Below are 1107093 nucleotides of genomic sequence, written 5' to 3'. Positions count from 1 at the left end.
CTTCTCTTTCTCTTCTTCCCCCATCTTATTAAACCCGAATCCAAACTCCAATCCAAACCCCAAACCATTCTCATTCCCCTCCTCTCCTCCTCTCCTCCTCTCCTCCTCTCCTCCTCTCCTCCTCTCCTCCTCTCCTCACCAAGTCCAATCCAACCCAACTCATTCCAACCCAATCTATAAAAAACAACCCCCTAAATAACAAACAAATCACTTACAAATCACTCAAAATCACCCACAAATCACTCAAGAATTCAAATTCGTAATAAACAAATTTAATCCCAAATATATAATAAATCCCAACCCTATCAGATTCAAACAACGATCAATCGGCTAATAAACCACAATTCTCAATTCCCTTACCCGCTAATCATTCACTTGCTTACCCCACACCACCAAGCAAAATTCTCCCTCCAACAACCTCTGGAATTAAAGAGAAATACTAGGTAAGTGTACACATCAATACATACTGGACTCCAGCTGGATATCACATTTCAATTCAATTCAATTCATACACCAAGGATCAACTCATCCTCAAAAACACACACAAAAAAAAGAAAGAAACAGGAGTCAAAGTATTGAATTCCTAACTAGTATACAAATCTACCAGCCAGTCAACATCTTCCAGACTCTGATCATCTCATGATAGCATAGCATGCCAGCTAGCTCAATAAATATCACGTCAATGTATTGTAAAGCCATGATTGGCGAGAGAGAGAAGAATATCATGGTAACCACCTAATACCATATCCGAAGCCATCCATCCATCCATCCATCCATCCATCCATATCCCAAGCAAAAAATTCATCAATTCCCTAGATAGCAAGCAAGCAAAGCAAAGCAAAATCCATCCATAATCACGCACGCCATCAATGCTCTATTCGAACAACAAGTGTAGTCTACGAGTAGTGCAGAAAGGGAGGTGTAGTTAGGGAAGTGTAGTGTGGGGAAACTACAATTCTTCTCCTTCTTTACCGGCCTTCTTACTCTTCTTCTTGGGTTGTGGTGCTCCTTCTTTCTTGCAGTGTACGATGAGCCGAGTCCACGATTCATCTTTATCCCATTCAAATCCTGCGAGGACGGGAGTTTCTAGTTCATCATCGGCCTGGTGATGAAGATTTGTTAGTATATTGATGTTGAGAGGATGGCAGTTGAAGAATATAAGATTTGATCATGGAGCGGAGAAATGAGGGAGAAATGCAAAGGGGTAACATACCTTCTTACGGAATTGTTTGTAAATAGCATCTACTGCATCCTTAATTGTAACACCCTTCATATTTCTCGCAGTGACCTCCAATCCCAGTGGGAAATGTAAATCAATCTTCTTGACGGGTGGTGTAGTGAGAGATTTCTTGAGGAAACCCTTTTCCGGATCCTCAAGAGTCATTGGTGATTTATTTATACGCCTAGAGGGTACAAATATCATCAGCCATCATTCATAAGAATCATGTAGATGTGAAGATATAGGTGATGAAGTGGGGTAAGAGTACATACCAGTTCAGCTTTTGAGTTTCTTTCGCAATCTCTAGTTCCTTTCCCTCTTTCTCTATTGATATTGTTAGTATGTCTTCATTATCAAGTAAGACTGCATATCAAGCAGGACAGCATGTATTCATCAATTAAAAGAAGGGAATACCATAGAAAAGATCACATACCCAAGTCATTAATATTCCACACACCAGGAGCACTTGAACTTGTTCTCCGATGACCCATGGTTTTCTTCTCATCAGTAGGACTACTCGATAATCCTTGAACTGCAGAATCAACCTTGGTTAAAGGTATGGGATCAGCATCTTTACCAGCGTTTGCTGTATTGATGGGTTGAGTTGCTGTATCGGCAGACATGATTGGAAGGAAGGGAGGTTTGTTTGTTTTACTTGATGGAGTAAAAGTGTAGGTGATACGATATCTCACGATCAATATCGAGAGACAAAGACAATGTTGGAATGTTTGGATCAAATAACTACGATGGTTATTTGGAAGTTGTGTAGCTTGAAAAGAGACTTTCTTTGATGAATTGAAGATCAAGAAAGATGAAGTGATGTAGATTGTAGAGTGTAGATTGTAAATTGTTTGATGTGATGTGATGGATTCAGGTACGAAGAAGTCAATGTATCGATATTTGAATGATTTGAAAGTGTGAGTGAGTTTTGATGGGGAGGGAATAACAAAGGAGGGAGGGAGGAGGAGGTCATTAGATTTTCAAATGAGGGGAAATAGACAAGAAGTCACACAACCGACAGGTGATTGGTTGAGGTTATCCGAATCAAAAAGAGGGAATAATTATATTTCCAACCAGAAGGAATTAATTCATGGAGGAAACCTTGTACCTCGGACATGATTAGGATTTTGGTAGTTTCCATTTGTCAAGATTGTTTTGATTCATTCTATTACTTCCATCATACTTGAATTGTACTTGAATTGTACTTTGATTGTGCTTTGAATCATACTTCAAATCACACTTCACACTTCACCTTGAACCGCTTTAATCATACCTCACACGATACCTCACCTCACACTTCAAATCCCACTTCATAGGAAATCAATCAAACATACGAGTACATAATCTTCAATCGTCTTGTTCCCTTCCATTTCACACCATCCCTTCATTTCACACATTCCTCCATTCCACATCAAAATATCCACATCCCTCATATCAAAATCCCCTCCATTCCCCATGTAGTATCTTCCCCTGAAATCTCACACCCAAAGAAGCCTAGTCTCCCCAATCACTCCCTTGTCCGGCAAAGCGAAGTTCCGACCCTCTCTACCCTCAAAACTGGGGAAGTGGGTCATACCCCAGGTTTCGCCCATGGTATCTGCTGACTCTTATCACGTCATGTATGTTTTGATCAGCTCATTCCTTTGATGCGTCGTCATACTGATTGAGGATATGGATTGATACAATTTATTGCATCACGTGTACTGGAATTGGAATTGCAATTGAAATGGCGAGAATGGTAAATGTGAATTGAGAATATACCTCGTACTTATTTTAATTGATCATCATACAACTGTCCTGTACTGCACTGCATCGATCGATACCAAAACACAAAAAGAATAAGAAATCAATTGACTGAAATCCAATCCAATCCAATCCCATCCCATCCCATCTCATCCAACTCACACCCAATCAACCACTCAATCCCTTTCCTCAAAAGAGGGGTTGTACAATCCTTCGATTGGTTTCTTCGTGAGGGGTAAAATGCCACTAACAACGTACCTCCCTACGTATCATCAACATCTCACCACCACACACGCCATCGAATCATCCAACCGCACCAAATCCCCGACCACCATGCATTCACAAATTCTAATTCCAATTCTGGATAGCTATCTAACCTCAGGATACTACCTAGGTCGGTCTTTTCTGCATTTCCTCTCCTCATTCGTATTTAAACTTTCCCTCCATCCCAGCACCATCAAATCATATGCAAGCCAGCAAGACCGGAAGTCTACCAGCGAAAATAAGAAGATGGTCATGCTTGATTGAGTTAGGGAAGTAACGCAATGCTTGGAATGTGATTGAGGTATTTTACTCGTACGGAGTAGGTATTCATTTGGTTTCTGGCTATTGTGCTATGGAGATGAGGAAAGTTTAATGGTTGGTTGGCCTGGGTATGAGGACAGTAGAGAGTACTTTGTAGAGGACCTGGTATGGAGATAGATATCTTGTATATTTCCTTCGGGTTGCTAATTATATCATCCATACCAATGGAAAGATATGGTAGGTAGATACGTAGAGAAGAGATGGATATGGGTAGATATCTTACGATAAATATGTATGTAGGTACCGATATGTATAAATCACATCATATCAAAATATTAAGGAATACAACATCACATCAAACATCAAACATCAATAATATCTCCTTTTCACTACCGAATAGCAAATAAAAGAAAATACTAGGTACACAACATCCCATACATACCATACTCATTAATCTTAATGCTAAACCCTTCGCGTTATTCATCTCTCTCTCTGTATATACCTAATATCCACTTATCCATTCATTCATTTCCCCTCCCCTTATCCATCCCCTCAATCATACAAACACAAATACAAACATCAAAACTCCCAATCCATACCTCTTCACCCCCCACCACCGCATCTTCCCCTCTCACCCCCCCTATTCGCAGGAGAAAAAACAGGCGGGATTCGACCACTTCTACGATATAATATCATTCAATTACTTTCCTCTAATATTATATAAAATAAAATTTCGAAATATCACCTAAACAATAAAGAGCTAAATATTCTTTTGATCTTTTTGAATTTATAGAAATCATTTTAAAATGATTTATTATTCAATTAAATTAGAAGATTTTAACAAAGATTTAAATTGTCAAATTCCGCCTGTTTTTTCTCCTACGAATAGCCCCCTTCCCCCATCCCCCCCAAACCCCCACTTCAAAATTCAAAACTCAAGACTCAAAACTCAACCCCCCCCCCAGATAGATACTCAAAGTCACACTATATATATATTATATACCTTCTTCTCGCCCCAAATTTCCTCGCTACGTAGATATCAGATCACGAGGTCTTCTTTTATATATATATATATATCGTATATACTCGGATATATATATATATACATATATACTCGTACTCGAATATATATATACTCGGATATATAATCTTATATACCTCAAAAATCCTATAAGAATAGGTAACCTTATAATCTATATGATATAATATATATAGTATATATATATATATATATATATATAATATCTCAAATCTATCTACTCGTAGATATCTGATTTTCTATTTATATATTCATATCTATATTTCTATATCTATATTTCTATATTCATATTTCTATATTCATATTTCTATATCCATATTTCTATATTTACATTTCTATATTCATATTTATTATAAATTTATATCAAGATTTCAAATAATTACCTCTTTATCCCCCTCTCTATCACCCCTCTATCACCCTTCTATCACCCTTCTCTCTACTCCCTCCCTCCCCTCATACCCCTCCCTCACACCCAATTCAATCCACCACGGAAACATCGGAAACACAATACTTTGCGGGGTTGATCTACCTACCATCATACCATCATACCATTATACCATCCATCCATCCATCCACCCACCCATCCATCCATCCATCTGAATTACCTCTAGATTAGCATAGACTATATTTATATCTATTAACATCTATATTAGTACGAGGTTCGGGTACAGGTTCTGTTCAATATTCTGTATTCAGATTTTAGGTTACGTTTTCAGTAAGGTTACTGAGGTGAGGTGATGATTTAGATTGAATTGATTGATTTGAATTGAACGAGATCAGATTATTTATATGATGGGTGTATTGATTGGTTGATCGATTGCATGATATGTATGATGTGGTATGTAGGGTATGTATGTATGTATGGTATGATTTAGGATGCCATGATATGATATGATGATATGATATGACGATAAGTAATAACCTGATAATGGTATATCTATTCATAAATTCGTGATAACGCGCATATAAGAATGTCGTTTGAAACGACCTACCCCCTCACCCTTAAGTATAATGCGGCAAAGCCCCTTCATTAATTTCCTTCTTTGCTCCCTCACCACCAATACTCTTTCCGATATCGAGAACGCCCTCAATCTCCCCCGAAACCAAATGACTAATTTTCTTGACTCCTGCGGGAATCTTAAAATGAGCCGGCAAGGGAGTCCAACTTTCTTCATTATAATTTTCCTGTACCTTTCTACATTGTTTTAATCCCCACTCCGTCACCCCCACCATCAAACAACTCTCAAACATAAACGCCATACTTCCCTCTCCAACCTTTGCCGGTTTGAGCGGGGCATTCGATGCTTTATCGTGAGTACCTGCATCAGGACCATGAGCTGACATAATATTATGTAGAGAAGCGCCTGCGGGTTGGAAACCTCCTCCTGTCTTTGCATCATATTCGCCACCGATGAGACCCATAAACTCAGACATGGTGTTGCGATGATACCAGGGGGGTCGGAATGTATCTTCGCCTACGAGCCAGCGTGGAGGAAAGATGACGAAATCCGCAATGGCGGTACCGACATGATCGGAAGGAGCAGTGAGGACGGTAAAGATACTGGGATCGGGATGATCAAAGGATATACTGCCGATGGTGTTGAAACGACCGAGATCGTATTTGTATGGGTAGTAGAGTCCATGCCAAGCTACTACATCGAATGGTGTGTGTGTTTGAGTGGCTTCAAAGAGGTGTCCATTGAACTTTGACAAGATCTTAAATTCACCATTGGTGTTTTGTTCAAAGTTAGCTACTGGAGCTTGGAAGTCTCTCGCGTTGGCTAAACAATTGGAACCAATTGGTCCCAATTCTGGAAGTTGGAAATGTCCTGAATATAATTCCAATATATATCCTCGAACAGGTCCTTCTGGAAGTTCAACTCGATATCTAATTCCTCGAGGAATAACACAAATTTCATTTGGTCGAACGAGTAGGTTTCCGAGCTCGGTCTGGATGTCTAAAACTCCATGTTGTGCCACGATCAAGAAGTCTCCATCGGCACTGTAAAATGCTTGGTTCTTGTCCATGCTCTTTCCGGCAGCGAAGATAAAGATTCCAATTCCATGTTTCAATGTTGGATCACCGGCTCCAGCTACCAGTTTCAGACTGTGTACCCAATCCACTGTCTCATCTAGATCGAATGGATCCCATCTTAGTTGATTTGGTATTTGATGTAATTTGTTTCCTTCTGGATTTGTGTTGTAGGAAGAGGTCTCGCGAGGAGTAAAAGGTTGATGCGATGCTGCTGGGAGAATTCGGTAGAGCCATGATTGTTGGTTTTCATGTCGGGGGGCGGTAAATGCTGTACCGGACAGCTTTTCGGCGTACAGACCATAAGGAGGCTTTTGAGGAGAGTTGGCACCTATAGGGAGAGCACCTTCGACAGCTTCGGATCTGCGAAAGCATTAGAAAAATTGCGAAAAGTGATGAAGGGGTTGTGAATATAAGCTTACTCATGATATGAGCCGAAACCATTTTGATATTTATACTTCTCCGGTGTATTGAATTTTGTGACGGGCATTTCGAATTGCCTGTGATGGTATATATGGAATTAATTTATTGTTCGAAATGGCTTGGGATATTTGAGAAGGTGTGAAAGCTGTGAAAGATATTAAATTTAAAATTAAGTTTGCGAAATCCTTTTTGAATCTTTATCAATCGAGCAAAACATTCCATGAATTGTTATACCGCTCATGACGAAGTTGTTTTCCCCGCGTACAGCCGATAGGATTCCAAAACATCGGGGTCAGCAAATCAATCCATTCCGCATGCGGGGTGAATATGAACAGCCAAGATTAGTCATCACAATTCTTCATTCACCATTTTCTTCAAACGGAATTGATTCCGTCGTGACCATCTGCACTAAAGTTGCAGAACAAAGTCAATTCAGATGATTCTAGACTAACTCAACCTTCGCTCCATACAAACTTCATGATTGATCATTATGCTTTCAAGTCTTTCTTCACTCTGGATCTCATCTCCATATTTTCAGGCACGGAAGGGAACCCGCGCGGAATATAAACATCTGGGGCTGTACGATCGGGTCCCATCTCTCCACACATTCTCACCATGAACCAATCACCATCCATTATTCTCAAACTTGAAGATGCATTCACGATTTCCCGATGAACTTGGTAATATCTTACAGCTCGTACGGTCAAGCCTGGAAACTGGGACTCATTCTCCGCAAGGTCAAGTTTGGAAAAATGGGCTCACAGATGAGACATGGAATAGAATCTTATTGCTTGGACTTCATTATATATCGTCCATTTCTTCTACACTCTTACCTTCATTCACATTGACTGTCTTACTTTGCTCTTCCTCCTCTTCCTCCTCCTCCTCCTCCTCCTTCTCTTCGTCAATATCATCTACATCACCACAATGTCTCCTGAAACCATAGGCATTGCGATTATCGCCACGGTTTTCTTCATTGTTCGATACCTCAATCGCACAGATACCCCAAAGATTCAGAATCTACCGGAAATTCCTGGATACCCTCTCTTTGGAAGTCTTCTAGAATTTGGTGTCTCTCATGCATTGGTAGCCAAAAGATTGGCTGAAAAGTATGGTGCTGTCTTCCAAGTAAGATTGGGAAATAGGGTAAGACATCTCACCATCTCCGCGGAAATGTCTCACTAATGGTAAATAGCGAATTGTATTCGTCAACACTTTCGATGCGGTCCGCCATTTCTGGGTTACCAATCAATCGGCTTTGATCTCTCGTCCTACTCTTCATACATTCCATAGTGTCGTGTCTACTTCTCAAGGTTTCACCATTGGTACTTCTCCTTGGGATGAGTCTTGCAAACAACGACGAAAGGCTGCAGCTACTGCTCTGAATCGTCCGGCTGTTCAATCTTATATGCCAATCATCGATCTTGAGTCTAAGGTTTCCATCAGAGAATTACTCAATGATAGTCAGAACGGTCAAGTTGATATCGATCCTATCTCTTACTTTCAAAGATTTGCTCTCAACACTTCTTTAACATTGAACTATGGATCAAGACTTCACGAAGTCAAGGACAGGGATTTACTTCAGGAAATTTGTGATGTGGAAAGAGCTGTTAGCAATTTCAGATCTACGAGCAATAACTGGCAGGATTACATTCCCTTACTGAGATTGTTACCAAAGTCGAACACCGAGGCTATCGAATATAGAGAAAGAAGAGACAAATACTTGAACTTCTTATTGAACAAACTCAAGAAACAAATCGATGAAGGAACAGACAATCCTTGTATTACTGGAAACATTATCAAGGATCCTGATGCAAAGTTGAATGAGAGTAAGTTTACTGAGATCTATCAATTGTGTAACACACTAACCCGCCTCAGATGAACTCAAATCCATCTGTCTAACAATGGTTTCTGCTGGTCTCGATACAGTTCCTGGTAACTTGATCATGGGTATTGCATATCTTTCCTCTGAACACGGTCAAGAAATTCAACAACGAGCATATGAAGAAATTATGAAGGTTTACCCAGATGGAGATGCATGGGAACGTTGTCTTGTTGAAGAAAAAGTTCCATATGTTACTGCTTTCGTTCGCGAAGTTCTTCGATTCTTCACTGTTATTCCTATTTGTCTTCCAAGAACCAGTATCAAAGATATTGAATACAACGGGGCTACTGTTCCAGCTGGTACTACTTTTTACATGGTAAGCTTCCTTTTTAACTTCAAAGACTTCCGACTCATATTAACGCTTCTTTAGAACGCATGGGCCGCTGACTACGATTCTACCCACTTCAAATCCCCCAATACCTTCTCCGTTGATCGCTATCTTGATAATCTCGAAGGCGGCGGTACACCTCACTATGCTTACGGTGCCGGTTCTCGCATGTGTGCAGGTTCACATCTTGCGAATAGAGAACTCTTCACTGCTTTTATTAGATTGTTCACTGCCTTTCAAATTGTGGCTCCGAAAGATCCAAAGGATAGGCCGATCCTGGATGCTTTGGAATGTAATGCAGTTAAAACTAGTTTGACAACAGATCCTTATCCATTCAAGGTGGGTTTCAAGGTTAGGGATCAAGGGAAGTTGGAGAAATGGATGAGTGAGGCAGAGGAGAGGACGAAGGATCTTCATTGAGAAGAATGAGGTGGTAATAATTTTTGGAAAAGATGGGTCTGGCAGGGACGATGAATAATTTATCGATTTACGATGGAGAGCATTTTATCATGATTCATGACACGGAATGAAACGTCATAGATATTAGCATAGCTTGGTCTTTTGTATTGCGTACTGCATAGCGAGTTTTTGTTTTTTGGGGGGTTTTTTCCAGCATCCAGGTTTAGAAAATTCTAGAGAAGAGATTAAATAAAAATGAGAAAGAAAATACCTAGTATTCAACTTTTTCGCACGCGGTTGATATCGTGTATATTTATATTCATCGACTAGTAGTTTTACAATGTTTTTTTCCCTGTGTTTTTGACCAGTTGATATGAAAATCAGTGAAAATCCTCTATCTTTATCTACCTCTCTTTAAATTTTCGAATCAGAATATCAATTAATAGAAAGAGAAATGTTTTGGAAATCGTCAAGGTTAAAAAAGCAAATATCTAGCAGTACCTAGGTACTTTAATAAATCGTAATGATTATTAATGGTGAATATCTAGTTTTTGTTAGTAGGGGGTGGATGGATGGGATAGATGGATGGATGGATGGATGGGATAGATGGATGGATGGGATAGATGGATAGATGAATGTGATGATTCTACGGCGATTTTATGTTGGTATTATTATTTTTTATTGTTTTTATTCTTATTTTTATTCTTATTCTTATTCTTGTATTTTTCGTGTGTTTTTCGTGCGTTTTTTATAGGAGAGGGGAGGGGGGGAGGGGAGGGGAGAGGAGAGGAGAGGAGAGGTTGAAGATGGGTTTGGGTTTGGGGGCAAGAAAAGAGGGGGGAGGGGGGGTTATCCTATCTGAGGTTTGTGGTTGATATTGATTTCGATTTCGATTTCGATTTCGAGAATTGAGGATGGGAAGCAGTCTTGTGGTGAGAATAGGTATCATCTCTTCTTGGGAAAGGGTTTTGTTGTTGATGATGATGGGTTGGTTTAGTAATATGCTGATTTACTTAGGTACTTCTGGTTTGGTAATCTTACAACTTATTATTAGATAAGTAATATGTGAAGATTACCTGCCTCGTTTGAGTTTCAGTTTGAGTTTGAGTTTGAGTCTGAGTTTGAGTTTGAGTTTGATTGACGAGGTTTCGTGGAATCTGAAGAGATGTCTGTATTATATAAGATCTTACAATACTTTGGACTTATGATCTGGTTCTTGTGTATTTATGCGGGGATGATGGGTAGGTACCTAGTAGGTAGGTGGTTGATGGGAATTTATACTCTACGTTGATAAGGGAGTCAACTTTGCGACCAACAGGGAAGGGGCACTCGCGGAAATGTAGACGGGTTTATACGTGAGAAGCGCGATGCGCGGTGTGGTGGTGGTGACGACACAAGGAATGGAAGTCGATTGTGATGCTAATGGGACATGGTGATCTGAGATCGAATCGTTTACCACATCCGGTGACGGAAGGATGCGAAAGTTTCTGATGCTGAATACCTAGGTACCTATATAAAGTAAAGCATGTGGTTTCGGTTTTTCAAAGTGTCATGTCCAGTTCAAGATAGAAATTATTCAGCAATCATGGGAATATATTCTGAATTCGAGAATTGAAAATATGGCGCATATTCATGTGTGTGGGATTAGCTTCTTACATTTCATTTCCCTCATCGTCATTTTTAATCGTGACCGTCGAGTCGACTCTACCTCCTCGAATACTGTTGTTCATAACGGGAAGTTTTATTGTCACATTTTAAGATTTTCATCAAAGGAAATATGATATGTACTCTGTATCTTGAATGATTATACTGTTTAGTGATGTTGAATCCTTCTCTTGAGCTTGAGAATAGAGTAGTTTTAAAGCAAAAAACGGTCCTGAGAGGCTTGGTTGATGTCATATATTCGGGATGGATCTTGAAAGCTGGGGTGCAAAAGGGATTTTATACTCCTGCGGGGTGAGCATATTGGGGGACAGAGGGAGAATGGGAGTTGTGCAGATGAATTATTGCGAATTTTGGCTTTCGGAGCGAGTGGTGATTTTACATGTAAGTTACTCTTGACGCGAAGTGTGGCGGAAGGAAATGGAGAGTGTTATGGAGAAATAGCCGAGTGAATCACCGTGTATAAATTGGGTGGACTTCTCGTGATTTTAGAGCTGCAATGGTTGTGATGGGAAGAATTCCGTAGTTAGCGAATGGAGGTTGAGATGGAAATTTGTGTTCACTGGAGCGGTAACTGCCTCTTGCTTAGATTCTCGTATTGAGGATCTGGAATGTGAGATATCTGGATACGTTAGAATCATGTTGTCATTTACACGAAGATAATTACTTGCGGTAAGTACCTATGGAACAGTATCGCGACAATGATCTCTCCCAGTGACGGCGAACTCCCATCCTCAAGCATATTGTGTTCTCTCTGTCGACAATGACAATTACCACGGCGGATTCGGAAAATTGCGATTCAATAATTAAGCCCAACTTGCACGATCTTTTTGTGCTGGCTTCCAGTTGACCCTTTCTACATAAAGGTTTCAGTCCATTCTTGAAAGGAAGTATTCTTGTGGTTGGACGTTGGTTTAGGTTTTCGATTTATATAGTATGTACTTGCGCTAGATGGGGTCTAAGTGAATATCTGGAGTATAGTCTTGTTGTATACTCGTACTATTTAAGTTCGACTCGTGATAACCTCTTTGTGAAGTATAAAGCAAGCTTTTCCTCTAATCGAGATGATATGATATAAGTGAGAACAACTTGAATCGCTGATGAGGAATTTGAAGTCACTTGATTCCAATACCGCCGCTGGATATGGTCTAAAGAAGCCATGCACGTAAAGAATCAGAATGTATATGAGAAGTCTGTTAAGTTTACAGTTTCCAAGTCATAGCCATCATTGATAACCCCGTAAATTTTTCTGAAACAATCTTCAACTTCATCAAATAATAGATTCTCCACAACCGAGAGACCACGATCCCCAGAATCCGAACCTCCGAAACATGTACTCAAAGACGTCACCTCAGTTCCTCCTTGGCACGGGAATCGTAGCACAATAGGCCATAGCTGCCATGTTCATCTCTGGAGTCAATTCTTTTCCTTCTTCCATCATCTTAGCCAGGAGTTTGAAGTAATGGATGTAGAATGCCTGGGTTCTCGTCAGTCGAATTTTTACCCATATAATTCCCATCTTTTCCCCTCCTCTTCCTTTTCTCCCCTTTTAAGTTTCCAATTATACTCCATCATTCTCTCCCAATAAAGCCCCTCCCTAAAGCAAGAACCACAGGTAGCGATAAAACACAAGCCATGTAAAAACTAAAACATACCGGAGTAAAAGTATTAACAAATTTCGCCTCCTCATCCGTCTCATTGCTAAATGTGTGAGGAGCTCTGGGAGGCACAACCACATAATCCCCTACTCCTGCATCAATTCTCTTCTCGGATTCGCCGGTTGAGGGATTGGCGGGCACTTGAAAGGTTATTACTTGAGGGCGTTAGTAAAGCTGGAGTGGAAGTAGTGGGTCATGGGGAGGTGATGGTAGGATGCGAGAAGACGAAGGGAATGAGTGAGCAAGAAAATAAGAAAGCCTACCCCCTTTCGTAACCAAGAAGCATTCATCATGCATCTCGTGCCAGTGAGCTGGCGGCCCCTTTAGACCCACGGGAAGAGTGCCCTCAACGGTCGAAATCCGGTTGTCTATCATTTTTGTTAATTTCTTATTATATTTCTCTTATCATACTACGGATAAACTCCACGCATCTCCCATACCAGTTCCTTCAAACCCAAACACAGGCGGGAACTTATACGTAGTCCAAGAGAAAACGTAAAGAAGAAATACATACCAGTCCTACTCCCATCTTCTAAAACTCTCAATTTGACATTTCCCAACGTGATGACCTCCCCTGTCTCTGCTTTGACATAGTGGACTGGAACATTTGGTTGAGGGGCAATTGATGCGGGAGGACTCATTATGGCAGTGATATATATTTTCTGATGATATATATGAGAACAACTGCGCTATCGATTTGGAGGGGGTTTGGGTGTTTGCGAAAGGTAAAAAGTCCGTAGAAAAGGATCAATGGAGGAAGCATGAGCGAATTGTGATATAAAGTGCAACGAAAAGAATCTGAATAGACACTAGCACTACATCTTTATATCTCCAATCTCTACTCCAACCTCTTTCAAAGGATCAATCGTGAACTACCGCAATCATACAACAATGAACCCTAAGTCGGATAATCTCTCTCCAAACTTGCCGATCCTCTGAACCTCATATTTCAATCTGATTGGTTCGCTCGCACCAACGGGCATCAACGAACACCTTGGAAGATGTCGGAGTAAGCAGAGGACCGAAGTGCGGTTAAAAATTCTGCGCTTACTACTGACTGCAGGATGATGCGGACTTTAACACTTGTTGAATGTATCGGATATTAAAATTTAATTCCGTAGTATTGAATGGTTTGTTGTATGGCTATCGTGATGTCCCTGTCTACTGCGGATATAATGGATGGGAGGGGATGCGGGTGTACTAGTGGAAGGCTCACCAAAGACATGTGCTTTCACTGGAGTCCATAAATGAATGAGAAACTCTGCATTCTCTTATTGAACTAGGTAGCTATAATCAGCTTTTCAAATGATTGTTCGAATTAGATTGAATAGTCTCCATTTTCTGATCGAGTTGAATTGAGATACACTCTATGTCCTCCAAATTCTTTTAGCAATTTAGTTTTCCATACCATCGTTCTTCCAAAACCCGCTGAGTAATTCATCATCATTCAAATACCTATGCAAAGAAATATTCATTAAATCATTTCAGATGAATTTTCCAAAAATCCCTCCTAGTTTCCAAATCAACCCTGCCACTGAACCTTTCCACTTCTTACCAAATTAACCATCCCGGTGGGCAACAACCCCTTGTCCACAACAGCCAATCCTCCAAATCTCTCTATCATTTCTTCTCCATAAAGCTTCACAACCCATTTCCAATATCCCATATCCAATCCCTCAAACACCGAAGAGAAGCCACCTTCAATTGCCTTTGCCTGAATCATATCAGACTCATCCCAATCTGCCGATTCTTTGCTTGGTTGCTTGAGTAGATCCTCAAAGACCCCAACTAGAGTTCCTTCCCAAGAGTCAACAGATTTTTCTCTATATCTGGTGAATTCTTGGAAAGACATAAACTCTTGCAGACCAGGGAGATTGAGATTGTCGAGTTGCCACTGACGCGCCATTGCCACATTGACTTGAGGAGCTCTCTTTTCGAAATTATCTTTAGCCACTCTATATGCTTCAATCTCCGCCTCGAAGAAATTATCCATCAACGTTTCCGGGGTTTCATATACCCCATCTCGTAATTGCAAAAGCCCAATGAAAGGATTGTGCAACTCAAGACCGCCAAGACTAGTTGGGAAGTAAAGATATCCATCGGGGACATTGTCGATCCCAAATCTCTCTTTCAAAGTATCTTTGAGATATGAAACCACGTTTGTATTGGTAAAGATCAGATTTTGAATGTGTCGGAAACTTGATAGCATAGCGTCAACATGTGCACGACCAAAGGAATTCGATGGTTTTCCGAAGTTTGAGGTGAAGAAGCGACCGGCATAAGTATTCCAGGCTTGGATCCATGAGAAGACACTTTTCTTATCACGGAGCTGGGATTGAAGTTCTGAAACATGTTGATCGACCATAGGTTGATCAATGATAAAGTGGCCGGTGGTAGGATCCAGTTTGAGAAAGCCCCAGCGAATGTCTCCGACAGGAAGAGAAGGGTCCATCGGCTGCTTGGATCCACTAGATGTGATGCGTACAGAGCCGGTTTTACCTTTATTAATCGTAACTCCCATGATTTCTGAGAATTGAAGAATTGAATTCCATCCTTTGACAACAGATTGGTGAGAAGGCGACCAAATCCAAAAGTCATCATGCATTCTGTAAAGTTGAACTCCATCTGTGCTTTGATTGACAGCGTAATCAAGACAGAAAAGAATGGTTTCACCGCAAACAGCAGACAAAGCGTGAGCTCCGGGAACACCACGCTTCCGAATGCGAGCTTCCGCGGATATATCATCATCGACAAATTTCAGTGGAGCTTCAAGAAACTTTTGAAAAAATCTCGACCATTTTACGGATAAACCAAAGAACTCGAGAACACAGAAAATGGTGGAATGTGGCAATGATGGACCAAATGACTCAAATTCGGAGCGAGCACAGCTTATCTCGCCATGAACCTTTGTATTAATGATAATCTCAGTTGACAGTAAATGAAGTATGAATTGCTTGATCTCCATTGGCGTTTTTGGCAAATCATCGAAATCCCCTTCATTGGCGTTCAGAAACGAATCAAAATCAAAATCTGCAAGTACACTTGCAGCGGGATTGAATCCAGTTGCCTGTGCCTGCATCTTTGCTCTCTTTCTCTTGGGCGCAGGAGGCGGAGCTTGCTGTGCTTGCTGTGTTTGCACAAGGCTACGGCGATACATAGCTGGTTCCTGCCTCAGAGACATCACCGGTCTGGAGAGTTCAACCATATTATAATTGGCTTCTTCGACTCCGTCCTGATCTGCTTGCTCACCTTGTTCCGAATCGGGAAGCTGAGACATGAAGTATATGGATTTATAAAGTTCCTCCCGCTTCTCCATAACACTTCCCTGACGGGTGTATGATGGTCCCAGGTAGAAATCTCTTCTTGCCTTATCAATTGGGGGAATAGGTTTGTTCAGTTTTGACCATGCTCCATCGAAATCGGAGAAACCTGTGAAGGCTTTTTTGAAGAAAACAGACCATTTAACACCAATATATTGAAGGAACAGTGCTTCTAGGAGATCTTCGTCAATGAACATATGATGCGTACCATTAAGGTGACGTCTTTGCTCAACAGCAATGTCCCTGTTCCATTCCCAGATATCTATGGATGCAAGACGCATGTTCAGAACATCTGCGACTTCTGTAAGAATGACGGGACTGGCAAGGAAATCCTTTAGCGCTGCACGCTTTTCCTCTGATAGAAGACCGGAAGATATAAGGCCATTGATAGTCCAACGTAAAACAGTAGGATCAAATTGGCCTGGGGCAGATAAGGTATTTCCGAATGTCTCAACTTCTTTTCGTAGAGCAATCAAGGCTTTCTTCGCTTGCCCATTCTTCCCATCCATTCCAAATAAGGTAGTCAGGTATGTCGTGATTGCCTTATGATCGGTTTCGAAGGGTTGAAAGACCAAATCTTCCCAATTTGCTCGTCCCTCAGTCCTAGCAACGCTCTCCTTCTTGACTTTTTGAAACTCCTCATCGATTTCCAAAGTATCATTGGCAACTTCCACAGCTTTCTGTTTCTGCTCCGCTGAAAGCCATTCTGTAACCAACTCGCCATACAAAGTCGCATACTGGTGTTTTGATGATTGCACATCAATGTGGCGTACCAAGTATTTTTCCCACTGCTCTAGAGTCTTATCGGAGATGGATGGATCATATTCAGCTTGTGCGATAAACTTCTCGAGATTCTTGACAAGCAGTTCAAGCGGAGATAATTTGATGTTACTGTCGTGACTACGCTTTTTCGCAACTGAGGTCGTGATTGCGAAGCTTTCTTTCACACCTTCCAATAATATCTTGAGCCTTTTTCGTTGGTCGAGTTCATTGCTTAGTTTGTCGGAGAGAGCATCCTTTTGGCTTTCGAAATGATGGCGCTTCTTGGAAAGTTCAGTAAGCTTTGTAGTAGTGATGGATTGAAGTGTCTCGGAGAAAACTCCTCCAGACATGGTGGAGATGGGAAGTTATGGAAGACAAGGTGTTTTATGAAGGATAGGAGAATATGGAAGGTGCAGCTTAATAAATCCAAAAATTAAGGGAATTTCTGTAGAATGATGAACGAAAATATTGTGAGTGATGGATTTCTGAATACTGGGGGATCATGCAGTGATATTTATAATCGAAAAGAGAGGGTGACGAGGCGGTGCAGGCAGCAGTGCAAACCACCCCGCGTCACGTGTTAATGTTACACCAAAATTGAGAAACACGTGCACAAAGAAAACTTCATGTCAGCCACACCATGAAACAGAGTAGGAAAGCTTGACGGTCCCGAGGTCGTGATGATTGATTGATTGGAGCGAGCAAAAACACATTTTGACAGGAGCAAATTAGAGCCAGAATCGCACCAAGCAAGTTGCGAAGAAGAAATGACTAAATAAGGAAAACAGATCTTAGGAAAGAGGCGAAGACCCTGTAGGAACAAGAAATTGCACCAGCGAGTTGACAGAGAGCCACTTGGTGCCAAATTGTCTGTATAATGCTAATGGCATCACTCTCTTCTAATCCTTGATTAGGTAGATAATTAGATAAATTTGTCGGGATGGCAGTGGGACAAGGTACAGGAAAAGTAAAGACAATCAACATTATCTTCTACGCTTCTGCATAGAATCCATTCGCAATTCTTGAACCGCGGAAGGAATAGAGATTTAAATCGATATCAGCTGTGCAGAACTGAGAGACAGTGCTGGAAATTTCAGAAAGGAGATTTATACAAGATATCGATACAAAACACAAACATGAGCACACATGAAGAAGTCTTTGTATATTGAACGTTGTTCAAAAAACAAGCAGCAGCTGCAAAGAACCACTACTTAGAATCTGACTGCTCATATAGATACAATGGATGCGTGAATTCACAGTGGTAGCGAGACCCTCTAATAAATTACCACGATCCAGAACGTGTACTGATGCTATTTGTACGGAGACGTCTACAGACTTGATGATGTATGCGAAGACCTTCAAAAGTTAGTTCAATGACTTGGTTTCTCATCGCGTAAACTACTTGCAGTGAAAACAAAGTCTTCAATGCAGTCTGCGAAACTATTCCTAAGGCTCTGTAGACAATGATGTCAGGCATGATTAGGTCAAACAATCTACCATAAAATCCATACTCAAAGGCAGCAGCCGAAGCCCAACTCTTTGATCAAATTACACCACCTTCCGGTGAGTCTCTCATGCACCTCTAGACACTGACATTAGAGAAGAGGTGTACCTAAGATTTGTTCGTCCATCCGCAGCTTACAACAGAGATCGCATTGTATGAGGTGTGAAAAATGTGTGTTTTCGCAGCAGGAATTCTTCAGGATCTTGGAGAAGACACAAGTAGTCTGGAGGAAGAATGCATAACACTGAGCTCCTTGTGAACATTCAGGGGGTGGCCGTGGTATTTCAAGCTTAAAAGACTCGATTAGATTTTTGAGTAATAAATGTGTCAATTGCAATCATCAAGGAGATTCTGCATTTAAGATTTTGCCTTAGTCATCTTCATCAAAACACAAAATACCATACTCGGCACAATTTCGGTAACAGACTGTTCACGTCTTCAAGACCAATCAACAACCAGTATTTGAAATTCTCGTGACCTGCTCTTTTGTTGCATATCTTATTTTTCGATTAGTATAAAACTGCCACTTACCTAGCTAGGCAAGGAGCAAAAAGTAATGACAGAAAAACACTGCAGGGCTCTCTTTCAATAAACACGAAACACTCCAAACGGTAGATCAAGCCATCTTTGATTGCTCAATCTGGCAGCTGGAATACAATGAGTATATATCAATACATCGCAGACTCTAAATGAGTTGAAGCAGTATATCGTATGAATGTTTCTACTGATCTTCTTTAATTTTCTTCAAAATTTCCAGAATGTCGATTCCAACTGAAAAGAACAAAAATACAGACGGCAAGAAAAAGCCATAATTTCCAATGTTTGTCTTTTAACCTTCCACCTGGTGTAAGACCCCTCGAATACAAGAAGAACAACATCCCTATCTCATCTCCAAACATGTCTTTAAAGGTATCCAAATCATACTGATAGAAGTCTGATCCCCGGCCATACACCCAATAAGACGCGATCTCTCTCGCGTCCTCAACATCACACTGGTGGTTTTGAACAAGGAGGCTCGTCAGATACTGGCGCATATCTGAAGGCGACATATTTTTGGGCCTTTTACGATGAGTTAGTCCATTTTGCATGCCAATCTTTGTATTTGGAATGATACACAACAGAAGGAAAATAAGATTTCTAGATAACCTGAACTAACTTTGTGAGATAGACATCCGGTCTTGATTGACCCTTATACTGAGGTAACGCCCCCATGGTGATGTTTAAAAATTGGGGGAATCATTTACTTTGGGAAATTGTGGATGCGCTCTTCCCTTGAATTTGATTCCAGTTGTCTAATAATTGAAGTCAAAGATGAATGCTGAAATACTCACATATGAACCACCCGAGAAAAGTGTCGATATTAAAGACCTCTATTTCTCTCTTCCAACTTACAAAGAATTCACGCGCTCAAGATTTTCGCTAAAAATGCCAGAAACGGAGTTCCACCTTTGTCTTTTGTTTCGTCCAATTGTATACTCGAACAGAATAATGGTCTATGCTAATTTATGTTCTTCTTATCCTTCTAGATTGCTTTGTCGAAATCAGAGCGGAATCTTTTGAGTGATACTAGGACCCAGGCTCTCCAAATTTTATACCACTAATAAGCATCAAAGTCACAAGGCGATATGGTCATCTAGACAATAGTGTTCTGTTTGATGCAATGCGAATTGAAAGTTTGTCAAGTCGATACACTCTGCACAAGGGAACTTAGAATCGCCTGGCATCAAGTGAAAATACTCGACCATTTGAATGCCGAACGTTGTCCCAGATTGCCCCCATTTTGCCCCATTCCGCCTCTGCTGAGCCCAGCTCTTGAAATTACTCTTACGGTAGTATGCAGTACACACTCAGTATACACGCCTGATCTACACACTTCGCCGATCCGAACTAACTCTATTAGTCATGGTTCATTGTTCTTTCTTAATCTTGGCAGATACATCTATCATGGCCAGTAATCTCCCAATCAGACCCAATGAAGTTGAATTCTATGACTTTGTTGCATACCTGCAAATCCAATTTACAGGATTCATCCTGACAAGCGCAATTACCATTTTCGAACCCATTAGCCGGACCAGGTTGCCGTTTTCATCGCCATAGTAAAGTGGAATTCAAAAGACAGAATGTAGATGCTTGTTTGCATAACAGTTCTTATTTAATATTAGATGCTACCCCCGCGTTTTCCTATGCTCGTTCTCAATCTGAGCTCTTGAACTTGCAAAAGTAAGATGACATTCATTCTACATATCTGTTCGAGAGATCCATCATAGTTCTTCGGGGCTGTCATCTACTCCCTTGTGATTTGAAAATGGTATTTGTTAAATTTTTGACCGACTCTATCGCGAAATAGTGTATGGAGAGAAGAAGAGCAATCCCAATTCTTGCAAGTGTAAGAACCCTATAGGAAATGTATTTTATCCACCCTAAGATTGATGAGGTGTTAGGAGGGCGTGAAATTGGCTGTTGTACCATTGCTTGCATTGCTGTCAATCTCTATATTCAACGTAAGGTCATATTCGGCTCAGAGTTCATTATCTATTATTATACCTAAAAAGATTATGAAAGGAGGTTTATGAAGCAGAAAATCTGCGAGATCTATCAGACTGCTTTATTTATTAGGACCCTCATAACAAAAAAAAATCAAAAGTCACCACCGAAAAAAAACTCAGAACTTCAACGCCTGTTCCATAACACACCTTTTACCCCTCCTATTTTCAAGGTCATAATAACGCGAGTCCCAATCGTATCCATTGATCACGGTTAGAACCTTCAGCTTACAATCTGCAGCTTCTACCATTTTGACCAACGCATCCAACAACGCTTTTCGATGATTCGGTGGATTCCGTGAACATCGGTCCACCCTATCGATGACAATGTAAACTATTTCGGAAGGCTCAAAGAAACCTATGATTCGTGCTGCGATATTCTGCAGGACATTGAGTTCCGCTTCGCTGTTCTCGTTTGAATGTTTGCCTTCACCGCCGAAAAGACGGTATGTTTCTAGGTCTCCACTCAACTCTGAGTATTGGTTTTCATCATTTAGAGTATCACTCTTGAATCTCAGAAGTTGAAGAAGAATTAAAGAGAGAACTTCATGGGCGCGCTTTCCATCTATCACGATATCGTAAGCCAAGTAGCACCCGTTCTGGCTAAGCTCGTGTATCGTAGACGTCGCTATGGGGGATAGCCAGCATTCGACTTCCTGCAGGATGCTATTGTTATTGTAGCCCCACAAAAGCAGGATCTGGGCTTCTTCGGAAACCTTCCACGCTTGGTATTCGAAACCTGCTTTGAATGATCGGAGTTCTTCGCCCTGCATGTGCTGGAGATAGTGCATATTGAGTTGTCTGTTTGAATTCAGATCTTCGCAGTACTTCTCAAACTTGTCGCGGTGAGATTCTGCGGAGAAGGAACTGAGCTCTAGAGCATTCTGAAAGGTTCGTACTCGACCGTCTTGTTTTGCTTTCTGTAGTTCTGTGTTTCGTCACGCTTGTTAGGTGATTTTTAACAGAACTTTTGAGGTATTGGCTTGCCTTTGATGCGTTTAGTCATCTCATTCAATTTGATGTTTTGGTCCTCCAACTTTAGAGTCTGGTCTTGTCTGGTCAGTGTATTTCAGTTTGGCTAGGGTGATCAAGGATAACTTTATTTTCCAGAAGAATTGTTTCATTGATTCTTTTGATCTCGAAAACCCTGTTGTGCAGAAGTTCCTCGCACGAAAGCCGAATTTCTGTGATAACCTTCTTCACTGAGTCTTCCTGTTTCTGGTAGCTTGGCGATCCAATGGCATTAAGCCACCTTTCTAATGGAATTACTCTTGTGTTTTGACAGAAAGCGATGATACAGCGTTTTACTCACTTATTGGTAACTTTTTATAGTATCTTGTGGCCAAAATGCAATACTCAATAAACTCTTGATAAGCCATGACGATTTGTCCTTGCAGCTTGACATCAAGTTCTTTCTTGTCGGTGTAAATATGCTGATACACTTGCAGACCGGGTAAACGATCTTTGATCGCGGATATGGTCGACCCAACTTGCTGTTCTAATTCATGCTTACTCTGAGAAATCTTTGAATCATTTCAGATTAGCTGAAATACTTCCAGGGCTGGCAAAACTCACAACGAAAAGGATAGAAATAGTGCCAAATGCGACGGTACCATAAGGGCTGGCAAAAGTCTTGATGATTTCCAATATTGGAGCAAACTTTTTCATGAAGTCTTGCATAGCAACACTCGTATCCTGACATTTCTTTGAGATTAATCCACAACCCTTCTCGTAATTCTCGTCAAACCTTGTCTTCTCATGGTTGACTTGATTCCAAACACTATCGAATCTATCTTTTGAACTTATATTGACGGCTTCTTTCTCGATTTTGAAGTATCTCTTGCTTCTCAATACAGAGACTCTAAATTGCGATTGTTTGTTTACCAGATCTTCAATTTTATTTCTTCGCTTGTTAATATATCTTTCCCTGGGCAGGCGTACGCGATTGCTCACCGGACTGCTTCACGAAGTCGTTTCCCTGTTTGAGGTGATGTATGAGCCATCGTGCTGCCCATCTGCAATGAAGTTTCGTAATATGAGACTAGATCTTGTATCTTGGAGAGGGTTTTAGAACATGCAAAGCAAAATATTTAGATCAAATGATTTGGTCGACCCTGACTCGTTTTGCTCGAAGGATTGTGTTTTTGGCCACCGCAGCAGCTATTACTGCATATATAGCCTTATCACACTGCGAGCTATTCTCGTGCAACGATCACATAGTTGCATCTGCCTTGTAATTTGGGAAGGGATCATCAGGCTACTTCAGAACCTAATTCAATACGTTTAATGAATACGGACTGATTATTAAAAATACTTTAGAAGGCATGAGCCATCGTAATGAACGGTCATCAGATCATCGGAAAATTACATAAAAAGAAAGAAAAGGGCGTTCAGATTGAGGCACTGCATTTTCTGAGATCGGCATACTGAAGTCTGATTCTTCTACTACACCAGACGGTGGCACAAAAAGGATCAATGTCATCTTTTGTTGCCCCGTAACTACTGGCCACTTGCCAAGGACTGCAACTTTATTCCATTTTACCATAGAGCCTCGCGCTCTAATATTCTATGCGGCCAGACGTACATGCAGATTATTGAATGACAGTGCTGACTGGTGAAAACCTGGCACCACTTCCTAAAATCAAGATGAACCAACCAAAGGAATCATTTCCAAGTATTAAGGTTACATTGACGTCTTTCTAATCACACCGAGCCTCGTTTGTTGAATCTGAAGCTTATGGTAAAGAGTCATTAATTATTTGGTGAAACCATTGTACGGCTCAAAGCATTGCAGCAGGCTGTGTAGCCCACAGCCTGTGGGTTCGACCTGGGAAATCGTTGTCTACGACGCCCAGATATTTTTGAGAGAGTAGAATCATATTCTGACAGTGGCCCAATATCCTTATATTAAGTGACAGGACCCCGAATCAGGGAGGCCCGAAGCCAGGAGTCAGAACACAGGAACCTTGATCGCGAAAGAACCACGACATATCCCTTTACTTTAAACAAGATGGCGGGGAAGGAAGATTTGCCTGGCAGTCTAGCCGTAAGCTTTGGCCATTTGGAGATGTTTTAACATTTTAATTCAAGGGGTATAATGCTGACTTCGGACATAACGTAGCCTCTGATGGCGAAGTTCATTGCTCTGGAGGAAAAGTACTCGGGGTTGGAAGAACGTTTCAACAAACTCCAGGAAGAGAGTTCTATTTCCAAATCACTTGCCTTAGGCACTTTGAAAATAGTAGCGTCCGACGGGAATGGTCTAGTATGGCTTCTTTGAGTTCCAGTGCGGTTATTTTGGATAAAGCTAATCTGTGAGTTAGATTCCGCCATGTACCATGACTCAAGGTAACAGGATGGAAAAGACTGTGGTAAGGTCAATAAATCCTTTCTTGGACTTGACAGAAAATAACGATTATTTAGCCACCAGTGTTAATTGACCTGAGTCATCCTCCTTCACGTGCAAAGGTCGTAATCAGCAGAATAGACATGGAAACTGGAGAGCATAAAGACCAACCTGCTAACGAGCCCATTTTATCGGCACCTTCCGATACTGTAGAAAAGTCTCAAGCCTTTATTTTGAGAAAGATTATTGCCGATCCGGATCAGAACGAGGGGAACTACAGCCAAGTTGAAATGATAAGCGATGGTCTATGGAATCTGCTCAAGCAGATTCTTAATCATTGGCTTGACCATATTTTCGATGGCTCCCCAGTGCTACTTTACTCTCCTTACGAACCTCTTGTCCTGTACTGGGATGACTTGAATAACGCAGCGGAAAAAGAAGTAGAAGATGCGGTCGAGAAACAAGCACGTGCTGATCTCAAACTTCTTCTAGAAACAATAGGTAGTGGCTCAGGGGATGCGAAACTCGATAAGTATCTCAAAAGCCGTAAATCCAACATGGACCAAAGAACAGTGACGTATGAAACACTTTGGACTATTTTCGCTCCCGGGACCCTGGTATATGGCCGCTTTTTCCAAGGCGAAGATCAAGTATTTCTTGTCTACGAAAGCGAATGGCTTTGGTCACTAAATCCACGTCCTAGATACTGGGAACTCACAGTTTGGTCATACGACTGGAATGGAAGAATATTCAAGCGATCCCCTGCAATAATTAAAATAGAGGCCTTCGAGGGTCAGAAAGCGATCTCCTCCTTGAGCGTTTTTCCACTTAAGTTTCATGACGATGTTGAGAGTGTGAAAAGAAGGTTGATTGAGAGAGGCAGAAAATTTCGAGGTTATTGCATGTCCAATAATGCAGACCGTATGTTTGATTATGGGGGACCAGCAATATTTGAACAGAGAGGCTTTTCAAACGCTCAGGATGATGATGACAGGGTTTGCCTCAAGCTTCCATTTCGCTAGCAATTTAGTCATATCTAACTCTAACTGGCTTCCAGGACGATACATCTCGATTACCGTCCGAATACAGGAACATACACACAGATCCATAGCAGATTTGAGTACGGCGAATTCAAAGTCGGTTAATGTAGGAACCAATTCACCGATGGAAATATCTGGGGCTGTCAACTTTATCAGATTGAAGGTAGAGTCATGATCGATTTTGAATCTTACTTTCGCTATGGGCCGGCCTTCGCTCGGATTGGCGCATTGATACCACAACCCAATGTCGATGAATGTGGATGCCACGCGTGCCGAAAGAACCTTCCTCTTCGAGAGAAATTGAGAACTAGATTCGATGAAGAAGCTCATCAGAAAGGCGAATGGCATGATGAGCAGTATATGTTATGTCCGCCTAGGGTTCTGGGTTACATCCTCTACAACAAACAATGGGCTCAATTACAAGTCACATGCCTCAAGAACATTCCTAGGGATGACTATCGTAATTCATGGTCTGAAAGGCTCGTTTTAAAGGATGGAGATTTGACCAAAAATATCATACTGAACTTGGTGACTAGTCATGGGACGAAATCGGAGGAAGGCGAAGAGCAGGAGCTGGAGGTAGATGATATTGTTGCCAATAAAGGGAAAGGATTAGTTATTCTCCTATACGGTGAGTCCAGCACATCTTCAAGTATTGACATGGTGATTTTAAGTTCCTTTAATATTAGGTCCACCGGGGGTAGGTAAAACAACCACCGCAGAGACAGTTGCCATTGCCGCCCGCAAGCCTCTATTCTCTATAAGTGTAGCAGATGTGGGAGATAAAGCAAAGAAGGTAGAAAAGAAACTCGCCAAAATATTCTCGCTGGCTAGTTCCTGGCAAGCTATACTGCTCATGTAAGTTTATCTATCGAATGTGTGACCAAATTTCAAAAATTCTAAGGAATCTAGCGATGAGGCAGACGTGTTCCTTGAGAGCAGAGGACAAGGGGCAGCCAGTAACGTTGAGAAGAATTCGCTCGTCTCCGGTACGTATCTGATTTCAAGGAGAGTCTCAATACACTACCGAGCCGAGCTAAGTCTCTGTGGAATATAGTATTTCTGCGCATTCTCGAATACTACCAGGGAATTCTCATGCTTACCACCAACCAAATCGCACAATTTGACGTGGCGATAAAGTCTCGTATTCATGTAGCATTTAAATACGAAGAACTCACTCCAGACCAGACACTGGCTATATTCAACGGATTTCTTCAGCCGCTTGACAAAAAAGGGTTGATTGATGACATGAGATTCATCACCGAATGGCTCACAGATGATGTGGTGAAGATGAGATTGGATGGCAGACAAATTCGCAACATTGTCACGAGTGCAGTGGGGATTGCTCGAGCTGAAGCAGGAGGCAAGGGACCTAAACTTACTTATAAACACTTGAAAGCAATGGTTTCAAATGTTAAGGATTTCAAAGATGAATTCATTGCGGCGTATGAGAGATACAAGACGATTCAGAGTGGGGGGAGAGCACAGAATTGATGGCTCTATTATTGAATTTTGATCGAGATATCCTTGGTCCTTTGATTTGGGTTTCATTGAAAATCAGCGTAATGGTTTTATCAGACCTTTCTTGGGGATGCCTGGGAACACAATATGATTTTGATTACCTATGTAGGTAGTTATAAATTCACCAATGACATTTGCTTTTCATCTCTTCTCTCAAAACACTCGAGCACTTTGAGACGAGAAGACCTTTTGATACTGAATTCCATACGCCGGCTGAAATGATTGAAGGCCAGATAATTCCGTAATTAGCAATTCGAGTACTATCACGATTGTCAACCCTGATCCACAATCACAGCAAGCACGCCTCGAGAAACATTACAAGACACAATTTGGCAACACTGCTCAAGGACAATCACTTCAAAAGGCGTAACCAAAAATTATCATTAAACGTCTTTAAGCTAGAGATAAAAAGAACCTCCAATTTGAATATACAATTTCAACATATCCTCCATTTCATAGCCTTCATAAATATTACATATACCAAATCGAGCATCTATCTATGGGTTTAGGTCTCGCATGCATCATCATCAGCGCCTTCATCGTTGATGTTTTCATCAGCCGCTCTGTCTACTGCACTCGATTTTCCAGTCTCAATCGTGATAGCTGATTCAGAAGTAGTGCTCGCAGAAGCAATGCTGTTTGATGCGGAGGTGGCATTGCTCAATGGGTAGCTGGCGGAAATAGTAACTGCTGGTAGAGAATATCCAGAACTGACGCCGGTGGAGATTGCCGCAGTGGATACTGATGTAGCTTGCGTGTAATGTCCAGTACCATTTGTCGCACTCGATGGAGCCCCACTAATGTATGCACTAGCAATCGCAGTGCTCGCTTTACTAACAATTGTTGAGTATGCGCCGGTCAAATTGAAGAAGGCAGATTTGGTAGGTAAAACATAAGTTGCTGTAGCATTAATCGCAACTGTCGCATTCGTGGTAATGTTGCTACTCATAACAGGATCCAAGCAGCCGTTGTACAAACTATCACACATACTCACGAGGGATTCGTCTCCGGAACTGCGGCACGTGTCGAGAATGACTGCGCAGTCATTTTTGCAGGTTGCGTACTCCGAGTTACAGACATTTGGAGCTTCTAGACCAGCGAGCGAACAGGCGTAGTATTTGGAAGAGCAATCTTGACCAGTAGGAGTGGTGTCGTTGGAGGAGAAAGATACGAGGCATGAATCATAGAGTCGAAGCGCTTGGGATGCAGTAATGGTTGAGTTGTCAGCGGAAGTACCGGTGATATCGTAAACGGAGCTGCACTTGTTTTTGCAACTGGCCATCTCCTATGGCGATGTTAGTGATATTCCGTAATCAAGATTTCTCACGAGAATCATTCTTACCGAAGAACAAGTATTGTCAGCCCCACCATTATTTCTACATCCAGTGAATGAAGCCACACAATCCTCTCCAATGGCAGCAGTAGCAGATGTGAAAGAAACGAGGCAAGACTGATATTGTTTTTGACAACCTGCGGTGAGGGCTGGATCACCAGAACTTTGACAGATATCGAGAGCCACGGAGCACGTGTTTTTGCAACTGGCTACATCTGCAGCGCAAGAGTTTGAAGCATCGTCGCAAGAAAGGAGACTAGAAGCACAATCTGGGGTGGTAATGGTGGAATTGAAGTTGACCAGGCACGAGTTGTATTGCATAAGACATGGCGCTTCGAGGGATTCGTCACCGGAGCTCAGACAGGTTGAATAACTGGTAGAGCACGCACTAAGAACCAGAGAGTCAGTATACTGTGGCTTACGATAACATGTCAACTAAAGTTTGAGACTTACGATTTGCATTGAGCTGCCTCAGCATTGCGAGCATTGTCCTCTCCGGTAGATGACATATACTTGGAAACACAGTCCTGGCCAGTAGTGGTAGTGGTGGTTTCCCAGGCGAATGTTACAAGGCAGAAATTGTACTGTTCCAAGCAAGGAGCATATAGAGCTGAGTCACCCGAACTGAGACAAGTGGAATATGATGTGGAACAATCGGTCTGCATCAACATTTTGGTGTCAGTGATATTCTCGGTGCATATCGAAGGATAGAAGGAATTTCCAAATAGCAAAGGTTAAGGAACTTTACGAACCTTGCAATCAGCGTTGTTGCTTTGACATAAGCTGTCTTCATTCCCCTCATTTTCACATTCGGTGAATCTGGAAACACAGTCGGTATTATTCAACAAGGTGGTAGTGTTGAATTGGACAAGGGCTGCATCGTATTGTTTCAAGCATGCCGATTCATCAGCTTGACCGCTAGAAAGACATGTGGAATAATTGATGCTGGCGTCGTTCTTGCAAGTTGCTGATTCAGAAGCACATGTATTGGATTCGCCGCCTTCATTTCGGCATACTGTAAAAGTTTGGAGTTAGTAATTGCCTATCCGGAAGAGTTGTGTTGCTGGTTATAGGTGACTATCATGGAAGCAATAAACAGTTTAGCTTACATGTGAAACTGCTGACACAATCTAGGGCAGTTGAAGGCGTGAAGGAGTCTAAGCAGTTGTTATACTGATTCATGCATAATGAATCATCAGCGCTTCCACTACTAAGGCAAATTCCATAAATTCCACTACACTTGTCCTATACAAACGTCAAGTTAGTCATTGGTCATCAAAAAGGTCTATTTTTAACAAGCAAGGAAGCGGCCGGGGTGAATGTAAAAGGTCATAAAACTGCTAAACTCCAATAGGTTCTCGAAACGAGAATGAAAGGGGCATTGTCTTAAAGGGCAGAAGGGATGAGGGGTGTGAGAAGGACAACTGCCTGTGCCACTTGATTTTTCGCGATGACCGGCACCCGTCAAGTCTGCACGTGATGTGAATCTTCGAATGAACGGACAGGAAGGAGATCAAGATAGGGGAACAATAAGATGTGAATTGAATGAGAGTTTTGAGACGTGCAAGGATACACAAGACTTGGAAAGAAAAGTTCTCGGTAGACAACGCTCACGTGAAGAAATAATGGTACTCACTTTACACTGTGCTGTGTAAGAGTTACATGTGTTATCTGCGGTGCCATTGGCTCTGCAGGCCGAAAATTGGGATACACTATAAGATCAATAGATTAGTATGTTTTTAATACAAAGAATCTTCCGAGGAACCAAGTGACATAAGTCGCGCATAAAGATAGCGAAGCGTAATATGCGAGGTAGAACATAATCACGAAGTGTGAAAAGGGGGACCGAAGAAGCGAGGAGAACTTCATGATGTCTGATCTGATGTTACTTACCAATCGAGGTTAGATGAAGATTCTCTAGTGGAGAAGACACTGAAAGAATCAAGACAGTTGTTGTACTGTGTGCTGGCTGCCGAGGAGTCTGAAGATCCACTGGTGAGGGCCGTGGCATAAATTGTGCTGCATTTGTCCTTGCCTGGTACTGTTAGTCGTTTATTCCAACTACAACCTTATCATATGAAGGCACCCTACATTGAGCTGCATAGCTATTGCAAGTATTATCTGCCTCTCCCGAGTCGTGACAAGCCGAGAAAAGAGATGCACAATCCTTTCCAGCCGAATCCTCTGGTGTGGTGAATATGGTGAAGTCGTTCAAGCAAAGATTATAGGTATTCATGCATGATGATGTATCTGACGACGAAAGACACGTTCCATAGCTGTCGGCACATGAATTTTTGCACTTTGCATTGTTAGATTGGCATGTGTTGTCGGCTCCGCCCTCATCCAAACACAGTTGGTAAGAGGAGACACAAGATGTAGCACTGGAACTCGAGCTTTGAGCGGCAACCAGAGTCAAAAACCCCAGGTTGATAATGGAAGAAACAGTAGTCCTCATTTTGGCAAGGAATGCCGGATTATTTTAACGAAAGTAGTTGTTTTGGTTGCAATATTCGACTGGAAACGACAGACTAGATGAGTTGAAAGGAGAAAAAAAGATATAGACAGAAGGACAAAAATAAACATGGGAATGTCAAATAGAAATAAGAAAGTTGATGGCACTAACCACTTGGACAGGCCATCGTTGACATCGTGTATACTTTCTTTGGTGGATCTAGTGGATATACGATAAATTCTTAAAGTTATGGAGCAACCATGCAAAATGATCATCCATAAATAGATATGTGGTCCACAACAACCCCAACCTTTTTATGTCGCCCTCAATATTGGCTATTGAAAACGTTTGAGGCTTAAAGGAAAGTTCAATTACGTGATTATTCACGATTCGAGAATGTCTTCAGTGCTTCGTTGCAATTGAAGTTGCGGAGTTGTGTAGTCGTGATCGATTAACGATGTGGGTTTGAAGTTTCAACGGTTCATCCGATCTCTCCGCTCGTATCGTTCAATCTCCTTAATTTCCGAGAATCGCCAAGATTCGCGTCCTCTTCGGCTTGGATAACCAATCTCGGAAAACTAGGCGGAACAAGGGGTTTCCTAGAGAGAATCCCTAGGGGGGAAGTGGATTCAAAAGATACGAAGCCAACAAAGAAAACATGTGTTGGTGTGTGCATCAGTCCCAGCCTTGTTGTTGCTCCATTGAAACATGCCAAATATAGTTTTTTGGACAGTGTGCCTGCCATGGATTATCAATTACCGAACAGTCGAATGACGATGAGAATTGACTTGACTTCCGAGTTTCCGAGAGGCATGAAAAGCTTATCAGGAATCTTCTGATCGACTTGGGCACAGAATTTCTTACAACCTCACTGTTGCATTTCCAATATCTGAATTTTAAGGGGTACGCGAGTTGTAAATTTCTCCCCAATACATGGGTACTGAGAACTTGGGCGCGCCTTGGACCATTTCTGATGAAGCTAAGAAAATCGCTCAAGACTGTGAGTTTTTGGTATGCGCTAGCACTATTGTCACATGTATATCACGTGAAACAATGATTCAATCGATCTCAGCACAAGAACTTGCTGGTATCCAGATATCTCTGCAAGGGGTTCTCAATCTGCACTTACGAACCTCAATCATGACTGGCATCCAAGTTGTTCCTAAAAGCTCGCGACTATTCCTGTAACCAAGGTTTTCACCTCTGCACCAGACGTGTAGCAAGTGAGATAAGCTTGACCAAGTTTGATGGCAAGCAAAATTCTCAAGAACAGAAGTACTCAACCCAACACCATTGAAAGGTACAAGACGAGGAATGATATGTGCTCTCTCTTACCATCTCCAGATTGTGAATAAGACGTGTAAGTGCACGGGCCAATTCTCAACTTAATTTCTTGAGCTAAAAGATACGTCTCTCTGTACTCCTTTGAAATTGTACGTGTCGGCGAAAGATATTTAGGTTATATAAGACATACTCACGATAACTGTCACTCCTTGTTTACTCATTACTGTCGTTGTTGTATCCTGAAACTCCAAAATTCTATTCAAAAAGTTTCTCCATGAATAGCAGACTGGTACATCAATAGCTCACATTAATATCCCCAACAAAATGTCTCTTTCGAAACTCACCGGCTTCACATACTCAAAGTCTCTCATCTACTTTCTTCTTTTTACTGTAACGTTCTCGATTTTCGCTTTTTCGCAACAATCTTTTGTTCTCGGAGGGAGATTACGGCCCAGATTTTCACTCGAGTTCATAGACTTTAGAGATCAGTTGATGTGGTTGGGGAAGCAAGTTCATCTGTGGAGTGTTTTACGTATGTCTGATTAGCATTATCTCTTCCTTCCATGATGCAGATTGTATGTGTGAGGCTTGAGGCTTACAATTCATTGTATAATATTGCTACATACATTGCAGAAGCAACTCGGAGATCAAAGTGATTGCAGCTAACATTGAATCTAGCTGCTGGAACCCTCCTCCCACTTCAGTTTCTTCCGATAGTGAGGAGGAAGTACTTGAGCTTGCATAGATATTTGGGAAGAACCTTGTTCTTGATGCTACTGGTTGGCAACACATGTTGATGATACCTCTATCCTCCTTTTCTACTTCTGCTAATCACACAAGAAGGTGCTCTTGCGATTGCTCACAATTCCTTTGGAGGGACTCTCGAAACTAGAATCTGGGTATACACACTTGGTGTCATGGTATTTTTTGCATTACTTAAATCCTGGGTTGCAATTAGACAGGAAAGAAATGAAGAGCATCGAGTCTGGGCTATCAGGACTTGGGGGTGGACAGGTTGTGTAAGTCAAGACCATTATTTCCCCTCTCTGCGTTCGTTCTCACTTATGGCCCAAAACTCAATCGAGTCCATATCTTTTATCACTCTTATCTTATTGACAGGAACTAAAATTTCATCAGATCTTCACCATGCGCTTGTTCATGTTTTTCCTTGCCCGATTTATTCTCTCGCCACACACCCGCGATTTTTATTCCGTCACCACATGTTCCATTCTCCGTGAATTATGCACCACTCATTCGCACCCCATTGAGCTTATTTCACGAAAGCATCCTGCATGTGAGAATACAATGTTGGGGCTATCAACACATTCCAGTTCAACTTGGATACTATCCGCCAGAACGTATGACGATGACGATCATTATGGTATTTGGAACGTCAGGATGGCTGGCAATGGTACTGCATATGGTGGCCGTGGAGTGGTGGTTGCACTGGAGTGCTAATGAGAGCAAGAAAGATGCCATGAAGGTGAAGAAATGACGAAAAAGTGCGCAATGGAAGTTTAGTAAATTTGAAGTCTGATGACACATCTATACTTTGAAAATGAACCTTTTCATGATTGACACGAATATTCGCTTGCTTGTAGCCATCTGCCGATAAGTTCTGCCTTCGGAGGGTTGCTGGGTTAATTTTCACCAATGGTTGAAGTGAAAGGAGGAAGTAACGCTTCGCTTTGGATGTTCTTTCTTTCCACAGTCAATAGAGTGTAGACATCTTAAATTTTCTGCATGAGAACCTCTCATCATGAAACAAATCTCTTTCTCGATGCCAATCTTAATGAGTTTACACTGATAAAAACATTCTTCCATTGTTTCAAATTGAATCATCAATTACTCCGTCATCGACTAAAGATAGCAGCCATATCAATTTCAAGACTATAGAGTCTGGCAAAGTGCTTGAATCAGAATGTAGGCCTCGAATTCTTTGATAGGACAATATTTTCTCCTTAACCCGAGACAGAGTCTGATTTGTGTGTAACGTCTCCAGGTCTCATTCTACGACTGGAGATCCAGAGAAAATTAACTCCCAGGATGGATTCTTGGCAACCGTGATGGGGAAAAAAGCGCTTATTAAAAAGGTATATAGACTCGCGATACTTTAAGCCAACATGCCGATACATCTTTTTAGAAAAAACCTAGCACAAATCATGTTTCGGAGAATGGGCTGGATAATTCAGTGAAGTCCAAAGAATTGGAAGTAAAGAAGAAAGCCCAGAGTGTAAGTTGTCATTCATTTGTTTCGAAAAAGAAGGTTCAATTAATTACTTTGGTACAGAACGGAAACACATCGATCGACTTTCCTCCACCGACACATGGACCAGAATCCATTGAATCTAAACATGAGCGTGGGAGCTCTTCGAGCACAAAGCAGCGAGCCTTACCTACAGTACGTCGTCACTCACCTGCAACACATCCTTGCTTTCAAGATTATGAAGAACATATGGCCCATCAGCCAAACGTCCCTCGCTTGCAGAAAGCGCAGTTCATTTCTTTTGACTCCATGAGGGACTGGCGTGAGTCAGTGCTCGATGACTACAATACCTTCACTGAGAATAGTTTGAGGTGGGGCGTAAATGAATTGAAGATTGGACGAATTCCAGATGATCAGTCACAGAGTCGAAATGGTGTTGGATCTGGAAAGTGTCTTCAAACTATCAATCATTACGGCACTGTATTCTATTTGAATATTTACGAAGAGGAGATGATGGCGGCGTGTCTTACATTAGTCGAATTGAGCCAGCCTTACAAAGAGAAATATTTGAATATTTCATCAGAACACGATCAAGATTTGGTCTTATCAACGGAACAAGAATTGGATGCATGTTTTACATTGATTGGATTCAAAAAAGAGCGTTGCTTCTTTGCTTCGGATGAAAGCGTAGACCTGTATGGTAAAGCCAGAAAGTTGCGGGGGTTTCAACGCGGATTTTGTGAGTTTATCTCTGGATGTATTTGTGACACAATAACTTATAGTCTTCTAGTCGAACATACATGCGAACAGCACTCTACGAGTAATCCGAAAGCAAAGGAGATCGTCATATCTGACACTTAGTAAATGAATAGTGATCTGGATATCAGGAAAAGGGGCGATCAAAGGAAAGGAAATGAGGCTTGGGAGAAATAGTTGGTCAATATGATCATGAAGAACCGAGTTGACAAATTGGAGAATGAGGCTAAGGAAATAAACAAAGACAGGATAATTTTACGGATGATTGAGCCTGATGGAATTGGGCATACGCAGAGCTCGCAGGATACTCATAGTGCAGTAGTTGTAGTCCAGGTGTGAGATGCCTTGATAAACTACATCTTTTAAAGTCTTGACTTCATTGGAAGCGTAGAATTTCTTTTTAGAAAAAAGTATGCATAAGAATGATGATATTTATAAACGACTTCTCCAACCTTCCGGTGTTTTATAATAATCGAAGCTCTGAAATATTGGTTCGGTTTGAGTTGAGATCTAAATGCGGATGTGTACAAGTCATAACGCTTCTTTGTTTTGCATAGGGAAGAATGGGCGACTGGAGAGATGAGTCTGTGGTATTTCACAGAAAGTTTTGATAAGTATCACATTCGAAAAAAAGGAATTTACAGTGATTTGAGATGGACAGCAACAATAGAGTAATGGGTCGTTCATTATATTCCTGAATTGATGTGCCCCGAAGCATCATCATGAAGCATCTCGTCATCCTTAACCAAAGCTAATGTAATCCACAGACCGTATGCGTCGTTATGATAAAGAAATCAAAATGAACCAGTGTACCTTTTTTGTACCCCCATTATACTACGCCATCAAATGGAACCTCGCGCCGAATACCTGCCTGCGTCGTCTGCGTCATATTACTCGATTATCAATGAGTGACTTTTGTGTTCGCGGAGTTTTCGCACTAGTTCGAAAGGTCAGTACAGGGCCTAGATAGTGGACGAATGTGTACAATACCTCGCAGTACGCTTTCATTCACCTGCTAACCCTCACTTGGCCTGGCCATCTAGAGCCATTTCGTCGTCTTCATCGTCTTCATCATCCTCTTCGTCAGGAAAAACAAACTCTGGATTCTCAGTAGCATCTGCTAAAGCAACGGCCTCATTTTCAGCCTCCACAATTACACACAATCTGTGATAGCTCTCAGATGCGGCGGAGGAAATTACATTTTCGGTCTTGGGGAAGTTTCTGTCGGGAAAATGCTCTGCGTAAATAGCATGAATAGCCTTCCAGGTCATGCTCTTTCCCTTTTTCAACTCTTGAAGTGGTGCGTAATCTGCATGAAAAAGAGGAATTGTATTTAGTAGGTTTCTCCCGATCGAGTGTCGCCAAGTAACTTTGACTTGAATAGGAAAGAGGATGACATGACAAGAAATCATTTGACACTTACAGTTGTAGTAATGGGTGTAATATTTCACAGTCTCCTCATCTTGATATAGGAGAGCTTCGGGCTTGGGAAGCTCAAGACAAGGAAGCTCGCGACCTTTTTGGGATTTCTGTCCAAGAGATGCGACGGTCGTGCCACGGGACTTGGATATCTTGTTGCTGTCTTTCTTTACCTGTGCCTTGACTCTGCCAACAATGGTATCCTTACTGATAGACATGATCATTCGAGAAGCAGCGCTCATTTTGAATTTGCGAGGTTTGGCGGTGGGCTTAGAGTTGGGAGATTTGATGGTGGGTTTCTTGGTAGTGGACATTCTTTGATCGGGTAAGGGAGTGCGCTTCATTGTAGTTTTAGCTTTGACTCTTGTCATTGTGTTGGTTTCTTCAGACTATTTTGGAATTGTTTGCTTGGTGACCTAGATGGATGGGTTCCTTGTAGGGTGGAGGTGGGGTATAAAGCTTGCTTTGGTATTCAGGGGTCGGGTAGGAACCAATCAAAATTCGATTAGTCCTAAAATTGTGTCTAGCTGGTTGCTAGCGAAATAATTTCAATACTCTTTATCTTGCGAAACGTAGGAAATTATCCAGCATTTTTTTTATCTACATAGCGGAAAGCATTCTATCACAGGGAACAATCGCAATTTAAACAGTCAAAATCGGGATTCACTCACAGATACAATCAAGTTGAAGCCTCGGAAGTATTCAATACATCCAGTAGTGATTAAAAAGCGTAGTGTAGAGTCAGAATCATACCTTCATTAATTTGATGATTGTTTGCGAAATAAAACTACTCGTGATGCTCTAAACTAAACGCCATGGCAACCCAATTGCAACAAGATTTATATTACGCATCGAGATAGCTAAGTGGTGTTGAATATCCTCGGCGAGCATTCTAACCCCGCTACTATACACGATATCAACTTTAGCTTGATATTAAAGATTCCCAGTAGTCTTTTACCATATCTCTATTTGTGCTGGAAGATCCGTTGTCGATACCATTGAAATCTAGGTTGCAAATCAGCTCAGAGCTACGGAGCTTAGACATCTTAAACTTACTTGTCATCTTTGTTAACCTCCATGTAGAGACGCGAGAGCACGAAACTCGGCCTCAGCAGCAAGAAGTTCGGCAGCCCTAGTTTTGCATTGAGCAACGGCGTTATTATAATTAGCGACAGCAGCTCTATTTGTGAACTCTTGAACAGTAATACCTTCGGCTGCAACTGCCGCAGCAGTTTCCTCCATTTCGTTCAACGTGGCAATTATGTGAAAGAATCTTCCATACTTTATTTTAATTCCTGGCAAGTTTTGAGTTGATTCATCTGGAAAGTGAGATCTGTGGTGTTCAAGGATCTCATCCAATTCGAGATTGTCTACGTGACGTAGATTTTGGATTGGGTGGAACCCTATATTTCGGAGAAGTGAAAGATTTGGTTAGCTTTGGTTTTTTTCAATGATGATTTGTAGCGTCTAGATTAAAGTTATAAGAATTTGATGCAAGCAATGGCTACTTACAATCGCTGATCAATCTATAGCACTCTTTTTGAACCTCATTCAAGTGCTTAATATCCTCGGGGTCGCAATTAACGAACGGCAAATTGGTGTTGGGCATGTGAAGTTGGGATTTCGGCTCGACTTCTCCGAAATAATATTGCAGAGTTCTTTGATACGCTTATTTTTGTTTCTGGTGACAATTTTCTTGGAATTAGATTTGTTCACTCTAGCTTTGGGGGCCATCTTCTTTTTAAGTCCAGGAAAGGAGATGCCGCCACTACCTGTGACCTTTTTTTTGCCTTTGTCTTTGGCTATGATGTTTGTGCTTTGATGTTGTTGAATGATTGAGCTGTTACTTGTTTTTCTGTTGACTTGCTGTGTTATTCAACCATTTTGTGAATTGAGGTGGGGATGAGCTTAACGAAAAGAGCTAGGTCATTCAGGGGGGCCAAAGGAAAACAACCCAGCCGTATTAATAAGAGAACTCTCTCTTGTCGATTACTAGGAAGAGAATGGTGTAATTCAATTTAAAAAAATCAAAATAGCCCAGGAATATCTTTGGAATGCTCACTCTCTCTGAATGATGAAAAGCAAAAAGCAAAAAGCACCATCATCATTGAATACTTAGGCAGGAATCATCCATCGTATTACTAAAGAGCTTCCTACTATGAATAACTCTGATTCTTACTTGCGAACTCATCGAAGTCATAAAAATTAACGATTTAAATTTGACTACAAAAAACGACTACTCTCAATCACGCACCCCCCGTCACCTAAGTAAAGAGCGACCTTGACGAATAACCCAGGCTGACATGTGACTGTGACCTTTCCTCCAACATACAGTATTTTCCGAAGCTGTTTGCAAGATCGCAGACCACAGTCGCAGTAGTTTAGTTGTATCGCACCAATTATGGCTCCTACAAGGTGAGCGCTCAGAGTTGCGGAAGACCCTACTTAACAGAAATGAAAGCCACTGAGAGCGGTTATCTCCATATCAATGACTAGACCACCCAAGGTTTTCGTTGAAAATTTTACCCAAAATTTCTTTAAGCATCACCCCATAAGAGATCAATGAAGTTGATCTTCCCTCCATCAGTAGCGGCAGGCGCTGCGTTGGTCTGCGCAGTAAAACCCGTCTTTTCTTTTCTCGCAGACCTCAGCTTATCCTCTTTATACTTCTCCTCACTTTTGCGCAGTGCTTCCCGAATTCCTTGTTGATACCGTGTATTTGCGTGAGCAAAAAATGCGGCATCTTCTGCGCCCTCGTGTGGATCAAGAATTCCTCTATAACGCCGTGGAGCTGGTACGTATCGTTTTTGTGGGGCCTGGGCTTGAGCGAAGCTTTTTAAAGTGGCTGATACCTGGGGCGCAAGACCAGAAGATGGACGATAGATCGTGGTGTCGCCGGTATGAGTCCCATCTGTGTAATAGACATCGTCCATATATGTGTCTTCACTCTCAGTTACATAGCTCCAGTTCTCATCAGACATAATCACATCGTCGTCGGAAGAAGTTGTGTCTTGTTGGCCGGAAACATTTCTAGAGCCTGACCCGCTTTGGTGCACTTTTTCTGAAGGTAAACTTTCTTGATTGGAAAACCTTCTCGAATCGTGCTTTGGTAGCTCCATTGGAGTGAAATGAGGTCCTTTTTTATAGAGTGATGGTTTGTGGAAGCTGATTCGTTGGGTTCTGAAAGGGTCAGATCGAAGGGAAACGAGGAATCTTTGCGAGATCTTTGTGAGTGGGAAGCTGATTCCTTTCGTATGAAGTCGGAAGAGTGTTTATGTGCTTTCGTAGCTGAAAGAGACAGACATGGTATAAAGAACTTCGATGAAGACCGTATTAATGGCATTATTTACCCTTGTTTTGAGACAACTATTTTTGGAAACATGTTTTTGGCCTTTTACGGAAATTTGAGTGAATAGAGTGAAGGAATTTTACGGCGTGAAAGTGATAAAATGGCTCTCGATCTGTCGCGTCAAAGCTGCCTACCTCGCCTTATCGTGGGATAGACGCGGATTGTCGCGTATTTCCAATGTCGATAACTTGGAAAATGCTCTAGATAATCTTTGGATGCACATTGATTTAATACATGCAAATTTTTCAGAAGTAAAATACTAAAAATTAAAGATATTCCAGACACGAGATATTTCTACGCCTATATCACCTTTTCTTCAGATAGCTCTAGTCATTGTCATACACATCTTGTGGGTAATTCTCGAACATGAGCTTAGTTCAATGTCACATAGGTATTCAGAAGTTCAAATGCATACCTATGATTCACACCCTTGGAGTGAAATGTTTGATTCAATTTTCAGTGTGAAATATCTACCACATATAACTGTAATTTCACAGGGGTAAATTCTATGGAAACATTGAGGAGCGGCTATTGTCCCACCACGTCAGATCAACACCATTGAGTCTCACTGTACTGTTTCCTTGGAAAAACGCACAAACCAATCTTCATACTGGAATTCTACCAATATCATAGAAGATACCAGTGGATTCTTAGAATCCCCCCCGCCCCTCGCCCTACAGTACAATGCCATAAGATACTCATACAAAAGAAACCTAGGCACACCAAATCTTCTATCCACCCTCAACAAGCCCAAAGGAACTCAGTGTCTTTCTGGATACCATATACACGCATGCGTTAACAGATCAACGTTCCACTGTTGAAAGCAATGACCAGAATGCTCGAAGAAATTGCTATCTTCCTATTATTCAGGATGGCTGTGGCTCGGATGAAGATATGTCGATTTTCGTTATATCCTTTTCAAGATACTATTTTCCAACTCAAACAAATCCATGATGTCAAACCTGCATCGCCCAATTTTCTTATAGTCTTTCGCTATGTTGAAGACTTATTTGACCAGAAACTACGCTTCTCGTCACTAGAATCCTTGGATGACTTTTTGTTGCTACTTGAATCGATGTCTTTGGCTTTCGTCTGAGTAGTCTTATTATCTGGTAGTCCGGACGATTTTTTTCCAGAACCTTGCTTCTTACGCTCGGCATCTGCTGGGGATATCATACCCTGAAATCCCTCATTCATATTGTATGATCTGGAAGGTTGTACATGATTCAAAACGGTGTCTTGTTCAATGGATTCGATCAAGAAAGATGACTGTTGAGTCGATCGTCCGCCAAACAGACGGTCATTTACCGGGGATCGGCTTCGGTACACAGGCGCACGATCTCTTGGAGGTGAACGAGAGCGTGAGTCTCTGTTATTCTGTCCCGGGCGTGGTGTTGGACTATAGGCTGTGTCATTCAGTCTATCTCCAAAGTTGCGCGGAGTTCTAAATGATCCATTTGATTGTTGAGTTACTCCCGAGCGAAGATATCGACGTTGACGTGGAGCTCCTGGTGGAGATAGCATGCGTGCATTTGGAGGGGTTTTCGGTGTGCTATTTTGCGAATTACTCTTGGGCAGAGCGATTTTTGGAGAGGGAATAGAACTGGGGGTGGAGAAACTCTCTGTCTTCATGATCGCTGATTCTTTCTTCATGGGGTTTTAATAGGATTATTTGAAATGTGGAGAGGTTGTCAGCCGGGGTTCTCAATGATGGTTAATTGATGAAAGTTTATCGGCGGAGAGATTTACAGATGGAATTTTTGTAATTAAAATGGATAGGAGGAGAGGAACTTCTCGTTGTTATATATCTACCTGGTGTCTGCGAATACGGTCACGGTTATGTGCGCGAATTCATGAACGCGATTGATGAGATTCAGAACACCGTAGTGATGATTCTGTCGTTTCATGTCTTCTTACTCTTCTTCGAATTTGTATATCCTACGGGTTTTGCTATTTTGAAGTGATGTGCGCTAGAAAAATCGGCAGATAGTGTAATCCAATTCATGTTATAGTGCATAGCATATTTTATGATTTCAGGGGTTTCTCACAATCTGTATAGTCACCTCCAATTCAAGTAATCTCAAGTAGGAACTGAGTCGTGGAATTAGATGAATCGAATTGCTACAATAGAATATTGTTAGGGGGATATTGCTTGCCTGGTATTGTATACATAGAGTTCTGCGCCCCCAAAGGATACGAAACATAGCATCTGCGCTTTTGCACAGCAAATTATTTTACCAAACTAATCTAGTTCCGCGGGAAAGATCCCTAATACTCGCTATCTTCACATGCATAGTGGTCCATTGATGTGAATAAAATTGTAGTGTATTCCTTTCTCATTACTGCTATCTCCATCAGTGATTAAAAAAAGCACTCCTGAATTAATCCACCTCAAACTGAATAGAGCGCCGGGAACTATGAGAACAATGCATATTCAAAATATTGCACATGCAGCCATGGAAAAGTTCATTAATTCATATCTCTCCACGTCTCATCCATTTGCGTTCTCATCCCTCTACTACATGATTGTAGGCGATGCCATCTCTTGAGCACCATCGTCTTGAGTCTCGGGCATTGTCAAAATACCTCTAGGACACTCATGTTGACGACGAGTCTCCTCAAGAAGTCTCCAATATAGACTGTCATGAGCGGGTAGGCTGTGAGCCGCTCGTTGACTGTCGACAAGGTTGTTTCTGGTACGGAACCCTCTCTTTCCAACCGTTGGTGAGGTAGGTAACTCTCTTCGAATGTTGCCGGGCAGCGAAGCTTTCACCTGGCTGGGAGATTCTAGTGGGGATGTCAAGAATTTAGATAGAGGTGTCTTGAATCTATCGTATGCGGGAGTAGTCTTGGTCTTGTCGTCTTTTGTATTATTTTGTGTTTTAATATCAGTTGTATTGTTAACTCTGAGACAATCCATTTTGACGTGTTGAAATGAAGAAAAGTGTTAAAGGATTGAGATTGAATTTGATTCGATTTTGTAGATTAACTTGAGTATGGATTGTTGGTTGATGAAGAACAATCTTGAAAGATGCTTCTGGGGTGGAAGAAAACACATATATATATCACTATATCCAATGATAGAACCACGCTTACTGTTATTGGAGTTGCAGGTACAATCGTGTGCGCGAGTCTATGAACATGAGAACCCCGATTTCAACCGTATTGTGGGAAAGTACTGAGAGCTCTGGGCCAGATAGCCGTCTTGAAAGAGCCTGGAGGTCAGTGATAGTATTATTTTCTTAAAATTTGTATTATTTTGAAGTTGTGGTGTATTTTAGGCATTTTTGGATAGAGACAAAAATTTGGATTCATGGCTGTCAATAGGAATATATCTACTCAAGCAGGCTTCGATCCAACTTGCCTAGATTGTTCGCTTATATAGGGTACCTCACTATCACGATCATATTTGCAATGCCATTCATGTTCAGAAAGAATTCCCAACAATCCTTGGATCAAACTCTCCGATTTATTAGAAGCTCCTTGCCAAAATTGGGGTTACATTCTGGCTAAAAGTAAATCATCGACTACCAATCATCTACTCGACGTCACCTGGCGCCCGACTAATCAGGATTTTAGAGTGGTCGAGTTCAGTAATGAAGGAAAGTTACACATTTAACAATCCAAACTTCAGTTCTTGAACCTTATTGTGTTGCTGGCACATCTGATCAGAATTTCTGATTTGAGAATATTCTACCAGAAATCACACTCATCTTCTTGGATTTTCTTGCCGGCTTCGCAGAAATCTTTGTCAATATATGAATGCTCTGTGTCCATTGAATTTGTAGCAGCAATAATTCAATGTATTGCCTTTCTGATTTTTCAATTAGTGTGCCAATTTATGGATAATATCAAAATAAGCGAGATCGTTAAGCGGGGAGTTAGTTCGGTGCCTCCTTCACTATCACCAACAATGTGGCATATAAATTATGTTTTGAGTAAGTTTAAATGTACAATCTTCTAAATTCCCGCCCTAAAACTAGTAATTTGCCACGTCTTTGAATTTCCGACGGAATTAACTATACAACGTATTTCGACTATGTGAAGATTGCCGAATCGACATTGGATAGGTCAGATAGCAATGAGAGCAGGCGTTAACTAAAACACTTATTTGGCCTAACGTCAATTTGTCTGAACATATATGAGTTCAATATCAAATTGAATTTAAGACTCCTGTTGTCACACGAAAAATGAGTTTCATACAATCAGAGATATCACAAGCATCATTACACAGGCTACGAAATATATTCGTGCAGAATTGAATTAAATAACACTATGAGTTGGATGATCATTTGATCTTAGACCAGAGGAGCTAAGAAGCAAATGGGGGATAAAAATGTGCCACATACAGATTTTATGTCCACAGGTCGCTTGGTCCTCCATGTATACCCATCATTGAAACATATCTGTAACTATCGCCACCACAAGAAGGCTTCGCTCCATTTCTTGAGACATATATTCAATTACTATTTAAATTAAACAGTTTTCTCCTTTTTGAGTTTCGCGCGGAATCTTGCAAGAATCTTTGCGCAGCTGGCCAGTAATAGCTCATACACTTCGACAATCGTGACCGCATTGTGAAGTAAAGGAGTTGGTGTGATGTCAGACTCCGGAGAATGTAGCGGCTCGGCTCTAAAGCTAGCTTCACCAAATTTATCTCGCGAGCTTACATCGCTAAGTCCGTTGTTTTTCTCATTTTGTCGTCTACAAGATATGTCTGATTTAGCCGTTCGATTTCTCTCACACTCGGATCTTCGAAGTCTTCTGCTTACTCTGTTAAGAGAACGATTGCGACGGGAGGTGGCAAGTATACCCCAAAATCGTGCATCTGGATCAGCGGGCCCGTAGTGTAGGGCATTCCTGTCTGCATTAATTACGTTAGATCAGACGACACTAAGTGAATGTCCTATAATTTTGGTGTGGCTTACGGTGCGCGATATCCTCTTTTAGCTGATCTTTCACTGGCTTCTCCTTTTCGACGGGGCCAGACTGAGGGGTCTGGTGATTTCTGAGCTGCGTTAGAAACATCTGAGCTGACGTCTCTTTTATCTTCTATAGCTTGTGATGCCTTCTGTTCCTCTTCTTGATTGAAGATATTGCTGTCTGACATCTCGTATATTTTTCCGACTTAAAATTTAGGAAGAGAGTATAGCTGCCAAGTGGGTTTTCGATGGATGATAAAGTGAAGAAACTAAGATCCACTTAATGAAGTGTTGGCGCTATAAGGGTTTTGATGTAATGTCTTGTGAGCTCAAACTCAAGTTTATTTATAGCATATTTTCTTTTACTACGGCCACAATCAATACGGCAAGATTCCGAGAATCATGAAGAGCCGAATAAGCATTGAAAAAATCTCCGAGCTTCCATTTCTTCTTCTATTTTATGATACTATGCCCAAAAAGTAAACGAATGGGAGATTAAAATTTAACTACTTCTAATAACTATACGATGCTTAACAGTTCCACGTAGCAATGGGTAGGTTATTAAAGCTTCGGGTGCCTCCATGGGAATTACCGTCGGATCCTGGAAATGTTAAATGATCGGATTCTTTTCCTGGCCCCCCTCTCCTCCCCTTCCCAAATATATTATGGAAATAATTCAGAACATGTCATTTCTGAGTAGCTATCTATCAACCTCGGCCTCTGAATTTGTGTGATACAGCTAACCGGGACTCTGAGCTAACTTTCCTTTCCAATATTTCAGAAAACAACCAACGCAGACTCCCTGGATACCTCATAGAATGGAGGTTGTTAATTTCACAAAATATATTAATGCTTTAGTTTGGACTGTCGGAGAATAGAAATCATGCTATAGAGAACAGTCGGTGAGACGTAAGTTTATCAACAGCTACGTGGCACAGCTAGATAATTCGCGGAGAAATCAATAAAGCTACAATTAGCAGATTAAAAACCACAAATTAGCGAATCAGTCTTATTGTATTTCAAGGATTAAGAGAAATTTATATACTTTGGCTGGTGAAGAGTTGTTTACTTTCCGACACGTCGAAATTGTCACTTATTTGTCGCAGACGTTAAACTGAGTGATCATTAGGCATCAATATCACTCCCCCCTCGGTGTGTTCGATTGATGATCATATGAGAATCCTCACATCCATGATCAGCTTCACCTTACCTCTTTGCATTTATTTTGTTTTTCACATTCGTATTTTCACCACTTATCAAATTTTGTTCTATATATTCTGTTGTAATTTTTTTTTCCATTTTAGTATGCGCAAATGAGAATGAGATCCAACTCCAAAGAAGGAAATCATGTCTAAATCTAATTGCTTGATGAGCACCAGTTCTTCCGATCAAGATATCTATCAATTGTCAGTACTCAAGGAAGGTAGCGGGGAGAAATAAAACTGGGGATAACTTAGCGCCTGCGCTTTCTTATCTCGTCTCGTGAAGTTCAGTTCTCAAACTTCTTCATCAAGCCTTTCATCCTTTCACTGACTTTTCGGCTGACTTTGGTTGTACCTGATTTGGTAAGAGGTGTGGGTGCCGTGTTGTTTGACTTAGCCAATGCGATGATTCTCTCACGGGCGGTTGGTCTTCTCTGAATTTCGACTGGGGAGTCTTCATTCAGTTCAAACACCAATGTGCCTTCGTTGGTTTCTGTGAAAGGATAGAAGATGTGAATCTTTTCTATTTGTTTCTTGCCCAATGTCTGAGCATGGTCCGCGCATAATCTGCCAAATGGTCTGCCATTAGCAGTGCCCATCAACAGCTTGAGCTCGAGACTCATCGAGGAATCAACCGTGAACCTGGATTTCTGACCTGCTAAGAACTCGGGAACTTCCTGGGATGTAAGAACATCGCGGATTGTCCAAAGAGTTCCAAGATTGACAATGGGACCGCAGATGATATACTTGAGTTTTCGGAGTTGCGATTTATTCATGGTACCATTCGCCAACTGCGCAGCGCATGCATCGCGCCATCCTTGATAGAGAAGCTCGCTATTATACAAACGCTGTGTATCGACGTCGGGGATGTCAATATCAGCCGCTGCATTTGAGAAAGTCATGAAGGCAGTTCCAGTTTTCGGAGAAACGAACATCTGTGCAACACTATCATAATCTAACAACTTGCTCACATCATCTTCAGCATCGATAGCTGCTCTGGAAAAGAACGTGTAGAAGGACCAATGAGCACCTGCGCTTTCAATCTGCAACTCTGGATCTGAGAAAACTCGGTTGAATCCGTCGAGATCTGGAAGCACTTGATTGTGAACACTGTGGATATTTACGTAGCGGGTACTCCAATCTGGATACGAAACGTCTATGACTGGGTTGGCATTGATTGCTGCTTGGATAGCAGTAGTAATTGCAGTGCCGCGCTCAAGAAATCTTTCCGGGGATAGAATTTCAAGCATTCCGGGGTAGTTGTTTGTCGCTTCGAGGCGATCTGGTCGGTTAATCTTGTCCATTTTGGGAAAGAAACAAAGAACTTACTGGTTAGGATACTTTTACTTAAATTAGATAGGTTAGGATCTAGTTAGAGTGATGAATTCTTTGATGACTTAATACTGCAGATGCAAGAGGATGGGGAATAAAAGAGTTTACAAAGGCTTTGTGGACAGCTTTTTGTAGCCGAATGTCTTCTTTGTTTTACCTTTATTCAGTAACTGTCCTGTGCTTATGAGAAGTTCAATTGCTGTTCTGTTAGTCTTTCTTATGACAGAACAAAGGAAACCTCGAATAATGTTGAATTCTCAAGTTCAAGCAGAATGGGGTCTCAAAGGAGAGGAGAAGCTTCATCAATAGCGGGGGCATATACAAAAAATTGTGGCTTTATGTTAGTGCAATGATTTGGAGATTCTTGAGGCTAGTCAACATAAACAATTGAGCCCTCATTGACCAGAAGAATCATCGAAGAATTTGTTTACCCCTAAAATATCAACTAATGCGACTTGACGAATCTATCCATGCTGACTTCTTAACTATCATGTGATAAATCAATTTCTTGGTGACCAAGCTTCTTTGAAGTTTGAGCAGCATGCCTGATTTTCGTACCAGCTATGTCATACGGAGGAAGTTCTACTGTCCCATCTCATATACACAGTCATCCTCACTTTAGTGCCAAGCCTGTTAGTTGCTATGGGATGAACTTTCTCGGACTTCGTCAGCGCTAATACTATTACAATATGAAGTCAAATTAGTTCTTGTTCAAAGAACTAATTTGTTTATCACTTGGAAAGACAAACTATTTCGATATCTTGTCTTCTAGGAGGCGTGGTCGGCGTGATGTGCCTAATTGTGAAGGCGCAAAAAGGCATTTTATTCTCCCTACAATAATTGTGATAGTTATTTGTTTTAATTTGCGGGGTTCTCCTCAAAATATCGACAAGCGATTATCGCCGTGTCGTATTGTTTAAGGGTTGACATCCGTGTTTTGAGAGAAAGGTCGATGGCATCGCAATAAGATGAATAGTTGGATAGCTGGATATTTTTTCTTCGCTGCTATCACCAAAAGTGCAATTAAACCTTTGTGATTGACATGATCATTCTTATGGTGTATTTGAATCTGTAGTTTATGAAGTTACCTGCCACTTTCCATCTTCAATGAGGATACTATGACAAAATGAGGCCGAATGAAACTTTTTTATTAATGCCATGAATACATGAATGTTCTGCACTTAGCACGTCAGACCTCAAACAGAACTCACATGAGCCATCAAAAGCTAGGATTCCGTAACTATGAAGTTAGGGAATCAACACGATAAAAATGAATGGAATAAAACTGAAATGAAGATGTGGGCCGCGATTAGCATCTAACCGACTGCAGCTGGCATTGATCAACTCTTATAGACATGCGAAAAATGATTGCACAGGCTTTCTTTACTTCCAGCATGCAATGTCATGTCATTAGAATGTGTCTATTTGCTAGTTGCCACAAGCCAATATCATCTCAGATAGTCTAGCTTGCTTCAATTTTTTTCTACGCATGATAAGACCCTCGAAGCCCGGTTTGATATTAGTAAAACTATAGACGAATAAACATGATAAGTGAAGTGAGAAGGTGATTTATATATACTTGATTATATACTACGGATAAATCTATGCTTCGGAGGTTTAAACTAAGAATAAAAGATGCCCATTATACATAATCATATTACATGAGCTCAGGTCAAATCCTTCACGCATGGATTCATCACATACTGAGCAATATAATTTTTTCTAAATCTAAGTTTTATTTTGGAAGAAGAAGAAGTTTGCGGTCACAAGATCATCAAATCAGCAGCTCAAGTTCTCTTGGATTGATCATACTATTATTTCCTTATCAAGACATTTAAAAGAAAGTACAGTCCGGACTCCCATGGCCTGGCAATTTGATTGGTTGACCAAAGCTCAACCACTTCTCCTTGTACAAACTGACATTCGACCACAAGTTGTTGTGCTTCCCTGTGAAATCCGTCGTTCCGTCTTCCGCAATAGTTTGGTTCATGTCAAAAAGAATCTCGTTAGAATTTACCTCAGTACTAGTAGACTATATCGCGTAGATTCCCCAGTCTAGATTTCAGTCTCTCATTTCCGTATTGGAAATGACTGGGTTAAGTGGAAGACATCCCGCCTTTACTCCTATCATCTGCACTGCTCTGCGTATTAACACCGCCCTCAATCCAGATTTTGGTTTCCAACTCAACCATACGATCGTAGAGTTGATTCTTGGCATTATTCTTGTAAGTGTTGATGCTGTCAGGTGATTTCAAAACGCTGTCTTGGAATTTGACCCGGCGTAGGGCGCCATGGGGGGCTTTGTCTAACATTTCTGCTTCGGCTTGTTTTCCAGAATTTGCCTCTTGCCACATCTTCGATTCAATTGCGACCATGCGATGGTAGTATTCTTCGTTCATGTGATGATGTTGTCGAACACCCTTTTTCTCGGGTTCGAATTGAATCTGGCGTTTTGCTTCACAGCGCTCTTGATCTGAAATCTCCAACTCATCCTGTGGTACCATACTTGATTTGATCAACATCTTCTTCTCGGAAAATACCATTCGAAGGTAGTACTCGTCATTTATAGGATTTCGGGTAACACTTGGTCCAATGCATGGAGACTTGGCGATACTGGTGTCAAATTGGACTCGACGGGAAGTGCCAGATTGGGAAGAGGCAGGCATTTTGATAGTGATCTCGTATATTCTTAAAATGTGATTAAAATCAGAAATCAGTATCTGCAATGAATGTGAGATCACGTCTCTGACTATTGACTTCCAAACTGATGGACCAAGAATGTGGATTTTGAGTGGCAGACTGAATGGTTTTATCTACAAATAGATGCGCTGAATTTGAGTTTAGATCAAAGCAGATACGGCCAGTTCAGTAACTTTTAACACGGCATAGACGTGTTAAAATCACAGGAGCCGTAATATTACACAGTTACTGGAGAAATAAGCCTTCTTGATTCATCTGGATGTGTAGTAAAACAGTATGAAGCTCATGGCAGCCTGATCCAGTGATTTGCGGCTTAAAATATAGTAACTGTACAAATTGAGAACCGTACTAGGGATCTGGGAGTAATCAACAACGCCACCTAGTCATTAGCCGAAGCCCACACGCTACCCAGGTATCCGGATATGCGGATTTAGAAAATGTGAAGAAAACAAATACGCATGTCATGAGCACCAAGTCAAAAGTTACCGTACTTTGGGCTAGATTGAAAAATTCTTTGCGTCTAAAGCTGACTAAGTGATAGAGATACTACCAAGAAATATTGCTAGCTGAGACCTGAAATTTTGATTTCCACATGCAACAAGACCGGTAATTTGAAATTGAAGCAAAAAATCACAGTGCACGTCAATGATGATAACGAAATTTATGTTTCTAGCCTAAAGATTAGATTACTCAGTTATTCCGACCATCATGGAATAAGTAAATAGATATCCCTCCCAGCCCCCCAAAGATCTAGTCATTCGCTAAATCTGCTAATCAAACGCCCTTCAAAAATTCCCCCACACAGATGTGGAGGCGGATCCTTCACCCAGTATTCTCAACCCGATCACCTGATTCCACATGAGTTGGTGCATTAATAGTAATCCCTTCACCTTGCATTTTTACCATTAGCCAGGATGCTTTCTATTTCCAGAGAAATCGCTCCTGAACATTGGTCCTCCAGTATGACTGGACAGAATTTCACTCCTCAGGAGTGGGCGATCCAAAACACAAAGCCTTCTTTGTAACCGCAATTCCCTTGGTCATCTTGTCTTGGCGAGTTTTCTTGATTGGAGAAATAGGACGTTTAAGACCGCTGCGATTACTCTCCGAGGTTTTCTTGATTGTTCCTTCACTCCATTCGATATGAACTGATTCGGCGTCGTCTTCGGAAGGCTCATCGTATGTCTCATTGTGATCTTTATGGCTCGCCTCCCATCTGAGCTTGTTCCATTGATTGGGATACTTTCTCTTGTATTGTTGGAAAGCATCCTCGACCATTTCGCCGCGTTCCATTCTTTCAATGAAATGGATTCGATCCTCGGCCCTTAGATCCATGTCGTCATCAAGATTTTCGATAAAGTTGCTTGGGCGCTGTGCACGAGGAGTCTTCTTAGCGGAAGAAGTACTCTTTGAAGTGCTGAACAAATCTCTGAGTGTAATTTTGGATGCCATTTTGGATAAAGAAGACATCGCGGAGATACAAGTAGGTATAGACGAAAGTTGATTATTAGAGGGATCAGTTCGGAGATTCGTTTGGTTGGGGTTCAAGTATCGAAGTCTTTAAGTCTTCAAGTCTCAATCTTCGTGTTTAATGTTGATGTTTTTCTAAAACTGGAGTCGAGCAAAAGACTTTCTTTTGTCTCTCTTCTATGTCTTGTCTTGAATACAAAACTATGATTTTACCGTACTCCCCGTACTGCCCGTACTGTCTGTGCTATCAAGAATGCAGCCATAGTTTGTTTGTTGTGAAAAGATGCTCCTATCATTAGTGACGACCAGCCGTACGTCGTCTATTACAATCAAAATGTCACAAAGTTCTCTAGCAGTCTTGGTCGAAAGGTTGTGAACATTGATACTACATGCAGGTATAATAGTTTTTGTAAGTTCTGCAGCTTCTGCGTACGTAACAGACACAGTGTAGGGGCCATCAAGTGTAGTAGATGCCCAGGCTATGATTGACTAAGTTTTTTGCCAAATTAGCCTACATGAATAATATCTCTAATTAACTGCCATCAAAATTATCGCCGAACTACAAAATAATGCCATGTGAATTGTCCATAATACCATGAAGCTACTATAAACACAAGATGGAAGCCAGCTCAAGGCCAATTTGTCTGCTCTTGTTTTAATTGTCAGCTAATCCACCTCCGCAGTGTATAGTTGAACACATCAATCCGTAGCCCAATAGTGAAGAAAACATCGCAATATCCCGCACATCTTGTGAGTGATTTACATCTTAAATGTGAACCTGTCATCTTTGAATTAGAAGAAGATCAAATGAGGATTGAATTTTTCTTCGCAATCGAGAATAGCTTTTGACAAATGTACTACTTGACAAGATTTTTGCCTCTCCTAGTTCCTAGTTTTCCGCCATCGAGTAAACCAATTCCCCCAGTGAATATTCTCCGAGAAGAGACGCTCAATCATCTACCATCTCTACCAGCTGTTCTATAATCTTAGATATCGATACTCAAGCTGGTTGCAAAGGACCAGCAGAGTAGTAATAAACATCAGTTAAACAGATCAAGACCAAAACTTCCTCTCCGCTTCCTTCTCAGCCGCACTCATCTCAACAAACCCATCATTCGCCGCATGCCACTCTACCGATCCGTAGACTACTTGCTGCGTACCTTCAGCCAAAGTCTCGCCCCGATTCTCAGGTTCCGCAGTGACTGGAGGGACACTGGCCGATGTCTGGCTGTCTGCCGAAACTGCGGTCTTTTGTTTCTGTTTCACGTTCAACTTGTGCCCAGTTTTCTTCTCAAAATCTTGCGCAACGAGGGTAATGATACTACCACGATAACGATTGATAGATTCTCTGATATTCTGTTCCATTTCGACAGAAGGTCGAATCGCATCCCGAAATCTGTTGGGGCGGGGCGCACCTGGTGGTAAGACGGGCGATCGAGGGGGTGAAGAGATTGGAGTCGACGGAGGCGACATTTTTGTGAAGAGTATATTTTTTTAAAGTTGCGAAGGTGAAAGATACTCTTAGATGATGACGAAAGATTGTGAAATGAATTCTTGAGATTTACTCAGACTGTTTGGTGATTCCGATCGTCTTAATTACTGAAAATTAAAGTATTATGTCGACTGAACTCTTGCGACTTTCGAAGCCAATGACCCATATATATTAATAATCTGAGGCTCTTGATTTTATACAACTTCACTCTTGCGAATGAAACTAAATGCCTACAATACAGCACCTTCGCCGTAAGCGAAAATCTACAGCACGCGATCGCATACACCACCTCTTTCGAGATGTTCGCGGGCCATGATCCCCTGTTCGACAATCAATCATCAATATGGAACATCGTTGAAAAGAGAACCGTAAGTATGTGGAACGATTGAAATAAGATGATTGATGCTATGGGCTGTACCAATAGACCAAAGACATGGAACAATTGAGCTATACTCCGATGTATCTCGGCAAAGAAGACAGAGATTGGAAGATTAGACCTGCCATGATCTTACATGTCGGTCTCAAATGCGCCTTAGCCGGCAGTTTTAATCTAAATTGTGGAATTTCCATCTTGTAGAACTACGATATGCCCATGCTGACCATCTGACAGAGATGCAAGCTTTTTGCATAAGAGCATGTGTTAAGAAAAAAAAAAGAAAGAGACTTGGAATGCAAAACGGGGAAAAGATATTACAATACTACAAGCTGCATGCAACCTATGATCACAGCTCTTTTCTCAGAGTACCCAGTATACATATATCAATTGAGTAGAAATAATGTAATACAAAAAGGCCGTCTAAGATCGTCTAAACCAACATTTCCCTTGAGTTTTTCCTGCCCAGTCTATCCCAAAATCCTTCCCAGTCCTTATATATCATCAATTCGCCACAAATGGGTATACTACCAGCATATAATCCAAACACAACTCCTATTATCTCCCAAACCTAGGCGTTATTCCCCGTCAAACACTCACTCGAATTCACTGCCGATGAAGAGGCCTTGGTGCTCCTCGACTCACGCGTTGACGCTGACGCGACGCTCACACATTCCGAATCCAATTCATCGGCTCTTACAAGTCCCCAACCTCTTTCTAGAAAGCTTTGCCTTTCTATAATTGATTCCTCGTCTGCACGGTCAAGCTTTCCATCACTAATATGATGCGGTATTTCATTGGGCGATAATAATCCACCGACGTCTCTCGTCTCACCTCTCGCGCCATAAAGTTCCTTCTTTCTACCTTTTGTTCCTTCTACCCACCCCAAAGCATTCTTTAGTACTCTTTCTCTGCAGTATTCTTTGAACTTGTTATCTCCGAAATATACAAGATTCTGAAGGAATGCACTTCTTTGTCGTTCCCGGTGACGACGTTTGACATTCTCCACTGCAAACGCTCGGAGCGCTGGCCTAAGCTCCATTGTGCTGGCTAGCTTGCGCTTAGGTCCATGAACACTCTCTGAGGTGAGCTGAATATTTTCGTCTTGTGATGTTGACGGTGGAGATACCAGAGGTGAAATTGTTTCTGCGAGAGAGACAGCGTCAAGAAGAGCACAATTGGCGCCCTTCCCTAAGGTAGTCATAATGCTTGAATCCAATGTTAGTCACATGTCACCGACATTCCCAATGCCAGGAGGTAAATGGTACGTACTTAAAGACTGCATCCCCGATTAACGTTACACTAGTTGAGTCCCATGGCTTTACCGAATCACACTTCTTCACCATGTGCAGATACGCCGTGCTTGTCAAGCACATCTCAGCCAATTGTAAAAAGTTGGGGTGTACGTTTCGATCAGTTTTTGAACGAGCAATGATCTCAGTCTTCAGTTCCACGGGAGTAAATTCCTCAGGCGGTTTTGACTGGTTGATGAAGGCACTCGCTGGGCTGCCATAACCATACATGATAAATGATTCAGAAGGCTCGATCTCATCCGCTGTATATTCTGTCGCCCAAGGCTTCAATGGGTTCTGCCAAGAATGCACCAATATATTCTGATTTCCAGGACAAAAGGCCTGTGTTCGGGTTAGTACTCTGTAGGAAGGTGCTTTTTAGAGGCTTGGAGAGACTGTACCATGACACCACTATGCGAGCCTGCTAATTTGAATGTTTCCCTTGTCAATGGGATTTTGAAATATATGACTGTGACGTCCGTGGGTCGTATTTTAGAGAGCGGAAACATTTGCTTTCTGACTTGAGAATTGATACCATCTGCGCCAACTAATAAATCGCATTCGTCTATCGATCCATCTGTGAAATGTACTCTTACTACTCCATTTGGTAATTTCTCATATCTGTCGAACTTCTTCCCGAAACGCGCGAAAGATTCGCTCCAATGCAATAGTCCTTCCCGAAGGCGCCAGCGCGATACAGAAAACTGATCTTGTATTTCCTCTGGCAGCCACGTGAATATCGGATCGCCATTGCTTTTCACAAAGTTCATCTCCTGGCCCCCACCAGGCTGAATACCAATACTAGGCGCAATCTCCTGCCACACATCATGCTGCAGTTTTCCCTTAAGATTTCGGAGAACAAATGAAGATAACATAACACGATATCCAGAGAGCCTGTCGGTTGGACCTCTGCTACGCTCATAGAGCGTGACTTTGATACTCGGCACATCTGCAAGAAGTTGTCCTAATGTTAAGCCACTTAGTCCACCACCGATGATGATAACTCTAAGTGGTGCGCTGTTTACAGTTGTGGTCATTGTTGATAATTGAAGTGTAATTTAATCTTGCAAAAGGATTGAAACCAGAGGAAAACAGAGATTTAGTAAAGAAATTCTGGGGCAAATATGTATTGAGAATAAATATCAAACCATTGTAAATGCATCAATTGTCAAGCTTGAATATGCACAGCACAGGCTTCTCTGCCGAATTCCCCTGTCTAACATCATACCATCGCACAGATACTTCAATATTACATCACGGTACGCTTAACAAAAGTAAATCAATGTCAAGATAAAATATGCACAAGTAGATTCCGATAATTGAAATCGTATGGAATTCGTTGACTGTAAGATTGTCTGAAATAATTATGAGACGATAAATCATGCGATTCTAAAAACAGACAACTCATTCAGTGGACTGCCAAGATGTAAGCGAATCAGACTAATGAAACGCAAAAAACATGTGTCAGATTTCAAATCCCTGAAAAAAGCTTCCGATAATTAGCGGCAATTTTTTCTTCATGTCGGTAATATAAATGTTGGTGATGTAGAATTTCATTCTGCAATGTTCTTTCAGCGGAGGTAGAACGAAGACCCTATGGGGTGTTGCCGGAGATGCCCGGCCGGTTAAATTGAAAATTCAGATAGTATGATAATGACATTGTACAGCTGCTTTATGCTGTCGGGTCCGAATACTTTTCATTTATTACGAGTCAGTAATGCTAGTTTGCGGGATGTCGGATGAGTTGAGAATGATTCTGCGTGATTTCCACATGACTAGTATAGTAGTACTAGCATTATGAGTCAATCATTCTGGAAGAAATCACGACACCCATGCATACACCTCGGAATTCTTTGACTTTTCTAGGGAAGGCCTGGTGGGTCTCAATGACATCCCCTCCCGATTTTGCCATGCAGGGACCTACGTCAGACCTGTGTCTGTCTTAAATGCTTGAACGGAGCATGTGATAAAGTTATAGACATTATGTTTCATACCACGAAAAACGCTTTGCTGGAAAAAGTACGTTATATCTAATTTCCTTGGGACGTGTGCAACATATTAATCGTATCAAAAGAATGAATTCATCTCAGTCCGCGGACATTTCATAGAAGATTTGATGTGGACTTTCGGAGGGTAATACTGTCTCCGTTGTACTTTGTTCGGGTGTAAGGTATTGTTGCAACTGCAGTATCTCTGCTTGCCTTTGTGCAATGAGCGCAGCAACATCTTTAGAAACTGTGGGTTGAGGATAAAGGTTTTCTGAGGGAACTTGTGGGATATTAATAGGAGCTTCGAGCTTGGGTGTAGTCGTATTTGCAGATTCGGTCACAAGTGGGGAAACTTGATGCTTGCTTCTTTCAGCGCCTCCATCATCTTGGCGTGGAGAAAGAAGTGGGCCTGGCGAGAACTCTGAGGTGTTTTGAAGTCGAACATCAGCTCCACTTAGCTCAATGGGCCTGAGGCCCCTGAATACAGACCCCCCAAGCTCCTGCCGCGGAATCGATGAATCGCTTCTGTATACGGTACCCTTCTGCCCACGGCCGAGCTCCGCTGCAGTACCTGATCTGTATTCATTGTCTTTACTGTCCTCACGCTCATGATAACGTCTCTCCATCTCATCAAGCAGCTTGCGAACGCGGTGTTTACGATCTTCTGATATATCAGTGGTGTCAGAAAACCCAATTGTTGCAGGCATCAATAAGAATCCCCAGCCGTGCGAGTCTTCGCCTTCGTCATAAAGCTCTGCGCCTGCTTCCATGAGTATTTCTAAAACTTCCGGGTGCCCATAGTAAGCAGCATATCTTAAAGGTATATAACCGAACTCATCACGCTCCTTAACAGATGCGCCCTTCTTCATAAGCAGTTTCACAAGATCGAGATGGCCAGCTTTAGCAGCAATACACAAAGGCGAGTCTTTATTCGGTCGATCTCTGAAACGCATTCTGAGAGGCTCATTGTACGACAATAACTTCTCCACAATTTGGACATGCCCTTGGCGACAAGCAATGCAAAGTGGTCGATCACCACCAGAGTCCCGCTGATCAATCGCAATTCCTTTGCTATGGAGAATCTCTACAATATGCACCGATCCCTTCGCAGCCGCAATATGAATTGGCCGTCGACTCTCGCCCTTAGTCTCTTCCTCGGCATTTGCCCCAGCACTGAGCAGTAGACTCACAATATCGGGACTGTCGGACCCGCAGGCATAATGAAGCGGCGTTCGACCTTCTCTGCACCAGCGGTCTAAGCTTGCTTTTCTTCGAAGTAGCAACTCAACAACGCCAAAATGTTGGCCGATGACAGCAAGATGAAGCGGTGTAAGCCCATCAATATCACTTTCATATATTGACAGTTTCCATTCGAGCAGGTAGTTCACTACTTCAACATGACCGTTGCGAGCAGCATAGTGTAGAGCATTGGCCCTCTTTTCATCGATGCTCTTCGGGTTAACCTTTCTCTTCGAGAGAAATTCTACTATCTGTAATTGACCTGTTGCAGATGCGCAAAGAAGTGGGGTTTTGGAATTGTTGCCCGGGACTTCAATGTTCGCGCCTTTCTGGAATAAGTAGTCAACCACATTTTGGTGACCATTCTCACAAGCATAATGTAATGCAGTCATGAATTGATTATCTCTGGCTTCCATGTCAGCGCCGTTACGAAGTAGAATTTCGACCATCTGCTTGTCTCCCTTCTTCGCTGCTGCATGCAGAGCTGTGCATTGATCATTGGATCTCGAGTTGATTTTTGCACCTCTCTTTGCCAATAGCTCGACAGATTTGACGTGCCCATTGTATGCAGCTGCCCACAAAGGAGACCATCCGTCTTTATTTTTCGATTCTATGTCAATGTCTTCATGGAGTAGTAATTGTAAAGTGGAGTAGTGATCTCGAGATGCTGCTAGATGTAAAGGAGTGTCTAGATTGACATCTCGAGTAGTCAAATCTGCATTGAATTGAAGAAGAAGATCGACTAATTCAGTATTGCCGCAATGGGAAGCGACTGCGAGAGCAGTTCTTTTGGTGCCACCATGATAGGCTTCTATGTTACCTCCATTCGACAACAAAGCCTGGATTTCTACACTAGATCCTGCTTGGGCTGCTCGGACAATAGTAGGCGTTTGGAGTCCATTTGGTGAGCTAAAATCAATGCTTTGTTTGAAGTTTATGTCTTGTCCTCGTTTCAATCGATTAACAGTAGGGAAACTGGGGCTGGCGGACTTCACCCGATCGGGGCTTGATAATAAACTAGCGGCACTAAAAGTGTTAAGCTTTCCAAGTCGACTAGGCCAGAATCTCTTCCTTCGAGAACCATCTAATTTATCTTCTTGTGGTAATGATTCTCCGGAAGAAGAAGATGAGGACAACCATCTCTTGACCATAGGCTCTGACTTGGCAGAATCCGACGCAACGCTGCGACTACGATATATGTTGAAATTATTGAAATCCGGTAAAAGATTTGTTTGACCAAGGTAGGGGCGATTGTCCAAACTGGGGCGATGGCTCAACGATACTGGAGATCGTGGCTCAGACAGCGTGATTCCTGTTTCATAGCCTTCGTCAGTCGCCGCAGTAATGTTTGTTTCTGGAAGCCGATTTTTTGTTTGTGCGAGAGCTCGAGTTCCCCTCAGTGAATCAATATTGTTGTATGGTCGAGAATCTTGTAGTGTGCCATCAAATTCAAAGACCGTTCCACCAATACTACTCCCCAATATAGATTGACGTGCACTTCTCGAAACTTGTGATCCGGCTGAACTCTCACGTAGTGATTTCGTATCGTCCGCAACTTTTTGTATCAATCTTCGGTTCTCTTTGAGTGCCAATAGAGACTTTTGAGTTACTGCATCACGACTATTGGAATGAGCATATTAGCTAGAATATTAAAAGTTTGACGATCGTGGTCTTACCATTGTCCTGCCATGAGAAGAAGTTGTAATGCCTGCACTTGGCCATGTAATCTATCTTCATGAGCCTTCATGGTATCCTCGCTCCATACTGCTGCCACTTTCCCTCTGACCCCGAGTACAATTGGCATTCCATCATTTGAGTCCCTCGTAGCCACTGTGAGATCCTTGACTTCTTCGGAAAGTACATCAATCGCAGCCTGACATCCATCGAGTGCGACATGAAGTCCATCCATGAACTGTCTTTCCTTTGGGGAATCATGCGAGTTGAATTCCGCCCAATCTCTAATTTGGAAAACGGCAGCTTTTATGGTGGAAAGTTTACTGATTATGAGACGAATCGTTATATCTGCATCTTTAAACTTTCCCCGCAGAGTGTGGAGGCCTTGAATCGTGGACCCAATGAATTGAGCAATCTGCAGGGCCGATGCCGCGACACCGAGAACAGTAACAGGATCCATTATGGGAGAACTTATCGCAATGGCGAACTCCAGCTAGAATAGAGATATTCATTGAATACTGCGACAAACGAAATTGTAGAACATGCAGAATATTAGTAGAAAGAGTGGTGGAGGTTGCACTGCATGCTTATTCTCTCGCCATGTTCAGGAACACTGCAAGAAATACAAGCTGAGCCCCAAGACCCATAAGATAGAATGACGACAAGGATGGAACAAGAACATATCCAATAGCCTTTCAGATGTGTGATGAAAGGCCCTGCAGCTTACATATGAAATCAGCCTTAACCTCAAACTGCGCCCACCCTTGTGGAAAATCACGATAACGATGGCAACTATTTCACGAAGACATTGAGGTCAACGGGAAGAAAATCCATCGGCATAACTTTCCGAGTGGAATCTTTGTCAATTGATAAATGCTTGGATGAAGGATTCCACCAAGCTGGCCAACTGTGTGACTTTGATATACATTATCCTGGAAAGATGTGTGCCGTTCACGATTGCTGTGCGGGCCCTTCCAAGCCCCTTGAAGCAATCATGGTAACTACCCTTGTCGCTATACTACTTACCATAGAATTTTGAGGTAAAACATCTAGCAATAGCAAAGAAAAGAAAAAGGCTGTCAATTTATGAGCTTTTGAAGTATTTCGTATTTCGGTGACTACAAAAGTAAATTTAAACATTGACGGGCTAAGCCAAATTCCCCGGCGCTAAATTTTGATAAGCTCACCGATACACCGCACTTATCATGTTAGACATAACTCGATATAACGTCAAATATTACCGCAACCCGGTCCACTAGAGCTTTAATGACGACTTTCAAAACACAACCTATGACATCGGATGAATGCCAGTTACATGCATGAATTGCCGTTGATCATTGAATGCTTTCCCTGCAAGACAAATCTCAAATGTCTTTCCACCACCAAGCGGTGGAGGACTAGTTAGATGTTCACCTCGATATCTATCTGGGTAACTAAGCAAGTAATCCGATTTGCTATCAAGGTCACCCTTTTGAATTCTGGACCATGAGCTCGAGTGAAGGGGAGAGATTTAGTAATTTATCATTCGGTCGAAGAATTCGGACAAATGAACATCAGATCGTCTCTACATTTCACTAATGAGCAAGATCGTTGTGACTGGAACTTTTTACTACATACTCAAACACAATCGTTCTGGTCTTTGTCCACGTGAGGGTACCTCATATGCCAAAAACCGAGTTTGTTTACGTACTTCATACAGTAACTAGTAGTATCTTTCCAGCTCGATCCCCTATGGCTTTCCTAACAACACCAGACCAGTGTCTGAAGCCGGAATTGATCGTTGAATTAGATCGCTATTAACATCAACAACCGGACACCTGCTTCTCTAATCTGCTTGTTTTCTATCTTTCCTTCTGAAAAGAGTTGACAGGTTACTGGAGGGATAAAGTTGCAGAATTGAAATGAAACACGCTGACGCTTGATTGTCGATGCGTACATTATACATATGTCATGGTATATCTAACCTGTATTTTGAAGAGACTTCAACATTGTTTTACCTGCACCAGTTCAAAGTTCCGTCTTATCTTCCCAATATAGCATCACGAAAATAAATTTATATCGAATTCAATGAAGATTCGGGTCATGCAAGTAATATAGACCTTAGCAGTATACTATGAAAATCGGATGATCTAACCCACGTGTTTCAGTGATTTTTCTCATCATTCCGTTTACCATGATATTTGAATACTCCACCACATTGAACACTAATTGTATCCAAGCGCAGCCCCATCATCCTCCAAACTGCTTAACAATAGTATTCGTTTCTTGGTAACTCGACTACCCATTCACTCTCCATCTGCTCCCTTTCCAATATTTCCTCTGCCGACTTTCTTTGAAGCCATTCAAACCCATGGTTAGAAGTGACTGCAAAATACACAAACTCGCCTAAATGACCTTTCTCTTCGAAGAACTCCTGCATCGCTTTGTTCCAGCAGGCTATCCTTACACCGCCTGGCATCTCAAATCCTCCTATGTAAACGATCTCTTGGCCAGCTGCGTTTTCGAAAGGCAACATTGCCATAATCTGTTCGTAGAGCCTTGCCCAAAAGCCGGCAGTTGCTGAATCATCGTCGTATGTCCAAGCAAATACAAGAGCAGCAAGCACATTGCTCACATCCCCAGTCTTTTCGTACATCAAGCGGAGACAGCGTCGAATGTAGGGAATAGCGTTCTTAGTGTGATTATAGTTGTGATTGTAGTAAAAAAACTCGGGCCAAAAAATTGGGTCCTGGGTAAGATCGAAGTATGGGTCGCGATGTGTCCGGGGTATTTGGAAGTCTAGATAGTACGTCTTGCTGAATCTGATGGTACAAAAATTCATGACATAGTTCTTGGGGGCCATCATACTCTCTATTTCAGCTGGTTCTTCGAACATGCAGATATCGGTAGAGGCAGAGCTGAGTGTCGAAAGTGGAGAGGGGGACCTTGATAGATCGAAAAGGTCGACTAAAGGTGTGTCATCGGTATGCGTTATTATCGACGAGAAAGCAACGCTTTCGATTGGATCAGGGTGCGGTGTTGGGCTTGGGGTAGAAGCTGGCAAGGGAGAATTGGGACTTGAGCCAGCATGTGATTTACATTGTTTGGTTCTTAGTTCCCTGAAGTCCGCCCCTAACTCCGACCATACATCATCAGTATCAATGAAAAGCCGTTTAACCATGGCGATTATATCCTGAAATCTCAAGCTTGTGTGCATGTTTGTTAGAAGAAGTCATGAATAAATCTGTAATGAGAGGAAGAAGTGGACTCTTACAGTAACAATTTAAAGACAGTGCCTGGAACTTACCAGAATTGGGTAAGTTTTGTTCGACAGCCCAAATACTTATGTAAACCAATCATGAGCCAACCGATGGTCGAAAGGTACTTAAAGATCAATGTACAGTTCACGCAGCTGTGTGAAACGTGCTATCAAATTCGAGAAGGAGGCAGAATTCTTCCTGAAACCTTTGTATGATTGTTGTGAAATTTTGTGGAGGGAAAATTTCTTATTTCAAGTGCTCGCCTGGTATTGGGCTATGTCATTGTTCTTGAGTTAAGGAATGGTGATCGTTGGTGCTGTCTGATTATAAGTCCGTTATTTAATTGATGATAAGCGAGTTTCTATAAGCCACTAAGGTGAACTTTATGCCGTACTATATAGAATCTGACCACTCGGGAAGTCCCAAGGACTAGCCATGCTAGATTTTTCAGTTCTTTTTAGCCCTGTCTTTCGAGTAAGTGCTGTTGGTTTCTGCAGATCTTGTTACAGCATCCTTTACATGGTCTTTTTTTTTGTTTATTCACCAGCACTAGCTGTAACAGCTGCTGTAGACATATCATATTGGTATATATCATAGGAAAGTCAATAAAGATGTTTGTTTGTCTTATACTTCATAGATTAGATAGTGAATACCCTGGGGAAGATCAAGGGAAAAAACTCATGCACTGTTACTATTGGCTTTTGCAGTGAATGTCACAAGGCCATGAGCTTTCTCCACTTTCCTTTTTCGGATATTGACACAAGTATTCACTATGTAGACTTTTGACACCACAACTCATAAAACTTGACTGTATTTATTGCAAAACCTCCGATATCCAAAGAACTTTTTCTGATGCTTTGAAGATCTTTCATCGCACAAATTATTAGTACCAAGGTTCTTAGTTCCTTTGCTATGATCTCATTCATTCAAACTTCTCACAATCATCATTTTGACTCCTGCAAAGTGATTCAATGACAGCAATAGACTCCATGTGCTTGACTTAAGTCATAATAATAGATCATTTGTACTAATGACAGTAAAAATTCCCATGGTTCCCTCAACTTTCCCTTTTTTCTAAAACCTGTCTCCCTGCAAGACCAATCTCAATGTGCTCTCCAACGTAATGAAATTTCCGCAGGGCATCAATTATAGTCACCCCCTGATATTTCCATTCAGTTTCTTTCTGCCTCCATAACGCCCATTAAATGCAGTTTATATATACGCTGCTTGTTGATGTTCTAGTGGGGCTCGAGAAGAATACACAGAGAGGGTACCTTGGTATGCATGTGGTGGTGAATGTAAATATGGGATTCACTGCCTTCGAGCTATTTGTAAGTTATAATTCAACAAGGAATAGTAACCTCATTGGATTGACTGGCCATCTTATTTACTCTTCCTCTTGCTAGCATTAATTCCTATGAATGGCCATGTATCGTTGAATCAATATCAGTCCATAGAGTTCATTCACCATTAAACTCAGCCTTCAAACTTTTGCACAAGAGAAACAATAAACTCATGAAATAGAGCCAGAATTCGAAAACTTATCACCCTCTGACTCCAATATGGATCTTTAATATTGAAAAAGATGAATCCTTAAGACAGGTTCTGTGGAACCACTAGCTCCCAGGTATATTTCTACTGTCTAGACAAATGGTACTGCTATCGCTACAACTTTCACCATCAATAAAAACTTTGGTTATCACCTGATATGGTGTCCAATCCCATACCGTCATCTCCTATGTCTTCCAGACATGACAGCACTTGATGCCCGATCTCGAAGCTCTTCTGATCGTTGAGGTCATTAAAGTCTATAATGATCTCCACCTATTCTCTAAGTTACGGTAGTGTACTCAAGTGTACCCTTACAATATACCCTCCAAAATTTACAAACCCTCTTGCAAGAGTGTTTGTTTCAAGTAAATAAGTCCCTTCAAATCTTAGTTACCAAGCTTTATCGACTGATCAAAACACAGACAATTCGTTCATTTGACTCGATGAACTGACATTTATCAACCCAAATTATCTCTCCTTAGTCCTCCCTCCTTGCTTCTTTGCTTCAAGCATAAAACCACGCCATACCAATCCATCCTATTCCTGCGCTCCTAACCCGAGGGAATTGGCGTCGACACGATCCAAGGAACTTCTCACCTCTGTTCTACCAAGACCTAACCCATGTCGAACGAGGAAATTCTGCAATTCTATCCTTGAGTATTAGGGGTTTCTTCTTAAAATCGTCTTAAAATATGTTTTTTCTCTAAATCTTACTATGCCCCATCAACAAATCTCAGAATCGACAGTGATAGCATACAAAAACGTCAACACAACTTCTCTCATGCCCGAGTATTTTGCCGGCTCAACATCGACACACGCCGTGAAGAATTGCCAAAATTCAAAAGAACAAGTGGGAACCTGCGACTTACCCATTGACGACAACACTCTTAAAATCCAAGAAACTAAAGATGTGTTCAAAACAAGAAGTTCATAGCGCCGGTCAAGAATGACTTTTCCATTTATCCATACGGTGTAGCCAAGCCTTTCTGGATAGTGGAGAATGAGGGGGTGGAGAAAAACATTTCACTTAATACGAGAAGTGGCTCCTGATCGGAACTCCACTTAGAGGATCAAGGATAATAGACCTGGGACACGAGAATGACGCAAGACAAAATACTGTGAGCCCCTCCGTCTCGCTCACCAAATTGTTTTTGGAAAATATACCATTGTTGTTAAGAAGTGGCTCTTTGTAATTTTCTAATATTCCAATTCTATCCCATCCCATCCGCTTCCAGCTTCTACCACTCCCATATATGCAAAGATACCATTGACTCGCCGCTTCGTATCTATAGACCAATCCCAGTGATCCCACTCATTAAACTCCATATCATTACCTAAACCATCCATAAGTATTCAAAGCTTTCTAAGCATGCGCCTGTTCCGTGTAACCAGGAGTACCTGCCTCTTCCTTCTCGTCTATTTACTCCTCCCTAGCGAGATTCTCTGCCCAAGACCTGTGGTATTCCATGGCCTACTGACCCCCAGAAATATGTGATTTCGTTATCGGCCGGCAAGCGAAATGACAATTTTCATTCCCATTTGACCCGAAATCAACATTCCAGATATATTGCTTGTCTGTCCCCCCATTTCCTCTTATTACAACTCCGATCCTTTATTTGATCACCACTTTTTCGTATCCCGATCTTTCTAGTCCGCCAACAGCCTTCTCAACCCTCGCATAAGCACCACCGAGCTCGGTCACTCTTCCCTCCACAAATCCCACAAACCTCCTTAGACAAAGTCTCTCACTTCTACTCGGCAACCCCATCATTAATCTTTCATCCCCACAACTCCCTACGATTCCCGCTCTGAGAACTTCATCTAATCTCCTTTGCATTCCAATATCATCTCTAAGAATTTGTAAAGCTTCTCTCATTTTAGCCTGGACTTCTAGTTTCGTCTGGGTTCTCGAAGTTCCAATAATTTCAGGGCTGAGTGCTGGCTCGATTGTTTCCGAAGGACTTTCCAAAGGGGTTTCCGAATGGGTTTCCGAGGGTGTTTCCTCAGTTGGCGTCTCCGTCTCCACACCAGAATCCCGTCTTCGACTTGAGATAATAGCTTCCACAGCCTCTCCCAACACACTTCTGCTTCTCCTCACCAATCCCATCTTATGAACCATGGTTTTTCCAACCAATTCCCTCAACTTTGTCAATGTAATAATTATTAATTCCTTAGTATCATCATTCAACTTTCTTGTCCGCCATATTGCCATCTCTTTTTTACCAAATAAGAAGGCCAAGTTCGTTGAGAAACGTGTAGTCAACAATTCTTGATATTCGAGTAAGAGTATAGCTTTATTGATGCGGCGGATGAGATGTAAAGTTAGTGATGGAAGGGCAGGCGATAGGGATGATGAAGAGGTACAGGCTAGAGAAAAGTAACCGGAATCGGAGCAATTGAGCTTTTGGTCGGCATTGAGAGATTTTCGAAGAGGCGATGCAAGTTCGGGAAAAGGAAAAGGAAGGGAGGAGATCTGAATTCTGGTGTAATCTATTGGTTCATGCATGTCGAGAGGTGGGACATCAGTTGTGGTTGTGAGAGCAGGTAAATTCGGTGGGGTTTCCACCATAAAGACATGGTGAACTTGCGATAAGTTACGAGATGCAGGTGTAGAGTCTTTAGGAAGTGACTGAAAAGAGAATCTACGGAAGATTTTTCTTATCGTTTTTCGTCGAGGTCTTTTGGCTGATTGGGGTAACTGCTCAACGGATACATGACTCGACTCCTTGTTGTCCTCGTTTTCCTCAGTAATCGTACTCGTAATAATGACTTCTTCCGATATAGAAGGTGGTGAAGAAATAGGCTTAGAAGAATCGATATCAACGGTATGCATGTCTTTCTCAGGCAGCGGCAACGAAGGTGATGAGGAAAAGAATTGGGAAAGACGGCGTGTGAAAGGCATCTTCGGGAAGGATTCGGCCTTTCTTTTGACTCTTTCAATCAAATGGTGAGTGGGTATCCCTCCACAAACTCTGACAACAGGTTCGTATGAAAAAAAATGGGTGCCCAAGGTAACTCGTGATAGACAAACGACGAAAATAGAAGGTACGAAGAAGGTATCAATCAGTATAAATCATAAATATAAAAACACAAAAGAAAACAACGTATAAGAAAACCTTAAAGCGAGAGTATGAAATGTGTCAGTGAGCGAGCGCAGCAAGCAGGTAAAAATAGAGAAACGGTCAACGATTGAGATAAATGATTTTCCAACAGTGAGTGAGCAATAAGAGGAAAAAGCAACGATTAAGATCAACCCTATCCCGAAAGTAATGTGGCCAAGTCAAAGACTCGGTGAAAAAGGGAGTGCGGGTCAAGGAGATAATAAAGCCCCTCTTAAAGTTATGTTTTCTTCAAACAACAACAAAGACAGGACAGCCAAACCGTGGAACACGGCAGGTGGGATTGTGGATCGAGGAATTGCCCTAAAACTGGGGACTGTGAAGGAAGCACGAAAGAAGTGGTGACGTGAGCGATCGTTACAGAGGAAAAGAATGATGGAGAAGACAGGGAATGAATGAATGTTAAGAATAACAACGTCTGCTAACCGCCAGGGTACGTTTTGGCTGAAAGGAAGTAAAGATTGTCGTTGTCAAAGTTTTTATGAGGATTTTCTAAGCAAATAAAAAGTGTTTGGTTGGGTAGTGAAAGCACAGGTACATCAACAGGTAGATGGAATTGGTGGATATAGAGTCGTGGGGGGCGCTGTTTCGACTAGGGTTCCTTCTCACTGTCGATCTATATCTTAATCGTAGGGTTATAAATCCCTGTATCGATTGTGATAAACGACCTGATAGGCTTTTGAATAGCTCAAGAGGAAGTGAAATAAATGATTGGAGATTCGCTGCGGTAATCATATGATGCGATACGATGTTTTATTACTCGAGCAGGTCGTAAGGAATTATGATCAATAGATGGAGTAGACGGAAGGAAAAAAGATATACAGGCACCGACCCAAGTGAGGGAGGAGCCAAAGCACGGAATGGGAAAAAAAAGAAATGATACCAGATGTATTCGGCCGTCTTGCATAAAAACGACGCCATTAGCATCCAGCAGGGACTTTCTCGATTACTAACATGGGGAAATTTGAAACAGATAGTCATCCATGATAGATTTGGTAGTCTCGGATGAAAATCTGTTCCCTTCGCATGCTCTTCTTAATCCAAGAGTGCAAATTGCGGTGGCTATCAGGTAACGGAGTATCGTGAAGGAGTAATCAAGCTAAGCACTTAAAAGTTACCTCGCAATATAAATAACATAAAAGAGGCACCAAACCATTTCATGCCGTGTCTTTAAAGTTTAGACACGCTGTGCACACAGGCTACAACCCTATCAAACAGACACAAAACGCGGTAGTAAAGATTAAATTCTCCACTCTAGCGATAGTGGTACAAGTGGTGCAAATTTCCCATGTGCTTGGACGATGGTAGCGATAAATGAAATTGCTGGGTCGGTTCAAGCATGTCCTGGCTGACCAATGGTGGAGTCCACTAACTATGATGAATGACAACAGATCACTGAGGGAAACAAGAATATAATAAGAAAAGCATCATTAATTGAGATGATGAGATGAAATGAGGTGTAGGTTCAGATTTCGGTTAAGATGAAGGGGTCAAACAGGCTTCAGCAGGGCGGAAACCCCGGGAGATCAAATCGCTCAAATAAAATTATATACTGAAAACATAAACATCTTCTTTGGATTGTATGATGATACCAATTCCGGGTTTAATATCGAATGTGGAAAATAGCTTGTGTATTTGATCTCTCGGTGCTCCATCCTACTCGACATAGGTCTCGTTTCTCGGGGCTCAATCATCGCCTGAATTAAAACGAAGAGACATTGTTATTAGGTAGCTGACAATGGATGTTAACAATTACAATTGCGGTCAAATTAAAATTGCAAGTAGGATACCGCTATTTCGAGTGGCTAGAAGTGCGACTTGGCTCCAAAACTATCTATCTGTACTATCGGCGCTCTACCTGGTTGCAGCGGTAGGAATACGCCAACGATGCGTGGTGCTCGTACTCATTTGCTCAAATGTCGCCAGTGCATGGACTTGACGACCAAAATTTCAATGGAGACATTATGACATTTGATGAGATTAAGAAGAGAATATATAGAAGTTCTGAAGAACTAGGTCGACTTAGAACAAGAGAATAAAGAAAACAACTACATCCACACAACAATTTTCGCTCCGCCCCTTTTTTTGTTGCCTATTACATCTATCCAAACCAACCAGATTGCCAACTTCCTGTTGTTCATCGGCTGCCCATAAATTTCCGCCCAAAAATCCATCACTCATCTCATCCATTCATTTCTTATTTCGCATCCCGCACGGTCTCTAAGTTGAGGTGGATACACCGCGCATCGTAAAAATGATACGACGATAAGCAAGCTTATCTACTCATCATCTTCATCATCAGCAACAGCTTCTGGAACTTCATCCAGATTGTCCTCTTCAGGAACAACTCCTCCCTTTATTTCAGCAGCTTTACTGGTAGGTCCAGAGCCGCCAACCGAATCCTCGGCAGCGGAATCTTCTTCATCTTCTACTCCATCATCATCGGGCTCGGCTTCGGCTTCGGCTTCGGCTTCGTTGTCATCACCATCTTCGTCGTCGTCGATAGGAACAATTTCATTCTCATCGACAGATACATCGTTGGTGACGACTTTGCGCTTTTTGGATGGTGGTGCCGTTTCTATAAATGTATTCGTTAGCATGTTTGCAAGAGTTAACGGCTATGGAAGGATGAATTTTTGCAACTTGTCGCATCGCGCCGCATACCTTGAACTTCCTCTTCTTCTAATCCTTCTTCGTCCTCGTCACTATCGTCCTCATCTGACGCAGCAGATACTGCTGCTGCGGCTTCGGCATCGGAGTCTTCATACCTGTTAAAATGCGCCGATTAGTTACGGTTTCATTAATGAAAGAGTGAGCAACCAAATATATCCAATCAAGCCATGCGATGATCGGTAAATCGATACCAAAGAAAAATACAATGCCCAAATGTAACTCATTTATAGTCCAATCAACTAACACGCAGCTGACAACTAGATATCATGGATAGAGCCCATTGAGAGGTATACGGGAACAATGAATCGAGGAGAGGTGCAACACTTACTCCTCTTCCTCTTCGCTCTCATCCGAGGGAAGAGCGACGAGCTCCTCGTCTTCAGCCTTTCTCTTTCTTGTACTCATATTGAAGTTGATATATTTTGATGCTTTGTGACAAAAATACTTCAATGGATATATGGTTGAGTATACAAATATATGATGATTGTTTGATAGGTATAAAATTGACAGAGATGAGATGGAAAGCGAATTGAAACCTGTAGAACCCGAACTTGGGGGGGGGGGGGAGCAGGAGCTTCAGCTGGGGAAAGAGGAGGCGCTTACTGGCTAAGATTACATTTACACTCACCCCCAGAATTTCACATCACACTTGTTCTCTTGTTCCTGTAAGCAGGAAAGAAGCTTGGACTTGAGCTTCTCAAGACAAGCTTTTTGAGGAAAGTTAATGATTGGATGTTTACTTGAATAGCATTGAAGCTAGTAGATATAAGGATTAGATATATGCACGTATCCATAGTCGGACTAAGATGATGCAAGGAATGCATAAATAATTGGAAAGCAGGGGAAGATTAGTGATTGGTGGAAGGGGAAATCCGATAGTACACATTGTATGTAAGGAAAAGAGTACATATCATCATTGGGTTAACTGCGGCTGTTGAGAAATCAAGAAATACTGGAGTGTAGTGTCTGTTACAAGAGAGTTGCGATATCTTAGGTAAGCATGTGGAGACTAGACCCGAGTTGAGAAGTTTCACTTCATCTTGTTATCAACATAGATGTCGAACTTAGGATTTCACTAGCTGGTGTCAAGAGATAGGAGCTTTGAAAATGTTCGATGATCATTCAAAAGAAATTTTGCGACTATGAACCTACTAACTAGACGTGGAATGACAACGTCCACTATCATAAAACATTTACAAAACAGAACATCAATCGCAATTTCGATCCTTCAATCTTGTTACTGTTAATAGATAAAATGTTCCGGTTCATAGGGGTCTTCTCATTGTTAGTGTTTTTTTCTTGATTCCACAAATTATATCTTGATTGACATCTACGCATACGACATTTTTTAGAACTGACAGATTCACGAAATCTTCCAGAACATGATTACCATGATAGCAAGAGCAAGCGCAGCAGCATAACTCCTTCTTCATTACACGTCAAGGAACTGTTAGCATACGTCCTTGAATTGTTGTACACTCACATTTCTCCTTCTGCATGCATTCTAGAACGTGTCCGATAGTTCGGGCCAAGAGATAAGATATAAACTAGCAGTTTCTAGAAACATTTCACCATTGTCAAAAAGTTGAAGTATTTCATCGTTCTAGTGAGTTTCAAGAATGGAATATCAATTGTTCTCGAACTAGACTATTGGAGACCCTAGTCTGAGACCAATAGCTTTAGATGCATCCTTCCGTGACGGTTCCCGCCTCCTTCATTTCCAGTTCATATACACACATTATATCGAGATAGAACACAATCAACCGTGCAATGAATCTAGCGGTATAGCGATGTTTAGGTTGTAGTGTACATCCATTTCATACTATTTAGACCCTAGATATAATTAATCAATGTTCTGTAATCTACAATGCACTCCGTCGATCATTATTTTCCATCATATTCCTGTATCTTCTCTCTCAATCAATACTTAGGTTGATTGCTGGACCGCAACTTGCAAACTAACGGTCAGTGACCTGAAATAAATCATGAAATAATCACTTATGATGGAATCAACAGGCTGAACTCTATGCTTCCGCCATGATGTAATATTTGCAATCATCTGTACATACACGGGACCTGCTCAACTACATTATGGAATTATGGGATTCTTTGTAGATAACTTGTTACTAGTAATACAAAGCAGAGCTGGGCCAGTCACGGCGGCAGGTACAAACTTCAACGACTATTATGAGAAATAGTCGACTATTCTACCTCCTCGGCAAACCACAATTTGGAATGGGTATGTGCCCTTCACTCCATTAAGGGGGGTTCGTATTCCTACTCATGACGACACAGAGTCAAGATAAACTCGATGTCATGCACACAGCTAGGTACGGATATATTGGAAGAAGGAGACGGTAGAATCAACATCTTGGCCAGAAATGGAGGGTCGAAGGAATAATATGGGTATCAGCTTTCGCAAAACTTGTGATTTAGAACATCTGTTAGCTCTGTAAGTGTATCTTATACTCTGAACGTCGCTGTACTGCTTCCCTCGAAAATCAAAGCATATAAGTGGAGATTTTAATGGTATTATTTGATATCTTTACGTTATAACTTCGGAGTTTATCACAACGGAAAGAAACTTTGGGACTAGCAGTATCTAAAACTTGAACAGGCGGTGGCAGAATTTCTAGACGTGCAACATTGGAGTTCCCAAAGCTAACAGTACAGAGCTAAGAAAGAATTTTCTGAAACATCCAGAAGCACGTAGAAACCCTACAATGATATCCGATAGTAATATTAAACTCATGAAGTGCAGAATGGATATCATTCCTATACTAATCAACTTGCTAGGTAGCCCAACCTCGAATTCCAAGGCTACAACTTTATGTCTATTTAATCACTGAAAATTTGCTAGAGGAACAGCTTTCTGACCTAATTTTTTATGAAACTCTCACTCAGGTGGCTACATTGAACCATTGTATACCTAATGTGTAGTAACGTAGACAGATGACTGCCGTGGACTGTACCTAACCCGAAAGTAATATGGCGAGTCACGCGTGAACAGAGCTACCTACTAATTTCCAACAGCACATGATTCATCATATGTGTTAGGTCAAGAACTGATTCGCTAGTGATATCACAGGTAACTTTAGCACATGCAAATGTACCCAAATACCCCGGATTTTACCATTCCCGATGAAAAATAGGGAAAAAGATGATGATCAAGTGAAGGTTCACTAAAGACAGCTCATATCACAAGAACTACTGTCTGATACCTCTTTGATTCTTGAACAAGATTCGAGAGGGCAAGGAAGAGCAATAATCACTTCTTACTCGTTGGCCAATTTATATCTCAATATCTACTCCATGAGTTTTCATTCATAGCTCAAACCAATTATCAAAAGTAGTAGTTCTAGTACAAAGAAGCAAGTTCAAATTCACCTGTCTAGCCCTAAATGCCATTCATAGTACGACTTAAGCGTGAAAGTCCACACTATTTTTAGGTTAGCGAGCTTCCGAGTTCGGCCAAGCGCCTTTTTTTAAATCCAAGAGACTAGCACATGACGCGATATTGGGATATAGAAAATTAGATGAAGAAGTGAATATACTCAGCCCAGCAGTAATACATGCCAAGCATGCAATTACGTAGCTTTTATACTAATTGTACAGTATATAAAGTCCTTTCTCTTGTCAATCCCGCTTTCTCAATTCTAAACTCAACAATCTATTGATCTCCATGAAGCCTCATTACCATCGAATATCATAACTCGAATTTCCGAACCAGAAGACAGCAGAAACAATCTACAAGAAAAGGTAAGCCACTTTCTGACATTCTTCCCTGTTAAATGACGCCGAGATCACTTGAATTATTTGGGTGTTTCGAAGCATTAGAAGTTCAGCATTAGAAGTTCAGCATTAGAAGTTTTCAACGTTCAAGGGTACTGAGATTTTTGGACAGTTTCAAGTCTCAGTTTACAATTTCTTAAAGTTCTTCCTTATTGGACTGCAAACCAGATAGCGAATAAAAGGGATTTTGCTAAATACCAACACAGACAAGACTATCTTCACCATGGCTCCATCAGCGATCGATACTCGAGAGGAACAAAAGAGATCCGCTACCAGCGCACGAGTTCGTACCAACGGTATTACAAAGAACACAGCAACCAAGCCAAAGATGAATGAAACTGCAGAAGATTTAGTCAAGACAATGGAAGGATTGACAGTAGAGAGGACCGTCGACTCTCCAACAACAGAAACCACGAATACCAAGGTCGAATTAAAGGACACAGACATGAATGAAATTTACAATGATGTATTCTCCAACCTTCGCGGTCATTTTCAGAAACCAGATACCGTCAAGTCTGACGTCGCCGAGTCTGATATTACAACAACTGTTGTTGAGAATAAACTCCCCAAAAAGAAAATCATTGATGAGGATGAAGAGGAAGCATACAACATGATCAAAGCCCATTTTCGTTCCATGAGCTCGGGAGGAAAGAGGGGGGCCGCCAATAAATGGGGTTTTTTAATCTGATGGTATGCTAACGTTTATTTCTCGCTTTCCAAGCCTTTATGGAGATTTCTGACAATCATTTTCGGTCAACAATCCATGGTTGGAAAGATCTTTCAAGTATCACGATGGATGCAATATCAGTTGAAGATAAGCATATCTGTAATATCCTACAAAGACATGTGTCAGAAAAACTAGCGACGCGAGGATATCATGGTGCATCAGATAAAATATAAACAGCGTTTTTCAATGCATACACTCTGCCTAATCTGACCAGCTTTTGATGAACTAATAATACCCGGATAATTCTTCCAGCGAGCTCATTGATAAATCTAACAGATTCATCTGCATCGTTAATGGCAAAGTTCTTCTCTTTCAGCAAAAGCTGTACCTGTACTGTACTTTGCTATGAGACTAGATTCTGTTCCGACTTTGTTCGCCACTTTGAGGAATCACTTTTGAACAACGGTGAAACTTTTCTGTGAGAACAATGTAGAAACGATATGCATGCTAGACATTTAAATGGCTGGCTAATATGTGTCTCTTGAATATTTCACCATATCCAAACAACTTTCAGAAGCAATTACCTACACAGCTATTATATTTAGCAAGATAAAAGCTTCAAATACACACTTCACAGCCCAATCGATCACCGCAAATATGTCAACAGAAGTAGCAGAACCCCCTCTTTGGTGCCATAGCGAGTCGGCTTATCTTAACAGCATCACGATGCACACAGCCGATGGAAAGGAGGTGACTATAAATCCTAGAGCAGCCATGTATCAAATGACAATTGAGCAGGTAAAGCATCACCTTGGTGGTGTTGCTTTTGCGCAGGACCCATGGCCTATCAGAGAATATACCAGTCAATCCATCGAAGAACAATGGAGACACATTCAAGAAGCTCGTGTAGCAGCTGAAATAGCACGTAAAGAAGCTAAATTAGAACGCGAAGTAGGTATAAAAGCACGCAGAGAAGCACGCAAGGCAGCCAAAATAGCACGCGAAGCAGCTAATCATCTTGCTGCCGAGGAAGCCGCTCAGAAAATACAAAACGAAAATCCATTTATCCTACCTTTCATGTTGTTCTCACTAGCACCGGACGACACCGACATAGAAATGCCTTTAGAATGGCAACAAGAAGTCGAAGAAATGATGGCTCCATTGAAACAAAAATGGGCTGAAGAAGACCGCGCTAAAGCCGCCCAATACCAATCTGCAATTACAGCCGCGGACCAAGTTCTAGGAGCTGACTTCTGGACTCAGTGCGAGGAAGATGTTGACATGGAATGAGCGTTCTCGGTTATGGTGGTAGAGGACATGTACACACATATCAGCGTGAAACAGTAAGTAAGTGCTGAAGAGAAATGTAGCTCGAGGCTGGCCCTCACCATTTGAATTGACACATTTCCTAAATCTAATTATATATAAAACCCAACAATATTTTGCCCATCTTTCTTTATGATATAGTTAGTGACTTTGAGTGAACAATACCTTGTAATAACAAAGGATTCGTCCGAGATAATCTTTATTCCCTTGAAAGATAAAGGAGCAGAGACTACTTTGTTAGATGTTGTTGTTCTCAACCCTTTCTCAGTCTTCATCGCTCGTCTGATAATAACCGAACAAAGAAAAGTACCTAGGTATTCTTATTAGAGCAGGTTAACTTTAACAATGTAATCTTACTAAATTAGCGCCAGGCACAGAACCGATTTGGCTACCGATATTTCACTTGTGAATTAACAAGTCACATCACACATGCCTTCCTGACTACTGTCGTTCCAACTACCATCCTAACTACCATCCTCAACTCACCATAACAGTAGCATACTGATTTAGATAACCACCAAAAAATACCACATACTCCCTGCCCTCTTCCCATTCCAACAATCTCCAAACCCAACATCAAAAAGTTTCCACCAATCCACCAAAACCATCTTTTCACGCCATCATTCATCAGGTATATCAGCCTCACAACGGATCTTCAACACATATACAGTCTCTCACTCAAAAACCATGAAAAACATCTACAAGTAAATCATAGACATCACGAACCCGTGTCCACTATCGGGCATGCAAAGCGACAGGACACTGGACACTACAAAAATCGACTTATCGACATCTTTTAAAATACCCGTTCGAATCGTTTAAAAATTGCAATCATGAAGTATCATAGACCGAAAAATAGAATAATAAATTCCGATATCTTAAGACCAAAGAATGAATATGCTAAGAAAATTCAAAAATGAGAAGTATCCCGTCGGTTCATACAATAGCTACTGGTAGTTCCACCTCTCGATGGCTGGAAGGGGTAGCTAGATATGTCTTGTACGACATCCATAAAATTCATCATTCAACCCGCCCAGACTCTTCATATGCGCAAGATACCCACCTACTTTGAACATCAACCAACATGTCAGCTCAACTCAATAGCCCTTTCTCAAATTCCTGAGACTCCATGATAATACACAAATCTACCAACTATCAATATTATACCATCCCACTATTTCTCATAACATCCCATACTGTACCATACCACCCTATAATCCCTCCCAGATCCTATCTAAATCCAAACCCCAAAGCAACTATCAATTATCTCCACACCCTCCCCTTCCTCCCCCGTACTTTCCCAAAACCCAACCTAAACTCAAACTCAAACTCAGACTCACCACCTCCCCGCGTATCCGTTCTTTCCATCTATCATCAATTCATCAATATCCAGAAATATGAGAAAGAGCCATCCAGCCAGCAAGATAGTCACTTGTTCCTATCCCTCACTCTTTCCCCTACCCTAGCCTCTAAATCCTAGGATAATATTACAGTAAACATGACAATCTCCATTCATCATTATATAATTCGAAGTGCTGAAATTGGTTGAGAAATACATTTTACTCTCTTCAAGTATTGTTTTTGCATAAAATATCAGGTTATTATCAGAGTGGTTCTCATTATTATAATATTTCCCACCGTTTTCTTCCTCGTTCATGGCAGGCAACCCAACACCTTTCAAGCATCGCTGGAGCTAATCCCACGGAATCAGATATTCCGCATTCTCAATCATCCATAGATCCATCTATCTATTCCCACAAACCCAACTATGGCGCACATCCTAATCTACCACACCCACGGCTCGACCCGCGTCTTCACTCCCACCACCTCAAACCCCTCAAACCCCTCTCCCGCCCCCAAAAACTACGGCGCCTATGTCGCCCGCTACTCGCACGTCTACCCCTGCCGATGCAGATTGCACGTGGGGACGCTCTCGCCCACCTCCCAGCACCCCGTAACCCCCATACGCGCCATGCTCTCCTCCATCCTCATTGCGCAGCGCGCCGCTCTCCGGCGTATCGAAGCCATCAAAGCCACCGACCGTGATCCAGATGCCAAGTATCTCCGCGTTCACAAAGACGAGGAATTCCGGGCCGAGCTCAACGAGGGAGTAGGTTTTTATCTAGACATCTATTCCTCCTCGGAAGAAGTAATCTCGCTTCTCCACAAATGGCCATTTGATGATGCGACCAAGGGAGTTGTTCCTAGCAAGCGCTTGCCGTATGTAGATTTAATATTGGAATTTGATCGGCTGAATGAGAAATTGCATAAGTTGGGACAGGCGAGTATGGGGTATCATGTGAAGTATCATTATATTCCGAAGATCGAGAATCGAGCGGTGGAAGTAGTTGTGATAGAGGAGTTGGATAGATATGGTGCTAAGCTGGAGAGAATTCTGAACGGGGTGGTGACTGAGGTTGAAACGGAGAAGGAGACTGAAAGACAGGAATCCCCAGAAGAATTGCAGTTAACGCCGATGTGGGAAACAATACCGATATCGAAACCAGGAGGAAAACCAACACGAATTCCGAAATCTGTGAAGACGGGGGGAAATTCGAGAGAGAAAAGGAAAGGGAAAGAGATAGCGAAAGATGATGATGAAATAGAGATAGATGAAGAAATTGAGGAACCCCCAATACCGAAATCAACGCCAACATCGACATCAGGGGTGAAATCAACAGCAACCCCAAAATCTACAAAGATGGAGGCAAATTTGAGAGAGAAAAGAAAAAGGAAAGGGAAAGAGATAGCGCGAGATGATGATGAAACAGAGGTGGATGAAGAAATGCAGGAACCCCCAATATCGAAAACAAAGGTGGATGAAGAAATGCAGGAACTCCCAATATCGAAAACAATGCCGATATCCAAACCAGGAGGAAAACCCATCCCAACCCCAAAACCAACATCCGGCGGAAAATCAACCCCAACCCCCAAACCAACGCCAGGCGGAAAATCCATACCAACCCCCCAATCAACGCCCGTACAAAAACCCAAACTAAAGCTCAAGCTCATATCTCGGGATCCACGAGTTCGTCAAAACTCCACCCCAAAGGCTCCCGAAAGATGATATGGAGATGAAAAGCCAGAAATGTGTTTTAGGCAGACCCTACATATCTACTCAGAATTGGGCACGCGGTACATCCGAAAACCACAGCAGATAGCATACCGAGGAAACTCTCAAAAGGAGTTACATCACTCCTTATCAGAAATTTTATATATACCTGGGTACCTAGTAGGTAGGTATCCAGAGTTGAGCAGATATATGCCACCAACTCTCAGCGTATCGCGTACTCTTTTCATTTCCTTTTTCACTTTTCGATAGTTATAGCTGGAAAGCTATCAGCAATCAAGATAATTAACCACTATATCTCTCTTCTCTAGACTGACTATTCTGTTCGATTGTGAAGTTGTTCGATATCCTTTTCTCGTAAAGTATTCATATAGGTACCTATAGCATGCTTTCACAACCCACGACTCATAACCCTATATCTAGCGATGCGAAAATAGATAAAAAATAGAAGTGCCAGGCGGAAACTATCCGATTGTTCATCACGTCTATTCAGTAATATAGATGAACTGTACATTGTATGTGATGCACCATACTTGAAAAGCCTATCTCCATTCAGATTACTACACACATTTCCCCCAAGATTCAAAAAACAAAAACTAAATCTCACAAATGATTAAACCCCTATTTTTTTAAATAAAAAAAACTATAATATTATCAAATAAACAAAGGAATGTACCTACCAACACAATCTATGAACGCGACTTACCTATGTTCTGCGAACAAGCAGCTAGAAGAAGAAAGAAGAAATAAATCTACCACTTACCTCTGATTTCTAATCCGACTCCACCTCCGAGAAATCCGCATCATCCCCAGGAAAATCTCTCGCATGCTGCGCTCTCCTCCTCCTCTCTTCCCACTGCTTCCTCTTCAGCACCGCCAAAGCCCGACTAACCTGTTCCATCCTCTCATCCTCTTGAATACGATCTTTGAGACCCTGCTGATCTGCGACTAGGGGCGCACCATAGTAATACGCCTGCGCCGGACAGCCGAGCCACATGAGAAAATCAACCGTGCTACAGTCTTCTCCGGCGGTGCCAATGGGTTTTTCGACATCGCGCCTGAGTAGCTCGTAGAGTTCGTTTTCGTCTTTGATGAGACATGCTTTCTCCGTGACTTTGATGCAGAAGTGGATCCAGTGGAGCATGACCTCTGGATCTAGGGTTCCGGGATGGAGACGGAATTCGATGGTACGTTTTTCAGACTGGTACGGGAGTTTCAAGTTGACCAAGTTGAATGCAAGTCGTGCTCCAACGCCCGCTGTCATATCAGTCCAAAATTGTTTCCAGTCGTCTTGGTTTTGGTACGAAAGAATGTGGTTGAGAAATTCGAGACGTGTGATATCTGGGGCACTCGTGGCGAAAGTGCACCAGGTAAATGATCGGCAAAATATTTGTGAAGTCTGCACTCGCTCGGCAGAGACCATAAGCCGAATCTGCCGTTCGTAAGTATACAAAATTGCAACCAGGTTGCGAAATACTGGGAAAGAAAATCCATCATACTCGTTACCAACGTGAACGTGGAAGCCCGCACTGTCATTAACTCGAACTAGATAGTTATTTCTTAATGTCTTTAAGACTACTGGAATAAGTTCTCGTGAAGCCTGATCGTAATAGTAGGGTGGAGATGATATTTCCATACCGAATTCTCTATAATCTGGGTGAATTCGCTCTTTTGGGGTGACACTCGAATCAGATTTAAGGTGCCATTTAGTTCTTAATTCTGCATCACTCGGTGATGTATCCGTTTCCCACACAGTTGTTGTTACTGGTATACCCTTAGCCTTGAGTTTTTCGCCAATGTTCTCGTTAACTTTGTCCATGCCATCTAATTTTTTTCCGTCTTTCTCACGTGGATCCTTTGGATGAGGAGCAGGATTCAAGGGATGAACAGTAGCTAAGAGATATTCAATCTCGATACCAAATGTGAGCCTAGTCTCAGATTTGACAGCTGTTTTATTAGAACCTTCTAGTGCCGAGCTCGAAGACATTTTGGTCAAAGGTTAAGGATTGTGATTGTGCTACAGTAATCAAAATGTGTTTAGGGTATTATGGGAAGAAATGCCTACAAATAAAAGCTACAATGCCATTGTTCCTTGATGATGTTGAAAGTGTATAAGAGAAATCATCTTCTCTTTCAAAACTTCAAAAGTCCTTTGAGCCCGAATCGTTCTTTGTACTCAAACAACAAGCTATTGAAGGATTGTTTAAGAACATAGAAGCTCCAGAAAAACGATACAACAAGTTTGAGAACCAATGCTAGAAGGTAAGATTTCAAAATCAAATCAAATGCAAATGCTACATTCGTGATGATACTGACGACGCTCACTTGATCCATGTATATAGCATGAATGAAACTTTCATTCCCATTGAAAAAGACGGCTAGAACAAAATGGTGTGTATTCCTATGGTATTTTATGTAACTTCATATGAGATCCAAAATTTCTCCCAATTTCATAAATTTCCCCCAATTAGTGCTGATTCCTTATTTGTTGTCGCGAATGAATGAAACGAATTCCTCATCTAAAAGAACAAAATTTCGTTAGTATTTGAGCAGGTTTGGAGAGGTTTGAAGAGTAATTCAAGAGGAGCTTTCATACAATCTATGCTTCCGTCACCATTCTTATCAACCTCCTTCACCATACTCTTAATCTCGTCCTCTGACAAATTCTCTCCTAGAGATGCCATCAACTTGTAGATTTCTTCTGGGGAAATTGTGCCACTTCCATCAACATCGAATACTTGGAAAGCGCTGCGCATTTCTTGTTCAAAATCAACGCCCTTTGTTTCGGCAGTCATCATCTTAAGGAATTCTGTATTTCGAGCATTATATGGTTAGAAGAGTTCGAATGAAAGTATTGACGATGTGAAGATGTGGGGTATTCGTGGTATATCGCGGTGTAACAAACCATCAAAATCGACTGTTCCAGATTGATCAACATCAACCTCATTGATCATATCCTGAATTTCTGCATCTGATGGATTTTGTCCCAAAGATTTCATTGCTTCTGCGAGTTCGGCGGTGGAAATGGTTCCTGGGTAAAGGTAGAATTGTTAGAAAAGGATTGCGAAGAGCAAGTGCGGGGTTGAATTGCGCATACCATCACCGTCTTTATCCTGTATACCAGAGTAAGCATTTGCGCGAACAGTCAGAGAAGAAGTTTGACTTACGAAAATGGAGAAAGCATCTCTATATGCTTGGATTTCCTCATTGCTGAGACCCTAGAACAGAGGAGTAGTCAGTACTGGTGAGTACGCGTGAGGTACGAATATCAAAACATCTCTCGTGAAGCTTTCTATCTCTTGAAACTTACTTTGGCATTCTTTAACTCCGACATTCTGGTGTAGTATGTCTGGTGTCAATACTTTAGATACTTGGCAGATGTAAATGATTTGGCGCAAACAATAGATATCGAATTCAGATGAACGACTAAAAGGGGTTGAAGGGTTGAAGGGTTGAAGGGTGGAAGGGGTTTGACCGTTTAAGAGGGGTGATGATATAAAGTGGCTCGAGATGTTTTTTCTTAGAACCGTTTCGTTTCATAAGGCGAGATCTTTATTTTGGAGCCTTACCCGCAACGAATCGAGCAAATCAAGCAACGCAGCCGACTCGTAGAATTCCCAGAATTGAGTGACAGCTCAAGATTCTCCACAAATGATAATCCCTTCCATTGGTAGAAAGAGTCTTTCGGTAAAAAGGGATTGATGATCAATGATAAGAGCTCCAGTTCCGTCCCATTCCCACACTTCACACTCGAAAAGAAGTTTAAAAAATTGACAAATTGGTTGCTTCAATACGATATCTTCACCACCGAGAAAGTTAAAATCAAGGGTCCTGTTTCATGATAATGTAGATCTATTTTTGGAACATGAAAGATTTCTCATCATCCATCCATACATCCATATCCCAAAAAGCTGGGGAATATCTATCATGCATGGAAGCCATGCCTTTAATTGATGGTATCGTGGCTGTGTTGAATCATTGAGTGGAACCTCAAGAAGCAATCAAGGCAATCCCGCCGCATGGCAATATAAATAAGTGAGGAAACGATGGATTGGATCACGTTGACGTCTTTTCTCTTTTGGGAATGAGTTGCATCGTAAGGAGAGTGAGATGCCAAGGACAAACGCTTCCATTACTCATCATTAGATGAACAGACGAGACAGATTCCATTCCCTGAGAGTACTACCTACCTAAGGTTAGCTGGAGTAGCTGGAGGTAGGTACGACTCTCCTCCCTCTGTACGTACACATAAAAGATTTTGTGGCTGTGCAAAGTCCAAAGCGAGTGTCATCCATAGGTAGATAGGATAGGCAACAAACGACTTCACCTCACTTCACATCTACATTCAAAAATACCACATCGCCTCAAACTCATACGTTTTATCCATCTATTGAAACGACAATCTCACTGGTGAAATCTCAAAAGTATAACAATATCATCAATCGACGAGATCCGCGGCTCTACATCGGGCACGACGCATCTGCAATATGGGGAAAGAAACGCCACAGCCCTACAAGGCTGATGCTCATAGAGATCTATTAGAAACTAGCAATGCTGCTGCTTCTTCCTCAAGCTTTCTCAATAATATTGATCAAGAATACCCCGAAGAGGATCTTCCAACTTATGAAGAAACATCCTCATCGGCACCTCTTCTTTCGCGTACTGATGGCCCATCTGCCAGCAATTCCCACTCTACCTCCGGTGCAGGATGGTATATGTAAGTATCTCTTAATAGATGTGCCGTGCAATTTAAACCAACTTACTCTGCTCTAGCTCTCCTCCCGATCTTCCTTTCTCTTCGCACGACTATAGTTCATCCGATTTCTGGACAAGATTCCCAAATTATTCTACAGATCCCGATGCTCTTCGTCAAATGATCCTCGAACAAGCTCAATATGCTCCGACCTATTATGTGGAAGTATCGGGGACTCACACAGAAACCGAGCGTCGACACAAGAAAGACTCATCGGAAACTATTACGGATTTCCATATACGTCTAAATTTAACACATCTACTCACGACCGGTATAAGAACTGGAGGAAAACTAGAGATCTTGCCAGATAACCAAAAAGGATATCGAGGTGGAATCATCAAGTCACTAGAGCCCTCCCTCTCAAACTGTGATATTGAGTCCGGCTCCACAGGGGATGAATTACAAGCCTGGTGTGAAAAATTCGTTTCCGATCCATCTGGCATGAAATGCTTCATATTTGAACGCAAGATCATAAATCATGACAAAAGTCATCTGGAGTACCTCTTACGACGTATCGTTACATCTACAAATTACCGTGGTCGAATTCACGTCAATTTCCCAACGTCGCACAAACGAGTAATTGTTTATTCGCCACATATGATCAACGAATGGCGAATGACTACTTGGATCCGTTGGTTCTTTTATCTCACATTCTTATGGGTAGTTTCCTGGCCAATCCTCTTCTTGGTCACTCGTCGCTACGAGGTCGTGAGATGTATATATCAATATGCAGACAGATGTGCGGGAGTCGGTGCTTCCCCTCGAAAACCAACTGTGCAAAGCGAGGATGATTTTGTCAATCATTGGGAAGCTGCTTTGAGATCTGCAATTATGGGACGAATGATCCGAAGAGACTCTTGTCTGGATGAGGATTATAGGGTACAGATATTGCAAGCGGAAGTTGCGAGAGGTCAAGCGGCTGCACGTGCTTTAAACGGTACGGGTAATGCTTTGGCGGATGGCGATATTGGAGTTATCGCAGCAGCGACGAGCTTCGTAGGCGAATATAATGATGCGAGAGGGTGGGGTTATGATTCTTGAATATCATTTTCATATAGATGCTACGAGTAATACGAGTCAGCGTGGACTTTGGATTAATTTGTATGCTTAGAAGAGCGAGTCAGTATACCAATTTAGCAAGTGAGCGTTTATTTGGTAATAATTACACCCGTTTGGGACGCAGGCTTTTGTCTCTCTCAACTACCACGAGTAATGAAAACACATTGATCTGAATCTCGAAAACTATAATCTTTTATTCCTTTCTTATTTCTAAGCCATACAACTATTGATTCGGAAAATATGAAAAAGGTTCGACTTCCTAGTCTCGACATCTACCATCCATCCATTACCATGGCCCTCTGCGCATCGCATAACGAAACTCTCATCTCGGATTCTCATCCTCCAATCCCCAGCACATACCCAATCCTGAAACCCCATCACAGTATTCCGTATCCCTCCAAGCAAGCTATGCCATCCCGCACAAAACCACATTTCGCCCCCTGCGCAGAAACTTCTCACACGAGAAAGTAAACTCTCTCACTGGCGTCAAGAGTTTCGTAACAGTATCTGGAGTGGTAGAATCTGGAGTGGTAGATGAGCTCTGAAAATATACATGGCCGCAGCTGAGACGTTGGATGGGGCTTTGGTAGTCGATTGTGATGGGTGCGTTGCAGAGACTGCATTGGGTTTGGAAACCGCGGGGGGGGGGTGGCATTTTTGAGATGGGGTGGGTTTTTGGAGTGGAGTGGGAGGGAGGGAGTGAGTGATGTGATTTGTAGGGTTGGTGGGAGGTTTGTGGTTTGTGGTTTGTGGTTGGATGGGTTGGGTTGGTGTGTTGGAGGGAGGTGGATGGGGAGGGTTGAGTTTGAGCGTTTATGTAGAGGGATGTGGGATGTGGATATGGGATGTGGATATGGGATGTGGGAAATGTGCTGTGGGAAATGTGAATGCATATCTGGTTTTGATTATGGATTTTGAGGGAAATGCGATTTGATGAGGAGATTGTGAATGTGTATTTGCAGTGGATGATTGAGATGTTGAAGTGTAGAAGTACAGTGAATCGAAGCGAGGTATTCGATTTCCGTGTGGTTAATGACGATTTTTCTGATGGGTCGGAATGAGATATGTTTTGGGATTGAAGATAATAGGGAATGATTCAAGTTACTTATTTTCCTTTTTTTGGGGGAGAAATTGGTCAGGATGGATTTGGATATAGTGACTTGGTGTAACAGATGAGAGTATTGGACTGGTCTCAGAAGGATATTTCTAATTTCAAAAGCTCGTTTGAGAGTATTTATCAAAAGAAGAGGAGTTGCTTTGACAAGATGAAAACAATGAGTCAGAAGAGTTTTCAATTGGTCAATGTTGACGGCCCCAGTCTACTTATTGGTTGACCGGGGATTTGATGGATATATCAAAATATTGGCTTGAAAGACTGTAGTTATAACAGCGTATGCGTCAAACCGTTCTTTCGTCAAAGAGTAAAAAGAAGCTTACGGTATTTACCTCTATACAAGGAGGGTTTAGGAGACTTGGGTAAGTAGGAAGAAAAGATATACCGAGAGAAATGTTTGTGATGAAAAAATGCATGGGAAAAGAGACAAAGAATTAGGAATAGAAGTTGTTGAGCAGACATTCTGAACTAATTACTACTAGGAAGGAAGAATCGAAAGTGGCTATAATTGCGACCATATCTAAACAACACTCGTTCTTACAATTCAACAACACTACCACGAAATGAGATATTATTCCCTGAACTTCAGACAGATCGGAAGTAACACAATCCTGAAAATAATTGGTCAATTCCAGCAACAGTGTTCTTCATCACCTCAACTTCAAGTCATGACACGATCTATCCGAGCCTGTTGGACAAGTCTCGAATGCGGTAGATCTGAGAATTTTGCCCCTCGGGATGCACACACTCTCATATGTGAATTTTGCGGGATTTACACGCACACTGACAGTAATCCTCAAAAGATGGCTGAAACTCCCCATAACTTTGTGTATTGGAAATGTCTTTATTGTGGTCGACCAGAAAACCCCGTCGCTCAGGTGACACCTTGTGTGTGTCGATCTGACTTTTGCAGGCGTCACGTCAACTACAAAACTACTGAAGAAGCCAATACACTGAATTAAACTTCGTGAGAAGAGAAGCTTTAAAATGAGAATTTCTGGGATGGGACACCGCCAGTGGAAAACAGTCGGAGATTGACGTTCTGAGAGATTATTGGAGAAGATACTCTGCGAAAAGATGCAACTCAAAGTGAACACCAAGGAAATACTTACGAATGTGAAAACCACGCTTTTTCAAAAAAGTGTTTCGAGAAAGCTCATGAGAACCTCACTTCAGGGAAAGACACTTCTCAAAAAGATACATTTGCTTTCCAACCATCTATCTGAAATGAGTGTGAGTTTCACCCAGCGCAATATTGCCGTAATGAAAGCTAAAAGGGCCAAGAAACTGATGATTGAACCACAAATTTGACACCAAATTCAACATTCGACTTGGATATACTCACTTGAAGTTCCTATACTCGTTGTCGGCGGAGCAGACCAATGCGTACGTGGATCATAGGGGTAAATATATGGTGCGGCCACTTGTGCTCTGAGTAAATTTTGTGATAGCGCGAGATTGCCTTACGGCAAGTTCTGGTTCATAAGGAAACCATTATCAAAAAAACAGAAAAACAGTATATTTTACTGAGAATCGCTTGCTGTTGGTACTGGATGTAAGATTACAACTGGCGAGAAGGATTTGTGAGGGAACAAATTGGATACCACACCATTTTGTGCTCCAAATTTTTATTTCCTTCCATAGTAGTTCGATTTTGTGACCTCGGGTTCTTCTTTTGAGAACCTTTTCACATCTCTATTCCGATATCATTTTGCAACTTTCTCGTAGTTGGAAAGCTAAAAATAAGTTTACAGATATCTGCCTTATTCTGTGCCGCACAAACGTTGTTGGCGAGTTCTGAGTGGTTTAAAGTGATGATTTGTTCATTCGTAGTCCACCCTCCATCGTATTGAATCTGACTCTGTAACCTTAATTATTTAGGTACTTAGCTAGGTTATTTTATACTTTATTCATATCATATAATGCCCTCTTCTCTCCCCGCCTCTTATCTTACCATTCAACTAACACTTTAGAAGTTGCTGGTGGATGAAGCTACATATTCTGATATAAACCATCATATTTTGACAAGAACCTGGTCATCATTCTGATAGCTTTCCATGCTCATAAGAAATAACCACAAACCACTACTCGAGTTCAACGGCAGCACTTGTATCATTCATTACTTTGCCTATCAAATTTCACGATCGCGATGCAGACAGGAAAGGAGTTGAACCAACGTTCAAAGCTACATTTCTTTGATCTCGCCATTGAGATCCGACTTAAAATCTACAATGAACTACTCATTGCCTCGGATTCTCAGCCTATTGAAATAAAATCCTCAGAAACAAGTCCATCGCATTTGATCCTAAGCAAAGAATACCGTCTCTGTCCCAAAATTCTACGAATCAGCAAACAACTCCACTTGGAGGCATCTTCAATTCTCTACTCCAGCAACAAATTTGTGTTATGCCGTCTCCAATCCTTCTATATACCAGGTTATAAGATCATCACTGGGTTTCTAGCACAGATCGGAGAGAGAAATGCTCTTTCTCTTCGGCATCTGGATATCTATTTTCCACTGTTTCCGAATTCGATTTTTGGACCTGGTCAACCTTGGCCCGCTGGAAGAGATACTGAAGTCATCGAATTAGTTATTGATAAAATCAGAAATCTTGTGACATTCAAGATATCTCCATGGGACAATTTACGATTTGGTGGTGGCAGTATAAGGCTGGCAGTCAATTCCTCGAGGAACTCCGGAAGCATTGATTCCTTTGAGTCTATTGGTATGGGTTTGAGCGCATTCGATGAGAGATTCAAAGCCATGCCAGCTTTGAAGGAGACCATGGTAGATTTTCATGTGTCGAATGCGTGGCCTGATGATTTAGTGGATAGATTTTTGAGGAAAAAGATACACGGTAGTAGATGGGTGTGTCAAGTTACCAGAGAAGAAAGTCTGTCTGAATCGGATACTGTTGGCTGTTACTTTGGATTATTCTCCTAGTCTCCAGTCAAGGTCAGGTCAAAGATGGAAGAGTCAAAATTAATTTCTTGCGAGAAGTTGGCTGAGACATCGGTCACTACGCTCAATTAACCTTAAGGAGAACCAAAAAATTGCAATATCAAATCCGTTGCAATTCTACCAAGAAAATCTGTTTCGCAAGGCATGACCGAAGAATTAAACTCATATGGGTAAAGGCCGAGAACAAGCATACTTCGTAGATTCTGAGAATCCGATGCTTGAACACAATTTTCGGTCCAAGTCAAAATAAGGTTTCGCAAAAACCTTAAATATCCCTACCGACCACATCGAACCATAATTTCCCCCTATAATCCCAGCTACACGAGAAATAGACTTCTTCAGATATTAAATCGAATTATAAATTGAACGCAGCGCATGGAAATTTGAACCAAAGGACTTTCAATTTTTCTGAATGCAAAGTCCGCATCTTGGCACAACCCAGCAATGGAGAAATTGAAACATAGATTTGCCCGATATAAATATTGGACAATGTAATATTTGGCAATTCTCTTGTAAGTAGAAGCAGTCACTTTCATTGAATCGTCACTCTCTTGGAAACTTCACTCATTTGTTCAAAATGCCTTCCGTTGGCAAGATTCTACTCGCCGCTGTCAACTTGTCAGTCCTTGTTAATGGACTAACGTGGACCTCATGTGGTACCGGCGTAGAATGCGCAACCCTTGAAGTTCCGCTCGAATATGGCGATTCGAAGTCAACAGCAAAAGCAAATGTCGCGCTTGCTCGTTATCCTGCCACTGTAGCAGCGAACAAGAAGCTCGGGTCTCTTTTGATTAATCCCGGTGGACCCGGTGCCAGTGGTGTTGGCTTTGTGCAGTCCGAGGCCGGTGCCGCGGTCTCGGCACTTAGCGGTGGATTATACGATGTTATCGGATGGGATCCACGTGGAACTGGTGCTTCGGCTCCTATCTTGGAATGCTTTCCAAATGCCAGTGCGGAGTATGATTTCAACAACGCATTTCCATCTGCTCCAAATCTTTGGCTCGGACAATTTGCAAATGCTAGCGCCAATGCTGCTGTTAGCTCTGCTATCACATCTTTTGACACCTCTGTCGCTGCTCTTGCAAAAGCCTGTGTAGCTCAGAAATCTCCCGCTCTTTACACCTCAACAGCAGCATATGTTGTCCGAGACATGGCAGCGATAGTTGATGCATTAGATGGAACTTCTGCAAAACTCAACTACTGGGGTTTCTCATATGGAACTATTTTCCTCGCAGAGTTTATCCAAACTTTCCCAGGCCGCGTAGGAAGAGTTATTGCCGATGGTGTCTTTGACGCAAAGGCAAACGCCCTTACATACGTCAGCCAACTACCAAACGATCAAGTCAGTGTTCGTACTTCTTTGAACGATTTCGCATCTTTCTGCACCACCGCCGGTAGTAAAGGATGCTCTTTTGCCACCGCTCCTACTGGAGTCACAGGTACTGTGGCCACCAGACTTGACAACATAATGGAGAACATATTCAAGAATCCTATTGTTGCTTCGGGCTTAAGCATTAGCTTGGATATCCTCAGTCCCCTTCTTGCATCTCTTCTGAGAGTTCCAACCACTTGGAAAACACTTGCATCTGTCCTATCCGGTCTCGAAACCCGTGACGCAACTGCTCTTATTTCACTCCTTGGGTCCTTAGCAGCGAGTGCACCAACCGATGGCTCCGCAGCAGGTGTCGGAACTCTTGCCACTTACCCACTTGGTTGCGTTGATAATGCTGCGTCAAATGGAATTACGTTGGACACTGTCATCTCTCTCACAAAAAGCATTTCAATCTCCGAAAATACTCCAATTCTAAATGCTGATCTTATCCCCATCACATTTTGCCGCAACTTCCCCTCCACACGTCCGCTTGTTCCAAACGTAGGAGCGAGTTTAATGGCGAAAACAGATACTCTTCTCGCAACAGCCAAAACACCAATCCTTATCGTCTCAGCCGAGAATGATCCGACAACACCTCTCAAGTCCGCAAAAGCACTCCGCAGTCTACTCCCTACTTCATCCACCCTTGTATACCGTGGAGGAAGTGGACATACAACTATCTCACATGCATCTCTCGGAATGGCAAAAACGATCTCCAATTTCTTTGTAAGCGGTACAATGCCCAAGGATGGAGCTCGCTTTGCGGTGGATCAGAATGTTTTCCCCACCGCTGCAGCGAGTGGTTTAGTTACACCGGCAGCTTTTAACGGAACCTATACTACGCAAGAGCAGAGTTTCTTAACCGCAACATACAACATTGGCCTTGCCTTTTTAGCAATCGCATAAAAGGCCTCCATATAATCATAGACCATTAGATAATAATACGTCGCAATCAAAAATTCTTACCATGAACCCCCATCCCGTGCAATCGGACCGTATGCGTGATAGAAATTCTGGCGATACCCAACGAATCTTCAACGTAAAGCCAAGACCACAACATATTAAATGTCATTCTTGCATGTATGATATTGTTTCACGGTACTATTACCCCAGAATGCACGCCGGAAACCCTGCACCAGGTCAGCGATCACAGGGCACGCCACAGGAATTTAACCGACTCGTCCCCCCTTTACCCGACAAGCATGTCGGTTCCACAAATTGTGTTTCAAAGTGATTGACGGGCGGAATCTGGGCGTCCTATCAGCACTGTGGAGAAGTTATCCTTAGGTCCATCTCCCTGATTCTGCAGTTTTCGCGGAATGGAGTGTGGGAATGCCAAGATAAATGATATATCATGATAAGCAGGAAGTGGGAAGGGATGAAAGTGTTGATAGATTAATATATAATTGAACCGATAGAATAAAGACGGAATGATATGACAGTAGCGACTTGAGGTCACCAGGACTGAGCTAGAATAATAGAAATAAGAATTCAAAATTTCGTGATATCTGCGTTGACACGTCTGTCTTGAAAGAGTTCCCACTTCTTAATATACCATATCGGAGCACAAATTTTGCATCTACTAGTTGTGAAACTCCCGACAAGTAATAACTCTCCCCAAAACTCCAAAATGTTCAAATATTTTACTATACTCCCTATCTTCCTCGCATCACTCCTGGCCTCTTCAACTCCACTACCTCTAACAGAAACGACTCTCTCCACTGATTACACATCCCAAGGCTATCTTATAGCCCTCAACGCATCAGCGCCTTATTTTGCAGGAGCTGGTCCTATCGCCGGCTGCATAACCTCGATTTTCACTTGGACACTCGACACTACTGCATGTGGTCTCTTTGATGGCACTCGCACTGTATATAACAAAAGTATCGGGATGTGGATGTATGCATTTGGAAGTGAAGCGGGTACGTGCGGTCTTGTTGAAGGTGGCCGAGTAACATGTTCGGCAACTGGGGTTGAAAACCAGGGAAAGTGGAGCGCGGTATGTCTGTTTTTCCGTACGAATTAAATGTAACTCAGGCAAAAAGTCGTTGGAAAAGAGACGGGAAAGAAAGGCTAATCTGAAATGCGAATAGCCCAACTCTACAAAATCGGGTGTGCCATTATACATGATGGGCTGGGCAAATTGGCCAGTTCAAAGGTGGCCGAGCAGTGGAGTAGATGTTGATGTTTGGAATACTTTGGTGGATAATCCTGCGCCTGGAATTTATTTGGATGGGTTTGCCAGATCGTTTAGTGTAAGATGGCAGGCTGCATGATCTCTGCAGAGGTCAATATCTGAATTTGGCGTTGGTATGGACTGGTTAAGATGGGAGATGGAGCAGTCTGCATGAAAACTTTACTTCAAAAAAGTAAGACTGGTCTCTTGATTGGATTTATGATTTTTTTTCTTCTCGGAAATGGGACAGGAAAAAGATGCAATGGACAAAGGTGGAGTAACTGTATTCATCACTTCATCCATCGTAAATTTAATGAAGGAAAATCTCTTCAACATTCCATAAATTATTCATAAGACTTTCGATAACTCGAAAAGAAAAACAATTGGTGATATCAAAAATCCCTCAACTGAAGGGCTTTTGTGTGGAAGAATAAGGAGAGTTCCTACGGAAATATGCTGCCACTGCACTGACAGACTCTTTACCGCTTGATCCGGACTCCCAGGGTTCGCGTTGAATATCTGGCTTGGGGCTTATGTTTATTGAAGAGAACACTGCAGATATATCATATCCCAGAATTGAAGTTTTGTGCGTGTTAAGCACTTTGAGATCTTGGTTTTTACCCGCAGATCAACGTCCCATATAACAAGAAAAGCTTTTTAAACTCTGAATTTTTTTCAGGTGGCGAAAAATGGGTATAGCCCTTGTGTTAATTCTGGGTATCCTACTGATCGAAGAGAACACATTAATTTCCGGAAAGCTTTGCTAGCTTTGCCTCAACAATGCGCTCCACCATTTTTTCCAAGATGGCAATATCTCCACCGGTTCCTTGGGCGAAATATCCCTCCACAGCTCTCTCAACGTATTTGCCAATTTGATCCACCTCGACGTTGATATATTCTCCTTCTTTCTTGAGAGCTGTGACTATTTTCGTTTGGGTATATGCGATCAACATAATCTCAAACCATTCCTCATCAACCTTGGTAATCGTCAAGCTGGCTCCGTCAAGCGTGACATATCCCTTCTCTACAATATATCTCATCACTTGTTTGTCTCTAGGCTTCAATCTCAGGGTTAAAGCCTCTCCATCCTCTTCCCTCTTTATCAACTCTGCGACAGTATCCACATGTCCTTGTACGAAATGTCCTCCCATACGTGTGTTCGCAGAAACGGCGCGTTCGAGATTGACTTCGGAGTTGACTTGTAGAGAACCGACGTTTGTACGACGAAGAGTTTCTGGAGCGCAACCAACTGTGAAACTATCCTCCGTGAAGGTTGTGACTGTAAGGCAGATACCGTTTACGGAAATGCTGTCGCCCAGTCCGCAGTCTCCGAGGATTGAGGAGGCATTGCTGATGGTTAGAGTGGCACCATATTGACTGTCGAGTTTGATGTCGGAGACAACTGAAAATGTTAGTGAGTTGACATTGGATATTGAAGAATGACAGCAAACCTCCTTTGATCTCAACAAGACCTGTGAACATTGCGACGGCTTTGAAGAATTGAATGCGATTGAAGGTTGAGCTTGGCTGATGGTATTAAATTACCCCGCCATGACCAATGATATTTGATATTGTATTGCGCTAAACTCCTTTTGATGACTTACATAATACACATCAACATCGATTTTGGTTCCTTTTGAACTCCATCTCAAAACTTCGTATTCGAATTCGGGAAACAAGAAAATATGTCCTGCTACTTACTAACCGCTACTATTGCTCTAGGTACAATTCATATCAACGTTGTTGTCCTATGCGCCAGTATTGGAAGAAAATATCTCCACAAAAATCAAAAAATCATTTCTCATGGACTGTCTCATGTTTCTGTTTCTTCTGTGGCATGAGGTACGACATATTTGAGGGAATCTTATTAGTTTCACAAGTAGTGCAGTACCATCGATTGATCAAAACTACTTTCTAAACTATTAGACACATCTGCTTTTCACGTCGATGAGATCCGATTTCAAAAACTGCATATCCAAGTGATGCATCGGGAGATGGGAAGCCACAAACGGGTGAAGGTCCTCGAGGGTCCCTAACGAACTACTAGGTAGCTCATGCTTAGTATTCGAACTAATACAATGCGTCACATTTCATGGCATGGACTGTGGATGCTCTACGAAGTGTTCTGTTTGATTATCGAATCGGATTTATTGTCACATACCGATTATCCGAGGTCGTTCCAATGATTATATCCTCCAGTTCTCTTATCTACACTCCATGAAATCCAGAATATGCATGCAAACCTTTACAATCAGGAAGACCTTTAGATTGTAAAGCGTTATTAACGTCATGACAAGCAATCGTACCTTGATATGTCAATCAACGGGAGAGCTACTGCAAGGCGGCCTTAGCGATGCTCGATGCTAACATAGCGTTGGTCCTGGGGAAGTTTATGATGTATTGACGTTTGAAATGATGATTTCATTGCTGATAATTTCATTGCTGATGATTTGCTCAGGAGTCTGAAAATGTCTTGGAAAGTCCCAATGATTCAGGATACTTGGGTGTTTTATCAGAATGTTTATGATATCACCATCTTCTAGCCTTTTTTGTACATAACGTCACACAGAGCTCATCTATCTCAAGCTATAGCTATAAGATGAGTACAAGTAGAGCTTTCTTCCGCACATTTTCTTTCAACAACCAAACGAATTCAAGTCTGCAAAGAATCCAGTCCAGAAAATCACCAAATCCATCATGTCATCCTCAGAAGTTCCCCAAGGGAATCCCACAGACAACGATTATGTTTCCCGTCCTGGCCACAAGCAGGATCCAATTCCAGTTCTGAGTGACGAAGCTCCTATTGAAGAGGGCAAGTTTTTTCTGTATTCTTGATGATTGACTTGAGCTAATAGCAGTGTGTAGAAACCGCCGACAACATTGCTGTCGACAAAAGCAATATCATCAATGATAAAACCAGACATGCCGCTAAGTCTGCTGAGACTTACCGAGAGCCTGGGGACAATGAGGGTTTACCTGAGGATGATGGGAGGAGTGCTGTTGCCCAGTAAATTTTGTCAATGCATTATAACGTCTTGTGCGAAGGGGCGAATTATGTGTAACATTGAGGGATCATGGCAATGGACCCGAATTCGATGGCGCCTTTCTCGGACGTGTATATTGTTGATGTTGAATTTATTCGAATATATATACAATAATGATACCGTATTACTGCCTGGAATCTCTGTCCAAGCTCAAGCTGCCACTTTGATCCCATTTTCGAGAGTGTGAGGCTCATATATTCTCGGTATCAATCCCTCAACCATATCAATGGCTCCTTCCATGCTGTCCTTGTTGAACACAAAAAGCCCCTGTATAGCAGCCATACTGGTATGGAGCTCTGGCTCAACAGTCTTACCTTCTTCATTAGCAACAAGCCCAAGACTTTCTAGCTTTGTCAAAAATCGCAATTTTCCATTTCCATCCTTGTCAATATCGCCGTAGAATCTATCCCACATCTCCGCAGCTTGATATCTTGTAGCTTCACCAATTCTCTCGATCATATCAACACGTCCAGGCCGTATTAGCGCAGCGTCAAGTCTGTCAATGTGATTTGTAGTGAGGAAAGCGATTCTTTCTTCCCCAGCCGCCACTCCGTCCAGTGCATTCAACAATCCCGAAAATGTTACTGTTGCGCCTGAATATCCTTCGGAATCTACCTGTTTCCGATTTACAAACGCAGCATCTGCATCTTCAAGCAGTACTAGGGTTCTCGGAGGTAACTTCGTTAGGAAATGCGCCAATTTGTCATCTGTCATTCCCCGCTCGCTCAAATTTATCATTGCGACCCCAAAGTTCAATTCCCCAGCCAAGGCCTGTATAAAAGAGGTTTTACCACTCCCAGGCGGACCATATAGAAGATAACCTCTGCGATAAGGTATTCCTCGATCCACATACCATTGTTGCCGACCTAGAAAATCTGTCACATCATCGAGGATTCGCTCCTTGACTCCTTCGTCTAATATTACAGAACTTAATGGCCTTTTTCGTCGCGCATCTCCGAATTGTCTCCATTCCATTCCAGAGCTCTTATAAACAACCGTTTTCCCTTCCCGCTGTGTCGCAGCTAATTCATGCGCTTCTGCAAAAATATCTGCGAATATATGTCGATGAGCGTATAATGTTCGCAGAGTAATTGTCTCGTGCGGTACGCCAGTATTCATATTATGACTACTTTGCTTCTCCCGCTGGACTAAAATAAAAGCATTCTTATGCTGAACAACATGCCTACCATATCCCGGCTGCGCAAGAAAAGTCGCAGATGATGGACCGCCCTCTAGTTGTTCGCCGGTCGTTCGCATAGAATAATCATGAACACGGGTGATTCTAGATGCGATGAATCCTCCAGGTGGTCGAGGAAGACATAGCCATGCTAAGATCCATTGATATGATGGATCCTCCTTACTGATTTCGAGATTTACCAAAAGACGTCGTTTGATGGTTGAAGCTCCCAGTATCATGAAACGTCGACCGATGGCGGCAGAAGCTCCGAGACCTGCAAGACCAATGCCTCCGGCAAATACGGGATTATTGAAGAGCGCATCGAGAGTCGTCAGTGACGTTGTTGATGGATCAGGCATTGTTTGGTGGTGGGAGTAATTTTGGGATTATCGAGTCGCCTGAAAAAAGTTCTGGAATACCCGATAGTAACCGATGTTTGTGGGGGGATAAGCTTATCGAGCTTATATCAAATCGACTCGATAAGAAACCAAAACATCCAATTTATTACAACAAAACACTAGCCATCTCACATTCCCATTCTACATTGTCATCAGCATATGAGATACCCCTGAGACAAAGAAACACAGATCGCAATAACATTGGCTTACTGCAACACAGCAGGTCGTTGATGACTGGGACATCTAGAGTGCCAAAATCTGGATTGCACTGCAGGACCAAATCTCGATCAAGGAAGGCCTGAATTCTCCAACACGGAGTACAAGACGATAACCTCACAAGCAATAGGATTGATTAGGTTCTTTCAACCATGTCCTCCGGGTTATCAGTACTCCATCCACGACCCTGATACATGCCAAACGAGCATCCTCTCGTGGGCTAACCTGTGTCGAGGCAGTCGAGTGATTGACCCACTTTCAGTATTTAGGGGAGGGATGATATTTATTCATTTCAGCTACTACATACCCAGGGGGAAAGTTGGCGCAGTTGCCGATGTCGTTTACAATATATTGTCAAATTCCTGCATCGTTTCTCATTTTCTCCATACGAGCGATTATATAATCTGCCCTTAATGACCATTCGAAAACTCAAAGTTGAGTCTGTTTGATTTGCAGTATTCCTAGAGCAATTGTGACTACAAAGTTTCACGAAGTCTTCTATCTGCTTGTTGGAGTGCTACGATAACCCTGTGGGTTTTTTCGCGACATAGGACGAGTAGACGATAGTAACATTCATCGTCTCTGACCAGCAAAGCAATGTTTGTATGGGACTTCAAAAAGGAATAAAGTGCACTAGTTAGAAAGCATTCAAGACTGGACAATACAGGTTAGAATCAAATTCGAGGATCTACTTGAACCAAAAATATCAATATCCAAAACTGCATGAAATCTATAAGGCTGTTCTAAAATCAGATCATCGATTCTGTTGCTTCACTTGATTGGGTCTATCGTACACGAAATCGTAAAACATCGGTAAAACCAGTGAAGCACCGTGCGAGTATCTACGAATAGAGGGTGTTCCCAGGTTCACACGTGTTTCAATATTCCATGTACGCATTTTTAGAACATTTGTTACCCCGGACTTGATTACAAGTCCGTATTTCACTTATCCGCTGTAGTCGTTTCTGTACGTGAGGAAGCCTCCTTGAGATGTTGAGGTCGTACCTGTACGATTGAACCACAACAATTGATGAACGGCTGCTGCTGAATTCTTATCTTCCTACGAGTACAGCAGTGTATATCCGTTCTCGAAATGACCTCAACTCTACCAAAATGGCACTTTGCAACTTAGTGTGGTTACTCTGTCGATGTATGGGATTTCTCAGATACATCGAATGTACCTGGTCAAAAACTGCCACGCTCAGACTATTGTGACCCTTCCTGAAACTCTGGTACTACTTGGCAGACTTTCTGTTCTATAGTTGTTAAGGCGACCAATCATTTTCATTTTGTGATAGTTTTATTCCCTTACACCTATCTATTCTAGACTCTACTCTATACAAGTTCAATTGCCTGACCCAGCCACATTCCCCGTCCCGAAAGTCAAAATTTCATCAACATGATAAGATGAGAGCAAAACCAGTTGTGGATCTAGCCACACAATGCAAAAACTCCGAACCTTGAACGGCTCTAACAAAACCTCATGGACTCCCATCACCATGATGTTATTCATGGTTTTATTTTAAAATTTTGCGAGGCCGGCCCCCTCATGATTTACTTATTCAGTTGAACTAGACTCTTCTTCCGCAGTGACTGCGGGCAGTCTGAACCATGGGAAAGATAGGAACAAAACTACGGGAGATTAAGGAAGGACTCAAAAACGATGAAAACTTAACTCGGGGAAGAAAGGGCTTTGTTCGCGGAATAAAAGCATTACCGTCGTCAACAGGAAAATATTTGGTTCGGAAGATTCCTTTCGTACATTGGTTCCCGAACTATGCTCCGAGATGGCTTGTGGACGATATGATTGCTGGAGTAACAGTCGCATTGGTCTTGATTCCCCAGGCCCTGGCATCTGCAGCGTTAGCTGGCATACCATTGCAGCAAGGACTCTTTGCTAGCTGGTTGCCATCGGTCATTTATTTCTTCATGGGTACATCGAAAGGTATTGCTTCTACATGAATTTAAGATTGCTTGATGCTAAGAATTGTAGACATTGCTACAGGCCCTACAACATCTTTGAGTCTACTTACCAATGCCGTTGTGCTATCGATTGCTGCCCAAGATCTTCCGATACCGCCAGCTCTCATTGCCTCCGGTCTCTCTTTCTCGATAGGCGCCTTTTCTCTATTATTCGGACTCCTGAACCTTGGATGGATCCTAAATTTTGTCACTGTTCCTATGCTAGTTGGGTTCCAAATGTCAGCAGCGTTAATCATTATTCAAGGCCAGGTTCCATTGATACTAGGCGAATCAGGGGTGGGCCAAAACTTTATGCTGCAAGGAATGCAAATCCCCAAAAACATTGCAACTACTCAGCCATTATCATTGGCTGTTGGCGTAGCCTCGATAGTGATTATCATTCTCCTGAAGCTCATGGGTAAAAGGTGGGGGCACAAGAGTAGTATCATCAGGATCTTGTCAAGCTTGCGGAACGCTTTCGTGATTGCTATTTCCACTGCGATATCCTTCATTGTCAACAAAGATCTCATCATTCCACAATTTCCCATCGCCGGGACGGTAGCATTAACCCTACAATCTCCACAACTTCCGACCAAAATTGTTCTGCTTGTCGCCAAGAAATCATTCCCCGTGAGTTAGTCCAAGATCAATGCTCAATAGGCCGGACGCTAATCTTCTAATTTTTACCTAGGTATTTATAGCTGCTATAGCTGAGCATTTGATATTCGCCAAGTCATTTGCTCGTGAACACAACTATGAAATCGATGAATCGCAAGAACTCGTCTTTCTGGGGACCGCAAACATTGTGAATGGCTTTTTTGGTGGGATGCCAGTATCCGGATCTCTTTCTCTATCAGCAGTGAATTCAACAACTGGAGTGAGATCACCACTCAGTGGGCTTTTCTCTGCCGGATTTGTTTTTCTTGCCATCAATGTATTGACGGAAACTTTCCAGTGGATACCAACCGCAGCAACCAGTGCAATTATACTTATCTCTGTAGGAGAAATATCACCTCCAAACAGTATTCCACTCACATACTGGAAAGGTTCATTTGCAGATTTCATAGGCTTTTTCGTCGTCATGAACGTGGCGTTGGTTACAAGTCTAGAGTTTGCTCTTGGGCTTGGGGTAGTCTATATAGCGCTTTACACTCTTTTACGCACATTATTCTCCTCGATTAGTCCGCTAAAGCCCCACGATCTCGAAAATAGATACAGTTTTGAAAGTGTAAACAGAATGAGTATACCTCTTCAGGGAGGGCGCCTAGTACCTCAAGGCACGCAACTCATTACGTTAGAAACTCCTCTCATTTTCTTGAACGCGGAGAGGATAAAGAAAGATATTCTAGAAGCTATTTGGACCTATCACGAGCCGACTCCTTACGGGCCAACGGAACGAAATGGATGGAGCGACTATCGAGTTCGAAGAACTGCCGCCCTCCGTCGCAGGAGTAACATTAATACACCAACCAGATTCCTTCCAAGGCTTGAAGTCGTCGTATTCAACTTCACGCGAGTCACATTCATTGATACTACCGGTCTCACCTACCTTCAAGATCTCAAAGACGAAATTATGGCCTATAGTGGTGACGCTGTAGAGTTACGTTTCGTAGGTATGATTGACGCTGTACAGAAGAAATTCAAAAGAGTAGGATGGCCGTTGGGCACTTATCAAGAATCACAAATCGGCCTAGTCGCGGGCATTGACATCATATTTGAAGATCTACATGATGCGGTTGCAGCACCTAGAAGTGTTAGAGCATCTATGAATGGACTAGATTTTGGTTTTGTGAATTCGAGGAATGATATGGAACAATTTACGGATGAGGAGGCTTTTCAAAAGGGCAGGATGAACATCATAGTTACAAATGTTGTGACAAAGGATGGGAGGGCGTATAAGGAGGAAATGTGAATATTCCTTTAGGTGCTTTGGAGTATTTTGGGAGCGATCTTTGCTATATTCATGAATAGAATAGGAACACCAATTATAGAAAACATGTATATGTGGAGAATCATTGCGGGAGGATGCTTTCCTGAACTACATAGTCAAAACGATGAAAGATGTTAAGAAAATCACCATATCAACTCATAAGTCTCAAGCGAATGATGATCTCCAGTCTGATTTACATATCTTTTCAATTGGGCAAACTCATTCACTCGTATCATTGCTATTTCGGGAGAAGAGTTGGTTGAGTGGTCTGTGCGTCATCCTAATGTCTCCCAACTGTGGTGAGGACTTTCCCCGCATTTGAAGTTCCCAACAAACACAACGACAACTCCATGTGAAGCAACAAAGTACATCTATCCTTCCCAAGCCGTCGGGTATGGCTACCTCGGAAATTCAAACTACTACGACGCTTTATCATTCGATTCAGTTGATTGATCGAAAGTCTTTGTGCCAACTGCCGTACCGATCATGACGAGTTTCTTCGCGACACGATGCATGCTCGAGCAATTGTGCCCAAACACTATGATGATTTAATCATAAATGCATCAAACATGGCATTACATGATATGCAATACCTGCGCAACTATGCATGGATCGTTCGATGCACAACGGCGCAGCAATACCTCTCACGCATGTTAATCGCGCGATATCAAGATGTTGGTATGAGGACAATTACGTCAGAACAACTGAACTCGGGGGCTTTGGCCTCTAAGCCTTTGGTTGTCATCGGGCCATTGATAAGAGGCGCTAATAGGAAGTCAAACTCCGGCATATTGACACGAGCATTGGATGTAGGTGTAACCTCTCAGGAACCATCTGAAGAATCGAAAGAATCATTTCCAGATTGGGACAATGTTCCTGGTTTGTTTTTGACAGCTTTGCCACTTCGGCACTTTTATTGCAAAAGCAAGGATTCGAACGACTGAATTCTCACTACTGCTATTGTTACACTCGATGGTTTTACCGGAAGACTAACCTGGCTTGATTTTAACGTCATGCCCACATAAATTATTCTTCTGCAGTTGTTGGTGCCTGGAAAGGGGCAGCATCCCAGGTGTGCGCCATGTGAGCAATTGCATGCCCGGAGGAAAGATTCAGGGAATACTGGAAGTGGAAGAAGAGCCGTCACTCCGCCAGTCCATCTTCTCTGGGTCGCGTTAGACAAAAATTGGCCTTTTCTCTACACCTAGCTTTCACAACACTCCGTCAATTGGTAACAGGATGACAAGCTGTATGTTGAGCGCTGAACCGAGCTTCATCTCGTCTCGGTCAGTTAGAGTTGAATCAACGGCGCAAAGCTACCTCATCGGGTTGTTTTGGAACCAATTCTGACAGCCCCGGCTGGGCGATAATTCACTTTGTTCTCACCCGGTCGATTAAGGACGATACAAAACTATCAATATGCGAAAGGCGCCGTCCCCTCGCATCGGGCCGTGTAACCAATTACATCACTTTTTGGATAGAATACAACGCATATTCTGCCGAACTGGCTCGGGAGGCTTGATATGTAAGCAAGAAGCAACAAATGAAGAGATTAATTTATCACTGTGGAAATGAATATTCGGGTCGTTAGCTCACTTTGCGACATCTTCGTTGATTTTACTGGGGACATTTCTCCTGGGCTTATGGTAGTTTCATCCAGTACGGCCTCGGTCTAAATGAAAATATGTCTCAGAGATCCCTTTAACTCTGCATATGCAGATAGTTATTAGCGGAAATTGCAAAGTCCTTCGGCCCTTGAGGCTCCGATATACACACATCAATGGATTTCCAGCTTTTCGTGTAAATTAGAACCGAGGCCGAATTATCAAAGAAAAAAGAGGGAAGGAAAAAAGCCTGCGCAGGGCGGAATGTGATCTGGTAGAATTTTCGCGTTCTACAAAACTTACTTGCCTCAAGGGTTAAAACCCAATGATATTCAGATTCGGCAAATTTCATATCCTGGTATACTCATGTTTCTTTGGCTTCGATGGCTTTCAGGGCAGGCTGGAGAAGATTGGCGACATCTCACGAATCTTGTCAAACCTTGTAGCTGCATCTTTAATATTACTTTGATTGTAACCCAATTACGGCATAGTTGTCATTTTGGGGTGATCACGAGCTTCCCCACAAGCCACCATCCCCAACATCCCCAGATTCTTACCCCGCCATAAAGAGCATGCAGAATATGCAGAACTTGCAGAGAAAATATGCAGAGTCTACAGAATACATGCGAACCACAAGTTTAGCCAGGCCCGTGGTAGTTTGTACGACTATAGATCGGACCGGAGAACGGCCGTTACCAAATTCAGAAAATCTTGCTATGCAAGTACATCCTGAAAATTATCTTACACGTGGTAAATCTAAAATCTCCTTCCGTCTTTGTATGGGCTCGCTCGTGGCTTGAGTTGTCAGAATTGCCTTAAATTCTCTTGTCATGATGAATCTAGATTTTTGTTGTTTGGGATTGATTTTCCGCTTGGTCGAATTCTGCTCACAAGGCCATTTTTCGGCAGTGATTCGGAGCATTTTATCCAGAATACCACATCACTGGGCCCGCTTGTTGGATTAATCCGAATCCCAGATTTTCCTAATCCGCATTAAGCACAAGCTAATATCAACCACATCTCATGTTAAATGATCATGAGGCTGGAAATCCTCACATGTTACTGATGGGGTCCGAAATTGTACAAGACGCTCCCGTCGTACAGAAAATCTTGTAAGGAAGCTCGTGATAATGTCCTTGAGAAAGGCCGGAAAACATACAGAAGTGTCTCAATAATGCTCTAACTAATACAGATTAAACTAAGCTCTTACTCTTGCAGCGGCTTCGTCTTCTCCTTTTGGACAAACCACAAAAATGGTGCATCTGGGTGCATGTAAGCACACTCGATATTTTGTATATAAATGATCGGTAATTTCCCATTGATCAACCTCAAATCTTCTCTCTATCCCAATTTTTCACTACACAATTCAAACCTTCATCATGGTGAACTTGATCAAAAGCGTAGTCTTACTTTCCCTGGTGCTTCAGTCATCATGTATGCAGTTCAAGATACCTCAAGTCGAAAAGGTAGTGACGAAGGTCATGAACAAGTTCGCACCATATGTGCACAACAAAGGAAAGCACTCCGACACGGCAGCCATCTCAGCAAAGGAAGACATGTCCCAGATCATTCCTCGTGCGACCCCTTATTGGTACGAACAAATCTCACATCAAGGAAAATCCGCATGGGGTCCTTCAGGATATCAAGTTTATCGCAACGTGAAAGATTATGGAGCAAAAGGCAAGTTTATCCAGTCACCGAGGGTCCTTGCTAACAATATCTAGGTGATGGTGTGACCGATGATACTGCGGCTATCAATGCGGCTATCAGTGCCGGTGGAAGATGTGGTCAAGGATGTTCCTCTACATCAACTACACCCGCAGTTGTCTATTTCCCATCTGGAACCTACTTGATATCATCATCAATAATAGACTACTACTTCACTCAAATCATCGGTAACCCAAACAACTTGCCGACTCTCAAAGCCACACCTAATTTTGTTGGTTTCGGTTTGATCGATGCAAATCCATACTACTCCCCCGTCCTTAATTGGGGCTCCACCAATGTATTCTTGAGGCAAATTCGCAACATAATCTTTGATATGACTAGCATTCCAGCTGCAACCACAGCTACAGGTCTGCATTGGCCAACTTCCCAAGCAACAAGTTTACAAAATGTTGTGTTTCAAATGAGCTCTGCTCCAGGAACTCAGCATACTGGTCTCTTCTGTGAAAGTGGTAAGTAAAAAAGAAAATCTAGGTAGTTCCATGCTAACGATAAAAAAGGTTCTGCTGGACTTTTAGTTGATGTTACCTTCAACGGCGGTCTTGTTGGTGCTGCCATTGGGAACCAGCAATTTACCATGCGAAACTTGGTTTTTAATAACTGTGTTACAGCTATTAGCATGTTTTGGGATTGGGGATGGTTGTTCCACGGCATCAGCATCAACAATTGCCAAAAAGGAATTGACATATCGGCAGGAGGTTCAAGTGCCCAAAATGTGGGATCTGTTATCTTAATTGACAGCTCAATTACCAACACTCCGATCGGAATCATAACTGCTTACACACCCAATGCGACACCGGACACAGCTGGTAGTCTCATACTTGAAAATGTGGCACTCAGTAATGTTCCCACAGCCGTCACTTTGAGTGGTGGATCGACGATCTTAGCTGGTACAAGTGGAAGCACGACCATTGCTGGGTGGGGTCAAGGCCGCCAATATGTTCCTAGCGGTCACTCTGATTTCCAAGGCGCCATCACTCCAAACAGTCGACCCGCATCTCTACTCAGTGGAAACAAATATTACACTCAATCGAAACCTCAGTACAATGGCTTGTCAGTCTCATCATTCACGAGCGCAAGGGCAAATGGTGCAGTTGGAGATGGTATGACCGATGATACCGTTGCATTGCAACGCGGAATCAACAATGCAGCAAGCGCTGGGAATGTGTTTTTCATAGATGCAGGTACTTACAAAGTGACAAGCACAATAACAATTCCTCCTGGTTCAAAAATTGTAGGCGAATCATATTCAACCATCTTGTCAAGTGGCAGTTTCTTCAATGATATGAATAGTCCAAAACCAGTCGTACGAGTTGGAACAGCTGGTCAAACGGGACATGTCGAATGGAGTGATTGTTTGGTTTCAACACAAGGTCAACAAGCTGGTGCAACGTTGATCGAATGGAACCTCGCGAATTCCGGTTCAACACCATCTGGAATGTGGGACGTACACACACGAATTGGTGGTTTCACAGGATCGAACCTACAAGTTGCTCAATGCGAGAAAAATCCAGCCACTACCACGATCAATTCGAATTGCATTGCTGCTTATATGGGTATGCATATTACAGCAGGTGCCAGTGGCTTGTACATGGAAAATTCATGGATTTGGACTGCTGATCATGATTTTGATGATCAATCTTTGAGACAACTCGACATCTATGCAGGAAGAGGTCTATATATCGAGAGTACTGCTGGACAAATCTGGCTGTAAGTTTATCTTTCTGGAAATGACATGGAAACTTGCTAACAATTGGCAGTTGGGGTACTGGAGTTGAGCATTTCACTTTGTACCAATATCAATTCGCCAACACAAAGAACATATTTGCTGGTTTTCTCCAGACCGAAACACCGTAAGATCCTTAAACCATTGTTTGTATCATCTTGACTAATAATATTTAGATACTATCAACCACAACCACTTGCCCCGGCACCCTTTAGCCTTGTTTCATCCCTCAATGATCCTAACTTTAGTACCTCTTGTGCGGGTTCTTCCGGCAACTGTGCTGCAGCTTGGGGCTTGAGAATCATCAATTCTCATGACATTCTTATATATGGAGCGGGACTTTACTCATTCTTTGATAACTATTCTACCAGTATGTCTTCTACTAAACTTCACCCTTTACTATCATGAACCATACCATATGTATGCATACATACTAAAACCTCACAGCTTGCTCCAACGCCGGTGGCCCCGAAAATTGTCAAAGCAATATTTTCAGTCTCGAAGGCACAATCTCACATGTCAACATCTACACCTTAGCTACTGTTGGCACCACGAATATGATTACGAGAAATGGACAGAGTCAAGCGGTGTATAGTGCGAATATCAATGTCTATCCTACTTTGATTACATTGTATAAGTCTGGTTAAGTATCTGGCGTCTTAAAGGGAGATTCCTTGCGAGTTGTCATGCGAGGATGGAGATTGTATGGGTGTAGGTGTAGGTGTAGGTGATTGAAATTGGAATTGGAATTGGAATTGATAGTTTGGAGTGAGTAGATTGTAGTTGGAGTCTGGCAGTTGGGTGTGGGTTCGGAGGAAGCGATGTTTTGTTCTTCACGCAAATTTATGTCTATCTATCTTTCGTTTCTGGATAGCATGAATATATATATTCCTTCTTTGGTGGAACTTTTATGACTCATATGTATACAATGGTTAAATCACTGAATGGGTGATTCGAATTCGTGAATAGCTCCATTCATACATTTCCTCTCGCCTCCTTTCGTCATCCAACTTTATCTTACCCATCCATCTTCTACCCGCGAAGCCATCCATCCGATCAATCCATCCATAGAGAAATAATGTCTTAAAAATTCAAAATCTAGCCAACGCTTCCTCTATTCATAGCCTATCATCTTATCTATCTTTCATAAGTGGTGGAAATAACCTTAATTCCATCACATGTAGATCCCTACATTCGATTCAATCCCTGTCTTATGAGCCTCATCCGTCATTCCTCATGCGAACCTGGCAATTGTGATGCGGGGTTGCGGCATAGCGGGGACTTGTAATCGATATGATGATTTTGAGGTCAGCATATGTAGATAACACATACGGGATGCATTGTTGAAGAGTAAGCGTGGAAATCTTTATTTGTGATTATTGAAATAAAACTGTAGGGGGGGGATTATAATGGAGGTAATGGATTTTGATTTAGATAGCGAAGGAGTATTTTGGGGTCTGGGAGTAACGCAAGTAGCATGTCTAGGTGCCTGTGATAGATACTAAAGTCTGGCTCTTAATGTATCCTTTTCATTATTTATGATGCTCACTATAATATTGCAAACCAAGGGTTTACAGTATCTAATAGTGGTCGTTTATTCTAACTTATCCTTTCGCTGTGAATCGCTTCTCCCTCTGGACTGTTTGGAGATTCAACACACATACAAACACACACACACATACACACACACATTTTTTCATTATTCAAAACGGTCAACCTCGATTCCAATACTATTCATGGCCCTCTTGTAATGCTTTCCACCATACGACTAGTCAAAAAAAGTATATGCACCAAGCTCACAGACATGTTCCTCTTCCTCCCTCGTAACCTGAACCTTCCAACCACAATCATGTATTAATTGTCTCACCTTATCATCAATTTCCAATATTTCGCAAGGTTCCCAAATACAAAAGTCGAGGGTAATCTCTTTCAGCGAAGAACTTCTCTTCAACAGCGCATCTATTCTCTTCAAATCTTCTGCAAAGAGAATGCTACTACCAGCCTCATCCGATTTCACCCCCCTATCACTTCGATCCAGATTGAAACTGTTCCACAGCAAGATTCTCACAGTCGTAAGACTAGTGCACTTATCGTGAATGAAGTCCAGAGCTTGATTCTTCACCGGGTCCGGGTCGGAATCGTTCCTACTTAATGGAAAACAGATTCCCAGATGCCGAATCAAGCTTGCGTTGTAATTTCCCATCTGGGTAAGAAATTCAACAACGCCTTCATTAGATGGCATCTGACGATCTCCGAATTCTTCATGTAAACGTGAGAGGTGAAATTGATTGTTGCTATACAAGATAGAAGTCGCTTCGTGATGTATTTGTTTGCTGACTCGTAATAGTTGGGGAGTGAGACAATCACCATCTTCTCTCACGGCTATTAATTGTGCTTTATCACCTGGACTTGAAGTGAAAATAAGAGATAATGGTTCTGGAGCAACGAGAAGTTCCTCGTATATTTTGAGACGAATCTCGATAGTGAGGTCGAGAAAGTTGAGTTTTGAGGTTTGCAATTGGGGGACTGGTGAGGAGGTTTTGGGCTCATTATCGACTTCCATTGTAAGAGTACAATCTTGGGAGATGGAAAGTGGGTAACATTTGTATCACGACGAAAAAAGTTGAAGGAAGTTACTTTGATAATGAAGCTTGTAGTTTTTCGGTAATTGAATATCGTATGAAAGGGGGCGGGACATATAAACAAGTTTTTGCGCACACCAGTCTTTATAAAATTCAGAGATAGAGAAAAGGTAAGATTATAAAATTAACTAGATACATAGAAGATATGACTAACTTTAGAAATTTGATAGGAGAATATATCTCCATGTCAGCATATATGATATACGATGAGTGGGGGTAAGGATTAAATAGAGATGCCTAAATGAAGGCACGCAATCCTCTTCGCCACCGAGACTCTTACACCTGATCAACTGTCAAAATTTCTTGTCAGTAGTTCTCATAATGGTGACTCGAGTGGCGTCTACCTATTTTCAAGAGTCATAAAGTAAGATCTTACATGAATGACATCGAAGACCTTTTAAAGGGTTTAGGTCTAATAAGACAGACTACTCGAATAAGATTCGCTCATTTAATATATAGATATAATACTCGATTATAACTATATCATCGAGATGTAGATTGAATACCTACTTAAAAAGAAACTATAATTATATAAAATCTGTCTAGCTAGCAAGGCGTTATCTCGAGGTCTTATATATATATTACTATAGTTCTAGTTTTCTATAATAGTAATGATCTTAATGTTACGTCACCGAGCACTGCTACTAGCCGCTCATCAAAATCACACCTAAAATAGCCGTTTTACTACTTTTGATTTATATAAAATCAATTACTTTGAATAAATTATTTTATTTGAATTTCGCTATATATATTATTTCGATATTGATATTTAATAAAATCAACTTTTCAAAGCTTTTTGAAATGATTTAAATTGTTATTTATATTATTGAAAAATGAATTTATAAAAGTTCATGATTTTCGCTTATTTTACTAGTAAATTTAAATCCTTTTAATAACTTTTTCTTTTTCAAATTTCAATTGTATATTATATAACATATAAAATTATTAAAAATAAAATATGTGATTTTTTATATATTTTAATTGATTTTAAATTAAAATATATAGTTTTTTATAAAACAAATTTAATTTGAAAAATATTAAAACTATAAAATAAAAGTAGTAAAATGGCTATTTCAGGTGCGATTTTAACGAGCGGCTAGTAGCAGTGCGTTAGTACTATAGTTCGAGAAAGATAGGGAAGACGTAGTTCCTACTATTAGTAGGCCCCTAAATATCTATTTGTATTTAATCTAAAGAGCTAGCTAAGTAGGAAAATAGTAGGCCTTATATAGACACTACTGAAAGAGCTAGTCTCTTTCATATTCACCTAATATCTTTAATATAGTATTCATTATATTAAAGTCATTCCTGTAAAGTAAATACCCTTGTTTATACACTTAAGTACTCTATTTTTGAAATTGATTTTCAATATTAATTATTTCTTTATGAATCGTATAGAGAAATAATATAATATTATAAGAGTTTCTATATTTTAATAATAATAATATATAATAATAGGTTTATTTCTTAATATATTAATCTATTAATTATAAAATATATCTCTATTATAGTTTTTAAATACTAATACTCGGTAAATATATAAATATTATTTATTTCTTGATATCTCATATATAAATAAGATTAAAGAAACGAATAATATTATATAAATATTATTGTTTTTATATAAAAATAATATAATAATATATCTTTTTATATATATATGTATATATATAATTCTATATTTATATAGTATATTAGGAGCGAATTATAGGATTATATAATTAAGTTATATAATTATATTATATGATTGTTATTTAAGGCTTTTAATCCAGAATAATTGGAAAATCGATTCTTTATTAGTTCTTTCAATTTATATATAATTAGGTTGATATAATTCAATAAAATCAAATAAGAAATAAAAAAAAAAGTTGTATCTAATAGAATAATTGGAAAAGGAAGAGATCTATAATAATAAAAATTAGATTAATAGGAAAAAGTATAAAATAAGGTCTTTTCTTTTTAAATATAGAATAAAAAAAAAGGAATATTATATATTATTTTATAAAAATTATATATTTCATAAGTTATTTAATTGTTAATATAAGCCAGCTTTCTATAATAAATTAATACTAATCTAATTTTTTATATATATTATATATATTATATACTTATATATTAGCTTATAATTTATAATAGGTTATGAGCCTGGTATTTCATATATACAATTAAATATAATACATATATATCGATATTCAATTCGAAAAAGCAAAGAAAGGGTTGTATGATTGAAAAATAATCAAAAAAGTAACCAAAATTCAAACATTCATCAAATCGCGTCTAAATTCTATTGAATTGATATATATTCATTTAATCAAGATGCTATATACATCACCTAAATATATTTATATATTAATACAAATTTGTATCAATCTCGAATCCTTTTTCGAATCCTTAGCCTATATATATATATATTATACCATACCCTTATCATACTACTAGATAGTATAAATAAAAAAGAATACTATACTATACTAGGTATACTAGTATTGATATTATACCTCGCTGTCATAAATATATTAGTATATATACTATATTTTACTGCTATTAATATACTAATATATATATTATATTTCATTGTTATAGATATATTAATATCAATATTATACCTTATCAAAAACATATCACAAATTACTGGCATATGTATACCATATCGATACTATACATCACCGGACATACACCTAACCCTAAATCTAATCCTTTCTATATGTCACTGGATATAGTAGAGTTAAATATCATACCTTACCGGAGGTATAAAGCTAATCATTAATTCCTATCTATATTCCCTTATCGACTTATATACTCCTATCGATCTATATATTCTATCAATTTATATATATATTTGCAAATCCTAAATATATTTTATATATAACTATTGATCTATATATATGTTTGTAAATTCTAAATATACTTTGTATATAACTATTAATCTATATATACATCTACAAATTCTAAATATGCTTTGTATATAGCTGTTGATTTATATATACATCTATGAACTCTATATATACTTATATATATTATTAATTTATTATATATATATGGAAGTAGTTGAAAATTACCCTGATTAGATAGTAAAAGGATATAAAAAAACGTTAGATAATAGGGAATACGATATAGTACAATATAAAAAAAAAAGAAAAATCTTTATAAACAAATTATATCAATTTATTATATACTCTATAAGAATTTCATACCATTTAATAATATTAAAAAACGAAAGCTAGGATTATATAGATATACTAAATATATCTAATTTCATTTATAATTTAGTTGTATATTATAATTACAATATAAAGGCTATTAGTGGGAACCCTAATCTTATTAATGAAGAAGTCTGGAATTCAATCTATTTTTAGAATGTATATATTGAAAAGGGGCTAAATTCGAATTTAAATCTAATTCAAATCGAGGATGAAAATATCAAATTAATATTCAATTTAGCAAGAAGAAAGGCAAATCGAATACAATTACTTCAAATCTCTGTATTCAAAGAAATATTATATATAACAATATAAATTCAAATTTCTATTTCTATATATATATTCTTATAAATTATTAGCTTTTTTAGTCTTCTTATATAAACCTATGTTTTTGAAATTAAATCTAGTTGAATTAAAAACTAGATCTCTAAAAGCTATATATATATATATATATATTATCCATATCGGATCATATAGTAATATATCTTATATAAAGATGTCCTAACTTGAATAGACTTATATATAAAGGTTTATATAGATTTAGATTAAAAGATAACAATTAAAATCTAATATCTCATATTAATAAACATAAAATATAAAAATCCTATAAAAAGATTCTGATTCTATAGTACTTATTATACTATATATATATATTTATATAAAATAAAAATGAATATAAATCAAGGAATCAAATATATTGGTTCTAAACTGAATGATTGTTCTAATTATATAGAATAGTATCAAAAATCCAAGCTTTTTTTAAAGACTAATGGTTTTATACTTTATATAAATAATTCAGAAAAAGGCTTTGAAAAAAAATATTATTTTAAAAATAATAATATGCCTATTTCGAAAGAGATTTACTTCAAATATAGTGAAAAATTGAAAGAATATGAAGATAAATCCAAAAAAGCTTTAACTACACTAAAATCAATAATATTGATGGATTTAGTTGATAGATTTAAGAATGAAATTAGTCCAATAAAGCTTTAGAATATTATAAATAAAATTTATAATGAAACTTTTTTTGATATAATAGAAAGATATTTTAATAGATTAATAAAATCAAATTATAATGATTTTAGTAATATAAATGAATATATAAACTATATACTCTTATCCTATATATACTTAAAAAAGTTAAAATTTGAATTACAAAAAGCTTATATAATGTGGATTATATTTAATAGTTTAAACAATTTATTTGATTTATTTAAATTAAGAAAGACTAAAGAACTTTTGAAAGACTTAAATAATAATAATAATATTGATTTAGATAAGCTAATATCTGAATTAATATTCGAGGAATCTAGAATGAAAGGTTTTATAGAGTCTAATAGAGTTATAAAACCACAAAATACTATTTCAAATTGTACTTTTTGCAATAAAAAGGGGTATTTAAAGGAAAAGTGCTTTAAAAAGCACTCAGAACTTTATAATAAAGACTATAAAAAGTCTAAAAACTCATCTAAAAACAATAAAAAATCAAATAAAAAACTATATAAAGTGATTAAAGAGTTGAATAAGTTTAAAAAGTCTAATAGGATTATTAAAAATAATAAAAAAGCTAATTAAAATCAAAACAAAAATAATAAAAATAATAATAATAATAAAAAAGAATTTAAAAATAACTTTGATATTGAAAAAATAAACCAGACCTCTCCAAAAAACTTCAATATAACATCTAGTTCTGAATAGGAAAATAATATTATAACTATATCGATACTAGTTAATTATATTAACCAATCTAAACATAATATTATAATAGATTTAGAAGTTACAAAGCACTATTACCCAAATAAAGATTAATTTATAAATTATATAGAATATAAAGTTTCAAAATAAGTTAATATAACTAATAGAGAATCTATATTAATATTAAAACATAAGGATATTCCTATTATTATAAATAATAAAACTATATTCATTTAAATAATTAAATATATACCAGATCTAAAATCAACATTAATAAGTATTAAATAAACTGTTAAAAAGGATTGGATAAGCGAAATATTATCCCCTAGAAATATATATAAGTTTTCGAATAAATCCCTTGATATAAAAACAAATACTAAATAGATTAATAATATATTCTATTTAGAATATAATATAAATTTTGATTTATTAAATCAAAATAAAATTATTATTTATAATAATAAAAATAAAGATTTCAAAATAGATTAAATAAATAAATCTAAAAAAAAATCTAAATCTAAAAAAGAATCTAATAATATAAATTCAAAGGATTTAGACCTATAGTATAAACGTTTAAATTATATAAATAAAAATTATATTATAAAAATACTAAATTTAAAAAATTCTAAAATAAATTTAAATTATTGTAAAGCCTATATATATAACAAAATAACTCAAAATATTAATAAATCCCTTTCGAATTTGAAATTAAACAAATTCAATAAAATTAGTATTGATATTTGTGGATTATTTAAAATACTAGGTTTAAAAGAAGAAAAATATTTTATTACTTTTATTAATTAAACTACACAAGACATATAGATATATTCTATAAAATTTAAATCAAATACTTTTAATATATTAAAAAAAGTATTTTATTTGATATATAATCAATTTAATATTAAATTAAAAATGATAAGATTAGATAATATAAAAGAATTTAATTTTAATTAATAGAATTTATTCACTAAATCTAAAGGAATTATATTGGAACATATAAATTCTTACCATTACTCCCAAAATAAAATAACCAAAAAATTAAATAGATATCTAATAAAAAAAATATTAATATTTATAAAAAATAAAAATCTATTAATACTTTTATAGTTTAATATACTAAAAAATATAATTTATATTAAAAACAAACACTATAATAGAACTATAAATAGCTCATTCTTTAAGTTACTATATAATAAAGAATTTGATATAAATTACATTAGGATTCTAGAATTTTTTGAATATATATTAAAATATAAGGAAAAAAGAAATAATGAATTTGATTATAAATCAGAAAAAGGAATTCTAGTAGGATTTGAATCTTCAAAGAATTTATTATTTTATATACCAAATCGAAATAAGATAATGAGTTCTAGTGATTTTATTATTAAAGAAGATATAATTTATTATAATAATTGTATCAAAAATAATCTTATTATAAAAGATTTATTAAAAGGAATTAATATTAAAAATTCTAAAATTGATAATTAAGAAGAAGAGATAAATAAATATAATAATATATATAAAGATTTAAATAAAAATATTAATTCTAAAGATTTTAATATTAATAAAAGCAAACTAATAATTAAAATTTCATTTAATTCTAATTTGCTTATTTCTATTAAATAATCTAAATGTATACAAAGGGTAGAGTTACAATTAAATATATATAATTTAGTTTATTTGTAATATATAAAACTAGGGAATCAAGATTATAAATTCAAATTAAATTGTTACGTGAGCGGAAACACAATAATAGTTGTAAGCTTTACCACTACGCCACGCACGCAATCTGTCCAAAAGGCACAGTATCAGGGATCGAGTCCTGATAGCTTACTACTGTATATATACCCTGTAACATAAATAATATTAATGATAATTAATATAAAGAAAATATTTTATTATGTTTCAATATAAAAACTAAAGGAAAAGTAATAATAAAAAGGCTTTATAATAAAAATCTAATAATTCCTGAAATATATTTACAAGTTATAAATTCCGATTAAAAGGAATATTGGGAAAAAGTTATGAATTATAAAATAAAGATTCTAGAAAAGAATAATATCTGGAATATTATTAAAAAGAATAATAATATAAAAGAGTTAAATGTTCTAAAAACTAAATGGATCTATAAAATTAAATATTTATTTAATAATAATATTGAATTTAAAGCTAGATATGTAGTTAAAGGATTTGAACAATTATATGAATTAGATTATTTAAATACTTTTACTAATGTGATAAAGCAAATAGCCTGGAAATTAATATTTGCACTAGCTATAAATAAAGGGTGGTATATATATAAAATAGATATGGTTTTAGCTTTTGTATAGGGAGATATTGATAAAAATATATATATAAAAGTCTCTGAAATATATTATAATAATGATATAATATTAAAGCTAAATAAAGCTTTATATAGATTAAAACAGTTTGCTAGAATATAATATACTATATTAAAAAGTATATTAAATAAATTAAATTTTATTAATATAAAATCAAATGAATATATATTTATAAATAAGTATTCGGGATTAATATTAAATATATTCATCAATGATATTGTTATTATAAACTTTAGCAAAGTTTTAATTAAAGATTTTATAAAAAATCTTAAAAATTATTTAAATCTAAAAGATTTAGATTCAATAAAAAACTATTTAAATATTCAAATAAACCTAAAGAAAGATTTTATTGAATTATATCAAGAAGAATATATAAATAAATATTTAAAAGATTTAAAACTGAAAGATTGTATTTTTGTAGCTATATCTATGATTACTAAAAATAATATTAAAATAAATCTAAATAAAACCGATTTAGATAAAATAAAATGGGTTTAAAAAGCAATAAGAAAACTATTCTATTTAGCTTTAAAAATTAGATGGAATATTGCTTATTCTGTATTAAAATTAGTAAGATATATATCTAATCCTAGTAAAGACTATATAGTGACTATATAGTGACTATAAAGAGAATATTTAGGTATTTAAAGGGGATTAAAATCTTAAAAACAATATATAAAAAGGATTATAAAAACTCTATAAAAGGATATTGCAATATGGATTATACAGGAAATAAAAGCTCTACTAAATTTATTAATAGATATATATTTTTATTCACTAATGAATCAATAAGTTGGAGAATTAAATTGTAATCTATTGTAACCCAAAATATGGTAGAATTCGAGTTAATTTTCATAAATTTAGTTGCTAGAGAAGCTATATATTTAAAATGTATTTTATAGAAATTAAATTAATATAAATAAGAGAAATTTCTATTATATATGGATAATATGTTAGTTAAAGTTATATCTGAAAATCCTATATATTATAATAGAAATAAATATATTGATACTAAATATTATTATATAAGGGATTTTATAAATAAAGGGTATTTAGACCTAATTTGGATTTTTATTGAAAGTTAATTAGCTGATGGTTTAATTAAATCATTAGAAAGAATCAAATTATTAAGGTTTATTGATATGATTCAAAATTATAATAATTATTGAAAATATTATAATTTTTATAAAAATATTAATACTCTTTTTTTATAAATAGGTTTTTAATGAGACTAATATATATATAAGATATTGGTATTCTTTTCCTATAAAAAGGTTTTTAACGAGGTTAATATTTATATATATATATATATATATATTCTAAAAAGACGGTATATATTAAAGGGGACTATTGTTTTTATATAAAAATAATATAATAATACATCTTTTTATATATATATGTATATATATAATTCTATATTTATATAGTATATTGGGAGCGAATTATAGGATTATATGATTAAGTTATATGATCATATTATGTGATTGTTGTTTAAGGCTTTTAATCCAGAATGATTGGAAAATCGATTCTTTATTAGTTCTTTCAATTTATATATAATTAGATTGATATAATTCTAATGAAATCGAATAAGAAAAAAAAAAAAAAGTTGTATCTAATAGAATAATTGGAAAAAGAAGAGATCTATAATAATAAAAAATTAGATTAATAGGAAAAAGTATAAAATAAGGTCTTTCCCTTTCAAATATAAAATAAGAAAAAAGGAATATTATATACTATTTTATAAAAATTATATATTTCATAAGCTATTTAGTTGTTAATACAAGCCAGCTTCCCATAATAGACTAATACTAGTCTAATCTCTCTTATATACTATATATATCATATACTCATATATTAGCTCATAACCTACGATAAATATTTATAATTAAATAATATTAAGAAATAATCTTTTCTAATATATTTAATATAGCTATGCTCTAATAATCTAAATAAAGATTGTATTTAATTAAATTCTAATTTAAAAATCTAATATTATATTAGAATTAGTTGTTTTTATTTTATTTTATATAAAAGATAATATTAAAAACATATAATGTTATAAGAAAATATATAAATAATCAATAACAACTAATAATCATTAATATAGAATATTCAATTTATAAATTCTTTAATTATATTAGTATATAATCTGTTTTTCGTAATTTTTATATTAAGATTATTTGTTTTCTTATATATTATAAATATAAATAATATAAGAAACAAATAATATTATATGAATACTTATCTTTTAATAATAATAAATTAATTTTTCATTATATATATTGAAAGGTTTATATGTTAGTAATTTGAACTTTTATTATTAGATTATGATATTATATTAAAGTTATTTGTTTTTTATATACGATATTATAAGAAATTAAGAAAGAAAACAAATATCATAAATAATATATTTATATATTAATAAAAATCATTAATAGTAAAAAAAATTCTATATGTTTTCTATAATTTTATTAAATTGATATTTCAGATGTTTTGTTTATTTAACTTTTATTATTAGAATATAATATACTATTAATATTATTTGTTTTTTCTTTTATTACTAATTATTATATATAAGAAAACAAATAATATTTAATAGTTATTTATAATTTACTAATAAAAATAATTCATCTGGTTTACATAATTAATATTTCAATAATATTTATATAAGTATTATTTAATTTATTATTAGATAAAGAACTGTATTGAATCTATTTTAATATGTTGTGTATATATGAGAAAAATATAAAAAACATATAATATTAGTAGAATTTTTATCTTTTAGTAATAATAATTATTATTAATATATTTTATTTTTTACTACTAATATAATAGAGTAGAAGGTAATAGGATTATAGAGTAGTATAACGAATATTATATAATATATATAATGACTTATAATAGTCTTAAGTTTAAGACTAGCTTGAACTAGACGATTATTATTATATAAGAGATAAAGAGATTCTTTATCAATTTTTTCTTTTTTAGCTTTCTTATTTTCGTTATTTAATTTTTATAATATGTTCTAGTATATAGTAATGATAATTAGTCCCTTTTATATATTACAGAAAAATTACTATAGATATTGTAACGAATATCACGTGATATACGTGATGACTCATTACAGCTAAATTCAAGGCTAGCTTGAACTAGGCGATTATTATTATATAAAAGATAAAGAGATTCCTTAAGAAACTCTTTCCTCTTTAGCTTTTTTATACTAGTTATTTGATCTTTATGATATATTCTAGTATTTAATTATAATAGATATAGCGTATCTAATAAAGAAGAAGAATAAGAGACTTTAGCTAATGTTTTATAATATATAGAGGAAATTAAGTTAATAGGAATTGACTACTTTTTTTAAACTATATTACAATTATATAATAAAGTATATTATAAAGATTAAATAATTAGAATAAAAAGCTAAAAAGAAAAGAGATTTTTAAGGGATTTCGTTATCTCTTATATAATAATAATTATCTAGTTTAAGCTAGTTTTGAAGTTGAGACTATAATAAGTTATTATATATATTATATAATATTCGTTATAAACTATACAAAGAGAATCTATAAATACTAGCTATAATAGAGATACGTAACTAGTATATTTTTTCCGCGCATACTAATACTTAATATACTATTAAGTTTATTTGTTTTTTTTATTAACATCTTTAATAGCTTTATTTATCTATATATATGTTTTATAATAATAATTATTAAGTTTTATTTACATATTCGAGTAGATTGACTTAATTATTTTACTTTTATTTCTAGAATATAATATTATATTAATATTATTTGTTTTTTGAGATATAGTATATAGCAATAAGAGAAAAAACAAATAAAAAGTAATAATTTTTTGATATATTACTAAATATTTAATTAAACTTGAATCTCTAATATTTAATATCTAATATTAGATTATTATTATTTGTTTTTCAAAAAGTTAAATAAGAAGAAAATATTAAAAACATATAATATTATATATATATATATGATTTTGTTATAATAATTAATAATCTTCTATATATTTTACAAATTCATATTTAGATAATATAAGTAAAAACTATAACTAATCAATTTTTAACACTAATATTTAATATCATTTGTTTCCTTTTATAAAATATATTGAAATAAGAAAGAAAATAGATAATATTTATCAATTATTTATAATTACAAATAATCACTAATAGTCTTTTACAGATAATCTATATTTTGATTAAATTTCAATCAGTATTGATATCTAATATAAATTTTATTGAATTAATTATTTAAAAAGATATTGGATATTATTTGTTTTGTTATATATTATATATAAAAACAATATAAAAAACATGTAATATTAATAATAAATTCATATTTTAGTAATAGTATATAATCAATAATTATATTTCCTCTATAATTTAATATTTAATATATTAAATCTTTAGTATTAATATTAATATTAATATAATATGTAGTTTAGTCGTTTTTCTATAAAATAAACAGAAAAATAAGAAGAAAAACAAATAATATTTCTCTATATCTATATATGTCTGTTATAATAAAAACTATTCAATTTTCTTTTCATATTTTGAAGAATTTGTATTATTTATTTAAATTTTATTATCAAAATACAATATAATATTAATATTATTTGTTTTCTCATGTAAAATATATAACAACTCGATAGAAAACAAATAATATTCAATAATTTTGTATAATTTCATAATAATAATTAATAGTCTTTGAAAAAATATTCTATATATCTAATTAAACATTAATATTCAATATCTAATATAGATATAAATTTTATGTAATTTAGTTTTAAAAACTATACTTAATACTATCTGTTTTATTATATCTTGTATATAAAAGAATTATAAAAAACATATAATATTAATAAGAAGTTTATATTTTAATAATAATACTTAATTAATAAGAGTTTCCCCTTTATAATTTATTAATAATATATTTTACCTTTTAATAATAATATTAAGTAAATTATTAACTTTATTTGTTTTTAAAGAAATACAGAAAAAAAGAAGAAAGAAAACAAAAAAAATGTATATTTTAAGAAAATGAATAAATATTAAATCTTTTTCTATATATCTTATAAGATTTTATTGAATTAATATTAATAATTATTTCTTTTATTTAATTTTCATTATTAGAATATAACATAATATTAATATTACTTGTTTTCTATCTATAACATATAAAAATCACAAAGAAAACAAATAATATTCAATAATTATTTATAACTTTATAATAAATATTCTATATGTTTAATTAAATTTCAGTATCTAATATCCAAAATAAATATAGCTATTATTTACTTTTTTATTAAAAGATATATCATATATTATTTATTTCATTTGATATTATATATAAACACAATATAAAAAAACAAATAATATTGATAAAACATTTACATTTTAATAATAATATATAAATAATAATAATTTCTCCTTTATAATTTAATATTTCATATATTAAATCTTTAATCTAAATATCAAGTAAAATATTTAATTTATTTGTTTTTCTCTAAATTAAATATAAAAACATAATTAAAATTACACAATATTATATAGAATTTTATAATAACAATTAGTAATTATTTTCTATAAAAAACACATAGATCTTATTTCATTTATTCTCAATATCAATATTCAGTATTAATAATATTTCTCTTTTTATAAATTAAATACAAAAATCATATTAAAAATATATAATATTTTATATATATCTAACGTTTTATAATAATAATTAATAATCCTTTCTATATATTCTATGTACTTATATCTAGATAATATAAATAAAGTTTATATACATATAAATACTTAATCCTTGAAATTAACAAACGCTTATTTACATACAATCTTATTATTTCAAATAGATAAAGTATCTCTCGATTATACTCTTAATCCTCAAGCTGACTTTGATATATTAGAGAGAGATTGAAATTTAAGAATTATATTAATATATAGATATTATATCGTAATGAATAAATAGATTAAAGAGTAAACCTTTCTTTTCACTAACTAATAGAATGTATAGTAGAAGAATTAAAAATATTATAAGCGTGATAATTATCCCGGTAGAGTTACGGTATACTCATTAGAAGAATCTCTTTCTTCTTTACTTGTTATTAATTCTTTATCTACAGTAGTCATTACCTATACAATATTTATTTTATTACAATAAAGTAATAAAGTATTATCCAAACCCAAAATTAGATTCAGACTCAGACTCAAACTCAACTCAAATTTCAATCACAAAGTCACATCAATAAAACTCAATCACCATACACTTCTCATACAATCCTTACAAACTCCTCGTATATGAAATAAATACAGAGATCGATATAGTACTCACTGTGTCGACTATATACTCAGAGAAGGAAATCCTCAAACTTTGTATATTATATTTGTATTTGTATTTATCACTATCACTGTTGTCTTTACAATTCACGTCATGTTATCATTAGGAAATATTTTAGTTAATTGTATTTTTTATTTTTTTTTTGTTGTAAGGGGATTTGAAATTGTAAGGGGATTTGATATGAGGGAGGTTGACATGAGGAAATTTGACATGAGGAAATTTGAATGTAAGGAAGTTTGACATGAGGAAATTTATTCCGAGGAAATAGATTCGAGAGAGATTCGAAAGAAATATAAAGTAAGGAAATTCAAGTACGAATAAACAAATAGACAGAAAATAAGAAATAAGAAATAAAAAACCTACCTCTTACCCACCTAAATCTAAACCGTTCCAAACCCTCCCTCATCACCTCTCTGCCAACTATTTTCCGGCTCCGGGGCCGCACTAGTTGTATCTTCCTCTTCTTCCTCTTCTTCCTCTTCTTCCTCTTCTTCCTCTTCTTCCTCTTCTTCCTCTTCTTCCTCTTCTTCCTCTTCTTCCTCTTCTTCCTCTTCTTCCTCTTCTTCCTCTTCTTCCTCTTCTTCCTCTTCTTCCTCTTCTTCCTCTTCTTCCTCTTCTTCCTCTTCTTCCTCTTCTTCTTCCTCCTCCTCCTCCTTCCTCTTCTTCTCCGCAGCCTCTTCTCTTGCCTTCAAAATCTTCGCAATAGCAAACTCCATCCTCCTCTTCTTCTCCGCCTCTATCCGCTCTATTTCCTTCTCCATCTCCTCCTCCTCCTCCTCCTCCAACTTTCTCCTCGCTCTCTCATCCGCCTCCCATATATCCCTAAACCTCCTTCTCTCCGCTATCCTCGGATCCCTAGCCGGCACAATCGCATTCGGATCCGTCTCCGGACCAAACACCACCTCCCCGGGACTAACATCCTCCTCGACCTGCACCTGGGTTCTCGCCGCCGCCGAAAACGGATTCTGCACACCCTCCGGCTCATACAGATACTGAGCATCACCTCTCCGCCAGAGCTCCAGCATCTCCAGCGCCGTCAGCGCAACCCCCTCATCGGAACTCGCCGCCAATCCTTCCAGTCTCACAATCTCCCCTTCGGCGAGTTGGCCGCGCCACCAGCGATCGTCGGCCGCTTCGAATTCCTCCACGGTGTGCGCGCGCGCGGGAAAAAGTCCTTGGAGTTTCGTCCCGCGGTTGCGATGATCGATGGTGAAATTGTATCCCAAGAGACGTTTCTTGATGGTCGGCGACACTTCGTACAATTGGCGGCCGCGCAGCATGCGTGCGAGGCCTTCGGAGCGAGGTAGTAGTTCGTGGTCCTCGCTCCAGGGTTCGCCGATGGTGCTTTCGAGGGCGTCTGTTAGGGCGGCGGCGTGGTATTCGTTGATGAAGGGGACGGGGCCAGGATACGGGTTGCGATTAGGATCCATTCCTGCGCCTGAAGGGGCGTATTCGAGGAAGGGGGAGGAGGGCGCGCGGAAGAGGCGGTGGAAGGGACGTCCGAGGAAGTTGGATGTGTTGGGGGCGAGGGCTTCGATTTCTTCAGGGGTAGTACCTTGAAGGAGATGCGAGTGTTGGTCTTGAGTGCGCTTGGTGAATTTGACAGCGCCGGGGAGAGCGCGGAGAGGAGGATGACGAACCGGTTTGAGATATCCAATCCCGGGTTTGAGATTACGGATTAATTCTTCCTGGCGTGTTTGCTCTTCCGCACGTTTCTTCTCTTCCTCGAGGACTTTCGTCTCTTCGCTTACCTCTTCTCCATCTACGCCTCTCCATCCCTCTGGCTTCCACACTTCTTCTTCCTGCGGCCCCAAGTCCGTAAACTCGGGTTTGGAGCCCGCGCTTCTATCGCTCGGGGCTCTCTCGCTTCCGATATCCATGCTACTCTTTTTTCTATTTTTTTCCGCCTTCTCTTCAAACTCTCGTTTTCTCTCCTCTTCCTTCTTCACCGCCTCTGCTTTCCCTCTCTTATTCTCCTCCTGCCAAAATTTCGCCGTAAACGCGCGAGCCTTGGCGGCTTCGCGTTCATAGTGAGATAAAGTGAGGGAAACAGATTCGGTGCTAGAATTGGTACTTGAAGAGGAGGAAGAAGAAGGGACTCGGAATCCGGTGCGCGGGGTGGGAGTAGGTTTCGATTCCGCGACATCTGGTTTCTCGGAAGAAACATCAGAAATGGGTATCTCGATTGCCACTCCAGGGTTCGGACGCGTAGGAAAAGATTCTGGAGAGTCGGATTTTTTGCTAGATGGATTTGCTGATGAGGGTTCGGGTGGGGGTTGGGGATGACTTACCTTTGTGGAAGGAGAAGAAGAAGGATCGGAAAATCCGACATCGATGTCGAATTGTGATAGATCAACTGGTGTTGCTACCACACCTTCTGGTTTCTTCTCTTCAGGTTTCTCAACCGGTTTCTCGGGAGTAATAGATTTAGGATTGAAAGGATCGAAACGACCTGATTTCGAACCCGAAGATGATTTTGATGAAGGTGAAGAATTATCATCTTCTCCATCATCATTATTATCGTCGTTATCGTTATCATTATCATTATGATCCTCATCAACAGGTATAACATACTCGCTCGGAGCCTGCGTATACCAATGATTATAAACTCCATTTTCCAACCACCTACCTTTTCGATTCTCGTAGTACAGTGCCGGGCCCTCTAGTTTCAAAACTCTCAGTAAATCCACCAAGCCACACCACTCCTCTCCAAAAACAGGTCTATACATAACCCCACCGGGTTCATATCTTCCTCTCCCAGTAATCCTCTGATTCCTCTCCCCTCTCTCCCACATCTCCCCCTTCACTCTCGAAAGCAACTCCCCAAACCCCCAAGGATCAGGACTCCGCGAGTACACCACCAACCCCACCAAAACCCTCACCCAATTCCCCACCACCTCCGCATCCAACGACGCCTCATGTCCGCGAAACTCAATCGTATCCGGCAAAACCCTGTCGCGCGGTCTCGTCTCCGTTCCCATGCGATCAAAATTCCACGCCGTCTTATGTCCCACAAACGAATGCGCACCTGCGGCCCCCTCACTCGCCACACACGTACGAAAAGCATCTCTGCTTTCGCACGCTAGCAGCGTCGCGATGGTTTCGAGCACGCGCGGGGATCGATTAAAATCCTGCTTGTATTTCCACTGGAAATACGTGTTTCCGCGGAAAGAGACACAATGATCGTTTCGGGAATCGATACGATGTTCCGGGTGAATGGAATCGAATTGCGGTTCGAAGGCTTGGATCATAGCGCCCAGACGACGGAGGTGCGGGAGGGTAAATCCCTGCGTTCCGTAGCCGACGTGGACGTGGAGACCGCATGATTTGTTGACGGTGACGAGGTAGTTTTTGCGCATGATTTTACAGAAATCGGCAATGTCTCGGAGCGCATCTTCGCAGTAGTAGTATGCGGGAGTGCGGACTTCGATGGGGTAATAAGTGTAAGCTTGCCAATCGGCGTAGGCTTTTTTGTGGCGACGGTGAGGGGGTTTGGGAGGCGTGATGGAGCCGTCTCGAGTGATTTCCCACATGGCGAAATTGGAATGGGCTTTTTCGGGTTCGGTGGGGAGACCAATGGAGGCGAGACTACGTTTGATGTGTGCGTAGATTGACCATTCGTTGGCCCAGTCTTCTTTTCCGACGGGGATTCGGAAGTAGGCTGGTGCGTTATCTTCGGGGGTGGAGGGGAAGTAGACAGTTCGTGGATCGGAGGGGTTGGGGTTTTCGATAGAGGGTTTAGCGAGAACGGCGATGAGGAATTCGAATTCGATTCCAAAGGAGGGGGTGTCGGGTGACACCGGGGTCTTCTTGGGGACGTGTACGATATTCATTTCTGCTTTGTTTATGTAACTCTATATATGTGTATGTTTTGTAGTGATCAATCTATTGATCGTGTATATCTATAACTAGTGTAATGTGAGTAGGTGAACTAGAATGTGAACTTACTAGTACGAATTGTAAAATGTAGAATAGACCAGCTAATTGTAATTTTAGTTATAGTATTTAGATATCAGTTCGATTGATAGAAAGATATAATAGAATGACTGTTGTGAAGTTATCTTGAATTCTTGAGTGAAGAAAGGGGGACAGTCAAAGTTTAAGTACTCAAATAAAGATGATGAAGACAATGGCTTGTGAGGAGAGGATAAAGAGATGAATGAAGGTTGAAAGAGAGAGAAAACAAGATGAAAGATAGATAGATATTCATTGTTGATAGACAAAGGTATTAGTAGGAAGAGATCCATCACTCACTAGAGAAAGATGGATAACTTTCCATTGTCAATGGACAAAGACATCAACACAAAGAATCAATCTTGCTCATGAATCCCTTTTAAAGAACAAGAAATCCGGGAAGAAATCCCAACTATCAAAAATGAAACTATTCCAACAAACCCTCAAATCTCTCTCCATCCCCCACAAACAAATCCTCATCTTCCTTCTCTCCTTTACTTCCCTCCTGACCATCAAACAACTCAGCCATTCCACACAAACAATCTCCATCGCTGCAACAACCCCCCACAAACAACCCCCACAGGCAACTTTTGCCCCCCAAGAAATCCCCCCAAAAGCCGGCCCTGATTCCAGCTCAAGCGCAGCCTCCACCCAAGCGCGCCCAGCCCAAAGCCAACACCGTCAAACCCCCAAGAACAAATCTCCCAAAGTTTATCCAACTCCTCATAAATAATTCTCTCCTTTTGAATCCTCTCCTTCCCTTATCACAATTATTCAATCATTCAATATCTTAACCACTAAATATTTCAACCCTACACCTCATCTCCCTCTCTCAATCTCTCAATCTTTCAATTTTTCAATTTCTCAATTTCTCAATCTTTCAATCTTTCAATCTTTCAATCTCTCAATCTCTCAATCTCTCAATCTCTCAATCTCTCAATCTCTCAATCTCTCAATCTCTCAATCTCTCAATCTCTCAATCTCTCAATCTCTCAATCTCTCAATCTCTCAATCTCTCAATCTCTCAATCTCTCAATCTCTCAATCTCTCAATCTCTCAATCTCTCAATCTCTCAATCTCTCAATCTCTCAATCTCTCAATCTCTCAATCTCTCAATCTCTCAATCTCTCAATCTCTCAATTCCCTTTCCCTCTCCCACCCCTCATCCCCTCATCTTCCCCCATCTTCCCCCATCTTCCCTCTCCCTCTCCCTCTCCCTCTCCCTCTCCCACCCCTCATTCCCCCATCTTCCCTCTCCCTCTCCCACCCCTCATTCCCCCATCTTCCCTCACCTTCCCTCTCCCTCATCTTCCCTTCTCCTCCCTCATCTTCCCTTCTCCTATTCTCCAACCCTCCAACCAAAAGAAAGTATCAAAACCCACTCCCCACCTATGTACCTACCTACCTCCCTACCTATCTACGGAATCATATATATCCATATATATATGATATGGATATGGATATACATACATATAAGTCCTCAATGGTAATTGTAATGGTAATTGAAATAGTATACCCCATTTACCTTCCTTTCCTCCTCCCCCACGTAATATCTGTGAAGTATAGCTTGTCTAAGAACAAAGAAACCAATAGAAAGCATATCTCGAGATTTCATTGAGATTGTGCTGAACACTTGTTTGCCGTTATCATTACAATCCCCAACTTGATCTTTCGTAGAATAAACAAAACAGTATCTTACTCAAAGCAAAAGATAATCAAAAGTTTCTGACACGCACAATCGCATTATTGTATATACTATGCTATGCTACGCCAGTCAGTATATGAATATGGTATGTATTGAAGTCGAGCTCAATCAGCTACCATTCTCCAATCTCATCTCAATCATTAATCATCCCCCTTGACCGTTATTAAAATATCTGCTATAATAAAACCAGCAGCTCAGCCACTTCACACATGCCTTCAAAGACATTTAATGGATATACATCGATGTAGAAACGTGAAAACCACGAGCCATAAACACCAATGCTAATCAGAAAAAGAAAAGGGACAACAAAAACACGCGCTAAAAGCAAAAACAATGAGGTGGAAGCGTAAAAATTATACACATAATCATCATCGGATGATTCAAAAAAAATCTCATGCTCTTTGTAAAGATACAAAGAGCATGGTAATTATTCCCAAATCCATCGTCCGAACTTCCTTTTTAAAGCATCAGACCAAAGACAGCAGCAACACCTGCCGCGAAGATACCGGTACCATATTCACGACCAATGTTCAAAGCTGAAGCGGCGGCAGAAGAGGTAGCAGCGGCAGAAGCGCTGGTAGCGGATGCAGCGGAAGTACCAGTGGCGGTTGCAGAGGCGGTCGAACTTGCGGAAGTGGTGGCAGGGGCGGTGTAGTTATCTGGATCCAATTGACCGCAGTTCTTTGCTTCGGTCTCCCTGCAAAGCTTTTGAGCGGCGGCATCGTTCTCACCTGCGGCGATGCAGTTGGCGAAAACGGTTTCGCAAATGTAGGTTGGCAAGGTTTGTGTGTAGTATTGAAGACCTGGAGTGGATCCGTTGGAAGAACATGTGCAGGTGTAGTTCAAGGAATCCTGAAAAGAATGTCAAGTCAGCATGTGTGAAGCATTCAACTGAAGATCGAGCGAGAATTCTAGTGAGAATGAATTTTACTTACAGTGTCACAGGAATTGGCATCGACTGCACCACTACATAAAGTGCCACAAGTGTTGATCTCGGCGGTACACCATTGAGCTGTGATTTGGTATCAGTATACCTTAATTCTTCAAGGCATAGATTCACAAGAGAACGTACATCTGGTAACGGCGTCAATAGTGCTTGGTACAATGGTATCGTTGGAAGATTGAGCTGCAACGAGAGCAACGATGCTAAGACCGACGATTGACTTGATAAACATCTTGGTGGGAGGTGGTGAGATTTTGTTGGGAGTGTAGAACGTTGATTATTAAGTATTCGTAGAAAGGTTGAAGATGGAGAGATTGAAGTTATTCGGAGATCTTTTTATTGGACGATGATGGGGAGAGAATATGGATTGTTGAGATTTATTAGAAAAAGATGGAGGAGGAGGAAGGGAACAGGAACAGGAAGAGGAATTGGCGATGGAATTTATTATTTATTAATCGATTAATTAGAGAAGGTGGTTGGGGTGCAGTACGGAGTATGTATTTGATTTTAGAATTTATCGTGAAAATGTATTGGCACTGGCTCGAATGGGAGGAAATGCAAAGAGGTGAGTGAAAGTGAATAAAAGTATCTAGGACCTCTACCTAGTCGTAATTTATTAGGCAAGTACTAGGCAAAAGTACCAGGCAAAAGTACCAATGGCAAAATTCCAAAGGTAAAAAGATCCCAAAGAGGTTACCATCGGAGAATACCAGGGTGAAGATAGGTGGAAAGCGGGAAAGCCATGATCGTATTGGGTTAGACGGTGGATCCATTGGTAAGGTGAGGACGAATCAATGGACTAAATTGTATGACTAACTGAGATAAGGTTAGCTCGTCAATCTATCTGGATTCTCTCCACGTCAATCCTTGCTCATGTGTTGCATTAGCTTGAGTGGTTTGAGTGGTTGGACTGTTTTTTTGCTGTTGACTTTGATGATTTTGATAACTTGAATGCCTTTCGGTACCTGTCTGGCGTAGCAGATATGTTGCCAAGCTTATCTCCTACTAGGTACGGTCACACGTTCTTCACCTTTGATCCAATCAACCAATCAACCAATGAGAGATGAAACTCGTGTTGTTGTCATTGTTGTCATTGTCGTCGCTGGCTGGGGATTTTTAATATTACTGGTACGATACACTTGCCTGACTTGTGAGTTTCCTTTCTCGTATTTCATTTGACCTTACTCTCCTCCTCGTTGTCGTCGTCGTCGTCGTCTTCTCTATTACTAATAGTTATATCTTCTTTTTCGGTACCGACTTATTCAATACCTACTAGGTAATAAGTACTATCAAAGTTACAATTAAGTACACAATAATATATAATACTCCCCCTCATCTCATTCCCTTTTTTTCATCAAGGGGGTTCATTCTCGGTACTAAACTCAATTAAGTATTGCCTTCGGAGCAAAATGGTAAAATGGAGTCTTGAGATCCGTGACCTGGTCAAAAATGAAATTACTTTGCAACTTTTTCTTTCCTTTCTTGAAGTTTCTTCCCTTTCTTCCGTTCACTTCATCCACCCTTCTCTACCCTTCCCTTCCCTTCCGTTCCCTTCCCCCCCCCTTCCTCCTTTCTTATCGCATTTTTATCACTCAAGAGTCAAAATTCCCATCACAACCAAATCGTTCCTGATTTGAGACGCTAAAAAGCTTGTTCTTTTCATTCTACAAGGATTCAATTGATTGCCCGTATGAGTTAAAGTGGACTGATTTGAACATGAACAACCCAAGTCCATCTAGTATCTTTTTTCTACCTAATAAGTCATTTTTCCTTCCATTCTTATCGGAAATGATTAATCGCCCGCCCTAAAAAGCATTTGGTCTTACCAGCATTCCATCCTCTCTCGATTGAAGTCGTTGGTGTTTGATGTTTGATGAATGTGAAATGGTAAGTGAGTGAGTGAGTGATCAGCTTAATAACGCTCCGCTGGGCCACTGCCGTGGAGGCTTCTTCGCTTCGCTCTGATGATCGGATCTGATAGAATCTGTACTCGTACTCTGTATTCAGCATCGTCTCAGCATCCATGGTCATTGGTTCAAGAGCAATATGTACCTTGATTGTATTTTCACTGAAGCAACCGGGAAGCTGCTCACGGCAATTGTGGCTACTCGAAGCTAATATAGATTGGGTTAGATGGAAAATATCCACTTCTTCGCGACAGTTACACCTTTTCCTCTGTTTACATCCGAGATCTCTTCAAAGGTACAACACAACTTACACAAGACTCTAGTAAGTACAAAGTCAAAGTCAAAGTCAAAGTCACAAAGGGTACAAATAAATGCACAAAGGGATGTAATGTCATCAAATACGACCCTTCCTTATTTTGTTATCAGTGAATGGGAATGGGAATGGGAATTCTTCAAATATCTTTACGGTATTTACGGTATCAAATACATGATATAATCCCTAGTATAATTCATGGTCCTCTGCTGTCTTCTCTCTATTGTAAGCTACCCTAGTACCTATCGATACATTGTGTACCATCGCTTCTTCAAACTCCTTCCCTTTGAAGCTCCTGCTGCTCCACTCAAGCTTCACTTCTTCACAAACATCATGCTTTCCTTCATTTCTACCCAATACCCGTTTCTCCTTTTCCTTACACGGTTAACTTAACGCTCGCCAAATCTACACCGATCGTCAAACAATCTGCATAACAATATCATTCATCTCAAACCATCCAAGATAACCTAAGAAACCTCTTTCAAGTTCACGGACGACTATTTTCTTTTCCTCCGAATCAAGAAGCTCGTCCCAATTGACTAAAAAGCTAGCTCAACGGACCATTTCCGTTTAGCTGGATACCATCTTAGTTTCGTCGGGCTCTTCCTCAAGACTTACAGTCACAGACTCACCACTCACCACTTTACTGTGTCTCCATGACAGAAAAACAATGGTAACGATTAAAAATTAGCGACACTTGGTTTTTTTTTCCGGGACCGGTAGCTCCGGATGTTCGGCGTAATCTTCGTTCATTCGTCAACGGTGAGTCAAAAATGTTGAACTCCTCGATAGAGACGAACGAGTGCCAAGACCCACATGTGATCTACGAACACATGATTAGGAGGTTTTTGAAATTGAAATTGCATTTTGGCGATGAGGAAAGCTCTTGGGCATCATTTCAATCTTGAAAGTGTTTTGGAATTGGAGACTTTGTTCTTCTCATTCATCTTGACTGTCCTTCAATTATACCTCGGGCTCGTGTGGACCTGAGTACGAGGTATTAATTTGAGTGAACTCAATTTCTAGCGAGGCCTCTTTCTTAGACAAGTTCAAGTATCAAGGGGGAGTCTCCTGAATTTTTACAACTTATCCCATCGACTGACTTAAGATCACGTATGAATGAGAGCACCAAATCAAGAAGTTTCGCCTGAAATGACTCAAGCACAGGTCAAGGTCTCCTTATCATACGAAAAGTCAATAGCCAAGGGTAATCAATAAAGAAGTCTCCTGAGCAATTGGTCCAAATAAGTTTGTATACTCAAATCGCTTTGCTTCCACTCCTTTTCGTCGCTTTCTCCTGGCAAGTCCTACTTTCAGTACGCCTCCTGTATTCGCAGTTTCTTTTCACAATGTTACCCCCATACCATTCAAATTACAACACCACACCCTCTTAACTCCTTTCCCAACAATTCCCGGCCAGGTATCATTCAAAGATGTTCATTCGAAAATTCTTAGAACAACTTTGTCTTTGGCTAAATCATCTTATTTGACCTGCTGAATATCTTCAACTTTGTGGTATTGCCCCCAACTTTGTTATTCACTGCTGCACTAATTTTGGTTTCAATATTATTTGCAAGATTTGTCGAATCCCAATCTATCTTGCTGTCTGAAGTTTGGGGGTTGCATGGACGGACGTAGGGGTGAGCAGCAAAGAAAACCGGAGACGCAAAGGGAAAGGAAAATGTTAGAAGAGGGAGTTAGGACTGCAAAATGAGTTGATTGCGGGGAGGGATGCACGATCGTTTGTTTGGTTTTACTCGAACCGAAATCCGAAGAAAGCCTGATTGAAACCGATGATGTGTAGTTCATCTCCTTGTTATGATTGTTGTGAACGAGTGTTTCACTCTGCATCTCAACGTCTATTGCTTTTGTGTTCGAAGTGTCTTATCTTTTGTTGTCAATCATGGCTCGATCATCCTTGATTTGTCGAGAGTTTTCGAGATGATCAATTGTGATATTCATTGAGTTTATCATGGTTTGATCCTTCAAAGTCGTCATTTCACATCCGGCTCGCAATCCGAACCACATCCCCCTTTGCCCACCGCGATATAATAATCTTCCAATTGCGCGAAACAGTCACTGGATTCAGACATTATATTATCGGTCATAATTTGAACCTCCCTTCCAAAGACCTTCATTGTAAAGCCATCATATTCTTCGTTGGCAATGAAGTCTACCATCTCGATGTAAGATGAGGCCAATTGTTTGATTGTTTCGTGATCTAGGATTTTCCTCAGAGATGACGAATTGGAATTTTCTCTCAATATGCGACAGAAACCTACCTCTTTCCTTTTCGTCATTATATGACGATGGGAAAACCATCAAATTGATCTCCAGCCGTCCTGCACATCGTATATCTCTTTTTGTCAATCGCAAATTCTCTATTTATTGAGAAAATTATGCGATACTTTTAGTCAGGGCATGAAAATACTGGTCGGATAACAATTGCGACCAATTTAATGAAAAGAAGTCTGCCGCGTGTGCCATGAATCACAAGTTTATGTATCATTAAGCCGCTATCTAGCACTACCTAGGTGAGGTTCCCCACACACTAACATTCTTTCCCCAGATTGGCATAACTGAAACATGTTTATATCAACACATACCTTGTGCGTATTAACCTTTTTGTTCTTAATATATGAAAGATCATGTTGTCTAGGAGATTATGGACAAGGGTTGAAGAGGGGATGAAGGAAGGGCGAGGCGAAAGAGAAAGATCAAGAGCAAAGCTCTGATCATAGTTTAACTGCCAAACTTTAAGTAGGTATTGGCACTAACTAAATGCACCTACGAGTTACCTACGAGTTACCCACTTCGAATAAGTTGACATTTTGACAGATGACGATACTGCGGGGAGAACTTGTCATTGCTTTTATATTGCGGCACATGCTATCTAGAGTATCATGAACAGGAGGTGAAAGAAAGGAGACGAAAATAGGAAAGGGAGAGAAAGGCTTTGGTTAAGGAGGGTACGATGCTTTTCGTCAACTATTTGGAAATAATTCCCCCGAGGTTGATGAAATTTCAAAGTATGTATACCCATATATTTCCTGCGCTTTCATCAAATTAATAAATTTGACAACTTTTGATTGTTCGTACGGTTTGATAGTCCTTTTTTCTGGTTAATTGAAGAGAGTCGCTTCTGACAGGGGAGAGGAGGGGTTTATAATCCGTGATTTTCAAACGCTCAACCGCAGCTCGGAAGCCGACTTCCGTCTTCAATGTCAATCGCCAATGAAGATGTAAGAATTAAAGCTTAATTCATCAATCCATGTTCGTCATAGTTTTGCACCGATAACACACGGACTGACTTTACAATTTCTTCGGCACTCGTATCGAAACTCTACTTCATAACTAGACAACAGTATTTCTTACTCTCATGAGCTTCTTCACACAAGTATTTTGGTGCTAAATATATTAGTCACTAATTCAATTGATCGAATCTTAATATTATCGTCGAGTAGTGCTATGAAGATGATATAAATATTCTTTCTTCAACTATCTTATCTTCATATCCAAACAGAAAACATGATTCGGACCTCCGATCTCATCATCGAACGGACCCCGCCATTACCACAAACGAACGATAATGAGACGGCGAAAGATGGGAAAGAAATGGATTATTCTCAAGAATCCACTTCAATCAATTACACCATTGAAGAAGAAAAGAAAAAGAGATTCTCTATGATTAAGGAGAATAGGATCATGAAGTTTTGTTCGAGTGTGGTTACTTATATGCCGAAGAGATGTCGATATGATGTAGATGACCCGCCAAAATTCAGTTTGTGGATGAATTTGCTTTTTGCTTTTGTGAGTTTTACTTCTTGACTTCTTGACTTCTCAATGAGAGGTTATGGTCTTGTAATCTTGCTAATACAATCTTCATAGGCGTGTACTTTCACGGTGGCAAATCTTTATTATAGTCACCCTATCCTCAATATCCTAGCGGCCGAATTCAATGTCACCAATGAACGTGTATCAATTATTCCTACGGTAATGCAAGCAGGCTATGCATCTGGACTGTTGCTTCTATGTCCTCTGGGAGACATCTTTAAGAGACGTGCATTCGTACTATCATTGGTATTTTTTACTGCGACTATGGTACGTCCACTTGAAAAGACTTTTATAAATAATCTTCATAATGAGGAATTCTCGATGTGCTCTTATACTGAGGTTAATCATAATAGTGGCTTGGTTTATGCATCACCAACTCGTTTCCTGTGTTTGTTGGAATATCTTTCATCACAGCACTTACTACGGTTACTCCACAACTTATGCTTCCTTTAGTAGGGGATCTAGCACCGCCAAATCGTAGAGCAACTTGTTTGGCTATTGTTTCTTCTGGTCTACTACTTGGTTTGCTGATCGCTCGTTTACTTTCGGGTATTCTGACACAATATACTACTTGGCGAACCATCTATGTAGGATTCCCTTCCACACATCGCTTATCGTATTCACTAACAATTTCTCAGTGGTTTTCCTTCGGTGTCCAATATCTCATCTTCATCCTTCTCTTTCTTTTTATGCCGGATTACCCAAGCACCAACCCCGGATCTTTCAACTATTTCTCCCACCTACTAAGTATCCTCCGCTTACTCTTCAAACACCCCCTCCTAGTCCAAGCATCTCTCATTGGCTTCTGCACTTCCACAATCTTCACCTCTTACTGGACAACCCTCACATTCCTCCTCTCCTCCCCTCCCTACTCCTTCTCCCCCGTTCCCATTGGTCTCTTTGCCCTCATCGGCATCGCCACCTTCATCCTCGGCCCCATCTACTCCCGTCTCATCATCGATAAATTCATCCCCCTCTTCAGCGTCATCCTCGGTCTCCTCTACTGTCTCATCGGCGTCGTCATCGGTACTTACATTGGAAAATTCACCCTCGCGGGTCCGATTCTCCAAGCCATCTTCATGGATCTCGGGATCCAGACAGCGCAGATTGCAAATCGGAGCGCCATTTATGGAATTGATCCAAAGGCGAGGAATAGAGTTAATACGGCGTATATGGTGATGGTTTTTTTGGGGCAGTTGACAGGGACGGCGGTGGGGAATCGATTGTATGCGAGAGGCGGCTGGGTGGTGAGTGGGAGTGCGGGGGTGGGGTTTGTGGGGGTGGGACTGGGAGTTTGTTTTTTGAGGGGGCCCTGGGAGAAAGGGTGGGTGGGGTGGAGAGGGGGGTGGGGGGTTCGGAGGAGGGATTTGGGGAGAGGGGGAGAGGAGAAGAGAGGGGAGGAGGGGGGAGGAGTGGATGGGAATGCTGATGAGGGGGTTTTGGAGATGGGGATCGCTGAATGGAATGGAGAAGTTGGGGTTGTTTCTTCAAGGGTGAGTTCTCTACGGGAATCGAAGGTTGAGAGTTTGAGAGTTTGAGAGGTGAGGGAATTGGATAGGTAGAAGTACAGTTAGTGTTTTTATTGCTTGGTTCTTGAATATTAAGATAAGATAAGATACTTGATATCTCGAAGTTCTGAGATTGAGATTGAGACTGGATTATATGTATGAATGGATTTTTCAATTTGATATGATGTGATTCGATTCGAGGTGATAAGATATAATACAATATAACATGATAAGATGCTCATCAACGAGGCGAAATGAGGGATGTAGTAGAGTAGAGTAGAGTAGAGTAGAGTAGAGTAGAGTAGAGTAGAGTAGAGTAGAGTAGAGTAGATATAGAGAGTAAGAGGTAGAGTAGAGTAGAGTAGAAGAGTATAAAATATAGGGGAGATGGGAGTAATGAGGATAAGAAGAGAGAAAGATATAGCGAGACGGCGAGAGGAGCTACCGAGGAGAGATATTGTAGGGTGAAATGTGACGGGATGGAGAGAGTAATAATAATAATAATAAGAAGAATAAGAATAAGAATAAGAATAATAATAATAATAATAATAATAATAATAATAAGAATAATAATAATAATAAGGCACCTTTAAGCCTAAATCTACGAAATCTACTAAAGCGACTAAATCTACTAAATCGAATCCCCTCCCCTTTCGAATCCCCTTCTCTTTCGAAGCCCCTCCTCTTTCTAATCCCCTCCTCTTTCGAATCCCCTCCTCTTTCTAATTCCCCTCCCCCTCCCCCTCCTCTTTCTAATTCCCCTCCTCCTCCCCCTCCTCTTTCTAATCCCCTTCTCTTTCTAATCCCCTCCTCTTTCTAATCCCCCTCCCCCTCCCCTTTCTAATCCCCCTCCTCTTTCTAATTCCCCTCCCCTTTCTAATCCCATTCCCTTTCTAATTCCTTATCTCTCTTATCACAAGTTCTAATATTTGAACCAACTAAAAACATTTATTCAATTCTTCAAATCTTCAATCTTTTCAATCTACTCTCTAATCAATTATTTCTTTTATTAATTATAACTTATCAATATAAAAATTATATTATTAAAAAACTTTCAATTTATAGAATCCTAAAATTCCTCTTGATTTCATTTTATAAATTCATTTATTCCCTTTTATTAAATATCAATCCAATATTATATTATAATATTCCCGCACAGACCTTATGTACTTTCTAGACCAATCAGCTTCCAGTTATGAACTGTGTTTTAAAATATGTATGTTAGGGATATTAGTTTTTACTTTATATTGATTTTAACATGTTGATGTGAAATACGAGCGGTTGCGCACAGACCTTATGCTGATTGATATCTTTCCAAGAATGTTAGAATTGATAACTATCGATACCAAGGTACGGACGACACTTCATCCCATCTTCATCCCATCTTCATCAATCTTCCACCGGCAATTAGTTTTGACAAACTGCTTATTGCTGGTCAACAGAATGGCCCGATACAAGTCGATGCTTATGGAAGAGTGCGCCCACTCTTGAGGATAATGGTCGTTAGGTATGGAAAGCTTACATAAAACCCACAACTCCACATGTTGGTTCTGACAAGATACTTACCTGTTAATCTAGCTCGATTTGATGTGCATCCACAAATGATAGTCATCTACAGATATACCGGGCTCTCAAACTGATTTATTCGAACCGATTTCAGTGGTCGGGACCGAATTTCGTTGGTTGATATGTCCACGGGTCGTCAGCATGAATAATAGAATTGCCTCATTAATCCCATGAGCCACTTGAACAAGTGAATGTCTCCAGTAATATTCAAAAATGTTAGAGACTCCCAACAAGTGTTGGTGGTGTCCTTACATATATTGGAAACGCACGTCCGAGGCTGAGTAAAATGTGAGCAGTTTTCCCCGCACCGGAATTAGTGAGATTCTTCTGTTGAGATTCCTTATTTCTTCGTCTTATCTTCTACTTCTTATTTAATTTGTCCCCAAATCCATAAGTAGACTGTTGTTCGTTTACACGCAACTATCTATTGTATCTCATTCTTCATTTTTCAACCCTGTTCATATTGAAATATTCATTTGAACCAACCATCATGGCAAAATCTTTCGAAGGAGTAGAACCTGCTACCTTCAGTACGAAAGAACTTTTGCCGAATCTTGTCGATGCAATTGCTGCAAGGGAACCTGAAGCTATATTTGCAGAATATCCTGTTAATCCCGTCAGTTATGAATCTGGCTATCAAAAGTTTTCATATGGATCTTTAGCAAATGCTGCTAATGGTATAGCATGGTGGCTTCAAGAAAAACTTGGACCTGGAGAAGACTTTCCTACCTTGGCTTACATTGGTCCCAATGATATTGTCGTCAATGCTTTCTTATTAGGAGCTGTCAAGACTGGGTACAAGGTGTGTAATCTGATTACTCCAAGGCCATGTTTGAACAAGCAATTAATATCTGCCACCTATCTAGGCCCTTCTTATATCACCAAGAAATAGTATTCGCGCGCAAGAAAATCTACTTACTTTTACCAAATGCAAAACTCTGGTCACAACAAGTCCCCAATCAGCTCAGCTGCAACCCATGATAGCTGCCCTGTCTTCGAAGGGTATTCAAGTACTCGAATTACCCAACATTCTGGACCTAATCGAAAAACCCCAGGAAAAGTTCCCATTCAAGAAAACCTTTGAAGCTGCTAAAGATGAGCCTTTCGTGGTTCTACACACCTCTGGAACTACAGAACTACCGAAACCTATCGTGTGGACTCATGATTACATTGCTACGGCCACACAGCGGAATGAAGCTCCTACCGGCTATGTTAACCAAATGGACTTGTATGCTGGGTAAGAAAGCGTTGATTATTGAATTCTATGTTTTCCAGCTAACTTTGGTGAAGAGTCCGTATCTTTAACACATTTCCAAGTTTCCATGTAAGTTATTCCAAATTCAGTGGCAATAGATTGACTCTAATCCGAACAGGCAGCCGGTGTCTTCTTCGGTTTGATCAACGGAATATCACAACGGAGTATTTCAATATATCCAATAGCTGGTTTTCCTTCAGCGAGTCTTTTTATTGACGGTCTCAAACGTAATAATGCTGATATTGCGGTTCTCGTCCCACCCTACGTTGTTGATCTTGCCCAAAATACGGAGAGTCTAGATTTCGTGGCCACAAATCTAAAACGTATCTTTTATCTTGGAGGTGCTATTCCACCGGCCGCTGGAGATATTATCTCTTCCAAGATTGAACTCATCGGACACGTGGGAGCCACGGAGACAGGATTTTATCCTTCCTTGAAGCCAATCAACGCACGATCAAACTTTTGGGGTCACCATCAATTTGATCCCTCCGCAAATATATCCTTTGAGCATCAGGCTGATGACCTTTACGAAGCTGTTTGGAATAGAAACCTTGATCCGGAAAAATTACAACCTATCTTCAAAACATTTCCAAAGCTTCAGCAATGGAGATCAAAGGACCTTTACTCGCCACATCCTACGGAACCTGATCTCTGGCTGTACCGTGGTCGAGGAGATGACATCATAGTATTCCTCACCGGAGAGAAAACAAACCCTATTTCTATGGAGCATCGCCTCAATCAGCACCCAGAGATCCGTCAAGCAATGGTCATTGGTACTTTGAGATTCCAGGCCGCTCTCTTGATTGAACTTGTCGACCAAAAGACGATGTCTGCGACAGAAAGAGCAGAGGCAATTGAACGTATTTGGCCTGCTATAGAAGATGCTAATTTGACATGTCCGGCACACGCCAGAATTGCAAAATCTCATATTCATTTCACGGAGCCAGGGCGTCCAATTCTAATCTCAGCAAAAGGAACTATACAGCGAAGTCCCACATTACGAGAATATGCTTCTGAGATAGAGAAGTTGTATGTGGATGCTGATAAGATGTCTGCATATAGTGCAGGTGAGAATGATGAAAATGAGGAGCTTGTCAATATTTGCAATGATGAGGCAGTGCATAAGCTCTTACGTCAAGCTGTTCTTAAGGTCACTAAATGGGATGAGGCCAAAGTACAGGACGAAGATAATTTGTTCGTTCAAGGAATGGATTCTCTACAAGCGTTGCAACTCATTCGAAATTTGAGAAGAGCTCTGAATAAGCCCGATCTCGCCATCTCTATCTTATACACCAATCCTTCCATTGCCCAATTACTCCAATCGATTATCGCTATGTCTAAGGATGAGTCGAACACAAATACAGTAAATGCATCGAATCGTCGTCATAAGATTGAGGAAACTCTCAAACAATACGTTCAATTCGTTGACAGAATCTCTAGTAAGCATGAGTTTGGAGAAAAGTTATCACCAGTCAATGAACACGTAGTTGTCTTGACGGGTTCAACTGGTTCCCTTGGATCATATATCTTAAGGACATTGATGCAAGATAAATCCGTATCGCATATTTACTGTTTCGATCGAACATCCTCTGCTCATTCCCGTCATCTGGAAAAGAATAAAAAGAACAACGAATCCACAGATTTCCCAGCCTCTAAAGTCACATTTCTCAAGACAGATCTCTCTAAACCCAACTTGGATCTCGATGACGAAATATACAAACGAATTCAAAGTTCTGCAACAGATATCATTCACAGTGCATGGCCAGTAAACTTCAACCTCTCGCTCGAAACATTTAAGCCACAACTCGATGGGATAATTCATCTTTTGTCTTTCGTCTCTGCAATCCCACATCATGTCTCTCTTCTATTCATATCATCCATCAGTTCAATTCTAGGTCTCGAATCAACACCCGTACCTGAGACAATCATTGATGATGTATCGGCACCTCTTCTAATGGGATATGCAGAGAGCAAATTCATCTCTGAGCGTATTCTTGATTATGCTTCCAAGACAAAGCTCCTGACCGTCGATATAAAAGTCGCTCGTGTGGGCCAGATTGCAGGTCCTGCTTACACATCTGGTGTATGGAATAAATCTGAGTGGATGCCAAGTCTGGTCGTCACTTCTTTCCATATGGGATTTCTACCAGAAAATCTTGGTAGCGATGAGATGAAATTAGATTGGGTACCAATCGATATCCTCTCATCTTCACTAGTTGATCTCTCATTCTACAAAGATCCTAACGCCTCTGAAAACGGCGCTAAAGTATTCCATCCTTTGAATCAGACTCCTACGACATGGAATACTCTACTCCCTATCATCTTGGATACGTTGAATTCTTTGAACCCCAAGGTCGCGATTACAACAATTCTCTACACAGTGTGGCTGAAGAAATTGAAAGACACGACGAGAGAAAATGCATCTAGTACAGCGGAGTTGGAAGCGATGTTGGAAAAATACCCAGCGATTAAATTGCGGGAGTTTTTTGAGACGTTGCCGCAGACGAAATGGTCGGATAAGGATGTGGAGATGGCGATGGGAGCTAGTGTGCATTTGAAGGGGTTGAAGGGGATTGAGGGGGCGTGGATGGAAAAATGGGTCAAGGGATGGATTTAGGCTTGGAATTCGGCGATGGGCAATACCTATCTTTGGTTGATGGGACTTTCATGAGGGAATGAGATATAGTGTTTTGATGTGGCAAGCCAGGGAAACGAATATTTTATTTTGTGAATTTGTTATCTTCCAATCCTTCCAGTCTAAAATAATCACGGGGTTTCTTTCATTTATGTCAGAGTCATGATTAAATTTATGAATCATCGAAATCGTGAATACTTCTAAGTTGTGGTTTCTTAAATTCTATTGTTACCCAAATGAAGCCACCAAATAAACCTCACCAACCATCACCAACAGTCATACCCCTATTACTTAAACAATGCCACCGACTTTCTACTATACCCCACGGTGGTAGGCCACGCGCTATAATCCGGCGCGAACAAAATCGCATCATTACAATCACTTCCCAAACTCGTATTATTCAACCACGCCGGTTCCCAATAATGCACACCTCTCCCCAGTCCATGCGGGACATTCCTCACCACACTAATAACATCCTCCGTCCACTCCAGCTGACCCGCCACCGTATACGGAATCGCAGGCTCGCTACTCTCCGGAATCGGATTATATTGCCCATCGCAAATCGCCGGATAATCCGTCTCGGCCACGTGAACCGGCTTGCGATAGGTTTCCGCCACCCAATGCAACGTCGTGCGCAGATTTGCCAACGTGGCCGCAGTTCCGTAGAAAGGATAGAAGGAGAATCCAAATACGTCCCACGCGGAGAGCGCCACGCCATTCGCGGTCAAGGCATCAAACCAGCGTTGTTGGAGCGTCACGTTCCAGCCATCGTCGATGTGGATCATGATTTGGGGTTTGGGCACGCCGGCTGCGAGGGCATCGTCGACGCCTGCGCGTGCGGATTTCCAGAGCGTGGCGAAGGAAGTGAAGTTTTGGTGGAGCGCGCTGGTGGGTTGGATATCTACATCTACGTAGCCGGTGGGCCAGAGCATGCCGTGACGGATTTCGTTTCCTAGGGCGACGATGTCGAGTTTGATGCCGGCGTTTTGGAAAGATATTAATGTATCTTTTACGTATTTTCTGAGGGCTTTTGAGAGAGGTTTTAGCTCTGTGGGCCATGCGGCAGGAGGAGGTTGTTTATTTGGATCGGCCCAGGAATCGGAAAAGTGGAAATCGAGATAGATCTTGTATCCTTGCTTTTGCATGCGTTTGGCTAGATTGAGATTGTATGCTAGACCGTAGGTGCCATCGACGGGGTCAACCCATTGACGAAGTCGCACGCTGTTCATACCGCCGTCGCCGAGGATGGCTTCGGCGGGACGGGTGGCATTGTGTTTAAGAGTATCTTTGAAAATGGAACCGCCTTGTTCCAGCATGAGGAGAGAGGATAAATCATGTCCCTTGAAGAAATATGAGGAATCTCTAGAGGGTTTGTGAGTATTTAGTGAGGGAGGAATAAAAATTGATATTCTTACCTTGAATGATTCTCTGGTCTTGCCAATGCGATGGGCAAGACTGTGATTAAAAGACTCCAGAATTTCATGATTTCTCTTAAACGTATTGTATTCCACACGATGAAAAAACAAGATACTTCTCAAAAAAAGAAAAAAAAAAATCGACACTCCCAACTCAATTTATACCAAAACCCCAATCTCCATCCGGGCTAAACCCATCTCCCCAACGCACACAACATGTGCAAACCATGTATGGCAACCCCACAAACACGGCATGGGGCCGACACGCTACCAGAACCCTTACCCCTGTTCTCCACGATCCGAAATCTCGGGGAACGGATTTGATTTTCCACCATACAGAGGGATGCTGAGAGAAAAAATACGATGTGCTCATTTATCCCATTCTCCACGTTCTCCGAAATCTAGATGCGGGTGTGGGCTCGCGACTGACAGAAAAAACCGAACACCAATCTTGCAAAATAAATGAAAATTTGAAAATGATTCTTTTTCAAAATTTAGTATTAATTTAATTTAATATTTTAAATCTTTTTGAATTAATTGATAGAGATTATAAGTTAATAAATAAGTATTACTAAAGATTTGAAAAGATTATATTGAGTTGTTGTTTATATATCAAATTTTGATTGAGGTGAAGATTTTTGGTGTTCGGTTTTTTCTGTCAGTCGCGAGGTGGGGTATATTTAATCTGCGTTTAATCTGCGTGGATTCTGCACCCCTCATTTGGGATGAAGCGGACCAATTAGGAGATGGGATGAAATTAGTGGGGATGTATTTCCGGGGAAGCGAGGGGGGTCTCCGATGCAGGCGCGGAGGTGAGGATGCTTGGGGTTTGGATTGGGGGGCGTAGGTGGTACCGAGGAGTTAGTATGATGGTCACGCGGTATGGTGAAGAATAAAATGTATGATGGTATTATTGTTCGGAGATTTTTTTGGAAAGGAAGTTGGATGCTGATTTGGTTTGGTGTGGTGGCGGTCAGAGTAAAGTTGGCGAGGCGAGGACCGAATTTTCGGGATTGTAAAATTACTTCGTGGTGTAGTGGGTAGTAAAATAAGCGTATTCTACCCACTCTTGGGAATCTTCATCATTGATCAGAAAAATTGCTGAACAATTAGGTCAACGGTCGACGCAGGGGATTTCACCCAAGAATTTTGAGCCACTTTTTGTTTTGAATCGTAAAGCGGCGGTGGATATGGTTCTTGGGTGATGCTGGGGCGCTGAATCAGAATATGCGGATTGCGATGGAGGAAAATCCGGGAGGTGAGTTCCTACTCAGATTTATGTTAACTTTGAGTTTGGTGCTAATCAGCGTGTCTTTAGGGCAGCAATGGTATCCTGAAATTTTGTAGAAGAAGAGTGATACTAAGTAGCCAGTCAGTATCCACAAATTCAAACTTATCCTATCCTAGATATTAGGATAGGAAGGCTCGATGGAGAGGAGTAGGGAGGCTCACAAAAGTAAAATCTAGGTCGGGAGTAGGAAGGAATGGCTGACCAATACGTACCACGTCGCAGGAAGCTCCTAAATAAGGCAAATGCGTAATTGTTTAGAATATCAAAGTTTATGACAAAAATTGGAACAAAGTTATCGACAGATTACTCAAAACGTACTACTACTACTACTCACACAACAATTTTCGAAGAAAGAAGTTACCGAGAAATAGGACTATGGTAATATTCCAGTAATGTGAGACACTCACGTGCAGAGTGCAATGAAGTTTGGAATCTTCAACTGTCACAGAAATACTGAATCATCTTTCTTCCTGTTTCCGAAAACACAGGCTTGATCCTGCCCTAGGAATGACAGACGATCGAAAATAAAAACTACGCGTAGTATTCTTAGGCTGCACGGGTATTTTGGTATCGAAGTTGAGAAGAACGTGTTTTAGCAACAGCTTCAGGATATGGGCAGCATAGTATCTACCCGGGCTGGTGAGACGGTTAGCTAGGTGTCACTGGTTTTTCCCCATGTTGATACAAATATAGGATTGCTTACCAGGCATGTTTTCCCAAGCCCCAGAGAGGGTACGTCGAGCTTGTATCTATGAATTTCGATAGATTCTTGGTTCTATTCTCGTCAATGAAGCGGAACGCGTTGAATGTTAAGCTATCCGAGTAGTAAGTGGAATCACGCATGATGGCTTGTAATGGTATACAAGCCACGTCTCCCGGAAGCAGACAAGTTCCGTCCGAGAAAGTGAAAGGCTGAAGAACTTTCCTTCGGACTGAAATAGAGTCTGATGGGTGGAGGCGCGAGGATTCTTTCAAAAAACTGTCGAGTAGAGGTAACGAATCAAGATTTTCTTCATTGGCCGAAAGCATCTCCGCTAGCTCGACTCTGAGCAGTCCCACATATTCTGGATGTTCACAAAGATCTTCCAACGCATATACTATACTGAGGGCTGGCTGGTGAACGACCGCGAACCAAATTCCCATAATTACTTGGACTATCTTTTGTGCCGACCACTCGTTCTTGAGTGAATTTGCATCGATGAAAAATTCGATGCAGTCGACTGGCTTGGGCCCTAAGTTTTTCTCATTGCTTCGAGCTTGTCACAGACGGTCTTCCACCACGAGCATTAAATGATCTACCAAAGTTTTTGATGCCTTGTGATTCCTCATCAGGACTGGAGCTACCAGCGGAGCCAAAGAGTCTGGCATAAAGCGAAGGACCTCTGCAGTAATCATCAGATCTTCGGGATAATCCAGCACAGCACTCAAGAATTCAGAATTATTTGATAACTCTTCTCCGAAAAAGATCAAGCTATTAGCCGCAACTGTAACTTTTTTTGCCACTGTGAAGCTGCGGAGTTGTGTCCAGATGTTTGCACACATTTTTCCAGCGGAAAGCTCGTTATCGAATGTATTAGAGATGATTCGCTGCAGTGGGAAGTGTAGTTTTGGGAGATGTGATCGAAGTACCCCTTTCTGTAACCTCCATTACCCGTGGGAGGTGCTTCCGCCCTTTGCCCCCAGATACAAGGCTTTCCACGGGATGACGGCTACAGGGATATTTCTAAATAAATGGCACCTTCTCGTGTGAAGTCAGTTACTGGTCTTTTACTTTGATTCTAACCAATGATTATGAAGATCCTTAGAATGGCCGAGGAATTGCAATCATGTAGAGATTAGCCAAAAAAGGAGAATGATATATGAACCCAGCTAGATAGCTATGGTAGCCATGAATTTCTAAGCCTCGGGTGCACGGGGCTGATAATCTAGACGTAACAGACAGAGAGCATGCAAAAAAGAAACCTGGAGGATTATTTCAATGAGATGTATTACAAAAGTTCCCCTCAACTGACTTCGTGTCCCTTTCCTTGCAAGCAAGCCCTCAGTTGACCTTTTTCCCATCTTCTGCCTGCTCCACAAACCACTTCCCACCTCTCTCTATACCCTCAAGAATACTCACCTTTGGAGTATAACCAAGAACTCTCTTTGCTTTATCGCCGTTTAGGGTGCGAATGATTGTTGTCAGACGGACCGATTCCCTAGTAACTCTCGGCTGCCGGTTGCCGAAACTTCGTATCCAAGTAATATACTCCCCAATAACCGCCATGAGCAGTGCAAGCCATTTAGGAATGATCTTAATATCTTCGTCCTTGATAGGAAATCCAATCGCCGCAGAGATACGTCTCTGGAACTCCCAGAACAAGATTCGCTCATTGTTGGTAATGTTGAATGTTTGACCATCAACACGAGTTTCGAGCGGTGGTACCGGCTTTCCATAGGCGCTCAAAAGAGCTTGAGCTGCTAGAATATGTGCTTCAGCTAGGTTTCCAACATAGATGAAGTCGTATTCATTTTTGCCGGCACCGATCTGAAATTTTCCTTTTCCTTGTCGGCAGACATCGACGATCTTGCCCATACATATCGTATCTCGCTCACCGAAAGCGGTGGCAGGACGTAAAGATACAGTCAGCATTGAGGAGTCGCCATATTTTCGGTTGGCTGCAAGAATCTCGGCTTCAGCGACCGCTTTAGTAAGAGTGTAAACACGCTTTTGTGCTGGATATTTGAGAACAGGAAGATCCTCGTCAGCATCAATCAGATCGCTGATATTGTCGTGAATGACCGATGATGTAGAGGTATTAACGAATGCCTGAACCGTTCCTACTTTGAAAGCTGCGGAGATCAAGTTTTGGGCGCCGTTGACATTGACTTCTTGGAATACCGAAGGCTGAAGCACCATGGAGTCTGGACATGCAACATGAAAGATAGTACGCGGCTGTGCCTGAAGCATCACCGACTCAACACCAGGAAGACTAGTGATATCACAGGTATGATAGGTCACATTGGGGACTCGATTTCTGGTGGTATTGATGTCCAAAACATGGATCTCGCAAGTCGGTTCGGATTCAAGAATATGATTAATGAGGTGAAAGCCGATAAACCCACATCCGCCTGTGATTAGCACAGGGCTCAAAGAAGGAGTGCTGGTGGTTGTCATCGTACATTAAAGTTTTCAACCTTGATGTAGGTATAAATGGATGGGAACAGCAGGAAGTCGAATCTATGCTTGTTGGCATCTGTTAAGATTTTAACCTATTTATGTATTGGAAGGAGGTTGGTGTGGTGTTGGAGAGTGTTTGGTGTGGAGGCACAAGTTTTGAATCCCTGCTTCACACCAACCAATGGAGGAACAGCACTCTAATACCTCCGTCGGTAACAAATTGCAGGTTTTGGTAATGGTGGCCTGTGCCACAGACGGGCATGTTCTTTTTTGACCCGAAGAGCCCGCCATATCAGCGCAGCGTGGCATGCCGCTCTGCTGCGGCGGGGTTGCGTGGTACCAACGATATTGATCGGCATACGAACATACGATATTTGTCTTCTTGGTGAATCATTATTCGTTATTGCTGTTCTTGCACATGCTACTCGAAACAAGGATTAGGTGGACCTGATGGGAAGATGAAACGACGTGAAGAATATTTGCCATTCAATAGGGACTTATACCAATACATGACTTCCATGGAACAAAATATTCTCGAGAAAGAGGAATACGGCACGTATATCTTGATTAGTGTAATAATTGAATTCCAAGGATCTCTATATTCCTGGTTGGTGTATGCCATACACACTTCGGTCGACATATTTGGGACGTTCCTGCATCGTGGATACTCAAGACTCGCAATACACAAGATTGTTTCTAGTTCCTATAACTTATAACTGAATGTACTGATCAAGAGTGTAGATGTTCTCTACAAATGGTATCGCTTATCCATTCACGCTAGTCTTTGCCAAACTGTCAATCTTGCTGCTATATTTGCGTGTATTCAACGTCAACCATGCTTTTAAAATTATCGCTTACGCCGGAACTTGCTTCAAAGCCCTGTTCTATGCGACAATGATCGGTGTTACTATCGAATCCCTCGTCAAGCGCAATGGACTTAATGCGAGCAGATTTAGATTCTGTTTCAACTCGGTCACCCTATCACAGACATTTATGTTCTTGTGCTGCCATTCCCTCTCATTTTAAAACTCCAGTTGCGCTTTAAACATTGGTTTGGCTGCCGTCTTTGCAGGTGGCATCGCATGAGTGCCTCTTTTACATCGTCTAATTACGCTAGTGCTCAATCTAACCGAATATCAGAGCGGGCTTGCGTGGCAAGCTTAGCACGTGTAATCGAATATTCTCTTCAATACAATAATCCGGATAACTATGGAATCAAGCAATCAATGCCGAAGTCACGTAAGCTATACCTCCACAAATACACGCTATTTGTTCTTCAATAATGATACTGATCCTTTACAGAATCTTCGAAATGAACATCGGAATTATTGTTGCCTGTGTTTCCTGTTTTCCCACCTTTTTTGTGCACGCCAGAAGCAGAATATCCTCACTTTCTCAGTCGCTCCGGGACCAGTTACATTCCACAGACTCTCGATCTTTCCCAGATGACCACAGCCGTAAGATGAATGATACAACAGCAAACCGAACCAAAACAGCGATTGGAAGTGACGTCCATGAACTCGGAATGAAGGGTAGCCATTATATGGAATTGCAAAACAACATATCAACACGAGACTTGATGAGAAGTAGTAATTGAACTTTGCTACACACCTTCTCTCGGGTGCTGAGCCGAGGTCATTTCTTGACTGGGATGTTTTTCATAGATTTAATTTTTCTGTAATTATACTTACATCATTGAATACCGTCGTCTATTATTTTTGAAAATATATATCGGTAGTGCGGATACTGCTTGTGAAGTAACGTTTAGATTAGGTCGCGAGGTCGCGGCTCCGCATTCATAGCCTGCTCTGGACCTCGTGCAACTGTTGATATACATGTTGATTTACATGTGGTTGTCTTTTTGTCGTGTGATAAGAGACATGTTGTTGGACTTTTTGTGGCATCATTGAGATTTTCAGGATGATCGATTGTTCTGATACATTGTTGGACATCATCTGATGCTTCTCTGACAAATTACACTTTTGCATTTATGATGCATACTTCGGTTTATGGACGCTCAGCTTCATGTTGAGGCGGATTGATTTTCGACGTGGAATTGATTTGGGTATTTGGCGTTTTTCAAAGCAGATTTCTTGCTTTAGACAATGAGTTCTTTCTGTCTTGTAGAGGCCTTTGAATGATTTAAAAATTGCACATAAGTCAAAGCGAGTACTTCTTTTAGCAGTACAAGTGCGGTAATGCTTGAGCCTGTCGTCGAATCGCTCAATGATAAGTTTTTGTAGAATCAAAATCAGACTTCGTAACGAATTGACGATTCGAATCCTCCAACTTTGGAAACATGGTTAGATTTGATTGCAATTGGACTTCTATACCTGTATCAATACAAATCTTGTGACTATTGGTCCAAGCCAAGCAGTTTTCAATGAGAATTTTACATGATTATAACTTCGTGTTGATCATCAATCTGGGCGTCTAGTAGTGGATGCAACAGGTCGGCTCACCTGGTCTCGAGATTATTTCGTGTATAAGTAGTAAATCGCTTCCAACTAATTGGCGAATCTCACAACAACCATTACATCTGAGAACCATTAGAAATCACAAAGATACTATCGGATTAAACTGGAGAGAGCGACAACGAGCCTAATTTTTGTCTCAGAGTAAACAATCTGTTTCACTAAAACACCTCAAAGTTATTACACAATGTCTCAAGATCAAGGACAATCTGCTTCTAGAAAGAAAAAATCCACAGGGCGAGAATGGTCGGATCGCGACACAGATACCATCAAACGTTTGGTGAATGATTGCCCCCATGCAGATTGGGAGACACTCCAGAAAGTATACGCGAAAGGGAAATACGAACTCTCAAGAAGTTATAGTCCATTAGTTATTCATGATGAAGTGAAGGCTAGATGGAAGAAAATCGCCGAAAGGACGATATTTACCCCAGAACAATGGATGATCTTGTGTAAAGAACGAGATTCCAAAGATCAGGCCCGACGTAGCTACAGTAGGATTTGGTTGGATTATTTTCCAAATTACACGAAGAAAACTCTTGAATTAAAGTATCGAAGTTTAAGTGATGAGGATATAAAAAATTACCTAAAGGCATCTGCGAATAGTCAGAGAAAGATTGCTCGAACAGAACCTCCAGGGGGATATGCTTTGAATATGATTCCAGAAGATAATGCCAAATACGTCTATGCCACTTGGCTCGAAGGGAAGGAGAGGCGAGAGATGAACGATGATCAGTATCTACACACATATTTCCTGAAATATGGCTTCAAGAATCTCACCATAAACGCCATAAGTCAATTTGTCAAGAGAATGAAAAAAACCCTCAAACCGGTGCCTAGATCTATCCCTGCTATTCCCACCATAAAAGGTATTTGGTGGAATCACGAGAATCTCAATTATCTCAAAAATATTGTGGAAAATGAACTAAAAAGTGTTTTCCGTGGAGACTGGAAGATGGTACTTGAATATCGCTTCGAAGGCTTAGGGCTAAATCATACCATGCTCTCACAGAAGTACAATGCTCTACGCTCTGGTAAAGCTATGGTAAATATTGACGTGCGGATAAATCCTGCAAATCTGAATCTGGAGAAGCAAAATAAAGTTTTTGAACGGGCCCATGGACTGAAGGAAATTGTTTGGGATAGCGCAAATGATGATTTTGCCCTAGCATACTACTCATATTGTAAGGGAAAAAGATCTCACATTGATACAGGGGTAGACGGGGAAGTGTTCCTGAAACGCCATGATTTTACAGATACTTTGACGGAGGTATACGATCGTGGCAGCGAACTTAAAAATGGAGGATCAAAGCCAAGTGGCAAAGAGATAGACTTAAGAGCTGGACCACCGGGAAAATACTTGATGGATTTAAAGGATTGGGAATTCCACGAATGGCTTTGTGACACTTCGGATCATAACCCGGGTGAAATCACTGACCTGATGAAGTATCATATGCCACGATGTGCGAATGAACCAGCTGAAATATACGATCTACGGCGACATATGTGGGATACGACGGGACATGAAGATATAGAATGTCCATTGAAATTCACTAAAAACTCTACTACTAAGACAAGCAAAAACACGAATAAGACATCAAGTAGTAGGTCAAAGCCATCTAGTAGTCGAGAAACATCACAACGAACCGATTCCCAAGATAACCGAGACCTATATGAGGTCACTCCTCCACCTCCCAAATCATCCCGCTCAAAGCAACCTGCAGAAGGATATGCATCAGGAGGATGGACAACCGTAAATAAACCAGCATCCGAGCAGCGACGTCATTCTCCATCTAGATCCAACGAGCCCGAATCACGAACTGCATCTCTTGCATTTCGACCAAGTCCTTCATCTGGTGGAGAGAGTCACAATGAGGCTTCAAGATCTTCACGTAGCAGAACAGAACCTCATCAGAGTGACCGCCGACAAGAGCCCACTTCTAAGTCTCGCACCTCGGATAGCAATACTAGTAGATCAGTGGCGAAACGACCTGCTAGATCACCAGCTAGATCGCCTGAAAGGAAAGATGGTAGTAAGCGAACGAAAGATGGAATTGATCCACTAAGAAGGTAAAGAAAGATGGGAATTGATAGAAGCCAAGATACACTCGTCCCGAAACCGTAATACACTAAGTCATTCTCGATTCTAAATTGATGTGCCAAAAATCATATTAAAAATTATCATATAAATCGTATTAAGCCGCACTTTAGACTGTCCTCCGCTATACTACTGTACACACTTTCATTGACATATAGTGATCATACGACACTTCATGAATGTCACATCTCGATTTTAAATGCTGGAAATGTCTGGAATGCCCGTTCTGTGTATGAAAAATAACAAATTGTATTTGCTAGTTGCTAATCTGGTACTCCTTCCTATCCAATACTGACTTCAGTCGTGTGATTGAAACAAATTGTACATTGTGTCTAAAGGGGTCGAAACAAAATCAAGAAGCCAAATGCAAATAAACAATCAACATTCCATCTCCACAACTCCATCATCCAAACTGCGATATATGAAAATTCAGCCGCAAGTCTATCTCAGGGTCAAGAGTCTTTCTGATCTGTCAAACCCAAAGATTCTCGACATCTGAGCTAAGCGCAAGTATAGAGTCTCGCGAATCCTCTATGAATTATCTGGAGAAGTGCAAATAATACCTTGTCCCAACTGTTCGAGTAATCAGTATCCGCACCCAGACAGAAGAGCAATACAACTCACGATAGGAATATCGCAGCACATGTTGATTTTTCCAACAGTGGCGCAGACTTCGTTGAAAGATGCTATATCTGTGTATGCATCCGGTGCTGTTTGGCATTGAGTTAGTAATTTGCTCCGACTGTGGGAGGAGAATACATACGAGCCTCGCAGTCTAGATCAGCTACACCAAGGACATCAGCGTCGCAGCATTGAGGATCGCCGCTGCTGCAGATAGCATCTTGTCGAGATACAATGGTTGCAGGCATTGCAAAAGCAGATGCGAATAGGGCAGTCATGCTGACTATGATGCTAACTTTTGAGAAATACATATTGATGAAGGATTTTGTGTGGTTGATTTGGTGAAAGCAAAAGTTATTTTCTTAAAGTTTATTGTGATGATGATACTGAGAATGAACTGATGATGATTGTGAAGAGGAAACTTCTTGCACTTTATAGATTCTCTGAGCCTGTTCTTGTTACTCTCCTGGTGGCCAACGTAGCTCAGCCATGCCTTAGGTCAGATACATGATGTCAGTTCATGAATTTTCTTGATATTTAGCACAAGGTGACGATAACATATAGCATGCTCTATCCTATCGTTGGAAGTGATATTGATAAGAATAAGAAAAGCAATAACATCCAGGGAACTAACATGGTGATCATTGGATAATCCGATTATGTGAAGCTGAGTATAAACTTGGATAGTGATTGCCGAAGACCAATCCCATAGACTACCATCGGTTCCTGACATATAATATCACCAAGTATGAGCCACTTTTCGGAATTCCGGATTCAGCTTTCCAAGGATAGGGGGGCAGCGAGGATCCATGGGATAGCTTCAGCACCCAAAGATCAGCGACTTGCGCATGATATATTGGTTAATGTGGCTCGGGCTGAATAAAATCATGTGCAGACAAAAATCAAACTCCTTTTCAAAATTCGATTGTTAATCAATCAATCAATTTTTGTATTTCAAATCGGGATGGATTCTTCCAAGGAGTATGATTAATCGGATGGTACAGTTTTGATTCATTTCAAGCATATCTGTAGCTACCTAGGTATCATTAGATATGTTGTTTTCTGAGACTCTCTTTTTTGATAATACAATGTGCACCGTGCACATGAGTTCGTTCAGCTCGAAGACGGCTATTCGTAGGAGAAAAAACAGGCGGAATTCGACTATTTCTAAGATATCCTTTACAATTCAATTATTTCCCTTCAATATTATAAAAAATAAAATTTCGAAATATTTTCTGAACAATAAAAAGCTGATATTTCTTTTGATTTCTTTGAATTTATATAAATCATTTATAAATTATTTTTTATTCAATTAAGTTAGAAGATTTCAATGAAAAATTGAATTGTCAAATTCCGCCTGTTTTTTCTCCTACGAATAGGACGGGACGTAGCCGTTGTGGAGAATTTATGATACTACAGCCGTAAGCTTCAGGGATCGGCTAGCCCCATATCTCCACGCTTGGCGCGATCATCGTGATATATCGTTGGGATTGAAGTGTCAATCGGCCAATTTTATATTGTTATACGACGTGCATCCAAACGACAAATTTCGAGACAGCTATAGCCTCGTGGGCGATTGGCGAATGATGATGCTTCACGACTTGATTTCGATCTCTCTTGCAATATAATCGTATGATAATGAGCAAGTTTCCTGTATCGGCATAACATATCATACCATAACAAGTATTGAAGGCCTGGCTAGGCGGAGCTTCAATGATGTTATATCAAGGCTATTTTTGGTATGCAGATAGACAACCGGTTTTGTCAGAATGGAAACCATGCCTGCTGTCAAGCAAGGAAAGATCCGAATTTAAAACCCAACCATGTGGCAAACATGCAATAGCATGTTGAATTATCGGAAAGGTCCTCAAATTGCATTTTTTGGTCGGCGTGTGGCAAAGGTCTTGGTCCGGTATTTCCAATGCAAGCCAATATATAAGAGCCGTAGCGATACCCCCGATTGGTCAATTGGAGCGAGTTGAGCATTCCAAAACGGTAACTTTGTCCGAAAGATCGACAATTTCTCCTTTCTTTCGCTTGCTCAGGTACAGAAATCTTGACATTGAATAGGATTTGTTGGTTCCAATTGAAATGGGTTATATCGTCCGCGTTAAAGGTTCGTCATAGATGACAAGTTTGTATGGTCATGCTGGTAAAAAAATATCTTGATAAGTTAAATCTTCTCATTTGATTCATTGTATTCGTGTGGGAAAGATATTATTTTAGAGCAATTAACGAAGTTAGCTTCAAAGATTGGTCGAGAAGCATTTGACGTCGACGCTAGTCGCACTTTTGCATGCAGCTTACTTGAAAAGGCACGCATATATCACGTGCAAGACCCTTTCTCTACATGCTAGCCACCACATCGGAATTTTTATCCCCCATTGTATTCCAAGGAAAATCCAAGATCAACTTAGCAAGCGTTGACAGGATGCATACACAAGAAAGTCTTGATGCTGATGTCTAGATTTACGAACGTTTTATGAACAACCTTCATTGGTGACGGCTTAACATCACTTCATCCATTCAACAACATAGATGTCGAATATGAAAGCAGTATCCAGTTTCTGCCTAACGCTTTCCCAGTCGTTCACTATTGTAAGATCCATCCTATCCCTATCACCTGCAATGAAGTTGATAATGTTCGGCTGGATGAAATATAGGAGCGATGATCTCCAACGTTCGGATAGTCGAATTTTGTCCGCCATTCCTTCCGCCTAACCAACACTCCACTCCCAAACATCCAGTCGCAGAGGGTCTGCTGTGAAAGTCATATCTATCTCTAGTATTCCTTCGCATCCTACCAAAAGATTGATCTTTATTCCCAGCTCTCGCCATCTGTGTAAAGGATATAGGGGTTGTTAATGGATTAGGAAAGACATTCCAATGTTTTTGCATGCACGAGAAACAAGAAAATCACAAGAAACTCATCGGTCGATGCCGTGCAGCTTATTTCAGAACTCCCCTTTGTACGAGATTTCGCGTACCAATATCCGTTTCGCCATCATATCATTGTATTTTCTTTGCTCGACTTCGCGTCTTTCAATTCCCTTATCGACATCACAAAGCTCGCGGTGTAATTTTTCAACCTCGAAGAGTGTTTGTTCCTTTAGAAAGGCTTGCTATTCTTCTCGTAAGCTGCAATTTGTTGTAAATGTTTCTGAATTTTATCTGGAAGTCTTCGATTTGTTTTTGATGTTCGCGAATGGCATCTTGAGTTTGTGCAATTATGTTTGTGGATTGTGTGGACTGTTGAGTGACGGCCTTGAGGACTTGGGAGCCGGACTGCACGGTAGTATGTTAGTCAATTGCGGGCTCATGTTACAAGTAATGAAGAAGAAAAGTGTAAAGCGCAAAGGGTGGGTTGTATAATTGGGTAGAGCTTACCATCTGCCCGGCATGTTTGTCTGCCACTTCGTTGTTGTTGGACTCCATGATTGTAGCTTGGGAGTTCGAGTTTGAACTTGTAATTCGAGGTGCACTAGTTTCGAATTCTTAAAGTATTTGAGATCAGACAAGCTTTTGATGTTGAAGGCGCATGGGATGAAGGTCGAGGAAGAATTTAAGAAGGATAGAAGGTAAGGAAGGAAATATTGAAGTCAGGGTAGGTGAATGTTCCCATGTTGGAGATGTGAGTTGTATATTGGAAGTGATTATTCCTTATTCAAAGGTTTTCTTATCTGAATACTTCTTGGGTCTGGTCATCGAAAATGGACAACGCAATGAATGACTTCCCAATCTTGTTCCCAGCTATTGACCCACATTTTGTAAAATATCGTCTAAGCGAGGGCAGTGAATGAAGTATGTACGAAGTGAAGATATACTCCTAAACCAATCACCACCAGACTCCACCCGCTCATTCAAAAAAAAATTACAATCACCACAAAAAGATGAATCAGCTTCCCTAGAAAACAAAAACAAAAAATCCCGGGTGGTTGCAACCGCATCATCCCCTGATTAAGAGACTCTTGATGATGGGGTCAGGCGCTCAGACTAATGGACGCTGGCCGAAGAGTGAGAACCATTGGCAGAACACATCGTTAGAAACGCTTTTGTGAAGGCTTTTCGCGTACTTGGAATATATATTAGAGTAACTCCACGCCGCTATACTAATGGATGATGATAGCACGGGAAGGAAGTTGCCGCCAATGCATCAATGTGGGAAGTAAGAGAATGTTTTATGCAGATAAATTTCATTTGTGGTTATTATTTGCAAGATAAAATTTCATCAAGTTTCGTTCCTGCTACCATTGGTATGTTCAATCTCCTTGTTTATGATCGTTATCAATTTTGTATCCAGCTTGCGCGCGCTATCTTCGATTCTGATGTCTGAAGCCTGATGTCGCGGGAATATTAGTACTGGCTCGTAAGGGCTGAGTATGAGTGACCAAAAGAATCATAAATTGAAGCTTGAGAGCAATTACTCACGCTGCAAAGTAAAACATCCGGTTCAAAACCAAATTGGTTCACAATCATTCTCAGTTTCTCCATCCTCCTCAACTTCCTCCAAATCCGAAAGCAATCCCGCCTTCTCCACTTCGGTTCTCAATCTATCGTTCAGCTCCTGCTCAAATTCATCAATTTGCTTTTGAATCTTCTCGAGCTTTGCCACCTTTTCTTTGCAATCGGTATTGTATTCCTCATAATCTCGAATTTTTTCTTCGTAGTCAACATTTTCTTGTTTTAACTTTCGGATGCGTTCTTCATAAATTCGAATATCCTCTTTGTTATCTTGGAGAATCATTGAGAATGAATAGAGTTCTCCCTTATTGTGGCGGATTGAGCTTTGATTTTCTTTGATTAATGCTTTGATCTGAACAAAAGGGCTCATCAGTTGGTCTTCGTGTTGGTAAAGAATTTGGCATCGTATCGAGAAAGGGGGTTTGAATCTTGGATAACCTACCTTTTTGGAAGCACCATCTTTCTTCTTTCCAAAGTTTCCACTCATCTCGGAAGCGCTTCTTTTCGGTGGCATATTTGCTAGTTGAAAGATGTTGAGTTTTATTTGGAAGTTGAGGGTATTTAAGAAGAAGGGAGATCGCAAGGCTCTGAGGGAGATCAAGGAAGATAGAATGGGGTTTAGGACTCTAGTAAATATCACGAAAGATCAAAGAGGACCTGGACAGTAAAGTTCACTTTCTAAATTTGAAGTGTTGATTTCCGCTGAAGTCAAGTCAAGTCTAGCTGATAGATGTAACATTCTCCCATGTCCCGTACCCCCAGTTCCCACGCATGACTTCTGGCTCTACTGCTTGTTGGAAGAGCTCTTGAGGAGGTAGTGTTAGCATCAAGTCGTGAAGTAAAGACAAATGATTCATCGGAAAGGGGATCTATGACTTACACCATCAGACATCGCCTTTATTCTCCTTGCTTTCCACCTTTATCCTTTTCTTAGATGAAGATTCTGCCTCATCTAATCCCCTCTGAATCATCGCATCTAATTCCACCTTTCCAGCCTTCAAAAGCCTTTTCAAAAACTCCTCCCCCCGGCCTTGGGCCACCAGAAGTAATTTCTCCTTTTCTTTGAGTCCACTGGTTTCCGCTCTGTATTCTTCAAGTGCTTGCTCAGCACACCGTAAGTCTTTTCGCCTGATAACAAGTTTCTCTTCGATTCGTCGGATTTCCTCCTCTTCTCTTTCAATCTTAGATTTTATGTCCATGACAATCCGTTCGAGGTATTCCAAGCCTCGCGTTCTGCTGTTGATATAATTTTGACACCCTATGAGCGCTTCTCTGACCTAAGAAGTAACAAAGTGTCAGTTGTTGTTTCAAAACTATTTGATTATGACAACGAAAAAAGATTGAATTTGCTGACCTTCTGGAGTGGGCCATCTAGTTCAGTCTCGCGGACCATCTCGAGAGCGGTTCTTTTCAAGGGCAAGTTGATAGTAGACATACTGCTAAACTTTGGGTTTGGAGTTGAGGATCTTCGACTTTTTACTATTTGTGAAGATGAGGAGAGTATGGCTGTCCAACAAAATTATTTCTCCAGACTTGATTAAAGGCACGACGCTAACACAAGTTTCATTTTTGAAGGTTGAAGTGAATCACAATAAGAGCTTGTATTAATCATTGAATAAATTCTCGTGATATGAAAAGATCATTGCCGTAACTGCAAACTTTTCCCATATCCCGAATCCCGTTTCCCTACAGACTGTCTTCGCCTCAGATCTGGATAGCTAGAAGCAGAATACAATTAGTCCTGCAAACCCGATCCTTCATGCAAATGGAGGAATTGTAACTTACATTGCATGGTAAAGCCCTAAATCTCATCTTTGACCATCTTCTTGCCTTCATCACCCTCAATCTTCTCAGTCTGATCTCCCTCGCTCTCCTTCTCTAGCGACAAACCCGCCTTCTCCAACTCCCCTTCCAGAAATTTCTTCAAGTCCTTTTGTATAATTCCCTGCAACTTTTCTTCACGAGCCTCTCCTTGCTTTTGAATTGCTAGAATCATTTCCTCTTCCCGTTTCAACTCCTCAATTTCCTGTCGATTCTTCTCGATGTCTTCTTCGTACTCTTTATTTGTTTTCTCAAGTTCTCCTACAGCTTTCTGAGCATCCTTGATGCATTGTTTCCATTTTTTGATATCCTGTTTATGAGATATAATATCTGTGGTATTATTGATGATGAGGTAAGCAAACTGACTAGTCTCATCATTGCTGAAAGTGACTTTGTCTGCATTATCTTTGAGCATCTCTTTCATCTAAACAGAGGGTAAGCAGATAGAAGTAAGGATACGTATAAATGATAGAGAACGCGGAATTTAGATTACTCACTCTCTTGAGGGGACTATCCTTGGCCTTTCCCGAGCTCCCCATCATTTCGGAGGCATTTCTTTTTGGGGGCATATTGAAATTCGGAGATGATATCGAGTTAAGATTTTGTATTGAGGTAAATTGCCTTAGAGAGCTTGAATACTTCGGGTGGTGTAGTCTGCTTCGAAGTTGGAGAAGTTCAAAGTTGGGAATTTCCTGAGAAGGAGATGGATACAGTGTGACTTTAAGTAAGTGGGTACAACCACATGTGCATGGAGGGAGGGGTTTTATTTCACTTTCAAGATTTCAGATGAAATTTGTAAGAGTATCCGTATGTATTCAAAGAAGTCTGGTCTAGGTTTTGATTTTAAGAAGGCCTTGTGTGCAGTCATTAACGTTGACCTCCCCTCCGCAGTGAATTGACCATGATCTCCACCCGCAAAACGAATCACTAACCCGCACTTGATATCTTTGGATCTATTAGTTCTGTTTTGAATAAATAATAATTAGTATCTGATGCAAGAAATGAAGACAAATAATTTTATAACCGGAATGAAAATGGTTTCACAAAACATACCCTCACGCGTTCTTTTCAGCCGCCTCTTCCTCCAGAAAAATCTTCCAACGCTTTCTGATCATCTCATCAACAGCAATACAATGTATTTCTTCAGCCTTAAGATCCTTTTGATGCTTCTTGAGCTCTATCAATGCTCGCTCGTTGTTTCTCACCCCAAAACGGATACATGGCTCCAATCTCTGCCTTCTTTTGTGAGAAGCTCGTAGATAGTGTTCAATGGAGTTTTGAGTGTGCTCTTCGAGACCGCGAATGCATTCTCTGGTTCTCTGGAGATCTATGGCGACCGCATCGCTTTGTGCTTGGAAAATTGGCATCATGTAAAGTGTTTGGGCCTGCAAGCGCACATTAGTACCGTATTATGTAAACAAAGAGGAGACGCGCTCGCTGGAGAGACCAACGCCTGCAGTATACTCACGAGATCATGTTTGCTGATGTTTGCAACCAGCTCGGCGGCGCCCATTTCTTCCATGTTTGCGAAATGAAGTTCAAAGATGGAATTTTGAGTGTAGTATTCGAGTTGTGTGGAGGTATTAAGATCTTGATGTAAGTATTTAAAGAGAGATTCCGAGGAAAATATAATTTAGCGAAGGTCACAAGTCAAGAATTCACTACAGACAGTATGCGTTGAAGATTTTCAAGATTATTTTGACTTTTGAAAGTTAATTGCATGCAGAAAATGATGGATATTCACTTTTTTGTGCCCGAGAGGTACTCTCAAATATTCCTTGCAGTCTTTTTCTTCGCCATCAAATTCTCAATCCGCTTCATACACGCCTTCTCCATGTCAATAGACTCCTCTATGAACTTATGCATATCCTTTTCACCCTTCTCCCGACAAGCAATCATTCTATCGAGTAGACTCGCCAATGAGTCTAAAAGGTTTTTATGTTGTCTTTGGCGTTCTGCAGAGAAGAACTCATATAATGCGATTGTAGAGCGAGCATCTTCTTCTTCACGAAGAGCACTTGCTGTGGATTTTGCGAGTGTATCGACGTATTCCTGAGTTTTTCTCTTTGCCACTGGGAGGAACTTAATTACTTCGTACTAATGAGATCAATAAATTAGAATCCAGGTGATTATACAGGGAAAACAACGGGGAGTGCCTGAATTTACTTACGAGAGTGAGTGATTCAATAATTGAGGTCGTTGATGCCTCAGATGATGCCATTTTGCGGTTTGCGACTGTAAATTGAAGTCTGCATGGGTCTTTGTGAAGTCGGAGAGGTATTGAAGGACAGATGCTGAATGACCGGCTCAATCTGGTATGTCGAGGGTGTAAGAACTTGAGTTGTTTGTCGAGTTAGTTGTTGCATGTGACAATCTCTGATTATCAGAAAGATTGAAGCAAATATAAGGATATTAGAGCCGTCAGCGCCTCATTGGCTAGTGAATAATCTCTGTCACATGAGTGCACCGGTGTACGAGGGGCAGTGAATTATCGGGAGAGAGTTAGGGTGAGCTACCAACGTATACATGCTGGTCCTTCAGAACATTGATCATCGATTTATTTCATGTTTGTATTATATTAGGAGAGGACATCCAAGAAAATATGATAGAAAAAGGCATATGATCGCTCCATGATCTATATTTTGTGTGAGAACATTTACGAAACTCTTTTTGTTGTGAGCTCCAGAACATATGAAAAACAAGAATTCACTCGAGCAATTGACAATTGTGAGATCAATACACTTGTATGTGATTTCTCATGAATGCATTACTGTAACCTCTTCATTAATCCTAAAACTCCGTAAGAAGCCCACACAATAAATATATCTATCAACACCTGGGCACAATGTGATACTTCAAGTCTCCTCGCTACCTATATTTCCACTAGACGGCATCCCTCCCAACAATCAGACTCCCTAGAGCCTCCCACATCACTACGCCCACTTTATCTCACCCTTCGTATCTGATCAAACCTACAAGTTTCTCAAATATCACACCTACTCCGAGGTTGAAGTGCTATTCAACCTAATCTACGCCTACCAACTAGCCTAAAATAAGCGAATTCTTGGCGTTTCGAGCCTAAGAATTGAGGAAGACGATGAGATTTTCCTGATGTAGATTTTCCTCTAAAGGGACCACGAAGTTCGGTTTAAAGGCTAGGCACTAATACTAATGAGAAGTCGATGAAGCGCAGAATCAGCCTTGTTGTTCGGCAATGATGGTTTAAAATGAAGTACTACTATTTGATAGAGGTGCATTATATGGCAAGTGAAATAGACAGAAACTGCTATCTATAACCTCAAGCGCCTTGCCCTAGTTATTTGGTTGAAACTTTATATACCATACATCTTCCGCATGGAAAATCAGCAACTCTTCTTCCGTTTTCTCTCGTCCCCTTCTTCTTCATTCATCATTACTTTTTCCTGTACTCAGAATCCACCGAGTACTTTATGGTTTATAATCAGAGAGTGGAATTGTTACGGATTCAAAATCTACCAGAAAATCTATAACTACTTCCTCAAGATGATGTCTGACGCCCAGTAGCGTACTCTAAGCGATCTACCCGCGTCTGGAAGTAAAGATTGGTGTTGATCCAACCCAGACCGGCTCTAGTTTTTTCAAAGATTATAACCAACGATCATGCAAACACGTTCCATACACAGAATGAAAACCTCTGAGGTATTTATGAATGCTTGTTACTTTGAAAAATAGTAAATGTTCACCCAGATGAGTTTCTTGAACCAGTCTGTCACGTGCTAGGAAATTTGACAGTTTTTTGTTGCATGTCTGCTACAGGCTGTTGGAGCCCATAAGCCCCCTGTAACTTTTACGAAGTGACAAGAAAGATCTTCCTAGAAACTCGTCTTCTTTTTTCCCACCCATATCGAATCACATCCCGCGATTCCCATCTCCTCTGCCACATGCCTGCGATCTGCCGTCCCATCTACGCACATGTTCATCACAACTGCATTTTCAGAAAAAGAAAAAAAAGGCTTTTCCGCACAAAAAATTAGGACATGTCAAAAGCAAACTGTTTCATATGATGAGAACTATCCAGTGCCAGTATCTTGATCCTAGCTCATACTCCCAAGCCATATCTTGTTTCGCAGCCTCAGCAGATCTACAGCCTTCTCTCCAGCACTTCTCTAGATCCCACCATATTGCAAGATTGCTTCCTCAACAACACTTTGCAAATACTCAAGAGCCAAACTTGCTCTCGCAACTACCCTTCTTTGACGCCAACGACGGAATGTTTCTCCCCTCCATATTCGAAGTTGTTACTCGTCTTGTTCAAATTCCTCGTTCTGTAGACATTTGTCAATCATTCGTCCTGAATGAGAATTGAAAGAACGGGAATTAAAACTTACTTATTCTGCTAGCTGAAGTTCTTGCTCATGAAGGTTAGAATCCATTGTCGAAATTTGCTGGAGGTTTGTTGTTTTAAGGTTGCTTATAATTTCTGGCTGAAGAAAAACTCGCATTCGTATTCGGATATGTAGATGCTAAGAAAGAAAGACTGATCTCGTAAGAGAAGCAAATGCTTTAAAAAGTGATTGAGCGGGTAACGATCGACCGTGGTGTGGGGACATTCAAGCCAATTCGCATTCTTCCAATCAATAATATCATTATCATTCCCTAGCTTCTCTGACGAGATTGCGCAAGTTCTCCAGAGCTCTGATTGCTGATATTAGAGCCAATTCTCTCTCTATTTGGGCAACTCTTCGAACAATCTCGCGCGCCATTTCTTCAATCTGTCTCATGAGTTCGATTAACGATTCATCGGGCGTTTCACTTGATGAGTCTTGGAGATCTCTAACAGCTTGATTCTGAGAAAGGTGTGTTAGGTTATTTGTTATGTGAAGTTGTTATGTGAAGGAATTGGAGGATAAGCCGGAAGCTTACAAGTCTCGTAACTCGATCATTTAGCGTAGTAGTGCTGAGATCGGCCATGTTGCATGGGAATGAGTTCTATTGAATCGAAGACAGTGTACGTAAACTTTGGATTGAAAAAGGTTTAAGTTACTGTTGAATATGGATAATAAGAATTTGATGGGATTGTATGGCTTTCGAGAGATTGTGGGGTATAAACATCGTCCATGAGTAGGAAGTTTGACGTCACGTTATGTGCGGGAGAAAGCAGACAAGGTCATGTGCGTTCACCTTCCAAACGAATTTGTTTTTAGAGAAGATTGTTCACGTATATTATTTATCACCTATCATAGAATCGGAATACTCGTGAAGTTCTTCGATGATCAAATCCGTCATCCCAGAGCCAGTTAACTGCAAGCTCAACGTATGTTGTATCCCAATTTCCGTATATCCTTTCCCGCGACGAACGCCTCGAATTGACTATCCTCGTTCTGAGTTTAGATGGGTTCTATCGAAGGAAGATGTTAGTGATATTCGCAAATACCCATTCCTCGTAGAATTATGACAGAGCAGTTCAAACAAAATATGAGATGTCTTACCTTCCAAGCAAGCCCAAGCAGCTTGATGAAGCAAGTATGCCTTTCTTTCCGCCTCGATTCTCTCTTCATCACTTATTCCCTCTGCACACAAGCACCATGATAGGTAATACTTGTAACTAGCCAGTTGACCATTCGAAAATTCGATCAATTTTCTGCAAGTTCTGATTGTTTGGTCTTCTTGATGAGTGACAACACCAGAGGCCATGATTTGTTCGATTTGGAGTGTATTCTCTTTGATTTGGTCTCCGGCATGGTTGATTCTGATAAGTATCTGCCAAATATAGGGTTAGAATGGCTTGATATCGATCTGGGGGGAATTTCTAGTGTGAGGCAACTTGCATCCATGATTTCGTATTTGTTTTCCTCGATTCTGGAAGGCATTTTAGGTTGCAGTGGTGGGTTGCGTTAATGAGAAGTTTAATCTTGATCTGAGAGGTTTGGTAAAGACCAAGGTAGGATCTTGGACTTGAGCTGAGAAGGTGAAGTATCTGGGCAACTTCGAGACTTGGAAGAAAATATGGCTCGCTAAATAAAGGATTCACTTGATCAAAGTTACGAGCAACCATGCACGAATCTAGGGACTGACATCAACGAAGGACAGGAAAGTGCTTGGTATTTATTGCCATTTTTCAGAAGGGAAACTGAATATTATATAGCAAATCCTTGCTCAAGACCCTTTAGAATACTCCCCCCAAGCTCAATCATCATTGTTGTGGCCCATGACCCTTAAGATCTATGCAAGATGCGCACATCAGATTGATACTGACACACTACTCAGTACATATCATCAAGGCTCCCCAGTCCGCTGTTCCTCAGGACCAAGAGCAGAATACTGCAAAAGAGCCTTTTTCACTTCCTCCAATAGAGCGACACATTTCCGATCCATCTCCTTAAGCTATTCTACCTGCTTCTCCATCTAGCCGAGAATTTTCTTCCATGCGTACAAAATGGCGATATATCGAAGTCGTTGCCAGCAGGTTCCCGTCATCTCTGCTTCTATTTTTCCAACTTAAGAGTTTCGATATCCAGTTTGTGCTCTTGTACATCTTCTTGATACCGAACGAGAAGTGCAGCGAGCTTGTTGCGAATCTTTGCATATTTAGAGCGCTGATTTTCCTATTGGCATCTTATTAGTATAGAGGAAACTAAATGGTTCATGTTTTTACGTACCGCTTTTTGAAGGAATGGTGCAGGCATCTTTGATGCTTGGTAAAAAATCGGAGTTTGTTGTGCAGAGGATTGATGAAGTTTTCAATAGCTTCGAGACTGGAGCTTGAGAGGGGTTTATGTGTTTATGGATCTGTGATAAATAATCTCTCCATGGCAGGGAAGCGGATTGAGATACATTTACTGCCAAAGATCAGACCCAATCATTGTGGCAGTGTTTTTTTTCTTGGTGAGATGATTTATGATTCACTATTTGTTATCAGAAAACAGAAACATTTGAGATAGCATTGAATACCCACTGGAGTCATGCAACAAAATGCCACTTAATGCCACTTCACATTCCTGTATCTGAATCATGCCCCATAAAGCTCTATCAGCGCTGCATTCAACCTCCTTGTGATTCTGCTTCCCTCTGGAATTCTAGCATGAGTATGGTGAATGATAACCTTTTCTATACTTTTCACGGGGGTCTTGAATCCTAGAAGTTCTTTCCCCCAGATCTCCCATAAAACCACATCAAAAACGTAGGTCTGCCCTCTGTATCCTGCCCCAATCCGGTATCCAGTCCTTGTATCATACCCAATCTATTCTGTGACCCAGCGATACTATACTCCTTGACTTGGAGACAGAAGTATCAGTAATTCTCTTTACACCCAGCATCCAGTAATGAGTGGAAGCAACCAGAAGCTCGCCGGTCGAAAATCAAGGCGTCTATCTAGTACTCACATAGATCAAGACCCTTCCACCTTCCCATTCTTGATCCTATCTCCATTTACATTTCCATTTCCATTTCCATTTCCATCTCTATCTCTATCTTCATCTCCACCACCAAACCCAACCAATCCACAACAATCTTTGTGCTCAGCACCCGTCTCCTGTAACTTCTTTGTAATATTCTTCAGCCTCTCTTGAATCCCCTGCAACTCTGAAATGTGCCCGTCATTCTTTTCCTTATGCTGCTGAATCTCTTTCTGTGTTGCTCGTATTTGTTTGTTCAATTCAAGAGCGTTCTGATCGAAGTCCGCGCAAGATTTTTTCTTCATTGAAATTATCAGTGAAATTTCAAGCAATCGGGAAAGAAACAAGATTAAAACTTACGAAGCCATTTTCGAGCTCTAGCGATTTGGACATCTTTGCTGATCCGTAGAATTGAGACTGGTTTGGGTCGTGGAATAATTCCTTGGGTGGTTTATGTGTATTTTAAATTCGAAGGATTTCCGAATTAGCTTCAATGTGGTGAGAAAGTGAAGTGAATAGATACTTATTGAGTCAAGAGTATTGTTCATTCATATAAGCGGTAAAACAAATATCATTTCTTGGAGTAATTATTAATATAGCAATGTTAATATGACAATGATATTCACGAAGAACATCAAAGCACAAAGCGAACTTTGAGGCCTTTTATACATCTTGAGTCTCCTATTCTTCCGTATCTTTGCGAATCTTCTCACAACATATTATACTGCCTACTACCAAATGCTTCCATCTAGACTCCAAAGCCAAGAGCAAATTAGGATATATAGCTCCATTATAGTCAACTACCTTTCTATAAAGAGACAAGACGTTAGCACAACTAGAATTTGAGAGCACTCAGCACTTTGTACCCTTTTCAGACAGCAAATAGATAGATGTGGCGTACCTTATTTCTGACCCTGGTCCAGTAATGTGATGCACGGCATTCGTGTTCTTTGCTGCATCAAAACCAGGACATTCGAATTCAGGCGCTCATTTGTCGTATCTAGTCCATTCGAGGTTACATTTTCTATCGAGACATCCGAAAATCAGTATGTGATCAGACTAGTGTTGAGTATGAAGTGCGCAACTTTAATTGAGTTTGGGGCATCGAATCCATAGATATTGGGAAGAACATACGGTTCGAGGCTCATTCTTGACGCCAATGTCATCACTAGTTTCAGTTTCTGAGCCGATTAAGTTCGCCAGAATACTCTTCTTGACTTTCTGAATCAATACTGCCTCGTACGACGCAAACTTCTCGCTCAATTCACGCTTCTGATTTTCCATCAAAACGAATTCATAACGAGCTAACTTCTCGTCCAACTTGCGCTCTTGATTTTCAATTTTCAATTTTTGAGACTTCAAATCTAACCCGATAGATTGAATACATGTGCTGGTTTTGTTCATGAAGCCATCTTCATACATCTTGAGCCTGTCTTCTAGTAACTGGATCTTCTCATCTTGTGTGCTTCTTAGGATATGCTGTGTCTTGAATTGCGTATCATACCAGCTTTCGTACGACTTCAACGTCGCGATTTGCATATCGCACGATTTTTGAGCCATATCATAGCTTTGAATGACCGCATTTTGATTTTGCTGATTGAGCTCTAAAGCATGAACACGCCAAGCTTGTGCTTTCAAGTTGTGATCCAAACTTGCAATGGTACTCTCATGGGCCAAAACCCTATTCTTCAGTGCTTTGTTAGATAATTCGAGATTTTTGATGCGATTGAAAAGTGCGGGCTGCAGGAATCCATCAGCTATATTCGCTACCAAGAACGAAGGCAGGTAAGAACTCCAACAGGAAGCATACCGATACATGTTGTTGATGGATCACAGTCACAGGATTTCCGGGTACTATAGTGGCACCGATAATTCCAGCTGTTTCGAGCTCCTGCTGAGCGTTCATTGCGTCGGTAGCAGATCACAGAAAATTAGAGGTTCGAGTTTAAAGTGCTGGATAATTTGAGATATGCTCTCATCTGTGTACTCGAGGATGTTGGCAGACAATGAATCGAGTTGATAGATAGAAGACTTTCGTTTTCTGTACAATTAAAGACCTAAGATGTGAGAGTTGAAGCTCAAAGATGAATGTGAGCGGGGAGGCTTGTTTTTTTGTGCGAAACAGAGGATGAATGAGACCAGGAGATGAAACTAGGATGATTGTAAGCGCGATAAAAATTTACCTCAGCATAAATTGGAAGGATCGCATAGATCTCTTGTTTCTGAGTGACAGCTCCTGCCTACGTTGTTATTATCACGTACCAACTGCGATATCAAAAGGGAAGGAACGAGTGTGTCCGCCCTACCACCCAAAATGACTTCTAATTGTCTTTCCTAAGTGCTCGAAAATTCCTACTTCACTCCAGCCAAATAATTAGTAGTAAGGGAAGCATTAGACTCTATCCATATAACCAAAACAAAATCTAGTTTTGATTTCCAAAAATAAACGTATTGCCAACTCGTCTTCTTGCTAAACTACCATTCATCACCAATCTCCGCTTAAACCACATCATCTCTCCCCCAGGATATTAAAAGAATAAAATTCCAAGACCACGATGCCCTTTAACTCCAACCTAATGAACCAAAGCATATCTACATGACAAGATGTAGTTTGTATGTCACTGTCCGATCGTTGATCCCCCAATTGCAAAATGGTAATGCGGGCAGAAAATTACTCAGGAACGATGAACTCTACCACTGACATGGAAATAGTTGAGGCTTTGTTCGTTTTCAGAAACTATATATCCGAGGCTGGGGCAATCTTGAGGATGAGTGTCTTCCTGATCTATAAAACCCTCTTATATATTATCTGAAAGTTTCCAAACAATTTTTTTTTGATTGATTCCTAAAGACCAGGATTGAATTTGACATAGCTATAAACAAGAACGTCAAACCCAGTCCCATCCCGTAGGGAGTCATATATAGAAGAACCCTCAGATAAAACATGAGGCTCTTCTGACGACTCGAAAGACACCTAGATTGAGGCTGGGGTGATGTTCGCTTGTGAATGCGTTTGTGACAATGCGTTGGTCATTTTTCGGTGGTGTATTGTCTTATTGAAGAATTTACCACGGGTAGAACAGCGATTTGAGCATTTATATCTCGAGACACCACTTGTGCTCCAGATGAAAAAATTTCATAGGACCTTAATAATTTGCATATAAAGAATTTGTACAATCCAAGTTACTTGGTGTTGTAGTCGTTCCCCTTAGAAAAAGATAACCAAAACTTCAAAGCCAAGCATGCTGTCCCCTTTTTCTCCACAGTTATTCTTATGGTATCAGCATACATACAGCTCAGAGAAAGTAACCCCTGGGAATATCCTTTGTTTGCTAGGTTAACAATTGCTTGGCATGATCTTTGTATCACCCCTTCGTCCAAGATACTCGAGCTCTCGTCCCTCTTGTCCATCAAAATAACTTTTGAGTCATCATCGTCCTCACCTCTCAACTCTACTCGAAGAAGTCGTGCATTAACGCCTTTGATCTTCACTCCAAGAATCATTTGACCTCATCCAATTCCGCCAGAATAGTGCTGTCAGTCTCCATACCATGCTTCATCTTTCCTACTTCAATAATCTTAGCCTTTTCTGCCGTCGAGTCTTTTGTAAACGTGAAGTTTCGGACTTCACAATTGTTGTAACCAGTACATCTTTATTATTAGACGAATGATCAAGGAGAGGGTAGGATGTATTTAGGAAAGTACCTTTTTTCGGATCACTTATTGTCCCGTCCTCGGTCAAGTAATGAAGGAAACCTCCAATTGTCACTAGAACAGTGTGCTGTGCTTCAATCATATAGAGCCATGCTCGAAGAGCAGTAGCCCATGCTGCAATGGCTTCATGATTGAGTACATAGAGGTCTTTCTGGAAGATAACACATTATAAGTTACAGGAACAATTTTCTGGATGCTCAGAAACTCTTCTGATATCCCCCTATGATTTTGGTCTTCCCACGTAGCAAGGACATTATACAAACCTTCAAGTTCGATCCATCCTCCCTAAAATCGGAACCTATCTTCTTCGTGCCAAAGGTTAGCCCCTCACCCTTGAACGGTTTGAGAGTTTTTACATCCCTCAACATATCCAGTGAAAACCCTATATCACAAGGTTTTACGTCAACTTCCCTAGCATCAAGTACTAGAAGAAAAGGAACATCAGGCCCAGCAAGTGTATTGCTAAATGCAGAAAGGGTGATTTCAATGGCACGGCGATGGGGTGATGAGAGGATTAAGTAAGTTCTATCTACGGCCTCTAGGGGTTAAAACTGGATCTGGTATATGGAGTCTGCGCTGTGATGGGGATCAGCATATGTGTGAAGTATGTACGAAGAAGCAAAACAAACCTTGATATTGTGTTCGGCCTCAGCGTGTCGAACAATACAGAGAGTTGGAAATATTCTACGATTGATAAATCGATCTAGATCTTGTTAAGATTGAATTTGATGCTGTAAAAACAAAGTAAGAATGACAGTGGGAATAGTATATCATGGACGAAGAAACCTATCCACAGCGCATTGTTCACTTCACACCTGCCTTTGATTGATTGCTATTGAACCCTACCGACCTTATGAACTTGAAGATAAAATGGTATCCGTTACTTTGAGGCTTCATGTAAATCGGGGTCTGGTATCAGCTATCAAATATCCTTGTGTACCTTCGTCCATTTGTGGTTGAACCCGAACTTTTAAAAACATCATGCATGATAAAGCTTCGCTTGAAGGCTTACCACAAACATTCTTGCAGAGATGTCCATCTAAATGTAACCAATCTGGTGATCTATTCGAATACATGGAGTTAAGGGAGTCGGTATGTTCGAGAGAGGCACACGCGACGTGAAGCAAACGATGGTGGAAGATGTATGCACGGACCACTTTACTGATCTCACCACTCTCTTTTTCCTCAGGTTAATGTCTTTGCCCTTGGCGACGAACGACTATTATCCCTAGCAAGATGGATAATTATCGACTACATGGTTATCCCTAGATGTCCTTCTAGATAATAGACAAAAGTTTGATCTTACATATACCAAGGCTATCCTAATCGTCTAGTTTCTACACGCGACACGAGATACGAGACGAAATGACTAGTATGTTTGCGAGGTCCTGTCAATCCACCAAGATCTGTATCAGAAAGCTTGTTTCCATTTCTTTTCATCAATTGATAAGGACCTGCATAAATTGGAACTTCTCCTTTCCACAAATCTTACCAATTAGTTGGTCGGACGGTTCTTTGTGTCCCCTGTCAATATGACGTTATGCACATTAGACAACATTGGCACCAAGATTTTACAAACGTATGAGCCGCGTCGGTGGGTTTGCAACGCGTATTGAAGCGACAGGTACGAATATATTGTAGGATAAGTTGAATGTTTCTTACATATTTTGGCAATTCCCTCAATATCTACTTTCTTTCCTGACTTTCTCGCCCAATTCAAAAGCATCAGGAAAACTATGGGAGATTCGGATTCTGCAACCGAAGGAATTCTTCCTGTCTTTCTAGGAGCCCTTCAAGCCTCCTTGACAGTTCTTTTAACAATAAGTTATGGAGTTATTGCATCGAGATTCAATTTGTTGAAGGAGTCTTCCACAAGAGATATTTCGAAAACGGCTGTTAGGTTGTTTCTACCAGCGCTTTTAATCACAAATGTTGGAGAGGAATTGAAATCGGATACTGCGTACAGATATGTACCAGTGTTAAGTGAGTTTTACCCAATTGTCTGTGTATATACAAAGCTAACGATTGTGAAGTATGGGCTCTAATATACACTTTATCATCAATGGCGTTGGGAATGCTCCTTAAAAGAGCTTTTAAATTTCCCGCTTGGTGTGTACCAGCCAGTAAGCTCCCCTTCCCTCTCCTTTGCTTCTCTCCATGTTTCAAACCACTAACTATTCACCAGTATGTTTCAATAACACTACCGCGCTCCCCCTCCTCTTAATTCAAGCCCTCGACACAGCCGGTATCCTCACCAACCTAACCATGTCCGAATCTGACACCCCCTCCGCAGCCCTCAGCCGCGCAAAATCCTATTTCCTCGTCTCTTCCATGGTAGGAAACAGTCTTACTTTCGCTCTTGGTCCCCGACTTCTAGATGACGAAGAAGCCCCCGACAAACCCGACGAAGACTCAAAACCAAGCGATACACACAGTCCCACTGAAAGCGACGAGGAATATGCGCATCCCACCAACTCCGCCGGACGAACCGCAGAAGAAGAAGAAGAATACTCAAACGAAACATCCACTCTTCTTCCACGCAGCGTTGCCCGAAGCAGAACTACTGCCGCCAAAAAATCAAAGAAAGAATGGAAGAAAATCCCTCTCAAGATTCGAAATGTAATATCAACTCTCTATAGTTTTATCAACGCCCCCCTCCTCGGCGCTCTCCTCGGTGCTCTCCTAGGCCTCACTCCCCCTCTCCACCGCATCTTTTTCGCCTCCCCATCATCCGGCGGTATCTTCAAAGCCTGGCTCACCACCTCCCTCAAAAACATCGGCGAGCTATTCGCCGCCCTCCAACTCGTCGTCGTAGGCGCCAAACTTTCCTCTTCCCTCTTACGCATGAAGAAAGGTGAATCTAGCGGAAAAGTCCCCTCAGTTGTCGTTCTCACCATCTGCTTCATCCGCTTCATCTTATGGCCCATAATCAGCATCGGATTCATCTATCTCATTGCTTCCCACACAGGATGGTTAGATAACGATCCCATATTATGGTTTGTGTTGATGTTGATGCCGACGGGACCACCGGCTACGAAACTCACAGCGCTGGCGGATGTAAGTGGTGCGGATGAGGAGGAGAAGATGGCGATTGCGAAGTTTATAACGGTGGCTTATGCCGTTAGTCCGTTGATTTGTTTTGCGGTCGTGGGGAGTTTGAAGGCGTCTTTGGCGATTAAGGGGTGAGAAGCGAGGGGGTACAATGGTGGGCGATAAGATTAGATGGGGAAGTGATATGCAATGCGAGACGGAATTAACTTGGGTACATGATGGGTATTGCAAGGTATTAGATATACCTTGAGGATTTTTCAATAGACATAGAATTAGATGGAGTAAATCAAAAGTCTGTTTACACATAAAAATGGTTTCCCCTCCCCCTTTCCCCCCTCCCCTTCCACCCTCCCCTTCCACCCTCCCCAAAAAAGCTTAAATTTAAAGTTCTGATCCTTTATTATCCCCTCGTAACTTAAATGAACGATTATTTGACAACTAAAAGTGCATGTAAGACCCTTGCTATTCTTGTACAAAAACCACGCTTTGAATGCTCTTCCTTTTACATCTCCCATTCAACATCATTTGTACTGGTGCTCAAGAAATCCCCGGACGGAGCTCGAAATTGATTTTTATGTTCTATCAACTCTCACCTCACTACTTGACTCAAACTCAACAATCAAAGAGAACGTGTTTTGTTATGCAACATTACATTGAGTACATTGGATACTAAGGTAAAGCATCCAGGTATCTATAGACTATGGATCACTTTTTAAAACAACGCCGAGACTCCTACAATGCACTCGTTCTATACAGCGATGCCCCTATCTGTCTTCAAATCTTAATTCCCTTCCCCTATTTAATCCACATATATCCATGTAACATGCTCAGATCATGCTCAAGATCAAACTCGAGCCCATATTACCCACCATCTTTTCCTTTCCGCCCTTTGCCTTCTTTGCAGCACCCTTTCCACTGGCCTTCTTGTCCTTCTCCTTTGCCTCGATCTCTTCTCTCTTGCTCTTCTGTTCCGCCGTCTCTTCTTTTGCCGCTTTCTCCAACTTCTTCTTGTTCTTAATCAAAACTTTCTTAACTTCATCTTTCTTTCCAAAAGATTCGGATTCTAATAATGCAACTACCACGAAAGAACTAGATCCAGTCGCCCATTCGACAATAAACTCCTTAATATGGGGATACAAGATATCCGCAAAGTTCAATGCTGGTACGATTGGCACAACAGACTTAGTAGCTGGGTCATAACGACCGCCTGCAATAAGAGCTTTAATCATTTTTCCACCGAATGGTGTGCTTGCAATATGGGAAGGAGGTTCTGTACTCATTGCGCCTTCCTCGACAGGAGGTTGAATATATGTTGGGTCTCCGGATACAGCTTCGGCGAGTGCTTCAAGAGCTGCTGATTTATCTCCTTCGGCGCCGAAGAGAACCTCAGTTACGAATTGACAACCGAAAGATGTGGCGATGAGTTCTCTAGCTGCTGAGGCGATAGCCTTGAGGAGGTAGGGGGAGAGAGACTTGACTAATTCTTGACGACGTATTTCCGGGTCTTTTTTGGAGGTAGTAGTTTTGATTGTGTCAACTTCAGCGAGAATTTCGAGATCGGAGTTATGGCTTGCTGGAAATAGGGATTTTGAGCGACCTTGGAAAAGGTAAAGAAGTGTTGTACGGGCGTTCAGATCGTTGGCGGAGAATGCAATGTTCTCGACTTGCTTCTCTTCATCCTTGCTAAGCAATTCTGGGAAAATAGACTTCGCAGTCAAGACGGTATCATCAATGACTTCATATGCGGTGAGAATGACAATGTGGCCATTTGGATCTCCTGCCATCAGTTGTAATGTATCCTTGTACATCTTGAGGATATGTTTACGGTCCTTGGCACCTCCATATGCCAAAGCAAGACAAACGACTCTTGCTCCAGACTTAGTGAATGCCAAATTCTTCATCAAATCGCCTTCCTCGTCTCCCTTCAATAACTCAATAAAGTCGGTGATTTCCTCAGTACCTGGCTTAGCATTGAGGAAGTATTGCAACATAGCATCGTGAAGGAGAGTGAAACCGTTGGTCTTCTTCTGTAAGAGATGATTGATCATTTCTTGTAGATATCGCATGATAGGTGCTCGCTTTCCAGGCTCAGCAGCCAAAATCTCTGAGAGCTCCCCAGTCAAGAATGTAGAGGTGTCTCTCTCCATAACGGCGAATTCAGCACCATACCATTCTCGAAGAATAATAGCTCTCTGTTGCTTGGTAGCGACTCCACGGTAGATATCATCGAGAATCCATCCAGCTTCAGGGTGCTTGATAAGTCGACGAACGTGTCCGTAAAACTCAGGAACAATAAGGTCTCTAATTTCATCATCTCCCTGGACCAACAGTTTTCCGATCAAGAACTTGGCGTATCTACTCTCGGCTAATTGACGATATGTTCCCGCAAGCTCCTTTGCGATCAATCGTTTTTGCTCAGGGTTTGAATATTTGATTGCGGTTTGGACAACTCTTACACTGTCATGCTTAAGAACAAAGTCCTTGATCCTGCCAGTGATGAGCTCGAAAAGTTCCTCGACTAATTGTTTTCTCTCCTCCTTTGGGACATGCGACTTTCGGCGTAAACGTTCCCAAATCTTCTTCGTGCGTGCCAATTGATCTGCTAATGGTTTTGCGGCCTTTCTCTCATTTGCCAATTGCTTTTGTTTCGCATGTGCCTCTTTCGATGATTGACCTGTAATGTGTAAGTATGAAAACCCTTTAACATGATGCTAAGAGGGAGCTCACTGCTTGCGGCAACAGCCTTAACTCTGTCTGGATGTAAGCCTTCAATGTCTTTCATCTCCGTATCTCCATCCTCGCTATCTGCAGAAGCAGAGTCCAAAGCAGCTCCTCCATCATCAGAGTCCGAATCCTCTTCACTCTCAGATTCAACCTTCTTCACAGGCTTAGCCTTAGATTTTGAGTCCTTTCCCTTTTTCCCCGAATCAATTTTCGCTTTTTTATTTTCCTTTACATGAACGTCTTTCGCAGGTGCCGACTTTCTCTTCATACCTGTCACCATTGTCTTCGATGTTGTTACTGGAGCCATTTTGGTACAATTGTTGATTTGATTTCCACGGATGGGCTGCCTCGTGGTTTACTTGGGGAACTTTTTTTTGTCTGATAAAAGATAAACTTTTTCATATCGGCGCTAAGCTAATCTTGGATAGCATAACTTTAACCCACCACCCCACGAAATATCGAAGGCTTTTGTTGAAAGGGAAATAGTAAAGCAATTACACAAGATGGGAAGAGAAGAACAAATTGAGGAGAGAGAGGTTCTCGACAGTATTTTCCCAGAGGAAATTCATGGTACGTTTGTTCTGGCGACAATTTGCAGCGCCGGGTTCCAGATTCTTGTCCTCCCCGCAGCAAACCCTCCTAACACTCTTCACAGATATATCAGAGACGGAATATCGAGTTTCGATTCTACTCGACGTGACAAACCAAGATGGCGACGAATCAGAACCTCCAACGATGCTTCTACAAGTCAAATACCCAGAAGAGTATCCCGAAGAACCACCTGTTCTAGATTTACTACCAACTCCTAATGCGCCTATTCATCCATTTTTCAGTGTCGCAAATGATAAACAAATCCTCCTTGATGGACTGGCCGAGACAATTGAGGAGAATATGGGGATGGCTATGATTTTCACATTAGTCTCTACTTTGAAAGAAAACGCAGAGCAACTTATTGCGCAAAGACAGGAAGCAAAGGAAAGAGAACACGAGCAGAAATTGTTGGCGGTAGAAGCCGAGGAGAATAAGAAGTTTCATGGAGAGCCGGTTACGAGAGAGTCATTTATGAAGTGGAGAGAAGGGTTCCAGAAGGAGATGGAAGAAATCAAGGTCAAGGAGGAAGCAGAGGAAGAAGCGGCAGAGAAAAAGAAGAATAAGGGCAAGGATGCTGTCATTGCGCTTACTGGAAGACAACTTTGGGAGAGAGGTATGGCTGGGAAGGTTGAGGAGGATGAGGACTATGATGATGTACCTATTGAGGGTGTGGATAAGCTGAAGGTTGAAGCATGATTATATGGTTACATATTATTCCCAGGTATGGAGTTGCATTGCTGGCGTTGGTTTGGGGCAGTCTACAAAGATATTTTGCCCATAAAAGTAGACATAACACGGAATGAAGTGAGAGGAGGATTAAAGCATGTCCAAAATCGCCGCTCGTATTGGATACGCAATGGTCATTGCCATAAGTCTTTTCATTATCTATCAGTCATCACATAATAGCTTTTTCGTTGCGCTCGCCCTGTACAAACGCCGTGATATACTTCCACATTCCTTTGGAATCAAACACTTTTCGACCCTTGTACCCAGAAAATCTATTTTACGATTCGGCCATTTCTTCGTCATCATCACTATCCTCCTCCCAGCCCTCTCCATCGTCTCCAAGTTCGACCTTGGCGTTCGTGACCTCCTCTCCCAATTCAGCGTTCAAAATCGAGATGAGCTCCTTAGCGTGAGCACCAAGGCGCTCATCTTCATAATCTTGTTGCTCGAAGAGCCGAAGACAATGGTTTAACCACTGTTGACTTGAAATCCAAGAGACCCTCCAACTCTCTCCATCACCGTTACTCTCTTGTTGTTTGTTCTCTCCGTTCTTTTGTTTCTCTCCCATAATGTACAATCCCCAACCACCCAAGTACCAAACTTCAACACTAGTATCATCTTCCCCAACCAAGCGTTCTAGTACTTCAATGGCCTCTGTATCCATGTCCGCCTCCATCAACAATCTCGCTAGACTGACTTTCGTGGGGAAATCCGGGACGACATCGCTCTCGGGAGGTAAATCTTTCCACAAATCTAAGCTTCTCCTCAATGCTGCTTGCGCATCTTCCATTCTCGTTTGTGATATCCTGACGTTTGCCAATGTCTGCCATGGTTCAGGATAATTTGGTGCGACCATAGTAGCCTCTGTGACCAATGCCTCGCATTTCTGTTCCGCATCCTCTTCCCACGATAAATCCGTCATATAAACTTCGACGACACCGCAGAGTGCCACAGCCAACTTCCTCCTCTTCTCCTCCAGAGTAGCGAGCCCCGCCTCATCCAACTTATTCTTTTCTGCCTTCTCCAATAAAGCTCCAATCTGTGCCTTCAAACTAATGGCTCCCTTTTCATACCATCCAACACTATCCTCTCCACCCTCCTCACTCAACTGTGCCAACCATAAAAACTTCTCGGCTCCACCTCCAACTTCCTCGCTCACCTCTCCATCCTCATCGATTCCAGCTGCTTGCATAAAATATTGTCTCGCCGAATCGACATCTCCCAATTCTACGTGAATTTCTCCTAACAGATTCAAGACGGGCAGTGCTTCAATTGCTTGAACATCCACCAATTCCAAAGCTTTCTTCGCAAAAGGCACAGCACCTTCAATGTCGCCTTCTTGTAGACGATTCGTTGCTTTTAGTATTAAATCCATTGGTGTCGCGGGCGGTGAAGAAGCTTTTGTAGATTTTGCGGAAGTGCGATTGAGGGCTGCTTTTTCGCTTTTGTTATTTTTCTTGTTTCCTGGCTTAGTCTTCGCCATCTGAAAAGTTTTACGACGGTAGAAAAAGGATCGATGGTTAGAGGGGTGAATGCTCGACGCTGAAAAAAAGTTTCTGGGGAATGGGCAGAAAACAACTTTTTTTCTGACGATAAGCTAGTCGATAACGCTAATCCTCGAATCTGCCCCGCCAAATTCCATCATAGGCACCCGGTAGGTCTTGCATTTTCGACATTCTAGACAACCTGAAGATTGTAATTCCATACGGTTGGATTTCAAACTTGTGCTTGATCCATTACCACAATCCAGAATCTCTCTGTTTATAGTTGAGAAAACATGAGACGATGTAGAAAGATTGTTTCACATGATTCTGTGAGTACCTAGTGTAGGAACCGATATATCCTAAGCAGGCTTGCCATACCACCACACTACTAGTGATGGCCATACCTCTAGCTTCGATTATCACCTATACTCGTTAGACGTCACAGAACAAGCCGTGTGTTATTAAAGTTTTACATTATCATTATACCAGCAGCTTTGTAGCATCTGGAATTGATGTACGGCCCTCGCCGCAATACTTCTAAGACCAGTTCCCAAGCGATTGTAGGTATACTAGTGCAGTATATACAAAAATTCAATCCAAATGCCTATTAATTTCTCCTTTCCAGAAGATTCAAACTCATCATTACGCCCTAGCGAGCCTCATCTATCTCGACCTTTGGAGTCGTGTTGCTTGGTTTGGGGATATTCCCAAGCTCTTCTCCTGTACCACTTTGGCCACGCTTTCTACCTGGCATATGAAATGATGGGAGTGCTTCATCGCCAAATTTCGAAAAGAATCCCTTCTTTTTGATCTGTTTGGCGGGGTCATTGGCGCCATCATTCAGCCCTACATCTTCGAATCCTTCTTCGGCCGTTGGTGGCTGTCTGTCGAATCGTCTATCACCAATAGCGGACCGCTGCATTCGAGGTAGTCTTGCTGAATCAAGACTTTGTCGTCCACCGTGTCCATCGATGGGGCTTATGGGCGATCTAGCTGAGATATCCTTGCAAAGATCAGAGACCTACTTGCATCACGATTTTGGGAAGTCTAAACTTACAAATGATCTTCTGTACGAATCAAACGACTCTCTTGAAATTGGGAAAGGATCAATCGCATCATTTGAGGTCGTTCGGGTGTTGATTGAGGTTGCAGAAAGATTGCTCTTGCTGCGAGGCCAGAAACTTTTCTTTTCCGGCGGGGACGGCTTTGGGACTAGTTAGTTATATTGACATGTCGTGGGTTTGCCCATACTGACAGGTAGATACACGCCACTATCGTTTACAACTATACAATTCTCTCGTTAGCTAAGTTTTCCCATTGCTTCCGGGCGACCCTGGCTGCATCTAAACAAAGGCATCATACCACTCATTTTATACTCCGGAGGTTCTTCGCTCTTCGCCGTTTTGATACTCATCGAAGATGCTCGAGAGGCTTGTGTAGAAACTCGTTCGAAGGAAGGGCGGGGAGATACATTTTGGTCTTGAGATGGCTGCAGCCCAGCATCCTGTTTCCTTGTGAATGGATTTCGAATAATCGGCATTTTTAGGTCTTGTATAATGTACAACAGAATTGAGCAATTACGAGATATAAATCAATTGTCTTTGGAACTCAAACTTGGAAACAAAGTGGGCTGGGAAATTTGAACCATTCGAGGACTGAACTTTAAAGACTCGAGAGTTTAGCATTGACGTCTTCGTTGCAAGAATTGGCTGATTGGTTGTTTATCTGGAAACGATTTTTCCCTAAGCCACTCGGACGCTCAGTGCTCCGTTTTCTGGGCTGATCACGAGAGAGGGTCGGTCTCCATTGTTTGTATTGATCTCTCGTTGGCCGAACCGAGGTCGATCATTCCAAGGCATTATCGATAATTTGCAATAATCCCCTACCGTGTACGAATATCAAAGATTTTGGTGAAGAGAGTTGGGTTCCATTGTAGATGGATGTGGAAAGTTGGAATTATTTAAGGTTTATCACAATACTTACGACGGCAAGACATTGACAATAAGGCGAATAAATGTATCTACTCGGGCCCTAACCAATCCTTCGGGATGAGCTCTAGAATTGTATGACGTATCGCTAGCTGCCACCAACGATAATTCCAAAGGGATTTAGAAAAGTCGATGCGAATAGACAATGTATGACATGAGTCGCACTTTTTGCTGCGATTCCCATATCCTCAGCAGCTGAAGCGACATCCCAAATTCAGATGAACAGCAGTTATAATCGTGATTCCTACCTTGCTTCTCCTCCCGATCCATGCAGTAGTCGGAACGTTTTTGATAGCTGAGTAGTTGACAGCATATTCTCTCGAGCAACTCTTTCGAACATGTAACACGTATGGCCAAGGAAGCGTAGGAGCTGAACGAATTCATAGACTTCCCTTCCAGCACCAAACCTTGAGTGTTGTAACTCTTCGGATTTTCTTCCATTCTTGATCTTTTATGGTAGTCTGGAAACATTGATCTGCTGCGGTAGTCAGATCAAGGGTCCATAATTTCGAATACTTCTCGAAGCTCCCACTAACACCAAGGAATCATCCTTCCGATCTTTTTCATTTTGTCAAAAATCTTTCCTTTCTCCCGCGATGGCACGAACTCCCATTAATTGATCTCTCAAGAATACTTGGCAAACGTTTGACATGTTCTCAACATGACAAGCAGTGAACGAAATGGAGGTTGAAATACGGGCACGAACATCTAAAGTCGAAAGAGAAAAGCTTGTATTTTAAGCTCATCGGCCTTCCAACTTCTCTCCATTCTGCCCGGCCTCCGAATTGTGTGACAATTCCCAACATGGAGATATATCCAATAGATCATGGCACCACTCCTATTGTGTTACCTGTGTCACTTGACTATAGAAGGAAAAGCTGGTCAAAACTTTTATCTAGAATAGCCTAATGGGCAAATTCTTTCAACGGCGACTTCTGATTGATGAACTTCAGGTCTACTTGCATGATATGCATCTAGTAGAAAGAAGCAAACGGATATCTCAGCCAACCCGATCTCGTCGGTCTTATGCGCGTTTTCAATATGCATATCCTCCTAAAAATAAATTTTCTTTTTTGTTAGAGATGCTCCCAGATACTGAGACCTGCAGGCACAGACAAGGTTTCGAGAAACTCAAATGTGATGGTATTCATGTATGCGTTCCATCGAACCTCGTATCTGTATATCAAGTTCCATCCTCCTCCCAATTGTGAGAGACTTGTCTCCAAATGTTAGAAAAAGTCTTCTGATCCATCCCTGAGAACGGAACCAAGGGTTTTCTCTCTTATCATTCGTCTTCGTGGATATTAGTTGAAAATACATACTTGCGTTGCTTTCCAGTATTTGGAGTTGTACTGCTTTCGAGGGTCCTTCGGAATAATTCCTACCATTTCAAAGAGGTGTTAAGGTACGCATGCATGATTGTAGTACCGCAAATTTCCGAATATTTAGATTGGAAATACCACGTTCATTCGAAGTCCAAAAGTGTGGTATAATCTGCAGGTTTCCGAAGAGCCAGCACACAAGGAAATTATATGTCAAAAGCTTTCCTGGTGTTCTTCTCCCAAGTGAAAGAGCAGAGAACATTCACTTTCTCAACCGACCTTCCCAAAGCGATTACCTTTCTTTTTTTGGAGTAACAACCACAACATCAACCACATGCAAAAATATTTACTTTGATCAACGTTGGACACGCACCTGATTCTGAATAATATATTCCTTCTCTTCCACCAAACATTTATCTTATCGGTCGCGAATCTTCCAAGCCTCTTCATTTAGTAACATCGGCCATCCTACGTTCGCTACCACATCAAACATTAGGAACTTGAAGAGCCCTGGAGACGCGTAGCAGCGAGAGCGAAGGTATAACTTTCAATAATCACAAGAAGCTTGATGCGACAACCAATTTGAGAGTACCTCTTGTCACTCTTGCTGGGAATATATTATTTCAAAAGGTCAACGACTGAGCACGTTTCTTTTTGGATGGGATTTATTCTTGCCTAATCAGAAAACACTTTATGAGAGAGTGACTTCCAAATCTGGCGACAGCAAATTCACGGACATAAAAAAATTTCTCTGCCGCGTCTTTCATTTCCTTCGACTCATACTGCGATATCTACCTTCCACACAGACTTTTCAGAGTCTGTAGAAGCTTCCTAATTTTAGGAAGCATTTGCTTTATATCTAATTGGACAAAACGATTTCAAAACACTCTTTGAGATTACTTTGCAGAATTCGAAAAGACTTGGGAATTCATATTCAATATGGCAATATCATTCTTCGTTTCCTGGCAATTGTGGGAAAAGATGACATTTGTAAGTTTCCTACTTCTCCTTTGTCTGCAATTAGTCCACTAATATGTATCAGGTTTTGGGATGTGCTATTGTGGCAGTTTTTTGCGCGGGATATATCAAGTTACTATGGACAAACAGAATAGTGGCTAGACAGGAAATTATTGATGAAGAGAAGCGCATGAAGATTCAAGAGTTACGACAAAGTGGACAATTTGTCGAACCCATGAAAGGCGCCGATATCCCCTTCGGAGTTCGTGCCATTCAAAGCGGTATTCAAGTGGATGGAATATGGATATCTGGAACCAATACTCCTGTGCCTAGCATCAAACTCCAGCGCCATTCATCTTTTGAACCTTCTTCTCCAGATTCAAACTCCAATGCACACGCATCTCCCGATAGTCATAATCATCCAACACCTCCCAAAGCTGGTCAGCCAAACTTCCGATATAGCGAATCTGCACTACTCTCAAGCCACAGAAGTATTAGCGATGATGATACTCTTATCACCGATCCTCGTAGCTCATCTCGTCAACGAGCAACCTACAAGCCAACAAAGTCGTCGCAATTACGTTTTGGAACAGTCGGAGAACATCAATATGATGAAGAGACACTTGGTCATCTAGTAGGAAATTCAGAAACTGGTAGAGTTTATACTCATAAACCTCGTGGAGGTCGGCGATCAGATGCATCGATTTCGCTCTCACTCTCCGATGCTGCCGCCGCTGCTGATAACGAACGATCATCTGGTACTTCTGATGATTCTGATGAGACTTTTTCTCGTGTTAGACATCCACAACCAAACCGACCTTTCAATTATCCTACTCGAACTCCTTCTCCAGAAGTCTTGACTCCCGCATTTCCATCATTCTCTCACCAACCAACAATTAAAGGCAAGGGTCAATATTCTTCAATTCCTCTTTTCCCTGAGGAAGATGAAATGGATCCATTTGCATCGCCTCATCTACGCAGTATGGACAGAGCACATGGATCTAATCTTCAACCGGTTGAAGATCAACGATATACTGACAACACCATCGAGTCTAAGGCCCCACTTCTTAAGAGTCGCTCTCCATCTTCTCAATTTATACCTGGAGAACTTCATCAAAATAAGGCAATCAGGAGAGTCAATTCTGGTTTTGAGATTTTACCTGCAGGCACATTCGGTACTCAACCACCTATGGATATCAAAGGAAAAGGCGTCAACCGTCACGAGAGTTGGAATGTCAATAACTCTGATTCATTAGCACCACTACACCCAAACAAGTTACAGAAAAAGACAAGATTTTCAGTGGTTTGAACAGTGACGAAAAATACGATGGAGTAGTCAAAAAGGGATGCTGACCAGTTTGACGCGAAGATTTTACGAATGAACGACACATAATGGGGTAATGGGCGGGCAGAGCGATTCAAGCATCATTGGCGTTACATATTACGGAGGTGGTGTTACATCAAATTTGGCTGGTGGGGGTTAAAATCGTTTTCAATATTTCATAGCTGAATATTATTGGTGTCTGAAGGGAATGGGAAATTCGTACATTTGCTTTGTGAGAAGGGAAATTTGGAAAGGAAAATGAATCATATCGCTTAGGTAGTCTAGCTTAATGAGTAACGATGAGATGTATGATGATAGATGATAATTAAATATTCAGATCCTTTTTTTGTGTTGAGTTGCATTTGTCCTCTATCGATCTTGTAATAAGAATGTTGGTGCTTGTGTCTTCTTCAAACCAACCACCTGGGCAACTTAGACAACTTCCTGGCTCGCTAGCACTAGCATCCTCTCCAAATCCCACACTCTCACCACTCCAGGGACAATAAACCATAAAGATTAGGACAATAACAATGATCTTTTTTCTTTTCCCACTCGGCCTAAAGTTGCACCGCCGAAGCTTTCTTGTCTGCATGCTGCTACCGCGAGGTTTGGGACAGATGTATTACAAGTAGACGTCGGACCCTCGAACAATGATTCTTGGGCGAGTCTTATTTGCTGGAAAGGGGGTAGAGTGTTTCTTTTTAGTGTGTAGAGTATAGATTAGGTTTACAAATTAGGATTCGAGAAGGTGTTCTTCGTGCATGTTTGAAGAGAGCGGAAGACCCGAGAAGTTGGGTGGATAGAATGTACTTAGCAGGGATTCTCCAGGGGTTAAATCGCTTGAATCGACCGCTTGTGTTGAAGGGAGTGGGGATGCTATTTGTAGACAAGAATTTATACATTCAAGTTGATTTTCCACGGGAAAATCTCAGAGAGATGAAGAATGCTTGGATGTTGGACTATCTACTGCTATTGCATCTGTATAAGGACCTCTCAGAAAGTTGATTATATGCTAGTTATCATTATGCAAATGGAGGTTTTAAACGAAGGATGATATCTACTTCATCAGTAACTTGAGAATAATCACGGAGCGGATTAGCCTGGAAATGTAACAGGGTGTGAGGCTAAAGAACAACCAACTTGAAACGTTATAGAAACGGAGTTGAAGAGCCATATTTTTGAGTGACTTGGAAGGAAGAAAATAACAGAAAAGACAATAGAGTATACAACTCATGAAATTACATCTTTGATTTGCCTGAACACCGGCATCGAGGGTTAGCCGATGACTAATACAGCCATTCAAATCATGTGAAATCGTGATTTTGGCTAATCTTCGGGTGCACGTCAGCAACGCGTCCACTCCTTCCAAGAATTAATCTTCACACTTTCAACAACAACATAAAAACATACTCAATACTTTCATTTCGATCCGTTCATTCTGGGAATTCACCAAACTACTTTCATTACAATTCAAACATCTCGTCCATAAAATGACTTCAGAAGAAATCGAAGCCTCTCAATCTGGGGACGATGGAGGAATGGGAGGTCCTGGTGCACCAACGCCACTCTCTGCCTTAGAGGTAAGCCATTTCATTTCCTTCACATCGCACATTTTTAACAGCCATGCCAGGGAGTCGCAGGTCTAACTAAGAGAGACATTCAAATGATCGTGGATGGTGGTTACAATACTGTAGAGTCTGTCGCATACACCCCGCGGCGAATTCTAGAACAAATTAAGGGTATCTCTGAACAGAAAGCCACAAAGATCCTTACGGAAGGTCGGTTATATATAATGCCATGGAGTCTCCTACGGACTTGCTGACATCTTAATAGCATCGAAACTGGTCCCTATGGGTTTCACAACCGCCACCGAAATGCATCAACGAAGAAGCGAATTGATATCTATTACGACCGGTTCTAAGCAATTAGATACACTTCTGGCGGGTGGAGTAGAAACAGGATCTGTGACCGAAATATTTGGAGAGTTCCGTACTGGAAAGAGTCAAATTTGCCACACTCTAGCAGTTACCTGTCAATTGCCATTTGATATGGGTGGCGGAGAAGGCAAATGTTTGTATATCGACACGGAAGGCACATTTCGTCCTGTACGTTTACTTGCGGTAGCCAATCGATACGGCCTATCTGGAGAAGAAGTTTTGGACAATGTTGCATATGCAAGAGCCTACAACTCTGATCATCAATTGCAACTTCTTAATCAAGCAGCACAAATGATGTGCGAAACTAGATTCTCTCTACTCATCGTTGACAGTGCCACCGCACTTTACCGCACAGATTTCACAGGAAGAGGTGAATTGTCTTCTCGACAAATGCATCTAGCAAAATTTATGCGCATGCTTCAACGGCTAGCCGATGAATTTGGTATTGCTGTGGTAATCACAAATCAGGTTGTTGCACAAGTTGATGGAGGGCCAAGTGCTATGTTTAATCCAGACCCCAAGAAACCTATCGGAGGTAATATTATTGCACATGCAAGTACCACTAGATTAAGTCTCAAGAAGGGTCGTGGAGAGACTAGAATTTGCAAGATCTACGATAGTCCTTGTTTACCAGAGAGTGATTGTCTTTTCGCTATCAATGAAGACGGTATCGGAGATCCAAGTCCAAAAGATCTGGAGAAGGATTAGAGAGTTTTGATTGGGGTAGATGCATCATGATTTTATGGGGTTCTAATGGTTATTTGTTTTTCTTTGCTCTTTAGCTGGCATGGAGGCATGGTAGCGGTCATGGGTGACAAATGGAGCTTTATGGTGAACTTTGGGAGGAAACGGTTCTATCATTTTCATCAATGCGAAGCCTTTATGAATAGAAATGTTTGTATTTAGTAATTTAGTAGCACATATCAATTTCTATACCATGGGTAACACCTACTTTGATACGAAGTTTGCCTTGAGCGAGAGCTCACAATGAAATATATGGTAGCTGGAAAAGCGCGCTAGCGGCCGCCTACCTAAAAAGTGAAGCTCGCCGCGATCTCTAGAAAGAACCGCGTCAAAACAAAGCATGCGCCAACCTCTTGACACTCACCAAAACTCTTCATGAGACCAGCGATTGATGGGGATAAGATGGCTGATAAGGGACATTTCTATTCCTATAAGGAGATACGACTAAACCTCGATTCATCCATTCAAAATTCTACAATTGCGATTCGTTTACCTGCACATGGCACTCCAGCCTCAAGAATAGTACAAAAGCGACCTCATATTACAGAATCACCTATTGCAGAGGATGAAAAAACTTTCAAACAAAAATACTTAGCTGCTGCTGGATCCATTTACCATCGCACACAAGATGTCTTTCCCCGAAGCTATTTATGGAGAGTGTTGGAGGATGGAAAGGTGCTGTCGGTTCAAGCGGTCGATGTATCGAAACAGCAAAATACGACGGATGCACACCTTACTTTGAGATTACAATTTCCAAGTGCTATTAAACCCGGGTGCATTGCTTTCGCGGATTGCAAGGAACACGACTATGTCAGCGCATTTGTTTTGACGGAAACACACCACCTTTATACTCTGAGACTTTGGCCAGATTTCTTTCGCAATCCTTCGAGCACTGAAAACAATGTTGGAAATTGGTGCAAATCGTATATATCATCGGTATTCAGCTTTAAGAAGCCTCATAGGATGGTTGCGCTTAGTGCGAATGAGTTGTTAATCTCTAATTTCGATGGGGGGCTTCTAAAGTTAGACAGAAAATCTGGCGGAGATGGTATGTCAAAGCTGCTTTCTGGAAATGATGTGGCTAACTGACAGGTAAAATAGGTTCGGAGTGGAAAGAACTACACTATAATCCAGGTGGGTGGAGAGATGGGTTGAAGGCCTTGATGCCTTTCCAAGGAAGCAACACTATTCGATACGCAAACAGCAACATTGAATTATCCGCAGTTACTTCTATATCTTCACCATCAGCTAGCATCGATGGGCAATCATATGCTTTCACGGTATCTCTGGATCACAATCTCAGAATTTGGAACTTGACTACCGGACGAATCGCATACGTTGGTGATATTCTCGGCCAGGAAATAGATCCCAAGAACCCTAGAAAATCCGTGATCGATCCTTCATATTCACAATTGGTCAAAGTCTATGGCCACAACAACGAAAGCGCTCTATGTGTTACATACTCCCCAATTGGTGAAGGACAATTCAAATTTTGGCATGTTGCTCCCGCCGCTCACAGTGGAGATCTCGTCGTATCAGATTCTTTCCCCAATAACATCTTGGTCCCTCAAGCGCCTACTTTAGACCTTTGGACCATGGCAGATTTTTCAGTCATTCCGGATAGAACAAGAAACTCCTTGAGTTTGTGGACTTTGTGGAAAAATAATACAACCTATCGAGTTCAAAAGCTTTACTTTGGAAGTGGTGGTGAAGAGGACGTTGCGCAATCGTGGGATGAGGGCTGGGAAGCTATGGTGAGCGAAAGTTTGACTCAAACGCCCATACCTACCGCCTACCCTGGCGATGCTTTAGATTCAACGGACAAATGGTTAGCGTACATACTATATCCTGGGAAATTCACCCATGCAACCATCGAGACTGGATTGGCCATCTACGAAAGAGGTCTAGGAACATCGAGAGATGCATCGCGGAGATCCGCACCTTTACCTGAACGTTTATGTTCAAGCATTGCAACTACTGCTACGTTAGGTAAAGCATCAGACGGAGGTATTGATTTTGAACAATTTCGCCTTGCCACTGATGCACAATGGAGGCGATTCTATCGACTGCTCGTTGAGCTAGACAAACAAAGAGGTGAAGCCTTATCTTTAACTATTGACCCTATGGGAGAGATGCCTTGGGTTGTATCAGCAGATGGAATATCAGCAGTTCGAGGTTGTAGCGAGTTAGAACGGATATGGCATAACCCTGAACAAACTATTGCTGGGATGGAGTATGTATCCACTCTTCTCACAGCTGGTTCTTTATTCGGCGAGGCAGTTCCAGACGTTCTTTATCATGGCTTCCGCTCCGCCTTGTTGGGTCAACTTTACGAGGAGCCAACGCTTCTGCCATCAGCGAGGATGAAGACTTTATATGATAAGTGTGATTACTCGAATCAAATTGGTGATGAGGAGTATCATCAACTAGTGACAAATTTGGGAGGTACATTCAGGGATGTCAATTCTCACGTGTACGAAGCTCTTCTCGAATCCATGATCACTTCTATTGGAAAGGACTCGAAGCATCCTTTACCTTTAGCCAACGCCGGTAATCGATTGATTGTTAGAGGAGTTCAAGAGACTATTGAGTTACACAAGAGCATTTGTCTTGATCAACTTCTCTTGTTAATACTTATTGAGGTTGAAATTAACCATGGAGAAGAAGGTATCCAATTTGAGACCGGTGCGGTCTTCAATCAACTTTTAATTCTGCTCAAAAGGCTCGAACTTGTTTCATGGTTGGCTAAAACCCAGATCGATATACCTCTTCCGACTCGCGAAAGCTCAAAATCATTGGATGATTCCACATCCAGTTTGTCTAGGAATCCAATATCTTATGAGACTGTCACTGTTCTGGAAGGTGTTCATAGACATTTATTCGGATTGGATAAGGCAGTATCGATGCCTACAGCCTTGACAGACTTTATTACTGAACTATGCAAACCTGATAGCAAATACGAATCTTCACCTGCTATCATTCAATGTTTCTTATTGAAGCATAACCAGTCTGATTTAGCAATGGAGTTTTCACGCTTCACTGAGCATGATTCGTTCTCTACGTATATTCAAGGAAGAGCATACCTGGCTGCCAATGACCCACGCACAGCAGCATTGCACTTTAAGAAGGCTGCATTTGGGATGGGTAAGCTACAACTCCCTTTGATTATTTTTAGACCTTTCATAACTAACGATGATTTCTAGCATTTCCATTGCACGGTAGGCACGCAACACACAGTGCAGGCCTCCTAGACGAAACAGAAAAGAATCTTCTGAATGCAGGTCTTCCAGAATATTATTCCCACATTGTTTCTCTATACGACAACGAAAAAATGTACTCCTTCGTTATCGATTTCTCCCGCCTAGCCCTCCAATTTATCAAACCCAACCAACATGATCCCCAACTCAGTACCGAAATGCACAGTCGTCTCTTCCACGCTGCTCTCCAAACCTCTCGCTACGAACTCGCTTACTCAGCCCTCTCCCTCTTCACCAATACTGCTCTACAAACATCCTCTCTTAGATTACTCATTACCAAAATGAGTGAATCTTCCCACGCTACTCAGCTCATTTCCTTCCCTTTCCTTGGTCTTCAAGATCTTGTCGATGAAATCCTTTCCCAGAAATGCGCAAATATCGTCGAAGTTACAAATGGTGTTCCATACCATAAAATACTTTACGCGTGGCGAATTCAAAGATCCGATTTCCGTGGTGCGGCAGCCATCTCTTTGGAGAGACTATATCGTCTTCAAGCTTCGTCGGAAAGTGATAGTAAAATAGGAAGTGGAGAGATAGGAGAGGAAGGAGAGACATTGGTTACGAAACAATATGTCGCGGTTATTAATGCGTTGAGTTGTGTGGATCCAAAACATGCGTGGATTTTGTGTGAAGGCGGGAAAGGAAAAGAAGGGGGGAATGGGGGAAGAGGTGCTGGTAGAGGTCTTTTGAAGGGGGGCAAAGAGGATGCCAATGGGGGTGTTAAGAGAAGAGTGGTTACATTGGCGGATGTTAGGAGAGGGTATCAGGAGGAGTTGGATCGTGTGGCCGCGATTGAAAACGGGCGGTTTAGTCTAGGTGGTGGTGGTGGAGGTGGAGGTGATGGAGATATGATGGACATGTGAAATGGAGTACGAAAATGAGCGAAGAGGAATGCGAGCGGGGAGATGACAAAGGAAAGCCGGAATCGCGTGGATAAAATGAATAAGGAGTAATGTAAGCCTGGTGACAAACGAGATAAGCAGAGCAAAGCAATCGGAGGGGGGCGTAAATTATCGGATTGGTTTTGATTTTGGTAGGCATTTCTTTGATGGATCATGAATGAGATTGATCGCTTTCAAAGTATGGTTATTTTTTTTGGTATCTTTTAGGCAAATGTTGTAAGGATAGAAAATTTACATGAAATGATAGAAATTTACCAAGAGGATGTGAAGCTTTTCTTAGCTCCGGCTCTGAAGTTTGATGATGGTGCTGGCGCAGGTGCATTTATCTTTCGTTCAACCTATTCATCCCAGAACCTAAAGGCGAGGAATCACATATAAATAGACACATAATTCCAAAGTAAGAGAGTCTTGATTTTAAATGTCTTTATTCATAATACGCGGACGCGATTCCCAATCTCCGAGCAATTTTCGTCCTTACTCCTAAAAGGAAAAGTAACTGTATGCATGTGAGTAAAGAAGAACCCCGCCATATCTATCTATCTATCAAAGCCTATCACCTTGAGACTCGTATTGTACATCCATGAAAATGCCCCTCCCATATGAAAATTTTCTTGTCATCAGATAGGTATCTTTTCATGTTTTAATATCTTTACTGGACTGGGTTTTCCCCTCAAATGATCAGATCGATTGACCTATCTGTCTTTGCCCATTATGTAAACTCATAAAACGCGCACGCAAAAAGGAAAAAAAGGAAATGGAAGAGGAAGAGGAAAGGAAAACGGGCTGTTGGTATCAACGGAAGAATAAAAGAAATTAGTTGAGAATCGACGAGGGATATTTATTGAGCAGAAAGTCGTTTCTGTGCCGCTGGACTAGGAGCAGAATGTGCACCAGCAATCTTAGTCTGTTGACCAAGTGCTAAAGCGTCTTCTGGTTGTTGACGGTAAAGAACGATTTCGGATTGCTTGAAATAACGTCGGGCATCTGTTTAGTTATTAGCTTAATTGTAAGAAAGAGTTAAAAGGGAGAGGAAACTTACCCTCATCGATGAGAACTAAACTCAAATAGTAGCGGGTGGAGTATTTCTTGTTGACCTCGCGGAAAGTAGGAGTTAAATCAAAGCCGCCTAAGAAAAGTCTAATGGGAATAGTTTCTCCTCTTGATGGTGAACCGTCCATAATCTCAAATCGTACCAAAGTTTCACTCTCATTGTATTGGTTTGGAGGCGTTCCAGTAGTTTCGCGTCGAATGATAGATAATTCCATATGCTTGATCTTGAGACGAACGAGTAAAAAGTAAATGCGGCCAACGATAACATCTTTGAGGTGGTATTTCGATTTCGAGTATTCAAATTCGATATGCAAGCAATCCTCAATACCAACATCCATTTTGATAGAACTGTTCATCTCCGGAGGAATTCTGTAAGAAAATACCCAAAGGTCTTTTTCGCGGATCACATCTGCCATTCGTCTGGAAACGGTGACCTTGATAAAATAACGTAACTTGACATTGATGCCATTGTAAGATTCGTATTGTTTTTCGACATTTTTAAAGTTGAAGTCGTAAGCTTGCGGATGTTGTAAATCACCAGGAGCAGCAAGCTCTTGTCCTAATGACAGAAATTCGTAGTGGTTGCCTCGATCGTAAAACATCTCTGTAAGGTTTCATGTTAGCAAGTTGAAGAGGACATGTGGACCAGATCTGTCCTGAAAGATGGGACTTACCAATCATTCCAATAAATTGCACTTTAATACCCGTGTGCTCTAACCTTTTCCCATCCTTAGGTCTAATGGTGACAGCTCCTCTAACTGATTCGCCATCTTTGTAAAGCGGTACCCTTTCCTTACTACTCTTATTCTTAACCTCTACTGTCTCCCGACTATCTCCATCTTCCAGAACGATATCAATATCGACTGGGGCAGAAAATAGGAACGACATATTAATAGTTGGAAAGAAGCTCGTTGTATTGATCTTCGTCGACCTGGGACTGATGAATATCGCACACCTGTTTGAGCCAATTTTCCTCGAGCTCCCAGCGATTTCTGCCTTCTTCTGACAAGTCTAAAACGAACTGGTCGGTAAGTTTGTCAATATTGGCTTTTCGATGAAGACGACCGCTTTCTTGGAAGTCACTATCAAATCCACGGCAGATGTTAATACCTAGGGAACTGTTTGTCTCTGCAAGACTAGGTTGGAATTGTCCAATTACAACTTGCTTGTCAGAAGCTTCGTAAATATAAGCAGCTTGTAAGGAATCGATATAGGTGAGGTTCTCGTGTTCTACCTGCTCGTCCTCAGAGCTTGTTTTGCTTCCTGCCAATTGATCTCCCTTCAATTTTCGATCGAGCTCATCAACAATCACTCCGTGGAAATTGGATGTGGCTGTTGCGACCGAATTGCCAGATGCGAATTCGGGATGGATGGGTGTAAACGGTGCGATGCGATCTTTTTTAAATCGGAAATTACCAGAGACAGATCGTCCAGAAGTGTCTGTTTGCTCTGACAAGTAATATTCGGTGCCGTAAGTTGGAATATCTCTTGTGCGAGGAGTTCTGGTCGATTTGCTAGAACAGCTCTTATGGAGCAACTCTGGGGGGTTCCTGAAAGTTGATTGAGGACCGTGCTTCGGATCTTTGTTCTCCCGAACTCCGTCAAGCGGATTTCTGTATGCCATCACTTTTTGGTTATTGAATTGTAAGTGTGGAATTGTTGAAGTTTCCAAAACAATAACAACCTTTACCAGTCCAAATTGCAGACGCAGCAAATCTCAAATTCACCTTATCAAAAGTGAGCTGATTACATAAGCCGTAATTAACCGCACCGTCACATCTCGTGATATCATTTCTCACAGCAGAGTTGCTCCTGCAGCTCCAGCTCAAAATGTCACTCTCTAGCTATGTAAACAGTAAGTTTACCCTTTTTTGACCTTCTTTCTGCCCCTTCCTCTTCGAACTGTTCATTTAATCACTCCTATTATATGCGCAAACTATAAAAACAAGCAAGACTTACAACCGTATCCTAACAGCTCCTTAGAGAAAGTTCTAATCTTAACTGCGGATTCAAGAACATTGGTCGGTACACTTTTGAGTTGTGATCAACAGACTAATTTGGTATTTCTTGCTCTATTATTTCCCCAAATACAATTCTCTCTCGGTCTCCCTACTCCTCTTCCCTGTTCTCCCCTCACTTACCATTTCTCTCTACCCCTCCAATCACTTACACAAACCACAGGTCCTATCCCAAACTATCGAGCGCATAATCCGACCTCCAGAAGATATCGAAGCTTCCATTGAAGTGCCACACGGTCTCTATCTAATCCGTGGTGACAATGTGGTTGTAGTTGGATTGGTGGATGAGGAGTTGGATGATAGCATTAATTGGGTGGAGGTTAGGGGAGCTGTCATTGGAGGGACAAAACATTCATAACTGAATGTTCTTAACCGACACTGGTGATTATGGATCAGTGTCTAAGGGCATGGCATTGGTTGGATGGAATAGACGACTGGAAATGAAGGAAATCAAGGGGTCGAGGAAAGAAGGAGAATGCGCGGGGAGAGATACCAGAATTTGGCATTTACAAAAGTACAGACGAGCGTGGGTGCGTACAAGATGGGTGGAATGTTATTAATGCTGCATTATTTGGCGTTGAATGGAGTGCCATGAGAAGGGTCCTTTTTATATCCAACCTTTTGATTTTGTATTGGCTATGAAGATGGCTAAAGCGAATTCAGATATCAAGGGAAATCTACCAAAATTCGAAATTATATCATGGGATCAGTGAGATGTAACTACCTAGGTAAAAAGCATGTCAAGGCAGTTTTCAGATAGCTCAAATTTTCATTTACCAAATTAAGCTTCTTCTAAGTAGAACACATCTTTATCCAACGTGATGGTATGTACTGTAATCCAAAAGTACTAGGTATTCAAACCATACAGTTTATCCAAAAACTCTTTCCAAAAGGTAAGGTCCAAAAGCTTCCTCTCCAGGAGTACCAACAATTCTGTTGACTCTGTTACCCTTATGAACGCTAAGCCAGCCACCATTGTCTCCAGGCTCCTCGGCTGTGACATCACCAATATCTTTATTAATATGGACGACGGAAGCAATGCTTTCCATTGGATCTCTAATATCAATAGCTCCAGGGCTCTTGACTTGTTCAACTCCTGCCTTCTTTCTCATGCGTCTGTCAACGATATGCATACCTCTAGTCCATTGACCAGATGTTTCAACTCGAATATCTTCTGGCCCTCTTGGGAAAGTCATCCAAGTCGGAGATGAACGAGTCAACATATACCAGATACAAAGTGGATCATGTAACTCGAGACCTGGGTTTGATGTTGAATTTCTACCAAGAGAGTTCATTTTCTCATACGTCTTGTGTACAAATACAGATACCCATTCTGCGAGAGGACTTCCAGCTTTGATGAGGGGTTTCAACTTCGCTTGGAAGTCTGACTTCATTAACTGATGTGGAGTTGTAATATCCAGGGGAAATAATGTTAAGTTAAGTTTCCTGGAAAGGTTCGTAGGATATGGTGGAAGGGTTGACTTATTCAAAGGTACCGGTGGCATGGTGGTAATTGGGTTTGGACCTGTAAGGGCAAATACTCTGGCAGTTGCGACGGCATCTGCATAAGTATTGAATTCAGCGACAGGGGTAATGTTACCCTCTACATCGATCGCACCACCCATTACTACAACCTCCTTGACTCTTAAAAATGTTTCAGTATCTTCCGCAGCAGCCAAAGCAATATTGGTCAAAGGTCCAACACAAACAATTGTAATTGTATCTTTAGGGTTTTCTCGAAGTAAGCGAAGCATTTCCTTATGAGCAGGAACATGAGACGCTGTGAATGATGGAGATGGAGACGCAAGTAGGCGAGCCTCAGCAATTTCTTCGGCGGTAGCATTTTCGGGAGGAGGTTGGAAAAGAGTCTTCCAAGTATCGGCGGGAGATAGATGTGGATGCTAAAAAGGAATCTGTCAGGGAGCAGTCCCAAGAGCGAAAAATGAAGGGGCATATTTATCTTACACTAGTATGAACACCACCAAGACCATCAATGCCATCTATTGCTAGAATTAGTTGATACTTCATATGAAGTTATTGATAAAGCTCTTACGGAAGTAATCTGCCATAAGCATCTCATCCTCAAGTGGATGATCTGCTCCAACAGCCACGATAGGCTTTGACTTCTTCATTGCATCAAAGCCCTCAAGTTGACCACGCTCCTGTCTCCATTTCAATTCCTGTTCGAGGACATGAAACAAAGCTACACAATTCTTCAAACAACTTTTTATCTGATTAGCAAAGTTAATGCTAACAACATTGATGTGATTTTCTGAATATACCTATCAACTTCAACATTTCCATAAGTTATAGAAATCATCATGACGTCTAACTCTTCTGGCTTTGCAGCCAAGGCTAAGAGAATGGCGAGAACATCATCGATACCTTTGGGAGAATCCCTAATTAGTTTTATGATCTTTGATATAACAATGAAGCAAATAACTCACCAGGATCAGTATCAATAATGATACGATTAAGAGACATTTTGATTGAGGTTGTAGTTGTTTCTTGTTTTCCTGATCTCTCTCTGATATTTCCCCTCCTAAGGAAACTTGACGATTGATTGTAGAAGTAGAAAGGAGATGTTAGAATGGAAGTAGAGGAAAGAAAAGAATGATAAATATAATGAATGATAAGGGAGTGAACTAATAATCTAAACAGTCTCGCTGAGTAATGATTAGCTGGATTGATTGTTAACTAGAAGTGTTGTAGACAGGTAGTTGCTACAAGTTCAAAGATGTGTGTATACTCGTATGTGATGTCCAAAAATGTATATGTATCTCTTATCCCCTCGGTTTACTCTAGTCTAGTAGGTATGTAGTCTACCTCGTCTACTCTAACAGTCTAGCACAGCAATCAAGCAATCACCTACGAAACTATGTTTGTGATTCAGACACCCCACCTTTTGTCATTATGTAATCCTCTCAGACAGTTCACTGGTGGTTCACCCATTCAAATTCACCACCTCGAGCACTGGTGCACCAAAAGAAGTCATCTAGTCATATCGGTGATTCGGAACTAATTGATCCGATACAGCTCTTACCCAATTAGGTTCCCCTGCATACACTTAAAAAGCAACGCTAGAAAACATGGGGAGCTCCAATAATGATTAGGATTTGATCCGAATACTTTTTTAGGGTCCGACTTGGTCTGTACTTAATCTTAAAGGCCACATCTCGATACTGTTTCTCCTCAAAACTCACACGGCGAAATAGGGTTTATAACCCCCCCATCTTCTTTTGCTCTCCTACTTACGAGGACATTCTTTTTCTATTTCGAATAGTCATAAATATTCAAATCCTTCTTCAAAAAATTGTCATCTCGACGATTAATTGAATATCACTTTGATTCAATTCCACACGAAACAGAAAACTTCTTCGTCAGAACATCTCCTGATGTCCCAATAAGTCGATCGATCGATCCCCAATTCGAGAGAGCTCTAGAGCTTGATTACGACATCACTTCGACATTTAACTATCTGCGGTTTATTCATCATGAGTAGCACAAGTTTACTCACCACCGTTATCGGCTGGACTGTTGTCCTCGGGGCAGCAGGATACTACTACGTTAACAACAAATCTAAGGTCAAGGCTAAAGCTCAAACTGCCGTCAAGCAAGCCAGCAAGGTTGTTGAAGAGCGCAAGGAACCAAAGTCCAAGAAATCCAAGAAGGATGGCTTGAGCAGTGGTGAACAAGATAAAAAGTCTTCTGCCAAAGCTGAGAAGAAGAAAACTCCCGCTCCTCAAAAACCCGAACCCAAACAAGAAACTGTTAAGCCGGTCGCCAATGATTCCGATGATGATGATAACGATGCGGAGAACAACCGTAAATTCGCTCTTCAATTCGCCAAAACTCAAGCTGGTACTCAATTCTCTGGTAACTCCTCTACATCTACAAATCGTCAAAAGTCTGTCAAACAATCTCGTGCACAAGAAAAGGAGATTAAGGACTCTGGAAACATGACCGCTGGCGATGCTGATGATGATCAATCCTTGACTGATTCTCCTGAAGTTGGCCCAACCAAGGGTACTTCTACTGTCGCAAGTGGTATCGCCGATATGCTTGAACCTGCCGCTCCTGGTCCATCCGTCTTGAAAGTTACTGAACCTACCAACCCTAAGCCAGCCAAGAAAGAGAAGGCCAAGGCCGCTCCTCAACCTGCTGAAACCAAGAAGCAAAGACAAAACCGCGCCAAGATTGAAGCTGCCAAGGTTGCGAGAGAGCAAGAGGAAAAGGAACGCAAGGTCAAGGAAGAGAAGCAACGTCGTACCGCCAGAGAAGCTGAAGGTAGAGCTGCTAAGGATGGTAGTCAATTCATGGCCTCCCAAGCTGCTAACTCTGCTTGGACTGCCTCCTCTTCCAACACATCCAACGCTCCCGTCAACAAATTCGATTTACTCGACACCGCCGAAAACAAGACAGATGAGAAGGTCAAGGTTGTTGTTCCAGCTGAAAACTTCTCTGAGAGCGAGATTACTGGTACTCAATGGCAAGGATATGGTGACGATGATGAGCGTGTCAAGACCATCATTGAAGATTCTCGTGAATGGGAGCAAGTTTCAAGTAAGAAGAAGAAGGCGAAGAAGGATAAGAAGGAGGTTGTTGGTGCAGAGGGAGCTGGAACCACTAGTTCGACTGATGAAAAAGAGTACACCATTCCACCAAAGACTGAAAGAAGTGCTCCAGGACAAAAGTGGACATCAGACCTCACTTATGTCGACAGTGATTATAATGTTCATGACGTTCAAAAAGACCTTCAGGACTCTGAATGGGTTGTTTCATAATCATCATGACTTCTCGATGTCAAGTTTTTATCTCAAGATTAAACTTTTATTCTTGATTTTTATCTGTCATCACCAAATTCGAATTTCCCATTCTTGTATTCTCATGGCGTTTGAGCCTTCCTTCACATGTACATTGTGATATTCGGGGAGGAAAGGTTACTTTTGACTGCATAGGATCTCAAATGACTTTTCTAAGAGTCTTTGTGTTGGTATCATGGATGGTGGGCATATTGCATAGGATGATGCACACGCTTTGATTGACGTTTTCAAATTATCTTAATTTGATTGGCGTCTATGGTCAAACTATATCTGATTTGTATGACGACTGGGTGTCAAAACAAAATTCCAATTTGTTTATGTTTGCGGTCTTTTACCTTTAATTTATTTTCAAGATCATGATCATGATTATAAACAATGTACTACCAGAGGATATTCATGTATTTGACACGATGGTTTTATGGATTCAGAATTTCATAGGCAAAAAAATTGATCATGATCTTAAATATCATTCTAGTCTCTAAGTGATAGTGATGGTGATGGTGATGTACGTGCAAATGATGTGAACTCATGATATGTATGAAGCTAGATGTATGTGTGCATTTTTATCTAATTATTGTGCATCTTCTACATCTTCTGCATGTTCATTGTAGACAATGTGAAACACAAGAAATGGACACACACTCTAGACCACCTTTGCATTTACAAGATTGTTCAGGAAGGAGGTCTGTCTCTCTGATTCTCAAATCGGTTCTAATGAATTCTTGTCAAATATTCAAATATTAGTTAGTCCACATCCGTGCTTGCACTCCACACTCAATAAGTTCATCTCATCTCTCAAATCCACCACATACTCATAGTTTTATCAACATCAGATGATAAGATACTGAATTGGTATCCAAAACTTACAAATTTCCAAAAATGATTTGATTTGCATCTCTTCCTTCAAGCTGACATGCAGCACAGGGTATATTTGTGGCTCAGTGGCTTGGCAAGCAGCAAAACCATTCAGAACCCATGAATTCTTCAGCCTCACCCATTTCCATGCGTGATAGATACACAAGGTTGGGGGCTCAGGTAACTTTTTCGTGTCGCTGTTGATGATGTTCATGTTGTACAATATTAATAGACATTGTATATATCTCGAGATCGTGCTGTTTTGTTTTTATTCTTTTCTGCATGTCTTTTCGATTTGATTTTGATTTTGAGCGATTTTGAGCGATGTTTTGATTGCATAGGAATTTTGTTTTATATACTCACGATCCTGCCTGCAAATCGAAAGGAAATTTGAGAGACAGACAAGACGAGGCTGAGAGCCAAGAAATATGTCGGCTTTGGATAACCTCAACCAAAATGTTTTTGGGCTCGTGGCATTGATTGTTGCGGTAATAGCACTCTTGACAACTTGTTTGCAGGTGGCACAGCAATATTTCTCGAGTGCCGAGGGGTATAGACGATGTGCCGAGTCAGTGATGGGGCTTTGGTCCGAGGGAACTCATCGAAAGTTAAGGATACGGGAGTTTCGAGTCGAGGTCGTTTTTGAAGTTCCAGTTATACTCGTTGCACCGCCGGATAATCCATGGGGTCCAATTTCGAATAAGCCAATTCATTATATCGATGGCACTCCTGAATCATACAAGAATACCAAAGTTCGCCAACGGATTGACCAACTAAAGAAAGACAAGGAAACTACTCAACGGATTCATACGGCAGATGATGAACGGGCATCTTGGGTTACGTTGTTATCGAGTCTACAAACTGAGGAATCAATATCGCGAGAATGGGACAAGAAAACTCGACCGAGTAGACCACCATCTGTTGGACATCAACCGATAAAACCTCCAAAGTACGAATTAGCTGTGGGTTTACAGGTGAAAACTCGGTCTTGGGATTTCGTTCCAGCTAGCATGACTAAACCATATGCTACATCTGCTATATGTCACCTGGTGGAAATGATGGCATTATTGGGAATGTATTGGAAGGTCTTTGATCAAATACAATGGAACCTTAGAGCTGAAGGCAATGGTTTTATTCTTACCTCGACGTCGGTTCATGGTTTAGGTGTTATGGTTGTGTTCACTGTTACGGGAAGATCTAAATTTGAGCAAGATCGTGTCATTCCATCAAATGATATCAAGGCATTATGCTTTGGGACGGTACCTAATATATTCGAGGAAAAGGGATACTTAAAAGAGGATGATACGGAATCTCAAAGTTTAGAATTAAAGTTTGGAAGTCAAGATGATGTGGACTTGACATTGGAGTCACTTGGCTGTACACCTGATATACTAGAGCGCTACAGAAAAGATCACAGGCATATCTTCTCTGGTAGGTTCCACTTCTACTCTTCTTGCAGATCCATATCTAATTGTTTGCATAGTATCTTTTGAAATCATCGGCATGCTTGGAAAGGTTACTCGAATTCGTGGAAGCAATTTCAGAATGATTCCCAACCCAACTCAAGATCCTTGGTTGAAAAAAGCCGGTTCAAAACCCGCTTGGAAAGTTTCCAAACTCATGACCATCTTTCAGGAGAAGCTCAGGGACATTTATGCAAAAGAAAGTGATGACGATGAAACTTCCAACCTTCATCCCTTCGCCAAAATCATTGAGCAATGGCGGGATATCCAATCCCTTCATTTCGGAAAAGAAATCGATGAATATAATCTCAGCATTGAAATGCGCGAAAAGATCCACGATGCCATAGACGACCAAACAAAGTACCTCCTCCACGAACTCAGACAAAAAGATGTTCTTCAAGTTGTCGTTGCTCATTTGAATGAAGTAACAAAAATCCTCATTAACTTTAATTCCTCTTTGAATTCCATCGTTTCTGTTCAAAAGGAAGAACCTTTGCTGAACATATATTTTGAGAAGATTCGGCCCGCGGTCGCGAAATGTGATATTTATGGGAAGGAGTTGAGTTCCTCGGAAAGGGAACAGAGGAATATCATCTGGGTTTCGCTAATGTTTAGAATGTTGTGTTGGCTTTTGTTGCATGATTGGAATAAAGATGATAAATGTGGTGTTCCGCCTGATTTGAAGGGGAGTAGAATGCCGGTTTTTATTGGATGATGGTGGAAATTCACATGTGTGAGGTGAAGATTGGTTTTCTTCGGAATACTGATGAGTGGAGATCCAAGGTCGGATCGAACTATATGAAGAGATGGATAATTTGAAGACTGGAGGACTGCGATGGTGACATTGAAAGATTGCTTGATATTCTTGCGAGCGTACCCGCGGCTTGCTTAGTGGCGCTGGAAACTTATCATTATTATGGGGCTTGGATGTTTATGGCGCGATGCAAAATAGAGGATCATAGTACTCTTCTCGTCTTTTTGTAGATATACCCATGGAGCGTAGCGTAGCGAGCATGGTATTTTGGATTTTTATTATTTTCTCAAAAAATTGGGTTTAATCTGCTTTCTACCTTTCTTGCTTTTCTTTCCTTCGCTGATACCTTCATTCATTTTACTCTGTTGGATATTCTTTGACTTCATTACTTCGCAATCCACTTCCCAATGTTTGCAGCACACAATCATTCGACTCCCCCCATGTCCACTCCTCTCATTCCCCAAAAAGTCCCTCATCAACCACACAATGTCTCGCCATCTCAAACTGTTCATCCGTCTTACAAACCAACATACGATGCTTCGCCCCCTCCTTCCCAATCTCCTGCACCGTTCCCTCCATCTTCTTTGCATTCTTCTCCCCATCAATCTCAAACCCCAAACACCTAATTTCCTCACCCACCCTCTCTCTCAAAACCTCACTCTTCTCTCCAATCCCCCCTGCAAAAACTAACGCGTCGATATTTCCATGCAGAGATATATAATAGTGTCCGATGTAGGAGAGGATTCGATCGACAAAGATGTCGAATGCGAGTTTCATGGTGGGATCGGAGGAGGAGGAAGAGGTAATAGTGCCGAAATCTGTGGTGCCGGTGAGGGATTTCCAACCGGATTCTTTGTTGAGGATTTCTTCGGCGCGGGAAATGTGGAGGGAGGAGGTGGAGTTGGGGGAGAGCTTGCCGACGTTGGTGGCGTAGTGGAAGACGAGACTAGAGGGGGAGGGTGTTAGCTAGGGGGTGATGGGGAGGAGATGGGGGAATTGGAGAGGGGGGTTTGGGAGAGGGGAATTTTAGGTAGGGGTAGATGAATAAATAGAGATAGAAGTAGAGAAATAAAAATACATACCTCGGATCCAAACTCCCACTCCTCGTCGCCCCCGGCAATCCCGCCAACGGCGTCAACCCCATACTCGTATCCCAACTCTTCCCATTCTTGACCACGCACGCGCTGGCCCCACTGCCCAAATGCAACGCAATAATATTCGTCTCCTCTTCCTTCTTCCCCAAAAACTCCGCCACACTCCGCGTGATAAACGCATAGGAAATGCCGTGGAAGCCATATTTTCTCAGACCATTCTTCTTTGCGATTTCCTGATCGATAGGGTAAGTGGAGATGTGCTCTGGAATCGAGGCGTGGAATTGCGAGTCGAAGACTGCGATGTTGCGGGTGCAAGGGAGGTGGGTGATGCAGTGCTGGATGATGGCGAGGGCCGAGGCGTTGTGCAGCGGAGCCAGATCGGTCAGGGTTTCGAGGTGGTGGAGGGTTTCCCCGGTGATGGGTTGGCTGGTTTGGTAGGCGCCGCCGTGGACGACGCGGTGGCTGGCGAGGGCGATGTCGGAGAGTTGGGTGATGGCTGGGAAGGAGGGGTCGTCGATTAGCTGGGTGAGGATGTATTGGAATGCGGAGTTTTGGTCGGTGATGCTGGAATCGAGGGTTTGGTTTTGGAGGATGGAGGTTCCGTCGCGGGAGTATTTGAAGGTTGGGGGTGGGGAGGTGAGGTTGGAGATTTGGGCTTCGGCGAGGGGTTTGGGGGAGGGGTCGCCTTGCGAGGCGGAAAAGATGGAGATTTTGACGGAGGAGGATCCGGCGTTTATGGAGAGGATGATTTTGGACATGGTGGGTGGTGGAGGTGGTGGTGGATGGGAGAGAGGGAGGGATTGTGTTTTGCGGTTTGTAGTTTGTTGTGTGTGAAGGTTCGAAAGTTCAAAGGTTCAAGATCCCCAATGGATGGTTGAGATGGTAAATGAGTATCTAGGTAGTAATGTGAGTAGGTAGATATCCTAGAAATGTATGAATTAAATCTCCAATCGTTGTCTTTCTTTGAACCTATCACTGACACTGGCACACAATTTTCGATCTTGATGAATCTGATAGAAAGAAACCATACAAATAAATATATGAACTAGATTAGAGAACCAAGCTTAATATTTAGAAGTATACTTCTAAGTAGGTAGACAAATACATCCCGCCCAAAAAATCATCCCACACTCATCAATCCCTTTCCACCTCTCGTCCCATAATCGTATCATACATACCAAAGCAGCACAGATGACGTTCCAGAAATTCCCCGCCATACGTCGTCGTACGTGAATTTCTTATCGAAAGCCGAGAATTGACACTTATCGATTGGTCTACGTACATTTGGTGGATGCACCAAAGCTACAGGGGATAGAAGAAGAATACCGGTAGCTCTTGAGAAGCTTTTCCGGATTATCGGGAACGGGCGGATGTTTACAGGGGGAAGTCTGGTCTGGTTGTTTGATTGCAGGGGAAGGGGAAGGGGAATTGAATTGAATTGAATTACGAAGATACTGCAAATCTTGGATGGTGGATTCTTTGGATTCTTACTTGCCTCACTCACGCCTTGATATGAAATGGTGATGGTTGGGTTGGGTTGGGTTGGGGGTATTCGTTTCATCCAGAAAGAGGATATTGATTAGATGTATTCTTTCTTTCTATTGAGTGATGTGACTGCGATTGTCATGAGAGGAATTGATTTACTACTACTCGTACTTCCATATATAAAGATGGTCGGATCTCAATCAAATACTCCTTATCCCTTCTCCACTCATTAGAGAGGGGTATGACGTTAATACAAACGTCAAGCTTTCTTCCTACCCAATACCGTAATACGAGACTTTCATGCAAGCTTCTACGAATCACAAACTAATTACATCAAATAGCATCAAATGCCTTCCAAACTCATGGAGAGAATTCCAATCTCGGGGTTTCTCTCAAAATCCATACCTTCTAGAACCTTTGAATACTGGAAATCGACATCTAGTTGGGCCTTGGCCTTGGCCTTGGCCGTGGATGGTGAATGGTGGATGCATCTCAGTCTAGGTATTGGTATCGTGTCGGATTTGTCGGCATCGTTAGTTTGTTGATATGTATATACCCGGTATGTATGATGGATAATGATGATGATGGATGAATGATGAATGATAGATGTGACGCACTTGTTCCTTTGTTACGACGGAAGAAGTGGAGAGCTCGAGAGCTTGTTTTGTGTTTGGAGAAATGGTAGGAGGGGGAATGTTATTTTGTTTATCTTTTCAATTGATCTTTACTCTTCTCAAGTATATTCTACCTTCGAAATAATCCATTTGTCTCTCTTCTTCTTCTCAATACTTTGCTCGTCTTTCCTCTATCTCTTGGCTTTTGAAGATATCGGTATTGTCTGCTTGATATCAAGGTAAACGATATATATTGAGGCGAATAACGAAATAAAGATATACCTCCACGACCACAACCACAACCACAACCACAACCACAACTACAACTACATTTACAACCACAGTAACCTCAAACCACCCCTCACAATCAATCTACAATAACCTCAAATATGCCTGGAGAAATCATAGATAGACCAAATCCTCAAGCTTTGAATTCCAATATACCCGGTTCGGCAACGGTCAATGATTTAGCAGTCAAATTGGAAAAGTTACAAATCCCCGATGATGATTTAAGAGGACTTGAAGAATTTCGTAGAGCTAGCAATTACATTGCTGCTGGTAATCAATGCAAAAGGAATATCACTATACTCAAGCTAACATCTTCATAGCTATGATTTTCCTTTCTGATAATGCTTATTTGGAAAGAGATCTCACATTTGATGATATAAAACCAAGACTTTTGGGTCATTGGGGAACATGTCCTGGTCTTACTTTGGTGTATGCTCATCTCAACTATCTCACTAAAAAGAATGATCTTGACATGATATATGTTGTTGGACCGGGTCATGGAGCTCCAGCAATTCTTTCTTCCCTTTGGTTAGAAGGCACTTTGGCAAAATTCTATCCCAAATATTCCAACAATAAACAAGGTCTTCATAACCTCATTACTGGTTTCAGTACCCCTTCTGGATTTCCTTCTCACATCAGTGCCGAAGTTCCAGGTTCTATCCATGAAGGTGGAGAACTTGGATATGCTCTTTCGGTAGCTTTTGGTGCGGTGATGGATAATCCAGATCTGGTAGTTGCGTGTGTAGTCGGTGATGGTGAAGCTGAATCGGGTCCAACAGCTACTGCATGGCATGCAGCTAAATATATTGATCCAGCGGAATCTGGTGCGGTTATTCCAATTGTTCATGTGAATGGTTTCAAGATTTCTGAGAGAACTATTTATGGTTGTATGGATGATAAGGAATTGGCATCTTTATTTACTGGTTATGGATATCAATGTCGATTTGTTGAGGATTTAGAAGATATCGTAAGTTAGTTGTTTGGAAGTTGGGAGAATTGTGCTGTGGAGTCCTGTTGAGGAAATCATACTAATCATACATTAGGATCGTGATATGGCAACAAGTATGCAATGGGCTCTTGATGAAATTCGTAAAATTCAAAAGGCTGCCAGATCTGGAAAGCCAATTATGAAACCAAGAGTAATTCCCCCATTGCTAAATCAAAATAATATACTAACATCAAATAGTGGCCAGTAATCATCATGAGAACTCCTAAAGGGTGGAGTGGTCCAAAGATTGTTGATGGAGAATATGTTGAAGGGTCATTCCATGCCCATCAAGTTCCTCTCATGGCCGTCAAATCGAATACAGATCAACTTGCTGACCTCCAAAAATGGCTTCTATCATATGGACCAGCTAAATTATTTACGGAATCTGGTGATGTTGTTGACTCCGTCAAGGCAATCATCCCACCCGAACATAAAAAACTCGGCCAGAGACCAGAAACATACAAAAACCATGAAGTATTAAAAGTCCCAGATTGGAAGAAGTATGGTGTTGAAAAAGGAACAGAAGTTTCTTGCATGAAAGCCATTGGTGATCTTATTGATCAAACTTTGGTTGATAATCCAAAATCCCTTCGTCTCTTCTCTCCAGATGAACTCGTCAGTAATAAACTTGACGCAGTATTTAAGCATACAGGACGTGATTTTCAATGGGATGAATTTTCACATGCTAAAGGTGGAAGAGTTATTGAAATTCTTAGTGAACATACATGTCAAGGTTTCCTTCAAGGTACGTTATTTTTCTCGTCTTTTCTTTTGCATCATATTCATTATTTTCTAGGATATACTCTCACGGGACGTACTGGAATCTTCCCATCCTATGAATCCTTCCTTGGTATAATTCATACCATGATGGTTCAATATAGTAAATTCAACAAAATGGCTCGAGAAACCCGTTTCAGAGCTGATCTCTCATCTCTCAATTACATCGAAACCAGTACATGGACCCGTCAAGAACATAATGGATTCTCGCATCAAAATCCTTCATTCATCGGTGCAGTCCTAAATCTCAAACCAACAGCTGCAAGAGTTTATTTACCACCCGATGCAAATACTTTCCTCTCAACAATCGCCCACTGTCTCAAATCAACCAACTACATAAACCTCATGGTTGGATCCAAACAACCTCAACCCGTCTTCCTCAGTCCCGAAGAAGCAAACAAACATTGTCAAGCCGGTGCTTCGATTTGGAAATTCTGCAGCACAGACGATGGACTTGATCCGGATGTCGTTCTCGTAGGAATCGGTTCCGAACTCATGTTTGAAGTTGTGGTTGCCGCTGCCTTGCTCCGTAAGAAGTGTCCGGAATTGAGAATCCGCGTGGTCAATGTAACGGATTTGATGATTCTGGAAGCGGAAACTTTGCACCCGCATAGCTTGACCCGCGAGGAATTTAATAGTTTGTTCACGGAGGATAAACCCATTCATTTCAATTATCATGGGTATAGTAATGAGATTAAGGGATTGCTTTTTGGAAGACCAAATCTGGAGAGAATGAGTATTGCGTGTTATAAGGAGGAGGGATCGACGACCACGCCGTTTGATATGATGTTGAGGAATGAGGTTAGTAGGTATCATGTTATGGAAGCGGCGATTCAGGGGGGGGCGAAGGGGAATAAAAAGGTGGCGTTGGAGATGACGGGGTGGTTGGGGGAGATTAGAGGGAGTAGGAGTAGAGTGGGAGAATATATTTTGAGGGAGGGGAGGGATCCCGAGGGGACTTTTGATGTGCCGAAGTTTGAGGGGACGGTGTTTGGGAAGGAGGATGTTGGGGGGGAGATGAACGAGGAGGGGAAAGAGGATGGATTTTTTGTTAATTAAGGGGGGGAGAAGTTGGTGGGTAGGGAGGGGTATTAGGGAATAGGATAGGTTTGGATGGAGTGCACTTGGATTTCCCTGGGAGATTTTTCGGAGCTGCTGACGAGCATGCATGAGATGAGGATGAGGAATGTTCGCTGAATACTATGTATAATCCTATAATACGAAGATTGAAAATAAGAATGATAATATCTTTTCCCTTTATACATTACTTCCTCGTTTCAACACTCTATCTCATATATACATCATTTTAATTTCAATTTCAATTTCAATTCGATTCGATACTACAATCCCATCTGTATACATAGGTCCATAGATAGAAAGTGCACAGAAGAACCACCGTCAAAAATCCATAACCAGCAACCCTCAAAATCTACAGAAAAAAAGTTCCTCAAAGAACATCTTACAACACACTACTCCAACCTCACCACGGCCATATTCCCCAGCGCAACCAATCTCTCAAAAAGACTCCTCGACAACTGCGCACCAAACTCATTACTCCCCCACGATTTAACCCCCGGCCACACCCCCTTCTTCTCCACATCTCCATACAAAACAACATGAGCTTGCCCAAACGTAAGCGGGACGATACAATCCGGTTCTCTCGCCCAAGACGCATCATCCACCAGCACCACCTGGGGTTGAAACCCCATATCGCGCAGCGCTGCAGAATTATTGCAAGTGGAGATGATGATCTTGGTATGGGTGTCCCGAACAACTTCTCCCATTTCGGCGATTCCTTCTCTGACGAATCGTTCTGCCGCGACGGATTTTCCTTCTCGAACTCGTTGGAGCGTCGCGAGCCAGTTGCGGGCTTTGGTGCGCGTGGTGTTGCTTACTTCCGGATTATTGGCTTTGCGGTGGAAAGATTTTATGACGTGATTTGAGATTCGGTAGGCGTCGAGGGGATTATCTTCTTGGTCATCTTTTCTTTCGTCGTCTCGTTTCATAAAGTCGTTTTCTGTGGATGCGTTAGCTGGGAAGTGGATGATAGCGAAGTTCTCTTTTGATTCCTTGATCTCGGCCTGGAGTTTGGGCGCGGGATTTATGCCAATTGTTTGATGATCGACAGCTTCGAATAGTTTCTGGGTTGCGTTGAAGATCGAGAGCAATGCGGTTTCTGCAGCTGCATTGGTAGATGTGGCATAGAGCACTTTATAGCCAAGTTGTGCTATTCCAATGCATGTAACAGCGCAGGTCAAGCTTTTACCAGTTCCGGATGGACCTTGAATAATTGTAGCTGGTAAAACATCCTCGATAACCGCGTCGTATGCTTCTCGCTGCATAAGGTTAAGTTTGCAACTTTCAAGCCACTGGTCGTATACCTTTTGGTTGAGTAGTGGTAGTTTGTTGTATGTGATTTCTTTCAAAGAAAGGAGGTGATCCTCAATATCATGTTTAACATCAGCCATACCTTCACCGAGTATAAATCTTTGGAGAATTCGTCCGTAAGTATCGTCCTTAGCTTTATTTTCGGCAATCATACCAATAGCTTTAAGTTGTCGTGTTGTAGCAAGGTGATTCTTCAAGACCTTCAGTTGAACATCGACTTTGCTTCCTACGTGAAATTTTCTTTTCTTACCTTGAGGCATGGTGAAAGAAATGACAAATTGCTTATTCTCCTTGGCCACGAGAACTTGAGCGGTCCATTCTACGTTGTTGATACCGTCAATCACAACATCCTGGACGGCAACCTTATCTTCGCTGGAACCATAGATTGATTGCTCGCCTCTTTCATTATCTATAAGGTTAGTCTCAGAACTTTCTTGGCTATTAGTGATGTTAGCAGCACCTGGAGAGGCTTCAGTCTCTTCTTCCTCTAAGATCTCACCATTTTCAATTTCGTCTTCGTCATTCTCTAACTCGGCATTAGAGTCTTCAGCTGTTGTGCATCTCCCATATCTAACGAGAAATCGAGTGCTTCCACTAATTGAAGGGAAGGACAACTCCCCACGACTTGGGATATCAAATTCAAGTTGAACATAATCATTCTTTACATACCTTACAATTGCTTCATATGTTCGATCCCAATTGTAGTATTGCTCGTTCAGCTTGACCGAGGCTGCGACGTCATGAATAACAGCCGCGCTGAGTACGATTTCCCACTCTGCCATAGACCCAAAATTGTTTCTGGCTTCATGCGACTCGTATCTTTGAATCTCATGTTCCGCGGGGGTTCCTACTGCCATCCAAGGTTCGTGAGGAAGTGCTTTTGCTGGATTTTCGATCCATGCCTCGAATCTTTGGCCCACTCTGGTTGACAAGATATTGTTGTACATAGCCCATATTCCTTCCTGTGCACATACTCTGACTCTGTGTGTCCAGTATGCATCTAATTCATCGTGGTAGTTTCCGAATCTGCGAACCAAGGTAAAAGTGAATGGACCTTTATTTAACATTCTTTGAAGCTCCAAAGCACGAGTATTGTTCGAATTTTTACCATCTGTAACCATTCTTGGTGGCGAAACGCGGCCCTTCAATGTGAATTTAAGAGCGAGGACACCTCCTTTTTGGCCGGCTGGATCGTCACCTTTTGCTTGTAGATCTCCTCCTCCAAATGTGAAAAATTCTTCTGCCTGCTTCACAGTGAGTTCGGGCATGTCCAATTCATTGGTGAATGTGAATATAATTCCATTCACACTAAAGATTTCGCCTCCGCTGCTGCTTGTTGATGGGATTAATACTCTATTGAAGATGCGATCTTGATTAGTAAAAGTAAGACACCCAGCATTCTCTACAAAAAAGTTGTGCACATGAAGTACAACCGCATACCCATCAACTTCCAATCTCAAGGCAGGAACCTGCGATGCCAATTCGAAGGTTGATTTTAGGTGGCCCAAGACCTTAATTTCATCGTTGCCATCAAAGGAAGCATTGACAGGTTTTAGTACCACCATTACGGCCCTGCTCCTATTTTTTTGCCCTAACTTCGGGCCCAGAAGGTTTGTCTTTCCCATCCTTTGGCCTGGTTGCATCATTCTTGAAGAGAGAGAGCTCAAGGCTTGTATTTTGCTTCTTTTTGGCAGCGTCATTGCCGCCAGCGTTCTTTCTCTTCTTGGAATCATGCTTCGGTCCAACACTGGGCCCGGATTGTGCAGAGCCTCCATTGGGTCTGGGAACCCAAGAGTTTCCTGCCTTATTATCCTTCTTAGGGGCCTGATTGTTCTTTGGAGGAACCATCTTTGGAGGAGGTGAGGGGGGGGGAGGTTTAAATTTCTACTCCGTCAAACGACAGAATAGGGGTGAGAAACTCGAAGAGAATCTCGGAAGAAATAGCTCAATTAAGAGCTCTTTCTTCGACGGGTTGCGGACTCGAAAGACCACGGCGAGACTACTACCGAAGTAAGTAGACTCTAAAAAAAAATTTGTATTCGCAAACGCTAACACACTACTGATCGTGAGATCAGGTTTGGGGGGGGGTTTAAATTTCTACTCCGTCAGACAGAATAGGGGTGAGAAACTCAAAGAGAATCTCGGAAGAAATAGCTCAATTAAGAGCTCTTTCTTCGAGGGGTTGGGGGGTGGGGGGGGGGAGAGTGTGCGCACCAACTTATGCCCCCGAAGAAGCACAAGTGGTGTAAAAGAAGTGTAGAAGGGTGGGAGCCGGCGAACAGCTATTGATAGAATGTATTAGCCAATATTCATCATAATGTTGAAATTTTCCGGTATCTGCAACATCGAGTACACCGATCGAGGTAAGGCGAAAAATGTCGCATTTCTCAAATTTGATCGGCGAGAAGGCATTTTGCTCATATGAAAATGCGCGCTCTCTTATTTTTGTGGATAGATGTATGGCACATGCGCCTTGATGTTGTTCCATGTAAACCTTCGAATTTGGATGACATTTTTGGCGCGTGTATGTATGCTCGTGGTCGATCTGATGCCAAAATCGATCTTGGATGTGCAGACAATCGGCCAATATGTTGAATTATTCGATATCGATGATGGCAGATTGTAAAAAGAATATAAGGAGATGGAAAGAGTACTTACAGTTTTCAATTGGAATGGTAGTGGCCAATCCAAGTAATATCGTGTTGGTTGAAGAAGAAAAGGTCTCTGTCGGGAATTTGGAAAATTATATATTCAATCGAGGCGAGGATTGTGCGTCACGTGCCATCACAGCTTGTTTATTTTTACTTGCGCTAAGAAATTGGCTACTAGGTTTGAATTACTAGGTACTAGGTACCTAGGTATGTTAAGGTGAATGTTTGGCAGACAAGTGAATTATGCTTTTAAAAAAAAAGTGAGTTGATGAAGAGTTGGTTTGTTGTCATTTTGCATACTATCATCTCCTTTTTCTTGTCGCTTGTTACTGAGTGAAGGCTTCAACGACCCACATTCATTCTATCTAGACTTCACTCCTCAACTCTAGCAAAATTATATTCTTGTATCTGCCACCTCCAAATTTTGGTAATTATCACCTTCTCGAGGAAAAATGAGAGATACGATGCGATAAAATGTTCTTTGTCTAGCATTGTATATCGTTTGGGAGTATTCACAACTACCGTACTATCGCCTGGCTTGAAGTGAAGTGAAGTAAAGTGAAGTCTGTTTATTGGAACAATTGCCACTAAACAATCACCTACCAAATATATTCCATTCCTAACCTCTACTACTCACTAGTCATGTAGCAGATCACTTGATAAGTCCTACTGGACATTATGTATATATATCCCAGTTATGTATATCCCAGTTATGTATATCCCAGTTATGTATATCCCAGTTATGTATAGACATCCGAGTATCGACAATGTTCGCTGCAGAATTAGGATTCGGGAATGATATGACTTCATATCACAGCAAACTCACCCTTCCTTCTCCCTCTTCCTCTCCCTCTCCCTCTCCCTCTTCCTCTCCCTCTCCCTCTCCCTCTTCCTCTCCCTCTCCCTCTCCCTCTCCCTCTCCCTCTCCCTCTCCCTCTTTCTAGGTATCTCCCACCTCGCTATTTTCATAGTCTCAAAACTACCACCTCTATTATATACTATATGATTCGATCTCTCCAATCTCTCCAATCTCTCCAACCTCTCCAACCTCTCCAACCTCTCACTCTCCAACCTCTCACTCTCCAACCTCTTCTCATCTCTCCAATCTCTTCACACCCACTCTCCTCATCCCTCATCCCCCTCATCCCTCATCCCCCTCATCCCCCTCATCCCCCTCCCCTCATCCCCCTCATCCCCCTCATCCCCCTCATCCCCCTCATCCCCCTCATCCCCCTCATCCCCCTCATCCCCCTCATCCCCCTCATCCCCCTCATCACCCTCATCAACCCCCTTCCCCCCTTTCCCTCATCCCCTCACCATCCCTCATCATTCCATCCCCCATCATTCCATCCCCCTACATTCACAACCACACTTCACACTAACACTCACACTTACACTTCATCCTTCCACTCACATTTACACCCACACACACTAACCCTCACAATCTGCTCACTTATATCAAAAAGTATCTCAAAGTATATTCTTTTATATATAAATTTTTATTTTTATTTTTATATCTCATAATCGCTGATACCCAACACTGGTATCCACACAACCAACACAACTAGTACTATATATCTAGCTTTCGCTGACTTCCCCTCCCCTTACACACAATACCCAACGCTAATATTTTCAATTCCATTCCTCATCCCATTCATCTGATCTCATCTCATCTCGTCTCATCCAATTTTCCCTCCTCTCCCCTCCCCATCCCAAACAGACAAGCTCGTGCTCATATACATGCAAGACTTGTTTAACCTGGTATCATTGCCATTGCCATTGCCACGAGTAAGTGAGGTAGGTACAAAAAAGTACCACTCAAAAAAGACCTCAAAAAAAAACACAAATGAAAAATAAAAAACCTCAACTCCTTTATATCATATTTTTCCCTAATCCCCCGGCCAAGCCATCCATTCCATAAAATTTCCCATTCCCATTCCCAATCCAGATCATCCAGCCTTGGTATAAAAATTTCCCTCTTAATTCTCCTTCCCGCCCACATCAAACAAATCACATAATTACTTCCATTCCATCTGTTCCATCAACTGATCATTCACAATGAATAGATCCAAGTCAATCCACCGAATCAGAGAATCGTATTCATCTCTATCCTTCCAAGCCATGCAAAAACAAAAAAAAAAACATCGTGAACCCGCATCATCATGGTATATACTGTTAAAAGAAAAAGAACCTTTGTAAAAGAAACCCCTCCCACACACACACACACACACACACGCACACAGCCTCTAAAAGAAAAATGGTATATACTTGAAGAGAAGTAAAAGTCAAGTAACTTTTTGCATCACCATCTCATCCACCACCCAAGCCGAGTACCCGATAAGTATCGAAAGAATCGGATAAATATGTAGCCCGAGACCATCCGAAAAAAATGGTACCACCACGGCATACAAATTAACCGACGGAAAGAAAACGCCAAAACCAAATGCAGTTTCAAATGCATTCAATATATATTTGCCACTCTCCTTCCTTTTCATCCAATGAACAACAGTTTTGAAGTCAAGAACTGCCAAAAGAATCGAGATACGATGAGATGTGGAGAAGCATTTCATGCAGTATTCAAAAAAAAAAAGTAATATAACCTGCATATGCTGAAAACATATACTGGTGCGGGGAGAGGAAATCGGTGATCCAAACACAAAAGTTATGGTTCTGTACAACTCTGATTTGTTCTGAATATCTCATAACTGGTAAGATATTAAGTATTACCAATTAAATCATATCTTCCGATGCTGCTTGAGCTAATATATCCAAACGATTGGGACTCTTGGGTCTGGTAGGTAGAATTTGGAAATCTGTTTGGGTAGGCGAAGGACCCGATCCCATTTGAGTGTAATAAGAATCCTGTTGGGGTTGAAATTGTTGTTGATCCCTTAAATCGAATGGAGGGATTTCAGAAGTCAAGATTTGAGATGGCATCCTAGGTCTTGGAGATTGCAAGTTGTGGATTGATGGAGAAGCCTTCTTTTGTACTCTGGCAGGCATGGTAAGTGTCGACTTTCCATTCAATCTACCACTCGATGATGCGCTGCTCGATGCTGATCTAGGCTTGTCCTTGTAATGAGTATCAAGATGTTGCTTCATGTTGTCCGCTCGGGTGAACTTCTTCATACATCCAGTAAATGTGCAGCACACCATCTTTTCGGCAGTATGAATCTTAGCATGGCGAGATGCGTGACCGGAGGTAGTGAAGGTTTTATTGCAGTTGTGAAGCTCCTTGTATCGACATGAGTAACGTTTTCCAGGTCCACGTTCAGTAACTCCTGAATAAGAATCTTCATGATAATATTGTTCATCGGAATATTGTTGTACATTTGTTGATTGATAAGGTTTTTGTGTGGAGTAAGGACGATATTCGTCCATGGAACTACGCTCATAAAATGGAGTTTCCTTTCCATATTGCTCGGTGAATGAATGATTTCTTCCATGAGCGTTTGGGGTAAAGGTTGGGGTGAGTGGTGATCGAGCTTCATATGAATCGTAAGAATCCGAGCGTAATAAACTTGGTACCGATGTAAGACTTGTAATTGAAGCATTGGAATTCGTTCGCACCATGTGTGGAGAGCTTGGTGGGTAAGATTTTTGAGAGAATCTTTGCGATCCATATGAATCGTATGAAGGTTGTCTGAATGGTAATTGTGGTAATTGTGATTGGGATTGTGATACAGGAGATGGAGACATCTCCGTCGTGGAGGAATTTAACAAGGAAACTTCGCGGCCCGAGGAATCTCTACCCTTCATACTAGGTCTTCTTGTGGAAGACATTGTGATGGATCTGGTGGAATGCGAATTGAGTTGGAATTCGTATTAGTAATTTTGAGAAGAATTGCGGTAATTCGACTATTTATTAGAGGAGATCGAAGATTGAAGCTACTTTATTGAACAATGATATTCGAATTTGAAGTAGATAATCTCGAGTACATGTGAAAGTGGGAGGGAAGAGGATATCGATAGTGGGTGTGTTGAGTTGAATTGATGAGTGTTAAATTCTCAATTACAAGCATATAAATATGATGGATTGATGGATTGACGGGTACAGATATAGAATTGAGTCAATATATCTATTTCGAAGTAGGTTGATAGGAAGAAGTCTTCAATAGTCTGAGTAGAATAGAAGTCTATGAAGGAGGTGGAGAGATAGATAGCGATGTAGCGAGGTCGTGACTATCAGCGATAATGGAATTGTAGCGTTGATAAGTTTGACGGTAGTGAGGTGACGAAGAGTCGAGATAATGTTCTGATGGTAGGTAAGGTAGGTAGGTGTTGATAGGAAGGATATCTTTTAATATCGTAAGCAAAGAATTCAGAGATCTTGCGTCGACGTTGATTTCTTTTGGATCTGAATTGAATGAATTTCAAAGAAGAGATATATATTTCGGAATATAAAGAGGTGAGGGGATGGTTGGGTCATTGATAAGATGGGATTCTTAAGAAAGATATGGGATTTGGCTTTGGGACGTATTACACATGGGTCCCTTTCCTTAGAGTGAAATGTGCCTGAGCAGTTGATGAATTATATTTTTTTTTTTTTTTTTGCTTTAGTTTCTTTTTATTTTTTTTCTTTAAATTTTAATGTGGATAAATGGGAGTGGGAACTGGGATTAAGAGATGACTAGGGATGACTAGGGATGAATAATGAAGGGTCAAATCAAAAAGGGTTCAAGGAAGGGGAAGGGTTCAAAAATCAAAAAAATGTTGGAAATATTGGTGGGGCACAGAAATGGGAAAGTGGGAATCTGATGAATATCCCTAAAGGATACAAGGGGGGGGGAAAAGAAATCCAAAGAAGGGTTTTGTATGATGTTGATGTGGTATTCTGGTGTGGTGGATGTGTGTGGATGTGTGTGAATATGGTATAGTATGCGATATACGGTCGTATAATTACTCGATTCCGCGGTAGGTGATAATATAATATAAATAATAAGTGTCCCAAGTGAAGCATCGTCTCTTTCGTATATTCCATCTTCTTTCCTGTGAAGGTTTCGACCGGGATCTTGGGAAAGCAGAGGATACGGTACATATATGACAATCTTTACCCAAGCCAGAGGATGAAGAATGCCAACTTGACTGCGTTGGGTTTAATTACAAAATTAAAAGGCATTAGATAGGCAGGCCAGTCGATGAGTAGGATCTAAGCCCGATAGCAACTTCGATGCATCGGAAACCCTATTATGGATGTAAGATGGAGGTAAATGTAGGTAAGATGGAGATAAATATAGGTAAGATACAGTAAATATAGGTAAGATGCAGTAAATGTAGCTAAGATGCAGTAAATGTAGCTAAGATGTAGATAAATGTAGGTACTTGACTACTGCTCACCTAACAAAATGATAGATTTATATGTCGTCCTTCTTGGTACAATATGTACAGTATGTACAGTATATACAGTATCGACTTTCAACCTTACCCGTCAAACGAATCCATACAAACACGCCTTGATGCATGTCCTTCCTGTACGAGCACTGCGTGAGAAGGAACCTACATGATTTTCATTTTCCCATGCTACACATCACGATCCATCTACCCAGTCGAGCCAGTCCAGTCACCCAGTCACCCAGTCACTCAATCTGCCTGAGTACCCGGGCAAGGCACAGACAGACTGGCAGACGGAAGAAGTATAACCAACAAGCCGTCTAAATCCCGACCGATGATTATTTTAATCCGAGCTACTTAGCTACTTAGCTACTTAGCTATCTAATATCTAATATCTAATATCTAGCATCTAGTCATCGTTGCCAATCGTTGATAATCGTTATTCACCATCCTCCCTAGCCATCATACTAACTCGTTGCTAATCGGACTAAATCCATTTGACATATCGTAACCATAACAACTTTACCACTTGATCCCCAACCCAACCCAAACCTCTTCCCTTCCCTTCCCAGTTCCAACTTTCCATCCATCCCTCCATCTCTCGATTCTATTCCCAAGCAGCTAACCCAACGACACGCATTTAAATTCCCCAAGCATCCTTTTTTAATCTTTCTGCTTCACGCACCAACTCACGCCCTAGGGATATCATACTATAACCCATTGGTCTCGTGCTCTCTCATCACCCATTTAAACTCTCATCTAAGATCTCCCAAGGCAATAGTAAGAAAACTTAACTTTTGAACACCGTATTATGATAGGTACTGAGAATTACCACAAATATTTTCCTTAGTAAGTATCTAGTGCCTACGATAATAACATCTAACATCTCCCATCTAGTAAAATTCCCCCCCCCCCCAAACAAAAAACCGGGGTCACATCACACACCATAACCATCCTACCAATTTCCAATGCCGAAATAATACCCATCACATTATCTTTTCTCCCCGACATACCAGTTCTTCGTAGATGGAAGGCAATGAATGTCCACTCCACTTTGTTCCTCAAACATTGCGATGGCGTCTGCGCGTACAAAGCACATGTCGCACAGCATCATCTTTTCTTCTTCCCACCATAAAGTATAATGCTTAGATACGGTCGGTACCTAGTATTTAGGTTACACACGATATATATATAGCAAAAGTAAGTAAAGTATATAAAGATCTGTCGATATACGTTTTGCGACGTGGATATATTGACGGCGTTTTGATAATACCTTACTTACTTTACTTACAACAACACATACCTACACGTATACTCGTAATAATGATACTTTACGAACGAAGCGCATTCAATACTAGATAGATACTCTTCACGAGCGTAACAGAGAAGAGAAGAGAAAGTTAAGCCATGAAGAATGAAGTCATCATGTTTCAGTGGATTGTCCCCGTCATAGTTACATATGAGCCAAGGGATAAAAATAAGATAATTTTGCCTCTAAGAAGCATCCGTCCATCCATCCATTCATCCATCCATGATTCCATCCATCCATTCACATTCATCCATAAGAATAAAAATTCTCTAGCACCTACCAGTCTCCTACTAAATCCAAACCATACTATCGGAAAATTTGAAATTCAATCATCATTAACCTAACGTATTCGTATCCCCGTCGAACCATCAAACTAGTCGAACCGCACGAAACTTTCCCATCTTAATCTCTCTCGTTCATCCATAGGGAAGTAAGTAAGTAAGTAAATAACCAGGTATCTATCCAGGTATCCAGGTATCCAGGTATCCAGGTATCTAACTTTCCACTACCACCCCTTCCAGACACACTTCCCAAAGATCTCCCACGCTGACATGGGAGATCTCTGTATGTATCTCAGCCAGACCCCTAGATCTACCTCGCCAACGTACCGGTACACCATTCACACCACACCTAGGTCTTCCATTTCTTTTCCTCCTCCTCCCTTCCACCTGCTTCTCCCGAGCCCCACTATCCAGCAATTCCAGCAATTCTTCTTCCCTCGTCTGTCTCGTGTCCATGTGCGTGCTTGTCTCTCCATTTGCTCCCAAGCTCCCAAGCTCCCAAGCTCCCAAGCTCCCTCGTCCTCTCGCTCCAATTACCTACCGACTTCGAAGAAAGGGTCTTCCAAAGACGGCTGCGTCTCCGTCTTCTCATTCCGCTTCGCCATCACTTATCACATGTAGGTATTGTATCACCGGGTTTTCTGTACTACCCTACCAAATTCATCTACACACACACATACATTCATATACACATTCATATATACATATACATAACACATAATCCGTCCCACCCCAGGCTCAAGATCACCATCTCACCTCCCCCTATCCAAATTCCTCCGTGCTCAATCATCCTACCACTCCCACCAGCACCAGCACCAGCACTCCCAATACCAACCCACGCACCCACGCACCCTTTCTTTTTCCATTCCACACGCATGGGAGAAGACGGCCATCCGCATCCGCTTTCCTACATATGCATCGCACCCATCTCTCTACCGTGCGAGGCGAGCCAGCCAGCCAGCCAGCTGCCTGCCTGCCAGCGGAGATATCTCCTTCGTCGCATCGTATCGTATTCCGTGTCACCTGTACAGATACAGGAAGGACAGGCTGGATGAAACTGTGAGGGAGGGTGAACATTGAAAATGTCGGTTGGTGTAATGTTTTGGTTACACTGTCTTTTTTTTCATAGGTTTGGTTTGGACTCGTTTGTAGTGTAGGTAGATTCGAGGTTGCATATGTTATGCTATGCTATGCTATGCTATGCTATGTTATGCTCTCATTGCCTGGTTTTTTGAAAGTGAGATGTTTAGATGTTAGGTACGAGTAGATAGGTAGTTGATATCGGGTTGGTTTTATCATGAATCTAACCTGAGACCCCTCTTTTGGGGGTTGGGTTCGTAGATACATATATATTTATATCATATACAGTAACAATTGAATAAATTACTAAAATCGTCTACTTGTATTACATGCACACGATGAAAAGACAATTTGGGATCATCTTCAAAATACGATTTTACAAAAGAAGATTTCACCTCGTCGTCGTCGCAAAAAAAAAACAAAAACAAAAAAAACATCGTGACTTTCTCTTCCTACCTACCTAGTATCTATCTATATCTTGCGAATCAATCTTGACGTTGAAGATTGAAGATTGAAGATTCTCGCTCGCTCGCCTCCAATTCCAATTCCCCCAAAAAACCTCCGATAGGTAGATAGGAGATAGGAGCCACGGAGTCATCTCCGGCTCTACCCCACGCCAAATGATCGTAGATTTTGATGCTTTCTCGCTTTCTACTCTATGGATCACTGCCTACTATCTACACCCACCACCATTGTGCAACTTTGTGCGAACCACCACTTTTGCCAACTTTTCGTTTCAAACTTTCTCTTCATATACGGAGTACTATGTATGATATGATATGATACGAAGGATATGCTATGCGTTGCACACTCACTCACCTCTTGTCGTACACAGTCACCGACAGACAGACAGACAGACAGACAGATCCTACCATCCATGCTTTGAGTTTGAGTAATCCATCTTCTAGGATGTTGCTCATTTGTGGCGGAGAGATTCCTCCGTTTTGTTTGGTGATGGATGGATGAGATGGATGCTCTCGATCTCCCTATCTCGAGAAATTTTATTTATCGATGTTTGGAGTGGGTGGTTGTCTCTTTGGAAGTATGTATGTACGAAGTGTAAGTAAGTACGAAGTAGGCTTTCAAATCACTATTCAACAGCCTATGGAGTATACGCTGCGTACAAACACAAGAATTTGTATAACAAAACATAACATAACATAACATACCTCCAACATCTTCACCAAAAAAAAACCAGAAACAGAAACAGAACCGAAATCCCAAATCCCGGTAGAAAACCCCCGAGCGGATACATACTTACTGTACATACTTACAGAGCCCAGGTGTGACAAGCTACCTACATAACAAAAGCCCAAGTAGGAAATACTACTTGAAAAGGGATAGGTAGGGATCCAAGAATTACGTACGGATGACTGACTGCCTGATCCATCATCCGCAGTTTGGTTTGGGGGACCCGTTGCTCCATCAGCCAGGAACAAGAAGCTTGGACGCGGACATGGTAGCAAAGGTATGGATCTGTTGCGTCGAGAGATAAACTGGATAAACTAAGCCGATGATGCCGAAACGCGCACGCACTCGTGGTCTTTAGCTAGGGATGAATCATGAATGGAGGTTTCTGGGCAGCGGACCCTTTAAAGTTTTTTATTTTATTTTAATGGGAAGGGTAGAGGTGTGTGGATGGATGTGTATGTGTATGTGTATGTGTGTGTATGTGTATGTGTGTGTGTTATGTGTTGTTGTGTTGTTTGTGTGCGTATCTATCTATCTATCTATCTGTATGTTATAATTTTTGTCGAGTAGTCTTGAAATTGTATGTATACTTGGCTAGGTCTTCTCCAGACGCCACCCACCAACGGTAAATAATTCATCACCAAGTGCCGTAGATCTTGCGAGTTTTGTGACGAGAATGATTTGAATCAAGATGAATCAAGATGAATCCCGATCAAAGTAATTTCCATAGATATTAGGCACGGCGTACGGAGATGAAGGCATCAAAGTTAAAATGTTATGTAAGAAATGAAGTTATCCATAAAGTGACTTGATGGGATCACCCTCTTCCTGCTCCGAGTCCCAGAGTCAAAATCAAAGTCACAATCAAAATCACAATCACAATCCAAACACCTCGTCGAGACAAAAAGAGTCACAATCATGTCTCTCATTATACTCTCCACGGTCCACCCCAAGCCCAAGATGGAGATACTCCAAGTCTCCAAGTCTCCAACATGGGATTCTGCAATTGCCCTGACGTCACACGGGCAAAAGTCGATCGAGAAAACGGGTGTATCATCGTGGATATGGAGAAGCTTAACACACATGCATATGAGGGGTTTCGTTTTGAATCAGGATACCAGGGTGTATGGCTGCTGGGATATTTGGATGATTGGATCCCTAGTCGGGGTCCTCTGCGACTAGGAAGATTACTTGGGCACCTGCTTACTACTGATGAGTGATCACTGATACACTGATACACTGATACGGTAATACGGTAATACCAAATGAGAACCGAGAACCTCTGAGAAAGTACTACCTAGGTAATTCCCTTGGAAGGCGGTTGGAAAGCGGATCCGGGAGTGGAGCCTTCCTGGGACCATTCATCCTTGATTCCCTTCATGATTCCTTGCACCTTTCCTCATCCCCGTCCCTTCTCATCCTCTAAACGTGATCTGGTGGAAATCGGTGGAGCATGCGCCTGGGACTCCTGGACGCCTCTAGTCCAAACCGGGAATGGTCGACATTTAAAGTTGCAATCCTAGTCAGAGTGCGTTCTAGATGATGTTAAAGCTGACAGGGCAGAGGTAGCGTTAAGCCTAATGCGAACCTCATCGTCGATGCATCTGGAAAATAAGGGTATGATGCTCGGAAAATGGGCAGAAGGTCATCGAGATTCAGTGGAGTCACCTCAGTCAATATTGGCTTTGCAATAAGATCTACCATTGATTTTCTGATCAAAAGAACATCTTCCCAAGGACCCAAGTACCATGTTTCGAACTCTGCTTGATAACGTGGCATAGTTGGAACTCTGAAGGAGATTCGGTGTGGGTTCGCGGCGAAAAGGGCGAGGGGAACATTTATTTTATATCGTGCAAAGATTTTTCTAGAAGCTTGTTTGGAGAAATCGAGATCCCCTATGACGATGATCTGAGTCAAATCCGATGGGAGAGGCGGACCCGCTCGAGAAAAAAAAATGTTAAAATGATGTACTGGGCGGAACGGATGTTTCATATGTTTTTTGCAATCATCGACGATAAGGGTCAGAAGCTCTCCTTCATGCCGTCGATGCGCCGATGTGTCGATGCGTCGATGAGATGGGGTCACATGCGTGCTGAATAATATATGACTAATACCGGATAGGATAGCATGGCGGATAGAAACCACCTCAGATATCGTATGATGAGTCTGACGAGTCTGACTGATCCCATACTTCCACGGTTGAATTAATGGATTTAACTGATACGAAGTCTCAACATTCATTAACCTCAATCAGTTGGATAGTATCCGTGGCCCAGTTGAACCGAGTACAACACTGCTGCCTAGGTAGAGTCTACCTGGTAGACTCAGTAGATATCACACAGATACGATCGATATCCAAGGTTAAAGTGATCTTACTTGTCAATCAAGCGTATGTATCCATACTTGCTATTAAGAACAAGGTATGTTTTACGCAAAACGTGCATTCCATTCCATTCAATTCAAGTCATTGCTCTCAAGCATTTCATACAACATCTAAATCTCATCCTCACACCTTATCCTTTCCAACCAATCTACAAACGCTTCTCAAACTCAGCCGTCAACCATCGCATACCAAGCCGAGTGGCACAACCTCTAGCGGCTGGGAATGCTTCGCGTGTGTATCCCGCAAGATCGCCAGTCACCAGTGCCTATTTCAAACAGATTGATAAGTATACAACATCTACTTACACAACACTACGTACACAACATCTACCACATGCATTTCTGTCACATTTCCATCAATTCTTCCAACGTTTCCCATGTGTGACACTACTCTGCGGAAGTATCTCGGAGGAGATGTGATCAATGTATGGATGTGAAATTTGGAGTCGCGAGAAACTTTACGGATGTTGTACGTGAGTGCTAGGTGAACAGACCCTTTATGTATATTGGACCCTTGGAGTTTAAATGGACGGGATGATATGAGCGGGTGCTTTAATTTTATCAATAGGTCGCTCGTTCATAAGTATGAAGAGATATCTAGGTTTGCAGATCCATCACCAGTCAAGCTTGTAATGTCTTTCTTATCGATATCACATCGCAAAAGTATCATGAAATCTAAACTCTCTCGAGCCTCTATCATTCAATGGTTCAATGTCTCGGAAAAGAAAAGTTTCTTTCGCAATTTCCCAACAGCTATTCCTCTCCCCTTCTGTCAATAGAATTAAAAAGAAACATGTAATTATCAATGAGAATACCAACTAGTGTTGTACAAATAATACTACTCAATCCAACATAATTACCCCTCATTTATCCTATTACAACATCCTCCAGACAATTCGTTACATCACACAAGACTACAATTTTATTACGAAGCTACCATCTCCCGCCAATCTGAAGGGTCTTTTAGAGTGACTTGACTAAAGTTCCTTTCCGATCCAAATCGGTACCGAATACCAGGGATTGTGGTAGAGTATTAGGGTGATGCCGTTCAACATGAATTTACGAACGTGATGTCAAGAAGTTGTGTTGCAACGTTGCAACAAGCGGAATGGAGAATGGCTTCCGTCAAGAATTGACATTGAAAGTTAGAATTTATGCGCGTCGATAATAGGTTGTATGTCAAAGTTCTTGGAAAATATACTTTTCGGGTTACAACATGAACAGAGTTTATGTAGTTGGAACAATTTTTTGACTAAATTTTCATGAAATCAATCAACGGCGTGAGCCGTTAAGTGTTAGAACGGTGGCGTACTTCATGATGTACATGAATTCAGATGTTGAATATCCAATCATTCTTTTCTCATTGTAACGCTTGATATGTACGCGTAAACAACCCGGCGCAATTATTTTGACGCTGTGTATAAACTAATTTATCACCATATATTTCACCGGTCAACTCCGATTTCCAAGCGACTAACTAAGCTCGAGGTCCCTTTCGATAGTTTGAACTGGTGGCCCGACCCGGGTTTAAGGTAGTTCCATTGATCCTGTTGTCCTTGTTAGGTGTACAGTTAGTATTGTGCTAGTTGCTTTCATCTTCAACATCATACTTACTGCATGATATATTTGACTATGAATATCTCTGTGGCTTTCCAATATCGGTAAGAGGGACCATTCAGAGGTATGCCGAAAAATTGTACCAAAGTTGTACTTTCTTCAAGCGTTCTTGGCTTGCATTGGTATGTAAGTTGAACTTCGGATTCGGAAGAAACTTTAAGAATCATCCATGTTCGTTTCTCTTGTCTCGAGGTATGAATGGATGTATCTTTCCTATTTGCAGGAGGCGAATAATCAATTCATTATTGCCATTTCAGAATAGCTAATAACAAGTGCGAATGCATGTCAATTGCAGGTTTCAACCACCGAGCTTGACTTTTGTTTACTTGGTTGCTTGTGGCATCACGTCATATTGCGCCGTGCGAATAGATGATAGCCAAGGCAGAAATTCCACTTTTGAAAGTTTGGAGGCATCTTTGCCCAGTGTTCGTTTCAATAATGTGTATCAAGCACTCGTCAGTACACCCATATTTACCGTCGAGCTTGCTTCGATACTCCCGACTATGTTCAAAGCTTTGATGTGACTGTCAAGGCCCATTCACAAATTCATCAATGTTACAAAGGTACATCAAGTAAAGTTACAGATTAAAGTCAAATGGGTTAATTAATTTGGAGTTCTGGACCAATTTGTGATCAGTGGTCTCCCCCACAGTAATTCGATCTCCAACTCTTGGCTTAAACTCTATTTTGTCCACTTCCCAGCCTCCAATCACCAATCACCATTCGTCAACCCACGATCCACACAATCAAACTTCAATTTAGACTTTGTTGCTCCTCTATCGACTTCTTATTCTTATTCATCTTCACTTTATCTATTATCGACTTGATGTCGGTACACATCGTAACGTAAAGTCCGATCTCACGGTCCATCCGACCGGTACAATACGTTTGTGAAGCTAAAAGATTTTTAAGTTATATCGGCGCATCACTCTCTCTGACCCATTGATGGTGCGTGCGATATGCATGGTATTGCATGCATGTCGCCAAACCAATAGTCTCGAGTCGGAGTCGGAGTCGGCGTCGAAGTTGGAGTTGGAGTCGGAGGCTAAGAAAAGTCGGGCTTGCAGGAGGGGTTTCTTAGTATCGTCGGCGGAGGAAAGTCTAGATGGCGCAGGGACTGTGGACGATGGACTGTGGATGGATGGAGGGTGTAAGCTTCCGGGGATGCACGGATGAGGGGATGTACGGATGTGCGGGTGTTTTTTTGAGGTGGTGGTGGTGGTGGTGGTGGCGCGGAAGATGTGATGTTGGGGGTTGGTTTGGTTTGGAGGTTGGAGGTTGGAGGTGGGAGGTTGGAGTTGCTGGTTTGGGGTTGGTGGAATGGGTATGGTGGAATGGGTATGGGTAGGTTGGGGGGGTCTGAGCGGGTTGGGGGATCGGGATGGGGATTGAGATGGCAATTTGCATGTGGATGGGGATGTGGATCTGGATGTGGATCTGGGTGATGATGATAATGATGGAGAGGAAGCGGGAGCGGGAGGGATGTAAATGAAGAGGTAGGTGCGGAGATTCAGATTCAGATTGGGATTCAGATTCAGATTTAGAGAGAGAAGAAGAAAAGGAAAAAGAGAGATGAGAGAGAGAGAAAGAGATGAGAGAGATGAAAAACTATGGAAAGCTCCGTAGATGGGAAGAGGAAGTGTTGCTCGCTCGTATACATTTCTATTACATACCTACATTTTTATTACATTACATACATATCTATGCATATATATCTTTTCATTACATATATATCTTTTCATTACATATATATCTTTTCATTACATACATACATACCTTTCCATTCCATTCCATTATATACATATATACATACATACTACGTTACACTGCTTATTGGAAGATCATTTATTGAATATTCACTACCTATCTACCTATCTACCTACCCACCAGTACTTTATTTCTTCCAGACTAACTTATAATAACTTGACTACTTTTTCCTTTCTTTCTTTACTTGATTGATTGATATTTTGATTGATATTTTGATTAATATTTTGAGTATTAATATTTTGAGTATTAGGTGATTAATATTTTGAGTGATTAGTGATTAGTATTAGGTGTTAGGTGATTGATGGATGGTTAGGTGATGGATGGTTAGTTAGTACTTTCTTTGATCTTTTTTTTTTTGAATTTTTTTCTTTGATTTTTTGAGGGGATCTTTTTTTTTGATCTTTTTTTGAATTTTTTTCTTTTGATATGCTTCGCGCGCTTCGGGAATAATGGGAATTTTTATGGGTTTTTTTGCTTTGGTTTTGGGTTGGGACTGTGATTTTGGGTTGGGTATGTTTATGTTTATGGTTTGGGTATGTTTATGTTTATGATTTTGGGTTGGTTTGGGTATGTTTATGTTTATGGTTTGATTTATGGTTTGGTTTGTGATTATGATTTTGGGTTGGTTTGGGTATGTGATTTGGTTTGGTTTACTTAGTTTGTGATTTTGGTCTGGTTTGGTCTGGTAGATTTGATCTGGTTTGGTAGATTTGATCTGGTTTGGTTGGTTTGGTTTGGTTGGTTTATGACTGTGATTTGGTTATGTGATCTGATCTGATGTGATTCGTGTTGTGATTATCACGTCGTATTCACAAGTCATTAGTGTGATGTGATTCGTGTGGTGATTCGTGTTGTGATTATCACATCGTATTTATAAGTCATTAGTGTGATGTGATTCGTGTGGTGATTCGTGTTGTGATTATCACATCGTATTTATAAGTCATTAGTGTGGTGAGTTGGAGCTATGGAGAGTTAGTGGGTTGGAATTATGAAGAGTTGATGGGTTGAAGCTATAGAGCTATAGAGCTAGATGTCATGATTTCTTTCGTAAGTTGGTTGTTTGATACTGCGATGTTTGTTTTGGGGATAAGGGGGGGGTGATGGTGTGTGTGTTTGTCTGTCTGTCTGTGAGTTAGGATGGTAGTGGGATGGTGTTAGAGTGGTAGTGCGGGAAGTTTAAGTTGTTAGGTTCGGGTGGTGGGTTGTGGTGGGGCCGGGAGTTGGGGGTTGGGGGTTGGGGGTGGTGGATTCTATGTCGTATGTTGTATTTCGTATGTCTTACTTGTTTATGGATGGGGAATGGTGGAGGGGGTTAGGGGTTAGGGTGTGATGTAGGGGGTTAGGGTATAGCGTGTGATGAGAGAGGTATAGGTATAGGGTTTAGAGTGTGATGAAGAGGGTATAGAGTGTGATGAAGAGGGTATAGAGTGTGATGAAGAGGGTATAGAGTGTGATGAAAGAGGTACAACGAAAGAGGTATATTACTAGAATAGGAAGGTGACAGATAGATAGATGGAATGGATAGGATAGGATAGGATGGATTCGTAAGTTAGTTGAGGTAGTTAGTTGAGGTAGTTAGTTGAGGTAGTTAGTTGAGGTAGTTAGTTGAGGTAGTTAGTTGCTTAGTGAACTAGATAGTTCATGATCTTCATGGAGATAATGGGGAATAGTGAGGGGAGATGATAGGAAATAGTGTGAGGGGCGAAGAACGGTTGTGGTGGGTAGGATAGAGTGGGTTGGATGGGTAGGATCGGTTTGAGAGCGGGTGAGGTGCCGGATGGAGTGGGTGATGTGCCGGACGAGGTTAGGTTGTATTTATGGTTGGAGTGGGTTAAGTAAGATCTACGGTTTTGGTAGTTAGGTACTATGAGGGGGCGTGGGGATGAGGGAGGAGGGCGAGGAGGAGGAGAAGAAAGGGGAAATGACAAGGAAAGAGATGATTAATTAGAAATAAACGAGATGAGATATACCTCTGTTTTGGACATTGGGATGGAAGAATATATTTGGATATGTAGATAGAGAAGATGTCTAATTCTTTGATGTGATGTTATATATGATAAAATGTAATATGTTGGAAATCAAGAAGTTTGAGGAGATATGAGATGGGTTTGTAGTGGTTAGTAGCTGTGCGGTGGATTTGAAATGGAAATGTAAATGGGTTTGTAGATGGGATTGTAGATGTAGGGGTGGATGGGAGAGTGAGATTGGTAGTCTCTTTGGGGTTTGAAAGTGCGAATTAGGAGTTATGTGGTTGGGTATTTTTTTTTGGGATCTGGGATCTGGAACTGTGAGATGTGTGGATGTGTGGATAAAGATGAGTATTGGATTAGTATGGGTTAGGAGTATATGATGATTTTGGGAGATGGGAAATGGGAAATATGACATATAAGATGGAGAAGGAGCTTTGGATGAAATCTTCGACGTTGTTGCGGTTTTTTTGGAGGGGGATACTAAACGAAGCTACATGTATGGGGGGAAAGACGGTATACTTACTGTATGCGCATCAAGCAACGACGCGACTGCGCGATTCATCCTTCCACATTTATCGAAGTCTATTGGGTAGAGATAGGAGTGAGATATTCTATTCAGCATACCTACTAAGTCAATAGGAGCCGAGACGTAATGAGATATATGAGTCGCATGAGTGAATGATATAATCTTCTTTCCTCCTTTCTTTCTTTCAAAGCATGATGTGATTCAAGCGGACACAATATATCTGATACCTGCAGAACTTAATATTCTTGATTGATTTGCGTTATTTTTAATATGGAAGTTATTGATGAAATTGTTTGGAGCCCGTTGAGTGTGGCTTCGCGTCTCGATTCTCAATTCTTGTATCTTCTCTCCTGCGTTGATACTTGATTCTAGGTTCATCATATATGATGATGATGTATCCTCCGCTCTTTCATCCAGATATCGTTCTTGCTCTTTGATGAATTGTTAGAATAGTTTATGAGGTTTAAGCTTGATACTAATCTTATAGCAGTCAATTTGGATATACATAGAGATGAGGGCATAATATACATCGTTGAATTACTAGTAATGGGTTTTGTCGGAAAAGAAGAAATTGTAATTTCCAGTCAGCATGTTTAGTTTTCTATTCGTAGATCTAGATCTAGATGTTAAACTGCTGAAGCAAAATTGTGTTGATACCTTTGGAAACCTTGCATAGAAGTAGGGATGATTGTCTAGTAATTATTTCAGTCTACTGGTATTGTATTTATATACGGCTTGATTCTTGGAGTGATGATTACTGATATCTTTTTCAAAGTTCGGGTGTTTGTTTATTTTGTTTTATCTTTACTATTTATTTCTTCATGTGAATCATAGATAAGTAAGGATATTATTTTATCTCAATAATCAGTAAAGAGTTTATTTCTATTTATACAGAAATACGAATCATAACACATACAGAAGATATGAATACCTCTCAACAAATTACTATCATCTCGAATATACAAATGAAAGAAATGAACTGTTGTGTTCCTAAAGATGTAGAGTCATACCTCTCCAGCTTATCATGCTCCTGGAGAGTATAATCAATTAGTTTCATATTTAAGTCGAGTGTTTATATTACTTTGTCTGCAAACTCACTATTAGTTCTTTGATTTTATTTCCGCAGCGGAGAAAGTGAATACATAACAGGAAAAATGATATGGAAAACTTATCTGCTGGTGTAGGAAACCGTAAAAATTTAGCGGTAGAAAAAGGTATAGATTGATTTGTATGAATGACTTGGTTTTATAACTAAAATGAATCTGTCTAATTTGACCATTAACATTTTCTACAATAGAGATGAATAACAGGACTAATTATATCTCAGCTCTTATTCCCATCCATCTTCACGACATCTTTTGAAGTTCCAAAAGTTCCCCTTAGACCTCTATGTATCTCAAGAGGTTCTTTTTCCCAACTCACTTGCCGATTTCGTTTTGGGATATGAGAAATAGGTGCTCATTTATAGAACAGCAAGACTTGAGAATAATGATATCTTCATTACTCTTTCGCTTAATAGTAGTCAAATGAGTGTATTCGGCTTCTAAGCTATACTCGCTTAAATTGCGGGGCTTCTCGAAATCTCACTCCTTATGTGATACGAGAATGTAAGGCCATTGTTAACCAGATGGTATTGTTGGTGTTGCTAGCGCATTAAGTGTATTTATGGAGGTGTACAAAATATTCAATAGGGTTAAAAGATATGAAGGAGGTAATTAATGTGTAGTTGATGCGAAAAAGAAAGAGGAAGATGTATATATTGTATATGTGATCTTAGCATGAACGGCTTGTTCTCAAAGTAGATTCATGAAAATCCATCTTCAGTGTAAATATTTACTCTATTTAATTATGAATGTTCAATCTAATGTTAATGTGTTCTTATGATAGGACTTACAATATGTCGATATTCATTAGCGAGTAGTATCTAAAGTATCTGAAGTATCCGTCTGAAAGTTATCTAAGAACAAGTAATTATTATATAACATAGACAGAACAAATATATCAGGGAATTTATTGGTGTTTCATTACAAGATAGTATATCTTTATATTAATCATTAATTGTAGATAGGAATTCTAACTGTTGTCATCTGAAGTTTAATGTTCGTAGTAAATAGTTATCTCATAGTAGCTCTGTAGATATATCAATGATATCGTCTAAAGATACAAAAATATAAAGTTAAGATCATTCAGTGGATTAAAAAACTTCAGATTGAACTTTTAGATCTCACTCGAGAGAAACAACAGCTTTTTAGAACAAGAAAAACACACTTACAAGGTCTCGGCTCATAAGACACAGCTTAAAGATAAAAGAACTTTGTCAAACTTTCGAATTTTGTAATGTCAAAGAACCAAATCTATGGCCGAGTGCCAGTAGAGTAAACTCAACTGTCAACTTGTTACTAAAGTTCTAGTAACTATCGTCGAAAGACATATAATAACCTTCTAGCTGTTATGGAGACACTTAAGACATTTTAACTAGAGTTTGAGGGATATAAGAGAATCTTTATCTAGCTGTGAGAATGCCAAAGACACACTAAGTAGTTTCCATAAGGTTAAAAGACGAATAGATCCATTATTTGACAAATTACACATATCCATCAAAGCAATTAGATGAATACAATCACCAAGTAACAAGATGACTCCAATATGACTCAAAGAATTAGACAACTATCATCTCAGAATCACAGAACTAGATTATCCATAGGAATAAAATCCAATTAGTTGTTTCTAAGTCACATGACCGATAAACTTCCCATCAACATAATGTCCCCCCTCGAGGGGCATTTCTGCTAAGCGACTAAGCAAAACCTCTTATTGGTGTAATAGTTGAATTAATCAAAATACGTGCTAATTCACGTTTCTTATTACCTTACTGCCTTTCTTGACCTACTTTGAACTCTTCAGCAACAACAAAGATTAAAAATTCGAGTATTTACTCGAAATTCGACATTTCTCCCACGCAATCTTTGATTCTTGCTGTTCTGCTTCCTTTCTCTGTTTGTACCTTGCGCCTCTGCCATCTTCGTGCTTCTCCATCACCGCATTGCCTTCCTGGTTCTTTTGGTGCTTCGTCCTCCTGCTACAATGGCAGATATTCAACCGTAAGAGCAAATGCTTGGTTTATTTGATTTATGCAACCTTCTATACTAGATTCAACGTTTGAAAATAACCTAGATACTGAGCTAATTATTTTAATTCATCTAGCCAATCGCCTGCCAGTGGTGATGATTCTGGTTCCGATGCAGGGTACGTATTATATCCTACTTCTTCTTCTTCTTCAATCGCGCCATCTACTTGCCAATTTCTACAAGCTAGACCTAATCCTTTCATCGATTTCAACCGATTCTACACAATTAAACTAACTAATGTCTCAAATAGCCCCCCGGCACCCCCAGCACCCCCAGCACCCCTGGCACCCACCGAACCCACCCCAACTTGTGCGCGCTGCGTGAAGAGAGTGATCCTCGATCCTACCAAGAGCTGTGTGCTCCATCAACAAAGCCAGCGTGCTCGAAAAATGAATGCCGATACGAAGTGCACATACTGCCAGTGCCAACGGGCAAGATGTTACAAGTGCCCTTCAGCACTCAAGCCGGAGATTTTGGAGCTCCAACAACGAGCCCGGGACTACAATACCTGGGTCGATGGACAAAACCTACTTCCGCCTGCTCTTCGTAGCACCTGGGTCTTGCCAAAAAAGATGCCGAATCCGTGCCCCATCAATGCACCAGATGTTTACAAAGAGCTACATAGGGCTCAAAAAGTGGTTGAACATGGGATTCCCAGAGCCCAGAAGGGTATCTCTGGGTGGAAAACTATGAGAGAAGGTTCCAAGCATGAAATGATGGGACTGAATCCTGTGGTTAGGAATGGCGACAACCGTGGCTACTGGTGGTAAATAGGGGTAGATAAGGCTTGGGAACCTGTTTGAAAGTTACCTAAGGGGATGGGTAGATAGAGGCTTGGGAACCTGTAAGTTACCAAAGGGGACGGTTGAGTGGAGTGGAGATAGAATGGCTTGGGAACCATAAGTGCCTGTAGGATAGACGAGGGAGATGGATGGACGGATGGATGGCTTGGGAACCATAAGTACCTGTAGGATAGATAAGGGAGATGGATGGATGGGCGTATATGGGCATCGTATGGATGCGGCGGGGGAGGCCAGCAAAGACGAATCTCTACCTGTACGTGGTGCTGGCTACGAACCTGAGTATGACCTACTTGTACTTACCGACGTTGTCTTCGGATTACTGTTGCTTGTATGTATAAGTGGTCATTAGTCAGAGCCAAAGAGATAGCATAAGGTAGTTTATATGAGTAAGATGAGACAAATGGAAGGGAGAATCGATATCGCTCGCTCTTTATCCAATTGATTTGGTAATCAAGAGATTTAAAAATGAAGATGTGAATCCTTCACATCCAGTTATCCTTGACAATGAGGGTATGGCTGTAAGAGATCCAATTCAAGAGGTTCGGATCGATGCCATTTCGTTGGATTGATCATGGCGGGCAGATAAACCAAATGAGCTTGACTTCATACTCGTGGCTCGTTGATGAAAGGCAAAACATAGACATGATAGACATGGTCTGTATTTAATGTTCATTCAATCGATATACAACGTTACATATAGGGCCCAGATGGCAACTGAGCCAGTGAAAGATGTCATTTGAGTGAGTTTGGAGATTGATTTGAATTTTTGCTTGAAACGGAAAGAATGTTTATGGTAGAGAAGATTTTTGAAGAGCATGTCAACGCATTTTTAAAAGGAGTATGAAGCACGCGGGATTGAGTATCGTCGTGGAGTAGACTTGAGATTGGTTGTAAGATGAACATTTGGGCGAAAGAATTATGTAAACTGCTGTCAACATTATCATCAGGTGATGAATACAGGATCAATTTATTGGCAAGCAGTTGGTTATTTGAAACAATTTTACATTCTTCAATTCTCGCCCAGTCATTGGATAAGCAAAAGCTCTGCTTGTTATGGTATTGTAAAACACCTATCCGCCCACAAAACGCCATAATGATGCTCCTTTCCCCTCAAACTCCCTTTTCCATCTTACAGGATCCGACCCACCTTCTTTACGCTTTCTTCGGCAAAGCAGGTGGACCCATTTTACCAGCACCAGAATCTACTTTCTTGGGAGGAGGTCCCATACTGCTATCACCACCATTGCCAACTTGAGTAAATGTTCCACCTTTGAACCATTTATCTTCTTCTGCTGCCCTCTTTCTCTTCATTTCTGCTACTCTCTTTGGATCTACCAATTCTAATCCTTGAACTGGCGTAAATGCCAAACTACTAGCAGTTCCTGCACTAGCTCCAGTACTAGTACTCAATCCTCCTACACCTGATGCTCTTAAGCCTTTACCCCGTAAATCTATATTACCAGCTGATTGACCAAATCCTCGAAGTGATGATGCGGAACCACTCATAGGAGTTGAAGTACCCCAACCTTTGTTCTTTGCGGAAAGTTTGGCCTTTGTACGTTGATCTATTTGAATATTTCGGATACGACCGTCATTGCCTTGTCCAATCATACCCATACCCTTAGTTCCATCACCAGTACCATAACCAACTTCTTTCTCTTCCTTTCCAAATGCCATTCTATTTTGTGCTTTTCTCAGATCGGTCATAGCAGTTGCCGCCTTGGCTAATCGAGCACGTCGACCACCACGTTTGCGTGCAGGTTTATCATCTGGAGCTGGCAATGCGCGAGCACCTTTATTTGGAGGGGGCTCAGTGAGCTTTTCGAGTCGAGTGATACATTGTTCTTTCAATTCTTCACCTGTAGAACCATCTGGACTATTATGAACGCGATCAACTCTTGCGGCTAGGACAACTTTAGCGGAGACAATACGCATAGCTTGTTTCTTAAGATCATTGGGAATTCCTTGAATGATAGGAGAATGATAAAGAAATCCTTGTTGGCGAACTCCGACATTAGTAGCAAAACCTGTTCCGGATGATTTATTGGATCCTAGAGGAGGAAGATTGCATGCAGGTGTCTTTGCTAAGCCTGTCAAACCTCCAGCGAAATTTAGTAGTTGTGCCGCTGTAAGAGATCCAATGAGGGCTGTGAGATTTGGAGCGAATAAGTTCATGCGTGATTGAACATAATCAGTTAAAGTCTTTTTCGCTTTGTCCAATGCAAGAGTCATATCACAAGCACGAAATACTCTTTCAAGTTCATGTGGTGACATTTCTCGACCCTTTGTAGTGGTTGCCTCGACCGTAACAATCATAACAGATGGACCATCCAAAACGGATCTCAGTGTAGCACCAAGTCGATTATCCTTCGATGTTTGAAGCGTCTTGATATTTTCCGAGTCCATAGGTCCATTCCCAATAATAGTGACAACTTTAGCATAGTCCAGTGGATTGGTGACCAATGTTTCCAATTCCGGAAATCGAATCGAATAATGATCTCGTATGAACTTGTGGACTAGGATAATTTCACTATCGATAGATGTCGACAAAGTGTTTGCTTGCGTTAAGAGATGATATTCTGGGTTGTCTTCGACCGAGCCTACGAAGGTTGTTTGTTTATCGGGAGGTAACGATTGAAAATGTGCGATTTTCTGTCAAATCGAGGAAAGAGTCAGGGCTAAGACACGAAAGAGTAGATGTAAACCATAGGTCTCCAAGTTGAGAAGGGGAAAAACAAAATTCTACTGACCTCTAAAACTGGTTCCAACGTTTTCATCAAACCTGCTACACTCCGCACATCATCTACTCCACCAAGTTGCATCTTTTCAACTTTCGCTTTGGTCGCCTCCTCATCTTCTGCAGTATCGATAGCACCACTGGTCATTTCTGCCATCTCATCATCCTCGTCGACTGCTTCTTCATCGCCATCGAGCTCCATTTCGCTTGCGCCTGAAAGTCCTGTCGCGTTCCCATTCATGCTCAGGGCGACCTCGTCAGGGTCGGCAAAAAGGTGTGCATTATCCTCGCCTTCACCTTCGGATCCAGAATCCTCAAAATCTTGCAATAATTCATCTGCGAGAGTCGACATCTTAAATGTAATGTTGTTTGCTGTAGTTGGCGCGTGAAGGTATAGAAAATCGATTAGAGAAGAGCTCAAGCCGGAAAGGCGGCCGCTAGCGTAGGTACAGATAATATTACTAATCAATCTTTTTGACTATCGCGACACCTTCAAGTCTTGAACGCGAACCAGAATCATACCAACTGTTTCGTCAAGAGATTAAACTCTACCGCCACCATGGAGTCTGAATATGAGAAAGCTCGAGGACCTCCAAAGGTCAAAAACAAGGCCGCCAGTGCCATCCAAATTTCAGCAGAACAACTTCTACGAGAAGCTGTTGACCGTCAAGAACCAGGACTTCAAGCACCAACTCAGCGTTTTGCTGATCTCGAAGAGCTTCATGAATTCCAAGGGAGGAAAAGAAAAGAGTTCGAGGACTATGTGCGGAGGAATAGGATTAATATGAATAATTGGATGAGATATGCGCAATGGGAATTGGAACAGAAAGAATTCAAACGAGCACGATCCGTTTTTGAACGAGCATTAGATGTCGACTCAACATCTGTCACATTATGGATTCGATATATCGAGGCGGAGATGAAATCGCGGAACATAAACCATGCCAGAAATTTGTTGGATCGCGCCGTCACTATTTTGCCTAGAATTGATAAATTGTGGTACAAGTATTGTTACATGGAGGAAATGCTTGGTAATATTCCCGGTACACGACAAGTCTTCGAAAGATGGATGTCTTGGGAACCGGATGAGGCAGCTTGGAGCAGTTACATCAAATTGGAGAAAAGATATGGCGAGTTTCAAAGAGCTAGGGAAATCTTCCAAAGATTTACCATGGTACATCCCGAACCAAGAAATTGGATCAAATGGGCCAGATTCGAAGAAGAGTATGGCACTAGTGATTTGGTTAGAGAGGTATTTGGCACAGCTGTCGAAGCTTTGGGTGAAGACTTTATGGATGAGAGACTCTTTATTGCATATGCGAGATTTGAGGCAAAGTTAAAGGAGTACGAACGCGCAAGAGCCATTTACAAATATGCCCTCGACCGTATGGCACGATCAAAGTCTATTTCCCTCCATAAAGCTTATACGACTTTCGAGAAACAATTCGGTGATCGTGAAGGTGTGGAAGATGTAATTATCTCAAAACGTCGAGTTCAATATGAAGAGCAGGTAAAGGAGAACCCCAAAAATTACGATGCGTGGTTCGACTATGCCAGATTAGAGGAAACCTCAGGGGATGTCGATCGAGTTCGAGATGTTTATGAGAGGGCCATTGCTCAAATTCCACCAACTCAGGAGAAGAGGCATTGGAGGCGTTATATCTATTTGTGGATTTTTTATGCTATTTGGGAGGAAATGGAGTCAAAAGATGTTGAGCGAGCGAGACAGATCTACCAAGAGTGTCTGAAATTAATACCCCACAAGAAATTTACATTTGCCAAGATTTGGCTCATGAAGGCTCAATTCGAGATTCGACAACAGCAATTACAAGCCGCCAGAAAGACTTTAGGTCAAGCCATCGGAATGTGTCCTAAAGATAAGCTTTTCAAAGGTTATGTTGAGCTAGAGATCAAACTTTTCGAGTTCGTGAGATGTCGTACCCTTTACGAGAAACATATCGAATGGAATCCAGCTAATTGTCAAGCCTGGATTAAATTTGCTGAACTGGAACGAGGTTTAGATGATCTGGAACGTACTCGTGCGATATTTGAATTGGCAATCAGTCAACAAGTTCTTGATATGCCGGAATTATTATGGAAAGCCTATATTGACTTTGAGGAGGAAGAAGGCGAGTACGATCGCACTAGACACCTATACGAGCGATTGTTGGAGAAGACAGATCATGTGAAGGTCTGGATCAGTTATGCACATTTCGAAATTAACGTTCCAGATGATGATGAGGAAGAGACAGAGGATGATGAGGAGAAACCAGTTAGTGAAGCTGCAAAAACACGTGCAAGGAAGATCTTCGAACGTGCCCTTAAGAGCATGAAAGATAAGGATCTTAAGGAAGAGGTATGTCACACACTTGATCTAAATTTTCCAACACAATATCTAACATATTCACAGCGTGTTTCTCTCCTCAATGCTCATCTTTCCTTTGAACGTACTCATGGTACAGAGGAAGATATCGAGAAAGTACAGAAACAAATGCCAAGAAAGACGAAGAGAAGAAGAAAGCTTGATGATGATAGTTATGAGGAATATGTTGATTACGTTTTCCCTGCCGATGATGAACAAACGAAGAAATTGTCGAATTTCTTGGCAATGGCTCAAAGCTGGAAACAAGCTGGTGGAACGATTAGCGGTGGCGGAGATTAGAATAAATTTTAATGACGAGGTTGGAAGAGTCGAACAAAATTGTGTATGTATACCTGGGCCATCATCAAATGAACTGACGATACTTAATTTATGGTACGTTTAAAAATATCACCCAGAACGTTTTCTGCATCAGTGTATGTTCCCATGGTTTCTACTTGTTTGGACGCTTTTAGTTTAATTTCATTGAAGTCTTAGCATTATTTGTTTCGGGTTCAAAGCGAATAGACATTCACGTTGGGTGGACTCATTGGCATCAGAAGATTGACAACATCTGGAAGAATCTTCAGAAAGGATTCGGGGTTCTCTCTGAAAGTCAGATCGCCAAGACCATCGACCCAACAGTAATTCGATCATTCAAGATTGCATTATTATCAAACGGCTCTGGAGAGATTCTGGCCACCAACAAATTGGTGTCATTGTGCAGGATAGAGTTGGAGAACGTAGTAATGATTGTTCAAGGTAGACGGAGAGAAAGATTAAGTAATATTTGTCCGGACAACTCAAACAATCTTCCAATCTTTGTTGGATTAAAAAGTGTGGTAGGTAATGAAGGAATGGATCTACAACTCGAACGATTCAAAATATATAACTTTTCATGTTCATAGTTTGTTCTCGATCTTGTCACTTCCCATAGATCCCTGTTTTGATAAAGCGTCCTGATTATTCTTCATTCACCTTTCAATAACTCGACAAAGCTTTCGCCCTTAATCTTGGACCGTACCGCCATATACCCAACGGTGCTGTTATGCCAATGGCAATAGCAACAAACGCCAATGTGCTATTTCCCCACCCATGCCCCAACACTTGATACATCTTCGGCGCAAACAAAGGGAAACCAAAAGCAGTCAAGCTGCGCAGAAATTGTGATGCAGCAGATGCTGAACTCGTATGGTCTGGATATGAATCGATGACGTATGCTTGCAATGCTTGTCCACCAATCTGCATACCAAAACATAATACAAAAGCTCCAAGGTCGACGATTATCCAAGGTGCATGCTTTTGAGCTGCCCACCCATATACTAGAAGTCCAAGCGGTATGAGGACGAATGCTGGTATCATGATCGGAACCCGAAATTCCGGCATCTCGACACCATCTGCGCGTTGTTTCATTCTGCGGAAGACGAGATCTAATAATGGCCCTTCAATTTGTGCTCCCACTATTTCTCCAAGGCACATGGCAAGATAATGAAGGCCACTTTTGGAGATAGACTCGTGGTATTCTCCAGTCCAAATATCGGAATAGGTGGAAAGAGTAATATAGGTGATGCCATAATCGAAAGCCGAAAGACAAGCCTGGACTTGAATAATTGGATGGAATAGAAGTAAACGAATGGGTCTAGAAAAACTTCTCATCAATACCCAGGACACTGATCTTCCTTTCCCAAGTGCCTCATCCTCTGTGTAATAACGCGAACTCCCGGTACTGAGCCTGAGCTCTTTAGCTTTATGCCGAAGAATTGTCGGACCATGAGTTTCTCGAAACAAAGGAATCGATACCACGATCATTATCGCCTGAAAAATTGATGTTGACCAAAACATCCACCTCCAGGTCGTATATTCCGTGATATAACCTCCAATAATAGGACCAGCAGCTGCACCAAGCAGTGGTAACAAGGAATAAATCCCCAGCGATCTTCCTCTCTCATCAGATCTCCAAACATCTCCTAGAACTCCACTTCCTAAAGCATAAATAGCACTAGCACCAAGACCGGCCATCAATCTTGCAGCAATCAATAACCCCTTCGTGTGCGCAAATCCACATACAATATTCCATATCAGGAACCATACATTGGTCGTATGTAACACGACGCGTCGTCCATATAATTCAGATAGCGGACCAATAAGTAAGGGACCAAAGGCTGTGGCGAGTAAGTAAACGGACATGGCCATAACAGACTCAAGGGAAGTCATGTGGAGCTCAGATGCGACTATGGGAAGTGCAGGTGCCATAATCGTGGATACAGCAATTCGGTTGAATCCGGTGGATGAAAGAATGAGCGTAGTGAGCCATTTCTGGTAGGTCGGCCAGCATTTTGGGTTGGTAGGATCTTGGGGGACGGTAAATGCTACGAGATATTCAGCGTCAGCGTATGTCGTGGCAATAGGTGTGGAAGTCTTCTCGGAAGCTTTCTCAGGATCATTCTCAGGATCCATTTTCGAAAGTCTACGTTATGAAAATCGGGCTAGCCGTCGTGGTAAGCTTTAGTATTGGGTTGCTCGGAATGAATTGAAAGTTAAGCTGATGATTCTTCATTCATGTTATGGTTCATCTCATAGTATATATGCATCTGACGATACCCTAGGAATAAGCTGCTGGGCCTACCTATTCCGTTATCCTAGATTCGTGAGTCTTACACCGGTCTCTGCAAGGGATTTGATAGCTAACTTGGACGAATAGTTGCATGTTTAATATTCATATCCTAGAGAAACTGTCTACGATGCAGAAAACATCTTGTCCATATTGCCATGTCATTTTTTATAGGAAATCATTCATTTTCCCGAAGGAGGTTTTCCTGCCGAAAAGCTCTTCTATGAAACTACCATGTCATTCTATATTTGGTCATTCGATTTTAGCCCTTTCAAGACATTGGCTTTTATTAAGAATCCAAAACTCAAGGGCAAATCTCACACCAAAACTTCCAGAGGAGAATTCGTGCTCATTCATCGCGCTTTTGCTCACACGGAATAAGCGGAATAGCATATACGGAGTACGGAATAACAGTGAGGCGCTAGGACCCACACATGTATCGCATCACGAGAAGGGTACTAGATATGGCAAGCAATATATCGATCACCGGTATTCAAGGAAAATGATTGGATTGTGATCCTCTGATTGATAAGATATGATTAGATTGTAAAATTATCTGATCTTTTCCTTGCATTAACGCTAGGCAAACATGAAGTAGCTGAGCTCTAGACTCCAATTCGACTACCAGCAGCGACCTCGGGAGCGACAGTACCTTGCTTTATTGTGGGACAGTTTCGAAAACAGAAAGATATTCATTATCAAAATCTCATTATTGAAAGATATGTCAGGTTTCAACGTTTGTAGTTGGACCGATCTAGAAGCCATTGGACAATCCTACAGCAACTTACATTAGCTAGTGCTATCATAAGATCTGTCAACTTGAGTGAGCTCACCAGAGATTAATATCAAGCATGCATCATTCCCGGTAAGCTCGGAGTTTTCTGTATCTAATCAATCGCCTTTTCTGGGGCGGCGCATTTGATGGACTTTCTCCTACTTGGCCCTCCTCTCTTTGTCTTTTCAACTCCTCTTCTCGCTGTCTTCTCGACTCCTCTTCTCGCTGTCTTCTCGACTCCTCTTCTCGCTGTCTTCTCGACTCCTCTTCTCGTTGTTTTCTCAACCGCTCCTGTTGTTGCTCCTCGGCCTGCTGCTTTCTGGCTAATTGCTCTGCGGCTTGCTGCACTCTAGCTAATTGCTCTTTCGCTTGCTGTACCTTGGCCTGCTGCTCTGCGGCTTCCTGCTTTCTGGCTTTCTGCTCTATGACAAACTGATTTTTGCCTATCCGCCCTGTGACTAAGTGCTTTTTGGCTAATTGTTCTTTGGTTGAGTGCTCTTTGGCTTGCTGCTCTAGGGCTCGCTGCACTTCAGTTAACTGCTCTATTGCTTGCTGCACCATGGCTTGCTGCTTTGTGGCTTCCTGCTTTCTGGCCTCCTTCTCTCTGGCCTCCTCCTGCTTTCTAGCCTCCTCCTGCTTTCTGGCGGCCTCCTGCTTTCTAGCCTCCTCCTGCTTTCTAGCCTCCTCCTGCTTTCTAGCCTCCTCCTTCTTTCTAGCCTCCTCCTGCTTTCTAGCTTCCTCCTGCTTTCTGGCCTCCTCCTGCTTTCTGGCGGCCTCCTGCTTTCTGGCCTCCTCCTCTTTTGCTAATTGCTCTTTGGTTTTCTTTTCTCCGGTCTCATCGCCATCATCATCATCATCATCACTATCACTATCACTACCATCATCATCATCACTATCACTATCACTATCACTATCACCATCATCACCATCATCGCTTTCTGAGATCTCACTGAGAGCTTCTCCCCCTTCAACCCGTTCAACAATATCTTCCTCATATGTTACCTGTAACTCCGGTCTTGCCCAATTCTGCAAACGTCTATACGTCAAACGTATCGTTTCTTCAGCTATTGGTCTTATATGGTCTAATATTTGAGCTGCAGTCCATCTCTTTTCCACGTCCATTTCTCTTGGCTTTTCAAGCTCGTTAGCCAAAACTTTAGAAAGATGTGGATCGCATAAACCCCAATTCGGCTTCTCCTTTTTATTTTGCTTTCCGTCTACTTCAGTTCTCTTTGGTCGTCTACCCGAGTGCGACAAAATGTACAATGACATCCCGACACACCAAACATCATATTTGGCACTTAAATAAGGTTCCTCGGGCGCCCCGCACACGGCGTTTCCCGTGTCATGCCAGCGTTGCTCTCCATATGGCACATAGGTGGCTTCTCCGAAGTCCCCAATTTTTACAGTTGGATATGTGTTTGGTTTCCCAGAGTCCTTCAAAAATATGTTGTCCAACTTGATATCAAGGCAAATAACTTGATTGCGTGAGTGGAACTCTTGTTTCTTATTGAGTTCGTGGTCACCATGAAGGAAACTCAGAGCTTCCATTGTCTGCATATAGACATGCCAAATGAACGCTTCTGGTATTGCTGCATGCTTGTATAATTTTGGCATATTTTCTGGTTTGTGAGTCCATACAGAACCTTCGGGCTCTCCTGAGCCCCAGCGTGGTCTATCATAGTACTGCGTCACAATGTTTTCCAAATTTCCCCAATCACAATACTCAAAGATATGGCAGTGGCCGTTATCTTCTGCTTGTTCTAAGTCGAAAAAAGCTTCCAAGTTGCAGATAGAAGGATGACTAGAACGTATGTACTGCAAATAACATTTGGTTTCATTGAACCGTTTAGTCATTAAATGCCGTTCTTTCATTACTTTCGCGGATATCTTCGAAGCCTCAGAAGAAGGTGTGACAGGAGGGGTCTTGGCTCCCCTCCACGCTGGGGGTGTCATCATTGGCTCATCGTCATTTTTTCTTATAAGCCTACAGGAATGGGGAGTCAGTATTGCTTGTGAACACTAGGCTTTGGAGGAAAAATGAGGTGTTCTTGTCGTGCAGGGCATTAGAAGAGGTGTGCAAGATGAAATATAAATGTGCTATTTTGAACCGAAGAATAAAATGAGATAAAAAACCAAAGGGGATAGTAATTGCGTTAAGCTTACTGAGTCTTCATTGCATATTGAACCTTAGTCTCAATATTCTCAATAAGGTATACTGCTCCAAAACCGCCCTCGCCGATCTTGCCTATGATTTTGATATTTTTGTTTGTGAACCCTGCGTTTGGTTTTCGCCATTTGTTATGACGAAGAGGCGCAGCTGTTTGATGTATAGCACGCAGAATATCCACGGCAGCCTCGGTATCTTTATGAATTAATCTTCTCTCGGCTCTTTCTTCTCGTCTTTCCTTATCTTTAGCACTTTCTGCATTTGCTCTCGCCTCGGCCTTCGCCTCCGCCTCCTCTTCTTCCCTTTTTTGTTTTTCATATTCCTCCAAATGACTGAATAGCCCAGCCTCTACATCATCGTCGATCGTAACAAAAATTTCCCGTAGTTTTTGCTCAAGTGAGTCATCAGCAACACCTTGGCCTCTGAGTATCTCCAAGATCTCGTCGGTATGATCGAACCTATTCTTGGGGTCTGGCCTTTGCATTTTATGCAATAGTTTGTTCTCTGTCGCATATATGAGGGTTGAAATGACCAGAGCGAGTCTTTAAGTAGTCTTCGAAATGATTGTAAATCGGGTGCACAAAACGGAATACGCAATATTCGTTTTAGATTCATTCACTATGAAATGCCTAATGAGCAGGCCGAGGTTTTGAGGAAACCACGTTCGGATTTCGATTTCTTGTCAGAAATTTGGTTAAATCCAACGAGACAACAGGAAAATCAACCTAGAATGCAATAGATATTTAAGAAGTGGAACAAAGCCACAAAGGAATATCTATGACCTTCGCCCAAAATCTTTATGGTCAGCTTTATTGTGCTTTTGTATGGGCTTTGTTATCCAAAAACAATCGATGCTCATGGCATAGTGTTGTTGTTAAGGATTAATGTCTTTGTCAGTTTTGCAGTTGCACAAAACTATGCAAATGGTAAAGATGTTCAATTCCTAAGCCGGAAAAATCAATGTAGCGCCAGTATCCCGAAATTCATAATTACAATACCAGATAATAATTTGTGGGTCTGAATGGGAGTGGTTGCCTAACAATTTTCGATGAACTTTGACAATCATAGCCTATCGACCTACATGATAGCTCGAATTAAGAGCTATGGAAATTGAAAGGTCTTGTTGTATGAATTTTCCAAACTTGATGTAATTACCTATGGATTATCTTGAACACTCAAAACAGCCACTGGGTATCCAAAAGGATCGTTTCATGAAGCACATCCAAAATTGTATTTCACATCAAGACATATCATTTCATCATCTCAAAGTAAAACACTCACCTGGTGACTTCAACTTCTTTGGCCAATTCCCCGTCACAACCTCTCCGTCCATCATTCCATGTACATAACACTCTCCTATGATACTCCACCCCCCATTGTCTTTCCAGCCATACTCATCTCTTCTCAAAACAACAGGTACCGTACAACCTAGGAATATGCAAATCACATCACCTTCGTTTGCCTCACTAGGCATCAATCCAAAAAGTTCCTTACCATTTTCCCCACCCATTAAGAAAAATCTTCTCTTCCAAACTACCGCTTGTACTCGATCTAAAAATTGAAGCATGGCTGCCGGTGCCATTTCTTCTGTTTTTCATTTTTCATATCATTAGTATGCCAATACCCTGACGCATCTCGCAGTAAACCTACGTCTAGAAAATATGCGCAAGCTCTCCGATACCAATTGGGCGCAGGTCCAAGGTCCCCTAGTAGAGTCCTCCATAGTGTATCATGTGGCTCATACTTTCCTGTCAAGGGGTCTTTCTTATATCCCCCCATTTTCAATGCTTCAGCTATAATTACACCTCCATTCACGGCATCAGATCGTCTTTTTATAAAATCCAGCTGAAATCCTTCAACATACATGATACCTTCGAATTTGTGTCGGTGTTGTATATTCTCCTGCTTGTTCGCATATATAGGCTCTACACCGGGTTCGCCTGGATTGGTCGGATCAACTTCATCGTCCTTAAGATCATGATTGATTTTCTTGCCGAGACGCACACGAGGTGCTAGTCCAGAGGATGCATTATATTGTGGACGACCTGACTCATCTACAAAACTATCTCCATTAATCCTCCATTTTTTTGCTTCGCTTGGCGAGCCAAAAGCATACCGATCAATACTGGTAGTCCACGATGGCACTCTCTCCTTTTCAAATGTGCTTTCGACCTTTTCCCGAGTGTTTTTTTTTAGCTTAGGTCTTGGGGCCCAAAGGCGACAAAGAATATCGAGGGAGTTGGACTTTTCAATACAGTATTCCAAGTCTTCTTTCCTGTCAGCAAAGTGATCCAGTACCTGGAAATCAAGAATACTTCTCAAGAAATCGAATGTACGCTTTGGACCATCAGTCGCGCCCTGCTCATCATTTGTCCCCAACCAAACACAAACGCTCTTAGAAAATGTGTAGACTTCGTGCATTCTCGCAACCTGCGCAGCCTTTTCCTTGTTATGTGCTTGGTTTATGCATATAGCATCACATCATAGATACACCTCATCTTGCTCCGATCCGAGTTGCAAGAGAACTTCTCTAAGATTTTTTTGAATAAACCTCGTGCTGAAAGGCCGTACAGCGTCCCAATCTTCGCCAAACTCCTCATTGCTGTATACATGAATTTTGTGCACCGCATCGTCGTCTCCCCAATGGTGAGATAAAGCCGTGTACTCGAGCTTAATAAACTTCGACTTAGAATTTCCGACACTGTCTGTTAGGGCGCTGGTCAATAAGATGCAATAAATTGGAGAGTCTCTTCTACCCGGTAGGATTTGTAAAACTCGATGTCCTCATTGTAATTGATGTCCTTGTATTTGTGATATCCTACTTTTTGCGGTACCACAGAATGTAACACATTTCGTGCGCGAATCACTAGCTCCTGAAAAGCATTGCATCGACTTCGATGTTGTACTTGCTCGGGTGTTCCTGCTCTGCTTTTTGGATCGGAGTTCGGGATATTGACTGTTCTCACATTGTGACAGTCCGTTCGTAGGATCAAGATGTCACACTCAATTCTATGTCAAAGGTTTTTGAGTCAAGTAATCGAATTTTCGAGGCTCTGTGTTTGTAACACGAAATCACGGAACGGTGATTGCGGAGCGCGACGCCTTGTAGGATTTAGTGTTACAAAAATATCAGCGATGTAAGCATCATGATTGTCAGCTGAAAAATTGGAGGTTTGATACCCCCTCATTCAAGCCATTCTCTGATATTTCGTTCGAATCAAGGAATCTTTTTCCTAGCTGAAATATATTTTCAGTCTTTTAACAGGGAGTTTGTACCATTCTCTTCTTTTCAGATTTATTGATAGGGAACAAAATGTTCTATTGTACCACTTGTAATGCTATTTGCAGTGAAATGATTGTGAAATAGCAAGTGACTAGATTTTTGCTGACCATTCCCCGCTTCCATCGGGTTTCGAGAAAAGCAATCTTCTTCCTTACAAGGCAGGTATCAGACTTCTATTCCAAATAATGACAAGTCGTTTGTTCCTGATCGCGTATCCACGATAATCAGTCTTGCAAGTTGCAATTGACAAGAGATAATATAGATTATCTTCTCCCCCGCTCTACTTCTCTGTAGCTTCAAAGTATTCTGACCACCCCCTATTTGATTTGTTTTAGTATGGCCCAATCTTTTTCGATCGCAGAATGGTATCTGAATGAGAAGAACGAAGAAAGTCGACTTACTTAACATTTGCTTTGCGGGGTAATAATACCCAGTCAACTAAAGACTGTTCCTCGATATTTATGGGCTCCAATGCCACATATGCACATATTCACCTATCCGGTAATTGTTGGGATGTATTAATCTTCGTTGCCGCTACTATGAGATGATTTGTGACTTCCTCGTCGTCGCACCCAAGACCTTGATACCCGAGCTCTAAGGACAAGAAGAACACGATATATTTGACTAAGTAGATATGAATGCCCTAAAGCAACGACATTTATTCCAAATACTAAACAACTAATACCTCTCATAGCTTTCTATCCCTAATCTTGAGGAGTAGTGGGTCCTCTCGTACAGCCAACAACAACCAGACTCCTGGGAGCAAACGAGGTAATCAGTTTTCCGTTAGCTGAAGTGATCAAGAATTCTACTCTTTGCCTACTCGAAGCGTGATGTATAGCGGAACCAATGCCTTGAAATTCGGCCTGAAGATATTTGCATATTAATTGCCGGCTTGAAATAACGAAAGATCCTTAGATCAATTCGATGTGACCTTTGTCATGATGTATCTACATGATGCAGACCGAGTGCTCGAATAGGGAGATTTTTTTTGCAAGAGTATTGATCGCCCAGATCAATGTCGCCCATCGTGTGTAACGTGAACACTCAGCCTCAGTCTCAGCATCAGCCTCATGATTTCGACCCATTATCCTGCTTGAGACTCATTGGTATAATAGCATATCAGGAGCATCACAATAGACACAATTAAAGTTCTTTGAACAGTCGTAGTAGGTTTGAGAACTGCAGCTTTCACTATCATTGTGTGGTTTCCGTGCAACTTTGATCAGTATAGCCGCCATGGAAATTGGCCCCATTCTGACAGTGCTATTCCTCCGGCGTCTTATGCGTGATCTGGCAAAAATAAATTCCAGTAATGCGGCACAAGCTGAATCAGATCACCTTTTACTCCATCACGTGGCGCTTTTCGCACACTCCAAAGGAACTCGAATTCTGATGATAGGTAGGCAACTACAAGGTGAAATTAGGGCAATGCAAGCAACATATAAATGCCTTTCTCCAGTGCATGGAGCTTCCGAAGCAGATTCTGGATTGTCTGCAATTGATCAATTAAACACGGAAGCAGTGCAGACCCAATTCTAGGTGAGCGACTCAAACGCAACCCTAACAAAACAGCAAAGAGCAGTTCAGAAAGCCCTATCGAAACTGTTCGATTCGCAACCTAGTGCAAATACTTCTGATATATATCAGCCCGAGTGGCGAGAGTGCATGGTATCGTGGCAGAAATTTACAGACGATACACCATGTTCTCCGACGTCGAACGCCACGTGGGTTCGGCCAATTATTATTTGTACTTAGGTAACTTTAGCAAGTTCTCTGTGGCACATCCTATCGTTTCGATATCTTTATGGAATCTATTTGAAGCTCCTTACGAAATTGATAGAGCCTTATGTGAGATTTCGGTGCGATCGCGGAATGGAGAGAGATGACTCCATTCGCATACTTGACCTCACCAAGAGAGAGTTGAGCAGAAGTGTTGAAACACTGTGTTTAAATTTACTTAAAACGCGAATTTGAGAGCAACGAGAGTCTTAATTGTCTTATCGAAATACGTTAATCCGTCGATAAAGTGGAAGAAGTGCTGACAGGATTAAAGAAAACTTTCTGGATAATCTCGAGAAGGAAGTTGGACCGTAAAGAAGTTAGAGGAAATTAAAAAGGCGGCTCTCCATCTTCCAAACACCCAGGTGCCCCATTCACCACAGTATATTCATAGTCTGCTTATCACAATTAGTGGAACCAGAGGCAGGGAAAATTTGTCTTGAATTCGAAGCCAACCCGTGAGAGGGATTACAAAAGGCTCCCGGATGTAGTCACCTCAAGTAACGTAGCCCAAGAGGAGGTCGTGAATGAGCCGGAGTATATCTTAATTGTTTTTTTTTCGCCCGAAGGCTGTTACCAATCGTGAAAGAGGCGAAAGGAAAAAGGAGTGAGGCGAGTTTTGTTGAGCGGAGACGAGATGTCTTGATATAGTGGTCAAAACATGGTTTCAATACGCCAGAGAGTCATTATCCAAGTATGGAACGACATACACGAGAGTAGGATGAATATGAACAAAGAAAACAATTTTGAGGGCGAACCTATTACCTGTCAGACAATATAAGGGCTTCATGAACTGCTGGACTCCAACCCCAAGACCTCATGTGCGAGTAATACGCTTGGCAGATGAGACTAACTCCCTGATTTCAATCATTTTTTAGAAATGGAAGAGAGAGATAGTTTCCAGTTTTCATGCTAAATTTAATGATTTATTGAGATCGCGATACTTACTTGTGATATCCCAAATAGATGCCTGAAAAAAAAAGATACAATTAACAAAGACCAACACCAATAGAAGTAAAACTCTGTGAACCCGCCCAAAAATACATAAAAACATCGAATGAGACCACAACTAATCCTATTTCAACTCTGACAGCTTTGAAAACATGGAGTGAAGAGGTGGCCATAGGTAGAAACACGCTGTAGGCTGCTCAACTATGTTTAGGTTGACCGAAGATAGGCCGGACTCACAAGATCTATTTCGAATCCCACTTTGGATGATGAAATTGGACAAAGTAATCGTGCAACACTTCTTTACAAACTGTTGCTGCAAAGCTAGATACGGTCGTTGACGCTCTGTGCTTCGGTGGTATACGCCTTGTACTACATCGAAGGCTTTCTCTTCCGTATGAGCATGTATAATGTAACATTTTGCTATAATTAGAACCCAAATACCTACTAGGTATATAATGTAAGAAGGGGAGTGTCCTCCATTTGTGCGTACCGATGCACAGTCATGCTTGAGGGTTACCAAGGTATCAGCCGCCCGAAGTATTGTGATTCCGAAACGAGTAATGATCAAATTCCAGACATGCAACAAGACAACAAAAAATACAGCCTCAACATCATTCATCAATCTCGCATACACTCGAATAGGAAATGATTGATTTTCAGAGACGCAACAAGATAACAATGTTACCTCGAATTTCGGGCCTAGACCTCCTCAGATTGGGAACACGGAAGGCCCGTGATCAAAATGGGTAATCTCCACAGCCGATCGATTTCAGAAGATCTGCAACAAACTTCACTCGCAGCCGAGCACAGGCGACCCGTCCCGAAAGCGGATTGAATAGAGAAGATCAAGCGATTAGACGTGCAACAAACTTCAAAGGGTGGAGGTTTAAGCAGCAATGATTTGATGGCTCTAAGCGAGCTGTGCAAAACAGGAAAAAAATGATTAGGTTGGACAGCCAAGGCGTATTTCATGTCAAGAATTTGACGGTTTCGTACTTGTGTAGGCGAGCTGTAGCAGAAAGAGAAAGTTTCCGGGAAAATCAAGCGATTAGATTTGCAACAAAGGAAAGAGTATACAAGCTGAGGTATGCAGTTTGTCTGAATTGGGCGACACGGAGACGATCATGATTTTTTAGATGTGCAACAAAGGACTCGTACTCAATATTCGGGAAATCTAGTATTGAAATCGTCGGAATCAAATCCTGGTTGGCTTTGACCAAAAAAAAGGTCGTAAGATTGCAACAAAAATATGCTTCCGTTCCAAACGATGAATCTCCGAGTGTATCTAGATTGGGAGATTGAAAAAGACGATCTTAAGATTTCAGATGTGCAACAAAAAGTTGTGTAGTATATTTCTGCTTCGGAGAAGATCTAAATGAGGAGAAGAATGAGGAATATCAAGCCATCAGGTTGGCAACAAAATGATGTGGTGTGGAAACTCATTTCGGACACTGACCAAATCCGGCCATGTTCGAAGGTGATCAAGATTTTTCAGACTTGCAACAAAAGTCTGGGAGAGATCTTCTTCATACTTCACAGTAGTGATTGGAAAAATTGTAGTGGCGATCAATGTAAGATGTGCAACAAACATTCCAACATTTTAATCTCGGAGTCGGCTGTCGCGAGATTGTAAGAATGTTCTCCTTAAAGGGGAATTCACGATAGACGATCGTATATTTCAGATGTGCAACAAAAGAGAACGTATCGCTCTAGATTACTAAAGACCCTTTATACCAAGAAGTAATATCAACCGGAAAGAGGAGTGAGTATCGTTGATCTTTCCGTAAGATGTGCAACAATCTCCAATTTGTGTCCCTTTCTTCTCTTTAGACCACAGTTTTTCCACTGCCGATCTCCATCCCAAGCCTATAGATATTGCACCCCAGAGTTTTCCAATCCAAATAGGAAATAAATGATAGCTGATCACTTCATAAGATATGCAACAATAGAATTTTCCTGCTCGCCTGGCTTGAAATTTGTCCAAAATGGGAGTTTTCAATTAAAGCGTGGTTCCAATGATCTGCCAATGTGGCCTGATTTCTTGGACGAATGGGGAATACGAATTTCATGATTTAGACGAGTCTAGACCTTTCGCTAGCTCTTGCTTATTTTGTACATGAGGCGTCTGATCCCTTCTTTCGGATTCGTTTAAAAGTGGCTTGGTGCTGCACGTTCCTTTACCGTCGGGTTAACACCAATCAAAAGCTGTCATTTTTGATAGAAAGCTGGTTTTCTAGTTCAAATAGCAATTCTTGTCGATATGCAACAAATGCCATGCCCACCACCAAGAATGTCAAAATTCCATGCTTTAGGTCATTTGGAAGCTTTGATTCTTCTACTGCACGTGGTCAGTTGTTTGTTTTAGGCGCCTTTAACGAATGTTCGGGATAGCCCGTGGCCCACGGGCTGTAGCTCGTTTGAAACTAATGTAGTCACATTCAAAATATTTGGAATTTGAAAGTATAAATCTAACTTCAATCAATTCGAAATTTCGAGTTGTTGATCACAACTTCCCTTTGTTTTCTCCCCTCCTTCATTGTGCGTTGCGTGTGTTGATCATTTGCCTCTTCACAACACCCGTGTTTGCCGAAGGATGTGCAGTTTTACAAAAAGAAAATTGATTGATCGGCGGAGACCCCGCCAAAGGATGGACAACTCTCGGATAATCGGATTTGAAGCATAACCCTTTGGACGAGTGTGGCCAATTTGTATAACAACCAATTAGAAAATATATATTAGAGATCAAACCCTTCAGCAAGGGTGATTTAGATGTAGTGTTTATTCAGCCAGTTAGAGTGGATTAGATGTCGAATTAGCATACAATCCTGTTTAGCTACAGTGTCGGAATAGGACAATTAAACGACTAACGATGGGATGAAATCATAATATCCTCGAAAGGTTTGACATTCGTAGAACGGATATTAAAATTTCATTTTCTAGTAATGATATACCTTTCTCAAGTATTTATCAATCTCTGAAGTTTGATGTGACACTTCAGATCAACTTCCTTCATCTTTCGGATAATATCATCGAAAGGTTTCCTTTCTAACCTCGTGAAATAAAGACGTGAAGTATTTGATATTCACGTCGTACCAGAATCATGGGTTCGTAGCCTACGATCAAAAGATGATCAACGAACATATGTATCCTGCTGTCGCGTCGAATGACTTTCATGTCGCATCGGCTAGAATTCTTTGTTGCGACCACAAAAAGGTAATGGAAGTGTGCAAATCCAACATGATCTCTCTTGCGATTCCGCGCGGACGTCCTTGAACCCCCAGTTCATGCCGATAATGATTACAAACCATCAATAGTCATGATCGTGAATAAGGTCAACTCATGACCTGATGTGAATTGTTAGAGATTAGCCTATCCACGATGTTCTTTACAAATCAGCATACCTATAACATGTAACTTCGTATATTCCAGAAATCGAATAAAAGTAACGACATTGCAGATGCATGTGTGTACTTTCAACGTGGCTTTGGTTTTCGAATTACAACCTTTGTCCCTTCTAATTGCCATCCCACGCTATACGTCTCAGTCAAAACGCTCCAACTAGAATCGGTGAGTTGCTCCAGGCAATCTAAATCGATACTGAGGTACGTTTTCCCAATCGACTTTAATGCATGCAGCTTCATCTCCTCCCCCGCGAATTCCATGATCTTTGCCTTATAACCATCAACCTCTCTCTTTACCTTCCAGAATAGAAAGTAATTATCGTGAGCAATCGCTTTCAAAACTTCGTCGACTTTAGGGTCTCGCAACCCGAGCGCAAGTCTGATAGAGTATGCCTTTGCTAGATCAGATTGCCTACAAGCCAAATCTAGCACTTGGTATGCTGCAAATTCCTGAAGTTCGGTGCTTGATAGTGGATGTTTTGGGTGCATTACTTGAAGTAGATGGCGCATTGCTGGATGATACGATTCCCAATGTTTCAGCAATATTGACAAGCGTATGCAAAATATATATGCTTGAATGGAGAAATCATCTATTCTTTTCGATGCCACGATTCCTTCTCGAAGTTTTCTCATTCCCATTGTTATAGCATCGAGTTCGTTTGTATCGGGTTTGCCATTGATAAGGTCTGCGGGGTTTGGCACTGTTTGTGTTGTTGGGGCAGCATCGTGATTCGCATTATCTTGTGCAATATTCAGACGTGCAAGCTTCCGGTTTAGTTCATCTCCTCTGCGAGCATCAGCTGCGAATATCAAGTATCGTTCGACTATCTTGTTGTAGAAACGTTCCTGGGTTTTATAGTCAAGGAGCCTGGCGGGGCAGTAAGTCAACAAAGGCGGAGGATAAGATTGGCTGCAAGGACGTACTGCTTATCTCCCTTGGATCTTAAGCCCATCTCCTCGAAAATATCCTGCTTGACGGGCTTTAGCCGACTCCATGATGAGTTACGTCCACCTTTGGTCGACATCGAGACAGAGAACAAGTATCGACAATGATGCTTGTTTGATGTGATGTCTCTATTTCATATGCATGAGTGAAGATGAACACTCTCGATCTTAGCTTCAATACCCCTCGTCATCAATTGCTGCTTTAAGAAGGAACTCCCAACATTATTTTTGATGAATCTGATAAGAATTTCAGTACCTGGATAATTATCATCCCAGCTCTATCCGTGAAAATGATGGATTTATTATATCAAATCGGTCGTTCACTCCTTCAGTTGTGATTTTACTTGTGGCGATTGACTTCATTTCATTTCAAGGTAATCAATCATAAGCACAAGCTCACTCACTGGCATTAAGATGTCGACCCGTCAACGAAGACCATCGACGACATCGAACACAGAACTTCTTTTCGAAACAGCAAAAAACATTGAAAGGAGGGTCGAAAATTCTCTTACAGTACTTTGGGATGATCTTCCCTCGTGGCAACAAGACAATCATTATATTAGATCTGGTTATCGACCTGCAACATCATCTTTCCAGAAGTCCTTTGCATCCCTGGGTTACATTCACAATGAATCAGTCAACATCTACTCGCACTTGATTGGAGCCGTAGTATTCACACTTTCGGGATTTCTCTTATATGCCATCATTAAGCCTAGATATGCCTCCGCTGAAATCGCTGATGTTCTAGCATTTAGTTGCTTTTTTGCAGGAGCTGCATTATGCCTTGGGATGTCGGGGACTTACCATACCATCTCTAATCATTCTCCCACTGTTGCTAAGTTTGGCAATAAGTTGGATTACCTGGGGATCGTTTCTCTCATCACTGGGAGTGTTATACCTGGGATCTATTATGGTTTGTATTGTCATCCACATCTATTCGAATTTTACTCCACAATTGTAAGTCGTTTCTACAAGATGCGTTCAATTTTCACTTGGCTCATGATACATTCAGACGGGTGTCCTTGGAGGTTTTTGTGCAGTTGTAGTCATGCTTGAACGGTTCAGAACCCCTGCTTGGAGACCTTATCGAGCAGGTATCTTTGTGGCTCTGGCGCTTTGCGGAGCTGTTATTCCAATACTGAATGGGATACAACTCTATGGATTCCATGCAATGCGTGAACGGGCGGGCTTGACATGGCTGCTACTCGAAGGATTTTTTTACATTCTTGGTGCTTCATTATACGCGGTAAGTATTCCAATGGTGTTTGAGGGAATGATTTTCTGATAGCAACTAGGCTCGATGGCCTGAACGGACCTCACCAGGTTCTTACGATATTTGGGGAAGCTCTCATCAAATATTTCATATGCTTGTCCTTGCGGCAGCTGCTTCACATTTGTACGGCTTGACCATAGGTTTCGATTATTATCACAACGGTCTTGGACTGAAATGCTGAATCTCGAAACGTTAGTTGCGAGATCTAACTGTCTGGATGTTTTGGAATATTTCGTCCGCCTGTCGATTGAGTCTTGATCTCCGAGTTGAATGCGTGGTAGGGATTTAGACGCGACAAAGGATGACATTAGGGGCTTCGGTATAGATAGAAGATGCTTTAGCGTGGCATTTTAGATGGTCAAGAAACTGGCCACATTGATAGACGTAAATACTTATGTAGAACCGGACTAGAGAATCATACAACGCAAGATATTATGCTCAAGTAATTGGAATTGAAGATGGGTATTTCGAACGGTTGTGAGGACAAAATAGCTCAACATCCAAAAATAGAAATTTACAGCAAGCCTCGGTCCGGCAATCAAAAATCCGGGGAAGCTGTCGTTCCCCGCCTTAATTCATACACTAGGAAACCTCACAAATACAGACAAATGCCACCGTTCTTTTACTACCTCTGACTCCAATTTTCTATTAACCAGAGAACTATACAATGGCGTCTCGTATTGCACAGATTGCTGGTCATCTCAATTATCCCAAGGGATTACTTGCTGGTCAAGTAGCTATAATTACCGGTTCTGGCCAAGGTATTGGTGCGGAAACCGCGAAACTTTTCGCGAATGAAGGAGCCAAAGTGATTATATCTGATATCGATGGCGGTTAGTACCTTTCAATTCGCTATTTATCTCAAAGCTACCAATATTAACCCAGTCTCCCTCTCAGCCAAAGCAAAATCCGTCGCCGACGAAATCAATTCCGCAGAAAGCGGCCGCGCAGTCGCAGTTCCAGGCGACATGCTTGATGCCGATTATCTCAAAGTACTTGTGAAGAAAGCTGCAGAATTTGGAAACGGAAAAATCCATATCATAGTAAATAATGCGGGATATACATGGGATGGCGTGATCCACAAAATGACCGACAAACAATGGGAAAACATCTTGGCTCTTCACAATACCGCCCCTTTTAAACTCATTCGCGAAGCAGCGCCCTATTTTCGCGTCACAGATGGTGAACCGCGATGTATAGTGAATATATCATCGACATCAGGTGTTCATGGCAATGCCGGACAGGCCAATTATGGAGTTGCAAAATCGGGAATTAATGGTCTTACGAAAGTGATTGCGAAGGAATGGGGTCCGAAGTTCGGAGTCAGATGTAATAGTATAGCGTTTGGACATATATTGACGAGATTGACGGCTGCGAAGGAAGAGGGGGCTTTTGTGACGACGCCGGATGGAGAGAAAATTGCACTGGGGATACCGAAGGGTCAGGGGAGTCAAGGGAAAGATGCGAATTTGGATATTCCGTTGAGGAGGGCGGGTACGGCGGGGGAAGCGGCGAGGAGTATTTTGGCGGTCGCGAGTCCGTTGTTTGGGTATGTGACGGGGCAGGTTATTATGGTCACAGGAGGGAGAAATATGTAGGTGTGTTTGTATAATGGAGATAATGGATTCTTTTGTTCTGGGGTATATTCGCTTTGCCCATGTTTGGGTGAATATACCTTTTGATCATCATTTTTTGAATGTTTCAAAGACCTTCCTACCAGCTCCTATGGTTTCCCGGTTCGATGTTTCCCTTGATAGGTATGTGAATTTCAAATGGAATCACGCACATCGGCACCAGCTCATAAATTAGCTTACGCATTTTTCCTTGTGATCAGCTACATAGTCTATGTGAGAGTTTAACTCAAAGCGGCCATAGAAACAAAACTTGCATCGGTACCTAAAATGTTTCTTTGCATATTTGACATGGTAAGATTCTGCTAAAAACACTGTATACAAATTACACAACAAAACTATTGATATCCTATCCAACGCTAAAGCACTATCACCAAATGATATTATTAATATTGCCTTATGACCTTAAGTCACAATTTCGCCAAATTTTCCAACTCTCGAACAGTCCAACATCGAATGCTTTTAAATAAACTGTGAAAATACCCTTGTCAATAGTAAAATATTTTCCTTGTCCTTCCATCCAGGTACTCATCTTTGGCTCTAGCGATTGAAGTCCTACTACCAACTGGTCCAGCAGTCGTTTTGGGCTATCGCAAACGGTTCTCTAATAAACTGTTTATGCATTAGCTAATCTGGTAGCCTTTGGATGAAAGCTTGACTAAAGTACTGTACCTCAGACTATTGAGTAGAATCCACCGTCGAGCCAGAATATAGGCGTACGAAATCATCTCCGAGGATGGAACAGAGAACGCCATTGTCGCCGAAAGTTACGGAAAAATCTCTCAGAGGGGGGCTCAAAGAAGAAATACCGTGTTCCATAATTCACACTCATCAACCACAATCCCTTCTCAAGGCACCAAAGTACAACAAAAGTTGGGAGAAAGCAAAGCGAAATGCAGAACTTAACCCTGATCGATTTGCGAATACCCATAGGAACGTAAGAAACCCCAAGCCACAAAGTGCTCCCGCAGCTATGAAGAATGCTTTCCATGATGCGCCACTTCCGATCAATTCGTTAATGTTCATACCGAAAAACGATGTAACCAAGGAGATGGGGAGGAAAATGAATGCTAGGATCGACAATTTTCCCAAAGTGTCGGATTGCTGGATCGATTTTCGCGATTCAATTAGCGAAAGTCTTCCAACATTCCACTGAAGTGTCTCTCGAACATATTGCTCAAGTTCGCGGGCTCTTTGTAGCTTCTTGCGATGACAATTAATCACATCTTGTATTTTGTTATTTTCACGAATGCCTGCAGTGCCTTCTTGATAGTCTTCAAGTTTCTGGGTGATCAGTTCAAAACTTTCAATCACGGCGCGAGACTTTATCCATGCTTTAGTAAGATATGAAAGCGTGAAACCTTCGCTTTCATCCTCTGAAGATAGAGGATCCCCAAGTTCCGAACCAATCCAGCATTGAAGTTTGAATTTCAATTTTCCAAGTCGAGCGAGAAAATACGCTTCCAGGCCATTGATTAGGGGAAGGAAACACTCGATTGGACTTGAGTTGATGAATTCAATGTCTGCGTCCGTGAAATTGTCCCAATTGTTGATGAGGGACTGTACAACAGTGTCTATACTCTGCCCACTCCATGTGCGATAAGATACGACCACTAAATATGTTAGAACCGTGAAGTAACGAGCTACAGACACACTGACTCGTTCTACAATTCTCACAATCATTCATTGTCCAGCGTAGTCGAGGTCTGGGGCGCCATGCCTTATCGCGACCGAAATCAAAACCAAGCTGTGAAGTCCCCGATGCCGGAGGGCTAAACTTCCAACCCCAGTCTGACCTGGTTTTCGCATTGTATTTAGCTTCTAGAATTTCGTATGTTGTGCTACAAGCTGAGAAGAGAGTTGGTTCCTCATCAGTGCAACTCTGTGTAAGAGGATATAAAAGAAAGACGACCCTAGTGCTAGTTTCGGATGGAATTATAGCTAGTTGTTCGTTGAACAAAGAGGGCGTTGAAACAAAGTTAATGGAATCGATGGAGTCAACACAGCTTGAGTTAGGGGTTTCAGTCTGCCAATTAAATTTTTGGTAAGAGATAGATTTGGCCTGCGATCCATGTAACAAACTTATATCGGTAATAAGAGTAACTAAGGGAATACTATATATCTTCACGGAAGACTCAGATTCGCTGAGACTTCCCATACTGATATAAATGAATGATTTTGAAGCAAACGGTTGTCCTGTTTCGACACGAGATAGTAACGAGGGGGCGATCTTTCAGTGTGAATTCTTGATGCAAGAGGTGACATATAATGATAAGTTTTCAACGAATATCTGTAGATATTTCAGTAGAGATATGGGATATTTTCGGCGCTTAATATGTATCATTGTTCCGCATAGAAACCCTACCTTGATCTAAATACATGGTCATTAATACGTTAGCTATGAAATAATGCTAGCCAACCGTCAATTATATCTTTACACTGTTTCGTACCATTTAATTGATGAAGACGTGCATCTTTAAACAAGATAAACATGGAAGACTAGGCCATGCCGGTTAAAGCGATGACCGCATGATATTAGCCGCCCTTAGGAAGGGGGGGCAAGGGTTGTAGCCCAATAAAGCCGATGCTGTACTCTGGATTTGAATCTACCTTAATCGGGCTGACTGGCCTTTAAATATGCCCTTGGTTGCATTTCAGTTTTCCAATACGCTTTTGACTGCATAATTATTCTTTGGGAATGTCGATCACACAGAGAAGCGCTTAATGTCCATTTCATCGAGACACTTCTACGATTTTGGCTATCATATATGCTCAATTTTGTTACACGAATCAATAGTAAGCTACCCAGAAGCTACCGCGCCATACGAATCAAAAGAGCCTCGATATTGCCTGTCCAAAATTATACGTCCAATGAGCTACACTGAAAAGTGAACTACAATATTTCGCAGATATAGTGCATAAGTAGAACATCAAGCCCAACGTCAGTATTGTCGCAGTATGAACCATCGTGATAGTCAAGGGTGACGGATCTTATCAAGGATAAATGCACGCAACTAAGATGCGATTTTCAAGGCTTTGCTGTGCAACGCGAGAGCAAGTTGTGCCCGTGACTTCAACGATTACAATCAGCATGTTGACTTCGTGGCGCTTGCCAAATATTAGCCTGATTTCGACATTTGGGATCCTATAAACTCCAAAGACTAGAAACATCTAGATCTAGCTAATATGAGTGACTCTCTTGAGATAGTCTTGGGGCAAAGTCGTCGGTTCCGACTTTGCTGAAACGGAACCAGGAAAAGTCACAACCTTTCAAAGTCGGTGCCTTATTCTTGTTGATCTCAATTAGAAAGTAATTTTCAATTACAGGGTTGCAAGGCGAAGCATTTGGAAATGCTTGGGATATATGCAATTGATTGTGTATCCATCCAACTTCCATCCATCGACTTGATGGTGACGGACGCGAGAGCAACGCGGCCGATGTGCTTACTAAGCGAGCCATTTCGGATTGTCAATTTTGTGGACACGGTGCACCTGAACCCCATCGAGCTCCACGAGAAGTCAACAACCACACTCCTTTAACAACATACAATTTTAATTGAATAGTCCCGATTGATTCTCGACACTTACCTTCCTTTACCTACAATAATAATCATTCAAAATGGCACCAAAAGCAACCAAAGACAAATACTCCGTAATCCTTCCTACCTACAATGAACGTCGCAACCTTCCCATCATTACATGGCTTCTTAATCGCACATTCACCGAGCAGTAAGTTTGCGCCAATGGCTCGCACTTTTATGCGCATTGATTTTTCAGGCGGCAGCTAATTGAATTATAGAGGACTCGATTGGGAGCTCATCATCGTTGACGACGGTTCCCCCGACGGAACTCAAGTCGTTGCCAATCAACTTGCCAAAGCTTACTCCCCTCATGTTCTCCTCAAAGCTCGCGCTGGCAAGCTTGGTCTCGGAACGGCATATGTTCATGGTCTCCAATTCGTGACTGGAAACTATGTTATTATTATGGACGCGGATTTCTCTCACCACCCCAAATTCATCTCCCAAATGATCGCGAAGCAGAAGACGCTTTCTACAAATGGTGGATATGATATTGTTACTGGCACAAGATATGCCGGTGATGGAGGTGTATTTGGATGGGATTTGAAGAGAAAGTTGGTTTCCAGGGGCGCCAATTTATTCGCTGATACCGTTTTGAGACCTGGGGTTAGCGATTTGACGGGAAGTTTCAGACTATACAAGAAAGCGGTTTTACAGAAGGTTATCGAAAGTACGGAAAGTAAGGGATATACTTTCCAGATGGAAATGATGGTTAGAGCTAAGGCTATGGGATGCACGGTGGCCGAGGTACCAATCAGTTTCGTAGATCGTGTTTATGGCGAGAGTAAATTGGGTGGTGATGAGATTGTGGAATATGCAAAAGGTGTCTTGAATTTGTGGATGAAGGTTTAGGTTAAAGGTGTACGTGGATATATTGTATGCATGGTGGATGGAGTTGGTGGTTTTATTGGGATCTATAATGGTCGGATCTTAGTTCTTGGAATTTGATGATGTATACTATCATATGGTTGGACTGGTGCAATTTTGACAATGAAACTTCCTTTCACTAAGCAGTCGAGTGGTTGCATCTCATTTAAGTTGTGGGGTGAGATCTTACTCTCTTTGCCATCATTCATGGGTCTCCACCAACCTCTTTCACTGGTAGCTTAGTATTGAACAACTTAATAGTGGCATATCGCGACAACCGACATGAACTATTCCCCAGTTATTATGTCATCTGCAATTTTCTCGGCAATCATATAGACAGAAGCTTGAGGATGTCCAGGAAACGCAAAAGGAAAGATCGAAGCATCAACGACTCTTAGCCCCTCTACTCCAAATACCCTGCCCCTCGAATCTACAACCGCATTCGTATCTCCAGTTTTACCCATTGCGCATGTAGCACTAGCATGCCACATTGGAGCCGAGTTCTGTTGAATATACTCCAAAATTCCTTCGTCTGTTTGTACCGTCACTCCTGGAAGAATCTCAGGTCCTATCTTGATAGATTTAGCTGGGTCGCTATCCCATATTTGTCGAATGCGTTTGAATATTGCTACTGCGACTTCAGAATCTGCAGGGTCACTGAACCAACCAAGATCGATTACAGGTGGATCTAACATGCTAGCGCTTTTGATGGTGATATTGCCTCGGGAAAGAGGAGCTGTAAGTACTCCGCCAAAAACACCAATTGTAGAGAAATTGTCACCTCCAAAACCTGCTCCTACATACTCTGCTTCTGGCCAGTCAGATGGGAAATATCTTAGTGATAATTTTGTCTGTTGTGAGAAATTTCCTCGCAGTTCTTCTGGGATTCTTTCGAAAGATAGGTAACCGGCCGCCGAGCTGTATGGCCCACCAGCATCTTCGTAATATTGTTGCAATATCTCGGCAGAGTTGTTCGGATTTGCTACAATACTTCCAGCACTGGGTGTGTTTACTTGGTTGAGTACAGTGAATGAAACTTGATCCCATAGATTTTGTCCCACTCCTGGAAGTTCTGAAATCAATGGAATGTTTTGTTCCTCAAGTGTAGCGCGTGGGCCGATTCCTTCTCCACATTAGCATGTTATTTTAAATGTTGAGAATAGCTTCTCACCAGATACCATAAGCAATTGTGGTGAGTGAAAAACTCCCGAGGATATGATGACTTCCTTCTTCGCATGAATAGTGTATTGGAATCCTGCTGTCGATACTTGAACCGCGTTTGCTCTTTTTGGTGAATCAGAAGCGAAAAGGATCTTTAGGGCTTGAGTGTGGGCATGTACCATGATATCCGTATTCTTAATAGCTTCTTCTAAGAAACTTGACTGCGAAGATGATCGTACAGCATTCTTCGGTTCAATGGTAGAAGTGACCCAAGCACCATGACCCGATAAAGAACCACTACTGAATCCAACTGAACTTACTGGAAGACCAATAGACTGTACAGCTTTCGCAAGCACATTTATCGTGGGATCAACCCAATTGTTCCAGGAAATTTGTAGAGGTCCTCCGAAAGAGTTATCAAAAGCTGTGGTATCATACACTACTGTTGCGGATGTCGAGTTTCGTTTTAAATCATCAGGTGGAGTCAAATGACAAGACTTCTTGTAATATGGAAGAATATTCTCAAAAGTGAAACTCTCATCTCCTACAATTTCAGCCCATTTCTGATACGTACCAGTAGTAGCACGATGATATGACAACGCATTCAGTGCTGAAGATCCTCCTAGCGTTTTTCCTCGAGCATAGTGTATTCGCCGGTTCCCACCATTTACCTGTGGTACAGAGAATAAATCCCAGTCAATTAGCGGTTGCTTGGGATAATCTTCAGTTGAGTACACCAGAGGCATTTGCAAGCTTCCATATGGGACGATGCTATAGTTTCCATTGTCTTGTTCGTAAAAACCACCTGCTTCGATTACGCCAACAGATGCTATTTCTGCGAGCCTTGATGCAATGACCAATCCTGCTGTTCCACCTCCAACCACTGAATCTATGAGCTTACATTCTTTAGGTACTCAATGATCTCACGCACCAACATAATCATAAGTAGCATTTCCAGGAACAGCGAAAGCACTCGAACGAAGTCGATGTTGAGTTTGTGCGGTACCGGCTACAGATTGTATGAGCGCAGGCAATATCGATATCCAAGCACGAATCATTGATGTTATATGTCGTATCGGAAATGGTTTATCGAGTGTCAATCGCGAAGTCAATGGGCTTGTACGTTCATTTTGATATCTCGGGGGATACTTTGACCCAGGTAAAATCTCCCCACTGCCAAGTGTCAGCAGTACATCCGGATAATATCCTGGGACGAATCACGTCACCGAGGACTGCTTCAACACCGTAATACTAAGATTATCTGAAGTATTAAGAACGGCTCTGCTCCACAATTTATACTGCATATACGCGGCTTGCAATATATCAAGAATGCCACAATTTCATCAAGGAGACTTCACAAGATGAAAAACATCATCTCACTGAATTCTCCTCTGGCAGCTACCTTAATCTTAATCATTTCTCCTTTCATGATACCTGGATATACTTCTTCCATGTATGAGTAATGGTTTCCACATGCGCTTGGTCGTAGAACAAGCGGGATGCTAGATCCAAAAGCAACAGTAATGATATCTCCTTGTAGAATGTTTTTGACAGCTAAGTTTATGTACTCTCGCTCTGTGATCATTGATCTTCGTCTGAAAGATAGTACCATGGCACGCATCGCATTAGCGTTATCCCATTTCGTACGTGACAATTCATGTGTCTCGGTGTTTGCAGTCAAAGTAAGAGCGTTTTGGTCGATCTCTTATCATCAAGTCTCTATTTGTCGTCTCTATGTCCATCTCTGAAATTATCTTGCATGAAAGGTCCAGGGTGCGCCAAGTTTGGGTTGATCCAGTTTTCATCAGGAAGACCAATAGGCACAGCAATATTGTATCTTTCCAAGACATTATTGGGTACTCTATCAATGACTTTTTAATGGGTGCTGAACTAAATCCACGGTTATTCGGTATACTAGACTTCAAAATATTTCATGAAGTCCGGATTCCATGGTTTGTTCTATTCGGTTTAAGCTGTGTGGCCACTACACACCAGTACGAACAATATGGCTATATTCCCGGAGAAGTCATGTTTCTTGTTATGGCACACTTTTTATATGCCAATACCTGCGCAAAATCAAAGCATCTTATCACTACCACGTGGGATATGTATCAGGAAAAGATGGGATTTAACTATAACTTGCGAACCAGGATCCAGCGAAATATGCATGGAATAAATATGCGCTTACGACATTCTTTTTCTTGTATCTATTTGTCTATTGGGTATGGGACACATCAAATGGACAGAAAGACTCCTTCCGGACGATGGAACGTGGAACGTTCGTGAAGCGAAGGACCTTTCCACAACTTCCTTGGCAAGAATTATACAACCCCAAAACCATTATGGCGGACAATGGTGATGCAATTCTTGCAGATGGATGGTATGGACTGGCGCGTAAGATTAACTATAGCTTTGATTTGTATTTTACTGTTTCCTGGGGTCTATTTACTGGGTTTGATAGCCCCTTTCCTTGGTATTGTTTAGTCTTTTTCACTGTCATGATCGTACGTCGTGCCATGAGGGATATTAATAAGTGTAGATAAAAGTATGGAGATGTTTGGAGGTAGTATGAGAAGCAGGTACCATATCTCTTCATTCCGGTTAACTCCAAATTATGCCCCTTGTCAGATGACCTCTAGCTGACCAACTATCAGTACGTGATATGACTTTCGCATACATCGTTTGATTATGTGGTGATACGTTCTCTATGGATTCGGACATGATGAATAGCATCTATAATATCTAGATATATTGCCATAAATCTGAGATCACCAGAAGTTCTTATCTGCGGCTCCACGTATACTTGGATCGTCAAAGTATTTCATACTAACCCTAATATTTTCCTTTGAAAAAAAAAAGGCAGGATCCACGGTAATACTGTAGTACAGTCACATAAAGAGGGCCTGGACGTAAGAACAAACTTCGCTTCAAAGATAAATAAAGGAGGTTTGTAGACGAAAGCTTCAGGGTGAGAGCAGTTTGTTTAGTTGAGTTGTTTGTCTATTCATTGCATTAAAGAATTAAAATATAGGAGAATAACAAGATAGTGAATCTAGCTCGTTTGTAGAATTTCAAACAAACAAGCATTAGGTAGCTCCTTTTTGGTTGCCATATAAATATTTACTTTTATCATGACCATCAACCTCAATACTTCAATCTCCACTGACTTACCATCCATACATCACCGTCTCATTTATCCGTAGTCCTCATGGATCGATACTGGGAAGCCAATCTCTGGCAACCAACCATCGTCAACGACGGAGGAAGTTTGCAGCAATTCGTCCCCTTGCACCTCAAAGTCAGTACATCCATATTCCCTCGCCCAACTAAACTACAACCCCCACAATGTCTAACACCGATCATAGGAAGTCGAGAGATGTCGCGAGAATCTGAGGGAATGCACTAAAGTCCTAGCTCTTTTTCCCTACACGCCATCTCACTGGAGAAATCGATCTGCAGTTCTTTTGGAATTAGGATATCCGGAACTCGCTGCGGCAGATGCTTATAAGGCGCTTATTTTGACGACATCTGTATTTGATGGGAAGTATCTCGGCTCGAGAGTGTGGCTTGAGATGGGCATGGCGATTTGGTATCGAGATGCTGTCAAGGTAAAGTTGAAGCACGGTGTGCATGTAAACTTTTTTGACCCCTTTAGGGAAATCCATGGGATGTGAATTTCTCGGCGACGAAATTTGGCATACAGATGCTTGATTTTTTGAAGTATGAGCGGAAGCAAGCGTGCGTTTCTAATGCCTTCTTTGCTGATAGTCTCTATTCTTACCTACCTAACCAAATGTTTAGCTATACCCAATTGATCTTCTCCCTCTGCTATCTCCAAGCTCTTCCGGACATCAAAGCCATAACCACGGAAGCATTAAAACGTTACCCTGACGATATCACATTTCTCTATTTCCAGCACGCTGCAACCTCCGCATATGAAAGCAATCGCACTTTCATATACCAACAAGCATTACCCGATGGTATCAAATGGGTGCATGCAGAGATGGGAACAGTATGGAATAAACCATATCCATGGGCTTCAGGATTCCATACCAGAACCAAAAGATCAATCAAAGCCGCCAATATAGCTCTGAAAAAATGCTCAAAGGTACTTCGAATTCAGCCTTCTAATATGACTATGTCAGACTCGGGTGGAGTTTGTTATGGCATGTTCGCAAGTCAAGATATACATAGAGGTGATACCATTATCGAGCGCAGCCCAGTCTTATCAATCAGTGGCTTACAACTAAAGACACATTTGAATTTGATAGATTCATTATTAGGAGAACCGAAGACTAGATCGAAAACTTCCCCAGGAAACTGTTTCAATTGTTACGGACTCTTGAACAAATATGGGCCAAAATATGGATTTGCATGTTGTTCCCATCTCTACTTCTGCAGTAAAGATTGCAAGAATCTTGCCCAGCAGTATTACCACGATGCCCTATGTGGCACCAATATAATCCCCATCTATTCATTCTCCAAAAACAAAAAATGTTACGTATGTGGGCCCGAGATCGCGGGAATGATATGGTTACGGCTTTTGGCGACATGCAAACAAGGGGGTGGACATCCGCTTCAACATCCTCTTGTAACCAATCTAAGCATTCACGAAGCAGCGGCTCAAGACCCCTGGTCCTTAAATGTCCGCGTCATCCGGCCTCTGAAAACTCTGGAGATACTTGGGATAGATGTTTTCGCGAATCAATGGTATGATACTTGGGTCTTGGAAACTCTGTGGTATGTCTATCTTTCCTAGAACCACATTCACAACAATAATAACTGATATTACCTCACAGGCAAATATTCAGGGTCAACTCTGCTGGAGCATATAATACAGAAAACGAGTATGGATGCTGGGTCGATAGCTTCTACGCAATGTTCAACCATAGTTGTGAAGATCCGCGAATGATGGGTACACATATCCAGGACTTTGATCGGGCGGGCTCGAAGTTTCAACACGGCGCTGCGAGAGAAATTAAAAAAGGGGAAGAGGTATGTGTCAGTTACATTGAGGTGTTGTCGCGATCAAAAATGGAAAGACGCAAAGCCCTTGCGGGATGGCTCTCCGGTGATTGTAAATGCAAGAGATGCTTGGCTGAATAGTATGTAATAGCCCCTGTGACTATCTAGGATTGTCTCCCATAGCATCAAAAGACTTGAACAAATCGAAAAGATTGGTCTTGACAATCTTCAAGTGAGTTACGCAATCGAACACTTGCTATAGTAGGTAGCCAGTATCAAATTGTTAAGACCATTGTGATAAGACATAGGTAGTTTTTGGACCTTCTAAACCCATCTAAGCCGTCAAGAATTCGAGACGGCGAGGAATAAACTTGATGGGGTATTTCAAGAAGTCACAAAGAAGTAACCATCATACACTTCAAATCACCAGGTATAGATCAAGATATGTCTTATTCGAACGAAGTCATGTCGTTGTATCGATACATACATACCTATATACAAGTTGGCGCTTTGATGTTTACTAAACCTGGTGAAGTCACGTTTGTAGGTGTTTATTCTTAGCTAGGGAAGCAAATGTATACTAGGTATATACCACTTGCGTGGATGTCATATCTATCATGGAATTATAAATCTTAATAATTCTTATTTTGGTCTTTGACTTGCCAGAAAATGAGTATCTTCCCTCGCCACTGTTCCCCGAATCCAAAAGCAAAACCCGTCCCATCACAAATAAGTACCTAACTCCCTAGGTATCTCCAACTACCTACCTACCACACTCAAACCGCAACCCTATCCAACCCACTCTCCTCAAAAAGCCTCAAAATCCCCCCCTCCTTCTTTTCCCTCCCCCCCCTCACCAACTCCGCACTCCTCTTATCCTTCGCATCCGCCCTCCTCTCCCTCCTCCTCTTCCACGTCTCCAACTTCCACTTCGTGGCATGCGAAATCCCATTGCGCGCACGTTTCTTAATCTCCAACCACGGATCTCTCGGATCATCCAGCTTGTGGTACTTCCAATACGGGGTATCCGGATTCGGGTCGCGGGGAAGCTGAGTCGGACGATGCATGATGAGGACCGTCGAGTCACGATTGATTTTCTCACTCGCCTCACCATCCTCATTCCAGCGCTGCGCTTTCAGCGCCAGGCCCTCGGCCCTGCTTTCAAAGTCACTGAGTGTGAGCTCGTCGGTGGCTACGAGTTTGAACCCTTTGCGGGGTTGTGCGCAGTTCATGAATGAACCATCGCAGGTATTGAAGATCAAGGTGAAATTTTCCGCGGGACAGTAGCGGAGAAAATTTGTGATGTGACGGTATGAGAAACTTTGGTGAGAGTTAAAGAGGTTGGAGACATCGAAGATCCATTCATTTATACCATGATATTTTGGTGAAAGAATCTCATCGAGTAAGAAATTTTGTCTCGTGTACAGAACTTGAGGAGAACCTTTGTAGCGGTGGGAATCCGGCGTCTCGTAGAATTGAATATGAACTGATCGAAGGAGGATCTGTCCCGCGCGAGTATACAAAGGGGCGCATTTGAGAAAGGATTCCAGAGTTTGGAAAGTGAAAGTTTGGTTTTGCAAATATTCTTTTGGAAATTCTGAGTCGAGATCATTGTAAATTGTGCGACAGGTTAATCGTAGAGATCGAAGTATTGATTTTTTAGATGACTGTATGTATCGAGACTGCTTAATGGATAGAGCCTCGCTCCAGATGATATTTCGGAGTTCGATGGGAAGGTTCATAATTCCCACCTTGTCAGGAGGTAAATTTGTTAGTGACATGGTAACTAGATGACTGAAATTGTGATATTCGGGCTGAGAAAAATCTGAGTGTTGGAGATAGGTATGGAGTAAACTAGTCTTGTATGCAGATGACACGTCCAACTACAGTACTAGACAATTGAAATAAGCCGGAACCACTTTTTTTTAATTTAGTAATATCCACATTATAAGGAAAAATAAGAATATAAATTTATTTTTTCTTTTTAAAAATCTGGTTTTTGAATATACTATCACCTAATTATTTTTAAAGCTATTTTTATATATTTTATTAATATATTGATTTCTAATACTTTGTATATCATATATTCGTATTAATATATACTTTTATATATTTTGATATATTCTTTATTAGAAATTCGAATAATCCTTCATTTAATACCTCCTATACTACTTTCAAATATTCCTTTAATTTCTTTAAATCTTCTTTCTCATATTTTGTAGATTTTATAAATATAGAATATAATTATATTATTTTATACTTTAATATCTATTAGATATTCTTAATAGGATTAAAGTTCAGAGAATAGGAAGACTAATTAGTAATCTGAATCTTATTTTTAATAAACCAATCCCATACAGTATAAACAGTATATATAGATATATTATCCTGTATAAAAATAAGGGGATTGTAGTATTCCTTAAGGAATGTATTTTCTAAAACCTGAATATAAGATCTTACAGAATATCTATACTTTTTAGATTCCCAATCCCTTTTTATTATATATAATAGAGTTCTCCTATTCCCTCAAAAAGCTGTTTATATTATTACTTTAATATTCTGTTTAGATTTACAAGTAGTAATTAAAATAGGATCCTACTTCTGAATAGGAGTTCTGAATACTTATTCAATCTCTTTTTTATATTTATATTTAGCGGAATACTTATTATTTCATATATAAAGCTTTTATCTTTCAATATTCTAATGTATTCAGTATTTGTATTAATCCAATCTTAATTTAGCATACTCCTTTTTAAGCTCAAAACACTTCTTAATATACTAATAAATGATCTCATAAAGTCTATACAAGTTCTTGATATAGATATTATTCATTTTTAGATCTATTTTTTATTAATATATTTCAAACTTTGTTTTGAAATACAATCATATATATCTTAATATAGATTAATAATTTCTAACTGAATATAGAATCTTCCTATATCTATTAAACTTAAAGATTTCTTTTAATCTTGATTTAATACTATTAATAATTGATTTTACTATTTTGTAAAAAACTTTAAATTCAATTTTAATTTCACATAATAAAAGTTTAATGTTGGTTTGAGAGAGATACGGAAGACGTGGTTCCCACTATGTGTAGGCCCCTAAATGTCTATTTGTATTCAATCTAAGGAGCTAGCTAAATGAGGGAAATAGTAGGCCTTATATAGGCACTACTGAAAGAGCTAGTCTCCTTCGCTTTCGCCTAATAACCTTAATACAGTTGCCTTTGTATTGAAGTGAATCCTTTAAAGTGAATTCCCTTGAATGAATTCCCTTGTCCATACATTTAATTTGTTAAGCTCTAATAATAAACCCTTGCTTATATAAAATAAGCTTCTTCTTTTAATCCAATTACAACAAATTTAAATCTATTTAAAATTGTAATTATTAAATTATAAAATATTTAAAAATTAATAATAAGGAAAAAAACACATACAACACGTTTTATACACGTTTCGGCTCTTTTCAATTATAGATCACTATATTTTCTTTCGCAATAAAGATTAATAAAAGTTAATAAATGTATTGAATGATTTATCGAATAGGTGGAAAGCAAAGTTGTATTGTTGAGAGGGGAGCTGAATCCTTAAATAGACCATGCCATAGACCGATCAAAAATCAACCCAAGCCGTGAAATTTATTGAATACTCAGGTAGACATGTCATATCCAAAATTATAGTGAACTAAACTCTTTCATCTCTATTATGTGAATCTCTACGTAGGTAGTCAGCTCACTTATTACTATCGAACTCAAACGAAGTCTCATCAGAAGCGTCCATGTTTTCTTCATCTATTCTAGTCACTTTCTCTTTTATACTTCTTTCCTTCGAGATGTACTTCAAGTGTTCAAATAGCCATACCGGCACTACTAACACCAATTACCTTGATCTTAATGAACCACCGAGTATCAGCGTCAAATCTATGATGTATCAATCTTCCAACCCCACACAACTCATCGAGAGGTCTTCCATCTGCAGAACACTTTGCGCACTTTGAAAGAAATCATGTAGACGACCTCCACAAGCGAGTCATGGGGTTCTAGACCGAAAAAGAACTGAATCAATCATCAAGATACCGACATGAACCTACGGACTCAAAATGTAAAGTGAGTAATGAAGTCCACTTTCCACCAAAGTATGCACTACTATGCGCTACTCATGTCATTCAAATCAAGATCTGCAAATGCCGATACCCGTGGACAGTACCGAAAGGCATATTTTGAGGCTGGTACCATGTGGCTGAAAATCAGACATGCAACAAATTAGAATATAGAACGCTTTGATTCCGTTCAATTCCATTCTGTGGAAGCAATATTTCTTCGAGAACATAAGCTAGAATTTAGATTGCATGATATAGTGCTCCTCCATATCATGACTGCCAAGTAAAGTTCAAACCATTTGATAGTCGTGAGGTCGGGAATCGAACCATCATCCCAACACATTCACTGATATGTTTTCAATGCTTCGAATGACACGAGGTATTTCCGCGTAAGAAAGGGGGTTGCTGAAGTTCTTCGTGTGGTGATTTTCTGCTGTGGTGTGTCCTCTATTACTCCTTTGAACAGAAAGAATCAACACTTGCCTTCTTGTGCTCAACGCAAAACGATCTACTTCTTCGCACTTGTGAAGAGAAGATGATACTTTCGGAGAAACGAGCGAAAACATGAAGTGAAAAAATTCAGTGACTTCGTTTGAGAAAGATAAAAAAAAGATCCAAGGAAATGATGAAAAGATAACCCCAAAGCTCGTCGACTTGGCAGAATAAAACATACTGAAGATCAAACAGAGTATCAAAGTAAAGAGAAAAGATTTCTCTCTTGCAAACAAAAAGAGAAGTATGTCCTTAGGCCAGTAGATTCCAGAATAGTGAGTGTCGCTAGTTTTTATGAATGAAACATCTTGTCGTCTAAACCATTTAACATTACCATATCCCAAGTTATCTAAGTTAGATGGCATCTATATCTAATCCATATTAATGACGTATGCCTCTAGGTCTGAAAATGTTGAATCCTCGAACAATTCGTACCAAGTCGAGTAGTAGCTGGTGACTAGGACACAGAAACTTTCACAGCTTTTCTCTCAGCTTTTTTCTATCCATGGTAATAAATAAAGCTTCCCCAGTGGCCAACACTACTCCCTCGCCATCCTCGATCGTGGCTTTTCCAAATATCTTCCTTCCCTCTTTCCTGTCTACCCAACTTCTCCCCAACACAACCCCTGGTGTCCCGATTGGTTTTTTATACGTAATGTGTAGATACGCCGTCATGGTAGTTTTATCCCTTGGCCTGGCGACGGAAGCTGCACAACCGATCATATCATCCAAAATGACTCCAGTGAATCCGCCATGCGCAGTATCAATATGACCATTGACATGCGAGCCCAAACTCATCAACGCCAGAACTTCGCCAAACGAACGCGAGGAGTTAGGCGGAGAGTAGAAGAATTGACAATGCGAGATAGTGTCTGGTGTCTGAAGGGTAATGGCCGTAAATGTATCACAGGTATGATGTTCCTTGCGCATTCGCGACCGAGGTGAAAAGGGGTGCATAGAGCTGTCCTCGAGAATTGGTTTACACCATGGTGTTAAGGAGAAATGTTCCGCGGTTTCCTTTGGTATAGGCGCAAATCGAAACAGATCCTGTGGGAAACTCATGGTGGAAAATGACTGAGTGTGTCCATTTTGAGATGCAATTGAAGTTGTTGATAGTAGTACAATGCTGCGTTGCACCTCAGACAAATGTTAGACGTTGTGGATCTGATAAGTAAGTATTCCACTTTGGATGTGTGGTCAGGTTTGATAAGATAAGTGGATTCGGACTTCGGAACGATGAAGCTAAAGCGCTTGAAACATGAAACTAAAAAGGAAGAGCTACTCTCGCGCTATTGGAGCTGGGACCCTTGGAACTTGGAAGCTAGATAGTTCAAGGGAAAGGGTACAGACAGGTACAGGACTAGTCACTTTGATGTTTGAGGGAGCTTTCAGAATCATTCACGATGTTTGAATATTAAACTTTTGCGAGTGCAAACATTCAGGAGGCTCGTGAAATTAAGGTTCAACACGATATTGAGTTCTAGAGCTAGTACGAGAAAAAGGAGGGAGGGATAAGCTAAATGAAGGTTGGAAGGATTCTTATTGAATTGATATTGATATTGATTATTGATACCGGAAGACTTATTTGTATCTGTCCAAAAGTTATTCATCCTTCTCATCCTTCATATATGAATCATTCTGCATACAGCTACCGACCTAGATGGATACTCGATATATATATACCTATATATATATATCACACAATACTGTAGAATATACTTGTAACATCAGATAGCCGCAAGATTAATGATGGAATTTTATGGATCCCTAATATAGAATTTCATCACGGTTCTCGGTTCGGTTCACAAACACTTGCTTGGGTTCGTATAATAACTTATATAAGTTTGGCTAAAAATAAGGCTGGGAAGTTCCATTTACCTTGGCTCACCAGCTGAGCTTGCGAGCTTGCCTTTCTACCCTCCCTCGCCTCCTTTCTACGTCGCTCTGATGATTAGATGTCACTCAAACACTTTGGCCCCCCATCCAAAGAATCTGTCACTTCTGCAATTATGATAGTTACGGTAGCATACCCCATGATACCAGGCTCATTCCACGACCGATGACCCTTTCGAATTATGAAACGAAAGTTTGCTTATGAACTCGACTGCCCCCCTCCACCCCCCTCCACCCCCCTGAACACTGCAATTTTACCAAGATGACCATTGACCAGTCACGATACAGAATGCGAGAGAGACGTTCCTTTTGTGTACGAGGTAGTATCAAATTGAATGATGTCTTTCATTAACACTGGCTCACTGGTCGATATTCAGACGGTTGGTGGGAACGGTTATTGATACCTACACAGACCTGACTCTGGTCAAAACTCACTCGGAACAATTTTTATATATTTTATATATGCTCTGGACCTCTCGCCCCTCGACAATGAACGTACGATCTGAGCTCTGATTTTGGTTCGGTCTCTTCTCGTCCAAGTATTCCATTCCCTCCATCATCTTCTCACTCTTTTCACGCTTCACTTCATCATTGTTATCGGGCTGGTCCTTCATTGGTTGCCACAACCGGTCATTCATGTTGGGCCATCGATAGGTAGCCACTCACTCATCACACTCACTCCTCACGCACTCCTCGCACCTCTTGCCACCAGTACATTCATTCATTCATTCATTCAATTCGTTTGATTCGTTTTATTCGTTGTCCGTCATTTGAAACTTCATGGTTTCGTTTGCGTCAACCGCGACATTCATTCCTTGAATCACCCATCAGTCATCGCCCATCATTCGTCATTCAGTTTATTCTATTCCATTTGTACAATTTCCCACAGTCAATCATAACAGTACAGTCAATCATAACAATACAGTCAATCATAACAGTACCTACCATTCAGAGCGCAATCCATTCACAGCACAATTATCTTGATTGATTCGCCCTACCCACCTCCTTATTCACACGACTTGTGTATTTACTTGTCTCGAGCTTGTATACCCGTACACCCTTTCACCTCTTACACTTTATCAATTAAACTCAACGTCAATTAATAGTATCCACCAAGTTTGCACAGCCTTCGGCATCCTGTGACGATCCTTCCAATTATTTACGAGAACACGAGATACATATCAAAAAAAAACTTGTGTGTGTGCGTGGAGGGCACCTGAGGTTCTCCAGCTACAAAAGTCTAGAAGCTTTCAAATTTAATAAAAAGTACAATACGTCTGGATCTGTCCATTCAAAGATTTCCCTCCGGATCGTTTTGCGACAAAGATCTTCCCGAGAGCACCTTCATACCCCACGATCCCTAGCGAAGATCATACAGGACTGGTACACAAGAATACATCATGTGGAAACGTCTCAATGCCCCAAGGAGTAGTGGTACTACAGCTCGTCAATCATCTATAAGTGAACCTGTACTTGTCGAGACAACCATTTTTGAGAAATCTTACGGCGCGGCTGGCGGAATCAATGTTGATATAAATATGTCATCTTCGGATAGAAAAGCTCCTCATCCGTCAAGACCGACGAGAGATAATACTCCAAAAGGATTACCACTTCTACCATTGTAGGTCACAAGGTTTATCTAGTTACTCTGAGAGTGGGGGCGTTGAAGTTCGAGGGGAATTACTAAGAGGGACAATGGATGTTGGGCTGATGTTTCAGCTTAATGATATCGCTGTCAAATCTACATTCTCATGCAATCACCAAATATTTGCTAATGTTTACATCAGTGAAGCAGCTCCTCCCATGCATTCGCGCCAAAATTCCGATAATTTCAGACCGGTTTCTTCTGTCTATTCACAGCCTTCTCCAGGCCCTATGAATGATCAATTTCCATATAATACATATGCGAAACCCATGACTCCAAATTCGGCAGAGGTATCTCCCCCAAGCTCTCCGGAGTTTGATGGCACGCGACGGTAGGTCAAGTCTTCTGTTAGTTTTGAAATGGTTCTTTTGGGGTTGGTCCGGTTTGAGAAGCTGGACAACGACCTGTGAATGCTTCATGCTTCATAATTCATCGGCGCAATTATATGGATAGAAACTAATGAAAGATCAAACAGAAACCCAAATCGATATCAAGATCATGAGGTCTCTCCAATCGATGAAGTACCCGATATTTCGCAACTTGGATTTGGGAAGTCGAAAGAGAGGACGGATTCCAGGTTGAAGCCACCATCGAGCAATATTCCTGTTATGCGAAGAGAAAAGAGGCGAAACCAAGTCGCAGCAGTAGCAGCCAACTTATTGAACCGCAAAGATGTCGATGGACCAAAAGGTAGAAGAACGGCAGATGGAAAATGGGACCCATATTCTAGTGAACAGACTACAAGCGAAAAGGGAAGGTCGCAATTCGTCAAGCCAGGAGAATATTCACCACCTTACTTGGGAAATGTTAGACAAATGGGGAATACATCAATCATTAGCGCCGGTCCGCAGAAACCCCAAAACCAACCATCTTTTGGAGAGCGTGTTCGCAAATTGAAGAATAATGCGCCGGTAGAGAAACCAGAATGGAAGGGGGCAACAGGACGTTCAAAGATTGTACCCACACCTTCAGATGATTACACTATACCTCCACTTAATATTCCAATTCCAATTCCAACGAGGAGCGAAAAGCGCATTACATCAGGCACAAGTACCCCTGTATCTTCCATCCGAAGTGCAAATAGTGAAACGGCGGCGGCACCAAGCTTCATGGATCTACCCGACCCAGTATCTATCAATGCAGGACCATTGTTCAGCGGCCAAAACAATCCACAAACCTATAACGAACCCTTAATTCAAAACCTCGAACCCATTCATGCGACTCACCTTACAAATTTCGCCAACGATATTACTACAGAATCCCCTACCGCATATTATCCTTCTCATTCTAAGACAGATTCCACAGGAACCATTGAACGAAATTTTCGAGAAGCTCTTAAGAATTCTTTTCCTTCCATCGATCCAAACGAACCTTACGTCCAACCACCTTCTCGCTTTAGTGTCAGTACAAAGGCTACTTCAGAAGCCACCCAATCTACCAGAGCACCCTCACTTGACATACAAAACGAGATGCATCCTCCACTCCCAATTCAATCCTATACCATGACAACTCAAGGACCTACTTCAATACTATCTCGAAAACGTCCCAAGGTCATGGCTGACGATAGCGCATCTATTTATTCTACGAAGAGCATTACTCGCAAAGCTATTAACTCCAATAGTCCAATAACAATCTCCATGACTTCTTCTCTTCCTCGCGAACACAATCACCCACCGCGCTCTTCATCCACTGTCACAAAATCTCTCCCCAGCACCCCTGCCGAAAGCGCATCCTCTGATCCTATATCTACTCTGGAAGCGCGTCTCGAAGCTCTTACACATCGCCGACAGAATATTGAAAAGTCAATTAAACAGATGACGGAACTCATGCCAGCGGATCGCATGATTGTTACGGAAGAAGTGAGGAGGAAGAGGGAGACGGAGAAGAAGCAAATTGAGAAATTGAGAGAGGAGGAAGCGGAGATTAGGAAGGAGGAACATGAGTGTGGATTGAAACTACACAGGGCGTGGAAGAGGAAAGATAAGCAAGCGGGCTATGAGGAAACAGGATTATGGGTTAGGAGAGTTACTGGTTAGGCTGTGGAGTTTGACCTAGCAGAGATGGAAAAGAGAACAATTGGTTTTTATGGCGCAGAAAATACCAAATGGCAAAGCGAGGCAACTAGGAGTTCGGTAGGCGCATATGTAGGGTATTTTTCGAGAGGATGGATGGATCGGTTTGGAGTTAGGGAAAATTCCACCCGTTGCATTGGATTTACATGTCCAAAAGATTACGTGGACTTTTTTTTAATGGCGCATCATATCATGTTTCATTTTATTTCATAAATCGGATTTGGAGATGTAGATCTATTCAGCTTCTCGTTGATCTCTAAATCTTGCTCTTGAGGAGAATTTCTCTCGGAATCTCGCATTTGTATCATAAAATACCAAGTGATTTATTTGGTTTATTAAACTATGAAATCGACATTGCATATCCATTAATTTCCTATACTTTGTTTGCAATTGAAGAGGCTGTGTATTCTCGCTGTACATGGATTTGTATCAAGAATATATCATTGCGTTCTTGGCACAGATCACTTTATTATTACTCACGCAAGTCACAGAGTAGCGATCGCTCACTCGTCATTCAAATTACCGGCCCGGCGAGCTTCCGCGGAGCTGGAGCATGTACTTGCTCCGGGTATTTTCACGTGATCCACGGACGATCACCTATCGTATTCCCCGCGAATTCCGAGCTGATGTGAGCTCGAAGCTTCGACTTTCCAATTCCTAATTTGAAATTTGAAATCATTATTTGGGTGTTCAACGTTAATGAACATTGTGTTTTGTTGGTTTCAATTTCAACTTTGAGATTTTGTTTGAGATTTTGAGGAAGAGCTTGTTGAGTGTGGAATTTACGGTTTGCTTTTACGGTTATTTATTGTATTGCGGTGAACGACTTGAGATATACAGCAAGCACGAGAGAATATTACGACTACTGGTTCTTGAAGAGAGAGATAGGATATCAGAAGAGTAATCATGGATTATGTTGAGAAGAGAATGGCTGCTGGTATGTTCTTTATGGATTTTATTTCGTGTGCTGTGTTGTTAGAGAGGAGATGAATTGGGAGTCTCTTTCATGTTTGAGATTCGGTTGAATTGATGAAATCGTTTCATTCATGTCAAGGCATATGAGTATGGAATCAAAACGCTAATAATCATATCAATACAGAAGCCCAAAGACCTGCCGGTGCAGAAGTGTAAGTTACTCCCCGTCTCAAAATTCCACCCCATCAAATCAGCACACCAAACAAATCCCAAACCCTCACTAATACTCCCCAGCGCCAGCCTAGCCACTCCAATCAACCTCCTCCTCCTTAGTCTCCTCGCCCTCCTCACCTACACAACCTTCCGTCCAAAAAAGGCCGACCCCATCCCCAGCGCTCCCTCCCCCATCGTCTTCCGTACCTTCACACCCCCGGAGCTCGTCCCCTTCTCCGGCCTCAACAACACACCCGTGTATCTCTCTGTACGCGGTCGCGTCTTCGATGTTAGCAATGGAAGGAACTTTTACGGACCAGGTGGACCGTATGAGAATTTTGCCGGGAGAGATGCCAGTCGGGGGTTGGCGAAGGGCAGTTTTGATGCGGAGATGTTGACGGAGGATTTGCAGGGGGAGTTGGATACGCTGGAGGATTTGGATGCGGAGGAGTTGGATGCGTTGAGGGGGTGGGAGGAGAGGTTTGAGGAGAAGTATTTGGTGGTTGGACGGTTGGTTAGTTGTAAGGAGAAGGAGAGGGAGGACAGGGAGAAGGCGGAGAAGGCGTAGAGAGGTTTGGGATAGTGAGTGTAGGGTGGGGGATGGGGGTGGATATATGGGGTTGGGGTTTGCGGTGGAAATGTGAGATGTGGATGTTTCTGCAGAATGGAATCTTGAAGAAAAATATCACAAGTCAACTGGTCAACTCTGACTGCATGGTGGTTATGAGTATCATTCATTCACACATACATAAATACGGGTGGTATATCTACACATCGAAGCGAGAATAACACACAGATTCCTATACTATGATTGCTGCATTCCTTCATTTATCTATCTATCCATTCATCAATGATAGTGTAATATCCATACCTAGAGTACTTCAACCCATCAACTACATCTATCTATCTATCTGTCTGTCTGTCTTTCTGTCTATCTATCTATCTATCCATCTATTCATTTCACCCCCCCCCTCCCTACCCCAAGCATCTCTATCCTTCTTCACTCTTACACAACGCCCAATATCTTGATAACAACTATGCAAGTGAGGAGTTGTGAAGTATTAAGTACTATCTATCTGGATATCTATTATCTTTATAGTTTTTGTAATTCTTTTTTTCTAAAAAAAAAAAAAAAAATTAAATAAATACTCGGCTCTCTTGTGATTTAATTTTTGATATTGGGTTTTGAATATTGGGGTTGGAGATTTGGGGGTTGGGAGATTGGGATTGGGAGATTGGGATGGGGAGATTGGGATGGGGAGATTGGGATGGGGAATTTTGAAGGGGGGGGTTGTGAAGGGGGGGGATTGTGAAGGGGGGGGGGTTGTGAAGGAGGGGGATTGTGAAGGGGGGGGATTGTGAAGGGGGGGGGAGGAAAAGGGGGGAAGAAAAGGAAGGGAGGATGGTTGAGGGTTGGATTGAGTAGTGGCATAGATGAACAGATGCATGAATTTGTGGATGGGAACTAGCAATAGATTTGAAGATTGGAGAATAGTTTTATGTTCCTATTGAGAGGTAAACTGTAGAAAATGGGGGGTTTGAGTACTAGGTTGTGAGAGAGTAAGTGGAGAAAGTGAGGTGCGGTGAGGTGAGTTGAGGGGAGGGGAGGGGAGGGGGATAAATGTGTATTTTTATTGGATATTGCATATTGGATGCTTACTCATTCATTCGACTGGCGAAGAAGAATTTATGAGGAATGGGAGAGGTGGAAAAGAGATGAGAAGAGGAGGGAAGAGAAGAGTGTAGCAGGGGGAGAAGAGGGGTAGCAAGGGGAAGGTATTTGTGAGTTATGAGATAGAAGGGGATTAAGAGGATATTATGTGATTACTAAGTCATTGAGTATGAAACTTTAGTTTTTGGAGTTGGAGTTGGAGTTGGAATTGAAGTTGGAATTGAAGATGTTGTGATGTTTTTTTGAGTTTCACTTTTAATACTCTAACGGGTTTCTAGATCGTATAGGTGTATTCTGTAAATGGTGTTTGTATGTGCATGAAATGTTAATTTTTACTACGTTTTGTGTGTGATGTAAAAGATATGGTTTGGAATTTTAGATGATGTTTTTATTTTCTATTCTTGGGGTGGGGGATTAGGAGGGGGGGATGGATTTGGAAATGGATGAGAAATGTGAGAAGGACAGTATAGCTAGTATGTGACATTATATTATATATATATTAATTAATCTTATTAAATCAATCTTACACCAAGACCCCCCATTTCACGATTCTCCCCCTCGCTTAACAGCTTCAATTCCCACTCCCACTCCCACTCCCACCTCCACCCCCATTCCAAACCAACACACCCTGAACCACCTCACCCTCCCTAACCATCTCCTCCATCAACGATCGACTCTCCAACATCCACTTGGCCCAGGAACTTTTCACCCCCTCTCTAAACCCCCACCACGTCACTTTCGCACTCCCCAACCCTTCATGCGCAAGTAATTCCTTCATATACTCCCAATCACGCAAAGTCCACATCTCCCTCGATGTCACTGTCGATCTGCGTGCTTCCCCCACAGCATCCCCATCTATCGATATCGCCTCTCCCATCTCGCCAACTGCAGAACTATCCAGCAATTCTTCCCTCCACGGATTTCCCCAAACCGTCAAATCCACATTCTTCAATCCCAATAATTCACGCGTGATGAATGCACAAAAATTTCCCCATACCACATCAATACTAGCACTAACACTAGCAGTCAACAACTCCGGAACCTCCCTCGCAATCTTCAAATTTCGAACCCATCCCCGCGCCCCCTGACTTCTATCCGACCAAAAAGGCTGTACCGCTTCGATGTGCATACCGAAATCCCAGATGCTATTTCCATTTCCATAAAGCACTTCTTCGGCTTCTTCTTTGGTTTGTGTGCAGACGCTTAGGATGCGCGTGTGGATGCTGGGATTGGGATGGTCGGTGTGGGAATTAGCCGAGAGGACTTTGTAAGTGGTGAGCTTTTCGGGGGTCTCTGGAGATAGGGGGTAGAATGATTGGGCTGCGCAGAGAGGAAGACATTTGGGTGGGAAGTAGTATCCATTATGTGGAATTTGTGTTGTGATTTTATGATGTCGAGGTGGGAGGAGGAGAAGATAGATTTTCAAACGGATTTCGATAGGTAAAGATAGAAAGGGGAATGATGGGTTGGCCATTGAATTGATCTTGTTGATTGGCGAGGAAAAATCATGTGATGAATACTCAGATAGAGCTAGCGTATCCACAGGGCTGAACGACATGGATTCTCTCGAGTCTGTATCCCTGTTTGATTGTTTCGAAGAATTACAATTGAAAGGATATGAAGTAGGATAAAGAATATCGACATCGATATTTCGACAATTACTTTTACATTGCTTTATGTCTTTATTCTTTTGAGCGTAGAAAATATTCATGGATAAGGTGGATAACTCCGGATACCTTGATGGGTTCTCGAGAAGATAGGACTTGGATGTCATTTTCGGGTAATGCAGGGGCGGAATACCGGTGAAGTCAACAAGGGGTATGATGTCCGGATTGGCGGGTTTTGGAATTTTGAGTGTTTTGAGTTTGTCGGTGTATCTAAAATGGAATATATTGAAGTGTTGCTTTCGAAGATTTGTGATACGTTCAGTGTTTCACTACTACTGATAACAGTCTCGAGCCTATGTGAATTTCGCATTGATATATTAGGAAACTTTAAACTAATATTGCACAATAATATTGATAGATATGCGCCTAATTATTTGGTGAATAGGGGTGTCGATTTGACGTCCTAAAATGTGATCTCTTATGTGTGTTGAGATAAAAAAAAAGATGACATGAATAAGTGAAGAGTAGTAAAGTGAGAAATGTTCTATATTAATGAAAATCTAACTGTTTATATAGAGGCACAGCCGAGCCTGGACACCACGTAAGGAATATACATTTCTCTGATGCATAACACAAAGAGACGAATAAGAAACCAATAACTTGTTTGTACCTCGAGAAACGGAAGTATAACCAGTTCATCCGGAGTGATATCTGACAGCATGCGGCTGAGGATGACACTGCATGACTGTACCAAAATGTCCAGAGATCAACGTCAAAATCTGACCTCTTTCGTACAACAATGCTTACACCGTAAACTAATACCAAGGACATGCATATACTAATTATACACCAATTAGTTCTCGTCGCAAGTACTCGGCAAATCCATTCATGATTGAAGCAGAGAATGCGACAAAAAGAGCCATAGATGAAGAGTGATTTGACGAGGGCATAGATTGCATCTCAGAGGTGATCTCCAATTTCTGGATACCTTTGATTTCCAACAATTGAGAAACCCATACCAAGTGTTCGTTTGAATGAGTTGTCAAAGTCTTAAACTCCGATGATGTGTATTGCCTCGTTTCCCGTTCGCCTCTTGGTTGTCCTCCCTCGACGATTAATTTCAATCCCTTTAATTGCATGTGATCTCTTAAAAATTTACAAAGATTGTTCCAATCGCATCGATTTGATTCGAGAGAAAAGATGAAACCTTGCTTGAAAAGAGATATCTCTTGTACTAAAGGCCGTGTACCAGGATTTAGGTCGGAAAAGAAGGGAACAATGGCCTCAATGTCCTTGTGAAAACTGAATGCTCGATTGCAATACAACATTGGTAAAGTTTCCTCATATATCTTGCGATTGACTCTCATGATAGAGGTGTGTATATCGACGGCAGTGCATAGTTCATATGTCGTCTGGAGTCGTTGTCGCAGAGGAGAGAAATCGACACTGTAGGAAGACCGTAGGGAACGACAAGGTCCGTCATGACGTTGGCCATAAGCATATGGTTTTTGGTTGCGGATTTCGAAAATTTTGTTGTTGTAATCGTTGAAGAGGTATTCGTATATCATAACCCTGATTTCTGATGGCATACTCATGAGCGCCGAATGGGGTTTGACGTCTGCCATGGCTAATTTCAATAAGTATCCGTGAAGCTAGAGAGAATGTCGACTTTTTTGTTGAAATCGAGGAGTGTTGTTTGCATATCCTGAACCAAAAACCATTTTCCCAATTAAAGATTAGAGTGGTTGCTGGACGAACTAGGAATATCCATCAAGGTTCTTCTTCTTTCCGTCCAACGGCAGAACCTGGAAACACTGATTAATGTGATCAATATGGCTGCGTTGAAGGTTAGTGGATTCAAAAGAAAAAGTCCTTTGAAACGAAATGCTGAATCGTGTGTGCAGTGGTTCTTTATTAGTATAGCAACTCAAAGGTAGACCCGAGTCGACTCAAATCATATCGCCGAAAAAGAAACTAGAATATGGAAGACAAGTCTATCACCTAGCATGATGCCATGATACCATGATGGCGATTCATGCTGCTAACAACTTGGGCAGTTCTTCGGCCAAATCATCAACGGATTGATGAATTGGTTTGGAGTGTTATGACCCTGGTGTAGTTTCCTCGAGTCCTCCTTGTAGGGACAGCAGTTGCGATAACATACTGCTAACGCTTTGAACACTCCTGCACGATTAATCAGTGTGTATGGAGGCCCTTGTAAAGGGTTTTCGTGCGTTCAAATTTCGGTGCAAAAAGTATCAATTACGATCAAAATGCCGAGAAAATTTTGGGATGGAAAAATCGCATGCGTTTATCGGAAAATTGTCGGGTCCTTTTTCATGAGTCGGTCTGAGTCGGTGTCGGTTACTTGATTGATTAGCCAACCATCATTTCAGGGGATGACCACCCAACAACTCATGATCGATAGATGATTAAAAGTCTTTTCAAAGCTGTTCTGCATTGCAGTTGCGATCAATGGATACTACAAAGCCAAGGTTATCTTCTCACTTTGCTAAAGATATTGCCACTTCTCTTCGACACTAATGATTTATCCAAATTTGATAATATTTCGTTTACTGTTTCGATTACTAATCTACCCCTCAATCAACGGAAAACTCCACCTCGATTTTTAACATCAACCTCGAAGTCCAAGGTCACTGTTCGCAATTGCACAGTATCCATACCTATAATTACTATACTAGAATCTCATCTTATCTACCTGACTATCCCCAGAATCTTTCCAACGGCTCTTCTATTAAAAGAAAAAATATGCTCACATGCTTGCTATTTAGTTTTAGCGATGTTACTTCCCAGCCACTTGAATTATCAATTATCACGGGAACAAATCAGAGAGAAGAAATCCCAGCCCTCTTCACGCGAAATTAAAAAAGATTGCTTCCCAGCCTCCATAAACAAATTGCATGAGGTATGTATAATATGATGCATCTCATTATTCCATGTAAGTCCCTCTAATCTCAGATATCAAACAATTGTTCTCGAGTCCATTCCTATATATTTACAAATTAATGCAACCATGCGTCTAAACACTTCGACTTCCAATCTTTTTGCGCTATCTACACTCTTTTTGCTATCATCAGGGCTACCAGTCGTTCAAAAAGACGTTATTTCGGTGGAACATGTAAAGAGGGCTACGTACTCCGTTGTTAATGTTGAGGGAGGTTCTTCAACTTCCGCAAGTAGTGGAAATGGGAAAGCAACTACTGTCATAGAAACAGTCACCAAAACCGAGGAGCCGGCAACAAAAACAGTAATCGAGACCGATTTAACTACAACTACAAATCACGTTGTCTCAACTCAGACTGTGAAAGGCTCTGGTGCAACTGAGACTACTTCAGTTACTGTTACACCATCTCCGACCACAGTCGTTAGCGTTAGTTATTCAGTTGTGGATATCTCTGCAGTGACTACTTCCAAAACTTCATCAAAAACTTCATCAAAAGAAGTCTCTACCTCTACAAGTTTCACTGCTTCGGTATTCTCATCGGGTTCATCAAGAACAGCAATTACTAGTTCGGCAACTATCATATCTAGTGCGTCAGAATCATCAAAGTCATCCGAGCTATTGACACAATCCACATCATCTTCCCAATCTGTATCCTCAATAACAGCCACGGCGTCAACTTCCACCACACAATTGACCGTATCGCCTTTGTCATCTAGCGTTTCTGAATCATCCACTGCAGTCGGATCTTCCTCATCGCTGTCCTCAATTGTCCCCAGCGTCACCAGCTTGATCACATCCGAAGCATCTAGTCCTATTCCAACTCTCGAATCACAGTCAAGCAAATTCACTGACGAAACTTCATTCATATCGATCCCCACAACTACTACGTCTTCCTCGTGGACTCCTTCATATACAGGAATACTATCGAGTTGGTCTGCTATTACAGCTTCCCCTTCAGCTACTACTACTTCCTATGATAGTGGGAATTCATTCACCAGCTATTCTTCTTGGAATTCCACGACTGCAATACCTATAAATTGAGCAAATTTTGTCTCGTTACATTGAATGCTCAACCACTCCTTAGTTTGGGAGGGATGCTGCTACATCGCCGAGGATATTTCTCTCAAGAGGAGAATTTCATATTGAAACCACGTTGCCTCCCTGGCATTCAGCGAGTGATGGAATGAGATGAGATCGCTGAGCTGAGAACCAAGTTTATGATTCAAACTATCAGTGCGGAAAATGTGCTTGGTTCTGTATTCATGTATACATCTTGGGTTGATAATATTTATATGGAGTTAAGGAATTATATGGCGCCAAGAGCTGGCAAGCCTTTTATATTATTGATGACACAAGGGACACGAGGAGACATGGTGGCATTGTATAAAATGTCGAAATTCTTAGATAATTGATAATGAAGATAATTAAGATCACTTATTCACATGTTAAAAGGTACTTTCTGTTGCTCTCTGAATGTAATAGAATTCTTTGAATGGGGATGATAAGTACAATATAGTGGTATATTTGACCAATAATAACGATCCATACTCCTAACCTTTTTATCATAAGCCAGAATTTACTACATCATCTTATCAAATCTGGAATTCCGCACAAAACTGGTGACGCTTTTCGGAAATCGGATAAACGCTTCATCCGTTAAAACATGATTGGACAAAAGCAATCCTTGTCAATCAATTGTACATTGGGAGGCTTATTAGCGTTCCTTCCCCCGGAAACTGGTCGTCACCAGTTAATCTTCGAATCCCATACGAATATCTGATATCTACATTAATCGCCCAACCATTCACGAATTATTATTTGCTTGAGCTACGAATAATCTCTGCTGCGCAAGCAACTGTACTTGAAAGTCTGCCATAATGGCTTCTCCACCTCAAGTCGTGGAGGATCAGGCACGACTCCTTGAAGATGCCTTGAATGTTGTTCGTCAACAAACACAACTTATGCGACGATGTTTAGAAAGTCCAGGGAAGCTTATGGATGCTTTGAAGTGCAGGTACGTCAATGAATTTGGGTTATTTGAAGCTGATCTATGTGGTTGCAATGATTATAATAAATGCGCCAGATGAAAATGGTCTTGTGCTGATTTGTCCCTTTCAAAACTTGTAGTTCAACACTTGTCTCCGAGCTTCGAACGAGCAGTTTAGGACCGAAGCAGTATTACGAGTTATACATGGCAGTATTTGATGCTTTGCGACACCTATCCTCTCACCTCAAAGATTCCCATCCCACGCATCATCTCGCCGACCTTTACGAGCTTGTTCAATATGCTGGAAACATTGTTCCTCGACTTTACTTGATGGTAACAGTTGGTACAGTCTATATGGGTGTTCCAGAAGCGCCAGTTAAGGAAATCATGAAAGATATGATGGAAATGAGTCGTGGAGTACAACATCCCACTAGAGGGTTATTCCTCAGATATTACCTATCCGGACAAGCTCGCGAACATCTACCCCAAGGGGACGGTGATGGACCAGAAGGAAATCTGACGGATTCGATAAGTTTTGTTCTTACAAATTTTGTGGAAATGAACAAGCTATGGGTACGACTACAACATCAAGGTCATTCCCGAGAAAGAGAGATGAGGACACAAGAGAGGAAAGAACTTCAATTATTGGTCGGAAGTAATCTGGTTCGACTAAGTCAATTGGTAGATCTGGAGGTCTACAAGAATACGATTCTCCAGCCACTGCTTGAACAAGTAGTGCAATGTCGGGATGTTCTAGCCCAAGAATATTTGCTAGAAGTAATCACACAGGTCTTCCCTGATGAATATCACCTTCACACCTTGGATCAATTCTTAGCGGCTGTATCGAGATTGAATCCTCATGTAAATATGAAAGTTATTGTCATAGCTATGATGGATAGACTTTCTGCATATGCTGCACGAGAATCAGAATCGACTTCTGGAGCAGACCGCGAGAAGTTAGAGCAGGAGGCTGTTACTAAGTTGCTCGAAACAACTCGGTTGAATAAGGAGAGCAAGGCTGCTGAGTCGAAGCCAGACTCAACTCCGGCACCGGAGTCCTCAGAGTCAAACGGTGATCGCCCGTCCGCCGAGACAAATGGAGCCGACACAGACTCGAAACCCAATGAACAAACTGATGATAGTCTCAGCTTAGCTCCAACTGAAGTTGATACTCAGTCTGTTGCTGAGACAACTGTTAATGATGGTGCCAATGACAGACCAAATGCCGTCCCTGAAAACATCAAGCTGTATGAGATCTTCTTTGACCAAGTAATGCATCTTGTTGCTTCTCAGCGCTTGTCCGTACAAGACACCTTGGCATTGTTGGTGTCCTTAGTCAATTTAGCACTAAAAGTTCATCCCGATCGTCTAGATTATGTCGACCAAGTCCTGAATTATGCCTCAGAAAGGGTTAAAGCATATGCCAACACTCCTGAGTTACATTCTCCAGAGGCACAGAAAAATATTCTAAACTTGCTTCTAACACCAATCAACTCCTACGCTTCCATTTTTACAGCCTTATCCCTTCCGACTTATATCCCACTACTACAACTCCAAATATATCCAACACGTCGAGCTGTTGCTGGCGAAGTCGCTCGCACCTTACAAGGCAATTCAACCAAGATCTCTACTATAGCCTCGCTAGAGGGAGTTCTCGAAGTTCTCAAGGTTCTAATCAAGGAAGGATCTCAACCTCCAGCCAGTTACGCTGGCGTACAGCGCAAATCCGTTGAGACTGATGAAACGATAGAAGAGCAGGGATGGTTGGCTAGAATCGTCCATTTAATCCACAGCGATGACAACGATACACAGTTTAAGCTTCTACAAACTACCAAGGCCGCTTATTCGGAAGGAAATGAGCGTGTGAAGTTTACAACTCCAGCTCTCATAACGTCAGCCATGAAGCTTGCAAGACGTTTCAAGGCCAGAGAACACTATGATGATAATTGGGAGTCACAAATATCGGCTCTCTTCAAATTTATGCATTCAGCTCTTTCAACCATGTATACCCGAGTGTCTGGGTCTGCTGAGCTTTGTCTGAGGCTCTTTGTGGCATGTGGACAAATTGCTGATCAGACCAATTTTGAAGAGGTCAGCTACGAGTTCTTTGCCCAAGCATTCACTATCTACGAAGAAAGCATTAGCGACTCTAGGGCTCAATTTCAAGCAGTTTGTGTTATTGCGTCTGCTCTGCATGAAACACGAAATTTCAGCAAGGAGAACTATGACACTCTCATTACCAAATGCGCTCTACATGGTAGTAAGCTATTGAAGAAGCCTGATCAATGTCGTGCTGTATTTTTAGCAAGTCACCTTTGGTGGGCTGTGCCTATCGCAGCAAAGGGGGAGACAGATGAAAAGAATGTAAGTTTCAATTATTACCATCACATTTAGGACAACAGCTAACACACCATAGCTCTATCGAGATGGGAAGCGTGTTCTTGAGTGCCTTCAGCGTGCACTCCGCGTTGCGGATGCATGTATGGATACTGCTGTCTCGGTGGAACTTTTTGTCGAAATTCTCAACCGTTACGTCTACTACTTCGAGCAAGAGAATGAAGCCGTAAGTACTTAGCTCATGCATAGTCACATAAACACCAAGTTAACACATTCGATAGGTTACAACCAAATATTTAAATGGGCTTATTGAATTGATCCATTCAAACCTTCAGGGCAATCAAGATTCTGCCACAATTAACGAACCAAGAAAGCATTTCCAACGTACTTTGGATAATATTACTTCTCGAAACTATGAAGGCGTAGTAACAGCAGCTGCACCTTAAAGCACAAGCAAATACCATCTTCTTTCTTTTATTAATATCTTTCTCAGAGCATGAAATGGATCATACTCGATGTAAATTTACGTGAGATGGCTTGGGGTTATTTGCTTTGATGGAGACAAGAGGGAAAGAGAGAGACCCTGGGTATGATCTGTTTTGGAAGCCAGCACTTATGTTTACGAAGACCAAAATAATGCAGCGAATGTACTTAGATTTTACTTGGCTCGTTTTTAAGCAAAAAAGTGATGGGTTTGATTTAATTGGCAAACATCAACATAGCTATAGGCTACGTATGTAAGAAGAGATGATAATCAAAGAACCTCTGAATATGTGCAACATTTATGTTCAAAAAACCACTGAAACTTGACATGGATTCTTATGAGAGATTTGCTTTGAGTTGTGATGTACTTATAGTTGGCTGAGCAGAATTTAGTAACAAAATTTGTTCATTATTTAAGGCATAGAGACCGTCTTTCCAACATCTAGATGATGAATCTTGAATTGTGATGCTTCATTAGTCCTTTCACATAGATGTATTGCTAGATTCTTATCATAAAACGTTTCATAATCTTACATATTCCTTTCTCCGTATTCTTGCAGATCTAAATCACTGGTGGATTTATCGACAGGGGAAGGTTACCGAAGACGCGAATCCCTTGATGATGAGAGTCCGTGATTGTCTGTGTCGCAGATAACCCATTGACTTTCGAATACCTAGGTATGCTTCAACTTTTAAGCCACCAAAGAAATTCACAATACTTTGAAACTTCGACATCGTACAATAAGTATTGAAATAACAGCTGGCCTGAAATTTTAAAGAATCACTGGAGGGGTTTACAATTCTTTGGGAGAATTTTGTGAATTAAGGAGTTCGAAAGGACATTAATATTTAGAGATCCATCAAAACGTCCATTGTCCTTCTTTCCGCCCTTCGTATTCGCAACCTTATCAATTGACAACATTGTCAATCGCTAGCACACAAACTCAACCACCAAGAGAAGTGGTATCTTCCTCTTCCATATCTAACAAATTGGCACAACTTTCACAATGCCGGACGAAAAGCACATCTACGAATCTCTCCCCATACCCACCTACTCCGAAGCCATCGGCGAATCCTCTCAGAGCTCAACACCCATAATCTCCCGTTCCGATTCCTCGAATGAAACTGCATATCCCGCCGAAAGGGAAGGTCTGTTAGGCCCTGATATCGGCGCCAGAATTCCAGTCCCTACTCGCAGAGCTGGTTATCGCCCCCCTCCCACTGAAGATGGCATTTCGAATCGAGGCAGTACGGAGCAAGATACGTTTCTAAATCAACATGGAGAACGCGAAAGTGACGATGATGATGAAGTGCGTAGAGAGATGGAAGAGATGGAAATACAGGATCCGCAAACCGAACAATCGACGTGGGGGAAACGGATGTCGAGTCTTTCTGCATCGTTATCGTCGCGAATACCTTGGATACGGAGGATTGGCTGGCCAAAAATCGATGCGAATTTTTGTATAGTGATTGGGAGGATTTTCGCAATACTACTCGTTATGGCAGTGGTTTATTTGCTGTTTATGAGTGATCTGTTTTCGAATGCGGCTAATAGGATTGGAGGACAGATGTTCCCTGCGGAGAGCGTAAGGATATTTGTGCAGGAAAGTGTTTCGGAAGAGAGAATTGTTAGGTGGATGAATAGAATTACGGAGACAGATCATTTGGCGGGTACAGAGGGAGATTATATTTTGGCAGAGATCGTACAAGAACTTATGGTGAAGAATGGATTGGAGGAAGTAAAGATGGATGAATATGGTGTTTATCTGAATTATCCAAAGGAGGGAGGGAGGAAAATCGAATTACTTGGCGAAGATGGGAATCCGATTTGGCAGGCAAAGATCGATGAGCCGCAACTTTATACAAATCCACCGAGACAACAAACCCCGGTTTTCCATGGACATTCGAAAGCAGGAGATGTTACAGGTCCATTGATATACTGTAATTATGGTTCACAAGCCGATTACAAAAGCTTTTACGACAGTGGAATTGATACGAGAGGGGCAATTGCTTTGGTCAGATATTATGGTACACAAGGAGACAGAGCTTTGAAGGTCAAGGCTGCGGAACCTTGGGGTTTCAAAGCTGTGATAATGTACAGTGATCCTGCAGATGATGGATTTACTTTAGGTGATACCGCCCCCAATGGTCGATATATGCCCAAAGATGGAGTTCAACGAGGCGCAGTCAGCTTGATGAGCTGGGTAGTTGGAGATGTTCTTACACCAGGATGGGCAAGCGTAAAAGGAGCGAAACGGGTACCGAAAGAGAACAATCCAGGATTGACTAGTATTCCTAGTATTCCAATCTCATGGGGAGATGCGCAAAGGCTTTTGCAATCCATTCAGGGATTTGGAGAAGAATGTCCTCCAGAATGGCAGGGTGCAGTTCCTGATGTCAAATATTGGTCCGGAAATCTCTCAACCCCCAAGGTTCATCTTGTTAATGAACAGGATGAAGTTGAGCAACAACCGATTTGGAATGTTTTGGGAAAGATAACCGGTGTTGAACAAAAGGAGAAATCCATCATTGTTGGTAATCATCGTGATGCTTGGGTTTTTGGTGCAACAGATCCTGGCTCGGGTACAGCGGTCTTCCTCGAAGTTATGCATATCTTTGGTGATCTTGTTTCACGAGGTTGGCGTCCACAACGTACTATTGAATTTGCATCTTGGGATGGTGAGGAATACAATCTCATCGGATCTACGGAACATGTTGAAAAAAACATGGAGAAATTACGTAAAGATGCATTTGTTTACTTAAACGTTGATGTAGCAGTTGGTGGAGACACATTCCGAGCCGCTGGAAGTCCAATTTTCAAGAAAGCACTTCTTAGAGTTCTAGATCGCACAACTGATCCTGTTAAAAACGCAACGCTAAGACAACTTTGGGATGAAAGGAAAGCCCAATTAGATGGTCTAGGTGCCGGAAGCGATTATGTCGCGTTCCAAGACATGGCAGGAACTTCTTCTTTGGATTTTGGATTCGAGGGACCGGTTTATCCTTATCATTCTGCGTATGATAACTTTGAATGGATGGCCAGTCAAGGAGATCCTGGTTTTCAGTACCATAAACTTTTAGCTCAAGTATGGGCCCTTCTTATTCTTGAGTTTTGCGATAGAGCAGTTCTGCCGTTTGATATTAGAGCATATTCTGCGTCGGTTACTAAATGGGTAATGGAATTGGAAAATTGGGCAGAATCAAAAGGACCAAATCAAGCTGGTAATGTGCCTTGGTCAACAGAACCATTGAGGGAAGCAGCATTACAATTTGCCCAAGATTCGAGACGGTTTGAAAAGTTTGAATTGGAATGGGATGGATTGGTATTGGGAAGTGGAGGATTTGAAAGCCCAGGATTGGCCAGTCATAGGAAGAGTCATAATACTCGAATGGCGAATTTCGAAACACATCTTTTGGATTTGGAGGAGGGTGGTGGGGTATGTTTTCTTTTTCTTTGCTGCGGTTTCCTGTCTCTTCCCTCACTCACCTCGTGTCCTCAATGATCCTCGTACCTCTTATCTCTCATTGATAACATCTACTAACATCTTAAAATAGATACCCAACAGAACCCAATTTAAACATGTAATCTTTGGCCCACAACTATGGTCTGGATATGATGAGGCATTTTTCCCTGCTATCCGCGATGCAGTCGAAGTGGGAGATTGGGGATTAGCAAAGAAATTGGTGGAGAAGACAGCGAACATTATTAAAAAGGCTAGTAGGAAAATGGCGGATGGAAAATAGGAGCCTGTATAGGCGAAGGAGGAAAGGGGTTGAGTGGGAGATACAAATATTATATCAATTTCTCAATCGAGAATCAGGATAATGATGATTCGAGATTCAGAATTTCAGGATTCGGAATGGAAAATTTTGTGTATGCGTCTGTTTTATACAGCGAGCGTTTGGCGTTTTTTTTGTCTTTGCTTTTTTTGAGGGTATCGATTTGTTTGCCATCGTTGGATGGGATGGGATGGGGTTGAATCTGATTGGATTTCCGGGGGCAGAAACGGAACAATAAGCAGAGAAGCAGAGGTATGAAAGAGAGAGGGTGGTTGTGTATACATTGCATAAGAAAGACAGGATAGCGTGCGTGATTTGTATACCTACCCACCTAGCTAGTTATCTGCCGATTGGACTGGGTTGGGTTGGGGCGGGTACTGAATGTTGGGATGTGAACCCGCTTGAATACAGTTGGAGTTGAGAATAGGAGTTTGGGGTAGAGAATATTATTGGAGAATAAATATATCAATGGAAAAGATTTGTTCGAAATATCTGTTCAGATTGTTGGGGGTTGAAATGAAGTGGAAATGGGAGTGAGAATGAAGTGGAAATGGGAGTGGGAGTGGAATGTGAATGTGAATGTGAATGTAAATGGTTCAACTACTCATTATCTATAATATATATACCTTATCGTATTCTCTCTCCTGTTGTGCGGGGAGTTCAGTGTTCTTAGAAGTATGGATGGCTTTTCTTTTCTTTTCTAATGGTATTATAAATGGTAGTAATAATGATTTTGAATTTTATTATATTTCATCATGTTTCACTACATTTCACTACATTTCACAAACTTGAACATCGACTTTACATCAAGAACTGGATTTACACATGAATGAATAAATGAGATACAACATGATACGATACGATACGATATGACATGATATGATTTGAATTGTTAATTTTCATTTGATGTAATTTTCTGGACTGTTTTCATTTGATGTAATTTGATTTGCTTTGAATTCCTTCGGTTCTCCTATCCTCCTATTCGCCTATTCTGCCTTAATCCTCTCGTACCTTCCCCCCTCCTTTCTTATATTCTTCATTCTTTTCTCTTCCTCCTGATTCTTCAATTCAACTCAACTCAAACAAATTCATCATTCCCCTTTCCTGTCTTTCGCCCGCTTTCCCTCCCCCTCACCCTCCCCTTCCCATCCCAATTTCCCAAGTCTCCTCAAGAGCACATCTCACAAATCATAACCACATCACAATGCATATACACATCCTTTCCCTCCCCCCCCCCCCCCCCACAACCCCTCCAAATCTCATAAAAAAAAACATCAAAACCATTCACCCATAAACACCCGAACCCCTTTTCAACGCCCATTCCCACTCCAACCCCAGACCAATCAAGTCCGCTTGCCGCCCGCCAAAATGCTAAACGCCATCCTATCTCCAAGAAGAAGAAGAAAAGAGAGAAAAATACCCATTCCCATACACAAACAAAATTTAAACACACAAAGAAGTAAAACAAACAAGTAAACAAATCTTTAATCCCCAAACACCTATACACCATTCTTTTCGCTACCAAGCCCAAGACATATGTATTCCCTGGCCGAAGTTTTATAACGCCTGCTCCATTGTTCACTACCCAAATCAATACCAATCAAGACCAATGATTTCGATATGCTAAACCCAACAGTTTTGAAACCAGACAAAAACAGACAAAAATTGGATTGGCAAAATGGAACTATCATTCCCCAAGTAGAGAAACAAAAGAAAAGAAAACGAGAACATAAGAAATAAACGCTGTGGTCAGGCGAGAATCATAATCATGTATGGGTTTCCCCATCGTACCCCCAAGAAAGTGACATTTATGCCTGTAAATCACCATGCGTAGGACATCCCTCCACATGTTTCGGTTTTGATGATTTTCCCTCATTCATTGTCATAGCCACCTCTCTCTTCGTATCCGGAAGCGGTTCACTAGCAGCTGCAGCTCTATATTCCCTGGCATTCATCCACGAATTTCCATTTCCATTTTCATTTCCATTGCCAGTAGTCGATCCCGGCAATTCTCTCAATGGCAAATCTGTACTTTGACTCTTATGTAACTGTGAAACTACATTTGACGAGCTAACAATGGTCGCTAGAAGAGGCCTCCCATTCGCATTCGTTTCCCGCATCTCTGTTGCCACTTCCAAGTCTCGTATGGGAATATGCTCTGCTTTTCCACGGGGCTTACTATTTCCAGCTTTGGGAACCGTGATTGGAGATGGTTTTCTGGATCGTCTCGTTGTGTATCCATCTGAAGAGCTGCAGGAATCTGTCGATGAACTTCTGTTTCGATCGTGTTGTTGACCTCTGTTTGTGAAAGAACGGATTTCTAATTTGGAAGGAGTTTCTCCACGTTGAACTTTGGCATCGATAAGTTTTTCCGTGACGATTCGTCCTAATGGTTGACCTTCTGTACCTCTTCGACTACTCCCATGACTGCCTGCTCGATTTCTACTAGTACTGACTACTCTCTCCTTCCCCTCCATTACTTTTGCCGAAGGAGGTGGTTGTATCATCCATCTCGTTTCTTCTCTACTCCTTGGCGCCGTACTAACAATTGGTGGATGTAAATCGTTCACTGGCGGGTTCCTCGCAATATAATACGACTCTGGATTCCCATCCGATCCATGTTTACTACTAGGTCTCCCATCCATATTGAACATTCTCCCCGCGGATTCCGAAGCTCTTGTAATTGCATCCATAATTCTATGACCCGGTCCATAAGTTTCCCTACCCCAAAGTTGCTCATCTTCCCGTTGATATCGTTTCCTATTCCACCCCTCTCCCGATATTCGAGACCCTTCTTCAACAACCGTAGGACTACTCCCTGTGTCCGTACTCATCCCCGCACTACTCGCATAACTACTCCCTTGTCCTGCTGTATTCAATCCTCTCTGACTTCCATTCTTATCCTTCTTATTCCCTTTTTTATTCGGTGGACCGGGCCCCATCATGATTTCTTCTGTCCAATATGGATTCGTCGAGAATGGGGAAGGATGCCTATACAGGCCCGGTTGTTCGGTTTCCAATGCATGTTTTTCGACTCGTTCTCGTTTGGCTTGTTCTTTGGCTTTCCTTCTATGGCTAATTTTGGCGCACGTAGCGCAGGATAATATATAGAATGCAACGGATTGTAGAGCAACATCTATAGACATGATTCCTCAATTCTTTGATATGGTGAGAGGAGAAGAAACGTCTATAGGATTATAAAATGAGGAGATGATCGTAGGAAAAGTTTAACGCATGAAGGTGACGTTGCGCAGTTCACTCATTCTGTGGTTGCGGCTTGTTTCGAATGGGAGGATCCTCAAGCAGGGAAATGCTGGTTTGAAATATGCGGGATGGGATGGATCCTTTTCGATAATCCCTTGAGAAGTATTGCTTCAAGTGAGTCTTGGGTATTGTATATGCAAGTAAATATTGAGTTTGAGTTAAGATTCCCGAGAAATGGAGTCGTCTCGTGTGAGAGGTATAGAAGTATGAAAGGTATGGATGATTATGATTGGTGGCTTTCGTGGCTGGTAGGTTGATGAAGTAGCCAATCTTAATCCACAGTCATCAATTGAATTTTCCAGCACCAATTGAATGGAAACCTTTGTAACAAATATAGAATTGTAGGAAGTTATAGTTTGAAGGATCGACAATGACAATGGTGTAACGAGTGATTAGACTGGCTAATGATAAGTCCTTGGGTAGTTTGGATTCGTTTGTTGTACTCTGTAACTTCTATTTTGATATTGCTTCGAGTCCGAGCGGAAGGGATGAGATGGGATGGGATGGGAGGATGGTGATGGTGATGTTGGTGGTGATGGTGATGGTCTCTATTCCAGATAGTCTCCACGATTGGGATTGAATGTGACAAGACTTTGATGGTATGTGTCTTTTCGATCTTGGTTTAATTGATTTGAAGTGAGAACAAGTAAGAAAACAGAAGAGGGAGAATGATGAATGGGATTGGAAGTGATGTCAGAGATGCAATTGACAAGACCAAGTTCGTATTCTGTATCGTATGCACTTATTAATAATTGAGGCTTGGATGAAAGGTCGGTATGGTCGGTATGGATGGTATGGATGATATGGATGTATGATATGCAAAAGGATTCCAATATGTTTTTAGTCACACATACTACCTTGAGTAGATAATACGAAAGAATGAATGAATGATTGAATGATTGAAAACCTACTCGTACTAGGTAGTAGGTAATTGAATAAATGAATAAATGAATCCCTTTATCGATAACCAGGGGTTGGGTTGCTTAAACGGCCAAGCGATTGCGATCTAGTTTAGTAGGGAGAAACGAGATACAATCTCACAATCTAGTCGATGGTAATGTTTCTCAGCATATTTGATTCCTCTGATGATCAATGGTGAAATCCATGGATGCATTCATTTCAATTGCGATAATCCAATCCATCCAGTCTTTGTGAGAATGAAGGATGGAAACATATACACATAAGAGACGGAAATTGGTTTCTACTGACTGGAGATACATACATACTTGGTACTCCATAGAAACGAAGTAACTGGGGTATGTTATTGTCCATTCTCAAATTCTCACATTCCCCCTTGCTTATCCCCCTTGCTGCCCCATATAATGTAACCCTCGCCACGAGGGGCAATGCAATGATCTGTTATGTTTGATGAAGGAGAGGTGATATCCGAGGTTAGATTTGGGATGTTGTGGTGTATCGTATTGTTGTCGAGTTACGAAATGAAATGAGAATTATCTAGTATCATGTTCAATTCTTTTATATCTTCACCTACTCACTTCACTCATCTCCATCTTTCACACCTCCCCCTCCCATCCATCACCATCCTATTCACATAATCGAGAAACCAAACCATCGATCCCCAATTCCTCAACCCTCAGATAAGTACCTACCAGGTATCCAAAACGCAATCCCCCACCTACCCATCCCCCGATCCATTCATCCCCACAGAATCCCGTCCATCCACCGACCTACCATACAGCCAGCCCAGACGAGCCAGAAACTTGCCTCCGAGCCTCCTTGCTAAGAAAACATACCGAGTAGCAAGTACCCATCCATCTACTTATCACGTCCCTCCCCAGCCCGCGCAATGCATACTCCGTAGTCCGTACGTCCACACACCTGCCCTTTTCCTCGATTTCTCCCAGACCCCTAATCAGTAATCCGTTAATCAAGCCATGAAAATATGGAGTGGACCCTGAATAATTTTCTCTCCATACCTACGAATCTATGTATGTATCCGCTCTCGAGATATGAAACTCGAAACTCGAAACTAAACACAGAAGAGTGATGATCTTTTAAGCGTTTGGGTTCATCTTTACTAGGAGGTGTTCTCGGGTTGTTTGAGGAGAGATACATACCTAGGTAGTAGATACTAAGTAGACAGATGCATTTCTTATTGCGCTTATGATATTACTTAGTATACAAAGTAGATAAATACCGAGGATATGATAATTACATTACCGCTAACTTAAAATATAAGTATACCATCCAACTTTCCGCCCGCAATTGCAATTGCAATTTATTATCCACACACATAACATATCATATCATACCTAGAAAAGCGGTGTCGACTACTAGGTAGATACCTAGGTAGGTATTCCAAATCAGCACTTCCAACACCACCACCCCTTCAATTCCCATACACTACAATACATACCTAGTACCTCCCTCTCTACACACCCAGACTCGAGTTGGGGTCACCAGGTATCAAAACACAAGGAAGGTATGTCGTGTAACCACACACAAACCGCAGTTCTGGGTTGGAACGTGGGAACCTGAACCGTTACATTTTGATCGGCTGACTTGAGTATTAGTAGGTACTTAGTATATATATATATATATATATATATATATATATTCCTAGTATATACTAGATATGTATATACGAGTAAACTATCGTAGTTCCGTTTCATTACTCCGTAGGCTCGTTCGTTCGATTCATTCATTCATTCATTCGATTTATTAATTTCTTTTCTAAACATCTTGAGTAAGATAATTGGTCGGATCGTATTATGGTATGTAGGTGTTCGTAGAGTATGAATGATTATTAGGATATCTATCTAGTATCTATCTAGTAACACTAATACTCCGCAATAAGATATGGGATAGGATAGTCAGGTACGTATCCAAAGTTAGTAGTAAGTAGGTAGGATTTGAATTTTTCGAGTTATGGATTCAGGATCTTAAACCTAAATATCTAATTTTTCTTTTTCCTCTATCGTACGCAGATTTGATTGTTTGCAGCTGGTGATGATGATACCTAATAATATTGATAATGAATAGGTCCCTAAGGATATAAGTATTTTCATATGAATATTCAAGTATATACGATATGTATCAGCTAGTTATATATACAAACGCAAGTAAATAAAAGATTATAATTAGATTTATGAAATCGTCGAATAAACTTATGATAGAGTTGAAATGTTAGAGAAATTGTAAGTAAGTAAGTATTCTTGATAACTATATGGACTTGTATGGAATTTATATGATCAAGATTGTTGCGGTGAAATGAATAACGATGTGCTTTTACTGTGCTAGAAATTGTCTATTTGTCTTCACGATTTGGGAGTCTAGAGTATGAAAATATCGCGAATACCTAGCAATTAAGTAATGGGAGTAATCATTTATATGTGGTTGATACTTGGGTGTAAATATTTAGTATGTCCTCCTTAAAAGGTATCTTCTTATATTTAAAAATGCATTTTTATCTCACAAATCTTTTTGATGGTTGATATGTTATGGAGGGCTATTCACTCATAGAAGTATCTATTATTACCAAAGTAGTATCACCAAAGTAGTATCACCAAAGTAGTATCACCAAAGTAGTACCACCAAAGTAGTATCGCCAAATCAGTAAACTGGTCATCGAGAGAAATAATCACACATATCTACCTACCTACCTACCTACCTATGAAAGAAGCCTACAGTCACTCAAACTCACAACTCCAATTCTAACCACATCAATCCCACCATGTCCCTATCAACTCTCCAACCCAACGCCCTCTACATCGTCCTCTTCAACCGCGGATATCCCAACCAAGCCGACGACTTCCACTGGGCACTCTACCTGCACCACAGCGCGCAAAAAGGCGGTATCAAATACCACGTCCGAAACCGCGGTGCGGGCTGGACTGTCGATCACGGAAGCACCCGAGGGATTTTGAAAGAAGCGCTTCTTGTTTGTCTTGTTCAGATTGCGGCGATTCCGGATGGGCAAGAGGAGTATGTGAATGGGGTTTTTAGAAGTCTGGATGGGACGCTGAATGAGGGGGAAATTACGTGTCGGACGTGGATTTTGAGGGTGTTGGAACCCTTGATGAGGGGGGGAGAGGGGGAGGGGGAGGGGGATAGAGTGAAGATACTGAGATGTGAGAGTATTGAGGGGTTGGAGAGGGAGGTGAAGGATTGGGGGAATAGGTATATGGATGAGGCGAATGAGAATGTGCAACCGAGACCGGTGGTGGTTTCGAGAGTTTGTGGTTTGTGAGGATGAGGGTGATGGTGAGGGCGAGGGTCAGGGTGTGTTAGTTTTGACTCGACTCGACTCGACTCGATTCGTATCGACCGAGGCGCACAATGTTTACAGTAAGAATGGTGTTTGGGACGTTTCAATGGAATGTTGCTCGACTTCTACTCGAACTACTGCATCGAACAAAGATTTGCGGGATGGCTAATACGCGAGTTGATTTCTGGGATCCATGGTTATGATTGCCGTGTGGTATGTGCGAATATCGACGAGACGGACGGTGAAGAGGTTTGAACAAGCAATCACAAGCTCACCATGCCCAGAAACGATATCCATAAGCATTAGAATGATAAACTAAATAAACCATCAACCATCAAACCCATTGCGATTCATAATTATTCCTTCCAAACAGTACCGCTACATACCTACCTACCCGTGGACCTATGTGTAAATCCGAATACGATATTATGTAGTTCATGTAAGACCTAGCAATTCTCTTCATAAGGCTACTTTCATCCGTGCCAAGGAGACTACCTCATCGACTGCGTCAGCTAATCGATCGTTGACTTGAAACTAGTGAACTACATGTGAGGATAGCGTATGCGCTATTTATCGGCTAAGGTTGTTATTAGATCTTTGAAGATGGCTGGTGTGAAGATATCAGCTGGTATGATCGTATGGGTTATGGTATATTAGATCCCGAGTGTAGTATAATAGTCCCTCATTCGATTCGACGTAGCCGCTGCAAGGGAAAGAAGAGGAGAATATATCGACAAACTCTAAACCATAAACCATCTCCCATTGGTCAAAGAGAGGAAATGCATCTCCTACCTTGATCCAATTCGTACTCCGACAAGGATTTTTACAAACTTCAAAGTTCACACATTACTTCATACATAAATGATCGCCCTTTCCCTGCTGGTCCGTGATTCTGATGGAGAACTTCAAGCCCCACCAGATGCGATAGGTCTACCATATAATTTCTTTGTATTTGATTACATTCTTGGCGTTGTATAAGCCAAGAGAAATTGGGGAAAGTGAGAATTTAACTTGTTTTTGATAGAAATGAATGATAATTGTTGTTGTTGTTGGTCTTTTTCGCTTTTGTTGTCATTGCCACGGTGACATTCGCTTTTCAGGAAGCAGAAACTTCTATCTTGTTTTGGATTCTATGTCCTGTGAGGGAGTGAATTGACATTTCTATACCTAGGTAGGCACCTGTCTAATTGCGATCAGAGGGAACCTACTCAGCGAGTAATCTCGAGGTTGCACAAAGCATTATATTACGCATTTGGGTCAACTGGTAGAAACGCGGACGGGCCGTATCATTTACTTTAAAAACGGATCAACAATTTAATCTTCTACTTCTCCCTCGCGCACATCACCGACAAAAAACACGAATAACCATACATACACATAATTCACAGCTTCCGAATTCCCAGCTCCCATAAACAATGGCAGCTCACTATCGGGACGATCTCCTGCACGGAAAAGAGCACATCGACACCCACGCATCCTCGAATCCATGGCGCCACCAAGAATCCACCGCATTTTCCAATCATGCAAACATCGGAGCTCGAGGAGTAGAGGGCAGAAATGAAAAAGAGGATTTGGCTGGTTTTCTTAACAAATCGCGAGTTCAAGGCAAAGGTTCACCCAGTCCGCATCGACCAATTGTACTAGCTGGGAATGCGCAGTCCGAGGAACTTGAAGCTGCGAGGAGGGAACAAGAGGAATTGGAGCATAGGGATGCCGTGAATGGGGTACAGAGGACTGGCGCGGGGGCAACGGTTAAGTGTGGTCCGTTGCTTAATTATAGACGGATGGAAAATGATGTTTGGTTTGGGAGTGTGTTGATTGTGGTTGATTCGCATACGGTCAGGGAAGATGCAGTACCGGAGTTGAGATTACGAGTCCAAGAGAGGAGACAGGCTGCACAAAATGGTAATGGGGCGGGTATTGCCACTGGGAGTGAACAATTGAATGGTCATGATCAAGCGCCGGGGATTATTAACGGGGTAGATTATTCCGAGAACGTACACCTAGCACAAGCATCAAATGGCAATATTCTACAACAAAATGGAGTGTCTAATACTTCTAGCGATTTGGAAGAAATCAAAGTTAGAGGAGTCAAGCTTTATGCAGATGTTGCGAATACTTTTTGGAGATTTCATATCCAAGTTCCAATGCTACAAGAAGAACTTCGATGCGAATACACAATTCCCGGTCTCACATTTGCTGAAGGAGGAAAGACGGATAGACAAACCTTTTTCGTACCAGCGGTTACCGAGAGTATGAGAATAATGTTTCATTCTTGTAATGGATTTAGCGTAGGAACAGATGAGGGAGCTTATAGTGGTGCTTGTCTTTGGAGAGATGTCGCACGAAAACATGAGGAAGCTCCTTTCCATGTGATGTAGGGATACCCTCGATTTTCGGATTGGTACAGACTAACATTCGATAGGCTTGGTGGTGGAGACCAGATTTATAATGATGGAATTAGAGTCAATGGTCCTCTGAGACCTTGGACTGATATTGGCAATCCTATCAAGAGAAGGGAGTATCCTTTTCCCGAACAGTTGAGGAGAGACTGTGATGATTATTATGTCAAGAATTATATTCGCTGGTAAGTCAATGGTTGGAGTGGAAGATTTAGGCTACGAAAATTAACTTTAGGGTACAGGTATTCCACAGAACCTTTTGCTGCGATGAATGGCAAGATCCCTCAAGTCAATCTTTGGGATGATCATGACGTAGGTGTCTTTTGTCTCATGATAGGTTTAGCTACTAATCAATTCAATAGATCATTGATGGCTTTGGTTCATACGTTGATGAATTTATGCGTTGTCCCGTTTTCCGCGGTATTGGTGGTGTTGCTCATAAATACTATTTACTCTTTCAGCATCATCTTGCACCTCCGGCATCTACATTCACGACTGGTGCGTTGTTCCTCGGACCATTCTTTTGTCCTATACTAATATTTCTCAGATGCACCTCAGACCATGTCCACGAATGGAGGTGGAATTGATCCACGTCAAATAGAAAATACATATGTATTGGAAAATGACGTTCCTGATCCAAGTTATATTATTGGTGATAGCCCCGGTGTAAGTAATTTCGCGTTGTCTTAAAAGATAAAGCTAATAATTTGCAGCCATATGTAGCAGAGCGCTCCCGTAGTATCTATGCAAGATTAGGCGCAAGAGTTGCTTTCTTTGGTATTGATGCTAGAACGGAAGTAAGTAGTCAGAATTATCAACCAGGGAATATATTGACCTTTAATCTAGCGTACACGTCATCAAGTCAACTATCCAGAAACATACAAGAAAATTTTCGATCGTCTTCGAGAAGAACTTACAGCCGCAAAAGATTCTCCAAATCCTATTCAGCATCTTATTATTTTACTCGGAATCCCTATCGCATACCCAGTAAGTCTAATATTACAATTCAAACATGATATGATGCTAATATTTGTAGCGTTTGACATGGCTAGAGAATATTTTTTCAAGCCCCTTAATGGGCCCACTCAAATTTATGAATAAGCGATTTGGATTTGGTTAGCGATATTTGATACATCCATTTATCTATAGTACTTGCTAACCCTCATTGCTAGGTGGAAGTTTCTTCAATCATTTCGATGGCAGTGTAGATCTTCTTGATGATCTCGATGATCATTATACAGCACATACCCACAAAAAAGAACGTCACTACATTATCAAACAACTTCAATCCCTCGCATCCGAATTCTCAGTCCGTATCACCATTCTTGGTGGCGACGTACATCTCGCTGCCGTTGGACGTTTCTACTCAAATCCTCACTTGAACATACCAGTTTCAACAGATTACAAGTATATGGCGAATATCATTTCTTCAGCCATTGTTAATAAGCCTCCTCCGCAAGCGGTCGCAAATCTTTTAGCGAAGAGAAATAAAATTCATCATTTAGATAAAGAGACTGATGAGACACTGTTGAGCTTCTTTGATAGAGATCCGGGAGATGAGAAGAAGAGTAGTAAGAGTAATACTGTCACGATGCCAAGTCGAAATTGGGCAGTTCTTACAGAAAATTCACCTTCCTCGGCATCTTCCATTCCGGCCCAGAATGGAAATGCTGAAACGCCAGTTGATTCCTCCTCAGGACCCTACGATCTCCCCGCCTCGGAAACACCAAAAGATGGACACTCCCCCCTCCACAAGGGCGAACAGGGCGCAGGAAGCGCATACAAAGCAGCGGATCCGCAATATCACGGCAAGAGCGGAGATGGAAGTCTAGACGTGGTGGTCCGAGTCGAGATTGATCAGCATGATGCAGAGGGCAAGACGCGGGCGTATGGCATGAGCGTACCGGTTTTGAGATATACGGGCGTGCCGTTGGTGGTGGACGAGGGGAGGAGGAGTTGGGCGGGGGGAAGGAGAAGTTTGAGGGAGAGGAAGAGTAGGACTTCTGTGGCGGGGAGGGGGGGGAGCGCAGGGAGAGAGGATGTTTAGGTGGTTGGTGTGGGTGGGGGGTGGAGGGGGGGGGAGGGTGAGTGGGTAGGTGGGTAGGTGGGGGATCGATTAATAGTGAGGAGACTGGGAAAATGATTGGTTGGGTAGATGAGGGAGGGATATGATATGTTTTCAGAAGAACGGATGCGTACGTTGTTAATAGTATATCCATGTCCATGGACTGGATTGGATTGGACGGGTTGGGGATTCTTTGATACCAGGATTGCGATTCTTTCCTCTCTTCTTCCGTCTTGATTGTATTTGTAATTAGGTAATATTGCATCGTTATTTTTATTGATATGATATTCTTATTGTCCTTGTCCTTATCGTTGTCATTGTCATTGGCATTGGTATTGGTATTGTCATTGTCATTGGTATTGGTATTGGTATTGGTATTGATATTGGCCTTCCCTAATTCGTGATATTTATTATAATCAATCATCTGCTACAAAATACGAATTATTCGTCACGTCACGTCACGTCTTTGTATTTTTGTCTTTTTGTGTTTTTATATCTTCATATTTTTATATCTTCATATTCGTATCTGTATCTGTATAATTCCAAGGCAAAGGAAAGTTTTATCGTGGAGATTTATGGTAGGTAGGTAGCTAGCTAGCTAACTGACTAGATGGATGGATGGGTAGATGGATCTCTTGAACGACAATTTAATTCTTCTTCTATTTAAAGCTAGAAGACCAGTTATAACAATAAACACGAGAGGGAGAGAGAAAATGAAAGGAAATGGTATCTATAACGCCGCCGATGCCCAAAAAATAAATGAAATAAAAAATAGAGCAAAAACTTTTGTGAGATGTGAAGATTGAATTTTTTAGAATATGAGCTGGTATCATGATGAGATGTGATGGAATGAGTTATAACTGAGAGATATTGTGCGGAAACCCGGGATATGAAGAACGAGTTTGCTGTTTTGCTCGCGTGGATGAATTCGGAGAAAGTTGAGTTTCTATGGTATAATCACCTTGTTGCTTGTAGGGTGGGAGTTGAATACCATGGTTGGAGAACCCGTCTTGTTAGATACTACAAGTGACTCCTTTGGATTGCAGTGACTTTGTTTCTTTGCTTTGTTATTTTATAGTGGATTTGACTCTTAGTTTTCAAGACATACCCTGTTGAGAAGGTTGATTGTTGAGTATGGGGTCGTTAAGATTGTGTTGGTTTGAATTATGGGTAATTGTTAGGCAAATAGATGTTCCGGTCGTTGAGGCTCCTTAATTGATCTTGCGGTGTTGAAAGGTGTGGAAATGAGCCAAAAAACGAGTCGAAGGGTAGTTGGCAGGGTCTCCAAGGATTATTCTTAGAGCATTCCTCATAGTCGGTGATTTTAAGCCCTTCTCGAACAGATATCTTCCAAGATTACCAACGGGTACTATGTGAGACGAAATACGAGTTACCATCTCACAAATGCATACCTTCCTCCTCATCCGCACCAGCATCTTCGCGCATCCGTAATTCCATTGCTCGACGTAAAGCTTCATCGTCCAATCTTCCTCCTGTATTCGTAGTCGCAGTGTTTCCATTTGTTGTAACTCCATTCGCCGCCGATACCCCATTCGCCATTGGAGGTGCTGCTGTAGCTGCAGGTGTTGAATCCATCACAACTTCACCTCCCACAATTCGTCCCGTAGTAAATGTTCCATCGGCCCAAGGGTTACTCCTACTTTCTTCATTCGCAGAGGTTGTGCCGTTTGTCGCAGGAGCGGGAGATGATACATCTTCTTCTGGCTTAGGTTCGGCGCCAGCTTCATATTCGCCCCATACTCCACCTCGAGCTTCGATTTCTGTGCGGAGAAGTGAGATGCGGGTTTCCATGCGGGCTATTACAATTTCGTTTTCGCGAATGGCGTCAATACTGTCAGATTTGATTAGTAGTTATTTCTAAGAGGATTGCATTCTTCTTTTGTAAAGTATGGAAAAGAATTCAAAGGAGAATAACATACCAATCTTCATCCGCCTTCCCGTCTACACATTCGGGAGCTCTCCCTTCAGCGAAAGGTTTCAATTCTTCGTTAGAATAATCGAGATGTGCGATGGAATTGCGTAGTTCGGCGGCTTTGAGGTGAAGAGTAGACATGGGGAGATCTTTGAGAGCTTCTGCGAATGCGGCAGGGGAGATTGGGAGGGCGTCGGCGGACATGTTGATATTTGGGTAGATTTGAGAATTATTTATCAAGTTTGTGGATGCTGTTGGAGGGGTTGTGTATAGCTCTTGCGGCTATGCCTAAAGTTGGAATTTGTGAAAGCTGATATTCCTTTGTCGGTAAACAAGAGAGGTGTTGGCTCTTCAAATTCTTGAAATTTACAGAGAAAATTTCGAGATGTCGTGAATTGATGATTGTATCTGAGAGATTGTAATAAGTGATAGGAATGGAGGGGTTGAAGTCGAGGCAACAGCTGCCCGCGCGGAATTATCGCATATTGGTCCGTGCGCGTAGATTTTCTATGATCTCCAAATCCAATCTCTAGGAAATTCGATGGCGAATAAGAACACCATAGTGGGGTTCCTTCATCCAATGATTCAAAGCAAGGTATGACATTATAGTAAGAAGTTGAAGATGAATAGTCTTTGGCCTGCAGCACGCAGTTCGTGCTTACAAACTTGGGTCACTCTACAAACATGCAGCAGAATTGATGGTTTAGCCTCGAGGCTTGCTCATGGAGCTATACGACCGTATTCGATATCGTCGGCGCCTTTTCGAAGGAGGGGACTAGGCGCAGGGAAACCAGAGGTTGAAAACTGTTGCTGGTCAGGAGCTCTAGGGTTGCACTGCTCGAAGAGGTTTTATGCCTCGAAACGAAGGGCTTCAAAAATTCCAAAGAATTCGACATTATCCAAGGAATTGCCTCCAAAGAAATTATCTCCAAAGGCTACGCTTGGAAAGACAATATATACAAGATATGACCAACTACCAGCAGACTATGAAGATCAAATGGGTCTAGATTATCGAGAGGATCCGATTACAGAGGAGGAAATCCAGGCGATTTTTGGACGTGTAATGGATGTAGATTCGGCAGAACGATTTCTGAGAGTTATACATGGACGAAGAGTGGCGGGAACCTTACCAGATCCAGATGAGCCTAGTTCCTTAGCATACTGGGAGGAAGTCGCGCAGAGAAACGCATTAGCATGGCTAAGAAAGAATGTTCCAGTTGATGAGGATGAGAACGCAGCCTTACGAGCCGAACAAGAACTAGCCGAGATTGAGGGAGAAATCGTTTCAGACTCCGAAAGAATTGGGATATATGTGCCTAATGTTGGAGGTGGTGTAACGAGGGGGGGAAGAATCAATCTCAATATGTACAAACCAAATGATTCGAATGCGCCAGCAGAAGAGAAAAAAAGTGTATATGGTGATAGTGGATTAGATGCTATCAGGAAAGCCAATCAAGCAAAAGCAGCCGCTTTAGAAAAGAAGAAGAAGGAAGAAGAGTTGAGCCAAGCAGATGAGATACGATATAACACTGGCACATTAGATCACGTCAAACCAAGATCACGAGTAGAACTTCGTCGAAAAGGTGAACATCCATGGCTCAAACACTTTGAGAAAAAGGCGCAAGAAACTGTCCCTGATGTTATTCCCGAATTTTCTGCTTTTACTCGTCTTTGGCCTTCCGCTCTAGTTGTTCTCTTAACAGTGGGTGTCTCGTGTACATTGGCACATTTCTACATACCCCCTCTCCGAGACTCTCGCATGTTTCCAGAAATTCCACCCGCAGTTGCCACAGTCTCTGCACTAATTCTGGCTAACACTATGGTACTTTTCTTCTGGCGTGTGCCACCTTGTTGGACAATGCTCAACAAATACTTTATGATCATTCCTGCCTACCCTCGAGCATTATCAATGATTGGAGGTGTCTTTTCCCATCAAGCCTTCACTCATTTTCTCCCGAACATGGTCTTTCTTGCCATCTTTGGAGTTGATCTTCATGATGAAGTTGGTCGCGCAAATTTCCTCGCCCTATATTTCTCGATAGGTGCTGTATGTTCCTTTGCTTCAATGGCAGGATGGGTATGGAAAAGTGCTTTTATTTCATCAGGTCTCGGTGCGTCCGGTGCGGTATGTGGGGTTATGGCGGCAGACTTGTGGTATAAAAGAGATAAGGGCATTAGCTTTTTTGGGCTCACTCCATCGATTCCCTCATGGGTAGCACTAGTAATGCTATTTGGGTCGGAAGTCTTAGCTTGGAGGAGAGCGAGCAGCGCTGCTGGCAAACAAATTTTGGATTATCAATCGCATATCACGGGATATATTGGGGGCATGGCTGGTGCAGAGGTGATTAGATGGAGGGATAGGATTAGGAAAAGACAAGCTGAAGAGAGGAAGATGCAGATCGAGGGGGTGTTGAAGTGATGATTGAGAGGTAGAGAAACAGAGTGTAAGATGTTAAAATGTAATTCTATTTGAAAACTGGCTTGAGACGACTCTTCGAATATCCTTACAGGAGAAGCAAAACTCATAAAATATAGATCGGGTAATAGAACAATGTATATAGAATAAAAAATGGAACACCGCAACTCTATCGAAATGCTCGTCGGCCACATCGTCTAGCTCCTTACATTTCCAGCCATACCCCGCTGAAAACTTTATGAATAAACGTCAAGAGTACTATTCAAATTCCTATCCAGCTTGTTTCGACGCAGGATTTGTTTGCATTTGAACTTTGAACTCGAATTCATTGAGAGGGCAAGTTCGCAATATACCGGACACTGACACCGTACGCATGATCAAGTCCCTCTTTAAGAATGCGAACCATAGATGTTATGGTCTGCTCTTGTATAACCTAAGACATTTTGATCTTGAGAGGATTTCGCATTACCACATTTGGCAACTGGGCGTTTGGTAAGGCAAAAATTGATCATTAGGCTGAAAGACTACTGGGAGGTGTGTTTTCCTTAATATAGATAATCAAGGTCTGGAGGAAGTGAAATTCCTGGACTAGCGACCAGCTCACTGTCTGCGTGCGAATATGAATATACACAAGAAACTTGACTCGTTTGTGAAATGATAGTCTACTCAATACTTTATGTTTTAGTTCCTTTTGGATATTGATAAGGTATGGTCTGAGATACAGGGCGATACTGAGGCAGTGAGGCTAACGTTGTGATTGTGCTAGGCCTAAAATAGCAGGTGGGCTGGTTTGATGACTAATATTTCTTCGACGTTTGACGTTTGACGTCGAAAAAGAAAGGGCGAGGAAAAGAGACAGGAATGTTTGCTGGCAAGTTTCTTAATATGGCAGCTGCGTATTATGATTGGTCGGTCCGAGAAAAGATTCAATCTCAATCTCAAGATAAAGAGGAAAGAAAGAGGATTTGACTGACTGACTGGTTTTGTAACATATATTGTGTAGGATGTTAAGACCTTGGTTGGTAAGTCCAATAAACCTTTTCTATGGCGATAATGCACTGGTGTTGATGATGAGGCTTGCGTTTGTAAGGGCGACTGCTATGAGGTCTTCACTGGTAAAGTATGATCCCTTTTCTTCTCATCATAATGTTGGTTTTAGCAAGGAGTGTTTCATTTGTAGGTTTGATGAACGAATGAGAAGATATCTGCTTGGTGATGGATATCTGCAGCAGCCATTAATGCATTCAAGTGGCTCGGTTAAGCTCGGTGTCGTATCGCAGGAAGGCCGCATATGTCAAGGTTGTTTGTTTGTTGTTCATTTCGGGTTGGTAGGGAGAGTTCCAGTAAATATATGGATGCAATAATTCAATGATTGTAGGCTGAGTTTCCTGTGATTTTCCTTTTCTTTGTTGGAAAGAGATGCTGCAAGGTGGTGTCTCAGCCATCATATCTAGTGAGATGCCCACTGGTTCTTCTTGATATCAGAGTCGAATGTCATAGATGATAATCAAGTGGTTTATGCTATAGAAGGAATGAAGTTATCTGGATGAGTATCTCCTGAACCTTGATGGTGAAGGCATAGCCTCTCATATTTGCGAGGCTGCCGTTGAGCCCAAGCTTGTGAATAACAACATGACTTCATTTTGCTCAATAATCTCTGTGAGATTTTGGTCAATTTCAAACTCGAAGCGGAAGTGGAAGATGAGTATAGGCAGACATCCATCAAATAGAGATAAAAATCGACTCGTATACTCGCATCCAAGTGCGGATGTTATGATTGGCGGGAGGATGCATGAAATGATTCGAATGGTTGAGTATGTGTGATATTGTACTCGAATGGATGCTCAACCAGGAAGCACACTTATCAGGTGGGTAGTAATCTCTTTAAAGATGAAAGGCGTGATGGACGAAATGAAGCAGTAAATTGCGAACCAAAGTTTCCCAAATAAGCCTCATTTATCGATAGGCATTGGGTACCCAGATACTCAAACGATCATTTGATTACGAAATTCTAATTGGAAGATTGAAAAAGCAATATGGGGTGCCTGTCCCGTGCAAGGTACTTTTTGTTGTTGTCTTGGTTCCGCGCTAGTGGGGCGGGGGTTGTTGAGACTTCACCTCCAAAAATTCTTTTCACTTCAACTTTCAATTCCTATAAAAATCCATTTCGTCTTTTGATTCTTTTGATTTGATTCGTGTAACAACTTCGTCACACTTCCTTAGACTGTGGGAACAACTACCTCTCTATCTACGTTGTTCCAAATTCATAACTCGATCAACAACTACACCATATCCTTTCAGTCGCCATGGCGACAACGAATTCCGTTATGGAATCGTTGGTCAACCATATCGTCCTCCCTCCCCGGCTCCCAGGGAGGGACGACAGAAACGAAGGATTGGAAAGTGCTATTATTGACCATTTCATCACGGCTTCCAGGACGATGAGAAGCATCACGAGGGACAAGCTGTCTGAGAATTGGGATTGGATCCGTCGATCATTGGAAACGGCAAAAGCATTGAATACTAGAGGAAGATTATCAAGAGATACGCTCTTGTCTGAGTTTCAATCTCTACAGAAAAATGTCTATTTGATTCTTAATATTGCGGAGCAGAACGCAGCTCTACTCATTTATCGGTATGTTCCAAGCTATCGCAATCACAATATTTGTCAGAGCCCTGTTTTCTAACTGGATCTAAAAGTTCCGAGGATCGCGTAGTCTTTGAGTCTTTCGAGACATCGGCATCCGCACAGAATGTCATGGCTGCTGAGAATGCCTTGGAATGGAGTTTTCCTGGGTATGCCGTCGATCTCCCTTTGTCAACATTCAACGAATCTAGTTTTTTAGAAGAGTTGGCTGTTTTCTTAGAGCAATCCAGCACCGAGTCAATCAAACGATTCGCTGCGAGAACATGTAAAGCTGGTTCTCTCGTCATTGAGGAACGCGATACTGCTTCGTGCGCCCTCATATCTCAAATGCTCATGACGCTATTGGAAGGAAATGGCCGTAGGGTATATCCTACAATTCTGAAGAAGCGCATTCGAGACGATGTACTATGGTTCAATGCTGCAAAGCCATGGAGACGAAATCCCTTTTATCTCGTATTGCGAGTTGCCATACAGAGACAACTATACTCAATGTCAGATTCCGGCCGGACACAGTACAAATTCATGAGATGTCTAGCTATGGCACAACTTCTTGAGCTTCACATGTACGAACTCCGTCTTGAATCATTATCATACTTGAAAACAAAACTTTGCCGACGCCTTGCCAAGCTCGAAAACGATGACGTCAAAGCATCAACTTCTCTGGGAGCTGTGTACGAACACACCTTCAAGGCTTTGCGACCAAATTTCCAAAAAGCAATTCAACGGGCCTCAGAACGAATTGAATCAGAGTGGCTAGCATTCAAGCGGTTGAATCAACGACCAGTCATGACACTTCCAAAACGCGCTGCGGATCGTGATTTATACTTAACACTTCCCAACAGCGGCCGTTACCTACATCGCATCATGGATGAAGCTCTTCGTCCGCCTCCACAGTTTTGTAATTCTACAAAGAAAGTTGACGTATCTGCAGCTGCTTCCAGGAAGATTGGGAGTTTCGGAGACCGATATATTGCTCTCTGCGATATGGAGATTGGTATTGAGTCGAGACACCATTCTCCATCTGCCACCAATCTCGAAAACCAATCCCGATGCAGGGAGGTCTCACGAGAAATATATAGATATATCAAGGAATCCGAAGGCGCTTATTCTGTTAACTCCGAGGAACGTTCCATAATGTTGTTGAGCATCATGGAGCTTTGGATCTCTATGGACAAACATGCATGCTTTCTCTATCCATTACTTAAGAATTTTCATCCTTTCTTCACGTCCGAGATGATGGATATTTTCCAACTATCTCTGAAAAAAGATATGTCTAGACTACAAAAAGTTCAGAAGTATATACAAGATCGCTGCAGAGCTGCAGTCGGTAATGGAGGACACAGAACCATATTCGAGGATCCAGCACAAGGATGCTTTGCCGACCGCTACTTTATTGAGTCTGATGAAGCTTCAAGGCTGCAAGAGCTTCTTGAAGCTATAGAACTTGACGCTGAGCAATCACGTGAGAGAAAGATAGCAGAGTGGTCAAAGGAGAGTGAAAGGTATGACAATCTTATCAAAATGATCAACGAAAGCACCTGCATAAACACAATCGATGGACACAGCCCAAGTTGTCCAAAGTGCTCGATGGAGAAGCGGGCCAAGTTCTTTAGAATCAAGGTGAGAAAAACCCCACTGCGATATGTTGCCTCTTTGGATCTAGTAATTAATGGGAGGTCGGTGATTGATAAAACTATAGGTGTACGAGCATCCTTTACCTTTAGATCCTATCCAAAAAAGAGCGGTGGTCTTCGAGCTGGCTTGCCCTCAGGCATTTTCGGTTTATCGAGACACAACCTGGAAAGTCCTGATTGCCTTGGCTTTTCCAAAGAACCAAGTTGTTTTCACGGAACCTAGAGTAAGCTCTCTCCACATAGTTTCCGATAAATTGGATCATACCATGAGTGAACAAAACTAATTGTACTCCAGGTCCTTTTAAAAGATTATCCGGGACTCTCGGAATATATGAGGAACAAAGAACATGGAATTTCATTAGGGTCAACTAGAAAAATATTCCACAATACTCAGTTAGTTGGCTCTTCCATAGCACAAGTCCATGCACAAACTTGGACAACAATCACTGACTCATATGTCTAGTTATCGCACCGTTTTATTCCCTGTTGGTATCGATGATGTGTGTCCCTCCAATACCCTGAGATTATCCTACTACGATTTTCGTTCTCAACGATGGCTAAGCCGAGACTTTCACAATCAACGACCATCATTTTCGCATCATTTCAACTTCATGTTGCCTAAAACCTCACCATTCTCGGTGCTTACGCAAGGCCCGTCTGTCAATATGGATGGTATTTCGTCGTACGAAGTCATTGCCAGCCAATCAAAATGTCCCAGAGGTCTCAATGTCCATGAGTTTATGGCCTTTCAAGCACTAATCTCAGGCAAGACGCGCCGTCTTACACAATTGTTGGTAGAGCTTGGTTCTCAGAATTTGAACTTCAGTACCGAATCAATGGCTATCTTAGTTTCGCGTTTAATACTCGAAGCTGGTCCTAATACCGACGGTGATTATTTACGTGTCATTCATCAATCATTCCGAGATAATAGTTTCTGTTGTAGGATGTTGGAGCAATTGGACCGGAGACTGAAGAATATCAGGACAAATTATCGTGAGAATTATTCCATGCAGATGATATTGACAATACTTTTACGCATCAAGGAGCTGGCGGCACCCAGTATTGTTGAACTAGCCTCACAGTCACTCGAAACCGCTCGGTCAATCACTTCATCTTGGGTGAAGGTTCTCAGAGAAGAAATAAGACAAGCAGTTGATTCTGATACCGCTTCTAGATGCCAAACATACTGTCTATGGGCCGCTCTTCTCTGCCGAAGAACAATTTTCAATTACGACAACAAACTTTTAGAGCCCACTACACTTCGTTGCTTTATCGAATGCTCAATCACGCTACAAGACAACCTTTCCAATGATCCTGCTCTGGCACCACTTGGGCTCAGGAGTGCTATCATTCAAGACTTGAAGGCCGTCTATCACATGCGACATGTTATACGCGAATCTCTGATTGCTAGCCCTGAATCCTTACTACTAGCAGTGGGCATTGTGTGGCCATTACCAGAAGGAAGTAAGCCACGTGTGTCATCAACGTTGGTTTTTGATTGTCCTGACAAGTGGTGGGTCTATGCGAAAGTCATTAGCTCCTCTTTCATGAAAGAACAGACGCTGAGTTTTCATTTATTCTACGGTTATCTCTTGATAGACGGCCAGCCTCTAGGGATGCTCCCTGCCGAGTATAGAGCTTCAGCTACTCTCCAAGATCTCTTTGGTGATGTCAACCATCTCACTTTTCCTTCTTCTTTGCCCGGCTCCCAGTTCCAGTTAGCGAATGATCAATTCGGACATACAATCCATCTCGGTTCCCGTGATGGAGAAGTCGTTGTGCGAGCTTGCTTAGGCAACACTGTTCTGGAACAAATACCCAGAACAGTATTTTACACCGATAATAGTTTTGATTTACCGGAACCCCTAGTGTTTGATTGTGTTCAGTAAGTTACTCAAATTCCTATGCATAATCAATACACTAAAGCTAATGCAAATAAGCTGGCTCAACTTAAATACGGGCATTGTCGAGATTCGACAGAAACCACATATATGGAGGTTCAAAGATGCCAACTGGCAGCTAAATATACGCACCCGTAAAGCTCATCGTCGTTCTTCCTGTTTAGTCGATCCATTTAGTATAACATTCAAACGAGTTTACAGGATTCTTCAATATTTTGAGAAACCGGGCCATTTGACAGTCTACCAGCCACAGAAGAACAATCTCACTGTTGAGCTGAAACGCCTCTCTTTATCTTTCACAGTTAACAATAAGAAGTATCTTGCTTCGTCACAGCTGCATGCGGAAATAGACGCGGATCAAGATTGTGGAACTTGGTATGGACTACGAAGCAAAATTGTACTGCGCGATACAATCAATCCTCGGGTGCGTAGTATTCTAGTGCCAATGCCTGGTCACGATCCCAACAGTGTGAAATCTGAATGTCATGGAATACATGTTCAAGTACTTATTGAAAATAATGGAGCTTATGGTCGCTTTTTTGTCAATGATACCTTGGGGCGTATCGATTGTCCAGCTGAGCCTTGGCAGCTTTACACCAAAGCCTTACTGCATAGCGTGACATCCTTTCTCCTACCAGACATTTTAACTAAGCGTACTGGTACAGAGGAGGCCGTTGCGTGTTTAAAATCTGGTCTCTATCAGCCTTGGGCACCTCTAACACTGACAGCGCGCTTGTGTCTTTCGAAAATTGCGAGGCTCAGCCCAGTCAGGGTGTATTACCCAGAGGACGGAAATTCTATGCAGAAAGTAGAATGGAATGATAAATGGACAACCACTATTCAATACGACGGCTACTACTCGATAGTTCAAGAATTGATCGACAAAAGTGACAACTTAGAAATGTTTTCTCAAGAAAAAACACAAGGGATGCTGGAGCTGAAGGGAGTGCAACAAGAACACCTTGTCAATCGAAGCTACAACTGCTTGAGACTTTTCAAGCGCCAAGATGGGTTTCTTGAAAACCTTATGATAGCTCCAGATCTTGTATACGATTCAAGAGACAAGTACTGTGCTAGTCAAAGACGCAAAAATATCTTAGAATGTGTTGATCATATCATACAATGGCCCCAAAAAACACATGCCGTAGCAGATTTGGCCGGAGTGCTGCAGCAATACCCTAATCTGAAAGGTTTCCACACAGAACCCAAGAGAGTTCTCTTGTCGGATCGTTTAGATGTTGATTTTAGTGTATCATTCGGCCCATTGTATCAATTCTGTCGACAGGCTTCCGTCGACGACAAGTTTCGACTTCAGTTCCAATTTTCTTTGATGTCATTTCGAGATGATATCGATATGGATCTGATTAGAGTATTGCTGGCGTGCTCTGTATTGGAAGACCTGAAAAAATTGGATCCTCCAACCTATCGGAATTATGTCCATTTTCGTCCAAATCAAATCCCGCATCTTGCATACATCATACAATTGCTAAAGCCGTGCCGCATACCCTACCCGCAAGACTTCCGTGATACTTTTGGCGGATTCAAGCTACACACGAAACAGCGCAAGAACCTAGAACGTCAAGAACATCAGTACGAAACTCAGACAGATACTGATTGTGAGCTATTTGCGAACTTTTTGCTTGCTCAATGGCCGTGCCTAGAACCTTCCATTGTCGGATTTTCGACTCCTGTAAATATAGATATCGCCAAAGCTATGAGCATTATTCTCGACGATTGGGCAAGAATATTCCAGAATATGGAGCTATCTAAGTATCTTGAGGAGGTTCAAAAAGTGATTTTTCGAGCTTACAGTGGAGCCAATTTTCAGTTGCCAAACATGGAGGTTCAAAAACAAATTGTGTATGCATCAAGAGTTCGAGGCAGTGAATTTCCCATGCTGTCAAAAGATTTGATGCAAATGCCATGCAAGGTCATGCTGGCATCTACTATAACAGCTCCGCCCAATCCACAAGCCGAAAAATCGAGTCACAATGGCCATATAATCTCTGAAGAAGCGTCGCTTCTCGAGCGCATTGTTTTAAGTAAGTCAAATCAGAAATTAATTTTCTCTTGATCAAAATGCATGATTTACACATGGACTCTTACTGATGTTAGTTATTTTAGATCTCATGGGCAATGAAGCCTCGTTGGTGCGCCAAAAATATGGACAGGGACTGCTACAAAGCCTGTCTTCATTCAAATTGTTTGAGCAGATTCCGAAAGGCGGCAGAAAAAATGTCGACTCTCTGAAGCTTTCCAGTGATATAGACAAGACTAGAAGCGCCATAAGAGAAGTTTTCAAAGAAATATGTCAATCATTTGACAGCCCGAGTGCTGCATGGTTGCGACCAGGAGGTTTATACCCATGTGTTTCAACCATAACACTGCTTGAGAATCTACGTTCAACCTGGAGCACCGAAATCAATTTTGGGAGTGGCATGAGAGAGACTTTGATCAATTATGCTTTACACATCACAGAACTTCAAAAACTACTCAGAATCGAAGAAGCAATCTCGAAGGGCGACCAACAACGCTTGATTGAAGAACAGAATAATCCGGGTCATTCAAATTGGAAGCCAATTGAAGAGCCTGATTGGCTTTTGATCGAGGTGGAAGCGAATGTTCTTATTCGGCCTGATCAAGTTGACGTAGCCAGAGCTACAATTTCTCCGAACTCCAAATCAAATTCTGTTCTACAAATGAACATGGGACAAGGAAAGACGTCAATCATTGTACCTATGGTGGCGTGTAAGCTAGCAAATGCCGAGCGTCTCGTGCGAATTATTGTGCCGAAACCATTATTGGTGCCAACGGCGCAGTTGTTACAAGCACGTCTTGGATCTCTCTTAGGAAGAAGCATCCTCCACGTACCATTCTCAAGAAAAACTCCTAGAGATACATTTAAGACTTACTTCAACTTGCACAAGGCGGCTCTTCAAAATTCAGGTATCACTATTGCTTTGCCGGAGCATATATTGTCATTTCGATTATCTGGGCTTCAACGTCTTTCAGATGGTCATTTAAATGAGGGAAATTCTATGATAAAAGTGCAACAATGGTTAAATAATCGTTGTCGAGATGTGATGGATGAAAGCGATCAAATTCTCTCATTACGCACACAGCTAATATATCCAAGTGGTGCTCAGAACTCGGTTGACAATTATCCTCATCGTTGGGAGACAGCTCAAGCTTTGCTGGCTCTTGTAGAAGGGCATCTATACCATCTCGAGAAAGCTTATCCTCATAGTATCGAAGTTGTTCGAAGAGATTGTGGGGGCTACCCTATGCCATTTTTCCTCCGGAAAGATGTTGAGGAGGAGCTGCTGAATCGACTTGTTGCTGATATATGTACTGGGAGAACTTCAATTCTGGATGTGTCCCGTTGCTCCAAATTGGATCGTATAGCCATTAGGGATTTTATAACAAAACCCAAGGTTACCACAAGTATATCTAAGGTTGTGAAAGGTATATTTCCAGATAACCCCGCAATGAAACGCAATCTCTTAAATGTTCGCGGTCTGTTGGTACACCGAATATTGTTGTTGGCGCTAAAAAAGAGGTGGCACGTACAATATGGTCTTCACCCCGATAGAGACCCTATTGCGGTTCCATTCCATGGCAAAGGTGTACCTTCGGATCAAGCGGAATGGGGCCACCCAGACGTCGCAATACTTCTTACTTGTTTAGCATTTTATTATGATGGACTTAATAACAAGCAATTGCACCAAGCCCTCGAGCATGTTCTCAAATCAGATGATCCGGCCACTATATATGATCAATGGTCTATGAGCTGTTCTGTATTGCCTGATACGTTACGGGATTGGAATAGTATTAATCTTGAAGATGAACAACAAATGCTTGAGTTATGGACGCATTTCAATCTATCTCCAGTAATCATCGACTACTACTGTAACAATTTTGTATTTCCGGCACACGCCAAATCCTTCAGCCTCAAACTACAGGCCAGCGGCTGGGAGATCCCTTTATCATCAGCGGACAATCCAAATTCCATTACGACAGGCTTTAGCGGCACCAATGATAATAGAAACTTACTGCCACTCACTCTCAAGCAGCAAGACTTGGAGAGACTTGCCCATACCAACTCTGAGGTTCTCACTTACTTGCTTCAGCCCAGAAACCGGCGATATGTAGTTGCAGCTGACGAACGAGGCCGGCATCTCTCTGAGATTGACTTGTTGCGCAAGATCTCGAAATTGGGCATCCGAGTGCTCATCGATGCTGGAGCCCAGATTCTCGAGTTGAGCAATGAGTCGCTTGCAAGAACATGGCTTGAGATCGACACACAAGCACAAGCCGCCGTTTACTTTGATGAAGCAGGAAAGCCAATGGTGGTCCATAAGAAGTACAGACCAGTGCCGTTATCTGCTTCACCATATTCCGATGACTTAAGAGACGTTGTTGTTTATCTTGATGAAGCCCATTGTCGTGGAATTGATCTGAAAATGCCTGCTAATGCTTGTGGAGCGCTAACTTTAAGTGAGTTCATAATTTTCGAAAACAACGACGCTGATACTAATTTTGAATAGGTCTTGGACAAAGCAAAGATCATACTGTGCAGGCAGCAATGAGACTGAGGCAACTCGCGACTACTCAATCTGTTATATTCTTCGCACCACCTGAGGTCAATCAGAGCATATTGGACTGTGTTAAAAAGACCCATGGTAATAACCTGGACTCGTACGATGTCATCTGTTGGCTTCTGGAGCAGACGTGTATAGGTATAGAGCTTATGCAGCCACTTTATTATTCTCAGGGCATTGATTATTGCCGTAGAGTTCAGGCTGCTGCTGATAATGTAGATTTCCTCACCAACGCGGACCATCGAGAGCAGTATCTAGATACCCTCAGGCAAAAGGAGCAGCTTTCTTTACATCAACTTTACGGAATTAAAACCAAAAGCAAGACTGTAATTGGTACTGGCGAATTGGCCTCCCAAACAGCCAGTTTTGTCAAAGAGCTCAATGCAATGCGCAAAAGCTTTCGAGATACTGGCGATGCTGTTCATCATACTGCTTTACAAGAAGTTGAACAAGAGAGAGAAGTTGCCTACGAAGTCGAAACTGTGCGCGAGGTTCAAAGACCTATTCATTATACCGCTTGGTCATTCCCTGGGCTGGACAAGGATATTGTAACCTTTGTCAGAACTGGCCGAATTCCAGCAGGCTCTGCAGTAAGTTCAATCAGCCCGCCGATTAACTTTCCTCTACTACCTACTTCCGTTCCCTGATGTCAAATTTCCGCTTTTCCATTCCATTCAATGGACCATTTTGATACGTCACTAATCTATGGTTTTCTCATTATCCCCCTAATAACTTCTTTGATAAGCAATAATGACTAACCAACCCTACAGTGTTGTGAACATGCCTTTGTAGCTTTGAGAAAAACCGACATTGGTAGGAAGTTTGGAATCAACTCTAAAGCTCTCAATTCTCGACTATTTGTGTCTAGAGAATTCATGCGTACTGTTAAAGTGATTCAACCACACGATAATTTTCTGGTAAGTTGGCTCTATGCCTTAACAGTCTTCTTGGAGAATGTTTCCTTCTACATAATCCGTTTTGGACCTTGGATGACTTTGAGTGTTTCCTTCTACATAATCCGTTTTGGACCTTGGATGACTTTGAGGGTTTCAACGGACATGAGAGATTGTTACACTTCCAAGATTCATTTGGGTTCAAATGATGTTTTGTATGTAAACTTTTGCTAACATTTATTGTTTAGCGTCAAGTGAGTTGGCTTCTGTGGAGTCCTATTACCGAAACCGCGTTAGTCGTGATACCTGAAGAAACGGAGCTCCTCATTCCAATTCTTCGTGACTGTTTAGCTCCTGTATGTTTTCTCTTGACATATGCAGCTCCTACGACCCGCAAGATGCTTATTAACTTCAATGATCTCCGATATTATGCTATACCCGCGCTTTCAAAGGACTGGATTGCACCATCGTGGTTATTAGTACAGTTAGGTATCTTCTCGGGAGCTCTTTACTTTGAGTACTCTCAATATGAGTATCTTCGTGGATTCTTGGGATTTGGAATACAGAAGACTATGGAAGAGTTACAAGAAGACTGCTTGGAAGAAGATGGCCATGTTATCGATGGGAAAGCCACGGAAAACGGCAATGGAAAAGATCAGACCTCCGTCGGTTTTACGTCCAGACCTCTAACATTCCTGCAAGAATGGTTGAGTGTTAGACGCAAAGGCCAAGACTTCTCTCATGCACCCATGGGATATGTTTGTCAAGGCAAGGTCCTTACCGAAACTCATCCATTTTTCAGCAAAAACGAACTGAACGCCACTGCAAAGCTCACCCAGCCCAATCGTAGAGGGATGTCCAGTTCAAAGGGGGCTGTAGCGAGCACTGCTTATGACGATGACCTTAACGATGACTGGGCAGACATGAATGCCGATGAGAATGGAGTAGCAGTGGGCGATGACAGTGGTTCTGAGGATGATGATCAGTATGAAGATGAGGAGACTAGTAGTGGAGGTGTGTTTACCGATTCGGAGGATGAATTTTAAAATGTCGAGTGCTTCAAGGGTTACTTTTCATCGGAATGGTGAGTGAGTCTAGAATTTGGTATGTATTAGTATTACACACCATTGCTTTTGTATCTTGAAAATATAAATAGTGCTTTAATGCTGTGGTTATGAGTAATTAAAATGTATTCGACGTGTGCCAAATATTGCAAAGCTTCTTCACAATGTTGCTCACTCCATTTGAAACTTGCGTGAAATTTTGGAATGATCTTGCATGAGAAAACGAAAACCACAACTAATAGCAGATTCTTTTTCCCGCTCCATGCCTTCCTCATTTATTACAAATATCTCACCTCCTCACATGACACCACAACTACTCCGATCTTTGGCCAGAAACTCCTCCAAACTGCTAAACATCCAATTTCTTTCCTCCCATCCAAGCACCCCCATCTTCTTCCAATCAATCTGCCCCGCAAGACTTTCTTTCTCCTCCCCAACCTTCCCCTCTTTTCCATCATCACGACCTTCATGATACCTTTCCTTCGCCAACACCCACGTAAGCCAAACACTCCAGACCCTACATTTTCGACCCTCATACTGCATTTCTGAAGAGAATACTGGAGATGAAGAGGGCATAATAATTTCACCCTGTCGCATCCCACTTACTTTCCCCTCCCGCTCAAGTTGTATTGAATTTACATCAAATAATGTCTTCAATTTCTGGATTTTTGTTTCCCCACCATCTCCATTCCCATCGATATTAGCACTAGCATCACCATCGGACCCAGAAGCCAACGGTACATAAATCAAAAGTTGCTGTACAGGATATCCAGCAGGATCGTAGACTCCCTTCTCTGACGTCTGAGTAATTTTGGGCGTGATGGGAAAGTAAGGAAGATGGGGTTCTAGGATCTTGGTGAGTGTTGCTAGGGTGTGGGAATCTGGGGTTGTTAGTATCATTGCATGATCATTTGAGTATGTTATTCTTTCATTACGAAATTTTTCTCTCGAGTTGATGCAGAAAATGATGTAGAGTGGAAAATCAGTGGAAAATGTAAGAAGAGGATTACTCACGAATGACGAGAATTCCGCTTTCTACGGGATCATGCGTAAGGCCTACGGAATCAGCTTCTGATAATTCGGAATGAGTATCGGAATCAGGTGGAGTATTGGAGAGGGTTTTGATAAGTTGGGTAAAGTGTTCGAAGGTGTCTTTGGTGGAAAGATCTATCTCGAGAAGGTAGGTTGGCATGCTGGGTGGTGGATGGCGCAGCTGTGGGGAGTGGTGAGAACTGGATAAATTGCAGAAGGAGAGGTTTATCGCTCTTTTGACTGCGCTTTGAGATCAATAATTTGTTTGCGGAAATGGTATTATGGGGTTTGGTTCTGAGATGGATTCTTTTATATTGATACCGAGGTGAGTGCTGGGTGTTGCAGTGTAGGCAGGCGAGTGAAATGAGGCTGGTGCTTATGGAGTGGGGGATTGGGATGAAGGATTATGTACAGTCAGCAGGGACGCAATTGTTAGGATTTTATGAAGGGACAGATTTGTTATTGTTATTTGATGGGTTTTTGAATGCAAAACTTCAGTGAATTAAGATCTTGAAGGAGTGCGTTTGTTTCTTGGCGGGGCATGGTGTTTGTAGGTGCAGTATCGCCAATCAAACACTGAAGTTCCGAACGGGGTACTGTCTCTGCCTAGGTAGGTACCGTGAAGAAGTTTTGTCTAATGAATGATTGATTATGCTATTATTTTTGACACAAAACAAATGAAACTGTGCAAGTAGTGAGTTATATCCCATCCAGTAGGCCCAATTAATCCTTTCACCCGATATCCATGAACACCAACCGTTAATTCGCCTTCCCTGACCTTGTGGTATATCCTGTGTTTAGCCTTTGCAAACCGTCGTCCATGTTCCATTAGGTATGAATTTTCATCTCCGTTTCAGATCTTTGACACCACCATCTACCCAGCAAAATGTGTACCTCTCTCACCCCAATTTTTATCATCTCCCCTCTCCATACTAGCCTTGTGTATCTCATAGTCCTCTTCATCAACGCCTCGATCTCCAGAATGAGTCCTTCTTCCCCTAATGCTCTCGAAGTCTTCTCGCACGTCCCATTCAGTAGTACGTCTAATAATCATCTTATCACTACCAACCGTACTCCTTTCCGCGGCATCATCTGGTGTCGAGCGTCTAATATGCGCAAAGGTCATCGCTCCGTCAGGTCTCAACGTGCCAAGTTCCTCTCCTTCGCAACTCAGCTTCCCATTCGCATCTGTATTATTGAATCGAATATTAAACATAGGTGACGATCTTTTGAGATTAGAATTTGGAGATGTGGTGGTAGGAGTCAAGATTTCGTCATCTTCATCGTAGTCTTGAAACGTTGATATAGTGCGAAGCTCTTGTGGTGGCCTGGAAGAATTCTTCTTGGAGGCTTTCCAACCAGATTGAGAAGAGATGAAGTTGCTTAACTTTGAATTGGAGGGGGATTGCTTGTTGCTGTAGGATGAATCCATTGGATTGACGGATGCGGCAAGACCACCGGATGACATTGATTCCATAAATGGTTTGAGGAATGACAAGCATGCGAAGAAAATGGCAGAGTTTAGGTGGACAGAGGTCCAGAGGTAATTGTGATATGAAATTAGTGTTTGATTTGGAAGCGTGGGAGATCCCGAAGAAGAAATCACGACGAGTCGCACTATTGATAAGGGTAAAATGCTGCCAGATCATTAGATTATCTACCTCTAATGGGGATACCAAATTTCCACTTACAATATTCTAGTCCCAAATGCTATGAAAACAAGGGCTTTGCGCCTCAACGGCATCTGAAGTCCCCAAACGAGAAATATCGGCAACAATATGATGTCACAATCAGTTGCTATGTCAAAGGCCCCAATAGCTTTCCAGAATGCGCCCTGCTGATGTTAGCTATTTGCGCCAAGGTAGACACAGCGACTCAGCTTACGATATTGAAACATTTGCCTGTAGAAAGAATGGCCCAAGGGTTCGGCATGTCGCACTGGAACACGATAGAAATCTCGGCGCTTAAAGCCCATAATATCACACATATCTCGGTAATTCGATTGAATATTGCGTAATTGGAGTCCGGCGTTAAGGCTCGTAAATAGAACAATGTACTTAGTTTCGCAAAGCAGAGAGTCGGAATATAAACCAATTGGGATGCGTAAGCATACTGTCTCGAAGTCAGAAAAGATTCAGAAATCTTTGAGTAAAGAACAAAATTTCCAACGAACATCCTAAAGGGGACGAACTTTTTGGTAGTTTTCCAGCTCCTTCCTGTTGAGAGTATCTTGATCCCGACCAAGTCCATTATTAACCATCATTGAAAGAAAAATACTATGACATATCCCAAAGAACTAGACTATTAGTATTGCTCTCAGGATTTGACGTGCTATAATATACTAACCATCGCAACTATGATCAAACTATCGTCTGTACTCCATCGCCTCACAACCATAAATTTACTCCCAAGCCTCGCTCCAACACTCAGTATCATTGTACTCAACCCTATCCATGATACAAGATTAACCGCAGGGCCTTCATTATGGCTGGATATGATGATTTGTCGTGATAATATGGGTATCGATGTCATTGTAAGAACAATACAGAGATGGTAAAGAATTTGGATGAATGGCGATGAAATGAGATATACATCTCTCCAATGTCAACACTTGCATATATTTGTCGATCGCAAAAGAACTTGTAACTTTTTGAGTCACGGAGTTGAAAAAAAGAACTCTGCTGGAACAATGCAAGGGAGCACAGCTTCGTGGTACATGTGGATGGCATTTAGAAAAAAGCAATTCTATGGTTCCGAGTTTTTGGTACTTACTCCTGGTCACTTCCAACTGTTCAAAGTAGAATTATGCCCATAGCAGTGACATATGTGATGAATATGTTGATAGAAACGATAATAAACAAGACTTCAATCACTGGATCAAATCTTTCACTTCAATTCCATTCGGAAATTTGGCAATAGCTATTCGGAGCTCCGTAGAGTCCGAGTTTTGAGAGATTCTGAGGCGTCGCAACTGCAATAAGATCCCCATGAACACTTGCTCGCTCCTTGATCCCAGACATCAACACCACATTTTATTCAAGCTGTGCCACGGTATGGCGATCATGCACAACAGAGTTGGGATCCAAACAAACTTCTCTTTTATGTTAATCATTAGCTTGGATGAAACGAGTCAGGGTCCTCAGCAGCGCCATACGCGCTGACAAGGTTACACAAGATTGTCAACCTGATATTAATGAGATATAAATCACAATATCGGGTAATAGTAAGTCTAGATGCTGGACCTAATTTGTCGTAAGACTCTGCTACACAGGATCTGTCATGTGATAATCAATTAAAGATACGGAGCATGGTCCTGTACCTAGAATATTGAATACTGACAAATGCTTGCCCACTTTACGATCGGACAAGCCCATAAGGAGACAAGATAATTTCCAGACAGCCGGGAGTTTTGTACTGAGATTTGAGAGATGCTTCACCAGCTTGTTAATCCGAGTGACCATAGTGGATGTAAATATTTAGCTTTGTGCCAAGTTCAAGAACATTCCGGTACCACATTTAAAAGGTCGGCTAAATGGTTTTATGCCCGTCGTTACAATAAGGTGAATAGTAATAAATGTTGGACGGTTGAATGTGTGTATTACGGCGGCGATGAGGCGTCTATCAAATTAACCCTCCGCATGAACTAGCATTTACCGAACCCACGTGAAACGCTAACTTTTATAGGAAAGGCTTCCCCGCTCAGCCCGTTACCATCATAACTCGTGGACCTAGTAGAAAACCGAGAAAGAAAGCTGACATTGCTCCAGAGTCGACAATTTGTTTCCTTCCAAGCTGGAGCGGAGTATGATCAAACTGCATATTCGTATATCCCTTGCACCTTTGAACGTATCATAATAATATACAGACCACCTCGCTACCATTTGATGCATCGGGTATTTACCAAAATGGTTGCAATGAGACAGTTTTTCCTGTGGGTGGTGTCAAGGATTTCTTTTCTCCTATCTTCCACTCGGTGATCCATGCAAGGGTTCTATTATGCAGACTGCAGTGTATCTTGAAGAAGGGCAGATAAATCTCAATCCCCGTCATAATTTTCTTTTGCTTTATTTCTCTTCATTTCCATTACTATTGTTTGTCGTTCACGAGCTCGCTCGGCGATTGGTATTCTCCTGATAAAACTCTTCGATCTTAACCATGGAAGACAAACATGTGGAATTGGGTGTGATGGCTAGGTCAACATCTTCTGATGAAATCCCTCATGCACGGTCGAAAGGCAACGCCAGCAGAGATGATCAAGAAATGGCGTATTTTGGAAAACGTCAAGAGTTGAAGGTGAGTGCTAAAGAAAAATACCATCATCAAAAGCTGAAATATTGTAGCGCAACTTTGGCTTTTTGTCGATCGCGGGGTTTGTCTGTAGTCTGCTTTCAACATGGGAAGGAATGTTTGCCGTCTTCCTGTACGGGTTTCAAAATGGAGGACCGGCAGGCTTAGTTGTAAGTTTCTATATGAGTCTCGCCTCGACTCAAATTCTGGTAGCATATACTAACGTTACATACCCAGTACGGTTATATCTTTTGCTTCTTTGGTACATTATGTACCGTCGCAAGTTTGGCAGAGATGTCCTCGATGTGCGTATAGCCTTCCATCGCGAGTTTTTAAATCTGACGAGCGGACTCAGGATGCCATTGAGTGGCGGCCAATATCACTGGGTTTCGATTCTTGCACCCAAATCCCACGCGAAATTCCTCTCATACATGACAGGCTGGCTTACAGTTATTGGCTGGCAAGCAGGTCAAGCAAGTATGGCTTTCCTCTGCGCAACATTAATCCAGGCTTTAGTGATATTGAACCATCCAACTTACGTTCCTGAAAGATGGCAAGCGACTCTGATATTCTATGCTGTTCTAGCTTTCGTTCTGTTCGTCAATACGAATTTGGCTCGTTGGTTGCCAAAGATTGAAGGATTTGTTCTTTGCATCCATATTCTTGGATTTTTCGGTATCCTTATTCCTCTAGTCTACCTTGCACCCCATGGAAAACCAAGCGACGTTTTTGCTACATTTATCAATGGTGGGGGCTGGTCGTCAAATGGAACGTCTTTCTTCATTGGTTTGATTACTTCCGTTTTCTCGTTCCTCGGTAAGATCAACTTCGTTTATCTCCCCCACATTCGCTGTTAAGATAGTTCTAATATTGTCTCAGGAGCCGATTCTGCTTGCCATATGAGTGAGGAAGTCCACAATGCCTCTACAGTTATACCCTGGGCGATGATCAGTAGCATTGTCTTGAATGGCGTTCTGGGTTTCGCACTACTTATAGCTCTTCTCTTCTGTCTAGGAGATATCGATGCTGCTCTGACCTCCGCTACTGGCTTTCCATTCATCGAAATATTCAGGGGAGCTACTAATAGTAACGCCGCTGCCACTGGTATGACATTGATTATCTTATTCATTCTTCTCGCCGCGGCAATTGGTATCATGGCGACTGCTTCCCGTTTATTATGGTCTTTTGCAAGAGACAATGGAGTGCCAGGTAGCGCGTATATATCTCGCGTAAGCACAAGTATTCAAATAATCTTATCACTTTTACCTAACTTTCTGACTACAGGTTCATGAACCAACAGCATTACCTATATATTCTATTCTTGTCAGTGCAGTGATTTCACTCCTGTTGGCACTTATCAATATTGGCAGTACTGCAGCATTCAACTCAATTGTCTCTGTTAACGTGGCTGCATTTTTTACCAGCTATATGATCCCAAGTGAGTGAATCGTCCAATAATTCTTTTGCTTCGACTACATTTACTTCCATCTCCGATTGACCCTCCACTATTCCGTTTTATCCATATATTATCTCTGCTTCGATGCTTTATTGGCTCAGACTTACAGGCTGGATGGAATATATCAAAGTTCAAAAGTAGTTTCGTTCAATATTTGAAATGATATCACTGATTCAGACTATTTGGAAATTCTAATTGAATTCAACGGTTCAAAGCATCTGAATGCTCTGATCAGGTACAGGGATTCGGAGCTTTCCATTGTGGACCTGTAGTCCAGGCTATTGGAAACCCTGTTTTGTTTTTTAATACAACATCAGCTCCTCATTTTCCTCACATTGCTCCAAAATCTACTCTTGATAGACAATGTTAACAATCTGATTTTACAGTCATCTTGATTCTCAAGAAACGCCTTCGAAAAGACCCAATCAAAGACAAGATACATTGGGGACCATGGAAACTGGGACCAATTCTTGGTCCAGTTGCCAACATCGCTGGGCTGATTTATTCGATTATCACCATGTTTTTCAGCTTCTGGCCTAATACCCAAGTCGTTACTCCGGTTACCATGAATTGGTCTTGCGTTATTTTTGTTGCTGCTATCCTTTATAGCGTGGTTTTTTACATGATTTGGGGTAAGCATGCTTACAAGTGGCCAATTGTTGATCCTATCAGAAGACGGCAGTGATCTCTTCATGGCGGATGTCAGTATATAGTACATCACATTGTTTTCATTTGACAGAATCACCTATCATTTCTTGGCTACTTGCATTAGATTATAGATCTTGTAATTCTCATTAGACAATGGAAGAGTTCGGCGAACTCGCAAAATACCATTTTTTATCAATCATAATTCACATTTTTCGTCGTTTGTGCAATGTTCATGCAAGCCAGCTCACAGCACGCCACATCATTCGAATCCTCGAACGAATTCCATATATCCATCGCAGAACATCGGACCAAGAACACAAAAAGGGTCTACCATTACCGTTTATGGAATTAAAGCCCCATTTGACCCAATATTTGTATTATCGCGATCTGCCGATTGGGTTCCAAACTGTCGGGACCAATCTAATTATCTCTTCTAAAGCCGGCAAATCTGATGAAAGAGAATCCTTCGTATGATCAGAGCTTTCTGGGGCCTGGATAAACTGTTGTGCTGGGAAGTTCAGAAAATCCAATCAGCAAATATCACATCGTATTTGCAGCCACGCGTTTAATAGATAGTCGTCCTGGAACTATTGTATGTCCGTACACGGCCCACATTAATTTACTTCCCCCTCTTTCATAAGCAAATTCACAGGGGTCACGAACTCCTTGGCCTGGTCCTAGTTCAACGGCTTATCCGTACCAACAGGCTTGTTGATCCTTCCGCTTAGAATTATGCTTGTTCAATTTTTGCCTGCTTCTTTTCTGTCTTGGTGTCCTCGCTGCTTTGTCGCTCCGTGTGCATCAACGGATTTAAGCATATCTTCCAACAATTTGTCAAACTCACACAGGGGAGGGGTTCAGGACTTTCAGATTCTTTCCCCGGTGTGAAAGCTAAACCTAACCTGTAAGAGCCACGGAATCAATCACAGTGGTATTCCATAAGCCGATTTGCGGACTACGAACGGGTGGCGTCTGAGTCTGTGTGTATGCATATTTCGAAATTGTACTCTGACATGCCTTTATTGGCAGTTCATTTCATGCCTGACTACAATTGCCGAATCTGCAGTTCCTTCCGTAAGATTAACGTTGCAAATTAATCGATCTGCTGGAAGGGTGATCGTACACTTCCTTTACTGCATCATCGCTACACCCGATTTCATAACGTGTGTCCAAAAGAAAAAGCACCTTTTTCAATATCATCTAATCCAACTTTTGAAATTGGAAAATTCAATTCAATGAATATAACTCCAAATTCAAAATACTTTGTATTATAATATAAATCTCAATTGATAGAATCTATAAATAAAATTTGAATTGAATTAATCAAAAATTCATTGAATTGGAAGTGATTGAATGAAATTATGATTTTTGAAGTAGTTTTCAGGTTTTTAAACTTTCGAAATCGAACTTTTATATAACTACTTTCAATTCAATGAATTTTCAATTAATTCTATTCAAATTTTATTTATAGATTCTATCAATTGAGATCTATATTATGATACAAAGTATTTTGAATTTAAAGTTATATTCATTGAATTAAAAGCAATTGAATTATTTTAATATAGGATTTAGTAAAAAGTTGATTAGATCAAAAAAAGTCACGTTTTGGACACACGTTATGAAATCGGGTATATCAGCATAATCTGTTCATTTTCGGTTCATACTCACCCCCAACATCCCCGCCATAACCACCGAAATGGCATCCTACTCAACTCTTCACCCCTCCACCAGCATCCCTCATCCTGTTCCTATTACAGCTTCGAAATCCAATCTTCGCCTTCTTCCCTGTGATCCACTGACGGATGGTCCAGCTATCCTCACTCAACAAATTGCCGCTTTCAGTAACCCTCATGAACCATTCTTTTTTGTCTTATTTCCTGAAACGGAAGAAAGGGAAAAGGCAGTCAAAAGATTGGTTGATAATTGGGTCGGAGATGAGAGAGCGAAGTATGTGAAGGTTGTTGATGGGGATGGTATGTTTTGCTTTCACTTCACTTCTCTGCTGTGCTTTTAAGTTGGGGTGTAGTTCAGGAGGTCAAGGACAGAAATTGAAAGATGGATATTAATAATTAATCAAGGGACCCTCATAAGTGCAGCCAAATGGCTCATAAATACAGAACCATTGAGCGAAGAGCAGAAGAAAGAACGAATTTCTGTTGACTGGCACGCTGATCAAGACTCAAACGAATGGGCTGAGTACCTAATAAATTGGATTCATCAACATCAAATTAGTCGAACGAGAGGCGAACCTTGCGTCAGTAAGTTTTGTCTTCTTTTTCTCCTCCTGTCTTCATCTCAATTTCAGATCATCCCCACAATCCATAATGCGCAATCCTAATATCTCACAGTCCTCGACATCTTAACCACGCACCCCTCTTATCAGCGTCTCGGTGCCGGTACGCTTCTAATGCAATATGGTACCACCATAGCCGATTCCCTCGGTCTACCAGCGTATATCGAGGGGACAGTCATTGCAAAACACTTATATGAAAGTCATGGGTTTAAAGCAGTGCCGGATAGGTATATTGAAGTTGATGTGCCGGAGAAGTGGAGGGAGAGGCAGGAAAGGCCTAAGATTGAGTTTTACTTTTATGAGAGACCGAGGAATGGGGGGAAGTCGTGATCAGGATATTTGTGGGTGAGGGTCAATAAGCGGTTAATAAGATGTGAATCTAAGAAGTGAGTCTACATTAGCATACGGATGATATGTGAATGGGTAAATCACGGGTTTGATGATTTTTGAAAAATTTCATCAACATATCTCGATCATTTCGCTCAACTTCCAAAGTAGTGGGACCTGTTAGCTGCAATTATGATCTTGCTGGTTTATTCACTGTACTCACACATTCTTGAGATAACACATGTTATTCACATATCTTTGAAGAACATCATTCACCCATCTCCTAATATCCCTTTCAAGACCAGCCTTGCTGTGCACGAACCTGTGCGAGCTAGAGATTTAAGGGAAGTAATCTGGCAGTGCCTAGCGCTCTAAACCACGCGAGTCCGATAGGATCAACCGGCAAATCACAGGATTCCCAACTTATTTTCTTATACCTTATCATTCCCTGTCAAGTATTTTTTTCATTCCTTCTCAAACGTAAAGCTAGACCGTGCTTCAATTAGGTCCGGTAGTCTTGTACTAGATAGGACTTTGAGAAATATGGGATATCTGCCACTGCAGTATTCCAGCACTCTATGCAATTTTTTATCCGGCGTTTCTCATGAGTGAAAGTGCTATAGTCTGATCTTTTTGTAAGAATGATAACAGCAAGAATTAGATAAAGGCAACAACGAAGAGTATCATACCTGTGAATCTATGATCGGAATCCTTATGCAAGGATTTTCCAGGAAATTTAAGGCCAGGGAATAGATAGTGAATATGGTGCTGGCTGGAGGCAGCAAGAGAACCATGTGTTGGCTGTTTTGTCGAACATTTCTTGGATATAGATTGTGTAAGAAGCTTTACAACCAAGATATAGATATCCTTCCGGATTTAGATAATCATTGTTAGTGAATTATATGTTACCATAGGCGCAATCACCTACCTAGGTATCTACCTAGGTAGGTACCCAGCTAAAGCAGATATGAGCCAGCCCCGCATCTACGAAGTATACACGTATAATCTATTATTCACTCAAATTGAACACCCCAGCTACCTTACCAGGAAAATTCGAAAATGTCTGGCTTAAATAGGATTGAACAGATAAAACTTTCTGAGTTATACCACAAGGTGATGGCGGATACCAATGTTTCAAAGGGTGCGTCTGCATGTCTGACTGGTTTTCTTTGCAATGGGAAAGGAAACTTGCTACAAGTTCTGCTGTTCCGAGCGGGTATTCTCAGGGGGGAAAACTTCTTAGAAAGACTACCGTCTCATGATCGACTAATTTCTTAGTGAAATAGACAGCGAAAGATATTAATTTAACGATAACAAAAAGCTGTATCCTGATTTTATCATAGGATGTCTTTCTAACATCGTCAATGATATGAATATCTCTAAAGCTATAAAATTATCAGCCAAATATAGCGCTTCTAATGTCTTTGACACGTAATTCTGAAAACCCCAGCTTGAGATTAAGATAAGTTTAAAATCCATAGCCTGACTTACCGCAGCATTTGTGATGTTCTTCTTCCACCGAGACACGAATACCTCTAAGGACTTGGATTTCAATTTTTCAAAAGCCATAGTTTGAAGCTGGGTCAACTGCATATACATATACATATATTAACGGAGTGGAATATTGAAGGGAAAAGCGAACATTTCTCTGACAGGAAAACCATCCGAAAGAGGGAAACAAGAAACTTATTGAAGTGAATAACCCCTCTTCAATAACACACTTACACATGCCCATCAACCAACTACCCCTTTCAGCCTTCAAGATACCCCTCCTTGGTATTCATTGTTTTACTTACGACAACCTTGGAAGTCCACATGTTCAACTCTTCAAACCTCTATCTCCATCAACATCTATAAATATCACCACTCCCTTCAACGTGCAAAGGGGCAATATTGCAAAAGCGTCCAAACATCTCCCAAATTGGTACTGCTGCTACTTAGATGCCTTCATGATCCTGGTCTTGTGCTCGAATCGATCAACGGAGGATTGAGAGAGCTTATGTCTTTGTATTTTTTTCTACAGCGATTATCTAGACACGTCAAACCTGTCTTTTTATAGTTTCGAGATGATCTCATCCCATGATTTTCATTTCTTAAGGATTTTATAAGAAAGATGAAAATGATTGTAGAAATGATAACAAGATTAAGAGATTGGATCATATATCACAATATTTGGATGTCAGTCATTATGTGTTCATCCGTTATTGTAATTATACAAAATGCAATCGATCTGTAAATGAAACGCCGTAAACTGGACTTCTGGGAAGGTGCGGAAGGGTACCTAGGCATTACACATGGCACGTAAGTATCTCTCCTGCTTTGATGGTTGAAATATAATGCCTGGTGGTGTACGTGTACATATATACGTACCGTAAGTAATACTGATTACTCCATCTGAAAAGAGATAGAATGTATATTATTCACCATGATTCTCATCAGCTTTGTTCCTTCCCACATGCCCATCTATTCACATTCACTCAACCAGAAAAGGTACTTAAAAACGCACAAGCGCTCGACCATGAGCGGTAGGTAGTCAAGGATTCCAGAAGAGAGAGAACGATGGTCGAAGCGGAAATGGCGCCTCTTTATTCAGCAAAAAAAAAAGCAGAAGGCTCGGAATCGGTGGAATCGCAATCGCAAGAACTGACATACATCACTCACCGTCTTGAAGGTGAGAGATATAAAACAAGAAACCATCCGATGATAATCATCTCAATGGGTCAAAAGTGTAAGAAAATAACAGCAAGTTCTGAATTGACAACGGAGAAAATCCAGACATCAGATCTAGCATAATATCAGGGTATCATCAGGCTGCTCAGGTAGAGATGCTCTCTGATAGTTTGGTCTAATTACACATCGCACAATCTGCGTCTGTCTCCTTTGGAGACGCTACCGTCTTCCATTATCTCCGCGAACATGGACTTATATGTATTTATTCCTCTGCTTAACCTTCTGCGTGGTGCGTCATTGTGCTGACAGGTTGCGCAGAGGATTAGGAGAGTGGAGTTCCAAGGTTCTTATAGAGATATATTTTTGGTGCGCGCCCGGTGACTTGTTAGTAATGTTTTGACAAGCTCGAAATAGCCTAGGCACACAAATATACGTATACATGACTATTTAAGGCGTGGGAGCTGAAACATTTGACATAGAGTTAATCGATTTCTCGTTCAGCGAGAACTCGATGTCATTGGGCGCCAGAGAGATGCGTGAGTGATTATGCTGGCCTTGAACCCTCAACCTTTTATTGTGAGATATTTGCACAATATTCCTCACATAGACGTTGCTTGAAGAATCTCATCTCACTCAATTATCTCAAGAAAATTAGAAAAATGACAGAAAGATACGTATTTTCGACAACAGCAACAGCAAAGATTAGAAATAAGTCACCTGCAAGAAAGCTTCCGCTTCTATTTGTTGCTGTCTTTTCCTCAATGAAACTACAATGTATGTCAATCTTCTCATTTTCATCGTCTTCCTGGTCAAAATTTGCTGCTACGAAGAAATGGAACTTCGTGCTGAGGTATTCATCTTTGATGTTTCGTGTTTGAAGAGGGTATGCTGAAAACTGGAGAAGATCGTAAATCATCCACTTGGGCGCTATTGTATTCACCATATTTTCTCCGCCTATGCTCTTCAAAGGAAGAGAAGATGCTATCATGTCGAGATCAGCTCATTCTCCACAGCTTACTGGACAGTTTCCAGCTTTGTATCCTCGGGGAAATTAGATGAGAAATCATAAACTCGATGTCGTTGCTGCATTACCTATCTCATAGGAGACCTTAATAATCTGTAGCCTATTCAGTATCTCCCTGATATGACATCCAAGTCGCTTTGATAGTAAGACATATCTCCCAAGATAAAGAACAGTAGAAGATCATCTGATCGTTTCCAATTTTTTGCGAGGAGGAACAGCACGCATGAGAATAAGTGACATAACGTCAGTCTTACGATAGACACGGACTTGACTATAGAATTTAGACAACAAAAGCAAACACGATGAAGTTATCGCAGGGATTTATAGATAGATAGCAACTTTCAGTCACATTAAGTCTTCCAAAAACGAGAAAATGGACTCTAAAGTCGAGTATATTCAAATTCACAACCCATTCGACACTCATCCAAGATCACACCACCTTCGCCTGCATACCCAAGCATGAAGGTGAGTACGGTCGATTCCATAGGCAAATTGTGAATCTGAATGCGAAATTAGTCCCCCAAAATACCACCATATTCTCAAAAACACATAGCTTGTACGAAATTCGAACAATTTTTCTTCCAAATCAATGGAACATATCAACCTTCCAAATCTGTACGAGATATCCAAAAACATCCCGCAAACTCGAGAGGTACCCAGATATATAACACAATGATTTGTGACCAAATAAAACTCTCCCAAGAAAACACATAGTGAATTTTAATAAAATAGAAAAAACCGAACCACAACAAAAGCCAAATAAGATAACATCAGATGAGATACACAACAGCACCAACACAACCAACATTTCCAAACACCGTCTCGGAAATAACTTTTTAAAGCCCTCTTATTCCCAGTCGATGGGAAATATCAAAATTTTAAGGTAATTGACCGTGGTGTCAGTTGGAAAACTTTACCAAAATTTGAGATGTGCAACAAAACTTTTTGGTATTTGAAAGAAGTGATTCTATTGGTTGGAGAGTGAGTAGTGAATCTGGGGAAGGCGGTGAGGATCTGGGGTATGGGGTATTTGCCGTTGGTGTGATTTGGCGGAAAGGAGAGGAGAGGAGTGGTGTTGTGAGTGGGTGATGGGGATGAGGTGGCCTCTATTTACATGTGTTGCACTATTAACATTAACAACTATTGGAGTATTAACACTGCATGGTTTTAGGAACGCGACTTCTTTTTGAAGTATAGCTTTTATATCTGTTGTTTCTTCAATATCAATAAGATGAAGAGACGTTATATCAGAGTATAGCAAAGGGTGGGGCAACGTGCTTGTCGCCCCATGATTATATTCCTTTCCCACCAACTAAACAGAGGATGAAGGAAGAATGACAGCTTCTGAGTTGCAAATATGTGAGTTCGTATTGCCATTGGAGGGTTTCATTGCCGAATAACAAATACAGTCGATGAATACAAATGATGATTGAAACCGGTCCCATCTCAATCTTCTCATTACTCAAGGTATGTCTGTCGGCATATAGAGAAATGACTTTCACGAGAGATACTTCACCTAGCCCTTGTACTCATCTGGGGTCACTACTCTCATTGCCTAGGTACTCACTGTACTTTTGATTGATCGAGGTGTTTTTATAGTCCACACCTGAAAATCAAGAGAGGAGGATATGAAAAAGAGCATGTAAGACCAGGTTACATTCTATTTTTATTCATTGATTCTTTTGCTTTACATACCTAGCATGCAACGGATCCGTAGCACAGACCATTCACGGTCCGGCCCTGGACTCCCGATAGAAAAGCTCGCAGTTGATGGAGATGAAGGGGGTGCACTTGCTGTATATAGATTATAAGTGAGTATAAAAGGGATCATCCCTCCATTACCTCTTTTAGACCAATACACAACATTACCCACTACTTAGTAGCATTGTCTTCTAATATCGAATTCCAGTATGGATAATTGAAGACTACATTGCTGATGCAAGGCTTGTGGAACTGGAAGTGCCATAGTTCAGTCTTTTGTTTTTGTATTCATTTACCACTGATTTTGGAAGATAAGAGAGAGCGCATTGTTTTTTAGTTGGAATAGATGACAAGGAAGATATGTTCAACAACTAGATATGTCCTGTGAGAGTAACGACTTCATTCTGATGGTTGACAATGACCTATCAATAAATTGACATCTGAAATTTCAAATATGCATCTACTTTCAGCATATGAAGGGTATCTCGAAGGAAAGATACAACACATGAGCTTTGAGAGATTGTAAGAGTTTCAAGATTGTAGTAAGAAGTCAAGCCTAGAAGACTCATATATATTCTCAGATCCCGAGATTCTGGAGCTTAGTTTGACAAAATGTGGGCACTCTTATTTTCATCACGCTTGGGAAACCTCACATTTCTTTTTACATATAAATGCATGCTGGCAATCGTCCTTTCATCATTCCTTTGAGAATTCGAGGATAAGTCTTCAATCGGAGGGAGTCCGAGAGTAGGCACTTTCGCTACTCGTGTCTTCTGGGCCTAGCACGATAAATCCATGTCAGGCGAGCAAGAATCTCAGCACTAGGGCTGAGGTTACTAGCATTTAGAGGTTAGAGGATCTGCAATTCTCGGCAAAAACTATCGATGCTAAGCGCAATTGAAATCAATGTGAAGATTCAGAGACAGCAATAAGTAGAAAGGACGGCGAATGCAATAAGGGCTTCGGTGGGAAAAACTTCACATTCCCAAGGTCTCAAGTTCGTATTGTTGGAATGAGCGTAACTTCGGCAGAACGCGGAAAGGTCTTAGACGAGCCTAAAGCCAATATGCACGTACAATGATCGCCTGTGTTGCTAGCTTATTGAAAAGAAGCAATTGTATGGCTTTAAATAGGCATCCAATGATTGGACAATTGCAATAACACAGCCGTGACAGCCTACGGTCAAAACTGATGTGTTTCGCATTAACGATTCACGACGTACTTTATTTGGTAAGCAATCAATACGACGATTTAATTGGACATACGCGCGTCCCACCTAAGAGATCTCACCAATAAAATCCTCCATCAGCTGACCCTCCCCCGCATAAGCAGATTTCCTTGGTTGTAACGAATTGAAAGTCAAATATGACGTCAATAAATGGCGCTATTCTCGAACCATTACCTCCATGCGATCCTTCTTACAAACAAACCGGTCAACAACTTATAATCTCACCGCAGCCACATTCTCCCTACGTTCATCAACTTTGAAAGACATTTTGAAGAATACAAAGCACACGACACCGAAACAATATACAACACCCCACGACAAAGTACCATACATCAAATCAGTAACCATGTTCCAGAATACACTCGCCCTTCTCCTTCAATTCTTCTTCTTCGCTTTGGCATTTGCTCAACCTATTGAGACTGCTGGACATGGCAATGCATGGAAATACGGTTCCGGTGGTGGAGTTATTGGATTTATCGTCTTGATTCTCGATATCATCGTCTTCAGTATGTCACCCCTTTTCTTTCAATCCTGCAATTGAGTAAATCTAACCATGAATCTACAGTCGAGGTCCTCAAATCCAACCGTCCTCCTTCCCACAAACTCCTCTGGTGCTTGGTCGTCTTCCTCTTCCCTATTCTCGGTTTGGTCATCTACTGGTTGTTCTCGAACAGACAAGCACACAACTCTGGCAGTGGTTCGTACGAAGCCATTCCATAAGTAGATGATGCTGTGCAACTTGTGGTGATACTATCGGGTGATGGTACGACAATCACAGATAAGACGAGAATGATAAAGGAGTTATGGTGATGATGATCATAGCATGGCATGGCTGGGATGGATTTCGTTAAGGGATTTTTTCTGCGACATATACGACTAAGCGGATCTGGGTTTTAGGGATTGAGATTTGAGGAAATTGTGAAAGGAGTATAGGATTTTGCTAGCATACTATAATGAATGAACTTCAGAACAATCGCAATGATGGTTTGGATTACTCAGAACGGGCTCTTTCGTGACTTTTCATCATTCGTCCCCAGGCCATTGAATTCCCATGGAATTTTGGCAGATCGCATACTCATGACATATGGATACCTATGTCAAGGCGTCTTCAAGTGAAGTGTAAAGCTTTACTCAGGATCAGTCATACTGATAGATATTCTAGAGGAGATTCGCGCCTGAAATTACCACTAACACAATACGGTGTTGCCTTGCTTCACGGTAATTCTCCAGCCTTGAAAGTACCAACTAACTGGTGCCGCTCTAGCCACTAGATTCAGACCTGTTAAAACGGCGCTCTGTTTCTCACACGATCACAATTCTAGCTAGCTCAGCATTATCGTTAAATATAGCGTGACACTCGCGCCCTCAATTTTCTGGGTAATGGTTATTAGGTACCTAACGAGTCGTCGGTTTTTTCTTCAAGTGTCGATTTGTTGGATTTCTTTTGAAATCGCTTTACGGGATGTGGGATTGCTTTCTAAATACCTACCTAGTAACTCCGCTGACTTGATGGTTTTAAATACTGATATCGGAGAATTCGGGATCTTCAATCAACTGGCGGACGATGTGATGACCGAGACAGCCACAGCCATCGGTTACAAGCACGGATTTATGAGAAGTTGAAGGCATGATATTGGGGTTGGAAGCTATTAAGTGATGCTGCAGACCATTGGAGAGAAATGAAGAAGAGTCTAAATGGGGGGAAGTGTTCTGTTTTATGATATTGAAGTAATAATGAAAGGAACAAAGTTTTGTGAGCATCAAGATGAATTGCTCGGCGGATGAGGTGTCTGCTTACCGAGATGGGATGGCTTTCGGATAACTGCGATGATTTGATTCGCTAAAGGGCAGATTTATCAGCTGTTAGTTACGCCTTCTTCAAGTGAACAACAGGGTCGCGATTAGATTCCATCTTTGAAGCTGTGGCGTTTCCATGTGCCATATTAGAGCTTCTTGCGACTGAGTTTGGACCACCTATTATTGAAGGAAGGGAAAAACAAAAAAAGAGGGTAGGGCGGGCAGGGGGTGGAGAGTAGCGCATATGCCGTTTCAATACTCTTCTCTTTCGACGAAGATTGCTCGGCTCTTCATTACCCGACTTCGTGGTACTGGCTGCTTTATATAGCCCTCTACTAGATCCTTGCTTGACACCAAAGAATCTCGAAGCTCCAACAACTCTTTTACTTCATTTTGGGATTGTGTGCAGCAAGCGAGAACAAGTCGATTGTAAAGAGATAAAACAAGCAAAATTGTCAAAAGTATTGACAACTTGTACACAGGAAGTATCCTATATCTGTGCTAATAAATGAGCCGAGGGTGTGTTTTCTAAAAGCCTGGCAAGAGGTGTAGCTCAGTCTATGGGGACACATGATTTATCTGGCTGCTTACATACATATGAGTTTCTGGGACATCCAATTTAAGTTCATTGAACTTCAGGAGTGTCGATTACTCTGGGAGTTTAGAACAGCACATCTTCTCTTATTCTTTTGTAGGGTAGTGGAATATTCATGCAGTGTCCCAGAAGAAACGACTCGCACCAAGGAGAGATACAGCGTAGATAAACAACCAAGCTATGCTTATACCCATGCTATGCTCAATCATGAATGCTCAGCAGAATTTGATAGATTTAGATCATTCAATATCGGCACCTTTTACTGAATATTTAAAACATGCAAAAAACAGATACAAATGATTCATTGAAGAACAAACACACTAATCAAATGCCATCATCAAGAATTCCCAAAGCCATGTTACAAAAGTGCAAAAACAGAGCACCTTCTTGACAAAAAAGCGGGGTATTTATATTCCGGGGAAGATCTAAACTGAATATGATTCACTGTGATCTTCATCATTTATCAAAATGTTCTTTCTAAAAGTAGATGATCCGTTATCGGGCTCAAATTATTACTCCACTTCTACAGACAATCCAGGTTTCTTGATTCTAGTATTTTCTTTTACATTGATTTAGTTTCTCTTCTATAAATAAACTTTTAAGCAACAAACCCTTCCTCCTTATACAACAAAACAATATCCGTTTCGGATATTGCTCTATTCTATCTCACAACCTCTTGTTGTTATTTCTCCAGTAGACAATCCAGGGTTCTTGATCCTAGCATCTTCTCTCAGACCGATTCAGTTTCTCTTTGAAAAATCTCAAGGTTATCAGATTGAGAATTGGAATTGTTGTTGTCGTTTCTGTGTCTTTTCCGCCAATGCATAGCGGATGAAGTGGTGTCAGATGAGTACTTCAAACGACTACTGCGGAAAACTAATCCGTGTTTGTTCTAATGAATTTGTTTCGAGAATACGGCTAATTTTAGTCAAACTATTCATGAAAATTTGTCCGAATAACTTGATCGAATTTGGAGATTGATGGATATGACGACTGCTTAAAGTAACCAATTGTTTTGAATCGGTGGTCAAATGTGCGTGAGTTTATAGAGCCATTGAGTCCTTATTTTCCACTTGGGATTCGATGGTCGTTGGATATATTCACCGTCCCATTTTTACAAACAAAGATGATCTCTTGTTAAGCCATTTGCGTAGACGAAACTCTTGATTCACCAGCCAAGATCTTTCTTCGAGTGTCACCATTACTCCATTACTATATAAAGAATCCGAGAACTGCACCACCAGGCTCTTTGCTAACTTGTCAAGAAAGCAAATCTTAAAACAACTAACGATGTCATGATGAACAATCCATCTCATTTCAACTGAGACTCTTAGCTGAAATGCCCGTCTCCCGATCTCGATATTGCCGATTAACCAAATAAAAAAACGCGAGACCATTGTTTCCTCACTGATAGAGATGACTATTCGAGAAGCAGCGCTCATTTTGAATTTGCGAGGTTTGGCGGTGGGCTTATAGTTGGGAGATTTGATGGTGGGTTTCTTGGTAGTGGCCATTCTTTGATCGGGTAGTTACTTGAGTTTGCATTAGACAGGGAGGGGCTTTAAATACCCCTCCCTGATATTCTACCTGAATAACCCAGCGATACTTCTTCGGTCACCCCGCTTTGTTCATCCTATTCACTCTATTCACAGCAACTTGGATTTCTTCACTCATATTGATTCACTACCATTATACATCAATCCAGTGGCCACAATTCCGTTTTGGAATACCTAAGTATAAACACACCTTCAACCATGGACATCTCCAGTATTATGTAAACACGCAAGTCACTCAAGCCTCGATCGAACTGCCGAATTAGGGGAAGGCATGGTGAGAACTGTGATGGGGTATACCATAATATGTGCTTAGGCGAAGAGATAGACAAGCGGAAATTTCAAATTATCATCAGCATGTAGAGATTCATCACTGTCATTTGATATCTACTCGCTGTCAATTTCCAAATACAGCAAAAAAAGACGTTAAGTTGGGAGAACCACCCCGTTTTCAGTAGTGGAATCCTCCCAGAAAGACTATCAATCATCCACTTCTAAAACGTGAAAGGAGCTATGTACAAATAACCACAAGAAAGAAACACACGCAATCATGCGATATTCCGATAGTATTTTCCGTGTTGCAAATCTACTCAGATAGAAAGAGGGAATCAACTTGCGTCTTAAATAACCACTCCATTTTTTCCAACAACAGAAAACTCAATACTAAACAGCTGATACGATTTACTCAAATCGTTCTCAGGAACTGAGATCCCATGCTTCGCGCCATTCTTATTCCTCCATTCTCCACCCTCCCACGATCTCCAAATATCCATTATAAAAGCCCCTCTTCCGCCATACACTCTGGATCGTTAAACATCATTCCAGATACCTCAAATATCTTTACGCTCGTCTATCAGAGAATACAAACCAAGCTCAAAGATACTACATATTTCAAAAACGCAAGAGTTGATCTACCCACCACCACCACAAAAAAAAAACGGAAAGAAAGAAAGAAAAGAAGATATCAACAAAATTGTTGTCACTTACAACCCCACTTCCTCACTATCCATCTATCTCCCACCAATATCCGACCATCTACGACAACAACTCAAAAATCTTCATACTCACTCACAAATCGAGTTTTCACAACCCCCTACCACCCACCCCCCGACTTGAAGTTTGCTCAGATCAGAGGCGCGTAGTTACCATGCAAAGCTTGTGTTATAATATGATGAATTTCTTCCTGTTTCTACAAAACCAAACAACTATAGATATATATATATATATATATAGATTGCGCGCAACAACTAGAAGAAACCCCCCCCAAAATCCCCTCACCATTCTCTCAAACTATCCGAGTGAAGAGAATCTGAACACTGGGCATTTCTCTATACCCCGCTTTCTCTAATCTCTCACCAGCTCAAATGATCCAGTTTAATTCATTTCCATCTTTGATTCACTGAAGGAAGAGCCACCGCATCTTCCGCGTCTCCCATCTCCCTACTTTCCTACTCTCATAACCCGCTTACTGGGTAGATAAAACTAGCATAAATAAAGGTAACCCCGTCATCTCCTCTCGAAAACTCAATAACTTATCGTCCATGACAAAAGAAGAATATGGATGTGTTGGAATTCTTTCGCGGCTGCAATAATGAATGTAAATCTAGCACGAGGAATGGATAGAAATTATGTTGTAAACCTTACGTCTTTGTTCCGGGATGATTGGTGGTGTAGATGAGATGGGATGTGATGGGGTGGGATTGAATCGGATTGGGTCTGACTTGAATTCACTACTGTTTCTTTGTATTTATTATCGTTTCATAATGGGGGAAATGATGAGATGGTGTGAGAGTACTGGTCCCTGACTTTTACCCAGAAAACCCAGAAAACAGCTCAGAATACATAGGCTGGACTGGAGACTATACAAACATACAGAAATGCATACATGATTCATCGAGAGCCTTTCAAATCATTCCTCGGAAAGATGCAATATAACATTCATTCGTGTCAGCGCTATCATCAACATGTTCTCGTAAATACATAATTCCATCCGTCATAATCCTAGATGTTCATCACCGATTCTTGACCACTGAGAACTAATAATGTCCATCAATAGTCATCGTACCTGTTTTCGTAATAAGGTACTCATTGACTGCGACGTCTTTCCCAGATTCCTTTCCATACCCTGACTCTTTGATTCCTCCAAATGGTGATTCGGCTGCTGATGCATTACCTATATTTAGATATTTAGCACAAAGTTTCTGATTAGAGAAGGAAGAATTGGAGAACCGAGACTACATACCAGTATTCATACCAATCATACCGGCCTCTAGATTTTCGAGAAGTCGCCATGTACGATCGATATTCTTGGTGAAGAAGTAGGATGCTAGTCCCATCTATGTTATTCTTGTCAGTGCGCCATCTCAAATACCATTTACCGGAAACTTGTAGACAAAACTTACACTAGTGTTGTTTGCCGCGTCTACAGCCTCATCCTCCGTATCGAAAGAATATAATGCTAACACTGGCGCGAAAGTTTCCTCCTCGGTGATCAACATTTCCTTCTTTGCGCCCAAGATGATAGTCGGCTCAAAGAAATACCCGGTAGTGTCCTTTACTTTACTCCCCCCGAGTACAACTTTTCCACCATGCTTCTTGGCATCTTCGACTTGGTTTTCTGCTTTATCGATACTTCGAGGAGTGGTAAGAGGACCAATTGTGGTCCCTTCTTTGGCTCCGTGGCCGATCTTGAGTTTGGATGTTTTCTCTTTGATGAGAGAAGCGAAGGAATCGTAAACACCAGATTGTACATAAACGCGGTTGGCGGTTATACAAGCTTGACCGGCATGTCGCCATTTGAGAGCCATGAGAGCTGAGTGTGTTAATAAGCTTTTCGAAAAGACGTTCAAAAGTATATTCAGTCGTAGTAGACACAGTTTAAAGCTCCCCTGATATAGAATGGATCACGTACCATCAGCAGCCTGGTTCAAATCTGCATCATCGAATATCAAGAAAGGACAATTGCCTCCTAGTTCCAAAGTAACTTTCTTCAATCCGTCGGAGCACAGCTTTGCAACGAGTTTACCAACTCTCGTCTTGAATTCGTTAGTATTTGGCTAAATCTGGAATATAGCAAGGAACGCTTACAGAACCAGTGAACGTAACCTTCTTGATCAGTGGATGACGACACAGTGCCTCACTTAACGGAGGTGTGTTATCTAAACTCGTGGTCAAAACACTAAATACACCTTTTGGGAATCCTGCTTGCTCGGCAAGGAAAGCCAAGGACAGCACTGAAAGCGGTGTTTCTGGTGATGGTTTTGCTACCATACAGCAACCTGCCGCAAATGCTGCTCCAGCCTTTCGCAGGATCATTCTACAGATCGTTAGTCAGTACCTTACTCTGGATGGAATGACTTACGCAATTGGAAAATTCCATGGGACTAGTGCAGCAGCTACACCGACTGGTTGCTTCACAGTGAAGACTCTCCTACCTGGTGCTGAAGGTGTCTAATCAGAAGGATAAATTAGTGGCTTGCAAACACGAGAGCAGACGCTGTGCAATATCAAAGAACATCTGAGGAGACGCTTGAAGTACCATCCGCCTAAAAGAGCATTCCGTAGCGCCATAGAAAGACACGAAAAAGACACGTACCTGAATCGTCCCCGAGATTCTCTCCGCCTCCCCAGCAAACCACCACGTAAAACCCAACGCATAATCAATCTCTCCCAAACTCTCCGCAATTGGTTTCCCCGTCTCATAAGTAACAATCTTCGCCAAATCCTCCTTATTCTCTCTAATCAAAGAATCCCACTTCAAAAGCCACTGAGCACGTGTCCTGGGATTGACTTTCTTGAAAGATTGAAAGGCCGTGTGAGCAGCTTGAACGGCTGCATCTACGTCGGACGCATCGTTATCGGGTGCTGTGGCCCATGCTTGACCGGTTCCGGGATCTGACGAAGATTCAGGAGTTAGATTTGAAGAGATGGATGAGAAACTGTGATTCGAGAAGGGAATGAGAACCTAAGACATCGAAGCGTTTTCCAGATTTAGCTTCTACCCATTCTCCATTCACATAAGATTTGTCATGGAAAAGCGATGTATTTTTGAGCTAGAATGAGAGAAGTTAGTGTTGCGAGCTAGAAGTCTGTTAAGTGTCCCTGAAACTTTAAACTTACATCGAATGGAAGTTTGTTTGAACTCATATTGGAACTCTTTGGGTTGATTTTTGGTCAATATTGGGAGTGAAGAAGGAGTAACTGTCTGGATATCAAAAGACAATTTATTACTTCGTGCTCTGAGTAATGTCTCTCTTCGGATGTAATAAAGTGATGTGGTTAAAGCCTAAGATGGGTAGCACAAGGCGGGGTTATATCCTGTGAAGGGCGGGGTAGCTGGAAAAGAGGAAGAATCCATTGGCAATTATTCACGTGACTAATACAAGTCCCGTGATTTGTAGGTAAGTATACACACCTCACTCAACTTCACGATTCCATGTGTGGTGAGATGAAATGGTGCTTGTCGTGTCAAATTTGCGTCACCAAGAGTTTTTCCCCATACTATTGAGTTCACCGAGTTATATTTGGTATATGATCTACTGTAAGTTCCCAGGAAGGTAATTCTAGGTATATCTACCGGAGATTGACGCGCTGAACACTTATCCGCACGCTCCCCATTCCTAAACACATGTAACCTACCTATGTGTCTCGTCCACCGCCAATTTAATAAACCTCGGCATCTCTATGAAGTCGTCGACATCGAATTCGACTGCTCTCAAGATATTTTAGTAGAAACTTGGAGCCACTGTATTTGGTATTTGTATTAAGTTTATATTGGAACTCTCAACCCGTCATACTTACTGATTCATCTGCTCCTTCATCACTACTGTTCATATTGAAAATCGCAGGGAAAGCCAAAATGTCAGCAATTTTAGGTGCCCCTTTTGACCCTAAACTCACAGGTCTTTTGCTTGTAGCACTTCGGTACTACCCAGATAAATTGCGATCTATTATACCGAATAAGATCCAGCCATATACTTATTCTCCCGCCTTCATTCGGGCATTGAAGGCCCTCCTCGTTTTGGGTATTGTACGCGGTGTCAATAAGAAGTTATCTCAGCTTGTGTTGAATAATTGGAAAAGCAATGCGAAATTCATTAAGAGTCAAGAGGTTGTCTTGATCACGGGTGGTTCCAGTGGGATAGGAGAATCAATGGCAAGAGAGTTCTCATCTAAAGGGGTCAAGGTTGTGGTAATGGATGTTAACCCTCCAAAGATGCCATTTCGTGAGCTTTTCTACCTTCGGAAACACATGATATACAATGGTGACTAACAATATTAAAGCATCAAATGTCTTCTACTATCGAGTTGATATAACATCACCATCCCAAATTGCCACTGCAGCGTCCGAAATAAGGAAAAGTCATGGAGATCCTACCGTGCTCATTAACAATGCCGGGGTTGGTACTCTCATGCCCATTCTAGAAGGCAGCGAAGCACAAACCCGAAAGACATTTGAGGTTAATACGATATCTCATTTCTTTCTGGCCAGAGAATTCGTCCCGGCGATGGTCAAGAAGAACCATGGTCACGTAGTGACAATTGCCTCTTTAGCAAGCTACTTGGTGTACGCTTCCAATGTAGATTATTCCTGTTCGAAAGCCAGTGCTCTCGCGTTTCATGAAGGACTTGCATCAGAATTGAAAGCTCTATACAACGCACCTAATATCCGAACCACGTAAGTCCTCAACTTTCCATCCGCCCGAAATTGCCACCAGTATTTCATGCTCACAAAGGAAATAGTGTTGTCAATCCAGGATGGGTTCGGACGCCATTGGTCGAGGATATAATCTCGCAAGCCAGCTTCAAAGATCCATATCTCCAACCTGAAACCATTTCTAATGCCGTTGTCGATCAAGTGTTGGCGGGAAGAAGTGGCCAGATCATCTTACCTAAGGATATGGGCATACTAGGCACAATTCGAGGATGGCCATGGTGGCTTCAAACCACGGTGCGAAATATGATAGCTCTAGATTTGAACTTTGGTCAAACGCAGCCTGAGCCAGCAGTACAAATTGAAAATGTGGCTCCGGCGGCATCCACGTAAATATTTGCCTCGTTATGTATTTTCCGGAGTACTTTGTTTGTGTAAGGAAAGGTTGACTTGTCGGGATTTTTTTTGATGTTGTTCTAGGTTACTCAGCGTCATCATCGTGGTTATCGTGGCGATGTTGACCATGTTCGGGATTTTGTAAGCCTTGTTCATTGGTAGATGAGGTTGGCGACGAGTTCCGCAGACCGTAGATTGTAAACACATATATTATACTCCACTCCACTTTGTTGTTATGTGTGGTAAGTCAATATGCATATTATGCTCAGAAGAGCACGAGGAGCCAATACCGGCTTAACCGTTAAATGACATATGCAACTGTCCACAAACGCACACCAAACGTTACAAACGCGAATTTCCATTCTAAAACAGGAGTATGAAGTAACAAATCCTCATCTTTACAACATCACACCCACCACCAGAGCACACCCAAAACCTCACCCCCCCCATTTCTCCTCCCAAATCCGACACCACAACCAAGATCTAGATTCCGTCGCATCCTCCCCTTGATATCAAACGTCACTATTCCCTATTCCCCCAAAGCCACATGCTAGGATATCCATCTAGAACCTGTGCAACTATCGAACCATATATCCACCCGTTTGCATTCCATTGCAAGCATTTACGCATCACAGCACACTATACGTGATTCGCACCAGCATCATGACAGGATCCAGCCAACCGGCATTTCCTCCCTCGCTCACTCACCCACCAACCATGAAATTTCTTGCATGAAACCGCATTGACTTTTATGCACCTCTGTCTGCCGGGGCTGTCTGCCAGGTATCCCAGACGTCTCCATTTGGCTGAGAGTGGAGAATCGAGGTGTGTACACGATAAACGGAGTACCGTATCCAGTATCTCCAGGTATCTGCGAAAGAAGCATGCTTACCGGATTACGTGATGTGCAGGCCAGAGGTAGGAATCGCCGTAGCTGCAATTGGCGATGTGTACGACCATGACATGATCTCAATCCTAAATGGGTCACTGCGGACAAGGAATCCCCCTCCCTCAATTCCCCACCCTTGGAAAACGAAACGATTTCCTGGGCCCGGATCAGCGTACCGTGGATACTGTCATGCAGATGTATATTTATTGGCAGTGTAGTGTAGTGAGCAGCAGGTGTGTAGGTGGTATTTCACACAGCTGTGGTGCAACGATGCAGTTGATGAAAAAGTCTGGAGAGCACACCTCCACCCAAATTGCCAATAAAGCCAGCATCGCCAAGATCATTCGGTATGGAAAGTCGTACCTCACGCCAAATGCGCCATGGCCTCTGTGTGGAATTTGAGGAAATCCGCGCGATATCCGTTTACAGATTAGAGTTGAGAGGTGGACGGGTTAGGTTCGACGTGATGACTTTTTTAGAATGAAAAGAAGGTTGGAAGTGTTCAGCCGCAGAAATGGTCCAAGTTTCATGATTTTCCGCTGTTGCCGCGAGGAATAATTCGAGGGAACCATATTTTGGAAGTTAAGTTGAGATTGAGAGACATTTTGTTTTTCTTGCTCTGTGTACAATGTGAATGTGATACGACACGAGTGATGCAAAGGCTTTGAAAAACGTTTTGGGATTTTGTTTTGTTTTTGGTTTCACTGCGTGTAGACGTTGTAGACTGTTAATGGCTTTGAGTCAAACGGGACTTCTTTACTCGATTCATGGAGGATCTTCAGATGGGAGGTAAGCTGTCGGTGGCTGCATATTGTGGATTGAGAGATAGAGATAACCTTTTGGGAATCTAGATACGTGAATGCATCTCCGTCCGCGATGCCATCTAGATTCCATCATCTCACCAATGCCAATACCAATTCAGTACCAAATACTTTAGATACTTGGAATAAGCAATAAAGTCTCTCGTACATTCAATTTATATCACATCGTTCCTAGTACTTACATTAACGTTATGTATATGAATGGGGTCGTTGTTGCGAGATCAGAACCTTATCGTATCAGATTGCGAATATGCCATCTCATACATGATAGATATGATAGACATCTCACCGGTTCACCGCGCAGAGTCATGAATCCCATGAATCCCATGAATTCAACGAATCCAATGGATCCAATGAAACCGCCTCCCACCACACGAACGAACTTTGGCCTCAAGCTCACTCATGCTTGGTGGGTTGTTGGGTGACTTTGGTCGTTCTCTTTGACGCAAGTTCAATTTATCCATCACCTAGGTACCTACCAGGGAGATGTCGATCCATGATTCATCATCCATCACGATAGAATCCAATTGGTTCTTGACCATAATTATTCCCCCGCGGTCTTCGCGGTCAACTTCAAAAAATAGATCCTGGTATGGCTTGGGAGGAAAACTCAGCCCCAACTTCCAATAGTTTCCCAACATCCAAGAAAGATTCTCAAGATCTCTGCGATTTCCGATGTCATGTGAGCCAATCATGATACGAGTTGTCCCTTGAATATATTAAATTTCATCACGTACCTTACCTTACTTTCTGTACGAAATACTCACTAATGAGCTCATGGGTTAGTCGACCATATCAACATGGAAAATGTTGTGATGATACGTGATACGTGATACGTGATGCGTGATGCGTGATGCCCATATCATATCGTACACAAAATATAACGCACACGACACCAGATGTTCTCATTCGTATGATTTGTATGCTTCGTATTTCCATCTTCAACCTTTCCCACTCCACTACGAGGTATTACGACTCTCTCTCTCTCTATCGTAGTACCAAGTAGGTAGAATCGACTTCTAAGAATAACTCCCTAGGTATGGGTAAGCTCAACACCAAGTTTCCCCATATTTTTCATTACCTGCGAGTCCGCCACGGTCCTGGTTCTGTTGTGAATGAAAGTATCCACTCGGAAAGCAAAAGCTACATATTCCGATACAAAACCATCGAGTCCACCACAGTGACCACACATCACACACCATCCACCATCCACCATCCACACTTCCCACACCTCCCACACCTCCCTCCCACCTTACCGGCTTTCATTCATCCATGACCATCTGAATCACCACCAAGATCACAAATCAAATTCAACCGACTGGATGTTGGGAATCCAGCCGTCTTCTCTTGCTTGTCTCGACATTTCTCTCTCCCACGCCACACCACGCCGTACATACGAACCATCTGTCGCACTTACCTAACTCTAGCCATTCTATCCATCCGACTCCGATAAACTTTCCACCCATTACCCATTTCGGCCCAGGTGTTAGTTCTCGGATGACCTTCCCCCCCTTTCCACTTACGTTACACGGCTACCGCGTGTCGTAGTATAAGCCGAGGAGTTGCCACAATATCCAAATATGTGTCAAGGTCATACCTGTCTTGAATAAATAAAGATCTACTTGGATCATTTTCATGTCAAACTTTTTGCTCATCATTCCTAGCCTTTCCCACACGTCTAATCAAGGGATTCCGGTTTGATGATTCCCCATCTCCACCCTCGTAATTTCTAATACCTACTCGTACCGTACACGCAATAGCTATGACCCGGACCGAGTGGACCATGAACAAAGCGATCTTTCAAGAATCAAGAATCAAGATGCAATTAATCACAGCCATGGCCGCCATGCATCTAGCTTGTAGCTTCTTCCTCTCATTACCTTACCCAAGAAGATGGGTTGATGAACAATCATGGCTGAGCGTGAACGCTTGAGAACGCTTGAGAACGCTTGAGCCCAGGCAAATTCTAATAACTCTCTGTTTCTCCAAGTGAATACAATACTCCATAATGGCATAATTGATATGACATGACCGGATTGGTTCTATCATATTAAAGAACCTTCCCAACCCCGTGTAGCTGGGACCGATTTTTATATTTCTTTTTCAACATTCCATCCATCTCTCCTATCTTTTTCCTTGAATCTACCTGTCGTCCTACTTTTGTTGCAGATTTTGCAGCCGGAAGTCACACCAGTCCATACAAACATCTACACGACTTTTACAACATCTTTCTCTCAATATTATTCATCACTCACTCACCTTCCCATTCTCTCACTCATTACACACGTTCACATATACGTAGCAATACGACCTACGTTTTATCATACAAACCAATCCCTCCCTCATGTAGCAAGGAAGAGATTTTATTCATCTTTTAATCTATTCGACCAAGTTTCTTGATATATTTCTGCCTGTCCTCCTTCCCTGCTATATATTTACTTTTCCCCATTCCAAAAAAATAAAAGTTTTTGCTTTTCAAGTGCCTACAGTACATACATATGCAACGGCTCGGAATCGGCATCTTGTCAAATCTATCAATCAAATATTCTCCGGATATGCAGGTGCAAACGCCACTTGCGCATGGATTATCGGGAATGCCTGCCCGGACTTCGATGAGTCGGTCTGGGCCATCGTTGGGACTTTCTGGAATCTCTTTGGTGCATGCAGAGAAGGAAGAAGATGTTGTGGGGAATATAAATAAAGGCTTTCCAATGGTCTCAGAGGGAACACAGTCTCATCCTTCCTCTTTCAATTCATCTTCGGCTTCATCTTCAAGAGATAGTATACCATACCCGGACCTCAAATCTTTATCATCGTCATTAGCCTTCGGAACACAGAACGGAAGCAATATGTTGCTTGTGGAGTCTCTCGTCTTCTTTGCTACGGCATGCATTTTATATATCCTCAGCTCTCAACGAAAGACTCATACACGACGTCCTCAGAATGGAAGTCATAAGAGAACTTCTCCTTCTACAAACTCACCCTCAAACATTACAAAGTTCCTCCATAACCCTCTCACCCAAATTTCCCACCTACTATCATGTAGCTCATCCACATCATCTACCTCTCTCTCCACCCCACCCCATCAACCTCCCAAAACCCAGCCCGGTCCTCAGAAACCACCCTATGCTCTCCCACCACTCAAACCCACCTCTCCCCATCCAACCTCAATGGGTCTCAAACGTCTTGACAAATCCAATTGGCTCACCATCGACTCCACCTATCTCGCCGAGCATGAACTCCGCGCTTCACTCCTCGAAACACATGGACCATGCGTCTTACAAGTCTTACCCCCAGCCATCCCAGCCACATACGAACTCCTCGAAATGGTCATTGAGTTTCTCCTAGATCGATATCCTAATGATTTCTCCCTCGTGGACGAAAACACAATCCTCAATAAGTTAACAGGAGAGCTATCTATCATTGGTTCGAAATGTAAAAGTCCACTCGAGACAGCAGCTCGTCTCTGCATGGAAGATTTCAATCTCTTGTTACAAGATCCATCCGAAGAAGATGGAGAATGGAATTTAATGGCTTCCGCCACGCTCTTTCCCGCAGGCTGGAAATTGCAAGAGAGAATCGGAAGCAACATGGCTGTACTACATAAACCCGTACCAGGATGGAAAGAAAAGTTAGGAAAGAGTGTCAATCGGTAAGCCGTCCACTTCCCTCCCACATTTCCCACATTTCCCACTCCCAGAATATATTATATATAAAACATCAACATACTAACCACCCCCCAGCTACTTCACCCACCTCACCCCGCGCACCTGCATGGAACGCTCCAACCTCTTCATCCAAACCACCCCCATCCTCTTCCAAGACATTCCCGAAGCCCCTCCCTCCCCCTCTTCCCCACTCACTCCCTCAGACATCTACATCCGTCGCGAACGGCAAACCTTTACTCGTCTCCCGAAATCCAACGCGGTACTATTTACCGTACGCACGTACATGGAAAAATTAGTCGACGTCAATAGTGCGGATGCGGAAGCCATGGCAAAACAGATTCGCGGGTGGGACGGGGAGTTGGCGCGATACAAGGGCGTGGGCATTTGGGGCGATGTAACGTTGGGGTATTGTGATGGGAGGGTGGAGGAGAGGGAGAAGGAAGAGGAGAGGTTGAGAAGTTTGAGGAGAGATTCGGGGATTAGTATGGGGTGTGAGGGTGAGGATGGCGGGGAGGAGTTGTAATGTGCATGGATGGATGCATGCATGAACATACGTTTGGAGTTTTCACATTCGGGTTTCACTTTGACTTTTCAGTCTGGATGAACGAATGCGTGTGGGGGGTCTTCACTTCTTGAGGTCTAAAAAGCATTCGCATTCGCATTCGCAGTCACAATGGAAGGAAGAAAGAAAGAACAAAAGAAAGAAAGAACAAAAGAAAGAAAGATCAAAAGAACGAAGCAAGGAACTAATAAATGAATAAACACGAACGAACGCACGGGAACCTGGCCACGGGAGGAAAATCTGCTTTTCAAAAATTTTGCAAAAATTTCCGCGACATGGGGATCGGATGGGATTAATTTTACAGGAAAAGAACAGAACTGTTTTATTTAGGGGGGTTTGGCATGGCTTTCAGGGTTTTCATGCGTGGATTTTAATATATGGGGTAGTCAAGGGGGGAGGAGAGAGTAGATAGAGGAGAGGAGATGAGGAATGAGATGATGGAGATGGAGATGGAGATGGAGATGAAATAATATCTGATGTGTACAATGAGATGAGATGGCTATTTGCCTACCTGGTACTTAGAAAAATTGATAGAGAGTTTAAGACATGGAAGGAGTGTGATGTGATCAGTATGATACAATGCTATGTTTGGTTTGACAAGTGAACTTGCAACTTTAATTATTTCTTGATTCCATGGGGATTTCCATGTCCATTTCCATTCCATGCATCCTAAACGCTTATGCAATAACGATAATTACACCCAAATGCTACTTATACAAATCTTCAATCCCTCACCATCTCTTTTGATCTCCACCACTGCTGAAATCCCCGCCTCTCCTTTCCTTTTCAACCCTAGCGTCGAATTCTTTCTGTGCTTCTACTTGAGCCAGATTTCTCTCCTCTTCTGTCTTAGAAAATGCAAAGCTATCTGCACTCGATGTGCCATCACTCGATGCTTTAGGTTTGTTGTTTTGTACTGTTGCCCACCCGGATTTTGGCGGTTGTGACGAAGTGGTAGTAGAACTGGAAGCTGGTTTTTCGCCACGACGGATTCGATCCCAAGCTGAACCTGTCTGTCTAGAAGATTGGGATGTTGTTGGTTCGGTATCCATTCCTTGGCTATTTGTAGGTGAAGCATCATCGAACAAATCAAACGGTTTCTCCTCTTCTTGTGCTGGGGCTTGTGCAGGAACCGGTTTTCCCTGTGGCCAGCCTCTCGTCTGTGGGAATGTCTGAGGAGTTGTCTGCGCAGATCCAGGTGCATTATCTTCTCCAGACCATTCCGCGTCCCCGGTCGGACTAGCATCGTCATATCCTTGTGTACTTCGAGTCTGGGGTTGCGGTTGTCCTTGCCCTGGCTTCATGGGAGGTCTGGGAATCCCTGCAGGACTAGGTAGATTCTTTTGATGTCTGGCGACTTCTTCTGATGTAGCTTTTACAATATCCTTCAATCGCGGATCGCCCATCTGTCCTACGGCCCCAACACTAGCTGCATACCCCCCAAAAAGTAACTTTGATACAGTGGTTCCAATGTAAGCATAACATAAACCTCTGAATGCATGCCAAGCAATTAGTGCCGGAGGTCCTTTGATATACGGCATTTTCGCGTGGGGAAAGACGCTTGAATTGAAAGTCTCGAGGTTTGGTTGGTAGAATGGGAAACGAAAGGTAGGAGCCGTTTGGACTGCTCTGTAGATACCCCCGGATAAACCTGCAACAGGTGCAAATGAATTGATCCTAATTATCTTCGCAGTATGCAATGCAAGGGCATCGATTTCTTCTTGTCTGAGTGGGCGATTGGTGATTTTGCTGGAATTCTGGATGCGGGCATTGATGATGTTGGTTAAGAGGGTATCATTGAACCCGAACAGAGGGCCGAATAATGGTAGTGGTTGAGGTATCGTACTGCCATCGATTTTGTATGTTTGAATACCGGCAGCTTGGCCTTTGCCTTGTTCCGAAGACGCATAAGGATCGCTGTCGGAGGTAGGAACGGAGTCGAACGATCCGTTTGCCTCTTTGGATGAGGAGTTTTCAAGAACCATGATAGCGAGTAAATCAACACGTTGAGGTAGGTGAAGAATTTAAGAAGTCGGTGAGGGTAACTGCAGATGTGTTGCCTTGTTGGTTGTGGCACAATTCACTAAAGGTGTTACCACGAATAATCGCACAGCAGCTCTTGGAAGCTCAAAATGAAGCTTGGATGTTGTGTTGTGACGTCTTCCACTTTGCGGGCAACCTTGAACCTTAGACTTCAGTGGGAGTGGCTTTATCAATTTGTGGCGGGGTGGAGTGTAGCGAAGTTTAGCCGTATGTTCCTCCTGACTTCTCGTGCATTTCCAAGGTTCTCCAATATTATTCCAAATACTTTGATATCGTTGATACCTTCCCTATTATCTTCGGATAATCTTGTTATTGCATGAATACTTTACTTGTACTCATATGCTCTCCAGTGAAAAGTCTTCCTTGAACTTCCTTGAAGTATTCTTCAACAGCTTTGATGTATCGTATCTATCATATTGTCAAACAATCAGCCAAAAGTGTGGTTCAACCTTTAGTTCCGGATACCCAGGATGAAGCAAGCATATGAATTCTCAAGTGTGGCTCGCACCGCAGGATAAGTATCCTTCAAGTTCACATGGAACCCGTTGTTGTGAGCTTTAATCTCGATCTTGCAGCAGTGGGAATTTCCTGCTATCTTGATTCGTAGCCTTTGACAGCTTCTCGCAGCTTAAGCTGGCAGCTATCCGTCCAACTGCAGTAGTATCATCTGGCAAGATTCCGAGTGGACCACATATCACTACAATGTCGAGTTATCTCATGTTCGGACCTTGATTGCATGAATGCAGAACCAGTCTTCATTGGGGCTCGCTCAGAATGGGTTCATAGGTCCTCAAACAAGCCACCATCCACACATCATCGTGTATTCGTCGAATTTTATGCCTCGTGCCGTGAAACTTGAGCGGGGTAGTTGATATATCGCTAACCATTCTTTGGCCTTCGATATCATACAAACAAGCCTCGAGAATGCAATATCCGATTGATTGCATGACTTTTGATGAGAAAAATCTCTACAAGTATCTGATACTTTCAAAGTTGAGAGGCGTGATGATTGATAAATGATTGGTCAATCGGTGCCATATTGACTATCCTCTGATTGATTAACAAGAACTTTGATCATTCTTGTCTTTCACACGTCCTGATATACCCCCAATATGTATACATGATATCAAGACACTTAATGTAGTTGAAGAAGGCCAATAAGTTCCCTCACAAATTACTCCTGTGTGACCAATAATTCCCCGCATAAAATATACTTAAGTGGAATGTGTCAACATGCTTTCCTGTTCAAGGCCTGGAATTTGACGTAGAGTTGTATTCTTGCCATGCATTCGGCCCCAAAGAGAGAAAGGCACCATGCGAATATTCGCATCCGTCGCCGCTCGGATGTCGAAAAGAAAACCAGGAAGGAAAAAGGCGACAAGGAAAAATACAAGGATACAGATTGCGAATCCATCGTTTCAGCATCTTCTTCAACCCCTCCGGCCACACAATCAGCATCTGCGGGCGGAATTGCGGGCGGAATATGCCCTTTACGGTTTCTCTTATCCAACATGATTGATGCCGAAGATGGAAGCCAAAACGGCTGTCCTTTACGCAGAGTACAATTGTGGCATACAATACCATTTTGCTTATTGGCTATCATCAACTTGTTACTTATCATTATTGCGTTGTTGGGATTGGCCGGATATAAGATTACAATGGGGGTTCAGAGAGTAGTCGTTGATGTGATGAGATCAGATTTGGAAGTGGAGCCTTATGTTGAAAGGGAAAGTGAAGTGGACACGAAAGGTGGAACTTTGCTTGAATATTAGGAAGAGACGGACTCTGATACAGAGTATTGGAACTTTCCTCCGCAGCAAAACGGACGATCTTTTCGATTTCGAATAAATTAGTGATTTCCTTCGCGTATAGGGACTATAGTGAGCAAGCGGCGATATTCTATCCCCCCTCTTCGAACAAAATTCGGCTTTTAAGTCGGGTTCTGTGAGCGATGATCCGCGACATTGGCTTTACACGACTTTCCTTTATAGCAAGGAACCGACCGAGACATAATCCCAATTTACACATGTCGATCTAAATCTACCTTTCTCGACTTTTGACATTAAGTGGCGAAATTGTGTACGGACTGAGAGAATAAGTGGCCATTTCGTAGGGATAGTGTTTTGCGGCTGATCATAGGCAGAATGAGATACGATATAGGGGATTCAAAGGAGACTGGCTGTCTTCGATACCCCATTTGCATATAATGCTTATTCTCTTTCTCAGTAGGCGAAATAATGGGTAATGCTGCCGTTGATAAGTATATTATTTGTTGGAATATCGGCGAACTTAGTACTCTCATTCCTTATGAGTATACAAGAATGATTGAATCGATAGGATGTATTTTAGTGTGTGATGAAATTATGACAGGAGTGTCCTGACATTGGGCTCTTACCTCCTCGTCTGGAAACTTTATACTTTCATAATATGAATACCTCCATTATTTCCAGGGAATCTTATTGACCCGTGTGAGACCCACAAAATACTACATCTCTCTTTCTCTGAGGAATCTCAGGCAAAGATAGTACCATCGTGAGCTCCGAAATAGATTTTGCCCAAGGTATTCAGGAAGATGCGGTTATACAACAGTAAGGATTTGTGAGAAAACTTAATAGGAACTTTGAGTATGAGAGCGCGAAACGAGGTCGGAAAGGTATATGTACAAGTACAAATATGATCTGAGGATCCAGAGTCAGCTACCACGATGATGGGTCGCTACATCTTTCGAATCTATGACGGATGCATCATCCACACGGATTTCTGGAATTCGCATGCAAATACCTGCCAAGGAAGTCGGATACAGATTGCGATTTCTTCGAAGCTTAAGATGTGAATGCCACGTCCATATACTTATTACTCTCAGATCCGAGAATCTATTTCGCTTTATGTTCGTTCCAAGTTAAGGTTTCCGCGGTGATTCGTAGGCTACGAAGTACTGTCTGCACGCTTGTTGATTGGGATTATCCTTGTATTGTTCAGATCCAGATGTGCAACAGAAGTTCTCCGAGAAGTGTGGTTGGAGGAATTGTAGATATTGAGTTTGAGTTGAGTAGAGGATGTTTGATATGAAAGCGCGAAGTAGTGTACTTTTGTCATTAGTTGGATCCTTTAGTTTACACTATAAGAGTAATATTACCCCATTACTATTGGAGTTCATAGGATGATGTGATTTGCAGGATGAAAATAAGAAGATTGTTATAATTCCTTTAGTTACTATGCCAGGGCTTCGCGTGGCAGATCTTTCTGATTGTCGAGCGTGACATAAAGCTAAAAGCCGCGATCTTGCGCCAAGACTTATAGCTTAAGAGAGAATGATTGTATGGTGTTTATACTTGCTGGGATGACCCTCGTGAAAATATTTTATAGACATGCAACAAAACTATTCTGAGAAATCTGATTGGAGCATCTGAAAGTTGTGATCGACTGACTAGAGTTATAGTCTGGTCGTGAAGTTATGTAGTAGTTGTGTACTTGCTGGGATAAGGCCTGTGCGCGGAGTTTGTAGATATGCAACAGGAAAGTTTTAGAAAATTGTAATGGGTGGATGTGAAAAGTCGGGGGGGTGTAGTGGATCTGTAGTTTGAGATTAAGGTATTGTGATATCTTATCATGATGCACTGGTGGGGACGATGCTTGTTTATTGGGGCTTGTGAATCTGCAACGGAAGGAAAATGAGAGAGAGTAAATTGTGTAGTTATTTGACCTGTTCAAGATGACTTGATGAATCTGAATCAAGTTCCCAGGGATTATTGATCGATACTGCGTACAGAATTACTCTCCCGGAAACATGAAGAAGGGGAGTCCTTCGAAAGGTAATCATATACATGCGATCTACCAATCATCACATACGTCTCCGCCATTAAACGAATTACTGAGAATTAGACTTTCTGTTAGGGCATTAACTTAGGACACACTGTCAGGATGCTAAGCGAACTTTCAGGACTTAGACTTTACATCAGCTAGTCAGCATTCACGGTCTATAATTTCCGGGTCGAAAAAGTGATTGATGATATATCATGACTTTACGAAGAAAGTTCCAAACCTCAACAGTCACGAAGCACTTTCAGTTCTTCTAGGTGTATGAATTTAGTGCTGTGGAACTACGAACAATATCACTTCCAGTCACCCCAGCCAAAGAGATAAACATTGTTTTTGTAATTCAGAGCATATCAGTTGATGGCTTTAACAAAGTTTTTTGTGGGTGTTATTACCAGAAGTAACGGGTTAGAATTCCTACCGGTAAGGGCATAGGAAGTGAGTATCCAAACGATATAAATAACACCACTAATTTTCTTGTGAGGATATCCCCTGTAAATTGGAGTTGTAGATATGCAACAGAAGTCATTTCGATGGATTTAACTGGATGAAATCGAAAGCATGTGTTCTTGACTTGATGCTAAAGAAACACGCGGATCAATTTGTGATACCAGGATCCAAAAGCTAGATTCTAATCGGCTTTACAAACCGGGCACTATTTATAACGCTAGTCAGGATGAGACCTTGAAATTTTTGTCTTTAGATGTGCAACAAATCGTTCTTAAAAGCTCAAAATGGAGAATGTTTCTAAAATAGTTCCGATTGTCAGGGTTAGTAAAGGTTTTAGTCTAACGCCTAAACAATGACTTCTGAACTCTAGAATGGTACTTACAGACTTGTCAGGATGAGTTCCATAATTCAAAGTTTCAAGGTGTGCAAATCATTCATGTCATAAGAGAATAGTGACTGTAGTTTGAAAGTGATCAGAGCCAGCTCCAACTATCGGAGCCAAGAATGAACAATTCTTGGAATAGACTTTTCGCTAGTCGATTTCTGGAAACTTGGTGATCATGATATACCACTAATCTTACTCGACGTGGGATTTGTTAGGGTTAATCCTGTTGAAGACAAGCCAAATGTCATTTCTATGAGAATGACTGATGGATAACGTAAGAGTAGTTCAAAGTGCAAGAGCTGTCCTAGAATGACCTGAGACTAGAAATGTTACTAACCTGTTTCAAGGCAACGATTGCTGCGCACCCATGAATGAAGCTGTAAGAACCAGAGTTCTGAGAGATAGATACATATGTAGCTTTTAGGGAGAAGGGGGGAAGGGAGGCGTGAATCGAAAGATGAGAAACTTCTCAGATGAGAAATTCTGGAATCAAGGAAATGAGTGGGAATGCACGCAAAAAGTTCAGCACGCATAACCAGTCTATCGTCAGGATTAATGCCCCAAATTGCATTTTCAAGAATTCAAGTGTGAGTTACATCGGGCCACTACTGGCGTCCAGAGCAGAAGAAACAAATTATCTAGACACCTCCCATTAGGAGACCTAAAAAGAGAGCTTGCCAGGATAAGGCCTGTGCATTAAATTCCAGATGTGCAACAAACATTTAAAATTTCTCCTCCTTGGCTCTTATTGGAAGAGATTGGAAGGAGCTACTCATAGCTTCGAAACTAAGAGTTCTCGTTCTTTCCCTAGTGAGTAGTGTTCGGGGCAGTAAAGTATTTGTAGGGGTGAAGCCTGCGTTTCAGGTCTGACAGGACTTCCAGATACGTACAACGGCATTATATTTCTCTTCCAAGACTTGTCTGTGGATGTCAATCAACATGTGTGAATTATGATCAGTACTTCCAATAGTCCAAGAAATTCCCATGTAATCCGTCACACAAATTCCGAAAACTAAACAGTCCAAGTTTTTTTGGACTGGATGCTCAAAATGTCACGTTTTTTTCTTTTCCAAAATCTTTATTTTGCCTGTAAGAAAAAGTAGTATTCTGAGCTTTCGTAGTGAGATCCAAGCGAATCTTGTTCAGAGTTTTTGAAAATTCAGACCATACACTCAAAATTGTTAAACGAGTTGGACCATCGAACATACTGATCACGATTTTTTCCATATGTTTTTCAGGTCATCCCAACCATTCTCTCCGAGGACTATTAGATTTATTTGCAATCTGTTGTCCGTGACTTCGCACTGGGTTTCGGGCGTATTATTTTTGGCCGAAGATCACAGTCTCAAATCTGAATTCTTGAAATTGGATCCTCCAATTGCGTAGAAACAAATCGAGGATTGTCCTTCTGAATAAAATGACCACAACCAGGAGCAACAAGGACTTTATTTGTTGAACGATCAGCATCATTAAGATTAAACAATGCTTCATTGTATTGTTGCCATGCACTGCGAATCTGTTAAAACATCGCATCATCCCTACAGGAATGAAAAACTCACAATTGAGTATACTTCCTGTCAATACTCTTGGTAATCTTTAGAATCTTCCACATCTCTTCTGCAAAAGGTTCAGGTTCATGCCCAATAACCATAACCATGACCCTTTGCCAGTCAATCATTGGAGTCTGGGAGAGGAAGCGTTGGGTTAGAGTTGCAAGACATTTCTTCTATCTAAACCTTCAGAGCTCTTAACATCAGTGTTGAGATATTCGTGCTAATGTAGCGTACGCTTCGATGTGTTGCTCCAGCACAAAATCATCTCCTAACACATTGCTTTCTTTAAAGTCAGGAGTATGAGAATTTGGCCAAAGATCCGTAGCTTCGGCATTGCCGATGTTTGGATCCAAGAATAAGAGACCTTCCACAGTAGCTGCGTGTTTTTGAGCGTAGAGTCGAGCGATATGAACACAAATACTAGCTGCAACTAGGACGAGCTTGGAGTTCCTCGGGACAGTGACTAGGATTAGCTCGTTAAGATGGCTGACTGCATGGTGCAAATCGTGACCATATCTATGGTCTTTTTCTGGTATGTTATCGGCTGAATCTTGAGAGGTCGTGGCAGCCTGATCGTAGCGATCGTATTTCAAAATGCTCGGCTTTACAGAACTAGTGGACCGTTGAAGCAGAGCAATTGTGGGAGTCCATAATACAGATGGTAAACCAAGACTATTAATGAATACGATGAGTGAAGAATCCGGATGGATATTTTGGCTCTCGATGAGCTTGTAAGAAACTGGAGCCTGCGGTTTGGCTGGGAGAATTGCGAAGGACATTGTAAGTCATTTGCGTCTTTCAAGAAGATGACTAGGTGATCCTTGTGTTATTTTTTTACATTTAGGTAATCACCGCTCCGCATGTTCAGATCTAAGAAAAGAAAACGTGAGAATTGGGGTTGTTCAAGACCTGAGCATATCAGAACAGGTGATTTTGTGAGATGACCATAGTATCATTAGTAGGATGTAAGACTTGATGTATCTACATACACGACAGGGGTTTCTGACATCCAACAGTTGAATTAACAGGTACCAGTGCTTGAAGATACATTTTCTATGCAACATACCAAGTACGTGATGCTCTTGGATAAGGGAATTCTCGCTTCAAGAAAGGCATTAAAAATACTACCCGCCATCTCAGTAGTAGGATTTTGCGAGAAATTCGCAAGTAGCCCTCGAGAGCTGATATCTCTAAACACTGGTGCTTATTTCAAAGTTAGACGCTGGTCAGGCCAGTCTCACTTTCATTGTTTGGCAAGGTAAGGCATATTTGGACCACTTTGCATTTGAAGCTTGTCAAATTCCGCCGTTTTACAGAAGCAGTGAAGAAGTTCAGACTTGAAAAATGACGATAGAACTGTCAGCGACGATGACCACAAACAGACCTCTTAGCCTGAAGGAAATGCAAAAATGGTGAAATCTTCGAATGACAACCCAATAATACTTGATCATGTCTTTGACGAAGGTCTAGAAATAATATACACGAAGTCAACAAGCGTGATGCAATTCCGATTGCTTAGTAATCACACACCGACAAGGTTGCACTCCTCAGTTACTTTCATAACACTCTGCACAAACCTATGCATAAGGTAGCACAAAGAGCAGAGCAATTGTCATGTGACCGCGCGCAATCGGCCGTGATTGTTTCCGTTGTCGCGTCGACTGAATATCTTTGATTTTGTCTAGAACTCTTTCTTTCATTCAATACTAGCTGTCGCTATTCCACCATCTATTCAATGCAATAACAATAAATTCACAGGCTGTCATCGCAATCTCTATCTCTTGAATGAGAATTGCCATTTTTCTTATTAAGCAATTGCCACAGAACTGTCCCTCTTGCTTGTTTTTCGCCTTCACATTCTCCAGTTTTGCCTTGTCCTTCCACTTGCAGTCATTAATCAGACATACATAATGCCTCCTGCAATCGAATGTGGGAACCCGCTACTGCTCAAATGGCTTGAGGAATGGGTTGTCGAAGCACAAGAACGGGGATACAAATCTCTTCCGACCGTCAAAAAAGCTCGCGATTCAATGAAAGCATGTCCAATGCGATTTGATCATCCTAGTGAAGCAGTATGCTTAAATGGACTTGGAGAGGGCCTTGCGAAGAGATTGACTGATAGTCTTGAGAAGTATTGCGATGAGATGGGTATTGCTATGCCTAAGAAGCCGAGGGGCAAAAAAAGAAAATCCGTAGCTGTTGATGATGGGGGAGAATCTGTGACGCCTTCGCCTTCACCAAAGAAAGCGAGGAAGCCTAAAGCCTATGTTCCGAAACTGAGATCGGGTGCTTATGCTATCATGCTGGCTTTGGGAACCCAACCACGAAATAGCAGAATAGGAATCACTAAAGAGGAGATCATTGCTTTAGCAGAACCTTTTTGCGATACTTCTTTCACACAGACAAGACCTAGTGAATTTTTTACGGCATGGAATTCTATGAAGACATTGATCAACAAAGATTTTGTGTACACGAAAAAGAATCCAGCAAGCAGATATTATCTCACGGATGAGGGATGGGATCTCGCCGATACAATCAAAGCTAGCGGTGACCCTACATTGGGAAGAGCACATGACTTTCAACCTGTTGTAGCAGGTCCATCCAAAACAGCTTCAAGAAACCAAGATAACGACTCCGATTCCGAACTCGAAGAAATCGATTCTCCATCCCGTCGATCATCCCAATCAAACCCCAATATTCCTGACATACCCAATGGAGAAACCACGAGCATCCCAACCTTCGAACCCATCATCTTGCGTCCCGGCACCTTCACCGTCGAACTCATCCTTGACAATCGTGAAGTCGCCAGCAAAAAAGATCGTGATGGAATTCCCAACCAGCTAGCCAGCATGGGCGTTCCCCATTCCGTTCGTGCTCTTCCCCTCGGCGATTTCCTCTGGGTAGCACGCGTTCGCGAAGACAAAGCTAAATGGCTCAATCTTGGAGCATCTAACCTCATCATGCTAGACTACATTATGGAGCGCAAACGACTCGACGATCTCATCGGATCTATAAAAGATGGTCGATACGAGGAGCAGAAATTCCGTCTCAAACGATCTAGTATCACAAACGTCAAATACCTCGTCGAACACAAGAAAATCGACGCAGATATCTTGGACAAGTGGGGCGATGGAATCACAACCTCCATTGCCAAAATGATGGTTCAAGATGGTATACACGTGAAGCAAACACTCGATCTGAATGAAAGTCTCAACTACATCGAGCGCATGACCAAATTTCTCAAGAAACAATATGAGGAAAATCCTCTCTATATCATCCCCACAAAAGTACTATCCGTCAAAAACTACACTCCCTTGATGCAACATCTCCGGAGAACAGAACCAAACCGAGAATACAACACCACATTCGACGCCTTCGAAGCTCTATCCAGCAAATCTCAAAACCTAACTCTCAAAGACATTTTTCTCAAAATGCTTATGCGAACCAGAGGTATCACAGCCAGCAAGGCAATTGAGATACAAAAGCGATGGGCCACCCCCCGAGCATTCCTAGAAGCTTTTGAAAATCTCGACAGCGACGAAGGAGTCGGAGCCCAAGTCAGCGATACCTCAAAATCCAAATCTAAAGGAAAAGGAAAAGGCCCTGCGCTCCTCCTCGATCCCGAAGAAGCGAGTAAGAAACGAAAGAGAGAAATGGTGTCGAATGAGATCGGTGCGCTGGTAGGCAATAAGAAGGTCCAGGGTGCGTTGGGCGCGCGGATAGCCGAGGTTTGGGGGGGTGTTATTTGAGTTGGGGTGGGGGAGGATTTCTCGGGCATATTATCCGAACCTATGATGGATGGGAAGTAGTGGTAGAGAACAGAGACATAGGATTAAAAGAAAATACGGGAAAGAAAAAGAGTGCAGAGGTTCAGGCTCGGTTTTGGTGTTCATGTTTTGTGTTGCAGTGCGTCAGGAATAATTGGAATCGGGGAAGAGAGACATGATCGGATGGATTGGAGGAGGGGTGGTTGAAGAAAAGAATCTTTGGTCACCTGTCCATTAATCTCATGCTTTTTGCGGGGGAGACTTGAGTGTCCTGGTTTTTGTTCCTGCTTTGGTTTTTGCTTCTTCGAATTCTCTACCGGGACTAGTGGCGTAAAAAGGCAGAAGTAGATCGCTGATAGATGTCCTTTATTTGAATAGAACATTCTAAGTCTCAAGACAGGGAGTAGTGGAAAAGGTGACAATGGTAGGAAGAAAAAAGGGAGTAGAATAAAGTCTCTTCACTACACCTCCGGATAAAGTCACTTGCACACTGCTATCACTACAGTCATATCACATACGTTGAGAAAAAGGGTTGTCTTTCATGGCTTTTATTTGCATTTAGATATTATCAACTGCGTAGCTCGCTTCCTATTTTGCACTACAATGCAATGCTATGCTTCTCAAGATCTTGAGCCCATATCTTAGATCTTGTTATTCCCATCCAACCAACCATTTATTCATCTTGAATGGGTCCATCTTTGACGCCAAAGGAAATACCCAGTTCAGTTCATTCATAGAAATGTCAAATCATCTCTTGATTGACAAATGAGAGAACTAAATTCCCTCAAAGAGACTGCGCTCTCAGCCGCGAAAGTCTCTTCCCTCTTTCATCACTCAGTATTTTTGGAGAGCTCTCTAGCACATCTTATATTCAGCACCACCTTCAGCTTGTCTCAATGGATCTGTAGTCTCCAACTTATATTGAATCTTAACATCCAAATCTCTTGGGTTCTTCTCATTTGGCTTGTTGTCCAATCGTCCAACAATTTGCTCTCCTTGCTCAACAGTTAAGACTTCTCTCAAATAGAAAACAGTCTGTTTCCAGTGAGTGTATTTAGTGTGAGGTCCAGTGCTGAATCTAATAGGTTTGTGGCAGGCGGTGAAATCGATATCGAACCATGCAATAAGAGCGTGGACGAAATCATTGCGACGCACGTCAAGCTTGAAAGGAGAGGAGAAAGCGAGATCTTCCTTGGTGCATGTGTAGAGATCGAGGGTAAGGACTGCGGTTGGGTCGGTAACGACAGCCTTGATCTCGACGGTATCGACGAGAGGTTCGGTGAGAGCGGTAGCCTTGAGAGGAGAATAATCGAAACCATAAACATTGTCCCAGACTTTCATACGTTAGTACGCGAACATTGAAGGTATTGGCCATGTGAAAATCTCAAGAAAACTTACATCCAATCTTCTCATCCTTGTATTCTCCATCCTCAATACCAGCCATGAAAATGGTAGCCTTGTCTGGGAAGATCAAACCATTTGGCGCAAGGTACTTGTCTCTAGCGTAGAGAACGGTATCCAACATGGATTCATAGAGCAAGAAGTAGCCCATCCATTCAGAGATAATGATATCAACTTTTGGGTATGGAAGTACAACCTCCTCCATCTTTCCTTGAAGTAATGTAATCTTGTCGGACATGCCGTTGACTTCGACAATCTCACGGGCCTTCTCGATGATGGTGGACATATCGACACCGATAACGTGTTTAGCGCCGGCCTTGACAGCGAACCTTTTATCCCATCAGTTTCTGAAATTTTGAGATGCCGGAAAAGAAAAATACACACATGCTGAGAATGGAGGTACCACATCCTACATCAAGAACGATCTTGTCCTTGAAAAGGTGCTTGTTTTGCACAATAGCATTCATGTACGATCGAGTGCGGACTTCATCTTTCTAATTATTTAGTTAGCAAGCGGGGTAAAGTTTGAGAGAAGCAGTTTTTTTCCAGCTTGTCAATTACATACCAACATCTCTTCATGGATACCTTCATGTACTGGTTAGCATCTTCCTTTGGTATCTTATTGAATGTTTTGCATACCATGATGGTTGTAACTATTTTGAAGATTAGCATAAACCGTCCTTATCGGCAAAGATTGGATTGAAGAGTATATATTCACCTGTTGAAGTAATGAGCCTCGGAATGCTCCAATCCCTTCATTGGATCGTCAGCCATGATTATGTATGTACTGTGCTTGGAAGAGGCACAAGAGATGGAAAGAGGGAGAGGAAGAAAAAAGTGCAAAGGTGATGGGAGGGTGGTGGGAAAAGAGAAAAAGGATAAAATGTCTGTATTTATTCAAGAGATTTCAAGGTTGATAAAACAACCAAAATGTCTCAATATGCAGGGATTTTTTTCTCACCAAGCGGCCGAAATTCTACCACCGCCTTCCACTTTGGGGTTCGGAGATTATTTATCGGTAGGACAACATTTTGGTAGAAAGTCATTGGGGATTGAAGGAATCCAGAAGTCTACCTGTCATATACCGCATCTTCTATGGCACGGATTCGCAGGTCAATATCGTGATAGTGAAATTTCTCAGCTACCTAGTGGGTATCTAGTACATATGTATAGATGATGGTAGAGATGATAACAGAGACGACTTGATCATCGTGACTTTGGACGAATTCAACATTCTGATATCGTTCGTAGCTACTTGTTACACTTCATCTCACATGTATAGTAGCTATCTAGTACATCTGTACACCACACCTACGAAGTGATAGCTTGAAGACCACCTACGAGCATCTGGGCAATCCTCGCTCGGGTTACACTAACTGAGAGGAGGAGGGAACGGAATGTCGGAGCTTGATCTTCTTCTCAATGCTATGCTATCTTCTCTTTCTTTACTTCCTTCCTTCACTCCAAGCCGCCCTATGAAGTAGACAGTTGGGTATGGAAGATGTCATAATTCACCAAGACTTCTTGTTATGTCAAATATTAATTAACAGATTACTCAGGAAGTGAATTCTTAATCCTTCGGAATTTTCTCTATATTTTTATAGCTAATACTTCAATAGTTATGAATAAAATCTACCATTGATGAGTGAACTGAGTGAATGGTCAAAGAAAAGGCTCCCAAATAATAATTTTTCTGTTCGCTAAATCAATGAAAGCGGCTTAGCTTGTTCCGTACCCCACCGACGAACAGTGAAAAAAAGGGCGAGTTCATTTAGCAAACCACTACGCCAAAACAACACAAATCCATTCTCGCTTTTTGGAAAACCTTCGCAACCTTCCACACAGCAACACCCAACTCAACTCTTCCTTTCCACGTCGCCATCGAAACAAATATTTCAACCAATCCTTTTCATCAAGCACATACAACTATCACGTGTAGTGATTGATGCTTTGCCAGTTGCTTTGCGACAACGAGAATTAATCCAATTTCATTAGGGGGCAAGAGAGGAATATCGCGGGGTAGAGGGGCAAATTACACTTGGCTGCCTGTATCAATTTTTAATTCATCAATCCATCAAAATTCATCATCAAAATGCCTCCACGACCAAAAGTACCGCTGGCGCGGCCCAATCCGTTGAGGAATATGAAACCTATCAAAGCACCTACTGCACTTTCTCGAAAAGCTGCCATGGGTGCTGCAAGAGGCAAAGCAAGACCAGCTTGTCCAAATCCACAATGTACTAAACCTCAGATTGAAGATGGTGTATGTCATAACTGTGGTACTGTGGTTGATGATTCAAATATTGTTTCAGAAATCCAATTCGGAGAAAGTAGCAGTGGTGCTGCAATCGTTCAAGGAAGTCATGTTGGTGCGGATCAAGGTGGTGCTCAAACCATGGGACCTGCCTTTAGAAGAGCTGGTGGAGGGGAAAGTAATAAGGAGAATACTCTTCGCGAAGGTCAGTGCTGACGAGGCCCCTATTTCCTTTGCTTGAAGCTAATACCATGTAGGAAAGCGTGTCATGCAAGCTTTAGCAAACCAACTTGGGATCTCAGATCAAGTTGTCGGTGTTGGTCATCAAATCTTCAAACTTGCATCGATGAACAATTTTATTCAAGGTCGTAGAACGGATCTGGTAGCAGCTGTTTGCTTGTATAGTGCCTGTAGAAAGGAACAGCCATGCAGAGTTATGCTCATTGATTTTGCCGACAAGTCCCAGGTATGTTCGCATTCTTGGCAAATCATTTGAAATTTTATTGACAATCATAGGTTAATGTATTTACACTCGGAAAATATTTCAAAGCTCTTCATAAACAAATTTCATTGGCTACGGATGGCATTTTACCAGTTCTTCCCGAAGATTTAATCTGGAAATTCGCTTCCAAACTTGAGTTCTACGAACAAACCGAAAAGGTCGCCGATGATGCAATTCGCATGGTTCGAAGAATGAGCCTGGATTGGATGGTCATGGGACGAAGACCTTCCGGTGTCTGTGGCGCTTGTTTAATCTTAGCGGCACGAATGAATAACTTTCGTCGAACAGTCACCGAAGTAGTGTATGTCGTCAAAGTCACAACAGCCACTATTCAAAAGCGTTTGGAGGAATTTAAGAGAACACCAAGTAGTGCTCTTACAGTTGAAGAGTTTCTCAACAACGAGTTCTTGGAATCTGCACACGACCCTCCTTCCTTCTACCAAAAGTCCGAAGCCTACCTCAAAGAAATGGAAGAGAAAAAGAAGAAGCGCAAGCGTAAGGGCAAAGGTAAAGCAACGGATGCCGAGGAAGACAATGCGGAGGATCCTGAAGAGGAAAATGATGAAAGTAACAAGAGACAAAAGTCTACATCTGGAGCTCCAGTACCATCAGGAGAAGTACGACGCGATGCCGATGGCTTTGCTATTCCTGCAATTCCTACCTCCCGAGAGGAAAATATCGATCCACGACTTTTGGACGACGCCATTGAAGATGAATCCGGCACATCTTTCAACAAACTTGTTGCTGAGTTTGGTGACGTTGACCCTGCCGATGCAGAAGCTGCCAAAGAACTCGAAGAACACGCCGGTGCACCCGCTAGAGGCCCCGGTCGTCCACGGAATGATGAACCTCCTATCCAAATGCCAGACGAATGGCTCGCTGTAGAAGACGAACTCGAGCAACAGATCACAGAAATGGTCTCCGATCCTCATACTCAGGAGCATGCAATCAGTTTTGCTATAGCCCAAAAGAAAGCGCATATTCATCTTCTCTACGCGGAAGCAAACCACCCTCAAAAATATGTTAGCATGGATACTCATATCGGAGAGGATGAATTTGCTGATGACGAAGAAGTCATGAATTGCGTATTACCTGATGCTGAAGTTGCCAAGAAAGAACAAATTTGGCTCAATGCAAATAAAGATTGGCTCCGCAAACAACAACAAAAAGATTTCGAAAAGAGAAAGGCTGCTATGGGTCCACCAAAGGTTACTAGACCGAGAAAGAAGAAGCCAAGAATTGGAGAAGGACAAACTAGTGTAGCTAGTACACCAGCAGAAGCAGCTGTCAACGCAATGAAGGAAAGAAGTTGGAGTAAGAAGATCAATTATGAAGCTATCAGAGATATTTTCAAGACTGTTGGCACTAGGTCTGGACCTGGTAGTGTCGCTACGGGAAGTAAAGTCACCAGTAGAGATGCATCCACGGCTCCTGGCTCAGTTGCAGGTAGCATAGTTGATGGTGAGGAGGAAATCGTCGAAGAGGTTGATGATGAGACAAATGAGCCGGCTGGTGACGATTGGAGAGGTGAAGTGAATGGTAATGGTAATGGTTATGATGAAGATGACTACGACGAAGATGACGCAGTGGGTATGGGCGATATTGATGAGGATGAGTTGTATGGTTAAGTGTTCACTGTAACACAGGCTTTCAACCTCATTCGGGGAAGTGGGGTGGAGGCGATAATTCTTGTGAGATGGGCAATCATAAAAGGGGTATCTTTTGCACATATTCATGCATGGATGGAGTATCTGGGAGGTCACTGCATTTAGTACAGGAGTTTCACAGGACATTTCGCAACTCAGCGATGGTGCATAATCTGGAATAGCGAGACAGATGTTTTCCGGACATTTTACATATGGAATTGAAATAGCTTCAAGAAAAACAAAAGAAATAATTACAACAGATCAAACAAATTCAACTCTGATACTAAATAATGAGTGAGGTTTCAAATAGCAAAATACATACATTACCTGCTAGAAATTCAGTCAAGTCTTCTTGTGAGGTTTATTATTAGAGTTGGAATATCGTAGTCGCTCGAATAATGTGGGAACTTGCTTATTAATACGCACCACAGCATAATCTTCATAGTAGCTGAAGGTCACCACCACCTGGCCCTTTGCGCCATTTTATGCGCAAATTATGCAGCTCCTAACAAAATCGGTCAATCTTTAAATAGAACATAAATTAAATACTTACCACTACGAACCTGCCTACCTAATAATATCAGCCCCTCAAATTTTATGTCCAACGCATAGAAACGCATAGACAAATCTCAACAAAGGTACGTTGAATACTTATAAAGTAATAAGAAAAGAAGATCAGGAATAAAAACACGCATTCTGGAGCACCTTAAACTGGATAATTATATTGGGGTCTTACAATCCTCTTATAATCTTCCTCTCTCCCCCAGTCTTTCTCTCTATTACAGGTCTTTATTTTCGCTCATCAAGTCAGACAATATGGATTCCAAAATTCTCGAAGCTTCAAACAAGCACCCCAAACCTGCCGATCGGGTTTTCCAATATGGAACCGCGGGCTTTCGTATGAAGGCTAATCTTCTCGATTCCGTCGTCTTTCGCGTTGGTCTCGTCGCCGCTCTTCGATCGCGCAAATTGGGTGGTCAAACCATCGGAGTTATGATTACGGCGTCGCACAACCCACCTGAGGATAACGGTGTAAAGTTAGTCGATCCGATGGGAGAAATGTTGGAGAATAGTTGGGAGGCATACAGTACACTGTTGGCCAATGCGAAGAATGAGGATGTGGTGAACGTTTATCGCAAGTTGGAGAAGGATTTGAAAATCAACCCAGAAACTCCTGCGAGAGTCATTTATGCCAGAGATACGAGACCTTCGGGACCAAAATTGGTGGCGGCTCTTATCGCTGCTCTCGAGGCGACTGGAACGGATTATACGGATTACAAGTTGCTTACCACACCGCAATTGCATTATTTGACTAGATGCACGAACACTGAGGGTACACCACAAGCTTATGGAGATGTCAGTGAGGTTGGATACTATGAGAAGTTGGCAAAGGCTTTCGAGAGAGCTATGAAGGGAAAGAAGGCTACTGGTTCAGTCACCGTCGATTGTGCCAACGGTGTTGGAGGTCCTAAATTGGCAGAGTTGATCAAGTATCTACCAAAGGGAATTCTCGACATCAAAGTACTCAACGATGACGTTTTGAAAGCAGAGAGCTTAAACCACGAGGTTAGTAATTTTTGTATTGTTGATTTCAATGACCAATGCTTATATTTCATAGTGCGGTGCCGATTATGTCAAGACCAAACAACGAGCTCCCCCTTCATCGAAAGCTGGAAACAATGATCGATGCTGCTCATTAGATGGAGATGCTGACAGAATCATTTACTATTTCAATGATTCTGACCATGGTTTCCGTCTATTGGATGGTGATAGAATTGCTACGCTCGCAGCTTCATTCATTGGTGATCTTGCTAGAGAAGCTGGATTGGCGGATGAATTGAGAATCGGTGTTGTACAAACTGCTTACGCCAATGGTGCTAGTACAAAGTATGTTGAGAAGACCTTGAAGCTTCCTGTCGTTTGTACTCCTACTGGTGTCAAATGGTTACATCATGCTGCTACAAAATTTGATGTTGGTGTTTACTTTGAAGCAAATGGCCACGGCACAGTAGTCTTCTCCCAACAAGCTTTGAAAGTATTTGCTAGCACAACCCCAGAATCTCCTGCTCAGGCCAACGCCTTGGAAACTCTCCGTGCTCTCACCGATTTGATCAATCAGACGGTTGGAGATGCGCTCTCTGATATGTTACTGGTTGAGACAATCCTGGCCCACAAGTCTTGGACACCAAAGGAATGGGACTCTACCTATATTGACCTACCCAATCGTCTTGTCCGAGTTGAAGTTGCCGATAGAAACGTGTTCAAGACAACCGACGCTGAGAGAAAACTCGTGGAGCCACAAGGCACACAACAACAAATCGATGCACTTGTCGCTAAATTCAAGGATGGTAGAAGTTTCGCAAGAGCAAGTGGCACGGAAGATGCTTTGAGAGTATATGCCGAAGCTGCCACGAGAAGTGAAGCTGATGATCTTGCAAGTAAGGTAGCTTCCTTGTGCAAGCTTGAGGGAAGCATTAAAGGATAGGTCTTTAAGGTGGCCAAGGGAGGACAATTGCGAGTGGAAGGATATTTATGAATCACGAATATGCAAAGCATACGAATACCAAAAATGGAGTTGAGACGTTATTGATGATACATGGGGAAAATACCCATGATTGACAGAGATGATAGCAAGCATAGCATTATTACAATTGATTTTACAAAGTAGAAAGTTGTTTGTTTTGTTATCTTTTATACATTTCCATTTTCACGTTCTATCTTCGATCTTCCATTTTCCTTTCTGCTGTCTAGACATTCTCGCGAGTGACACGAAAAATGGCACACGTGTCCTTTTAACCTCAATTCACGTCAATTACCACAACTTCAAAATTAATTATTAAATCACAACATAATGGTATCAACTCGCCGCGATCGCTATGAGGATAAAACGTATCCCCAACAGCATAATAGAACCCCTGTTAAAGCTAAAACCCAGGCTATGCTTGATGGAATAGCTGATGGAATTGTCACTACTTTCAAAGCTCGAGTATTCAGGGCCTACAATGTCGCACCTCGCACCGGATATCGACATTGGCATGATCGCGATCCAAGGCGTCTACATGATTCTACAGTACGTAAAGAGACTAGAGGAGCAAAAAAAACCCTTACTCCTCGCGATATACGTGCTATGGAGATCATGATCCAAACGGAGGGTTTTGAGGCTAGATCCCTCAATTGGAAGCAATTGGGAGAGGCATGTGGATTAGACCAATCCGGAAGGACTATTGCACGAGCTATGGGATCTATGGGATATCGAAAATGTATAGCTTGTTGCAAGGGATGGGTTACACAGAGAACAGCTGCCGCTAGACTCCAATTTGCCCGCGATATGCTAGCTAAATACCCTAATCCGGAGGATTGGAGAAGAGTTAGGTTCTCTGATGAGTGTCATTGGGGTTTCGGGCCTGAGGGAAAGTATAGGATCATTAGAAAGCTAGGCCAGAGGCTCTGTCCTGAGTGTATTCAGCTCAGAGGGGTAGAAAAGGAGGAACACCGCAATAAGCAACACTGCTGGGCGGCAGTGGGCTACAACTTTAAGAGCAATCTTATATATTACGATGTTCCTGGGAACCGGAATGGCAAGTTGTCCCATAAGGTTTATGTCGATACTATATTGGATGGGGAGGTAAAGCGATGGTTAGCTGTATCGAAGGATTTCGTACTCGAGGAAGATGGTGATTCAGGACACGGCTATGGGGGCAAGAAGGACAATATAGTGAAGAAATGGAAGAGAGATCATAGTTTAGAAACCTATCAAAACTGTCATGATAGTCCTGATCTCTCAATCATCGAAAATATCTGGCAAATCCCAAAACAAGTCGTTCGGAGGCATGCCCATTGGGACGATACAACCATGCGGGAGCTTATAAATGAGGGTTGGGAGCAAGTTACTATTGAACATATCAATAAACTAGTAGATACTATGCCTCAGAGGCTTAGGGATGTTATTAAAATGAAAGGACAGCTCACTGGGTGGTGAAAAGGTGGTCAAAAGGGTGGTTTTTAGAGTGGTTTCCCCCTCGAAACAACTCACTTTCAGAGGGAATTGAACCACAACACTACCTTATATCAATTATATAATTATATCACTCAAAACAGTACCCTATATAGCATCGATATTAATTTTTTTATCTTATACTGAATCTTAAAGCTCTGAATATAGCGAATTTAAAAGTCTCTGTCAATGGAAGCGAGTCGATCTTCCGTAATGAATTATTCTACGAATATTGCACTTAGAATCATAAAACTTATATAGAATTAATCTCTGATATCGAATTAATAAAACTACCATATTATTCTTATTATAAATATAAAAAGTGGTGGTGTTGAATCAATTGAAAGAGAGGTGTTGTTCCATTGAATGAGAATTACGAATTTGTGTGTGCCATTTTTCCTGTCACCCGCGAGACATTGTGATACCCAAGTACTTATTATTATTACTAGGTAATATCTGGAAAAGCTCCGTAATCTGATATCGGAGGTTGATGTCTAATCAGACACCTGGTGCACCAATAATAATGATTGATGATGGGAGCTTTGGGAGCTTTGGGAAGATCATGTGGGGTAAAACGTTCACCATACCCCTTCCGGATTTAAACATCAATGATGTCAAGACTCGTATGGATTTACGAGCATCTACGATAGATAGGTACCTAGATAGGCAATTGCCCCTCAGAATAAATTCCTTGCCTTACATCATAATTTGGAGCTGTAAATACCAGGTAGGTACTGAGTAGTACGTGATTTATACATATAAAATAGAAAAGGCAGGTATAAACATTCCATAATTCTTTCTCAATCTCATAGTTTCTCTCCATCCCTTCATCAGCGTCTCTACTCAACTCACCATCACGCTCAACTACTTCATGCGTTCCTCACTCGCCAGATCTCTACAAAAGATACCATCTACATCTACTTCTGCGAGAAAGATTACTGCTGGAAGTAAAGTTACTACACCTGTTTCGTACTTTGCTACATCTTCTTTCAATACATCGACAGCAGGAGCAACAGCAAGAGTAATCTCTCATAATACACATACAAACTCCAATATGTCATCAGGAATTCCCGTTGCCGACGATGCCCGCAGAGGCTCAAACGAGTTGGGAAAGGGAAGTAGATTGTATAGCACGACTTCGGGCTCTGCACATGCGAGTTCTGGAAGTGTTGGCACAGAGGGATTCAGTGAGTTGGGAATTGAAAATACGAATGTTCATACGGCTCCCGGGGTGGAATTGAATCAGAAACAGAAGGTGGTTGTGGGAAGTGTTTTGGATGTATGAGTTTCTTTTTTCCCTCCCTATTTTACTTCTTGGACTTTAGACTTTGCTTCTCACTTCCCTCCTTTCCCTTCCTTTATTTCCCTTCATTTTAGGAAAACCAAGAAACTAACGTCCCTCAAGCTCTTTGCAGGTCTTCCCTCCCTCGAAAAACTATCTCTCTGGTCTGACAACGCCGTCTTCGCTGATCAAATCACCAATGCCGAGGGACGCAAACAATATTCTGCTCAATGGTTTGGATTAAAAACTGTTTGTAACAAAATAGAACGTCTCGGACATGAGGTCACGAGTGCTGGAAATCCAATCGAGATGGATTTGAAGACAAAATATGTTTTGAAGGGGGGTATGGAACAGACTGTTGAGAGTAAGGTGAGTATCTGGACAGAGCAACAGGGTGGAGAGGGAAAGATTACAAAGGTTCAGGATGCGTGGAATGGGAATGTGCCTAGTGAGGGCTTTTTCGTCAAGGTGAGCTTATCTTTTTCTTGTGGTCAATGGTCGGGTGGGTGTAAAGTGTATGTTGCTAATGGTGATGATTTGTAGGCACTTCGAAACCTTAATAGTGTGGTTGTACCCGTTGTTGTTAGCGTGCCAAAGAATGACGCAGAGGATGCTAAGAAGGGCAATCAATGAATGAAGAGAAGTGTGTGCGATTGAAAAAGATCGGGAAAGGACAGTATGCACGAACGAGGGTATTAGTTTGTTGGTGTATGAGTGTATTATTAGTTTCTTATTGCGTTATGGGATTTTGGGCTTACGAAATTACGAAATTGATGGGCAGCACTATAGTTATCTGAGGATGAATCATAATACGATTTTTGGTACAAACATCTCTCTTTAAAAAGTGACAAACCTACAGACTAAGCAGTGTTCAGAGAGTTCGCTCTCTGCGATCGAGAGAGAAGCTGGCTCGTGTCGAAATGTCATAGCAAGTAAGTATCTTCAAAGATGATATTCACCCATCTCGTCTTTTTTTTACAACAGAAGCCATGCATTAAATAGAAAATTGTAATCTTGGAATCAAATACCTAGGTACTTTCACCTACCTAGGTAGACATCGTTTCCCCCACACCCCACATCCCGCTCCCCCATCACCACCCTCACACACTACTCGATGTTGTTTTAAATAAATACCGACCACAATTTAGCTAGTATATATCACACCAAAATTCAATGAAAATTATCTATTTCAAAATTCAATTATAATTCAATCACTAAAATTTAAAATATAAAATTCTATAAATATATAAAGATTTAATTGAATTTTATAAATATTCTTTTAAATTATAATATATCGATATAATTATTGAATTATATAGAAAATCAAAATATCGAAAGTATAAAAATAAAAACTCAATTGTTTTAAACTTTAAATATTTAAAATTAATTCTACAAAAATCATTATTTAAAAGGGATTTTTAATATATAAAAGATCTTTTAATTTAATTCTTAAAACTTTGAGATTTTAATATATGATTTATTTATTAATATTATATATATGATTCAAATTCGAAAGATCTAATTATATTGTGTTTTTAAATATTGAATTTTGAAAATATTAAATAAGTATAATTTTGAATAAGGAATTTGACTACAATTAAGGTCGGCATTTATTTAAAACAACACCGAGTACTCACAAACCAATTCGTCGCCACCAGCTCCCCCACCTTCTCCACCACCCCCTTTAGCGAAAAATTCAATCTTGTTTTTGTTATCTCCTCATAATACCTACGTCACATTAGGGTTAGGGTTACCGCTTCCTCCCTCGGAAAATGAATGCTCCGGCTGTGGGAATGATTGTATTGTGTAGGTGTGGTTTGTGGCGTTGCGTGTAGGCGGCGATACTGGTGGGGGTGTTGAGGGGGTGTTGGGAAAAGGGGGGGTTGGGAAGATGGGGAGGGAGAGGGAGAGGGAGAGGGAGAGGGGGGTGCAATGGTGTAGTTTCCTTGCCACCAGTGTAGGCGTGTGGTGGTGTTGGGGGCGAGACCGGGGGGAGGGTGGAGTAGTGCGAGGGGTGGTTATGTCGGAGGAGGAGGGGATTGAGAGGTTGAGTGTGAGGCGCATGTAGGGTTTTTTGGTGTGGGGGAGGGTTTTGATGTTTGGGAGGGGAAGGGGAGTAGTGCAGTATGGTAGATGGAGGGTTGGGTGGTTACGTCTGTGGGGTTTGTGAGAGGGGGGTGGAAGGTGGAGGGGGGTTGTTTTGTTTTGTTTGAGAGGAGGATGGGATGGAATGAGTTAATAAGGAATTAAGAGAGCATACCAGAAGAACCTATTCATTTTCCAGGCGCAATCGATATATTTCTGAAAGCGCACCCGATATTCCGAGATGTGATAGGCTAGCTCTCAGCTGGTGTTTGAGCGCTTGTGAGAGTTACACTGATTATCGCTATACTCAGAGTTGAGAAACGCATTTTGTTTTTCCTGTTTAGTTTTCTTGACCTTTTTCTTTTTTTTTTTTTTGAAAGGCTAATTTTGGACTCGAAATAATGGAAATGGAAGGACGATTCTACCTAGGTGTGCTAGGAGGGAAATACTTATTTATGTATTGATTTTTGTATGTATGTATGTATGTATGTATGTATGTATCAGTGCCGAATCCCCCTTTCTGCGCTAAATTCATGTACCGAGAATGCTGACGCAAGTTCAGCGACAAACGTGATCCACTGTATCTCTCATAAGGTCTGGATCTTCGTACCTCCCCGAAATTGTTCGCAAGCAAATGTCAAAATTCATTCTTCTATTTTATTTTTCTTGCGTGTAGCAAATTTCAGTCAGTATCGATGTTAATGGTAAGTTGATATTGTAAATTAGACGCTGACGCGGCCTATTTGTCCACTCGGACTTTGAGATATTCAATAGTCTGAGTGATTTGAAGTCGAGAAATTTCTCTTGCGATTTGGTTTTGTTGTTTGTGGCGACTTGGATTCGTGGGATAGTATCGTTACAGATGGGAATTGAGATTGAGATTGAGATTGAGATGGAATGATTACCATATGAGATCATGCTGGAAATATGACTGTATGAGTGGGTGGATGGTTAGTACAATTGGTACGGTGGTTCTAGCGGCTACTTACGATAGGTTACGTTATGCTGTGATTACCGACCAGATTGCCTTCTAAATGCATTTACTGATTGTTACTTATCAGCAGGTAGAGAAGTCTTAATTACATACCGGTAACTATGAATATTCGCCAGTTCTATCGGATGAAAAGGGTGGTGTGACTGTGGGGAGAAGTTGAATGGAATAGGCGTGGATGAGAATAACAAATTTCCTGCTGTAATGTTTTCAATCATGGGGAGAAAAATGTCTTTGTAAACTTCGTCAACGATAACACTGTCGGGGTGTGAGAAAAGGGATTTCTTGTTGTCGTTTGCTGCACTTTGAGATATATACTATCTTCATTACTTAAATCTCCTTTCTCTTTAGATATCATTGATATTATATTGCTACAAACAAATCCCGACAGTAGTAATATTTCACCATCAAAACAGATACACCACCAATTTCGCACTACATACATATCTCTGTCTACAACAAACTTCACAACACCATGAAAGTATTCCTCGAATGGTATCCTCTGTTTTAAAACGAATATGGGAGTTCTCTATCTCATACCTACTACCACTGAGACACTTATATACCTCCTTGTTCTGGAAAAATTGTTTCTTTTCGTTGTACTTTTGCATATTCCCCTTAAAAACTCCGTGGCTTTTATACTTAGTTAAAGTAAGAAAGTCAAGGGAAATAAGAGGGGGTTTTCGCTTCAGAATCATACAAGGAGTTGATGGACGTGTTAGCGAGACGATTAATTGGCAGTATGACAAGCTATATTTCTTTGTTATGAGGTGAGCTTAGTGTGGTGTATTTTTTGGACTGTGTAGATGGTCACGGAAAGAGGGAATGTACGCTGGAGAACTGTAAGGGGTATGTAGGTACAATTTTGTATGCTAGATTGATGGGTAGAGATTTCTTGTTGTGGTGATGGATTCTTTGGTTTTTGTTACTGATGTGGGAATATGATATCGTGTTGTCGATTTAGACCTTTTGTTGATATTGAGATTCTTATATTGCTCAAATATATCTCGGGTTTTCGCATTGGATGTTTGAGTGATCATTATCTAGGAGTGTTTTCGATAGAAGACACTTCTGCCTCTGAGCTTTTTGATAGAAAGGGGAGCACAAAGTGCGACATATCTTGCAAAAATCATGACTGATTGGTGAACACAATTAGTTGTAGATGAAGAGTTGTCTCAAGACGAGTATCGGGGAAGTGTACCTGGCGTAAATATTACGAATGATACTTGCAAATTGTCACTTTTCTATGCCATTAAGTCTAGAAATGCATCCTTCAAGCCATCAATTGACTCCCAGTGTACTAGCAGACGCAACCTTTTCTTGGCATATGAAAAGAGACACTCGATATTTTCTTTCGTGTCAACTGCTTGTCTACTCAGACAAAGAACATAGCAACCATCTCATCCCAATCCATAATAATTCTTTCGAATTACATTCAATAAAGAACACCTATACCTGTTCCGGCAACACTCGTCAAAATCAACAAGAGAATATTTCATAAAGAGCTCCAGATAATAAGATGTTATCCCTTGTCTAAAATCCATCACCAAACTATGTCGACTCAACCCATCAATGTCATATAAATGCCAATTGAACTCGACATTTTACGAGGAATCCGAAATCTCGCCGTTGCCATCGGAACTAGTGCAATACTACTTTTCATCTCCACCGTCATCATCAATATCATCACCATGTTTCCCAAAACAGTCAATCCTGACAAGCGCAAAACGCGACCTTGGGAACCCACTCCCGCTGTTAGGATAGATGAATTGCCAGAAGCAGAACAAGAGATAATCAATCAAAGTAGACCCAAAAGAGTTAAAAGACATGAAACCAATGAGGGATTTGTGCTAGATTACAATCGTGATCGTCAAACTGCACAAAGATATAGGGGAAAGGGAAAAGCTTTTACTGGTGAGGGAGAGATTGGGAGGAGGCAATTGGAGCCTCTTTCGAGATTGAGACCCACACCTCTTTCGTTATGGTCAGATAAAAGTAAGCCGCCTCAGCACCCGCCACCAGGAGGTCCATCTGGAGGTCCGTCGGGTCCTCCAGGTCCTCCAGGCCCGGGTGCTGGAGGAGGAGGAGGAGGGATAACACCTGCACCATCCGCACCACCTGGACCATCTGCACCACCTGGACCATCTGCACCACCAGGACCATCCGCACCACCTGGACCATCCGCACCACCTGGACCATCCGCACCACCTGGACCATCTGCACCACCAGGGCCCTCAGGAGCCCCAGGTCCAGGTGCTGGAGGAGGAGGAGGAGGAGGAGGGATAGCACCTGCACCACCTCCACAATCTGCACCGCCCGTAACTCCAGGCATAACTTCCTCGGGGTCGACGAAACCAGACTCCGGTGGATTATCTCAGCCCTGGATATCGCCCAGTATAGACTTCTGGATACCATGGAAGAAGGGGAATATTGAATGGGCAAAGGCACTTGCCCGTGAAAGGCAAAGCGATGTCGGTATCAGTGCTGATGAGCTTCTGAACTCATTGGAAGTATTACGTCTGCCTATATTCTTTGATAAGTTCCACAGAGATTTCATGACGCATCCAGGTTATAAAGACTGTCTATCTGGAGCTACTGGTCATCCTTACTGGTTTTTCCAAAACATGAGGAGGGAATATTATGGCGAAAAATCTTTGCCTTATCAAAAACCTTCTGAAGAAGAATTTTCTAGAGCCAGAATGGAAAGGACTACCAGGGAAGGACAAAAGGCTATAATTCAAAGGGCCCTCGTAGCAATGAAACGCGCCCAGGAACACGCCCAAGGAGTAAACCCGTCTACATCTAGTACAAGCTCGCCTGTTCCGCCCAAAACTACAACATCGACTTCAACCACTGGGCCTTCGAATTTCGAAACTTGGTTTGCGGCGCTCAAAGCCCAAGCCAAACCGCCACCAGTCGGGCTCACACCTGGGATTACTACGACATCCAAACCAGGGTCGAAACCCCCACCAGTCGGGCTCACACCTGGGATTACTACGACATCCAAACCAGGATCGAAACCCCCACCAGTCGGGCCCACATCTGGGACTACTACGACAGGATTTCCAGTTCAGGATGAGCAAGAAGTTGAAGATTATATCAAAAATATGGCAACTGGGCTGATCACGGGTTTATCGAGTCAAGTAGATCCCAAAACTACAACTGCACCGGTCGCCATTAATCCGCTCGCAACCGCCCCTAGGCCTCCTCAAACATCCAAGCCAGCGGTATCTGCTCCAGCGATCCCGGCTACAACTGCACCGGTCGCCATTAATCCGTTCACAACCGCCCCTAGGCCTCCTCAAACATCTAAGCCAGCGGTACCTGCTCCAGGTACCCCGGCTACATCGGGTGGAGGGCTTTCCGGAAGGATGCAAGATAAAATAGGAGGTTTAATACGTCGTCGTATCGATCCGTACACTGATGCTACTACCATTGCTGAAGTACAGATGGTTTTCGGTCCGCCAAATAATCTCGTCGTTCTTCCTCCCACAATCAAGCAAAATATTCCATTTCACTACGTTTCAGATTTACATCTTGAACAGACGAGCTATGAAAATTTTGACTTTAAACCTCGTGCTCCATATTTGATCCTCGCCGGCGACATAGGGAATACTAATGCACAAAGTGAGACTGATTATCGGAAATTTTTAGCTAGAATGTGCGCCAAACCAGAACTCCGACGAGTTTTTCTCGTAGCTGGAAATAGAGACTTCTGGCCAGCGAATAGTTGTACAGTGGAAGGGACAATAAAGATGCTTAGAGGCTTTGCAAGGCATCCAGATACATTAGGAAAACTGGTGTTCTTGGAGAACGACCGCTATGTCATTCAAGGGAAGGAAGGCAAGGTTGTGATACTAGGCTGTACGTTGTGGACTGAAAGACTGAGAGGCGGAGGTCGTGAGCCTAGAGATCAAACTAACAAGCAAAGAACTGAGAGGCATTTCGCATCTTGCGAATGGATCAGGCAGGAAACAAAGAAAATTAGAGACGATCCCAAGGAAGTTGAAACGCGCATACTTATCATAACGCACATGCCACCTTCTAAGAGCGGAACTCCGCCTCCTGAACAGACAGCAAAGCAGCTTCGTGACTTCAATAGCGGAGCCAGCCATGGTAGTGATGTTATTGATGGCTGCAAGGGACATGGCTATGATCATAGTTCGATTGAAACTACAATGCCTCTCTTGGACTGGAGAGACGTTTGGATTTGGGGCCATACACATTGGAATGAGCCGCATCACGGGAAAAGAAGGCATGGTGGAATGAGGTTCGAATCTAACCAAAGGGGAAATGCTAAAGGGATCCCCCTTGGCTATCATCCAAAACCACCAGGTGCTTTTAAACCAGAAAAAATCATTCTGGTTTGATTATGGCAAGGACCTTTCTTTCTAGATACTGTATTTTTGAAGAGTTTTAGGCAGTACTTTGTACATAACGTTTGACAAATGTTATCATTATTTTTCAGATTGTTCAAGCGTATCATTTAACCATCATGGAGACGTACTTATCATCTTGTCATCTGAGCGTAGACCGCCGAGAAGACCATAATCACTGGCATTATGAATTATCGCATTGTTCGTTTTCAAAGATCAACAACCTCAACAAACTCAACTAAAGATTGTGGTATCCCATGCTTGACCTTTTGGGTGTTGTAACAACAAATTCTTTAGAAGTGTAGATTTCGCTGCTGACTTGCAATCGCTCTTTCCTTAGTAAATGAAGACCTTTCGCAAGCTTGGCACTTGGGATTTTGTTGCCTGAAAATGGTGTTTGATAAAACGAGAACAAAAAAACAGCATCTTGTTCAAGACAGTCAACATGGCCATGATTACAACAGCCCCCAATCCAATACCCATAACTTAGCATGATTGCTTTGCATATACTGCGAACGAGGTCATTATGCATAGGTGGTGTGTTGTGTCGTTGGTGGTGGTGCACAACATTGAGACATGCTTGTTTGCTGCTTCATGCATATCTGAATCCTAGATAGGTACACGACAGGATGCTTCTATGATCTATTGATTAGATGCGTATCGTATCCGTAAGGTGTGGCACATAGAGGAAGAAATAGACGAATAGTTTGATAGATGTTCTTCAATCAAGTCCCAAAACATCTTTCCTGGATATTTCTCTCTCTTGTTCTGGATATCACATCAACTGTTCCTTAATCCGTCACTCAGTGCCGACCGATCTTAGATTTCTCCACCAAGGCTACTAATTCAAGCACAAGATTTCAGGTACCATAAAGCATTTCAAGGTCCATACGTTGACATCGATTAATCAATGTCAGATACGGTCCTGATTTGATCTGGATATGTCAAATGCCACAAAACCCCTTGTCCTCAACAATAAGAAACAAGCCAGGATACTCCATAAGTTTTGATTTGATCGACGATCTGTATGTAAATCAAACCTTGTGCCAGGCGTATTTGATGAAAAGAAAGAGGAAAATCTAGACATTTGAAAGTCCAGATAATTGATGGTTCATTCGAGGTGTCAATATTGGATAAAGGAAGAAGAGGTTGGTGGTTCAACAACATCGGAGTAATATTTCAAAATTTCTCCGATCAACGCCAAGGAACTGGTTTGGGGTGTGACATTTGACTAGTCAGTCTTATAACATCCGAGAATGAGCATAGGAAAGATCTTTCATGACAACTATTTCATGCTTTTCGTTGCATCATGATGGTATGCCTCAACATATCGGAGCGGTATGACATGAGAAATGGTCATCTGGAGAAGAGAAAAGTCGTATTCGATTCATACGAAAGGTTTAATGTAGGATTCACATACCTGATGCCCAGACTTCTCGGCCTGTGTTCCGGTAATATATGGGCGTAGTCTTACCCGATTGAATTTCTTTTTCTACAGAAACCAAGAGATGGGAAGCATGCATGACATCCGATTTGTCAAAAAAACGTTTATACAGGTGGTTTTGTTTTCCCTAAACCTCGGCACTCTTACTCCATGGGCCTTTCTATTACATTGAGAAACGTTCCATTTCGGATATGTTCCAGTATTCCTTGTTCTTGATCATGGAGAATCCTTCAAATTGCAGCTCGAGTATGCACAAGTTCGAATGCCTATACATATTCAGCTCAAAAGATGCTAGAAATGGGATGAAATTGCGAAGATACCAATGAGGAGACGGCTCGTCTACCACATTTTGACAGCGTTCCTGACATCAGCTGTGCCAAGATTATGCCAGTCACTCCACTGATGTATACCATGCGCCAATCAATAGATTTGAACGTTTAGTGCAACCTCGGTGTCGTGATCGTATAAGCTACGGCGTTGAAGCCACATGGTTGCCAGGATTGTGGATGACAATCATTGCAAGAACAGTTTCTCGAGTGCTGTAAAGCTGCACGTTGAAAATGTCATTCACATAGGGCTTGCTCAAAAATACCGCAAGTTCCAAAATCAGCGCATGGAAGTGATTCTAGGCCAAGGAGCCGCTATTCCATGCGTTCATTGCCTTGATGTTACGTTCAAGCCTGCTCTCCTCGGTGGCATTAGTTGATCCTCGTCTTTTGTCGAGGCTATTACACATAGGTCTTACCTCTATACGAGGCTGAGCCTACGGCGAAATGTGTTTATTGAGGTACAGTAAAATCGTTGCGAGGATCTTCTGTATACAACAGGAGATGATTGGCGATTCACTCGTGTTTTGCTTCAACAATAATTCGCTCATTGATCCGTACTTCCATAATATATAAGAGTATCTTGAGCTCATGATAATCTTCTCACTCTACTCTTCTTTGCATTCATCTTCATTACCAGGCCAGTTCTTAGACTCTAGCATATTGTTGGAGACTACAATTTCTAGTAACACAATATACACATTCTTTGAAGCTCAACATGGTAACAAGTCTCATCAGAAGGCTCGGGGCCTTATCATTACTACTCAGCTCTGTCATAGCTTCCCCGCTATCTAAGCCCGAGGATTTGAAATCTCGAGCAGGTACACTTGCTATCACAGGTGTTCAAGATGGTGGTTTACAGCCCCGTCTTGAGATTCGATCACTTGCCGCTGACTCTACTCAATGGAACTTATTTTTGTTAGCTATGATAGCATATCAAGGTACCGATCAGAGTGAATTGTCGTCTTTCTACCAAATTGCAGGTACGCTACGATAAAACTATTCTAGTGATGAATGACCTTCAGACTAATGATTTTCAGGTATTCACGGTTACCCCTTGAAGCCCTGGGACGGAGTTCAAGCTGTAGGAGCTGGAACCAGTGGGTATTGTACTCATGGATCCAATCTTTTTGGTCCTTGGCATAGACCCTACCTTGCGTTACACGAGCAACAAGTACATGCCTGGGGTGTCAAAATTGCGCAAGAATTCACCGGTAGCAACTCAGAAGCATATCATCAGGCATCTCTGGCTCTCAGAATGCCATATTGGGACTGGGCCGCCAACCCTGCAAACAATGGACCCATTCTCCCTAGTGTCTTGAGTAGCCCAACCGCTTTTGTTACGTATCCCAATGGTAGTACTGCAACAGTGCCCAATCCATTGTTCTCTTACAGCTTTCATCCCTTGATACCAAGCGATCTTCGAGTAAGTAAAAACTCGCTCATATAATGGTACTTTACTGATTCAAATAGAATTCTGCTCCATTCAACACATGGAAAAACACACTTCGGTGGCCAACATCAAACAATGCCGACGCCACAAGTCAAAATAACCTCGCGGAAGAGCAATTCGAGGCCAACTTACCAAATTTCAGAACACAAATCATGACTCTCTTTGCAAATTGGCAAGTAAGTTCGCCCAAAAATCTACTTTTTGAGGCCACGAGGCCATTTACCTCTAGTTGATCAATGCTAATAATTCACTGCAGCCATATAACCGATTCAGCAACAAGGGATCCGGTAGCTCTGGCTTCGGCAACATTGGTAAGTTCAGTTTATGGCGGAATTCCGTATGGCATTGGTTACTAATTAGTCGATAGAATCGATTCATGATACTGTTCATACGTTGACCGGAGGCTTTATCTTTTCTGGCCACATGTTAGTTTGTTCCTCAGAATACCTCATTCTCTTAGCCATTTTACGATATTTCTTCTCTATATAGAACACTGTGGGGGTAACGATTTCCGGTGGTAATACTGACTGAAATAATTCACACAGGTCCATTGTTCCAGTCGCTGCATTCGATCCAATCTTCTGGTTTCACCATGCAAATATCGACAGATTAATTGCCCTGTGGCAAGCTGTATATCCCAATACATATGTCGAACCAACACAGCAGAGAGCAGGCACATTCACCATTCAAATGGGCTCTACTCAAGATCAAAACTCTCGTAAGTCCCCTGTATAATCCCATCACAACATTCGCATACTAATACAACGAAGCTTTGACTCCTTTCCATCGAGATACGAGTGGCAACTTCTTCTCCTCCGCCGATGTGCGCAATGTCGAAAGGCTTGGCTATTCCTATCCTGAGATCATCAATCATCCCGACAACACTACTCTCCAACGAAACATTGCTGCACTTTATACCAGTCCCCCAGCCAGCTTCAAGAAACGACAAGTAGCCACCACAACCTCACTTCCACGCGACTACCTAGTGAAGATCGATTTACCGTGGACAGCTCTCAACGGTACTTATAGTGTCGGAGTATTTCTCGGCAAGAGCTCTGCCAAACCTGATGAGTGGGCGAAAGATCCCGCATACGTTGGTATGCACGCTACACTTGGGACACAGAGCATGACACCCAATGATGTTATCGCCTCAAGCAATGTGCATCTCACCGACGCTCTCATCAAAAAGCACGACGAAGGTGTTCTGCCAGATCTCAATGAAGATACTATTATTAATTATTTGACTGCTAATCTAGAGTGGAAGGCTCAACAAGACGGCATTGAGATTGATATTAGTACTCTGGCTGGTGCGGTGGTGACAACGGAGTCAATCGAGGTTGCTGCCCCTGATGCTTTGGGCACTTTTTCGAATTATAAGTGGGTAGGAGATTTCAAGAGCTACCCGGGTGTGTTTGGTGCCCTTGGAATTTAATGAGTCAATTCAGGGAATGATGGCGGGTTATTTTGTTTCTGTCAAAAAGTTTTAGGGATTTATGGGGGTTCATGTCACTTAACGGGAGGTCTGTCTTGCTTTTAAAATTACTGGTTCTATATGAAAAAGCAAAAAAACAATTTCTTGACATGTGTCAAAACCGAGTAAAAATAGATAGTTGCGACTTCTTGAGTAAATTTCGTCAAGTTCTGGAATATATCTATTTAAAACATGACTGTTGGTCTTGTATTAGTTAGTAGTAGTCAGTTGTTGAACGTCTCTTCTTCCTGTGTCCACTGCCTATCTGCATACGAACAAACTTCTGTCTCTCTCCCTCCCCTTTTATAAAAGAAAAAGAACAAAAATGACAAAAGAAAAAAGAAAAAAAATCAATGGGCGTTGCCCGGGATTGAACCGGGGACCTCTTACATGGAGAATCAGTCGATGAAGACTGTTATATCCCTAAGCAAGAATTATACCACTAAACCACAACACCAGACTATATGATCTTGTTGAGACGAAGAAATAAAATATGCATTATATTACTATTTTGATTAGCGCTCCGTTGACTCAATTTTCTGTGTCAATGTTTCCTTTGTAGTGGAGCAGAGTTCTAGTGGAACTAGATAACTAGGCACGTGTGGTGGGCTAAGCCTCACAAGAAATCAGTTCATTGGTGCATATAAATTATGCCTGTTTCTACCGGCATATATTCGGGTAAACACTGGGTGGTTGTACTCCCTCATTCGCAACTTCATGATTGGGGCCATTTTGCAACACCACATTTCGAAAATAACTACAACTATCACCACATCCGAACCACTTATATTCATTGAAGGTATCCCTGTCTTTATTATTGGAGCACAAGCATATCTCCATCGTTATACTTCATAAAGTCTGCAAATCATACGTGAATGCCATTGCCGGTGCGGAGTATGCATTCAGGCTATACATCCGTCCGTCCCACTCTACACTCTGCCTCCAAAGTTGGGAGAATTCACCCATTATGTATTGGGGAATTCTGCGGAATTACGTCTTCAATGAACAGGTAATATGAACTCAATAAGATAAGTATAAGGATACAATGGTGCTACTTTGTGGGAACGTTTCATTGCTTGTATATTGCTTGTATATTTGTTACGTGGTTATTTGAAGTACACACCACCAATATTTCATTATGTTTATATACTTCAATTTATTTCTTATTGCTGTGTGGTGGATACAAGGTATATCTGCTTTAAGAATCGGAAGCATCCAGAATGCCCGTATCAAGGTGCACAAAAGAGAAGTTCTACAAGATTTGGTCAGTAGTTTGCACTGCAAATTCCAAAGTAAGAATTTTAATCCGTAATATGCGTACAGGTGTCGTGGGATGAACACTCAATTCTCGTTCGTGGTGAACGTATTATGATATATTCCGGTGAAGTCCATCCGTTTCGTATTCCATCTCCAGGATTATGGCTCGATGTTTTTCAAAAAATCAAAGCCATGGGCTTCACTGGTGTATCGTTCTATACATACTGGGGATTACTTGAAGGCAACCCTGGGCAAGTAATAACAGATGGAGTATTCAGCGTTGATGAGTTTTTCGATGCTGCCATGCAAGCCGGAATTTACTTGATTGCTCGTCCTGGTCCATACATCAATGCAGAAACAGCAGCTGGGGGAATACCAGGCTGGGTACTGAGAATCAAAGGAGTCATAAGATCCACTGATCAGGATTATCTTGATTCCACTCAAAACTATGCTTCTACGATTGGCAAAATTCTAGCTAAAGCACAAATCACAAATGGCGGCCCGGTTATCATGGTCCAACCTGAGAATGAATTCGCGTCATGGCCTGGTGTTACTAACTTTCCGAGTCAAATGAATAAAGATTATATGTCATTTGTGGAACAACAGCTCTTGGATGCAGGTGTTGTAGTTCCTTTTGTTGTGAATGACAATTTGAATATTGGGAATTTTGCACCAGGAAGTGGGCTCGGAGAGGTAGATCTTTATGGAATTGATGCTTATCCTATGCGTTATGATTGTGGCGATCCATATATTTGGCCAACTTACAGATTTCCGAAGACTTGGGAGATCAGCCATGCGAATTACAGTCCATCGACACCCTTTACAATCGGTGAATTCCAGGGTGGAGGTGGAGATGGATGGTAGGCTCTGCAAAACAATTCAACGTACTGTCCGCTAATATATAATTCAGGGGTGGCGTTGGAGAAGATCGATGCGCAATTCTCACCAACAATGATGCGATCAAGGTGCAATTCAAGAATACTTACAGCTTTGGAGTCGCAATATTCAATGTCTATATGGTAAGATCTATAGCGTCTTATTGAGCTCTCCGCTTTGATTAACCAAGTTTTGAAAGATATACGGTGGTACCAACTGGGGAAATCTTGGGTACCATGGAGGATACACCTCCTATGATTACGGAGCATCAATTACCGAAGATCGTCAGGTCTGGCGCGAAAAGTACAGTGAAATGAAATTGGAAGCAAACTTCTTGAAAGCATCCGCTGCTTACTTGACAGCTACGGCTGGACATGGTGAAAATGGTACTTTTGGAGTTCCGGCTGAAATTGCTGTAACCCCATTGTTTGGCGCTATCAAAAATGGCACTAGAACCAATTTTTACGTGGTCCGGCATGCAGATTTCACGTCCCTCACAAGGACATTGTATAAGTTTACAGTTACTACATCTCATGGCAACATTACAATACCTCAGCTTGGTGGATCGTTGGTCATGAATGGTCGAGACTCCAAGATACACGTCACAGATTATGATATAGGAGGAATAAACATGATCTATTCGTCAGCCGAGGTTTTCTCATGGGCCAAGGATCACAATAATGGAAGAGTCTTGATTCTCTATGGTGGAGATAAAGATAATAGCGAAGCTGCTTTTCCAGTCTCTCTTGGTGTGCCTGACGTTGTAGAAGGCCACGGCGTTGATATTCGAAAACTTGGTGGAGCTTGGGTACTTCAATGGACTGTAAATCAAGAGAGACGAGTTGTGCAAATCGGAAAGTTAAAGATTTATTTATTGTGGCGAAATGAAGCATACAATTATTGGTCTCTGGAGCTGGAAGCACCGGCACCAATCGGCAACCATACATCTCCATCTAAATCATCGATTATCGTCAATGGTGGCTACCTCTTACGAACAGCTAGTATTGAAGGAAAACAACTTAAACTTACGGGGGACATAAATGCGACGACTAGCTTTGAAATCATCTCCGCACCTACTGAAGTAAATTCACTTCTTCTAAATGGCAAACTACTTCAAAGCGGAAAGGCGAAGAACGGAAATCTCCAAGCTCACATATCATATTCCCCTCCATCCATTAGTCTTCCCAATTTCTCAACCCAACAATGGCACTATATCGATTCCCTCCCCGAACTTCAACCTCACTACGATGATTCTCTCTGGACACCATTAGACCACACAATTACAAACAACACCTTGAATCTCACAACTCCCACGTCAATGTACGCCAGCGATTATGGTTATCACACCGGTTCCCTCATCTACCGCGGTCATTTTCTCTCCACCGGCAATGAAACCACATTTTTTATCAACACAACGGGTGGCGCCGGGTTTGCTCATTCCATCTGGCTCAATTCTACATTTCTAGGCTCCTGGGTCGGCAGTGGTGGGAATCAAACATATGCTCAAACATTCCCACTTCCTTCCCTGAAGTCTGGAAATCCTTGCGTCTTTACAGTATTAATAGATCACATGGGTCAAGATGAGGAAGCCCCGGGAACTGACGCTATTAAATTTCCACGTGGATTCCTCGATTATTCTCTGTCTTCACATCCTCAAACCGAAATTACCTGGAAATTGACTGGAAACCTAGGTGGAGAACAGTTCATCGATAAAACACGAGGGCCTCGAAACGAAGGAGCGATGTTCGCAGAGAGACAAGGATACCATCTACCAAATCCGCCAAGTGATGCGTGGGAAGTAAGAAATCCAGTCAGCGACGGAATAGACAGTGCTGGAGTGGGATTTTTTACTACGAGGTTTGAATTAAATATTCCAGAAGGGTGGGATGTGCCGCTTGGATTCGTTTTTAATGGAACGGGGACGGGGATGGCTGGCAATTATAGAGCTCAGCTTTTTGTTAATGGGTGGCAATTTGGAAAATATGGTATGCATCTTCCTGATATTCTCCTGTGTCCTTTCATATTTATCTTCTCCTCCCACTTTTCGCTTCCGCATCTTTTTCCCCCGCCTTTCATGTCATCATCCTAACCCCCACCTATAGTAAATAACCTAGGCCCGCAAACACGCTTCCCGGTTCCTGAAGGAATCCTTAATCACCAGGGAACAAACACGGTAGCATTAACTCTCTGGTCTTTGGATAGTGAAGGAGCGAGTATTGGTGGGTTTGAATTGGTTCCTAATGCAACTATTCGGAGTGGATATCGAAAGCCGAATTTAGTCGAGGGGAGTGGTTGGAGTAGGAGAGAGGGGTATTAGAGAGGGGAGAGAACTGAGTGGAGTAGGCTGTGTCTAGAACATTACTCTAGGTAAATAGAGAACTTTTGGTTCTGATATCGAGCTCTCATGTACTGGGTCAATTACGAACATTGGAAGTTCATTGCATGTATAAAGTGCACGACATTGAGCAATCCTTATATCACATCACTTTCTAACATCACAAGTGTTTGTCCCATGTATTAGTCACTCCTATTCAATACAATCTATATACAGTTAAACTCAAAACTAATCCGATTCATGCACGTCCATGTTAAAACGAGAAGGGGGAATAGGGGACATAGATCAACGGTTTTGAAATCAATCACCTAAATAGCATTCACACCGTTTCTTCTATGCTCCAAAGCCACAGATACTTTATCTGTTTATCGTGACTGGAGTTGAGATTTGTTCCGGAGAGAATGCTGGAATATTAGTAGCTACCCAATTCAATATTTACAGATCTCGTCTTGCGATTCCCCGGAAGATTTATTCGAATGTCAGTAGCAACGAGGGCAAATGATATATTATTTCAGTGAAGAAGAAATTTGTTAGGTAAAAGATCTATCGTCATGCAGGATAGTTCACTCGTCATTCATATGTATATTTCAGTGCGGGATTTGGAGTGTTTCTAATAATGTGATGTTGAGAACTGAGTATCACATATATCACTATCCTGACTCCAGAGTTCGAGTGCTGATATAGCTCGTGTGTACGTTACGTCTAAGAAAGAGTATTTCAATAATTACGAATCCATAGAGAGGTATATGAGGAGGTATGGTTCCATCGATGAGAGCTTGAGTATAATACATCAAGGAATAATGTTAGGTTACTGTTCAGTGCTTCGGTGGATTACGATATTGATGCTCATGGAACAGTGGGAAAGAGTATAGATAAGAGAAGGTTCTGGTGTTTGTAGAGATGAAATAGATGGTGAAATTTAATATGTATTTTGTTCATGACGAATGATGATTGCCCGCGACGTGATTTAAGCATTGATACAATTATTCGTTGACAAAATACAGACCATGACAAGACAGCTCACCAACAACCACTATCTTTTCCTGAGTCCGACTTTTGAATTATCTCCAAATTTTTCATTCTTTCAACTGATCCTGATAAATCAATTCTCCCTTGCCCTCCAAACGTAAGGTGTGTGTCCATCCCTACACTCGCAACTCGCGCGTACGCGAATGATCCAGGGGCTCACAGCTTGGCATTTCAATGAAACGCATGGGATATTGAATCAGTGCCTACGAGGAGAATTCAATAGTAAGGAAATACACCTCTCCTAAGGTGCCCTTGAGATTTCATCTCCGACAAAACATGTGCTGCTGACCGAACATTATATCCATGACCTGGAAAATAGATGGGATGATAGGCTTTTGTGAATTCCAGGCAAGCCACGGTAAGCTCCGCACATAATGATACACCGTTCGTTATATTTCGACAACATGCGACACGGAAACAATAATGAGACACCGGTACCCACCCACGGTAAGAGGAAAATTACGACCGGATGTCCATAGAGAAGATCCCTCAACACCAAAATAATGGTCATTGGAAAACGCCTCATGTATCCATTTACCATTCCATCGGCATCCATTTATACGTGTGTACCACTTGGACTCGTATCGCCATGCAAAGAAGGGAAAGTTTTTGAGGAATTATCAAGGGCGAACGGGTAGCGTGGTTCCACAACACTTTTCCGTCCAACATACACTTATGCCAAAAGGAAATGAAGTTGCGAATAAAAGTGGGAAAATGGAATGGAAAGGGTAGGCCGTTATGCAACAATAACATCGAAGCAGGTGCGAAGATTTCCAGGGCTACGGAACTGGGTCGCGGGTTTGTACTGCTGTATTACTGAATTGGAGAAGGTATCTGGTGCACAGAATATGCAGGTTGCCGTATCCATTTGTTCAGTCGGAAGAGGGATCAAAATGGTAACGGAAGTGCCTCCGTGTTTTCTAGCCAAGATCGATGGCCTCTAACAATTATGAAATCCAGAATCAGAATCCAACTTGAATCCCGACAGTGAGAATACTTCTCCAGACGGGGAGCATGAATATGAATACCGCTTCGTGTTTTTGATATTGGGCGCGCAGATGACAATCATTTGAAGATCTCACTTTATTGTGATAGGGATCATCCATCACAACTATCGGTAAGTGCTGAAGAATTATAATTTGTCTGGGGAAGGAACAAACAAGGTGTGACTGATTGGAATATGTATCAGCCCGAAGGATTTTCACAGCGTTCAAGCAATGGGCTCGTCATGTGAGACTATTTTCATCTCCATTATTCGGGATAACAAGGATAGTAAGCAATCTTCAAGCCTCAAATGCATTCTTGTTTAATTTCGAAATATGGTCTGAATCACGATCATCGGTCAAGAAGGCCGCCTTAAGCAATCCCTAGATGTGAATCATCAACTGCCTGTGGCTTGTGGACTAAGCGTGTACCTGGAAGTTTCTGAGGCTCTATCCACCTGGATCTAATGGGATTTCTGACCTGTCATTTTTTGAATCTAGTATACCTTGCTTGCATCAACTTTATGCAGAAAGGAATGAATCGTTTATTCACCCAGCGAAGTGATAATGTATATTTGGAAACACAACCTTGGAAAGCATGAATTATATCGTAGGCAGCAGAATAGGAAGAGGATGATATCAGAATGAGAACGATGAGAAGGAAGCAGAACATGCATAGGATACGGACCGCTCTTTGGAAGGCAGAAGGAAAACTAGGGTGTCTGGATTTCTTGGACTTTGTGCGACGTCGCTAATGTAGGTCAGAGTTGCCGGCAGGATGAGATTGCTGGTTCCATGACTTGGCTGTGGCTCCTCTTCTTCCTTTCGCTGGTATCTTCAGCATACCATGAAAGTATCGTAACAGTAAATAATACAGTGATATCATGCAGGTGAGCAGTTCGAGGCAAAGATCAACATGAATAGCTTGCCTGATAAGTTGCAACATCCCTCGAGCATGCCCATCAAAACCTAGAAGGTAAATCCCAATCCCGGGCGCTCACCGTAGTGGCCCTGTTGATCTTGTGCTAATCATGATCTTCCAGATCGTGCTCTAGTAATCATCATAATTCATCGCGAAAATTGATTGATGTGCATGAAAGACCCATGGAGACTTCATGGGTCTGTATGTCCGGTATTTTCGGTAGATGTTATTCCATTTTCCTTTCTCAGAATTGGGGAATGGAGATCAAAATCTTGTGAACACAACATAATGCAGGTACGAACATAATGAGCGACCTGCAGATACTGAAGGTAAAATAATGAGGCCGACCGACCGTATCAGTCAACATTAAACAAATCAAAACATTTTGATGACAGCCATGAACGAAGCATGTTTGAATACAGTAATCAATCTCACAACAACTCACCTAGAAACCAAGGACAGACTTGGTATAGCCGTGCCGCTCGTGTTGATATTCACGACTCGGCCTCCAATCAGCTCTAGCCATAATTTTTCCATCCATCGGATCCTACCCATTCCCTTCGACTAATATCAACTCCCGAAATTTCGGTGATAAACAAAAGTTACGCGCGATGATAGTCATCAAGATCTTCTGATAGGTTGTATACCACCATACCTTTGCAGATACATAGGTACAGATGATATGTTCGCATATACTTACAATGGCGATATGGAAAGGCGCAGGTAGCATTACCGTATGATAACCTACCTACCTGTTACTTTGAGTACGAACGACTCTTGTACCTGCATGTCCCCCAACACAAAGTCCCCCAACTCCTCCCCCCCCTTTCTCCCTGCATTTTTCCACTGCCAATAATGGCCCCCGACCTTCCACGTGGCCGCTCAGACTCCTTTGTGTGAAGGCTTTCGAGGCTTTCTCTGTGTCCTTTCCCAGCTTCATAATTTATATGACTTCCTCGGCTTGTGTTTTGCATCTCGTACAATTTATGGAGAAGGAGGGATGTACATGGGATTAATCATTAAATGGACCCCACCACCATTCTTATTACATCGCTTTGGCCTCCACGCTTAACTTTGGGGAGATTACAGATGATCAGACGCGCAACAGGATAATGATGAAATTTTCTGAATACTTTAATCTCATTACAGACCATGAGAGAGATATATTGCGTTGCCATCGCCGTCGTCATCGGTGTTAACGGTATTGCAAAAAGATTGTTGTACCCTAGGTCTAGAGCCCACGACAGACACTCAAAGGTTAAAGCGTTTAGCATAATTTTTGAAACCAGTTATGCTCGTCTGCGTTGGTCGTTTTTGGTCCCTTGGTCCCTTGGTCCCTTGGATTAAAATGTGTCTTAAAAGGCTACGGAAGAACGGAATTATCCTTTCTTCCTTTCCCCAGTTCAACAAACCCCTGAACCACGAGGTTTGGTCGGCGAACATGCTGTTGATTCATTCCTGGGTTTGCATTTCTTTTTGCCCAATCAGGCACCCTAAAAACATATCCTCCCATACGATATTCGAATCATAGAATGAACCTGCGAACCCATAGACAGCTGGGGGATATCTTCATCGCCCCATTATGAGCCGTGTTCAAGAGGCCGCTCATATAAAAATCTACAGCAATATCAAAAACTTCCTTTTGTTTTCGCAATCCATAATCCCCGTTGCCACGATGGTTCTCCATTGCAATCTACGTCTTGCAGGGTTGACTGATAAATCGAATACATCAAGATTGATTTTCGACGAGGGATATGCGGGAATCAAGGATCAAGCATCATTAGAGACATTTAAGAACATGACCCTCGAAAAGGAACCTTTCAAAGTATTCTTGCCCAGCGGCAATACTCAACTCCAGATAAAACAAATGAAATCTTTTTGCTAAGTAGTACATATGGAATACCAAACTTAGAGATCACGGCAACTACGGATCAGACAGCGGACCGAAGTTCTACTTCTATACACCCCAGTCGTACATACACCAATTAAACTCATCAGAGCAACGGATGTCACAAGTTACAACTCCTCGCAAACTCGCTTCCCCCTCTTGGGGACTTCACTATTCCTTATTCAGGGACACGACCGTATGAATACCCCTTGTACATTATTTTCCTCTTCGCACCTACTTGCATAAAAAGTCCATCGCGCGCGCCAGCACGAGGCCAACTCCGAACCAGTCCGACAGTCGAAAAAAGTGATTGTGTGTGAACCGTGATGAAAAGAGCCAGCGAGTAATGAGCAAGAAAGGAGATTAAAGAACAAGCCTACGTGCGGCAGCAACGTTGATATCCCAAGTCAGACTCAGACACCAACCAACTGTTGTTTTGAAAGATAAGTACTGTTCCGTACCCGCCTCTGCACTGCAATGCGAAGGGAAAGCGTTATGCTTACTTGAAATTGTCCGAAGGTTGATGGCATACTAATACGCCGATTCTATCGTCTAAATGTCGGTCGCAACGTAGAAGAAGCAAAGCGAAAGCGATACTAAGAAAGAAAGACTAGAAGCGCCCATCACAGAAAGACAGCGTACAGTATTAACGCTAAGGAATTCAGTGTGGTAACAAAGGTCAAAAGTATATCTCCTCCACGTTACGATCATGACAATTAACTTTTGCTACCCCATTTCCCAATCCGGCTTTTCTACGCGACTTTTGGGGTCCAGCTGAATTGCAAATTCCTGGGAAAAGTGCGATACCTCCAATCGAATTTTCAAAGACGCATGTATTGTTCTGACGTATTGTGTTATTTATACCATAGTTTGTTTTAGTTCTTTTACATATCTTGCATTGTTTTTTTTATCATGAAAACGATGAAGTAAGTGTAGACGTATATCCTAATTTCGGCTTCTCCCACATAGAAAGCCACATGACGATCACCTGGAAATCAAAGAGGCTGGAATACTGTAGTCTGTAGCCCCCTTAAAGGAAGAGGTACAGGACCTTTCTAGAGCTCCTGTGGGCACCCTACCACCCTGACTCTGGTGCTGGCGCTGGACTCTCGTGGCATTCGAGGATGTTCAGAATAGTTCCCGTTGAAAATGCGGCGAAGCGAAAGCGTAAGATTTCTTAATTGCACATCTTATTAAGGGTAGAATTATCCAAGTTAAGTTCGTGATTTGCGTGATTAGGGAGAGTTTTCTGGGAACACGTCCCATTGGTCGTGTCTTATCAGGGAGATGCAAAGGAAAATATCTTCGTGTTTTTTTGTCATCTTCTCCGGGCTCGGGTTATAGAAAAATGTTTTGATTGTTCGTGCTTCTGTCCCGCGAAGGAGGGGGTTGGGTTGAATGTGGTGGTTCGCTGAGTATCGCTCTTCCCCGTACGAATTGGAATTGATAAAACGGCTTTCATGTTCAGTTGTTAAAAAGCTTACAGGTAGACTACTGCACATACTAGTTGTCCTGACAAATCGCCTTTCAACAACATATTTCAGCCAGGATTTGAACTATGATACGTTAACAAACCTTTTTTTCTCTCAGGTGAAAATAACATTCTCAGAATGCTACGCTCAGACAGCACAAATTCTCCAAGTTATCCTGTGAGCCTGCACATTTCAGCAGTGTGGTAGACCTTTTTTGTCTGTTGGCTTGCATATGCATAGTGGGGACCGAAAATAGCTCTCGCTGTGCAACCTTGTAACTTTTTATGCTATCTTCAAGGGTAATTATGACTGCTCCGTGATGGCAGTGCAAAACAGCAAGTTTCATGCTGCTTTTATTTTTCATGTGTTAGGCTCAGGAACCGTCTATTAGCCACGGAAGCATCTTTGGCAGTGGTAAGCTGGCACCAATTTCTGGGGATCTTGGATAGGAAGATTGGATGAACGAATACGATAGCTGACGGGTGATCAGCACAATACTTTGACGGCATGATATCATATTCGCCAATTTATCACGATCAGATTTCCATCTCATCTCATCTCTTTACCAGAGAAAAGGATTGATCTTCTGGTCATTGTCGTAACTGTACGTGGGGAAGAAATGGGGAAATAAAATTGAGTTGGACTTTTAGTACTTCTAGGAAACCCTCATCTGATAATGACCACCAATCATCAAGGGTACCTCTCCTCTCAAGGCTTCACACATCCTTATTCTCCTAAGCACTTGAATTCGGCTCTAGGAACTCGGCCTACTCTCCGAGATGCTGGGTCAAGCTATTTCGAGCCTGTTGGTCCAGGTTAAAAGCTCAAGTAGGAAATTGACTGACAACTTTGGAAGTGGCGAAAGGTATGATCTGTTGTTTTTAAACCCCCATTTGGTCGAGATTGGGCGAAAAAGGTCATCTGAATTGCTTCTTCTAGGTGCGAAAAGCTGTATCCTGAGAAATTAGAACGTATCTCGATTGCGTCGCACTGTTGCCCAGAACATGGATACTAAAAGAGGGTGGGTAAGCTTTGCTTGCTGTGCGAATGATTACTTACTATGGCCTAGTTGAGGATCATGAAGGACTAGTAAGGTAGGTGCTTAAGTGCTTCTAGAGCTAGGAACCTTGCTCGTACCTGAGTTGGTGTGATCCGCCCGGCTTTCTGCAGGTGCGAAGTAAAAGAAGCGAGTGGACTTAGCCACTAAGGAAGAGATCGCAGAACAAAAGGAACAACAATTCTGGTCAAAAATCAAAATAATAATATCCAAATAATAAATGCTTACGACGATATCATACAAACTCGAAAATGGTACGGAGACCCTCATAAATGGATAGTAGGTAGGGTTATTTCTATGACTGATAAACTCAACCACTTCCGAGTTGGAAATCGACGTTACTTGTAAAAGTCCACTGCCGAAGCCTAAATTCTGATTCTCTCCGGAATACAGTACACTCGTTCACTTGGGAATCAACCCACTTTGTATCAGAGCCCAGTTGATATCATTAAAGGTGTTTGTTTCGCCTCGAATACAGTGCTCTCTTTCGCTCTCGGTCTCTCTATGGATCATATCAGATGTTGTTTTCCACGCACGGTGCAGTTGGGGGTATCCGAATGACATGGATAAGCTATGGAAACTTTGGAAAGGGACAAAACTACTATGGATAAGTATGGAATAGATTTGTTTTTGCAGTCAAACAATCAATCTCATACCTATAGAAATAACGGAGGTAGGAGGTTTGATATGTGAAGTAAATACGAAACTTCAAAGTGAGCCCACCATCATCGCAATGATCATTTATTCGGAATCATTCTCATGATCCAAGGAATGAATCAATATGAATGAGGTTGATTCAGGGTAAAGTGAGGGTCAAATAGTAGAATTAGCAAGGAAGTCAAGATGGATGCAAAGTAAAGTAGAGTAAAGTAAAATAGAACCCAAATATATTCCATATGGAGATTGCCCTTATCCTACATAGGCAAATCATTAACCGAGGTGATGAAGGGGTCAATACCACGCGCTGAATCTCAGGCCCCCAAGGAATTCCAAGTAGATATCGCAAGAGATAAAAAAGAAGGTAGGAGAGAATGTCCCGGGGAGTAAACCCTTGCCAAGCCACACCAGTGATTGTGGTCATGTAGGTCAAGTCAAGGAGTTCCGGGTCAAGGTTAACAAAGTGTTGCAAAAACAGCGAGGGATTACAATTGTGCCCCTGTTGTTTTTCTTAGGAAAAAAGCACAGGCTTTTTGTAGGCTTGTAGGCTTGTAAGCTTCCTGTACCAACAAGATTATAGATCGCTCATCAAGACAAACCCCCCCGTATGTACATACAGATACACCACCGAACAACCACCCAAAAAGACGAGCAGTACCCAGTGAGCTCGAAGTGGTGAGCAACACATCCCATACCCACTCACACCACACCAGGAAATCCACAATTTATTTACAATCCATACATCTGAGCTATAGTAGTAGTAGTAGTACACTAGCAACCTAAAGCACCTACCTACCTACACATCCATATCCATACCCACCCTTCAATCCATATCTTACTTTTACTACCACCTACTTCAGATCAACGACTACCACACCTCTCTTTCCTTCCTTGAATTGCGCGAGCTGCTCCTTCTTCCACCCTTCCCGCCCCTCACTCTGACACTTACAATCACTCGTCCATTAAACTCCACTTGCTTGTCTGCATTGTGACATATATATATTCATTGTCTTTTCCGCAATTGTATAATATCATCTTATCCGCTGCGTTAGAGGATAAAAGAGAAAGAGGTTCGATTAATTTTTGGCATGAACGCCCAGGTACCAGTCAAATACAGCCACAGATCCGATCTGCAGCCAACCTACTGCTAAAGTCGCCTTAGTCACAATTAACCACCCCGTTAGTTCTTCCCCCTTCCCTTCACACACCAACTTCTCCAATCTTTTTTCATTTCGAACAACATTTTTCCTTCTCCTTCGTTCCAGTTGACTGACCTTACCATAATTACAGGCGACTGACCACTTTCGTTCCTTGCATCAACTTTCTTGATTCACGATATCGAAATTCCGGATTCCTCGCCTGCCCGCAAGTAGTAAACTTACGATCCATTCTACCACACACCTATAATATATACGCGCCCTCATCATTCAATCACTGAAACCGATATCGAAACGAGCGGTTGCGATACTCCTTCAATTATTTTCGACAATTTCCATCTTCCAATATATACTAATTTTATCGCCGTTTGAATCACTTCGTATTCAGATTCCATTCATTTGTCTGTAGAAGTGGCTTACAGTCGTTTCTTATCTATCCCACCGCATCATACATATACAACATATATACTTACTCAAGAGATCGTTGAACGACATATCCAAATCGTACGGGTAATATATACATGAGTTTCGGCCTATCGTCAACATTATTTGATTCCGATATCATTTTCGCATTTGCCTTTCGATTCAACTTGTGATTCCTGTTCTATTTTCCACAAAACTACGCTGTGGGGGTTTAGCTTTTGAACCAACACCCAACTTAAAAAATGGACTACGTTCAACCCACCTTCCAGCACTTTTCGCATCACCCTAATAATCATGACCAATTAATTTCTCAAATGACATCAGGCGGGGTCTATAACGACCATCAATACCAATACTCTTTACCGCAACATCAGCCCAACATGATGAATATGGCTACTGGACAGAAAACCAACGAGACAAAGCCTCGTCTAGGAAAGGATGAAGTTGACATCTTGGAGTTTGAATTCAACAAGAACCCAAAGTCAACCACTCAAACTAAGCGTGGTTATGCTGATACTATGGGTGTCGAGTTGTCAAGAATTAATGTAAGGACAGGAACTCAAATCAGCTTTTAGGTCTTGGTACTGATGTGTAGTAGAACTGGTTCCAGAATCGTCGAGCCAAACGCAAGCAAGAGAAGAAAACGGAAGCATATGAGGCTGGTCAAGCGCGGGAAGCATTGGGATACTCAGTCTCCGCGCCTTCATCTCCGGACTTTCCTCAAAGCAATTACAATATCGATTATCCAATGGTGCCACAACAATCTTCTTCGATGTCATTTCCTTCATCCGGTCCTCCACCAGCCACGGCACCCTATAATCCCCAATATCAAAATCCCACCACCGCGAGTCTCGAGTCTCTCCATCGTGCCATGGCTTCTGCTCAAGCCGGCAATCAAAATGGAGAGTTCTCAGGCAACTTCAATGTACATAACAACGATACTCTTCAGCTCGCAAATATGCTTGGTATGGGAGAGACTTCTGATCTTGATCGTGCTCAGTTCCCAACTGCCAATGCCTTTAATTATGACGATTCCTTCAGTTTCCAGCCTACATTCAACCAAAATATCTTCGATGAACCAGAGCAATTAGAGCCATTCGGTACTGGCGAATCTGGTCATACGCCAACAGCATTTAATACATTCTCTGATGAAAGCACTACGAGGTCGCTCTCTACAGCTTCCGCTTCATCTCAACCTTTCACGGGTGTTGTTACATACAGACCAGCAAAACTTCCATCTGTAGACGACACGAGCGACGAAACAACACTTCAATTTTCATCTCCCCCACCCTCCTCGCGGTCATTCAAGTCTCCACGTCCTCCAACAGATATAGTCGCCAGGCGGAAGAAGGTCCAGGTCAAACCAGCCGCCTTGGGAACCGATACAATGAGAAGTAGGCCACCAATGGGACCACGGACTGTATCAAATGTAGATGGGTTCCGTCGCCAAGTTGCCAGTCCTCTACCTTCACCCATGCGCAGGATTGTCTCAGCGGGGGGAAATGTTCTTACTGGTCGTATTCAAAAGCCTGGAATAGAGTCTGCGCAGAGGTCGCCTATTAACATACACGGATTCGAAAATGCTGGTTCCTTCATGGAGCAAAATTACCACATGATCAACCAACCTAGCTTAACAGCCGGTTCATCTCTCACGAGTAGCTTGGCACCACCCACTCCAATGTCGCCTAGAGAGAGACATATGACACTGAAAAGGGAGAATTCATCATCTCACGAAGATGATTTGAACTTCATGTTCGATTTGTCTAGCAGCCATGATGGTCTTCCCACTTTGATAGACCCTAATCAGGCCACTGACCAAACGCCTCCAGAGACACCACAAGCCTCATTAGGACTCCAACAAACAAACACATCCGGGTGGCCAAATAATATTGAGCACAACAATACAGAGCAGCATTGGAATTACGACATTCCAGATGATCCTCTCTACACACCCAGCCACGATCATTTCGCTACCGAATTATCAATGCCTCAACCTTCGTATGCCAGCCAACCAGTAACACCTGCTTTTGGTAGTTTCAACAACCAAGGAGGTCTCCTTCTAGGCAACGGTCATGATTCTCCACAGTTCAACAATAACGCCAGCCCTTTATACACACTGTCGAATGGCGGATCTGCTGAGTACTCCTTTCCACATGATGCACTCACACAATTTTCGAACATTGGCTTGGTGGGCAGCTCTCCAACAATGACGACGAAGCAGAAACAATATCAATTTTCCAATGTCACTCCCGCTGACTATTCGGAGAAATAAAGAGTCGAGAAAAATCCATCTTTTCAGTGGGTCCCTCAGGTTTGACGGATGAGAACTGCGCTCCCAGAATATTCCGCAGTGTAATTGTTTCGGCGTTTTGATTTATTTCACATTTGGCACCTGTCTTCCATCGACGAAGCATTGATATCCCATTAATCGTAGACCGGTTCGATTTAAAATAATTGGCATTGTATATTAGCAACAATCACCCACGGGTGTTGGCATCCCAGCGTTTCATTTTGTACCTTTGCGTTTTTTGTCTTTTTGAATTTTCTATTTGCAATCGTTCTCACCTGGTCGGTGACACGATCCCACTCACTTAATTAATAATTTCTGGAGGACATGGGTATCGTGTCGTTTTTGTTAATGTTCATGATATATAGGGGAGAGGCAGGAGAAGGAATGTGGATTTGAAGAGGCGGGGACAAATGGAATGGAATGGGGGAAGGAGGGAAGGGTTAGGGAAGGAAGATATACCCCCAAAAGCAGGATACATTTTGGCAAAGTCTTTTCTTTGAGTCTCAGCAGAGGAATTTTTTTCCCAAAGAAAAATCATTGTTTTCTCCTTTTATTTGGTGTTGGGGATGTGATGGCGTTTCTGGGAAGGCAGGAAACGGCGTGGACTTCTTGCGAAGGGAGGATTGGATATGGATGGATGGATAGGCATGGATGGATTGATGGGGAAAGGGTTCTTTACTTTCTGTCTGTCTGTCTGTCTGTCTGTCTGTTTGTCTTGTCTGCTCGTCTATGTGATGTTTGTATAGTGCTTCGCTGAAATAGAAGACCCATTTACAACATACTCTTTACTACATGAATACGTGCGTGAACTTGAAGTATTATTGAAATTGTGATTATTTGTTATCCTGATACTTTGCTTGGATAACCAAGGGCGGAAAGGTATCGATTACATTATCCTTCCTACTGTATTGAAGGAAGCTGGCTTGACCTCTTCACGTGAAGCTTTCTACTTGTTATCCCCGCCGCTTTCTGTCAGGCTCACTCTGGAAAGTTGAATTCCGTATCCCGTCTGAACTCTACTCGACGCCACTGACGAAAGAATACCTTCTAGACGTCTCTGTTATATATGTAAAATCACAACTTCGATATGGATATTGAGGATGCATTTAGTTTTTGGATGCGCGACGGAAAGTTGGGATCAGATCTAAACGGATCAAGGCTCCGACTGCCCATTTCATTTTGAACATTCACCCTTCATTGTTCCATCCAGTCTTGAACGTTAAGATTCCGTTTTGCCGTTCAGCCTGAGACATCGAGTTCCGATCTTCAACTCAATCTTCAACGTTGAACCCCTATTGTTCCACCTAACTTCAGGCGATCATTTTGGAAATACCGCTCTGAACATTCACATTTTGGCATCCGAATGAACCCAAGTCTATGCTACCCTTTGCGAACAAGCTAGCATGATTCAGGATGTCTTTCATGCAGAACAGCACGGAGATTTGAAGATTCGCGATGTTACTACCATAACCTCACCGCCACACGGGTAACGACTCACCGACGCCTATTCCTCTGCTTCTAGCGCCATCTTAGCTCCCGCGTCTGTAGGGAAAAGATCTCAGATATGTTCCAGTATTGTTATTTTGACATTAAACCTCTTTCACAAACCCCTCCCAGCCATTTCATGATTACCCACCTCACTTCATGTATAGTCTAAGCCTTTAATCTTTGTCCAGCTATATCGTCTTGAGCATCCTTGATCAAGAAACTATTCCTAAATTAGCATTTCTCACTGACCGCACCAAATGACAACCATGAAGAAACAATGGGAAACATACCTGTAGAAAATCATAGTTGGAGCCACCGTCCCCAAATGCCACAAACTATGTGCATCCAAACATCCCAACCAAGGCGGGAAATCCACCAACTCCAAACTCATTGCCATAAAAATCCACGCAACTACTAACCCTGGCCATGTCGCCCATGCCCTCTTACTCTTCCTGTATTTTTCGAACGAAAACCAACTCCATAGAGAATTTTGTATTACTCCAACCACAACATTTGCAGCCATGTTATATGTATAATCCCAATCCCACCACTTCAGGTAAACAACATGTGCGATATAGCAGAGTATGCATAGAAGAGTCCAGGCACGTAATATAGACTTTGTGCGTTTTCCACCACGATCCATACGGAAGATTCGAATTGGAGTATAGTACATGCCGTACAAAACACTTCCTCCTGCCGCGAAATAATCCATTTGTTCCGTGAAAGCGAAGTCTCTTGTATGAAACACCATACTGGCTACCCAACTCATCATTCCCGCATATGATAGCATGACATAGTATTTCCGCATACTATAATCCTCGGGAATCTGAGTCGTTACTCTTGCAAGTCCGTTGTGATGCGCCATGAAGTTGAAGAGTGAAAAGAGGACGGAGAAAGGCTCTTGCATGCCGAGGAAACGATAGAACGGCCATTTTCCATGGAATTGAACAATAGGTTGTGAGGATTTAACGCGCGAGTCGGTAATTATATGTTGACAGGTATAATCACATTCGGCTGGGCAAGTCCAGAGGAGAAGTCGATGGTGGAGTGCTGTGTCGTTTTGTTAATTTTAATGTACAAAAAAAGAGTAGGAATTGTAGGGAGGAATATTTGACATACGAATCTTCGTACCGCCTCCAACTTCATTGTCGCAATTCTCTCGTTGACAGACCTAAATGTTTATTAGTATTTAACAAAAGGTAAACAAACTCCAAGGACATTCATACCTCAACACATTGTTTAAATTCAGGCAATCGATCACCAGTACTCGCATTCGCAACACTCAAAAGTCCAAGTACTGCGATGCAGAGTAAAACGGTCAATCTATGCCTGATTATCATTATGATATCGTCAATGTGGTTATTGTTGAGATGAGATTGGAATTTGACATATCGATATAATATTGAATGATGCCAGTGCCGGTTAATTTTCGGTACGGAATGTGCGGAATCTGGCTCACTGGAGGTCTGTGCTTCGCTTATCTTCACGTGCGATCATATACCTAGAAAAGCTGAAATCGTCATCAATCAGAATAGGGGCCGTAACTCAGTGGTAGAGTGCCTCGTTTGCATTATCTGTTCCCTGCGGGGGACTATACATCGATGAAGTCCAGAGTTCGATCCTCTGCCGCTCCATAAACGTTGTAGATTGATTTTTTACAATTTATTTTGGTTATTTACAAATATTCGAGATGTTGTACCTATTTTTGGTAGCGAGTAATTAGGTTTTGCGGGGTAAGCGAGAGAGGTTCTTACTGCATTAGTACAATTGCCTTGATCATAGATATAATTCCTTGCGGTTCAATGTGTATTGAACGCATGTTGTCTTCCAACAGGACTATGTTTGATCAAATGCTCAAGTGAGATACATGACATCTCCTTGCTTGACAAAACAATGGCCAGCAATGCATACCTACTCAATCAAACTTGTTAACTCTAGACTTCCAGTTTTACTCCTCACTTTTCACTTGAGGATCCACGCAGTCTACTGAGAATCGACGTACACCACAACCTTTGGCTCATACTTACTCTTATTTTTACATTCCAAACCAAAGAATTGTTTGATCACTTGGGTATCGCTCTTTAATAACGTTATCCATCTTCCCTAGCACTTAATACGCGTTGACAGCGCGTGTAGTCATTCTCAAATTACACCTTGTATCTTCATCGTGATTTCTTCAAGACTAAGGCGAGACTTCGTGGTAGTCCTCGAGGTTGCAGATACCCACCCAGGATAGGAGATATTTAGCTTCACTGTTTTCCAACTCTTCACTGATTCGAAAGAAAGTTGAGAAGCTGTCATAGGAAAACTTCGCTGGTAGCGTTGCTACAACTATGAGATTAGATCTTCAGTGACTTGGATGCTCGCATAGCATTACAATTATGCTGTAGTATGGTCGTACTATTTTGGATAGCCATTATATTATATGACTACAAGAACGCTGTCAATAGCATTTAAGTCATTAGATCTTGAGTCTCTTTGCAAAATTTTGTTTAATTTGAAGAAACCCAATTTTCACATATGAAAATCTCCCATGGTTGAATTTTTTCTATCAAACTCGTGGGTAGTAGGAGAGCTCACAATTGTTTCGCATAGCATAAGTTCAATCCAGGAAAGAAGTCGATTCACAAGTTAATGTCCTGACTGTATTTAACAAGTTCTACTAAGTTGGCTTTCTACTTTTGGTATCAACGTCACTCATTACTTGAGGTTCGCTATCTGGGCGTGATTAATATCCTTAAAGGTTAGCTTCAGACGAGTCAAATCATAATGAAATCGCTTTTCCCAGTATTCATGAAGAATTATTAGTCTTTTCAATACAAGCACAAAAACATAAGTTTCTATTACTTATGAACAAGATGAATGAAGGATTATTCAAAGACGCCTTTATCTAGCTGAACTGGAAATACCAGACCATCGTAGTTCAATGATTAGATTATGATGTTTTAGTACAGAATCAGAGGCAAATGAACAATTTTGGATTCAAAGATGACTACCTATGCAAAGATAAATCTATTAGGTGAGATAGTTTTTTTCTTTAAAATAGCTTCATTATTCAAGATGTTGTCATCGTTGAAGACAGTTGCCATGTTTAAAATGGTTTTATTATTCAAGATTGTTTCATTCTTCAAGATGAATGGGAGAGTGGTTATAAAAATAATGTTGGCCTACTGGTTTGTAGACTGCCGATGATACTTTTTAACTACCTCTAGACTCCAAACTGAGATGATACATCTGTTAAGATCGTAAGGATATCAAAATTCAGACATGATCATTCAAAAAGTTACGATGAGACAAACGAGGTGCTGAATCCTCAAGTTCATTAGTCGATTCATTTCAATTGTGAATCTAATGCACCTATCCTAAACCAATTCTTCACACCTTCAAGCAGATTCAACATCCAAATCTCATCATCCAGCGCTCCAGTTCAGTAAACAAATGTCTCCCCCACAAGCTTCTCACTGAGCTTCCACAAGCCCTCGGCTGTCTCCTTATTGAGAGCATAATCCTTCGTCTCTGTGTAAATTTCATTTTCGACGATGAATGCTGGTGCAGCCTCTGTGAAATCTAAGGTCAGGGGATGTACACTCTCAGGATAGGGAACCTGGATCTACATACCTGTCAGAGATGGGTTCAAAGCCGTGAAAAGAACCACTCCCGCTGCTTGTTTCAAAGTCACCATATTTTGCGGGGGAAGAGGATTTCCTGATATTCAGTTAGCGATGCCAACGTATGCGTGAATTGACGAGTGCGAAAACCTTACCATCATTGCGTTTAATCGCCAAAACATATGCATCGGCAAACGAGTCATTGTCTACACTTGAATTAATCAATAACTTGCTCTCGAGTGTTACTTCGACAACTTGTTGGTAAGGCACAAACACGGCGTAATAATTGACGTACCACCAGGATGGCATATCAATGCCGTAACTCCTTTCTGCTTCAATCGTTTGTCAAGAGCGAGATTGAACAGTATCATAGCAGTTTTCGCTTGTCCGTAAGCAACCCAGGGATTGTATGTTTCCCCATCCTAGCAAAATACAGTCAGTTTGCACATTAAGCACACGTATCTGCAAACACGAAGTAGCAATCATCAACGAACCTTAAAATTTATGTCCTCAATATTAGTTTCTCCAAGCTGATATCCCAAACTACCAACCTGCACTATTCTTGCCCCCCCCATATTAGCCGCAGCGACTATTTCCTTAACTAGCAGATTGGTAAGAAGAAAATGACCAAGATAATTAGCCGCAAATTGGCTTTCAACTCCATCGACAGATGTAGCATAGTGTTTTACAGCCATCACACCAGCATTGTTAATAAGAACATCAATCTTATCTGTCAAGATCTTTATCTTCTCTGCTGCTTGTCGAACGCTCTTGTTGTTGAGAAGATCGATTTCAACAAAGGAGACTTCAATGTCTGAGTTGATCTTTCTGATAGCTTCAATCACTGAAATGACTTTACTTTCAGTTCGACCGACAAGAATGATTTTCTAGGGCTTTGCAGATGCGAGAGTGATTGCAGACTCGGCGCCAATGCCGTTTTCACTTGGGCCGGTTATGACAACTAGTTATGTTCGTTAGATGAATTTGTAAGAGAGTAAAATGATCGTAGGAGAATAACAAACATGTTTTGCCCTCGGCGTACTTGGAGAAGTGCTTGAGCACATCATCGCCGGTCGTATTGATATCAAAAGATGCCATTTTTGTATCGGAAATGAGAAGTAAGAATGGAATAAAGAAGAAGTAAAGTTTGAGTGACTCTTGTTCTTGACAAACTCGGGGAGAGAAAAGAATGGTTCTACCAATTTAACTATGGGAAAGATACAACTGTTGTTGTTGTACATGTTGGCATTTCATGCCGCTTTGCGGCGCAAGCAATGCCAATACACCTACTTAACCCGCTTTGTCCCCCTATTGACAGCCCCTGCAATGAGCGAATAAAGCGGGGCATGTAAGATGCCACAAACGAGATTAAACTACAAAAAGAGTGAATAACGGGAGTAATAGCATATAGCCGGTCGTTGAGATAAAAAATGACCCAGGTTTTGATTCGCTGCCGAGGTCACGCAGCTTACACTGACAGCAGCGTAACTACGAGTTCTAAAAAAAATTGGTCAAAGTTTCTTAGTAGATTGCAGACTTCAACGACCTAGAATTCTCCAATAGCTTGCTCACATCTCACCCAGTTTCGCTAAATTACTGCACTACCCAGCACTAATGCTATACCCAAAAACAACTCAAACTATAACTCACTCACCAAATTCCCATAAACACAAAACACACAACCTCCTATCCCTCAAGACCCGCCCCATCTACCCCATCTACTCCATTTCCCCCCATCTACTCCATTTCCCCCCATCCAACACAATTTTCCCACATCCACCACCCAACTCCCTCTCAACTCCCTCCAAAATCACAAAAAATACTCAAATATCACACATACACATATACAAACACATACACATACACACAACCCCCCTCACAACCCCTCACCACTCACTCCAAATCCACATCCCAAGCTTCACCCCCTCCCTCCCTCCTCCTCCCTCCCCCTGCCATCCAATCTCCAAACATCTTATCCACCTACCTCTCCACCTGTCCACCTACCCACCTACCCACCCACCTACCCATCCATACAAAAATTCCACATCCACCATCCACACAGATATAATCTTCCAAGGTTACAATAACCCTTTCCCCAAAGCGACTCCACCATAAATCCAACCGATCGATTCGAATTTCGCACACCCGTGAGTGGGCGTACGAACTAACAGGACAGACAGGACAGTGCCAAAACTCGACTTGGGAATCTATTGATGCAATCCCGATCTACCGCCTAGTAGATATCGCAACCCGAATCAAATGTTGATGTATGAGGATAGTGAATGTTTGAGAATAGTGATAATGAGGGCGAATTATACAAGTTCAATGAAAGACGTGCTGAGTATCGGTTGAATCCTGACAGTTCGATACCTAGCAACAGAGAACATGTCACAGTTACCATGATTCCATTCCCATCATCAACAACACACGGTTCCCCAAATCCTCAGCGTGAAAAAATTCTTCAAATTGATATCTCTACTCAATCATACACGTATCTAACCCTAGTATACCAGTCCTCTCAATTCATTTCAATACCCCCCAAATCTCTCCATCCATCCACAGATTTATTTCTTCCCCTCAATCACCTCCACCAACTCCGCCTTAATCTTTCTCTTTCCCGTACTCTCCTCCTTAACATCACTAATCCTCACCGTCACCTTCCCAAATAATTCTATTCTAACCTCTCTACTTCCCTTCGTTTGCAAAACGTAATTCTCCGCATCAAAATCACCCTCTGGTTCTGGTTCCGCCAAATCTCTCAGACGAATAAGTGACTCGATACCAAATCTCGGTACGAAGACCACAAATCCATTACTGAAAACTTTCATGACGAAACCTTCTTCCTCGACGATACGACCCTTGAGTGCTTGACCAACATAGTATTCGATGGAAGCACGACCAGCTTGTTGAGCATTACGATGACGAACGTTGATGTTCTTGCAAACACCTTCGAGTTTTCCCTTGCTGCGGACACTAGCAGCAAGAGGCTCATAATCGATTGCCGCAGCCAGTTGACGATGAGCAACAAGATCTGCATAACGACGAATGGGAGATGTAAAGTGAGTATAGATCTCAGATGCAAGACCATAATGGCGGAACTCAGGGTATGCTTGTGTGCCTGAACAGAAATATTCTGCAGACATCATGCAACGAGTTGCCATAATACGGACAAGGGTATTAAAGAAAGGTTCGACGGGGTCAACGCATCCATCGAGGGTATCGGCAAGTTCTCTCGACGAGCCAACCTTAAGCTCAAGGCCACGCTTGACCTTGAGTTGATTGGCAAGTTCTTCAAAGTTTGTCTTTGGAGGAGCGGCGTGACGACGAAGCATGGCTGTTTGAGGGAAGGCAGAATAAATTTTCGCAGCTACACTAGTGTTGGCGAGAAGCATGAATTCTTCTACCAATGACATAGTGTCAAGATGCTTTTTCTGTTTGATATCTATTGGATCCGAAGTCTCAGATTCCATCTCCACTTTAACTTCTGGTGACGAGAGACTCAAAGCTCCAGCATCCATGCGCTTTTGCTTGAATTTCTTAGACAACATAAGAAGAGTACGAATGTTGGTAGTAAGTTCATCTTGAGCCGACGCATCATCGACACGCTTTTGAGCATCTTCGTAACTGAATGCTTCTCGCGATTTAATGACAGATTTTGTGTACTCTGAATTAACAATCTCGGCATCCGGTGTGATTTCCCACAAGCAAGAGAATGCATATCTTTCGACGTATGGCTTAAGGGAACACAAATCCGTCCCAAGTAACATCGGTAACATGTCAATTCGCTTATCTACTAAATAAACGGTGGTCCCTCGTATACTCGCTTCTGCATCCATTGCATTATTTGGCTTGACGAAATGTGAGACATCTGCAATATGCACACCCACTTCGTAATTGCCATTGGGCAAAGGTCTTGCATGCAATGCGTCATCAATATCCTGACAACCTATTGGATCAATACTGCAAATGTTAAGACCTCGAAGGTCGCGTCTGTTTTTCCATCCAGGATCATCCATACTTGGAGGTACAATCCAATCATGACCCTCAGCAGGTAAACAGTCTAAGACTGTTTTCGGGAATGGTCTATATTGTACGTCGTATTCCAAAAGTAAAGCCTCTGTCTCGGCACCTTTTGTTTCCAGTTCGCCGAGAGAACGAACAAAATGACCAACCGGATATCTCGAATCTCTATCCCACGAGTCGATGGTGACTAAAACCCGCTTTCCTAATATCTCACCCGCTTGTCGCGTTCTAACACGAATTTTCGGTATCCTCTTGTCCATGGGAATGAGGAAAACAGTTTGTTGCTTGCGACCTTGTTTCACCGACTGACTAACAGATGATTCGTCCACATGACCGACATATTGTCTCCAATTACGCTTTACGACACCAACTACTCTAGCAGTTGGCTGAGGACGATTCTCCGTACCCTTGCTATGGGTCTTCTTTACTTCTTCCTGCAGCGCACGTCTCTCCTTCTCGGTGACAACAGCTTCTCCCTCATCAGCATCGGCGTTTTCATCCTTGTTTAAGGTTTCTTCCTCGATAATTTTTGTAGAAGGCTCTTTCCATTGGTCTTTTGGTAACACTTCGATAACAACAACATCACCCTGAACAGATCTATTTATATTATCTCTGCCAAGAACAAGTAATGATTTGTCGAAAGCGGGGACATTCACAGACCCCTCCAAATAGTTGTATGGCGAAACATTAAAAATACCCTGATGTAACGTGCCGTTCTTAACACCAGTCATCATTTTCGATACTGAATAATATTCCTGGTATAGGTTTCCAGAAGTTCTAGCATCTCGGGCTTCTTTGTCTTCTTGTGCTGCACTGATCATATCCAGTAATCGATCTGCATCCTCCAATCCACTAACATATTCCCGAAGGGAGCATGCTTGAATACCGTCACGCTTTGCTTTTCTGAGATTCTCCTTATCATCACTGAGCATTACAACAGCAGGTATCTTTTTCGAACGTCCTCCCGAAGCTTTTACAGCTTGTGTGATATGTTCATCGTACCATTTGACCGCGCGTCGAACCGCTCTATCATTTCTATCATTTATACTTTCTCCAGTCTCCCGAACCACATAAGTCTCCAGACGAAAATCATTAAAGAAGACGTGAAATCGTTTATCCTCGCTCTTTGTAAGCCCAATCAAGCGATTGTAAAGCGGCAGTGATCTATTTCGTAATTCTTCAAGGACAGTCTGTAAGATGATGACATCGTAGAAGGCCGATGCCTGTTCAAAAAGATCGAGGGCGTTCAGTAACGCATTGGTATCGGGTACTAGGTAATGTCCCTGAGGGTATGCTGCTGTTCCCGCAGGGGTTTCCGATAGAACGAATGGTGGTACTGCATCAAAGTAAGTCTTCTATCATGCGCATGTATCATATACATTATCGAGATCAAACTTACCAACACCACTCGCATCTGGTGGCGCAGTCTTGAGGCAGCTGTCGCAAAGTTTGGATGAGCAGGGAATATCTTGTCGAAGATATAATTCACGAACAATCTTCTGAACTTTGCCACTTTTGGTGGATCGTACATAGACTTTACTCGATATATTGGAGGAGTAGGGATCCGATCCCATAGATCGTTTGAGACTCGTCATAATGGCTGAATGATAGGATTGTTTTGGAATGGTTGTTCAACAGCTTGCGACAGCTTGTGTGCAAATTGAGGAAATTTAGACGCGATATGCGCTTGTGTGCGGCTACGATAGATCTTATCAGACACTAGGTATGAGCGATAAGAGCTTATCGTCCACCTAGTGCAGCTTGATATATCACATTTCAAACAAGCTGAACCATCTCACAATATCAAATTCTTTACACAAAAACAATGTCATATTGTATTCAACGGGTTTCTTTCTTGATCCTCAGAGCACATCGAGTGCAATAGACATAACCACAACAAATTTCGCGAGATCATAACCTCAAAATATAACATCACCGGTACATTCACATCCAAGCAAATCCTTTTGAGGGCTCAAGTGATCTAAATCCAATGCTCATACCCCTCCCTTCCAAATGTCGTGCACACATTCCATTTTCGAAGCTTGAGCTACACCCCTCGAAAGATACACAACAAGAAACACAGAGAAATCGCTCCCGATAATGCACAATGACCGTTTCATCTGCAATCTCGTACACGTGATGTCCACCTGTAGAGGATACCTCCCCACCTAGGAATGTACGAATTGCCGGGCAAGCGAGCAGCCAGACTATATGTGTCACTTGACTTCCGATATCCTGGAAGCAGGTATCTCGTGGCAAAGGAACGTTCCGATTTGTAATGAGTCACTTTGATGAACCTGGAATTTGAGACTTTGTCTTACTTTTAAGCTTGTCTGCTGTTTAGAGTTGCTTCCAGCCCATCTTCATGCGAAATAGATCCGAAGTGGGCAAGAAACCCAGTTTGGAAAGCTCTAGAGATGGCGAAGAATGCAGCAAATATGCATTATGATAAGGATATGTCTCAAAAGTTTTAAGCTTCCGCTGAAGCATGAAATGGAAGAAGGTTTGAATTAATATATTTCATGGGGCCTTGGGCTTAAAAACTAAGAAATTTAAAAAGGGTCCATCCAAACTCAATATCGCAACTACAATCCTAGCGAACCGACATCATGAAGGTGGTTGGCTGCAGAAATCTTGTGCAGGTGCTCTTCCACACCCACCACTATAAACTCCGTAGAAACTAAACCACCAGATTCACCCACAGTCGAATCGAATTGCGGGAGAAGCTCAGACACATCTCTTTGCTTACAGTAGTGGGCTCGACGGGTAATCCAGGATGAAAAATCGGGAGGCATGCGCCCGTAAGCCTCCACGCACAGCCTGATGTTGTGCATGCTAAGTCCAACCAAAGAAAATCGTTCTCATGCACTTAGCATACACTGACTGGCTAATTCTTGACATCTCATTGCTTGCCGAAGAATCAGACCCTTTCGAAATGTGATGTCGACCGGGGAAGAAGACTTGCTAGTGGCTTAGAATTAGGGCGAGGAGCACAGAAAGGTCCGCTAAAAAAATGTCTTAGCTTGAATGGACCAGGTTAAAATGATCCTATGACCATTCCTCGTACACATTCAGAATATAGAGAATATGCAAGCGCGGCTCTGCCCGTGTTAATCATGAATCGTAAATATATCATTGGCAAAGGATAAAAAAGAGGGAAACTGGGTAGATCTGCCGCGTTCTAGGTAAAAGTGGATTCATCACTACTCGAGTCATCTGTAACCGCAATTTTTGGCTGTAGACTTGCATTTTGACCAATCGTATCTCTCAGAAATATGTTTGTGTAATGTGCCTCGTAGAGTGCGAAGCGATGCTACAATTTTGACAGTGTCTAGCGCGGTAGATGCAGCAAAGAGTCATTTCTACTACCGATTTAATATCGATGATATCGATACAGAAACAAGGTCGGGCTTGGAGGATATTCTTCGAGAAATGATAGGCGCTGTCCACACAAAGGCAGTAATACTTTTCAGCCACGATGGGATACGGAAGGTCGTAGTCTCTCGTAGACCTTGCCCACATACTAATCACGCCCTGAACATCCAGTTAGTCATATCTTCTGGTGATCTCCACGGCGTAGCACGAGAAGCATGTGAATTGATTATTGAAGGCCAAGCAGTGATAAGGATAGAACAAGGATGAAAACAACTTGGACCTGAGCCGGTCTCAATAGGGCAGACACGGCCCCGAGATCTCCCTTGTAGAAAGGTGCCGAAACCTCCCCTGACCAAAATATATGGAGAATTTAGTTTCCGAAGACGCCGCGCCGTAACGTATCTTGTGTGTCTTGAGAAGAACAGGGGTTCCACACTGCCTTTCGCGATTGTGATTCAATAGAATTACGAATTTATCAATATTAGCCCACGTTCAGACCTTGGCCAATTGGGGGCTTTGGAAATATTGTCGATATCATGTCTGTAAATCCTGCTGACCAATGAGGTGTGAATCTCATCAATATTCTTGAGCTAGAATCCATCAATATTCTTGAGCTAGAATCCATCTGAAGTTTTGACATTAAAACATTCTAATTCTTTGGACGAATATCAAGTATCCCAATTAAATTCAACTATGGTTCTTCGTCATCTGTTGTTAAGGTCTCTCAAAACGTATTACATATCTGTCAATACCTCAGTAGCTGAGCAGCCCAGCAACCTTGCTGTAATGATATGAGTTTGTTCGGTACATTGATACTTCGTACGAAACTGCATTCTAATGGTTGTAGAGACATTTTAGGAATCTTGTTTCGATTCATCTGCACTGTCAGCGCTAGAAATGGTTTCAAGGGGCCCCTCATATGTACCTCCGTACATTCTGCGTCGGACATGAATCTGCTACATGCTTGCTTCAAAGTTGTGATATTCAAGCCCGGATACATCGTGACAACGTGTCAAATCAGCCGGAAAGCATGCAAAGAGATTGCTTGACACTTGCTAGAGTTCTCCATCCTTGGAAGAAGAGAAAGTTTGGGCTAACTCGTTGACACGACGGTCGTTTCCTCCAAATTGGGCGAGAGGCACGTTCAAAGGTTTGAAGCTGCAGATAGTACCCCATTAGGCAATTACCAACATTTGGAGATCCACTAACATCGTGATAAATGTACCGGGGTACTGCAGGCTGATCTCATTCATATGCAATCACACCCTTGAAGAAAAAGCGGGAATCCTTGACATCTTTGGGTTTGTAAGCCTGGCTACTGCAATTCTTTGCAAAAATGGTCGTAGATATCAAGAAAATAGAATCTGGACAGCAATAATATAACATCGTCATTGATTGTACAATTTGAGACATCTTATCGCTTCTCCATAAAACATATGTGCCAGTGACCAAAACTTTCCAGCCCAGCGGCCGAAATACGATTGGTAGCTCGAGACGCGGCATAATCTGGAACTTTGGAGGTTGAGGTTGTATCCGAAGATCAAAGGAAACTTCCTACACTGCATGTACTGTATGTACTGGGTGTACTGTGTGTATGGATGTAACTTATGCTCTCACGCGTGTTTACAAGGTGAACGACGTATCAAACGATATCTAAGCCACATAAACCATTTGATGTTCTAAATTGGGATATCGAAGAAGAATGTAATGTTCAGATCATTTATCAACATAGAATGTAGAGTTTGGTACGCGATTCTCTTTAATGTATCGCGTGACAAAACATTGAGCACATACCTAAAAATCATTTCTATCTTTTAGCAAGATAGAGAATAAGAGCTTCCAGGTTATTCATCTCCGATACTCATCTGCAGATACAACCGAGAAGGTGTTAACGGCTGACTCCTTCCGAAGAAACAGTTGGTAAATGAGATGAGTAGGAAACCTTCCAAGGTTGACCCGATCAAAAAGTGGCATAGAAACTAAGGCAAAGCGGCGCTTATTACTTTCAATACTACATAACTTTGGAGTCTCTGACCTCTTACAGGTCTCATAATTTTATGATCTCTCTTAATCCTTCCAAAAAGCCCTTTAGTCTTGATATCCCGTAACGTGGGTCGGCCGTCAGCTTGCTTTTCAAAAAAAGTCTTGCTTCAAGTACTTCCATTCCACAACTTCACAAGCGATCTTTTCCATTCCTCAGTTCCTCAGAGCATATCACTGCATATTCTTCAACAATCCATATGCAAGCAATCAAGCTCGTGGGGAGCTGTCCGTCATACCCGTTCGCTTGAAGGGAGGATCCTATCAAACTTGCATCCTCTCAATACCCTGGTTGATCACAATCAAGCGAACAGATCCTACGAATTTATGCCAGAGGATAAATACATAAAAGTACACATAGACACAGTGCAGTGCAGTACCGTACAGTATCTTGTGAAGATCGGATACTTTGGTAATAGATTAGCTCATGTCCAATGAAATAGCAAAAGACAGTCAGAACTATCAAGTACCAATCGGATAAAAAGTCCACTTAGATCTTCAGTATCTGTCTTTCAGAGGTTGTCACGAGAAGCACGAGAAGTACCAAAAGTTACCAAAGACGCAGATGAAATCGTGCACAGCAACATTACATGACCAGGATCAAGATACAGTACATGAAAAATACGACCTTGGGACCCCTTCAACCTTGAAGCTCTCTTATTAAGATCCATTGGGCTTTTGCCTTGCCAATCGCGAATACCTACCAATATCAATCAAAACAAGGACACTTAGGAAAGCAACAAACTATTCACCTGCAAGAGGATGACTTGAACCACAAAACAGAATAAAAAACGGATATCTCAAGCTTCAGAATCAAGCACTTTCGAATCAGATAGAATCCTCTCCTTCGTTTGCCTAGGGTTTTCTAGTAATCCTGTAATGTAAATTATTTACTTCTCATTTCGGACAATTGAAAAGAAGTTAACTCTTCGATTTAATTGGCGGTCCCGAAATCAACTTGTCCCTCGTCAGCTGGATCTTCCAATCACAACATCAGGGCGGAAAAATACCTTGGAACGCCCAGCTTCGAAAGATACATTTTACCCGTACCGTACCTCGTCCTTGCGTCTGGCGCAGCAAGTCCTTGAGTGGTATTTGTCGCAATAGTTACCAGGGTTATCGTTTCCGCAGTCAGGCCCATGTTTGATAACGACATAGCGGAAAGAGAAAAGAGAAGCCTTCTTGTCTAGCTTTCTGGATTTCTGGTTGAGTTCTTTCCCTCTAGAGTGTCTGTCTAGATACTTGTGCGGGACTAACTCGGCTTTGATTCTTAGTGTTAACTCCCCTTCCACCTATCATTTCGAGTATTTGCTAAACTCCGAATTTTTACCTACTGGTGGGTATCCTCTCTTCATTATTGTCATTCCCATGCCTTATTATTGTATTGGAAAAGAAGAGAGAGACTACGACGGGACCTAGTAAAGCAAAGGCGAACAGGAAGACGGACTCGCTTCGAAATCTACTGAACCCCTTCATCTATACCTATCTAGGTAGGTAAATAGTGAGTTGAATCAATCAATCTTTATTCGGACATTCTATCATCATTAGTTTCATTACCTAGATAGGTAGTAGTTGACTAATTACCTCTTCTTCACTATTGTATTCGAGGGGAGGATTTCTGTCTCTTTTTACTCTTTTTACCCTCTTTACCCATGTTATTATTATTATTATTATTATTATTGTTATGTTAGTATAGCAAATATTCAAGCTTCGACTTCCCTCTCATAATCCCCCCCCATTGAACATTACATTACTTTACCTTACCTAGCTTTGGAGGACATACCATAGTGCATACTACTCTGTCCATACCTACCTGAGCCTACCTACACATTGACCATAATCTTTTTATATCTCCCACCCACCACTACTCCATACACGGCATCTTTCCCACGAGTTCGTTGCGAATAAAAGACCATCTGTTGATCCATGACATGCTTACCTGATCTCATTTCTCATCGACCAGACCCCAAGATAAATCCCAAAGACCCTCGTACGAACAGCGACAAAGGCCCACGAATACCATATAACTACCGAGACCAAGTCGACTAAGAAAAGCCATAGGGACATAAATATAAGACTGTACCTGAGAAAGTGTAAAGTAGCCGTCGCGCCATTGATCTTATATCCTATTCGGTTGTATCGGAAAATCATTTCGATTTAATCATCTATATTCTAGTACCCATTCCGGTCTATGATACTCATCTACGTTGACAAGAAGTATCAAGGAAGACTACTGGATTTTGGCCCCAAGGACATGGCTAGATATATGCATACCTAATAAGACTGACTGTTCTTCATTCTGTTCCTCTCCCTCTCCCTCTCCCTCTTCCTCTTCCTCTTCCACTTCCTCTTCACGAACCACCAACCTCCAATCACCAACCACCAATCATCAGTCACCAGTCACCAGTCACCAGCCACCATTCAACAAAGGAAATATCGGAATTTCATATCTACTATACAACTAGTACCTTCAGATCAAAAACTCTTCAATAATTACTCGCAAGCACAAAAGAGAGGAAAGACCCCAAATTATACATTTATATTTATATGAAGTGGGAATTGTTTTCATTGTGACCTTGATCCTTCACATACATATACACACATACATACACACATACCCACATACCTACATACCTACATACACATCGTTCATTTTCCGGGGATCCAATTAATCGACATCTGCATTTTGGCCCTTCGCTCAAGGGTCCTTTTCCCTTATCCGCTCGGCCTGGTATCAGCAACCCTTCACCCTACATATATCTATCCACATTATCCACATTATCCACTACTATACCACTATTCACACCACCTTCCGCTGCACTACCATTACGACACTACGACTTAATTAAAATCCCTTGATCAACCAAAAACTCCAGCGACAGGATTCTTCAGTCGCCCGCATGCATGGTGCAGAACAAATCGCTTCGTTAATGCAGCTGAACGGCTTCTACGCCGCAGTCATCAAATCTTGGAGCGTGCATTCAAACCTCCTCCTACATCTTTTTTTTTTTTTTTTTTTTTTTTGCGACGATAGCGCAAACGCGCGCCGAACGTGAACAGTGTTAGGAGTTGGGGTCAGGTTGAATATCATATATCCCATCGCCCAAGACTGTCCTTAAAAAGTATTTTGGAATTTTTTATTCCTTTGTACTTTTCTTTTGATCGACCCGTTCGTCGCGTTGCGTTCCGTTCCGTTGCGCATTTCGTCATGTACTCGGCCGTGACAAATGGACTTGGAGGGGGTGGTATCGAAGCTCCATTTCATCCCACAACTATTAATCCTCAAGCTCTGAATCAAGGTAACTATGATCTCTATTAGAAAATGCTGATGGGACTGGAGATATCTTTTGAAGCTTCAGTTTCCTTTCCCTTCCTATATGAATATATCTACCTAGGATACTTATATGTTCTTATCTTGAGGAGCTACGAACGTTTGACTGACTGAATCTTGCCATGCGATAGGAGCTCTCAACCCCGCCCAAGCAATTTCACCAAATGAAATTCCTCGAGGAATTAAAAGAAGTCGCTCTCCGGATACATATAATGAAATACCACAGGTGGATAATCACATAGATGACGGTATGTTATCACTCCTCATCTATTCGGGTTTCGCTTTATTCGCACTTGCCCTAACAACATGTTACATGCGCACTTACTTTACCCTTTCAAGAAATATTGCTGACACTCATATCTTGTTCTAGGTGACTCAAAGCCCCGAAAGAGAGGAAGACCGATGAAGTTGAAGTCGGCCGTCAATACCTCAGAAAATTCCAAACAAAGCCAAATGCCACATTCAACTTCAACCTCAAGCCAAAGTGGCCAGCCGCAGACTCCTCAGTCGCAGCATGCGGTCTTACCTCATAACCGTACACCAGGCTCAAACTTGGCTCAAACGCCCGTTCCTAAACAAACTCCCAAGCCAGTTATCAAAGCTTTACCAACTGTGAGGGATCATACCACCGACCAGTTGGGTGCAGAGGGAGATGAGTATATTCCACGAGAATATGATGAGCAGGGTGAGAAGAAGGTCTCAGCTATGGGCCATTTGACAGATGGACGCGAATACAGGTGTCGAACATTCTATGTACCAAATCGAGGGGATAAACTATTCATGTTGGCAACAGAGTGTGCCAGAGTACTAGGATACCGGGACTCATATCTACTGTTTAACAAGAATAGATCTCTCTACAAGATCATCGCCACCCAAGCAGAGAAGGAAGATTTGATCCATCAAGAAATCTTACCTTTCTCTTACCGCTCTCGCCAAATAGCGATCGTTACTGCAAAATCCATGTTCCGGCAATTTGGTAGCAGGGTTATCGTTAATGGGCGTCGGGTTAGAGATGATTATTGGGAAACGAAAGCACGTAAGCAAGGGTTTACTGAGGATGATCTTGCTGGGGAAAAGAGACCGGGTGCAGCAAAAGCCCGAGATGCCGCCGCTGCTGCCGAAGCCTCTGCTGCTCTTGCTGCAAGTCACCACCATGGCGATATTTACAGCAATGGCCCGGGACATTATGGGTACCCGCAAGCAGCGGTTCCATCTGCTATGATGGGTATTCCTAGTGCCACTAACCCACTCCCCATGATAACCACTCTTGCACCAGAACAAACTGATATGCGTTTGAGAGACTACAGCAGCATTCAACGTCCAAGACAAGAACTAGCCGGGACTGCGTACCAAGATAGGACCCAACCTAGTTCACATGCCGATTTATCAAATCATGTAAATCAAGCAGCTGAATATAGTAAGCAGATCAATCAACAACGAAGCCGTAGTCACGACTATCTGGAACGAAGATGGAGACAACCTCATGAGGTCTCTGGAGGTAACATTGTGCAAGCTACTGGTAATCACGACGGTCTTCCATCTGCACAAAATTTGCGCTCGCCACGAGCATCAAAAAGTATTGCGCAGCAACCAATCTTGGCACATCAGAACCCACAGAATCTTTCTTACTCGCAGGCTTCTCATCAACCTGGTATTGTTTCACAGCCTCCGATCAGAAGTGCACCATCAAGACAGGAGCAAGCAGCAGGACGATCTCCCAGCATACCAATTGCGTCTGCGAGCAATATGAATCAAGGGACGAATTCTTATCAATTCACGTCTCAGAATCAGATGTGGCCATCAAGTCAACCACAGCAGCAGTCCCCACAGCAACATGCGTTCAACCCAAGCTACCCATCCCATCCTAGTCAGCAATCGCCACATATACAACAATCTCCTCATCAACCTCCCCCTCCACCACTTCGACAATCAGGAAGCAATCCTCAAATGCAACCCGCATTACAATATTCTGGTATGCAAGGGATGGGGCAAAATTATGCAGCACCAAATCGAAATATTTATCAACCTGAGTCAAGCAATCATCAATTTATGCAACCTACAACCTCCGGCCCCCAGCCTAGCTCTCAAGGCTGGGCTCCACAACAACCTACTGGAACTAGTGCTGGCTGGGGTTGGACAGGTCAACCGCAATAGATGGAGATACAAAGACGAATATTGCATAGTCAACATTAGATGATGGCATCACAATGTAGGGGGGATGCTAGAAAATGGGAATGAAACGAAGGAAGATATGATACACACCTCGAGATCAGTATGATCGTGTATGCTTCTTCTCGATTTCGATCTGTCCATCCTCCAACATATCTTACATCGAATATTCTCCAGCAATGGTGGAATGGGGTTGCATCACAACACAGCAATGTTCTATTCCGGTTCTCCCATGCTAAGCATTATCATATGTCATGCATCCAAATGGGCTGTCTTTCTGCATGGCTATGGCATGTTTCATCTTTTAAGGCTCTTACTTTTTATTGCTTGTTCATGCAATAACTTTTACAATTTTACACCTGATCTTTTCTTTTTCTTTTGCTTCTCTTTCTCGATGTATTTTTCCTCATCTGTTTTTAACATCACAGCACTTAATTTCTTCCCGGGTGCCTTTTCTTTGAAGATGAAAGGTACCTTGGCAACTTCGTTCTCATTGTTGCGTTAACTACCCTTGTCTGTTCCTTGTTCTCTTTTACCTCGCAACTTTCAATGTGTGAGGATTCTTTGGTGGCAACGAAATGCATATGAGCTAAGGGTTAGCTTCGTTGATTTTTTTTTCCAAGCAAGGGCATGCATCGATGGATTTGTTTGTTTACTTCTTGCCGATTTCAAGAGCATGGGGTATTATGGCTGGTCAGGATATACACTTTTGCATTGCGTGCAAGGCTTTGGCATATGATGGATAGGGATTGATTTAACTGGTTTATACCCGTTATGGAAGCACATATTGGACGTAAGGGTCGAATGGATGATTGTGTGGGTGGGATCGGGGGATGGAGTTTGGAAGGGAATACCTCTGTCTGTTTTGCTTTTTGAGAATTTGTAAACATTTTCGTTTTTTTACTAAGGACATATTTATTGAGTCCTGACTATTTGTCATCTGTTCTGTGTTGTGTTCTTTATCTTGAGTTGAGAATTCCAATTGCTTGTGTGGTGCGTGTCGTTGCATTATGAATGGGTGGATGGATGGATGGTGGTGGTGTGGTTTTTGTGTGTTGCGTGATGACGATTGATATTGATGATGATCGAAGGGGATACTGAGTTGAATGTGAATGTTCATTCGTGGGGTGAGGTGATATAATGCATGAGGAATGGTATCTGAGAGGTGGAATCAGGGAGCTGGTATACGGGGGAATGAAATGTAATGGGCTGAAATGGGATGGGATATGGGTATATATATGCATGGATACGGATGGAAAGGGAAATAGAGATGTGGAATGGCCTTGCATACTCTGGGAAAGTGGAAGATGGAATATGGAATATGGAATATGGAAATATTAGTAATAATTCTGTTGTTGTTTGGATGTTTCGATGTGTGGTTTTTATGTGGTTTTTGTGGTTTTTGTGATTTTGTGATTTTGTGATTTTTGTGATTTTTGTGATTTTTGTGATTTTTGTGATTTTTGTGATTTTGTGATTTGTATTTTCGGTGTATGTGTGATGTTGTGATGTTGTGATGTTGTGAGGAGATTCTGTATTTGGTCTTGGTGCTGGCTGGTATGGGGAGGGGGGGGGGAGAGGTAAGGTGAGGTGATGGTGAGGTGATGGTGATAGTGATGGTATTGACTATAATCATAATCATAATTATACTATTAAGATTAATTATCCTGATTCATAAACGTATATTGATCGCTTGGAATTTTATACAAATTTTTTTTGCGATTTGGGAGGGGATGGTTGAGAGTTGGTAGTTGTTTAGGTAGTTATTTAGGTGAGTGGGTGGGTAGATGAGAGGGGATGGAGAGGGGATGGGATGGGATGGGATAGGGTGGGATGGGATAAAATGGAGAGGGTGTGTGGGTAGGAGATGAGATGAGATGGAGAGGGTGTGTGGGTAGGAGATGACGATGCAGAGGGGGGTCTTGCGAGGGGCTATTGACAGGGACTTGAGAGGGGATGAAGAGGGTGTGTTGGGCTGTGCTGGGATGCCACTGAAGAGGGTGTGTTGAGAGGGGATATTCGCGTGGCTCTTGCGCGGGGCTATTGACGAGGGGATATTGAGAGGGGATATTGAGAGGGGATATTGAGAGGGGATATTGAAAGGGAATATTGAGAGGGGATATTGAGAGGGATTGAGATGAGGAGATTCTTGATGATGATGATAAAGATAATAATAACAATGATGGTGGTGGTAGTATTGATGTTAAATAGATAGGTGATTGGTAAGAGGATATAAGAGTTGAAACTTTCGGTTTCTTTTTACTTATTTCTCTTTGCTTGGAATTGGGGAGAGAGGGAAAGAGAATTGGAAAGAGAGAGGGAAAGGAGAATGATGGTGAGGGAGTTGCTGGAGGTTGGGGGTGAGATTGGGGTGAGGGGTGAGGGGTGAGGGGATGATGGGGTGGGATATGATGAGGTAATGAGGTTGAGGGGATGGGGTGAGACTATGAGGTTGTAATAAGGGGATGGGATGGGATGGGTGAATGGATGGAATGATGAATATGACTTGAAGTTGTGAGGTGGTGGTGAGATGGTGAGATGGATGGAATGAATAGGATGGGTGGATAGTATATTATACTATGATATGAGATTCTCAGATAATATGAGATTGTTGGATAATATAAGGTAGCATAATATGAGGTAGGATAGGATAGAGTTGAATTGAACCTAGGATTTGAAATATGATTTTGGGATGAGTGAGACATAGGAGATATAAATTGGAGATAGAGAGAAAACTATTTGGAAATGTAAATATCAATATTTTGTTAATATTCATAGAAAAGGGAAAAGGTGGTATAAAAGAGATATTGAGGGATTGTGAAGTAGAAGGGGGAGTGAAATAAGAAAATCGGGTGTAATGAGGAATGGGGTGTGTAGTAGTATGCTTGATGATATTCTAGGTTTAGGATGCTGTAGAAAAGTTTAGGGTGAGAGGGAATAAGATAGGATGGGATAGGGGGATTGGATGTGGAAATTGTTAGAGAGGTGATTTAGGGTTGTTGAATGGAGGTCGGTTGATGATTTGAATATGGATTGTTTATTGAGTTTTGATGGTATATAGGGAAGGGAGATGGGTGGTATGAAAGGGATATTTAGGGGTCGTGAGTGGAAGGTTACGGGGAGTGAGGATTGTTCAAATGGAAGCAGGAGAGATTCATGGACTTGAATGTAAAAGCATTGATAAAGTTTCATTCGAGTCTCCCAAATTTACCTTTGTATTCTATATATTCTTGCGACTGACTCTCGAACGATTGAGTGTCTATCTATCTATTTATATGCGCGCTTAATATTCATTCTCTTCCTATCCTCACAAATCTAAACCAAAGCATTCGAAATCTCCAACTCAACACCCTCGTCTGTTTTTCCTACAACTTTCAAACTTTCCAAATCTTTGACAACCCAGTCGGCGCCGGCTTCGACGACTTGTTCAATGGTGTGTGTGGTTACTACGGCTAGTACTTTGCATCCGGCTGCTTTGCCGGCGCGGATACCAGCGGGACTGTCTTCAAGGACAAGGAGGGAGCCGTCGGGGGCGGAGGAGAGGTTGAGTTTGGCTTTTCCCATGTTGTAGCAGGCTGGGGAGGAGTGTTAGTGTGTTTTTGGGGGATGGGGTTCGAAGAGAGGATTGGGGAGGAATACAAACCTGGATCAGGCTTTCCATTTGGAACATCTTCAGCGACGACGAGATGCTCTGGGATGGGAAGTTTGAGGACGTTGAGCCAGCCGGTTACGAGGGGGGAAGTGCCGGATGTTACGATGGCCCAAGGGTGGGAAGCGCTGGTTAGAGAGGAGAGGAGGGAGCGGGCGCCGGGGATTTCGACGGCGTCGTCACCGTAGTTTTTGGGGAGGAGTCCTTCCATGTATTTTATGTCTGGATGGAGTGTTAGGTTGTGGGGGGTTGGAAATTGGGGAGGAGGGTGGTGGAATAGATGGATGGATTAGGTGGTACATGAGGTTGAAGAAGTAGGACTATAGCAAGATGCCGCCGTGGGCTTGAATATATATATTCTGCATGGGAAGAGTCACATAACGGTTGACTCCCCAATAAGTGTGAACACGATTTGTGATCTAGCTGGAATACAAATTCCACTCGGATTGAGAATCGACTATTCCTTTCTAACCCTGTCATGCCTTCGGATAGAATAAGACTCAAGAACCAAACTTGGTTTTTGAAGCATCCCCTCGAGGCCTCGCTAGTAGGTAGTATGAGAATAAACCAAGCAAAAGACTTCTTGCCGATTTAAGGGTATATAAACATGGTGAGAGCAATAGATATATAATTGAAAGTTGAAGACTAGCAGATGATAATAAACAGAGCTTACAGTCCCAATTTGCTTTCTCTGGAGCAATAATCTTCAAGACATCAATACTTCTCCTTCCATGACTTGTCTGTAAAATCACATTAGGATCTACTCCTATTTCGTTACCTAACCTGGCAATTTTTGTTATTCAAAATCTCTCACTATCATTATTGGAAAGGAGAATCTTACTGATGCCAATGTTTAACGATAGCATCGGTACTATCAATAATAGTACCATCCATATCGAAAAGTAGCCCCTTAAAGACCACTTTTTGAGGAGGAGCAGAAAACTCTCTCGGAACAGAACCCATGATTTCTCCTTTTACAAAAATAATTGAATCGAATATAAAGAGAAGATCGCAAGGATCAAAACACAAGTAACCGTAAGTAAATTGGTGGGGTGGATGTTGAGATATGTGAAATTGGCGAGAGAGACCCTTTGACCCGTCTAAATCCGACTAAAACTGTGCAATTCTCCTCCTCAAATGAGATATGCAACAAAACTTTTTTTGTTGATAGATTCAGACCTCGTGATTGTTAAAGCGTTGAGTGAATTTTTTGAACAGTTTCTTGGGGAGTGGCAAGATTAAATAGAGAATGAGGAATGAAGGAAAGTAATAATTTTTGATTCTGACTCAATATGAAGGAAGTTGACGTGGGCGGGGAGCACAAGCAATAAGTAGAAGCGTCTAATAAGGGAGTGTGCTCATCTCCATTGAAGCGGGCGGAATCATGTGACGATGTTGTCGGAGCTGCGTGATTGGGATTAGTGAGATGAAGCTAGACAGAAAATGGCTTAGCGTTGATGGATTAGAAAATAATTTTAGTGCGATAAGGATTTGGAAAATCGAAAAATTCCATTATCGAAAATACTACAGTTGAGATCAACAACAGCATCTTTTTGAGAATTGCACAACAGTACTCAAGATGCCTAAAGTCGGAAGTAAGTGAACGATACCTGTTATCATTTTTCAAAGGATTTAATTACTAATTGATTTACAATTCAGAGCCAAAGAGTAAACGTGTTCCAGTGCGTCTTCGTCACAAGATCGAGAAAGCATCAGTCGCAAAACAAAAGAAGGCTCGTAAAGAGGGAAAGAAAAATCCAGAATGGCGATCGCGATTAAAGAAGGATCCTGGAATTCCAAACTTGTTCCCATATAAAGATAAGATCTTGCAAGAGATTGAGGAAGGAAGAAGGAGGAAGACTGAAGAGGCTGCGAAACGACGAGCCGATGCGAAGGCTACCAAGACTGGAGAGCAAGTCGAGAGAGAGGTAGAGGCTAGAATGGAAGGTGTTGATGAGGAGGATATTGAACTTATGGATGAGGACGAGGATATGGACGATGATGATGACGATTCTAATCCTATGGCAGCTTTACTTGCTAGTGCCAAAGCTGCTGCGGCGCAATACGAAGATGACCTTGTTAGTGGTGATGAGATGGACGAGGATGATGATTCCGAATCAGAAGAAGATGATGCATTCGATGGTGTTAAGCTCTCCGGATTACCTACACGAAAAGATGGATCAAGAAAAGCTTTCGACAAAGTTTTCAAGCAAGTTGTTGATCAGGCAGATGTTGTTCTATATGTCCTCGATGCTCGCGATCCCGAAGGTACCCGATCGAAGGAAGTCGAACGTATGGTTATGGCTGCTGCAAGTGGCGGAAAGAGATTGATTCTCATTCTCAACAAAATCGATCTTATTCCTCCTCCGGTGCTCAAAGCATGGCTCATTCACCTCCGAAGATATTTCCCAACGTTACCATTACGAGCTTCTGGACCAGCAGCAAACGCACATACTTTCAATCACAGTCAATTGACTGTTAAGAGTACTTCGCAAACACTTTTCAAGGCTTTGAAATCATTTGCCGCAGCAAAACAACTCAAGCGTTCGGTTTCTGTTGGTGTTATTGGATATCCTAACGTTGGAAAATCTTCGGTCATCAATGCTCTTACATCACGTCTTGGTGGTGCTGGTGCAGCATGCCCAGTTGGTGCTGAAGCCGGTGTCACTACATCTCTCCGATCAGTCAAGATCGATAGCAAATTGACCTTACTCGATTCTCCTGGTATTGTTTTCCCAACCGCCGGTGATAAATCTAAGGCATCGAAAATTGAAGAGCAAGCTAGACTTGTTCTCCTTAACGCTATTCCCCCCAAGCAAATTGAGGACCCAGTGCCCGCTGTAACATTGTTATTGAAGAGATTGAGCGCCTCCCAAGATATGCTCAACAAACTGATGGATGTCTATGGGTTACCACCATTGGTTTCGGTGAATGGTGACTCGACTTCGGACTTCCTCATTCAAGTTGCGAGAAAGAGAGGAAGACTTGGAAAGGGTGGTGTGCCAAATATCAGCAGTGCTGCTACAACAGTCATCACAGATTGGAGAGATGGTAGAATTCAAGGATGGATGGATGCGCCTGTCTTGGCCATCGCACCAGAGAAGATTGCTGGTGCCACCGTTGGCGAGGATGTCAAGGGTGACCAAAAGGAGATTGTTAAGGAGTGGGCTGAAGAATTCAAGTTGGAGGGATTATGGGGAGATAGTTCTTCAAAGAATGAGGCTATGGAAGAATAGATTTTACTGGATGGAAACAGTGAGGAATATCTTGTGCATGATCATCAGTATGTGATTATCAGTATGGTGTTTGGCGTAATGGCTGGGTTCAAAAGTTGGCCAGGTCAGTCGGTTGTAGATATAAATTACAACAAAATAATCAACTATATGATGAACTATTTTGATTGAGCAACTTTTTGTGTTTTGTTTAGCGATACCTAAATTTTCAAACTTTCAAGTGAAGTGGGCATCTTTTGAACCTATCGATCGCGATGTATGAACTAGACTAAAAATCGATCTACACAACAGTATCCATTGCTTGAAGTGGAGTGACAGAATAACAAGATGTTTGAAAGCAATTCATACTATTGGTTTCATTGTGCATGGATATTTGATGCGATAGAGCACAAATGTTCAAGGGTTCTTGACACCGTAGAAAGGAAAAATTGTACGAGAAATTCTGGTCGAAATAGTTTGCCCGCGCTTCTGAGCTCATTATTTAAGTAAGACAGAGATCATTTACAATAGATATGCCATCCTAAATAAATGTATTCTTATACCTAGTACATGGAATTTTTTTCGGAAAGAGGCTTTGTTCAGCGCGGATCCCGATGATTTCGTACCAGATCACTGATTCGAGGAGGATGGCAAGATGATAAAAGACATACCCCCTGTTGCTTTTGATCATGGAATTGCCGGATCATCCTTGCAGCTACTATGATTCGATATCAACTCTGGCTTTTCTGATGAGATAGGCGAGCTTGTCCCAATTCATTCCTTGTATATATTTACAGCTTAGTCAAGTGAGCTCTTCGTTTCAAGGGTTCATTTCACCCATGTGATTCTTGGGTACACGAAGTTATCGCAAAATATGGTGATATTTATAGTAGAGATTATATCTCTGATAGATATTGCTGGCGGGAGAGTGATTTGAGGGGCATGTTTGATACGGGAGTGGGTGATCTTGACGATAAAGGTTCTACTATTTGCTGCTGGCTCATTTGGTGGGTGGAGTTATGAATGATTAACGTCAAGCTCAAAAATTCAAGACAGAATTAGAAATTCAATTCCCCCTCCATGGATATTGCCCACATACAAAATTATGAGATACCAATATCCTACAAATAGTGCATTTTCGCTCTAAATCGAAGGGTTGCCAACGGAAGATATCCTCGACAACTGCAATGAGATACGACACGCTGGCCTTTCATTTGGTACTGGGAGTCAGTCATATCCCACAACGGCATCCAGCTCTCGCGCCTCGGCTAGAACGGCGATCTTGCGTGATACCACCACAAACCAGACTTTATTCAGCTCCATTCAGCGCAGCGTCGATCAGAGTATCAGTTCCAAATGCTAGCTCGTTCAAAAGTTTGGTAAGACAATCTTTTTCGAAAGTCTTCTTTACGGCTAGCGTCGGGAGTGTTTGAAGTTGGTTAATGGAGTGGTATTAAAGAAATAGAAGCGTGGCAGGTAGGCTAGTTTTTGATGATCATTGGGATGAAAGGACTCAGTCATTAATACACAGGAATTTGTGAAAAGAGCTTCCAGTAGTCTGGAGGGTAGTTCAATCTAAGAGGTTAACTTTGAGATTTTAAGAATATCATTGTCAATCCTGTAATTTCATTGTTTCAAGAGAATTCAATAACCAAAGCTAACTCAATGTCTAGAACAATCTCAGCATTTCAAAGGGTTTAAGAGTTCCAAAATTTTGGACCGTTGGACTATAGTCTAGACTCTTTGGACCTCCTGCTTGAGGGCTAGAACATTGACTGTTGTCGTGTGAAACTTCAATTCACCTAAAACCCTTCCATAAATAAATTTCCCAACAAATTAGTCCGTTTTATTTCTCTTCACAGCTTCAAATTGTAGAATTTGCAAAACATCCAGCCGGAATCATTAATCACGAGTGTTGGCAAACTTTTCAAGAACCAGCATCCCAGCATTTCCACCATACTTAGCAACCATTTCTTTGACCCGTTCAGTCAACAACGATGGAGGGTCCTCTGAATTCTCTAGCAAAACTGCTGCCATTTTGGGACGTCCTCCCTGAAGAGCTTCAAAAACTGCTTTCTCTGTGATCAAACCATCCAAAGATCCTCTTATGCGAAGAATAATATTCAATATCTCAGGAGCATCGGAATATGATGAACCGGCTATAGTTTCAATATGGGAACTTCCGACCATATCAGTGCCACAAGAATCCAAAACAAGGGTGACAGCTTCGGGCTCTGCCCAAGTGTCGAACAGCGAGCCAAGAACCTCCTGGTTGATGAACTGAATCCCCTTAACATCAAGTATTACTTTCCAAACCTCGTGAGAATGAGGCTTTGCACCAATCACTATCTCTCGTGTTAGGGCATCATGACCGAATTGCTTCATAAGATATGCGAGAGTCCTAGAGTCAAGGTTCTCAATGGCCTTCCTGACAATTTGCTCGGTGATCGAGCTGATCTCTTTAAATTCAAACACGTTCTTGACGGTTTCACAAGAATCATGACGAATAACTTCCGCTACCATTTCTTCGTCAAAAGTCTCTACGTCCATAAGGTCAAGAACTTGACCCAGCTCACCCAGACCTCTGGTTTTGATTCTGTACTTGAAAATCTTTGCAGATACTGGTACCTCGTTGGAAACTCTATAAAGAACATTCAAAGCTCGCGATGGATCAGGATGAGTATCCGTTCTCAAATGTCTGTCGAGTTGATTAAGAAAATGATTTCGACTCTTCTCGTGATTTAGAAGGACATTTTCTACCTCCAAACGGCCTTCAAGTTGTTGTGGGCTGCCACCCATGCCAGTCACCCAATACACCATATCTTCATCAGCCTCTGGCATGCCCATAATGTCATACTTTGTCCATTGTCTATGAGCGACGGATATTTGAGTAGGATTAGCTCCGTGGTCTAGGAGATACTTCACTGAATCAGGGCTGCCATTCCTAATCGCCACAAGAAATGGGGTAAGACCAGTACGTAATCGCGCATCGACTTCTTTCTTATAATTGTTGAGCCCGTTCTCCAAAATCTCAGGAAGATTGAAGGCTACTCCTAGCATTATAAGACGACTCTTGGATGGACGTTGATCTGGTCTTGGAAGATTGGCCATCACTTCGTTTGCGATCTCTGCGATCTGGTTCGTCATGCTTCCTGAGTAGTTATCGGCGTCGATTTGAGAGAACCACCACTGTAATGAGGGGCTCAGCTTGGCACCAAGACAAAAACGTTTGTAGAGAGCTTCTCTGGATCTTCTTTCCGGTATGGATTTTTTGGCGTGATATGCCCAATAAGAGATGGAATATGTTTGAAAGGTAAGAATCTCCGGCCCCAGGCTCCCTATCTGGTCTCTCAGGGTAGCCTCTGAACTTTGCTTGAGCCATAGTTTTGTAACTGAATTAATCCTTTCTTGCTCCATGAAAGCTAGGCAGATCTTCATCACGAAAAGATGACATTCTTCATATAGGAACTCGGATTTCACAGCGCAATGATTGATAAGATACTCCTCGACCGATAAGTGAGCGAAACGAAAATTGCCTTCCGAACTTTGAATAACAAAGTTACTACAGCACTAGTTGGAACTGGGTTAGTGTTTATTATAATGCTGCGCCATCATCCAAGATTTATCTTACATGCAAGACAACTTTTGTGCTCAAAGGACTTCGCGTTATTCTCTGAAGTTTAGAATCATGATCAAGCGACAGTTCAATAACTTTGAGGACATCTTCTGCGGGCAGTGCAGTTTTGCAGCACAATAGCCATTGACAAACTGACTTGAAGACACTAGTATTATAAGCTCCTGGCTTGGTGTTCATCAAATACACCGTTTCATATGCACCATTCAAGGATTGCTCCAAGGAACTGTTCCGATTTTCGATATCCAACAGCTGGATCTCAATATTTTCGGGCAAAAATGTTTGAGTTTCGATCGGAAACATTATTGCAAGTTGCAAGGTGACCCATTTAAACCTAAGATTACGTCAGTCACTCTGCATACGTCGGATAGGCATACAACCCACATTCCACCTGCAAAATTTGATAGAACTCGCACTATCCGATCCATGAGTTGTCGCTTGGTTTCCTCGTCATTAGAATCAATATCTTCCTCTTTAAATTTTACTTCGTTCTCAATGTACTCAGACATATCCTTCAATGTATCTTCGGTGGTCAAAATAACACCCTCTGATGCAGTGAAAACCTTGTCCACATCTACATTCAATCGACTTGAAAATACAAACTTGATACCATCAAGCTGCTTGACCTGAAGCTTTCTCAATATTGCTAGAAGCTTGCCGAAATCAACGCATTCGTCAAGGGCATCTATGACGATGATGACTTTACTGACTCGTTGACACAATTTTAGAAGCGCGGCCGACCATTCGTCGGTTGTCGGTATAGTAGGGTTAGGTGGTTTTGCATCATCAAACATGGCAACGATTCTAGCTTCTATTGCGTTGCCATCTAAAGTCCACGCCAGCTGGGACACCAGACTTCGAATAACATCATCTGATGTTGTTGGTGAGATGCAATAGAAATAAATCATGCGCTGATCATCTTGCCTGGCTACATCAGAATAGAACGATTCAATGATGGTAGACATGATTGACGTCTTTCCAGTTCCAATAGTCCCTCGTAGCCAAAAAGCAGGCGCTTCATTTCGATGCAGCCATTTGGTATATTTCTCGATAATCCATTCTCCAGCATGTGGGTACTGCGAAAGTAATTGTCGAGCAGTGTAATGCTGTGGAATGTATGATTTATCAGATACCCATTGAATGACTTCAAGATTTTTTTCATCGGTTCTGTCTAGCTGCAAAATCAGCTCTCTTAGTTCGTTTTCGAATCGCTTTTGGTTTTGTGAGTCATTTAGTTGTAGATTGCTCATAAAACTGTCCCTGTAATCTTCGACCTCGCTGAGCAACTTTTTCCACTCATCTTTCCTGACAATCGATGCAGCGTATCTTGCAATTGTGTGTCTGTTGAAATTATAGATTGCGGTCGCCTCATACCGAAGTATCTTCCAGTACAGAGTCAAGATTGATTCCTTCAATTGCTTCTCCGATTTGTCTTGTGAGAGATTGAGATAGTCCCAGTTGAAGGACGTAAATCGTTGGACGATCTCTACAACTTTTTGTAGCCCATTTAATGCCGCCTCCTGTTCTTCGGAATGATTCAAAATGAGCTATGAAAATCAGCTCCGGTCAAGAAAGAGTAATATCACACCTACCGGTAATAAAACCGACACACAGGCCCATGGAATTCCCGCATGAACGGGGTCAAGTCCAGCGGCTGCGTCTCCAATTGGCTTGATCAACTTGAAAACTTTGACAATCTTATCAAACTGTGGTCCAATTTTGATTGCTTTCTTGCGCCAATATAATACCCATTGCTTGTCCTCCATTATACGACGCTTTCTAAAAAGTAAGTCGCCAAGCTCTTGTTCTTGTCCCACATTGTTTTTGACATTGGAATCCTTTTCTATGATCGACTGCAATCTTTCGTATAGATCTGAATCTTCGTGCTTAAACTTTTCATATGCTTCTTTCCATAAATTGTCATTCTGATTTGTCAAAGCTATTGAGGTTGCTGATGCTTCTTGCACGGACGCCATTATCGCGGCTCTATTTGTTGAAGTTCTCAAACAATACGTGAGATTTAGAGAACTTACAGACTATTCTTGAGTTGGACAATCAAAAACACTTGTCGCTGTTGTCATCATGATGCGATGCTCGAAATGTTTTGTGCGTGACACCACCTTGTCAGCATCACGTGGGTGTCAGCCTCAATGCAACCATCGTTCGCCAATTTACTGCTGAGACGAATGAAAAGATACGAACTCCATATTTCTACCTACCTACCTATCGCACTGCGTAATTCCCTTATCGTTATCGACAGAAATTCTGTGGACCTGCGAAGGGAATTGGGAGTAAAATGTCCGCACAATAAAAATGCTGCTCTGGGAAGGTAGCATTGAACCGCATCTGCCAAGCTCGCACACGTGATACATTGTCTTATTGCGCCTACCATGCGCTATCTCTCTGAGTATCGAGCCTCTTTGAATGAAATCGTATTAATTAAGATCTAATTATTCTTATGTCAAAATTACCGCATCCAGCCCTTAAATTCACGATTATTAAGACAAATTTTGTGCATCATTCTTCGAACCGCTGTTGGCCGACATCCTTCTTGTTCAAGTCCAGGTCTTCAGTAAGAAGAGAAGTGAGAAGACCCAGACCTCCAAACCCTGCCATCGTATAGAAAATAGTCTTAAAGCACCCAAGATAAACTCTCAAAACGGCATCCAGGACCTTTGGGGATATTTCCAGAGATCTCAGCTCTGGAATGAAGGAAACAGCTTTACTTGGGTTGTGGAGCTGAGAAAGAGTTCCTGTCAATTCAATAGAAGCAATGGAAGCAGAAAAGACAGAGTTGAATATCGTTGACGCAACTGTAAGTCCGATAAGACCTCCGAACATTCGAATTGTCAGCAAAAGTCCGATTGCCAAGCCGGTATCATCGACATTTTTCACGCTTGCCTGAATAGGGAGCAGAAGAAGACGCAGTAAGGACACGCCCATTCCCCAAAGAATTGGAAGGCCAAAAAGTAGCGATGACGAAGATCCAACGTCAAAAAGTGCTAGCAATCCAGTTCCCAGGATTATGATAATCCAGCCAAATCGTATGATCCATACATATCCACCAACGACCGAGACCATCATCATCATCGAGATAGCTGCGAATACTACACTAATGATGACGGTGGGAAGTAAGGAGACCGCAGATCGGATCGCTGTCTCGAGCTCTACGGCCTGATAAAATAAAGGCAGATACTGTAACAGCGAGATCAGGATCATGCCATGTACGAAGGCCGCCGCCAAGGTCATGTTTGCAGTTCTCGAGTGGAAAAGACGATGAGGCAGGATAGGAACTTTGGGCTTAGCTTCATATACCACAAATATAACAAGCAAAGCGGCCCCTAGAAGTATTGGGAGGAGGGTTTGCCACGACTTCCATGGGAGAAGTGAGCCAGCCCAACTGAGTGGTAGGACAAAAATGGTGATACCAGTTACAACCAGCATCATACCAATCCAATCGAGTTTCTTTAGGTTGGCAGATAATTTTTCATCAAGCTCAACTGGTCTTAGACGGAGAAAAAAAACAACAAGAGGCGCGCTGATTCCTAATATTGGCAAGTTCACCCATCCAATCCATCTCCAGCTTGCATAATTGCTAAAAATGGCTCCAATTGACGGTCCGAGAATATTCCCTACGGCATTGGGGATTGCCATTAATCCAAGATAGAATGGACGTTCCTTCAATGTTGTAATATCCGAAAGTATAATTTCCACAAGCACGTCGATACCTCCTCCGCCAAATCCTTGAAGCACTCGACCGACGATAATGGTATTCATGTCCTTTGCAAGCGCAAAAACGATTGAGCCGATGAAAAAGAATGCCATGCATATATAGAAAGATGGCTTTCGGCCGAAGACATCTGATATACTGGCCCAAAGTGGTTGCATGACGAGACTACACAGAGTATAGGACATGTTAGCCCAGAAGCTCTGCAAACTTTCGCCATGTAATTCTTCCGCTACAGTCTAAATGAAGAATGAGCATCAGCATAGTCTTATAATCTTTTGCAGGAAGATAGAAGCTTGAGATAGTTGCAGTATATGGAGGTGAGGAATCTAGAGGGGCTCACTGGGAGGGCAATTCCAAGAGACGTTGCATCCATTTGGAAAACAAACATACTGGCAGCAAGACCTATAAAAGCAAGCTTAAAAGAAAGTGACTTTTTGGGTCTTCCTTCGATAATAGCTTCGTCGATATTTTCAAGATTCGTTTCTGTGCACCATCAGCATGATTGGTTGTGACTTCCGTCACTTCTGCCACTGTTTTTGGATCCTGATTTGATTTTTCTTCAAGAGATGTAGCCATCACGACAGTGGTATTGGTGTCAATTCGATTCATACTTTATGGTACAAAGTTTGGAAAGGTTTGGGCAATTCTATAAGTCTTGAAATCGCTAAACATAAGGAGCCAGGAAGTCGTGTGTACCTTGCATTCTAACCCATGTACCCCTGAGTTAATCTTCGTGGTTTTCGGTACCTCACACGTGATGTAGGTGCTAAGCAAGCACTAGCTTTCGAAAACCTGACTTCAGGCATTACCATTAATTTTAGAGACGACGGCGTCCTTGATGCTGGAGATCTTGTCAATAACATCACTCGAATTTGTATTTGTGCATTGGGGTATCCAGAGGTTTGAGAAGGGAGAACTTTGTGCGACCTCATGAGACTAGGACAAACGAGACAGAAGAGACTAATGTTACATAAGCGATGCTGTGCTTGGACCCCCACTTCCGACTGCTTCACATAGCCGAAATGATAGGCCGGGATTGACCAGCCTCTAGAAGGAATTTATATTTATATTTTGTGGATTCGCCATATGATAAAGATAACCAAATGTTGTTTTCGAAATATGGAATATCTGAATCTTTGTTTGGTTGTTTCAGGCCTTAACACCTTATCTGAAATGGATTTATGATTCAGGGACATTGAAAGCCGTCAAATGCCGCCAGTTTTTTTCGGCCACGTAGAGCCTCCCTGTCTCAGATCATCGAAATGATTGGCTTCCACTTCACCAACAGACACAACTGCCGCAAAAGACTCAAATTTGCATACCTAATGAAAGCAATGTCGATCGTCTCGTAGATCTCAACAAAACTTGCTTTTTCGATGATGTAGGTATATATGCTCTTGACGATAAAAGATGATGGTCTCTTCAGCTTGCGAAGATGACCGAACTTAGCAGTCGTGCAAAAAAAATTCGATTGAAGATGAAGAAACTCGTTCAAAGAGCCAAGGATCATATACGCTCTGGTTCATCCTCTTCTCAGACTTCTCCTTCGGATTCTACCCGCCCCGTTAATAATATTCATCAATCTCGCCCATCGACTATCTCTCAGCCCACTGTCCGTGATATTCTCCGTTATCGTTATCACTTTGGTGTCAATCTTGGTTCAATTTTTGTTCTCGAACCATGGCTCTTCCCTAAATTTGTGGGAGGTGCATCTTCGGAGCTCGATGCTGTAACTTCTTCTGTTAAGAGTAATGGTGTGGAAGCTACCCGGCAAAAATGGGAGGGACATTGGAAAAACGCAGTTACCGATCAAGCTTTCGGATGGTTGGCCAAATCGGCAAAAGGAACCAGTATCCGATTACCAGTCGGGTATTTCACGCTCGGACCAGAATTCTGTGTCGGAACACCCTTTGAGAGTGCCAAAGACGTCTATCAAAATTCCTGGACGATAGTCAAAGAATTCATCACTCGGGCTCGTGCTCTTGGAGTGGGGGTCCTCGTAGATCTCCACGCTCTGCCTGGAGGCGCAAATACAGACATGCATTCGGGATCTAGTACAGGAAAAGCAGAACTTTGGAGTTCTAAGAAGAATCTTGAGCTTGCGAAAAGGGCGCTTTTGTTCATCGCAAAAGAATGTAAGGAGTTGGATGGGCTAATCGGTATTCAGCTCTGTAACGAAGCATGCTGGGATGCCGGAAAGAAGGGAATGTATGATTTCTACACCTCCGTCATTCAATCTATTTCCGAGATCGACTCCGAAGTGCCCATCTACATAAGCGATGCATGGGATCTTTCTTCTGCATTGAAATGGACCAAAGAACGAGACTGGAAATCTGGAAATGTTCCCAGCAATCCCGTCGTCATTGACACACACAAATACTACACGTTCGCGGAAAAGCATCGCTCACAAAGCGCCCAAGAGCTAATCCATCGAATCCCTACTGAACTTGGCGAACTGCCTAATTGCAGCCCAAGCGCCACGCATCTCTCATCTGGCGGGGAAACACAAATTGTAATTGGCGAATACAGTTGCGTTCTTGACGAGAAAAGCTGGGCAAAATCTCCACCTGCTATGAAGGAAGAATTAACTCGGGAATTCGGACGGCACCAATGCAACAAATGGACGGAGGGGTGTAGTGCGGGAAGTTATTTCTGGACATGGAAAATGGAGTGGATGGATGGAGGTGGTTGGGGGTTTGTGGAACAGGTTAAGAAGGGGAATATAATTGCTCCGGCTTATATGAGCTGGTCTGTGGAAGAAGTCAAAGAGAAATTGATGAAGGCAGAAATGCAGAAGGATGAGATTATGCAAAAGATGGTGAAGGACCATATAGATTATTGGACGCATGAAGATCCTGGAAAGGAGTTTCGGCATGACTTGTATGAAAAGGGGTGGAAAGTCGGGTGGGAGGACGCAGCGACATTTTTTGAATGGAGGGGAGAAAATGGCGGAGCAGATAGACTTGGATCTTTGGAAATTTGGATCAAAAAGCGACTGATAGAGTCTGGAGAGCGAGGGGAGTTCTTGTGGGAATTGGAACAAGGGCTTAGATGGGGTGTCAGAGAGTTCGAGAATTGTGTTGAGATGGCTTGAGCTTCAAGTGGGAAGCAGAAAGATTGCTAAGCTGAAGCTTATAGGGAATGGGGACTTATGCTGCGTGTCTTCCCCAAAAAAAACCTTTAGACCACCGGTATAATATTTCCTTTAGAATTCCATTTTGCTTGATCTCGCCAATCGCCAACTTATGTTCCCAATTTTCTTGGGGGGGGGGGGGGGGGGGTCCCAAATTAGCCATGGTATCTTAGACAACGATTTGAACCTTCTATTGATCGCAGTATTCTAAAATTCTCAGCTCTTACGGTCACAATGACTTTGCGCGACGACTTCGCACTTTAATGTTTGCATCCATGTTTGCCAAAAATGTACCTTCAATTGCCATCCCTTTGGGCGACTGTCTAATTTCCGATGCCCATTCAATATCATACTCGTAGATCAGCCGACCAAAAACGAGCTTCACAAGACGAACTGCGAAGAACCTTCCTGGACATGATTGTTTTCCATATCCCCACCTAGAAACCAAGAGTTAGATGTTAATCCATACATGGTATCGGATTTCGAAGGAAGTTACAAACTTACGAAAGAAACTTTTCGTCTACTGCAGAAGCATGAATCCTTCCTTTGCTCCGTGACGAGAACTCCGGCCCAGCAAATCTGAAGCCGTCGAAAGTAGATGCATCTTTATAATTATCGGGATCCATGTTAGTGGAGAGGGTCGGGAATGCTATCCGACTAAACGGCTTTAAGGTAAAGCCATCCGGAAACGTAAGTGTTTCCATTGCCGTGCGTTGTCCTGAGAAACAGGCTGCAGGGTTGTGTCTGAGTGTCTCCCTAATGAAACTATCCAAAAGTCTCAGGGAACTCAGCATCTTCTTGTCATTCCATCCTTCGTGTTGCTGAAGAGACAGGTCAATCTCGTTCCGCAGAGGTTCTAGATGTTCAGGATACATTAAAATCTTCCAGATGAGATTATAAACCAGACTTATAGATGTCCCTGTCCCAGCGAAACTCAAATGAATAATGCGCTTTGCGTGTTGTCTGGCGTCATTTTCTCGGTGTGATGGTATCGTTTGATCCACTGCAAATTGTATGACATCTATGGGTTTATCCATCACTTGTGCTGTACGCTGTTCCATTCTTTTCTGGATAGCAGGAACGATATACTCTGTGGCTCTCCGAAGATCCCAGCGGAACTTCACAGAGGCTAGCCAGTAAAAGGGCTTTCGGAACGGACCAAGTGGTAGAAAGTTCCACAGCACACCGCTGATAAATACAGTCATGGTATATTTCTGGCACACCTTATTATATTCTGCATCTCTGCAGAATTCCTTTCCTACAAGTACCCTGCTAGAGATGTGGTGCACCAGATTTGTACAGAGACTATAAGTATTAAAAGTTTGGTAATCTCTTGAGAAGTTAGCAAGAAGTCGACGTTCTTGAACACATTCAATAAGGTCAACACGAACCATGCAATTCCCCTAACTGATCCTTAAACTTATATTCTGCTTCGTCTGCCAGAAGCGCAATTATGGGGCCTGAGAAGTCAACGATTGACCAAACATGGAGTCTCATCCAAGATACTTACCACTTTTAAGATTCATATGTCTTGCGACTAAATCGATTTCCATATCATTGGCAATTGCAGTATCGCCCACAGTAGCCTCCATCTGCATATTCTAAGTTTCAAAAATTAGCTCCTCGTATGTTTCGTTCCGAGAGCATAGAAAGCACTTACGTCATTGAGATGCTGAGCGAAATTTAAAGCATGACGATCGAATTTCTTCAGTGAAGGTAAATATTTCGGGGGCATAATCATAGCATCAACTCCAAACAGTTTTACAACAAATGGAAGCCCATGTTTATTGAACTTTAGCAAGGGTCAGCTTCCAGCTCGCCTGGCATTTTTCCATACGGAAACTTTACCTTCTTGTATCCCTCAGCTTCATAATCCTGAAGTCGCAAAAAAGCAGTCGGTTCCCAGTCAATCAAAGATTTCAGAAATCCCCTTGTAATTTTTGGAACATTGGGGTATGTGGGGTGACCATTTCCTACCCGGACCGCAATGAAGGCGACGATGGCAACACAGATGACAAAAGAGAGCCATGGATTAATTTGCATCATGGCCGACAGAGACTGAGTGGTTTGAAAGATTGCTATGAATTACTGAAGATGAAATGAGCCACATTCAAAATTACTGTCAGACAGTCAATTAGTTTAGTACCTCTCGGCGTTTAATTCGAATTGAAACTCCGAAACATCTACGAACGCCGGAAACGATTTGGGTGGTGGGATTCCATTTGCCATGGAGAAATCATGATCGGATGATGGAATTCAGATTCATTGTGCCCATCTATTACAAATCATCCATGTAAGACTGAAAGTGATCCTTCTCGTGGAGTTGCAATTCAGTACATCCAGAGACGAAGCTCGCCTCATTTATTTCTCGTTCAACTTCACGTACCCTGCTGTCGAACATTGTTCGAAAACTGTACCAAATGATCATGCAAGTAGATCCCGGATGTTATGGAGACCGCAAGTCCTTCTGCAACCTGGTCTCTCAACATGCCAATCTTCATCCTGACAGTATTGCCCTATCTTATAACGGCGACACTTTATCATATGATGAACTGGAGACGCGATCTACACGAATTGCGACCCTTCTCTACGACAGAGGCGTTCGACCCAGAGACAAGGTGCCAATTCTTACATCGAGGTGCTCACTAATGGTGGTGTGTCTTTTAGCGATCTCCAAAATCGGCGCTTGCTACATTCCTATGGACATCACCTGGAGCTCTGAGAGGATTAGTATAGTTCTTAGTACTATCAACGCGGATATAATGATAAGCACAGAGTCTGAGACGGGGACAATACTGAATGATAATATGGTTCTGAAGAGTGAGATTGAAGCAGTCCTAGGCCAAAGGAACGGAGTAAGTCAATTGTTTCACCACGTGGGTTATGAGAATCTCGAGGACCCCGCGTACATCATTTTTACCTCTGGGACGACAGGAGCGCCAAAAGGGGTAGTGATCTCTAACGCAAGCCTCTTGAACTATGTGCAGCAAGGTGGTGTGTCCAAGCCTTTCAATATGAACGTAAAGTCAGGGGATAAGGTGGTGTTATTATTTTCAATTGGATTTGACGGTATGTTGTGCCACCAATCAATTGAGTCCATACATGCAGCGCTAACATGTTGGAGCATGCACTGGAGTTCTCTTTAGCACTCTATGCAATGGTGGTCAGCTGGTACTTTCTAGTCAAACTCGATTTATAGACGACCTGAAGACATGTGATATACTGCCCATTACACCATCAGTCTTAGCGACAATCCAGTATCCAGAAAATTTCACCAACATCAAGTCTATCTTTCTAGGAGGAGAATCACCTAATCATACTCTAATAAAGAAATGGTGGAGACCAGATCGGAAGATCTTTAATGCCTATGGCCCAACCGAGACAACAATCTCATCTAGCATCTTTGAGGTCTTACAGGATCAGCCAATACTATTGGGAAGCCCCATGGAAGAAAGCATGATTCTGCTTCTCGATAAGAATCTCGATGAAAGCGCTGAGGGTGAAATCTGCATCAGCGGCCCAGGACTCGCGATTGGCTACTTCAAGGACGAGGACATGACAGAACAAAAATTCATCAATTGGAAAGGAACAAGAATATACCGTACCGGCGACTTTGGCCGTCGAAATGCTGGAGATGGAATTGTTTTTCTAGGACGACAAGATAGCCTGGTCAAGAATCGAGGATTTCTGATAAATCTGGAGACTGAAGTGGTACCTGCACTGCGGGCATTTGAAGGTGTTACCGCAGCTATTGCCTTATTACATGAAGGGCGATTGGTGGCTTTTATTGCGCCTAAAATTGAGCCATTACTGGTGCGCAATTGGTTAGCACGACATTACGATGCGTTCCTTGTCCCTGACGTCATCCACTCGTTATATTCTCTCCCTCTATCACATAATGGAAAAGTAGATATACCATACCTAAGAAGCCAGTTGCAACATGTCCCAGAACCCCAAAAGATAGATAACAAAAGAGGAACAACAACGCAAATATTGATATCAGGAGTCGCGCTGGCCCTTGGTATTCCTGAGAGTAAAATATGTCCTAAAAGTTCTTTCTGGGACCTGGGAGGCAATTCTCTGTCTGCAATGAAGCTTTTATCATACTTACACAAACACAACTTGACTCTATCTGTTGTGGATTTATTCTCCTCACAAAGCCTCCGCCTCACGGCCTCGTTGGCCCAAGCTATTGACACTGATACCAGTCAAATTATTACACGGCAAGATGAAAGCAAAATTGGTAGTTCTTCACATCAATTAGTTGAATTTCCAATGACGGTAGTTCAATCAAGCATGATCAAAGCATGTCTTCGCGAGCCACTTGCTAATTATCTTCTTATTTCTATATCATGCGATGACTGCGAAATCTTAGAAGCTGGTCGCTTGAAGAGAGCATGGGACATAATAATGAAGCGGCACCTTATATTTTCAGCTACCTTCAATCTTCTCAAAGGCACACAAGCGACCTCTGAAGTAAGCGAGATTGACTGGAGCGAGATTTCGAGCCATAGCAAAGATATTGAATCTCCTGTCCGTAACGTATTGGATGAGCTGTTGTCTCTACCTAAGACTCCGTGCACCGGGCAGACCTTTAGACCTATCAATGCATTTCGAGTTATTCGAGATCACAAACAAAGTTTCAATTTGTTGTGGCTTGTACATCATAGCCAGATAGATGGCTGGTCTATGAGTATATTGATGGAAGATCTGAAAGCAGTACTCGATGGAAAGGCACTCTCCTGCCCAGGAAAATTCTCCGAGTTCGTTCATGAGCGAAGTCAATACGTTGAGAAAACGCGTCAAGGATCAGCGGACTTTTGGAAAACCATTTTCCATGGCCACTCCCCTTCCTACCGTCTAAAACGGCCAAATCCTGATATGACTAGACCGGAAGATAAAATGATTTCGTTTCCCGATAAGGTCCTGAAACTCAGGCTCTCTTGTGTAAACCTAGAAGCAAGTTCTCGAAGACTGAAAGTGTCAGTTCCTGTTATCATTTATGCGTGTTTATCGTTACTTCTTCGAAATTATTTGGCTGACGACAAGGTGAATTTTGGAGTCGTTATATCAGGACGCAGCTTAGCCGTGCCTCTTATTCACAAAACAGTCGGTCCACTCATCAATACATGCCCCTTTCCCGTGGATTTAGGTGGTTCAATGAACAAGATGGATTTGCTTAATCATGTGCAGGAAAGATTGCTGAAAATCATAGACCAACAATGGTCTGCAGCAGATTATCTTGAATCTATTCCAGGTGATAACTCCTGGCTGTTGAATCCGATTGTAGCCATAGAATACGATTTACCTGAGATCCCCTGTCCGATCAATTCTGGAACATGGAAGTTCCAGTATAAATCCTTTATGGAATCTGGGTTGACCATCTCGGTTGGAAAAGATCAAGGTGAAATGTTCACACGATTTCAGTATAGCACCAAAGAATACGAACCGGCAATGATAGAACGGTTGCAACGGCATTTTCATAATATAATCCATGGCATTATCGACCAGTCGACAGATACTTTATTGCAAGTCCGCGACAAAATGATGAATCAAGCAGAAGTTGATAGCTTGGTGTATCCACCACAGATCGGACCTCATTTGGATGATACGAAAACCCTAAAAGACTCATTCGAGCAGGCAGTAGATCAATGGCCAGAATTCTCCGCACTTGAGTCGCATGATGGGTCACTCACCTATCTGGAATTGGAAAACAGGGCTAATCATGTTGCAACATATCCTGCTAAATTCGTCAGACCGAATGATGTTGTGGCAACTTTGAGTGACGGGTCTTTGTCATGGATTGTAACCGTCTTATCTATCATGAAAGCCGGCGGTATTTACGCACCTGTTGACTCCAAGCTTCCGGCAAAGCGAAGAGAAAAAATTATTCGACAGGCAAAGGCAATGATATATATAATCCCTTACGAAGACTACGGCGAAAGCCTGCGAATCGCTGGAACCCGCACATTGTTCTTGAGAAGTGTTATCAAAGAGCCACTTCTTAATACTACAAGATTGAAAACAAAAAACAAGCCTAGTGATGCTGCTTATTTGATCTTCACCTCCGGTTCGACTGGCCATCCTAAGGGAATCAAAGCAAGCCATGGACCGATTTTATCTTATCTTGCATCCCCGGAGTCGAGGCTGCATTCTAAACCTGGGAGAAGAAATGCTCAAATGCTTTCGGTTGGATTCGATGTCAGCATCGCTGAGATATTCGGCACACTCTGCTATGGCGCCACCCTAGTTTTGAAAAATCCGGCCCATCCATTCTCACATCTCACCACAGTTGATGCTGTTATGGCAACACCATCATTGCTTTCCAGCCTTGTAAGTGAGGAACTCAATAATCTTGATACTATATTTCTTGCCGGAGAGGCAGTTACCCAAGGGCTTGTAGATCGGTGGGCTGTAAATGGCCGTAAATTGTACAATGGTTATGGGCCTTGTGAGTGCACGATCGTCGTTCTCATTGCTACTCTTCGAAGACATCAAGAGCCAACAGTCGGCAAACCTGTTCCAGGAACTGCTTGCTATATACTGGATGCTCAGAGACGACCAGTACCGATAGGGCTACCAGGAAAGATTTGTATCAGCGGACTGTCGGTTTCGCAGGGATACCTTGACAATGAGGAGGAAACTCGCCTTCGGTTTGTTCGCGATCCATTCTGTCCTGGACAGATGATGTACTGCACCGGAGACATTGGGGTATGGACAGAATCAAAAGAGGTACGGTATTTGGGCAGAGAAGACAATCAAGTCAAAGTTCGGGGATTCCGTATCGAGCTTGAAGAGGTTGAGCAAGCAATTATGTCAGTTTCCGGATCGGTAACAAATGCAGCAGCAGTAGTCCAGAATGATAGCATTTATGCATTTGCTACTCCTGCGACTGTGGATGTTGGTTCCATACAACGTGAGCTGCAAAACATTCTACCGTATTACTCTCTACCTACTAGAATATTTGCGATGGACCGCTTACCACTTAGTCCGAATCTAAAAATCAACAGAAAAGTTCTCCGGGACCTGGTTGTATCGAATGGACACCAATTAAGTGGAGAAAGGGCTAGTACTATAATGGAAAAGTTGATCGAGAGGATTTGGAAAGAAATTCTCAATCTGAGCGATTTCGTTGAGATTGGGACAGATGACGATTTTTCAATGCTTGGCGGCAATTCTTTAATGCAAATCAAAGCATTACAGAAGCTGTCGGATATATTGGCCTGCAATATACCGTTACAGCTTCTGATCTGTAACACGACACTCTCAAGTCTGGCTGCGACGCTTGAGCAGTATTGCACACATGATCGGAGGCGCGCATTTCGTGCCTTTAATGGGAAGCTTTTAGCTCCACATAGAGCTGTCTCTTATTTGGAACAGGAGATACACAGCCTCCAGGCCAATTCACCATCTTCTTCGAGCTTCAACATAGTGTGCAAACTTGCGCTGCGGGGAAATCTGGACCTCACGCTTCTCGCTAAAGCTGTAAATACTCTCATCTCCACTAATTACATGTTGAGAACTCGCTATCAAACTATCAATGGCAACTTACAACGACTTGTTTCCGAAGATATACTCCCAACCAAGATTTTGAAGTCGGCCAATGAATTGTCCATTGAAAACTTAATCAATGCGCCTTTCGACTTGTCTAACGATCAACTCATTCGATCAGTCGTAGCGGAGGAATGCGATCAGACCATTCTGATAATCGTATCACATCGTATTATCGCAGACAAAAGATCTATAAATATCATGTTGACCCAGATATCTCGGAATTACATCGATATGAAATACCGACAGCCTCGATCAGATCTGGGCAAGTCAGATCCATCGTATAACTCTTGGATCAGCTGGTTCTCCCAAAGCCCTCCGATGCTATCAAATAGCCAAACGAAACAATTCTGGGAGGAATTTCTACAACCACTCCCGCAGCTGTTTCCACGTTGGCAATTTTCATCTGGTATCGCCACTGGGGCGTCGCGGTATCTGGACATAAGTGAGAGGCATTCGCCGCATAACGTATCCGGCAATTATCTCGCCGCATGTGCAGTTGCCATTTCAAAGCTGTTTTGTGTAGATAACGTCGTTCTCGGTATCCCATACAGCAATCGAATGGAAGCAGAGACGCATAATATCTTGGGGACCTTCCTAGATCGCGTTCCAATTAAGATCGATTGCAGCAGCACAAACATTCATAATATTAGGAGCTTCGCTGACTCTGTCCATACTAGTTATAAATCTGCGTTAGCTCATGTTGTGCCTTACTGCGAACTTGCCTCTCTAATGGATGCAGAGAACTTATTCGATGTCATGGTCATATTTCACAAGAAGGAAGATTCGCATGAAAGCAATCTTGTCATACCTGAGATCGAAGCTTCCAATGTGATTAAAAAGTCAGATGGAGTACAGTTTCCTTTGATGATAGAGTTCTTCGAAGAGAGTATGGGAATGGTGTGTTTGATAAGTTATGCCATAGATATGGTCACTTCCGCAGAGATCACTGCTCTTTCTGGTATTTTGCTAGAGACGTTGGAATCTTTGGTTGGAAGGGAAATTTCCTGAATCATAGTTGATAGGTACACACATATTGTATAGCGTATGGAATGAATAGCTATTGAATATCTTTATGGATTCTTATACGTTCGAGGGAGAATAAGCTAATAGTGAAGGATGTCTGTAGACTCGGGAGTTGCAAAGACTAGCTAAATCGGTTACCCTACTTTCAAGCCACCCCTATTTTGTGCCACCCTTTCATACTAAAAATCACTTTTTAGGCCTATTGATATCTCTATTAATATTCAATATAATTCGATGAAAATTTGTATATATATAATATTTAAATCGATTTAAGCCTATTCTGAAATTTTTAGATTTTTAGGATTTTTCTATATTGAAAACTAAAACTTCAAAATATCGATTTTCAAATTTATATAGAAATCATATACAAATTTAGAATTTTTATAAAACCTTTAATAATTTTTTAATAATAATCATTAAAAGAAAACTAAATATATTTTTGAAATATTTAAGCTTGAATCTATATAGAAATTAAAAAAAAAATTCGAAAAAATTAATAGATATAAAAATATAATATATAATGGATTTAAAGTAATATAAATAATCCCTATCATTTTAAGAATACCTTTATAAATATTTATTTATAAGAAATTTTCCGTTTTTTCTGAATTTCTTATATTAAATATATTATAAATTTATAATAAAATTTTATAATTTATTTTTAGCAATTTTTGTTAAAAAGTTATTAAAGATTTTATAAAAAATTTAAATTTGTATAGGATTCTTATATAAATTTAAAAATCGATATTTTAAAGCTCTAGTTTTCAATACAGAAAAATCCTAAAAATCTGAAAATTTCAGAATAAGCTTAAATCGATCTAAATTATATATATACAAATTTTTATTGAATTCTATTTATAAATAAAAAAGTTATAAATTCCATTTTTGGTATAAAAAGTGGCCTAAAAGGGGGGTGGCCCGAAAGTGGGGTACCCGACTTATCGCTCTAATTTAGGAACCTCGGCTACTCCGACATATTTCTACGGCAGCCAAAACGACTACACAGGCACGTGACAGGAAATATACGACAGCACAGCACAGTTAAACTATCGAAAGACTTTCTGCATCGTAAACTCCTGTTTTATTACATCCATCAATTGGGATATTGGCATTAATGATTATAAGTACATAAATAGCTGAGAAAGGATAAAAGGATTCATTTGTCATTCGAACTAATCGCAATTCGCTCTCTACAACTCATTCCGATGGCTTTTCCAATGATTCAGAGTTCTTCCCCAATCCATCATCCGCGGGAGCTTCTTTCATCGATTTCCATTCTGTTCCTAGAGCCCCGATGATAGATGTACAACTTAATGCCAGGGCGACATAGAATGTGTTAACAACAGCATTGCTATATATCTCTAACACACGTGGGAGTTGGCTTTGATCAAACAACATCGGAATATTAGTTGCACCAGTCTGCAGTAGAGTACTCGTCTCGACATTCGGAAACACTGTGTGTATATCCACCAACCCATTTTGGAAGACACTTTGCGATACCGCCACGAATATTGCACCACCAACCATTTGAAAGAGACTTATCAAGGCCACACCAAATGGGACATCTTCACCGGGTAACACCGCCTGGACGACCAACATAGGTTGCTGTAGGCTACATCCTATGCCAAACCCGAAGAGGACTTGATATCCAATCCATTGTGATGAACTTGTATTAACATCAAATGTGGTGAGGAGGCCGGAACCAATTGATGTCAGTACAGCTCCTGTGATCATCGCTGGGTTTGTATAGCCGATCATGTTCGTGAGAGCTCCCGCAAGAGCAGACATAACAATGAAGGCAAGAATAAGTGGAGTGAGCATCACACCTGATCTGAGCGCGGATGCGTGCCGGATAGCTTGAAAGTATATTGGGAGATATGTAACGGCGACGAACATTGCTGCAGATGAACATGCAGCGAATAATCCTGCAAACCACAGACTTCTACTCTTAACGATTGCGGTTGATACAGTCTGGGATCCCTTCAGCCATCTCTCCATGCAGAGAAAAACTAGGAAAAGAACCCCAAACACAACAAGGAGCGCAATAACGCGAGCACTGTTCCAAGGGTCCTTCGAGCCTCCCAGTTGCAGTGCTAGAATGAGGCATACCAAGCACGCAAGAACCATGATCATCCCAGGAAGGTTAAATCGTTTCAATTTTTCTTTAGCAGAAAAGCCTGCTGTACTTGGACTGGAAATCTTGGCCACAAAAAACGCCACGGCAACCATAGTAAGAACCCCGAGGGGAAGATTGATCGCGAAACACCATCGCCAGGTACTTTTATCAGCAAGCGCTCCACCAATAAAGGGTCCAGCGACACTGGCCAACCCAAACATCCCAGTAACAAGGCCGAGAAGACCTGCTCGCTTTTCTAATGGTGCAGATTGTGCCAGAATCAAAACTGCTCCTGACATAAGTCCAGCGGCGCCGACTCCTGCGATAGCTCTCCCAAGAATGAGAGCAATAGAATTAGGTGCCGTTGCACATATGAGCGAGCCAATATTGAACACTAACAAAGCGCCGAGGTATACATATTTCACTGGTGCAAGACTATACATCTTCCCGTAAAAGAGTTGAAATGTTGCAGTGGTAAGCAGGTAGGCGGATGTCCACCACCCGACATCGCCAAGTGCATGAAAATCATCGGATATTTTTGGTACGGCTGTCGCAATAATGGTTTGATCCTGTATTTAGACTAGTCAGATGAGAGACTTGAAAGGTTGTAGGAAGTTATATGTACCAAACCGCAGAGAAACACTGCCATGCATTGTGAAAATACAATAGCAGACAACCTTAGTGGGTCAGGGTATTGATGCGGCTGATGCTGTTGGTTGGTTTCATCATCGTGACGAGAAGCAGTGACTGGTCTTTGCGATGTAGTTGCCGTGGCGTCTTTCTGTTCACTTTGATCAGGTGTCATTTTTTGATGTGAATGCTCTAGAGAAATCCTTGATTCTTCCTGTTTAGACTTTCCGATAGAAATCGAGCTTGATTTTTTGTTAGATTGACAACAAGAGTTACAAGACGAATGCAAGTGAACATGGGGATTTTTTCACGCCGCACGCAATGTCCAGGGGTTGCCAAAATAGAACACCGATCGGCGAGTACTTTTTTGGCTAAAACCCCATTCAGCCATAAATCACAAACACGCACAAAAATTCATTCGCACCGGAAATTATCACGTTAAAAATGGCCGGTGTAGATCTCTTTGAGTCAAGTACAGACAAATGGTACTTTTCCTATGGATCCAACATGTCACTTTCGGTCATGATGAAACGCGGCGATCTAAACCCGCGCCGCGTGGAGGTTGCTTATTCGGAGAACTACTCTCTATGCTTCAATGTGTCTGGAATTCCATATACGGAGCCAGCGATGGGTGGTATATGTGAACGAGTTGACGTGGACCAAGAGCCTGTGTACGGCGTTTCGTACTTGCTCACTGAGAAAGAGTTCAGTCGACTAATAGCGAGCGAGGGGTAAGTAAAATGTTTCCATTCCTAATGCGCGCTTGACTAAATATGGCAAGTGGAGGTATCGCCTATCGATCAATTCAGATTGATGTAAGCCTTCTCAGCGATGGATCCAATCTTTCTGTATATACTTTAGCTCCTCGGCGGCCTGTGGCGTATGGGGCTCAAGCCCTTCCTTCTCCGCGATATCTGGTAAGGTGTATAGCTAAAACCATTCTATCATTGGCTTTTACTTTCTTATGATCTTGATCTCTGGTTCATGGGTTGACTTTACCTATAGACCTTGTTGATTAATGGCGCAAGTGAGCATCATCTTCCCCAACACTACCAAGATATGCTTCTTCAGCACCCAACTTTTACACCTATACAAACAAAGAGGTGGCTTTTTGGTCGATGGCTGTTCGGTGTAGTGTGGCATCCAGTTAGTCGTTTCATTCAAAAAGGAGTACGTAAATACCGCAGCGATTCGGGCCATGTACCAGAGTGGTTTCTGATAGGCTTTGACTGTTTACTTACGCTCATGTGGGCACATCACGACTATATTCACGGGGTTTTATGGGGCCGTGGCGATGGGCGTTAATAATGGTCTCCAGTGCTCAAAGTAAAATTCATTTCAGTTACATGCTCTTGAAGCTATGATTCTGCTTCTGGATATACTGATTTAACTAAAGCACAAAGCTCTTTATCCCACAGTAGTTTGACCTCATCTTCCAGCGGGATTATTTTGTTTCCATAGCATGAAGCTGCTTTTTCCACCCCTTTCAAAACGCGAATGAGATTATATCCGATGATTTTCTCCACGTTCTCTCTGGAAATACCTCTATTCAGCATCGAAGCCACAAGATGTGGATATTTCGAAACATCTTCCAAGCCTTTCACGGCTTTAAACATTCCATCATAGTCTGATCCTAAACCAATGTGCTCAAATCCTATCTTCTCAGCAACGTACATTATGTTCTTGATGACATCATAAATGCTAGCAGCTTCGGGTTCGACATTATTGAGAGGAGGAATGAAGCTGATCATGACAATTCCTCCATTGACTTTAGTTCTATCTAAAGCCTCGTCACTAATGTTTCGGCCGCTTGCCACGACTCCTTGACTGTATCACTGTCAGTTACCGTCCAATATATTACGCAACATTTGAATTCAGTTATGATGCTTACCATGAAGAATGGGTAAAGGCAACGGGTCCGGTAGAAATCTTTAACGTGTCTAATACTGTATCATTACTCGCATGTGATAAGTCGACTAGCCTAAAGCCTGGTTTTAATGTTTCTTTCGATTTTTGCGTTGAGCAATTTACTTACATTCCTATCCGGTTCATCTCTCGAATCATTGCTTTCCCTGCTTCAGATAATCCTCCATGGGCAGGCGCTTTCGCCGTCTTCGCTTTCGTTAGCAAGTGCTTGTCAAATGATCTAGATTCAATCCTACTGCACTGTCTGCAAACATGTTGTTTTGGCTATGAACAACGGTTACATATCTCACTCCTAGTTTATGATACATACGCAAGACACTGCTGCTATTTCCCACTTGGTGCAAACCTTCCACGCCGATGAGACAGACGAATTTGCGCTGTTTAAATATTCTCAAAATATCATCTGCCTCATTAGCAATCTCCCACTTCTCTTTGTAAAGCTCAACTAATCGATAGATCAAGTCAATCTGCTGTAATGTGTCTTTGACAACCTCGAAGGAGCTGCTTTCATCGGTATCGTCGTCTGTTCGTGGACTAATTAATGCATCAGCTTATTAGCGAACACAGCATCTCAAGGGAAAAAATGGACAATTTACCAGGGCATAAAAGCACTCCAAAATGCGCCACCTGATTTTCCCTGCATAAGTCGTTTAATATCTACATGACCTGCCAGATTTTTAAGTGGCTCAAATCTTGCATCCAGAGAATTTTGATAATATGCTCGAATAAGATGAGGCCAATCGTTATGGCCATCTAAAAATACCAGTATGCGTTAGGTTCTTTCAATGTGGCAATAAGAGACCGCTCTTACCGATAAGTGGTACGGAATCCAAGATATCAAGTGCCTCGTTGAGGTTCTCGATACTAAAACAGGCCATGGCGAATGATATTCTTTGAAAGGATTGAGTTGAATAACAGGAAAAATTCTGGGCACAATGGGAAAGTCTTACAGTTAGCTTGGTTTCGTATTGAAATCCGACTCGGCGCCTATACTTACACAATGTTTTTTCACTATTCTATGCGAGAAAAAAAAACAATTTAAGCACCGAAAGAATTTGCACAGCTCGCGAAAATATCACAGACAACCAGCACGGCCATGCACGGCAGTCAATTAGGCTTTAACCCCGAGAGTTCGACTTCTTTTATCATTCGTTCCAAATGTGAATATCAGAAACAATTAATTGGTTTAAAATCTCCACTAGTTGATGCGCGATTCTTACAATGATGCATGAACTTCAGTCTGGGGATCCTTTCGCGCAACAACAACATGAGTACGCCAGCAATTGCCTACTGTTCTCAACTCCTTCTCTAAGTCTACTCTTAATTGGCTGAGCTCCTGCGCTGATGGGAAGCCTGGTAATGCTATTTGATATATTAGTCTACGCTGGAATAGAATGAACCTAGAATAGTAGAATAACTCACTACCAAGAAGGACTTGGGCACCATCAAGTAGAGCGAGAAGTACCGAAATAGCTCTCTCGCTTTGTGCTTCATCCTCCTCAAGCGGTCCACATTTATTTACAATGATAGTTTCGTGCGCTTCAGCAGCGCCGGCTTGCTTTAACCAATCCACAAGTTTTGGACCGGGACTGAGATTGTGCCCCATCATTCTCCAAGCTTTTGCCATCGTATCGCGGAATGATTGCATGGCTTGGTACTCAGGGCCTTCGAGAATTGTCTCCATATCTCCATCGTGAAGTTGTATATATCCGCCAGCCTTGACACAGGCCAAGAGCTTACCGATTGCATCAACACTCTTTTCATCATTGCAAACTGGTAGTACGAATCGTTGATGCACTAAATCGAAATAGTTTTGATAGTCTTCGGGCCAAGAATCGAAGATGTTGTGAACAACAAGCTCGACGTTAGCTGGTTTTTCTCCAAGAAAATGCTGCGGAGAGATATCGGCCCCTATCAGTCTTGAAGTTGAGGATAGTGACTGTGCCAAATCTGCCAACCAATATCCATCGGCAGTGGCTGAATCGAGGACCCTAAGATGAGGATTGGAGAAATCAATAGGCGCGAGCACAAGTTTATTGCCCATGTTGATTTTGACTAGCTCATGCTGAATTCTAAGGCGTTCGTATTCTCCCGTGTGCCGTGGACCTTTGTAGGTATCCTTTTCATTGAGGGGGCCATTTCCAGTCGTGGATGTAGTGTCCATGATTGTTTTCTGATTCTTTATCGCAATGCCGAAACCATTTTATGTGTAACATATTTATAGGTACTTTCCAGTATCGAATCGCAAACTTAGCATAACACCAATGCGATTATTGTCCTGTCTCCTTCGGTGATTATTGCTTTCCTGGCGAAAAAAAAACTCACCGACATTTATTATACCGAGAGAGTGCCCGCTTGTGAGATTATCTCAACCTATAGAACAATGGTAAGAAACGAATCGTCAGGCAATTTCAATATGTCCTCTGGTGTAAATTATAAATTCGAGGCATTGAATCTCATCCTCGCCTCGCTCAGTAAGCTTGCCAGACTATCTAGCTGCAATTTTATGTACTGTGCTTGATGACCCTCTCCTTTGAAACTTTCCATTCTTTCTCGAAAACTATCAATTATTGCGGTATTTTTCGCCAACACACCGGCCGTTAAGACTGTCTTTACTATTGTGGAATTTTCGTCCGACGCAGTATACTCCCCGTACTTCACCGTGAATTGAGCAAACTCTCGCTGAGAAACCAGCGAATCCGCCCAGTGAACCATGGTGGTCATAATAATTGAGGACAAAAGAAGAGTTTGGGGATCGGAAGAACATGAGAGACATTGTAGGGTGGCCAAAGAAGTTGTGAGAACATTTTGACTATGGTGAAGTTTTGCCTCTATTCCCACTGGCGACTCTCGTTGCTCTATAGCCCGAAGCTGACCCATGCAATCTATGAGATTCTGCATACACCTGCACGATTTCGTTGGAGGTCTTGAAGAATGTATCGGATAATCATTATTTCTCTGTGATAGACTTATTGATCCTCCAGCGTTCTCAAAGCTTACAAGTGTCGAAGAAGTGGGTGTTAAAGGGCCCCGTATACACGCGGCTGCGAGGGAGTTAAATGCTTCTAGTCGATCTTGATTATTTTTATGCCCGAGTGGCAAGGAATCGGAATTTATGCCATTGTGAATTGGTGAATGTGTAGCTGGTGGGGATAGCAGATGTCTCAGAGAGGGATCCAAGAAATCATCAAGCTACAAAGTGGTCAGTGTACAAGTCTAAGAATTTCGAGATTAACCATACAGACTGTTCCATGATATCGGACATGCTGATATCTGACGTGATTGAAAAGTCCATGTCAAGCATTGGGTACTGCTGATGCAAAGACGTGTCGAGCGCCCGTTGGGATTGATCTTCGAAGCTTCTAGAATTGCACGGATCTGGGGATTTCTCTGCTGTTTCCGTGATTTCGTTCAATGTCTCAGACCCATTGGACTCGGGAGACTGAGCTAAGACAATTGTAGAGCCGATACTGCATGAGCGTTCGCTTCTTAAACGCCCATTTCTGCTCAAAGCAAGAATACTTCTTGCGTGCTGAACTTCCTCGGTCTCTGTCGTAGATCCATCGACAAGCCTTCTCAACTTTTCTATTGTTTTCGCATTCAAACTACCTTTTGGTTTACCTAGATTGGCACGCACGCTGAAGCGGCAGGAAACACTAAGTCGGGTACCCCACTTTCGGGCCACCCCCCTTTTGGGCCACTTTTTATACCAAAAATACACCAAAAATGGAATTTATAACTTTCTTATTTATGGATAGAATTTAATAAAAATTTGTATATCTATAATTTAGATCGATTTAAGCTTATTCTGAAATTTTTAGATTTTTAGGATTTTTCTGTATTAAGAATTAGAGTTTCAAAACATCGATTTTTAAATTTATATGGGATTCCTATATAAATTTGAAAATCGATATTTTGAAATTCTAGATCTCAATATAGAAAAATCCTAAAAATCTAAAAATTTCAGAATAAACTTAAATCGATCTAAATTATATATATATATAAATTTTCATGGAATTATATTGAATATTGATAGAGATATTAATAGGCCTAAAAAGTGATTTTTGGTGTGAAAGAGTGGCCCAAAACAGGGGTGGCCCGAAAGTAGGGTAACCGACTTACTATTAAAGATTTGTTATTCTCTCGAATCTCAATTCATTGACAGGGTGAGATCAAGTATACTCACTCTTTTTGGCACTTTATACAAGGATTTCCACCCGAGCATCGAATTTTGGCACTATGGCATCTGTCGCAAGCGGCTCTATATCTCTTAGCGCTCTGTTCAGTCATTTCTGGCTGTGGCTGTGGTTGTTCCGGCATCTCCAGGCGAGTTTAAAGCGATGATCGGTTGTGAGGTTGTGCAGAATGATGATTGAAACGTGAGAAGAGAGAACATCACACAGTATTAATTAATTACTAAATCTCATATCTTAATGCCATGCCATCACAGTACTACGGCACTAGAACTAATTTTCACGCCGCAGGGCTGCTTTGATACGAAATTTTGATGTTGCAGCAGAGGCAGAAGTAGAATTACACGATCGGTCATAGTAACGTTTTGAAGAATCAACCCCGTAGCATTTGCCGAGCGCAATGCGGGGAATGAGATACGGGTATTGCCTAACGTAAAAATTCAGAAAGGTTATCCAGTCACGACTACTTGTGACTCCCACGCTACAGAATACTACTGTCGCAATTGCCACCCTCATAATCCTTGCAGGGATAGTTATCATAACCTGATTTGACAAAGATAGGCAATAGTAAGCTCATCGGCTATTATTCATGTTGAAAATGGATGACCTGAGCGAGTAATATACGGGAGCACCTCTCGTACTGTGGATAATATCATCAAGATTCCACCAATAGACGATATGACCAACAAGAAAGCCGGATACTTTAGGTGTCAAGTTCGCAAAAAAATATGGTTTCAAAATTATTGGTATAGTAGTCGAGGATCTATTTTTTCAGTTTGAATAATCTCGCATAATTCCTTGAAGACATCAAGCCATATTTTAGTATGTCCAGAGAAATGTGCCAGAAGTCAACGATGGAGCCGCATGCCTGTCGAGGAGTAGAACCGTATAAAAGAATACTTCAAAAATCATGACTGATTTATGTTGTACTATCTGACGTGCATGATGCATCTCGATTACACTAGCGCGCGGGCAACATTGTTTTTAAAGCTTCGGTTACTTTAGATTGGTTTCTGACCTGTCACCACCCAGAACCTCCAGGTATTGCCAATCTCCGTCATCTCCTTAACTACAGCCTCTTTGAGGGACTCAAACTCTTTAGGTGTGTACCAATAGTTTGGGGTTTCTGTAAGATGTCAGCATTGAGAATCACCTATGCCGGAATTGTTTATCTTACTTGATCCAATCATGGCAAAGTTATCAATCATGTTGGTAAGATTATTCGTCGTGCTTATCTGATCTTCAAGCGTGGCGGCTTGGCACCCCATTGGGAAAGATAAGACTCTCTCTTGTATATTGACGGCGCCCGAATCACGTAGCCAGCCCGCAATAGATGGCCCTGGAGAAGGATTCATACCAGCTTCGGTGAATCCTCGCTGCATGTAGTTCATCATTCTTGTCATACCAGGATGTTCCTCTCCGCCATCGTAAGATACAAGATCTGCATCTACCAATTGGATAAAACCACCCGATTTGACTAAACCAAAAAGCCGTTTCACTATGGCCGCTTCTTTTTCCGGGCTGAACATGGCGAGACAGTAACGCTGATGGACAAGATCATAGGCATTTTGGTCTTCCACAGGCCATTCGTCCATCACTGATTGGACCTTGAATGTGATCGCACTTGGCAAGTCTTGGATTTGCTCAAAATGCTTCTGGAAAATATCGGTTCCCACAAAAGAAGCCTCCGGAAACTGCTTCAAGGCATCGACCATCCAAAGACCATCGCCGGTTGCGGAATCGAGGATACGAATTGGCTTTGTTTTTGGAAGAGGTACTCTAATGAGAACTCTGTTCATTGCTGTCATATGAAGCTCATGCTGCTTGCGCAAACGCTCGTACTCATTCTCCTGTCTAACTTCCATTCCCTTGTAGAGAGCGATGCGCTGGGGATCAGCTTGATCAGCTGCAACTGAGGAACTCATCTTGCCAGAATTGGTCTCAAACAAGTTGTTGAAAATAACTTCAAGATGTTTCAAATAGGAAGAGTAGCGTGAAATTTCATTTGAATTCGAAGGAATTCAACATTCAAGAGGTACTAGGCTGATTGGTGCATTGCCAAATTTGACGAACAATATGCCGCAGATGACATGACATAATTTTGTTGGCCGAAGCCGTTTCCCCTGCCTTAGGCAGTGATAAATTTGTTGAAGCTGACACGATATTCACCGATTCGGCGTAGGATTCTTGAATAGAACGCCGGAGGATTGTAAAGGAGAGGTCTAACATGTTTAATAGTCACACGATTCGAGATTCTGGTGCTGAACGCTCAGATTTTCCGGTATTGACGAATCTAGCATCATGGCGCCTTCTGTCGACATTAACACAGCTCCTCAACTTGTTCTAATTATTGTTCCAACTATCGCTCTCACCTTTACCACAATAGCGGTTGCCTTGCGTTTCTATTCACGTACATTGTCTAGAGTCAAGTATGGATTAGATGATTGGTTGGCGTTAGCATCTTTGGTACGCTTCTTGAAAATAGTTATGAACTTTACTGATAGATATAGCCGTTTGCATATGGGCTCCACATTGCTCTATGCATTGGTGTAGCTTATGGTGGTTTAGGCGTCTCTGCGCAGTACTTACAGCCGTCAAATATGGTGATTTACCTAAAGGCATGTTTTTCTACACTGACGAGATGTTCCATTGAATACCCGCTGACCCTATATTCCCACAGGTTCTGATAACCAGTGGTGCAATTTACGGAACAGCAGTAACTTTACTTCAACTCTCGATCCTGAGTTTTTACCTTCGCTTATTCAAAGTCTCGAGATGGCATAATATATGTTGTCATATCGTGATGGGAATATGCGTGGCATGGTGGATAGCTTTCTTCGGAGGCACCATGGGTGACTGTGTTCCACTTGACAAGCTGTGGAACCCGATGCTTGCTGGGAAGTGCGTCGACCAAAACAAAGCTTGCGGTTCGACTGGAATAGCTCATATCATCATTGATTTGATAATTTTAAGTCTTCCAATGCCTGTGATATGGCAGTTGAGAATGGCAAAAGCACGCAAGCTACAGATAAGCTTCATTTTCGCCTTGGGTCTATTGTTTGTATTCCTTCAAAAAATATGTGAAAGCATGCTAACGTATTATAGCGCGACGGTATGCTCTATTCTGCGCATAAGTTGCATTGTGGGACTCGTCAAGATTAACCATGCCGATTTCACACTGTCGTCATGGATGAGCTTCCTTTTCGAGATGCTCGAGGTCGCGACTGGCATCATATGTGTATGCCTGCCATCACTTCCTGCGGTGTACACCAAGGCCGTCTCTTCGCCTTTCGGTTCCTATACGAAGCGTCTACTTAGTTCGCTATTGTTCAAATCCCAGAGCCAAACGCTGGGGAGCGATCCTCATCCCAGTCAGGAGGGTTATTTTGGAAAAGCTTCAAATAATTCGTCTTCGGGAAAACATTCCATGAATCTCAAAAGCGATAGTCATATTGCCATTACTAGCCACATTGCCGTGAGCAGTGAAAGCGCGAGAAGCAATGATCGCACATCTGATATATCTATGGACCAGTATCCATCTCGCACTAGAGGTGGAATGTAAGTCTAAAATAAGTATCAGCCGGTGTTGAAAGGGGTTGAATGAGTTATCAAATCGCAGTAAGAACTTTTCTCTGGGGGTTTTAATTGTTGTGACGATGTTCTTATGTATGAATATTGGGCGACATTATCAACTGTTCAATATTCAATAATAGTATATTAGATGAAAGAAATAGTTCTGAGCAAAAATTTCCGCATGACGCGCTATAATATAGACCGAGTTTCCACATATTACACGCATATATGACCGAACTTTCGGGCTCAGATTGGCACTACGGACTATTTTTGATGAAATACATGCCGATGTAAAAGGTTTCAATTTAAATGCCCAGTGATTTCACCCACCTATCAAAGCTTCAACATAAGCTTGAATTTCACAGAGCACCTCTTCGAATAAAAATCAATAGAATGGCGGAGGAAGAGACACCCACGCATGTTAAGTCAAGCATCTCCCCGGGAAAAGTTACCCTCTATGTCGTTCCGGGTATGTTATTACCCAAGTCCTAGTGTTCTAATCTGATACGGAATGTGAAGCAACTCCGACTTCTGGCGCGCATGTTGTCAAAATTTTGATCCTGATGGAGCTCCTTAGCATTCCACATGTGGTAAAAGTGGTACTATCTCCAAGCGACGATGAATGGTTTTGGGAAATCAATCCCTACAGAATGGTTCCAGCCATTGAAAGTGAAGATCTCGTTGAGCAGCCAGAAAAAAAACCAAAGCTTTTGAATGTCTTTGAGAGTTGCTCATGTCTTGCCTTCTTAGTAGATAAATATGATCATGATGGGCTCTATGGGGGGGAGAAATCTGGTTGAACGAACACAGGTCTCTAGCTGGTTAATGTCGTACACTGCTGGTCTGGGGTATGTTCTAGATACTACTAGCAAATTTACGTAGGCGTTTACTGATGATTGCAGCGCAACAGGAAATTGGTGGCTGGTGTTGAAGCGAAAACACGGAGATTCTATGCGGGAAGCGATTGAAATTTTCGCTGATGCTATCAAAAAAGAATACTCCATTCTCGAAAATCGGCTTCAAATTACTGAGCAGAACTACATCGCTCTTTCCGACCGCCTTACTATCGCTGACATTGCGATCCTACCGTTTGCAAATGAAAATATTGCGGCATCGGCAGGCATTGACTTCAGTGAATATCCCTCACTGCAAGCATGGAGCCGGAAACTTCTCGGTCTCCCACAGATCATTGCCTCCTTCGAACTGGTGACAACTTTTGGTCGTTGATGGCTCAATCATTGAGATAGCAGAATATTTTAAATGTGAATTTGTCTTATCATAACTTAGATATCCGAATATGCACATCAGAAAGTGGAACCCAACTATTCTTCGCTAATCTGAATTCTCCATCTGACTTTTGTGCTTCGCAAATCGTGACTTCATATCCCTTGACAAGATTGGCAACCATGATTTTGATTGAAAGTTCAGCCAAATGCTGCCCAAGGCAATCACGATTTCCAAATCCCCATGTGAAAAAATTGTATTTTAACTACATCGCCCGAATTAACAAATCATGGCACCTCAAATGACAAGACCATCAGGAAGGCTACTCACAGCGCTTCGATCGATATCTGCAAATCGCTCTGGTCGAAAATCTGCGCTATCGGAACCCCAAAATTCTTTGCCATTATTTATCTGTAGGGTGTCGATGGTGACTGAGGTCTATAAAGAGCACAATCAGCCAATTGCATCAAAACTTTTGATCGCAGCTTCTTACGCCCGGTCGGACCAGAAATCCGCCCAAAACCTTGTCCATTGGCGATGATTCAGGCATTGTGAAGGCTAGAATTATATAGTTATCTATCTGTAAGTTTATTTCTTGATGCACATAGAATCTTACCTGCTATGGGACGAACGCGTAGAGTTTCCAGAAAACAAAAATGCAAAAATGTGTCTCGTCGATTGCAATAGGCCTCAATATCAATCGAGTCATGGATTTCATTTCGTAGTTTAGATTGACATTCAGTAATCTCGCCGAGAAGAATTATTAGCCATGTTAACGCATTGGTCGTGACGTCCAAATTAGTGAAGAGCATCTCATCTAGTGTTTGAAGAACCTAGAGGCTCAGTCAGTCAACCATTAATTTGTTAAAACTCTGGGTGAGAAGTGTGACTTCATTTTCTGTGACTTCCTTCCGCTCAATAGATCGCCACGCGGTGACTATAGGCGTTGAAGGAGATGAGATCCCTCGCGTGCCTGCCATTTTAGCATTGAAATCTTTCCATCGGCGTTTGAAATTTGAAAGCTCATATATCGCTGTTATACCAGTGCAGAATGACGTATAGCTCAAGACATATCGCATCAAGTTCAATCTCCCAGGTCCAATCTCGCAGAGTTCGTTTTTTTCGCCTCCTTCCATGGGACCGTAGATGATTTCGGCCGTACACAATAGGGGATATTTCATAAATGCACTAGATGCATGAAGGACAGAGCTTTCGTTGCCTTCGGTTGGAGATATTGATTGAAGGAAAGATAGGGAGTAGTCATTCATATCAGAGTATCGATGAGCAACTGCTCGGCGAGTGAAGTGGGACTCAAAAATGTTCCTGAGTCTTCTATGTCTCGAGCCGTTGATGAGACCTAGGCAATCTCCTAAGATCTGATGAAAATACCAGCCCCCATTGCTGGAACGAGACTTCTCGTGTACGCGTGCATCGGAATAAAACTCTTTCATGTCTATTGAGCTCGTCAAGACACTAAGACCCAGTCAGATAAGCTATCAAGGAATGAGACTTTTCATACACTTCCGGTATGGTACGACACCATATTCGATACACAGGCCCATACCCATACCAAAGTGAGCTTTTGGATTTTCCATCAATGAATTTATCCACAAATTGGCCATGCGGCCATTCCCATGATGGCCCAGGTATCTTCTGACCTTGAGAATCTACTATCTTGTATACTATGGCGAGAATAGCCTGGGTTATCAACAGTCTGTTGGCTAATTAAGGGGGCAAAACTCACCCCGAAAAATGTTGAAACTGAGTAACGCCATTTAGTGGTGAACCCCAGTATCAAAACCAATATGAAGATGCAAATCAAAATGAAGCCCATTGTGAACAATTAAAATTACAGGCGTTGTTGGAAGGCATGTATTGGGCAAACAGTTTTTTTCTGCCAATTCGAATTTAATGTATCTTAATCTCACATTACTTCGGCGGTCGTCGAAAAATAAAGGCCGAAGGCCCTCATCAGTTAGAATGGACCACAAATAATGGCATGTGATATGTAAAATTACTCGTGATAGTTTACGAAATGATATGTTTAATCCGATCTGCGATCTTCACTTAATTCTCTTTTCGTAAGCTCCGCGAGGTATGATAAATCTCGGGGTTGATATATGATGTAATAGTGCAATCAGGCCCTTTAGGTGCGCAACTTATGTAAGTATGTATTCCCAATCCATCTGACAGTGAACGATGAGAACTATTTGAGAAAGTTAGCGAGACCAAAATTTAAACAATAACTGAGATCACTTTACCACAGACTTGCCACACCCTCGAAATAGGACTCATTCGCCAGTCTCTTGCCCCTCCGCTCCAGGAATGTAGATAGACCCTTAGCAACCTCGTGGTCGCTTTTACCGTAATGTTTCGCAGGAATGTAGACTTTAGGAGTTGGAAACGCAGAGCTGGATTTGATTTCGAAATAGTATAGTATACCCGAAGTCTCATGAGTCCTTTCCGGAAGGGAAGAGGATACGTCTGAGGGAGAGATCCCTAACACAAGACACCATAGCTCTTGCAGGGAAGATAAGAAAGAAGAGTCTAAGTTTACAAGCCGTTCTCCCAAATTCATAGTATCAATGACACTGTTTAAAGATGTCTCATGTGACCTCAAGTATATTTTGATGGAGGGATCAGATGAAGTAGTGCAATTCGTGCTCACTATTTCGATCCGAGGTTTCTTGCCAACAGCACACGAGTCAATATATTGCGCAATAAGATCAAAAGCAATACCAAGATTGGGTGATGAGATTGCGAGACTTTTGATGGATTCCCCAACCACCATCAAAGTACTTTTCTGTAATGATGCAGCTCTCCACATGGGTAGGTAATAAGTTTTCAACTGCGAGCTCTCATCTAAATCGAATGCAAGGAATATTTGAGATAGGTGACTGTGAGGAACTTCGGAAGTCCCGATTTCCCAAGGCTTGGACTCCTGTCCCGATACAAGAAGAGTTTTGCTGAAATGACGATGCCAATCAAGCGATAGATTTGAGCTGCGCTTCTCTAACTCGGCGATGAGGTCAACACTTGCTTGAGTGTTCAAAGGATCGCGGGTTGACCCAGCACATAAACCAATAGGCTCTATTGAATAACGAACAGAAGGTAATTCTGAAGAGGGCGACCAACGCCAGCTCAACTCGACCGGAGTGAAGTCATCTGTCATGAAGCTCCTCCAGCCTTCGCTTGAGCCTAGTAACTTGGGGTGCACTCCGAGCGATGGCGCTATATAACTTGCAAAAACTTCGCGATGGCAGGTATTCATACGGGGGGTGTACCCTGCCATTTGTAGCATTGAGGAAAGCATAGCGCCGATGTCGTCATCCCAAAGTGAAGGGCTCGTATCCTCATATTCAATAGACGAGCTCTCTTTGCTTGAGTCGACGAGGTTCTTCGCTTTAGCCTGGTAGGCTTGCTGATCCTGCAATGCAATCAACAATCTATTCAATCATATTGTACTTCAAGATCTACTTACTAGTAATCTTGCAACATATTCCGAAAGTAGCCTGCGAACAGACTTGTATAACGGGAGTGCCATCGACAATGAACAAATGTAAAGTAAACGCAGTTCATACAGCTTCCTCGATGTTTGCAGAGGCTGGTACTGCAAATTGCGGGTGATTGTCAATGCGAGAGATGGTCGAGGTCGGAAGACGCTTATCTTGACTCAGCGAAGTAGATACCGGAAATAGTACTTTGGATTATCTTAGCTAGCCTGGCACTGATTGTTCTGGCTATTTCCTCATCGGCGACTGAATGCCATATATTAGCCGAAACAAACACGCTTACTCGTCCGAATTAGAACTTTCATCAATGGATTCAACCCCCCCCCTCCCCCCCCAAAAAAATTCAACACTTGAATCTGTCATTTTGCACACCATCATGTTACCATCTCAAAGGTGTCAGACAAGAAACCAAGCCCTGATTCCGCATTTGTTAGATCGGCATATGAAAAATGATCCTTTTTTGATCGATCTTGGGACTACAGAAAATTATCTGATCAGAGATCGTATTTTGAATTGCGAGAAATCAGAACAGGGGATCAGAGGATGTGTAAGTGCCATTCACATAACCACTTCGAATTGAGTTGTACATGCTATGATGCTGAATAGATAGGACCTTTCATACGATCAAGGTATAGGAGGCAATTTAGAAGCTCGAAAAGCTATTGCTGGGCTTATCAACACAACTGGGGTATTTAACCCTAGGAGCTCAGTACAAGATTCCCAAATTGTACTTGCCCCAGGAGCCAGCGGCGCACTGAGTGCCCTGATAGAACAATTATGCGATCCAGGGGATGCAGTAATGATTTCCACACCATATTGGTCCGGGCTTGATCTTGCTATATCTGTACACAAAGATGCTGTTGTCCTACCTGTGCATATTCCTCTGGAGAAATTGTTCACAGTCGAGAGCATTGAATTCTATGAGCAAGCCATGGATGAAAGTTTAGTTCCCGTCAAAGCCATGCTTATCTGTAACCCGCATAACCCATTGGGATGTTGTTATCCCAAGGAAGTATTGCAAGCATTGCTAGCCATGTGTGATCGCCGTGGCTTGCATTACATCTCCGATGAAGTGTATGGGCTATCAGTCCATAATAACCATGCATTACTCCAGAAGAAAAAGGACTTTATCTCGGATTTGTCAATAGACTACAATGAAAGTTCTGTCCACGTTCTCTATAGTCTTAGCAAGGACTTTGGCTGCAGTGGAATACGTCTCGTGAGTTTATTATCTCCTTGTTGATCCCCCAAAGCATACCACTAATCCCAAATATGGAGACATAGGGTGCAATTATTAGTCAAAACAATGTGGCTGTTCGTCTTGGTGCTGCTCTCACAGTTCACGGCCAGGTTTCTTCTGCCGCTAGTCTCTTCGCAACTAGAAGCATTTTGCGACCGGAAAACGTAGACTTTGTGGTGGTTCATAACGGTGCAATCTTGGAAAAAGCATATTTGAGGGTGAAGAACTTTCTTTTGGCTAACGGGATCGCATTCATTCCTGCCACAGCAGGCATGTTTGTATTCGCGCAGCTTTGTCCAAATGCCGATGCTCAAACAGAGAACGAATTCCAAAAAAGATTAAAAGTAGTTGGTCTCTCGCTCAGTGCAGGGACAAGCTACCACTATACAGAGCCAGGCTGGTTTCGCATATGCTATGCTGTAGAAGGTTCCGTATTATCAGAGGGACTCCAACGACTCAATGAATGTCTAAGTTCTCGGAGAGATTAGATTCTGTCGTTCAAGAAGAACACTCCTGAAGCGTAAACGAAGAGCTGCTAGAATTGCTGCAGAGTCGTTTTGATCAGACTGTAGGGTAGTACAATCAATGCCGGACAACAATTCCAAGCTCGTGAAAATTTAACGCGTGCCAGTAGATGAAATTGCCGTAACCACTATTCTGTACAGAATCAAACTCTGGACAATGGAGCGGAATTTGATGGGTTTGGGAATCGCAGAGATTGTGGTTTCTGTCAATATGTGTGTGGTCTCTATGGCATTAAACCCAGTATTGCATGCATGATCTTGCGTAATCTCATATTTTAGGTTTTTTCACTCCCGGTGAGCTTAGGTTACTCTACTCCAGCTTTACGCACAAACCAGCAATCGTTATCAAGCACGTGCCAATTTACCTAAATCTTAACCTTGAGTCTTTTTACTCATCTCACCAAACCCACCACGTTTTGTCAACTCGCAATATCAGTGGTCAGCATAATCTGAGCAACATCAATAAAAGCCTCATAACCAATCGAATGAAGCACGCGACATTTATATCGTCCTTGAGGGGCGTGAAACTCGCAATTGATCTTCGATAAAGTTGCGCAAAGATATGAGATTGTTTCCGATATCATTTCTAGCTGCCGGAAGTGCTAGTCTTTGAAATCATTCGAAGATATAATGTAGGTCGTGTTACAGCAAGATCAAATCCTTTTGGTTCTTCTCTCCTTCGTTCATTATTCTCCAATTCTCTTGAATTCTCCAAAGTTGAATGAGATTATCTTATGTTTCCTAACATTTGACCACCCTCAAGCTCTTTACAAAGCGCCTCTTTCTCAAAAGTTGACATTTTGCCATATTTCAGTCATTTCTTATCCATATCTTGAAATTATTTACCTCAATTTGAGTCAAGAGGGTCAATTTTGTCGTAATACGCGGTAGGACCTTCTATATTGAGCACAAGACCAAGTCAAGTTACCTAAATACCTCATTTTATAATGCCTCGCCCAACTCATCCTCCCACCCCAGCTTCATCAACAGAAATCAAGGGAAAAGATGGTTCGAATTATTCTTCGCTACAGATGTCATTTGAACTTCCTCCTCCTGCTGTAGCAGGAGTGGAAATTCGACCAACCAGTTCCTCTACCCAAGCATCATCTGCCTCCTCATATCAACCCGCTTCCCCAATCTCTCCAGCCATTCCCGCAAGTGAAGCTGTCAAGCTTCGTCGAAGAACGGTTGCACAAACCACTGCGAAAGATTCCTTCGCACTACCGCCTCCGCCTACACGATCCCGAAAGATTATACAAATGAAACCTCGAGGGCAAAGTGATGAGATAATGAATACACCCGCAGAGAATACGAAGTCCGGTGGGAAACCTACCTCAAATACGCCCAAGAAGAAGCAACCCTCCTCAACGAGTGTGGCTGGACGAAAGATTGCGAGGAAAACTGCACATAGCTTGATTGAGCGGAGGAGGAGGTCTAAAATGAATGAGGAATTTGGTGTATTGAAAGACATGATACCAGCTTGCACAGGAGAAATGCACAAGTTAGCAATTCTACAAGTGAGTCATAAAATAGATATCCTATCAATTTTCACATGCTAATATCTGAAAGGCGTCTATCGATTATGTGAGATATCTCGAAGATTGTGTTTCCAAGCTGAAGGCCGAGAATGCTCGGGGCAACTTCTCTGCAAGCACTGGAGAATTTACGTTGCCGCCATCAGCACATCGTGGGAGCTATGATCCATCGCGACATGAATATTCCACACGTGAATCAGAAGAAGATATTGAAATGGCTGGTTCCGAAAATCCATCTACCAATTACACCACACCTACACCCCCATCCCAACAAACATCGCCCGCCATGCTCCCACAAGATTCTCGTCAAAGACAGGATTCATATTCCTCGTACTCAACGGATTCTCGTCATTATAGTCTCAGTACCTCATCAACCACATCTCCCGCTTTAGGCGCTTCAGTCTATGATTATGCTCGAAGTATTGCGTCGGTAGGATCTGCACTCACGAGTCCTGCTCTCATACCGCAAAGAGATCAAAGGGATATAGATGAGGAAGCAAGTGCGGCGTTATTGATGCTTAATTCAGATCGTAGAGGTACGAGCTTTAGTGGGGTTCGAGGAATGAGTGTTAAGGATCTACTGAGCTCTTGAGCAACACGGGATGGGGTGGGAAAATCATATCCAGCTTTTCTTTATCACAGGGGAGTTTTGGAAATGGAAGACATTAGGTTGATATTCTTCAAGGCGATTGGTTGGCTGTTCGAAAATTATAATTTTTGGTTGGAGCTTCTTTTGAAAAAGAATTAGGAATCATTAGCATGTTTGCAGATTGCTATGGAATTGAGATTCCTGTCAACTTTGGATATAGTCAACGAAGGGATGACACAATAATAAAGCTTTGAAGCTGATCGGCTATGGATTGTAAACGATGTGATCGCAAGATACTTTTGAAAAGAAATGGTTTGTTTCCCCAGTGGCTTTTCACTTGAGGATGAGAGGTTGATCAGGAGAATGCAAGTGTTGAATCTCTGATCACAATGTGGATATTCAGTCATGTTTATCTGAACTATTGCGAATAATTAAATGAGAAGTTTGTCCCAAAAGTTTTCGTCTAAAGTCCTAAGGTTACACAGTTTAAGCATCCGTCTTTGACTTAAGTGTTAAATTTAAATTTATAAGACTGGCTACTCATCTCGGATCGAAATTGAGACCGAAAGAGGTTCAGCTTCAACTTCGGCATTTGAATATATCCATTCAGCTGGAGGGTTGAATGGAAATTCATGTAATATGATATATATACACAGTGAAAGAAATGAAAAGTGTTAATCTAGCAGTGAGTGAGTGAGTTATGATGAAGGAGGGAGGGGAGCGAAAAATAGAATTCTGAATGGGTGGGATTTATTGTGGTGGGATGGGATGGGTGGGGATGAGATGGGGTGGGATGAGATGGGGTGGGATGAGATGATGAGATGAGATGAGATGAGATGAGAATACGAGCGATTTGGTTTAGAGTTTTTGAAAGGGTGTTGTATCTGCAAGGTGAGAGAGTGGAGGGGATAGGGGAGGGGGGATGGAGGGATCGAGAAGAGATGGATGTGGGAATGTGAATGGGGATGAAGATGATTGTGGATTGAATGGTGATATATATGGGTATGGGTATGGATGGGTATATCTACTTTGTACGATATGTCATAGTTGTCTTTTTGTATTCGGAAACGCATTCTCGGAATAGATGATAGATAATCATCTAGCAGGATGGGATAGATAGATATATATATATTCAAAGGGTGTTTGGATTCGGATATTTATTTTATGCTTCGTTGTTAAAATTGTGCTTTGTGTTCAAGAAGTTTGTACAAATGAGATTAATCACCTCCCCGATTTACTATTTGTCAATCACCTATGAGTTACCTATATCATACACTCATAATATCTGGCTTATCTGAGACTGAGAGGGAATTTGATTGTCAAGTTTCAATTGAGATATTGAAGAGTATTGTCAGAAAAATTTCACTCTAAATGTTCTATTCCATTTGAAACAATAGAAAGCTTCTGAGGTGAAATTGGTTTACAATGTCCCATGCAATTAGAAATAATGAGAACAGGTTGATGTTTGATCTGGATTCAGACAATCGTGAAAAGGTATTATATATGTTTAGGTAGGGAAAATAAAGAGGAAAATGTATTTCACAGTACAGTACTAGACAAAAAATAAGGGCCGTAGCTCAAAAACACATCAAAAATAGCCATTATTCAACCTTTGTATTTTTATATATTTAGAAAGTCTTTAGATTTATTATAATGAAATTTTATTTGAATATAGAAAATTATATAAATTTTAATAAAAAAAAGTTGAATTTTTTTTTCTAAATTATTTCGTTTTGATATAATTAATTAAAATTAATTGAATTGAAATTTTCGATTTTGTAACATTTTTATTAGTAAATTTATTGTACTTTTTGATTTTTTGATTTTTTCGATTTTGAATCGAAATATCAAGATTAAATAAATTTTCAAAAACATTTCATTCATTTTTAATTAAACTTCTATTAAATATTTATTATATTTGAAAGTTTGAAATCTAAATATTCAATCGATACAGAATTAGAGTACTTTAAAAACACTGAAAAATGGCTATTTTTGGTGTGTTTTTGAGTTACGGCTCTTATTTTTTGTAGGTCACTGTATATGCAAAAGCTTAGTTAGCCTATGATCCTATTTCTTTCCACTCTTTCACGGTATGTATATAATTGGAATGGTTTATTCTACTTACATCTGGAGGAGGCTTGGTGATTGACGGGGTGGAGAAGTTGTTGGTGGTCGAGTGTCTTGAAACCTCCGCCTGGGGGAGCGAGAGGCTCAAGATCGGAATCCTCGACTAAAGTTAGATCTGACTCGACAAGAATGCATGGGCTTGGAGTCAGAGCAAAGATGGACTTGGGAATGGGTGTGTGGTAGGTCGGCTTCTGAGGTATGTGGATTTCAGCTTGATGGTGATTGGATTGATCATGCTCATCAAAGGGACGCTGATATTTGGAACACTGGAGGCTCTGTTGAAATCAATGGAAGGTTCAGGTTCAACAACGAAGTGTGAATTGGGAGCAACTACAGTCTTGAAGGTAAGTTGAGTCTGGGTCTGGTTTGACTAACATAACAACGGCTTCAGTGAGAAGACAATTGTCATTGATAATACTGTCGGGTTCTCCGCACGGGGGAGCGAGAGAATCGGATTCATCCTCGATACGAGAGAGGTTCTGAGGCATTGAACGTTTTCTGATCATGGTAGGATGATACGGTATGGCCAATTATAAAGATAGAATGGAGTATACATTGAAGGAGAAATAAAGAATTTGCTGGAGGGGAAAAGAGAATGTATTGGAAGAGGAATAGAGAATACTTTAAGGAGAGAAGGGAGTATGTGCTAGAGGTAAAATGAAAAATATGCAGGAGTCTGCGCTAGAGGTAGAGTGAAGAATATGCTAGAATAAGGGAGAAAGGAGTATATTATGGAAGAGGAATAGATAATAAACTGTAGTGGGAATGGTATATGGATTGGAGTAAGGGAGAATGGAGAATATGCTGGAAGAGAAAAGGTATATGTATGTCAAGGTACGGGTAAAGACTTATATTGTACTATAAAGGTGGAAGAGCTATGGAAGGGTAAGGCCCTTTTATAAAAAATAGGGTATGCTAATGGTATATGCCTGAGGTATAAAGGTAATATAATTGGTGCTATAATAGTACTCCTCCTTTAGAGCTTGCTTATCTCAAGTAAGCTAAAATATGATTTAGCTAATTTTATTAATTTTCAATAAAATTGTAATAAAGAACTAATCCATAAGACTAGCTTACCATTATATTTAAATTAAATAAATAATGAATTTAATCAAATAAAAACCTAAAATCTTATAGAATAATATTAAAAAACTCTGATTTCTATTATAAAATTAAAGTAAACTTTTCTAAGATCTATAATTGACTAGTGATTCTTTTTCGGTTTATTCTATTCTCGTTTTGGGATTATATTTAGTATAATATAAAAGAATAGAAGGTGGTAGGATTATAAAGTAGTTCTTTGTAAATACTACAGATAAGTTATTAAGACATAACACCTCTAGCGGAGGAGAGGAGGAATAGGTTTTATATAGTATATCACAAAATATACAAGAAGGTGAATAGAAACTAACTATTTTTTTCTAAACTTATATAAAAAAGATTTATAAATATTAGTTATAAAAAAAGGTTATATAACTAGTATTAAGTTTTGCCTATATTCTTTTTTATATAAAAAGATTAATTATTCTGATTAAATTAAAAGAAAAAAAGTATATTCTAAAAAAAAGAAAAATAAGAAAAACAAAATAAGAAAAGATATAGGTGTTAATACTTTTAAATATAGTAATTTGTTTATTTATTTTTAATATTATTTATTATAATTTTATTGAATTTTAATAAAATTATAATAAATCAATAATTTAATAATTCAAAGTTATTTTTAAAATCTATTATCAAATCTAATTATTCTATTAATTTAGAATTTCAACACTTTTATTGATTTTATACTATTTGAAAGTCTTTTTATATATCCCAAATTCTAATTTTTTATTTGTCTTTAGAGTTTTATTACATCTAAACCTTTTATATCTTGAAATATCTAAAAATTTAGTTTTGCTTTAATCTGAATCTAAATTTAGATTATAATCCGAATTAGAATTTTTATTCAAAACATTATCTAAATCCTTTTCAAGATTTTTATCAGAATTAGAGTTTTTATTATTATTAAATGGGATAAATCCAATTTTTTCTTCATTATCTAATTTAATATATATATATTTATATTCATCCTTTGGGATATTATTAACAGATTTAAAGTAAAACTTATTTCTATAATTTCTTTTAATAAGCTTAGTATTATTAAATGTTTGTACAAGAAAAAATTTGAGAATTACTTTATATTTTTTATATTATTCTTTGAAATCTTAATTATTTATAATAAAAAGATTTATTATCTTATTAAAAATAATTATATTATTTTAAAAAAATTTATTAATAAAAACTTATTTAATAAGGTTTTATAAAGCTAAATGATATTTAATTAGAAATCCGGAAATTTCATATTATTTATTATTAATAATATATTTATTGAAGATAGATTTCAGATTACAATAAACCTTTATAATATCTTTATACCTTATTTTATTTCTGAAAACTGAATTTATATTATTATTAGAATTCAGTTTTATTATTATATATAAAATAATGGATATAATAAATAATTTGTTTCCTTAACTATTTATATTTCAATTAAAGCTCACCGGGTTATCATTAGTAATGAGAGCTTAAGGTATAATGTTTACTTCATTGAATTGCCCCGATTTAATTAGCTTAATATAGTCTGTATACTTCTTTTTCGAGATTATATCTTGAAAGTATCCCTTTTCAAAAAACCTACTAAACTTTCTAAAAGTTTTTTTAGTAAGATTATATTATATTATATTTTATTTAGTTTTATTTTCATTTTATTATAAAAAACTCTATATATAGATTTATTAATATTAATATTAATTAAATGAATAATATATATAATAAGATTATTAATATATATTATATTATTTTTTATATATAGTTTTTTTATATTATTGTATATAAAAATATAATTAAAAGCTTTATTAAATTATATAATAATTATAAAAAAAAAAAAAATCAAATGAAACTTTTAATCTATATATTATAATATAATATTTTATTAGATTTTTAAATTTTATTAAAAAGCTTGTTATTAAAGGGAATAATAATAATAATAAATAAACCAAAATTTATTTTTTTATAATAATTATAATAATAATATATCTTTATAGATTTCTGAATTAATAGTGTAAGAATTTTTTTATAAAAGTGGAAATATTGATTTATTAAAATATAAGTATTAATCTTGTAAACATTAGTTAACCTATTTAAAGAAATCTATATTAATATTAGTATAATAATATTTTATTTAATAAATTTAAATTTGAGGATGTTAAGAAGCTTATCTCTTTGCTCTTTATTAATTATAGAGCTTTTTTTAAATTAATAAAAATACAATTTATAAATACGGATATTATTAATTCAATTCTAATTCTTATACACATATCAAAGATATTTGAGTAATATCTTTTTGTTAATATAAGCTGCCTTAAGGCTAAGAATACTAGTAAATTAATGGATATAATATCTATAAAGATTAGGAAATATTTGATTAATTAATATTATTATTATTTATTAATCAATTTGCTTTACAATATATTTTTCTTTGAATATATGAAATTAGTTCTGGGACTTTAGTACCTCTAGATTATACTTATAAACTTTGAATTAAATAATATCTACCTCCTCCTTGTTTTTCTTATTTTTCAAATTATTATCTTTTTTTCTAAAAGATTATTTTATTAAGGTATAATTTTATCTATTAGATACTTTTAAAAAAACTCAATATTCTTATTAACGATTAGTATATTAAATCTCTTTTATTTTTTTAAATTAATAATAATATCTTTAAAGAATAACAGAATTAGAATATTTAGGAATTTAATAATTGAATTTCTAGTAGATAAAATATTCTTAAAGTAATTCATATTAATCTTTTTTAGTATATTAATTATATTATATCGAAAATTAAGATTATATCATTATTCATTATTTTATTAAAAAACAATATTAGAAAGATTCTAATTAAGGATTTTAAGGATATTCTTGTTAGAGTAGATAATAGCAATGAATCAACTAGGTGTAATGTAGCACAAAGACTTTTCATTAATTCTTTTAAACTATGAAAATTCTACAATTTATAATTGTGCGCGGGTTGGCGTCGTCCCGAAGTAGCCCCGCAGGGGCTACTCACGTGCCCTCGCCAGCCCTTACACGGATTGACCGTGACAATTCTTAAATTTAGAGAATATTAAATATCTATTAATTCAAATATCTGCTTTTAATTTTATTATTAATTTATATATAAGTTTTTTATTAACCAATTCTAATATTATTTTAGAAATAGTTATTCTAATTAATTTAGTAAGTTTATTCTAGAATTTGGTTTTATAAGTTATAATAAGAATTATAATAAATATAATATCTTTTTGAAAAGTATTCTAATATAAACTGATTTTACTAATAATCTTCTACCTCAACTTACAGGTTTTTTTTATTTATATAAGAATATTCTAATTATTGATTTTTATTTACTTTATTATTATATATACTTTAATATATAGATCATCTTTTAGAATAAGTATTATAACTATTTCCATTAGAATATCAGCTTTTGCCTTTTGTACTTCTATTCAAACATTAAATTCTGTAAACTTTTTATATTAAAGTTCCTCAAAGAATCTTTGAATAGTTTTAAAAGTATTTAATATATTAATTAATTAAATATTATTAATTATTATTATTATATTATATTATATATACTATAATTAGATATTCAAATATTGAATAATTAGATTCAGATTTTCGGGCTGCTCTGAAACACTGCCTTCTTAAGATTGGTTTATTATTGTGAAGGATTTCTATATAAAAAGTAACTTTACCAAAAGTAATAAAGTTATAAAGGCTCTTGAAATAACTAAGAAAGAAAGTTACTTTAAAATAAATAATAAGTGTTTTCCCTCAAATGAAATAAAGAATTATAATAGAAAGGAGAAGAAATTATTAAAAAAAAAAGGATTAATATAATATAGGAAAAATAAAGTAAATATAAATAATTAAACTTAAAAAGAAAGGTGAAATATTTATTTTTTTATAAAAGATGTTTTTATTTAGTTTTTCTTATTTTTTTATGGAAAGAAATAAAAAATGTAATTAAAGAAGAAATTTGGAAAAAAAAAAGGATTTGAAATTTTCGATAGAAATAAAGATAAACACTTTTTCCTATTTAAATTTTTAATAAGTATTTATTCTTTCTATTGTGTAAAGAAAAACACTATTTTTATTAATGAGTTGATAACTAGAATTTTCATAAATATATGATTAAATCCTCTTAAGGTAAATATTATAACTTGAGAAGTTTTACTTATTTATATATAATCCATTATTATTTTTATATTATTAAAGTACTAATTTATATAATCTGATTAATATCATTTTAATAAAACTTTTAATAAGTTTTTATATTCCAATTAATTATCTTTTTTCTTATTTCTTCCTTTCAAAATAAATAAATATTCTTTTTTTTTTAATAAATTTCTTAAAATGGGAATTTATATAGATTCCATTAATTAGGGTATTATTTATTTCTTTTAAGGTATAAATACTTTATTCAGATTGATAGTTACTATCCGGTATAATTTAAGCCATTAATATACAAGCTTTCTTTTATATAACAAATTAATTTTTGATTGTAAATTATATTAAAATATAATATTTCTTTTTTTAATATTTTTGTTTATTATATTATTATTTTTATTAAAATATACTTTTCCATTCAAATAATAATATTTTTTCCGGAATACAGTTTCTTTTATATCGATATTTTGTATTTTTAGTTGTTGAAGATATAATATTAATAGTTCTATTCAGATTATTATAGATTTCCAATTAAAAATCCTTTAAATACAAAATCTTATTTCAATAGATAGTATTGAATAGCGGCCATAAATCATATAGAATGGGGTGAAATTAATTGGTTAATATATTGTAATCCTATTAATAAACAATATTATATTAAAATACTTTAACTAACCTTCTTTTTTATTTATAACTTTAAATAATCTATTAATAATAGATTGATAACCCCTTTTAATTTGGTTATTTACTTTAAAGTTATATACAGAAATTTGTATTTATTGAATATTATATTTTTTTAGAAAATATATTATATATGCTTTATTTTCCGGTTTTCTGTTTATTAAAATCTTATTAAAAATAAAATATCAATAAATAATATTTTAAATAAAAACAGTTATAGTTTGTGAGATAATATTTCGAAATGCTTTATTTTCTACCTATTCTAATAAATTATTTCTCAATAATATAAGATATTTATAATTATTATTAGGAGATATACATATAATATTTAAATTATATTTTTGTTAATACATATTTATCTATATGGGATATAAGGGTTTCTCTTGAAGATTCAATTATTGAAATTAATAATTTAAATAGAAATTAACGAATTTCTTAATAGTTTTATATATTCCTATTCAATAATACAAATAGAATACCTTATTAAAAGTGCTTTTTATATCTTTATACTTATATATCTTATATAGGTTTTTAATAAATATATTTTATTCTTTTTAATTATTAATCATTTTTCTTAAAAATAATTATTTAATATCAATCTTAAAAAAACAATTATTTTAAATATAAAAATCAAAAGCTTTTTTTTTAAAATTTCTAAAAACTTCTTTTATTATTTCTTTAAATCTTTATAGTATTATTAGATATTTAATTATTTCTTAATTATTCTTATTATAAATCAATTCTAATATATAACTTTACTAGTTTTTAACAAAATTATAAGAAATAAGAATATCTTGAATATTATTGAGTTTATTAATAATTCATTTATTAATATTATTATTTTAAGCTTTTTTTTATTAAAGTTCAAATAATATATTTAGTTTATAGAAAAATCCATTCACTACAATATGAATTATTCCTTTTATATATCGAATTTCAAAATTAAAAAACCTAATCTATATAATTTATCTTATTATTAATACTTCTAAAAGATTTATTATAATCTTATTTAATTGAATAATAAGAACTTTAATATCAGTTTTGAAAATAAAATGGATTTTATACAAATTATATTTATATTTTCGAAGAGCTTTGAATATCCCTCTATACTTTCTTTTTATAGTATTATAATTCTTTTTGGTATTATTTCATAAATCGCTTTCAAATCTTATTACAATATACTTATTATTGAATTTTTAATCTAAAATTGCACTTCAATTATTAAAATTAATATTTATACCTAAAATAATTATTTCAATAATTAAGATATCTCCATAATTTAATAGTATTAAAATAAAGAGTTTAATTAACTCAGTTTTCAATAACTTTATAACTCTTACTTATTCTTTTATTTAAATAAACTTCTAATCTTTTTTTAATAAGTAATATAACAATTCTACTTTCTAAATAAATTTCTTAATTCATATATAATAATATATATATATTCCTAGAAATATTTATAATTTAATAATATCTTTAGATTTAAACTAATTTATAATCCAGATAATCTTTAATTATTATAAAGTCCAGTCTTTAGAACCAATTATATATCTAATGATTTTTATATTATTATAATATTATTTAGATTTTGCCCCAATTAAATATTCTACTCTCTTTATATACTTTAAAGTTTTATCGATTCCTTAAATATATTTAAAAATTAATTTTTATATTTCAAAAGCTATTTCCTTATTATCAAAATTAATTTTAGATTTCTTTATTCCTATATTATTCAGAAATAATATTACTATTTCGAATATTAGATTATCCAGAATCTTTATAATAATTTTACAAAATTAAGTAATAGAATTTATAGTATCTTAAAATAATGTGATATAATATAACAATTCAAAAAATATTTGAAATATGGTTATATTATAACTTTCTATATCTAATAAAATCTAATTATAATTTGAAAAAAAGTTAATTAAAAATATAATATAATATTCTATAAAGTTTTCTATAAAAATATTAGTGTTTAAAGATAAATTCATATTTTTAATTAAATGTTTATTGAGTTTTACTATTATATTTATGAGTTGATAAGTATTAGAAATCTTTTTTTTTATTAAGAATTACAGATTTTTATAAGGATTATTTATATATTCAAAAACTTCTTAATCTATTTTCTTACAAAATATTTTCGAAATAATTTTAATCAAAACTTTTGGAATTAGAAAACCAGGTATTTGCTATATTTTATAAAAAATAATTCGGATTTTCTATAAAAAGGCTACTTTTTTCTATATATATTCTATATAAATCCAATTAAAAATAAAAGCTCCTTTTTGATTTAGCAAATATATGAATAGCAGGTTTTATTTTTAAACAGAAAATATTTCTTTAAAGTCAATCTCCTTTCATCTTTCAGCAGTTAATCGATAGCCTTTCAATTTTTTATTGAATCAAGGGATAAGATAATCTTTCCATTTTTCTAATAAATATAGGAAAGGATTCCGTTCCCTATATTTTTTTAGCTAATTGCTTTTTCCTCCCAATCCTTTATCTATTAAATTCCCAGATTAACTTAAAGAAAACATTTTAATTACTTTATTCTTGTATAGGATATTAAAATATAATCTAACATAACTTTGCTAAATTTTAACAAAATTATATTTTAATAAGAAATTTATATTTATTCTAACATTCTATTTTTTTAAAGTATCAAATTCTAATTTTCTATTATATAAAAAGAAACTATAATTTTTTAATTAATATATTATATATTTGCTTAATTTTTTTTATTATTATCTATAATTGTGATATATTGAGAGCTGTTTTTATAAATAAAAATAACTTTTTTTGTAATAATTTATAACATTCCCAAAAATAAATCATTGTATATATTTTCTATTATAAATAGATTAATAATATTTAATATATTTTTAAGAGATATTTATATATCCTTGTAAAGTCTTTTAATGTTTATTTCTGTAGGACTGATGCTGATAACAATTACTTGTATTAGACTTATTAGAAAATTGAGCTTTATTACTAGATTTGTATTAATAAAATTAATTATTAATCCAGAATTCAGAATTACCTTAATAGATCAATAACTATTAAGAGATACTTTGATATAAAGAAGGTCTTTTTTGTTATCTTAAAAGGATATATTCATTATATTATAAATAACTTTTAAATAAATTATATCTAAAACTTCAATATATTTTATTAATTTAAAAGAAATAGGAAGTTTATTAATTATTTTTATTATAAAACTATCAAATACTAAAGATTTTATTAAATTATCTATTTTTATAATTTATTTCTTTTATATATTAAAGTATTTCTTAATAATAAAATCTGTAATAACTAGGATCTCAGTTGAAAATATTTCTTAATTAATGGTTTTTATTATACTATAATCATTGTTTATTATATAAAAAATCATTTTTTATTTTAATTTCTTAATCTTATCTAATACTTTTTTGATTATAATCTCTATAATAGAATCTTTTATATTATAAAATTAAATATTTATAAAACTTTTTTATACAATATTCTACAATATTGTATTGATGATAGATTGTTAATAATTGAATCTAAGAATTTTATTTATAAGTGAGGTAAAAGATTTTAAAAAAACATTTGAATATACTTTTATTACCCTATCTGAATTATTATATAACAATCTGCCTCACTTTTTTTGTATATCTTTAGTGATATTAATATATTTTTGGATTATATATATCTTATTATTTATTAGAATATTAATTAATTTATTTTTTATATTTATAAATTACATAATCTCCTTATTTTTCTTAGGCTTAATTTAATTATTTTAAAGAGCTTAAAATCTGATTTTCTTAATTAGATTTTGGTTAGTTCTGAAGTTATATAAAATTAAAACAAAATTATCTAATTTATCTCTAGGTTCTTAATTCAATTAATCTATATTATTATAACATACAAATTCCTTTTTAATATATTCTTAAAAAATTAAATAATCTTTTTTAAGAAAATGATTCTTATCTCCAGGTTATTTATTATTATAAATATAATATACTTTTTTATAGGCTGAATATATAGCTTCCATTATTTCAAGATTAGTAATGATATTAATAATAATAGAAGGAAAAACTTAAATTGATTTTTGAATTATAATCTAAGGTATTTTTATAGTATTAGAATTAAAAAGAATCCTTTTTATTTCAATCTTTCTTTCAACTCTAAATCCTATTATAACTTATTTCTTTATAAAAAAAGTAAAATCATTTAGGAGTTTAATTACTTTCTTAAGCTTGTTTACCCTTTAAACTACTAGAATATTTTTCTTTTCCTATATCTTTTTAATTGGAATAACAGATTTCAGTATTTTATTAAAATCAGAATCCTTACTATTATTATTATTAAAAAGAGTATATCAAGATTCAGATTCTATATATTATATTATTTAGTAATATACTTTATTCTAATTTATTATACTGAGCCGTTTTATATTATATTTAACTATAATAATATACCTTCAAAAGACTTTGAATAATATACTTTTAAAAAAGAATTCGATGACTTTGCTTTTTATTAAGACTTTATCCTTAATAAATTATTGTGCAATCTAATTAAATTATTGAATATAGTAATTAAGATTATCAACTCCTATTCCTCCTTTCTTTTTATACTTTTTAACAAGCTTTTATAAATAATTGTAGGAGTATATTTTTTAAATAAGATTATTATTAAGATATTCTTTAAGAAAGGTAGATTTGAAATATTTTTTCTAATTTCATTTTTCTATTTATTATTTCTTTATAGCTTTAATCTCTTTTTGAAATAAGTAATTCATTTGAAAAGATATATACATTCAAAAGTTTTCAGCTTATATTTAATAATTCCAAAGAAAATGTTTTATTTCCTTATATTATTTAGTAATATTAGAATCTTTGAATTATAATATTCTAATTGTTTTAAATGAAAAAACTAAAGATATAAAAACCTTGAAGAAATAGTTTAAGTAGGTAGTAAATTGTTCAGTATTGAAATTTCCTTTTATTTATTTTAAATCAAAATCTTTTTTGGATTTCTTACTATTATTTATTTTTCGATTAATTAGAATTACAATTGGTTTTAAAAAATTCTTTTCTTGATTATTAATATTGGGAGTATTGGTAACAAGCGAGGAGATCAAAGACTTAGAGTTTGTAATGAATAATTCATTTTCCCGAAATTTAGTTTCAAAATCGGGAATAGATATATTATTAATTAATTGTTATTTTATATATAATTATATTGATATGGTATAAGAAGTGATTAAATAATTAAATAAATAGTATTTCTTTATGTAATATAAATATGGATTCTTTTATTTCCTTTTTTAACAACTTTATCAAAATTTAATAAAATTATATTCTCTAAAACTTTTATTTTCTCAAATCTTATAAAAAAAGAAAAAAGGTAAAATTATGGATTAGTATTTTATTATAGGAAGCTTTAATTATAGATTTCTTTTGAAAATACTTTTGGATATTTAGAGCTTGAGCTAAATAGATTGTTCTCATAAGCAATTTTTTATTTAAATTTGATAATAACTTTTCTTTAATTTTATTATAGATAATTTTGAATTTCTTAAAATAATTAAATCTTATTTAAATATAAGCAGTACTAGAAAATATAAAGATTTTTCAAAAAACTTAAAACTTTTTATATTGAAATATAAAGAATAAATATTATTCAATCTTTTTCAAATTTATTTTATAAAAAAAAACTTTTCTTTTCACAATTAATTATTTATTTAGATTTCCATAAATACCATCAAAAAAATTTCTATAAATTATTCTTATAACCTTCCTATAATAATAAAATATAATTTATTTACAAACAACTCTATTCTATTTTAGATTCATACAAAACCATAATTTAATTTTTAAGAAAAAAGAATATATTCTCCTCTCTATTCATTATTAGACTAATATTATTCGAATCTTCCATAATATTGGATAATTTCTTATTTCTTTATTTCCTATTGACTTTTCCAAACCAATAACTTTTTACTTTTTAAAGTAATTCAAAAACTCAGATTTACATATAGCTTTTTGATTTTTTTAATATTCTTTTTTTATATAAATCATCAATATAAAAGAATAAAAAATAATAAAATTATAAAATAATCTTTTATAAATATTATAAATAAATTACTAAAACATAACACCTCCGGCGGAGGAAAGGAGGAGTAGACTTTATATAGTATATCACAAAACATACAAGAAGATAGGTAGAAACTGATTGCTTTTTTCTAAATTTATATAAAAAAGATCTATAAATACTAGCTATAGAAAGAGGTCACGTGACCAGTACCAAGTTTCGCCCACAATAAGATTATTTGAAATAATAGATTTTTTGAATTCTATTTATATAAAAGGATTTAGTTTATTTGGATTTACTAAATAAAATATAACAATTATTTTCTTTTAGTCTTTAAGATCCTTGGTTAATTGTTATAATAATGAATAATGTTTTTATTTGATTTGATAGTAAAATCCGTTTTTATTATAATAATCAAGTAATTTATTGAATTCCTATTATTTGGTTTCTTTATTTGTATTGTTATTTCTTTTCAGGATTTGATTTTGATTATAATGGGATTCTGTTTTATTGATTATAGTTTGATTGGCTAATTTAATTGAGCTATAAAGTGGTTTAAATAATGAATTGTAGAATACTGAAAAGATTTTAAAAGTAATAAATAATTGGAATAGGTAGGTATATTTATAAACTTTTAGAATTTTATAGAATTCAATCTATTTATTTTTTTTTTTTATAGGTCAATTAATCTTTATATTCTTAATACTAATCTATACCATATTTCTCTTTTTATATAAAAAAATATTAATATATATCTTGTTTGTGTAATCTTTATATTTCTAAATAACTTAAACAATTAAGGCTTTCAGCTTTATCAAAATAACATCAAATCGATTTGCAATTTCATTAACTTTCAGGAATTCGTATTTTTGTTAATATAAAAGATTTAATAGAATAAATAAAAAGGGTTCAATTTCGAGTTATAGATAGAAATTATAGTTAATAAAGAATAGAGATATACTAATAGTTTTTAAAATAATATTATTGAATATAAACTCTATTAATAATAACCAGTTATATTAATTATTTTAATAAAAGTTTATAAAAGCTTATAAATATTATTCTATCATAATATTGAATCTCTTTATTTAACTATTCAACTCAAAATAAAACGAGGAAAATTATTTTAAGATAATCAATAAATATTTGAAAAGATATATTCAAAATACTGATACAAACTATAAGCTTCTATTAGATATAATATTATCGAGTATACTATATAAGCAATAGACTTTCTTAATAAAGTAGTTAATAAGTTTCTTTATAGATAATCCTATTATTAATATAAAATAATACATCTTTGTTAGATGGCAGATAATAATAACTATATGATTGTATTTATGGCTATAATATTTATAAATTAATAATAACATAATGTAATTAATAAAGATATCAAATTAGAATTAAAATGAAATTAATAAGGATTTAAGGAATTTGAGAACTGTAAGATGAAAAGATTTTGTATGAAAATATAATTGATAGATTTGTATACAAATTTCAATCTTTCTTATTATATTAAGTTATTAGTATATATAAAAGACAAGATTAATAGTTTTGATATAATCTGAATATTTAGTAGGTCTGATTGAGTATATTTGATAAATGATTTGTGTATAGAGTTTGGTAAATAAAGGAATAAATAATCGATTCTGATAGAATATTTGTTTATTAATTAGTTTATAATCTTGAAGAGCTATTCGGAGATTTTTTCTGATTATTAGTAGTTAATAACAAGTAATAGGATTCTAAAGCATTTTGTATATATTAATAATTAATATGGATAAGTTGTATACTTTATTAATAAAATTATTAATTAACTTTTTGATATTAAAAATAATAGTATTTATAAAGGCTATAATAAGATTTATAGTATTATTTATTTGTTTAATAAGATTTTTATATATAGTTGTATTAAATATTTATTTTAAAAATATTATTTGTAAACGATTCTTAATTCAATTATTATTGGAATTAGTATATACTGGATAGTTCTTTATTTTTTTATTAAGAATATTAAAGTGGATTGTCTTATAGTCTAATCGATATATAATATGAAAATTGAATTCCGAAAGGAATTCTGTTTATTTTATTTATTTCTGATTTAGTATTTTTATTGATATAAAGTATTTCAAGTTTTTATAGTTGGTAATGATCTTGAATGGTTTTTGAGTTTTATATAATTCGGGTTTCTATTTTTTTAAGGATTTAATAATTATTAGTAGTTTTTTATTATAGATTTTATAATTATATTTAGTTATATTATATTTTGACAAAAAATAAGTAATTGGTTGTAAATGGCTTTCATTATTATATTAAAAGATAATCCTTTTTATAATTTAATCGAAAATGTTTATTTCAATGATTATACAATAATAGTAATTAAATATTATAAGAATTAGAATAAAAGCAAATATTTGTTTTAAATTATTAAAAGCTGTTTTATAATTAATAATTTAATATTATATAGACTTCTTTTTTAATAAATAATTAAGTAGTTTTGTGATCTTAGAAAAGTTATAAATAAAGTATTAATAAAAGTTAATAAATTTAAGAAAAGATTAAAGATCTTTTAATTTTATTAATAACTTTTAATCAAGAATTGTTTTGATTTTATTTGGATTTATTTCAATTCTATTAAATATAATAATTAATCTAAAATATTTGATTTATATAATTTCGAATTTGTATTTCTTGATATCAATTTATAAATTAATATTAATCAATTTCTATACAACCTTATAAACTTATTTTCGATAATTTGTAATATTAATAGATTAAATTAGAATATTGTTCAAATATATAATATAGTTTTTTATTTAAAAGGTTAAAAAGAATATAATTAATATAGTTTTAAAATGATATAAAAGTATTATAAAAACTAAAAAATATTACTAAAAATTCGAAAAAACTAAAGTAAATTATAAAAGCTATTTTTTACTTATAACCTTCTACAATTCTTAATTTATTAAATACAATAATAATATTCAACTTAATATAGACTTCCATATAATATAGGGCATTAAGAATCTCTTTGATTAATAATAAGAAATATCGATTCTTGATAATAATATTATTTAATTTATAATAATTTTAATAAATATAAATATCTTTATTAAGTTTTATAACTAATAAAAATAGAATAATTAATTTAAAATGAAATTTGTAAATAAATTTTTTATTCAAATTATTATCAAATTATTTATATCTAACCTAAAGTTCGACTAGGGATATTGAATATCCTTTATTATATAATAATTTCTTATTTAATATAAATTCGATTTTATAATTCTAAAAGTATTTAGAAAAAAGCTTATTAATAAATAAAAATAAGAATTCTATATATAGATTATATAACCAAAATAATAATCTACTTTGAATATTAACTATAAATAATATTAGGTAATTGATTTTCTTTATAAATTTCTTAATATCGCTTTCTATAATATTATAGTATAATTAGATAGAATTGTTTATTAGTATTTGATATAATTTGTAAATAATATTCAATTTGTTCTAGATTAATTTTATAATATATATATCTTAATCTTTATAAAATTAAATAAAATTAATAATAATAAGATATCTAATATTATTCAACTCTTATTGAATACTATACTTTTCACTAAACTTTTTCAAAAATATTAAAGTTAATAAAGTATTCCTCGAAATAGATTTATATTAGAGTAGATAATAGTAATAAATCAATTAGGTGTAATATAGTACAAAGACTTTTTATTAATTCTTCCAAACTATAAAAATTCTATAATTTATAATTGTATACGAGTTGGCATTAACCTGAAATGATCCCGCAGGGGCTATTCATATGCTCTTATTAGTCTTTACACAGATTAATTATAATAGAGCTCCCTATATTACATATTGTATTTCGAAATATATATATTTACCTCCCGAATTTGATTGATATAATACAAAAGAATAGAATATCAAATGATTATATCTAAATCATATTTTAAAAGAAAACAAGAATATTATAAAGCTATAAATAATTAATAAATAATATTCCAATATATTTATTATTTTTATTAGTAGATTATTAGGGGCTTTATAAGTTTTTTTTAATTTCCCAAATTCTTTTTTTTTTTAATAAATCATTTTTTACTATCTCTTTATTTATTCTTGTTTTATTATAACTACTTCTCAATTTATTAATTTCCAAATAATTATAATTCGGTTTATAATAGATTCTGCTAAATTGATTATCTTTATATATCTTTATTATTCTAAGTATATTGTATTCTCTATTTCTAAAGATTTCTATTATTATAATAAAAGTCCTTATACTAAATATAACTATTGTTATATCCAGAAAAAGATCTATTAATTAGTATTTTCTCGATATATTCTTAATATCAACTTGCTATATCAAACTCAAGCTTTTTGATAGATTATTTTTATTAATAATCAAAAGAAAGAGAATGCTGAGATTGTAATGGTATATTGAAATAAGTATTATATTAGGAGTATAAAGATCTTTTTGTAAAAAAAGGATAAGTAGAATGATATTAAAAAGCTAGAGTTATTCGAGATATTATTTTTATTTATTATAAAAAAATTAAATCGAATAGATAATCTTATAAAATATTTTGTAGATTTTTATTAAACTATTATTAGTTATTCTTTATTTCCTTATAATAATATTTAACTAATTTCTTGGATTTTAGAATAATTTGTTTATACTGAATATCGTTATTCCGAGCTTTATTATAAGACTAATAATTGTAGTAGATTCGGATAATAAGGGTGATTTTATAGCTTTAATTGTTTATTTCTGTACTGTTAATATTCCTGTTCTGTTTTCTACTTCCCCAAAAGGTAAGGCTTTAGGCATTATAAATATATTAGCTGGTTTAAAAGGCTGCAGACCCTCTTATATTGATATTCAATTATTGTTTTGTTTTCATTTTTATATTTGTTCCTCTATATTCAAAAAGGATTACCTTAAATATCCCAATAAATCCCTTTCTAATCTTAATAGCAATAAAAAGAATAACCCTTTTCTTTACTAAATTATTAATACTCCTCAACATTCTAATATTCCCTGTATTCCTAAAGGTAATATCAATATTATCATTCCTTAAGCAAAAAAGCATATTATTAGAGATTCGATAACTTCTATTTATTAATTTACTATCAGGATTTTGGCTATTCAAGTTATCCTTTTTTCTTATAAAGTTTTTTATATAACTTTAAAACAAAAGGTAGTATCAATTGCTACTGGTTTTTCTTTTGATTTTCAATATCGAGATATTAATACTTTATTAAAAACTAAGGTTCTTTGTATAAATCATTTTATTTATATCAAAAAATCTAATACTATTGTAAATTCTCCTAAAAATATTTGATTTTATAAATATTTATAAATTATTAATAATTAATTAATAGTAATTTAAATATTTAATAAGGCTTTTATAAAAATAAAGAAAAAGAAAAGTATGGATGAGGATAAAGTGGATATATTTTTAATAAATAAAAATGAGTGAAATAATAGTGATATAAGTAATACTATCTTTAGAATTCTTTTTTTTATATTAGATCTTTTTAATATATAGAGTAAAAGAATTAATTCTTGTTATAGAATTTTTTCAATATATTAATATAGTAATACCTTTACAATAGTGTTTTTATATTAATCAAAGGTGTATTCTTATTAGAGATAAGATTTTATAAAAGAAATGATGATAATCTTATTAGTTAAATACTAATAAAGATTTAAATAATATCGATTCTAATATTTATAAATTGAAACCTGAAATATTCCAGAAATATTAGGATGAGTTAATATACTTGATAATAGTATGTAGTATATCGGTAAGTGAAGAATTATATTTTTGTTTTTATTAGGATAAAAAGAAATGAATAAAGGAATATTGCGAATAACTTTATATTGCTGGTGGTTTATTTGTGGGTATATAGTAGAATCCTATTATCTTGTAGCTTTTCTCCTTTTTTCTTTTGAGTTATATATCAATAATTCCCTTCTTTTATTATATTCTTTTAGTACTTCTTTTGTATTGTTGAGATTACAGGGGGCTTTTTATATATCTTCTATAGATTGGTAGTCTTTTTATCAAATTAGGTATTGAATATCTCTATCTTTCTTTTTATATACTATAATTTTCTCTATTTTGTATTTTAAGTGATTGTTTATCTTTTTTAGTAGTAATAGGTTAATGATATTCTATTATTTATACTATAATTCTAGTAAGGAAATATAAAAGATATTATAAATCTTATAGATAGATGGTAGCTTAAATTTATATATTTGGCTACTGGTTTTTATATCTATTACTTGAAAAGAGTCTATAAATCTATCCAAAAACTTCTTTTTAGATCAAAGTTATTTAATATTTCAAATATTTAATATTACTTTGTTTTTGATGTTATATTATTGGGATATTATACTTTCTATATTCCTTAATTTTTGATTTATAACTATTTATTATAATTCTCTCAATTTTTCTCTTTTTTTATTAAAAAAAGTAATTTGTTTATATATAGCTGATATTCTCCTTATAATATCGGCATTCTTGTTAATGTAATGGAATATTAACAGGAATCTATACATTACTTGAAATAGGCTTGTGTTTATTGTATTATGTTATGTAGTATTATAAATAAATTTTATAAATAATAGTAATAAAGCTTAATCATCTTGTTAATAATTAAAATAATAATTAATATAATAAATCAAATTCTGATTTTATTACTCTATTTACTCATTAGTTTGAAAATGAAATACAATAAACAACTTACATCATATTCGCAGATAAAAAAGAAAACTACTTCAGAACTTACTTGTAAACTGTAATCCTCTATCTAATATGATATCCTTTGGTGCCCTAAAATCCTTAAATATACTTTATATTAATATTTAAACAAATTCTAGTGAAATAATTGTTTTATTAATGACTATATATCGGGCAAACTTTATAAATCTATCGATAATTACTAAAACCATATTATATATATACTTATTCAATTTAAATAAGAATAGATTTATAATAAAATCTATAATTATTTTTTTCTAAGATCTATAGGGAATAAAAAGAGTCTATAACTTGCTATAGGACTTATATCTTTTAATAATAATATATTAATATATTATATATATTTTAATATACATTCTTATATCTTTTCTTATTAAAGATTAGAAGTATTTAGATCTCAAGATTTCTAAGATTTTAGAAATATTTTAATATTTATCTATAGGGTTATTATAATAGACTTCCAAAATCTCTACTCTCAAAGTAGAATTTGATGGTATGTAGATATTCCTATTATATTTAAAAAGCTTATTAGTACTTATCTATTAAGATAAGACGATTCTAGTAAAATATAATCTTTGATTTAGATACTCTTTATTTTTTATAAAATCATTATCTACTTAAAGATATAATAAAGTATTTCTCATCATCTCTAATATTAATTCGAATATTATTTCATCTTTTATTAAAATACAAGCTATTCGATATAATATCGATTATTTACAATTAGTTTCAATTAATAAATACTTGAGTTTATAGAATAATAGGCTATACCCTTCTCTTTGTAAGAGGCTTATAATATTATATAAAGGCTTCATCTTTTTAATAAAAAAACTTTAAAATAGATTTATAATTATTAATCTATTTCTCAATTTATTCTAAAGAATCAAAAGTATATCATTTATACCATTTATATCAACAATATAATCAGAATAATGTAATAGCCTATTTACGGAATTCAATCTTCCAGCCCTATATACTATCTCGAAATTATATATAACTAAAATCTCCGTTCACCTTACTTACCAGCTATTCAGGCTTTTCTTTATTATAAAATATTAGAGATTATTATAATCTGATTTAATTATAATAATATATCGATTCCTTATCACATAATAATATTATTATATAAAAATAATATATATTACTAATAATTCTTAATTATAAATGAAATATTATTACTCTACTGAATTCAGCTTCTTCGAATAAAATATAATAAGATATCACTATTAAACTAATACCTCTTTAATTCCTTCCAAAAAGAGTTATAACAATATATAACTTAAAGTAAAGATTAAAATATTGGTTTTGATTATTATATAAAATAAGAAATCGAAATATCAGAGAATAAATACTAATATAAAGACTTTCTTTAATACTTCAAATACCTTTTGTATTTTATTAATTCATTTAAATTTGATTATTATCTTTTTTTTCTTTATTCTTTTTATTAATATAATTATATCATAAATTATTACTAAATAAACTCTAATAAATTATTAATAAAAGTTTGCGAAACCAAGAAATATCTATATATCTTTAAAATTACTAGATATTAGCTATTCTATTATGATTTGAATATAGCTCGGTTCTATAGTAATATCTATAGGCGAAATGATATATCCTAGGAATTCTATTTTATTAATATAAAAGATATATTTCTTTAATTTTATATAAAGTTTATATTTAATAAATTATATAAGAACTTTTCGAATATTTGTTATATATATAACTCTATTTCTTGAATAGATTAGAATATTATTAAGATATATTATATAGATATTATTCGTTAAGCCGAATAAGGCTTAATTAATATATATCTGAAATATTATAGGGGTATTGATAAGATCGAAAGGCATTACTTTATATTCATACTAGTTATATTACATATAAAATACAGTTTTTCATTTATTCCCTACTTTTATATGGATTTAATAATAAGTATCTCATAAATCTAGCTTGGTAAATATAATACCTTATCAGAATTGGTTTAGGGATTCATTAATAAAAAATAGAAGAATTTGATTCTTTCTAATGATCTGGTTAAGCCCTCAATAATCGATATATAGTTAATAGCCTTTCTTCTTTTTTGAAACAAATATAATAGATGCCTCTATCGAACTAATAAATCTTTTTATTTATTCTTTTTTTTAATACTTATTTAAGTATTCTTATAGTATTACTAATTCTTTTTCTGATAAAAAATAAATCGGATCCCCAAAAAGGATCGAATTGGATTCAAGGTTAATATAATACTTTATCGGATAGTATTCGGGTAAAAGGCTATTTTCGTTTTTTGAAAAAGCCTTTTTATATTCCTAAAATTCTTTTAATATTTTATATAAAATCAATACAAATATTAAATAATCCTCTTTTATTTTTAATTATAAAATTATTTTATTTAAAAAAATCACAAAGACTATTTTACCTTCCTTTATTTCCTGATAGAATTCTTTTACAAAAATAATCTTGAGATTATTTAAAATAGAGTAATATCAAAATAATATCGATTTCTAATTGATATTAGAATTAACTGTTTATAACTACAAAAGATCTAGGATAGTATTTATTTGTAGTAGATTTAGTATTATTAATATAAAGCTATAGATATAAATTCTCTTTTCCCTTTTTTTATTTTTTATTTCAATAAGGAATTCATAGTTTCTATATAATGTAATTATAATATTATTTACTAATATAAGGAAAATGCTTTTCTTAATAAAGATTTAATTCTATTTGATATACTTGCTTTGCTATATAATATTGACTTATATTTCTAAATCAATAAGGTATTGAAATACTATTAGCTTACTATTATTATTAAAAATCACTATAATTATAAAAATTATCCATTTTTCTTTATATAAACCTAATATTAATAAAATACTTATTATAATTATTAAATCTAAGCATTTTCTATATAAATAGTTTTAAAAAAGTTATTTTGATATTTAGATTTTTTATATCTTTTTTTATAATATTTATATATAAAATTGTTCCGATAGTTTATAGCAATATATTCTTTCTATTAATATTTATAGTATATAGCAATCTATATATATTCTGTATATAATATATTAATAGAATATCTTAATATCTTAAAGGATTTCTTTCGAAAGGATTAATTGGATTCTTGAATCTTTATTTTAATAGTTAGGATTGGATTATTTTTTAAATAAAAGTGTTTAGGGATATTTCAATATCGAGAAAATGATTGATTATATTTGTAGGATCGATATAAGTTTTTTATATTTCTTTTTCGAAATAATTTCTCTATATTTTCTAGTTTATAGATTTGTTTTATAAGCTTATTATATGATTCAGATTATTATAAAGATTCTGATATTTTTCTGATTATATTAGATAATAGATTTATTAAGAGCTTTTCAATCCGAATACTTTTTATCTTTTATTCAATATCCTTTTTGAGGCCTTTTAAATAGATTACGAATATATTTATAGTTTCTTTTTCTTTTTGCTTTATATATACAATCTTTTGGATTACTTATTATTATTTAATCCCTTTATTTATAATAGTATTATATATATATTTTCTAAAAAATTTTCAATTTATTTCTTTATAATTTAATTTGTTTATATATCAATACCAAATCACTAGGAACTATTATTCAAAACATTAAATAATATATTCTATTTTCTTAATATCAATAAGAAAATGATATTTATTATTACTTTGAAATATAATTTCTGCTTAAAAAAAGAAGTTTTTGATTTCCTTGATATTCTTTTCTTTATATTATTTCAATCTCTACAACTTCGATAATTTTCCCCAATTAAGGTTAATACCCTAATGGGTTGTATTCAGTACAACTACAAATCGATTATACTCGATCAGAATAATTACATATAAGATACAATTTATAGCTACCCTATAAGTCTTTGTCATAACTACCATTTCTTCTTTTATTTCTCTAAATTGTTAGATCAACAATACATCCTCATTATTATCAGGGAAATGTAATTAGATCGAATAAGTATTATTATTAATATTTTACAGAAATTGATTAATAGTTTCATTAAATTAGTCTTGAGTTGTACTGTAGGTATCCTGCTTTTCCTTTAGGATAGATATTCTTCTTATTGAAACCATAATAATATTAATAATTACTTGATTAAGAAATAGTTGATGGATTGCTTTATATATAGAATAAAAAGAATTGTTAGAGTAAATAATAATAATAAATTAATTAAATATAATATAATATAAAGACTTTTTATTAATTCTTTTAAACTATAAAAATTCTATAATTTATAATTATATACAGATTAGCATTAGTCTGAAGTGATCCCGTAGGGGCTACTCATATGCCCTCGCCAGCCCTTATACGGATTGACCGTGACAATTTGAATATTTCTAATTTAAACATTTCTGAGGTTTCAATAATAGATTCAAGAATTATAGATTAGTCTCAAAATGATAACAAAATAATTTCGAAGTTTTTGTTAGTAATTCCTTTTATAAAGATTAGTTTTGGAATAAGCTTTTATAAAAAAGGTTTAAGAATATTGAATATAACTTTACTATTTTTTAGTAAAGTTATTTTTTGATTATTTGTTATATCAAAAATAAAGACTGTTTTTAGAATAAACTTTTGTAAAAAAGATTTAAAAGTATTTAATATAACTTTATTACTTTTTAACAAAATTACCTTTTGATTATTTTCTATATCGAGAATAATGGTTATTATAATATTAACAAAACAGTAATATCTTGAGCAATATATAAATATAAATTTGAATATTATTATTAATCAATTAATAATAGAATTATAACATTAAAGTTATAGAAGATTAAGGATTATAAAGTTTATAATTAATAAAATAATAATATAAAACAACCTATTTCTTTATAATTATTGATTTATATATTCAGAAGTATATATTAAGAAAGAATATCGGAGGGTTTGTTATTAATTAGAAATAAGTAATAAGTATAGGAAAGAGAGTGTATAGGTATTTGAAGTTTGGAGATAATTTTTTTATTAATAAAGCTATAATCTATAGTTCTATTATCTATAAAACTAACAAACAGAATAATTATATTAGGCATAAGGGAGATTTTTATTAAGATTTTAAGAGATTTGCTATTTATTAATCTAAAATATAAAGGATTTCTAGATATAATCAATCTTTTAATCTATAAAAATAAATTTCCTACAAAAAATCTCGATTTATAATTGTAAGCCAAGATTAATCTTTTAATATATTTAGTTAGAAAATCGAGTTATTATTTTTCTTTAAATAAATAGAATTTTCGATATAACCTTTTAAATCAAATATTTAAGTGAGATTAGAGGAGATTAGGGAGGTGTAATATAATAATATAGTTAAGGAATAGTTAATAGATAAAAATGAATTCTAATATAAAGAAGTAATAGTATTGTAATAGGGTCCCAGGTTTTTGTATTAATTAATTATAGAGAAATAATAATATAAAAAAAGTATATCTTGTATAGTATTAATATTATATTTTTATTTATGATTTATTTCTTTTTGAATTACTTTTAATATAATTAACTTTTGTATAAAGATAAAGACCAAATTTGATATATTATTTTGAATATACTGAATTGAAAAGTACTATCTAATCAATAGTAATTAATGTATAGAATTATTGAAGGAGAAGAAATCAGATATAGAAGGAGGTATAGTAGTAATCGGCTTTCTATTATAAGGATTTCGATTAATTATAATTGAAGTTAATTATCGTGATTTTTTTTTAATTATTAAATATTAAATTAAAGTTGATAGCTTGGATTCTTTTATTAGTTATCGAGATAAGGCTTTTTTTTTAAGTTATTATAGATATTTTATTATCAATTATGTATATTTCAATATTAATATAAGGATTTATTTGAGTATTAATAAGATATATCAATCATTCTTATAAGCTCTTACACTTAGAGATTTGTATCTGTTGTTTAGTAATTTTTCTATATTTAATAACAAACTATTTAAACTTGATAATGAAATTATTAAATAAAGTCTTTTTTATTTTGTATTTATTATAATTTATAAAAGTCTTATAGGAAAGATTAAGAGTTTGATATTACTTGTTCAATTTGCTTTAGATGTTTGTGATAATATATTATCTAGAAAACTAAAGATCGGAATTATATAGATTATTAATAATTATATCGAAATATATTTAATTATTTGTATAAATAGAATCAGAAAGCAGGTTAGTAAAGAATATGATTTTCTGAAATTTCAATTTATTTTTGTAATTTATAATTAAACAATGATTAATAGTATTACAAAATACAATATATTGATTTTAGCGTTTTGTAATATTTTGTTTATTATTATTAAACTTTTTGGAAGTAGTAAGGTATTTATAGTAATGTAAAGTTTATAGGTTGTTTCGAATAGCGATTTTCAATATGTTAATTGTATTATTTAATTTGTTAATTTTGGTTTAAATATTAATAATTTAAATTTGGAATGTGTTTGTGTATAATTCAATTGATTCAAATATAATTTAAATAATTATAAAATATATAGTACTTGAATTATTAAATAAATCTATAAACAAAGAGATATCGGTTTTGATAGAATTGAGGATATGGTTTAAGAATAGAAATTGAGGGAATAAATTAGGTATAGGTGTTTAATCAGTTATAGTTGTGATTAAGGTTCAAAATAGTAGTAATTAGAGTATATAATAAAGTAGTAATGAATCTGATCGATTCAATTAAATCGGAACTTCAATGAATTTGAAATAAAAATGAAGTTAGAATAGCTTTTAAAAAGATAATATAAATTATCAAAATATAAATAAAGATTTATATTGTATTATAAAGGGAGAAGAGCTATAGAAGGATAAGGCCCTCTTATAGGAAGTAGGGTACGCTAATGGTGTATGCCTGAGGCATGAAGGCAACGTAGTTGGCGCCGTGACAATGTAGGTATATACTGGAGTGGGAAAGTTGTATATACCAGAGTCGAAAATACATACAAGAGACAAATCAATCGATCAATTGAATACTTTAATAAGAAATAGAAAGTATATAAGCTAGTATATGTATCAAACTAGAAGACAAGAACTATCTTAGAGGGAACTAATGAAATAATAAATTCGTAAAAGCAAATCAAGTTTTTATATACTCTATATAATCATATATCTCTATATCACTTCCTTAATATTCATCTTTCAAAGTAAATAACATATACAATAAATCTATGCCGGTATCGGGATAGTATTCTTTTATTACACATCTATATTAATAAAATTAACAGCAATCAAACGCTTATTACATATCGCATATCTCATTTTCGTAATTACAAAACACGCCAGACATCAAATAAACAATGAAAGATCTAGATCAACCTCCCCAATATTCGAAGTATGGAATAACCTATGAAGATGCTAATCTCAACTCAAGATTGTCTGTGTTCAAAATATCCTATGTTTTGTATGGTGAATTGGACAAGATCTATCTTCAGAAGAGAATTTTCGCTAATGTTAAGGGGTACCCCTTTGTTTTTCGATTTCTTTACTAAAACTACCTACATCAACGATATATTCCACCTTGTAATATATTCTACCTCATAGTAAGACATACCTTTGAGTCTCGAGTGGACTTTCAAGGTTATTAATACAACCGCTCATTTGTATTCAAGCTTCTATTATCATTCAACTTCATTCTTATACTATACTAAATAGTATTATCTACCTCCATATCCTCATCTCCCTCTTTTATATCCTTCCTCTCCTCTCCTCTCCTCCTCTTCTCTTCACTCCCTACCTCTTTTCCTCTTTTCCTCTTTCCTTCTCATCCAGATTATTACAAACATATCCAATCATTTCCAATCTTACCCAAACCACCCCATATAATTATAAAACGAAACACCTACTCAAACCTACACAAGCATTCACATCTATCCTACAAATTCTACATCATGTTTCTGTATTCCTTCATATCCTTATCCTTTTATTAAACTATTATCACTACATGATATATATATCTAAATGCAGGAGTATCCTGCTCATCAACCACACAGTTCACATTCTTCACCTCTCACTCTCATTCCAGAAAGTATTCGTATACATTACATCCTCTTCATTACGACACTCAACACCTATTCACCATATTCTATCATGTAAGATCTTACCTAGCTCAAAGATATGTATGAATGGAGATCTTATTGCAATATTACAATTACGATCATCTATGCACTCTCCACCTTAATCTTTTCCTCATTCCCCGGTAGACGCGCATCCCTGGTGCCTCTCTGATTTCTGCAGAGTCTTCTAGGTGCTTGAGGCGCACAATCAATATCTGTCTAGGTAGGTAATGTTGTGATGAGATGAAAGATCATACGTTAATCATTGATCACTTATTATCTCCCTTGGACATATCGTATCACAGCATACCTATACCTAGTATCCTGCTCTTGCACATCATCCTCTTTGGCACATTTTTTACTCTGGCATATATCCTACTCTGAAATGATATCCTCTGTAACTCTAGCACATCCCCTATCTTACACACGTTCTCTTCCAACACACACTTCCTGAAATCATTTCCATCATTCTATTCCATAGCTTAACTTCACATGTAGCCTGGTAACACACATTCGACCTCACCAAAAAGAATCCAAATCAGATCATCAAGCTTGTGAATTAGATATTAAGTAAGGATGTACATAGATATCCTTAAGTATTTCCATCTCGTATGCGCTCCGAAGATGACACAAAAATAGAGTTGTACAACAAGGGCAAAGGGTATCTCGTGCTAACTATGGAATATGAAGCAAAAATGGCCCCCAGAGAAAAATGGTATCGTAACCTCGCGCATAAATTCGTCGTCCTCGATTATCGTCTTCACTCATCGTTCTTACTCGTCGTCTAGTATACTACTAGCTAGTCTTCCAAAGATTGGGACTTCGCATCGGTCTAGAGTGTCCGCTGTTTTGGGGGATTAGATGTGTTAAGTTGGAAATGGAGTATGTTTACCAATGTGAATAAAACGAAGATAGAGTTAGGGAGTGAGAGAGGAAGATAGAAGACTTACCATCTAGATATGCTCTCCTGGTTAGCCACACTATCAAACTGATGTCTCCTAGGAGCAATAACCATGACATGGATGGGCCTAAGTCTAACATCAATACCAATGCTCAAACCATAGGATTTTATTCTTCTCTCGAGAAATTCCTGCATGTTTGAGGACGGGTAAGAAAGAACTTACTCCAGGAAAACATCAAATGTACGACAAACATGGCCGTAAACAGCAACGCGGACTGCCAAGCGTGAAACCTATCACCATTGTTCAGCACTGTCTCATACCATCATCACACTGCCTCTCGACATAAAGACCTTCCCTTCCTATTGAAAAGCCATTTCCCATAACTAACCTCACGTAATCACTCTTCCTCTCCAGAACCAAGAGCAATACACCCCCAGCAGGCGGCAAAAGTAAATAAGCCAAACAAGCTTCATAATCCAACCGCAACGGGAGACTCGTTTCAAACTCATGTAAACCGTCTCTACTTCCCCCACCATACCCCGCACCTCCACTGACACTCCCCCCAACATTATAACCCCCTCCAACCCTCCCGCTCTCCACATCCTGATACCCATCTCCAGTATTCACCGTCGGAAAATATCCATCTCTCTCTCGTTCTCTCTGCGCCCATGGATTTGGAGTAGTGCTTGGAGCGAAATTTCCATTTTTCGCCGCAGCATTACTAGTACTTTGCAGAAATGCTGGACTGCGAACTCCGGGACTGAAGGATCTACGAATGGGCGAAATACTTTGACGAGGAGAAGAGGTAGAAGTCCGTGGTGGTGGAGAGAGAGCGCGAGTTTCTTCTGGGGAAGCTTGGTAGGGTGCAAAATCCATCTTAAAGTCTTCTTTTATTGCTGGAATGCGACGAGTAGATGTGAGAATATTAGTAGGTGATAGGTAAGTTTTGAATATCAGATATGCGAAAGAAGATGTTATAATAGCAGAAATCTCTTCGAAGGGACTTATTGTTAACAGGTCAGGTCATAGAATAATGAGGAATTCGTTTGTTGAAACGAAAAACTCTCCGTTTTCTTTTTCATAAGGGTTTGTTGAAGAATCCCAATGAGATGTTTGTTTTATCGCGATAAACGCTTTACGATATTATTATTATTCGATAGTGGATCATCAGCTGTTATCAGTTCCGAGCCTGAGGCATCTATGCATATCTCTCGCAGTGGCTTTCAATGGCGGAGTCAAAGTATCACGCCAGCGGGTCCAGTAATTCAGTAATAACCTTGGAAGAGCGGAGAATTTACGAGCCCCGCCCGGAATTATTATTGGAAATCGGAATGGTAATAAGACTCTTACAATTGAGCATCATCGTCTATTACTCTGTTAAGAATTTCACAAGTCACATCACACGATAAACGAAGAGCCGAATCTGTATACTACAACAGAAGCTCGAGAGACTATTTGATCATGTATCCATCTTGGACTAGGCGACTGAAATTCATCATGATAAGTTTCCGGGTTAGAAGGTTAATTAATACCAAGGGTCAATGTACACGTTTAGTCCAACAATTGGCTTGACGGATCATATGATGGGTAATTTTCAAATGTTCAAGACTACCAAGCCCAACAGTTGGCCCCGACTCATCATCATCATTTTGATAGTCAGTCGAGTCCGACTTTCGCGTTGGTACTGCAGAATAACTTCTTCAAATTATCATGCGAGTATGCGATCCATTTCATATATCGCTTATGACATCGGTAATTATCATAATCCAATGCTGCCCGTGACAATCGTAAATCGAGCCTTCAAAATATCCTTCCACTTGTATGCACGCACCCTTGTATCCCAAATCATATCCTCAATCCTTAACACCGTGCTCCGTATACCTGCTCTCTTTCCGTCGTAGGAAAGTAGATCTTCCTGATATATTCAAATGCGCTGGAAGATTCATGAAATGCTAGCTAAATAGTCGGGGTTTCGTGATTCATCTAAACTCCACTGCCTGGAAACACCCCCTATCCTCAACATGTTTCAAATCTAGTTGTTGAAATCTAAAAATCGTATTAGCATCAATGTCCCGATTCAAAGTTGATAATTTACAATGGCCTTCCAGGACTTACTTCTCGCTCTTCGCGTGAAAATATATTCCAGTAACTTTCCCCTCAACCTGATTAAAGCAAATGTAATAGAACCCTTCGAAGCTTGCACCGCTAATTGTTCTAACACGATGATCAGGAACGAGGAAGTGTTCCTTCCATCTCATAAAAATATTATCTCGTTGTGCTAGATTTGGTATTTGGCAGTTTCCTTTCTTCGCAGATTTTTGAAAAGGACGGAAGGCTTGAAACTTTGCCCAGTGTGTTAAGTCGACTTTATCTGTAGACCCCCAATCTTCGTGTTGTGTGAAGAATGAATATTTTGATCCAATTATCTCCCCTTCGAAATAGGTCGTAAGGGTAGGGTGGTCTTCGGTCAGGCCTGTTGACGAGGTATTCGATTAGTACGAAGATTTTAGTGTCATATTGAACACTCGCATACCTTGAATGCGTAAATATCCACATAAAAATGATTCTCTCATGTCGACATGTTTGATTTCGACCTGTACGTCATAGGTCTGCCGTTCTGATGTTTGTTGGCCATGGAATTTGCTACCAGGTCGTAATTTGGAAGATGGTGACGATGGTAACAACTGTATTTTGTCAGCATGTTTCAAGGAACCAGCAGGAAGTCAATTGTACTAACTCTAACGTGCGAGAAATCGTAACCTAAGGATGGCGAAGGATTTCGTGGATTAGTGGCGGTATGCATCTCAGCTTCATCCTGCTTATCTCCATCCGCACTGACAGGAGATAACATATCGGGTCCATTTACTTCTTCATCGATATCCATGCTTTTGGTGTTTCGCAGATGAGTTTGAGAAGTCGGTGTCATATCAACTCTTCGTAAATCATGAGGTGGAGGTGTAGGTTGTTGTGCAGCTCTTGCATCTAAAATCGGGGAATCGAGTGTACCTTCTTCCATCTCTGGTATGCTCCAAGTAGACCTGTCATCTTCAGGGGGGCACGATGTGTGCGATATCGTAGCTCCAACTCTGGACTCGTCATTTGAAGAAGGGGTGGGCATTGAGTCGCGCCGGCACCAGCCAAGCTTGTCAAAGAGAAATTAACAATACAGCTGAAATATGAAAATTATAATGTGGTGATGATAAGATTAGATGAATAGAACCGATAAGATTAAATGGAAGAAATGTCTTGAAATTGTCGAGAAGATGAGATGATGAAAGGATGAGAAGACGAAAAGATGTTCAGATATCATAAAGGCAGTACAACTCTAGCATGGTCATTGGCGCACAACGCTAAAATGTGACTTGAGTGTTCTAAGCTACTTTCAATGAGGCTTAGCTCCAGATTTCCGCTTTTCCCCGCAGGTGCATCCAAAAAAAGAACAAAATTGATTAATTGATGGAACTTGAAGGTGATGAAGAACTCCATCTTCTTTACTCGTACATACTACCTAGGTAGGTAGTATTTCTTCCATCACATCTTCATCGATACCTTCTATTTATACTCCCAAACGCATGTATTGGTGATACTCTACTTGAACTTCTGAAGGAACTGGAGCAATCCCATTGATCATTTTGTGATTCAATTTTGGTGCTCGTTACCTGAAGACTTCTTCTCTACTGCTGTCACTGTAGACCTTTTGGTGTCACTCCGGAAAGAAGGAATTTATCTGATTGAACTGTTGAAAAGGTCCACATACCATTATCATTAGTATGTATCATTGCCGAAGTGGTCTCTCATGAATCGGCAATCTTTTGGTACCTTCCAATAGAGATGTAATCCACATGTATTTGCAAGCATGAACAACCCAAAGGGGCGAAAAAGGAGTCGACGGTACCATTAGTGATTCGACAGCACATCTGAAGATCCTAGTCTGGATGAATCCCGGAATACTTATTCAGTTATTAGATTCAATCCTCAATTTACCCTCTAATACCGAGTTCGGGTGCGTGTTGGTTTGCTGGCACATACATCTGATGGGAGTAGGTTTATCTTGCGGGGCTTGCTTCCTTGGTTGCAAGAGAAGTGGTGCTTTGGAAATCGAATGAAGTTGTTCGTCAGGTAAGGAATTCGGCAAAGATGTTCATGCATGCAGTGATGCCAGGCATAGTCATAACAGAATGTAGGGTAATGATAAGTCTTTTGATAACTCCGACGCAAGTTAACTTGGCAAATCTGATAAACATTATACAATGTACAGGATGAACGGCATACAAAACGATGTAAGGTTGAAGATTGTGTTATATCAATGTCAAAGACGCAAACCGAGCTTCAAGAGTTTGATCATTTCTCTGATTTATACCACTCTTCGATTTCTCGTCCCGGACCCGATGGATGAACAGTTTCCTTGATCTGGAAATAAAAAAATGGTGTTTTGGTATGTGATTTATCCCTGAAGTCGTACATGAAGTGGCTACCTCATCCAAGTATAACTCGACGAAGCAGAGGGAATTGTGTGTCGACATCCAGCTTGGTCAGTTTTGGCTGATCAGGCACAACAGCACTATCATATCATGTATTTGAAATTTTGACAAAAACTGAGTAGATTTTTGTGTCATTAACATTGAAGACAAATAAGTGGCTTTTCCTCTATTGGTATCCATTTGTCTTGCAAATGAATCAACGCCTAACTCCTTCATCCCCTGGACTTTTCTTGAAATCAAAAGTTTAAATGGGCTTGATCTTGAAGTGCAATGCTATCAATGAAAATACCAATGCTTTGAGATCCTGTACAAGATAGTAGAATACCCGTAAGCCTTCTGGGTCTTGAGATTCTGTGACATCAACGAGAGATCCGATTTTGGCAGTCTAGTTTTGATCAGTAACACAATCTCGCACTCGAGAAAACTATGCATACCTCGAAGGAGATAACCTCGCTGCCTATTTTGATTTCCAATTCTTGACGTCCATCTTTGTTCTTCTGAGGCCATTTGCTATCGTCTTCCCTATTTTGATATAAGCTTCGCGTGCCACGATATCTGGATTTGAGAAGCTTACTTCATAATCTCACTTGTTTTGATGATCCTCTTGATTTCTTCCACCAGCAAAGAGCTAATGTTCACTATGAACCGTAAAGTCAGAGTGAGATCCATATAGCATCATATACCACATACTTTCTTTGCGGATCAATGAATCGTTTCGATAATTGGAATTGTTGGCATAACGTGCGGATGCGCTTCTTCCATCTCCTAAGACCCGAAAGTCGAATTCTAGATCCATTGTTAATATCCGCGCAAATTGTAAACAACTTCTCAATCCTCACCAAGAAATTCGTGTCCATGTCGACCTTGGTGACCAGAACTATTGAGATTAATTAGTAAATTCAGACTCAAGAATTGATATCAACTCACTAGTAGCGAATGTAAAAGGGTTCGTTGAGAGTAGACATAATGGCGGAAACCTTTAGTTTTGTCTGCTGTCTATTTGATAAAGAAGGCTGAAGCTTTTGATAGCTTCCTGAGACTCGGTCATGAATTTAGCTTAAGGCTAGAATCTGGCGGGGATGCAATTTTGTGCCTGACAATCTAAGGCTGAAACAGGCCACGCTAAGTCTTTCGAACACAGCACCCAGAAAGCTGGACACAGTCGTGATAATATTCCCAAGAACACGCATGTTCGATGCGTAACTCCCAACGCATTATCTTAAATTACTATTAATTCTACTACCAATTCCTACTTCTTGAGATTCCTCCAACTCTCAATCTGCCACAAGTCCAAAATATCAAACAACCTCGAATTCAGAAATCCACCCTTAATACATAGTCAAGAACGAAATAAACACCTTCCAGCTCTGCAGCTACAAATATAGCCAATATGGCGACCTTCTTAGAACAGTCGTACAGCTTGGTACATCAGGACAACGCAGCAGATGTACCTTCAATGTCAGATTTGAGGACGCAGTTGGAGAAAGGGACAGATGAGAGTAAAGTCGAAACTATGAAGCGCATTCTCACAGTTATGCTGAATGGAGATCCAATGCCTCAATTACTTATGCATATCATTCGATTTGTTATGCCTTCGAAGTACAAACCATTGAAGAAGCTTCTCTACTTTTACTACGAAATATGCCCAAAGTTAGATGCCAGTGGGAAACTCAAGCAGGAAATGATCTTGGTTTGGTAAGACCACTCTGAGCTGCGAAACTCGTGATACTCGTATTGACATGTGCCACAGCAATGGTATAAGAAATGATCTCCAGCATCCCAACGAATACATCAGAGGAAACACATTGCGATTTTTGTGCAAGCTCCGCGAATCAGAACTGATCGAACCTTGTCTCGCCCCAACCAAAGCATGCCTTGAGCATCGTCATGCATATGTCCGAAAGAACGCAGTTTTTGCAGTGGCTTCTATCTTCCAACACTCCGAGAGTTTGATCCCAGATGCCCCTGAATTGATAGCCGCATTCTTGGAGACAGAGAGTGATCATACCTGCAAGCGCAATGCATTTGCTGCATTAGTTAGCATCAGCCATGACAAGGCTTTGGCATATCTCAGTAGTGTCTTTGATGGCATTCCAAATGCAGACGAGCTGCTACAACTTGTGGAACTGGAGTTCATTAGAAAGGATGCGGTTCAGAACTCACAGAATAAGGTAATTTCCACGATCATGGAACCAAACATTGCTAACATTTGTAGGCACGATACTTGCGACTCATTTTCGACCTTTTGGAAGCCGGCGCTTCTACCGTCGTTTACGAAGCTGCTTCGTCTCTCACAGCATTGACCAATAACCCGGTAGCGGTGAAGGCGGCAGCCTCGAAGTTTATTGAACTTAGTATCAAGGAGGCCGACAACAATGTTAAGTTGATTGTGCTCGATAAGGTGGACTTGTTAAGACAGAAGAATGAGGGAGTTCTAGACGATTTGACCATGGAGATTTTGCGCGTTTTATCAAGCACCGACATCGATGTACGAAAGAAAGCTTTGGATCTAGCTTTGGAGATGGTTTCTAGCAAGAACGTCGAGGATGTTGTCCTACTTTTGAAGAAAGAGTTATCGAAGACTGTCGATCAGGAATACGAGAAGAACGCTGAGTATCGACAACTTCTGATTCACTCTATACATCAATGCGCAATTAAATTCTCAGAAGTCGCTGAAAGCGTTGTTGATCTCCTCATGGACTTCATCGCCGATTTCAATAACTCATCAGCCGTTGATGTTATCTCCTTTGTTAAGGAGGTAGTCGAGAAATTCCCCAAACTCCGACCATCCATAGTTGAGCGTTTAGTGTCAACCTTAAGCGAAGTTCGGGCCGGAAAAGTGTACAGGGGGGCTCTCTGGATAGTTGGAGAATATTCTCTAGAGGCCAATGATATCAGAGATGCTTGGAGGCGTATAAGAGCTAGCTTGGGCGAAATCCCTATCCTGGCTTCTGAACAACGTCTCCTCGATGAAGCAACGGATGGTCAAGAGCCAAAGGAGCTAGAACAGACCAATGGACATTCCAAAGCAGCCCCAACAGGTTCAAGGAGAGTCCTTGCAGACGGTACCTATGCCACTGAAAGTGCCCTTACAAGTCAATCTGCTGTCACGGCCAAATTGGAGGCTGTCAAGGCCGCTCAAAAACCACCTCTTCGTCAACTTATCCTCGATGGCGATTATTATTTAGCTTCTGTTCTTTCTTCTACCCTTACAAAACTTGTCATGCGCCACTCTGAAATCTCATCAGATACTGCCAGAACTAATGCCTTGCGCGCCGAGGCCATGTTGATCATGATTTCCATCATTCGTGTAGGACAATCGCAATTTGTGAAAGCGCCAATTGACGAAGATTCAGTGGACAGAATTATGTCTTGTGTCAGATCACTTGCTGAGGTGGCTCAAAATAAGCAACTCGAAAGCGTGTTCTTACAGGACACCAGAAAAGCATTCCGAGACATGGTTCAAGTAGAGGAGAAGAAGCGAGCAGCCAAGGAAGCAGTGGAGAAAGCTAAATCGGCTGTTCAAGTCGATGACGTTGTCTCCATTAGACAGCTTGCAAAGAAGAACACGATTGATGGTGCAGATGAGATCGAACTAGACCTTGAAAAGGCGACTGGAGGAGATTCTTCAGTGGAGGATCTTTCATCAAAACTTAGCCGAGTTGTGCAACTTACTGGTTTCTCTGATCCGGTCTATGCTGAAGCATATGTTACAGTACATCAATTTGACATCGTTCTAGATGTCCTTTTAGTAAATCAAACAACAGAGACTCTTCAGAATTTGTCTGTCGAATTTGCAACACTTGGAGATCTCAAGGTTGTGGAGAAGCCAACTACTCAAAATCTTGGCCCACACGATTTCCAAAATGTACAAGCTACCATCAAGGTTTCCTCAACAGACACTGGAGTCATATTTGGAAATGTCATTTATGATGGCGCAAGCTCAACCGAGAATAACGTGGTCATCTTGAATGATGTGCATGTCGATATTATGGATTACATCCAACCTGCTGTATGCACCGAAACTCAATTCCGTACAATGTGGACAGAATTTGAGTGGGAGAACAAGGTCAACATCAATTCAAAGGCCAAGACATTACGAGATTTCTTAGATCAACTCATGGCTTGCACAAATATGAATTGCTTGACTCCTGAGGCTTCATTAAAGGGCGATTGTCAATTCTTGAGTGCTAATCTCTATGCTCGAAGTGTTTTCGGTAATTTAAATCCTTCCTACTACTACGAAATGTGATCATCTACTAACAACATTCTAGGAGAGGACGCTCTTGCTAATCTCAGCATCGAGAAAGAAGGTGAGGATGGACCAGTGACCGGATTCGTTCGTATCAGAAGCAGGTCTCAAGGTTTAGCGCTCAGCTTGGGGTCATTAAAGGGATTAAATAAGGTTGTAGAGGTTGCATAAGGAAGTAAAAAACGATGACAAAATCTGTATCATCAGTTTATTGCGTCTGGATTAATGGACATTGGGGAACAGTTACAACTGCTAATAAGATGAAGATGAAGAGGAAAATAGGAAGCCACTGGAAGGCTGAAGCAGGCTCAACTAAAGGCGTCAATCTAGTTCAAGTCGTGTTGTGTTACATGTAAGCCTGGCTTTTATTTTGGTCGTTGAAATGATGATGATTGGGGGATTTTGCGCAAAAAAGAGGCACAAAAAGGAGTTTTATCTAGAACCAGAGAGGCATTACTCGAGCACCATGAAATATTTTGAATTCTCCCAATATTGAAGTTCCATTGCTCGCTTGTACATACTACCTAGTCCACCTACCGAGCCTACCTAGTAGCTGCTGTCCAACTAGGTACTGGTGTACTGACATGTGAGATTTGCCTCCATACCAAATATCCTCGACTGCTGTTGGTACACGAAACGAGAGGCAAAATCAAGACTTTCGGGTTCTGCACCTTGTCAGAACTCAATTTCAGTTTTCAAGGAAGCTTTGCACCAATCGAATGAATATCCACATAATCATGCAATTACAAGACTCAAGAGTTGTCACTCACGCAGCAGGTAGTACCCACGTACCTTGGCCAGGTAGGTCGTAGCAGCGATAAATAAAACGACCGCATCACGTATCGCCCCTCATCTTATTGAATGACAGAAATTCGATTACTCCGTTCAATCAATCATGTCTACAAGTATCGAGAAAGGGAACCCATGACTGGGTTGAATGATCGGAAATTTTGAGGTTTGTGTTCCGTGCATCTGTCTTGTTTTGAAGCTCGGCATCTTTGGAACTGTGACGGGCCCTTGCATTTGCAAGTACCATGAGAGAGTACTAACGATAACCCTAATAAATCTTGGAAGCCACCCTTCATTGAACAAAGGGAAAAAAGTCTCGAGAAACTTCAACTTAAATTTGTCTTATTCTCGCTGCATGACACATTTTGATGGTCACCATCTTTAGTCACTCGTTACAATAACCACCATACTATGATTGGATAGACAGAGGCGAGAGGTATCATACTGAGAGCGAGAGAAAGTGAGAGAATGCTTGGGATCTCGACACAGTTTAGGTGACCATGGCTTCTTCTATGGATTCGAATCATCCGTTTATCGATACGATGGGAATTACTAGCGACGAGTATGTGCGGGAGCAAGCGTTTGTGACTGATGGAACGTTGACGGTAGGAAGAAATGCTTCCTTGACCTTGGGAACGGACTCTCTGATTGTGCTTGGTGAGTTTCGAGGGTCGGAGTTTGAGGATATAGAAGTAGTTGTACTGATATGATGGAACGAAGATGAGGCTTTTGAAAAGGAAAGCGCAGCTTGTTGTGGATTTTGGACTTTTGCTTCGAGTGAGTCCGGCTAAGTACCTCCGGTATATCTACGTCATACTGATATCTTGCACAGGTTCTGCGAATACCAGACCAATTCCTTTCTACAACGTCCTCTGGGCTGAGATATTAGACACGAAAGAGCTTGCGATTCGATATGCTGCGCCGACATCGAAATCGAGAGTACAAGCCACAGAACTGAAGTATGCGATTGAATCGCATTCTACGGAAGAAGTCGAGAAATGGATTGGAAAATTATTAGATCGATCGTACGGCGAATCACAACAAACAAAACGAGCAAAGGTCCTGGTGAATCCTCATAGCGGCAAGGGAAATGCGCAGAAATACTATAATCGGGATGTGGAACCACTTTTGAAGGCAGCGAACTGTAGTATTGACATGGTAAAGACGCAATTTCAGGGGAATGCGGTTACGATTGTCGAGGATATGGATGTTGAAGCTTACGACATGGTGGTTTGTTGTTCCGGAGATGGATTGGCGCATGAAGTATTTAACGGCCTGGGGAAGAGACACGATGCGAAAAGAGCCCTATCGAAGATTGCAGTGACGCATGTACCATGCGGGAGTGGAAATGCTATGAGTATGAATTTGAACGGAACGGCCAGTGCAAGTTTGGCTACTTTGGCTATTATCAAGGGGATTCCCACGCCGTTAGATCTCATGTCGGTCACACAAGGAGAAACACGAACAATCAGTTTCCTATCTCAATCAGTGGGGATCGTGGCCGAGGCTGATTTAGCTACCGAACATTTGAGATGGATGGGAAGTGCACGATTCACATATGGATTTCTAGAGAGACTTATTGGGCAAGCAATTTATCCTTGTGATATTGCTATTAAGGTTGCGATAGAAGATAAACCGAGCATAAAAGATTATTATAGAAAGGAGATGAGCAATCACGAACCGGCAAGCGAGAGGAGAGGATACAAATACCTTTTGGATGACGATGCTTCGGCTAGTAGTGGGACGGAAGATGGGTTGCCTCCGCTGAGATATGGTACCGTGAGCGACAAATTGCCGGAGGGCTGGGAAATGGTTCCATATGATAAGTTGGGCAACTTTTACTGTGGAAATGTGAGTTCATCCCCCTGGCTTGAGTGATTCTCGGATATCTCACAATTTGTTTGATCATTGAAGATTTTGATCTGCATGTTAGAATCATAAAAATGCTAACACAGGAATCCAGATGGCATATATGGCCTCAGATGCCAATTTCTTTTCCGCCGCTCTTCCAAGTGACGGTTACATGGACCTCGTTTGCATCAACGGCGATATAAGTCGTCTTTCAGCTATTAAGATGATGTTGTCATTGGAAAACGGAAAATTGTTCGACATTCCTGACGTATGGTATCGTAAAATACTCGGATATAGAATCATTCCGAAACAGAAAGGCGATGGGTATATAAGTATTGATGGGGAGAGGGTTCCTTTCCAACCATTCCAGGTCGAGGTACATAAGGGATTGGGTACGGTACTCTCGAAAACGGGACATATGTATGAGTCTCATGATTTTGTTTGAGTCTTTCTTGGCTCGGGGGTGAACTTCTTTTTCATATTTTCATGAGGTTTTATGTGTGCATTGGAAGGGAAAGGGGCTCTCGGTAAGATAAGTTCTGGGCAAGGCGTTTAAATTTTCTTTCAGACATTGTGGCACTTATAGTCGACCTCAAATGATACCCAAAGATGGTTTGATTCGCATCAGCGACTTGATATATACATATATATATATTGTCAAAATTAGAGATCTTTTCTATTCTACTATGAGAAATTCTGAATGTGAAGTGACTTTTTATATTGGATATTGAATATCTATTAACAAGTATATAAACTAATGAGATATCATGAGAATGGACTCAGAAATATCTTTTGATGTATCAATATATCCTAGGAATTATGATAATGTTTCATTAGAGGTTGAACAATCAAAAGATGAATTCTGAATATAAAAAGACTTTTTATATTGGATATTGAATGTCTTCAAAATAACACCAAGACGCCGTGGAATTTATTCCATAGATCCTCTTTTAACACCGAAAGAAATGTTTTTCCACTATTTCAGCTCTTCCCTTAATCCTCAATCCCACCCCATCCATCCTCCTCCCCCTCGCTCGCATCACTCATTTCCACATCATCTTCCTCCGTACCCTCCTTCTTCTCATTCCCCGGTAGGCGCTCATCTCCTAGTGCCTCCTTGCACTTATTCCTAACCGTCTTATTAATACTCTCCTTTCCCAATTTCCTCAATGGCTCCAACAATTTCTCTAATCTCTCCGCGCCCTCTTCACTCTCCTTCGCTGCGTCGATCACACCCAATTTCTCAAGCTCATCAATCCAGATATCGATTACATGGAAGCGCATTCCATTCGGTGTGCGTTGCGCATCGGGACCCGAACCACATGGAATAGAAGATAAGACTTCCAGTATCTGTTCTCCAGAATCCGAGACAACTTTCTTCGACGCTTTCTTATTTTTCTTTCCCGCAGAAGCAGAAGATGCAGAGCCGGAAACCACAACCTCAAAGCCAGCCGCCAAATAGCGTCTCACGAGCAGTAGAAATTTCTCCATGCGCAACACATCAATACGTTCCCATTCTTTGGACATGATTTCCCAAAAACCAGTGTAGAAGGGTGCTTGGGTGGAGGGAGCGAGGGAGGACAGGAGAGAGGCGAGAGAGTTGGCGAGGGATTGTTGCGGGAGGGGTCGGTCGCACATCCACATGCTGTAGAAGAGACCGGAGTGGATTTTGAGATAGTCGAGGGGGGTGAGGGTGCGCGAGGCGGAGAGATAGGTGCGTAGGGAGAGGAGGGCAGTGTCGCGGGTTTTTTTGTCTGGGAGGGGGGGTTAGGATGGGTTTGGGAATGGGGAGGGAGGGGGATATATCATACCATTTGCAGCTAATTCCTTAATTAACTTCGTATCCCTGATATCTGTCGACATTTTGGCGTTATAATTGAATTTGGAGTTGGAGTTGTTGAATTGGGAAAGGAGAAAAATAGATGTATTGGAAATTCCCCGCGCAAAGATATCTCGAGATGGTTTGATAGCAGAGTCGAAAATAAAAATATATTCTGCCGTGAGTAAAGAGGTTGACCGCTTTTTGTAGAGATGATTGATTGGATAAGTAATTGATGTGGTGTGTTTTTAGGGAAGGAGCTATCCTCACCCCTCGTTGAAGAGCAAACGGCAATGAGTGAATTACTAGGTTGGACTAGCAAACAATGATGATTTTGTGATTTGGAAAGATTTTGAGAGATGATTTTCATCTTTGTAGATATCTGAATTCTTTTCTTATATATACCTACTTTATTTTTCGTCTCCAAAACTCTAGATGAATACACCTCCAAATACATTATCAAAGGTGTGTTCCTATTAAACAGCCTCAACCATGTCTATTCTCCGCCAAACAGACAAACGAAGCGAACCAGTCACAATGAAGAAATGGGACAAGTCGAATAAATCGAGTTTCCATAGTGATTTGAAAAAGGTGAAAGAGGGGAAGAAGTTAGAAGAGGCAGCACAGCACGTATGTTGAAAACTTATTCGACGAAGATTATGGCGCCGACGTATAGAGATCATTATTTTGGTCATGAAGTTGTGAGTTGTTGTTCTTTTTCTTTGTGTTCATTTGTTCTGTGCCCAATATTTTTCGAGAATTTTGGAGTTTTACTGGAACATTCAATAGAATTAAGGGGGTTTCTATTGTCTGGACTTATCATTTTGGAACTCTATAATGTTATTTATTGTTTGAATACTTCATTTGTTGTTGATTCCTAAGTTCATCCAATCAAACAACAGCTAACCTTATCTCTCAGCCATCCCTCAAAGATTGTCATTGGTGTCAAATTCGCAGCTTCTCCAATGCAAAAGAGTACCCAATCTCCATTGTCTGCAAAGACGAAAGCTTAACTCTTCCTGACGATTTCACTTTTATCGAAAAATCTATTCTCAGAGAAGGAGTTTCCCGAGCCGACCCTGAGTTTCGAGTTGGGTGCGAATGCAGTCACAATTGCCATGGAATGACTTGCCACTGTCTCCAAGATTCTGAGGTTGATCTACCAGACCACAACGTATATGCATATCAAGCAGGGGGCAATAGCGAAGGATGTTTGAAAGAGCAGCTTTTGGATAGCAAAGCACCTATCTACGAGTGTCATGAGGCCTGTGCTTGTGATGAAACATGTGACAATCGAATTGTTGCAAGAGGACGACGCGTACCACTACAGGTTTTCCGCACTGAAAATCGTGGTTGGGGCATGTAATCTCTTTTATTCTTCAACGTTAGAATCAACAATCTAACGAATCATAGGTGTCCGAAGCAAAGTTCCCATCAAAGCCGGTGCATTTATCGACTGCTATATTGGCGAGATAATCACCGCTCAGGAGGCCGACAGACGTCGCGATAATGCAATTATCAGTAGAAGAAAAGATCTCTACCTCTTCAACATCGATAAGTTTACCGATCCAGATAGTCTCGATGAGACTTTACGTGGTGATCCATATGTTATCGACGGAGAATTTTACGCAGGGCCTAGTCGTTTCTTCAATCATTCCTGTGAAGCTAATATGAGGATCTTTGCGCGGGTTGGAGATTATTCTGAGAAGAATCTTCATGATTTAGCTTTCTTTGCGATTGAAGATATTCGACCAATGACGGAGCTGACTTTCGATTATGTGGATGGGAAAGATGATGGAGAGCAAGGAAGTGAGAAGTGCTTGTGTGGAGCTAAATCGTGCAGAGGATGGCTTTGGTGATCATGGGAAGAAGGGATTGATGAATATGAACGGTAGCAGCCGCACGAAAAGATAATCTGCAAAAAGTAATGATACCCCCAGATTTGATCAAGCATAGATGGACGGAATTTGATTGACATTATTGGAAGTACCTCAGATTATTGATGCGTTGGAAATTCTAAAGCGAATTGAGTTTCTTACTCTTCTAAAATCTTGATGACTTGATCATCATAGTACCTCGATGATTTAAATGAATTCTACGTTACTTGTGAAGGCAACTAAGGGAAAGTCGCCCATCACTTTTCCTAAAACAAACCCCTATACGCATCAAAGCATCTCCTGAATTCGGCTATTCATCATCCATCTACCACTTGAATTAACACCATATTTACAGTACGACGACCAGTAACGAGTTGCTTTTCAATTTCCTCCTCTTTCAACGGACTCAATGATAGATTCACAAGGTTTTAATCTAGTCAATCATCAGATGTCGAGGACTCTGTTCTCCCGCACGTGATAGTAAATGGCTGAGATTGATTTGGTTTAGCGCAATTGATTAACGAGATTCTACACCTACCCACTCCACTTCCAAGGCAGCATAGTAGATCAAGAATGTCAAGAACATTTTCAGTCAATGATTATATACATTGGCCTTTACTATCTGAAAGATTCAGGTTCGATATTCGGTCAAACGAACACAATCTTTACAGTTCAAACCTAAGAGATATAACAAAACGCGTGTTCAATTAACTCCTCAGGCTTTTAAGTAAGCTTACTTTGTCTTCTGGATCACGTTTTGCTTTCCTCTACCCACGTATTATATTCCATGCCATAAGACCGTTCCCTCATCAATATTGATATAACTAATAATGTCCGTTTGATTAACTCAGAATTTATCAATAGAATCATCCAACAAGACTGGGGAATTACTTGAAGTACGAAATATATTCAATCTTTCTGAGCAGAGAATTCGTCAAGGATACTTCAGCTGATCAGGGCTGACGTACCACCACTTTTGGGAACCGCCATATTATTCGTGATTCTATCATCGTCAGAATTTGTATCAAGCCATCAATAACAACAATATGGATGCTGTGATTAAACGAGGCAATGTAATGGCTAGTTTCACTGGTATGTAAAATTCTACTTCGCTTTCAGAGGCTGAAAACCTCTGAATGTCTAATATACCTACAGAGTTTGGTAATATTTGGATGTGATATTCAACACTCCGAGAATACCAGATACTCAGAGTGTCTGGCAGCTTCTGAATAACCATCGCAATTTGAAGCTTTCGGGGTAATCTGAATGTCTCTAATTTTTTGATGACATTAGGTACCAATATTACACTACATGAGAACGTTTCATTTCCGTTGTTTTCGACATTTCCATTGGAGATTCGACGTCAAATCTGGAAACATGCTTTGATAGGTCCTCATATTCATATTGTATCTAGCCATGTGGCAACTCGTAGCAGAATTACGGAAATCATGCAAACATGCAAGGAGGCATATGATGAGGGCATTCACCTACAATTTTCTCATTTCACATTTTGCAATTATGGTTCGTGGGGGGACGAAAATTGTCATGCACAACTTCCAAAACATTACATGAACCCAGACGCCGATATCATGTGGCTTGTTGACAGTTCTGAGTGTAAACTTCCTACCTCTTTAGCATTGTATGAAGGACGTCCTACATATCGTATGGTAAAGATCTTTGCCATAAATCATCAGCTATGGCACGATCCACGCCCACAATGGGACAGCAACGTAATGAGCTGGACATTGGGAACAATGGCTTTTCTACCATACCAGATGTGTGAGGAGATATACGTCGTTCTAAATGATGTAGCCTTTACCCTGGACCATGGCGTCACTTTTTTCGAGCCAGTAGATGGTCATGATGAGCTTCTCTCCTCTCGAATGTTTACTTCTCAGGGCTATGAGAAGCCTAACTCCGTTTTATTCAAAGAAGCAGAACGAAGGAAGAAAAATTTAGAAGATTTTAGAAAACAACTCTCAAAGTTCGAAGATGGTAATTGGGCCCTTCCGCTACACAGATTTTCCAAAACATACAGGACTGATAAAATTGTGTTAGACTATCAAGAAGGTATCAATGCACACACCTGGTTCAAGTATCCACCTATCATACGCTATGTTATAGCAAAGCCAGGCGGGACTCATTCTTTATTCACGTGTATCAAGAATCAAAAGCCGAAAGTTGTTGGTCACAAATCTCTCACTCCGCTCAACACAGTTTCCTTGCCCGACCATCTAAAAGTTTTGGTCTCTAATAATGATGATGACAGCTGGTTTCCGGTGGAAAATGGTACGGACGATTACACTAGCGTTAACGCGGAGGAAGACGTGTATGAAGACGCTTTAGAGTACGATAGTCATGCTGGTGACGAGGATATAGAAGATGACGAGGAGGACGAATGGGACAATAAGGAGGAGGCTGAAGCAGAGAGCAAAAACCTGGATACTAGCACGAGTTCGAATACGGATTCTGACGATAGGATTTCTCGAACTTTACCTTTTAACTCGGTTGTTGAGGTTATAGACTTTCAAGAATACGCCGCATTTACAAACAATGGAGATGGAACGGAACATGATCAAATGCCACCCCCAGACGAAGATGATGCAGATTTATGAAGGACCTCAATTTTTCCATTTCCACCTAATCCTTGGAGAAGTTCGGACATCAACAGGCTTGTGCATATCTAGGACTTGGAAGTTGATCATTCTTGTACAATTAAATACTACAGATAGTGCTCACATATTGATGAAACTTATAACATCGACAAGATTTTAGGCACTGGAGAAATTTCAAATCTTAAAATACGTCGAAATATTGAATCTGCGTTCCATACCTAGTTACTCAAAGTCCTTGAATTCAAAAATTTGCATTTCAGATCCCAAGTAGCGAAGGGCGTATCTTGGAATTATTCTTTTGCCTCGTTTTTCCAAGTCTTTTTCATTTATCATCCCACAATCACTATTGTCTCCTGCGTTTATTCACTATTTTCCAACTAAATTTACGATCTCTGTGAAGGATATTGGCTTATATCCACCTATACCGCGAAACTGTATCGAATTTCTCACGTAAATTCACTCTCAAGTCAACATCGCAAATGCCGCAATCTAGCCGTCAGTATATAAACGTAATCAGAATCCTAGAGTAAAGAATCATCACCCTCACTACCATACACTTCGAGATCGCAAAGAAATTCTACCTGTTTTCATCTCGACTCTTCTCAAATTCTCACAATGTTCAAGTTTGGTTCACAGAACACTCCAGTTGATGACAGCGAGAAAATCAAAAATTTCCGCAAACTGGGTAACAAGTCAGTATAGCCACTTCTTGATATCGAGAAACACATACTGAGAATCGCAGAGAAGCTTACCAACTAGCTCTTCATACACTAGATCACCATCGCAACAAATCTATCACCTGTCGCTACACACCATCTCCGAACCATCCATCCAATCCCAACCGTCTCATACGTATAGCCGAAACCGCTATCATCGAAGTACTTCTCCTGCATCCAATTCTACAAGCTGGAATAGTTGATGCAGACTCTGAAAATCCAGCGTGGAAACAACTACAACACATTAATCTGGATGAACATCTCACATGGCGCATTTTACAAACACCCGAGGATTTCGATGATGTTTCGAGAGAACTCACTCTTGCCGAAATCGATAGCAAGTTTCATGACATTGAAGAAATGCCGGGGTGGAGAATCGTTGTTTTATATCAAGAAAGAGCCAGTTTACTGGAGGTACATTTTACGTGGAATCAAGTGTATGGCGATGGAATAAGCGGGAGGATCTTCCAGGAACATTTATTTCGACGTCTGAATACGGAGACTCAATATGAGGGCATTGAAGGCAACACCACAACATCTCCCCTCATTCCACTTCCTCCAACTTCAATCCTCCCGCCACCAATCGAAGAACTCTATAAATTTCCTGTTAGTATATCTTTCCTGGCTAAAAGTCTCTGGGAATTATTTAGTCCCGCAGCTACATCACGGACAAAATCAACTTTAGCTAATTGGGCACCCATCCATCTCATCCCATACTCCACCCAAAATCGCTCATTCTACATCTCCAAAACTACACTCCATGATATCCACCTCGCATGTCGCAAGAAGAAAAGTACACTTATCAGTCTTCTGCACGCACTCATGGCCGTCTCACTAGCATCACAATTAGACGAGACCATAGCATCTGCATTTCAAAGTTGTACGACGTTGGATATGCGACGATTGGTACCGTCAATTTCCTCAAAATCTAAATATTCAGGATTGAATGTAGAAAGAATAATGGGGAATTACGAAACTTCAGTTTCTCATGAATTCGATAAGAAACTTGTAGCTCAGCTACGCGATAAACTCCCAGGAGATGGCAATCAGGATTTACTTCTATCACCGGGACAGCTCAGACATATTTGGAGGATTGGCGCAGGTATTTGTGGAGAAACTGAAAGGAAAATAACGAGGGGTTTGAAAGATGGTTCTGCAGAAGCAATGAAGTTTTTAGGAAACTGGCGCCAAAGACTAAAAAACGCTTCTAAGAGACCCAGAAAATTCTCATGGTCAATCACAGATGCTGCAACCTTCGAGCGGAATTCGAAAATCTATAATGAGATACCGTCTGCAGAATCTGAGCTGGGAGGAAGAGATGCGTGGATACTTCATCGGGCGGGGTTTGCATCGAGTGCGGAGACCACGGGTGCGGCTTTTGCAATCTCGCTTATGACTTTTAAGGCAGTGGGATTATCTGTGGATGTTAGTTGGCAGGATTCTGTCTGTGATGTTGGAATGGGAGAGCGTGTTGCGGTTGATTTGAAGAAGTGGCTTGAGCAGATTGCAGAAGAAGCGTATCCATGATTGTTATTTCTTGGTGATTATATATGCGTCAATAGTCACTGATTAATATTATTCAATACAGCGGTATTTCTTCTCATCACTCATCGACATGTCTAGTTTCAAGATTGGGATCTGTGTGTATTGTCACTGATGATATTCTCACATACATTTTCTGATAATTTTGGTAATAATTAGCTCTATTTACTCCCCACTCACTCCCTACCCTCGCTGCTACTATTGTGTGAATATTGTTGTAGTCTGAATGATGACAACTCTCCCCAAGTCTACCACTTTCACTGAGAGTCAGAGAAGGTAAATGTTCAATCCAACCATAGATTTTTCCCAGAATCTCACGAGAATGGGTGGTTGTGTGTTGAAAATAGACGTTATCATTTACTAAAATAACTCATCATTTTGGTTCTTTTGGTTCGTATGTTTCCCAGCAACAATACTCGCAGGGATGCGTGCTTTCTCGAATCTCGACTATAAGGTCTAGTCAGCCGCCTGAAACATCTACTAATCCATGTGCAGACGATGATTAGAAGATCATGTGATAGTTTAATCTATAAAAATTATTGGCGGCAAGTGCGCAATCTGGTGAACCTCCATTGGGGGAGCATATGGCGGTCGATCGTAGCACTTGGCTTCACAGAATCTGAACATTATGACAGGATGAAAACGAGGCATCTCGTCGAGTATAGATCGAACCCACGGGTGCGCCCTGTTGAAGTCTTGGTCTGGCATCCATATAGCACCCGGATCAAGGCCCGTATTTAGTCGTCCTATACGGTTGAAGTCTGGCCCAGTCCAGACATCTCGAGGTGAATCAATACTATTCAAAGTCCCATGGCGATATTTTTCGGTCCATTTGTACCAGAGCCAATTACATTCATACTCCTCATGCCATTTGCAGACACGAGCCTCGAAGTCATCGGGGGTGAAAATCATTTCTTCAAATATTTTCTCAGGCTCAGGGTCCTTTAATTTAGCATCGTCAAGAAAAGTAGTAAGCCACAGTTTGTACATACAACGAATGGTCTCTCGGTCCGAGGTTTCGACAAGTTGGACCGGTGCCGCCGAGCTCCCAAACAGCTGAGCGTCAACAACCTGTTTGGCGGTGGCATGAATGGTAATGACCGTGAGACAGACTTTGAAGCCGTTCATTTGCTCGATGAGTGGAAAGTTGCGCTTGATTTCTCCTATCGAAGGTCGAGCACAAATCCGTATGCCCTCCATGCCCACCGCTGGCTTGATGAAATCTGCCACAAGATCTGCCATGAACGAGCCTCCTCGAGCGGTTTTGGCATACGCAATGAGAGTTCGATGAGGACTATCATCACTGGATATACCCCAGCCCTCCGCGTGACCCGGTCTCCAATTGAGATGCAGGATATCTTTTCCGGGATTAAACCACGGATTCTGGAGCAGGCATGGGTCCTCCCAATCTGGTTTCTGATCGAATCCTTTTGCTTTCCACAACTTGTATAGGTTCCATAAGTGTCCACCATCTTGAAATGCGGCATCTCGCGCCTCGTGACATACTAGACTGTATGCTGGCTGTTGTGCGTTTGCATGGGATGTCGATTTCATGATACATTTTGTACTCATGTTATCCGCATCTGGGCAGTCCAGCTCCATTACACGATCTTCCATGACACAAAACCTCCAGATCTTGCGTTGTAGCTCTAATGGCAATTCTGGAAATTTAGTAAATTTGGTCGCCATTTTGATGTAGTCTTAAATGTACAATAGAATGATATAGTGAGTGTGTATCGATTTCAACAGAGGATTTGGAAACCGGGCTTGCGGTTAAGAGAATGGGATTCTTAGACAGGTGGAATGCAGAACTTTTAGCATCGGTGGGTAGCCTCTCTTATATAGTAAAATACTTCAGTTGGATAGAATCATGCTGGCACTTTGTACGGCGAACTTCGTATTTGAATTATTAATGGTTTACGGTGGATTCGTAGGTACTGTCTAAAGCCGTATGTTATGGAATGGCTAATAGCTATGTATCTAGTGGTCCGTGCATGATCTAGCAAAGTTTACTTCTAACTACAGCAGATTTTGATGAGTGAAAAGACCATACAGCTTTCTGATGTTGAAATAAGTATTAAATGCAAATGCATCCACCATCCAGTCGTACTCCCAGGTGCAAAAATCAACAAGGGGCGTTGAGATTGCCGATCCATTGATCCAGCCTGTTGATAACAGCTGCATGTCCTCTAATTTTCCTGTTTTCAGACAAGAGTCCCATCCTAGCTACAATTTTATTCACAACTATTTCTGCATCAATTGCAGGGCTGGTTGAGCCATTTGTTGTCAAAGCCGTAGCGTCCATTGCGGTTACTGTTCTTATAATTGGCGCAATTTTGTGAATTCGCAAGGTGTTAATCACTTTAGTGAGGTTGTTTCTGTTGAAGTCTGACCGGCGCGCATCTAAAATTCCACGAATGGCAGCCTTTAGATTTACGAAGTTGGGCTCAGTATCGAAGAAATCTTGGCTGAGGCCCATCTTGCCGATCATAGAGATACGAGCCCTAGCAACCTGGTCTCTGAGTGCTTGTATTTGATCTGCAAAAGCTGGAGGATGGCCAGGTATCATTTAGAAAGATCCCGAAAGCAATTTGCTAGCGTCGAGTTCCTATCCTGCGTCATACGCTGAGTTTTTAATCATCTTGACGGTTATTAGAGGGTCTGGTGTAAGGTAATCGCCTATTAGCCCCCTCGGAAACGGAATGCCATCTTTCTTGGGCTTCCGCGTGAAATCTACAAACTCGTCAAGAGTGCAGCTCCCATCTGCGATGCTTCCCCGACTTTTTGAAGCGATTATGTTTTTCTCAACGCCAAACGCATTGATGCTTATTCGGTAAGCGTAGAAAAAGGCAACAATCTGCCATGGGCCAGCGGGACTTGTGCGATAACGCTCAGCGCAAGAAGAATTATCCAGTGAGACCTCATTATTTCGACGGAGTTTCCTAGGAAGAATAAAGATTTCAAGTAGCGCCTAGAAAAGACACAAAGTTTCAAAAGATGAAGTTCCACAGTGAATTTTCTAATGTCAATGACAGAATAGTAAGGAACACGGAGCCACTTTAAGTACCTCAGACTTATACCTGTTGTTTGTACCATCATTCCCAAGGTATCTTATTTCTGACTGCTCTTCTCCCCCCTCTGATTCAATGACCTGCGTTTGAGTCTAGATTCAATTGTTACATACCAGGGCACATGCAAATTTGGTCACTTGGGAGCTCCAAATGACCGTTATATTGAGTTTAATCATCACATCACTTCACATCAAATCTACGTAGATTGTTTGAACTAAGGTAAGAGTTATCGAACATACTCACCGTACACCGTGATGTTTTGTGATATAATCCCTGCAAAATTCATGTTTTGCCATATAAACTAAAATATTAAATAATTAATACAATTCTTGATATTAAATTAAAACAAGTTGCTGATAAATAATCTGATTTATTTTCTATATATGAAAATTTCTAATTTATTTTTAATCATTTTTGTTGAAAAGTTATATAAGCTTTTAATTGAAAAAATTCAGAATTTTTAACTTGTAACGCTTTTCCCATACAAAAAAAGCGAATTTTTCGAATTTTTTCGAATTTTCAACTTTAACCCTTTAAAAACACTATTAAAAAAATATTTAAAAATAAATGATATATTTTTTCGAGTAATTTCAATAATTTTAAATCTTTTTATAAATTTTTTTTTAATTTCGTCTTTTATTATAATAAATAAACTAGAGTATGAAAAGGTGAATAATCTTATATTTTAGCCGGAAAAGCGTTACATGTGCGGTGAGCAGGGGCTAGAACTCTTATATTGTGATTTGATAATATCTCAATATGTACAAAATTAGATTTTATATTGTTTGAGAGTATCCTATGGTCGACATGAGGGCAAGGTGTTTCATGTTTTTACGTCATATGATGTCACCTAGTGTGACTTAGAATTACCGAAATATCAAGTTTGGAGCCTTCGGTTAGATGTATCGAACAAAAAAATTAAGAAGTGACTGCCTAATTAAGGCAGTTGACCTTTGGATATACCATTGGACCATCTGCAACAAATATTCACGCCTCTACCTTTACATTTCACAATGCAGTCGACGACAAGTAGATGGTGCAATTTATAGAATATCATGATTCAGAAGAGCTAAGTAATTCTAATGAGTGAAGCTGAAATATATTGATATTCCTCTGTTTGAAGCCTATGACACTGGGATATTTTACTACTCGATTGATCTGCGATTTTCATATCTATACCAAGTTTACAATAAGATGAACTTGATCATTCACTCAACTCAGTCCGAAGCAAATTATGTCTGTAATAGGGATACACTTCATTGAATCCCTGATCTGGACCTCTTGGCATTATTCAGAGTTGGGAGGTTAGTTCTCCAGATCACATGAATGTTGTACTCTGCGTAGAGCTAGTCTAGAATTGAGCCCAGAATGAAAATACCTTCGTCTTCCATCATCCCCATATCTTTTCGACAGAAATTTCTTTCTTCGGTTCCGACTGTAGATTACACTGCGACAACTGTCTTGAGAGCCAAGATAATCCTTTCATCTTTCGGATTTGTAAATAGTCGAGAGACGTTCTGGATGCTACAGTTGGATATCAAGCGGTTGTTGCTAGCCCTGCGGAACTAGAAAAACCGTTTGCTACTGTTTCGGTAAGGAAAACTTTGCCTAGATGTCCCTTGAGATTGATGCTTTGAGATTTCAAGCAAGTTCTAAGCGACTAGACAGAATTTCAGCCCCTTTTTTCAGGCTTTTCACTTTCCTTTTTTTTTCAACTTTTCAACTCTTCACTTCGAAGTCTTCAAAGCTGAGTCACACGTGGTTTTGATCAAAACTAAATTCAACCTCACCAATTTTAGTATATTATTGATTTAATGTAAACTTTCTGAGCTCTTTTCTTTTTCTATTCGCTAAGCCCCCCCTCCCCCCAACATTGAAATCTAACAGTTCACATATAATATATCTTCATTTTCTAGTAATATAACTTGATCGGAAAGATCTAGAGTGTTCACAATGAAGAAAGTAGACTAGTGAAATGTATACATTATAAATCATATAAATTGAATTGTTCTAGACTAAAGTCTAACTACGAAGTGAAAGTGATATATACCTATAAAGCGCGTGCGGCCGTACTACATCTTTTCAATATAAAGAACTATTAATAGATTTAGAATACACATAGGAAGAGATTCAAATCTCAAGGCAGTTCTGCTTAGTTATTCAGTTATGAAAAGATATTGAAAATCTCAAGTATCGGTTTAGGGGATGACCGTAAACACGCTTATTAGATACTTAAATTCTACAGTCATATCGTATGATACGGCTGCACGATTAGTGGAGTATGGTCGTGAAAGCCGTATTAAACTGTTTTTATAATTCTCTAGAGTAGAAAATCATTACGAATTACACTTTTAGAATTGAAGAGAAAAACTAAGTATAAAATAAGTTTTCTATTTATATGTTTAAGTACTTATATACGATAGATTATACGATACAATCTACGATTGAAAATATAATAGGAATCACTCTAAACCGATATAATCTACCTATTGAAGGCTAGATGCTACTGTAGGAGGGAGGGGTGATTCTCATCATTTTAGACCAGATTTCATAGGTATATTACTACTTTCCTTTGATTTTTCTGACTCCTGCTTCTCCATTCCAGCCATCATAGTTCAGATACTGTGATTTGAGGTTGGTTCTATAGTATAGATTTTAAGGAGCATATGAGTGAAATGAGTTTGATTTTTACGATAGAAGAGTAACTAAATAGCGTTTAGAGTACATGAGAGTAATTTATCGTTTTACGTATAGTTTTTTGAAAAGAATTACTCTATATTCATAGTCTGAAAAGCATGCTCGATTACTAAATCTATTACAATATATACTAATAAAATACTTTCTCGATTTGTCTTACTCTTTAGTAGAATATTATAAGAAGATCTTTTACCTCTTCTCTCATTCCCTCTCCAGATCGAAATTCAATTCTTCATATCTTTCCATCAACTTTCCATCCTTCAATCCCCTTTTATAACTCTCAACTTATCACGCGATCTTTATTCAAACATCCATAATTCATCTTCTACATTAAAATTTCAATTCATGGAAACTATCAATTAAACCAACCTTAAATCATATCTTCCACTCGCCTCTCCCTCCTTAATCTAGAAATCCCTTAACCTTTTTTTCCCTCTCTAAGAAAACTCAATACAACATCCAAGATGTAATCTAATCGATCCTATCCTTTCTTTAACTCCGTATCATCGCGTTCATCTCATACAGTAAGACATACATCTCTACTTCGACTTTATAATCGTTCCTTAAATCTAAAGCTAAATACATTTCATAAATACTAATTTCCATCTTTACGCCAACTAATGACATTTTCCATTTATATTAACATCTTACATACACTAACTAATCCATCCAAGTTTCAACTCACATCCTCAACTCCCAATCCACTCTCACTCATAACCAGCATGATAATCCATTCATTCATCCAATACAATACCCAAATCCTCTACGAATCAATCCAGATCCATTCTATAACCTCCACATTTCAATCATCTCCACCCCACATACCCACTATCCACTATTCTCCCATCCTCTTCTTTCTTTCCTCAAATTACAAAGAACAAAGAACAAATACCTCAAATACCGCTCCTCTCCTCTCCTACCCACCATCTAGAAAATCTCAGAGTGGAATTATAGTACCTGCAACCTGCAACCTGCAACCTACAACCTATTATCTCCATTAAAATCAACAAACAACCAAAAACAAACCTCATAAAATTCCCCCCACTCTTCTCTCTCTCGCTTAGCACAACCTCCCCCCTTTAATTCCTCCCTCTTCCCCATTTCGTCCCAAAACCAAAACCAAAACCAAAACCAAAATCCCAACATTAAACAATCAATTAATCAAAATATCAATCAAAATATCAAAATCAAAATCAAAACCAATTAAGCGAACAAACAGACAAGTAAACAAACAAACAAACAAAGAAATATACTCAATTAATCAATCAAGTTACTACTCAAGCGAGAATAGAAAGTAAACCACTTTTCAATTCAAACCAAACCTCTAAAGTTCCAGATATTATAAGCGAAACTTAATACCGGTTATATAATCCTTTCTATAACTTATATTTATAGTTCTCCTTCAAATAGTTTAGAAAAGAATAGTTAGTTCTCATTTATCTTTTAGTACGTTTTACGAAGCGCTATAGAGAGTCTTTCTCTTTTTTTTTCTATTAGAGATGCTACGTTATAGTGATTTTTCTATAGTATGTACTAAGTATTACTTATATTTATATATTCAAATTTTTAGTCCCATTCCTATTCCCGTTGTATTCACATTCTCATTCCTATCCCTATTCCTATTCCCCTTCTTATTTAATTGTCTAATTGCAAAATTCCCTTTTATTATATCCCTTATATCCCATTCTATTCCATTCTATCCCATTCTATTTTATTCTATTTTATCTCATTTTATCCCATCCCATCCCATCCCATCCCATCCCACCCCATCGCATCTCATCCCTCCCACCCCATCCTATCCATCCCACCCCATCCTATCCCATCTCATCCTATCCTACACATATACATATACACAAGAACAAAACTACAATCAATTACACTCAATAACATCACTTAATCTTTCCTCTATTTCCTCTATTTTCTCTATCTCATCTATCTCATCTATCTCATCTATCTCATCCCTTTCTCTCTTCCCTTTCTCTCTCTTCCCTTTCTCTCTCTTCCCTTTCTCTCTCTTCCCTTTCTCTCTCTCCCATCTACAATCCCCCAAATCTTCACCCACTCTACCCATTCCTCAAATTTCCCAATCAATGAGATTGACCCAAAAAACGCCATTAGCTAACCAACCATTCCATCCCATCCCATTCATGCATACACGCATACCAATTCCAACCTCGAATCATTCGAGACTTATGTTCCGATCGCTAATCTCCATATAAAGCCGAGAGAGAAAAAAAATACACCTCCCAATATCTACCATTTCATTTCACTTGCATATCCTGTTATACAACCTTCTCATCTTCTCATCATCTCATCTCTTTGCCCTTAATTCTCCACACCCCTATTCCCTACATCCCCAAATCTAATTCCTTGTCCTCCGGGAACGGAAATAATCATAATTCATCGGATCATGATCCACACTCCCCCTCCCATCCAAATCCTCCTGCGGTAAATTACCATATCCTCCTGGTCCACCACCCAAGAAACCCGGTGCTCGTTCCTGCACACCCGGTACGGAACTCGCAGGCATATCCTGCGCACCTTGAACTAATCCAATCGTCTCTCCCGAACTATCCTTCCTCTCTCCATAATACCTCATCGCCATCCCAGATCCCCCACTCAAACCAATATCCCCTTTGACACTATCCGGTGTCCCTGGCCTGAAAGTTGGCAATGTTGGTGTACCCAAACCATTAACAGGTGTCCCTGGTCTTGAATCTGGTCCTCCCCATCGTGAACTGCCTGGTGTATCCGACCTAATGATATCTTCCGCTTTTCCATAAATTCCACCCGAACCACCATGTTCCTCCGCAAATTCTGCTCTTCCCTTGTAATACGAGAAATCCAGACGATTCTCCGGCACCATTTCAAACCCAGGCATGCCTCCCTTCGCAGAACGACCTGGTTGTCCAGCTCGCATAGGATCCATGGCAAACGTATCGGAATATCCGGAAACTGACATATTATCTCCCGAGCCTTGGTTATTAGAATCTGTAAGACGACCACCATAAATAGAAGCTAGAATATTTTGAGCTCGGGCATGAACCATAGGGGTAATGAGTGGCTTGTATAATGCTGGATGACCGAAGCGAGAAGCGAGACGATCGCCTTTACTACCAAAGAGCTTGGAACGAGAAGCTTCTGGATCTTTGAGCATATTGCGGACGCTATAGTAGTGAATCTTATCGTCAAAGGTACGTGCGCAATACCATTTAAAACCAAGCACCAGGAATGGAAGCGGAATTACAGCATAAGCTTCCATGTGTGACCCATCTCCATGCACCCAAGTGGCGAGAAAAACGACAAGGTTGGCGAGAATTGCGGCAAAAAGGATTCGGTTAAACAGCATACGCCAGAACATACCACCAGATTCTGTCTTGGTAATGAAAATATAAAGCAAGAGGTATTTCTTCAAGAAAACATCTAGAGAGAAATACATGGCTGCTGCGGGGATAACTAGAGGTTGAATGCAACCAAAGCACAGAGTAATAGTGGTGTAGAACAAGAAATAATTATAATAACTTGCATAGTCGAACGCAGGTGGTGCAGTCAGTTCAATCATCTCACGAGGCGTAGGACTCGAGAATTTCCGGGCGCAAAAACTCCAAACCAAAGTCCACAATTGAGCCAAATCGACAGCTGCCCCCAAGTTTCGTTGAAGTAACGAAGTAACCCAGAAAGGTGAGATATTACAAAGTGAAATAAAGACCAACAGTCCCAAATCTGCTTCGTAGATAGCTTCCCAAGTTGTGGTTCCATCATTGGTTTTGTTGATGACGGTAGAGACAAAGGTCCAGACAGTACTGAAAATCGAGAACACAAGTAAATAGTTGAAGACGAAGAAAGTATATAACTTTCCAGTAACATGTCGTTCTCTGGCAGTTTTTGTACGATCTCCAGCCTTGACCAACATTCGACGGAACATGATTGGAAGTACGAGATAGACCAAGGATGTAACAGCGGGAGAAGCAACACCTTGAACAATCGACCACCAAACAGTGTGCTGGGCCAACGAAGTTTGAAATGCAGGCCAAACACTACCCAAATTGGTTAAACTGACCAAGAAGATTGAAATCAGAGCGTTCGGTGCCATCCATACAATTGTAAGTAAAGTAACCCAAATATTGTTCATGATTCTCTTCCGTTTCCTGGTCTGCCTACTCAAAGGCATATTTTTCCAAATGATATCATTCGGTCGAGGAGCCAGTACAATCGTAGTTCCCTTGGGATGCTTTTTCCGTGCTGCGAATGCAATACTGTGCGCTTCATCAATAGCTTCATAACTAGCAAATCCATACGGCAAAGGATTTCGGTTATCCACAGACAAACGAACTTCCTTGATCTCAAATTCCAATTCCTTTATACGCGCAGTCAGATATTCGATAGCATCGAGTTTTTGACCTCGGACATATGATCCAAAGTTAGGATCATCTTTCGAAGGGGTACACTCTGGTCTCTTGGGAGGAAGATTCGCAGGATCCTTAAGGTATCTGGCCAAATAACCCTCCAAATCACGAACTGTCTGATTATGCTGTTCAATCAATTCCGGAAGTTCCTTCACATTTCTCGCCACGACCGTTCTCGAGAATGAAGATTGAGGCGCCACAACATCAATCACTCTACCGATTCCCTCGTCCGTGCGTAGCGTCTTCGGAATATCGTTAATCATCAACGTCCGCGCATGTAAACTGGCCTGGTAATCCGCACTTTCAAAATACGTTCTCCTCAAATTGAGAACCGCCCTGTAATTCCACCATAAGAAGAAAATAATAATGAGATCGAATAACCAGGCGCAGATGGTCATGCCCCAATTACTCGAACCCCAAACATTGACCGGCGTCACTCGAGATACGAAATCCGTTTCCTTCGCCCACAGTCCCTTGGACATATTAATCGGGATCAATATTCCGCAGCCCACCACCGTTATGCATAAAAATATGTTCCGACACATCCTCAGCACTCTCAAAAATATGGTCGCATCCAAACCTATGAGATTAACCAAATCAGATTCCTTGGTCTTGAGCACCGGTCCCAACCACGCCAAAGGACCCTTTCCAATAGGCGGCGGTGCATGTTTATCATCTGCAACCTTGAGTTTCGGTGCATAGACGACGGAATTGTACGGACGAAGAAGAGAGAAACCGATGGCGAGTAACAAGGTAAAACCTATCGATGTGCCTAAACTTGCATAGATGGAATTTTGTGACAACTGACCCGGCAATCAACCATTAGATATGAATGTTCGCAAAAGAAAAAGAAAACAAAAACATCATGAGGAATTAAACAAACCTGGGATCGAAAAGGATCTGCTAACAAATCCAACAACTTCTGTGCATCCGACGCTCTCTTGGTAAGGACTCCCGTCGTACTTCCTACCTCCATCTTTGAGTATCTCTTTGTAACTTTTTGTATAAAGCGAGTGGCAGTGACAGGCCCAAGGCCAAACGAAGAAGAAGAGTTGGTAATCGTATGCGCGAAGAGCGTGTGATACTTTGCAGATAAAGCAATGGAATGGTAACGAGACGTTTGAAGATTCTCTCCTCTTCGAAAAGAGTCGTTGTGTATGATCCTCCGTATGAGCGAGCGAGTGAGGATTGAACAGATGAAGATCGAGGGGTGTAGAATGCAGGTATGTCGGAAAGTAATAAGTATGTGTGTATTTGTGTATTTCAGTATTGGTATGTCGTTCCTTGAATAACCCTTGATAGCGATACGGGGTCTGGTTCAACTCAACCCCTACAGATTCTTTTTCACCCAAACTGACCCCTGTTGACCCAGTCTATACCGAATGTAATGTTGTAATATGAACGACTGGGACATTTATGAAAATGACGCTCATTCAAGGGTTTTTCTTCTCGATGTTCCCTTGTGGTGTTTTGGGGAGTAAATGAATAAATCAAAGTATTTTCGGGAAATTGTTAAAACGCAAGGCAAGCCACGATTAGAAGTACCGACGGATAGGAAATCCTATTTGATTGAAGTGTACGAGGAGGAGAGTAGGAGAGTGGGAGAATGGTAGAATATAATTCTATGCTGTAAAAGACAGAACGAATTCAATAATTGGACTTTGAAACAGAATGAAGACGCATATCAACCAATGTACTCCATTCCATCTCGATATAATAAATCTCGAGAATGACCTCAGGAAGAGAAAAAAGGGCAAAGACTAAAATAGAACGAATCTAGAATGAATCACGAACGAACAATTGAATTCAGATCGAACCAAAGTAAAGCCATTTATTCATTCTTTCTTTCTTTCTTTCACTTACTTGTTATGTTTACGAAATACCAACAATAAACAAATCCTCACCTATCTCGTCTCCTTAGTTCTTATTTCTAAAGATATCATCAACCAAGCCATACCAAGCCATACCAAGCCATATTAGATACCAACAAAGAAACTCAGTCTTCAGTCTTCCGTTCTCTTACACTATCCATTCAATCCATCGTCTCTACGCTCCAATCTAGATTCCCGCAGCCGCAAGTAACTCTTCTCCTTCTCCCTCCTTCAATTCTCAACAACACTACCGGTACGTCCATCCATCCATCCATCCATATCCATACATCCATATCCATCCACAATCCACCACCAAATCCCTAACTAGTAACCCATTCTAACCACCCTAACCAAACCCATCGTCATCACCCCAACCCCATCCGTCCAAGATCTACCAAATCCAAGTCTCTATCTTCCTCTCTTCCCTACCTATTCTATCTTCCTTACCACAACCACCTATCATACCTCCCCTCACTCCCTCCCTCACACCCACCCACAAAACCAACCAAAAACTCATTAAACCCAAAATCAGTAACCTTTCCCTCCCTCCTATTGGCTCGCAAAAATGGTATTCCGAGATTTACAAAGTATACCGGAGTTGTTCTTGGCGTTTGCGTGGTATAGGTTATTTATAGATGGTTTTGTGAGTGGATGTGAAGCGATTGGTGAATACGTAGAGAGAGAGATAGAGGGAGAAACGTTTGAATACAAGTAAGTATATTCATAGATACCTAGGTTATCTGAGAAATACATCGATGATTTAATATTGATATAAATGACGCTTCGCTGACCCTCCGGGGGCCACTGCCGTGGAGGCAGACTATGTAGAAAAAGAAGATATCCATATATATATTTATTTATATTCGTATCCACCAGATCTAATATCTAATTTATATAGTATATTCCCTCTCCGAGAATATATATATAAGATATATAGCCACCTAATATCTATCTACATACACACATACACACATACATAAAAATGGTGGCAGTGTTCCAACATATCTCATATCTCATCCCATACCCCATCCAATCCATCCATCCATCCAATCCTAATCTCCAACAATGCAATGCAATGCAATGCAGTCCAGTCAAGCCAGTCCAGTCCAGTCCACAGTCCAGACCCTTCTCTTCTCTCTTCTCTCTTCCCTCTTCCCTTCCCTTTCTTCTCTCCCGCTCCCTCTCCACCTATTGTACTACCTTTTGCACTACTAGGTATATATCTACCATCCTATAATCTACCATCCTATAATTAATCTATAATCTATTCCATCACCCATTCATTCCATCAACCCTCACCTCACCTCAATTCTCACCCCCCAAATTTCTAAATTTCCCACTTCCTTCCTTTATCCATCCACCCCTACTCCAGATCCATCCATTATCCATTCCATTATCCACTCACCGGGGAATATCCATGTGACGATGCTGAGCCTGTGTTGTTGTACTTATATGTTTATTCAATGCAAACTTTGTATTATTATCACTTATTAGCATTACTCAGCATTTCTATTATTTCTTCTCTACAATATCATTATCATCATCGCCACCATCATCATTATTCCCTCCCGTCTCTCCCAAAATATACTGAAATTTACTCTACTATACAATACAATACATACATACATATATACATATATACATACCTACCCAAATAATAAATATCATCTCCAAAAACACAGAATATGATCCAAATCCAACCTTCAACTCCCCCAATATCCTCCCTCTCCTTCCCAACCTTCAAACCTCTCTCCAAACCAATCAATTTCCCATCCATCCCATCCATCCAATCCATCCAGCCCATCCACTTCATCAAACCACAACCATCCATCCTCATACTCAAATAAATACCTACTCCTCACTGCATCACATCACATTACATCCAATTCCCATCCATCCCATCCATCCATCAACCCAAAACCCCCTACTTCCCATCCCATAAGAAATATACTCAAACGACTAGATATACATAGCCTATCTGGGTATCTAGGTATACGATATCTAGATATGTGTATAAATAAAGTTATATCACCTACCTGTTTTCTCTATCTTCTCTACCTACTACCTAGGTAGATAGAAAGAGTGTGATATGATCATCACCCCATTCAATATTACGTTCAACATTAATTTGTCTCATTAACCATATCACAAATCCCAATCCAGATCCCAAACCATACCACAAGTCACAAACCACAAACCATATCACCAACCACAAACCACGAAGTAAAAATTCCATATACTCACTCAATTCAACAATTCACAATCCATAACAAAAGATAGGATAAAGATATATATAAAAAAACCTCGCAACTCAACTCGCAACTCACAACTCACAACTCGTAACTCAAATCTGATAAATAATAATTTCATTCTGCATATTCATTTTGGTTTCCTATAGATAACTCGCTCCACTTTTCATTTCGCTGCATTGCATTGCATCACATCTTCATCCCATAATTCGTCATTTCCCGTCTCGCATCTCCATCTCCATCTCAATCTTCCATTCCCCTCTCTCAATCCATATCAAATAATTTCAGTCCAGAGAATCTTTGAATCTCTGTACCTGAGTAGCTTTCCTTTCCCGCACTAATATACAAAGCGTAAAAATGCAAAAATGCAAAAAATGGCAAAAAAATAACCACCAAGACCCATCACCATATTTCCCCATATAGCCCAAATGATTCGATTCGATTGATTGTCTGATTATCCGAAAACGCATCCAAATGTTATATCATAGGTTTTTCCAATTGAAAGAAATCATGTTCGCTGCAAATAAGGGTTTCATTGTCTGAAATGTGTTCAACAATTGAAAAGTTCATCAACCCTGTGAATGGAGAAAATGTAATCTCTTGACCGACCTAAACAGATTCCTTGCGTGCTTGACTTCTTGTCTTTCGTTGAGCTTGACCAACAGCAGGAAGTTTCTTTTCCCTCTTGGCAGTTGTACCATTGGATGCACCCTTTGGTCTACCAGGCTTCTTCTTTGAGTCAGTACCATTGGCAGTACCATTAGAAGTAGCATTGGTCTTTTGTTTTTTGGTGCCGTTCTCTTCTGGGCTCTCTGCTTCATCGTCCAATTCATCTGCCTTGCGCTTGTTACCGGCCTTGGGTTTGGTCTCGGATTTCTCTTCTTTGCCGTTCGAATCTTTCTTCTCGTCCTCCTTGACATTCTTTTCCTCAGTCTTTTCTTCAGTCTTTTCCTCGGGCTTTTCTTCAGTCTTTTCCTCGGGTTTTTCTTCGGCGGGCTTTTCTTCAGTGGTCTTGCCTTCAACCTTATCCTCACCATCCTTCATCTCAACGTCCTCTTCCTTCTTATTTTCACCCTCGGATTCAACCTTTTCGTCTGGAACATTGGTTTCATCTTTCATTTCCTCATCCTTGGATTCACCATTGGTCTCGGCCTTCTCCTCTTCGACCTTTGTTTCGCCATTGGTCTCATCCTTTGAATTACCATTGGCCTCGACCTTTTCCTCCTCATCCTTGGCTTCACCATTAGTTTCATCCTTCATTTCTTCATCCTTGGATTCGCCATTGGTCTCCTCCTTGGTCTCCTCCTTGTTCTCCTTTGATTCACTGGAGTTCTCTTCCTCTTTCTTCTCCTCTCCCTCCTTACTCTCTTCACCCTTCTCCTCCACCTTCAACTCACTAGCCAACTTCACAACATCATTCCCACTTCTCTCAATGTGTACTGCTGGATTCTCCTCATCCCCCGTCTTCTTAATTTCATTTCCGCGATGACTAGTAACCGAGACTTCACCAGCCTTTACTTCCGCAGCGGTTCCATCTGGATTTGCGCCGCCCCAGCTCCAGGACACTGTACGAAGATTTGTCAGTCGTGTGAAATTGAGCCGAGGTAGATTGAAGATCGCCATGGTATTATGTGAATGGGTAATGATGCGTAAGTTAAGTAATGGGGGAGGAGTGAAGGGAATGGAGTGGAGTGGAGGAAGTTGAAGAAGTTGAAGGAATCGCGGAGCGCAAAGCTTGCGAGAATGGAAATGGCGTTTGTAAGGAAAAGGTGGTACAAATCAAGAAGTTTTCAGATAGTGACATCCAGAATTCTCCTCTCTAGTAGATAGAAAACAAGTAATAGATCTCACATACCTTTGTCGCCTTCTTCGATCTTATTATCAGCCATCTTTTTCAATCTTCTCGTCTTCCGGGTCTTTTTGAGAATCTTCGAATTTTTAATGTAACTCAGTGACTCAAGATAAAAATATCAATCCAAATTCCACGATCTTTTCAATTGTCTCTCGCGATTCAATTGAAGTAATCAAATAGAAAATTTCGTGTCAATTGAAGTGTTGCGACAAAATAAACAGAAGAATCATCAAAGAGTTGACGTTGAAAAGCAAAGCAAAGTAAATATGTGCAATATGACGCTCCAAGCTTGCAAGCTCGCTCGGGTACTACAAGCTTTTGCAATGACTTTCAAGGTTAGTTCCGGGTTACCGTAGAGAGGGGATACCGGAAATGGATTAGTTTTTCTAGCAAACTGTGGATATTGCCTCTATTAGTACTTGGAGAAAAGAGATTAAAGTTTAAACACTGATAAATTCTATAGTAAAATCATCTAATAATAAAATTATTATATTTAATAAGATCAAATAAATCCTTAAACAATTCTTAATTCTTAGAGTTATTTAAACATTTGATTCTTTAAATTAAAATAAAATAATTAAATTATTAAAGAGCTTTATTAGTAATTAATTTCGATCTGTTTTTTCTCCTATAAAGAGATTATACTCAATACGTTAAAAGATTAGATTATAAGATTAACGAATCAGATATTCAAGAATATAATTACGATATCGAAAATTCTCCGCAAAAAGAAAAATACAATACCTTATTAAGTTATAAATCATTTATCTTTTTCCTCTTCTTCTTTTCTTTCCTCTACCTATACGAAGTATTTCAATTTAATCGGACATAGTCGGCTACGGCTACGACTTATCTTGTAAAGATTTTCTATAGAATCTTCTAGGTGCTGGAGGCGCAATCCACGCACTCAACCCGATCTGAATTGCGGGGAAATGGCAGGGTTGGGATGCATCGACATCATTCCCACATATTTACTCCGTGTATGACTGCAGAAATGATTGAAGAAGAGATTACTCGTGGTATCTAGGTATTGTTGTGCAATGTAGTGATAAGATGATGAGATGATGAGATGAGATGAAAGATATACTCGTAGAGAAATAGAAATATTGAATGATTTGAAATACTAGGTATATTCATCTCAATTACCCGATGCCGAAACTCAATTCAATCAATCCATGAGAGTCGGGTAACTCAAATGTTGATGATGAATGAAGAGATTCATCGTGTTCTGTTCCTGATCCCGAGGCCTGTCTGCAAGGGGACGGAGAGCAGCAAGCTAATGCATAGGTAGATCCGCTTATTCACGTGATGTTAACCAGGAATGAAGAGGATTATAACGTCATTACTTGTCTTACAATTCTACGCACTGTAATGGAGAATAGAGAATGTACTTTGTAGAGCTTTGTCTATCAAATTGGAATGTACTATGTAGGTATGTACTACAGGTAGCAGTATGGAGATGAAAGATAAATAGGTATTATATGAACTGTTTGAAGATGTGAATACGATAAGAGTTACTAGTGATATTCTATCAATTATACTCTACTATGCTCTAGCTCAACAGATGACTTGTATTGATTGTAATTGAGAGCTTCAGCTGTATGAGATTGAATTTATATGGATTTATCAACTCGAAATGATTTTTGAATCTTATATTTACAATTTAATCATTCCAATCTTCCCAATCTTCCAAAGAGCTATATGAGATTGAAGAATCTAATACTAACCAGAATATTCAGCAATAAGTCACCAAAGAGAAGTATTTATTTACAGGCTTTCATTTGAGTCTCATGTTGTATTTAGATATCGCAATACATTTCCTATCCCTTTAACTATCCCTCCAACCATCCATTAATCAATGGTTAACCAGCCATTAACGCCAATCACATATAAATACATCAAAATGCTCATCAGCTTAACTACAAATCAAGCTACCGCTCAAGCTATGCTAAAGGACTCTAGTATTTGAATACTTGATGCCTCATCAACTTCTCCTTTCCGTTCCTGGTTATCTGCTTCAATTCCTAATAGTTTAGGATAATTTGTGCGCAAGTGTTCCATTACCCAAGTTGCATCATTGACCCGATTCTGCTCGAGTAGAATCCTGGCTGCCATCAGAGATATCGAAACCATCTTCTTCGCTTCATTTCTTTCAAATGGTTGTACAAGATCCTCGCTTTCTGACCCTCTTGAAGAATGTTGTTGTCGAAGGAATTCTAAGAAATGATCTGCGGATCGATGGTATGGGGAATATAAATCTAAGGTATGCAGGTCAACATCATGGATGCTAAACTCTGGCAGAATTTGTTGGAATGTTTTGAAAGCTTCTATTGAAGTGGCTTCTCGCACTTGTCGAGAGGACTCGACAATTAAGTGAAATACATGCTGTCCGGGTTCTGTTAGAAGACTGTGAACCTTTTCAAATCGCAAGTCTTTCGCCATATTTGTTATTCGAAGCAAAATAGAGATTGAATCGTTAAACGATGCCTCGAGTCTGGCTGTAAGTGTAACAATTTTAGAAAGGAGTTGAGCCAAACCACGGAATTCAAATTCTGTAGCGTTGTTGTTGTGAATGGCTTTGCTTATCCACTCCCAAAATACTTCTTCATAACCTTCTGCACGCATGAACTCAAAGAGTAAAATTGCAAATCTTTGATCTTGCAATAAGAAATCAATATTCTGGTTTATACCACTTGACGTCAACCACTTCAAGATTTTGAGCCCGGCGCCTGATTTCTTCATGCTCTCTTCCAACGTTTCGTGCGATGACTGAAGTTGTTTCTTTTTGGCCATCAAAATTGCTCTTGCATAGTTTAGAGTCATCATTCCTCGCCCAACAGCCCTATCAAATGTATCCATTGGATCCTGCGCGGACCCAGGCTCACCCCTTTGTTGCGTTCGTTGGTTGAAAAGAGGATTTGTGAGAATGGATTTGATGTGGCGATCGGTGTGCTTATGACCAGAATCTGAGAGACGCCTGGACCTGCCATTTGGATACTGTTTATTGGATTGAGTTGATTCGACATTGCTACTCGTGTGCGAAGGGCCATGCTCCGAGTCGAGTTGTTGTCGGAATGATGTTGTGAGAAGTTCAAGTAATTGTGTAGATTCACGTTGAGTCAAGGGTAGGGGTTGATGAAGCTTAAATTTGAGAAGGGCGGGCAGTTGGCGAAAGAGACTTGGTGGAGTAGTTCGAAGCATTGTGCAGAGTTTCGGTCTGCGAGCAATAAATTGTAAAAATGTAGTCCTCGAAAGCAGTATGCTTTATGGTAATTCGTGTTGAAGGTAGAATGATCGACGTAATGCTGCAGGCCCTCTTCTGATTACTTAATTCGCAGTACGAGAATCAAACTATGGGATAGTTGAAAGTGGGTGGAGTGGTCAAGGGGGAGTGAGTGAACTCCAACTTCCTCGGTTTCTGCAGAGGAACCTTTGCACGGTCAGTATGTATGTACACCTCATCTACCACATCTGTAACAGGTGGGGAAGGGTAAGATTGGTAGTGTGATTAGAGGATATACCTAAGTCAAATGATAGGATTTGAGGTATGCCAGCAGCAGTGACTAGGTATCTTTTGCGATAATGATAATCCGCGGATTTCAAGACGTTCCAATTGTACCAGCAATCAGCGCATGTTCATAATCGTCGTATCCACCCCACCTGTGCCACCACCCACCACCTGGTCCTCAGCCTCAGCCACATTCTGGACTGCAGGTGGATGCAACCAACGAGCCAACCTGGAATAAATCACTGCTTTTTTGTAATTATTCTATCAATTCAATGAATTGTTATTTTGATTAATAATCTGGATAGACAAGATTAACGGTTGTCATTCTGTCAGATATAATGTAATCAATTAAGTAAATTCAGTAACAATTGTTATAAGATATCAATCAATACCTACCTACGTACCATTCGAATGTGCAATGCTTGAGCCACTCTCCTACTTCCACTCATCTCCACCTGGGCAGCCCTGGAGGTCACCGTTTTTATTTCATACTAAGCACTTTTCGTCTGCCGTGATCTTGTGGTCTTTTGTGGTTTGCTCTTTTTGCCGCCGCCTAACGCCCTTGTTGATAAATCCAACCAATCATGCGAGCTTGATCCATGAAAATGATTGCACCGAGCCAAGGTATTATCTAATTACACGTGACTGTTGCGCTAAAACTTAGAGCCAAGGAAACTTTTGAACATTCAATTGCAGTAAAGGAATCAGAATTTCTCAAAATTGAAGAGGAAGAAATCAACCATGTCTTGCTATGTGGTGCTCATTTGAATAACTTCAAATCATTGTCTATTCTTTTTATTGCAATCTTTTTAATTGTGTAACAATCCCATTTGTTTTCGCATATTAATCAATTTTGTTACTTTAAAAGTAAACATCGTGGAGAATCCTACATAACTGACGCGACAAGCCGATTTTATTAAAAGGAGAGCTTAAATCTGTGCCCTGTGCCTTTTTTAACCTACCTCACCTAAAATCCCAAACCAAAAGCGTCATTCCTCCTCTCTCACAATACAACGAAAACCCTCCACAATCCAACAATCTTCTACATTTCCCTCAACTCTCTTTCTCCTGTTACTTTTTCTCTTGCTTACACAAATACACATAACCTCATAAAATGTCAGAGGTACAACCTAGACCAACGCCTCGTGGCAGAGGTTCAGCTCGTGGTGGTCGTGGAGGTTTTGCATCAAGAGCTGGTGGTCGCGGCGGAGCAAGAAGTCATGCAACCAACGAGAACACATCTACTACTGCATCAATTGAGCAAAATAATAGTGAGGTTGTTCAATTAAAGAAGAAGCATGGTAGTAAAGTGAGCACCATCCAAGAATTGTTTCCAGGCTGGACAGACGAGGATGTCGTTATGGCCCTCGAGGAAACCGATGGAGATTTAGAAAGTACTGTTGAGCGCATTTCGGAAGGTAAGAATTTCATTCAACTTTCAACAATCTTTATCAAGCCCATTTTCTTCAAGTATGTTTGCTAACCTCTCACCATCAAAGGTACCATTTCACAATGGGGAGAAGTTTCAAATAAGAAAGATCGATCTAAGTCCAAAGCTCACGATTCAACATCATCTGCCCCTCTTAATGAGTCAACCAACACTGGAAGAGTTTCCCGAGGTGGTCGAGGTGGATTCGACGGTACTAGAGGACGTGGTCGCGGTAACGAAAGAGGCAGAGGTGGCAGAACTCGTGGGGCTCCAGTTGCGCATACAAATGGTACACGTAACGAAACCGCCGAAGTCTCTGTTCCTACAACTGAATCCAACGCTTGGGACACTGCGGCCACTACTGAAAACACCACCAAAGATACCCCTGCCGATGCGGAATCTTCCAAACCTGCTGAGGCTGATAACACTTGGGGTGCTACAGCAACCAACGCTGCTGCTACAACTGCGGCCGCTGCTACAAGTGCCGCTTCAACTATTATTCCTGATGGTGTCAAAAAGAGTTGGGCAAGTATGTTTGCACCAGCACCTAAGCCAAAGAAGGCCCCAGAACCCGTGGAAAAGCCTGCAGAGCTCCCCAAACCAGAGGAACCTGTTGAAGCCCCAGTCGTTTCGGAGCCAGAGCCTTCTGTTCCCGAACCAGAAACCGTCGAAATCCCAGAACCTATTGCACCTGTCGAGCCACCTGTGGAGCCCGAAGCTAATATTAATCTCACCCCATCGAAGGACGAATTGACGGAAACGAATCTCGAACAAGTTCCAGATGAATCGGTTCCACCCCCAAGTGCGACAGCCGCAAGCACTGCTGCAAGCTCCTGGGACCCAAGAAATGCTGCTGGAAATGCTACTGGAAATTCTACACCCTACTCAGCATTGCCAACTCAAACTTCAGCTGCTTCCCGTGCTCCAACCAGTGGTTTCCAAGCTTCTGCATTAAAGGCTACCGGATCATCAGGTCGTACACCAAGCTTTCAACGCCGCGTCCTCGACCAGGAAGAAGCTGTCCGCATGCCAGGAAATCGTGAAGTGGATAGAGCTGCTGTACAATTCGGCGCATTCAACCTTACAGGCGAAGATGATGTTGATGGTGATCGTGAAGAGCCAGAGACTAGAGCCCAGCCACCTCAGCATTCTCCAGTAGCACCAAGAGCTACTTTGCCTCCCGCCCCTCAACAAGCTGCCCCAGTTTCTGAAACCTTGCCAACCCCAAAGCAAGCTCCAGGATTGCCTGCTGCTACTCACCCAACAGCTGCCCCTGGCCTTCCTTCCCCACAAACTCATCCTTCTTCTCAAAGTAAGTTTCGCGCTCATTATGTTCACTTAACAGCTATTAATTTTTCTACTTCACAGGTGCACCTCAACAGGGATCCCAAGCTGGCTCTCAATTGGGTCAATATGGCCGATATGGACAACCAGGATCTCAAGATCAGTCTTCATTGCCACAGAAGCCGTACGATGCATTCAGTCAACAAGCACCAAGCTCGCAAAGCCCATTTGAAGGTTACCCAAGCCAATCTCAATCCCAGGCACAGCAACAATCTGGTGCATTCTCTTCTGCGCCCAACGATTACTCTTCTTACTACACCTCTGATCCACAAAGACAAAACTATAACAGTTACTATCAGCAACAATATAACTTGCAACAAGGTGGTCAAGGTCAAGATGCTTCATCATCTCAAAGATCTTATGGTGGATATAATGGACCCCAAACTGAAACTTCTGGTCAACAATCCCAATCTCGCTATGCAACTGCAGGAGCAGGAGAAGGACAGAACAGTGGACACACTACTCCTAACCCAGTAGCTCAAAGCCAACAACAAACTGGTGCTGCTGCTCAAACAACTCAACCTCAACCTAGCCATTCACAACAACCCCAGGGAGCCTATCCATATGGTCATCCTTACTATCAAACCCCATACTACAATGCTTACATGAGTCAATTCCAACAAGCCGGCGGATACGGTGGCTACGGTGGTTCTCCATATGGTGGTGGAAAGGGTGGCATTCATGGTCAACCATACCAAGGTTACATGTCTCCTGGTGCACCATATGACCACACTTCTACCCCTGCTGCTGGAGGATTCGCTGGATCTTCTCTCCATGGTCGCGATTCCGCAGTCGGAGGAGGATTGGGCGAGTATGGCCGAGCTGGATCATCCCAATCGTCTCAGACTCCTCAAGCACTAGGTGGAAGCGGTGGATTCGGTGCTGGTTCTCATGATGCATTTAGCCGTGGTGCTTATCCTTCAGGTCAGCACTACAATGCAACTCAAGGTAGCCAACCAGGAGCTAGTGATGACTTGAAACCATTCGGTGAATCAAAGACAACCAATGGACCAAGCCCATCTTTGTCCCAAGCTGGACGTCCTGGTTCTGCTACTAATGCCACCCCTGGATCAGTCTTGCCACCACCCCAGTCCCAACAAGGTGGATATGGTGGATACCCAAGTCATCTTCAAGGACATGGACTCCATGGTAGCCAAGCTGGTAGCCAATATGGTGGTCTTGGAGGTGTTGGAAGTCACCAGGCTGCTGGCCAAGGTCACCAGAGTAGTGGATATGGAGGCTACCAAGGTTATGGGGGTTACCAGGGTTTTGGTAACAACCAACAACGTGGTGGATGGGGTGGCAACTATGGACATTAATTTATTTGACCAAAATTAGCTTGCACAACCTTTGGTAGCTGTTGATCTTTCTTGAGGGAAGAATTCGATCTTCATACTAAAAATTAACTGTGTTACTACGACCAAAAATTCATTTTCCTGCTTTTACTATTTTCTTTATTTTCGTTGTCTAACGACTTGATGCACAAGCAAAAGATCTGGATTGCACATTCAACAAATCTGGATTTATATTAACATTATGGCTGGCTGGATTTGTTTTCACTCTTCTAAAAGGCATACAAATTCATTGTTTTCAAATAGTTATCTTCACGACTCAAATGATGGTTGGGGGTGGGATGGAATGGAATGGGTTCATAAGGATGCATTGCATGATTGTATGAGACTGGAGGGATGCATGAATTGATTTTGAGAGATATGAGGGTGGATAATGAATCCATTGGAGAGAGTAGTCAGATAACTAGATGATGGATAGTCATGAACATATCAATTCGATGGTTACTTTGACTACTGCATAGTTTTCTGCTTCATTTGTGGCTATGTGCTTGTTTGCTATTATTTTTTGTGTTTGTGAAATTTGAGTGTGATTTTATTTCGTATGGGTAATTGTGTGATGTGATGGTACCTAGGTATGTACACTGATGCACGAGGGTTTTCTGATCTCCGTTCACATCTTTGTGATTTCAATTTTTGAATGTATCTTTCTCTGCAACAGTCTTTGATATCAGAAATACTTGATGATGATGATGTATACTCAGTTCTGTATATATTTTGCCAGTAGCAAAATTGGTAGTGGAATACTTTCGGCTTTTAGAAGCAAGGAATTCTTTGAAAGGAAGTAGGAGAAGGAGGAGGAGGAGGAGGAGAAGAAGGAGAAGGGAGTGGGAATTTGCTTATGCGTAATTTTTATTATAAGTTTTTTTTCGTTTGTTGGATTTGTTGGATTTGTTGGATTTCTCTTCTTGGTTCTGACTTCTCAATGACTTCTTTTTCGCTTCTTTTTTATCTCTTTTATGTTCTATCTTCTGACTCCAGAGGCTCCCTGTCAGTGGCTTGAAGTACCTGGTTTACCTGCTCATCTGATTACTTATAGTGGTTGAGTAATTGTAGATAGGCTTTCTTTTCTGCTCTTGTTGCTCTACTCTGTTTTGGTGTAGTGAGGGGGTTGAGATTGGTTGAGATTTTCGAAGAGTTGTTTTTGTTTGGGTTGTTTGAGGAGGGGAGGGGGAGGGGAGAAGGTGTAGAGGCAGATGGAATGTTTCTGGCATTGGGGTGGTGTTTGGACTTCGAAAAGAGATGCTATGGTTGTGAGAGATGGGACAGATGAGGAGAATGGAGAAAATAAGCAAGGGGCTTGTAGTTGGGGAATTTGTTGTGTTTGTGTTTGTGTGGGTTTGTATTGTATTCGAGTCTTTTGGGGAGGTTGTAAGATATTGGTGCGGTTTGGGTCGATAGACCTTGAAGCTCTTGAGGAGAGAAGTGGCCAATTGAAGAACTCGCTGCGAGGATGCTCCTGTTTTGGGTCGTGGTATTGATCATTGGATCATCTGAAGAAAGTTTTACTCACAAGTGTAGCAGAAATGGATGTCTATTGCTCGTAGTCGAGAATCTTGTGTCTCTGTCGGTTAATGAGTTACTCGTTTATTTCTTTCTTAATCTTGCGTATATGAAGCCTCTAAATCGATGCTTTGGTGAGGCTGCTTTGTCTATAGAATATTCTAATGTAAATCTTGTGAAATTTGCGTAATGAAACAGGAGTTTCAATCGACTAACACAGAGAGAGGTGTAGTGGTTGTGTTAATTGATATCTCGAGAATCGTTGGGTACTGCTATATTTTCTTGAGTTACTTAGAAAACTTACAGGACACAAATAGAAGTGCCTAACTCTGTCGATTCGAAAGATGGAAATGAGATCAGAAGGAGGATTGATTTTTAAGCTTGCTTTTGATTGGAAAACCTGTACCTTGGACTGTAGAGAGTAGGTACCCCAAATGTATCAAATCTCCTGCAATGTCCAGATAAGGTTGGAGGGGGACTGGGGTTATTTGCGTTGCATCTTACGAACGTCCGACTCTCTTATGGGATTCTTCAGGATTACTTGTGAGTCATCGCAATCATCACAATTGGAAGAGGGAAAGGAGGAGGTGCCCGGCCGGGACGTTTTTGGCCTCCGGATTGGTTAACGACGGAGGTCAGGTCTTGACAGTCGCATTAAAGTCGCATCATCGGATTGCGCTCTATACAACATGGCTATTACTTCTATTATGAAACCAAGGAAAACATCATATATGACAGTAGCGCATGAAAACAACTCTAAGAGCCCTCTAGCGTTATCTGTATAATCCGGGATCAAGTGGATCAAGACTGTTTATGTACTTAACGAATTTATGTAGAAGACCCCGAGCTAATGTCGTATAATACTATGTATTAACTTTACTCAAATTTGAATTTCATGTTAGCCGCACCATATACCCTGGCACTGGGAAAAGATGTCAATTGATTCAAGTGGTCAATCAAAAAACATCCCAATAGATAACCAGAGTGGAGATTTCTGGTGGAGCTTCACAGTAAGGGTAACTGGGCTAATAATCAGCAGATCATTTATATGTAGCCCCTCCCCCTGTAACTTTGACTCTCACTTTAACTGTTGGCATTGAAACTTGCATGGAATCAAGTGGCAAGGCTGTTCATTGGCCAGTGATTTCTTCAGCTCCCTCCGGATAATCACACGGCTATTCTGGCCACCAAAGCCAGCCCCATAAAAACGACAACATCGAAAATAACCACAAAATCTTATCATACCTTCCATACATTTTACAAATATACGAAGATTGTTTACTTGTCTATAGCGAGATGGCTAGCCCATCTTCCACTTCCACGATGCCGCAGCGCACAGTGGCCGAGAAACGATGGCACCAAGCCTGGGAATCATTGAAGAAGGAAGATAAAGACGAAATCAAACTAGACCCCACTCGAGCGGGTTATTTGGACATTCTTCAAGACATTCACAATCTTGCTACCGAGAAAAAAGAAGTATGCATAAAAAAAGCATGGAAATACAAAAAGAACAATGGCACAACGATAATTGTCCGAGATCTCTTCGAAAAAATACTTGTTTGGGTGAACAAAGTAAAGGATATCGGAGATATAATCGTCAGTTACGATCCTGGACATGCAGCTCTCCCTTGGGCAGCGGTGCGATTGCTTCTTACGATTGCAGTTGAAGATAGTCAGTCGTTTGGGGTTTTGATCGAGGGGTTGGAACAAATCTCAAAGCTGATCGCTCAGTGCAAGGTGCTCGAAGATCTCTACTCACAAGCTGCTGGTGACACGGGCTTTGATGAAGCCTTGCTGGAACTTTATGCCGCGATTTTGACATTTGAGTCACATGCGATTCAAATATATCGAAAAAGCACGCCAAGCCGTCTAATCTCGGCAATCAAATTGCCCTCGAATAAATTACAAGATGGTCTTAAAATGGTATGGGTCAAACATCAACGAGTTACAGTTTGTACCAGGTTGATTGACGCTCAATTCATTCGTCAATTCGAAGATATTCTTCGACAATTTGAACAACCAATCATAAGAAGCGCAACAATTTTACAGGACTTCCAAGATTCTTTAGAACTCCGAGAGCGCGAGACTTTACTGAGATGGCTCTCAGAAATACCGTACCGAAAGCATCACAAATTAAAGCGGAGCGAGCGCCTTGAAGGCTCCTGCGAATGGCTTTTAAGTTCGACCGACTACAACCAGTGGAAGGATTCAAGTGCATCGTCTATACTATGGCTCAACGGAATAGCCGGTTGCGGGAAAAGCGTCTTGACGTAGGTAACACCAACTGAGATATCAATACAATCAGAGTTCTGACAGTATTCCTAGGTCTGCCGTGATCGAAAGTCTTTGTCAGGAGTCTTCCAGCACGGGGACTGCAGCTCCGGTTGCATATTTCTATTGTTCTCGTAACACTGCAGAACCTGAGAGAGCCAACCCCGAAGAAGTTCTACGCAGTATTTTAGAGCAGGTATCATCAAATACCGCTAACCTTCCAATCCGAAAGCCTGTTGTTGAGGTTTACGAGAATTTGGTAAAAGAGAACCGAGGAATGTCTCCTCCAAAGGTGCTCTTGAACTTGGATGAGACTACTGAAGTGCTTCTTAAGATACTTCAAGAAGATCCTTTCTATGTGGTGATCGACGCACTGGATGAATGTGACCCCAGTGAAAGATACAACCTTATTGAATCTTTGAAAACTATCATTGATGAATCTGCCAGTGTTGTAAAGGTTTTCATTTCAAGCAGGAGAGACAATGACATAGTCAGTCAATTTGATGAGTCACCATGCATCTCAATTCAACCTAGCCACATTTCTAAAGATATCGAGGATTATGTCAAGAAGGAAGTTTCCGAGGCAATTGAAAAGAAAAGGATAGTCAAAGGAAAACTTATACCCGAAGAAAAGAAGAAAATAGAGCAGCAAATAACTCAAGCTCTTATTGATGGATCTCAGGGAATGTAGGCTCATCCGTTTCTATTTTGGAAATTGGAATTACTGACAAGATGAACCATTAAACAGGTTTCGATGGGTGACCTTGCAGATACAGCAATTGTGTAAGCAGGTTAGGGTCAAAGGAGACATTGATAGTGTCCTCAGAAAGCTCCCAAAATCACTTGAGGACTCATATCATCTTGTCTATCAAGACATTATGAGCATGGAAGAGCCAAGTCGGAAAGTTGCCATCAGTACATTACAGGTGTTATTAAGCACGAGACGAAGACTCAATCTGGATGAGATGCTCGCCGCAGTCACTGTTGACATTGACACAGACGAAGTCCTGGTCTCTACAGTTGATGAGTTGCTAGATGTTTGCTGGAATCTGATAATATTCGATGAAGGAGAACGGATTCTACGCTTTGCACACCTTTCGGTTCGAGAATTTCTGGAAAATTGCGCCCCAAGAGATTGTTTCAGCATCCAATCCAGAGAATTATTCTTGATGAATCGATGCCTTTACGTTTTCTTATATGAATCTCGCCATGTAATCACTTTCAAAGAGCAAGCAGATGAAATTATTCGAAAAAACCTAGATTTTACAGATTATGCAGCAGTGAATTGGCCTGAGCATTGCAAATTGGCGCAGCCCGATGTGGTGACCAGCGAATTTTTGAAAAGTTTTATCGGCAATGATCTGGATATGGGCTGTAGTGCATCATTTAAACGGTGGATCGAAAAAAATGGTATTCGAAGACGCAGATTCGGCGGCACTTTTATCAAACACCACACTTTTCGTGGGGAAATATATGCATCTATTTTGATCACATCCTGTGTATGCGGATTGATGGCAATTGTCATGACTTTGTTGTCATACAAAAACATTGATTGCAATGCGCCCGTGACAGATTTTTTGGGGAAATTATATTATCCATTGGTATTTGCAGCTGAGGGGGGGCATGTCATGATTGTCAGACAATTTCTTAGCAGATATAGTGACTACTATGCAAAAGGCAGTCCCGGGCACGAAATTATTTACATCAGTCTTGTTGAAGCTATCCAGGCCTCGCGTATTGAAGTTGCAAAGACTCTGCTCGACTATTTTATGATAGATGTCAACGATCCGCTCACGAAAGGACTGATGCATCGATACGAAAGTCACAGTCTTCTTGGAATAGCTGCTGGGAACACTCACGAAGAAATGGCCAAGTTTCTACTTCATTGCGGAGCCAATGTGAATGGTAAGACCAGGAGCGTTATCCCTCCTGACGATAGTGTCAATGAACTTGAAAACTTGGATGACAATTACGAAAGCGTACACAAACAAGATGATCAATACCTTTCGCCTTTGAAAATTGCTGTAGCACGATGCAATACCGCCATCGTAGATGCTCTCTGTTCTTTTGGGGCAGATATTATGGTCAAAGATTCTTCAGGAGCTACACTCATACATTGTCTAGCTAAGGGAGATGATGCTGATATGAGATTCTACAATTTTGGACAATACGCAAGAATTGTTGAAAACTTAACACGGAAGGGTGTAGATGTAGCGGCGATTGATAATTCTCAATGCACGGCCCTGCATGTTGCTGTAAATAGGTCATTTCCTCCGCGTGACCTGATGCTAGAACTTGTCAATGCCGGTACGCCTATTAATGCACAGAATAGTGAAGGGGATACTGCGTTGAATTCTTTAGTTATTAATCCGCGCTATGATAATTCTGAGGGTGTGTTGCTTCTTTTATCACTAGGTGCAGATTGTTCCATTCCGAATAATAATGGGCTTACCGCATTAGATAAGGCTAGGAAAAAGGTCAAGGAATTGCATTCATATGGTCACCGACGACATTATCGCGCATACATCATCGAAATTTTGACTATAGCATCACAAGACAAAATTGCGGAAGATATATGGAGATTGTTTGTCGATGATTCTTAGGTACCCATTGGGTGGTGAGCATTTCATCGAATGTGTCAAATTGGAATGGCACAAGCGAATGTTGGAATCGTGTAAGGTGGTTTTGAATGTTGAGAGGACTCGGTTTTCATTCAAGATATGTTCGCATGTTTAGTTTGATCTAAGTGTTGAAAGGAGATCGTATTTCGAGATTTTCACACTGCTGTTATATGTGAAAGATGGTCAAAACTTCACTTGGAGGTTGTGTGCATTCATTCTTTACGGAAACATTGTTCATGCGAAGACCATGATGAGAGTAGTTTATTGAACTATATGAAGCAGCTGTGGTATAAATAATTGAATCTTTTCATGTCAAGCAATTCGGGATTATTACATAAATTTGAGAGAATTTAGGGTATAGGAGCAATTATCTGGTGTTTATTCTTGAATTAATATATTGAATGAAAGATGAGATCAAATGAGTGTATGTCGATGTCTAGATTACTTGGGGCATCGACTTTTCGTGGCACTAACGGCCGAATCTCCCTTAAAATACGCTTTCATACTCACCAGATCGACTTGCGTGCAAAGCCACAAGTACCCACACCCAGGTGATATGTTATGGAAAACCCCCTAAAGGCCTTAGGCAACCGGAGTCATAGTCATCCATAACTTATATATCTCAAGATTCCCCGACTCTATAAACCAACTTCTCTCCGCTTACCTTTCCCTCTTGCATCTCTCTCATTCCTTCTAAAATCCCATTCAAGCCACCATGCGTTATCTTCACCGGATGATTCTTAATCAGCCCATTCTCTAACAGTCTTTCCAATAGTACAAAAGCTCTTTTTCCGAGTTCAAAATCTTCAGGTGCAGCTGGCCATGATTCTTCTTCGATTCCGTACTCTTCCCCAGTAACCGGGTATCCGAGAAAGAAAATATTCTTGACGTCATCTCTGGGCATTTCAATACCCATGAGATTTACATAAATATTTTCGCCAGAAGTAGACAGTGCATCGGCACAAATTTGAGAGCTGGATTGGGTGGCTATTGTATCAAAGACGTGGTGAAGTTTGTTTTTAGTAAATGAGCGAATTTCGGCTCCGCAGCTGGGATCATGCTGGATGATATTAGCATGATACCTTGGGGGTTGGAACATTTCAGATGTATATTCAATCTTCAGACAAAGCTCAGACAAAGCTGCGACTTAGTCAAGAAAGTCCACGAGCCAAAAGTTATCTTCTCTTACATAATCTAAAACATGATCCGCACCCAAGCTTTTCAACAGCTCAAAGTTCCTCGGTGACGACGTAGTGATTACTTGCAACCCGGACCTTTCATGGAGTCTATTAGTTATCAATGCATAGTAGCTGGGGAAATAGAACTCACAACTTCGCAAATTGAATAGCTAATTTTCCAGTTGCCGAACTTCCTCCATAGATTAGAAGAGGGAGTTTGCTCTCGGAATTTGGCATGGAAAGGGGAAATGTCAAGAGAGGTAAAGACAAATACTTGTAAAACTCCAATGCAACAGTAGTAACTTCAACGCCAAGCGATGCAGCTTCCTCGAAATTGATGGTATCCGGAATGTGGAATGCAACATCGCCTTTGACTACAATGTATGTGGCAAATGTTCCATCTCCAGGCTCAATGTCATTACCTGTGTTGATGTCAGTACTTTGTATAGTATTTTGTATCATTATGCCAAGAGCAAACCTCCATGCGCCATCCCCGCGATTCTTTCTCCCCCGCTCCATTCTTTCTCCACACCCTTGCCAATCTCAACCACGATCCCCGCAAAATCACATCCTAAAAGCATGGGACCCTTTGTCCTTGGACTGGACTTTTCGTCTACGGTTTGCCAATCTGTGGGATTTATTGCGACGGCAATTGTCTTGACGAGAATGTAATCATCCCGAAGTCGTGGGATGGGAATTCGCTGCATCTTGCTTCTCCAACAGCTGCTTTTACAATTCCGTATCTCTGCGGTGGAATTCATATTGGGGTAAGATAAGAAACCTGAGAATGGCTATTAGCAACTCTAAAGATGAATTGTGAGAATTTTGATAGCCTGATCCGTTCTTATAAACTACGAATTCTTGAACAAGACGTCCGTTGCTGACAACTGTATCTCTTAACATCCGGGCGGTCATTATGAACGAACCGAAGTTCGGTTAAGGAGTTATTCATCCTTTCAGTCAAGAATACGGGATGACTGCATGACCGGTGTCCAGAAACAAAATGGTTTATAAGCGTAAACTGTCAGCGTTTGAACATTCTGTTCGGGTGATCGAGGACGATGTGTTGATGGTGGTCTGTGCTCGGATGAACTTTGAGAGGTTTTAGTTGGTGACCTCGTTGTGTTACGAGGAGGCAGACCGATGGTAATTGAACCATGACCATGTAGAGAAGTTTATTGTATCTTACATTGATAATGATCGGAGGAGTTCAGCTGTATTGTTATCACGATATCCGACTCACATTTCGTCGTGCTATTATCATTTGATTTATCAGAACATCGTGTTCTAATCGCCAATAATATGTACTAGAGAAAAATTCTTTTACTCTAAACTAGCGGATATATATTAGCTTACAATGATGTGTCATTCATTCGAAAAACTAGACCTAGTTGATGCGACCTGCACCTACCCCATCGCTAAACTTGCCCCACGTTCCCCCTAAAACCTTAAAATAAAGTTTAGCGAGAATTTCATTTTTGAAGGAAATTCATTGACTAGCAACTTCGTATTATCATCGCTGCACACTTTAGATAGTCAATGAACTAAGTACTGGCAAATTTCAACAGACTTGACTGTTTACAATTTACAATTTACAGTATCGATAAGGTCTTACGTTAGTGTTACAGGGAGCATCCCTTCGCTTGAGAAATGTCTAATCTATTGACTAACGTACATCATTCGCGAAAACGATAAGTGTGTGGCTAGTACATGCATCTCTAGTCGAAGCTTTCGCAAAAGAGTAAGTTGGCTTGATAACTATGTTCCGCGACTACTTCAATCAAGCGTAGTCAACACTCCTGATGTTCTCATCAGGGCTGAATGACATTTGTTGGGCTACAGCATATGAAATATGATCTCGAAGCTTCCTTAAATACCGAACTTTCGATTCTTATCTGTGGCTTGTCTCGAGTATAATGCCACTTTTAATTAGACTTCCGAACTCCCGAAGCGTCCGTGAAGCAAGTGACATATATTCAGTAACAATTCACTCGAAACAGGTCAGTTCAGTTGCATAAAGGTCGCAGCAAGAATTTGAATATATCAATTATGCGTACTATACAAGAATGATCTACACTGGAACCCAAGTTTCCTCGAATTTTTCTACTAGAACTTACACAGTAGCACAAGGCCAAATGTGTAGTTCGTCTGAATTGGATCGTAGGCTTCGAATCCCAGCTAAAAAGCCAGAGAAACAATGCCTCCCACCCATATCGTATTTGACCTGCAGAGATGAGCCCATCTCCTGCCTGTACGATATGAGGCCATGTTCACCCGCCCAACCTTTATCCTCCCTTCCATATCATCGCGGTCGTCCTCGATCGGGATCGAAATTCTAAAGAATAAATTAACTCGTCGGTGTGGGAGGGAAGACTTACGTTGAGCATGCTGAAGTGTACTTGGGCCACCACCTCCTATCAGACAAAGCTGACCCCAAGTAAACTCGCATACTGAAGAAGAAGAAGAAGGTCTGAGAGAGGGGGGAAATGATGATACTTATAGGCAAAATAATTCTCTTAAACCTTTTAGTGCGATTTCTGAATTTTGAGCAAATAGGACATACATGGCTAAACTTGGTTAAAGTGAACTGCATGAGGAGGATTTCGTAATTTCTCGGCTTCAAAATTCAGCCAATGGCCGTTGAAAAATGTAAAAGTGTACTAAAATCGATAGTATTGTCCAAAGTACCCCCTAGAAAATGTATTGATATATTGCAAGGGATAAGATTGGTTAACGAGAATGCCCGTATGGTTGAATTAGGCAAATCCTCTTGAAAAGATACTTCAAGTGAAAGGATTGGTTACTGGAGGTAGAATCGATGTTTTCACGGCAACGCTACTCGATGTATTGCACTCTGGATCGATCCTGGAGATACTATGGGGACGTGCATGGTAGAAATCGAACATATCTCTAGACATGAAGTCAAAATAGAGAAGGAGATACTAGATCACACCTTGAATTGTTTCCACGAGGATATGCGAAATGAGCAGGTCAATGTGAATCCATGTTAAGTATGTTGAGCATTGAGATACATCATTTCATTGCGAGAAGTTACGGAAATGGAGTACGAAGCTCAGACTATTGGCAGGTATGTAGGGGCCACGAGACATGGCATGATTGCACTTTCCTTAATTACGAAGTAATAATAAATCACATCCCTTCAACTTTTCGAGAGAGACCACACATACAAAAATAATCGTCTTGTAATTTTTCTCACTAGATTCTACTTGTTAAATACAAAATGCACTTCCAAAATTTCAGTGCTGATTGGCAGATACTTTAAGTTGCGAAGTTCACTCGTGTCCTTGAGCAATTGACAAGCTCAAGATTGAGATATCGAATAGAACAAATCATTCATGTTCGACATGCCACATGCTTTTGAACCTTTCCATGGTTTGATTCCGCGCTGTAGACGGCACGATTGAAAATATAGCTGGTATTGGCGCATGACTCGAACAAAGTCTCTAAAGTCTGAACCATGAATATTGAAGTTAATGGTATGCAATGCAGTGATCAAAGAACCAAGAGAAACTGACTGAATTCCGTAGCGACGTTTATCAACGATCAATACCGATATTTAGAGCCTTATTCCCGAGTCCCAGGACGTCGCGAATCGAGAACGAACGTCTCCTGCCTCTATCGCACAACACGAGACTAGCCCTAGACTCGATAGTACGAGACAAAATTGAGAGTCTTCATGGAATGGAGAGATAGCAACGCGATGCAAAAGCGAACACAGAGAAATCAGCAATGACACACATATCAATTCATGATTTCGGTTGAGGGTTCGCCAAATATATCCAGAAGTTGAGAAGATAATTCAAAGTTTTACGACAATCTATCACTCATTGTATGCTATTGGTGGAGGGTAAAAAGCCTTGTAAGATGAAGCTATGATGATACCATTATGTCTCAAATCTGCCAGGCAAGAAACAAGGTGAATCCGTCATCATCGTACGAGAAACTTAAATCATAACCTCACTGAAGATAAGACTAATTCCCATATACCAGATGACAAAAAAGTTTTCGATACGCACTTGGTAGAATCTCGAGAGATTTAGAACGAAAAGGATTGAGAATTTGTAGGATATGGTGTCCGAAGAATCGGGACACACAGAAATATTCAAAGAAAACTTCATTCAACCGCGATGTCAAATTCAATGCCAAACGAGCACAAAGAAATAGCTGAGAAAGATGACACGAAACGAGCGATACCATGGAATTTCCTAGCAAGACAAACTCTATTACTAAATGATAATATCACTCTATCCAACTCGAAATTTCTGCCAGAGTGAGAAATAATCTCTTCTGAGTGATGCGCATACCCATCCTTTCCTTCGATTCGTGTGTTTCGCATACTCGATTCAGCCTCGAACTCGGTTGCTTCTATCTAGATTGAATTGAGTAAATGAATGATACAAAGTAGTGAGTTGTTTCTACCGATGTTTGTCGTGAAGCAATTGTAGAAGCGAAACATTTGTGGGATTTCGATGCGAACTAATTAGCGACACGGGCCTAACCTAGACGGACTAATTGGGGAGACATCCCGAGAATTCATGCTTGCCTGCTTACCTTTGAAAGAAAAAGACCATTAGTGGGAGAATGGTTGGGTGGAAAGTATATTCATTTTTTCGAAATATCAGATAATCGCAATTCGGACTTCATGGCAGAATACCTCGGGGATTTTGAGGAGTGAGCAAGCATACGTACTTGTTAAACAGGGAAACCGATCAAATGATACATAGATGCAAACTGAGAGTTACTTCACAAATCACCGGAATAGATTGGGAGATGGCCAATTGTTTGGCTTGGGATTATCGACCCATCCCTGCCGATCTGCCCCTTGTCAATTTCATTAAATTGCCGGAAACAATTGATTGGCTGCTACCGGCAAAGATATACGTGCATTAGTGTAACCGGATTCGGCGATAAGAAACGATACACGTGAACTTCGAATTGCTTGGCTCATCGGTTGTTGTCTCAAATACGATGTGAATTCTCTGAGCCTGATAGACGTTTCATTATGACCGAAGAACAGCCCGTTTCCACATTTGAATATGAGCCTCTAGATTTCGACAAACCAACAGCAATCCGAATTTTCATTCTAAGTGGGGGTTCCGGCGAGTCTCCCATTGAAAGTTCAATCCTCCACATAGACCTGAAAGATCCCTCGGGTTCGTTAAAATATGAAGCGTTGTCATATGAATGGAAAGTAGCCAGTAGCGACGACCCAATCATTCTTGTGGATGATTGCAAATTTCGGATTCGAAAGAACCTATACGATGCCCTCATACAATTGAGGTTTGTTGATAAAGATCGGTATATTTGGATTGATGCTCTGTGTATCAATCAATCCGATCATCTGGAAAGAAATCGCCAGGTACACATCATGCAAACAATTTACAAGAGAGCACAAAGAGTCATTCTCTGGCTAGGTCCTGCGAAAGATGATAGTGATCTTGCAATTGAGATCCTGAAAATAATGAAAAGTACCCGTGTAGGGGAGAGACAAATTGCTGAATCACAAGACCGAAATCGTAAGGATTGGCGCGCAGCACTCCTGGCCTTGTGTCAGAGATCTTACTGGCACCGAATCTGGATGATGCAAGAAATATGCCTCGGTCGAGAATATTTAGTATGCTGTGGTAGTAGGAATGTGCCTGGTGATATATTTGACGAAGGGTTAAAGAATTTGGCGAGATCTAGAGACCACGGAGATGCTTGGAACGATACGGTGAAAGAAACTTTGGCGGTCCGACATATCACTTTGTTTAGATACTGGGCACAAAGAGGACAACTCTTCCGGCTGGGCCAGTGTATGGACATATGTTTGGATAGTTTCATTGCCACAGAGCCTCGAGACTTCGTATATGGAATACGTGGTCTTGTTAGTGACTGTGGGAATGATGAGCTGGTTCCTGACTATCAAAAGTCCTTGAAACAAGTATTCTTCGACGCAGTTCCGATCTTGAAGCGATCCTCGAATTCATCGGCACAAGTCATCAGCAAGCTGGCGAAGAAGCTCGACTTGACTGAGGATGAAGATGTGCAACTTTGCTTGTTAAACATTAAGGATCGCAATAATGAATTCGACAAAGTTGAAAGAACGACTCAAAATGAGTATCCTGGAGGGATGAGGAAAAGGCTGCAAAGGAGAAATCGAAGAAGTACGGGAAATTGGAAGGGTGGCAAGGGAGACTACGATTGGCAGCATGACATAGATGAACCTCAATTCCCAGATTTATGACACTACAAATGGATTTAAATAATTTCGCAAGTGAAGATCATAACATTGGGGGTGTGAAAGTTCTTCATCCTGAAATGGTGGCGCTTCTGCTTTTACCTGTAGGCATTTGTGTTTAGTCGTGCCGAAGGACATGTTACAAGGGTTTCTTCGAAATGAACTGACTATGGCTCAGAACGCTTCAAATATTCTTGCTGCCTTGTATAATTCTGCTTGATTGTTCAAGTGAATCTGATATCAAATTCACCTCGAACAAAGTCCTTAAAGCGTCAACACATAATCCTTAAAGCGGCGATTTGATTAGCCCATCGTGCTTATTCACTGCCTCCCTCCTCCTTAATCCCTAGATTTATGAAAGACTGTCTATTGAAACTGGAAACAAACTTTTTTTTTTTCATTGCTACAATTTTTGCAACAGATATTTCGAAATAATCACACTTGACGAGTCAATTATCATTGTCGAAGATGGAAAAAGACATAGAGTGAGTCATCACGGCGCGAGAAATATTTTTACTAGCTAACAAACATCGAGGCGCATCTATATTGAGGGAACAATCTTGGAGCTGCGACCAGAAAACGGGCCAGATACAAAACCCGATGGAGATACTATTTCTTGCAAGATAATCAGGATTTTCGAACCACCAACACTCTCCTGTGTCATGGAAGTGGAGTTACTGAATCAGTCTGGCAACAAACGGGCCGTGCTCAAAGTTTTTGACCGACGATTTGCGTCTCAACTCCGATCTGATTACAAGGTCGGCCCGTCAACTGTTGCTAAAGAGACGGCGTTTTTTGAATGTGTTAAGAGTGGTGATGCTTCAAAGTTCGTAGATCGACTGAGAAACGATGAGGACTTTGAGGAACCCGAGGAAGGCTGGGACATGGGGCAAAACGAAGCTTATCTTTACGATCTATGTCTTGATATGTATGAAGCCGAGACGACGGTGTATCGAAAACTGGAACACTTGCAGGGTAAAGAGATCCCACAACTATTAGCACAAGTCAAATTGCAAGCAACCACGGCAGCAGATGAAGCTCCAGATAATGCTATCGATTTTTTTCAGATTAAAGGTATTCTGATAGAGCTCATCGATGGGTATACATTATCAGATTTGCCAACAAAGGCACCAAGGGAGTCTTGGGGAGAGATTTGCCACGAGGCAGTGCGAGTTGTACGGCTTCTTGACGACCATTCGATCCTGAACGAGGACGTGAGGCCTTCAAACATCATGATCACGAGGCAACCTACGCAGGATAAGTATCGTGTTGTCATGCTGGACTTCGCGCAGTGCACCTTCCGAGAACCCGAGGAGACGGACAAACAGTGGGGCAGGAAAAAATGGAACCAAGACGAGGAGGGTGCAATTGGACTGGTCATGAGACATAGATTGAAGAAGCTTGACTATGATTTTCCGTTCGAGCATTCCAATCATTTTTTGGAGTGGGCAGAGACAGAGTTTCCATCAGAAGACGAGGATGAGGGCCATTCAACTTCAAAGTAGCTGTTAGCACCCCTACCAGAATATCATTTATGATGTGAATCTTGCGCAGGACGAGAATGGGCTTGGATTGGTCAACCAGGGTTTAATGTTCAGAATAGAGTGGGAATTTTTGGCTTCGTTGCTCAACTTAAAAATGGGCAAGCAGGACTCAACGTTCAAGCTTAGATGGAACAAATCAACGTGAATTTTCAAGATTCATCAAAATTCAAAATATTGAAAAAAATTAAAAAATAATAATATAGGTGTGTTTGAAAGCCTGGTAGAAAATCAATGTTTCAAGGGTTTTTCGGCAGTCTTGATATGCCTAGATGAGTTATATTTTTGTTCTCCTCGATGGTAAGCTATATGTTCTGGGGTGCACTGGACAATTTTTATCATATCAGAATCCCTTCCCCTTCTCTCTCTTTCTATCACTCACTTTAATCATCTTCTTTGTTTGACTGGGGGTAAGGGATCGGGACCCTAAACCCCACCCTCCCAGCATCAAAAATTCCCCAAAACAAGTGATTTTACATCATTATATGAAACCGATGGGACAGTGTGTTGCTATACCCTCAGTATGATACAAATACAATGGCCTAATCGCAAACACATAGCCTCTCATGGCACACAAATGCAAGAACCTCGGCAATATGAGTCTCGCGCCGGCTCTACAACACACAAGTGACTTTTCCAGTTATACACAGAGGACTTTTAAGTTCAAGTCACACCTATCTCATATGCCATTTCGTCATAGTACATCTATTACTAAGATTTGTGGTGGTAAAAGGAGACATATATTCTAGTATCTATCGTATACGTTGCTTTAGAGCCCACTTTTCCAACTGCCGTAATAACAGCGCCCAAGGGTATACCATAAAAACTCAACAAACCCAGAATCTACTTAACCGCATTTAGTCTAATATAAACACCTCATTTCACAAACTAAATCAATTTGTAAATAAGAAATATTTTTTTGAAGAATTTTAATAAATTATTATTAAATTAATAATCAATATTTTATTTTCAAATTGAAAATCTAATTAATAATTAATAATAGAAAAAAATCAAAATCAATTTTTTTCTTAATTTCTAATTTTGAAAAATAATTCATATACTTTAGACATATAAATGATTAGAAAAAGTAAAAAAAATATCAGATTTCAATAAATCCGGCTAGGGAGATCGATAATATACTAAGCTAAATGCAATTAAGTAGATTCTGGGTTTGTCGAGTTTTTACGGTAGATCATAACATGTTATCATGTGACACAATTAAACTATATGGTTCACCAGTTCAACATTTGGGGGGTACACATGATATTATCCGGAATGCCAAGAACTCCTCTGAGAGCCTCGGCATAATGGTTTCTTTCTCAAGCCTCAAACATTAGGAACTCTCCATACGTAACTAGTTCCATAAATTCAAGAGCCCAACTGTGTGAATCTTCCAGAGGAGGGGTTAGTACTTCAGTCGCAAAGTACACAGAGCTGAATTTGCCATTTGAACGTATAAAAGTTACCGTTAGGATATTCCAGTGAGACAAAGATACTTAATGATAAATTCAACATGATATGATCAATCAAATCGAATAATCCGGACTTTTTGTGATGTCACTAGCATATCACGTGTTTGAGAGCTACATCACACCAAGTGGCGTGATCTTCACTCCTTAGCAACTTGCTAAAATTTAAAGTGATACAGCCCTAAACAAACGGGCATCTAAGTCCACTCGGTGAAAGAAAGAGAACCCGGCTTTACCGAGACCAAATAAGCCGATCTTGTATACCGAATATGAAGCAAAACAAGGAAAAAATATTCGAATCAGCAAAAAGCCGTCCAGGTAGACGTGAAGCTACAAATGAGGGATTTTCCAAGCATTACTAGATTCAAGGATACCAGTATTCGGACTGTTATACGGATATATACGCCTCTCAAGACAGAGTAGCTTTAGATGCTTAGTTTACTGAAGTCGTAATTACTTGATTATGCGTTGCCGGTATACAGTATGTGGGAATAGGATCCAATCGGACGATTCAACTGGAATATGGATTATAACTTTATGTTCTACGAGCTTTCAAAATGAAAAACATACTCCGATTAATTTGCACCGGACTGGATTGCAAATGTAGGGGCACGGGAAGACGCGTAAGGAGTTTTGCGTTTGTCACCGGATTAGTCGAGAATCTCGATGGAAATGGCTTTTTTATGGTAAGATATGGATTACCAGCCTTGAAAACCGTGACACGTCATTAAATCAGAACCAAGCCAAGAGAAAAAATGAGTTCGGGTATCACAGCAGTTATTACCCCGCCATATAGAGACATGTGACTCATTGTGTATGTTACATCCTTTCGTTTGTCTATATTGAAGGCCCCGGTAAAGCCTTACTTTGTTATACCACACCGCCTGTCACGACAAATCTTTGAGCAAATTTGAGATGAGGATTTTGAGTTCACGGAACATAGCATCAGGCATATGTATTGAATTCCTAAAGTAGTCACCTCCTCGCGTTTCACAACAAATCTTCAAATTATTCGCGGTATTTTTGCCTCGTGTGGTTACACGAGATACGTGGGCCCGTACTGTACAATGTTACACCATCCAAAAGGTTAAAGTGCATCCTTCTTGTGTAAGGAGGAAAGTGCCGTGGCTACAAACGGCACTCAAAGGCTCAGCGAAAAGTACATCAGACCTTAGTTTTATATAATCCCCTTCATTACCCAAGGGTTTTTTTCCCTTCTTCAATTATCTTTACTGTTCACGCAAGGAATGCTACACCAATCTTCCATCATTCGCGGGTCATTGTTGACCCCCAAAAGTCACATTGTCTCTCAGTCTTTACCTTTGACAACAACCGCAGTCTCATACTCGCATTGAGAACCTCAATTTACCTTTCCATATCCAGTCAGCATGTTTAATCCAAATTCGTTTTTCATAGAACATTCTCTCATCCTGTGGAAGATCAACAACTTGAGGGGAGTTATGAAGTAGAAGCCATGCAGTTTGTCATTCCTCACCTTGTGCTTTGAGATCCAAGACTAACCTTGTTAACAGGCACTACTAGCAGTAAAAAGGCTAGTTCTTCTATGAGTCGCGTGTGAGGTGCTGGCTATCTTCCACTTCACACAATTTTGTCCAAAGGAGGCTCAGTGAAGATTCTGACCCGGAACGTCCTGCCGAGACCTCTGCCAATCGTGGCTGGCACCTTCTCTCAGAACCACATCAATTCCTCCTAGGTGGAGCACCGGAAGATGCCATTCTTTTGTCGTTCTAGAAGAAATTACCAGAGCGGTTCAAACTCTTCACCACGCTTCAGGATACCGTTAGTTAAGAGCTCGATCTCGAGACATCGCATTTCCGAGCACGGTTTTCATCGTTTTGAAAGACTGGCAGAAATTTTTTCCGGGGCTACGACGCTCGATAAATTGTACTCCGGGTTAATATCGTGGAGCTTCAGCCTCATTGTGGTAGGTCTAGTGTGACGATAGACAATTTGGAAGTAAGTGTTATTTTTATTCCTTCTTCAATGATGACCAATTCTTAAGCCCGTATACTAACTTATTAATAGTCATCTACCAAGTGGATTCCTTAGTCACCAATTCTCCTCATGGAAATTTCTTGTGACTATGTCCACTACGATCCGAGAGTCTCATGGAGAGTCACGTCTTGCAAAGCTTGGCAAGGTGGAGATGTTTAGACCAGTGGTCTATGACACCCCTATAGTCGTTTCAATAGACACTATTCCTCCAAATATTTCGATCTAAATTACGCCCTGTCATTATGAGGCACTCCTGCCCGAATGGAACCTTATATCACAAGTCGACCTTTTCTCGGGTGCTTTCTACGACATCTACTGTGATGGGTTGCTTTTTCAATTAAACCCCCATGGCAACAGCGGGCGAGCAAGATGTACCGTTCGAGTTTCGAAACCAGCGACCTCATCCGCCAATATCATACAGTATTCATTGAACATGGGATTTTATGGTACGGTTCATGACCTTCCGAATGTTGCGAGAGACATTTTCGAACAAAGTAATCATACTTTTACATACCGTTCGTCTAATGCACGAATGCACGGGGGAAGCGATTTCTGGTGAGATGACCGATTTGAATCTTGACCGCAACAACATGGCCAATCTACTTCCCTATTCTTACACAGCAATGTCCCACATTACTTCTACAAATCCTCAGTCCTCGAACTGCCCTGCTGTCACTACAAATGTCACCCATAAGCAGCGGCCAAGGCTCCAACTCATGTTTCCAAACGACTACACACTCCCAACCGCGATATCTGGAGACCAACCTTGTGGCATAGCCATTCTATAGAGTGGAGCATACGTCATTCATTCACCAGCCCATATATCCTGCAACAACTTTCCTCACCGAACAAGGAACTCTTCGCAAATAGATTCCATCGCAAATTTTATTCTTCAATCGAAGACCACAGCTACATCTATGGATATACCCTCTATTTAACCTCCGCATTGGACTTGAGAGCAAGTCAACGAGGAACGTCAATCATATACAGACATCATCACTTGGGACACTTTATGTTCCTCGGCATTAGCCTGCTATAATATCGGCGGGATTCTATCAGAATGACTGACAATATGTCTATTGAAGGTGCCCGAAAAGATACTGGACGAGCCGAAAAGGCTTTCGTTTGGATCAAGGAGATCTTGAAGATGATCATCCTGATAAATGATGTGATACAGATCACATACAGACGTCATCACTTAGGACACATTATGTCCATTGGTATTAACCTGCTATATTATCGGCGGGATTCTATCGAAAGCATTCAGAAAGCTTGTCGCCAAAACATGCTTCGGGGCCGAAGATATTGAATGAGCATCTTGAAGGCGACCAACATGCCGACGGCCTACTTTTTCAGCTGAACCTGCAAGGCAACTATGGTGCCAGATTTACAATTCGTCTATCTAAACCGACGACTTCTATAGAGCTGGCCAATTACACCACTACCACACCATTCAGCGTGGCTTGGCCAATGTTCTCGCGCTCCAATTCGTCGAGCAAGATGGACTTGCTGCTATTCCCACCGCCGAGATTGAGGTTGATGGCTTGGGGACTATCACGCTTCCACAGTCTATGCAGAAAATTGGAACGCTCGTGCCGGTCAGCTGGCCGAACCCTACTAATCCGACGGCTCATCCCGATGGAGTCCCAATGCATCCCGAATTCTCCAAACTGCTTTACAGACCGCAGCAAAGGTTTGGTGATTCTACAAGTGAAAAGGCCATTGTACCTTATATTGTCTCGGAGCCGGAGGAGCTAAGATAATGTATCTCGATAATGATCTGCACGATATCCCTTAAGTTGAGGAAAATCCTTCGAACTGCATGGAGACAAAACCTAGAAAAGACAAAATCAAGTTATCTATTCTTGCGTACCATTTACAAGTCCAAGCTCATTTTCGATAACGCATGCTGCAATATGTCCGACTTTGTCATAGACATACATGGCAAAATGGATGCATACCGCAGTATAGTTAGGCATGCAGGGAACGGGGAACGAGCGACGACGGTATATATATCGAGGATCGGGAACAGGTTGGGGGAAAGACGGACAAGTTTTGTCGACTTCATTCTTTACAATCTGATTTGGGTGGGGCTTCAGCAGATAGGTCGATATATAGGCATACATATGTCTGTTGTTTTTAGTGGGAAAGAAGGGGAAGAGGTTTAAGAGTGGGTTCGGAAATGGATTTGGAAAATGGAGTCAATCTTGAAGGCGGGGTGGCGAGGAAATCAAGGGGGACAAACAGCACCAATCAATCTGCATACATATCGTCAAGTCACTAGACTACCACGCAACCAAAACATCCATCAAGGAATTCTTAGCTGGAAAGAATTTTCTCATTACTAAGAGTGGGAAAAAATCCCAAAGAAACGAGAGGATCTATATATACATCGCACGTCACGATCTCTTGGCACCATTCAAGACTATTTGGAGGGATAGTCTTCAGCCTTTCATACACTCAACTGATCGATCTTCTTCGGTTCGTTACAGTGGATAACCGTCTACAGCCAGAAATAACATTCCAAGATTGCTGCAAAAATTGGCTATCAAAGACGGATTTGATTACCAACTTCGAACTACCTTTAAAGGAAGGATAGGACGAAGCTGTTCACAAACTACATCACTCAATAAGGACAGCTCTAGAACCTCTCACTCGAAATCAAAGGTTGTTCGCCGAATTATCGACACACCTTCATGGGATTCTATTATGGGTGAGTCAAGAAGGAAGATATACAAGAGGGAAGCTCAGCCTTTCCATCTTCATACACTCAACTGATCGATTGGATCTCGCCTCTCCACCTGTTTGGGTAGCTTCCATCTAGTCCTAAACACAAAAAAAAACATCTTTTACCTCGAATCAACAATAACAAAGACCCCAACCTTTATAGAATTGGCCGCGCGACAAATTTGGGACCCTAAGCCGGGAACAATCCATTGTCGAGATTTGGTCAATTATGCAAAAGATGGCATTTATGCCAAGGATTTAATCTCAGATTACGTCCAAGGCGTTCTTATCTTGGCAAAGGAAACCAAGACTGTGCTTGTTTGGGAGGCAGGGCTCTTTCAATGGCCGTTTGTTAGGGGAATGAAAGTTCGAAAGGGCATCCCACATTTAGGCCACCCATTCACAGATCCCGATGGCAAAATAATGCGATATGATGGTCGTTTATTGTATGGCAATAGGGGTGACGCTATCGATACCGCGGAAAACATTTCATAATATACTTTTGGGTCGATTCAACAACACCCAAAATATGACTTGTGGTTGCGCGACCATCTTTTTGCAAAACGGGACAAGGGCGCAGTTGAATATTTGAATTCAAAGGGCTTCAATACAAAAAGTGGATGCGAACAATACATCAACGTAAATCGAAACATTTCACATCTTACGGAAGAAACCTCAATTATGATTTTCAACTCCAAAAGTACTTTGAAACAGCCACTACATGGATAAATGAATCCAAAGAAATACAACTTGCCCTCAAACATTTGCAAGAGAAAAAATGGACTGCTTTTTGCGAGCAAATTTGTACATTCGGAATCCGATCCAAAACCCTATCGACTCTTTCTTCCCCACACCCTCAATGAGATTCGTACTATTTGGCGTGAGTACACTGCCAATGGCATTAATCTTCAGGTTGGCAGACCAATGCATGAGTGTTGTTTTTATTGAGGAAGAGTCAAGGCCAAGAGAGTGTGTATCAAGGTCAATTACTACTGATCAGCGAACATTTTGAGGGTTCGTTTCTGTGCTTTACAAGTATATGGATCTCGGATTGGATATGGTTGGGTTGGAATGCGAAATGAAATCGGGGGGGAAAGATCATTATGAAGAGCAAGGCGATTGCCCGGAAGGGGCAAGAAAGGCTCGGATTGGTATTGAGGGGAATGAGGGGGAAACCATATCGGAGTGACATTGAGGGGATACAAGAGAGTTCCAATATTCTATCAAATAAAAAAAAACAAGAAAATTTAAAACCCATTTGCGTCTTTTTTGATTCCGTGAAACTTCGTTATGACGTGATTTCCAGAGTACTTGTGCGGATTTATTTGTTTTACTTATACAAATATCCATAGTACTATCTATATCTTAGCTAGAGTACTTCTGAGTTCTTTTGTTTTATTACATTTCATCATCTTCATCACTATCCCATGCAATACCTCCCGAGGTCTCCAAATTAGAAAATATACAAACTTCCAATCTTATATCAAACTCATCTCATCTCGACTCATCTCGACTCATACCTATAAATGTTTATCCTCTCCCTTTTCATCTTCATCTCCATCTTCATCTCTATCTTTATCTTTATTTCTATCCCTATCTCCATCCTATCTCATACTTCCTATTTAATTCCAAATGGCCAATTCCAAATAGTCAATCCCAAACCACCCACCACAGTGCCAGGGCCTCCGGCCCTCCCAGCCCCCCGCGGCTCTCTTTCGCAGTACGCCCCAGCAAGGCTCCAGTCATCTTTCAGCCTCCAGCCCTTGGCAAGCTAACCCCGTGATCCAACCTTTCATTAGATAGCTACCTATACAAGCCCCTCATCCCCTTCATGCCTCCAACTTCCAACTCCAAACAAGCCCATCCCCCACCACCTCCCTTCCCCCCGTTCCTCTTCTCCCATCCCCCTCCCTATCCCCAACCATTCCAACCATTCCAAACCATTCAACCATTCCACCATTCCAACCATTCAACCATTCCAACCATTCCAACGCCATTCCAAACCATTCCAAACATTCAACCATTCCAACCATTCCCAAACCATTTCAAATCACAACTCCCACCCTCCCATCTCCAATTGCCACCCCTTCCCCCATCATCATCATCATCCACCCCCAATCTACCCAATCTACCCCCCACCTACCCCTCCACCCTCACCACCCCCCTCTCAAAACCCAATATCCACATCCAATATCTTCCCAACACATAATCTATCAACCCCTCTTCCATATTCCATATAATCTAAAAGTTTCCAAACAATACCTCCCTACCCACCTAACTATCCATCCATCCATTCACCATAAATCTTCCATTCTAATCAATTCCTCAGACTTTAGACCTCAGACCTCAAAACCAGAACTAAACTCCACATACCTATCTACCCACCTACCCATCTAAACCGCTATAAAACCACTATAAAACAAAACAAAACAAAACCCAATCCCCAATCCCCAATCCCCAATCCCCAACCTCAATACCCCCACAGAGAAACAACAAAACCAACATAACACCATCCACCTCCTCCAATCCACCTCCTCCTATTCCTATCCACACCATCATATTCCCTACCCCTATCCCCATCGCTTAAAGTTCCAAGTCTCAAAAGCTCGGACAACAAAACCTAGGTATCCACATTATTACCGAGAAACTAACACAAGCACTAACACGAGCGCAAGCGCGAGCGCGCCTACATAATCCCTGTCCCACTCCAATCCCAGCCCGGTACTTGGGCCGGGCCGGGGTATCGTATCGTATCATATCACGTGCTGGAAATTCTTGGATAGAATAAGGTTACGAGAGGAGATGAGATGAGAGGAGAGGAAGTGCTTTCTACCTACCTACCTACCTACCTATATATATATATATCTACTCACCTACAATACAAAAGAACTCACCTGAACTCAACTCAACTCAACCATTCATACCAGACCCAAAAATCCGACTCATAAAATCCGAATCCGATATAAAGAAGATTTCCCCCCTCCCCCCCCAATTTTTTTTTCTTCAAATATTTTAATAAAATCCATATACTAATTAGATTTCCGCTTCAAGATTGAAATTTTTTATCCAAAAAAAAAATTATATAATAGTACCTAGGTAGTTAATTTGGCTTATTTAGTTACCTATCCTATATCTCCTATTAAAATTTATATCGGATTTGTAAAAAAAAAAAAAGCATTCGATATTATATTTCGGGTTTAGTTAAATTTCTAGGATTGTTATGTTAAATGTAGTTAGATGAGGAGATTATCAGGTACAATATACCTCTTCGAAATTACTCTTTGAAATTAAGCTTTTTGATTATCTTCATACTACTCATCTCTGCCCTCCCCCCTCTCTCACATCCCCCCTCCCCATTTCCTCCCTCCCCATTTCCTCCCTCCCCATTTCCTCCCTCCCCATTTCCTCCCTCCCCATTTCCTCCCTCCCCATTTCCTCCCTCCCCATTTCCTCCCTCCCCATTTCCTCCCTCTCCCTCTCCCTCCCCCATCTCCCTCTCCCTCCCTCCCCCATCCCAATCTCTCATTCCCACCCCTTTCAACACTATACACCCTATCTTCATGAATCCCTCATCCCAATCCCTCATCCCAATCTCTTATCCAACCATAACTCATCTCTTATCCAACCATAACTCATCTCTTATCCAACCATAACTCATCCCTTATTTCAATCCCTTACTCCCCCACCCCCATTCCAAAATAATTCAATCTTCATTCTTCATTCCTCAATCTTCACACTCCATACTTCTCCAATTTTAAATCCTCACATCATTTTACCTCATAATACCTTCTCTATCTTCCCCACCCTCTTCTCCCCCACCCGCTTCTCTCCTATCCTTTCCAGGATATCATTTCAACCGTTCATCTATATCATCCTATTTTATATTCTCAAAACACTCAAACGTCACCCCATCTACACTCACCCCCTCACCTATCATCCCAAATCTCGAATTCCCAAATTCCCAATACCAATCAAACAATTAAACTCCCATTACCTGACACATTCATTTTCAAACAAAACAATAAAATCTCCATTAAAATATTCATAATGAACAACATTGTATTGATATCGTATTTGCATGCTTGCAACGCTAAAACTACTTTTCACAACTATTTCTTCTATTTTCAACCCCACATGTCCTTCGGACCAATTTAAGTCTTAACATCTGGTTCGGTTCTACCGATATACTCCTTAAACTTCAACAACTCCACAGCGAAGTCTACATTATCCTTCAAGAATACTTGAGCATCTTGACCATAGGTACTCTTATCATCTGTATGTTTCTCAATATACAATCTGATAGTAGCACCCGAAGAACCGGTACCACTGAGACGAACAACGATTCGGGATCCATCAGAGAATTTAACGTAAAGACCTTGGTTGGGAGAAACGCTGCCATCGAGATCAGTGTAGGAGAAGTCACCGGCGTCAGAGACTGTACGGTCTGTGAGGTAATATGTGAGCTACTTTGTCATGACATCAAAAAACTGACAGAAAAAACTTACCACCAATCTTGCTACCAATGAATGAAGAATCTTCAATCTTGGCATTCAAATCCTTAACAACCTTTGCAGCACCCTCACTGCTAACATCCTCATAATCGTATCTGGTGAAGAAAGTACGTCCATAGATAGTCCAGAAATCATGTTGAATCTTGGCAATACTTGGAGTAACACTTGGATCCTTCTCACCAATAGCGGCGATAATGTTCAACCAAGCAACGACAGCCCAAAGACCATCCTTCTCACGGATATGGTTTGATCCAGTACCGAAAGATTCCTCACCACAGATGGAAAGTTTATCAGCATCGAACAAAGCACAGAAGAATTTCCATCCAGTAGGAACTTCATAGCAGTTAAGACCTTGTGCTTTGGCAACAAGATCAACAGCTCCAGAGGTTGGCATACTGCGGGCAAGACCGTAGACACCTTGTTTCTTGAAGTATGGGATAGATTGTGCATAGTGAGCAATGATTGCAAGACTGTCACCAGGGGAGACGAATGCATTAGCACCGTAAATCATGTTACGATCTCCATCTCCATCACTGGCAGCACCAAAGTGTATCTTTCCCTTATCAACAGCCTCAACAAGTGAGTGAGCGTAGGTCAAGTTAGGATCTGGGTGACCTCCATTGAAATCTGGTGAAGGAATACAGTTTTGTGTGCTAGAGCTTGGAAGACCTAATTCAGTCTCAAAGATAGCCTTTCCATAAGGACCAGTGACACCAGAGAGGGCATCGAAAAGAACCTTGAAATCGGTGTGCGTTTCGAAGAATTTCTTAATGAGAGGGAAATCAAAGATATCCTTCAACATCTCAACATAATCGGCACATGAATCGATAATCTCAACCTCCAATGAACCATATGTTTTTGTACCAATTGTAGCAATGTCGACCTCTGGGATATCGGCAATCTTGTATTCGGTAAGAGTTTTCGAAGCTTCAAAGATCTTGTTTGTAACTGATTCTGGAGCTGGTCCACCATTTGCGAGGTTGTATTTGATACCGAAATCATTCTTTGGACCTATTCAACAATCAAAATATTAGTCATGATCTCTCTTTTCTCTTTCCATCATCACTCGGATCCGTTCGACCCCATCATCCCAAACCCCCAAATGAAGAAAAATACTAAAACATACCTCCAGCATTGTGACTAGCAGTCAACAAGATACCACCAGTCGCCTTTCGCTTTCTGATAACATGCGACGCAGCAGGGGTACTCAAGATACCATTTTGACCAATCAACAACTTCTTCACACCGTATGCGGCACCGATCTTTGCAATCAATTGCACAACCTCCGGGTTCCAGTATCGTCCATCACCACCAATCACGAGGAAACTGTCCTTGACACCTTCGGGGATGGAGAGGAGGATAGAGGTGACGAAGGACTCGCTGTAGTGTTCTTGTTGAAAAACAACGACCTTTTTACGGAGACCAGAACTGTGTAATCAGGATATTAGCAAACTGGACTGGATTGAAATCAAGTAAAATGAACTTTGATATTCGACTTTTGTATAGTCTTCAGTAGTAACCAATATTCCCGTCCATCTCGACCAAGTGGAACATTCAATCGGACAGAAGAGAGAAGAGGAGAGGTGGGGTGGGGTTCAAGCTCCCCCAAACAAGTAACTTACGTTCCTGGCTTCTGATCGGTAAAAGGTTTCAAAGAAACAGTCTTGACACTCATGATTTCTGATGCGATGTAATTCGACGTAAAGGATGAGGTTGAGAAAGAAGAGTAGAGGTTATGGTATGAGAATTAAAAAGGGGGCAAGGAGTTTTTGATGCCAACAAGACAAGCTCAACCAGCGGTGTTGATATTAGCTCCTGGGTGGAGAAGTTCGTTTGGTGGGGCATTCGTTGAGAGGAACTTGCACAATGTGTCAGTAACTGGGTATGGATGTCCTGGGTAGGGATGCATACCTGGTATGAATGGATTTGATGACCCCACTCTTCGTGATGGGATGAGGGGTGAAGATCTCAGATGATGGATGGATGGATGGATTACCTCATCCATACCTAGGTACTCTTAATACGTCGTAGCTGGTTATAGGAACTACGTATTTTTTGATATTGCCATATATACATATTTGATATTAGCCTATTCTATCTAATTCCTAACGTTGTCAAAATCTTGATTTATCATGATTTTACGAGTATGATTCTTTAATACGAGAAGCTACGATAGAAAGGTGATGGAATGATTTATCAGATATTATGTAACGTTGATTATTAATAAATATATTTTGGTGTACCTAGTACTAGGTAGGTAGGTAGTTATAAATCCCATCCACTGTCCACCATAATAAATATCAAAAGGGTCGTAGCAAGTATCTAATATCCATGCTTATCCAAATTCGAAATAGCTTTCAGCCTCATATTATAAACTAGGTACCTATCGGACAGCCCCTTAAGCTTAGTCTTAATTATTAGGAACTTAATCTCGTTCCGGTTTAGATTATGTAAGATTGAAAATGTACTGTTACACCATACAGATTCGAATATTCTCATCCAAATTCAATAACCATATAATCCCGACGTCTCTCAAGCGTCCATGACAAATCCTGATATATGTATGCCACTGTCCCCATCCAAGGTTATCGGGTGCTTTTCTACATAAGGTTGCCGTTGCAGGTGGTATGTAACCAGTTCCTTTCAACACCGCATGGATAATTCCTATTTTCTACTTAAGTACACTCGTATTATTGATGTTGACGATCAATCAACCAGCTTCACCAATTTTCCCGTCATCCTCATAACGTAGCAATGCAGCCCTCCATTCTCTTCATTGGGAGTATCAATCTGCACAAATGTACTTACAACAAAGCATCAACATGATCATCCCACTCATCAATGCCACGAAAGCATCTGTTCATGTTCATGCCTAACGAAATCAGAAATTCCGCATATGAAAACTAATTCTACCAAGCCCTCACTTCGAAACCGGTACTGGTTGAAAAACTCTCTCCTTCCAATATCTTGCCTCCTCAATACTCTCCAGAATATCCTCTCTCCCTCGATGTTTTCCCTGTTTCTTTGGCTGATCCACCAAGACTCCTAAATCGCACCAACGCTTGGCAGCTTCTTTGATACTGCTCACGTCCAAGATTCGATAATGTAGATGCTCGATTATTTGTTTGTAAGGTCCTTTGCTCAAGAATACTTTATCGGCATGAACACTATTTCCAGCGAGTAATCCGCGACGGGGTTCGGGAACCCATGATTTGATGTATTTGAGAAGAGACTCGGCAGCTTCGGTGGGAGTGGTGGTGGAGGAGAGAACTTCAGAGGTCAAGCCAGTGGAGGCGTGGGTTGTGGTACACCATTCATCCTATAGGTTGAGAGATTGTAAGTATGGATGTGAGACCTTTGATGAATGAATGTGAAAATATTTAGAGAGGAGAAGAGAGGTACAAACCATTTTATCCATCGTCTCTTGCTCCTGATGAATCACAGCATTCCACCCCTTCTCGTCCATCACCTCCAAATTTCCATTCGTAATTACACACGAGATTTCAATAATGACATCGTTTTCAACATCCAGTCCTGTCATCTATGATATGCCATTGTCAGCTTGCAATCTTGAGGACATTATATCCCTCAAATTCTAATCCAACGCGTACATTGGAGTCGAGACATAATCTGATCAACAGATAAACAATAGAGGGGTAATAGTAAAGAAATAACATACCTCACAATCAATCCAAACCAATGGATGACTGGTGCTTACTTCCTCCATCTTATGAATAGGTAGGTACTCACTTGTATTCCTGATCAGAATCCGAATCCGAATCCAAACTCAATGATCAAGAATCACAAAGATACAGAGAGTACTCGAAGTGAATGTAGACAATGATATCAATCCAATCGAATAAAAATAAAATAAATCCAAAATTCTCACATGGTACCTGCTCTAATCTCATCCCATGGTGAAAATCCTCATAGGTAACCCCGCTATAAACCGCTTAATTGTGTTGATAGGACGAATAAATATATTGATTGATTGTTTACTAAGTATTACATACAGTACCTAGTATATTCATACCCTCCAGGTCCTCAATTCTAGATGTGCAACACAATTTTTCAAGGTCATGTGAGCTTACTCATCTAAGCGTGTCAGAGTGTTAGTGTTTGAGCCGAAGTCTATCCGAGATTTCACAATATTTCTGATGTGCAACACAATTTGCTGGTTATGATGGTCACACGAATTGGATATTTTGCTCAATTCGATTTGCTGAATGGAAGTTCAATTCTGTCGGCCATTCTTGACCTCATTTGGCTCGAATCCAAATCAGGATCGATGGAATATTCATATTCAGACATACAACGAATCCAGTTCCATCACATAGACGCACACCCACACAAATCGATACCACTTGTTAGCTCATATCATTTATCCTCTTCCTAGTTTCCCGATTTCTAATTAAAAGATGTGGGTATGCTCCATTGGATACCCGGAATACATGAGTATCATCATCTACTCATCCTCACCAGCTCAAATCAATCGATACGAAGTTCACGATCATGCAACCTTCGGACATCAAGTACAGTTTTGACTATATTGTATTACTATGGTGAGTGGTATGTATTATATAATCGCAAGGCTCTAAATCTGATGAGCTCTGGAGCGTTAGTGAAAGCCTCTCGTGTAGCGACGAAACCCGGACTTTCAACCATTGCAGCAATAACGCAGCTGAATCATTTCTTGGATGGCTCTGGTGGGTCAAAGTCAAACCCAGTATCCAGTATTGCAACCTCTCTCACCTGGATCAACACAGCTTGAAGTGAGCCCAAGACTTGATTAACTTGTGCTGCTCGCGCTGTGCTTGTTGGACCATCCAGTACAGCGTTCCAGGCGTCCCTCATCGCTCCTATGCGCCTTTCGATCCATGTTTGTACCCCCTCAAGTCTCGGCCACAATACATAGTAGACAAATTCAGAGAACATTGCAGCTGTGTTGATCCGATTCTCGGCTGCCAGATGAAGGTTGGCCTGCTGGTCAAAAGCTGCGAATGTAGCGTATATCGAATTCATTGTTTGGACCAGATTTCCATGAATGATTTCGTTGTTCAAATAGGAGAACAGCGAAGTCGCCGCGCGGATGGTGGAAATGCCGTCTTGAGCTGAGAAGCTACCCGTCAACTCGCTTGTTTCATCGTAATCATTTGCATCCCATGTGGCGTCGGCCATAGGAGAGTTGCCCTGCCAAACCTGTAATTTGATTCCATTGAAGACAGATTCGGTGTTGACAAGCACACCGGGGTTGGTGTCATCACCAAAAGCTCTCCATATATCGTCAATCGGTGTGCTTGCAGATTGCAGAGTGGACCACGTATTCCAGGGCAACTGGAAGGGCCCATCAGGAGCCAGCAACGGCTGATCAACTGATGCATAACCTGATGTCAAAACCCGATTCTGGAGACCTCTAGTTGTGGTACCCAACATCCATTCCAAAAACATTTTGAAGGTACCTAACTCCACAATATGCTCAGTAACCCATTTCGCTCCGTTTGGGTCTCCAGCAGATGTAAACGATATGTCCTCGCAATCTTCAGGATTGGCCAACCAAAATCGGCCTGCGTTCGGATTGACGCTCAGGAGATATGCGCCTCCTTGTCGGTTGGGATATTTGTGAGATGTTATTATAAAGGAATTTCCAGTGGGTCCTTTGACAGTGAAATTCCTTGGAGCGCCAAAAGGTCGGGGTAAGAGAAAATGTTCCTTTGGAAGTGGCGAGACTGAATGGTTAATATCTCGTTTCCGTCTCCTCTCATTTGCAATAGAATCACCTGTTTCAGGGTCGATGAGCCAATCTGGGTCGAAACCGGACATGTTACTAGTTTGACGGCAGACAAGCTTAGTAGAGCTGTTTCCGGAACATCCGACATAATCGCCAGTAATCACAGCATTTGACCCCCAATTAGGCGCAGTGCGTAAAGGTGCATCATTCGAAGTACCATTCGTGAAAACGTATGGCGAACCAACTGATCCCACCAGGTGACTAGTATCATCTTGCTCCCACTTTGATGAGATTCCAGATGAATAAACCTCAACACCAACCTGCTGATCACCACCAATGACACTGATAGTGTTGCCGCTGTCACTGACAATGCGGATATAATGCGGCACATCTACTATGAATTCTGCAGTAGCCCCTTTGGCACTGGTGCCCATATTGTACACATCTATTTCTAGCCATGTCCGCATTGCAAGGAGCAATCCGAGAAGGGTAACACTGGAGCTAGAGTCCCTCTCGCTCAATCTCTGACCTGTGGATGCTGGTGAGCCACCGGCAAATCCGGTCCAACATTCGGGCCCCACAACATTCTCAACATCACCAGAAAGGTCGCCCAAGGATAAAGGTGCATTTGTTCGAGCATATCCATCGGTCCCAGCCCTGAAACTTAGTCTAAAGTCCGAATCAATGGTTCCCTGCCCTGTCATACTTGCTAAAATGTTCATTTTAGGAGTAAAGGAAACAATTCCTGGTTCACTGAATGCGAAATTGGAGATATCAGTATCGAAAACTGATGCTGGCTTTGTGCTACCGCCAACGTTGATTGATGCCTTTCCATCAAGCATGATGGTGCCTGACATATCCATGTCAACGTCGAAAAACCCATAAGTTTCTTCGAAGCTGATCTCAGGGGAAATTGTCCCTACCATGGTCACTCCCCATCTGAGTTTACTCGCAACTATGAAGGTGTCAGTGAGCGAAGTGGGTCAAATGGAACCATGCGAATGGTTAATCAAGTAGTCTGACTAGCAGAGACAACTTTCATACCCATATTCTGCGCTTAGTCGCACCAGGGAATCATAAATTCTATGAAAAATAAAATGACTAACCGGAGCCCTCTAATTCGATATTAAGCCATCCGTCGTCCTCACCACAGCTATCCTTCACGTCTCCAGAGTATAACAGCTGATAAATATCGTTTTCTTCCAAATTTAGCGTATACGCATTGGGCAGACCGAGATTACGAATCGCATCGAACTCAGTCTTCCAATCTGCCGCGTCGGCACTCCAGAATCGCTTGTTTACGGACTCGTTCATACCTCTCTTTGTGATTGCATCTGCCAAAACAATATCATTCCAATATCCTACGGTATCACCATAGTCGATTCGAACATAAACTGTTCCGGAATCCCGTTTGACAAGTGTGTAATCATAGGTAATATCCATTTCGTACACGGGAGGATTGGGCGACGGAGTTCTTTGTCGAAGTTCATGCTCAACTGTCAGGTTATTCGATAATCTGATAGCCCTAACGACACCATATGTTCCAAAACCACAACCCTCAGGAAGCTTGACAATGGTACCCTCTGCCCCGCCTTGGTGGACCGCGTCGCAATTAGATTCGGTAGAATCATTCATACAAACATAACGTACTGTATAAGTTGACTTGGGATCTCGTTTCTCGGTGGGCTCACAATCTAAAAACTCGATATGCGAATCGTCTCTCTTAGAGAGACTGGTTACTACATCAGCGGGTCCATCAATCACAACCACTACAAAGTCAGATGTTAGTGAACCATTCTTCAAAATTAAGTCTGACATAGAACACCAAAAACATGTCGGCGATTATTTTGCTCTCAGTCTGGTACCGTTCTTGGAAGTAGTCTTTTTAGAGCGATAATTAGCGGACATGAAATTTGCTTACTGCCAAATGCCCCGGAGACTGTATCCGAACCCGAGGATGTAGGCGAATTTTGAATGGGCTTGATTTCAAAATCCGGAATATCTGTAGTGGGTGGTAAAGTGGGAAACTTGAATCGCGTTAGTTTCTGTGGAGTAAATTTCTTTCAATGTCTCGTAAAAGGCAAGGGGGGAAAACAAAGAGTCTCACAATATTTGCGAGTGGAACCGGTAGGAACGGGTTGAGACTATTCGGCGGTGTACAGCACAGAACTTTGCTTCGACCATTCCAGCCGCTGGCACATAACGACATCGAGTTTCCATAATCGTCAGTGCATAGTTCTATCTCATAGCTTTTTTCGTCAGAGTGGATCATTCGTGGAAGGCTAGACTGGGAAATAACTTACTCGGCACATTCGTTGTCATCGCAATTCCCTTTGCCAATCCAATGGCAATCGTCAAAGCCAGAATCACAGCAATAAGCTTGTTGGATAGTGCGATATCCACTGTAATCAATATCGTGCCCATAATCATATGTGTTTCTCATGGCGACCCATGTTTTTCCCTCAGCACAGGTGTCATCCGCAGACCAGTCACAAGAGCCAACCAACTCGCTCCAAGTGTTGGATTGGCAACAGAAAGATTGCTGACCGGGTGATAAACAGTTAACAGTGGCATGTTTGGAGTAAAAGAGGGTGACTTCGTTTGTGTGGCATTGACCATGACAGGCACGACCTGTCTCACCACCCCTCCATTGACAAGTACTAGGCATAGCATCAATAGGGCAGATGATGTATTTCTTCTTATTTTTGCCACAAGTATCAGTAAAAGCACCCCCATTGGGCGCAATTGCGAAGTCACTTCCCCAGGATCCAACTTCCGAGTCACTGAGGCAGTCAGTTTCCTGACAATCTTGACCGTTCTGGCTTGCCCAACTGCCTGCAACCGAAGTAGATGCGGTCTCGAGTTTAGACAATTTGGGGATGTCTTCGCCAATGAGACCTTTGAGCGCATCGAAATCAGTATCATCTTGGTCAACAGACCAGATCATCACTCCACCCAGCCTATTACTGTGTTAGAAACCAGTAAAACGATGGCTTGATGGGCGACGGATCAACTTACCCAACGCTGTTGGCCCATTTTACCTTTTGCGCAAACGTATCGCTATCATCGTAGCTTACCCACTGGTTCTTCGTGGCACCATACTGGAAATACTTTACAGCATCGGTCTTATCCCAAGTAATCTCCGGGGTTTGTTTATCTATAATATCCATGATTTCAAAGTATGCAAGCGTTCCTGCACTCTTAGTGCATATTCCTGCTTCAGCGGCACCGGAGAATGCACAGCCTGGAGATCCACAAGATGTGTCCGACAGTTGGAATGAACGGCCATAGAAACCTAGACCTAGAACAACTTTTTCTGGAGGGATGTTAACTCGCCACAGAAGCTCGACTGAGTCTTTGATTTCGGTAAGGTTTGTGTGGGCTTGTACTATACTTCCAATTGGGTCCGTTGAATCCCAAGTCCTATGCAAGTCATATGCTGATTCTGCGTCAGTCATAATCTATAAGATTTTAAGATGCCACCGAAAGAAAGTCTTACTCATTAAATTAATCTAATCAGCATATAATATCATTCCTGGTAGATCAAACCATTGTAGATACCAGTATGAGCTTGGTGCCGTGAAGCTGATTCCGTATGAACCATCAGAATTATCAAAAGCTTCACGCACAGCTTCCAATAAAAAAACATAGTTTTCCGTATCCTCTACTTTACCGCCTCTGTCGGGAGCGCCAGGGTATTCCCAATCGAAGTCGACTGGAGTAATGTGAGTCAGTCCTGGTATTTCAAAATCTGACAAATTTCCAAAAAGCTTTTGATAATGCCGAGATGATCACCATGGAAGCACCGTTTCATAATGAGCGTGATTTGTTAGGGTGTAAAATTCAATCTAAAATGAATCACTTACCTCCGTCAAAGCCATATTCTTTCAAAAAGTTGACAAGATTACTGGCGAACTTCTTTCGGTTCGCTGCGCTCGATGCAATATTGGAAAATACGGGCTGTGTCGTAGTTAAGTCGTCTGAGAATGACCAGCCACCAATGGAGATGAAGATCTCGACATCTGACAAGCCAGAAGTGAGTGACTTGATATCTGCAGTTCCAACGAACAGAGAAGTTGGCATATCAGGCTCCATGGTAGTAATTTGGAACGTGTCGGGGTCAATGTAGGCAAAGGCAAAGTTCACATGCGTGAGACCCGAAGTCGGAATAGCACTAGGAGGAAAGGCATAGCAACTGCGTGAGTTTGACCTATCATCCCGTTAAGACTGACAATTGCCTCATATAAAAGATTGTCTTACCATCCTTCATAGTATCCAATCACTCTGTTTAAGACCCCTTTTGTGTTTCCACCAGAAGGCGGAATGGGTTCTGACACGCAGTTATTTTGGCAACCATCGGAACAAAAGAGTTCTCCAGTTCCACAAAAGCCATACTGCGAACAACAAACATTCAAGGGGCAGAAAATGTATTCAGCAAGTGCATCTTTTCCACCTGCAAGATGTTAGATTGATCAAGGTATCACGAGCGGCTTTCCTTACATGGTGCGGTGGCATTGCAATTTGATGTACAGTCATCTCCGCAATAGGTAGAGCCTGTGAAGTTTTAGTAATAGTTCACAAGGGAAGAGGTTGAATCAATACCATAACCGCATACTCCTGTTGTCGTTCCTTCATAAGAACCACTAAGAGAAATTAATACACTGTCTTTGGATATAAGTTGTTGGGAGAAGATGGGGGAAGTCACCAGCATGCACCATTTGCACATGGCTTGTCCTATCACATGAGTTAGCGACAATTTCCAACCATCGTAGCTTGTCAAAACTTACTGCAGAGCAAACGTATTCATCATCGTCACGCTTGAATCCCGTGTTACGAAATGTTGAAGACAATTCGGCTTGGGTGGGTAATGACTCCTTGGTCCTTAAAACCTGCAAACCATGTCCTATGTACGGCCCGGAAAGAGTGATGGTGATAACTAAAAAGAAAAGAGCTAAAAGAGCGTGTTTTGAGCGTAGCAGCCGCCACTGCTCTGCCATAATGAGAAAGAAGGTAGAGTAATGAATGAATACCACTGATAAAGTAAGAGAGGAGCCTTTCCGAATGTCACACCAAAATGGAATAGATATAGAAAGGCAGCATGTTGATCACTTGGTACATGGACTTCAAACTCAATTTATCTTCTGGCTGCAATCTCACATGGTCAAGATATTGAGATTTCAACTGCCGATCCGATGCAAGATATGGATCTAGTACTCGGAAGTGGAAAGAGCCCCATGTATACTGTGAGATTCGGATATGAGTTACTACATTGCCAGTAAAGTCACCTGTCGCGCTGCCCTGCAATCGTATCATTGCGCGAAGAGAAATTTGCTCTTAAATTGCTACATGCATGTGATGTAGATGTTATCGGCCCATATTTCAGATACGCAGGCAGATTATACTTTTGACGTCGAAAAAGGAAAGTCTCAAATGCGGGTTTCTTCACTGCGAAATTATCAGCAGGGTAGATTTATGGATCATATAGATTCTTCCGAGAGATGGGACTATCCCATTTGTCGGAAAATCGGCGGCTAGCTTACCCAATTTATTTGATGTTGCAGTGGTGATTACCACAACCCCTGATGTACAGATGCAGCACAGACTACTATAAGCGAGCACTAAGCCAATTGTGATCGCGTTCTCCGGATCTCATTTTTTCCCGACAACCCGAAGCGTCCAGGCTTCAAGTGTGGGATCCACTTTCCTAGGGGTCTTAAAAGTCTAAGTCATCGACAGATGCACATCTTTTGGCCATTGCATGTTAGGACAATTTTTCGACATGTCTCGCCTTCAATATTATTTGGTCAGTGTATTCAATGTTCCCATGATCACGCACCTCTGTCGCCAATGAAATCCTGTATCTGACGTTCAAACTAGATCTTCGGTTTGCTGTTGCAACCAGTGGTTGAATCTCAAATTCTTCTTGGGGCCCCTCAGATTGAGGCTCCAGGAAATTTCTCTACAGCTTGCAAGTACGTTGCTAATATCGAAAACTTGTGGAAGATAATGCTAAATAATTTTCAAAATATAGTGCTACTTTTAGTGAGGACATCGCATGTAACATAACGCTGTATGAAGTCGCACTGGGACAGCTATTTCCCACAGTGGACGACCTTTCTAGCATTTGCACTGAAACCTGCCTAGAAGCGCTTGAGACTTTGCGAGCTCAGCAAATTTTGGATTGTAGCAGTTCCGATTTAGTAGTCACCGCAGGAGAGACATATCCTCCATCTCTCACTACCGATATTCTCTTATTCACATACAACTACACATGTGTACAAGATCCGCATGTATGACCGTAACGTAAGTTTGTTTGTTCTGCATTCTTGACTGACTTTTTTGTGCATAGAACCACAAGTGAATACTGTTTCCCGGACTTTTTCTCATGGAACAATAATACCGAAAGCACAACCTCCACTGAAGTTTGTTCAGATTGCAATCTTCTTATTCAGCAGAGCCAATTAGATTCGCCACTTGGATGGGATGATGAATCCGCTAGCATGTACTCATCACTAACCTCTTCGTGAGTTAGTTCAAATACACAATCACGAATGGAAAAATAAGAAGTCCTACTCACTGACTACTTGACAGCTGCGGAGTGACGAAATATCCAGTTACATCCCCAAATCCATACTCTCTAGGCATCACAAGTACTGTCTCATCAACTGCAAATCCTTCGACTACTACGGCCGCATATTCATGTACATCAATGTATACGATACAAGAAGAAGACACCTGTAGCTCAATCAGCGAATCCCAGCAGGTAGCGACATTCTATCTGATGCAAGCGAATAACCTTCCGGGATACTGCTCAGAGCTTCCAGGTCCAGGGACAAGTTTATGCATCCCACAAAGCTGCAAGCTTTACACAGTGGCAGCAAACGATACTTGCCATGGCATTGTCCAGAGCTACAATATGACATTCTCCAGCACACAGCTAATCTCTTGGAATCCCAACATCAACAAAGGATGTTCAAATCTGAATCAAGTAGAAGGCTTTCAGATTTGCGTAAGGTAAGGACGAATTCTTGTCTCAAAAATCACCCTTCGAGATCAAAAGTTTCCACAATTAATTGACCAAAACATGTAGTTATCCGGGATTATCAACTGCTGCTTCGACGGGGAGCGCAAGCGTCACCACGCCTATAGCGTAAGTCTAGCTAGACCATAACACACTTTTTTCTTGTTTATAATTTTATAAGTGTCACTGACTTCATCGAATACCTACTTACAGTTCGATTCCTACTAATCTAGCGCCGAACACAACGACTGACTGTAAGTTTTCAATCCAGCACTTTTCATCAATTGAGTAAACCAACTGACCGAAGTAATCATTCAGGTGGAGCATATTATCTAGTGTTGGATGGTGACGAATGTGCAAGTATATCGATTGCAATGGGTATCTCCTTGGCTGACTTTTACTTCCTGAATCCCATGGTAAACAGTACATGTGGAAATCTCTGGACTGACACCTACTACTGTGTCAAGGCCGTAGGAAATATCGCGACGTATCCCGGATACGGGTAAGTATTAATCCAGTTAAATTTCCAAGCTCTTCTGGTTTGCTGCAGCTGCTCCTTTTGGAAGTGAATTATTCCGTTCCCTATTTGCTGACAACTTGTTCTGACCGTAGGGGTACAACAACGACAAAAGATCCATGTTCGCAACTCTATGCCCCCGCTAGCTGTTTCGTCACCACATACCCTACCACTACGCCATTTGCTTGGCCAGCAGTGGGCACGATGACTACGACTGCTTTATTGACTAATTATACATCCCTCGCCGATCTTCCACTTGCACCAGGGACTGAAGGATCCTGTCCAAAGTATGCGAAGTACTATGAGAGCTCAACCGATATCAACTCATGTGGTGCCATTGCCTATTTTTACGACGGTGTGCTTTTCATCTCTTTTTACAGTATCATTCTTCAACACATATATCCAATTTGTTGTCTTTATCCCACTAAATGATAAGTACATAATGCTGATGGTTCTTCTTCCTTTGATTAGTTGAAATATCGGATATTGTCGCATGGAATCCGTCTTTAACATATGATGAAAACAACACGACGTCATGTGAGTTTCTTCCTGGCTACCGCTACTGCGTGGCAGGAACCACCACTGGATCGAATGGTACTTCCAGCATTTCGCCCAATGGACTTTGCGGCGCCGAAAATACAAATTATACATGTGAAGGTAGTGCGTTTGGAGATTGTTGCTCGGAATATGGGAATTGTGGTTCGACAAGCGACTTCTGTGGCGTGGGATGCCAATCCTTATTCGGAAGTTGCACCACAGTGTCTGCAACACTTCCAACTGCAACAAATACAGCAACGCCAACTGCCACTCTCTCACCAGATGGTTCATGCGGTGGTGATAATGGTAAGAGTCTAGCATAAAACTCTTCTCCTTCTCTGGACGCTTCTTTGAGATATCTCCCTTCCCCCTCCCCTTTAAAATATATCTTCTGTCATTTATGGTCATTTCTGAAATCTGACGCTAACTTCGGTCGGTGTAGGATATACTTGCGAGTCTCCAAATTGCTGTAGCGAGAGTGGATACTGTGGCAGCACGTCCGACTTTTGTGGTGTAGGTTGCCAGTCTGCCTTTGGCATTTGCTCCACCAGTCCTACTGCGACTACTGGCACAGTGCCGGCGGCACCATCCCAGACCATCTCTTCCAATGGCGGATGTGGTAACGACTACAATGATTGGACTTGCGCTGGATCTGCATTTGGAAATTGTTGCAGTCAATATGGGTTTTGCGGTAGTGAGAGTACATATTGTGACGTTGGCTCAGGTTGTCAAGCAACTTTTGGGGAGTGTACTTCATGAAAAACTCCGAGAGTTCTCCGGATAATTCAAAACTCATATGCGGTTGAGCATGGGTAGGGGGTGGTTATAAGTTATCCTCACAGCTATTGAACATCTGTACCATTTCAGCTGTACGAAATCTGTCTAATTTTTAATCCATTTGACATCATATCAGCTGATACAGCATCTCGATGTCAATTCTCTTAGATTTCTATAAGTTGACACCTCTTTTGATAACTTGCCGACGTATGAAGCATCTTGACCACCTTGTTATCGAACCTCGAAACACTTTTGTAGATTAGAGAAAGTTCAGAAGAAGCCGAACATTATTGTGTTATCATCTTACAAATTGTGTATATGGGAGTGTACTGAATAATCATAGCATGGCTATTTATTTCAATAGCTGTTCCGTGCCCGATCGATAGGCTGGATATGGCGTCTCAGGGCCCTAAACATAAATGTCAGTAATTTATCAAGAATGCGATGATTTGATTTCTCGCGGCTTTAAGGTGCAGGAGATAGAAGGAGCACAAACCACCAACTCAGCAGGGCCTCCTTTGATAGTCAAATATCGCGTTTCCCAATCTTCACTCTTAGACATAAAGCAATAATACAACCAGTCGAATACCTTGGGAAGCGGAATGGTAATTTCTCCTGTGAAGTCGGATGTATCTGCTTGTGGTGTGATCGTTGCTGGGTTATTATGATCGGGATCTACAGCTCGTAAATACAATGCAAACTCCCAGGGATTCCGATCTCCAAGGGGTTTCGGCTTGTATAGTGTCTTCGAAGATATGAAATTGTGATTAAGAACTGCCTCATCCACCACCAAAAAGCAATCCATTGCTATCCCATTAGGAATCTCTTGACGCTCTCTCATCGTTTTGAATCTGTGCCGCAAAGCATCAGTATCAGCTCCGTCCATCACCGGATCAGAAACAAAAATCGATTGACTTGTCACAATCAGGGGACTTGCTCTCTTCCAAGAATCTTTCAGCACGGTGTTTCCAGTCATAGTGTAGATTCCCTTAAAGACACGCCATTTTTCATCTGTTTCCTCACTATAATCGGTCCGAAAAACAACAAACCCCCACTGAGGTAGCTTTGCGGTAATCAACTCTTGCACCCATCTTGGCCGAGAAGCTACGTGTCGCGCGGTCATGGCAGCACGCTGCTGCTCGCGCCGTTGTTTTATGACCGCATCTAAAGCCCTGTTGCGGTTGTAAACCAGACGATGAATCTCATTATCGTAATCATTAGCCAGGAAATCCCGTACTTTTGCGACAAGTTGTTGCTCTTCGTCCACAAGGTTCATAGACCACAGCAAATTTCTTTTGCAGTTAACGCTTTGTTTACCTGGCTCCCACATGACACCAAATAGTATGATGTTGACCTCTTCCTCGGAGAGGGTGTCCGAGCTTGTCATTACTTTATTTTCAAGCTCCGCCATGGTAAGGCCGGTTTTTTCCTTGCAAATTCTATCTTCTTCATCGGGCGGTGGGACACCTAATAACTGATTCTTCTCAGCTCGTGTGACGGATGTAGGATCTTCCAACGTTGCGATACGCTCGTACAATGCCTTGTCCTCGGGTGGCATTCGAAACTTTGAGAGTTGTGAAGAGTCGGCCAAATTAGACATCTTGGATATTTGAGACGAGGTGAATCAAAAGTTGCGGGAATGTTTTTAGAAAGAGCAAGAGAACAGTTGTGCTGTTAACAAGTCCCATGTAACGTAACTTACATAATGTACAAAATACACGATCACGTGTACTTAATACGGGTCCATGATGTGATGTACCTAGGCTGCATGATACACCTTGTACAGCTAACAAGCTGTCTATCATTTGATTGGCCAAATGAAAGAATCTTTGCTAGATACCCACACAACCCATAATCCTTCAAAAATCATTTTTGTCTAATCTTATTTTATAATCATTGAAGTATTGAGAATGAAGACACTCTGATTCACATTAATTAATCGCGCTTTATTAACTGACTAGGTACCAAATATAATATTTATGAACCTTTCCTTCGAAATTCATTCAGTCGTCCATTTCGTTCTCATTATTACTGGTGGTGTTGTTGCAATATTGTTCGGAGACACGACGGTGTATCGTGAATTTGCGCAGACCGCGTACCATGATCACCACAACATGAACCCTTCAGTGAGAATATCAGGATTGAATAATTGCAATTACAAGCCTTAGAGCTCTTTCAACATATGTTATCTAAGAGGCGCCAGAAGAAGTCCCATCTAATCAGACTGTGCTTCCTCCAAGACAATAACGATACCCCGGAGCAAGCACACACGAACTAGTATTTTTGGCATCCAATGTAAGTGATGGATTCCACGCGATGAAATCATGCACATTGACTATTCATCCCCCCAAACAATTCATCAGTAGGTTAAACATAGACATACAATCTCAACGGGGTGGGACATCAGGAACGAAGTGAAGAAATCCATGAACTCACCTTCATAAAAATGCGCAACAAAGAAACATATGTTAATCCTATCCGACTTACCCAAACGGTTCGTGTACCTCTCACAAGATCCAGAAGTACCAGGGGCAAGTGGAAGATCCTTCATTGGTGTAAATTCGGGCTTGTAAGCACGAGTTTTCGTGGGTGTACCGACGGCTGGCCATGTGAATGGCGTGGTGGTTGAGTACGTGGTGACGAAACAGCTAGCGGGTGCTTCGTGTTGGAAACAGGGATGCTTGGTTCTGCTTCTTGTTGTGGTGGATGTCGTGATGGAGAGGTATGTGGTTGTGGTTGTGGTTGTGACGGTGATGGTAGAATGTGAAAGAGGACATTGAGGTGGAGATGCGAGGATGGAGTGGAGGTCTGGGAGGAGTATGTAAAACTATGAGAAGTTTTAGTTGCATCTACTGGATTTTCCAATGTATAGTATAATGATTCGTATGGAATTGTATGAATGACACTAGAAATTTAGACTCACCAATATATATAGAAAGCTAATCATGCTGAACAATTTTCTAATTTTTTTGAGGATGTGTTGGATGGACTGGAAATCGAAGGATGTCCATTCCTTAATAAACAAATTACAAAATCCCAGGAATCTGGATAGACCCATCGCACCGGGAAACTTATCCGTAAACAACACGCTGTAGCCTTCGGGGGACATCTCAAATCATGCTTAGACTCGGAGCGAGCAGTTGTAATGGGGTTAGTGCTCGCTTAGAGTTGTCTGTGCCGCATCTTTACTTCAAAGTCCAGGGGTTGAATACCTAGGTAGTTGCCAACTTTTGCTACAAAACCACAAAAGCGGTATGTTATTCTCGAATTGGAAGACGATTACTCACATGGGAACACCTATGAACTGAAATGCAGTAACAAGTTACAGTTATTAGAAGTGTAAAATGCTATTCGCTATCAATACTCCTGATTATTCACTATGCCACCCAAATATCCATCCATTAGACTACTCCAAGCTGCATCCTTTACTAATTGCAGTTCCAATCCAGTCCAGTTCCCAACTCCTCAATGCATTCGTAAACCGGCCTGCGGTTTTCTATTTTATTTTCTTCCCTTTACTTTCCCCTCATCTCCATCCTTCTATTCCACGACCACCACCACCAACCTAATACCTCACACCCCTCTTCCCCAACTCCTTCCTCCCCACACCTTCCTCTGGCCAAACCCACCCACGACCCCTCTTCGCCTCTCTCTTCTCCGCCAACTGCGGTTCCGGAATCCAATCATCCTTTGGCAAAATCTTCCTCCTCGTCCCCTCAGCCGGTGCTCCAATCTCCGTCTTCCACGTCATCTGACCAGGCAAAATCTCATCTCTCGCAAGCATATGCAAATACCAAAGCGCCATCAACGCCGTCATATTCTCCAACTTATCCTCCTCGAAAGAATTCTCCACCTCGGAAAATGCAGAAGTAGAACTGGCATGCGCAGCAAGCTGAATCGTCTGAACCTCCAGATATCCAAAATGCGGCACGGACTCGGATCCGTTGCGTACGACGACAAGTTCGATTTCTGTCATGATAAATCCATAGCGACATCCGTGTTCGCGCATGCATTTGTGTAGATGCGCGAGGCCCCGGAGATATTCCACTTTGCGATGGTTGCCCTCGACGCGCATACCGGTATTCCAGCGGTCAAAGGATTTGACTAATCCGACGACGCGACCGAGGCCTCGTCCGTAGATTAGTTGGGAGTTGTCGTCGGTGTAGTTGGAGATGAAAGATGGATCGCCGGATTTTTGTCCCATGGCTGTTGATGCACGCATCATGAGATGACGGGTTCCTTGGGAGATGGAAAGTGCGTGGTTGAGTTTTTTAGCGTAGAATTGGGTGTAGATGTTTTGCAATTCGTGTTCATTCTCGGGATTGTTGCAAGCGCGCGATGGTTGTTGGAAAATGTTGGATGGGAGACCGAGGTTCAGTAGATCGCGAAAACCGGGGATGGAGGAAATAGTGGTAGTGTTGAAGGAGGTCCAGGGTCGGATTTGTCGGATATCCCACCAGAAATGCTTGGCGTTTGTGTCGCGGACATGGATGTTAAGTTGACGGACGAGAGCTGGAGCGGGGTTGGGTGAGGTGAGGTAGGTGGCGAGGTTGGATATTGAATTATCGGAGATATGGATGGTTTGAATGTCGTCTATGCTGCTCATTTGAGCAAGGGGAGATGGCTCACGTGCAGGAGTTGGGTATCGTTCATGTGGTTGTGGTGAATATGATTCCATGACTGACATATTTGGAGATTGTTGGATATAGTTTGGCATTTGACGATAAGTTGGGAATCCATATTTGCCGAGTGTTTGACCATCAAGACTGGAGCTTGAGGAACGTCTGTGTTGCTGACTTTCAACTGATTGAACAGCGTGCATTGGTGAACAAAGAGTGGACATTGGACGGGTATTCGAGGGGAATATATCAGAGTTAAACACGATTGTCTCGGGATTCGTGTAACTCCTATTATGAGTAGGTTTGAATGCACGGCTAGCAGCATTCTTTTTTGATGTTTTGGTTACTCTCAATCCAGTTGAGGGCGAAGCGTTGATTTCCTGATCTTGTGGACGAATCTTAGGTAGGAGAAGTGGGCCATGTTGTCTGATTGGTGATCTAGCCGGAGTAGTCATCTGGGTACTTGAGATGCTGATAGAATCGGATGGAGATGAATCTCGAGAATAAATTGACACTTGCGAACCTGATCGAGAATGGCCAAGTCTGAAAGGAGCACTGATTAAAGGCTCCTCAAATGTGAATTGTGGTGGAGTAGTTGGCTCAAATGAGAACGAAGAATAATCAAATGACATGTCTGCTACCGGACTGCATACATAAAAATGTTAATCAATGTCATTGTGGTATAAATTTATTAGCAATGTCAGGTGCTTGACTTACGCAAAAATATGAGTAGGGTGGTGGTGAGCGGTAGGTGGTCTGTGTCTATGAAGAAAACACTATATTAAAGTTCTGATGAAGGAGCCGGCTCCAGATATTTCGATTGCTTCAAGATCAACTGAAGAATATTAAAAGGTATGGTATGATGATATGACGATGAGCACAGCTCTTCTAAAAAGATTGATGACAGAAGAGATGTCTAATGCGAATGAATGAAGAACGAAAGAAAGAGTATGAGATGAGACTGAATAACTAAAAAAGAGATGTGAGGTGACAACCACCAGTACTTATCCTCGTTGAAATTGAGTAGAAGGGTAGTATCCAATACCTAGATCACTTCATGGATCGACTTGATGTCCGGACAGGGGTATCAAGAAAAAAATGTAAATAATCCGAAACGCGGAGAAATGTAGTTAGACGAGACTGAAAATACACAAAGTGGATATGATACTGTTTCTTGGTCAAGAAGATGAGGCCATATGGTTCGTTCTTCAGCAGCCGCCGGATAAAATATAATCTCAATTAGGTTAAGTATATGAAGCACTAATGTAATGCAGTGCAATGTTAAAATGACTCATTTTTAGACTATTCAACCTGACCCATGAACGCCAAGTTTTTGACAGTGGATCCGGGGAGATGGTATTTTACATGGGAATTTGATAGTTCTTGCTGAGAAATCAGGAAAGAATCCAATCAAAATCGATTATCACAAATCGAATCAGATTGGAGGCGCTGATTGTGAAGTAAGCAAAAAGACGCGTTCGGGTAATTACATTTTAGGATACTATGTACCTGGGTACGTACCATGAACACCAAAACCCACGATATCGCGTACAACATCGCGAAATTTCTCCAAGCGCTCGCGTTACCAAAATCAACAAGTCAATATTGCACAACATCAAGTATAGGTAGGGTATAGGTAGTCGTACAAAACAACGGCAACGGCATTGAACAATAATTTCATTAGGTACCACTACTTGAAGACGTACCTAAGAATAATTTGTCGCCTTATTGGTTAACCAGCGCTTGCTTAATGAAACTTTTTTTAGCTTTTGCGACATACGACTGGCCAAATTGTCGACCCATCAAACTTCGGTGAATCGGAATCGATTTTTTCAATAAGCAATAGTTCAACTCAGTTGTGGAGTACAAATTGAAACTATTCCCAATTTCGATCACACTATTCAAGTACCGCGACCGGCAGACGCTTTTGCTAACAAATTTACACAGCCGACCACCAAGCGCCCGAGTAACATTATGCTTTATTCAAATGAGACTGCTCAAAGTAAAGAAATGTCACGTTAATCCAAAATCGGGTTTGAAGAAATGGAGACTGGCGGTTACGTGTCAGGGTCGTGTTGACGACGTAACCTCTTCTTGAAGATCATTGGTAAAGGAGCACACGCCAATAAGCGAATGATCTCCGAATTATCCCTGCCTTTTCTCTCGACGCGCCGCATACCTGCCTAGGTATGCAGGGTATGGCTGTACATGGGTTGTAGACGAATCAATTGGATCTTGATAGATTGGGTTGAATTATTGGATGTCGTTCGATTTTTATATCTTGGAATTTTGATGGGAGTGATGCGATGTATCATTCCGAGAATCAGTCAAGATGTTCATCTTGTTTCATGATCTACGTTTCACAGTTTCAGGAAGGAAAACTCTGACTCATTATTAACTGTACAATTCAGAGAAGCAGGACCCATGGAACAGAGATCGGATGGAGAAATCCACTATCCGTATCTGATAAGCAGTGGTATGATATCGTCATATCTTTTATCAGACGAAAGATACCCCAAGTCCAGAGGAAGGTAGGAGCTCACTAGAATCCGATGATGACAACCCATAAAACGTAAACGGTATTTGTCAGATTGAAATTCATGCCTTTAAGCTTCGGCCTCAAGAACAGGTCTACCTAAGATTAGCTTTCTTCATACTTCAAATTGAGACGTCTCGTAATTTTCAAGACCAGAGGTTGAGACAGTACGTACTATTCGAAATGCCGTTGTGGGATTTGATATTTCCCATGACTTAATTTGTACGATCAGGTAGTATTTTCTTCTCGGATAGCTCGCCTGAACTATCTAAAAATGGAATTCTGGAGTTCGGAAAGACCTAAAGCGCTTAGACTGCACTAAGGTCCAAGATAGATAGAGCGGGTTCACGATAACGGTCGTAGGATTGATTATCGTTCATTCTCGTACCCTTGAAGGGCTGAACGAGGGAACGAGAACGACAGGTGTTTCGTGGGGTTTTCGTTTGCTTGATTAGGAATGATTGATTGGTTGGCTGTTTCGTTTGACTTCGGGACTTTTATCCGATGATTCAAATTTCAATGGAGAGAGTGGATCACGTGCGTAATCTACAATCGCTTGTATCTTTTCTCCGCTCGGCAACTTTAATTTGTGAGAGAGTCCACTTCATTTTCCTCCGGGCGGCTACGAAATTAAAAATACACTGGGAAACTCATGAGCGGAGACTAATGTGGACACTGTTTATGCGGATCGTTGAAGAACTTTAGTTTAAGTTTTCTATCTTGGGAATATTGATCAAGGATCAAATATTGAACTATCTTTGGCTTTTGAGCCCCAGGGTTACATTTCAATAAGCGTGTCTTCCACGTGATCGAATGATTACGACACAAGTCCGTTTTGTTTTGCGCGTACATGTATCGTCTTCGTTCCTTCCTTCTCTGTATCTCAATCCACAATTTGCCCGTGTCTTTGAAATCCTTCCGATTTCTTATCCCGATCATCACTCTTACGTGCTTGGCAGATTGATTGCCAATCTCAGCTGCTCGACGATCACTGCGGTTTCGAAAGGCCTCAAACTGGCTGATGCGTTCGGGTGATATGTCTTGAAATGTCCACGAAATTGAGCAGTGTTCGAAACTTGGTCCCTACCGCCGTCCAGAGTTGCGGCGGTTATGTCTATTGCGCTCAGACTTTCGTGTGGCCCGGTAGATGAGGAGGGGAAGACATCGAAGGATTTGATTAGGACTTTTATCTTTATTCTATGCTTTCACTTATTTATCTATCGATTTGTTGATGTTTAGTACTGAGATTGATCCTTTTCACTCTCGTACCACTTTCAGCTGAAATCATGATTGATTAGAACCCGCCATTTTATATTGCTTCAGCCGCAATTCACTAATTTCTCGAAGAGAAAAATATCTTTTTGTTGCATATCTTCGCTATTTATTTCTCCTTTCACTTTTGAATGCAGCTTTGTTGCACATCTCCGCTATTTTTACTCTTTTCAATATTGGATGCAGTTTTGTTTTATAAATTCGCTCCTTACTTCCATGAGATAACTAGTATTGTTGGCCATGCTGGAGCTTCGCTATTTATTTCCGATGTCGAGAACACTCCCCAATCTTCTTTTTTGATAACACCCCTCATGTTTTCTCTATAAAGATTAATTTTGCATACGGGTCCTCTCAGCGAGTGTGTGTTCTGACTCTCGTCGAAATTATATTTGCAACATCGCAGACTTGAGGTCAAATCATCCACAATGCTCCAATCACTCGAGCGTGGAATCGACAAATAACGTTACATTAGTCCAAGACTATATGGTACAGTAAAAGTTTTAGTCCTCACCAAGTCGAATTCTACAAAACTCGCATTGTAGTATGCATTGAGTATCTGCTTGATTGAAAAATAGCCGCTGATTCCTAGGAAATTACCATCTTTCAGTTGTCTCTGTGTCCTAACCTCAATGGTATGATCAGTCGATATGCAGGTTGATACTGGTAGGTGAAGCCATTCTCTAGAGTAATCTGCAAATGCTAATTGCATTAGGATATCCCAATATTTCATCATTTTTCTATGCCGACAATATCCGCTCTTGCTCTCTTTCGTCGAGAGAGAGGTCCTCAAATCGTCGGTGCTTGCTACATCCCATCACAGCTGACCATTCCTCGACTTGTGGGACCAGTTGACCTTATACCACTTTGATTAACGTTCTTAACTTGGGAGGCCTAGTTGCAAGGACAAAACACGGTAAAGAGTTATGGGAGTTGGAAAAACAAAGGCATGACCGCAGGCTCAATGGAAATGATACTTTTGAGGGGTTATGAAACTATCGGATAGTAAGGTCAAGGTGAGCTGATTCCATCTGAGTATTCTAGCAAAATTGAAAAGCTACGATGCGTTTGGTTTTTTGCTCAGATATTTCTTGAACACTTTCCATTATTCTCAGACGCAAACAAAAGAAAATAGGCGAAACTTACGATTCAATACTAAGCCCGGTGATTTGTGTGATAGGATTTACTTTACGAGCTGATGGACTGTAACACATTTGGGGTAGCTTTCGACATCGGCGCTATTTTTTATGGCTTCTCAGATATTATTCTCAATCAGCAATCGAGTTTATTAATATGGAAACTTATTCTCAACTCTTTGTAAGTAGGAATATCGAAAGAGTCTCCAAGTTTTTTTTGGTGAAATTCTCAACAGTATAAGTGTGCAATTAGCAACTTTTCTCGCCGCGTTCCTGACCTGCTACTATATCGAGGCTGCATTATTGACTCCGCACCGTCATGCACAATCCTATTCCCTGATCCCAAAACCATGATTCTGTGGAATTTGATTGGATTATTTCCAGAATTTCCTAGATGTAGGCCCAATCCTCGCGTTGAACGGATCTTTGAAGCGCCACTCTATTTCTTACACAAGCAGCTTTGTAGCACCAATCAGCTCATCATTCTATCTATATAAATAGATCTATGAGAGCTTATGTTCAACAAATAATACAGATCCAGACCACCTCTAAGTAGGTATTTTTGCACGACAATAAATTTCACTGTCGTGTTTTTGTGCTTGAATCCACTTTACCGATTCCCCTCCCCCCCATCTTGCTCAATCAAGTACTCTGTGCGATTTCGGTATTAAAATTGATCAGCTGATTAGTTTACCATTCGTCTAGTGCAACAAACCAGTCACAAACTTTGTGAGGTCCAATTAGAATTTCCCCCACAAAGTGCAGATTACAGTATGATCATATTGGAGTTTCTTTCGATCAATTCGATAGAAGAATCGAGATCTCAAGGTACTCTTTTGAGTGGAATAGATTTAGGAAGATTTAACGTAAGATTACATCGAGCAGTTATAGTGTATTGTGCCAATCGATCTAATAGGCACTGTTTCAGACTTTTCGTGCCATTGAGAGATGTTTGGCAGTCCATCGGGTGCCTATTGTTTTGGTGATTTTGGAGTGTCTCCACAGCTCAACACAGGCTTGAACACGGGGAAGAGCACTAAGAGCTGGGATAAAACATCTGTTCCGGAACGTAAACTTTCGTGCTGGGATTCGGCACAATGCTCGCGGAGCGAGGTGGTTCGCTCAAAATCTCAGCGGCAGCTTTCGCGACAACATCAGTATCTGCGAGTACAACATCAGGATCCTCAAAAAGATCTCAAACTTTACAAAATTCACTTCTAAAACCGCATTGACATCTTCTTCATCCGCAACAACAACTTCATTTGCCGCAAAAGCTTCCAGCTCAACCTCCACAATAGTCGGTGTAGCAGTCGGCATTCTTCTCGGCCCTGTTATCATAGCAGCTCTCTGTCCCCTCTATCTTTAACCCCAAAAGCGAAAGAAACTCCGGACTAAAAAACTTGAGATGAATAGATTATATGATAATGGCACGTTTAGTCATGGAATTAATTCATTGATAGCTTTCAATTCATCAGGTTGAAAATACCATGTGTCAAATGTGCAGATGGAGCCGATGAGAAGTTGTGGGGAAATTCAGGCACAGGTGCTGCAGTGTGAGTTAGGGCTGAGGGGGAAACAGTATGATTTGGGAAATAGGTATTGGGTAGGGAATTTAGATCTGGGAGGGTGGATGGTTTGTAATGACATTATGCGAACTCGGAATTCTGGGGATTTTCGGAGACACAGAAAGCCAGCATCATTCGGCAATCATTAGATGCAAGACTGAGAGGGGTAAAACTGGGACATGCCACTATAACAACACAGCGATAATCAAGGCTGGGATATGCTTTCGATATCTAATTTTTCTTCATCAAGCCTCAACTTCACTTGTTCTGTTTCAATCGATTAAAACTGGACCACATCTTTATCCCTAAGTTTGAGATGAATATAATTTAGTGTCCAATTGATGCTCGCAAGATTGATTATACTAGTTTGCACTAATCGGGATTATCCGTAAGCCAAGAAATTGTTAGCGCGCCCCACTTAATGTAGAAATTTGCTTGGTCTCGGTACTTGAGTCTGGGCATCGAGGGTCGGATCTCTCGGTTGCCAAAGCGCAAAAGGATGCGAGATTGACGTCAAAGCCAAGATTTTTAGGGTTTTTGTACCGAGGAAAATATTGAAAGTGGTTTCGTCTGGAGAATTGGCTGGGAGTTGAATCATTTCCAAAAGGAATGAGCATATCAGTGGGACTAGTTTGAGTCTTTTTGAATCGTCGTGCTTTTTTTCAGAGATGAAAAGCTCTTTCAAGAAAACAAATCAAGAGTTTGTCCTTGTCTAAAAAATAATTTCACGAAGAAGAATGAGCGAAAGCTAGGTATCTAATACAAGACAAACCGTTGTTAAATGATCTTAAACCGCTTCTTTTGTCATCTTTACTCATATGAGAGTGACAAGGGGGCTTTTGAGAATGTTACACCCTATAAACAAACCACAAACTCTTACATTGTAAGTTCAAAATCTCAAAAATAATCGTGATGACTCCATTCTAATTAGCAATCATCTCAACCTTTACATCTCTCGCTTAATGTTTTCATCTACATACCTGTAGACTCGCAATGATTAATCCTCTTCACAATTGGACCCAAGCACAGTAATCATATCAATATGGGAAACAGTAACAAGACTGACCCATTAAATGATATATATATGATGAGGTCAGTTCCTCTACGACGTGTACTCCGATTTCATGAACATTGATTTCGAGTTAAATGGTAGCTGGAGATCTGATGTCATAAATACTGCCTTACAAAATATACAGAAATACCCAAAGACTGTAAGAATAATTTTCCAGATTAACTTTGAGGATCACAGTACTTTTACAACGAATGAGCAGACTACCATCAGAAATCGTATCACAGAGATCTCTCGAAGCATCAGCCGTTTGATTGTTGACAGGGAAGGAGGGGTGGATAAATTCGATATGGTCGAAGTAATCTTTCATATGCCTCGCTTCAGTACTCGGCAACTCAATTGTGGCTCTACCTTTCCACTTTTGATACCATACTGGAGTCTCACGTACACATATGAGGAGAGTAATTCTACGGGTCGTTACAACTACGGTGTAGGTGGTCGATGGGCGGATGTTGAAAAGGAGATCGATAAGCATGCTCATGAGAGGCAGTTGCCGAATGATGGATAGGAGGGGATAGGATTATTATCCACTTGTTAATTTTTCAAGATTCTGGGCACGTAGCTTGGGAGTGGTGTTGAGATAGAGGAGAATAGGATTGATTTATGGGAGAGTTTAATGTCGTTTAACGATGTGTTTTATGCTTTGGTTCTGTAGCTTCAATAATAATGGTAACATTACGGAATTCCGTACCGAGACTTTAAGATTCTGTCGTAATAATATATCACAAACTATGGACGTGAACCGCTGATTTGATATCGTATAGAAAATGCCGTGAGTTTCTATGGTGAATCGCGGATTTTTGACACTCCTGTAGAATGAATGCATCGCCTACTTGCGCACTTGTCTTTTATCTCGTTTGATCTATATTCATCACTCTGTCATAATGAAAAATAATCCTTACCTACAGAACGGAATAGTAAGAAAAGAACTTTTAACTTTTGATAGAATTGATTTTGCTGGAAAGTTTGCAAATCTTGCTGGTGCCGAATAGGAGAAGCTGTGAGTGATGAAGATTGGGGGGTTTCGATTCTCTGGGTCAGATCGCATCTTGGGGATGAATAGGATAATATGGATCAACTTCAGCTGGATAACTAAAAATCTAATGATATGTGTACCTATACTTTGGATATCTTGGCAATTGTGATGATAATGTTATAATTCAGAGATGATCATACAGTTTCTTGGGTATTAGATCTCTAAATGACATTATGTTGATTCATCTTTCTATACCTCAACCTTGGTGTTGTTGCATTAGCACTCGTCGATACTATCATAATAAGATATGAAGTTTGATAGAAGACTGTGCTACAAAACCGGAATTGCTAATGATATTATAGATTATCCAGAAAAGACACTATTTTATGAATTCAACCGCGTTTGCACCCTTGATCACAGGTCTCTTGTTTGAAGTGAAGATACTGGCATGATTACTGTAATTTCTCATTGACAAATAGTTTGCCTCTATACCTTTGACATTTTACATCATTCTTTACAATATGCAGTCAGTTTTTTGACCTCACAAACACCTTCCTCCCAAAAAGTCATGTGTCCATACAGCAAACAATCCATTCACGAACATATAACAAGAGCTCAGTTTCTCTCTCTATTCTCCATCAGCATCTCTGCCAGGAGCAAACCGTTTCTTCGCACAGATTCACAATTTCTAGTCTATCTAATTCAATGATGACAGCTCAACCTCAACAAGCGAACAATATGGCTGCATACATTCCGAATCATCCAGAACTGCAATACACAGGAGTCCACCCAAATAGAATGTTGGTGATTAATTTTAGACGGAATGGTGGAGACGATATCCTTGATCTCATCAAGCAGTATACTCTCCTAACTGAAAGACTAGTCCTCTACATCGATTTTACTCAGCCTAGTACTTTGACACCAGCAGAACAAGCCGCAATTAAACGGCGCATTATCAAAATTCGTGATGCCATCAACTACGTTGCCCCCGGTGCACTATTTACATCGAATAAGATTTTAACTGTGCAAGTGTTGGTCAACATGAGCCAATTTAGCACTTGGCGGCTTAAGAGCTGTGCCGGTCTCGCTGAATTGGTCCCGAAGTGGGATCTCAGATGGCAAATCAATGGTGGAGCTACGAGAACTTGTTACAGAAGCGAGTTTGGCGAGGTGGTTGATTTGGAACAAATCATCATCAACTAGGTATGCTCATAGAAAGGTTCTGCACAATGATGGTTAGAAGCATACTGATGGTAATGCTATGAATACTCAAACTTTTGAAATTTCAACGTTTCAGTTACATAGCATGAGCATAAGACAAGGATAGATTAGGTTTTGCTAAAGAGTTTAATATTAACTGATATTTGTATCTTCCATGTCTTGGTATTTTGTGGTTACAATAATTATTTTAAACAATTCAAAGAAATTGGTAATGATTCATAGATTAATGATATTATAAATTATTCTAAAAACCCACTTTTTTATGATTTCAATTTCTTTTATACTCTTAATCAAAAGTGTCTTGTTTGAAGTAACAAATAGATTGCTTTTCTATTTCCGATTTTGATATCAGTTTCTATGATATTCAGTGTCATTCCTTTGATTTACTTCACAAACACCAATACTTCCAACAGTCATATCTGCATAAAGCAAATAACAGCAAACAATTCATTTACAGATATGTATAATAAGAGCTCAGCTTCCTTCCATCCCATTTTTATTTATGTGTTAATTATAGATAAGACTACAAATTCAAATTGTCAGTCACTTTGATCTCTTCACAATGTCTAATTCTCATCAGACAACTCATTTTCCTTCAGGGTTGCAGTACAATGACACCAAAAACATTTTAAATATCACTTTTAACAGGAATAATAAAAACGACATTGCCCCAAGAATCCTGGAATACGTCCACAAAGCCATTCGCGTCAGCATCGACATCCAATTTCCTCATCCAAGTACTGTGAGCGAAACAGGTAGAATCATTATTCGAAAGCGCATCGAGGATATTCTTGGCGCCATCAATAAGGAGCAATTTCCAAACGGCGCAAAGAATAGTATCAGGTTCGTTGACGTCTCAATCACCTTGAGTACATTCGACCTCGACCAGCTTCTCTGTTGTACTACCTTCAAAAATCTGAATCCTGAATGGAATCTCAGATATCGCGTAGGTACTGGGGGATGGGTTGATGAGTTTGACTGCAAGTGGAACAGTGATCTCAGAAAACAGTTTATTCAGCATGCCAGCGATCTTTGCCATGTTACTGCCGGCGCAGCCGAAGCTACTGGATAAAAAGTTACTTGGGGTTTCGCGAGGATGATCAGCGGCTCTGTCGGTGAACCTTCATCATCACCCCATTAAAATAGTTTGGAAGTGGAAATGGAATAAATATGGATCGGATTTAGCTGGGTGATTTAATACTGGTTTATTGGTTGATAGGTGTATTGTTCACGTCTTGGTATTTTAGTTGCGATGGTTATGTTAAGACAACTCAGAAATACTCACACTTGCTCCCGTACTGGATCTTGAAATGAGAGTATGGTGGCTTGTCCTACTGTCTACTCGGATTTGATCGTACTTTCACGAAAGTCACAGACTCACAATTCCTCGAGTGTATCTTATTTTATGATGTGATATTCTTCTGCGAGTCAATAGTATGTGTTGGTATCAACTTGGTCGATTAGTGTAAAGTACTTTAGTCTATTAAAGTTGTATTCGTTCTTGATCATTATTATCGATGGGAAGCTAGTATTTAATATGGTAGAAGTGCTAGCGCTAGTGTATACGCCAGTGCAATACAGTGCCCTCTTTTGATCACATGATCGATATCCCGACAGTATGAGATAGCTAACTATATAAGTAGAATTGAGGCGTGACAATATGATTTTACTATTTCTAGAGTCGTTATTGCACGGCAAATGAAGTTCCTGGCACTTACTGGATTGAGCGGATTTGAATGTACATTTGAGGAGAGTGAGGAGGAGAGCCGTATGTGGAGGCTTAAAAAACGGAACTAACATCCCCTGGCACTTAAGCTGGAGCAAATAGAAATACAGTTGGGGAAAACACATGAATGTTATCGATGAAGGCTCGACTCGCGTAGTCAGAAACTGAGGTAGAAAGCCGAAAAAGTGGAAGGGCACTAGAGTAGATGCGCGAGATAGTTGAGGATTCCAGCTGTTTTTACGTCGGAAGGATATAGTGTAGTTAACCTTAAAGTAGCAGACATGAAGTGTATGTTGTGGATAGTATTCAATGGAAGTTCGAATAGATATGAGGCATAAAAATCCGTGTTGGATAGACTTAGAAAGGTAGGGTTAGAATGGTATGGTATTATGTTGTCTGCCCTCTTCGTACGATGAGGGCATAGCTATGCTATATACATGTTCTACCTCATATACGCACTTCATGCGGCGGTGAGGGGTTAGCATATGATCTGATTCACGTGTTCCAACAATGCGGGATTCAAGATACGTCTTAAAGATTTATGCGTTTTAAACGATTTATACGTATGTCTAAAGCAATTCTAGTCGATGTTTTAAACGATGATAAATACATACACGTTTCAATTTTGTTTTAAACCCCTTAAATATACGTTTAAAAAACTGTCTGAACCGCGTTTTAAAACTCTTTGAATTAATGTTTTAAGCGATTCTTAAAGTTGAATTAAGCGGCTTTGATATGTGTTTGAAACGGTTCTTGAAGTTGTTTTAAACGCCTTTCCACTCAAGAGAGGTAGATATGAGGAGTTTGATCTAGACTGCCGTGTAATAATCTCACGTTTCCGTCATGTTATTGCGTGTTATACAAAATGCTTGTAGACAATTTTATTGGTGCTCTTTGACTCCTTTATGTATTTGAGCTCAGCCTTACTGCCATTTACCCACCACCTTAGTCGCTGTCTTACCCCATAGAATAATCTTTTTTGGTATTCAGCATATATTAAAATGGAAGATATGCAATGATCTAGCTTAAATATCCATCTAGCTGTATATTTGAAATATCTTAAGACTTGCGAAGAGAAAGAATCGCAACCTATACCCTTGAAAGTTGGATGTTATTCCACAACCCAACACCATATACTCTCCTGCCACCATCTGCTTCTTCTATCTTATCATTTCTTCAGCGTTTCTACTTTCTGGGGAACCAGCAAGTATGCACTTGATACGATTCCCAATTTGTAGACTCTCCTTCCCCCTTCCAATTATGGATAGGATACATCTGTATATGGAACGTACTACTTATTTTCCGCTCTCTTCTCTAATTCTTGTCTCAACAATCGAATTTCAATCTTTCTTTTTGCAATCAAATACTCAATATAATGATCAGGTAGAACTACACCCATACAATCTTGGGGTAAGGATAAAAATTGGAGTTCGTCGTCTGCCCTCTCTCCCCACATCAGTGTTATTCGTTCAAGTTCTCGTATCATTGCTGTTTTGCGGCTCTCCATTATGCGTTTGTCGTATAAACGATCACTCTCCTTTATCCGCTCCCTGCATAAGCTGTCGCACTCTTGATGTGTCTTTGATTTTGGATCGTGTTCAGACCAAGTTGTTTTGATTATTTGATTAATTCTGATGTGGTATTCTACCTCCTCCTCGTTCATATCCTCGATCACATCACCCGTTGTATACACATCCATGCTTAGCTCACTAGATAGACGCAAAGATGGATATACTTCCTCTGCAGGATCCTTTTGTTTCAATAACAACAACTGTAGTTGAAAACGTTCAATTTTATCGGCTGCGAGTTCAATGAAATGTTTTCGTGACAAATAATCTTGCGATAATCTTCTTTTGTGAGGTGGCCTGGCTTTTTGCTCGTTTTTCTCGTCCATTAGAACAATTTCGACTTTGATGGGAGCTAAATCTGCTTTCGATTCTTCTGGTGTCTTTAAAGCCGGATTTGTTGCACTTGCTGTTTCGCTGATATTGTTGGATTGATGAAGTAATCCATGATTCTCCGTTTCCTTATAGGGTGCCCCCTTTGAGTCCATGGCTCGACGGAGTCTTGATTTCAAATTTGAAAACGTGATTGATCCTACTTGTGTTCTACTGTTCCCCGGGCGCTTGAATATATCTCAAAATATAGTCGTTAAAAGATTTTATATAAATTGCGGTGAGGTCACAAAACTTCTGGTCCGTAAATAGGATGATTCCGGTCCTTCGAAACGGCGAATAACGGTATTTGTGAACAGTCTTATATCGAAGAAATGTCCGATGCTCCTTGATACGCGAAATTATCGCTATTACTTCAGGGAGAGTGTTGAGGCAGTTGTACAATGAGTTAGGTGAATCGGAGGTCGAGATGACTTATCAAGATTAAGATGAGGATTAAGATTGTGATTGTGATTGTTTGTGAAGAGAAGAAGGGAATCTGGGACGAAAGTTCTTCCTTATATAGTTGAAAACTACTGTTAATTAGATCTATTAGTGCTTGAACTGTATTCGTTAGTGCTGTCAAGACTTTTAGACTTCTCGGGAATACATAACCCAGAGTCTACGGTACATGGGGTTGGCATTTTCCTGCCTCGCAATTCAATGCTACAAATTTTTTATCCGGCTGCACGCTTAATTTGATTACATCAATTGATATAGGTAATGACACCTCTTCTCAAAAGCGTAACACCCTATGTCTGCGATTCTCAAACTCGATGTTTATCCAGACCTAAGTCCCTCCTGCTCGAGTGATCAATCGAGCGCTTTAATGTGAAAAGTATCGGCAGGAATCCGAATAATACGGAGTAAGTGATGCATAAGATCGTTCGTTGGTCAACAAAAGGCCATGTCAAACGTCGGTAGATCAAAATTTTCTCCCTTATGAAGAGAAATAGAAGGTCTGCAACAGAAAATTTGTTCCAAAGCATGCTTTCCCATGATACACTGAATTCTGTGAGTAGATGATGCTGTAGGATTAATTCCCATTGTGCCGGACAAATAAAATGGTAGATCTATTGCAGTTGAACCCCAACATCATATTGGTACCCCTTTTGAGACCTTAGTCCATGGGTGTGAAGTTGACAAAAGATTTGTACAGATCCAAGTAATCGGGCCAGCTCAAGGACCGCCGCAACAGTTTAATATTTCAAAATGTATGTCAGGCCCCTTCTGCATATAAATGCAGTAGGTGAGTGATGTTTCGGTACTTTTTATTCCTGAAATTTGTGCAAATCTATGGGTAATCCGAGCGAGTTTTTCAGATCCTCACATGTGCATCATTGTTCAATATACTTCCCGGTTGCTTCATACCTATGGCATTGTGCAGTATTATGTATATAAAGGGTCGTCAAACGGATATAAGCTCTTGTAGATCATGAGCGAGACAAACTTTGAGACTTTTGTGAGATTGATCCAGTTGACCATGAAGTGTCTACCAGGTAAGATTGAATTAGTTATTACCTTCGCTTCGAGATTGGCGAGAGTATCATATCATGCCAACGGAATATCAAAAACATCGTTCTATCATTCAGTCTGCACATTCTTCATCGCGGAATTGTAATTACTGCATGAAAGTAATCCGACCACAGCTAGTTACAACGCTTCACTGGCGCGGCTGCTGGTCCTCTTCGAAAAGCAAGAAATACCACGACACAAAACTCTCCAGCATACATCGGTGCCACGATCGGTAATCTAAGCTTTCATAAGAAATCTATCGATCATGGCTTTTAGCTGCTAATTAGGATATTCTTCGTCCTTCGGTAGATGGAGTGTATTAAGAGTGAAGGAAATTGGACAAGGACAGCTGCATCAGTATGCACTTGGTACTAGTAATCTATTATTGCGTATCAATCTCAACATGTTGATAGTATGAGATAATGTTGGCAATACATACCACAGGCTACTCTCCAGGTGCAGTAATTACAAAGTTCCGAGAGAGACCGAGACTGATCTCATCGCTATGGCCACAAGCAACACGGGGCACCATACACAGGTATCATAATCATCATTAAACTGCTTTAAGACTCTTTTGAATCTCGGTTTCGTGAGCTAGAATTGTGACATCAATGTTGCCATGTTGAAGTTCCTTATCACGCTGAAGTATATGTCTGCTAAAAACCTTCCGTGGGCCAACTTATAATATTCTGATCGATCTTTAACCTCTGCTGGCTTCCGGGACTGCTGCATACAGAAGTGACAGTAGCTTAGCCCTGCAGCGGCTCCATCAATCCTCTACGTGGTCGACGAAGAGCTGACGGCATGCGAGAGTGGACAGACGTCTACTCCCAATCCCCCAACCTTCGATTTCCGCAGGATTCTCCATCAATGGCTGCACTTGAAAACGCCACCATCCAAGTTCAATTAAGAGGCTTCCCCGCCGCACTGTAGACTTCTCAATTATCCTGCGCTATTGATTCCTCCATGCACATATCTTGTAAACAAATCTTGCATACGCTTGGCGGCCATAGAATCACCAAGACGAAATGTCGTAGAAGAGATCTCGATGAAGGTATTGAAGAAGAATAGCGAGATCATCGATGCTGTGATTATCGAGATGGAACAAGGACCAAAACGGCCGATAAAGAAGCTGGAGCGGTATGTCATTCGATCAAACGAATTGTTCCAAGAAATAGGCAATCGGGAAATGCTGCATCTCGTGCGCCAACGTGTATGTGAGGAGTTTTGTGCGTCGTCCGTATGTTGTGATGTTGAACTGTGTTTTCGAGGTGAATTAGCATAAGGGCTGTAAAAAATATATGGGAAAGAGAAGAATTATCCCTTCCGTGAGATGAACATGGTGATACTAGATGGGAGACAGGAGCAAAGATGGCAGAAGAGATGATAAACTACTCACCAACCATGCAGATCCATCACAACTAAATCTCACTCCCCCTCCATATAAAAGAATGGGTAGTAACTAGAAATCTAGTCAGTCCATCCATCCATACATCCAAGAAACGCTATAACAAGACTTCAAAGATAGCAAACCCAATACGTGAATTCAAGCCTCAAGAAAGCAAATAAAACATACCAAAAGACATGGAGGTGACAGCCCCAAACCCTGATACAGAATTAAATGCCTTTGGATTCTATGTGATGGAAATCCGTTTTTACCCTCATGCCTTGGTAGATATGTCGCAGATTCAGCAGTAAACATCCATCACTTCCAATAATCTAGATATGTAAGTAGAACATAAACGATCTTCCCCCTCAGTCAACAAACAAATATGACAACCTAACCAGGAAGCTCCGTAACTAAAGGTAGAACTCATCAACAAAGAGCTGTGCTGCAAATTAGCCAGAGAAGAAAGTAATCACATACCCATTGAAACTCACCATGTAAGGCCTCACCATCCCCATCCCCATCCAGAGTTCCAGAATGTGCAGAAACCCAAAAAAAACAAGAAGTTCAAAGCCTACAATAGCAGAAGCCTTTATCAACCACCTCCCAGAAACAAAAATTCGCATCTCCATCTCTCCAACAAAAGAACCCCGGACCCAGTAAATCAGTGAATCTACCTGTAGCCTACCCAGAATATCCAGCATGGTGTACCATTCTCCCCTCCCACCCATAACAAACCTACCCACAACCTCACAACAAAAACAAATCCACAACCATCCTTTTCTTTTCTCTCAAAGCAACCAAAACAACACAAACATATTCTCAAACAAGTTCCACCTTCTAACCAAGTATCCCCACTCCCCAGCCTTACCTCAAACGTGCTTGAAGACCAAAAACAAGACATCCAAAAAATCAGGCAGACATTTCGAGCTAAGCGACAGAAAAAGGGTCCGGATCTTCCTCATCTATTACTTAACTCTTGAAATTTTTCTTCCTCAGTCCTTCCTCTCCTTTACATCTTCTGTTTTACTTTTTTTTCTTTCACAACTTTGTTCACTACATTATCCACAATCTTTTCAACAACATGGCGTCCTCTGGTATGTAAATCTTCTATTCTGTTCTATTATTTCTATTTCTATCCTATTAGGTCCAAAGGTTCTTTATTATCATGCAATGGTTCAAGTCCAAAACAACAATTGCTTTGATGAATTTAGACCTTTGAGACTTACCTGACAGATAAGATTCCGTTCCATCCTCAAGCTATCGTTCCTACACATAGACCGAGTCTTGGTTGAGCGAAATTCATCAAGTGAAGAGGTTCTTGACCATCAATTTATTGATCCTTGGGATTGAAAGGTTGATCGACGATCAAGAACCTCGAAGCTTACCTGCTTGCTCTTCCATGCTCGTTTGCGGCAAAAGGGTACTCTGTGCTAGAAACGCGCACCCTGAAACTGATGTGTCGATGTCGGCATTCATTGAAATACCAAAATTTCGGGGAGGTCAACTCACGAGCTACTGAACCTGTCACCTCAAAGCCACATACTAACTTCATATTCTATGAACAGATGAGGAGAGCGTTGCCAGCAAGGCAGAAAGCTCGAGTAGCGACGAAAGCTACACCACCGGTAAGAAGTCCCACTTGAATCATGTCCTCACTACCACTGCATGCGCTGACCCTAGACAATCAGCCAGATCTCGATTTGCTAGTTCGGTGCGCTCCGATGACTTGATCAATGGCGATGGCAAGGACATTTATCTCCATCATCATAATGGTCATCTTGCTGACGCCGACTTTTCTACAGATCAACCCTCATGTAGGTATCCTACCTCTCGTTGAGCTTTTGATTGTGCGTACTGACAAGAACAATAGTTGGTCCTCCAACTCCTACCATACCCGAAACTGTTGGTAAGAAATTCCAAACTTCACTATCGTCGCCCCTTCACTTTTGACACCGCTCGACGCATACCACTTGGCAGAATAAACATTCACTTTCTACCATGGCAACAAAACACGCTAGTGCGTTTATGTTTACCTAAATTACCCTCTGCCTCGCAGCCTCTTCTTTCAAAAAATTTCTTTCCTCGATCTGATTAAAATCTTATCTACCCACATTTTTTGATTGTTTAAAAACAATCTTGCATTCCAATAGCTGATATGAATAATTACGAAGAAGAGGAAATTCCTCCATTTTTGCATCAGATGCTCCACCAAACCGCCAGCGACGGTTTTGGTCCTTCCGCCGAAGTTCCAATGTCTGAAGACAATACGGACAACAGCGAGGACCTTAACCCCTACCTCGCACCCTCCGTGGCCTCGTACCAATCTCATCAGTCGAGCCAGACTAAGCACGCCATGTCCACCACCGTCCCGCTCACCTACGAGGAAGCATGTCGCGAATTAAGTGCATATTGCGAGGATAATATTCGAGCAGGATGTGAACTTTCGGAGCGCGAAATTGACGTGATCGCATATGATGAAATAGGCGGCGAAACAAGTCACCACACGATTTTATTGACTCTCAATCTAGACCTAAAGGATTTGATCAATAAATTGCAGGGCCTTATCGACGGACGCGAGCGTGACCCTAACTCTATCCACAGAGGCAAGGGCAAGTATTTGATTCGGCGTATCGACGTTCGTTGTGGTCAACGTGATATGGACAGCTTTCTACCAGCTATTGAAGGCGTTGTAACCGATGCGACTTCTCATGCTTCGCTCAATGTCCCAAATCCATCCGCACAATGGGTGACTTGGAATTGTATCAGCGGCGGTCCAATGAACAACTATTGGGACCTATACTGCACAGCTATCCAAATTGGCGTGGCAGGAAATGTTCCTGTTTTGAGGCTTCATACTGTCAAATGCAGAGACACATACAATATTAATGACATTGGTCATATCTTTGACGCTGGCGGCTCCAGACACCCAAGAGTCAGACGTTGGTCAGGTGGTAAGCCACCAGGCGGCGGTATCTTCGAAAAGACGACATCTACAAGTGGAGTATCAAGTGGCTTGAACCCTATCGCATCTGCCTTCAAGTTTGGTGCAACTTTCGATGAAGCTGTCGACGCTTCGGATCCTCGACCACCCACGACAAATTACAAGGGCAAGGGCAAGGCGGTCGATTTCCAAAGCTCTAATACCGATGGTCTTTTGCATGGAGGCGAATATAAAGGTGCTGGCGAGAATGTCACTGTTGATACCACTACAACTGAGTGGAAGAAAGCTCCTATTCCTGACTGGGATAGCTTGCCTCCCGCTATTAATCATAATCCCGGTGGATATCAGGCAAAGCCAACTTCTTGGACATATTGGCAACGAATTGGCGGTGATCCGAAAACACACAAGGAGTTCCCTCTGGGCCATATCCCCTATCCCGTGTCATCAGATATTGACCACTGCGATTTTCTTCCAGGAGAGCCAATTGACATGAAAACTTCAATTGCTTCTGCGATGAAAGCAATTGCGAAAAATGAAAAGCCAATTATGCCAAAATTGAGCGCCCAAGAACAGGCAATTCTCGATGATATCGCAAACCAGACAAGAAAGGAGTTTAACAACGCCAGAGGTTTTGATCAGGAAGATGATGACATTTTCATTCCAACTGCCAATCCAAACTGGAATCCCAATGGCCCGAAGAACCAGCTTACAAAGGACAAAGAAGCTGCATCGGGTTTGACCAGCATGGCCAACATTCCCGCAAGATATCAAACCCAAGCAGCCGTTTCTGAAACCAGGCAAGGACCACCATCATATGTCACCGCGTACTACGGTCGCCCAACACAGCAAAATGCAATGGCTGGTACTTCTTCAGGTACAATGTCTGGTACGGATGCTTCTGCTAGATTTGCATCACCACGTGCCACCCAGAGCAAATCTACATTCCCATCCGGTGGTCGGGCAAGACCTTTCACACCCAGTCAGATGACGTCGTTCCAAGCAATGAACGCTGGAAGTAGACCTAGCACACCTACCCTTCGATATGGTGGCAGTACTAGCTCGTTTGCAATGCCAAGCACAAGTATTGGTTTCAATGCCCCTCCTAACACCATCTCTCGCAGTCGGCCATCCTCGCCTGCAAATTTGAGTCAGATCACGGACCAGCTGTTCAATTTGAACATGGCCAACCCCCAAGGACAATCGCGCGGTCATAATAACCAATTGTTTGTTCCAAATTCTCGATCATATGTCCCAGAATTCGGAGCAAATCAAAACACCTCGAATGCCCAGGGTCTTGGTAATCTTTCACAGAATTCTGAATGGAACTTCACCCAGGAAGAGACCAAGTATCCTTTTGGATACAATTTTGAGTTTGGTGGAAGTGGAGGCAATGGGGGACTCTGATTGATGGAATAGCGTGGTAATTTTGTAGACTGGATTTGTACCGGTCGGCTATGATGAATGGTTGGGATGTCCAAATTGATTTCTGGTAATAGCGTGGCTCAAGGAGACTTCATTCGAATTTTTCTAGGAGAAAACGATTTCGGGGTCTATCATCGGGAAAGATACTATAGTTTAGGCTTCAGAAGCATCAATCATCCAATGGCGGAGATGTGATGCTTCATCCACCATTCAATCCAGCGTTTTTTACTTAATGCTTGCAAATATTCATGTGATCAAGTGCCATTTCTGAATAAATATGCAGATACTGCTGGGATAAAACGCCATCTTCACCGCAGGTGGCTCACAGCTTTGCATTAACGTGCCAATTATCGAGAAAGTCTGCTCGAAATCAAACTGCTCATTGCCGAGGACTAACCCAATCGCATAAACTGCCGGGTGGGGTGTGGGATCTCTATTTTGTACCGCAAATCATTGATAATTGGTGCAGATCTTAGATCTTTTCGATGACATGCAGCGACGAAAGGCATTTCACAGGTTGGGATGCTGAGCAATCAGCTGAGATTATGTGGTAGTATCTGTAGAATACCAATTTGCCTGGCCAGAGATTATTATCTGAATACAAGAGATCAAAATAGTAACGAGCGGGTCGTATGCACGAAGCGGGCCTTGGTGGCTATCCCAATGGCCTGGCTTCTGATCTGTTGGCTGGGTCAATGAGCTGGTGCTTGTAAGAAATACACCATTCACCGAGGACGAAAATGTACGAAATTGTAAGTATTGTCACTTCGCGCATTGCAAGACCAGTTGACTTCACCTTATGTACTGCCGAGGATATGTACCACTAATATAGCAGCAACATTCAACCCATATTGGACTTTGAGTTGTGGTAGAATTGATTGGGGCGGGAGGAGGGCTCGATGAAGATCATCAAGATAAGAGACCTGCAAAGGCAGTGGATATAGTTGTTCATGAGAAACGAGCAGCATGTGCAACCGCAACACCAACGAGTCATTCGGTTGTGTGCCTCCGCAGGCTGTATGCAAGGTTATAAATATTGGTATCGATCATTGGGAGATATTACTCGCCCCTGAATAATTCTAGTATGCTCCAAATGTTCGACGACTGCAGTCGCGTGAAGTGGAGTGAAGATTCTAGGTAATCATGACGACGTTGATCCTCTTTCTTGGCTTCCCTCGTTCTTCATTGCATTTGTATATAATTATCATCGCATAGTCGTCATCGGAGAGAGTCGAAGGTGTTCGTACACTACGGATGTGTCCTCAACAGGTTGAGGAGTGATTTGCGTACTCCAATCGATGGATCATAACTACTCGTCAAGTATGCATTCGCGAAAGGAACTAATTGATTGGATTCAGAGAGGATATTAGTCCGGTTCCTTGTTGGACGAAAGCCACGAATGCGAGTTGGAGTGGTGGATGAATTGGAGTTTGACGCTCGAGGCTTGTGTGGAGTGAAATGAAGTGATTGATGATGTGATAAATAAAAGACGGTGGTTGAACTCAACGGCAAACGTGTCGGCTATTGGTTAATTGCGGGCATGCCGCTGAAATGCAAGGATAGCTGAGGTTACATACATGCGGTATTGTATGGAAGTACCGTACACGAACTCCAAACCCTTGGAAATTTTGCAATCTTCTCATACCATTGCAGATGGAAATGGAAATGGGAAAGGGAATGGGAAAGGAGTCAATAGATGATTATAGACCCGGGTGTATATCATATTCAAAGTGTCGAGTACCGTCGAATGGGCGAATACCTTTTCTCAGTCCAAACCTCAAATGATAACTACCTACCTACCTAGATATTCCCCCCTACCTAGGTACTCTCGAGGTACTCCCTCACCAATCTTTATATACGAATACATTACCCAATGTGCATCCCCCCCTATACCCATAGCCATCTATCACATAGCCTTAATGCATGCCCCATCCGAACCATCGCCATATTCGTACCTTAAGACTTGCTTTGAGTACCTAGAATCATTACATTGCCACCTCCGATCCACACCCTATCAACAGGTACAATGACCAAATGTATGAGTAGGTATTGACGGACAATCCAAGGCGTAGGCTTGTATGAGTTGCATTCCATAGTGTTCGGTATGCACGTTCGATGGTGGATGTGCTCAGATGTTTTGCTCGGCGCTAGGCACAACAAGGAAAGAGAGGTGTCCGTACATCATATATAGAAACACATATTGTCGGCGAGCAGACGACAGATGGAGAGAGTGTGATTTTCAATCTATTCATATTCATTTACCGCTGTTACCGCTTCCATAGGACCCCATGAATGCCATATCCGGAGTACATAGGCGTGGCGTGGAGAACATCCTTCCAAGGGAATGATCCAGGATCCGACAAGTTCAACATCCCAGACCCGAAGTAGATTGGTTTCGCCCTTATCGTTGAATGGAAATCTTTCTTCGAACGTGCGTCTGCTCGTGAATCAATACTTAATACCTAGTATGCACCGCAACCTCACATCTGGTCCATATTCTCTCTCCAATTGTCCAATTGTATCATATAACGGGGGTGTTGACCAAGACGCAACTGCCAAATACATACACAGTACGTACCGCGAATCAATTGCAACCCCATACAGCTCACCGAATCGCGTGGGAAGGCTTGGAGGCCGAGTATCGACATATAAACCCCCCTACGGATTATACACGAGCCTCAAGGAAATCATGCAATTTACACTCCCGAGCGATCTCCTCTTGATTTGATCCAGCTGACAGGAATAATCGGAGTGTTAGTTGTATCTATTCAGGTAGTAAGCACCAATTGACGCTTACTAATACAGGTGAGTAAGAAATATTTATATTTGCATATTCGCCTCCTTTCCCTGCGCTTGACTCAAAACTTCCTCTGCTATTGGTATCTCGAGCCCCAAGTTTCCATGAACGAGTGGATTATAAGCAATACGTGAGTAAGAAGTCTTTTGCTCACATTCCATACCAAACATTATGATGCAGAATCAATATCTGGAGTCGTAAGACAACTACTGGGTATTTATAAATACACGGCGATGACAGGGGATCTGGTCAATGGATGTCAAGGTTAATTATATTGCAAAAATTGTGGTAGACTACCTACTACATATAATAACTTAAGACACCACAAAACACTCCTTTCTTCAACAGCGTTCAATGAAAGTACTTTATGTTTGATAATCGTCGCATCATTGCTTGTTTCAATATTTACGCTTTCAATGATTCAAGCATGGTTGGATCGAAGAAAGGTTAATTCCTTCCTGGGTTCTCAGAATACTCACAAAGGAGGAGAGCCTCGCGCGCGCTACATCTTATCATATATATCTAGCAGAACCACATCGTTCCTTCCACAAACACATTTCACTCATCACTTTCTAAATATATGCCCAACTTGTCCTAGAATCTCTCATTGTATAATGTCGCAATTGGTACATTTTTTGTTCTCACCCGCATGCAAAACCACATCTTCAACAACTGATTCGTCATTATCTCGATAGATTTCGCTTCGTACTTCGCGTTACTTGATGGATTCAGATCCATCAAGCTTCATGGAGACAATGTTGACTCCCGCTGCTTCACCAACCGTAAGTCCGGCAGTTGACTACCCCCCGCGACATGGAAGAAGGCTGGCTACGTCCAGATGTTCAGACATTCTTGGAGTAGTGCGGCTCATCAAATCCAGCGAAAAACATACTTGGAAAAATATTGATGAAGCTCAGCTAATCTCCTCGTAGCTTTGGTTTGCCCTGAAGATCCTACGATATGCTTATCCGACTCTCGTCTTTTTCTATTTTTTCATCGCCCTTGGTATTACTGTATGCTACATGCAAGCAGAGAAATCTCAAGTCCAGGATCAATATGTTCGTCGTGGGTTGATATTATGCTTCATTGGAAGTCTGACTGGAACATATGTATGTCAATCACACTATGGTGCATAATATTGACCTTCTAACATGTTTGTGATGATAGGCTGTCGAAATCATTGTCGCAATTATCAAGTCATCAGTGGAAAACTGGAATCCAGGACAAGACCGAGTTGTGAGTGGAAAATTTCTTTCATCAGGGAGCATCAACCTGTAATGCGGGAAACCACACCCTCAAAATTGGCATACCGAGATTATGTCTGAAGAAGTAATTGATTGTCAAGCATCAATTGGGATATTGATGATCATCATAGTCTGCATGATCATTTGGTTTTTGATTCACACTGAAGATTCAAAAGTGCTCTAAAGTATACAGGTATTTGGGAGACATTTGACTTCAGCGTACGATTCATTTTGTACATCGTGTGGTTTCACTCTTTTCTGATTTTCCATGTCATTATCTTGATCAGATTCATTTGGCTTGACTGACAATCTAGGTTTACCTCATCTCATCGACTTTGGTCTTTCTGGTTCAAATAATTGCACTCGGAGACACAAAATCTCCTACGTGGTATCCATACTATGGAACTTGGTGCATAGGTCTTTGTGTAGAACTCTGCCTAATCATCTTACCAAATGTGTTTTCTCCGCCGCCCAACTCGGCTTTCGATTACATACTCATTTCCATACAAGCTATAAGAATCTTCAATCTCATCGCATTACCTATTATCTACTTATATATTCGCGACTCAGATAAAGCTCTCGAAACCATTGATACAGAACGTCAATCACTATTAAAGAAGCCATCGGATCCATCCAGCTCCGAAAGCTCCACCCTGAATGGTAATGGATATGGTACAACGGGTGAGCCGACAACTCAAGATAATGAAGATGCAGAAGATGAGTCGGATACAGCGAGTGTAGCTTCGGAAGACTCTTATCTGAAAGATCAGCGCAAATCAAAAGAGGCTATCGCAAAAAGACTTAAGGAAGACGGCAACTGGTGGACTTACCTCAAAGGATTTTCTGTGAGCCCAGCGTTCGACTATGATCCGAACATATAGACTAATCATCAATTTCTAGATGTTCATTCCCTTTGTTTGGCCAGTACATCACAAAATACTTCAGTTCAGGGCTGTTCTTGTTGCAATCACTTTACTGGCAAGCAATGCTTTGAATCTTCTCGTTCCAATTCAGTTTGGTATAATGGTCCAAAGCCTAATCAATTATACTGGGGGCGGTAAGTAATACTCTAGTGGCCATCAACGGAGATTCCAATGGTCCAGACTAGCAGACTAGATTTGAGTTTTCGATTTTTGAAGGAATTCAACATATTCAACAATTCGAATATTGCAATTGACTTCAAATCAACACCCTGCCATTATCGAACTGCAGTCTGGACTATTGGAAGCCCAGCTCGTATGACTTTCTCTAACCTATTTATCTAGATCATAGCCATAATATTTGGACACCTGTACTTCTATACTCGCTCTTAAGGTACATAAATGGTGGTTCGTGCCTTACAGTAATAAGAACATGGCTCTGGAATCCCTTGGAACAGTACGCATACAAAACACTCAGTTTAGCCGCGCATAGCCATATAATGAACTTGTCTTCCGATTTCCACGACAGCAAATCATCCTCGGATCTCTTTCAGGTAGTGCACGGAGGTAGATCAGTGGCAGATTTGATGGAGATGGTCTGCTTTCAGGTAGTCCCGATGATCATCGATTTAGTGATCGCGTTCATTTATTTCGGTGCCTTTGGACCTTATATGTTCCTTGTATTGGTTGTCACATTTGTATCTTACATGTACGCTACTGTAAAACTGATCTCCATGAGATCAAATCAACGCCGGGACTACATAACATTTGCCAGAAAGGAATGGACAACGGGGCAAGAGTCACTGGATGGTTGGACGACTGCTAACGTCAGTATCTATATGGCTATCATTTTATACAGACACTAACGAAGTACTAGCTTTTTAATATGGTACCCTACGAGAACGAACGCTACTCTGGAGGTAATTTTACCCGCGTACACGACTTTCAAGATTGATTGATTATTTGACTAACTTGTTGTAGTCATCAAAGAACACATTGACTCCAAATGGGCCTATGAATGGTTCTGGTACATTGCCTCCATGGCGAAGAGCCTGATTATGTGCTTTGGACTGACAGGTGTACTCTGTCTTGGTGCTTATTCGGTAGTCTATGAGGGTCAAACCGTTGGAAATTTCACTACCTTGCTTATGTTCTGGGGTCAGATACAAGGTATGACTTTGTCGAGGTCCTGAGTATGTGCAAGGATACTAACCCTAACTCAGAACCACTATCATTCCTTGCTTCCGCATATAGAACTATCTCTAGTTCTTTGATAGATGCCGAGCGCCTTCTTGAACTACTCAAGACAGAGCCCTCGATTAAAGAAGCACCGAATGCCAAAGACTTAGAGATTAGTAAATGCGAGATTGAGTTCAGCGACGTATGTTTTTCCTATGATGAGCGAAAGCCGATCTTGAAGAATGTTAGTTTCTTTGCTCCGGGTGGAAAGACGATTGCATTTGTTGGTGAGACTGGCGGAGGTAAATCAACAATGTTAAAATTGATGGATCGTTTCTACGACGTCAAATCAGGAAGTATCAAGATTGATGGTCAAGACATTCGAGACATCACAATGCACAGGTAAGAAGATGATTCGAATACTCAGTACCCTTGTTGACACAGAATCATAGTCTGCGCAGCCATGTTGGTGTTGTTCCACAGGATCCTACTCTTTTCAATGATACCGTCATGAATAACATTCGATATGCTCGTTTGGACGCAACAGACGAGGAAGTATATGAGGCTTGTAAAGCTGCCGCTGTTCATGACAAGATTATGAAATTTGCGGATGGCTACAATTCTAAAGTTGGTGATCGTGGCGTAAAACTTTCTGGTGGAGAGAAACAACGTGTCGCGATTGCTCGTGCCATTTTAAAACAACCAAAAATCATACTACTCGATGAAGCTACCAGCGCTGTTGACACAGAGACGGAACAAAAAATACAGGAAGGATTCAACGCATTGTGCAAGGGTCGGACAACCTTTATTGTTGCGTGAGTTTTGTTCTATACGTAAGGCTTATTTACTTCGTGCTAACTGTTTTTAGTCATCGGTTATCAACTGTGATGAATGCCGACCATATTGTTGTTGTCATGGATGGTCAAATAGTCGAACAAGGATCTCATGATAAGTTGTTTCACTCTAAGGGGCGATATGCAGACCTATGGGCAAAGCAAATCTTCGTCAAACCTTCTGACAGGAAATCGAGATCAAAGTCCAGATCAAAGAGCCCTGCAAAAAAGGATACAACTCTCGTGAATGATCTCACTACCGAGAACAAGACGGTCACCCTTGCGAAAGCAGCAAAAGGGGTTAAAGATCACAACCACTCACAGGACGATGGAAAGGGGACTGGCAATGGCACAAACTCCAGCGGCAAATCAAAAGATGTAAGTGATGGATCAAGCTAAACCTCAAAAGTTTTGAATATATAGAATCGCATACGGGAGGTCATGGGAAAATAGCAAGTTTGCTTAGGTGGCGTTTGAATTTGCACTAAAACATTTACTTAATATATATCCAATGCTACTATATATCACCGTGGTAAACCTTGATACCAACCACAGTGTGGTAGTATGGACATTGCACCTTTGTGAACTCTATGCACATCTAACAAAAATACTTATGTAATGCATATCGAACAGGCAGGATTTTGGGGTCGCTTTATCTAACATACTCAGGAATCGAAACGGAAAGCAGACGAACTCAATCATGCGAGCCTACTCTCAAAGACAGATTCTTCGAAACTCAAAATTACTAATTTTAGTAAACTCAAGTTCCCCGCAAGTAACTCGGAGGTTCAAATTAAGCAGCAGCCTCTTGGGGGAATTCCTCGACCAACTCCTGTTCATCGGCCTGCTACCACCCCTCAACCAGCCACTGCCACTACTCGTTGTACTAATGCTAATCCTCCTGGTACAGCCTCTCGTTCTTCCAGTCCTCAGCGCAAATTATTTACAGCCCAATCAATTGAACAAACATGTAAAACCCATCCACCCGAGAGTCCACCTCGCCCACCAATCTTGAGCCAGCCAAGATCTCTCTTTTCTACTGGCAATTTGCCCGTCCCGATTCATGCAAAGAATGTGCTTGATCACCCAAATTCGTGGGGAGAGGAACATCCTTGTCGAACTCCTTCTTCCACACACTCGATGCTCTCTTCTCAGTCAGTTCTAACGAGTGCTGATTTGAAGCACGAGAAGGCCGATAACAAATGTAAGGCAGATAATGGTAAGTTGGATAATGGTAAAATCGAGGGCAATGTACAGGATAAGGTGGAGAAACTGGACAAAGGTTTGCCAAAAGGACTGCCTAAAGGATTACCCAGAGGTGCAATGTTTGTTCAACTTCCAAAACATTCGACGAATGAACCAGTTGAGGAAAGAAAACCTAGAGCTTCTGCCGCAGAAGCGCCTGCAAATATCACCACTGCCTCTGAGCTCACTCCATTACTCGTTTCGAAAGATTCGCCCATCTATACTGGTCCTAGTTCTCTTCTCCCAAAGACATTATCAAAGCACAGAAGAAACAACTAGCAAAAGAAAGAAGAAAATCAGGTTCTTCCTCACGAATTATCAGCGAGCCAATTAATGCCACATCCCCAACTCCCATTCTCGAAACCTCTTCTGTCCAGTCAGCAACACCAGTCAAAGTACAAACCAAAGAGGCAGCCAAGGAACAGAGAAAAAGAGACAAGGAAGAGCGGAAAGCAGAGTCATTGAGAAAGAAAGAAGACAGTATCAGAAGAAAGGCGGAAAAGAAATTGAAGAAACATGGTGTTAGTACTGTTGTTGCTGCTGGTGATGAAGATGGTATGTCCTTCCTCCTTCGATATCTTTTTTCTCTATTCCCTGGAATCTCCGCATCTTGAGCTCTGGCTGATTGGATGGTGCGTGAAATAGAGATTGCTGGTCATGGCACTGCTACGACGGATTTTGCTACGAGTGAGATGAATACTAGTACTACAGATGTTAACGAGTCGGGAACAATTAGGTTTGATGGTTTTACAGATGGAATTGTGGAATCTTGCACGGATATACCCAATTCTGTTCAGAGTGGGACGATAGATGATATAACGATTCCTGCCGCAGCACAATTAGTCGCAGATGCTCAATTTCCTCAGAGAGACCGAAGAATTCACTCTAAAAGTGAACCAGGAGGCAACAGTGTCAGTCTTGAATTAGATGGTGCGGGTACTAGTTCGCAGGATACAATTATCATTGTGAGGGAGGGAGATGGAGGAAGTGAAAATGGCACGAATAGTCTGATTAGATATCCGTCGGTAAACGGAGATGGAGTTGTAATTGGAACCCCCAGACCGGGAGAAAGAAAAGGCATCTTGAAGAATTTCGCGCAGGAAAAAAGAAGAGCTAGTGCGCCGGCGAGAGAGGGGATGGGTTATGAGGGAAGAGAGGAGAGAGGGGGTCTGAAGAGGAGAGAAAGAATACCGACCCCGATGGCGATGGTAGGCGGATTGATAGGACCGGGATTGGGGGGCTTGGGGGTCGGGGTACCGGTTATGCCAGAGAGGGAGACCGAGAAGGAGAGGGGACCGCCGGTTTCGTTGGGGAGGAATATGCGTTTGAATTTGAATCTGAATGGAGATGGGGATGTGGATATGCAGGGGCAGGGACAGAGACAGACTGAGAATTTTGTGAGTGGAGGAAGGAGAATGTATATGGGAGGGGGGTTGATGAGGGGGAAGAAGAGACAGTGGAGGATTAGGAGTCGCGCTGTAGAGTCTGCTTGGAAGGGAGAGGGAGGGAGTGGAAGCATGGGTGCAAATTTAAGGATGGGAATGGATGGAACGGGGAGTTTTGAGGGTGGTGAGAGGGTAAGAGAGGGAAGTGTGAGTTTGAGTGAGAAAGAGGGGGGTGGAGGGCAGAGGGGAAGTGAGGGTGGAGATGCAGATGCAGATGGAGAGGCACAGGGAAGGGGGAAGGAAAAGGGAAAAGGGGGTGTAAGGTTTGCTGATGATGTTTAGGTGAAGTTATGTGGGATGCGCATAACGAGGTTCTTTTTCATGGGATTGGGTTGTGCAATTGCTGTTTTATACTTATATATTGATTCACGTATTGGTACTGGCGTTTGAGCATATTTTAAAGATAGCTTTACCTAGCTATATCTTGTTAGTTGTACCATAGCTTTACCTATTAGATAAACTATTTAGTATCAGATATCTGACAGCTTCACACTGCGAGCTATCGAGGAGAAAAGCACAAAGAACAATGTATGATAATGAATATCTCTAGCTTTTAATTTGCCATTCCATTCATTCCGATATACATTCGATTTGATCGTTAATTGTACAGTATATGAACAAATTTCCTTCCTCCCTCAGTGTGTGAAGGTTTTTTCTTCAGGAATCTTCTTCTATCGAGCTTCCTTCCTTCCTCCCTCTTTCTTTCTCCTCCTTTCTCCCTTCACTGTCCATTGAAAATCGTAAGAGTGGCGTTAAAAGGCATCGTCGAAGCTTAGTTCAGACGAGACGAACAAATAGATAAGTTTTTTGATTTCATTAATACACACGCTTTGACAAGAAACTTGTCAATTGGTGAAATGTGAGTCCCTCGCTTCCTGGAACTCCTTTTGATCTGGGGGGTGGTTTTGGTTGTGTGTTGTAATGTGATGTAGCGTGAGATGATGTACAAGAGGGGGAGTTGTGAATTTATATGATCGATGGGTTGAAATAAGGACCCAGATAGATATGAAGGGATGACTTGCTTTTATGGAGGAAGACTGGAAGCGCTATACTACAAGATAGTGATGAAATAGACGAGGGATGATATAAGCTTTTGTGAGCCTGACGCCGTGACAGAAAGTAAAGTAGGAGATAAAGAGGAGATTCTCATATGTAATCTCTTCCGCTCTTCTGCAACTCAATGAGTCTCCAACCTCTCGTCTCTGGATTATTAACATCTTCCGCCACTCTTGTAACACCGATCGCATAGGTGACCAATTGTACCTTATCTTCCATACCGGCAGCTAATTGATTCGTCTTTGCGTTTCTATATACGTGAACTTCTTGGGTTCTGCAAGTAATGATGAAGACTGGAATATCATTATCCAACATTCTCGCCGACAGGACTTCAACATGTCGGATATCGAGGATGCGACCATCAGATTTGAGACCAGCAGTTGTGTATTGTTTTGAAAGAGCATCGTAGACGGAGAATTGGGCTGCGGAAAGCCAGAGTTTGAGGGTTTCGGTGTCGCCTTTTACATAGGCATCGAGAACTTCTGGGAGAATGTATTCGCGCATTTCGCGGAGGAAAGGTTCCATTTGGAAGGAGGGGTCCATTTCGCGGAATTTCTTAATTACTTGGGCGGTTTCGTTCTCGGCGAAGAACCCAGCAACTCGATCAGATATGCTGCGGGCAGTTGAGATCAAGGGATTTTCGGATTCGTTATAGACGGTTTTCATGGAGAATAAAGATTGCATGACACGATTTGAGTCGCGGAAATCTCTCCAAGCCTCTTTGTATGCTGAGTCTTTGTGCAGGGTGACATTTGTTCCAGCGCTGCAATTGTTAGATGTGGGAATTGATGTGGTGAAGGTATCACTTACTTTGGATCTTCTATTGGGACCTCCTTGATTTTGCCGGTGGTACCCTCTTGCAATTCCCGCAACTCTCTTGCTTTCCGCCTCTCTTCTTTCTCAACCCATCCTCCATACCTCGAACTGCTTCCATCATCAATCACATTCTTAACATTCTTATATGCCTCCGTTTGTCGGATTGGTTGTGTCGCCTTGTCAAGTACATTGGCTGTAGCATTAACAGTAGTTCTCACACCCTTCACAACTGGAGTTTCCCAAGTCCAAGCAGCTCCCTTACCAACGGCGCCTGCGGTAGTCTTTAAAACTTTGCCTGTTGTCGAGGTTACTGCTCCAGTGGTAGTTTCGAAAGCTTGTCTGGCACGCTTGACATTTTCGTTCTCTGTAAATTGATGGGCACCTTCGGCCAATTGCTTGGTAGATTCATTCCATTCTTTTGATGCCTTGAATTCGGTTTGCAGGGTTTCGGTGAAGACTTGCCATGGAGTTTTGTCTCCGTGGGGTGGTGGGGGTGGAGGGGCCTCTTTGGATCCTTCTTTTTTGCCTTCACTGCCCTCTCCTTCTTCCTTGGTCTTATCCTCCCCGGAAGTAGATTCTGAGTCTTTAGCAGATTCCTTTTTGCTAGGCTCTTCCTCTGTAGCTTCTTCCTTCGCTGCTGGGTCTGCTGGATCTACTGGTTTTGCCTTCTTTTCTTTGCCTAGTATCGAGCATTCATGGAAATGCCGCGAAGATGCTGGGCATGCTACAGATCTAATTTCTTCTGGAAGGAATCGTGATCGTAAAGGCGCAGGATATGAAAGAGTCGCAGGTCTCGAAGATCCCGCTGTAGAAAATTGTAAACTTCGACTTTGTTGAACGATCTGGCGACGAAGGGTGGAGCCATTGGATGAAGGTCTCGCGATTGACGACAGATGAATCTGTTTTCTTGTGGGCGTCCTAGTCGCCGCTGTTCGTAGCCCGTTCATATTGACCGAGAAGGAGAGTATAAATTATTAAAAAGCTACTTCAAAAGATACAAGACTTGAAATAAATTTGGTTTCGCAAGGTTATCATTGAATGGCGGCGATTTGAACATTTTCTCCGATCGACAAAATTTCAAGGCTGCAAGGGTTAGTGAGCGAAGCGGAACAACCCAGTCCGAATTCAACTTTCGACTAGATTTTGATATCAAAGCCACCAAGACTGCCCGCAATATTGAATCTCCGGATTTCGATATTCATTCAATCATGAGTCGGACTCTTTCACGGCGAGTTCTGGCTCAATCGCCTTTCGCCTCCATTTCCGAATCTGCGAATATCACTCAAACCTTACCCCTCCGATGTTTGCGACCTTTTTCGAGTACACCAAATCAGAAAGCTGAGGGCGACAACAAGCCTCTTCCCGACTATGTACCTCACAATCACTCAACCCTGAAGACTGGTGGAACTGCCGGTCTCCTGGCTAGAGCTAAGGCTGCTAGATCCACTTCGCTGAATCCAAAGGCTACCAGATCCGCAGCAGCAGGAGGAAACTTGGGCATAACAAGTGTTTTTAAAGACATGATGATGCTAAACCAGCAAGATCGAAAACGACCGGGCTTGCTGGATACGACAATTCCTTCGGATGGAAATTTGATTGGGGAACGAATCGTTGAGGAAGAACCGCATCACTTTCACGTTTATGCTACAAGACATAATACCCATATCACACTCACAAGACCAAACCGGGAACCGATCATTTCATTATCGTGTGGAAACATTGGATTCAGACATTCGGGGAGGAAACACTATGATTCGGCTTTCCAATTGGCTTCACTGGTGATGACGCAGATTCATGAGAGGGCTATTGGTCGTGATATCCACAAGTTGGAGTTGGTTCTGAGAGGATTTGGTGCGGGGAGAGAGGCTGTTACAAAGGCTCTTTTGGGCACAGAAGGTAGATGGTTGAGAGGAAAGGTCGTCAAAGTTACGGATGCTACAAGATTGAAGTTTGGTGGTACAAGAAGTAAGAAACCAAGAAGATTGGGTTAAAAGGGGAATTATGGTGGTAAAAAAAGACCGCTGTGCATAATTGCAATATGATGTGTAAATCTGTACAATAGAAGAATCATGGCATCATGAAATGGTATCATAAAATGAACCCTTGGCGCCAGTCCTTCCTATCCTTCCTTATCCTTTGCCGAAAACGCCTGAAAAAGCCTGTACCCATATATCCTTCCAACCCAAATTCAATTTATCTCCTGGCCGTAGGTGCCCTCTCTGAAAGGGGAACTACTCTGCCTGATGTGTCTCTAACATCTTTTCCCTTTCCTTTTCTGGCCTGAAAGTCCTCATCACAACTCCATTCTGTCTCATCGCCTAAATCTGGTCGCCCATCATCCATGCTATGTCTTGCGCTGCTCAACAGAGCCTGCTCATCATGGTATTCATCAACAAGCTCCCCATCTGCAGTTTCGTAGTCTGGAGGTGTGATCCATTGTTTGGGAACCATGCACGGTAATGCGACTCCGATACTAGCAGCTCTATTCAACCATGGTGGCCCAGACTGACCAGTAAGTCTCTCGCACATATATGCTGTGAAGTGGTTGCAATTTCTTGTAAGGAGATTATACGACGTTCCTTGGAAGATAGCTGAAGCCTCCTTGATAACGGCATCGATTTCAGCTTGAGGAGAGAATGTGAATCCTTGGACAATCTCGCATCTGAAAGTTCCTCCGGGCGGTTCTACTCTTGGGGTTTGCCAATACACTCCCGTGTTTCCCTTTTTATCGTGTCCTCCAAATGCGTATTCTCTGCCATTTATAACAATTCCACTATGAAGTAAGGACGTACCGAAACTCCAAAGAATTGAAGAAAGTTTGCCTGCCTGATCGCGAAATCCGTGTCAGCAATTATCAAACTAAGAAGTTGTTCCATGGACACTTACAGGAAGGAGATCGTAAACATTGATGACTATTTCAGTCTTGTGGAGGGAAAGTGTCGATCTGTGACTGGAAGAAGAAATTCTCGAGCTCTTCTTACTTGAAGAAGAAGACATAGTTGTCCAGGTTGAAGAAGATGAATAGAATTAAGAACTTGATGGTTGGAGAAGTCAAGACCCAAGAAATGGTATATTCCAAAGATGAATTGCCTTGGCTTTGTACCACAATGAATGTATGTACTTTATTCGGTATCCCCTATTTGCTTCCTTGTCTTGAACATGAATCAGATTCAGATTCAGATCCAAATTATGGCATTCATTATCGAGATTAAGTTGAAGGTTTACCTGACTGTCGGGGTGACACTTGTATCTACAAGGTATATCATCATAGGTCTAGCCATCCGTTCGCGTAACGATTGGAGGGGCTCCACTTTTGCTGTCAATAGCCAATCAAGAGTACTGCTTAGCTAAGTCGCCCCATTATCGACGGCGAAGATTGATTCCGATCAATGGACGTGATCACATGATCTCAATAATCCTCACCCCTCATTTATTGGGTAATTTTCCAGCGCGCGCACACAAGAAACTTCAAACGAAAGATTTTTTGAGTAATTCAATTCGTCCCTTCACCTCCATACAAATTTCCATTTTCGCGGTCCGCACAAGGCTGGCTGCATTCATCCCACCATCACGACGTCTCTCTTACCTCTTCAACGTATCTCTCTTTCTTATCAACCCACTTTGTTCACCACAGCAGCAAGTTCTGCTTTTATAAACAAATACAACAAGAGCCTACTTAACTGTACGGTTCTATTCATAAATCAAAAGAGGTCTTACGCAAAAAAGAAGAGCAGAATGCCTCCAAAGAAAGTCGTCGAGGAGAAGAAGGCGTTACTGGGTAGACCTGGTAACAACTTGAAGAGTGGAATTGTATTTCTCTCTTCATTCTAGTTGTCTAAGACATGAACTGATTTTAAAAATAGGTCGGTCTTGCAAATGTCGGCAAGTCAACACTCTTTCAAGCTATTACCAAGTGCTCCCTTGGTAACCCCGCAGTAAGTTTCAGAGCCCCGAGTCGATCATGTGTATCAACGTTAACAACATCCAGAACTTTCCTTTCGCAACCATCGATCCTGAAGAATCTCGAGTTATTGTTCCTGATGACAGATACGACTGGCTTTGCGAAAAGTACAACCCTAAGTCCAGAGTGCCAGCACATCTTACAATTTACGACATCGCCGGTTTGACTCGAGGTGCATCCAAGGGTGAAGGTCTTGGAAATGCATTTTTGTCCCACATCCGTGCTGTCGATGCCATCTTTCAAGTTGTCCGTTGTTTCGATGATGCCGAGATTATTCACATTGAAGGAGATGTTGATCCTGTCCGCGATTTGACCATTATCAGTGATGAGCTCCGTATCAAGGATATCGAGTTTGTTGAGAAGGCACTCGAAGCTCAGAAGAAATTGACTAGAAGAGGTGGTCAATCACTCGAGATGAAGAAGCTCAGAGAGGAGGAAGCCACTATCGAAAAGGTTTTGGCTATGCTTAACGATGGAAAAGATGTTCGAAAGGGTAACTGGTCACCGAAAGAGGTATGTGCTCGATTTTTTCTACATTTTCATAAATCCTTAAATGATGACAAAGGGCCATGAGGCCTGAATAATCCCAGCTCGTCGAGTACCTCGCATTAAATGCAGAGTGTATTCTGAGAGAAAAAACCCGTTCTGATACTTTGATACTCCATCACTGTCTTGAATGATACATGAAACTATATACTTACTTCATTTCTTACAGATCGAGTGCATCAACCCTCTCTTCCTTTTGACTGCCAAGCCAGTCGTGTACCTTATCAACTTGAGTGAGAAGGATTACATCAGAAAGAAGAACAAGCATTTGGCAAAGGTTATGGAATGGATCAAGGAGCACGCAGCTGGTGATCCAATTATGCCAATCTCCATCTGCCTTGAGGAGAGATTAACCCAATTCGCGACTGAAGAAGAAGCCAAGGAGGAACTCAAGACCTTGGGTGTTGAATCCGCTTTACCTAAGATTATCACCGCCATGAGAAAGGTTTTGGACCTCGGAAGTTTCTTCACTACAGGTACAGATGAAGTCCGTCAATGGACTATCAGAAATGGTACCAAAGCACCACAAGCTGCAGGTGTCATTCATGGTGACTTCGAGAAGACTTTCATTCAAGCTATCGTATATAACTTTAACGTGCTCAAGGAATTCAATGGAGATGAAGCTGAGATCAAGGCTAAAGGAAAGGTTATGACTAAGGGCAAAGATTACGTTGTCGAAGACGGAGGTAAGAAGATTAGGTTCAATTCTGATTTTGAATCATTGCTGACTCTGTGTAGACATCTTATTGATCAAGGCCGGTGCCGCAAAGGGCTAGATATCTTATATCAAAATACCAATTCAATGAAGTTATGCCAGTTTTTCAGTCTTGCCTCCCTTATTGCCAGCATGTGAAATCATAAAGTTGTCTTTGGCTTCAAAAAAGGATTGTCATTATATTTTATTTGCCACCAGCAAATGACCTGGTAGTGTCACTCAGCATCATGAATCCGAATCGGGATTTCAGCCGCACCATCGTTGACAGACTACCTCCAAGAATTTTGTTGCACTAGCTCACTGCTATTCGTTTCAAAGTTTCGTCATCTCGCAAGTAGCGGTATGCTTGCAATGAATACAATGTGTGGCTCTTCTCGTAGCGTAGCTCGACCTTTAGAGCACTGTGACAGCTCATCCTTCCTAGATTGATTATCACTATTCTTCTTTCTTTTTTGATAGAGCGAAGTGACTCTTGCGCCAAACATAATGACGATTGGAGCATTATTTGGCCAACATCTTACAGCCTTGAGGTTTGAGAGCTTTCATGAACCATCTTCTAGTTACTAGAGCTAAACTTAAAATAGACTTCCGAGCTTCCGAGATAATTATCAGTTTCCAAAAGGTCGGTTAGAGGTTTAACGTGCACCAGAAACAGTTCTTCGTGGAAGTCTGCAGTCCGGGTCTCTAACAAGACAATGAAACTTCGGAATGACAGCTCATCTTGTTATCGCGGCCTGGTTCACGAATTTGTGTGGCAACCGACGGCTGTCATGGGAAGCCGAGAAAATTCGCTGGCCTAACTCGTCAATCACTGTAGATTATCACTCCATGCACATATTGTATAATCTCAACTAACTCACTCTGAGCTGTAACCGATTGAATCAAAGCTGAGGACGCTGAGCGGTGTGTGATTGCCAGATTTCGCAAACTTGAAACTTTGAAAAGATTTTTGATTCACTTTTGAACGGAAGCGAGAAAAGCTAGACCTGAGTTGGGTTTAGCTCCTACTGAGCTAGCCCACCTAGTTACACGGTATGCTTAGTGTTATACGTGATCGTATTAGTCCGTGTGTATGCGATGAGCAGCATCTGATAAAGCTTGATATTCAGCTTGCGCAAAGTAACGTGCCACGGCTATTATACTCTAGGTTCCTGTCAATGACTTTTGATAATAGGGTCAGGGTTATCTGCATTCACTGTATTCCTTTGCTATCGGCCAATGAAAGATTCCAGGTCCCTGGAATAAGTCAATGGTGATCTGAAGCTACAGATGCACGATAAGTCCCTTCTTGCGACTGCTTCGATATGTGAAATTTCATGCGTCGATGTATTCCATCCGTGATTGGAGGATACATAGTAATTCAAGTAATATTCATTTCTTGAGTTCGGGCTCATCCGATTTCAAGGGAGCTGAATATTACATCACTTTCATCCATCTCAGCCCAGTGTATTCAATAGTCTGTCAATACTCCATCCAAATAACAAGCCATGGTTTATACTTTTGGATTGAATAAGGGTTATTGTATAATACATCAAATTCTTTAAAACACTTTTACGTAGCTTTATAGTCGAATTAGAAAGTTCAAGATTTATCACTGGAGATATTACACATTTTCATGTGAATCTTTAATTTGTTCGACTTATCTGAACTCTTGAATTGTTAATTTGGTGTGTTGGGGACTTGGGTTATCAAAGACAGACTGTGTAGTTCTCAATGGCTTGAACTTGGTTGCTTAACTTTAAAAGCCTAGTTCGCGCCGCAGTCCAAATCATTGGACAGTGGATACACTGTCTCGATCATCCCGTGCTGTTGGCTTACATTCATTGTTCGAATTGTCGTAAAGTGACCTACAATATATCTGCCGTTAAATTTTTGCGCCTTCCTCTAAGGTCCCGCGAAACTCAACTGAGATTCTAGAGTTACGAAAGTGGATCCCACTCCTCGTCTCGTCGATCATTGCGGGTTTTCCTTGTTCAGCTCTTCTTGACAACACCTTAAACTGCTGATCGGTTCCGTCCGTCACCTTCGCCTTAAACATTCCATGCGAACCCTAAAGTCAATCTCTAGAGTCTTTCATCAAGAAGAAGTAGGTCTGAACTTACGCAAAATCCATAATTCGATAGACAAAGCTGCAGGGGAGCCTTATACGCGAAAGTAATCAACAATTTTCTCTTGATCAACACGAGTACTTCCTACTAAGTTTCATGCCGTGATGTACGTACAGCTTCCCTCGAGCTTTCCTCGCCTTATCACTTGCGATTGGACCGCTGTTTGGCATCTCGACCTCTAGATGCTGCCTTATCATCGTATCCTGCGTAAGCTCCTGTCTTTAGATCTTGCATTATCATCTCATGCTGCATAAGCTCCTCTATCATCTCACCGAACCTCCCTTGAACATTCACCGATTTGCCTGCCTTTAAGCGACCCCGAAAGTCTTTATATCACCGCCTTCCTCCCACATGTAGACATTGACTTCAAGCACAACTACCTTTTCAAGATGGAAGCGAAACAGGTTTCTCCTACCATGGTGCCCCAAGCTGGGTCAAGCAATACGTCGCTCGAGGGAAGCTCACATATTATACTACAACCACGGCCTAGTAACGACCCAAATGACCCTCTCGTGAGTTGAAAGCTTAGCCTCCCTGCGCATGCTAAGTAGCTAATCTCATCAAATTGTTAGAACTGGCCACGATGGAGAAAGCATCTGAATTTTATATTAATTTCCTATTATACCTTGATGGTATTTTCACTGTAGGTGTTCTTCTATTACATAGATGTGATACAGAAGTACTAAAGCAAGCAGAATCGACATCGCAACTGTGACCTGGGCGCCAGTGAATGCCGAGCTTGGTTTCAGTTACGCCATACTCAATGACGCTTTCGCTGCTGGAAACGGGGCGTTGTGTATCGGCGGGTTTTTACTCGTTCCGTTTGCATTGAAGTTCGGACGACGACCAGTTTATATCTTCAGCACCGCAGTTCAATGTGGAATGAGTATATGGTACGCCAGGATGCGGACCGTGGCAGAGCTCATGTTGATTAATCTGTTAAGTTGCACGGTCGGTGCATTAGCAGAAGTGATGGTTCAGATGACAGTGGCTGATATGTTTTACTTTCATGAACGAGGACTCGTGAATTCTATCTACTACTGGTTCATGATCACCGGAGCTACTCTATCACCTTTACCCGGTGGTTTCATCACTTCGAGCCAAGGCTGGCGCTGGGTGTGGTGGTGGCTCGCTATATTGCTTGGAGCAGGCCTTGTTGTGTTTATTTTCTGTTACGAAGAGACAATGTTTACCCGTCCAACCACTGAAACTGAACAAGTCTCCAGCCAGCCGGAAAGCAAAGAGGCAGTCAACAACAACGACCCAGAGGCACTAAACGTCGCTCCTCAACTCGGAGAGGTCATAATTGATTATTCAATTCCCCAAAAGTCTTATTGGCAAAAATTGGCATTGTGGTCGAACTCACCAATGCCACTGAGTCAACTTTTCAAGCACACTTACCAGCCTTTCTTGGTCATATTCACCATACCGGCTGTCTTTTTCATGTCACTTCAATATGGAGTCTTGATTTCCTGCATAGTTCTTCCAGTCACCTCCCTATCATCATACATGACACTTCCCCCATATGAGTTCAATCCTACTCAGATTGGATTGATGGGCCTTCCACCTTTCATTGGTGCTAGTCTAGGGACTTTGATTGGTGGCTTCTTGAGTGACTATGTTTCTCTTTACCTCGCCAAAAGAAATGGCGGTGTCTTTGAGCCTGAGATGCGTCTTTGGATTTCTGTCGCCTTCGCACCATTTGTCCCAGCGGGTGTCTTTATTTTCGGAATTGGTTTGAACAACGGCGCCAACTGGCTTGTACCGGCCTTTGGGCTTGGAATCATTTGTTTCGGGGTTCTTCCAACCAGCAGCGCTGCACTTACATACCTGACCGATGCATACACAGATGTGAGTTTTCTTCTTTTTTGAGCCTCGCACAAGCAATTACTGACAGTAAAATTTACAGATCATTGCCGACTCAATTATGGGTGTGACTTTTGTCCGCAACGCCATCTTGACAATGTTTATTTTTGTTCTTCAGCCCTGGACTGATAGTGTTGGATTGACATGGGTCTATGTGACATTTGGAATCATAACTACTGTTATACTCGGTGGTAACATTGTGTTTATCTACTTTGGGAAGAAATTCAGGATCAAGACTGCTGCCAGGTACGCAGGTTTTAGTGATCGAAAACCAGAGCACACAGACGAATAGTGGGGCCAGAAGATTTATGAGTTCCATGACAAACTTCCGACTGGAATTTAATAGTCTGATTGATTCAATAATTTTTAACGATACCATTTTGCATTTTAATAGAGAAGAGTTTCACAACACATTTGAGAGCTTATAGATATGATTGTTTCATGTGTGATTCGAAATTTCGATTGTTTGATTTGACAGCGAATATCAAAGAGATAGCAAATCATTTGTGTCCCGCGTTTTCCTTTCTACAGGAGGGGGACTTATTAGAGTTTCGAAACTTTAAAATTTTAGCGTTGCGGGAGATGCAAGCTAATGGTAGACGGTGACAGGGGATGCGGGAAGAAGAGGAGCTGAATGAGGGGGCAAAGCTAGCCGAATTAGACTGCAGGAGACGGAGACAGATAGCCGAACCAAACTAGAAGTGACGAATCGTTCAGCAAGCACTGACTCGAGTACATTATTGAAGAAATATCAAGCTTTTAGTTTTTTACTATATCGTACAGTTCGTTGAATACTTTAATTTATAAATACACTTTCAAAAGACTTTGATTATTAGTCCAATCGGAAAGCTATTCGCAACGCTTCGAGAATTCAAAGATTTCCTCGAAATTGACCAACTTCCCTAAAAGGTTAAAGCGTTTTATGAAATAACTATTTTGAATTAATTTTACGCCGTGAGTCCTGTCCGATTTCTAAATTTTAATCCATGTATATGATAATGATGCTGAATTTTTGAGGAGTTCACACGGGCAAGGGTTTGGAATATATAGATTTTGTCACTACATATATAGCTGGCTGAAATTTTTCCATGTGAATATACTGTAGTTCACCAAGCGCGAGAGGTGATTGTACTAAACCAATAAGGTAAATTTGCAATTATCAGGTGCACTATAGATCCATGGTAAAATCAAAATGCTTCAGATGATTACTGAAAATTCACTTGACCGATCATTAAATTATTCTGCATAGGTACCCAAGGCCATAGAGTCGTGACAATCCTGCACAAAAAAATCAAATTCAGTGACCGTATTGAAATCATGCAGGTGCGACGCGTCAGAATGAAAGAGAACAACTACGTGGTGCATGCATACCACCAAGATAAGCAGTTGCTCTGATTCAAGTCGTTATCACATCTGTAGTGAGAGCAGTCACAAAGACCTGCATATGTATGCTTAGCAAAGTCACTGACGTATACTTACTCATGATTCCTGAGACCGGACATAAATAGAGATCTCTTACTCGTTGAGAGACATCAGCAATATTACCATCCCCGTGCAATTCCATCTTCCTACCCTCTCTATTCAGAATGACAGTCAGTGTCCCAACCCCTTTCCGACGCATTAGTGCCAAGGCACCCGTCGAGGAGATCCTCCAGATGTTCCGCGAAGACGGCGGGATTGTGGTGGAGGATTTTTTCACCCAGGAACAAATGGCCAAAATCAACAAAGAGGTAGACCCTTTGTTGGCCAAAATCAAATGTGGCACACACCGAAATGTCGGAGAGGAAGAGTGGATTACCCAATTCCACGGTTCCAACACTCGCCGACTTAGCAACCTACCTACCATCAGCAAAACCTTCCGCGAGGAAGTCCTCAACTACGACCTATTGCACCAGATTTGCGAGGCAATCTTCCGCAAGGAATCTGGAGACTACTGGATGTGCACAGCGCAGGTAATCGAAATTGGTCCTCAAAGCAAAGCTCAAGAGCTACATCGCGACACAGCCGAGTTTCCCGGATTGACTAAGTTGGGTCCCCGGATGGATGAGATCCAGATCAGTTTCTTCACTGCGTTGACCGATTTCACTGCTGAAAATGGCGCCACTCGTGGTATCCCCAAGAGCCACCTAATGGAGGACTATGAGGATTGGGGCCGAGAGGAGGATGCCGTTCCCGCCGTTATGAAGACTGGCGATGTCTTCTTCTTCACAGGCAGGCTTTGCCACGGTGGCGGTGAAAACCGTACTGAGGACTTCTGGCGTCGCGGAATCTCCCTGTGCTTCCAAGCTAGCTACCTCACACCGGAAGAATGCTATCCGCTTATGATTCCTCGTGATGTTATAGAGAGCATGACCCCACTGGCACAAAAAATGTGTGCCTGGCGCTCTCAGTACCCAACACTGGGAGGTGGATTGTGGCAACACAATTACACCGAGGTTGCCGACCAGATTGGACTGAAGTCCAACCAGCCATTGAAGCAATGAGGTGGGAGGGTAGAAGCACAATGATAGATGTAGTATGTGATAGGCTATAGGAGATACAACTGAATATATGTGCATAAATTACTTCAAATTTGATTCGAATTGCATTATCGGCTTCTTCCTACTTGAAATGTATTTAGCGCAATTAGTAAAATGCTACGTCCTGCCTTGGGGTGGCGATTGAACCAACTTACTAGTCTGCAGGTGACAATGCAGTTCTTGCATCGAAGCCCATAGTTCGTACATAAACGCTAACTGCTGTCAATGCTTGTAACCTGTCAAATAAATATGTGGCAAGATTCCTAGGAGGAAGTCATAGACTAAAAAATAAATCCATCTCTTTTCATCTCAACTTCACCACCATTCCACACTTTTCTTCCCTCTGCTAGAAACATGGCCGTAATTACAAACAAACCACCAGACTATGATATTATCATTGTAGGGGCTGGTTTTGCCGGAGTAACTCTTCTTTATCATCTCCGAAAACAGGGTCACCGATGTCTTGTGTTAGAAGCAGGATCAGATCTGGGAGGAACGTGGTTTTGGAACAGATACCCTGGCGCACGAGTCGACACTGAAGCTCCATTCTATGCTCTATCAATTCCAGAAATCTGGAACAACTGGAAGTGGAGTGAGAAGTTCCCCTCGCAGCCGGAACTGAGACGATATTTTGCATACCTTGACAAAGTATTGGGATTGAAACAAGACATTCAATTCAACACTCGGGTAACGCATGGTCAGTTTCGGGGCGATAGATGGCACACAACTACTGAAGACGGCAGTCAGTTCACCAGTCAATTTTTAATTGCTTGCCCTGGACCCGGCACAGTACCACACATCCCCTCTTTCCCCGGACTTGAGTTGTTCAAAGGAACAGTGGCTCACTCCTACGAGTGGCCAGAGGAGGGGTTTGAGCTGAAGGGCAAGCGAGCCGCGGTCATTGGCACAGGGGCCTCTGGGTTGCAGATAGTGCAAGACTGGGCTAAACGAGCAGATCATCTTACTGTCTTCCAACGTACCCCCAACACAGCCCTACCTATGCACGGAGAAGGTTGGCTCCAAGATCCCAAAATGACCCACGAAGAATTCTGTCACTATCGCCGTACGCATCTTAGCGGCGTGAACTATCAATTCGCACCAACCAACACATTTGATACAAAAGATCCAGCTGAGCGACAAGCCTTCCGCGAGCATCTATGGAAGACTGGCGGATTTCCTTACGTCTACGGTAATTATAAAGATGTAATGATCAACCGTGCCGCAAACCGAGAGATGTACGACTTCTGGGCTCAAAAGGTCCGTTCACGCATTGAGGATCCACGCAAACGTGATCTCCTGGCGCCTCTGGAGCCTTTACATCCTATGGGTGCGAAAAGACCTACCTGTGAACTTGACTATTACGACCAGTTCAATCGGTCCAATGTTGATCTAGTGGACCTGCGATCCACTTCCATTGACTCTTTCCAACCGGACGGCCTCACCACCACTGATGGTCAATTCTACCCTCTCGATATCATTGCCCTAGCCACAGGTTTTGATATGATTACTGGCGGACTCACTCATATGGGGCTTCATAGTGTCGAAGGAAAGCCTTTGAAGGACGAGTGGAAGTCCGGCGTGAAGACGTATCTTGGAATGACCATCAATGGATATCCCAATCTATTTTTTCTAGCAGGCCCTCAGGGTCCATTGTCCTTTTCGAGTGGACCTATCGGTATCGAGGTGCAGTGTGGGCTTATCTGTGATGCGATTAAACAGCTACTAGCGCAAGGAAGCACTGTTGTTGAGCCCACTGTCGCTGCACAGGAAACTTGGAGTCAACACGTAAAATCTCAATTCGATGGAACGCTATTCCTCGATTCTCCTGACTCGTGGTTTTTGGGTGGAAATATTCCTGGGAAGAAACGCGAGTTGCTTACCTACGCCGCCGGGTTGCCTCAGTATCAAATGGACTGTGAGAAAGCTTTCAATTCTTGGGATGGATTCGTATGCAAGTAGTTAATGTTACCCGGGCATACTACATTGATTCCGCTACCTATGTCATCACATCTGTCAACACAGCTTCTTAAACTATATATAGAAATAAGATAACATCAGAATATCGGAATAGAAATTCATCCTCTCATCTCCACGTTAGTAGTATTTAATATACCCAATCGACATCTTCTCTCTCTTTGAGACTAGATTTGGTGCCTAATTTCGTGAATCCAACATTTTCGTTTTGTTTTTTCTTGATACTCTCTTGCCATGGTCCGATTGGAGGGCATGAGATTATTCTAAAGCGGGCTGCGACCATTCATTGGATGACTATCTTAGGTGATCGGCGTTCAAATATGCCTTTCAAGATATGACGACGCTTACATAGGTTAGAGGAGTCTCGAGGGAATGTGATGTAGTTAGTGAACCAGGCAGTGTGGTGTCAAATACCAATCCACATTGATTAAAATCAGGAGGCAAGCTCGGCAAGAAAAATAAATGAAGAAGCAGGGCAGGCTACATGCAGAGAATTCTTGAACTGGTACATCGTAATACAACACAGACCTCTTCCATCGATGTTTTCTTTTTTCGTATCAGAGATTGGCTAATCAGAGTTCTTGAGGCGACCGAGGTACACGCTCTACGTAACCGAAAAAAGCGGCGGAAATTGATCACTATTTAAAAGAACTCCAACAACTAAGATCTTTTTTTAATATAATATTAAATAATAAAAACACTTAATAGTAATACAGAAAAGACTCAAATTTTCATTTGCTTTTTTCAAATTTCAATATTTAATTTGAAATGAATTTATAATCTATTAAAAAATATCTTTGAAATGGTTCTCAATTTCCGCCGCTTTTTTCGGTTACATAGAGACACGCTCCGAGGTCTAGCTAGACGCGGAAGCCGAATACCAAACCTATATATTCTTTCAATGTTCGATATCAAATCAAACAACGGTCACTCAGACTTGAACATTAATACAAAATTTGATCTTTTGATCTCTTATAACGTTGGAAATTATGGCAATATTATTATTCCAAAATATAATAACCTTACCAGTCAGGACCTCAGCGTCTAGTTCTATCCATAGAAGTGATTCCGTCTTTCCCTTTTTTTTCGTTCAGAAACAAAAATGACTAATCGGCATTTCAATGAACGAGACTGATATACTAATGTTGTAGTTAACGTCTAACAAAATCAAGACGAAAGAAAGCTAATTCCCAAAAATAAACTTTAAATAGGTAGTCACTTATCAAATGAAATTTGACTACGAAAATGCCAAGATTTCTCCGAAGAAATGTGGGACACAAACCCTGCCTCCCCGCAAACTCACAAAGATTTCAACTTCTCCTCCTAAAGCCCCCAGGAAAGTCTTTACCAGACCAAGTCCTTCCAAGATACCCAAGGTCTTGCAAGTATTTTACATTTAGTGTAACGGCGTGAGCCATGACCCGCTCCATCTCTTCCCAATTATCGGCGTCAGTCCACACAGGAGCCGGACTGCTAAGGAGTCCTGGGCCCATCGTCTCAATGACATTTATAACAGGCCAACATGGATGCTCATCACCAAATTCGGATAAGGATCCATTTAGCTTACCAAGCCAGACAGCATAAGTCTCGCTGGCATGCAAGGGAGTATCAAGAGCAGCATTGACCGCCTCCCAAAAAGTCCTTACCCGAATTCCGTTCAGCATTTTTCTTTGCCTCCTGATCACCGTGGGGTTAATCAAGGCATTTACAGTCATCTCAGCAACATCTTCTGCCCTAGAAACGTAAATCCACTCCTCGGGCTCGGGGTAGTACTCGCCCACGAGCACACATGCGCTAATGAGTCTCCAGATCAGGTCATCGAGGTTAGCCGCATGACCATGACTTGGTCCACCAATAATTAAAGCCGGATTCAGGATGCCAAGTCGACTCCCTGGTATTCCCTCTGATTTTTGCAGTGCTGCCGTTGCTGCTACGACCTGCTCGGCGATCAATTTCGATTGTCCGTAACCGTTTGTCTCGTGCAGCTTTCGCTGGAGTGTGGATGTGGAAAAAACAGTCTCCTCTTCAGATGGATCCCATTGCGCACCTCCGGATATATACTCCAAGCGGGCAATGTGTGGATTCCGTGTCACTATCGAGACTAATTGTGTAGTAGAATCTACGTTGGCTGCTCGGAGCTCAGAGTAGCTGTACTGCCAGTGTACGAGAGCTCCGTTGTGAATGATTCCAGTAATCTGAGATGCATTGGTGGGTGCATAGGATCCTTCGAGCTGTCCCCACTGGGTGCTTTCGAGGCCGAGTTTTGGTTTGGAGAGATCTCCTAACCAAACTTGGATTTTGGAAGAATGTACAGCCTCATCCCACCACCCGGCTTTGATGGCTGCAGCGCGCACACGCTCGAGTCCAGTAGCTGCATCCTTTGCTCGAACAAGAAGATAAGCTCTTTGGAGAGAAGGATTATATAGGAGTCTTTGGAGAATGGCAGTCCCGACATAGCCTGTTGCACCTGTCAAAAAGACGTTATGTATAGCGGAGGGAGGCGTGGGGCCAGGTGCAAAATGGTATGGGATCCCCTTCTGAAGATCACGAAGCATGGGTTCAACATCTTCACTCTCCATTATTTCTTCTTCGTTTGTGTCTTTCCGGGATTTTAATTCTTTCACCACGATGGCCAACTCAGTGAGCAGCATGGTGCGAGGAATCCGACTTAGTGGTAAGAGAATGCCAAAGGTGCGGTTAATCGCGCGCACAAACGAGACCATGCGAATTGAGTCTAGTCCTGCTGACACGGGAGCGAAATCAGGAGGATTCTCTGGGTCTTCAATAGACCCATCCGGCAGGAAAGGTTCCAGTAGCTGGCTAAGTTGTCGGGCTACAGTATCAGCAGCCGGAATTGTAGCTGTTGCGATAGTTCTTCGCCATGGCGAGAGATCTTGTTGTTCTATCCACTGTTGAAGTCCCTTGCGATCCGTCTTACCAGTCAGTGATAAAGGGAGGCGGTCTGTAAAAACACATACGGCCGGCACCATATATGGAGGTAGCATTGCCGCAAGTTGCCGCAGGGTAGTGGCAGATATATCAGGGAGATTTAGTACCTTCATCTCTTGCAAGCTATCGATGTTGTGGATGTTGCTGTCTTGGACGCCCCCTAGTTGTGATATGGAATCATTCTTACACTGAGCAATTAGAACCAGCTCTGTACGGCCATTGCTCTTGATGATCATCACGACAGCCTCTTCCAACCCTTCGATTTTTGTGGCAGTGGCTTCAATTTCTCCAAGCTCAATGCGCTGTCCATTCAATTTGACCTGATGATCTTTACGACCAACAAAAATCACAGACCCATCTGGTGCAAATCGAGCCAGATCTCCAGTTAAATAAACTCTTGACGCCCAGGGTGGTGTAGCTTCTGCAAAAGTTTCATATGGAGATACCTCAACAAATGCTCTTTTCTGGGCATCTGCATTGTTTAGATATCCTCTAGTGACGATAGGGCCTTGAATCGCGAGTTCTCCTACGAGCCCCACTGCCACCAACTGACTGCAATTATCAGGATGCACAATCACCATGCGACAACCGACAGGAGAACCAAAATTCAAGGGGTTCACTGATGGATGTAGCGGTGGAGTCAGCGCCGCGGTGACACAACATTCGCTGGGACCATAACTATTGTGAAACTGAAAATGGGGTATTTTGGTCCATCGTTTCAGCTGCGCCGCAGTTACAGCCTCTCCACCCAGACGCAACTCCTTTAAATTCGGGACCTCAAGCGGGTCCAAGATGTTAGCTACTGATGGAGTAATATCAATCACGTCTACCTGGAACCGAGAGATAACGCCTGCTAGTGCGGTGAGAACCTCTTCCTCTCGCGGAATGCATACTACTCCTCCCACGAACAGTGGTCCCAACATGTCCGCAATTGATGGGTCGAAACTATAGGTCGCGACTTGCAGCATACGACGATTGCGTTGGAACATACCCTGCATAGCCTGTGCATGGAATGCAGTAGCAACTTGACGGTGTTCTGCTACCACAGCCTTTGGAGTTCCCGTGGTGCCAGATGTGAAAACGGCATAGGCTGCATTATTCGCCGCAACACCAGGGGATAAGGAGACATCTATGTGATTCGTGGGCTGCTCCTGTAGCAGCTCTTTCCGCATCACAGAATCCAGGCACAGTATTCGATTTGCTAGGCCGGATACTTTGGATTGAAGAGCTTCAGAGCAGATAATTAAAGGAGCTTGTACCACAGAAATCATAGTCTGCATGCGAGCTACAGGTAGTCCACTATCCAGCAGAACAAACGCACCGCCCGCCTGAAGAACTCCGAGTATGCTTACCAGAGTCCAGCAGGACTTCTCATAGGCTATAGGCACCAAAATCTCTGGACCCACGCCAGCAGCACGGAGACGTCGAGCCAACAGCTTCGACACCGAGAGCAATTGACTGTATGAAAACTCGCCATCCCATCCACAAACGGCAGGACTATCTTCCCACTCGCCCATAACTGAACGCTGCTCAATCAACGTGTGAATGCATTCCTCGATCAAGTCGATAGGGGTTGAATGCCACTGCTGCATGATCTTAGCATCATTCGCGGTCCACATGTCTAGTTTTGATACAAGAGATGTTTGATTTGATGGCTGGAGGATCCAATTTAGCACATGTATAAATTTTTCAAGGAGTCGTTCTGCTTCCCAGCGTCCCATGACGGCCTTGCTGTAGGTGATTACATGGCGAATAGAATTTGAGCCGAGAAAACATTCAAGTGACAGAGGATATTCCATGTAATCATCTCGTCGGTCATCCAATATCTCATGGATAGGACTGTCATCAACTTCTTCGGGCTGTATCACCAAAAGACTTTGAAAGCGGGAGGCTTGCGCTGGCCCGGAATCCCCCAGGGAGGAGATGTGTGCCAAACCAACATGTTCGTAGGGTAAACAGTCTCCATATTGCGACTGTGTAGCCGATAAAGATTCCTTCACGGTGGTAGATTCCTCCAGTTGCAAACGAAAGGGAACAGTAGCAATTGTCGGGCCGATGATGCGGGCGACATCTTCACCCGCAATTGCGGCGCTTCTTCCCATGCTTACTACCCCAAAAACAACATCGGAAGCTTCATTATAGCGTGTAAGGACAATACCCCATGCTGTCTGTATGGCCGTTGCGGCAGTGAACCCGAGATGATGCTGATTCTGGCCCCATGTAGATTCCATCGAAACATGGGCCTGATCTCGTGACTCGTCCGTTGCTAGAGGCCGGGGAAATGACTGTCCCTCAAAGCCATGCAATTGCTGGCGCCAAAAGCTCAGAGATTGACTCAAATCCATCTGCGCCAGATATCCAGCAAAGGATGAAAAAGGAGGGTGAATAATTTTTGGATTGGTTGGATCTTGATAAGCATCTACCAACGCGTTAAATATCAGCCGCTGTGACCACGCATCGTAGACAGCATGGTGGACACGCCATTGAAGTCGTCCTGGCTTTATCCAACAATAGAACAGAGGCTGTCCAAATGGGGGGTTGCTATTACCACCTTTCGCCTCTTCATTCATTGTGCTGGTTTCTGAGTGAAGTACCACTTGATAACAAGTACCATCAGAAAGCTGTATAATCCGGCTGCGAAGTGCTTCATTCGCCTCGACCACCCGTTTCCAAGCAGCCTCTACCTGGGCAACTGGCCAGTCAATCGGTACTTCAAAGCTTTGTTGGGCCCAATATAGGTCATTCTGTTGAGCTGTAAGGACCACAAGACCAGTCTGCATCGGTGTGCAGGGAAATAGGCGCACTATCTCCGACTCAGAAATGTGACATTGTTGCACCGCTGAGGAGAGAACCTCGTGCTGCCGAGATTCCGGGATTTGAATGAATAGGGTAGAGGCCGCGTCTTCGGGGCGTTCGATTTCTTTCACTTCTTGTAGCGATTGTTCCAAAACAGCTTTTACCATCTCCGAAAATTGAGGATGACGAAGCATTAGATTCACGTTTAGGGCTATTCCAGCTTGCTGGACCAGCCGCGCTACTTTTAGGGCATCTATAGAATCTCCGCCTAGGGCAAAGAAGTTGGAGTCGGGCTCAACATCTTCATCGTCTAGATCGAGGATCCGACACCAGGAATCTTTGATGAGGTCATGGGGGGATTTAATTCTAAGCACCGAGGTTTCGCCGATGCTTCCCATAGTGAGTAACCGTGTGCGGACTGAAAGGAATTCTGAAAATGATATGTAATTTGGGCAAAAAATTGAAAAGGGAGTGTCTATATATATATTTCTCTGCTCTGATCGGCAATTCAATGTACACATTGGGCATCAATCAACTCTTTGTGCATTGAAATGATTCCAGGTTACTTGCACGAAAAATATATGTTGATTTTATTCGCGTGTAGCTACAAAACTTCAAAACCCCACTACAAATAACGTATCTACCTCCTGGGGAATTATCTCTAATACTCGTAAGCCAGCTCCAGAAACCAATTCTCTCAACTCTTTCTCAGTCCAGACACGAAACAAAGCTGTGTCCAGATTCTTCTCGATTAAAGTCTCATCCTTCCAGACCTCAATGTCTCTAACCACGCGCCAAGTATTTCCCTGAACGCCATTTTCTACCACCTTCTCCCGATAAACTACACCTGGAAACTCGACACTGGAATGTTCACTAGGTGGCAAAGGATCTGTTATATCCTTATCCAAACCCAACTCTGGGTCTGCGATAAGCTTGCTCACAATCGAGATGTGAGCTATTCCTGTTCCCGGAGTCAAGATATGAGCCACCTCTTCTAGGAACTTTTCAGGTTGACCTGGTTGGTAGAAGTGCGAAATACTCCCGAAACCAATCGTGAGAAGGTCAACCTTTTTTGTTTGAAAGTCGGGAAGGGACGACATATCCAGCGCTGAGCCCAGAAGCCAAGTTATGCTTCGACAGCCAGCTTGAACAGGTAGCTTTGAATTTATTTTCTCCGCTCGCGCAATCATATGGGGTTCATTGTCGAGTCCAATGAACTCCACATTCGCGAGGGAAATGTCAGACTGATTTTTCGCATAGCTAGTGATTGCCCGAATCAGCCGGCCAGTGCCAGTGCAAGCATCAAGCACAAGAATATGTGACGATGGTGCTCTATAGACCATCTGGATGAGCGCATTTGAGTTGTAGCTGGTGTCATTGCGCGTACCTGTCCAGATGTCGTAGTATTCGGCCAGATAGGTCGAATCATAGCAAGTACTTTCTCGCACGGTGGAGCCCATCTTTGTGGAATTGAAAAAAAGCGCAAAGATTGTTTGAGAAGCGTAGTTGAGGAAACAGAAAAGGGTAGGACAGCTAATCGTCCCTTTAATTTTCAATGCATTCCTTTATCAACAATGAATATGCAATTGTTGCTGGTCACATATGTAGGGTCCACTACACCAAAGTCATGAATCACATTTGACAGTAAGTATGTAATATTTTTGAGATAGTGCGTGATAGGACTCTCAATTTTTATTGAGTATTGTGGTATTATGTATAGCACTGAATGAGTAAATCTGCTAAAAGCATAATTTTATTTCAGTATATCTTTTATTTATGAGATTAACACATTATATTGTGTGGTTTTGTATATCAACAGGTTACCTTTAAGGGAAATTTTCTTATTTTGGATTAGATTGATCGGTCTTAGTCCATCGCATTCACAATCTACATCCGAAAAAAACGACTTTCCTAATCTATGTTTGTACCTAACCCAAGTTAGAAGAAACTCGCGATCTCATACTAGTGATTCGCAATACACGGTGACTATGTTCGAGTTAGTGAGTCTCTTGCAGAGATCTCCTACAATGGCAAGTCCAATCAACGTGAAGGAAAGGAAATTCATCAAAAATCCCGCATAACTTGCGTTCACTAAATGACCGCGTCAGAGCTCAATCGTTCATTAGTGACGGGTAGAGCGAGCCTAAAACGCGACTCATTTACTGTTGAATTTTGATGGAAACACTCAGAATGTGAGTTCTAGAAGGACTTAGAACTTCGAGAGTCGGATAATTCAGAGTCGAGTTTTGCTAGTGAAAGCTGATAGTGGACGGGGAATATGGATGTGGGGAAAAAGAGGGGAGCTGAGAGGGTGGAGAAATGCAGCCGATTAGACCAGGGGGGCAGATCATTTGACAGGAACTGACTCAAGCATATCATACCATTCTTCATTATTCAATATTCAACTTCAACGTTACATCACACAGCATATTTTATGGCAATGTAGCCTAATGATACGAGAACAACCAATACTGAATTGTCTGGAGGATTTACAAAATGTCCTTTTAGTAGTGCGCATGTAGTTTAAGCAGCAGCCGAGTACTCTGCAGGGCCAGATCATTCTGCATTCTTCATTCAAGCGTCGAGTGAGTTGAAAGATACATCGCGCATGATCTTGCCGCCGATGGCTCTGTACGACGATGGAACACGCATTGCGTAAGATATGCAATGCAGAAACACTTCAGCTATCTTTGCAAGGGACACGCCATGTGGATATTCACAGATGAATTTTGTAGCATATGTCATTCGTGAAGATTCATAATAACGTGGCTTTATACTTTTTCAGTAAGCCCAAGGTGTTGAAATTCTACTCCTCCATCAGATTTCAGTTTCCTCCTCAATCAGTCTACTCAACTAAGAAAATTGACAATGACTTCGTTTAACCTTCCCCCCAATATCTCCCTCGAAGGGAAAGCCGCCATAGTGACTGGTGGTTCACGTGGAATCGGAGCTGGCATTGCTCTGGAACTTGCTAAGCGCGGTGCCAACGTTGCCATTGTGTACCACTCCGATAAAAGTACTCCGGCAGCTGAAAAAGTCGCAAGTCAAATTAGTGAATTAGGGAGTGCGGCCTGCCTGGTGCAAGTTGACCTTGCGACGCTGGACGCTGGACGTCGTGTTATCGACCAGGCTTTGAAAGGACTCAATGTCAGCAAGATTGACATTCTCGTCAACAATGCTGCATCATATCCTCCATTTTTACCAGTCTTAGAGCTGGATGGGGCATTATTTGATCAGTAAGCATTTGAAGAGTTTCCCTAAAACATGCCATTTTGCTTTGCAAACTAACAATTCGATCAAGTGAATACATGGTCAACGTGCGTGCACCACATCTTCTTGTGCAAGCTTTGCTCCCTCATATCGCCGAAAAAGATGGCCGAGTAATCAATATGTTTGTACTCCTAAACATCTTTTTTTGGCAAGCAACTCACAAAACATTGCAGATCGTCGGGACTATCTCGTATAGGTATCAACAATCTCTCCCTATACGCATCCACCAAGGCTGCTCTGGAATGCTTGGGACGTCAGTGGGCGCATGAACTCGCATGCCCATACAAAATGACAGTCAACAACTTGGCCCTGGGTGAGATTGACACTAGTGTCGAGGGAGGAGACATTCCAGATGAATTTCGGGATACACAAGTCAATGGGCCGAGTGCGGCAAAACGTCACGGTACTGTCGGAGAGGTGGCTAATGTTGTTGCCTTCCTAGCTAGCTCTGGTGCCAGTTGGATCAATGGAAACACGGTTTCAGTCAGTGGTGGCCATGTTTACATTTAGACGAATCATGTTGTGAGAAATACCTAGTTCTAGACAACGAGATGGTTGAGCTAAGCTCAATTGGGAAAGGCCGCCTGTTTCTTCCGCGGGTGTACTCGGTGAACCCACATAGCTTAAAATTCAACATCAATTCAATTTACCATTGCAATTTCACGAAAAACTTCATTTATGGATAATGTTCTACATCAAATCGCAATATAAATTGTACTTGTGTTACTCAATGTTGATGCCCATAACCTTAGCTTGCATTTGTCTCAGCAGAATTAATCGCTAAAAATAGGCTTGTAGTGTCCCTGGTCGCTAAGCCAACATCTGGTAGGTGAATCGCTTCAAGTCTCCACTTCATAAGGTTTTACGAAACAATATGACTGCAGGCGGGGTTAAACTGTTTATCATTCACCTTGCAAATGCAATTTCGATAGTGGATATCGATCGTAGTTGCATATGCAATCTACATAGTTTATATTGATCGTCGAATTTATTACTCTTAAGGCTAAGGAATACATAAAGAACACGTAGAGAAAGTGATGTCACTGGTTGGACCTCTGCTCCCAGGCTCGAAGTTCATGTCGCTGTACTTTCCCGGTGACCGTTCGAGGTAATTTAGCTCCGGATATGAATTCAATGACTCGGGGACATTTGTAGGATGCACTGTTGTTCAGAAAATGCTGGCGAAGTTCGACCTGCAGCTTTCGCGGAGGTCTAGTCTCATACCCCTCGTTTAAGACAACATAGGCCTTAATGATAGACCCACGTTCTTCATCCGGAATACCAACCACCGCTGATTCTAGAACCCCCGGGTGACTCTGCAAGACTGCTTCAACTTCACTAGGTCCAATACGATATCCCGAGCAATTTATGATGTCATCTTTCCGGGCCTTGAACCAGAAGTAGCCTTCCTCGTCCTGATAAGCTCGGTCTCCTGTTAGGTAATATTCCTTTCCCGCTGCACTTCGTACCATTGGTCGAGTAACAACACCTTCTTCGTTTATGTAACCATTGAAGACGTCGTATATGGAATCCTTGCAGTCAGAAAGGCACACTCCGATAGCACCTTCCTCTCCAACCACCACTGCCTCCGCGTCATCGCTTAAGATCTCCAGTGGAATGCCTGGGAGAGGTCGCCCCATTGATCCTGGACGCTGGCTATCTATGGTCTCCGTGCAGAGGAAAACTGTCTCTGTCAAACCATAGCCATTCAAAATTGTTGCTCCTCGCGTCATCTCCCCCCAGGCATTGATCACAGTGCTTTCGATTGTCTCGCCAGCACTGATACAGATTTTGATCATCTGCGGAGGATGCGAAGCCGCAAACTCCCGACTTTGGGACGTGACTAATTGCCTGTAGGCTGTTGGAGTAGCACAAAAGTTGGTGACTGGATATTCATGCATAATTCGGAGCGTATGAATGGGGTCGAACATCTGACTCGGCGTTTCATCAACCAATAATGCAGCCCCATGGTTCCATGCGGCAAATACAGCCCATGAGCCTTTCACCCAGCCAACTTCTGAAAGACTCCAGAAGAGGCTACCGGGAGAAAGCTGAGCCCAGTGTTCTCCAGCAATCTTGCTACTTAGAGCCAGAGAAACTTGGCTGTGTTGGGCGGTCTTGGGTTCCCCAGTCGTGCCGGATGTGAAATACAGGACGGCAGGGGAGTTTGCCACTGAATTGATCGTTGTTTCCACTATATTTGCCTGACCTGTAGCTACCAAGACCGAGTAGTCGATCGCATCTGCGATCCTATCATCATAACCAATCTGAATCATGTGCTGTAGCGAAGCGAGACGGGGTCTGACAAGCAATACCTTTTCCACCTGAGCAAGGTCACCAATGAATGCTTTCGCGTGAACTTTCTTAATGCGATGTTCCAGATCTGCGCCAGAGAGTCCACTAGCAACAGGGCAGACAATAATTCCACTGCGGAGACAGGCACATAGAATCTCATACCAGTCTCGACACCGTGCTGCCGAAATCACTATGGTGTCTCCTGGTCGAAGTCCTAGCTCAGAAAGCGCCGATGCAACTTGTATAGAGCGCTCACTCAGCTCACGATAAGACACATCTTTGCGCCTTTTCTGCGTGACTAGAACCAATGCGGGAGAGTCTCCACGATGTCGACTCCATTGATCAACAACTTCGCGCACAAAGTTGAATTGAGGGGGCTTGAACTCTGAGTCGAGTTTGGCCATTTTGCTCTCGCTTCAGTGATAGAGAGACGAAAAGAGAACTGTGAGATGATACCGAGATCGACTTTGGGTTTTACTGTATTCTGAGGCTATAAATAAGGAAATTTGGTGGCTAGCTGAAGAGTCTTTCCCTTGGGTTGTATTGCATGCTCTACACCTGCTGATCTAGATCGCTTCACTGTTTTCTGTTACACAGCTGAAAGTTCAGATAGATCTTGAACTTGCGGTGTGATATCCTGGAGACATTGTCTGCAAGTGAGGTGGTTACAAGTTAAGGCATGCTTCTGCAGATTATAGACTTTGCCACTCGTGATCGGTACTAGTTAGAACTACATTTTGACCTCGAAAAGATAATTTTCACTTGAAGATTACATGCAGGTGTTACGGAGCGATTAGATTCTAAGGTGAATGCTCATTTTAACACGTGAAAGCGTCTTTGGGTCCTGAATAACACAGAATATTTCACTGACTTAACTTATCACATTAGATTTCAACAACCATTACTAGTGTAATGTGGTGGTACCTGGAAGAAGCATCATTTTAATCAATCAATTAACTAGTTTCTAATGAAAACCAAGATAAAATGTAGTTTTGCATAGACTTTATGTATAATTATGAAATCAATGTATCAGGTTTCAGAACAAGTACCATCGCAGGTGTCAACCATAGTTTCTAACTATTTATCCAGAAAGAGTCTCTAGTAAAAGACATTGGGCTATATAAAAAGGCCTCTCGTAAACCGAACAATCTCGAAACCATTCAGATACGCACAAATTGAATACTTGTAACTATGCGATTCCTATGTTTGCACGGCATCGGTACTGGGAAGGCCATTCTCGAAGCCCAATTGTTCATGATCAGGCGTCAACTTCCAGGTCATGAATTCGTCTTTTTTCAGGGAGAAATAGAGACTCCGCCTGCGCCAGGTCAGGAACCCCAAACAGGTCCTCCGTGTATCATAAAACTGACAGTCACAAATAGGAGTCGAAATGTTCTTTCCGGGACCATATTATTCCTATTTTACCGTTCCTTCTCCAGATGCCGTACTGGCAGCGATTGACCACTTGGAAGACTTCATCGACACGCAAGGTCCCTTCGATGGAATTCTAGGATTCTCACAAGGAGCTGCACTTGCAGCCTCGTTCCTTCTACACGACTCCACCCGCCAGCATCCCAGAGATGACTTTCGATGTGCCGTGTTTTTTTGCGCAATTCAATGTTGGGATCTAGACAGCCCAGGATTTACACTATCACATGACGGAAAGTGTCGATCACTTGGAGGGCCATCAAAAGCCTCAAAAGTGGTGTGCTCCACAGATGATATTACAAGTGTTTTTGGAGCTGCATACCATCCACTACTCAAGGGTAACTGGGATTCAGAAACAGAGCTACTATGGCCCTTTGGAAGGTCTCCTTTGCGTTGGAATCCCTTGGGTTGCATCGATATTCCTTCCTTGCACGTCATTGGCTCCAAGGATACATACAGGGGTGAATCCACTATTCTGACGACGTTCTGCACCGCGACCAATGCTCACATTGTGGAGACAAATGGCGGGCATGAGATTTCCCGCGACCCCGCTATGGTGCGCAAGGTGTCAAATTTCCTGCAGACTGCCCCAAGCTTGATGTGAGAGATTCTGAAGGATTTGCTTCAGGGGCCTTGATGCTAAATGCATTAGCCACGCAATCCGGTACACCCGAGATGTGATGCGTCTCTGTTACTGCTTCTTCAAACAGGCATACGGGTACCCACGTGGCCAGAAAGTATACAATTTCGAAATGAGATGCATATACCACAAGATAGTGGGCTGCAAGAGGAGTAATCTGGTCTTCATAGCGTCGGTGTTGCATACTTTCAGCCAGCACGAATATCTGGCATGAGTCAGATGGTACCTATATTGGTTAGGATCTTGTTAATGAGCGGAAGTATAGATTATGGTGGTTATTGCTAATGTATGTCGTTTGTGTTGTTGTCTAAGGTTATAATATACGGTAACAACCTCATATAGCAACATTTCATGTATTGATACCCAAAATATCATTAGTGTTGTATGAAATAAGAACGAGATATACTTTTGATTTTATACATTACTCGCAGGTTGTATATCAAGTACAAGGTTTGTTGGCATAGAGATTTAGCGATCTGAATTATAGTGTGAGCTGCATAGCCCTCACAGAGCTTCATACTTTAATTAATGGAAAAAATATAGGCTAAAGCTGGAGGGAGGAGTTGTACGTGTTCGTCTTTTTCCAACCCCTTCTCCTGCAGTAGCGAGAGGAACTAGCTAATCAAAGAAGCACATTCAATTGGTCAAATCGATCAGAAATCGGATTCCTCCGATGCATCGGCAGATGTAGTCGGAGAAAAGCGAGTCAATCAGAATCATTCTGAATACTATCTGCTAGGGGTGCTTGAGCTTTGAGCATCTCATATGATTTTAATCGCAATCAGATTTTCGGTATTGTGGGCTCCGTTCACTGCTGTTCAATGTATTTCGCAGGTTAGTACTAGCATAGGGTTTGGGGCCAATGATGCTAGTTCGTCATGTCACATGCTTGTCGAGGCATCAATACATGAGATGATGCTATTCGGGGTTTTGCCGTACATCTTTCTTGAGATGGGATTATCCCATACCGTGTATTCCAGTTCACTGGGCAATTTTCAACCATATTAAATACCTTATATACGGACATTCCCGCATATGTTCTCATCAATTGATTTCAACATCTTTCCAAATCAGTATGAATGAACCCATTGCCATTATCGGTAGTGGTTGTCGTCTAGCCGGAGGATGTCAATCTCCTTCTGAACTTTGGAATCTTCTTCACACCCCTTACGATGTTTCTCAGGAGTTCCCCCCGGATCGAGCTTCTGCCTCGCGCCATGATTCCTTGCCGCGAGGGTATTTTCTCTCACAAGATGTGCGAGAATTTGATGCATCATTCTTCAGTCTCAGTCCGTTGGAAGCACAAGCAATGGACCCCCAGCACCGATTATTGCTCGAGACAGTATATGAAGCTCTAGAGGAAGCGGGACTTCCTGCGGAGACACTGCGCGGCTCTGATACCGCGGTCTATACGGGAGTGATGTTTCACGACTATCTCTCACTCAGCAGCCAGGATCACATGGCTATTCCCAAATATCATATCACCGGCACTGCCCCAAATAAGGCGTCGAATCGAATTTCATATTTCTTCGATTGGCACGGGCCTTCAGTTACCGTTGATACTGCCTGCTCATCTAGTCTGGTGGCTCTAGACCATGCAGTGCAGCAGTTGCGGAGTGGCTCGTCAACTCTTGCTGTGGCAGCAGGGGCCAATTTGCTTCTTGATGGTCGCCCATTTATCGGTTTTAACAACATGGGGATGCTTTCCCCCACAGGAAGCTGCAAGATGTGGGATACCAATGCCGACGGCTATGCAAGGGGCGAAGGGATTCTTGCCATGCTGTTAAAACCGCTCCGACTTGCTCTGGCAGATGGTGACAATATACAATGTGTCATCCGAGAAACTGGCGTCAATCATAACGGACGAACCAGTGGAATTACCTTGCCAAGCGCATCTGCTCAGACAAGCCTCATTCGGGATGTTTATCATCGAGCAGGGTTAGATCCCACGAAACCTTCCGACCGACCACAATATATTGAGGCCCATGGTACAGGCACTCAAGCGGGGGATCCCTTGGAAGCCGAAGCTTTAGCCATGGCTTTCTCGCTCACATCATCACAGCCCGATGAGGCGCGTGTGTTAGTCGGGAGCATCAAAACTGTCATCGGTCACACAGAAGGAGCAGCCGGACTAGCTGGAGTATTAAAAGCGTCTCTGGCCATACAGCACGGCGTTATCCCGCCAAATCTCGGATTTCAACAATTGAATGACAAGGTCGCACCATTCTGTACCAACATGAACGTGGCTACCAGCGCACAGCCATGGCCCACGATGGCATCCAACACTCCCCGACGAGTAAGCATCAATAGCTTTGGTTTTGGAGGAACCAATGCCCATGTCATCCTAGAGTCTGCACCGCTACCAACTGGAAATGGATGTCAAGAGGCATCTCTGTTACCAACAAGTGGATCTTCCCTTCCTTATGTGTTTTCTGCTGCCTCGGAACAATCTTTGATTTCAATGTTGAAACAATATGAAAAATATCTACACGAAAACCCATCCATTGATTCTACGGAGCTGATTTCCACGTTGGCATCCCGCCGATCTCTCCTCCCTGTTCGTGTTCGATTTCCTGTCTCTTCGATCTCATCTCTTCAGCAAGCTATTAAGAGTTCGCTCGAATCAGAATTGATTGGATATCAATCCCCGCTGAAAGACTCGAAAATTCTCGGCATCTTCACCGGTCAGGGTGCGCAGTGGGCCCAGATGGGAATTGGGCTTTTGGCTGAACATCCCAGCTTAATTGTTTTCCTTGATGATTTAGACACGGCTTTGCAGTCACTTCCGGATGGCGATCGCCCGACATGGAGTCTTCGAGAGGAGTTGAAGCGGCCATCTGAGGAGTCACGAATCAATACTCCAGAAATCTGTCAGCCTGCCTGCACAGCCATCCAGCTAATGCTCGGCCACCTATTACAGGAATTCTATGGTGTCTCATTTTCTGCAGTCGTTGGCCATTCATCTGGGGAGATCGCCGCAGCATATTTCGCCGGCTTTTTACGCTCAGCTGATGCTATCCGAATTGCGTTTTATCGAGGTCTACATGTAGCCCGATTCATATCATCATTTAATCAGGAAGGTCGGATGTTAGCCGCAGGATTGTCCCAGGATGAAGCAGAGGAATTGCTAGCAGCAACCGAATTCCTGGGCCGATTATCCCTTGCGGCTGTAAATTCTCCATCTAGTGTAACTCTTTCTGGTGATGCAGATGCCATAGAGGAAGCTCAAGCCCAGCTAGCGAACCGCAAAATCTTCAACCGGATTCTCAATGTTGAAACCGCATATCACTCACATCATATGTCAAAGTGCTCCTCGGCATATCAGGCTTCGCTCGAAGAATGCCAAGTTGAAGTATTGCGCCCTTCGAACGACGCCCCCTGTTGGTACTCAAGTGTTCAATCGGGAGAACCTATTTCTTCTGTGGGCTCTGAAAAATTGGGAGCCTCCTACTGGGTTGATAACTTGGTAAATCCAGTCATGTTCCATCATGCCATTCAGAATGCGGTATCTCTCCAACCTGATATCAATTTCTGTCTAGAAGTTGGTCCTCATCCTGCTTTAAAGGGTCCCACCATTCAGACGATAACAACTGTGCGGAAGAATCCCCCTCCATACTCTAGCACTCTTAACCGAGCCAAGACTGATCTGGTAGCATTTTCTGAATGCGTCGGGGACTTGTGGGTACATTTGGGAAGTGCAAGAGTTCCACGCTTTGATGCTTTGAAACACACAAAGCTATCACTCGTTGGCCTCCCAACTTATCCCTGGGACCATCGGCATAGCTTCTGGCTGCCACCACCTTCAATCAATTCGACGAAGGGAATTTGGAATCAGCAAACGTCTCAAAAACGTGTCAATAGCCTACTAGGATACAGGGTTGGCGATGGTGACATCGGCTCAACGTATCGTTGGTCCAATGATTTGAGAATTGACCAATTGGGTTGGCTGAGTGGTCATACACTCGAAGGTCAAATTGTTTTTCCCGCCACGGGCTACATTGCATTGGCCTTGGAGGCTTGTACACAGTTCGCCGCCGGGCAATCTATTCAGAGCATCACTCTGAAGGACGTCAAATTTCTTAAAGCACTTCGCATTGATGAAACTTCAGGGGCCAACATAACGGTCACCATGAATGTGTCGCAGAACGAAGATTCTGTCATACAGGCGAAGTTGAGTGTAGACGTTCCTCCTACGGAAGATGATGGGAAATTCTCCACAGCTGCCACTATGGACATTATGCTCGAGATGGGCTCCCCGGTTGATGATCTCTTGCCTGGTAGAGCTCCTTTCTCCTCCACCATGACGGAGCTTGACCATATCAAAGTATATGACCATCTAGCCAAGTTGGGCTACGAATATACAGAAATGTTTCAACGCGTTCGCGGCCTTCGTCGATCTCTGGGACAATCAGTCGCAGACATCGACTGGGACCATACGGGGGACACTGAATACGTTCTTCACCCAGCCTTGCTAGACAATGCCGTTCAGGTTCTATTCTCTGCATTTACAGATCATCACGATGAGAGTATGTGGAATCTTTACATGCCGGTATCTGTTGATCAGGTGACCTTGGACTTTTCTCTCTCATTCCTGGGGCGTGAAGGGTCATTCAGCGTAGACAGCTATTTGCGCAAGGCCGACAACAGCGGTATTTGCGGGGATGTCACTCTTTTCAACTTTTCTGGGCAAGGAATTATCCAGATGGAAGGACTTAACACCATGCCTGTGTCGCCTGCTACCGAAAACAATGACCTGGTACTCTTTTCAGAGACAGTATGGGGAGTTGCCGAGCCTAACGGCGAGCTAGCGCTGGGTACTCGCCGGGCTTCCCCCGAGACGTTGACAAAAACTCTCGAGTGGGAGAGAGTGTCGTTGTATTACCTTCGAACGATCGGCCACAAGTTTATCGATCAGAAGACAGGCAAGAGGATTCAAACAATCGAAATTGAACCTCATCATGGCGCTTTCCTAGACTATTGTTCCTGGCTCGAAGAGACTGTGGGTTTGGGCAAGCATCCTTATGCGTCACCGTCCTGGCTTTCTGACACAGAAAAAGAGATTGAGCAGATTTGTCGCCGATACTCCGCTGAGGATATCGATTTCCGATTGATCAAAATGGCCTTCGAGGTTCTCCCTCCAGTTATCAGAAAAGATACCACAATGCTACAAAGCTTCATGGCGGATGATGCTTTAAGCGACTGGTACCAGAATAGCATGGTCTGCGCTCCAGCTGAGGAACCACTAGGAGAAATTATCTCCCAGATTTCGCATCGCCATCGAGGTTTGAATGTACTTGAGATTGGAGCGGGCACTGGTTGTGCTACAAGATCAGTGTTGCCAGCATTAGGTTCGTCTCTGGCTCGCTACACATTCACTGATGTGTCAGTTGGTTTCTTCGAGAAATCAGCACAGCAATTCTCCACATATGCCGATTTTATGGATTTTAAGACCTTCGATCTCGACCAAGATCCTATGGATCAGGGGTTCATTGAAGGTTCCTATGACTTGATTGTTGCATACGCAGTTCTGCATGTGGCATCATCTCTTAGTGATGCTTTAAGGCGAGTCCGACGCCTACTGAAGCCCGGTGGCTTTCTGGTACTTGCAGAGGTCCTGGGAGATGGACCAATGGCTTTGGGCTTGATTTTCGGAGGATTTACCGGTTGGTGGGCAGGTCGAGAGGAAGGACGACGATATTCGCCAACTGTCTCGCTGGAGGCATGGCAGGAGGTCCTAGCCAACACCGGCTTCTCCGGCGTTGACACACACACTCCGCTCAAAGATCCTATCACATGGCCTATCAGTGTCATGGTTTCTCAAGCAGTCGACGATCGGGTTCAATTACTCCGTGAGCCACTCTTATCAAGCGAGCCAGTACTGGAGGATTTGATCATCGTCACCGATCTTGACTTTCCATCCCATGATACCATGCAACTCCTGAAGAAATTGTTGGCTCCTCATGCGAGCCGCATTACTCATTTCAATTCCCTGGCTGAAATAGATGGCATGCCTTTGCCAGACAAAGCTACCGTGCTTAATTTGGCTCATCTTGAGATTCAACCATCTGAAAAGGCGTGGCGAGGGCTTCAAACCCTTTTAGGAACGGCTCTAAGTATTCTTTGGGTTACGGATGATTACTTAAGTGGAAATGCTTCGTCCGGGCTGTCCACTGGTTTGGCTCGTTCTTTGTTGCATGAAATGCCCCATTTGCGTCTGCAGATGATTGACTTGAATCACGAAGCAAAACCTGACACGGTGGTATCATTAATTGCAAATAATCTTCTACGCCTGGCAAAGGGTCGCGATAATGATGAATTCTGGACCACGGAACCTGAGATGGTTATTGATGCAATGAGTCGGGTCCTGGTTCCACGCCTACAACCTCTGAGAACGGCCAATAACCGGTTGAACAGCTGGAGGAGAAAGATCACCGCTCCGGTTCATATGGATGAAGATGAAACTGAATTGAAATGGCAGAATGATAACTTCATGCTGGTTGCGAAGGGTCCCCTTCGCTCGTATCAAGGCAGTTCTCGTGTCATCCGCACGACACGCTCGGCACTAGCAGCCATACCTCCCCATAATTTGCCAGTATATCTTAACCAAGGCGTGGACAGCCTTTCGGGAGAAGTGATTGTCGCCGTTTCTGACACCTTGTCATCTATCCTGACTGTCCCGATGTCTCTTTCAATTCCTGTTGATCTTGAGACCTCCAACCACCCTCAATACCTAGATCTTTTGGCCACCGACCTGTTGATCAAGTCCATTGTCGATAGAATTACCCCCGGAAATCGTGTTTTGCTTTATGCCGGTGACTCTGTTGCAGCCGTCTATGAGAAGTTTTGGTCATACCACTTGCATGCAAAACAATTTCAAGTACACTATGTGACTGGAACGAAGGAGTTGGCCACCACAGCGTTATGGCAATACTGTAATCCACAGGCTCCAAAAAGACTCATTACATCAACTTTGCCCAAAGGAATTGACACTTTCATCAATCTCTCAGAAAAAGACGCTGCGGCTAAAGTGCTAGACTGTCTGCCCCTCCATTGCCAGCAATTCACATTTCCTTCCGCGATTACAGCCACATCTTCAATTCCTTCCCTTCAGCCAATACAAGACATGACTGAGCTGCTCACAAGCGCTCATGCTGCTGTTCAAAAGTATATCGAATTAGATTTTACCGTCCAACTTCCGGAGTATAGCATCGCAAAGCTACTCAACCACAAGCCCAAGGATTTCTCCAGCGTTCCGATCGTAAATTGGTCGTGTGGGACTCCACTCCTCGCTGATTATCAATCGGTAGATACGTCACAGCATATTCTGCGCCCCGATCGAACATACTGGCTTGTTGGATTGACGGGAGATCTGGGACAGTCTCTTTGCGACTGGATGGTCTTGCATGGTGCTCGAACAATTGTTCTTACCAGTCGACAGGTTCGCATGCCCACTGACTGGGTCCACAGACATCGGGATGATGGAGTCAATATTGTTCCTCTAGCAGGGTATGTGAATATTTTCCCCACTTACTTCTAGTATCTGATACAAAAGCTAACTGCACCAGCGATGTCACCAATGCGGCCTCTTTGAAAGAGATACACACCATCATCACAAACGATCATCCCCCTCTCGATGGTATAGCCAGTGGTGCAATGGTGATGCGCGAGAATTTCTTCCAAAAAACAACTGCAGAGGAATTCAGTCAGGTTGTCGAACCCAAGGTACGAGGCCTGCAGAACTTAGATGATCTAGTTGGCGACCAACCCCTGCTATTTTTCATCGCCTTCTCTTCGGTTCTGGCAACACTAGGTAATCTCGGGCAAAGTGCCTACACTGCCGCCAATGTAGCATCCGAGGCACTAATCGTGCGCCGGCAACAGCGCAAGCTGGCTGGCTCAGTAATCCAGATCTCCCGCATGACAGATGTTGGATATGTGAAGCGCCAACGATCAACATACTCGGCACAGGAAATGGAACGATTGGATGCTTACTGTCTGCCCATGGGTGAGCGACAGCTACACGCCTTATTTGCCGAAGGGATTTTGGCTGGTCGACTACCGCGCAACTCTATGCCTGTTATCACAGCAGGAATTCCCAGAATTACAACTGATAAAGCGGACAACGCGGCTTGGATGAAGAATATTCGGTTCTCGCGCTATTGGGAGCAGAAACCGTTGCACCAGGATGATCGAGTTGAAAAGAAGACAGGCAATGCCTCAATTCGAATTCAATTATCAGAGTCTAAATCTGCTGATGAAGCAGAAGTGATAGTCCGGGGTAAGTGAGCACCGTTTCTTCTGATTAGCAATTGTACTGACCTTCCCTAGATGGTGTCACCACCAAGATCCGAGCGTGTCTTCATCTCCCATCAGATCAGCCCGTCGCAGAGCATGCAGCTCTGATCGACCTTGGGGTGGATTCGTTGGTCGCCGTTGACATCCGGGCTTGGACGATGACCGAGCTAGGGGTTGACATACCAGTTTTGAGGCTTTTGTCTGGCATGACCGTGGATGAGATTGTTGGTAATGTCTTGGAGGTTATTCAGACATCATGAACGGAAACGATTAGAAGTGTGGTAGGGCTCCGGGATCATTGTAACGATCTGGTGTTCTCTGGGCAATCGCTGCCTCAGATTTGCCTGGTTTGTGTGTAGAGGCTTTGTAATTGTATCATTATAAGAAACTTTGAAAGAATGTTTGGGAAGCAACGTCAAGAGAATATATATGGTCTTTCTAAGAACTACCTAGGTACTTAGAGCGATGAAGAAACCTGTAAGGCAATGACTTCACAAACAATAATACTTAACACCGTCATCTTGAGAAAGGAGAGGAGAATGGAGGAGAACATTGAAGCAGTCATTTTTTCATATGTTAGATTAGACTTGCTTGAGGGAACGATATCAATGAGCATGTAGCAAAAGTTATTGAGAAACTAAATGATCGAATAGATGAATTTCTTTGGAGTATTGTTGATTGAGTGTTGGACATATACAACATAAGTTGATTCAAAGAGACAAAACAAATGCATTTTAGGTTCGTATACTCACCGTAGTAGCTGCTACCCCACCATCCAAATGGATCCATCACCAGAACCTTCCATTGATAATAATATAAGTCGACTCAAAGCCTCAAAGCCTCGAACAATAAACACGTAATTCTTAAAAGTTCGTATCCATAATTGCAGATATATTCCTGTAAACGCATATTTGAATCACCTTGTTTCTAACTTTGTTTTCGAGCCAAAAAGAACTCTAGTCTGCCCACCATGGCGACCACCAAGCAACGTCTCGCCCTCTCCATCATTGATTTCCTCTCCACCTCCCTCACCGACGGTACTCTCAATGAAGAAGAGCGCGAATCCATCGAAATTGCCCAGAACTGTATTTCCGAGTCTTTCAAAGTCGACCCTACAGATGGCACTCCCAAAGATACCCAAAACCTCCTCCAAATCTACAGTGTCTATGAGAGTCTGAGAAAATCCCAAGCCGCCGCCGCTCCTCCCAAACCCGCCGATGAGAAGCCCACTGGCAAAGAACCGACCGCAGACGAAAAGAAAGAAGCAGAGGGTTTGAAGAGTCAAGGAAATGCAGCTATGGCTAAGAAGGATTATAAAAAGGCAATCGATTTGTATTCGCAAGCTTTGGCTGTTATCCCCGGCAACCCAATCTTCTTGAGCAATCGTGCGGCTGCCTATTCGGCTTCAAAGGATCACGAATCTGCAAAGGCGGATGCGGAGGCTGCGGTTGATGCTGATCCTAAATATACCAAGGCGTGGTCGAGATTGGGACTTGCAAAGTTCGCATTGGGGGACGCAAGAGGTGCAATGGAGGCTTATGAGCAGGGTATTGAGTATGAAGGAAACGGAGGATCAGATGCGATGAAGAAGGGATTTGAGACTGCAAAGAAGAGAGTGCAGGAACTAGATGCTACGGGAGAAGATGATGAGGTTGCTGAGAGAGGCGCGCCAGGTGCCGGTGCAGGTGGTATGCCAGATTTGGCTAGTTTGGCGGGTATGTTTGGTGGCGGAGCTAGAGGTAGCGGAGGTGGAATGCCAGATTTGAGCTCCATCATGAGCAACCCAATGTTTGCAAGCATGGCTCAGAACCTCATGAGCAACCCGGATGCATTGAACAACCTTATGAGCAACCCTAGAATACGCGAGATGGCCAATCAATTTGGTGCTGGTGGAGGTGGTGGTGCTGGGGGTAATGGAGGTGGAATGCCTGATCTTTCAAGCTTGATGAATGATCCTTCTATTGCTGAGATGTAAGTATTTCCTTCCCGGATATTCATCCCCTTTTGATCCGTCTCTAACATCATCAACAGGGCTAGAAACTTAGGTGGAGCAGGAAGAGGTGCAGGTGCTGGACGCGGTGCCCCTCAATAAACGACATTGCAATTAGTAGTCAACAGATTCCCTTGATGCGTAATTGGTTGATTCGTCGGACGTTCGTTTTACATCTTACATGAGAAAATGATTAGATACACACCACATACCTAGTCATGGCAGGCAAAATATGACTTAATGAGTACGCGATTTTCAACAATAAATAAATGTTTCTTGATTGATGCAGGAAGATATGTGATGTCGTGTATGTTTTTGCATATATCCTACATTTCTAGCCAAATAACCTAGCTTATACACAGCTTTAGACCTAGGACTATATCGACAGTCTCATCAATAAAATTAACGATAGAGTACCGATACTTTTCCACGAAAATTATCAGAGACCAAAACTTGAGAGGTGCCTTGGATTACGATGAAGGACATACGAGTACATTTGAGCGGGAAATCTCTCACCCCACGCTAGGACAATGAGCTTGAATAAAACAGATGATACCCGAGTATGGATAAGTTACCTATGCTATGGATATAGTAAAAGTAACCTAACTCTTACTATCTATGTGAGAGCTTATAGAGATTATACATTATATAAATGCGAGTGATTATATTATATTATCAACATATTTAAACTCGACATATCGAGAATCGAGGGGATATACATTTGCAATATTTACATTCCATTACATCTCCTATTCGAACTGCGAATTGCAAGGTCGAACTATATGTATGTTTGAGAAGAGGTCAGATGTGAGGATGGAGGATAAGTGGGTGGGCGACTGTGTTTTTGAACTGGTGTTATGTACTTGAGATGGATTGATAGATGGATTGAGATATGATATAAAATGAAAATTGAAATGAAATGAAATGATTATATTTGTGTTTTTTCTGTATTGTATTCTGTATGAACATTAAGACAGTGGATGGGTGATGGAATCTGGGATCGTGGAGTGTATGTTCATTATGAGGCTTGAGGAATGCGCTATGCGGTGGTGAGATGAGGATGTTGGGATTTGAAGAATGAATGGATGTGTAGGTCGGGGTTGTGAGGTCAGAGAGAGGGTGTGTGGTAGTTTAAACTTCTTCTTGTAATGTGATGGAGGGGGATGGGATGTGAGAAACCTAGTATGTGTAGATGGTGGGATTGAACTTTGGAAAGGTACCCAGACACAGATGTTTCACATATGCTTGGGTAGATACTTGTGGTTTGGTAGTATATATGTAATGCTCATGAGTATACTATGAGGTATCAAAAACACGCATTAGAAGTTTTGAAATTCGAAATAAAATCCATTCTTCATCTTTGTCCTCCTTCCCCCCTCCTGCTCTCACCATTTCATACCTCATCCACCCATATCTATAATTTTCTTCTCCTCCCTGTCCCTCCTCTCTCTTTCGCCCTTGTTCATCACCCTCGACACTACTTTCTTTTTCCTCATTCTTCCCAACTTGATGTTTCAATGAAGTTCTTTTCTTGATACAAAGCAAAAAAGCCATGCTGAGAAACCAAACGAGTCCCACAATAGCGCGGAGCATGCCCGCCGTATTACCAGTATTGGGGGAATTAAGATGCAGGGCTACGCATTGGATTTTTGTCGTGGGGGTATTGTTGGTCTGGATGCTAAACATGGTGGAGAGGAGGTAGAGGTGGGAGGATAGGAAGAGGCTATAAAGATAGAGAATGGAGTGATAACGATGAAGTTGAAGCTGCATTGCGATATCTGCTGGATATGGCAGAATTGAAAATTGGGACAAGGGGCTTTACATGCTTTCAAGATTGTTCGCTAATGGTAGACTCATTTTAGGAAGGGCGATGGCTGAGATAGAGGCAGAAGTCTAGTTTGAATGATTGTGAGCTGAGTCTGTGTAGTCGGGGATAGCGATAGCGAAAGGAATCGCTTGAGATGAAATTCTAACAGTAAGAGTAGTCTCTGTCGCCACAGTAAATATTTGAAGTTGAAGAATCATTGAGATTAGCAGATTCCAAAAACTTGGAAAACTAAGTACATGTCGACGTTTGAGTTGGTGAAGCAGAATAGACACTGTTTAAGGTTATTGCTTTCCTGCTGAGAACTCGAAATTTATGCTTGCCTCGAACTGCATACAGCGGTTGCCTTATTGATATTTCCATGCATACCCGACGTCTATTGTTCTGAGCAGTTGATAGGCGTTATCACTGAGACCATTGGGATTACCAACGTTGAACTGGAATCTTGCTCCATCATCCCCTTAGGGAGATAACGGGTTGCTTGGAGGCGATCAAGAAGGCTAAGGTCTAAATTTTGGGCTCCACGGTCTATCCCGTTAAGATGTGCTCGCACTTTGACGATACCAAAGGCCTCAGGAATGACTGAAGGAAGTGATCAAGCCAAAGATAGGGTTTTCGGAAGAAATCCCGAAATTTCAGACACATGGAGGAATAAACTGCCACGACGATTGTCGCGAAGACGGATATGATACCTTATCATCTAACTTGCAAATCGGTAGTAACAAGTCTATCCACACCTACCACACCCACAAACACACGGCATAATTTCAAAGCTATTTCCTCATTAAGAAAACGTGATGAGCTTCAATCCTTCAACGATTCTGGGGCATAACAGTAAGAGCTCCTGGCAGGGCTAGAATTCATGGTCGGAGATAAACATTAGGCGAAGGAATATATATAAAGCAAGCGTATCCTGCCAGCGCCAAGCTAATACAACTGCAAGTCATTTTTGTGCCGCACTGTCTCGCTAGAAGTTCTTCAATCATCAAATCCTCTGTCAATCTTTGAGATGAACAGGTTACTAGCATCATCGTGGCGTAGGCACAGTGATCCCAGCCATACGAGTCCAATCAGAGTACGGAAATGATGATGTGGCACTTCAAAATAACATTGTCTCCAAACTCTATGATGGCAGAAACCGTAAGATTATCCACTTGGTAGAAGTCTGAAAGTAGTGTGTGTAATCAAAAAGAGTATGTACGCAGCGAAGGCATAACAACCGAGCCCTCAATACTGCAACGCGAAATGATACATGAGATGCATAACAAAACATCCCCAAACCCCGCGAGGAATAAGCCGCGATATAGACACACGTTGTGGCTAGAGAACAAGTACATGTCAGTTTAAACTGCGTGATATGAAAGAGGTTGCTCCTTCGATGTAAGCCAACGACACAGACAACTGTATCTTATTCCTAAGCTATTCAAACGGCATCAACCTCCGGAAAACTTTCCAAAAAGGCTGTCAAAGATGATGTGGATGATAGGAGACGATGGAAATCGTTCCCGGCCCAATCTGATAGTCTTTCTGTAGACCCCGGGTGAGGGAACTAAATACGAAGTGGGTGTATGGTATTCAAGCGAATACTCGAGAATTGAGACGAGGGATTTAAAGTTCTGAAAATAGGTATAAACCAGCAGCAGTGACCCCGAAGAGGGTTGCACAAAGCCAAGTTTGGTAGCATCACGTGATTTGATAATGTGACTTGTTAAACGTACATAACCTTGATGGTGCATCGAAATTTACCCCACCATCTCTACGATTTTTTTTGGAAGAATAGATTGATATGATACGAATTTGATAGAAGAATTGATTTCCGTCAATAGGACCTTGCCATTAATTGTGTGAGATTCATTACATCTACGGGTAGAAAATTACTAGGTAATCTCCCAATCTCCCGTACATTGATATGGCATACAAAGATGCCATAACAATCACACAGGTATATTCAGTGGTAGCCTCGAAATTACCAAAAATTGGACGCATTGAAAAAAAAAAAGTCGTCATTGCATTTCATGGCATTCTATCAATCGTTAATTTACATATTTATATCCTGACGCCTAATGTGAGACCAGCTCAAATCCCAAATTACTTCTCTTCTGGCCAAACGTTGTAACCAAAGGTATCCTTCATGTTAACGAATCTAGTCGCTCTGCCCTCTGCGACCTTGTTGACAGCCGCGAAATCTTCATCACTGAGAGTGATCAATTTCGCATTGCCTGCGATTCTTCCTGGGTTGCTGCTCTTGGGTAGAACAGCATAACCTCTCTTCAATCCCCATGCGATCAATACCTGTGCCAGCGAAGCGCCGTTCTTCTCTGCAATGGCATTGAGGTCTTTGTTGGTAGAAACCTTTTCACCAGTACCAGGAACTTGGTCTTGGCTTCCCAATGGAGAGTAGGCGACTGGTACAATATCCTTGGAAAGGCAGTAGTCGATGAGCTTTTGTTGTGGAAGGAAAGGATGGATCTCGATTTGGTTAATTGTTGGCTTAACCTCAGCGAATGCCAAAAGCTGCTCAATTCCTTTTTCGGTCCAATTCGAGACACCAATAGCCTTTGCGAGTCCCTCCTTGTATAACTTCTCCATTGCTCTCCATGTTGGCTCTGGGTTTTCTGTCAAATCTTTCTTGATGACATACTATTTGATTGTTAGAGTTCTGGTCTTACAGTTGTCATTAAATGTATTGTGGTGCTTACCTTTCCATCAGCACCAATCTTTACTGATCTGTCCTCGTTCTTCTCTGCAGCAATTGGCCAATGTACCAAGAATGCATCAATGTATGGGGTTTGAAGCTTCTCTAAGGAGTTTTTCAAGCTCCATTCGACGTCTTCTGGTTCGTGGAGGTGATTCCAGACTTTTGTGACAATGAAAATATCGGATCTCTTCACACTTGGGTTGGCAGCAAGGAACTCCTTAACGGCTGTTCCGACTTCGTCCTCGTTCTGGTAGAACCAAGCGCAGTCCAAATGTCTGTATCCTGCATTCAAGGCTGCTACAACGGCCTTGTGTGTCTCTCCTACGCTACCCTCACTGGCAAATGTGCCGAAACCAAAAGCTGGCATCTGAACTCCATTGTTCAACTTGATCAAAGGACCTGTAACTGCTGGTGCTGCCATATTGTAAAAATGTATGTATTATTCTGAGTTCTATCGGAGGGGTAAACAAGCGGGGTATAATTCGAATGTAAAAAATTTCTATGTTTGTTTTCAGAAAAGGGTGGGATGCATTAATTGTAGGTTTTCCTAGGTAAGCTCCGTTAGAATATGTAAGTAGATATGTATCAACAGAAGCTTCTAGTCATGGCACAAGCTCTGCATGATTTCTTTTACTCGGGATCGATGATTTGATTGCATATGATGTTTCGTCTCAACATGACAGAATATGACGTATCATGCGGATTCATGCTCCCTCATGCCCCTCATAAGGTTTCTTTCCAAATTGTGCTAAGTCATGTAAAACCCACTTGAGTCAGGGTCCTGAGAGTGGATATGGCGGTGGTGGGCACAATTATGGGAAGGAAGTATAAACCGACAAATAGCTATCGAGGAAAGCGTCCGAGTGGAATTGACATTATCAATGATGAAGGAGTATACGTAATAAGAGGGTTGTAAGTTGTAAGAGTTCTGGCCCCTGCTCACCGCACCCCTATAACAAATGTAACAAAATCCCTGCGAAAATGAGGTTTTTCCATACAAATTATTATATCGATTATTTTATTCAAATCTTTATATTTTCTTTTTCAAAAAATTAGAATCGATAAATAATCAGAATTGAAATATAAAAAATTATTTGAAATATTTTTCATTATTTTTATTGAATAGTTATATAATATTGAAATCAAATTTTTCCAAAAATTTTAATATGTAACGCTTTTCCTATACAAAATAAGCGAATTTTTCGAACTTTTTTGAATTTTCAATTTTAACCCTTTTAAAATACTACTAAAAAAATATTTAAAAATAAATAATATATTTTTTTTATATAATTTGAATAATTCTAAATCTTTTTATAATACTATATTCAATTTTATTTCATATTTTTATAAATAAATCAGAATACAAAAAGCTGAATAATTGTATATTTTAGCCGGAAAAGCATTACATGTACGTTGAGCAGGGGCCAGAACTCTTACCTGCTGCTGTTATTTGGGTTGCTTGGCAATAGTATGTACGAGTAAATGTAGAGTGGAAGTTGTAGCAAATGTGATAAAAGGGCCGTAGATCGATCGATGCCGATATGAAGGAAAAGCCACTGGTAATTTCTCCTTTTTCTTCCTTGCAGTGTTCCTGTTCCTGTCTAAGAGATGGCGACGGCGGAGATGTGGGAAAATACTTGTCGGTTTCAAAAGGCAACCAAGGCTCCAAGGCTACTAGTCAAGGCTGTGGCGGTTGAGAATCTTGGGAAGAAAAGATATCCAACCCAGATATGCAAGGCTTGAGAAATTGGACCAAATTTTCAATTCCATTTTTTCTTGATTTGCTTGGAAGCTCTGATGAGATGTCGCTTACTAAGCCGAAGAAAGGTTTATCCGAGCTTAAGCCAAGACACTGGTAAACCTTATTTCCGCCTTTTCATCAACTATCCATCCTCATCCTCACCCTCTTCCTCACTCTCACCCTCACGTACAATGCGTGCAACGTTATATCATCCGAAGAATAACATCATTCATCAACATGGTACCAGCATACTCCAGCTGCGTCAAATTCGACGTACTTATCTATTCAAGCGAGACAACAAAGAAATGAGGAACAGCAATTAGAGCCAACGCATAAGTCAATTTGATTTTCCTGCCAAAACTTCATGAGGTATCCTTCAATATTGATCGACATCGCATGAGTAAGATATGGTAAGAGTTAATAATGAAGCACACAGAAGAAATATGGATCAATCCCTTACCGTTTTAGAAACTTCCCGTCGTGTATGTATAAATAATCAACTAATCGGGCATACTACGGTGTGTCTATTCTCACCTCACATTCTTTAATGTGGTCCCTCAGACGTCATGCTGGATCCCTTTCCCTTGACAACTTATCCACCCAAACGCAATTCATGAATACAAACTTTCGCAGCCTTCCCTCTACTAGGTTATCCGATGAACCCACATTATTGCCTTATCTGAAGCACAAATTTTCAAAATTGGAAAACTACCCGACTTCATTCGCAGACGTGATTCCACCCATGACAAGGACAGCCTGGATAAGGACAACCGGATCCGCTTTTGATACAAAACTTTTCCGCGCCGGCCAAGGCGGCTTTGAAGATACATACGAAGTACAGGTATTCATGTTTCAACATACTTTGACGGATCATGAATGTGGATCTTGGTGCATGCTCTTCGGCAAGTTGAAGACGATATTTCATTGCAAATACGGATCCAATCATGCAGTGCTATGAGCTCACTTCCTTCGGCGTCGGCATCAATACAAGGTCAGTTCCTAACAAGTTATTCCTACTCATTCTCTAGCTTGGTTTCAAGAACCTGAATTTCAGATATATACGCTGTGCCCCCGCGCCATATTTGTCTCCCCAACTTTATACTTCTGATTCTTCCTCACTACCGTTACCATATACAGATAATCTTCCTTTCCACACCAAAATCTCATACCCTTAACTTCCAAACTTATATTTCACCATGCCTGGTTTCGATGATAACGATTTGGCTGCTCAAGCCCAGCCTGCCTCCAATGGAACCTCCACATCCCAAACAGAACGCAAAAGCTCAACAGCTCCAGGTTTCAACCACAGCTTGGTGGTTCCAGGTGATGACGATGATTCTGGACCAATTGAGGTTCCAGCTTCAAGATCCTCCGTCGCAGAGACTCAATCGCTTATGCATTCATTGAGTCTTGAGAACAAAACCAATGGACGTAGAGGCTCAAGAAACAGCTTTGGTGCTGCTCTGCCAATTCCCCGTTCAAAGCGTCAATCTCGTCTCTCATCTGTTGTCACCCAAGATAGACCTTCGAGACCTGGAATGCCAGCCATTCAACCAACCCGCGAGATCCTCTCTTCCCAAGTTCAAGACATGCAAAAGATCAAGACTGAAGCTGCAAAGAACATGGCATTCGCTTTCGATATTGATGGTGTTCTCGTTCACGGTGATCGTTTGATCCCAGAAGGAAAGAGAGCATTGGAGATCTTGAACGGCGATAACGAGCTCGGTATCAAGATCCCCCACATTTTCTTGACCAACGGCTCCGGAAAGGTTGAGCCAACTCGTTGTGCTCAGCTCTCCAAGATTCTCGGAAACCCTGTTGCAACCGAGCAATTCATTCAATCCCACACTCCTATGTCCGCTTTGGCTGAATATTACGATACTGTCTTGGTTGTTGGTGGTGAGAACTACCAATGTCGAGAGGTCGCTAAGTTGTACGGATTCAAGGATATCGTGGTACCAAACGATATCGTAGCCTCCATCCCTACCATCTCCCCACTCAAAGAGTTTTTCACCGCTGAGCAACGTGCTACATCCACTCCAAGAGATTTCAGCAAGGTTAAGATTGATGCTATCCTTGTCTTCTCTGATTCCCGCGACTATGCCACTGATCTTCAAATTATTATGGATCTTCTTCAATCTGAAGATGGTGTTCTCGGTACTCGTGCCAAGGACCCCGTCTCCCAACGTATCCCAATCTACTTCTCCCAGGGAGATCTCTTGTGCCCTAGCGAGCACCCAACTCCTCGTATGTCTCAAGGTACTTTCCGCATTGCCCTCGAGGCCATCTACAAGTCCATCACCGGAGTTGAACTCGAGCGTGTTGTCTACGGAAAGCCTGAACTGGCCACCTACAAGTATGCCGACGAGGTCATGGCATCATGGATGGAGACTATTCACGGAGAGGAGAAGTTGCCAGAGAACATCTACATGATCGGTGATAACCCAGCATCTGATATCATCGGTGGTAACAACTATGGCTGGAACACTTGCTTGGTTCGCACTGGTGTTTTCCAAGGTGGTGAGAACGACGAGGAGAACCCAGCCAACTTTGGTGTCTTCAAGAACGTTTTGGAAGCCGTCCAGACTGCTTTGAGAAAGCAATTGGGTGACGATTTCAGAATGAACTGGAGCGATTCCATGAACCCAGTCGTTGGCGATTCGTCTGCTAGCGCCATTGAATAGAGTATTTTTACGAAGACAACGAATTTTCTTAACATTACTATTATCGCATTTGCGAACTTCTGGGGTATTTTCAATTTGTTCCGTTTCGGGACATGGATGAAATTTACGATTGAAAAATTTGGGAAACAATATTCAGCAAAGGTTCTTATTGCTGTGATGGGAAGGAAAAAGGCGTTTCATATTTCTACAATATTTCATCGCTCGAAAGAGCTGTATGCTTATCAATATTATTTCATATTACTACTTTCACACATGACCTACTTGCGGATAATTTTATGTGATACTTTGTTGAATGAAAGGATTTCGACTTGCTGACTGTGAAGTGTTGTGATTATCTTATTAGTTATGACCTCTGGTCCATGTATTTAAGCAATATGCGAATTTCGTCTCCACCTCGGACGACATTTTCCAAATGACAGGAAGCTCACCCAATAATTTCTCTCAGTCCCAAGTGGTGATTGGACGGAAGCCTTCCATATTCTATTTTAGTGAAGTACTCTTTGCAAGCCCTCGTAACTTTTAGGCCAGACGAGAGAGGGCTTATGAAAGGAGAAAGTATCCTTGATATTGGAGTTGATGGTGAGTAATATAGGTAGTTTGAATCAATCTACGATGGGTAAATGGACCCGATATCAGCATCAAGAGAGGAGAATGGAGAGCACAAAGAAGAGTCATGGATTTTAGTGCGAAAGCTGTGGATGTTGAGTTTCGGTGAAACATTGAGAGGAGGCCGCAGTGGAGTCAGTCATGGAATGCCAATGGATTCGCTCATACTCCGTTGGTTGTACATACTGGATACTTATACATCCATACTCTGAGAAGGTTACTGACCATCCTCCATGCCCTCTACCCCCAAGAACAAAGCTATTTATATTTGGTGTCAGCTGACCAATGTTTTTGTGCCTTCCTTCTTGACAGTAAATCACAATATCAACACTTCAGAGGTTTCTCCAACAACGAGCTTCAAAGATTTATGCGCATCAAGCTATGACTGGCTTCGTATCAAATCAACGCATTCAATCAATTGCAAGCTTTCATGAATTACTCAAAAGTGATAAGTATTAGATATTCACAAATATGATTCCGACATTTGAGCCTTGTATGATTACAAGCAATAACGCACAAATCACTTAGGTGGTATCGTCTCAACTTTGTTATTGTTGTTGTCCATCTGGGTGCTCGCTTCGATATCCAATGGAAGATACCGATAAGTTCTTCCACTAATTGAATTGTATTTATTTCAATATATCATGTAATCTTCTCGATCTACCTTCTTCTCTCCCATCACAACTTCTCATCACCACCTTCAACCCTCGAGACAGCTACTGTATACTCTGGGTTGCCAGGAAACTTCTTTCCATCCTCCCAACGTTCTACTTTTCAACAAAAGCTCAATGTATTCAAAACTCTTTCAGTACCCAATATGCAATTCGAAAGTTGGAGCAACCTTGACCGTAAATCATTATTCTTTCGAACTTCCATGATTGTCTTGTCTACTATAACTGCTATTTTCTTTATTTACATCGTCATCGCTCTCAGCAGAAGATAAAAAGAAAGTTGTAAGTTTGAATCTCTCACTGTGTCTCGAGTTTAAGGACTGACCAAGACTTTAGGAAGTACAAAGTCGAGAAAGTGTATGTTTATCTCATGTCTTCACTTTTGACACCCTCACAGGGACTTTGACATGACAAGTGTTTTCATTGGAAGGAAAGGATTCTTTTACTAATGATTCAATGGAATTTAGATATACTCTTTCATCCATCGAGATTGAGAATTATACAGCAGATCAAGAGTTTGTTGAGACAATTGAGCACGTGCAGCTCACATTTAACATCAGATACCGCACAATCACTTGCATTGCATTTACTTTAATTATAAGGTTTGTACATTCATTTATCAAATTCTTGATCTTCATCGTTTATCCTCTTCAATCAATAAAGCTTTGTGTCAGTCACATTACTGATACGTTTGATGCTGAACAGAATCAACTCATTTTCATTTGCAGTCAACTTGAGTCCGAACTACCTCCACATTATCCAACGACTTGCACATTCACCATGGATCCGGACAATGAACCAGCACCAGCCGAAGAAAGTCTTTCTTCAATAAATTTGCTTCAATTAAACAATACTGAAGAATTCCCTGCACTTTCATCCAACCCAAAACTTTCCACACAAAAACCCATCGCCACCCCACCCAATTGGGGATCATTATTTGCTTTGCAAGTATCAAAAACCTCTCAACGAACAAATCATTCTACACTTCCGCCTCTTCCTGTTACGCCCACCAAAGAAATGAGATCCCCCAAAGGTGATTCCGTCGGCGAAAAAGAAAACCTACTTTTATCGCCCAGCACAGCAGAATGTATGAGTATTCTATCTACAGAGACTGGTGAAACGGCTGTTGAGGGAGAAGATGCCAATACTCCTTGGGATTCACCGACTCAAAATGGAGAAGACGATACTACCATGTTGAAAGACGGAGAATTTGACAATGAATCCACCGTGCTTTTCCCGAATTTCATCGCAACAGAAACATCAAGCCCTCCACAAAAAGAAGTTCTTCCTCCATTTCAATTTCCAGCTGTGGCGGTAGGGTCAGAAAGTGATATTTACAGCGCTTCACCAGAACCCATGAAAGCCAAAAATATTGAGGTTGAAGAACTATGCGAGGCAGAACGCCATGATACTCCTTCTTACATTAGAGGAGGTTTGCCTTTATGGGACGTTGTTGTAAATGATCCACATAGAGTTATTCACGCCATCAAGCACATGATGCATGGCATTGTTGTCATGAGCAAAGCAAAGGGTGCACCACCCCAAGAAATCAAAGAAATTGTGGATAGTCATCTAAGCACTTTGAGGCAGATTGAGATTCTAACAGAGAAGGAAAGGGTTGCCAGATTAGCGTGTGAGATGAGGCAAACAGCAGACAGAGGGGCACAATTGGCTCCTGAAAATAAATGTTCTGTCACTGCCAAAGAGATGGAACCTTTGAAGTCGGCTACCAAGTTCAATCCTGACGCGGTAAGTTTTGATGCTAAAGTCTGCCAAGAAGAAAAATTGCTAATTGTGTTCTGTAGAAACCTTTTGCTCCTTCAAAATCTGTGGCTTCAGATCTTAGGTCTCCCGTACCTCCTTTTACATTAGCACCTGCTTCACAAAACCCACCTCGATTGAAGTATTCAGTTATTCAACAACCAGGTTTTATGGTAGAACAAAGCCGTGCCCCACCTACACAGGTCAAATTTTACCCAATGCTCAACAGATCGAGAACTTGGTCTACATATCGCCCTGCGAATACTTCGATTGGTCCTTACAGTCATTTTGACGCATACAACCAGAAGCCGCCGACGCCAATATTCCTTCAGCACGCACCGTCGCCCTACTTCATGGCTTCACCTCAACTTTCATCGAATTCTCTAATTTATTCAGATATTCAACAGGAAGATATCATCCAGGATCCTCCCCATTCGCCAACTCCAGCGGAAGATCAAGATGAAACTGGTGGAAATGATGATGTTTTGTTGGCAGATAGACAGCTCTTGCGAATACCTGTTCCAGGAAAGAAAGATCATAAGTCTACTCCTACCTCACCGACTGAACAATTATCTGCAAACACCACACTCAAAGCTACAAGCACAAACACCAGTCCTCGGAGAAGGGTCTTCAATGTTCATGCAAGCTGTCAACAACAACAGCCCTACTCACAGAAGCTATCGTTGAAGAACTTTATCCCTGCGACAGCCACCGCAGATGACATTAAGAGAGTTGGATTGCTCCTTCCGCGAACACACCGCCATATATGTCCTTCTTCTTTGACTTCTCCCGACTTTCAGTGCCCAATGCCAAATTGTATGCTCCAGCGAATCTGCCCAGATTTCACAAGTGATAATGGCTGCTCATTTCGACCACCTCCTCTGAGCGACTGGCCCTGGAACTACCCGCCCAGAGAACCCCCGATCAATCAATCCCAACAATGTCCATACGTACATATTCAAGGTACCTGTCTCCATTCCCTCTCTTTTTTCCGTATCCAATCGGAATCCGAGCCTGCACCCTACCCTGCAGTATCAAACCACTATTGTCCCGTCCCCAAGTGCACCACAACCCGCTTTCACTCTTGGGGGTGCGCCAAAGATTGGAAAACAGGATTTGCAGTTAATGGCATCACACCTTGTGCTCCAATCCAGAATCAATTTTCCCTTGCAGAAATCAACACGGAATGGCGATGGAGAGTTTTGATGGAAGGTCTACGATTTGCGCACGAGAGAGGAGAATATGGATGTCAGGGTGGAACTATACCGCTCAATGCGTCGTTTCCCGATGGCCATAAAGGTGCAGATTTGAGTAATTGGGCGCCGGATATTCCTACTGAGAAGCCCAAGGTGGACTATAAGAATACGCATATGGGAGAGAAGGAGAGAGGACGCTTGAGAGGTAATGGAAGAATGGGGGGAAGTAGAGGACGTGGCGACAGAGGCGGTTCTTCCGATACGAGACGAGAGTTTGCGAGGGAGAAATCGACGAGATCGGCTTGAATATTGCGGGGCTTATTAATTTTATAATGATCCGCATAAAGGAACTTTCTGGACTAAGGATGATAATTTTTCGATCTTGGGTGTTATATTCTAGGAAGGACAGGAAATCATGACATGGGGAGTTGGATGAGGATACCGTTTGATATGGTTTTGTAAAGATACCCCGGGCGTGCGACTTTGCGTTTTGCTTATGTTTTTTTTTTCTTTCTCTCTTCTTCTTTTCTACTTTACCGGTTTTCTCTTTAGCTCTTCTTGTATCTAAGACATCAGACAGATCAGTTGATACTTCGAAATTTCTTTTGTGGTTGTAGAATATAATGAATGGAATACATGTTACAGAAAAAAAAAAGAAAAAAAAAGAAGACCCTTCGAAATCTTGAATATTCATCCATCATTTCTATCTACAAATAAATGACTCTCTAAATCTATAACCTCCGCAATCCTCTCACCTCATCCATCAAATCAATCACATCCACCATATCCCTACACTCCATCAACCTCATCCTCTCCTCTTTCCCCAACAACCCATTATTCCCCCCATTCTGCGAACGATCGGTGCCGCACATTTCGCTCAAATGATGGACCACGAGTTTAAACGGTATAGGTTGTCTGAGCACCTGATTCATAAAGACATCGACGCATTCCCAGGGGGTTGACGTGTAGCCTGCGAAGAGGGCGGGATTCTCGAGAAGGCCGCGGGCGGACATGACACCATCGACACCGGTGTGCGCGGTATGATGGAAGGCGTCGGAGAGGGTGAAGATGTCGCCGTTGGAGAGGGTAGGTACTGTGGTATGGGATGTGAGGAGTTTGATGGCGTCGAGATTTACGGGGTGTGAGGAGGGGGTTGAGCGCATGCGGCCGTGGATGGTGATGAAGTCTACGCCGGCGTCTTGGACGGTTTTGATGAAATCGATTGTTTCGCTGGCAGTGGTGTTAGCTATGTATGATTTCCCTCTTCCTTTCCTCTTTCTTTGGGAAATAGAAATGTGTACCGTAAATCCCGATGAATCCTAATCTTGACACTGACTGTTTTCTTTCCCTCATACCCATCTCTCTTCAATGCACTTTTTGCTTCCTTGACCATTTCCGCGACGAGTTCTCGCTTGTGCATTAATGCGGCGCCGATGGAGCAGGCGCAAGCCCATGATTGTGGACATCCGCAGTTTATGTCTACGCCGTTTACGTAGGGGGCGAGGAGGGTGGTGGAGCGGGAGATTTCGAGGGGGGAACAGACGCCGAATTGGGCAATGGTGGGGCCGGAAGTGGGGGATGTTGTGAAATCTAGGGGTTGAAGTTAGTATATGGGACACAGTGGCAAAGAGGCTGGCTGTGAGAAGGAGTTTGAGAATGGTTGTCGGGAGTTGTGTGTCCAAATTGAGCTGGAGCTGGATGCAACCTTGCTGCTGGAGGATATGCAGTATGCATTTACGCACATCTCGATGAGATTTTCTGTAAAATTGAACTCTTGTAGCCTCTCTGCACTTTATTGCAATGCATGCTAACAACAGAAGTTCCATATGATATCGCGAATATGAACAAAGACTTCTCTGTTGCCGCTGATTGATCCTCACCAACCTCGACCCAAACACGATCAAATGAACAGATCTATACTCCTTCACGTAGCAACAAATCCTCACCCCCGAATCACAAGCCACTCGACTCTACCCCCAACCCAACTCTCGACTCTCAACTCTCAACTCCCACACAATAAAAACCACGTGCTCACCCGAATCACGTGCAAAAACACTGCGATTAAATTCTTTTGCCAAAATCTGCTCTCATCTCATCTCAGCCCAGCACATGTCCGTCACAACCCACACGCATTCCCCAATGCCGCAGACGAAATACAACATACCATCGGGGTCCAACAAAGATCCACTCCATACTGCGCGACCGTTTCGCGAAAAGCTAGCTATGTCTCATTAGTCGGGATGCGGACACGGAAACGAGAACTCTTACTTTACTATAGCGCACCATGGGCGCACAGGTATAGAGAGGTCGGCTTTCTTTCTGCGCGATGGAGAAGAGAGTGAGGGGGCTGGGAGGGGAGGGTTAGTTGGTGTTTTTCCATGAGGGGGATTTGAGGGATGGGTGTGTGGGTGATGCACTTTATTTCTAAGGCGGGGTTGGTTGGGGCAATGCCATTGTGCGAGGTGGTACTTGTCATCTCTTTCTTTACAATGTTTTTAGATGATTGGGCATTTTATTTTGTAAAGAATATAGGGAGAATATATCACGTTTTGGTATCATGGATTCTTTGGTGTGGAATCGCGAGGGAATGTGAGGTGGTGGCGATTTAGTGCGTTCGGTAAAAATTTCTAGGGTGTTTTTGGGCTTGGGATTTGGCGATGGTGGTTTGGAGAGGATATTAATTTGGTATATATCTTATCAACTACTTCAAGTATCAAATCATTTCAATCACACATTTTCACGGCGAATTGCACAGTTGGATTTTTTGAGTAGTGTGATAGCTGTATTTGAGTCACCTAAGATATCATCTGGATCATCAGGTTCTTCCCTATGATGGGTTTGTTGATCTCACGATCCAGTCAAGATTCGTATTGTTCGTCGGGTGTCAAAGTTGATCATCCAAAGGAATGAAATAGGAAGTATATCGATAGCTTTCGGTACTTAGGTAATGCTGGAGTTCTATCTCTCATTGATGTGATCAATGTCACCATTGTGATATTACAAACATAGTCACTTCCATATTGAACCGAGTCTTCATGTTCTGTGCTTTTGATAGTATTATCATTATCCCAATTAATCCGCATGCTACGCTAGATACCCATTGTCCATCGAAATCACATTGATCTTGCTTCCCACCGGAATATCATCATGTCTCATTAGTGCGCGATTTGCGACTGTTAATACGGAACCGTGAAAAGATTCGTCCAGGCATGTCTCTACTTCTGAACCTCATTGGTGTTACAAGCCTCGGCATTGCTTGTCCAGCCGTCTGCAGGATTTCCCCGTATTGTGGCAACATGATGCCTCGTCCCTCTGCATGAACTTTGAAACGGGCAACTAGAAATTTATAGGCTAACGTGGACTCCTTCGATGAATCTCGTACTTCTGGTTGACAAAAAGTACTACACGGCAATATCTTTCTAACCCCAAAAAATCCATTATCGAAATTCTTCTGTACAGAACTGTAGAAGATTAGTTCTTCTACCGGACATCCCCAAGGATAGACGCTCTCGAAAAAGGATTCAATTTTATCCGGATCACTTCCCGTATCGACCGCCAAAAACTTCACGCGATTCTCGATGAGTTTCTGGGCAAGATCGTATGCAGAACTCCGGTCATCATCGTGGAGTTTCCTGAAGTTATGTACCTTTCCAACCGCATTATCAGAGATACGCAAACTATGGGTCCAAAATTTGCCCACATCGCATATGACGATCCTATCAACTTTCCAGTTTATGTACGTTCTGGCCGGATGCTCAGGTTTTTCAACCAACCGCTTTTTCCCCTTCGAAATTTCCGGAACCCACTCCAACAGCTTGTAATACTTCAATCCTTCGGTACGAGCTTCCGTGCAAGTCTGAAGGACCGCCGGTACAGCGCTTGTGCACATATATCCGAAGTGTTCGCTCCATCTTGAGTGGCCTTCTTGGTTTTCCGATGGCTGATGTTTCCCAATGAAGATATTTCTGGGGTTGTTGAAGATCTCCAGCTCCCAGATCTTCGATCGAAGTTCTGGGAGAAGCTTTGGAAATAACGTGAACGTGGTAAGAGATGTCGAGTTTCGTAGCTGTCTTGTTACAGATTTCTCCGATTCGGCCATTTTTGTCGTTTAAGAAATGCAATAAGTGCTGAAAGATAGAGTGTGTCGTTGGTATTTTGATGCTCGCAATGCAATAAGTAAAGTTATGTTTATTTATCGGTCGACGCGTATCGTAGTAGAAGCCACTGCGAATACTAATGAAGTTTTGTTTGTGGACGAACTCATGATGCTCGACCAAAAATCAATATTTATAGTGATTCGGACGACAAGAAGATATCAAAGGGAAAGAAGAGAGCAGTAAAGAAGAGAGCAGGAAAGAAGAGGGAGGAGGAAGCAGGAACCAAGCAAACCCACTAGCATGTCGACGGTCGCAAAGTCTTGAGGGCTTTAGTCCTGATTATACCTACCCATCCTATTTTCACAGACAACGCTGCCTCAGAAGTGTCCTTGAAAGTCGCCCGATTGAAAAATCAGAAAAGGAAGGAAATGCTCATAAACACACCACTTCATACTCTAGGAGGACAAAAAAGACACAGAATAAACAGTATAGAATTCCTAAATAACCTTAATATCAAGTTGCACTGTTGAATAGTTTGTAATATATGACTTTATCTCGCTTCTCCTATAACACAGATTATTTTGAGATTGATATGTGATAGTAATAGTACGACATCAATTTCCAAAATATTCAAAATGCATCCAGGAAATGTATGTAAGTTGAATGAGAGAATTATGTGATCAATATGATGGATGGTGAGACCCTTTGTATTTATGTGTAGTGCGTTTTATAAAGCATCACTTGGAATGATTGCTATGTCGAGTTTGGATTCCGAGATTAGCTAAAAGTTTCCCAACTCTCTATATTCGTGCATCAGATGAGGGTGTATCTGCCACGTGACTTCACGGGATGATCAATATTACTCTCGTGTTCAAGAACGATCGAACTTGGGCATTGAATATTGATCGCATTTTCCCCAGTATCCTCTTCAAGAGTATACTTGAATGCGGCCTAGGACCCAAGATAGATCAAGACACATTGTCGGCACGTGACACGAGGTGCTCCAGCTCCGAATCCAATATTGCGTTCTTCTCCTTGAGCTGAACGATTGGTGTTTTCAGGGCTGATAATGAGTTATATTCGGCTCAATCCTCTTACGCCAGCCTTACACCCGAAAACGCATTATCAATAAATACGTGCAGGCCGTGATTCGGGATCTATGCCGGGAGTAAAAATATGAAACTTTAATGATCGGAGAGATTGCCAGTTTGATCTTCAATTCTCCTGTTGTGCAAGCTGGGGTGCTAACTCATGCCGTCTAAACTCTCTGCATAATTGGCAGAACTTTAGCCAAAGAATGTGATGCTTTGGCATGTGTTGACACCGCACACCCGCTGCAACACAGCAGCTCACAGTAGCAGATCTTGTTTTTCATTGGAGTGATTGATGGGCTCCATCTAGCGAAACTCAATGTTTCTTGGGGTCGCCGTGGCTCACATGAGAATTCTTCTCCAATAAATTGAGAGATGTCTTCCACACTGTCGGGGTCCTTTAATTTGTGAGACATGATTCCTCATCAGGTGAATCCAGCTCCAATATAGATGATGTGAGAGATGGAGCACGCGGGTCTTTAGATGATGTCGATGTTGTGACTACTGATGTAATTGAGGAAAAGTATATAAGAAGCAGCGGAGAGACACGATGATGCTCTTATTTACTTTGAGTTCCTGCTGTTATGGGGTAGATTTAGATCCCCGGGTTTTATATTACTTCATTGTTGAACAGGCCAATATATGGTCCCTTGCCTATCGATGAATTGGTGATATTGAGACATTTGCAAGGTCTTCAGGAGGGAGGTCCACCGTCCATACATGCACCTACGTCTGCGTTCCCCACCACGTGCCCACCTACTGGAGCCTGTAAATTAAACGAAGATAACGAGTTGATTCATCTATTCGTTCATTGTTTGATGAAGATGGATCCCAATCCGAGGTATGAAAGCCAAAAGATCCCATTCAGTTGCTCTCTTTTTCTTTACACTTTGGCTAGATGGAAGATTCAATCTCTCAATTCCTTCCATCTCGAGTCTACTGTTTCTCCTATTTCGCGAAGGCTCCAACTTCGGGTTGCACTGTTCATTTCACTCCCGCCGCAAGTTCCGAACTCAAAGGGCAACGAATTCGAAACAGTTGGAACTCGGAGTAGCACCTGGAAGTTGGTGGACGAATTGAACAGTACAGCAAGATCAAGATGATATGTAATCGGGCCTCATAGGCTATAGCACTCACTGTTCCGTGTTCCCATTCAGATCCCACAGAAACATCCATTGAGGTTCAAGATGCTTTTATCACAGATCGATAGTAGCATTTGATCTTGGTATGCTATTTACTTCATCCACCATCCATTGCGTGAGAGGGAAGGAGCCTTGGAGCTCACACTTGGAACTTGGAGGCAATAAAGGCGGCTGTGCCTTAAAATAGTATGATTCCTCTATGCTCTATCAGTGGTTCGTTTGTATCCAATGGGGAATTCTACGTCCGTCCCTCCACTGTTTCTGCGCTTTAGCCATTTTCTGGGATCACCTCCCTGTACATAAACGCTCCACCCTAATCTTATTCTGCATCTTCTACTACCTAGGCGCGCGATCAGTACTCTTTTACGGCGTCGAAATGGGGTAGGGAATACGGAAACGGAAAAGCCTCGAGCACATCAGGGTCGTGTTCTTGGGTTATCATTTGCAACGATATGGCTAGTTATGGCTGACACTACATTTTCTCCTTCAGAACCACGACTTTTTCTTCGTCCTCTTCCTCTTCCTCTTCCTCTTCCTCCCCATCTCACACAACGTACACACATTCATTTAATTGTTTGCGAAAGGATCAAACACCACATTCACTCAGTAGTCTGCGAAAGGATCAGACATCTCACATTAAGGTTAGAAACAACCGAAAGGATCGAGACATCTTAAAGAAGCGGCGAAGATCCAGCCAACACGATACAACCTCAATCTCTTATCCTACATATAATACTCTCAAACTTCCTGAAAACGATCTTATCATTTGGGAAGGAATTACATGGGAAATGCAATCACCACGACGAACCACTCGACCGGCATCGGCAGGAAGTACGAGCACCTTTGATTCAAGACCTCGAAGTCCATTGAGCACCAGTGCCTCAATTGACGATTTGTCCAGCTTGGCCAGTGATATATCGTCGGTGTCGAACAATTACTCAATTAAATCGGCATCAAGAAGTACGATTCAGGTAGGACCCACAAGGTCCCAAACAGATCCAATCTCCAATCGATATGAATTTGAGCCCAGACCACCAGTTCAAACAACCCTCCTCGAGCCTCAACGGTTGATGCAGGAACCTGTATCTTGGACAAATTTTGTCTCGCAGCCATCTTTAGGAGAGGGGTTGCTTAAACTTCCCGAAGAAATACTTTTGGTCATTCTGCGGGAGCTCAAGAAATCACATCTGAAAGCGGGGAGCCTAAGTTGTGCAACATGTTGGATGAGGGATCTGCACAGTCTTGGATTGAGCAACAAGAAATGGTGGAGTGCCGCAAGAGTTTTTCTATATGAAGACATACAGCTTGTTGGAAGTGATTCGAGTTTGCACATGAAGAAAAAATACAAGTCGAAACATGGAATTAGGTTGGGACTCCTTCGTCGAACCCTTCGGAGTCAACCAGAACTCGCCAAATATGTCAAATCATTGAAAGTCCCTTCAATGCCAGACTCGGCCAAAACAAAACAAGACCAGGATGAATACATGGATTTGGTGGCTTCGGTGATAATGGCATGTCCAAACTTAGAACGCGTACCAGGAATCTATCAACCATACGATCATGAATTTACGAAATTCTTTCATGCTCTGGGGACACGATCGAAACTCGTCGAGAAAGTATGGATTATCGAACCAAGTCCAATACGTCGTCTTTACAATGCATCTGACGAAATCGAAAACCCTGTGATTGTACCAGGCCCCTTGCGCTCTGAACAATATCTCGATTTCTTGGGTCTCAATTCGAATTGGCCACATTTGCAAACTCTCGTTCTTCATTGTAGTCCTGGTGGCATGATTGATTCACCTTTATTCACTGAAATATTTGGACGTCTTCCATCGCTTCAGGATTTATATATATCGAACTTCCCACGTACTTCTTTCAATGATGAAAACTTGCTTTCCCTTCCAGCTCTCAAAAAACTTCGACTCGATTCACTTCCAGGCATAACCTCGAATGGATTAGTAGCCTATGCATCATTACCTACTTCAGCTAGTCTTACCTCGCTGTCTTTAATATCATTACCACTCCGATCACTCGCCATCCTCGCTCGATTTTTCACTCACCTGAAGAACCTCAAATCATTCTCCTTATCTCAGGGTCCTTCTCCCATGCTCAATGACCAGAATGATATCTTTTTACACCCTTATCTTGCCTCGTCTACCCTCGAACACCTTCACTGGGAAATCACGAATCCTGATGATGACAAGGCTTCTGAGATCCTTGCTAAATCTATCACTTTCTCCGGATTCCCCAATTTAAAGTCTATCCGTGCCCCAACTGACTTTAATGGTATGCTTCAAAGGCTTTGCAAACCAAGGTCCAGAATTGAATTACCAGGAGACAAGTATCGACACATGGGAGTTGGCAACCCTCAGAGTCGAGCGGCGACTATGCCTGCCGCTATACCTGTAATACCTCCACCTAATCGTCAATCGATATTTTCTCGGCAGAGTGAGCGTCGCGATAGTGTAATGACTGGAAAATCTTCCAATTCCTCCTCGCTATCGCTTGCATATGAAACCCATATAGACGGGAGCGGCAAACATGAGATGATGAGTTTACTGAGTGCTCGACATGCTGCTCAACTCCGGATTGATACTGCTACAACACCACAGTTTGATATAATAATTTGGGACGATGATGGACAATTCCTCGAGAGGTTCAAATTAGGAACTTTTATTGGCAAAGTAGAGAGCAAGATTGTATACAATTTGAAGCCAGATATTGAAGGCAGCGATGAGTCTATCATGAGTGTCGAAGCACTTTTGGAGAAAGGAGTCGAGTCGAAGTCTAGTGATGGTTGTACGGGAAGTTGGAACATAGATCTAGACTCGAAATCAAAGGATAGAAAGAAGAGGGATTGGTGGTGGCATACTGAGAGGGAAAGATGGAGAGAGATAAAATTGGCTACTTTCTTTTAATGTTGATTCTTATGATACCCAGGTTATGGTGTTTATGTCGAAAAGTTTTATGTCTATCATATTTTGGAAGTTGGAAACTTACTATTGGGTTTTTGTATATTGTAAATTTAATATTAATCATTATCCTTCCAATCATTACTTTGATATCTTGTTAGAGTTATCTATTGTACATTTCCTTTGATCTTTCACTTCTCACATCAGGAATGTCTTGAGCTTGTGTTAACGTTAACAGCATTGTAAAATGGACATGAATGACAGTTCTCAACTCTCATCCGAACTACATCCCTTTCTCTCGATATTCACTTTCACAGTTTGGCCCCCTTACCACCTGACCCGAACTTAGCAGCCTGATTTTGAAAGATCTTTCGATTTCTTCTCTTCTGTCTTCTTTCTCGCTTTCCGAATTCCTTTCAATACCTACACAACCCATCGTACCAAAATTCAAATTGTACAGTACAAGACAATCCTTTCGACAATATTAAAGTACTGGCTTCCACCAGTTTGCACTTCTTTCTCTTGCAGCTTTCGATTCAATTTATAAGATAGGAATTGTTACAGATTCATCTTGTCTTGTTCCTTCTTGTTGCATGTCAAGTTGTGGCAATAAATTCTATTTGCACATTTACAAACAAACCCGACCAAACGCAACTCAACCTCGAACAAGAAATCAAAGCCACTCTTTAACAGTCCTATCAATCTATCTCAAACCCTCGATCTATCGATCTATCTACGATCTATACATGTCGGAGCCTCTCCCACCATTCTCCACGACCAAAAAAAAGATGTCTCTCCCACTCCTCCCAAAGCGCGGTCTCAAGCCTCGCGAAATCACCGCTCTCCTCGTCATGGTCGCATCCCAACTGATCATCGGCGTCATGATGCTGCGAATGATGATGGCCAATCAGGGTGTGAACAGCGTTGGGTTTACCGAAGTTCTTCCTACCGTTGAATCCGCATTCCCCGGTGCGCATTGCGAGGCTCAGATGAACGATGCAAAGAATGGAAAGAATGGCATGAACGTTGGTGGAAATATCGCCTGTGGCCACTTTCAAAAAGACGCACTGGTGAAGGATTTCAAGATGGGTCAGGGTATCGCTGCTTCGGAGTATCTGCTCAGAACGAACATCGTCATCGCTAATCGTATGACGTGTCATCGGGCTTTTGTGGCGGAGAAGAAGAGTTCTTTGGTGAAGGGTCTGTGGGATGTCATTGAGGGGATCTACGAACTTGAGGAAATGGCTGCGATTTCCAAGACGGAAGATAGCTCTGCTCGACATTCTGGAACTCAACGCGTTCTGCAAAAGGGAGATGCAGCTGCAGATGGTGTCAAGGAAGATGGGGAGGTCGTCAAATTTGCGCAGAATCCTGCATATCCCACTGCAGAAAATAATCAGTTCCGCGCCGAGGTCTTATATATGGAGGATCAAGCTACCGGGTTCCGCAAGGCGGTGGAGGAGATCATGGAGAAGAATGATGTGGAGGGAGTTTTGAACATGGTTCGGAAGAGTCTGAAGGGTTTTGGAGCGAACGAAAACTTCAAGCAAGGGGAGACGAGCGATGGAAATTCCGAGGAGAAGATCAAGATTGTTCAAAAAAGTAAAGATAAAGTCAATCGCGCATTATCCGGTCTGTGGGAGATTTTTCAAGACATGGATGAAGAGATGAAAGACACGGAGCGCTGGTTGCGAGACACAGAGGCGGCTGTAAAGAGCGTTGTACATGAGTTGAAGACGGAGTGGAAGCTTTAGATGATGTGGGTTTATGGGGTGGTGCCAGCGTCCATGGGACTGTGATCGATTACTTGCAGACAGACATACATGCGTCCGCATACGACTAGATTGGGCTACGATTATTTCATTTTTTTTCTCTTTCGGATTTCGGTTCTGCTTGTTCTTTCGACTTTTCTACTTCTATTGCATCGATCGTTTGCATCTTACGCTGTTGGGAAAGATGTTTTGCAATACGTTACAATACGATACGATACGATACGAATCGATGGGTGGAGGAAAGAAGGAAGAAGAAATGAAAAAGACTTTTGTACAATACCACTCACGAACAACACATGATGATATGAGATGAGAAAAGAAAGAAAAGACTCACTGCGGATTCATCCTACAGGAAGAATCGAGGTGGAGGAAAAGGATTCAGATAGTTTTTGTAGTTGTCTTTGGTACATCTCATTTCTCGTTTCGTACACGAAATAGATACCTAGCTCTTTAGTTTACCAGGAAATCATAAATGATCATTGTATCAAATTCTTAGACGTGATCTATTCCAAGTTTGCATCTGCGTATGTACCTATGCAGACTTCTTTCTTTCTTTCTCTACAACAGTAACCACAAACAATACAATCCAATAAACATTCATATTATCCCCTTCCATCCTCTTTCCCAGACCCCCAAACAACACGATCCATATCCCCAATACCACCACATCACCCCTCATCCAACCCAACCCCCAAATCAACCAATGCAACCCAACCCTCTCCAAGCCCCCAATCTAATTCCCTCCCTTTCCCCCCTGAAAATCCCATGCCTACCGAATAGAACACTCCTCAATCCCCGAATGCAAATAATCAAAACTCTGCACCAAGCCTGCAAAATGCGCCAGCGCCGCAAGTACAACCATACAATGTAGGATTTGATGGCTATTCCCATAGATATCGAAACGGCCGGGGTAGTATTTTTCTGGGATCTATTTATTGTGCGTGGTCAGTTGATGTTTATTTTCTTTCCTCTTTACTCTTTCCTCTTTCTCTACATCTGGAGTGTAGTTTTAACTGCAAACTGACACTTCGAACCTGGGGGATTTCCAAGGTGCCAGTTCCCAGATATGTACGTTTCATAGTCAAGATCTAGCTAGCACAAAGAATCAAATATAAATAAAAATTAGAAAAAAAAAAGAACTCACCCTCAAACTATAAGCCAAGGCCCCCACAAAATTAAGTCCCGCCATCCCCACTATCCAACCCAAACTCAACCGTTTATACTGCAACGCGATGCCATAGAGAACAATCGAATGCACGATGAAGATGACGGCCGAGAGACCCAGGGCCGCATACATGAGGGTGCGATAGGGACGGAAGAAGGGGGTGCGGAAGGGAGGGAGGAGGGTGAAGAGGGTGAGAGCGAGAGAGAGGAGTGTGATCTGGGGGGGAGTTAGCGGGGGAGTGATGAGGAGAAGGAGAAAGAGAGAGGTGAGGAGAAGGGGAGGAAAATGGAAAGGCAAGGAAAGGGAGGAAAATACCATAGACCAGTAGATTCTCTGGAGTTTCACATCACATATAAATCCGTGATAGATGGTCGCAACCGTACTTCCCCACATCAGCGCCACGATACCGAGATAATCGAGTTCGATCCAGAAAGCTGCGGTGTGGTGACTATGGTTATTGAGGGTATGATATCTGCGTGCGAAGAGGATGAATTAGTATTGATTTCATTTATTTTCTTTTCCTTTGATATAAAATGCACACAATCCACCCCCCAAAAAGTGCTAAGAAGACAGTAGGTAGTAATCAAACATAAAAAATACTACACCCAAGAGAAAAGCAGAAACGATCCCACAAAGAGATAATCAATATAAAGAGAGAGTAAAAAAAAAGCAAGAAAAACATACAAAAAGCTCAATCCAAAACACACCGCCACGCCTCCAAAAAACAGCGCAAAAACGACAACATCTGCGATCGCGGCATCGTGGTAGCGAGGGAGTAATGTGTGATATATATAGATGGGTAGAAGTGCAAATAGGACTGCGCCGAGGAGATGGGAATGGATGTTTACTGATGGATTTTCGTGTTAGTTTGAGAGATGGATATGGGAGGAAAAAAGGAAGTGGGGAGGGGGAGGAGGGAAATTACTCGTTTCGTTGTGCAGATGAAATACACTTCTGAAGGATTGCAGGGAGGATTTGGTTTCGGGTCTGTGGAGGGGGAGTCAGTTTGATGAGAGGATAGGATGATGGTTGTGTGTGATATGGATTATTGTGAGGGAAGTGAGAAGGAGAGAAGACGTACCGATATCCAGTGAGAATATATTCGTTATCTTGTCTCCATTCCGCTTTGAAAAATCATTAGTGTGAGTACTTATCAACTCCCACCCACCCCCTTCATTCTCCGCAAGTACATTCGCATCATTGCAATACATCCCCATAGTACCAACCCCAAAGAAGAATATCAGAAGAAGGAAAAAAAGAAAAGAACTCACCAACTTCATCCCACCTCAAAACCTTTCCTATTCTCCCCCCCACCTCCTCTATCCCATTCCCATTCCCATCTCTATTCCCATCTCCATTCCCATATCTCCCCACCTCCCCACCCTCAAGCTCTATATCCTCATCTCTAACCAACACCTCCAACCCCCCCATCGACAAACCCGTCGCATTCCTCTTCAACCCCAACTCCCCATCATCATTCTTCTCACCTCTCTCCTCCCCATCCCCATCCCCATCCCCCGCCTTCCCAATAATCAACACCTTCTCCGGAACTCGCACCTTATCCCCCTCATCCTCCTCCTCTCTCGCCACAATCAACGTCGTAGCCGAAGAAATATGCCTTACATGATGTTGTCTCGCCTTACCCATCTGATGTCCACTCACATTCCCATTTCCATTTCCATTTCCATTTCCATTTCCATTTCCATTTCCATTTCCATTTCCATTTCCATTTCCATTTCCATTTCCATTCCCATTTCCATTTCCATTTCCATTTCCATTCCCATTTCCGCTAGAATAACCATCCACATCCACATTCCCATTCATATTCTTCGCACTCGCACTCGCACCCGCACCCGCACCCTCATCCCCACCCCCATCCACCCTCCTCTCATTCTCATTCTCATTCTCCCAATCCAAGGCAAAAAAAGGATATGCACCTGCGTACCCACACCCATATATTCTTATTCCCTCATCGAGCCCTTCCGAGAAATTCGACATAGCTTTTCAAATTTGGACACTCTCGTTCCCTCTCTTTCCTTTTCCAAGAAAGATATGAATGAAAATAGGAAAATAGAAAGCAGAGAAAGCAAGGAAAAAGAAAGAGAGATAGAAAAAAAGAAAAAGAGACAGAGAGAAAGATTTCAATCCTTCAACTTGACAAAAAATGAAGCACCACCTATTCTCAAAAGATCAATCATCAATTTCTGTTATTCTTTAGGTTTCTAGATTTGATTTTTTTCGAAGCTCCGCGCGGACAAGTGACACGAGGGTAAGCAGGTGGATTTGTGTTCGATAATTGGCAACACGAGGATGAGAATATAGTGTATTTAGATTCTGGACTTCGTCTTGAGACTGATTGTGTATGTAAATGTTGATATCTTTCAACTAAAAATGAATCTCGAAAAGCAAAGAGAAAACAGATAGGTTGGCTCACTGGTTGGTGAAAAGAATAAAATCCCAGGTCGGGACAAGTCAAGTGTGGACCAGAGGTCATTAAGTATAATCATTCCTCTATCTGCTATGGACCTTCTATCCCTCTATCCCAACAGCCCAAGCCTACGAGCACCTTCTTGCTCCGCCAAACCGTATGATGGGCCTCAAAAATCTAAGATAACCATATTGCGGTCCTGCGAAGACATGTAAGCAGGTAGATCCTACCACATTAAAGATTCTTTGAAAATTAAATTCTCATATCAATTTAAGCAACTTGTGCATTAAGCGACAAGAATAATTCTGCCTGCTAAAACTGAGTAGCTGATATCGTGTGTGAAAAGGGGAACGAAAGCATGCTAGAATGTTTGCATGATCGTGATGTATTGCCACGAAGACGATTGTTGGAACTTGCGTAAGATAAAAAGTACATTGTCGAAGACTGATCTGACCAATAGTATAAGAAATGAAACTAACTTTTTGGGGCAAGAGTGGGTGCTCGATAAATCTGCCACCTGTTGGTGTCCCAGACTAGGCGCTTAAAGTAAAAATTGCGATGAAACCATCTATACTCCTGACATCACCTGACTTGATGGGAGCTGTACCTAGTTAAAGATAATCCTTCTTGGGTTGAAGGTTCCAGTATGTGTGTTGGTCATGTCCCCAGTTTGTAACGGAACAGAGAATCTCAAACTAGAGATTAGTATGTCTCCAATTAGCATTTGAAAATTGCGGGGAGGAAATTTTGCTGTCCCTAAATAGTAAGGTCATAGATAGAGCATAATTATTTCAAATTGCAGTATCAACACCCCCATATCGTCGATATGTGGTCTCATATAGTCATGATTGAGGGGCTCCAGCTTATCGTCAGACTATTCAGGAACCAACTGGAGGATCGACAATTGCGCCAGAAATTGGATCGGCAGTCAAGCTAGTGCCTCTTTCCACTCCTCTGGTAAGTAATGCCATGCCTCTGTCGGCAACGCTGACTATATTTTGCAATTCCCTCAATGCCCGTTCATTGTTGTTGGAGAAGACGCCATCAATGGATTTTTTGTAGTTCGATGTTGTGTTGTGATTCTTTTGATATATTTCAGCATCGTAAGTATTCGGGTCAACTTCAGCATAGGTTGACTTTTCATGTGGATTCTCCACTTCAGAAGATGTATTGGATAGCAACTCGAGGGGCAGCGGGGCTTTTGTACCCATGACAGCTTCCACAAACCTTTGATCAAAGGATTGATTGTGTCCAGTAGGGTCGTCAAGATCATAATTGGGATGTTCCGAATCAAGGTCTGGACTGTAATCATCATAGCCAAGTTTACTAACTCGAAGAATCTTGAGATTGAGATCTTCAATATCTCGAATGGCTGGAGCGACCCATGTGCATTCCTTGGGCTTCTTGATTTTTTGGTGACCTATCCATAGACTGGTATTCTCTCGATCCGTCGAACCATTAACCTTGAGACCGATATCATTCAGGTATAATTCTGTCAAGGAATGACTGGTTTCCTTGATCAAAAGCAGCAGCATCAAAGGGTCTAGATCCATCCGTTTTAATTCCAAACACCTCAACTTGCTAAGGACAAGTCTTTTGCTAGGATAGTATGGGAGGCACCGCATGGTCCACTGTTCGTTCGTCATCCTGGATGCGACTCTTTTATTTCTTATACGTTTGGTGGTTTGCGCCACGTTCCATCCAATGATACACAAGGTTTCCAAATCCTTGGCTTTCCCAATTAGCAACCAGAAATTTCGAGCAAAAACAGCTTGTAGTGATGTTCTGCTTTCTTGTCTCTTGCATGATATCATTAAGCTTTTTAGATTTTCAAATACTTTGAAAGCATTTTGGACATCGATGTGCACGTTGCATAGACTATTGATTGTGACATCAGTGATGTGATCTAGAACCAGTGTATCTATCTTTTGGTGCTCCTCTGGACGATTCGCCGCACATGCTAGAGTGTTCGCGAATAATCTTGTAGATGTCATGAAAGAATTGCTGACAACCTGGAATGGTAGGTTAATTTTAAGTCGAGTTATATCTGGACCGTTCTGCATGACTCTGCGAAGTAGACGAGTGTAATCCTCCTCTGTAAATGTGGTCTTGTTGAGGCAATATGATCGAAGGGAGTCAATCAAGTCTGCCATCTCAGGAACCGCAGCGTAGATAGCGTTGAAGGTCTCTTTAAGTTGATCAATTTCATCTGAAAAATATGTTAACTTTTAAATGCCTCGCTGATAGATAAAATGATACAGCGTGCACAGTATGTAGACTGCTTCATGCGCATATAAAGTGATGTGATGCAATTGAGGGACGAGGGGAAGGATATCAACGCATACCTGTATCTCGCGTTATCATCATATCAATGTAGATGGAGGATGATAATGAAGCTACATCTTTGAGAGTTTTCAATTCATCTGGATTGTCATCGATATTTCGGAATCGGATGAATCGCGAGAATTCCAACGAGGTCGTCTTGAAGATTGATGCTTTTAAGCCTTGATCGAACGCTTTACATACCAATCGCAAATCCAAAAGTTGGGATTTATGGTCGCGACATATCTCGATGTTCTTTTGAAGAATCGAGTCAAGAATCTCGGGTGGAAGTTGATCCATGATGGATGTCGTTGGATGTTCGTTGTACCGAATGTGATGGAGTATTGAGATGACGTCGGGTTTATTTTATATGTTGAAAATGATGTTATATTTGAAATCTGGGTAGTTATGAGTACCTAGAAAAGATTGGATGTGAAGTAGTTGTATTTTGGCCAATGAATTTGTTACTGTCGGTGGTAGAGTAACAGTTGTAGATGAAGTTGCGGTATTGAATTGGAGTGGTGATGTGGTGTTCTTGCAATTGTTTCGTGGTGTGATTGGAACTTTGACAATTAAATAATTTTGTGGGGAAGGCGAACAATCACAGCCGTGCATGCAAGGCTGACCAATTAAATGATGAAGCTAGCCACCCACCTAGTAACATTTAAAGGTATTATTAGCTAATAACTGGTTCGTTCGTCCTATTCCTACGAATGAATTCCAACCAACCAGTACTATGGTCACCCTTTTACCTACCTATCACGTGTCTAGAAATTGACATACCTAAGGATATATATATCGAATGTTTTCAAATAATGTCAATGATATGATTAATAAGTAGACCGACGCGGTCTTAAGACTACTAGGTACAATGTGTTTTCTCTACCTTGTATTGATCTCGTGAAATTCGACAGAAGATAGGCACTCAAACTATGAACGGAGAATATTCAACCAATAGTGAGCTTAACCGCCAGCCACATCTGAAAGCCAAGACGGCTTCTTTGATAAGGCTGTATGTATTATCATTTGTGTCTACGTACGTACTCTGCGTGTGAGAATCACGAAGAACGTGTATCCTATACCACTTTGAGCACTACCTATGGAGACCAAACGAGGAAGGCGGACCATTGCTCTGGACGCAATGAGTTCTTGGGAGAAGGATCTCTTCAATTCTGGTATTTCTCTACATCGTCACATTTCAACACTCTCCCGTTATCTTATTGTGTTCTTTTACTTGCTTTGGAAATGGCAGAATATGCATCTTGCGTAATCTCAGGAAAAAGACAACGAATCATTGCATGAAGGAGACCAAGCAGTTATATCCACGTTCCTTTTCCGATAAGCATTGCAGTATTTGACATGCAGACAGGAAGTTAGGAACTGTGCACAATCTGGTGGTGGCTTCAAAGGCATACGACCTAAGACATGCAAGTTTTGGGATACCTAGAGCTTATGTACAGAGTACTCTCGCCACAACATGGTATGCAAGAGCTCCTTTTTGGAAAAGGCTCAGCAGGCTCAGCAGGTTGGAAGAAGTAGATGATGTATTTTGATTCAACAATTCAGGACTCCACAGCCCCTTACTCTTAAATCTTGAGTAAGACTTCGGAAAATTATCTTATTTCATTGATTGGCAATTTCCAAAATACCATTGTCAAAGTCTGCGAACTTCTGTGTGTGTATATGTTCACGGTATCATTATTTCTTCAACATCTTTCGATATCTTGGCATCAAATCTCGGATATGAGACTTCCCCTGCTGAGATCTACGAAACATCGTTGCATCCAACCAGCAGAGGTGTCTCCACCAGGCCACATAGCTACCCACATGCTATCTCAACAAGCGCGGAACATTCGTAATGATCTCTGTCGGTTATGACAACATTCAAGGATTTGAGGATTTGCGAAAATCGAATCTCGGTGAGATTTCTCTTCAATCATAACGTATCAATCCGACCGACCCGAAGAGGTACAACATGTACCCACAAAAGGAACGATTATGTGAAGTAAAGTATCCTTTCGTAAAGGTTTCAAGTTGGAAATTTCTCAGAAACACGAGCGGAAAGCAAAGACGTTTTATGGGCGATAAAGGCATTGCGAAGAGGGGAGTAGACCGATCCATGTTCTCATGCTCAAGGGATGTTTAAGGGGCCAAATGGAAAGCTTGGAAGAGCACAACATATTATCGCCTTGGCTAGGGAGTTCTGTGAAAGCTGTGCGATTGCACAATTATCGCCCACTTTCTCTTTGCGCTGTTCGGTTCCCACGCCTGCCTGCGCTTCCTCTTCCTCGTACTGGTCTGCATTGCCTGCATATCACTCATGCAACATGTCAGAATCATAGATAGATCAAGGTCATGAACGTCAAGTAATACGTACGACATGTCGAACTAAAAATAGATTTTTGTTGGTTAATGGGATGCTTGGTATCAATCCATTGCGAGGCCATGATAAGGGGAGGGGGGTTAATGAATGAAGAGGCGAGAGAGGATATGGGAAATGGAAGTACGAGCCGGTACAGACCAGACAGTCTTTTGATACATGCTACATATATACAATCAATCGTATAGTATATCCAATGAAGTGATGAGCATTTTTCTACTGAAGACGGACGTGTCATAGAATTGAGTACGAGTACACTTGCGTATGTATGTAGATGGTATAGGTAGGTAGTATTATACTTTGTAGATGTGCATACTCGAGTATAATACCTCGTATATACTGGGTATATCTCAAAGGTCTATTTAGGTATTCACAGATCCCTCGAATACCTCAGGTCGATGAACCCTTACTCTACTCCGTACTCTATTCAACACTTGGTCTTTCTCTTCCATCAAATTGTGTGCTTGGACTCATCCTGATTCCGAAGGGCCGGGATGAATGAAGGACTTTGGTATAATTGATGAATGCACGTTTGTTCTTTTGGACCCTTGATATTTGATATTGGATATTGGATATTTGATACTAGGGATATGATATTTGAAGCCAAAGATTTCTCTGTGCGGAATATACCCTGTCCCTCCCTATGTACTCCATCTAGATGTCGATTATCACTTCCTAGATACATACTACATACTCCTTTGTATGGTTGTATGGTACCGATATAATACTCTGTATACCAACTCCCTCCTGGGTCTGATACCGATGCTGACTGATGTTATGTTATGTCGTGTTGTATTGTGTTGTCTTGTCTTGTGTTGCATCGTTCTCATCCCTATCTTTTTGTGAATTCCCATGAAATCTATTGGAAAGGATATTGCTCCATCCCCTACCTCCCTAGTAGACCGAACAGAACAGAACAATCAAGATAGCATCATCATTTTACCTCCGACCTAGGTAAGTAAGTAGATATCAAGGAAAAGACGAAAGACACATCCAATCGAACTATCCTCTTCTATCAATTAATCCTAAGCCCAGCCTCATTGAGTTAAGGAAAAAACTCCACCTTCATTCACCACTCACTCAGGGTCAACGGCTAACCTTACACTTCATCTGGCACTTCTCACTCCTCACTCCTCACTCCTCACTCAATCCCTCATCGCTATCAAAATGCACGTTTTTAATTGATTGAACCATGTTGATTTTATCGTGATTTTGTCTTTAATTTTCACATTTTCTTTTTCTTTCTTCTCTTCCTCCTCCTCCTTCTCCTCCTCCTTCTCATTCGCTCTCCTCACTTTCTTCTTTCTGTCTCATGCATCTTCATCCCATCATCATCGTCGTACATCCTTTAACGCTCTCCTCTTTTTCTTCTCCATTCAAAATATTCCTTCTAACGGAAACATCTACATAAATTCGACATTCGTTTGTGCATACATATATACATATATACATACATATATACACACATATACACATACATACTTACTTATATACGGATTGTATACCACTTTCCCCCATCAGATACGACATTTTTATATCGTGGTTAATTAATTTGCGACAATCCCGGAAGTGCCTATCTTACCACTACCACTACCACTCCCACCCACTCACTACCACTACCACTACCCACCACATTCATATTCACATTCACATTCGCTTTCACGTTAACTACGCCCTTTTTCAAAGAATTCCCAACCCAATTCCTACCACTTCTTTGTACATTCAAGTCGAGTCGATTCAATTCAATTCAACTCAATTTCAATCCAATTCCTTCTTTTCTCTACAATTCCGAATTCCTACAAGAAAGAAGAGGAAAAAAGTATCCACAATCGTTTAAATTCGAGAGATTGTGAAACGGAAGACTCGGGCACCATCCTCCAACAACCTTCGTTACCCTACCTACCACCCTAGCTTTTGAAAACATATTTGATTCCAGAAGGAATCCGATCTTGGAAATTTACTCAGCCTCATCAAATCAGTCGACATCTCTGCAGGTCAGAGAACGCGCGACTAATCTGTCACTCGTTTGTTTGTTTGTCCGTTTGAATCTCCATTTGTAGAAAAAAAGAATTGCAATGTTCATCTAAATTCTGCTACATTTCTCTGCTTCTGCGCAGTCTGTTGCGGCCATGCATGGTTCTACCTTGACAATGCCTTCGGTCTTCGAATCGAAGAATGCTTTCCCTCGTTCTCACTCTTCTTCCAATATTCCCGATTTAGTTAATGTTGAGTACAAGAGATCTTCCATTCATAGCGATACCGAATTGCCACGATCTGCGAGTTTCAGTACCTTACCAACCATTGAAGATGCGAGCACCGATTATAATGAAGGGGAATTACATAGACTGAACTCTGCCGCGAGCACCCCGTCGTTTCCCTTCCCACAACTAGAAACACCTTCGCCAAAATCAAATTCCATCCGAGAAGGAAAATCGACCAACCAACTCACAAAGGAAGAAAAGGCAAAGAATGAGAGAGTTGGGAGGAGGCAATCACTCGTGGCACGTCCAAAGTCTTGGATTCAAAAGGTGAAGGGATCACCCGAGAGACACCCCGCTCCTGAATATGCCCATTCAACACCAGATGAAGCACCGCCAGTGCCGCAGATTCCCAAGGCTTCCAGAGATAAGACGAAATCTGTATCGGAATCTTTTGCTACGTTTGCACGAAAGTCTTGGATTTCGTCATCGTCGAGATCGCCATCCCCAAGTAATCGAAAAGCAGGAAAACAAATTGAGGGCGATGGGAGAAGTGAAGGGCCATCGAAAATGGCGACCACCATACTTGCCCCTCCGGCAGTCATTCCGGCGAAATTCGACCACACGGTGGAGGATATCGATAGCCCATCTAAGCCACCTCCCGTGAAGAGGAATTCAACTCTTCGAAAGATTAGGCAGAGACCGAGTAGTATACTGGGTATCGCAAGCTTCGGTTCCGTCAATTCATCCACCAGCAGTCTACCAGGTAGCTCAATAGATAACAGATCTACTCCGAGGACTTCGATTGATAAAGTCCCTCCGCTACCCAAAAATTTCTCCACGGAAAAGCTTCTGAGAGTTGAGACACCTCGAAAACGAGATGAACTCTGGCAGGCTTTCCGAGGGTTAGAAAACGATTACTCTAAATTTCAATCCAAATCACTATCGTTAAAAACCAACGTCGTTCGCTCTACATTATTACCATTTCTTCGAAATAATATCAACCACCCTTCTAATAGATGTCTTCGCCCAGAAGATATTGATAGAAGAATTAACATCTTTAATAAATGGTGGCTTGGGCTTCTGGAAGTACTAGATGGACGTGCTAATCAAATAGTATCTGGTGTAGATCGTCCTGTACTGCTTGAAGCCATTGTGATGATCATGACACGGCCGGAATGGAGACTCGGACCATCGCAATTCTCGCCCCTGTCGGAAAGGTCTCCTAACCGATCTCCTGAGCGCACTGAGCGCATGTCTATACGCGGGAGAAAATCTTCAAGCTCTCTAAACTCATCAGGATCACAATTTTTAGCCGAGTCTGTCTATCACAATGTCAGGAATTTGTTTATTCAAAATCTAACATCTCAGATGCACTTTGTGGTTGCCAAAATGTCACTGAGACATGCTCCTGCAAGTCTGGTCACATTTTGTGGAAAGGCTGCTGCTTATGCTTTCTTTTTTGTGCCTGGCATTTCAGAAATACTGGTTCGAATATGGAAATTACCGGCTGACACTTTGAAACGTGTTGCCGATGAGTTGGGTTTACCAAAACGACCCAATAAGGTGGAAACTGAAGAAGTCGCTGCTACATTTCCGCCCAATGTTCGAGTGTTAGGTTGGACGTCAGTGATGACAATGTCTAATCAGCTGCGGAAAAATCCTACATTATCAATTCTTGTTTCCAAGATACCATGGTATGGCCCGTGGGCTGCTAGATGGTGCGGACGAGATAGTGATCTTTTCTATGTGTTTTCGAAACATTATCATATCTTGGCCGAGCAATTTATGCCTTCAGATCTTCCATTTGCGAGCAAAGCGCGCGCGCCAGGATTTGTTTTGGTTCAAGCACAGATTTTGACTGCTCTGGATGCTACAATTCATCGTCAACCGGCAGTTGAAGCACTTCCAATTACCTTTGACGACGTACTTGCGGGTGCCGATGCGTCTGCTGCTGCTCTGCCTCTCCCCTCCACCAACTCTGCTAGGCTAATGGCCGAAAATCGCTTAATTATGTTACTTCGAGACTTCCTTTCTGAAAGACCTGCCGACTTTGAACCTGCCCGAATGACTTTCGCTCAGGCTTTTAGCAAAATGATGCAAGCTTCAGCACGAAGGACGTCCTTGTATGATCACAATGCATGTTTCGTTTTATGCGACTTCATGGATGAAGCACTTTCACTATTTGTTCGCTTCCATCATGCTCATGAATTTGAAGATGATTTCATCGAATGGCACTTCTGGCTGGATGTTTGCAGAAAGATTCTGGAGAGCCAGAACAGTATGTCAGAAATTCGTCTATTCGCATTTCTCTACTCTGCCTGGAACCTTGTCACAAATAATGAAACTCGAAAGGAGATTTTGTGTTTGGAGTGGTTGCTTACCGAGGAGACATTTGACAAGTTCTTCAATCATTGGTGTCCCATGGTCCGAGCATATTATATGCGTTTGTTATGTTGGAGATTGTGCCGCGAGGATGGGGAAGCTACTGATCTTGATACGTGAGTCGCATTTTATCCACCTTCTGTGAGGCACATTGACTAATTCAAATACAGAAAAATCTTTGGTATTGTTTCTTCGCGGATCAAGGGTACCTGGGCAAATTACCTCTTCCTCAAACAAACGGCTGAGAGTTCCGACCTCCTTCCTCCATCTACGACACCTTGTTATCCAGCACCTGGCCGACGACTTCTGATCATCCGTAATGATACACAAATGCCTGCGCCAAATCTGTTTCTAGGATTCGATGGCTTAATGACCACTAATAACGCTTCAAATCTACCTCGAAAACCGTCTAATGCATACAAAAGACAGTCACTTCTAGGAGATCTGGCACAAATAGAAAATAAAGAAAACGAAAATGAACCTCCCAAACCTGCTAGCGAAGCACCCACTACTCCGAACAAGAAAAGGTGGACGTTTATGGGGAAAATCATCCCATCTCTATCTTCTTCGCCGGAATCATCTGCTTCTCCTTCCACATCTGTCAAACCTGCAACGGAAAAGAAAGCACTCGAGGAAGCAAGGAAAGCTACATCTGTGGCAAGAACTAGACCCGCCCTTCGTTCCAAAAATTCAAGTGACAGCGAAACTCCTCCAGCTACTGCATCTCATCGTGCCTATAGCTTTAAATTCTCCTTGGAATGGGCTCAAAATTTAGAAAAAGCACATTCGATCCTCCAAGGTGGCGCAGCCGGTAGAGGACCTGCTGGTTCTAATGTGTCAAATGAAAGAAAACTTACACCGCCTCGTCTTCCTGCCCCAGCTCATGCATGGCTTGGCGCTCGAGTTCCAGGAATGAGTAAGGAAGTAGCACCTATGGATCCAAAGCTTGCGGGGAGAGATAGATTCGCGAGATCGAAATATGCGGGTAGGGCGTTAGCAGAATGGATGCAGATTGTTGGAGAGTGCAATAACTTTGTTGAGAGGAGAAGGTCGGAGGGAGTACCAAACCTGAAATGGGTTGAGGTTCCTACTTTGGGTGTAGAGGGATTTAGGAAATTCGCTGCATAAGTAATGATGCCGTGATGATGAAGCGCGATCTGTTTAGTTTTAACTGGAATGGACGGATCGGAAGATAGTGGGAGGGGTTTTATTTTGTACAGGGGATAAAAGTAGTGGAATTGGATATAACTACACTGTTGATCCGAAAGGAGTGAAGTGGTAATTATCGAGTTGGATGAAAAAGTATGAGATGGTTGGATAATGAGAGTAGCATTGTTACAGATACTCCAGTACATTTTTTGGTTCGAGCATTAGGAACTTTTGATTGATTGATTGGACACGGATTGGAGGATTGGAATGGATACACTCCTTCTTAGCGTATATGAAATACATATTAGATACCTGCATAGCAAAATGGTGTTGGGCATTTTTCTTTTTCTTCTTACCTTTTACGGCTCTTGGGTGGTGTGGTTTCATTGCATTGCATTGCGTTCGCTTTGTTTTTTTTAAAAAAAATATCTTCCTTGACTTATATTTCATTGCATAGAAAACTTTTTCGTTTCGTTTTGTTTTGTTTTGTTTTGCTTTGCTTTGTTTGGCTTTGTTTGGCTAGCTCATTGGCATATCTGTGTGTGTGTGTGTGTGTGTGTGTGTGTGTGTTTGGTTGGTTTCTTTTGTTGGGTATGGTATGCTATAGTATGATGCGTGGATAGAAGTGAAAAGGGAGAATGGAAGATGGGAGGGATGATTATAGATGAGGATTATATCGGGGATGGGGGTTGTAGGGTGAGGGTTTTTTGTGGTGAGGAGAGGGCGGGGGGTGGAAAGGAGGGTGGAAAGGAGGGGAGGGTGGAGGGGAGGGTGGAGGGTGGTGGAAACTTGAGAGAGGGGGATAGGAGATGGTTTGGATATTGGGTATAGGTACTATATAGGGTATAGGGTATAGGGTATGGGGTATAGGGTATCATAGATTAGGATTTGGTTGGAGAGGAGAGGATTGGAGAGGAGAGGATTGGAGAGGAGAGGATTGGAGAGGAGAGGATTGAAAAGGATTGAATAGCATAGCATAGCATAGTATAGGTATTTGGAGTGCAATATGAGATGCATGTATGTATGTATGTATGTATGGGTGGATATGTAGATGGCTTTTTGAGAATCGAATAAATGGACTTGAATCTACTGTTTGTTTGTTTGTTTGTTTGATTTGCTTGTTTATTTGTTTAGTTATTGGTTTGATTTGGTATTTGGTTTGGGCTTTCAAATGGGGAAATTGTAAATGAGGAAATTATAAATGTAAATGAATAGATGGATAGATAGATAGATATACTGGTGATTTTCAATATGGGGGGAGGGTGGAGGGTGGAGAGTGGAGGGTTTTCAATTATGGAAATGAGGAAATGAGTAAATGAGTAAATGAGTGAGTAAATGAATAAATGAATGAATGAATGAGTAGTAGGTAAGTTGGGAAGTAAGTTGAGAAGTAAGTTGGGAAGTAAGTTGGGAAGTAAGAAAACAAAAATAAATAAAACAAAATCCCAAAAATCCCCAGGTGTGAGTGGGTGAAAATGTTTTGGTGGGGAGGTGGGGGGGGGGAATATATTTCAAATGCTGGAATTTTGAAGTATATTGGGGGAAAAAGAAAAGAAGAAAAAAGAAGAAAAAATCTGTATGATTGTGGTTGTGGTTGTGATTGTGATTGTGGTTGTGATTGTGATTGTGGTTGTGATTGTGATTGTGGTTGTGATTGTGATTGTGGTTGTGCTTGTGCTTGCTGGTAGGGCGGGAGGTCGGTAGGGGTTTTTTGCGGCGTAGGGAGTCGTGGCCCGCGCCTGGCATGGCTGGCTGGCTGGCTCGCGGCCCTGTCCGGCGTCTTGCGTGGTGGACTTGGCCGTTTCTTGTTGCTGTTTGAGTTTGGCTTTGGATTTGGTTTGGCTTCCACTTTCGATTTCCCTTGCCCATTCTTTCGTCGCCTCTGCATGCGGTGTCTACTCTTCCTTTCCTCTTCCCTTGCTGTCGTCACCTAGTGCTTCCCCCTCACATTTCGGGAATCTTCATTCCCTCCACTCTATCTTCCATTCCCCCATTCATCCCACCGAGTACATACTCTTTTCCCTCACCTCTCCAAACGAAATTTTTCATCCCCTTCCTCTTCCCACTACAAGTTCCCTCCCAATCCAATTTCTTTCCTCCCTCTCCCCCTCCCCCTCCCCATCCACCCCTCCCAGTTCCTGCTCATCTCCTCCCAAATCCCCCGAGCAACAATCGCATCCTCCCTCTCCAACAACCCATCCTCCCCTTTCCCTCCCTCTTCTCCCACTCCCCTAAAAATCCTCTCCTCCCACTCCTCCATCTTCATTTTCCTCTGTCCCTTACGTACCCTTCCCTCGCTCTCCTCGCGCATCTCCGCATACGCTTTGGGCGTTCCTTGTAAATGGAGTTTGTGCGCATAGCGTCTATCTCTAATTTTCTGCAGATCCGAGATTCTTTTTGCGTTTTCGGTTTTTTCATCTTCATCTTCATCTACGCGCTCCTTAACGAGATGTTCTCTCCCGTCTTGTTCCAATCCGATTTCTTTCAAGCTAGGGAATTTCTGCAGGCTGATTTTCGAATGGCTGTATCTGGGTTTCGGCTTTGGGATGGGTATTTTTTTGCCGGTTTGGGGGTCGACGGCACCGAGCATTTTGTTGAAGGGTGCGGGGAGGGGTTTGTTTTTGTCCTTTTCTGGGAAGGCTTTGATGAAATCTGGACGGCCGGGAGGTTCGAGGAAATTTTCTGGGAGAGGCCCGAGTTGGCGACGATGTTTGGTTTTGGGTTTAGATTTAGATTTAGTTCGTGGAGGAATGTCGGAATCGGGAATGAGAGGAGCAGAAGCTTGGCCTCGCCAACCGGGAACTTGGTCTTCGGGTACGGATTTGAGGATGGAGGGAGTGTAGAGGGGAAGGACGGGTCGCCAGGGGCTGTCGGGGGCGTTGATATCGTATTCGCGTTTTGCGGGTGAGGGCGGTGGGGAGACGGGTTTTTGTTTCCAGCCCGGAACTTGATCGGGAGCGACTTCTTTGAGGATTTCTGGGGAGGTTAGAGGAAAGAGGGGTTTCCAGGGGCTGTCAGGGGCATTGATATCGTATTCACGTTTCATTTTATGAGATCTTGAAACAATAGCTTGTTGTTTCCAACCTGGAACTTGATCAGGAGCGACTTCTTTGAGAATTTCTGGAGAAGTTAGGGGGAGAAGAGGAAGCCAGGGACTTTCTGGAGCATTTAAATCATATTTCCGAGACTTGAGCTTTTTCTCTTTAGCTATGGCGTGTTGATCCCATCCTGGAACTTGGCCGGGAAGAACTTCCTTAAGGATCTCTGGGGAGTTTAGGGGAAACAGAGAAAGCCATGGACTATCAGGGGCGGTGATATCATACTCGCGTTTAACCTTTTGAGGGGGAGATGTTCCTGTGGAGATGGGTTGAGGAGTAGTCGTTGGTTCTACAAAGCCTGGAACTGCGTCAGAAGGTACTTGTGTCCAAAAGTCAGGCTCCTCAAGTGTTAGAGATGCCCAAGGATTGGATTTACCTGTAGGAGAAACTTCACTAGGGTAAGCAAAGGTACCCAACGGTTGAACGTAACTGTCGGTACCAGTAGGACCAACGATAGGAGGAATAGTTGGAGGATCGGGAGGCAAGCCGAATGATGGGGTGGGAGTTGATTGTTCACTCGGGTAAGCGAAAGTACCCGATGGTAGAATGTAACTTTCTGTGCCTGTAGGACCAACGATTGGAGGAATAGTTGGAGGGTCGGGAGGTAAACCGAATGATTTAGTGGTGGATGATATTTCGATGATTGGTGAAACAGAGGTAGATGGTATGTTGTTCGTCGTGGAAATTGTAGGGACTGTTGATATACTAGAAATGGGGTTGGTTGAGCTAGAAGAAGAAGACTTGGAAATCGACGAAGACTTTAGACTGCTCGTTTGTGTCGTCAAACTCAAGAGTTTGGATGAAGATGTAGTCCCTGACTGTGACGTTGAGATGGATGACTTAACAGAAGACTTCGACGAAGAAGATGTCGTTTTCACAGATGTCGTCGACGTAGGATTCACATTTTTTAACTCATATATCTGCATGTGAAGTATTCCGCCAACGATACCCCCACAGTATTTGCCATAGTTAGACGGGCAGGTCGATTGGCAAAACGAAGAGCTTTTAACAGCGAGTATCGAGATATAATTAGAACACCAGCAAGATCCAGGCTCTATGCCGGCATAGCGGTATGGTGTTCCATTTTGCTCCGAGATAGAACATGCATTTACACAACTCTGAATTGTGTCCGCGGCGGTTCCAGTCAGGTTGAGCAGTGGAGAGCCCAAAGGTTTTCCCCGAGTGCCATCTTCGAAACATCCATAATTATCATATGTACCAATGTTGGTTGTTACTGATTGAACACTTCCTGTATTAAAGAAGCCTCCGTCGCGAGGCAATGTTTCCCCACGCTTGACAGGCCATTCAATCACGCCGAGATGCGACACTTCAGGTAGTGAAACTTCGTTCTCCAATTGATGAAGCAGCTCGTAACAAGATTCAAATAACTGATTGTCAGATGGGTCGGTGGCCAAACACGGTGATACAAATGAAGGGATAGGAATATCGCTCGAGACTAAATAATGATTGCAAAAACTTTTGGCGTCATTAGGCTCTGATGAGAGTGCATCTAGGCAAACATTGGTGGCACTGGATGTTTGAGACGAGGTGACTGAAATGATGCCTAGAGAAGCTATGAGCAGATTTGATAGAATCATAATGTTGGATATTGAAGACCCGCTATTGATTCTACATGACAGCAATAGATTTATGATATCTATGAGGGTATCCTGACTATAACTAAGACGCAAAGCTTGGGGCTCGGCGCGATGAAGACTTGGAATGCGTAAGCAGAAATGCGGTTCACGTCTAGAAAGAATGTCTCACATTGCGGAACTTCCGCCATGAGCTGCTCGAATTCATCCCTAGAGTAAATTCCACAAAGCATTGAACTCTACAATTATGATATGATGAGAATTAACCTACTCAGAATCTTGTGCTACAGCCAAATATCATCCACTTGGACTTGGTTGTGGGTTTCACTTTCACGACATCACTTGGATCGAGTCAAATAACACAACCATTGTCGGCGTTGAAGTGGCATGGCAACATGACCGTCGATATGCTGACTCCTGAAGAATGTTGATTTAGAGACACACGCCTAGTAATCGCCATGCCTGCGGAATGTATCCAGTCATTCGGTATATGTTTGATCGTAAGCCGAATTAATGATATGATAGCTGATACGTACTCCATACTGTATGGTAGACAAGAAACGATATAGCTATCAAGACGCGGTAGATTTTGGCGCGTATCCACGAAATCACGTGTGTGTCATGATTGACGCTAAGATATGACTAGCTCGATTCAAGCTATCGCGATTTTGATTTGAATTGTCTTGTCTTTTGGTATTGTGACATGAATTCCATCGATAATGCATTTTAACGATAGCACAATTGGAATTGTACATGTTTTCACCACCTGAATTTGCAAGGCCATTGTAAACTTGTTTAAAGTTGACAGCCTCCCCGTAGACGAAGCAAGATTTTACGTCTACCACAGCCTCGCGATCGCAAATCAAATTCTATCACACCTCTTCATTCCTATGACCACCGCCGGTCAACATCTTACTGCCGAATTCGAATTTCCGGATGATCATTCAAACCACACTCGACCTCCATCTTCTTGCGCCTCAACTATAACTGAGAAGTACATACCACCGGCGGTTCCTTCGCCTCCGCGATTGTCAAATCATCACCTACCTCCCGAACAACCTTTCGGTCAAACAAAGCACGCATTGGTATCAGAAATGCCGACTAAAGTTCCCGATCAATGGCTCTTCACAGAGGCAGAGCTTAAAGCCACTCCATCTATTCTAGAAGGTCTCTCGCCCGAGGAAGAGCGTATTCGCAGAGCAAAAGGTGTTTCTTTCATGTCATCAATCGGGAATATGCTACACATCCCTATGACCACTGTGAGCGTCGCAAGTCTTTACTTTCATCGTTTCTATATGCGCAGAAGCATGGTTTTAGACAAAAAGGGTTGCACCGGGATTCATCACTATGTAAGTATTTTGTTATCTAACTCTTTTGATTTTAATGAATCGTCTTTCTATGCCACATTTTCGATGTAGACTTTACCACGCTTTGAATCAAAATCGTAAGGCCATATACTATGATTTTGCTTGCTTGATTTCTGCTTGATTAGCTCTGTTATACAATCTCCGGCGCAATCAATACTAATTGATTTTATTAGGAAATTGCGGCGACAGCTTTATTTCTCGCGACAAAGACCGAAGAGACTATACGGGGAACTAAACAGTTCATTTTCTCCTGTATCAAGATTGCCCAGAAGAACCCGAAGCTCGAAGTCGATGCCAGCTCTAAAGAATATTGGCGATGGCGTGATAGCATTCTAATGTATGAGGAGCTTATGTTGGAGTTATTATGTTTCGACCTTTCTGCGACATCTCCGCTGAAATACCTCGTGGGTTTCTTTGAGGAATTTACAAAGGTGGGTGTCGAGTCTGCGATAATCAAAGAACTCAGGAATTATACATGGGCATTGATCTGCGATACCCACCATTCAACTCTAGGTCTCATAACAAGCCCTCGGATTATTGCAATCACAACTCTTCTATTCGCCGCGACTGCTAAAAAATGCGAAATTCCCCAGATAGAGGGTAAAGACTGGTGGGAGCATCTTGAGGGTACTGAAGCTCAAATTGTTGAAGCTGGACTAATATTGCATAAATTCCTAAGCAACAGTCCTTTTCAGATCACAGACCAAGACCAACCCGGCAACACGGCTGCCAAATACCTCCATGCTTCAAGTGGGAAAGAAGAGCAAAATGGGGCCGGTACTTCCATAAAGTCTGAGCGTACTCAAAATCAAAATGGCAACGGCCATGTTCATGGGAATGGAACAAATGCTTCGGAGCACAATTCCCAGTCAGACCCTGAATCTCGTGACAGTCAGCCCAAAGAAAAGGTTGAAGATAGTCAGCTAGATAGCAAGCCATACACCTCAACGGCTGTTAATTCTCGACCTTCGCCTACCTCTGGAACAGATGATGCTCCTTTAAAAGCAGCCGCCAATGATCTTTCGAGTCATGACCAAATCACATCTACAAATGATGTTTCGTCAAATATCGATTCTGACATGATAGTCAGCCCAAAACGTAAGGCAGATGAACAAATAGAAGAAGTGCCGTTAGCGAAGCGAGCAAGAAGAGAAGATACTAGCTCCGAAACTATTGCAGCTTCAAACGATGGGAACACACTACCGGACGAAAGTCAAGATACTATACAAAATGACAAAGATGATGCACCCAAAGACAACGAACTTGACTCCGAGGTTGAATCCAAAACCGCTCTGGCGGCAACTGAGGCCGGGGCTGGTACAGAGGACCAGCAAGAAGAAGGAGAGGTGGAGCAATAACAATTCTAATCACGCTACTCGGCTCGACTTTGGTATTCTTGGGTCATTTCTTGTACTATTGGACTAGGGAAAGATATGGAGTTCATGGGACATACAATTTTTATCGAGGGAAAAGCCTCTCGTGGAGTTTGGTTCGAATGTGGGACAGGGCGAATGAGGTGTACAAATATTGGGCGGGTGGAGGAACATTACGCGAACAATATGAACACATGAAGAGCCAAGTCTGTCAAGCAATTTTTATTGCCAGTGCGTTAATCACATGGCCCCTGTATTGAGCTATTTCTAGAGACACACTACATAAGGTTATTAAATTTATTGAAAGACTCTGCTCACACTCGTGGTACTCCTCAATATGCCAGTTCAAATTTGACAATCAAATCATCATTCGAACTTAGATACTTGGTGTCTCAATTTCTCTTGATCAAACGATACTTTTATGATGTCAACTCCTAGCTAAGCGAACGCCTCCTCTCCATAGACCCTATGATACTCCGCAGCCAGACTTTTTGCGTCTTTCACACTCTTCAACATGGTCACTGCCTCGCTCATATCAAAAACCTTTCGGCATTTACTGTCACGTTGATTATATGATGTGTGCCGCGCTTCATGAATCCTAAAGTCTTTCGCCAAAAAAATCACACTGTATAAAACCAACCCACATTTGTGATGATATTCCGTTTTGCGAAGTTTTCCTCGGATCCACGTTCTTCCAAACCCAATTTAATTCACTCTCAACCACCACTTCAGAGGGTAAATCCTTAAGCATATCTGGCTCAATGGGAGGCACAGAACGTGTCCAATCAGGTCCGACAACAGGAGTATATGGGGGATATGGATCACCTTCGTTCTTCCGTCGAATATGTTTCCCATCATGACGCATTCCCAGAACCAACCTCCAATTAAAAGCGCGTACCAATTCTTCCACGATACATGCAACAATTGCACAACGAACCGGATCAGGATCTTCGGGATCCGGTATCGAACTCAGAGACCATTTCTTTGTCCATTGACGCCAAAAGTATTCCGTCTCGCTACCTAACGGAATATAATCACTCATCATCAAGATCTCATACATGCGGTAAACACAGCGGAGTGGAGTGTCACGAGTTCTCCAGACTTGGACGTTGCGCAGAGTGGCATGATGCTTGTTGCGAATTTCGTACAATTTCGTACGATTCTCGTTATGGGCGATGGCCAAAGGGGCAACAGGGTCAGATAGCGGAAAGTTCCACGACGGAAAGGGTGTGAATAGATGAAGAAGGGCTAAGTATGGATGCGGATAGATATGTCGAAGATGAATGACGCTTCCACGAAGCTTAAAGCGGGTACTGAACAATTTACTGAACCATTTTTTGACGTTATACTTGGTTCGCATCCACCAAGTAATTTTGAAACGAGGTTGACGACGACGACGCGGTGGATCCATGATCAGGTGCAGTTGATGGTTGTGAAGATTACTGAAAACTACGCGCAGTTATGGCAGTTGCGCATGCGGGAGGGAATAAATGCAACCCGTGACTACCTACCTAGGTACCCCGGGCCTATAGAGTTATGTGGCTAAGCGAACTAGTAAGCCGTGGCTGATAGCTTTCGTGCTTTGATATCGAGGCACGAATCTATAATCTCGTGGCTTCCTAGATAGCTATAGTTCTTGCACACCAACCCCGATATCAATATTCGACATCCAATTTAGTGATAATAGTGATAGATGACGGAGACAGGAGTGGAAATAGAATAGACTTTACGTATATTTCGCTAGTAGTTTGTTCCGGTTCTGTTCGTTATGCTCTTCCTAAAATCAGATTATCTAGTTGAAAAAGAACTTGTGGACCTGAATTCAAATTGTCATTCTGACGAATACATTAATCCTTGAGTTTTTTTTCGACTTTAAAATATATAGGAATCTAAGCTCAAGAAAACGTTTCAGTTCTGAGCGCGTAGTCTTAAGATCAGATTTCTACATCAAGTTTCTCCATGATCATCGCCCATCGTTTGATGCTATGCACGTTGTAGTAATAAGCTAACATGTTTTTATTCTCACTGCAATCTAAATCTGGTTTCACCAGCCCTTATTGCACTGATTGAACATCCGTCACAATCACTGTTGCTATCCGAGCCAAATTCCGTGACTGCTAACCAATTAGAGCCGGGAGATGTTGGTTGCGGATTGTGTTTTATTCGAACTATTCGTATAAATCTCTTCATTCGATTGTAAGACTTACTTGGATTAATATTATCCATAGTGAACAATAAAATGCGCCCTCACTATCTTAATATTTTAGACCTACACAGACAGACGAAACCAAGCGAATTGTGAAGCAACAGTATTTTTAGGTTATATTCTGCACATCTTATGGCTCGATTGGGTGATTCGTTATCAGTTGTGATATTCGGAAGTTGGGAAGAGTTTCATAAGTTTCTGCACTAACTTCTGCCCAATATGTATATGTCGCCGAAGCATAGTCGGGCAGCTGGTCTCGCTACTTGCTATCGTAAGGCTAAGGTTCTGTAATTCCCAGCCGTAGGTATCTGAAGTATGTTCTCTTTGTGGTGCTAGTATTTATCTGTTGCAAAATTTTGTGGTTACATTGAAGACATTCGTATCGCCATCCATATCGAAGATATCGTTGAGGACAAGGATTCCAATAGTCCAGGCTGCAAACCGATAATTAGAAGTGTTCAGTCCCGAAGAATAAAACATTCAGATCATTCCGAGTACTTACTTAAACTTAATCGTCTGTCAGTGCTGTATTGTTCCAAGCGTTGAGTGCTGAACTGTAATCTTCCAGTCCGGACTTTTGAACACCATGGGTTGAAAACACCTATCGCTACTGATGACTTCTAACCATCGAGACGCCACCTTTGGGACGCCGGATAAAGCTTTGTATACTTTTGCACATGTTGACCTGCTGGATAGTCTTTAGATTTATCTCGAGCTTTGTAGCTTTTAGGGTGGTCCCTCGCCCAGGCTGCCTCTCCATAATACATCCATTCTCGCTCAAGACCTTCCCAATCCTCAGTGAAACAAGAAGGGGCCGTTCTTCGTATTAATGCATAATCGATCTCAGGTTGCTTCCACGTATTATAATCAGGATCTCCGTGAAATTTCTTCCCGGAAATCGACTTCAATTTATCAAAGTCCTTTTGAATCCAATCCCTTAAAAAGTGGTAATCGTGTTGGTCATCGCCAGTGCCCCACCAGTAGGCATTTTTAATCTTCTCAAATTGTATTAATGCAGTTCCACAACTTCCACCATAGTGGTAGTTATACTCATCAACATACTCAGGTCTGTATGATCCCGGATTCTCGCCAATCTCCTCATGAATCTCGTCACAACATCTCCATTTGTCAACCTTCTCAGGCAAAGCTTTCCGGACATCAATGCCTTTGTAGTAATTTTTTAATATCCACTCTGTGTGTTTCTCCTTCTCAGATCTCACAAGATCATCGAAATCTTCTTTCATAAAAGCCTCGACTCCGTCAAAGCTTCTCCAGATATTGTGGTAATGGCCAGGATCATGTGCCTCGAATTCATTGCCATCCCGCCAAGCACCCGAAGCTTGAGCAAGCACCACTTTTTGGAGTCCCGGTAATCGTGAAATCATCGCAGCCGGGGTACATTCCACCTTTCGTGTGCAGGGAAAGATAGATGAGTTCTCCCAGCAATCAAAGTCGACGGCAAGATATTTCAATTTCTCGCGACAATTCTGTACTTCCAATGCGTGGAGAAACCCAGTATTGTGCAAATGTCCAACTCTACTGCCGATGAATATCATATCTTTGTCCCAGTCCACCCACTGTCCAAAACACTTCGATCTCCTTTGCAAGGCAATATTTCTCGATTCGTGGTTTACTCGCGCCAGGGGAGGCTCAAAGCATCTCTTTTCGCAACCGCAGAATATCGCATGCCATTCAAAAGAAGTCGGGCGACTAGTGATTGTATAATGGTTTGGTATGTTGTGGACTTCGATGAGGCGACCGGGCCGTGAATCCTCAGCAGCGTTCCAAATCATGGTCCTCAATTCAATTGGAAGAAGGGAAAAGGCATGGAAAGTCGCAGGTGGTTGAGCAGCTGCGCGAGCCTCTTTTGCCATCTTCCTGGTTAAAACCATGATTGATTGTCATTCAGTAAGACATTGGCTAAACAGATTTAAGTATTTGGGCAGGTCGAGGTGTCAAATAATTAAATCACTGAAACTATTATTGAAAAGTGTGGTAGTAATTTGACGGTAGTAGTTAAATATAACGGTGACAATGAATAGCTATTAGTCAGCAGCTGGTGGCTGTTGAAAGGTAATGACCAATCAGAAGCCTCACGCCAAACTATGTAACCTTCTAGGCACGTGCTAGACATCTACCTCCGTAATCAGCTAATCTAGGCTTGGCCTGTCTGAACAAACCATGCCTACCCGCTCTTTGGTATTCAAGATCATATCAACCAATCGTTTCCTTAGATCAAGAATTTGATGAGATAACTAGAATCTTTTGGTTACACAATCAGTGCTGGTCTAATTCACACGAAGACTTTGATTATCAATAGTTTCATACTCTATCAAAGCAAGAACATTCATAGATTTATTAGTTGCTACAATACGGATTCTAGGCATCTACTCAATAATAAATATCCATGTCCAATCGCCAAATCAAAGGTTAATCTAAAGCACATTGACCCTTTCGCCAAATAAAGATGCTCCTTTCCTATCGCTTAGCAACTTTGACATACATAAGATATACTCAAGTCAAAAACATTCCATACAAGTTCAGTATTTTTCTAGGCTCGTTTACCACAGACTGATTTCATGGCTATCCAATCCAGTTAATCAAAAATTTGACCCACTTGATGTTGATATAAGCTTCAAGATCGTCAAGGAACTTATCTGGATAGCTTCTCTAGTGTTGAGTATAACTAACTCTTGATGTGTCATTTCACACCAACCTAGTGCCATTCATTAGGTATTTAAAACTCAAAAAAATTCTACGTATTCCGATTCTGACTCCATATTAATTGTCATTTTCCTAACCTCATCTATTTCCATGATGAATGCTGTCAACGAGGTCAATCACAAGCTGGAGCATGATGGTAAGCATGGATTTCTGACAACGTTTATGATTCAACTACTAATGATAACCGCAGATATCATCATTGAATACTCCCACCATGAAGCCAAAGAGTTAAGTATTACACCAGGAGAAGGCTCAAATGAGAACATGAAGTCCTCTACGACGCTTGTGGTTGAAGAAACCTCTTCTACAATATCAAAAGCACAAAGATCATCTACAAACTCTGAAGCCGAACCCAGATCCGGCGACGCATCACTACCAGCTTCTTCCAGTATTGCCAGTCTTGTACAAGTTTCGTATGCAGAAAGACATCTAGAAACAGAGGATAAACCCGAAAATGCTTCATACTCAACTTCTATTTCGGTTCGAGAACCCCATGGGCCACCGTATAGTACTAGAAGCATGGATTTAGATCCCATCAATTCGTTTCATTTCGAAAAGTTGCCCGCAGAGATTCAATATATGATAATTAAAGAATGTATCCCGGAACGCCATAGAATTCGTCATTTCTCAGTCAGCCTGGATTTCAATAATCAAATACTACTTAAAGAGGAGCCTGACAGAAAACACACATCAATTTTGTTTGTCTCAAGGGCAATTCGTAGCATTTATCTACAGCATCTGCCAGTCGTGCTGCCATCTCTCGACAAGAAGATTCCAATATGTATTCACCAAGATACGACTGTCGTTCTCAAGATGGAAGAGCCTGATCTTAGTAACATTAGGATATGCTACAAAGGGAAGATTCCAGCATGTTTCAGTGAAATTCGCTACCTCGCTGTTCCCCTACACCTCTTCTCCTTCTTTAACATTACAGCTGATGAGCGTAGTCGCGGTGACAGAATACAAGAGCTTGCAGTAGCTCACAACATTAGTTTCTTGAGCAGACTAATCTTTGCCTGTTCCAACTTGCGCCATTTAACCGCTGTTCAGCGTAACACAGCAGAGAGATGGCATCTCAGAGGGCTGAATTATCCAGGCACTCTAGTCGTTCCAAAGGTATTCTCCTCTTTACTCAGATGGAACCTCGAATCTCTTGCCAATTTCCTCAACTTGCAACGAGCGATGACCCGTTATCGGAGCAAAGAGCTAATATGCGGTGTTATGGTTTTTACCTTTGGTAGCAGTGTCAACAATATTTCGAACGGTCCTCACATTCCTCAGAATGAAATTGATGCTCTTCTATATTATCGGATTGATAAGGTAAATGCGACCTGCATTGCCTACCTCGACATAGAGTCCTTCATCGGCAAATACTGTTACTCACCACCTCATTCGGATGAACTTCCGGTACATCTCCTTAATGAGAGGGGTCGAACTGCATTTCGAGCCGTTTTCCGCAGATTAGTTACTCGGTGGATGGATAAATATTTCAATTCCAATGTAAATATCGAGGATGCCAAACATGGCAGAGAGATTCTAGAGCTCGTGGAAGATGCATTTGAGCAGCACATGAGATCCAATCCAGGTGAGGTGGATCTATTCAGGCATTGATGTCAAAAATATAACGGGTTGTCGAATCTTGAAGTATTCTCGGCGTGCAGCCTTTCAATATACGACTTTATCGGCACCCAGATGTTTTTAGACCAGACTTCCGGTAGTCAACTGTAGCTGCTTCTGGGACTCAAATTCCACGGAATCACTAAAATATACATATATATATATATATAAATATTAAGATCTGAAAGCGATAATATAGATATAAATGTTTAGGGTGTTTATTACCAAGATATAACTTTGAAAGCTACGAGGAAAATAAATTAGAATAATACATCCCTTGAATACATATAAGAGCATTTTTCATCCTTTAGCTATGATCTGAGTGATGGTACAATGATGTGTATACGTGCTCTTTTTACCCTGATCTCCCATTAAAACTAGTCACTGGTATGATACGTGTGCATTCGGCTAAAGTAGATCTTAAACTCAAAATCGATCTCATGGTAAGTAAAGGTTGCATACTAGATAGGTAGTCACATCTGTCACCCCCATATCATTGTCTAAACAAGTCATACCACCTACTATATTAGTACATCCCAAAAGAGCAAAGATCACTAGAACCACGCACCAAAGCATATAAAATCCCATTGAAGCGTGACAATGCTTAGTCATTTTCACAAAGGGGGTAATCGATTAAACCTCTCGATGACGATATCAGACAACCTAATTTAGTAAGTTATTAGTACTACACTATATATACTAATGAAATCTCCCACACAAATCGATTTTTCAATTCTTCATCTAATTTTTCTTGACTTTGGGTTTCTCATCATTTTATATGTGCTTTCTTAATACTTCAATACTTTCTCTTCTCATAACTACTATTCATACTAATTTCCAATACTTTCTTATTATTCTCTTCACATCTCTCTTCACATCTCTTCCATAGTTCTTACAGAACAACATCTTTTCGAACCTCCATTCTTATCATTTAACAACTATCTCAAATACCTTCTTCATATATCCAAAAATGGGTCCCCTCAAGGTCACATACAAGGTGCACAGCTCGAGACTTAGCTTTTCCTCAGAGAAAACCAAGTCGAAATTCAACATAAAATCAAAGGAAATAGTCTCGAAAGTCAAATCCTCAAAATTTCTATCGAAGATCAAGACACTTATGGAGAGGGAAAAGGTAGTCTTTGGACCAATGACCTGGATGGAAAATTGGATGGACAATTGGAAAGATAATACTCCTGTCATATCGGCTTCTAAGGAGTTTTATGGACTTCCACAAGATGTTATCGAACTCTTGTGGACCTATATCATTGAAAGCGATGAGAAGACGCAAAACTATGTGTTGAAGCCAAGTCTGATGGAGAGTGTGTATCATTATGAGGATTGTACAGACATTCTAGAATTTGGATTTAAGGTTCGTATGACTGGAGCTCGTACCTTACTGCGAATCGATAGCTTCTCTCGTTCACTTGCACTAAAGAAATTTCGTGGAACTCTTCCTATTTTCTACGTGCCATTTAAGGATCACGGAATCCTTCGTTTCGATCCAAAAAGAGACATCATCCAAATACGGGATTTTCACCATCTCGCTTTCCAAATGACCCCAACGGTTGGAATGGGTCTAATGCTCGATTTGGAGTATCATTATCTTGCTGATGACACTGCTTTGGAACTTTTGAAATTTCATCCAAAATTTCGTCATGTCAGAAGGCGCATGCGGATGGAACATATAGCGAATGGTATTTATGCTTCACTCTCTATGTACAAATATTGTAAAGCATCCGTGAAATCCCGTCAACTAGCTCGGCTCTTGAGCATATTAAAGAACAGATACGAATTGCCTTGCTCTACATGGGATCAATCTACATCGATACAGAATCTTGTCATTGATCATGACCTCTCCATGGATAGATGTGCACTCATCATCTGTAAATCAATGGCCTTGGTAAATGCCAAAACTGTCGGCGCCGTCAGGATGCCTGAATTTACAGCTGGATTTGGGCCCGTATCAAAGCTCTTCAAATCCTTGCGCGAAGTTGGCAATGTCGAAAATCTTCGCTTTCGCATACATGGTGGTCTATCGCACAAACTTTCTGATGATTGGCACAAACTTTCTGATGACAAATTTTTTAATAAAATGCTGGAGGAGGAACCAGATCTGATTGAATATGCTTTAGAAGATCTCGATGACTTCACCAGTGGAGTCTACATTGGTTGAAATCAATGCGACGGTCTAATACGATCTATGGTAGCAAATGGACTTATTATTGTAATGGATAGCTGGAATGAACGGATAGTGGAAGAGAGAAGAAGTGGACGAGGAGAGACGGACAGGGAAAGGGACTTGAGAGATGAAAAATGAATGATGGAAAATGGGGCAGATAGGCATATTGGCTACGGCGCTCTGGGTATGGCAGTGGAAACCTCTGATCTTCGCACAATTTCTTCTTCAATTTTTTTATTAAGAAAAAAACCAGCATGTCTTCGACTTCGCATAATAATAAGCAGGAAATCTTGGGGTTTCGTTTATTCTGGACCACAGGGCCATCTGTACGCAAAAGCTGTCGACTACTTTACTAGAAGAAATGTGAGGAATATGCAGGTCATATATTCACATACACACATCGTTTGACAAAGTAGCAAAACCTTTTATTATTATTACTGTGCTATGTATTAGCCGCATCCATCAATTATAAACTTTACAATCCGCGTTGCAAAGATTTGCACACATATATGAGTGGAGATCAACCATCGACCATCAACCGTCATTCCCATAGATGACTTCCCGAACCACAATAAGCCGAATCAAACCGCCAATCCGAAAGTCGTAATCGCAATAATCATTTCTCCCTCAAAACACCATATCTCTCTCCCTCCATTCGTTTCCATCTCCACCTTCACTCCCACCCAAACTCTCTCGGATCCAACCTCTCGGTCCCCCTCCTCCACTCCCTCAACGCCCACTCCGGCGCCTCCACCCTATTATAAATCCTCGTTGACTGTCCACTTGCAGCCCACACGGCTCTCAAATACCACGGCCACTGCGCCGGAAAATAACCCTGCAAATCCACCCAATCCAGTCCCCGAAACCTGGCGATGGCCCATATGAATCCGAGACATTCACCTACGCCTCTTCGATACCCGTGGGTATCGCGACCGCTCATGTCGGCGTCGAAAATTATGGTGAGGGAGCGGAGAGAGGGGGTCGAGTGGGAAAGACGCTGGAGCAGTGTCACCCAGGAGTGTAGTTCGGCAAATGTGGAGGCGTCGCCGAGGGAATCGCCGAGGGTGTCGTTGAGGCGGGGGAGAGAGGTGATGCGGCCCAGGTGGGGAGAGGGAGCGAGGACTAGGTGGGTGATGCTGGAGGGGGGGAGTTGGTCGAGAAAGGTGGTGAAGGTGAGGGGGTTGGTGATGGTGTAGTGCGTATTTTGGATCAGGGTTGGATTTGGATTTGGAGGCGAGGTGTTCGGTGTGGTTGATGGAGCTGGATTCATGGTTGAGGTTGTAAGTGGTTGTGGATGGTAGGGTTGGAGAGTGAGTTTGGAGATGCTGGCGGTGAGGATTTGGTCTGGGGAAAAAGAGGAGGAAGAAGAGGAAGCCATCCCGACTGTTTCAAAGAGGAGTAGGGGGCTTGGTACGGTGTTTAAATAGTTGGTAATAATGAATAGATCGTAATCCTAATACCACCGTTTTCCTTGTGGAGGCGCAGAGTGAATCTTTCGTACTTTTCTTTGCCGAATTTGAAAGATGGAAGATTCGATGGAGCTTTTTGTTGAGAATTCCTTTCCAGATATATAGAATACAACTCCTGCTAGACTCAATCGTATTCCATGGTTCAAATCAAACTATTGAATGTCGTTGTCTTTGAGTCCTTTAGTCTGAGTATGTGTGAGAAACTACAGTTCGAGCAGAGTAGAAATCAAGTCGAAGACATTTGTTGTTGAGGTAATTGAGTCGAAATCTTCGGCTAGAAATTTCCCATCTGTTCGACTCCGAATTCACTTTTAAATTTTTCAATGTGCGAATTCTACAAATAATCAAAGGGATATTCAACTCTTTGAATCAATAACTCTATTCGACTCCATAGATAACAAAGTTCAGGAATTTGCGAAAGTAATCACTCAGTCTTAAAGATGAACTCGGATAATCTGCCTTTGAATCTTTCTCTTGTCTAGTTTGACCTATTGCAACTCTTTCTTATGGCATAAAACTGACATGCTGTATAGTATTCAATTTCTGATCTGTCTGATAGTTATTGTTTGCTATTTGGTCAGAATAATGACTGGCTTTTTTTCAGCCTACATACGTACATATAATCCAATATCTGGAGCTCACAGCTAAGAATTTATACGAGTGGAAACTTCTTTTGAGACAGCATACAAAATGAGAAGCTCTCTGGTCATGCCTAGGGAATAGAAATCTAGCCTTGAATCCTAAAGAAATCTAACGAAGAACCAATGTGAAAAATTTGTCAAGGAAGATCTAGAATATGAGATATGTGCAGTTCTACTTTCTCTTCTTCTGACTTCACATTGACCTGAGAAACATTGCAATGTTTATAGAAAGAAACTCTCATTTGCAGACTTCAATAAGACCATATCCATATTGATGTGCAGATGAAATACCAGCACAACGTTATAGATATCATCTTCGCGCGAGCGGCTGATTTGTTGGTACTAGTAGAAGCGTAAGAGTCTTCCTCAGTACTAAAGTTATTGAACTAGGTGCTCTCATGACTGATACTGCCATAGATTTACCGTTGATAAGTTCCCGCGTACGAATCTGTGTTGTCTTGACAAGCCTGTCTGGGGTCTTTAAGTAATAAGTTCTCCTGGCGGTTCAACCAAACTGGCGTTCCTCGTAGTTGCTCTCATTCTCATGTAGAGCTTGGCCGTAACTTGACTGCAGAGTCGGCGACCATACTTATCCTTGATGAATAGACTCTGGATTCGTCCCTTGGGTATCCGGCACGGTCAGATTCGCGGTCTTCATTGCGTAATTCTATGGACTCTTGTACCTCGATGACTTTGGCGAGGAAAATTGTGATATTGAGGCAGATACCTCATTGACAGAGGTACAACTAGAATGGGAGACATTTCTTCTGGTTGATTCGGGGAGAAGATCTAGACAGGTGATGTTGCTTGTGAACTCTTTTTTGATCCGGGAGATGGAGCAATGCTGTAAGGAGGCTGCCGTTGAAACATAGCCCTTCATCAATTCTTGGTTGTGCAGGTTTCAGCGAAAGATAATCAAAAGCTTTGGAATGTTTAATTTCTTCTTCACCAATACTAATAAGTACGACTCTTGAAATATTTCATTTGACATTGACTGATCATGATATGAGGTAACGGAAATATATGTGGATGTTACCCCACAGCCCCACCATTACACTCATTTTCCGCAAACAAATGGTGGGATATATCTTTTGATGTTAGCGTCTTCGTCAATAAAGTTGGCACTTTGGCGGAGTGGTTAACGCGATGCCCTGCTATTGTACTAGTACAAAGTCAGGCATTTCCCTCGGGAGCGAGTGTTCGAATCACTCAGGTGTCGTTTTAGTTTTTTTTTGGACTTTTCAAGTGCAATTACTCTTTCCTGTAATTTTGCTACTTGCAATTATTGATGGATGGATGAGATAACATGAACTTAGACAGTTCTGCTCTTATCACCCACTCATTGCATGTGTAGATAAAGGAGCGACGTTTCCAAGGTTGCTTTGGATAGTAAGTAATAAATTTAGTCTTTTTCCTACTAAGAACACACCTTGTACACAAAAAGTGATCATGCAGACGCGTCTAAATACACGCCCTCTAAAGTACTGATTATTTTGATATCTTCGAGAATCTGACAGAATTATTCTCCATTATCATGTATTCTTGATTAGTTATACACTCAAGAAATCTAGTTCTTTTATTTTATCGTAAAAACTGGGGTTCCTATATTATTATTCATATTACTCCCTTTTAGAGGGAGGACCTTCGTTCTGTGATCCCGCTCCTTGGGTCTTGTACTCACTCCCCAAGGCTTCCAGAAAAGCTTCGCTTCACACTGACAGTTTCACAGGCGATCACAGGACACATTTGTTGCAACCGGACAAGAATGAGTAATTAATCGAGAATATCGACCTCTTCGTTGACAATCTGATATCAGAATCTCTTCTCACCAATCCTTCGAAAACGTGGTTTTAATATGATACAGTCTCGGATGCGCTCTTCATCATGAGCTTCGAATCTGACAGGTTCAGCTGACAGAATCGATATCATGTGTCGTTGGCTGTCATTCGATTTTCTTTCTTGCGATACTTCGTTATCGTTGGACTCCCTAGAAGCTTCCTCTCTTCCGCAACCATTCCATCAATTCTATCGACAAGTTGCTCGTGGAGATTATATGTCTTATTTACTCGTATCCCAGGATGAATTATGACCAGAACACACTAGGTAAATTGACATGGGGCTGACATGTAAGGAATGAAGCTAGCTGAAATGTTTCACGTGCATAATATAATTCTCCGGCCAATGGGGAACCCACGGACAACCTCAATATGAACAAACTGCAACAAAGTTTGGATGAAACGTTCTTGTTGCGTTGCCCTGTGTCTTATCCCTACATATGCAAACTTTAACTCTACGACCCCCTACTCGTAATTTTATGTACGAAGTAGTCCATGTCGAAGCAATGATATTGATAAGGTTTTGAGGTTTCAACTTCTTATCTTTAGCGCACCTTCACACTCATCTTCTAGTCAAAAGTGGGTGATTAATGGAACAAACTGCCACAATAGGACATTCCATACAATCCCGTCAGAGTAGAGGTCAAATTCTCTCTGAAGTATAAAGGATTCATCTCTCTAGACGCAACACTCGTCGGCAATCCCACATCCAAGGGATGCTAATTAGATGCTAATTAGAGCACTTTCAAAAACTCTATTTCTCGGAGATTATCGGTCTTCGGATTACACACGCGATACCACTCTCTCAGAGAACTTTAGGTCGGTGACAGCTCTAAGGGGACTGACTATTGTGAAGCCTCGTGACATCACTTCCCAACAAACCCGATAGCTGTCGGACGAACACTGGATTCCAAAACGAGATTATGAATATTCCAAAGATTGACGATATTTCATCGTCCAATGTCACCATCTACGAGTCGGATATTATCCCACATGCAACGAGTCGAGATGACGGTGAAAATCACGATATGCGCCGTAAATTCACTCTCTGGTCAATACTGGGAGAAGGGTTCTCTCTCACAAACTCTTGGTTTGGAATTTCGAGTGCTTTAATCACTGGCATAGATTCTGGCGGCCCTGCCCTGTTTGTGTATGGAATACCTCTCGTTGCCTTCGTGAGTGTTTTTGTAGGATGCTCGTTATCAGAATTAGCCAGTGCAATGCCAAATGCTGCAGGACAACATTTTTGGGTCATGGAACTGGCTCCCAAGAAATATGCCAGGCCTTTGTCATTTGTGACCGGATACTGTGCATGGGCTGGGTCCTTATTTGCATCAGCCAGTGTATCATTGGCAGTTGCATCAGCAGCAGTTGGATGTTGGCAATTGAATCACTCGGATTTGTGAGTTCTCCAGGTCCAGTCTGTCTTAAGTTCACAGTCATAGACTAACTCGTCAATAGTATTATCCATGAATTGCACATCTTTATTGCATATCAAGTAGTCAATCTATTTACTTTTCTATTCAATTGTTACGGTAAAATATTGCCGACACTTGGGACCATTACTCTTTATATGTCTTTGATTTCCTTTGGGATTATTCTTATTTTTGTGCCATCACAAGCCCCAACGCATCAAGACATTAAATTTGTCTTCGCAACCTTCATTAACAATACGGGTTGGTCAAACAATGGTATTGCTTTCATTGTCGGCCTCGTAAACGCAAATTGGGCATTTTCTTGCCTTGATAGCGCTGTGCACCTAGCAGAAGAAGCTCATCAACCAGAAGTAGTAATCCCAATATCAATCATGGCTACCATAGCAATTGGATTTACGACTGCGTGGTTTTTCGTTATTGCGATGTTCTTCAGTCTCAACAACTTTGATGCTGTTATCGGAACGCTTACAAAAGTGCCGATTCTGGAGTTGTTCTATCAGTCAGTCGGAAATCGATCTGCTGCAATATTCCTCGAGTCTCTTATCATGGCAACAGGAATTGGTTGTCTGATCGCATGTCATACTTTGCAATCCCGACTTTGCTGGACTTTTGCTCGAGATGGAGGTGTTCCATTTCACCGATCTCTAGCCAAGATTAATACTACTTTAGATGTCCCATTTCGAGCACACGCCATGAGCGCAACAGTCGTTGCTATACTTGGATTTCTATATTTACTATCAACAACTGCTTTCAATAGGCGAGTTCTACATAATCCCGTGAATAATTAGTGCTCAGTTCTAACACATTCCACAGCATGATCATTGGCTGTATTGTCCTCCCGTATATATCTTACAGCATCCCTCTTCTATGCTTGCTTCATAAGGGTCGCGATAAAATCTCACATGGACCCTTTTGGCTTGGTAAGTTTGGCTATATTGCCAACCTAGTGACAATCGTTTGGACATTATTTGCACTTGTCATGTAAGTCATCCATTCTATCTTATCTGGGAAATATTAACATTATATCTTGCAGGTTCTCATTTCCAATACATCTTCCGGTGACCGCATCTAGTAAGTATTCATAATAGCGTCATGGCGATTCGAGCTTATAATCCTAGATATGAATTACATCAGTGTCATTTACTGTATCTTAGCTTGGGTCATTGGTATTGATTGGATTACTCGAGGTCGATTACAGTATCGATACAAATTCTACGAAGAGTCGCAAATGGATTATGAGAGCGAGGAGTCACTGGTGAGATATTCCCACGGCAGTATCATAGTTTTGTACATCTTTGCTAATAATGAATAGTTACACAATCATTCCTCTTGAATGTTGATGGATTGCAAATCTCAATGATTCAAGAGCCTCGAGATCTAGACTTTATTGTAAACGAGGATTGGAACCAATATCCAGTGCCTCTTGATACATTGAAGTTGTGCTTTTAGGGCCTTTCGGCATCATCCAAACTTCAATCATGATTCCAAGGTGGCCGATTCTCACTGAAAGTATGTAAAATTGGGACAGCAAAATAAAATTCCCTAGACTAAGCCTAACTCATCATACTATAGCTGCTCCACCACCCATCTCTATCCTACCTTCCATGCTACCAACTTTTGCCCGCCCATATTCCTCCTCTCAACATTCCACTATATCATCTTCTCCATATTTACAAACTGGTCCAGAGGTTGGAGTTGATGTAAGTAACATAGTTACCAACTCTGGCGTAGACACCAGCGTAACCAGCCTCAGCACAACCTTGACCCCAGGAGACAGTACCCTCCAAAACACCAGTGGCAGCATCGATGATTGGTCCACCAGAGTCGCCAGAGCAGGAATCCTTGCCACCTGCAGCATATCCTGCACACCACATGTTGGTGGTAACGGAAGATGTACCATACTCAGCTTGGCAAGAAGCACGGGAGATAACTGGAACCGAGACCTTTCTCAAAGTTGATGGCAATGTAGATCCGTTCTCAGTCAAAAGACCCCTATTTTCAAATTAGCGCTTTTTCTCCAGACAAACTTTGCTGAAGCTTCGGAAACACTTACCATCCTGCAACGGTGGTGGTAGAACCAACAACGGGATCGGAGCCTTGAGCGGGCAACTTGGCGTAGCCGATGGTGGAGCTGGCTGGGAGAGCAGTCGACAAATGCCAGAGCGCAATGTCGTTGTTGGTGGTGGAGGAACTGTAGGATGGGTGGACTACAACCTTGCTAACACCAACTTGGGTTCCGCCGGATGCCCAGGTCTATACAAAAGTCAGTTTACGTGTACCTAAAAGTACGAAATGTGGATCGTCGGAGTGATTCGAATAGACGCTCTCTTAAATCTTGCGTTTGACAAAGTACAGATGAAAGATGAGAACGTACCAAAGTTCCCGCACGAACTTTAACTGAGGAAGCCGAGTAGCTGACAGAGCAATGGGCTGCAGTGAGAACGGTGTAGGCGTTGAGCAAGACACCACCACAGAAGTGAGAGCCACTGTAGGACAAGCTGACAATGTAGGGGAATTCACCAAGAGCAGCGGTGGTTCCTCCGACAATATCAGGAGTTCCTCCGAGAGTAGTAGCACGGTTTTCAAGCTCAGCTCCGGTTGGAAGGGCAGCAGCCAATGAAAGGATGGGCATCGCAAGAGCGAGCGCGAAGTTGAGAATTGGTGCCATTGCGAAGGTGCGGTGGTACAGAGTCGTACAGTGTTAGGAGGATACTGGAGATGGAGGAGTGGATTGGAAGTGCTGATGAGACTGAGAAAGTGGTGATGGCTTCAGATTTATATTCATGAGGAGCTCGATTTGTGGATCCTCAAATCTTTGGATTTGAGAATTATCACTTTCCTTTTTTGGGGCCCTCAATAGCTTCATGGTGTCAGTTGAAGAAGACAGCTTATCTCCTTCTTAATTCATGGGGTGGTGGCTCGGCGAGGAGGAGATTGATATCGTGGTTCAAGTCAGTACCACATCATATCACCCCAAAGAAGAAGGCGGCGGGATATAACAGATCTCCATGCTCAACTCCCGATGTAGCCTTGTGAAGAGCGCGTAAGTTGTAGCCTATAGAATGGTAGATGCGGGGATGAAGATACTCACCATAAGGTTATCTATAGGAAGGGAATAAAATCACTGGTTTGCTATTCTTAGATGTACTTACATATCTGCCCCTCTCTTCTATAGACTACAGTCCAGAACCCAAACAAATCCAACTCGATCTACCTCCCATCCAATCAGCCAGAAAATAAATCCCGTTACCATTATCTCAATTAACGTTCCAACCCAATTTCGTCCATAGACACACTATCACATGCATTTCCCAAATCTCTCCTTTACCTTCTATCCTCTCTCGATCTCCCCTCTCCTCTCAATATCCCACCACTCAAATATCCACACACACATCCAACCCATCCATCCACCTTCCCTCTCTCACATCCCCTTCCCAATCTCCCCCCCCCCCCCGTCCAAATTCCAAACCCCAATCTATCCCTACCCTAACCCTCCATACCACCTCCCAATTTCCCATCTCCAATCCCAGAAGCCACCCCAACACCTAGCACCCAAAGCCAAACCCCCAAATTCTTTATCTCTTGGCCTCCTCTACGCCAGCTCTTGGAAACCCCCCTCCAAACCACTCATCCAGAGATATCCAGCAATATCCAGCAATATCCAGAAATCCAGAAATCCCCAAGAAATACCAAGACCCCGCGATTATCCATACTCACTATAATTACCCGTTTGGGAAGGAGCATTTCCAGATTACATTTAGCCGGGGTTGGCAAGCGCTTGGCGCGCCGGCAGTGGAAGGTAGGTAGGTGGGTGGGTAGGTTTGGGGTAGGCAGGTAGGTAGGTAGGTGGTAGATAGGTGTTTGGATGGGTTGGGGTTTGGGGAGGGAAGGGTAGGGAAGGGAAGGTAGAGAGGGAGGTATGTATGGTTTGTGTGGGTGGGAATTGGTGGGGGATTGTGGGTATATATGTGGTGGGTTTCGAGATCGTGATTGTGATTGATGGAGAATAGGGAATGGAGAATGAAGGATGGAGAATGAATGGAGAACGGATGAAGAATGAGGGGAGATGATCTGATCTGATAAGATGGATTGTGGATTATAGATAATTAGATAGATGATTAGATGATGAGATGTAAGCTGCTTTTTTTTTTTGATAGGTACCGTACTAAATCATTCCTCCCTCAAAATTATCAACCCCATCGCATCGCATTCCATCGCATCACACTCTTTACAATTCCCAACTCCAATTCCCAACTTTCTCAAATCCACAATCCAGAATAGAATGAAGATGTGAATTACACATATTGCACATATTGCACATTACAAGATACCTATCTACCCACCTACCCATCCATCTACCCACCAATCAACCAACCCCAACCCACTCCCCAAAACAATCTCCCAATCTCCCCCAAGCATTCAAGCATTTAAGCATTTTTCCTACCCATTTTCATATTTTCATGATTTCCCAAGCTTAGATTTTCCTTGGTGAAGCTTAGCTTAATCAAATATACATAAATATATATATAAATAAATAAATAAATACAAACAATCAAACCATCAAAACAACTAAAACACGAGTAGAAATAAATATTCATACCTAGGTATTCAAAGTAATAATCAATCTAACCTTCCAGGTTGCACATACATACATACATACATACATACCCAGTATCCATCCAATCAACATCACATCACCAATAGTATCAAATACATACAATACAAATCACCATCCAACCATTTCACCGTACGTATCAACTACCTAGCCTAGTACCTAGGTAATCAGCTTAGCATCTATCTATCTATCTGTATTTCTTGAACTAAGTAAACTACGTACGATTTCTACCGCTACGATTTTGGAAGCAGAAGCAGAAGCAAACTACCTATCCTATCATCATTAAAAATCGTATCGTAACGTATTATATCATATCATATCGCATAAGGTTAAAGACTTATCGAAATCATTTTGGAGAAAAAAAAAACACAGAAAAAAAAAAAAAAAAAAAAGGCAGATCGAGGTATTCAGAATACAATACATTTGTTGACACTCTCCCCATCTATCATTTCTGCAATGATGTAGATTCCAATAAATCCCTAACGTTATCTCGCTGGTTCCTCAACTTCCTCTCCAAGCGAGAGAACAAACAAAAGTAGCATGTTTGACAAAGGTAGGTAGGTAGGTAGGTAGGTAGGTATAAAAAAAAGGCCAGTAGCCACGAATGAAAAATGAAAATCCACGCTTCCATCGAACAAATATCTAATCTCCTCGGAGTTTCACCGCACGGCACCGCACCTCCAGAAATCTACTTTTCTCCTCCACCAGGTCCCGCAGCTTCACGCTCACTCGAACTATCATCACTAACCAAATCGACCACATTCCTACCACCCTCACGCATTGGCTCTTTACCTTTCTCACCCACCACCACCACATTTCCATTTTCAACTCGTCCGTTTGCTCTCTCGCCCCCGTCTACACCACTCATCAATACATTTCCCGCCCTACTCTCAAGCTCCGTCTTCCTACCCGGGCCCTTCCCATTCAACGCTTCCCATTGCCTCTGCAACGCCCCAACAGGCACCCTCTTGCGCACACTACTTGAGCCTGCAGAATTTGGTCTACTCTCACCTTCCATCACAGCACCACTTGCTCCTGCGGAACCGGATCTGTGATTTTCCATGCCGACCATTCCAGGAGCATTGTAAGCCTGAGTTCTACCCCCAGAAGCCCTTCTCTCATTCATACCCATGGGAGCCGAATCAGCGGGTGCAAAATGTCTGCTTCTTTCTTCATCTGCTCGTGACATTCCTGCACTTGAATTACGCTTGAGTCTTTTGTTTGCATGATCTTCCGGTCCTCTGTATGCTTGTTCCGGAGCTCCTTGATACCCAAGTGGGCTCATTCGATGGTCTGGGCTAGGACGCGGCTGTGACAGAAGTTGTGGAACAGGTGGGAAATTTTGTTGGAAACCTTGAGCTTGAGGAGGACCTGGATATTGCATTGGGTGGTGACCTGGTGGTGCTTGCGAATATTGCTGGTGCTGAGGATGTTGTTGGTGTTGCTGATGTTGCTGGTGTTGCGGTGGTGCATTAATTGGCGAAAATCCTGTAGCAGGTCTCATATCCACCATCTCCATTCTCATACCGGCCGGTGTTTGATTCTGATGTATTTGCTGCTGAGCGTTTACTGGATAGCCAGCAACCGTTGGTGAATTACGATATTCAATTCTATTCATGCCAGTAGGTACCATTGGAGAATTGGAACCCAAAACATCACGTATTTTCTTTGCCTCCTTGTCTCTGTCGCGCATACGAAGAGTAACACCAAATTGCTTGCGAATTTGAGATTTACGAGATGCGTTTCCATTTTTGAGAGAGGTAAGCCGTGCCTCTCGTTTCTCGGCGGTCCAGTCCTCCGGAATCTTGCTTTGATCCTCGAGGTATTTTTCTTCGATTTTCTGGAGCGCGTCCTCCAAAGCAGCACGTTTATCGGGTGGCAATTCAGATGGTGAGTGACGAGCCTCTCCGTCCCAGGGAGATGCAGCGATGATCGCTTCGATATGCTTAGAGCGCGATCCTGGAGTGTGGAGAGGTGGACGGGGGATATTGCCAAATGATGTATTCTGCGGGTGGTCAGGGTGTTGTCCGTATTGATGATTTGGCGAATTCGAAACTATGTCTCGGTAGTCTTGATAAACCGTTTCATCGTCTGGACTGCCCTCTGCCCCAAGGCAAACACGCTTCTTTTCATGCTTTGGCAAGTCAGCAAAATTCCCAAGTCACATAGATCAAACATACATATAGCATTCCTTGCTTAGTGGTAAAACCTTGAGCGCAATTACCACAATAAAACTTCAATCCCGGAGGCTGACTTCTAGTGCAGATATTCTTTTGTCGATGCTATATCGCTGTTAGCTCTAAAGTAGAATCATGATGATTTCAGACTCACAAAATTATGACCTCTAATGGTATCAAACTTATAGGTGCACGTGGGGCATCTCAACTCGCGTGGTGGATTTGCTTGGACATCGTTTTGAGATTTTTGCAGGGCGCTGATTCGTTCTTGTTCAGCAACAAGGGGATCCAAAGATGGAGCTTCCACTTTCTTTTGTCCATCATCTATCATTTCTGTATCATCATCATCATCATCATCGTTATTATCATCACCATCATGACTCTGCGCTCTACTCGGCATGTTTGGTACGACAGTCTCATCATTCTCGTCCAGAATGTCATCGAGACTGTAACCAAGTCTATCAGCCTCAGCCAGCCATCGTATGAGTGTTTTTGCTGGAACACTCTTCAACCGTTCAGAAAGAGCCTGGTCGAGAACTTTACTGGGTACGAGATCTGCAAGCTGGTTTGCAGAAGCACTCTTGAGGACCCTAGCGACAATCGGTTGCTTAGAGGTGATAGTCTCCAAGAAGGTATCTTTCATGACACCAGAGTCGTTATAGATTCGTGCAAGAACGCTAGGGCTAGCATTCTTCAATCCAGCTCGAAGAATGAATGTGATGTGTGACTCTTTTGCATTCGTGAAAAGAAAATTTCTCCACTGCTCCTTCAATATTTCTTGAGTCGCTTCAGTTGACACATGCAATAAAGCTTCCCGCAAACGAGCAGTTTCTTCTTGGATTTTTGCAAGGGATGGCGATTCGTGGTGGCGGGTGGACTGACGCTCAGAGGTCGCTATAGAGGGTTGCCTTGGCGTTGGCGTAGCAAGATCTGGACGACGAAGTTGTCTGTGTGCTGTAGGACTCGTGGAAGCGTTCTTGGGAGAGTCACTTGGAAATGATTTTCTCTTCAGACTGTTCGATGGTTGTTCCGACGGATTAATTCCAGACTCCTGTTCGGTGGATGCCTTCTTGCCTCGACGTCCAGAATTTTGTATGGGCAATCTAGTTTGTTTGGGAGACTCAGATTCCGCCTTTACACTCTTTCCTAGATCGGCTTTGTCCTCGGGTGGTGGACGGGTATCAAGATCGATGGTTCCACCATCCTCATCCGGGTTCGATGATGCTGCAATGGTTTGAGACTCGAGAGGGGACTCATCCCTATTCATCTCATTATGTTCAGGTAAATTTGTGGATGTTGGAATTACTGTAGATCCTGGAGTATCTGAGAGAGCTACACTGGCGATCTCAGCTACATCAACGTCCGAAAGCTCAGAGTCGTCATCACTCTCATCAAGACGTATTGGAGGCATTTGATCTATCACACACGTGGAATCCACGTGTTTAAGAAAAGAATAATGATTGATTTGTTTGATCGAGGTAATCACAAACCCTCAAAGATTTGTGTTGATTGAGAGGATAGTTTTGAACAGACTGAAATTATTCGGGCCTAATATGGTAATAGTAAAAGGCGGAAAGGTGAATTTTGTCAATCTTATAATAATGACACTATAAATTATTATTATTATAAGTATCATGTGACTGTGGTATAAAAGAATCGTTTAATTGGTCGAGGGTCGAAAGGGAGTGAATCAAGGAAAGGAAAAAGTACCTGGACCGTTATTATGTGAAGAGTAATGTGAAGAGTAATGTGAGGGTTTTAGATATCCATAACGTAGGGTCAATAGGGGTTCAGAAGAAAAGTAAGATGTCGCAAGTCTGCAACAAGTGTTCCTCGAGTGGAATAATCGATCTATATTCAGACGTACTTATTATTAGTACCCAGGTATTCCTAATCAGAAGATTATGCAAAACGGATCTCATGAACAAATTGCCGAGAGCCTGAGACGTATTCTCGTATCAAGAACATCAGAGGAAAAGAGATTAGGTCGGTACTCACAGTGAACCGTATTAATCAGAGAGCTTCCATTATGAATCTAGCGTTATTTGTTTGTCAAGAAGGTCAAGGGAGAGGATTAATGTTGATGAAGTGAGTGAGCGTATAAGAATGATAATAAAATGAAGAGAAGAGTAAATGTTGATGATGAAGAAAGCAAAAGAAAGTTAATAAAAGCTAAACTATACGAAGCTAAAATTTGCTAGCGTTGGGGCCCTTGCCTATTTGCTCCAAATATAGTGAGTAATATGATAAGTAATTAAAGAAATGAGGAAACTAATAAATGAAGAATGAAGAATGTCTTTAACAGTCAAATCGAAAGAGATCAAAGAATATGATAGTAGATAGATACTAGAATAATTATAATTTCCGAAGAATTCAATACACCACTTACCGTGGTAATAGCAGGCTAGAAGGAAGTGTACTCGGTAGAAAGGAGTCGTTAATTTTTGAGTTGATGAAGTATCTATCCGAACAGCAACAACAATTCATTTATTTAATTGCCGCTGATTTGGTGTTCAATTTCATTACTCATTACGATGCAGTGTACTCGCTATAATAACTGATTATTGTTATTAGTTGTCTTCATGACATGAGATACCTAATTGATTAGGGTTTGTATTATTACCTACCTAAGTAGGATAGATAGGTTTGATCACAAGCAGCCCAGCAGGTAATAGTATGAAACTAATAAATACCTGGATCTATAATGGAATATAGAGAACTCGGCGAGTAAGCATTAATTCAAGAGTATCTAGACAGATAGATATAGATACTTGTAGTAAGTATCTATCTACTATGTATCTATCTAGCTGTCTATCTGTCTATCTGTCTGTCTATCTGTCTATTTACCTACAATAAATCATGCCCACTTCGTCCCTCAGAGAACGATAGAAGAATATATAGAACAATCCCATATCATCTCTCTCTCTGAGTTTCATTTACTTGTCTTGTCTGTATCTCTATGTGTATATGAATGGTGGATCTCTCCCTAGCTACCGAAATTGTGACACACTCATATCCATATGTAATCTTACCTATGTATGTATTATGTATGTACGTACGTATAATTCCCATCTAGGAACCTATCTACCTATCTACCTATCTACCTACTATATCCATCAATTTGTTATTAATCCTTACTCACGAAACCAATCATTCACAAGACAAGTCTCTGAAACCGCCGAATGAAACTCTTCCGATGAGACCGTAGAGTACATGTAGTATAGTCATTCTATATTATAGTCATCCAGTCATGATTTGATTAGTACAGTTGATTAATATTATCCAATGCTCGGTTTTCCTTCATTTTCCATATTTTTCAAAAGATAGCTAGCAATATTAATTATTCACAACAGTTCTTTCGCATTCAAAACTGAGGCACGAATAGTGACTAGCAATTTACTCTAGTATGACACGGTACAGTGTTTTTCCTACTTTCTTCGACTGGCGGGGTGGTCAATTGCTAGCGTACATACTTGCGTTCAAGCCAAGTGATGAGTGTAACAGGTAACAGACAAAATATTGTACGCACTGAAAGTCATTGGAAAGTAGATTGAAATAGTCGCGAAATAATCAAAATAAATTCGGACCATATATTGGATGGTCCTGGTATCATCTCACCAATTCTATCCTAGATAAACGCCGTATAACCGAAAAGTACTACCTATCGCGATTGCTCGCTGGTGGAGATCCCCAATTACCCCTCCATTCCCTTGATCTCATGGCCTTTCCTTCCAATACCGAATCCCAAAGTTGTCAGAACTACAGACCATACCTCCAAACACATCATAAATATCCTAAATGAAACCAAAACCTTCTTGATGCAAATGATCTAGAACCATGTGTAACCAGGCTGTACCAAATTACTACACTCGACGCATTTCACCATCAGTTTCTCATAATAACCACTTGTATCCGCAGAAATTCTGGATGCCAAAGATCGTCCGTAGGCATGTTGATATGCACCCTTGACTTGATCCATGTGTTTGGGATCCCAATGACATCGGACGACTCGAGCAACAAGTAATTTATCCTTTGTGCCAAAACCTTTCATGGATTCCTCCATGAGGTTTGCATCACGCATGGCCTTGTCCGAAGCTGTGCGAAGTTGATAGAGGAGGGCATCCTCCATGTGGCCGCTGAACTTCTTGTCCAGGGAGTCAGTGAGATTTCTAAATATATTTGCAATGAATCTGCTTACCTTTTTGATAACCCATTCCAATGGTTTTCCATGTTGTTGCTGGTATGTGTGATTGATTGCTCGTAACTGAGCATCATTTCGTTTCGTGAATATCTCACAAACGGTCTTTGCGTCATGTCCACGTATGGCCTCTGTCGCATTCCATATGGATGCCACATCTCGGTCAACATCGCGAGGGATTACTGGCGCACTCTCCTCGTTCCTATTGGCCTCTAATACCATCAAGAAATGATCCTCTGTCTTCATGCTCAAATCACCTTTGATATCGACTGCCAGACTCCTCTTGTATCGGCGTTGATACATTGACTTGATCGCATTGATATCGGCATTTGACCTGCCCATCAACACTTCAGTCAGGTATTTCTCCTTTGTACCTACTCCGTCCATGGCGGAATAAAGCAAATGACAATCCTGTATCAAGGGACCCCGAATTATCGCAGCGAGACCCTCCCTGAAATACGAGCTTGTTTCGCTCTCCACATCTGCCAACAATTTCCTCTTGAAAGTATCAAAGAAAGCTTGTCGCAAAACTTCTATTTGCAAAGGTCCCTTGTTGTGCAATACCTCGATAAGAGTCGCTTCATCAGTACCGAAACCTTTCATAGCTTTGCGCAACGCCTGCGCATCTGCGCGTCCATCGTAGGGTATGCGAGGAGGGCTTGGCAAGTTCAGGTCATATCCGGCTGAAGGTGGAGTAGGTTGTCCGTAGCCCATTGGCGCACCATATTGAGGTTGTGCGCCTGGGGGTGGAGCGCCATATGGTGGTTGAGAATATCCGCTTTGCGATGGAGGATAAGGCGATGATTGCGGCGGGGGATAATGTCCCGGCGGACCTGGTGGAGGTGCGCCATATGGTTGCTGTTGTGGGTAGGAACCTTGTTGGGGAGGATATTGTTGGTAGGGTTGTTGCTGCGGTGGATATGGAGGCTGCTGTGGAGGAGCACCATATGAATTTTGAGGATATGGAGGTTGGGTAGGAGGGTATTGCTGATATGGCTGAGGAGAATCTAATATTCAAAGTCAACAGGTGCTACATTGTCGCAAACGTCAATTCACATACGACGAGGGGGTATTTGTGGTGGGTATCCAGATTGCGGGGCAACTGCGCTCAAGTCAGATATTGTCGCAAATACGAATGTAGATTTTACTCACGTCCAGCCGGCGGTGCACCATACGGAGGATAATTTTGATATGACATTCTTGCGCTTTTATTATTCTGTGAGAAATGTATGCCTGTAATTGTAAGTTGACTCAAAGTGTGGTTGTAAGCCGGTAAAAGTAGGTAGAGCAGAAGGATTCAAGTGTTATTTATCGCGAAGCTGTGCAGAAGGCAAACCGTAAGGTCAAGAATCCTCGCGGGGCTATGGCAGAGGTCAAATGAGGGGTGACCAGTCACATAGCGCTTAGAATTCAATCATTATACAAATCAAGCATACCAATGGATCTTGACAATGTTGAGGCGTAGAGGCGCAGTAATGACGACTTTGTTGTTCTCTTACCCAATTAAATAGTATGGCAAAGACAATTGCGAGATGATGACCACCGATGACTTTCTTGATCATTCCTTTCTTCCCTGGTAAATCCCCGCAGAGACGAGGGTTGGCGAGAATAGCGAGGATGAGATGATTCGAAGTGGAATCTTTTAATTCCCAAGACTTACGGAACAATCGGATCAAAAAAATAATAACATGGGCATAAATCTAGTTGAAAATGTTCCTACGTCTGAATGTCTTCAACTATTCCGTAATTACCATGTAAACGGCCTCGCCATTTCTGACATCGTACAGAAGAGAGGGAGAGCTGTGGTTGGAGTTTTTTTTTCGGTTCCCATTCTGATTTCCTTTAATGGTTTGTTTTACTTCTCTAGGTTTGCACATTCTACTTCCATCACAATTCATATCATGTTTGCACAGCACAATGCTTGTCGTCGTTCAGTGTGGCTTATAGAATTTGCACATGAACCTTACATCTCCAACACTTGTTTAAGCAAGGAATATTCTCTTCTTCAATCGTGCTTTCTTTCTACTGTAGTTTCTTGAGACAATGGGAGGCCACGCGTTTTCTTCTCAGGTTCCACCCATCAAGACGCCCCGTATGACTCAGGAAGTCTACGACGAAGCTCTCAAACTTAATCAAGCAATTCTACGCAAATTTTACTCCAAAGTTGAGAGTGCTATTGAGGGACCTGGCAAGACTACGTATGGGGATGTCGACATCCTTGTTGCATTACCTTTGGAGGGTGCGTTTTCTTCTGAAGATCGAGTCGGGGATGAGCTCAAGAAAGCTTTGAATGCCAAAGCCTTGGTGCAGGAAAAAGGCAATCCTACCATCAATTTTGCGGTTCCTTGGCCAGACCATACTATCACTGGTGATGGAAAGAATGTGCCTGAATCTACAAATGTTTCGCTGGCGAGCAGGTACGTTCAAGTCGATGTACATATATGTAAAAGCGAGCATGAATTTGACTGGGTACTGTTTCATTCTGCTCATGGCGACCTATGGAACATCATTGGCACCACGATCAGAGGGTTTGGACTTACTATCAACAACCGCGCATTTTTCATTCGCATCCCCGAAATCGAGTTGGCAGACAGAAAGAAGAGCATGGTATTTCTGACTGACAATCCGGCCGAGATACTGGGCTTCTTGGGGCTGAATCAAGAAAAGTGGTGGAAACGTTTCAGTACTCAGCAGGAAATGTTTGAATATGCCGCAACTTGTCGAATGTTCTGGGTCAGAGATGTGGCCGAAGATGCAGCGGAAGGAGATGCCACTGGCAGTATTGCCGAGAGAGGCCAAGAGGGCGGAGTAGAGGGAAAGAAAAAGCTAAAGCACAATGATCGTCAACGTCTGGTAAAACGACCTATATTTAGAGCTTGGGTTGATGAATTCATCCCTATGTGTCGAGAAGCAGGAAAGTATAGTGATACAAAAATCACGAGGGAACAAATTCGCGATGAAGTTTTCAAGAAATTTGGCGTCAAGGAGGAATACGAAACCAGGCGACACGATTGGAATCTTGCAAGACATCTAGTGGAAGTGATGAATGACGGTATCAAAGCTAATATTCCGGTTGACGGAGGTGATAATCAAACAAGGTCGGCAGCTACAAAAGTTCTGAAGGGTGTCATTATGGAAGGAGAACTATACGAAGGGGCTGTTCCTGAAGCTGCAATCAGGGACGAGAACGGATTTTACAACATTCAGTTGGTCAAAATCTTCGTGGTCGAAAACTGGAGGAACGCGATGAAAATTGGAATGGCAAGGCAGCGAACCAAAGCCAGGGAAGCCATGAAAGCGAAAGTTGAGAAGAAGGCACAGGCAGAGCGAGATTCTAGTTTGTATGATGTAGTGCGATATGGACAATACTGATTAAATTATGAGTGTCCTCAACAAGAACAAAAGTACTAATGGTATTGGCTTGGAGCTGATACCAAAGCAGCGGCCGTGGCCGAGGGGTTTGATGGCCGTGGGGCGGCAGACCGGTGACCACGATCATCCGCAACGATCCACCCTCTAATATTTATATCTTCGTGTATGATATGGGGAAGGGGGAGGCGCAGAATTTTCAAATGCCTTAAATCCATGAATCCATCACACAAGCACAGTCGGCGAACATTTTCATGGGCCTGTAAGCGGCGAAGTTGTAGCCATCTTTGGAAGTCAATAATAGAAACACTTTCACAGTTGAAACAAGCCTGCATTTATCCATAAATTCTGGATCAATATAGATTGTCCAGAATACCTAGTATGCCTAAGCATATTGAATAGATTACTCCGTCGTGGTGAATGGTTCCCCATATTCAGCTCGAAGCCTTATCACACAAGTCTGAAAATCCTCCATCAAACCCATACGCCGTATTATCCACGCCTTTGCTCAAATATCTCGTAAACTCAATAATCCATCGCGCATAGAACTGAACCCCCATTTATTTCTTTCCCTTACCACCGCTGCCGGAAATGCCGTGCGACTTGGTCTTCAAGGGGCCCTTCTGTCCACTGATCTCCTTGGCTAATTTGTCTTGCCTCGCCTTGTCTGAAGTAGTGATTGTCAATGAGATGTTATACTAGATGGTGGGAATACAGAGTTACTTACCCTCCTTCTGCTTCTGCTTGAATGCGATGGTCTCATCATCATCCTCAACCTTGACCTTCTTCTTCACTTTGTTGTGGATAGGGTTTGTCCCGTCTAGGTATCTCGGTCAGTATCATGCGGCCGGAGAAGGATGAACAAGATTATACGAACTTCCTCCCATTTTAAATTAAATTTATCGGTTTTTTGGGTGACCTTTTGGAATAATTGATCGTCTTTTTTGGTGGAAGAAATGCGGAATTATTCTGGACTTCTCGAGGCACTTTTTGGTGGGGGAAGGGTATGTTTGCGGGTTTTCTTAAAAGAATGCTGACAAGGTGGATGCAAAATCAACCTAGCCTCATTTGGATTAATGTGTTTATCGATATGGCAGCTGCAACTGACCGTCATGCAAGATGTTGAATTTATCAGTTTCAGTTGTACAGCCACATACACAGCAACAACTTGGCAGTCAAACCAATAATTGATACTTCACTCTCTTATACTCTTTTCTATTACACTAAGACTCATCCTCTACCTTCATACTGCCAAAGCAAACCAAAGCAAAGAAGAAAATTATGCGCTGAGAGATAACCGGTTGGGCTCTTCTCACTTTGGGATCTTGTTTGTGATCTTTGGCTGACACACATTTATCCAAATCTAAAGGCAGGGGGCGCTTTCGTCCTTACAATTACAACAAGGAATATGACGGCATCATTAGCAAGCTCTGACGAGGGCGAGATTCGTGATGGAGTAGTGGAGAAGAAGGCAACTACGTCGCTGCGTACACCCGGTAGCACTTCCGTTGACCGTCAAGACAGAACCCGTTCTAGTACGACTTCTTTATCACCACGCTCCCCCGAACAATTATATAGATCTAGAGATCAAAGAAGTCGTTCCCCTTATTCTGATCGACACTCTCGAGGTTCGAAGAGACCTAGAGATGACGACTACCCAGACCGTAGCAGAAACGATTCAAGACGATTCAAGGTTCATTACGAAGATTATTCTCAAGACCATAGACGCCGCGCACGGGTTTCATACGAAGACATAGACAAGGGGCCAACGAATTCATCCGAACTACGATATGACGATCATGATCATCGGGATAGGCATCCCGAAAAACGTCCTCGAACCAGAAGTCGTTCGCCTTACCGAGCTAATCGTGAAGGAGATAGAAGTGGACGAAATGGACAATCAGTAAACAATGGCAACCGCTATGGTGACTATGCGGATAGAAACAAGCCTTATGGGTATGGAGGTTCATACCGAAGTTCAAGAGACCAGTCAGTGAGCAATCGGGGAAAGGGCCCGCTGCCTACTGATAATTCGAGATATGAGGCTAAAACTACTCAAGGGCAATTGCAACAGCATAAACATCATCGTGATGGAAGTGAGATGGATATGTATGCTATTGATCAATCCCTTCGTGTTGAGCATTTACTGATGCAACCTAGATCTTCCCCTGCTGAGGAAGCTTCTAATGAAGTTCCTGAAGAAGAGCCAATTGATGAAGCTACACTCATAGAACAGCGACGTAAGCGCCGCGAGGCAATTAAAGCTAAGTATCGAGGTTCTGGTACACCCTTGTTAGTACAAGCTTTGCACTTAGGAGACAAATCCGGAGGATCTACTCCTGGACAAGGTGAAGATGATAGCCCTACAGGCCCAACCGGTAAGCAGATTACACCGTGTTGCGAATTCCTCTCTGATTCGTTAACCTCAGCTTCACCCACCGTCTCGACTCCCGGGACCCCTATGGACCCAGGATCTCCTTCCGCTTTCGCAATCACGGATGATCGGGATCTTGCCAACTCACACGGAGTTCCAACAGCAGATGAGGAGGATGGACCTTCAGCCGCAGATTATGATCCAACTATGGATATGAGAGAAGATAGACAGCGCGACGGACAACGACATTTTGATGAGGTATCCTCTGGGGCATACAATGAAACGAAGCCAACATCTGAACAAGATGTCCTCCTTCCTGCAGAAATCGCACCCGCTGAAGTCAAAGCTCCAAAATCGAAGGACGAATTTGATATGTTTGCAGACGATGACGACGACGACATGTTTGCCGAAGATTCAGTTGCGGATGATAAGCCTCAAGCTATCACGAATGGTGATGTTGCCAAAGCAGTGCCTATTCCACAGGCTAAAGAGCTCGACGTCGGCATGCTCGACAATTGGGATGATCTTGAGGGTTATTACAAGATTATTCTTGGTGAACTTTTGAATGGTAGATATCATGTCCAAGCAAATCTTGGAAAGGGTATGTTCTCGGGCGTGGTTCGAGCTATGGACATTACCACCAAAAAGTTGGTCGCAATTAAGCTCATCAGGAATAACGAGACTATGTAAGTTGATCTACACCCATCCAAAATCGGAAATGCTAACAGTATCATAGGAGGAAGGCTGGAATGAAAGAGATTGAGATTCTGGAAAAGATCAAAGATGCAGATCCCGAGGACAAAAAACATATGATACGTCTAGAACGATACTTTGAGCACAAAGGCCATTTGTGTATGGTTTTCGAACATTTGAGTATCAATTTGCGTGAGGTTCTGAAAAAATTCGGAAACAATGTTGGTATCAATCTCAGGGCCGTGCGAGCATATGCTCATCAAATGTTTCTCGGGCTCAGCTTGATGAAGAAGGCCAACATCTTACACGCTGATCTGAAACCTGATAATATTTTGGTAAGTTTTACTTCAACTCACGAATCTTCTTTTCTAACTCGTTGCTTAGGTGAATGAAACTCGCAATATGCTCAAAATTTGTGATTTGGGATCCGCTTCAGACGCAACGGATAATGAGATTACTCCCTATCTTGTTTCTCGTTTCTATCGTGCACCAGAAATTATTCTTGGCATGAAATACGACTTCGCCATTGATATTTGGTCTATTGGATGCACCTTATACGAATTGTATACCGGTAAAATCCTATTCACTGGTAGATCAAATAATCAGATGTTACGCTCCATCATGGATTGCCGCGGAAAGTTTTCAGTCAAGATGTTGAAAAAAGCCGATTTTGCCGGAGTTCATTTTGACGACATGCTGAATTTCAGAAGCGTTGAACCAGACAAATTAACTGGCAAGGATGTCGTTAAGACAATGACATTCGCAAAGCCAAGCAGAGACCTTCGAACTCGTCTAATTTCGGCATCAAAAGGGCTGACAGAGGTTGAACAGAAGGAGTTGACATTGTTTGGGGACTTACTGGAAAGATGTTTGGCGCTCAATCCAGAAAAACGAATAACACCCACGGAAGCATTGAAGCACCCTTTCATCGCAAAATTGATGAAATAAATTGCAAGGGTTGAGAAGCGGACGGGGTAGACATTTTGGTACGATGTAACGGGATTGGGCTGTTACGATCGAGAAAATGAGAGCGAGCGAGATGAACAAAGATACACACAGTATTCGAATATTGCTGGTATTAATCATTAGAGCATCATATTAGCATAATACATTGTGCTCCTCATGTAGCAATATCTTATCTCAGAGTATAAGAGGGGGATATCGGTAGAAACTTGGAGTTGAATCAATTTAATGATAGCTTCTCCAGAATTTGCATTGGCTATCGTTTGGTGCTTGTAGTCTTACCTTTTTTGCATACATTGGATTTCCCTAGACTGAATGCCTCAAGCGGGCGAATCTTGACCGGCTTAATATTTTCAAGTTAAGTACATCGAGTCTTCTAATGGTATTTCACAATCACTTGAACGATTGAGAATATACTAGCTAAAATCAAATACTTTTACTCCCTGTTGCTCTGGATTCTCTCTCTATTTCTCTTGTATACTCCAGCCTCTATGGTGTTGTTTCGGTCATATCATAACTCATTGGTTCTTTATATTCAATTCACTCGTTCCTTTTTCATTTCTATTCATAAATGGTTCCCCTTTTACTAGGCAGTGGTGCATAATGTATCTCTCTCAGTTGGTAATGAGTAGTGTCAACCATTAAGATTGTTTCATTGCTACTTCACAGTCATACTCATATACATATCTCTCCGACAGTCTTTAGCATTCGTAATAATGTTACCATCGTAAGCTATAACTCCAGGATTCGGTACAATGGCCAATTGTTATTCATTCATTCATTCATTCATCGATCTCAAATTGTTTGTTAATAAGTCTCATGAACCGTTCCTACCTTACAAAGAAACACGACTGTTGATCTCCCACCCCATGCTCACACAATTAAGAATGATCGAACCACTTGTTCCCATTAAACGGTTCACGAAAAAGGAACCACATGATACTAAATTCTCAATCAGGCACGGTTTACACGAGATGACAGTAAACAGTCTTTTTCATTGGTTACATACATACATCCATCTACGATTTCCCTCCTGAGAGGAAGGCACCTGCCAGAATCCAACATTGATGTTCGGATCTGGAAGGTGCCGAGAAATCGATGCTATCTAGATCTATCTAACTATCGACACTATCTAAATCTATCTAGATCTATTTAACTATCGATACTATCTGGATATACTTTTACTTTTACTTTTACTCTTTCCCCTTTCTATCCATCTTCACTACAGACTAAACCCCGTTTTCATTCCGACTTGTTCTACTCCAAAATACCATTGCCAAACCCTCTTCCTCGCATCTTTTTCCGTTTCCTTTTGTTCTTGCTGGATTGAAATCTGTCAAGGCGGGCCAAATGGCGGGACTGGTGAGAGAGCGCCGATTGTGCTGCGAAGTTTTTAGAATGTTGGTCTACACTAACTTTGAGATGAGAGATGGAGGAAGGGGTACTAGATTTTGAAAATGTGAATAATGTATACTCAGCTTTTTCCGCGTGCGGTCCGAATTCCTTTGGATTGGGACGTCGAGTTGAGTGACAGTGCACATGCAGTGATAACGACTTATTTTGCGTATTTGGGTTGTGTTTGTCTTTAGATTGGCTTGTTGAAAGAACTTCTGTTTTTGATATGTGGCGAGATTTTTGGTGGCGAGAGGGCGGTGATACTTGGGCTTTCTTGACGCTTCTCCCAGGTTTACCCAATAGGCCTTGCCGGAGCGTACCTATCGGGCGATCTCTTATGAGGTTTGTCGATGTTTTGGCGAGAGGGCGGTGATACTTGGGCTTTCTTGACGCTTCTCCCAGGTTTACCCAATAGGCCTTGCCGGAGCGTACCTATCGGGCGATCTCTTATGAGGTTTGGCGATGTAGATGGCGATGTAGATGGCGATGTAGATGGCGATGTAGATGGCGATGTAAATGGCGATGTAAATGGCGATGTAGATGGCGATGTAGATGTCGATATAGATGGTGATGTAGATGTGATATAGATGTGATATAGATGTGATATAGATGTAATATAGATGTAATATAGATATGATATAGATATTAGATATAGATAGTAATATAGATGTGATATAGATATGAAATAGATGTTAGATAGATATTAGATAGATGTTAGATGTAAATGTTAGATATAAATGTAATATAGATATGATATAAATGTTGATGTAGATGTTAATGTAGATGTTGATGTAGATAATGATGGCGGAGTACTTGGGCTTTCTTATCGCTTCTCCCAAGTTTACCTAAAAGGCTTAGCCAGAGGCATACCTAATAGGCGATCTCTCACGAGGTTTCATGCATAGATGGTGAGGACGTGATAGCGATAGCTTTGATACGTGGCTGGGTAATGAGTGACATTGATTATTGAAGTTGGTTCTAGAATTCTATGCTGATAAAGATCGATCGTATGTATTGAATTATGGAGTCGTCCATGTTTTCTGTAATTGATGAACTGTTAAGTTAATTGTCTTTGTGAATTAATTTATTTGTAAAGGGGTTGTATCTGTCGGTAAGTAGGGTGACGAGGAAGACCGTAAGCGAACGGCTGCATTAACGACTACACAGACGTCATTAGCATTCGAACGACATTTGGAAGCCTGTATGAAATGTGAAGTGAACGAACTTGTTGGGATATATCTTTCAGTACTGACCGTAACATATTCAATGTGTGCTGGAAGACTGGCGTTTTTAAATAGCTTGATGGAAAGGCTGGGATATAATTGATGAAATGACGAAGTGTTTATAAGCAAGGAGATAAATCGCTAAGGGACATTCGCTATGGATATCAACCCTTGGTATTTGAAGAAAGAAAAGCTGAATGTTAATGATGAGAAAATAGATTCTCAGAAGGCTGCGAAATTCGAGCCTTTTATAGAAAAAAATTGCTTGTGAATCAAATCACGCAATCGTAGTCTTATGCTAACATTTACCAAATGATGTACAATTTTACTCACGCCATAAAAGCATTGAACCAATCACAACGCATTCGTTACGAGATTGACACCTTTCATTTGGAAATTTCCGGTCTAGATCTGGGATTGACTGAGTCCGTCAGTATCTAATACTGGATTTTCAAAAGTAAAACAGGTCATTCACTCGAAGTATGAAGCTTGTCAGCCAATCACAAATAATTATCGCAGATAATGAGATCTGTCAAGAGGAGATCTCTTAGATAATGAGATCTGTCAAGAGATGATCACTGTCTAGCAGCTACTATTGATGTTAGTACATAAGAAGTGCTGGAGCTAATGAGTGGGGGATTTTATCGATGACGGAATTGCTCTTGTAGGATGAAAGGGGTGTATTTATTATGATATGAAGTGGAGCTATACAACCGTAGAGTCACACCTGACATACTAATCCTTAGAGTTGAGAGGGGGGTCAATCTGCCCTGGCTTATGTCAGTAGGGCTCATAATCACCAGCTCCCGTCGGCCTGGCCAACTGTTGAACTTGATCTGAGTCGAAACCTCATCTGCCCCTCCATATTATCCTGTTTATGTTAGTCTTCATCCCATATTTCAAGTTTTGTTTCTGGAATTTCTGCAGTCTGGTTTCAAATATTCTGAGGATTTGAATGAAGGGTGCTCGCCAAGGAATGGGCTTGGTAGCAAAAGGGGCAAAGGGTATGAAAACAGTCGTAAGCGAACATTAAATTTCACTCAGCTATACAAGACAGGAACAGAAAAAGGGTGCGCGACCGTTACGACAGTGTCGAATGGTGTGTGATAGTTCAATAGCCCTTCTGTTTTCACAAGATGTGTCTCATAAGAAAGTTTAATGGCCACCGTGTCTTATTGCTATATCATGAACTTTGATCGCAAGCTCTTAGATCACATTCTGTATCTTTAGGACAGGTGGAACACTGCGGGTCATAGGTTTCGGTAAGGTACACGAACCAATATCTGGTATTTTTGGACATCCTTTAGAGTCATTACCAACATTTCTTCCCCCAGGAATACAGCATGGCTTAAATAACCTCAAGGCCTTTTGAATTTTGACATGGGATACCTCCCGTGGACAAACATTGGAGGAATTGCAACTTCAAAGAAATCAGTGAATCCAAACTCCCCTATCCTCCTCCCTTCGGCCCAAGGCGATGGTCAGTTCTTCCAATCCTTACAAGAAGAGAGAAGAAAGTGATTTCGATTCATCAGCAGTGAATAAATCTTAAGCTGACCAGAAGGGGAAGGAAAGGAAGAAGAAGGATTTACACTAATATCATGATGTTTCAAGACCACATTATCTCCAAAAGAGGATCAAGAATCGTATGATTTATCCTGTCTTCCTGTCATTTTTTTTTTTAAAAAAAAAGAGGAGAATGTCTTTTGAATGGCATAGACGAGAGAACGAGTTGAAAGTGTATGATAGGAGTTCAAGAACACTGGGAGAAGCTCTGAGAAATATTCAAACTGAATTTGAACATCTTTTGAAGATAAGATGAGAATGTTGTGTTAATTAGAAGAGTTGATTCCGATGAAGACAATTTGAAAGAGGGAGGAAGAGGGAGGCGCTTTATAAGTATGGTAGATATATAGTGAGATTTCTAGAACAGAGATTAGAGGTTGATTCAACAATCCACCTACATTGTTGACGCGACCAAGCATTCGCATCAACTGCCTAGATCTTACATCTTCTGCGTCTGATCCAGATTTTAGACTTGATTATAACTTAAAGAACCCGTTGCCAAGATGCCTTTACACCAGCCACTGCCGAACGACAATAACGGCTTTTTAGCTGTGTGCTAAATCTAGCGTCGTGTGACGTGAACTAGAGGTACACTCAAGCCAGATTCAGCGCCTTTTTCAATTACGATGACCAAGACGCCGATGTCGGAGCATTAGAGCTCCTACTAAATTGGAACTATCGGTGCAGATCTAAGATCTGTTAGATCACGGTCAAGAGTTACGAGAGAAAAGCAAGACTGTTCGTCGTAGTACCGTGCAAGGCACGAAAGGATAGCGTGGTCATGGCGTGCATTACTGTTGAACTCATTATTGCCCATGTCAACATGATGAAATGGATTGAAATTTGGGCATATGGTAAGCATTATCAAATTGGTATTATTTGAGTTGAGCCAAGACACAACTAGGGAATCTGGTGCCATGGATAGTCGCGAAGAGTCTAAATTACTTGAACATAATCAACGTCATACTAACCCAAACGAGTAAAAAATCTGAAACGAAATGCGTCCAAGATTGAAATAAACATTTACTCGCCTAGAAAAGAGCAAAGTCAATATATCACCTAATCACTATTCGGCCGTGACTCCTGAAAATCTGTAGCGAACATGTCAAAGTGCTATTAACCCTACAATGGTCTGGAATCCTTGGCATTGCGATGGTCAGGGAGGTGATTGAATGGGGAGTAAAGTATCAACAAACCCTAAAGACGGTAGAAAAAGTAGACGAAAACTACCTGCTTTTGTCTTAGATTAGACAACACGCAATGACTCCAGTAGTTGATAGGTAGATTGCGCTTGTGACAAGACATGCTGACACAACGTACTGATACAAAAGACCTGGAAAACGAGATTTGAGAATATTTTGATGTTCTCTGGCCCCCTAGAATAGAAGTATTGCGGGGATAATTATCTAGTCGCTTAATTTATTGGCATCTTATCTAGTGCAGACTATGAACTCCATGCTGATGGTAGATCTTGGTTCATATGAACCAAATTCCAACAATACTAGATGTAGAGTCAAGTATAGAACAAGCTCATGCGCCTTGAAGGGCTCCCTCGTCAAACTGTCTCAGATTCGCAGCAATGATGCCTGACGCTGGTTGGAACCAAGAGCTATTCTCATCCCACCAACATGTTTTCTCCGGAACATCTCATTTGCTAATTATGAATAGATCAAACATTATGAGAAAGTTTTATTGCATATTTCGCAATAAGATCTAAATATAATCAACCACACACAACCGAGAGGAACCCTTCCCTGCGGCACAGCACTGACTGCAGCTGTCATCGCAACTGAAATGTTGTCTTTGTCTTGGGATCAAAATTTATGTCATCTGAATCATGCGAATCTTAATCATATGAACTGTGAATACATAGATGCTGTTTGTATGTATTTTTAAATTGATCAATCTTGGAGAGACTTTCCTCCTACAGGTGCCGTGCCATTTAGGCCGTGGATCTAATTATCTTTTATTGTGCCAGTATATCTGGTGGAGTCTAATACCCGCCCGGGGATCGAGCAAAGCCCCTCCCCCAGAAAGCAATGATTGTGGGTACAGGTACCAATCTACAAGACGCAGATACGAAAAAGGCAATTCACTTGATTCAATACAAATCGACATGGATTCCACACTTATGGCCACAGACTTCGAGAAATTGAGGATGATATATTGAGTCGTCTATAGATGGAAAGCACACAAAAGCATGTTTCTTTTAGCGCCTTCGCTTTGCGGCCTGGAGGTCTTCAAAGCGGTCGATATGTTCCCACGATTGATAAAGGGCCCAGAAAGGACCACTTCTTTATTCCGTGCGGGTACGTGCTGAGAATAGTACACTGTACAGATCTGGGGATGACGTGCATTTAGCAGTTCATGGGAATTATTAAAGGTTTGCACTCAAACGTCACACATGGCGGTTATGATACATTTTGGGTGGTTGGCGTTGAATTGTAGTGGGAGCGGGGGTCCAAACACGTGCATATCTCGTAACGCTTAGGAGTGATGCCGGCGTTTCTGATAATAGACAAATGTTGATGAGAGATGTGCAATGATTTGTTAGTTGCTTGTTAATTATTGACCTTGCTTGATTAAACATATTAAAATTTGCTCAATACAGAAGGTTGGCTTGTCCTTGAGAATGTAGCGACATTAAGCTAAAATGGGAATTTCGACCATGGATAAGTAGTAGTAACCAATAGAGGATGATGGGATTTGATTCCTCCACAATCCAACGGTCACACCGACCAGAAAGTTTGGATCGGTATTCCCGAATTAACGTACATGACTCAATGTCCTCTAATTGTGATTTATCTCATCTCTGGTATGGATGGTAAGAGGTATCAGTAGAGATAAATAATGAGCTCACTAGGCTTGAATTGTGTCACGGAAATGGTACACCATTAAATGAATATCATTCGATCGGTTACATCCGGCTGCTTCTTCAACGTCAACCATTCTGTTATCGTCTTGTAGAGTCGTAGGTTTGTCATATCTCAACTTTGGTGGACCCGAGTGTCTAAGTTTGACGGGAAGGAATGAGGCTGGGATGCGGGACTCCGGTTGGTGTCTTCGTACATCGTCATTATTTGAATCTGCCAGGAAGAGAAGGAATAGCAGGACTACACAGCCGGTCCTGTGAGAGACGGGGTAGACAGGAATGTCAGGACAGGACTTTCAATAGCTGAGATAGCTGAGGATGGAGACCCAGATCAACAATGCTGTACATCTCATGATCATGACAATCGCATCCATTTGAACATCGCTTTCATTCCTGCAACCTAAGACGATGGCGAATTATCTCCGCTTTGTACTCTATAGTCAGGGTACAGTATCAGGGTAACCTCGAGAATTGAAGAAAGCTGCAGTAAGACGGCGAATTCTACCTACGCCTTACACACCATTTTCTTCTTCCACTCAGATACTTTTATTTCCTCCACATCTGACCACCATCTGACGTGCGTCTTCCTTTCATTCTCACCTCTTGCGAATCGGCTATATGGTCGGCGTGCATTCACTGGATGGTTGGTGATGGCTGCTTAGATGGGGCGGGGGGGAGGGTTATGTATTGTAACCATACCTACAAAGGTGTGAGAGAGATTGCCTGTTTTCCTGCCTTGTCATCCATTTCCGTTACGTGGAGCCGGGATTAAAAAGACCTTAAGGTTGTACAGCGTTTCCTGTGGGGGTATGGGTTATTGAAGGGATTCAGATGGTGGTCAGAGTGCTATTACGGATACACAACGGCTTGCGACCAAAGACCACAGACCACATATTATTGTATGGAGTAATGAATGCTCAATCTATTGAATTTTACCTAGTATGTTAAGCACATCAGATCCTAATCCTTCCTGCCTGAAATTAGCAGTTCGGGCGCTGGTGTAAATCAGGTAATATTACTTGTTGACAATATGAGATGATGGTTTCTTACATCAAACTAATAATGAAGGAGATTTTGGTTTCGAGACAAGTTCACTCATTTATTTGCTGCGTTCGGGAGTTCCAAAGTTCGGAGTGGACATTGGCACTGGGTAGCGGTGAGTTTCAGGGGTTGACAAAGGTTAAACGGTGCCCAGCTAGTCGTTTGCCAGGACCATCTGTTCGACATTGCAAGGAGATGGCTAATTGGTAATTATCACTATCACTAGGTATAACCTTCAATTTTGTTTTCTCGGGCGAATAATGGCGGTGTTGGCGGTAAGAGAGAAGTGGTTTTGAAGAGGCAGCTGTAGCCTATGTAATCTTGTGCAATCATAATAGGAGGGCTTGATTATATGGGTTTGATTGGAAGTGATTGTGTGTAGCATTTGTAGCGACTGTCAGTCTAGGTACAACCTGCCATATGAAGGATGTCGGGTCCTGTACGAAAGCTGAGTGAGTGACTAGCGCAACCATTGGCTGAGATGGAGTCTCGGGGCGTTTGACTAAGGCGGATTTTCATCGGAAAGGCTTAATATGTACGAAGTAGCGATGATTTCAACTTTCGATGAGTCTGTAGACAACCTTCATTGGTAGGCTATGATATCCATGCTCTGACTAGGTAATCCGGACATGTCCAGCCTCTATTTTGGCATCTCGCCCTCCTTCGCCCAGTCACTACTGCCGGCTTTATCCATTCTTGTGCATAATTGAAGCATTCCATAAGTGAGCAAGATGTGCAGCTTGTGCAAAGAGGCTGTGGGGAAAAATATGAGTCTGCCACCAAAATCGATGCCAGTTAGATGAACCAATGAATTTGTGTGGACGAGATTCTGCCAACAAATGTGTATTATTGTGGACCATTTGTCAAGTCATTGATGAGTAGGCTCGTAGGCCTGTCTATCGAGCATTAAGGTCAATTCACGATTTAAGGTATCAAATTTGGGGTCAATTCACTGTGGGTACGGTAGATAGACTAACGTGTATTAGCTTCACAGTTCTGCTATTGTATAAATTAAAAAATTCTGTTTCCAAACATCACCACCAACTTCCAAGTTATACAAACCCAGGAATATCAACGCCCCAGCGTTTCTCTTTTACTCATGAGCAAATCAATCCAATACGATCTTAACCACAAACATCAGTCATTTCCGTAGCTGCAGCCTCACTATCGTCGTTTCCACTTTATCCCGCTCAGATCACTCATTGGGTGATGTTTTACTGGGCTGGGCTCGTATGCGTGGCAAGGGCGCAGTAATGTTGCATGAATTGACGATTTTTAACTGGAGATCGTCAGGGATTGCGGCCGATGCTAATATTGAATGATTGAAGTCTTCACCAGCATGACCAGCAAAAAGAACCCAGACAGAAAGAATAGGAAGGAAAAGGGAGCAAGGGAGTATCTAAGTTTTGTTCCATGACCACAGACTGAGGGTACCCCAATGGAACTTCGAAGCCCTATCGAACAATTTAGATATAATTATAATCCTGGGTACGTGGCATAATGATGGGCTCTATATATTACTTGAAGAAGAAATCCATGGGTTGAGCAGAATAATCCTTTATTTTTGGACGATGACATACAGAATGACTACTGGTGTGGTTACTAGAAGGGATCGTCTATTATTGTTGTAGGTCGAAAACAAAATAGTGGCAGAATTATATTGTCCTAGAAAGGGTACATCGAGGTGTACATGCATGCAAACTAGTCATAAAAATAATAAGCCTCGAAAGATCACCCACGAGGCGATTTTGAGGCAAAAGAAAGTGTCTCAGATCTTTTTTTTTGGTGTTAGAAGTTAGAACAGCCTTGCTTTTAGTTCTCTCGGGCTCGCACCTCAATCTATCATTACTCAATTAAGTTTAGATTATTTAAATCATTTTTAGTTATCGAGATTGCAAGAAATGAGCTAGTATTTTGAATATATACATACAACCGGTTCCTCCTCATTACAATCATCAAAATACTCATAAACTGATTTCACTTCATTTCTTCAATATACTTGTCGTCGCTCAGCTCCTTCCTTTCCCAAGACGACATGCGTAACTACATATAAACCTAGCCATAACGCAAAGAAACCATTTGGAACCGGAAGTTGCGCCCCGGATCCCTTTTCCTTTACAACTGTTCATCTGTCCCAATTTTTGGTCCATTGGAGTAGGAGCCCATTGATATCCAGGTCGTTTCCTTTTTCCTTCTTCACTTTCTGCCATGTTGGATTATAATAGGGAGTTACCACCATGTTTCCCACCAACCAAAGTTGCTTTTCAAGGCAACCCTCATCACCAATATCCACCATCTCAGGTCAACCCTTATATTACACCATTCTCATCTCACCATACATATCCAACCCCACCTCCATCACCACTATCATTTGCGATGCCCCAGGATCATAGGATAGGTACAATACTTGGAGAAACTCTATTATTGTCACGCGTGTTAGGCTCAGGAGCCTACGGAACTGTATATTATGCTCAGGATTTGTCCACTGGAAAAGAGTATGCCGTTAAGGCGCTCAACAAAAGAAATGCCTATGGGCAGCCCTTGGACGCAAGACAACGACTTTATCAATCAAGAGAGATAGCCCTGCACTGGAGTGCCTCCGCCCATCCTAACATAGTCTCGATGTATAAGATCCTCGATGACCCGGACTGCACCTATGTTATCCTGGACTACTATCAAGAAGGAGATCTTTTTTCAAATATTACCGAAGGGGGTAGATATGTAGGTCATGATGCTCTAATCCGGAGCATCTTCCTCCAAATCTTGGATGCCACGGAACATTGCCACCGCCTTGGAATATACCATAGGGATCTCAAGCCTGAGAACATTCTGGTCGCCAATTCCGGTCATACCGTTTGCCTAGCAGACTTTGGATTGGCCACCCAGGAGCCAACATCTCGCGATCACGCATGCGGATCTACATTCTATATGTCTCCAGGTAGGCACTATTCATTCTACTTCCCAATCCTCCATCGCCCTTCACATACTAACTGGTTCCATTGTCAGAGTGTCTAGAGCAATCATATAAGCCATACAGATGTGCCCCAAACGATGTCTGGTCTCTTGGAGTGATCTTAGTCAACCTCACCTTTGGAAGAAATCCTTGGAGACAAGCCTCATGGGATGATGCCACGTACAATGCTTTTCTCAAAAACCCAGACTTTCTGAAAACTATCTTGAACCCATCGGACGAGCTTAATCTCATTTTACAAATGATTTTTCAACAGGACCCGGAATCCCGTATCACAGTTCCAGAACTGAGATTAAGAATACAGAAATTGCCAGGTTTCTACGCTTCCTCTTCCCAAGGATCTGGCCGTACACCAACACCAATCGTCGGCAATTTAACCAATGACTCTGGGTACTCCACCTCATCTCCATGTGTCGAAAGTCCATTTCGCTCTTCATCTTCGTCTCGCGACTCTGCTATTTATTCCGACGATGGGTGTACCAGCACTCTCAATGGAATCACTAATTCGAATCGGTCACTACGCAGTACCGACAACTCCTTTCTAGATTCTAACAGTCGTGATCGCGAGAATCGCGATGTTCTTGCCCACGGGCATGTTTATTTTGATGGACTACCGACACCTTCAGGTTCTCAAGGGTCTTCTCAATCATCTTCAGCTTATTCAAAAGTCGGAGCACCTTTTCCACGGAAGTTTTGAACGGACTGGCCGTTCAATGCACAAAATTCATTGGGAATTCTCGTTTTTAAAAAGTCTCACTTATTATTTTATTTTGACCTTAATTTCGGAATTCATTGTATAGTTTTTTTTTCGACCGGGCTGCTTAAAGAGGACAGGACCCGGTCATTGCATGATTAAAACGAAGAAATGTTGGAATTTTGACCTCGGGGCTTTGGTGCAGGAATCAACCAGGCGTTCAAGGCAGGCAGGGCAAGCATAGCGGCGGCAGCGTGCCGATCTACTGGGAGTTGGGGTGTTTTTTTTATCATGACAAACTTTTTGGAGTTACCGGATTTTCTTTTGACCTACATGGTACTTTCGCTTTATACCCTTTGGGCGGAACATTCCAATGCATAGGGACGGTAGAAGGATGGAATTTCCATGTTTGTCTGGCTAGACAAGCTTCCATGGCAATAAAATACGTTAAAGACCACTTGTAATAAGCGGTCAAGTTTTAGGAATAAGACGGTGTTGGGAAATAGGAATAGGTATAATGTACATGTACATCGACACAGCATCCAATGCATCGGGCGGAGTCATCGCTATACCAATAGTTAGAATAGTACAGCAATCTTTGACAAACAAGATTTGTTGCTTGTATGTGTGATTCTAACATTGCATCTTGCACCTGTGCTCACTCGAAATAAAACCGGACATTCGATATGCTCGGCATTACTATCAGAAGTGGAAAATGCAACACTTTCAAAATGCTTGTCTTGAGAGCCAGATTTACCCGTCCCGTCTAGAAATTCACGAACCACAATGGAAATGACTATCACAGACGAAAGAGACGGGAGAACATGCATGAGCCTAGATTAAGTGTCTGGGCATGGACATGCGGTGACTGGGATCACGATAGTGTGTGGTGATTCATTCCAAGCCACCGTTCGCCTTGATTTCTTCGAGGTGCACGCTTCTGCGCCCGGGAGGGTCAGATGATGCTTTGGTGGCTGACCAATAAGATAAGAGTATTGTGTTTAAGGCGAGGACTATCACGTAAGTTTTACTTGGCCACTCACTGGCGTTTGCTGATCTGTCGACTATCTCTAAAATGCACGTGCTGTCAATGCCCCCTTTCTCAGTGAAGCGAAGCCACTAGATTCCCCGCATCCGTCTGTGCTCTGCTACGAGTACTTATAGTCCTAGATACCTACCTATTGAAAGATGCATTGTTCAGCTAAGTGGTGCTTAGATGTTATTGTAGCATATATGACGCTTGTTAAAACTCCTTATCCGACCGTCTTGCATTAACATCATCGGACCGGAGCTTTTGATGCATCGAGATCTTTTATCCCTGAAGTGTGGAAGGAAAGTTAAAACAGGTACATGAGGATGGGGATAAGACTATCGCGATACATTTAGAGTTAGGGAATAAGGGGCAAGATAAGATGATTTTCATCTAGATATTCGCAGCATGGACGGATGATGACGCGAGACTAGCACTCGTGCACTAACTGACCATCAGCTGTGTAGCCGCACTACGACTAACCAAATGTATATAGATATGAATGATTACTGTTTTATCGGACTCAAAACTCGAGCGAAATCTCTCGTGCCCTTAAGAGCAAGATCTAAGAGCAAGATCTAAGAGATAACTATGCTTGAATGCCGGGCTCCCGGGCAGCTAGTGAGCCAAGTCACGTGACTCAGTCCATTCTTGTTGCATATCTCAAATCGGATACCGTGAATGTCATGAATGTCTCTCGGCTTTACAAAAGAGATCAACATAAAAAGTTAATAAATGCCGTCTGTCAGTGTGACACCAATCTGAGTCTGGATTCTTCTGTCGATCATTCTTCCAACAGACTAACAGTATTGAGAAACGATATTCTCATTCCAAGGTTGTGATCAAAACTGATAAGCGCGGAGCGGTAACGATATGATTGGATCGTATGAGCGAGCCAGCTCTGGAAGTTTGGATTAGGAGCTAGCTACTTCTCGTTCTTGGGAATTTGCTAGTTCCTTGGGGTTCATGCCCGTCATTCTGCGACGCCACATCCGGATGAATGGATGACAGTGATATAAGCTTAATCCACAATTCATCAACAATTTACTTGATGGTAATATATAACCCCTTCTATATTTGGTTTCATCAATGAGTTTCAACTTTTCAGGCAATATTCTGGAAATTCGAAGGTATACCGGAACATCCGCAAAAATGGTGCTAAGGATCCACAAAAACCAGCATTTTTTTCTCACTATCATGTGGATCTACGCTTTTGGATATTCAATAGCTTCTTGAATCTGCAAGTAGACCGGGTTTCCATTTCATACGTTTCTCTTCGACTAAGAGTTAATATTTCTCAATCGAGACGCGTTTGACTGGTCGACGCATCTGCCATGCTGCCTGAATTGTATTGAATCTGAATAGACCTTCGAGATGGCATCTTGATAGTTATGACAATAGTTTAGCGAGCGTGGTAATCATGACCCGAGTAGAGAGAACAAACATAGGATTAGAATTTGGAGACAGGTTGGAGACAAATGAGGTATATTCGAGGGTTCATCATCTCAGAATCTTGAAAGAAGTTTGTTTTTTCATCCTGATACAAGTGAATGGACATAACTAAGGTGTATAGCCGGAGAATATTGTTTTAACGAAGAAATGTTGAGTTCCATGGTTACAATTTGATCCTCCTAAAAAAAATTGACGTTCAGACATACTCGCAGACAAAACTTGACCGAGCACATTTCTTGGCTGAGGTCACGAAAACCTAAACTCCTTTTACACTTTCTTAACATACTTTGAGCTTTTCTCTAGCTCTGAGGCTTAGTGATTGACCATTGGAGACAATACGGGTTACAATACGAGCTGATCTTGTGAGTGATTGAATTTGAGACATTTGCAGACGTGCAACAAATTTATATCCTCCGAATTTCGCAACCTACAATTGGTCAAGTCTATAATACTCCTTCAACAAGCAATCGCCGGAGTTTTCTTTTGTGAGGTTTGTTGATGGGGAGTCCAGCTCTATATTGAGAGACTACGGCAAGACGCGAAGCTTTATACGTCATAAAATTCGAATCAGTAATTCTGAGCGAGGGGGCTCAGCACCAAGCAAGCGAGGGGGCAGTTCGTTCTTCTGAATCATATGAGCATTCATACCTTAAATTCTAGACAAATCCAACAATATGTTTATGTTTTGGGAGATGTGGTTCAGCTGGAAACTCGAAGACACATCATTTTTTCATCCTTTTCCGTAGAGATATGCGTATTACTTGAGGCATTTTTCGATCCCAAAGTTCACAGAACAGTCTAGAACAGCTCATCTACATTTTAAATGCAGTAATGCTAGATCAGTTGGTATAATAGATTCTTGGATTTCAGATTGCTTTGATATAGTAGCATACTGTCCTAATATTATATTTATCGAAGCTGTTTTATTCGCATACTCGTCAGTGAAACTCATAAATTGAGCGCATATTCTATAGAGTGATCGTATTTTACTATGAGTTAGTTCCTTTCAGTCCGAGAATTTGAATACTACATCGCTTAATATCGCCAAATCTATTGGATTTTGATCTGTGACTCAGAACACACACCATCACCATTTGAATCCTCCATTATATTCAAGTGCTCTATATTCCGTGTAGTATAAATATCACACTGTTTGTGAACGTATTTTCGGTGAGGAAATATCATGGCAGACATTTACATATCAATGCCGAGTATAAGAACGCATTATACACAATTCCAGCCTGCTTCTCTACGCTTGCCTGTAAACCCAGTTTGAAAAGTCAAGTTTATCGTTAATGAACCACCAGTTCCAGGTTTGGTCGCTGTTCGTAGCATCATGAAGTGTACTGCACATCATTTAGATCCTTCTAAATGCTCTGAGCGCTCTCTCGATCAATATTTGGGGTGGGTACGGCCCTACAGAGGAACTGATAGATTCCTCATTTGCAGCCAACTAACAGCCAAAACTACATTCATTATTGACTCGGTTAAAACTACACAGATTTCCAAGATTTCCACACAGTCCGGGCGGTCTCGGTATTCACACTTCTCGAATCCGTCTGAGGCATTTTACCTTTCCTCACACGCCAGAGCTATGTTCGAGAACTCAAAATTCTACAATAATGTAGGATGATGTAACATATTTGTCAAAGCAGTCAATCTCTCCGAAGTAATTACTGTTCGGTCGGAGGTCGCCGCTGGCAATGGAAACAGCCTGTATGTATTTGCATCTTCGATTCAATAGATGTTCTCAGGTCAGTTCAAATGGGAAATTTTGAGATGTGCAACAAGACTAGATGATGAGATTTCCAATAGTTTCATTGGCTCTCAGTCTCTCCAACTAACCTCAAGAGTGAATCCCAAAGTGGAGAGGCTGATCAGTTGAACCGTTTCTCACTTTAAGCATATCTTTCCGACAGCCCCTAGATTGATGACCGGGGCCTTCTGAAAAAGTCAGACATACATGAGCTTGTCCAATAGAGGAAGTGTTAGGAGGTACCAGCACTTCAGCATGCAGGATATGCATGTTATTTACGTCTTTGTTCTTGAAGATCCCAGTAAAAGCATTGGGAGTGACTGCTTGTTTCCATTGCCATAACACTATCCAAGAAACGGGTCATATATAATGCAAGTCCAACTCCATCTCTACGAATCAAAAAACACCATGTGTTCAGGACTCAAAACTTCACCATAAGAAGCAAGAAACAGCTTAAATAGTGAAAAGCTGAGTTTAAGAACCTTAAAACACACAGTATATAAAAAACACTTTGTACGAAATCAACTCCATGAGATCAATATCTCCAGTACCATTAAATTCTTTGGTGTTTAGAGAGCCTGCATCCCAGACTTCCTATATAAGAAACCTCAAACTCGAAAGGCCAGCAGACTGGGCTTCGAAAGGCAGCTATCTCTTGAATAAGCCGCAAGAGAGCATACTACATGCCCAGAAACGAGTATAATCTAGCAACATTACCCAATTTGAAATCAAGACATGTAAAATACCTCTGAATATTCTCAAAAGTGCCAAAAACTTCTTTGTGACCACCTTTTTGGAAATATTGTGACGCAGAACATAATACCTATGACCACCTCCACAATCAGTGATTCAATTGTCTTGTAATTCGAAGAAAGTAAACTCCCAAGCCCAGCAGTCCTGACATTAGGACTGAAATGGTTCTTCTGCTAAAATTGCTAAAAATCATGCCTTATTTTGAATTTCGATAGCAATCAAAATAGTATCATCAAGATGTTAAATCTTGAATATTAATGATAAGCTAAAAATTTTTTCCATCGAGGTATTGATTCAAAACATTTGAGGGTCGATTTGCTACAGAATTTCAAATGCAGGGTGGTTTTTGGCGTGTCCATCTTGGGTTTTGATGTAGCCAATTCTGCGGTTCGAAATGAGGATTATCTTCACCGCAATTTCGAAAGTACACGTGCGTAAACACGATATCTTAGCCCGCTACGAAGCAGGCAAAGGATGCAAGATCCGCACCAGTCTGCTCTTTTGATACCTATCCGAGCACATTTGTGGACTTCAAACTTAAGCTGTACCGGCCTGAGCCGGCTTGCCAGAACTGTAGTAACAATCTAGATTCAATAGAGACGCACAGATTAGGCTGAAAACTGATGTGGTTGTGGAAATAACGTGAGATGCTGCAAGCTGGACTTGCATCTTACATCTTACATTAACTCTCATCTGACCACTTTGGCAATGCTTGCCAAAGCGTACAGCATCCCACAGTAGCGGACACCGGGACTCCCGTGGAAAACTACCATCGAATCGTTGGCGTCGTAAATACAGTACGTACCATGGTTGACTGGTATAGATGCAAGCATATCATGCAGCCACGAAAGAAAGATGAAGTGTTCTTGCAGAAAAGATGGAGGTGCGGTGTGTGGTGTATCGTGTATGTGTGGTCAAGGCTGCTGGGATTGTTTGAAGTGGTAACCGAGGCAACTGTCACTGCGCACGGTCCTCCCTGCGATCAACACGCGACGAAACACGAAACGTTGATATCGATAATGAAAGGATGAGTCCAACCGACAAACAAACAAACAAACACTGGCTGGCCATCAATTAATTGATGGCCGTCAATTCTGCATTTCTTTCCGTATTCGATCATTCGTGAATCGTGAGGGCATTAAAAAGACGTGAGGATTGTGGGGAGAATGCAAACGGAAGTATCCTCGAGGATTCCTGACCATACAATACTCGTACAGCGTGGAGTGTCCGCATACTGCTACTGCAATAGAGATTATTTTATCGACGCGTTGTGCTCCGTCATACAAGCTAAAGGTGTATGGTGCAACCACAGCAATGAATTCTCGAGGTATTGGTACTCGATTTCATTCACTCTCGCAAGGTTATCGATAATGGCGGTAATCCATTGAAAGCGGAATGGAATCAAAACAAAGTATTCGTCGCGTACCACCCACCCATGAATACTCCATACTGCGGCAGCAATAACTTTATTGCAGTCACTACATCGAACCATTGACACTCAAAACAGGTAATAATCGATGATGAGCTGACGAAGTGTCTGTTTCATTCTCTGTTCATACTGCATGAGTTCGGCTTTGTTACCCGAAACAATGCTTGGGGAACAACGTCTTTATGCTTCCTGCAGTCAGCGCATAACTGAAGACTTGTTTTTCGCTCCGACTCGAGATTCATCCCGTCGCAAATAAATGGGGTCATGTATGAATTGCTCGCATGAATTTGAGAGCATGTGATTTAGCCCTAGTGGGAAAGCGTCGCAATTTTTGTTATGTTATGTTTTCATAAGTCGACCGTGATAATTTATGCGTGCTTTCCGTCTCAAATCAGTTGGAGAACCGTTGAGCACTAGGTGCAGCTGTGTAAGACTATACACGTTTGATTAAGAGTGTACATATGTGCCAGATCCTTGGCAGGGCTGCGTGCTCGATATACACAAATGACTTTCTCCCTCTTTCCCCCTTTGTCATTAGCGACTTAAGTATTCCATGAACTCTTCCTCTTCAGCAAAAAAAGGGATTGGTATCGTCGCAATAACTGATGGCGTGTATCTGTATTTTTGTAAAGTTCATTGCGCAGCGTCCGGTGGTTGTTTGATCGAAGGTCAAGAACGCTCCTGCCTCGCCGATGATAGTTTTTTCCCCCGAAACTTTGTCGTCAAAGTAAGTTCGCTATCTGTCATATTGATAAAGATTCTCAACAACTGATGGCTTCGTTCTGATGATTTGATTGCGTTACGTTCTATGGCCGTTTGGTCAAGAGGTCAGGGACACTCTTGCCGTGCATATAGAATGTCTATATCTTAGACTATATGAATGTCAGGACTGAATCCTCTTTAGCGCGCTGTTGTTGGCGTATAAAATTATTGGTAGAGAATAGAAACAATCCGTCATGTGGAATTATTCTCAAAAAAGTGTGTGGAGAGACGAAGCAGGAATTGTTCTTAGAAAAAGTGAGCGCATTCCTCTTATATATGTGCTATCTAGTTTGTACGCTAGATCTATTGTTCTTAGCCCTCGCGGTCTTTTAGATTATCGTCAATAATTTCTTGTTAAAGGTCGTCACTGATCAAGCTTTTCAATAGATCACTGAATGTTTCAAGACACAATGATTCAGGTGTTCACCCGTCATCTGTTGTACTTCATACAGCGTTCAATGATTTAACCACGGTAGAGAAAAGGCACCGTTTTATTCATTTCAAACATGCAATTCACCGACGCTGCTTTTTGAAACAAACTTCATGCCTCTTTCGAAGTATGAGGAGAGTGAGGAGAGGTCTTTTTCTTTTGGGGGGAGGGTGTATGCCCCACTTTTCACTGAGAAATTCTTGGCACTTTTTTGATCAATTTTCGATTAATCAGCAATACCAAAAATCCTTCGCTTCGCTATGTGGCAGCACAATACACCTGTCCTGTAACGGTATTGATAAGGCATCAAGGCCAGTTTCGCTAATGCATACCCCATACCCCATATCTTAACGAAGAAGAAAAAGGAATACGAATACTCGAGATGTACGCTCTTTTCTATATCCAATATTAAACAAGAATATCAAGAAGTCGGGTCGGTATTTCAACCCGATTTTTTTTATACAGAATTTGTTACAAACTCTTGAATGAAATTCGCATAGAAAATTATATTTGCAATGATGTTAATGTTGTTACATAATGACACAAACTCCGTATTTAATGTATGATTCTCTTCGCATGGTTGGGCATGTCACTTTTTGTTCAGTTTGAAGCTCAGGACTTTCGCCGATCAATACAATGGTGATGTAGATGAACACCTGTCGAGATTGCCGATGAAGAGGCTTTTAGCACTTTGCAAAACACAGAGTACCATCAATGAACTATACTCGTATCGCCGTCGAGCTCGTTCGTCGTATGGTACCTCTACAGTTTGTTGTTGTTCAAATCGTATGTCTGGGCACTATAATGATTCTACCAAAGGTCCCTTCGTCTTATCGTGAGTATAATGCAAATCAGTAATACATGTTTTATATTCTATCGCCTTAAAACTCCGCCTCGTGATCTGCTCCTTCGTGACCATGACCAATCCAAGCCCCCCCCTCACTCCATATGATCGTTGAAACCCCAATTGCCGTCTAAAATGTGGGTGTTAATGATTTTCCGATGTTTGCCGGAGTTTTCCAATGTCCCTAGGCCACTATCGAGTTCGGCATATTTGGCATTGGGTATTTACCGGTTTGTCATTGACGCAGCGCACATTGCAAGACCCAACTCCCACAAATTTATTTTTCACACCAAATTAACCACAGAAAACCTTTCTCTCAGTATCAAAGTCTGCCTTCCATTCACAATTTGCAGGACTTTTCATTTATATCAGATCATACACCAGGACCACAGCGAGGACCTAGTCTCGATCACATCTGGTACAAATCTATACGATCACATCTGGTGCAAATCTATACAACGTCATTCTAAACGAGAGCTCCAATTTGGAGCACCGCTTCTACTCCATTGCACTGAAAAATTCTTCATATCTTACTTCACTCATCCCCATCTACACAAACAACACTCGATTCACCATTCAACAATTCGAACTACAATCTATCTGCAAGTCGTGTTTCTATTCAGGAGCATCTTCGTGCTTTATTCAATCGTCAAACCACATTCGGTTTACCATCTAACGATCCGAACTACAATCTATCTGCAAATCGTATTTCTATTCAGAAACATCTTCATATTTTATTCAATTTTCAGACAACACTCGGCTTACCATCCAACAATCCGAACTACAATCTATCTGCAAGTTGTATTTCTATTCAAAAGCATCTTCGTGCTTTATTGAATCTTCAAACATATCACCGCTACCCTTTTTCTGCACCGATACGATACACAATCAACTCCATAGCCACATAATAGCCCCGAGTGAGTTATCAACTACGATTAGCATAATAAATACGAATGAAATACTAAATACGGATAGCATATCAACTACGGACAGTACAAAAACTCCCATTAGCATAAAGAACAATAAAACGTCTACGAATGACATAACTGCCTCGAAAAATAAAACAATCACGAATGACATAACCACCTCGGATAATAAAAACAACCTCGAATAATAAAACAAACATCGACCAATAAAACAGCCTCGAATAATAAAACAAACCTCGACCGATAAAACAGCCTCGAATAATAAAACAAACCTCGAATAGCATTACAACTGCAAATAACAAAACAACTACGAATAACCCAGAGAAACATCATATGCTGCCAGTTATGCCACCAATTCCCTCTGTCTCAGAGCATTCCAAGATGTTGTCACCGCTGTCGTCACCAGGCGCTTCTCAAAGTCCAGCTGCAGGATCTACCACAGCAGACTTTGAGTCTATCGATTCATCATCACAATCGTTCCTTTCGAAAACCCCCAAGGGCATTTGTACACCAGCTCAATCACCAACTGTCAATTCATCCAGCGCAGCTACAAACGGCTCCGATTCCAATCAAACTTTGACAACCATGGACTCGGTTTCTGAATCATCTACAGCCGCCGCAAGTTCAGGTATTCCTGATACCTCACAATCAATGGTTACAAGAAACGATGAGTCCAATGAGTCCAATGAGCTCAAGGAAGATATGGATCTTGATAAACCTGATCAAGTCGGAGCATCTCACTCAGCAAATAACGCTATCTCAAACACCAAATCCAAGAAACGAGAGTCGGGCAATGATGAATCTCACCAAGCTGGAACCTCGCACTCGGCAAAGAGACCCAAAAAGAATGCCGGTCTATTCAACGACGGTTTGGATGAGAATAACATCATCCCAGATACCGGCGACTTAAGTGGAATGAGAATGACCCGCGCAAAGAAACTTTCTGTCGGAGAGAAGATCGAAACAACCAACGAAACCGTCAAAAAACGGCATACAGCCCAATATCCAACTGAAGCACAAAAACCTAACCCCGATGTTAAGGTCATACCTAAGCCATATAACTCTCATGATCTCAAAGACAAACCCTTGTTTGAAGCAGAAAATAAGGACATTTGGAGGTTGAACGTCACCAAGGATATGGTACCCTTGTTTCAAGCAGAAAATAAGAACGTTTGGCGGTTGAAGGTCACCAAGCGTAGGGTTCCAGTTGGCCAAGCTCAGCACGTATGGTTGCAGAGCCAACCAAAAAGTGTCAGAGACAAGGCCAAAAAGATGGAATTGGAAGGAACTAGCGACCCACTTGGAGTTTTTTTGGAAAAATCGAGGACAACTCTGCCCGATGGGGCTAACGCTGAGGATAGTGTTGCTGTCCGATATACGTCTCAATACATCAAAGACAACCACACCCCCATCCCTGAAGACGAACGAACGCGAAAGAATACGAAAGATACTTACACATTCAAAACCTACTTTCCTACTTCAGCCCTTATTGAGCACAATCCCTTCTACAATGTGGAGTACATCGAGACTGTGCTTGAGACAAAGTCGAAGGAGAATTTCGAGTTGAAGGCTAAGATACAGAAAGCTATTAGGCTTCAGAAGATGAAAAACGCAGAGGTGGCAGAGGCGGCAAGAGTAGCTAAGGAAGCTATGGGACTTCCTGTTGCTTCTACAAAGGAATACAAGCGTGTAGGACTAGAGTGTGAGATGATATCGGACAACGAATTGCCATTGGAGTAGTTATGAAAGGGGAGAGACAAATGTCAATTTCTGAAAGCGATCTTTGCGGCAGGAGTACTGTGCTAAATCGGGTTACACCAATAACGTTTAACGTCTACTATTGATGTATACAAGCCCAAGGAAATGATTTTTGGAAATCTGGGTGTAATGATTCCAAATATTACAAGGATAAGTAGTCCGAATCAAGATAATTATTCAAAACAAGTTTCCTATTTTATGTTGATGTTATATGGATTTGTATCTGCTCGTTTGGATAGAAGTGATATCTTCAACAACGATATCCATTTGACTAATGTACATGACTAGACTACAATAAATCTGCACTGTTCACTCCTCACATATCGTCCTCGACCCCGACAATCTTCAATGAATCTCTCCACAATCGCCCTTCATCTTCTGGATGATACGTTTGCTTCACCCATCCATTTCCGAAAATCTGGTAGTCATCCTTTCCCCGTTCTGCTTCACTACAATTCTCCAGATACTTCCCTCCCTTTTCCCCCCACTCCTTCCCAACCGCCGCAGTAACAATTGTTGCAGCTCCTTGCTCAGCACTTTTCAGCACTTTGCGAACTTTCTCATTACTCATAACTTGAGCCACCCATTCCCTGCCCAAGTGCCTATTAATATTCGTGTCGATAGGACCAGGGTGGAGACTTGTTGCATGTAATCCCTGTTGACAATAGCGACGATCTATTTCATTGGCCATGTATATATTTGCGAGTTTCGAATTTGCGTATGCAGTTCCGTAATTATAACCTCCCTTTTGAAAGTTATAGTTGTCGCTGTCAGGAAGATCGCATATTCGGTGGCTGGCGGAAGAAACATTGACCACGCGGGAATGAAAGTCTGGACTGGAGCTAAGGAGTAAGGCAGGTTTCAGAAGTTGGAATAGAAGAAAGTGACCAAGATGATTGGTGGCGAAGGTGATTTCGTGCCCGTCTTCGGTGAGTTGGAGATCTTTAATGCCCATAACACCAGCGTTGTTAATGAGTATATTGAGCCGATTACCCGATTTCTCGAGGATAACCGCTGCAGCAGTTTTGATACTGACAAAAGAAGCATTGTCCATCTCTACAAGCGTAACACGACAGGGCTCTAAAATTCCATCAAGAGAAGTTTCAGCCTTTTTTATGTCCCGGACAGCGAGGAATAAAGTAGCACCTGTGGCAGACAAGGCTCTCGCCGTTTCGAGACCAATGCCGGAGGCTGAACCAGTGAGGACGATTACTTTTCCAGCCAGTTTATCGATCAACGACTCGTCCTGGATAATCTGAAGTGCAGTTGGCCGAGAATCTCCGGGGCCCTGGGGATTGATGTGAGATGCAGCGTAACGATTCATGGTGAAAAGTGTGTAGGATCTGAAATTATGGTTGGAGGGAGAAGAGGAAAGAGCAAAGGCACTGATGACGATATGAGAGAAAATACATGCTCCATAGCTCTATACTTATACGTAAGTTTCACGGTCACCCTTACACGATGGAGCCCCTGAGTCTCGCTCTTGCGCAATTGCTGATTGGGTTCGCTAGGATATCGATGGCATGCATAAGCGGCGCCTAATCAGCGGCGCTCGTGCGCCGCCAGCCGAACGCCCCTTCACCAAAAGTATGGATCAACAATGGCGGTTCACGCACTCCACAATTCACTCTCCTTCGCATCGCCTTGGGTTACCGAAACGTTGTTTTCTCCATTCACTTTCATTGTACTCAGAAATTATTGTAGGACAATAATTTTCCTTGGAATATTCTCCCCACCATGCAAACACCCAGTAATGGGTCGAGCGCCGACCAACAACCGACGTCGGAGCAAGTATGCATTTCATGCAGGATGCGGAAGAAGAAATGCGATAGATTACTTCCACAATGTTCGGGATGTTTGAGGTAAATCAATGTATCTGTTTTGCGATTGTTCTTTTTTGCGGTTAACAGTAGTATTTCAGGAGAGATCTAATATGCGAATACTCTACATCAGAGCAGACCCGCGATTCTGTACCTTCCTTTACCTTAACCTCTACGCAACCATGGCATAATATTCAGATACCAGTAAATTATGATTGTTTTGATACTCAATCGATCAATTTCTCGGCAATGTTGTTTCTAGATCCATATATTTTACAACAAGGACAAATTGACATACCCCAGCCTGGTAGTTGTATCCCAGCACATATTCTTCATCTACTAGGAGACATCACTTCTATCCACCAGTGTGCTACCGAGTTCTTCTCCCAGGATCGCACATGGATGTCGTTTATTTCCAAGCCTCGTTTCTACAGCTATCATCTACCCCCTCAATCGACCATTCCTAACCGTCCAGAAACCATTCTCCTTCTCCTCTCCATAAAAATAATCACCACATTGCCTCCCACAAATCCACGGAATCCTCAAACTTTACTTTATCAAGCCATAAAACATTATTGTCTTGAAGTAGAAATCTCCAGTGTTCCTTCTCTTCCCATTCTTCAAGCGGAAATCCTAATCGCCTTGTATGAGATGGGTCATGGTATATATCCTGCTGCGTATCTTTCGATTGGAGCATGTGCGCGGTACGCATATGCTCTGGGGATCAATTGTAATAAGCGGCTAAACGTAAGAAGGGTTCTCACAATGTTGGAGGTGGAAGAGAGGTTAGTATCATTTGCTCATTTATCATGCTTTGCATTCTACAACGTTCAACTTTGCTTGGGCATCTCATCTTCTTCAAACCCTAAATCTACCTATTATTTCCACATTCTTCTCTTCGTGTTACTCCACATGATTTTTCTCGGTAGATCATCACTGACAATCTGATGTTTCAGAAGAAGAGTTTGGTGGGCTATTGTAATTCTGGATCGGTTAGTGATCACAAATCCAGTCCTATCCTTCGAACCTCTTTCTAATCAGGACTAACCATCATCACAGTTTCGTTAGCATAGGATCACCAGGGAGGCCTTTCGCAACCTCAGATCCAAACCTAGATGATACATTACCATGCGACGACGAAGCGTGGAACCAAGGTGTAAGTGATCTATTTTCAAATGTAATCATCAATCATAATAACCTACTTCTGACCCTCCTAACCAGATCATCAATTCCTCCAGTTACTCTACCTTATCCTCTCCAACCACAGGCCACATGAGTAAATTCGCTCTGCTATGTCAAGCTGCGAGATTATTGGGTCAAGTGCTCAACCATGTGTCTGGCGATTCATCTCATGATGATGAATTATGGATGCAATTAGATCGGACGATAACCTCCATGCTTGAGGCTTCGGTGAATGTGGAAAATCCTGACTGCGATCGCATTGCGTTTATTTACAGGTATAATTTTCATCTCTCTATCCATGCTTTCCCACTGTCCCAGCCATGATCTCCGACTAACTCTCAGCCAAGCACCCTTCTAGCCCTACACACATCATCCCTCTCTCCACACCCATCAAATCCTCCATCCCCTCTAAACCAGCACCGCGCTGAACGCAAAGCCCAACTCCTCCAACGCATAACCCACCGAATCATCGCAAACATGTCAACTCCCCACTCTCTCTTAGGACGCGATCCCAAAAGCATGTCCTTATGGGCGTTGTTTTTCGGCTACCATATGTGTGTTGAGCAGATCAGATCTGAAGATCCATCTTCCCACGATATTGTGGTTCTCGTGAGGAAGGGATTTGAGGAGGCGGATGTGAGATGGAATGTTGCTGGTATGTCTTTTTTTTCCTTTCTGATGATTGCTATTGAATTCGGGTGATGTCACGGAATTCGTGTTGATGAGTTTTAGGCGTTTATCTTCGGTTGCTTGAGGCGCATGAGGTGATGGATGGCTATTGAGATGCTTTAGGGATGCAGACGGGAAATTTGGGAATAGAGGACCTCTAATTGGGGATTATGTGAATCAAGAAAACAATGCTATTGCTTAAGCAGGTGATTCAATCGTCTTGGAATCAAAAGCCCCCAGAATGCATGTACTTGATAGCTACCATTTTTTGGTAGTAGTGGAATGGCAGGTTAGATGGCATGGGTATATGATATGGATTTAATAGTGCCTCCATTTTTGTTTGGCATTCAACCATATCCATTTGTTGGACGAATTTCCAATGGTCATAAAATTACACTTTGAACAGCCTCAATGCGTTCTTCTGCGAGGAGATAAGGATTTTCCTATCCACAACGTTCCATCCTCGATTGGAATTCATCCCCCACTATGCTCACTCTATCCATAGACTACTCTCCCCTATTTTTCACGCGGCCTTTCCCTTTCCTTTCCCTCCAAATTCTAGGACTTTTTTCTTCCCAAAATTCCTTGCTTTCTTCCACTTACAATACAACACGACCACGTCTTTCAAAACTACGAATAGACATCCTCCCACTAAACTTCTGGCCCATTTCTGTTGTAATAACCCTGGCTTTCCTCCCCATCTCGCCTTTACCCATATAGATGGCAATGCGTATTTGAGTGCATCGCCCATTATGCTTGATATTGCAGGGAATAGCACTGCGCCCATAAACTGGAATGACAAGCTGTGTGTACTAATATTTCGACGGACCCCCATATTGTTTTGATTGCCATTTTCGCCTTGTCGGCCACCTTGATTCTGGTTGCGATCACCCATAGGTGCACCATCTTGGGGAACCAAGTTTCCGTCTTCGTCCATAACTTCATCAATGATCTCCATTTCCATTTCCAATGCTAAGAATCCATCGCCTTCCCCTCCTCTGCGTTGTTCCGCAGCGATTTGTTCTGCAGTTTCCCCTTCTCGTGGTTTACGCTGAACAGCCAAATCCCATTTCTTTTCCAAGTCCGAAAACATGTGACGGTAGAGGGTATTGTATGCCAATCTGACATAGGGAACAAGTACGAACGCGCGACCCGGGGATGGAGGCCAGGAGGTAATGCTCTTGCTGTCGGGGCTAAAGAGAAAATACTTGAGCCATGTTAGCAAACGCAGACTTCAATCATACTTTGCCCATTAGGCGCAACTAGGGATTCTTAACTTACAGTAACAGGTACTATACTGAAAACCGAATCCGCAATTCTTGTCCGTGATAATAGGAGGGTTGGTGCAATTAATGGTAGTCCTATTGTTGCCCTCCAACTTGGTACAGCCATGAACCCGCCTCCGAGAAATGGAAATAAATATTTGGTTAACATCTGTCTCATGGGTAAGTGTATGCTACCACCAAGAACAGGACGATCTATGAAGTCGTCGTAATGCGTCAAAATTATCTCGCGGGCTTCATCTGCGCCAAACACCAATGCCAGGCTGTTAACGCCAAACAGAAGTGATCCGGAGTAAAAGCAACTGAATAATGCGCCGGCAGCCGTGGGAAGTACCATTGTCTCCGCCATACGTCGTAGTTTGTCGACCGTCAAGACGAGATAATCTTTGGGCTGGTCTATTTTTAGTTGATACTTGCAGACTGGACAGACAATCTTGGGTGCCATTTCCTTGTCTGCAGATACTGCAATCCATTCCATTAAACACGATTCGTGTGCTCGCAAAGAACAAGGACACGGTGATCGCCACGGTGAAGCTTGAGGCCCATCGTCAGTATCATCCATTTGGCATATCCAACAGGTCTGTATTTCCCTCTCCGGAGAAGGTGCTTTATCTTCTTGTGCATTGCTGGACTGGGTAGAGTTGTTAGATTGAGGATGATTTAAAACATGAGCTTCGTCTGATTCTTCGACTATGGGCATGGGAGTTTCGGGAGAATTGCTAACGGTAGTTGGAACTGCCAGAGATTCCTGCCTCGATTGCTCAGGATGTTCTGGGGCACTTCTATCTTGCGCTTTTTGAAACCCGGGGTTGGGATATGCTGATTCCATCTTGAAAATTCGGGAATAGTTACTGATCGCAGTGATTAAGGAAAGTAGACGGACGGGTATTATCGCATTGCTGGGACAAAAAATGAACGGAAATCTTTTAAAGAATACTATCAATGTAGGTGTTGGTATTGAGGAAACAAGTTTGTGTGACAATGAGTGAAATTAGGTAGCCTTCCCGTTAAATGAAGATGCATCCTCGGTTTGTTAATGACGCCACACATATTGACCTTTACTACCTAGCCACAGTAGATTCTCAGCCTTGTCGCTTCAGACCAATTTGATGAGATAAGACTCGGACGTTTAAAAGCCGAAGGATCTCACCCGGCATATTCTTCACGGAGTATATATACCAGCTAGCTATCTCGTATTCCACTTTACGTTTTCTTCACTACGATCTTACCTTCTTTCATTTTTTTTACATCAAATTTCAGAGCCAACAATATAACATTTGACGTTTGTTATGCCTTCTTTCATACTTCTTTGCATAATATGGTTCATCAAAGGAAACAGGGGGAGGCTCACTCTAGAGTATCGCTTAGATCTTTATTGATTATGGCTCCAGATCTACTAGGTTGGTATCGTAGGCATTTCGAGATTTCACAGTGGATCTTCAATCAATGCGAACCAGTAAAGAGCTCTCTCTCGGTACGCATATGAATTTGGTAATACTGGTATCACCAATGTGAAATGAGAACAAGGCAGGCTCACAGGGTCACGTCGAATCGAGATCTTTTCAAGTGAAATATACCGGTATACCATGATTTGTTCATGTTGAAAACGTTCCGTCGTGTTCATGTGCTACTGTAACTGACAGGCGTCGACTGGTAGCATTTCCTTCCAGTATTATGGCGCACATGATACTGTTGCCAATTGTCTGGAAACAAGTCAGTAACCAATAAAATCACTGACTATCTCAAACTATCTTAACAAGTTGGAGATCGGTTGGAAATTTCTTGTAATTTCTCTCATTCTGGGATGTTGGCATTTGTACCACACCACCACTACGCCCCTCAAGATCTTTTCCCCTTATCTACCCCAAATGTATTGTTGATAAGGTTGCAAGTCTATCTATTATCGCCTTAGTGGAGTTTTTAGCTTTTATCTAGCTTTTACTTGATTCTCATTCATTTCTTGCCCACTCTTTTCTTTCTTTGATATTTTGTTTTCCTTCGCTCTGGGGTTTTTTCGTTGCTCTCTTTGCACCTATTCTCAGTCAATCGAGCCATGAAATCCAGGAAAACCATCCGCTTGGCTATCCTTTTGGCTGCGTCTTCGATAATCGTTCCCGCACTAATATTGTTTGCCCGCTATGGTACACTTAATGTGACATCATATTTTGGATCACCAGCAATACTTGGAGATGGGTTTGGATACGAATTGGCCGAGGAGGATTGGACAGGTGATTTAGCCGGAATCAATTCGCCATCTGATTGTAATGTCACAGAAAACTTTGAGTGGTTGGGAAGGTACAATTTATCATACCCTTTGAAAGTTGCCCAGCGAGATATTATCGCGAAACCTAATCATGGAGAAAGACCGTCAGTCACCGTGATGAAAGCGTCCTTGTTCGACAGCCCTGAGATCTTCGAGCGCGCAGAACTTTCTATTGATAGAACCGTTGACCATTGTTCCCCGCTCACTCTTGAAGTTCCTTATCCTCCAATTCGGAAAATCGACGCTTCGCACATGATATTTGGTCTGCAGACCACAATAAAGCGTCTTCGGGACACAAAGATGCACCTAGCACGATGGTTGCCCAACAGTGGAGCTCGTTTGATCGCGATAGTCAAAGAAAGCGAAGAGATATTAGCATCTAAATCTGAAATGGCTCGACTTCAGAAAGAATATCGCAAAGCAGGCATGGACATCACTATAATACCACCCGTCAAGAAAGAGGACTTTTTCAATCAACGGTATTTTTCCCTAATAGACCTGATGTACAAGGCTCGCAATAAGAAAACAAAATGGACTGTGGTTATGGACGACGACACATTCTTCCCTTCCATGCGTGGGCTACTAGACGAGCTTGCCCTTCACGACCATACACAGCCTCAATACATCGGCGGACTGTCCGAGAATTGGGCAGCGGTGAGAATGTACGGATTGATGGCATTTGGAGGGGCTGGCGTCTTTCTCTCCACGCCACTGGCAAAGATCATCCATGAGAACAATGAGGAGTGTAAAAATAACATGCGATTTACTTCCGGGGATACACTGGTGATGGACTGTATATACCAACATTCTAAAGCTCAACTTACAACAGTAGCTGGACTTTCGCAAATCGATTTCATGGGAGATCATTCTGGATTTTATGAGAATGGAAGAAAGGTATTATCTTTACATCATTGGAAGGCAGGCTCGGCGACCAAATATCCCTATGAGATGGATAAGATGCATCTAGTATCAAATGTGTGTGACGAATGCTTCCTACAGCGTTGGCAATTTGATGACGATATCGTCCTTACCAATGGGTTCAGCATCGCGAAATATCCCAAGGGGTCGTTGGAGCGAGGGGCAAAGAGTGATTTAAGTAACTCGACAATTATTGATGGAAGTGTCGACTTGAGGAGAACAGAAGTGACTTGGGATGACAAAAATCTCGATGTTGAACATAGTCTGTCACCAACACGGCCAGAATTGAATGAGGCACAGAAAATTAGCTGGAAATTTCTGGATAGCTATTTGGTCGATACACATGTGGTTCGACAGGTGTATTTGAGAAAGGGACTCACAGGAGGTGGAGATGAAGTTCTGGTTTTGAATTGGAGACAAGCGAGAAAAAGCCACAGTGCAGGAGGAACTGAAATCAGACATTAATTTGATGGGAAGGTAGGAGTCAGGGCTTCCATTTTTTACTACATGATATACCCTCAACAATCGGGCATATATAATAGGCGTTGATAGGCGTTTGGGATGACAGGTTAATTGCGATTGGAATTCTGCAAGGAAAAATGTATATCATGCGAACGACGATTTAGGATATCATAATGTAGGTATATGTAAATATTACTTCACCAACATGGACATACACAGATCAAGAAGGAGTTTAGGATATCTTTTGGATACCTAGCAATCAGGGATCGAAAGCTAAAACATAATTCAAATTTCACATATATAACTTTTCGTCAAAACGTAAATAGATCTAAATACAATAATGTTATTACCTACTGCATTCGAATTTCCCATCCGAGAAAGAATCTCCGAGTCCTTTAGATAGTCGTCAACAAGGGAGGTAACCAGCCAATCCCTAAAATAGCCAGTCGCCACGCAAAGCAACCTTAAAGACCAAACCTATAGAATGATATTTGCGATTTTTGTTGCACATCTACAAATGCCGAAGTTATCCGCTCCTAAGAGGATCGCTCATTTTGGTTGAAAAGGCCATTGTGGCGATGCCATATTGGTGGTGCGTTGGCTGGAGTGATGGTTTGGGAACAGCAGAGCATCAAGATCGAATACCTAGGTACCTACTTATTATTCTCAGACTTGGCGATCAGATAGATACATTTCCAATATCAAGAGATTAGGTTGTTTTCGAAGAAATGTATTGGATAGACACAGTTCAGTAATCGAATAGAATACCTAGATAGTCTTTGATTGCTTCATGTTAGGTTTCTCTTCTCCAGATCACGAGAGGGTGGTCACTCACTGGTAGGTAGTATTGGGAAAGGAGGTTCGGAGAGTACGGTCGGATTTGTCTGGGGAATTCGGATGGTTTGGCTGGCGGGGGAATTGGGAAATGAGAAATGAGAAACGAGAAATGGAGTGGTGGGGGTTAGTGGGGTGAGTGAGAATTTGAGGAGGGAAAGATGGGATGGATGGGGATGATTCGAGATGGGATGGGTTTAATGAAGGATATGCGGTCTTGATATAATATACCTACTAGGTACCTACTATATAAAGGAAACTGAAATTATATAATAACTTACATTATTTCTCTTGGATTTTCAATCGGGTAATTAAAGCCCCTTCGTCAGCTCTTCATATTCGCCTGGGCAGGAGGGCAATTAGATACCTATGAATGTGATTGGCCATGTTGGACTACATCGGTTACCGTAACCTTATAAATACCTCGCATCAATATAATAAATGTTTCTTCCCTCGCTCTACTCAACATACCGAGTAGTCAACATCTTTGCCCGGGTACATAGTACTCAACTCTCAAACCTTTCTCCTCGGTTCCAGCCGAATGTGCGGCTGAAAGTAAGGTTATAATTTCACTCAGATTGATGTTCCACTGTAAAGCTTGCTTTTATTCACACATACGAGTGGAATCTGGTAAGTTTTTCCGTCTCTAAATGAATAGTGGACGACGGAACGAGGCGCACCAATAATCTGGAGAAGGCTTCGGGGCACAGCGGGGAATTTGGCGGGGTCCTTCCTCTTGTACCTAGGTATTGCCCTAAATGGTACTAGATATGTGATGGTGAATGTTATGATCTCGTGCCCCTCTTGATCCGACAGATGGTTTGTGATTGTACTTTTCTATATCTCGATTTTTTTCCTGTTTGAGCATCTATCTTTGACCTTGCAGATTTCCTACCTACACAGTCGCAGACTCGCAAGCTCGTAAATTCGCAGCAATTCATACCGACAGCTATCCTACCCGCACACCCCTTACTTCTCGATAACTTTCGTTCATAATGGCTGGCATTGTACCTGTCGCAAAGTCTCTCAAAGACATCTACACCGAAGATGCCTTGACTGCACAAACCAAGAGATGGGACAATCTTCTCAAGCAATTTAAGAGCAATTATGGACACGATGCGCAGTTCGTTTCACGATCTCCAGGGCGTGTCAACATCATCGGCGAGCACATTGATTACTCTTTGTACTCTGTCTTGCCTATGGCCATAACTGCAGATGCCTTACTCGCAGTTTCCACCCAAATCGATGAATCCGCTTCGACCAGCACAACATTCAAGGTGCGAGTTTCGAATGTGCAGGCAGATAAGTTCCCAGCACATGAATTCGATATACCATTCGATGCAGTGGAGATCGATTCCAAGGTACATGAGTGGACAAATTACTTGAAGTCTGGACTCCGGGGTGCTTTAGAGTTATTGAGAAAGAAACATGGAGACGGCTTCAAACCCAAGAGTATGGAAGTTTTGATGGATGGAACCGTACCTGCCGGTGGTGGATTGAGTAGTTCTGCTGCTTTCACTACAGCTTCTGCTCTTGCAGTTATGTTTGCTAATGGCGAGCAATCTGTTGACAAGACGCAACTCACAGAATTGGCAATTGTCAGTGAAAGAGCAGTCGGTGTCAACTCGGGCGGAATGGATCAATCTGCATCGGTCTTCTCCATTCGTGGCTCAGCATTATATGTCTCTTTCAATCCAACCTTGACTGCAAAGCCCGTTCACTTCCCCAAAACAAACCCCGAACTCACATTCGTTATTGCACAATCGTTTGTTGCAGCTGATAAGCATGTCACTGGTCCAGTATGCTACAACTTGAGAGTTGTAGAATGCAGTCTTGCCGCGGCCTATCTTCACGCAGCTATCAACAAATCTAAAGATCCCCTTCCTTCCGACTCTGGACCATTGGGTGTCTCACTTCACGGATTCCATAGCAAATATCTTGGAGATTCCACTGCACCGCTCGAAGAACAACTTTCGGAACTTATTGAACTCACAAAGAAAACATTCACAAAAGAAGAGGGATATACTAGAGAAGAAATTGCATCTGTCATTAACATGACAGTCCCTGAGTTGAACGAGCGCTTCACTTCCACATTCCCCGTCCGTGCTGAACATTTCAAGCTTCGCCAAAGAACCCTTCACGTTTTCACCGAGGCCCTTCGAGTTCTAAAGTTTATGAAAGTTCTCGAACATCCCGAATCCTATCTCAATGCCGATGGTGGTGATTCCACTGAAACTTTCAACCGAAAGCTGGGTGACCTAATGAACGAAACCCAAACCAGCTGCAGAGAAGACTTTGACTGCAGTTGTCCCGAACTAGACGAACTTTGTGAAATAGCAAAGAAAGCAGGCAGCTATGGAAGTAGATTGACTGGTGCCGGATGGGGCGGATGCAGTGTACATTTGGTACCTGCGAATAAGGTTGATGCGGTTAAAGAGGCTTGGGAGAAGGAGTATTACTCAAAGAAGGACTTGTCCAAGGAGCAGAGGGAAGCGGCAATCGTGGTTAGCAAACCTGGTAGCGGAAGTGCGGTATTTGTTGTTGAAGGTGGAAATGTTGCTTAGGTGGAAGTTAACTATTAGAGATGATAAAAAGCCTTGTGGTACCAATACCCATTATAGAATTTATTCCCATTTTTATTATAGATCCTATTTTCGACAGACATTATGTAATGGATGAAATGAGTCTCACGGGAATGAAATCGTAGAAGTGTAAATAAGCCTGAGAGTCATTTTATGGATGGAAACCGAAAATGAATTTTTTACATTGTCTGCTAGAGTCTATATGTTAATATTTGGAGACAGATAACTTCATACCCGAATATCTTGATGAGGAGGGAGGTGTTTGTTCGAATATAATTTATACAAAAGGGAGAGTGAGGTAAATATTGGTGTTATACCTAACGCTTTGCATGTCTACCTACTAGGTAGGTGACTATCGAAGAAATCCATACTAAAGTGATACCCAAACTAGCCAGACAGATTACAGCAGGGTGACTCTTGAGAGTTATCCAGTCTGATCAATAGAAATGGGGATCCCAAACATACATTCAGAATGCTTGGTTATTATCAGATGTCGATCTGTAGATGAGTATTTGGGAAGAGAGCTATGTACTGGTGACAATGCGGCGAAGCGAGGGGTATGGTGTATAACTTTCTAGATAGGTAGGTAGGTGCATAGATCTAGTAGCTTGGGGTTGTTGATGTGTAGGAGCTTGGAAGATGATGGGAAGGGATTGTGCGTTTATACCTAGTTATTTGATCTGGTTTACCTGTCTTTAGGTAGATAGGTAGGTAGTGATTTGAAATTTGATGTTTAGGAATTAGTCGCCCTAGATGTGTTCCATTACATAGCTACCTACCTCGTAAGCTGCTATTCTCTTCAACGCTGTGGAAACGGGGTATTTGGAACGATGGTTTGGTTTGCATGATTATATGATGATACTTGATAGTAAATAGCACTTCCGCAAGAGATTGTGCTCTTTCTATGTCGTCAAATGGGATGGTCTATTCCTGTTTCCCGTGGTACATAGATACCTAGTAGTTCTCAGGAGCGGTTCTGCGAATAGTCCTCACTATGTGTAACACAAGAAGGTGTAGTGACCAAAATGAAATGCCAAATGGGTGCGTATATTATATCAGTACCTAGATATTGAAAGGTGCGAAGGACAATCAGTAAAATCAAAATTATTTTGCGTGAAGTAGCATAATTCTTGTCCGATACTCATATATTATAATTATATATAATGGTTCCGGAGGTAATGTAACAGGGGAGGAGCTTTCCGGAAGATCGTGTTGTAGCAACGATGCCTCTAGAGAAGTAGAAAAATGAAATGAAAAATACTCTGTAAGTTATTGAGTTGATAAACGAATCATAAAATTCCATAGCAATACAATAAGGGAGATGATGAGGTCTTTTTATAAAGTCGGTGATAGAAAAAAGAGGGGCAAAATGGCTTTAAAACTACCTATGTGCACGGTTGCATACCTCAATTGAAATGCATAAACCTAGAACGTTGATTGATTCGCTCATCGTCCCTCATATCTGATATCATCAAAGCAGATCGCAAAATGGAAGGTACTTCATCAGCCGGGTCGGGAGGGAAAAAACATGTTAGGCAAGCTTCTTCGGGGAGAGGTAAGATTTCTTCTTTGTCGCAATGCAACGGGCCAGCGTCTGAAGCAACCTCCACCACCACCATGAGGACCTTCCGAGAGTTACAGTCATTAGTTCGGATGAAATGATGTTGTTATACCTAGAAGAATCCAGAGATAGTTGGAGAACGGCGTTTATATCTTTGGTTGTCTTGGAAGCCACACGAGTGCGCGACTTTCATGAATACGGTAGAGGCACCTTGGCACGTGGCTTCCCATGAAAGGTGCCTTGTTTAGAGGTTATCTGTGTCTGTAATTCAACACCTTCGATATTTAATTTATGTCCTCAGAACAACAACTCAATAATGGATCGAAACAAGCAGCACTTGACTAATCGCATAGCAGCTTTACCCAGACGACCGACAAGAGGCCCGTTAGATATCAACGAGTGCGTATCACTCCCATGTGTAAGAACAAGTACTAAGTTTAGACAGTTCACCTCTGAATAGTCCCTTGTCGCCTACAAATTACATCAATGCCACACAAACACGAACACTTTCACCAGGCGGCCCGGCGCCAAGAAGCCGAACACCTAGGCTTCCGTCACCGAGTCCCGGTTCGAATTTATCGACCAACACTTTCATGACAGCTCCCACATCGCTCTCGCCATCACAAAATACATCATTTCAGTCAACAGTCTCAACACTTCAGAAAGATTTCACATATCTCTTACGTCCAGAAATCTATCATCCTCTACCGGTTCTTGAAATCCCACCACCATTTCGTTCTTCCCCAGCTTCATCACTCCCCCCTAACCCTGATATCAATACTCTTTCGTCACTCCTGGCAGCGGGCTATTTTCGAGCTGCGGCTATTCTGAGTGCTACGCTATTAACATCTACTCCTGGACCTTCATCACATGATGAGATTTTCAACCTCTTCTATATTCGTCTAGCATGTCTTACGCTCTGTAACCAGACACAACTTGCGGCTCAAGAAGTTAAAGCTCTCGAAGACCTTAATGCTGCTTACTATCGAGATGATGAAACGGATACTCATATGGTAGGATGGGAGTTGAGGGTTTTGGCAGTTCGATTGCAAGGCATGGGATTAGGGGATGCGAGAAGAGGTGTTATGGGGTACTATGACCTAGCTAGAGATGCGAGAAGTATGTTGACAAAATTAAAGAAGCGTAAGGCAGCTGGTGATGCCTTAGATGGTGGGATCGAGCTATGGGAAAGCAGATTGGCGGATTTGGGTATCAGAGTTGCTAGTGCGCTGATTGAGATGGAAGATTTAGTGGGAGCGGGGATGCATTTGAAGACTTTGAAGGTTAATCAAGAGGGCGATGAGGAATTGAGGGCTAAGAAAGCATTACTGTGGTTGTGTTTGGGGGACATTGATGCTGCAAGGGAGTGTCTGAGGAAGGCGAATGGAGGAGAATTCAAGGCGAGTGAAATAGATGGAACAATCAGAGCTCTTGCTTTTGTTGCTGAAGGGAAGTATGAGGAAGCAGTTGTCATTTGGGAAGAACTCATTGCCAACGAGGAAACGGTGGCTGGAAAAGGAGAAAAGGCTATGTGGAGGCAAAACCTTGGTGTAACATTATTGTACTTGGGTCGTGGCGATGAGGTATGTATCATTTCCTCCCTCCAATCTCTTTTTCCTGCTACGACTATCACTTCTTCCACTGAGGAGCCCGCTACATCACACATACTCACAATTCAACCAACAGGCAAGAACCATTCTCGAATCACTGATTGCAGAAGACAATTCTTTCCACGCTTTAACATTCAACCTGAGTACTATCTATGAGTTATGCACAGAGAGATCAAGAACGTTGAAGGTTGCGTTGGCTGAGAAGGTTGCTGGGATGGTGGATATTGGGGAGAACGAGGGAGTAGTAAGAGGGTGGGAGAAAGTCAACGGGGACTTTAAATTGTGATTGAGGTCTGGTATCCTTATTGATTTTACGGGATGAAATTGGAGGTGAATGCAGACTTCCAATATTTAATTCACACATTTCATTACTTCTCACTCCTATAAAGCAAAGCAAACCCAGTTGACAAGAATACCTACCTACATGTTGCAATATCCATATATAGATACGTAGGTAGACTCTCATTTTAGATGCATTGACCTCATCGCTTGGATTTATCCACCCAATCTAGAACATGGAAAGTCATAAAAAATCATAAAACAGTAAAAGATGATTGTTGATTGGAGTACCTCTTTATGCGCAATTTATGCACTCTTCACTTCCCCAACCAATCAGATTGACCAAAAGACTAAAAAGATCTTTCCACTCGCTACCCCACATTTTGCCCCCGATACCGCTAGAAAATTAGGAAAAGGGCGGATTGAGGGTTCCAAGAAATATTGTCGGAGGGTGTGAATCACAACTCTAAAGTCATATTTTCTCAACTTTCCTACAAACTCTTTTTTCCTCATAGAGTTTTTTGCGACCATTACCTCTCTTCCTCTGAGCAAGATTCAATTGAGAAATTACTCAATTTCTTCTTCCGGATTTAGTTGAGCCATTGTAATTACTTTCACTTCTTCTCTTTATTCGTTTGCCTCTCGAGGTTCGATATCGGAACATATCTACAGAAACTCCGCCCTGAAATTGAACAGAAGTCAAGATGCTTCGTTCAATACCCGCCAGGCGTGCTATTCGCACAATTGGTAGCAATGCGAAATGGATGGATGTCGCTGGTGCAAGGGGTTTGTCGAATCGTGTGAAGGCGGCGGGCGGTATTATGGTTGAGAAGAAGGGGACGAGAGCGCAAGCTACTGCTGCTCCTCAAGCTGCTAGGTATGACTCTCTCTTTAATTTCCATCTATGGATATTTTCGGCGGGTTTGAATTTCTCTCTCAATCCAGAAATTGGGGGTGAGTCACTTTGGGATGGAAGACAGTGGACTGACATGTGAATATAGTCAAGTTAGGGAAAGTCCAAGTCCAGCATTCAATAGCACACCTTCGAAAAAAGATTCAGGCAAGGAATTGGCAGGACAGGGACAAAAATACTCGGAGATGGATGAGTCGTATGTTATACCCATTTCCAGCGAGGTGACACAAGAAGTTCCTAATTCTGGCATAGATTTATCGGTATGACTGGTGGAGAGATCTTCCATGAAATGATGTTACGGCAAGATGTCAAACACATCTGTGAGTATTTTTTTTTCTCCAACTTCTCAAGGATTCGAGCTAATAGAGAAATAGTTGGTTATGCAGGAGGAGCGATTTTGCCAGTTTTCGATGCGATTTACAACTCGAAACATTTCGAATTTATCTTACCAAAACATGAACAAGGTGCTGGTCATATGGCGGAAGGGTACGCCAGAGCTTGTGGTAAACCTGGTGTTGTTCTCGTTACATCTGGACCTGGTGCTACCAACGTTATTACTCCAATGCAGGACGCTTTATCTGATGGAACACCAATGGTTGTTTTCACCGGACAAGTCGTTACAACCGCTATTGGAAGTGATGCTTTCCAAGAGGCCGATATCGTTGGTATCTCGAGAGCTTGCACAAAATGGAATGTTATGGTTAAGAATATTGCTGAGCTCCCAAGAAGAATCAAGGAGGCTTTCGAAATCGCTACTTCTGGAAGACCTGGACCAGTTTTGGTAGATTTACCAAAGGATGTCACAGCTGGTATTCTACGAAAGGCCATTCCTACCCACCACATTATGCCATCTTTACCCAGTCAAGCCTCAAGAGCGGCCCAGGCTGTTCAAAAGAAACAACTTGCAGGTTCGATTGAACGTGTTGCAAAATTGATTAACATCGCTAAAAAGCCAATCATTTACGCTGGTCAAGGTGTTATCTCTACCCCAGAGGGTCCCAAATTGCTCAAGGAGCTTGCTGAAAAGGCATCCATCCCTGTCACAACCACTCTCCAAGGTCTTGGTGGATTTGACGAGCTTGATGAGAAGTCTTTACACATGCTTGGTATGCACGGTTCTGCGTACGCTAACCTCTCCATGCAAGAGGCCGATCTCATTATTGCTCTTGGAGCACGTTTCGATGATCGTGTAACTGGAAGCATTCCAAAGTTTGCTCCAGCAGCAAAGGCAGCAGCAGCTGAAGGTCGTGGTGGCATTGTTCACTTTGAGATTATGCCAAAGAACATCAACAAGGTTGTTCAGGCGACCGAGGCTGTTGAAGGTGATGTTGTTACCAACCTTGCTCAACTTCTTCCAGCCGTCGACAAGAAGACCATGGATGAACGCAAAGAATGGTTTGACCAAATTAGATTCTGGAAGGAGAAGTTCCCTCTCTCTCACTACGAAAAGGCCGAACGAGATGGTCTCATCAAGCCACAAACTTTGATTGAGGAACTCTCAAATTTGACTGCCGATAGAAAGCAAGAGACCATCATCGCTACTGGTGTTGGTCAACATCAAATGTGGACTGCACAACATTTCAGATGGAGATATCCAAGAACTATGATCACATCTGGTGGTCTCGGTACCATGGGTTACGGACTTCCCGCAGCTATCGGTGCAAAGGTTGCCAAACCTGATGCTCTTGTCATCGATATTGATGGAGATGCATCGTTCAACATGACACTTACTGAACTCTCCACTGCATCTCAATTCAACATCGGCGTCAAGGTTATTGTCCTTAACAACGAAGAGCAGGGAATGGTTACTCAATGGCAAAATATCTTCTACCAGGATAGATACGCTCATACTCACAGTGTCAACCCAGATTTCATGAAATTGGCAGATGCAATGGGTGTTCAACACAGAAGATGTGTTAAGCCAGATGACGTAAGAGATTCTTTGAAATGGTTGATTGACAGTGATGGACCAGCACTCTTGGAGGTTGTTACCGATAAGAAGGTACCCGTCTTGCCAATGGTACCAGCCGGAAATGCTTTACATGACTTCTTAGTCTACGATCCAGGTTTGTACTCCTTATTTTACCCTAACTCCCCACTGATCTTGCTATCAGTTGAGCCTATACTAACAATATCAATAGTGAAAGACAAAGAAAGAAGAAAGATGATGAAAGAGAGAACTTGCGGTTTACATGGATAAATACCCTGTTTCTCTTCTTCGTGTAACTTTTTCTCTTTACAAAAATACTTTTTACAACAACTTTTTACGTAAATGATGGCATCTTATAGTTGATATCTGGGCGTCTTTTTTTCCTGCTGGTATGCATCATGGGCGGAAAAGCGAAACAATTCAAAAGTCTTTTCGTTTTCGTTGAATTGCGTGGTTCTGGTTTTAGCCTGGCTTTCAAAATTTCTAATTGGAAATTCCTTGAAAAATGAAAATATGGGGAGGGAATATTGGTTAGAGACTTGGATGTGGGGATGTTTGAAAGCAAGAAAGGGGGGGACTGGGGAATGGGTTGAGGATGAAGAGATAGACAAAAGGGAGGAAGTAACTAGTGAAAGATCAGTGTATGTATATAGGAAGGATAGTAATGGATGAATCAAGGGGTGGATGGAAAGGATGGATGGACATGAATTGATGGTTATGAATATTTCAATTGCGAACTATGGATATCTGGCTACTTGAAGTGAATGATCGAATGGCAATGTGGTATTGATTGGCGCTTTGTCGTGGTAGCTGGTAGCGTGGATTTCTGTCATCGAGATCTTGAACTCTTATCCATGTCTGGGTCGATGGAATGTATTGAAACAGTATATACATGCAGCTCGAGAAGATGAGTGTTGTGATACTAGGTAAACCATGAAAGTCTTCCTTCCAAAAACAATCGCGTGAATATTGGAAGAAAGGAGGGGGCAGCGTCTGGATAATTACATGTCCTTAAAATTGGATATGAATTCTATGAATTGGGTGGGTGAATAGGGATGGGCGAGGTATGATGTTGATATTGGAGAGGATGGGATTCTCGACGGAATGGGATTAGGGGGGAGGAAAAGTTGAGTTGATATTGAAAAGATGATTATTGTAGTTTTAGATGGAGTACTTATCTGTGAATAGAGAAACTGGATCTTATTATTTGCGGTTGAGGAACTACCGGGCATTGTTATGGCTGTAGGGTCCTTTATTTTGAATCTCAGTCAAAGATTCAATAGTTGTTGAGATGTTGAGGGTGGTGGATGTAGATTCTTGAAAATTACACTTGTGGGTATTGAGATGATAGTTGTAGGAATGGTATGAGATTGATGATACCTAGGTAGGTACTTGTTGATTGAATGGAATGTGATTGTATATCTGCTGATAAGCTGATCTTCAACTTCGTCATCGAGACTCGGATCAATAGTCTGAAGGTTGGGTTGGGGATACAGAAGAGATAGATAACATAGGAGAACGCTAGAACGAGAAATCTAAGGAGATTGAGGATGTCGGTAGTTTCAATTTATCGCTTCAACCAGTGCCAAGCAGATAGGGAGGGCAAAAGTAGGCAGTAGGTAGAATCATAGTCGAATCTTCGAAAAGTTTCGTCCATAAGTCTCGAAGATCGTTGGAATTATGCCATCAGATCATCTCACCAGAACTGAGGTAGTATGAGGAGCTTAATGGTAATAGTAACTTTACTATTGTCTTGAGAAGTCAGAATCTTGGAGTTCGACGAGGTTTGGTTGGGCAATGCCAACACAAGTGTCGTGGCAACACTGTTTCTTCTACTTCTCTGAGGTCCGGGCTTTTAGAAAACTTTGGTGAAGTCATGGTAGGTAGAAGAAGATGGGGTGGTAGTATTCTGGGGAAGAAAGCGGGGAGATGGAGAAAGATGTGTGAGATACCAGTACTAGGCTCTAGGGAAGGAATTCCGAAAAAGGAGGAGCGCTCCGATAGGAACTTGATGGATTGTATGAACAGGACCGGTTGTCGGATAATATTTCTGCCTCGCGTTATCTAGTTCCTCTCTAGGCATTGAACTCTATTAACCATGACGCCGATGGTGTTTAGTAGGTCACGCGACCGATCACGTTATAGTGTGTGTTGATGTTAGGAGAGCCAAAAGTCATGCTCTGGGTATTCTGCAGACCATGTGGCGTCTTTGAAGATCCCGATTGGTTCTACGTACTAATATGTCATAGATTGGAAACTTCTCTCCGACATTGACCACTAAATTGGTAGGCCAAGTAACTCCAAGATATGGTGCTATCGCAACATGTTCTAGGCAGTTTTTAGTAGGCTTGACTTGCTGGTATTAGTCAGCAATAAGCGACGCCTGCAAGATCGTTGAACTTTATTTCAACCTCGAATACTTCAACTCATCAACAACTTGAAGTGCCGCATCGAATCTCGATTTTGTGTAGGGTTATGTTCAGACACAGAGTCTTGGTATCGTTTTCTCGGCTGATTTCTATTGTCTATCAAGTGAATGGCAATGGACTGCGGCTTGTTCTTTACTCTGGCCATCTTGGCCTTTCTACTTTTGCTTGGCTCCAAGACATAGAACATTTCGTCGACGCTCTAGTGGCGGAGCCATTTGTTTCTTAGTTTGGTGCCATTTGATAAGGATATACCGATTTCAATGATGGCATTCCATTCAAAGTCGCGGGGTACACTTATATAGGCCCTTTAGAATTGACCTTGTGCTACCAAGATCTAGCCTCTTGGTCACTGTAGTCTATAGATAAGTATGGATAGTATGGATTGGTATCCTTGCCAATTGTGATACATTTTTACTATATATGAAGAACATGTTTCCCCAAATGTGAAAGTTGTTTTTCTCGATAGACATATTACCACGTCCTTCTAACGACGTTCTTATATTATTCGGGTCAATTTCGCCCTGTATGATCTCATATTCATTCCGACACATCCTATCATTACTCCATCATATAATAAGACATGGCTAGAGCTAACATCGTCGAAGAAGTCTCAGGACAGTCAAACAAACCTTTGTCTAAGCCAGCTCATGCCTTAGAGTACGTGCAGGTTGCACATGAATTGGAAGCAAACCTTGAGGATGGACTCACAGAAGCTGAAGCAGCAAGACGTCTTGAACTGTATGGGAAGAATGAACTTGATGAAGGACCTGGTGTTCAACCAGTACAGATTCTTATTCATCAAATTTGCAATGCAATGATCTTGGTTTGTTTACTCCTATCCATACAGTCAAGTTTCCTTTACTCACCCAGGTTCGCTTACAGGTCCTAATATTGGCCATGGCCGTGAGTTTCGGTATCGGCTCATATATTGAAGGTGGTGTCATCTCGGCAGTCATATTTCTCAATATTGTGATTGGCTTTTACAATGAGTTCAAGGCAGAAAAGACTATGGATTCTTTACGATCCTTAAGTTCGCCTACGGCACATGCTGTTAGAGAAGGGGGAATTCGATCGGTAGCTACCGTCACAATTACTATTGGCGACATGGTTGAGGTCAAAACCGGTGACACAATTCCAGGAGATATGAGGTACTTGCCCAGAACAACCCCTTCGTCCTTAGTCTATGCTAACAGACCGTATGTAGATTAGTTGAAAGTATGAACTTTGAGACCGATGAGATGATATTGACAGGAGAATCGCTACCCATCGAAAAGAATTCTGATGCAGTTTTTCCTGAGAATGCCAGCGCGGGTGATCGTCTTAATGTTGCTTTCAGCTCCACCACTGTCACCAAAGGTCGAGCACGCGGCATTATATTTGCAGTGGGTATGAAATCACAAGTTGGATCAATTGCCGTGAGTCTTCGACAGCAGAGGCGTAAAGTCCGCGAGGTCAAACGTAATGAGGATGGCAAAGCTTTGCCGCACAGATATGCCCAGGCTGGGCTTCTTACTGTGTTTGATTATATCGGCAATTTTCTCGGCACAAATATTGGTACCCCATTGCAAAGGATGCTGGCCCAACTTGCTTGTGGCCTATTCGTCGTCGCCGTTATCTGTGCAATTATCGTGTTAGCTGCGAATGGATTTTCCAATAACCAAGAAGTCATCATTTACGCTGTAGCCACAGGACTTTCGATGATTCCGGCTTCTCTGATAGTAGTCTTAACTATCACTATGGCCGCAGGAGCTAACGTAATGTACGACAAACATGTGGTTGTTCGAAAAATGAATGCCCTGGAAGCCCTAGGCGCCGTTACTGGTAAGACTCTTTCTTTTGTCGTAAAAATGCTCGATAATTGACTTTTGCAGATATTTGCTCGGATAAAACTGGAACTCTTACTCAAGGCAAGATGATAGCGAAAAAGGTATGGCTGCCCGCTAGGGGAACTTACTCGGTTGGTGATTCCGGTGAAGCATTCAACCCCGAAGATGGAGATTTATTTCACAGCGAAAAGTCTCCGCATCAAGCGCGCAATGAAAAGGATGAAACAAAAGCGGATTCCTTCTCAAATTTTCTACAAAACAACGCCGATCTTCAAGCCTTCCTTAATATTGCCTCAATGGCAAATCTTGCGCATGTTCACAAAAGTGATAACGAGTGGAAAGCAAGAGGTGACCCAACGGAGATTGCGATTCAAGTCTTTGCTTCTAGATTCAACTGGAATAGGGAACGATGGACTTCTGGAGACGCGCCTCAATGGAAACAAATCGCCGAATTCCCTTTCGATTCTGATGTCAAGAAAATGTCTGTTATCTTCAAACATGAACAATCTGATAGCGCACAGGTTTTCACAAAGGGCGCAGTCGAGCGGATTCTCTCATCATGTTCACAAATGACAATGCGAGACGGAGAAGTTGTAGAAATGGACGAAGGAATGCGCGAAGATGTTCTCAACAACATGGAAGCTATTGCCGCCGATGGGCTCCGCGTTTTAGCTTTGGCTGGTAAACCATGGGAACATTATACCGGAATCAATGCTAAGCATGATCGCGCAGATGTAGAGAAAGATTTAATGTTTCATGGACTGATTGGAATTTATGACCCTCCGCGAGTAGAATCATTGGAGTCGGTGCAAAAATGCCATCAAGCTGGTATCAAGGTTCACATGCTCACTGGCGATCATCCAGAAACAGCTCGTGCTATCGCAGGACAGGTAGGAATCTTACCTCAGGATTCTTCTACGATAGGGCAAGCTGTCATTAACGCGATGGTTATGAAAGCAAGCGACTTCGACAGGCTCAGCGATGGAGAAATTGATGCTCTCCCAATGCTACCTCTGGTAATAGCACGCTGCTCACCACAGACAAAAGTTAGGATGATCGAAGCTCTTCACAGAAAAGGAAAATTTGCTGCTATGACAGGTGATGGTGTCAACGATTCTCCCTCACTGAAGAGAGCAGATGTTGGTATTGCCATGGGTGAAGCAGGGTCGGATGTAGCTAAGGATGCATCGGATATTATCCTTACGGACGACAATTTTGCTTCGATCCTTAATGCTGTTGAAGAAGGGAGAAGAATGTTTGACAACATTCAAAAATTCATATTACATTTGCTGGCGCAGAACATTGCTCAAGCTTGCACACTTCTCATTGGTCTCGCGTTCAAGGATAATATGGGAACTTCAGTGTTTCCACTGGCACCTGTAGAGATTCTATGGGTTATTATGATCACATCAGGTAAGATCTCGCCAAAATCATATCAAGAGTCGTTTACTAACACAATAAAACTCAGGTATGCCAGATATGGGTCTTGGTTTCGAGGCCGCCGCACCGGATATCATGAATCGACCACCTCAGAACGGTATATTCACTTTAGAAGTAATGATAGACATGGTAGTCTATGGCCTCTGGATGGCAGCTCTATGTCTCTCCGCTTTCTCCCTTGTTCTCTTCGGTTGGGGCAACGGTGATCTCGGCTTTGACTGCAACGATCGTTATTCCGATCAATGCGATACCGTATTCCGAGCTCGAGCAACTACATTCGTCTGCTTAACCTGGTTCTCTCTCTTCCTCGCTTGGGAAATGATCAATATGCGAAGATCTTTCTTCCGCATGCAACCTGGAAGCAAAAAGTACTTCACTCAATGGATCCACGATATCTGGGCAAACAAACTTTTGTTCTGGGCTGTCGTTGCTGGATTCGTAACTGTATTTCCCACACTTTATATCCCTGTGATCAACCGAAAGGTATTTAAACATGAGGGTATCAGTTGGGAATGGGGAATTGTATTCGTCGAGTCTTTCTTGTTCTTTGTAGGAATAGAGTCTTGGAAGTGGGCCAAGAGGGTTTATCTCAGGGTCCAGGCCAGAAAGACAATCGACGTGACAAGCAGCGCCGATGATGAGGACCCCGGAATGGCGATTATGGAGATTTTGAAGGCGCAGAGTACGCATATTACTAGGAAGGGGACGAGAGCTCATGTTGAGTTCTCTGAGAAGGATGGGGATTTGGAGAGTGGCAATATTAGTAATCAGTAAATTATTCGTTTCATTGGGGGTTCTGGTGTATTAGAAGATGAGGCGTGTGCAAAGGATCCAAAAGGCTTCTTCTTCTCTAGAGGCGGATGGAACTTTTGTATGCTTTTGGTGTACGGCTTTAGATATTGATAAGCACGCGAGTGCAAAGTGCATGTAGACTTATATAATTTATCAACTTAATAATAGGTTATCCAAGTTTACTTTAAAGCAATGGTCGTCTTTTATATCTTCTCTACTTGCATTGTGTCATAATTCTAGAATCTTAAAGTGATCAACTGATGCAGTAATGTATTTGATTTTGGATTCGTGATAAGACTTGACCGAGTGAGTGAGGCAAATGAAGGTGTAACCAGTACCCAATGAAGATTGCTTCTAGTGAAGGGCAGAAAAGCTGCACATGATATTCTGTCAGAAAACGGACTTTCCCCTGGCATTTTGCGAACTTCAAAGTACAAGGTTTTGAATCCTTGCTTAGCGGCGTAGAATCCTGTATGTCGCAATGGGATGCTGACATCTATAAGCTGCATGCCTAGGTAAGATTAGACGTCCCTTTTAGGTGTTTGTGCAAGTCACATTATTTGAGATTGCACTGGCGTCTGACAACATTAGATGGGGTCATAATAGTGTGAATCATTAAAAAGTTACTATACTATTTTACATGAAATAAAATCCTTTTTTGATCATCCAAGGAGCCCAACACTCTGCTTCCGATGACGAACAATATCATCGTATTGACGTCAGATATTGAAACCTTGATGACAGTTCTGGCTGCACCTTTTTTCTCGTATCCTTTCCGAGAATATACGCCGTGAGCACCGTGAAGGATTGCCCGAGACTTCCAGTACCGTAAATTCATCAGTACTATATCCATCTTAGGATCTACTACACGTGGTGTATAGGGCCTATATAGTCATAGACCAGTCTAGCCGTTGCAATCTCGTATCCCTTTCGAACAAGAATGTGCCGTGACAATCTTCGCTCGCCTTTGATCTGTTCAAACCCCCATACCTATGATATGTCAAGTCAGTCATGATTCCCCTACTAAGCAGGGAAACGAGGAGAATTACTGTAACACTTGTCCAAGAACCAGTCGAGGATTCAGTTTTATCTTGTATGCAATCACCCGAGACCGTCTCCTCTAACCATCCCGATTTCAAGAACTTCTCTCCTTCTTCTATATTTGCGGTGGGAATATATCTGCTTCGTGCCCGTATGTTGCCCCATATACAATCTTTGTGTTCTCGCGTATCCCAATTTAACCGTCTCATCTCGGTCGTGAGTGCAAGTCCCACGCCCGCAACATGATCCATCATGATGGTAACCAGCCCATTTTCATCTTTTGATTGAGTTGCATGTATAGTTACATCTGCAAAAGATATCGCGCGCCGTAGAAGCCAATTCACATTCTGGAGTCGGAGGACATGTTTAAGTGAGTCCGAGAGGCGTTTGTTCTAGAAAGGGCCAAGAAATACTTAGTCAGCACAAACGCGCTACTTCTGAAGTGAGTGTTTAAATCGTCGGCAACTTACAAGTGACCAAGATCCATTGATGTCATGAATATGTTTTTCTTGGGGAGCGGCCATTTTTTCTCGGTCTGCTTCTGCTTCTGAATAGAATCTGATTTCTTTGGCAATATTAAGACATTATGTACATTTATAATTTGGTCCCGCAATACTTGGGCAAGACGTTGTTAAGAACCTCATATTTGAGCCAAGTACATGTAAGCGCTGGCGACAAGCCCCGTCACAATGCTACTTTTAACGCCATTGGCATGGGGGTTTGGATTAATTTACGGTAAGAAGAGGGTAGCATTCCGTGCTGGTCAGCCCGAAATTTCGAATCCTGCGAGTCTGATTACCATATTCGTTCCTGTACTCCGTGCTTTAGCTCCAAGTCTATATACCTGTACACTCGTCATCATTGTTGCTCATTCCTCGATTTACGAGCTATGGTATTGGCCTTTGGTCCCAGACCTGAGACCCGAGACTAGTCTAGCCATGGCTTCAATCAAATTCCACATCACGCATACGTTTTTAGAGTCCATGATGGCTTCTTTGGATGTTAATAATGCGTATCTTACCGGAGTTACACCGGTTGCTTTGAGCAATATCAATTCCTCCAGTCTTGGCTTCTTTTGTAAGTCTCTGTATGCTTGAAAACTGTTTTCTCTTTAGCTACGCAGGTCCCAATAATATGGATCAGATTCCACCTCGGTACTGTCCTCCAACGCCAGAATGTGAGATTACACGTCTGGAAACTTTGTGGAATACTTTCCAGCAGATTCAAGATCCTTACATGTCGATGATATGCAAGCCAGGATATTACTGCCTTGCTGGGGGCCGAGAGCAGATTATATGCCCTCCGGGTAACTACCGTCCTCTTGGATCTTTCAAGCCCATTCAATACGATGTGCCATCTTCATGTCATCAAGGCAGTTCACGCCAATCTCCATTCCTTGGAATTTCTATGATCATTATTGACATTTCTCTGGCTCTTTTATTCGACTAAGGTGGGGAAACTTAAAAACACCTCGGACACAACTTATGTGAATGGCGACGCTACGAGTATATTGGAGAATATGTGCTTTATACAGTAACCTGAACTTCGGTGCTGATCAGTCTAGGTTCGAAGATCATTGACTATGTTCCCTAAGATGATCTTGTGGTATCTAGACTTGCGGTGCGGGAGAACATTCTTCACTCTGCGAGGATACATCTACATTGAACATGGACAGAGATTGAAATTGAAAAGTCATGTCGATGATCTTCTTTTTTAACTTAGACTTATCCATATTCAAAATATCCTTGTGGATGATCCATTCAAACCGGTAATATCAGTAGGTCAGCGAAAACGTGTGAATATCGGAATCATAATGAGGGGTTTTCTGTACCCAAGCAATGTAATCCAGCAGATGTATTTATGGATATCATATCGGGACAAAGCTAAATATATACTAAACCTGGCTTCAAGAAATCGCACATGACCATACCGGCCCTGGTTGGTCGATAGAATCTACAACGGAAGCGTAGCATACTTTATTTGGAAGACTTTGTCAACCATATTTCGGCTAGCATTATCTGCTTTACACTTTACATCATTTTATATTGCTCTGGCAACATCGAGAATACCATTTGGAATCTTGCTAGCCGTTGATACTCTTCCCTTCTACTGACCGTACTACCGAGGATTCTACAGCATGTGTAATGGCAAATCATATGGGTATTTATGGCCTTGCCTCATGTGCTTCCGTAACTACAAGTCGATGAATAAGCCTCTAATGGCAATGATTATTAGTTTGATTCCTGGGGCTTCGGTGGTTATGGTCCTCCTCTGTCCACGATTAAACCATGGCATCTCGAATGGTTATAGAGACTGTGTCCTGGGGTAATATACACTTCATTAGCTTAAGCTTTCACTAATCTTGAGCAAGATATGGCTTCCAGAAGTGTTCCATTATCGTACCATCTCACTGAAGTATATTTCCGATAGTAATTCCACTGCTATATGGACTGGATATACGATTAACCGACCTCGGCTCGATTTGAGGAAAGTTATACAAGCTTGTTTTGCATCTTAACCCAGACTAAACTTTCATAGCATGCTACTCATCATCGGAACAGCTTACCGGCTACTAGCATTCGTTGGTCTAACATATAAGAATAGACATGCAAGTATAATCAAAGTGACAAGGGAGGTTTTAGATAGTTGAAATTGTATCACAAAAGCTAGTCTACATCCACTATTCCTATTCGAAAAAATATTTTTGTCAGCCCTGCAAACTCTAAAGAAATTCCGTGCCCCATCATTCTATTGGCTTCCCTAACCACTTCGAGTCCCGGTACTTTATTGACCTTCCCGATACACGCTGAATTGTATCTATGAACGTTTAAAGAAATTCGAGACCCAACGGATATAGAATGTGACTGAGCGTCTATTACCCGATAAGTGGGCTTATGCACGTCAGCGCACATATTGTTCTCCGCTATATAGGCCCCGTGTGTACCCATTTCCTAGTGGCGCGCGATTGTGACTTGGGACCCTGGTATTACGCAGCTCAGAAGGGGAAAATGAAAATCCGCGACGGAAACTGGAAAATGCATGCGGGGACCTGGGAAAAAAAAAAGCAGTGAGTAATTTTGATGAATATCGATGAGGCGATGATTGTACCAATTGTTGGCCTACTCAAAGTACCTAGTAAAAATAGCTCTTGGTGGTGGGCACACGGATCACACAAAAAAAATCTTGTTCATAAGCGAAGAAAGAAAAGATTCCCCCTTCATTTACATGCTACGAGAAGCAAAAAGATTGAATGACCAGACTGGGGCACGATCCCAGGACCTTTCCCGATTTCAGATACGTCTTTTAGAGGCGCATTGTAAAGGGAATGTGATAACCAACTACACCATCCGGCCTTGGATGATTTGTGTTAGGAGATTCAATTTTTACATTATATTTCCGGTAAAGCGGAATGCAGTGCATGATGACAGCCCCGCATTGGGATCCGGTCCGCTTGAGAGTGGATCCTACAGTCTCTGACTACTCATAATCGTTGCAGCTGTTATATACACATCATAGTCTTCGGGAAGTTCAGTCAGTCACCGGTTGACAGACAGGTAGACGATGATAGACTGATAGTTTTCAGCAGTAAACGCGGTCAGAGATTGTCTACCAGTTCCTGGACAAGAGTCCTGGGAATTCATTACCCTAGTTCTGCATCATTGAAGTCCTGATTTACTCTAGTATCAAGTTGGCAGTGCTGTCCGGTTTTATTTTCCGACTTACATGTTTGTGCAACCTGATAGTTTGGTAACGTGTAAAGATTGTCATTGCTGGGTTGGTTTTCATTTGGGTGTTCATTTCATCTAATCCTACCTTTCGACTTCATCATTCTATATCCATTTGCATCGCGTTACTCATCCACCCAACGACCTTTTAGGACTCAAATATGCCATTCTTAGAAAGCTTCACACTAAGCTGGAAAGTTCAGACTTTCTATACCTATTGAAGTCGGATAGTTAGTGTCTGCTTCTAGTACAACATGATTATCTTACAATGTGCATGTACATTAACATATACTTGGGCCTCAGCCCTCATACCCTCGTCTGACTATCTTCATCCGACTCATCTCATCCTAGTAAACTCTATATACATCTACTTACTTGAGACAACCATTCAAGGCCTATCACTGTTCATACATACTGACCATGAACCTCGGCTTTGTGGAAACTTGTTCAAAGAATGGGTTAAGAAACGGCTACTAGGCTCAAATCTACAACGATTTGGCCTAGAACATGGAATATAAAGACCTTTCATCTACGCATTTGAGAACATCTCAATCTCTGAAAACTTTCAATCGCCCAATCAAGTTCAAATTAGAACCTCAAATAATCACAATGAGGTCCAGACTGTCGATCACTCTGATCACACTATTCAACTCTGTATGAATGAGGTGCCAAATTGCTAGGTCTAGATAGCAAGACTATACTCTAAAGTCCAACGACTGAAGTAGTCACCAAAAGCAGGTCACCCAAGCGACACATCACTGGCGCCCAAGCACATCTTTCCAGATCAGATATCCGAAGGAAAGGGGAGGGCAGGTGTATAACACAGAGCTTATTGAACTTTTACTCTCGGCGGATAATCTGACGATGATTCTATGGATTCTGTGACAAATTCCACAATCTGTGAGTAGGTAACAGAATCCTGTTTCTTACTCTCTCATTTCTGCAAAAACAAAGCTAGATCGAACCAGAACAACCTTATGAATCAAACCCCAGCTACCAAAAAAATCAACAACATCATCAGCTTCAACCAACGGTTAAATCGCAAGGATAGTTTTAAAAATTCGTAGAGATTCCACCGCTTAATAACGGCAATATCACTCAAGGGTCCTCCTACAACGTGATCTGGAAAGTATGTTTGACAATCTTCAATTAAGAGGGGTGAGATTTGGAATCTTGGATCGACTGCACATAGTCCAGGTGTTTATGCATCTACCCCCATGTAACACGACACAGCACCATCAACACTGGACAAAAATACGACGATGCATATCCGTAACGCTTTTCAAATCCCACAAACTCCCATACTTCAATGCAAACAGCCAAGATCTTCAACCCTTGAATCCAAACCGTAAGCCATCGCAACCTGGAATCTTCAGCAAATTCCAAGTCCGTCATTTCAACCCTTCGTACCACCGAAACTAGCTCTTCAGAAACCTCTCTCTCAGTTCGTGGTAGTTGCAACTGTCTTGCCTCGCTATAAAACCCAGTTTTCATCTCTTGATCAAAGATTGCTGGGTTCTTACTCGGATAAAATATACTCAGGAGAAGATATATATCTATCTATGGTTATAATCTATTATTGCAACGACTGTTAGTGTGCTACGGGCACTGTATTTCCGCTTTGGCTCTGCGCATCAATTAATTATATTACCATCTCACTTTTTCATCAATCTGCGGCATCGTAGCTCCTTCTCGCCAAAACTATAGAAGATCCATGGATAGCATTGAAAGATATCTCAGAGAATTTTGATTCTCGACTGAAGAGATATCTCGACTCGAATTTTCGGCCGATGATTCATTCTCAACGGCTTATGTACGTACCGTCTGAGGCTCGCACTCGATATTTCTGTGATTACTACCTATGGGACGAATATTGGAGATCGTGTAATCCTATGCCGGAGGAATAGCCTGAAATGTTAGATGTAGTGATGGGGACCTCAGTATTGATAGGAGAGATCTCGAGGCGGATGCTACAATACCAGAGAAAGCTCTTTGGTTAGATCCTAGGATTAGCTGGGCGAAAAAAATTTGATAAGGGCCCTCAGGGACTTGGGATGATTCCGCATCGCCCTCGTACGAATGTCAGTTAACGGACATCAGGATAATCGAGGTGATGAGTCTGTTGGTTTTCGCTTGACGGTTGTTCATGAATGTTTTTGATCTTGAAATTTTTGGCACACTTTCCAATTTTACATGTTCTTGAGTTGTGATAGGGTAGTATCGTGTACACTATTTGAAGTATAGAAGACGCACAAGTGTTACTTCTGCATGTACGATGGATTGAAGAACCAATAACTAAGACCGCTACAGGTGGTGTGCAAACAAAAGGTTGCCAGTCCATCTGCCTCACAAACACTCTTCAATTTTCTTTAAGCATACTATACCTATATTTATTCTGTTCAGTAGCTCGAGACGCATCCAGGAATCTTCGCCAACTAAGCCCCAGAGCTTTTGCAGCTCTTCACCACACAGAAATCAGCATGAAAAGTTAGCTTTGTACTTTTCAAGGGGTAGCTGGATGGATTCCCGTCCCTATGAATTGTTTAGTTTGTTGCATCAAGTATACGTCAGAACTGCATCACACACATTCCAAGGAACTACCAAATATCATACAGTACGTACCTGAACCATGAGGATTTGTACCCTGATTTTTGATTTTTGTTTTGGCTAGTCACTACCGCCTCAATCCAAGAATGTCATCCTCTTGAAGTGGGGGGCATCGTAAGCTAGTCACGCGAAGAAGATGATTATCCATCGTCTGTATGGCCATACATGTCGCCTCGATCACCCTTTGATGGAGATGGTAGTATATGCGTTGACATTTCTGGCATGAGTTACGAAGCCGTAGCCGTTGGTAGATCTCGAAGTTGCGGTTGCATCTTCATCTTTATGCCTTTCACGACTCATTCTCTTATTGATTGAATTCCCGAGGCCCATCAAGAACACCTCCGCGAACAGCGCATGTTCGTTTCCACGTCCTATACTGTTCAATCGACCATCGACTTTTTTCCTTATATAAGTATTGTGTTACCAGCTTACCCGTATGAGTTTGTTGCTGTCTATTTGCGAGAATCACTATCTCATGCTTCTTGTATGAGGTCAATCGACTTCGCATATGTTCCCCGAAATGTCCTGTTTCTCAAACACAACATCCCTTCTCACGAATCCCACGGTTGATCTCGAAGAATTTCAGAACTGTCCATCTCCATTCTGCGCACAGTCTTCAACTCCATCTCGAGACACCAAGCACCAACGCGCAATTTGTTGAATAGCGACCGCGGTATACGATTGTATTGTTGGTGAGCGTGAGAATGGTCCCATGAGCTTGGTGCTATGAGAGATAGATATGATGGTTGAGTATAAAACACAACAGATGAGGATAAAACACAACAGGAATGTGAATATACAGAGAACATTAATATACAAACCACATACCCATAGTTTCTTCCGCATTTAACTCTCTTCCTTTCCTTGTAACAATTAACCGGTACACTAATCAACAAAAACGAACAGCTCTTATCACAACACAGCTGAAGGATCCCCTAATACAATAACAACATTTCTGGATGACACAGATCACTACACCATCGATCGCATTCCAGGAAACCAGATACACATCAATATAAAAACTGACCATCCATCCATCCCCATCCGACAAAATCATTCATCCCATACATCTCCACAAAAACACAAGAACACAAGATACCCAATCCAATCCAATCCAATCCAATCCAATCCAATCCAATCCAATCACTCCCCTAGAAAGACACCTAACCTAGGTAGGTAGCATTCAGACAAATAGAAATACCATGATATCATACCATTCTTCTCCGACACAACCACAAACAAAAAGATTCATTTCTTTCCACCCCTTCCATCTTCCACCCTTTCCACCTTCCACCCTTTCCACCTTCCACCCCTCCACTTCTTTCACCCATCCACCAACACCTACCTCGATGTAATAATCACCGTCTTCTATATCCCAATCCCAATCCCAATCCCAATCCCAATCCCAAAACCAGCCCAGTACTCTAGCGAAACTTCGCAAGGTCAATCTCGATAAATACTAGCTAGGTACTCACTCGCCAGAATAAATTCAGTCAATGTCAAGAAAACATTGTAAATCCATTTGCGAGTTGATCCGATTCCCGATCTTGATGCATGATTACCGTGAGTAAGTAAAATTCGATTTATTCATTGTCATTATCATTGACATCGACATCGACATCGGTATTGAAATCGGTTACATAGCTCACCCTCACCTCACACCAACTCTACCCCTCCATATCCCACACCAACACCAAAACCAACACCTTCAACAAGATAATATTTCATTTATGTCTTTATTTCGCTATCAGTTCTAATCCTAATGAACTATCATCTCATCTATGATCAACTTAGTAAAAAAGTCCTCGATTCGTTAGTCTTGATAGTATAAAAAGTATGCCTCCCCTCCCTCCCTGATTCTATGACGAAGTACAAGCACAGCAATCATCCCCCTTCCGTTGCATCATCCAAAAGAACCACAGCAACACATATACCAATTCTCGATTCGAGTCATTCATTCCACCATCAATCCAATCCCTATTACGCCATTATTCACCCCTCATAATATCTCGAAATCTGTCGCAATAGCTTAACCCATTACAAGTGTTCTCCCTCTATCAAATTCTGCAATTAAACAATCGGAGCTTGTACATTAACTTGTTGAGGCTGTAGAGTTTGTTCCGATTTGACATATCTGGCCGCTTTGGCCTCATCAAATCTCCAAATTCCACCAGTCTTATCCTCATCAGCTGTTAGTTGGATACAAGGAGCCAATGTCTGTAGGATGGGACAATTATCAATCTTGGTGAAATATCTTCTCTCCCAAGTTCTTCCCTCATTCTTTTCCTTTAATCTAAGTTCTCGTTGAGAAACTTCGATTTTGGTCTTCTCGTTACCGGTTGTATCCATGTCGCCGACTGCGATACCAGCTGCAACCTTGGACCACGCACGCCGCGATTCCAATGGATCTTGTTCCTCGATTGGTGCAACGATGAGTGGAGTGGTAGGTACTGCATCCGCGTCATACGAGTCTATCAGACCACTCTTCTTTCCACCTTCTCTGATCTCAAATTGTTTGGTCCATTGTCCAGTTACGGTATATAAGGTGTCCTTTTCTTTACCAGTGGGGTATAGTGTAGCGGTGAAACTGTTCTTCTTGCCAGATATCCATCCTTTGCCACTGTAGTCAATCTTGGCCGTAAATCCTGAACTACTTGTAATGTAAGATTTGGCTTCGAGTTCGACGAATGGGGAGCCAAAGATCAAACCTTCAATGTGAAGATTGGGAAGAGTGATGAGGTAGGTTTCGTTGTAAGCGGGGATACTGAAGACTGCATGCCCAATTTGTTTAACGTTAATGGTTCGAGAGAATGATGCCTTTTGGGCGTTATAGCCTTGTAAGTATACGCCATGTCTCTTGTTGGAAATTTGGTATGCGGTAACAGGTGGATGATGGCTAGAGGTAATATTAGAGATGGCACTTTAGATATATTTGGAAACACATTACCTGACTTGCTCAGAAATAAGCTCAGTAGTTCCACAAGCATCTTCCCACTTTCCAAGGAACAACTCCCCTAAGAAAGGGTTCAATGGTTTCTTCTCATTTCCATACTTGTCACTTCGACTGGCATATTGTTGTTTCAATGTGCTCAAGAACCATTTCAAGACCAAAAGTGCTCGTTTCTGAGGATCCTTCTCTGCAGCAGGTGCGACGAATATATTGGGATGTTCTGCCCAATATGAAGAGAACTCAGTCAATGATGTCGATGACAGAATGAATGGTGGAGCTGTCAACGATGATAAATCTCCATTGAATGAAGCGATGGATTTTAAAAAAGCACTCCAAGACCCTTTATTTTGCGCAGATACGCCAGCTCCTTCAGTTTCGTTTGAAGACATCTTTGATGGTATGTTTTGTTGTTTGTGGAGGAGATTATTGATTTGGAGGTATGGAAGTCTGGGGTTTTGTGGAGGAATTTGAGTTGCACTGATTCAGTTGTGGGATGTGAGGATTTGTTAGAAGAATAGCGCCTTAGAATGGACGATTAATGTGTATGGAAAACAAAAGGTATTCAACGAATAACAATTGCAGAAGAGAAGAATGAGCAGAAACAAGAATATTTGCGAGGAAGAAGGAAAAGGAAGGATTGTCCTTGTGATATTAGTACCAACGAGGTTCGTGATGGATGAGGAGACGAATACCTGGGATGGATGTGTGGATGTATGGATGTATGGATCTTTTCTAAGGGTATTGGGCATTTGGTAAGGAGTACTTTTTGAATTGACAGGGGATTTTATAAAAGCTTGGCATTTGCCCCTCGAATTGATATTTTGTCCCGTTCGCTTGTGGAGAACGTCATCTACAGACTACAACAGCACTGCCCGTTTTTCTTCCGTGATGGCATGGTGGGAAGAACGATACAATTACAAACTATCGCCTTTCCGAGTACTCACGTCTCCATTTCTTTTCCCTCCTGCCACGAATCATCTCCTGCTCCGGATATTATATCATTGGTTCAGACACCCAACCGTCTGTGAATCTCTTTTAACCTTTTTCGTCATATTAGAAAATCAAACTTACTGCCTGATCACACACAAACCACCTTTCGAAAATCATGTCGTCTACCTACAAATCCTTAACTCGTATTCATTACTTTACTACGAGTAGGTATTTAGAAAAAAAATAGGCCGCGTTTCGTAGGTGGCTTATCCAATAACCAACTCGAATGGGAGAGTTTAACGGCCAAACGGGTCGATGAGCAGATTTAACTATTGAACCCGATAAGAGCGCTTAATCAAGATGAAGGATCCGGCTATCTGTTCTTGTTGTTCTCTTTTTATAAAAATTATATTGCTGTCATCTTGAGAAAGGATTCATCATAGCACCACACTTCACATGCAATATATATAAAAATTATCCATCATGGTATAAAGTTTTCTCATGGCAATTCGTTGCATTTATAGGTTTGACCAAAACTCCACCACCCCAACCACCATTTCTCCGCACTTCGTTATGTATTTCATAACAATGTCCTAAACCGTGTAAATTTTTGAAACGCAATCTGAATATTCGCTAGTCATTATAAATTTATAGCTGTCCTGCAGTGTTGAAATCCTTGAGACCCTCGGCAAGACGTTGGGACATGGTTTTCTCTCCCTCACGAACCCAGACACGGGGACTATCAGAGTGTTAGTATACATTATTGTCAAGAAATTAGGAATTGAGGAATACATACTCGAACTTCTTCTTGTTTGGCTTGTCTGGTCCATCTGGGTTACCAACTGGGGTCATGAGGTAGTCCTTGTTCTTAAGGATGTAGTCACGGATACCAGTGAGGTAAGCGAATTGCATATCGGTATCAAGGTTGACCTTGACAACACCATATGAGATGGCATCCAAGAACTCTTGCTTGGAAGATCCAGATCCACCGTGGAAGACCAAGAAGACTGGCTTGTCCTCCTTAGCTCCAATAGCTTGCTTGACATGGGCTTGGTGCTTGCCGAGGAGCTCTGGGCGGAGCTTGACGTTACCTGGCTTGTAAACACCGTGAACGTTACCGAAACCAGCGGCGATCGAGAAGTATGGGGAGATTGGGGAAAGAGCTTGGTAGATGGCAAGGATATCCTCTGGTTGAGTGTAAAGGGAGTTGTTGTCAACATCCTCGTTGTCGACACCGTCTTCTTCACCACCGGTGATACCGATCTCCTATAAAATGAATTAGTACGCGTCGTCTCAAATCTCCCAAATTGCTTGACATACCATCTCGAGCCATTGCTTCATTGGTGCAGCTCTCTTCAAGTATTCGGCAGTGGTCTTGATGTTGTAGTCAACCTCCTCCTCGCTCAAATCGATCATGTGGGAGGAGAACAAAGGCTCGCCATGCTCCTTGAAGTATTTCTCATCGGCGTCGAGAAGACCATCCAACCATGGCAAGAGCTTCTTGGCGCAGTGATCAGTGTGAAGGACAACTGGGATACCGTATGCTGGTGCGAGAGCACGGATGTAGTGAGCACCGGCGATACCACCAGCGATGGAGGCCTCTTGGTTACCGTTGGCAACACCCTATGAGATAATTAGACACTGTAAGTTCTGATGGAGCAAGATTCTTTTCTAACCTTTCCGGCAAAGTAGGCGGCACCTCCTTGGGACATTTGGAGGATAATTGGGGACTTGGCATCGCGAGCAGCTTCGAGGGATGCTACGACGGTTGAGGAAGAGGTGACGTTCTGCCACAGTTAGTTGATGTCTACACACGCATTCTTTCAACTTTGTCAGAACATACAATGGCTGGAATGGCAAAGTTGTGCTCTTGAGCGTAGTTGAAAAGCTTGAGGACATCATCGCCAACGATGACTCCGGACTTTCGGCTGAGAACGTCTGTGCAACCCATATTTTCGATTGTGATTGTGGATGTGTCGTTGAAGTTTGGGGTATGTAGTTTGTAATTTGTAGTTTGTAGTTTTCAAAAAGGGGTATCTGAGATTTGGAGAAAAAAAAAGAATCAATAAATGATCAAAATCGTTGAACAAGATGGAAAAGGTTTTCTTTAGTAGAAGGTCATAGAGAGGGGTGGAGTATTTTGGATTTTCAGGACCGATACCGTCACTTGGTAAATGACGCTAATGGTGGGGGGCTGTTTCCAAATGGAATCCTCAACATATCAATTTGTTGGCATTCATTGGTCTTGAATCAGAAAGATATGGAACCCCGAGTTGAACCTCAGTGAATGTGACGTACCTTTCTCACTTGTTTCTTTCCAATGAATTCTGAATCTTTGACTTTTCGATGGGTCAAAGTTAAGGATACGAATAGATAAGCTACTTTACAATATTTACGATTCAAGCTGGCAGTCGTGAAGGGGGGGGGAGGTGAGGGGGGGAGGTACTCGGTAGGTTACTTCCATCCTTTTAAAGGAAAATCGATGAAGTGTTTACAAGTGGGGTTCCGGCGAAATTGACCTCATAGCCATGGCAATAATCAATCAATGTAGCATTACCGAAGAAACCACGGCGAGATCCTCCGATTCATCATGCTTCGTCTTTGTTTAAACATCCTCTCCTCGGGCTTATTATTCGTTATCCTGGGCATGCAGCCAGAGGAAGCGAAAACTTTATTCCGGTCAAAGCAGAGAGTAATAGCAGAGAGTAAAGGTGTAGCTACTAGGTACCTAGGTATCCATGCTCGAAGGTCTACAGATTTACTCATATTCAGAAGCAAGCCACAGATTCAACTGGCGAAAGGGGTAAGACGAGTAGGTGCTGCATGTATAGAATAAATTGATGAATGAACGGGCATATTACGACCAATGAACTTCTTTCTACGACTACACATCGAATTGCGGCTGGACTTCTTACGCGAAACAATCCTGCCTTCCCAATAACCTCTACCCCCTTCAACTCATGAATGAATGACAAAAATCGGTGCTTTTAAGTGATATTTACCATGTCTCCTCAAGTTAATCGGATCCAATGATGCATGTGTATTCTCTTTCCCATTTGAGAAATGTATATTATTACATCTAGGTGTCACTCAAGTCCTCATCAATGTCTTTTTGATTCATCTTCAAACTCTAATCCTGAGCATTGATTTTGATCGACCTTCGAACAGACTCAGGAGCTCCCCTGAGTTGTATATCAATCTCATAAATACCCAAATGTTTGACACGGTCTTTCTCTTCCGTCTCCTGAACAAATTTGATATCTTCCGGCCCAAATACAACCCGCTTTCCTTCCGAGTCCTGACCTAAGATGGTCTTCATCTTTGCGGCTATATCCGCGGTTGAGACCGATCCATAGATGGGAACCTTTTCTGGTTTCCCTGTACTATTCTTTGAAGCTGCAGCGGATATTGAAGAAGATGACGCTAGGGATGGTGAGACCTTCTTTACCGGTAGAGGAGCAACAGTAATGGCCGTCTCGAAGAAGTCTATATAAGGTGGTATCAAATCGGCTAAGATAGCTGTGGAGCGTTCGGGCTATTCACAATCAGTCAGCATTTCTTGTCTTTTAATTTGTGGAAAAATTGAAGGTAGACGGACGCTCAGCAATTCAAGCTCAACCACTTTCTTGATATTCAGTCGACGCTCTCCGCTGAGGAATTTCAATGCCTTCTTCTGATCTTGCACTGGCTCTATTCTGGCGGCTTTGCGCTTTCCAAAAGTACTATCAGGAAGAGCGACATTTTTCCTCGAACCAACTTGTTCAGATCCTGTAGGTGTCACATAAACAGCAAATCCTCTGCCATACAGTTTATTTCGCATCAATCCGGGGGGAACCTGAACAATTCTTCCTATACCAAAATTAGTCATTGGAGTTTTTCATGGCTTTCGGGTGCATGGAAACTTGCCCTTTCTGCCAATTCCTATGACAGGTTTCAGTAACTGAATTGTAACATTATGATCCTTTTCTTTTGCAAGCTTCTTCTTCCCTCGGACCTGCTGGCTGCCTGAGAATAGCAGTCCGTCGCCGAAACTACTAGTTGTCCGGCGTAGGCATGCTAGGCATGAAGGTACCCGCGATTGTAATAATGAAGCCATTGAAAGACAATGAGTTGAGAAGACCTCCAAATAATCGTCGTGAGTTCGAATCGCCAAAAATATTTGGTTTTGCTTACTTGACACCTCAGTTTAATTAATTCACCCCTCCACTAGCGTCGGAGTATCGGCATGAATAAAGACTGGGGTAACGACAAAGTGAAGTCTGTATTGCCAATATTTGGTTCGGTTGATATGGATAAGAGATTTCGGAATACCTTCGTTTCAAAAAGTATTTTCCTCAGATCATTCCATGACAGTCGAGCATTTTGTACTGCCTGCGGAGGAGGGATTTCAAGGAGTTGACACATAATCCATTGTTTTTACTGAGATCCGGAACAACTCTCGCAGCGGGGACTCGATCTTACTACACAGAACTCATAGGCTTCAACTCCTTATTTTCTTGAACACAGAAAGAAGTCGCCGAAACGGTTTAATTCGAAGGTGTGTTTTGTGATGGAACAGTGATTATTGAAATTTATTCCTTAGCCTTTCAACATCACCTCTTTCCTCATCACATTTTCTCCTCAACCTCATCTTTGATTCAACTCGTCCAGCGTCTTATCCGACCTCCCCCCGAAATTCCCGACGATCTTTAGTTTGACGAAAGCATGCCAGATAAACAATTCACAACTTTAACATATGCCGCGGGCGCCTCTCTAGCTGCAATTACACTCGTCTATGTATTTGCGCCAACCTTCCTAATGGACGAACAAAACTCGTCATCTAACACGAGGAAGAAAGGAGTGGTAGGCTTGGTCAATACTGCCAATGATTGTTTTATAAATTCAGTACTCCAGGCCCTTGCTGGTTTGGGCGACCTACGCATATATTTGATTCGGGAAACGCATAGAAGGGACTTGGATCATTCAGAGGTATACAGTCGAATTGTGGAGGACCCGGCGCGGCAGGGTTTACCAGCATGGAAAATCGAAGGTCTACAAAAGGGCTTAGTTACCACGGGACTGAAAGATATTTTGGACGCATTGAACGAGAGACCTTTATACAAGAAAACGATATCTGCTGGGCCATTTGTAACTGCACTGGAAGCGGCTTTTAAACAGAGGATTAGCCGGCAGCAACAGGACGCGCAGGAGTTTTTGCAAGTAGTGGCCGAGAGATTAAACGACGAGTATCATGCAGGTCACAGGGCGAGAAACCATGCAAGGGATTTGGAGGCTGCCACTGCAGAGTCGCACACTTCAAAAGAGGGAACCGTGAACGAAGAGTTGGGCCAGCTTAGTTTGAATGAGAGCACCCTGCCCGAGACCAGCTCTCCTGCGACAAAAGCGCCATCAGATTCTTCTCATAACTCAGAAAAGGCAAGCTCAACTTTGTCAAGGTCGCCCCAAGAAGGTGGAGAATTTAATAGTGAAGTTGACAAGGAAGATGGGTTCCCTTTCGAAGGTGGTTCTGAGTCACAAATTGAATGTTTAACCTGTGGTTTTAAACCAAGGCCTACACAGACAACATTCTGTTCCCTTACATTGACTGTTCCTCAGGCCACATCTACCACATTAAATGCATGCTTTGACGGAATGTTTAAAACGGAATATATTGAGGACTTCAAATGCGAGAAGTGTAGATTATTACATGCCTTGGAAACCTTCGAACAAGAATATTCTCAATCGAATTCTCAAAAATTTAAGGAGAAAACTCAAATAGCAATCGACAAACTAAAGGCTGCTATAGAGACAAACCCGGAAGAGGAGCTTCTCGATGTTGAACTACCAGATTCGAGATTTGCTCCGAAGCGAAAAATCGCCAAACATGTCCGTATTACCAAATTCCCAAAAGTCATGGCGATTCATCTGTCGAGGTCAATCTTCGACTCCAGCTCAACGACAATGAAGAATTCTGCCAAGGTGGCATTCCCTGAACAGCTCCCACTTGGAGGTTTATTGAACCGACGAAAGTACAAGCTTCTTAGTCTAGTCTGTCACAAGGGAAGCCACCATAGTGGACACTATGAATCTTTCCGGAGACAAAATATTGTTGCTCCATTTTCAACTCCAAATACTTTCCAGCCATCAGTGGCGTATGCCAGATCTTCAACGCACACCCCTTCATTACCCTCAACCCCTCAGACAAGCGCTACTCCAAGGGATGATGGTGACAACACTACCCTCTCATCGACCCCAGAATTACTGTCCTCAAAGACAGCCTCTACCACATCTCTTTCAAATATAAATGGGCGCCATTCGTTAGACTCTTCACTTAATAATAAACATCTTTCTGGCATTAATCCAACATCAGCTAGTTCCATTGCATCGTCGTCTAAGACAGCGGGTCCCACATCAGCTCCCCAAGATTCCGATACTGGTAGCATCCGCTCCTTTGGACGTTCGGCTCGGAAAACTCTGTCCAAAGTTTCCAGTACAATCAGTCGATCATCCCCCGCTTCATCCTCGCCGAACCTATCTCCATCCAATCCAGAAATCAGCCGGACATCTTTGACAGAAACAGTTCGTACTAAGCGGAAAAAGAAGACGGTTGAAAGATGGTGGAGAATTAGTGACGAAAAGATAAAAGAGAGCAAGACTAGTGAGGTTTTGGGCATGCAAAAGGAGGTTTACATGTTGTTTTACGAGCTAGAGCGGGGAGAGGAAGATTCATAAAAGCATTTTGGGGGGATGCGTTGCATGAAAACATGGGGTTTGGGTTGTATTTTGTATATTGATTGAATATGTATTTGATACCGGAAGCAGGTTTGGACTGAATAGATGAACATTAGGTAGTTTCAGCGAGAAAATATACTTTAAAGCGCTGGGAAATTATACCATGTATCCTGAGTAATATGATTATTTGCATTATAAAAGTACTTGACTATGGATGTCATAAATGACTACCGGCCAAACGCAGGTAGATATATAGCATATTAGTCGTCCAAAAAGAGTTTGTGGTTACTACTAGGTAGGTAGGTATCAATCGTCTAAATGGAGTAGTTACCGAACATCGAAATCTTTAGATTCACCGCCCTCAGATCTACCAAATCCACTTTCGAACCCAGTAATAAATTACCTACTTGCTTAATAAAATCGATTGCTTATACCTTCCGCGTGAATCAATTCTTTGCTGTTATAAAGTTCCCGTATTAACATATAAATACAATACAAATACAGCTACGGTTTATAAAGATTACCCGAGTTCACGCGCTCGCCCCTCCAAGCTCTAGAAAAACGCGCTCTTCGCGTTCTCATTCCACGAACTCCAAACCGCGATCGATACAGCACAATTGCATTGCAACAACACATCTCATGAACATGCGCGCAAATGGCTCCTGGCAAACAACCTCGATATGATAGCTCGCCTTCACCGCGCACGAGAGGAACTTTTCGCGCGAATAATAATGATAATGGGACTGATATATGGGGCAACAGAGCGAGGGGAGGGTCCGGAGATACTTGGATAAAGAAAATAATGGAAGACGATGAAAACAATGGGGAAGATGCGAGTGTAGATATCGAGGGTGTTACAAGAGATATTGGGAAGATGAGAGAGGAGGAAGCTAATGGGACGGGTAGAGGATGGGATACAGAACTTGAGTTTACGGCTCGAAGTGTGGATATTAATCGTAGCCCACGACTGAAAACGAATGGTATACCGAGCAGGATAGAGGAGATTATGGAGCAGGAGAGGAGTTTTGTTGAGGATGATGAGGAGGAAGAAGAACATGAAGAGGCAAATCATGCGAAGGTTCAAGAGAGGCCGGCGAGGAGAGGAAAGTCCGTTGATAACCTTGAAAGTCGTAAAACTTCGCGGCCAGTAGAGGATGAGAATGCGAAAAAGGAGACAGTGCACGCAAAATCGGAAGAACGGAGAGAGCGCGTGCGGAGAGAATTGGAAAAACGGCGTGCGGAACGGAGACCAATTACTTCGTATGAGAGTGAGGATAAGAAAATTCCTCAAGAAAGGCAGGAAGGAGCATTGCGGAATAGGTTGCCCCGGGAGCGAAGATCAAAAAGCGGCGACTTCTCGAAAAGCAATTCATTCCATGTCGACAATCATGTACGCAGCATGCGTAATGATAAAGAAAATGTTGTGCCGCAGGAAGAGAGACCATTATCCCGACTAGAAAGAAGGTTCCAAGGGGAAGATGGCTTGAAAGCAATACAGCGGGCCCGTGACAGCAGATCAAGAACCGATTACGACCAGAGGGTTCCAGAAACTACCGAACCACGGGTAAATTCTGAATCCAACCGTAGATCTCTAGAAAATACTGAACCACGGGTAAGGGCCGAATATAACCATAGAGCATCAGAAAATATTGAGCCACGATCTTTGGAACGACTTAAAGTCAACGACAAAACGGATAAGATGAACGAAAAAACAATACTTGAGCAAGAAGGAGAGAATATACGTGGGACGCCTATCACAGTATTTCCCGAAAATGAGAAACGTCTAAATGGAACGACTTCTAAACAAGAAGATTCCCTTCAGATCTTAAGGAATCTTTCTAAAGCCATTACGGGTACAAGTGGAAGCGGGAGAAATAGTCCCGGTAGGTTGGATAATAATCTTGAAACTCCGGTGTTGTCAGAAAGATCTCCCTACGAGCTTGAACAGGTCTCTGAGAGGCTTCCAAATTCCGCACCAACTCCACCTCCATCAGCGCCTATCAACCCTCTCCTATTGCCCACCCCAAAAGTCACAGGCGGTTGGATCGAAACCCCTGCGCCACCGCGAATGCGCACCAGCGGTAGAACACCCAAAGAACAACCTCAGATCAAAGAGGAACCTTCCTCGCCCCGCAGCCACAGTGAGCCTTCCAAAACTTCCCAGTCACAGTCGCGATCCCGTCCAACTCCAATAAACAGTGCCCCTACTATCTCCGCCGCTGCCGACCTCCAACGTATAGAAAAAGAAGCTCGAGTCGATGATTCCACTACAATCGATCGAGACTTCTCCCTATTTTTAAAGAACCAACTTACGTCTCCAAATTCTGAAACTGTAGAAATCAATCTCGATTTCGATGAAAATGGCCAACCACTTTCTCACGAAGAGAAAGAAAAAAAGTTGGAGGAACTTGCGTTCCTTCGTATGAATCGGAGTTTAAAACACACTACGAGTAGTATACGAGATGCGAGACATGGCATTGAAAGACTGGAACAGCAAGTCTCATCATCAGGTCCACATTCGCGCTCACCCAAAGAACTCGGCATCCCATCCCCAAAAAAACTCAGCATCTCATCCCCCAAAACATCATCTCGTCCTTTTTTCTTAGATGCTCCTCTAAACCCTGCCTTGAACCCAAATGTTCACTATCTCATGATACCCCTTCCCCGCCTCCGTCACCCTGGAACCAGAAAACTTACCTGGTTCGGATTACTATTTACAATCTTCATAACGTGGTTTGTAGCTGAATGGGCAATGTGTGAAACGTATTGTCATCCCAAATACTCAAATAAAGATGTTTGGCACCCTTCCGATCCGTTTTGGCCCTGGGCTATTCCAACCAAAATGGATCAGTGGACGGGTAAGGTAGTCAGTAGTGGAATAGGAGATGCGTGGGATTGGTGGAAGGGCTATGATGAGGAGATCAGGATTTGGAAGGAGAAGATGAAGAGGGAAGGAGTGAAGATACCTAAAGCTGTGGAGCTGGGAGATGATGAGGTGGTAGACGAAGTTGTGGAAGATCACGCGGGTAAATATGATGAAAGGAAAGGGGGAAGTAGCTGGTGGAGCTGGGATAATGATGAGATTGTGTAGCAATGCATTGGTATAGTTTAGCGTGCAAAACGTGCTTGGATCAGTTGATGGATATTTGGTGTTTAAAAAGATGGACAAATTCAAGATGGCGTTCAAGGGAAGTTTGATCCAGGGATTAGACATGCCATGTTGCATTGTTGGGATGGATACCTGACCTGGAATCCCCATAGTTGGATAGAGTCAGATGGTGTATGGCGCAGTGTTTGAGCTCGGTCAAGTTGGTGAGCTGGATGCCTTTTGGACAGGCCGAATGGAATGGAATACATATAAATTCCCTGCTAAAATTTTCGCAGATCTAAGATTCAAGTGAAAGGTGAAATGTGAAATGCATGTGAGGTGGGTAGAAGGATGAGTGATGTCAAATCCACGGGATTTTAGATACCTAGGTAGTTCTAGGGCTCGCATCAAACCTCTTTAGAAAGAATCTCTAATCTCTATCAAAGATCCATTTCAATGAAAGTTTATTTGCATCGCCCAAAGCATACGGGGCTTAGAAGCCACTAGTTGCTTGAATAATTTCCAGTGTTTCATCCGTCCGAGGCGGTAGAGATAACTCTGTAACTGCTTGAAAATCCTTACTAGAATTCAATTTGCCCAGGTTTAAGACCCGGTAGAGACTAGCGAGTGGAATCAGTGCGAATCTGTGTGTGGGTGTATTCTTGCCAATACCTATTTACTTCCAAACTATGCTGTACTGATAAATTTGCCACCGAGATCATTTCAACCTCGATTTTTGATTTGACAGCAGTTTCTATGTGTTCATTGGCATTGTTACCGCACGCACTTCCATTTGAAATTTAGATGGTCGGTTGACTAGATATGTATGGCTCCGAAAGGGCTTTATTTCCGCAGCTACCAGAGGCATCCACTGAGGCCGAAACTCTAATCACAACTGAGAGATTGAAGCTACAGATTCCGGAAGTAACAATATCAACAATGTGATATTCAAATTACTAGTCGAGAGTATTTGTTTCCCCCTGCGAGTAAGATGATTACTCCCAATTCCAGCCCACTGTTGCTACTTCCTGAGCGCCAGCATGTTGTTTGTCCATCTGAACGAATTCACTTCTTCCCTTGCAGCAAGTTCAACATTTCATACTGTCCTGTGGATCTCCCGTAATGGGTCTTCTCCACGTAGTTCTTGGCATAATCTACATCCCTAAAATTCGGGGTCTTCCCTTTTGCCTTCTCAATCTTATACTGCAATGCCGTAATCATTGTGCCCGTTCTCCCATGCCCATACCCACAATGAACGAGCGTGGGTACTTTTGCATTCAAATACTCTTGATAGGCCGTTTCCATCTGATCCAGAGACGGCGGAGTATAATCTGGCACGGGAAGATGTGTGTAGATGATTCGTGGATTGGCATTGGTCAATTCGGCTTCAATCTTGAGACAACTCGGTTCATCGCCGTTGAGACAAATCACGTGGCCGATCTTGTGTTTGTGCAAGAATGCAATGCCTTTTGCGTTGATGAACTGGGAAGGATCGCCTGGAGGAGAAATGTAGTTGGGAGAGGAAGAACGGTAAAGAGTGTAGGGACCGGGATATGCAGTTACGGGTTTCCAGCGGTGGAAACCGACGTTTTCGGCCTCGCTTGCGATGTCTTGGGCCATGACATCGCTCTCTGTGTGGGATTTGGTATTGGCGGCGGAGAGCATGTTTATTGCTTTGGAATCGTAAGTGAAACGAAGGACGTGGTACTATGGTATTCAGTATGGAGTGGGAGCAGTGTTTCTATATATTTTAATTGGAGACAGTACAAAGGGTAGAAGGAACATAGAAGACAGAAAGAACACAAACAAAGAAAATGGGTATATAGAGAACGAAAAGAATACAAAAAGTGAAAAGAACATAGAGACTGAGGAGAGTTAGATTTTGGAGAGTAGAGAGAATGTAGACGGTAAAGAGGGCAGAGGAATCAAAGCACTTGTCATCAACATCAAACAGGTTCAAATTCAATATCTTTCAAGAAGTTTTTTGAAATTCTTCAAAATTGACATAGCAGAATAAAGGATGTTTGTACTTATCATGATGAGTTAGAGTGAATAATGTAGCCTGATATCTATAGATAACGGTATTCTTCAGATATAACACCAGACGAATGTCTTTTGATGTAGTGTTGGACGTGCTTTTTTAGAAAACCTATCCTGGCAGAAATTAGAATTGAGCAATGCGGTTCAAAATTTCAAATAACATGTGAAGAATATAGATATGCAGGGTAAGTAGTTGATAATTGAGCATGAAGTTAATGTAGTGTCTCATTGACTCCTACGTGCATTTAAATAGAAGATCATAGCAGACAGTAATTAGATTATCAATTAGCCGAGTCGCCCCTATCCTTCAGGGAAGGAGATAAAATGAGGTTTCGAAGTGCTATCAATGTGTCTTACGTCAAAGTGTCTTTCTCCTATGGATCGAAACTATCAACTCGTTCAGAATTTTGTACATAGTGTTGGTAGGCAATTAGGGATGGGGTCGGATTAGATTGGGTTTTTGTTGGTAACCACGTTATCACCGTATAAATTATGTTAGTTGAACAACATCAAATTCCTTGTCTAAAATGGAATGCATGTTAAACTTGCAACTATGAACGCATATGACTCGGGATAACTCGAAGTAATGTAAAAGACACTGTTCACAAGAGCCCAAACCGTGTACGTGGGACCTCAGGCAACTTGCCAGAATTACGTATTAGTCTCATAAGAGCCTTCGATTTTCTAACACACATGACTTGTCTGGTGGAAGAAGAAAAAAGAGCCATGGTTCTGTATATAGCAATCAAGGTTGTAGAACGGAGATATCCACTATTTGCCCATTGGAAAGCGTGTTAGTCACAGGGCAGTCAAGTTATTGGAGGACATATTTGAATTAGATATCATATTGGCAGAATAACCATGGAACCTTTAAATGCGCCAGAAAAATTTATACATCAAGGTATTGACAATGTATGAGTACAACTCATACTCAACCGGCAGCAATTTCCTCTTCATCTTCCCATTCTCCTTTTTCTTCCATCTCCTCATTTAGCTCCATCTCTCCCTCCCCTTCTAGACCTTCACTATCCCACTCATCGACGTCCATTTCGTCATCATCTTCGTCTTCGTCGCCGCCTTTCTTGTTACCAGCCTTGGCCTTCTTTTTTCTCTCGACATTCTCCTTCTGAATCTTCTTACGGACTGCCTTTTCTTGTCTCCTCTTCTCCCAGACCTTGTCCATTTCCTTAACTTCTTCCTTCGATTTATGAATATACTCGTGCCACATAATTTTTCCGTCACACACGCCTTCCTCAACCTTTGTCATTCTTAGCTTCATCCTTGGTCCTAATTCCACCAATTTGATAGCCCGTTTTTCAGCACCGCTTCTGGCACCCTTGACTTGTCCATCGCGGGTCTTTTCTTTTTGGCGCTTGTTGAGAATCTTACGAGTGCGCGTCTCAACCACTTCAACCTCTGCGTCAGTGTCAACCTCACTTCCACTTGTATTATCTGTCATATATCCAGCCCCGTCTTCTCCAATCATGTAATCGGCAATATCTTCCAATTTTCCGAGGTTTGGTATTCCCTTTCTTGGATTTTTGGAATGTAGATATTGTTCGGCAGCGTTCAATCTTCGCAATGGCTTCGAGAGACCAATACGTTTGGTCGTGATTGCGTAATGACGAAGGTTAATGGTATATGTGCCATCATCTTCACCTTTAGTCGGCTCTCGATTGAGAAGCATAACTCTACGAATGGATGTTAAGGGTGTGACATTAGGAGAGATCGGTGGAAAAAGAGACTGGAAAATGGTGGTTGTGAGCGATTCGAGATGTTTGGGTATCTTATTTTCGGAACTCGATTCTGACGCAGGAGATATGAAATTATTCATCACAAGCTGATTTGGTCAGTTATTACCCAGTTGATTGATACAAGAGACTGTAGACGTACCAATGGAGGTGTTGTGTATTCTTTTCCACCACCTTTAGGATGCTTCAATGCCTTCCTCACATCTTTACATAGAGAGTATTTCTCTACGTTGAAATGTAATGTTGGACCTCTTGGTGTAAGAGCAAGTCGCATGTTTGTATTTCCGGCCTCTGATCTCGAGAACAACATGAGATGACTGACACCCAAAGGACCTGCCATTGTGAGATAATCTCTCAATTTGTTTGCTCTTCTCTCCTTCAATCTTGAGGCCGTATCTGGTTCCATCATCCGTCTAACATCCCTTACCAATTGACTAACACTTGGTCCGACTTCTCCTGCACCAGCTCGAATTACCATGCTTTTCGGGGATCGTGAAGCTTGGGAAGCAGGAGTTCCCTTTGCTCCAGCTGGGTTGTTGGCACCAACATGGGTGCGCTTCTTAGTACGTCTTCTCGCCATTTTTGTTGTTCTGAATTGTTTGATGTTATTTCTTTAGGACTTTCTCCTCGTAACATTTTCTTAAAGGTAGAAACTTTTTTGCGCGGCCAATCAGATAAGCGGATCCGATAAGGTCAAGCAGATAAAAATTATTTTCTCTAGCCTTCCTACTATCATTCTTAGCTCTTCACACTCAATCCATAACTTTAAAACCATAATCATCGAAAAGATTGCGCCAACATTGAGAATTCTATTGATTGAAGACTTTGGTTCAATACAATTCTACGCATTAGTATCTAGTCTGACGAAATAGCAATCATGTCTTCCGTGAAGCGGAGGAAGACCGATAAAAATCCATCTTTGGAGGGTGTGAAATCGAAGAAGACAAAAGAGTCGAAAAAAGGCTCCCCCACAGCTTCCCCAGAGTCAATTGAGGATGCTGCAGATAACAGAGTTATCGAAGAGACTGAGGAAGTTGAGGAAGATGAGGCCCCAAAGTCTTTTAAAGATTTGGTGCGTAATTAATTGTCTATTGCAATATCTCTTACTCACAATTTCAGGGTATCGTCGACTCATTATGCGAAGCATGCGACACTTTAGGATACAAGGCCCCAACTCCCATTCAGAGGGAATCCATACCACTCGCACTTCAAGGCAGAGATTTGATCGGTCTGGCAGAAACCGGCAGTGGAAAAACTGCTGCATTTGCTTTGCCAATTCTCCAAGCTCTACTCGATAAACCACAACCCCTCTTTGGATTAGTATTAGCACCAACTCGCGAACTCGCATATCAAATTTCCCAACAGTTCGAGGCTCTTGGGTCTGTTATAAGAGTGAAATGTGCTGTCATAGTTGGAGGAATGGATATGGTACCGCAATCAATTGCTTTGGGCAAAAAACCTCACATTATAGTTGCCACTCCTGGTCGCCTTCTCGATCATCTAGAAAATACAAAAGGCTTTTCATTACGGTCGCTCAAGTATTTGGTCATGGACGAGGCCGATCGACTACTTGACCTAGATTTCGGACCTATTCTCGACAAAATCCTGAAAGTTTTACCCCGAGAGCGACGAACATATCTCTTTTCCGCAACTATTAGTTCTAAAGTCGAAAGTCTTCAACGAGCAAGTTTGAAGGACCCATTACGAGTAAGCATCAGCAGCAACAAATACCAGACTGTCTCAACTCTCATTCAAAACTACATTTTCATACCACTAGTACACAAGGATACATACTTAATCTATCTCTTGAACGAGTTTGCAGGTCAATCCGCCATCATTTTTACACGGACAGTCAACGAGACGCAGAGAATAGCAATTCTGTTACGAACGCTTGGATTCGGAGCCATTCCGCTACATGGACAACTTTCACAATCTTCTCGCTTGGGTGCTTTAAATAAGTTCCGTGCAGGTTCAAGAGAAATTCTTGTTGCAACGGATGTCGCTGCTCGTGGTTTGGATATCCCCTCGGTTGATGTAGTGTTGAACTACGACATTTCACAGGACAGTAAAACATACATTCATAGAGTTGGACGTACTGCTCGTGCAGGAAAATCCGGACACGCAATTAGTTTTGTGACTCAATATGATTTGGAGATTTGGTTGCGTATTGAGGCAGCATTAGGAAAGAAGCAGGACGAATACCCGATGGTGAAGGATGAAGTTATGGTCTTCAAACCTAGGGTAGAAGAAGCTCAAAGACATGCTAGGAATGAGATGAAGAATTTACACGAAGATAGAGGTAAGAAGGGGGCAGTATTGAAAGGAAGAAGACCTGCGAATGGTGCTAAAAGAGGTCGCGATGAAATGGATAGAGAAGAAGGTTAGGAAGTGCACATATATGTGATTCTGGGAAAATAAAAGGTCCAATACTTAATATAATATTCAGTGTATTCCACATTTCTTGACTACCCTTTGAAGTATTTGCCATCTATTATTCCTGTATAATGCTTTGCCCTACAATGTCTCGAGATTGTGAAGTTTCCGTGAGCGTACATCTCGGGGATTGCGTTTGCCGAGCCGAGATGCGCCAAAAGTCTGGGGTAGCGGGGCAATAATAACAGTAAATGTCACTCAGAATCAAGCTCTGATCATCCTCCATTGTACATTGATTGTTATTATGACCACTTCGCTTTGTTCACGGTCGCTCCATAGAGCTTCCCGTGTGTTATGGCGTTCCAATGGCTTCACTCCAGCGATTAGGCACATCAGGCGCAGAGGATTAGCAGATGCTTCGACAAATGATATGACACTGCCTCTGAAAGGGTACAAAGTATTGGATATGACTCGAGTGCTTGCAGGTGTAAGTCCAAAAATCAAAAGTTACATAAGGCTTCCCTGACCATTAACAGCCATACTGCACACAAATATTAGGAGATCTTGGGTATGATTTGCCATCCCTCATGTCGTTATCTAAGCTCATAAATATAGTGCAGAAGTAATTAAAGTCGAGCATCCGACGAAAGGTGATGATACTAGACACTGGGGACCTCCCTATGCAAAATACTTGGATGGATCAGGGAAGGAAGGGCCTGGAGAAAGTGCATACTTTTTTGCTGTAGATTGACCTCATATTCCAATACACCGCAAGTTTCACAGCTCACCAATTACCAGGTTAACCGGAACAAGAAGTCCCTCGGATTGTCGTTTAAACATCCATCGGCAGTTAAAGTCCTCCATAAACTCGCTGCAGAAAGTGATATTCTTGTTGAGAACTATCTACCAGGTTCACTGAAGAAATATGGAATGGACTACGAAACACTGCGAGAGATAAATCCACGACTGATATACGCTTCTATCACCGGCTATGGCCAAACTGGTCCATATCGAAACCGAGCCGGATACGATGTTATGGTTGAAGCTGAGATGGGATTGATGCACATCACTGGAAGTAGGGACGGACCTCCAGTGAAAGTGGGGGTTGCCGTAACGGATTTGACGACTGGCTTGTATACTAGTAACAGTATTATGGCTGCTTTACTGGCAAGAGGAAAAACAGGACGGGGGCAGCACATTGATGTTGCTCTATCAGATTGTCAAGTTGCCACATTATCGAATCTGGCGAGTTCGTGTTTGATAAGTGGAGAAAAGGATGAAGGGAGATGGGGGACTGCTCATCGTAAGTGATTCCAACTCTTGTTGAGAACTTTATCTAATAACAGTGCTAGCATCTATCGTACCATATCGTTCGTACAAAACAAAAGATGGTGATATCCTGTTCGGTGGAGGAAATGATAGATTGTTTGGACTCCTATGCAATGGGCTTGGACGCCCAGAGTGGAAAGAGGACCCACGATTTGTCATTAACACAGCAAGAGTTGCCCATCGAGCAGAGTTAGACAGCTCTATAGAGAAAATCACTCAAGACAAAACTACCAAAGAATGGCTGGATATTTTTGAGGGATCCGGGCTACCTTATGCAGCTATCAATGATGTCCAAGGAACATTGAATCATGAGCACGTGTTAGCAAGGGATATGGTAAAAGAGATGGATCACGAATATTGTGGTCCAATTAAGATGGTTAACACTCCGGTGAAATACAGTGAGAGCAAGCCAAGTATACGAACAGTACCTCCTATGCTAGGACAACACACAGATGAGATTCTTAGAGATATCTTAGGGATGGATGAATCTGATATTGAAGCATTGAAGGCCGAAGGAGCTGTAAAATAGAATTATATAGATGTCTTGGGCATTCAAATGCTATAGTTGCCCTCTACAGATGTCGTTGGGTCTTGTTGCTCTTCAACACGCAAGGCATTAGGCTAATTTATAAGGAGTCCAATGCGATTTAACCTCATCACATGATTTTTAAACATGTGATTGCCAGTTTATTCATCACCAGACCACTTTTTGTACTCTCTCATAACGACATCTACAAGTACTTCCTAGAGCATCAACTCCTACCCTTTTCGACCGGCTGAAGCTGTATGTTCAGAAGCTCCGTCATAATTATATTTTGCTGGGATCTATCAGTGCGCGTGCCGACACGTCCAGTACATCAATTGTTTTTGGCCCTTACCATTAATAATATCACGGCTTTCAATTAAGTCAATTGACTTCGGTCAATCAATATTATACTCTTTCAATCTAGCTCATTAATTCTAGATATTCATCACGCTTGCTGCGGAACGGTAGCTTTGTTAATTCTCGCCGGCGCAAATATCATTGCCTCCACTGAATATCAAGCAACCACGTCAGACATGGACGCGCCAAATAATGCTCCAGCTTCTGCAAATGGATCAAATGATACAACCACGGGCGAATCGTCCCCTCCCAAATATGTTCCTCAATTCTCTGCCGCGACCGAAATGATTCTTCAACGTATGAGAGCAGGATTATCTGGCGGGCTGTCCAGTATTGGCATTACAGGGACACCACCGGGCTATGAAGAAATGCGCAGGAACGTTATGTCGGGGATGAAAACTACGCAGAATATGGAAATAACTACACCACCACCAAGATATCAAACTAGCAAAAAGTCGACGCCCAAGTCTAGTGCCACACCTAGAACACCCAAAATTGAGACTCCGACTGTATCATCCAATAGTGCAGGAACCAAAAAGAAGCGAAAAGGACTCAAGACTGGACAAAAGCGTAAAAGAGTCAAGGATGATAGTGAAAGCGCGGACGAATCTGAAGCTTTGAGTGGTCTAGGCGGAGATTCGGACTCGGATGATTCGAGCAGTGCGATGGAAATGCCAAAAATTACACAAAGCGGAAGACAAATAGTGAAGCCGACTCAATTTGTACCTACCTTGCCTGAGACGAGCTCGCGGAAACGATCGTCTGCATCAACAAATAAACGAACCCAAAATCAAGAACAAGCATTATGCAAGAGATGCGGTAGGGGCAATAGTCCTCAGAACAATATGATAGTCTTTTGCGATGGGTGTAATCTAGGGTGGCATCAAATGTGCCATGACCCTATAGTTTCAGAAGAAGAGGTGAAGGATGAACAGGCACCGTGGTATTGTAATGATTGCGCGAGGAAGAGGGGTATTAGACCGGCACCATCTAAGACTGACGGTGTTAGCTGGGCCGGCAAAACACTTGACCAGGTATTTGTTTTACTTTGCTTTCGTACTCTAAACGTACCAGCTAACAGTCTTTGCAGAGAAGGACATACCTAGCCTTACTGCCTCATCCCCAGCTAGTAGAGCTTCTCATTAAAGCCTCCATTCTGCACCCAGATATGCCTATATTCCCCGCCAATACTCCGCCCCTCCAACCCCGCCAATCACAGAATTCATCTCGCCCCACAACCAATCACATCACACAACCATTTCCTCCCTCCGCTACCTCCACAGCGGGTCTTTTCTCTCGTGCAGAATCAAACCCCAACGCACCAATGAACTTTATTCGCAAAGTAGCCCCCAATTCCACAGCCTCTAATATCACTCCTTCGCCAATGTTTACCTCGTCATTCCCTCCGGCTCCAGCTTTGACTCATGCTTCTTCCGCTCCACCAACACTACCTCCACAGTCTTCGTCAAACATGGAGTCAGATGGAAATACAAATGGGATGGGCAATGGACAGGAAGTGTCTCAGGAAAGCAGAGAGTCCACACCAAATAGTCCACCATATCCAAAAGCTGGGACAGGGCTTATGAGCAAATTAGGCCCGGATGATGAGGATATAGAGTGGTTGGTTGATAATGATGATTACGAGGCTTTTAGTCATACAGTCTATGATGATCCTGGTGAAAGGGATTCTGGGGGTATATGAAGAAGGACTGTGTATAATTGATAAAGAAAGAAGCTGAAAAGTATAATCAAGAAGACAGGAGTTAACAGTAGGTTTTTCTGAGGATCCATAGGTCTTCGCGGGAAAAGCTCCTATGGATAGATAGGTATATTCTGAGCTGGCTTGGTGTGTAGCTGCTTGTGCTGCATTTATTGCTCGCGTCGCAAAGATATGTACATTATATTCCCGATTGGGTATTGCTAGCAATGTATATACATATACATTTGTCATTTGTCATTGTGTATTTGGGCAACAAAAGAGAGATCGCTTCAAACTATGATTGCTTAGATGCTTCAAGGATTCATTTCTAGTTCAACATTTGGGAAAGGTGATTCAGATTTGGTGATATGATATTCATGGGCTAATCTTTGTTGAATGAATGCAAGTCATGGTTTTCTTAATTCATGTCGATGCTTCTGGTGTCTTACTTTCATGATAGGATGTGTTGCTATGAGTTGGGACGGAGCTGAAGATGTGGACATGATCTTCCGCTGAGTTCATTCATCCTGGAAGGTCAGATGGTAAGCTTTTGACACATTTCGCTATTCATGTTTCGAGCATGTTGAGGTGAGATACAATGCTGCGATATAGTGACTCAACTCACTCCGGGGGGGAGCGTAGATAGAGACGATGAGGAAAAGAGAAGGCGACGGACGGGGTCGAATGGACAATTTAGTTCGGATAGAAAAGGGGGGAAAGAGGAAGTCAGATCTTTCCAAGTGCACTACTCCTTTGAGAAAGAAATTATGATGAGAAGTTTGAATCGCTGATGAATGACGTTGTGTGATTAGTAAGCATGAAATCTCAATTACCACCAGAAGCCAATGCGTACAACTTCCCTGTCCATCTAGCGGTTTATCATATCCTACCCCAAGCTGCTTCAATGCTCAAGTAGAAGCTTCTGTGAACGATTTGCCTGCTCAAGCGACGGAAGTATGATGGTACAACCTTCCGTCGTCAATAAAATTCGATCCCTCTTTACCAAACAGCAGTCTGCGCCAAATTTCCAGGTTCTGTCTGATCTACATCTGGAATTGTGCTCACAATATCACACGTTTTCGATCGCACCTGTGGCACCCTATCTCATTTTAGCGGGAGATATTGGGCGTCTTATTGATTATGAGGGCTACCTAGCATTTCTTGCAAAGCAGACCGCGCAATTCGAAAAGGTTTTCCTAGTTCTTGGAAATCACGAGTTTTACCACCTCTCACACAATAGCGCTTTGGAACAAGCCCAAAGACTCGAGAATGAAGCAGTCTTGAACGGTAAACTAGTTTTGTGTCATCAGAAACGATGGGACATTGACCTTGGGGATTCACAGACCACAATCCTGGGTTGTACACTTTGGTCTAAAATCGATGGTGGCGCAAGAGAGGCAGTTCAAACGAGAATAAAAGATCTCCAAAAGATAGATGAATGGTCGATTGATGATCATAACACTGCACATATATCTGATCTGACATGGCTTTTCAACCAAGTTAGGAACATTCAGAACCAAAACAAATATAGGGCCGAGGGAGAACCGGGAAGGAAGATATTGGTGGTCACACATCATGCGCCAACGATAGTTGGTACATCTAGTCCAAAGAACTCTAATAATCCTTGGGGTTCAGCATTTGCTACTGAGCTTCTTGGGGATTCAAGTATGAGCTGGGTTGATGTTAAAGTATGGGTTTTTGGACATACACATTTTACAACGGACTTTGAGAAAGATGGTATACGAGTCTTGAGCAACCAGAGAGGTTATGTACCTCCAGGAAATGAACGAAAGAAAGATGAGAAATTTGAGGAAACCGCGTTTGATCCGAAGAGAGTATTCGGTATCTAAACACATTCTTAATTCTACTGGGGCTGATACATTCTCCACGAAGGATATCGAACGAGAGATAACTGAAGATCATCTTCGGCATTCGAGTTGGACTTTCTCTACAATAAATTTGATTATTTCTCTCGATAGCCCTCGGAATCTCCAATCTCGACCTGTTGAAGATATCAAAACTCTTCTTGAACTTCCCGAATATTGAATTATTCGTACAGTCTTTCTCGCATTTTGGCAAGCTTTTCATCATTCTTAATTGGTAACGTCGTTCTTTTGGACTAAGCATATCGTACCTTCCCCTTGGAAGTTTGGTGCCAGCAACCTACCTTAACCTTACTCCACTTCCCCGATTTCTCGCCTTCTCGCCTTCCTTTTCGATTTAATATCAATGATACCTTGCTCGTGGTTGCAGATCGAACAGGATTTTCCTCTCTCAAACTTCATATTTCCATGCACAAATAATATTCTAGAAGCTTCACTTCTTAACCCGAGACTCACAATTACTTGCAAATATGGACTGGCCAGACATTATACTCCAAGGGTGTGCTATGATCGGACTCCAAGTCTACTCTTGGAATTCCTGGAGAATCTTCATCAACCATGCAGTTGTTTCTGCTCCGAGTTGGGGCGTTTCCAGACTTACAATTGGGCTGCTAGCTGCCGCTTCCATACTGGAACAGGTATGTCTTCACAACTCTCATTGTCTGTATTTGCTGTGCGCTTTAATATGCTGAAGAATGGTTAGATCATTGGGATGATTGTGTTTCTCTACAAATACCACGATAACAAATCTTTGGCATTCGAAAACATCGTTTCGTCTTCCATTATCAATGTTTTCGCTGCCTTTTTGATCGCTTTTGACTACCACAGGAACGAAGATGTCAAGCCGTTCCACCTTGAAAGTGCGAAATTATTTGTAGTTGTATCTTATGCAGCTTTTGTGGTCGTGGGTGTTCCTACTTTGACTGCGTTCGTTGTGATACCAACTCCAGTAATGTGCGGTTTTATTGTTAGTCACATAATCATATGTGCTTTCTTGGGTTTTGGTAAGAGCACCGATGAACGCGGCCCTATTCTGGGGGTACAGTGGTCGTTTGAAAAGGATTTGGACAAAAATCCATCTAGAGTGAAGCCAATTTCAACTGCTTCTCTGCATTCTCTTAAAGACAAGTCAGACCCTGTAAGCCCCAGTCTCAATGTCCGTACCAATTATAATTTTGGCTAATTTGAACCAGAATGATCATGATAGAGCTGGATCAGAAGATTCGGTCATCATTATTCCACCTGACCCCAAATTTTCAAGCACAAATTCAGAACCAGAACCCCAAATCTTGGGGATAAATATGGCCTGGACGATATCAAGTCTTGTGTTGCATTTTGCTTGTACGATTGTATTGTCAAGGAACATTCAACATCTGGATCTGACCGCTTCTAAAAGAGATGTGACCACAATTTGTCTTCTCCTTGCCACACGGAACATATTATCATGTCACCTTATTACTTTCGCAGCGAAGAAGAGCGGCGATGTTGGGAGTGCCGTAGAGAATATGGTCCCTTTCAATGCTTGGCTTTACTTAATGGTTCGAGAGTGTGCAGCTCAGAACCAAAAAGTTTCTACAGGCACTCTGAATTGGACAGAGCTCGCCGTCTTCATCCTTCTGGGCAGTGTATATCAACCAGCTACGGTGCGTTATCCAGGGGGGTGGCTGGCGGCAATTTTAATGCTCGTGCATTGGTTGGGCTTTTTAAAGTCTAGCATTCGTGCAGCTTCATTAGGGACAGTTACAGAAAATTAGTAGCTTCTCATACGATGACTGCATTTCAACCACATAGGAAGAATGAATTCAAGGTCTCAGCTCAAAGATTATATGGTAATTATCAACTTTGCGCAAAGGTGTTTGGTGTAGAGAAGCGAAAAGGGAGGCGTTAGCGTCGAATAGGGTTCAAATCGTGCCGTCATCTGAGCATTGGTATTACACACGTATATGAGCTCTTACGAGCTTTAAGCAACAGGCCATCAAATGTAAACATTAATAAATTTCATTAACTTTATTTAATTTATATATCAAGTAACCACCGTCTCCATGGTATCAAAGTATGCACGCAACACCCTTATATCCACAAAAGCAGACCACCATCCACCCCACGGAAATGCATGATTATCCAAACACCTCCCAATGCCCATAATATCCCAAAAACGCCCAATATACTTAATACACTTATACACAACCCAGAAAATTCCCACCTTTTAAAATGCCTTCCTTTGTCTAATAGCTCCTAGACCCACATCATCATAAAGGCGGCCGATCATAATATACATCAAACTCCTGTTTGACCCGAATGCCATCTCTCGCTTGCCCCCCTTGACTCTTTTTACTTTCCTCGGGACTCATCTGCATGTGTCCCACATGCATATTAGCTATGTGCACACGCTCGGGCGCCCGAAATGGTTGTTTAAAAACGGGCGCTTTGAAGATCCGCTCGCGAGACGAAGAGCGGAGTTTTGAGAGACCGAGACCAAAACGTCCCTCGGCTTGCTCTAAAAATTGACGGTCCGGATCGCGTTCTTGGGGGTGAGGGGAGTGAGAGGGGGCCAAGGAAGATTGGGAGTGTGGGTCCGATTGAGATGAGGGAGGAGGAGGAGAGACATCTCTTCGTCCGAGAAATAAACCGGCGTCGGAGCCTAGTCGCTTGAATCGACCCTGCATTCCTCGGAATCCGTCGCCGATGCCGTGGTAGCGCCCTCCGGTACTTCCGTTTCCGTTTTCGCTACCGCTGCTGGTCTCGCTGGTTTGCTGGAGCTCGATATCGTCGTGTAAGGTTCGGGCGTGGTCTTCGGGGGAGTTAAGACCGTCTTTTTGATCTTGCGGCATGTTTCGCGAGGGGTGGAGTATTATGTTGAAGAGGGGTCGACAGGCGGGGAGACAAGCCGCAATGATATACATGCTCGTTTCAAGGATAGTATATAAGGCAAGATCGACGGCTGCGCGGGGAGTATCTGGGAATAAGGATTGGTTCGCGAAAGAGACGAAACGGAGGATAGATGTGGCGAGACCGCTTGGGGAATGTTAGTTGGGCTTTCGAGGAGGGGAAAGAGATTTATGTACCTTGATCCGGTGAGGAGGGTAACGCCCAGCCCGATCTTCACCTTCCTCGTCATGTTGAGTCTGAAAATAAATGGTAATGGTAGTAGTAACATAACGATATCGGTAATGACATTCGGTAAACTAGCATATAAAAATAGCTTTTCGATATCAAAATGACATTTTCCTCCCACGATTGTTTTGTCCCAGAAATAATCAACGGGTGTGCATTGGAAGAGCATCATCATGAATAAAATAGTGGATGATATGACGAGGATGTAGATCACAAAGTAGGTTATCATGCGGTAGAATGGAACCGTGAAGATACGGAGATACATGGCGAGGATGGAGAGTTTGGGAAAGGTGACAGCGATGGCGTAGGTGGCGGGGAAGAACATTAAGAGTTTGTAGAGGGCGAGGAGTTTTGAGGGAGCGCTCAGCTCAATAGCTTCAATATGGTGGCCTACTCCGCAGTAATTTATTCCGACTATAAAATGCGATTGTTAGACATAAATCCGGTAGAATGTGAAGATGTTTGAGACATAAAATTACACACGTACCGAGACCCTGAGCAGCAAGCAACACGGAAAATATCAAGGCTGGCATCATAAGAAAATCATCCCAACCCCGCGGTGTGTTGTGAAGCCACCTGGAAACAAATCTCGCAAAGACGAAGAATATATTTAATATAATACAAGCGATACAAGTAACGACGAGTTTGTGTCCGTTATAATTTTCCAGATATCCGGGCGGAAATTGTGCTGCGGCGGCTTGTGCATCCATCGTGTCTATTATTTATATATTTCCGAAGTCTTCTGAGGGATCCCTTATTATGTACAACTGTTTGCCGAATACCCTTTGACTGAAAGGAGCCGAGGAAATAATCAAAATTGAACGGATGGATGCTTCTTATCGTTCATCAGTCGATTCGATCACTAGATTTCGCTCTGTCTGCTCAATTTCACCTGCCCACTGTTGAGAATATTATTCGAAGCATTTCTGAATTAACCAACAAACAAACAAAAAAATATAGAGAAAAGGATGCGGTGAGATAGTTTGCAAAAGCGTAAAAAGAGAGCACAAAAAAAGAGTAGCATCAGGAAATATCGAGATAGATATGAATCTTCTCCAACACGTATGTAGACCGCAATTGCCAACCGGAAGGACCGAAAGAAAACAAGCAGACCCTCAAAAATACTCTATCTTCGCCCGAGCAAATCGAACTGGTCTGATCCTCCAAATTTCAAATGGCACAACAGGTATCTGCATCTCCATAATCTTGCGGACATGCCATTGGTTCGATTAACCCTGGCGCGTCCCCCCATGTCCTCCTCGTAGCTCCCATACTACACCACTACGGAGGCTGCACACACCCAACTTCCCCATTTTCCCTACTGCCACTCTCCACTATCTCATGCTGAACAAGGAAGCTCTGAACAAGCGCATAGCGTAAGCTGGAAGCTGGAAGCTGTGTTGCCAGGGCAAGTGGCTAGTGCCTACGGGTCTGAATTGTAAGCGATGTCACATATGCGCCGCAGGGTCGCAGCCTTGCAGGAATACGGTTGTGGTTGCGTTTGCATGGGCAATGAGGGCCAACAGCGTTTAGATTGGTTGATGATTTTGTGCAAATGCCTGGTCGATAATGCTGCTGTGTGGCAATGCTGTTGAAGAAAGTTGGTCTTGAAGATATGATGTGGGAGCTGAAAATGAATGGCGCAATGGCATTAAATAGGGGGCCCAGGTCAATATTCAAAAGTCAGTGCTAGAAACTCAAATCTTGGACCATCTATGATTTGCCAACCCCTTGACCAAATCGAATCAATGATTGCTTCTTTGCATACGGGACGGAAACTTCGAGTTTGGAAAAAGTAAGCAATGAGTTCTTCACTAATCTAACCATCTGTCGATTCCCAAAATGAGATGCGATCCTTTCCCGGCTACTAATCAGTGATCATTCTGTAGCTCTGCTTTACGATTTGCTATGATTCATCTATCGACTCCGTTTGAATAATTTACAATCCCAGCATCGCACGTGGATGTATGGTTACACGCATGGCTGACCGTCATGGAGTCCTGGTCAAATAGCTGTATATAGTTTAGTCGACCCGATGCGGTGACCTGTCCGACAGGACCTCGAATCCTTTCAAGTCTGTACCTCCGAGATGGAAGACGGGAAGTCAGGAATTCAGGAACGAGCGATACAATAGTTCAGAAGCCATGCTTGCTTGGTGGAATGAACGGTCAATTGTAAATACCTGTCGTATTCATGTGCTCGGTGTCGATACAATATCTCCTTTTTCCAAAAGTCTCTCATGGCAAAATTCGTTATCTAGATCTTCAATCAAGGGGGGAATAGATTGAACATGCAAACATACGGCCGTATATTCTGAAGTTTTGACGATTACACCGTCCACCAACCGTTATGTTCCGTTCCAATTATAGCAATTCAATTGAATCTACTTCTTCAGTATTCCCAGTCCCATCGAACCATTAAAGATAACACAAGACCCAAAATCGTATCCACTGTAAGAAATGCTATGCTTTCTCTTTAATTTCCTAGCAACCGCTATGTTGGTAAGGAATATCACTCGCGCAACTTTTACGGAGTCAGCAGCAGTTGCCCGCTTCTTTCTTATCCGTCGAATCTCATGGCCTCGGTTCGGGATCTACAACCCTGTTCGAAAATGTTGATAGGCAACCGTTTGGGGTGATCATTCATAAATCAGGATTCGACCGTGAAAATAATCACGATTTTCTAGAAGCTTTTTACGAAATGGCCACATGTTGCGTAGGATGTGAAGCGGATATAAGGTTATTCAGCACGTGGAATTCGATTCCTGGTGTCTCAGAGGCAAACTTAATCAGAACCTCTCCACAATTATATTGGTGTTAAGATTGGACTTTGGGGATGGAAAGGTATTACTTTGTCATGTAAGTATTAAGCAACAAAGGATTTGAATAGTCAGAGGAAATGCTATCTCACCGGACCTTTTTTTAGATACAAAATACCGGTCAATGGTCAAGGACAGCAAGGACAGCATCGGAAATCCTGATGACCTTTCGGCGTTTGTCTCTATATCTCGAGGAACAACAGCACTGATATCGGGAAGCCCAATGATCAATCCTTATATTCCTAGTTGAAATTCCGATCACAAGAAATGTCCTGGTACTAATTTGATCGGAGATAAGTAATCGAGTACCGAAAGGTTCCTGATTCAATGCTGTAACTATTGACAAACTCCTCCCTGAACAATATGCATACTCGGAACCATGAGGATGCCATCAACTCTTCAACCATCTCAATCATCAACTTCCCGTCCCGTATGTAATCCATCCTAGCCATTTCACTGATCACCAATAGTCCATTCCCATCCGAAGCGCGCAACCCAAAGACAGACCCACCATACGGCACGCATTGTCCAGACTCCACCATCAATCCACCCCCACATTATCCATAAAAGTTTTCTGCAGGTGATGTGAATCAATGTGAATCATTTCTTTGCCTGCCTGCAACTCTTTCCCTCCCCTTCCACCTCAATCTCCATCTCCAATTTCGCACATTCATTCCGTCCACGCACATCCAATATTCTCGTGTAGCCGCAGCCCGCACGTCCCAGTCCCAGTCCCAGTCCCACTCATAATTTTGCATATCTCAACCGCAGCCATGATCACAACCCAAAGCTCGAGCCTCAATATCATGGATCCCAAGTCAAATATATACCAGCGCTAACATTCTATTTCCTTACCCCTCGTTCCTTTCGTGACCTTATGAATGTTAAGCGCCCATCTATGTGCTTTCGTATATATAACTATTGATTTTGGAGCGAGAAAAAAATTACGTGAAAGAGGATGAAAAGACTGCCTGGGGCTTAGTGTATTGAAGGTGCAGGTGACAGTAACAGCGAAAAGTGATTGTGTTGGCAATGATTGAATTCCAAACAATTTTGAACACGGTGCTACTCATGAAATCGTATAGTTGCATGTATTGTTCGACTTTCGAGTACTTTCCAATTGCGTAGAAATGGGGATATATAGGAGTGTGATCTCGAACCGAGAAGGATAGGCGAGGGGTTGAAGTGAATGGTGGCGAATTATCAAAGCAGATAGGTACCTAGTTACTGGCAAGAGTCGGCCGCTAACAAGAGCCGACTGTTTAATGATTGGTACATTGCATGACATAATTGTGTCGTGCCATCTTACAAATTCAATGTGGTACCTACTTGACATAAATGTATGCTGGTGCATGCACCTAGGTAGTGAACAGTTGATGCATACCCAGGTATCTAATTCTCGTCAAACTTTTGGTGCAAGAATATTGCTAAATCCCAACAACATTAAGCTCTGTGCTTGAAATTAGCAAGATACATTTACGTAGTGAACAAACAAAGTAGAACTACTGATATCATAGTATTGACCCTCGATTTCCAAATGGCTACTCGACACTAACATGGATATATCGAGTGATTTTTTCAAACTTCACGCAAGTCAAGAAAACAGAAAATACAACAGGACAAAAGGGCATACGGTAGAACACTAGAACAATATTGGTATTCGATATTCAGCTCTGCTTTGCGAAGCAGGCGAAGATAAGTCAGCGTAAAAACGCCAATGAGTATTGATTGATTGATTCCTCCTCCTCAATCAAGGGAGACCAGACCAACCCAACCGGCATTAAAAAAAATGAAGAACTGCAAGCGATATCATGAACAGCGCCATACTGGCCTTTTGTTTGATCGATGCCCGTCCATGCAAATCTTACATCACCATGAAAAGAAACATACCACTGACACACAAATAAGCTCCAAAATACGGAATTTGTGATACTCAAATTATGAGAATTGGATAGCGAAAAGAAGCTAGGTGCATAAATTATAACCTTTAAAATCCACCAATTGGAGCTCGGCCAGGAGGTCCTAGATTTCTAGATGCCCCTCCACTGATAGGGCTCCCAATCTCGCCTGGCGCACCGGCAGAACGGAAGTCATGAGGTATCGAGTCACTGACATAGTGAATTTGTGACTTGCCGTCAGAAGAACGGATCTCAAACGTGCCACCGCCATTCATTTGATTCCCTTCAGTGTCACAAATATCCAGTAATTCCCGTTCAGAAACCGGTTCCTCTCTAGCTGGATTCAGAAGAGCGACCTCATTCTTGATAGCATCAATATCTAACCATCCGTCTTGTGTAGAATTTTGAAGATTCTGACAAGCCATACAAATCATTAATCTCACGGCTACGGAACGCGGTTGAGACGGGCGGAAGTAAGGTGGCATCGCGAAAGAACCATTCATATTGAGACTTGTATTCCATCCCCCACCAAAGCCGTTAGATCCAGGCAGGGAAGAAGATCCAAATGGGATTGGAGGTGCACCCCATGTGCCAAAAGAGCTCATCATACTTGCTGGATCCGAGCGGTCCATACCAAATGGAGGTGGTAAGAAGTTCTGTCTGCTGGGATTACCAGGAGCTGCACTCGAGCGTCGTGCGCCAACTCCATTACTGATAGGCTCATCACTATCATCTAGTAAAGCGCTACTACCAAGATGCTTGCTTGTTTCATCAGATTCACCGCTATTTAATTTATCACTATGGCGAGTGCCGTGAACAATACTAGATGGTCGTCCAATTGGCGTTGGTCTCGCGATAGGCTGAGCTTGTGTTGCCGATGACAATCCATCAAATGAGCCGGACAGATTTCGGGAATGAGTCTGCGAAGTTGGTGTTTCTTTTGGGGCTCCAAAAAGCTGGCCGATACTACCCATCCCGTTCGGAGAAGGTTGTGGAAACCCTGGTGGTCCATGCATAGGGAATCCTCTGCCTTGTGGCATATGATGCATATTGAATCCAGGCTGAAATGGGGGGATGCCACCATTAGGAATTGGCAAAGGACGAAAGTGATTACCCATTCCCTGCTGAAGTCCGAACATTGGATCATGATGCGGTCGGCCGAAACCTGGAGGTACCATTGGCATTCCTGGTTGGAATCCTCCTGGCATGGGTTGCATACCAGCGAATGGACTCTGGGGGATACCTGGAGGACCTTTCAGCGCAGAATGTATTGGAGAAGTGGCCTGTGGGTGTTGTAAGAGAGGATGTTGTATCGGCGTTTTTCCAGGCGGACCTATTGGGCCTGGACTATTTGGTAGAGGGGTTACAGAATTGGGTGATATACTCTGGTATTTACTAGAAGGAGTTCTGGGTATTGAGTAATTGTCTTGCTGAGAGTTTGTCCGAAGCTTGATAGGAGTCGGTGCTTTCGGTACAGCGGGAATAGCGACTGGAATGTGAGGTGAAGCTAAGGCATGACTCAAGTTAGGTGTGGGTACTTGGTTTGTGCGTCTCGAGGCATGCGCAGCAGATTGGGCAGCTTGAACAGCAGCTTGCTGAGCAGTAAGCTCTTCACGTTTCTGTAGCTCTCTAGCTTCTTTGTCAGCCTTGACTTTCGCCTCCTTTTCTCGCTTTTCTCGCTCGTGCTTCTCCTTTCGTTCCTTCGCCTCCTTTTCCTTAATTTCCTTTGCTTCTAGTGCTTGGCGCCTTAGCTCCTCTTTCTCCTTTCTTTCTCGCTCTTTGGCCTCGCGCTGTTTTCGTTCTTGTTCAGCCTGTCGTTCTCGTTGTTCTTGAAGCCGGCGTTGCTTTTCGGCTTCTTTACGCACGCGCTCTTCTTCATCGGCCTTTTTTTGTGCCTCTTTCTTCTTTCGATTCTCCTCTCGTTTTAGTCTTTGGGCCTCTGCTTTCTTTTCCTCAATTTCTCTAAGGGAAGCTTCTTCAGCCGCTCTTTCAGCGTCTTTTCGAGCCTTTTCTTCGGCCATGGCGCGCTTCTTCTCGAGCAACTTCTCCTTTTTCTTCTGTGCATCTTTAGCCCTTTTGGCTTTCTTTTGTGAGTCCGCTCGACTTTCCTCCTCAAGTTCCTCGAGAAGCTTCTGCTGCCGCTCTTTCGCAACTTTTTCTTTGTAAGCTGTCAGAACTCTCTGCTCAAACATCCGAGCAGCGAATATCTGGAACATTCGTCTTCCTTCTTCCATTCGCTGTTCTTCAGTCATGCTATCCTGTTCCATGTTAGTACGTCCAGGATGGTGAATAATAATACCCTCCACGTACCATTTCCTCTTCATCGTAATCCTCTTCCTGGCTGTCATACTCGTCTTCATCATCCTCTTCGTCGTCATACTCGTCTTCTTCTGGCGGCGGTGGGTGATTATGGACATGTCCGTGAGAATGGGGATGCATGGAACCATTTGAAGGATGTCCGTAATTCGCATTAGCATACTGTTCTTTCGCATCTTCCTCTCGAGCCATGCGACGCTCGGCTAGTTGCTCCATCATTTCAATGAACTTCTTCCCATCATTTTTGAGTAGATCATCTGCTACGGTAAGAATTCCTCCTTGCACTGTAAGACTATTACCAAAATTAAAAAAATCCGTGGCGTGACTTCTTGGAATTTCTTCCGGTTCTTCTTCACTGAAATCATCTTCGTCTCCATCGTCTTCACTGTATTCCTCATCTCCTTCTTCATCCTCATCATCGCCAAGTTGCTCTACTATCCTGCCCCTTGAAGGTTGCTGCCCATTAAAAACAGGAGGTAGACGATTGGGAGGCTGTAGGCCGCTCATAGCGCCAAATCGACGTGGGGGTGGCATCATTGGTGGAGGACCATCACCTCCTTGATGGTTTGCATATTGCTCGAGCTCTTCATAGTATGCATCATAAAGTACCTCCAATTCTTCTTCGATAGCAGTGCGTTTGCGACCGCATACCGTGCAACTACAGGAATGCTTTTGTTGCTCCTTCATTTTCTTGAGTACGGCATCCTTTTCCACCTTGACTAACGATTTGCGCTCATCTTCTCCAAGAGATAACCAGAATTCCTTTATCCGCTCGCGTTCTTCTTGTGACGATGTATTCCAGATTTTCTCCTTCGAAATACCCGGCCCTCTTTGCATGCTCGGAGGAGACTGTAAAGGAAGAGGTAGCGATACGTGATTATGCGATGAACCGTTCGGACCGTGGTTTGCGTGATTTGAATGATCCGACTGCGAAGATTTCGACTTCTTTTTCTTCCTCTGTTTCTTACTTGAAGAGTTCGTTGCAGGGATCGCATAGCCGTTTGTCGAGGAGCCATCGTGACCATATGAACCGGAGTACGCATCGCCCTCTTCGTCACTATAATATGCATTATCGTCCGCAGGATCGAATTGTTCGTCATCGTCATATTGTTCATCTAGCCCTGTTTCGCGAAAGCGTGCTTCCAGTTCCTGCATCTGTCTCTTCACGTCCCCAGAAGTTGGTCCACCACTCATTTGAGAGCCTTGTGCTTGTTCCGCGGCAGCTCTAGCAGCCTGTTTCGCCCTTCTTTTCTGCTTCTTGCGATTTACTGTAGGTGCGCCATTGTTTGTGGGAGGAGTGGGCAATTGACCATTTGATTTCGTTGTAGTTTGTGCCATGGTAGGAGATGTCTCAGATGAATCGCTCGTACTAGATTTCTTCGGTGTAGTCACGATCTTTGCAGCATCCTTTGTCAACGGGGTCGCAATGTTCCTAGGAGTCTGCAAGTATGATGACTGGCTTGTATTCTTTCGTTGGTTTGCGGGCATTCCGATGGGGTATAGAGGTGAGAGGGGTCCGGGTAGCGACGACCGTGGCTTGTGATTATTTAGATATGGCTCAACCAACGAAATTCAACGACGGGCCGTATATGTTGAATTATTTTGAAATATCACTTGCAGACTTACTCCAAAGTTGTAGGATTAGTTCTCGCGATTGCCCCACCACAGGTGATTGTTTGCTTCGGGATGAACAATTATGATTTGTGTGGGGGGGGGATGAGGGCTGGTTTATTCAGAGAGTGCGCGTGGAATTAATTTTGGGAGTATGAGAAGTTATTGGCTATGGAGATTTTGGACAAGTCGTTATTATTGAGAGGGCACCGTGAAATCCAGAAGGGGGTTTTGGAAGGGCTTGAAGTTTAAATTGTGGTACGGGTACCTTTACAGGTTATTGAATCTCAAGTGAGGTTGCTGAGTCATCATACCTCAGGCAGGTTATATTATATGGATTTGACGGACCTCCTCGAGCTCTTCCAAGTCTGTACACACTACTTTCAATTCACCACGATCCCATGGTGCATACGATCGCATCACTCCTCAGATTAACATTAACAAGAAAGCTATTTAGGATCAAAATGCCTAAAGCTAAGAGACCACTGTCGACTACAGGCAAGGAGGTGAAGAGGGCAAAGAGAGTAAAGACAGAGGAAACAGCAGTCGAAGAGAAACAGAAACAGGAAGTCAAAACCATCGAAGAAAGAGACGAAGAATCAGCAAAGCATGTAATCAAATCAGGAGACCAGAAATTCAAAGCATACTCTTCCTTTGTAGAGGAATCGCCCTTCCCCGGGTTCAAACATCCAACGCCAAGAGAGTGTGAAGTGGCAAATGAAGTACTCCAGGAAATGCATGGAGAAGAAGTAGCGAAAGAATTCGAAGACGAAAATACACCAGAGACAATTCCACACGTATTGGATGCAATGATCGTTGCAATATTAAGTCAAGCAACGAGTTGGAGTAACGCCAAAAGAGCAATGAATTCAATGAAAAAAGTGTATGGCTCTATATTCGCTTACGAGAAGATCATGGAAGGCGGTAAGGATAAATTACAGGAGACCATTCGATGCGGCGGACTGCATGTCAGAAAATCGATGATCATTATGACGATTCTGAAACAGGCAAAGGAGCGTCACGGCAAATGGGATCTTGATCATATGTTCGAACTGACTGATGAGGAAGCGATGAAGGAATTGCTGGCTTTCTCGTATATTGGTCCTAAATCCGCTTCGGTCGTCATGGGTTGGTGTCTCAAACGCAATCCTTTCACCGTCGACACCCACGTCTATCGCATCGCCGGACTATGGGGCTGGCGTCCTTCGACTGCGACCCGTGAGAAGACGCAATCTCATCTTGAACTGATGATTCCCGCTAGATATAAATTCAGTCTTCACTTTCTTTTGATTCAGCATGGCCGATCGTGTCCTGCCTGTATTGGAGGAAGCAAAGGTGGAAAGAAATGTACCGCTGCTGCCAAGATGAAGGCACTTCTGAAATGAATATATTTGAATATAAATTGTCTAAGAAGGTGTTACTTCAAACAAAGTTTAATCAGAAAGCAATCAGACCATTGCTTTTGGTATAATCACTCAGGGTCTGTTTCTAGTAGGTTGAATTTCGAACTTGATTTCTATGGATGACAAGAATATCCTTTGAAGCATTGAATTATATTCTTTAATGTGGGTTGAGCTTCTTCTGACTGATCATCATCGTTGCCATTTTCTGTGTCTGCTTGGGGTTGATTCATGGAAGTACACGTTGGTTCTCCTCCACTCAGCTCTAAAGATCATACTGGTCGTATGGCGTAAGAAAGATTAAGCTGCAAAGTGAGTCGATTGACAGGGCATGGAGAGGAATGACCGGTGGAATAAGAAGTGTAGAATGCTTTGAGTCCTTCCCTTGCGTGAATACATTTTCCGAGCTGGATTGCAGGTGTTCGGTGTAATTACATTCGCTGTAACAGGACTGAAAAGTGCGAGAATAAGAATTGGCTTTCTAGTAGAGCGCGATACTTTTTTACCGTCAAAGCGTGTCAAAAATGCACCTGCTACGATGGTTGCGTATGCTCCTAATGTTGATGATTGAGTGACTTTGGCTTGCGCAGAACAGGAAGAGAGTTGTGCTTCCAATTGAGACTCCAGATCTGCCTTGGCTTGTGTCGTGGTGGTCAGGACACTTTGGTTCTCCAAAGAAACTCCCACCGTTCTCAGTCGCTCTGTAATTCATCAATGCTACTCTCGAGCTCTGAAATCGTATTCTTCAGCTCACTTGCTTCGGTCTCGTACTGCTGTATGGCGTATTATCTTGGATTAATCTACTGCAATCAAGAGATGGTGCCTATTTAACTTGAGCTATCGTGTGGTTATGCGATCAAAATTTCAGCTCTTTTTGTTCTGTTGACTTCGTTCTCAGTGGGAAAAGACTCATTCTATAGTCTCGCAACAGACCCTTATCTCTTTTCTTTGGCTAACTTGGCGGGCGCAAGAGAAAGGGTCTGGCGAACAATCATACAATAATGCTGATGTTCGTTCTGATGGTGGAAAGCTTTCTAAAAGAACTTTGTAAATTCAAAGCTTCTGGGTGACTGACAATGTTCAAATTGAAGCTCAAAATCTTGACCGTTTGATTTGATATCAAATATTGAAAATGATGATGAGCTTTTGGTGTGAAGTCTGTTTCGTTCACATGAGAGGAACCATACCTGCGTCCATCCTAACGACAATTTCTAATATTGAAGTATGGAGGAGTCTGGATTTTGAAGAATGACATGGAACTCAACTTGCTATATCGCCGCTAGATATTAGGTATTCATTTCATCACTTGTCGCCTTCGCCTTCGCCCATAGCAATCAAACCCTCGATATTGTCAGTGATCTTTGACGTTTGAATACGGGTGAGAATGTTTAGTCAATTTGTTCTGATAAATGATGATTGGACTAATAAGAATACCTAGGAATAGAATCAATAGAATACTCTTGAAAGTATCCCCTAGACTGCTAGCTCATAGCGCTAATGTAGCTCGTAAATTATAAAAACGTTAATAGTTTTTTAAATAATATCATATATAAAGATCTTTATATTATATTTAAATATTATAATTCATTAAAAATGAAAATAAATATTTTAAATATTTATTAAAAAGAAAAAAAGTATATAAGAGATTATATAAAAGTTTCAAAGTATACTATTTATTTTCATCAAAATAATAAGTATTGAGTAATTATTATCAAAAACGAATTAAAATGATAAGAATTCTCAAGATCCTGATGTTTTGATTGGTCAATTAAGTAGTGGCGCTCCGAGTTGATAGTCTCTACGTAACCGAAAAAAGCGGCGGAAATTGACCACCATTCAAAAGAATTTCAACAACTAAAATCTCTTCTCGATATAATATTAAATAATGAAAATACTTAGTACCAATACAAAAAAGACTAAAATTTTCGTTGAGTTTTTTCAAATTTCAATATTTAATTTGAAATGAATTTATAATCTATTAAAAAAGATCTTTGAAAGGATACTCAATTTGCGCCGCTTTTTTCGGTTACGTAGAGACAGTCTAGGGGATAACGTCACTGGGTACTATGTAAGGTAAATGTCATCCCGATCCTTGTTCTCATCACTCCAACCAAGCACCCATTCAACGATATATTGGAAAGAGGGTCATTAAGACACATTGCGTTGCTTGAAACCACTTTTATTCCCAATGTAGTCGGAGCAATAATTGGCTCTCTTTTACGAGTAGGTATAGCCAGGCTGGTTTTCAACCGAATTCTAATCTGATCCCTATCGAAATATACTCCGGACAGGGCGGGACGTTTGCTTTTCCCGATTACTTCTAGTCGGTTTTTGGAATGATCAGATAATTATTAAGCTGTCTCCACGGTGGCCCCCGGAGCCTCCGAAAGAACGAGCCAGCGGACCGGCCATTCTTTATGAAGGTTCTATCGCTTTCGTGCCGGATAAAATGAGCATTATTGGAATTATTGTTGAACTGATTGACCGACCGACTGACTGACTGTCTGACTGTCTGGGTAGTAGGTACCTACCTATCTAGTATCTACACAATCTTGCTATGAAAAGGGGGCCTCGCTTTACTCGATGGAGTAGATGATATAACCATCAACCTAATTGTAAATCTATATGCCTCCCAAATTCTTACACATAGCTTATAGTACTCCAAGATCTATTGTATTGTATGGAGATATATCCGAGTTAAATCTCATGGGAGCAAGCCCCCAAACCCCCATTAGCTCGCTGCGCTCGAAGAAAGGGACGTACAGGACAAGTTAGCTAAAAGCTTTCTAGTTCTCTTACAGTAATACCTACGTACATCTCCATATCCGTTAAGTGGATTGATTGATTGATTGATTACATAGCATTACAATGGCCTACTTAATAAGTACTCCAAGTGCTTAATGTACTCCAAAGTTCTAGAACGGATTGGAACCTCGATCATTCATCGTCTACATTGCACATGCATACCAGGTATATAAAACAGTTCATGAAAAGTAAGTATCACAAAGGTACTTGCAAGTACTCAAGGGTTATTCTACATTTCCCTTCAATTTGACCTGCGTCTTTATCTTCATCTTCATCTACATCTTCTGCTTTAGTTGTCACCAAGTATCAGGTATTTAGTTTAAACCTTCTCTCGTCTCTCATCTCTCATCTCTCCTTATCTCACTCCTTGCTGTGCCTCTTCAATCTCCATCTAAATCATACCATACAGAGATAGAGAGAGAGAAAGAGAGAGAGAGAGAGAGAGAGAGAGTACTTCGGAATCCACTAATTCATCTGCACTAAGGTTAATCATCATCATACCTGGGGGTATCATTCACATGCATGGATTCTTAGAAGGTTTGTGAATTGCTTTTTTCTCTCTTCAACCCGCCTCTCGCCCAACTACTCTTCAGCTCCATCACCCGTTCAGCCGTTTATCTGGATTTCGCTTGATAACATGCGAGCATGCCAAAGATTGGACACTTTTTCTTCTCCTCTTCATCCTTCCTCGACGATACTTCCATGATCTCAAATCCATCCCATCCCACACGCATACATACATAATACATATTGACAAACCGCGACCTCGATCCTCGTGTAGATCTTTACAGATTCTCCTAAACCTAATTCAGAGCTCTAAAAAAAGGTGCACGGTTCGACGACTCAGCCTTCTCACGCTTCGGAAATCTCCACCCCAGAGCCCAGTTCTTCTTTAAACTTTACCTGCAACAATTAAAAAGGAGATACCAACGCAAGACCTCGTATAACTTCAATTCTTCTTCTGTATCGATTCACCTCCCTTCTTCTCAGACTCATTGTGTTTCTTCAATTCTTTACGATACAATTGTCAAGGCTTCATTCACGACCTGGGTCGATTCCCATTGTCTTTAGCTCATTTCAAACAATTGGTCCACTCATCCCACGGCAAAACCACTTATATCCGGCCATCTCCAAATTGAATGCTCTGAGAATTTCGATTTCCTGACAATCCCTCGTATCGATAATATTTCTTCGAATCCACACGAAAATCCTCACGAAATTGCCTTCGACCCCCTTTGGCGATTGTTTCTTCCCCTCATAATTGCATGGTCTTCTCTTCAATTAATTTGCGCGACATCCTTTTCTCTCGAAAGACAACAACAATCCGATACCTACAATCCCATCCGATCCAGCGACAATGGCTCAACAGCCGGCACAGAATGTTATGCGAAGGTACGTTGGACTTTTCCCTAATTTCACGAAAAATTGCGCTTTCAGTTGCAGTGAGCATTGGGCGACTCGTTTTCCTACTCAGCCTCGTTATCTCTTGGGATCACCAAAGCAAAGAACCTCTCTCTCTTAGTGGTTTTTAGCGTCGTCTCGATAGCGTTTATTGTGACGAAGTAGCAGGCCATTGAAATACTGGATATTAACATTCGTGCAGGAAATTGGTCATAATTGGAGATGGTGCTTGCGGGAAAACGTCATTACTTAGTGTATTCACACTTGGTTATTTTCCGACAGTAAGTCATCTTCAGAGATTGATGATTTGTTGAATGATTTGATTACTAACGTTATTTCTAGCATTATGTACGTTGTTTTGGTAGCAATCTTGCGCATTTGCCTCTGTCAATCGTGCTGACATCTTATCCAATCTTAGGTACCAACAGTTTTCGAAAATTATGTGACGGATTGCAGAGTTGATGGAAAATCTGTACAATTGGCATTATGGGATACAGCTGGACAAGAAGACTACGAGCGATTGCGCCCTCTGGCATATTCAAAAGCCCACGTCATTTTAATAGGATTTTCAATCGACACTCCAGATTCTTTAGATAACGTCAAACATAAAGTAGGATTGCAACTTCTAGAGATAATTGATACGAAGTACTAATGTCTTGGCTAGTGGGTCGAAGAAGCAAACGAGCGGTGTCCAGGGGTCCCGATAATACTTGTTGGGTTGAAGAAAGACTTACGAGAGGATCCTGTGGCCAGAGAGGAAATGCGAAAGAAGTCTCTTGAATTTGTGGGAACGAAGGAAGCAGATGATATTGCAAAGGCCATCGGCGCAAGGAAATACTTGGAGTGCTCATCGTTGACCGGCGACGGAGTGGATGATGTCTTCGAGGCAGCCACCAGAGCCGCACTTTTGACGTTCGAAAAAGGGGAAAGTAATGGATGTTGTGTTATACTATAAGAGAAGATGAATGGAGTTTGCAGTGGGGAGGGTTTGTTGAACCAAGACGAAAAGAATCGAAAGAGGATGTGTCTGGGACGCATCGAAACCGGAATCATCTACACAACCATCACTAATGCACGAACGAGTCCGAAGTTACCTACTCCGTAGCAATATCACAGGCAATTGTATCTACGATACCTGGACATTTCAACGGAACTGAAAAACTAACGGGCGATTGTATATTTGTCAGGAAGGACAAACCAAGCTGATGATAAAATGTTCGGGGTGGTAAGGCTGGATAGGGCTATTTAGTAACGACTGATCGGAAAAAACATGGTCTGACTTGCAGTTCCGCCTTTCGTCGAAAGTAGCTTGAGGATTTCCAGCCTGGTTTCCGTTAACTTTGTACCTGTTTGAGTTCACTATTTACCCTTTGTTAATTGGGATTTCATTTTACATATCCCTGGAAGCCATGGGGAGAGGCTTGGAAAGGGGAAAGAGGGAGGTTAACTTGAAATTCGGATTGGAAGGAAAAGCAGAAGAGATAATCCTACAGTGATGTGGACGGTGATGCGTTGGTGCACTTGCTTGTATTGCAGATTAGCGTTGGGTTTTAATGGTCACAGTTAAGGGGTTATGGTTATGGACGGATTTTACATGGATATTGATTGAATGGGGACTCGATGCATATTTGAGAAATGGAGAGATGGAGATGAAAAGACATCGACATTGTACATAGAATTACACATCAAGTACCGTCTGATGCGGACCCGTGGGGTATGGCCCGATTACTATTTGAATTGACCTTCTTTCCGTAACTTCTTACAGAATTTATAGACGGCGTCTTGTTCCGTCTTTCGCGGCGTTTATTCTGCCTTATTCTGCCTAATTCTGCATCGTCTAATCTACTTCCACAGCTCCAGTCCCTTGGGACGGAGGGTCTGGGGAATGTTCGGGGTCTTTATTCCGAATCATGTTTCATCCCATATCACTAAGGTTGACCATCATAGATATACAAGTAATATATGTTTACTTCATAATATTCATCTTTCAAAATTCTCTCATGTACCGCGGTACATAGCCCTACTGAATGATTAGTCAATTGCTTCACTCTCATTTCCGAAAACAACGATAGAAGAAAGAGAAATCAGACAGCAGTTGGTACTTTTTTTGTCCACATAGAAGATTACAGAACAGGTCTGTGAATAAGGTATATCATCATATTACTCTCCACCAAAACAAAAATGAACAAATAAAATGAGGGTGCTCGTAGTCTTACCTTTGCAATCATCATATTGTAGTTTTGTCTGTAGTCCATCCATGATTCCATGGTTCTTTCGCTGGTGTGTCGGTTTGTGCTCTCGCGTACTCAATCGGGACTCCGTCTTTTCCGAAAATTCCTTTCTTCTCGAGAGCGACGCGATATAATCTACCTGCTTCTTTCTGGCCGGAACCGTCGAGAAGACGAAGGTCTTCCATTGCGTTGTGCATTGATTGGTGAAGTCTGAGGGGGTGGATGTTAGTTTCTTGGAGAAAGGAGGGAAAGCCATGTTGGTTGAAGACAGGCCTTTAAAGGCTTGAAAGGGGAATAGACAATCAGAAGGAAGGCAACGGAAATCTCCACATGGGTTTTGCGCTCTCGGTGTATAATGTGTTTAACATCCGGAATATTTCATCATATTGAATAAATTTTCGAATTTGAAAAAGAGGAATTGAAATGCAGTGGATTCTCAAAGAGAATCAAAGCGAGGTGGAAGTGGGGGAACAAACCTGTATAATTCACCCTCCTCCTCGATCCTCTGCTTTCGCCTTAATATCATCCATGCACGATGAATAGTCCAATGCCTCAGCGCACGCATGCGTGAGAATCGCAGTGGGCGAGGTGTCTTGGGATGTTGAAGATGGTAGCGGATGAGCGTTACTCGTGGATCGGTTTTGCTATTAGGGTTCTTTTTGTGCATAGATGGGGTGCTGGTGAAGGTTCTGAGGGGTGTTGTTGGGGTTGCTGAGGGGAAGGTAGATCTGAAGGATTGGAGGAGAGGAGTGAGGAGGCGGAAGAGAGGTGATGGTGTTGGAATATGAGGTGACATTTTGAATATTGTAGTTGTTTTAGAGGGGGAGGGTGGTTAATTGAGGTAAAGAAGCTTGTTGTTGTTGATTGAATGGGGAGAAAGAGGTTTTGAAGCTAGAAATAAATTTCGTCCAAGTAAAGTCATACCCCTGTATAAGGTGCACGTGATATTAGGGCTGGCAACAACGCAACAGTGTGCAATGGATATCAACTATCCAGCTTGAGCTGGCCGGTGGGCAGCTAACAGGTATATTTTCTTGAACACGGCATAGTAACTCTTTACAATCTTATAACCATTGTTTTTCCTGTTTTTGATTCTTCTTGATACCTAAAAAGCAAGGTAATTTGAGAGTACATATATATCAGAATGGCTCTCACAGTCCCAGCGCAGAGGCAAGGTGTCACGCATTTATTTGTATGTACCCAAACGATTCATTCTAATCCATAAACAAATCGCTAGTTTCCTTCTAAGGTTTATTGCTAGCTTATTTCAAAACTAGACTTCCACACAATAATGCTTTTACTAATGGTACATAGACACCTAAACTGACTGCTTTCGAACACACACCCAAAGCTTCGAACACAGCACCACCAAACATCATCATCTTTATTGGTGGTCTATCCGATGGTTTACTCACTGTGCCATACCCATCATCAATTGCCGATGTATTACCAGGAGATTGGTGTCTTGCTCAGGTTCTTCTAAGTTCTGCATACATCGGATGGGGTGTCTCCTCCCTCAAAAAAGATGCCCAAGAATTATCTAAATGTGTTTCCTATTTTAGAACAATCAAATCAGGCAAGATCATCTTGATGGGTCACTCTACTGGTTGTCAAGATGTCATGGAATACCTAACAGGGCCCGGACATGAAGCAAATGCTCCTATTGATGGAGGAATCATCCAAGCCCCAGCAAGCGATCGTGAAGCTTTAGGACAAGAACTCGATGCAGATGTCTTGAAGAATGGCATAGCTTTGGCACAGAAGATGGTTGAAGCTGGAGATGGCGAGGAAATCTTACCCTCTAAAGCCACGGAAGGATTCTTTGGGTCACCTGTGTGTGCGAGGAGATGGCTCTCGCTAGCAAGTCCGAATCATGATGGAGATGATGACTACTTTAGCTCCGATCTCACAGACGAGCAATTAAAGAAAACCTTTGGAAGCTTGCCCGCTAAAAGTCCGTTGTTAATCTTATTTTCTGGGAACGATGAATATGTTCCGAAGTATGTCGACAAAGAAGCACTGGTAAAACGATGGATTTGTTTTGTGAAGAAAGGAGATGGAAAAGTCGACGAGGAGAATTCAGCTGTTATCCCTGGCGCTTCACATAACCTGACTAAGAGTCCTGAAGCTGTACCAGAGTTGGTAAACAGAGTTCTGGGGTACTTGAAGGGGTTATCTTCGCAAGCTCACATGTAATGTAAGTCGGGAAGGAACGGAAGACAGGCACCCATCGGAATCTCAAGTCATATACTCATATGATTCTCGGCTGCTTGAAATCAAAGTTTGTTGCGGCATAAATTATGGATGAAAGAGACCAATGATTGATATATGATTCCTGGCCAGCAAGTCCAATAGAAAATTTAGACCTGTATTCTATTTCTATCATGCCATCATATCTTCCGAGTTTGGTCGACACCGGTGTCTGACTACATTTCTAAGTATGTCTGTCTGTCTTGAGTCTACTCAATAAATCAGACCTCTCTTAACACTATCAAATCCTTCGATCAACACACAATGTATCAACGGTCGAGTGGTCAGCTGGCTGACCTCACTGATATTACATGTCACGTGATCTCGCGCGCACAGATCACTCAAAGCACTGAATCCTCATCTCTTGGATTCTTGGATTTCACATGATTGATTCGACCTGGTGAACCTCATTCTTAGACCTAACACTGCCATCGTAGGTGAGGTGTTTTGTAGAAATACAGTCCCCCGAGACTGTATGTCACAAGCTTCTCATTTCACACAATCAGGAAGTAAACTACTCTAAACAAAGTTCCAACGGGTACACGAAATAGACTATGAAGTTCCCCATCAAGTCAAGACATCTTTTTGCCTCGAGCTTTCTCCCCCATAAGCCATTTCTAACTTTTTTATACCCCCGCTTTCAAAATCTAATCATATCTGCACGGCACTTTCAGTCCACTCGTTCAGCATCTTCCATTATACCTGAGGAGCCGAACACGGCTTTACTCGCATTGAGCGATGTTCAAAAACAAACAGAACTCTCTCAATCTCCCCAACAAAAAGTAATCGTCCTATGGGACCTGGACAACATACCACCGTTTGATTCAATCAATCCGTACGACGCAGCGCAAAATCTTCGTTCATTTGCCTCCCGCTTCGGCAATGTCATCAGTATCGCCGCCTTCGCCAACCGAAGTGGAATGTCTTTTGTCCCTTCTTCGGTCATAGAATCACGCAAAGAACTCGAAGAGTATTACATGCTGGAGCATAAATTGCACAAAAAGTACAAGATCAAACCTGATGAACCTTACGTATGTGGTATTTGTGGCAACAAAAGGAAATCCCAAGTGGAATTGGTGAAACATTTCAAGATCCATGAAAAGGAAAGAGGAAAGAAATTAACTGCAGCGGCGCAGCTGAAGGGTAAAAAAAGGGCTCGGTTTGTGGCGAGAGAATTATCTACGGAGAAGAACACTAAGTATCATGAGGCGGCTGTGGGAATTACCAGGCCTGCTGATCGGTATAGACTTGATACTGAGCTTCGGCGTGCGGGAGTCGAGGTGAATCTCGTTCAATCGAGTTCGCAGGCTGCGGACAAAGCAATCATAGCATATTCAAGTAAGATGCGGAGGGCAACTGTGTACGATTGGTTGATACTGATATCGGATGATACTGGTTTTTGGGATTTGGTGAAACGCCTTTCTCGGAAGGGCGTAGGAACGATTGTGGTGGGGGATCGGATGCGAAAGTCTGGGGGACAACCGAGTAAGAAACTAGCGAGGGCTGCGTGTGCGTGGGTGCCGTGGAGTTTGGTTGAGACAGGTTGTATAGACAAGGATACCATTAAGGAAGCATTTGCAAATACGGTACTGACAGAGACGAAAAAGGAGAAAATAAGGCAGATAAAGGAAATTTATGGTATAAGTGAGCAGGATGGAATTGTGGAGTCATATTCGAGACACTCTTTTAATGAGATTGATGATTCAGATATATCGGACCAAGACATCTCGAACCAGCACGCATCAAACCTTTCCGGGACGTACATCCCAAACCCAGACTCGGATCTAGACCTAGATCGCCTTTTATCACCAGGTTCGCCGCTAGATGCCTCTTTTGTCGAAGGAACTTTTGATGCCCTCACCTCTGCCGATTATCTAGACCATTCGACCAGATCGAAACCTATTTCTGGGTCTAAAAAATAAGGCGAAAAGGGAGTCTAATATCATGTAAAACTAGCACAAGTTTCCTCGGTGTGACATCTGTTATCGCACAAAGAATTTGTGGCAGGCCCTAGTAATCAGATGTGAATTAATCAAATCAAAACAGAGGGGGGGGCTCTGTTTAAACCTTGGGATGGTATGAGGCATGAATTGATGTTCATTTGCCATTATTACCGAAATAGCTCACTTGAATCACATCCAGAAAGTTCACAGGATTATTGCCTGGCAATGCCTTCCTACACGCTATTAGTGTTCCCAATAAACATTTTACTACATACTCTGGTGGAAACCTACAGTCAAAGCATTTATAGTTGAGTGCATTCCCATACTCTTAGATTGATATGTAAAGCCTTGGGAGCAAATCCACTGTGATAAAATTGTATCCCTTTGAGAAACATGAATCAATTACTTTGGCACACTTTCTGGATGCTTTCATACGGTGACACTTCACTGTTCTCAATTGACCTCTCCTCTGGGTTATGATCTCTTCACGCTTAGGTAGAGACACAGTGCCTTGCTCAGAATTTCTTTTGGTGTAGTTCACTCAAAATCCGGTGCGATTCTTTCCCCACAAAGATTGAAGAATAATCTTCAAGTAGTGTATTAAAGATGTCTTCCATCTCCTATATTACTAGAGTTACATTCCAAGTTGAAGATACAAGTATCTCGTCTGCAATCTGAATACTTGAATTATCTATCGTCGAGCTTAAAATGATGGCGTTGTTTTACTTTTTATGACAACGGATATGGCGAGACGGCAGCTACTTGTTACAATCCCAACCCCGTATCCACCGAAAAGTGAGACTCTAACTTGACAATAGTAAAAGTCCTCAAAAAAACATCCAAGACAAACTCATGACAGGTGGAACTCACGTTTCCCGACTTCGCCACCGGTATTTCAAACTCACCCTCTATTCGCCAGTGTAACAATCCTTTGCGCGTCTTGAAGATTGCTGGTGAGTCCACTGAACAGTGGAAGCACTTGTGGCCATCTTATACACAAGCGATATTCGCTGTCTTCCAAGCTTCTACAACGTGATTTCATAACGCTGTTTGTATTTTTATGTCTTCCTACCTCTCATCACTACCACGATTTTTAAGTTATAGCCATTTACAGATCAATAAACTAGCAGGTATATGCAAAGATAACTTGATTCCCTATGTAAGTTCCTTGAAGGACTCCAGTACCAATGCTCGCGTCATGCGAACTGAATCATAAGCCCCGCTAAAAACTTTCCTCGTTTTCACATTATTTCTAGCAGACTTTGTGCCATTTCCCTATGCTCTCGAATTTTCTTACACTCTTTACATGACCGCTTACAGGCCACATCTTCTATATTATTGCTCCGATTGAGACTTTGGTAATATGAACCGGCAAGAGTCCTTGTTTCGATAATATTGGAAGGGAGGAGATTCGATACGATAGTGGAAGTTTGAAAGTTTGAATTTGGTAAAAATGACAAAAGCTCTTGGATGGGAGTCAGTTTGACAGCGCTAGTCATTAATGAGTAACGAGAATTCGAAATATCGACAACGTAAAGCTTCAATTTTGTCTATACTTTGTCGTTCTGCGCTACAATCACAATTTTACAAGACTATCCTCCTCGTAATCTATAGAATGCCGCTTTGCTGAATCCAGCTCCCTGCTCGTCATTGAATTTTCTTTTTTCGTGTTTTTTGCCTTGCTTTCCGATATTATGAAGAAGCTTATATAAAATCTCTTCCTTATTGCAATAACCACAGGCGAGTGCCTCCAAGCTCACACGGTGAATGCTTTGCAAATTGCGACCGTCGGCCCGGTCTAGGAGTACAATTACGAGCTTTTTCAATTCGTGGTTTGAAAATAACTGTTCAACTGTATTTTATCTCCAAATATATGGACACACACTCATAGTGACCTTGTGTATGAATCATAGAGATGTTAAGCACTCTATTTGAAGTTCGACTTTTTGATTATCACTCACTATGGTGATATAATACTGTATATTTGGTTTAGGGGCAATAATAAATTCGAGCGATAATACTTGGAAACATGTTCGGGCAAGAATTGACAGTGTATCAATTGAGAATCAATAAGCATATCCTTCGTTTTCTTGGGCATTATGACCGGTGTCTGATCCCTTATATGCTGCGAGCAATTGGCGTTAGGCCGAAATACTTTAATCTACCTGATCAAGCACTCCTCCTGTTTTTTGTGCTACCTGTTCAAGTTGAAGGATAAGGCTCTTCAAAGCACATTCACTTATTAGTTTTACAATGCTGCAAAAGACAATATAGTAAGAATGTTAACTCTTCCAAATTATCCCAACTATTCTAACGTAAACTATCCACCTGTTCCGCAAGCCCGAAAGCCGCATGCTCAGCCTCTCTCCCATCATCCCCATCACTATAATCGTCGTTCTCTCCACGAGAACGTTTTAATTTACCCAGTCTAAGTTTATAATCCTTCATAACATCCGCGTCCGCACTACTTAAAGAATGACCTCTTGCAATTTCGTCCAAGAATGGATTCCTCGTTGTAACAAGTATCTGAGAAAAGATATCTCCGGTACGAATGCCAGTTTGCATAAGCACAAAAACGCCTACTAGAAATGCAATAAGACCAAGGCAAAAAGCGATAGAATATGGAATTAAAAGCAGATTTGGGTTATAATAATAAACTAGTGTTTCTTTCGAAAATGAACAGCTCGTACTTGTGCTTTCGGGGCTAAATGCAAGTGTCGAAATGGTTAAATTGGTGAGGAGCTCTGGAACCCCAGTAAGAAGGTCTCTATTTACGAACCAGAGAGATGATATCGCTCCGTTGTTGGCATTGACAGTATTTCCAACAAGTATTGTATTTCCTATGTTTGTATCAGGTGTTGAATACTGTGTCGTGGGTGACTGTGCCCATGTCCCATTGAGATGCTTGTCGTAAACTTCTCGAACTAATGTTGCAGAGTTTGAATGCCATGGGTAATTTCCTGGGGAAACATACTCTGTCATATTTAGATTTTGGAGCTGTTCGTGATAGGTGAGACTTGGGGAGAACTTTGGCGATCCATTTGTATAGTTGACAGAAAGTTCGTATGTTGCATTGTAGGCGGTGCAAAGGATTGATACATAGTTAAGATCGCTTTGTACTTCTGCTTTCGTGTTATTTCTGTACGTAATTGACAATTCGATGAGCGAATCCTTATCCTCATTAAAAGTTGTCAAGTCTGTAGCGTTATAGTAAAGGTAGCTAGCCACTTGCTCATTCAAATATGACGGGTTGGAGGTGTTGACACATTGCAAGGCAGGGCCATAGAAAGAATGTTGAAATGAACAATTAGTCCCACAAGGCGATTTGAGATCCAGAATAACTCCTTGAGCAAAGATCTGGCTGGCTAATTTTTGAATGCCAGTATTAGGCCCTTGAATACCGGAACCATGGGGTATCATCTGATAGAAGCTTATATTAGGCGAAGATGCAGCGAAAGTCGGCACGATACAGATGCTATTGTTGAAAGTAACCATTGGTCCTACAACTAAGCTACCGGGAGATAGTATGGCAGATATCGGGATGGTCCAAGCAAAACCAGCTAGAGCAGTGGCTAGCGGTGCATTTGCAAATGCACTAGGAACAAAGCTGAAGGGGTTGCTTGAAAGAGTGAATAATTTGTCTAGTAACGATATTTTGATATCTCTTCTGCGGAAACTGAACCAAAGTACTTCTTGCAGGGCTAATAAGATGGTAAGTGTGAAGGAAGTCTTTACCAAAAAAGCTGCGGCGGAACCAAGATTGTGTGCCCAAGATTGAGAGAACACGGTTTGCGGCTGTTGGTCAAGACTTTGATACGCAAAGTGATGTCCAAGGCCTACTAAGGAGCCCAGAAGTAACCACATAACCATCAAAGCAATTGGTCTCCACCAATTATGGCTCTTATGATTCCCCAACTCAAAGGCTCCATTTGAGTCACGGGAATGCCTCTGATGAATTACTGCAGATGCCTTTTCGGGTCGCGGTGGTTTGGCGATATCTAGAAAGTATTGCGCTTCGCTATCATTGTCATGGTTTGGATGAGGGGAGATATTTTGGGACTCCTCAGTACGTTGGAATGAAGACGAAGCCGGATGGCTGTGAAATGGAGTTTGTATATCCATGATCACTGTTGACGAGAAATATTCCAATGGGAAGAGACACTGGAGATCTAGTGGTCAACTAAAGTACCGCGTGCTTATAAAATCGATTAGAGCCTCATCGTGAGAGAAGGGGCTACAAAATGATAATAAAAAGCCACAATGCCACCAAATTGCAGCTGAGCCGTGTCCAGATTCTCAGCCTACCTATAAACTACATTCCTGCTCTTGGCTCCTCAAAGAGTGGAAAAGACACGTCAGGCCATGTTATACGATTTTGATTGGCATAATATACGATTTTATACACCTGGTTAACTGTCGTATAGGCATGAGAATTAATGTGGTGGTAAATTTTGTTCGACTTGGCTTTAATTCACATTGCATTATGGTAGCATCGCATGCATCCGATTAAAGGAAAACTCGCGTACCAGGTTGGAATTCATTACATAATCGTAGGAGTGTTCTACTACCTACGTTCCTTCGGTAATAGGCTTTTTAAATTAAATAAACTTTTTAAATTAAATAATATGGCTGCTAGCAAATATTGTAAAGGGAAAATGATGTGGCTGAAATTCTAAAAAATATCAATCGATTTTGTTATCAAGCTATATTATTTAATTTAAAAAGCCTACTACTAAAGGAATATAGGTAGTAGAACACTTCTACAATTAAACATATTAATTGGTATGCACTATGATTCTTGATTCAATGTCATTCAATAATCAAAGAAATGCATGAGTTCAAATAGCAACCTAGGATCTCAATCGTTTGGTACCTACCTACCTAATGAAGCCATTTCTTGGCATTTTGAAACAACCACCTATCGAAACCTATCATTCTCTTCCAGCTGAATACTAATTCAGACTTCATGTTTCGGTCAATTTCGTGTCCTTTTAGTCTGTACCAGGCATATAATTTTTTCACTATGTCGGCCCCATTGCGTCACAATCATATTTCACAAACCCCAACTCTCACTTCCCCAGGTTGAGGAATACCTGCAAGAAGATCGCTCTTAGGAATCTCAAGAGATGCGTTTACTTAGAATATTGAATATTCTGGACTAGGAGACTATAAGTGGTTTGTAAATCTTCCGAAAATTCTAATGACATTTAGAATCGAAAGCTATTGATTGGTCAACGGCACTGCGGGCTATTGGGATCTTGGGTTTACTGCGACATTAGTTTCAATGAGATTATAGATATGTACTATTTTTCCTGTTGTCATACCACAACACCTATGTTTCTACTTCATTCAAGAGGTGTCCTTCTTTTAGGCGTATCGGGTTTGCGACTGGATTTCTTTTCGGCACCCGGAGTCAGATCCTGCTTAGATGTGTTTCTTGAACTCCCTTTTTCCTCGTTCGGTCGCGAGCGAGTATGATCACGTCTTTCACCTTTATCATCTTTTTGAGGAGCTGCACGTTCACCACTCTTGGAGGGTGCACGTTTTTCCTCTCTACCATCTTTGCGAGGAGGATCGCGTTTCTCCTCTCTGCGAGGTGCATGTTCACCACTCTTAGGAGGTGCACGTTTTTCCTCTCTACCATCTTTGCGAGGATCCTCTCTACCATCTTTGCGAGGATCACGTTTTTCCTCTTTGCGAGGAGGTGCACGTTCGCCACTCTTAGAGGGCTCAGGTTTCTCACGCTCCTTCCCATATTCACCACTCTTAGGAGGTACACCACTCTTGGAGGGTGCACGTTTTTCCTCTCTACCATCTTTGCGAGGATCACGTTTTTCCTCTTTGCGAGGAGGTGCACGTTCACCACTCTTAGAGGGCTCAGGTTTCTCACGCTCCCTCCCATGTTCACCACTCTTAGGAGGTACACGTTTTTCCTCTCTACCATCTTTGCGAAGAGGATCGCGTTTTTCCTCTTTGCGAGGAGGAGGTGCACGTTCACCACTCTTGCCAGCACCTTCACGTTTATCGTTACCACCACCCGTTTTCTCTGTTGGACGATGAGGTAGCTGTTTTTCCGCAGAAGACGGTTTAGAACTTTTCCTCTCAACATCATTTGTCTTTCCCGCTATTTTCGGAACCACTGGCGTCTGCATATCAGGAATCGGTCCTATCATATCCCATTTCTTTAACAGGCTTTCTTTGGGCATAGGCATCTTGCCATCGAGTACATCACAGTATAACGAAACCCATCGACCCACATCGACGCTATTGGTTAGAAGTCGTTCACAAGCAACCTCGATTTCATACGCTGCGTCTTGCCACGCATGTCCATGGCCAGCGACAGTAAGTTGCTCCGGTGGCATGTGACAATTTAGACAGCCGAAAGTGAACATAAAAGCGTGTAACATCTCGTGGGCGAGTGTCCCTAACCATTCCCTGACTTGTTCTTGTGTGGTGTACTTAGGGTCTGCTTCAACAAACAAGTCGATAACGGAGTCTGTTACCTTATGATCCGAAGCGTCTTGATCGAAATGAGGAGTGGTCGTAGCCAAGGAATTCTCAACTTCGTTTTCTTCCATCCATGCCACGCGATAGGTAACTCGTCCAGTAGCAAATAAGCTTCCGAAAAAGAACAACTTATCATAGATATCGATATAATGGGTTGTAAATTTTCTGACAAGATCCAAATAAAACTCGGATTTTTTTGATTTTTGTCTTTCGAGTTTTTCGGCGAAGACCTTGATACTATATAATCCTCTGTTATCATCGAACCTCATAGATCGAGCCTCAAGTTGTAACTTTGTCAGTTCAGAACTCTCACGAGATGCATTTTTGACTAGGACTCTTGCCAAGTGTGATGTCTTGTGATGGTTTGCAATTAATATCTGATTATTCTTGCCCTTGAACAAATCCTTCACTTCGCTCTCCTTAAAATATTCGTGTTTGCAAGGCATTTTTGGGTTGAATAATTGAACATGAAATACTCTATGATAATCTGACAAGCTGTAGTCTTTATAATGCTTTCTCACGAGGCCGTGTTGGAGCGCTCCTAGCTTGTTTTGGATCCGTTGGCCTTTTCTCTCGACCCAAATTTACATGTACATTGACACTAGTATAGGCAACAGAGAATTACAAGTAGTTGGCAGCCTCCCCCAAAGGAAGCCTGATCTTACCAAGAGTGCCCTAAAATCGGAATGGCATTAAAAATATCAACAGCGAACAGCTGTAACAAAAACGGCATTAATAATGACAAGAAATTCCCAGCACTGAATGCATTTAGCTGTAGGATGACTAGCAAAATGAAACTAAGAACCAGACGTTCATCATTCCATAGAACTACAATAAAGTACGTAAAGACAGTAGGTATGTAGAGGAGGTGGTAATAATGGCCATGGCAATCAAACTCACGTCCGTATATTGGCTCAACCTGTCAATGAGCGAGGTGTTGCATATCACGTCAAACAACACCCCCTTGCGCGTAGTTTATTCGGTCCATGATCTTTAGGGTTCTTTTCAACTCTTTAAAAAATTACACATTACAATTAAATGGGCCCTAGTTCTCCGTCCATATTATTATATGAACTTTAGTAAAGTTTCCTTAAATTTCTCTCTTATATAAACCTCTATTTAAACTTCACTAATAGTCTCGTTCTATTAAGACTCAGAGTATTGATTCATGATTATAAAGGAATAGATTTAACAAACTCGCTAGAAGGAATGATTAACTTTAATAAGGAATAGCTTTTGACTTCTTTAGATAATCTAAAATTTCAAGCTTTAAACAAAATTATACAATTATCTAATCAGAGTTTCACCAGCTGGAATACAAGATTAGACTTTCTACCAGTAAGGTTGAAACAAACGTAGATAGCGATGATTAATTCAAGATAGTATTCATCTTCCAATGAGAGAATTTAGCGAGGGACATTAATTCTATGATTCACTAGGCATTATGATCTCAAATTCCTCCCTAAAACCTCTCTAAGTTCATGAACCAAGTATTCGCTTAGGTGACAGCAAAGACCTGAGATGTGAATGAATGCAAGGAGACAATATAATTGTTGATTCTCTATCGTGTCCCAACTTCAGGACCATAGCTTGAGATAACGATGGAGACAGAAAATCTTCAAAATCACCTCAGACCACCATGTACAATAGTACACCCATACGATCTCAACATAGAAGTCTTTTGGGTGCTAGCATGGTAGTTGATGAAACAAGCCCAATATTCCAAGCCAATTTCACAGTTTAACTTTCAGTGCCCAATAAGAAACCCCCTCAATTCCATTGGTCACTTTAGAAAAAATATCATAATCCCAAAACTCTTAAGCATTACAATCTCAGATCAGTCGTTATACAACCATTGTTCCGCCTGTTGGCTCATATTACACTTGAATATCTCGGAATCTCAGCCTCCGATAACTGAAGCTAATTGCCTTAGATGTAGCTGCTTACCTACAAATTTCAAGTGATTTCATGCTTGCCTCTCCTCGCCTGTCTCGGTAACAGCACACTCCCACTCTCACCTATTCTATCTTATATTCGGATTTCTCACTTAGAGTATCAAGATCTCTAATCTCTAGTTTGCTTTCATCCCATTCTTAATAATAAAGACATTTCGCTTAGCACGATTACTAAAAGCAATCATTTATCACCTAAGATCTGAATCACTTAGGATTATATATTAAATTCGAATTAAAAGATCAAGATATTCATATATACTTATCAGTATTACTATTTTATCTGCATTTAATAATTAACTGCTGTTTGAATATGAATTTGGTAACTGGAGTAAAACATAGTCGTAGCGGGACGAGATCGATAAGTTGAATCGAGCATATCGTATAACTTATGTACTTGTAATGGCTACCTAGCTCTAGTTACGTTATAAAATTTCTTGGCTTTCAACATTGTTTCTCTTAACAAATGCTAGAGGAAAATGTTTCTATCACCGCATTCCGAGTCGCTCGCTGGTATCATGGAATATCTATCATGGAATGTTATTTCGAAATATCAGGAATATCAAATGTAAAAAGCTCAATTATCACGCAACTATTCATGAAAATAGACAAGGAAAATTATCAAAATAAGGGTATAGTATATATATCAACGCCAGAAGCATATAAAAATACAGATCCTTAAATCCGATTCATATCGAATTCCCCAAACTCCATTCCCATGCGCCCTCATCTAATCCCATTATTCAGCATTTATATGTCGGACTCAAGCTCCCATTTAAGCGTTATGATGAGTTTCATTCGAATAAACTTGCTCGTGGCTAGGCTCCGTAATCAAAGGTAAATCAGCCTCAGAATGTCCAAAAGCATCTGGTTGTCGGACCGACTTGGATCTCTTTTGGTTATATGATTGCATTGCCTCTTTGCTTTCTGCATCCAGTTGCGCCAAACGAGCCGCTTTAAGCTGATTGGCGGCTTGACGATCTTTGCAAGTGATTACTATAAGTCCAATAACGAAAGCACTAATTGAAACTGCGAAAAAAATTGTAACTGCTAAGCCGGATGACGTAAGTGTGTTGTCAATTTCCATACAGGCATCTTCTCCAGATGCTGCAGTTGTACAAAGGACTCCTGCTGCACAAGTTGAAGATGCAGCTGAGGTAGTGGCACATCCAAGGGTAACACCAGTGGATGCACCTGTACCGTAGGAGCATACACTCGTGGAATAATAAGAGGTCGTCGAACAGACTAGTGTGCTTGAAGAAGTCCCGGTTCCACTACTTGTCGCGCTAGTAGTTGTACCGGATGTCGAGGAAGAAGTTGCACTTGCGGTGGTAGAGGTAGTGGCGCTTGCGGTTGTAGCAGTCGTGGATGAAGCCGCAGAGCTCGAAGAAGAGGCTGAAGTCGAAGCGGTCGTAGATGCGGTTGTAGATGCGGAGGTTGTGGTTGTGGCAGCGGTTGTACTCGCAGAACTCGAACTCGAGGATGAAGCCGTTGTCGCAGTGGATTCCGTCGTACTTTCAGCAGTTGAACTTGTCTCTGTGGCTCTCTTTCTTAGATCCTCTTTCTTAAACTCTTCAACCGGTCCTTGACGATCATTACATTCGTATGAAAACCATACTGCTGACACAGTAGAATCGATCGCATCGCATCCACCAGCTATGAAACATTGTTCAATTTGATCCAGGTGTCTTAAATCAACATCTTCTGCAAGACATTTGACAATTGATAAATCATCTCCACAGGAGTTTCTGATCACAAGATCATGGAAATTTCCTTGTATACATCCGTCTGCCATGAGAGATTGATAGGCGGAGACGATAGCTGTTGAAGACGCCAATAGAGAAAGTAGAATCGGACGCATGTTTGAATTTTGTCAAAGGATGGTAGAAGAACTTTGCAGGGTAGTTGTGAGGAAAATACTGGAGTTTTCTCAACTGATATTGAGTAACAATAATAATAAAGATGAAAGGATCAAGGGATGAATAAGAATTTGATCAGAATAAACTACATGAGTGAATATAAAGATGGTGGGGGATATAAGCACTAGATAAGTGCAAAGAAAAAAATGCTTGTCAAGGGGTTTCAAAGCTGGGCAGTGAATAATTTTCCTACAATTATCGTGAACTTATTTTAAGCTCCGAGGCAGCGAGGCGTAGTTTTGAAGCTTCAACTTGTTTAAGGCTGGACGGTTATTATGAGAGGCGTAGCACCATTTCCCTTGTCAATCATACTTACGTTGAACAAATCAAACGTCAATATGGGGGGGGGATTAAAGGGTCAGCCTTGTAAGTAAGCATTCGGAGCTACCCATGGGGGGCCATGAATGTTTAAGGTTCTTCAACATCTCTCCGAAATAACGTCAAAAGCAGTATCTGGATGGTTTGCGCAAAGTGTTACGGCAGCAACAATTAACCCATCAACAAGAGCCTGGCATGGGGTATTGGAAGGATTTCGCTGCTGACAAGAATGCCTGTCCCTTTTTTTCCCCTTGTACATACATGCAGTGGTACAACTGTACCGGACAACTGCGTAACGGATACATAACGGTGCACTTGTGATAAAAGCAAACAAACCGAGCTAATACTTATTATTACTCGTTGCAACAGGTAATATTTCGGGATGTAAAGATTCTTCGTTTTTTTACCGAAAAAATGGATGAAGATTGGGGAGGACGCGTAGAGGATAGCGTAATTGATGTGAAAAGTTAAAGTTAGTATATATAGTGGATACAAAGTCGCTCCACTGGTCGCAGTCCCCAACTCACTGCGCATTTGGTGACGAGTCAGCGAGTAGAAGTAAATCAGATTCATCATAGATCCAGTCGGACGTGTCGGACATTGAAAGATTGGGAGCAACTAAGGACTTCCAATGGGTTTTAGGTGCTGGGTCGTAAAGTAATAATGGTTGTAAATTAATCCTCACCGTCGGGTCGAAGCGTTAATTGGGTCCACAACCAAAATGTACCGAACTGACTATTGATGCCAAACTATACTCCGTAAGGCCATTGCTGTGGCAGTACATATAACCGCTATGGTACGTCCCTAAGATTGCAATGAGAAATGAACTGTTATGCACATTAACCATTCGGGTATGGCCTTGCGGAACCAAAAAGTTTGTGAAGCAAATTGATAGAGTTAATTCAAAGTAAAAAGTATAAATCAAAATGGAATGGATCTGCTATAAGAATGGATTCTCCCCTGGGTAAAAAAAATGGATGAAGAAATGAAAAGGAAAAGGAATCAAGATGGATACCTACTCGTAGATGGTTGGATATTTGGCTGAGGAACAACGAAATGAAGGGGAAGTTAAGGTTAGCGAAAGTTCGCAAACTAAAAAACTTGAATTGAAAGCATTGCGTCACGTGCAGATAGAATCACATGATGACTTGGCTATGACGTACCCATCTGAATCCAGCAGGTGAGATGAAGCGCCGCAGCCTTGTTTAGGGAATGTGTTACAAGAAGAAGGCTTGGTTGGAAGTTCATCGAACATAAAGACCCTCTTCTTCCGCCGTTCTCTTCATGATCTTTATCAAACACTTTCAATCTCATACAAGAAGAGACTTTCAAGTAATATCTCCAATATCAACAATCAAACACTTTTCATCAAACCCATATTCCAAAATGCCTCTCGTCGATCCAGTTACCAACAGTGCTGCCGGTGGCGAGGACAAGACCCAAGTGTGGATGAGTAAATTGGCTGGAAAGAAGATCGGTGACTCCAGTGATGAGACTGTATGTTGGTCGTTTTATAGTCAAACAATAACCATGTCGTCTGCTAACATTCCACTCATCGATAGACATTCGCAAAGCAAGATCTTCCCGAAGAGCATAGAATCATTGAGCCTGGTTCGATGGTCACCAAGGACTTCAAGGAGAACAGGTTAGCACTCGCAACCAGTACTTACTCTCCAGAATCTTCATCACTAACTCCATATGTAGACTCAATATCCATCTGAATGAAGATGGAACTGTTTCCCATGTCAACCACCAATAGAAAGATGGAGACAGGCTTGATGATTTGCGGGGGAGCTTTTCGAGCGTCTCGAGCTTTAAGGATGGATGTATTTGATTTGATGAATTTTAATGAACTTTAATGAGAATACGTAAATATGTTATACATACAACACCACGTTTGAATGCGATACCTACCTCACTCGCGTGCTTGATGTCGGAATAACCTCATGTTGTGATCGTCTGATCATCCTAGGTATCTTGTAATGCGTAGACCCCTCCTCAGCCTCCAATCTACCCCTCCTCTTTAGTCTGTGCGTTTTAGGTCTCAATCGCCTGCCGTATCGCGGGGCATGTTCTCCACATGCACGTCTTAAACAAATCTTCCCCTCGTCACAAACATCACAATACTATCAGAATCCTATTCAAGATGTTTAAGAAAGAGTAAGACTTATTGATCCTATTTTTGCGAATCCAATCATCTATAAATGCTGATTATAGTGTTTTCACAGTATATCTCCCGGCTCAAAAAGCAAGGTTAAGTCCTCTGTTCAACGCGCCATCAGAACTCAACTCGTCAACACATATCCGTTATTAGCCCCTCATATCGATGAGATTATACCGAAGAAAGAGCAGCTGGATGCTATGAAAATGTGCGCTCCTCTCATTCACCTTGCTCTTCTATATCCCCTGCGGCATATCTCTCATCGCATGATCGTTCAACAAGAAAATTAAAACTAACATTGGGGAATATAGTCCAGATAGAGTAACTCTCTACTTAATTGGCCCTACACCTCTATTCTTTCAACACATGACCGATGCTCTCCTACCCCATCTCAAACTCGTTCACCGATTCCCTACCTGCTTCCCAAGTCTGCGTATCGATCGCGGCGCTATTCGATTCGTTCTTTCGGGAGCTACCCTAATGGCTCCAGGTCTCACATCTACAGGTGGCAGATTACCTAATGGAAATAAAGAAGAAGAGGGCGTATATGGAGAGACTGGAGAGGGAGAAGGATGGTATGGAGGAAGAGAATTGGAAACTGGTGAACCAGTGGTTATCTGTGCAGAAGGCAAGGAGGAGGCTTGCGCGGTGGGACTTTTGAGTATGGGAACGAAGGATGTCAAGGAGAAGGGAAAGGGTCCCGTAGTGGAAGATGCACATTATTTGGGAGATGGATTATGGAGATTAAGTACCGATTAAATCGGTGGTAGTGGAGTAAATTGTTCGGTATATAAAACGACTTTTTCGATTCAGTTGCGGATTCTACGAAACATCATACAAAGCTTGAATAGGGTGGCGACTTGACTAATAGAATATACCTCTGCATTACTATAAGTCTATCTCTTTATGTGGTAATTGTGGAACTTGGAGATGTTTGATACCGCTGCGAAGATGCATCATGATAAACGTTTATCTCGTCACATTTTCTATCCACTGTTCGAGTATCGCCCTTTTTTACCTACATCATGTTGTTTCCATCCATTCATCTCATTTCATACCATCGCAGCAGTTACAATTTTGTAAACGAATGCTCTATTTTCACAATGACATCATCAATGTTTCAAGCGGGGCATCAAGCTATCTAGTAGTTCAAACTGGATGCTTCATCTAAAGAGTTGTTGAATTGCCACTGAGAGGTCTTTTCAGATGGGAAATCCGAAGAATATCTTTCGCACATCTTACAAGGTTGCTCTTGTAGCTGTATATCTCATCTTGTATGACTTCCACGTGGGAATATTCACGGAGGAGATGTAGTTATAATAGGTATGTTTAAATTGGGAAAACGACAACAAGATTCAAACACAAGGAACACGCGCTTCTTGTTCTCATAAATCCTGTTAGGATATCGCCGTTGAGGAGAATAATTCATCACAGAGCTTTGGGCCAAATTCTCTCGAATTTTAAATTTTGAAGCCGTGGTTACTGTTGATATAATCTAGGTGTGGTATTGTTGTCTTTTGAATATCGCCTATGTGTTCACTGTCGATTTAGTTCTTGAATCTGGAGTTTTGCTGAATAATATGTATCGGGCAAGGTTTCCGGTGAAACCGTAAAGTACAGCTCTGATCTCTTAAGACGGATGAGAGCGAGAGGATTAGAATATACTGCATAGACGATTTATCGTGATGACTTGGGCCTTTCTAATCTTTCTTGGAGTCCCTACGTGATGAGCTTTTTTCCATAGATCGTAGCGGGAGAGAAGTTTATGAAGTATTTATAGGGAAAGGGACATGGAAATCGACGAAAAGAGAGAGTTGGATGTGGGAAACTGGGAATTGTGGGAGGAGCACGGGTAGGTTTGGTCATTTGAAAATTCTTGGAGCGGGATATTGAAGGTGTGATTTCGGGGTTCGTTTGAATTTACTAGCAATATACTGGTTCGCGTCGCTGATGGAAGGTGGTTTGATGTTTTGTGGTTGGGAGTTTCCTGGTTGGGGATTGGTTTGTTCAATCTAGGTGAGGTGGAAGTTGTTCGATGATATTGTTGTTATGATTGACAATGCCCATTTTTGCTGTCTATATCTCTTTTCTCTTTGAATGTCGCCGCAAAGAATCTATTGTTATGGAGTCTAGTTAGAGGATCTCCAAAGTTTAAATATGGCAAGCTTATGCTCTTTACATGATTTCCTATGTAGAAGTGACTTTTGACCCCTCGGCGATTCTCACATCTTCCAGACAACGGGATCATGGCACACGTGCAGTGTTATCCTCGCTCGAGGGAATATTTTGGAAATGTAGACAGTTCTTCTGGATCATCTCAAAAGCAATTTAATTCTTGCAAGGAATTAGCTAGAGGGTTTAGGGATAGCCAAGATTTGTATCGTGCGATGTCGCAACCACTTTTTGCGGAAGGCATTCACTTAACTACTATACCCTCCTTGCAGAATCGCCTGAGTGAACAGTCCCTACGCTTTTGATGGGATATATAAACAACAGACGCAACCCACTTGGAAGCTGTAGAATATCTACCTAGTATGTTACCCATTCGCAAATAGGATTTGTGCTTTGCTGTCTGTTGTGGTTGTGAGTTGAAAGTAGTACGATATACGTACACGAAATTATCAGTGCAGATTGACGACGAAACTTGACCTACTGCCGTCACATTTGTAGCGATTGTTACTGTCGTTCGAGGCTATTGCTATCCGTCAATTTATGTTTATGTTGTCATGAAAGCGAGGTTTGTATCGGATTGGAAACGTGAGATGATGATTTGAAGTTGGGGGCAGGCGTACGAAGTCAACTGCGTGCCACTGAAACTACTTATTCCATACTACATTGTTTCGTGCATCCCCTGTCAGCGACTCTTTCTCATGTTGGCTATTGGCTTTCAAGTAGAGAGTCCTTCAAACAAGTATATAAATGCAAAGCTGCAAATACATTACCACCCAGTGAGTTCCCACCTCCGAAAGATCCCAGTAACAGCGCAGACTCACCATTATCAGCACTCATGATCAACATTAGTAAAACCAATAGCTTGTTATCGCGCAACCCCTCCATAACACATCCAGGATTTCCCCCTAAATCCAATCTTCTAATTTCCCACGACCTAAATTCCCAGTATGCCCCACGCGTTTTTCATGAATTCAATAAATGGCAAGCATTTGTAGCTTCCATTTGTGGCGCTCTGGAAACTCTTATATCTGATGAGAAGCCATTTAAACTGTTATCAAAAGACCTACAGGCTTGGGGGTGATGATTTATTCATAAACGAGGGGAGGAGAGAACTCACTCCTTGGCATTTTGAAGTATGACTTGAACTATGGGGATACTGCGAAGGAAAGAAGAAGCTCGGGAACGTTTCAACGGTTTGAGTTACAGATGGTTCTGGCAAAGCACACATTGAAATCGAGTATACTGGATTTGCAAGAATTGAGCCACCGACGATGATGGATTTCGACTTGAAAGTCGTTTATGAGAATCCGAATCATTGTAGATCGCAAGAAATTGGACTAGCAAAGCACAAGGATACCTCAAATATCTAAATTCATAAAATGACAAACAATATCATGAATCCCAATCCATCAAATCTACGTCAGGGATTTGTCGCATAATCCAGTTCTATCGCCACACTTGAGCGACACTGTGGGAAACGAAATTGAGCTCGATCGTATCCCGACAGGACAGGGGATTATATAAATTTCCTGTTGATTTGGGAATCTCAATGTTTTGTTTCTCGAAGGGATGGGAGGTATCAAGTGAAAGCCAGTATCGTAGCAAATCCGATTCCGGCCAAGGGAAATGAACTCCATACCGATACTTTAGAATTCTGAATACAAGAGTTTTTGATGCAGCTGCAAGGTTACCGTCACCCATTGCTGCACTGTGATACTCCTGATTGTACGACCCATTGGCACCAACAAGCCCTATCTGATATTGTCACCTAACGCGTAGGCAAGAACATCAATCACAAATCCCAACACGCCTTGTCTAATTCGTAATCAAATCTTAACACCTGAAGCAGTAATCACCCTTTAAATCTCTCCAATGGATTTTCGACTTCGACGTAAGTACAATTTCGAAGTGACGTGATAGCTTTGTAGTAGTCGTATTGATCGTGATGATGAGACTTTGATGTCGTGTTCCGAGAAAGACGTAGAGCAATTCTATGATGGTTGTATAATTCAAATATGCTGCATCGGTTGATGAATAGTTATCATAAGCCAAAGGTTCGATTTGAGATCCACGAAAAGAACAAGTCTTTCCAGGGAAGAGCTGCATAGACTACTAGGTGAGTACACCAATTTTGCCAGACTGCTACTCTTCCAAAGTAGAACGCAAAGCTTTTTTCAACCAATTGCAATTGATACTTACGACTGGTACCTACCTATGATTATAGTAAATGGACAGTAGATGAGAAGAGCTTGTCGATAATTGAAGTTCTGCGCCGAAAGACTTTCAAGGAGCTCGTAGAGAAATACACGTATTCGCCCCTAAAATGTAGTAAATCGACATTGCTGAGGTAGCGACACCTTGGAATTAAAAGATTCAAGAGCTTTCTTCAATTAGATGAAGTGGGAGTGAATCTCATAATTCTCATATTTCTCTTCGCTTTACCAGAAATGACTTTTACAATTCAATGTTCTTAAAACCTTAAACACCGACAAGGGATCTTGAAGTCATGTGACTTGGATTTGATTGGTCAACCAAAATTTTGAAAATTCAGTTTGTGGGCTCGGTAAACCCTAACTTTTGTTTCCACGGCCTCTGCAGCAACTTCGATATTTTCACGACGACGAGACGCCCGACAACCACAATCGACAACCACCCGACCCTTACTCAAAATGGTATGCGACAAATTCTTTGGGGAGATGTTGACGTTCAATTTATGGAAGAAAGATGGCTAACGGATCATCGCGATTAGTCGTCCGGAAAAGTAAAGACTGGCCAACTTTGGTCCAAGAACAAGGCGGACCTCGCAAAGCAACTTGGAGAGTTGAAGACTGAGCTCGGTCAATTGAGAACTCAGAAGATTGCTGGAGGATCTGCTGCTAAGCTCACCAAGATGTGCGTACTTTAATTATAATCGTTACTCTTTCGACCTACCGAAACTTGGATGAGAATTTGCGAGATACAAGATCATTAAGATGGATACTAATGAAATCTTCCTTATAGCCACGACGTCCGAAAGTCAATTGCCAAGGTCCTCACAGTCATTAACGCCAACCAACGCGCACAACTCCGTCTCTTCTACAAGGGAAAGAAGTACCTTCCTCTCGATCTCCGAGCCAAGCAAACTCGTGCCATCCGTAGACGTCTCAGCAAGCACGAGAAGGAGTTGCAGTTGGAGAAGACCAAGAAGAGATCGATGCACTTCCCACAAAGAAAGTTCGCTGTTAAGGTATGCGATTCCGCTGGCCCCGAGTCAATATCTTTTTCCGAGAGCTTGAAGATAGTGGAGGGATATTGATGAAAGATTTTGGACTCTGATGCTAACTTTATAATAGGCGGAGGCTTAGATTTTCTGGACGTAGGTGTTTATGATTGTGAGGATGGCTGGCATGGTGCCTTTTGCCTGGTTTGTTTTCGCACGGGTCACGGTGTATCATCGAAAATAGCATGGCTAGTAAAAAAGCCTTTTCCAATAAATCAAACGACTTGAGCAAAACAACAAATGGGTCCTTTGGATTTGGTGTGATATTTTTTGCGAGCGGTTACGCATGGTTCCGAAATCGAAGGAGGGTTCGAGACTTCTATGGCCATTATACCCAGGAACTTGCGAATGTCGATATTGGGGAGAGCTATGAACGATTGCAGCAGTGATCTCGAACAAGCTGTTATATTTCACAATATGCTGTGGCTCGTGCTTGAAATTTTGGTACTGGTTGGCACATTCTACCGCAACCTGAAGATCCCCATGAAGAAGCCAATGGACACGATTATGCCATTCTATGTTGATTTTCCCTTGTACCATTTGCCAGATTATGTCGTCATAATGAAACCGATATCATTTCATTTTGACCCTTGCACTCAACTCCAGCATCTGCCTATTGATTCCAACCATGATCAAATGCACTACCTAAATTTCCATATATCACAATGTTCCAGACCACCCAATTTCATCTCAATACTCCAATTCCCATTCACGGCTTGTATTCCAGTTTCAAATATACATGCATTCTCCACCCTCAGCACTCTCATCACGTTCACCTCCAGTATTTTCAGTGACCAGAAAGCTCTTCGCATGTTGCTATCACTCACTCGTCTACATTCTCTTCTTGTACTTACAGGTACATGTATATCCAGAGGTCAAACGATATAAATATAAATCTTCATTAGCTATTCTCCACTCCACCGCATGTTTTCCAACTTCTCGAGAATAAAAACATCTCTACATTCCCGGATATCTATCCTCTTTTCTGCCTCATCATTCATCGTCCAGCCGATCACTACATATTCGCTAATTACTTATAGATTGTTCTTCCCTTCCTTTTCTTTTCTTTTTCATTCTTATACCCTTCCTCATCCTCATACTTTTCCTCATTTTCACACTCACTTACTTCTTTCTTGCATAGTGGTTTAAGAATTTTCTACTTTTCTGTAATTCAAGTACTGTGCTGTGCTGTGTTTCTATCTTCATTCTTGATTATCTGTTTTCTTCTTCTGCTTCTCCTCCTCCTCTCTCTCTCCTCTCTCTGGATGAGATGAATAAACGGATGAATAAATTCGATATTTATAATATATGAGATGAGATGTCAATGAGTGGAGGTGACTCAAAGGCCCTGACTAAACTGATGAATGAATGGATGGATGGATAAATAGACAAATAAATAAATATAGAGAAAGATACAGAGAAAGATACAAAGAGAAGAATTCAAGAATTAATGAATTATAACATACATAACAAAGCAAAGTAAAACATAATAGAATAAAACACAACAAAACAAAACAAAATAGAATAGAATAGAATAAAACACAACAAATTAAGATACCTAGGCTCGAATAGAATAAACCAATAATTTCATTTCAAATCCCCAAAAGTCCTCATACCTAGTCATTCATAATAGAGCATATCTATCACGTAGAAATACCAATAAGAATTCAAGTCTCAAAGAATCTCAAAATATAACTCGTTCCCCCTACCTAGTTATTCGCCATCACAAAGTTCATTTCACCTAGATGATTCTCCATTTTCACTCTCTCACAATATCCTCTCCTCTTCTCCCTCTCCAATCCAAATTTCACCAATCTCAATCTCAATCTCAATCCATAATATAATCATATATCATTAAAATTTCAATAAGGTATTAATCACTAACTACCAGCCGGCCGGGTAGGCATCCACTCATTTACTAAAGACTTTTTGATATCCCCTCCCATGCTCAATTCCAATTCCCCATTCCCTTTTCTCCCTCCATTCCGCTCTCCCACCTACTATTCCATGTTCCTACGCTACCATTCATATGATCCATCCATCCATCTGTCCAGGTAAACGCTTAATTTCTTTAATTTCAAGCCACCCATTCGCATTCGCATTTATGTACCAGGTATTCTCAAACTTTGATATCCACCCATATCTACTTCGCATAATATGCATCGCTGCCATGATAATCCATCGTACCATCTCGCTCGCCAATATCAAGTCGCACCCTGCCCCATGTCCCATGATTCATGATTCGTAAATCATGATTTTTGTTTCTCGTAGAATCATTACAGTAAGTACCACAAAAGCTCCATCCCCCATTCCCCATTTCTCACCACCCATATCCATTCATTCCACTGCATCCCTAATCCCTATCATTTTGCCCCATATTCCCAATACTATGTCCATCATAACTATCCCCTGCCAAACTCTCTGTAACTTCACTATTTTCCTCCTCCCCATCCACACCACCTGCACTGCTTCCTTCGCTAGCCTTGTTCTTCTTCCTCTCATGCATCTCCGCATGTCTCTTCAACTGGTCCAACCGATGGAAAGTCTTTGGACAATCCGGACATTCATGATGACCTCTCTCCCCATGTGTCTTTCTATGTTTTGCCAAATTTGATGATTCGCTAAAAGTCTTTTTGCAAATAGAACATTCGAGTGGTTTTTCATGGGTATGTATACGCTCGTGGACTGTGCATGCGCTTTGTTGAGGAAAGGATTTGGGGCAATATCTGCATTTCCATGGCTTTTCACCAGTGTGGAGACGGTAATGTTGTTTTAAGGATTGCGCTGCTGCAAATGTTTTTCCGCATCCTGGAAAATCGCACGTACATTCTTTGACTATTTCGACTTGGTCAGTATTCTACAGGTAAGAGAAGTATCGGGAAACAACTTACATCCAGTATGACTAGCCACATGTCTTTCAAGTTTTCCTCTCTGAGAGAATCCTTCCTTATCACCCATCTTTGCTTTTCGAGAACAACCTTGCCATCTACAAAAGTAACCGGAAGTTTTGTTCAAGATAGATAAGTGAACATCCTTGACATGAGTTTGAAGATCATTTTCTGAAGTAAATACTTGACCGCAAGATTGACCACCGGCTGCCCACTTGCAAGATAGATGATTAGTTGATTCTGATTCATTGTTCTTTGCTACCGAAGCAGTCTCTCCTTTCACCTTTTCTTCCGCTTTTGCTTCCACTGACACAGGTATACTTGAAAGATCAATCTCTTCGACAGGAGTCATTGGAATTGGTAAATTGTGATCATGGTTCAAATGATTGAAGAATTGATTTGGATCTTGATATAAAGTGTTGCAAGAATCAACCTGACACTGTAGTTGTCCTTGTAGAGGTATGGCATGCATTTGATCAATGTGATTGTGAAGCATTGAAGGATCACAATACATCTCTTCGGTAGGACATCCTGGAGCAGGACATTGAAATCCGTTTATACTCTCCTCGAATGTAAAGCCATGATTTATTTGTAAGTGATCCAAAGGATTCGAGTTGAGTGGTGTTTGACAAGATGTAGAAGGCATTGGACAATTGAATGTAAATTGCGGATCAATGTGTTCCTGGTGAAAATGCCTATGCCATTCAAATTGATCATGCATTGGCTGTCCACAGTCCAACCAGTTACAACTGAACATCTCCAATCCATCACCAAAACGCATTCCAGTACCATTGAGCGAGGAACCAGACATATTATCTGTGAGTTGCTGCATTGGAAGTCCAGGTGTTTGTAAGGATGTCATATCTGAGTAAGGTGTTTCCGTATTCATGACTAGAGATGGTGTCGTTGGTACAGGAGAAGGTGAGATCTCTTGCGGAGCTTGATTGTTTCGTGATGTCGATGGCGCAAACGATTGAATTCTGGAAGATCGTTGCTGCTCTGCTGGCATAATTGCAGGAAAGTTATCCCAACTTTGATACATCCTATCAGAAGGCAGATTATCTCCAACAACTGAACATCTTCTGCTGAGGGCGCCATCTTTAGTGCAAGGTTCTGTATAGACAGGCTGCTCACACTCTGGGGAAGTGCAGACGGGTTGTTCGCACTCCTGAGAGGTGCAAGCAACAACCACATCATTTTCACCACAATCTGATTCGGCACACAGCGAACCACTTGGACAAGAACTACAGCATTCGCTAGTTGTATCGACTTCAGGTACTTTTGGTATTGTATGCACGAACTGGTTTGTAGTAGGCTCTTCATTAATTCTTTGTCGCTTTCTAGGTGACTGCTCTGTATAATTTGGAAGTGAGTGGGGGCCGGATCTTAAATTTGAATATCCTTGATGTATATTCTGCAAAGGAAATTGTTGCGACAGATCCATTGTTTGATGGTAAATGTATGGTTGGTATGATTGCGATGGTAGATTTAACTGCTGTGCGAAATCTTGAGTTTTCCAACCCTCATCTTGAGCCATTCCGCCATGATTGTATGATTGAGCAGGAGTGGACATTGGTGCGGCGTAATGCGGATCTAGAGGAAAGTTGATCGCACCAGGTTGCTGCATAGGGAAGTATTGTTGGTTGTACTCGTTATACGACATGTTTTGGAATTGCTTTAGGGCAGGCTCTTGATCCGGAGGCGATCGCTCCATGGTTGCAAGCTTCACGGTTACTTGCTTTGCATGTGAGATGTGTGGTGGTAGAGTGCGCACGACGAAGAAAAGAAGGAAGGAAGAGTCGAGATATTGCGCAGATAGCAAGAGTCAAGAGATGTAGAGAATATGATTGGAATCTTGAAGCGTCGTTGGAGCCAACCTGCGATCCTTTTCTATCCAAACGTTTGAGAAAAGCGGAATTTAGTAAGGTAAATGGAAAGATTTACCGTGGGGTAAGAAGTGGTATTTGGTGTGATGTGTGGTGTGTGGTGTATGGTGGGTGTATGGTGGGTGTATGATGTATGATGGATCCGACGGAAAGGGAGAGTTTGAGTTTGAAGCAAAGCAAAGCAAATCAAAAAGGGGATATGAGTGTGTGAGTGCGTGGGTGTGTGGTGCAATAGCTACCTAGGTAGGTGAATTGAAGGGCAAAGGTAAAGGTACGAGACTACGAGACTACGAGTACAGGTGAAGGTGAAAAAGGTATCCAACAAGGTGTTTTTGAAAGATCTTTCTCTTTCTCAACACGAACTTTAATCGATGATATGATTATTTATTATCCTTGGGTTATGATATGATTATTTACTCGTAAATCCAATCAAATGTCAAATATAAAACGTGTGACTTATTATTTATTGACGAAAGAAGGAGGTAGAGATGACCCTTCAAGTCCTTTGGGTTATGAGTATTTTCATGTCGATACCTTTATATTGACCGTCATCGTCTTTTTTTTCTGAATTCCTCTTTGACCGTTTTTTCTGACCATAAAGATTCCTCGATGACTAATAATGAGTCTTGATTGGGTTCAATTTATGATCAGGATGACTTTCAACCAATCATAAATTTTGATTGGATCAGTTTTCCCCGCCTTATGCCTCCCATGATCCTTATCGATAAGACTTGATTACATAAGGTTTCTGTTCCAGCGAGCCAGCCTCTACGTAAGCAAAAAAACAGGCGGAAATTAACCACCACTCGAAAGACCTTCAACAACTAAGATCTCTTTTGAATATAATATTAAATAATAAAACCACTTAGAATTAATGCAAAGAAGACTCAAATTTTCCTTTGCTTTTTTCAAATTTCAACATTTAATTTGAAATGAATTTATAATCTATTAAAAAAGTCCTTTGAAAGGTACTCAATTTCCGCCTGTTTTTTCGCTTACGTAGAGCCAGCTTCGAGTCCTCCCTACTAGAGCCTCGGCTAAAAGTACCTACTAGTAGGCATTGAACAAGTCCAGAGAAGTATCATGAAGTAACGAGAGAGGTGTAAGATAAAATGCATCTTAATATTCAGATATATACTTATTATTAGGTAGGTATGCAGGTAGGTAGAAATCTCATCTGAAACTTCTCAAACATCATCATACCTCATACCTATATCGACATGGCATAATATGATATTCCATTGTCTCTAATAATTCAATAACTACTACCTAGACACTCCTCTTCCCTTTACCCAATCCGTGTCAATCCCTCAACCCGGTCCACCCACCCATCATCCAATTCCCCATCTTATCCAATGACAACACAGCCTCACTCTTGGCCCTGGTGGTACTATCTCATTACTTTCGAACTTCACCTCTTCAACCACACTCCACGATTCAACTTTCTCCAATACCACATACCTCTCCTCCACACCATCCCATCACAACCAACAATTCCACCCGTGCAACATCCTCCCTCTGCCAAAATTACTTCGCGCAAACATATTTCCACTACGACTTTCTCATCGCGAGATCACAACGTTGATATCGATACCGACACTATCTTTGAATGCGACAGTGATTGTCATCCTGATTTGGAGAGAGTACGAAACCAAATATCGTCGTTGCCATCAGATTACAGCTACGAGAAACCTTTGTACAATTCAAAATCCTCACAAAATCTCTCGCATTCTTCAGATTCTTACCAGAGATCAGAATTCTTGGATCATTCGGAATACCGTCTTTTCAGCCCACTCCCGCTTCATCGCAATCCCTATCGATATCGCAATCTCGCACATTCACACCCCTCACAACTACCTCCCAAATTTTACAACTACGGAGCTATTTTGCACAATTTCAATCGCGACACTATATTTGAAGATCCAGATGAAATAGTGTATTGTCCAGTGTACCCTCTCACCCGTCCACCTCCACTGCCTCTCAATCGCAATCATAATCAAGGATATCCACACCCTTTTCGTTACTTGTAGAACATTCGAGAACCTCTCCATTCGCGCTTCGATCATACCCATCCAACAATCAAACCCCTCATTCACAGCATCCCAGCTTCCCCATATCTACACCCCTCATCCCCACAAAAATGGGAAACTGCTGCAGTACGTCTTCAGACCCCTCCCCCTTCGACCAACCCGGCCGCACTCTCTCCTCCGCGCCTCCCAAACCCGCCCCCTCAAAATCTACACTCCCTCCCTCCGTCTCCGCCTCTGCCTCAACCGTCCCTCGTACTTACACCGTCGGTGGTCCCGCACGAACTCTCGGCTCTGGATCACCGGGCACACAAGAAGATGCCAGGAGGAAAGCTGCAGAAGCGGCAGAGGTAACTTCCCCCACTCCCCAATCTGCGCCAAGCTAACCCAATCCTCCTCTTCTAAATAGGCACGTCTCTCATCCAAGAAACCCAAAGGCGCACTGGGAAAGAAACTCCAAGAAGAACAATCCCAAACCCTCGAGACAACACGTAAAAACGCAAGCACAGCAGAAAGACAAGCCAGGGATGCAGATGCCGCTGCCGAAGCTAGAGCTTTCAACTAAATCAAACAACTCAACCATCGAACAACACGAAGCGAGATTGAATCACACGGCGCAAGAGAAAGAGGAGAACGGCAATAGATGATGAAGGAGAAGTGAGATGCGTGAATATTTTTATTGGGAGAAATGGAGTTATTTTTAAGTTAGGGGTTTGGGTAGAGGTGTTTGGATAATGGATAGGCACCCATTTGGATATATCCCATTTCTTCATGTTTCTTTTCGGGCTCCATCGTATTGGATAGATTAGGAGTACCGAGTAATTTTTCGTGGATACATAATTTTGAACTTCACGACCCTTATGAATAGAGGAGTTTATTTTAGAAAGAAGGAGAAGAGGATGATCAGGAAGTAGAAGCAGCAGAGACATCTTTGAATAGGACGTTAGGTGAAGCGATAATTGAAAAAAGAATTCAACAATTCAACACTACAGTCACTTATCAATTTGCTAATTAAGCACAAGGAAACCTAAGTATGTACTGATAAAAAGGTTGTTATGTTCGTATTACAGCCAAGTGACTACCCCTCCCAATCCACATATATAAATACTTCCATTCCACCCATTTTTCCATCCCAGGCTCCGCCTAAGTAACAGTGTATCTTCCACCCACTGGTGCTCTGCCCTCTGCATCCGCCGCCGCCATCGTACCCTCCTTCAACAACCTCATCAACTCCCTCATAGCATTTGTAACTACCACCTCTGTATCTCCCTCAACCAGAATATACAACTTGGGATCCGCCTGAACTTCTTTCCCAGCCGGATAGAAGCTTCCCTTGGTCGTAATACTAGTACCAGTCGCTTCCAAAATCTTTGCCACATTAGTTCGATTCGTAACTGCCCATCTAGCTTTCTGTGGGAAATCATTAATTTCCAATGTTGCATGGAAAGCACCTGCGTCTGGTCCTTTGTTATCAATTGGGACGCCGGAACGGAGTTGTCCCGTTTTATTAAGACGTGCATTAATAGCGTCGATAGCTGATGTAACTTTATCAAGTTTGGAGCCGGTGGTAGCTGCAGGTTCGGTGCGATGAACTTTGATATCACCGTCGAGATCGATACCTTTAGGTACACCAAGCAATTTTGGTGGCGCAGTAGAAGCAGCAGGTTGAACGACTGATGCAGCTTTGAGAAGAACATCATCATCCTTCTCTTCTTTCTCTTCCTCGTCATCTTCCCCATTAATTTTGTGTATCTTACGTTCACGTGCTTTAGTGGCTTCGCGCTCAGCATCAAAACGTTCCAGACCTTTTCCACCGAATCCTGAACTTTCCTTTTTAGCACCGCTTTTGACTTTATCTTTGTAAGATTTCCTCATCTCATTAAGCCTATCGGGTACCTCCTGTCCAGATTGTTCAAGAGCTTTCGCTATACCTACCGAATACTGTTCTTGTTCCTCTGTTATGAAAGTGACAGCAGTTCCAGTATTACCAGCTCTACCAGTTCGGCCAGCTCTGTGGACATAATCTTCTAAATGATTGGGTGCATCGAAATTGACAACGAGCTTAAGCTGCTTGACGTCAAGACCACGAGCAGCTACTGATGTAGCAATCATAATAGGAACCACACCAGCTTTGAAATCATCAATTGTAGAATCGCGATCAACTTGATCCTTTCCACCATGGATAGACATACATGGATAACCTTTTCTCATCAGGTCCTTCAACAAGTCATCAGCTTTCTCTTGTCGATCAACAAAGATTAGGGTTCGAGCATCTTCATCTGTATTGTAAAGTTCTCCAAGAAGTTCCAAGAGTCTGTGAAACTTCTCTTTTTCTTCTCGCACTTCGACGATTTGTGTGATTTCAGGTGCAACAACACTTCTTCCACCAACAACAATCTCTACTGGTGATTGAAGTGTCTTCTTAGCCAGTGCGTCCATAATTCGAGGCATAGTAGCCGAAAAAAGAATGGTTTGTCTATTAGGGCGAATATTGTTAAAAACTTTCATAACTTGAGGTTCAAAGCCCATATCAAACATGCGGTCAGCTTCGTCTAGAACAACATATGTGACACGTTGCAGATTCGTGACTCTACCGGAGTTTGCTGCCAACAATTCGATCATTCTTCCAGGGGTGCAAACAATTATTTCCGCGCCTCTTTTGAGATCAGCGATTTGATCTTTGATAATAGCACCTCCGTACGCGCAAACCGCACGAAGTCCCATTGCTTTCAAAAATGGTTTACACTCTTTATGAATTTGTGTTGCCAATTCTCGTGTAGGAGTCATGATTAGACCAATAGGCCCATCAGAACCTTTCAAAGGTCGTTGATCTCGAATGTGACGGAACATGGGTAGCAAGAAAGCGATGGTTTTACCCGATCCAGTCTTGGCCACTCCAATAACATCCCGGCCAGACATAATTGCAGGAATAGCTTGCATTTGAATAGATGTAGGTCTTTCATAACCTAGCTTTGTTATAACGTCCAGAGACTTCACGTCAAGACCGCATTGAGACCACTTTTGTACAGGTTTGGGAACATCCTTACCAGCGACTTTAATACCATCGAGTTCAAGTCGTAAATCAGCAATTTCAGCTTCCGTCATCTCTGCAAGTTCTGTTGGTTCGGTGTAAAAGTTTTTTCGGAATGGTGGAAGATCCAAAGCACTATAATTGATAGTTGGAATGTCCTTCTTCTTCCTTGCTTTATTTGCAATTGCAAGAATTTCATCAGGATCCGCGTCCAAGGCTTTTAGGTCCACATCATCATCTCCAAATAAAGGTTCCGGTTCTTGTGGTTGACTCTTGATATTGTCTTTGATAAAAGTTGCATTGTTTTTCGGTACTGAAAAAGGATCTCCCATTTCTTCCATAAAAGCATCCAATGGGTCAATTTCTTCGTCTTCATCCATAGCGGTAGGATCAGCTTGAGGGGCTTCCTCCATTTGGACATCGCCATTTGTGTGCGGTTGAGCTTCGGCTTCTTGTAATCTTTCTTCACGCTTTTCTGCCGCAGCTCTAGCAGCTGCTGCCGCCTCTTCTTCCGTACCAGCAGCTTCCAAATCAGCGTCATCGTCATCATCTTGTTCCTCAACACCGTTAGCGAGCGCAGCATCATCTTCCTCGGAGTTTGCCATTGGTAGGGTTGGTAGCTTTTCTAATTTCTTTCTTGACCCTTCATCTTCATCAAAATCCAAGGCACGTTTCTGAGATGTCTTTTCATTGTCGTTAACTTTTGCTCCAAGTCCAAAAACACTGAGGTTTCCCCTTGTCTTAGGTAACGCAGATACTATAATCAAATCAATTAGCTAGATAATCATGTAAGAGTATTATTTTTGCTTACCTTTTGAGGTGCTGCTGAAAGCTGTTGGCTTTTTGTCAGCTTGTAATCCTTTGACCGTAGAAGTTAAGGTGGCGGACGCTTTAGACAATTCCTTTAATGGTAAATCTTTCCCAAGAGTAGTTGCACTACTCGAGCTAGCCACTGCCTTTTTAGCTATTGCCTTCGGATCAAATTTCCCAGCATAATTCGTTGGAGGTGCGAGATCGACTGGTGTCGCAGGAGTTGCGGGAGAGTTTGGCGAGGTTAAGGATGGAGATCCATTGGCCTTTTGATCTATAGCATCAAGTAACTTTCGAGTCCCACCCGCTGCCAACTCTTTCTCCTTACGCTCCTTGTCTTCGGCCATCTTCTTCTTCCAAGCTTCCAATTTTGCTAAACGTTCTGCTTTCTTCTGTTCCTCGGTTTGCACAGCGGGTGTTGATGCTTTCGGAACCTGCGACGCTAAATGAGTAATTGAACTTCTGTGATAGTAACCAGAATCACTCACATCATTAACTTTTGCACCAGCATCTGATCTGGGAGTTTGTCCGCGGTTTTCGTCTCCTCTGCTACGGGACCATGAGTCAGTAGAATCCTCGCGGCGTCTTCGAGCCCTATCATCATAAGAATCGTCTCGCCTGTCACGGTAATCTCGTTCCCGACTTCTACGTCGTCTCCTATCCGGTGATCGTTCCCTATCGGCGTAGCTTCTTCGATCTCGAGATCTATCACGGCGACCTGATCTATGGTAATCATCATTTAATCTCCCTACTGATCGATCTCTTCTACGAGTTATATCTCGATCCCGTTCGCGACGCTGATGTTCGTTAGTATCTTGTGACTGAGGCACGGGTCTAGAGGTAAGAATTCTCACGTCAGGACTTCGAGAACGCCTCTGTCCTCTAACATCATCTCTTCTATCTCGATCGCGTCGGCCATTATCATCCCTTCGGCTTCGTCTCGATGAGTGGTGGCTTCCTGTTGGCGATGGTGAGCGAGAATCCCTGTGCCGAGCCATTCTTTGCCCAAGTAATGGATGGTATTTCGATGGGAAGAAATACTTTTAGGCAACGATGAAATGGTAGGAAATAGATTTATTCCGTCCAAGTTTCAGTCTATAACTTCAGACTGAGTAGATCAAGAAGACTTAAGTTGATAATACTTGACGTTTATTTATTGTAGAATGGTCGTGATTACTTTTTCCACTCCGTATTTGACGTCGTTAACAATCTGCCCAAAAGATATTTAATGATACTTTGGTCTGTTCAGTCTGCCGTACCCTTGACGCGCACGGGCTTCAGAAGTTTACGGACCCTAGCGTGTTTAGACGAATAGAGGGAAAGAGCTGGATGACCTCAATCGTAATATTTCATATTTCGTTTGTGTCGTTATCATCAAAATCTCTACTCCGTACACTCCAAACACCTTACTTGTGAGACATCTGGTCACTGTTTAAGCCATCATGTTGTCCAACGTTGGCCGCGCAGCTATCAAAAGAATCGGCGGATCTAACTTATCAACAAATCGACTTCTTGCTACCGTTTGCCAGTTACAACGCGTTGATGGTCAACACAATGTCGAATCTACCTTGAAAGCTTCCTCAGCTTCTTTCTTGGCGCGCCGATTGTATGCTACTGCGACTAAAGCTACCCAAACCAAAACTGTCATAGAAAAGAAGCCAGTTGCGAAAAAGGCGCCTGCGAAGAAATCTACCACTGATGCTAAGCCTGTCGTCAAAAAGTCTACCAAAACGACCGCCAAAAAAACTGCGAAGCCAGTCAAAAAGACACCAGCAAAGAAAACAGTTGCGAAGAAGCCAGGACCAAAGCCCAAGAAGCAATTGACCGACTCGCAAAAGTTAAAGTTGAAGTTGAAGGAACTGAAGGCTATTGCGTTCCTTAAAGAAGCTCCAAAACAAATTCCCGATACTACCTATAGCGTATTGTTTATAGATCTAGTTAAGAAAGGAACTCCTGTCATTGATGCGGCCAAGGAGGCATCAGAGAAATACAAATCGGCATCGACAGCAGAATTAGAGGTAAATAATTTATCGTTTCTTTTGGTTGAACTATGCTAATCATATAACAGCGACTTGAACAAATTGCGAAGGAGAACAAGGCTGTCAATTCACGCAACTACAAGAATTGGGTTGAGAGTCACACTCCAACGGAGATTCGCGCGGCGAATTACGCACGTCATCACATTCGAAGATTGACCAACAGACCTGGTAGCCCTAGAATCATTAAAGATGATCGACTGGTAAAGAATGTTACCTCATCTTTGTTCTTATTCATGAAAGAGAGATATGCTTCTGGTGAATTTGCTAGTCTCAGTATTCCTGAATCCTCAAAGCGGATTGCACAAGAGTACAAGTCCTTGTCGCCTGAGCAACGCAAGGTAAGCTAAAATATTAATCTCCACTCATTTTGTATCCCCCTAACATGTCAATAGCCTTTTGAAGATGCCGCTTTAGCAGATCATGAGCGATACGTCCAAGAGTACAGAACAGTTTACGGAGAGGAACCCAAGGTAGCTCTCAAGGCTCAAGCTCGAGCATAGATACACTTTAGTCTTTCAGCCTCAAATTTCTCTCTCGCTTTGACTTAAGGTCTTGACAATCAAGCCATGGTTTAAACCATCCGCCATGAAACGTTATTTGCAAAAGCTTGCGTCAGGAATATGGAGTCAATACTTTCTTGTACCAAATATGAATGCGAAAGTTGAGGTATTCATGCTTAAGAATGATTTTTGTCCCTAGTTTCATTATTTTTGTCTGCAGATATCCCCTGCTTTGAACGCTAGTGATGACAAAAAGACTTTTGATGTTACGATTTCAAGGTGTTAAATGGGAGGATGGCGAGTTCACGATGAGGATCAGATACCCATTTCAATATAGGGTTCTTCTACTTAATGATTATTTGTATGTTTCACGAATAATACATGAATGAAATCATATCCATGCACCCTCAAATGTTCCACTTCCTTTCTTCCCTCCAAGAGTCCAGCCGACCCACTTACCCCTCCATATTCAGCCTCAGACCCCTCATCCCACTCATCTCATTGCATCACCCCCGCATTCTAAGCGAAAAATGGAGCTCTCATGCATGAGTCCCTTGCATCTCAGTTTACTTTGCGACATCTTCCTCGATACTTTTGCCTTTACCTTTTCTCTTCACCACTTTAGAACTACATCTTATTCGAATAAGATTACCAGTCCTTCTTCTGCTCTTGTATGCCGTCCTTCTTCTTCCTCCAAATCTTTGTCACCATGTTAACAGCTCGTAAACATTCCTCGCTTGATCACTGCAGAGTCCTCGCTAAGTACTGCTGTATTACCTTGACTCGCCTTATAATTCATTTCATCACCTCTTCCTTTTCGTTCTAACAACTCAACAATCCTGAACCCAAGCCCCAAAACTACGAGACCAATAGCAGACTTTCACTTGGATAGAATAGAATACATCGACTAATCTATAACCCCATCACCACGAGTCATCAATCCCATCTTATTCCCCTCAATCAAATTAAGTCCAAAACCCCCTCATTGACAAAACTATACGCATAGGAAGTCATGCTATCAACAACTCTTCCTACATGCGAATCTAAACAGACCCAAGTATTCCTCGTATTTTTCTCAATAAATCACTCTTCGATTTATCTATATATCATTCATCCACATCATCCATACCCTCTCGCTATTCCCCGAACGAAAAGTATCACCACTACTTATGCATATACATGTATCCATACACATACACAGAATTCAGAGCAACATCCAGAGGAGAATTTCTTGCTCGTCCCTTTCCCTTCCCTTCCTCTCTTCTGCTCAAAACCATCTTCATCCCGCCTTTCTAAATTCATATAAATCTCGCAATATAGTCCCTTCCTCTTCCTTCTTCCCTCTCATTTTCTTAGCCTCGCTATCTATTTCCCATTACTCCCTCGGAGTCCTGAACAACAAATCCCCAGCCCTCCTATGTAATTAGCATCATAAGCAATCTCAATACTCTATATCCTTATGCTACCCAACAAGTCTTCATCTCTTCATCTCTTCGCCTCCACGTACTTCCCCGAACCCAACCAAATCAAACCTCCACTCCATTACATCAAAGAAAATAAATCAACTCTCTGTTAAATAGGAAACAACGTATACTTCACAATATCCCCTCATTTAAATACTAATCATTAAAATACCATACTTTTATTACTATATTTCCCCTTTAAAGGAAGTCCTCGGTCCTGCTATATACCGAAGCACAGAACCAGAACCAGTATGTTTCCATTGGTTTCTAAGACTCCTAAACTCCGCCGGCAGTTTTCCTCAAAGCGCACGGATGCGTATATTATACCTTCCACATCCATAAGATCCACCTACATCGTGTCCCCAGGATTACTACACCACACCAAATCTATCCAATCACTTTCAAAACTAACAATACCTTTCGAACAAAAACAGACCATCTTCGTTCCATATCTAATTTGCATCCTCCCATCTATTACTTAAATACCATTACTAGCACAAGTAAACGCACCCCCAAATGATCCAGCATTATACCCATCCACAATACTCTGAACACTCGTATAAGTTCCTGCAGTTAAAAACAGCAACCCAATCAATATAATCAATATGTTGAAACTCAATCCAACCTTACTCGTCTTGCTGATCCATCCTTCCCCATGATCTACACGTCTCATTCTAATATATGCTACACCCCAGAAAATAAATCCAAAAAAGGAATCGAAGAGGGAAGACATCAAAGATAAAAGATCGGAGAAGAAGGGAATAACTTCGGCAATAATGAAGGCACCAACCCAAGTTGCAGCCAAGATGGCAATCCAGACTACCCAACCTTTCATGGTATTTTCATGGAGATGCCTCTTGTTGTTATGGAAGACGCGGTTGATAATGAAGCGGCCAGAGACGGAAGCATAGAGAACCCCGAGGAAAATGAGCGTTGGAATCATGAAAGAAAAGGAAATATCGACGTATAATTTCTTTCCTAGAGATCCAAAGGCTGGGGCTGTCATGTATTGGTTTCCAGTAAAAGCGTAAATGATTGAACCGACCAAACTGAAAACAATAACTTCGGCAATGGTAACAGCCCAAAGAGCTTTGGGAAAATCGGCAGGGTTTTTCATCTCGGCCATGAAAGAAGGGATAGTAATTTGACCAATGAATGTGTAGGAGATGTTGAGGAAGGCATTGAAACCATTTACAAATGTTGTACCCTTAAGGATTACTGCAGTAACGGTAGGGGCACCTCCAGCAAGACCAGTGGCTGCGATGATGGAGTTAGGATCGGGATTGTAGCCAAGAGGATGAGGTTCGATTCCGGCAAAAATTGTAGCGAGCATGACGGAGATGAAGGTGAAGATTGCGGATAATGTGGCTAACCAAGATAAAGCGCTGAAGGTTCTTGGAACGGAACAAACCCAACAGATTACAGCTGCAATAACGGCGAATACTACTGTGCATTGACTGTGATTGGTGATAGTATTCAAGTATTTTGCAGTAGTCAAGACATGGAGACCCTAATTATGTTAGAAATTGTGAAAAGCGGATCCGATGATTCTTACCTGAATAAAGGTATTATTCAAAAGAAACATGATAGCAGTAGCATGCCATGCCCATCTTCCACCAAAAAGCATTTGTCCAACATCACAAACATCTCTAAGTTCAGGATGACGCATACAGAATTCCCATAAAACTAGGGACGTGTAGAGGACCAAGAATGCGACAACCGCAGTCAAAATAAGACCTGGTACAAGTCCTAAAACTGAGTAAGACCATGGGAAGGACATAATTGCCAAACAGATATATTCTGAAAAAAGAAGAGCCGCAGTCTATTACGAGTTAGCATTCATACGTAGAATGGAATCGAGAATATTCTGTATTACCTTTTGCCAACTGCAACTACGATATTTGATAGCAGAACCTGCTTCGGCTTCAATCTGCTGGCTCAAAAGATCCTTTCCACTGTCCCCGCTGAGACTTGATGCATCGGCATCTAGACGAAGATGTGGCAAGACTGGACCAATTCTTGGACCAATGGTTACGGGACCAAATCCCCAAGTACTGCGCCAACTGACTTTTTTGTATTCCATGGTAGGAGTTTGATCTTCGCTAATATATTCTTCTCTAGATTTATCGTTGACATCGTTGTTTGAATTGTTTTCTGAAGACATGACTGGGGATTCTTGATTTATCGCCATTTTCTCGATGGGAAACTATTCAATGAAGTCAGAACCATATTCAATACACATTTATAACAGAAATCCAGAAACACAAAGGATGGTTGATGGCGCAATAGTTGTACACTTTCGCGAGTATTACGCCATGATCAAGATGAAGAAGAATGAGTACTTACTGAACTATTGGTGAATAGTGAATTGGGTGAAGGGTTGTAGTCTGCGCAAACCACATTAATGGCGGTATTGATTAATCTTGATTGTAGTAATCAGATTGATGAGTACGCCGGCGAGGTGTTATCTCTTGTAGATGGACTGTTGAGTGAGTTCTTGGGTTGTGAGATGTATAAGAGATGAATGGAATTCTTATGCGATATAGGAAAGGGAAAACGGATTACTTTTTCTAATCCTCCATCTCAATGTGCGAAAAACTAAGAAGATGGTTCCTTATAACTCGAGGCTAGAGGGGAGTTTTCTACTTTGATAAAGGCTTATCGAACTACAAGCATCCCCAGAAGACACTAATTTAGTGTGCAGCGAAAAGACATACCTGATAGTTCAAGGTATCCACATAACCTTGAAATGGGATGAAGGGGGATTGGATGAAGGGAAGAGTGAAATTTAGATATCTGACTTGCATACTGATCCTTCCATTTGTTCCTTGTTCTGAGTTGAGATGGGTGGAGATGTTGTACAGATAGTTTTCTTAGTACTGTATCTTTCAATTGAAATGATTCTAACTCTCCGTAGTTGTTGACACCTGCGAGTCATCAGAATCATATTCAACATCAGGGTCTCGTTTGTATAACAATGCTTTCTATTGGTAACATGGGGTTTCGAACATATCCAGCAGCCAGCAACCAGCGAGCCAGCTAGCTTCATTGTAGAGGAGCAGTCCAGATTCATATGGAGTTCATATACCGCACGGTGCAATGCGGCACGATATGCGATACGATGTCAATTATCAGTGCCCATTGCCCATTCCCTATTGGCAATTGCCTATGGCTCATTGCCCCGCATCACCTCCAAGATAAAAAATGAAATAAGCACCGATGACTTTCCTAGGCATATCTAGAACTATCCCCTCCCGCGCAAACAAGAGATATTGGCAATTCTTATACCACATTTCCAAGAATCTCTCATGCAATGTTGTCAGCCCTTTCTTTTTTATTCATACTTGCTCGAGACTTGGTATCTTGACTTGGTATCTCGAACAAATCCTCGTCAAGACCCTAGAATACATAGACGGGGAACAATATGCAAAGCCCCCCCCATCTTTTCGGAGTAGTCCAAACAAATCAATCAATCATATGGTGATTGTAGTTGTAAAACCCGGCTCGGATCAAAATCCTGGTTGGCCGATGACTTATGAGAAAAGAGGGAAAGAAGGAAGAGAGGGTGATGGATGATCCACTCTATAGAAATGTCGAGATAAAGTGTGGCTATTTCGTCATCGTTCTCACGTGATTTACGCCTCTTTTCCACAATAAGCTTAGCAATATCGGTGGTTCCGAACACCGTTGTGAAATTTTGTTCGCCTTCACTTCATTTGGTCTTCACTACGGGGGACGGGCAAAACTATGGATTTGCCATTTGGAATGCACCAATTGTTCAAATTCTGATAAAGGACACAGTATGTTGAAAGTAAGAACTGATTAGTTGGAGGATTCAAGGCAACGGGCAGCGAGAAGTCCTTGTCTAGGTAGCGCTTTCACATTCTAGCCACTGGTGCCAGACATACTTTGTGGCAGATTATTTTTCAAATCACTCCGGATAGATACAGCAGTGCAGTATACTGAACTTTCAATAGTCAATCTGTCCATTCTGTCCATTCATCCGAGCCATCCTCCCCAATACACCTTCCGCTCTTTCTTTTGCTATTCCTCAATATCACTTGATATTGCTATATTACTCAGATTTCTTGCCACCAGTTAGTGCTTTCCAGAAATCTATCCCATCGCTCAAGCAAGTGTTCAAATGTTTTATAACACCTCGGTCAATCTCATTTAGTCAAAAGCACCGTATGAAAGTTCACTTGAACTATTCTTTTGACTGTTCGGAGTTCTGCTTGATCAGAGGCTTGGAATTCATGAATTGTTCCTACCAAATCTTCCTATCAATCATCTAGCGAGGAATGTAGAATCGATTTGGCGCACCTCAAGTGAGGCTATGCCGCTATGATTGCGAGGTTGATATTACTATTCGTCTTTGGCAAGTATCGCAATATATTCTCCAATACAATAATGCGCTCCTAGGATCATTTGTGGAAATTGATCAATTCGAAGAACAATAGATAGCGGTCTTTTATCGGTTGTTGTTATTTTGAGTGTTCATTACATCTATTTTTAAAGAGAATTCAGTTCTCCGTGTGATCAAACTAATTTGCGAGCCTCAGGATTGCAATACCATTATTTTAACAGTGCTGGCGCGGCATCGCTTAACCAATATAACCTCAACTGCTACCATTCCTCTCGTCAAATGGTGGTATTGACAAATCGGCAATCTAGTTTAACGGTTAGACACATCAACTCGAGGTGCGCGCGGTATCTTTGTAGGGAGCATTCGATCCCTTCGGAGTCATTGATACCGCCTAAAAGGTCAACAGAGATTAGCGCGCCACCGGGCGCGTGAACTCTTTTGCTATTTTGTTCCTTCAGCATATTTTTTCCTCGACAAATAGTGGAGCTGTCTGCGTGGGCGGGGAAAGGGAGCAAGTATTTATTTTTGGCAAGGAGATTCACTCTCCTCGATGAATTCAATAGCCCCACTCTAAAGATATAATATCGAGATGGTGCGCAAACCGACCGCCTTTAAGTTCGACATACCTACCTACCTAACCTGAATGCGCAAAATGCATATGTGGCTGGCAGGAAGATCAAAGAATCGCCTTTCGCATGAAGATGAGGTTGAAAATGAACTCGTCAAAACCCGCACATTCTTCATAAGCCACGTTTGAAGGTCAAGTGTGTAGTTCATTATTGCAAGATAGAGCCCATATATGTAACATTGCGATAAAGAACTGCCCGAACAGACAATAATAATACAATTGATGCGTAATACTCTGACATTTGCCTTTCAAGTAGATGATTGGATTGATCAGAAACTTCTCATATTCAAGGATATGATTGTAAAGTTATGTAACTTAGTGTTGAGCAATAGAACCGAAATTTCATGGTACGCATAACATCAGTGAACATGAATGGATTATCAGGTTCTTCCTCATCAGCAACAATGCGGTCTTGTTCGTATTCGCTGCTGTTCTTTTCCTTTTAGATGACAAATTCTTCTCTCTATCTTTACAGCTGAAAGTTGACGATATTTGGGTTTGCAAGAATCGTATTGGGAAGTGATTGTTTTAGTTGCTTCAAAAGTTCTATTTATTAGACGGATGGGTGATATGATTATTGTGTGAACGTAGGTGAATGACTTCAATTCAATGGCCACTGTACTGAATGAATCTAAGCGAATGCGAAAGAGACTAGCTCTTTCTTTAGTACCTATATAAGGCCTACTATCTTCTATACATATCTAGCTCTCTAGATAGAATACAATATAAACATTTAGGACCTACGAATAAGTGGGTAGGTACTACGTCTTCCGCATCCTTCTCAAACCAACAATTATCTATCACGTTGTTATATTGTTGTTGTTATCTTGAAAACTATTATTCCTAATGTGCGTACCGCGTTGTGTATATGTTATAATGAAGTGCTTACTATCTTTTGGTTAGTAGATATTCTTAGCAAAGTCATTCCTGTTTAGCTTTAACCCCTTCTGTATTCTGATGGTAGAGTAAAACGAGATCTAGAGGGAGGGGGTAGAGAATATAGAAGGAGGAGAGAAGATAAAAAATGAGATGAAAAAGGAGGGGAGATGAGAGAGGGGATAAGTTTTTTTAATAAGTTTTTTTAATAAGTTTTTTTAATAAGTTTTTTTAATAAGTTTTTTTAATAAGTTTTTTTAATAAGTTTTTTTAATAAGTTTTTTTAATAAGTTTTTTTAATAAGTTTTTTTAATAAGTTTTTTTAATAAGTTTTTTTAATAAGTTTTTTTAATAAGTTTTTTTAATAAGTTTTTTTAATAAGTTTTTATATAGAAAAACAAATCTAATTCTAAATAAAAATAAAGACTATTCTTCTAAAGTCTATAGGATTAGTTTTAGTAATTATCTCAAGTTAAATAGAGAAGAGATATATTCATTCATTTAGGGCTTTCTAGTATATAAGAACTACAATAGATACTTAAAAACGATAATGAAAATTATAACAAGTACTACTAGTAAAAACTTATATGCGGTGATGACAACGATGATAAAGTTTTTTCTTCCCCAGTCACTTTCCCGAGCATCTCTTTCAAACAAAAGAGGAGCTACTCCTTATGCAGGATTCCGCGAACTCACCTCCAATACCATTGTCTCTCCGTCCGTGAAAGTTAGTATGTCTAATCAACCCTAAGATTATGGAATAATACAAATTTTATACCCTCCTAGATATAAATCAATTCTAGATAGTAAGTGAAAGAGATATCGCACCCCTTCTCACCTAATCTTTTCTCCTTTCTCCCTTCTCAATCATCATTTATCGAACCCTCTCACACCAAGACTAAATCCATCCGAATATAAAATACCACATCCTCACCTCCAAAAGAAGTCTTCCCTATATTACTCTTGAGACACACAGGAACGATCGAATGGTAAAAGATTTCAACTTCCGCCACAAAAAAACACAAGCTCGTTCCTGTGATTACTGTGCTTATAAGTTAAGGAGTTGAGGGTATATTCATGTGAGTTATTGGAAACAGAGGAAGTGTTAAGAGATCATGACAATCAAGTTGGGAACAACGACAACAGGAAATCTATGTAAGAATGATGAGAGTACGTGAGAAGTGATGATACAAATTCCCTTTTGGCTTTCTTGCATACGGACATCAAGAGAAAAGCAGATGGATGGAATAGAAACCAGGTTTGAAATCTTGGGGATAATATATGATTCCTACTCTAAGCTACTGAGCAAATGTCGTGCAGCATAACATTTTAATGCTCATAAGAGGAGATATGTGATATTCATAGCGCATTATATCACAGAAGAGAAAGAAACAATGGGGCTCGGGGTGGTAGAAGATACGTCAGATTGCCCCTCTCATTTTATCTCCCTCTCCCCAGGTTTTGAATATCACACTTACTAAGAATTATACAACACAGGCTTCCAATATCTCCCCAGCTGAGTGAAGTACATTGAAGAATCTGAAGATCATTCATCTTCGAGGACTGTAGATCTCGTTAGCTGCAACAAAAAGATAGATTCATATCGGCGAGCCTGTGGTGGTTTGGAAGATATAGTGAGATAGTGAAATGATATAACTAGTATGAAAATACTGACAATAATGATGATAAAGTAATGATAATCGCTAATAACAGCAATGATTCAAAACTCAACACTGTGATATAAAATCACTGTCACTACCAGTCAGTAGGTATCTATTAGTATATATTTACTCATCTTTTATTATCTTCTCCTCTATTCTCTATCTCTATCACCCACCCTGCTGAATCCCCCGAGATACAAAAACAACAACAACAACAATAATGGAATCATTATTATCAGTTACCCACAATCGGCCAGACTTCAATTCTCCCCAAACCCCCCAAAAAGCTGCCATATAGGATAGAAACTCCATTCTTAATCAAAATAACAATCTAGAATTACCCCAGCAAAACCCCCTCTATCCCCATCAACATCTCCCGATTCAAATATTCCCCAGGTCTGCTGACTTTGTTAATTCATAATCAGAACTCCGAAGAAGAGGGTTCTATAACAAAATAAGATTAACAACTTTATTTCACGTCCATCTCTATCCCTCACATTTCATCTCATCCTCCTTCTTGCAAGCTCTCCGCATAAGTTTCCCATCAAACGTGATACCTAGTATAAATATAAGAAATCCTTAGATTTCTCTACCACATCAAATCCAGTTAGTTAGTTAGTGCAAACCAGGGTATCAGGAAGGAATTATATGAGGAATAGCATGGATGGATATAGATGGATGGATATAGATGGATGGATATAGATATAGATACAAAGCGATAGATAGATAGATAGATTTCCATGGATGTAGTTTCGAACTGTGGAGGGGAGAGGAGAGGATATGTGGAGAAGAGGATATAATATTGATAGATCGAAAGAATGCGGAATGAATAGGTAAAGAATAAATTAGTAAAAGATATCGATATCAATATTCCTACATATCAACCCCCCCAAAATAGTAAAGTAATCTATCTACCAGCGAAACCCCAAAAATGTATTCAATAAGAAAAATAATAATGACTCGAATCAACCCTGCTCGAAAAACATATTGAGTATCTCGATTCCCTACGTTCATGATTGGCTAGGTAGCTAAATCTAACTACATCTTTCATCTTTAGATACCTACTTCCTCATAAGCAGCACAGTATAGACTACCGACTCAATACTCAACTCAGTACATACTATATCAATTTTCTTAACAGACCTCGGGATAATAGATCATTGAAAAAAAATCTCCGAGTTTGAATTAGGAAATCAATATTGTTTCCTCGGTCAAATATATACAGTACATACCACAGTATATATCTCCGAGAATCTCAGAAGAACACATATCACGAGCTAAAAGTGAACAACAGAACAGGTCCTTATCATTGCAGACTCGGGGGGGGGGAATAGAGGTTTATTATTTTTCCCTCTTTACTTCATTCATTTAGATACGTTTAGGTGTATTGTATTGTATTAGTTATAGATAGATTGAATTGATTCGGAATTTACTATACTACTACTACTACTACTACTACTACTAATATCCGAGAATCGAAGATCGAGGTAGAATGATGAGTTGCGCGATGGTACCTAGGTAAGGATGATGAAGTATGTAATAACCAGCCTCGCGAGAAGACTCATGATGAAGAGGAAGATGAAGTGTTTATCCCTCTTACGTTTGATCTTGATATTTGTATATATCTGATCTGATGGGGGCATGGTATGATGTGATATCTCCTCCCTTACAAGCAAGAAGTGCATCCAACTCACAAATATCAACCAATCATTAATGACCAAATACCAGCTCTCAATAAAGATAGAAATCTAGATTCTCAACAAAACAAAACAAAACTCATCCCATCTCATCCCATCCCATCAAATACAAAACACATCACAAACTCAACCCCGCAATGCAGAATAATTACAGAAGGCCAGAACCTAGAATCCCTCGATCCAGCCCCCCATCCCATCCGAGACTCGCTAATCTCGCCTCTCAAACAACCCCCCTTCATTCCTTCCAGCCCCGCCATTTTCTCCAACTCGCCACGAATGTTAGTCCGCGCAGTCTGCGCAATTGAACCAAAAAAAATAAAAATTGATTAAGTTATTTATATGGTCTTTCGTCGAAAAAATAGTTACTTTGTCAAATTCGTCTCTAGCCACAAAGCCGCCACATCACAAAAGTCCTGCAATGCAATTCTGGAACAGCTGTCTAGGTAGGTGGGGCGAAACAACCCCAGATTTTCTTTAATACATCGTCATGCAGGAAGGTAAACTAGAAATGGATAATGTAAGCCCAAAATGGGAATGGAGGATTGGAGTTGAAGGATTAGATTGCACTAGTTTTTCTTTCTTCTTCGAAAATGGGAGAACTATTTTTTTTCACCACCCATAGCTCATCTTATGCAGTATTATTTATCTCAACAAGTTTTTCTTCTTTTATCAGATGCGAATTTGATCAGAATGCGACCCTCTAATTCCAAATTCGCATCAGGAATTTTCAACATTCGGTACACTCAATGCAACCCATCGGCTCGGCAATCAAACATATACCAAAGCCCGTAACCGAACCAGGAGGGGTTGCATTTGCAGAACGCATGAGCCTTGCGGTTATGCACATGAAATGATGGATTTTTGTTACTAAAATTGTGTGTATGTATTTGTATATGCAATTTGAAAGCTGAAGGAAAGTAATATCATATCATGCATGAAATTTTCTTTCAGGAAGGAGAGTAAATTGATAACTTTGATCATAAAACTTCCCCTCCAAAAAAGCGAAAAAAAAAAACACAGACTCGACGCAATATCGCATGATAAAAAAAAGCTCAGATTCCCATGTGCACACCGTTAATGTGGAGGTCGAGCCTTGTCCATCCTGCATCACACCAGCCAGCGCGCAACCCCAACACCAAACCAGCAGCAAAGAAAAATCAGAGCTTCGCGAGCTTACCGCGCCTTACCGCTCTTTGCCCACTTACTGTTTTGAGATGGTTACAGGCTTTTTGATAGGAATTCGACAGGGCTAGCTGGAGGGTACAGGGCTAGCTATACACTTGTACAGGCCCAGTTACAGGCTGACAGGGCTAGAAAGAGCAGAAAGTGATCCACGCCTCATGGTTACATTTTACCGGTACACTTACTGGCTTTTACTTTGTCTATTTTTTTCTTTCTCCAAACGATGAACAGATATTTCCCCTCGTTTTGAATTCCTCATTATGCCATTCGATATCTGCGCGAAGACCAAGAACAACAAGAACGCGTAGGTAAAAAGTTGAATGAGTAATGCAGAGAAGATGTGAAAGACGTTACCGTATCTGGATCATGCTGCAGAACAGTGAATCGTAACTGCAGATTTTTGATTTCTTTCGTATATCGTACAGGAATTGGTTTGCCAGTGTCGAATAGGAAAAAACGAAAGGGGTTTTGTACAACGAGTGGTGCGTGGGTAGATGCATGTATCGTACATCACAGCCGTATTTTGTGTACTTGTTCAGTGATGGATCTGGGTAAATAGTGAATACGAAAGCATATGGATTAGGAGAATAAAATATGATGAAAACACAGATACAAGCAGATATGGTAACAGTACAACCTGTCCATACTGTCTGTACATTGTTGGAAGAAAGTTTCGAGAAGAAGACAAGATTCAGCCCCCAATATATTCTGCCCCCAAATATCTTCAAGCGGTGAGGACAACATGATTGTGAATGATGATTGGTCTAAAGGAAGAACATGTCGTAAGCGTTAAAAGAATAAATTGAATAAATGCTGGCATGCATATATGATGCAGTAATGCAAGAAATATGCAACATATATTATATTATGCATGTATCAATTCTCCAGTGCATACCTCCCATGGCAGTTTTCCCTTGTGAAATCCTTGGGTGTGGATTCAGATTGGGTTGTCAGATTGACGTTGGATTTCTATTTGCTGATAGTGAAGACTGGAGAATGCCTGAAAACTTAAAACCGATTCAGGGGGATGATTCACTGCCTTAACAGAAATGATTATCGGCGGAGGATTGAAGACCGTTTTTTTTCTGTTTTTTTTTGCTCAAGGTGTGATGTGATGTCGAGGATGTGTGACATGTCAACAATGCAATCATAGCAAAGATGGGGAGATGATCAATGGGACGGGGATGAGGATAAATGTTGATCTGTGAGATATAGATGGGAATGATGTAGATGATGAGATCAGAGCCCCCTCCCCCTCTAAAAAGCTTGGGATTCAAGAAGATACTGTAATGATGGAGAGCTCGGGTCGCGATGATGTAGATGAAAAGCATGGAATTCCTTCGATCCCCCAGATCCAGATCCAGGTTCAGGATTCCCAGGTAAAGAACTCCCACTCCCAGTCGAAATGATACGATGATGGCCCGAAGGATTCCAATGAATTCTCATTCAAAAGATAAGATGCAACAGGATAAGATTTACTCGATAATCAAGACCATCAAATGTAGCCGCATGGTCATCCTCACATCTCACATTCCCCATCAGCAATCAATCAATCAATCAATCAATCAATCAATCAATCAATCAATCAATCAATCAATCTCATGTATAATAGGAATGACGCGTAACAGATCCGAACCAGTGGGAGAATGAACTTTGAGTCAGTTTACCAGGTTCGCGAATGAAAGATTAGATATCTTCTTGTCTTTCCAACCATTTGTCTTGTTCTCGCGGGGAAAGGCTGCTAAGTATACTAGGTATCATGTTCCAGGAAGATGTCGAGATTAGATTGAGAAGACGATTGGATTAGCTTGGGATGGACACTGGGCACTGAGCAGTAAGTGAATCAATCCGTCGTGATTTTTACTTTACGCCCAGCGTGCGAAGAAATGCACAATGACAGCCTCGTCCAAGCGTAAGTTTCTTTTCTGCCAGCCGCCAAATCCCAATGTCTCCTGGATTGGTCGATCTTTTGAGAACGATATTGCAAAAAAAAAGAGGGTGGTGGTGGGTGGGATGTGGGGAATTATGCATGTAAAGCTGTGTCACTATACAGATTAATATGGTGCAGCTCGATCTCTCTTGATTCTTGGATGTTTTCATAGATGATGAACGTTGATAGGTATGATTTTGCGAATGTACGATGTATAGTCTGATTATTGGATGCAACTGTACATTTTCTCGTCTGACACATTACTCGTGTTGGCCAATAAATGCCGAATTTTGATTTTGATGATGGGCGGGAAGAGATGGATAAGGATTTCGTATGGGATGGTAATCTCTTACTGACTGGCCAGACGGTGGTACTGGCCATTTTGAACAAGGGGAGATGGAAAAGGTTGTCGTCTCATCCAAATCTGATGATTTTCTGGGAAAGGAGAGGTAGGTACCTAGGTAGGTCCACGGTCTCCATGATACCGTAATTATTTCAATTGGGAAACATCCGAGTCCAAACAGAGAAATGAATTCTTGTGAATAATAGATTGAATATAAGAGGAGACTTGAGGACCCCGAAATTTGAATATCAATAATTCCATCGTTCCAGCGTATCCTTGAATGAAATCGAATCTCCTTTTCCATTCCTCTCGTGAGTCTCATCCGTCTTCACTCCGAAAAATTCTAGAAGCCAGAGAAAATCAATGCTAGCTGCACCTCAAGACGGTATACTGGGATAATGTAGTACCGTGGTCCGTAAGACCGCAGCACGCTGGAAAAAGTTGTGGACCATTCGGAAGCGTTCGTGATGAAACTAATCATAAGCTAAACCGAAATCAATGTTTGAAGATTTTTTGGGCAAAACATGTGGATGTTCATTGGTCTGTTTGAAGATGGTGGATTGAGAATTGGAGAGTTTCAAGGTTGACGAGACGACGAGACGACGGCTTGACGAATGATATACAAGCAGCTTCGGGCTTTAAAAAGGTTCCTTGTCACGAACATGGATCTAGCTTTCAGTTATGGAGCTTGACGTTATGGAAATATCATTTTCGGTATGTGGTAGCATGCACCTTTGTGCGAATCTTTCCAAGTGAGTCTCAGAGTGAAGCAATGATTTTGGGATGGTTTGATCGGACGTGTTTTGAATGTTTGAATATGTACTTCATATGTGCATCGGTATTCAAATGGAAATTTTGTACTATTTTAGATGGTCTAAGTGAAACCATCCGTTGCTTATGGCAACTCTTTTCTAGATGCAGTTCATACATACTTCTTACTCAAGTCAAGTTAACAGAATCTAGATACCGAAATAGATAGCTCAGGAGCTACATCATAATCACCCAATCCCCTAGCGATAATCCAAAAAAGAAAGGTTCATGTTGATACTGCAGTCTGCACGGAAGTACCTCGTACTTAGATACCTAGGTAATACCGGTAATATCATTAATGTCATAACGCTGACCTTTACATATTAATAAAAAGAAGACTTTACGGTTACCTACTCTTTACTTCGTAGTCCTTTGGCTAGTCCTTAGTCTTTGCGTTTAGTTAGTCGAGTAGTTTCGGCAAGAAGACAAAGTGATCGATCACCCTCTCTCAAAAGTTAAAAAAGACCAGTCTCATTCAAGTTTGAACTTGCGGGGCAATTCTTCAGACCCTCTTTTCTCTCTCAAGGAAAATCCCCTCTCTGGCCCCTCCAACATCATCTAAACTGACCACCTAGCCACGAGCCAAGTCTCCATAAATAATATATAAGACTCGACAGAATCGACAGAATCGACACTCGACAGATGAGTCTATGGAGTCGGATGGAATTCGCGACTCATGTGGATATGGCCCAACACTTCAGCCACTCATACCTTCTCCTTTTGCACTTTATTGAGGTTATTTCGAGAATTCCACTCACTCCACCAGACCCTGCATTGAAAAAATTCGGTAAGAAATTCGTTTAGGAAAGCGTCATCCTTGATGAATGATGGAACTTTTCGGCATATCTTTCTATCCCAGGTTTTCCCAACAGATGAAGTTGTCAACCATCCATCCTGTTCTACCGGTGATTCCGTATTTGTACGAAATGTTGACACTTGAGATTTGAGGGATAAGGTATGTCATTGAGTTTTGACTTTATTGAGAAGATTATCAGTTGTGAGTGAAAGCCTCTCTCCTCTTTTGGGGGAGTTAGTTCTAAACTCAAATGATGGGGTATCTCCAGAGTCCAAATACCTAGGTAACTATAAGATTCTAAATGTAGTTGAAAAGGGCGAGTATTTACTCCTCGTTTGACGAATTAGCTTTGAATCTTCAATTATGATATCGATTTTGCCATCTCTGACCCCCTAGACTTCCTAGATTGGATAAATAGTTGATGGTCTGGGATTTGATTCATTGAATGCCTCCTTAGATATGAATTAAGTGTAACGAACTAGGTTTATGTTAGACACGACGATGGATGATCTCTAAACTTTCTACTTTTGGTCTACGAAGTACTTGAGTAGATTCTCTTGTCTAAATCATAACTAGGTAAGATAATGTCTTCATAATCGGGAAAGCGCCGGGGGAAAGAACGCTTACGTCTCTCTCATGTGTTGTAGGGAATGAATGCATAGTTTATCTCTCATCTATTCTAAGATTCAGAACAACTCATCCATAGATCCTCGGACATACATCTATTGATACATCCATTGACACATCTGTTATAAACATCCCTTATTTATTATATAAATATCTACCATTACTATTACTAGCAACAATCTTCCTATTTTGAAACAACACTCGGACTTTTCCATTTATTCATTAGGGGAATATCATTATTGAATTTCGATCAGAAATCCCCGTTGGTGAAGTAACGATACACCAACCAAGTCGGATTCTCATTATTCGATTTGAAGTTCTACATGAAGGACTGCTTTCTATCATAGAAATCTATACTCAATACATCATCAACTTACTTATTAGGTCTCATCAGAAGATTGAATTCTTACCAAAGATCTATTTACATTTATCCATTTATCTATTTGTCTATCTATCTATCTATCTATCTATCCACCCATCTACCCATCTATCCATCTATCCATCCACCTAGAGCTACCTCAGCCTACCTACCAATCTACCAAGCTTCCCTTTTACAGAATATCTATCTGGCATACGGAGGGAGTACGATAATAAGACGATTCATCACCCCCTGGCCCATACCAATCGCCTCCCTTGCCGCCATCAAGAGACCCGTTTCTCTATACCCAAGCAGCCACCAATCAATTCCGCCCTCAATTCCAAAAAGTGGACGAGAGGAGAAAAGAAAGAAAAAAAGATTAAAAAATTAAAAAAACAAAAAAATTAATACCAACCTGGAATCCCCCAGTCTTGCCCTTGGTGTAAAAAATCACCCATCCACGCCATCTGCTGCATTCCGAAAGACCTTGTACCCAATTAAAAACGATATAATCAATTAACCCGTTGTTACGAAGATCATATTGCAGGAACAACAAACCTTAGACCCCTTCTCCGTCAGATTTCCCGCGTCGCAAAACTAATTTGTTCCTCCCACCCTCCTCTATTCAACCAACTCCTAGATAGACGATCAACTCAAGACTCAAGACTCAAGACTCAAGAATCATACACTCAACAACAATTGCTCACATTTCTCTCTCATCGTCTTACTCTTCACATTAAATTCTCTCGTCATCACAATCACCATCACCTTTTAAACGTTGCTTCATTTTATAAATCATTAATCATGGGCTATGAAACTCGCGGAAGACAATTGAATTGGGGAGTGATCGGTATAAACTTACCACAAACTCACGCAGAGAAAGCGGCCGCTCGACTTTCACCGCCTTCCATAGCGACGTCGACATCAGAACAGCAACTTTCGAAGAAACGATCACGTCGAAGTTCTTTCTCACTGTCGCCTCCACCAAAACGAAAGAATTATACAATTCCAGAAGACATAAGTACCCCGCCACTTTCACCACCAGCCGATGATAGCTCTTTTGAAATTCACAATGTGGGAATAAAAGATGAGGCGAAAGAGAAGAAAATAGACGTTAGTGAAATCAAAATTGAAGAGGGCGAAGAAAGCAAATTCACAGTCAACGGGGGCGAGGAGAAGGAAGAAATCGAAGAAATCGACTTGAAGGAAGTAAAGGACGAAATTGTGGAAGGAGTTATTGTTCAATTACAAAAAACTCGCAATAGACCTCATTTGGTCAAGGAACTTGCAGCTATTTTGTCTCCAACCGTTAAAATCGTGGAACAGTAAGTTCACAATCTTTCCGATTCATTCCGTTATCTCTCGACACCATGAAACTAATAAAAAGTCTAGATCTGCCAATCCATGTGCAATCATTTCCTCTCGATTATCCAACTATCTAAAACGACCATGGACCGCATCATCACCATGTCCAGTGGGAAAAGAGTTGGAAACTGTGCATCCAAGAAGAACATACTTTTATTTGACTACTTACTCGCATCAACCATTTCCTGATCCTGCACAATTAGCTCAACGTTCGATCATCACCCCATCCATTTCAAGCGCAGATTCGACCGATGAACCAGATCGAAATCGTGATGATTCACCTGAAGTCGATTTGTCTTCCGAGGAATACGATGATGATGATTCAATCACACCACCAACTCCCACTGGTTCCTTTGCCGGTCGTTTCGAACGTCCCGTGAGGAATAATCGTGCTGCATCGGTTGGTCTTGAGAAAGATGAGAAAGAATTCACACAAACAGCTCGTGGAATGCAAAAACGAAGATTTAGCGGCGAGCCACCATCATCATCTTTGGCGAAACCATCTGATATGAACGATATGCCTTCAAATGTTTCAGATACCCCGATGAAATCTGTGGAATCTGACCCATTTTTTGGAGAAAGCCGAGGTGGTTTAAATGCATCGTTGTTAAATACGCCGGGTTTTATGAATAGCCCCGCTATGAAACCTGTTTTTGCATCGAAAAAATCATGGGATGCAACTGTGGAAACTTCTCAAGCGAATTGGGCGCCAGCGAAGATTGAAACATTAGATTGGGATACGAGAAGTCCGGAAAACATCGAATTAGATGAATTAGATGGCATGCTTGATGGATTTTAGATTCTCAATCTTTTCCTTCTTTTTTATGATTATACGCACACGAAAGATTCTACCAGTGTTGAATCAGGAATCTTTGATTCCATTGTACAAATATTTTTCTACTTACCACTTGAGATTTCTGTTGGGAGAGATGTACGATTTTTTATTGTTAAAAGAGATGGAAAGATGGATGGATGAATGGACTGGAAAATGCGAATACAAAAGGAAAGACAAAACAAAACCGGTCCTGGGGATTAGGATATTTTGGAGGTACTCTCGTTTTCTCTACATGAGATATTATTTGTTTGAAGTCAGGTTTTTCTGCGATGGTGTTTAGGATGGTGGATTTTTTTATATTTTTTTGGAGTGCGTCATGTTTCAGCCTCTTCTCTTTCCTTTTTTTTTTGTAAACAATAAATTTCATGACCCGAGATGATTGGAGATGGATGGATTTGGGATATGATATGATCATGTAGTCGTAAGATCATTAGGTTGGGAAGGGGGACTTGGGAATGGAGGATGTGAAATGATCGTGACATCGAGTTGAGCGGTCCGGTCATACACTTTCGGTCATAAATCGTATGATTCAGATGAATATGGGCGAATACGAATTTTCGACGGATATAAATATTTCCTCTGGATGAAATCAATTTCTTTACAATGAGAAAATTTAAGTTGGGATGGAAAATAATATATTAGGATATTATATTATATATATACACATCTACATATACTCGAGTACACACACACACACACACACACATATATATATATATATATATAGATGAAGAATATGAAACATCTCTCCACCTACCTAGATTTTGGTCTTTGATATGCATGCATATGGTTGGCTGATTGTGATGAGTTTTGGGTGAAGATGAGGAAGTGAAGGATGGAGTGAGTGGTGGTGGGTATTGGAGATGGTGGTGGTCTTGTGGTTTGGGTAGGTATGTATCTGGGACTTTTATTGCCAAATTTCTCAATTTTTGATAATAAATTTCTGGTACCTGATTCCTGATTTCATATGTATGTATGTATGTTTGTTTCGCACTTTATTTCTATTTCTATTTCTATTTTCGGTTTTGGTTTTGGTTTTATTTCATTTATTTGGGCATTTTTGAGGTGGGGAGGGGCGGGAGGAATCGAGGGAGGGGGGGCATATATGTGATAATCGCGGATATTTAGGTACTGTTGGTAGTTCTGATTTGGGAGGGGTTTGAGGAATAGAGGATGGAGGGGGGTAGAAAGTGGAAGGGAAGTTATTCCTTATTTTGGATGGATAGATGGGCTCCGGATCTCCGGAACTCCTTGTGGGTTTTGCTTTTGGATTTGAATCTGGGTTTGGATTTGTGGTGGGAGAGAGGCGCGTGAATGGGGATGGATGGATGGGATAGTGCGTTGTATTGCGTTGTATTGCGTCGTATTGTATTTTAGTGCAGTGCAGGGTAGGGAAGGGAGGGAAGGTAGGTAGGGCAGAGTTGTTTCTCGCGGATGCCTTTTAGATGCTTACGGAGGGAAAGGAGTAGGAAGTCAAGAGGTGGAGTATGAACGAGCTGTGGTTTAGGGGTGGCGAGAAGAATGGCGAGAGAGAGTAGATGGCAAGTGGCGAGGAAGGTAAGGTGCAGCGGGATAGAGTTTCTGGATTGTGAGACTGGTGGATGTGTTGAAAAATGGAGGTGCTGAAATGAAAGCTTGGGATGAAATAAAGGGAAATGGATAATAGATAGTGGAAGTCGTTATTTGGGTGAGAGTGTGTGAGTTGAGGGTTGAGATTGGGGCTAGGAAGGAAGTAGATTTGTTGGTGTTGATATTAGTGATAGAGATTTTGTTGGTAAATGTTGTTGATGATGAGTGTTGTCGGTGATAGTGCACTTACTGGTGTGTATATTCTGGTGAGTAAGTACTTTCCATTGTATCATTTTGATTTTCAGGTCATAATTTCTGTTATTGTTATCATTGTTTTCGATGGAAATTTCCCCCTCTTTGAAAATTGGCGAGGATTAGATTGGTGTTAAGAAAAGACTCATGGAATGGAGAGGTGCTCTGCCTGTTAGTTGAGGATACACCTGGCACAATCTCTTTGCTCAATAAATACCTCCCGTTCATTCTTTGTTTGGGAAGATTGGATGATAGGGAGAGAAGTTATTTATGTAAATATACGGGGTTGTTGAGTAGGTGTGTGAGAGAGGGAGGGGAAAAGCGGGAATGGTGAGGTAATAGGTGTGAATCATGCAAGCTATATGACTGACATGACGCCATCAGCAGAGGTATCTTGTAAATTGAGGAGTCACGAGTGTGGATGTATAATTGTTATCCGAAGAAGGTTGGCGTGAATTTGTAAGTGCGAGTTCTGAAGAGGCGGCGAGAAGGATGAGATGCCGGGGCATGATTGTGCCTTTCATTCTATACTGTCTTTATAGATCTCGCCAAGAGATCTATGTAGATGTAGTGGAGGAATTAGAATGGTGATTCATGCGAGCTAGATGGTTAACTTATGGTCAAGGCTCTTGGGGGAGGATAATTTGGCTGATTGGTGGGGTGAATGAGTAAGAGAGATGGAAGGGAAGTATTATTGTTGTTTACTTTGTCTTTTCATTACCGATGATATTTCTATTGTCATCTCTAAGTATCGCTATCATTCCTCTCCTTCTAAATCTTCCTCATATACTTCCGTATATCTTCTCACCCAAATCTATTTTCCCATGCTCCTGAAGCCCGTCGCATAACCAGCTTTGCGCTTGATCTTACTTGATCCGAAGTCCAGCCTTACTCGATTTAGAACTGCTGTGCCGATATCTTTAATGAAAACAAAAGAGATTATTTGTTGTTTATATATCCATAGCTCTACTGCTTAAGAAACGGTGGTAGGGTATGTGGGAGGCGATGGTACATACCGGGGGCAAAGCAAGCAACAATTTAGGGGATCAATGTAAGCTGTTTTGACGAATCCGAATATGCTTGCCAAGCTTTGAGTGTCCCTTTCGAAAGAATGAGAAACATCAATGATAGGTTATTTAAGTCCTACAACTCATCTCTCATATACCCACCAATGAAAAAGGGTTAAAACGGAGATGATCCCACCTTATGGCTGAACGAGTGGTGACTCTTCTATGGCCATGTACAAATATGAGGCTGCATCTAAGAAGCCTTGTGTACAAATCAACAAGAGGAATACTACAATATGGGAGAGATAAGGTATATTTTCATTGTCCCTCAATATCTTCGCTGTTATCAAAATCATTATGATTGAATTTCCGCCATCCATTTCTCGAGAGGCAACAAAATCTTTGAATTTATGAATTCTCAATTCTTACTCACCAAACTGAATTGATTGAGTGTGAGGGGGAGATGGTGGTCTCTCTCAACTTTGAACCATTTCTTTTTCTTCATTATTGAATTGAAATATTTAATAGGCAAGACAATGCGGAAGAGCATATTTATATATTCCACGTTGAGGAGTCCTTGATACTAAAAGGAGAAGAGCCAAAACAGACAAAATAAAGACTGATACAATCTGGAACAAATTCCGAAGACAGAAAGAACTAAGCTCTCTCACAGAAGGCATAGGTAGCGGATGAAGAAACAAGTATTGATGATGGGTTATAAAAAGCCCACGCCATTCCTAATTTATATCGTAAAGAAATAGCTTGCACTGCTTCAGGACGCAGAGAAATGCGTACCTGGCTAGAGTTGTGGCTATGTAGATTTGTGGTGATGAATTTGCAGATGTGATGTTTGGAAGATGATGGTGGTAGCAAGAAAAGAAATGGACGCAGAAGTTAGATATATATGAATATTGTCGTATTCTTGCTCATCTCCATCTGTTCATTCACTGTTGTTGCTATCACGATTATTGTCAATCTTCTTTTGCACCAAGTTTCCTACATAGAGACCTCGGAGATCTCGCAACTGCTTTTCCAATGTCTCATCGGCTATCTGTGAAATCGAATATGAAGTTTGAGTTCAGAGGTTCCGAAACTAGACTATCCCACATGAAATTTTTTGGAAGTTGTAGTGTATTAATTCTTTGTATAAAAAAAGATGGGAAGGATATGGAAGCGCTTATATACTGAATGATTGAAGAGTCTTTACTGGTTGAATACTTTTGTGGGCTGAGAGGGGATGTGAGTGAATGAAACGAACGGCCTGTTGAAACCATGGTTGGACGGAGTAATGATTGGGGAATTCAATAACGGGTCTCGAACTGCGAGTCTCTAGCAATACGAGTGGTAACACCAGAAGCTAAATGTTTCCCTTCCTCCATAGTAGCAGATAGGTAAGGCAGTTGCTCGAGTTGCGTCCACGTTACATTGTCAGGAAGTGATTTGAGATCTTTCCGAAGTTTGGCGAGGACAGCGGGATTGGCAATGAGATGGTAAAACACAATGCTGAGCGTTTTTGCGGGAGATTCAGTAGCCGCAAGGACAAGTAGTGTACCTTCATTTTGAAGGCGTAGTAGTGATTTTTCGGATTCGGGTAAACTGGTGTTATTCAAGATAGAATCATATACCAACTCTTTCCTGTCGGACCTAAGGATTTATTGGTACTCCCGGAGGCTTTTGCTTCCATGATGGAGACTAATTCAGTACGAACTCTCTGTGTAATATGTCATCAGCTACCGTGTCTGAAAATCCTTCTTTGAAGAAAGCTTACTGCAAGTAAAGCAAACATATAAACTAGCCCAGGTGGCAATAATTGGCTCGGTCATAGATTTAGGGAGCTTTAAGAGGAGGTCGGGAATCCATGACATATGTTTGTTTCTATCCACACCTCTTAATAGTTGATAAGTGTTACGTATACGACGAAGCGACGCAGCTTCTTTCTCATCCACAAGGTTGTTAACTTCATGAGCAAACAAGAAGTTCTCAGCCAAACTGCATCTGATTAACATGATGATTTGAGGTTTCGAGGAATATCGAGATTAAACTTATTAAAAAGATGCAAAGAATATATCCGAAAGATTTAACGGCGATTTATCAACAGTATGAGAAGAAATAACATCACAAAGCTGTTGAACTTTTGCAGTGATCATTGGATCGAGGTATAGAACATTGCTTCTACTAAAGAATGGAACTAAAGCTTCACGACGCTTTTTATGAACATCGAAAGATACGGTTGCACCAACGCTTCCAGGAACTCGCAATTGCTTCAAATTACGAGCATATTTATCTCATCGGGGTGATGGGGTGCGTATATTGTATCAAGTAAACCAACATCATTCACATGAATCTCACCTGGAGTAATGCGAATTATTGGACCCCTAGTTCGATAGAGTTAGCAATGATTATGCCTGTAGCATCATAATATATTTGACAATCCGAATTCTTCATGTATTCCCTTGATATGAAAAACGTATTTTCCAAGTTTTATGACATCGAAATAGAATTCGTACCACCACGTAAGCGATGCTGGTTTGGGACCAGGAATGAGTCTCAATGAATGGAAGTAAAGCCTGTAGATTGCAACTACTATCGTCGATAGTAGTGATACAAGCAGTGTTGTCTCTACGATTTTTAGTAAGACCATGATTAGGGACATACAGGATGGTAATAGCTATGAGGGGACTGCTGATCTTTAAACTTTTTCTGTTTCTTCACCTTCATGAAATTTTAAACATTGGTACTCATAATCTGTGTCATTGGTTAGTTTGGTACGAGTCTGGTACCAATTTAGGCTAGTCAGCATGTATATATGGTTGTTTGCTGCCGTAAATATGCATGTGAAGAATCCATAACATCGAATTACTTCCTTCTCCATCCAACACTGCAGAACCCATGATCCTATGATCCTATGATCCCATGATCCCATGATCCAAATCATGATATAAACACTTTCACTGAAAGAAAGCTTGTTCAATCACCCAGAGAAGAGGGTGAGCCTCAAAATCAAGACCCGAGATGGCACATGTACAACTACTTCCTTTCTGGCCAATAGACAGTGCTGGCATTCTGGTATCAAAAGTTGTGGATGATTTCGAGGCCGTAGAGGGTCATGGGGTTCAATTTTGATGGGAGACTCAACCGGATAGTGTGGGAAGATAAATAATGGCAATAGCCTATTGATATATCACCGGCTACCGAAGGATTAAGTGCAGATTGGATGTTGGTGAGATTGAAGAGAGCTTCCTCAGCATACATGGGCATAAAAATTTCCGGACTCGCGCTGTCGAATTCTAAAATAGTATCCTGTAAGCTGGCGAAAATACAGCTATTGATGGCGATACCATGAAAAGTAGTTCATTCCCAAATAATCAGAACTTTTTCCAAGTCGTTTTCGTCGACCAAATCGGCATTGAAGGCGTAGAGAGTCAAAGAACAAATACTTTTTGTGGAGAGAACGAGTTTAAAGCGAGCCTTTGGGACGAAACTTCGATGTGGAAATAAGTTGTGCAATTGATACCACTAAGCGAGGAGTCCCCGAATTCGACGATGCCATTGTGCGGGTAGATAGAAGTGGAAGTGGTATTAGAGGTAGATAGAATGATGCCAATAGTTTGACTGTAGATATTGAGCGATTGGAAGAGGTTTGTGTCGTTCTAAAGGGAGCTGGTTATTTGGGAGGGTTGAGAAATCTATAATTTCTAGTTTAAATTGTTTGTTGAGATAAAATCAGTTTCACTTGAACTTACAGATGATGTATTATTAGTGACAACTCTATGGGTCACATCGAATGTCTTCCCGAAGTTCTCAAATGCTGAAATGGTGTTGTGTAATTCTGGGTTAGAAACTAGGTCAGCGAAACCAGTGTCAATGAGAACTTCAACTGATATTCTAATTCCTAAGGCGCCGATCATTAGGTTTGCAAACCAGAATGCTCGGAAAGCATTAATTGTACAGTGAGAGAAAAGAAAACCACAATATTGGAGCACTAACCTCGTCATAAGTCACAGGGCCAGTGACTCGTGTCTGTCTTTTGTGCAATCGGGCTCTCATAGACCTTGGGTTGGAAACTTGGACAGAGGAAATGAGTGCTAAAGCATTAATACAGGCTCCAGTTAATGATTTTGGTAGTCGAAGTATACACGTAAGGATATCGAGAAGGTTTATGAGAGAGGAATTGAGAAGTTCCTGGGAAGATGAGATGGGAAAGTGACAGGCATACAATAATGAACAGAATAATACATCGACATGTAACAGACACCAATCTTTCAGTATCTCACCCAAGATACCAAATTGATTCAACTCTTTCCTCAGAATGAAGACTTAGTTACGGACAACTGAGCCAGCCCGATGATAGTCCTCATACTAATGAATGGCATGGGGATCTCGGCTGACCTGATTGGGTCAATCCCTTTTTCAAATTTCACATCAAGCGGTTGAAAATGGTAACGGTGTATACATCAAAGACTTCACATAACGTGAAATACTCGGACCGAGTATTGGACCTTAAAACAAGCTCCATACCGATTTTGAATGAGCAGACGAGTAGCTAGAAGAAGCGAAGGGGCAGGGATTTTCTCGTAGACTACTAACCGCTTTTAGCCACACTAACCCCGTTCCCGTTATACCCTTAATTTTATGTGAAAAGTGGGGGTGACATATTTATGTCAACGTTTCTTGAGCAATCAACGATAATTGGTGTTCTCAGTCCAAAAAGGTGGGTAATGTCGACAACGACACGGCTTGACAGTGTTTACTAACGCCACGTCTTGTAATTGTCTTGTAAACCGTATGCGAAAAAAGAAAATGAGCTCCAGTATTATACGATTCCGATACGGTGGTAGTAAAGTCCGATCGGGTTGCATTACATGCAAGTAGGTAGTATTCTGGGCAGAAACCCTCCGGAGAATTATTTTCATTAAGCTTATTTTGTTTTAGGGCGCGGCGGGTGAAGTGTGACGAAGGCAAGCCTACATGTCAACGATGTCTCAAGGCCAAACGAACTTGCGAGGGATATGCACCTCCGTCATCCATGTCTGCCACCAGTAGTCGACCACTCAAATTCGTTGTATATTCTGCTTCATCGCCCGTTGACGCATTGAGTCTCCTACCCGGTATCACACCAAGAGAGCAAAGATTCTTTGATTTCTTTCGGCTTCGAACAGCAGTAGAGTTAACGGGACCTTTCGAAGCGGATCTTTGGTCTTCTGTTTTATTACAAACGGCTCATGCAGAATCGGCTATTTTTAATGCTGTTGTTGCCTTGGGGGCACTCCACGAGAATTTTGGGCATACAAGAGATGTTCAAGCATTGGATTCGAATTATGCCTTGATTCATTATCAGAAAGCTATCCAAAGAATAGTCAATCCAAAAGCTTTGAATATTGATATCGTTCTCATGATGTGCCTAGTTTTCTCCGCTTTTGATAATCTAAGGAACAATTATGAGGCTTCTTTAACACACATCGCTGGTGGTATAAAGATTCTTATCGAGGAAGATAAGAGACTCGGGGGACTCAAGGATGGTTCTTTGCAAAAGGATGTCTTTCTTCCTATGTTTGCTCGGTTAGAAAATCAAATTACAGAATGCGGACAAACGGCTACCGCGGCCAATACTACACGCCTGCTTCAACTGCCCACCCTTAATATACCTCATACCTTCACGACAGTAGAGGAAGCACAGAACGCATTCGATTTATACCTTTCTTATCTATGGAATATGATGGAACAATTGGGAGAAGCCAATAAACATCGTATACCTCCTCCTCCGGTGATTCAGCGTTACCACAGATATGATGGCCTTTCAAGATGGTTAGATCCATTGGATCCGTTACGAAAACATATCGATTTTTCTACATGTCAGACTCCACCAATTCATGGAGCAAATATGCGATACGGATTTTCTTCTTGGTGCGCGGCGTTCGATGCTTCCGACTTTCCACCATTCCATCCAGCAGTTCTCTTGTTACAAATGAGTCGTACGATAGTTTCAATTCTCCTCAATATCGATATAGCGATAGGTGAAATAGCTTGGGATTCTTACCTCCCTCAATATCAAATGATACTTGATTATGCCGAGATGACCTCTCCAAATAAATACATGATTAGTCCTAACCAGGGAGGAACACCTCCAACATTTCACTACCATCGCGGCTTCCTTACTCCTATCTATTTAGTTTCCACTAGATGTCGAGATCCATTAATGCGTCGTCGAGCTTTGCGCGTTCTTGAAAATTGTAATCGAAAGGAAGGAATCATAGATAGTATGATATACACTAAAATTGCCAAGAAAATGATGGAGATTGAAGAAGGAGCCGCGATTGAAGAAATGAAGAAAAAGGGCACAAGTCAAAATCTTGGTGATTGTATTATAGAAAAGGCGGAGCAGATACCGGAAAAATGCAGGATTAGAGAGTCTATCGCCAAATTTGTGCCAGGAGGAGGAGGATTGGTCGGATATAAAAGAGAAGGGATATGGCACGCGGTAGATAATGAAGAACCAGTGTCAGTTGATTGGCAAAAGTGATGGTCCTTGGGTGCTGAGCGGTGGTGAATCAGGCTAAGGGTGGCCTTGTAAATAGAAGTGGTGAAACTGGCAGTGCTGTGTACATGAAAAATAACTTAATCAAGACACTATAATCGTGAATAGACACAAAAGAATTCAGAATTTCTTCAGAAGATTTAAGCGCAATCAAAGCTTCAGACATCCATCATTGGAGGACCAAATTTAAACATTTAAACCACGAGGAGTGGTGAAGACCCTTCCTAGCCTGAAGATCGATCATGGTTTGAAGCCGCAAAACATCGCGCTCAAGGTATGCAATAGCACGCAATATGTGATATAAAAAGTGTTCAAATTACACGAAGCTCAATCTGTAAAAAGAATTCCTAAATAAGCAGGAGAACACGGGAAATAGCTGAGCCGGTAAATCGTACGACACCAAACAAAATCTTTTTGATGCAAGCTAGTATGATCGACGACAAAACTAATGATAGGGCTGTGGAACAATCTTTTAGGACGAGAACAATTATCGGTTGTAATTACCCATTATCGAGAAGATTTACACCAATTGATGATGTTGTGGTATGGATAAAAACGGAGAACGAACCGAGAAGGGAATGACCGAATTATCAGGCCAATTGTGCAGCAGTCAGCTTCGCCAAGAGCTTTTAGAAGTTCATCCGGATGAGAATTCCCCCGCAAAATGACTTCGGCTGAAAAGTGTTCCGGAAGACATGCAACAAAAAGTATTTGGAAAACAAAAAAAGTGAAGCTCGAACCGATGATCATGAAGCCAGTTATCAAGTAAGTTGATTCCTGTACTAAGTTTGCGCTTGCAAGACGTGGCAAAGGAGTATGAGGTATACAAAAACCAAGTAGTACTTAAAGCGAGTGGTTGACTATTGATTTCTGGTTCGCTTCCTCAAGATGCAAGATATCGATATGCAGCCGAAAAGCTTTGATGAATCGGTAGATGTATGAATAGCCATATTGCAGAATTCTTTCAATCACCCCGTACCTCGATTGTACCAGTTTTGGGGACTGCCTCAAGATCTCTCGTAGCCATTGATATATACCCCGCCGCCAGCAACTGTGTCCGGATAGTTATGCGTGAGGTAGAGTGCAACGTTTCTACCCACTGGCATATCTGCTATATCTGCTTCAACGTTTTTGGCGTGATTGTCGACGAGATCCGTGGGATCTGCGAAAAGAGTGGCAATGGCGGCGTTGCTGAACGGGACACACAAGGCATTGAACCGCCCGCGGGAAGAGATTTCGGGTAGAAGGATATGACAAGCAGGGAGGTTCGCAGAGCTGGATACGATATCTCATCGATGTGAGGAAGAGAATGCTCGATGGGGAAGCGATCGTATTCGAGAACCTAGAGGATTAACGGATACAAGATGAAGGGACAAAACTCATAGTCGCGACCAGGTTTGAGAGAACCGATAGGGAGGATTACAAGCCCCCCGTTACCATTCCAGGATACACCGCTATTGATAGGTACATACCTATGGATTCATATATATTTGACACAGGATTTTGAGGTAAAAGCATAACAAGCAATATTATATATAATATTGAGCCGCAATATCCGATTAATGCCGTTGACCTCAGGCGGACCGTGCCGAAAAGGCTCAATCGAATTCCTTGTATCTGGTGGAACTCATAGAACTTGTAGACTTGACAAGATTTTATTAACATAAGGGATAAACTGTTTGCAAAACTCGGCGCAATTCTTCGATGTTGTAGATTTCTTGATGATGTCGTTTCCAGGTCGTTCCATGATCACTGCAATGTCCCTAGCGTCATGGTAATTTCGATACCCCGCCCTACCTTGGCAGAAAGCTTGATTCCTCGTGCCCCCTCGAACCTCCGAAACTTCAAATCGCAGTTCACGATATTGAAGAATTCTTATGATGTAGTACTGTGCGAAGATTTTAGATTCATCTAGCACGGCTACCTTTTCAATATAAGATGTAGGTTAAGTTTGAAGTCTTTAATATGTCCACAGAACTTTTTACCTTACGGAATTGTTTTCAAGAAATCATGGAGAACAAATTTGCTAAGAATGAGATGTTTCGTTATTGGGATAGTTCTCAACAGATGTAAGATTACTTGTCATTTGTGGGATCTAGAGGATCTGCACTCATTATATCTCATGCTCTCATGCAGAGTTCAATCATCTGCTTTGGGTGTACTTTGGATCTCACAGACACCAATGCAGATAGCCTTCTGCAATGGAAGTTACGAAGACATGGTCGGCGTTTGGCGTGCTTGCCTATTTCTGTCTACATGGCTCGCTCCTTCCTCAGTTCTGGAAATTGCCCTTTATCTCTCGTTATCTCGCTCTTGAGTGGGGATGGTCAGATTTGGTCAAGCTAGTCAAGTTTGCTCCCCGCGTTACCTCTCTTTCATCTTTTCAAGGAATAATTCACACTTACTTCTGCAATTTTATGATCGGGAGAGGAGTCTGAACCCTGAATCTCTCTACTTGAATCCATTGTATGTTCGTTCACTCATACATGGTTGACTTCATTTCATGCCATCATATATTTACATCGCCGTTCCAGATAGATGTTGGTATGCGGATAACGAAGGTAAATCACACAAACCATATAACTTCTACGACAAAACTTGGGTAAAATCGTAACGAGAAGAGCCTTTGGTCGAGGGAAAAAACTCCAAGGGATCAGAGAGCTCGTATTGTTCGGAAGAAAAGGACCTAGGTGCCAATATATCGTTTCGCCATTTAAACAGAGAGGAAGAATATTCTTTCGATTCTCGTCGCATATCACAAGTCTTTTAGTATTTCCAATGCAAAGAGATCTCTGAAGAAACCCCATCAACATGAGATTTTCTTCTTCTTACACAACCGTGCTTCTTACGGTGATCTTTAGTGATACTCTAGTTCAAGGCCTCTCATCTACGGACGAATATAGAGATGCAGATCTGCAGCAAACAGGATATTTGTAGGTACTTTTCTTTCAATACACAAGAGAAGGATTCTAAATGATAATCAGGACTAATCATAACATGGATCCGGGAATTATTGACAGCTCATCATTTGGCCAGCTGTGGAAAATCGCTTTCAATTACCAAGAACAGGTTAGTAATGCCATTATTTTTTAATCCAGATCTCAAAATTGAAGGTTAAGGGTTTCTAAGATATACACACGGACAAACCAATCATCAAAAGTCTTCAAGCGTTGATTTTTTGCATGCTTTGGACTAGTACGTTTGTGGTATGAAAAAGCCTTCTCCGGGCATAGGTAAAAGTGTATGAACAACTGCTGACGAATACAGTTCTATGCTAAACCTCTAACATATACGCCACTTACAGGCGGCCCTCAGTTGCTATTTCTTGCATCCAACCAAAACTATATCAGAACCCTTAATGCCGAGACTGGAGTTCTCATAAATTCAAGACAAGTTCACACTCCTTTCTTACAATCTGATATAGGATGTACAGGTAAGTCTGAATGTAAAAGAATGATTGGAGTTTATTGAATTGACATGTTGCAAGATATTCCCAATTACATCGGTATCATAGGTAAATAAGAGTTATGTCCTTACTTCATTCCACCACTTATCAAATTACAGGCACACCAACTATCGACCCCGCCACTGATATAGCATATTTCTTTTCCAAAACTTATATACCAAACTACAGAGTTCCAGGAAAGTAAGTATAAACGATTTACCAATTCCATTATTGTTGTCTAATTCCGTTCCCCAATTTCAAGCTCCATTTTTGTGTGTCATTCTATGTTTATTTTTCCTCCTCCGTAGAGTATTGATTCCTCATTCTTCTGGTTCGGCTTGAGAGAATATCGTTGAGAAATAATACTGACTCTACTATCTTGCAGTACTGGAACGGCAAATGGTGTTTACTACTTTCATGCAGTCAACATCAGTACTTTACTTGATGTAGATTCTTACCCAATACTCATTGACGGCGCAATTGCAGATAATGCCCCTCAAAAACATTTTACAGGAGGAGTCATTCTACAACGTCCTTCATTGACACAAGTTGGAAGTGTGGTATATGGCTCCTTTGGGGGTCATTGTGATCTGTTCAATTACACTGGTCTTGTAATGGGCATCGACGTTAACAAAGCCAAGATTATCACAAATTGGGCGGTAGAAAGTGGACCACTAGTTCCGCAAACAAATATTTTGCTTGATGGAGGTGGAGGCGGAGAAGGTGGTATATGGATGAGTGGAATGGGGTTGGCAACTGACGGAGCTAGGATTTTCCTTGTATCTGGTAATGGTGGTGTAAGTGTGCCATGCTCCCCAGAAATTGTTCAATGGCAAATGATAACTGACGTTCTTCTCTAGGCTCATCAAAACCAAGGGACACCAGCTTCAGGTTCGAGTGGTTGTCAAACACTAGGAGAAGCAACCATAAATCTAGCCTTGGATAGCACTGGTGTAATATCCGTATCGGATTACTTCCAACCTTATGACTATCAGAACATGGATGCTGGTGATCAAGATTTTGGTAGCGGAGGCATTGTTCTACTCGATCCGACAGTATTCAAAGGTACAGGTGTAGACAAGATGGCCGTTACTGCTGGAAAAAATGGGAAAATTTATATCTTGAATGCGAACAACCTTGGCGGATATAAGCTAGGACCTGGACAAACGGATAATATCTTGCAAACAATCGTCACGAGTGCTGCAGTATTTGGTGCATGCGGCTCTTATCCCCTTGAGGGCGGTTTCATCTATTGTACTCCAGTCGGCTTGGCAACATCAGTCTATCAGCTCACATTCACATCTAGTGGTCTTCCCCAATTTTCCAAAGTTGGCCAAACGAATGAGGTCTCTGCAGGTCGTGTTGGAGTTGGAATACCAACTGTCACTAGCTTCAATAATCAAATCGGTACAGCAATTCTGTGGATGACAGACCCTGATGCTGGTCTCCGTGCGTGGTATGCTGTTCCCCAGAATGGTGTTTTACAAAAAATCAAGCTACCTCAAATAGGAGGCGCAAACAAATTCCAGCGTCCAGCTTTCGGAAATGGTCGAGTTTATACAACAGATTCAAACGGCGTTCTTTACTGTCTCGGAGCACCTGTCAATCTTCCTCGTGAGTCAATTCTTTTCTTGAATTACTATTCTGTCTAGAGGTTCTATATGGGACAGTCTTGTTTGCTAATCTATTGTTCAGTAAACTGTACTTCTCCAATTGATTTTGGCATCGTTGCGCTTGGAGATAAGTCTGTCCAGACCGTTAGTTGTACAACCAATATTGCGATTACTTCAATAAACGGTGCAACTGTTGGAAATGGGTATTTCTCCGTTGATAATTCAACATTGCCAACAGGTCCCTTGAAAAAGGGGGCCACATTTACATTTCCTGTCACCTGGGACTTATCAAATATTCAAATTGGAGCAACGCCGAATACGTCTTTTGGAAGTGTATCTCCTGGAATAAAAAGCACACCATTGACAATTTTAACGACAAATGCTGTCCCCGGCTTTGCTACTCTCTATCCAATAAGTTTGACTGGTACAGAGGTATCCTCAAAGCCCTTTCTAGCTATTGCTCCAACTACAGTGGATTATGGCGGAATTGTCATTACAAATGAAAGCGACATAAATCCCCAATCAGCTATCTTTACGATATCAAATAAAGGCTTGATGGCCATGACAATCATGGGGTATGCATATACTGCGGATGACCTAGATGATAGTCCGATATTCATCAACAGTACTGTGATAAATGGGACATGGGATTTGGGGTTTGGTTACTTCAGTGCAGTAGGTCTTCCGGAAATTGGGAGTCAGATCGCCCCTAGCTCACAGATATCTATACAATCTTCCTTTGAACCAACCAACGGAACCGGATCATATAATTCTTATTGGCAAGTCTGGTCCGATGGAGGTACAGTCAACATCATCCTTGAGGGTATTGCCTCAACTGCTCCAATAACAAATTTTTCGATAAGCAATGGCGAAGGTGGATGGCTTCCTCAAGCCGACCTTCTTATGGACTTTGGCAGAGTAGCACCTGGAAGCTCATCTTCCCAGCAGATACGAATTTGTAATGTTGGAGGCTCCTCATTGGAGATCAGTAAGAGCAAACCACCAAATGGCGTCTTTCACATTAGTGACCCAACGGAATTGCACGAATCACAACAGATAGCTGTCAATGATTGTGCGTATGGAACCGTTATTTTCTCAGCAAATGTGGAACAATACAATAAGCCAGACCTTGTAATCAACAATACTTGGACTTTGAATACAGATGATGTCAATTGGGGAGTTCACATTGTTGAAATCACTGGGACTGTCATCTCGAAGAAGGTTGGTCCAGTAAATTCTACTACTGGTCAAACAATCTATAATTATCTCGGATGCTTTCAAGAATCTAATATTGGACCACGTCTATTACCCAATCAAGGGTATACACCTAACATCACTGCAAACAGCAATAATATGTGCCAAGAAGCATGTTATGGACTCGCACAATACAGCTTTGCTGGTACAGAATATACTAGCCAATGTTGGTGCGGCAAGTAAGTTTCAAGAACTCACTAATTCCTTTAGTCTACCTAAATTTGCTACTCGATTGTACCCTTTATCCTTGTGTTTCTTCTATGTACTCTTTCTGTTTCTTCATGTAGCATTCACGTTTCGTTTTCTTCATTTGCTTCATTTTCCTTTGGAATCTCTCCTTGATTCAATTCTATGGTCGAGGATCTTTGTATTCTGAAAAATCTTTTCAAATACTATCTGCGGGTTCTAAGTAGCACCTGGGCATTGGTCAATTGATCCCCGAGGATCGAGATTGGGCTTAGCGTATCCATAAGCGAGAACGCTAGACCCAGTTCTAGGCCCTTGATGGGACTACGTACGGGAAATCCCCTCAGATCATATACTGGAGGATATCCTAAAGCCCCTCAATATTCAAATTGTACTTGTATGCAATGCTGACTCCTCGATCTTGCAGTACTCCACCACCATTAGCCTCACAGGATCCTACTAATGCATTGTGCAATTTTGCTTGCCCGGGTGACCCGACCGATGGATGTGGGGGAACTGGCTATGTTTCCGTTTTCTATAACCCTACAGAATATGTGGCTGGATCTGATCCAGCATTGTATGGACCCAAGACAGTCAATAGTGTCGGTAATTACAATTATTTGGGATGTTATAGTGAAGCCACAACTGGTCGTGCTTTGGGTGGTTTAAGCCCTCAAGCACCATCTACAGGATTTACAATCGAATTATGTGCAACTGCTTGCAAAGCATTTATATACTTTGGTATGGAGTATGCCAACGAATGCTATTGTGGGAAGTGAGTATTTTCCTTGTTTGACTCCAAAATTCTACCTCGAAATACTGATTCCGCGAAATCATAGTGTGTTAGGTGTCGGCTCGGTCAATCAGACTAGTGGTACTCCAAGCATTAATGGATGTTCCATGCTTTGTAAGGGTAATACCAAAGAATATTGCGGTGGGCCAGGAAAACTTGATGTGTATATGCTGCACACAGTAGCTTCTTCGTCGCCATCTATGATCTCGACTAGTACAACTATATCTACCACCAGCTCAAGTGGTGCTTCTTCGACTTCTACGACGCAGAATAATACGTCAAATTCCACATCGATTTTGTCGTCCTCAACATCTCCAACAACGTCTACACCCTCAACAATATCAAAAACTTCAACAACTTTGGCAATTCCTACGCCCACAGGCCCCATCACGGTAACGAATGTTACAGGCTATAACTATCTAGGATGCTACAGTGAAGCGACCACAGGTCGTGCCCTCTCTGGTCTACGGCCTGCGCCTCCTATCGGAGGATTCACAATAGAATCCTGTCAATCAAGCTGCTCGGCCTTTGGGTATTTCGGAATGGAGTATTCTAATGAGTTAGCCTGCTCTGACCTCCATTCCCTGCATTGTCCTCGCTAATTTTCTTTAGATGCTATTGTGGTGTTACCATAAATGCCGGCTCAGTTCTTCAAGAAAGCACCATCCCAAGTCTTAATGGATGTAATATGTTGTGCGCTGGAGATTCTGGAGAATACTGTGGAGGTTACGTGTCCATTTTTTCCATCCAATTACCTTCCTACAGAGATATACCTACTAATACATAACAATAGGTGGTTCCAGACTCAACATGTACCAATTTAATGACACTATCTCGGCACCATCAGGACCAATCACAGTCATGAATTTAACGGGTTGGAGTTATTTAGGATGCTATAATGAATCTACAAGGGGTCGTGCTTTGAGTGGTTTAGAAAATCCAATTCCGGGAATGAACAACAGTGTGGAGGCTTGTTCTATGGCCTGTGATGGGTGGACTTATTTTGGTGTTGAGTATGGTGAGTATATCTTATCTTATCTTGGTTAGAGTACAGGAAGAGTTCTTATGGAAGGGTGATAGTACGACTGGGGTGAAATTAGTGCTAATGACGACTGGGAACTTTAGGAGATGAATGCTACTGCGGATCAAACATAAATGCAGGCGCAACACTTCAATCAGGCTTATTACCGAGCACAACAGGATGCAATATGGTCTGTGCTGGCAATGGGACGGAATTATGTGGAGGGAGTTTGAGGTTGAATTTATATCAGGTCGGGTGAGGGGTGAAGTTATGATGAGAGAGCGTTAGAGGTATATTCGTTTATAGCTTGGCATCTAGCTGAGCGCTTTTGCTTTTAATTGATCTTAAGCTTCCGTTTATGACGAAAGATTAATACCAGAGTGAGGATATGAGAGATGGTGGGAATGGAAGGAAGTGGAAAGACGGGACATCTTTTGCTTTTAGATAGTATTTTATCGTTGCGGTGGCTTTAAGTAAATTTCTCAGCAAAATGAGCAACATTTTTCGAAGTAAGAAAGGATATATTGGAAGCTCTAGTCTCAATCTCGGAGTCTGAATAAATGAGGAGGCTGCGTGATTGGTGATAGCAGTGATAGCAGTGATAGCAGTGCTGTGTGTATGAGTTCGATGACGAAGAAAAGGGAATATTTTCCCACTCGAGAACTGTTAATCCACGAATGTGTGTGGAGATGAGATGGATTTTAAGCTGATGTATGATGAATAGGCAACAATAGACATGGTATTATACAGTGGGGACGTAACGATGCAAAAGTAAGGCAGGGAGGGATGATACGAAATATCTGTAGTACCGGGGAATTTCTATTTATTTCCTCATTGCTTTAAATGAGATGACAGCTTTCGGAGCTTCATAATTTGCGTGGAGTTTCATCTGAATATTCAATGTTTGGGTCTTGTAATATTCCGTATTCTCTCAGAGGTTGAGATAGTGAGTTGTGGGTATGTAGCTTAGATGATAGCATAGTTTGGATTCTCATGATCCAGAGAATAAGGTAACAGTAGACATAGTTATGTTTGTGTAGAGTTTGGGGCTGGTTTTAATATTCATATCGACTTTAACTTCTTAAGTATCGGAAGAAGAAGAAGGATCTGGTTACTTGTTTGTATTATATAGAACGTGTACTCTTCATTTGACTATTATATCTCTCATTTCTCTTTCCATACTCATCTTAAATCTCATATCCTATACCTCCCAGATTTCTCAAATCGAACACTAGCCTGCAAATTCCAAGTCCTTGTTTTCTCTAGTGATCCTTTTATCAATAACATCGGTGGTAAAACGGAGAATGCTAGCTGGATGATTGTCAGGTAATGTGTAAGGATTGACGTTTATATCGACACCCCATCTTTCAAGGTTTTCATCTGAACAGTGCGCCTCTCCCGTCTCGATCAGGCTCATATAGCCATGGAAGTCTTCAAGACGATTGGAAAGTACAGTAGCCGTCGCCATGATTGTGAACTTCGCCTCCAACCAACTGATGGTTCTGTGAGCCATGGTATCACTGTTCTTGAGAATGTGAGCCTCATCCACAGCGATGTGGTCGAATAAGCCTGCAAGATTGTACTTCCAGTCAGGATCGCTCACGTTGATTTCATCATCGGCTTCTTGTCGCGTGTATCCGAGGTGATGCATCCGATAGTTTTTGAGAGCTGTCGGTCCGTGTCTTGAGCGCATTGTTACCACTGATGTGATAACGATAACTCGAGAATTTTCTTCATCTCCGTTGAAATTTGGATGATTCCGCGTCAACTTCCCCTTCGTCAACTTCGACACTACCCTCTTGTAATTTGTAAACCAGGAGGTACGTTCATCATAAGTACCTGAAAGTCTGGATAATTTTCGTCGATCTCCGCAGCCCATTGCTCGATCAACTCTGGCAATACGATCAATAAGAGCGGCTTTGCTGGAGGAGGAGGAAGGGGGAGATCTGGCTCTGGGTAAGGATTCTGGTTGATATCGATATCATCAGCAATGTTACCACGTCGGTTATGTATAAGGCGACGCCGGCTGCTCGATAGTGTGCTCCAGGATTCATAACGTAATTTTTCAGTGTTGTAGTCTTCCAGCTCTTCTTCATAAAGAGTAACAGCCTGACAACGTTGAATTTGTATCTATGTAACTTATTAGTGGTCTGGAAAAGGCTAACACAATTGATGAGGAACTTACCCAGATCCAGAACCCAATGATTTCTATCGTCTTGCCTAAGCCCGTGGCGTCGGCTAATAAGCAAGCCCGCACAATCGGATTTTTAAAGATCGTAATCATACGTCTCATCCCGGTTACTTGCCAGCTTTTAAACTGGAAAGTTAGGTTCATACCAGGAAAGCGAGGATGCTCAGGATCGAACCCGAAGAATTTACAATCACTGATGTAATCCAGTGGTTGATATTCCTTGTTGTCCAGAAAGTTTTCCATCTGCACCATTTCTGCCATGGCAGCGGCTGATGGTGCCACGAAAGATTTGGAAGATTCAGAACTGAACAGAGCTTCAATCTCCTTTTCCCGTAAGATTGTCTCAGCATTCATATCTTTGGCATCAGCACCAACATCTCTTTCTGCAATTTTCAAGAGCTTTTCTAATAAGAATTTGTTCTTGAAATTTCTCAAACTGCTTGAGTTGTGGATATGTAGCTTGGATGGTAGCATAGTTTGAGTTGTTATAATTTGAAAGATTAGAGAGCAGGAGGTGTAGTTATGTTTGTGTACAGTCAGAAAATGAAATATTTAAACGAATCGAAAAATTCTTTTTGACCTTAGCGTCAATCTCACTTTTGGACCGGCTAGCACACTTTATTGTTTTTTCCCATTTTTGATTTTCAACTTCTTCCATCCTTCAACCTTCAACCACGACGACGACAACAACAACCTCTAAAAACACCGTCGCCGCCATCAATTCAAATCTCCAAATACCTCGACTCTTTGATTCCTTATATCAGAGCATCTTTCTCAATCAAAAATTCTTTTTCCAAGGTAACCACACCAAAATTCTTTTTGTCAGAAGTGTAACTGACCTTTTTAGCTTGTCGATCTTAAATCTTTGGATCTACAGCTAGACCACCTTTACTTGAACCTCGAGACAGGCAGTTCTGGAACCATGGCATCCTCAGCGGGTGCAAGAAGCATTGAAGCTGATCTCAAGAAGAAGAAGAAGAGAATTCTGGCAGATGCTCTCTTAGCCCTCGATTAAATATCTAGCAACAAGTTGGCAGGTGCCCATATTGAGCCCAATACCTATCAAAATCTCGAAAAGATGGCTCCTTATCTAGGACTTCCGAATGCAAACGCGGTTACGAAATTCCTAGAATCTCCAGAGTTCCGCCCTTGGTTCAATGAGCTTTATCAATCTGCTATCTACCCGCGCACTCTTAAAGCACCTAATACCAAAGGTCCCTCTCTTTTACAAGTCCAAAAAACGATCATCTACGGAAAGTCATTTGGTCGTCGCAAGTACTCTAGTGTGTCTTTGAATAAGACCGGCAGGGAAGCTGATCATTACGCTTCATGCTTATATCGTCTATGTGTTGAAAACACACACTCTCGGGACGGGGTATTTCGCAAACACCAAATGAGCACGATCGAGAAGGAAGCGAGGATGTAAATGTGTATGTGTATTGTTCGCGCTACCTCAGATGCGAATCGTTTTATCACAAAAACTAAAGCTCAGAAGCGAAAGAATTTGAGTATTGATGAGGACTCCAGCGAAGATACCTCTTAATTTTCTGAGAACTGAGAGAATGAAATCCATCAAAAGTATATTCTTCAGAGCTTACTTGTGATTGTCGTATCTTGTATGCGTGTCTGTAGGTGGAAGGCTTGTTAATATTCGGTTGTTTTGGTATGGGTATGGAAAATGGGAGAGAAAGTTAGAGTTGCAGATGGGAGATGAACTCATATTATCTTGAGAATATGCATATATTAATGTACGATATCATTTGTGGACATTGGTATAAGGTTGGTATAGAAAATAGAGAGTAGCATGGAGCGAGCAAGCATGGCTTGGGGGAGGAAAGACATAATATAATACAGAGATGATATTGGAAGGAAGAATTTAGAAAAAATGAGGCTTCGAATGGATGTTTGTTTAGAGAGAAGATGCCATGATATGATAAAGAAATGATAAAAGCGTTCTTGCGATGGTATCAGTTGATGTAGCCTTAATCGCGGGAGTGTGAATGTCAGAATTTTCGCGGCAACGGCAGGACGGGACGGGACGGGACGGGACTAATACCGTTGTTGCATATCTTCATCTAGTGACTCTAGAACTCGACTTTCTTTTTCAAAGAGTCAGTTGACTGTCACGCTTTTGTGTAACAGGAAGACTGACGGGAAGTGGCAGCATTGTCAAAAAATGGGGATTTGAATTCGCGTGGTCCAGTCAACTCTGTTAATCTCATATCACGAAAGAAGTAAATTCTATTCGGCAACCTACTAACCTTAAGGCTATTCTTTTTGAACAAGAGTTATAAATTATTCGGGGAAGTCACGAATGAGTATTTTATTTGGGTAATCCGGAAAAGGAGACGAAGCCTTTAACGAAGTGGGAGTATTCTGATATGAGGTGTGAGAATAGAACAAACGTCACGTTGATATTTCCCGTGCCAGGTGCAGAATTAATAAGAAATGAGTGAGATATATCAAATCCGGCGCGGAGTGAAGTTCGAGCGGGGTCAGCACGGACCTCAATGTGACTGTGAACTTCAACATCATTCATGTTCATGATCATCCGATTGCACTCGTCTCATTATGTTTTGCACTCATATCATCTCGTTCTGTGAACTCATTGTGAATATATTTCCATTATCATCTCCTTGAATCGGAAATGTTCTTCGGGCTGTTGATCCAAAGACACTTGAGCACAATGAGGCAGCTTTTGACTTCGTCTCGAGATTCTCCATGGGTTCTTGGAGCACCAGAGGGATGATATTGATGGAGTGGAGTGAAGTGATGGGTGTATCTGTTCTATCATCATGATACGCCGCGGCTCTTGAGATGTTTTTGCTTCAAGGAAACTGACTTTAACATGGTAATGTTTGGCTACTGAGCTGGTGAGGAAACCAAGAGATTAGTTATGCTCTCTTGTGAATCAAGATTGTAGGTCCGGAGCCCAAATCTGCGTATGTATTCCGGTCCGAAAAAACATATTTGTGATACTTTTCAAGCTTTTTGCAACAGAACTTGTCTTGCGACTGCGGGCTTTGTGAATGCGAACTCAATTGTTCATCGTTCATTCTGCATGTATCCGAATCAAATATATCACGAACGAAGCTACGCGAAGGAGGCGAGAGCAGAATTTGTTTCACCTTTTAATCTTTTTATAATTCATATTCACTATGCATGATCTGCGGCTCCCTACCTCTGGGACTAGATCCTCCCTTGGATTTCCTTCGATCTCTAAATCTTTCGATCTTCAACCCCAACCTTTCAACACCAAATCCCCAACTTAACCTCCGTCACATCTTTTCAACAGAGAATCTTCGTAATATTCCAGTTTCCTGGGCTTCGCAAGCTAATTCAAGCCCTTTGATCCATTCAAGATCCTCAACAAACAACTTTTACGAACTCGAAAGGACAGCTTCCTCCAATCTACTATCTCGGCCTCATCCTTCGTACATTTTGACTTTGCAAGCTATCATATCTTATCATCCCTCTCAATTGATCTCAACCTTGATTTCTACGGGATTTCCTATCATCACCAATCTTATTGTTACCTCTACTCTACAATCATTCTTATGCGCCATCAGAAACATTGAAACAATGGAACAAACTCCGTCAGAGAGCAGTCTGATGACAGATTCTACGTTACAGCCTGATGAAGATCTAATATTTGGCACCGAGTCTCAATGGAAATCAGCCAGCATGTCTCCTAAAACACCAAGGCACAAGTCTTACGTGGAGCGTACAACTCAGCCACACATCAAAGCTGAGGACAGCGAGCCGGAAGAGGTAAATCTTATTGCATGGGTTCCCTCATCTAGATCCAAGTCTGCAGGGAAATCAGTAGCTCAATCACAAATCAAGGCTGAGGATAGTGAGCTAGAAGAAATTGATGCAGGCGTTTGGTCCTCCTCACGCACAGGTTCTACAGTAAAGACACCCCGCAAGCGTTCAAGAACTCATCCTTTGTCTAGCCCTGGTGTTAAGTTGGAGGGAGACGATGTTCAAGTCAAGACCGAAGCTTCGGAATTTTCATCTTCAGATGAGAGACGGAGTTCCTCAAAGCGTCGCAGATCAATCTGGGGCAAGAGTATTCCCTATGCTGGAAGAAGACTTAGTCGCTCAATCTCCCCAGAGTTGCCAACCGTCAAAGAATTGTGTGATCCGACAAAGCATTCTCGCACTCCAAGTCCAGAAACAACAGATTCTGCTAATGGAGAACCCGAATATGAGTATGACTTGGAGAACAGTGACTTTAGTGACATCGAAAATGATGACAATAAGTCTTCTATCAAGCCAGAGCCTTCTCAGAAAAAGCGCCGAGAGAGCCCCATGAAGACTTCCCGAGAGTGGTGGGCTCGTTCTTACCGCAGAAAGGCTAGATTTCAGAAGAGGCGAAATCGTAGAACCTTTGCAAACGATGGAGCGACATCAAAAATCAACAACTTTATGAGTCACAACCCTATCGATGATCACAAGGAGAAGCTCGATAAAGAGGAATCGCCCGGAATTGAAGCATCCTCAAAGAAGGAATACTTTGACCTGGTTCTCAGGAATATCCGGACCGATGGGCGTATACATAACTGTAGAGGGGACAAAACTGCATTGAAGATCGCGGGCGAAAGTTTTGGCCGGGCTAATGTCAAATATAAAAGCGAAAATACATGGAATATGAAGGGGCTAAAGACGGGTAAGTTATCTTGCGACTTTAACATTACTTTGTGATCTAATCTCATGTTCTTCCAGCTCTTTATCATCATCAACTTCTTGGTGCAAGCTGGACGCTAGGTCGAGAATTTGACCCCGCGGGTCCACCGGGAGGGCTTGTTTGCGATGTGATGGGTCTTGGCAAAACTGTGGAGATTCTTGCAGTATGTAACATCACTTTATGTTTAATATCATTTGCTGATAATTTGTAGACAATTGTCGGTAACCCTCGCCCTGAAGGGGCAGAAGGACGAGAGATAGGTCCAACTCTGATCGTGGTCCCCTCAAGTATCGTAGGTCAAACTGCAAGTGTTTTTACGAGATACTAACGCTTCGCAGTCGGCACAATGGGTCTCGGAAGCAGCCAAGCATCTTGCTGATGACAGCTTGAATGTAATACTATATGCCAAAAGCCAGAAACTTTCCAGGAATACACTTATCAAGGCTGATCTGGTTATAACTACGTATGATCAGATCAGAATGTCCTCACCATTCCCGCCAAAGTGGTGGCTCGATGATCTAGCTTTAAAGCTAAAGAAGAAAGGTTGTACAATAGATGAGCGGACATCTATTGAAGAATGGATTGACGAAAATCGCGAGGAGTACGCCGAGGTTTTGCATAAGATTGAATGGCATCGAGTAAGTTGGGAGGCTTTCCTGAACACTGAAAAATTATATTGACATGATTATTAGATCGTTCTTGATGAAGCTGTAGGTAACGCCCACTATAAACTATGAGACTCTCTAACATGCGTAGCATTACATAAAAAATCATGATTCCAAAACCAGTTATGCGGCGAATGCTTTGCTCGGAGAGTTTCGATGGCTTATGACAGGAGTAAGAGACATCATAACACAATAGCTGCACTCAAAACTAACTTCTCATAGACACCGATGATGAACAAGCGAGAAGGTCCATTCTACAGTTCTAAAGAGCCTATTATCCTGCTAATAGTCACCAGAACTTTATTCATACTTTCGTTTCCTCAAACTCGTTGGAATCTCATCCCTTGCAAAGTTTGTTTTTAAAGAATTTTTTTCTAAGTATGCATAACTAATGTTCCACTAGGTTTAAACAAAGTTATGGCGACCACCAAAATGTATGTACCTAATTTCGATGAGCTTTACTTCTGCTGACTTTGGTTTCATAGCCTGCTTGTAACAACCGACTTGATGAAATATTATCCAATTTAGTGCTTCGGTAGCTATTATTCCTCACTACCTACCTCATGCTGAAAATAGCTTCACCAACTGACAACAAATAGGAGAACTATGCAGGATCGAATTCTGGGGAAAGAATTAATCACTTTGCCAACACCGCACAAGGAGAACCCGACTGAATTGTTCCGCTTGGCAACTCGAAATTTGTATCGGGCAATTGAAGCAAAGTTTCGAGAGATAATCGCTCAACAAGAGTTCGAAGATAGTGATCCGCGGAAGAAAATGAAATATCTTATAGTCATGATTCTGCGACTAAGGCAGTGAGATTGCAGTGAATTCATATTGATATCTAGGTATTCGCTAACTTCTTAGGTTTACCGCGAGTCCATTAGCCATCGAGCCACAAATAAAGGTGATAAACTACATAAGCCCAACGATGACTATTTCTAAATTTTTGCAGGCTTTATTCAGTATTGGGGAACTGCAAAAGTTACGGAAGGGCATGGATAATTCATGTCCTGCTTTATATGAGCGTATGTCCCCCAGACAACTCGTAATGTCTCATCTAACAAGAATACAGGAATGGGAATTTGGATCGACAGTTTAAAGAATGGCCACGGACCCTCAATTGGTAGCAAAAATCTTGACGAACATATTTGTGGAATTTGTGGGCAAGAAGCAGATGACCCTCGGCAAATTCGCAACGGTCGCAAGGGCCGAAAGAGTTGTGATCATGTCTTTTGCCAAAGTTGCATAGATGTGAGAGTTACTGCACAAACTGCGAGAACAGATGTGTGTATTATGATGAAAACTCCACTAAGATCTCAGCCTGCTTACAATCAGTAGGATATTGTGTGTCCAGCTCATGACTGTGGCAGAAACTTCAACCCGGATCGTATGGTATCACTTGATTCATGGTCGACGGGACCAGAAGAGGACTCTAGCATGAGAAAAGGACGAGATGAATTGGGATTTTTACCAAGATTGAGTGTCAGGTCTGAGTGGCTTGAAGATTTTGACAAAGGAACCGCCAAGCTTCCTCACACCCCAAAAGTGGAAGCTATTAAACAAAAGCTTCAAACTTGGCGTCGTGAGGCACCTTCTGATAAAATAGTTATCTTTGTCCAGTGGAAGTTGATGATGAGACTCATCGGGATCATGCTCGAAGAAGAAGATCACCACTTCTTATACTATACCGTGAGTCAAGAACTGGAATATTTGCACTTAAACTCGCTAATACTTTACAAGGGAGAAATGACGGCTGAAAATCGAGCATATACTCTAAATGAATTCGAGAAAAATCCCGAGATCACAGTGCTTATCATTGGCCTCAAAGTTGGAGGTGTAGGGTTAAATCTTGCGTTTGCCAATCGCGCCATTATGGTGTATGTCTTTTTCTCCTCTATTGGACCTGAAGATGGCTACTAATGAATACACAGTGATCTCTGGTGGAATTCTGCGACAGAGTCTCAGGCCTATGGTCGAATCTTTCGACTTGGCCAACTTCAGGAGACTTATTTCGTGAGGTTCATGATGAGAGAATCGGTTGACATTAGACTACTTCGTAGTGAGTTAAAAAATCCCCCGTTAGAAAAGCGAACATAAAGATTGACATCATTGCTAGTGCAAGTCTTTAAATCAATCATTATTGATGGCACACTTGAAGGCAAAACTACGTTGACTTGGGCTGAAGCTCTGTCCTTCTTGGGTGAAGTCCAGTGGGGTAAGTTGAAATAATTCATCATTTTTACCATATCATTAACTCTGCTTTGTAGGCGAAAATGGTAGTTTCAAAATCGCTGCCGATTACGAAAAGCTCGAGGAGTGGCTCGATGACTGGTTGAATAAGCAAAAGAACGTCTAAACTAGGGTTGGGAACCCAAGAAACGTACGATGACCAGAGTTTTCTAGAACGAACAAGCAAAGAAATCCTTCTTGCTATAACCTGGTCGAGCATTCGTTACCAGCTCTCCAAAACACTCAGTACAGCCATCCTCTCTGGCATACATTATCAAAGAATCCCGGAGAGCTTTACTGGATCTCTCGACAAGAAGATTACATGTCTCAATCTCCCACAAAACACAGATTCCGTATCATTCTTGCAGCATCTCGCCGAGTCCTCATTTTAGTTCTCATCAGCATTTCCGTCAACTTTACCTAAGGATTTGGAATTTCGGATCTGGCTGGCACCCATCGACGCATTTGCTGCAGAGGGTTTTCAGTCCATTCCGGAGAACTATCAAAAATGATCGCAAATTCAATACCTTTCAAGACTCCCCACCAAAAGTTTTATCCCCTTGCTTTCATCAATATTCACCTTGCGTCACCAACTTCCAAGATTTACCTCCACCGTATTTTCAACTCGACATTTTCGCTGTAAATAGCAGCAGTCTTCAGTCCTTGCTGATGATGGCTGTTATAATCAACGACATTCATCGACCTTTGCTCGAAATCCTTGCTGTCATCCCCGACATCTGATATTCCGCATCTAGAATATCTCCTATTTTTAACGACACACGGCAACTTCTCAGCTGGGACGAAATGCATGGATGGAAATCTGGAATGCCCCTTTCCCATTAAGATCACAAATAGCACCATTTCATTAGCACCAACTCGTTTATCTTTCCTCATAGCAAATTTTATCATGATCAATTTTCATTTTATTTCTTTGGACAAAAAAAAGGACGCAAGCGAAAAATAGTTAGTTTCATACATATCTTACCATTCTCGAGATATGAAGAGGAAATGATCATCTCTTTTCAAACGATAATGCGATTTATACTGCGTGATATATGTGAATCTGATAGTGAAGTGAAAAGATTCTGCGATTTCGTTATCATTTGAGATCTTCCCAATACTATCCCGGGTATCTCTTTCAGAAACTAGAAATGAGTGGTATCTTCCTCCGGGCTACTAATGACGTCTTTTGAAGATTGGGATGTGTCCAAGCTTGAACTACATATACTCGGCTATGTAATACCCCAGCCAAGCTCTGTAGTGTGATACATATATCTGTTATCTTTGTCCTCCATCCTCCCATTTCCATCTCCATCCACTTCTACTCTCCATGATCTCTCACGTCTTCCCACCTTCCCGTCTATACATTCATTACCCCTATCCCTTCTCCCATTTGCTCCCCTTCGTCTCCAGAATTACCTCATCCCCCCTTCATATCCACATTCACATTCACATTCACAGCCACAAATAACCCCCACCCCCCATTTCCTCACCTCAAACCCTCAAACCCTCAAACCCTCAAACCCTCAAACCCTCAAACCCTCAAACCCTCAAACCCTCAAACCCTCAAACCCTCAAACCCTCAAACCCTCAAACCCTCAAACCCTCAAACCCTCAAACCCTCAAACCCTCAAACCCTCAAACCCGCCTCTCATCCCACTACCTACTCTAGATACCTATTAAAACAACCCAGTCCCTTCAACCACCACCACCACCACAATTCCAATCCACCCTCAAAATCCACAAGAGACGAAAGAATCAAAGAGAGAGCGAAAGAAAGTAACAAGCACGAGTTTGGTACTTACTCACTCACCTAAACCAAGACCAACAATATCTATCCAACACCCTTACCCTTCCAGCTCTTTCTCTGTCACACCCTTCTCCCAGATCTTCTTTATTATGCTGTAATAAAGTTCCCCCAAACATCCCACTCAAACAGGTAGGTACCTCATCATCTCCCCACCAATCTACTCCAGAAACCCAACACAACACATCTCAACACCCGAAACACAGCGTATCAAAACAAGGCAAGTCAAAAACACCACAGAAAAAGCAGACCGAACAAGTTCGACAGGAAAGGTGCACGAAATCAAAATGGTATCATTACTGCTTTAATAAATTTCCCTTTAAGCACCCACGGTACCACCCACATATCCACCAAGCCATCCCCCTTCCTCCCTCCGTTTCATTCCCTTCCATTCCCTTTGCTTTATCATCCAATTCCCTCCTCGGAAAAACAAAAAGTAAATCCCCCATCTCAAAAGAAATAAATGTAACTCAATGTAAAGGAAAAGAAATGTACTTGATATCCATTCACTCCCATCCCATGCCATCTCAACCTAGCAGATCCTATCCCATTCCACCATATCTCGCACCCCCGAACAAAATCTCCGACTTTATCTGCATAAATACACACCAAATAAGAAAACCAAACGAAAGTCTTTTTTCACATTTCCTATTTCGTACTTGCCACTTGCCATTCAAATCAAATCAGATACACCACCACCCCACCCGCATACATGCCATGTTCAGCACCACAAAGATTCATGATGGGGTTTCGAACCCCATCTCGAAATGAAAGTAAAATTTCAAGACCAGATCTTCCCAACTTCCTCGTGATTGATCTTCAGATTCGGCTTCAAGGGGAAAGCTGATTTGAATCCGTCGATTGATCGTATTAAGTAGATTATTAAAGCATCATCTTCAACTTCAGTGAGTAGGTCGTTAATGATCGTTCATGAATAGATAGGCTTTTTATCCACTCATTTCCAAAATTTCATCCAAATCCACTGCTGACTGGGAAGATTTGTTTTGCGGATGAAATTTTTATCTATCTCTCCCCAACATACCCTTCATTAACCTCTGCCTCATCTCCTCGCCCCCATCAAAACCACCTGCACCACCACCCGCCCCGTAACTTCCACTTCCCGCTCTATTATTCCTTAATAAATCATTCGCACCTCCATCAAATGCATTGCCCAAGCCAGAGCTCGTACCATAAATGCTGTTGGTATTTGCATTGCTTCTCGAGCTACCACCACCTAAACTATTCATATTCGTTTGACCGTAAGCAGATGCGGATGTGTGGCCCAAAGTAGGAAGATCGAGAGTTGGAAGATCAATGTAAGAAGGATCTGCGTATTGATTATAAGATTGTTGATGAGTTGTTGGGGTTGTACGAGTATAGGATGAGGTTTGATTCAAAGCGGAAGGTTTATAATCAGGCTGAGAATATGATGGAGTTGCAGTAGCAAGAGAAGTTGTGCGAGGGTTATAGGATGCTTCAGGTTGCGAATAAGTTGGTGAAGGATTGGCTAGGGAAGATGAAGTTCGGTATGATGTATCAGGTTGAGAGAAAGAAGGTGATGATTGAGCTATGGTGTGAGGACTAGCGGTCCGGTAAGAATTTTCGGCATGTGCAAATTGTGGTGAGGCTTGGGTCATGGTACCAGCTCGGTAGCTGTTACCCATCTGAGGTGATGGCTGATGAGCGCCATATCGTTGGTTTGCTTGCGGATTTGAGGAATATTGTGAGACATAATTGGTACCAGTATGATTCGGGAAATAACTATTCGAAGCATTTCTCGGAACATTTTGTGTCATCTTTTGAGTCTGATCATCGCGTGGGTGGCCTTGCTGTGACGTCTGATGTTGAATTTGAACTTGCTGAGGCTGTTGAGAAGTTTGCTGAGTCATTTGTTGTGGCGTTGATTGTGGAATCGATGAAGATTTTTGATGTTGACGTCCTTGCGGTGTGATTGTTGAAGTTGTAGGAGTGATACTGCGTCCATTCTGTTGTCCGAGATCTTGTTGAAATCGAGCATAATGAGCTTCCAATCCATCAGCAGGTCGAGTTACAGGTGTATTTTGTTGCGTCTGTTGAATACTTTGTACTGAAGTAGCGGGAGAATCTGGAATAGAACTTGGTGGGATAGGAGGTGTAGCATTACTAACAACCGAAGAACCGGGTTTTTTGCCAGTAGAAGGACCATTGGTTCCAGGAACCTTTGGCTTTCGCTGCCGTTTAGGAGGTGGTGGAACAAGAGTTTCAACCATTGGAGGTACGGATTCCCATTGCACAGTGGAGGTATCTTTTTGCACAACGGGAATTTCAGCAGGCGCGGGTAGAGGACTGATGTTCTTAGAAGTATGGCTAGTTTGCGATTGCGATCCTGACATATTTTGAGATGCAGTCATTGGTGCAGTTTTAGGCTTATTGGGACCACGCTTTCGTTTTGTACCGCCAGCTGTGGGAGTACCATTGTTTACGGGCGTTCCTTGGGTCGAATTGAAACCAGTGGGGCCTTCTGCAGGTGTTTGAAATGCTTCGATAACGGCACGTTCCTCGGGGCTATATTGATCTGGTGGGAGAATTGAAGAAGTATGGTTATGGTTATTGTTTGAGTCTGGGTTCCAATGTTCTGCCGAGTACGTGAGTTGTGGCTGGCCACTCTTATTGTTTGCGTCTGTCACTGGGACAATCGGTGATTCCTTCGTAGAAACGGGTTTATCAGCTACCATCTTTGCAACTGCTGCGGGTTGATGCTGGACGTTTTGTTCCGATGGCGCTGGATCTGCTATAGTAGTATCGACATTATTCAATCCACCAGTACTCTCAGTCCCGGCTGATACTTCCTTTCCCTTGTTTCTTGATCCTTTGGGTCTACCCCTTCTTCGCTTGCTTGTAGATTCGGTATCAGGAGCATGATTCTCGATTTGTCCTTTGAGGGGAGTGGCTGGTCGATCAGACTCTGCCTGAATCGGTCGACTAAAGTTTGGACTAGCCATTGCTGCTGATGGAAGTGGTGCCGCTGCTACTGTTACTGGTATTGGTGGAGCTGCCATCGGGGGCGCAGTATTAACTAAAGCTACGGATTGAGGTAATCCCCAAGTTGGAGCTTGAACAGCAGGACCGTATCCAAAACCGTTTGCGGGACCAGGCGCTTCGGAAGTGCCATTCTCTGGACCTTTCGAGTCTCTCGGTGGTCTTCCACGACCCCTCTTTCCCTTGGCAGAAGGTGGTTCTTGTGGCCTTGGTATTGGTGGTGGTTCAGGGTTGGCTGAAAGATCGGGAAATATTTCTGCCAGCCATCCTATAAATAATGCTCCCGTCTCTCTTGTATTCGCACTCTCAGGAAAGATGCCATCTTCCGGTGGTGGTGCACCAGGTATACCTCCAAAATATGCCACTGCTTTACAAACCTGATCGACAACAGTAACTGGATTGATGCTTCTTAATAATGTCAACAATCGCGCTTGTTCGTATTTAGTCTCATCCGGAGTTAGCGGCCTCGCACGTTGTTTGTGATCATCTCGTGAAGCAAACGGCGACGCGCGATTCCCACCTTCATTTTTTGCCGCCTCGAGTCCCCTCTTTTTCGGAGGAGCATATTTTTCGTTGGCAGCAGCTTTCGCTCGTGATGCGGTATTCTCGCTCGTCCTTCTCGCTGCAGCATCACGTTCAGCTGAAGCATCTTTCCCTGGTGCCTCTTTCTTTCCTGGCGTGCTAGCTCCCATATGCATCACGCCAAAATTGCCCTTTTTATTATCGGTCTTGCCTTTTAACTTGGATGGCACGGGATTTCGAACTCTGCCATCTTTATTGGGACCTAGAACTCCATCGGTAGCCTGGTTCGAATTCAATTCTACCAACTCCAATGGCAACGCGCCGAAACCGCCTCTCGGCGAGGAAGATGATTGATCTTTCTGTATTGTTTTACCAGGTGCACCTGTAGGTGTAATGTCCGTGGTATTCTGACCCGACGCAGGGCGCGATGATTGTGCCATCGAATTCTTCGTGGTGGATGTGATGTCGAGAGCGAATTTACTAACTTGATTCGCGTTGGGTGATTGTAATTTAGAATGGAGCTCGGTCGCATTAACGATATCGGTGTCAACAAATCGATTGATGTGAAAGTGACCAAAATTACCTTTGCCTGCTACAACTGAAGATAAACTAGATGACACTGTTGACATGATCGAGATTGAATGTAAGATGTTGTCGCCATCCTAATTTCTATTTTGTTGTACAAGGGAATTAGGTAGTTTTAGGGTAAGAGCTACTTTGGTTTAGGTTAATTGTTAACCACGGGATCGCGTTTAACTGAATAAGCTATGGCCCCCAAAAATGGTAAGGGAGGGCGAGGCAGTGTTTACTGGCCGTACGTATAGGAGGTAGAGGATAGAGTTTGGGATGATAACAGGTAGAAAGTTGATTGAGATGGAAAAGAGTGAATGATGTATATATGTCATGTCGTATTTACCCCAGAATTCAGACAATTCAGACAACTCAATGATTTATCGTGGAGGGAGAGACGAATAACACAGTATATCTTCAAGGTTTATAGTCAAAATAGATACCATTCAAGAAGTTATTATAGCCTTTAATTTTGATTGATATGTTTTTTATTACTAAATGTCTATTTTACTATCTATTGTCATATAGATATAATATAGATAAACCGGTATATTCATTCCTAATGAAATGTACTTATTACCTCCAGCTACCTGTGACCAAACTCCAACCTGATACATATCTTGTTATCTACCAGCCACCGGACTTGCCCTGTTTCTATCTTTCAGCCTTCTATCTATATAATTAACATATATAGGTATGTATATATACAACCTATTATATCCTTAGCTCGATCTCTTCCAAGGTTCCTATCTCCTCCGCCTTCTAATTATTATATATTTATATACAACCCATGATACTATACCCCCATCTCTCCCTCTTCCTTCAGCCTCCCACCTAGATCACTGTTCTATCTATCTACTAGTCAAGACTACCTAGCACTTACCACCATATTCCCTCTTCCCTCTTCCCTCTTCCCACATCACTACACTACCTATATCACTGCCTACCTAGGTACGTCATCATATCACTACTTCTACATCCCAAACCACGAATCCAACCAACTTATAAGCACCTCACTTACTCCGAATAACTATCTAACCAACTAAACACAACATCTCAAACCACTCTACACCTACCTAGTACCTATCATCTACCCATCAAAGCCTATCCAGCATCGATCCAGTATCCATTCAAGCCTTCCCATCCTATTCCATCTCATCTCAGCCCACCCATCTCAGCCCACCCATCTCAGCCCAGCCCATCAACCCTCCCAAAATACAACCATATTTGCGCCGCCTTCCCAATTCCCAGCTCACTTCCTACATTATCAGTACCACCCATACCAACAGCTAAAACCAAGCCAGCCTTTACTCATCCTTCCATAGTATCTGGTATAAATTACTCTCTATACGAACAATTCTCTCAATCTGATAGGTCAAGAACCGCAGAAACAATACTAGGTATATCAATGCTTACTAAGAATACCTTGACACGAAACGTTGGACCAACTGTTTGTTTTGTTTGTTTTGTTTTGTTTCTCAATGCGAAATTAATCAAGTTCCGACCGACCTAGTACCTACCTACGATAGGTGTCTAGCAAATGTTGTGCTGAACAATGGTGAAGAGAGAATTCACATTGTCTTGGTAACTTCAACATAAATATGAATAAATGAATCGATTTTGGAATACCTAGTTTGTAAATACCTAGTATAGTATTCATATTGTACACACCAACCATTATAATTTGCAAGCCATCCTTTCTCCCAATTCTAAATGCCGTCGGGCGTGTACCCTCATCTCAACAATGGTAGGTTGATATGAAGCCATTAAATATCAATCGCAACAGGGGTGGCGTATCTAGCCTTCTACCCCACCCAATCCATCCTGGTGTCCATCGACATCTCATCTCGATTATCATATTGAAGATCGAATGAGAGTTTTCACCTCCGAACCATATCATCATATCATACCAATGTCTATGGCTTGACGTTCCACAATTCCGTCGTCCATCCTCTTTCCTTCATCTTCTTGCTATTTTTCGATGTTGTACTTCTCTTGCTGTTGCTTGACATGATGAGAAGTTCTTTACTTGATGAGGCGAGAGCATTTACAAGTTCTGGCATTCTTCCGGTTTTCGAGAAGAGTTCCAATAGATCGGAATTTTCGGCAGCAATAATAGTAGCTAGATCCATAGAAACCATCAAGTAATCACGTGTCAACATAGGTCCAGCCATCTGTAATGTTGCGATCCAAGCCAAAATAGTCTCAGGGAGATAGGTTTCTCGTAATCTTGCGAATTCAGGTTGATCTGTGGAAATTGTTAGTTTCTTTGCCAATGGATCAAAGAGATCTGCTTACCTTGTAGACTTGTTGTCAACCATCCACTAAGCAACGGGTCTGCACAAAGTTTAGCTATTGGAAGGCTTTGGGCTAAGGCCCGCTTGAAGTCTTTGATGATTGCAATTTCGGTGGACCTGTTGTAAGAATGTTAGCAATAGAACTGATCTCAGATACCAAGTAACTCACTCTTGCATGAGATGGTATAGACCCCATGCGCTCTCTATGCGATCTAAAGTCAAGGCCAGTGTTTCGAGTTCTCGAAAGCTCTTTGCTTGCTCAACCATATACTTTTTAAGGTAGCGCTTTTTATCTGCTGATCCATCAAGGACTTCAGTCAGATCTTCATTGTCTTCAGACTCCAAGCCTGTGAAATCGAGGCTCTCGCCTAATAATGCTCGAGTTTTACTCAATGCGATTTCAGAACTTGAAATTCTTTGGGATAAATGGTAGGCGGCGTGAAGATGCATATTTTCTAATTAATTAGCATTTTTCGAGAAACCTGAATGTGAGAACTTACTGTAAAACCGTTGATATAGCATCCTGCCAACCATGAATGTCTCAGACCAAAGTCCATCCACAAGTAGATACCACTCTAAACTTCTAATGAGTAGAAGGTCAATCCTATCGAGGGTCTCGGAATCCGATCCCATAAAATCTTTCTTTATTGTCTTGCCTCCTTTGCCATCATCTTTTAATACTTGAAACTCCTTAGGTGAAGGATAATCTTTAGCTCCATCAGGATGGTCTGAAAGAAGGAATCTTGACTGGTAATTCACAAATTGTTGAACATCCAATCCAAGCTCTCTCATCAATCTGATTTGAGTGACCCGTTGTTCATGATCTGTAATATCAATCAAAGTACGACTAAGTGTGGCGTATCTTCTTGCCCCGGAGAGTTGTGAACAATATAGAGGTATGAGCTCCCCTTTATTGGCAAGACGCAAGAAGCTGATGTACGCAACAATCACGTTTTCAATGACTGACTCCTTAAGTACACCACCCAAGTCTAGCCCAAGACCTCTGAAGATGAGGATAGCATGGGTGAAAACTCGCAAACTGTCGTGATCACCCAAATTGACATAATTGGTGGTATCCTGGTCTTTAGGTTGTTCATTCGTTCGAGGTATTAAGTTTGAGGTGGTCTCGGCGTTCGCAAATTTTGATAGTGCCAGACCTTGTTGATAAATAAAGTCCGCAAATTGCTCTCCAATCAACACACCTTGAAGCAATTTCATCGGGTGTGAGCTTTCACCTGCAGTTCGAGAATCTGTCTTTAAGCTTTCTACCAGTCGTTTCCCAGCGATCGCGTTATCCCCGTGAAGTACAACAGCGTCAAGTGCTCCAAAGCCCAAAGTTCCATTCATCAAAAGCTGTGGTCCCGACTGAATGTAGTTGTCGAATTGTGTTCTCAACAAGGCATTGTAATGTGTGAAAATTAAGTCATCCCATGATTGACAAACAGGTTCGACGCTCGAGATGTCACCAGAGAGAATACCGTATACTGCTCGCTCGTACTCATCATTGCCGCCTTTTCGTGCAAGTGCAAAACACATGCGTCGCCAAAGAGCACCAGATGCAATGTCACCTTCCTCATCATCTTCCAATGGCTTTTCATCCGGTAGCCCAGACATGCTAACTGCTCTCCATACTTCGGTTCGATCCATACACCATTCTCTGATTTCGGCTGGGCTTCTACCTCGACGGAGCATTTGATAACACCCTAACCAAATGGCGCGCTCGAAATATTCGTCTTGTACCTCCAGCTTTCGGCCTTGACGGGTTACGGAATCAGGATCCAGCTGGGTGACTAGAGGTTCAGTTTTGGTTGCATTCCACATCATTTTTTGGGTTTCATTAGAATTGAGGTCCACAGTTCGAGGCCAAGAGTGTTGATTTTTCTGAAGCTTGATAGCTGCCCTGGTGTGTAACCAACCATGCGCGATGATATCTCCCCTCTCCGCGTTTTGCTGTAAATCCTGTACTAAGACGTCGATTTCTTCCCCCGATTCCTCGGCCGTATCCTGAAGCCATCGAAGCACAGTTTTTCGTTCCAGGGCTAGATTATCTGCCTGTAGAAAATGATCCCAAGCTTCTCGTTCACTCGAATACTGATTTAAAGGTGTTTGTTGAGGTTCGAATTCTTTTCCGTTATCTGGTCCGGGAAATCGTAAGTGTGCCAATCTTCTGAAAAGGTCCCAAGTTTGCGCCTCCTGTTCCCATCTAATCAGATCCTTCACTGTTGTTCTGGAATTTGTTATAAACTCTTCTTCCTCGTCCGAGTTTTCCATATCCACTTCATCAGTATCTTGCGTGATTTTGAAACCTCTCATCTTTTTTCTCCAACTCAAACCCTCCATTCTTCGGCGTTCGGACTCATGGCGATCTCGTAAACGGTCTAATGTATCGAGAGCAGTTCTATGATAAAGCTCAATCAAATCGAATGCCATCTCTCGTCGCTCATCCCCATCTGTCACCCTTAAAGGATTGTAACCATCAAGAAATTCCGCAAACTTCTCCACCTCATTTCCGACTCGATTCGCAGCATCTTGAAGGGGGTATAAGACAGCTTCTGTTTCTCCGGAACTTTCTAGCATAGCTGGTTTTTCATATTCAACTACCAATGATAGAAGTTAGTAAGTATAAGGCGCATGAACATCATTTTAAAAAAAAAACTCATAAGAATTACTGACTTCGCTCTTGCTCTTGCTCTTCTCCATAGCGCGACATTCCATCGTAAGAAGAAGGGTCTTCAGAAAGTTCTCTTTCAAATCTTGGTTCCTGCTGCGCGGAAGGGTTAGCATTCTTGAATATTCTGAATTGCATTCCAAAGAAACTCACAGCTATCATTTGCCAACTTCCTTCACGGTGATTCTAGAAAAAGGAAACTTCAAGTCAGCTTCAATTCCCGTATAATTCAGGCCTTTAATATTTACCTGAGACCTTGGTACATCCAATCCATTTGTGTGATTGTTCATCGTAGAATTGCGCGTTGACATGGGCGCCATATTTTACAATGCGATACTTTGAAAGGGAAAGAAATCAGAAAAAGCAGTGTACAATTTGTTTAATGTTGATATTATTCGTATGGACGGACCAAATCCTCAAATCAACAAATTGAAGCTTCGGCCTTCGAACAATTTAGTCGCGTCCTGAAATGTCAGGGATTATTAATTTTTAGATGCGATCTTGACTTGTGAGTACCAGGGAAAGTTTAGCGCGACATGGCATTTGACGCTAAGGAAATCTTCTATTTAAGAGATTTCTTGCGTGCAAATTTGGACATTTTCTCTTTACAATGTTTTTACCGCCCTTCTAATTAGAGTCTCGAATCAAGCCTTCAATGTTTGGTTAGGTCCATTGGGATCTCTTTGCGCGCTCATGATCGGCCATATTAAAGACTCTTCCTGTTTCCGTTACCTGACCTTTTCGGAGGTGTGAAGGATGGCAGTAAACTTGGAGAGTTACATCTTTTCGTAAGAAACTGGACTGTAATATTGATGTGATGAAAAAGTGATGTGTGATGAAGGTGTTTTATATAGTCCATCTATCAATGTCGGACATACTATGAGAGTATACTATGAGAGTTGCGGCATCAACGAATGAATATAAAAGCCTTCATGATCGTTTCTTATCTAGAGTGCTCATCTATCTATCATCTTCATGCCTGTCTCTCTTCTGATCTCTGCTTCATCCTCAACCGTAGCAAATTTGCCTTGGGACAGGAGACACTCTTTGCATCATCACCATTCTTCTCATAGAATGCATTACAGCAATCATATAGTGCATCAATCTGTGATCTACACTTCTCTTCATTGTAATTATTCTTTGCAAGACAATCTAGGATGTAAATCATCAGTTGAGTTCCCAATTGGCTTGGAGAGAAAGATGCTGACCTTGGATGGCACACTTTATCCAGTTCAGTCTTGTCAGCTCTTTGTAAAAGGCAATATCAGTTGGTGAGTGTAACATACAGCTTTAGAATGACAAGGTTGCTCTGTATTTATATCATTTTTGAGCGGCTAAAAGTCCATAACATAATCATTAGTATCAATAACTTCCAAAAAAAAAGAAGCAATTTGACTTGATAGAAAAATGTTATCACCATATTCAACCTGGATTCTCAGCAAATGAACCACCAGATAGTTTCCTTTTGAATGAATGTATGTTGCTGCGACAACCTAGGTAGGTAGATACTATATTGATCTTGTACTGTATTGATCTTTAATCGCAGATGCGAAAGATGCAATCAATCTCTTTCAAAAAGGTATTCAATGGTAGATAGAGAAGTCTGAAGTTGTTGTAAATTCTTGTTCATTCTTTGGTTCCTTGAGAATCTTTTTATATCTATCTACCTACCTAGTACGTAGATGAAAGACTACAGCAACCTCCAGCAAACTCCCCTGCACCAATCAGAACCCGTCCACCCACACCACTCCTCTTTCCTTTTTGTGTTACTAAAGCTTAGCGTCATCAGCCACAAGCGTGAATTTGACTTCCTCATAATTCCTTACCTACCACTCGACTTCCTCTTAACCTTCGACCTGACACAACTGATAACTTTTAAAGACATTTTAAAAGTAGATCGATTTACTAAAGTCAAATCTACTCCTGTATTGTAAGTTTTGTTACATAATAATACTCTTTATTTCATAAACTAACCAATTCACCACCATCTACAGCCTCGAATTGAGAAACACCCACCCCACGAATTTCATCTACCCATTTCCCAAACTTCAACTTCAAAATGTCCGACAATGAAGGATCCCCAGCTGGCGAGAGACCCGAAGCCCCTGTTTCCGAGCACTTGAACATCAAGGTTACCGATAACAATAATGAAGTCTTCTTCAAGATCAAGCGTTCCACTCAGTTGAAGAAGTTGATGGATGCTTTCTGCGAAAGACAAGGCAAAGCACCAAACTCCGTTCGCTTCCTCTTCGATGGCAGCCGTGTTCAAGCTACAGACAGCCCAGATAAGGTGTGTATTCATTATCGTATTTTGTGGAGGATTTGATATTTGTATTCATCGGAGAATATTTCTGTGCTACTGTGTCGCATCACTTTTAACTAACGCATTTTACCTCAGTTGGATATGCAAGATGGTGACACTCTTGAAGTCCATCAAGAGCAAATTGGTGGCCAATAAATCATCCCTTGCTTTCTCATCCATTCCACTACACGACGATACGATACCATAACAATTCGACATGCGCATGATAGGGAGAGGCGAAATGGTACCAGGGCTTAGGATAACTCTGGTTGGAGATGACTAATAGCTCAGACCGAAGGAGAAGAATGTGCAATGCTGCGTTGGCAGTTAACATTTAACATCTTGCAAAGCGAAAACAATCTTCTAATCTGGGCTATTTTTTCCTTGTGTTTGGGGGATGACTCGTCAGTTTTACATCGCGGTATTGGCGTGTTTTAGGGAGGCGTCAAATAGTGTTTCTTCATACTTCAGGGCATATTTTCTGGCTGTAGCCACGAAGGACAGAATTTAGATGCTTGTTTTCCTTGGGTGGAAGAAAATGAAGATGTTCTCAAATTGTGACGGGGTCTTTCAGCATCTCGTCTGATTTACGCTTTGGTTTTGTTGTGATTCTTATTTGATGTGTTTCTAACATAGGTTCTGCTGTTATATTGAGAGTGCATGCGCTGTGAAGTCCTTTCCACTGCCTTCATTTACTCTCTCGTTACATTGTGACTTTGCGAGCAAATCATCCTGCAATCAACCCCGATTCCTCGGTATGAGCATCTAGTGTGGACTTCCATCTTTATGAAGGATATAATTCTTAGTTGCTACCGAACTGGCGGCGCTAAAAATCAACGTGGCCTCGTTGCTCTGTAATGGTAACTTGTGCATCTATACACGCACACCATCGATTGGTGCTACACCTCGGCGCAGAATGAATGCGTAAGAGAGTAAAATATGTATGCATGGTCCACCTCTTACTTCTAAGCTCTATACTTCGTGCTTATAACTCCCAGATTAGATCTGCCTTAGCCCTCCACCCTTGTTCCATCATCCTTCTCCGTACTTCTCTCCTCAATTTCACCATGGACCAAACTAATCATCCCATACCCCTTTCTTTATTTTCTCTGCCTCCTGCCTCCTCCTTTCTTCCTCCTCTCTCTCTTCCTTCCTCCTCTTCATCTCCTTTTCCTTTTGGACTCGTTCATATTCCCTCTGTTCCTCTGTTTTCTTCGGTGCGCGAACACCCAATGCACCTGCTATGAGTCGTCGAGCTACCGCATCTGTTTTTTCCTGTCTGCGCTCTGGGCCCCGCGCAGAATTGGGTGAGGAGGATGAGGGGCCGGGGTAACCATAGGGATTCTCAAATTCTTGTGCAGAGGAGGAATTGATGGGTTTTTTGGAGGTGGAAGAGGATGGGGGAGGGGGAAAGTGTTCGCTAGGTGGAGGGGGAGAGATAGGGGTAGGTGGTGGTGCGGAGGGGAATGAAGAGGAGGTGGGGGATAGTGTATTTTCGGTTGATGGGGGTTGAGTAGTGTCGGTTTCGGTTTCGGTGTCGGAACCGGAGGAGGCTTCGTCTTCCCAGGAGTCGGCGAGGGATATGGATTTTTTGGCTCTGGAGAAGGGTTTGGATTGGGTAGAGGAAGAGTTGATGCTGAGGTTGCTGAGGGTGTTGGAGAGGTCTGAGAGAGGGGTTAGCTGCGGGGTTCGTGGGGGGGGGAAATAGGAAAGAGAAATTGATTTACCTTTTGGTTCAACTGTCATGATTGCGATTGAGTTCGAGTGATATTGGTGATTTGTTTGCTCGGTGTTCTAGAGTATGTAGAGGAATAGGATTAAAATGCGTTCAATGGTCCAGAGCAGGAAGTGTAGTGTTTGTGCGGATAACAGACGATCCACTACTTCTGTATTTCTTGAATATGTAATTTCGACTTTTAAACAGATGAGAGACTTTGTATGGTTTCGTAAATGCAGATGTTCAATAAGTATCATGTGCGTAAATAAAGTACGAATCAGAAGGTAATAGCTTCCTAATAGTAACTCATGCCATCCCTCTCTCATAGAGTCGCGTAGCGCATTCTCCAGCTCGGGATATCCACGGCTAACCGAAAATGATTTCTCCGCATCGTGGATTGGTGGAATCCGCTCTAGCTAGTCTTTAGCTCCCATCAATTATTGCTTGGATGGACGAACGGACGGCGCAAGACACCGAGTAGATACATATTAGGTGACGGGAACGGGAAATCAGAATTTGGATTCTATCATGTGGAACGAGTTATGCATCGTTTTACTAGGTAGTCTTTTGTGTACGAGGTGGGAAAGCGGATAAGAGTGTATGGAGGTACCGTACCGTAGAGGTCCAGAATTCAATGCAAGAGATCGTGCGTACCTACGACGTAGTTTGCTTTCCCCACACATGTGAAGACTGCAGGTGTACTGAGGCCGATTTGAATCATTTGGCCAAAACCCCAAAAATAGAATTCTGCCTAATGGAAAAAGAAATTTTAGAATCTGTATAGTGTGTTTATAGAAATCTTATAAAGAGAGATAGAATTCAATCTTATTGAAGATTTTTTGTAAAATGAATTATACTATTGAATAGCTCTTAGAGTTAGCTTTATTTATTTGTTTTTAGAATTCATTTCGAGATTTTCTATAAGAAATGTATTAATATTTAAAGTCTATTTTCAAATAGTTTTCCTTATAATATATAAACTACTTTAGGATAAGCAAAATAAATAAGCAAGCTTAATAAAAACTTCTTATCTGAAGCTTATCTCGTTTAAATTATATAACTAATAGAGTTTTAATAAGCTTCTATAATATTGAAAGAAAAAAGAATTTAATTTAGTATACAACCCTAAAGAGGCTTATAAAATAGATAAAAAAGTAGTATAATTATTTATTAAAATTCAAGGAATTAATTAATATAATTACTTTCGAATTATCTCAAAATTTGAAATTGATATCTAATATACTATGATTTTAATTACTTCAATCAAATCTGTTTTATATTAATACCTCAAATATTAAGTATTCTGATTAATTAAATCTCAACTAATTTTTTTAATAATATAGAATTTCTTTGATTTAGTATACAACTTTAAAGAAATTAATAAAATAAAAAGAAAAGAATTATAACTATTAATTAGTATTGTTTTTATATAAAAATAATATAATAATACATCTTTTTATATATATATGTATATATATAGTTCTATATTCATATAGTATACTGGGAGCGAATCACAGGACCACATGACCAAGTCACATGATCATATCACGTGATCGTCGCTTAAGGCCATTAGCCCAGAACGGCCGGAAAACCGATTCTTTATTAGCTCTTTCAACTCATACGTAGCTAGGTTGACGTAACCCTAGTGAAATCGAATAAGGAATAAGAAAGAAGAGCTGTATCTAATGGAATGGCCGGAAAAGGAAGAGATCTACGATGGTGGAAAGCTAGATTGGTAGAAAAAAAGCATAAAATAAGGCCTTTCCCCCTCGAATATAGAATAAGAAAAAAGAAATATCATATACTGTTTTATGAAAATCACGTATTTCATAAGCTATTTAGTTGTTAATACGAGCCAGCTTCTTATAATAGACTAATACTAGTCTAATCTCTCTTATATACTATATATACCATATACTCATATACTAGCTTATGATCTACAATACTTTAATCAAATCTGTTTTATATTAATACCTCAAATATTAAGTATTCTGATTAATTAAACCTCAACTAATTTTTTTAATAATATAAAATTTCTTTAATTTAATATATAACTTTAAAGGAATTAATAAAATAAAAAGAAAAGAATTATAACTATTAATTAGAATTTAAGAAATCGATTAATTTGTTTTTTTTTACATTATCTCAAAATTTGAAATTTATATTTAGTTTAAAAGTAATCTAATAAATTTGAATAATAATCAATTTTTAATATTGAATCTTTTATTCTTCAAATATTATTATATTAATTATAAATTTCAATTTTTGAGATCATATAGAAAAAAAAAATATCAATCGATTTCTTGAATTTTAATTAATAATTATATCTGTTTTCTTTTCATTTTATCAATTTCTTAAAGGTTATATACTGAATTGAATCTTTTTATCTGTATAAAAGCACACTACTAAATTCTAAATACCTTTTTAGTTCAGGCAGAAATCTATTTTTAGGGTTTTGACCAAATGATTCAAATCGGCCTCAGTAGGTGGGTTTAGGTGAAGCTCAAGCTCAAGCTCAAGCTCAAGCTCGTCGGCGTTTATTCCCGATGCGTAATCCCGAGGTTCGAGGTTTGTAGCTTGAGGTAAATCTTTGATTGCTTTGTGAACATCTATATTGCTTATCACGACGACGAGAGTATTTTATGATTTGTTTATACGTAGCCTGTCCGTTTTATGTTGTACATACTTGGTGTTTGTATTTCTTTCTCAACTACGGACACATAACTGGAAATATAACACAACATGATACGCTCAAAAGCTCTCACGCGGGGTAGATTTGGGTACTCCAGCACGAGAACGTTGAAGCATTTTGCAAGTAGGGAAGATGGTAAACATACACACGAGGAAAGATATGGAGAAACAGTCAAGAATTTGAAGATTGGAAGCCATACTAGAGTTATATTCCAGGGTTTCACAGGTATGATGATGTGCAATTGACTGTTCTGTTCATCGCTGATTTGATACAGGTAGACAGGTGACATCCCATAATTAAGAATCATCAATGATTCCTATACTGATCTCAATACCCCATAAAGGCCACAGCAAATGCAAAAGAATCAATAGAATGGGGAACTAACATAGTTGGTGGTGTGACACCTGGAAAGAGCGGGGAGCATTTGGGATTACCAGTTTTACCTACAGTGAAGGAGGTGAGTATATCACGATTATGGATGTTAATTCTACTAACAACCCGAGATAGGCAATGGAGCAACTTAAACCAGATGCAACTGGAATATACGTAGCAGCTCATCAAGCACCAAGCGCAATTGAAGAAGCCATTGAAGCAGAAGTTCCTCTTATTGTTGCTGTCGCTGAACACATCCCTATTCATGATATGTTAAGAGTATGAATTCATGAATTTAAAATAATACGAAGCTGATATGTTCAAGATACATAATATACTGGACACTCAATCAAAAAGTCGATTGGTTGGTGCCAATGCTCCAGGAATCATTTCAGCAATTGGAAAATGTCGGATTGGTTTCCAACCCCTTTCTTGCTTCACACCAGGTCGTATAGGTATTGTCGCTAAATCGGGAACTTTAAGTTATGAAGGTAAGATACTAAGCAGATGGTCTTGATCAATACTAATATTAATAGCCGTCGCATCAACGACCAGGGCTGGACTTGGTCAAAGTCTTTGCATTGGAATGGGTGGTGATGTATTGGCTGGCACTAATTTTGTGGATGCTTTAAAGATTTTCGAACATGATGATGATACTGAAGGAATCATTATCATCGGTGAAATTGGTGGTGAAGCAGAACTTGAAGCTGCTGCTTGGATTAAGGAATATAAAAAACGTTCCCCAAATCCCAAGTAAGTTTCCTAAAGACGGTTTGAGTTATACTAACCTTTCATAGACCTATTACTGCACTAGTAGCTGGTGTTCATGCAGCTTCTGGTAGAGTCATGGGTCATGCTGGAGCTTTTACTTTGCCAGGAGAACCTGATGCGTTGACAAAAATCAAGGCTTTCGAAGATGTAGGAGTTACTATGGTCAATCATCCAGCCAAATTTGGAAATGCTATGAAGACTTTACTAGAGAGCTCCGGAAGATCAAGTAATAGCATTGCTACAGGGAGCTATTCTCAAAAGCGAGGTATGCACACAATGAGGGTACGCCCAACACCAAGGATTTCACAAATGAACATGACACAAAGAAGAACCATATATCTCAAAGAGGTAGATGCGTTTAAATTGCTCGACGGAAAAGAAGTCATTGGAAGATGGCAAACTTACCACCTTGCTATTGGCATCGATCGAAGTAACCGATGTCCATTTTTAATACTACATGGACCGGGTGAAAAGAATGAGTCCTCTACAAAATCGATAAAGCTTCCATTTTCATACGATACTGCCAGCATGTCTGATGTACTCGATAAGTGCAGTTCTCATTTGGGGTTGAAACCTCTTCAAAGCAGGTTGTTGAAATCACTCATTTCCGACTTGTATGAACTTTTCAAAGAAAAAGAAGCCTTCCTCCTCGAAAGCGTCGTAAAAAATCAAAGAGCAACGGAATTAAAAGGTCAACAGAGAATGGTAGTTGTGAATTCACTTTTCGGTTTCGATGACGCCGCCTTTAAAAGTTCGAATCGGCAATCAGAAATTCATTCTCTTCCCCGCGCAGATATTCAAGATCCTGCCGAAATAGCTGCTGAAAAAGACGGTATAGTATACATCAAACTTGCCGGTGATGGTAATATTGGTACACTGGTGAATGGTGCAGGGCTGGCTATGAATACTGTGGATGCGTTGGCGGATGTGGGAGGGAAAGCTGCAAATTTCTTGGATACTGGAGGGAAAGCGACGGCGGAAACGGTGAAGAAGAGTTTCGAGGTGATCTTGAGAGATGAGAGGGTGAAGGTGGTTTTTGTCAATATTTTTGGGGGTTTGACTTTAGGAGATATGATTGCTGAGGGGATACTCTTGGCTTTTAAGGAGTTGGGAGTCAAGGTGCCGGTGGTTGTTAGAATTAGAGGGACGAATGAGAAGGAGGGGCAGAGGATTGTAAGTTTTCTTTTTCTTTTGGTTGTGGTTGTGGTCTACTTATTGGCCTGAATTATGGTGAGAAGGACAAGTGTTTACTGACTTTTCTCTTAAATCTATAGATTGCTGAAAGTGGTTTGCCACTATATGCGTATGATGACTTCGATGAAGCGGCGGCTAAGGTGATAGAATTAGCAAACTCCAGTGGAGCTTGAGACTACTTTTAGATTTAAGTGGTATAAATATATCAAGATATTTTCGACACTTTAGTATCTCATCCACAGAGATAGATATCCTACCGGAGATATACCAAGGCGACGCGATCTCCCAAGAGTTTAAGATTTGAGGAACATTTGCATGAAGGGTAGCTCCGAATGTTAGACAAGTACAAATCTTTCCGGAATTCGTATTCAAATTCCATCTCAAGAATACAATTTTTACTATTGCCAGTCCAATATCATCACCGTCTTCAGCCTGCTATTCTCACCGTTCAACTAGTAGTCGTGGTGCTTTAAATCCCCAAAACTAAAACCCATCTCTCAAACTCGTAGCAAACCCTGAAAGCAATTCCGCTCTCCAAACAAACCGTCTCTCATCTATCTTATGCTAGGTCGCATTATCGTGTAGAAGCATATACTCGTCTAAGAGATTAAAGTTCTTCTTTACATCGTCTGGAGATCTGCTATCCCATTGTATAAATTGGCAGCGAAGTTCGTTTACCGTTGAATATGTAATGAATATATTACGCGAAACATCTGATCTAAGTTTTTCGTCTAATGTTTTGTGTCGTGGTGTTTTCAAATGATTACACTCAGATTTTGAGGTTCTAACATCGTTCGCTTAGTTATATCGTCTGAATTTATGAAGCAGTTGTTGTCTATACCTAGACACTTGAAGTTTCTACGGATAGCTATAGTGAAATATAGGGTTATTGGATTCATATTGGATGGAATTTACAAAAGTGTATGTGATTTGTCAATTCTTGAGCACAGTTAATTCCAGGATTACCATACGAGCTGCGTTTGTACCATATAGTTCCAAGTTGGTGATGAAGAGGTAAGAATAATAGAGGAAGCTTTTATGTAAAGATTGACATGTTTGTAGAACCTCGCTAGAAGTTCGATAGGTGTGGAACAAATCCTCAGTAAGATTAATGGCTTGATCATCTTTTTGGTCTAGTGAATAATTCGGATTGAGGTGTGACCATTTCGGTTAGCTTGGGGTTTATTCCCCCTTCATTCAACTACATTCAAGCTTGGTGGGGTTTCACTGAAGTAACTGGATGAATCAATTGTACTTTCTATGACTATATTACTAGAACGATGGTTGTTAGTATCTATATTTTTGGAGCTCTTCGACGGATGATGCAACAATGGGGAAGACACGTAGTTTTCATTGAGATGTTGAGGCCATGATTTCAGACTACATAAGAAAGCAATCAATAAAAATCATGACGAATTCATGGATTTGACCTATATTCCCTCACTATACCTAGGGTTTTAAATACAATTCCTAGATAAACGCCCTACAAAATGTCTATCCTATCTCAAAGGTCGCTGTTGCAACAATGACTTCCAGTCGCAAAGCCCCCAGAAGTGATAATGACGAGAAGCCACTACCTCATAGCTGCTGTACCATCACACGCACCAACTTACCGCCCTTTACATCGAGTCTTTGCATGCCACAAGATAAAAAATTCCTATTGCAAGTCAAGTATTAGATTTCAAAACGTACAAGTCTTCATTCAAAGACATTCTCCCCCAACAAATCATTTCTGGTCATGGAAATGCGCAGAGACGTACGACATTGTTAGACTATACCAACCATTAAATCTTCTCCAGGCTCCGAATCATAATTCTGCAGAATTAGCGAATCACCATATTCTGAAAGTCAACGTTAGGTTCATCTTAATCATATCATCTGGTCTATTCTAATCATCGATTGCGTAAGTATATCATGAGCTGTGAAATCATCATATATTACCGTTACCATCCCATGTTTCCTTCAGAGAGAGAGTTCTTCTGCTAGTTGTCAAATTTCTGAGATCTAAAGATTTATGTTTATCCATCTAACTCTACCACAATGCCTAGTCTGTGCAAGAACAACGGGGGACTGAAGATTATTTACTTAGATTGAAGTTTTTACAATGTGGCAGAGCTTCCTGCATTTTTGGAGAAGCGAAGAAGTTGCGAAATCTAGGCCATCACCGAATCACAATTTATCCCGGATGGTATCTTAGACCAATGGCTTTGTATATAGGACTAGCAATGCGACCCATCCAGTATATACTTTCTTCCCAAAGCTGTATGAAGTCTTCATCTCCCGTTCTCTACAGGATAGACCCGAACCTCTCGTCTATTATTGAGAAGCTACATTGTCAATGTTGTATATCTGTTAGCAAAATGATTTTCAAGTAGAGATGAAAGCCAACAAATCCTTCTGATAATTCACTTTCGATTCACTGCCACCCTTACTCCGTTTACCTGGGTAATCAAACGCCGATCAAGTTCGCCTTTTATATATTTGCCCACCACTCTTCCATACCTAGAATGCATTGATTTTATCCCACCAAAAAAACACGCAAGAAAAGTTAAATAAAATGCAAAAAGTATTATTCCTGTTCGGGAGAGCGCCGCAGGATTTAATGAAAACCAGGCGAACTGATTTTCCAACAAACAAATTCTTCGGCTGTGAAGCAGTGATCCTGTTTGAGAGGATGTGAAAACCAAGTGCGCCACCACTAAGCCAACTGGATTTTGTTTGTTGTGAAATGAAGGGTGTTGTTTTTGGATTTAACGAGCGCTGAAAAGGTACCGATTTTGCTGTTGGATGGCATTTGAATGGACCTCGAGCTTCTCGTAACGTTGGTGGTCGCACTGCGATTTTCTGAATTGTGCTAGAACTGTAGCCGTCGAGTTGTTCTGCGTTACGTTCCTTTGACATGACAATTTTGAGCTTGGTTGAAAGCTCAAACCATCTGATCAACTTGCATAATTCAGTTGAATTTCAGGAACTGTACTGAGTACTGGATTTAACCATCGCAATCTTCAAATATCAAACGCCTGCTATCGATTTGGATAATTGCGAACCCATTTCCCTTGTAATGGTATCCTATCCAACAGACTTTGAAATTTAGATACTGGCTCAACTTTGAGAGGAATTCATGTCGTTCTGCTCGCAAAATGCAAGTCTCTCGGAGAAACAAAATGTATGGCCAAGAGTGTCCTATCTAAGCAATTATAAGCGTCCCGTCCCAAGGCTTTTCGTATAGACACCATGTATGATCTAGAGAACTTCAGATTCATCCAAGCAACGACCATGCGTCATGTGTAAATGTGGAAAGATGCGGCCAAGCCGCCAGTGACGTTGACCCTTTCCAGATCTTCAGCTCTCGGATATCTGAGATTTGAAGTCCCTCATCTTAAAGAGCCTCAAATTTTCATTATTAACAGCAAGAAAAGACAACACATCGTGTACCTACTGATCTCCAACAAGTCTGCATTCCGTAGAAATTCCTTGAGCAGTGAACAAAGGGCGTTCCAAAAGCTCCTGCAAGTAGTGGATCTATGTCTTTGAAATCTCCGTTCAACTCTACCGAATGATGAATATTCTATATCACGACTCAAGACTCACGATTCACATTCGTAAGCCCTCACAAACAACCCCATGGAGTTAATATCCAAAGTTTCAAAAGGAAGAAAAGAGCCTTGCTATTTTCATACCCCATACGAATGATATGTGGTTATCATGTCATGTCAGTCAAATAGTGGATCACATCATGACAATCAAACATGTCATCCATGATAGTGAAATGAGTCCTTCCCGATGATCTGCCACGAAATAAACGGTGAAGGATCACTAGTAGTGTAAGTGCGGAAAGATGTATTACTTGAATAGAAAGATCTCCATAGCATCTCGGTAATGGCATCATTCTCGGTAATATGCCCGATTTAACTCCGTTTGGGATATGGATATTGTATCGGAATATTTTTGTTCCCATGACTATGGATTGATTCATGGTGGAGTCGGGAGGGGGTGGAATTTTCGTTCGTGAATTGGGGGAACTTGGCATGCTTGGGTTGAGGAAAGTGCTAATCTGCATGCAGGGTGATGGAGATTGAGAAGCAGTAGGGTGTTCGACTTGGATCAGAAGGAGGAATATCATAATATAAGACTCTAGAAGTGAGGAGTTGTGAATCTGTAAGTCCCTAGTTCCTTGTTCTACTATAGAATATTTACATTCTCAAGAATTGCCATACTTGGTAGCTCCAATCCATATATAGCAAAACCTCTCCATAAGGATCCCCCCTATAAGGATAACCTTTCTATAAGGATATATTTTTCGATTCCAAAAATTTTTAAAACTAAAAAAGACCTATATTCTTAAAATCTTTTTATTAAGATTTCCTTATATTTTTCGATTTCAAAATTATGTATATATTCTTATTGAATCAATAGAATTATTAGAATGAATTATTATATAATAAATATTTTAGGATTTTAAAACGAGGTTTAATTGAAACCCAAAAAATGTTACGGAAATAACCCAATCGAAACTAATCGAAAAGAAACTACTACTATATCGAGATTAAGCGAAACCTTTATATAAGGATATCTCTATATATCCTTAAAAAAGACTACAAAAACCGGTATCCTTATGGAGAGGTTTTGCTGTATAGGAAAGCCTTTAAAAGATGTGTGCATTGCATATGGTATATGTGATTTGAATCTGAATCTCTATTACGCTTTGATGTTGGGCCACCTGGTGGGCCAAGAATATAAAGAACATTGGCCAGATGAATTCTCCGATGATTAGAATTCGGGTTGAATATTCGAATGTTGGAATATTATCGGAACCGGCGGGGCAAGGGATCAATTGACTTGATACATCTCACATTCTCTTATCGATATCGCAAACTGTAAGTAGGTACTCCGTACAGATAAACCCCCGCCACGACTGGAGAGACGATTATGTTGGAACTTGGCATTGGATAGAATGCTGGGGTTGAAAGAAGAGGGTGTTGAATAACATATACCACATGTACCGGAAGAGTCATAGACACAATAGTAATGCTATTAAAAGGCGCAAAATCAATAGATCAATCCTTTACTTTACTTTTTTCGTCACATGAAGATATACTTCGTATCTAAGAACCAATTCGCCATAGCTTCGGCGCGTAAATGGGTAGATGCGGAAGTGCTAATTGGGATCAAGATGCGGGATGGTCTTAGATCTCTTGCAGATTTTGACAAACTTGGAAGCTTGCTTGAAGTCAAATTCGAGCCCGATTCGAAAATCCGATAATCGGAATCAATCTCCTTGAGGTCTAGAGATATTTCCGTGATTCTAGAAGATATTTTGAGATACTGGAGAGGATATATGCAAACAAACATGTACATACATACTCCGTACATACATATATACGTACATATGTACATATGTAGTATGAGTAATTAGCTACCCTTCGTGGAGGTCTATGGAGGGATTGGAAGAAAGGTCACTGGATAAGAGACCGCTGGCCTATTCTGCGACCGCAAGGCTACTCTATTCTCATGTATCCTTCCAGAATGAGGATAATTGTAAGATACAGTAGGACAGAGATCTCGTTGAGATTCTCTTGATTGGTTATGTTCGCATAGTTTAAGCGGCGAACAGCGAAATAGGAGGAGGCGAATATGCAATGGTTAAGTGCTTGCAGCTTGCATATGCAAGGGCGGTCTTTTTTCTCAGTGCCAGTACCTTTTTGTAAGAAAAATTTGCTGTGCCGTTGTGCAGAACATCATATACCTAAAAGAGGAGGCTCGTGTTCTGCATGTGTACTTGAGGATATATTTCAAGAGGAAAAACGTGCAGGATTGGAGTAATACGGCTAGGTCATGCTGGGGCGCGTGAATGGTACCTTGAACCAGGTTGTGTGCATTTTAATATACAATTGCATGATGTCGTTCACAAACAGGGCAAGTAGACGTGACAAGAACGCGTCTCAATAATCCTTCAACATACGAGACCAACAGTGGCTTTTCTGACGTATCATTTTCCAAGTTGATTTTGAAAGCGGGATGGAATGCGCTGGTGTTTCGGATTGGGGTCTAAAATGATTAGAGATTGGGGGCATAGCCGAAAGAATCAACCTATCTACTGGGAATTTTGCGATAGGAATAGTATTTGGAGTTCGTACTCGGTGAGAAGGCTGAATACTGAGCTTTGCCATTTTGCTTTAGGTGTAGTTGTATCGTAGAAATTCATTCGATTGTTAGTTGACCATTGGAAAGCTAAGGCCGATCCTCCAGAACCTACATATTTTGATAGCCAAGAAGGGAAAAAGAGTCATCGATGGTATGCAATAGTGTTTGTGGAGTAGACAATTTAACTAACATGTCTTGGATCTTATCTCACAGTGAAGTAGGTACCTACGTAGGTAGTTAGCCTTCACTGCTTATATTCATCCGCACCGTAGTGGAATACACCAAAGAATTAGATGTGAGATAGGACTAAATGAGGGGGAAAGCGTCCGTGGCTGACATTCAATTTCCTTTGAACCAGGTCACGGTCTTCCAAAGCTTTCCTTTTTTTTCTCGGGCCGTCGTGGGGTTGGATGAGCTCAAGCTAATTATGATGACTTGCGAGACATTGGAAGCTTCATACTATGACATCTCGTAGGGCATCCCGACGTTGCCGCATCAATACGACAATATTTATATCGCAGAAGTTGAAGATTCGGGAAGGATTAGTCGTTTTGATCAAGATGAAAATGCGGAGAAGCGATGAAGGGGTTTCTACCGTATCTTCATTTTTTTTTACCACTCTATATTTGGGGGATCGCCATGTGCCAACATCAGCAACGCCCGCAACAAATTAACATGTAGCTGTGTGCGCTTTGATGTTGTGTTCCCCCAAATCGGAGTGAATTTCAATAGCACAAAAGAAAGTCAAACGGCTTTCGTAGATCACAATATACTTGACGAGTTTTGTGGATGTGCGGAAGTTTCCTTTTGATTGGTGCACTCGGAATATTCGGTTTACATTCTGAAGTTGGTTGTTGCACCGAGAGAACTCAGGCCCGTGAGAAAGGTATGAAACTATTAGATGGCCAGGGGAGGGCAAGATAGCTAAGATATCAGGTTAAGGAACCGTAGATATCATGTCAGGTACCGTTCTCAGCTGACAGGACTACTGAAGATACCTAGATAGGCAGAAGAAGTTATATCAGTGGCACGCATGTTCCACGTTTTGTATGGAGAAGAATTTCCATATCACACAACCTTATCGAGTAGTGCAATGATGGTACCACATCGAGGCTTGGACAATTGATTGCAGCTGACATTCGCATCGAAAAACAGGATATTCGAAGTTCGAAATGAGTATCTTGAACCGGAGTTTGTAGATCAGGAACTTTTAACTCCTCTTCACCCAATTGAATGCTAGTCTTTGGTATTGGATTGCAGATATTTTGCTCTTTTGCACATCTAGGCTTGAAACTTACACCTCCGCCACTCCACTCAATCTCACAGAGCTTGAAATCTTGAACGACAAGCAAGGACGAGGATGCCATGCTGACATGATTACCAAGATCCGATCAAAATTCCTACTACTCGTGCTCTCGTGTCACCATTCGAAACCCTGTTTGGACGATTCATCGACATGACGGGGCTGAATTTGACTGTGTACTAAATGAATTTGGAGGCGATTTATAATTATCGCCCCGTTGACTACTGCACTGAATGACTTGAGTGAGTTCCTTACTCACCGCTTCATCGCTTCAATATCTCTTCCCGTCGAAATCACAATATTAAATCTCGGGAAGCCTTCTGTGACTTGATTCATGTTTCTTTTTTTCTCTCGGGAACATTCCATGTCATCGAGTTAATAATTGAGGGCTGCATGAATTAATGGACGTTAACTATCTCTCAATTTTATCCTACGATACGGGACCTACCAAGATATCGTCTACTACCAATCGCTGTTTATGTTGCATTGAGTCAACTGACTGAACTGTCACTTTGATGACTTTCTCGCTCTAGATGCGCATATTTTGCGGCGGCGAACGTGGTATTTTGTGGTTAAAATCCGTTGAAGATCCGAAGAGTTCGTCTGTCGAAGATTGAAGTTCGAGCAGGGTAATTGATAGAATAATCCACTTCTTCTCGGCACGTTTCTGCACGGTCTAGTTTCTATATTAGCAAATGACAAACCCAGTCCTTTTCAATATCAACCACTCCATCACGCTCGAACCCTTCCTCTTGTTGACTAGCTTCAAGATCATTTAAATCCACTCTTGAATTGTATGACCCCAGCCATAAGTTTTTTCCATGTCACGTACCTTGTAACTCAATATGCGAGGCACGTTTCGGCAATGGCGTCAAATATCATGTCAAGCTGTCATTCGTTCACTTCAGTGACTATACAAAATCTCCGAGGACTTCAACTAGGTTACATCGGAAAACAGCTCAACATCAACCACTCAATGGTCTTCAAAGACTATTGGTTTTGAACCAGGGAAACTGTTGGAGCCAATAGATATTGATTTCAGTGTTTGTTCACCCCACTAAGAATAGTTTACACTTACCCCTGGGTCCTCGATCAGGCTGGGTGGGTGTATTGACCGCCCAAGGTCTGAAAGATGGGCAAGGATCTAATTCTGCACTTCTGCACACCCACCTGCAGCTCAGTTCAGTTCTTTGTTTGTTCGATGATACCATCATACCATACAGCACATACGCATCCATCCATCAAATGATCCCGATCTCACAGACCACAGGTAAGACGCTTATGCCGCTCTATAGTCCAACACAGACACTTTCCCCACTTGAAAAAGTAGCTCCAAGTACCGGATACGACCATTGCAAGATTTGTTATTCTTATATAGGTACTGGTGCCTACATCTTGAGTTGATCTTGGACCTTCATTACGTCTGAACTAGATCTGTCAGGATATTTGGGCTGGTCTCTGAGGATCAATAGATCCTAAGACTCGTTCTCTTATTTCTCTTTACCCTAACCTTTTTCATCCTCTTTCGTTCACTTATATTTCGTATCCATTACGACATTTTTCAATCGAGACCAAGGTGTGAGAAGAAAAGGACCCAGTCGGTTCAACAGTCTAACGACTGACAACAATGTTTTGATAATATAAATCGAGCTTGATACTTGCTCCTTGGCCAAGCAACCTCACTTCATCATAATGCGGGGCATTCACTTATTGTTCGCAACGTTGATGTTGTTTCTTCTATCATCCGCTCAAACACTCGTTGCGATAAATGGTTTCTCAATATCGGAACCATCTCCTTCAACATCTCCTAGCACAACAAAACCAGAGTCCTCGACATCGAGGAAGGATGAATCGACATCCACGTTATCTACAGCCACATCATTGATCACAAACACAATCGCTATCTCTTCTATTCTATCAGTCTCTTCAACTTCTGGAACAGAGCAGCTTACGGGCAATGCCGAAGTTGCATCAACAGCCACAACGAGTGATCTTCAATCGACTCCAACAGCAGCTTCATCCACAAGCTCTGGTACAAACCGCAATACGCTGATAATCATTCTCGCTTCTGTCCTCGGTACACTCGCTATCATTGTTGTTTCAATTGCTGCATATCTTTTTAGGCGATATCGAAGGGAACGTAGTTTCACTGGAAGAGGAGTGACTCCGATAGACGATAGCGAAATCGAATCATGGCGACGTTCTGGGAATGAAAGAAAGGTATTTATGGGTGAGGACTTGGTATTTGACAAGGAGACTGGAGGTCGAGAATACTTTCAATCCAACACAATACAAATGGCGCACTCTCCGGGCTGGACGTGGACTGCTTCTCCTACATCCACTCGAACACGATCTACCTTTTACCCTTCAGGTATCTCAGGATACGTACCTGATACTCCCACTTTCCTAGCTCAGGCTCCGAACGCTAGAGTTGGTCTCACCGACGAAATTATGCCGGGTGCAGAACCATTTATAAAACCAGCGGAACGACATAGATCAAGGTTATCGAAGTCAGGTGGTCATTCACGCACGAAGAGCAGGAGGAGTAGTTTGAGTGCGAGAAGCATGTGGAGTATCAAAAGTGGCAATGGAGGCGAATCAAAAGAATTGAGAGCCAACGACAGGGTAGCAACATGGTACGATCCAGAAGATGACTTTCGAATCCATCGGGATTACAGCCACAACAGAGACTACAATGATTCGCCCATGTCATTTCGAGAAATGACACCAGGCCCGGGGACGCCTGGGCCAGTCACATCATTATCACCAAGACCACCACCACGTGCTGCGTACCCGTCATTCTGGGATAGCGACCGTGAGATTGGGTTGGCCATCTCATAGTATTAGGCCTGGACGCCAGTCATTTTTTTTAAAACGCATTGTTTGGGTTACGGGGGGCAGTGGAGTTAGTTTGTTATAAATGATGGAGGATTACTTATATTGATACCAAGGAGGATTCGTTCATATTGATGGAGATTGACAACTCGGGAAAGAAACCGTGCTGATCGGTGCAACACTATTGGCACTTGTAGATTGGGAATTTGAAATTCACCACTCGATGAGAGATTTTATTTATGACATGCACAGTCTGGTGACTGAAGCAATAGAAGAAATACACAGAGGCATGAAATAGCATGCAGATATGACAACTTAAATATAAACTCAATACACAAATAAGCTTTGGCTTCGATTGTTCCAAGTTTCTCAATGCTTCAAATCTGTAGATTGCGCTCACACATCTGAAAAAGTCGAAGTAACGTTGTCCGAGTAGTCTGCTAGCCTCAGCAAAATACCTTGAACTTTCAAGATACAGCGGGCATCAAATTCTACAGCCTCACTAACAATTCGAAGCCATTATATACCTAGGTAGGTCCAGGGTACCTAGGTACCTACCTACCCCTCGAAAGCCACAGTAGTAAAGCTTTCACGTGACTTTGCACGAATTTCGCGTCGGCGCGTTTCCCAGGCTTAAATGCTTCACCGCCTCCCAAACAAGAAATGAATTGCCCAAATGCATTTGCGTAAAGACAAACCCATAAACCAAACTACTATTCCCATACTCGACGTCACTACCACCGCACATCCCAATTCTTCCTTCCCACGAATACGAATATTTCAACATGCCACCACGAAAGAGCGATGTCGCGAAGCCTGTCGTTGGAGATGAAACTACACCTGTCAAAGAAACGACGGTAGTTCGAGAGGGAATTAGTATCGAGGTTTGTTTTTATAATTACTTTCCTTGGACGGATCGGACTCCAAATTCTTCTCCTCGATTGGAATTGCCTGAATCGAGTTCCATTGACTCTGGGTGACCTCAGTTACTTTGATTTCTCTCCTCGCATTCGAGCTACACGTCAAACTAATACATATGGTGATGGACAGGATCTTAGTCTCCCGAAAAGTATCGTAACGCGATTGGCGAAGAGTGTGTTACCGCCTAATACGCAGATTCAGGGAAATGCAATGTTGGCGATGGGGAAGAGCGCCACGATTTTTGTTAATTATTTGGCTACACAGTGAGTAGATTAGGGTTCTTTGGAGATTCGGAGAATTGGGAGGAGCAAAAGCGATTGGACATTGGGGCAACACTGAAAAAGAAAGTTCAAGAGAAATAGGAAGCATGGAAGCGGGAGAGATAGTGTGGGCAGATTGCTAATGCAATTTTGAATGAAATAGTGCAAACGAGAACGCACACAGCCGAAGTGTTAAAACGATAGCGCCGCAAGATGTTTTCAAGGCGTTGGATGATATAGAATTTCCTGATTTTAAACCAAGGTTAGAGGCGGAACTTGCGAGTTAGTATTTTATTCCATATTGGATGGGCATGGGCGTTTTGGGAGGGCAAATCAAGGGGGATACCACATACTAATTATGAAAAATCGAATATCAGAGTTTATCGAACTACAAAGCGACAAAAAAAATACATATAAAAAGAAAGTCGCAGCGGATAAGGTGGCTGGAAGTCAAGCGGGAGGTGAAGATGGAGAGGGCGATTCAGAAATGTTGGATCGAGAAGGGGATGGAGAACCAAAGGCTAAAAAGGTTAGGCGAGATGGGAGCAGTGGGGAGACACAAGAAGAACACGATGACGAAATAGACGCAGATGAAGAGCATGATGAGGAGGTGGAGGGAGAGGAAGGCGAGGACGAAGAAGAAGGGGAGGGTGAAGCAAGGGAAGACGATGACGAAGAGAAGTTCGATGTTGAGGAGGCAGAAGAAAAAGAGGTAGATGACGAGGCGCTGGATAATGGGGAGGATAGTGATTGAAGCTAGCATTTTTGTGTGTGGCCATTGAAGAAGGGTGAATGTAAAATGGAATATCTTATTTGTTAAGGATTGGGATTGGAAGGAAAGCGAAGCGTGCATTTGCAATGATGGAGTTTGGAATATGGATATAGGTTGTAAAGAACAAAAGTCCGCCAGGCACAGCAATATATGATTGTAAATTCATATCCGCCAAGGTTCCTTGAATATAGACTCTATAGCGGAGGGTGGTTCAAAGCAAGAAAAGCTTGCATTTTAATTTCGGGATAGAAAAAAGACTAGTGTCTAACTGCCTTCCAAAAGGAAAAGGCATGAGGACCTGCAATAAGCTCCTCGAGTGAAGTAATCACCAACCTGCACAAGCAAACTTTTGCATGAATTTTATCGATAAGTCGAATCTAATTACATGATCTTTCAAAAACATATATCGGGAAATAAGGCAAGAGCATATGTATTGAGAGTATCTCTACACAACCTTCCCTAACCACATCTTATTGCAAAGTTAGACATCCATTATATTTCATCTAAAAATAGTTTATGTTTGAGATATTGCATTCATTATATTGCTAACCATTTCCCAGATTATAAATACCCTCTACAAATCAATGTATTACCAACAGCTTGTGCCGTGTTATCAAACATCAAACTTTCGAAGACGGAGAGGAAGTAAAGAACGAACATTCTCAACAAGCGGTAAACGTTACCGCAAAGCGAGAGAAGAAAGTCTGCATACAAAAGAAAGCTTCGAGAGGCCCGTCCTAATGTCATAGTGCTTAGGAAGCAACAGGCTTTTAGATCCACCTTCCTCCTCCTAATCGCAATGTGACGTTGTGTCTAATATACTTATACACTACGAAGAATGACAATCGCCATTCAATCTCCTCGCCGCTGTACTCCTTTTTTAGCACATGTGATCTTGAGTATCGGAGACGAGAGTTTGACGTCGACGAAACGTAGTGTGAGGGGTGAGGGATATCACATCGATAAAACCAACCGTTCAAATAAATTCGATCAGTAATAGTAATAATATCTTTCAAGAACAAAGATAGAAATAAATAGATAGTACGAGAGTGACCGTTGTGATACGCGTGAAGATGCACGTGAGCGCACACGCTAGTGCTAGTGCACAAACGTATCGCATAGCTCTCGTAGCTCTAGAATAGAATAGAATAGAATAGAATAGATACAATATCAATCAGTGCATTAGACTTATTATAAAGAAGCCATGATCGCCACCGAGATGATACCAACAGTTGCGTTGTAGTGATATAAGTATATACTGTAATTATACTTTCATCAAGCTAAGCGAAGCGAATAAATAGCATGTGGGGCAAGGGGGCTCGAGGGGGGTTAGCACACACAAGCTAAACAATCAATTCACTAGGAACAGAATACTACCACAAAGCTTAAGTCCAAAGATTCAAATGGGAACATGATGATATTGTTGTATATAATACTGGGGGCATAGAAAGTAAGTATCGAATAAAAGTCAAACTGTTTACTCTCCCCTCAGCTTGTAGTTCTTCCCTAATCTGTTTTCTCTCTCTTTACTTCGACCTTGTTCCCCGGTCGTTTGCGTAGAACCATTTTCAAACCCCCAACAGCCAGAAAATATACTCTGTGACTGCCGAATATCACTAAGTAGTCTTATAAATTCCTCAAAATTTAGAATCCAAGGTGACACCTGCACATTATTCTGCAGAAAAGAGACAGGAGAGCTGTCTTCCCTGGACAAGCCAAAGAATAAACCCAGCAAATGAAACACTACAGGTTAAGACCGATGAAGTGGGCGACCAGAAGAAGTGCAGTATTGGTGTTGAGCGGGCCACGGTTAAGACGGTGTAGACTGAAAGAATGAGGCATATTATCTTGACCCAGGCGGGCTGTTTCGAGCCTAAGCAAACAATTGATGATGTGATGGTTTGATAAGACTGTTCGGGACTATATTACCGAAAATATCATCCGATACAGAAAAATAAGAGCACGCAGGCATAATCTTATCAATGAGATCGGACCCAACACAAAACACAGTAGAATTACAAAGACCATGGCGATCTCGTGGAAGATGGGATAACTTCGAGGAAATGCCGGTGAAATTATGAGGAATAAAATCACAACAACTAGTGTATTGAATGTTCTTTGGCGACCTCTATCCTGCCCATGCGTAAGCTCAATAGGTTTAACACAGTCGAGGTGACAATTTTCGCCATTCGATATCGGAATAGAGAATACGAGAGCTAAATCTGGCGGATGAAGCACCCTTTCCTGTCCACAAACAGCTTTACATTCCCAGGCAGGTTGTACAATTTCCAGAGCTGCTGCAAGCACATCCATATCCCATAGTACCGGCAGACTCATGGCTGCTACGTCGCGTTTAGCAAATCCGTCTAAGCTAGCATCGCGGTTTTCTCTACAAAAATTCGAATTGATAATATTCTAGAAATGATCAGCAAGGCCCATTGTGGCGTATATGCCGTCACATCACATTAGTGTTACTTCAAACTTACCGGTTGTTCTGGAAATGATATACATGCCGTGAAAAGAGCCAATCGATTTGCTTTTGCTGAGGAATCAGCAGCAGTGCTCGATTGTATCCAAGTAGAGGTTCCATATATTACTGCGAGGATAAGACTGAGCAACGTTGGAGCTAGCGTTAACGGGGTGGTTCTTATTTCTGTGTGTCTCAACCAACCCTATAGGGCTTGATGGAGACCCAGTTTTGTAGTTGTAGCTTGTGGTGCCGGATTCACCGGGTCGGCGTTCAAATCATCTGCTCCAGAGGAAGGAAGAGATGCGGGGTTGTTCAGAGAAGTATCAGTTGCGAGAGGTTCACTCGCGGACACAACGAGATCTTGTTCTGCCGAAGCTGAAGGGCGCGATCCTAAATGAGTCGACATCTCAATCGATGCCATCTTAGTATCCTCTGAAAAGATGAGGTGAATAAAGCGGTCAGATCATGAGAAATGTGAACGGATTTTCCTTCTTGATAATCTCACCGATGAGGCTGAGGAGTAATTTTTGATTGGTTGACAGTACCTAGGTAGGTACTAGGTACCTAGGTAAGGCATGATCACACCCAAATCCAGGCTGTGCACCACAGCCACTTCAGGAAAACACAATTCTCACTCTGCCCATTCGACTGTATGCAATACGCGCTAGAGACTTCTCCAGATAGAACGAAGACTCGCAAATTCCATTTTCTCTGCGCACCCTATTGCAAAGGCCTGATGGCATCCCAATAACTCAACTTCAAAGCAAAAAAAGTCAAATTTGAAATCACAACAATAAAAGCACCAAAGAGTTGATTCAACACGATCCATTCTTCCATTTGATTCCAAGACCAAGTAATTTACTTGCAACCAACCAACTGATTCTTCTCCCTTTCCCCCCTTCGTACCATCTGGTATCTAGAAATCCAGTATATACAATACAACAAATAATCATATAAGCCACCGCTTCCCATCTATCCCTATACCCATATGTATCTACCCCTGTCTCTCAACGAGGCATATTACCAAAATAATTACAACCATCTCCATTTCCTTGACCACAAGTCATCATTTGTTCCACCACCCTGGAAACAATATTAGATAAAATACCATTCGACTCCTCCAAGATATCAGTCGACCTTAGTATATATAAAATGATGTAAAAGCCACCAAATTGGCCCATTCCATTTGATGCATTTTATCAATGACTAGAAAAATAATGCCAATCAATAATGAATAAAACTCCATATTCACCCATCCATTGAGACTCATTAATTCCGGAGCTCTTGGGTGTTCAACAAAGTAAAAATGCTGATGTAAAATCACCACCAGACTGACAAACGCTAAAGCCGCTTGATGAAACAATCTTGAAACCACCCTCTACCTCAACATCCACAGATTCATTATGATGAAGAGTTAAGAGTAGCAAATCTCCCCTCGAAAGCCCTCAATCTTTCTTGTTCAATCGTCTTCTGTAATTTCCTCGTTTCACGTACGGCTTCTTCTCTTTCGTTCTGTAATTCCATAACTTCGATCTGTGCGATATTCATACGGCCAACAACTTCCTCCATTTCTCTATCTGCCTCTGCAAGAGCAGCTTCAAGGTTTACAACTTGTTGTCTCAAAACCTCAACTTTTGAATCCTCAGTTACCGACATTCCTTTTCCGGATGTGGTAATAGAAAGACGCGGTACCTTCTTCGCATTTGCGAACAATGGAGACATGGGCGATTTAGGCCCGAATGAACGAGGAGAACGGAGTTCCGACTTCACGCGAAGAAGCTGGATATTGTGACTGTCCTTGATATCACGAATCTCATCTTCATGACGAGCAATTCTGACCTCAGAAATATTCTGAGCAGCCATAAGCTTTTCCTCAAGAGCCCTGAGCTTGGTTTGAAGGAATGTGATCTTTTGCGCATTGGCTTTCTGCTCCTTCTCTCCTCGCTCAATAGCGTCAGCTAGACGCTGTCTAAGAGTGCTGTTTGAAGCAAGTTGCAGTCTGACTTGTCCAGCCAATTCCTCGACTCGTCTGGCTGATTCACGTAGCTCATCTGCCAATTGCATCTCTTCTTGAAGATGTAACTTCTCAGAATCTCTCAAGGATTCCGATTGCTCTCTGACTGCCTCAAGCTCTTGTTTTACAACATCTCTTTCAGTAATTGCATCAGACAAGCTTTTCTCCAACTGCTCCATAGCTCTTGCAGTATCCTCGTCATTAGAGGCTGAGATTTCAAGGGCCTTGATTCGCTCCAAAGAAGATGAGTAAGCCGCTTGAAGATCCCGGTACGATCGCTCAAGTGTCTCGGAGGTTGCGTGTGAGCTGCCGGGTCTAGAATCTGTGCTAGATCGTTTGATTAATATGTCCTTCTCCTGTAACAAGCTTCGTAGTGAGCCGATTTCCTGTTCAGCGCGATCGAGATCCATCTTCAAACCACCTAGACCTTTTTCGCATTGCCACTTCTGCTCAATTGCTTCATCAGCACGGCGACGAAGGGTATTGATTTCCTCTCTAAGATTTGAAACTTCCTTATCGTATCCTTGCCGCCTCGGGGATTGATTCATAGCACGATCTCTTTCCAATTCCAATTGGCGGATTTTCTTTTCATTTTCACGATTCTGGTGCTCTTGACGTTCAAGCAAACTTTTAAGAGCACGATGTAAAGAATCTCGTTGGAGTTCAATATCCTTTACTCGTTCTGCCAAAGCTTCTCTAGACTCAGCAGTCTTGACGGATGTTGTCCTAGATAAGCCAGGTGATCTAGCGGTTTTGCCAGTGTGTGCGAGAGAGTTGGCCCGTTTCAAGCCACCTAGACCACCACTTAAACCACCGAGTCCACCGATGCCACCAATGCTCATTATGGATGATCTCGACCTGGGTAGATTGCTTATGCTGTCTTCTTCCGAAAGGGAGTTGAACTGGCTCATCTCCATTTGTAGCCTTTGGGCATTGACTAATGTGGTGTTCTCCTTCTTGAGAGTTTCAATTTCTTGATTCATCTTGCTTTGCTCGTAGGTCAACTTTTCATGTTCTGCAGCTTGCGCTTCGAGTCCTTCGACACGTGCCTTGAGCTGAGGCACAATTTCATCTCTCAAATTGTCACGCTCGTTATGTGAGGTTTCAAGATCTGCTTTGAGTGCAGTCAAAAGATCTTCGAAGTTTTCCCTGATCTGTTTCTCTTCGGACAATTTGCGTCGAAGATCCTCACAAGTTGCCTCCAACTCTTTGAGTCGTCCATTGGCATCCACTGAATTTATAGCTGCAAGATCAACCTAAGCCAATATGTCAGTTGCATTCATGTCTTTTTTTAAGTTAGAGAAAATTACCTGAGCCGCTCTTTCTTCTAAAGACCGAATTTGTGTTTCGAGTTGCTTTCTTATAGCTCTCTCGTCTTGTAGCTTATCTGTAAGCTCTAATTTGATAGAAGCCTTCTCTTGCTCTGTCTTTCTCTGAATTCGGTCAAGTTCATCCTGCTTAGGATCGGGTTCTCCATATCTGGGAATCACACTTGTTCCAGAATCAGAAAAATAATCACTTGTTCGCTTGCTACTGTTTGTTCCTGAATTTTGGGCCTCGAGCTGTAACCTGTCTACAAGATCTTCCAGGTCCATCTCCCTTCGTATGGAAGATGCTAGCTCTTGGCTGATTTCTTTCAATTCTCGCTCCATCTCTTCGACTAGTAAAGGCGGCGGACTAGGTGTCGCTATGGGTATTTGTAAATATGCGTTTTCGAAGTAATGGGCAGCATCTGCATTGGCCTTGGGAATATCGATCGCGGCCGGTGGCGCTTTAGTATGTGTCCTCGAATGGAGGTCTTCAAATTCCGAAAGTTTATGCGGAGATGCATTTGACGACGGTATGGGTGAGTTTGGTGAATAATCTGCCTTATCTTCCGAAAATGTTGTCGTTGAACTCGATGGGGATACGGCACCTCCCCAGCTACTAAAGAAAGAACCAAGTTTCCCCGGCGATTTGGGTTTATGTATAGTTGATGTAGAGTCGTGAGATTCGTGAGTATTGGTTCGTGCCGGAGCATTAGGTATAATATTATGTGGTGGTGTAGCTTTGGATGAGAAAATGGACATGGTAGCAGAACCCGGACGACTTCCTGGACTTGAATCCCCGTACCAATGACCGGTAGATTCGGAATCAGAACTCAATGGCGAATCGCTAACCAATCTTTCATGCCTCGAGGCTCCCGGTGGACGTGTTTGAGACGGGACTAAAAGGTTCGGACTTTTTGGACTAAGGATTTGTTCTTCGTTATCTGTTGGTTGTTCTGGTAGCGCTGGCGTCACTGAAGTCCAAGCGATGTGTTCGCTCGAAAATCTCCTAATTAAGCAGTCTTAGCATCAACATGAAACAGTGAATAAGTTTGATCAGATGTTAGAAATAGTGAATGCCTAGTAAACATACTTTGATGATGGACGTTCTTGTTTCGAAACACTCTTGGAGCTCTTAGAACTTTTGGAGCTCCTGGAACTTCTTATTGAACTTCGGATGGAATTTCTATTGCTAGAACTTTCTGGGGAAAATGGCAAAGCGCTTTTTATATCCGATGGAAATTCGTAAAGTGTTGGACTATCTGCAACATTCGTATACCGAGAATATGGAATATCCGGCTCTGGTAATTCTTCGATAGATGGACTGAAGTATTCCGCCGTGGAGTACCTGGTGGAAAACCTGGTTGCCAAAGGCGAGGCACTTACAGGTAAAGGTTTGCGACGAACGGAATTTACGGACGACGTGGAAGCTGTTGAATATGCGCGCGATCGAGCTGTGGCTGACTGTGTTTGTGAGAACTGCGAATATGTAGGATTCTTTGGTCGAGGATTTGGCCGGTGTTGGTTTTCATGTGGATTTGGCTGTGGAATGGCGACCGGGGTAGTTGAGTCCGTGAGATCAGATGGATTCAATTGAGTATTCGAAGCGTAATGAGTCTCAGAATCAGGAGTTGAGGGGTGAGCTTCTGGTTGTATATCTGCGACGGACGCCATTCTTTCTATAAGGCCCAGATGGCAATATCAAAACATTAGGGTCTAGATGAATACCGGAAGAAGAAAAGGAAAAAGATGTGCAATCAAGGAAGGCCACTGGAAGAGGTTTGGTTCGAAGGGGGGGAAACGAGGTATGGGAGATGGAATGGATCAAAAGGGTCGAAAGAGGTTGAACCCCCGACTGTGAAAGATAAACGATCACAGTGGTAATTTGGCTTAATGATGTCCGGGATTGAAATTGAGGAGTAAGCTGGGGGTGGAAGAGGAGGAGAATTAGGTTTCCTCTTCAGATTTGGAGATGGAAAGTCTTTCGATCAAGAATTGAGATCCAATGGAGCGGTGGTAGAGCGGTAGACTATGAATTAAGATTTACCCTTAGCAATAATGGTAAACAATAGAATTTACCATTCGCCAGCATCAGTCTTCATTTGTGCTTAGTTCTTACTCTTTTCACTTCACTTGGGAAAATGAGTTTTGACTCAAATTGGAAGTGACTGCTACCGTTGAACCAGGATCAGGATGTGAAGACAGAAAAAAATGGACGCGCTACTCATTTGGCGTTAGGACGTGAGGACGGACGAACCTGGCACTATGCCCAATGGAGAATAGTCTGCTGGGAGATGGAATGGAAGCGGAATCAATTTCAGGTACACTTCGGTTTTGATTGGTCGATGGCTTCTTAGGGTGGATCATCACTTAGCGCACTCCCAAATTTCGATGTTCTGTCCATCCAATCTTTGGCTCACTCTCATATTGTTCCCTTGCACAGTAATTATGAATCGTCAACCGCTTCCTTCTCAGCCAATAAACTCAATACCAGGACTATTATCTGTTGATTTCTCCGCCGAAACTCTGCGTGTGCGCGCCAATGTGCATATATGCCACATTAACAGTAATAACTGAGTGGAGAGGAAAGAAAGGATAGGGAAGACGGGGACCAATCGATCTGATCTTCTCTTTGCCGACAGACCCATTACCCCTGATTAACAGAGGTGCAGTAATGCAATGCAACCCTTTCTTTCTTCGAGGATAACGTTGAACGTATCAAAGATTCATCCGGTGCTATTCATGCTTCGCTTTGAGCAATATCAGATTATCAATATCCAAGTCTTTGGTGTAATTGTGCTTAACCCTCCAATCATCAACAAAAAGATTCATCTATTGATACAACCCTTGCGCTGAACAAGAAGCAGCCAAATGGTGGTCATCTTACTGCACCCATCACATCATTGGTAATCAGGTAGTATTCAGCCCGATGAGCTTACCATCTTCAACACATGCAGCATCCACAGCGATTACACTCGACTCCGATTACGCTTCTTGCGTTGCTCATGCTGTGTAGACTGAACATGAGAATAACCGCACAGTCTTGGTCCTATGTAGCACATAAGGTTTGAGTGAGACGTCTTACAATTACCTTACATCATAAGGCTTCAGCCAAACAGATAGATCATTCGATGATTACCACCACGAAATTACGACTGTTTGTCTTGAGACAGTCTACCACAAACATCCGAGTTCAGACTATTCTTAGAATATTACACTGTACATTGAAATTCTTGCATTCATATGGCCCATCCCTCTGATATCTGGATCTCTGCACACAAACGAACAAACTACAAAGCTACATCCATTGCGTATGTCAGGATGGCACCTCATCCTAGAGGAGTAGATTACATTGGATACCTACCTACCTACCTAGTACAATCCTTTCGTGAGCCCTAAATCTTCCCTAAATCTTCCCTAAATTGGTACATTGTACCATTGTACCATTGAATGGCCCGTTCCGGTAGGTAGCCAGGCCAGGCACTGGAAATTACCATGCCCCCTCGCTTGATCACAGCTGTCATTGCCACACGTTGCTCTAGAATCTTGTACGGTTCTTCACAGCCACCCGATCGAAATCTCATTCAACGTAGATTAAAAATTCGGAGTAAATTTTATATTGTCTTTTGATCCTCTACTCGAACGCCAATTAATCTACCCTCAAAACTTTCACTCGTTTTAACTTCCTACAAAACTAGATGGTGATGTTCCAATGTTCTATATCATTGCTGCATTCACCACAAGTCCTTCATCGCGAGAAGTTTAAAGCTCTTAAACTTTTACCGAATTCCAATACCATCTCGACGGATGCTTCCACAACACATCCCGAGAACCGAACGTGAACACTATCCAAAGTCTAAACTCTCGAGCATCATGTACAAAATCATTGTATCTAATCCCCGACGACTAGAACCGGCAAGAGTTGAGAAACCGCAAAACTCAATTTCCAAATTAATACTCCCTTCATAGTGTTCATCTTACTAGATGTTCTACTACAGTCTACAGAAAGTCCCGTACTGACTATCTACTCACCTGGTATACGGAACTACCTTCAGCTCCACTTTTCATCTCCTTGATGACTGATGGATCTAGACCTTGGTGAAGATATTCATCATGATTCTATTTTGAACACACTTTGTCAAATTCGTGAATTATGCCCAAGAGAATGGTAGCATTACACTTCGCCGTCGTAGAATTACATTTCTCTGCACTCAAAATTACCCTTCTGTCTACTCTTACATTTTTCATGCTGCGAACCCTTCGATCCAGCATAATCCAACAAACAAACCTTACTGAATTTACACAACATGTCAAAACGCTACCCGTCCTGTCAGCTCCACTCGTTCATTCATGCAAACTTTCGTTTCCGTTTCCCTTACTTCCATATATACCAATATCACACCTATACACATTTTCCATCACCCCCCCCCAAAAAATCGAAACATCAACGTCTCTCTCTCCTCCTCCCCTCTCCCTCCTCCCAAAAATAAATCCAAAAAATTTCACAAGCTCCACATTCATCCCTCATTTATCATCATCATCATCATCATCCATGTACCGATCATTCATTCACATCTCCACCTCCAATACCCATTTCATTATCCATGATTTTATCCATCCAGGACCTTCACGAAATAAATAAGAGCCAAGCTCCACCGTCTAAGCCTCCCCCTTAACTCAGCAAAGATCTTCTCCCATCTCCAAATCCCCATCCGTTTTGAGAAACACCGAAATTGGAGAGAGATTGGAGCTCGCACCAAAGAGGTATCCGGTCGCGTCGTTCATCGAGGTTATCGCGTTGATGCTTGATAGACGCGGCTTCTTTACCTTTTTCTCTGTAGAGTTCAGTTCAATGGTTGAGAGTGTTTCCTGACTATGATTGATTTCTTCCATTTGATAGGCTTTGGTATGTATGTATGTGCGTGTGTCTCTTTTGATTTACCCGCGTTAACTTTAGGAAATAAACGTAGAGGCTATTGTTGAAGAAACCCCAAGCAAGCTATTGATTTCGTCACATATTGCGCGGTTCATGATCCAGTAATGTGATCTTATTCGTCCTCTTCTCTGCGAAAGTTTCTCATGATATGAGCATACTTTGAAATTCGTCATCTGGTTGTTATCGCATCACACCAACCAATATCACCTTCAATGAATAGATAGTCTGCAGTTTACAAACAGGTGAGATGTGGATGCATTGTGATAAAATCTCATTCTTGTCTGCCGGCCTATATTTTCTGCATTGAAACTTTGGAGTATCAAAGTTCTTGTCCTGATACCCCTGATCTACATATATTTTCTATCACTATTTCATTCTTGCTTCAAAATGTACGATGTTGCTTGTATGATCATCACCCATCCAATGCTATCCCTCCACCTATCTATCTATTATTCATTAATCGACGAGCCATCTATCACCCACCCACTTCCACCAAACCGCCCAGAAGTAGTTCCATCTCAAACTCCAAACTCCATCCCAAACCCTCACAATTTCACACATGTTCCGTCCCTTTCTACCCTTTTTCTCTACCCACAATATCCCTCCCCCCTCTCTCTCTCACGTTCCTACATTCCCAGAACCACCCCCAAAAAAGCACCAAAATCACAAAAGTCAAATGTCCTCGGAGAGACTCGAACTCTCGACCTTTGGATGGCTAAAGTGATTGTTATCAATCACCTCATATAGGAATATGAGACCAACGCTCTAACCAACTGAGCCACGAAGACTGGGTATTTGATCATGTGATAATTGATGGATTTTGTGTTTGTTTGTACATATATAGCCAACATCAACTATCTCTCGAACTATGGGAAAGTTATCTTCTGAAAGATTTTTTGTGAGAGACGAAAAAAGTGTTCACGATGGAGATGGAATTTATTTACTGGTTAGTAAGTTTGACTATGTTTATTTGTTATTACTATCTTCTATAAATTTCTCTTTCTGCCCACTACATCAACCCATCAACCCATCACGCTAAGTGAAAAGATACAAAGACCTCTTCTACCAGTCTCTACGTAACCGAAAAAAGCGGCGGAAATTGAGTACCCTTTCAAAGGTCTTTTTTAATAGATTATAAATTCATTTCAAATTAAATATTGAAATTTGAAAAAAGCATACGAAAATTTGAGTCTTCTTTGTATTGACGGTAGATGTTTTTATTATTTAATATTATATCAAGAAGAGTTTTAGTCGTTGAAGTTCTTTTGGATGGTGGTGAATTTCCGCCGCTTTTTTCGGTTACGTAGAGCCAGTATCCTTCTTGAAAATAAATAAACCGTTCCATCTTCACCCGTTAGTTACATCTATATTTACATATACATACCTACCATCCCTCATAACTCCTCCCTCCTTTTCTCAATTCAACATCTCCCACAATACCATCAACTCGAATCTAGATTACTATGAACCCATCCCAACTTTCCATGCTATTGATATCTTCCTCCCTTTTACACTTCTACATATATACCACTCACTAGGTACTTCAAACATCTCACTCACATCACACATCCATTTTCACACTCATATTCAACAACCTTGGAAGTATAAATAAACCTCGATCGAACCCCCACTCACCCATCCACATTCATCTAATCTCTGCTCCCATCTCATCCACTCCTTCTCCTCATTCTCCTTCCCATCCGCATCCCCATTATCTCTCCCTCTTCTAGATCTTCCAACCCCCATCTTTCCTTTCCATTCCCCAATCTCTCCATCTCACGCATCCACATCCCCTCCTCTCCACCCCCCTCCCAGATCTCTCAACCAGAAACTATTCCAAGTTCCAAGTTCCAAATTCCAAATTCCAAGTCTCAAACCACCCCAAACTCCCAATTTCTAACTACTCCCACCTCCCATATCCCTTCACCCCACGATCGACAATACCCGCTAGCGCTCTCCGTCTCGTCATTTAGCCACCACCCAGTTACATACCTCCAGCACTTTCTACTTAATCCCCAATCCCCAATCCCCAATCTGCAATCTGCAATACTCAATACTCTGTCCCAGATACATAACCCTCCTTCTCCTTCTCTAATCTTCAACCTTCAAGCCCGATTTTATCCACCGTAGTTATTTTGTATTTTCCCCATGTATCCTTCCTTCACCTATCAAATAAGACAGGAAATGAATTTCAAGCTCAGCCTCGCGCCATCCATCCTATCACCAAGCAAGTACACAACACATCAAAGAATTTGCGAACAATATGAACCCATCCACAAAGGGAAAGTTCTGCACAATAGCAAGCATTTTGTCAAAGAGATACAAATTTTCGAGGAAAGTTTCGGCAAATCTTGAACACAGGTATGAGGAATTTGCAGGGCTGTTGATGTGACTGTTGATCCCCAAATTCTTGAGTGTACACATATCAAATAATCAAATTCACTTCATATCACTAATATGCATATATCGAATAATAAAAGTAGAGAAAGAACAGTAATCTTAAATTGCTATCCCCCCACTAAATCAAAAAAAAACTATTCTTCTAACCATCAAATCATGATTAGATAATTGTCTATTCTCAATTCAAATCGAACTAAGTTGAGCTCCATGCACAATAGCAACTGAGAATCCTCTCCAAGGCAACCTGCCCAAGGTATTCTCCGACTATATTGAAGATGTTGAAGTTCTCCGTAACGCCGAATGCTATGTATGCCACACCTCCCATCCCCGAAAAGAGTAATAATCCATTGCCCGCCATATCTACGGTCTATGTTGAAAGACTTTTATCTTCATTTGTGTCTTTTGCTGTATGTTATCCTTGAAAAACAAATGAGAAGAAACTCAGAAAATAGTGCTTTTGTCATGCAATAAAGCGCTGTTTAAAGCAGGTGTAAAAAAAAATGTGAATGATATCATAAAAAAAACTCCCGCCATATATTGGCCCCAAAGGTCGTTGAGACCATGCCTTTCATCAATCATTGCGCCGTTAGATATCCGTAGGAAATACAGGGAATCCTGGTTGTACAAAGACGTTGAGTCCTGTACTGATGTTGTGTTTTGAGTTTATTATATTTTTATTTAGAACTTGAGGGTCTTTGGCTTCTCCCAGCTGAATTCTTGGCTGGTGAAGTGACCGTTCTTGGCAGTCTTGAAGTAGATTGGCTTAGCCAAATCAAGCTCCTTGACAATGACACCAGGTCTCAAGTCAAAGTTGGCTCTGATGATCTCAACAAGTTCATCAGAGGTCTTGCTAGAGGTACCATATGTGTCAACGAAGATCGAGAGTGGCTCAGCAACACCGATAGCGTATGAGAGTTGGACGAGAGCACGTCTGGCAAGTTTGGCATTGACCAAAGACTTGGCAATCCATCTAGCGACGTAGGCAGCAGATCTGTCGACCTTGGAGAAATCCTTTCCGGAGAAAGCTCCACCACCGTGAGCACCCCATCCACCGTATGTGTCGACAATAATCTTTCTGCCAGTAAGACCAGCATCTCCTTGAGGTCCACCAATGATGAAAAGTCCGGATGGTTGGATCTGAAAGGGATATGTTAGCAAATTATAATTGCAAGATGATTACAATGAAACTTACGTGGTAGATGGTCTCCTCAGTCAAGTATTCAGCTGGGATGACCTTCTTGATAATCTTCTCCAAGATCTCCTTTCTCAAAGACTCAGTGGTGATGTTCTCGTCGTGTTGAGCACTGACGACAACAGTGTGAACCTTTTGTGGGACAACAGCTCCATTGTCGTGCTTGTACTCAATGGTAACTTGAGTCTTGGTGTCAGGTCTGAGCCATGGCAAGCTTCCGTCTCTGCGAGCAGCGGACATAGCAGCGTTAAGCTTGTGTGCCAATTGAAGGGTCAAAGGGAATAATTCAGGAGTCTCATCAGTGGCATAACCGAACATGATACCTTGATCACCAGCACCCAATTGCTCAAGAGCTTGCTCGTAGTGAAGACCTTGAGCGATATCTGGGGATTGTTCTTCAATGGCAACCAAAACGTTGCAAGTCTTGTAATCGAAACCCTTGGAAGAGTCATCGTATCCGATATCCTTGATGGCTCCACGGATAACCTTTTGGTAATCGAGACGTGCCTTGGTGGTAATCTCACCAAAGACCATAATCATACCAGTCTTGGTAGCAGTCTCACAAGCAACCTTGGAGAGAGGGTCCTCAGCTAAGCATGCATCGAGAATAGCATCGGAGACTTGATCAGCGATCTTGTCTGGATGTCCCTCACCAACAGACTCGGACTAGAGAAAACGATCAGTAAGAAAAATTTGTTATCGAGTCAAAAGGCCAGCTTACGGTGAAAAGGAAGGTTCCTTGGTTGTGGTGGGAGACCCCATTTGATCCGTTGGCTTGAACCATGATTACGGTTGGTATATGTGAGGAGATGATGGAGAAAAGAGAGTTGTGTGAGAGAAAATGGGAGAAAAAAACAAAGTACTGAGAGGTGTTGTTTTTAAAAGGAGAAGAGAAGAGTCAAGAGGTCGAGGGGTCGGAAGAAAAGGATCTATGTAGTATGTAAGGAAAAGGAAAAGTTTGTGATTGGGATTTTTTGGGGGAAGGTGGGGTTAAACAAAGAATATGTCTGTGCTACGGATTCCAATTGGTTAGTAATGAAATGGGAGAATTGCACCATCTCTCCAAGGGCTGGTACAGAATACCTCCCTAGTTCCCAATAGAGACTGCCAGGCTGGCCGACAGTCCAGTAGCATATGTTCCCTTGCTGTTCCATTGCCTAGGTAGGTATGATACCGAACACCTCACCGCTGTCACGCCTTTCTTTTCTTTTGCTTTCGCAAAGTCGCAATTTGCATGTCCTTCGTAAGATTCAAAGATGTGCATGCACGATTGATTCCATACATCCCATGTTGATTGCGTGCAGGGGTATTGAGGACGAGGGACTTGCAGTTCCAGCTGCCTTTATCAGGTTATCATGCAGATATGAGTGATGATCTGGAGATGTTGAATGGCTTGATTGGTTGACTGTGCCAGTAGTGGTTCATTGGCTTCAATCATCTAGAATACATCTCGGGCGCCGAATATTTGGATTCAATATACCCTTCGCTCCGAGATTGTTTGTGGTATTCTGTATCATATTATGTTTGGGCAGTCTAGATTATCACACTCACTTCATTGACTTGCCTACCTACCTAGTATGCAGTACAAGTAGTCTCTTGGGTGACATTACCGCCGTAGAATTGTCAATAGATTCCCATCTCGGTCGGTTTGATAGTTTATTTGATAGGTATTGGTAGGTATCAATATATTGTAATGGTAGTTTGTTGAGACAGTTTCGTACGGGGCACACTCGTACCGAGACGGGCCTTGCCTAGCATCCCGTAGGTTAGGTGGTACTAATTACATTCTAACTTTCTACTAATGATTATGACAAAATCTCTACGTCTTCTCGTGGCCTTCTAGAAACATTTCATTCCTCAGCCTTGTGTAAAGAAACTTTTGTCTGCTTAGGTAAGCGGAAGGAGAAGGCTGAACTTTCTTTTTTTCTTTTACTGATAGAAGCTACCCCACTATCAACATTTTACAAGTCTGATAATACGAGTAGGTATCGTAGGTATTCACAATTTATCATATCATTGCTTCCCAGGGCACATTGTTCACAACCAAATACAAATACTCCCATCGTCGCATATTATCTACCCATCACTAATACCAGATACCTACCATAATTTCAAGATGAGTAAATTCGGTGTCCTAGTAATGGGACCTGCAGGTGCAGGAAAAGTATGTCTTTCCATTCTATGCGCGTCTTTCTTATATCTCCAGGCCTTAGCCATTCCCAATTCAAGTCTTGATTTTTGTGAATGTTCTCCCTAAACAAGTCAAGAGAGAGATATATACTAATCTCCTTCTCCTTTACCTCCAGACAACCTTCTGTACCGGTCTCATAAATCATCTCCAAAACAATCGTCGCTCCTGCTTCTACATTAACCTTGACCCGGCCGCCGAAACCTTCACCCACGAACCCGATCTCGATATCAAAGATCTCATATCCCTTGAAGATGTCATGGAAGAAATGGGTCTCGGCCCCAACGGCGGTCTCATCTATTGTTTCGAATTCCTTCTCGAAAATCTCGATTTCCTCTCCGAAGCCATCGAGCCTCTGACCGAAGAATATCTTATTATCATCGATATGCCAGGCCAGATAGAATTATACACACATATCCCAATCTTACCTGCTCTGGTAAAATTCTTGACCAAGACGGGCGCATTAGATATTAATCTATGCGCGGCGTATCTGTTAGAAGCGACGTTTGTGGTTGATCGCGCGAAGTTTTTCGCAGGCACTTTATCTGCTATGAGTGCGATGATTATGCTCGAGGTTCCACACGTCAATATTCTATCCAAGATGGATTTAGTAAAAGGACAAGTCGCAAAGAGAGAACTGAAAAGATTCTTAGATCCGGATACGTCGTTATTGGATGATGATCAGGAAGAAGATGATGGAGAGGGCGAAGCAAAGGATGCGCAGACATTGATGAAGGGGAACAGTTTCCGCAGATTGAATAAGGCGGTTGCGGGTTTGATTGACAGTTTCAGTATGGTCTCGTATTTGAGGTTGGATGTTCAGAGTGAGGATAGTGTTGGAGGAATCTTGAGTTATATTGATGATGCTATTCAATTCCACGAGGCGCAAGAACCAAAGGAACCAAATGATGAGGTGGAATATGATGAGGCAGAATAAGTTGGCTTCGTTTGGGATTTTGGGAATAAAATGAAAATGCGCTATGTGGAATACTCAGACAGCTGCAAAGATTGGTAGTCAAGTATACTTTGAATCTCGACGCAAGCAGAGGCGCATAGCTGGTTGGGAGGCACGGAATTTGAGAGGATACCGAACTGGCGTTAAGGAGAAATAATTGTATGATGCATAGCGCTGGCGTTTTTTGGGGTGAGTTATCATATTCAAGACTATCAAGAATTATCGAAGATTGGAGATATCTACAAATGTTGTTTTTTCTTTCATGAGTTTGCTCTTCATAATATGCCAATGCCCGCCTAACGTCGTATTATGTTCATTGTTAAAGTTGCCCCATTCGCTGATGGCAGGCGGTAATTACAACGCTCATCCAACCATTGCTGATGCTCCGAAGCATATACCCTTCTATCCAATGCATTCCCTCATCACCCACCCATCTCTTCCTCTCCATTGCTATTCCCCATTTTCCTCACATATCATCACAAAACCCATCCAAACCCAACCCAAATCTGAACGCCAATCAAACCCACCAACCCACAATATCACAAAAAGACCTCCCCACCAAACCAACCGCTCACCTCCTCATCTCCTGCTCCCTCCTCGCCTTCAAATACTCACTCCAAAAGACATCCAGCATCCACCTTCCCCCCTCGACCAATTCCACCCCAGTCCTCCCCACCCCCCTCTGCAAAACCATCACCGCCACTCCGCCCAACACCCCCCAAAATACCAATCCAAACACCACGCGCAACCCCCACGCCACCATCCTGCGCATCAAACTCATCAGGAAAAATATAAACCAGACCACGGCCAAAACCCCCACCACGACCGCGATTCCCGGACTCTGACTCGCGACTTTGAGCGTGGCTTCGAGGAGGGGGAGAAACAGTGGCATGATGTGCGTTATGGTGAAGAGGTAGAGCGGATGCAGAATTTTGCTGAAGAGAGAGCGGTAGGTGCTGTGCAGCAGCGGATAGGCGCGCAGGAGATAGGGATATGCTTGCATTAGGTAGGGCGCGAGATGTTGGTAGATATCTGAGGAGGGTTAGTATGGTGGAGGGGAGGGAGAGAGATGGAAGTGGTTATACCGTTGACGATAGGATTAGCTTGGATGAGAGCCAGAATATCCATTTTGAGCGAGAGACAGAGAGGAGAGGTTGGAGAGTGGCTTGCTTAGTGATGTTTCTTTATATGGTGGAGAGTTCTGATTCTTTGTTTTTTTGGGCAAATCCCCCGAGAATGAAATAGAATACTAGGTAATAATATCCTCCTTTCTTTTCAGTAGGAATCTTATTCGTCTTCTGGATGTTGAAATTGATCGTTCCTTCTTTACTTCCAGTAACAGTAGCAGTATCTCAACCTCAACCACGTTGACTTTGTCGATAGTAAGGTTCACCGTTCTAGATATTGATACTAAGGATATGTAATGTAATGTATTAAGCAACGGAGAAAATCCAGCTCTGAGTGCTCCGCTCTGCAATCAATGAACTAAATCAATCAAGCAATCAATCAATTAAGCAATCAATCAATCAATCAATCAATCCCTACGAGTAGAATCTAATAGAAAGAACCAGAAGAAATCGACGTGGAATTATTGAAACATTTTTTCCTTCTGCTTTTCTTTCAGGAATCGATGCAGCGCAGATGCATATAAAGTTTGTTTATCATTATCAATTTGTTTATCGCGGTCCCCGCCATGCTCCACTTGCTATTGCATTACTTGCTTCCCGGTTAACGGTACGAGGTCGTGTTTTTGATGAGGGCCCGGGTCCGTGCGCAAGCACTTTTCACACCAAAAATCACCTACTTTAGAATTCAATATTAAATTTAATTAATATTATTATATAATTAAAAAAATCTATATAGATAGATTTTAATTTAAAATTTTATAATGTGATTTTAGATTTTCTATAAAACTTTCCAATCTAACTAAAATCTATATAGAATTATTAGGATTTAAAACTGTTATAAAAAATAATACTTATTTTAAAGATTGAAATTCTATATAAGATTTATCAATCAATATCTCATCAAACTTAACAAAACTAATATTGAAATAATTATTCATTAAATCTTTAAATATGTTCAGAATTTCAAAGCTTTATAATAGATATTTGAATTATATTGTATTTATAAAAAAAGGGAATAAAGCACGGTTTTGGTGAGGAAATTCGCTTAAATTTTATTCGGGCCCTCATCAAAAACAGGCCCTCGTAAGGTAAGCTAATGTTTTTAAAAGTTGTGCTGGGACGAGAGGTCAGGCACATAAGGTTACAGGTGGGTAGTTGAAGTCCAGGAATTGGGTTAAAGAAGAAAGGAAACTTAATAATTCTGAGTGTTTTAAACATCATGTTGGAAAGTCTTTAGTAATTTAATAATTTAATAATTCAATAATTTATATCTTCATGTATTTATATCCCGCAAATACCTATGGAAGTGTGTATATTGAGTGCGATATGCGATGCAACACCAAGTAGTAAAATAGTTCATACAATACGCCAATGCTATGCTAAACCCAAACCCTACGCAATGCAGCCGACCAGTCATGAAAACCATTCCAGTGATTGGTATTAATTCAAATTACTCCTTTCAAATGCAGTTATATCATGCCAAGTCATCAATATCATCATCATTCCATCCTAACGCCTCATAATACGATACCTCTTTCTTGTAAACTTGTGTGGGTTTCATCTTTTCTAGTGCTACTGGCACATCTCTTATGTTCTCTTGGTCTTCATTCGAAGGGCCCGCAGGACGGGTGTAACCCGATATCCATTCTGATATTTTACGGACAGGAGTGTCTTTCATTGGTGTTTCCTTCAATGATATTCCCTTCAGTGGCGTTTCCTTCAATGGTGTTTCCTGTATACCAGTAAACAATGTTGAAGGTGAAGGTCTTTTAATTGGTGTTTCCAAATTACTTGGGACAGATGACAGAGAAGGTATTTTGACAACAGAATCAGGAATGCTGTTGAATAGTTGTGCGCTAGAGCGGCGCATTTGCAACGGTGAAGAAGGTGGTATTGCACCATAATCAGCGTCAAGGTTTGTAAAATAGCTCGTAGATCTAAACGAACTTGAAAGGGGCTTTCGAGTTGGAGTCGCTTGTACAGAATCTCGAAAGGGGTCAAGATCATATGAAGGGCGAGCTTTGGATTGTGGTATGGTAGGTACACTTGATGGGGGGATGATGCCAAGCTCCATCTGGTCGAAATCTCTAGATCTGCCAATAGTCGATTGAGATTCCCCAAACATATCCTTTTGACGGTTGGTTTTGGGGGTGGCTTTAATCTGTACCGATTGAAATGCTTGAAACAGCGGATTTCTGACAGGCTTTTTGGATTTTCGAGGATGTCCAGCAGAGGCAGATCTTCGTTCGGCAGTCTCAACTAAAGCTTTACCAGCCAGCTCACGATTTGGTTTCTTTAGTGCTGATATGGCATCCTTCAATTCTGCATCAATGGCGGCTTGTTTCTTTGCTTTCGAGTTAGGGTCTGGCGCAAGTGTACTCATATCCACCTCTCTCTGGGAAAATCTTTTGGAATTCAACACACCACCTCTATTAACATGAAGAGGCTTAAACTCGGCAGAAGGTATGCTAGACAAGGATGGAGCTTCACTTGTCTCTCTTTTCAGTCCGGGAATGGTAGGATCGGTAGCCGACCTCATTAAGGAAATGGCTCTATTTGAGCCTATTGACATACTACGTCTCTCTCTATCATCTGTCAATACACGCTGCAGACTCTTCTTTTGCTTTGCAGGAACAGGACGCTTGGTGATAGTCCCTGGCCGAGTAAGTGTGTTTGAGAAACTTGCAGCTTTGGAAACCCTAGGTTTTGATACCGATTTGGTAATGGGTCCACCAAGTTTGCGATTAATCGCATCACAACGATCTGGGAGACGGGCCGAGAAGAAAGGTACAATGACTTCTATACAGAAGTCCTTGAGAATATTGTCAGTATGCTTCAAGGTATTGTTGGACGTTAGGCCGGAGCTTGTATCTGGAGCCTTGATAGCTTCACTTGCAATGGATTGCCAAATGCATAGTCTGTCAATATGAACGTCAATAAGCATCGTGAGATGATCCTGTTTTCGAGTCTTGGGTGTCCTTTCTTTGCTTTGTGTTATCCCGTCGTTAATCGGAAGACTAGGTAAGCCTCCTTCCAAGTTCTCGTTTGTCGAAACTAAAGGTTGTAGAGCAAAAATCTCAAGAATTACAATCATTTGGAGTTGTGTTTCGCGAATACGTAGATTCGCTATACGAGTTTTCGCTAACTCTTCTTTAGATGATCCTGGAGCCCCGGGCTCTATCTCCTCGTCATGGCTAATCCACCATTGCTTAATGAGCGACTCCTCATTTGGATACAACCCATTCTTGCCAGGCTTCATCTTCTTGTTGCTCTTCCTCCTCTTGGGTTTCACTGTAGTATCGTCGGCACTCTGGTCATGGATATCAATGGATGAGACGCAGACAGGTACACCATCACGATACTTCTTGTCAAGAAGAGTACTGGATAGTACAAGGCTTTCTAAAAATGCGATGTGTTCACTCATATCGAGATTTGCGTCAAAGTCGAGGTGAAATGCCGCGCGTGCTCGTGATAAAGGACCTTTTGCAAAATATGCTAGTGAAGTTTTTGAAAGATAAAGTGATTCGAAGTACTGAGTTCGAACATTGTCAAAAATTTCAGTGGAAGTGGCTTGTGTTTTCGTCTCCGAAGCAGGTAAACAGATAGTCGCTTGAGTGTCATTTTGAGGTTCGGATGCGGGTACTTTTTCAGGCGCAACTGATTGAGGACGTGATTCTGGCAATAGCGGCGTAGATGGGCGTTTGATCATAGACTGTATCGCTTCGATGGCGAGTCTCTTTTTCTTGGTATATTTGCTTCCTTCCGGTGTGATCAATGGTTCGGTCGAGGTTTCGAAATGAGTTGAACCGAAAAGTAGTCCCTTTACCGGCACATCTGTGCGCTCGGTTTGGGCTACCACGGCCGATGATTTCAATTGATGTATGTTGACCCAAGAACCGAGTTGTAAGACTACGTATAAGCCTCGCGATTCTCTCTCGACAGCATATAAAGTGCGATTGTCATCCAACCTAGCTATGAGGACCATTGGCTGATTTCCCATTCGTTCCTCCAATTCCAGTATCTTAACATGAGTCTCGAAAAGTCGCGATTGGGGCAAAGAATTGGTCGCAGATCCTACGTCTAGATATGAGAGTGGTAGCTGTGACCGTGGTAGTAATATTATAGGTTGGAAAGTTCGAGGTCGGGTGTTGGCTTTGGATGGATATGGCTATTTTCGAATCAGACATGGTGTTGTAAAAATAAGTAAATGGATTACCCACCTTGACAACGAATGTATCTTTCAACAAGTCCTCCAATGAATTACCATCTCTCTTTCGCTTTTTACTTCCCAAGCTCCCTATATCATCGTGACAAACTGATTGTGAGCTTGGGGTCAAGACACCAGATTGTCGACGCGCTTGGTGAATCGACGCGTCGGAGAAAGGGGATGCATCTTGACTTGACATAGCACCCGAATATTAATATTTGTTATATCATGAGGAAGATATTTTATACAATGATCTTTAATGGATATACTGCAAAGACTGTTTGAAAAAGTTATGTTGTTGGTGAACGATAGGTAATACCTTGACAATATAAAAAGCAATTTGCAATATAACATTTCTATTTCTACATCTAGATTCTAGACGCGTTCTACACGAGGCTGACACCTGACAGGGATCAAGTACCTAAGCTCGAGCTAAGTACTTTTTAGCATCGGAACTTTTTCTCCGACACGATCGATGATTGAAACATTTTGTGTCCAAAAAAAGAGCCCCTTCATCAGCCTTTCTGAGAGTTCGGCTCGTGCTCCGTTCCGTGGACCGTAACCTTATAAGATATAAGATACTAGGTAGGGAGTTATACCCATCTGCCCTCAATCGCCCAGACGAGTCAAATAGAACCATTTGGCTTGTGTATTAGAAAAGAGGGTACGACAAGCCTCCAATTCCGTACCGAAAGGTTAAGATGGATAGATGGATAGATGGATAGATATGATGTTGAGACAACACAAGCCACTTTCACTATCTGATAAACATCCATATTCTCGTCACAGTGAACACCCGCTCGGGCATCCTTTACACTGTCGATCTTTGCATTCATGATTTCCGGTTTGTATGGCATGTACATACACACTCTGACTGAATACAACATTATATCATATGTGCTGTCCATACTGTGCTAAATTGACATCAAATGAGAACTCTCAAGATGCTCCAGCCTCAAGAAACTACAACCTACCGCTTGTTCTACAGCCTCGAGTCAAGCTCTCCCATTTTGAACTCCCCTCGCTCCCTCGCTCCCTCGCTTCTATTATGGATGGTAGCTCGGTAAATGGTGGCTTGGCTCTCGAGGATTCACTTTGAAACTCGTCAAACATGGAATCCAAGCTTGTCATTGGAAGTGAAGGATATGATCGACCTGGCGGGTGGCAAATGAGAAAATGTCGCGGGGTGAAGTATGGCTCGCATGGGATTTCTTTTTGGAATGGCCATCATGACATCGAAATGAATCCCTTGCTAGGTGCTGGGTTGTAGCCGAAAAGCAATATCTACCGCAGCATCAGTAGTATTAGTAAAATAATGTAACGAATCTCATTGGCCTTCTCAAGCAATTAAACTCTACTCTGTATGATGGGAACAGAAGAGAATGTCTATCAGGTATCTATTTGAATATTGTTTACGGTCCCTCTCTCTCCCAGTTCATCTACGAGGCATCCAGGTAGGTACTTCTCAATAACTAGGTAGATATCTAACTCAAATCATTCACTTCCCGACGTCGGTATTCGGTATTCACAGACGGATGATAGAATAGGCAATAGTATATCGTACGAACTTCGTAGCTGGGGATAAAAGTGCATCCGAAGATATCGACTACTATGTGAGTATGTATGTCCTAGTCAAAAGCCCAAATCGGATAATTTTTCATAATTTTGCATTACAGCGGGTCTCGAAGATCGATAATTGTGTCCCAATCAACAATCCCTAGTCCTCATCTTAAAAGCTACCCAATAGCCTTACCTACCTTCTTGAGTCTTGATTGGTATCATCTCATCTATTCCGTATAATATCTAATCGATATTTCAGCTGAGGTTGCCAGACATATATAAACATATGTATACATAGGTACCTCGTATGTAAACATACACATTCACTCGTGTAGGAGTTGATCTATATTCCTATTTGAAGCTTTTCAAAAGAGAATACCCATCTATCTAGTATCTATCTATCCATCTACCCATCTACCTATCTATCTACCTACCCACCACCAACCTAGTACTCATTTATCTCTCTCGGCCTACCTACCTAGGTACATCAGTGCGAAAGTCAACCTACATTTTTTTCTCGACTCTACCTTTTTCTCTCTTATATCTTCATCTGCCATTGAAATTTTCTCCAAATTTTACTCTCCACGTCCCTGAATCGAGGTTCTAGACATTCCCCAACAACAAGTACCACTTCAATCTATATCACCACTCTCACTCTCTCACCCCCTGCTTTATCGGTACCAGGATGACTTCCCATCGACGCTAAACAAAGGGCAAATTAGGTACTTTTCGCAACCTCTGATTTTTCTAATAACCGGTTTCACTCTTGAACATGAGCTCGGAGATTTCACCTCGTGCTGTACGTTTCACAGAAGGGGACGACAACCACAGGTTCGAATCATTAAAATCTTCTGTGATCATGGAGCGCCCACATGTTGAGACCAGCGACTCTGGAGGCTCTGGTTCTTCTGCAGATTCCCACGACTTTGTCGAACATTTAAGTCCAGATGCTGCACACGACGCACATCTCGATGCCTTTATCCCCATCGATTCTCGACCCCAGATGAATAGTATGAATTCAAGCATGCGTAGTCGAGGCAGCAATTCGGAAACAAATGGGGCAATATACAGCCGCGAAACGGCTTTCAGCCCTCCACCACAAACACCTCTGAATGGCGCAACGGCCAGATCTCAGAGGCCTACTGCACCAGCCCGAACTCCTTCGAGTACATATGCGCCTGCGCGGCGACCCCCACAAGCTCCATACATGTCAATTTCGGATCGTCATCGCTCCGGTTCAAACTCGAGATTTAATAGACAAGATCCAAGTGGCGCATATCGTGCGCAAGAAAGAGCTTATGTGCAACGGTTACGCCAAAATGATCCACCTTTCGAATATTTCGCTGAACCCTATACACCTAGTCTTGGATATGGAACAGGATCAGATACTGAAGAGGAATCCCCATCAGAATTACAATTCGATGGTGATCCCTTCGATCAAGAGACTGTACTTTTCTACAACAACGATGACATACAACCTACTCAGGAAGACTTGAAAGATCCCGCGAATAGAGAGCGTCTGGAATGGCATGGGATGTTGGCATCTGTGCTAACCGGAGACGTAGTTAGGCAAGAGAAGAAACGTTTAATTGGTAATTCAGAAAACAAAGCAGAGAACATTGGCACAGAGATCTGGCTTGGTATACGATCGAAGGTATGCGGCAGAAGCTTAGGGGCCCAGCGACGGATATTAGAAGATACTCGGGCCAACCTTGACACCGTTTTGGAAGAAATTATTAAGTTTCAGGTGCAAGGCGAGAGTGAGGCTGGAAAATCACCTATTGATCAAGTGCGGGGCATAGTTGCAAAGATTGAGAAGTGTGAAAGTCTATACCCATCTCGCACCGGCTTGGAAATGGCGAATAAACTGGCAGCGTCTACACAATTCGCTGCTACCTGCGACGCTGTCATATCATGGCACAATACCACCGAACTTATCAACATTGAACTTGCCGTCCTACAAAACTGGGTAGGAAATCCGGAACTTGACTTCACCAAAGTGAGACAGCGCTCACCTTCAGGACACGGACTCTCCGATGAATCATCATTTATTGATAGGTTGCTCAAGGAGGATGGGTTGAGATCTCTACAAGGTGATAAAAGCATACTGTTAGGTGTATCTGAGGTTATCATGAAAGCAAAGAATACATTGATCGAGAACTCCGAAGGTTTTGCGAAGCGTCATTTACCTCCTTATATCGAAGAGTTACTCACTCTCATAAACTTTCCATCGCGCCTCATCGAAGAGATTATCAAGGTTCGACTAAATTATGCGAAGAAGATGCGAGAATCCACGCAACAAAACGCAATGATGGCCGAGCAAATGATTTCGCAGTTCAGAATATTATTGAAACTTGCCATATTGATTAAGCAGGAGTACCTTACCATATCAAATCCTGAGCCTGGGTGGGATTTACCACCCTGTATCGATGAGTCCTTTGACCAGGTAGTTTTAGATGCCCTTAAGTTTTACTTCAAGATGCTCAACTGGAAATTGGGTGGAAACAAAAACACTTTCAAGGAAGCTGAAGTTCTTGAGCAAGAATGGGATTTCTCTAACGAGATTGGACGACATCTACAAGGCGGTGATGTTGAAGTGGCAGAGCAGTTTAGCTCTTTAACCCACAAGGCCTTCTTCCGACTGAATACCACTTTCGAAAAAGAAATGGTGAGAAAGCCAAAGGAAACAGCTTCTGAGATGACAAAGCGTTATAAGCAGAGTCTAGACTCCGTTCGCGTGCGGCAGCGTATGTTGCAAAGATTTTCCAGGGTCTTGAGTGATCGTTTCGAAAACTCGACGGACTTCAGCATTGCTTTGAAGCAGAGTGGTTTGCAAGAGCTCTACTCAAGGCTTATTGAAACAGGTCACTTCTTGGTTTATACTGCAAGCATTGAGCACGATGGTATTTTCCTCATAGCCTCTCCGTCTTTGTACAATCGACCCCAAGACATCCAGTCCATTCTAGGAACTTGCTATCACACCGAGGATACACAAGAAGACCCTAGCAACCCTTATATATTAGTTCTTCGCCCCGAGATCCCAATAGGATGGGATGGTCGACAGGTCGATTCAGCTTTGATAAACATCAACATAGATTTGAAAGTTGGACATCTTCGACTTATTGCAGACGGATCACAAGCCAGATTATCAAACGCACGAATGGCGTTTCTAGATTCGATCGGAATACATCTGGACATGGTAGTCGAACAGAGATCCCACCTCAAGAAAGTGCATCTCAAATTGACCGACATCAAGAAGGTCGTGTATAAGCTATCAAATTTGATTATGGACAGCGTGGAAATTGTTCGGAAACAAACAAAAGGGTTGGAATGTCAAGAACTCATTCAAACCTGCTTCATCTTCGCTACCGAGTTTGGTCAGCGGTCTTTGCCTTATATGGATCGAAACCGAAAGCAAATGAACAACATCAAACTCACAAAGATTGCCCTGGACTGGGTGAGCTTCATTTGTGATGACTGCGTTCCTACGGATCGTAAAACTTTCAGATGGGCGGTGCTTGCACTTGAATTTGCAATGGGTATGACTCAAGGCCAGCATATTTTAGCTCTAGGGGAAGATGAGTATACAAGACTTCGATCCAAGGTCTCGGGATGTATGTCTCTGTTGATTTCACATTTTGATATCATGGGGGCAAGATCAAACTTGGCCGCTCAAGCAGAGAAACAGCGGGTGGAGACATTGAACGGCCAATTTAGGAAGATGGATATTAGGGGAATGGCTGACGATGAGGAATCAGCTGCGTTTGTTCTCAAACAACGTCTTGAACTGATAGCTGATCTTGATGAAGAACGAAAGGTTATCGAGGCGGAAAGACAAGCTCTCGGCAGAGTTCTTGAAGAAAACAATGAAGCAGACCGATCTCTCACACATCTTTCTGCTTCTCCATCCAATATCAATATGCGCTGGCAACAAGGAAACTTCGTTGGTGGTGGTACCTTTGGATCAGTATATGCTGCGATCAATCTGGACTCTGGTCATCTTATGGCTGTGAAAGAGATTCGTCTACAAGATCCTAACCTTATTCCTACAATTGCTGCTCAGATTGCCGATGAGATGCACGTCTTGGAGGTTCTCGATCATCCCAACGTAGTCTCATATCATGGAATTGAAGTTCATCGCGATAAAGTCTATATTTTTATGGAGTACTGTTCTGGTGGGTCACTTGCAGGTCTTCTCGAGCATGGAAGAATCGAGGACGAGCAGGTTATAATGGTGTACGCTTTGCAACTTCTTGAAGGTCTAGCATATCTTCACGAAAGTGGCATTGTTCATCGTGACATCAAACCAGAAAGTAAGTCATCTTTTTGCCTCATCCATACGATCAGTTCTCTAACAATAAACACAGATATTCTCCTTGATCACAACGGTGTAATCAAATATGTAGATTTTGGCGCCGCAAAAGTCATTGCTCGCCAAGGTAAAACTCTTGTCACCGCGACTACAGCCAGTCTTGCCAACAAAAACAAATCTATGACTGGAACACCAATGTACATGTCACCCGAAGTAATCAAAGGAGAGAACCCAGGACGAGCTGGTTCAGTCGATGTCTGGTCACTCGGCTGTGTTATCCTTGAAATGGCTACAGGTCGTCGACCTTGGACATCTCTTGATAACGAATGGGCTATCATGTACAATATTGCCCAAGGCAATCCTCCTCAAATGCCATCACCAGACCAACTCAGCCCCCAGGGTATTGATTTCATCAAGAAGTGCTTCATTAGAGACCCCAAGAAACGTGCTTCGGCACCGGAACTATTACAACACGAGTGGATTGTTGCAATCAAAAACCAGGTCTCTATCGAGCCGCAAACACCAAGCGATAGTGGAAGTTCTCAGTCTAGTACTAGAGGAAGTTTCACTAATTGAGGTACTATGAGTTCTCGCCTTTGTCAACTACCTTTATCGGTTATACAATTCCTTTCTTCTACTTTTCAAACAAAACTTTCCTTTGTATTTGCAATCTTGTTGTTTTTTGAGTCGTTTTGGGAAAAAGCGCAGTACATGAAGCGTCTTTTGGTGGGCATTGGGTTTGGGCACAATGGGTCGAATTGGAACTAGATGTATATGAGGGATATACATATACACGAGACTTTTTCATCAGCGATTGAGTTGGGAGTTGGTGTTTTTCGTAGCATATATGTGTTTATGAGGAAAGTTGGGTTTAACTTTCTAACGTCTATTTGGTTGTGCGAACATAAATGTAGTGTCGAAATGATGTCGAGGGTTGGAATGAAGGAAAAGTCGGAGGCTGAGTTGAAAAGTCGGATGGTCAGGTGTAATACATTCACGGAAGCAAAAGGCAGACTGGAATCCGTCTCGCGGCGAAGGAGGCAATGGCGGTACGAGATCGGTAGAAAATGAAGTTAACACTGGGAAGCGTGGCCAGAACGCGTCTCGTGATGGAAGAATGGAAGTGGTGGAGACTTGTAGTATAATCAGATCATTAATGAAACATGATGACACCGCCGGTATGGCAGTATACCATTACAATAATCTTCAAATCGATTTTCTTCTGTCACATCATTGATAATCGCTCTCAAAATCCACTAACCCGGGTGTAATATTCCGCCGGAAATATACATACCAGATGCATCGGACACTGCTCGGCGCTTCCACTCAAATGACCCACTCCTTTATACCATAGAGGCGATATCCGCGCTAGTGATCGACGGTTGTGTCATGGAAACCCCAATCATGAACTATTCAAATCGGGGACAAAACGCAAGGCTGAAAAAGATGCCGTGAGATTTCGGAGATGTAACGGGAAGGGTCCAATTTTTCCCCCCCAATCTAAACGTCAAGGATCAGATTACAGAAGATTGGAGACTGCGCGGAGATGCAGGTTGGGATGGAAAAGTTTTCTCTTGTGGATGGATTTTGCGATGGTAGATTGTTGGTGTGGAGACTTGTAGATGTGGATGGGTTGGATGGCGAGAATGGGAGGGGAAGTTTGAAGGAGGGGTGGAGGGGTGAAGGGGTATGTATATCTTGGGGATGTTTTCTGTGTATTTGAGTGTTCTTTTTTTTCTTTCTTTTTTCCGCTGGAAAGGAAAATTGAATTTTCAAAGGAGGTTTTGGGAATTGCGAAGACTTGAGTTCTTGATACGGGAATTTTGTCAATTCTAATTTCGTAGACTGTACGCAGTGTAAGTAGAGTCGAATGCTAATAATGGTTGCATCACAAGATATTGCCAAGCGGGATGTATCTTCGATGAGGACCGGGGGAGAGAAAAATGGTGACAATAATGCGGCGGAAGAGTTGAGAGATCTGGAATCAGATGCTGAGTCTGTGGATACTAAAGCTGGGTCTATTTGGACGATTATGGGATCTGTAAGTTTTATATCTATAGGGCATTAGTTGAGGAGATGATTGTATTGATGATCATACCTAGGCAATGGCAAACTATTCAGATGGATATCAACAGGGCTTGGTAAGTTTCTTTTCTTTCTCTTTGATATTCCCATGTTAAAATGTATTTCTAACACAAACAGGCCTCAAGTACAAATGTCGTATTCAATCACCTCCTCGGCACCAAAATCTACACTTCCACAATCCAAACCCGTATTTCCAATGCCCTACTCATCGGTTCCGTAATCGGCATCCTCATTCTCGGTTACACATCCGATAAATTTTCCCGCAAGGGCGGCATGCTCTTCACATCCGCCCTCGTGATCATCGGATCTCTCCTCTCAACGCTCGCATTGCAAGTCCAGCCCTCCTCACACATGCTCTGGTACCTCACCATCGCCCGCGGCATCGCCGGCGTGGGCGTCGGAGGCGAATATCCGGCCTCCGCCGCCGCGGCGCTCGAAGGCTCCGCCGATTCCTTCGATGCGCAAAGAGGTCCCATCCAAGTCTTCATCTCGACCCTGATGGCCACAACCGGTTCTCCCACCTGCACCCTCGTCTATCTCCTCGCGCTCCTCGCCTCGCACAACAATCTCACCGTCGCCTTCCACGCCATCTACAGCATAAGCACCCTCCTCCCGCTCGTCGTCATGCTCGTCCGTCTGCGCATGACGGACGGGAAACTCTTCCGCGCATCGAATTTCCGCACGCGCCCCACGCCCTGGCGTTTCGTGCTGCGCACCTACGGACTTCGTGCTCTGGGCACCAGCACCGCCTTCTTCCTCTACGATTTCGTCAACTTTCCAAATAGCATCATGAGCGCCGCCATCATCAACGGGCTCGTGCCCGGGAAAAATATCCGCACCGTCGCCATCTGGCAGTTTGTGCTCGCCATCTTCCCCATTCCGGGGGTACTGCTGGGTATGTGGCTCGTGAACCGCATCGGACGCAAATGGACTGGCATTCTCGGGTTTGCGGGCTACATCCTCTTGGGATTTATCATCGGGGGATGTTATGGGAGACTGACGACGGCGGAAAACCTCCCCGCGTTCATCGTGCTGTATGGACTCTTTGCGAGTCTGGGACACATGGGACCCGGTGCGACGATTGGGCTGATGAGCGCGGAGAGTTTCCCGACTGCGATTAGAGGGTTGGGGTATGGGGTGAGTGCGGGGTTTGGAAAGGCGGGCGCGGCAGTGGGGACGCAGGTTTTTACGCCGATTCAGGAGGCGGCGGGGAAGAGTAGTACGTTTTTTGTGGCGGGGGGTGTGGGGGTGTTGGGGGTGTTTGTTTATTGGTTTTTGCCCGAGGGGAGGGGGGTGGATTTGAGGGAGATGGATGAGGAGTTTGAGAGGGGATTGAAGGAGGAGGTGAGAGATTAGTAGATGGGATGGATTTGGAATAGAGGAAGCTTGAAAATTGTGTGGCTGAATAAACACGGTTGATAGTATAATGTAATCTGTCTGTTTGCCATGATATAATTGTCTCGCTACAATTCATCTCTTGTCTTCATACTGCTTCTCAAAGATACCACTCATCATCTGAAATATACATATCACTACCTACCCAACTCAACAATTCATAGATGGATATAGCAAGTATAATTCCCAACAATCATATGTATTTCAGAACTAACACTCATCATCTGAAATATACACACACATCACTACCTACCCAACTCAACAATTCATAGATGGATATAGCAAATATAATCCCCAACAATCATATGTATTTCAAAGTATACAAAAGCATCTCCCATCACATTCATTCATTCATTCATTCATTCATTTCATTTCATTTCATTTCAGCACATGCATACATACCTATACAAAACAATCTCCATCCCCTTCTCATTCCTTACTAAAGAAGAAAAAAAAAAGGAAGAAGAAGCAGAACTCCAATTTCCACCTTCCAAGCACAAAGAACAAGTTTCAACAATCAACACAGAAAAGGAAACCCACCACATGTACAAGGAAAAAAATCATTCATTCTCCTCCTCCTCCCCCCCAAAAAGTATAAAAAAAAGACATGAAACAAAAACAAAAACAAAAGAAACAAACCCTCAAGAATCCATCCCCAATTTCCTTCCGGAGTGCGTGTAACGATATAGAAAAATAAAAATTAAAAATAAACTAGTACCTAGATATACATAGCATCAAAATCAAACGCACCATTCATTCCCCATCTTTCATTCCCCATCTTTCATTCCCCATCTTTCATTCCCCATCTTTCATTCCCCATCTTTCATTCCCCATCTTTCATTCCCCATCTTTCATTCCCCATCTTTCATTCCCCATCTTTCATTCCCCATCTTTCATTCCCCATCTTCCATCTCTTAAGCATTCCTATAACTACCTATCTAGTAATCATGAATTATAAATAATTCATAATCCATTATCCATCACAAGCTACCTACTCGTATATACACATACGACTAAATGAATAAATAACTAAATAAGTACTTCTTAATACTTTAAATGAATATATATATATATATATATATACATATAGATATAGATACATACATATTAAATCTCTAAACGATTAATTTAAACGTAACTGATAACCCTACTCTTTTCTCAAATATTAAGGGGAGAGAGAGAGAGAGAGAGAGAGAGAGAGAGAGAGAGAGAGAGAGAGAGAGAGAGAGAGAGAGAGAGAGAGAGAGAGAGAGAAAGAGAGAGAGAAAGAGAGAGAGAGAAGAACCCATTTTCTCACGCGCTTCAACAACTCAAGAAATATAAATATAAATATAAATCTCCTCATAAGAGAACTAAAAGAACAGATAGATTTGAGATCAGACAAGACAAGAAGAAGAACGAGAACATTCTCAAATGCAAGACTATCTATCTATAAGTAGTACTAACATGGACTATCATAGCGAGTACTAGAAATCGTACATACATATCACCACCATTTAAATAGCAACATAGTCATCTGCGGCTCCTCAGTACTCGAACAGATCGGCGGCGTGAAATTCATCATCCGTGCCAGAAGCACCGCACCACGACCATCGTTTCGACGCTCACGCAGGTCCCTACCCCCACAGTTACAATATACAATGCTACAATGCTACAATCTAAGACTCTGCATGCGAGGGCGTCGCGCCGAACTTGAGTGGAAAGTCCATCACGTGTCCGCCTGTAGATTGGAAATGGACCGTCTATCTCCCAAATGGGGCACGCCCAACAGCGAATCTTATCCCATGGCGGAGTGCGGAGAGGCTTTTTCGATAATTTGCGCGGATGCTGTGGCGTCATTACCGATTAGAGATGTACGAAGACGGGGGACAATGATGTGGATATCTATACGCGATTCTACACCGTTGTCGAGGAAGTCTTTTTTGTTTTCCTTTTGCTATTGTGTACTCCAGCTAATCGTCCTGCAGATGCGAATATTGAGATATCCAACATGCTTTCCAGGCGGCCAATGGGGATACGGGAGAATTGAAAAGTATCCGTGAGGGATGTGAAGAAATCAATCCCTCTGAGAGCGGCTCCGAAGGTGCTGCCGAGGGAGTAGAGGCGATTATTGAGGGGACTGCCGCTGCTTTGAGAGTCGACTCATTGTTAATAATGTATAGTAGTATGGAAATATTGAGAAATAAAGTACACACTCGAGAACTTTAACAAAAGGGTTCACAGGAGCTTCAAGGAATCTTTTTGACAATGTGAAAATTCAATGTAGTATACGCATGTTACACACTGATTGATGATTAACGATAGTATATTTATAATCTGTCGATGTACAAGACAATGGGTCCATCTGCTCCATATCTTTCTTGTATCCGCACAGCAAATGTCCTTCAACTTCAAAGACCACAATGAATCGAAGCGAAGAGTGAGGAAACTGTAGAAGTTTTTTTGAATCATACACTAGCACTCAGCATTTAGGAAGAAGAATTCATTCAAAAGAAGAATAAGTGAAGTACAAAATCAAATTGGTCACATTGTAACATTATACCTAAGAATAGCATCGCCACACAAGATCTTGTAATGGTGAGATATAGTATTTGAATAGCACACAGAATGAGATCATATGAACAAAAAGCCAAGCCAAAATCAACTAATTTCTGGACATGAGCCAAATGCAATCAGCCTTTTGATTCCTAGGGCTTGGTCACAAAGATACACAGGATGGAGTTCTGTATAACGTGTGGCGTGGTGAGGGGTGAGATCACAAGGTATCTAAGTCTTCGTCTCAACATGTGCAGTGGAACTTGATGAAGGAAGACAAAAGGAAGTAATCTTCAAGAGAAAGACAAAGATTGTGATATGATCTGATGAAATTTCACAGCGTAGACAAGGCAAGCATTTTAGAGATGGAGAAAAGAGGTGAGGGCAGTAGAGTAAACCATTCATTCACTCATTAACTTCTCGGATCAACTCTAAGAATTGGAGCACTTGGTCCAAATGAAAGACAATCAAAGAAGGGTTATGATGAATATCGATTACAATAATCATAACAAAATAAAAACAACAAATATATAAGATTGTAGATAAAACTCTGAGCTGGTATTTCGTTTAAGCCTTGTACCATTGTGGCGTGACACCAAACTCAAAAGTACTCGACTACTTTCTAAATATTTCATGGAATCAATGAGTTTGTACAACAATAAGACCACTCATATCCAAGCAAATCATGGCAGCTGGCTTGCTTATGGGCGTACGGTAAGAAGCTCCTTGGCGATACCTTAACACTAACCCTTACCTACCTAGGTACACATGCGTGATGAATCTCGTGTTAATTCATGAGATCTTGTGGGGTTGACACTTCTTTTCTGGCTGAAGCTTTTGAACCATCATCACTTGAAAGGACACTCTCGAAGATTTTTGTGACTCGATATTTTCGGTCAGAGATATTCGGAGTATTACACAGTTCAAGTACTCTTATCTCGGTCAAATATTTCCCCAAGGCTGGTTGGTAGAGCGGCTCAAAGATTCCCAAAATGGAAGGACCCCCGGCCGTTTTAAATCATTCAGTTCGGAATGGATGGTTAGGGAGCGGATACAAGGCAAATGGATGAATGAATGGCATGTTAATAGCTTTAGTTTCAAGTGAATCGAACCACTAAAGTTTAGTTCAACTGTTTCAGGGCAATTGCCCATGCGTAAGAGGCGTAGAATGTTTTTTTTTTCAAGTATAGAATCGTCCAGTGTCTTGAAACTAGTACCTTTGTACTGTAAAAGTTCCCGTTCGTTAAGGTTGATGGTTCATTGTTGATGATCCGTAGTGGATATTGTTTGAAATTTGATCGTCCCTCGATGTAGTATGTAGTATTCGCACGTAGGGTATGTATTCGTATGTATATGCAGATACGTGTGGTTCGATGTTATAATTCGGGAGAATACACCGAGGAAATGATGCGCCAAGGAGGCAGAGTTACTTTTCACACGTTTCAGCTATCGATTTGATAGATGAATTGAACCGGTCCAAATTTTAACGTCTCTTGGAAGTGATGATGATGATGATGATGGATGGATGAATGGATGGGTGGGTGGATGAATGGATAGATGAATGGACGATTGAATGGTACGTCTAAATTGTACCATCAAGCTTTACCTACCATTCTGGTCCAATCTTCATGTGCGAGGGTCTCTTTAGGTCTTCCCTTCCAAAGCTTCCAAAGGGATACTCGTCGACTAGAATGATTCTGGCGTAGCTTTTCAATGTTTGAGATCGTGTAGATGAAATGTCTAAGATGATCTAATCACGACGTTATTCATAAGCGCCGTGGAGTGTTGATAGATGCATGCAATGGAATTCCACACAAGGAATCATCGATCTTCTAGAAAGCGACCGTGTTGGGAAGTTTTGAGGAGAAATGAGATCCAATCCAATCCGATCGCCATCATCAGCATCATGGTTTCCATATGTGCATCCCCAGGTAGGTATTCCGTAGGTAGCTGGAGAGCTGGAGGTACTAGGTAGATATGTTGTCTGTGCTGTATTGGGTATTGACTTTTGATTTTAGATTGTTAACAAGCCTTGGATCAACCAACCGGATCCACTGATAAAATTACCCACCTTACCCAGACAGCCAGGCCCCTAGTCGAAATCCATTGATTTTCGAACCCAAAGAGCCCCACTGTACACTTGTCAATTATAGATATCGGCCGAACCAGACCTAATGGAGAAAGACGGCGCAATGTGAGAATGGATGTGAGAATGGATGTGAGAATGGATGTGAGAATGGATGTGAGAATGGATGTGAGAATGGATGTGAGAATTACGCACACTTCTCATCTCGCCAGATTCTTCGCCCGCTCGTTCGTCACGATAAGAAGAATGAATACAAAGGGTCATGTTATCTCTTTCATCGTGTCATGTCATGGAAAGTAGAAAGGGAAAATGAGGAGAAGGATGTTGATATGCTAAATGATATTGACCAATGTAGGTAGGAATAGTAATACATAGGAAGATGGTGAATTTATTAATGCTATCATTTGAATAGCTGACTCCTGACTCTCTCCTGTATAACATAACATACTTTGTTTGTACTTTTGGCGTCGTCCTCGTAAGATCTCACAATAAAATCCTCTACGGCTCCTACAAAATACAGTGAGCCTCGCTTCCATCTGCCGTGGAACCACAAGGCTGTGACTGTAAGAAATGCCTACATACCTAGGTAGTATTTGAAAGTGTGTCGTATATTAAGATTACATTGGTATTGTTAGTAGGAATAGGAGGAGTAATAGGAGTAATAGTCGTGGTAGTGGTATTGGTAGTGATACAACATAAGAAAGCAAAAATCATCTGGGCAAAATTGACGGCATGAATTATACCTCATTTGCTGATTTAAACCTTCGATCGGCATTTTGGTCCTCTTCATAGGTAGTTCCAACTCAATACTCCAGTTTTTCCATAAAGCAACAAAAACGAGTATCAGGTAGATTTGTGAATCTGGAGTACTAGGTACCTATTAAAGATATTGGCACATTTCTTTCATTTCTTTCAAGGCTGATACTTTCTCTTCCACTAATACCTTGGCGAGCGACCCATGAAAGCTTCTTTGCTGACTTCGGGAACTAATCCGATGTAGAAAGTTAGAAGAGAGTTCAGTTCAAAGCCCTTTCACGTGGGGAACACCAGAGACCACCAATCACATGGAATACCAACCGTCGGATCTTCTTATCTCGTGCTAACCGGATAAGGAAACTACCTTGATCAACCCCTGCATTGGATACATGCTTTTTGATAGGTCAAGACAGGATCATTTAACCCCTGTCTATCTTTTATCTTTGGATATTCCGTAGCTACCAGGGAAGTGTATGCATGTGTGTGTGAAGAAGGATAGGCGGAAAATGGATGACTGCACACGGATTGAAGAAGGAATGGGCCAAGGAATCCGTCTTTTCTTTCTTCTCTTTCGATAGAGGTAGAGGTAGAGGTAGAGGTAGAGATAGATAGAGAGATAGAGATAGATAGAGAGATAGATAGAGAGATAGATAGAGAGATAGATAGAGAGATAGATAGAGAGATAGATAGAGATAGATAGAGATAGAGAGATAGCGACGGGTGACTGATGGAACAAAGTAAGAAGAGATTCCAAGATCAAGATCAAGATCAATATCAATATCAATATCAAGATCAATATCAACCCCAACAATCATCCCAAGATAAGAAGAAATAATGTCCGGAATTTCTCATATTAAGTTTCAACAAACGCTCCTCAATATCGGAATCACCATCCATATATAGCAATGGGCCAGCTGAATGGGGCAAGCTACCGATATCTACTCCCATCTTCTTACGAATCAGATGGCTATTTGAAATCGCAGCATCGAGTCATCTTTTTCTTTCCTTTCTTTTCGTGGAATCCTTGTTTTTACTCTGTAGTAACATAACGGGTTCCTTGTCATCATACACCTCCACATCTTCTCATCTGCACGTACAGGCTCCAGCTTCGGATAAGGTTGAATGTAAGCATGGCATGACATGGGATACTAGTAGCTTTGTCTGGGCGGTGATACCTGGGTAGCTTTATTTACTTTGCCTGCAAATTGGACCTTTCTTTGATTGGATTGGAGTGGATTGGATTGGATTGGATGTGATTGGATGGGATGGGATTGGATTGGATGTGATTGGAATCCATAAAACTATTTCCCTTTCCCCTCCTCCTCCTCGTCTTCTTTCCTTTTTTCCGTTGTTGTACTTCCCTCCCGTGGTGTCGAAAGAAAAGAAGAAACAAAAGGTAATTTGAGTGTGATCAGTGATTAATCAATATCACTCCTCACTCATTTTGTCCCATCTTCACTCTCATCTCTCACATTCACCCAAAGCATCCTTCACACACGTTGCACATACCCGACTACCTAGATAACGAACCAAAATTCACCAACAAGGTTCCCACACAAGCCTCTCTCACCTTTGCAACTCTTCACCATAATCTCTTTATATAATTAATTCTTTCCGACTTCGCCCGTTATCTTTCCATTGAATCCTCACAGCCCTATTCAGAGCCTAATTCAGAGCCTAGTACCTTATCCGACTTCGGCCATCTTGGTATAACCTTGATACTCTTTACTATCTACAACATTCCTCTTCTTCCTCTTGCAACCCGACTCCCTCTCACCTCCATCCATAACCTTTCAATCTGTGAGCTTCTTTGCTAGCTACGACAATCATTCCTTCTCTTTGATGATCTATTAGTCAGATCTGAAGACAACTACACCTCACTTGCTCTTGCTCAAGTAGAGTTATCAATTTTTGACCGAGGTCAAGCGTATTCAAGATGGTTGTTGAATACAATGGGACAAATGCGGCGGGGGGTGATTCATTGACTGAGGATCTCAACATCTTTTATGATGTAAGTCTTTGTATACAAAACTCCTCAAATGAAACCTCAAAACTAACCAAGTGTAACAGGCTGGTGACATTGCTTGGATGATCACTTCCACTGCGTTGGTCTTGCTCATGATTCCTGGTGTCGGGTATGTACTTCCAAAAGATGCATGGCTGTACCACAGACTAATCTTTTCATCGTCACAGTTTCTTCTATTCCGGTCTGGCTCGTAGAAAGTCTGCTTTGTCATTGATTTGGCTTTCAATCATGGCTACCGCAGTAGTTTCTTTCCAATGGTTCTTCTGGGGTTACTCTCTCGCCTTCTCTCACAGCGCTGGAAAATATATTGGTGACTTGGAAAATAGTGAGTACACCTTCTAGAACATGGTACCACAGTAAAGACTAACCACTTGATTCGAATAGTCGGCTTCCGAAATGTCCTTGGAGCACCATCTGTTGGTTCCACCAAAATTCCCGATCTCATGTTCGCCGTCTACCAGGGCATGTTCGCCGCTATCACGGTAGCTCTCGCAATTGGTGCCGTCGCAGAACGTGGTCGCATGCTTCCAACCATTGTTTTCATGTTCGTTTGGTCAACCATCATCTACGATCCAATTGCTTGCTGGACCTGGAACGCTTCTGGATGGGTTTTCAAGATGGGTGGTCTCGACTTTGCTGGTGGAACTCCTGTGCATATTTCTTCGGGTTGCGCAGCTCTCGCATACAGTATCATGTTGGGCAAACGTCGTGGACATGGTACTCACGAATTGAATTACCGCCCACACAACGTTACACACATTGTTATTGGCACCGTTTTCCTATGGGTTGGATGGTTTGGTTTCAATGCTGGGTATGTTTGATCCAACCTTTTTTGCTACTCAAATCTTGTGTGACGAAACATGCAACTTTACTTGATGTTTCATTGCACATGACTTGAAGAAGAATAAACTTTTTAGACCAAGAACTAACACTTGTATTTTTTTTTAGTTCCGCTCTTGCAGCTAACATGCGTGCTGTTATGGCCGCAGTCGTTACCAACTTGGCCGCCTGTGTTGGTGGTATCACATGGTGTGTCCTCGATTACCGTCTTGAGCGCAAATGGTCTACCGTCGGTTTCTGCTCGGGTGTTATTGCTGGTCTCGTCGCTATCACTCCAGGATCTGGTTTCGTTCCTGCTTGGGCTTCCATCATCTATGGTGTTGTCGGAGCTGCCGGTGCCAATTATGCCACCAAACTCAAGTTCGTCCTCGGTGTCGATGATGCTCTCGATATCTTCGCCGAACACGCCGTCGGTGGAGTCATCGGAAATATCCTCACTGCTTTCTTTGCTGCTGATTACATAGCTCATCTTGATGGTTTTACCGAGATTCCAGGTGGATGGCTTAACCGAAACTGGGTCCAACTCGGATACCAACTTGCCGATTCTGTTTCCGGTGGTGTTTACTCCTTTGTCGGAACGTGCATTATTCTCTTCATCATGAACCTCATCCCAGGTCTCTCCCTCCGCGCTACCGAAGAAGCTGAAATTCTTGGTATCGATGATGCTGAGATCGGTGAGTTCGCTTACGATTACGTTGAGCTCACTCGTGAGGTCTTGAACGATACATCCGAGACTGGAAGCAGATACTCTGGTCGCGATACCGCTACCACCCCTTCTCCTCATCATGAGAAGGAAGCTAGACATTCCGCTCAAGACATGGAAGCTTAAATTATCAACTTTGGTAATTAGCTTCAGTATTTAGCCTTCTTTGTCTTTCGTCTTTTGGGGCGTATAGCGACTTCGCATAGACATGGTCTTGATCAATCATGATTAATGATCCGTAATTTTACTTTCCTTTCTGTTTTACCTACTTCTTCGCCATGACATCAAATTCAATGTTTATTTTTTTTCCAACCCAAGAAAGCTAGCAACTCACTCGAGATACCACATTTTTTTCTTTTCCTTCAATGTTTTTCTTCTTTGATGTATGAAACTGAGGTTTACTTACGGCATACATCTGTACAGTGACTATACATGCAACTTTTGCGTGTAGTTTCTGACTTTTTGTATTTATTGACCATTGAATGGATGGTGAAAAAGTTGGTTACAGGAGGGAGGAGTGAGGGCTTTTTTTCTTGCGTGGTGCTCCTTTTTTTAAATCTCGATTCGAAATCTGATTTGTATGTACCGTAGCAGACAATGATGAGGAAGTTGGGATCCAATGATATTAAATGATTTGTAATGAATTTTTGGAAGCATGTGATTGTGTTTGAATATGTGAATTTGATGATGGAATTCAATTGGGTTCTTCATTTTGGTGAGGATAGATGGCGGAAGTGGAAGTGGAAGTGATGTTACGAGGAGGAATATCGATGGATGAATAACGCAACACGAGAAATTGAAACGAAACTCGGAACAATATATAACATAACATACCTAACAAAAAAAAAGAACTTGGTCTCTTGGAATTTATATGTGTGTGTATATATGTGTAGGTAGGTAGGTATATATGTATAAGCATTTAATGGAGAATACCTAACCAGAGTAATTTTAAACCCCCCTAGACAATGGATCTTGGAAGGTTTCTCTTACGCTATTTTATTACGTGATGGTAATGGGGTTTCCGGGGAAGGGGAAGGGGGAGGGGGAGGGGGAGGGGGGTGAAATTGGGGAGGGGAGGGGAGGGGAGGGTTGGTATCTTGGGGTGTGGATGGATGGGTGGATGGATAGGTATGGATGGGTATGGATGGATGGATGGATGAGTGGGTGGATGGGTAGGTATGGATGGATGGATTTGGATGGATTTGGGTATGGATGGATGGATGAGTTTGGATTTGGATATGGATATGGATATGGATACTTGAGGAGAAAGGAAAGGAAGAAAGGAAGAAAGGAAGAAACAGAGAACGAGAGAAAGAAATGCGGGAAAGCATAGTAGTCTGTGAGTGAGGGAAAGAGGGAAAGAGATCTAGAAGTTGAGTTGAGATGGGTTGGGTTGAGATGAGGAGATGAGGAGATGAGGGGGCGGTTTGGTAATGGATGGATGGATATTAGTTTATGGATGATTGTTTTGTATTGGGTATAGAATATCGATTTGGGAAATGAAAAGAGATGTTATTTGCATGCTGGGTAGGTTTGTAGATACCTAGTACGTATGGATTAATACTTCAAGAATGAATGAACTATTTAGATGAGTATCTATCTATCTATCTGTCTATATATTTATATAAATAAATAGATATTTGAAATATATATACGAATATTAATATTAGTATTATGAGATTATCTATCTACCTACCTACCTATCTATTATCTTGTTTATTTATCTATCTATCTATTTCTTGCTATATTATATTTATTGATATTCAGCATAGTATAGCATGAAATAGGTAGGTATATGATATATAATATTCATAGTATTTGTTTGTACTGGGATTGGGAGATGAGAGGGAGGTAGATGAGTAGATAGAGATTAGATAGATGAATTATAAACGGGGGTAATATTATATTATATCATATATTATATTATTTAGGTATTTAGGTAGACGATTTGATTATAAAATCGAAAATATATATATCTATATATACCTATACATATTTATACATCTCTATACATAAACCCCGTCCTAATATCTCTAAGCCCCGGGCCCTTCTCGATCTGAATCCAAAAGCTATTCATTGATAATTCAATTCTCAAGAGCTCTCTTTGGTTTCTTTAAATCTGTTACCTATATACCTGTATACCTATATTCTCTCAACCCTCCATTCTCGTATCGAGTTATCGAGTCATCTGTCTAGCACTTTCTTTCACGGAATGGAACAGAATGAAAATCTAGATACTTGTGTAAAGCCATCTACTACCCATCTATTTCTAAACTTCTCACCTCTCACCTCTCACATGAATCCTATATATCATTTAACTTAAAGCTCTACCTAACTCTAAGGCTCTAGAATAACTTAATTTAAATCAAAGACGAATAAGTATCTATCGTACATACTATCATATTATACTATATAATTCATTCATTCATATATTCATATATACATACCTATTACTCTCCCCACTCCTCGAGGTGGAAAGAAAAAATATTCTATTCTTTATTCACCCCTTTTCGCTTTCATTCCCTTATCCACGTCCACCTCCTGGTCCTCTGCTGCTTTCTTATCCTCCGTGCTCTAGAATCATCATACCGTCACTAGGTATTTCATTCATATCGTTCTTATGGAAATCACATCTACCAAAGAAAAATATACAAGACGGGATGGAAGAACTTTCTTTTGATCAAGTATATCGGAAATCCGAGTCGAAGTCTCGATTCAATCTTGAGTCTCGACGATCTCTAAATCATGAAATGGTGTTGATGTTAGACGGGGTAGGTATGTGAAAACACACATATATATCCAAAGATAAAGAAAAGGAACCGAATAAAAATCCCAAGTCAGAAGGCGTGGGGAGATATAATATATACCTTGAAACTTATATTCCACATTGATATACTGACTCGTGGCCAGTCCTTAGCCACGACCATACAATCATACCTTCTACTTTGACTCCTCACTCCTCACTCCCGTGCCTTCCTCTTCCTCATTCTTCTCAAATCGTCCAACTAACCACGCAATACATCCACTTTAATCTACCCATCAACCAAACTCTCATCAAAAAGAAGAAAAGAAATCCAAAAATGCCACCCCATATTCCCGCTCACCCAAAATCTCCAAAAAGGTTCCACCGCGTCCGATGTACATCCTTTATCCCCCAAACCCCACAAACTCGAGTCCTCAAGCCCACAACACCCCTCGAGTAACTACAAACATATAAATGTGCAAGTATGACGAATTGCCCATCTATATACTAGGTATACACACAAACCCCAAACCCCACGCAACACAAGATACTCCACAGATACCTACCAGCGGGCCCCTCTAGTAGGTATCTGCGTCTCACGACGGTCTACTCCCCTTGGTTGCATAAATGTAAAATTATGACGAATTTAACATTTATTATGCCACTGCGCCATGGACACAGGGCGAGGGGAATGGGTTATGAGGATTTATATTGGGGTGTGTGGGAGAGGTGAGAATGGAAGGTGTGGTGGTAGAGGAAGGAGAAGGGTGGGTGGTGCCTTCCAGAGTTGAGGGAATGAGGGATTTGGATTTGTGGGGTTGTGGCTTGCTGAATTGTGATGGATATGATTGAATGAAGGAATGAAATGGGTGATATGGTGTTTTGGAGAAAAAGAACCCGAGAGTGGTTGTGTAGAGGAATTGTACAGGATTGAATTGATTTTCCATTCATTTGAAATTATTATCTATGCCTAGGTATGTAGCAGCTTTTTTGGAAGATATTATTTCGGATAATCCAAAACGAAATAGTCGTGAGCCGAGCACTTTGAGTTCAGTACTTCTTGTTACCTAGGTGTTATCTTTAATCTATTTCCACTCATGAACAGATCTTTGAAGGGAATTCAGACATTTGATAACATTTCTTATGTGTGAGAGATATGTTGGCTCAGGCTTGCCTTTACTACTTCATAAACGTCCGTGTTTGAATCCAACGGCATTCTATGATTTCTCTCTGGTTACCACCTCTACATGAATGCAAAGATTTAAACACGCGAGAAGAAAATCACATATGAATGAGCTCCCGTTGGTACACTAAACGATTCAGCAGTATCTGGTTCTTCATCATAGCCGACGGAAGATATGAAGGTGAAAAGAAATTTGTGAGGATATGTGAATGAAACTAATTTGTATATGTGAGAAATGTTATGAAATTAATGTAGTCCCTTTCGTTCTTCCAATTTCCATCTTTGCTGTTCGGGCACCGAATTGTATCTGGTGATGTAGGTATTAGTCCAGAAATATGAAATCGGTAGGTAACACTTACAGCACGTTTTTTCTCGGTAGCAACTGATGTCATACCCAAATCATGAGCCAAGAGTCTTAACACTTTCTTACCCGGCTCTATATCTGGTGTCTCAGGACCTCGCAATTCAGATGTAAACCCACATTTATCCCATATAGGAGACTCGACAGCCCACTTGACTAAGTCTTCATCTAAGTATGGGAACCGAGCTTCTCTTCCCCAATGTGAGATTACACGATCATCTCGACCGAGATTGCGTTTACCAAGTCTATTCACATCTAATTCTAGTTCGTCTAAGAGAGCAGAGAAGCCATTCCGATTGAATGCGGTTGTATGTCGTGTATAACCACCGAACAATTCATCTGCGCCGAGTCCAGAAAGAAGAACACGCGCAGGTGTCGTGTACAGGTTTTCTTCTGTATCAGTGGCTTGCGATGCTAAACCAACACCGCGAGATGCAAAGTATAATGCAAAGGCTATTGATAGATCCATTTCGGTATTATGTGGATGTATCAATTCTACAATTTTTGCTCTGTGCTCCATTGTTTCTGTATAAGGGACATTTATCTGCTTCATGTCAACTCTTGAGTACCAATGTCGAGTTAGTTTATCGACTCACTGCAACAAATCTCCATGTTCGATCAGGACAAACGATTTGAAGCTCTTGATGAGCTTTCCTCCCCGTTTCTCTATCAGGACAGAGCTCATATGGGGAAACTTTCTTATCCAATATTTGAGTTGTATCCGGAGGCGGAGGTTGTGCCCCTTTCTTCAGCCGAGGTCCGGTTTGTGCAGCTTTAATGACACGAGGATTTTCAAATGCAACATTGAGAAGATCAATCTCTTGATCTGATGGTAGTAAATCGTGTGCCAATCTTGCCAAAACTGTGCAATCTAGTCCACCGGAGAATAAAATCGCAAGTCTGACATTGTGAGAGTGACCTATACTTGGAGGAGTAGGAATAGTCAAAACCCTAGGTTTCAGAGACTCACATAAATAATGTCGTAATGACATCACTGATGGGGAATCAAGGCCGAGTATATGACTTTCATTTTCAACATTTTTGTTAAACTTGCCAAGTGAGGGAGCCTGCAAATTTTAAGTTAGTACTGACTTGATCGGAACAGAATCGTAGCTAAACGACAAAGTATTTGAGCATTATAAGGAACACCCACCGACGAATCAGTCTCTGGATCCTCCCAATCGAACTTTTGATATGGCAATAGTGATCCCGAAAGAGAATTATCCTGTGAATGAGACATTGATGAAGGAAATGTATTCTTATCAACACAGGAGAATTTGTAAATGCCATCTGCTTCAATTTCTTTCCAATCGCCTTTGGCGGGATCCGCTGTACTTGCAAACTCTATAGATCCAGCTGATCCCAGAACTCCGGATTCATTATCAATATTGTAAAGGAGAGATCTGCGACCAAGGCGATCTCGGCCACAATATATAGAACCGTGAAAGCTATCCCAGAAGACAAATGCAAAAGGTCCAGAGATGCTTCGTAAACTCTTGACCACAGCAAGTGTCGCATCTGATGCCGAGGTAGCTATTGAAACAGCTTTTACAAGCATCTCATATATAACTTGACCGTCATTACCATTAACAAGTCCACCACCAACCTTCCATGCCTCACCATTCCAGCAAAGGATTGAGCCAGAGTTGGTAGCAGACGCGTCAACACCCGTTGAACCATCAAATGGTTGTGGAGTGACATGATCCCCCCTCAGAGCTAAGACAGTTGATAAAAAAGATAAGAAGTATTGTGTTCCATCACTTGAAGTATAATTTGATTGTGACAAACCTGTGTGATCAGGACCTCTGTCGCAAAGAGAGTGTTTCAAAGCATGACTCGGGGTTTGCAATCCTCGCGTGGATATCGACGCGTAAATACCACACATTTGCGAACTTGTTAGACTCGTAAATTCCTAATCGACCACATCCATTTACTTCGTGGATAGAACAGATTACCAAGGTATTTTCAAGGTTGTGCTGTCGTTTGATGTTTGACTTTACGTTGGATAATGATATTGATAAGGATCAAATTGACTTTGAAATTTATTTTTAAGTTCTACCTTGGGCTGCACCACGGATCGTCATTTTAGCGAATCGACCAGATTACTTCACTGTCGAGGGTCGAGGAAACTTAGCAACCAAGATAATTGATTATCTTGTCCAATAAAAGAAGAGAAATAATAATTTCGATGCCTGGCTCTCAACGTCCTTCTTAAAATACTTGAATACATTCTGCGAATCTACGAATCCTCTTCTCGAAGCTCCAAGATACCCTGGACCTTGAAGCTCGAATACCCCGCCTATCCTACAATTACACAAACGCCGATCAGAGGCGCTCGCGGATGTATGTCGTCTCCCAGACAGTCGGCAGAAGTTGTTCAGATCCCAGATGGACTATCACAGGGGCTCGCATCGACGGTGAGCTTGAATGAAAAGCTTGACAATCACAACTCTGAGCCAGCCTCGCCAACCAGTAAGGACATGGAGGACCAGGATGTTGGCAAAGAGACACCGTTGGCAGACGGAAGCGAGCCAGCAGAAGCCAATTCTCATACGACACTAGATAATGCTTTGGATTCACTGAAAGATAAGGGAAAGGGCAAAAGTACGGAAGGAAACACTGTGGACGAGCTACGGACCGCGACCAACGAAGAGCCTGTACCGCAAGATATGGAATCATCTACTGCGACTTTGAAACCCGTTCAAACCCGACCCCCGAACATTTCTACGCAGAACATGTCACTAGTTGATCAAACGTATCTGGATCCTACCCCAAAGACACCTGGCACCTCTCGGCCTCCTTCACGATCTGCGTCGACTGCAAGAACACATCATCTACACGCGGAAGGGTTGGATAGATCACCTACGAGATCTGACGCAGGTTTCGACGAAAAAACCAGCGCAAGCGAGGACGAGCGAGAAGGAGGGTCTAGGTCAGAAATACAAAGCATAATGGATCAATTTGGCGAGGACGGACAAGGCCCAGGGCATGAAGAAGTTATGTCTCCTCGTCTTGAGTTTGCTGGCCCGCTTCTTGGCAGTCCAGTACAACACCCACCTCGCAAATCGAGCCTGGAACCCTTGAATGCAAATATTCTAAGCCAGAGTATAGGCGATTTACAAATATCATCAGCTCCTTCATCAGGTCAACGAACGAGGAACGACTCTGACGTCGGCCCAGCTGTCCCACCGAAAGCAGAATCTATACGTAGCTTTGGTAAAATGCAGGACGATCGTTATTCCTCCACAGATACTCCATTATCACCCCCTCCTTTGCATCGGCCCCCACCTCCCGAGCCAGAACCTGAACCGGACCTACCTTTCGATTTTCATCGATTCTTGGAACAGCTAAGGCACAGAACGGCGGATCCTGTGGCAAAGTTCTTACGGTCGTTTTTACAGGAATTCGCAAAGAAACAATGGATGGTACATGAACAGGTTAAAATAATAGGCGATTTCTTGGCTTTTATCACCAATAAAATGGCCCAATGCGAGGTATGGCGTGAAGTTTCGGATGCAGAGTTTGATAATGCGCGTGAAGGCATGGAAAAATTAGTTATGAATAGGCTATATACCCAGACTTTCTCTCCGGCAATTCCTCCACCCCAGCCTATCCCAGGTGCAAAGCCAAGAAGACGGGGTGCTGATCGACCCATGGGTCCCGGTCGAAGAGGACAACATCAAGAAGATGTCGAGAGAGATGACATTCTTGCTCAGAAAGTCAGCATTTATGGTTGGGTGAAAGAAGAGCATTTAGATATACCACCAGTTGGCGACAGTGGAAAACGGTTCTTAATTTTGGCACAACAAGGTAAGATTGGAATTCATGAAGGTTGATATCACTGCTAATCAAGTCACTAGAAATTTTGAAGATCAAAACCTACAGAGCTCCACGGGACAAGATAATATGTGTTCTGAACTGTTGCAAAGTGATTTTTGGTAACTCCCAAAGCAGGTTAATTTATTGAACAATCTTACTAAATTCAATCAGGGCTACTCAAACATTCAAAAACAGATTCATCGGCAGATTCATTTATGCCTCTCCTAATCTACGTTGTCCTTCAAGCAAACCCCGAGCATCTTGTATCCAACGTTCAATATATTCTTAGGTTTAGAAATCAAGAAAAGCTAGGAGGAGAGGCAGGATATTATCTTTCATCTTTGGTTAGTCACTTCAAGCAGATTTGCGCATTACAAAATTAACTCCTTCGAAGATGGGCGCTGTCCAATTTATCGAAAACCTGGACCGAACAACTCTTACAATAAGCGATGAGGACTTTGAACGAAATGTTGAAGCCGCTGTATCCGCCATTGCCGAAAAGCATCAAGCTGAAGTCGCTTTAAGTCCTGTCCAAAACAGTCCGCCAACACAGCTTTCTGAGAAATCTACTCCTAGCCGCCCCGAAGTAACCCCTCGACATTCCATGGAAGGCGAGTCGTCAGCCCCCAGAAGATCAACATCATCAAGCGAGTATGAAGCTGGGGATAGCGTAGACGAGAAAGCTGCCATGAGCGGTCTGCTTCGTACTATTCAGAAACCACTTTCTTCCATCGGAAGAATGTTCTCGGACGACCCTTCCCCTTACAGTGGGCCCGCGAGGACCCCTAATCCGGGGAATACGCCGCGAATGACTCCATCGCCACGAGTAAGCATGGACGGGCTTCGGCCCCCACACCGGAGGCCTAGTGAACGTGAATCAAACGCTAGAAATAGGATGACAGCTGAGGATGCAGCTGCAAGACAAGCAAGTGCAGAGGCTGCAGAAGCACATCGTCTTCAGCGTGCAGAGCACGAGAATGTTGTAGAGACTCTTGCAGGAATGTTTCCAGATTTAGACAGGGAAATTATTAGTGATGTGGTTACTCAAAAAGAGGGAAGGTGAGGATTAGCCCCTTCAAGAAGACTCCCCTAGAAGTTGTCATACTAATTGTTAATTTAGGGTTGGTCTGGCAGTCGATGCATGTCTTGCCCTCAGTTCTTGAACAACAGGACACGAAAACAGTTTATTATCATATTATCGCGTTTAATATCCACAGGTTTTATGCATTCAGCGGGTGGAATCATAGCGTTGCGTGGTCGCATTGGCGTTTTCCTCGTGTTGAATCTTCTGGTATATCCCTAGCGCAATTCGGCCTCAGAAGATCAGTAGCGAGAACGAAAGTAGATGTTTTATATAGTCGTAATTACTTTGTCCGAAATAATGAAAGATGATTATGAAAGCCTGGCCGTACTTTCATATTGAATATACTTCAGATGGAGATCAAAGAACCGTATATACCGTCTGAAAGATGGACATATATTTCATAGCGTGCAAAAATCTCGGTTGAAATTGCTTGTGCTATCAACCAAATTTTGTCTCGGGAGGTATTTTGGTATTACCATGATTTATTCATTTCCTATATAACTGAGGATATATATTAATCATGGCCAAGAAGAAGAATAAGAGCCAAAATAATGGCGATTTCCCAGAAATCCAGGTTCCCGCGGCTTCTGCGCCATTACCAGCATCAACTACATCAACAAAGACGAAAACAAAAGATACCAAGCCCACGCAACAACCCTCAACATCTGCTCTTATTATTTGTCGCAACAAGTATGTCAATTGTTTACAATATCGTTTCCCTATTGCACAATTATGCGCAGATGTCATGGCTGTTTTGCAGATGCCATGCCTGAACTCATGAGGCGAAATTGTGCATCATCATTTTTTTCCAATTTGCCTCAATGCGCGTCCCGCATTATATTTAAACCATCCGACTAACATTTTCCTCGCAGACATTGGCGTTATATCTCTTCTTTCCATGGACCATGGCTACAATTGCCCCCTGAAGTTCTCGAAGCTCTCGCGAATAATAATTATGCCCTTCCTCGACCCCGACCGATCGACCCCGCGGTCTTCTTCGATATCCTTAAAATCCGACAGCTTGTTGACGATGCCACGAATCTCGCAGTGCGCGCCGCCAGTGGTGTAACATCTTCTTCTCTCTCGAACTCCTTGAATGCTGGGAATGGCTTATTAGGCAATGGGGGGACGGCGCTGGGCCTGGGGATTGGGGGAGGAGGGGGGAACGCGAAATTGAGTAAGGAACGAAAACATCGAATGCGGGAACAGGCTACACAAAAGTTATCCAAGGCATATCATTTGGATGAGATCGCATGTAGCGTCGCGACGATGCAATCTGCTTCCACACTGGAGGATGTGGCCCAGCTTGTCCTTCAGAGAAATCCCAATGATTCGGATGCCAAATACGTTCACTTTTTTCACGAGAAGATTCCTTCGCGGCAGCTGGCAGAATGTACAAGTTTAACACCATTGGATGAAGTAATAGCAGATAGGCCGAGTGAAGGCGAAATACTAAGGACTCGAGCCGTTACAAAGATATTTAAGGAGGATTTTGTGGGAGCGGCGCAAGATCTTACTTCTGCTTTGTCAGTCTGTAGATATTATCAGAATCAGCATAAGGCAGGCCGACAGCAAATACAGCTAGCAAGTGAAGCCGCCGCCGAAGCTCAGCGAAACAATGGTGGTAGATGGAGAGACGAGTTTAAGTTAGATGAAGAGGACCACCCGAGTAGTCTTGAGACCCAACTTCTGTTTCACCGTGCCGGTGTTTACTTAACTATTGCATGCCAACACGTTAATGCTGCTCTACCACCTTCGCCCCACCATCACGGTGACTTATTTACATTCGAGGCTGTAGACAAAGCCATGAATAGTCCCTGGCCCACCAACGGAGCGACAAGTAATGAAGACACAAGTAATGGAGAGAAAACTAATGGAAAGACAAATGGTGTGAATGGCACGTCAAATGAAGAGCCCGAGCTATCCGCAGCTGATAAAGAAGCACATCGAAAACGTCTGGAGGCACGGAAAGTTGTGAAGACAAATGCAAAGAGGGCTTTAAGAGATTATGTAGCATATCTGTCGCATCTGGACTACACCCCTGGTCTTCCAGCTGAGATCACGGAAGAATTCGTTCGCAAGGTCAATTTAGCTGCGAATGGTTACAAAATTCCTCGACCACCTCAAAGCAAGCATAGTAAGCGGGGCCTTGATTTAGAAAGCAACGCGTCACTGAGTAACGGACAATTGTCTGATGCACTCGTACCTCATGTTGGCCATAACGGAAGAAGTCGTCCTCAATCTAGCACTTCTCGACCACCCGATTTGCCTTCTTTACCTCCGCCGAAGGTCTATCAAATCTCATCTCTATTCTCTTCTACTCCACCAGCCGATCTTCCTCCTTACCCAGAAACAGCCACAGCTCTAATAACTAAGCAACAACTTCGCGCATCCCAATCTGAGGCAGCCCAGCACATACTCGCCCAGGCCGATTGTCATGAAGCCCTCACATACCACCCCCTTCTAACTGATGCCCTTCATTCCCTCTTACTTTGTCACTGTCTCGTGCAGACTTCCGCCCGTGAACTTCAACGCCACGCCCATATGGTTGCGCGACTTGCTCGTGTTTGCGACGGCTACCCCATTTTCCAAGCCTCAAGGTCGCCATCTCGGGCCGACTGGATTGAAGTGATTCGCCGTAATGACAATTGGATTTCTCTCGCCGCATCATGGGAAACTCTTTGCGCACCCGCGCCGTTACCAGGTCAAAGTCCGAGCAATCAACAAAAAGAGACAGCTGCGGAAAAGAAAGAGAGATTAAAGCAGCAAGCTATTATGGAAGCACTTGAAGATGATCGTGTCCATGATGAAGCTAGTTTTCATGCAGCAGTAGCGGCTAGACAGAGAAGACAGGAAGAGGAAGCTAGGAAGGCCGAGGGAAGAGAAATGCCTAAGAGATGGGCGCAGGAAGATGGAAAAGAGTATCCTATAAGTACTGATAGGGCTCAGGCGATTGTCCGATGGATCCGGGAAGCCCCTCCTGGAGGTGATGGTACTGGGCTAAAGAAGAAGAAAAGAGGTGTCAGGGGCAAGGGGAAGAGTAGCGTGAGTGGCCTTAATGGGTCAGAAGCCGCTACTCAAAACACAAAGCTTGATAGGGAGGGAGAAGGCAACGAAGAGTTTGAGAGGATTGAGGAGGAAGTCGACTGATTGTCTGTCTCAGTTCGCACTGGATACCAATTTGATACACAATTTTGGACATGCGGCAAATCACTATGAAATGAGGCAGTCAAAAATTTACAATTATGTGTATATATATTTGCGATTAGCGTGTCATCCAAGAGAAGTGACAACTCTTACCTTAGCGTACCTATTATGAGTTAAGAATGCATCAACCACAGCATCAAGCATAGATGTAATACTCCAGCTAAAAATTCCACAAACATCATCCTACGTTGAAAATAACAACAGGGGGGAATAGAAGAAGCGATCTACATTGCATATCACGGGCGCCCTTCACTCGACATCAATCTTATCCAATTTATCCGTAGAAGTCGTCTTGACCTGTTGTAGAACCATGGTATCGTACGTTTGGATTGACGTCGTATTTATGACGAAAGTAACGGTAAGCCTGTAGATCACGTCGGTGCCTGGCTCCTGGCTAAGTGCGGGGTTTCCTGTCGTCCTTATATTTTTGCATCGGTATTTATACCCAGGTGATATTGTAAACAAGAGATGGAGAGGAGTTCTATAAAAGGTGGTTTTCCCTTGTTTTACTTTGGGATAATATGTTGGTTTGTTGGTTTGTTTTTGGTTGTATAGTTATACTGAGATCCCAAATCACTGAGAGTACTGAATCTTTGAAGTGTTGAAAAACAATTACCATCAAGTACGAGCAAAATGGCGGGAAAAGTCGACCCCAATGATCCGAGGAAACTGACAGATTTTAAATTATTATCTTTTGATGTATATTCCACATTAATCGACGAGAAAGGTGCGTTTCTTGCTCCTCTCATTATCTGTTTTTACCATCATAGCAATGAACCATATCCTCATGAACACCAACTCCTCCCCCCTCCACAAACCCACCGAACGACTAACCCCCTCCTCTCCAGGTGGGCTCTTCACCGGTCTCTACCCCCTCCTCTCCCGACTCCCCGAACCCCTCAAATCGAGCTATCTCAATTCCCGCGCCTCCACCCTCCAAGCCTTCCAACACCACGAACACCAACTCCAAAAAACTCACCCCACACTCCCCTACCCCTCCATCCTACATCTCGCCTACCTTTCCTTCGCACAATCTCTCCCCTTCTCCCCTCCCCCCTCCCCCTCCACTCTCGAATCCGAAGCCCAGGAGTTCTCACAAAACATTCCAAACTGGCCCGCATTCCCCGATACTGTTTCCGCGCTGCAGAAATTGCATAAGTATTACAAACTGGTCATTCTGTCGAATATTAATGAAGAGTCTATAGAAGGGACGATCAGAAATAATGTGGATGTAGGATGGGATGCAGTGTATACGGCTCAAAGAATCGGGAGTTATAAGCCTGATTTGAGGAATTTTGAGTTTTTGATTGAGCATGTTGAAGAGGATTTGGGGGTGAAGAAAGAGGAGATTTTGCACACCGCGCAGAGTGAGTTTACTCTTCTTATTAAGTTGGAGGGCGAACTGGATGAGAAGGATTTGGAGAATATGTAAATGGGATGAACGCTAATGATGATGTTAATCTAGGCTTGCGAGCCGATCATGTGCCTGTGAAGAAAATGAAAATGACTGGAGTTTGGATTGACAGGGGAAACGAAGGTCAGGATTATGAGAAATTGAAGGATGAAGTCGCTTATACATGGAAGTTCAGCACTTTAGGAGAGATGGCTGATGCAGCGGAAGAGGCGTTCGAAGCCCAGGGAAACAAGGTATAAATACCGACATACAGAAGCAACATGCAAAGTATAATACTTGGGTCTCTGAATGCATTCCATGAGTAACTACGTAGTACAGTTTGTGACTTTAAGATTTGAATGATAGATATATATGTAAAGAACCCATGACACTGTACTGTGAAGTCGATCCCTTCTGTAAAACCCAACACTCAACACCTAACACCGAGTAATGATTTCGTAGCTCGTTTGCTCATCTCGATGTGGATATCAAATAAAATGGAAAATTGCAACAAAACATTCAAGCCCCGCGGGGGAGCGTGGCTATGATACAGACATTGTTTTCTACACTACTACTTATGATCGAAACCTAACCACAAAGGTTATTCATCAATTAGATTACTGTTCATATTTGATGGGGTGCTCATACTGTGGGACGTGATTCATAAAGTTGTTGATTTCCGTTAACCCTTCAGTCTCCAAGCTGTGCATCAATTCTGTTTGTTGTTCTTGACTCAAACTACCTGATCTCAGTCCTGCTTCGAAGTTGTCCTGTGAGAACAAATGAGGTGGAAAGTTGTAGTATTCAGGTTGCGAAAAATAAGGCATATTAGTTACTAAAGATTGCTGCATTGGTGGCAGTGGCGCTTGAGGTGGCATTTGATGCTGCTGTGTGTGAGAGACAGGACCCCAAGGCATAGGATAAGATTGCGGTTGCTGTGGTTGTGTAAATTCTGGTGGAAAGTAGCTAAATCGTCGATCGGATTGCCCACTAGAGGGACTTACAAAGATTGAGTTGGACCGAAAGGACGGTTGCAGTGGAGGTAAGGGATGGCCGTAGTCATATGGAGGTATTTGCTCTGGCATTTGGTTGAAGACATATCCAAATTGTGGGGGGGATTGATACGCATTGTTATGCTGTGCATTGTGTTGCGAGTGAGGAAGTGAGGTTGATGTTGCGCTGGAGTGTTCGGATGCAGACGGCGAGTTTGCGTCGGTCAGCGATGGGGAAGTGGCAGAAAAAGATGAAAGCGAATTATCGCCAAGTTCATAACTTTTGAGACATGCCTTGGTGAGAGTCATGTAAAGTTCTGATGTTGCTTGAGTTCCTGGCCACCGTTCGCGAGAACGTGCAACGATGTCTAAAGCTAAAGAAATATGCTCTTCAAGCTCTTCCTTTGTGTGAAGAGCGCGAACTTCAGAATACGAAATAGACCATAATACTGTGTTTATGGCCATGAATAGCGATAGGAGAAATGGCCATGTCAAGTCTATCATGGCGGTTTTTATTTGATCGCTTTGCGTCCTGATATTACTTGAAGCTGCATCATAACACATTATCGCGGAACGGTAGGACGGCTGGGGAACTTGAGGTGAAGGACGAAACAAGAAAATTATCATTGTATTGTACCTCCCGGTAAACCTAAAAAAGTATATCAGCACAACCGTGTTTTGGGGAGATTGATGTTCGAATGGGCTAAGTTGAGTCGCATTTAACTATTATTGAGTAGGAAAATATTACCTACCAGGTTTTACTCCATGCTGGCTTTTCAGGAGACGCCTCGAGCCAATCTCCCAGTTTCTGATGCATCTGGGCATACCAAGGATGCTCTTCATTCTTCGGCTCGTTTCTTTTTCGCAAATAAAGCGTTCTCCGGATCTCTGCTTGCAACAGTCTCATTCGAAAGAAGTGGATGGCTAACCGCTTTTTATCTGACATGGGACCAGGAAGGATACCATCAGCAGTTATGTACTCATCATCTACAGTTTGGAAAAATTGTATGTCCAAATGGTCTCTCCCAATAGCGAAAGCATTCGGCCTGCCCATTGACTGCGCTAAACCAAGCTCCATAGATAAAACAATCCAAGCGAGCCTTCGCCGCATATCGAGCTGTAAAGGATCAACTAGACCAATAGATACCCCTTGAGTAATGGTCTTTTCTTCTGCTAGACCTAATTGTTGACACAGTCTCGTAGCAAGTCCAACAATATAGTATATAGCAGTGCGAGTGGGAGTAAGCATAGAATATTGAGCGATCAGAACAAGGCACTGTAGCGTCTTGATGTCTTTTGCTCTTATAACATCTTCAATGTATCCCATAGCAGCCAAATAATAGCTATCAGCAAGGCCTGCATACTGCATGTCCAGCTTTTGCATGCTTATAGCTAGAACCATACGAAGGACAAAATTCTTATATGGATCGTTATCTCCATCATAAACTTCTTGAAGATTCTTGGCGAACGTAGGCTCGTGTAAAGTAGGGAGCATATACTGGGCTGTGTTGTAGTTAGCGAAAATTAGAGGAGTCCAACGTAACAATGCGGATGAGGGTAGAAGCCAAAATTGAGCTCACAATCAGCAATATATGACAAGGCTTCTTCGTCAAAGCATGGTTAGCAGCTTGAAAAGACTCGCATGTTCTTGAGACTTCACTCAGTTCACCTTTATCCTTCAAATTTACCATTGTTATCACGAAAAAACACAAATGCTATGAAGCAATTCACTACTCGGCAAAACAAAAAGATCGAAAGAAATTCATTGACTGACCTTTCTGACTAAACACTTCCACCAATTTGTCGGTCACTAGGCGACTTGGTAAAGTTGGCGCCGGTACAGCAGATATCATAGGATAAGACTTCTTTCGTTCCGAGGCTATATCTGGCGACTGTGCAGGAGTTCGACGTTGCCGCACTTCAGGCACGAGCTCGCGGATACTCCTGGTGTCTGTGTATTTCTTTGCCTCCTCCATCACTATCCGAGTCATCGCAATGCCACTTGAAGGCCCCAAGTATCGTGGCGTCTCATCATCGTCGTTAAGTCGGATCAAGCCTCCCGGGCGTACAATATCTTCCGAGTCTGGGGGATTCCCCTCTTCTTCAACCAATTGACTAAGTTCCATCTCAAGTGCCCGAACTTTTTCTTGCAACTTTATCACGTATGTCCTCGAGATTTTCTTGCCTTTCGTTGTATCGAAGTACTCGCATACTGCCCCCGCACGCTCGCAAGGCAAGCATCGTGGTAAATTGGGATCACACCTTGTTTTCCTCTGAAAAATAACAGAAACATCGTTAGTATATCTATACTATAAATTGGTAGAATGGCTAGTGTATTACAAACCTGGCGGCATCTGCAGCAGGCAGTCAAGGTATGTGCGATTCTCGGTGAACTATCCTCGCTTTCATGCGAGCTCTCTCTTGCGTGAAGGGACTTCGCATCGCGAGCTCTATTGACAGAGCCTAAGGCTTGTCTGAATAAATCTACTGTGTCCATCGACAAAGTGATAATATTAGATAAGAAGGTCGGTTTTGTCGTTGTAGCGCCAAACTCTTGTAAGGCTTATCATCGTTGGGGTGGGTTATCGTTGAGAGATCGTCACCAGAATTAAAGTTGTACTGATCTAGGTGCACTATCCACAAATGAACAATCAAAACTCCAAAGACACCTGACGTTGTTTTAGTCAAAGAACTTTTTATTCGGAGCCATGAGAAGAAGTTGTGGCGAAGAACAATGGTCGCTATAGAGGCATCTTAAGAAGTGGAAATCTTGACCGTTAGGAATTTCGGATGGATCGCAATATTGTATGGGTAAAATTTGGGAGGGGGCAATTAGGATTAGGGATTAGGAATGAAGGAAGCCATCCGAGTAAAACGACTTTTGAGAAATATCCCCGCGATCAAAATGTGGTCCTGTGGAGCAGGGGAATTAAACCTAGTACGAAGTACGCCCTCGAGGCCCTCTATTTCATAGGTCAGATTTGTCGATACCACGGGATTGCAAGAATATTGATCTATCATACCAGGCGGGCATACAAAGTGTCTCTCGAGAAACAAAGAATCCCCTGCTTAATGTAGCACACATCTGATAAGTGATGTTGTTCGAGTTCTAGTTGTAATCATATACGCAGATATACTTGATAGGGGGTACGAAAGTTCAGTTCGAGAATTGGTCTTGCAGCTCGTATTCATAAGAGCTTGGTCACCTCATACGGAGAGGAGGTGAAGGTTGTAGTCAACACACCTGTCGAATCAGACGCTTCCCTATGTGTGAAAAGCGAGGGCCTGCGTGATATTAAGATAGTCTGATCGAGGTTCTAGTTTGTTCAATGATTAGTCCAACGAATTGATGTAAAGGGGTAGTCGGTAATGAAATCTAACGACATCGCAATGTTTTATGGTATGCGAACACTCACTATCAGATATTGAAGTAGTCAAGTATTCCATCCAAATTCTAGCCTTTTGAATGATTACATATCTTACCGAGGGACGTTGAGGGGTGGATGTTAGGATGTGCCACAATCGGACAATTGGATTATCGAAGGATTATTGCTTGCTATTGTAGTATTATACCAAAGCTCGAGACCCCCAAGACTTTCTCCGTAGTGTTCCTTCGTTCATAATCTTTCCTTCGGCCGCCCTTCCTATCCTCTTTTCCTTCCTTTCTCTGTCTTATTGTATTGCCGTTCGACACAACAGAAGAAAGCAATCATCATGCTCCATTCAAACACATGCTCACAACCATGAGGCGCCGGATGGTAAGCTGTATGTATTTGCCAGGTAGTGTAGTTATGCACATTGGGAGGAACCGACAAGCCATTGGTATCACGATGACCAGTATTCTGGACTGACAGAGTGAATACACGCTCTCAGTATTGAAAGTAGCACAGTCCCTACGATACCTACCTAGGTATTCAAAGTAATTTCGGGATTTCATAATCATTGAATATCCTAATCAATGATTCGAGAATTGAAAGCTTCTAATTGTCGGATTACAATCCGAACTATTAGAAAGCAGGTATGATTGGTATCGGCTAAAAGAAGTAGTAGACGTTGGCTTCTTCTGGAACGGGTTGACTGCAGATATACCTACTTACTGCATTACAGTTAGGTTACTCGTAATGTTTCTCGATCCATTTTATTGGATCACGGGATCAGGACTTACACATCATTCTATATGCCGATGCACGATACACGCTCGAGACACGATAAGAGCTGGTCGTGCAGGAATAAGCGGCCGTTTCTTTCTTTACCTCCAAGGTTGTCCTTGTGTCTTTGCGTCTTTGTTTTCTTTCAATTATTTTTCAACTATCCTGCCTCCTGCCAATTTTTGCCCTGCAACTTCACCTACTCCGTACACTCTAGTGGGGCGTAGAAATCAAAAGATCAACAATCACCAATTTTGCCTGCTCGTGAGATTTACCGAGTACCGAAGGAACGGCTGTACTCAAGGATTCTGCAGCAATCCATTATCGAAGTGCACATTTCAGCGGAAAGTTTGATGCAAGTCTTTCGGACCTTCCGAGCATCATCAAGTCACATTAGACTCGAATCCGCTACCTCTGGGTTCTTGGCTACATATATAAGTTGGATCGTGAAAGAGCAATTTTCGAACGCGCGACGTGCTAATTTGGTGGAGGCAAAAGTCGACTTTTTTTCGACGTTCAAAATAATCATTTCTCGGTGTATGATCAAACGGGAAGTCGAGTAATTAAGGCGGCCAGCAAGTACTATTCATCTATCGATAAACAAGGGCATGAATCCTTCCTGATTGCAACTCCCTTATACCCTTGGACCCCGCTGCGAGACGATCCAGACGGATTACTACTTTTACTTCCGCTGCAATTTTAGACAGCAAATTTGTTGGCCAGAGTTCCGCTTGTTCAGAAGGTGGGTTGAGTAATTCCACTTTCGTCTGTCTTTGTGGATCTCTACACCCATCTCAGTGCGGAATGGTTGCTGTTATTCATTCGTGCGTGAAACTGTCTTACCCTATGCTATTTGCTCGTGAATATCTAGATCCGGCTCCATGGCCACTGCGATAGATTTCAATCCGAGTCACGCAATCACATGAGAGAGAAGCTATTGACAGGTAGTACCTTGCATAATATGCAACATGCATGCTCTTGCGAAAGGTGCTTGGGAGTATAGGCTCTCTTTCTTTGAACCTGCAGCTTTCGTTTCCCGTCAGGATTATGAGTTGAATCACAAGGCCTTATATTCAACTGACGTTCTGTAGCTATCTCTTGATGGTAAGAGGGGTATGACATATCAATAACAAAACTCTTCACCTGAAAATTCCGAATATTGAAAGACCTAGTGCTAGAGTAAGGATGCGTCGAGCCGGGCAAAGCGCCGCTGATACCCCGCTCCTACGAGTATCTAGGCCAGTCTCAGCATGTTCAAGATGTCAGTCCATCTACCAATAAGTATAACTCCATTGGCTAATACATACTAGGTCGAGCCGCAAAAATCAAGGTCTGAATCTTCCGACCTCAAGCGTAAATTCACTAACACCTTTTGAAGTGCGATGGGAAATTACCTGCGTGTACTGCGTGTGAAAAATCTGGACGACTGAACGAATGTTCAAGTGCAAATGATCAGTTTGCGAAGGGGAAGGAAAGGAGGTAAGACATCATCGCAATATTATTCTTGCAGAGCTAACCGTCAAAGTTATGTTGCTTCTCTTGAATCACGAGTCGAGAAACTCGAGAAGCGCCTGGCATACGCTCGGTTGAGGAAAGCATCTGTTGCGATGCATGATGTTGATACACCAACGGAATTGCCAGAGCGGAAGGACTCTCTGGCTACCATTAGAGCCGCTATTCATGGAAAAGCAGCTAGAAGGAGGGAGGCTGCTGATGTGAATGAATTGGTCTCCGACTTTGGTTTCCTGTGAGACACCAATGCTCCTCATACTTGGGAGATTTATACTCACAACTGTAGATCTGTACATGCTACCACGCGCGATTTTGAATCATCAACAACAAATATGACATTTGCTAGACTCATTCTTTCAGCGGCCAACCATGACGAATTGCCTGAATCAGATTCTCTACAATTGCCACTAAGATCTGTGGCGACAGCATCGATTCAATATTATCTCGATAACATTTTTGCTCTATATCCAATTGTCTCCGAGACAGCTCTATTCAATGCATTAGATAAAACTTATCAGGGTGGCAGTCAGCCGGTGACTGATTTTGAGCATTGGCTATTCTACATGGTCTTAGCCATATCATCCACCGCCCAATCCCGAAATTATTTAGACTCCAAATACGAGGAGGGTGTTTCTTGGGCTGGCCGTGCTCTTGCCTACGCTGATCATGTTCTCATGCCTGGCCATGTCTCCCAAATCCAGGCATTGGTACTGTTTGTTCAGTATGCAATGCTGGACCCAGCCCACTTTGACAGCTGGCAGTTGATGGGGTTTGCTTGTCGGGCAGTTGTAGATTTGGGATTTCATCAGGATCCACCTAAAGAGCAACAACCAGATAAAAAAGCATTAGATATGAGGAGGAGGATATTTTATTGCGTCTACTCGCTCGATAGGTAAGCAGAAACTCTTCATTTGAAAAAATACCAGTGGATATTAATGAAACCAGATCTATCAGTATGGTTCATGCAAGAGCCTTTTCCTTTACGGACGATTCATCTAGCGTTGAATATCCATCCGTATCACCCACGCTCCCTCCGATGGGTCAGGCGGATTCAATAGTTGGCCCCCATTCCATGGATTCCGCACATCTGTTGTGGCAATTACGACGTGCTCAGTCAAGTTGGTATCAAGAGCTGTTTCAGTCCAGTCGAGAACCATTGCCACAAGGCTCAACATACCTCTGGAAGATGTGTCAAGAAATGCGAGACTGGTCTAACTCCTTTCCTGATTCGCTCCCGCTTGCCTTCAAGGATTTCTTCGACTTGGAATTACTCTATAGTTACGTTTATTGTCTTGCCCCATCATGCCGAGTTCACGTAGTATCAGATTATGCAAAGAATCTGATCTTCGACCACGCCATAACATACATGCAAAAGATTTTTCCTATCAGTCAAGATCCTATCAATAAGGCATTCTATACCTATCATGATGCTCTACGAGTTTATTTCATTGGAAGTCAGTTAATGGCGGTGCTTTCAGACTGTCAAGATCAGATATTCAATGGCTCATATAACACTGGTGGAACGAGCTCTCCACCACCGTCTCTTCCGATAGTCACTGGATCTGATCACATCGATCGGAGCCTCAACTGTATAAACCATATCAAGGAAACTTTGAGGACATTTGGTCAAAGATGGGAGGATTCAAAGGCACTTCTGTCAAGTTTCGACACTCGAGCCGAGCCAATCATCGCAAGCCTGCACGGGAGAAAACAGCAGCAGCAGCAATATATCAAAGAAGAGTCTCCTATTGATCACAGCCCGAATTATATACCACAACCTGGTTACGATCATAGAACTTATCAAATGAAGCATGAGTGGCCAAATATGAACCCAATATATCCGGACGCTTCAGGATTTGGCGGAGCCGGTCATGGAGCTGGAGCACCCGGCTTGTAGAACAAATAAAGTACTTGACCAATTGTCAACTACGGATTCTTTCTTTTAACTTGGTTAATAAAGTATCAATCTATCGATAAACCATGACATCACCATCGCTTGAACTTCGCAGCTTCCTATAATGGAAAAATCTGATTACTATGGAAAGAGTGACCCCAATTTCTCAGCTGTTCACTCGAACATGCTGCTCGTGCCTTCTTCGTGTTCCAGGTTTCAATATTTATTTCTTAGGGTCAATCTACTTGCCTACATCTTTCTGTTCCTTTCATCTAACTTCTATTCATCCGCAATTTTCCAGACACGGTTGTGTCGTATTGTTAACACACTTTTGGAGACAAATATCGTTCAAAGCATTATAAAAGTATTTTACTTTATCATATCACTTTTACTCTACTAGTATAAGCTAGCCAGTTGGTTCATCCGTCAGGATGGCGCCGTTCTTTTCGTGAGTAAATGTGTTCTTTTAAAAGTATGCATTCTGACATTTCCAGACCAAGAAAACCGAAAGCACCTAGTCGTATCGATACAGAGCAGCGGGCTACCAACTCGCACTACTACACAGCTTTCAAAGTCGTCCTAAAAATCACCGTTATTACTCTCGTTATTTGCATTGCTTTCTTACCAACAGTAGCACTTCGTAACAAACACGGACATCATTCTGACGAGGTTCTTGTTAAAAATCCGGAACATCCTGCCAAGTTTGATGTCTCGACTGAACTTGAACGCCAAGTTACTCATGTTCCACTTCGCTTTGTGAAGTCTGCGAAGTTACTTGTTCAACAATTACGAATTCGTGACTCGACATTAGGAAAGTTGACGGATATTTCTGCTAGCAAACAAGTCGAAAGATCTGAGGACGTCACTGATGCTACTACTGATGGTATTCAATATGGAGATGATTCACTTGGTGGCTCAAAGCACCAAGCCAAGTCCGAAATTGAACGATTACAGCATTGTTCTCCAGAGATCAAAAGCAAGAACGGAGGGAAATGTATCAGACAATTGCCTCTTCTCATCAGAGACGACGACCGTGTAATTTCAAGGCGTTGTTCTTGGCAGGAGCGACGCAAGTACGGCGGAAGGTGTGTCTCTCATGAGTGGCAACCCACACCTCGCTCCTGGGTCGTGAATGAGAATACTGCTCTTTCCTCAGTCCACACGCTCATGCCCACTTCTACTCATCTGCCTGAGGTCATCAACACTTGTTCCTACGATAGTGGGGCCAAGAACGATGGAAGATGCCCCAAAGGATTAGTAAATGGTCTCGAGCCAGCAGAGAACAAACCAATTTCTATTTTGGTTAGGCCACCACCTTTCGATCCCAATAGGAAACAGCAATCACGGGGAGCAGCAGTAGACGAGGAGACCAGTGTCAACTATAGACCCTATAAGGCAGATTGGTGTAGACACGGTTGGGTCCGTACCACTGATGGTTGGTGTATCTATCGGGGTAGCTTTGAACACCAGACGATCAGACCGGAAATTTTCAATGATCCAGCCGCTTCTAAAAGATTGGTATCTTCAGAAAAACAGCGTCGTGAAGCGAAAACAAATGGACCAACTAAACTTGAACCCAGACCCTTTCAGGCTGCATCATGTCCAGAGTTTTGGGTCCAGACCAATGACGGTTGGTGTTACTATCGGGGCTCATCGAGTAAGCCGTTGGGATTTTGGGGACCCGATACAAAGAAGTCATTATCTTCAGGGCAAAAACGTCGCAATGATGGTGTGAGCAACGAGGCCAAAGAAATTAACACTGTCCAGGACGACTCATTTCATTGGATCATAAACGATGACGGTGTCTGTGTTCCCGAAAGCACAATATGGGCTGAAGATGAAGATCCAGGATTCTATTCGGGAATTCATTCGCCATTTGACTCAGGGCTTGATACAGTCGAGTCCATAAATTCAGGTATTCCAGAAGACTGCATGGGTGCAGCCTTTCCTGCTTCTTCGTGCCCATCTCCTTGGAAGTACGATGATGGCTGGTGCATGTGGCTTGGTGATGGTATCGATCCCGATTGGAGGAGATCATTTCTAGAGACTGTTGGGCTAAACTTTCAACGTCGTAATAAAGCTGAAGGCCAGAAGACACAGGTTCTTTCTTCACTGACTAGTAACGGGCTTTCATCTAACATAGAACATAAACTTTCTGTTACAACATCGTCGCCAAAGCATCCTGCGACTACCACTACTACACATACTTCTAGTTCCAACTCTATCTCTACCTCCATCTCTCCTACTAACACTCACCCTTCCGCCACAGTTGGAAAGTGTGACCCCCCTTGGATTCGTACTATGGATGGTCGGTGCTTCTTTGATCCCAATTATGAACGCAAGCATCCTCATGATCCATTGTCCCGGCCTCGAAAGACAATCCGGCAACGACGCGGTGAATCTATAAGCGAAGAGCGTGAAGAGCGTGATGTTGCTCCAAGTTGGCAAGCTGATTCATGTGAGCCGCCCTGGGTTCGTACTAATGATGGGTTATGTATATATAGACCAGACTACAAGCAAGGAACACATGCCTCTCTGCCCAACAATACAGAACAATTCAATATCACGAATCAATCCAATGACACACCACAACCCAGTGTAACGGAAAAACCAGATCAATCAACTGCTACAGCACAACCAACTCCCATGGAGACAGTAACTCGCATCCGCCACTGCATCAATGACTTACGAGGAAATCTTCAATGCTTTGATGAGTCGCCTGGACCTTTGCCTACATCTACACGAGTTTCGTCAGCCCGTCATCGTCGAGGCCTTTGGCCCGCAGATTGGGTACCACAAACACCAAGCGACTGTGATCGTTTTCTCGGAAACACATTTAAGCACTACCAGTGTCTCCAATCGGTTAAACACAAAAATGTCGGATTAAAACTCATCATGGCTTTCCTACTTCTAGCTGGATTTGGTTCTCTTGTATTCCTCATCATCACTTGTGTTAATCGAGCTGCATGTCCGAAAGCTCAGCCGTTCAGACAAATGAGCGGGACTGTCGATGCAAATGGTATGACTCAACATTCAACACCTTTGTGCAACAATTATCCTTGGAATAACAAAAAAGATTCAACAAATGTAATGGACGGAGATCGATGGGCTAGGGGTCCGCCTGCTTACGATCCCTTGAGACAATTAAGTCCAGAGCATTCGGGTAGTCTAGTTGCTTGTACCAGGGAAAATAATTGCGCAAGTGGTAGTTCGGATTCGAATCAGAGTTGGGTTAGAAAATTGTGTAATAAATGTTTCAAGAGTCGAACCAATTCGTCGGCCTCAGATAGAGAAGCACAGGCTGGAAATGTGGGGAACGGGTTGAGGAAAAATAATCATAGGATTGATACGCTGAGATTGCCAAGTGCAAAGCTGGCGACGGTAAGGAGGGCAAGTGGATTACCGAGTGACGAGAATGGAGATGTGTTCGTGGGTGGAAGTACGGAGACGGTGGTGATTGGAAGTGTAGGGAAGGGGTCGGGGAGTGCGGTGGGTATGAGAGGTTCGGATAGTGGTTCTGCTGATGTTGCAGCTGATGTTGCAGCTGATGTTGCAGCTGCTGGTGCGGGTGGTTTGATGAAATTGGGAAATCTTAGTGGTGATACGCTTGTGGAGCCAGAACCGGCGATGTTAGAGTGTAGGAGTGGCAAGGATGGAAAGGATGGAAGGGATATCGGAATTGTGGAGATGGGAGGTGGCTTAAAGACGGGAAATGGCAATGCGAAGAAGGTGGAGTTTGGGGGAGGAGAGGAATTTGAAGAGGTGCGTGGTTGGAGGGATGTTCAGAGGGTTGAACCGTTGAAGGTTGAGAAGGTTGATAAGGAGAATGTGAATGTGAAGAAGATGGGAGAGGGTGAGAGAAAGGGTGATGAGGTGGAGATGATGTTGATGACGGTTGAGGAGGAGGAGAATGATGAGAATGAGAGAAGAGGCGAATTTGAGAGGAGGTCTAGTATTGTTTGTGTTAGTGGATGTTAGGCTTGGGTTTGGATGTCGTTGTGGGGGAGCGATTGAGTATTCTTTGAAAATAGATGGATGGAGATGGGGATTGTGATGCCTGCCATTCGTTTATCGTTTTGTTATTGGGAGTTGGTGGACCGCGACAAGAAGATTACAAGTTTCTCCTTTCCTTTCATTTCATTTCCGCTGGATTATATCCCTATCCATAGAATCCAAAAAAAGGAAGAAGGAAAAGTGTGAAGTGGCGAGAGAATGGCGGAGTATTCATTATTTGCTTGACTGGAGCAGGAAAATTGTCGTGTTTTCTACAGGAGCTTGTTTCTATACTCTCTTCTTTTGTGGTTTCGTTTCGTTTCTTTTGTCTTGTCTTGTTTTGCTTTGTTTTCGTATTAGTCATTCGTTTAGATAGATTTATAGGGTTGAAATGCTAGATGCTAAGTACTAGCTAGAGAGTTTGGAATTAAATGCACTTCTACTCGTTCACTCGTTCACTAGTTTACATGTTTAAAAAAAAAACTGGTGATTGTATGATTGAGTATATCATGGTGAGGTAAAAGAGGAGAGAGAAAGGAGGAAAATGGATGGGTGAAAGGTTTTTCTTGATGGGAGGGAGATCTTGATGGTTTCGAGATTCGAGATTCGAGATTTGCAAGCAGGATTATGATTACTGGAAAGGTGGTGAGCATCTCGGAGGTATACATAAAAATGCACGCTCTTGTTCAATATCATATATCTTGGGATCACGTTGGTGAAATATTCTGCTGCATTCTGTGCATTCTGTGCAGTTTTGATTTCTTTTGCAATATAATCACAGATCATGTAATTCTTCATTTCTTCGTGCATTTCTATCTATCTATCTATCCACCACTTTCTTTTCCGCTCTTCCGTCTCGTCTCCTCGCACCTCCCTTCCCTTTGTCAGCGTAAACAGAAGATGAGATATAACTAAATAAGTAAAACAGGGGTATCAAAGAAGAAGAAGAAGCCTCTCCAAATCTCCAACGAACTACCCTTCCCCTTGCCCCCAAAAAATTATAAGAAAAAAGATTATGTAAGATATATTACGTTGTGTTGTGGGAGGTAATGAATACCCGACTGAGTAAGTAGTGCCCACCAACCAACAAACACCCTGCTTGACCTTGTAAATATGATTCCCCTCCCTCCTTGAAATTATTGCCGTGCCGTCTTAAATTTGAGAGTATCCCATTTTTCTGTTGTTCCCATTGCCGTTATTGCTCGACCCATTCCCCAGCACCAGATTGATTGATGGCATCCCGTTGTCTCCAAAGCATTAAGAGAAAATATTAACAAATGAAATGAAGTTGTGACTTTTTGCATGGCGACACGGCGAAAAGGCAAAGGAACCTTGACTCGAAACGATATCAAAAGGAAGGAAAGAGAATGAATGAGAGCGCAGGCTATTAAATAGCCCCCTCTTCACCATCCAAAACCCTCCTTGCAGCATCCAACCTCCGTCTCCAAATTCTCGAATCGTAATTCCCCGCTTCTGTGTCCTGCAATTCTAAAACGCATTTTCCCAAGCTAGCGACTAACCGCTCGACGAGGAGTTGGTCATCTTTGGAGAGCATCTGTACTGGTGAGGTCCGTGTACGACTGCGGTTATTCTCAAGGGAATCAGAACGGATTGGGTGGGAATTGGCGCTGGAGGCAGTGCCAGGCGGAGTAAAAGCATTGGGCTGTTCTCTGTGTTTGACGGAGAGAGGGACGCTACGTGTTGTACTGGCAGAGGTCGCTGAGTCTAGGGAAAGATTCCTGGAGTGGACGCCAGGTATCACATCAATATCGTATAATCCGGAGCCTCGAGCTATTCCAATATCGTTGTAGTCATTGATAACGGTATTCCTGGGGGGTAAAGATCCAAATGTAGACCGTTTGGTTGCAATAGAAGTGGTCGTAGTTGGCTTATAAGGAGAGATTGTGGGTGAGTCCGGGGCGTCAATTTTACGAGTATCGGTAATAGGAATAGTTAAATCGAAAGGATCTTCATCTTCATTATATTCATCATCCTCCACGTTTGACTTGGCAGTTGCAAAAGTGGCTAGAGTAGAAATCGAAGCATTACTGTCAGATCTAAGATGTATCATGGAAGATCGTTGATTGGGGTCATGGCCATTCTCTACCAGTGGCATTGGAACTGAAGGTCCTCGAGTTGTTTCCACAGAATCCTCTGAGCTAATGCTTCCTCGTCTTTCTCGACTCATCGTACCCATTGCGCTGTACAGGAAGAAATGTTCATAATCGAACGCATCTTCACGATCTTCATGTGATACCTGTTCGGTTACCGATTCGTGATAAATTGATGCATCACTGTTGTCCTCGTTGTCAAATTCGTCAAATTCTGAACGGCCGTCACTGTAACTTTCATTGCTTGAAACTTCAGACACCTCTGAGCAAGTATCATAGCCCTCCTCCTCAACTACTTGTGTTTGATTCTGATGGGTAGGGAACCCAGGTGGCTTTACCTGGCCCTCATCAAAATCTTCATATATACTTGTAGAATCCGATTCGGCATAGGTTGGAGCTTGTCTTGCAGATACTTGGGTCGGTTGTGCAGTGTATCCATTCTTCGTAGGGTCGCCATTCTGGATCCCATTCGACTGAACATGATCTACTACCGAAGCTGTCTTGGGAACGGCATCTTGACCATTAACACCTCCACTATACCACTGTTCTCCTGCCGTAAATGGACTAGGAGTACGTAAACTTTGGAGACTGCGACGCTTCATATTATCATCTCTAGCACGATCTCGCAAAGCGGACAATCTTCCTTTCAAATCACTCATTTGATGTTGTATATCCTGCATTCTTATGCTTGAAGTTGACGAAGAGCGACTTAAAAGTCCTTCTCGGGTAGTTGGATATTCTCTGTCAGTATCAATTCTGCCATTAGTCCTGCCGTCAAATTCAGGAACGCCATCCTCGACCAGGGGTTCAAGATGCGATGGTTGTGATGGAGAAATCCTGCTATGTGGTGAAGATTGCCCGGATCCTCTTGGCCTTACATTTTCATTGCTCTCCTCCTTGATCATTCCTGGAGAAAGTGGCGATGCTGGTTTTGGTGTATGCGATCCCATAGAACTTCTAGCCCTGTATGTAGCTGCCGCGCTCGAGGCGCGAACAGGAAATGCTGTGGCTCGCGAAGGAGATATGTTATTTTCGCTCCAGACCCTCGAATGACCAGGACTCGAAGCAGTTGAATCTGTGTGAAAATTGGAAAATGACCGTTGTCTCGAAGGAATACCGCTGATGCGCCGATCGACTTTTAGGAGAGACGGATTGGTTAAAGGACTACTACTGTAAATCGATGGCATGGAAATCGATGGCGTTACAATAAGAGAGCTTCGCGCTCGGGTTAAATTTCCTTCCATATTCTAAAGAGACGATTATCAGTGTATGAACTCATTTTGTAACTTGATGAAACTCACGTTGAGTCGACGTTTGGCATTCAATAGAATTTGTTCCGCTCTCCTACTCAAAGCGGCACTCGAATTCTGATCATCTTCCCCCTCTCCAAAATTCCCTTCCCTGCGCGACAATCTGCGTGTCTCCTGTTCCACAAGTTCCTTGCGATAAGGATCCGTATATGATTCTGCCACACTCTCCTCATCATCGCCCTGGAAATTACTATCATCTACACTGACTGTATCATCGATATCTCCAAACATGGCCGATTGTGGTTCTGACGTGACGGTACTAGCAGATTCCACAGATATTTTCCTCTCGTGCGTTCCGGTCTTGGTTCCCGACCTCCTCAAATCATGTCCCAATGATGTTGAACTTATGCGATGACCATTTTGAAGCTGCTGCTGCTTGATGAACCTCCGTTCAGCAGGACCGGGTAACTTCTTTCCTGGCGTACTTTCCACCTCTGTGACCTCGCCTATATCTGATAACATTGTTCCATTCCCATAGATAATTGGCGTGGTGGGCGTCCTAGGCGGCGGGCCACCTAGATATTCTGAATTATTTGATCGTTGCCATGAATCCCCGGACGAAGAAGTAAATTGAAATGATGTATGCCGCAATGAAGGTTCTGAGTCGTAATTCGTTTCATTATGTAGTGGGAGGATCATGTCTGGTTCAGTTAAAGTTGGACTTTGTGAACCAGGTCGAGGTGGATAAACCATGATTGCTGTAGTACTGGAGGATTGACTCTGCATGATGGCCTAGTTCCAGGCACTACCACGAGAGCTGAACAAAGTTTCTTTTTTTTTTCTTTTCCCTCCTCCTCTCGAGCTGGGAACTTTGGAACAATGTGTTAGGTACTGAGTCTGACCGCTGACCATCCAATGAAATATCTATATTTATTTTGACAGTTTTTTTGGGGCGCCAGCAGTTGTTGGTAAGACTATTTGTTAGTCGGCGATTATTGATTCATCGATTGGGCTTCCAGTGAGTGTGCTATGAGGGTTGGTATGGTAGGATTCGGGGATAGGGGCCATCCGCTTTCTCTAGGTCTATATCACGGTCGTGCGAGGTTGCAGTCAATTCATATATTCATGGTGAATAGTTACCAAATTTGACAATTGGATATTTTAAGGAGAAGGAGATCGGAAAGGGAAAGGAAAAGGAAAAGGATAAGGAAAGAGAATCAAGTGTATGTAGGGGAGAGAGATAGAAAGGTCTATGAAAGCTACTGGTACCTATCTATCCATCCATCTATCTATGCTCTCTCTTCATTATCGCCCTACCAGCCTACCTAGTCATAATGATTACTTTTATTTCTCCCTTCTCCCTTTCCATACTGCACAGTATTGCATGCATTGCATCCATCTTGCATCTTGCATCGAGCATTTGTTCGCATATCCCCACGCCAGACCGACTGTACAATCAATCTACTTGCTCCGTATTAGCATTTAATCCTGGGTTGGAACTACCCTACTGTGTGCTACTGCTGTAGCGAATCCTTTGGGAGGCTCGGAGGGTGTCTAGGTATTTTGAAGGACAGTTCACGGTTCACAATTTGCACTGAGAACCGAGATTATTTCTCCGTGGGTGCTTTTGTATGGAGATTCATATGACTTTGGGACTTATCACATCGCACTCCGTCCAAATCAGTTCCACAAGTTAATTTCTCATTTGCTCTTGGGAAAGGGACTAGCATATAGTATTATGTATCCCGATGATCTTCGTCGGTAGTGAAAGTGGAGGTGGAATTGGAATGATTGGCATTGGAGCTGGAATTTGAAGGGCGGAGCTTGATTTGATTTTTATATTACCGTCATGTTTATCCTTTTTCATCATTTAGGTGCTGATTCTTGATTTCTTTTCCTTCCTTTCTTCTGTTCTCTTCTCTTCTTCTTCTCCTTCTTCTTCTTCTCCTTCTTCTTCCTCTCCTCTTCATTTCTTATCTTCATCTTCGCAACTGTCCATTCTTGCTCTTGCTACACACCAGGAAGTCAAGCTGGTATGAACACAGTACTACCTCTCTACCCACCCACCCATGACAATGAAGGAGTTCCGGATGGTACACAGAGAAGTTTCTGCAATTGCAACTGTACGATGTACTTACAACCCCCAATTCAACATCATTTCTGACTCTCAATTCGTCCCACCAAGTGGCCGACCACTGTAAGGTACACAACCCATTCAGACCCGGCTTATTATAGGCACAAAGCACCTTCTATTCCGGGGCCACACAATAGCCCTTGTCGCTCCCATCCTTGTAAAGCCACGTTGATATACGATACTGATGTTAATCTTTACTCAAGAAGTTCAAGGACAATTGAAATTTGACTCCATAGGAAACATCAAAGCAATCAAAATCTAGAACTTGAAGAGCACACCGTAGAAGAGAAAAAAAATGGGAAAAATAGGAACTTGGATCACCAAGATCATCAAATTCATAAAATAAGATTAAAATCATCGGATTTCTACATTGGGCATTGGAAATACCCCGTTATATTTTCTCCCCGAAAGGGAGTCAATTCCCCCATTGCAATTGCAATTCTGATAATGTGTCACAAAGGGTATTCTTTACTATGATCATTACCAAAAGTATATGCCAGTATGAATCTAAATACTGATTGAAGATGAATAGATTAATAAATTCCCCTCTCTCCTAACGTTCAAAATTGATTGATAATGAACCCAGGAAGGTAGGGAAAGAGGGTCAACGCCGATTCAACGGTCATAAAAACCTCCGAAATTGGATTCAATCACGCACATCGGATTCGACTCGAAGCGGAAAGTGTTTTAATTGAGTAATATATCTCATCCATGGTTCAAGTATAATTGCTTGCATGAGACTTTGGAGATAAAGAGTCATATCAATCATTAAATACGATGATTGCGACATGTTTTATAAATCATTTCAACAAGGCTGAATGCCGAAATATGTATTCATCGGGATAGGGAGACAAAACTCCGTATAGCAGATTACGGGGTCAAAAGATGAGTGGTGGGGTGTGAGTTTGACTGCTCACAAGTCACGATTTTTCTTTTTTCAATGTTTGAAATGTACTTGATGAACACCGAAAGGAATTCGGGTTTGGATGTTGGATTTGTTATGGGCCTGGTATATCTCCATCATCTCAGCGGATGAGTCATTATCAGACTAATTATTGGTAGACTACTTGCCCTGAAAGTGGGAGGAGCCATGGAGGTATAAGTATATTCTCAAAATACTCATTAATCGTGTATTTTCTATGACATACAACGCGTCACATTCACAACGTTAACAATATCTGTATACTCAACACCAAATATTCAAACCGAGATTTCATATCCAAACCCATCCATTCTCCCAAGACTTCCCATCCCACAAACCCTCCTCCTCTCCACCACCTTCCAACCCCCCCCCCCCCCCCCCCCCCACCTCCTCATCATGACCCCCATCCCCGTCCCCTCCTCCCCCAACCCCTCCTTCTCCATTCACCCCTGCACCCCCGCCGACCTCCCCTCCATGCTCACCATCTACGACCTCGCCTTCGCAACCGACCCCTTCCGCCTAGCCCGCTGGCCCTCATCCCACGTCCCCCCCTCCGTATTCACCTCCTGGCTCGCCAAAGTCTTCACCAAGTATCTCCATACACCTCACACACACACCTGGAAACTTGTGGAAAATTCCACAGGGAATATGGCAGGCTGGACGCATTGGGCCGAACCGCATGTGCTGAGTCGGGAAGAAGAAGAACGAGAGAAATTAGAAGAGGAGAAGGAAGAGAGGGAGAGAATAGAGAGAGGAGAGGGAAAGTTCCCGGAAGGTTCGGTATTGGATGTATGCGAGGCGAAGGTACGGGGCTGGGATAGGCTGAGAGAGAAGTGGTATAAGAGAGAAGAAATGTTTTGTATGTCACGTTTTTCTTGTTTTGCTTTTTTTTCAACTCTTTATTTCTTTCATTACTCTCTATAATTCCTAAGCGAGTACTTCCATCCTTTTCATAATACCTTTGCATTCCGTTCCATTCGCACAGCATGAATAGACACCTCGTTTCAAGTCCACTTCACACCACTATCACAACCCTTCTTCACATCAACACCCATCTAACGACCCCCAGTAATCTACTTCCTCTCCATCTCTCCCAGCTATCAAAAACTCGGCCTTGGCACCCTTCTCCTCACCGCTATCACAAATCTCGCAGATGCTCAAGACAAAAGTAGTTATTTGGAAGCGACGGCCGCAGGGTATCCGGTGTATGTGCGCGCGGGGTTTAGGGAGGTGGATTGTATGGAGGTGGATTTGGGGGGGCTTGGAGTGGGCAGGAATTGGGCGATGATTAGAGGTGGGGGGAAAGAGTAGAGGAGGGGAGGAAGAGATGTTGTGGGATGGGGAAATGGAATGGGTAGATAGTTACTAGGTAGATAGATGAATAGAATTTATCGCTTTGCACTTGATGTATTGCAATAGAGATACATGTACAAAATCTTAATATTCATCACACATTTTACTTTCTCACCCATACACAGGTAGGTATCTGAAGGTAACTCATTATTTGACAACTGTATATATGGTCAATGATGCAAAATGAATAAACCAATATCATCATTGCACAAGGTACCATCTAATCCTAGACTCCAACCCACAAGATCGCATATCCTAGCGCGATATCACAAAACAATGCAATGTTTACTCCAACCCCTGTACTGTAAGTTCTTCATCCAATCCACGAATCTTCAAGCGTTACCCAAAAACTTCCCTTTGAGCTCAATCGTGACATACTGGCTTGGGTTCCTGACACATCTTCGATATCCTGTACGAATAGCCCCAAATTTAGAAGCTGAACCTGAACCTGAACCAAACATGAAGATGGGTATTTCCTCTCCAAAACCAAAAATGCACCACCGTCTGCTCACAAGCACCAAGCTCCCCTCGTCCTCATACAAAAGTCCCCTGCCCTCTACCTTCATACCGGGCCCCTAATGCAAAATTCTCTCCCACGGCTCCCTCCACGGCACCCCCAATGCTTCAAAAATCGCTCTCTCGTCTCTCCCCTCTACCAACGTCCCATCCGTGACTTTCTTCCTACTCTCCCACTTTCCTCCCTTCATCCCGCCTCTCATGACATCTCTATACAAGCCCCGCTGATTTAATCTCATCCCTTTTTTCCCAGCCAGTAAACGCATACTTCGGTTGAAAATATCGTCGCCGGTGAAATAGATGAGTGCTGCGCCGATTTCGGACGCAGGAACGAGGAGGAAATCGATGCGACGCCAGGGGTTGGGAGAGGTGAGTTGAGAAGAGGAAGAGGGAGATGGGAGAACACAACATCCGTGCCATTTTGAGCCTTCGTTATTATGCGGTACGGCGAGCGCCGCAGTTAAAAAGTGGGAATCTGTGAGAGACTTTACGAGAGAAGAGAGGAAGGGTGCTAGTTGTGTTGTTTTGGTAGTGTGGGGTTTGGAAATGATGATATCGATATCGCCGGATGTTTTTGCGCCGCGACGATAGGAACCGCCGATTGTGATTTCGATTTCGGGATCGAGGGTTTTAGATGTTTCGATGATGAAGTTACCCAGTTCTTCGATTTCGTGGCGGGGAATCCGGAGTTGCAAATCATCGTAGTGTTCGATGCCGATTTGTTGACTGGGTGTGAGTTTGATGTTGTTTTTGAGATCGGCAAATGAGCGATGGCCTTGAGAAATCCATTTTGATGCGAGCTTGTAGTTTACTCCATAGATACCCATGAAGAGTTTGAGGATTTTATCGTCTGGTTCTGCTTCTGCGTGGTCGAGACGCCGGAGATGACCGGTGAGGACTATTTCTTCGATTTTTTTGGCGATGCGTTGGCCAATTTTGGGGATTACGATGGCTTCGGAGAAGGTACGGATGAGGGTTGGTTGGTTTTTGAGTTGGCCGCATGCTTGCATGTAGGAACGCGTACGCCATTGATCGCCGATTCTTTCATAGTAGTCTTTCATTCGTGACAGGATTTGGATTGTGTGATCGTTGGGATTGGGTTCGTCGGAGGCGGTTCCCCCAGTCATACATTGGAAGTTACTTAGACTCCCTTTGCCCGCAGGGGCTGTTCGACGGGTTTTGGTGGGAGCTTTCAGAGGGGAACGACGACCATCTTCTGAATCTGATTCGTCTATGGTATCATCAAATTCACTGAAATTTGATGTTAGGTCGTCGTCAGAATTGTCATGATCGAGTACACCTTCGGTTGCCATGGCTAATTCGATTGCTTCATTTAGTATACCAAAGTCTGCGTATTGTGGGTTGGGGGAAGATGTTTGATTAAGGTGCTGTGAGCTCTCTTCTGTCAAACCATCTGGATCTGTTTCCGGCAACTGTGATCTAGAAATTGAGGTTGACGGGAAAGGAGCCGGTTTGACGGTTGGTATTGAACGTTGACTACGTTCAGGTGTTTCTTTCAGAGGCACATACTCCCACTTATTAGGTTTCCTGTTACGAGGTTCTAATTGGAGAGATTCATGTGACTGCTGTGACGTTGATGATATCGGCATCTGCTTCTTTTCGATGACTGCATCTGGATTTTTGACCTGATATTTCTTCCCAGTTGGTTCATAGAGAAATTTCTGTTCAATGCAATCTAATAACCATTCCTCATTTACCATACTGGCTCCATCCGGAAGGACTCCAAGGTAGGTCACAACGTCCTTGCGCGTCAAGGAGTTATCAATAATAAGATGCGAGATGGGCTCGTTTATATCTCTAACCCATGTTGCGCCGCGCTCTCTTGCTTTAATGATGCGAAAACGCCTGACTGGAGATTTATCATCGTTAGGAAGGAAGAAAAAATTAAGACCTTGGAAGACCCGATCCTTTGGGGGAACAAACTTTAGAGGTTTCTCTTTCTTCTTGGTGGGTTTTTTGTTGGCCCCGTTTTCCTGGGCATCTCCTTTTCTCTTTTTGCTAAGCATTGATGCGATTCCTGTACTATTGGTAAGAACCAAGGTAGCTGATGTTGGATTTGATATGCTGCGTTGATCTCTAGTTGGTCTTTTTACTGAACCATCTGCACTTCTTAAAGACGACGAAGTTTCCTTTTCAAAAGAACTACCTGTAGAAACCGTAGCACGCGATTCGCTTCGAAGGCCAGACCTTCTACGAGGTGACTCAAAAAGTTTCTCCGTCGTACCATCAGCCGTATTCTTAACCGTACTTACATTCCCCTTTGGCTCTGAATGACTTCGTTGTAATGTTGGAACATTTTTTAAAAGCGGTTTATGTAGCTTTCGAGGTGGTAGTAGATTTGGATCCTTTGGTAAGGGAGGTAGCAAACTCCGCTTCCTTTGTGATGGAGGATCCAAAATGGGAGTATTGCATTTTTTCAAAAATTCTCGCGATTCATTGAGCTCTCCTTCATCTGAATCCGAATTACTTAAAGCATAGAGCTGTGTGAAATAGCTAGCTTTGTCTGCCTATTGCTGATGTCAGATGAGAACATTTGGAATCCTCCGTGGCGTTTTACTTACCATGATGAGGAGCAAATAGAAAAGCAATATAAGTAGCAATATATATCCAAAGACTCTCAAGATGAAAACATGAGAGTATGAGAGGCTTTATGCTTGTAGGTTTTGCAAAAATCGATGACAAAACAATGATGCGTGATGTCTGAGTGTGATTCCTTTGTTTTGATATTGCGCCTGGTGATCCCGCCAAGGAAAATGAGGCTAGTACTAGGTTACCGAGATACCGTCCCTTTCCCTTCAGCAAAACAACATCATATTCTACTCCCTACGACTCCAGCCAACCTCAAATATCCAAGAGTGCGAATTATCATTGACATCTAAATATGTGTGGAATGTTTGAACTCTGACAATACATCAATCCGGCTCTCAATCCGGCTCCCAGTCTGGTATCAACACCTCTAAGATCTCGTGCCGCCCCGTACGCCCCTTTCCTTCAGGATTGCTGACTTTCGAAAGCTCCCATCGATACCTATATTATACTCTCAGCGGCATTCATCCGATCATGAATCCTGAAAATACATTTCCCCGCTTTCTTGACCTCCCTTTGGAGCTGAGAGTACAGATATGGGAGCTTGCTGCTTTTCACAAACGTATTCTAGAATTGAATTACGACATTGTTGATAAGAAGTTTGTCAATTATGGTCCACCTCCGGCCATACTTCATACGAATAGAGAATCTCGTAAAATTGCTCTCCAATCTTACAATCTGTCATTCGGTACAGATACACAGCCAGCGGATATCTACTTTAATCCCGTTTGCGATACTATATATTTCAGTTCGAGGCAATATGTGGACGAAGTGATGGCTATCGCAAAGCACTTTTCTATCCAATCACCGTTTCTACCCTACCATCATCAGATTCAATCAATTGCTCTGGCCAAACAATTCTGGGGTGCAGCTGGTTACAGCCTTCCATTTCATCTATCTCGCGCTCTGGGAAGCATTACTCGTTTCCGTTCGACTTTTCCGCACATGAGAAAAGTCATCTTAGTGAGAGGAATACCAAGCGAAGAAGAAGTTGATTCGTGGGATCGCTATTCAGGCATAACTCTATTGGAGTCAAACATAGACGAATTCAAAGATGATATCTTGAACCTTGTTATGTATGCATTTGCAGAGGATGCGAAGACGCGACCGGACGAAATAATCGAGGTGAAGGTGATGGAACACCCTCAAAAACGATGCGATTCTCATTTCCAAGATCAAGATCATTTGGTTCTTTGGTAGGACATTAATATCTTCGCATGCTAAAGCACCAATAGCAATCATGCGAATATCATGCAATACAGCACTTATCTGTTTGGTTGATGGCATATCATCTCATCCACCAACTCGAGCTATGCAATAGTTTCGACGCACGAATATAAAGTGTACACCAGAGCAGTCATTACCCTATTTCACAGCTCACATGTCAAATAATCTCTCTGTTACATATTTGGTGTTTGGCGTTCGGACGAAACATAGAAATACCCCCTTGTTTTTGTGTTGAGAGTACATAAATCAAAAGTAACCTGCAGCTTGCAGAATTTGGCCGATTTCCACGCATGTACATACTCACTGTGGATGCTCATGTGGCTTTATCCTTTATTAAATATTCTCAAGGTGGTGATGAGATCTCCACCCCCTCAAAAGACTGGTAAGATGGGTAGGATTTGTGTAGATGTATTGAGACGACCAGAAATTCAGTCGAATCCTTTGAAATTGGGTGTAAGACATGCCACATAACACATAACACATAACACATAACACATAAACAAACAACAAATAAGCAGCATCTGAACGCTCTGTTAATTCATTTATTTACACATTACAATGGGAAAACTTGGGTAGCAATTTAAAGCAGGCGTAACGCTTAATTAATCGTGTCTAGGTACTGTACCTAGGTATGTTTGTCACCCCAATACACTAACCCCGCATTGCGATCGATTATCCGGAGTCAAGTCTCCACTATGTATGGATTATTGCAGGGAATGAAGATGTATCAACGGCTCTAGTCCAAAATATACTTCGTACATACATTGCCACTCGCAAGTACGAGATGGTGTGGTGGTATTGGTGGATGTTTCGCCATTTCATATTGTCAAGTCAGATACTTACTTGAAGACACATACTCGTACATATGCATACATTAGGAGTTTCCATGATGAGTGTCTACTCCGATAACATATTACGTGTAATATGTAAGTTTTACTTGAAGAAGAGCCTGTGCCAACGGTCGGTTTCTGTTGGTATGTGAAAAGAACATGAGTATGCATTAGTGCGCTCGGTCGAAAGCAATTTAAAAACGATACTGGGGTAATATACTGGGTAAAAGACTTCGGTTCCAGATCCCATGTATCCCGTGGACTGAGAAAATGCCTCCTTTGGTGGAGTTGCAGGTTTGAAATCTCGGTAGGGTATTTCGAACCAGAGGATTGGGATTATTCTTGTCTCTTAGGTGGAAATGCAAACAAAAGCCACCACTTGTTTTGTCGATTTGCTTTGATTCGCGGATTTTCTAAATGTGGGATTGTCCGCTTGTATTGATCCACCACAGAAGCTTTTTCTGGAGTATGGGGGATTGCAATTGTATTCCGCTAAAGTTGGAAAGCTCCAAGTTCATTGGGTCGAGATTATGCCCTAGCTTGGGGCTATTCTTTCCCCGTTCGTTCGTTTGCCATTTCGAGTTTCGTTGGCGTAAGCTCCATGGTTATAAGCTTTAAGGGGGAACTAAAATCGCTGAGAATGGGGTGCGGGAAACGGCCTTGTAGGTTATCATCCTTGCCGCATCGAGACCATGTGCAGGAATATATATACGACCGTAAACTGCTCAACATGCGAATGAAGTGTGAGTGGAGCCTTGTCAGAAGTTCTAGCGGTCGATCTTGTCTCCTCCATTATTAATCGACACTCTTTCCACTTCTTCATCGTAGCATTCCTCTTGTATCAATATCGATATCGATATTGAGATCTACCTTCCAATTTATAACTCATAAGGCTGAGTCCTGGTTGACCAAAATGGGGATCTTCAACACGGATAAGACGAGAGTGTACAACTGGTAAGGTTTACAGTACTTTGTTGACAGTAAGAGTGATCTAACGATACATAGGTATATCTCGCTCGTCGCAGCATCATGCATGGTGCTATATGGATATGATGCCTCTGTATACAATTCCGTACAAGGCTCAAAGAACTGGGTAGCTTACTTTAACGACCCGGTATGTTTCCCTATCAAAGAGTCAGCATTTGATCCAGTCTAACAAACAATCAAAGGATACCGAAAAGATTGGTGCTGTCAATACTGCCTATACAGTCGGTGCTATTATCGCTGGATTCTTTCTCGGTGGTCCAGTAGCAGATTGGCTTGGTAGAAAATGGGGTATGGCAATTGGTTGCTTCGTGACTATTGTCGCTACTTTCATCCAAACATTTTCTCCTCGAGGCCAACTTGGATGTTTTATCGCTGGTCGTGTGATCATTGGTCTTGGTCAAGGTGTTGCATTGAGTATGTTTGTTGAACCCTTCTGTTCAAGCTTCTGCTAATTAGATAAACAGCGGCGGGACCTGTGTATATTGGTGAGCTTGCACCACCTGAGATTAGAGGAAAGATCATGGCTTTTGTGAGTTTCACAGCGCCAAAAGTTGGCGAAACTCGGAATTGCATGCTAACATAGACTTATTATAGTGGCAATTATTCTATTCAGTCGGTTCATTCATTGCCTATTGGATTAACTTCGCCTGTCAAAAACATGTTAAAACGCTTGGAGAATGGGGTAATACTCTCACTATTTTCTTACTTTTCAGACGTGTTTAACCATCTCTTGTCTATCCTTTCACTTCAAGATAAAATCAGCTCATCTCCACCGCAAACTAACACTCCCACCCCACAGACTGGAAAATGGTCGTCATCTTCCAAATGCTCGTCCCCATCATAATCCTCACCCTCCTCCCCTTCATTCCCGAAAGTCCCCGTTGGTACATCCAGCACGGCGGACGTGTCGAAGATGCCCGCGCCGCCCTCCGTCGCGTGCGTGCCACAGAACAAGACGTCGAAGACGAAATCCTCGTCATCCGCGAAGCTCTCGAGTTCGAAAAAGAAGCCATTTCCTCCTCCTATTCTGCGCTCTGGAAAGATCGCTCGGTCCGAAAACGTTTGATCCTAGCTTTCATCTTGAACATTGGTCAACAACTTACCGGCCAAGGAACACTGAATACATACAGTACTGCGATTTATAAAAAGGTTTTCCCTGATGCTAGCACGATTGCGTTGATTAATGCGTTGAATGCTACTTTTGGTATTCTCTTCACCCTGAATGCTGTGTGGACTGTTGATCGCTTTGGACGTAAATTCCTTCTTATTGTGGGTGCGATCGGTATGTCGCTTTGTATGTTGATCGTCTCGCTCGTGGGCACCCTAACTCCAAATACTGGCGCCCATGGAGATTCAAAGTCGCATCCTGTTGCCATCTCGATTGTTTTCCTATTGTTCTTCTTTATCCTGTTCTACAAACCCAGTTGGGGTGCTACGGTGTGGATTTGGACCGCAGAGGTTTTCAGTATGAATGTTAGAGCCCAGGCGGTGGGTATGTCGAGTCAGATGCAGAAGTAAGTTATGAGTTCTCTTATTATATTTACTCTCGAGATGATCATATAAAATACTAATATCACACAGCGTGGCAAACTCCATTTTCCAACAATTTTTCCCAACCTTCTTGAAAAACCAAGGCTTGTGCGTACCCTCCCCTCCCTCTCCTTTTCCCAAATAATTAACCCCTCCCCCACAGTAAAACTTTCTACTTCTTCTTCAGCATCAACATCTTCCTCGCGCTGTACGTCTGGTTCCTAGTCCCCGAAACGAAAAAAGTATCGCTTGAAGAAATCGACGTGTTATTCGGTGGTTCCAACCACGTGGAGAAAGGTGGTAACATGCTGCACGTACATGATGCGCATCATGCCTCGCTAGACGATAATGTGGCGACAGGAGGTGCGGTGGAGATGGGAGGTGTGAGTAAGATGGGAGAGATAAAAGAAGAGGAGATCAGAGGGGCGAGATAGGGTGGGTGTGTTCGAGAAACGGTACGGGGTTGTATGTAGGTTGAAAGTTGTAGGATGTGTGAATATGGGAGAGGGATGAAAAGCTAGGATCTCGGATCTGAGATTTTGATGATTAAAGATGAGCTTTGGTTTTGGAGGATTAGCGATGTTTTGTTTGGGTTGGGTTTGTATGGTATGGGATAGGATGGGAAACTCAATGGCTGGCTATCGTTCAGACCAAGAAGAAACTGTTTACTTTCTTTTTCTATACCCATGTCGTCTCATAATAATTATGGGTGCAAATAGGATTGATTTGTGATAAATATCATTACTCAATTCAAGTCTCCTTTTTACAATCTAAATACATTATCTCCCATCAATATGAATAAACCTTTTTAGAATCTTTGAAGATCCAACTGTGAAGCTATTCACTTACTCCTTTGGTTCAGGTTTGACGACGATCGTCGGTAAATCCTTGATATCTACATGCTCTTGCGTTCCTAGATCTACCACCCGTACAGCTTCTACTCCCACAATCCCTTCCTTTAACGCCATGAATTTGAGTTCAACTTCGTAACATGCTGATGGTGCAAGTGGTCCTACACGAGTATCCGTACTTAGACAAACTATTTCGCTGCATTCCATTGCTGAATTTCGCTGAATGGCATATATTATATTTTCATCGAGGACAGCATCAGCAACTTTTGGATCCCGACGTGCGCTACCATGACCAGCCGAAGGAGGGCGTGTTATACGAGCTTCAGTCCGACGTCTTTTTGGTAATACAAGAAGAGCAAGCTTCCGAGGTCTATCAGATCGATTCACTATGAAGATTGACCAGATGAAAGGGTGACCTGGGTAGATAGGAGATGTAGATGGAGAGGAAAATGTCATGGTAACGCCAAAATCTGGGACAGAATTTTGATGACGATGATGTGGGCGTGTTGGAGTGGTCGCTTCGATTGTTGGAAGAGCATCGGGATGGTTAATTGCTAGAGAGGAAATTGTTGGAATGCTGTCAAACGTTGCGCCGATAGATAGTGCAGAGGGTCTGTGAGGACGCTGAATAGGTTTCGTAGGTTGACCGAAGCCATTATTAATAGGAGGTGTAAAGTCCAGGGATGTAGACCATTGCATCACAATCTGTGGCTTACAGACAGTAGTGACATTGGCTTTGGCGGTGATAGATATGTCGATGGCTCGAATTTGAGATTTGTTAGTAACATCAATGTCATCAGGTAATATCCGATAAAGGAAGCTAATATCGTCTTGAGGTCGACAAGTGATTGGAAGCGCTAGCCCAGGGATTTGATTTAAATCTTGCACCTGTCCGCCATAAACCTTCAATTGTATATCTGTGAGTATAATGTCACAATTCACAAAAGAGGTAATATCAATATCTAGCGAAGCTATTACTGAAGTATTGTTGGGTGTACTACTTGGCCTGGAATATCGCACACGGGCATTTATAGCTGGGTATACTTTAATTGATTGCCGCGAGATGTTCTTGAAAGGCCGAGCTAAGTCGCGAGCGACTTGCGCTGCTGGTGCAACTCTTGCGACTCGCAATGCAGATAGTCGTGGCCTGATACCATTTAGATATGCATCACCACTGAAAGCTTCAAGAAGATTCAAGCCCGATGGGATCTGACTTGGGAGATATTCCTGTCGCAATGCATCCGTGTCGACCTGTTCCGCTGCTTTGAGATTCGCCGTGGCCGCGAACACCATGGAGGGATTCTGCAAGCGTAGTCGCGGTCTTGCAAGAAATGCAGATAGTTTCCATATCAAAAGTATATGACCGTCATTATTGGCGCCATCAGCCTCGTCTGAGCCTTGCACAACTATCAATGGCTCATCGTTTTCTTGCACAGAGCCCTTGTAAACCAGTTCACGCCCCGCCGAGCTATCTTGATGCTCGCCATTCGCATTGATAACCTGGGCTTCCACGTTGATTATAAGTCTGTTAAGATAGGATCGGAGAGATCGTTCGTCAAAGTAGGGAGTTTGTAGGACGACATAAATATTGACCGTTTCATCTAACATCTACGAATGAGTAAGATAGAGAGCTTTTCCAGTAACTCGGGGGACTAACCAAAAAAAAGAGCTTGCCTTTGAGGAATGGCAGCTAATGGAGAACCATTGCCTTCATCGAGCTTTTCTACACTCCCGTTTAAAGCCTCCTCTATATTCAAATCGCTGGCCAGTGGAATGATTGTGTCCAAGATTGAGCTCTCAGTGAACTCCAAGCTGCTCCTAGGAATTGGCTCTTCTTGCGATTCTTCCATCATTGTGATAAGCCTTTAAAACAAAAATAAATTCAATAGACTGTTACTTGTTATATATTTGTAAATCGCATAATGTGTTAAGAAAATGAGTATGTGTTATGACGTTGGAAACTCACATGAAAGGAGTTCTGGATGGTGGTAGTGGTTAGCTGCCGTGCTGAAAACGCGCTAAATAGCGGCCGAGCAAAATCGCGAACCTTTTTTTTGGAAACCGCAAATGCGATTTTGGTCTGCGCTTTTAGTAACAACTCAACCAAAAATCCGTTTTCTGCTTTCAGTTTCATCAACATGAACGGAATGAATGGTCACGCAGCTGTCCCTGCTCTCTGGCAGGAAGCGCGAAATGCGGATGGACGGGTTTATTATTATAATACTATTACGAAGGCGACGCAATGGACCAAGCCAGAAGATTTGATGACACCTGCAGAGGTATAGTTCTTGTCTCCCCGAACCTATCAGTCATATAACTTTTACTGACAAGCTATTTAGCGTGCCCTGTTGAATCAGCCATGGAAAGAGTACACAGCGGAAGGGGGACGAAAGTATTGGTATAACACTGAGACGAAGCAGAGCTCATGGGAAATGCCAGATGTATACAAGGAAGCTATGTCAAAAGAGGCTGCATCGCCTGCAGTCGCTGCTGCACCGTAGGTCTTTTCCGAGAAACCCAAAGAGTGTGATCCTAATTTAAATTTGTTATTAGAGTGCCAACCTTCGTCGCAGGTGGTGGATTCTCGGCCTCTCAGTATGACCAACCACGGGACAGGGAACCTTTAGGAGAAGCTCGTCAAATTGCATACGGCAATGATGTCAATGGAAGTCGTGCTCAAGCTTTTGTGCCTGCTAATAATGATCCCGATTATTCTACCTTTGAAGAAGCGGAAGCAGCTTTCCTCAAGCTTTTGAAACGGCACAATGTTAAACCTGATCTTACATGGGAAGAAGTTATGCGATCAATTATCAAGGATCCTCAATATCGAGCGCTCAAAGACCCCAAAGACCGAAAGGCCGCCTTTGAGAAGTATGCCATTGAGGTTCGCCTACAAGAAAAGGACCGTGCAAAGGAGAGACTTGAGAAACTCAGATCTGATTTTGCTACTATGCTGAGAAGCCACCCAGAGATTAAACACTACACTAGATGGAAGACAGCTCGACCAATTATCGAAGGAGAGACGATTTTCCGCTCCTCGAATGACGATGATGAAAGACGTCAGCTATTTCAAGATTACATCATGGAACTCAAGAGGGCGAATACGGAGAAAGAGGTTGCAACGAGAAAAGCTGCGATGGACGATCTTGTTGATCTTTTGAAAGGATTAAATCTTGAACCATACACAAGATGGTCAGAAGCACAAGGTATCATCCAGTCAAATCCACGTTTCCAAGGTGATGAGAAATTCAAGGCACTCAGTAAATCGGACATGTTGACTGCTTTCGAGAATCATATCAAATCTCTTGAGAAGACGTTCAATGATGTTAAACAGCAGCAGAAGACCCAAAAGCTAAGGAGAGAGCGTCAGAATCGAGATCGGTTTGTAGGCCTTTTGCGAGACCTCAAAGCTGGGAACAAAATAAAGGCAGGAACAAAGTGGAGCCAAATTCATCCTTTAATTGAAAATGATGACAGGTACGTCGATATGTTGGGTCAATCGGGATCTTCTCCTCTGGATCTGTTCTGGGATGTAGTCGAGGAAGAGGAACGCGCACTGCGTAGCACACGAAATGATGTTTTGGATGTTCTTGATGTAAGTTCAATGGCTCCTTAATATGGTGAAGCTCAAACTGACCACATTACAGGATAAACGGTTTGAACTCCAGCAAAAGACTCCGTTTGAAGAGTTCCTAGCACTTATGCAGGGTGATCGACGAACTGCTAACATTGATCGAGACTCATTGTTGCTAATATTTGATCGGGTTAGTACCCCTTTGTTGCAAAAACGTGCCCTCGGCTAACTGTTGAAATAGTTACGTGAAAAGATCTCTCGAAGAAATGAGGATGACAAGCATCACGCAGAGCGCCATCAACGCCGAGCTGTGGATAACTTGAGATCGTACATTAAGCATCTTGAACCTCCTATTCGCATTGGCGATGATTACGAACGGGTTCGCGCTCGTTTTGAAGGTTCCGAAGAATATCTTGCCGTAACAACAGATGAACTCCGTCGCTCAGCTTTTGACAAGGTAATTCGCCGGCTCAAAGAGAAAGAGGAAGACTCCGAAAAGGATCGAGCCAAGCGTCGTGATCGAGCCTCAGTCGATCGACCAACACACAAAATACGCGACCGAGAGCGAGAACATCGTTCCTCCGGGTCAACCCGCTCTAGGCGTAGCCGCTCCCCAGAACCTGACGCGTATGAAGCAGACAGGCGAAAAGCTATCGCAGACCGCGAAAAGAACTACCGAAAGGGTGGCATGGCTGATACATTACTTTCTCCAAATCGTCGTGATAGACGTGATCCTGATGCCCATGATCGTGAACGCGACCGGGATAGATTAATGCGGGATCGTGATCTTGACAAACCTCGCAGTAGACGAGATGATTCAATGAGTCATTACGAACGAGAAAGGAGAGACCGCGAGGATGAGAGAGAGAAACTCTACAGACGACGCGGGGATCCTCGAGGTAGCATCGATGAGTTGCCTTACGGCGACGAAAGATCCAGTGCACCAAGAAAGAGAAGAGAAAGCGAAACGGAAACTCGCAGGGATAGTAAGGTTCGTTACAATTCATCATCATTATTCTTCTGTTCCTCCCCCCCTCGAAATGAACATCTTTACTTTCGAAACTAACAGCAATGCAAAAACAGAGAACCAGGAGAGAAAACACACCTAAACAACGTGAGCGCTCCCCAGTTCCCCCACGTGAACGGCGTCACAAGACTAGGACACCACCTGCTGCGAAAACCCCCGCCAAAGAAGAGCCTGCTGTCCACTCAGGTAGCGAAGAAGGCGAGATAGAGGAAGAATAGAGAAATAGATTGGACCTCTTTTTATGGTCAAGGTTCTCATGCACCAATCAAATTGAAAAAAAATTCGCCCTACCTGTACGTATCCGCACGCACCGTACTTCTATTTTTGGCTTGATGATATCGGCAAGCAGGCAGTTCACTATCGCGTGGTATTCAGAAAACGCTAGGCATTGTTCCAAATTGAGCAACGGGGATGAGGAGTGAAAGAGGGGCGAAGTAAAGAGAGAGATGGGGAAGCATGAAAAATTCGGTGTGTATTGTTTTCTTCTAATTATCTGTTGATTCTTCGCATTCAATATCCTCTTCACGAATCACATTCAAAAATCATCAAGTCTGTAGAGTAATAAGTTTCAATCATTGCCATGTACTAAGAATTGAATTGCAATTCTATTGCATTGTACCTCTTCGCCTTGGAAAGTGCTCGTAAAATGTTTTCACCCATCTTGACGACATGTCCATCCAACGTCTCCCAATGCCCCTCAATCTACTTCTGATAAATCAGCCTATGCATGATCCACTCACCAAATCTTGGCGGTTATCAAAGTAGGACCAGGCATCGAGAGGATAGACTGCCGTCACCCTTGTTAGCCGCCTGGATCATCATCCTGGTCGGATGAGCCTTCCTCCATTACCATGCCTTGCCCATCGCTTTTCTTAGTCTCCCGAAATGCCGACCCCGTAACGCCATGCAATGCCTTTTCTGGAGGGGGAAATGAATCTTTCTCAAAAACCTCTTCAACTAGTAGCAGCTTTGTCATCCTCATCCAAGAAGAACTAGAAAAATGTTAGTATTGATACACTTGAAATAATGGAACTTAATCCTTACGTAGTTGCCGTTCAACTTCTGCTCCTGGTCCAATTGGGAGTTAAGTTTGTTGATACGAGGTCTGTAGTTAGATGGATCACGACGGAAAGTGACGTCGAGGTTCTTCAGGAATTTGTTGCAACCAGTGAGTAACGATTCGGGGGTATTGGCGCGAGCATCGATACCAGGCTGGCCGTCAAAGACAATAACACGATCCGCGAGGTAAGTAGCCATAATGAAATCGTGCTCGACAATGAAAGCGGTCTTTTTCGAGTGCATGATGAATCTCTTAATGACACGGGCAGCGATGATACGCTGTTCGGAATCGAGGTAGGCAGAGGGTTCATCAATAAGGTAAATGTCTGCGGGGATACCAAGAGCAAGGACGATAGCGACACGTTGCAATTCTCCTCCGGACAGAGTCTTGACTTCTTGATCGATAAATTCTTCGAGCTTGAGAGGCTTGACGACGTCGGTCTGGAATTGAGGCAGAAGGAAGGCAGTCTTGATCTTCTTGAAGAAGAGTTGTCTGACTGTTCCCTCAAACTTTGGCGTGATTTTTTGAGGCTTCATACTGACCTTCATACCGGGAACTTTTTGATTGCCGTCGGGTTGAGTGGCACCGGCAAGCATCTTACAGAAAGTAGTCTTACCAGTACCGTTCTCTCCCATCATGACGACAATCTCGGAATCGGTGAAATCTCCTGCCTCAATAGACAAGTGGAAGTTACCAAGAGTCTTTTCCATGGATGGATATTGGAATGCTCGAGATCTGTCTGCCATAAATTCATCGGCAGCCTCGGCAATCTTGAAAGTTAAAGACTCTTCTCGGAATCGCAAGTTCTCAGTTGGGATGTTACCATCCAAGAAGATATTGATACCTTCTCTGACAGAGGCGGGGAGAGTGACAACACCGTAAACAGCGGGTTTTCCGTAAAGAACGCAGATGAAGTCCGACAAGTAATCCAAAACCGAAAGATCGTGCTCAACGCAAATAACGTAATCATCAGGTCTCAACAATGATCGAATGATTTGAGCAGCGCTAAGACGTTGCTTTACATCTAGGTACGAAGATGGCTCATCGAACATGTAGCTACATCTCAGTCAGTAAGAACTTGTGGAGGGTTTGTCAAGACCACGTACACATCGGCCTGCTGCACACAAACAGTTGCAATGGCGAATCTTTGTAGTTCTCCACCAGATAAAAGGTTGACATCTCGATCCATAATATGATTCAACTCTGGAACAAAGTCAGTACGGTAGTGCCAAGCTTAAATGATTAATAACAATGCATACCCAGAATGTCGCAGACCTCCTTGAAATTGTCCATTGTTGCAACACCTTCGATCAAACCTCGAACGGTCTTGTCTGGCCCCTTGATGGCTCTCGGAATTCTGTCAACATATTGGGGCTTGACAATTGCTTTCAGATCATCTTCCAAAATCTTCGTGAAATAGTCTGCATTGCTGTAAGCGCACGTCAAGAATTATTAAAGATTTGAGCAACAAACTTTGTAATTCAGAGCCACGGAAGTATTTGATAACATCTTGCCAGTCGGGTGGGTTATCATATCTACCCAAATTTGGCTTCAACTTTCCACTGAGAATCTTGAGTGCTGTACTCTTTCCAATACCGTTGGAACCAACCAATCCCAAAACTTGTCCTGGACGTGGTGTAGGCAATCGATGCAACTTGAAACTGTTGGCGGAGTATCGATGAGTTACGTGGGACTCCAAATTTGTTGGCAGATTGATAATGTTGATAGCACCGAATGGGCACTTCTTAGGGCAGATACCACAACCAATGCAAAGGTTCTCGGAGATGAAAGCGATTTTCGACTCGGGGGTAACTTCGATGCAGAGACGACCACTTCGCACGACCGGGCAGGACTTTTTACATTCTTGTCTACATTTCTGTGAATATATGATTAGCAACTTGCAGAAAGTGCTGAGAAGACTAGACGCGTATATTTACCTTTGGCTTGCACTGTTCAAATGGTGGATAATGTCAGTGATATTCATATGGCGGGGTATGTGGTGGGGCAAGGCTCAACGCAAAATTTGTCGCACCTTGTCAGTACTGATGATAGCAATACTAGAGGGAGGAGAGTCAGCAAACTGTTCAAGTATAGATGTTAAACATCGCAAAGATGCGAGCTATATTGCTCAGGCAACATTGTAAGTGGGATTTCGTACCGGGTAAGTTTGTCAGACATCTTGGATGCTGTTGCTCTCACAGAGCACTAGAAATTCGTGGGAAAAAAGAAAAATAGAGAATTCTCTGGGAGACGCGGAAATTTGCTGATGAACTTGTGCTTCTTTGTCTTCCAAGGTTGTCGTGCGTGTCGCGGAGTGAAATGCTGCAGAGACCTTGCGATGAATATGAGGTTGGTTGGTCTTGATGTGATCATAAAAGATTAAAAAGTCTTCAGTGTTCAAATTGAAATTCGATTATTACACAATTGATATTATTGGCTGTAGGAGCTTAAACCTTAGTGTGGTTTCATTGTAGAATACCTTTGGCCGGAACCACTATTCTCCTTTGTACCCACTGGGAAGTAGAAACAATAGGACTTGCACTTCAGATGAATACTACGAGTAGATCACATCACGCGTTTGATAATCAATGTTCAAAAATATATGTTAAATTGACCAGTCTATATTCCTTGTGGACACTCGGGGTAGAAAGATTCATTTTCTTTCCGTTTATGAATGGCATATATTACAAGCAGTTAGCTATTGTCCTTCTCACACCAGAGTCAAAAGAAATACACCATGTAGATACTCGATGCCTTTTGTTATACTGGTACTGGATACGATAAATGCTCAACGTTCTATTCAGTTGATCTACCTACCTAGGAAGACATGAGTTCAAAATCATATATTAATTCGATCAGTCAATTTTCTCGAGTAAACTTTGGATGCCTACATTCACACTCTTTTCCTTTATTACTGATGTCAATTTTGAAGACTTCAAGGCCCTCTGTTTTCTATCAAATCCATTACCTAGATACCTACCTAGTACCTATACAGAGACAAAACACCACATCTACCTACCAAATGCGAAGCATGTTCCATTCCTGCTACTACAAAAAATGACTATGAACATTCAGATCAAAATGATATGCTGTTTGTTAAAAGTACACATCAAATCAACCAACCAATGTATCCTCGTAGATATTCATCTATGTATTAGTTTCTTTCTTAATGATCAATACTACAAGTTTGTAGAATATTTGCTCATTGCTAAAGAGTCCTGTGATACTGTGGTATTCGCAAGAATGCAATCTGGAGTTTTGATGGTTTTCATCATTGTAGGGTTTGTCCGGCTAAAGTACAGCAATATCACGTGAAACACTAAAACATCCTAGCTTCTGCTCGGCTAAGTACGGTAGACCTGTGGTTCTATTCTGACCAACTGCTCATGTCAATCATTATGGGAAATTCATCACTGATTGTGTAGACCTTCAGATCCGCTCTCCAATTTTAACGTCCGAAGTACCCAACATCACTACCATCTACCTTCATATTCTTCAAATTAAAGATTGACTCTCAATTATTTTGTTATCAGGGGGGCCTTATTAAATATGGCTTGTAAGTTTTCCAATTTTCCCACAAATTCCACGCAAAACTGTGGTATACCTATTCCCATCATCATAATGCATCTGCCATCCTCGAATGCCATCATTTCCATCTTCCCATCTCCTCATGCAGTCTTCAAACTATATAGAGTCTCCTGATCTTCACTCATGTCACTCTCCCGTTGCTGTTTTCTTGCCCTTATCATGCTCTTCGGCACACAAAGCTCCTATGAGCTGGCCTCAATCAAATTGTATCATTTCCATCGACGTTCATCGCGAGATTGCTATCAAGCACACGAGAATGCGCCGATGACATTTAGTATGTCGTTGTTGCTGGGCTCGTTGCAATCTTGGTGTATATAGGATCGCGGCTTCTTTCCCTTCATGGGCGTGCAATTGTCAGAGTTTTCACTACACCCATTCATGGGGTCATACTGTTCATAATAGCTAATATCGTCGTCGCAGCCCCGCAGGATACAATCGAAGTCATGAACTCGACATCCCCGTTACATATGTCCAATGGACACGATGAATCATTTGCAAGGTCCTCGCCATCAAATGATGACGCACCAGGCGAAAGCGAGTCAGAACTATCCGATGTTGGCAACCCTACCGTCGATGAACCCTCACCGGCCTCCTCAAACCAACAACCAATGTTTGGTGGTCAAGATTCCGATGCAACTGAAGACTCGTCACCTGAAGATCAAGAACAATCCGATGATGCGGATTTTGATGAAGAAGAAACTCCTGCGGCTGCAGCTTTCAATGGCCAACGATCAGAGCGTTCGAGCACTGTCGAGTCGTCGCGTCCTGCTAAACGCAAGCCGGGCGTCACTGATCAAGATCGGTACATGCTAGAGAATCCCGAACTATATGGTTTACGGAGAAGTGTAGGAGCTTCCCGATCTCACATCCCTCTTAAACTAGTGCTAACGGATTTTTACAACTACAGGCGCGTCCAGCACAAACTCGAACTATTGTATGTCGTTCCCGAGTCATCCAATTAATATGCGAAATACAATACAGTTGGATACAAGTGCTGACTATTACAGGTTGAGTCTGATGATGATGAGGAAGAGGAAGATTCCGATGCCGTTGCAGCTCACAGGAATAAGCGTAGGAAGCCAGAGCGCTCCCAACAATGTAAGCGCCTTCTTGTCGCGGGTGAACTGGCTGTGGCAGAAAGCTAATCTCGTGTACAGCTTCCAAACGCCAAACACCAGCTCTGCAATCTGCATCTGCCTCTGATACTGACGAAACCGAGGATTACGGTAGCTTACGAGCACGAAACACTATCAAGAAGAATCGACGCCGCCAATTAGAGACCGGCAACATCGCTCTTCAATATCAAGAGAAGCGGTGGAACAGCCGTCGTGCTGCGCAGGTCACAACCGGTGCTTACCAAGAAAGTGATCCCGACTTGGAAGATGAATCTGAATTGATGACCCCAATCCAGTGGGCGGAAGATATTGAAGATACCTCACCATATATCGATGTTGTCTTGAAGCACAAGATTAAAGCTGATAGAGATGCAAAAGATGAGAGCCTCTCGAAGGACGATTTTGAGTACTATATCAAATGGCAGGGCAAATCGCACTGCCATGCTACTTGGGAGACAACATCCACTTTGGCAGGAGTTCGTGGTTTCAGACGCCTCGAAAACTATTATCGAAAAATCGTTATCGATGACATCTACATGACACAAGGTGCTGAGATACCACCGGAAGAGAAAGAAAAGTGGATGCTCGATAGAGAGCGTGATGCAGATGCCCTGGAAGACTACATAAAGGTCGAAAGGGTTATTGGCTCGCGAGAAGGTGATGAGGAAACCGAATACTTCATAAAGTGGAAGGCTCTATACTATGAATCTTGTACATGGGAGACTGCCTCTTTCATCAGCGAGAAGGCTCAAGATGCTATCGACCACTTCTTGGATCGCAGCTCTAGATCTCTGGTCTCAGACCGAAAGGAGTCGAACCCAGATACCAGAAGCCCTCACGTCCCTATTCGTGAGCAACCAGATTATATCAAGAATGGTCAACTGCGAGATTTCCAAATCACAGGTCTTAATTTCCTGGCGTACAACTGGTGCAAGAACAAGAATGTCATTCTTGCTGATGAAATGGGACTTGGCAAGACTGTCCAAACTGTTGCTTTTATGAATTGGCTCCACAATGATAGAGGCCAAGAAGGTCCACATCTTGTCGTGGTACCTTTGACAACCATTCCTGCTTGGGCTGACACCTTTGATAATTGGGCACCAAGTCTTAATTATGTTGTTTACAATGGTAAAGAGTCATCGCGTCAGATCATACGTGAGTATGAACTGTTGGTTGATGGAAACCCCAAGCGTCCAAAGTTCAATGTCCTACTCACATCTTATGAGTACATTCTGGCCGACTCTCTTTTCCTGTCACAAATCAAGTGGCAGTTTATGGCCGTCGATGAAGCACATCGTCTGAAGAACAGAGAATCTCAACTATATCTGAAGTTGCTCGATTTCAAGGCTCCCAGTCGTTTGTTGATCACCGGTACCCCGGTTCAAAACACTTTGGGCGAGCTGTCGGCCCTCATGGACTTCCTCATGCCAGGCGAATTGGAAATTGAAGACAACATGGACCTAACTGATGAAGCTGCTGGTGAAAAAATTGCTGCACTCACCACCAAAATTCAGCCATACATTCTCCGCCGGACAAAACAGAAAGTCGAGAACGATCTCCCTCCAAAAAGTGAGAAAATCATTCGTGTCGAGCTCTCAGATGTTCAGCTGGATTATTACAAGAACATTCTTACTCGCAATTATGCAGCTTTGAATGAAGGTTCAAAAGGTCCAAAGCAATCATTGTTGAACATAATGATGGAGCTCAAAAAGGCCAGCAATCACCCCTACATGTTTCCAAATGCAGAGGAGAAGATCCTGAAGGGTAGCGAAAGACGAGACGACCAGTTGAAGGGTTTGATTGCCAGTAGTGGAAAGATGATGCTCCTTGACAGATTACTTGCCAAGCTCAAAAAGGATAATCATCGTGTTTTGATTTTCAGCCAAATGGTGAAGATGCTGGACATCCTCGGTGACTACCTTCAACTTCGTGGTTACCAATTTCAACGCCTTGACGGTACTGTTGCTGCAGGTCCAAGACGCCAAGCCATCGATCATTTCAACGCCGATGGAAGTAATGACTTCTGCTTTCTCCTTTCCACACGTGCTGGAGGGCTTGGTATCAATTTGATGACGGCCGATACGGTAGTCATTTTCGACTCTGATTGGAATCCCCAAGCTGATTTGCAAGCCATGGCTCGTGCACATCGTATTGGTCAGAAGAAGCCTGTAAGTATTTACAGGTTTGTCTCAAAGGAAACCGTCGAGGAAGAGATTCTTGAGCGTGCTCGTAACAAGCTCATGTTGGAGTTCATTACTATACAACGAGGTGTCACCGATAAGGAGAAGAAGGAGCTGCGAGAAAAGGCTGCAAAGGCTGGCAAAATTGATGATCCTAAATCTTCCGAGGATATTTCCCGCATTCTCAAAAAGAGAGGCCAGAAAATGTTTGAACAATCTGGCAATCAGAAAAAGCTTGAAGAGTTGGACATTGACTCGGTCCTCGAGAACGCTGAAGAGCACCAGACTGAAGTACCAGAAGGCATTGTCGCCGATGGTGGCGAAGACTTCCTTAAAAGTTTCGAATATACTGACGTCAAAATCGACTTGGAATGGGACGATATCATTCCGAAAGATCAGTTGGAGGGAATCAAAGCTGAGGAAGAAAAGCGAGCTCACGAAGAATATCTCGCTAAGGTCGTCGAAGAGAATGCACCACGTAAAGCAGCTATGAAAAACACGGCTGAGATTGAGCGAGAGCAACGACTTGCAAAGAAGCGCGAGCGTGACCAAGTTAAGCAAGAAGAGCTCGAAGAAAAGAGAGAAGCCCAAGCAAATCGTTTGGATCCAAAGCGACCTCTCAACGAAAAGGAAACGAGAAACTTGATGAAAGCTTACCTCCGTTTCGGCTCTATGGAAGATCGTGGCGAAGAACTTGTAAAAGAAGCTCGTCTTGTAGGCCGTGATGAGGACTTGATGAAAGCTACACTGAAAGCCCTCACCGAAGAAAGTAGCAGACGTCTCAAGGCAGAGACCGAACGGGTTGAAGCACTAGAGCGCGCAACCAATAAGCCATTAACCAAAAAGGATAGAAAAGCAGTGTTGTTTGATTATTCTGGAGTAAAGAGAGTCAACGCTGAGACCATCATGGAACGTCCAGGCGAAATGAGAATGCTAAGAGACGTTGTCGGAAACTGCCCCGATTTCAAAACCTTCCGCGTCCCTGACGCTTCCAAAGGTGCCCATTACTCATGTGACTGGGGTGCAAAGGAAGATGGCATGCTTCTTGTTGGGATTCATAGGCACGGCTATGGTGCTTGGACGCAGATCAGAGATGATACCGACTTGGGACTCGGAGACAAGTTGTTCCTTGAAGAACATCGAGTAGACAAGAAAGAAGAAAGAAGTAAGGCTGATGAAAAGGTCGCCAAGGCTCCTGGGGCCGTTCATCTGGTCAGACGAGCCGATTATCTTCTATCTGTTCTGAAAGCCAAGTATTCCGATAACCAAGCTGCCAAGCGTGCCGTGGAGAATCATCATCGAAACAACAAGAAGCACGAGCGTAATGGATCCAGAAGAAGCGAGGCAAGAGGGTCAGTTTCTGCTTCTCCTGCCCCACCGATCAAGAAAGCATCTCGACCATCTGATCACAGTAGTCGTGATCGAGAAAGGGATAGAGCACGTAGTCACAACTTCAGTGATTCCCGTGATTCTCGTCGGGAAAGTGGAGGCTATGGTTCTTCAACGCCATTGAAAAGAAAGTATAGCGACGGAGACGATGAGAAACAACTAGAACGTCGCCCCAAATATCGTAAATCCGACAATGGTGAACCTGCACAGAACGACATGCTCCGTAAACTCTTCAAGCCAATCAAGGAGAGCCTTCGACGTCTTCAAAACGGTACAGCTAAGAACATCCCCAACAAAAAGGAGCGTGCCACTGTCTTGAAAGAGGAGTTGTACAGTACTGGACTGTTTATCGACTCTATCACTGCACCCAAAAAGGATGGGTCGGTCGACAGTAAACTGAGAGATAGCCTTTGGTAAGTTTCTCCTCTACGTCTTCAACAGTGATATGTTTACTAATGTTATTCAGGGAATATGTCATGACTTACTGGCCCAATCCAGGACAATCCACACAGGCAGTGGCATCCATGTATTCGAAAGTCAGGAGGGACAGGTTAGAGTCAAAGAATTAAGATTTGAATTCGTAATGTAGGTGTTTGGGAAAGTGCTTTCACCTCACGTCTAGAGGGATTAATGTCTTGAGGAACGTGTTGCATTGGCGTTTAGATGATGGGAATTCATTATAGTTTACATTGGCTCAAATCACGGCATGGGCTGGCGTACGGTTTAGTGGGTTATGGGAAGTTTTTTGGCGGGCGGAGTTGATAATACTCATTGCATGGGAGACGGCGGGGGGGGGGTCATTGTGCGAATTGCACCGGCGTTTGTCAGGATCAAGCAACTTTTACTAGTTAATTGATCCACGAAACAACACGAGAACATGTACAAAAACTTCGAGCGTTGAATGAGCGTCAGAAGGCACTTGGTGCCACTTACTTAACACCACGATAGAGTTAGCTATTTATACAGACTTTGATACAACTACAATGAAGTTTCAGTCAAAGAGATAAATGTTTGCGATCCACTAGTCAGAACCGATTATGATTATATGCGTCAATAATGAAATGCAATCAATTCGATTGTCTTGCAAGGTACTCGAGCAAATAGTTGGGCATACTAGTTAGTATAATAATCTCCTTTCTAGATGAAAGCGCTGGTGCAACTGCTGAAGAGTGACTTATAAGTCAATTCATATTACCTTATTTTACGTCCATTTTCGTCAAATCGATCTCAAGGTCTCAATATATTGATTGAACGTCTTCAAACCCATCAGACGCTAATCTCCGCAATTTCCGGCATTTGACCTTACTACCTTATTACTAGGGTAATTTCTTCACGCGTGAGATCCATTATTTAGTCGCTCATCCTTTCATCTGGGTATTTTATCTGGGTACCTAGGTACAAACCTAATATTCACAACATAAGACACCATCAAAGTAAAAGGTCTGCCAGCCTCATATTTCTTTGTTCATCTATATATACATCATCGAACGATTTTCCAAAGTCATGTACTACGACACTATAAATCGAAGTTGTACTGTAACCTAGAGCTGATGTTCATGTTGCGTTGCATTTCATACATACTGTACGACTCGTGAGGTGAGGGAGGATGCGATCCTAGCATGATTGCCAGTTCTGGGATTATACTGGTCGCTTACTGCAGTGGGTTTTGCCAGCATGGTTGGGATGTCACTGGCCAATGGAAAATGGAGAGTATATGGCGGGGGGCGAGGAGATAAGAGGCACAGTAGTGTGGTGGATGGGACGGATTGTGATGTGGAATATGCAATCTTCGATTTATCCGTAATGTGATGCGGATACGGGGATAAAGTGTTTCGAAGGGTGTTCGCTGGCTGGTCAATGAGGAGCTAAATGCCAAAAGCATTTTGTTTGTGGAAACAATCCCGAGTTTGTTTGTCCAAACATGCTTTGATCTTGTACCGAGTAAGCTCTAGATCTCGTGTCAAGTTCAGGTCTTGTTGGAGCCTAAATGATCAAGTGACAGTTGTGCAAACATTTCCGACGGCGAAGGAATATTTGCATAATGTTTACAACACGAAAGCTAGGAACTAGGGACGGGCTGACATGCTGTACAGTATGATTGTCGTGGGTATGGACCACTCATGACACCTCGCCGTACTTGTACTTCAGGAACGAGCGTATAATTTCCATTTCGAGGACGAAAAACGAAGGACGAAGGAACATGTCAAACATTCTTAAGTAATAATAGCAACAGGACCGGTATTCGGTATTTTGTATATTCACCGATAGCCATGGGCTCGAATATTGATAGTCCTGCTAGCCCCCCTACGCAAGTGCTCGCGAGGGCTTGGCTTGGCTTGCTCGCTTAAAGATTACGGATACAATTTCTGCATGGCTAATTAATGGTATGGTGGGAATAGTTGGGGGTTAAGCTTTTGCAAATCTAGGATATTTGCCATGCCGTCGTCAGTCAAGAACTCAAGGCTCTTGTCTGCAGAGCTTGTTATAACATCGATGTACCCTTATCACTTGCTACCTCTTGAACCTTATTATCGTCTTTTGCGTTCACTGGCCCCGTTGTTTTTACATCGTTTAACGCTTTTCTCCACATGTTCCTCCTTTATTCTCGATTATGCCTTGCTCAGGATTTTACCTTCTCTATAATCCGTCCTACAATTCGGTCCGACTAATTCATTTTACAAGGGCTCGAGCAGAAAATCTACCCTGCTATAATGTATCATACAAGCCACTCAAATTGTATGGCTTACATGACACCACTTCACCCCATGCCCCCTGTCCCCCGCATGTCTCAACCCCGACAAGTCGATCTTCCCCACGAAGGCAGCACCTCCGCGTTTTACTACCCAAGGGATAATTTAGTCTGGAACCAACCTCTTCCTTCAAACGGTTTACCACAGCAACAATCATGTATAAGAGTTGGTGGAAATTGATGGCGAGTGCGGATGAGGGAGGGGTAACTTCCTCCGTGCTTGCATTGCTTTAGTTTTTATTGCTAGTGTTCCCAAATCATCAATTGTGAACTTTTTTTCTGGAAAGGTGTTAGTATAGTAAGCAGCTTCGGTTCCAGTAGGCTTATTTCTTATAGAGAAATTTCGATATTGAAAACAAGCTCGAGTAGTGTCATTTCGTATTCCAATGTTCTCGAATGACATACTATATTATTCGGAGTAACTGTTGTATTTTTGATTGGCCTTTCTAGAAAGACAAGCGAATGTCAATATATGGAAATTGACTTCAGAACAACACCTCCGCATTCTACTACGCAGGGTATTGTTTGGTCTGAAGTCCCCGACTTACTTTAAACGGTTTAAGGAAGATAACATCAATAATTGTATATATCCCCGGTTGCTTGGCAAATGTGTAAGAGGTTCACAGACAAAGATTTTCCTGGGAAGAATACGGCGTACAAACCGCGTGCACACAATCTCAGCAAAATGGCTGCAGCTTAGCAGGGGTAGCTCCTTTGTGATTCCTTACTTTCGACGGCTCAAGGAATTCTTTCTGATTCATTCCCTACATATTGACTGGCCAGAGTAGGTCCGGTTAAAACAATCGACTTCAGCAGTGACAAGCTTTTGCTTGTTGGATGCATACATAAAGTGTGGAGAAACCCCAGAGCTTTGCAATCGATTCTTCTGATCTCTGTTGATATAACCGAGCCTGTATCTTCAATTCTCATATAGGCAGGCAATAACAAGTTTTCACATCAATTGAGTAGCAATAGTCTTCATCATGCCTGGAGGAGCAGTTGTTCATGGCACGACCGATACCTCTCGGGTAAGTAATGTTTCCTCAGCTATTTCTCGCCATTTTGTATCTTTGTCGAGGTTCTATCGAGGCTACTACCTCAACAGCAACACCTCATCAATGTTTGAAGTTATCAGGTGTCTACCTTTATATTTCACAATACTGATTTGATAATGTGTAGATCGAGGCGCCGGTAACTGTCAAGGCATACTTGATGTGAGTTCCTTATATCAATTGCTAAACTTTTGAGTTCAAGAACAATGGCTAAGTTTTGTCAAGGTGTGCTTTTGCAGCATTCGGTGGTATTTTCTTCGGATATGATACAGGTTGGATGTCTGGGTATGTTGTCCTGACTCTTTAGATGCTGTATCCATTTGTTGATATTTTGAAGTGTCTTGGCGATGCCTTACTTCATCACTCAATATACTGGATTACCACAACCTCCTGCAGATGCTCCCAAAGCCACTTTGGACGCATTTGCCGTCTCTGCTAGCAATCAGTCTTTGACAACCTCCATTCTCTCTTGCGGTACTTTCTTTGGAGCTCTTATTGCTGGTGATATAGCCGATACAATTGGACGTCGTATGACTATTATCGCTGGTTGTGCAATCTTCTGCGTCGGATGTATCATGGAAACCGCCTCCACTGGTCTAGGTCTTATGGTAGCAGGTCGTCTAATTGCTGGGGGTGGTGTTGGATTCATTTCTGCTATCAGTAAGTCTCATTAAGTATCAGCTCTCAGCCTCAACTTGTCTAACCAGTCATCAACTGCAGTCATCTTGTACATGTCAGAAATTGCTCCGAAAAAAGTCCGAGGTGCCCTTGTCTCAGGATATCAATTCTGTATTACAGTCGGAATCTTACTTGCCAATTGCGTTGTGTACGCTACACAGAATCGGACTGATACTGGCTCATACCGAATTCCTATTGCAGTTCAATTTTTGTGGGCTATCATCTTGGCGGTTGGATTATTCATTCTCCCCGAATCGCCCCGTTATTATGTCAAGAAAGGTCGTCTTGAAGATGCAGCCAAATCCCTAGCCAACGTTCGTGGTCAACCAATTGAGTCTGAATATATTCAAGTAAGTATAACCGAATTTGGAATGCGGTATGCCCCCTAACATGCATATAGGATGAACTTGCAGAGATCATTGCAAATAATGAATACGAACTCTCTGTTGTACCACAAACGTCATACATTTCCCAATGGACCAATTGTTTCAAAGGTTTGTGCCTTCGGTCAACCCGAACCCTTCATCTTTTACTTACATACGTGCAGGATCTATGTTCGATGGTTCCAGTAACCTTCGAAGAACTTTTACTGGTATCACGCTTCAATGTATGCAACAATTCACCGGTATTGTAAGTGGTTTCTCTGTCCCTCTAATTCTTGACGTCTCCAAATCACATCATTCATTCATCGAAACAAGCTATCGGAGTAAATCACTACTAACTCTTATTTCACAGAACTTTATCTTCTACTTCGGAAATGTCTTTTTCAAATCCCTCGGAACGATCAAGAATCCCTTCTTGATCTCCCTCGTTACTTCATTGGTCAACATGTTAACAACCCCTCTCGCTTTCTGGACCGTCGAGCGTTTTGGTCGTCGTAGCATTCTTCTCATTGGAGCTTCTTGCATGATCACCTTCCAGTTCATTGTTGGTATCATTGGTGTCACTGCTGGGGAGGCTGACAAACATAACACCTCTGCCGTATCTGCTATGATTGCTTGTAAGTATCTACCAGTTCATATTTCAATATCACTACAATGCATACTTCAATCTATTATAACATACACATCAAACTAACCCACCCAGTCATCTGCCTGAACATCGCCGCCTTCGCCACCACCTGGGGTCCAGCCGCCTGGGTCGTAGTCGGCGAGATCTTTCCTCTGCCCATCCGCTCCCGCGGCGTCGGTCTCTCCACCGCCTCCAACTGGTTCTGGAACTGCATCATCGGAGTCATCACTCCCTATCTCGTCGGCACTCAAAAAGGTGACGCGAATCTCGGCGCCAAAGTATTTTTCATGTGGGGTTCCCTCTGCGTGTTAAGTTTATTGTTCGCGTACTTTTTCGTCTCGGAGACAAAGGGCTTGAGTTTGGAACAGGTGGACAGAATGTTGGAGGAGACGACGCCGAGAACGAGCGCAAAATGGGTGCCGCATAGTACCTTTGCTGGGGAGATGGGTTTGGCGGGAGATAAGGTGGTGGAACATGTGCCACATGTGGAGAAGGGAAATGCGTCTGACGAGGCCGCGACGGAAGTTAATAAGGATGTTGTTTAAATTTTCTTTTGCAAATCTGGCTTGAGCTTCCATTTATGGCGCCAGGATAGCTTTTGTGCAAGGGGGGGTTGATTCTCTTTGTGAATGAAGTGGGAAGAGTGGGTAAATGCAGAATGAGTCTTTGAGTTTGATATATACAGTACAGGACTACTTGGTCGAGTAGATATCTGACAGTGTTTCACATGTAGAGTTGAAGTTACTATACCCAATAATGATTCTGCTTCTTACATTATATTTCTGTTGATGTTGAATTAGTTTCATGCTTGGTTAGTGCTGTGCCATATAATTCCTCTTTCTTCATATCGACATACGATAGTTCCGATGGTAGGTGGATATGTTTGTGGTAGTATCAATGTACTATGTCGTAAATTCTCAAATTTCTAACTTGTTTTCTTGAGGTTTGTGTATATTTCCTTCAATATCAACTTCAGCATTGTGATCCTTCTTTTATATAATATCCTCTGCTCCGCTCTTCGGAGCTTATACTTCACCCTGACTTATAAAAGTCAATGCATACCTAGGGAGTCTGAAAAGCAACACATTGCATGAAACATGTTTATTGAATATCCCACAAGGAAGTAAACAAGATTCGAGAGGAATGACATCGAATATAAGGATCAATATCCTGTTAAGAAATCCATGGGTTTGAGGTACCAGTGATATGATACTCGTGAATTTCGGCAGTAACGAGGGGAGGTTGTTGTCGTTGTTACGCATATATATCTTTTTTGTTCCTGGATTTGTGTCGTCGGCTGGAGTTTTCATATTGGTTGTTGATTGATTCATTGCACTATGGCTATCTGTATTACATCTCGTATTCCTCATTATATACCTCAAATCATATACATGATATCTCCTGACCCAGTTACAACCTTCATCCTGTTGATTACTTTGAGCCATTCGAGGAGAAGTCTTCACCCGTTCAATCTCTGTTTGAAGCGCACGAAGCGTTTTGGCAGGGTTAGAATGACTTTGTGAAGGATTTTATACTCGTTAGATGTCTCATTTTAGGAGAAATGAGACCGTTGGGGTTAAGAATCATGGAATTATCCACACAGCAAATTCACTACAAAGTTGAGGATAGAACATATTTGATCTTCGAGATACATAAGTCACTCTAATTCCTTCACGCTTAACTTTCTTTCTACATCCCCATCTTGCACTTTCTCCTCGGTCACAACCTATAGGAGAACCAGAGATTTCGAACGAAGCATCATGCAGCGAGAAATAGACTATTTCATCGTCTTTCAAGGACTGAACTCGAGTCATTTATTCCACTTGGGGGATCCGGATGGATTGAATCTGCGATGTGTGTTTTGAGGCTGGAGAAGATTGATATACCCATATATAGTGAAATTTGCAACGGGAGTGGAAAGTTCTCATTGCTGTGGATGAAAGATGGAAATCTTTTCGTTCATATCCCTTGAATTCCGTGGGAATTGCTGTCGAGTTTCGTCATCTTTGCTTAAGGGATTAATATCACGATATCAAAGCCTTGTTATCTGTCTCTTTCTAGCACCAAATAGTCTACATACAAGGCAATAGATATCAACCGCGAGTTTCCAACACTAGGTTATTCCTTAACGATCCATCTTCTCGCGGTATAACTCAATACTGTACCTACAATTCCAAGTATAAGATGGATATTTGTACTCTCTGATAAGGAAAGAAATAAGGAGGGAGAAATGGGAGAGTGGCTATAGTGTGTATTTCTATGAGCCTAAAATGATGAATATTGGAAAGTAATAAAAGGAGTATTCCGTGTGCTACGACTTGCATAATCGAAATGATGTTACAGTACCTAGGCAGGCATATAAATATTGTAAAGGAGTGGAAGAGTAAAAATAAAAGATGGAAACAAAACTACTTAGAGAACATTCAAATAAGATCTGATTTCGAATAGAGCGAATCATGTGCTATGATGGGTGAAGATGAGAATGTGAAAGTGGTAAAGGGATAGCAAGCAGGTTTTCAGATATCTTATTATTGTTGTCAATCTTTGGATGTTATCCATGGTTCGTGCACTTTCACATCTTCAACAATTCAAATTTCATTGACAGTGAAGCTGGACTCTCGTTATCAAGAATTTGAGAAGACTCCTCTATATTATCTTGGATGGGGGAACGAACTAACGAGGTTCTGTTCTACGTCGAGCCAGAGCCTAAGCAACTGAGGTTCGACATAGAAAACAGGACTCCTTATCCAAATGTATATGAATTTCTCAGTGTTAAATCTGGTCTCACATTCAAGTTCAAGGAAAGATGTTTATATTGGCGGAAAAGCCATGAGAGATGAAGTGGGAAAAGGCATCCCACTTGATAACTATCTGGACAGAACATATGTAGATACATGCAAGCCGCTCCCCTTGTTTCCTACACAATTTTAGAGAGAAACAAGTATCAGAACAGGGTATTTGTCTTCCCCGCAAACTAGACTCATTGGATATCTTAACCCAACTTGAGGAAGTTTATATAAGCCTCCAAGTAGATCGTACTTCAAAGTAGATGAACTCTGTAAGCCGAAAAGATCGCTTGCGAGGGAGTTTTGTCGATCAAAGAGATGAAAGTAGGAAATAAATCATGGTAGTTGTGGGGACTAAATTATGGAGGATAAGACGAGTAGAATAGGTGAGTTGAGGACTGGGAAGATCGTATGTTTTTGAACGGTTGTAAACGCTGATGATAATAACGACGCTGACGACGCTGACGAATGTAGCCGAAAACATAGATCAACGACAACAACCAATTTTGATGACAGAAGAATTTCTCACTTCTCCCATCTACTAAAGATACTATCCCATCATATCCTAGATGGCCTTCTCAAGAAAAGAGTTCAATAGTACAAAGTGTCCTTCGACCTCCTCCCCAACCTAGACATGCTGAAGCTACATGTCTTATTTTGCTTATCCTATTCAAGATTAAAGGTAAAGGTGTATAAATACCTAGTACCTACAGAAATGCTTAATTTGAGGGAGTATTACACATCTTGGCCTAGCAAACTGGGGGATCACTCGACAGGGAAAGAGCAATGCTTTAGCAGTGGTGAATTCATTTGGTCAGACACACCTCCTATTCAATGAACCCTGGCAATACTGGAAAACTAGATGTCAAATATATTCACTCAAATGATGTCCATGATATAAGAACTCGACGCTATTTTAAACCTGAACGTCGGAATTGGAGGTAAGTACAGTTATGGGAGTGTGCACCGAAGTCGCTTACTCAGGAGCTCGAATTAGGACGGTCTTGCAGCCAATATCTGGAAATCTTTATATCTGTTGGAACGCAGTGGTCGTTAGGTTGAAAGTTTGAGTGGGCATTAAGTAGGGTAGGAGATATGAATTGTTGTTAACTCTGATAATTACATACTATCTCTTACCGTCAAAAATCATCACCATCGCGATATCATCATCGCCTTCTCAACATTTCAAATCTAACTCCATAGAATTCATCTTGATTCTCTTCAACAAACTCAAACACACGAACCTCCTAACTTTACATCTCAAAAGTAGATCTTCATTCCTCCACCAGGAAAGCCACAGAACATGATCCTCAAAGTCCATGTACAATCATGGGTTTATCTTGCATGCATTTCTCAGTATACGATGGTTTCCTTCGAATTTATACTTCCCATTTCAAACTCCACGAATACGCGATATCATGGTTTCGAAACCTTCTCTAGTCATCAGGAAACAGGGCTAGACATCGATATTATGTGAACAACGTACACGATCCTATATAGAGGATTTGCGCAATACCTGATTCACCACGGTAATCATATCAAGAGACCTCTCCATATCAATTCACCACACTCCCCATCCAAACTTAGAACCTCAACGAATCACTATAAAACCACCTCCCAAAACCTTGAACCAACAAATGATCCAGGAGTAAGATAAGAGATGAAGAATTGAGGGAACTGTAGTTCGACTCCCTGCACTATGAATCTCATCAATATAATCCTCCACTATCCCATCTCTTATTATATAAGCACTAGCCGGTGAGCGAAAGAAAGAGATGAGGAATACATCTGAAGAGAAAATAGAGAGTGTAGTAAAAGTATGGATATGTGATTGATAATAATAAAGTGATCGTAGTCATCATACCGGCAAAGTCTCACCCATAACATCAACCCCCCTACCGCTGTCGAAAATCCCCATCTATCACTCTCTCCAACCATCGCAAATCAAAACACATATCCCCATTTCCTGAACCCTCTCCACACGAGCCCCAAATCCAAGACGTTCGCGAAATCTTCTCTCGAGCTATAGCAAAAGCAAGAACAACAGAAGAAGAACTACCTAGTATGCATCAACCTTGATATGGATTCATTGTAATCTTTACTAATCGCATACAGATCAACTCCAGAGGAGAGAAGACATAGATATTTATACCCATTCCACATAAATCTTCTACCGACACTTTACAGCAGAGATATATGGTCGCCATGACAAGGTGAGCAGGAATGCTAGTCTAGTGTATACCTGCCGAAACAAGAGGACGTTCTCGTTTCCACATTCGGACTTGGTATTCACTATCAGAAATCCAGCCAGAAAAACAAAGAGAAGAATATATAATTCCCTGTCCGTCAATATCCTGAAATGCTCTTCTCTCGAGTGTGCTGTAAGTGGAGAAGCTACAACAGATATTTAGGATTCTGTTCTATCCTGTCCCATCCCATCCCATCCCATCTCAACAGATCTTCTTTCACATCTTATTCCACCATCACATCACTCCATCCATCAATCCATTTAAACCACGCAAAGAAACATTAAAACCCAACCCTCCAATCAACCAACCAATCAATCTCTCATCTCATCTCATCTCATCCCATCCCATCCCATCCCATCATCTCCCGAATCCAATACACATATATAGACATCCCTTCCAACAACCATACATACATCTCATCTCATCTCAACGACAACAAAAATTATCTCATCCCATGTATGTATGTATGTATGTATATATATATATGTAAATCACAACGACAAATCTTCAAGATATCAACCATCACCATTAATTACAACAACAACCCCTCCCCCTCCCCCTCCCACTCCCACTCCCACTCCAAAATCTTCAAATCCTCACCCAATACTCCAATACTCCAATGATCCACCCACCTCCCCTCCTTAGAAAACGAGCCAACCAATCAATCAAACCATTCACATTCATACACATTCAAATCTCAAGACATTCAATTTTCGAGGGCTGCATGCAACACACAAAGCATTCTATCATTACACATTCCCCCACGCTTGTTCCCAAAGTACCACATTTATCTATGTACAGAAAGGTATCTCGGGACCTTGTATTGTGTATGTACTTTAAGAATATAACATGCTCTGGTTTTCTCTCCACATTCTCCTTTCTTCTTCTTCTTCTTCTTCTCATTCGCATTTGTGTTCATCTACCTCCACAATCTGCATCCTGGCAACTTTCACTTTCTTTGCGTCTTTTCGTTACCGATTCCTTAAAGTGAAACCTCCCAGCACATCCATGAAAGCCCATATCAAGCCTCTCTACTCCCCAGCAATGCAAAAAACCAACCCAATATTTCTTTCCTGTATCGATCCGACTAGGGATCAACAGAAAAAGGACCAAAACGCCTGCCATTTATTCGATAACATGAACAAATGGACTTCCAAAAAAAGAAAAAATCTAAGGTTACAATATTATTTGTATCATGGTTGCATGTGAAATGCTAAGCCGATACATAAGAACCATCCGTGAATCCATATGTGTGATAATGAAACCCAATACGCCGCCTGTAATGTGATTTGGAACCATATCATGTCATAAGAATTCGTATGATCATGAATGGAAGAACGCCAGAGACTCCAAACCCTGTGGGTTTATGACAGGAAGATACCAAGCCGCCTAACATAAAACATGAATGTTCTGTAGCGGTTGAATAATGTAACAAAAAATGGTCTTATGTACAAACAAGGAAACAAAAAGGTGCTGAATCGACCTCAAGATTATTTTAATCAATGAGGTGCTCCATTTTGTTAGGTTTAGAAGGAGGGGTGATCGTTTCGTTGCGATCAAAAGGAGGACTCCCAGGAGGACTCGGAGTCTCAGGAATAGTGCGTGTGTCAGATAGAGCTGAGGATGTAACTTGCTTGGAAGGAGTAGTATCTTGACGACGAGTAGATAGCGGTGCGACCTTTCTAGGGGAAGTAGTTCCTGAACGAGTAGGTAAAGGTATTGCTACAACGGGCACCGTGGACTTTAGATTTGGAAATAATACGGAGGTAGGAGTAACTGAGATTGGATTCTCCAGTTTTACTGGTTCCAATTTTTCCGGTTTCGAGGGCAATTTCTTCCTGGGATTGCCCTTCACATTCTTGGCTTCTCCATTACCCGATGATTTGGTAGTAGCCATGGAGAGCTTCAGGGTTTCTCCAGGTAGAATTTGCTTCTTCGATTTTGTATTCGTCTTGGGCTTTGGTGGTGCCCTTGGTTTCTTGACCTTCGCATCGGCCGGCGCCTTCCTCTTTGTTGAATTTGTTGCAGCTGCCTTTTCTGATGGTCTCGTTGGTTTTTTGATTGCCTTCAACTTCGAGAAAGCGTTTGTGGGCGTCGGCGATTGCACCCTTGGACTGGCTCCCGGTGTTGGGAATGCATCCACGGCTGCGGTACTGCGGGCAGGTGTAACCAGAACCTTGTCAATTCCACGTTTCTTTGCACATGCAACCTCGTTGAGAATCAAAGGATATTGCCCGAGGTCTTTGTCGTCCCATTTTGGCAAGCCTGCATGGCGAGCAACCTCATCGCACTCGCCCCGCACAATCATATCCCAACAATCCTTGAATTCGGGACCACCAGGCTCACCATCGAGGTTTATCCAGGCAGTAAATCCATTTTTGCGATCCCGAGTTGTACTACACATTTCCTTGACAAGGCGCCGAATTCCAGGTATCTTCAGACTCGTACCGACAACAATGACTGCATCGGCCACTTTCTTCAAATCCGCTGCGCTGACTGCACCAATCGCCTCTTCGTCTGGATTATATTCGTTATATAGAACCATCCTAGGTCGCATCCGGCCAATTCCGTGCCTTCTCGAACCTGCTGCAATTCTGACCGAGTCGATTTCAACACAATTACCGCAATCCGGCGCTTCTGGACCTTCAAATTGGGCCCCATCAAAATCTTCCAAGTGACCACATTTTGAGCAAACCATCTTGGCCAAACCGCCGTGAAGTTGGATCGTCTTGGGCCAGGGTCCCTTACTATTCAATGGAACCGTTGTGGCAAGGGGCTCCAATGAGGTATCAATCCCATCCACATTCTGACTGTAAAGTCGCAATAATCTGCCTTCTTCTGCAAGCGTTGCCAACATATGGTGAAAGGGGGTAGGTTTGGCATTTTTCGTTAAATGGGATAGTTCGCGAACCATAGAATGAAACGAGGTTGTCGAAGAATCATCTTTGTATACCGACGCGTCGAATAGTTCCTTTCCAGACGATTTCAATTTATGTTGACTTCGAAGGCTTGAGAACAAGCCAGTGGAGGATCGAAAATCGGGTACTATGATATTGTTAGCAAGGATTGGAGTTGTTGGAATCAATCGAACATACTTCCAGCGGAGACCGAAATACCAGCACCGGCCACGACCACAATCTTCCGCTTGCCTCGCAAAACCCTTACCAAACGCTTCATTTGCGCATCTTGTTGTGCAATTTGCTCTGGCGACCCTTCCCCAAAGTTGCGCAAGTCGAGATACTCGGTTGTTCTGGGTTTTGGTTCTGTCGATTTTGGCTGCGTCATCTTACGACGTTTGGCCGGGGGAGGACCATCGCAATCCGGAGCATCACCTGCCTCGGATGGGACTCTCGTATCTGGTACACTACTACATGGTGGAGAAGGGTAATCGACGGCTGGTGAAGGCGATGATGGTTCTGATATGGTGCCTATGCTGGAGAGGGGCGAAGAGAGGGGCGATGAGCTGTTCATCGTGGTTTCTGGGTAATTGGAGGATGGGAATAAGATGAAGTATTGAAAAAAAGGGGAATGTTCTAATTACTCCGAGTAATCATTTTTTGACTTTGATGTATTTAGAGAAAATTATCGAGAGCCAATTCCCGGTTGGATTGGAAGGTGATTGTTGGATGAGATGTTGGTGTCGGTGGGTTGAGATGGTGATTAATGAGAAAGAGGAAGCAAGGTCATATTTCTGGGAAACCTTGGTAGTAGGTAGGTACTAGGTAGGAGGAACGGAGTACAGACAGACAGAGTCTTTAAGTTTGATATACCACATACCGCTAGTCAGGTAGGTAAGTCATTCCATCTCGGATGAATGGTTTCGCCTAACGAGAGATCCAAATGTCTTTGTGACTGACTGAGTCTCTATGCTGTATATGATCGAAAATCCCCTTTTGATTGCTATTAGTGAAATTGATGAATGTGAATGAATATCACATGGATAGAAATATGTCAATAGAATTGATTCATTGTTCATGATTTTTGTTATTATAGAGGGGGATTCTATTGTGGTATGTACAATCCATATGCCTCGTTTCGGTAGTCTACGCAGGACGGAGTACATGATGAATCAGACCCCTAATAAAAATAACGACATCTTTGTTTGTCATTGTACTGGTAGTAACTGTCTTGAACATCTCATGAATACCTAAGTACAGGAAATATTACGGTAATTTTTACACCAAATATTATGATGTAGATAAAAAAAGACTATTTGAATTAATATATTATTAGGGTTTCCAAACCCCCCTCTTATTTTAACTCCGTTTGCATTTGTTGTTGTTTATACTCGTCCTGAAATTTTTCCTCTTTTTTTCTTTTGTTCCATCATGCTATGACGCTTCATTCCATTTCTTCATTCACCCAGCAACATCTCTTAAACCAGACTTCACACAACTTGGGGATCCACTCAAATGAATCAGATTGTCATTCTCCACCCACGTGACCCACCAAATCAGTTCCAACAGAGCTCTAGCCTCCCTCGAGCCTCCCTGTTCTAATCCTGACTAGCTTATGCAACAGGCGAGGGTGGAAACTTTTGAGATCAAATCACTCGAACAAGGCTGGACTCTTTCAATCCCTCTCCAAGTGCAATTTTCGGAGACATACATCCAGCCTCAGCCTTATCACTTCCCATGCTTACCTCGTCGTGACCATTATCATCACCATCACCATATATTCTTATTAATCTTATTAATTTTTTTTACAAAGCAACTTCAACTTCAACTTCACACTAATTAATCAACATTTTCTTCTCCATTCTCTTGATTTCATTGGCAATATTTCGTGCCCAAAGCTACCCACGAAATCTACCTCATTTCCAACTCCCACCACACATTACCAAAAGGTGATGCCACTCATGATGGAAGACGTCGATAACATGGAAGTCGATATGGACGACCTCTTTGGTGATGGCACGGGTTTGTCTTTGCCATCTAGACCACCACCATCAAAAGAACTTCATCAGAGGGTCGATGAACTGAGAGGAAGCGGATGTTGCCAGTAAGAAAGAACCCCTGGTTACATCAGTATTTTGACCTACTAACCTTACTATTTAAGAGGTATTGCCTGGTCAAAGTGGGGAAGCATTGCGTCTATAACTCCAAACGGATCTGGTCTAGAGTTAAGGAATTTGAGGTGTCACCCAGAAGATGGTACATGGGGTTTAAGTGAAGCTACAGTAATACCGCAATTGACTAGCAACCTCGATGGTGGGCCGCTGAAGCATCTTTCTTGGAGTCCCACTGGCTCCGAGTTAGCAGTCATTGATTCCGCTGGCCGTGTGACACTTTTGCAAATATTCTCTTCTCTAAATAAACCTATGATGTGCCGTCCTTGTGGTCCAGAACCAGCGGATGATTTACATGCCGTTGTGGGTTGTTTCTGGCTGAATTTAGGTCCATTCCAAAATCGATCTGTAAGAACCGCCCTGTGAATGATTCTGTTCTGTGCTATTCTAACCAATTCTTCAACAGGCCCCTAGAGTGCAGCAAGGGCCAGCCATTAAGGAAGCATCAGGGTTTCGCTACGATGCCTCTACAGCGCCCAATCTTGGACCTACACATCCCATTCCCACCAAATCGGCATTCTTATACGTCACTTCTAATGGATCTTTGCGTCTCTTGTGGCTACAGAGCAATGGCAAATGGCTCGAGTCACACACAGAACTAGAGAGCATTATTTCATCCGATGATTTAATCACCCATGCAGCTATATGTGCAGAGAGAAGTAACTGCTGACACATGAGGTTGAGAGATCTTCGACTAATTCTATCGCTAGGCCCGTCCCTTTTAATTGCGCTTGCTACTTCCTCGAAGCAGTTGCGTATATTTCGAGCGGTTATACACTGGGGTCTTCCTCAAACGCAGGAAAAAATAAACCCAATGACAATGACCTTGAATGCAACGCTACAAACCAAGCCTCTTACTGTAACGAGTTGGTTGCATGATGTTCCAGGTGATACTTTGGATGCATCTCATCTGGAATCATCAATGGTACAGCTTTCTCACCTAAAGTTTTTATCTCCAACTGTAGATAATAAAAATCACATAACACCACCAATTGTTATGGCTGTTCGTTCTTATCTACCTGGATCGACGTCTCATTACAACCAAGAGGTCTATTCCACTGTAGATAGGTGGGAGTTTAGGGAAAGGCCACAACACTCAGTACATTCCGCCTTTGAGAATTTGTCATCGCGTAAGAGTACTGACGGCTCACAACCGACAAAACCCGGGGTAAGTTGCATGCTTCGGTCTCCATGAATTGTGCTCACATTTTCTAGGTTATTGCTCAGCTCAAGAAACTCGAAAGTTTCACAGTAAATAAAATTATCGTTTCCGTGCAAACCATGTATCTTGGAAGGGTCATCAGCTTTGCATATAGTGACAGTTCGGTCGATTATCGTGATCGAATCACTATGACTGAAACGTTCAATGATGACGATTTAGAGCGGGTTGTTCATCTTTCTCAAATTGGATTTTCCTACACCGAGGATGAGCCTTGTGAGTGTACATTCACCGTATAAAACTATCTTCTAATATGTTTTTAGGTTTACAAGTTGCGTTGTCTCCAAGTACTTGCTCATTAGTGCAAATAAGAAACGACGGCAAGGTCAAATGGAAGCAGTTAGATTATCATTTGGGAGATATTGGGTCAACAATGGAACACCGTATGTGGATAACTCGTTTGTGCAGAAGCAAGAAAATGCTAATGAGACATAGCACGGTATGCCGCAATGATAGCCGCTCTATCCATATCTTGTTCTACATCAGTTATTATGTCCATGAACTATGATGACATAATTGCTACTGCTCACAATCTCGCAAAAACGAAAGACAGTAAGTTTTTTGGTGGGTTAGATACGTTTTGTTTGTCGACTGACCTGTTTTAGATCTTGCATATGATTGGCTCAATGAACTAGCTAAAATTCTAAAAATCATCGCTGATTATTCGGAAGAGGCGCATTATGATGTACTAATACGGAATACCATGATACAGTTGTGTCTCAGCATTCAGAATTCGCTAGGCTTCACAGGAGAATTCAATGCTCGTAAATTTGCTGGAAAATTCTCATGGCTCGTTTTACAGTTGCGCAATACTGTTGTGCTTGTCACTATGGCTGCAAACATGAAAGTTCCTGGTCCGACTCATGATACGAAATCAACGCCTCTCGATGATCCAGGTATGCAATGTTCCCATCTCGTTATCTCGGGAAGCTAACAAGATTTCTAGAGGTAATCACTGCCCTTGCTGGTTCTGTTCGCTGGGTTCTCGATCTCATGGCTTGGATAACCGACACTCTCCTCGAACTTCCAAGCACCCTTCCAGAAAATATCTCCGTAACAAATCCCACCAAACTCTCACTCCCTGAACTTCTCGCCTACCTCCATGCCACCAACAACGTAACCCTTCATCTCCTCCTTTCTTCTCCTACCCGTGGCTTCCTTACTGCCATCTGTCGCCGCCTCCAACATCTTGACTACGTAGCTCGCAAAGCCATCGCAACCAATACCAATCATCCAAGCCAAGGAGGACAAGGACAGCAAAGCATTTCCCCGACACTGAGGGCCGCTTATGTACAGATTGCTAATTTGACGAGTAACTGTATCGTCCGTATCAAAACATTCGAAGCCCTTCTCTCATCCCTAACCTCCTCAATCAAATCCGCATACACAAACCATAAACCGCCTCTATCAGGAAACACAAATAATAGCACAGGTCCTTCGCGCAATAATCTCGAAATAAAAATGCTTCTCGGTGGCGAAATCCCCACAGCATTTAAAGCAGTTATCATCGATCTCTTCAGAGGCGTACAGGATAACGAACCGAAGACTCAAAACGACTTGGGAGCCAATGCAGCAGCACCTGGTTATTTATCTAGCGTTCGTCTAGAAATCGATCCTGCAAATCTATGGTTTGCAGATTTCACAATGTTGGAAGTGGACGAGGATGAGGAATCGGTGGCGAAGAGAAAGGGGTCAGGGGTTACTATGGATTGTTTTAGGAAAACTTGGTTGATCAACCCTCCCCCAACTTCCTCTAAACTATCTTCAAATAAAGCAATTGAAAATGGAAACACAGCGGATAAGGACAATTCTCTACCGACAATTCAGGGATTGGCTACACCGCAAGGAGCAGGGGGCAGTGGTAACACAAATGGCAGTGCTAATGGTAATGCGAATGGGGGACAAGGAAGTGGAAATACCACAAAGCGCTGGAGAAGATGTGCAAGATGCGCAGCGGTCATGGAAGATGTGCTGAGTCAGAGACCCGCGTTGCAGTGGCTGGTTATGCAGCAGAGAAGATGTTTTTGTGGAGGCTATTGGGATACGCTTGTTAATGGGGAGATGGTCGCGTAGAGCTTGAGATTGGGATGTGATGAAGTATGTGATGGAGTAGAGAGGATAGAAGAGAATTGAGAGAGAGAGAAGAGAGCTAAAGGGAAAGGACTAGAGCTGTGAGATTGTGGAAATTGTAGAAATTGGCTGCAATGGATCTGTGAATGGATGGTTGGATAACGGGATCAAATTTATAGGCGGAAACCTAAATTGTATTTTACCTTGACGAGAAAAAAGACAGCATTTGTAATACCCGACATACATGCACAGATCGACCTTCTCCTCCCCTTTAACATATCACAACATTGGACATTCAAAATTTCATGCTCTTTAACATTCAAATGAGATCCTTAATTATTGATTATTCTACTACCAACAACCAACTAAACTAAACCAGCGTTATCATGATATAAAAAAGGATTCCAAAGATCCAATAGAGCATCAGGATGATTCCAATTCCCCCGACCAGAAGTGTCTTACATTCAAAATCGTGATTAACCATCCGGCAACAAAACTTGAAAAGCAAATTTGTTGGCCTCCCCTCCCATGTAGTAACCAGCCCTTGAACTTGCGTCGCGTTGCGGTGCACTAAAGAAGATCATTACCTTTCCCGCCCCTCCTATCCCATCCCATCTAACTTAATTCATCCCATCCCCCACCATATTTACAACCCCCGTCCTATCCCATTTCGAACCCCTCTTAAGGTAAATTGAATCCCCCATTAACCGCATCCGCCAACTCACTCGTACCCGGTCTATTCATCGCATATCTCTCATAAGAATCAATGTACAATTCATCCGCACTAGTTGTCGCCTTGACGAACTCATTATTCTCAATCGCATCAAACCAGATCGCCCAACGACTACCCGGTTGCGGATCTTGCCAATCCCGATAATGCTTAAGTACACGACGGCAACGGAGAATCCATGGTGCGAAATGAACATCGGTGTAAGTGAGTGTTGGACCGAGGAAAAATGGACCCTGAGGATCGCATACGTCTACAATCTGAGAAATTTCATCGCGAAGTTTTGCGGTCAATTCTTCTTGCTTTTCATAATTTTGGGATTGAAGAAGTGCGTAGAATGTGGGGACAATTTTACGATCAATCTAGACAGTTGTTAATGGATTGGACGAAAGAGAAAGATTAAAAAACGTACGTGGTCGGCCCAAAGTCTGCTATGAGCCTTAACTCGCGCATCCTGGGGAAATAGAGGTGGGCCAGTTTGAAGGTCCTCGATCTGTAAGATGTTAGATGGTTGCCATATGATTATCGAAGACTGGGAACTGCTTGAAATCTAACATAGAAGAGTAAGAAAGTGTGAGGCTTACATATTCCATCAAAACAGTACTTTCACCACAACCCCAATCTCCATGGCGAATAGCAGGAACTAATCCTCTGGGATTGACCTCTAACAGAGATTGGGGCTTTTTATATGGATCAACTTCAATGTATTGATACTGAATACCTTTGGCTTCTAAAGCAATCCAAACTCGCTGAACAAAAGGACTGGCACGGAATGTTAGTTCAGTGCAGGTTTCTACTGATATGGCATGACTGTTATGTAAAGTAAACTTACCAAAAGCAACTGCCAAACAACTTCAATTCATTCTCCTTGGTATGTTTCTTTACAGTACTCAAAGCTAGGCCACTGGCTCTCTTATGATAAGTTTTCTGTTCACAAGTTGTATTAGTCATTTTCGAACTTATGTGCGACTATTGCTTCTATCCAAAGGATGTAACAAAGGAATGGGAGTAAGATCTTCTGGGTGAACCTTTTCAATTCATGTTCCGAAGGCATTTAATGTCGAAAAAAAATGCGAGGCAGGTGAGACTTGATATGATGTAGTTATACATTACGCCACGAGAAGGAGCGGGGCAGAAAAGGGTAATCGAGACCCAAAGATCTGCAATCGCCAAACGCCCTGTGGCTGCATTTCTTGCGATTGTATTTCCCCATGTGATGTTTGCTGGATAGTAATACTGATAGAACCAGAGGATCTTACCTGGGTCTTTTTATCCTCCTTTTCTCTCTTTTGAAGAAATCGAAGAATGCTGTTCTTCTTGATCTCATCACTTCTCGCCAGATCATGCTTGTGAGGTCCTGCAACACCATCACCCTTGCCGTTGCCACCGTTTCCATTGACACGCTGAATTTCATAGTATCGTTGACCTGTGGCGCCTGGATGATTGGGTGGGATGTTTATGTTGTTGAGAGGAAGAGCAAATTGTTGTTGGTGAGGTCCAGCTTGCGCAAAAAAGTTGTTCGCTTGGGATGGATCTGCCGATGCGCCTCCATCTGGTTGAAAATCTGCCCGCAACATAGCACCTGGAAAGTACTCTGTAATCTTGATTTTGACATCGCAAAGATCTCTTTCTCGCGCAGTGCGCTTTCGCTTCTTTTTGTTCGGATCATCGGATTTGGCAGTTCCTGGCGGCCTACCTTTGAGACGACAATCCCAGTAGTGAGAAACAAATGGCTTGCGCTTGTATTTTTGAGTTGACCGATGGGAGTAAACGTTATCGACATGAGGAAAATATGTATTATACCTAAAATTGAGTTGATCAGCAAAATACACTTCGATATTTGAGTTAATGAACTTACTCTTCTTCACTCAAAGTGATCATCTCATTGACATTAAACAACTTCTCTCTCCATGCAGCCAAATCCGGAGGATTAGGAACAATCTTGTGAGAATGATGTCCAATGCTTTTCTGATCTGTTTCATCGGGTGTGCCAAATAAATTATCATCCTGCTGCAAATCTTGTGGCAAGCCTTGCTGCAATCTGCCAATTGGGTTATGGTGAAGAGAGGGACCTGCAGTCAAGATTCCGAATTGTCCTGGTCCAGGATGTTGTTGCTGAGGGGTATGGGGGCTGCCATTATTTTGAATGCTATTTTGAAGTCCAGTATTTTGAATGCCAGTGTTCTGAACATGCATTTGAGGGTGTCCATTATTTCGTTCAAAAGGGATTGGAGAAGGATATTGATGAGCAATAGGATGTCCTGCATTTGGATCCTGCAAGCTTCTCAAGTCTGGGTGATAGACGGAATTGTTATCATCTTGGACCAAACCCGACAGATCGAGTCCTGCCTGGGATGTAAGAGTGTGGTGGTGAAGATGAGGTTGACCATGCTGGAGAGCTTGTTCTGCTTGTGGCTGCAATTGTCTGTATGTTGTGGGTATCTGCTGGTGAAGACCTGAATTAACTTGATCCATTCTGAAAAGCAGCACGGAACATGCGTGTTTGGAAACACAACACTCGCTGCTTTACTGTAATATGATGCTTTGGCGCGTCGCCGCTATCCGATCTACTTTTGGTTGTTAGAGTGGAGTTTCGTAAGCCAGAACTAAAGAAGTAAAGCATTGTTACAGCCCTGGCTTTTGAAGGTGCACGGTTCAGGAAAAGTCTTATCCGGGGTTCGGTTAATCTTCGGGCCGTCTTCCGCATCCAAGACTACTCTCGAGCTACTTACTGTACAACACAAATGTACTGATCAAATGTTATACAGGTTGATCTACGATATATGACGGATTTATGTATCAAGTACATTTCACAGTTATGATTTGCTTCACGGTCCTAGTGGGAAAGCCATCCAAGACATATTCATTACCATTTATCCCTCCTGTCACCGATCTTTTCTAGCCATTACAATATGGGTATCTTTCATTCCCAAATCTTTCAAAAAGTACCCAACTCCATTCCAAATAAATCAAAAGTCTACCATCCAAAACCTTCAGCATGCAGGAAAATTCCTTGGGCTCCAGTCCCCTTATGAACAGCCCTATCATTACTACATTTCGCCACCGTAGTCCTCACATTGCTACTCAACCCAAGTGGTCCACAAACAGCAATCCCAGTTTCCCCCTCGGCTTTCACCAATAATTCGCCTAAAAGGGGATGGAAATCAGGTCTCCCGCTCTGGAAAACCGCACATGATAAAATTGATGATCGAGTCCCTGAAGTAATACTAGAAGCACTTGTGATTTTCGGCTTGGCGCTGATTTTAGTGCCCTTTTCATCGATAGATGTGATTTCATCGTCATCAGCATCAGCATCGACAGATATACAGCAGCAAGGACCGAGACTTTTGTCGCAAGCACAGCAATTAGCTACTGTATTACTGTCTCCGGTTGTAAAGTTGTTGTCGCAGGTTACGTGGATTCGAATTGTGAGCTCGATTCCAACGGCGTCAAGCTTCTCGGCTGCTGATGCAAGTTCGTCTGCAATCCAAGATGTCCACGAAGTATTTTTGATTATCCAAACGAAGACGATGCGCTGGACTGGAAGTCGGGTGCTTTGTGCACGATTTGCAATGTCTAAGAGAATTGGAAGCGTATAGGTTGTACCAGTTGAACCTGAGATGAGGAGAACAGTGTCGAAAGCAGCATAGTCAACAGTATTACCATATGGTCCATCAATTCGGGCTTTCCATGGCGAATTCGATGCTGGCGAATTTTCTGCTGCATATAATAGGCGACCCGTGAATCCCTTGTGTGCTTTAAGCAAGAAGACCAGCTTGCCATCATGTGATGATGGTGTGGAAGCAATCGTTGCTGGATGAGATTGCCCGATTCCAAGTTGAGGTATTGATAGGAGAACGTGAGAACCAGGGTTCCACTTCTTGACAGCTTTGCTTTCGATACAAACCCGAGTAACCCCACCTTGTAAAACTTTCAATGTTGCCGTTGGGGTGCGAATGTTGTTCCAAGCGTATCTCCCGGTACGGGTTATCCTGTCAATTATGTATAACGCAATAGGGATATAAATGTAAACTCTAGAGTATAAAGCAGTATCTGGAAGATGCATCATAATGGCAATGATGAATCCGAAAAAGGTGATGATGTGCTGAATTACAAAGAACTCGTAAGAGAAATTCCTGATGGGTGCGAAAGTGCTAATGTTCATCCATAGCAGCAGGGCATACGCTCCCCAGCCAGTTGGAATGCACGAATCGGTAGAATATTCCAGAGGTCCTAGGTCAGATGCATTCCAAGCTAAGTGAAGGAAAATCACATGCAGGGTAACAAGAAACAGAAGAATCCTTGAAGTCCATCGGTGAACAACATTCAAGCGTTCATATGAGATACCACTGACAAGTCCAAGTGGACTATTCTTTCCAGCTAAGAGTATTAATAGAGGGACTTGTGCAACAGCCAACCAGGATGCGCGAACACCCAATGAAGTAAAGTGTTGGGCTCCCGGAACATTGTTGTTCGCAAACTCGAGGATAATGACCCACACTAGATGTAATATCAAGAGCATAATAGTCCCAAGAGGAGGGATCTTGAAGTACTTTGCGGCAATTTCATTTTGTGGTATGAACTGGGAATATGATGCTTCCCGACCAATTGCTGTTATTGTAGCTAGCAATGTTGTCAAAGGATTGGATGGCGATGCTGGTCGTGCTTTATTCGATGCAGCTGCCCTCAATCTATGAGTTGTTAATGATTGTAGCAGCAACAAGTGAAGATGAACTTACCTGAAAACTATAGTAGCCTTCTGTGCGAAGTTGAAAAAGGCAGCTATGCCGATAACCGCACAGACTCCATACCAAAAATGCCTGGCAGCAGCATTTCCATCTATCTGAAAAACAGAATCATCCAATATTTCTCCCAAGTAGTCCGCAGCCTGCGTCATGTTGGACATCTCGAAGCCAGTAGCATTCAACGCTGAGCCATCTGTTGGTGCACCACCCATTGTCATACCATCTGACATATCCATCTTGAGAATTTGAGGATTTGATTAGAGATTATATAATGACGATTAAAATAAGGGTGAGTCCTGCCCTTGAAATTGTGTAATGATGTACACAGCTACAGAGTACACAGCGTACAAAAACGTCGGTAGAAAGAGACTTTGGGAAACTTCAAATGAAAATCACAAGTGTGTGATACAAAGTTTGATGGGATATTCAAAATCTTAATCTGGCGTTCTGAGAAAAAAAATGGATTGACAATTGAAACACGCTTGATGGCGTAGCGTGGGGACGTCGGTTTAAGAGGGGTTTGATCAAACAACCATAAACTTGCTCAAAGCAGGAAAGGTTATGACCCACGTCAAACGATGGCTCTTAAGCCTACGAACAGTAACGACACCTACTTCGATATCGGACTGGTGTCCTTCTGAGCTACTGAGGGTCGTTTGAATCGATTCCGGTGCGTTGTAGCAATAATCTGACTCACGGATAGTGAAGGTGTAACGAAGTTTCGATGACAGTACACTCTACATAATGGAAACCCGCGAACGAACCCCTTTCATATGTGAAGAGATAATCGCCAAGGGAGCCAAGAAGATTCTACCAACACAATTGTTTCTCGCAGACCTGATAGTAAAAAGATTGTCTCTGCTTTTCATGGTCCCCAGAAAGCTTGTCATTTTAGCTGATCTTGTTATGGATTTCCAATTCATAAGCGTCCACTTGTTTTGAAACTTTGACAGCGTTGAAGACTGGGCTGAGCAGAATTGAGGGAGTTGTTGTAATTCTAGGTTAGCTCCATTAGAGTGTAATCGGCCTCGATGGCCAGAATGATAAGGTGGTGGGTTAACCGACCAAGCTTTGACCAATCTAATTCCGCGAATTGCGGATGAGTGGGACATCAGGTTATCTGTCGAACCTCAACTCTTGACTTTGATACCTGCTGAAGAAGTTCAAGGGGAGGCATTTCAAGACAAGAAACGGTGAGAATACCCTGTCTTACTCATTTATGATGCACCGAAACGATAATCTGAGATGTGTCGGATTAGCCTGGGCGAATGACTGCCGAGTTTGACAGGTCTGACATCATTCAAACAACATTCAGATTGAAGCAGCAACGAGACTCACATATTTTGGATGCTTCTTGTTTGCAGTTGGTTTTCAGCCCGCAATAGCACCATTTTTGGAGTTTCTGGATGTATTTGCTTATATCAGTGACCTTGAGGGCTTCATGGTTCTTACAAAATCACTGTTTTAATCTCAACTCCAATCTGAACAACGATGTTACATATCAATCAATTCCAGAGGAACTTTTGAGTTTTTTGATCTTGCTGTATGAATGAACCATTTCCATCGAAATTTGGGGTGTAAGCACATTCCTCTGGGGCGAAACCCCTTCACAGATTATATATATATGCATATGTATTCTGCCTTTGTACACAAAAATAACAATTTGAAAAGCAAATTGCAAATCAATAAAGCCAAGTGCTAGCTCTAAGCTTTGCGCACCCCTTCTGGTTCAGCTGACCGGGCAAATTGAAGCGTATATATCAATTTCTGAAGATCAACTCGGCTATTGGGGCAAACGATACCCTGGCAGTAATGAAATCAAGATACAGATTATCATGTTAAACAATGTTGTCTATGATTACTGCTTCGCTGTCATTTATCGTTCTTCCAGACCGTCTTCCTTGACTACATCATACATGAAAACTGCCATTCGTGGCCTCTCTAAAATCGTACTCGATGGTCTCCAAGCCGCAAACTCCATAATATCGGTGATTCTATTATCTGAAAATAGTGAGCTATCCTTAAACAGACTGCCTTCATACTGGCGACAGGAACAATCTCTGAGGCATATACATTTACTTGCAACAAAGCTGGAGATGCTCAAGCCGGTATCAAAGAAGCTCGCAAACATGGAGAATTCGAAAGTCTGGAAAGTTTGATACGGAGACTGCAAATTGATTGAAAGCTATCGCATGACATATCAGGCTACCGTGAATCCCGTGCTACATTGCTGCTGCTTTCCATCCAAGCCAACATAAAAATATACAAAAAGCATAGGGACAGTGCCATATTGTTTTACCAGGAGAGTTTCATGAATGCAATAGGCCTTCTGTGTGGGATTGTTTGTGTCCATGGAAGGACATACAGGTCACACCCTTAGATCCCGAATTCTTCAAAGCTTTACATATATCTAGTCACTAATATAGTCTCATCTGAAAACCTTCTTACTCGCTGTCGGAAGTTTAGCTATTGTCGCTAAACCCTTGTCATCGCTCGGATAACAGAATATGTATTTGCGTTACTCCTCGAGCTACCCACCTTGCGAACACTTTTAAAATTCTCGATGGAAAGTGTTAGGGAAATCTATGACTATCCTACAACCAGCATTGATTTCCAGTGCCTTTTTTTTCGGCCTGGGATGAACCATAACAATGGGAAGGTCAAAAGTTCTTATACCAAAGATTTCTAATTTCGTCATTTGTATAGCAACCTTGGAAGGACCAGATTAGCTTATTCGGGAAGCCATCTTTCCTCAATAGATTCACTGCACGCACTCCAAACACTCTCATGACTCCCACTCACTAATATGATACTCATACCTCTAAAAAGTCCTTAGATTTACTTGATAATGAAAATTGCCAATGTATTCAAGAACAGACACCATTAGAGCCCCTGATATATGTACATATAAGTCGTGCAGAGCCTCATATTCTACTCAGTGAGTATGTCCTATTTCATATTGCAAATAAAGATGTGTGATTTGGATTTCTCCAATCCTCGGAGATGCGTCTCGGTATGAGTTTTGTACGTATAGGGTTACATGTCCTAATATATCTTGTCCTGCGAGGACATATTCTAACAGTACTCCGGCGGATGACACAGTAAAAAACTTGAGACAATGGTTCTACTGTCTTTACTTAATGTTTGTTGTATTTGACTGAGATTTTGTCATCGATGGTTCTCAATGACAATAGCCAAGGCATCGATACGACCGATCTTGAATAATGGAAAAATTCCGGTCGCCCTAGGAGGGTCCATTTCTTGGTAACCTTGATGGGCTGCCGGAAGCCCATTTTGAAATCTTCCCAGGAAGGGCTGACATGCTTGCATAGCCTTTCAAGTTGTAGAAAACTTGAAGACTTATGTACAAACTGCAAAAGTTACCTCATAGTGATTCGGGCCGAGTTGATCTCTCGTTTGGCAACTAATAATCTTGATATATATAATTCACTTTTTTGGCCATGAGGTGTTTGTGAATGACCAAAGCCGATCTCAATGGGTGGAGCTTATGATTCAACTCGTACTTGGAGCAGATCAATTCACTTGAGAATGAAAGCTCTGTAATCATTGCCTTATACACATTTTTATCTGCGTACGTTCGACGGATATCCATTCTACAAAGTATGTAAACTCCCAGACGAACTCAAAGTGTTGTTCGATTACTTTGCAGGCAAGTTTCTCTTGAGAGCTGCAACTTGTTACACTGAGTACGAGCATTTTACTTACATCTTTTGACTGCGATTTAGACATATAATCTTATCTTCCCAGTCTCATCTGTTTGAAAGTATCACTGTCGTTTTTTACTATAGTTCTGCTGTAGTTTACCTTGTGAGCCCTATGCCGAATGAGATTCTATTGGTTCACAAGCGATCGGGTTTGCATAATTGTCGAAGCCCCTTGGACGTGTTTTGGAAAGAAGACTGGATCTCTTGCATGAGTAACAAGAATTTTTGAAGATTACAACTGGTATTGCCTTCCCCGGCTTGCAGCTCTTTTTTTTTTTTTTTTTTGAAAGAAGCGAACCTTGAATAGTAATATTTGATAATCCTGAGCTCTGTATTCACGCGGTGATGATCACTCAAGACTTCCAAATACCTGGAGCTATATTTAGGATTGCATGTGAGTGGTAGAGAAAATCAAAAGTCTGGTCTTCGATGCCGATAGTGATACAGACTGTACTTTTGAGACTTCGTGATGAATGTGGAGGGAAATGTTTTCTCTAATGGCCATGGTCTGACGGCCGAACAATTTGATATTCCGTGGAATAGAAGCGGATAGCTATTGCCACTTCAGATTAGATGACTATCGTTATTCCTTCCGTATGCTTATCGTCGTTCACAATATCGAAGCGTTCCTCAATCCTCGTTCCATCTTATACTTTATCTCTCGTATGCAGGATAATCTCGATTATTGCTCTTGTCTCATAAAGAAGCGTGGATCCAGGGGACGGGCGGAGTTTCACGAATGCTATGCTTCTTCTATCGAGCACAAACTTGCTTTATTAATGCTCACCTAGTAGGTCCGGAGATCAAATATGAGTTACTACCCTCCTGCCGGTAGATTCACTGCTATTCTCACATCACTAAACAGTGGTCCTAATTTGAAGTAAGAATTATATGATAGAACCAGCCGGATTGTGGTCTAGCGGCACAACACTGAACATAAAAGCGTAAATATTCGTTAAGAATTTCCTTTCACACAAAGAATACGGATTGCGTTACCTTTCCTTATAGGATTTGCTCGGTCAGTTTACGTAGAAAGGTCAAACATAGAGGCTAGAGGGATGAATATTGTGGATTTCTTGGAAAAATGTTTCTGCTTGTAACTTGGACATACACCCAAATCACCAAGTTTTCGCCTCAGTACCGAAAGAACATTATCACTGTCACTAAAAATATATACAATTCCGTGAACTCTCCTCGCAATTCCACGGAAATTTCATTGTCGAGATTTCTAGAACTACTGTGAATCTTCGGGTGAGGATGCACAGGTGTGTGAAGACTTACCCGAAAAAGACAAAATCCAATGGCGAGGATTTCACAAACTTCAGAGCTTAAGTCCGAAATCTCTTCGCAGAGGGGCCTTCTTGAAGCCGCATGAGCCAGAGTTGGACTGCTATGCTTATATAGATCTGAGATTCTCAGAACTTTGGCCGAATTCGGATCATAGAAGCGCTAGTGTATTTGTATTCACTTGGATCACCAGACTACCCATTGATACGTTAAGAATGGGGAATCAAGTAGTAGATAATGGAGTTAGTGGAGCTAGAAGCACTTTCTTTGCACATAACAGCGAAGAATTGCTTTCTCAAAATCAGACGCACGATGGAGGCTCCCATGTTGACCACAACAGGTGAGTTTTCGTAGCTGGATCAGTTGCTATTTGCTACCGAGTCGTCACATCAAGAACGACTGTAATTTCCTGTTGAATCTTCACGCTGAGAAGTACAGTTTGTTGCTTGTATACTACTCGGGGCTTGAGGGATAGCTTTGGAGGAATTTGATATCGTCTTATGCAATTTGCTGTCACTAATCGTCCTTCCATCGACAGCAGAGTTTGACTGTCAATTCTTTCAGAGTTACCACCTTATATCCATCGCATTATATTCTGTCCACAGGATGAAAAAGTATACATACCTACGATATAGTGCAGCACAATTGCTGCACGCACGAGATGGGAACCACACTCCCACTGGACATTTAAGATGTATGCAAGATCCATAGCTGTAGTTTTAATTGAAGAAGATCTGATATATCGACTATGGTTTCTTATAAGTAAACAATTCGATTAATAAGTTGTGGGGCCATGCTCAAGATTTACAGATACGAGGGACCACTGCATTCACACTCGAAAATCCAAAGTCAAGTTTCTATGGAAATCTTGGGTAACCTTGGAACTCATGACTGTGGATGAGAGAGGTGGTGAATATCTTCCGGTAGGTATATAAACAAGAGGTAGATAGCTCCTTTACAGAGATACATCTAGTTGTAAAAGCAACACACTCGAAAGGATCCAGGAGCTGTGTACCCACCACCGCATTCTAACCCAGAAAACACCTCCTCCTCCCGTCCCATCATGCGAGACAATCAAAGACCAATGAAAGCGCTCAATGAGTTTTGATACCAAATTATATTCTATTTCCATTATCAATTTCTATTTCACCTATTACTCGCATGTTCTTGTTGTCCATTGGACTGATTCCTTCTGTTTGTTATCTGCATAAGTTACTCTGGGAAGTCGAGTCTATATATACATGACCGTACTCCATGGTGTTACGTATTGTCTGTACGTGTAGAACTCCTATCGATTTTCTAGCTTCTGTTGGGCATAGGACAATTGAATTATGCTTTTATCTCAATTTTAGTGTACACAAATCAGTATTAACTCTTTCTTTTATACACATTCCATGTAAGACATGCTTGGAAGCTACCTTGTATATTCAGTTTTCTCCTTGTTGGGCTTGATATGCCGATTCTTTGCACATGGATAACACAAGTAGATTTTTCTCGGAGGATCAGTGAATATCGAGAAGCTAATTGGAGGTCAAGTAGCTGCGCTGTCCTGTGCATGGAACGAAGGCGCAAACTGAGTACTTATATACCGTAGACAAACTCCACGTCACATCGGTAGAATTTGAGAGTGGACCCAAAGATACAACAAGTCTTGAAGCTATCCTCTTTTTTCTAAGGTTAGAGAAGAGCTGAGATTCAAGGGAGACCCTAATTTAGTGTATAGTTGGGAGAAATAACCATCTTCCTCTTTTGTTATCACTCATCTGAAAATTCAAACCTAAAATCTTCTCATCACTCTACTCATCTCTTGAATATTGTCAAATATAGCATCCCTACCATCATATCCCATAAACGTCATAACATCCCATTCTTCAACAAATCAAACCATCAGACCAATTTCTTCAAGCAAAAATGTCACTCCACACCTTTCAAGCCCACTCACCTCCCCCCAAACCCCATATACCCTTCCTCTTCCTCTTTCCACTCCGCCCACCAATCCTGCTGGTGTTGACCGTGGTATCTTTTCCACCGCCACTCAAACCTCAAATCGAGAAAGAAGCATTCCTTATAAGCACCAGAACCAAAGCCAACCAGTGAATATTCGCGCTCATCAAGCGAGGGGGGGGAATGAGCCTGGGCATGTTCGGATTCAAATGAGGGGTATGAAGATCTCACCTAGCTGGAGCTTTGTTGAATGAATCCGACCATTATTTATCAAAGTGAATCCGACCGCTGTGTAATACCTACGCTAGCCTAAAACGATACTTTCTGGGTAATTTCTAGCTATTAAAGCATCAAGTATCGGGACTTTTAAGAAATGCCAAAGGCGACTGAATTTGCAAGATTTAAGGACATGGTGTTGAGATATCGAACTGCGTGTGTCACTCCGTGATTTCCCAAATTAGTACGAGACGTATGGCATATGTAATGAGCTAACCGTACCCTAAGAATTTCAAACCATGGACAACAAAGTAGCAATAAAGCATCTTCCCCCAAGATTACTGCGGACCCCTTAAAGAGTCTTGTGAATCTCCCAGCATAGAGCTCAAGGTCTAATAGATTCACGAGAAGCAAAGAAATCGGACACGACGTCCCGTCCCGTCCATGATTCTGGAAGCGGCCAAAATCTGATTATAGAATTAACACGGGGGAAACTCATCTAACTTGTGTGGTATTTAGGGCGCTCTCAGAAAGTAATGATCTTACCATCTTGATTGGCTATTTTTTCCAACTATTGTCGTTATTTAGAGTTTTTGTCACTTCTGTCCCCTTTTCATCTCTCACTTGAACGAGATATGGTGAATCTTGAACTTTTTGGGTACTTCTTCGTGAACAATGTATTCTTCCATTCAGCCTTGCTGTGTAATTTTAGGTAGGTATGCGAACCAGCACTACGTAGTTCACCCGTTTCCATGTCAACAGACACCGGGACAAAGTAATTGACTTGATTAATTCTCAGGCATACCTAGCCTTCATATGGAAGGGTATCAAATCACGAAGATATTCACTAAAGCCATGGTATCATCCTAACCTATCCGTTCCTGGAACTTTGTAACGCCGTATCATCCTCAATATCATCGTAAATCATCATCATAGCATCCATCCTTTCACTTCTCCAGAAGTTAATCTTCGTAGAAGAGAACGTAAAAGATCAATCATCAGCATCTACCAATGTTTCATAACTAGAATCTGCTCCTGATAAGCCATCAAAACATTCCACGTCTCCTTACGCTTCATTCCCTCCTTAGCCCAAATGTCTTCCAAAGCAGTCGTTCCATTGAAGTACTTCACGAACTTTGGCCACAATGCTTTTGCCTTGGGGTCAGTCCAGCGCTTACCAATAGCTGCAATATACATTGTCTCTACATGACTAGCCTTGTGGGGATCGACAATGGCATAGGAGGATATGTATTTCAAGTGCTCTGCATTGTTTAAAGAAGGATGCTCGGTAGCTTCTGGAACAGGCATTTTCTCGAATTCGTCTTCGGCGGCTTTAGCTTCTGCAACTGTCTTAGCGGCGAGTCTTTCAAGGCGTGCAGCTTCGGCTGCTTGCTCAGTAGTGAGAGGGGCTGTTGGGTCGAGGGCTGCCGCCTTCTCAGCATCTGTAGCTTCTTCAGAAGAGTTGCCTTCCGGGGATCCGGGCGCGGTGTGAACAGGTGGGTTCTTTGTTCTCTCGATAGCTTCTGCCTTTAATTGGTATTCGACCTCATAAATGATCTCAGGCCAGACCCAGATCCAACAAAACGTTCGCAGATGAGTGACCCAGCCTCCACGAATGAGCCATGCAAGCATTTCCATATATTTTTCGCGATGACTCTTGGAGGGGACGAAGGACTTGTAGGGGCGTGGAGCATAGGATATTTGGCCAAGGAAACTTTGTAAAGATGGAGCAAAAGGAAATGCCTTTTTCCATTGTTGGCTTGCTGTAATTAACTTGTGCATATCGCAGTTGGGAGAAACGATAAACATGTCGCGAGCGTGAATAGGTGGAATAGCAATTGCTTTACGCCAGTAGATCAAATGTTGTGCGAGGGTAAGAACTTCATCAAGACCAACATTGTTTGCTTGAGCGACTTGTTGAAAGGATAAAGTAGGTTTAGCCCATTTAATAACTTGAATCAAAGGAGCAGAAAGCTCTGTATCTTCAGATGATATCTCCGCGATAACGTCAACCTCATCCTCAAGAAGTAGAAGTGCAAAATGCTTATCAAGTTGTGTGGGGTCTGGATTACCTTCCTCATCGACAAGAGGGTTGGCACTAGAAAGTAATACGCCGGGTTTTGCTCGCTCGTTGGGGTTTGGAAAGCTCGTCAAAAATGTGGGAATTGGGATATGAAGAGACAAATCAATGGGAGGCTTGGTGTCGAGACAAACGGTAGTGATGGTATTGTTGACAACGGCATCGTAAACGTCGCGCATTGCATCTGCCAAAGTAGATTTGATCAGGATTTGACTCCACAATTGACTCATTGGGCGCTCTATCAACAAGTTAGATTGTGAAGTAAATTAATGTACAAGGAGGACTTACTATCTTCGCGGGCTCTCTCCTTCATGCCTAGAATGGTCTCAGATTCTTTCCAAACATAATTGCTCTGAGCTTGAGCATGGTTGAGGGCCTTGTTGAAAGTCTTAATAACATGCTCATAAAGCTCCTCGATTCTCTCATCTTGTTCGTGCCTAGGTAAACTGATGACGAAAACAACGTTAAACATTGTCATTTCTCCATGATCATCACCGTCATCCGAACTACTGCCCTTTTTTGCCTGACTGCCGCTAGCCGCCTGACCTTCTTCTGCTTCATCTTCATCCTTGGCTACCTCTTTGCCCTTCTTCGACTTTCTCGGCTTCTTCCAAAATCCATCCTCGCGGATGTGCAAGGGATAGGAAACAAAGTAGAGATTGTCAATTGACAGCTCAAACTTCTTTTTATGGTACGCGCGTGGTGGAGTCAAGATACTCGCAAGATCAACGGTAGGAAACTCGCCGAATTGTTCCCAAGGAACGATTTGTTCGCCGTCTCTGCCTTCAAGGTGATCGTCGTTTTCAATTTCCACGTGACGCGATCTACTGCCATTTCCACCATTCCCCTTTTTTCCATTCAAGTTCAATTTTCCAATTTTTGAAGCAATTGGGTCTTCAAGATCGGAGAAGTCGTCGCTGTCATCCTCATCGCTAGGTGTCCGGTCTTCAAGCTCGCTCTGATCAGTTTCCGTGCCATATCTATAATTGCGTGGTGGTGGAGCAAATGATGGTCGAGGTGGATAGTGAAAAACAAAATGTGGTCCTGTTTGTGATTTGATAACAAGAGCAACGGCAATTAAGCCGGAATCGATGAAAGGTTCAGATTTATCCATGCTGAAAACTCTCCCTTCAAGATTGTATGGAGGTTTTGAAGGTTGATTCTTGGAGGTGGTGGCTTGCTTTCGACAGCTTTGTTTTGGTTTGGGAGGCATATTGATGAAAGAGGCCCGTGCAGGTGCAGAATGCTGGCCCGAGCTTCTGATATATAATGTTAGTAATTGTTACCCCTAACAGGAGTTCAGAAATCTTTCAAAAAATACTTACAGATTCTAGATTTTTGTTGTTGAAGAAAAAAAAGAATGGAAGTTGAAGTTACTGTTGTTATTCACAAGTTCTCACCATTGCCTGATCTCGGCAGTCTAACCAGTTTTGAAATGAACTTGCTTAGTCGTTCGAGAACCACTGTCAATAGCAACCATCACTTACAGTTTTGCCATTCAAATTGACATAGAGTTTGAATGGGAAGCAATAGTTGAAACAAATGATGAGTTCTCTACAGGATAAGGGTACTACTTCTTTTCCAAAGGAGGAGTAAAGATTCAGCCTACAGGTCTGAGCAGTAGGAGGTTCCATAAGCTTCCGTCTTTTGACTTTATTTTACCTTCAATGTTCTTGATATACGTGAACCTGTCTGTTTTACTGGAATTCGCTTTCAGTGTAGTGATTCAAACCAGCTTCGTGACTTCAAATGAAAAACACATCAACAGATCTGGAACTCCTACTCTCATTCATGGACTGAAGTACTTGATTGATGATGACATTGGTATCCACCAGAGAGAGATAACTCAGCCCAGTCAATACCATACATATACCTCGACCATTAAATCGCTACGTATGCTTAATCTGTTGTAAAGGCGTGGGGAATCAGAGTACACGATCACTTCACCACCAAGTTCCATGGACCTCGCCAACACGCCCAAATTTTCATCCTCGCCTCCAGTTAGCCAATCAGATGTCTGCTATTCTCGCCTCCTCTCTGCTGCTACTCTCCCTTTCCTTCTTTAAAGAATACTAATCTCAAAAAGAACATACAAATCTGCATAACTACCCCTAAGATGAAATCAACGAAAGTGAGCAGAAGACATTCAATCTTCAAGACGAAAGTTTCGAACATAGTTTCGTCACATCACCACATCGCCTCTATTTAGCGAATAATCAGCTTCAATCAACAAATCTTAATTTCCAGTTGCTATATACCTGGCCACACTCAGTCCGAATTACCTACCTATTAAAATCACACGAATGTTTTTGAAAAACTGCCCTCTAACATGCACGTGGTAAACTGAACACAAAGCACTAACGAACTGCCGCAGTTGTCGTCGGACGCAGAGCTTGCAGGCAACCGAGCTGCATCTCAAAAGTATAGAATACCCAGGTATGTAGCCGTCACTTCTTTTCATCAATTGGTTGAGCTCCAAATTGTGATCGGTTGAAATTTTCATCAGATGTATTCACTAACATAGTTACCGAGAATTGCATGCGATCCGTTCACTGTATTGAGATGGTAAAGAGAAGCTTGAGGTTCAGATTGTTACCGGCCGCAGTAAGTTCCAAGTACTCTTCCAATACCACTTTTGTGTGATTCGGAAACTTTATGTGGCTACTATTACTGTCACACCTGCCGTGTCCAACGTAGAATGCAGAAGAGTCTCGAACACATTTACAAACCTGGATATGTATTCAGGACGATGCGTCTACTCCGCAATGTAATATAAGTCATAGATGGCTATAACCATCTAGCAACGAGCCCTTCAAGTTTTATCACCACTTCGAGCATCTTCAAGCACACCATTTGCTACATACACAAGCCAGACTCGTTACGAGCTCCGGAAGCCCTCCTATTCAAACCGGATGAAATATACACGAGGAACGACGCAGAAAGTCATAAATCTCGGGCGCCGGACCACGGAAAAATTGTAGACCATAAGAACCTCATGGATGTATTCCATTGTGATAAAGTATAGAGAATACGGTACGAATGATGATCTGATATCGGTAGCGATGGAACTAATACCTACCTTTCTATGCTCCCAGCCCAACTCCTAACCATCTCTCAAAATCTTGCAATTCTCGACCGACCGACGACCATGGATTATGTTAGGGTCAGGTCTTATTTCGATGAACAATCTCCCCTCTGTACTTCCGAGCAAGCGTATATTCTTTGCAAAGAAGACCTTATCACTCTGAAGCCAAGCAGAGAAAACACTTGGCTTGATGGAATTATTCAGAAGATCCCGCAGAAATTCCCAAGTCGTTTGACTCGGCACATTTTCTGCCCTCCGGTTAGATGTCTGCTGAACAATTGCGGCTAATATTTGCTAACTCCTGTATGATATTCAGGAATTGAGAGAGAAAACTAATCCAGAATCTACGAATCTTATTCTTTTTAGCCCTGAGCGTGTCAACATCGTAGTGTCGGTGATAATTCTCATCACTATACTAACCCTTCTTGTTATTCCAGTATATATATTATGGTATTTGAGTAATGTCCCCAGCTCGAAGTCACCCATAGGGATTCTTATCGGTATACTACTGATCTTTACACTATCATTCTCGGCAGTTTTGTCACTCTTCACGAGAGCCAAGCGCCATGAGGTTCTTGCCGCGGCAGCTGCGTAAGTCTTGTTCTCTCACTTAAGGTCTTGAGACCTCTACGCTAACACCTCAACTTAATTATGTAGCTACTGTGCTGTGCTGGTCGTATTCGTTGGCAATGTTGGAAATCTGTCGCCCAGTTAAGAAGTCGGATGGGCATATTATATATGGAGCCGAGACGAGTTGAGTAGTTTGCCAATATGTGATATGAGGTTGTGAGATGGATAAGGCGGCGTCGTTGAGAATTTCGATGAGGGGATTGAGTCTTGAGATGATTTTAAGGGGCGGGTGTTTGGAAGTAAGGAGGAAAGCATGTTAAACAATCTATGAAGGAGCCGGGAGGCAAATTTTGTGAAAGTACCTACAATCACAAGAATATAATCCATATCAATATTCTCAGAAATCCCTTGAAATTGAGGGATTTAGTTTGTGAATGAAATAAAGCAGCTTGATATCTAGATATAACAGTCTCCAAGTATTCACAGTTGAACTAGTGGAAGTAATCGACATCGAGCCCGATGTTGAAATCAAGGAGCTTAGTATATGTAGCGCGGTTCAATTAGATATTTCGAGACCAAGTATACATCGACAGTTCCAGTTGAGAGAAGGCCCAGTCACAAAAGACTCTCGTGCTTGCCCATGAGTCTAGGAACTCTGCATATTAGACGTTTGTTGAAAGTCAGCGTACAATCATTTCTTACGAAAAACTCGGATGTCCGGTATAATCAACAGCTCCACGAACACATATGTAACCTGGAGGATATTGAACGTCATTTTTTCGAGTTTCTGGCATATTACCACAGCTCGCAGTTCAAATCATCAACAAAAGTCCGGCACTGGTATTAAATCCAGCGACAAACCCAATCTGTAACAAATGCAGAAAGCTTTCCGATAGGTTATGACAACAAATTCCATTATACCCACGTCCGTAATCTTCTAAATTTTCGTAACTTTAAATCCTTCACAGACTACCACACCATTTCATCTTCAAATTTCTCTAGTCAACAATTCTTCATGCTTCTGTATGCTTTTTACATCGCAACAAATCTTCCTTTAACCCACTCCTGTGTACCGCTGTAATCTAGCGATCGACCACATGCGACCTCAAGAAGGCCATAATCTTAAGCGCCAGCGACAACAAACCGCGGTAGCCGCTCAAGGAAAGTATCAAGGTTGTATTATAGGCTTAGGCATCAGTTTCAAAGTCTCATATACCTCTAGAGGGTTTAGTCTTTGAAATTCGTTCCCAGCACTGTCAGAATCAGTTGGAACATATGCCTAAACGATTTAATTATTAAAAACCCTCGAATGCAATTGAATTTAGCTGTGTACATAAATCATTGTTCGAACTTTTTCAATTCATTGCATTAAGTAGCCTTATTTTTGGGGGGCAAACCAATGTTTAGCAAAAACCCCTTTCGTCGTAAAGACAGCGAGTCTAGAAAGAATCGAGACTATCGAGATGATCAAACAGAGGCACCAAGGGGAGGTTCAAGAGCTTCATCGAGATCTCGAGATAACCGCAAACAATCTGACGTAGCCTCCCAAGCTCCAAGAGTTCCGAACATGGGTTATCTTAGAAGGACCCTCAAAGAATTTGCATGCATGCCTGGATTGGCGGAAGACATTGGTCCTCTCTTACATGAAGTGAAAATAAAATTAGAAAAATTACACGAGATCGATGGGATTCTAAAGGGACGAAGCAAGGTTGGAATTAATGTTGAAAAATGCACGGAACATCTTGTAAAAGCTCAGCAAATCCATTGGAAAATTGAGAACTCTATCAAGAATGAAGATAGAGAACTCAAGAAAGGAGGGTCGGTGCAGACAGAAGGGGATGCAACGGCTTATGAAAAAGCATTTAAAGATGCTAACGGGTGAACACCTGAGACATGGGAGACCATGAGAACAATGGGGAAAAACGAGGATGATTTAGACCTTGTCATCATTCGATATCGTCAGATTCTCAAATCAAATAATTGTAGGGAGAATGAGGTCAAGGAGAAAGTAGTAAAGGAACTTATTTCAAAGTGTATGGAACTCAAAGCAACACATGAGAGAGCACAATCTATTCTTGAGATAGATAATCCTCAAAGGCAGAGCAGGGAGCCGAGGAGTGATACGCGGGTTCCTCGACCAAATAATACCAGGAACTATACGGGGCGTGATCGTTAACCGTTGCCAGGGAGTAGTTAAGTCTGGGACTGCTCATTTGCTGTCGTCACATGGTCAAGAACCACCAGCACGGCAAGATTAGTTGTGTTCATTCTGGGAGTTTGAGTGAAAGTTTCATTGATTCGCTGTTATTTGAGTTTGCCTGTTTGGTGTCGTTTAGATCAATGGGGCTGCCCTATGAGTAACTGGAAATGGTAGCCCTCCTTCATTCCAATTATTGCACGCTTTCCTAATACTCCATTTTTGCATGAATTTATTAGAGCTATTGTTGCTCGATCAAGGATATATTATATCATAATACACACAAAACAAATTCCGAAAAATAGCAATTGAATGTAGGTGATCAATGCGATACTCGAATATTGACAGTCCGTTCAGCTGGCAAATGTATCCAAAACATGCCATTGCAAACTGAAAATTGGGAGAAATAGTCCCCGTATTTATTCGGTATGCTGAACCCGTTATTCGTCCCCAAGTAAATTAAGATGATCAGACTTACACAATCTTTTGTGAAGTCTTCCGATCTAAATCTTGAGCAGTTTCAGGGTGGATCGCTTGTTGGAGATGACGGAAATAAAAAGAAGTATATGTTCTGTCCTTGAACTCCATATAATTAAAGGCTTTGGCAAAGGCAATATCTATCGTCTACACTTGTTGACGGTCTCGCACTTGAAAGCATCGTATTTGAACCCTCGCTTATTGGGCAACATAGCAAACCATAAGTATGATGGCTAGAATCTAGACCCTGCGACTACCAGCACCATCGAATGGAAAACAAAATAGAATGACGCTGTAGCCGAAACAATATTCCCTTGCATGTGGTGTGAAAATAAATTTCCTTGGCATTTTATTCAAACATTTTGACAGACATCCACCCTGTAGCTCCACCCAAAAACGCCGACCCAATGCTGTAGTTTTACAGATGATGATAAGATACCTCCTCGCTATCCCATAGTGTTTCATTCGTTTCTTTTCAACTCGCCTCGAACCAATCCATAGCCACCTTAGCCACCTTCACCACCTTCACCACCTTAGCTCGTTCTTATGTTTGTTTGCATCGTCGCCACCCTCTTTTACATCATCCTTCTTATCTGCAACTTTCGTCTCTGAGCTCTCATCCGCAAACCCTAAGTTCTTGAATTCGTCCTTCGCCATCAAATTCCTGCAGCACATCCAACCGTTAGTCCTCAACGTCTCAAACCCTATTCCGATTCCCAATTCACTACCCAAATATGTATGAAAGCCAGTGACCCACCTATCCATCCGACACGACAAATATGATTTCGCCAGATCCCTACATTCTGGATCATTCATGCCTCGAACCTTCTTCATACAATTGAGATAACTTTGCATTACTGATTTGCATTCACCTGTAGTCGCATTGCCGTATTAGTATATGTTCTAACATTCCATAATTCAAAGCCATTTCGATTTGCGCACTCGTAAATTCGTATTCAAGGAAGAAAAGTAAACCATACCATCATGATCCAATGGAAAACTTCCTCTCTCCGGCCTGTATTCCCAAATTCAATCGTTAGTTTTCTCTTTGCCAGAATACACGACAAATTATAAAATCATGAGAGTAACATACGGCGAAGGTTTGTTATTGACCATACGCCCACCCGGGCTTCCAAATGTACTCATGATTATTGATGCGTATTTTACTGTTGGAATGATTCGATGTTGTAGATAAATTACATGCACTTGATCGGAGAAGGATTTTCTATTGTTCCGATAATTCTACCCCAGATTTATGACGTAAGCTATCGGAGCTCAACTCGTAATGAGGGGTTAATGTCGATGACAACTCCTTGAGTAAACAACGAAGCATTTGTAATGAAAAATTAATATTAAAGAAATAAATCTTCCTATTTATAAGTAGCTTGTCTATCGAATAACTTCACATATCACCTCAAATACTCAAAATGCCAATGCAGGTCCCATCCAGATTACCCCTCTTCAAAGCTTTGAACCACGTTGCTAATATCTATCCCAGGAAACTAGAAGGAAGCTGCCAATGCGGCCTCGTAGAATTTTCTCTCCAATCCCAGACTCCCGTGCCATACCAACTCTGCGCTTGTTCCATCTGTCGCAAATGTGGGGGCTACGGTGGATGCGTTAATCTAGGCGGTATAGCCTCTACGCTCGAGATTACCAAGGGCAAAGAACACATCAAGTACTTCCTTCTCCCCCTTTCTCTTGTTGTTTCTTCTCCTTGCTCTAACATTCCGTAGAAAATACACTGCAACCGCCGACCGTGGCAAACCCACGGCCAAAAAATGCACATCCGAACGCAATTTCTGCAGCGAATGTGCATCGATGCTCTGGCTTTGGGATAAAACATGGCCGGAGCTAATTCATCCTTTTGCGAGTGCAATTGATACGGAACTACCGATTGCGGAGGAAATGGTTTGTGTGAAGGGGGATAGTAAGCCGGAATATGTTAGGTGGCCGGAGGGAAAGAAGAATGTTTATGAGGGGTATGGGGAGTTTAGTATAGAAGAGTGGCATAAGGAGAGAGGATTGTGGGTTGTGTGAGAGGAAGAGGGATTGGGGATTATGGGAGGGAGGGTCGGGGGTATTGGCGAAATTCGACACGTTATGAGGAGTGTGTTAAAACAAGTTTGTTTAGGATATTCCAGAATTTACCTTCATTTTATGACTACTCAAGAGGAGTTCTCCTCCCAGCAACTTTGCTTCGAACTTTGAGTGAAGGTACGAATTACCAAAATGTAGGAGGGTACCCATTGCGAAATGAAATTTTCGTAATTGGGAGAAGGTGGTACATCGAATAGACCTAGCGAGATATTTCGACCATCGACGAAGCTCAATAGTTTGCGCTTTTTGATAAATACGCTAACGTCTGACTATACAAGTATTTGAGTGGTAGCGTTCATGAGATTATAGATTTGCTAAAATTTCATTGCACATCTGAACTCGAGATCCTCGTTTCAATGAGGCAAATGAATACTTAAATGAGTTTTAAATTAATGACAATTTTATTCAAGACTATTTACCCAAATAAGCACTCATTCGAATTAGCCTACCAAACCTCACCACAATCATTATACATTTCTCCTTCCCGTCAACCACTTACAGTAACAAAACTCACTCTTTCAAATCGTCAACAAATTCAACCTCTTCCCAATCATGTACAAAACCCACAACGCCTGCACACTCTTCGACTGACCAGAAGGATACCCCATCAAATTACCCGCCACAATCGCCAGCACCCAATCCGAATACAGCGCCCCGAAAACCAAACAAATCGGCACGCAAGACGCATATCCACTAAGTCCGATCAATGCGCCCGTTCCAAAGGGATTTTTATCGCTACCCGAGAACCAGAGGCAGGAGATGAATACAGTTGCGATGGCGATTGCTAAGCCCACGCCTCCAAACACCGCAGTGATGGTGCTCATTCGCGATGAGAAATTAGATGAGGCAAGAGAGATGGTACCGGCTGTGCCGGCGATGACGCCGGGGAGATAGAGGAGCAGCCACCAGAAAGAAGGGAAGATGGCGATGAAGCCCGAGGTAAGCGAGAGAGCTAGTTTCATTGCCGCGATGGTTTCAAATTGCCTGGAAAATGACAAGTTAGAATTTTCGCGAGATGGGATGAAGTGTTGAAGGGGGAAGGTGGGATATACCAGGCGTGATTGCATGTAATCATGGTTTTGATGGCTGGTAGGAGTGTAAAGAGAAGCTTTACAATAGCGATCGCTTTGTTCCATGTGCTGTCGGGAGTGGAGTCTATCCATGGTGTGGCAGGTCTCTTGTGGCAACACATTACGATAACGGTGTAATATGTGAGGATGTGAGAGAAGAAGCCCCAACCACCATATGGGAGGGCATAACACGAGGCTTCGGCGCTGAAGGCGTTACTTTGTGTATTGTCTGCGAGAACTGATGGTATGTAGAGGAGATAGAGGAAATACATGTGTGGATATCGTGTAGTGATATTCATTTTGGACAAGAGGAAGTTGGGTTTAGTTCACTTCGGGGCTCGAAATGAAATGACAAACATATATGCGTGTAAACAGATCATACTGTCCTCTCTCTCTCTCTCTCTCTCTCTCTCTATATATATATTCCATGCTGTCAGATTCCAGACCACACCCTTCCGATGCAAGTAAAAGAGTCGCTGTTAATACCCAGCCTCATTGTATCAGTGTCTAGATTAAGATAGTTTATCTCAAGTCGAATTCCTTCACGATCAGCCAAAAGCCCATAAAGGAGCTTTGCACACGAAACATCTTGAGCCTCACAAAAACGGCGCATGACTCAACCTTCATCGATAAGCTTGAGTCGATTCCCTTGATAAGATTAACCTCCTCGAATCAAACTAGATACTGCTAGAAATACTGGGGGCTCCAAGCACTCTAGACGTTTCGAAATTCATGTGCGTTGCATTTTGATAGTTTGAAATGGGCTAATGCTGCTTACTGCAGGATAAGCGGGTGGGTAAGAATCTTGCACCCAATGAACACATTCAGCTAGCTTTGTCGAAATTGATTGGCAAGACGATTGCATGAGGCAACCACTTGCTTTCGGCTATAAAATCGTGATAGCCAGTCTCCTTTATGGTTTCGGGAGGCTGTAAATCATAAAAAGTGTAGCATTGCTGCTTGGTAAGACGGTACTTGGCCCCCACCACTTGAAGATGACGAGAGATTCTTAAAAAGTGCATTTGAGGCTCGAGTAAATCTACGTGCTTATTGGATGAATCATACGAAGTTAATATTTTAGCCTGATGCTTGATCAACAAGCGATTCAATCGTTAATCGTCCGACCATTAGACCACAGCCTCAAATCGACATGGAATGTCAAGACAAGCAACCACCCAGGCATTTATTGGGGGGTTTTTTTCAATTGCCCGAAAGACTTGATACTTGGCCTCTTTTTTACTCACCCAAAGACATCACAGTACCTAGTCTAGCATACTGAATTTTATTTTGACAAGCCATAAAAAGAATGTAAAAGTGAAAAGTACGATATGCAACAAAAACCTTCCTTAAACTCCGTAGCCAATAGCGAAGCAAGATATTCAGAAGAATTGAATAGATGAGATGAGATAAGACAGAAAGTGACAAGTGAATGAGTGGAATAAAGCGATTGAAGATAAGATCAAAAGATGAGACGAGATAGACGCCAGCGACAGCACACAAATCTGATTTCCCCCTTGTTGAACAGTTCATCAAACGGACACTGCCCTTCACACTCCCACCACAAGATTCAAAACATCGACTCTCCCTGTCAAGGACAAATTCGAAGCTATTCAGATTTGCAGACATGCAACAAAACCAAAAGCCATAGACGAAGAGACAAGACCAGACGAATCTGCCCCGAAACTTCCTCACCTTCTCCTGCACCCTGAAACAAAGTGAATACACCGCAGCTACCAGCCGTCACAGCCCTACGCTTGGTCCAAGTGAGAAACCGACCAATCTCAAGCACTCCCCAAACCTCCAAATCTTTTGTTGCACATCTCAAAAAAGAGAAAAGTTTCAGGACCCAAATAGGAAAGGGCGCAAAAAATGAGTGGCTATTATAGACTCTCAGGAACTTGCGATCGCGCGCAAAGGGGCCTGAGCTTTGCGATCGGAAGGTTATTGGTTCTTTGAAATTTTGAGGAATCTGGGGAAATCTTGTAGGGCTGAGGTATTGTGAGCTAGTGGTCGCTGCGGGAGCCCTACGGGAAGCTAGTGGATCGAGTGTGGAGGTTGAAACTGAGATTTGAGCCAGTAGATGCGTGAGCGCATTGTGATAGGAAATTGAGATGTGCAACAAAAAGAATTTGATGTGCAGTGGGGTGAATTGTGAAGGGTGAGATGGGATGAGAAGTCTAGAATCGATGAGATAATGTGGCGATAATCTAGGAACAGAAGCGCAAGTACTCGCGGTATCATCTTTTACCAAGTCATATGTCATAACATAAAGGCGTACTATGATAAAATCGTAGGCGCATAAAGAAGAGTTCCCATAATTCACTTCAAATGAAACACTCATCACGAAAACCAGGAAATCTACCAACAGACGAACGATCGCAACATTACAAAAATACCTCAAATTCAGATGCACAATCCAAACTTCCGTCGCCCGCCATTATCTCTCAAAGTATGACCAAGAGATAGAAAGATACATCGATTTGAAAACTTCAGATGCGTAACGAATTCTTCTCAAGACTCACTCATTCACTGTCCATCCGTACCTACCGACGGCAATCCAGGTAGGTTACTGTCCGAGCTTTGCAACTTCACTTCCCACACACGACGAGAGCTCTCAATAGTCAATTTCCCCATCCATCAAGGTCATTTTAGTATCAAAACAACCTCGGCATCTCTCAAAAAAAGTCAGAGTAAACAAAGACAAAAACGATCAATATCACAAAAACGACGAGCCCCTTTTCTCTTTCAAATCCCCCGAAACTCTGAATTCGAGATCTCCAAACATGCAGGATTCCAATTTCGTTGTCAAAATTAAAAATTCATCTCAATTGTAAAAGAGAGAAAGGCCCCCAGATGTGCAGCAAAACTTTCTGGTGTCGGAGAGGATACATGTCTGGCACGTGAATATGAGAATACTGAACGAGAGTAGTATTTGATATTAGAATTATGGCGTGGAAGACTATTGTCAACTGCGCTTCTTGATGACACTAATATGAAGAGAATTGAACGATGCAGTGATTGTAGCATTGGGCTTTCTACTATGCTTTGATGCGCTAGCTATGGTCGCATGACCTTATCCGGTTGCGAGACCAGGAATTTACTAGACATTGGGATGTTACGACCTGGTCCAGTCCTAGACAGACGAACAAACAAACAAATGATAGTGCCTTCATCTTGAGTTATGGTCCCCTGATCGAAATTCTTCGATTTGGATTCCAGGCTGGTCATTTCTTCTTTCCAAGATGGAAAGCTTATGCCGACACTCAGGAAAGGAGTATTACTCTTCGACTGCGAAAACAGGTACCCTTTTTTGGCAGCTCGGAGACTAACTCAAGGTGATTTAACAGCTTGAAATTTCTGTCCATGATATCTCGGTGGTCATGAATAGAACTGAATTGCTTGGATTCTTCTTTCGGGGCATTCTGCATATATGATCTTTCCAAAGACAAACTGGTATGCGGTACATCATCCATCAGTTCTTTCATAACTACTCTTCGATTCGATTTGGGCAGAACTATCCAGCAAGATTTCAGAGGTACATTTCTTCCAAGGAATCATCGACATATCATTCAACGATAGATGGGTAAGAAGCAGTTGCAAAGTTCAAATAGCCTCGAAAGGAAAGACCAAGGTATACAACTTCGGCATATGGTATCGTATCTACCTAGTAATCCTTGGTTTGATAAGCCCTCTTTTACAAAACTCGACATACTACAGTCTCTTGTAAATCTTGGAACATTTTGGCATTTGATGATCATTCAAAATTGGTGCGTCAGTTTGTACACGGATAGAAATTTTGTTTGAGTGTTGGGTGTAGTGATGTCTGCAGCAATGCACGATTTCTCTACAGGGATTTCATGAAGGAATCTTCGTTAGCGACAGAAAGTACAAGCCTCGAAGCCAGAACTTCGACACAGCCACTCGCGGGGATGTATACTAAATGTTGGCAGAGAAGAAGAAGAAAATGATTCGGACAGGTTCCAGATCTAATGAAACAAGCATCAATCATTTGACTAATGATCACTACATACTGCATGGTAGACTATCACCAATACAGTTTGAATTTTGATCTCATGATTCGGGCCTTTCCGAGCCTTTCCGAGCCTTACCTTAAGGTTGATGGCTTTCTAGCTTCTATCAATACATACCTGCTAGGTAGGTAGATAGCATCAACACATTGTAGAAACAGTACTCGAGTATACAAAGTGGAGTCACAAACCCGATATGACATCATATTTCATGAAGATTCGAATGATGAAAAACTTCCATCGAACAGCTCATCAGCATTATGAAGGATATCCCGGAAAACAATAGCCTTATGAATTTTGGGAAAGGTGTGACAAGTTCAACTTACAAGGGATTCGACTTTTACTGCTAACCACTAGATACTTTTACCTAGGTATCTACATACTAACATTCTCGACACGAAGCAGATGTTTTATTTTGTTGGGAAAAGCAGCGGCTTTTATTGGATTATCGATCATTTGTTCTCGTGATACCATTTTTACCGCACAGCCAACACTAGATCTCAGCCCCTCCATCTCATCCCACGGGCGCAGTTGAGTAACCCTGGCAGTACGTATGTCGAATGGAAGACATCCATACGCACCACACGATACGGCACTTGCGGCTCAAGCATTTCCCACAAAAGGTACGAGTAGTCATCAGCTTAATACCTATCGTCGCTCTCGCCGAAGAGTATCATGCCATGGTCTCGGAACAAGTACGATGGGACGAGGTACAATGTAAAAGAGATGAATCCTGTTACTAACCGATTGGGCGCGCTGAGCCCGAAGATACCCAATGACAATAACGTTTAAGAGTACCCCGCCAATATTACGGATGATAAGCTCGTCACCCTCATGTTCTCACGGATAACCTCGAAAGAGGTTTCAAACATACCTTCAACACACGGAAATTACTCCCCAGATAGGATTGTCGTGGAGCATTGGGACTCGATTGGGTTGCCTTGTATATATTTGATATCGATTCTAGATTCTAGAAGGTTGGAACAGATGAAGTGGTGGAGTGATCTTCCCATGAATTTGGAGGGTTGTCACTGTCAGATCCGAGATAGCAAACAAGCATGTTTTCCTTTTCCGGTTGGTGATAGATCATAGGATGAGATGATCCATATTATTGCATCCCTCATCATCGTGCATCAAACTTGGAAAACCTTCAGCTGTTTATTACTACAGGCAGCTAGCTGAGCCATTCAAGACCAGGCAAATCCCCGGAACGTCCCTTAAAAAAAAGGTTCGTAAAGTACCTGGCTAGTTACTTATTAGTCGGGACGTGGGAGTTAGATATTATCAGTCAAGTTATAACTCATTAGTATTCAGGAATGGTGAATTCAACCGCGCGCCAAATGAAAGAAGAGAGAATCCCCCCAAATTGTGGATAATTTATCCAATATATACCTATCATACATACGGATTCATATGGATTCATGCCTGGCTGCTGGGTATCATATGGTTCATGCCAAACTCGTAATCATACATAGGTATCCGATAGAACCGCCCAAAACAAGAAGTTCATTGCCTTTCTATTTGATTCCCATCTCCAGCCACCTCCTTCGTATGAGATTCAAGCGCTGCCCATGTTGTAACTTGTGTCACTCTTCGCTTTTAGTATCTACCTGGCCCTGTACGATAACAACTACCCAGTATTGACTATCTCACCGACATTCACTTCTTGATTCGTTTTTCCCCTCACTCGTCATATTACGACATTACCCTTACTTTTGGGGTATGACTGTTGTGATTTGATTTGATTTATTCCACCACAACTCTCACACCAAAACAACACACAAAAACAATTATTCACATCGTCTATTGCGGACTCAAATAATTTACAGAGAGTCCAGAATAGCAAACTGACTAGAAACAAAGTCAAAAGGCCTAATTAATTATTAGTGCTGTCCCTCGCACGTTTTCTCGGAAGTGAACATTTAGCAAAGCACTTTCCTGTCGCAAAATCGAGAACAACCCCGCCATCAATCATCAACCATGACTTCTTACGATTATGAGTATGAGACGGTCGAAGAACCACGTCGACACCATTCCCATCGTCATCGAAAACATGATCGCGAACCAAGATATGCTGACGAGCCACGTTACGTCGAAACTCAAGAAACGTATGTTCGCTCAGCCGCGCCTACAGTGACTCATGCTCCCGACGCTCCGATTAGAGAAAGAGAGAGAGAAGTTATTCAAACACGAGAACTCATACGTCAACCTCGTCGTGAAGATAGCGATTTGTCAATCGAAGAGGTTAGAAGAGATTTTCCCCCACCAGCAGGTGGTGCCTATGTAGACCAACGAACGTCCGTCCGTGAGTCTAGGTACGGCGCGCCAGCCCGCCGATCTCGTTCCGTAGGGCGTGATGGTCGCTACGGAGAATACCTTGACGATAGCAGAGGTGATCCGCGACGCTCTTTCCAAGATCTCGATCGACGAAGTGATTATTACGAAGATACAAAAGTCGAACATAAACGATCGCTTTCACGAAATCAAAAAATTGTGGCCGCCGTTGGAGGAGCTGCTTTAGCGGTTGGTGCAAAGGAATTATGGGATCGAAGATCTGCCGAGGGTAGACCAGTTGAGCGAAACCCAATAGCGTCTGCTATGGTCGGAGCTGCCGGTGCTTTTGCCGCGTACGAAGGAACCGAACTTTACGACAAACATGGAAATAAAGAAAAGAAGGTTAAGAAATATGCTGCTCACAGAGGGCGAAATGGTGAAGTTCAAGAATCCTATTACTCCGAAGAGGAGGAGATCAAACCTGAGAAGAAGAAGGGTCGCCGCAAGTCAATTGTCGAGGGCGCTATGGCTCTTGCAGGTTTAGGAGCTGCCGCAAAGGGCGCTGAACACCATCGAGAGGAGCACCATCGAGGCCGCAGAGGTAGCGGAGACAGTTATTATGAGGAATCGGGCTCCAAGAGAAGCAGATCAAAGTCCAGATCAGGTGAGGGCACTGCCAAATATCAACAAGCTGCCAAAGCTGCCCTTTTAGCTGGTGCTGCCGAAGCATTCCGAGTCCGAAATGAGCCTGGAGCCTGGGGTGGCGAGAAAGGAAAGCGTATCCTTACTGCAGCCATCGGAGCTGGTGGTATTGATGCGGCTATTGACAGAGATGCTGACAAGAAGAGCAAACGTCATATCCTTGAGGCAGTTGTTGGAGGTCTTGTTGGAAATCGTGCCATTAACGGATCACGCAAGGATGTCGAAGAAGATCCTGTTACTGGACGCTCTCGATCCAGATCTCGAGCACGTTCTTCATCCCGAGGTGGAGGAGGAGGTGGTGGAACCGGTCTCGCTGCTCTTGCAACTGCAGGTCTTGGAGCTATCGCTGGCAAGAAATTACTTGATCGCTCCAGATCTCGATCCAGGGCTCGTTCCCAATCTAGATCTAGAGCTCGTTCTCAATCTCGTGGACGCAGAGATGATTACAGCCGCAGTCCATCACCAGATCGTAGCAAGCGTAGCAGAAGCAAGAGTGTCAGCTCAATGGCAAGAAAGGGCTTGGCTGCTCTTGGTATTGGAGCTGGAGCCGGAGCTGTTGCTAATGAAGTCGGTCGTAGCCGCGATCGTAGCCGTAGCCGCAATCGTGATAACTACGATGACTATGATTCTTACGAAGAACGTCCAAGACGCTCTAAGAATTCAAGAGGTGATGTGTATGGCAATCCACGTCACGCCGACTCTCGTGGAAGTATAGACAGCCGTGGAGGCGGTAGAGCAAGGGATGGACAGAGAAGCAAGAAGGGTTCTGAAGGAAAGAATGGTTACGATAGCGACGATTCATTGATTTCGTCGTCAGAGGATGAGAGGAGGGTTAAAAAGATGAAAGGTAAGCAACTTATTACAGCCGGTTTGGCAACTGTTGCCACGATCCATGCAGCACATAATGTCTACGCAAGTATGGAGGCACGTGATGCGCGACACAAGGCTGTTAAAGAAGGAGAGATGACCCCAGAGGAGGCAAGGAAGCTTAAAGCAAAGGCTGCATTACAAGATGCAGCTTCTGTTGGTATTGCAGCACTTGGTATCAAAGGAGCCATTTCGGAAATTAAGGAAGCAAATGAGATACGACACGAATGTAAAGAATTTCGAGAGAAAAAGGGCGAACGTCATAAGAAACGTCTCGAAAGACAAAAGAGACATTTGGAGAATGGTGACAGAAGACAAAGAGAAGATTCTCGCGACACATATTCTCCGTCTTATGACAGTCGTTACGATGATCGATATGATGATCGTCGCTACAATCCGGGTCCTCGTTACTATGATGGAAATCCATACTCTACGGGTTTACCAGCTCCTCCTGTTGGATATGAAAGATAATTCAGCCATCTCATACCGACACACACACCAATTACGCTCCTTTTTCTGGCTTCCACCAAACACAATGCCTTTGTTCAAGCTTTGCCTACAACCATTTCATGAAGAAACCGAAACAGCAAACGATATTACAGAAAGGAGTTATAATGATTGGTTTTACCTTTGGGGTCTTTCTTCGGCGCAAGGATGATATTATGAGTTCACGACACATCACAGAGTTTCTCCATGCCTTGACGAATTTCATTATCTCTCTCACATGCTTTACATAACACCCAGACGTTGTTTTTTGAATTTTTTTGAATTTAACATTTCCTTTGTTGTCATTTCGTTACTTTACTATTTCTTCATTTTATATGATCAAAGATAGATGAAGAAATTTTATAACGATCCTACATACCCATACAAGTCCCAGTCTACATTTTATATTGTTACCAAATTTATCTACATGAGAACCATAACTGATTGGTATATTTTCTCCATATTAGCTCGCTCCCATCGCCATTAAGAAGGACAGCTTAACAGCTTATGTCCGGCGCAATGCATAGTGTAATCAAGTACAGCGTACAGCGTACATACCTACCCGCATTCGGCCAACGGAAACACACACACTTGTAGTAACGCGCGGGCATTCGAAGTGGAACGCAGGATTGAATGGATGACGGATCGGGAGGGTACATTAGTGTGGAATGACGCATTTGGATATGATGGACGGATTCATTACTAAACTGGAAATGGGGAATGATGGAATGATGGAATGATGGAATGAGATGTTGGAGAGGAGATTTTTTTTATGATTTTGGATGAATGTGTTGTGGCAAGATTTTCTATTTATGAATTGATGATTTTGATCTACCTACCTACCTACCTACCTACCTAGCTTTATTAGTTGGGAAAGTTATTTTTTTTTTTATATTTTTTTTTTGTTTTCATCCTTTGAGATGTCGAATTTCGTTGGGTTAGTTTGGTTTTAGTTTTGATTTTAGTTTTGGTTTTGGTTTTGGTTTTGATTATATAATTTTATTTATTTATTAAGTTATTTATTTGAATAGTTTGTAAATTTGTGAGTTTATAAGTTTGTGAGTTTATAAGTTTATAAATTTATAAATTTGTAAATTTATAAGTTTATAAATTTGTAAGTTTGTAAATTTATGAATTTGTGAGTTTGTAAATTTATAAGTTTGTAAATTTGTAAATTTGTAAGTTTGTAAGTTTGTAAGTTTGTGAGTTTATGAGTTTATAAGTTTGTGAGTTTGTAAGTTGTGAATTTATAAATTTGTAAGTTTATAAATTTATAAATTTGTAAGTTTGTGAGTTTGTGAGTTTGTGAGTTTGTGAGTTTGTAAGTTTGTGAGTTTATAAGTTTATAAATTTATGAGTTTGTGAGTTTGTGAGTTTGTAAGTTTGTAAGTTTGTAAATTTATAAATTTGTAAATTTATGAATTTATAAGTTTGTAAATTTGTAAATTTGTAAATTTATAAGTTTGTAAGTTTGTAAGTTTATAAGTTTATAAGTTTGTGAGTTTGTAAGTTTGTAAATTTGTGAGTTTATAAGTTTGGAAAGAATACTATGGATTGATTGGGGAATGGTGATGATGTGATGATGTATGTACCTATGTATATACCTATGTATGTATGTATGTATGTACCTATGTATGTGATGATCCTATGGTTGGTTGTGGATTGGAAGATGGAGATACGGGAGGATGTGGATATGGATGTGGATGCAGATGATGAGATTGTGCGTTTGTGGTTTGTGGTTTGTGTTACCTCTGGATTCTGGATTCTGGAGCGGTGTGAGTGGGGAGGGAGGGGGGGTTAGTTAGTTAGGTTAGATAGTTAGTTAGTTAGGTAGTTAG

General features: G+C 41.7%; 324 protein-coding genes across 324 annotated transcripts; 163 read left to right on the top strand and 161 right to left on the bottom strand.

Annotated features, from left to right (window-relative positions):
- Positions 1 to 152: 152 nt before the first annotated feature.
- Positions 153 to 1842, bottom strand: EAE98_002622 (uncharacterized protein; the record flags this gene model as incomplete). The annotated part of the gene is made up of 4 exons (XM_038950242.1): positions 153 to 1102; positions 1214 to 1403; positions 1492 to 1543; positions 1653 to 1842. The coding sequence occupies 4 exons, from the start codon at positions 1840 to 1842 to the stop codon at positions 950 to 952; spliced, it is 585 nt and encodes a 194-aa protein (XP_038813981.1). The 3' UTR covers positions 153 to 949.
- Positions 1843 to 5528: 3686 nt separating this feature from the next.
- On the bottom strand, positions 5529 to 7048 carry EAE98_002621 (uncharacterized protein; the record flags this gene model as incomplete). The annotated part of the gene is made up of 2 exons (XM_038950241.1): positions 5529 to 6921; positions 6981 to 7048. 2 exons carry the CDS (start codon positions 7046 to 7048, stop codon positions 5529 to 5531), a joined length of 1461 nt encoding a protein of 486 aa, XP_038813980.1.
- A 357-nt stretch (positions 7049 to 7405) lies between these two features.
- EAE98_002620 (uncharacterized protein) lies at positions 7406 to 9869 on the top strand. The gene is made up of 4 exons (XM_038950240.1): positions 7406 to 8127; positions 8177 to 8810; positions 8860 to 9182; positions 9237 to 9869. The coding sequence occupies exons 1-4, from the start codon at positions 7909 to 7911 to the stop codon at positions 9612 to 9614; spliced, it is 1554 nt and encodes a 517-aa protein (XP_038813979.1). The 5' UTR covers positions 7406 to 7908; the 3' UTR covers positions 9615 to 9869.
- Positions 9870 to 12606: 2737 nt separating this feature from the next.
- Positions 12607 to 13554, bottom strand: EAE98_002619 (uncharacterized protein; the record flags this gene model as incomplete). Its single annotated transcript, XM_038950239.1, has 4 exons — positions 12607 to 12732; positions 12911 to 13068; positions 13177 to 13281; positions 13428 to 13554. The coding sequence occupies 4 exons, from the start codon at positions 13552 to 13554 to the stop codon at positions 12607 to 12609; spliced, it is 516 nt and encodes a 171-aa protein (XP_038813978.1).
- Positions 13555 to 14435: 881 nt separating this feature from the next.
- EAE98_002618 (uncharacterized protein) lies at positions 14436 to 17345 on the bottom strand (the record flags this gene model as incomplete). The annotated part of the gene is made up of 1 exon (XM_038950238.1): positions 14436 to 17345. One exon carries the CDS (start codon positions 17343 to 17345, stop codon positions 14436 to 14438), a length of 2910 nt encoding a protein of 969 aa, XP_038813977.1.
- Positions 17346 to 19233: 1888 nt separating this feature from the next.
- EAE98_002617 (uncharacterized protein) lies at positions 19234 to 19711 on the bottom strand (the record flags this gene model as incomplete). The annotated part of the gene is made up of 2 exons (XM_038950237.1): positions 19234 to 19593; positions 19646 to 19711. The coding sequence occupies 2 exons, from the start codon at positions 19709 to 19711 to the stop codon at positions 19234 to 19236; spliced, it is 426 nt and encodes a 141-aa protein (XP_038813976.1).
- A 1450-nt stretch (positions 19712 to 21161) lies between these two features.
- Positions 21162 to 21833, bottom strand: EAE98_002616 (uncharacterized protein; the record flags this gene model as incomplete). The annotated part of the gene is made up of 1 exon (XM_038950236.1): positions 21162 to 21833. One exon carries the CDS (start codon positions 21831 to 21833, stop codon positions 21162 to 21164), a length of 672 nt encoding a protein of 223 aa, XP_038813975.1.
- Positions 21834 to 22346: 513 nt separating this feature from the next.
- EAE98_002615 (uncharacterized protein) lies at positions 22347 to 23045 on the bottom strand (the record flags this gene model as incomplete). Its single annotated transcript, XM_038950235.1, has 3 exons — positions 22347 to 22556; positions 22618 to 22903; positions 22996 to 23045. 3 exons carry the CDS (start codon positions 23043 to 23045, stop codon positions 22347 to 22349), a joined length of 546 nt encoding a protein of 181 aa, XP_038813974.1.
- Positions 23046 to 24052: 1007 nt separating this feature from the next.
- EAE98_002614 (uncharacterized protein) lies at positions 24053 to 27013 on the top strand (the record flags this gene model as incomplete). Its single annotated transcript, XM_038950234.1, has 7 exons — positions 24053 to 24088; positions 24164 to 24307; positions 24466 to 25383; positions 25585 to 26059; positions 26118 to 26286; positions 26341 to 26417; positions 26486 to 27013. 7 exons carry the CDS (start codon positions 24053 to 24055, stop codon positions 26920 to 26922), a joined length of 2256 nt encoding a protein of 751 aa, XP_038813973.1. The 3' UTR covers positions 26923 to 27013.
- Positions 27014 to 27265: 252 nt separating this feature from the next.
- On the bottom strand, positions 27266 to 30921 carry EAE98_002613 (uncharacterized protein). The gene is made up of 8 exons (XM_038950233.1): positions 30374 to 30921; positions 30176 to 30317; positions 29919 to 29994; positions 29392 to 29527; positions 29035 to 29297; positions 28736 to 28941; positions 28292 to 28670; positions 27266 to 28234 (listed from the first exon to the last, which is right to left on the bottom strand). The coding sequence occupies exons 1-8, from the start codon at positions 30735 to 30737 to the stop codon at positions 27455 to 27457; spliced, it is 2346 nt and encodes a 781-aa protein (XP_038813972.1). The 5' UTR covers positions 30738 to 30921; the 3' UTR covers positions 27266 to 27454.
- A 1291-nt stretch (positions 30922 to 32212) lies between these two features.
- On the top strand, positions 32213 to 33646 carry EAE98_002612 (uncharacterized protein). The gene is given in 6 exon segments (XM_038950232.1): positions 32213 to 32550; positions 32565 to 32670; positions 32697 to 32745; positions 32764 to 32797; positions 32859 to 33037; positions 33156 to 33646. The coding sequence occupies 6 exon segments, from the start codon at positions 32343 to 32345 to the stop codon at positions 33474 to 33476; spliced, it is 897 nt and encodes a 298-aa protein (XP_038813971.1). The 5' UTR covers positions 32213 to 32342; the 3' UTR covers positions 33477 to 33646.
- A 438-nt stretch (positions 33647 to 34084) lies between these two features.
- Positions 34085 to 35085, top strand: EAE98_002611 (uncharacterized protein; the record flags this gene model as incomplete). The annotated part of the gene is made up of 3 exons (XM_038950231.1): positions 34085 to 34111; positions 34162 to 34251; positions 34309 to 35085. The coding sequence occupies 3 exons, from the start codon at positions 34085 to 34087 to the stop codon at positions 35083 to 35085; spliced, it is 894 nt and encodes a 297-aa protein (XP_038813970.1).
- Positions 35086 to 36002: 917 nt separating this feature from the next.
- Positions 36003 to 36770, bottom strand: EAE98_002610 (uncharacterized protein; the record flags this gene model as incomplete). The annotated part of the gene is made up of 2 exons (XM_038950230.1): positions 36003 to 36289; positions 36404 to 36770. The coding sequence occupies 2 exons, from the start codon at positions 36768 to 36770 to the stop codon at positions 36003 to 36005; spliced, it is 654 nt and encodes a 217-aa protein (XP_038813969.1).
- Positions 36771 to 37321: 551 nt separating this feature from the next.
- Positions 37322 to 37641, bottom strand: EAE98_002609 (uncharacterized protein; the record flags this gene model as incomplete). The annotated part of the gene is made up of 2 exons (XM_038950229.1): positions 37322 to 37404; positions 37473 to 37641. 2 exons carry the CDS (start codon positions 37639 to 37641, stop codon positions 37322 to 37324), a joined length of 252 nt encoding a protein of 83 aa, XP_038813968.1.
- A 1295-nt stretch (positions 37642 to 38936) lies between these two features.
- Positions 38937 to 39518, bottom strand: EAE98_002608 (uncharacterized protein; the record flags this gene model as incomplete). Its single annotated transcript, XM_038950228.1, has 1 exon — positions 38937 to 39518. The coding sequence occupies one exon, from the start codon at positions 39516 to 39518 to the stop codon at positions 38937 to 38939; it is 582 nt and encodes a 193-aa protein (XP_038813967.1).
- Positions 39519 to 40741: 1223 nt separating this feature from the next.
- Positions 40742 to 41380, bottom strand: EAE98_002607 (uncharacterized protein; the record flags this gene model as incomplete). Its single annotated transcript, XM_038950227.1, has 1 exon — positions 40742 to 41380. The coding sequence occupies one exon, from the start codon at positions 41378 to 41380 to the stop codon at positions 40742 to 40744; it is 639 nt and encodes a 212-aa protein (XP_038813966.1).
- Positions 41381 to 42266: 886 nt separating this feature from the next.
- On the bottom strand, positions 42267 to 42668 carry EAE98_002606 (uncharacterized protein; the record flags this gene model as incomplete). The annotated part of the gene is made up of 1 exon (XM_038950226.1): positions 42267 to 42668. One exon carries the CDS (start codon positions 42666 to 42668, stop codon positions 42267 to 42269), a length of 402 nt encoding a protein of 133 aa, XP_038813965.1.
- A 1555-nt stretch (positions 42669 to 44223) lies between these two features.
- EAE98_002605 (uncharacterized protein) lies at positions 44224 to 44858 on the bottom strand (the record flags this gene model as incomplete). Its single annotated transcript, XM_038950225.1, has 2 exons — positions 44224 to 44608; positions 44677 to 44858. The coding sequence occupies 2 exons, from the start codon at positions 44856 to 44858 to the stop codon at positions 44224 to 44226; spliced, it is 567 nt and encodes a 188-aa protein (XP_038813964.1).
- Positions 44859 to 46159: 1301 nt separating this feature from the next.
- EAE98_002604 (uncharacterized protein) lies at positions 46160 to 47176 on the bottom strand (the record flags this gene model as incomplete). Its single annotated transcript, XM_038950224.1, has 1 exon — positions 46160 to 47176. The coding sequence occupies one exon, from the start codon at positions 47174 to 47176 to the stop codon at positions 46160 to 46162; it is 1017 nt and encodes a 338-aa protein (XP_038813963.1).
- Positions 47177 to 49300: 2124 nt separating this feature from the next.
- EAE98_002603 (uncharacterized protein) lies at positions 49301 to 49870 on the bottom strand (the record flags this gene model as incomplete). Its single annotated transcript, XM_038950223.1, has 1 exon — positions 49301 to 49870. The coding sequence occupies one exon, from the start codon at positions 49868 to 49870 to the stop codon at positions 49301 to 49303; it is 570 nt and encodes a 189-aa protein (XP_038813962.1).
- A 1012-nt stretch (positions 49871 to 50882) lies between these two features.
- Positions 50883 to 51356, bottom strand: EAE98_002602 (uncharacterized protein; the record flags this gene model as incomplete). The annotated part of the gene is made up of 1 exon (XM_038950222.1): positions 50883 to 51356. One exon carries the CDS (start codon positions 51354 to 51356, stop codon positions 50883 to 50885), a length of 474 nt encoding a protein of 157 aa, XP_038813961.1.
- A 1071-nt stretch (positions 51357 to 52427) lies between these two features.
- On the bottom strand, positions 52428 to 52847 carry EAE98_002601 (uncharacterized protein; the record flags this gene model as incomplete). Its single annotated transcript, XM_038950221.1, has 1 exon — positions 52428 to 52847. One exon carries the CDS (start codon positions 52845 to 52847, stop codon positions 52428 to 52430), a length of 420 nt encoding a protein of 139 aa, XP_038813960.1.
- A 963-nt stretch (positions 52848 to 53810) lies between these two features.
- On the bottom strand, positions 53811 to 55568 carry EAE98_002600 (uncharacterized protein; the record flags this gene model as incomplete). Its single annotated transcript, XM_038950220.1, has 3 exons — positions 53811 to 54447; positions 54512 to 54873; positions 54933 to 55568. The coding sequence occupies 3 exons, from the start codon at positions 55566 to 55568 to the stop codon at positions 53811 to 53813; spliced, it is 1635 nt and encodes a 544-aa protein (XP_038813959.1).
- Positions 55569 to 56617: 1049 nt separating this feature from the next.
- Positions 56618 to 59892, bottom strand: EAE98_002599 (uncharacterized protein; the record flags this gene model as incomplete). Its single annotated transcript, XM_038950219.1, has 2 exons — positions 56618 to 59378; positions 59435 to 59892. 2 exons carry the CDS (start codon positions 59890 to 59892, stop codon positions 56618 to 56620), a joined length of 3219 nt encoding a protein of 1072 aa, XP_038813958.1.
- A 1785-nt stretch (positions 59893 to 61677) lies between these two features.
- On the bottom strand, positions 61678 to 62628 carry EAE98_002598 (uncharacterized protein; the record flags this gene model as incomplete). The annotated part of the gene is made up of 1 exon (XM_038950218.1): positions 61678 to 62628. The coding sequence occupies one exon, from the start codon at positions 62626 to 62628 to the stop codon at positions 61678 to 61680; it is 951 nt and encodes a 316-aa protein (XP_038813957.1).
- Positions 62629 to 65834: 3206 nt separating this feature from the next.
- On the bottom strand, positions 65835 to 67124 carry EAE98_002597 (uncharacterized protein; the record flags this gene model as incomplete). Its single annotated transcript, XM_038950217.1, has 1 exon — positions 65835 to 67124. The coding sequence occupies one exon, from the start codon at positions 67122 to 67124 to the stop codon at positions 65835 to 65837; it is 1290 nt and encodes a 429-aa protein (XP_038813956.1).
- Positions 67125 to 69620: 2496 nt separating this feature from the next.
- Positions 69621 to 70419, bottom strand: EAE98_002596 (uncharacterized protein; the record flags this gene model as incomplete). Its single annotated transcript, XM_038950216.1, has 3 exons — positions 69621 to 69919; positions 70006 to 70109; positions 70343 to 70419. The coding sequence occupies 3 exons, from the start codon at positions 70417 to 70419 to the stop codon at positions 69621 to 69623; spliced, it is 480 nt and encodes a 159-aa protein (XP_038813955.1).
- A 3610-nt stretch (positions 70420 to 74029) lies between these two features.
- EAE98_002595 (uncharacterized protein) lies at positions 74030 to 74494 on the top strand (the record flags this gene model as incomplete). Its single annotated transcript, XM_038950215.1, has 1 exon — positions 74030 to 74494. The coding sequence occupies one exon, from the start codon at positions 74030 to 74032 to the stop codon at positions 74492 to 74494; it is 465 nt and encodes a 154-aa protein (XP_038813954.1).
- Positions 74495 to 75130: 636 nt separating this feature from the next.
- On the top strand, positions 75131 to 75763 carry EAE98_002594 (uncharacterized protein; the record flags this gene model as incomplete). The annotated part of the gene is made up of 1 exon (XM_038950214.1): positions 75131 to 75763. One exon carries the CDS (start codon positions 75131 to 75133, stop codon positions 75761 to 75763), a length of 633 nt encoding a protein of 210 aa, XP_038813953.1.
- A 2008-nt stretch (positions 75764 to 77771) lies between these two features.
- On the top strand, positions 77772 to 78866 carry EAE98_002593 (uncharacterized protein; the record flags this gene model as incomplete). Its single annotated transcript, XM_038950213.1, has 2 exons — positions 77772 to 78335; positions 78501 to 78866. The coding sequence occupies 2 exons, from the start codon at positions 77772 to 77774 to the stop codon at positions 78864 to 78866; spliced, it is 930 nt and encodes a 309-aa protein (XP_038813952.1).
- A 775-nt stretch (positions 78867 to 79641) lies between these two features.
- EAE98_002592 (uncharacterized protein) lies at positions 79642 to 80856 on the bottom strand (the record flags this gene model as incomplete). The annotated part of the gene is made up of 1 exon (XM_038950212.1): positions 79642 to 80856. One exon carries the CDS (start codon positions 80854 to 80856, stop codon positions 79642 to 79644), a length of 1215 nt encoding a protein of 404 aa, XP_038813951.1.
- Positions 80857 to 81161: 305 nt separating this feature from the next.
- Positions 81162 to 82818, bottom strand: EAE98_002591 (uncharacterized protein). The gene is made up of 6 exons (XM_038950211.1): positions 82180 to 82818; positions 82037 to 82087; positions 81967 to 81982; positions 81775 to 81900; positions 81466 to 81678; positions 81162 to 81388 (listed from the first exon to the last, which is right to left on the bottom strand). The coding sequence occupies exons 1-6, from the start codon at positions 82201 to 82203 to the stop codon at positions 81351 to 81353; spliced, it is 468 nt and encodes a 155-aa protein (XP_038813950.1). The 5' UTR covers positions 82204 to 82818; the 3' UTR covers positions 81162 to 81350.
- A 538-nt stretch (positions 82819 to 83356) lies between these two features.
- On the top strand, positions 83357 to 84663 carry EAE98_002590 (uncharacterized protein; the record flags this gene model as incomplete). The annotated part of the gene is made up of 2 exons (XM_038950210.1): positions 83357 to 83586; positions 83643 to 84663. 2 exons carry the CDS (start codon positions 83357 to 83359, stop codon positions 84661 to 84663), a joined length of 1251 nt encoding a protein of 416 aa, XP_038813949.1.
- Positions 84664 to 87944: 3281 nt separating this feature from the next.
- Positions 87945 to 88739, top strand: EAE98_002589 (uncharacterized protein; the record flags this gene model as incomplete). Its single annotated transcript, XM_038950209.1, has 1 exon — positions 87945 to 88739. The coding sequence occupies one exon, from the start codon at positions 87945 to 87947 to the stop codon at positions 88737 to 88739; it is 795 nt and encodes a 264-aa protein (XP_038813948.1).
- A 595-nt stretch (positions 88740 to 89334) lies between these two features.
- EAE98_002588 (uncharacterized protein) lies at positions 89335 to 91035 on the top strand (the record flags this gene model as incomplete). Its single annotated transcript, XM_038950208.1, has 1 exon — positions 89335 to 91035. One exon carries the CDS (start codon positions 89335 to 89337, stop codon positions 91033 to 91035), a length of 1701 nt encoding a protein of 566 aa, XP_038813947.1.
- A 560-nt stretch (positions 91036 to 91595) lies between these two features.
- EAE98_002587 (uncharacterized protein) lies at positions 91596 to 92673 on the top strand. Its single transcript, XM_038950207.1, has 2 exons — positions 91596 to 92128; positions 92223 to 92673. The coding sequence occupies exons 1-2, from the start codon at positions 91760 to 91762 to the stop codon at positions 92403 to 92405; spliced, it is 552 nt and encodes a 183-aa protein (XP_038813946.1). The 5' UTR covers positions 91596 to 91759; the 3' UTR covers positions 92406 to 92673.
- A 328-nt stretch (positions 92674 to 93001) lies between these two features.
- EAE98_002586 (uncharacterized protein) lies at positions 93002 to 93916 on the bottom strand. Its single transcript, XM_038950206.1, has 2 exons — positions 93757 to 93916; positions 93002 to 93707 (listed from the first exon to the last, which is right to left on the bottom strand). The coding sequence occupies exons 1-2, from the start codon at positions 93785 to 93787 to the stop codon at positions 93049 to 93051; spliced, it is 690 nt and encodes a 229-aa protein (XP_038813945.1). The 5' UTR covers positions 93788 to 93916; the 3' UTR covers positions 93002 to 93048.
- A 1086-nt stretch (positions 93917 to 95002) lies between these two features.
- Positions 95003 to 95316, top strand: EAE98_002585 (uncharacterized protein; the record flags this gene model as incomplete). The annotated part of the gene is made up of 2 exons (XM_038950205.1): positions 95003 to 95117; positions 95171 to 95316. The coding sequence occupies 2 exons, from the start codon at positions 95003 to 95005 to the stop codon at positions 95314 to 95316; spliced, it is 261 nt and encodes an 86-aa protein (XP_038813944.1).
- A 183-nt stretch (positions 95317 to 95499) lies between these two features.
- On the bottom strand, positions 95500 to 96885 carry EAE98_002584 (uncharacterized protein; the record flags this gene model as incomplete). The annotated part of the gene is made up of 1 exon (XM_038950204.1): positions 95500 to 96885. The coding sequence occupies one exon, from the start codon at positions 96883 to 96885 to the stop codon at positions 95500 to 95502; it is 1386 nt and encodes a 461-aa protein (XP_038813943.1).
- Positions 96886 to 98751: 1866 nt separating this feature from the next.
- Positions 98752 to 101014, top strand: EAE98_002583 (uncharacterized protein; the record flags this gene model as incomplete). The annotated part of the gene is made up of 3 exons (XM_038950203.1): positions 98752 to 99085; positions 99134 to 99732; positions 99794 to 101014. 3 exons carry the CDS (start codon positions 98752 to 98754, stop codon positions 101012 to 101014), a joined length of 2154 nt encoding a protein of 717 aa, XP_038813942.1.
- Positions 101015 to 101601: 587 nt separating this feature from the next.
- On the top strand, positions 101602 to 101976 carry EAE98_002582 (uncharacterized protein; the record flags this gene model as incomplete). The annotated part of the gene is made up of 1 exon (XM_038950202.1): positions 101602 to 101976. One exon carries the CDS (start codon positions 101602 to 101604, stop codon positions 101974 to 101976), a length of 375 nt encoding a protein of 124 aa, XP_038813941.1.
- A 2039-nt stretch (positions 101977 to 104015) lies between these two features.
- On the top strand, positions 104016 to 106734 carry EAE98_002581 (uncharacterized protein; the record flags this gene model as incomplete). Its single annotated transcript, XM_038950201.1, has 6 exons — positions 104016 to 104316; positions 104361 to 104813; positions 104862 to 106071; positions 106122 to 106214; positions 106264 to 106457; positions 106535 to 106734. 6 exons carry the CDS (start codon positions 104016 to 104018, stop codon positions 106732 to 106734), a joined length of 2451 nt encoding a protein of 816 aa, XP_038813940.1.
- Positions 106735 to 107855: 1121 nt separating this feature from the next.
- On the bottom strand, positions 107856 to 108650 carry EAE98_002580 (uncharacterized protein; the record flags this gene model as incomplete). Its single annotated transcript, XM_038950200.1, has 1 exon — positions 107856 to 108650. The coding sequence occupies one exon, from the start codon at positions 108648 to 108650 to the stop codon at positions 107856 to 107858; it is 795 nt and encodes a 264-aa protein (XP_038813939.1).
- A 14061-nt stretch (positions 108651 to 122711) lies between these two features.
- EAE98_002579 (uncharacterized protein) lies at positions 122712 to 126164 on the bottom strand (the record flags this gene model as incomplete). The annotated part of the gene is made up of 1 exon (XM_038950199.1): positions 122712 to 126164. One exon carries the CDS (start codon positions 126162 to 126164, stop codon positions 122712 to 122714), a length of 3453 nt encoding a protein of 1150 aa, XP_038813938.1.
- Positions 126165 to 128449: 2285 nt separating this feature from the next.
- On the bottom strand, positions 128450 to 129165 carry EAE98_002578 (uncharacterized protein; the record flags this gene model as incomplete). Its single annotated transcript, XM_038950198.1, has 3 exons — positions 128450 to 128842; positions 128926 to 129002; positions 129063 to 129165. The coding sequence occupies 3 exons, from the start codon at positions 129163 to 129165 to the stop codon at positions 128450 to 128452; spliced, it is 573 nt and encodes a 190-aa protein (XP_038813937.1).
- Positions 129166 to 134209: 5044 nt separating this feature from the next.
- On the top strand, positions 134210 to 136525 carry EAE98_002577 (uncharacterized protein; the record flags this gene model as incomplete). Its single annotated transcript, XM_038950197.1, has 4 exons — positions 134210 to 134963; positions 135042 to 135254; positions 135341 to 135574; positions 135626 to 136525. The coding sequence occupies exons 1-4, from the start codon at positions 134682 to 134684 to the stop codon at positions 136523 to 136525; spliced, it is 1629 nt and encodes a 542-aa protein (XP_038813936.1). The 5' UTR covers positions 134210 to 134681.
- Positions 136526 to 138551: 2026 nt separating this feature from the next.
- Positions 138552 to 141982, top strand: EAE98_002576 (uncharacterized protein; the record flags this gene model as incomplete). Its single annotated transcript, XM_038950196.1, has 4 exons — positions 138552 to 138863; positions 138928 to 139298; positions 139352 to 139385; positions 139435 to 141982. The coding sequence occupies 4 exons, from the start codon at positions 138552 to 138554 to the stop codon at positions 141931 to 141933; spliced, it is 3216 nt and encodes a 1071-aa protein (XP_038813935.1). The 3' UTR covers positions 141934 to 141982.
- Positions 141983 to 142119: 137 nt separating this feature from the next.
- Positions 142120 to 143434, bottom strand: EAE98_002575 (uncharacterized protein; the record flags this gene model as incomplete). The annotated part of the gene is made up of 2 exons (XM_038950195.1): positions 142120 to 143313; positions 143367 to 143434. The coding sequence occupies 2 exons, from the start codon at positions 143432 to 143434 to the stop codon at positions 142239 to 142241; spliced, it is 1143 nt and encodes a 380-aa protein (XP_038813934.1). The 3' UTR covers positions 142120 to 142238.
- A 1922-nt stretch (positions 143435 to 145356) lies between these two features.
- Positions 145357 to 146199, bottom strand: EAE98_002574 (uncharacterized protein; the record flags this gene model as incomplete). The annotated part of the gene is made up of 2 exons (XM_038950194.1): positions 145357 to 145889; positions 145926 to 146199. The coding sequence occupies 2 exons, from the start codon at positions 146197 to 146199 to the stop codon at positions 145357 to 145359; spliced, it is 807 nt and encodes a 268-aa protein (XP_038813933.1).
- Positions 146200 to 146698: 499 nt separating this feature from the next.
- EAE98_002573 (uncharacterized protein) lies at positions 146699 to 147814 on the bottom strand (the record flags this gene model as incomplete). Its single annotated transcript, XM_038950193.1, has 1 exon — positions 146699 to 147814. The coding sequence occupies one exon, from the start codon at positions 147812 to 147814 to the stop codon at positions 146699 to 146701; it is 1116 nt and encodes a 371-aa protein (XP_038813932.1).
- A 2664-nt stretch (positions 147815 to 150478) lies between these two features.
- On the top strand, positions 150479 to 152365 carry EAE98_002572 (uncharacterized protein; the record flags this gene model as incomplete). The annotated part of the gene is made up of 1 exon (XM_038950192.1): positions 150479 to 152365. One exon carries the CDS (start codon positions 150479 to 150481, stop codon positions 152363 to 152365), a length of 1887 nt encoding a protein of 628 aa, XP_038813931.1.
- A 320-nt stretch (positions 152366 to 152685) lies between these two features.
- Positions 152686 to 153441, bottom strand: EAE98_002571 (uncharacterized protein). Its single transcript, XM_038950191.1, has 3 exons — positions 153153 to 153441; positions 153014 to 153099; positions 152686 to 152962 (listed from the first exon to the last, which is right to left on the bottom strand). Exons 1-3 carry the CDS (start codon positions 153319 to 153321, stop codon positions 152921 to 152923), a joined length of 297 nt encoding a protein of 98 aa, XP_038813930.1. The 5' UTR covers positions 153322 to 153441; the 3' UTR covers positions 152686 to 152920.
- Positions 153442 to 158355: 4914 nt separating this feature from the next.
- On the bottom strand, positions 158356 to 158906 carry EAE98_002570 (uncharacterized protein; the record flags this gene model as incomplete). The annotated part of the gene is made up of 2 exons (XM_038950190.1): positions 158356 to 158748; positions 158826 to 158906. 2 exons carry the CDS (start codon positions 158904 to 158906, stop codon positions 158356 to 158358), a joined length of 474 nt encoding a protein of 157 aa, XP_038813929.1.
- Positions 158907 to 159272: 366 nt separating this feature from the next.
- Positions 159273 to 159861, bottom strand: EAE98_002569 (uncharacterized protein; the record flags this gene model as incomplete). Its single annotated transcript, XM_038950189.1, has 2 exons — positions 159273 to 159716; positions 159790 to 159861. 2 exons carry the CDS (start codon positions 159859 to 159861, stop codon positions 159273 to 159275), a joined length of 516 nt encoding a protein of 171 aa, XP_038813928.1.
- Positions 159862 to 160347: 486 nt separating this feature from the next.
- EAE98_002568 (uncharacterized protein) lies at positions 160348 to 160814 on the bottom strand (the record flags this gene model as incomplete). The annotated part of the gene is made up of 2 exons (XM_038950188.1): positions 160348 to 160677; positions 160761 to 160814. The coding sequence occupies 2 exons, from the start codon at positions 160812 to 160814 to the stop codon at positions 160348 to 160350; spliced, it is 384 nt and encodes a 127-aa protein (XP_038813927.1).
- A 245-nt stretch (positions 160815 to 161059) lies between these two features.
- On the bottom strand, positions 161060 to 161513 carry EAE98_002567 (uncharacterized protein; the record flags this gene model as incomplete). The annotated part of the gene is made up of 2 exons (XM_038950187.1): positions 161060 to 161389; positions 161463 to 161513. 2 exons carry the CDS (start codon positions 161511 to 161513, stop codon positions 161060 to 161062), a joined length of 381 nt encoding a protein of 126 aa, XP_038813926.1.
- A 2407-nt stretch (positions 161514 to 163920) lies between these two features.
- On the bottom strand, positions 163921 to 164242 carry EAE98_002566 (uncharacterized protein; the record flags this gene model as incomplete). The annotated part of the gene is made up of 2 exons (XM_038950186.1): positions 163921 to 164118; positions 164195 to 164242. 2 exons carry the CDS (start codon positions 164240 to 164242, stop codon positions 163921 to 163923), a joined length of 246 nt encoding a protein of 81 aa, XP_038813925.1.
- Positions 164243 to 164478: 236 nt separating this feature from the next.
- Positions 164479 to 165141, bottom strand: EAE98_002565 (uncharacterized protein; the record flags this gene model as incomplete). Its single annotated transcript, XM_038950185.1, has 2 exons — positions 164479 to 165031; positions 165100 to 165141. The coding sequence occupies 2 exons, from the start codon at positions 165139 to 165141 to the stop codon at positions 164642 to 164644; spliced, it is 432 nt and encodes a 143-aa protein (XP_038813924.1). The 3' UTR covers positions 164479 to 164641.
- A 1517-nt stretch (positions 165142 to 166658) lies between these two features.
- Positions 166659 to 167058, bottom strand: EAE98_002564 (uncharacterized protein; the record flags this gene model as incomplete). The annotated part of the gene is made up of 2 exons (XM_038950184.1): positions 166659 to 166964; positions 167026 to 167058. The coding sequence occupies 2 exons, from the start codon at positions 167056 to 167058 to the stop codon at positions 166659 to 166661; spliced, it is 339 nt and encodes a 112-aa protein (XP_038813923.1).
- Positions 167059 to 167751: 693 nt separating this feature from the next.
- On the bottom strand, positions 167752 to 168571 carry EAE98_002563 (uncharacterized protein; the record flags this gene model as incomplete). The annotated part of the gene is made up of 2 exons (XM_038950183.1): positions 167752 to 168405; positions 168476 to 168571. The coding sequence occupies 2 exons, from the start codon at positions 168569 to 168571 to the stop codon at positions 167752 to 167754; spliced, it is 750 nt and encodes a 249-aa protein (XP_038813922.1).
- A 1594-nt stretch (positions 168572 to 170165) lies between these two features.
- Positions 170166 to 171085, bottom strand: EAE98_002562 (uncharacterized protein). The gene is given in 4 exon segments (XM_038950182.1): positions 170166 to 170316; positions 170371 to 170530; positions 170643 to 170917; positions 170932 to 171085. The coding sequence occupies 4 exon segments, from the start codon at positions 170972 to 170974 to the stop codon at positions 170231 to 170233; spliced, it is 564 nt and encodes a 187-aa protein (XP_038813921.1). The 5' UTR covers positions 170975 to 171085; the 3' UTR covers positions 170166 to 170230.
- Positions 171086 to 172115: 1030 nt separating this feature from the next.
- EAE98_002561 (uncharacterized protein) lies at positions 172116 to 173565 on the top strand (the record flags this gene model as incomplete). Its single annotated transcript, XM_038950181.1, has 3 exons — positions 172116 to 172362; positions 172413 to 172502; positions 172565 to 173565. 3 exons carry the CDS (start codon positions 172116 to 172118, stop codon positions 173563 to 173565), a joined length of 1338 nt encoding a protein of 445 aa, XP_038813920.1.
- Positions 173566 to 174257: 692 nt separating this feature from the next.
- Positions 174258 to 176461, bottom strand: EAE98_002560 (uncharacterized protein; the record flags this gene model as incomplete). Its single annotated transcript, XM_038950180.1, has 2 exons — positions 174258 to 176104; positions 176158 to 176461. The coding sequence occupies 2 exons, from the start codon at positions 176459 to 176461 to the stop codon at positions 174258 to 174260; spliced, it is 2151 nt and encodes a 716-aa protein (XP_038813919.1).
- A 196-nt stretch (positions 176462 to 176657) lies between these two features.
- Positions 176658 to 177441, top strand: EAE98_002559 (uncharacterized protein; the record flags this gene model as incomplete). Its single annotated transcript, XM_038950179.1, has 2 exons — positions 176658 to 176724; positions 176810 to 177441. 2 exons carry the CDS (start codon positions 176658 to 176660, stop codon positions 177439 to 177441), a joined length of 699 nt encoding a protein of 232 aa, XP_038813918.1.
- A 307-nt stretch (positions 177442 to 177748) lies between these two features.
- EAE98_002558 (uncharacterized protein) lies at positions 177749 to 178954 on the bottom strand (the record flags this gene model as incomplete). The annotated part of the gene is made up of 1 exon (XM_038950178.1): positions 177749 to 178954. One exon carries the CDS (start codon positions 178952 to 178954, stop codon positions 177749 to 177751), a length of 1206 nt encoding a protein of 401 aa, XP_038813917.1.
- A 451-nt stretch (positions 178955 to 179405) lies between these two features.
- On the bottom strand, positions 179406 to 180966 carry EAE98_002557 (uncharacterized protein). The gene is made up of 4 exons (XM_038950177.1): positions 180318 to 180966; positions 180211 to 180239; positions 180013 to 180159; positions 179406 to 179958 (listed from the first exon to the last, which is right to left on the bottom strand). The coding sequence occupies exons 1-4, from the start codon at positions 180493 to 180495 to the stop codon at positions 179605 to 179607; spliced, it is 708 nt and encodes a 235-aa protein (XP_038813916.1). The 5' UTR covers positions 180496 to 180966; the 3' UTR covers positions 179406 to 179604.
- Positions 180967 to 182730: 1764 nt separating this feature from the next.
- On the top strand, positions 182731 to 184901 carry EAE98_002556 (uncharacterized protein). The gene is made up of 2 exons (XM_038950176.1): positions 182731 to 183255; positions 183308 to 184901. Exons 1-2 carry the CDS (start codon positions 183205 to 183207, stop codon positions 184529 to 184531), a joined length of 1275 nt encoding a protein of 424 aa, XP_038813915.1. The 5' UTR covers positions 182731 to 183204; the 3' UTR covers positions 184532 to 184901.
- A 1135-nt stretch (positions 184902 to 186036) lies between these two features.
- Positions 186037 to 187191, top strand: EAE98_002555 (uncharacterized protein; the record flags this gene model as incomplete). Its single annotated transcript, XM_038950175.1, has 3 exons — positions 186037 to 186126; positions 186177 to 186324; positions 186380 to 187191. The coding sequence occupies 3 exons, from the start codon at positions 186037 to 186039 to the stop codon at positions 187189 to 187191; spliced, it is 1050 nt and encodes a 349-aa protein (XP_038813914.1).
- A 411-nt stretch (positions 187192 to 187602) lies between these two features.
- EAE98_002554 (uncharacterized protein) lies at positions 187603 to 191347 on the top strand (the record flags this gene model as incomplete). Its single annotated transcript, XM_038950174.1, has 3 exons — positions 187603 to 188275; positions 188329 to 190371; positions 190431 to 191347. The coding sequence occupies 3 exons, from the start codon at positions 187603 to 187605 to the stop codon at positions 191345 to 191347; spliced, it is 3633 nt and encodes a 1210-aa protein (XP_038813913.1).
- Positions 191348 to 192224: 877 nt separating this feature from the next.
- Positions 192225 to 194060, bottom strand: EAE98_002553 (uncharacterized protein; the record flags this gene model as incomplete). Its single annotated transcript, XM_038950173.1, has 4 exons — positions 192225 to 192370; positions 192426 to 193040; positions 193111 to 193391; positions 193444 to 194060. 4 exons carry the CDS (start codon positions 194058 to 194060, stop codon positions 192225 to 192227), a joined length of 1659 nt encoding a protein of 552 aa, XP_038813912.1.
- A 206-nt stretch (positions 194061 to 194266) lies between these two features.
- EAE98_002552 (uncharacterized protein) lies at positions 194267 to 194812 on the top strand (the record flags this gene model as incomplete). The annotated part of the gene is made up of 3 exons (XM_038950172.1): positions 194267 to 194291; positions 194420 to 194496; positions 194618 to 194812. 3 exons carry the CDS (start codon positions 194267 to 194269, stop codon positions 194810 to 194812), a joined length of 297 nt encoding a protein of 98 aa, XP_038813911.1.
- A 4-nt stretch (positions 194813 to 194816) lies between these two features.
- Positions 194817 to 195096, top strand: EAE98_002551 (uncharacterized protein; the record flags this gene model as incomplete). The annotated part of the gene is made up of 2 exons (XM_038950171.1): positions 194817 to 194911; positions 194970 to 195096. 2 exons carry the CDS (start codon positions 194817 to 194819, stop codon positions 195094 to 195096), a joined length of 222 nt encoding a protein of 73 aa, XP_038813910.1.
- A 227-nt stretch (positions 195097 to 195323) lies between these two features.
- EAE98_002550 (uncharacterized protein) lies at positions 195324 to 196938 on the bottom strand (the record flags this gene model as incomplete). Its single annotated transcript, XM_038950170.1, has 5 exons — positions 195324 to 196355; positions 196420 to 196454; positions 196508 to 196677; positions 196737 to 196839; positions 196902 to 196938. 5 exons carry the CDS (start codon positions 196936 to 196938, stop codon positions 195324 to 195326), a joined length of 1377 nt encoding a protein of 458 aa, XP_038813909.1.
- A 1010-nt stretch (positions 196939 to 197948) lies between these two features.
- EAE98_002549 (uncharacterized protein) lies at positions 197949 to 199238 on the top strand (the record flags this gene model as incomplete). Its single annotated transcript, XM_038950169.1, has 1 exon — positions 197949 to 199238. The coding sequence occupies one exon, from the start codon at positions 197949 to 197951 to the stop codon at positions 199236 to 199238; it is 1290 nt and encodes a 429-aa protein (XP_038813908.1).
- A 1090-nt stretch (positions 199239 to 200328) lies between these two features.
- Positions 200329 to 202599, top strand: EAE98_002548 (uncharacterized protein). Its single transcript, XM_038950168.1, has 2 exons — positions 200329 to 201563; positions 201616 to 202599. Exons 1-2 carry the CDS (start codon positions 200561 to 200563, stop codon positions 202308 to 202310), a joined length of 1698 nt encoding a protein of 565 aa, XP_038813907.1. The 5' UTR covers positions 200329 to 200560; the 3' UTR covers positions 202311 to 202599.
- A 203-nt stretch (positions 202600 to 202802) lies between these two features.
- EAE98_002547 (uncharacterized protein) lies at positions 202803 to 204201 on the bottom strand (the record flags this gene model as incomplete). Its single annotated transcript, XM_038950167.1, has 2 exons — positions 202803 to 203295; positions 203432 to 204201. The coding sequence occupies 2 exons, from the start codon at positions 204199 to 204201 to the stop codon at positions 202803 to 202805; spliced, it is 1263 nt and encodes a 420-aa protein (XP_038813906.1).
- A 1627-nt stretch (positions 204202 to 205828) lies between these two features.
- Positions 205829 to 208654, top strand: EAE98_002546 (uncharacterized protein; the record flags this gene model as incomplete). Its single annotated transcript, XM_038950166.1, has 5 exons — positions 205829 to 206100; positions 206151 to 206797; positions 206874 to 206969; positions 207017 to 207563; positions 207615 to 208654. Exons 1-5 carry the CDS (start codon positions 205932 to 205934, stop codon positions 208652 to 208654), a joined length of 2499 nt encoding a protein of 832 aa, XP_038813905.1. The 5' UTR covers positions 205829 to 205931.
- Positions 208655 to 209064: 410 nt separating this feature from the next.
- On the bottom strand, positions 209065 to 211831 carry EAE98_002545 (uncharacterized protein; the record flags this gene model as incomplete). Its single annotated transcript, XM_038950165.1, has 2 exons — positions 209065 to 211494; positions 211580 to 211831. The coding sequence occupies 2 exons, from the start codon at positions 211829 to 211831 to the stop codon at positions 209065 to 209067; spliced, it is 2682 nt and encodes an 893-aa protein (XP_038813904.1).
- A 3533-nt stretch (positions 211832 to 215364) lies between these two features.
- EAE98_002544 (uncharacterized protein) lies at positions 215365 to 216417 on the bottom strand (the record flags this gene model as incomplete). The annotated part of the gene is made up of 1 exon (XM_038950164.1): positions 215365 to 216417. The coding sequence occupies one exon, from the start codon at positions 216415 to 216417 to the stop codon at positions 215365 to 215367; it is 1053 nt and encodes a 350-aa protein (XP_038813903.1).
- Positions 216418 to 222818: 6401 nt separating this feature from the next.
- EAE98_002543 (uncharacterized protein) lies at positions 222819 to 223046 on the top strand (the record flags this gene model as incomplete). The annotated part of the gene is made up of 1 exon (XM_038950163.1): positions 222819 to 223046. The coding sequence occupies one exon, from the start codon at positions 222819 to 222821 to the stop codon at positions 223044 to 223046; it is 228 nt and encodes a 75-aa protein (XP_038813902.1).
- Positions 223047 to 223345: 299 nt separating this feature from the next.
- Positions 223346 to 223605, bottom strand: EAE98_002542 (uncharacterized protein; the record flags this gene model as incomplete). The annotated part of the gene is made up of 2 exons (XM_038950162.1): positions 223346 to 223361; positions 223415 to 223605. 2 exons carry the CDS (start codon positions 223603 to 223605, stop codon positions 223346 to 223348), a joined length of 207 nt encoding a protein of 68 aa, XP_038813901.1.
- A 9567-nt stretch (positions 223606 to 233172) lies between these two features.
- EAE98_002541 (uncharacterized protein) lies at positions 233173 to 233986 on the top strand (the record flags this gene model as incomplete). Its single annotated transcript, XM_038950161.1, has 3 exons — positions 233173 to 233189; positions 233293 to 233334; positions 233467 to 233986. 3 exons carry the CDS (start codon positions 233173 to 233175, stop codon positions 233984 to 233986), a joined length of 579 nt encoding a protein of 192 aa, XP_038813900.1.
- A 1185-nt stretch (positions 233987 to 235171) lies between these two features.
- On the bottom strand, positions 235172 to 237108 carry EAE98_002540 (uncharacterized protein; the record flags this gene model as incomplete). Its single annotated transcript, XM_038950160.1, has 2 exons — positions 235172 to 236671; positions 236770 to 237108. The coding sequence occupies 2 exons, from the start codon at positions 237106 to 237108 to the stop codon at positions 235172 to 235174; spliced, it is 1839 nt and encodes a 612-aa protein (XP_038813899.1).
- Positions 237109 to 237315: 207 nt separating this feature from the next.
- EAE98_002539 (uncharacterized protein) lies at positions 237316 to 239552 on the top strand (the record flags this gene model as incomplete). Its single annotated transcript, XM_038950159.1, has 2 exons — positions 237316 to 239112; positions 239167 to 239552. The coding sequence occupies 2 exons, from the start codon at positions 237316 to 237318 to the stop codon at positions 239416 to 239418; spliced, it is 2049 nt and encodes a 682-aa protein (XP_038813898.1). The 3' UTR covers positions 239419 to 239552.
- Positions 239553 to 240096: 544 nt separating this feature from the next.
- On the bottom strand, positions 240097 to 241572 carry EAE98_002538 (uncharacterized protein; the record flags this gene model as incomplete). Its single annotated transcript, XM_038950158.1, has 1 exon — positions 240097 to 241572. One exon carries the CDS (start codon positions 241570 to 241572, stop codon positions 240097 to 240099), a length of 1476 nt encoding a protein of 491 aa, XP_038813897.1.
- A 1010-nt stretch (positions 241573 to 242582) lies between these two features.
- On the bottom strand, positions 242583 to 245155 carry EAE98_002537 (uncharacterized protein; the record flags this gene model as incomplete). The annotated part of the gene is made up of 2 exons (XM_038950157.1): positions 242583 to 244488; positions 244668 to 245155. 2 exons carry the CDS (start codon positions 245153 to 245155, stop codon positions 242583 to 242585), a joined length of 2394 nt encoding a protein of 797 aa, XP_038813896.1.
- A 774-nt stretch (positions 245156 to 245929) lies between these two features.
- On the bottom strand, positions 245930 to 247092 carry EAE98_002536 (uncharacterized protein; the record flags this gene model as incomplete). Its single annotated transcript, XM_038950156.1, has 2 exons — positions 245930 to 246258; positions 246318 to 247092. The coding sequence occupies 2 exons, from the start codon at positions 247090 to 247092 to the stop codon at positions 245930 to 245932; spliced, it is 1104 nt and encodes a 367-aa protein (XP_038813895.1).
- Positions 247093 to 253149: 6057 nt separating this feature from the next.
- Positions 253150 to 255347, bottom strand: EAE98_002535 (uncharacterized protein). Its single transcript, XM_038950155.1, has 3 exons — positions 255013 to 255347; positions 254089 to 254956; positions 253150 to 254031 (listed from the first exon to the last, which is right to left on the bottom strand). The coding sequence occupies exons 1-2, from the start codon at positions 255111 to 255113 to the stop codon at positions 254161 to 254163; spliced, it is 897 nt and encodes a 298-aa protein (XP_038813894.1). The 5' UTR covers positions 255114 to 255347; the 3' UTR covers positions 253150 to 254031; positions 254089 to 254160.
- A 100-nt stretch (positions 255348 to 255447) lies between these two features.
- EAE98_002534 (uncharacterized protein) lies at positions 255448 to 256487 on the top strand (the record flags this gene model as incomplete). Its single annotated transcript, XM_038950154.1, has 3 exons — positions 255448 to 255990; positions 256046 to 256279; positions 256329 to 256487. The coding sequence occupies 3 exons, from the start codon at positions 255448 to 255450 to the stop codon at positions 256485 to 256487; spliced, it is 936 nt and encodes a 311-aa protein (XP_038813893.1).
- Positions 256488 to 256973: 486 nt separating this feature from the next.
- EAE98_002533 (uncharacterized protein) lies at positions 256974 to 257904 on the top strand (the record flags this gene model as incomplete). The annotated part of the gene is made up of 2 exons (XM_038950153.1): positions 256974 to 257139; positions 257204 to 257904. 2 exons carry the CDS (start codon positions 256974 to 256976, stop codon positions 257902 to 257904), a joined length of 867 nt encoding a protein of 288 aa, XP_038813892.1.
- Positions 257905 to 258768: 864 nt separating this feature from the next.
- Positions 258769 to 260095, bottom strand: EAE98_002532 (uncharacterized protein; the record flags this gene model as incomplete). The annotated part of the gene is made up of 2 exons (XM_038950152.1): positions 258769 to 259550; positions 259597 to 260095. The coding sequence occupies 2 exons, from the start codon at positions 260093 to 260095 to the stop codon at positions 258769 to 258771; spliced, it is 1281 nt and encodes a 426-aa protein (XP_038813891.1).
- Positions 260096 to 261556: 1461 nt separating this feature from the next.
- Positions 261557 to 262367, top strand: EAE98_002531 (uncharacterized protein; the record flags this gene model as incomplete). Its single annotated transcript, XM_038950151.1, has 2 exons — positions 261557 to 261666; positions 261737 to 262367. The coding sequence occupies 2 exons, from the start codon at positions 261557 to 261559 to the stop codon at positions 262365 to 262367; spliced, it is 741 nt and encodes a 246-aa protein (XP_038813890.1).
- Positions 262368 to 262669: 302 nt separating this feature from the next.
- Positions 262670 to 264601, bottom strand: EAE98_002530 (uncharacterized protein; the record flags this gene model as incomplete). Its single annotated transcript, XM_038950150.1, has 3 exons — positions 262670 to 263505; positions 263554 to 264426; positions 264475 to 264601. 3 exons carry the CDS (start codon positions 264599 to 264601, stop codon positions 262670 to 262672), a joined length of 1836 nt encoding a protein of 611 aa, XP_038813889.1.
- A 2150-nt stretch (positions 264602 to 266751) lies between these two features.
- EAE98_002529 (uncharacterized protein) lies at positions 266752 to 268649 on the top strand (the record flags this gene model as incomplete). Its single annotated transcript, XM_038950149.1, has 5 exons — positions 266752 to 266841; positions 266909 to 267151; positions 267199 to 267281; positions 267345 to 268283; positions 268343 to 268649. 5 exons carry the CDS (start codon positions 266752 to 266754, stop codon positions 268647 to 268649), a joined length of 1662 nt encoding a protein of 553 aa, XP_038813888.1.
- A 635-nt stretch (positions 268650 to 269284) lies between these two features.
- EAE98_002528 (uncharacterized protein) lies at positions 269285 to 270289 on the bottom strand (the record flags this gene model as incomplete). Its single annotated transcript, XM_038950148.1, has 1 exon — positions 269285 to 270289. One exon carries the CDS (start codon positions 270287 to 270289, stop codon positions 269285 to 269287), a length of 1005 nt encoding a protein of 334 aa, XP_038813887.1.
- Positions 270290 to 273575: 3286 nt separating this feature from the next.
- EAE98_002527 (uncharacterized protein) lies at positions 273576 to 274163 on the bottom strand (the record flags this gene model as incomplete). Its single annotated transcript, XM_038950147.1, has 1 exon — positions 273576 to 274163. One exon carries the CDS (start codon positions 274161 to 274163, stop codon positions 273576 to 273578), a length of 588 nt encoding a protein of 195 aa, XP_038813886.1.
- Positions 274164 to 276394: 2231 nt separating this feature from the next.
- EAE98_002526 (uncharacterized protein) lies at positions 276395 to 278675 on the top strand (the record flags this gene model as incomplete). The annotated part of the gene is made up of 3 exons (XM_038950146.1): positions 276395 to 276615; positions 276782 to 276970; positions 277115 to 278675. The coding sequence occupies 3 exons, from the start codon at positions 276395 to 276397 to the stop codon at positions 278673 to 278675; spliced, it is 1971 nt and encodes a 656-aa protein (XP_038813885.1).
- A 942-nt stretch (positions 278676 to 279617) lies between these two features.
- Positions 279618 to 280407, top strand: EAE98_002525 (uncharacterized protein; the record flags this gene model as incomplete). The annotated part of the gene is made up of 3 exons (XM_038950145.1): positions 279618 to 279648; positions 279811 to 279838; positions 279921 to 280407. 3 exons carry the CDS (start codon positions 279618 to 279620, stop codon positions 280405 to 280407), a joined length of 546 nt encoding a protein of 181 aa, XP_038813884.1.
- Positions 280408 to 282082: 1675 nt separating this feature from the next.
- Positions 282083 to 283285, bottom strand: EAE98_002524 (uncharacterized protein; the record flags this gene model as incomplete). The annotated part of the gene is made up of 1 exon (XM_038950144.1): positions 282083 to 283285. The coding sequence occupies one exon, from the start codon at positions 283283 to 283285 to the stop codon at positions 282083 to 282085; it is 1203 nt and encodes a 400-aa protein (XP_038813883.1).
- A 675-nt stretch (positions 283286 to 283960) lies between these two features.
- EAE98_002523 (uncharacterized protein) lies at positions 283961 to 284743 on the bottom strand (the record flags this gene model as incomplete). The annotated part of the gene is made up of 1 exon (XM_038950143.1): positions 283961 to 284743. One exon carries the CDS (start codon positions 284741 to 284743, stop codon positions 283961 to 283963), a length of 783 nt encoding a protein of 260 aa, XP_038813882.1.
- Positions 284744 to 286152: 1409 nt separating this feature from the next.
- On the top strand, positions 286153 to 287124 carry EAE98_002522 (uncharacterized protein; the record flags this gene model as incomplete). The annotated part of the gene is made up of 1 exon (XM_038950142.1): positions 286153 to 287124. One exon carries the CDS (start codon positions 286153 to 286155, stop codon positions 287122 to 287124), a length of 972 nt encoding a protein of 323 aa, XP_038813881.1.
- Positions 287125 to 287849: 725 nt separating this feature from the next.
- Positions 287850 to 291183, top strand: EAE98_002521 (uncharacterized protein). Its single transcript, XM_038950141.1, has 4 exons — positions 287850 to 288097; positions 288211 to 290434; positions 290487 to 290633; positions 290689 to 291183. The coding sequence occupies exons 1-4, from the start codon at positions 287961 to 287963 to the stop codon at positions 290851 to 290853; spliced, it is 2673 nt and encodes an 890-aa protein (XP_038813880.1). The 5' UTR covers positions 287850 to 287960; the 3' UTR covers positions 290854 to 291183.
- A 714-nt stretch (positions 291184 to 291897) lies between these two features.
- Positions 291898 to 294634, top strand: EAE98_002520 (uncharacterized protein; the record flags this gene model as incomplete). The annotated part of the gene is made up of 2 exons (XM_038950140.1): positions 291898 to 294327; positions 294446 to 294634. The coding sequence occupies 2 exons, from the start codon at positions 291898 to 291900 to the stop codon at positions 294632 to 294634; spliced, it is 2619 nt and encodes an 872-aa protein (XP_038813879.1).
- A 1844-nt stretch (positions 294635 to 296478) lies between these two features.
- On the bottom strand, positions 296479 to 297816 carry EAE98_002519 (uncharacterized protein; the record flags this gene model as incomplete). The annotated part of the gene is made up of 1 exon (XM_038950139.1): positions 296479 to 297816. One exon carries the CDS (start codon positions 297814 to 297816, stop codon positions 296479 to 296481), a length of 1338 nt encoding a protein of 445 aa, XP_038813878.1.
- Positions 297817 to 301628: 3812 nt separating this feature from the next.
- EAE98_002518 (uncharacterized protein) lies at positions 301629 to 302144 on the top strand (the record flags this gene model as incomplete). Its single annotated transcript, XM_038950138.1, has 1 exon — positions 301629 to 302144. The coding sequence occupies one exon, from the start codon at positions 301629 to 301631 to the stop codon at positions 302142 to 302144; it is 516 nt and encodes a 171-aa protein (XP_038813877.1).
- A 1433-nt stretch (positions 302145 to 303577) lies between these two features.
- Positions 303578 to 306611, top strand: EAE98_002517 (uncharacterized protein; the record flags this gene model as incomplete). The annotated part of the gene is made up of 9 exons (XM_038950137.1): positions 303578 to 304539; positions 304588 to 304749; positions 304807 to 304876; positions 304927 to 305062; positions 305112 to 305230; positions 305278 to 305361; positions 305411 to 305551; positions 305601 to 305679; positions 305737 to 306611. 9 exons carry the CDS (start codon positions 303578 to 303580, stop codon positions 306609 to 306611), a joined length of 2628 nt encoding a protein of 875 aa, XP_038813876.1.
- A 1416-nt stretch (positions 306612 to 308027) lies between these two features.
- On the bottom strand, positions 308028 to 308766 carry EAE98_002516 (uncharacterized protein; the record flags this gene model as incomplete). Its single annotated transcript, XM_038950136.1, has 2 exons — positions 308028 to 308481; positions 308570 to 308766. The coding sequence occupies 2 exons, from the start codon at positions 308764 to 308766 to the stop codon at positions 308028 to 308030; spliced, it is 651 nt and encodes a 216-aa protein (XP_038813875.1).
- A 418-nt stretch (positions 308767 to 309184) lies between these two features.
- EAE98_002515 (uncharacterized protein) lies at positions 309185 to 310981 on the top strand (the record flags this gene model as incomplete). The annotated part of the gene is made up of 1 exon (XM_038950135.1): positions 309185 to 310981. One exon carries the CDS (start codon positions 309185 to 309187, stop codon positions 310979 to 310981), a length of 1797 nt encoding a protein of 598 aa, XP_038813874.1.
- Positions 310982 to 313284: 2303 nt separating this feature from the next.
- EAE98_002514 (uncharacterized protein) lies at positions 313285 to 323829 on the top strand (the record flags this gene model as incomplete). The annotated part of the gene is made up of 10 exons (XM_038950134.1): positions 313285 to 313613; positions 313679 to 315245; positions 315325 to 315483; positions 315555 to 315652; positions 315723 to 317144; positions 317200 to 319202; positions 319285 to 321657; positions 321708 to 322351; positions 322532 to 322678; positions 322903 to 323829. The coding sequence occupies 10 exons, from the start codon at positions 313285 to 313287 to the stop codon at positions 323698 to 323700; spliced, it is 9540 nt and encodes a 3179-aa protein (XP_038813873.1). The 3' UTR covers positions 323701 to 323829.
- A 186-nt stretch (positions 323830 to 324015) lies between these two features.
- On the bottom strand, positions 324016 to 324910 carry EAE98_002513 (uncharacterized protein; the record flags this gene model as incomplete). Its single annotated transcript, XM_038950133.1, has 2 exons — positions 324016 to 324599; positions 324733 to 324910. The coding sequence occupies 2 exons, from the start codon at positions 324908 to 324910 to the stop codon at positions 324016 to 324018; spliced, it is 762 nt and encodes a 253-aa protein (XP_038813872.1).
- A 477-nt stretch (positions 324911 to 325387) lies between these two features.
- Positions 325388 to 327725, bottom strand: EAE98_002512 (uncharacterized protein). Its single transcript, XM_038950132.1, has 5 exons — positions 327097 to 327725; positions 326942 to 327046; positions 326635 to 326862; positions 326442 to 326584; positions 325388 to 326387 (listed from the first exon to the last, which is right to left on the bottom strand). The coding sequence occupies exons 1-5, from the start codon at positions 327280 to 327282 to the stop codon at positions 325625 to 325627; spliced, it is 1425 nt and encodes a 474-aa protein (XP_038813871.1). The 5' UTR covers positions 327283 to 327725; the 3' UTR covers positions 325388 to 325624.
- A 1180-nt stretch (positions 327726 to 328905) lies between these two features.
- EAE98_002511 (uncharacterized protein) lies at positions 328906 to 331178 on the top strand (the record flags this gene model as incomplete). The annotated part of the gene is made up of 7 exons (XM_038950131.1): positions 328906 to 329043; positions 329091 to 329207; positions 329275 to 329342; positions 329393 to 329853; positions 329917 to 330266; positions 330322 to 330475; positions 330880 to 331178. The coding sequence occupies 7 exons, from the start codon at positions 328906 to 328908 to the stop codon at positions 331176 to 331178; spliced, it is 1587 nt and encodes a 528-aa protein (XP_038813870.1).
- A 1494-nt stretch (positions 331179 to 332672) lies between these two features.
- Positions 332673 to 333999, top strand: EAE98_002510 (uncharacterized protein). The gene is made up of 3 exons (XM_038950130.1): positions 332673 to 333114; positions 333220 to 333399; positions 333490 to 333999. The coding sequence occupies exons 1-3, from the start codon at positions 332838 to 332840 to the stop codon at positions 333762 to 333764; spliced, it is 732 nt and encodes a 243-aa protein (XP_038813869.1). The 5' UTR covers positions 332673 to 332837; the 3' UTR covers positions 333765 to 333999.
- A 6731-nt stretch (positions 334000 to 340730) lies between these two features.
- Positions 340731 to 341104, top strand: EAE98_002509 (uncharacterized protein; the record flags this gene model as incomplete). Its single annotated transcript, XM_038950129.1, has 2 exons — positions 340731 to 340890; positions 340950 to 341104. 2 exons carry the CDS (start codon positions 340731 to 340733, stop codon positions 341102 to 341104), a joined length of 315 nt encoding a protein of 104 aa, XP_038813868.1.
- A 5261-nt stretch (positions 341105 to 346365) lies between these two features.
- Positions 346366 to 348475, bottom strand: EAE98_002508 (uncharacterized protein; the record flags this gene model as incomplete). The annotated part of the gene is made up of 9 exons (XM_038950128.1): positions 346366 to 346502; positions 346572 to 346665; positions 346732 to 347141; positions 347241 to 347364; positions 347417 to 347645; positions 347691 to 347779; positions 347925 to 348223; positions 348294 to 348381; positions 348449 to 348475. 9 exons carry the CDS (start codon positions 348473 to 348475, stop codon positions 346366 to 346368), a joined length of 1497 nt encoding a protein of 498 aa, XP_038813867.1.
- A 157-nt stretch (positions 348476 to 348632) lies between these two features.
- Positions 348633 to 350695, top strand: EAE98_002507 (uncharacterized protein). Its single transcript, XM_038950127.1, has 3 exons — positions 348633 to 349554; positions 349613 to 350006; positions 350072 to 350695. Exons 1-3 carry the CDS (start codon positions 349188 to 349190, stop codon positions 350373 to 350375), a joined length of 1065 nt encoding a protein of 354 aa, XP_038813866.1. The 5' UTR covers positions 348633 to 349187; the 3' UTR covers positions 350376 to 350695.
- Positions 350696 to 353026: 2331 nt separating this feature from the next.
- On the top strand, positions 353027 to 356863 carry EAE98_002506 (uncharacterized protein). Its single transcript, XM_038950126.1, has 2 exons — positions 353027 to 355740; positions 355832 to 356863. Exons 1-2 carry the CDS (start codon positions 354587 to 354589, stop codon positions 356277 to 356279), a joined length of 1602 nt encoding a protein of 533 aa, XP_038813865.1. The 5' UTR covers positions 353027 to 354586; the 3' UTR covers positions 356280 to 356863.
- Positions 356864 to 357049: 186 nt separating this feature from the next.
- EAE98_002505 (uncharacterized protein) lies at positions 357050 to 358303 on the bottom strand (the record flags this gene model as incomplete). Its single annotated transcript, XM_038950125.1, has 1 exon — positions 357050 to 358303. One exon carries the CDS (start codon positions 358301 to 358303, stop codon positions 357050 to 357052), a length of 1254 nt encoding a protein of 417 aa, XP_038813864.1.
- A 1341-nt stretch (positions 358304 to 359644) lies between these two features.
- EAE98_002504 (uncharacterized protein) lies at positions 359645 to 360133 on the top strand (the record flags this gene model as incomplete). The annotated part of the gene is made up of 1 exon (XM_038950124.1): positions 359645 to 360133. One exon carries the CDS (start codon positions 359645 to 359647, stop codon positions 360131 to 360133), a length of 489 nt encoding a protein of 162 aa, XP_038813863.1.
- A 4224-nt stretch (positions 360134 to 364357) lies between these two features.
- Positions 364358 to 365344, bottom strand: EAE98_002503 (uncharacterized protein; the record flags this gene model as incomplete). The annotated part of the gene is made up of 3 exons (XM_038950123.1): positions 364358 to 364520; positions 364572 to 364673; positions 364800 to 365344. The coding sequence occupies 3 exons, from the start codon at positions 365342 to 365344 to the stop codon at positions 364358 to 364360; spliced, it is 810 nt and encodes a 269-aa protein (XP_038813862.1).
- Positions 365345 to 366475: 1131 nt separating this feature from the next.
- EAE98_002502 (uncharacterized protein) lies at positions 366476 to 368314 on the top strand (the record flags this gene model as incomplete). Its single annotated transcript, XM_038950122.1, has 1 exon — positions 366476 to 368314. One exon carries the CDS (start codon positions 366476 to 366478, stop codon positions 368312 to 368314), a length of 1839 nt encoding a protein of 612 aa, XP_038813861.1.
- Positions 368315 to 368864: 550 nt separating this feature from the next.
- EAE98_002501 (uncharacterized protein) lies at positions 368865 to 370507 on the bottom strand (the record flags this gene model as incomplete). The annotated part of the gene is made up of 6 exons (XM_038950121.1): positions 368865 to 369666; positions 369731 to 370062; positions 370118 to 370227; positions 370299 to 370318; positions 370373 to 370386; positions 370452 to 370507. The coding sequence occupies 6 exons, from the start codon at positions 370505 to 370507 to the stop codon at positions 369188 to 369190; spliced, it is 1011 nt and encodes a 336-aa protein (XP_038813860.1). The 3' UTR covers positions 368865 to 369187.
- Positions 370508 to 371825: 1318 nt separating this feature from the next.
- On the top strand, positions 371826 to 374117 carry EAE98_002500 (uncharacterized protein; the record flags this gene model as incomplete). The annotated part of the gene is made up of 3 exons (XM_038950120.1): positions 371826 to 372192; positions 372245 to 372453; positions 372504 to 374117. The coding sequence occupies 3 exons, from the start codon at positions 371826 to 371828 to the stop codon at positions 374115 to 374117; spliced, it is 2190 nt and encodes a 729-aa protein (XP_038813859.1).
- An 834-nt stretch (positions 374118 to 374951) lies between these two features.
- On the top strand, positions 374952 to 376620 carry EAE98_002499 (uncharacterized protein; the record flags this gene model as incomplete). Its single annotated transcript, XM_038950119.1, has 2 exons — positions 374952 to 375701; positions 375754 to 376620. 2 exons carry the CDS (start codon positions 374952 to 374954, stop codon positions 376618 to 376620), a joined length of 1617 nt encoding a protein of 538 aa, XP_038813858.1.
- Positions 376621 to 376986: 366 nt separating this feature from the next.
- Positions 376987 to 378114, top strand: EAE98_002498 (uncharacterized protein; the record flags this gene model as incomplete). The annotated part of the gene is made up of 1 exon (XM_038950118.1): positions 376987 to 378114. One exon carries the CDS (start codon positions 376987 to 376989, stop codon positions 378112 to 378114), a length of 1128 nt encoding a protein of 375 aa, XP_038813857.1.
- Positions 378115 to 379000: 886 nt separating this feature from the next.
- Positions 379001 to 380044, top strand: EAE98_002497 (uncharacterized protein; the record flags this gene model as incomplete). Its single annotated transcript, XM_038950117.1, has 3 exons — positions 379001 to 379408; positions 379535 to 379879; positions 379955 to 380044. 3 exons carry the CDS (start codon positions 379001 to 379003, stop codon positions 380042 to 380044), a joined length of 843 nt encoding a protein of 280 aa, XP_038813856.1.
- Positions 380045 to 384070: 4026 nt separating this feature from the next.
- EAE98_002496 (uncharacterized protein) lies at positions 384071 to 386857 on the top strand (the record flags this gene model as incomplete). Its single annotated transcript, XM_038950116.1, has 1 exon — positions 384071 to 386857. The coding sequence occupies one exon, from the start codon at positions 384071 to 384073 to the stop codon at positions 386855 to 386857; it is 2787 nt and encodes a 928-aa protein (XP_038813855.1).
- A 2494-nt stretch (positions 386858 to 389351) lies between these two features.
- On the top strand, positions 389352 to 391518 carry EAE98_002495 (uncharacterized protein; the record flags this gene model as incomplete). Its single annotated transcript, XM_038950115.1, has 7 exons — positions 389352 to 389616; positions 389674 to 390059; positions 390107 to 390262; positions 390343 to 390397; positions 390454 to 390511; positions 390632 to 390804; positions 390857 to 391518. 7 exons carry the CDS (start codon positions 389352 to 389354, stop codon positions 391516 to 391518), a joined length of 1755 nt encoding a protein of 584 aa, XP_038813854.1.
- Positions 391519 to 392695: 1177 nt separating this feature from the next.
- On the top strand, positions 392696 to 396007 carry EAE98_002494 (uncharacterized protein; the record flags this gene model as incomplete). Its single annotated transcript, XM_038950114.1, has 5 exons — positions 392696 to 392821; positions 392881 to 393674; positions 393725 to 393833; positions 393890 to 395675; positions 395793 to 396007. 5 exons carry the CDS (start codon positions 392696 to 392698, stop codon positions 396005 to 396007), a joined length of 3030 nt encoding a protein of 1009 aa, XP_038813853.1.
- Positions 396008 to 404612: 8605 nt separating this feature from the next.
- On the top strand, positions 404613 to 408615 carry EAE98_002493 (uncharacterized protein). The gene is made up of 3 exons (XM_038950113.1): positions 404613 to 405212; positions 405324 to 406158; positions 406212 to 408615. Exons 2-3 carry the CDS (start codon positions 405856 to 405858, stop codon positions 407883 to 407885), a joined length of 1977 nt encoding a protein of 658 aa, XP_038813852.1. The 5' UTR covers positions 404613 to 405212; positions 405324 to 405855; the 3' UTR covers positions 407886 to 408615.
- Positions 408616 to 409556: 941 nt separating this feature from the next.
- Positions 409557 to 410731, bottom strand: EAE98_002492 (uncharacterized protein; the record flags this gene model as incomplete). The annotated part of the gene is made up of 4 exons (XM_038950112.1): positions 409557 to 409611; positions 409682 to 410441; positions 410511 to 410562; positions 410618 to 410731. The coding sequence occupies 4 exons, from the start codon at positions 410729 to 410731 to the stop codon at positions 409557 to 409559; spliced, it is 981 nt and encodes a 326-aa protein (XP_038813851.1).
- A 2087-nt stretch (positions 410732 to 412818) lies between these two features.
- EAE98_002491 (uncharacterized protein) lies at positions 412819 to 414097 on the bottom strand (the record flags this gene model as incomplete). Its single annotated transcript, XM_038950111.1, has 7 exons — positions 412819 to 412949; positions 413010 to 413096; positions 413155 to 413244; positions 413274 to 413421; positions 413494 to 413857; positions 413921 to 413960; positions 414022 to 414097. 7 exons carry the CDS (start codon positions 414095 to 414097, stop codon positions 412819 to 412821), a joined length of 936 nt encoding a protein of 311 aa, XP_038813850.1.
- A 1466-nt stretch (positions 414098 to 415563) lies between these two features.
- On the bottom strand, positions 415564 to 418617 carry EAE98_002490 (uncharacterized protein; the record flags this gene model as incomplete). Its single annotated transcript, XM_038950110.1, has 2 exons — positions 415564 to 418358; positions 418422 to 418617. The coding sequence occupies 2 exons, from the start codon at positions 418615 to 418617 to the stop codon at positions 415564 to 415566; spliced, it is 2991 nt and encodes a 996-aa protein (XP_038813849.1).
- Positions 418618 to 425645: 7028 nt separating this feature from the next.
- Positions 425646 to 427922, top strand: EAE98_002489 (uncharacterized protein; the record flags this gene model as incomplete). Its single annotated transcript, XM_038950109.1, has 3 exons — positions 425646 to 425736; positions 425900 to 426016; positions 426139 to 427922. The coding sequence occupies 3 exons, from the start codon at positions 425646 to 425648 to the stop codon at positions 427920 to 427922; spliced, it is 1992 nt and encodes a 663-aa protein (XP_038813848.1).
- A 3187-nt stretch (positions 427923 to 431109) lies between these two features.
- EAE98_002488 (uncharacterized protein) lies at positions 431110 to 432876 on the bottom strand. The gene is made up of 4 exons (XM_038950108.1): positions 432428 to 432876; positions 432260 to 432369; positions 431581 to 431808; positions 431110 to 431512 (listed from the first exon to the last, which is right to left on the bottom strand). Exons 1-4 carry the CDS (start codon positions 432547 to 432549, stop codon positions 431253 to 431255), a joined length of 720 nt encoding a protein of 239 aa, XP_038813847.1. The 5' UTR covers positions 432550 to 432876; the 3' UTR covers positions 431110 to 431252.
- Positions 432877 to 433165: 289 nt separating this feature from the next.
- Positions 433166 to 434822, top strand: EAE98_002487 (uncharacterized protein; the record flags this gene model as incomplete). Its single annotated transcript, XM_038950107.1, has 2 exons — positions 433166 to 433181; positions 433246 to 434822. The coding sequence occupies 2 exons, from the start codon at positions 433166 to 433168 to the stop codon at positions 434820 to 434822; spliced, it is 1593 nt and encodes a 530-aa protein (XP_038813846.1).
- A 1492-nt stretch (positions 434823 to 436314) lies between these two features.
- EAE98_002486 (uncharacterized protein) lies at positions 436315 to 440482 on the bottom strand. Its single transcript, XM_038950106.1, has 4 exons — positions 440025 to 440482; positions 438817 to 439979; positions 438430 to 438766; positions 436315 to 438368 (listed from the first exon to the last, which is right to left on the bottom strand). Exons 1-4 carry the CDS (start codon positions 440406 to 440408, stop codon positions 436701 to 436703), a joined length of 3552 nt encoding a protein of 1183 aa, XP_038813845.1. The 5' UTR covers positions 440409 to 440482; the 3' UTR covers positions 436315 to 436700.
- Positions 440483 to 440949: 467 nt separating this feature from the next.
- On the bottom strand, positions 440950 to 442535 carry EAE98_002485 (uncharacterized protein; the record flags this gene model as incomplete). Its single annotated transcript, XM_038950105.1, has 2 exons — positions 440950 to 442398; positions 442503 to 442535. The coding sequence occupies 2 exons, from the start codon at positions 442533 to 442535 to the stop codon at positions 440950 to 440952; spliced, it is 1482 nt and encodes a 493-aa protein (XP_038813844.1).
- A 1062-nt stretch (positions 442536 to 443597) lies between these two features.
- EAE98_002484 (uncharacterized protein) lies at positions 443598 to 445256 on the top strand (the record flags this gene model as incomplete). The annotated part of the gene is made up of 1 exon (XM_038950104.1): positions 443598 to 445256. The coding sequence occupies one exon, from the start codon at positions 443598 to 443600 to the stop codon at positions 445254 to 445256; it is 1659 nt and encodes a 552-aa protein (XP_038813843.1).
- A 268-nt stretch (positions 445257 to 445524) lies between these two features.
- EAE98_002483 (uncharacterized protein) lies at positions 445525 to 447338 on the bottom strand (the record flags this gene model as incomplete). Its single annotated transcript, XM_038950103.1, has 6 exons — positions 445525 to 445732; positions 445800 to 446625; positions 446687 to 446755; positions 446806 to 446896; positions 446956 to 447087; positions 447144 to 447338. 6 exons carry the CDS (start codon positions 447336 to 447338, stop codon positions 445525 to 445527), a joined length of 1521 nt encoding a protein of 506 aa, XP_038813842.1.
- A 383-nt stretch (positions 447339 to 447721) lies between these two features.
- EAE98_002482 (uncharacterized protein) lies at positions 447722 to 453857 on the top strand (the record flags this gene model as incomplete). Its single annotated transcript, XM_038950102.1, has 2 exons — positions 447722 to 448364; positions 448420 to 453857. 2 exons carry the CDS (start codon positions 447722 to 447724, stop codon positions 453855 to 453857), a joined length of 6081 nt encoding a protein of 2026 aa, XP_038813841.1.
- A 1212-nt stretch (positions 453858 to 455069) lies between these two features.
- Positions 455070 to 456793, bottom strand: EAE98_002481 (uncharacterized protein; the record flags this gene model as incomplete). The annotated part of the gene is made up of 2 exons (XM_038950101.1): positions 455070 to 456557; positions 456614 to 456793. 2 exons carry the CDS (start codon positions 456791 to 456793, stop codon positions 455070 to 455072), a joined length of 1668 nt encoding a protein of 555 aa, XP_038813840.1.
- A 269-nt stretch (positions 456794 to 457062) lies between these two features.
- EAE98_002480 (uncharacterized protein) lies at positions 457063 to 457923 on the top strand (the record flags this gene model as incomplete). Its single annotated transcript, XM_038950100.1, has 3 exons — positions 457063 to 457349; positions 457400 to 457535; positions 457624 to 457923. The coding sequence occupies 3 exons, from the start codon at positions 457063 to 457065 to the stop codon at positions 457921 to 457923; spliced, it is 723 nt and encodes a 240-aa protein (XP_038813839.1).
- Positions 457924 to 457976: 53 nt separating this feature from the next.
- EAE98_002479 (uncharacterized protein) lies at positions 457977 to 459422 on the bottom strand (the record flags this gene model as incomplete). The annotated part of the gene is made up of 6 exons (XM_038950099.1): positions 457977 to 458445; positions 458510 to 458599; positions 458654 to 458730; positions 458781 to 459078; positions 459141 to 459297; positions 459356 to 459422. The coding sequence occupies 6 exons, from the start codon at positions 459420 to 459422 to the stop codon at positions 457977 to 457979; spliced, it is 1158 nt and encodes a 385-aa protein (XP_038813838.1).
- Positions 459423 to 459760: 338 nt separating this feature from the next.
- EAE98_002478 (uncharacterized protein) lies at positions 459761 to 460708 on the bottom strand (the record flags this gene model as incomplete). Its single annotated transcript, XM_038950098.1, has 2 exons — positions 459761 to 459906; positions 459967 to 460708. The coding sequence occupies 2 exons, from the start codon at positions 460706 to 460708 to the stop codon at positions 459761 to 459763; spliced, it is 888 nt and encodes a 295-aa protein (XP_038813837.1).
- A 269-nt stretch (positions 460709 to 460977) lies between these two features.
- EAE98_002477 (uncharacterized protein) lies at positions 460978 to 461809 on the bottom strand (the record flags this gene model as incomplete). The annotated part of the gene is made up of 2 exons (XM_038950097.1): positions 460978 to 461736; positions 461786 to 461809. 2 exons carry the CDS (start codon positions 461807 to 461809, stop codon positions 460978 to 460980), a joined length of 783 nt encoding a protein of 260 aa, XP_038813836.1.
- A 1929-nt stretch (positions 461810 to 463738) lies between these two features.
- On the bottom strand, positions 463739 to 464662 carry EAE98_002476 (uncharacterized protein; the record flags this gene model as incomplete). Its single annotated transcript, XM_038950096.1, has 2 exons — positions 463739 to 463863; positions 463915 to 464662. The coding sequence occupies 2 exons, from the start codon at positions 464660 to 464662 to the stop codon at positions 463739 to 463741; spliced, it is 873 nt and encodes a 290-aa protein (XP_038813835.1).
- Positions 464663 to 465038: 376 nt separating this feature from the next.
- Positions 465039 to 466299, top strand: EAE98_002475 (uncharacterized protein; the record flags this gene model as incomplete). Its single annotated transcript, XM_038950095.1, has 4 exons — positions 465039 to 465203; positions 465248 to 465355; positions 465418 to 465794; positions 465843 to 466299. 4 exons carry the CDS (start codon positions 465039 to 465041, stop codon positions 466297 to 466299), a joined length of 1107 nt encoding a protein of 368 aa, XP_038813834.1.
- A 404-nt stretch (positions 466300 to 466703) lies between these two features.
- On the top strand, positions 466704 to 467537 carry EAE98_002474 (uncharacterized protein; the record flags this gene model as incomplete). The annotated part of the gene is made up of 3 exons (XM_038950094.1): positions 466704 to 466779; positions 466830 to 467059; positions 467193 to 467537. 3 exons carry the CDS (start codon positions 466704 to 466706, stop codon positions 467535 to 467537), a joined length of 651 nt encoding a protein of 216 aa, XP_038813833.1.
- A 49-nt stretch (positions 467538 to 467586) lies between these two features.
- On the bottom strand, positions 467587 to 469368 carry EAE98_002473 (uncharacterized protein; the record flags this gene model as incomplete). Its single annotated transcript, XM_038950093.1, has 7 exons — positions 467587 to 467799; positions 467865 to 467972; positions 468028 to 468092; positions 468151 to 468367; positions 468425 to 469007; positions 469054 to 469232; positions 469279 to 469368. The coding sequence occupies 7 exons, from the start codon at positions 469366 to 469368 to the stop codon at positions 467587 to 467589; spliced, it is 1455 nt and encodes a 484-aa protein (XP_038813832.1).
- Positions 469369 to 469601: 233 nt separating this feature from the next.
- On the bottom strand, positions 469602 to 471078 carry EAE98_002472 (uncharacterized protein; the record flags this gene model as incomplete). The annotated part of the gene is made up of 3 exons (XM_038950092.1): positions 469602 to 469740; positions 469796 to 470961; positions 471016 to 471078. 3 exons carry the CDS (start codon positions 471076 to 471078, stop codon positions 469602 to 469604), a joined length of 1368 nt encoding a protein of 455 aa, XP_038813831.1.
- A 344-nt stretch (positions 471079 to 471422) lies between these two features.
- EAE98_002471 (uncharacterized protein) lies at positions 471423 to 472774 on the top strand (the record flags this gene model as incomplete). The annotated part of the gene is made up of 3 exons (XM_038950091.1): positions 471423 to 471593; positions 471657 to 472265; positions 472331 to 472774. The coding sequence occupies 3 exons, from the start codon at positions 471423 to 471425 to the stop codon at positions 472772 to 472774; spliced, it is 1224 nt and encodes a 407-aa protein (XP_038813830.1).
- A 476-nt stretch (positions 472775 to 473250) lies between these two features.
- Positions 473251 to 475415, top strand: EAE98_002470 (uncharacterized protein). Its single transcript, XM_038950090.1, has 2 exons — positions 473251 to 474327; positions 474380 to 475415. The coding sequence occupies exons 1-2, from the start codon at positions 473758 to 473760 to the stop codon at positions 474935 to 474937; spliced, it is 1128 nt and encodes a 375-aa protein (XP_038813829.1). The 5' UTR covers positions 473251 to 473757; the 3' UTR covers positions 474938 to 475415.
- A 29322-nt stretch (positions 475416 to 504737) lies between these two features.
- On the bottom strand, positions 504738 to 505742 carry EAE98_002469 (uncharacterized protein; the record flags this gene model as incomplete). The annotated part of the gene is made up of 4 exons (XM_038950089.1): positions 504738 to 504808; positions 504915 to 504992; positions 505089 to 505156; positions 505255 to 505742. 4 exons carry the CDS (start codon positions 505740 to 505742, stop codon positions 504738 to 504740), a joined length of 705 nt encoding a protein of 234 aa, XP_038813828.1.
- A 1103-nt stretch (positions 505743 to 506845) lies between these two features.
- EAE98_002468 (uncharacterized protein) lies at positions 506846 to 507984 on the bottom strand (the record flags this gene model as incomplete). The annotated part of the gene is made up of 4 exons (XM_038950088.1): positions 506846 to 506912; positions 506982 to 507339; positions 507400 to 507550; positions 507604 to 507984. The coding sequence occupies 4 exons, from the start codon at positions 507982 to 507984 to the stop codon at positions 506846 to 506848; spliced, it is 957 nt and encodes a 318-aa protein (XP_038813827.1).
- A 1607-nt stretch (positions 507985 to 509591) lies between these two features.
- EAE98_002467 (uncharacterized protein) lies at positions 509592 to 510312 on the bottom strand (the record flags this gene model as incomplete). Its single annotated transcript, XM_038950087.1, has 6 exons — positions 509592 to 509732; positions 509782 to 509869; positions 509922 to 509985; positions 510038 to 510133; positions 510187 to 510224; positions 510275 to 510312. 6 exons carry the CDS (start codon positions 510310 to 510312, stop codon positions 509592 to 509594), a joined length of 465 nt encoding a protein of 154 aa, XP_038813826.1.
- Positions 510313 to 510508: 196 nt separating this feature from the next.
- EAE98_002466 (uncharacterized protein) lies at positions 510509 to 514179 on the top strand. Its single transcript, XM_038950086.1, has 4 exons — positions 510509 to 511042; positions 511098 to 511518; positions 511563 to 513564; positions 513622 to 514179. Exons 1-4 carry the CDS (start codon positions 510738 to 510740, stop codon positions 513768 to 513770), a joined length of 2877 nt encoding a protein of 958 aa, XP_038813825.1. The 5' UTR covers positions 510509 to 510737; the 3' UTR covers positions 513771 to 514179.
- A 236-nt stretch (positions 514180 to 514415) lies between these two features.
- EAE98_002465 (uncharacterized protein) lies at positions 514416 to 516914 on the top strand. Its single transcript, XM_038950085.1, has 4 exons — positions 514416 to 515045; positions 515109 to 515165; positions 515221 to 516239; positions 516352 to 516914. Exons 1-4 carry the CDS (start codon positions 514889 to 514891, stop codon positions 516682 to 516684), a joined length of 1566 nt encoding a protein of 521 aa, XP_038813824.1. The 5' UTR covers positions 514416 to 514888; the 3' UTR covers positions 516685 to 516914.
- Positions 516915 to 517232: 318 nt separating this feature from the next.
- EAE98_002464 (uncharacterized protein) lies at positions 517233 to 518102 on the bottom strand (the record flags this gene model as incomplete). Its single annotated transcript, XM_038950084.1, has 2 exons — positions 517233 to 517993; positions 518051 to 518102. 2 exons carry the CDS (start codon positions 518100 to 518102, stop codon positions 517233 to 517235), a joined length of 813 nt encoding a protein of 270 aa, XP_038813823.1.
- Positions 518103 to 518717: 615 nt separating this feature from the next.
- EAE98_002463 (uncharacterized protein) lies at positions 518718 to 519917 on the top strand (the record flags this gene model as incomplete). The annotated part of the gene is made up of 3 exons (XM_038950083.1): positions 518718 to 518759; positions 518978 to 519416; positions 519472 to 519917. 3 exons carry the CDS (start codon positions 518718 to 518720, stop codon positions 519915 to 519917), a joined length of 927 nt encoding a protein of 308 aa, XP_038813822.1.
- Positions 519918 to 520981: 1064 nt separating this feature from the next.
- Positions 520982 to 522550, top strand: EAE98_002462 (uncharacterized protein; the record flags this gene model as incomplete). Its single annotated transcript, XM_038950082.1, has 3 exons — positions 520982 to 521027; positions 521229 to 521930; positions 521994 to 522550. The coding sequence occupies 3 exons, from the start codon at positions 520982 to 520984 to the stop codon at positions 522548 to 522550; spliced, it is 1305 nt and encodes a 434-aa protein (XP_038813821.1).
- Positions 522551 to 523165: 615 nt separating this feature from the next.
- Positions 523166 to 524793, top strand: EAE98_002461 (uncharacterized protein; the record flags this gene model as incomplete). Its single annotated transcript, XM_038950081.1, has 2 exons — positions 523166 to 523242; positions 523293 to 524793. 2 exons carry the CDS (start codon positions 523166 to 523168, stop codon positions 524791 to 524793), a joined length of 1578 nt encoding a protein of 525 aa, XP_038813820.1.
- A 537-nt stretch (positions 524794 to 525330) lies between these two features.
- On the bottom strand, positions 525331 to 526497 carry EAE98_002460 (uncharacterized protein; the record flags this gene model as incomplete). Its single annotated transcript, XM_038950080.1, has 1 exon — positions 525331 to 526497. The coding sequence occupies one exon, from the start codon at positions 526495 to 526497 to the stop codon at positions 525331 to 525333; it is 1167 nt and encodes a 388-aa protein (XP_038813819.1).
- Positions 526498 to 526933: 436 nt separating this feature from the next.
- EAE98_002459 (uncharacterized protein) lies at positions 526934 to 527377 on the bottom strand (the record flags this gene model as incomplete). The annotated part of the gene is made up of 1 exon (XM_038950079.1): positions 526934 to 527377. The coding sequence occupies one exon, from the start codon at positions 527375 to 527377 to the stop codon at positions 526934 to 526936; it is 444 nt and encodes a 147-aa protein (XP_038813818.1).
- Positions 527378 to 532938: 5561 nt separating this feature from the next.
- On the bottom strand, positions 532939 to 535958 carry EAE98_002458 (uncharacterized protein; the record flags this gene model as incomplete). Its single annotated transcript, XM_038950078.1, has 2 exons — positions 532939 to 535785; positions 535866 to 535958. The coding sequence occupies 2 exons, from the start codon at positions 535956 to 535958 to the stop codon at positions 532939 to 532941; spliced, it is 2940 nt and encodes a 979-aa protein (XP_038813817.1).
- Positions 535959 to 539711: 3753 nt separating this feature from the next.
- Positions 539712 to 540991, bottom strand: EAE98_002457 (uncharacterized protein; the record flags this gene model as incomplete). The annotated part of the gene is made up of 2 exons (XM_038950077.1): positions 539712 to 540667; positions 540958 to 540991. 2 exons carry the CDS (start codon positions 540989 to 540991, stop codon positions 539712 to 539714), a joined length of 990 nt encoding a protein of 329 aa, XP_038813816.1.
- A 1901-nt stretch (positions 540992 to 542892) lies between these two features.
- EAE98_002456 (uncharacterized protein) lies at positions 542893 to 544155 on the bottom strand (the record flags this gene model as incomplete). Its single annotated transcript, XM_038950076.1, has 1 exon — positions 542893 to 544155. One exon carries the CDS (start codon positions 544153 to 544155, stop codon positions 542893 to 542895), a length of 1263 nt encoding a protein of 420 aa, XP_038813815.1.
- Positions 544156 to 545576: 1421 nt separating this feature from the next.
- Positions 545577 to 548554, top strand: EAE98_002455 (uncharacterized protein; the record flags this gene model as incomplete). The annotated part of the gene is made up of 3 exons (XM_038950075.1): positions 545577 to 545880; positions 545962 to 547203; positions 547260 to 548554. 3 exons carry the CDS (start codon positions 545577 to 545579, stop codon positions 548552 to 548554), a joined length of 2841 nt encoding a protein of 946 aa, XP_038813814.1.
- Positions 548555 to 551410: 2856 nt separating this feature from the next.
- Positions 551411 to 554961, top strand: EAE98_002454 (uncharacterized protein; the record flags this gene model as incomplete). The annotated part of the gene is made up of 3 exons (XM_038950074.1): positions 551411 to 552357; positions 552413 to 553045; positions 553107 to 554961. 3 exons carry the CDS (start codon positions 551411 to 551413, stop codon positions 554959 to 554961), a joined length of 3435 nt encoding a protein of 1144 aa, XP_038813813.1.
- Positions 554962 to 555601: 640 nt separating this feature from the next.
- On the bottom strand, positions 555602 to 556918 carry EAE98_002453 (uncharacterized protein; the record flags this gene model as incomplete). Its single annotated transcript, XM_038950073.1, has 4 exons — positions 555602 to 556039; positions 556169 to 556253; positions 556309 to 556579; positions 556636 to 556918. The coding sequence occupies 4 exons, from the start codon at positions 556916 to 556918 to the stop codon at positions 555602 to 555604; spliced, it is 1077 nt and encodes a 358-aa protein (XP_038813812.1).
- Positions 556919 to 561180: 4262 nt separating this feature from the next.
- Positions 561181 to 562404, top strand: EAE98_002452 (uncharacterized protein; the record flags this gene model as incomplete). The annotated part of the gene is made up of 1 exon (XM_038950072.1): positions 561181 to 562404. The coding sequence occupies one exon, from the start codon at positions 561181 to 561183 to the stop codon at positions 562402 to 562404; it is 1224 nt and encodes a 407-aa protein (XP_038813811.1).
- A 462-nt stretch (positions 562405 to 562866) lies between these two features.
- Positions 562867 to 563903, top strand: EAE98_002451 (uncharacterized protein; the record flags this gene model as incomplete). Its single annotated transcript, XM_038950071.1, has 2 exons — positions 562867 to 562883; positions 562934 to 563903. 2 exons carry the CDS (start codon positions 562867 to 562869, stop codon positions 563901 to 563903), a joined length of 987 nt encoding a protein of 328 aa, XP_038813810.1.
- A 4111-nt stretch (positions 563904 to 568014) lies between these two features.
- EAE98_002450 (uncharacterized protein) lies at positions 568015 to 568212 on the top strand (the record flags this gene model as incomplete). Its single annotated transcript, XM_038950070.1, has 1 exon — positions 568015 to 568212. The coding sequence occupies one exon, from the start codon at positions 568015 to 568017 to the stop codon at positions 568210 to 568212; it is 198 nt and encodes a 65-aa protein (XP_038813809.1).
- Positions 568213 to 568496: 284 nt separating this feature from the next.
- EAE98_002449 (uncharacterized protein) lies at positions 568497 to 568733 on the top strand (the record flags this gene model as incomplete). The annotated part of the gene is made up of 1 exon (XM_038950069.1): positions 568497 to 568733. One exon carries the CDS (start codon positions 568497 to 568499, stop codon positions 568731 to 568733), a length of 237 nt encoding a protein of 78 aa, XP_038813808.1.
- Positions 568734 to 568799: 66 nt separating this feature from the next.
- Positions 568800 to 569187, top strand: EAE98_002448 (uncharacterized protein; the record flags this gene model as incomplete). The annotated part of the gene is made up of 2 exons (XM_038950068.1): positions 568800 to 568820; positions 568882 to 569187. 2 exons carry the CDS (start codon positions 568800 to 568802, stop codon positions 569185 to 569187), a joined length of 327 nt encoding a protein of 108 aa, XP_038813807.1.
- A 946-nt stretch (positions 569188 to 570133) lies between these two features.
- Positions 570134 to 570646, top strand: EAE98_002447 (uncharacterized protein; the record flags this gene model as incomplete). The annotated part of the gene is made up of 2 exons (XM_038950067.1): positions 570134 to 570137; positions 570315 to 570646. The coding sequence occupies 2 exons, from the start codon at positions 570134 to 570136 to the stop codon at positions 570644 to 570646; spliced, it is 336 nt and encodes a 111-aa protein (XP_038813806.1).
- Positions 570647 to 574176: 3530 nt separating this feature from the next.
- On the bottom strand, positions 574177 to 576765 carry EAE98_002446 (uncharacterized protein). The gene is made up of 5 exons (XM_038950066.1): positions 576574 to 576765; positions 576285 to 576520; positions 575789 to 576090; positions 574657 to 575673; positions 574177 to 574595 (listed from the first exon to the last, which is right to left on the bottom strand). The coding sequence occupies exons 2-5, from the start codon at positions 576335 to 576337 to the stop codon at positions 574303 to 574305; spliced, it is 1665 nt and encodes a 554-aa protein (XP_038813805.1). The 5' UTR covers positions 576338 to 576520; positions 576574 to 576765; the 3' UTR covers positions 574177 to 574302.
- An 817-nt stretch (positions 576766 to 577582) lies between these two features.
- EAE98_002445 (uncharacterized protein) lies at positions 577583 to 578389 on the bottom strand (the record flags this gene model as incomplete). Its single annotated transcript, XM_038950065.1, has 3 exons — positions 577583 to 577981; positions 578069 to 578203; positions 578342 to 578389. 3 exons carry the CDS (start codon positions 578387 to 578389, stop codon positions 577583 to 577585), a joined length of 582 nt encoding a protein of 193 aa, XP_038813804.1.
- Positions 578390 to 579348: 959 nt separating this feature from the next.
- EAE98_002444 (uncharacterized protein) lies at positions 579349 to 585387 on the bottom strand (the record flags this gene model as incomplete). The annotated part of the gene is made up of 13 exons (XM_038950064.1): positions 579349 to 581345; positions 581497 to 582159; positions 582312 to 582417; positions 582498 to 582639; positions 582694 to 583350; positions 583409 to 583813; positions 583940 to 584105; positions 584257 to 584600; positions 584651 to 584843; positions 584891 to 584944; positions 584993 to 585033; positions 585096 to 585124; positions 585178 to 585387. 13 exons carry the CDS (start codon positions 585385 to 585387, stop codon positions 579349 to 579351), a joined length of 5007 nt encoding a protein of 1668 aa, XP_038813803.1.
- Positions 585388 to 586169: 782 nt separating this feature from the next.
- Positions 586170 to 589224, top strand: EAE98_002443 (uncharacterized protein; the record flags this gene model as incomplete). The annotated part of the gene is made up of 12 exons (XM_038950063.1): positions 586170 to 586193; positions 586268 to 586362; positions 586422 to 586680; positions 586740 to 586747; positions 586797 to 586913; positions 586982 to 587404; positions 587481 to 587540; positions 587625 to 587665; positions 587730 to 587913; positions 588024 to 588283; positions 588400 to 588771; positions 588908 to 589224. The coding sequence occupies 12 exons, from the start codon at positions 586170 to 586172 to the stop codon at positions 589222 to 589224; spliced, it is 2160 nt and encodes a 719-aa protein (XP_038813802.1).
- Positions 589225 to 589594: 370 nt separating this feature from the next.
- EAE98_002442 (uncharacterized protein) lies at positions 589595 to 590842 on the bottom strand (the record flags this gene model as incomplete). Its single annotated transcript, XM_038950062.1, has 2 exons — positions 589595 to 589651; positions 589739 to 590842. The coding sequence occupies 2 exons, from the start codon at positions 590840 to 590842 to the stop codon at positions 589595 to 589597; spliced, it is 1161 nt and encodes a 386-aa protein (XP_038813801.1).
- Positions 590843 to 591414: 572 nt separating this feature from the next.
- EAE98_002441 (uncharacterized protein) lies at positions 591415 to 592189 on the bottom strand (the record flags this gene model as incomplete). Its single annotated transcript, XM_038950061.1, has 3 exons — positions 591415 to 591577; positions 591679 to 592069; positions 592166 to 592189. The coding sequence occupies 3 exons, from the start codon at positions 592187 to 592189 to the stop codon at positions 591462 to 591464; spliced, it is 531 nt and encodes a 176-aa protein (XP_038813800.1). The 3' UTR covers positions 591415 to 591461.
- Positions 592190 to 592807: 618 nt separating this feature from the next.
- Positions 592808 to 594493, bottom strand: EAE98_002440 (uncharacterized protein; the record flags this gene model as incomplete). The annotated part of the gene is made up of 1 exon (XM_038950060.1): positions 592808 to 594493. The coding sequence occupies one exon, from the start codon at positions 594491 to 594493 to the stop codon at positions 592808 to 592810; it is 1686 nt and encodes a 561-aa protein (XP_038813799.1).
- A 6998-nt stretch (positions 594494 to 601491) lies between these two features.
- EAE98_002439 (uncharacterized protein) lies at positions 601492 to 601944 on the top strand (the record flags this gene model as incomplete). Its single annotated transcript, XM_038950059.1, has 1 exon — positions 601492 to 601944. The coding sequence occupies one exon, from the start codon at positions 601492 to 601494 to the stop codon at positions 601942 to 601944; it is 453 nt and encodes a 150-aa protein (XP_038813798.1).
- Positions 601945 to 603120: 1176 nt separating this feature from the next.
- EAE98_002438 (uncharacterized protein) lies at positions 603121 to 603615 on the top strand (the record flags this gene model as incomplete). Its single annotated transcript, XM_038950058.1, has 1 exon — positions 603121 to 603615. One exon carries the CDS (start codon positions 603121 to 603123, stop codon positions 603613 to 603615), a length of 495 nt encoding a protein of 164 aa, XP_038813797.1.
- A 580-nt stretch (positions 603616 to 604195) lies between these two features.
- On the top strand, positions 604196 to 604705 carry EAE98_002437 (uncharacterized protein; the record flags this gene model as incomplete). Its single annotated transcript, XM_038950057.1, has 1 exon — positions 604196 to 604705. One exon carries the CDS (start codon positions 604196 to 604198, stop codon positions 604703 to 604705), a length of 510 nt encoding a protein of 169 aa, XP_038813796.1.
- A 1945-nt stretch (positions 604706 to 606650) lies between these two features.
- Positions 606651 to 607412, bottom strand: EAE98_002436 (uncharacterized protein; the record flags this gene model as incomplete). The annotated part of the gene is made up of 1 exon (XM_038950056.1): positions 606651 to 607412. The coding sequence occupies one exon, from the start codon at positions 607410 to 607412 to the stop codon at positions 606651 to 606653; it is 762 nt and encodes a 253-aa protein (XP_038813795.1).
- A 4941-nt stretch (positions 607413 to 612353) lies between these two features.
- EAE98_002435 (uncharacterized protein) lies at positions 612354 to 614543 on the top strand (the record flags this gene model as incomplete). The annotated part of the gene is made up of 1 exon (XM_038950055.1): positions 612354 to 614543. The coding sequence occupies one exon, from the start codon at positions 612354 to 612356 to the stop codon at positions 614541 to 614543; it is 2190 nt and encodes a 729-aa protein (XP_038813794.1).
- Positions 614544 to 616625: 2082 nt separating this feature from the next.
- On the top strand, positions 616626 to 624506 carry EAE98_002434 (uncharacterized protein; the record flags this gene model as incomplete). Its single annotated transcript, XM_038950054.1, has 16 exons — positions 616626 to 617131; positions 617320 to 617366; positions 618054 to 618140; positions 618291 to 618467; positions 618526 to 618594; positions 618917 to 619447; positions 619503 to 619659; positions 619868 to 620349; positions 620400 to 620442; positions 620504 to 620692; positions 620746 to 621103; positions 621154 to 621516; positions 621570 to 621912; positions 622204 to 623011; positions 623041 to 623334; positions 623425 to 624506. The coding sequence occupies exons 3-16, from the start codon at positions 618081 to 618083 to the stop codon at positions 624504 to 624506; spliced, it is 4956 nt and encodes a 1651-aa protein (XP_038813793.1). The 5' UTR covers positions 616626 to 617131; positions 617320 to 617366; positions 618054 to 618080.
- Positions 624507 to 625370: 864 nt separating this feature from the next.
- Positions 625371 to 627043, bottom strand: EAE98_002433 (uncharacterized protein; the record flags this gene model as incomplete). Its single annotated transcript, XM_038950053.1, has 2 exons — positions 625371 to 626043; positions 626091 to 627043. The coding sequence occupies 2 exons, from the start codon at positions 627041 to 627043 to the stop codon at positions 625371 to 625373; spliced, it is 1626 nt and encodes a 541-aa protein (XP_038813792.1).
- Positions 627044 to 627304: 261 nt separating this feature from the next.
- On the top strand, positions 627305 to 628087 carry EAE98_002432 (uncharacterized protein; the record flags this gene model as incomplete). The annotated part of the gene is made up of 1 exon (XM_038950052.1): positions 627305 to 628087. The coding sequence occupies one exon, from the start codon at positions 627305 to 627307 to the stop codon at positions 628085 to 628087; it is 783 nt and encodes a 260-aa protein (XP_038813791.1).
- Positions 628088 to 628289: 202 nt separating this feature from the next.
- On the bottom strand, positions 628290 to 629093 carry EAE98_002431 (uncharacterized protein; the record flags this gene model as incomplete). The annotated part of the gene is made up of 2 exons (XM_038950051.1): positions 628290 to 628922; positions 628983 to 629093. The coding sequence occupies 2 exons, from the start codon at positions 629091 to 629093 to the stop codon at positions 628290 to 628292; spliced, it is 744 nt and encodes a 247-aa protein (XP_038813790.1).
- Positions 629094 to 629831: 738 nt separating this feature from the next.
- On the top strand, positions 629832 to 631379 carry EAE98_002430 (uncharacterized protein; the record flags this gene model as incomplete). Its single annotated transcript, XM_038950050.1, has 5 exons — positions 629832 to 629906; positions 629960 to 630031; positions 630085 to 630570; positions 630773 to 631289; positions 631342 to 631379. The coding sequence occupies 5 exons, from the start codon at positions 629832 to 629834 to the stop codon at positions 631377 to 631379; spliced, it is 1188 nt and encodes a 395-aa protein (XP_038813789.1).
- Positions 631380 to 633815: 2436 nt separating this feature from the next.
- On the top strand, positions 633816 to 635584 carry EAE98_002429 (uncharacterized protein; the record flags this gene model as incomplete). Its single annotated transcript, XM_038950049.1, has 4 exons — positions 633816 to 633938; positions 633999 to 634069; positions 634122 to 635277; positions 635336 to 635584. The coding sequence occupies 4 exons, from the start codon at positions 633816 to 633818 to the stop codon at positions 635582 to 635584; spliced, it is 1599 nt and encodes a 532-aa protein (XP_038813788.1).
- A 1294-nt stretch (positions 635585 to 636878) lies between these two features.
- On the top strand, positions 636879 to 637775 carry EAE98_002428 (uncharacterized protein; the record flags this gene model as incomplete). Its single annotated transcript, XM_038950048.1, has 1 exon — positions 636879 to 637775. The coding sequence occupies one exon, from the start codon at positions 636879 to 636881 to the stop codon at positions 637773 to 637775; it is 897 nt and encodes a 298-aa protein (XP_038813787.1).
- Positions 637776 to 638165: 390 nt separating this feature from the next.
- On the top strand, positions 638166 to 639770 carry EAE98_002427 (uncharacterized protein; the record flags this gene model as incomplete). The annotated part of the gene is made up of 1 exon (XM_038950047.1): positions 638166 to 639770. One exon carries the CDS (start codon positions 638166 to 638168, stop codon positions 639768 to 639770), a length of 1605 nt encoding a protein of 534 aa, XP_038813786.1.
- A 1325-nt stretch (positions 639771 to 641095) lies between these two features.
- Positions 641096 to 645928, bottom strand: EAE98_002426 (uncharacterized protein; the record flags this gene model as incomplete). The annotated part of the gene is made up of 2 exons (XM_038950046.1): positions 641096 to 642718; positions 642764 to 645928. The coding sequence occupies 2 exons, from the start codon at positions 645926 to 645928 to the stop codon at positions 641096 to 641098; spliced, it is 4788 nt and encodes a 1595-aa protein (XP_038813785.1).
- A 216-nt stretch (positions 645929 to 646144) lies between these two features.
- Positions 646145 to 646990, bottom strand: EAE98_002425 (uncharacterized protein; the record flags this gene model as incomplete). The annotated part of the gene is made up of 1 exon (XM_038950045.1): positions 646145 to 646990. One exon carries the CDS (start codon positions 646988 to 646990, stop codon positions 646145 to 646147), a length of 846 nt encoding a protein of 281 aa, XP_038813784.1.
- A 1281-nt stretch (positions 646991 to 648271) lies between these two features.
- EAE98_002424 (uncharacterized protein) lies at positions 648272 to 649481 on the top strand. The gene is made up of 3 exons (XM_038950044.1): positions 648272 to 648766; positions 648832 to 648921; positions 648974 to 649481. Exons 1-3 carry the CDS (start codon positions 648399 to 648401, stop codon positions 649308 to 649310), a joined length of 795 nt encoding a protein of 264 aa, XP_038813783.1. The 5' UTR covers positions 648272 to 648398; the 3' UTR covers positions 649311 to 649481.
- Positions 649482 to 649840: 359 nt separating this feature from the next.
- Positions 649841 to 651499, bottom strand: EAE98_002423 (uncharacterized protein; the record flags this gene model as incomplete). Its single annotated transcript, XM_038950043.1, has 1 exon — positions 649841 to 651499. The coding sequence occupies one exon, from the start codon at positions 651497 to 651499 to the stop codon at positions 649841 to 649843; it is 1659 nt and encodes a 552-aa protein (XP_038813782.1).
- Positions 651500 to 652103: 604 nt separating this feature from the next.
- Positions 652104 to 653127, top strand: EAE98_002422 (uncharacterized protein; the record flags this gene model as incomplete). The annotated part of the gene is made up of 2 exons (XM_038950042.1): positions 652104 to 652422; positions 652478 to 653127. Exons 1-2 carry the CDS (start codon positions 652287 to 652289, stop codon positions 653125 to 653127), a joined length of 786 nt encoding a protein of 261 aa, XP_038813781.1. The 5' UTR covers positions 652104 to 652286.
- A 1111-nt stretch (positions 653128 to 654238) lies between these two features.
- Positions 654239 to 661718, top strand: EAE98_002421 (uncharacterized protein; the record flags this gene model as incomplete). Its single annotated transcript, XM_038950041.1, has 3 exons — positions 654239 to 660669; positions 660729 to 661441; positions 661492 to 661718. 3 exons carry the CDS (start codon positions 654239 to 654241, stop codon positions 661716 to 661718), a joined length of 7371 nt encoding a protein of 2456 aa, XP_038813780.1.
- A 710-nt stretch (positions 661719 to 662428) lies between these two features.
- Positions 662429 to 663550, top strand: EAE98_002420 (uncharacterized protein; the record flags this gene model as incomplete). Its single annotated transcript, XM_038950040.1, has 2 exons — positions 662429 to 663429; positions 663490 to 663550. The coding sequence occupies 2 exons, from the start codon at positions 662429 to 662431 to the stop codon at positions 663548 to 663550; spliced, it is 1062 nt and encodes a 353-aa protein (XP_038813779.1).
- Positions 663551 to 667361: 3811 nt separating this feature from the next.
- Positions 667362 to 668392, bottom strand: EAE98_002419 (uncharacterized protein; the record flags this gene model as incomplete). Its single annotated transcript, XM_038950039.1, has 2 exons — positions 667362 to 667913; positions 667973 to 668392. 2 exons carry the CDS (start codon positions 668390 to 668392, stop codon positions 667362 to 667364), a joined length of 972 nt encoding a protein of 323 aa, XP_038813778.1.
- Positions 668393 to 670908: 2516 nt separating this feature from the next.
- On the top strand, positions 670909 to 672396 carry EAE98_002418 (uncharacterized protein; the record flags this gene model as incomplete). The annotated part of the gene is made up of 1 exon (XM_038950038.1): positions 670909 to 672396. The coding sequence occupies one exon, from the start codon at positions 670909 to 670911 to the stop codon at positions 672394 to 672396; it is 1488 nt and encodes a 495-aa protein (XP_038813777.1).
- A 2057-nt stretch (positions 672397 to 674453) lies between these two features.
- EAE98_002417 (uncharacterized protein) lies at positions 674454 to 676936 on the top strand (the record flags this gene model as incomplete). Its single annotated transcript, XM_038950037.1, has 2 exons — positions 674454 to 675422; positions 675479 to 676936. 2 exons carry the CDS (start codon positions 674454 to 674456, stop codon positions 676934 to 676936), a joined length of 2427 nt encoding a protein of 808 aa, XP_038813776.1.
- A 425-nt stretch (positions 676937 to 677361) lies between these two features.
- EAE98_002416 (uncharacterized protein) lies at positions 677362 to 679106 on the bottom strand (the record flags this gene model as incomplete). Its single annotated transcript, XM_038950036.1, has 6 exons — positions 677362 to 677860; positions 677932 to 678220; positions 678666 to 678711; positions 678795 to 678851; positions 678899 to 678977; positions 679048 to 679106. The coding sequence occupies 6 exons, from the start codon at positions 679104 to 679106 to the stop codon at positions 677362 to 677364; spliced, it is 1029 nt and encodes a 342-aa protein (XP_038813775.1).
- An 875-nt stretch (positions 679107 to 679981) lies between these two features.
- On the bottom strand, positions 679982 to 680729 carry EAE98_002415 (uncharacterized protein; the record flags this gene model as incomplete). The annotated part of the gene is made up of 2 exons (XM_038950035.1): positions 679982 to 680011; positions 680055 to 680729. 2 exons carry the CDS (start codon positions 680727 to 680729, stop codon positions 679982 to 679984), a joined length of 705 nt encoding a protein of 234 aa, XP_038813774.1.
- Positions 680730 to 683748: 3019 nt separating this feature from the next.
- Positions 683749 to 685881, top strand: EAE98_002414 (uncharacterized protein; the record flags this gene model as incomplete). The annotated part of the gene is made up of 1 exon (XM_038950034.1): positions 683749 to 685881. The coding sequence occupies one exon, from the start codon at positions 683749 to 683751 to the stop codon at positions 685879 to 685881; it is 2133 nt and encodes a 710-aa protein (XP_038813773.1).
- Positions 685882 to 686663: 782 nt separating this feature from the next.
- On the top strand, positions 686664 to 687629 carry EAE98_002413 (uncharacterized protein; the record flags this gene model as incomplete). Its single annotated transcript, XM_038950033.1, has 1 exon — positions 686664 to 687629. One exon carries the CDS (start codon positions 686664 to 686666, stop codon positions 687627 to 687629), a length of 966 nt encoding a protein of 321 aa, XP_038813772.1.
- Positions 687630 to 688416: 787 nt separating this feature from the next.
- EAE98_002412 (uncharacterized protein) lies at positions 688417 to 690810 on the bottom strand (the record flags this gene model as incomplete). Its single annotated transcript, XM_038950032.1, has 7 exons — positions 688417 to 688575; positions 688792 to 689028; positions 689128 to 689284; positions 689497 to 689659; positions 689738 to 689799; positions 689894 to 689936; positions 690084 to 690810. 7 exons carry the CDS (start codon positions 690808 to 690810, stop codon positions 688417 to 688419), a joined length of 1548 nt encoding a protein of 515 aa, XP_038813771.1.
- Positions 690811 to 692118: 1308 nt separating this feature from the next.
- On the bottom strand, positions 692119 to 693862 carry EAE98_002411 (uncharacterized protein; the record flags this gene model as incomplete). Its single annotated transcript, XM_038950031.1, has 2 exons — positions 692119 to 693449; positions 693586 to 693862. 2 exons carry the CDS (start codon positions 693860 to 693862, stop codon positions 692119 to 692121), a joined length of 1608 nt encoding a protein of 535 aa, XP_038813770.1.
- A 4209-nt stretch (positions 693863 to 698071) lies between these two features.
- EAE98_002410 (uncharacterized protein) lies at positions 698072 to 701653 on the top strand (the record flags this gene model as incomplete). The annotated part of the gene is made up of 2 exons (XM_038950030.1): positions 698072 to 700641; positions 700696 to 701653. The coding sequence occupies 2 exons, from the start codon at positions 698072 to 698074 to the stop codon at positions 701651 to 701653; spliced, it is 3528 nt and encodes a 1175-aa protein (XP_038813769.1).
- A 2086-nt stretch (positions 701654 to 703739) lies between these two features.
- EAE98_002409 (uncharacterized protein) lies at positions 703740 to 706370 on the bottom strand (the record flags this gene model as incomplete). The annotated part of the gene is made up of 1 exon (XM_038950029.1): positions 703740 to 706370. The coding sequence occupies one exon, from the start codon at positions 706368 to 706370 to the stop codon at positions 703740 to 703742; it is 2631 nt and encodes an 876-aa protein (XP_038813768.1).
- An 887-nt stretch (positions 706371 to 707257) lies between these two features.
- On the top strand, positions 707258 to 709092 carry EAE98_002408 (uncharacterized protein; the record flags this gene model as incomplete). The annotated part of the gene is made up of 2 exons (XM_038950028.1): positions 707258 to 707716; positions 707908 to 709092. The coding sequence occupies 2 exons, from the start codon at positions 707258 to 707260 to the stop codon at positions 709090 to 709092; spliced, it is 1644 nt and encodes a 547-aa protein (XP_038813767.1).
- Positions 709093 to 709705: 613 nt separating this feature from the next.
- Positions 709706 to 710518, bottom strand: EAE98_002407 (uncharacterized protein; the record flags this gene model as incomplete). The annotated part of the gene is made up of 1 exon (XM_038950027.1): positions 709706 to 710518. One exon carries the CDS (start codon positions 710516 to 710518, stop codon positions 709706 to 709708), a length of 813 nt encoding a protein of 270 aa, XP_038813766.1.
- Positions 710519 to 711933: 1415 nt separating this feature from the next.
- Positions 711934 to 713205, bottom strand: EAE98_002406 (uncharacterized protein; the record flags this gene model as incomplete). Its single annotated transcript, XM_038950026.1, has 1 exon — positions 711934 to 713205. The coding sequence occupies one exon, from the start codon at positions 713203 to 713205 to the stop codon at positions 711934 to 711936; it is 1272 nt and encodes a 423-aa protein (XP_038813765.1).
- Positions 713206 to 714130: 925 nt separating this feature from the next.
- Positions 714131 to 715648, top strand: EAE98_002405 (uncharacterized protein; the record flags this gene model as incomplete). The annotated part of the gene is made up of 2 exons (XM_038950025.1): positions 714131 to 714173; positions 714228 to 715648. 2 exons carry the CDS (start codon positions 714131 to 714133, stop codon positions 715646 to 715648), a joined length of 1464 nt encoding a protein of 487 aa, XP_038813764.1.
- A 976-nt stretch (positions 715649 to 716624) lies between these two features.
- Positions 716625 to 717827, top strand: EAE98_002404 (uncharacterized protein; the record flags this gene model as incomplete). Its single annotated transcript, XM_038950024.1, has 1 exon — positions 716625 to 717827. One exon carries the CDS (start codon positions 716625 to 716627, stop codon positions 717825 to 717827), a length of 1203 nt encoding a protein of 400 aa, XP_038813763.1.
- A 679-nt stretch (positions 717828 to 718506) lies between these two features.
- On the bottom strand, positions 718507 to 719103 carry EAE98_002403 (uncharacterized protein; the record flags this gene model as incomplete). Its single annotated transcript, XM_038950023.1, has 1 exon — positions 718507 to 719103. One exon carries the CDS (start codon positions 719101 to 719103, stop codon positions 718507 to 718509), a length of 597 nt encoding a protein of 198 aa, XP_038813762.1.
- Positions 719104 to 722701: 3598 nt separating this feature from the next.
- On the top strand, positions 722702 to 724547 carry EAE98_002402 (uncharacterized protein; the record flags this gene model as incomplete). The annotated part of the gene is made up of 6 exons (XM_038950022.1): positions 722702 to 723180; positions 723240 to 723971; positions 724028 to 724195; positions 724248 to 724285; positions 724333 to 724469; positions 724527 to 724547. The coding sequence occupies 6 exons, from the start codon at positions 722702 to 722704 to the stop codon at positions 724545 to 724547; spliced, it is 1575 nt and encodes a 524-aa protein (XP_038813761.1).
- A 152-nt stretch (positions 724548 to 724699) lies between these two features.
- On the bottom strand, positions 724700 to 726588 carry EAE98_002401 (uncharacterized protein). The gene is made up of 4 exons (XM_038950021.1): positions 726306 to 726588; positions 725589 to 726243; positions 725268 to 725467; positions 724700 to 725206 (listed from the first exon to the last, which is right to left on the bottom strand). Exons 2-4 carry the CDS (start codon positions 725880 to 725882, stop codon positions 724885 to 724887), a joined length of 816 nt encoding a protein of 271 aa, XP_038813760.1. The 5' UTR covers positions 725883 to 726243; positions 726306 to 726588; the 3' UTR covers positions 724700 to 724884.
- A 1797-nt stretch (positions 726589 to 728385) lies between these two features.
- EAE98_002400 (uncharacterized protein) lies at positions 728386 to 731417 on the bottom strand (the record flags this gene model as incomplete). Its single annotated transcript, XM_038950020.1, has 3 exons — positions 728386 to 729963; positions 730010 to 730111; positions 730161 to 731417. The coding sequence occupies 3 exons, from the start codon at positions 731415 to 731417 to the stop codon at positions 728518 to 728520; spliced, it is 2805 nt and encodes a 934-aa protein (XP_038813759.1). The 3' UTR covers positions 728386 to 728517.
- A 2418-nt stretch (positions 731418 to 733835) lies between these two features.
- EAE98_002399 (uncharacterized protein) lies at positions 733836 to 735402 on the bottom strand (the record flags this gene model as incomplete). Its single annotated transcript, XM_038950019.1, has 4 exons — positions 733836 to 734150; positions 734205 to 735211; positions 735265 to 735306; positions 735357 to 735402. 4 exons carry the CDS (start codon positions 735400 to 735402, stop codon positions 733836 to 733838), a joined length of 1410 nt encoding a protein of 469 aa, XP_038813758.1.
- Positions 735403 to 736247: 845 nt separating this feature from the next.
- On the top strand, positions 736248 to 737576 carry EAE98_002398 (uncharacterized protein; the record flags this gene model as incomplete). The annotated part of the gene is made up of 1 exon (XM_038950018.1): positions 736248 to 737576. One exon carries the CDS (start codon positions 736248 to 736250, stop codon positions 737574 to 737576), a length of 1329 nt encoding a protein of 442 aa, XP_038813757.1.
- Positions 737577 to 738133: 557 nt separating this feature from the next.
- EAE98_002397 (uncharacterized protein) lies at positions 738134 to 738460 on the bottom strand (the record flags this gene model as incomplete). The annotated part of the gene is made up of 3 exons (XM_038950017.1): positions 738134 to 738240; positions 738301 to 738393; positions 738451 to 738460. 3 exons carry the CDS (start codon positions 738458 to 738460, stop codon positions 738134 to 738136), a joined length of 210 nt encoding a protein of 69 aa, XP_038813756.1.
- A 521-nt stretch (positions 738461 to 738981) lies between these two features.
- Positions 738982 to 741588, top strand: EAE98_002396 (uncharacterized protein; the record flags this gene model as incomplete). Its single annotated transcript, XM_038950016.1, has 5 exons — positions 738982 to 739682; positions 739734 to 739951; positions 740003 to 740633; positions 740684 to 740975; positions 741025 to 741588. 5 exons carry the CDS (start codon positions 738982 to 738984, stop codon positions 741586 to 741588), a joined length of 2406 nt encoding a protein of 801 aa, XP_038813755.1.
- Positions 741589 to 749721: 8133 nt separating this feature from the next.
- EAE98_002395 (uncharacterized protein) lies at positions 749722 to 749910 on the top strand (the record flags this gene model as incomplete). The annotated part of the gene is made up of 1 exon (XM_038950015.1): positions 749722 to 749910. The coding sequence occupies one exon, from the start codon at positions 749722 to 749724 to the stop codon at positions 749908 to 749910; it is 189 nt and encodes a 62-aa protein (XP_038813754.1).
- A 1698-nt stretch (positions 749911 to 751608) lies between these two features.
- EAE98_002394 (uncharacterized protein) lies at positions 751609 to 754936 on the top strand. The gene is made up of 2 exons (XM_038950014.1): positions 751609 to 752638; positions 752707 to 754936. The coding sequence occupies exons 1-2, from the start codon at positions 751909 to 751911 to the stop codon at positions 753366 to 753368; spliced, it is 1392 nt and encodes a 463-aa protein (XP_038813753.1). The 5' UTR covers positions 751609 to 751908; the 3' UTR covers positions 753369 to 754936.
- An 8144-nt stretch (positions 754937 to 763080) lies between these two features.
- On the top strand, positions 763081 to 764487 carry EAE98_002393 (uncharacterized protein; the record flags this gene model as incomplete). The annotated part of the gene is made up of 1 exon (XM_038950013.1): positions 763081 to 764487. The coding sequence occupies one exon, from the start codon at positions 763081 to 763083 to the stop codon at positions 764485 to 764487; it is 1407 nt and encodes a 468-aa protein (XP_038813752.1).
- Positions 764488 to 764821: 334 nt separating this feature from the next.
- EAE98_002392 (uncharacterized protein) lies at positions 764822 to 765829 on the bottom strand (the record flags this gene model as incomplete). The annotated part of the gene is made up of 1 exon (XM_038950012.1): positions 764822 to 765829. The coding sequence occupies one exon, from the start codon at positions 765827 to 765829 to the stop codon at positions 764822 to 764824; it is 1008 nt and encodes a 335-aa protein (XP_038813751.1).
- Positions 765830 to 766242: 413 nt separating this feature from the next.
- Positions 766243 to 768289, top strand: EAE98_002391 (uncharacterized protein; the record flags this gene model as incomplete). Its single annotated transcript, XM_038950011.1, has 8 exons — positions 766243 to 766367; positions 766427 to 767029; positions 767081 to 767110; positions 767282 to 767317; positions 767385 to 767481; positions 767547 to 767782; positions 767855 to 768162; positions 768240 to 768289. 8 exons carry the CDS (start codon positions 766243 to 766245, stop codon positions 768287 to 768289), a joined length of 1485 nt encoding a protein of 494 aa, XP_038813750.1.
- A 410-nt stretch (positions 768290 to 768699) lies between these two features.
- On the bottom strand, positions 768700 to 770288 carry EAE98_002390 (uncharacterized protein; the record flags this gene model as incomplete). The annotated part of the gene is made up of 2 exons (XM_038950010.1): positions 768700 to 769383; positions 769458 to 770288. The coding sequence occupies 2 exons, from the start codon at positions 770286 to 770288 to the stop codon at positions 768700 to 768702; spliced, it is 1515 nt and encodes a 504-aa protein (XP_038813749.1).
- A 1224-nt stretch (positions 770289 to 771512) lies between these two features.
- EAE98_002389 (uncharacterized protein) lies at positions 771513 to 773105 on the top strand (the record flags this gene model as incomplete). Its single annotated transcript, XM_038950009.1, has 1 exon — positions 771513 to 773105. One exon carries the CDS (start codon positions 771513 to 771515, stop codon positions 773103 to 773105), a length of 1593 nt encoding a protein of 530 aa, XP_038813748.1.
- Positions 773106 to 774931: 1826 nt separating this feature from the next.
- Positions 774932 to 776500, top strand: EAE98_002388 (uncharacterized protein; the record flags this gene model as incomplete). Its single annotated transcript, XM_038950008.1, has 1 exon — positions 774932 to 776500. One exon carries the CDS (start codon positions 774932 to 774934, stop codon positions 776498 to 776500), a length of 1569 nt encoding a protein of 522 aa, XP_038813747.1.
- Positions 776501 to 778006: 1506 nt separating this feature from the next.
- On the top strand, positions 778007 to 779975 carry EAE98_002387 (uncharacterized protein; the record flags this gene model as incomplete). Its single annotated transcript, XM_038950007.1, has 4 exons — positions 778007 to 778073; positions 778436 to 778478; positions 778525 to 779662; positions 779766 to 779975. 4 exons carry the CDS (start codon positions 778007 to 778009, stop codon positions 779973 to 779975), a joined length of 1458 nt encoding a protein of 485 aa, XP_038813746.1.
- Positions 779976 to 780394: 419 nt separating this feature from the next.
- Positions 780395 to 783791, top strand: EAE98_002386 (uncharacterized protein). The gene is made up of 5 exons (XM_038950006.1): positions 780395 to 780845; positions 780970 to 781077; positions 781134 to 781201; positions 781256 to 782947; positions 783023 to 783791. The coding sequence occupies exons 1-5, from the start codon at positions 780673 to 780675 to the stop codon at positions 783079 to 783081; spliced, it is 2100 nt and encodes a 699-aa protein (XP_038813745.1). The 5' UTR covers positions 780395 to 780672; the 3' UTR covers positions 783082 to 783791.
- A 2029-nt stretch (positions 783792 to 785820) lies between these two features.
- Positions 785821 to 789280, top strand: EAE98_002385 (uncharacterized protein; the record flags this gene model as incomplete). The annotated part of the gene is made up of 5 exons (XM_038950005.1): positions 785821 to 786063; positions 786123 to 786388; positions 786445 to 787061; positions 787112 to 788479; positions 788535 to 789280. The coding sequence occupies 5 exons, from the start codon at positions 785821 to 785823 to the stop codon at positions 789278 to 789280; spliced, it is 3240 nt and encodes a 1079-aa protein (XP_038813744.1).
- Positions 789281 to 789904: 624 nt separating this feature from the next.
- On the bottom strand, positions 789905 to 790956 carry EAE98_002384 (uncharacterized protein). The gene is made up of 3 exons (XM_038950004.1): positions 790810 to 790956; positions 790348 to 790731; positions 789905 to 790288 (listed from the first exon to the last, which is right to left on the bottom strand). The coding sequence occupies exons 1-3, from the start codon at positions 790861 to 790863 to the stop codon at positions 790163 to 790165; spliced, it is 564 nt and encodes a 187-aa protein (XP_038813743.1). The 5' UTR covers positions 790864 to 790956; the 3' UTR covers positions 789905 to 790162.
- Positions 790957 to 791028: 72 nt separating this feature from the next.
- EAE98_002383 (uncharacterized protein) lies at positions 791029 to 791788 on the top strand (the record flags this gene model as incomplete). Its single annotated transcript, XM_038950003.1, has 2 exons — positions 791029 to 791416; positions 791463 to 791788. The coding sequence occupies 2 exons, from the start codon at positions 791029 to 791031 to the stop codon at positions 791786 to 791788; spliced, it is 714 nt and encodes a 237-aa protein (XP_038813742.1).
- A 6953-nt stretch (positions 791789 to 798741) lies between these two features.
- On the bottom strand, positions 798742 to 800010 carry EAE98_002382 (uncharacterized protein; the record flags this gene model as incomplete). The annotated part of the gene is made up of 2 exons (XM_038950002.1): positions 798742 to 799567; positions 799619 to 800010. The coding sequence occupies 2 exons, from the start codon at positions 800008 to 800010 to the stop codon at positions 798742 to 798744; spliced, it is 1218 nt and encodes a 405-aa protein (XP_038813741.1).
- Positions 800011 to 801199: 1189 nt separating this feature from the next.
- Positions 801200 to 802502, bottom strand: EAE98_002381 (uncharacterized protein; the record flags this gene model as incomplete). The annotated part of the gene is made up of 5 exons (XM_038950001.1): positions 801200 to 801290; positions 801348 to 801817; positions 801872 to 802174; positions 802228 to 802338; positions 802395 to 802502. The coding sequence occupies 5 exons, from the start codon at positions 802500 to 802502 to the stop codon at positions 801200 to 801202; spliced, it is 1083 nt and encodes a 360-aa protein (XP_038813740.1).
- A 1179-nt stretch (positions 802503 to 803681) lies between these two features.
- EAE98_002380 (uncharacterized protein) lies at positions 803682 to 804647 on the bottom strand (the record flags this gene model as incomplete). The annotated part of the gene is made up of 3 exons (XM_038950000.1): positions 803682 to 804086; positions 804150 to 804396; positions 804454 to 804647. The coding sequence occupies 3 exons, from the start codon at positions 804645 to 804647 to the stop codon at positions 803682 to 803684; spliced, it is 846 nt and encodes a 281-aa protein (XP_038813739.1).
- A 608-nt stretch (positions 804648 to 805255) lies between these two features.
- Positions 805256 to 807262, top strand: EAE98_002379 (uncharacterized protein; the record flags this gene model as incomplete). The annotated part of the gene is made up of 1 exon (XM_038949999.1): positions 805256 to 807262. One exon carries the CDS (start codon positions 805256 to 805258, stop codon positions 807260 to 807262), a length of 2007 nt encoding a protein of 668 aa, XP_038813738.1.
- A 655-nt stretch (positions 807263 to 807917) lies between these two features.
- Positions 807918 to 810353, top strand: EAE98_002378 (uncharacterized protein; the record flags this gene model as incomplete). The annotated part of the gene is made up of 1 exon (XM_038949998.1): positions 807918 to 810353. The coding sequence occupies one exon, from the start codon at positions 807918 to 807920 to the stop codon at positions 810351 to 810353; it is 2436 nt and encodes an 811-aa protein (XP_038813737.1).
- Positions 810354 to 811415: 1062 nt separating this feature from the next.
- Positions 811416 to 812015, bottom strand: EAE98_002377 (uncharacterized protein; the record flags this gene model as incomplete). The annotated part of the gene is made up of 1 exon (XM_038949997.1): positions 811416 to 812015. The coding sequence occupies one exon, from the start codon at positions 812013 to 812015 to the stop codon at positions 811416 to 811418; it is 600 nt and encodes a 199-aa protein (XP_038813736.1).
- Positions 812016 to 813321: 1306 nt separating this feature from the next.
- On the bottom strand, positions 813322 to 814721 carry EAE98_002376 (uncharacterized protein; the record flags this gene model as incomplete). The annotated part of the gene is made up of 2 exons (XM_038949996.1): positions 813322 to 814230; positions 814284 to 814721. 2 exons carry the CDS (start codon positions 814719 to 814721, stop codon positions 813322 to 813324), a joined length of 1347 nt encoding a protein of 448 aa, XP_038813735.1.
- Positions 814722 to 815018: 297 nt separating this feature from the next.
- On the top strand, positions 815019 to 816526 carry EAE98_002375 (uncharacterized protein; the record flags this gene model as incomplete). The annotated part of the gene is made up of 2 exons (XM_038949995.1): positions 815019 to 815213; positions 815261 to 816526. 2 exons carry the CDS (start codon positions 815019 to 815021, stop codon positions 816524 to 816526), a joined length of 1461 nt encoding a protein of 486 aa, XP_038813734.1.
- A 292-nt stretch (positions 816527 to 816818) lies between these two features.
- Positions 816819 to 818372, top strand: EAE98_002374 (uncharacterized protein; the record flags this gene model as incomplete). Its single annotated transcript, XM_038949994.1, has 5 exons — positions 816819 to 817001; positions 817051 to 817082; positions 817130 to 817256; positions 817313 to 817817; positions 817867 to 818372. The coding sequence occupies 5 exons, from the start codon at positions 816819 to 816821 to the stop codon at positions 818370 to 818372; spliced, it is 1353 nt and encodes a 450-aa protein (XP_038813733.1).
- Positions 818373 to 818592: 220 nt separating this feature from the next.
- On the top strand, positions 818593 to 821126 carry EAE98_002373 (uncharacterized protein). Its single transcript, XM_038949993.1, has 2 exons — positions 818593 to 819760; positions 819817 to 821126. The coding sequence occupies exons 1-2, from the start codon at positions 818903 to 818905 to the stop codon at positions 820426 to 820428; spliced, it is 1470 nt and encodes a 489-aa protein (XP_038813732.1). The 5' UTR covers positions 818593 to 818902; the 3' UTR covers positions 820429 to 821126.
- A 255-nt stretch (positions 821127 to 821381) lies between these two features.
- On the top strand, positions 821382 to 822275 carry EAE98_002372 (uncharacterized protein; the record flags this gene model as incomplete). The annotated part of the gene is made up of 1 exon (XM_038949992.1): positions 821382 to 822275. One exon carries the CDS (start codon positions 821382 to 821384, stop codon positions 822273 to 822275), a length of 894 nt encoding a protein of 297 aa, XP_038813731.1.
- Positions 822276 to 822778: 503 nt separating this feature from the next.
- Positions 822779 to 824291, top strand: EAE98_002371 (uncharacterized protein; the record flags this gene model as incomplete). Its single annotated transcript, XM_038949991.1, has 3 exons — positions 822779 to 822946; positions 823012 to 823446; positions 823502 to 824291. The coding sequence occupies 3 exons, from the start codon at positions 822779 to 822781 to the stop codon at positions 824060 to 824062; spliced, it is 1164 nt and encodes a 387-aa protein (XP_038813730.1). The 3' UTR covers positions 824063 to 824291.
- Positions 824292 to 824557: 266 nt separating this feature from the next.
- EAE98_002370 (uncharacterized protein) lies at positions 824558 to 826132 on the bottom strand (the record flags this gene model as incomplete). The annotated part of the gene is made up of 3 exons (XM_038949990.1): positions 824558 to 825323; positions 825374 to 825836; positions 825910 to 826132. The coding sequence occupies 3 exons, from the start codon at positions 826130 to 826132 to the stop codon at positions 824558 to 824560; spliced, it is 1452 nt and encodes a 483-aa protein (XP_038813729.1).
- A 4095-nt stretch (positions 826133 to 830227) lies between these two features.
- On the bottom strand, positions 830228 to 833942 carry EAE98_002369 (uncharacterized protein; the record flags this gene model as incomplete). The annotated part of the gene is made up of 2 exons (XM_038949989.1): positions 830228 to 832396; positions 832449 to 833942. 2 exons carry the CDS (start codon positions 833940 to 833942, stop codon positions 830228 to 830230), a joined length of 3663 nt encoding a protein of 1220 aa, XP_038813728.1.
- Positions 833943 to 834529: 587 nt separating this feature from the next.
- Positions 834530 to 835450, top strand: EAE98_002368 (uncharacterized protein; the record flags this gene model as incomplete). The annotated part of the gene is made up of 1 exon (XM_038949988.1): positions 834530 to 835450. One exon carries the CDS (start codon positions 834530 to 834532, stop codon positions 835448 to 835450), a length of 921 nt encoding a protein of 306 aa, XP_038813727.1.
- Positions 835451 to 839627: 4177 nt separating this feature from the next.
- On the top strand, positions 839628 to 840626 carry EAE98_002367 (uncharacterized protein; the record flags this gene model as incomplete). Its single annotated transcript, XM_038949987.1, has 5 exons — positions 839628 to 839662; positions 839874 to 839952; positions 840014 to 840019; positions 840090 to 840281; positions 840336 to 840626. The coding sequence occupies 5 exons, from the start codon at positions 839628 to 839630 to the stop codon at positions 840624 to 840626; spliced, it is 603 nt and encodes a 200-aa protein (XP_038813726.1).
- A 1272-nt stretch (positions 840627 to 841898) lies between these two features.
- Positions 841899 to 842698, bottom strand: EAE98_002366 (uncharacterized protein; the record flags this gene model as incomplete). Its single annotated transcript, XM_038949986.1, has 2 exons — positions 841899 to 842112; positions 842379 to 842698. The coding sequence occupies 2 exons, from the start codon at positions 842696 to 842698 to the stop codon at positions 841899 to 841901; spliced, it is 534 nt and encodes a 177-aa protein (XP_038813725.1).
- A 225-nt stretch (positions 842699 to 842923) lies between these two features.
- EAE98_002365 (uncharacterized protein) lies at positions 842924 to 844098 on the top strand (the record flags this gene model as incomplete). The annotated part of the gene is made up of 2 exons (XM_038949985.1): positions 842924 to 843094; positions 843217 to 844098. Exons 1-2 carry the CDS (start codon positions 843047 to 843049, stop codon positions 844096 to 844098), a joined length of 930 nt encoding a protein of 309 aa, XP_038813724.1. The 5' UTR covers positions 842924 to 843046.
- Positions 844099 to 844706: 608 nt separating this feature from the next.
- On the top strand, positions 844707 to 846074 carry EAE98_002364 (uncharacterized protein; the record flags this gene model as incomplete). Its single annotated transcript, XM_038949984.1, has 1 exon — positions 844707 to 846074. The coding sequence occupies one exon, from the start codon at positions 844707 to 844709 to the stop codon at positions 846072 to 846074; it is 1368 nt and encodes a 455-aa protein (XP_038813723.1).
- Positions 846075 to 848405: 2331 nt separating this feature from the next.
- EAE98_002363 (uncharacterized protein) lies at positions 848406 to 850217 on the bottom strand (the record flags this gene model as incomplete). Its single annotated transcript, XM_038949983.1, has 1 exon — positions 848406 to 850217. One exon carries the CDS (start codon positions 850215 to 850217, stop codon positions 848406 to 848408), a length of 1812 nt encoding a protein of 603 aa, XP_038813722.1.
- A 1223-nt stretch (positions 850218 to 851440) lies between these two features.
- On the bottom strand, positions 851441 to 853048 carry EAE98_002362 (uncharacterized protein; the record flags this gene model as incomplete). The annotated part of the gene is made up of 1 exon (XM_038949982.1): positions 851441 to 853048. One exon carries the CDS (start codon positions 853046 to 853048, stop codon positions 851441 to 851443), a length of 1608 nt encoding a protein of 535 aa, XP_038813721.1.
- A 2281-nt stretch (positions 853049 to 855329) lies between these two features.
- Positions 855330 to 856415, bottom strand: EAE98_002361 (uncharacterized protein; the record flags this gene model as incomplete). The annotated part of the gene is made up of 1 exon (XM_038949981.1): positions 855330 to 856415. The coding sequence occupies one exon, from the start codon at positions 856413 to 856415 to the stop codon at positions 855330 to 855332; it is 1086 nt and encodes a 361-aa protein (XP_038813720.1).
- A 1762-nt stretch (positions 856416 to 858177) lies between these two features.
- On the top strand, positions 858178 to 858550 carry EAE98_002360 (uncharacterized protein; the record flags this gene model as incomplete). The annotated part of the gene is made up of 3 exons (XM_038949980.1): positions 858178 to 858288; positions 858354 to 858436; positions 858496 to 858550. 3 exons carry the CDS (start codon positions 858178 to 858180, stop codon positions 858548 to 858550), a joined length of 249 nt encoding a protein of 82 aa, XP_038813719.1.
- A 387-nt stretch (positions 858551 to 858937) lies between these two features.
- EAE98_002359 (uncharacterized protein) lies at positions 858938 to 859711 on the top strand (the record flags this gene model as incomplete). The annotated part of the gene is made up of 3 exons (XM_038949979.1): positions 858938 to 858951; positions 859020 to 859160; positions 859264 to 859711. The coding sequence occupies 3 exons, from the start codon at positions 858938 to 858940 to the stop codon at positions 859709 to 859711; spliced, it is 603 nt and encodes a 200-aa protein (XP_038813718.1).
- Positions 859712 to 863793: 4082 nt separating this feature from the next.
- EAE98_002358 (uncharacterized protein) lies at positions 863794 to 864468 on the top strand (the record flags this gene model as incomplete). The annotated part of the gene is made up of 4 exons (XM_038949978.1): positions 863794 to 863796; positions 863874 to 864016; positions 864125 to 864350; positions 864457 to 864468. 4 exons carry the CDS (start codon positions 863794 to 863796, stop codon positions 864466 to 864468), a joined length of 384 nt encoding a protein of 127 aa, XP_038813717.1.
- Positions 864469 to 866287: 1819 nt separating this feature from the next.
- Positions 866288 to 869397, bottom strand: EAE98_002357 (uncharacterized protein). The gene is made up of 3 exons (XM_038949977.1): positions 869216 to 869397; positions 867275 to 869161; positions 866288 to 867218 (listed from the first exon to the last, which is right to left on the bottom strand). Exons 2-3 carry the CDS (start codon positions 868983 to 868985, stop codon positions 866737 to 866739), a joined length of 2193 nt encoding a protein of 730 aa, XP_038813716.1. The 5' UTR covers positions 868986 to 869161; positions 869216 to 869397; the 3' UTR covers positions 866288 to 866736.
- Positions 869398 to 871297: 1900 nt separating this feature from the next.
- On the top strand, positions 871298 to 871749 carry EAE98_002356 (uncharacterized protein; the record flags this gene model as incomplete). Its single annotated transcript, XM_038949976.1, has 2 exons — positions 871298 to 871534; positions 871594 to 871749. The coding sequence occupies 2 exons, from the start codon at positions 871298 to 871300 to the stop codon at positions 871747 to 871749; spliced, it is 393 nt and encodes a 130-aa protein (XP_038813715.1).
- Positions 871750 to 872327: 578 nt separating this feature from the next.
- Positions 872328 to 876023, bottom strand: EAE98_002355 (uncharacterized protein; the record flags this gene model as incomplete). The annotated part of the gene is made up of 4 exons (XM_038949975.1): positions 872328 to 874972; positions 875027 to 875459; positions 875514 to 875822; positions 875880 to 876023. 4 exons carry the CDS (start codon positions 876021 to 876023, stop codon positions 872328 to 872330), a joined length of 3531 nt encoding a protein of 1176 aa, XP_038813714.1.
- A 444-nt stretch (positions 876024 to 876467) lies between these two features.
- On the top strand, positions 876468 to 877564 carry EAE98_002354 (uncharacterized protein; the record flags this gene model as incomplete). The annotated part of the gene is made up of 3 exons (XM_038949974.1): positions 876468 to 877043; positions 877094 to 877402; positions 877457 to 877564. The coding sequence occupies 3 exons, from the start codon at positions 876468 to 876470 to the stop codon at positions 877562 to 877564; spliced, it is 993 nt and encodes a 330-aa protein (XP_038813713.1).
- A 1616-nt stretch (positions 877565 to 879180) lies between these two features.
- EAE98_002353 (uncharacterized protein) lies at positions 879181 to 882627 on the bottom strand. The gene is made up of 4 exons (XM_038949973.1): positions 881374 to 882627; positions 880904 to 881233; positions 880583 to 880849; positions 879181 to 880537 (listed from the first exon to the last, which is right to left on the bottom strand). Exons 2-4 carry the CDS (start codon positions 881216 to 881218, stop codon positions 879506 to 879508), a joined length of 1614 nt encoding a protein of 537 aa, XP_038813712.1. The 5' UTR covers positions 881219 to 881233; positions 881374 to 882627; the 3' UTR covers positions 879181 to 879505.
- Positions 882628 to 890766: 8139 nt separating this feature from the next.
- Positions 890767 to 891087, top strand: EAE98_002352 (uncharacterized protein; the record flags this gene model as incomplete). The annotated part of the gene is made up of 2 exons (XM_038949972.1): positions 890767 to 890816; positions 890838 to 891087. The coding sequence occupies 2 exons, from the start codon at positions 890767 to 890769 to the stop codon at positions 891085 to 891087; spliced, it is 300 nt and encodes a 99-aa protein (XP_038813711.1).
- Positions 891088 to 894041: 2954 nt separating this feature from the next.
- EAE98_002351 (uncharacterized protein) lies at positions 894042 to 897255 on the top strand. The gene is made up of 2 exons (XM_038949971.1): positions 894042 to 895626; positions 895694 to 897255. Exons 1-2 carry the CDS (start codon positions 895106 to 895108, stop codon positions 896463 to 896465), a joined length of 1293 nt encoding a protein of 430 aa, XP_038813710.1. The 5' UTR covers positions 894042 to 895105; the 3' UTR covers positions 896466 to 897255.
- A 3375-nt stretch (positions 897256 to 900630) lies between these two features.
- Positions 900631 to 901335, bottom strand: EAE98_002350 (uncharacterized protein; the record flags this gene model as incomplete). Its single annotated transcript, XM_038949970.1, is given in 3 exon segments — positions 900631 to 900959; positions 900974 to 901040; positions 901114 to 901335. The coding sequence occupies 3 exon segments, from the start codon at positions 901333 to 901335 to the stop codon at positions 900631 to 900633; spliced, it is 618 nt and encodes a 205-aa protein (XP_038813709.1).
- A 39-nt stretch (positions 901336 to 901374) lies between these two features.
- On the bottom strand, positions 901375 to 901970 carry EAE98_002349 (uncharacterized protein; the record flags this gene model as incomplete). The annotated part of the gene is given in 3 exon segments (XM_038949969.1): positions 901375 to 901590; positions 901602 to 901704; positions 901759 to 901970. 3 exon segments carry the CDS (start codon positions 901968 to 901970, stop codon positions 901375 to 901377), a joined length of 531 nt encoding a protein of 176 aa, XP_038813708.1.
- Positions 901971 to 904129: 2159 nt separating this feature from the next.
- Positions 904130 to 905849, top strand: EAE98_002348 (uncharacterized protein; the record flags this gene model as incomplete). The annotated part of the gene is made up of 2 exons (XM_038949968.1): positions 904130 to 904197; positions 904262 to 905849. The coding sequence occupies 2 exons, from the start codon at positions 904130 to 904132 to the stop codon at positions 905847 to 905849; spliced, it is 1656 nt and encodes a 551-aa protein (XP_038813707.1).
- Positions 905850 to 908675: 2826 nt separating this feature from the next.
- EAE98_002347 (uncharacterized protein) lies at positions 908676 to 914659 on the top strand (the record flags this gene model as incomplete). The annotated part of the gene is made up of 13 exons (XM_038949967.1): positions 908676 to 908797; positions 908849 to 908933; positions 909132 to 909297; positions 909352 to 909378; positions 909429 to 909510; positions 909695 to 910106; positions 910170 to 910923; positions 911005 to 912355; positions 912790 to 913137; positions 913202 to 913714; positions 913768 to 913880; positions 913949 to 914173; positions 914281 to 914659. 13 exons carry the CDS (start codon positions 908676 to 908678, stop codon positions 914433 to 914435), a joined length of 4353 nt encoding a protein of 1450 aa, XP_038813706.1. The 3' UTR covers positions 914436 to 914659.
- Positions 914660 to 915407: 748 nt separating this feature from the next.
- Positions 915408 to 916841, bottom strand: EAE98_002346 (uncharacterized protein; the record flags this gene model as incomplete). The annotated part of the gene is made up of 3 exons (XM_038949966.1): positions 915408 to 915974; positions 916016 to 916306; positions 916362 to 916841. 3 exons carry the CDS (start codon positions 916839 to 916841, stop codon positions 915408 to 915410), a joined length of 1338 nt encoding a protein of 445 aa, XP_038813705.1.
- A 604-nt stretch (positions 916842 to 917445) lies between these two features.
- EAE98_002345 (uncharacterized protein) lies at positions 917446 to 917793 on the top strand (the record flags this gene model as incomplete). Its single annotated transcript, XM_038949965.1, has 1 exon — positions 917446 to 917793. The coding sequence occupies one exon, from the start codon at positions 917446 to 917448 to the stop codon at positions 917791 to 917793; it is 348 nt and encodes a 115-aa protein (XP_038813704.1).
- Positions 917794 to 919949: 2156 nt separating this feature from the next.
- On the top strand, positions 919950 to 924081 carry EAE98_002344 (uncharacterized protein; the record flags this gene model as incomplete). The annotated part of the gene is made up of 19 exons (XM_038949964.1): positions 919950 to 921039; positions 921096 to 921220; positions 921269 to 921349; positions 921396 to 921695; positions 921750 to 921767; positions 921814 to 921894; positions 921945 to 921969; positions 922019 to 922073; positions 922126 to 922156; positions 922208 to 922257; positions 922322 to 922537; positions 922590 to 922629; positions 922678 to 922750; positions 922798 to 923009; positions 923064 to 923414; positions 923466 to 923602; positions 923657 to 923784; positions 923842 to 923940; positions 923993 to 924081. The coding sequence occupies 19 exons, from the start codon at positions 919950 to 919952 to the stop codon at positions 924079 to 924081; spliced, it is 3201 nt and encodes a 1066-aa protein (XP_038813703.1).
- Positions 924082 to 926780: 2699 nt separating this feature from the next.
- EAE98_002343 (uncharacterized protein) lies at positions 926781 to 929930 on the bottom strand (the record flags this gene model as incomplete). The annotated part of the gene is made up of 1 exon (XM_038949963.1): positions 926781 to 929930. One exon carries the CDS (start codon positions 929928 to 929930, stop codon positions 926781 to 926783), a length of 3150 nt encoding a protein of 1049 aa, XP_038813702.1.
- A 1857-nt stretch (positions 929931 to 931787) lies between these two features.
- EAE98_002342 (uncharacterized protein) lies at positions 931788 to 935156 on the bottom strand (the record flags this gene model as incomplete). The annotated part of the gene is made up of 7 exons (XM_038949962.1): positions 931788 to 932119; positions 932170 to 932285; positions 932338 to 932623; positions 932669 to 934765; positions 934842 to 934929; positions 934990 to 935022; positions 935085 to 935156. 7 exons carry the CDS (start codon positions 935154 to 935156, stop codon positions 931788 to 931790), a joined length of 3024 nt encoding a protein of 1007 aa, XP_038813701.1.
- A 653-nt stretch (positions 935157 to 935809) lies between these two features.
- On the bottom strand, positions 935810 to 936256 carry EAE98_002341 (uncharacterized protein; the record flags this gene model as incomplete). The annotated part of the gene is made up of 4 exons (XM_038949961.1): positions 935810 to 935988; positions 936045 to 936057; positions 936123 to 936170; positions 936254 to 936256. 4 exons carry the CDS (start codon positions 936254 to 936256, stop codon positions 935810 to 935812), a joined length of 243 nt encoding a protein of 80 aa, XP_038813700.1.
- A 639-nt stretch (positions 936257 to 936895) lies between these two features.
- EAE98_002340 (uncharacterized protein) lies at positions 936896 to 937294 on the top strand (the record flags this gene model as incomplete). The annotated part of the gene is made up of 2 exons (XM_038949960.1): positions 936896 to 937126; positions 937235 to 937294. 2 exons carry the CDS (start codon positions 936896 to 936898, stop codon positions 937292 to 937294), a joined length of 291 nt encoding a protein of 96 aa, XP_038813699.1.
- Positions 937295 to 938215: 921 nt separating this feature from the next.
- Positions 938216 to 938884, bottom strand: EAE98_002339 (uncharacterized protein; the record flags this gene model as incomplete). The annotated part of the gene is made up of 2 exons (XM_038949959.1): positions 938216 to 938802; positions 938866 to 938884. 2 exons carry the CDS (start codon positions 938882 to 938884, stop codon positions 938216 to 938218), a joined length of 606 nt encoding a protein of 201 aa, XP_038813698.1.
- A 2713-nt stretch (positions 938885 to 941597) lies between these two features.
- On the top strand, positions 941598 to 944057 carry EAE98_002338 (uncharacterized protein; the record flags this gene model as incomplete). The annotated part of the gene is made up of 8 exons (XM_038949958.1): positions 941598 to 941772; positions 941822 to 941829; positions 941891 to 942004; positions 942055 to 942198; positions 942245 to 942410; positions 942456 to 942672; positions 942717 to 943863; positions 943965 to 944057. The coding sequence occupies 8 exons, from the start codon at positions 941598 to 941600 to the stop codon at positions 944055 to 944057; spliced, it is 2064 nt and encodes a 687-aa protein (XP_038813697.1).
- Positions 944058 to 953023: 8966 nt separating this feature from the next.
- On the top strand, positions 953024 to 954172 carry EAE98_002337 (uncharacterized protein; the record flags this gene model as incomplete). Its single annotated transcript, XM_038949957.1, has 1 exon — positions 953024 to 954172. One exon carries the CDS (start codon positions 953024 to 953026, stop codon positions 954170 to 954172), a length of 1149 nt encoding a protein of 382 aa, XP_038813696.1.
- A 779-nt stretch (positions 954173 to 954951) lies between these two features.
- On the top strand, positions 954952 to 956101 carry EAE98_002336 (uncharacterized protein; the record flags this gene model as incomplete). The annotated part of the gene is made up of 4 exons (XM_038949956.1): positions 954952 to 955050; positions 955217 to 955350; positions 955511 to 955629; positions 955725 to 956101. 4 exons carry the CDS (start codon positions 954952 to 954954, stop codon positions 956099 to 956101), a joined length of 729 nt encoding a protein of 242 aa, XP_038813695.1.
- Positions 956102 to 957862: 1761 nt separating this feature from the next.
- On the bottom strand, positions 957863 to 959010 carry EAE98_002335 (uncharacterized protein; the record flags this gene model as incomplete). Its single annotated transcript, XM_038949955.1, has 4 exons — positions 957863 to 958039; positions 958145 to 958534; positions 958606 to 958791; positions 958849 to 959010. 4 exons carry the CDS (start codon positions 959008 to 959010, stop codon positions 957863 to 957865), a joined length of 915 nt encoding a protein of 304 aa, XP_038813694.1.
- Positions 959011 to 959990: 980 nt separating this feature from the next.
- On the bottom strand, positions 959991 to 963584 carry EAE98_002334 (uncharacterized protein; the record flags this gene model as incomplete). Its single annotated transcript, XM_038949954.1, has 3 exons — positions 959991 to 961859; positions 961914 to 962919; positions 963004 to 963584. 3 exons carry the CDS (start codon positions 963582 to 963584, stop codon positions 959991 to 959993), a joined length of 3456 nt encoding a protein of 1151 aa, XP_038813693.1.
- A 6340-nt stretch (positions 963585 to 969924) lies between these two features.
- EAE98_002333 (uncharacterized protein) lies at positions 969925 to 971222 on the bottom strand (the record flags this gene model as incomplete). The annotated part of the gene is made up of 3 exons (XM_038949953.1): positions 969925 to 970383; positions 970439 to 971104; positions 971160 to 971222. The coding sequence occupies 3 exons, from the start codon at positions 971220 to 971222 to the stop codon at positions 969925 to 969927; spliced, it is 1188 nt and encodes a 395-aa protein (XP_038813692.1).
- Positions 971223 to 972554: 1332 nt separating this feature from the next.
- Positions 972555 to 973563, top strand: EAE98_002332 (uncharacterized protein; the record flags this gene model as incomplete). Its single annotated transcript, XM_038949952.1, has 2 exons — positions 972555 to 972602; positions 972745 to 973563. The coding sequence occupies 2 exons, from the start codon at positions 972555 to 972557 to the stop codon at positions 973561 to 973563; spliced, it is 867 nt and encodes a 288-aa protein (XP_038813691.1).
- Positions 973564 to 974152: 589 nt separating this feature from the next.
- EAE98_002331 (uncharacterized protein) lies at positions 974153 to 974709 on the bottom strand (the record flags this gene model as incomplete). Its single annotated transcript, XM_038949951.1, has 2 exons — positions 974153 to 974613; positions 974667 to 974709. 2 exons carry the CDS (start codon positions 974707 to 974709, stop codon positions 974153 to 974155), a joined length of 504 nt encoding a protein of 167 aa, XP_038813690.1.
- A 1473-nt stretch (positions 974710 to 976182) lies between these two features.
- Positions 976183 to 979114, bottom strand: EAE98_002330 (uncharacterized protein; the record flags this gene model as incomplete). The annotated part of the gene is made up of 2 exons (XM_038949950.1): positions 976183 to 978876; positions 978929 to 979114. The coding sequence occupies 2 exons, from the start codon at positions 979112 to 979114 to the stop codon at positions 976183 to 976185; spliced, it is 2880 nt and encodes a 959-aa protein (XP_038813689.1).
- Positions 979115 to 980872: 1758 nt separating this feature from the next.
- On the top strand, positions 980873 to 985363 carry EAE98_002329 (uncharacterized protein; the record flags this gene model as incomplete). The annotated part of the gene is made up of 2 exons (XM_038949949.1): positions 980873 to 984788; positions 984843 to 985363. The coding sequence occupies exons 1-2, from the start codon at positions 981248 to 981250 to the stop codon at positions 985361 to 985363; spliced, it is 4062 nt and encodes a 1353-aa protein (XP_038813688.1). The 5' UTR covers positions 980873 to 981247.
- Positions 985364 to 986666: 1303 nt separating this feature from the next.
- EAE98_002328 (uncharacterized protein) lies at positions 986667 to 988228 on the top strand (the record flags this gene model as incomplete). Its single annotated transcript, XM_038949948.1, has 3 exons — positions 986667 to 986828; positions 986890 to 986928; positions 986990 to 988228. The coding sequence occupies 3 exons, from the start codon at positions 986667 to 986669 to the stop codon at positions 988226 to 988228; spliced, it is 1440 nt and encodes a 479-aa protein (XP_038813687.1).
- A 7352-nt stretch (positions 988229 to 995580) lies between these two features.
- Positions 995581 to 997339, top strand: EAE98_002327 (uncharacterized protein; the record flags this gene model as incomplete). The annotated part of the gene is made up of 5 exons (XM_038949947.1): positions 995581 to 995655; positions 995715 to 995779; positions 995838 to 995995; positions 996055 to 996481; positions 996619 to 997339. 5 exons carry the CDS (start codon positions 995581 to 995583, stop codon positions 997337 to 997339), a joined length of 1446 nt encoding a protein of 481 aa, XP_038813686.1.
- A 4038-nt stretch (positions 997340 to 1001377) lies between these two features.
- Positions 1001378 to 1003385, bottom strand: EAE98_002326 (uncharacterized protein; the record flags this gene model as incomplete). Its single annotated transcript, XM_038949946.1, has 4 exons — positions 1001378 to 1001446; positions 1001499 to 1002044; positions 1002097 to 1002567; positions 1002654 to 1003385. The coding sequence occupies 4 exons, from the start codon at positions 1003383 to 1003385 to the stop codon at positions 1001378 to 1001380; spliced, it is 1818 nt and encodes a 605-aa protein (XP_038813685.1).
- Positions 1003386 to 1003845: 460 nt separating this feature from the next.
- On the top strand, positions 1003846 to 1006482 carry EAE98_002325 (uncharacterized protein; the record flags this gene model as incomplete). Its single annotated transcript, XM_038949945.1, has 5 exons — positions 1003846 to 1005310; positions 1005361 to 1005438; positions 1005491 to 1005663; positions 1005714 to 1006378; positions 1006440 to 1006482. 5 exons carry the CDS (start codon positions 1003846 to 1003848, stop codon positions 1006480 to 1006482), a joined length of 2424 nt encoding a protein of 807 aa, XP_038813684.1.
- A 421-nt stretch (positions 1006483 to 1006903) lies between these two features.
- On the top strand, positions 1006904 to 1009777 carry EAE98_002324 (uncharacterized protein). The gene is made up of 2 exons (XM_038949944.1): positions 1006904 to 1007093; positions 1007276 to 1009777. The coding sequence occupies exons 1-2, from the start codon at positions 1006924 to 1006926 to the stop codon at positions 1009551 to 1009553; spliced, it is 2448 nt and encodes an 815-aa protein (XP_038813683.1). The 5' UTR covers positions 1006904 to 1006923; the 3' UTR covers positions 1009554 to 1009777.
- A 466-nt stretch (positions 1009778 to 1010243) lies between these two features.
- On the top strand, positions 1010244 to 1011263 carry EAE98_002323 (uncharacterized protein; the record flags this gene model as incomplete). Its single annotated transcript, XM_038949943.1, has 3 exons — positions 1010244 to 1010337; positions 1010459 to 1010977; positions 1011076 to 1011263. 3 exons carry the CDS (start codon positions 1010244 to 1010246, stop codon positions 1011261 to 1011263), a joined length of 801 nt encoding a protein of 266 aa, XP_038813682.1.
- A 58-nt stretch (positions 1011264 to 1011321) lies between these two features.
- EAE98_002322 (uncharacterized protein) lies at positions 1011322 to 1015631 on the bottom strand. Its single transcript, XM_038949942.1, has 6 exons — positions 1015479 to 1015631; positions 1015019 to 1015312; positions 1014340 to 1014958; positions 1013770 to 1014268; positions 1012748 to 1013498; positions 1011322 to 1012644 (listed from the first exon to the last, which is right to left on the bottom strand). The coding sequence occupies exons 3-6, from the start codon at positions 1014490 to 1014492 to the stop codon at positions 1011621 to 1011623; spliced, it is 2427 nt and encodes an 808-aa protein (XP_038813681.1). The 5' UTR covers positions 1014493 to 1014958; positions 1015019 to 1015312; positions 1015479 to 1015631; the 3' UTR covers positions 1011322 to 1011620.
- A 1697-nt stretch (positions 1015632 to 1017328) lies between these two features.
- EAE98_002321 (uncharacterized protein) lies at positions 1017329 to 1019552 on the top strand (the record flags this gene model as incomplete). The annotated part of the gene is made up of 6 exons (XM_038949941.1): positions 1017329 to 1017404; positions 1017454 to 1017473; positions 1017522 to 1017622; positions 1017669 to 1017890; positions 1017942 to 1018547; positions 1018601 to 1019552. 6 exons carry the CDS (start codon positions 1017329 to 1017331, stop codon positions 1019550 to 1019552), a joined length of 1977 nt encoding a protein of 658 aa, XP_038813680.1.
- Positions 1019553 to 1019980: 428 nt separating this feature from the next.
- EAE98_002320 (uncharacterized protein) lies at positions 1019981 to 1023527 on the top strand (the record flags this gene model as incomplete). Its single annotated transcript, XM_038949940.1, has 2 exons — positions 1019981 to 1019997; positions 1020044 to 1023527. The coding sequence occupies 2 exons, from the start codon at positions 1019981 to 1019983 to the stop codon at positions 1023525 to 1023527; spliced, it is 3501 nt and encodes a 1166-aa protein (XP_038813679.1).
- Positions 1023528 to 1024386: 859 nt separating this feature from the next.
- EAE98_002319 (uncharacterized protein) lies at positions 1024387 to 1027762 on the bottom strand. The gene is made up of 2 exons (XM_038949939.1): positions 1026955 to 1027762; positions 1024387 to 1026900 (listed from the first exon to the last, which is right to left on the bottom strand). Exons 1-2 carry the CDS (start codon positions 1027687 to 1027689, stop codon positions 1024930 to 1024932), a joined length of 2706 nt encoding a protein of 901 aa, XP_038813678.1. The 5' UTR covers positions 1027690 to 1027762; the 3' UTR covers positions 1024387 to 1024929.
- A 2593-nt stretch (positions 1027763 to 1030355) lies between these two features.
- Positions 1030356 to 1031270, top strand: EAE98_002318 (uncharacterized protein; the record flags this gene model as incomplete). Its single annotated transcript, XM_038949938.1, has 2 exons — positions 1030356 to 1030818; positions 1031029 to 1031270. The coding sequence occupies 2 exons, from the start codon at positions 1030356 to 1030358 to the stop codon at positions 1031268 to 1031270; spliced, it is 705 nt and encodes a 234-aa protein (XP_038813677.1).
- Positions 1031271 to 1031475: 205 nt separating this feature from the next.
- On the bottom strand, positions 1031476 to 1034413 carry EAE98_002317 (uncharacterized protein; the record flags this gene model as incomplete). Its single annotated transcript, XM_038949937.1, has 2 exons — positions 1031476 to 1034356; positions 1034411 to 1034413. The coding sequence occupies 2 exons, from the start codon at positions 1034411 to 1034413 to the stop codon at positions 1031888 to 1031890; spliced, it is 2472 nt and encodes an 823-aa protein (XP_038813676.1). The 3' UTR covers positions 1031476 to 1031887.
- Positions 1034414 to 1034909: 496 nt separating this feature from the next.
- Positions 1034910 to 1035635, top strand: EAE98_002316 (uncharacterized protein; the record flags this gene model as incomplete). The annotated part of the gene is made up of 1 exon (XM_038949936.1): positions 1034910 to 1035635. One exon carries the CDS (start codon positions 1034910 to 1034912, stop codon positions 1035633 to 1035635), a length of 726 nt encoding a protein of 241 aa, XP_038813675.1.
- Positions 1035636 to 1037405: 1770 nt separating this feature from the next.
- Positions 1037406 to 1039443, top strand: EAE98_002315 (uncharacterized protein; the record flags this gene model as incomplete). Its single annotated transcript, XM_038949935.1, has 8 exons — positions 1037406 to 1037446; positions 1037498 to 1037606; positions 1037662 to 1037893; positions 1037944 to 1038008; positions 1038074 to 1038161; positions 1038279 to 1038993; positions 1039061 to 1039117; positions 1039173 to 1039443. 8 exons carry the CDS (start codon positions 1037406 to 1037408, stop codon positions 1039441 to 1039443), a joined length of 1578 nt encoding a protein of 525 aa, XP_038813674.1.
- A 411-nt stretch (positions 1039444 to 1039854) lies between these two features.
- EAE98_002314 (uncharacterized protein) lies at positions 1039855 to 1041713 on the bottom strand (the record flags this gene model as incomplete). The annotated part of the gene is made up of 2 exons (XM_038949934.1): positions 1039855 to 1041461; positions 1041518 to 1041713. 2 exons carry the CDS (start codon positions 1041711 to 1041713, stop codon positions 1039855 to 1039857), a joined length of 1803 nt encoding a protein of 600 aa, XP_038813673.1.
- Positions 1041714 to 1041998: 285 nt separating this feature from the next.
- EAE98_002313 (uncharacterized protein) lies at positions 1041999 to 1044679 on the top strand (the record flags this gene model as incomplete). The annotated part of the gene is made up of 6 exons (XM_038949933.1): positions 1041999 to 1042139; positions 1042200 to 1042357; positions 1042414 to 1043455; positions 1043508 to 1043624; positions 1043676 to 1044425; positions 1044518 to 1044679. 6 exons carry the CDS (start codon positions 1041999 to 1042001, stop codon positions 1044677 to 1044679), a joined length of 2370 nt encoding a protein of 789 aa, XP_038813672.1.
- Positions 1044680 to 1045021: 342 nt separating this feature from the next.
- EAE98_002312 (uncharacterized protein) lies at positions 1045022 to 1047881 on the bottom strand. The gene is made up of 8 exons (XM_038949932.1): positions 1047680 to 1047881; positions 1047554 to 1047578; positions 1047459 to 1047470; positions 1046995 to 1047397; positions 1046781 to 1046942; positions 1046628 to 1046724; positions 1045506 to 1046577; positions 1045022 to 1045453 (listed from the first exon to the last, which is right to left on the bottom strand). The coding sequence occupies exons 1-8, from the start codon at positions 1047697 to 1047699 to the stop codon at positions 1045415 to 1045417; spliced, it is 1830 nt and encodes a 609-aa protein (XP_038813671.1). The 5' UTR covers positions 1047700 to 1047881; the 3' UTR covers positions 1045022 to 1045414.
- A 1189-nt stretch (positions 1047882 to 1049070) lies between these two features.
- On the top strand, positions 1049071 to 1054362 carry EAE98_002311 (uncharacterized protein; the record flags this gene model as incomplete). The annotated part of the gene is made up of 6 exons (XM_038949931.1): positions 1049071 to 1049077; positions 1049530 to 1049954; positions 1050017 to 1050043; positions 1050117 to 1050207; positions 1050267 to 1054206; positions 1054260 to 1054362. 6 exons carry the CDS (start codon positions 1049071 to 1049073, stop codon positions 1054360 to 1054362), a joined length of 4593 nt encoding a protein of 1530 aa, XP_038813670.1.
- Positions 1054363 to 1057525: 3163 nt separating this feature from the next.
- On the top strand, positions 1057526 to 1059828 carry EAE98_002310 (uncharacterized protein; the record flags this gene model as incomplete). The annotated part of the gene is made up of 9 exons (XM_038949930.1): positions 1057526 to 1057570; positions 1057722 to 1057756; positions 1057820 to 1057879; positions 1057932 to 1058254; positions 1058315 to 1058622; positions 1058673 to 1058766; positions 1058820 to 1058902; positions 1059008 to 1059272; positions 1059359 to 1059828. The coding sequence occupies 9 exons, from the start codon at positions 1057526 to 1057528 to the stop codon at positions 1059826 to 1059828; spliced, it is 1683 nt and encodes a 560-aa protein (XP_038813669.1).
- Positions 1059829 to 1065027: 5199 nt separating this feature from the next.
- EAE98_002309 (uncharacterized protein) lies at positions 1065028 to 1068060 on the bottom strand. The gene is made up of 2 exons (XM_038949929.1): positions 1067414 to 1068060; positions 1065028 to 1067363 (listed from the first exon to the last, which is right to left on the bottom strand). Exons 1-2 carry the CDS (start codon positions 1067787 to 1067789, stop codon positions 1065814 to 1065816), a joined length of 1926 nt encoding a protein of 641 aa, XP_038813668.1. The 5' UTR covers positions 1067790 to 1068060; the 3' UTR covers positions 1065028 to 1065813.
- Positions 1068061 to 1068662: 602 nt separating this feature from the next.
- On the top strand, positions 1068663 to 1072958 carry EAE98_002308 (uncharacterized protein). The gene is made up of 9 exons (XM_038949928.1): positions 1068663 to 1069319; positions 1069377 to 1069734; positions 1069793 to 1070045; positions 1070097 to 1070554; positions 1070602 to 1070821; positions 1070869 to 1070988; positions 1071041 to 1071157; positions 1071211 to 1071501; positions 1071552 to 1072958. Exons 1-9 carry the CDS (start codon positions 1069168 to 1069170, stop codon positions 1072676 to 1072678), a joined length of 3096 nt encoding a protein of 1031 aa, XP_038813667.1. The 5' UTR covers positions 1068663 to 1069167; the 3' UTR covers positions 1072679 to 1072958.
- A 398-nt stretch (positions 1072959 to 1073356) lies between these two features.
- Positions 1073357 to 1075877, bottom strand: EAE98_002307 (uncharacterized protein; the record flags this gene model as incomplete). The annotated part of the gene is made up of 6 exons (XM_038949927.1): positions 1073357 to 1073764; positions 1073815 to 1073895; positions 1073987 to 1074164; positions 1074235 to 1074329; positions 1074662 to 1075205; positions 1075261 to 1075877. The coding sequence occupies 6 exons, from the start codon at positions 1075875 to 1075877 to the stop codon at positions 1073357 to 1073359; spliced, it is 1923 nt and encodes a 640-aa protein (XP_038813666.1).
- Positions 1075878 to 1076379: 502 nt separating this feature from the next.
- EAE98_002306 (uncharacterized protein) lies at positions 1076380 to 1078383 on the bottom strand (the record flags this gene model as incomplete). Its single annotated transcript, XM_038949926.1, has 2 exons — positions 1076380 to 1078093; positions 1078142 to 1078383. 2 exons carry the CDS (start codon positions 1078381 to 1078383, stop codon positions 1076380 to 1076382), a joined length of 1956 nt encoding a protein of 651 aa, XP_038813665.1.
- A 7267-nt stretch (positions 1078384 to 1085650) lies between these two features.
- On the bottom strand, positions 1085651 to 1088612 carry EAE98_002305 (uncharacterized protein; the record flags this gene model as incomplete). The annotated part of the gene is made up of 3 exons (XM_038949925.1): positions 1085651 to 1085786; positions 1085866 to 1087637; positions 1087688 to 1088612. 2 exons carry the CDS (start codon positions 1088610 to 1088612, stop codon positions 1086325 to 1086327), a joined length of 2238 nt encoding a protein of 745 aa, XP_038813664.1. The 3' UTR covers positions 1085651 to 1085786; positions 1085866 to 1086324.
- Positions 1088613 to 1090484: 1872 nt separating this feature from the next.
- Positions 1090485 to 1091199, top strand: EAE98_002304 (uncharacterized protein; the record flags this gene model as incomplete). The annotated part of the gene is made up of 3 exons (XM_038949924.1): positions 1090485 to 1090742; positions 1090801 to 1091075; positions 1091142 to 1091199. 3 exons carry the CDS (start codon positions 1090485 to 1090487, stop codon positions 1091197 to 1091199), a joined length of 591 nt encoding a protein of 196 aa, XP_038813663.1.
- A 1254-nt stretch (positions 1091200 to 1092453) lies between these two features.
- On the top strand, positions 1092454 to 1092936 carry EAE98_002303 (uncharacterized protein; the record flags this gene model as incomplete). The annotated part of the gene is made up of 1 exon (XM_038949923.1): positions 1092454 to 1092936. One exon carries the CDS (start codon positions 1092454 to 1092456, stop codon positions 1092934 to 1092936), a length of 483 nt encoding a protein of 160 aa, XP_038813662.1.
- A 1317-nt stretch (positions 1092937 to 1094253) lies between these two features.
- EAE98_002302 (uncharacterized protein) lies at positions 1094254 to 1094874 on the bottom strand (the record flags this gene model as incomplete). The annotated part of the gene is made up of 4 exons (XM_038949922.1): positions 1094254 to 1094392; positions 1094486 to 1094600; positions 1094709 to 1094743; positions 1094822 to 1094874. 4 exons carry the CDS (start codon positions 1094872 to 1094874, stop codon positions 1094254 to 1094256), a joined length of 342 nt encoding a protein of 113 aa, XP_038813661.1.
- A 281-nt stretch (positions 1094875 to 1095155) lies between these two features.
- On the top strand, positions 1095156 to 1095768 carry EAE98_002301 (uncharacterized protein; the record flags this gene model as incomplete). Its single annotated transcript, XM_038949921.1, has 3 exons — positions 1095156 to 1095163; positions 1095227 to 1095406; positions 1095465 to 1095768. 3 exons carry the CDS (start codon positions 1095156 to 1095158, stop codon positions 1095766 to 1095768), a joined length of 492 nt encoding a protein of 163 aa, XP_038813660.1.
- Positions 1095769 to 1096346: 578 nt separating this feature from the next.
- On the bottom strand, positions 1096347 to 1097170 carry EAE98_002300 (uncharacterized protein; the record flags this gene model as incomplete). The annotated part of the gene is made up of 2 exons (XM_038949920.1): positions 1096347 to 1096812; positions 1096881 to 1097170. 2 exons carry the CDS (start codon positions 1097168 to 1097170, stop codon positions 1096347 to 1096349), a joined length of 756 nt encoding a protein of 251 aa, XP_038813659.1.
- A 5736-nt stretch (positions 1097171 to 1102906) lies between these two features.
- Positions 1102907 to 1105240, top strand: EAE98_002299 (uncharacterized protein; the record flags this gene model as incomplete). Its single annotated transcript, XM_038949919.1, has 1 exon — positions 1102907 to 1105240. One exon carries the CDS (start codon positions 1102907 to 1102909, stop codon positions 1105238 to 1105240), a length of 2334 nt encoding a protein of 777 aa, XP_038813658.1.
- Between the last annotated feature and the right edge of the window lie 1853 nt (positions 1105241 to 1107093).

The sequence above is a fragment of the Botrytis deweyae genome, assembly GCF_014898535.1.
Source record: "Botrytis deweyae strain B1 chromosome Unknown BDEW_004, whole genome shotgun sequence".
Taxonomy (NCBI): Eukaryota; Fungi; Ascomycota; class Leotiomycetes; order Helotiales; family Sclerotiniaceae; genus Botrytis; species Botrytis deweyae.
This window is presented reverse-complemented; position numbering and strand designations above follow the sequence as displayed.

Excerpts from the sequence above, each read along its gene's own strand:
- EAE98_002394 (XM_038950014.1), top strand. The coding sequence starts at position 751,909 with ATGTTGGATTATAATAGGGAGTTACCACCATGTTTCCCACCAACCAAA. Across the intron at positions 752,639-752,706 it reads TACATTCTATATGTCTCCAG|AGTGTCTAGAGCAATCATAT; the intron begins GTAGGCACTATT and ends TTCCATTGTCAG.
- EAE98_002446 (XM_038950066.1), bottom strand. The coding sequence starts at position 576,337 with ATGAGTGTCAAGACTGTTTCTTTGAAACCTTTTACCGATCAGAAGCCA. Across the intron at positions 576,091-576,284 it reads ACCGATCAGAAGCCAGGAAC|TTCTGGTCTCCGTAAAAAGG; the intron begins GTAAGTTACTTG and ends CTGATTACACAG. Across the intron at positions 574,596-574,656 it reads CATTGGTAGCAAGATTGGTG|ACCGTACAGTCTCTGACGCC; the intron begins GTAAGTTTTTTC and ends ATTACCTCACAG.
- EAE98_002535 (XM_038950155.1), bottom strand. The coding sequence starts at position 255,113 with ATGTCGACCAAAGGTGGACGTAACTCATCATGGAGTCGGCTAAAGCCC. Across the intron at positions 254,957-255,012 it reads AGATCCAAGGGAGATAAGCA|GCTCCTTGACTATAAAACCC; the intron begins GTACGTCCTTGC and ends CTGCCCCGCCAG.
- EAE98_002521 (XM_038950141.1), top strand. The coding sequence starts at position 287,961 with ATGGCTTCTCCACCTCAAGTCGTGGAGGATCAGGCACGACTCCTTGAA. Across the intron at positions 290,435-290,486 it reads GGGAGACAGATGAAAAGAAT|CTCTATCGAGATGGGAAGCG; the intron begins GTAAGTTTCAAT and ends AACACACCATAG. Across the intron at positions 290,634-290,688 it reads TCGAGCAAGAGAATGAAGCC|GTTACAACCAAATATTTAAA; the intron begins GTAAGTACTTAG and ends CACATTCGATAG.
- EAE98_002507 (XM_038950127.1), top strand. The coding sequence starts at position 349,188 with ATGTCAGCAATTTTAGGTGCCCCTTTTGACCCTAAACTCACAGGTCTT. Across the intron at positions 349,555-349,612 it reads CCCTCCAAAGATGCCATTTC|CATCAAATGTCTTCTACTAT; the intron begins GTGAGCTTTTCT and ends ACAATATTAAAG. Across the intron at positions 350,007-350,071 it reads GCACCTAATATCCGAACCAC|TGTTGTCAATCCAGGATGGG; the intron begins GTAAGTCCTCAA and ends CAAAGGAAATAG.
- EAE98_002351 (XM_038949971.1), top strand. The coding sequence starts at position 895,106 with ATGGGCTATGAAACTCGCGGAAGACAATTGAATTGGGGAGTGATCGGT. Across the intron at positions 895,627-895,693 it reads ACCGTTAAAATCGTGGAACA|ATCTGCCAATCCATGTGCAA; the intron begins GTAAGTTCACAA and ends TAAAAAGTCTAG.
- EAE98_002548 (XM_038950168.1), top strand. The coding sequence starts at position 200,561 with ATGTCGGCTTTGGATAACCTCAACCAAAATGTTTTTGGGCTCGTGGCA. Across the intron at positions 201,564-201,615 it reads TCACAGGCATATCTTCTCTG|TATCTTTTGAAATCATCGGC; the intron begins GTAGGTTCCACT and ends TTGTTTGCATAG.
- EAE98_002401 (XM_038950021.1), bottom strand. The coding sequence starts at position 725,882 with ATGGCACCAATTCTCAACTTCGCGCTCGCTCTTGCGATGCCCATCCTT. Across the intron at positions 725,468-725,588 it reads AAGTTCGTGCGGGAACTTTG|ACCTGGGCATCCGGCGGAAC; the intron begins GTACGTTCTCAT and ends ACTTTTGTATAG. Across the intron at positions 725,207-725,267 it reads ACCACCACCGTTGCAGGATG|GGGTCTTTTGACTGAGAACG; the intron begins GTAAGTGTTTCC and ends ATTTGAAAATAG.
- EAE98_002562 (XM_038950182.1), bottom strand. The coding sequence starts at position 170,974 with ATGCTGATCCCCATCACAGCGCAGACTCCATATACCAGATCCA. Across the intron at positions 170,531-170,642 it reads AGGATGGATCGAACTTGAAG|AAAGACCTCTATGTACTCAA; the intron begins GTTTGTATAATG and ends GTTATCTTCCAG. Across the intron at positions 170,317-170,370 it reads AATAAGTGATCCGAAAAAAG|ATGTACTGGTTACAACAATT; the intron begins GTACTTTCCTAA and ends CTAATAATAAAG.
- EAE98_002556 (XM_038950176.1), top strand. The coding sequence starts at position 183,205 with ATGGCAATATCATTCTTCGTTTCCTGGCAATTGTGGGAAAAGATGACA. Across the intron at positions 183,256-183,307 it reads TGTGGGAAAAGATGACATTT|GTTTTGGGATGTGCTATTGT; the intron begins GTAAGTTTCCTA and ends AATATGTATCAG.
- EAE98_002506 (XM_038950126.1), top strand. The coding sequence starts at position 354,587 with ATGCAACGGCTCGGAATCGGCATCTTGTCAAATCTATCAATCAAATAT. Across the intron at positions 355,741-355,831 it reads TTAGGAAAGAGTGTCAATCG|CTACTTCACCCACCTCACCC; the intron begins GTAAGCCGTCCA and ends ACCACCCCCCAG.
- EAE98_002357 (XM_038949977.1), bottom strand. The coding sequence starts at position 868,985 with ATGGAGCGATCGCCTCCGGATCAAGAGCCTGCCCTAAAGCAATTCCAA. Across the intron at positions 867,219-867,274 it reads TGTGGCTAGTCATACTGGAT|TCAAAGAATGTACGTGCGAT; the intron begins GTAAGTTGTTTC and ends AAGTCGAAATAG.
- EAE98_002319 (XM_038949939.1), bottom strand. The coding sequence starts at position 1,027,689 with ATGCAGAGTCAATCCTCCAGTACTACAGCAATCATGGTTTATCCACCT. Across the intron at positions 1,026,901-1,026,954 it reads ATGCCAAACGTCGACTCAAC|AATATGGAAGGAAATTTAAC; the intron begins GTGAGTTTCATC and ends TCGTCTCTTTAG.
- EAE98_002486 (XM_038950106.1), bottom strand. The coding sequence starts at position 440,408 with ATGGCGTCCGTGCAAGAAGCATCAGCAACCTCAATAGCTTTGACAAAT. Across the intron at positions 439,980-440,024 it reads GTGTGTCGGTTTTATTACCG|CTCATTTTGAATCATTCCGA; the intron begins GTAGGTGTGATA and ends TGATTTTCATAG. Across the intron at positions 438,767-438,816 it reads TCAAATTTTGCAGGTGGAAT|GTTTAAATGGGTCACCTTGC; the intron begins GTGGGTTGTATG and ends ACGTAATCTTAG.
- EAE98_002587 (XM_038950207.1), top strand. The coding sequence starts at position 91,760 with ATGTTCAAATATTTTACTATACTCCCTATCTTCCTCGCATCACTCCTG. Across the intron at positions 92,129-92,222 it reads ACCAGGGAAAGTGGAGCGCG|CCCAACTCTACAAAATCGGG; the intron begins GTATGTCTGTTT and ends AAATGCGAATAG.
- EAE98_002512 (XM_038950132.1), bottom strand. The coding sequence starts at position 327,282 with ATGACATCGATACCCATATTATCACGACAAATCATCATATCCAGCCAT. Across the intron at positions 326,863-326,941 it reads AGCTGGAAAACTACCAAAAA|TATGCTTACGCATCCCAATT; the intron begins GTTCGTCCCCTT and ends ACTTCGAGACAG. Across the intron at positions 326,585-326,634 it reads CAGGCAAATGTTTCAATATC|GGCGCATTCTGGAAAGCTAT; the intron begins GTAAGCTGAGTC and ends TAACATCAGCAG.
- EAE98_002308 (XM_038949928.1), top strand. The coding sequence starts at position 1,069,168 with ATGCCACTCATGATGGAAGACGTCGATAACATGGAAGTCGATATGGAC. Across the intron at positions 1,069,320-1,069,376 it reads AGAGGAAGCGGATGTTGCCA|AGGTATTGCCTGGTCAAAGT; the intron begins GTAAGAAAGAAC and ends TTACTATTTAAG. Across the intron at positions 1,070,989-1,071,040 it reads TGGGTCAACAATGGAACACC|CACGGTATGCCGCAATGATA; the intron begins GTATGTGGATAA and ends AATGAGACATAG.
- EAE98_002384 (XM_038950004.1), bottom strand. The coding sequence starts at position 790,863 with ATGGCCGCTCCCCAAGAAAAACATATTCATGACATCAATGGATCTTGG. Across the intron at positions 790,732-790,809 it reads TCAATGGATCTTGGTCACTT|AACAAACGCCTCTCGGACTC; the intron begins GTAAGTTGCCGA and ends GGCCCTTTCTAG. Across the intron at positions 790,289-790,347 it reads GTTCTTGGACAAGTGTTACA|GTATGGGGGTTTGAACAGAT; the intron begins GTAATTCTCCTC and ends GACATATCATAG.
- EAE98_002373 (XM_038949993.1), top strand. The coding sequence starts at position 818,903 with ATGGACGCGCCAAATAATGCTCCAGCTTCTGCAAATGGATCAAATGAT. Across the intron at positions 819,761-819,816 it reads CCGGCAAAACACTTGACCAG|AGAAGGACATACCTAGCCTT; the intron begins GTATTTGTTTTA and ends CAGTCTTTGCAG.
- EAE98_002465 (XM_038950085.1), top strand. The coding sequence starts at position 514,889 with ATGGCTTCTTCTATGGATTCGAATCATCCGTTTATCGATACGATGGGA. Across the intron at positions 515,046-515,108 it reads GGACTCTCTGATTGTGCTTG|ATGAGGCTTTTGAAAAGGAA; the intron begins GTGAGTTTCGAG and ends GATGGAACGAAG. Across the intron at positions 515,166-515,220 it reads ATTTTGGACTTTTGCTTCGA|GTTCTGCGAATACCAGACCA; the intron begins GTGAGTCCGGCT and ends TATCTTGCACAG.
- EAE98_002353 (XM_038949973.1), bottom strand. The coding sequence starts at position 881,218 with ATGGCGATAAATCAAGAATCCCCAGTCATGTCTTCAGAAAACAATTCA. Across the intron at positions 880,850-880,903 it reads GTAGTTGCAGTTGGCAAAAG|ACTGCGGCTCTTCTTTTTTC; the intron begins GTAATACAGAAT and ends AACTCGTAATAG. Across the intron at positions 880,538-880,582 it reads TGAATAATACCTTTATTCAG|GGTCTCCATGTCTTGACTAC; the intron begins GTAAGAATCATC and ends TAACATAATTAG.
- EAE98_002324 (XM_038949944.1), top strand. The coding sequence starts at position 1,006,924 with ATGGCCAAGAAGAAGAATAAGAGCCAAAATAATGGCGATTTCCCAGAA. Across the intron at positions 1,007,094-1,007,275 it reads CTTATTATTTGTCGCAACAA|ACATTGGCGTTATATCTCTT; the intron begins GTATGTCAATTG and ends TTTTCCTCGCAG.
- EAE98_002309 (XM_038949929.1), bottom strand. The coding sequence starts at position 1,067,789 with ATGAACAGCTCATCGCCCCTCTCTTCGCCCCTCTCCAGCATAGGCACC. Across the intron at positions 1,067,364-1,067,413 it reads TATTTCGGTCTCCGCTGGAA|TACCCGATTTTCGATCCTCC; the intron begins GTATGTTCGATT and ends ACAATATCATAG.
- EAE98_002466 (XM_038950086.1), top strand. The coding sequence starts at position 510,738 with ATGGCGACCTTCTTAGAACAGTCGTACAGCTTGGTACATCAGGACAAC. Across the intron at positions 511,519-511,562 it reads TTCAGAACTCACAGAATAAG|GCACGATACTTGCGACTCAT; the intron begins GTAATTTCCACG and ends TAACATTTGTAG. Across the intron at positions 513,565-513,621 it reads CTATGCTCGAAGTGTTTTCG|GAGAGGACGCTCTTGCTAAT; the intron begins GTAATTTAAATC and ends ACAACATTCTAG.
- EAE98_002312 (XM_038949932.1), bottom strand. The coding sequence starts at position 1,047,699 with ATGTCTGACAAACTTACCCG. Across the intron at positions 1,046,725-1,046,780 it reads GGAGGTCTGCGACATTCTGG|AGTTGAATCATATTATGGAT; the intron begins GTATGCATTGTT and ends ACTTTGTTCCAG. Across the intron at positions 1,046,578-1,046,627 it reads TGTGTGCAGCAGGCCGATGT|CTACATGTTCGATGAGCCAT; the intron begins GTACGTGGTCTT and ends ACTGAGATGTAG.
- EAE98_002322 (XM_038949942.1), bottom strand. The coding sequence starts at position 1,014,492 with ATGGACACAGTAGATTTATTCAGACAAGCCTTAGGCTCTGTCAATAGA. Across the intron at positions 1,014,269-1,014,339 it reads CCTGCTGCAGATGCCGCCAG|AGGAAAACAAGGTGTGATCC; the intron begins GTTTGTAATACA and ends GTTATTTTTCAG. Across the intron at positions 1,013,499-1,013,769 it reads GGAAGTGTTTAGTCAGAAAG|CCCAGTATATGCTCCCTACT; the intron begins GTCAGTCAATGA and ends ACTACAACACAG.
- EAE98_002620 (XM_038950240.1), top strand. The coding sequence starts at position 7,909 with ATGTCTCCTGAAACCATAGGCATTGCGATTATCGCCACGGTTTTCTTC. Across the intron at positions 8,811-8,859 it reads TGATGCAAAGTTGAATGAGA|ATGAACTCAAATCCATCTGT; the intron begins GTAAGTTTACTG and ends AACCCGCCTCAG. Across the intron at positions 9,183-9,236 it reads CTGGTACTACTTTTTACATG|AACGCATGGGCCGCTGACTA; the intron begins GTAAGCTTCCTT and ends ACGCTTCTTTAG.
- EAE98_002591 (XM_038950211.1), bottom strand. The coding sequence starts at position 82,203 with ATGTCGGAGTTAAAGAATGCCAAA. Across the intron at positions 81,679-81,774 it reads TGGAACAGTCGATTTTGATG|AATTCCTTAAGATGATGACT; the intron begins GTTTGTTACACC and ends CTCGAAATACAG. Across the intron at positions 81,389-81,465 it reads TGGTGACGGAAGCATAGATT|ATGAGGAATTCGTTTCATTC; the intron begins GTATGAAAGCTC and ends TTGTTCTTTTAG.
- EAE98_002424 (XM_038950044.1), top strand. The coding sequence starts at position 648,399 with ATGACTTCGTTTAACCTTCCCCCCAATATCTCCCTCGAAGGGAAAGCC. Across the intron at positions 648,767-648,831 it reads GATGGGGCATTATTTGATCA|TGAATACATGGTCAACGTGC; the intron begins GTAAGCATTTGA and ends AATTCGATCAAG. Across the intron at positions 648,922-648,973 it reads GATGGCCGAGTAATCAATAT|ATCGTCGGGACTATCTCGTA; the intron begins GTTTGTACTCCT and ends AAAACATTGCAG.
- EAE98_002488 (XM_038950108.1), bottom strand. The coding sequence starts at position 432,549 with ATGGGTTCTGTTCCGAGAGAGTTTTCTGCTCCTCCTCAAAAAGTGGTC. Across the intron at positions 432,370-432,427 it reads ATCGTTAAACATTGGCATCA|GTTAGGTAACGAAATAGGAG; the intron begins GTAAGATTCTCC and ends AAAAATTGCCAG. Across the intron at positions 431,809-432,259 it reads AGAGAAAGCAAATTGGGACT|ACATAAAATACATGGAAGGA; the intron begins GTAAGCTCTGTT and ends CACTCCATCCAG.
- EAE98_002386 (XM_038950006.1), top strand. The coding sequence starts at position 780,673 with ATGCTTCGTTCAATACCCGCCAGGCGTGCTATTCGCACAATTGGTAGC. Across the intron at positions 781,078-781,133 it reads TACTCGGAGATGGATGAGTC|ATTTATCGGTATGACTGGTG; the intron begins GTATGTTATACC and ends ATTCTGGCATAG. Across the intron at positions 781,202-781,255 it reads GCAAGATGTCAAACACATCT|TTGGTTATGCAGGAGGAGCG; the intron begins GTGAGTATTTTT and ends ATAGAGAAATAG.
- EAE98_002470 (XM_038950090.1), top strand. The coding sequence starts at position 473,758 with ATGCCTCGCCCAACTCATCCTCCCACCCCAGCTTCATCAACAGAAATC. Across the intron at positions 474,328-474,379 it reads ACAAGTTAGCAATTCTACAA|GCGTCTATCGATTATGTGAG; the intron begins GTGAGTCATAAA and ends AATATCTGAAAG.
- EAE98_002586 (XM_038950206.1), bottom strand. The coding sequence starts at position 93,787 with ATGTTCACAGGTCTTGTTGAGATCAAAGGAG. Across the intron at positions 93,708-93,756 it reads TCTTGTTGAGATCAAAGGAG|TTGTCTCCGACATCAAACTC; the intron begins GTTTGCTGTCAT and ends TAACATTTTCAG.
- EAE98_002613 (XM_038950233.1), bottom strand. The coding sequence starts at position 30,737 with ATGAGGACTACTGTTTCTTCCATTATCAACCTGGGGTTTTTGACTCTG. Across the intron at positions 30,318-30,373 it reads CAATAGCTATGCAGCTCAAT|GCAAGGACAAATGCAGCACA; the intron begins GTAGGGTGCCTT and ends TAACAGTACCAG. Across the intron at positions 29,995-30,175 it reads TCTTCATCTAACCTCGATTG|TGTATCCCAATTTTCGGCCT; the intron begins GTAAGTAACATC and ends TTGATCTTATAG.
- EAE98_002493 (XM_038950113.1), top strand. The coding sequence starts at position 405,856 with ATGGACTACGTTCAACCCACCTTCCAGCACTTTTCGCATCACCCTAAT. Across the intron at positions 406,159-406,211 it reads TCGAGTTGTCAAGAATTAAT|AACTGGTTCCAGAATCGTCG; the intron begins GTAAGGACAGGA and ends GATGTGTAGTAG.
- EAE98_002612 (XM_038950232.1), top strand. The coding sequence starts at position 32,343 with ATGTCTCTTTCGAAACTCACCGGCTTCACATACTCAAAGTCTCTCATC. Across the intron at positions 32,671-32,696 it reads GAAGCAACTCGGAGATCAAA|CTGCTGGAACCCTCCTCCCA; the intron begins GTGATTGCAGCT and ends CATTGAATCTAG. Across the intron at positions 32,798-32,858 it reads CCTTGTTCTTGATGCTACTG|AAGGTGCTCTTGCGATTGCT; the intron begins GTTGGCAACACA and ends TAATCACACAAG.
- EAE98_002571 (XM_038950191.1), bottom strand. The coding sequence starts at position 153,321 with ATGTATTTCTCAAAAGTTAGCATCATAGTCAGCATGACTGCCCTATTC. Across the intron at positions 153,100-153,152 it reads TGATCTAGACTGCGAGGCTC|CACCGGATGCATACACAGAT; the intron begins GTATGTATTCTC and ends AATGCCAAACAG. Across the intron at positions 152,963-153,013 it reads TGTGCTGCGATATTCCTATC|TTGGGACAAGGTATTATTTG; the intron begins GTGAGTTGTATT and ends TTACTCGAACAG.
- EAE98_002557 (XM_038950177.1), bottom strand. The coding sequence starts at position 180,495 with ATGCCGATTATTCGAAATCCATTCACAAGGAAACAGGATGCTGGGCTG. Across the intron at positions 180,160-180,210 it reads ATAGTGGCGTGTATCTACCT|CCGTCCCCGCCGGAAAAGAA; the intron begins GTCAGTATGGGC and ends CTAGTCCCAAAG. Across the intron at positions 179,959-180,012 it reads ATTCGTACAGAAGATCATTT|GATATCTCAGCTAGATCGCC; the intron begins GTAAGTTTAGAC and ends GATCTTTGCAAG.
- EAE98_002510 (XM_038950130.1), top strand. The coding sequence starts at position 332,838 with ATGGCATCCTACTCAACTCTTCACCCCTCCACCAGCATCCCTCATCCT. Across the intron at positions 333,115-333,219 it reads GAAGGTTGTTGATGGGGATG|GGACCCTCATAAGTGCAGCC; the intron begins GTATGTTTTGCT and ends TAATTAATCAAG. Across the intron at positions 333,400-333,489 it reads GAGAGGCGAACCTTGCGTCA|TCCTCGACATCTTAACCACG; the intron begins GTAAGTTTTGTC and ends AATATCTCACAG.